This window comes from Strix aluco, chromosome 2 (genome assembly GCF_031877795.1).
Source record: "Strix aluco isolate bStrAlu1 chromosome 2, bStrAlu1.hap1, whole genome shotgun sequence".
In the NCBI taxonomy this organism is placed as follows: domain Eukaryota; kingdom Metazoa; phylum Chordata; class Aves; order Strigiformes; family Strigidae; genus Strix; species Strix aluco.
In genome coordinates, this window is record NC_133932.1 from 25,221,481 (window position 1) to 26,374,913 (window position 1,153,433).

Sequence of the window (1,153,433 nt, forward strand, 5' to 3'; positions counted from 1 at the left end):
TTAGCTGATTTGCTGTGAAAGACAGCTCAGGAGTGAACTTACACTGTGCATAATAAGGAGATGAGGAGCCAGGACTGCATCAGGGCCTAAGTTATCTGATAATGTAGATTCAAATGATTCATCTTCTAGGCATCCTAGGGAATACCTACTGTGCTTTGGGAAAAAAAAAAAAAAAGGATTATAAAGCAAATCTGAATCATGGTCCCCTGATGTCTACATGCTTAATCATTATCTCATTCTCTTAGTTTGCTTTGGCCCTCACCAACAAACTGCCCAGATCAAGCCTGCCATATTCTTGAAGGCTTTAGACTTTCAGTGCCTCTTACTTTCAGACATAGGAATTGGTCTCTGGTCCTTTTTCAAATTTAGTAGGATAGGTATATCTCATTTAGTCTGGGTTAATTCAAGCCTATGGATTTTATAGTGTTAATAAAATTACCTCAGTTCTTACAGTGATATTTATTATGGACCATAGCTACATGAAAAACGTTCTGTTTTCTTTTGATGTACAGATTTTTGCAGTGAAGCAGAAATTAATGAAAAAACAATAAACTTATTCTCTTAAATTATTTGGTAAAACAAATTATTGCGTTTACAGTCACAGTATAAGATTATATTATTTGTAAACTTTCTCAGTGGATGTCACATCTCAGAAGAAACATGAAACTTTATATGCCCATCATTACCTCATCATAAGGGCAAAAGTATAAATACAACTTTTGTTTGGCATAATGAGTCAAAAATGTCATCTTGCTGCCAGCAAAGACCAGTTTATTACAATATGTAGGCAAACATATTTTAATCAATTTTTTATCAGTGAAGATCTTGCCTTCTGTTAGCTAAGGCCTAATATGTCAGATGTCATACTGGCAGAGACAGGCGAAATATAACCTATGCATATTTTAACTCATCTAAAATATCTCTGCTTGTTTTTTCCCTTGGAAAAAGTGGATAACCACTACTGAGTATGGCAGAAACATGAAATCTGTATAGACTAGTCTCTCCATTATCTTTTAAAAATCAATTAAATTAAAACATAGTTAAATCAATTAAATAAAAACAGAAAGATTTTTCAGACAGACAACTAAGTTTCAGTGTAAGCCATTGAGGTTCCGGCTTCTAAGAGTCTAACTCACTTTTGAAAAATTGCCTTCTTAAAAATCACCTAGGTATTTTTGGAAATTACAGACAAAAGAAATATTCTCACATTCTAGAATGATTCTTCATGAACTACAGTGGAGACACAGCATGCTTTTTTTCCTGATATATTACAAAATATGAAGAATTAGCAAAATAGGGAAACAAGCCATAGCCATATATGTTGCAATGCACATAAAATGTGAAACATCTATACAATACAGTGAGATACTTGGATTATCTATAATTATTTAACACAGAGATACACTGCACCCATTAAATACAGAAATTGTGAAATAATAATCCAGTAGGGAGAGCTAGAGCGTAACACTTTTGCCAAGCGCTTAATGGCAAAGATTCAAACTGCATAATCAATTAGAGAAGACATTGCTATTATGACATGCATTTCTGAAGGACCTCTCCAAAATGCCTAAGCTCTCTTATTTCCATTTTGGCTTGCACTGGTTGCCTCAAGGAAAGAAACTAAACTTTCCTCCCTTCAATATGATTCTGTTAATGTGCAAGCCATTTTGCATCTGCCTTCAGAGACACACAACCATGTCCTTACACAGCTGTTTGTTCAGCCCGTGCTGGGATCATCTTGCATCACAACCCAAGGACTATGACACTCTGGATTCAATATGATCTCCAGAAGAGTGACCACAAGCTGCCATCTAAGTCAATACCCTTTAGTACATAGTACTGGTTCCAATTTTCTGACTTTGAACTTTGCAATAAAATTTGAATTTGGTCCAACCACTGCGTATCCACTGCTTGGATATAGTTGTAAATCAGCCTTAATCGTTACGTTCCTACATGGTTTGATGTCAGCAGAGTGTATAGATTTGCAGCTTCCAATAAATAGAATGTTGTGTGAAATCTGATGAAACCAAGATATATTATATAAAAATATTCTAGTTCATTATTTGTCCTTATTTGGGTGGATTTTATATCCCTCTGCATTTTATACAGCTATAATGATCACAACTCTACAAGAGATAGATATATGGAAAGATAGATACCTGTAGAATGGATAAGACTGTACAGGCCAGGATTCTTCAACCCAGGTCAGTGCCTGCAGGTGATTGATGCTGGTATTCCCCTTCCTGCTTTCCTCCCTCCCCATGTGTTTGAAAATCATGTCTGCAATGTGTTAACAGAACTTCCAAATCTTTTCAGCTCTTTTTGCATAGCCATCTAAGAAATACGGTCCAGTTATAGCTATAAGATCTGCTTCATGAGGAAATATATTTTCCCCGAGTTCTCACAAGTGCCAGTTGGAACCAGTTACGGTGTAGAGCAAAAATTCATGTGCAAAACTGTGTTACAGAGCGCTGAGAGGCAGAACACAAACACTACACGAAGGAAATCTCCAACAAACGCATTGGCTCCAAGTGATTGCTGAGCAGCCTGCGCTAATAACAGCAGGAAAATTACTGAGTAGAGAATGAAGCAATTAAAAGCTGTACTGGGTTTGGCACATTCCTGAGACACAGAGGGCAACTGAAGAAATTTAATAATGCTGCACTCTACATTTATCAACACTAAAAATATCCAGTCACAAAATTTATTTCTGTCTAATAATAACCAGTTCTAAGGCACCCAGATATTATCAGAGTTTTGTGCATAAAATGGTAGCATAGACATTTGGGCAGTAATGAACATCACATAATAGTTATCCAGAAGGCAGAGTGATGTTTATCCAAAAAGTGTATTTATCTAGGGAGTTATCCAAAATGTAAAGAGAGAATACAGTGGTCTGATAACACTTGGAAAAAATGATCAATGGTCAGAGATCCAATCTTACAATGCTGAGTTATGTTTCACAAGTGGTGTAATGTGATAGAAGGAAAATATTAAAGGGAAATTTGAGAAATGAGGATGTAATTAAACATGCCCTCTACCTGAATTACTCTGACAGTGATAAAAATTACACTGTCCACAAGTACCATCAGTCTTTCTACCATAATATTGTCTTTCTACAAAAAATATAACCAAATCCTCTGCTAATAAAAAAGAATATTGTACATATCAAATAAAAACACGGTTTCAAAATATCATTTGCATTAAAGACACAATTTTTCCAGGCAGAATTATATTCAATGTACAGTGACATACAGATGCATCTGAGCACTATTACTCCTGATAGGAGGGTGGAAATAGTGTTCAAGTAACAAAGCATTTACAAACAGGAACATGAAAGTGGACACCGATTCATATTTTTCACTATAAAATAACAAAATAGAACCAGTATAACAGGCACTGTCCCCTGTTAACCTTTCGTACAGGAGAAAACCAAAAAAAGCACATTTGCACCATTAGAAACTGATGTCAGAGTCATTTGGGGCTAAATAACAACACAAGAGATGAAACACTCGGTGTAATTTGTAATTCTGAGAGCTGCTATTGCTTTGGGAAGGCTGTGCTATCGTGTGCGATGGGGAGAGATGGCAACTGCAGCTGTGCTGTCATAACAAGGTTAACCCCGCAGTCACGGGAAGTTGTCAATCTAAATGGAGACATACTGTGAAGGACCAGGCTGGACTTTCCCTGCCTTCCCGGGGGAGGGAAACCAGGGGAGCTGAGTCACTCTTCTTGCCCAAGGAAGTCTTGGTGAGACAATTGCCACCACAGGCTGGCCAGGCTGTGGAGCTCGTGTCCATTTGGGCTGACAAAATTGCAACTAATGCATTTATCATTTCACAGCAGCAGCACTGCTGAAATTTTAGAGGATAGTGACAGATTAACACAAGAGGATTATGCTTGTTAATTGATACTACTGGTACATTTGACTGGAAAATGAAGGTGTCAGGATCTGGATGTTGAGCTGGCTCTGTAAAGAGACGGTTGAAACTGGGGCTTGTGTTATGGCACAGCAGCTCATGGGTGAGAAGTTGCCCATCACTGTATAAAATAGACCACTCGGGACTGAAGAACACCTAAACAGCTGAAGGTCCTTGGACCCCGGAGAGGCCTGAGGCTGTGATGGGGCTTGGCAGGCCTCCACCTGCCTCCTGCCCCTTCCTCCACACCTCCATTCCTGTTGGTAACATGCAAGTGCAAGTGAAGGTGATGAACATCCCTCTCTCTCTAATATTTGTCTTAGCACCTTTCATTCAAAATGAAAAATATACCTTTGCTGATGTTTCTTTGGGAATTATGCAGCTATAAGAGATCACATAGGAAAACAGACCAGCTTTAACTTGTAATGAAAACTGGTTAAAATTTATGCTGTTCTTCATTTTTATTATTTATCACAGTCCCTGCCCCAGTATATTGAGTTTGTGTCAACCTCTGTTCTTCCCACAGTTTTTGTCACACAAATGAGGTTCCAGAAATGTAATGCCTACATTTTATGAAATACAGTTCTATGCCATTTCAGGATGACCTTTTCAGGATTCTGCATTCTGATGGGTTGGCTGTTTCTGAGGCAGGGGTCTACTTCCATCTATGCCTTATCCCCTCAACATTATGTTTTAAAAGTAGTTTAAACAGAGATTGATATATCAATTTCTTTTGTTTGTATTGGTGTGCAGAGTTTATAAACTTTCTGGAAAATCAGTGAAATCTGGACAGCTCACTCTTCACTGTATGTGCCTCCATGCAGCCTCTGTGTAGGAATGAAGCTTTAATTACAACATTAATTTTAGTATTAGATTATATTAAACTGATGGGACTGTTTTGCTTTCGCTTCCAGCCATTCCAAATGTAGATTTGAAACAGCATTATGAAACACATTAATGAAACAACAGTTTACCCGAATCAGTAGCCCTCAGCTATAAGTGTCTGAATAAGAAGGATCAGAGACCACAAAACCAGACATACAGACTTACAGAGTCATCATAGCGTCACCACAGAGTGGTTGAACACACACAAGATGCAGAGAGGAACCTAGGTAACTAGGTCCTACAGTGACAGGGTGAGTCCTTACAGTGTCTGCATGTCAGGCATCTTCTGTAGGCAGCATCGTGATTGCAGAATATGAGTACCATAAATAGAAATTTCTGGCAATTCCTTATTAACTTTTCCAGCAGTAGCATAAGAAAAAGGCACAGAGAAACTTTCTTTAAAAAGCATACCCGATTCTCGGGTTTTTCTCTTCGTGGTCAGCATGATAAGAGTCCCTCACAGGCTTCGTGAAGAGATCTGTTCTAGTTAATCACCCCCTATCACACAGATCACAGGAGCTGCTGACTCTTGATTTCTCTTATGACAACTTTGTATATGGCATTTTCCAGAGGACACATTAATTTACTTTTGAACTGAATATTTTAGAATACACACCAAAAGACTGTGAAATTACATATCCTGACAAGATAATCCAATGGGTCAGATATTTAACAAGAATTCAGGAAGCTGAGAATTTTTGTTGGTCCCTAGTATGGCTCTAGTAATCCTCTGAGCCCACACTCTGAGTCTCTGCTCCCCTGGCGGCACTTTCCATCCATCTATTCAGACCAGTGTTTCCCAGAAGCACAAGCTCAGAGGGAGTTGACAGCTAGCCAGATCTCAACGCTGCAGTGCATGTGTAGTGACTATGACTCATCTATGACAGATCATCTAGTTTTTGTGTGCACTGTGGAGACAATCTGTGTATGCACAGTAAATCCAGTACATCCAGAATATATCTGACTTGCTACACATGCTTTTGTCACCTGTGTAGCTTGTGCAGAAGCTCTGACACATCTGAACACATCAGATTCATAGTGTACATGCACATTTTGTGTGCGTTTATTTCTGCCTGGAAAATATACGAGCTATGAGAGTCTCAAGGATGTGCAATGAGAAAGCAATCCTGACAGTTTTTTACCAGCTGAAGTCCAGCAATTCTCTGCTACGTGTACACAGGGTAGGCAACCTGGACATAGAATATTTATTGCTGCAAAACATAGAGACCCCTGAACTTTTCAAAAGAAAATTTTATCTGGATTAAGGAGCAGTGGGGAATAAAGCACTAGCTTCTTCTTAACTGAGCAGTGCTAACTAATAGAGCAACTGTATCACCCACCAGTGAGTACAAATCAGCATAGCACTTCTCACTGCTCAGGTGGGTGCCCTTTGTACAGCAGCGTGCCATGCCATGCCACCGCTGCTTTGTTCTGAACATCAGCATCCTGCTGCTTCTTCTGGAGAGTCTCTGCCTTGCACTCAGGTGGTATCAAGGCAAGCAGGGACACTACCTCCAGAAATTTTCCAGGCACTGCAAAGCAAGCCAGCTTGATCTGACCCACACTATCTTGTTGGAACTGGAAGTTTCTGCTGAGCCTGAATTCAACCCACTGTACCTTCCTTTTACAGTGCAAGATGTTACAGAATAGCCTATTCATTGTTTACAGAAAAATTACTTTGGATAACATTACTTTGGGGATAAAATAGCAGACAGAACAGTCAGACCGAGGGGGCATTTACACTCGTGCATTCTCGTGCTGAAATTATTAAACAGCCTAAACTGCAGTTCAGCCAGCAAAGAGGCCTTGCTTCCCTGCCTGCACTGCTTCTTGGAAGAATTAATTAAGTCAGAGGGAAAAAAAGCACTGTTCTCCAGCAAAGAAGCAAACTTTTAAATAACATGTACTTTAGCCCCTGAGTATGTAGTAAGACCTCTGAGCAACTAGTTATCTTCACACATTTCAGAGATATTACTGTCAAAAATGCAAGAAAACATGAGCAAAAAATGAAAGCTTAAATACATGTGAGGCAAAACCTTTCCTGCAGAGAACAGGAACACAGAAAATCTTCTAGATCAGTTTAAGGAAATATATTACCATTTTGGATTCATAAGGGTCTCCTTAGGAGGATTAAACACCTTCTTTAGAGAAAGTTCATTTTAAATGCTGTCACTTGTCATCCTTAATGTCCTGGAGGTTTAGTGGAGGTCCAGACAGTGTTGCAAGTCAGAATTTTATTCAACATTTCCAAGTCAGTCTCATAAAATTCGGGCAAATGTAAATGAACGTTTGGGAAAGACAGATTTGTTGAAAAACATTACTGAGCTGTATAAATAATGACAGCCAAACAGCAGAAGCAGGCTGTGGGAAGTGGAAAGGCTATAATAAATGCAAGCAAGAAACTTTGTGAGTAACAATGCAGTTATCCTGTTATCACCAACATGGGTACTAACAATAGCAAACATTTTCAGAAAAGGATATGTTGTAGCTAAGGTAAAACAGTAACACTTCACATCAATGCTGATCTGTTGCAGCTGAATATCTGGCTCTTGAGCCCTCTTCAGATCTGCCATTGTAGGGAAAATAACAGTCAGACAGTGCTGGACATCATACCAGTCAAAAACAAATAGAAATTACTATCTGTAAACTGCACAACAGACTTTAACTGCATAAGACAATATGAATACTTACACTTTTCCTGTGAGAACATCAACCATGGACTTGTAAACCTAGAAACACGTGATCTGATCTCAGCCGTAACGGTGCAGGGCCCAGGGTCACCAGCCAATACACCCAAGTCCTGTTGGCCTCTTCAGCTTGGGAAATAGAGGCTGTGGTACCATCCAGAGGGTGAGAGAGGCCAGGCCAGGCAGAGCTCACCAAAGCTATGAGGTGAGTGTGTGAAACAAAAGGTGCCACACAGCCAAGATTTCCAAACCCTGGCATGCAGCAAATTGGATGGTGGCACATTGTCTGATTTGTTGTTCTTATGCCCAGCTGCCAAATCACATTAAAAAGAGCTAAAACACATAAAACATCTCCTAATATAAAGTTGCCTTGAAACAATGGCTGGAGTTGTCCCAGAGATGCTGTATGAATATGGGAATTGTTCCATGTGATTCTGATGCATCCACAAAACTATTTCCCTTTTAAACTGTTCGATACAGCTGTGGGAAAGGCAAAATAGGCAGATGCCTAGGCCAGTAAAGCTACTCTCAAGAAGCATAATGGGTACTGCCCTATCACCTAGAGCCAGGCAGGTAGCAGCAGCTGAAGGACAGGGGATCCATTGAAGCAGCTGGATCACTGCCTCCCAGGTTACTCACTAGTCCCACAGCAGCGACTGCAGCAACAAGACTCAGTTTCTGAGCCCCTCTCTTTCCTACATGTTCCTGCCTTCATCCCAGATCAGCTTTTTCTGTACTCCTCTCCAGCAGCCCAGTGTCTACCTTTGACCCACAGGAAAAATCAGTTTCTGTTCACACTTGAAAATTTTTGGGAGTTTTAAACTAGTGCTGAAATTGTTCTCTACATATTGAAGGCACTTGCTGGATGGAAAGAGGCAAAGCAAAGACATGTCCCCAATACCATGTTGTTCATTTGTTCTGTTTGTACTTAAGGTAAAATAATCTAACCTGGGATTCTTCCCTTCAGGCTGTTCTTTTTTGTTCCTGGGAGTCAAGGATGTTAAAATCTAACCTCAGCTCCCCATATTTAAAATGGGAAAATAAGTGCCTACCTTGCTGGGGGAAGGAGAAATGAAATGGAGCCATTTGAAGATGGAAGCATTAAAGATTATGAGGCACCAGGAGCTATATCAGTGGGGTTCCTATAAGTAGCAGAGATCAAAAGAAAGATTTGCATGCTCTAAACACACCTACATGTTTTTGGAGAAAAAATGCCATAAAACATTCTACTGTTATATTCTCCCTGTCTAGACATTAAATACAACAGAGAAGCACAATGTGTTCATTTACCTAAACACTTCCTCATAAAAACAGTCCCACTCATTCATCACTTCTAGCCAAACATTATCAGAGGGTGCTTTCCCACTTTGTGTGGCTTAAAATGTTGAATTTATAGCCTGGATTCTTCAGAAAAGTGATGCAAACAGAAAATTTCAGTCAATACCTAAAAACTTCTGTCACAAAGGAGTCTCATCAGAATTTCATGTAAGTAAAATATGCAATTTTGAATCAGTGGCAGATCTAAAATTGAAATATAGAAGATTTTATATACTTTGAAAAATTTGGAGATATAAAATGTTCCTCTTTTTTCTTTTTCCACACATTGGCAAGATTGTTCTTTTACCTGGCATTCCGTTGGCCCAGATTCCAGACGGGAGATGTGAAGAGTTACTCACCCTGTAAAAATCTCTTTTTAGATGTGAATAAAAAATTTATTTTCCTGAATACTTTCAGGAACTTCCAGCTGAGACAACAGAAACTCATGCAAAAAGGTCCTTCAAATTCCCCGGTCCTCCTCTGTGCTCATGGCCACAACTGTAATCAGAAGTAGGATAATAACCCCTTAGCTTTTGGTACTGATGATGATGATGGTGACAGCTTCTACAGTTCAGCCATTTATGGAGGAAAGAAACACGCAGTAAAGATGCCAGGTTTTAAAAAATTTAAGATATTCATAGCATCACATAGAAAGAAAATAAATATAAAACAAAAATGTTTTAAGGGTTATTGAGTCAGAAATTAGGCTCCTAAATTATGGTTTAGGTTTAAAAAAATCATATTTTAAAAACTGAAAATATTGAGCTCTAGTGCTGGGAGCATAAAACTTCACAATTTTAAATCTTTTTAGAACAACTTGGGAGAGCTGTATAGTTACATAAAAAAAAAAAAAAAAGAAAATAAAAAAAGAAAAACAAAAAAGGGGTTTGACTATTTAACACGATGACCGGGCTCCAGAAGCTGAGATTTCAAGAGGAAAATGTGCATGACAGGACAACATATGATAATGAACATGAGAACATAGAGAACATAAATCCAGTCCAGAGAGTTCAAAATTGAGTACTGAGTATGGAACTGGAACACTGAGGTAACAAAGATTAAAAATAAGTATGAAGACAAAGTTGTAAAGCTAAATATCTTTTGTTTCTTCCAATCCTTTTTTTCTCCCAAGAAAAGTGATTTCCAGAATAAAAATACTGACTATGATGATGTTCCCTCTATTTTGAAAGTGATTATCCTATAGGGAACAGTATTTTAGTCTTCCTTATATTTTTAAAACTTTTTTCTTCTGTACATGGGTTTCAAATGAAGCACATTAGAATTGCTAATAACATGCCTTACTTAGCTAAGAATATGTCAGGTCAACTCAGCAACTGAATGAGTCCAAGAACAGCAGAGCTGGAACAGAAATAGATGTAATTATTCCGTTTTCAGTACAAAGTATATTTGCAAGATACTGCAAAGAAATGAATATTCAAAACAAACACATTGTCAGGAAAAAAACCCACCCTTATTAGATAAAGAAAAGAAATAAAGTAAAACAACTGATTTCATTTATGACATCAAGGACCAGGGTGAGGAGATGGAAATATCTACCTTTGAGAACTGAAGGGGAAATGTGGAGACTAGTGAATCCAATGAATGACATAAACAGTTTCATGGCAGCTTACACCACCCAAATGCAGTCCAGGATAGCAGTAAACCAGTCTTATGACTGTTCAGTGGGGTGTGTGAAATGGCTTTAGGGATTTCTGTCCAGAACTTATACCCATGAATCCATGTTACCAAAAATAAGTTCTAAATAATTTGGTTTAGAGTAAATATTTTTGGCTCAGAGTCATCTGATATAAATGAATTGATTGCATATAGTTTGGTCTACTACATGTAGATGTATAATAAACACACATTGATGGCCACTGTGTGAAATTCTTGGTCATTTTACATTATAACCCCACACATACTTGTCATCTCTCTGATGGTAGACACCACACTGCATCTAGCCTAGTACTTACACAGTGGGTGCCTCTCCTATCTCATTTTACCAGCTTTTCTTTCACTAATCAACAACAGACATAACATTCCTCACAAAATTAGATGTACTTAGTTTTATTAAATAGGGCAATACTTTATGCTTATACATGGCCTTGGAGCTATGGTCTTATTCTGTGGGTAACATTCCTTTGCTAGAACAAATATGGCTCATTATGGCCTGATTCAACCAGGGTGAATTTGAGAAAAGGTGTGATATATCACAGCTGGTAAAAATGGATTTACCCATCTAAAGATTCTAGTCTTACAGTGGAATTTAGAAAAATTACATTATACAGGTAATTTTTACTCATACTCTTGCAAAAAAGAAGTGAATGCCAATTTCATGGTACTGTTGATTTGATAAGCTGTACGGAGCCCAGAGAATAGCACTTTGACAAAGAACAAAGTAGACTTTCAGGTAAATATGCCAGCACTTAATGTTAACAAGATGCACAGGTGATTCCTCACATGTTATGCCAAAGCTTCAGTACAGAGGTGTATTTGCCTCATAGTCCACCAGGGACCAGTTCCTCAGCTTCATCCCACAACAAAACAGACTTTAAGGGACAGAGGAGGTGATTTTTGGTCAAGGCGTTGCCAGGTGGATCTAAGCTTAAATCACTTCTGATGGCAGGGCAACTACTTGTAGTGTCTCTCCCAAAAGGGGCAGCTGGAAGTCAGTGGTCTTACAAAACAGTGCTGTGAGCATAATTTGAAATTGATATTCCAAGTAAGCTTACAAAATGTAGAGCAAATTCATTTTAATTTAAAACACTAGAAAGGATATTTCATTGTTCTCTGATTCAATGGTGGCATTAAAACTTGTCAGTTAATTATCAAAGAGATTATATGAGTATCTTTGATTGTTTTACTAACTATAACCACAAAGCTTGCTCAAATTTATTTTTACACACAATTTCCATGACAAGACTATGAAAAACAAGGCGCTCTGTCATTAAACTGCAGTTTCATTATTCCTTTGTTCAGCCATTTCAGATATGCCCTGAACAACAAGAGGCAATCTGTAGCATAACTTGGATATCAAGCCTAGTGTGGCCTTGCTAGAAGTAAAAATCCGTACCTTAATATCCAAATCTTTCAGTGCTTCTTGCAGTTTAGCTCTTGGACCTTTATAAGCAACTTAATGGATATAAGCTTGAAGCTTAATTTAAATTGGAAAAATGCCTTTAAGACTTTGAAAAATTTTGAAGGGTAAAAAGTATTTTTCAAGTCTACTGTCAGAGAGATGAGGGTAGGGAGAGGGGTGTGAAGCCTGAGAAGGTAGCACAAAGTGCTTTTGCTAACTTAGGTCCTCATCTCAACCTGCAGAATTAAGTCAGGTTATGGGTTCGGCAGAAGTCAGGAACATACTTAACTACTTGGTTTGCTCATAAAAGTTCCTGGGGTCAGCCTCAGAGAAATGGACACTTGTAGCCATCCCATACCCTACCACAGGTGGCCAGAATTTTAAAGTGAAAGACCAGAGATATCATAAGGCTCCAGAAGGAAGAGATACTCAGCAATAGAGGAGAGAAAATTAGGCCTAATTGCCTCCTTTGTTTTCAGCTGTCCTAGTTGGACAGGATACACTGCTGAGATTTTGGGCTCTGGTATAGTTTATGAGTTAGATCTCAGACTTAATTTTAGGTGCCAAGATATGACTTATTTGGAGGAAAAATTTCAGGTTTTAATAATTTGTAGTTTTTAAAATTAAAACCAGGAGCCTCACTTGGATTTTATCTGAATAGCAAGAGGAGCTTGCCTGTAACAGTAAATTGGACTCAACACTTCTACAGCACTGTTTTATGGTTTACTGGACATTTATTTTAGTGAAGTCTGCATCTGCATTGTATTAAAGTTGAAAGGAAAGACACAAATGAAACTCAAATTCAGATCCAAGCAACAGTCGAGTCAGCTATGGAGTTGCTAACTACATTTGTATTGATTAAATTTAAATTCTGGAAATAATGAAACTACTTCTGCTGCATTTACCTTATCATGATCCCAAGCAAGGCAGAAATATCATACAAAAGGAAACAGTAATGTAAAATAGCAGGTTCAGGGAGGGGAAAAAAGCCCCACAGCCTAAACACAAAAAACTCTTGCTCTTTTCCTCCCTCACCCCCCAAAGCTACATAATTTACTCCCAGTCCATAAGGTCCTTAGTTCCAGTGATTGGGATGATGGATGGCTCTACTTCAGCTGCAGCAAGAGAAGATACAGCAATGTATCACTCTGCAGGAAAAAAACAATAGAGCAAACGAAGCAGCGGGACAATGTGGTGGGCAGAAAAGCCAGGGGAATTCTCTGCTGGTGGAAAAATAGACAGTCCTACCCTGGAGTTGTGTAAAATGCAGCGTGTTGGTTTTGTCCTCATTGTGTCCATGATTATGTGAAACCTGATAAAGAGGGGGTGCCCAGCAACTGCAGAAGGGGGAAGATCTTTTCCGCTTGAGTTCTGGTGTTTTTACAGAAGTATAGGCTATAGTAGATGTGCTATAGCCTTATTTCTGATGATGTACTTAATTGTAAACATTTGAAAGAGAGTTGGGTCAGTTCATGGTTAATCTCTGTGAAAGCTAGGTGACTCTGCAATTTACCTGTGAAAACTACTATTACCTAAATCATTCTACAGCAATCGATTAAAACATTTATGTTTTAATGTAAGTCAGTGTTCAAACTCAAATCCAATAAATCAACAATTCCTCTGCTAAAACTATCACAGTTTCTAACATAAAACTCAGCCACAAATGTAGTAAAAAAGGAATACTACTATTAAATGTTACACTCTTTCCACAAGAAACAAAAGCATTGTTCCTTGTCAAAGACAAGTGATAGCCTGAGGAAATTCTGAAGGCTTAGGTGAAATGCTTAAAACAAAGAAGACACATCCAAATATATTCATTATTTATGTATGCTTTTGGCACATAATGTAGTAATAGTGTATCAATTACAGCTTGTAATTTAGATGATTTAGACAGAATGTAAGGAAAGAAATATAACCACAAACAAATAAATTTACATAACTCACATCAGAAAAGTTCAAGAGCACTGTCTAATGCCTACAGGGAGCAGAAAATTTTGAAGCTCTTTGTTTGGAATTAAATATTACAAAGGACAGGTTTTCCACTTTCTGCAGGAAAATGGGTTCATCATTCAGAGAAAGTCATATGAAGCGCTAATGATTTGTTGTTGTTAAGCATGTTAATACTGCTTACTACTCAAGCTTTCTCTCACTTTCCATTGTAAAACCTGTTTGCATAGCATGTAATTTTGTTGAACTTTAAACAGTGAAGTTGAGAGGTTTTTTTCCATTCTAGTTGAATTCTTTCGGAAAACACCTCTACTGTTTCTACAACAAGGCCAAGGAAATAGACAATATTTCACTCACTTGAAAAACTCAGTGACCATTTTTTGAACAGCAATAATGACTGCATTCTTTTAGAGCAGTTTATGAAGTCTGGAAAGGGGGGCCACTGGTTATTTGATCTCTCTTTTGCTTTTCTTCTACAATTCAACAACAATTTACACAAATCAAAAACTTTTGTAAATGTAAACGTAATTCTAGTTAACTAAAATATTTGGAAAGTTGAGCCTTGTAGAGCAGGGATGAAACCCTCAGACTAGAGGACCACACCTTTTCTGGGAATGCGTCCAAACCCTTTCTAGAAACCCTTTGCAGGGGAGACAAAGGGAGTCTTGCGTTCAAGGTGGAGAGGAATACCATGTCCAGGATGTGGATACCCTGCCTGCACATGCCTCCCAGTTCCTGTGTGCACTAGGCAAACACCTGATTGGGATTAGCTGGACGTTTCTTTTTGGAGCCGGGACTGATTGACAACATGGTTGAGCCCTACGGTTGCAACTGAATCAGCATTTTTCTTGTTTAACATCCAAAATAGCAGTAAGTACTTTGAAAAAACAGCTGTACATCTGAAGTTGAGCCCCAAAGTGAGTGTACACTTTAAACTTTTATCTCTGTGAGCCAGCTCCCAACATCCCTCAGTCACTGCTCCAGCAAGATACATTCATTAATGTCTCTAAAGCACTAAAGTACTAGAATGGTGATATGAGAGAAAAGCCCACCAGGAATTAATAATCTTGGCTTTGGAACAGAGTTTTAACAGGCTGCAGTTAAGTAAAGCCTATGACCTCGTATTGACCATAGAAGAAGAAACAAAATGATTAATCAGTAAGGGAGTGTTGTTAATTCTGTATACTGAATAAAGGTTCCTATGGACATACTCCACATGTTCATGTAATTAAAGATTGGTATATTACTAAATGCATAGAAGAGTGAACAAGACACAATCTTGATTTTTATGTTTCCTGACTTTGGAATGCTGGATTTTACAAGTTTATTAATATTCTTCTTTCTTATGCTTTTGTATATGTTCAAGATAAATGTTCATACTCAATACAATTACTCAGAACTCCAGAGAAATGAATTTTCTGCAAAATTGAAATCTGTCTTCCTGTTGGAACCTACTCATATTGCATTTCTTTAACCCCCAAATCACAGTATTTGCTACTGTTGAATTGATATGAAATAGTGCTTTAAAAATCTGATTATAAAACCTTTTATTACACTTCTCTTCCAGTGAATTGTCACATCTCTTGTAAAAGTGTCGCAATCACCTCTGGTAAGTATGAAAATATATGTTAGAAAAATATTATTAGGGTTGTAATATCAAGCATTCAAAACAAAAATCTGAAGGATTTGCCTTCAACGGATGTCTCATCTCCTCTCCCTACCATCTACTTGCCATTCTTGAATTAGGATAATAGTCTGAGAAGTCATTCTCTGCAATGGATTTGACTCCCTGTAAGACTACATATCTTCCAGCAAAGACTGTACCCATGTTTTGACTGCCATCTACAAACCTGGTCATACCATTTCAAAGTTCACATTTTAGTATGAGACAAGGTATGGGGAAGAGTCAGAAAGGATGATCATGCTTTCTTTTCTATGGGGGAATTTAAATCAATGATAACTCTACAGTTTAGAAATGAGACAAATGAAAGAGCATGAATAATATAATAAATTATAATATAAACTAAAATAAATATAATACAATAATAAAATACAATTAGATAATGGCTACAAAATCAAGAATGACATGGAGAAAGTAAAGAAGACATTCACTGTTCCTAATAGGAGATTGAGAGGGCACTCAGTGAAAGAAAGTACTACCACACTACAATTAAATGATGGAACTCATTGCAGTAACATTTCTTTGTTCTGTTCAGTATATGAGTATAGAAGAGATGAGATAAAATCATGAAGGAAAGGTCCGTGAATATCTATGAAATAACAGTGATGTAATTGAAACTTCTGCTTCATCAAATCACAAACTATAGTTTACTTGCAGATTAATTGCAGATTACAGAATTTGGAGACTTTACTGGAGAAAGATTACCCCATGTTTTCCCTGTTTCTTAAGATCTTTCCCAAAGCACTCATAATTTGCTCTCATCAGGGGCCAGATACTGGGTTGGAGGTACCTTTGGTCTGCTCCTAACTGCTGTATTTACTATGTCATAATTCTGGAAAAAAGCTTTAATTTTAATGTGTTATCGGCTGAGCTGGCTTCTGATTGAGACAAAGAATACATTCACTTGAATGTTATAACAACATTTCCTCTAACTGAGAAAAAAATAACTGCTATATTCATGAACATGTCAGGTTGTTTTTGTTGGTTGCTTGGTTGGGGTTTTTTGCAATATGCAGTATTTCCATTTCATACATGAAAGACTATAGATTTTTCTGCATTGCCAAAAATCTCACATTCCTTGTGATTTGAAAGGGTTAGCAGCTACAGGGTTAAGGACTAAAACCTTTAGAACACAAGTCATGTATATTTTACTAGGTGATTGGAGTAGGTTAGCTTGGCTCCAGCCTGTCTTTCTTTTATTTTCCAACTTATATACGGTTTTTCATGAAATGGTTTTGAACAAATGTGTTGTGGAGCCAAGTGGGATCAGAGAGTCCTCTGAAGTGTCCTTGGAGTCAGAAGGCCCAACTCCTACTCACATTGCTGTCAGGCACCTGCCGTATCCGACGGCTGCATGCAGACACCTAGGTAGTAAAGCCCTCGGGAACAAACTGGTCAGGCTCTTGCTCTCTTTTTCTGGATTTAATTTTTATTCCACCAAACAGTTAATGTAAGAGTTTAATTCGAACAACTCCTCTTCTAAAGAGCTTTGACACTGGGCATCACTCTACATGCTCTCAAATCCCACATTAGACTTAATGCGCTCAGAGAGGTGGCGTGCATCTGACATGACTGAAGAAGAAGAAGGGGGAAGAAAAGAGCTGATCAAAGTCATTAGCGGGATTCTGAATCTAGCAGAAACTAGTCTCACACACTCCAACTGTTCTCTGCTGTCACCGTGATTATTAACTTCATGATAACAATAAGGTTGTAAGCAAATTTGTAGCTCAGCTGGGGAAAAGTTTGGAATAGACTACATTTTTTTCTCTCTCATTAAATATTTCAAATACAACTGAGAGGAATTTTAATATTTAAAAAGAGACGTTCAAAAGCTATTCACTGCTGGGCAGCTTATTCTAACACCACCTCAGCTTATTTTTGCTCCCATGTATCTTCAGTAAGTAGATATATGCTCATGGTTAACTCTAGAAATCTTTGCTATTTAATGAATATGGGATTAATTTAAGTTTTTAAAGCATTTCCCTTAAAGCTTCTCTCTTCTCCTCCACCCTGGCCTAATTTTTCTTCTCATTCCAGAATTGCTAAGATAGACAGGCAAAGTCCTTTATTGATATGCATCATAAAAACATAGGATTTCCCCCTTTTCAGAAGACATGCCACTATTTATTTGGCTGAAAACCATCACCATGTGTCAGGCTATTCAACTCAGCAGAAACCTATTGTGGCTGAAGGTCACGCTGTTGTTTTATTTTATGCCACTGTTGTTTAAACTGTACCGCAGAAATCCTCCATTTTTCCAGTATGAGCAGGCAGTTTTGTGAGCCGAGAGAGGATAAGATGGTAGAAAGCAGCTCTTCAAGAAGGGACCCATTCCCTGATCAGTGAAAGCACACTGAATAAGTGATACCAGTGAGACTAAAAGGTTGATGGAAGCAAGAAAGAAGACTTCAAGAGACCAGGGGTTGGAGGCTTATTAGAATTAACAAAGCCACTCATTATCTTGAGTCAATATATATAGTGAAGTAGTGAAAAGAAATAAATATGTAACAACCACAAAATTATTAGTTTTCAATTTATTGTTAATTTTTGACTGAACAGCTTTGTTTCACTAATGATATTATTTTATTTATTAAGGTTAGAAGTACTTCCAGTGAAGCCTCATTGAATTTATTAAGCATGAGAATAGTTTCTTTTATTTTGCTTCTTTCAAAACAGTAACAAGTGAGGGTAGAGAAGAAATATTCCCACTGCCTTTAATAAGGCCAAGATTATATTCAGAATAGTCCCTTAACTATCCTTAGATAATATGGTCATTATTTCAAAATCCCACTCAATAGTCTTACTAGAAGAGTATAACACCATTTCAACCATATTTCTTCCTTGTATATCATACATATTTTCTCCAACATTTGGCTAGGCAGGTGGCCAGCAGGCACTGTCAAGATAATTTATGTCTCTTGTTTATTTGAATAATTAAAATAACAACAACACTGGAACCCTGCAATTTTTGCACACCCCCAGCTTCTACAACACTTTCCTATTCCTTCTACTCTTGTACTCTTCTCCCACAGAAGAAATTCCATGCAGAAAAAGGAGTCTTCTAATGAATCACTAAGGCCCAAGGAAGTAGATCCTTGTAAAAGAAACAAATTTCTGTTCTGTTTAACCAACAAGAGAAGAAAACTCCTGTAGCGGCTTATGAATACACCTCCTGCCCTTTTTATCAAAAGATCTCACACCCACCTTGGCACTGCCCCCTTCTCCAGGGAGCATAGTGGGCGCCCAGCTTTATCCAGCTCTGGTGCTCTTGTGCTGCAGGCAGCATTTGGTGACCGACAGTGACTACATACGTGGTATGTGTAAACAGCTCTAATTCTCCTGTTTCTGAAGGGCAGAGGATCCAATCCAAAAACTAACCTTGAATTTTAACCAAGTAAAGGAAAACAATTGAAATCCATGTGTTCTGAATCTCACTTCAACTCTTACTCTGTAATGGCTTCTCTGTGGCTGCATTTGCCCACTTGTGATTGCCTCTGACGTCCTCAAGATCCCACCTGAAAGAGAAGGAGCTAAACCACAGCAATTAAATTTCAGCAACTGACTGTGATCTGGATTGATTCCTGTGACCAGTTAAATCCAAAGCATTCTACTTATTTTGGGCAAAATACTCAGTCAGGCTAAGCCACATAACATCACTGACCATAGGGCAGTCAGAGGACTGTTTACACCAGGACTAGATTCTTAACTTGTCTCTACATATTTTCTTAGTTGTTACCTTTCTTTTCTAGACAAGGTGTATTTTCTCCATGTTTCAGGAGACTTTTCTGAGATGCATGTGGTACATGGATATCTCCCTGCGCTACAGCAGTGCTGCTGGCCTTGTGATGCAACACAGCTGCATTTTATGGGTGTTTTTTATACCTCTCTTGTGCCTTTTCAAAAATTGTCAGGTGATTTTAAAAGATGAGAAAATAAAGTGATCTAACTCAAAGCCTTTTTTTTTTTTTTTTTTTTTTTTTAATATCTGTAAAATAATTAGGAACCTCAATTCCTGCACTCACAACATGGGCAAAGTCTGAAGCAACATAAATTGCTTTGCTGATGAGCACATTAGCTAAAAGAGATTTTCCTGCTAGGTAGAATTTGTTTGTGGCAGTATGGGGGAACAAAACCATTGCCATATTAATCCTCAGCACTGGTGTGTGGCATATTAATCCTGGTATTATTATTTAAGTTCTCAGCTGAGTAATGTCAGGACTCTGAGTTATAAAGGTAGCAAGTTCCTTTAGTTAGTAAACAATTTCAGATTATCATGTTCACAGAGTTGGTATGGTTTTTTCTCAACATACATATCTTGCTATGAATAAAAAAAATAAAATACAATCAATAGATAGTAGTTAATGTGATATTTGTAACATGCGAGCTTGTTCTTTTCCTCCAATAAAAACTAAAGGACATGAAGAGCAGGATTAGAATTTATGGAGTATTACCAGTCACTCAATTTCAAGAATCAGAATATTCTGCCTATCTTATCTGCTGATTCATCACATAACTGAGTGTTTTTCTCTTTTTAAAAGGCAATATTTTGAAATTATACATATATGTCTTTGGGAAAGTCCAGAGCAAAATCAGATGTCAGACATACATAAATGAGATGCTAAAATATCGTAAACATATCTGACAGTTCAAAATACATTATTTCTTTGCTGTCTGTCTCAGTGAACTTCTGAAAGAGAAAATAATATTACCTGCCTTATTTTAAATTGTATTATGAGACAGAAGAATTTTGTTCTATAGCCCTGTTCTATAGCCCCATAGTCTTGTATTTCTACTCCTAGAAACATTGTCTTTAGTCTGGGATGCTTCTTGACTTGAATTCTCCTTCTTTTAACATATCAATCCAGCAACAGAAAGCTATGATTTTGGGAGGCTTCTCTGTTTTCAAAAGAATGTGTGTCTTCATGTTGGAAACCCTGACACCATCTCTCTAAGTTTACAACTGAGTATAACAGTCTTGATGTTAACCTGACCTTTGCTTTAGGAAAATATATTTATTAAACTTCTCAGCTAGATTTGTCTTCTGGAAAAAAGCCAAAACAAAACAAATGAAAACAAAACAAAACAAATGGAAACGAGGACTGAGAAGCACTCAGTTCAGACAAATGGAATGACATTTCTGTAAGTATTTCTGGTTTTGGTATTCTGCCTATAGCTCTTAAAAACCTATCCTTTTCAAAGTGCTATTCATTATTAACTGTTACAGTTATTATTTTAAAATTATTACAAGCCCACTTATTCACTTACAAAGCTGCTACAATTCAAAGTTATTTACATACATATGAATGTATGTATTTTTATCTATCGATATATATAAATTCTTAAAGGGAAAATGCCTCTAATTTCAGTATAAATACACTTCAAAATGTACAAGAGGAATTTAAAAATACATATGATTACAAAAAAAACCCCTTAAAAATTAACATTTCAAGGAAATTAATGATTTTAAAACTGAGATGCTGCCACAGTAATCTATTTGATTCAAATAAAGAATTTATCACAAACACAAGCAACCTTATAGTTTTGCTAGAGGTAGCCCAGGCACTCTATGTCCATTCAGGACTCTGGCTGGTTATTTCCTTTTACTAAGGCAATAATTACAAGAATTAGAGGTTAAGGCTCAGCTCATTGGAGATGGTATGTATTTAGCCATTTCCCTGGCATTGCTTTAGGGCACACAGACAGGTTCCCATGGGCCCCAAGCCATGGAGCTTTTTCCACTGGCAGAGACCAGAGCAGGTACATTTTGCTGATGCTGCAGCTCCAAATGGAGCATACCACAGGTGATGCTCATTACGGAAGCTATGGGGATATAAAGGAGAGCACGGGTTATTGCTGATGGTGGAGTGCCAAAGGTTAGTGAAAAGCTGGATTGTCTGCTGGACCAGGGTAGATAAGAACACAAAAGGGCACAGAAACAGATTTGAATACAGCCACTTATCAGTGTGCCTTTTAAACTACATTATGCTGTGTATAATGGTGTGCTGTTAGCACTAAAACTGGGAGTATCCTTTTATGAGTGTACTAATTTATTAACATCAATTTGTGTCACCATTTTAGCAGCTCCTCTACTTCCCTGAGCCAAGAAGAGACCAAGTCAGCTAAATTCAGATTGAATTCAAGTGGCTCTAGTTCTTTTCAAACCACTATTGCAATCTGCTGATGTCGCTCTCTGTTGGCCACTGTATTGTTTTCTCAACAATAAAAGCGAAGAAGCACACATAAAACAAAGATGTTTATGATTTTGAATAAATTGTATCTTTACTATTCTTTATTACTGGAAAACAGCCAATTATTATTCAAAGGCATAAAAAAGGATCATTTATATACCATACTGTTAAATTTTATATCGAGTGATATGATAAAATAGCCAACTGGGAGAGTGGGTGGGGAATGGAAGAAATGCTAGATTTTATTTATGTCATGTTTATAGTTAGCTATGTTTATCCTTTTTTGTCAGTTAAAGGAACATTAAATAGAATTATCTTGGATTTATGGTAAGTAATAAAGAAGATTTTTTTTTCCATGAATGCTCAATTAGATTAAAGCATACTGTCACAAGTGCAAAGTATGCACCTATTTATGATTTCTTTCCTGAGGCCATCTTTGTGTTCCTCTCCTGAGACTGCAAGAATTTGGAAGACTTTGGACAAAACAGTGCATGTGTTTACTGTAACACACATGTGAGCATAATGCAAGACTGGGAGGACTGAAACATGGAGTTCAAGGATTGTTAAAGAAAAGGGAAAGGCACAACAACTGTTAGCACCAGACCTAAAAAAACCACCAAGTGGGGATTTCTGGCAAGAAGTAATGTAAATAGATATTATTTCAAAAGGGCACTAGCACTGCATGGTATTTGTGGAGGAAGACTCAAAAAGGCTTTGTTTAACCTTTGTGCTGCCATGATTCACTTGTGCCTAAAAGAAGGGGAAGCCTAGAAATCCTTGGTAGAATGCACCTGATGTCTGGCTGCATCTCACTGGCATAGACTCCGACATTTTGCTCAGACAGGGATCTGTCATCTAAAGCCAGGGGACAGATTTACATCTCTTTTCCTGGCACATGATATCTCTCAAAACTCTTTTAAAATGTAAAGATACGATTTCAAACCACACCTGCTGTCCTTTTTTCTTACTTTACAGTTGTGTCATTTTTAAGAGAACACCCTTGTGAAACAAGGGAAAGACAAGCAGGATTAAGTTTTATGTTTTTCAACAAGGTTATACCTGCAGTTCAGGGTTTGGGGATTTAGTCTTTTCTGTTGTGTATGTTCATATACAAGATAAAGGAACAAAAAGACCAGAGATTTGAATCAATTCATCGCAAAACATTCTGTAAGACTTATACACAAATGCTGGCACAGTCTATTGGATGCCATTTTTGGATTAGCTGATAAAATCTCTATCCAGTGTTGTCATGAAAAAAGCAAAGGTCCAGATTCACTAAGATCATTTTGTGCTGCCTCTCATGCTGCTTTTAACATAGTTTTAGACTGGGCTTAACTTGTTGCACAAGGACTTCCTCACATGGCAGGTTTCTTAGGTAGCACAGTGAGTCTTCTCAGCTCCAGCACAGAGATGCTGCCTGAAAGGAGTTATAGCTGGGAAACTGCCAGACCTCCCAGGACCTAAGCAAGTCGGGTAATTGATGATGCCATGGCTAGAAGCTCTGAAAACCTGCTGTTTCTCCTAATTTCTCTTTAATCCACAGCCAAACATAATTCATGCTATATTAATAGCAAGGATTATATTATTACAAATTATACTTCCAAACAGTCTCTTCTTACTGACAGACAAGTGCAGACTTTGAGGGTTCTGCTCTGGTTTTATGCCAGCAAATCGTAAAGGAACAAAGTTCTCTGCACTTTTATTCCTGAATTTTCCATACCTCTTTTGTCCTTCATATGTGTCTTACAGGTAGATGCAATCAAGTAGCTATTGTTCAAAATTTTATCATTCATACCCTAAACAACTGAAACAGTAGGACAAGTTTTAAAAATCATCTTGCTTGCTCACTTTGGGGAGAGTTCTCTGAAAATCCCAATTGCTGCAGATTTTCCTAGTTCATATTTATTACAGAGAGTGAAACCTGTTCTTTTATTATGGCCTAGGATGTAAGTCATTGCAAAAAATCATTTAAGGTCAATTTTATTTACCTAGTACAGAAAGGTAATATTTATTACATACCACAAGTGCTACACATTTGTATTATTCATTAGCTATGAATTACTCAGTGGCCTAACCCTATGTGCTTTCATTTTTTATCAATGCAGAAATTGTCAGACAATGAGGGTTGTGGTCTTCAAATATCACTCAGAGCTGAGGAGGTTGACAGAAGTCTGCAAACACATCAGCCAAGTGCAAACTGCTCAGACACATACAGCATCAGAAACTGCTCTGCATGTTACGCAACAGTAACTTGTTCCTAAAGCTTTTGCATGGTGAAGGTACATAATCCTCCACGTCTTTCTCCAACTGGACATAAAAACTGCTGAAAAAGAAATAGAGAATCCTAGAGAAAGTTAAAGCTGTAATTAACCAATATCCGTTTGTACCTGAGGTACCTGCCCCTGCTCTGGGTGTCATCTCAGCAAACAGCACCAGGGCTGTCAACACCAGCAGGTGCTTTAGTTCCGTCTCCCTCCCTGCCAGGACGAGGAGCTGTGCCATTCAGGGGCAGAGACCCTCATGCTGAGGCAGCCAGCTTTGTTACAGAGCTTGTGCATAGTACAGCACATGACTATTCCAAGCGTCAGCAGGGTCCTTTCCTCTATTCTGCTACTCCTCAACACTAGCAGTTATGATGCTGGAGAATGGTACTTGGGGGTTGTGCCAGGCCTTATCATTTGGCTGAGACAAACACCTCTCTATATCGACTGTAAAGAAAACACAGAGGAAATACATAGGAAACCTATTTTGCTAACATTGATGGTTCCTGTGAATTGTGTAAAGCATATGCCTCAAATAGCTTAATAGTCCTTGTTCAAAATGCACCCCTTCCCCAGAGTGATAATAACTGCTGGCTTCCCAGAAGATCTCAGTGGTTCGGCCATTGAGACAAGTTAGACATGAAAAAATGTGGAAAAGTTAGTCAGCAAGTGGCGTAATGGCCAGTCAATAAATAAACCCTCTCTCCCTCAGCAGTGATTAGTCTGTCTGTTAGCAAAGACTTTCAGTAATGATGCATTTGCCAAAGAACGATAGCCTGCATATAACTTATTTGCAGCTCAGGCAGTTTAACTAGAAATCTAAGCCATTGGCATATCCTCTTTTAAGTTTTAATTTCATTCATTCTTCTCCTCAGAGCATGGAGTATGCACAGGAAGAAGTTGTTATATTTTTCATGAGAGACAAAGAAAAGAAAAATTTTTGGTGAGACTGTGGGGACGTGGAGCAGTGTAGAGGCAGGGGCTATGGGGGAGCTTAATATACTGCAGATGCCTTCAGGTGAACCCTTGAGAGAAACTGACTTTTCGACTGATGGCACCAGAGATTGTGGATGGATGAAGACAGATCATGAAAGCCAGATATCAAAAGAGAGATCACAGCAAGCTATTAAAATGTACATTTATATTGCTAAATATTTTTAGGGTTGCTGAATTGAGACAGCTAGCAAACAGCACATCATGGAGAACATTGATTGAAAAGCTCACTGGGTTGGGAAAGAATTTTTCATTTCATAAGTCATTTGCTGTAACCATTCCAAAAAGTCAGCAGATTTTTAAAATTAATGAGAGTCATTCTGTGATGAAGTCTGGCTTGATGGCCACTTCTTTCTCTGGGTTTTCTCTGGAGAACTGAACCCCATCCTTCTGTGCCGTTAGAATTTTTCGGTCAGTAATGCTAATTCATTTGGCATGTTTACAGCATGAGAAATTATCTTATGCTGTTTAAATAATCCCATACAGATAAAATGCTTTACAGAGATTTTAAGTCCAACTCCAAAGAGCTTTTTCTAAGAAGCTGATACTATGTATTGAATAAGCAGCGGAGCAGAAGGATTGTCATTAGAAGAGGCTACAAACAACAACAGCTACATTTTTTTCACTTGTGGAGATCTGGAAGTCTACTATTTTTTAAATAATACAGTTTTATTATTATTGTTTATTTATTTACTGCTGTCTGTTTAAGTCTTCAAAAAAAGGACAGAAATTCCTTGGCCCTATTCCACTTCTGGGGAGGAAAACAGGCACCAGACAAAAAAATATCAACATGTCTATTACTCAAAATGGGTATTTTCATTGTTCTCCATTGATCACTCTCCAGTAGCAGTTTCAATTTCACATTAAAATTCTTCAATATATGTACAAGTCAAGCCAAAGCTACTTCAATAAATACCTGTCATGTCTTTAACCTAATATAAACAAAAATCTTCTTTTGTTAGTATACTGCCAAACATTAATTGATTTTAGCAAATTTTAGGAACGTAGACATGTTTTTTCTTACACATAATATGAACATTTGTTTCAAATTGACAGCTAAAAGAACTTAATCTCAGTAGTGACTTGCTCATTGCAGATAAGAAATTTGCATGAGCATAGGCCTTCCGCTTGTTAAAAGTTTTCCTCATAGTAAGATCCTGAAAAACCTCCAGGACATAACATATGAAGGTGTGAAAGTCTAACAAATAATAATTAACACCTAACATTTGTCAGGTTGTTGAAAATCATCTAGTTACTAATATTCTGAGAACCAGAGATCCAACCTGCCATCTGCAACCTGAACCGTTGTCCTGTAAGAGCTATTTTCTCTCTGTTGCCTGTAAGAGAAGGCCAGATGACAACATCGTAGATAATGTAAGTCAGATGGAATAACTGCCATTCCTATTCTCTTGTGCCTCAGATGCAATCTCAGTTATACTGTATTGTCACTGAAATTACTGCTGTCCATAACCTCACAAGTACCGAAAATTTCATTTTCCTTGTGCTCAGTATTACATTACATTAACAATAATAATGTATATTCCGACATCTTGCTACTGTTGGGCTTGACTTTTCCTGCTTTTACTTAAAACACCAGGAAAAATAGTGTAGTGATTTGATCAACTAATCTGCATATGCATTTTGCTTTGCAAATTATCTCACTATTCCAGAGCTTTAACCAGTCTGGACAACAATCCTATAACAGTCGAGCAACTGTTTTGTTTTGTCAAATGAATGAGCTTTTTTCAATTTCTATTTTTGTTTCTCTTACTGAAACAAATGTAATTATGAAGTAAATAAATTTCCATGACAATCATTCAGAGTCGTAGTTAAATTCTTAATGGCTTAATATAAGTTTTAATTTCTAAAATTTATTCTGAATGAAATTTAAATGTAAACAGAAATAGAAGCTTTTAAGACAATTTAATTCACAAATGTTCTGTTCACAAAGAGTAATTGTCTCCAACCCTCTTTGTCAGCAGTCTCTTTCACGTTTACATATTGCACAATCAGTAAGCTGAAATCTAAAAGGTTTTCTTTAGAAAGAAAACTTACAAGAGCATATACCCAAAGGCAATTGACCTTGGCCAAAATCAGCAAGCCTTTTCTGTGTATTTCTATGTTTCTATTTACTTCTGCCTCATATGGTCTTCTTCTTGAAGAATCAGAAAAGAATCAATGCCAAGGAGAACCAGAAAAAACATGATAATGGAAAACCAAGGATAGAAGGATGACAGAAGGAGCGTGAAAGTGTATGGCCATCTGAAGAAATTTGGTAAGCACAGAAATATAGAGAAAAACTGCAGAGTTCGGCCAAACAGGATCTTCAAGGGGCTGTGCACAAGAAACAGTTGCATATAGCCTATTGTAGGTTTCCTGGCAGCTGTATTTTTCTGGTTCATCTCATTGCAGTGTAGGTACTCTTCTTACCTCAGTTCGGACTCCTCATTCATGCTTTCTCTGTGTGCTGCCTGAGTGCCCAAGCTGCTCTCCTTCCTTGGCAGTGAACGAGATAGAGGACTGGCAAAGCTATAGGGACAGAAAAAATCTGCATGAAGGCAGGAAAAATTGTCACTGCAATGTACCGATACAGGTATCAGCCTTTGTGTCCAGGACTGCTCTGCTCTCACAGCAACCCATGTTCCTTCCTCAAGTGTCTGAAGTTCTTCTTCAGGTACCAGGCAGAGACGCTAACACCTTTCTTCCCCTATGCTTTCTCACAGGCCTCTCTGCTACACCATGGTGCCTATGGCTCATGCTCATTCTCAGTTGTTGTACCTTTCACTGCTGTTTCAATGCCTTTTATCTCTTTTACTGACATCTTTAACTTTAACGGGGAAATTCCCCCCTCGTCAATGCTCACACAAGCTCTGATCATCACAAATCTCACCACAAATCCCACCACAAAATGGCTCAGATGGGAATACATCATATTTCTGTATGATTACAAATACATGAGCTGTTCTGGACAAGATCCAGTTCCTCCTCATTTCAGGGGCTACCTGCAGTTTCCTCTATTATACCTGGGACCCTGAGTGCACGCAACCTTCCTCTGCTGCCTCTGCATCAGGTACTTTGGGAGCAACTGTCATCTTCTTAGGTGGTGGGAACACACTCCCAATGAACATCACCTCATGCTGAAACCTGCTGTGCAAGGTACATCCATGCCAGTGCCCCGGCATTCCCTGATCCTTCTCTTCTTCTTGTGACCCCATGTCAGTCTCTCCTTCCAGGCTGACTATCTTGTCTCCTGAGGTGCAGGTCTCTGTGCCAGGCACCCTCCCTCTAGACCACATCTCCCCTCTCTGGGCTGTCTTTTATATGTAAAGCAGCCTCCCACATGCTGCGCCCTAAGTTGCCACTCTCATTCTTTCCCCTAACAGGCTGTCTCCACCCTATCTCAGACAAAGTCTAATCCCCTATGCTTTGTCTGGGCATAGACTGTGAACTCTTCATATACAATGATGGTGCTGTCACGTATTTGCTCACTTCTATATGTCATTGCTTTATAAAGGACCAAAATCATTGCTTTGCCTTCAGAACTATTAGTCTATTCAGGTACCAATGCAGATGCTATTTAAATGACAATTGGGTTCACAGAATATGTCTTCCAAGTATTTTAATTTGATTAGGAATCAATCCTTCCTAATTACTTTTACAAATAATTATTATTTTTCCAGCTGGAAATAGAGATAAGGTTGTATGTATATATATTTTGCTCTGTGATTGAAAAAAAAAGGTTTAATAATTGTGTATCTGATAAATTGGACAAAAGAGAGATGACAAATTTTAAAGAATTTAAAAGCAGATCTGATTCTGGTAATAATCCCTATATAAAAGCACTAATCACATTAGCAGAAAATAATCTATAAAGAGTAAAGTGAATAAAGTGCATGTCAGATCAAGGGAGAAGTTTTATAATTTGGGGGATAGATAAGTGATTAACCCAGTGAGATGACTGAGTTAAAAAAAATATCAGAAAAAGCTCTAAATTCACAGCAGGTGTCAAAAAACAAAGAGGATCCTTTTAATTATTTTACAATAAAGATATATACATGATTAGTTTAAAGATATTGGTGAGATAGTCCATAATATGCTAAAACCAGGAAATTGAAATAAATTTTATTTTAAAATCTTTATGTCTATACTATTTAAAAGCCAGTTATTTGAAAAATTATAAGAAACATTTTAAAGTATTCTAGTGCATGTTCAAGTTCTTTTACTCTGTGTGCTCCAAATGTGATATTAAAAAACTCTGTAGAGGAGCTATATAAAGAATAACAGATACAAATGTATTAAATTTTAACCACCTGCAAAAACTAAGCCCACTATTGTTGTTTTTTCCAGGTCTATGGTGGAAACAGTGGGAGCAGCTACGCTGTCACACAAAGAACAACTGCGGTGTGTGTAGCAGAAGAATGGGACAGGGAGTGACTACAACTGTATGTATCATAGAAAAATGTTAACTCTGAGGGTCTCTTTTCTTATTGATTAAAAAAAAAAATTAAAGTAATAACAACCTATAATAAATCTATATAAATCTTATGTTTCTTATGTTCAGTTTTGTTCACTCTGAAATATAAACAGATAAAATGTTAGATGTTTATAGACACATGGAGAGAAATTAAGGTGGCTTGTGCTCATTTCTTGCTTTTGATGAACAAATTTGTTGAAATTTCTCCTGAAATTACAGGAAAAATGTTCCTATACATCACACAGAACAACCTGTTATAACTTGGAACAGAGACGATACCCAGTGTTCACCCGATGCTAAGGTGGAGATCCTTCTACATGGCTGACAAAGCACACAGGTAAATCATCTACATACAAAACTACGTCCCTGTTGCAATAGTCTGCTCAAAAGCAGCATAAATATAGCTCCAAAAATGAGACATTGGCTATGACCTTCTGACTCCAGTGATAGTAAGAAGAAATGGTGCATGCCCCTTGGCTGTTTCCACACCTTCTATCCTCTACAAATCATTTAATTGCCAGTGTCTTCTCTGGCTTCCTGGAGGTAGTCAGAGTAATGCAGTCCCAGTGCTTGACTGGCTAACATGGGGACAGAATTAAATAAGCCATGCTTGTGGAGAAGAGAGAAGCAAGATGCCGTATCCTATATTTGCGCTGTGAGCTGACCAAGCAAGCACAGAGAACATCACCACAGAGCTGCTATGATCTGCGAATCCCTTCCACGCTTACTGTTACACCGAGTCAGACTTTTGAGATGTTTGCTTCTCCTTTACTTCTGATGGGATTAGAAATTGACTTAAAGTAACTTCTGCTAGAATTTCAATTAAATGCATCTATTTCATATACAGTGTCAAATGAGGCAGCTACAATAAGAAAAATCAGAATAAATAAAAGTTAACATTTGTACTGCCAATGCAGATACACATTTTCTTTTTAACAGTTCAACCATACAGTCTATTCAACAAAACACTCACTTCCTAAACCTTGTTGAATTGAACAGGACTTAAAGACATATGCCTAAATTTAGGTATTTGTTGGATAATATTTACCTAGGTTCAGGTAAGTATTGGGGTTTTCTTAATAGGTCAGCATATAATATGCACATGATATGAAATGAATCTTTAGTCCTCTAATAATTAAGCATCTAGTCAGAGTCATTTCATCTATGTTAAAACTGTGGATCTTTCCAGAGGCATACACCAGCCATTTCTAGAGACAGTCAGAATAAGACCCAGGTGCACATCAATACCCCTCTGCATACTAGTTTTGACTGGAGGTTGGTTAGGCACCCTGGAGAGAGCACAAGGTGCATTCTGCAGTCAGGACAGCAAAACTGCAAGGCACACCTCATAGCCCAGCACACCGCAGAGCATCTGCCCCTCAAATTAGATTCGTCTGTAGACATCTATTGTACATACATGCCCCTGTCTCTGTCCATTGGTGACAGATAACAACTTCAATCACGATGGTTGTGTACGATGCATCTCATTCACTGTGTAGGAAAAGAGATTTTTTAGTGCTGGTTGAAGGAATAAAAGATTTGGAAATCTTATACAGTTCAGAAATAGGTATACTCTTACTTTAAAACTGGAGACTACATTGTTTTGAACTATAACTCTATGTCATTGCTGTTTAGATGAAGGAACATAGGGGCCAAATTTGGACTGGTTTATTTTTGCTAAACAAGTCCTGCAAAAACTGAAGTTAAGGCAAGTAACCATACATATATACCTACATCTACAACATTTTGTATCTAATGTATAAAGACATATTCAGACAGATTTGTATTACAGTTATTTTACTATATGGTAGATATGTTTGCTTACAGATTCTGTACTATCCAGTAAAGCAACAAAAGCAAAAAAATAGTTCATCAAGTCAGTCACTGAATGAAAGTGTGAGCATGTAATTTCATTTTGTTTCTTTTCTCCAGCTGGCTTCAGCACACTGAGATGGTTTCATATGTTCTTTGGCCTCCTAAAATGGCTTAAATATAACCTGACACAGACAATTTCAGTCTAACAATAAAGGAAATCAAAATCCATAATGCAGAATCATTCAGAACTACTGGGATTTTTAAGATCCCATGCCCTTTAAGGAACTTTCAAAATAAATGAAATGTTTTATTAATTCTAACAGCTTAATGTATAGGACTAATAGAGGTGTAGTCCATCCATCATAAAAATCTTTGTCTTCTCCCACAATGCATTAATTTCTTTATATAGACAGATTGTGTGGCCATGTTTGTATGACACTTTTTTTCCACTCAGATCAATTCTAAGACCTCTGAACTAAAGAAAATCATCTTTCTAAATGGAATACTAATTTTAGCTAAGCTGCTTTTGAAGACTATGCTCTTTTAAAAAAAGCCAAAGCTCCATACAAAAGGTAGGGAGAAGAGGGAGACTGTAGCTGATGAAATGCAAATGAGGCTTTTCTCAGACAGCTGGCTGCTTTGGGATGACATGTGTGATGAATGGCTCTTAAAACATGAGCAGGCATCAAGCTCCAATTCAGTGTCAGACTGGCAAAAACAGCAGCATTACTGGATGTTTCCTTTAATTAATGCAACACTTCTGCATTAGTCCGGACACTGCCGATAAATGGGAAAGAACTGATATCAGTGGTAATATCAGAAATCTTTCAACCCTGAAGCTGGGATGCATTAGCCAAAAGCTGCGGTATCGTAAAAGGTTTAATTGTATTTGTAATGTACCAGTGCACCATGACAAAAATGGGAGATAGTGTAGGCAGGACAGAGTAGGCCAATGATAAATGAGTGTGAGTGAGCGATTATAAAGCAAGGAGGAGTGTGAAAACAGACAATAGACAGCAAAGAGGAAGGGGGCAGGGATGGGGGGGTTATGATAGCAACAGCTACTCTAATGTGAAAAGTAGGTAGCGAAAGAAACCTGGTTATAGTTTTGAGCAGGTCTACAAGCACAAAGCAGTTTAACATAAATCTTTCCTCCTAAATAGGTTTCATTGATGAGAGTGAGATTTACCACTGCACCTACTTCTGGCAGGACTTCATGGGGAAGGCTTTGCTAGCCAGTTATCTACTACAAAGCATTACAATCACTAAATCAAACACACAGCACAAGGTTTTCTATTAATTGCATACCAAAGTAATAGGATACACACACTGTTCCTCCATTGTGCTTAGAATTATGTTTTCTGCCACAACATATCATAAAACTCCCATGCAATTTCCATGCTGTCACATAGTCACCAAGTACCAGTATGTAATAGCAATAACAGATTTCTTGAGATTATTTGAAAATAAAGACTAATCTTCCACTGAAAGTGTAAGAGCCTATCACACTGAAAAGCTACAAAACATTCGTGTACAAAGCATTCATGTTTTGTGATTGCCATCAGTTGCAAACATTTCTAAAGAATCCATCTTCTTAACATGTAAGCTAAGGCACATAATTAAGATTAACAACAAGTTCTGGTGAGGTTCTTGAAAATGGCCTATGCTTAGTGTTTCTGAGAAAGGTGAAGTATTCCCGTAATGTACTCAAAGTGATTTGCTGTTTCTTGATGACACCTTTATTCATACAGCAGCCTTTTGAAATCATTCCAGTTGTTCTCTCCCTTTTTCGTGCACACATAAAAAGTATTTACTGTGTGCACCGAGTATTGACTGTGTAGTTTCAAAACTGTTTTTTCTCTCCTTTTAATTAAACTTTGTTCTATGAAGTAAAAAAAAAAATAAATCTGTTGCTTTTTAAGACCAACACCAAGATGAATTATTGTCAATGCTTATTTTCATACTTGGGAAGCAGGGGAAGAGAGAGACATTGGAGAAAGACTAATATTTTCAGGCATCAAAACCAGATGCTGGAAATATATATTATGATATACAGAGCACTTTATTGACCACAGCATAGGAAAAAAAAAAGTTATTTTTTAGTACTTGTATATATGCTTTTCTTATTGTATTAGAACACAGGTGACAGATAGTTTATCAGTTAGGAAAGTACCCACAGTTAAGAACATATATATGTGTATTTGCTTCCCTGAACTAAGGCTAAAGACATTAAAACATCCTTTTAAACATTTTTTTCAAGTATAGCATGCTTTCTTAAACATAAAGGACTGTAGAAAAAAGTTAAAATATATTTAAGTGGTTCTTTTTACTACATTTCTAAATTGCTTTACTTATTAAAATATTTCTGTATCAAAATTAGTATGCACAGATATGTTTTGATACTAATAGAAATGTCTGAACAGAAGGAAAGTTGGCCAGTGTTATGGCATAAAAGGTTTGCCCAGGAGAAAAGGGAAATAGCATGTTAATGGTTTTATTTCTTGCTTGATACACAATTTTTGTTAATTCTTTTAAGTCTGGTTTTAAATTCCATGTCTTTGGGTAAAACCACAGCTACCATGGTTGCAAAATACCTGTGTAGCTCCAGAAACCTAATTGGAAACCAGATTGGTATTGATTAGCAGAGCAGTTGAACAGGGAAGAGGGTCAAAGACATTGGGATCAAAATAATTTTTTTGCTAAGAAATCCCCAAACAAGTGGGGGATAAAACCAAAACCAACCAAACAAACCAAAAAAGGCAGACTCACAGACCTCATAAATTACCAGATTTTACAGAAATGCTCCCTACTAGCCATATCTTTAGACTAATAACTTGGCATAGAACTGACAACAGGGGTACTAATGTTTACCTTGTGCCTGTTTATTTCTAAGGCCTGGTAGCTATCCCAACAAGCTTATAAGCCTTGATGCAAAGTGTCCTACCATATCAGGAGCTTTTCCAGTGCGGTAGACAAGGCATCAGCCTACCTGGCTTCAGAATTTTGCAGAAGAAAACTCTATTATAATACATTGAATGACTTCCAGTGTTTCTGGAATTTTGACAGTAGGTGTGAAACAGGGGAAATATAAAGGCAGTCAAGACCTAGCTTGTCTCAAAGTTAGCAGTCAGTACTTACTGTAATATACATCTGTTCAGATGGTCCATTTTCATTCTTAACTCTCCACGTTCCTGTAACATAATTTAGCTCCTATATTATTTACAAAGTGCTTTGCCACAGGATAAAGAGGCTATGATCCAACCATTCTCATCAGCCTCCATCAGGAAGACCATTTACTGCCCCTTTCCCTCTCTCACTCATCTAATATTTAATGTACAGGACAAAGCATTCATTTCCACTAAATGAGAGATGCCATCAGATGTGAAGGCTTCGTGCTCAGCCAGGATCGGATAATGATATGCTTACTCATGCTTACTACATTAGGAAGTTTTAATAGGACTACGTGAGGATCAGGTGCTAATCGTTGGAACAGCTTCAGATTGCAGTCCATAACTTGGCTCACTCCTTCTGCAGAGCAGCTATTCAGTGCTGATGACTGAATTCTATCCACCTCTGAAAATTCACGAAGACAAAATAAGAATAGGAACAGAATTTAAAAGGTCCCTAACTATATGGATACATGGCCAGATGAAAGCCATCAGGTAATTGTCCCTGTACTCAGTGGTGGCTAGGACACTGGCTGTGCAGATAGCTCCTAACAGTCCCCCATTGTGTTTCTCTCTCATGGGATTTATCTTGGAGACCGTTCTCCACTAATGGATGCTGGTCATGAACAAACAGCTATAAATCACTTTGGCCAAGTTAACCCAAAGACATGCCAAATTCTAGTGTCAAACCGTCTAACATGCATTTCTTAATAAATAGAAATATTTTTTAGCAGAAAACAACCAGCAACAGGGTTTATGATGAAATCATCCAACTACAAGGACAGACCCAGATGACCCTGGATCTCATATTAGAGTCCAGAGCTTCAGCAATCTGCAGTAGTGAGCCCAGCCCCAAGGAGTATGAAGGCATACACACCCTCGCTGTTCTGCTAAGAAGGCATAGGAGCGTGATCAAGTACAAAAACTCCATGAAAGAGAAATATCTTAAAGGTGAAGTGCTTATAGCAAAGATTTTGATGTAACAATTCCATGCAGAAACAACATATATATATATATATATATATATATAAAATAAGTTTTATGTAATAAATATTTCTAAGACTGTGCTTTCATCATTGATCAATACCTCTCATTCCCTGAGATGTCATGGTAAGATGTAAAGATGATCTTCATAACCCAGTTATATGACCTGCGATATTCAATACTGAGAAGAGGCCAGGAGTTCAGCTTAAGTAACTTGCTAAGAATGTAGAATCTGATAATTGTGGGCTGAAATCATTTTGGGGCAAGAGAAGTTTTGAAGAAAATTTCCTTGATTATTATAATAGATGTTTGAAAACATAGACTTTCCTGTGTTTTTAAGAATTATAAGCCAGGTGCCCAATCAAGGAGATGACTCTGTTTTCCTTGCATCACTGACTAGCACAAGATAAAAAGAAAAAGGAATGTGGGAATTTTTTAGTTCACAACAGTTTTTGGTTTTTAGATATTTTATGTTTCAGACACAACAGACTTTGGAATCATTATAAATGTAGCCTGCATTTGCGTGGGTGATGACACTTACAGCAAACCACATTTTGGTTGGAGCTTCATTATGAAAGTTTTTCATGGAGTAACAGACAAACTAGAAACTTTTTCAGCAAAAAGGAGCAGAGGGAAGTATAACTAAATACCTAAAACTCCTTTAAGCAGGAATATAGTAATTGATAAACCCTTTGGAGCAGATGGTCTTCTAGGTGATTTAAGAGATATCAGGTCCCTGGGAGAAATTGCTCCTGGAACATCAACAACTAATTCCCATTCTTCATTGTTCCAAATTCTGCATTCTCTGGAATGTTGCTAATTGTTTTACTTTGTCTCTGTTCTCAAGAGAAACCTAAATAATTTTATTTCACTACCAAAGTTTATTCATAATCACTGGAACAACTGAATTTTTTATCAGGAACTACATTTTCTACATTCTACTTATTGACCATTTTATATGCTTGGGTAATCACATCAAAATTATTTTGAAGGAAATCAGAGAAATACGCCACGGTTGAATCACTTGTGTAATGCACAGATGATTTCACGCTATCCCTCTTCCCCAGATGAAATTAGTCAGAGCAGATATGAGGTGTGTGCTGCAAAAGGTGATGTGAGTCAGAGGACAGAAAAGGAAACCAAAAAACCTGATGCTTGGCCTAAAGCTAGTCAATTCACTTCTTTATAGACATTTTTATTTAGATCATAAGCTCTTTGTGGACAAAGTCTATCTTGTGCCATGTGTTCATACAGTGCTTTCCACAGTGCTGTCCTTAAATCAGATCTCTGGATGCTATTGAAATACAAGTAAAAAAGATCATGAAACACAACATCAGTGATAATGTTATCATAATTTATCATCATGGCCTGAAAATGTCCTACATTAAGTTTTGGGCATAAAATCCCTCCACACTTTTGTGAGAGGACAGCACAAAAAAAATCAACTCTTTTTAATACAGGAATAGATTAAACAGACTCACAGAGCTATGGCAATCACAATTCAAATAGATGTTTCTTTGGTTTTGAGCAGTTACCCTAATACCTCCTGAGCAAAGAAGAGGCATGAACCAACAGACAATTAAATACAATATGGATAGTTTACTTGGTTTAGTTAACAAGATATCCTTAGCCTTCTAAGAGAATTCTTATTACCAAGATTGCTGTTGTTATTTTCCTTTTACAAGCTTATTTTGACAAGACATTATCTGACGTGCAGCACTTGCAAAAAAAAAAAAAATTATAAATCATCTTTAACATGATAGTTTCACACCTTGCTTGGCGTAAAAAACACTGTGTTGTCATAATACTACACCATCCATTTTAAGACTAATCCATCTGCATTGTACATCACTACATTATATGCATCATTACACTGTAACTGTAAAAAGGAAAATTAAGGTGTGATGAGACCTAAACATCTTCATAACAATTTCAAGTTTGTGGATATGTAAGATGTAATTGTCAATTACATCACACGTTCCATTTAAATAATAGCCTGCATTAGGAAAACAACAAACATTGATTGTGCCTGCTTTCCTGTTTTTCTTTTGTTTTTGCCTGAGGTTTTGGCTAAGTTCCTATTCCAGTTACAGTTAATTGGAACTAAATGAAAAAAAATCAGCATTTTTCTGCATCTTCTTCTCCCAGGATTTTTGGCATCCCAAAATTTCAGGGTCAAAGAGATGCAAAAACTCAGAAGAGGAAATCAGTTGCTCAGTTGAGATGATCTGCCAATACACAGTGACTTATCTAAAGAACAGAATGTTTAGACACTGGTTAACTTTTAGCAAATGCCTTATTCCTTGCAAGACTGAATTACATTTTTTTTTCATCAATTAAGAGAGATGCACTGCTCCAAAGAGAAATCATATTTATTTTGATTCCTTATCCAAATAATTAATAGTTCAGGAGAAGTTTGGCCTCTGATAATTTTCTATGGTACAATATCTGACATTTGGCTTAGACTGAGAAAATCCTGGTGAAGAAGCACACTTAGTCTTGAAGTAACATCCAAGGGCTCCAAAACATTCAGCAGCCCTCAACTATTCTTCTATTTCCCCTCGCTTAGGGGTGAAGCTGTAGTGATTGCGGTAGATGCACTGCTGGGGTACATCTACCTTAATTAACTCCTTAGTTCCGTTATTCTGACCATCTAGTAAGATGGATGAATGTTATACGTTACCTCACCACCATCAGTTGTTCACCCCATTAGAGCAGAGCAGAAGAATATAGACAAATGATTTATTCATCAAAAAAACCAGGTTCAGCTCACCTGAAATATAGTCACAAAACTGGGTCAAATCCATCAAAAGGTTTCTACTGCATTTCTCACAGACACAGACACAGACACACACACACACACACACAAATTGCCTGTAAAAAACAGAAGGTCTGGGACTCACCTCTTGTTAGTAATGTGGTTGGGACAATCATGGAGGAAAGGGGAGGGACCAAAGTTCATTTTGTTCTTCTGCTTGGACCCATATCTGCTGATCCTGGCAGGCCTGAGCCACTGGGCTTCATGATCTCTCACAATACCCCCTGCATAATAACATTTACTGGAGCCCAGAGGAATGAGAATAACTCTCTCAGCAATGATGAGTGACCCCAGTGACGGAATTGCTGAAATGTCAGTGCCCCAAGCCTGGAGTGAATGAACTCGTGTCTCCCATTTCTTAACTACCTCAGCTCCAGGCTGACAAAGCTTCCTACTGCTTTGTCACAGCACCTATATCCATCTGTTTACCTCTGTTGGTTAGCATTAATTAAAGATTCCCCAAAAAGGACTGAAATATTTGCTCTGAGCCAACAGAAAGGGTTTGATTGATCTAGCAAATGTTAAGAAAGAGAGCTGGAAGAGAAAAAGTTCACATTGATGAGAAAAAAACAACAGTGTCTCTTCAAAATTGTCACATTACAGGTCAGCAGATGAAACAGTACAACACTGGTACTCTCCGGTTCCTTACCTGTTCTAGTTCCTTACTGTTCTAGTGAGTAAGAGGACAGGTGGCCCCTTACAAAACAACACAGAAAGCACTTCCCATGCACCCCTTTTTCCCTTGAACGCCAGGTAGATTGGATTCTGATTCAAACTAATTTGTTCATGGGTAATGAGCTGTGATATCACCACCTAAATATAGAAATAAGTATTCAGTGAAGATTTTAATAAATGCAGGAGCGGAAAAGTGTCTCTTACCTACCCGTAGCCCTTTTGAAAAACTAGAGACCTAATAATGGAAGTTGTTTCTTCTAGTGCTTCTAATGAGATAATATTAATAGCTTTCAATCAAATTAACTGCCTGACGCTGAATATCCACTAACTTGGATCCCACGCTCATTTTTATTCATTTTTTTCGGTAAGACATCTGGTGCGTCGACACTTTAAGGTCTTTATTCCTGAAATAAGGCTAACAAATCCTATTTAGATTGTCATCACTAAAAAGTAGTCAATTCTCAGATGTTTTTCACAGGGCGAGAAAGGACTTCAGTTATCTTGACAAAGTATTAAAAGTCTACAAAATGCTGTCCTACTGGAAGATCATAACAGATTCTGCCAGTCATTTTCCAAAAGTATGGAACTTGTTCTCTGTGTTATAAAAATAACTGTAAATGTTCACTGCCTTTCTGTTCCTATGAACTTTTATGCAAAATGTTTCTCAGCTCTACAATATAATTTGGAAATAGTCACGAGTTTGCGCAAGTCTGACTGCGTAGGCTATAAAAGACTGGAAGTGAGACATGAGAAATTGTGTTGATGGTGCTAGACTGTTGATGATGAAGAATGACAAAAGTAAAGATAAACGAATTGTGGTTCATGGCTCATCTTTTTTCTTCAGCTGAGTTCCAAATCAGAAGTTCATCCCAAAGTCACATATCACTAAAGGCCAGTATTTGAAGTATATGGGGTTCACAGCATTATGAACATGGCAAAAATTTTACCAGGTATTTATATACTTTTCTGAGTAAAAATTGGACACAAGCATGTAATCTATTTCGAAACGCTTTGTGAACCTGTTGTCTAAATCTTTAAACTAGCATGTCATTCTGTTTCTTGCAGTTCCACAACTTAATATCCCAACAAAACAACTCATTTCTCTTCTTCATCTATCCAAAGAAGTTTGCCCTATATACCTTCAACATTTTTTATTCACACTTTCTCCCTTTCATTTTGATGTTATTTACTAACTTAACCAAGAACCATAAATTGGGTGATTTCCTATGTGCTTTTATTCAGAAGTTTTAAATCAGGATCAGTGTCTTATTATGGTAGTCAGTTATGAAAAGATGAACAGCTATAGGAACTGTTCTCCCAAAACTTCACTGATTTATGATATGTTTAAGAGAAAACAAGGAGATCAAAAGGAGTACAGTAATGTTAACTCTGCAGCTGCCTCAGCCAGTTAGTCTCAATTTGATCATCTTGGTTTCCCACCTTGTTATTCACCAGTTCCTATTCCTTCTAGTCTCCAAATATTTCAACACATTTCCTTCCTGATCTCTGTTTTACAAAAGGAAAGCAAACAAACAAACAAAACCCCACCAAACATCTGGATAGTCTTCTATATAGATTTAAAATCTAGGTCATTCCTAATTCCCTAATAAAGCTTGAAAAGCCATACTCAGCAAGACTTGAATTTTACTGTGAATAATGGCTTCTTTGATCAAAATGAAGGGTGGTAACAAAAAAAACCTATGGCTTTATATCACTTCCACTCAAGAAACTGAAGTCCAGAATGTATGAGTTTGAAAAACGATGGTATTCGTTTTTGCATAAACCCCTCATATTTATAATTTCAAGATAACGTTATGTTCTTCATAATTGTTATAGCCTTAATTTTGTAAGTCAAATTCTGACATAATTGAGCTCATTTTGAGAGGAGAAAATTCATCAGCAAGACTTCTTCCCTAATTTTTAGCTCACAATAAGACTTTTCCCTGGTTGGAGAGACTTTATATTGGAACAAAACCAAGCTTTGCACAGTCTTCAAGGCATTCACACTGTCACCTAGACTGTGGCAACTGCTTTCTGTTCCTACATTCCGTGTGTATCAACAGACCCTGTTGTGTAATATTGTACAAGTTTGTATTTCCATATATATAGGCCCTGATTCTGCAATCAGATCCATTTGGACAAAGGCCCTTTGTCTGTGGAGAATACTCATGATTTTGAAGTATGGCCATCTGTTCTGAGATTTTAAAACTAAGGCTGCATGACAATAACAGTTTTTTCTCACAATAAAAATGTTATACAATGCTTATTGCTTATTGTACATTGCTACTGTAGAAGTTGTGGCTGAGCTGCATTTTTATTTTGTACAGAAAAGTATGGGGCAAGAGACTTGTTACACTCTTAGTGTAAAAACAAATGTTGCAGATAGTTGAAGAGTACAAATACTCCATACCAAGAAACCACTGACCACAGCTGGTTGTATTGTAGTTACCTACCCATCAGAAGCTGACATAGATGTCAAAAGGTTTATGTTGTTTCTTGTTCAAAGAATTATCATTATTCCCCTCCTCCCTTCCATATACATACCTACATGCCCTGTTTCTGGGTTTGGTTTTCTTTTATTTTTTTGAACAGCTGCATGGCAAATTAACACACATCTAGTGTATGGACATCATGCAGCTCTAGTGTTGCATAATGTCCTTCTCCCAGGTGGTATTAATAATCATTAGTCTGTTGTATTGAATAACAAAAGAAAATCCATAAAGGATTAATCAGAGAAATTAAGTTTGGGGTTGATTTCTGAGTAAATTGTAATCTATGCAGAAAATGCTTCATCCAAAGATAATTGGCATTTTTTTTTTAAATGAAGTGAGAAACTGAATGACTATGAACAATAAGAATATTCTCTAACTTCATCACCAAATGGTTCTTTTCTGGTCAAGAGGAAGGCCTTTATCAGTCAAGCTCTCTGAAACTCCAGTCTGCATCTGTCTGTACACTGTGCATAGCAGTAAAAGGAAGGAGGAAGATTGCACATGTAAGTGTATTTTTCATTACCCTCCCAAGAGCATTTTAGCTTTATTTTGTAGCTGTGCTAAATGAGCAAGAGCTGCAAGAGGAACATAACTTATTGATTAAAGCAAAAATATGTCCAATTTTGCATCTGCAAAACCAACCTGAAGAAGGATGTAGCTCATCATTTGTAGAATCTACTACTATAGTCAGAGATTCAGACTTACTGTAAGCAAAAGAATGAGGTTTTTTCCACATTACTTTCAACTGACTGAGCAGCAGAATCTCTTGGTTCAGCACATGTAGAAAGAAATCATTTTGAAACATAGCATGGGAACTTTCACAAAAAATGTAGGTCACAGAGGCAAAGGTAGGAAGAATTATTCTGGTTTGGTTTTTAAGTGCTGCCATTCAGCAGAAAAGATCTTAGCAAATTATTACTAAAATGATGGAACAATTAATTATTTTTTCAGATTTCAAAATTTATGTTGGAAAACCAGGCATTGATTCACAAGGGTGTGTCAGTAGATTCAATTTTTACCATCTGATTTAGACCATTTAATCAAAAAAGCACTTTAGCATATGGTTGATTTGAAGGTTTTGCTCAACTCAGAATCAACAGAACATACCTCGTGTAAGGATATTAGTGAGGGGAGATGGACTTAAATATGCACTTAAATGTCCTTCCTGAATCAGGGTGTAGATAATTTGATCTGCAGAGGCGGGCCTCAGTAAGCATGAAATCTCTCTGATATCAATGAGGTTTTCCATGAGTAGACAGCAAAATTAGAGCTCTGTTTAGTAAGTGGACAAAAATGTGCAGTTTTATGCAGCTTTTAGGTAACAAAGAAAAAAACAACAAAGCACAACAGATATAAAAAGGCATGCTTTATGCAGTTATAAATATTTTTTAAAATATTGCATATAAATGCAAGCAGTGTTACATCTGCTTGCAGAAATGTGGCTATTAAAGCCACCCACCAATAGAACTTAAAGAAAGTTAGGTGATGAATTGCAAGCAGCTGCATCTTTACTGCACAGTCAGGATTTTATAATAAGCCTGTAGGTAATGATTCTCCACATAATTTTCTTACTCAGCCAAAAAAGGTCTTCTTGGGAAAACCTCAAGAATATGTACTAAAGATGAGGTCCCGTGGGGAATTAAAAGAGATTTAGGCATCTAAAGTATCAATTAGATGCCTAATTTAGATCCTTAAAAACCACAACTAGCCCTAATAACACTGCAAAACCATGCAACCCAAAATTACCAACAGAAGAACCTCCTACGTGCCTTAATATGAGACAGCAGTCTGCCACCTTAACCATTTGGCCTCATGGTCAGGACGTGTACACACACTTAGACATAAATTCTGTAAACATAAAATCTGACAGACATCAGAGCAGCTCCAACAAAAGGTAATGAGCGTGTGAAACCTCAGACTAGACTGGCTAGCCTGCAGAGTGTTAATTAGGGCACTCTCCTGGGAGGTTTGGGTTCAAATCCTCTCAGATAAAGGATGCTGAACAGCATCCTGAGTGTACTTATCAGCCAGCGACCGTACAAAAAGAGCACCCACGCCAGTGTTTCACAATATAGTCCTAATCCTTCATTGGTTTTAAAAAGAAAAGACTTTCACCCAATCTCTAGGGAATGTTTTAAGGGTATGAAGCGGAAGAAAAGGCTGCATATTACTTATGTGCTATCCAAAAACAGTATTTCCTATTAACTTCTGTAGGTGACTCACTGACAGTCCTGCATTTTTACAGCACCCAAAATTCCTCACGAACAATATATGGACCCTATGCACTGCTTTGATATTCTGCAAGACTCTTCCATATTTAACTATGATAACACTCTAATCTTCTTTGCATAGCTGAATTTTTCCCAAAATATTTCTAAATTGTTCCTTTGGCCATATTTCAGGCAAACTAAATAAGTCCGGAGAGTCATCAAAGTATCACAGTGTTTCAGCCTGTTTAAACATTTTTAAATGTACATTACAAAATAATTGTTCAGGGCCATATTAACACTAAAATTATTATGTATACAGAGAGCTTTTATTTTCTAAGTGGTATTTATGTGAAAATGTTAAGTGTCAGAGAAAAAATAAAAAGCAGATCGATTCAACAAATGAAACATATTAAGATACTCACTATCCCAGGTGCTCTTTTGGCAGGTCAATTTGTGCAGCTCCAAGAAGGCACAAATGTTCTCTGTCCACACTGTGCCGTAGGTGTTGCTCCATGGTAAACCCTGCAGTCCTCATTCCTGGATAAGGCTCAGATGGCCAGATCCTGGTTGCATGTCAGGAAGAAACCTGATAGTGCAGTTGCCCCCTTCATGTCCAGATTTGTTTCAGAAGGAAACCTTTGTTTTTTCCAATAGCTAACATTGCCCGCTTATCAGAGAGTGAGGATAAAGGCAGAGGCCAGACCTGCTCTTTTTTCTGGACATACAGCATCACTGAGTATCCTTTCATCATTCACTTACTAATTTCATCTAGTTTTATATGTCTATTTGTAGACGTAGCTGTGCAGTCTCACCAAAATGGAGACTAGCTACAGAAAGCCATTTTCTCCTTTCTCTATAGGGGAATCTGTTGCTATGCAAGCAGCATCCAGAGCAGTCCATTAGTCTTCGAGGTATACCTGAAACCCAATTAAGGGTACAATGGGAATAGGTTGTTAAGATGGTGTTCCAGGAGGTTTCTGCAGTATTGCTCTATATGTTGGTGACAAAGTTTGCTTTCCTATTGATCCTAAATGCTATAAGACTATTTTTAAAATACTCAATAAAGGAACTAAGTGTTTTTAAATTGTGCCTTGCTCAGGTGGTAAAGGATGCTGCCTTTGGTTTTGGACTTAAACTCTTCGGCTGGTAAAATAAAGAAGATATGCAAGTATCGCAGAGGTATATAGGAACATTCACTACTGAGTTAATTGCTAATTAGTCACAGAAACCTGACAGCATTTGAGCTCCTCTTTCTGAAAGTGACTCTGAACAGAAAGTGTTTTATTCCATTTATCAGTGTTTCAAACAGACGCTGCATCCCACCACTCACTAACAGAAGGGCTGCCTCTGCCCGCCTCTCTGATGTGCTCCTGGCCAGGACTTTTCAGCAGGCCTGCAGGCGTTCATGTCCTCGTAGACATGAGGCACTCTATGGGCATTGTGCCCCAGCTGCCCTTAGTCCCTGCTTATTTCTTAAATATGAATATCCTGTGAAAATACCTTTGGGTCCCAGGAAGGACACTGCTCTCTTAGGCTATTTCTGCAGCTGCCTCTCTCTCGCTCAGTGACTGAAATCACTGTGTCCCCTTCTAGCAGGGACAGCGAGCACCGCCACTGGCAGAGCAGCGTTTCACTCGTGCCCAGCCTGAAGGGATGCATTGCTGTGATGCTGAAGAAGATGCCCAAGAAAACATACCAGACTGTCTAGCAGCAGAGTGTACTTGGTTTGATAGTCAGCAATAGGTTTTGCAGGGGAACTATCCTTTCAGCAGATATTGAGGTCTGAGTTTAATACAAGAAATAACTCACTCAAACTTTTTTTTTCTCAGAGTTATCTGTTGATATGAATAACACCAATCCCCTCTGTCTCCTGCTATGCCACTGAATTTCAGCCTTGTGTGAACTCAGTTAAATATCATGTACCTGATATGGTAGGCCCACCAGTTGCCGCCAGCTTCACGTTTCAGTGCCCTCCTCCAGCATGTAGCAGCATGAGGACTCTACAGTGCAGCCATGACAAAGGAACATATGGTGTATGCTAAACCATGGGTATTGTTGGACTTACATAGCCATTCACTGCACTTATATTAATCAAGCTGTATAAGGGGAAATTCCAGTTGCCCATAAGTCAACAAAAGTTAGATCAGATGCAAAAGACCAGAAGAAATATGTTGCATATTTTCAGGCTTCTAAGATAGCTGCATATTCTAATTTTTTCACTTTCATGTCATGCCTTATCTCTGCAGTCAAATTCAAGAAGAGTATTTTGCTGACAAAATGGTTTCAAAGTCTGTGCTAATAGCCTAAGCTCTTCTCTCTTTCTCTTCCAGGTGGTTGCTTTGGTTTCATGTGGTGCAACATGCTGCTGTTGTATTTGTCTAACAGGGCAGCTTCAAATGCCTAATGATTTCAGTGTGTTAGTTCTTTCTTTGTTTCACTATATACACAGATACATTGCCAAGGAAATGGAAATTTAAACAAGTCACAGAATTTCTGAAATATAGATGACATAAAAGCTGCTTGCTAAAGTATATCATACCCTGGCAACTTAATGTCTTGCAGTAATGAGAAAATTCAGAGTTATTTCTAGTGGCAATTGATCATACTACTACAGTGTTCAGGAGAAACGCTAGATAAAATGGAAAAGAGTGTCATGTCCATCAGTAGAGAAAATACCTCTGAAAGCAAGTATAGCAGAAGATACCCTAAATAAATTAACTGAACCTTTTAATGGAATAAATCCAAGTCAGATTTGTCCTAAAATTAGATTGTTTATGATACTTGGGATTTCTGAAAACATTTAGCTTAAAACCCAAAACATCCTGTCTATTCCCCTCCTTTGTTTGCAGATTTGTTCTGCTTGGATACGCCAACATGAAAGAAAAATGGTATAGAAAGCAGCCACAAACAAAATAAAAACTTCACACTCCACAGTGTTCTTGCTGCTGAAGTCAAAAGAAAGGTGTCATGAATAAAGAAAGGAATTAGCAGCTGAATTATTTTCTGCATGTACTTTTCATGCAGCATATACTTTTCATCTGAAAGCTCCATGGTGTCTTTAATAGTGTTATTAACGTCATCCTTTTAAATAAGATTTCCAGACTCACACTGCTCTTTCTTAAGGTGTAGCAACTAAGGCAGATAAGCAGCATGAAAAGGAGCAAAACTGAACTGCTTTGGGGTTCCAGTAGTTCCTACCTCTGAAGAAAAAGGAGTATAGAGAACTATTGCCTGTTTGATGCCAAACAAGCTACTTACTCCCTTGTTGAGTCTCTTGGTCTCTTGTGACTGGATCAAGTGGCATCTGACTCCATTGTACTGGCAGGATGTCAGAGCACCAAAACAGGCAGGAATAGATTTGACCATGGGAAAAGGTTAAGTGCAGGTAGTGAATGATATGGTGTACAGATCATTCAGGTCCACACTCCAAGTCCATGTCACATAACCTGCACCACATGTGGACAACATTATTTAATGTTTGCATCACTTCAAGGATGGATAGGATAGGATAGGATAGGATAGGATAGGATAGGATAGGATAGGATAGGATAGGATAGGATAGGATAGGATAGGATAGGAAAGTAGGCAGACAAAAGGGTGGGCAGAGATACTTGAAAAAATCTCTCATCTGTAGCTAATTCCGCCCTTGGTCATTTTGTGGAAATCAGTGAATATTATACTTACTGTTGCAGGGCAGGTGTGAAGAAGACAAAAGCATGTGGGTCAGTCAGTGTGTCAGAAATAGGTCTTTGGTTAGGAGTAACTGCAAACCACTCCTCAGCAGCAACCAAACTCTATGGAGGCAACACCACTGCCAACCACCTGTATCCCTCACCCTAGCTACAGTCCACTGTCACTGCACTTCTCTGGCTATTTCAAAAACTTTAGTTTCTACTCCTCCCAGCAGCTCTGTCTCTTGAATTCCCATTGCAGTGCTACAGCAGGGATAGAGACTAATGAAAGGTTTCACAGGGGATTAAATGCATAACTGACGTTTATTACTGTTATCATATTTTCCTATGGCAGTCACCAGTCAGGGCCTGGGGCCACTGTGGTATACTCTGAATAGGCATAAAGGAAAAGTTGGTCAGGGACCTTCTGTTGAAAATACAGTTTTGATTAAGACTATTTAACACTTAAATCTTATTTAGAGGCAGGAGAAATAGGTTTTAACCAGAAAGTCTTGCACATGCTCAAGCAAATTTAAAAACAGAGAGTTCCCACTGCAAAACTGAAGTCTCCTCATGTGACATGAAGGTCACACCACAAGACAGCAGAGCAGGAAAACATACATTTAAAATCATTTTGTGAAAAGACTTTTCATGAAAGAGATTATATAAAGAGCAAACCTGAAGACCTGTAATGATTTATTTTATCTGTAGGACTCTTAATGCAGAATCTTAGACCCCTAGAAGTGTTCAAGGCCAGCTTGGATGGGGCTTCGAGCAACCTGGTCTAGTGGAAGGTATCCCTGCCCATGGAAGGGGGACTGGAACCAGATGAACTTTAAGGTCCCTTCCAAACCAAACCATTCCATGATTCTCCAATTCACTAAATCATATATATATATTTTGAAACTCTTTCAGTGTTCTGAATTTTGTTTACATTCACTACATATATATGTGCTTTGTTCTTCACAATCTATAATCTCTTTTACTGAGATTACAGGAAAATGAAGTTTCAATCTTGTGCATTGTGGCACTCACTCTGTTAAGTATAAAAATGTCTGTGCCATAAGAAATTTATCGGTATTATGATTTCATCAAGAGAGAAAACATTGTAATGGGAAAGTCTTTCATCTACAGCTGCCTTGAAACTGCAAAGTCTGTATCACAATTTTGAACTGAAACTTATTTTCTAACACATTATGATCTGGAGATAGTTCATGAGATGCAATAGTGGCAACCATGGACCACTCTTTGTGTGTGTGTGTGGTGTGTCTGTTGTGTGTATGTTGGTGGGGTGGAGCCACTCAAAACACTCTTTACTGAGCCATGGTGTATGCATCATGGTGACATTCCACACCAGATAGGGCAATTACATTTTTGGAGCAAAAGAAGCCAGGCCACTCCTATGGGCCTCAGCATGCATTGTAAACATTCAGCAGGGTCATTTCATTGTGCTTGGATGGTTAGACCAAGCTGAAGGCCATCTTATTTTTTCATCACTATTATAGCTAGCAAGCCTGCCCTTCTGATTACAGATGTTACAGTAACTCTTCCATCGGGTAAGCCACAAAAATAGAATCTGGTTTTCCAAGCCCTGATTCACTGGAGCAATTTTCACTCTTGCAGTTCTTTCTAATGAAACCATCAGATCTATTCCCATGGCTGAAGGTCACAGTGAAACATGGAGACAACTGGATTCTTTTAATATCTGACATTTTAGAAGCCACTCAGAACACTGCAAGATCGCTGCCTAAATAATGTTTGCAAGGGAACTACTGTGTGTAGCAGGAAGTAAGAAAGCCAGTGAAGGAGATAAACATACAGAAGGGAAGACAAAAGTAAGTGTCTCCTATGTCACAATTAGAACTACACAAGGCAGACGACAGTGCCTTGAACTTGCGTCCTTGCTAATCAAGTGCATTCTAAGTGATATAATTGGCTGGCTGCAAATCAGAAAATAGTAGATGGTAGCTGCCAAGGTTTGTTGTTTTAATGAAAAAACATTGTAAAGAGATTTCAAATGGTGGCACACTGTACAGTCTCCTTTTGTACAGAGCTGCTTTGTGAACATCTTGAAAAAGATAACAACACATTTCAGCTTTGAGTCAGAACACTGGGAGAAATGCCAGGCTAGCCCAAACTGATTTGGTTACCTACTTCACTTCCAGCAGATGTCTTAACAGTGTAGATGCTGCTAAGATGCATATAAAGAATGGAACTTGATTAGAATACACATTACTGAATAGGAAAATGGCCCATTCCATACATACAAAACTACATTAAAAGAATTTTTCAGAGGACATTACTAGGATTGCTAACTGTATCACTAAACTGACAGCAGTCCTCTTTAAATTGAGTTCAGTGTTCCCTTCCAAACATCTCCAGTGCATCATTTGCTTTGTCTCTCCACTCTCCTTGGTGGCTTTCAAAACCTGGAGCTGATTCCAGCATTCGTTACTTAACCACAGTTTCTGTAAATCCTTTCTTCTGGTGCTTGCCCCACTCTCTGCCTTCCTCCTCCCAACTCTCTGCCCACTCATGGACATCTCATCTCCAGGTTCCTTTCTTCTCACACTGTTGAAGGCATAGGTGGCCAGATTTAATTTTTTGTAGTAGAGAGCCACCCTTTTTCTGTGCCCTCTTCTCTTGAAATAGCATAACAATTTTGTTATATTCCCCATCATCCATTGTCACTTGCATTGTACTATGAACTCACAGCATAGATTACTATAACCTATACTACAGGATCAAGCACCTTAGCTGGCAAAGCAGCTGTCACTCTGGTCCATAAAAGAGGCGTACATGAATTGCTGAGAATAACTGTGAGGACCCAGATGCAGTTAAATTCAGCTGTAGTTATTCCTCACCTCCAAGAGACTGTGGCACTTCTTCTTTCAAGGAGACGCCATTGAGGGGCCATAGGGAAGCTCTGCAGTGGGAAAGATGCTCTCCTTCCCCACTGCCCTTATGGTGACTTTGGTACCTCCCAGGGGTAAGCAAGGCTGCTGCAGGTCTCCTGGTGAGGGAGCAGGACTGGCTCTATAGTTGGCTCCTTCTCAGCTATTTGACAGGTTGCCGAAATTTCCCTAAGGAATCCAAGCAAAGTAAGTTGAAATGAAATGCTATAAATGTATAACAGCATAGACTTTTATCAGGTAAAGACAGGGCATTTTGTCTAGCCAAGGGGCTTTCTTCCTCACGGATTTCAAAGGTCTCCTGTGAAGAAAAGCAGTAGCTAGCTGTTTAAAGAAAGGTTATACACATTCAAAATGTAGGCTTAGGGAACTTCACTACAGGATTCATTCTTGGATCCCACTAAGATTCTAAATATACTGTTCTTCATGTGAGAATTTTACATATGTTTTTGTTAAAAGAAAGGTCACACTGTGAGTTTATTGGATTTTTACATTTCTGGATGTAGTGGATTCCAGAGATGTAAATTCTTCTTTCAAAATACTATCAACTATCACAATTTTTTTGCCTGAAGGATCAGCATCTGTGGCTGTTTCCAGCTGATAGCTACAGATCAGTGCTGTTTGAACATCATTTGATCTACTGAGATGGTACTAAGTGAACACAGTTGATGGTTTTGTGGAGTTCTAGTTGTCTGCTCCAGTTGAAAGCTAGTTGTCTGCTTCACTGGAGATATAAGCTGAAACAGCTGATCAAGAATGAGATCTTATTTGAATAGTTAAACACTGTCTTCATCTGAGCATTAACTAATTTGCATGGCAAAATTCCAATTTACCATCTATCACTTAAATGACAGCTTGTGAAACAGTAGTTCAGTATTCTTCACTTGCAGTGTTAGATTTCTATTCAAATCAGGAGACGAAACATATGTGGAGTGTGTGTGTTGGGGGCAGGCATTGTAAAACACACACAGAATGCATACTTAACACCAAAAGCATTAGATATAAAATATAGAATATAAACATGGAAATTACTCTGTTCCATTAAAAAACAACCACCAAAAAACAACTGTTTGAACTGATCAGAAACAATAAACAATATGTTAAAATCTTCTCTTAATCCATAGGACCAGAGGCATGTGGTAAATCTAAATTTGTTTCCTTGAGCATAATGGCAGCATCCCACTGAGTTGTTCCTTAGAAACTACAAATGTGCCACAAAAAAAGAGGTCCACCCATTTTCCTCGAATGCAGAAAGAATTGTGCTTGCTTCTTGGTTTGGGGTAGCTTAAGCATCTAGTTACAAAAAAGATATTCCTAGGTAAAACCCAGATTTAGAGCTAATCCAAAATCTGTCATTATACATTGGCCCGTGGATGTTAACCAGGTGTATAGGGCCCAGAAACTTGATGAGATCTTCTATCTGGAAACATTATCTGTTTGGGGAGTATCTGTATCCATTACAAAGTCAGCGTGTTTTAAGTCTGTAAATTGATGGCTTAAAATAGGAGCAATTTCAGGAAGCAGGAGGAACTGCAAACGAAGCACTGTTGCATTCAGATTATCAATGCAGAGCTGCTGGACACCACTTTGAGGCCCACTCACAGCCAGAAGGTTAATGCAGCCTCCTGTCTGTCAACACAAGTTTAGAAAAAGACATATTTTGACTTCAGGGAGGTTTTAAATTGTTATTTTTGCTGTATGGATAATCTAAATATATTGCCACTACATTTCATTTCAAGGTTAAGCAATACAAGCAAAATTCCCTCTGAAACAAACACACGTCCTCATCACTGTCCCAAGTGCTTCTGCTCCCTCATCCATCCCCATGGCTCCCATGACGTACCTCGATTTCATGCTATAAAGATGTTCCTGGTACAGCACTGGTTTCACTTTATTCCACACACTTTAAACTCAAGAAGAAACCTGCAGGAAATAACTAGTTTTAAGCACTGTGGGGATACCTGGGAAGCCAAGCACATCGGCCAGCAGGCTCTACAGGAGGCTGGTGTGGAGCAGCGCAGACACAGCCGCTCTGCGTCACTTGACCCCAAGGACAGGGAAGCGCTGGTCCTGGATGAAGTTACCAGTGCCGATGTGCTGAATCCAGATCCCTAGTACAAGCCTCTGACACACTTTGTGCACCAAGGTAGCATATCCCCTCTTTTGTATGCAAGTCACAAGCATAAGTCTTCCAAGAGCCTTTTTTTTTGGTAGAAATAAATTCAGCCTTTCCCCAAGCCAGATCCTAAGCATTAAAGCAAGACCTCTTTAGTTATTCTTGTAGGTGATTCTTCAGCACTAGCAGGTGCTCAGCATCCTGCAGGAGGTGGAAACAAAACCACTTTTTTTTTGGAAAAGCCAAACAAGTTTGAAAACTCTGGATCACATTTCCACATAAGAAACCAGACAGCTCACTTCTATATCCCAGCTCCTCCTCTGAGAAGAACCACAGATTTCTGCCAGCATGTCCTGTGTGGCAGCCCCACCATGTGCTGCTGTGGTCATGGGGGTCCTTCCCTCTGAGTCTCACTCCTGGCCTAAGCACAGTGACCCAGTGGTTCTTGCCCCAGGATGATGGCTTAGCCATGCAATGCTCAGCTAGTTCCTCCTGCCTCACAGCCCTCAGAGGTGGTGAAGCAAGCTCCTCCTGCTGCTGCTTCTAGTTCAGTCTGGCCCAGTGCTCTAGCATGTCACACTACCCTTGGCTGCCAAAAACATATGTGCAGTCGGTTCCCTCAGGCTCTCGGAGGCCTGGGGCAGGCAACAGGAACTACAGGGTAGGTTGGCTCGTTCCCCTGGTTTTCAGCTCCTGGAGGGGGCTTGGACCTGGTCTTTAAACTCTGAGATATATTTTTCTTTTAAACAGTACCAGGTATAAATAACAGAGGATGGGTGCAACCAATGTTTTTAATTACATGGGTTTTAAATGCCAGTGACATGTACTGGTGAAACAGGGCTGTTCGTACTGCCATGTGAGAAAACTCTAGAAACATTTTGCCATGTTTATATATGCTACAATGCCACGGATCCTTTAAAAGGGGGGGATAAAATGGCCTTTTAGTCATTTTCATAAAGAATTAAATACATGGTTTTCTAAAACTCACCTCTGCACAAAAACCTAACATGGAATTATGGATGCAAGTCACAGTCCAAGTTATATTTTTCCAGACAAAGGATGATCAACTTTTTCTCATTTTATATGTGAAATACTGAGTTTGGCCTTGTATTTATTTCAACTGGTGAACCCTCCCTACCCCATTCACACAGGTAGATCATTATGAGGAGCTGTGCAAATATCTCATGCCAGAACTACTGCAGTAAGAAAATTCTGCTGTGTGTGCATGCATGCTGGCATGCGTCTGCTTCCAGTAAGACTTATATTAAAAAAAATTAAAGACATGTGTGAGAAAAATCAGTTCTTAAAGTCTGTGGTCATATTTCAGTCTTTTCATTCTTGTGAGACACATTTGGAGAGGAAATTAAAAAACCAAAACTACATACACACAGATGAGGGAAAAATGAGTTTAGATGTAAACATATGACCCTCAAAGAGCAGATGGAAAAAACCATACCATCTCTGTATTTGCCTCTGTGAATTTAACCATTACTTACGATTAAACAAGTAATCACAAAAACACACAAGAAGCGTGCCCTGTTGAGATGCTTTTAGTGCATTGGGAAGATGCTTGCGTTCTGTAGGCTGTTTGCTTACAAAGAGAAACTGCTGGCTCTTCGGGCTTTTCCCAGAGGAGATGGGCATTTTGCCAGTGTTTCATTTTCAAGTGCTATTGTTCACCTAGGGTTTTAGCAAAAAAGCTTTTGCTTATTTATTACTAATCCTAGTCTAAGTAACGATCATTTTTAATCCTTTTACATTTTAAAACAAATTTATCAGACAATGACACCAAACACAATGTCCCCCAAAGCTCTGGCATTTATTTTTTCATTTAATAGGTAATTCTGTAATTCACACATCCATGGATTGCTTTGTTGGTTCATGAAACCTGCTTCTATGAGCATTCCTTTTGACAAAATACAAATCTTACTCATGTTGTGAGGACTCTTTTCAACATGTTTTCACTAGTTACAGTCTTGAAAACACAGTAACAGAGGAAGAGTGTTTATTGCATACTTTATACATCTGCCTGTGAATCTTTGTAAAATGCTGGTGTATTCATCTATTATATTATTCAGATGTGATATGTATTAGACAGAATTAGTTTTTTTAATAAGTAATACAGCTTTTTTAGTAATGTAACGTCACATCTACCTTTATCTTCATGATTTGTTATAAACTCATGCTATAATCTTGACTGAAATCAGTTTGAGAGACCCAGTGTAATCCTTGTTCTCAACACCAGTGTAATTTGGTGTAATTGTCTGTGCTTGGTCATGAGATGCCCAAAATCAAACAAGCATGGATGCCAGATGTCATTTTATACATTATAAAAAAAGCTCTGATCCCTCCATTTTGATGATTAATGTTCTATTATTGGTAAGCGATGCTGTGAATATCAGCTGGCTACTTCTGTAACTTTGCTAGCCTTGCATACGATGCTGCCAGTCTGTAATGATGACATGTATGAAGTAATTTACTTGTCATTTCACTAGTTTGGTGTCAATAGAAAACACTTGCCAAGCAATTTGCAGTACACACATATGAAGAGTTATTTGGACTTTTCAGAAGGATTGGAATGAGACAATTGGTGTAACAACTAATATCAGCAATAAATCCATCTACTCTTCAAATTCAGCTAGTGCATTTCTCTATAAAACAAACAGACAAAGAATTCCTCTACCTACTTATAAATAAATTTTTAGCAGATTATTTAAATTCTTCATGAAAATTGAGATTTCCTTGTGAAATCTCTACATTCCTAGCTACCAGTGCCAGAGGACAAGAGTACCCCAGAGACTGTCAGTGCAATTTTGTGGTTCAGGTCTAAGTAGAAACCATAATCTCATGCTGGAAATAGGAAAATGAGAATATGGCAACTCTATACCAAGATTTATTTTGTTAATCTTTGCACCAGGAAGGTGGTTTACCTTTCAGCATCCAAGCAACAAAAATCAAAAGATGAAACATTTCCATAATTTACAGAAATCCACATAAAACCCACAGAATCAGGAAGGGGAGACAGTGGGGGTAAGAAAGAAAGATCTGGCACATGGGACAAAGAGAAGGAGATCCAGTGTTTTTATTTCCAAACCCCTGACTGCCTCTCAGACCCCCACAAAAGCCAGTACCTTCTTCCCCTCCTCATTCTACAGGCTTACCCCAGCTGCCTCTCTGCAAGCAGTGTGAGGGAAGGGAGAAGCTTTGAAGTATTTCCACCATATCCAGCCTTACAGGTAGAGGCGAAAGACACCACAGAAGTCGACAGGGATCTGCTGGATCTGCTTTTGTCCAGGCAAACCACAGCAACTCTCCAAATCCTCAGCGGAGTGTAGGATTAAATCAAAACAAAGCCAAAGCCTGGTATTTGCTGTCTCAGTGTCACACAGGACATGCAGAGGCTCAAACTGGCTTCTCCCCTACCCAAGAGAGGTAAATGAGCAGTCAGTATATAGGAGCACACCCAACCCTGTAGGTTGTCCCCATAACACCTCTGCTCCTTGCATGGCCCTGCTCATGGTTATGGTACTCTCAGGGACCTGACTGTCATGTGATCACCAGCCAGAATAAAAGCTGTGCCCCAAAACAGGGACAGCTTGCCTGCTGATTCTCAAAAAAGTGTCAGGAGGTGAGAACAACACTTTCAGCTGCACTTGAAATCACCTGGATTAAAATATGATCCTAATCCGCTCTCCTTTACACTTAAACCAGCAGACTAAACCATACAGTAAGGTATATTATCTTTGCAAAAATTCACTTCCTTTTCAATTACATTTAATTTCCACTTCACCTTTCCCTTATATTTATTCCACAAACCATTGTGTTATTAATGATTCAGAGTTCCCCAAATCCATATGTTTTATGGATTTTGTGTCAAAGTGGAATCATAATACTTTAATAAGGAAAAGGAATACTATTTTACTGTACTCACATCTTACACTACCCAGCCAATAGGCTTGTAAGCAATTCTAAATCTTTCTGTAACAGCACCATGGAGAGTACAAAAGAGAAATAGGCATCACCAGCTTCCTCTACCAGCTCCCTCGCAACAGAAAGGATTGATGTTTTCCAACAAGACCTTCTTAAAGAGCTAGTATATTTGTGACAAATTGTTAATTCCTCTCTGATTGTTATACACCTACATACAGGTGTAGAAAATCCTTTAATGTTTTGTAACAAGCAGAAATCAGGTAGATGATAAAACAGGGCTATCAGTCACTTTAGCAATCAAGTAAATTTGATTCTCCTCATTTTTCTGTAGACATCTAGTTTGTCATGTGCATGCTCAGAGATTTAGCTATTCACATATTAGAATGACATATTTAAAGTAGTGAATTTCACATTAGCAATGCAGATGGAGGAACGAATGATCCTGGAAAATTAGACAGTGGAAAGACTGGTGTTGGAGAGGAGCATAAGAGTTGGAAATCCTAGACAAAGCAGAGAAAAAAGGTATTAGAGAGGAGGCAGAATGGGAAAAGCAGAAAGACTTAAGTTAGAAAAAGAAGGAAAAACTCAGATAGAAGAAAACTGGACTGAAGAAACTGGATTAAAGACTGAAAGATGGCGTAAAGGATCTGAGGAAAAGCTAAAGTGAAAAGATTAAGATTAGCAGCTAATAGAAACATTAAAATGTTCAGATAACAGCATTTCATTGACTAGTTAATAAGAAATGTATTAGTGTGTACAAAGTTGATGCCATTTTTTCACAGAATAACGTCCTGAGGCCGTTGTCCTCCCACTCTTCCAGTCATGCCAATCACTTCCTGGTAGATTAAGATACTGAAATGCCTGTTTATACCATTCAGTTTAAACTCTATTATACACACATAGGCACATGTACAGAAAAATGCTTCAGTGACTGCTTTATCTTATAAGGAATTTGTACAAAGCAGAGGGTAAGACTAGGGAGGGGGAGATGAAGGATAAGGTGAAAATCTTTGAGCAGAAAGGAATTCTTTCTCATATTCAAGAGACATCAGTCTTTAAACTAGAAGCTCATTAATTCTCATCTTATTTTCAGTTTCTGTGGAGGTTTACCACGTGACAGCTATTCAGCCTTGGAGTCTGGTTAGAACTGTTTTCCAACTACTAGCCTAAATTACCACCAGAAAGATTCATAATTTTCAGCAAAGTTTGATGAACTGGTTACCCTTTAACAGCGATGTTTTGTGCACTAAATTGCAAGCGGTCTGCTTTTTTTCTCATATCACTGCTGACAGATGAGCTCGATTATCATCCTAGATCCACCTTGCTCATGTTCATTTGGACAACAAAGATAGCAACTGAACTGAAAGAAAATTCCAGGAAAAGTAATTGAAGACAAATTAAAAATTTCAATAGATTTTCCTGGAAATTTGCCCACAAAGCATAGTGTTTACATATCCACCTCCATTCAGAAGTTTGAAGGCATATCCCAGGATGCCTGCTGTTAATGTTTTAGCCCTACCCTGGCCAGGTTTCTCACAAAGCTCCTGGATGCTCTAGACCAGGACCAATTTGTCAATGCCAGGTTGTATGATGATTTATGACTATAGCCGAGTGAGGATGCTGGCTACATTCTGTCTCTCCCTAACTAGCTGTGTTGAACTGAAGCCATTCCAAATCACAAGCTGTCTATGTGGATGCACACTTAGAGAGGCTGAAATTGTTTATTGAATTTCCAGGTACAATCAGCATCAATAAGTTTTGTAGTTGAAAGAAAACTTTGGAAGAGAAAATATGAAACTGTTTAAAGCTGCATTGCACTTTAGTAAATATAGCATGTCACAGAGAAAGCTAGGCTTGCCTAGGAGATGTGAAAAGGCTTTTCGAAGTTAAAAATTTATTTGGTCCAGTTTTTCATGTCACACAAGGTACCAAAGTAAGGAACATCTGAACACATACCCAAGATACACCTGTAAAAGCAGCAACAGCTATCTTAACATGTACATAAGTGTGGGCAACCTGTAAATGATTCTGCTGACGCAGGGTGAACACTTAGGCTCTGGTTTCCCTTATCCAAACAGTAAAGAAGTTATGTGTGACCTGTAGAAGGGGCTCAAAGAAAAAAAATGTATCTTTAAGAAAAAAAATGAAGGAAAATTGAGGGCAAGAAAATTAAGAATAGTGAAGGTAGTACAAGGATATAGTCCAGACTGTAAGACAAGAAATTTAGGAGTAGCAATGTGAAAAAATGAATTACATGAATAAGGAAGGTCCAAGTGACTTGCATGAGCAGCATGGGATAGACATTGTATTCTGAGTAACACCCTTTATTGTTTGGGACTGCAGTAGGTAAGATGGCACTTAATGTGTATGAAAGTGTAAGGATCAGGTCCTGTCTGGCAGTGAGTTAATGCCTCTATCAAACTGTTTTTCTGAAGGAAAACTTAATTTGTTTTTCTGAATAAGATATGTCTTTCTGGAGAGCTGTGAAGATTGACAGAAGTTCTATAAAGCGAAAAAGGAAATATAGCTTCTTTTAGCAGTGTTGGACAATTATTTTTGTTGTTTTTTTTTTTTTTTTTCCAGTGCAGCCATCCAGGAATGCTTTATCAGCAGGGTTATGCTGCTAATTGGCTAAACCTCACGTAAGATGAACCTGAGTTTATTGCAGGGTGGGGTCGAAGACAAAAAAGCGAAGAGGAACAGAGACAAAAAAATATGTTATTAGCATTTCCTCAATATCACAGAAAACACTAGCAGGTCAAAATTGTAATAATTTTATTTCAGAATAATAAAATCAATGCTGAAGTATTATGAAACGACAGCTACCATGGCTGCTTCAGGTGTTATGTTACCATTATAGCACAACAGCCTTATTAGTTCTTCCTAGCATGTCTTGACCACCTGTGACAAGTGTTTCTGAATCTCCGCACAGTCAAAACCTCAAATTAAATCTGACAAACACAGAAAGTATTTTGAGCTAACTTGTCCTCCCTTCTCAGTTGCTCATTATGGAGTGACCTACTCTTTTTGTGTCCTTACATGGCTCACATCCGTGTAGATTGTGTTTATTGAAAGCTGATAGCTACAAGTGCTGACGTTCGCCAGGTTTTATATACCAGAGAATTAAAATAAGAAGAATCTGACAAAGACATTGTAAATAACATGAGAGACCCTCACTATACATGTACACTGTATGAATGCAGAGGGAAATTAAGTTATCCTACTTTCAGAGGCCCTTTGTGGTGCTCAATTCCCATTGTATGAGTGCTATTAGAAGTGCAAGCACATAACCACAGATATAATGTCAAAGTCATCCATGTTATAACAAGGTTTCACATGCTCCATAATGAAGACTTCATCAGAGAGTGAAAATTATTGGCTCCCCTGTTGATGACTTTTACAAAAATCTTAAAAGTAGAAAGTTTGCCAGCTGGATTAATCTTCCTGTGCACAGTCATTTACGAAGCTTTGAAATTTTAACCATTGGCAACAATGTTATAGTTGAAAAAACTCCAAGAATATCAGCTCGATGACAAACAATGGTCTGCTAAATAGAGACATGCTGTCCTGACAGCTCTGCTTCAGCTATATGGTATGATATGTGCCAGCAAAAGCAGAGAAGACATTTTGTAGCATCATAAAATTGCTTCCAAAAATGAGCACCCTGCAGCTATTAAAAACTGCGTGAGAATCACCAAATGTCAGCTTCATGCTCAACAACATTCAATTTAATAAATGGATTTAAGAAAGTGAACAGCATAAGATGCTTCAGAACACCCTTAAGACTACCATGATAATATTGAGTGCTTGAGAAAAAAAGGAACTGTTCACTGTAAAAAAGGGGAGAATTTTGTGTCTCATTTTTTCCCTGGGACCAATTAAGAGCATTCTGTCATTATTATTGTCAACACTAGGAACAGTGTACGAACGATAATCAATTTACTGACACATCCTAATATTGATGGTCAAAGGGCTGCACTGAGGACATCCCCACATTGTTTTGGCAGTTAACACAATTTTTTTTCTGAAATTTTATTTTCTGAGACAGGTATTTACATTTCTCCAAATCTAAAGGAAAAAAATGGACAGTGGGCAAAAGGAGCATTTCTGTGTACCAGATCCGCTATGTGCTACAGAACTGGCTGGAAAAAATAGAATTCTTTTTTGTCCTGAAAACTGTTGTTGAAATACTCTATGTCTTTTTATTCTCCCCTACTTTTGCTTTTTTTCTCCTCTCCACTCCTGTGGCTGCTCCAGCTCTGAGTGAGCCCAGTGAGGCAAGAGGTGCCAGGGATGTCAGCAGGCACAAAGACATCCCTGCACCAAACATTTCCTGGTTTATGCCAAACAGAGACCAAAGTAAAGGAAACCTCAAGTACTCAGTAAAGGACGCTGAGTTTACTTGGCTTTTACTAACTTTTTTTTTTTTTTTTTTTTTTTTCTTCAACAGTGCTGTTACTGCTAGAAAGCTAGAAAGGTATGTAAGATTTACTTGTCCCACAAAAGTCCATATATTGGTCCAAGAGGAAGTTTCTGATCAGAGCAACTTGATTTCAAAGTGAAGTTTCTTCACTCAGACAGCTCTACTGGGAATATTAAAAAATGCTGTAATCCTATGATGTAATTAATTAAAGAAAAAGTAGCTGAACAGGTACTGAAAGGTTTTACCCTCAACTAAAGTACAAGGGTACTTACTGGATCTCAGATGTCTACTATTTTTACCATTAGTTTCCAAATAACTAAGTGACATCAGTTTCTATGAAAATCATGATTCCTAAATCCCTCAATGAAATCATAAGTATAATGTATCAGCAATCAAAAGCTGAAGTTGGTATCTGTTCTCTTTCATGGGCCTGCATGAGACTGTAAATAATATTAAAATATGGAAAGGGTTGTTCTTTGAATATTCTTAGCAATAAATGCTTATGAAAACACTTGGGATTTGGGTAACTCCAAAGAGATGCAAAAGCACATATGGACTATGATAGAAGGGAATTCAAAGCCCTGTGTTTGGAAACGGGTTTTTACGTACACAAACGTTAATGTACAGAGTCGGAATATGTTTGAATGTCCCAGGGCTGTAAGGTACACAGAATAGAAAGGCAGTCCTTTGACGGGCAAAAATCTCTTACTACACTACAGAGATTACTCGGAAACTAATACTTCATCTTGACTAAAGAAAAGGCTAAAATTTTACCACAGATTTCACCAGACCCAAGATTCACTCACAGGTTGTCACTATTCAGAGTTATTTACTATTTCAGATGGTTTAAGGTACGTTCTTGTGCTGCTATTAATACGTGCACATTGACGCAGAGCATCACATACGGCATAGTAGACATGGATTGTGACACATGGCAGTAATCCTTCTGCAAATGTGATCATTCACCCTGAGTTTCTCAGGCTTTGCATTCAGGGCTGAAACACTTAAATCAAGACCCAATGGCTCTCCCTTACTCACAAATGCTCTAAAGGCACCCAATGACCTAGTTTAAACTTAAACCTCATATTCCACATAGATCAAACATAGAAGTGAACTTGTATAAATCTCTAAGTGTGACATGCCTAAGACAGCTTTCTGAGCAAAGAAGGACAAAAATAGAAAAGCCTCATTATATGCCTAACAACAAGGTAGAAAATATGCAGATGAAACTTATGCCTGATGGGAAAAAAGAGAAAGATGGTGGCGCTGGATAGGCTGAGACTAGTTCGAAGCCTGTGACACCAGAGTAAATGCAAAAGGTTTGTTTATCAGAATCTGCAATTCACTGGGAGATCTGGGGAAGGAACAGCAGAGAGAGATTTATTTTAAATACAAACTGGATCAGATGTCTGTCATTTTAAGACTGGGAGTGGGGGAGACAAGTCTGCAGTAGCTCAGGAGAAGAAAATGTTTCAGGCAATGGTTATTAATTGTGCTCTGCTATGCCACATCTCTTTCTATTAAATCTTAGATAGCCAAATCTGTTTCCTAATTGTTTTTGTGTTTCTCAGTCTTCCTTTTGTCTTGCATAGGAGTAGGCAATTTCTATGCCATCAATATCTCATTAGGGGCCTGGGATGTGAAATGCCTTATTTTGTTTTTAATTTTGTTCTCTAGGCTTTTTGCTACATTTTATGACATAGCATTTTTTGTTTGCTTGTTGCGGTCCATTTATTCTCTGGCATTCCTTTTCCCCAGGTTATAGCTTTATTTGTTTCTTTGCCTGTTGGCACTCAAGGTGTATGTAAATTATTGTTACATGCTTCACCATCACTACCTATTGCTCTTCATTTCCCCTAATGACGCTCTCATCTGAATGCTAGTGCCTGCTCAGGTTGTACATGTGTAGAAAACAACTTCAACTCATCTGCGAGGTCTTTTTTTCTGTCTTTTTTCGTCCTTTTTTTTTTTTTTTCTTCTCTCTTTCCTATTGTGGTTTGCCTCAGACTTGTATTCATGAGGTAAGGAATACAGCTGCATGTTTTCTGCCTAGGGCAAAAACCTGCTGCCACTAGTGCAAGTAGCAGCTTAGAGGAAAAAGGAAGGGCATTCACACAAATAGCTAATCAAAGGGTTTTTAATGATACTCATTAGGAAAGAAATTCATTAACAAGCCAGCATACGAACATTCCCTGAAGGGATAGTGATGTTATTGGTCACATCAAAGGCCCCACCTGACTAACACCTTTATTGCTGTTCATAGTAAGGCCAAGTTAGCAGCAAAATCAGTCGCATTCAGTTCCTGCTAAGAAAAAAGTCAGGAAAGCATGGTCATTGAAACTGGATCAATTCTGTTTTACTAATAGGAATGGCTTCTCAGCTTTTCACAGGGATGTGTAGTTTAGCACCCACCACCGATGCTTTTGAATTCATACAATTTTACATTTCCTACCCCTCATTCTCTCCCCTGTTCTCTCTCTCTCCTTTTATTTGGATACCTCTGACTATGTGCAAACTGGTGCCCATGGTAGTGGTGCAGCCCCATGGCACCGCAAACCTCAGGTGGATGGATGCTAGTGCCCCTTTTCGAACAGAAGTCTGCAGAAGGCAGCCTCCTTGCAAGGTGCAGTGGGGAGCCATACTAAACTGTAGGCAGATCATTCAGCCGGACAAGGCACCGATCCAGGCACACCACAGCTTACACCTACTACTCAGAATGGACACGGCCTCTGAGCATCAGAGCCATTTCCAACTTGCAGGCATATAACTGCCTCTTTTTTATGCTCACGCTATTACTTACCCATAAAAGGGACTCTGTATTTTTCTGCCAACTCATTCCTAGAGGTTAGTATTGGTATCTTGGGATGCTCATTTGCTCGGTAAAAATTAGGTTTTTAAACAGACTGAACCAGAAATCTCACTTTTATTGCACTGCCCTGATACAGTGGAGCTCAGTTATTAGAACAAATTGGAGCAAGCCACTTTCTGGTTGTTATACCCACATAATTACCACAGACTGATACATGAAACCATGCTTCACTCTTATGCTTAGAGGGGAGATCTCCATTTTGCAAGGACAGAGCAAGTTCTATTATGCATTTTACTGCCAAAGGAGGTCAATTAAGTTTAATTGGTTCTAATTAGCACTTGCTCAAGCTGTTATATTCTTTACCTGCATCCGAGTGGCTCTCCAAGTGCTGCACAATGGATTCCTGCTTTTGAACACAAAGGAGGATTACTAATGGCATCCTTGAAGGCAAAAGATGCACTGATCAGCATAAATGGAGAACAAATATCAGCACAAATAGTAGCAGGCCTTTTTAGAAAAAAACCACAAACATTTCATCCCCATCTGGCTTTGATCAATTGAACTGAATGCAACTGTGCACCTTTAAAGTTATAACACAGAAAGTACACAAATGTAATTATTCTCTACCATAACTTCTTTACAGATGAAAGATAAGTATTTGGAGAATGGGTGGAGCAGAGGAAGAGTGTAGCAGCTCTGAAAAAATAAATAGATCTTTTCAATGGTAGCTAAAACAAAATATGAAAAAAAGGAAAAAAAGATCCTCAAACATGTAAATCTGAAATGCTTTGTTTTCTAGGATTTTTGAGGATTGTTTAAGACGTTGGTGTTTAAGTGACAGGTTTGTTTTTTTGGTGTTGTGTTTTGGATTTTTTTTTCCATTTTGCTGCAGAGAGAGGAACAACATCACTTGCCTAAATGTCAGCATAAGTCATTTCAGTCCTCAGGATGTGGTGAGAAGCTAGCATCAAACGCAGAATGGTCTACGACAGACTGAGTTGTCACATGTCAGAAGAGACACTGCAATGCTGAGGTGCACTCTAGGAACTTGTTTTCTGCTGGGATCTTCCTGGATGTAGCTACACAGTTAAAGCAGACTAGAGAGCAATCTAGTCCTTATGCCAGCACTAGAGCTCAGAGCTAGCTCTCCCCCAAACTCCAGTCCACATTCATAGCATGCAGGCATGGCACTCTGGGTCCCATGAGATGTCTCTAAGTTGTTGTACCTGTTATTCTGGGTGGAGGAGCGGTTGGTAGGGCAAGAGGTCAGTTTGAAACAGAAGCAGGGAACAAGCTAGAAACAGCAGGGTGGATGTTTGTAACCACTGCTCTACTGTGTTCCCTGGTCTCCCCTCCTCACTAGTAGGGTATATATCCAGCCACTCAATGCATGTAGAGCATTATATGCCCCCCTACACTACCACACCGCTTCTCTTGCACCCTGCCATGCCAGGCGCTCCAGATTCAGGGGATAGCAGCAGCACTGAGGACACAGACCACAGCAGGACAGCACTGAGACAAGGGCTGGGGAGGGTGATCCCAAAACATGAGACTTGACTAAGTGGTCCGAATGTGAACCACCACAACGGCTAACTCATCAGAGACCCTCCCTGCCTTGAAAAACTCTGTCCTCGGTGAAGTACCTTGCCTCTACATACGGGGTGCCTGACAAGGTGCCTAGCAAAGGGATCCACTGAAACCCGCTGAGCCTGAAGCCATGTGCGCTTCCCAGCTGAAGACTGCTGGGCTGCGAGCAACCAGGGCTGGGAGCTCATAGGCCCTGAGCATACTTCAGTCCTACTGGCTTGGCTTAACCACACATTTAAAATAAAGTACCAGATTTAGTGTCCCAAGGATCTATGGACTTTGGATAATTTATTTTGATAGGGAAACCAAAAGCAGTGAAGCTTATACGTATTATCAAGAGTTCAGAATTACATGTGAAACTGTAGTATACTTGCTGATTCTAAGGCAGCGTATGTTCCTTTTTTTAGTATTACTCTTTGCCATCTTTCCTGCTATTTGAATGTACCTCCTAAATGAATTGTCCATTGCCCACATGGTTTTCAAAAATAATTTATTTTTAGCTAATGTGTTCCAGATAGATGGAACACAAAACACATGTTAAAAAAATAAAAATGAAATTAAAAAATCCTCCCCTCAGCAAACAAATTCCCCACAATCTTTACAAAAGAAGGCCAACTTTTTTCCTTCTAGTTCCCCTGCTAAATTTCCACAAGGCCATTAATCATAAAAAAACCAAACTGCATAAATCGTAGAAAAGCCAAAGGAGCTGCCTGTATTTATAATTTTTTTTTTAAAAAGTTCCTGCCAGAATCTCCCCCAACCCAATTACCTTTCCTCTGTCAGTTGTGAGGACTCTTTCTCAGCCTTAGCACACACCTTTTCTCCTGGCTGGCAATGCATGGGCTGAGGCAAGCATAAACCAGCATATCATTATTTCAAACAGTCATGTCTTCCACTTGAACTCTCTATAGTTAAATCCATATACTTGAAACACTCCATGCTCCTTTTCTTTTGTACTTTTTCCAAGGAACAGCATTTCTGTTGTATTTCAGGTGACAACCGAAAGTTATTCGAAAGGGTCACTGACTTGGATAAGGACTTGAGAAATAATAAATAGCAAAAAAGAAATGCCTGTTGTTTGCATCACTGAAATGGCTGACCATACAGCAATACACCACTGAAGCACATGTAACAATTTATTATTTGGTCCTTCAGCCCTCCTGCATTTATAATTGAGCATATATTCAATGCAAAGATTGAGAAAAATTGACCTAGCATCTATCTGCACGTTCTGGGGATATTCTGTACTGGGTTGGCAGTAGCTTCACCAGTACAAAACCCCAAGTCCAAGGGTTCAGACCCACTGAACACAGGTTTTACACATCCACTACCTTACGGGCTTTAAGCAAAGTAATCTGTGCACTTTCAGTCCTTACTGTACAACGAGATAGTCTGTCTACAAATGGAGGATGTATCACTAGAATAGCTGTATCAGTGTAATTACATTGGTACAACTGTTCCCAATATGGACAGGACCTTAAACAGAAATCCCTGTGACAGGCAATGTTTACCACTGGCCTATTTAAAAGACAGCTCTTAGCTTAGTTCAAAAACCAGCATATAAAATGTTCCTTGTTACCTGTAAGTGGACAGTGATGATTATAGCTCAGTCTATGTTATTATTGCCTGATTTTCCCAGTTTGAGTTTCCACATATTGACTCCTTACTCAAGGTCTTTTAACATAGATTTGAAATGTGAATATGTTTTATTTTTTCCCCAGTAAATATACAATACACACTTCAACAGTACTATTAACCAACTTTTTATGCCAATTAAACTTTGCTGCACTAACACCAATGAAACACATTAAGAGGCCATACTTTTTTTGTGAACAAACTGTAGCCAATAAACAGTTTTTTAAAAAAACAAATTAAAAAACAATTCTAAGTGCTGCCACAACATCCCTTTTCTTTAAACACATTATTCACAATAAATGTTTTCAATTTTTTTTTAAAAAAGAAGAATACTTCTTTTAAAATAGTAAATTAAATGGCATTTTAAAAAATATGTACTGTGGTTCATTGGAAGTACACTGTATAGAAAAGAGAGAGAGAAAAAAAAAGAAGAGACATCACCTGTAGGATAATGGAGACACTTTGCGATACACAACAACACCTTATGTAATATTGTAAGCAAATTATTAATGAACAAAAATGTACAGAAGCAGATGGACAAGTTAGTGAATATCATGGTACTGCACAGCTTTAATACTGACACACATTTACTTTCCAGTGGAAGAGATAAAACACGTATTTGAAAGTAATTGGGATGACTTTATCAACATCTAATGATACTGAATTTTGAATAGAATATAGTGAGTAAGGTGTTCCACCAAAGCTCAGCACAAGCTCTGAATTAAAAGGAAAACAAATCTACCGACGACTGAGTTAAACATTTTCCAGAGAATTAAATTTGAATTGTACCCTGAATAGTCTTCTCTTCATATGATAATACCAAAATAAAAAACATACATATGTAAATATGATGCCTTCTTTATCTTGCTTGAACATTTCTGCACATTTTGAAGTAATGGTTTTAACTATAATGGCTTAACAAGCAGGAAAATTACATATATTCACTGGTCACATATATAAATAAATGCATACATTTTTTTCTCAACTTTTTTGGTTTTTAACCTGCTAAATAACAGTCTTGACCTTAAGGAAGTTAACTAGCATTTTTTTAATATTCAATAGTGCTGAGTTATAGTTGATGGCTGTAGTGTTTTATCTTATCATGGAACAAGTTAATGAAATGAAAAGCAACACATATTTAGCATTGTAATTTACTTCTCTAAAATTCTGCCATTACTAAGAGTGTTCTTAATACTGGTGAGCTCCAAGGCAATATATAAAACAACATAGACTGGTTATACGAAAAGGGTATTCAAATGGAAAGTTGTGTTCATGGTCAGATAACTAACAGAAACAAGCTGTAGGATGCAATATTTAAATTAAGCACCAAATGAATGGGCTATACACATACAATATTCTAAGAAAAGTTTGACAATTTACTTTGAGGTTTGAGAGGTACAGAAGATTTGGACAAAGTCATGAAAATTAATGAAGAGACAGGATGCTGTCATTAATGTCCACTTACAGAGTCTGGTTTATTCAAAAAGTGTATAAACATGCGTTATTTCCTCATCATAGCAGGGTTTGAAGCCACCCACTAAAACATAGGTCAAAGATTTTCTTTGCTTATATCCAACTTTTTGGATGTATTGTATTGCCAGAAATGTACTTAATGCAAGCTGAAAATAATTTGACCGTTGCTTTCCTTCCAAACACTAAACATTTTACTACAAATTTAGTGGATCCAGCTTCAGCTCTCACACACTTCAGGTAACAGAACACAAAGGTTTGTTTAGACTGCATCAAAACAATTAATGTCATGAATTTCAGTGGTGCAGCTCTATCTTCTATTATACTGTACACGTATTGGAAAAACGAAATAAGATACTCTGACATTTCAATTTTTTGGAAGCAGCCTGAATATGCCTTAATAATAAATTGCATCCTTAACTACTTACTAGGTATTCCTTGAGTTTATATTGTTAGCTTCTCCTGGGAAATCTCTGTCTTATATTTTGGGTTGGAGAAATTAATGGTAATAATTCTTTTAAAACTGCAATATAAAAACAGCTTTAGTGAAACACCCTAAATTCTTTTGTTTGTAGCAAGGTTTGTTTTTCTTCCCCTTTACTTAAGTGGCATGGGATGGCTAAAAACAGATACTAAGGGCATCATTCTAGTGAAAGGGTCTAGGCCATCTCATGCTACCTTTAATTTTAATATTCACTCTTTAATTTCACACTTCCAACTTCTGACCCCTTCTTAAATAGGAAGAGCAACTATGTTGCTTGCCTTTAAAAGATTTAAATCTGTCTCTAATGTCTTCACTGACATCAGTTTTGCCTGTCACTTTCTCATGTCTACACCCCAATGGAAAACCACCTAACATACTCCTTTACATCCAGCATTATCCAAAGTAGCTTACAGTACGTAAACCTTCTTCACACATTCAGTTTCTTTTTTCTTCATGTCATGAGGAGTAGAGTTTTGTGCTTATCACCAAATAAAATTGCAGTGCAAACTTTAAACATAAAAGTTACACAATTAAAAGTTAATATATGGCACCACAGCCTATTAATTCACATATAGTACAACAGACCAATAAAAACAGACATGAATATGAACATAGCTAAAAAGAAGGTGAGCTTGCATAGCAATGCAACAAAAGAAATTATATACACAAGGAAATCCTTTTCATCCTGGAGGGTGGTTTTTTTTTTTTTTTCTTTCTTTTTTATATACTCCTGACAAGGAATAGTTTAAGGTGGATGGTGTATTAAAGAGAAGAACACAAGTAAAGTATCTGTGGGATATGTGTGGCTGTGTGTCTTTACATTGCATTTACAGTTCTTTTAATAGTACATAAATAAAGAAAATGTTCATTGCACTGTTTAGTGTCATCACTTCCATGAGTTCAGACCTGATGATCCATCAGAGCAGCTTGCAATGTGTCTTCTCAACTACTCTATAGAGAGAAACAAAGAGAGAGAAAGAGGTTGTAATAAGGAGGAAAAAACACAAAACAAAGCCTATGGCAATATTACTGCAGCATGGGATGAATATTCAATAGGTTAGGAGAAGAGAGTTAATTGCTTCTAAGATGAAAAGCAATGAATGCTAAAATTCAGCGCTTACCAACACCATATCTGAGACAGCACATTTCAGGGTTTGTGGATCACCATTAGCTCTCTTACAAACTATTGGGTGGTAACTGTCGGGAGGTGCTGAGGGTTTGACTGCAGCAAATAGAAGGCAGACATGCCAACAGCTACATTGCTTTTACTAGTAAACATTCCAGTATGCCTGAGCTGCAGTGTTGGTGTACTACTTCAGACAATAGAGTCAAACCTTTGGGCATCTGGTACTACCATCATGTACACAGCATTAACCTGGTTTTATACAAGGTTTAACAGATATTGAGGGGTAATAGAAAAAAGGCTGGAAAATAATTCCCCTGGCCTGGGAAGTTGAGGAAAGGGTTGAGATATACAACTGAAAAACTGGGCTACACAGTCGAAAAAAGAGAACCTCCATCTAAGGTCAAAAAGAGCAGAATACTGCTCATCAAGCAACAGAAACTTAAGGAAAAGGCATCACAAGCCTGCCAACATGCCCAACAAATTCAGCACCCTTTTCATCCACTCCTCTGAGAAAAACTGCCAAGAGCATTTCCAAGACAAACACACTACACTTTGCCAAGAAAATTCTAAATTAGTAGAATTTCTTTTCAATTTCCACAGTGTTTCACTAGCATTACACACTGAAAGATGTACTATGTGGACACTCTTGGCATGGCTTATACAGATTTGAACTGGTCCAAACCAAAGAACAGAGGAACTTCATTTGTTTGTCATTACAGGCAAAACACCTCAGAAGGCAAAAAGATCTGGGTAAAATTTAATCTGATTATCACATTCTCTCTGATATTCCTCCTCTATTCAAAACAGATTTATAATTTTTCTCTTTTTCTCTATTTGAGAGTTTGAACTGTAGCTAGAGATAAACTTACATAATTCACCAGTAAACTGTCCTTGACTGTTTGATCCCACATAGCCTACATCGAGAAGGTCACTGGCATTGCGTTGGTGACCTCCCCGCAAGACTTCACCTTTTCTAGGTCCGGTCGATCCTTTAGAAGAAGCTGTTCCTGAAGAGCTGTGGCCGCCAGGGGATGGGAAGTTGGGTTTACTATATGGTACGAGTGCCTCTTCTAGAAAAGCAAAACAAAACAAAACAAAACAAAAACCAAGTAAATTCCTATAAATACGAATAAACAAGCTATTCTTATATGGACATCATATTCATTCCTGCCCTCAGATATCTGTCTTTTGTCTTTCTTTATAGCGTGGCAATTTTACTTAAGAAAATACACAGCTCAGTGTTATATCCCACAGACAAAGAAACCAGCATGAATTTAATCTTGCTTTCATGTGAACTCAGAAGTTAGTTTGTATTAATTATAAAAAGTCTAGATTTTTTATGAATAGATCATGAATCAAAGATACTTTAATAAAAATAGATGCACATACAATTTCCAAAACAATGCAGCTATGATTAGATTTCTGCTTCAAGTCTACATGAATGCACTTTTTCCTTTTCTTTAGCTTAAATTATGGTAACATTACCTCAATCAATTTAGATAAAGAACTACAATATCAGCTAATTTAATTAGCTTCCAGCAGCTCAGTAATTTCTAACGATGCAAAGTACACTGAAGATTTTTTTAACTGGTTGTGAATTACCTTGGAAAATATTATATTCTACATAGTATTAGTAGTTGTAATATTTGGGGTGAGTAAATCTTCCTGCAGCTTGTTTCATGTTCCATTATGAGCAAAAGACTTACTTTTGCTCACTTGGCTTCTTCCTCTCTGAACTGCTTGCAAGAGCAGGATTAATACCAATAAAGCATAGGGCTGTATGTCTTCATATAGCATGAAGTAAAACAAGACATCACATCTGATTAGAGTTTCCAGGAGATATTGTTGTAATAATCCTAACCTAAGAAGCAAAACAGCAGCACTGATTTAACACTAATAGAAGCACTATTTTATTTCTTTGCTGTGTATGATCCACTTTTGCCATCTCAGAACCCTGCTAAATATAGTTTGATTCAAGAAAGAATCTGAGTATGTATGCTTAACCTCAAACACAGGAATTGCCCCTTCTGAAATCAGTGGGATATCTCGTGCTTGAATCTTACATTTTTTAAAGTGAATATGAGATGAAAGGGGTTTCTTTATTTAGCTTTTCCTATTGTCTTCACTCTTAAACAACCTCAAGAGGAGAAACAGACTTTCTTTGACAGAGGGCAGGAACACAGAAGGAAAAGTAGGTGGGGATGGTTGGAAAGAAAAGGAGATAGAAATGCTTTTATTCACAACCCTAAAGTCTGTGCAAAGGCTGCAGCAGAGGCACAATTAACTTAGGGAAATGCTAAATGAGAACAAATTTGTGGAAGAAACCCAGGATTTCATTCTTTGTGCCTACTGCCACAAGTGAGTAGGACATGGGAATTCCCCCTGTGATCTGCTATTGAACAGAACCCATTTGTACGGTAAATCTGTTGCAGAAGAGGGCAGGCAGCTGACTTCTTTCTCTGTCAAAGTATCTCCCTCTGGCCCTGCCCAAGGGACCAGAATATTTGCGCTGCAGGACATAAGGGCATTATCAGTGTTTTGTGCCATGATCGTGTGCTGTCCTTACTGAAATATAAAGAAATGCTTAAAAGACATAGTAAAATGGCATTTATTAGCCATAGCCTCCTAAATTATGTTACTTGTTCTTTATATATCAAGCCCTAACAATAGAATCAGATGCAAACCTGGTTTCCGAAGGCTGGCTAAAATATGGAACAGCTTGCATTAAGGCAGCAATAAAGTAAGAAGCATAAATCAGTTCAGCAGAAAGCTGGATACATTTTTAAAGGATGGATAGAAAAGTCACTAGCATTGCAAAAGAGTTTGAAGATGACATATATGGTCAATTGATTTGTTTTTCTAGTTTGCGGACTCAGGATAAGGCCTCCTTCGGGTTCAATGAAATATTGAGAAAAAACGACCATGAATAAATATAAAGTGCATTATCATTATAGAGCATATGGTGTGTTAAATTATCTGTTGTGCCCTCAGAAATAAATACAATCCATAAAATACGCAATTGTGACATAAAATACAGGCTAAGTTTTTTCATAACATTCTAGCACATGAAAGGTAGTTGTCTCAAGTCCTCAGGATGGGTTCACATTTATCAAAACACTGCCTCATGCCCCATGTGTGCAAAGAATATGGGAGGCTTTACCGATGACTTTCTCTTTGAAATACTGAGCCTTTAATTTGAAGATATAATTCTAGCCCCTGTGAAGTCAGGATGTATGTGTGTAATGATGATTCTATACCTTATAAGATAACCAAAAGACTGTTAACATTATCAAAACTATTGTAACTTGATCTAGCACTACTTTCTTTAGAGGCATAGCTGAGAATGTCCTATTTGATGTGCTGTAACTGCAGTTCTACAACAAAGCCATTGGCAGGAACTCAGTGATCTTGTTTATACTGAAAGCAGCCAGTGGAAACACGGTTCCCAGAATTAGGTATTTTTATTGTATTCAACTTCAAACCAAAGCTCCTGCTTTCAAAATTTCACTCACAGCTTGATAATATCTGAATGAAGCCCCCTAAGCTGCAAAATAGCTATTTTCTGGAAGCTGATAGCTAATAATAACTCCTTTTGGAAATATATTGAAAACTGGGACAGGATAGATTTCCAGAGATCTTTGTCATTAATAAAGGAAAAGGGAAGAAGCACAACTAATATTATTAAAACCCCAAAGTTTAGTAACAAACAAGCATCACACACAAGAGTAGCCTTTTAAAAATCTACCAGAGAAAAGCATACAGAGCAAGAAAGCTGTAGTGCGAGAAGCTGGGGTAAGAAAACAGACAGACAGATAGGAAGCTCTGGCCCACCTTGCGCACAAACTTTATGAACCCCTCTCACAGGAATCCTTTGTCATGCATAAAGGATATGCAATTGCCCTGGTCATCCTGAATTTGATAAGAACAAGACACCTGTAATCATTCCAGCCCTAAATTCAGTGTTCATGTAGGACACTAGAAGTGTCAAGATCAAGTTTTTTTTATTTAAGGACAGATAAATACAAGTCCTGTAGGATGAGAATTTTAGTACTGTATACCCTCTATATCACAGAATAACTTGACAACTTCTATTTGTACATTTACAAAGCAGAGGAAAAGGAGGGGAGTTCTGCTAACCAGGTCAGAGAAGCATCCTTAATGATAATTTACAAAGAAATGAGATGTTTAAAGTATATTTGGGCTATTTTCTGTGTGTTTGTACATCTTGTACATTGTAAGCAAATTTGCCATTTCACCAAGTAGCATGATTTTTGCACACTATTTTTAAACGCAACTTCACATCATCATCTTACAACATGAACACTCACTTGTTTATGCAGCTGAAAGATTAGGGGATTTTAATGGTAGCATTATCGTTATATTTTCAAATATGGATTGTATTTGAAATATTTACATTTTAAATAGGGGTAGCAATATTCCTAGGAGGACTTTATTCAGTAAATCCTGCCTCCAAGACACATTTGCCTGCATACTCCTATTTTTTTTTTTAAATGTCATTGGTATTAGTGTGCTAGATTAACAAGGAGCATTAATAGTAGAATAAAATCAAGAAAAAGATGGGTAATATGAGTACCTCTAGTGTTACTGTGGGAGCAACATACATACTTGAAGAAATACTGTAGCCCTACAGAAAGCTCCATGTACAGTATAATATTTTTTTAAAATCTTCTTAATTGTCCTCTTGTACCACTCTAATCAGCACTGGGATAACGTGTGATTAGTGGGTTAAAGAAAATACCCTGGTATGAGGGTAAAAGCTGAAACAGCAGCTTTTACTTGAGGTCAGGCTGACAGAAGGAATCTGCGAATACTGTAGAACTACAACTCCAGCTCAGCAATGCCTCCTGCACACATTTTTACAGACTTGAAATCCATTTAGGAGATAAAGTCAGCACTCGGCAATGAGCAGATCCTGCATAAAGGTGAAAACTTGCACTGTCATCTTGCTGGGCCTAAGAGATGAATGTTACTTTGTCATATCCTTGAATAAGGAGAAGACTGTTTTAAATACAGCTGGAAGGAATGTCAGTAGCTCAGAAGGATCAGCCTTCTTGCAGACAGGCAAAAACAACTGCTGACAATTTAGAAGCAGGTTGAAAGAACTAGAAAATATGGCCCTATATGTATAAATAAATACATCTAACAGAAAGTACTCTAAAAATCTGTCTCTCCTCCCCTGACTGCCTGAAACTGTTCCTGTTTGTCCACTGCTATGCTTGACAACATTATTAATTGCCAAAACACTGTAAAGAATGCACCGAGTCAGGTGTTAATGAGATTTCATTGTTGCAGGAGGGAAAATACTTGGATCACAAGCTCTCACTTCACTTTGCCTTTTCTTATTTTCCAGCCGGAGCCTCACCAGTACTGGCACAGAGGAGCGTGAGGTGATCCTAGGCTCCTGCCAGATACAGAAACCCTCAGCTGAGAAGTGTCAAGAAGCCGTCTGCGTTGCCTCGGCTGGTGCAGCACACACACACCTGATCCGAAGGCTTGTTTGTGTTGGGCTTTCCTGAAATCCTCTTGGCGGTCTGTCGAGCTTATCCACTCCTGGGTTTGCCGCTGCCACTCTAGTGACGTTCTAGCTTGCCGGTCCAGGGAGCTCTTTGTTTCATCTACGTTGGGTGCATGCTGCCTCTCAAGAGAGCTTCCTTTCCTCTCTGCCGAGCCTCCGCGCTGGCCGGGGACTATTTGCTGCCTTAAACCCTGACCAGGGGGCGGGTCGGGTGGTGGTGGAAGATCTAAAAAATGTGAATAAGATTTAGATGAACTAATTTTTTAATTGAAACAGAAGGTCTATTTGATGCTGAAAAGAAAAGTCCCTTGCAAATGGCACGAATCACTTCACTTGCTGATTTTAAAAGGAGGAAATTTCAGTTAATCAGAAAAGTGTTTTTAACTTCCGTTAGCTTTTTATTCAGGTTACTGTGTTGCTAGCTCTTTCTAACTTCCACAAAAATCAATAGACTCTGAGTCCTGACTTACATTTCTAAGGATGGGATTTATTTTCTGTGGAATATACTTCAGCTGGCTCTTTCAGTAACAGCAAGCAATTAAGAAAGGCTATGAAAAACTGATCTATGTCGGTTGATAATTTCCCCCCATCATACTGGAGTTTGCTTCCTCATCCCCATTTTTGGACTTCACTTTCAGCTTGAGGTTTAAACTCAAAATATAAATATACAACTTTATCAAAATTAATAAATTCCACAAAAATTTTGGGAAAAATTATTCACAAAACCTACTGTGATTGAAAAAGCATCAACACATCTGTGAAAAATGCATGTTTAAATGGAACCACCAAACAACAGGTGAGCATTTTATTCAAGCACTATTTGAAAATTCAGACAAGAGCTAGAGTCTTCACAGTCAAGAGGATGGCCACTCTTAAGTTTAGCAGTCTAGCAAATATAACTAATCAAAATACAATTTCAGCTGAACACTGAAAGATGCTTGCCTGGTCTCTAACAACTTCTACCCTTTTCAAGTTTACCACCAGGACTACTAAAATGCTTGTAGAATTGAAGATCAAGCTTCTAATCACATTTGTGGAGGCAAAAGTACATTTTGTTTATTAGTCTTTGACCAAAGGTAATTACAGAATCTGGATAGTTACAATTCTAAATGCAAGATTTTCATGTAAATGATATGATAGATGTATAATAGTCCAGAAAAGTCCTCAACTTATTAAAAAAAAAAAAATAGAAAAGGGAAGCACCTTTAGTATTGTAATGAAAACTTTCCCATATTGGATATTCATTTTATATGTAAAATACTTGTTGATAATTCTGGTTTTGGGCAATGCCTAACCCAAATAAATCTGTGCAGCCCCACTAACTTCACTAAACCTATGTTAGTTTACACTAGACAGGGTCTGTCCTGCTTTCTAGTCTTTCGTATCTTACAGTGTTGTGAAGATTTATCAAGGAAGAGAACCTGGCTCAATAACAGGCATGGAAAAGTAAGCCTCTGCTTTGCCTGCAGGAAAGTCTGATGTCTATAACTCTAGTGAAATTGAAATTCATGTTATAAATTGCTGAGGAGGCCTTTGGAGGGAATTTATTTTGAAGTCTGTAATCCGGCTTTATATAACGCTACACAGACTTTTCTTCATGTTCTTTCTGTATAGAGGTGATATTCATACCTCATATATGGGGTAGAAGCTTCCAAATTTGCCGAGATGTCATTCCAGTCAACACTGTCTCTTACAGATAAATGCGGACATGTGGTTTATTTGTGTCTAAAAGGGAACGAAGTTTTATCTGACGTTGCTCCTGTACCTTTGTCCACAGCTGAAGAGCTGTACCGCAGATTAAGTTATCTATTTTCTGGCTAGAACAGCCTTATAATAATCTGTCATTGAGCTTGGTGTATGCTTTATGTTCAGCACTAGTTTACTTGAGAAATTTTTAGTTATGAATATAGATGTGACCTTTCTTGACAATGACTACACTTGAGTTACTGTAGGTGGAAGCAGGAGGGTATGGGAGCTTGCCAATGTTAAAATTGCTTTATAGTGTTGGCTTCCAAAATGGCATTTCTTATAATTGATTTTATTGCAATCATAACCAGTTAATGTACAGAACCACAACACTGGCATCTGCTTATGCAATCTGAAATAGAGATTACTGAAATTGTGATTTATAAGCACTTTATGGAAATGCATTGAATCCAATAAACACAGTCATAACATGGCATCTGACAATACAATTTTCGAAGATAAAATATTTACCATTCAATATAAACAAAATTTTAAAGTATCGTAGCAAAAAAAAAAAAGTTAAAATTATTGCAGTATTCTTAACGTATAATAGTATCCTTCTTCAGAAATTGCTGTCTAATAGTTGTTATTAATTAGATACTGAGAAAGAAAGAAGGTGTGTACTTAAACCGTACCGCGTGTTCTAGAGCTAGCTGCAACACCTGGAATTACTGTAGACTTATGCTGCTGATCTACCATTATTCTTGCTTTTATCCATTCACAAAATGGGCATAATGACTGCTTTATGCATAGAGGTGAAATGAAAAATCATGTTTGCAAAGTTCTTTGGGTGTTTTAGACCTGTGGGTGAGTTGAAATTAAAAATAAAATTTATCTTCTAATGAAGCTTCACACAATTCTGGAAGAATTACAGGTAGTACGTAATTAATGTAGGCTGGCTCCAGCCTGAGTACAGACTTACTGACCTGTGTTGGACATGTCTGAGAAGATCTGTAAGAATGGTAGTAATTCTAGCCAACCATCTCCTGACTAAACCATTTGCTTTTTCACCTTCTGACACAGGTTGATTGTCACAGTAACACTTACCTTTCCTTTCTAATAAAAGAAGCTAGGAGAGAGCTTAATTTGTAAATGTGGCTTTTTATTTGCTCTACAACTTAAATCCTGCAGTGCAAATCTTCTGCCTTAGATAAATTACTAAATATGCTCTGTTATCTTGCCTGAGCATATATAAAGAACCCGTGTACGTGGAGTCATGAGTTTCTTTCTCCAGTGCCGCAGAGGGCCTCTCCTCTCCTCTCCTCTCCTCTCCTCTCCTCTCCTCTCCTCTCCTCTCCTCTCCTCTCCTCTCCTCTCCTCTCCTCTCCTCTCCTCTCCTCTCCTCTCCTCTCCTCTCCTCTCCTCTCCTCTCCTCTCCTCTCCTCTCCTCTCCTCTCCTCTCCTCTCCTCTCCTCTCCTCTCCTCTCCTCTCCTCTCCTCTCCTCTCCTCTCCTCTCCTCTCCTCTCCTCTCCTCTCCTAACATGTCCATATGTGACTGTGCACATGTCTCCACACACACTTGCAAGTATGCACATACATGATGGTTAATGGTTGGCATTTCGACTGCTAGTAAAGGGGTAACAGAGATCAGATGAGTTAGTAGTCTCAGTCCCTAGCAGGCAGACATTACCACATAGAGGCAAGCCAACTCATTCCACCATGTCAATAACTTCAGAGAAGTTTTGACTCTAGAAATTTAGGGACTTCAGAAGGATTTTCAGTGAGGATACCCAGAGTGGTATCACTGATTGTCACTGTACTTCCATCTAAATGACATTTATCACAGAATCACAGAACCATCTAGGTTGGAAAAAACCTTGAAGATCATCTAGTCCAACCATTAACCTAACACTGACAGTTCCCAACTACACCATATCCCTCAGCGCTATGTCAACCCGACTCTTAAACACCTCCAGGGATGGGGACTCCACCACCTCCCTGGGCAGCCCATTCCAACACCTAACAACCCCTTCTGGAAAGAAATGCTTCCTAATATCCAGTCTAAACCTTCCCTGGTGCAACTTGAGGCCATTCCCTCTTGTCCTATTGCTTATTACTTGGTTAAAGAGACTCATCCCCAGCTCTCTGCAACTTCCTTTCAGGTAATTGTAGAGGGCAATGAGGTCTCCCCTCAGCCTCCTTCTTCCAGGTCTTTCACGTTACACTGAGCTAGTAACTTACTAGGCCAGTGGGATGTCATCCAGACCACCACTTGCAGCCTCTATGGCAGGATTATCAAACCTGCAAGGCAATTTCTAAGTGCACTGTTGGTCAGATGATGGTCTTATTGATTTAGTAATGGAGGGATTGTGATTGAGAAGCTGTAGGACATCAGAGTGCCTGATAAGAGGCAGATGAATGTTCGGCCTGGGATTACTCCAGCCCTCCTTTAGAAGGCAGAGCATTGGCCAAATGATTCAGGCACCAGTCAAGCTTTGGCACAGCCTCTCATTATTAACTGGAAAAAGCAGCAAGTTACAGAACCTACAAGTATAAAGACATCCCTTTCTACCTGTGCCAGTGATTAGGTTTTCCTAGGGGTGATAATTACTGCAACATTTAATAAGACTCTGAACTACTTTCAGCATCAGAAGGTAAGCATTTTCTCCACAGTGATCTACCTTAGCAAAAATTGATTTGTAATACATGATAGGAAGTCAGTGGCAAAGCTAATAGAAGTCTTAAGTTCCAGTTCTCCTTTGTAACCCCTAACCATATTTCCCTTTTGCCTCCTCTTTGTTTTTATTAAACATCATGCTCAGCTAAGGAAGGGCTTTTAACTTCAGTCATGCAGTTACCATGCCACCACTCATATGACAGATTCCACTGTTTTACAATTCACAAATACTTTGTTTCCAGGAAAACAAATTATTCCTTGAGCACTACAACTAAAAAACCTCCCATTTGTTTTTTATGGTGGACTGTGAGCTCAGAATGAAGATTTTCATCATCTAAAGGATTCATAAAGTATTCTTCCTTTGCAGATTTGCTGTTGTCTCTGTGGTCTTTTAGGATGCGAAAGTTAAAAACCAAGTTGTACAGCAAGACAAATATGAAGACTCAATCTAGAGTCAGTCTCTAGAGGATTCTGACCTGCGACCGAAGAAAATGAAGAAGCAGGCTTTTAGGGGATTTGTGCGGATTGCTGTCAAAAGCAAGCATGAAGTTGTGCCCTCATCAGTTTACACAGTCTGGGACCTGTGTGCTATGTGTTAAGTATTATAGTTTCTTAGATCTTTTTCACTGTCCCACATGGTTACAGTTAGCAAGGAGGAAGTGCTCAGAACGTGTATGGGAAAGGGCAGAGAAAGGACATGGCTGGAGCTTACTTGGTCAACGAAAATTTAAAATGACAGATATCCAGTATGTGATGAGACTTAAACACAGGATGCTAGGACTCATGCAGCTTGGGAATTTGAAGACGACTGACAAACCAAGTATGTTCTCATATGACAAATCCAAGAGGAAGCAGTTGTAAGGGAATGGACTGGAGACATCTCAAAACCAGAGAAAATGTATAGTGATGCTTCCCACTGAAATCAGGACAGCCCAGGGTTGAACAGACTGGCCTGGATTAAGGCTTAGAATTGCTGGATCTGTCCCAGATTCTCCTACTTGCTTTTTCTAACTGTAGCTTAAGCATAGTGGTATTGCCTCTCTTTTTAAAAAGTTCATTGCAATATTCCACACAAAGCATCCATCTACCATTTTTAATTTCTGTATACCAGAGGTTCCTAAATTCAGTTTGTTTACATACACACAGGTGGCAGCAGCAATCTTTAGCTTGTTTAATTGACAAATGTTCTTTTGCAAATTTAGCTATGACTCAGACTTGCTGCTACACTTTAATGACTTGTATTCAGTAAGAGTTGAAGTGGAAAAACTGTACAAATTGTTCCTGTGGTGAGACAGGATAGGAAAGGATCCTGTATTACTCCAGGACATTATAAATTTTTGGAACATATAGTAAGCACTTTAACTCAGTTTATAACAGAAAAATGTTAAGCTTATGTTGTCTGAAAGCTGTTATGGTTACTGTCTGTGTCTGAGAAGAGGATTGTTGAAGGAAATAGTATATCATTGACATTCTGACTCAAATATAGGAAAAAAACTCCAATAAGATTAGTATTTTATAAAGAACAAATAAAAGACAATAGGTGATTCCTGTTTTAAAATAAATCTTAAAATCTGATCTCTTTCACTAATTTAGAACAATGCCAGTTTTTATGATGGTCACTCCCCAAAGAGTCACACTTCCATCTGTCTCATGACCTGAAGTGGATTCCCATTAATTTTCCAGTACCCACATTATTGTTAAACATTTCTGTAGGAATAGTACTTAAAAGCAGAAAGATTACTGAGTGCACTAGAAACTCCCCTGTACACAGAATCAGTGACCCAAGAGGCTCACAGTTCAGGGTGACAGGATATGCCACGTAGAAGGACTGACTTAACATAAGCACAGAAAGAGTATTGCCAGCACCACAAGCAACACCCACGATTTCCAGTTACTATCCTCATAGACACATGCATTTAATGGATCTGCATAGCAGGGAGGCCTCCGGAATGTATCCAGAAGGGGAGAGCATTAATGTTTAAACCAATTCAAATCCACGAGTGGAGTCTAAGCTACTTTAAGCTGCTTCCCCAAATAATACGGTAGTGAGGGTGAGCCATAGAGCATGAGATGTAATGGTAACCCATTTGGTGAAGACTTTCACTTCTGGAATCTGTTCTCCACCTTTGTGGTCTGACAAACAAGGAATCTGTCAGAGCATACTGCAAAATTGTATCTGTACACCTGATAACATGACTGAGACGAGAGCTCTGGTGGTTTTACTGGCCACAGTCCACCTTGCAAGCTATTAATATATTTTATACATGTACCTAGAGTAATAAATAGAACTTTATAAATAAAGCAAATTAAATATACTGTCTATCAAATCTATTTATTACGTTACCTGTCCAAAGAATATAATGAAAAGAGTTGGACTTGATGATCTTTATGGATCCTTTAAAACCTGAGATATTCTATGATTCTCAAGTAATTTTTACTAGAACAAGGAGGATGTTTATACTAAAATCTAAAGTAATTTTTATTTTTACACCTTCCCTCCTTCCCCATACACTGCAAGATTTGTCAAGGCGTACATAAGGTTAGGAGATAGACTCACTGGCATCACACCCACTCCTGTGGTCCAGATAGTGTTATGAGAGCCCCTGAGGCAGGGGGAACATTCTAGCTCTCAGAATTGCCCTGCTTTGAACACTAAAAGAGAGGTCAGCATGAGGAAAGTGATCACGTCTCCATCTGCATGGCATTACAAATACCCTTAAGTGGTTCCTTTAATGCTGTTTTTTCATTTGCCTGCTTCTCCCCTCTGATCGTTTCAACACCTACAGGGGCCAGGCTAGAGATCAGAAGAAATGAAGGGGAGGTAGCTACCTGGCCACCTTCCTATCCAGTCCTTCTCAAAGAGTAACAGGCAGCAATTGTGTCTTTTGCCAAACTCTAAAGGGGGTAGACAAAGCTAATGGAAGACTGAGCTGATCTTAGTCATCAGAAGAGCAGAATAACAGACATGCCTGATATTTCCAGATGGGAAGCAGTGGTCAGAGAGAAGTGGAGATGTCAAAGAGGGAAACAAAGTCACTGAGGTCAGTGGATGTCAGGAATGAAGCAGCATGGACAAGATGTGAGGCAGAATCATGAGAAAAGCGTGGCACATGTTGCTGTAGCTGTTGGGTGGCCAACAAAACCAGCACAAACCAAACAGAATGTTGTGGGACTGGCTCTACGCTTCTCCTTAGGAATCCATGGCATACTGCTACTGCTGGTGGTGGCTACTTTCATTTAATGTAAAATTACCCACAGGCCATTTTTTAATGTCAACTCACATGCAACGCAGTCATTTTTGGGTAAGATTTATACTGAGATCTGAGAAAACCCAAGAGATGCTAACATGTTCCGAGCTGAAACAAAGAAAGGCTCCTTGAAAACAGACTTAACCAAGCTCCACACTGCTAGCATTGCAATATTGCTCATGTGGCAACCTGGGGATCCCACTTCAGCAAAAAAAAATAATTCACCATAACATATATCCACTAAAAGGTTGTTCCATGCTCTCCCGTTCTGCACACCTGCTTGTTGCAGGTTATCATCAGGGACTTCACCACAACACTTACCGTCTGTTATTCCCTCCCTACGATGAGGCAAGGGGGGTTGGTCCAACCGTCCTCCCTTGTGTTTTTTAGTGGGCCTCGGCCTCTGACTCTGATTGACAGCTGCACTGGTGTTGCTGTCAGTAGAAAAAGGACTGCTCGGCCGAGGTCTCTGAGAGGAAGGATATGCTTTCCCTAAAATGAAAGAGAAACCAGATGAAAAAATGTTATTGCCTTGAAATGGGCTGTTCTATTAATGTCTGTTCTGAAACATTAAATCTGATCTAATTCTCAGAGGCAAGGAAGTGTCCCCTCGAGGTACCCACTGATGACAACTGCTTTAAGACACACCACAAGTGAAGTGAGAAACTTGGCATTCTTTTGTCTTTAACTTTTATAATTAAAATCATTCCATCTGTTGTGATAAAACTACTGTATGCCATGTATCTCCTACCTGCTCTGTGTGCTGAACAGATGTGTCATAACAACTCCTCAGCCTTGAGCAGGGAAGGAAAACAGTTCTGCAATCATATCAAATTTATCTCCTCCTGCCTGCCACCTTCATGTTTGTCGACCCAGATTCTCATTTTAGGGGCTCCCATATGCGCTGCATATCTGGAGTAACTCCAGTGAGATAAACATAACTGATTTTGCAAACTATGTAGCAGTGTAGGTTTGTATACTTAAGGGCTCTCTTTCCTCAAATAAAAATAGGGGTATATTTAAATGCTAAAATTTTCCCGTTAATTTTCAGTATTTTTGAGCTAAAAAAACTGTGTATGCTGACTGATTTTATTCCTCAGATTTATATATATATAGGGAGAGACTAATCAAGCTACGTGATTTCTCTTAAAAAAAAATCTTTGATGCTCTTTTAAGGAGCAGATCATTAAAAGCATCATGCAGAAACCGTAGGAGCACAGTTCATTTACTACATTCATTTCCTCTTATTTTGGTATTTTTATTCAGTTAACTTAACTGGGCTTATTGTTTAATAATAACTGATGGAAACTAAAGAACACCATCTTTTACTTTCTTTTTTTCATCTGTATGTCATTCTTGCCAAGTATTTTGGGGATGTTAACATTTTAATTCATTTAGAAGTGGTACTTAAAATTATTATTTGTTTTAATCCTATCTGCAGTGGAAAATGTATAAGCCAGTCAGAACTTCTGCTCTTTCAGTGCTACTGTAGGCCAAAATGGTGTAAGAGTTGATGGAAAGTGGCAAAATGGCTGTTTGTTATTTTTCTGGTCAACCGACCCCAAGCTAGTAAGGAGCTTTTTTATCTTCTGGTTAACTTAGACAAGGCTCTACTCTGCTATGAGTTATGTTTTCTAGTAAAACCTTTCAACAGATGCACTTACTTCTGACATGCCATCACATACAACCTGCTCTAGATAGGCCTGATCAGGAGTAATATGCTACCCACTACACTATTCAAAATATTCTCAGTGCAAAGAGGGCAGTGAAAAAAGTAGCCATAAACCCTCTATCATGGTGTCTCACATTAATACATACATGTTAGAATAACATCTCAGTATTTGACTCCAGAGATTTCCTGACTGTCTCAGGCTTGACCTTCTGCCTTCTGACTGATGTGCACCCTGAGGAGGACACTGCTCTTAGGCCAGCTTGTCTCCCAGCTGCATGCCACTGCCAGCTATTGGAGGTTACCACGTTTGAACCCCTCATGTGGACATGCCCTAACTCCCCTCTACCAAAATAAGCCCAGTTGAACTTAAATGGTATATGAAAAGTATGCCTTCACTAACCTCGCTCATTTTAACTGAAATGGGTTACAGAATGCCCACCCAAGCAGCTAATTCTGGAGCTGGGAGAAAGCAGTAATAAGCATTTGGGGAAGGCTGGAAACATTAACCTCTATAGCTGGCACAGCTGCAGCCAGACAAAGACTAGTGATCAATCCCTTGTTTCATAGATAAGGATAAACCAGCAGATGAACACAGACAAAATATTAAAATTTCATTTAAAAATAAAGACCACTAATGCAAAGAAATTCAGATATGAGCCTGAAATTCCATCCTAGCTCACAGCACATTGCACAGATGTTTGGCAAAAATAATCTCACAACATGCAAGTGCAACTAGTGAGTGCAGGATGAAGATTCTTCACACTTAATTCTTTTGACTAGAGAAATGTGATTATTCATTCAGAATGTTGGTTTGAAAAAGAAATAGACACCAAACATTCTCTCTTTTACCCCTCCATGAAAATGAGGGAAAATAAATAGCACTGACCTAAATCAGACATGGGGCAAACAGAAATGATGTGCAGGCTCCCAAAATACATTTTTTTAGTGCAGCTAATAACTGATTACAGCAGCTTGTATTTGTATGCAGCCCTTCCAGTAAGAACTGCTTAGCAGTGTCAGACTCTCTGTAGTAGATTTAGTGTATGTAAATAGAGACAAGGATGGATCCACTAATTCTTGATTTAATTCCCCAAGGGTGTTAAAAAGGAAAACTGTCTGAACTTCATGGCAAATCACACCATGCCTTCCAGAAACTGGAATTGAAGCGTCTGGCAGGAGAGACACCTTGCACCTGGATTTACCAAGTGCCTCTTACTCTTGGCAATCAGACACACCCACGTGAGGCTACCAAGTTGGACTTCTCCTTTACTATCAGTGAGAATATTTCACAGACGTTATGAATGGGTGAAAATAACTGTCTGGATTGCAAAGGAGTAAAGAGGCAGGACCTTCAGACTCCCTCCAGAGCAATGAACAGAAATAATACTGCTGCTTCTCCACTACAAGACAACGTTTTGTACAATGCGGGGTTTGCTGTGGTACAGCAGGTCCGTAATAGTAATTTGTGATTGATCCACACTGCCCTGGGAGGTATCACATCGTAATGAAACTGCAGTAAGCACTGGAAGAGTTACTTCCATTTGCTGACGTTTTTGTGAGGAAAAGAGAGGACGGCTGTTTGCCTACATGTGGGCTTTGTTTCCATTTTGCCTGTTGGCAAAGAGAGTAAGAAGGTAATAATCATAAAGTATCTAGCACAGCCATCGGATACTTTGTTGTACCCTAAACTAATAGTCTGTCCAAGGAATTACATGCAAGTACTCAGTTTAAGCATTTATGACCTCATTAAGTGAGAAAAATATAACTGATAAGAGAGCTCGCATCGTTTCATTGTACCTTCATTTTACACAGCTACGAAAAGAAACTATATTTATTTAAAACTGTCTGTGTGTTTGTGTGCCCATTTACTTTCGTTATGTGTGTGTTTAGGGTAGAAACTACTTCTCAATGGCCTGATACAAGTGACATTAACTTTGGGTGAATCTTTGCAGTAGCTTTTACTGAGGCCAAGAACACCAGAAAAAAGGTTGGGAAGGATTTGCTCCTTTCATTCAAGACTGTTTAGGAGACTCTTCAAGCAAAACAGTGCATTTTAGTTTGGCCAAATGTGCCCATAGCAGATGCGTGAAGGTTCACAACAGTTTTTGTTTTGCCTTTTTTTTTTTTCAAATTATGACACAGATTTACTCAGTCAATTTTCCACTAGTGTAAGAAGCAAGTGAGGGTTTTTAAACTACTTTAACAGCGAAATAACTATCTTTTAAGGATGGCTATGTCTGATGAATGTCAATGGCAAAAGTCCCAGTGATTTGAGAAAAGCTGTATCTGTTCACCCTTTAGTTTGTTGGTGACATGGGTCTTTGCCATCAATTCTCTATTCCTAATGTTCCTAAAAGGCAATGTTTGCCATGAAGTCAGTGCATGTGGAATGCCTGCAGTTTTCAGCCCTAACATGTGGAGACATTTCTCACAAATGCACACATTTTACTGAAGGATAGACTTTGTACCAGAGTAATAGTGAAAAAAATTTTAAATGATAGGAACATTATGGGACCTGTGGGCAGGAATTGGCTGAGAAAGCATACCAAAAATATGACCCAAGTTCATACTTTGCTATTAGATTTGTGGATTTAAATAATTAGTTATTTTTGTATTTTGATAAGACTAAGCAAATGCGAATACATTATTTTTTCCAGAATATTTAAAAATCATTTTTAGTTATCTTTTTTTTTCTAGAAAGAAAACATATGGAGCTTTAAAAATATGAACTAAATTATGTTTACTTTTCATTAATTCAATTTAGAAGATTAGCTGTTTTCAAAAGCAATATCATGTTACCTTTGTTACATTTAACTTGGCAGATTCAGTTGGTATAATTAAAATTAAATTTTATCAAAATATATTAACTTATTGAATTAAGTACTTTTTAAACCAGCTATTAATAACGCTTTTAAACAGTTTGTATTGTTAACAATAAAGGCACACTAATTCACCCCATGCTTAGAAAGACTTCACAGGAAAAACTTCACACTTTTGCAAGAAGAGATGCAACAGAAGAGCAGGGATGGAGATAATAGTTTAAACATGATGCTCATCATTGGAAATGTGAATTACTGTGAGGAGATTTTGCAAAAAATGAAATCATCAAAGATCATGGCAGAATTAGTGTTCTCTTCACTGCAATATTAAATAGAGCATATGTCAGTAGATCTATAGCAGAGTCAGCACAGAGGGAAACTGCAGAAGACTGAAGGTGCAGATTAAAAGCTTGTGCTAGTCGCAACTTCAAATCACTGAAAATGAAACATAATGCAAGATTACATTTAAAATACACTGATAAAAATATCTCCATCCACCTTATTCCATGCATGTTAGACGAGTGTGAGATGCAGGTTCACTGAAGAGAAGAGAAGAATAGGCAGAGACACCTTTCATGCAGAAAGCATCAACTTTGAGTCTACAAACCTGTTCTTGTCAGGCTGGTTCCATCCAGCCTAAAACCAGCTTTATCTGCTGCTGCAACCAGTGCTTGTGCAAAACTGCCGCTGGTAAAGATCGAGTCATCTGAGGAGCTACCTACACTAGATCTATGACTAGAAAAGTTACGGTCCTCATCAGACGCAGAACCCCATCCATTTACCATTGAACCTAAAAACAAATGTAGGGGTCTAGTGAGTTGTGTACATTTGATATTTTTTGATCATCTATAGCTTAAAGACCCACTTAATACGTCCTGTCTCAACAGGAAACCCAAAATTCATTTGACAGAGCTTGGTACAGAAGAGCAGTATTGATCTAAAGCTTAAAGACTCACTTAATACATCCTTTTATAACAGGAAAATCAAAGTTTATCTGAAAGAGATTGGCATAAAAGAGCACTATCAAAGCTAAGTGGGATCTCAGTCATAGCTTGTTCCATGTTGCTTTGATCCTGTAAACAAAATGATACATATTCTCAACAAATGTGAAGGCTCCAAAATAAAAATTCTTTTGAAAGTTAATAGATGGTCCCTGGGTTTGGAAGGAATGTGATTTTTTTTACTTGATTTATTATAACTCAGTATTGAGTTTGATATTTGCAAAACAAAGTCTTAATTTAGGATAGCAAAAGTGTAAGTCTCGGTAGATATGGCTGAAGTCAGACATGGGCTTCAAGAGCTATCGTTAACAAGACTGGCATTTATGTAATTTTCACAATCAAAACCTCAAAATAGCTGAGCAATTTTAATGGCCTGAAGAAAGGTGACCTAAAGTGGCTCATTATAGTGTATTAAAGTTCCTTTTTTAAAACATTAGAAATAATTAACATTCAAGAGTAGAGCAAATATATGCTCAAATTTAATACTGAATCAGTCACTAAGCCAATGCTGGCCTCATGGTACCTTCTAGCTATTGATTACCACCAGTGCAGGAGAGAAGAGTGATAATAACATCATAAAAATGTTGTCAGAAAACCAGATACCAGAAAAATCACATGAAAGAAATACAGAAATCTTGACATAACTAAAATGTAAAGAGCAAAAGAGTGAAGGAAGGATTCATCTTATTTGCTCTTCATTTATATTTTCTTTTATTTTTCCAATGAATGAAGCATCAATCAGCTACCCAACATGGCAGTACAAAATATTTTCAAAAGCTATCACTCAATTTGGATTTTTTTCAAAGTGCAGAAATTCTGTTTCTTCTGTGGCTTCAGACAGAGTTGATGGTGTTCTGTACTTCTAAAAATCATGGGTAAATGTCACAGAGTAATTCTACACTGTGCAGTGGAGCAGGAGGCAAAGGAAACTTAGCTAGCACCAAGTATCCAGCTTTGCTCCAGGAACAGGGCAGCCATGCTAATTAATTACCAAGTCTAGCTGAGGTGCAGAGCTGCAAGACTGCGTCTGGGACCTGAGCTGCTGCATGGCATTGCATGGTGCTGTGTAGACACAGAGTATTCTTCTAAGATAGTACAGGCATCTATCTCAAAATACCTGTAATCTGCTTTTTGAAAACAGTGGCATGCATATGTTGAAAAAAAAGCTCAGTGAACCCATGAGAATCTGCAGAGAACTGGTTTTTAAAGATATGAAGACACGTGGAGACATACATCATGGTCCTGAGTGAACTATTCAGTTAGCACAGCTGAATTTATGTAAATGTACGTAAGATGTGTAGCAGTGTAAGTCATGTTCTTCAAAGCCTTCCTTTAATCCATGTCCAAGAAAATATTATTGTATACAAAATTGGTAACTAGTAAATCAATAATGACCTGCTTATTAATACCAAATTGATAGGCTAATTAACTAATGGTGTCAAATATTAAAAACATCCTGCAAAAATAATCATGAGTACAATAAATGAATTCTGGAATTTAGTCAGTAGCACGCTGCACTACAAAGGCCAAGAACAATGGATCATTTTGTGATGCTGCAGTGACCAAACCTTTTAATGTCAGCAAAGTGGCAGGCTATAATAACAGAAGTCCATGCATTCCTAAGATACAAAAAAAGAAACTGAAGAGGTCTATGGAGGTCTGACAGGCAGAAAGTGTGTTAAGTGCAACAGAGAGTGACAGAGTTTGATTCTGCTTGCCAAAAGCACACATAAAATTGTAATTTTCCAGACTTGAACTGATGCGGACAGATGTAAGGAAGTCTAGATAACAGCAAGGGAAAGCTAAAACTGAATTTCCTCTGAGTTTCTGAACTAATAATCAAAGTGTGATAGGACATTATAGAGACTGGAGAGTAAAAAGGCTTAGCAACAGTTATTGATGATGTATGAAAAGAGATTCTACAGATAAAACACTTCATGAAGATGTAAGAAAATGAAATGCTATAGCTGAGAACATTTTCAAACAATCACTTATCGACATATTCTGTAAAATACGTAAGCACAAGCTGAAACATAAAAATATAACTAGACCTACAGATATCAAAGGACAATACTCCGGTGCTAAAAATTTAATGTGTATCTCGTTAGTTTCAGGGCCCAAGGGTTTTGTATGATACATTCTACTCTTTACATAGAGACATATAAAAACATGTACTGTACAGAAAGGTATGGTTTTCAGTATCATAGGCACAGGACTACGGAAGTTTTAAAGGCACCTAGGTTTGAATTTCCATTTGCTCACATTGCTGTGTCCATTTGCTAACCAGTCACTCAGCTATTACACATACATAATACATACAATAATTTGGATGGGATGCTTTCAGGGTATGTCTAGGAACAGTTGCTATTTTCCGTCCAGTCTTTGAAGGGCTAGACTGAAGTTCATGCAGTCCAAAAAAATGATTCATGTTTTAAGTATGAAATATACTAAAAATCTGCAAAAGCCCATAATGCTCTCTCCAATGTGTGTGCATGCACCTATCATTCTACATGCTCATAGACATATCAGGTTTTCCTAAAAATAGCTGAATTTTCATTACCAGTAGAGTGCTGTTATCAGACTGCCAATTTTTCAGGTTAACCCTATAGGAAAGCCCTCTTCCTGAACTCCTCTGCATTTCCATGGACAGCAAGCATTAGCAAGGCTAGGAATAGTGCACTCTGCTCATGGATCACTTCCCCTCCTCCTCTCCTCCAGCAGCTGTGTTAGGGGGGACCACCTGTCAGCCTGGAAGCGTAGCTCAATTCTCACAGGGACATGAGCTTTACTGGGATGTCAACATAGTTGACAACAAAAGCAAACAATGACCCCAACTGGAGTACTGCATCCAGTTCTGGGGTCCTCAGCACAAGAAAAGACATGGACCTGTTAGAGCGGGTCCAGATGAGGGCCACAAAAATGGTCAGAGGGCTGGAACACCTCTCCTGTGAAGAAAGGCTGAGAGAGTTGAGGTTGTTCAGCCTTCAGAAGAGAAGGCTCTGGGGAGACCTTACTGCGGCCTTTCAATGTATAAAGGGGGCTTATAAGAAAGATGGAGAAAGACTTTTTACCAAGGCCTGTAGTGACAAGACAAGGGGCAACGGTTTTAAACTGAAAGAGGGTAGGTTTAGATTGTATATAAGTAAGAAGTTTTTTACAATGAGGGTGATGAGGCACTGGAACAGGCTGACCAGAGAAGTTGTGCATACTCCATTATTGGAAGTGTTCAAAGTGAGGTTGGATGGGGCTTTTAGCAACCTAGTCTAGTGAAAGATATCCCTGACCATGGCAGAGGGGTTGGAACTAGATGATCTTTAAAGGTCCCTCCCAACCCAAACCATTCTATGATTCTGTGATACTTCCGGTTGCTGGAAGCAGAGGCAAAATTCTTTATAACTGCTGAAGTCAGCAAGCTACCATGAGACATATACAGCACCAACAGCTGTATGTGACCAGGTAGCTAAAGGTGAAATCTCTACATCATTTCTACTGCTTCCTGAGCTATTCAGCTACCCTGCAGAAACATTTTTTCCCTACCAAAACTTGCAGCTGTAAAACCCCAGCTTGCTTTGCCCTCCAGAAGTGCAGACATTGCCCAGAAGGCATGGGAGTGCTGGAGCTCAGCCCGGGTACCTCAGGTCACCATGCAGCTCCGTTAACATAGCACACATGGTGACTTCTTGTTTAAAGGCATCCACTGGCCTCTTCTTTTCCAAATCAGATGCACATTTGTTTCTCTCTGAATAAAAACAGAATAAGAGATGCTGACATCCCTTTCAGATCAGCTGTTCATTTTGAAATGGAATGAAACAGGCTTTTAGTGTCTCCTTTACATGCAGCTCACTACGCGTTTTCCAAGAGCACATTTGAGTTTTTACGCTTTCTGGCAACTGTAAATTTTACTCTTGCTGACAGCAGCAGTAAATGCTTTATGCAGAACAAAATCAACTCTGTGAAAAGTTGAACTCTGTTTTCTTGCTCCATAAAATATCTCTTGGTGCTAATGCAAACAGAAAGCTTCTTTGCTCTCAGGGAGAGGTGAGGGGAAGAGAGGTGCTAGCTTCTTGTAGCCTGCATGCTACTGCTTTTAGTGGCATTTTGCAGGCAATAAAAATGTTATTTTTCTTTGCAAAGTGTACTTTTGCTTTACTTTAAAAAAAAATCTAATGCACTTGTGAAGTAAAAGCTGCTCACAACAGATCTAACACGTTTGAAAACTCCATTAGATACTTTTCTGTACATACTAAACTCTCTGCATGCTTAAAGTTAACAAATGATGTCACTGGGACTTGTATGTGTATGCTTATGTGCTTTCCCTCACAAGACCATTAAGCACATGCTAATATTAAGCCCTTGCTCCTCTGCAGGTTTTTTGATGGAACAGGGCTAAACTGCTTAGGTTTCTGAAGTACAGATGAAGTCCTTGGGGACTGATGTTACTTCAGCCGAAATCAGTTACAGAATTCCTTTACACTTTGTACAGGAGAAAGACATTGTCCTCTTTCGGATATATTTGACCGCTGTCATGATCACAAAGAAAGAATGTTCACTGATTTTGGTGGAAGTGATGGAATGAAAGGGGCAATAGTAATCATACCATTAAAATAAGAAAGAATAATAGAATCACAGAATCATCTAGGTTGGAAAAAACCTTGAAGATCATCTAGTCCAACCATTAACCCAACACTGACAGTTCCCAACTACACCAGATCCCTCAGCGCTATGTCAATCCGACTCTCAAACACCTCCAGGGATGGGGACTCCACCACTGCCCCAGGCAGCCTATTTCAATGCCTAACAACACGTTCTGTAAAGAAATGATTCCTAATATCTAGTCTAAACCTTCCCTGGCGCAACTTGAGGCCATTCCCTCTTGTCCTATCGCTTGTTACTTGGTTAAAAAGACTCATCCCCAGCTCTCTGCAACCTCCTTTCAGGTAGATGTAGAGGGCGATGAGGTCTCCCCTCGGCCTCCTCTTCTCCAGACTAAACACCCCCAGTTCCCTCAGCCGCTCCTCGTACGACCTGTGCTCCAGACCCTTCACCAGCTTCGTTGCCCTTCTCTGGACACGCTCGAGTAATTCAATGTCCTTTTTGTAGTGAGGGGCCCAAAACTGAACACAGTCATCGAGGTGCAGCCTCACCAGTGCCCAGTACAGGGGTAAGATCACTTCCCTGTCCCTGCTGGCCACGTTATTTCTGATACAAGCCAGGATGCCATTGGCCTTCTTGGCCACCTGGGCACACTGCTGGCTCATGTTCAGCCGGCTGTCAATCAACACCCCCAGGTCCCTCTCTGACTGGCAGCTCTCCAGCCACTCCTCCCCAAGCCTGTAGCGCTGCTGGAGGTTGTTGTGGCCAAAGGGCAGCACCCGGCATTTGGCCTTATTGAAGCTCATACAGTTGGCCTTATCTTATCACTGAAGCCTGTCCAGATCTCTCTGCAGAGCCTCCCTACCCTCGAGCAGATCAACACTCCCACCCAACTTGGTGTCATCTGCAAACTTACTGAGGGTGCACTCGATCCCCTCATCTAGATCATCAATAAAGAGGTTAAACAGGAGTGGCCCCAAAACCGAGCCCTGGGGGACACCACTCGTGACTGGGGTTGAAGGGGCTGAATGCAGAATACAAACATGATCACACTTCAAAAACTAGACCTGGTCTTATACTTTACATTATACTTGGCCATAAATGCCCAAATATTTAAATGTATAAATGCTTAAGTTTTAAATTTTTATTTTGGGGCAGGAAACACTAAACAAAAAGAGGTAAAAATACATATTTGGCACTTTACAGGTTCAACCATAATTAATGCCCTTCATAAACGTTTAATGAAAAATGAATTTATGTCACTTAGTGAAATTTATTTGTGTTTGCATTTTCAATCTTTCTAGATTTTTTGGTTTCCATATTGCTGAAAGGCATAAAAATTTCTCAAATTTATTCAAGCTGCTAGAAAAGAAATGCACACAGAACATTAAGTAGTTGCTCAAATGTTGCTGAGCAGTAAAATACTATGATAAAGTGGCATCCTGCTGTGTCTCTATTACTTCTTCAGCACTAAAATTAATTTATGATCAGTCATCAATTCATTTACATGTCGTTTTATGCTAAATCCATCGTTGCTGATGAATGCATATCCCTAGATCCATTAAGCTAGAGTAAAGTCTGTGCTTTATAATATGACCCTGCTAATTGTTGCATTACCATTTTTATGAGATACAAAAAGTAGCAGTTTCCTATTTTCTGAACACATATTTAATCCATGAAACACATTCTTCCTATTAAATTCAATCTGTCTAACTGCTTATAAAATAGAATCTTTTGCTATAGGTATCCCTAAGCAAATCAATATAAACATTGAACACTGCCATGGTAAAATATGGCTTATGAAAATGATTTTGTGTAATTTTCAAGAATTATTCCATTTGTGCTCAGACACAATGAATGAACAACTTCTACCATACAGACAGTGATCAGTGATTCTTTTAATCAAGACCAAAACATGCCAAATAAGGGATTTTCTTTCTTGCCAACCTATGGAGATGGTTATAATTTCAGATCTATATAATACTATTGAGAAAAAAAAATGTTATCCATTTGCAGTGGTACTGTTTACAAGAGTATCTCTCTACTTACATCAGTTCGTATTAGTTAGGTAGAAAAGGGCTTGTTCTATTTTCCATGCTAGTTAATGGGTGTATCTCTTATTTCTCCCCTCAGTCAAAATGCACCAGGACTGAAGATGTAACAGCTCTCACTACCAGCTTCACTGGTGGTGCTGAGGGAGGAGAAGATAAGGAGAGGGCAAAGAAAACCCCCAAACCATAATACTTTGTTCTGACAAAACCTAGTGTTGTTCTCAATGATTTCAGTGAGAGGCAAATTAATTTCTTATACAGTAATCATATGCAATTAATTAAATCTATTAAATTAGAATAATATAAGACTCTTACTGACCATTCTTGCCATAACTCTGCACAGCAATTCATTATAAAGGCAAACATAAGCAGAAGAAAAATCATATTTCATTGTGTCTCTGAAAGCAAAAATAACCCTAAATAATTGTGAATTGAAAGTCAAGTGAGCAGAAGTTTTACATCTGCTTTTCAGTTCTTTCTTTTTTATTTTTTTTTTTTTTGAATCAGAATCAGTAACTCAGTATCCTAACAAACCGTGCTGGGAATGAAGCAAAACTTTGCCTTTAATTTCATATTTCATCCCACAAACATTCAAATATAAACCTCCCTCATTGAGTTTTCTTTGCAATATCTGGAAAATGTTAAGATATAGTTACTGTGCACTCCTCCTTTCTTTCACTTTATTATACATGTCAACTTTATGTCTCTGCCACCTGCAAAGAGGAAAGCTTAATAGCGCAGATTAAACCCTTGTCTGAATCTTCAGTTAGCTGTAACTAAAACTCAAGGGCCTGGAAGACAACCTGACTTTTAAACAGTTTAAAGGAGCAACACTGTGGTTTCAGAAGAATTTAGCAGTTTGAGCTCGGCTCACACAGTGCCAAGTGTTTCCCCTCAGAGAATCCCACATTTGGCATTGGATGAAAACCTTGGTCTCAACTCAGCCATAAAGAACAAAGTACCATTTCACTCTGAGAGTGGGTATTTTCAACTCATTGCTGAGGCATGCTAATAGTACATGGTGAGGAAACTTGCCCTGATCACTGTACAGCAATTCTGTTCGGACGAAATCTGGACCAAGGGATGTCAATTTAGATTTCTCACAAACACTGAACTCACAGGGCATGCTTCAAAATGAACAGAAATATTGCTTGATCTGAATCAGCTGTACTCATTTGCCTCCAGTTTTTAATATCATGTTTAAAGAAGTGGAAACATGGTATATAAATTCCTAGGAAAACGTTGGTTTAAGTCGCCAAAAGCCCTGTGAAAGAAGTAGCTTATGTATTCTCAGAGCAAGAATGAACAATTTAGTTATTCTACAATATTCTAAAAGCAATCCAATTCAAGAATGAGAAACATCTTAGAAACAATGAATGAAATTTTTTATATACGCTTCTTAACCCCAGCAAATGCAGCCTGGAAGAGTTAACAGAAAGATACATAAAAATTAAAGCTGTCTTTTGAAACAATTCGCCCAAGCATAATAAGCAATTTCCTTCCACCCCTAGAAAAAAAGAAGCCCAAAACAAGCCCTCAGAAAATCAAGGTTTTACCCGGTAAATGACGAAAACAAAAGTAGTTTTTTTATTCAGAGACTTTGACATTTTACAGATCATTTAGACTACCACTGTGGCTGTATTTTTGTAAGGCTATAGTTGCATAGTTGTTCTAAGTCAATCTAAGTGTTGGCTATATGCTATAGGGGCAGTTTGCTTCCCTTCCAGCTGCACATTCCCTTCCTGCAGCACTGGCAAACACCTTGCTATGCAGTGAATCAGAGGAAGGAACAGATCCAGCTAGTAATTAAACAAGAAAAAGCAAAAGACAAAACCTTAATTTTCAGCTGGATGACGTCACATCAAGACAGTGGTGAAAATGAGTGGGAGTGCATTTGGATCACCTTAAGCGCACTCCCAGTCTACATTACCAGATCTGACCAATTTCTTCCAAAAAAATACACCAGGAATTTTTTAACACTTCAATAATTAAATATTTAACACTCCAATAATTAAACAAGATTTATAACTATTAGAACAAGCTTGAATGTTATTCATAAAAGGATAAATTGTATAAAGCACAGAAGTCTATGAATTGGAACAGAAATGCAGCTATTCCTTACTTTGCGCTAGGTAGGGTGGTCCAAAATATTAGGTGAAAATGCAAATGGGAAAAACATTAATTTTCTGATTTACAGATATATCAACATTGACATATTAATACACACCAAATGGAAAATATATAGCCACCTGATTTTTTTTTATTTATTTCCGTATTACCAGTGCAAAACCCTTACTGCATTCCTAATGGAGAGGTTTCTGAGCCATTAGTGAGATATGCAGAAATATGCAGAATTATAGCCTGAAGGAGATTACACTAGAAATTCAAACGAAGTGACTTAACATACTCATGCGCTAATAAGTTAACCTTCTCAATTCAAGGATTTAAACTTTAACTCTACAGCCTTCAGTTGGATCTGGATTTAAAATCACAGCAGCTGAGATACAATTCTTAAATCTTAATTAGATTGGCAAGCAGTCTGGCCCTAGGGTGAAGGAAAACCTGGAAAGTGGGATTAAGCTACAAACTATTTAATTCAACAAGGGAAAAGGAAGAAAATTATAGGTATTGATGCTCCATCACTGTCATATTCCTAGAGTGTCTTCAGAACAGCAATGTTTAAGTAAGGGTGCAAAATCCTTGGAATTTCAAAGGTCCAGAACAATGAGATGAAATTCAGTGGCACTATGGTAGTAAATTGTACTGAGCATGTCTCCCAGGTGCCCCTTAACGTACCACTAACAATCACTGTATTTCCACTGAGGCCAAAGACTGAAGAAGCACCCACTAGCTCTTATGAGCTCTGGGAACCATGCACATTTGGGTGTCCAGTACAGCTGTACATTATGGATACAGTATATTATATAGAGGCCCAAGTTCAACCTAAAGGGAAATATATTGATGTTTACAGAAAGTAGATTATGTCCATATAAAATCTGTACTTTTCAAAAAGTGTCTTTTGCTGCCTACTTTTCATCAAAAGCAATTTTATCCCTTCAGAGTCTGTGCGTTAGTCTAGCATGCCTTTCTAGGTCCCTTTTGATGATTCCTGTTGTAACTTTCCAAGGCAATGCAAAGGGCGAGAAGCAGTGAAGGAAGGAGTGTCAGAATAATTAAATATCTTCACTGAAAGGGAACAATTACTAAATTCAGCAATACAAAGTAGGTTCAAAATACACATTTTCCTACATAAATGTTGTATTTACTCTACAAATAAATGTTGTGCTGATCTAACTACACTTATTCTGAAGTCTTTTAACTTCCCTGTGTTCATCTGTGAAAGCATTTACCCAGCAAAATATCTAAAAGTGCTTTAAGATAACATTTTTATGCTGCTCCTGATTTATGAAATATATATTCCTAAGCCTAGGTCTTCCCCCTCCTTTTTATGTAACTGGCTTGCTTCTCCAGTAGAGTGAACTTTTCATGAAAGCTAGGATATAATTGAGTTTTCTTTCAAGTCTTTAAAGCTTTTTAAAATTCATGAAATTTCTTATCATTTTGCAGCAAAGCAAAGTATTTTCAAATCCTTCTTTAACTTTAGTGTTCAATATTAACACATTTTAAATGTTACAGAAATAGAGTGGAATAAATTTTCACTTAGAAAGTGTTTGACTGATGATGTATTTTACTGTTAGGAACAAGTTGGTGTCTCTGTTAACTGTGTTTGGTTACCTGTCACAGAGCTGTCCAGATTGTCCATACTGGAGCCTGGAGTATGCTCTAGACCTCTTAGCGGCCTACTGATTTCTACAGTTTCTTCTTCAATATCATCCTCATCATCATCATCATCTGGAACATCTGTTTCCAAATCTGAAATAAGGTTTCCAGATACATATCCTAGGGGCGGAACTGGAGCCTGAGGAGGTTGTGTATTGCTTTGGATGTGCCTACAGAAACAAGGAGGAAAACATTATCAGAATGGATGAGACTTTGTACCCCATGGTCAGTAGAACATAAGTCTTTCAATAAGTCCTGAAGTAGATTTACAAAACGTGTTTGTTAGGTCAAACTCAAGAAAAGTCAGTTCAGTTATTCACCATAGCTTTTAGTACCAGAGTACCCACACACTTTCCAGTCTTAAATATACTTCTCCTCCTGTAAGATGGGGAAGGTCAAGATTGTCCTTTTACAGATGAGGAATGATGCACACAGAGGCTATATATATCAAGTAGGAAGCCCACGGAAAAGCACAATTCTGAATCCCAACCTAGCATATAAGTGTCTCACCCAATATTCCACTTTGCAAATCACATGTTGAGCCAAAATTAAATTTCACTTCTGCTTAAACAGACTCAAGTGTCCTCAAGGAGAAGTCACCCAAAGAGAAGGAAATGCCCAGTAGGACAGAGAACTTTTAGAGTTCAATGAATCCATTACTGGCAAGACCTTTTTATTTTGCTTTATTCCCAGTAGTTTAGTTGAGTTAATTGCAGAAGTATTAGGGCATGCATGTGTGAAATTACTGCATGCAGCAATCACAATTAAAAAAAAGAAAAACAAAGATAAAAACCACCGACAGGATAGCTAAATGGCCAAAGGCAAGCACAGGACTCAGAATTTCATTTGTGTGGCCTCTTAGAGGCTAGAGAGGAAAAGAACAACCATCAGGTTTCAATGCAATGCTCTCCACAGCACTACAGGTACACAGCAAGCTGTGCCAGGGGATGCAGGCATGACTGGCCTCGGCATAAGAGCATGTACCATGCATGAAATTGCTGACTTAGGCATGTGGTTATCCTTGGGTGGCTGTACATGAGGTGCCGTGACCTGATTCAAACTGGCAGCGCTCTGGACGGGATCCAGGATTCTGCTGGTCTCTTGCTTGGACAGCATAACAGAAAAAATTACAACTGTCACCTGTGGTTTCCTAGCTCTAATATATTTTTGATGAAAACTTTGTGCTGTATTATTGCCTACACTTGATAAGTGCAGTAATTCTCTTTATTCAAACAGCTTTTTCTTTTTCATAATGTAATTCTATCGGATCTGAGAATGTCACAGTAAATGTTATGTACCACTGGAATCTCTCTCCACCTTGGTGTAGGTTTTAAATTATTGCTTATTCTGAAGATTATTTGCAGAGGAAATGCTTCCCTTCTGATATACAACCTCCTTTTGATTAGTAGTTCTTGAATACTTTTCTGTCTGGACATCAGGTTCTTAGCTATGCAGTGTTCAAAACACTGTGCTAAAGGGCACTACCATCTAACTAACCCTCAATAAACAGTGTGATTAGCTCCCAATCAAGCAAAATACTTAAGTATATGCTTAATGTTAAGCATGTCATAGAACAATTGAAGTCAATTTCTCATGTACTTGTAGTTAGTTAAGCATATACTTAAGTGATTTGCTGGATCTAGGCCATAATGATTATGTACTTTTCCAGTAATCTCTAATGTGCTCTTTCTTAAATTTCTAGTTGTCTGGCCTCTATATTTCTCTTCTGTTACTCCTACAGTAACCTACCTGGCAGGTCTCACCTTGTTTTGTTTGCCCCTGCCCCTACAATGGACAGATTAACTTTGTGAAAAGATAACTAAGAACTCTTCCTTCCCACTTAAGACAATGAAGGACTTTCCAGTGACTTTGAACAGCATTTGCTGAACAGCATGTATGAACAGCATGTATGAACAGTATCTAGGCAAGCATTATCAAAGCATTAAACAATTCCATGTCACAACTACTGCAAAAATCATTTGTACTTGCAACCCTCAATATCTACCCCAACACCTGCTCTAAAGTCCTAGTATGAAAATAGTTTATCTCCTCTATATTTTTTTTCAGAGTTTCATGCTCAATTACTGTGACCTAACACAACAGTGACGTTAAAATCTGTGTATTCCTAAGCACATTATGAAAGTTCCCAATCAACTTTAATTTTTCCAAAAGAGAGCAAGACCTTTCCTGTCAGCTGCGTGAAGCTTTGCTACAGAGTCCTAGTATGATACCTGGTCCCAGACTGGCACCCATGGTTTGTAGGGCATAGAAAGGGTAACAGCTGCAAAATGCAGCAGCAACTGACTGTACAGACAGGGTATGCATCTGTGTGCTGGCTCAGAAATCAGCTACCTTCAACAGGCCAGGTCTAGCTGCTGCCTGGGATTTGGGTCTGTCCCACGGGCAGGCCGAGGTCGGTGCTTGGCAGCGTGGCACTGCAACAGGACCAAAGTACCCTGTTGATTGCGTGCAGATTGCAGACAAGCCTCGAGGCTTCGACAGTGTCCAGGGAAAACAGCTGGCTTTGATTTGGCACTGCCTGCCTACCTGCCTGATCTATTTATGGTAGCTCAAGCTGAATAACTTTGTGGCTTTATTTACCAGCGAAGAAAGGCTGCTCCTCCGCTGGCAGCACGCCATTCAGTAACTAGCTCTGCTCCTCTCCTCCGAGATTTGCAGGCTTTGTCTGGATAGAAAAGTTGTAAAAGGACAACTGCCACTTAGGGAACATCCAGAAAGCAACTGACCTTCACCGCTTCCCCAGCCTGGTGCAGTTGACAAGTTCTTTTTCAGTCTCTGAAGAGATTGCTTCTGTTTGTTTTGCAGGGGAAATGTTACTGTGGTATTTGCTTGCTCTTCCTTTAAATAGGCATAAAGCACTCTAAAACACTAGATCCATTTTGTAAATACTAACAACTTCCTTCCTGCCACTTATGGTTTTTTCCCTATGAATCAGAAATCTTCATGGTATTTCAAACTACAGTCAGAGATGCAAATGCTTCATTCTCATGTGACACAAGGTAAAAGCTGCTACATTTCTATTTCAAGTGACTAGCATTATTTTTAATCAGGAATTTAGAACCTCAATATTTTTGAAAATCCTAAAAAATCTTTTGCTAGCCTGAACAGAGAGTACTCTGAGCTGCATAAAAGTTTCAGTAGGTGGGTGTTAACTATTTAGTTGAATATATGTAAAACTCCAGAAGAATATTTTTACATGTCTTTAGTCAAGATTTAACATAGTACCAAGCACTATGGTTTAAAAAGCAGCTACTAATGTTTAAGACTTTCACACTGTAGATACAGTTTTGCTATTTCTTCTTCCATTTTACTGCTTTGGAAACATTACTGAAATGTTGTTGAACACAGTTGATATTTATGTCATCAAGGAATAAATTATTATCATGCTTTCATTTCCCAGACCACAGGTGCCCCCTTCAAACATTACCATGTCTGCTTTGCTATATCAAACTGGTAAGCCCTTGTTAATTCATCAAGGTGGGCTTGAAGCATTGGCTGCATCTCCTCTCGTGGAGAAGGCGTGAGGGTTGCAGTTGACTGTTGCCCAAAGGAGATCGCAGGTGATGAAGCTACTCCTCGGACAGGAGGTGTGGGAACACGATCATCGTCTTCTTCAAGCTCATCCTCCATGCCCTGATGTAGGTAGGTCTGAACTGGCAAAGGCGGACACCAACCATCACTGTCATATCTAAAATAAAAAAGAAGAAAATAGTATATATTGAATCTCATCTCTGCTGTGAGTATACAGGGTATACAGGATTTCTGCTATAGTTTGAACCCTCACAAGCAGTGGGAGTTTTAACATTTATTGAAAATAGGGTCATAATTGTTTAAATTCTCCTTACTGAGTCTTTAATTTTTCCCACAACAGCTAAGCAACTTGAACAAGATGTGCAACAAAAAAATTACTGATCCATTATCATATTTGTTAATGGTGATAATCAACATAATCAACAACAAAAATGAACTAACTCACTTACTGGATCATTAACCTAGGAGAACGCATGAAGATTGACCCAGACATGAAAATAGCAGCATTCTTAAAAGGCAGAGCGAGATTTACGTAGTTGCACTTATGCCCTTCCTTACTTCCATTCTTCCCTTTATTTGTCTATAAACTTACTATTTGTTTTTATTTTGTAGCTTAAACAAAAAGCTACACTTTCCACATAAATTCTGGTCTTTTCACACTGCATATAGGTATCTGCTATGATGTGTAATACATTCATGTCACAGCAGCGCTGACCCTAAGCATATGCTATGTCACAGCACCAGCTGATAAGAGACATTAGCAAACATGTTGACAGCTCTGCCAGCACCCCACCTCCTACCCAATTTTTACTGGGACTTACCTAGACAGTGCTAAATTTCTGAATAGTTTCAACATACCTCCCCAAAGTAAATTAAAAGATTAACAACTACCAATATTCTTCAATACCAAATTCCCTCTCTTCACATATAAGAGATGTTCTGATAGGTTTTTGTGGTTCAATTTTTAGTCTTATATCAAAGGTGTACATCTGATCAGGACTAGAAGTAGAAGCTTTATATTCTATTACCACTGCTTATGCAAGCTTTGCCAGCAATTCAATCTTCTTCTGTCTCTGTCCTCATCACAGAACCTTTCAGTTCAGTGTTGTATTACGGTATCATCCCAGGACCCTGTCCCTTAGAGACACCAGCATCACTCAAGACACATAAGCCCTGGTGACTGTGGTCATTCCCTGTACATTATTTCCCCTGACTAATTCCCTAATCTGAACACAACTTCAGTTGTGCACAGCTCTGCTGACAATCACACCACTCAAATCTCAACACTGTCTACTCTACCCATCTTCAAAACATCCAGTCAGCCTGCAGTCCCTTGAGCATCTGAACACATTTATTCTTAACTCCCAGTGTATTCTAAAATACCTCAGGATAGACAGCTCTTTTCAAAAGGCAACCAGACAACCAAAAGCTCTCACAGCTCCTTCACTGTCAAACCATCTCACATTCTAAAGGCCATTCCCCAAGCATCTTCTAAGTCACTTTATCTTCTTTCCGCCTTCAGGAACTGCTGACAAGGTACACCTCTTTTTTCTGCAATGCATTGCGTTACACAGTTAATTTCTCAAACCGGTTTAAAAATACTCCTTCAAGGCTTCTGATTTGGAAGGAAGGAATTACCAGTTTCCGAGAGAAAAATGAATCACTGACAATTTTCTCAAGTGTGAAGCTGGGTTACAAAAAGGCTGGAAACACTGAGACAGAGAAGTTTCAAAACCTGTATTATGAACAGAACATTTACTTTAAGCAAAACCCAAAGATTTCTAAAATTAACTAAACTACTTTTTCCTTATTCAAAAGTCTGTAGTCTTTATTTAAAAGATCCATGATAGCTAAAATAACCTGACTTAATCATCCAAAAGTCTGCGGAAGATCTGTCTTGTAATTAAGGCCGGTATCACTTTAAATCTATATCTAGATAAAACCACATATAGATACACAAACATATGTACGTGTACAGAGGTGCAAATAAATGCTGCATCTTAACACTTGTCATTTAGGTGCTTTTGAGTGAATGATCATTACCATTTTCATAACACAGAGGTTTAAGAAAATGTTATCTGATACATATTCAATTCCTTATGAGACAAATTAAGATATGACTAGCTCTATTTGTCTTTCATTGCAATATTCACTCATGACATTGCCACCCAAGTCTGAAGGGACCATCCTAACTCATGCTGCTAAAAATGTACAGTGCAACAGCTCTGTCACTTACTTTTACTCTCTCAACCTCATGCTTTGGTGTAATGGCTTCTTCTTTAAAAGGGACAGGGCAGAAGGATACTCCCTAGTGACTTTTCAGTAATGTATAAATGAGCTTTGGATGTCCTCACCTTTTGACCTTATTTGCTTCAAATCCCAAAATGTTCAGTTTGATAGTAAAAAGATTTCTTAGTAAAAAGATTCTGCTCAAGTACTGTATCTTTACCTAGATTTTGTTTGAAATGGAAAGGAGCTTAAGCCTGAAGTTCAGCACATTGAGATTCAAGACTTCAGGTACAAGAACTTTTATCTTCATAATGTAAGATGTCTGAAAAGCCACCAGTTCTAGCCTGCATTTTACCAAAAAAAAATCTGCAAGAAAAAGCTAGCAAACCTAACAGACTACATAGTAACTACACCTCATATAAATGATAGTTATTGAAACTTCTGGAACCAGCATAGTGAATATCGGCTGCATCCATGTTCTTTTAGGTTTTCTGACTAAATACAACTTGGTGAAAATGCAACCTTTTTCAAGTACTTCTTATTAAAATCTAAGCACCTTAACTTTATTAGGGACCTCTGATTGCAATTTCATGATAATTAAGTCCCTAATAAGTTCTGGTTAACAACCACGACTCTCTATTTTTCTAATAATTTTTATTCTATTCTCAGCACTTTTATGCTATAGTAATTTTTTGCTATTAAAAAGCTTGGTTCATTACATTGATACATTTTTTTCTTCAACATAAAAAAATAGAGGTGCTACATAAGGGGCACGTTCTATAACAATTCTCTTTCATTACACACATTGTTGCAACAAAGAAAGCTTCCCCCTCTAGGCCTTGCCAGAAAAGATTTTTTGATGTAAGAGGTATTATCTTCCTTACTTTATCTAGCGACAGAAAATGGCTATCAAATATATTGACACCCAGCAGCTAATATTCCATTTTAAGGTGTAATCAATAATAAGAAATAAAAATAACCAATGATAACAATATGAAGATGGCCTTTATTGGGGTTGGCTCAAGACTGTGCATATTATTGGTGAAAAATATAAACAGATAATAATAAATAAGTAAAAGGCATTTCCTTATTGTCAAGATTATTAGATAAAACCAAGCAAAAGCATCTTCTCTGAAAAGAGAAGGAAAGGGAACATGCTTGATTGGGAGCTATTACAGGAAAAGACAGACTTCAAAAACTGCAGTATATACAAAAATTAAGGAATACAACAAGGAACAAGCACAGAGTTTGTAGAAGACCACAAAAAATGGGGAAAGTTTCACAGGAGACAGCTTGCTAGGAAAACAACAGTTTAAACCGACTTTCTGCAAAGGTTAAATAGGAATTTAAGACATCCCAAAAGCTACCACATTTTATGAAATGGCTGCTTGGATTAACACGTTCACCTTTCCTTATGTGTGTTGCAGTTCATGGGAAAATGGAGGTGAATGCACCTCAGTTCTTCTGGGGAGAAGATGGTAGAGAGAACTAATAGTATATTTTTTTTTCTTCCTTACCTATGATTAAGTTAGGTGACTTTTTTTTTCATTTGCTGTTATTGTGGATTTTCTTTTACAATTTATAAGCCAATAGGCCACTAGTGTTAATTTATAGTAAGAAAGATAAAGTGTCAAAAATGTTTAGTTTATTTGGGATACTCATACCAATGAGTGAATTCAAGAGTTATAGGAAGACATGCACAGAAAATAAGTTTCTGTTAGATGCCAACTTCCTTGTTTTATTGCTCTAAACATTCACCTTCCATATCACGTTGTGAGAACTTTAATAAAGTCTTCAGTTTTTCTGACTGGAAGTTCATTTTTCAATTGTAATTCACAATATAATTAGATCTGCATGTAATTAATTCTAAAATTAAAAAACACTGAACTTGTCATATATAGTATACATCAAAGAAAATAAAGAAAACAAAAAAAGTTTAAAAAAATTGCTTGGTGTTTTTTTTACTCAATATGTCAATATTAAAGGCAACATAAGGAATATGGTCTATGATTCATTCCATTTTAGCATGTTGAAAACCATGGAAACAAGATCAACTCCTGAATACAGAACAACCATTAGTATTGGATACATCCTCAGGAAGTATGGGCACTGCAGATTCATTGGGTTCAGTGAAGCTGATTGCAAATTACTGTAGCTCAAGACTGATACTGTAAGTCTTCAAAATTTTTTTTCTGTTTGGTAAAATGTGCTTAAAAGGTATTGTTACAACCGTTGTTAATGAGATATTACAAAAAACAGAGAAGAGTAATTCAAAAGATAATCAGAGGAAAAACTAAGTCTGAATTGTTGAGGACCTGGAAAGCTGGTGATTACCTTATCCTTAAATAACCAGTGTTGTCTTGGTGACCAACATCATTCCTTCCAGCTAAATAAGAGATACTTTATGCAACTGAGGAGTCAAGCCCTGTGTCACAAGGGATTTCTCTAGAAGGTATTTCATTTACCTTTTATGCAATTTCACTGTCCTGAAAGAAAATCCAAGCTGTTTACCTTCTGTAGCATAATTAGAATAGTGAAATGGCTGCACATGTGTTTTAAGAATATAAACTGATAGATGAAAATTATATGGCAAAATAAAATTAAATTTATTTTAGCTTTTTATGACAGAATACAGGACATAATGATTATATGCACCTTTTGCCTTGAGATTGAAACAACTCTTACAATCAGTAAGGTTATTCATTTTCTCTTACATTTGCTTTGAAATTCTAACTCTAATACAGCTTGAATGGACCTTCATTTTAAATGGAACTCAACTGACTTACACAGCTAGTTGTTATTAATTTTAAGAGATTAAGGACTTGGTATAAACTGAAATATTAATATTTAATTATTCTAATTTTTATTATAAAAGTAGTGATGATCAATTCACGCTTACAAGATAACATTTTCATTTTTATATTCAGTAAAGCTATTACAATGATTTTTTAAAACATGTATTTCATCCTTAGGAAATATTGATCAATCCATGTATTTAAACAGGCAGAAATTCGTCCCTGACAGAGTGATGATTCTCAAAGGCTCCAACAGAGCTGACCACAGTAAACTATTTTTCTATATACTCGATTTTCCTCCAGAGTTTGATAACCTGGTACTTCATATAACTTCACTTTATAAAAAGCATTCCATAATTGTTCTCTGTGCAGGAAATGTCACTTTCCTGTCATTTAGTGCTTTTTGTGTGATTTTGTGTCCTTCGGAACAAGTTTAAGCTATCCAAAAATAAGTGTAAGGTTCCAGAAACTCAAGAGTTGTTTAAATAATCAAAAAGAAGTCCTATAAATAGCATGACTTCTTCAACTGTGAAATTTCTTCTAAAAGCCAATAAGAAGATTATTATCCACTGGTTGATCTTCTAAAATTAATCCGATTTAGTGTGGGGTTTTTTGTTCTTTTGGCTCTAATATTTTTAAACACCAAAGCAGTGAAAAAATACAAGGAGCCAGATTATGTCATCCTTACTCACTCCGCAATCATCTGCAGGCAGTCCCAACAGAATTCAATTAAGCTACATGCGAAGATAGACACTTCCCAGCATGAGTAAGCAGAGAAGCCCTACATGATGATGAAGCAAGGTCACTTTTATTTCCATCTTCAGCCACTATCAAGAGAAGCTATTCAAACATTCTTCCTCCACAGCCCTGAATATGTCTATAGGATAAGTTGTGCTCTTTTTTTTTTTTTTAAACAAACAATAATATTGTCACTTAGTGAAATTTTGTTTAAAAAGCCTCATATCTGCAAACTACAGATTTTTCTTCAAAAGAAAAATTAAAAAATTACCCTGCTTCTTGCTGATCCACCCCATAGTGTTCCAGCTCTGTTCCTGGAAGCGGCTGCACGGGAGGGGGTGGGAGGGGAACACTAGCCCAGTTTGACCCATTATTTTTCTGGGGCTTGGCAGTATTTTTGTTTTTCTTCTTTTTCCCTCCTTTGCCACCTGGAAATCCAAAAAGAAAAATAAAATGTTAGAGATATAATGTGGGAAGAAAAGCTAGCTATTTATGCTTCTTTGAAAGAATTCTGATTCCAGATGGCATGTCCCAAAAAAGATGTATTTATGTCCCTGCAGAATCAGCATCAATGTGCTAATGCTGTTACAAGGTTATAAATAATAATAGAATGGAACAGAAAAATATTTTGAACAATTGTTGAAAATAAGTTCTTTTTAAAACTCCACAGATTTGCACCACAGTAGTACACAACCAAGGAAAGACATGTTTTGCCGTATCAGAAATACATATACTGATTTATTCATGTCTGCTTTATGACATCTTGAATTCACTGTTAGATAAAAACATAATAGACTATAGCAAATGTTAGAATCCAACGTGCTTATAACACTGGTTTGCATAATCTCTTTCTGTGGAAAACACAGAGGTTAAGGACACAATCTAAAAAAATTGTCATTAGATTCAATATCTTTCAGCCAGAATGACAACTGTGAGTTGTCAAAACAAAAAGAAACAGGGTTTTGCCGATAGAAATTTACTGTTTCATTTTTTAAAACATCAGGAAGTCACCTGCAATGCTTTAGGACTCTGTGTTTCACAGGATTGAAATATCTTGTGCCACTATGGAGAAGAGGTTCTATTTCTGATGTACAAATCTAACGGAGGAGGCTGGTAGAAATGAAGTGAGCAATGCATTTTGCTTAAGCCCTCTTCTCCTCTATTATTGTCCTTGCACCCACTTCTCCAGTTGAGACACTTCCATTTGTGGGAAAGCAGTCTTACAGAGAAAGCTCTCATCCCACTTGTTTAGCTTCTTTTATTTTGCCCTGACTCCTTTTTCTTGTCAGGAATTCATCAAGAGAAAGAATGGCACAAGAATTTGAATCCCTTGTCTTCTTGGAGACCCATCTATTTATTACATTTTGTTGTGGATTTCAAAGTCTCTGGATTTTTGGGTGGAAGAATGGTTTGTCATATGTTTTTTTCAGTAGGGTACCCAGCTGGCAGACACTCATCCCTTGTCTGTTGCAGAAAGCACAGTCTAATTCATCTTATCCACTGACATCTCTTGCTGATTTATAAGAATCAGCCAAAAAAACCCATGTAAAAAGTTCTCAACGCCAATGAATCAAAAAAGCCACAAGTGACTTGTCAGGCAGGGTGGCACAGTGTGCACTGGCAGGCACCACCACCCTCTTTGCCATGGGCTCTAGCTTTAGGCATCGAGACATTGAGAAGGAGATGCAATTCTAGCAATAGAGACAAGCACGTGTCACGGGACTTTTTGTCTGAGAGACAGTGGCTTTCTTCTTTTAGCTCTGAATATCAGCTGGACCAAAATAGGAACAAATAGAGAGGGAAGAAAAAGGTGATTCTGTGATTCTCTTTTCACCTCCTGTTGCAGCTGCAGGAGACAGGCAACAAGTCCAGCAAGGTTTCTAATCAGCCTGGCTGGCAACACATTGCAAACAAGACTTTGCTTTCCACTACTCAATTCCAGACCAGAGCCCTTCCTTCCATGTCTTGGAGTATTTATAGTAAGTCCAGGCAAGTTCCTGTCATTCACTCTGTGCAAACTGAACTGATATCCCATCTATTAGGATGCAAGACAGGCTCTTCCCCCCTTTTGTAGCCTGGCAGAGAGGGAAGTTTTCTTGAAAAGGGAAAGAACATTTTGATCAACAGAAAAGAAACCCCAGTGATGGTGGCAATGGAGGAACAAATACATGAACTTTCTGGAGGGAAAATTAAGCTTTCAAAGCACAAGTATGGCAGAAAGAGGAGTTAGAAATAGGGTCACAGAACAGTACAAAGGAAGTACATTAATTGTAGACATGAAGGAATTTTTGAAAAGTCAGCAGGAGTAGGAGCCAACAAGAGCTAAGGAAGGAGGGGCTGCTTTGGGAGGAAAGCACATGCATGAGAGAGAGAGAGAAAGAGTGTGTGTGTGTGTGTGTGTGTGTGTGTGTGTGTGTTGCAGGGAGGTTTAAAGTAGGAATACTCAGAGGAAAGAAATGCAGAGAACTTCAGCTTAGGAACTCGTTGAGGTGGAGAGGAAGATTTTGGCATTGTAGCATCTTGGTAACCTTAGGAGATGTAAAAAGAGGTTGGATGTGTGGGGTGCTATTATGGAGTCACTTTGATTTGGAGGGGTTTGGAGAGAAAGGTCTAAGACAACAGAACTATTAGAAAGAGTGAAGCAGAGAGCTGAGGAACTGTTCAGATGAAGAAATAAAAGAAAGGAATTCCAAGGTCATTACTGCTAAGGAAAGCAGCCTGCACCATACAGTTGGGCAGGAGATTTCTCCTCTGTCCCCATGGGCAGAATTACTCCACTGTCAGACTAGTGGAACAGACACCTAATACATAATGCCTGATGTGTGCTTGAAAACTGTTGCACCGAAGCCTTGTTTCCCCATAGCAATGTTGCTTGATGTTTCAATGTCTCCTCACACTGAAATTCAATTATATTGTTTAAATCTCTACATGAATCAGGCCCTGGAAAAAGAATTTGCCAGTCGGGCTGATGATGATCATAGCACTGACATAGGCTGGGAGCTGTGCAAAGTACAGCCACCAAATTTCCCTGCCTCACAAAGCAGTTGAGTTTTTAGCTGTTTTCTATTCCACAGTGAGATAGGATTTCTTACAATATGTGTTTGAGAGAGACAGAAACTTAGTCAGAATAATAAGTAGTACTTAAAGTACTAACCAAGGAAGTGAGAGAACAAGTCCCTGCTCACCCTTATGGGGACTGTCACCCTTATGGGGACAATCAAAGCTGGTCTCTGACTCCAGTGATGCTTTAATTATTGGACTGCTCAAAGGTCTCCCCCAGTTTCTCATGTATTATAGATATAATTAGCCTGTATTAAAGACATAATTAGTGGGCAAGGGAGAGCAAAATACTGACTCCGCAGTCCAATAGTCTGACACTCATCTGAGCACTGGGGCATCCAGGTGTGAGCTGCTTTGATCACAACAGGAGTGCCCTGGCCATAGAAAGACTGGCTAACCTGATGTTTCCATGTGTCGTCAGAAAATTTACTTCAAACTGAGAAACACTACACAAAATATGTTTCACTTGAAATATTTGTTCGAAGTCCAGCTTTTGATCAACTGGCATTTTCCAGTGAAACTTTGTATTTTCTGAGAAAATTTTCAGGCAACTGTAGCTGTCAACACATCTAAAGTGTGATACTGCCCTCTGATAACCAGCACATATGTACCTCAGCATATCAATTTCTGCTTTTTCATTCAGCCGGAGGAGCAAGCCGATTTCCTAAGCTACTTGCCAATACATCTCACATACAAGGGACAAGAACCTTTCTTGAAGCATTGTATGAACTTAGTTCCCAGATACCTCCCTGTCAATGCCATAATCCTGTTTTTCGATCTCACTCAAATCAGCTAATACTTCCCATGAGAACACAAGACTTTCAAACACATTTGGCTCAGTTATGGGCCAATGATTATAGGTTTCTAATCTCAACATTCAATTTGAATAGTCATTTAAATTGACATAAAGAAGCCTTTTCGAGGGCTGATCTGTTACTGTTACTATTGCTCGAACTTACTGTGGAAATTCAAAAGGCTATGGATATAGTACGAATTTGAAAAACAAGTCTCTTCAGCTCTCTCATAATTTGGTCAAGTGAAATAGCAGACTCTCATTTTAATTGCTGGCTTTTCATTTTTTGTCTTGAAAAAAATATACATAAGTAACAAGTAAGCAAAATTAAAGAAATCAAGAGAAAAGGTGTGTTTAAATATGACACAACCACATGTACTACAATCGTTTTCATCCATGTGTCATGTTTCCGATGTAACAGCAGCACATACATAAAATTTACATTCTGTTTGTATGCAGACTTGGCATAATTTTTGAAACCCCAGCCATCTTGCAGGACCCTACATCTATTTCTGAGCTGCTTCACTGAAAAGCAGCATTTAGAACCAGCTCGTGGGAGTGGGGAAGCTGTTAACAACTCAACAAAAATATTAAACTCCTCATGAATTTCAGTGTGGGGAGACCTATAAACTGAGGATTGATGCAGAAATACATTTGCTCCATGAACTGTGATGTCAGAGAAAGGATATGACAAGGTAAGGTTTGCAATTGTGCCAACAATCGCTGGTTGGGAGTATTCTCTAATTATCTCCAAACAGGTTTTGCAAAAGGCTTTTTTTTTTCAGTAGAGGCCAATGTGATGCTGTTTGCTGATGTTCCAGTGGGCAGGCACCCTCATACCTATCTGCAAAGTGCACCTAGGAGGTTTTCCGCCTCCCTGGCGAGCTGCTCACCATCACCCCTCCGTCCCTCACCCACCCACAGCGGTGGAACCAACCTGAGAGGCTGCCACTCCTTTCGGAGCTGTTGTGGGAGCTGGTGGTGCTGAAATCCTGTGACTGGTTGTGTGGCAATCTATTAGCCAATCCCTCAGCCACGCGGTAGTCAGGGATGTAAAGCAAGGCTAAGGGTTAAAGGGCAAAGGTCACAGTGGCATCGTGTGATTAGTTGACAGCACAAGCACATGCAACACATGCAGTTAGCAAGTCAATGGCAGATGTGGTGGGGCAGCAAGTTTTAATTTTTTTTAATTTTGAATGTATACCTATCCTAGCCTAATGGAAGGCAGATGGATTGGTGACTGGCACAGGACAAAGAGGATTAAAAGAACAGAACAATATATTTTGTGATTGTCTGAGGTTCAGCACACATGCAAGGTATGCAAGCATTAGTTATGGTAAATATAAACAGTGTCTCACATACTAAAAAGTTTTTTCTAATTCATGCATAGATGATACAGTATAAAGCCAAGGGCTCTGGAAAATAAGAGCTGTAATTACCATTGTTGCCTTTGCCTTGGTCTGGGAGAGAGTAACCGAATCCCATCAGGTCATTTTTTTGCTGAATTGAGCTTTTCCACTGAGGATCAGGTAAGTCGACAGCCAGCTCATGGATGCTGTTGGAATGCAGTATCTGGGTGGTGGCATATGGCGTAGCTTGTGTTATTTGGCTGGAACTGTTGTAACTAGTTTTCGTGGTGAAGTCAATGCTGCTGTAAATGGCTCCATCAGAAAGCATAGTAGCAGTTTTATCCCCTTGCCCTGGCACTGGTGGCAGCACATCTGTGGTGAACATAGGGGAATGAAACAAATCATTGATGCACAGGAAGCCTGAAAGTATCAAGGTTTAAGATGAAAAATAAATGTGTCATTTTGCACGTTTGCATTTCAGCTGAGACAGGTCCATGAGCCAATGAAGGGAAGATGATGTACAACCATCGCCAAGCTATCAGCATCTGTGACAGGCCTACCACTTGTCCTTCACGTCTCACTGCCTAAAACCATCTTTTTTTTTTTCCATACCTTCAACTGTGAAAGTGAAGTTTGGAATATTTCTCTACTGAAGAATGTTTTCAATTGTTCACTCTATGTCAGAACCGATGAAACTGTCTGGGCTTCAGGGAAATGATGAAAGGAGTGAATGTACAAATCACAGAGGAAACTTTCCCAGCAAATATGTAGCAAAACTCTTAAATGGATGCCACAGCTCTCAAAGTAGTTTTTTAAGGGCATCACCTTGAGTTCCTTGAAGTTTTATGCATCAGCTTATCTAATTTTCTTTTTGACATTAGCTAGTACATTTCTCCTTTTCAACAAAAGAAAAACCTGACAAAAACAAGTTGTTCCAGATATGTGAAAGAAAATCTGTTATTCTGAAGGGATGTATGTGATCAGTCTCTTAAAACGGCAAAGCAGTGTTGATAATGGAGAACAGCTTGTTCAAATACTCCAGTACGTTTACCTGAAAAACAGTACAGCATATTTAACTAAATATCTGTTGACTTTTCTACATCTTTTGAATTCTATCACACTGCAATTTGTACCTCTAATCAGTTAGATTGGCAATCTCTCTCCTTACTAAACATTGCAGTGACCTTTGCTGGTGGAATACTAGATTTAGAAGCTGAGACTACTGAAGTGTGAAGAATCTAATGATGACTGGCATGATGTCCCAAGGAGAACCACAGCTCAGCAGATAACCCTCTTGCTGCTCTCTCAGAGGTCAATATATCAAATGGTACTATTTTTACAATTTATTCAGACTTTGAAAAGTTGAATCCATTCTGGAATTTATCTGTTATTAAAATGCATCATTTATATGACATTTGCTTTACATAGCTGGATAGCAGGTATGGATTTCAACTGTTAGATCGTATTTGAAATAATGCATGCTCCTATAGTGAGGATGTTCAGATCCCATTCTCGATATCACAGACATTTTTATATACCTTAAGCCCCAGAGAGAAAAGATTATTTTTGCACCTAGACAAGGGTTTAGGCACAGTTCCAGACTCAGACATAGGTTTTGTGCAACCTCAGGGAATACGGTTGTTCTCTCACTGTCTCAAGACTTTTTCAGCAATGAGATATGATACCATGGCCTCCTCCCACTGTTTTGTTTTTTGTTTGTATTTTTTTTTCCTGGGATGAACATTTAGACCACAGAACTATTTTCTACTGCATTCATGTGTGCGACAGTGAACATTTTAATATGGACCCTAATAACATCTGCAGTCTCAGGGCAACAATGTCATATTAAAAATAAATACGCAATAACAAGTGCTCAGTAGAAAGACTGCAGAAACAGAGATTAAATTTGGGTCTATCACTATGGTCTGTTTTTGCAGACAACAATAACAGGGAAATGGGCACAATCAAGTATTTAAAATGCCTTAATTGTATTAACTTATATCTGCAGATAAATTGTAAGTGAAAAAAAGATTACAATTAATGCAAACTACAGGTCATATTTCAAAATCAGGTTATTTCTATCTATCTGCACATATCCAATGTGCTTTCTAGAGGCAGTACACAATCATAAAAGCATCTATGTGCAAATACAGCATGAGATGTGAGAGACAAATGCAGCCTTAGCTTTCTCGCATTTCATCCACAATATGAAGATTTTTCCTTTCCACAACTGGTTTCATCAAAGTATAATAGACGGTTTCATCAAAGTATAATAGACTGAAGTTTAGTAAATAAATTCTGTTGTTGATGTATAAAATGAAGTAAGTCCATCTCAACCTGTCTGTGTTGGATTTGCAGACTCACAGAAGTAAAAACTAGCAAAATGCTCATCTCTCAAGTACTCAGACATACATCTATCTTTTAGAGCACATTTCTGGCAACTGAAGAGGTATCATCTCTATACAGTCATTTTAGAATGGAGAACTACACACTTGAAAGTAAAGTTACATAGCTTCCCACCAGCTAAGAATTTTCGGTCATTCTTACTAATAAGCTGAGTTTCTCCGGACATTCTGGGAATTTTCAGTACAACCACAGATTACTTTTTTGACCTCCATGAGATGTATACACTAAACCCCCAAAGAGCTATTAAAGTGCCATTTTACAAAGTAACATAATCACCTAGTAAAAATCAAATGTGACTTTCCCACCAACTTGTCATAGGGAAAAACCCACACTGTACATTTCAGACCAAAGATGAACACACATTTCCCACCGGACACTTTCCCCAAAACTCCAAAATCCAACTTGTTTTCCGAAACATTTCCGTGCTGAAATACTTCCTGGGAGAAGCTCTTTGTTGCTGCCTGAGGAGATGCAGTACCATTTTCTGGCCTTACCTGACTCCAAACCTAACCTGTGCTTCCCACGCACAGCCTTGTTCCCAAATGCCTATCTAGGACGTAATTTGGATATCACTCTTAAAGGCAATGTTAGAACTGCCTGCCTCAGTTTCTGAGTTTCCAAAGTGGTTGGTTGCCACCTTACTGTTTTCAAAATTCTTACAGACCTTTTATACTACCACAGACCTTTTAACCAGTAAAAGAGGCCCAAATTCCGTCTACACAGTTAATTAATGGTAAAAGACATCTGACTTCTAACCCATCTTTAGTGCAGAAGCATCCAAACTCAACTGCTGAAACAGACAGGGTTAAGTGGTCCCAAACCAGCCAGAATAAAACTGTGAGCTCAACTGTAAAGATCATGGGTGGAATTAAGCTGCTGAATCTCAAAATATAACTGTTGCATTTCTTGGACAAATTTGGACCTATGCCTCATCCACATTGAAGCCAAAAGCTTTAAAACATGCTTCCAATTTCAGTCGTATAGAGCCAAATGCTAAAACAAAATGGTAATTTTTCTGCATTATCTGAGCTTATGAAAAGATGGAAAAGTACTGAAGGGTTTTATTTTCAAGATATTCACAACAAAGAAGCTGGCAGATATTCAGTTGCCTTCTAAATATTATCAAAAGTTTTGCTTACTTTATAATATTTTTGTAAGACAAGAGCTTTGCAACATTTTTATATGGAAAATAAATATAGAATGTTTTGAAGTCACAGTAGTCAAACCAGAGGCAAGAAGTTTTCCACAGGAACATATAACCTACATGGGGGATGGTTTTCAAAATCAAATTCTGGTACAGTTCAAAACTAAATTATTTTCCATTTATCAGTTTGATGGTTTTATAGATTTTTTGCATTTTAATGTATTTTTGATATATATAAAGTTGTCTTAATTTTTGTTTACGTATTTATGTCTTAAAAATATTTATATACTTATTTATGTTAGAAGCCCTGTTCTGAACACTACTATGCAGAATTAGCTGTGTTATAATATCACAGAAACCAAGGAAGTAACAGATGGATGTGAATAGTACTACGACTTTTAAAAATTCCAATCATACATCTTGAAATTCCCATTTGACTAAAATGTTTGGAAGAAAATAACCCCTCTGAAGATTCATCACCATAATTATAAATCATTACCTCATCTCCCCAAAGGGCCTCCCTCAATTCAAAATGGAAATAAAACCCTGAAAAATCTAAATAGTTCCCTTTTAGGTATTCTTCTTTTCAATAAGAAGTAAAATTTCTGAAGACCTTTGAGTCCTTCTTCATGGATTATGGTTTGAGACTGAGAGCAGTCCCTCAGCAGGGAGGGGATGAGTAAGGTGACAGCAACAACGTTCTTTAGTCCTCCTTCTGCTGAAGGAACATCCTTCTGCATCCCTGAAGTTCTTCTCTGCTCTTATGGACATCCTCTATCTCTGGTTACATTGCCCTGTACAGCAGATTACTCATCTCCACACAAAACAGAATGAGTTTGAGCAACAAATACATTTCTCTTGAGATGATAAGCAGACCCTGTCTCATGACTGTGGGGTAAATTACAAACTAGACCCACATTTTAAAGAAGAGAAGAAACAAAATGAACATATTAAAGTCAATTTTAAATCAAATCTTGAGTCAAACATAGGAAGAACTATAATGATAAAAATATTACACAATGTTTATCATAGATGAATATGATAACAACAGAAGCCTATTGTATACTATATAGTGACTTAATCAAATGAAACCTACCTCCACGACCAAAATTTCCAAGATCATTTGGTCCACTAGTGCTGTTGTTTACCGGCAGACTTGTGGCAGGCCAAGAGTCTGCAAGCCAAGGATAACTGGGGTCACTTGCATTCAACAGACCTGGTCGACTGAAGCAGAATAAGAAAAAAAGATATACATACATATATATATATATGTATTTACAAAATTAAAATATCTGTGAGACAACTGGTGATTGAAGAGACCATATCACTGTTCTAACACCACAGGTAACAAACAGTTTAGAGGACTTTAATTTATTTCAAATTAAAATTGTGTAGCCTTTGATGATTTAAAGACCTTGAGCAGTTAATTAAGGTTATATACAAATCAACTCTGTCAGTAGAAGTGGGACTAGGCATCCGTCGTGATTCTGCCAGAATCTAAATGAACTCCGTTGTCTGTGTGAAACAGGGGTTAGGCAGCACCATCATGGGATCCTACACCAGGGCTGCATGATAAATTACCACCTCAAGGGAGCCATCACTCAAACTGATTGCTCCATATCAGCCATTTCCAGGACTTTGGGCTACTATTTCTTCCTTCCCTTGAATCTCAAATACACGCCTGTCATCTACAGGCTGGTAACTCTTTCTTTGAGCACTCTTGGATGGTTTAGAGGCAAACAGGTTTGAGTAGGATTAATGAAAAGTCCACAGCTATCTTTATGTGCCACTACTGCATGGCTTTTATATCCCTGTAATTCCCAGCTTTGAGAGCAGTATTAAATGATGAGTATGTTGAAAGAGAAGGTATACTCAGGCCATAAGGCACAGTGTCTCTCTCATCCCAGAATAAACAGCCAGAAGTTTAGCAAGGCAGTTGGATTGTTTGTACTTGTATTTAACAGGGAAAACAAAACATTTCCTGCAGACACTTCCCTTCCCTCAAACGAAAACAAAAAACATCCACGGTTCTATAGCTTTTCTAGGTTATTAATGTAGTCATGAAGTTGGAGCAACATCTCCAATCATTGTACGTTATAGACCCCCGCCTGGTACAATCCCTAAGAGAAACATCGGTTTCTATGGAAACGGCAATAAGAAGACCCTGCCGCTTTCTTGCCACATCTACTCACTCTCATTAGGCCTAATCTCTTTTTGCTAAAATATTGATTAAACGGGAGATTGGAAGTTATTACCAGGGCCTAATTACAATCTCCATATTGGCAAAAGGAAAATAGATGAGGATATATGGGCCCGTTATCAGCTTTTATCAATTTCAATTGAGTAGCCAAAGTTGTGGAATCTAGTCCTATCAATCTACAGCCTATTCATCATCTATGAATCATTTATTTCGTGATCGATTAAATGTAATTGTTCACTCACAGCAATTTAGGGGGAGCCAATAAGGAGTCTTAAACAACAGCAACTTCATTTGCTAATGTCTAATTAATGCAATAAACATCCCGGTAACAAATGAACACATTCCTTGTGATATTTACTACTCATTTCTTCCAAGGCATCTGGGAGATATGAAACATCTGGGCTTGATTCCTCCAAAGTGCACAACAGATAGGTCATTAAACCTTGTGGCAAGCCACTTAACTCCTCCTAGCATTGCCAGTCTTCCCAATGATCGGTTATTACCCAAGTGTATTACCTGCAGCATTTTTCATATCACTAATTTTAAAAATAAATACGATGGAAAGTCTTTTATACAAGGAAACATACCTTCCATTGCTCATTAGTCCTCCATCTCCTCTTTGGAAAGTGACTGTGTTTTGGTTGGAAAAACAAAACAAACAAACGTATACACACACACGCACACACATATAAGACAGGGAAAAATCAATTAGTAATAATTAAAAGTAACAATTCAAACTGTTCAGTGTCCGAGATTGAAGGCCTCTTGGCATCACCACATAACAAAGTACAGAAATGATAAGAAAAGGATCAACACATTAGGCTTACAATTTGTTTAGAATTTCACTGCACATTATTGATTAACATCAATTTGCTCTGTAGCTTGCAAGGCAAACCAGCTGCCTGGGCAAAAGGCCTGAATTTACCACAGGCCCCTTCATATGACTTTGCATTGCAAGACTGAGCCATGTGATGAAATTGTTTTCTTGGCATGCTTTTGCTTCAGTACATAATGACATTGCACCAGTGAGTTAATAACATCATGTCGTAATGCAGCAATATAATGTCACCACACAAATATGCCATTTCCCAGGACAAATACAAAGAGGTGGCAGCTCTGTTAGAGCCGAAGGGGTGAAAAAAAGCATACAGCTGCACCGTTTCCATTAGAAGTACAAGAACTAGCACTCACACATAAATGCATACACGCCAGTATCACTGGGAAGGAAAAGGGCTTCCAGTCTTTCCATAAAGGATGCCAAGGACATATTCAGAGGGAGGCAATTGTTTTTATGGTTTCATTCATGGGTGTTTGACAAAAAATAGCCTATCCCTTATCTATCTTATTAACAGGATTACATGTCAGGGCAATACAGGTAAACCCACATTACTGGTGAGATGCTAACTGACAACATTTGATGCTCCTTTTTGAAGCACTGGCAAATATTTTGAATCAAGGCCAACAGACTACTCTGGTTCTCAGTGGCAATACCCCATTATTTATTGTCAGGCATAGATAAGGCAGACTATTAAATTATATCAATGTCTTGGACACCTGCATCCCTTCAGGCCCCTGACAAGATGAGGATTTGAATTTCAGAGAGGAATGGAAGAGTCTGTGGCCAGTGTAATTTAAAATAGGCCTTGGTTTGGAAATACTATTTACCTTTGTAAGAAAGACAGACCTTCCCATCATTAAATTATAGCTCCCGGAGTATTTGCAAGATTTTCCAAATATTAGTCCAAACTACACTAGGCTTTCTATTATAAACCATTCTGATCAGACAGAATTACTACACCAAATAGAAATGCTGTAATCATTAAAAAAATTAGCGACTACATAAATCCACCAGGAAAATATTTCTGAAACCTTATAGAATCCTTGTCACTTTATTAACTCTTAGGATAATTTCATAGTCTACATTCAGCAAAGGGGACAAAACTGGCCACTCTGGAAGCCCTGGGTAGGGTGATTAATTACCCTTCACTGCAGAACAGACTAATATCAATATCAGAAAATCACTGCAGTCATATGTCACATCAAAATGGTTAATAGCTGAATTTTGAAAGGATGTAATCAAACCAATTAACGAAAAGAAAATCAAAATGCAAGTATGGGAAGTATTAAATAAAAGTCACTTTGGAAAACAAGACATGGTAAAACATTGCAGCTAATTAATTTCAGAGTCGATGTTACTTTCATTCACGTTGTTTCTAACATTGTGATTCTGTCATTCTGTCAAATGACTGTATCACTCTTTGTTTAAGAGTGAATAATCTGAAGTGCTGTGGATATCATGTGTGAATATGCAAAGAGATGGCTACTGCCCGGTTATGTTTCAAAGTATGTTGGTGAAAAGTACATTAGATGTTGTTTTCTTTCTCCTCCTCCCCTTCTAATTTAATACTCTGTTTCTCCAACGTCCTACATTTGTTAAAGAAACAAGAAAAAAGGAAAATGAGAAACAGAGGCACATTCAGTAACAACCCTTACAAATAAAGTACAGATTTAAGGGAATTCCAGTAAAACCTATTTTCTGAAAACTTCTTGGGATTAATGCTTTTGTTTAGACTATTATCTACCAGAAATAATTTTAAAGTAATATTCTCACCACTTGTATAGCACATACAGGTATGTGAGATTTTAACTATGCATCTCATATGGAAAAAACCCCAAACAATACTTGTGGTCTTCAAAATATTTATATCCCCTGTATCCCTTTATAAAACAAAGCTAAAATGGGGGGGTTAGTAGGAGATTGCAGCAATGTTTGCCAGACACATTTTATTTTCCGTGTAATGAGGTACGGAAAAAACTCCAAGGCATGCTGTGAGAAACATATCAAGAAGACATGCTATCGAAACCTCTTCGCTAGAGCCATAATTGCTGCAGATTGGCTGTGGCATATGAGCTTGTTGAGAAGAGACAGGTATCACAGCATTTACTATTTTTTATTCTATTTGTGTATCCTGCTGGCATTAACTGTTTCCTGTTTTTTTTCCTACATTAAATAATCTTATACCCTCCCAATATAAACACTGGTTTTAGAAGAAAGGTTCAGCTTAGTTTATTAAAAAAAGAACTTGTCTTGCAGTGATATTGTTTTTCCTGGGGAAGACTGTGCCTGGCTTATGTGATGTGTATGGAACTGGGAAGGAATATAGCTTCTTTCGTTTACCCTCCATTCTGTATACCAATGCATGGATGGTTATAATCTTCATGAGAAAATAAACAAGAAAGTATTTTAGTTACTATTCTGTGTGGAAAAGACTCCAGAATATCAACTAAGCTAGCCAAAATTCCTCTGGAAGTGTGCACACATTATCAGGATTTTACAGAAAAAAAATCATATTCCTGATGTCATCCATAAATGGCCTACCTGAGGCCGGATAGAGAAGGTGCCTTTCTTTTAACATCAATATTGTGAAAAGAAAGACAGCTAACAACAGAAGATATGGTCAGGCTGCAAACACAAGCACTATGTTTATCATTCCTGCTGTACATTTTGTCAGCATTTTTGCCTGCAGTTTGATTTCTGCAATTACAAAACAAGTCTAAATGCCTGAATAGGAGCATACTTAATGCAATGCAGGCTTGTAGATGTCACTGTAAAAATAAAACACACAGACAGCTGGCTTTATTCATCCTGTCTCCACTTCAAAAAGAAGCAGAGCAATTTCAAGGGGCAATGTAAGAGGAGGAAGGGAAGGATGTCCCTATCACTGACCCACCCATCTCCCTTGCTTTTTATCACCAAGGAAGCAAAAAAGCTCTTTCAGCACTCTTTGCATCTGATATATGTTCTTAGAAAGGCTGAAGACCTGCAGGGATGAGATTGGTTTTCAAAAGAAGATAAAAAAATAACCTCTGCATAGAGAGATTTTGAAGGAATCCCCACCAGCTTATACTTCAAGGACTGTAAAAATGCAGAAATATAATCCAAAGTGCATTTTAAATGCATAATATTTAAGGAAATTATATTGTATATATTTGTATGAAGAACAGCATATGTTAAGGAGCTTTTCACACGTTTTTTATTAAGTATACAAGGAGGTACCCAAACTATTTATTAATACTATCTGACAAGGTTAAACTTAATCTTCATGCCTGCTAGAATTGGAAAAATACGAATGTATAGCAAGCTGACATTCTGAGGCAAGAAAGCTTTAGAAAGCTTTAGAAAGCTTTCTGTATGCCTATCTCTAGTAGGCCACATTTTCCTACCACAAATGAAAACTTTAATGCTCCCAGCCAAGTCTCATTCCTTTTTCTGATAAGCTGTTCCTCAAATATGAATGTAGATTAATCCTCTTTTAATAAGCATTAACTCAGAACAGATAATCAGCATATAAAAATTCCATCAAATCTTCTGTCTACCTTTGGATGATTCTGTCAAATAATTTATCCTCATTTAACAGTTTCAAGAGTTGCGCATAAAATGTGTAGCATTCCATAATTCTCTATCTATTTTTAATTTGTTTTTGTTTACTCAGTTTCATGAAATCTTTAATCCCAAGGAGGACTAGTCACTAAATAAGCTTACTTATAAGTGAAAATACATATTTACTTTCTTTGCATGACTGATGGTTGAGACACTTGAAAACACCTGAGTATTCAAGTGAGTGGGTACTGGCACAACACGGAGTTTGAGGGCACAGGAAAGATAAGCAGATAAGTGAAATTTCTCTTATTTCTACAAATGGATTCCATGCCTTTTTTGTATAAGTCCTTACAGCAAAATGTGAAAAGAGAATTGCAACTTCCAGTACAAAATCAACAAATTCTGTTCTGTCACTGTAATATGGGAATGAAAAAATTCATCTACTATACGAGAAGTGGTCAGATATCTCTTTTGTGAAATCTATCTTTTCTACATCTATCAAGTAGAAACCCACGGTGCGTGTTTATATCCAGGCAATCTGAGTAAAGGGTAATCATAAAAATACAAAAAACCCAGTGCAGCAGTACTTTAGCTTTTACAGAAACTCACAAAAGTAAGACCAATCCATCCTTTATGTCACAGAACAGATGACTGAAAAGGAGTAGCATTTGTATTTAGTGTCTCTGTGCTAGATTTGCTTTTGCTGATTGTACGTCATGGTCCCAAAAATGTATAGTTCTTGTACAGCTGCAGATGATGACACTACTACTTACCAGTAGTAATCTAACAAACATAGTTGAAAATCATATGTTTTGTAATACTGATATTACTGAGAATCACTGCCTGGTGAGTCATGATGGGGAAAAGGGAAGTGGAGGAATAGTGATGTGCAGAATTGTGGCTCAGAAACTACTGGAGTCAGTTCAACTGAAGATAAGTAAAAAGATTTAGCTATGATTTTCAATGTCACCTTATTTATGAGAATCTGAGCAACTGATCAGTGCTTATGAACATGTTCACAAAGACAGAAAGCTTAATGAATTTAACTCAATCAGTTATTCTTCTCTGGCACAGACCTTTACCAATTGTGTGACATTTGCTGTTTACTCTTCCCCTACATAGTGTTACAGTGGTTTAGTCACACAGCAGAAATTATAGCTCTTAGGAGCCTAATGACATAATAGAAATAACAAACAGTCCCAGTGAATGACCCATAATCTGAAAATGACCCAAAAGACCATTTTTAGCAAGTAACTATATAACTGCAGAATCCAGACTTTTAAACAACTATTTTTTGTGCTTTAAATTCTACACGTGCAAATACAACTGAAGCAAAGCAAAAGAAAAAACATTTATATCAGAAATAACTGATTTTTTTTTATTTTTTATTTTGTGTCTGAAATACATTCAGTTCTCTTTATTACACAGTCAAATCTGCACATTGGGCAACTTTCTGAGGGAAGAATTTAAAGCAAATGTCAGAAAGTGTACACCTTCTAAAATCTAAGTATATTAGGACAAATTCATCTTTAGTAAAACTTTATTGACAGCTGTCTCTGATGAGATTCTGAAAGCTACATACCACTGTCTAAATATTTAGATCTGAAACCAAACTGTTTATGAATTATAACTTTGAAGGGAACAACATACAGTTGTGTCATCAAAGCTCCCCACAAGCATAGATATGTTTGTCTAAATGATATTACCAATGGCAAATTCAAATATTAAGAGAACTAATGATGTTTCTTAAGGAACTCTGAGTATAAAGATAAAAAACATGGACTATGTTCTTTCACAAGAACATATTTTTTCTAAATTAATGATATTTTTGGGGACTTGACTACTGGATGACTTAGGTTCTCAGTGCCTTTCAGAAATTATTATAGGCCAGGAAATAGAACTATGGGCTGTTATAGTTCTATAAAGTCCGTGAGATGTCAAAACTATTTTTAAAAAAAGCAAATTTTTGGCCAAGCCTCTGACATACCCTAGCTGCCCAGCACATGTGGATCAAGTACACTGAATCATGCACAGTCACTGTGGCTCCAGCACAAACCTGTGTCATGCCAACGTATGCCACAAAGACAATGGGAAAAACTCACCACAGTTACAGACAGCTGACAGTGGCATAATCATAGAAACCAAATGCAAAGCTGCATTATTTCATTTTGGAAAAAATTCTATGCTGTGTCTCAAAGAAAAGCAAGTAAAGTGTTTAGGGTAGGATGTGTTGTGCCACAACTTACACTAACTTGAACAAACCTCCCCAGAAGCCAGAGGAGCAATTCCTGAGCCCGCAGAGCTTCTCCACAAGGACCCTTCTCCCTCATAATGTCACGGACCCCTGGGGCAGACATCACCACCTGCACCCATCTGCCTCGACAGTCATCTGCTCTTTCCCACTAAGCTAAACACTCAAGCTGTGGCTGAAGATAAGCAAGAGCGAGAAAGCAGCTAGCTGAGCCTGAGGACCAGTTCAGCAGTACAGTAGGAAGACTGGCCTCTATCACATGGATGTCAGAGGGGACAGAAGAGGAGACAGCTTCGGCAAGTGCAACTGAGGGGCCAAGCTACATGCAAAAAACTTTACAGATTTCTGACAGAAAATACTGAGATTTATCAGCCTTTTACTTTATAGCACTGAGGTATAACTCTTTTTGAACTTTCGAATCTTGAGTTTATGAGAGCAAAAGCTAATTTTTTGTATTAATTACTCTATTAATTGTATACTTTATTTTTCCTGGATATCCATATGTTAACTAAGCTGTTTGCAACCTGTTGTTTCAGCCACACTTAGTTTATTCTTCCCATATCTTTAATCACACTTATGATGATGGTCTATTGTATGCTATGTTTATTAAAGATATGAAAACTAGCATACCAGCTTTGAATTGGGTAGGCAGAAAACCAGCAAATGCTTCAATTTCAAAAACACTGTAAAGGCAATGCATGCACAGGTTAATCACTAGACTGCTTGAAGATCTTAATGCCTCATGGTAAGGCCAACATACAGCAACTAAAAGCTAAAGAAATGGAAAGTTCCATTTCTCCAGTTAGATCTTCAAAAATGTTTGAGATAGATAGTTTTCCTGAGCTTTAAAATAAAAATTCACTTATATACAACTAATGCTTGTTTATGCTAAGTTAGTTCAAGCATCTTGTCCTGCAAATTACTTTCAAAACTGCATTACTTAGAGGAGTTATATGAGTAAGATGTATGCAGAATTATAATGACAGAGACATTAATGGTGGTAGTTTTTATGTTCCCCTGGAATTACTAGGAGAATGAATGCTACATTTTTATCACAGATAGGCAGCAGAAGTATTTCTCCTTGCATTTGGTTTTAATTCTGCATCTCTCACATGTTCGTAAACACTTAAAATAGCTAATGTTTGCAATGACGTGTTGGTAAGGTGAGGTAAGAGACAGACTAATGGACAGTACCTGCAGGGGTGAAGGTGAAGGACTGAACTGCAAAACAAGAAAGCAAACACATTGTGAGTTACACACCCTGATAATAAGCGCTAATTGCAGGGCACGAGTTTCCTCTGGAATTTACTCAGTTGTGGTTGAATATCATAAGCAGGACATAACAGTTGAGCTTAAAGCACTAACCAGCCAGCAGCCAATGAATAATGATGGTTGGAAAGGTGAGCAGTGAATTTTGACAGTCACATTTGAAGACTTTCCGTGTGAACATGCTGTTCTCCAAATTGTAAACATTAGGATGAGTTTTGAAGCATGAGATGTTATAAACTTTCCTTGTTGAAAGCATACACTATTTCATAATTCTGATGATGAGAATTCTGTGTTATGATGCAATGTTCATATCACACTTAGATGCAGCAAACATCATGAGAAGGAATGAATTGCAGGAGACACACTGTTTATAATGAGTATTATAATTATTTACAGCTATGCATTTTAAGGTGTAAAAGACTGCTCTCAATCTCCCTCCCCACAACATGCCAACTCACATACAGGTCTAATAATTCTGCTTTAAAAAACCAAGAGTAGTCTTAGTTGGTGTCCAAAGGTTATGTATAGGACTGTTTCCTAAGAGGAATAACAGTACAGCTGTCTCTTAATACAAAAAATCTTGGGATCTAGACTGATATTTCATATAAACACATGTACAGGTGTGTGTGATATGTATTAGTTTCTCAGTTAACACCATCCCAACTCTCAGAGAGTAAAAGTCATTGCTGTTAAAGGAAAGAAAAAAACACCTTGGCAAAAAGCATAATCTATGAATGATACAGGTCACGTGGTGACTCAAGGTGAGGTTCCACAGAAACTGAGTCAGTCCAAGAGTCACAGAAAGGGTCTCTCCTCCCTCTGCCTCCACTGCTTGTCTAATTTCTTCTTGGGCTGCCTTGCTTCACTGAGCCAGTGGAAAATTAATACAGCAGGAAGGATTGAAAAACAACATAGAATAGTTTCCTTCTGGTTGATGGCTAACACCAAGGTGAGGAGGCATAGGACTGTTTGGCTGTGAGCAGGAATGTTGGGTTTTGGCAAGTTGCTAGAGATGCTCAGCTGCTTAGGGAACTGTGTCCTCAGGTTCCCATGTGGTAACTTCTAAATAGAAGAGTACTAGTGTAACTTTAGTGTGATATAATGTCAACTTTAAATATGCTGTGTCCTCAGCTGTGCAAATTTTTCTCAGAAAGGAAATGTTTTCTCTTTTTAGATGTTAGTAAGTTCTACAAGAGAATCTACCCCAATATTTGAAGAACAGCTTTTTTTTTTTTTTGTGATAAATTAGGCTTCAGTGACCCACTTTATGGTAATTCACCTGACTTCCTAAAAATCCGTAAGAATCCTGAAGCACAGAACAATACACAAAACAAACAGGTCGGGGGAGGAAGTAAAAATTTTCATTTGGCAATTGTATTTGTATTTCCAAATGTAGTTTTCAAAAACTAATTTGTAACCGGAGCAACACATTTGGTGCAAGAGGGATCACACTGTGAGGGCATTCCAAGGTGTTCTACCTTCAAGACAAAACTTTTTATGGCTTCTGCCGTAGGTAACTTTTGACAACACTTCTCTGTCTAATACATCACTCTCTTCTCCTCCAGCTACAGGTATGGAGTCACTGATTAAGTCCCTCCATTCACTTCCCAGGCACATGGCTTCAAAGACATGGAAAGGCATAGGCATGAAGAAGGAGAAGACCAAACACTCTTTCTAACCTTCCTTGTAAGGGTCTAGTCTAATTCACATTTGAGCACATAAATGGAGCTGCACTGCTAACAGAGTGCCTTCTGAGCAAGGAGCAAGAGGTACGGTTAATCCTCTTTGTACTTTTTTATGCTACATGTACTGGAGATGTGAAAATAAAGACTGTCTTATGATAATGATGAAATGTGGTACCAAGCAATGCATTTAAAGCTTCTCATACACCAGCATTTTCACAGCATACATTTAAAACAAGCATACAAAATTCACCCAGGCCACCTTTGCTGTAAGTTCAACATGTTTTTTAAGGAGGTTTAACAGCACCTGTTCTCTTCATGATAGAACCTGATGAGATAGTAAAAAATAGTTACTGTTCTTACCAGCATAATTGCTGAGCCCCTTCCTCTTCTTTCTGCGCCAGTACAGCCAGATGCTGAAACCCATCAGAATTACCCAACATGCACCACCGATGCCAGCTATAAAGGCAGGCTGTTTGACAACATCAGTGATTTGCTCAGTTATGCTGTTGTTATTTTCAGTGATGACAACTTCGTTACGACCTCCTGCACAAAAGAAATTTGACAGAACGTTGTTATTATGTATTCTGTAATACAAACAGGAACCAAGTACTGCAAATGGAAATTAAAAAAATCAGTAATGCACCTCAAAAGAATTATCCACAGTAGGAGAGCTTTAATGAGTACAAATGCACACCTGAAAACCAATGTTTCTAGAAAGCAAATCTATAATTCACTGCAATGCTGCAAACATATATTTGAAAAGATAGCTCTATAGCACTCTCCCAAGTAATCTAACAGATGACAGTCCAGAGCCTTTTTTTTAACAATATACATGTTTGTTGGTTTGTTTTTACATAATTATAGACAGAATACAATGAAAACAAAATGGATCATAGGAAACCAATCAAAAAAAAAAAAAGTCAAGCGATCAATAAATAGCTTTTTCCAAATGAGAAATCCAAATACAAAATATGCTACAACACAAAAAGACAGTTCCTTCTCTCATTGTTGCCAGCATGCCAAAAATACTTAACTCATCTATTTTTGCTGCACGCTTGTTTCCAAATTTAAAATAAAAAATAAAATATATGTATTTTCAACTGGAGCTAAGATACATTTTTCAGCAATTATTTCATGGGGAAAAAAATCTATACAAATCCTAAGTGTACCAGCTTTGACACAAAGCAGAAAATCACATAGTTAACTGTAAGCTCTAAACAATCACATCACCAGTTGCTAATTTTTTCACCTAGAATAGTCATGAACAATTCTTAACATCAACCTGTAAGAAATAATTATGACATGGAATACCAATTTAGGTGAGATGCATCAAAAATTACCATATAGGATCTTAAATTGTGTTTATTACATTAGAAAACTAAATTTCAGTAGATGCTCCCACTGGCTTTTTCACCTCTCTTTATCTAAAAGGGAACTGGTGTCTGGCTTGAAAACAAATGCTCATGGAAAATGTCAATGGAAATTCAGGAAATGGTAAAGCATGTAGTTCTAGGGACAGCAGTTTTCTACTTCAAACCTTCCCTTGTCAAAAATGGTTAGTTTTAAAATTAGAAAATGTGGAACATATTTTCCGCAAAAAAAAATGAATATTGATTATATGTATATTTGATATAAACTGCCCACATCTGCAGTTTTGAAACTGGTGAAAGAATTATCCATCATTTCCAGTAAAAGCATTTATATAGCTCAATCCTTGAAATGTTTATGCAGTATTATCTGATGCTTGTATGTATGCTGAAAGAGCTGCAAGAGTAGCTACTCTACTGAGACAAAAAAGATGCAAATACTATGATTCTCAATTATGAACGTCTATTGCGCAAACATAAAGGTAGTAGAATATGGCAATAAAACACTGAAATGGTCATTCAGAGGAAATTATTAAAAGTATTGTAGCATTATGCCTCGCTGTGAAAACATACATATTCCTCTTCTATAATTCAGCAATGGTTAAATTTACCGCTCACTTCTTTCAACAGAACAGCCCCTGTGTCACCACACTGGCTTCAGCCTAAAGTAAACAAACAAGGTCGCTGGCTAAAGCAGATGCGAGAAGTCTGACACTTCCAGTTTTATTTCCATCGACACCTCTTTGCAGGAGACCCAGAGCTGACACCGGCCACGTGGTGACTGAGGACCCCTCCCAGAGGGCCCATCGGCCCCAGCCTGCCCCCCTGCCTGGGGACCAGCTCTGCCCCAGCGCTGCCCCCGCCAAGACACAGCCACAGGCCCCGAGTTGTGTTCAGAGCTGGGCTGAGTTACTCAGGAAGAAATGTGATGCACTGCATTATATTGCTATCACGCTGTTAATGATCTCGGTGATTTTATTAAGCTTTCTCTCTTTCAGCACCATGTCAATATTTAGTAACGATGACCGTCTGCTTTTGCAAACACACTGCTGAAATTGTGCTAGATCTTGGCTTGCTTTCAGTAGTTCTATGCAAGAAACAAAATAGGCTTCCCGCAAACAAAATAGGTCCCACAGAAGGATGCTGACAGAGTACTCCGGCTAATGTATAGCAAGGCAGTACACCAGTACTGGCTGGTATCATGTACCAGTCTATACTGGCCATGCTGGTAAGCTTTACAAGAGCCAGGGCCTGGTAGCTGCAGTTGTCCTTTCCCATACCTTCCTATTTTCTCTTGCTGCTGCCAAAGGCCTGATGGTTTCCTGTCCTGCTGCAGTGAATAAAACTCAGTGAGCACCTGTGACAGGGAAAAGTAGGGAAGCAGCAGCAGCTCCTTTATCGGATTTTCCCCTTTTTTCTGCCTATGGAACCAATCCATAGGTGCACCCCAGTGCTGAAAGAGGAAGTGCTGAGAGTAAAACTAATAGAAAGAGGCACTCTACGGCATGCTCTTCCAGGCACACAATTGATTTTGTAGTAGAAATCAGCATGGGAGTTGATGTTGCTCTAATTGCCATTAACTTTCAGTTAATTTCTGGGCCCTTTGGAGAAGAGGTAAAAGCAGCAGGACGGTGAGGAAACAGGTAATGTCAGCGCTGCTTCAGAGGCAGCCGTGCTGCCATGGAGAAGAGTGGGCAGGGACGCGCTTCAGAGACACGGGCTTCGGGTATGGACAGTCCTGGACTCAAAAAAAGAACAACTGCTTCCTGCTAAAGCCTCCAAAAGGTCTGAAGATTGGGTTTTCTTTTCTAAGTCAGAAACCAGTCTTTTGAGAATGGAGGATATGAGAGCAAACTGCAGAGAGCCCAGGGAGAGCTTTCAGTGGACTTCACGCTCTCCCTTTCTTCTGCAGGAAGGTGCAATCTGTCTCCAAATTGCCTTCTAAAGTTTGCAGTCTGGCTGTTTGTTCTTACCCTTTGGTGCCCAGCAATTACAACTGCAAAAGTAATCATTCATTTAAATGTCAAAATAACATATGCTTTGTGAATTTGACGACTGAAAAATAAGTGGATACAGATGAATGTTATTCACTGCTGTTTGATAAAATTAATATAATTGTTGGGGTTTGGGGAAACAAATGGAATTAATTTTGTATTTCTTTATATAATATTTAAGCATAAGTAATAAATATGTCATCCAAGGTACCAGTGTATTATTCCATATACTGCAGGTGTTTCTGTAACAATGCTGTCAGTTCAACTAATTAGAACATAGACAAGGGAAGTGTGTGACCTGTAACGCTCCATTGTTCCTGAAGACAAAAACATAATGAAATATAATGTCTTCCTCCCATTGGAGAGTAATGAAGAACAAAACTAATTTGTCGGACCAAAAATTAATTAGACACATCAGATTCGATTGTACCTATTACTGTGAAAGTTTGCAGCTGTTCCTCATATTATTATGCCAATGATGGAATGTAAGAGTGAACAGGCCAACTGATGAAGAGAAATAATAGCTATCCCATTAATCAACATTGCTGTTATCTCCAATTTTATTTCTCGTTTTCCAAGTGAAATTTTTTAGCATATCAATAGTGATTGTAAAAATTTTTTCTTGATTTTCTTGAAGTCTTCCATAAAATTTTTCAATGTCCTGCTTGAAGTATGGGCACAGGATTTGTGTAATACTGACACAACTTCTAACTAAAGAAATAATATACTTCCTACTGTTCCATATTCTCCTGGTTTTAATTTCTGGATTGTCACAGGTCTGTTATCTAGAATTGGTCTGGGAAGTCAGGAGTTGATTATCCACCATGAAAATCAGTTATTTTAAGAAAAAAACTTCTTCTTAGAAGAACATAGCCTGTATTTAAGAATAACATCCTCCTTTTTATACACTGGACTCTATATTTCATGACGATGAAAGTCATACTATTTAGCAACATGGCTGAACTCTTCACTGACCTGCTCTCTCCATAATTCAGCATTTTTGCAATTGTTCATTCTGTTTACAAGCTGTTAAATAGTACAGTTAAACACCAGGCCATATAGGACTCCATTATAATAGAGTCACTCAATAATGTTTTCCCATTTGTGATGATGTTTTGAGGTTTATTCATTAGCTCATTTTCAGTCCATGTAATTTTTTTTTTAATTTACCTAAAAAATTCATTTTCTTATTTTATGTTCTTGATTCTTAGTCAAACATCAAGTGGTACCAACTCAAATTTTCCAGAAATGGTATCACTTAAACACTGTTACCTTTATCAAGCAAATTTAGAGTCTGAGAAATAACTGCCAGCAATTTTTAAGCAACAGAAAGATGGGACTTAAAGAAAATGGAGATATAGACTATACAAGTAATAATCACATCCAGCTTTGGGCTCCCAAAAGGGAAAACAGAAATGAGAACAGAAACACAACCCTAACAGAAATGACTTTTCTTTACTTTTCATGCAGAGGACTCTCAAATGTACAAAGATGCCACCAGACAGACTTTTTGAAGCAGACATTCTGGGATCATTTAAGGAACAAATAAATACCACTAAGTGTAACAAAGCAAAGTTAAGTCGGTAAATGTGAAATAACTTTTTTCTTTCTTTTGTACTTTATTTGCTTCCAAACATCCCTTTCCTCCTTCCTGCAGCGATACAGATCTCTCCACGTTTAACTCTTGATTATATGAGTAATTTTTTGTAAGGAAAAAAACAGGATAGAGGGCTGTAACCAGATGCAGGGTTGAGCATTCTGGGAATCATCCAGCAAAGCACTTTGGTGCAAGTTTAACTCACAACACATTAAGTGACACAAGGCTATGCACGTGTTTAAAATGCAACACACTTAAGTGTTTTGCTGGAACAAGCCCAGTGTGCTTAATGCCTAGCTAGATGGACTCTCTTGTGAAATGCAAAACAGAAGACCTGCTCAAAGAGAATGCAATGACAGACTAGTCTCACAACATCAGTTATTTACACAGGGGTCCAAAATTCAGGCCTATTAGATGACAGGTTTCTTGCATTTTCAAAAATCAATTTCTTGCTTTCAGTTCTAGAAAACTTTTTCCCCCTCTTTGGTGTTTCTGTGGCTGCCTTTTTCTAAAACCAGTGCTAACTTCACCTCCACTCATATTTCCTTCTTCAGTGACAATATATTCAAAGCTGACGTACTCCAATTTCTGTTTCGATGCATAGGGAGGGAACCTGAATATCATTAAGCATTTAGGCAGTGCTTAGGGGACAGCCTTTTCTGAAGGTCTACACATAACAGAGTAGTCCATGTTTGGGACATTGTGTTGACAACATTTTCTAGAAAGAAAATATTTAATAACAACAAAAGACCCACAAACAAACAAAAGGACATTTAAGTAATAACTAAATTAGATACAGATAAAAGCAACAAAATTCATGTATTATGCACTCAAAAGAGGTGTTGCTCTGCACAGCTCAATTCAGTTTTGCTAAATATGGTTACTTCTCCTATTCTTACCAACCCCATATTGCTCCTGCCTTTATATTTTTTATTTGAGAAGTATTTCAGAAGAAACAGAATCTGTGTTTCCCTCAGGTCACGAAATTAATTCATCGTGGAAACCACTACTAAGAAACATTCATTTCAAAGGCAGGGATGAAAATACTACCTTTGCTCTCTATTTGGACTAGAGGCAACTTATTCTTTGACAGAGAAAGCTCATCTGCTTGGGCTACCTGAGAAACACTGACTTCAAATGTTCAGAAAACCAACTGTAAATAGTGCCTTAGGCACCAATGGTCCAAATAAGGCAATATTACAGTCATCTGAACAGAAGGAAAAGGGAGCTCAAGCTGTTAATTCCATAAATCCATCAACCTGCAGAAGTGGTAAATTCATAAAAAAAATATTAAATCAATTTCACTAGATAATCTGCATTTTCTCATATGTCTCAGGAACATATTTCCCTCCACTGGCTGTGAGAACTCTGCACGAAGAGAAGACACAATGCCAGCAGGCAGCGGGATGTTAAAAGCTAACTAACTAGCTCTATTCAAATCGTCTTTTGCTCCATGGATTTTTATGCTTCCAGAAGTGATTTATGAAAGCATTTCTGAAAGTTGAAACAGGCAAAACAAAACAACAGAACAATCACTTACCAATTATTATGGGTTGTGGCTCACTTTTTACTCCCACACCTGCACTGGTGCTTGCAGCAACTTCCACGCGGTACTGAATACCTGGATATAGGCCACCTATTACTACAGACCGAATGGCTGCATCTACTGTTTTGTTGATATGAAATCGAGTCTCATTACCTAGGCACCAGATCTGGGACAAAAGTTGATGTGTTAAAAAATAAGAAATTCTTCATACTGATACACAATTGCACATAGATATGACATATCAAGGTACTGAATGATAAACACTTATTTTGGATTTCTTAACAATGTTGCTGTCCAGGAGTAGCTGGAATTGGGATGATTTAGTTCAGCAAGCTATCCCAGATTAGCATAGGACCAAGCCAGCTGCAAAGACTGCTTGCAAATACCTCTTGGGACTCTGGCTCTCCATGGAGTGCAATTCTGTGGTTACACTTCTTAGAAGCACAGACCAGAATCATCCAAGTGAAAAAGAGGCATTATACATTAATTGAAATCTTGTTCAGTAATATGATTACCACCAAACGTTTCCTAAAAAGCCCCACATTTTTTTCATTCTTAATTTCCCACTGAATAGCAAAAGGACACCAAAAAATACAAACACAGGTCGAAACACTTCTTAAAGTACTAAAGAAGAAACACAGTTCAAAATCCTTTTCAACTTCCTTTCATTGCACAACAGGGATATGTGAAAATTCTGAAATGGGATAAGTACAAACCCACTTTTTACTGCTGCTTTCGTGATTACTTACATTGTTCAGGAATCCAGATATCAGTTCCTGACTCATTTACACTCTGATTAAAGAGAAAAACCACCTTATAATCTCAATTGTCATTTTGTGATGAGAACGGTCTATGATTTCAGTGTTATGTCTCTCTCTTGCATTTTTACATAGGCTTTTCCAAGAAGTTTCAAAACTAAGACCTTTTAGGAATTCTTCAGTTAATGTTATCTGCATATACTACTGTATTATTTAAAGAAAGCATTTACTACCACTCAAGATAAACAATGCATAAAGATATCACATGTACACTACATAATTATAATAGCAGAAGAAAGCGCTATTGGTGGAACCACTACAAGCAACCAACTGATGCATCTAAGCAAGAGCAATGCTCTCTTTACCCTTATTTTCCTTATTTTTGACCCTGCTCAGTGTTTTATCACACCTTATCTTTTTTCTGTGAAACACTGAAGAAGATTTGGAGGGCAAAAGAAACCCTTGTTCTCCTAAGCTCAAGTAGATCTTATTTGCAGACCAGAAGGCATTATGGTGAGAAACTATTACATTCATTCTTTCACTCCTTGTCTGTGCCGGTCTTAGGTTACAGCAGCTATAAGATATCCCTAATTAAAGGCATTTAATTCATAAATCAGTTTATAGGGAATCTGATCCTTGAAATGCAATTCAATTTGTTAGAAAATGTACTGTGAAACCTCAGCAGTCATTTTATACTCAAGAAAGTATTAGACTCTTTGCGTTATATTCACTGTAGCCAGCCCGCTAACCAGGAGGCCACCTAATCTAACACTGAAGGGATGGAATAGGTAGTGACTCCACTGTTTTTATAAACAGTCTAGATGTCTGAGCACTCACCTGGAACATAGCTTTTATTAACCATCAGCCCACTTTGTTTCATATCTAGACATTTTGTGGTTTAGGAGTGTGCTTTACTTATTTGCCTATAAGCCCTTAATGGTTAATATTGACTTATACTGGAGTCAGTATCAAGATTAATTAAGACAAAAGATAATTATTAATTGATATGAAAATGAGATCAATAATATACTGGGATTAATAAATCTTGATATTGACTAAAAGCAAAACAAAAGAAGTGCTATGCTAAACATAAATATTGTGAGCATTTACTGCATCCCTCTGACCAAGAGATAAACTGGAAGAGGTTGAACCATTAGTTGATTTAAAAGTCAAACACCTTCTCCCTTCTTGATGCTGTATTCCTTCAAGATGCAGCAGGAAAAAAAAATTACATCTTTTTGTGTGAAATAAGCTGCATCCACCACTTCCACGCTTTGTGGGACTGTTAAGAAAACTGCCCTGTTCTATTTCAATTAAAAATTCCATTCTAGGTATACAAACCAGCCACAGCAAAGTTATTTAACAAACAGTGTGTTCCTGTGACAATGCTGAACCTTGCCTGATCATTTTCTCCATACTCCTCCACCCTAAAAACACCCTACACTTTCTCCATGTTGTGAAAATATACTTGTGCAGAAGTGAGCTTAGTGGGGAATTATAGACTACAAAAAAATTTAAATGATATATAAGGAGTGGATACTTTCAGCTATCATAGCAACAAAGGAGAAAATACAACCAATGCAGGCAACTCCCATATAACAAACTCTGGTTATAGTAGTGGTGTTCAACCTGTTCCTTGGAGCAAACAACATAGCACTTTAAATTGTGAATCTCGACAGAGATAGTGCTCTGAAGAAGTCTTGTATTCTTCCAGAGCCACAGTCCTTGACTTTGACCTTGAAGTGTTAGGATTAGCATTTTTGCAGGGGAAAGATGAGGTATCTTTCCTGCCAGCTTTTCTGCCAGATTGAAGGCACTCTAAGACAGGGACTTCACTGCCTGTCTTGAGAGTGCAGAAGCCCTTAACAGAAAACCCCCTTCTTCTCTTTCCACAGCAGGGAAAAGCAAGACAGAGAGGCACTGTAAACTAGCTGGCAATTGTAACTCTCTTTCAGATCTAGCTCATGGTATTTTTGCTTTTAATATAACAGTAGTACTGCTTAAAAAAAAAAAAAATCCTTAAGTAGTCAGTCATCTTTCTCCATATAATTATATGGGCAGCTGTAACTGCTGTCAGAATCTAAATCCATAAACAGTGCTATTCTGTAATTCAGCAGGCTGTTTCTTTAAACACACAACCCTCCCATTAGACATCGTTTCTACCTTATACTCCTGGATGACTCCATTTTGGTGGTCTGGAGGGGGAGGATCCCAGGAGATGCTGATGCTTGTGCTGTTGTGGTTTCCAACTGTCAGGACAGTAACAGACTGAGGAGGGGCACTTGGAGCTACACCAAGCAGAGGGAACAAACAGAAGCAAGACATTAATCCATTTGCTAGAGCACGAATTTTGCTGAAACAGGGTAAGAACAAGCAGACAGCATACAAAGTTCACACTCCCTGCAGGCCTAGGTATGCACATTTTGTTAGGCACTGACAATTTTGAAAAATGCCTTTCTGAAGAGAAGCATAGAGCTGAATGACAATGTGGAATTTGTGGCAATGGAGAATCAATACAAATCGCTCCTCATTTATTTATATTTAGCATTTCTTAAGTTTGCATTGGAATTATTCTCACGGTCGCATTTGTTTTCCATAATACGCATGGATAGCTATGGATATATCAACTAAGTCATAATGTGAGGCTGCTTCACCTGGTCTGGAAAGTGTTTTGATTCTTCTTTCCTGACATGGTCTAATAAAAATGTGAGCAGCAGATGGTTTTTGGTTTCCTATTTGCTCTCCAGGAAGACATTAACAGGTTTAAACATAAAACCTTGCAACTCCTAGGTGGAAAAGGGTTAAACTGTTCAGGGCTTTACATCAAATGCCAGTGAATAGGGGAAGTGCTAAATTAGGTCAGATATATACTTATGTCCCCTTTTCCCTAGGCAAATTGTTTTCTCTTCAGTGTCCTGTTCAGTTCAACCATTCACAGCTGTTTGGCTGGTTACTGCATATCAAGGCCATATCTACAAGACAATTGCTTGCCAGCCCTGCTACGTTGACTAGAAGTGTGAAAAAAAAAAAAATCATAGCTGTTAGTGATCAGAGCTATGCTGGCAAAGCTCCTCTTGCAGCTATACCAGCAGCAGGGTGCTTTTGTTGGCTCAGGACATGTTGTTTGGGAAGTGGTGCAGCAGCTTTGCTACGGACAAGTCCCCTCTGTGAGCATCTGCTGCATCTCCACGCGGGGGCTCTCCCACCATAGCTATAGCTGCCACGGCAGAGGGCTGTGGCAGATGTCCCTCCTCAGCCACTTAAAACCTCTCGTACACCCCCCACCCCTCTTCCCTTAATTTTCGGGAAGGGTGGAAACTCCACCGCAGTGGCAAGCTAAGTCACCGAAGTCGAGTATATTATATTAAGGTATAGTCCCTGGGGAAAAAAAAAATATTGATAACAGCTGCACTGAACTGGTCCTAGGATCCATCTAGTCCATTTATGCTAGTCCATCTATCCAGTCTTCAACAAAACTAATAGAAAGGGGCTAGGAAAGTGTGAACTAATAAAGCAAGTTCATAGTGATACCCCTCCAGGACAATTTTCCTGTTCCTCACACACTTTCTGTTCTACGGTGATGTCTTGGTGTTTAATAACTCCTTATGGAATTTTTCTTCCACATATTTGTCATCGTCTTTAATGTGATCTTAAAACATTTAATATGAAATATGGAAGCTTATTTTGAAGACTTATTGTAGACCCTGTACCAGAACCTAAAATATTTATCACTCCCCCCTGCCCCAATTTCAAATCTAGATAGCCCTCTGGTTTTGGGCATCTCATGTTGTGTGTCATGGCTCCCTGACTCCAGTCCCCTGGTCTAAAGTATTCCTATCCAGAGAGGACTCCTTCACTGCTAAGCTCTATGGCAAGAGGACTCTAGTCTTCCCTTTAACAGATATTCGTGACTGCGTGAACATCCTTGGACCATGCTTCTTGGAAAAGCAAAGAGCCACTGGCATCTTCATATTAAAGTCTGGCAGGTTTAACACAACTAAACACAGCCACAGATATCAGGAGTATTCAAGTCTCCTCAGTCATGTCAGATTTCCTTATTCCCCATGGCCTCTTTGAGACTGGCTATGCTCCTACTTTGGATGCTCCTCAGCACTTGACCGGGCACAAGCTGAAGGAGCTGAGCTCAAATCCTTACCCTGATAACCCTGAAGAGTTGGAGTTGCCTGTTGCAGGAACCACACACCTCAAAATGAGGGCATCAGAGGTGGACACAAGGGACCATACAAGATTACATCAGAAACAAATACTTTAGAGGAAAAATGACATGTATATTGCTGTCTTGTGAGGCTGCACCTTTTGACAACTACATTTTCAGATGATGGTTCAGCTGCAAAGCAAACAGTGCTTGGTAGAGTCCTTGTGACCTTGAATGATGCAGAGACACGGTGTACTGGAGGGGAGAAATGGTGCTGTATTGTGGACAATTTGACTCTTAGCCAGATCAAGTGAAGCACGGAAACGTGGCCTTGGGCTACTCCTTGCAATCGTGCAAAGCATAAATTTGGTGAAGTTAATAGTTGCATTGTGTATTTTATGGCAAGTGAAATAATTTGCCACACAGTAAAAAATTAGCATTTTAGAAGTCCAAGTTATTGAATAACAACAAAACCATGAATAAATGTATGTGTGCGATATTAATTAGAGTAACATTTTACAACAAAATAATAATCATAATAATGGTAAAGCTTAACACTGTATAACTAGTTTTTGTTTAAGTACAATGCAACAACTTGCTGTAATGTATTTACTTTCATCCTCAAACACAAAGGGCATTCAGAAATATAATTTCTTATATACACATACCTCTGAAAACAGAGAGAGAGAGAACAAATGCTGAAGAAATGTAAAATGAATACCATACTCTAATATTTAAAGAAAAACATACTGTATTCATTTGTCTTTGCATTTAAACTGCATGAATATTCTAGTTAATATTCTACCAGTGTGAGTCAGGGGGTTTTTTTTGAGGCTATATGTTAAGTTTGAAGCAAAATTAAAATTGCAGCTGATGAATGCAGCTGAAAGTATCATTTTAAGAACTGCACTAAGGAAGAAGGAATTGACAGACAGTATCTTATAAAAACTAAGGAGACTTCCATTACCAACTGTCATATTTTTGTGGTGACAATATGCAAAACAAATATTACTCCACAAAGTTACTCCAAAAGAGATTTAAAACAGTGGATGTAATTGAAAAAAAAAAAATCATCTATCTTTAGAGCAAGTGTGAAAAAACCCGTGAAAATTATAAAATGAAATATTTTATTTAGCTCATTTTCTTATGTGTATACACATATATGTATATAACAGTTCTGCTTCCTCTCTCTGATAATATCACTCTGTAAGCTGGCACCATGATATAAATTAAGCCACTTGTCTGACACTGCTGCAGTTATTAAATAGACCACATTGAAAAATAACATTTTTAAAACCGTTTTCTCATTTCCCTTGCTGCTGGCTTGTGGAGAACACCTTGCCTGCTTCTTGACAGGTCAATTATTCCAGTGCTCAGCTTCTTCTTACAGATATGAAAGAACCCAAATCGCTGCTCATCTTTTCCAGATGCAGCCAAACAGAATTCCATTTGTTACCTTCACAAGGCCAAAGAGGCAGGAGATGGATGGATACTGAACTGTGACAAATGTTTGATCTAGAGGAATAGTCTAACTGCAGCAAAATTGATTTCTGGAGGTAGGCCTCAGAAGTAACATTGCATGTAAAATTCAATCCAGCAGAAAGCTGCCACTACCTTTTGGTCGTACTTTGCCTTTACCAGGGCTATTCGTTTTGATGTCACAAAAAACTTCCAACGCACGTATCACTCTTCCAAATTATTTTCTAAAAATAGTGTAGCTGACATTTTTTAAAAGTCAAGTCTAAAAAAGCTCATTTTTGAAATGGAATCACAAGCAACACAGCAAGTGGGATACCTTTAAATAGACTGCCATCTTTCTTCATTGGATGAGAAGCAAACCACTGTCATTAAACATTTAGTTGATGTTATTTTTGAAATATATGAACACCAATATAATTACAAAGATAATGTGAGGAATTAAAGGAAATATCTGTAGAACTGCATCTACTAAATGTCTTATTTTCCTCATGAAAGTACTTAACTTTATCACCCAAGCAAGAGGAGTAACTATTTACAGGGGCTGGCACTTGTCTGGTGATAATACTACATGTTATAGGCTGATCGTTTTTTGAGAGAGATACTTGTAAACAGACTCCTTGAAGTTTATATTAATCTACAAAGCAGATCCTAGGCTGTGAGTTATACATATCTGTAGGCAAGAAAAGTTTTTAAAATCTTCACTATGTGGAAAGTTATTCCACATGAACAATGTGGCCTTTAAAGTAGGAAATTACCTGACAGGCTCTGCTGGGAGCTGAGGTTTATAAAAGAAAATGTCATTCCTCAACTATTTTATAGAAATAGACAGGAGGTACAAAATCTTCTTTTTCAGTAGTTCTTAATTTACCTTTAGCAAGAGACAGTTAGATGAACTAAATAAACAACAAAAATCAATTGAAATTGGAAAGAAAATCTATTAGTGAGGGGACAAAATCCTACATTTTAACTCTAGAAAAGCAATTTCACCTGTAGAAAGCTCTTTTCAATTTTCATCTCTTTGGTAAAGCTTTGTTCAAACTGCCATGAAGATATTCTTTACTGACTGATTTAGATTTTATAGTCTGAATAAAGAAATGGCAGCCATAAAGTCCCAAATTCTAGATCAGACTTGAACAATGCCTTCCTACATGCTCTCCTACATGTTTCAGAACACTGAATTTTCTCATCTATAGAAACTAAGTTATCTTCATGATTACTTACTTGCAGGGCAATAATCATAACAAATCAAAGCGAAAAGTGAGTAATAAGCGAGTCCATTCTAGAATTAAAAAGTACTTGGCAATCAGCACTAAATTAAACCTCAGGAGACTACTGTAAATGATTAAGATGCATCTTCAATAGGAAGGAAAGAGGGCACTCAAAAGCCACCGAAACCATATGAGCATTTTGAAACTTCACCGGTATTTCTTTCCCTTGCTTTGAAAGAATTCAATGAAACAGAGAGAAGATGAACCCGCATTGTTATGATCATTCTTCTACTTTTACAGGAGAGATTCTCCAGGCAAAGGTTGCATTAGATAGGTAGAAAGATAGGTTTCTTGTACATTTGTAAGAGAAAAAGATAAAAATTACTTATATCTCACCTCACTCCCTTTTCAATAAAAAAACAGCCCTGGAGTACATGTGTTTTAGCAAAACTATATCCCACGCCACATGCTATAGATATAAATGCCTGTTCATTTCAGTAGTGTAAACTGTTTCCTATGTCTGCATCCTGCATGTTTTACAGAAGTTTGAAAGTTATTTAAGGAAATTCTCCGAAGGACTAAATAGGGCAGTTTCATGAATGGTGTGCTAACAGAAACAATAAAGTGGCATACCCGTGAGACTGGAGTTCCTTCAGACTAGTTAGAAATCTGTCCTTCACTAGTCCCCATTTCCCAAGCAAACTGTTAATCTACATTAGTACCCATTCAGAAAGATGTGCTTAATATCAAACACTCCTGTAAAAGGTTTCATTTATTAGTTTTATTTTCAAAGTGCAGACCAAAGTCTTTTATTGCAGCAACACCAGTTATAAAAGATTGGCCTCAGTGCACACTTTTGAAGACCCAAAGCCACCTGTACATTAGAAGGACATGTCAGCCAGAAGAATATAGGACTGGCCCAATGCTTTCTCATGGAATACTTACAGCACAAAACTGAATATTATATTGAATTCTCATGCCAACCCGATATCTAACAAACAGAAATCATGTGGAAGATATAGAGCTGAACATACACATACACACAATAACCAGAACAGTCACTCTTGACTTCACCTCCAGTGCTGGGTTTGAAAGCCTGTTGCTTTTCTAACCATTTTACTAACCTTCCTCTGTGGTACGAGCAGACTTTGATTCACTGTCCATTCCTTGGAATTCATTGAAATAAGGGCGAACCTTAATTTCATAAGTGACCCCCTTTTTTAAGTTGACGAGAACAGCACTGCGCTCAGTTGGGACTTTGACCTCCAAATTCTGCCATGCACCTGGAGAAGGTAGGCCAGACGTTTGGCGATACATTACACGGTAGCCCTGAATAAACTGGGATTGGCGGTCAACCTAGAAATGGCATTAAATAATACATCAATAAATATATTAAAGTAACAAAACAGTATAAAAAGAAAACACAACATTTGCCTAGAAAAATTTGGCCTCATGAAAAAGAGAAAATTAACAGTTGTTCAAGATGCTGAATTTAAAAAGCAAACTGCCTTCTTGTAAGTCACTGTTAATTGTCTATAAAGAACATTTTTCTCACATTACTTATTACAGAACATTTATTTCTATTTTACTTTCTCCAGATCTATATATCATGACAAATCCACCTTAAATCATAAAACAAGGCCCCACCCCTGCCACAAATCATGAAAAGAGAACTTTGGCATAATGCTTACTCCATGTAAATTTATTAAGCACATCTTGGCTACTGATGTGCTGAAATATGAAAAGAAAAGAACGGAAAACCAAGTTCTTTTCAGAAAAGGACAAGTCTTTGAAGATACCCTACATGCTTTCAGTTAGTCCATTACTTGGCTCACAGCTCATCTTTTCATGAGATGCTCAGGAAAATAAAATAAACATAAGACAGATGCAGAGAAAACTTCCAAGGATGTGTTTTGTTTCTGCATTCACAGTCTAAGCAGTCTTTTTGCGTCCTGGGGTTGTGACGCTCTCAGGCCATCAGATGGAGATGGAATGTTGGTTTTGGTTTATATTTTATATGTTGTTAGGCAAGCACAATTCAAGATTGGAACATACATAAAAGTTTAACAATTGTAACCTATCATAGACATAAATAGGATTTTTATTTGAAGGAAAAACTTAAAATGTGTTTTATCTTGGAGAGGTTGCATGCATTTTTTCTCTTGGGGAAAAAAAAGGCACAAGCCAATAATGTGAGCTATTATGATGCTTGCATGAATTGTGCCTGAAAAAAAGTCAAAACAATTTGATGGATAAAACCACACCAAATCCAGCTGCTTCTGTAGCCATCAAATAAAGAGCCAAAGAACGTGCAGCACAAATAACAAGACTATACAACTAGCTGTTTGGTAAATCTCTGGGTTATAACTAAGATTCAACAAGTAGGATTTCTTTTCTGTTCTTGACAATTTGCTAGCTCAAAGATATTTCAGAATTAGAGATACATTTGTTTGACTTCTCTTAAGAATAAATGAATTTAAGGCTGAAAACACAAACCAGGGTCTATTACACTTCTCCTATAATCTTGTTACAGTTTATTGAGGCATTCAGAGGGGACACAGATTCTTAGACATTAAAAAGCAGGGCAAGCAAGAAGAAAGCTTTATTTATGAGAGCAAAGCAGAAATGTCTTTCATCAAAACTGTCACTGTTAAAAACCTTGCAACATATGTTACAACAACATTAAGCTTGCATTTTATAAACTTCTCTACATTCACTTTAAGTGAATTTATGCACTGAAAGAGGGATATAACTCACAATAATAGCTTGTTAATACCGAAAGAATCAAGCTGTGTTTTTAAGAAGAACATTAAGCAGCTGTTTCCAGATGAAGGGAGTCTGTAAATCAGAGTAAATTGTTTTTATCCATGTTTGACTTTGATTAACTAAATGTTTTACGGACATAAAGACTTTAAGAACCTCATGTTTACTACAAAATTCAGCAAGAATAATGCTTTCATGCACTTTGTAATACAGATTCTCAACCTAAATTACAATATAAGGCTATGATGTTTAATAATCAAACGCTGAGTTTGATTCCTGCCTAACTTCTGAGTTAGAAGCTACGCTGAAAGACGGCAAAACTTTCTTAGAACTTCCCATTTTGTCTTTGCTGTGCTTTTAAGCTCTACTGACTGCTGCCTAGTGGAGAACATCTGAAAATCTGGAATTGACTACACTGAACAGTAACGGTGTTACAAAACGGTATGGAAACTGTTTTGTATGGCATGGTACAAGCACAAATGCACCCACCAACTCACTAAGAAGAACTGAACTCCTACAGTATACCTATACTATACTAATTTTGAGTCCCTCACACTTTTTATCTACTTACATATAGGTAGTATATGAATTATTCATACACCTCTTTTCCTCCTAGACTTCTAAGTTCCTAACCTAAAAGACTAAACAATACAAGGAATATGAAAACAAAATGCAGTAATACAACAAGGTTGTCATGTATATGGGTGCTATACGCTAGCTTGATTGGGGGCTCACACAAGTTTCACAGAGTTTTCAATTAGAAGTTTGATTACTACAGGGCTGAGTGATCTGCCCAAATTTCAGATCATTGACAGTGATTCCATTGGTTCAGGGTCTGGGAGGGTACTTATGAAAGAAAATACTATGCATTTTTAATGTTTTTTATAAACATCCAGTTCCATTCAATATCAAGATGAGGATACAAAGCTATCTCTCACACCCACTTAAAGCTAGCAGGAATGAACAGGGCCTCTCATATAGTCAAAAATGTTGGGAAGCTACTCAGAGGCCCCTTCACTTACTAAGGTGGATTTTTTGTTTTGTTTGGAGATTTCTGATTAGCAAAAAATTAGTCTTGGACAATTACATGGATTAACTAGAGATATTTGTGAGCTAAAAGACATGTATATTTCATGTATACATGCACACACAGGCACACGTGTACATGTCTATATGTACATGCACACACAGTCTTATATATAATACAAAACCTGTGAATTCATCGTCTCCTCCATTTGTTATGTGCTAATTATATGTCACACCAACAGCAGGCCACTAAAAACATGCATAGCATTAAAGAACTGTATTCAGCTGTGCTAAGCATCAAACAACTCTATAGGTATGGCACATGTTCACACATAGGCAGAGTTGCAGAAACATGCACCATGATTTGATGAAAGAATGTAATAATTTCTAGGTATTCTCCTTTTTTTTTTTTGTAAATGGTTGCCACTTCCTCATACAAAGTACTTAGCTTTATTACAGAGATTGCAGGAACTCTCTGCGCTGAATACTGGGATCAGAGAATATTTCTAGTCTTCCTGTGACACTCTTAACTACTCTTGAATTTGTACAAGCAGCAGTGACATCCACTCAAAAGATCTGCAACGGTTGCTGATCTAAAGATACACTTTCTCCCTCAAAAGACAGATGGCAGAAAATGCAGATTCTCCTTTAAAAACAGAAGAGAGCAATTACTGGGTAGGTTTTGCTCTGCACTGACCTAGTGCTTTAAGGCTACCTACAAGCATAATTGGTCCTGCATGCTCCTTCTCACCCTCTTTTATGATGAATACATAGTGCAGGAGATATCTACAAAACTGTCGACAGCTCTCCATTTCTGCAGAACAGAAAACTTGTTTTCCCTTCATGTTCAAATCTGCATATATTGCAGATGAACATGAGACAGGTTCAATGACTATTAGATCATTTAGATAGGCTATTAGGTTGTGAAAGAGATGGCAAGAACCTCACAATGCAGTTTATGCTGCAAATATAAACTTCTTTCAGGCAAACCTGCTAATCTGTGCCCTAAAAAACATTTTACAATATGCTCTGTAGTATGTAAATTTCTAACCCAAAATATCCTAAGAAATACTCTGCTCTCACATCAATACCCACAGCAGTTCTCCATCTGGGCAGAATACCTTTCACCGACTGAACTCACTAGTACAGACCCTCAGTAATCTCTGGAAATTCAAACAGCACTAGCATTTATCTATCTTACAGGAACAAGACAAAAGATGGCGATACACCAGAAGACTATCTAAAGGATGTGACTCCTGAAGCTTCCAGTGAAGTACATTCATTTAAAATCAGTGTCAAATTAAAAGACAGAGGTAAATAAATTATCCTTCTGCTGGGTAGCCTCCTAGAAGGCAGTCAGAATTTCAAAGCAACCATTCTTCTGCCATACTGAAGAACTGTCTTTTATTCCTGCTTGTGCCACAGGGCTCCTTTGTAAAGCTAGGAAACTTTACATCTGGCCACTAATGAAACTCAGTTTAATGCCCAGTGAGGCTAGAAGTGCTGAACTATAGTAGAGGTCAGCTAAAAAAGTGCTTGGAGTACACCATATGCTGTTGCAATGCAAAATGTTTTGATAAAAGTAAAAATAAATCAGGCCCAAGCTTTAAAATTAGCCATTTGATAACAGTGGGCATATCTGATTCCGTAAGTCTCATCAGCAATAAATATCTCTGTATCTCACCTCTGTATGTGCAAAGTCAGGATAATGACACATTTTATCATTGTGATGTTAAAATTCAGTATTATTTGTGAAGCACCCAAATGTTACGGTTCAGAGCATGACAGATAAGCAAGCGTGTGAGACAAACTAATAATTTTTTATTCAATGCGAGGTTTCAATGGTATGAATTTAATAAGACCTGGCACCACACAGTGAATAAAGATAAAAAGAAATGTTGAATAGCTCCACGAAGAAGAGATCCTGTATGTAACCAGATAATTACAGCTACACTTTAATACCTATGCACAAGAGGAATATGTTTAAGTGACAGTAAAAACTTAACTTCTGACATTCTACTTCCTTTTTTTTTTTTTAACTGACTTTATAGGCCTGTCCTTCTTTTAAAATGTATGTGTATATTTTAAAATTGCAACATAGTAGCAGAGAACTATTTCTGAAATTTTAAACTCAAATTTGAAAAAGAGAGAAAGTAAAACCAAAACAATCTCAGAAAGAAAGGAGACATTGCTGTTAATTTGCTGGGAGTCAGAATGCCAGAAACTCAGTAATCAAGGACATTCCTTGGCATTTACTCTTTGAACTGCAGAAAGTCAACACAGACTTATGACTCTCATGGCACTTCTGTCCTTTTGTATGATAGCTACACTGTCTAACCATTTTATATTAATAGTGTGGACTTTATTGTCTGGCTAGAGTGGCTTTTTTCCTAGACACTATGGTTAATTAATTGGTTTTGTTCTGGTTGCTGGAAAGTTTCTAATTAGCTGTTCCAGAGATCTTTTTTTGTGTCTTTCAACCCTTGGGCAATTCCGAAACGTCTCTACAGAGGCCTGTATGCTTGTCAGGTGGCACAAGGTCACTGCTTTGAGGAATCTTCCCAATAAGCTGATATCCATAGCATCCCTAACAATTTACCTTTACCTTACCATGTTTTCTTCACTGATTACTTGTTCAGGGGGGGAAAACTCTTTTAGATAGATGGAGAGAAAGAGATATATACACACACATACACACCCATATACATATACATACCCCCACCCATAAATACATACATATATATTTCATTATAATATAACGATATTGGTTACATTGCATACAACTGAATTCTGTTTATATTGGGGGTTCATTTTATAGTATATGCTAAATCAAGTGCAAGCCTATGAAACTGTATTCCTGGCAGCTGTCACAACCAAGAAAGGACTTGAAAGAGCACCACACAAGTGTGATCCAGGTTTAGAGTTACTGGCTGTTAACTTCCAGAGTTTCTAAACTACTGACCCATCTTCTTGGGCAAAGGTCTCCTTGGGCAAAAGGGTTTGCTACAAAGGTTAGTCAGCCTGTCCTGCAGTAATGTAGTTGAAACAGACAGCATTTTTAGAAAGGCAAGCTGCATGTTGACATCATCAATGGCAAAAGGCAATGACACATTTTCTAAATAATCTTCTAAAACAGACAAATTTGTGGGTTTCTGTATTTATTCTAATCTGTCCCCTGACCATTGAAATCTGTCAGAACAAGGATGGTGCATAAGGCCCTGTAAATATGCCCGAGTTGTGCAAAAACAACAGTAATCCTTATAATACAAAATCTATCACCACACTTCTTATCTCCTGTTGTATAATCCCCTGTACACATTAACCTCTTAGCAATATTACATGTAGAAGAAAAACCCTGAGTACTGTGAATATCCCTTTAGCAGAATTAATCCTATACAATACAACTGTTTTAGTGATGTGCAGTGCAGTACTATTTCCACCCATGACATTCCTTCCTCTGAGGCAGATGCCCTAAGAGCAAAGCACTCTTTTCTGGTGCACAGTGCCCTGGAAACTCTCTCCTTCTACAGTTACAAATCCTTTCCTTCAAGCCTCAGGAAGGGAAGCATAGCATTTTGAAAGCAAAACACTACATCAGAAATTCTACCCAGTAGTTTGACCCCTCAAATAGACACGTTGTTAAGTACTGCCAAAAAGATTCTGGTCTTCTATAATGAAAGGATATCCACTGGTTGTGGGTAAGCTTATGCTAGAAAACCAGATGCTACAGAGTGGATCAGGCATCAGCACCACGTGCTTCTGACTTCACTCCAAGTGCCCTAGAAGAAAGCTATTTTTGTATTTTAGGGTCACCAAATAATAGGGTATTGTCAGAGGTCCCTGTGCCTTGAAGTGGAAAGTGCTTTTTTATACAACAATTTCATGTTGATATTTAACTTTGATTATTTTTTGACATGCACAGTAATGAGTCCACAGATCAATTATCCTTTAGATTATGGTGTTAAGCATATTCATTTTTATAATATTTTTCTAGTCAGACAGCTAGCTCACTTTGAGCTGAACACTGAAGACTTTGAACCTGCCTGACTTGCAAGAGAAAATAAAAAGATCGTTTCATTACCACATATATACGCCTGTATAACGTTAATTTATCAGAGCGCTCACATTGGGGTCAGGACTGGATTTTTTCAGGGTAGTAAAACACTGAAGGGATAAATAGGCAAAATTAAAGTACTGTTAAGGTAATAATAAAAGAACCCTTACTGTCCAGGTGACTTGAACCGTCGTGGGTGTCAGCACAACAGGATTATGAAGTCGTACAATGACATCTCCCAGTTCTTTCTGCACTTGCCTGTGATCCACACCTTGCGCTGGTGGGCTGATATCTGCCAGGTCAGGCACACACATGAAAGTATTATTTTAACAGGAAGACTTACATGGCACCAATAAGAATTACTGAATAGCTTAATGACCTGATTTAAACACCCTTTATAGTAATGCTTTTAAAACAATACAGTACTGAGGTCTAAATATGAACTCCAAAGCATATCCAGTAATGCAAATAAACCATTCACCTTTAGCTGCTCAGAAAAGAATGAAATATAAAGATGTTTAAATGAGTATTCAGACTCAATGGCAAAGTTTTCTCAGATCTGGTAAGTGATGCGAGAGATGCAATATTCACTAGTTCCAAAATACTCAGACAATAATAATGTTGCCCAGATGTCTGGAACCAAATTGGTCAGTATAATTGAAGAAAATGAACAGATTTTTTTTTTGTTTTATTTTCTTAGAGCATGCATGACATTAAGTCATTATAAGTTTCCAAACTTTCACTAAGCTTCCCCTCACCACATACCATGCACACAAGAAACTGAACACTAAAAATAGCATTTTCTTCTGCAAAGCAAATTTTCCCTTTACAGATACAGATAATGAAATCTAGTGCAAATATGAAAAAAGAAGTACTTTATGAAGCCAAACTGATTTTGATCTAATAAAAAGTCAACAAAAACACTCTACCACAAAAATTTTCTCTTCAAGATTATGTCAAAGATTCCTTCAAAGTGTGTGTGGAAATTATTTTTTCTAGTCAAAATCTGAAGGAATTTGATCATTTAATATACATCTATGGAAAACTGTGAATCCATCTCAAGCACCACATGCGGCCCTAGTGCCTAGTCCTTAGGGACCACATTTGGGTTATGCCATTGTGTTAAACTGAATGAAGCTGTATTACCTTTGCTAAATAGGAACTGAAAATACAAAATATGTGTCAGAAAATGGAGAAGGAGATATGCAATTTGTCTCTTTAGTGATAGTTCCTGGAAATCATAATTTTCTGTTACATTACACCAAAAGGAGAATGTTGGGCTACAGCTATCACCTAGCTAATATATCACCATAGTACGCCCCTTCCCTCCAACTCAGACTGAAGTGAAGGTACTTGCTAGGAGCCAGTAAAGTCTGGATCCCTTCAATGGATCCTTCAAGGATCTTACAACACCATTCTTAGTCAACAGTTACAGAAGCCCTTACTGTGTCAGTTGTCTATGTGGAATGAATAATGCCTGTTAGAAATAAACATACTGATTATTTCTGCTGGAATTTGCTTCTAATTTTTCCAGAAGAGGGGATTTGGAACATGAGCACAGATTGTATTCAGTTCTGCTTGGTTTTCCCATGGGATTCACTAGCCAAAGACACTTTCCCTCTTTTTGGATCAACATCATGTCCTTGTAAAGAGAATACATACATAAAAGTGTTTTTTCCCCCTCTGATGGTCTTAGATATGGGAGTATGCAGCATGTGATTCCTTTTTATCTTCTAAGTATTAAGAAGAAATATTAGTGCTCTTAAAAATAAAACATTTTAATATAACAATTGAGTTTGAATCATATGCCTCAGATTTTGAAATAAAGTAGTTTTTGATCATCAATATTTCAGCTTCATAATTCTGGATTGTTATGGGTTCTGAGCCAGCAATAAACAATATTGCCACAGGCTTCTACTGATGAAATGAAAATGGTTCCATGGATCAACAAATGGAATATAATCCAAATATGGATGTCAGCGAAGGAGATTGTCTAGCAAATTATGCCTATTCAAAGTGACCAAGAAACAGAGAGATATAATAAAATAAATCTGTAAGGCAGCAGCTCAGACTGGTTTACAGGATGATAATTTATGCTGTTATCCACAAAAAGCTATGATCCTTGGTACAAAATACCTACAAATACCCACAGTTACATTTTAGGTTAAGTTATCCTGTGGTATACAACCAACAAAGTACCTACATTTCCTCAGGAGAAAAGACATTTATACGTAGTGTGTTTGTATGAATTGCATTTCATCATTTTAATGGGACATGTGTCCAGAAGTAAGGGAACAACATGGGTGAATAACAGTAAGAAGTATCAAGACATACATGTGGAATTCTGTTTTCTGGTATGTACACGTGGAAACATATGCATATGTGATGCTCACAGTGTAATGCCTTGTAATGTCATTTTCACGTTACTAGGAGACTCCTGGTGGAAAAGCAGTTGATCTGCCTATAAGTACTGGAATAATAAAAACATGACTCAAGCAAAACTGGATCAAGAAGCTATATTCTTATCACAATTAAGAGGTTTCTAAAATTAAATTGGTTATATATTTTCTCTAACCTCTCTTTTAACAGCTTCCAGTGAACTTACTATTAGTTGCTAGTAATTTCAATTCCAGGGATAGGATTATATATAGTTTCTTTAAAGTGTTTTTTAATATATGGTTTGGTCTATTAATAATCCAAACAAGAAATCAACTCCTTTCTTAGAGTATTTACTGATTTCTCTGTCCTTATTTGGTGTAAGTCATGTAAGGTAAATCTTTTGAAAGTGCTTGATTGTCTACTTGTAGTCCACTGGTGAAGATATACATAAAATCCAATCACATGTATTTGCTATACTTAATATTATGAAATTAAATGCTCAGCTATTAAAGCTACCACAGACACCTGTTGCAAAGTAATATTATATAGCACTGTTATAGCTGCTTTTTTCTTCCTCTGTGGCCACTGTGAATAGGCTTTCTACTGTATGTCATCTTCTTCTGTGAGCTGAATTGAATTCAGGCATAATTAGAAATCACATCAAAACATTATGTTAATTTTCAATTGATTTTATGATTTAATTCTATTAAACTGCAGGCTTGCAAAGAAGCTATAAATCCTGTACATGTCTCAGTGTGCTTGACTGCTAAACAGGTTCTGGAAATGGAAGCTGCAACACATGCTGTAGCTAATTAAAAGACATGTTTTTACTGAAATCAAATTGCTTGTCAGTATGTCAGATAAAAAGTCTATACTTGACACTCAAATGCCAAACAAAGTTGTTTTTTTAACTAGGTGATAAGTTATGCAGACTAAAAGACTGGTGTAATGAAAAGCATGAGTCGCCCTATAATAATGGGAGAGTAAGAAAGGGAAGAAAACTTGTGATAATCCATGGATAGTCGAGCCATGAAGTCCCTGCCCAACTCACTCCTTCATCTTTTCAGAAAGAAGCTCTGTTTCTCCTTTTACAGCAGTGATTACTACTTTTAGGGGATAATTATTAAGGACAGATTTATTCAGGAATAGACTGGGAAGACAGAGGCTGGAGGTGATGGTTATATGATAAATAAATACGACCCTACTCTTGTTTCTCTCTTTCCATCTAGGACCAGCAAAGGACCCAAAGGACCCAAAAGACCTACACATGCTGGAGGCTGACACAGAATGCACTCTCCATGCACACTTTATAACTTCCATAAATAGAGACAGAAGATCTTATTCTAAATTAACTATGCGAGGAGCTATTACTTTGGATTCAAAAAAATCATGATTCCAAAAAATTATTAATTCCTGTATTCCAACCCATTTAACATAGTACTACATTCTTGAAAGAAGTATTCAAGCAATGTGTCGTCAAAGCTAAAGAAGTCCATGCTGTGAAGAGAAATTTGTTTGTGGCAGTTATACACAGTTAGAGCTTGATGTAATGTGAACAGAATTCAATAGTCAGTTCAATAGCAATGAAGGATCACAGCTATCAATTATATCACCACCCTGTAAATGAGGGATTTCACTTCAGCCTTCCCTCTTGCTTCATGCAGTGGATTAATATAATAATTCAGAAATCTATGTATATAAATAGAAGATCCATACTTTTCTCAGAACAACTTCAAAACATTCTTAGCATGCAGATGCCTTAATTTACATGAATTCTCTACATAAACACTGGACCAGATTAATCAATACACTACAGATATTTTATGCAATTCTTTTGATTAAAACTAATGCTAAACATGGTGCCTGTCATAAGCACTTGTTATTATAGTATATCCCTATTACAATAATGGAGAAGAAGTGAGGACACGGAGAGAAAAGACACTGAGGAGAGCATGGTATTCAGACCACTTTTCAGAAAGGTTTGGTTAACTCACATTACTTTCAATAGAAACCAGACATCAAGGAACACACCAAGTCTAAGTGAACTGCAAACCAAAAGGTCTACAATGTGCAAAGGACTAAAGAGCTAACCTATCTCTCCTAAACTCCAGATTGATACAGCAAACATTGGACTATTTTTGACCTTTATTGGTTAAGCTCCATTCATGATTCATTCTGTCAGAGCGCTAAAGCCAAATGGCCAGACTGACTTATTGGTCAACTCTCAGTTACTTCCTCCTATTTTAGCTCAAGCACATAACCCTTAATATTTACTATTACCTTGTGTTCGGACAGGATCTGACATAGGGCTGGGATCACTCAGACCTTGTGAGTTGATAGCTCTCACCATAAACAGGTAGATTGTATTGGGGCGCAGTGCTCTCACAGTGTAGAGAGTGGTCTTCACGTGGTTAGCCACCGTTTGCCAACTATTGCTCACAGATTGACTGCAATGAGAAGAGGGTTGAAGATTATAGACTAAGGCAAGGGAAAAATAAAGAAGTGAAAGGACCTGCTTTTGTAACCCTATATCAAGTCTAAGTACAGGAAAAAGTAGTAACAGCAGAGTAAAAATAAAAAATATTTGCTTCAGTTAACTCATCAAGACAGGATAAAAAACCCCCACAACTGTCAAAAGTAAAAGCTTTTGCTATTTCTCTAAAATAAATGCCTACAAAAGGAAAGTGTGGAAAGCTGTAAAGTAAATTTGAATGATAAATAAGCCACTCTTGAACATAAATCTTAGAAAAGAAAATCCTGTTAAAAGAAAAATTTTCTATACTGCTAAGTAAATTATGTCAATAAATTGTCACTGGAAGAAAAGTATTCTCCTTGAACTAAATTCATAGTCAAAGTTACAAAAAAAACCTTCTGAAAACATGCTTGTCAATGATGGAAACCATATGACTATTTCTTCTGTCACTACATTTCCATTGGACATTATTATAATTAGATTACAATCCACTGTATGAAGAGGTTTCAAGTGTGATTGTTAAAACAGTTTTTAATGAAAATGCCTGGCTTTTGCTAAAGTTATTGATGGGATGCCATTAAAGCTTATCTAGGCTGAAATATCACAAAAGTTTAAAGAGAAAATTTTATTGTGCTTTGTTGTATAGCATTGATTAAAAAATTCTTTAAATATATTAAAAGGAAAAATAAAATGGAAAGCTGTGAGTTTCATGTTGTTTCAATTATTTCATTCATGTAATGCATAAAAGGTAAATTCCAGAACAAAATCAATAATCTGCACATACAGTTATGCTGTTTGCATATTAACATAGCAGGATAAAGCATTATTGCTATAACTTCTTCAATTTGCATGCAAACGATTTTCACAAATTCTTGTATAAATTTTAATTAAAAGATGAACTAAATTATTTGTCATTTGTTGAACATCTTGATTAAGGAAAACATTTAAGAATATGCACATTTTTAAGCCAAAGCATGTATTACTGATACATGTGAGAGGTATGGCTGATGCTTAAACAAACTTGCTGAATTGGAGCCCAGGAGTTCTTTCGTATTGTGTATTAATTGCTGCTGGGTGGAAGGGAGCAGCTGGATTCTCTTAGTCTCACGTTGCAGGATGAAATCCCAAATTATCAACACTAGTTTCTTTAGTTAAAAGTTTTAATCTATCTAAAACAGTAAAAAATAGAAATTTAAAGTGCTTTGACTCTTTAATAGGTGTTGCTTTAACAAGAACAGCAATTAAAGTATGCAGAGAGGCTTCAGGATTATCCATTTATTTTCAGATTATTTGTACTATATAGTCAAGATAACACTGGTCCAAATGATTTGACCTGCAGAATTCCCACAGGAGACTCACTGATCGTCAATGCCAAGGGAAAAGTAACAGATAATGACTGCATTGTCCTGTTATATTCCTGTTGACCTGAAGAAATACTTAGATGGTCCTCTAATTAATCACTTAGAAAAAAGTGATAAATTAAAAAAAAAATCAATCTAAAAAATAAAAATCAATGCCTGCCATAGAAGTTGAGTCTTTTAATGAACTTCTAATGATATGTGTAGAGTCAAAAAGAACACCACAATACCAGGAGAACAGCTGGTACCAGGGTTTAAGCAAAATTAGAAAGGAAGGAGATTAAAAGTGGAATAATTCACATACCTAAAAGCCTCAATGATATATGCACTAGCTGGTAGGCTTCCAGGGGTCCCTGGTTGCCAGGACAGGGTGACACTGTTCTTAGTAACATCAGTGACCTGAGGTTTGGATGGTGGCCCAGGGAGGTCATTTATATCATAATTTTTACTGACTGTTGCTCCACCAGATTCTGTGAGGGGCAAATACAAAACAATTACTTTTTATCCTTGATTGTATAAATTTGATCAAAGTAGAAGATTAAAAGGAAAAACATGCCAAACATCTGCAAAATCAACATAACCAGTGTTCTTAATCTGTAAAGAACTAAGTCAACAATTGCATTACCATGGATATTTTTGGATGAAGAGCTATCATTCTTTAGGTACATTCTGAAAAAAAAAAAACCGCAAAACTCAAAAGTTATATAAAAAATATATATATAAGAAAGAATAACAAAAAAGCCCAGCTTTGCTGAAATTTACATAAAATATCAAAATCTTAGTTACTAGAATGCTGAGAAAGTTCCTATATCCAGATCAACTCTGGTACTCACAGAGAGCACATTAGACTTTGACAGGCCCTTGTGTAGGCTTGTCCAAGCCAATTACTGGACGAATCCATGGTTTCTTAATACTCCTGTTTAGAACAGTTCTAGCATACCGCTGTCACGGGGGACAAATACAGACTGTTTCAATGTCAATGGGCATTTAAAGATAATAGCAACAAAATGCAAGGCATGTGAGGGAACCCAGCCTTCCCACCTAAAACTTCTCCATCTCAATCCCAGAATTTCTAGAACAGATTATTTGACTCAGACTGCTCTAATATAGTGTACATTTTCATTTTGTGCCATCTGAAAAACAGCCCCTGGACATCACTTACCTGTCACCTCCAGCACAGCACTCCAAGATGTCTCCCCACTGGAACTTGTAGCAACGCAAGTGTAAGTCCCAGTATCGGACAGCTAGACATAAAAAACAGTTAAAGATAGTTTTAACAACCTTTTAGAATCAGCTGACTCAGTTTACTCTAATTTTCTTCTTCTAGATGTTTCTTGGTAAGAAGGACTTAGCCTACATTTTACACCAGACTAGAGGGCATCAGACATTTTCAAACAATCATTTAATGGTGGCTTATTTTTAGAGAACTATAATAACATTACCTGCTTCTAGTACTTTCCTAATTTTAATTTTCATACTGTTAATGGTACCAGTACAGCATGTAAGTGCTACACAATGCATGTTTTAGACAGTGTCAATCTTCGTATTGGTTACAACAAATGCAGGTGAAATCCGGTAACAATATAACAACAATTAACTTATTAGAGGATAAAATCTCACTGTTCGTTATCCCATGATGACCTAGAGATGCAGTTTCCCATGTCAGGAAGGCTGTTACATCATCAGACCCTTATGACAGATGAACCCATTTCTATAGAGGCCACCAGACATACAAATACTGCCGTTGAGACTTAACAGTGGTTATCTCTACACAGACAGTCCTCCAAGCAATTTTCAAATGGCAAAATTAAATCAGATCCTACACCATGCTTACCCTTCTTCTGTTCACATGGGATATTATTTCAGGCTTGCAAGGCACTTTGGTAGTAAAAAAAATGCATTTGTATAAAACTGTTGTGATTCACTATTGTGTCAGTCCATATATTTCAAATTTATTTGGGGAAACCATTTTGAATTATATTGTCAATATTAATCTCATTGCTGTATAAACTGTTCTACTGGAAAATTTGCCAAGTGTTTTGCTATTCCTTACTTAAACTTAATGTAAAGATTTCTGAGACAGGAACTAGTGAAGACTACAGAGATGGATGGAAAACGGTAACTTTACAAAGCACAGCATATACAGAGCAGCTCTCCTACCATTATGAATAAAGCATGGTAATCTGGAGATGGAAGCAGAAGGGGGAGAGTGCTGACCCTAGTGATAAAGGAAAAGAATTATATTCACCATCAGATGACTTGACGGAGATAGGACTGCATCCAAGAAGCTTTATTGGACTTTAAGGAATTGTAATGGGTTTTCTGCTAAATGCAGATTGACACTATAGCAAATGTGCTTATACCTCACTCTTCAAGAAGAATGTCAAGGCAAGTAAGTGAGATGGTCTTTAGATTACTTGTTGAAATATAATTTAATTGATTTTTAAATTTGTCATGTTTGAATTTTGTTGGTATTTTCTTCCGGTACACTGGGACTGCAGTGTACCACTCTTAGGGGCAGGAAGCAACTGATTAATGCCAGTTCAATTGTCTGAATGAACATAACTTGCATTTTAGAAGATGTTTTTCCACGAAATACAAGCAATAATTAAACCCCTCTGACAATGGCTCAGAGACCCAAAATATAGAGATACTGCTAATGAAATGAGAAAGACTCTTGAAAGCAGACAGATTTTCCAGAGGAGAGAGCCTCACAGCATTCTGAAGCAGTGTTTTATTTTGCTGCTTCTGAGCTTTTATTAAATATATAATTCTTCATTATGTGATAATGGAGAATATTTCTCAAGGCTACGGTTCTCAACTTCATTTGTGTACTACCGTGACAGATGGTGTATGGCATACTCCATGAAGTATGTGGTATACACAACAGAGTAACTTGCAGAGGGCAAACTCAACATATAAAGCAAGATGGAGATATGCTGCCTCTTGCAAGTTATGGTGAATTATCTAACTTCCAGACTGAGGATGGATTAGATACAGACATAATGTATTGCTAATTCAATTATTTATACTGGTTTTGTGCTATGGACAAAACAACAGGGGAGAAGAATGGAAAATCTTTGCTATTCAGTAAAATAAACAGTTTTCTTCCTTAGCTAATGCAGGTGTCTAAATCTTGTGTGGTACACTTCTGCGGAGCAGAAGTTGTCAGTGTTGACCTGCCTGAAAGGGTACCAAGTGAGTGACGTATGTGAGTTTTTAGTTGTCTTCCTCAGAGGAACTGGAATGACTGGCTTATCAGGAAAATCTTAGGTTCATGTTTATGACTGTAGCCCACGGTTTGCTAATTTGATTTATACACAGAAAAGAGTTACATAGCAGAAGAGGATAGTCTTAAAGGTTTGAATAGTAGTGGCTCATCTTTACCCATATCTTGAAACCCTTTGAATGCAATAGCGATTATTATTTGTGAGGGGAGGAGAAGGTGAGGACATGTAGGTGATAAATACTAATTTGCTTTGAACTTGCATATGTAAGTATACTTTGACATATTTTGTGGCTATTTTTTTGCTTAGGAAGTGTTGCTAGTCCTTGCTTAGGTAGACCTGAGAGAAAAGTTAAACATTACAGATTTAAATCCATATTTAATTCATAAAAATTGTAAGGTATGGGAGAAATCTGATTTTTCTGGTTGTGTGTGGTTTTTGTTCTTAAGTCTGAGTCAAACAGTGCACATTACTGCAATTGAGGGGTTTATAAAAAATGTCTTTCTAAGCCTTTAAGGAAAATTGGCTACTAGTGAATGAGCCACTTAAGGATCAATAAAAGCTCCGTGTCTTTCAAAACCACACTTACTACTAATACTGTTTTCTTCTCCCCTTGCAAGCAACTTTTTTTCCTTTTGTTTACAGACCTTGTGTCTCTAACAGCGAGATTAATGCACTGGCACGATTCAGAACCAATTTCATTGTTTGCATAGCTGCATGCAGACAGGTATCCCGGGAGCTTCTGCCTCATGGACACTCCACAGAAGCCCATCATCAATGCCTGAAAGTTTGTTTGAAATCACTAAGCTTCCACCTTTAATTGCTGCTTTCTAACACTACTGGGGAATCTTGACTATTCAAGCGCGCTCTTTAATCCAGCTCTACAGGAAAAATGCATTAACCTTCATGGCCTAAACCTGCCTTCAGCCCAGGGAGGAAGGATAAATTGTTTACTCAAGGAATGCTAGCATAAATTTTTTAATAAATTCCATTTTGTTCCAAGGAAGTTAACAATTCATCTATGATCACTGATGAGATGGTATCAGAAAACAAAACTGCTCTTTATGTCTTGTCCTCGATAGTGATGTTTATTGACATTTTTTTGGATGGCAAAGCTAAGTGCAGAAATTACTGCTGATAAAATTAAATGGTTTCTGAAATTGCCTTTAAGTTCTTGACAAATAATTACATTTACCTTACTATTTTTCCATATACATGCGTGTTCACATACACACAAACAAATAAGCATTTTTATCTTTGAACAGGAAAAAATTAAAAGCCCAAACAAAGATTAGTGATGCAATGTTTATGAACAAAAACTGACACTATGCCATTTGGAATATTGTAAGATTTCTTTGTACTTTTAAGATACCATATTATCTCATGTGTCAAAATGTAAATATTATGATAGGCATTTTGTTTTGAATAGAAGTCCCTCCGCACATGACTGCATGTATGTTACATTATTAGTTGTCTTCTCCCATCCGCAGCCTGATGGAACATCTCCAGCAAGCGTAACATCGGAATAAATCAGCCAGCTCAAGGCTGCCAACTCATTGATGGAGAAAGTGCATAGCCAAACCCTGATGAACTCCAGAATCACTTGCTAACACAATAGCTCCTTGGAAAATTATGATCAGGTGTTGAAAATGAACTGCTCTAAGTTTTAAGAGAGACAACAAGCCAATGGCTTCATGGTAAGACTGACTGAAAGATAATAAAGGCCTGCCCTTTTACATGTCTATCCACCCCTAACTTGTGTTTTATTGCAACATATGTAAGATTTTAGATATAAATTATATTTTTAGGAAATTCTAATAGAAATATCCGATGCTAGTTTGGCTCTTCTTTTATTTTTTACCCCCCTTCCCTGCACAATGTCAAAGAATGAAACAGGATGGGGATTTGGTGAGAATTTCATAGTAAAAGAGACAATTAGGTAAATTTTGAAGACAACAGACAGCAAAAAAAGCAGAGCTGCTTGAGGCACACACCAACAGCTCAAGACTAGCCATGTACTACTTGTTTTGTTATCACTACTCACCCTCAGAGTTTTAATCTGTAGTGTCCCCTGATCCTGTATGGATGTTCGAGGGTCTCGGCCCAGGAAGGTGAATCCTTCTTTTAACCAGCTGATGATAGGAAGGGGGTCGCCGGTTGCCTTGCACTTCAGCAAAGCTGTCCCATCCACTGCCAGTGTCTGATTGACTGGCCCCTGGAGGATGATGGGTGGAGGCCTATCTGTCAAGACTAAACAGTGACACACGCATTGGCATCCACACCTTTAATGATCCTCTGCTTGACCCAGTACCAATTTTAACAGACTGGTTTAAGTTAGCATCTAGAAGGTTAAAAACATTAATTTTGGAAGACCCACAGATACATGTTAGCAATTAACTGACATATTTGGAAAGCATTTTTGTAAGAATTTTATTTCACCACTGTGAGGTAACACCAAGATACATAAAATTCTGTTAGCAAAGATTATCAGACTCATTTTATTAAGATAGGATGAAAATTAAGACCTTGATCCAGAAAAGAATTGAGGTACATCTCTTATTTCTTCCAGTTTAGGAAAGCACTGAAAACACATGTTTAATGTCACACCAAAATATGCTTAATTGCTTACCTGATTTAGGTCCTAAAAGAGAAAATCTGTTAAAGTGAAACACCATAGCCATTCTAGCGTGGGTACCAACCACATATACCATACATGCTCCACTTGGAAGTTTTCATCAGCAAAATATCTCACAATAATACAAAATCTTTTTATAATCTGTGTGATCTAAATTACTGTACCACTCTTTCCAGTGAAGAAAAGTTCAAACTTAATCAAGCCATTCAACAGCTTACTTATCAAATAATTTCATCACCTTTTAAAGCCATGAACTATCTTTTTTTTTTTCCCCTAATAATTTACATATGCATGCTTGAAATACTGCTTAAAGGACTCTGTAACCAGTGACACAGTGCATGGCTGCATATAAACTTAATTCCATGACCAGGGGGATATCTTGAAGATGAGGTAAAATGCTCGTGTTTGCTTTTCTTGAAAGACCAATTTTTCACAAATAATTCTGCTGTTGAGCCTATTCTCTGAGCCATCTGTTAAACAGCAAAACATAACTCTTTGTTTCTAAAGAATGTGTTTGCACAAAATTAATGTGAAATACTTGAATATGAACAAGGCTATGACTCTTGCATAAAATCAGTATAACAGAAATGAGAATTCATTTTTATATATTTACCTGCCACACTGCTGCTGTTTTAAATCTTTGAACAGCTGAAGACTTATACGAATTCGTATTGTAACAGGCAGGATTAGTTCCTAAACCAGTGTAAGTTAGCCTGCCTGCACTGATGTCAGCTGACTTTGAATCATTTATTCTAGCTGAGAATCTGTTTCTGTCCATATACAACACCTAACTCTAACAGTGAAGTGAAAATAAATTATTGTGAAGCAATATGGTTTCTGTTGTATTTGAGCTGTTTGAGATGAAAACCTCTGGAAGCTTCAACAGACCGAAAGTGCTTTCACTGTGCTATTTAATAAATAAAAATTGTTAAGGACATGTTAGTGGTACGTTTTATACCTAAAATAATTGTTTCTGGAATTGTAATGTTGCAAAAATACTAACCACCTTCTTTTGTTAACAAGATACACAAAGGTTAGAATAATTAGTATTAGTAGCATCTTGGAGTGTGAGTTCACATTTATTGAAACTGAAAATAGAAAGTCAATACAGATTATTTATTAACACCAGAATGTGAAAGCTATTTGGGAAATTCTGAAACATCACCCACTGAACTCAGAGATAGGACACAAAATAGTATGTTACAAGAAAAGAGAAAATGTAATGCATTTTCACCCTGATATGATTTTTTGTCTCATTAAGGTCCCTTATGACTACACAGTTCAGCCATTTGGTGAAATAAGAATTGATCTCAGCTCGTATGTACTATCAGCATACCTGCAGCACAAGTATATTCAAATGAAAACTTAGCTGTGTAAATTTTCCTTTAGATTTAACATAAAATAGCAAATCCCAGTTTTACAGGTAGGTAAAAATTAAGGAAAAAATTATTTAAATTGCTAACTATTCCATTGCATTTATTTGCTGCATCTAATTGCCTTTCATATGTGTAGCAATGTAGGTATTTTCAAAACCTACTGCATTACAGATATTGTTCTTTGGCATGTAATTAGTTTTTTTACAGCCCAAATGAGGAGCTCATAATCCTTTAAATAGCCTTGATCAATAGTGTAATTGAAAGTCTCCTAGCCAGAAGGAATCTTCATTTTCAAGGGTGTTATGGGTGAAAGACCACTACAGGTTTCCATGACACTAAGGCTAAAGGTTAAATGAACACTTAGGGTTTCCACTGATCTGTGAACGACTGTATTGTCTTCACAACTATGACTTGTAAATCTCCTCTAAAACGTGTATACGTGCTTGTATTCCAACTACATAGGTCTCCTCATTAATAAGGAACCAAAACTCGGTTAGAGGTTTGAAAAGATATATCATAAGCACTCTGAAGAATGGAGAGATAGTGAAAAATATCCACAAAAAGGCTGGGAGTTTTGTTAGGTTTTTTAACAATATTTTACTCTTTTATTTAATTTTTACATCATTTTCTCCTAGCAGGAAACTTTTATATCCATTCCACAGAAACATTTTGTGAGACTAAAATGTACTTGCATAATAAAAGAGAAGTTGATTTCAAAACTAATTTAATTTTAAAAAATGGTTTTGAAACTATTTGCCAGCAACCAAATATGCACATATTCTGGTACCTGAAAAATTATCAGATTCCTTTTGTGATAAAATGCAGCTTAAATTTTGAGCAGAGTATCAGAAAAGAACAAATACTATTTGTTAATGAACAGCTTATTCACTACAAATGCAATTTGGATCAACAGAAATCCTGTTTAAATTGTGGTGGAATTTGGTAAATTACAACGGGAAATTAAAATAAGAGAATGACAAAATGCAGTCTTTACTTTGGCACTTCCAAACTCAACATTTCAAAAGCTTTCCTGGTGAATTAGTGGGGAAAATTAGACACAAGTCATGAAATTCTCATGATGAACACTGATATGATAGGGCAGGGTACTCTCCTGAGAGGTGGAAAAGCAGAGAGCAATCCTTCCTCTGTCTTTTTTGCTGAAGGGCTTCACAGGATGCTGTGAAGTTGTTCTGAATCTCTCCTGTCTGAAACTGTCACACTTGCTATAAAACATGTAACATACATTTGATGAAGGATAGGAATCACGGTGGCCAGACTTGCAGATGAGTAAACTGTGAGTGATATTAAATTCTTCCAGGAGGATTTAGGAGAGACATACCCCAGAATAATCAATAGACCTATACTAAAAGAATTGCAGAGGAGTTTGGGAAATATGCCTTAAGTGTCTATTCCAAATCAATGGAGAGAGAGCTGTTGAGATATGCTGCTAACTCCTCTTTTTTTCTTCATCTGTTCTGCATTATCCTTATAGGCTCAGTCTTTTGCTTTCATTCAAAAGCCCAGAAACATGATCTTTTTAATGAATTTAATAACGTTAAACCAGTTCATTCTTATGTTGCCAGAAAAATCTACAGTGGGAGGTTAAGCTTGCTCCCCCATCCTAATACTCACCCTAAACAGCAACTGCTGGGTAAACTGGGCAAAGTAGGCTGATCCGTAAGTTGAGCATGCAGTAGTAAAAATTCTTAGTAATAAATATTAATAATGACTAGATAAGGAGAAATTAAGATCTTCTCCAAAATATTCTGTGCATGACGGATAAATTTATGGAACAAATTACTAATTGTAAACTATTCTTTTTATCTTGAGCACAGACATAGTTAGATGGAAGCATATGGTTTATTTGCATGATCTGTCATTTTAATACTGAGCTGCATATTCCCTTCTTGAGTTTGAGAGGATTGCTAAGATTGTCTCAATTTTTAAAATTATTTTGCTTTTCCAGATGTGTGTTAGACAGTGGATTATACGATAGCCTTTCAAGAAAATACAAGATTTGAATTTCAAATACTCTGAAGGCTCTTAGCACAGTCCATAATCAGCAAAATTATCACTCAACTCAGCACATTTCATCACAGCTAGTAATCTCTTCTCATGTGAACACTTGAGTTAAAAATATTTCCAGTAAAGACTTGTAAGTGCAAAAATGTAACAACTGAAACACTGCTATATATGGTATAATTAAGCACTTGTTTTTCTGCACATGACATATGTTTTCATTCTGTATTGGAACTTCAATTGGATCTAAATTACTCTGGATCAAACAAAAATGTGTTCAAAATGAAAAAGATGGCTCGCCACTATTATTAAATCATTAACCAAACAGAAAAATTCTGGGCTATGAAGTAAAACTGAAATCACCAGCCAAAAACTAGAACACTAATGCTTAAGTATATAGCTAGCATGCACAGTATTTATCTTTTATTATATTTTAAAAACCATTAAATTAGATTTCCCTACTGATAAAGATCATTAGCTTCCATAACTTCTGCTCAGCATCAACCAAAACAGATTATTTAGACATTTATGGTTAACTTCCTAACTGAAAGCAATTAAAGAAATATCTATGATCTAATGGTACATTTATTTATATAATCTCAGTTCTACAATATTGTTTTGGCACTTTTCTTCTGACCTCACCTGGCCTTTGACTCAAGGATGAAATGGTATTTCTATAAAGCAACCTTGTATTATTTCATAATGATCATGCTGACAGTGAGTTCTGGAAAGCATTTGAAGAACGCAGGCCTTGCATTCCTTGAGCAGCAGAGCCACCAGCTAATGCTTTCTCTAGCAATGAGGAATGCACACTGCCTTTAATCAGAATTAATTGTAGATGAGCTTGCATTTTAGCAGGGACCCTTTTGCGAGCTTTCTGTTGACTTGTTAAATAAACTAACGAAAATTCCAAAGAGGTCAATTAGGATTTATTTCTCTTCCCCCACCTCCCCGAAACAGATAAAGATGGGCCACAAGCCTTGTCTGTTGAAAGAAAGAATTTCTCATCTCTAATATCCTTGAACCTGATTTGATCCACTCAGCCCCTGTTGCAGTAAATCTGTACAGCATCAGCAGGTGCAACCATTAACAGCTCAATGTCCTCTTAGCCAATGTTTGTGTGTTCTATTTATTCCAATCACAGTCATGGCACTGCATCAGGCAGCTCTATGGACAGATATTAAAATATACTGCCTTTCCATTAATTTTAAATGAACTTTTAATCTACATTTAAATTTGAATTGAATGAAAATGCATCATTTTGTCATAGACCATGAGAGAAAGGACTTAAAGAGATTGCAGAGCAAAAGTTAGCCTTTAGTCTCCAGAAACTACAGAAGAGCAATGTGCTTGTAAAGATGCAACGATAAGGCAGAAATTATTTCCCCTTGTCATAAAAATATAGACAGCTTTTGGAAAACAAAGAAAAGGCATCAAATTAATGCTCAAACCTCTATAACATGAGCCTGAACCTCTCTACCTGTCACTTGTGATGAATATGCTCTTGTGAAAAGCCAGATTATTCAGAATTAGACATCTTTTCAAACTTTCATGGTGCAGGCAGGTCTCTAAGGGAACAGTAAAAGTAGACCTCTGCATATAACAACAGTTTTAATGGCAAAAATTCATCAAAGTCTGTCAGGAGATATTTAATGAGTCAGTTAAGATAAGGAATAATGATGCTGGGGAATGCCACAGTCTCCTAGTATAAGAGGAATTCTGTTGTTTTCTTCACTAACATTAAAGGATGCAAACTGCCTTCTATCCACAGTGGGATGAAGAGGGATATCAACAGGATTCCTGACATATGAAAATGACTCATGTTTGTAGATGGAGTTTCAAGGCAAGATAAATTTCAAACCCAAAATTTAGAAATGCAAAGCATCAAGACAGATCATCTTTTCCCTTCCTGAAACCTGTCCTCTACCTATGTATTTGCATGGCTCTTTTCACACCTAATCATACTGAGAAATTCTTAGAACATACCTCTGAGATAGGTGCCTTATTCACAGAGGGACTAACGGGCTACACGTTGTAGCTGTTCTAAACAAACAGTACTCCAGTAAGTTCAAGGCAACTGTTTTGATTTAATTGAGCTGAGAACACATCCCCAAACTAGCTGCCTAAGGTAATACTGAAGATTGGTGGGAACTGAGCCTCATTTTTCTGCTTTAATCACAAACCTTTTAATTCTTCACAATGCTTTTTTGCAGTCCTATCTTAGCTCTGGTGAACCAAGCAGCTTACTTTCTAACCAAGCCTACTCTAAGCTGGCTTGCCCATTGTTTGCATTGTTAAGGAACCTCTAGAAAGCAAGCAAAAGGCAACCTAGACGTTCATGCCTTTTTGATACCATAGAGAATTGCACAGAGACCCTTTTTCATTGTATTTTTTGTAGAAACTTGTCCAACTACTTGTATGAATTATGTGATCCCATATGCTTTTATTTACACTGTTTTAAAAATACTTTTGACAGGAAAAAACAATAGGAATTTCTATAGCTCACCATCAGTAACCTCCAGCTGAGCCTTTGCTAAAATGCTTCCAGCAACCGTCAGTGCTTGACAAATGTAGTAGCCTGCATCAGACCGCTGAATGTTGGTAATGGTGAGATCTCCGGTTGGTGACACTGAATACCTGCTGTTGGGTTGGAGAGGCTGGTTTGGGAAGAGTAGATTCTGCAAAGACAATGTATCTCACATCAATTCAAAGCACAAAAGCACCACTTTTCCTTCAGCTAGAGAGACGATTTTTCTTTAAAAGTACTATATATAAACTAGAAGAAAAAGTAAGTGTGGTTATGACTTTATGAACACATAGAGCTAGCTTTCCCTGCCTTGGGCAACTTGCAGTTTAAATTAGAAACAGCCCTTTGTCAGCACACAGTGGTGTGCTCTGACTGGGAGTATAGGTGAAGAGAAATTTTCCAACAATCACACTTGAGTGATTTGTATTTGTGACACATTCATCTCGACTCTGAATGTAATTGTAATAATAATCTTAGCTGGCTATCAAACCAGGAGGACACAATACTACAGTAGACATTAGAAAACTAGCAGAAAGAATCGAATCCTGGAGACTTGAGGGAGCATAGCACTATTGTTTGGCTGTGAATATGTTCTGGGCAAAGGAGAAAGAGCGTGGCACAGAAGGAAAGCTGGGAGGAAGATACAAACAGGTCATAAAGTAAGAGAAGCTGGCAGAGCATGAGAGCTTAAAGGAGAAGTAAAAGGAAATTAAAACCGAGATATACCAAAGGAGAAAAGCAGCATGGAGCCTTAAGGGTGAAGAGAAAGGGTATAAATCTGATGTGGAAATCATCAGAGAGAAAAAATAATTTCATGTAGGATAAGACATCAGTTAGCACAAAACAGGGAGATTAGCTTTTGCCTTTGGGCTGGATTGGAGAAAAGAGAGATGTCAATAAGAATAACTGGAACGGATGTAGTAGCCATTGCATATGATGAAGGACTGAATGAATCAATAATACAGAAAAAGACTGAAAAGGTTTTAGTGGTGAGGGCTGTGTTTTCAAGGAAAAAGTTATACCATCTGGCACAGCTCTTGATGTGAATAAAAAAGAACAGGAAAAGGGAGGCAATGTGAACAGAAAGGTCAGCAGCATGGCCCAATAAGACAGAAAGGGAAACAGATTAAACAATAATTAAACAGTAATTCCAGGAAAATAGGGTCTGGCTTTTATGTCAACTCTATGAAAAATACAGTTGTTTGTATCAGGAATATCCCAAAATGCTGTTACCATGCTGTGATAAGCTTTCAGTTATTACTGCAGTTCTGTATAGCTCTGCCGTGCTTTCCAGTGACAATTCCTTACTAACTTTTAAGCTTGTCTATATGGGCTAGAAAGAAAATCTAGAAGTATAGAGTAGGGTATTAAATGAATTTTCTGTAGATCTGCTTTTTCTGCAGTAGACCATAATGGTTTACAAAAAATGATTTGGAACTGACAAGCAACAAACTTGGATTTTAAAAAGTTGTGCTTTGAAGTGAAACTCACACCTTTATCTCTCTAGTTTTGGTGACAAAAGGAGAGAGATATGTCTTAAATAAGATCCAACACTCCAAGTATACTTATAATTGTATTAACCTACTAGGCTACTTGTCACCCTAGGGTGAGTCTTTCCCCTTACCCCCTTTCAATGTCAATCTTCAAGAAATTTTTCACAGCAAATTTTTCTTCAAAAATCAATATGCACCCAGTAAAACATGTCAGATTCAATAAGAAAAAAAGTGTGGTAATTCTGAAACAATTTCAGGCTACAGGGCTAAGTGGGTCTCAGAAGATTGCCCTGTTTTCCGAATTGCCTTGAAACTTTCAGAATAACCTCCGCCTGGCACAGATACCTACCGAATGAAGGTATTATGAAAACTCCACTAAATTTTATGAGAAAGCAGAGAATTTTGGTATGGTGGAGCTTGACTCTATTTATCACTCATTATGCAAAGTGTAAAAAGAAACACAACATAAAAGACAGTTCAAGGATCAAGCTCCTAATTCTTAAGAGGAAAAATATCAGAATCCTCTTTATCATTGCATTAGAAAGGGGAGGCTACCCTTCTTTTTATCTTCAGCATGGGCTTGTCTGTTCTGGAGAGGTACCACATCCCAGTGGATATTCCACACATCAGGAAGAGTTCATCAGTCTCATCATTCCTCCCTTCAAAGACCAGATAACTATGAATTATAACTTGTCCTAAATTACAGTACAACCCCTTTTAAAATGTTTTTACAATTTCACTGGTTTTAATTAGCTGTTGGGCTGCTCATCTGGGCACAACAGTGGCATGCTGGGTTGCAAACAGGGGGACCAGAGTCATCCCTGATATAATACCACTGAATTTATCTCAAGGAAGAATATAATCCAGAGAGTCTAAAGGTTACACATGCCCTGCCCTGGTGATTTCATTGGCGGGTGGCTGTTAGGCTCTGGGGAAAAGGCTACCGAGTACAAAGGACCAGCTGTTTATGCACAAGCTGGCACAAAAAATGACTCAGGAGGGAAGAGTTCCTCTCCCTTCCAGCTACTTGTGCTCAGAAACACAGGACTGAGTAATGGATTCACAATGAAAAATGCCCTACAATTACTGGAGTGGGCTAACATGACTACATAACATTGCTCTGAACACTAACAGTGGTGATGCAAACAGTTCCTCCAGTAAAAGCAGAAGCAAGCATTGTAAAGCCAAGCAACAACTTACAGCCAGGCATGCAAAGGTGAAGTAATGTAATTTGGCCAAAATACTGTCGTCCAGATTTGTAGGATGAAATACAGTATGTGGAAACTCACCTATTCTATGGCACCTAAGTGCAAAATCTGGAAAATTGTATACTCAGATGGTAACACTATCCTGTGTTACTTGACTGATGCTCAATTAAGATTAACGTGAAGGTGTAGTGAATCACACTGAGCTATGTTTCAAGGTTTGATTATAAACCATGTAGGTATCAATTTTTATGTTGCATTTATTTGCCAAAAAAGACCATTCTAACCCTCAGGGATCTGGTTCTCAATACGGTAATTAATTTTCCAGGTTTGTATTTAAACAGCTTCAACATGGTACAATCAGTAGGTAATAACATTCAATTAAAGACACAAGATGCATTTTCACCTTAAAATGTTTTTACCCTTGAAGTGATACCAATGGAGGAGGATAAAATAGAGTATTAACACTTTTCAATTACGCTAAATGACTTTAATCCTGCAAATGATGTCCTACTTTAATTAGAAGCTCTTCTCTTTATTACAGCATGATGGATGTCCACTTTATTAGATTCAAGTGTGACACTATAAGCTCACTTTACATAAACATTACCATGTTATTAAAATGCACTACAAGGAAGGGGTTTGAAATGTTTGTTAGCACATCAGTACTTCCTACTTTAATTTCAATATGCTATTCTACTTTCCCCTTGGAACACTTTTTGACTCACAATACTGTGCTTTTCCAGGGTGTGACTCCAGGAGGCTAGATCTGAAGTTCTCCAAACAATACACTGAGAGAAACACACTGAAGACTAAGCTTATAGTCACACAAGTTTACACTCATAAAGTAATAGTATTGTATCTTTGTAAGCCACAAATGCAACAGAGCACAAAACGCTGTCAGCCTTGGTCCTGTCATTCTGGACCAGTTATCTGACCTTGTGAGAAGGTGAAGGAGAAGCAGGTGGGGCAGAGCTGGAGATCTGTGGTTCAGTTCTTACCTCACGTTTTAACTGAGCTGGTATACACAATGCCTCCAGATTAGACAAAATGCACACCTGCACTGCACAGCACAGTGTAAGATACTTGAGTTAACTCACATATCGCTGTATGGGAAAAAGTAGCACAGGGCTCTGAAAAGACTAATCTAGCCAATGGAGAAGGGTACATAATATAGACAGACAGACAGCCATGACAGGCTTCATGAGGGAGCTGCAGAAGGCACTGTCCTTGGGCACCCATTTGTCCCTTTTAATCTCTTCTCAGGTGCAAAAGAGAATACAGAACATAGTTTACAGTGTTTAAATTTAACATACTAACATGAACTGCACGTTGAAAGTGAGAAGGCCTGACTTCTGCTGTAACATCATGCCAGTATAGTAACAGCAGTAAAAAAAATGTCATGGCATGACATTCAAATATTAAACTATAGAAGTTAGTATTGGCTGATGGCAACACTGACTGTTACTTCAGAAATTTCGCTTTCAAAAAATGACAGTAAGAATCAGGGAAATATTTCCAAAACCAGATTTGGAAATTTCCTGAGACAATTTTACTGAAGAAAGCATCTGCATGTTCAAAACCTATATCTGTATGCCCTATAAGAATATTCCAATGCAAATCAGCTTGCTAGATATATATCTGCTTGATCATGTCTAGACAGGTTGTGAACTGTAATTACTGACTGATTAGTTAAAAACTGAGTCATATCTTTTATATCTACTTATGTTCCTCTCACCCACCTGTTTGTTGGGGGCTTCAGACTTAAAAGTCTTTAAGATATATACTGTTGGCTTTCGATATGTTTACACAGCACCTAGCACAACTTAAATGGCCTTTGAGTTCTTCACAATATTAATATTTTTTAAAAACAGCAACAAAAATGTCAGTAGAGAATAGTGATAGTTTAAAAAACAAATTCCTGTGAAAGATTGAAAGAATCTGTGAAAGGTAGTATAAATAATTTTCTTAAAAATTTAACAATATATCTATTTAGAAAGTCTTGAAAGACTTATAGGGTGCTTATAACTTACCTGGCTTCCTTCTTTTTGCCAGAAAACAGCTGGCTGGGGATTTCCTTTAGTTTCACAAGGAAAAGTCACTGTTCGACCCTGGGCTACAATCTGGTCTCGTGGTCTCACCACAAACTGTGGGGGAGCTACAATGTAAGAAAAACCATGTATAAATTCAGGATATTTTGCAAGGGGGAGATAAGGAATATTGAAGGAAAGAGACAACATTATGGAGATTTTTTTTTTATGCCAGAGGACATAACACCAGAAACATTAATTAGTATAGACAGAACTAATATATAAACAAAAACAACAGCAACAAAAAGAGCAGCAATATCAGTATGTGACATCCCCAGTTAAAAAAAAAAAAAAAAAAAAAAAAAGGAAAGAAACCATACATGCTAGAGTAAATTCTGATGACAATAAATGCTTAAGGAGCAGCAGTCAGGTGTGTACAATGCCGGCTCTGGATGTATTCTACCTTTCGACTGGGCAGATATCAGCACTCTTATGCCCTCTACATTTCACAGAGTTTGTTGTGCTGGAGCTATAGTGTATTACAAGATATGAATTAGGATATACAGACTGCCTTTTTCAGTCTGCCCCTCTAGACTTTTAAAAATGCTTGAGAAAGGAGAGGAAGGTCTGGATGACAGCAGAAGGCCAGAAGTTCAAGAACTCCCTCCCTTCTCTTAGGGGTAGTGTGGTCAAGAATGGAGTGGGAAGGAGGACTTGCTGTAAAAAAGAACGATTGCTAAAACAACACAAACTTGGGAGATCCAGATTGTGTAAAGACAAGACAGAAGCAAGAGTTGAAGAGTTAGTGGGCAGCAGTGAGCGGCGAGTAAGAAGGAATAGGTATTCCAGGAGATCAGGAAGAGACAAGGAAAAGAAAAAAAGAGAAAGTGAAGTTAAAACAAGAAAGAAGAACCAGGACTGGATATGTTTTCAAGTAGATGGCATTAACAGTGTTCAGACATAGGGGATCAGGAAACACAGTCAGAAGTGAACAATTTCTAAAGGAGTTGTGTAGTTTGACTTGCCTGGGGGTACTGATGGAGAATAGAAAGTCAGTGCTTGGTGAGAATAAGAAGGGAGAGAAAAGGTGTAAATGTGCAGAAGGAAAGTGGGGAAGAAGGAGTGTTGAAGGATTTGAGAGAAAAAATTTGACATCAGCAACTATGTTGAGCATGATGTGACAAAGCAAATTACTATCTTATGCAGGACATGAAAACCCTCTAGTCTTGGTTCAACACTGCAGTTCACTGGAACTGGATTTATACTAGCTGGCATATCTTAAAAATGTAAGCAGTATCTCCAAATATTCTCATCAAAAGACTATCTAACTTTTGGGGCAGGCTAAAGAAGGGGACAAAATAGTGAAAGAAAAACCAACATTCATTTTCTTCTATTCAACTATTGGTTTGGTGGTTGTGGAGAGAGATGGTTTAGGAACACTAAGCTTTTAGGTAAACAGAATTTAAGTGTTTTAGAAAACCATATTTTCACCATTATAATTACAAACTATTTAATTAGGCACGAAGAGCAATCAAGACCCAGCTTCCGATTACACCTGCTGACAGCACAGACGCAAATCTGCTAACTGCATAGAAATGTATGCAGATCTGCTTTTTTTGAAACACACTTTGCAGTTATCTCATAAGGTACTTCCCAAGGCTTTACAGATCAGCAGGAGTCTAAAGAACACCAGTTGAACAGCACTGGTATAACGCACTCTTAAAACAAGAACTGTAAAGCACTTAATAAACATGAATCACCATCAGTTTAGAAGGCAGAGGGTAAGAACAACACAAAGAGTCATCCGTCTGCCTCACAGACCTAAACACAGGTTTTGGTGTCTCTGGAGAGAGAGGTGTCCACCCCTTCCCCAGGCCTCAGCAGATGTCAGTCTTCTGAAAGGGCAGGGATGAAGGGGTAGGTGCCTTGCTGCTGCCTGTTTATATGTTTTGGGGTTCCTGTAAGAGCATAGGTGTTGCTACACATACTCTAGGATCTGAACTCATGGTGTACTATTCCTAAAGTGCTGGAATGCAGCAAGTTACTTGTTTTTCACTCACCCGTGTTACCTAGCATATCTGTATACAATCCCTACAGGTGTCGTAAAACAGTAATGTGGTAACCAGTGTATGTGTTTGTTCATTCAATCATATGGGAAAGGAAAGAGAGAAAGACCCTTAAGCTTAGAAACTTCCATTCCTATAGACATACCTTACACTAAGGTATCTACCCTAAGGTATCTCTACAGTTCTGACTTAATAAAGGTCACTGAAGTATTTCAGAGATTGCTGCTCAGCCATAGAAGTTCATTGTCCAGGATATTAATACAGAATCAATAGCAACCTCAGGCAGAGCAGAGAGCAGAAAACCTCTAATCTCTTCAGGTGTTATATCTGCATTTGACAGGAACTATTCATGAGTCCTATGTCTATGCTGTGTTATGGGTGGCCTCAAGACCATAATCTTTCTATGTGACGTTAAAAACCTGGTGTCAGGAGACCATCTCATAGATCATACCTAAGCATGATCTATGCCTGAGATCACTTTGTAGGCATGCTTGGTGCACTGGGAGTATGTTATGCAGACAGTACTCCGAGACAACTCAACAGAAGGAAGAAGGCATGGCATGTCCATAAGCCTATTCTTCAAGTCATTTAACTGCATAAATGAAGACATGTCCTAGTTTCTAGTTTTTGACCTACCCCTAACTTTGAACATCTCTCACGTTCCTAAGAGCAGAAAAAAGATCCTTTCTTTTGCAAAAAAAGATAAGGAAAAGAAGCAGGAATTAAGGCTGTAGCTCAGTCCACATAATCTACATGACATGGATTGACCCTGTTGCTCTGTTCTTTCCCTGTCACACATGAAGTCCTCTCCAGCATTTACCATACTAGGTCTACAGAAGATCTGTGGCCTCATAGCTACTAGGTTAGACTTTCTAAAGACTCCAGTAAACAGTGATGTACAGTTATGCAAGGATATCTTTCTAGCTTTTCTCTGCAGCCATAATTATAGAAATTCACCATAAAAATAAACAAATGAATCAGAGCTTTTATTTAGATATAATCTCTTGATCTCACAAGGACCTGACTTTTATTGGTCACTATGTTAATTAGAGCAAAACCCATTTCCTTCAGCCAAACCATAATTTTAAAGAACATGAAAAGCATCATTTTGGATAAATAAAACCCTGTATGCAGTTTTTAAATTTATTCAAAGATGGGGTTCTATAATTAAGGAACCCCCCTTTTTGTTCCAGTTTGTTGTCATATTCAGCTCTAGCTCTGTTTACAGACAACTTCTGACAAAAATGACATTGTTTACAGCATTTAAACAATGTTTCCACCATAATCAGTTTTGTCTATCTATTTCTAGTTGAATAATGCAAATTGAAAACTGAAAGCAACAATTAATAATTACAGGAGTAATTCTTGGTCAAGTATAACTACCAAAGCAGTAAGACTGCCATTATTCCCAGAGACCCTGCTCAGAGACAGCAAGGCTTCTTTGACAGAATAAGCACTTGGGCTCTTCAGTTTTCCCAAAAAGACAGCTCTTTATCTTCATATATAGATGCTATTTATAAAGATACATAAATATTATTACTCCTGTTTTGCAGAAAGGTTAACTGACACCATGACTTGCTCAAAGCCCAGCTTCAGTAGAATACTGGACAAAACCTAATTCAAGCCATTATTGCTTCTCTCAAATTAGGTGAATTTTTAAAACATTCTGAAAAGGTACAGTTAGAGAAATAACAGCAGGCTTGCTATGCTTCAGCTGTTAAAGTTATGTGGTACTTTAATGCTTAATTCAAGCTAAACATTAAGGTCATTAGAAGAATCTGTTGAAAAAACTGTTATGAAGCAGCAAACTGAGTGTTGTGCCTATCAGACTATTACCCTTTACTGTTTCAGATGTAACATTAACTGGATTGGAATAAACAGAGTGGAAAAACTTGCTTAATTGACATTTGAAAGTCAAAGACAATGGCTCTAAAAGGAAATATATTGCTTGGATTTCAGGGGACTAGCCAAAAATATGAAAAAAGAACAATTAAGACTACAGACCTAGTATCCTTCTATTGAAACTTCTCTTTTTTTTTTGAGAAATTTAAATAGTACACAGTAAATTAGATTTGATTTCTGGCAAATTATGCTTTGATACTGCATTCAGCAAGCGCTGGCTTCAATCAATGTCACACTAAAGCTCTGTTATGCTAATAGCTGCTTGTGAGGCTGAGCGGGATGATATGGAAATCAGATGGTTTAACATGAATAGAAAGCATAGGCCATGTACGAGGGGGCTTTGAGATGAGGGGATGGGGGGATCCTAAGGTTAATCACATCATGTTCAGAACTGTTTTTACAGCACAGAACAGTATTCTACTTCAAGGATTAAAATGGAGATAGAAAAGCATGAGCAGTAGTGAGCATGTTGTTCAAAATGGGAAAAGCACATTCTGTTGCACTCTTTCTAGATGTTGTCTTATGCATGACTGAATGGATCTTTTATTCTATCAATGAATGCATATGAAGTGTTAAAAAACTTTAGGAAAAAAAAGAAACCTATACTGCAAATTATTTCAAAGGGATTTTCTCAACTTTTCTCCAATCTTAATAGTTAGCAGAATTTCTAATCTGATGGAAGGGATTGCATTCATTTCTTTCCCAGTAGTGTTACTGAATGCTGAGTCACCAGGAGCTGATAAAGCTGCTGATGTTGAGAAGCTTGACTGAGACAGTGAGTTCAACCCTCCTAGGTGAACTCTGGTCACCTGATAAGAAATGTGGCAGAAGACTCAGAAGGGTAGGGGAAAATTACCGCAGAAAGATGTGAATTTATAGCAAAAAGTGCACCGATCCCATATCAAATACTAGCAACATTTTCCTCCAGTGACACAGTGTTCTAAGTTGATCTTGTGATTTGTGGTTCACATTGAATTCAATGGTCCTAAGGGATCATAACTTGCTCACAGCACCTCCCCCAGCTCAGGTGCCCTGGGGTTCATACATTTATGGCTGTGATTTTAATTAAAAGCAGATATTGTAGCAAGTTTTAGTCCAGTATTGCTACCGCAAGCAGAAATGGAATGTAACCACAGCAACTAATATCAGTGGGATTTTTGTTGTTGTTGTTTGGGCTTTTTCTAAACATCCTCAATTACCTAAGACAACCAGTACAAGACCAAACTCATTTTACATTTTCAGATAGTGAAAACTTTAATAATCTTTTAATGACATGTACTTAGATAAAATGCCCTCATATACTATGGCATATGAGGCTTCACTCAAAGCTCATTAAAGTTGGTAGAAATTCTCCTATTGGTTTATGTGGTCTTTGGATTGGACCCACTGAAAAAATAATATATCACAGGAAAAGAGTGACAGCAAGAAATTTTAAAGGGCTCAAATTAAAGATTTGACAACCTTTAATTACAACTAATTTCAGTTGATAGTGAACTGCAAATGGAATTCATCATGAAGATTACCTAGGTAAGCTAAATTGATAAAGATGAGTGCTTCATTTTAGACTGGAATTGTTTATTATCCATAAACAAATTTCTGTGATTGGTTCAAAGGGGGCAAGGAGAAAGATGCTGACTTGTAAAGGTTCTAAGCAAAACTCAGATAATGCTCACTGATAGGGAAGAAAGCTTTGAGGAACAAGTAGAAACAGACTGGCTAGTAAAGCACCAAGATTCTGTAAGACTCAGTTCTGCTTCCAGCAGGGAAGAGACAGCAGACCAACCTAATATTCCCATCTACAGTCTTTTTCAGCATTGTACCTTTTCAGCAATAAATTAAATTCATAATAATCCTTTGAACAATCAAAGTTACACCTGGTACAATACTCAGTAAGTCTGCCTGGAAGTAAGAGAGTCAGTTTGGGTGATAACAGTGCCTTCCCTAAATTGTCTTCTGACTTCTGGAACACCATCAACACCACAATCTTCTTTTGCAAAGCTCTCAAAGGCTTAAAACTGGATATCTCAATGCCCTTCTCAAACCCTTACTGCAATGACAATATTCATGTGGCCACTTCAGCTGGTCTTGAATACATGTTGGTATTTTAAGAGACCAAACTCAACTTCAGTCTTATCAAATACAGATCAAGACTTGCTTCTAAGACATTTACACACAGGATAGCAGAATCCCCCAGAGCTCCAGCTGAAGTACTAAGTATTTTAAAAAGGCAGGTAACCCTTGACATCACTTATGAAGTAGGACTAATTTGTAGGATTGCTTTGCTGGTTCCAGATACTGGCTTAGATGACAGTTGAAGGCAGTACAGGAATTCCTGAAAGAAAATAATGATTCCCCACCATTGTGTGTCATTGGTTACATTTGCCTAGAAGGTCTGGTAGATATTGGACTTTTGGATGCTTTTGTGATACAAATGTAGAAGAAAACTGTAAGACTCTACTTATATACCTTGCTGTAACAACATTTGCCCTTTGCATGGCATGAGCTGCCAAAAAGTGCAGATGTGACAGCCTAGAAGTTTTGAAATTTTTTGCAAGGCTACTATTGCTGATGGAGTAAATAGAGGAAAACAGAAAATATGTCCAGTCCCAAACACTAGAAACCTGGACTGAGTCAGCAGTTCTTTCCTCAGAAGTTCAGATCTTCTTAATGGGTACCAAAAGTGATGTGTGGTTATTATGACACAAAGTTATTAGTCCACTATTAGCTATGACTAATGATAAATCAAGGGTGTAGCCTCTGACACAGGAGCCATTACAGAAGTCTGAGAGTATGACAGCTTAAGTCTATTAATAATTCACATATTTTTTATCAGGGATAAACTAATGGAAGTTAAGAATGGTCATTTTCTTTAAAGTGAAAAGACTTCTCAATCTTATGGTGTGCTTCAATGATTAGGTGTGTTCTTAACTAGCACACTAGTTAAGACTGAGTTGCCTGGGAAGTGAGTTTCCTTTTGTTCTCTGCCATGAGTATAGGAATCCATGTTAGCATAGGAATCTATAACTATTCCCTAGTCTCTATGAGTGCAGTTGGACTTTGAAACAAATGCATAGATCTCATTTTGTGCCCATTTTGGTTTTTCTTTAACGATGTTCTCTTATTCATTTAGAGTGTTCTCTTTCTTTCATGATTTCTTCTTCAGGTGGATGGTTCTGCCAATAAAAATGAGGAATGGGTAGGCTGTGGGAATAACAAGTGATTCATGAAGCCCTTCACTACACCTGTGACATTATTTTAAAATGACACAGGTGGAAGTGGCAAAGCAGGTACTTGGTTTGGATTCTTCTGAAAAGCAGCTTCCCATAACCTAGAGGAGTATTGGTAATCCATAGCTCGGATATCATCTTTAACATTGACATCGCTTCAGAATTAATTCTCCTATGTCCTACACCAATAGGTCAAATATACAAAATTAGGAGCATGGAGGTAAAGCAGGGAGATCTTTTAGCAGGCTGAATGAAAGGAAGCACTGAGGGAGAGGAATCAGGCTACAACAGGGCAGAGGTAGAGAGCAGGGGGAAGTGAGGTCTCAGTAAGTTTATTACTAAGACCAGTTCTGCTGTATGTGTCCTTCACAGCTGCTCCTGTCTCATGGAAAGTGAGAAATTCCTTTTGTTTTGTTTGCTGTTTTCAGATGAGCCATGTAAAAACACAACAGTGTGAAAAGATCACACTTCAATCATTTGAGAATGCTAAACCCTCCTTTATACCTGGACTAATTGTTCTAATCTTCAATTTAAATTCAGGTTCTGAATTTCACATATAACAACATTTTATCCTTCAGTTGTTCTGAAACGCTGAAGCAGATAATCTCTGAAACCATGGAAGCATAAGCATTTTTTTCTTTCTTTGCAAGATGTGAAAGAAGTCTAGAGAATCAATAAATAAAAAACTAACTGTCCTATATATTTTGACACATAAAACCTCTCTTTTATCCCTGGATGACCTAAAAGAAAGAAGTGGGATAAATCTGCATGGTGGAAAAAAAGACATGCGAGATAACAATATTGAAAAAGCAGGTTTGGTTTATATTAAAAGTTTTCCTGCCAATTTCAATTAACATAACTGCCAAATCTGCATTTATAATTTTTATAACAAAGGTTGAAGCACAAAAAAAAAATACTACTAAGGATTTTTCTTCCTTCTTCTCTAGGACTAATGGTAATAAAACAAAACTGTGAGAATAATTATTAAAAAATCCAACTCTATCTCCCACCTAGCAGAAAAGAAAGGCATCTACTTTCTGCCTTCCACCCCCATTTCCAGTGCTCTGAGTTCAGCACTGGACTATTCCTGACCCCCTCCTCCTCTTCGTTTTACAGTGTATTTAAATATTGAGTTTAAATATCTGGTCTGAATTTCATCTCAACATTAGACTCCAGCCTGCTCTCATTTAATCATACATCTCTATTTTATTATATTTTGTACAATCATCTCTTTTAAGTGGCCCCTGCACCTTGCAGATGCTCCTGGAAAATCCCTTATAGAAAGTAATTCACTTAGTTTTGATGCTTATAAGGAGAGGTAGCACTGATTCTGTCTGCCCAATAACTTACTCAGGACTTTCTCTACTCTAGACAATGATTTTTAATTTTTTTCTTTTTCCTCAAGTGTCTGAGATTCAGGATATACCTTTTGCTCCGATCAGATAGAAAAGATGTGCTTTCCTAAAATCTTAAGACCTTTAGCTGGCTTGCTAATGTAGACTGTACCATTAGGGGATGGCTCGTGCTACTACACCTTCTGTGAGTTTAGCAAACAAAACAAATTATGCCAACAAAAAGACATGTAATCTGCTATGATTCCTTTTGTCATGGGAGATAGCAGGAGGGTTCTCTGGTAATGTGTTTAAAAAAGAAAAGCATACCCCTTGCTGATATAGTAAGATTTCATCAAAATAATGAGTGTAATCTAGTTATCTCCTTCAAAAATTCACATGCTGAAGAGAAGAGCTAAGATGATGAGAAGAGTAAAGAGCCTAGATAGGCTAATAGGCTACATCTGTAGTGAGACAGATGACAAGTTCCTGGTTTGTTTACCCTTGAGAATAAAAAAGGCTGAGAGGAAATACTCTGCTCAATTTGGGCCACTATTAAGTGAAGAGAGGAAAAGGAGTAAGGAAGAAAAAAGACTACTTGAGCTGACTGACAATGCTAGCATTCAAGGAATGGGGCATAGGGTAGTTTTCCTGTTGAAGAATACTGAGATCACTTCCAAACTGTAATATGACTAGCAGCAATTAAGCAAAGAAGGTAAAGGGAAAAGTGAATGGATTAATGTATTGATTTCCACATTCCTCCTGAAGTAAGCAATAAGTAAGCAATTTCTCATTTTAGAAAAAGGAAGGGAAAAGTTTGGGGGGAGCAACACATCAAAAAACTCTTTTATACACTAATCTTCAAATACTTATGGAGAGACTCAGAATCCACTGAAGTAAGACAACAATTCCCACTGATTTGAGCATGCTTTGGGAAGGTTAAGTAAGATTTACACATGTAACTTCTTAAAAGTTTCCCAAGCCAGAGTTCAGCAATTAAAAAAAAAAAAAAAAAAAAAGGCACTTGATCTTTTCCTGCACTTGTAACTGGGTTTTCTCTAAGAGAAACAGTATGAGTACTGCACATACCTGGTGCCATAGTGGAATGAGCCAGGACATCACATATGACATGCTAAAACTTCAAGTACATACACTGCCATCTTTCACACTTACCATTCTGCATTTCTGTTCTGACCACTATTTGACATACTGAAGAAGACTTGGAGCGGCTGGAAATGAAGCCGAGTTTTATGGACCAGCACTTAAAATGCGTGGTGGTTAATGTGCCCAGTGTCCACTTGCAGAGACATTCTGGCCCATATATTGCAAACGTTGTATTTCTATGATATCTGAAGTCATTATAGGGTTCAAGTTTAAGTTCAGCTAGTGGACTTTTGCCAAAGTAGAAATGCTAAGGACTTTAGGATTTTTAGACTGGTCTTTAAAAGGCTAAGAAATGTCAGAACAAGTCAGCTCCATATTTTAATCTCTTATGGGTATACAAAGAAATCTGCATTTCATTCTACGGCAACCTTTTCTCTTTAATCTGAAGAATTTGTCTATTTTTAAAGAAGAATGATGCATTATTCTTTCACTTAAGGAAGAAATAAATCCAAAAAGCCTGATGTCCAGTGGTGTGCTTGCTCTCTTCTGAAAATTTCTATAGGTGGTAGCAGCAGGCAGACAGGCAACATACCACACTTCGATATAGATTTGAGATTTCCACCACTGAAAGATGGCACTGTAGTGCCAAGCACATCTCATCTCTTCTGTCACACACCAATCGCCATTACTGATATTTTATAAATCCTCAGTGTCTCAAGTGAAGGTGATATATTCATGAATATACTAAAAATAAAATCATCCATCTTATATAGAATTTCCCTGCAAGAGTCAGAATGGAGAAGAATAAAGACAGATCTTTCTCACTTACTAGTCTAAACCATCTGAGCAATATAATTCTAGTCACAACACCTAACACAACTTTCTTTAAAATGCAGCCCTTTCTATTTTATGTTTCATGCTGCACCACACTTAACAGACCATTAAGTCATGCCAGGTTGATTTATAACATGAAAACTTCCCAGAGCAGAGTGAAATGCATCATACAGTCACATAGCACTTAAATGTGAATGTACTTAATTAATATGAAATTTGGAAAATTCATGGCAGGTGTCTTATCTGTTTCTCTCTTCTCCAACATGGTAGGGAAGTGAAGGTTTTGTAACTTGGTTGGTCTCCCTTTACTTCCTTAGTTAATTCCATATAATTAGTTTCTCTCCAGGTGGCAAAAGTATCTAGCTATTTGCTGCATGTTGCTTTCTTCTGGGAAGATGAGTCATAGCATACAACAATAAATTAACTAAACTTGACTTATTGCAAGGCAACTGAAATGTAAGAGACTGTTTTTTCACTTGGACATAGTTGAAATTAATTTGAAAACTGAGTACTCTGTCATCTGAATGACTTTTTGGATGATTAGCAAGAAGGTAACCAAAACATCAGACATCTTCATAGATTTATTTAAACTTTAGGTCCTCTGTCTCAAAGCAGCATAGCAACTGCTTTTGAAAACAGGGTCAGTGTTACTTTCAGTGGGACTATACGAAACTTTTGGGCTCCTCCCAACTTTTGCGCTTCTTTTAGCAGCTATTTTCCTGCCCAACTGCCATAAGAAATACAGGAGAATATGAAAGTGAGAAAATACTAACTTGATCATCTGGAAAATCCTACTAATGAGTGAAATAATGATAGAAATGGTCTAAACAGGGATAAATATCTTGTTTCCTAAACCCATCTGCTGTAAATCCTGTTGGAAATCTTTTCAAAAGGTTATAAATAAGAGAACATCTATTTTAAAAATGGGCAACACATTTATTCCTAGCAGCAAATCCAAACATGATGAGTAATCTGGCATAGAGCTGTTAAATTTACCAGCTGCCATCCACCTCGGGCAGAACCATACCTTGTTTTGTCTATGTAGTATATACCATATGTTAATAACTGCTTGAACTAAACATGGCCATTGATAATCCCACTCCTGAATTTTCCACTCAAGCTGAAATTTAAATAAAAATATCACAACTGACAGAATATAAATATTTGAAACAGGCAAAAACTGAATAGAAAAAAAATTCCATTTGCAACAAAAATTGCAATCCTGGAACATTAAAAATGCATTTCTCTATTCTTCAGTGACAAGCCATTGAAAGAAAATGGTTTGGTCTTGAGTAAACACAATAAAGACAAAACATGTCTGCTTTGAATTTGAGTTAGTGATGAAAGGTAGAGGTACCTAGATAATTCTCAGATATCACAAAAGAATACAAACTTTCAAATGGCTTCCCTGCAGTTTAACATATACATAAATATACAAATATACTTCTGTTAAAATGTCACCCTCCTAGAGAGCTGTGAGCTTAATAACATTAAGTAGTGTTTGCTTTAGCTTCCTTTCTGCAAGGAGAGGTAGTTTTCCTCTGCATTCCAGTTAACTTGCTGAACAAAAAAATTCTACAAGATTTGACTCACCACTCTTGTCAAGTGGCAATTTTAACACAAGATAACTTGGACTTCTTGGTGGGGAACTGGTGGTGGAGAGGGAAGTTACTTTGTTATTCCTTATCAGGCTTTAAATTTTAAAGAAACAGGATAGGTAGCCTCCTGCTTTGCCTACTTTTGAATTAAATAAGAGATATGAACTGTAGAAATCAGTTTAAGCAAAAAACGATTAAAAAAAGTACACTATTGTAAGGACAGCATTGCCTTTCCTACAGATACAGGATCAGATAAAAGTGATCTAAAGAAACTGACCTGCTTATACAGGCAATCACTACATACACACTTGTATGGGAGTTCTATATGTTAAACATCTTTGGGGTTGGACTTATTTACTTAATTTTTTCACAATGATAATCACTAAATTAAATAATCTGATAAAGACCATATACCCCTATAATAATTATTTTAAGGTCAACCATTCTAATTCATGTTTCCTGAATAAATCATGTAAACCAAGAATTTTCTTTGTACCAGATGTTCACTTGCAACAAAATAAAATAGCATAGGCAGGCAGGGAATATGCCAAATTGACCACAGCATGGTCACACAATGGGATCATGTACCTGGACACAAAGTAACTTGAGACCAAGAGCTTCTGTATAAGCTTTGGAGATGGAATCATGGGTGATTCAATGGCCTGAAAAGTCTTTAAAAAGAATCAGTGTTCTGAAATGAGACACCGTCAACACTGCTGAAACCTGTAATTTTCTTGTGAATCTCCAGTCATCTATGTTATGCGGCTTTCAGAGCCTGAAACAGTCTCTATTTTGTGATTTTTTTCCTTGTCTTTATTTTAAGAGTGAGAAAAATTAGAAAAATATCTAGAAGTGAAATACTTTTAAATCTTGCAGCATTTTCTTAGTGAATGAAGGAGTCATTACCCCCCCCCCCCCCCCCCCCAACATGAGAGATTTACCTTAGAAACATACTAAATTCATACTATATTTTCTAAGCACAGGAAAATTTTCTTACAAGTTTACTCCAGTTTTACACTGTTACAACTCCTGGAAATTAATTTCTTGAGAACTAGTATAATGCCAAAGTGATACAGTATTGACTGGGGTTTAAAGCTTGCTATCAAAATCCCAAATGGAGAACAGTGAATTTCTATTCTGCACAGAGGATTCTCCAGGTGTGGACTTGCCATGCTGTGACTGCGGAGGTACTTGGCTTGGCTCTATGTATGCTAGTTCAAGCAAGCTAATAAGCATGGGATCACCTTTGTTCTGGAAACAGAGACCTAACCTGGATTTTATCATTAAATTATTTGAACCTTTCTTCCTTCAAGCTCGTAACAATGAAGAGCTGAGACAAGTTGAATCTCACAAACTTTAGTCAAACACTTATCCAACAAAAATTTTGACTAAATAAAGACCAAACCCCTCAGCAATCTCCATAAACACCAGTACTGACTTTTCACACTAATTCAAAAAAATCAGACTAACCATATTATTATTCTAAAAGATTCTAAACACACACTACAAAAATCAGAGGAGCAGTGCAACTGGTTAAGTTATTTAGAAAATCCATACAGGCACAGAGTAAACATCCGTGAAATAAAACTAAATAATATGTTCAGGATATTTCTGAACACCAAAAGCAAATTTCAGCTACTGACAGTTGCAAATTTTCCATTATGCTCAGTTAGATTTTTATAAATTTTCAGAACTAATTTCAAAGGCATAGGAAAAAGTCAAATTTTCAGTGTGGGAATTAAAAATCCAGGGGTTGTCTTCCTCTGGACTTGTTATTCAAAACAGTCTGCATCCTATACAGTGCATTCCAAAATGCACTCCAAGATGACTCAATGGCAAAAATCAGTGATGAACTTTCTTAACAAGCACGGAAATCTACTCCAGCCCCTCTTCAATTTCAGGACTACTTCATTTCAAAACTCTTTGAAAGATACAAGAAAGACGGGACATGCAAAGCCTGTGCTTTTACTGCTATGCAATAAAAGCATAATGAGCTGATCGTTTAGGGCCTGGTAGAAGCTCACCGAAGTCAATACAAACATTTCTGTTGATTTCAATGGCTTTTATACCAGGCCCTTAAATAGACTGTTAAAAACATCCGAAAATGTGATTTTGGCTCCACATCACCAGACTCACCCTGTTTCGCTGATTGGTATTTGTTGGTGATTTGACAAATGCATTTATACATGAGACAGCAGAAAATATAAAGTTCAGAAATAGCACTTTGTCAGTCAAAATCACTTGCCTGGTGTTAGACAGTTAAAACTATTAAGCACTGGCTGCTAATTTCAGCCAGTTAAATGCTGTTGCAAATGAAAGATGAAGCACTGCATGAAGCCATGCTAAAATGGATAGAAGGATGGTTACTTACCAACGGGGCGAGCTGTTGACATTACAATGGTGTAGTGAGAACATAAAAAAGAAATTAAAAAAAGAAGAATATCTGTCAGAATGCATGACGTGTAATGTTACCTTCCACTATGGATACTACCATGATTGCTAACCCCTCAAATGACAGCCTAAGTAAAATGTTTACTGTTGTTATTGTTTAGTCACGTGCCACTATTATCACATTTACTTGAGCATAGCATCTGAACAAGCTGACTGGAAACATTCTCTGAGAAACATTTTTATTATCTTCGCATACCATCATCAAGTATCATTGTTAATGCCTGATAAAAGAAAAATTGCATTGCATTAGCACAAACTTTTAGATCCTGATAAACACATCAATTTAAGCCGCAGACAGTCAAATGCCATGTCAGTAGATGCAAGGCGTTTGCTTTCTGAGTCAAATACCAAATTAATTTTAAGCATGACCAGTCAGTACAGCAGTAAGGGCTACAGAAAGCCCAGGACTGTTTTTCTCATTCAATAATGGGCATAAAAGCTTACAGCACACTCCTTGTTCCTCACTGACAGTGCTGATGAAAACATAACAAATAGGCTGAAATGGCCACAGGGATTTCAGCCCAGAAGCTCCCAAATTACTGCTTAGATAACTTCTACTTCCTAAAAAAATTGCTGCTAAATGATCGACAGGTTAATACTGTTTCAGGTTGATATCAAGATTGAAAGCTGCTGCTGCAACAAGTGATTTCTTGATTATAGCAACAGCCCTTCATTATGCTTGTGCTGGGGAAGAAGGCTGTCAGTCCCTCTTAAAATATAGACATCCCCTTTCAGAGGAGCTGAAAAATTGGACATAAAATTGACTCCAGGTTGCATCTGTGTAGGCAAAACTTCCCTTATTTTAGCAGCAGAAGTAGTTACACGTGTCTGGGCAACAGCACAGGTTTTTTTTTTTCTTTTTAAGAAATTAATCAGCTCTATGTGCTTATGTGCAGGCTATGGTCAAATGTCAGATATGCAGATTCAGAAGTAACACAGCATATAAGGACTTTAGTTCTCAACCTTTCTCTGGCTTTATCCTTATTTTGGCATATCCACTTTATTTAACTATTTCAAACCTGCTGCCCTTTCTCACCCATCATCAGACTTCCTCGCTTCTAGTATTATGGACATATTCCTTCTTCTGCAGCAGGATGAGGAATAAAAGTGATAGGCATCTTTCCAAGAGAGGGCATGGAGGCTGAGTCACAGAATTCAAATTCTGTTGGTTTTGTGACAGCGTAACACAAACTTCCTGACTATATCCTCATCCCCTGCTTTGAGAAGATGGAGCCATGAATGAGGGAGCTAAGGATTATGCCATTGTTGTGAGTTTTGCAGCTGCAACTACATGACACCTGCAAGGACCAAGGCATGCTCAAAGTAAATTTTGAAATGCTATGTGGTTTTGCTCCTCTACATGGCAAGTGGTTACAGTAAAAACAGTTTCAAATAAAACTGGCAGAAGTTTAAGAATTCAGAATTAAGGCTTCCTTTAATAAAAAAGACCGTTGTTCGTGGCCCCTTTAAAGTCAATGGGAGTTTGTCCAGCCCTTTGTTTTCAGAAAATTGAGAGTAATAGCCTTCTCCATTGAATTTCTTGGCTTTTCTCATTTTCTGTCATATCCTGAACATTTAATATGCTTATAATATCATGGCTTCCTTTGTGTTGGATAAACACTATGTATTTGACTGTAAATGACAAACCCGGGGTGGGGGGAAATACCCAAGATAATGAAAACCTGCTTTTACTGTAGGAAAATCGATTAAATTATATATTTCCTCTTTTTTTTTCACTTTAATTTCATCAGGTTCAAGCTTCAGTGATTTCAAAGGATTTTTTGCTTGGTTCTAAATATTGTTTATATCACAAGTCTGGGTAGCAAATCTGAAAGGCTTGCCCCAGTAATGTATACAGTGGACACAGTTCTAGGAGTGTTTAAAGGCTATCGAATTGGTTGCCAGATTCTGCCTGTGACAAAGGAACAGAGTGAGAGTATTTCTGGGAGTTCGCTGTAGTGACTATTTCTCTTACGTTACAAAATGGAAGAACGTCTCACACAAGCATGTAGCAGGTAAACCTATTTCTTCAGCTTAAAATGGGAAGAGCTTCATTATCAGTTATTGTTTAAAGTGAACATGAGGTAATATTTTAGCAGACGGATTATCACAATATTCTCTTTTCTTTGTTATACACTAACATCTCCCCCCCATCTCCCCCCCCCCCCCCCCAGCTCAAGCCACTCGGTGCTTTTTTTTTTTCCCTTTGAATTCAGCAAATTAAACTGAACTGTGTCCATGCATTAAATGGATGGAAATGGAAGCTGGCCTCTTGGGTCAGTTGACCCCCGTTCTAATAAAGCAATCCACTGAGACTTTGAACATTTGATTTAATGTGTATGAAAAGAGGAGAACAGATAAAGCTAAAAATGTTTTTATTAACCTTTCACAGCTCTACTGAAAACCGTCAGCATGCACCACTAAACTGTGAAATAGTGTCTGCATGATATCCATTGTGCCAAATTGCTGCTTATCTTTTGGAATGAAGTAATAACTATTATATTCTATTTACTCATATGGAAATATTAGCCTACAAACTTTTTCTCTCCCCATAATCTTTAGCATGTCTATATCTGCTGTCACAAAAGACATTTTGGCAACTCATTATTCTACCAGTCTTAAAACCTCCTTACCACATCTAACAGCAGCACATAAACACTGAGTGGGTACTAGAGACCAAGAATATTTCAGGAGACAATATGTTAGTCTTTACCTTGTAATACTTACAAAATTAATCTTTTTGCTTTGGCTAGGGTTTATTTTTCAGATAAAGAGTAGTGGTAGAGAGTTTAATTATGGCAGAGCTAATTACATAATAAAACTATCTGTACTATATTTGGCATCAATAAACACAGTTACTTACTATACTCCTTATAGTTACTAGAGAAAAGAACATGAATAATAGCCTAAACTGGTGGATCACATATTAAAGTCTATGCCCATGGTTATGTAGTGCTTGCTTATGCATATACATGCATCTGTTCTTCAATAAGAAAACACTGGAACATTGGAACAGCTCTTTAACTGCAGGGAGATCCTGTCCTTATGAAGTCAATTAAAATTTTGCCTGAGATACGAACAGGATTTCACCTCTGTTGTAAATCAGTGCAGCACCCGCAATTGCAAAGGGTATGTGAAACCTGAGCAATGCCAGGTAAGGATTTGGCCCATTCCATCCGAAAGCAGTTTATTCATATAGGACACAGGCCCTCCCTCCACGGGAACACTCACCTCGCACAGTGAGGGTAGCAGAGGCTTCCACTTTTCCAACTCGATTCTCAGCAATACATGTGTAAGTTCCTTCATCTGTACTCATGGCCTTCTTAATGCGCAAAGTGTAGTCATCTTTGATGTCATACCTGCATTACAGAAGAAGAATGAATACTCTTTCTGTAGACAACAGAAATGAACAAAAACTTTTACCTGGAATAGGCCAGTCTGAATCTATCTTGAAGCCAACTTTGGAAGATAAATTATTATCTAGCATTAGATAATTTCACCAAGCATTAATCTTCATGACATTTTTATTGCACCCTGCATTAGTTAGAAACTTTACATAAAATTAGTATTGCTATGTTCAGTCAGTATTAGGGCTTTATTAATAATATCATTCACTTTGTCCTTGATCTAGAGCAATAAGATAAAATTAAGCTATCAGGCATCAGTTATCAATACATGACAGCTCAGGTTTATCATGCCTTTAACTATGTGAGCTACACATTTTACCTTTTGCCGATTTGGAAATTTCCCTTTATATATAGTATTTCTCTACAGCAGCAACCCCTTAGGGAAACTGTGAGCATGTTGGGTAGGATCTGACACTGCAAGATTACAAACAGTAAAAAATATATTTAAGTTCTGGAAAGTGACATTTAATGAAGAGGCACATTAAATGAGATTTATCAATTTCACAGAAATTCTACAAAATGATTCATTAAGGTTGGACAATAACATTTTCTCTTTCTTAAAAGAAATTAGAAACAATTCAGTTATGCTTTGTCCGTTTCTTTGTTTCTACTATTGTAATAATTCTACAACTATGAGGATGTATAAAACTTGAAATAATGCAAAGTACTTCAGCATGCAGTAAACATTCATTCTCAAGGCATTTAGAGTGCTTACACCTAGAAAAATATTTTCAGTTAAATTGTTATTATCCTGCAGAAGTCATGCTTAACAAACTATTTTAGGCTCTGATCCAAAGCTCATTAAACTCAACGGGAGACTTCATCCTGTATGAAATTTCTTTGGCTCCCAAATCAGGAAAATGCTGGGTTTCGGCATGGGTATTTTACTCTTGAAATACTCTCTTGTAAAATTATTTTCAACAATGTTTCTTCTAGACATAATAAGTCCATGATACCTTAAGTCACCTTGAATCTAGAATTATCTTCATATTTTCGTGTATCAAATAGTGAAACAGGAATATGAAACTAAAGAAAGATCGAGACTTCAGGAGATGTCAGAACTCTTTCTCACTGTATACACACTCATGACATAACTTTGGAAGAACTAATTTACCTCCTCTATTATACAGCTTGTTCAGCAAACATATTGAAATCGTATAGAAGAGCACCCTTAAATGTTTTGATGAATAAAAATGTAATGCAGTTAGTTACAGGAATGTTGTGAGGGTCTATGAGTATTTTTAAATGCTTTGGGAACCTGAAACATTCATTTCTGTATACATAATATACATTGCTATTGGTTCGTTTAGTATAGATTTGTAGAGAGAGCACTATGTGCTAACAGACTTTAAAGCATCTTAACTCAAAGGATCCTATATGTTGAAACATTTAAAGTTCAGTCTAATTAAAGCTCACAACTTCAGTTAGAGCATTACTAGCAGTTCCAAGAATAAAGAGAAGTCAAGACATATTTTCACTCACCACAATACAATACAGTTTCATTTTATATTCAATAAGTCCATTCTATTCATTAGTAAAAAACAAATTTAAAAAGACCAAATTGAGGCTAACCATTCTGTCAGAGATAAACATAAACACATATAATACACCTTTTGTTAGGTATTACACTTAATTATATGTATATGCAGTATCTCAGGTTTAACTAATGAATAAGAAATATGCCAAGGGGAAGAATAAGTAGATACCATGGCAAACTTCAGAAGCTTTTAGAGATGATTTTTGCGTTAGCATAGTACCATTAGGGGCGGGGGGGAAGTTATGACGCTAGAGACGTTAATATGCGTTTCTGGAGCAGTACAGATCTATTGCAACTACATTCAACAGCCATATGCAGTTGAGGAACATTTGTTCTCCACTGCTCACAAATTATGTCATTTTGCATGGTGTGCTGCACTAGTCAATGGCAAATTGAAATCACTGTTTTCATAAGAGAGAAAAGGCAAATTGTCTCCCTTAAAAATCTCAAGAATATGACAACAGTATCCCACAATGATGGAGCGGTTATTTGTCTTTGGCGACCACAGAGTTGCAGACGAGAGAAAATGCTTATTTTCTTGACATGAGGCCAGCCTTAGGGGACTAAAAATATAAAGTCGTATTCAGCTCCTCTAAGATGAGAAAACTAAGATCAGTTGTAATATAAATATGAGTTGGATATAGGAATCACAGTTATAAAGGTGGGCAACAATTAGCCATTTATTTCACTGCTTTTTTCCTTTATCTTTTAGGACAAATAATATCCCTGTGGTTCAGTAACCGCTGCCGAGATAAAAACAGACAGGCAGCAGGACTGTATCTGACTGAGCGGTCGCTTGAACTGGGATGCAGGCTGCCTGGGACAGGGCCCTCCAGTCTGCTGTGGGCTGCAGCTGACCCACTCTTCTTCATCTCACTGATGTGCTGGTGCCGGCATGCCAGCCAGCTGCCTTGGAGGCTTCGTCAGTCTTTATGCTTGCACCTGCCAATCATGCAAATTGTGCATAGGCTGCTGGGGGAACGAGCCAGCTGCATGGCATGCCAGGACGCAGAGCGAGGGTGCAGCCATCATCTCCCACTTGGGTTGTGAAACGGAGGGTGGCGTAAACATGTTGCTATCATAGCCCAGTTATCAATTACTTCAAGGAAAGGTCCAGCTCTCCCAGTCTGCTTCTCCAACAAGGCCATACTGGGTTTTTGGACCACCATGACAGAACATGCCATCTAGCAATTAGACTCATACATAGATGGAGCCATGGGACACTATAACCATCTGCTGTCCTAAAGTATTGATATGCTGCCCCTCAGTCATCTGTTCCACCCACATTGTCCCCAGAAGTCACCACAGTTCAGTGAAGAGCTTTGACAAATTAAACAGGCAGGAAGGAGAAAGGAAGAAAACTGGCTCTTAGCCTCATCCACGGCAGCATAAGGAGCTTGCGTGAGAAAGGAACCACGAAGTAACAAGGAGTGAAGCCTGAATATGTTTTCAGTTTCTCAAGCATCCACCTGCACAGCCTTGAGCAGTGTCTTGTTTCCTCTCCATCCCAGAGCCTCATATTCCCATAGGAAGATGTTTCCAGCTGAGTTTCTGGAGAAGTTCACTCTCATCAGGGTTAGTGCTACTCAACACTTGGGAATCAGGATCAGGGCCTATCTGACTGCTAATGCCAATCACAGAGAGAGGTTACCAGACTCCTGGATTGATGAGTGAATGGTGGAAAACCAGAGCGTACTGGTTAGGTTGGTCCTTAACATTGCCAGTGCACTAAGGCAATGCCTTCAAAGTATGTGCAGTGTCAAGAAACACCTTCTCACATATTCCCCAAATATTGCTGACTCCTAGCCAATTAATGACAACATTCAGCTAAAAACATTGAGCATCAGATATCAGTTTCTCATGTTTATGGCCATCTAATTGATTTTAAGTACTTCTCTTTGTTAAACATTTGGAGGTGCTTAACCTTTCGATTCAGACTTCAGCCATCGGACTGAGCTGAGAGAGGTCTTTTAAACAGCTAGTCACCCTGTGCCTAGATAGAAACCAGCCACTCTTGGGCACCACATTACATAATTTCTATTCTACAAGTAATAGTGAGAGCAAGTCTGCCTTTAATTAACCAAGAAGGAAGGGGAGGTGGGGCAGGGGGCAGGGAACTGGAAAGGAAGAAAGAAACAGAGAAACAACAAGCAGATGAGAAAACACTGCTGGTGAGGAAATTCTGATAGAAATTGGGTGATTCTGAGTGAAATCTGGCAGTCTTTGGCACATATGAATGCATTCATTGTTGCTAGTTTTGATTAATGACAGTTGTACAATAGTGTGCTGACAGTCACTGCCATACAGACACAATTTTTTTTTATATGAAACACTGCTGAAAATGCAACCCAATCAGATTTGGCCCCTAAACAACATGTGCTATCATCACTGTACCGTGAATTGAGATTGATTGGTAACCAGCTGTGACAAAGTGGGAAAAAGAGCCTTGTCTTTTTCAAGAAAAGAAGAAAAATAAAAAACTGTATTGTGTCAAAACCATTACCATCTGCTCAACCAAATAACAAATAAAACAAAACACATTAACTGTTTTTAAGTATCACAAATTAATGTACTGAAGTTGGATTCATGCACTGGTTTAAGCATCTAAGAATAATCTTGAATTAAACTGGTTTTGTCAGAGTTATAATTTTTTTCCCCATATTCAAAAGTGTATCTGTTCATACTCTGCCACCAGTGTTCCATGGTTATCAAATAAAAAAAAAAGAGAGAATTTACTGAACTTAGAGAGATTTAGCAGTACGCTTTTCTGAATTTGATATGCATTCTACTGAATGCTTCACAAAACCCCTAGATTTCCAGATTTTCAAAAATGTGTATGCAGCTATACATAAAAATATATGCATCTCTTTGTCACATGCATAGGTACCAAAACTGTGTCTGCAGCTGGAATCATTATATTCCTAGATATCCCAGTAGGCCTCATTGGTAATACAAGGATGCACTTGCTTCAGCAGTGTATTTTAAAGTTGTGAGAATGCATTACTGAATTCAACAAATCCAACTCAAAAAGTCACATTTCTTGCTAAAGGGAGTTTGCAAGAGAAAATGTTGCAAACTGATGCCACTGGCCTCAAAAAAATTACATCAATTTATACTAGGCACTTATTTTCTTCCAAAATATTACTGTAAATAATAACAAAAAATATAATAGAATCTTTGCAAGTAAGCTTTGTGAGCTTTCCTTTTTTTTTAAAGATGGCACAAAAATTACTTTGCTCTATTTTCTTCTGCCTGTTTGCCAGGCTATTTTGCAAAACAAGCACAAAGCTCCAAGATTACCCACAACATCAATGATTAGGGAGCCCAAATAGAGAGAAGCTACTGGCCAAAACGAGAATAAACAGGAGGTAGTTAAGGAGGCTTAAGCTTCTGTCTCCACTTCTCTTTTGTGGTGCTGGCACTTCAGCTCCCAGCATAGTGGCACAGCTTGTCACAGGCTCCTAGGCTCCCTGTGCCAGATGGAGGGAGCCAGGGAGAAGCTGCAGTTGGACAGGAAGTGTGAGCTCCTTACCTGCTTCAGCCTTCTGTGAGCCAGAAGCAGAACGGAGAGCCTCCATGCCCACTGGTGATGCAGCCACCCCTATTGCCAGCTCCCTTACAAGCAATGTTGGGTTTTTTTCACTTCCATCCCATGCACTGATAAGTGGAAGAAGAAAGAAGCACCAACCTCCTTGAGTGACAGCTTTCTGAGGGAAAGATAAAGGAGTCTCTGGTTTTCTTTCCTTAGCAAAGCCTGAATCAGCGGCAGAGAGAGTATGAATGTATATATTTGTGTGCACTGGCCTCAAACTACTCTGTTGTACCCCGGAAATCAAGGTCGCTTGTTGCTGGATGGCTCTAAGACACTGCTTATAGTTATGATAAATTGAGCTACCACGGAGCTACCCCCAAGGTGCTGACAGGACTGCTGCCCCTCACATCTACAAGTCTAGTTTCCCATTTATTCTTTGGCTACACCATTCATGCCAGAGAAAGGTATAAGGCAATGTGACATCACCTTGAATTTCCTTGCGCAAGGCATATATGCAAGCATTCATAAAAAACAGTTCACTGGCCTCATCCCAACAAACCAGAAAAAGAGCTAAGTGATACAGGTTACTTACTATTCATTAATTTGATTTTCTGAAAATATACTGACAGCAGGTTCTGCTTTAGTCCAAAATCTTTTATGAGTTGTGATCAGCAGATTATTTGTAATTTCTTATCATGAACACTCTCAACTGCAATAATCTAAAACACAAACCCACACTGCACTGTGCCTTAAACCAAGGCATTCAATAAAATGGCCTAAATCTCATAAAAGATGTATACAGACATTGGGCCAACATTGTGAAACCATACCTGTGTCCAAGGAAATGGTGTTTTCTGACTTTTCTGGAAGCATTACACCATGTAGTACTACTCTCACATGCAAACACATATGTGACTGTACGTAACTAGTGCCTCACAAAATCAGTAGCCATGTGCTCAGGAGAGAGCCAAGAAAGAAAAATGAGACTGCTTCTTTGAAATAATTTGGAAACAAACAGAAGTTAAGAACAAAACATATGTTTGGGAATCAGTGACTCAGTAAACTCCATCTAAACTGATGCAGGCTCCATCTTTTACCTCTACATCTTTGTTCACACAGAGAAGGACTCATAGGGAATTACCACATGATAATTACCCAAAATGGGCTTCTGATTTGATTTTAGTTCCAGACAGACCTCCACATTTCAAAAACTGGAACGTCAGTGGAAGTATGAGCTAAGAGACCATGTAATGACTTGGCATGGAGACCTATCCTCCTATCACCAGAAGTAGTCCTTTCGCTCACAGATGAGACACATTTGTCAGGCACTTGGGGAGATTTGTAATATTAATGCCTGTGTCATAAATTCATCCAACAGAAAAGTACCCTTGATTCTCAGGGTTATCTGCTCAGCACATGCCACTGAAATTAATTTTAAGGAAAAGCAAAACACTGTTTTTGTCCATTTCTATTTTTAAAAAATTGAAATGATACTACAAGGATTGGAACACTGTAAGAAGATCTGAGCCCAGATTGGCCTCTTGCACTCACTAAATATGGCTTGCTGCAATTTTTTTTAACATGACCACACAGATTATGAGTAGTTTGACATAAACAGAATTTGTGTTGGCCTGTCTATTATTATTTGCCTTAAGCATGATGAATGATTTTGATAAACTTGTCAGAGAACTAACTGAAATATTTTCTAATCTGTATTTAGAATCACTAACCAACCTTGAAGTGGTAATTAAAGATGAAGTCATGTTAATGTTTTAATGAAGGTGCCTTCAACATTACAGTTGAGCCAGAAATCATATTATTAAAAAGTGTATTTTGCTAATGTTAAGTAATTCTCAGCACAGGATTTATCAATAGGAACTGGAAAGTAGTTCTTAGTGTTAAAACTTTAACCTTGCAGTGTTTTCATTGACTGTTTTTGTTTGTTTTTAACTGTGATGACATTTTTTATATCCCATGCAGGGATGCAGTGTGTTAAAGCAGAAGAAATCCCTGCAGGCCAGCCATTCCAGTAGCATCAATGATGCTGTGGTCAGAGCTCTTGAATCTTACTCCCACTTGGACATATAACTACCAGCTTCCCTCTCCCTGCTCTCCTGAGGGTTTTACAGAAAAACTGCATAGTTAACTACCTTTACTTTTTCATTGTATAATTTTAATAGTCAATAAACTGAGAATAGTGAGCTTAAACTGTTTGATATCCTTATACTTTTCAAGAAAGCAGGCTATCTCAATATTCTGAAACTTATAAATACAATGTATAAACTGTGCGATTACTAAGCTTTTACTTAGTATACTCTGTTTTTCTGATACTAAAGAAAGATTCAAGCACCAGAATGAGTATTTTGACTGAAATTCTACATCAAGTTTTCTCAGGCTTCTTTTCTGCAAGACCATTTAATAACTGCAGTCTTCTGTGGGTAGAAAATTCAGAGAAATCCATGTTTGAGGCCACTACCACTGGCATTAAATTTTGTTTCAGAACTCTGCTAGTGACTTCATTAATTCTCAGAAATGTAACAATTTTAGGATGTTAACTAAGAGAGAATAAAAAATAAAACATTCTCTTGTGACAATCCTCTTTCAAGTGCGCTGCCAGCGATCACTTCATAGATCACCAATGGTTCACGTAGCATAAAGAGGAAACATGTAGGCAGGACTGCTAGTTGACACAATTCCTTTATGGTTGCTGTCTGTGGAGTTGTAAAGCTATTTTCCCACCCTTGACCCTTATGTAAGCAACTGGAGACTGTTTTCATGCATCTGCAAACAGACTGCCTGAAACAATAGCTCTTCTTCAGCTCTGTGGTGAGAACTGACACTTAACATGAAGCCAATTTAAATGTCAATGTTATTAACCGTTTCTCTGCTGATCAGTCTAGCAGAGCCATGCATCTAACAGTTTTGCTCACAGCATTTAATATTTCATACAAATTGAATGGCAGGTAACTACTGGGTTAGACTATAGACCTCTGGGGTAACTGTGGGACAATGCATTTACAGGACTTTATTCAATGCCATGACTTGAGGGATTTAAAATGTCAAAAAATACTCTAATTTACACTTTCACTTGGCCATGTATTCCTCAGAAAACTGTAAGGAATAGTTTTGCACTTACAGAACAGGAAGGGATCATTGACAGGCAAAATATCAATCAGAGAAGGGGGATACTCAACTAAAAGAACAACAGGAGGGGGTACCCCACCAGCACTGGGGTACATCATCTTGATGCTATATACACAACAATAAACCAACCCCTGCCTCCTTTTTACCCCTCATCACCTCTGTATCTCTAAGTGGTATCTCTTGTTTTACAGGAGAAGTTTCCTCAAATGATTCAACATAACAGCTAAAAAGCTGCTTACATTGCACTCCGTGGAAATCTGCCTGTGTTCAGTTAGGCTACACAGACTCTCTGTGAGTTGCACTGCAGCTTGCCCTGTGCCAGCCATGTGCTGCATTAAACCCAAGATAACAACATCCTCTGCAAATCGCCTCTACTCCCTCCAGATGTATGTAAGAATACAAATAGCACATTAAACCTCTTTCTTTCACTGTCTCCTTTTGACAAGCCATTAAGAACATCCAATCTTCTCCCCTATGCTCCTCATAAAGGGACTTAATCTCTCCTTGATGCTTTAGCTTAGGAAACAAAAGATGGGCATGCAAATCATACTGGATCTAACCAGAGGTGATGAATACTACACGTGATACAGCTAATATGAGAAACATCCTTTTTCCCTGACCCTTTATTTAAAACCATTAATTGTTATTAATTGCAACAGAAATTTGCTGATGCAACCAAAGATTATATCTATTACACTACTAAAATACACTCTTTAATTAATTTTCAATACACATTAGACTGCATTTTGTTACAATCTGCACAGAGATTAACTCGACCAAAGCACACAGCGCTGTAGTGTTATTAACTCATATTTCATTGAAAGGTCATTCTCCCCTTGGTTGTATCTAGAGGAGGCTGTAGTTAAATACCTCACTATCCCATCCACAGAATATAAATAGAATTATGTAGCACTGTGTTTATTCTTAAAAATTACTGTCTCTCTGGCTCACAGGGTCTTATCCGGTGATCTTGGAGAAATACAAATGAAGAACATCTCTGGCTATCAGGCCCTTTCTGGATCTCCTCTTAAAAAAAATCTAACTTCTCTGAGTTTATTGGGATAAGGTTTGCGGTCCTTGCATTTAAATCCATTTCAAAGATTTGCATCTGGAAGACAGTAAGACATTTTAAAAATTTCATCATTTAGCCTTAGTTTTGAGCAGACAAGAAGCCATGGTGTAAAGCACAGAAATTATAGTACTTACTGAAAATGCACACCTATCAGATGTATGACAGACAGTATTTCTGCACAGGCTATGCGTATGCAATTACTTTTCAGGCACAAAGAGGCCAGTTTTAAAAACATAGCAAGACTGACATCTACACAGACTTTTGTTGTTGGAGCTAACACATGCCTTAGAATAAGTTAAGCCTATACATAAGAATGCATTTTCCCAAATAATTTTTAATGAATATTCCTAATCTTTAGTAAATAAGAAAGCTTACTGTGCTGTTTACGATTTTCACTGCTGTGCGTCACTGCTCTGTTTCATTTAATAATCTACAATCTCTTAACACTTAGCAATATACTTTGTGTAAACTACACATCATTGTCGTTCTGAAGCATCACTCCTGGTTTTTCTGCCTACACTCCCATTGCGTGGGTGGCGCGTAAAACAAATACCTCTTCCTGCTGGTGCAGTTGCCACTTTTCTTCTCTAGTACAATATTCATCTAATCAGACAGTGCCTGTAAATGCAACTTACAGGAGCAGGTTGTAATTTCATTAAAGATGTATTTACTGAGCTAAACCAGCTGTTCTGGGCTGGAATGCAAAAAAAAAGCCCATGTGATTGCTACTCAGTCATTTTTAAGGCAACTGAAAAATACATTTGCTGAGCTATGTGAGTGAGAGTGAGTCTCCCAAAGAGCTGGCACTGCTAGCTTCTTCTGTGTAAAAGGTTTAAACAGTTATTATAGTGTGCCATAAATTTTAACTTGTAATTGAAAATCTCTTCACTTCCTAAAAAAAAAAAAAAAAAAAAAAAATCTGTACTACTTGCTGTGTAATTACAGACTATACAGCTGCTCTCTTTGGCTTCACTAGAAAATTTGAGGACATGAAACACTGTACAAACCTTATTCAAATTTTATTAAATTGCTAGTCGTAGATATGCCACTCTCATACTGGAGGCTCTCAAATAATATCGCTTTCTTCGTGTTATCAGGACTAAAAAGCAGATGAATCAAGTTGATCCAGGCCATATTGAGTTCCTCACCACACAGGAGAACATCAGTTCCTTCGCAGGAAAGTATAATCTCTATTTCTGCTAAGCAGACATCAAAGGGAAAGCTACCTGAACGTGTGGCTGAAAAAACACTTCAACACATAAAGACAATTTTTATTTAATTTGCAATAGGTCCTCATCATTATGCATGGCCACAATTGTCTGAGTTGCTTTAGTACAAGTTTTGTGCCATTTCCTTGCATCACTTTATAATAAAAAGAAACCCTGTTCATGAAATAGTGAATCTAATATTTCAGCCAAAGGCATAGGGCTGGTGACCCCACAATATCCTGTTCACCTCCAGTAGTTTGACATGAGTCATACTTGATTAACTATTCCCTAGCATGTACTGTCGAAGCTATGGGGTAATGCTGAATTTTTAGAACAATCAAGATAAAATATACACCGTGCACCTCTACCCTTGATTCACAATGCATTTCAGTCTCGAGTCACCAATGCAAAATGAACAGCTTCTGAAAAAAAGCTTTAGGCACCCCAGACCTCACACTTTGTTTCTCCCTATTGGTGCAGTATCAACATTTTTAATAGCAAAATTTAATTTGCTGCTATTGGTTTAAGCTCTAAAAAGAATTTTCAAGTGCGAAGAATTTAATTAATTAATTATCACAACAGTATAAAAGAATGATGAAAATGGTTAGCATACATAAGTCACAAAACTGTTTCCACCTGGTCCTTCATATCACTTTCTTAATTCCTGCCCAGTCATACACAGAAGAGCTCCGTGATGTATACCACAGTCTTTGAAATCTCAAGTCAGGTCTACAGGATGTTGGACAATTAACTTCCTTTGACTGCTAGTGAGACCTATTTTTCCTAGGCATTTTGAAAACTTCCACTATAAGAAGCACTATAAGGTTTTAAACGCAAAATATGGACTATCATAGCTGGCTTAGATCATCAGTTCAAAATAGCTAAAATTCGGAATGAAGACTTGCACCCTCCGAATAGATTTATGTCCATCTGTTCTCAGTTTTAAAGCACAGTTATTCATACATTTCTCTGTAATTACATAGACAATTCAACAAAATGGCTAAATTTTTTTTTAAATAGTCATATTTTCGAACATCATAATTTCTTTAGAAGTTGCTTTTTTTTCTCATTCAATCCAATTGCAACTGGAGATGCTTACAGTTCATCAGGGACCTTTATAATTAAAACTGTAATAGCCTGAAATTATTTTCCAATTATTACTCAACACACCAATTGGTGCAGCAATACTGTTTATATTTGTCACCAGAAATTACTGTGATTTTCTCTTTGCTTTCACATGTGTCACTAGAAAAGCTAAAAGGAAGTAAGATGGAAAAACAGAGAAAGATTTCTGAAAGACTATGGATCCAGTATCACTAACTCTGGCATTCACCAGGAGCAAATTACAGAAACAAAATGCATACGAAAATTCAGTTTATCCCACTTTGCTATCACTGAACTAGACACTTTTGAAAGCTGAACTAATAATAGACACATTTAAAAATTTGCAGTACTTGTTGAAACAGGTACCTGCTATAATTGTCTTGTAATCTAGGGATGAAGCCAAAAGGAAATTATTGAAAAAACAAAACCAGACAGAAGTGCAAAGAACATCGTTAGCTGTAGAAACAGGAAATTGATATTGAAAGCTGTAAGACAAATAGCTGCACAGATCTGCTCAGAAGAAGGATTTATGCATGTAGGAAGAGTAACAAAGGGAATTCCTTAAGGGTTTCACATTTCACTGTAGATGTTAAAATGCTTAAAATAAATTTCAGTTCAGAAGCAGAAAGCTAATTTCAGTTTTACCTCAAAAAAGAAAAAAACACTCCCACTTCGTCAAGGAGGAAGAACTTAGTTCTCTCATCCATCCACTCATTCAGACTATACCTGGGCAAATTTCTTTGCTTGTATTAAAAAAAATCCATAAAAACCAACAGCTTTTCTTTTAGAAGTTCCAAGTTTATCTTCCTTGATTAAGCATCATGCAGCATGGTTTGGAAACTTCCACTTTTTGGCCAGTGAAGACTCTGCTTACATACCTTGCTATACAAATTACACATTTTCGAAAAGAAAACATACAGTCCTGATCATCAGAGGTATTTGCTTTCAAAGTGTAGATGTTGGACTCTACTAGATGACCCCAATCTATGTGGTGGTAACCCGCTACATGGGTGGGGGCAGTGGTAGTCCTCTATCACCCGAGGTGGTCTCTGGCATGAGATTCTTCAACCTTGCCCCTTCTTTACCCACCCCTCTGATGTTCTGTGAAGCAGACATAAATGAAGACATACCCCCCACTTTCTGTTTTAAGGTGCCAAAACACAGTAAGTGAAATGTTAAATGTTAAATAGCAGTGTAAAAACACTGCAAAACATTGTGAGTAGTTTATGAGCCTGAAGTTGATTATGATCACAATGTATCTGATGAACCTTCTCTTCTTCTAGTTAAAAGTCCACCGAAAACTTTCTATGCTTCCTGTTATATTTCTTTCTCCGTAGAAATACATCATGAATGAACAGAAAAAACTACCTTGAATCACATAGTACTATGTTTTTCACAGTAAGATAGAAAAGAAAAAGAAAGAACATAGTCATTAAAAAACCTTAATAGAAGTGCAATCTAATCAAGGGCATTGTTGGTTCACCATCTACTACTTCTGCCTGTGAGACCTAGAAGTAGACATGATTTAAAACAATAGAAGTAGCACAACAATAAGAACAAATTACAGAAGCACAATGTATTTACTATGAACTACTCTACAATGCATAAATAGCAAGAAAAGACAAAAATTCATCCTTCCATCCAAAAGTCTGCTCTTCAAAATATTTGATGTATTACATGCATACATATCTATCAATATAATTAGCAAAAAGCTATGTCATTTTAAAAATTGTTTCAAATTGCAAGGAAATTAATTTTAAAATGTAAGTATTTATATATATATGTATGTATTTGTACTTATATAGAAATGTCTTTTCTAGATTATATATCATTACATTAATATAGTTAACTGAAGAATTGTAAGACATCTTACAAAGTTGAGGGTGTGGAAACTAAAACAGGTATTCTCCAATTTGAGTCTTTGGATTTTCTTAAAGATTTACAAATTGAGAAACAAAAGATATCAACCCAGGATTGCCAGGTAATGGTCTTACCACATTTTTCACCTTGTTGGGTTGAAGATGTAAAACATGCTGTGATAAAGCAAGCAGAGAGCAATATCTAACTTGTTTTAGCTAGGCCCAGTCTAGCAGTGTGCTCACAGCACACTTGATGTACACTGACACAAACTAGCCACAAACACCATTGCAGCTGCTTTTTTTTTAAGATCATGATTGGAGGAGTAGAAATAACACAGGCAGCCAGCCTACATAAATCCACTGTTTAAAGCACCTGTTTGAAGAACAAAAGTTTTAGATTTTATTTCTTCCGTTCTTCAAATTCCATCGGCCACATCCCAGGAATAAGCAACACTGATGAAAAAGAACAATCAGCTGTGGTGGGGGAGAAAAAAGGGCGCTATTCATGTCTCCTGTTGAAATTAAATGCACTGTGCAAAAATGAATCAGGACTCACAGGGCGAGAAGGATTAGTTGGGTTATGGAGACCCGGGTTCTCATTCCTGTTCCTAGACCTATTTCTGCGTTAAGATTTTTTAATCTTATAATGATTCAGCATCAAAACTAGAAAGAGTTCCAGAAAGCAAAAACCAAAATCTGTTGTTAGCTGAAAGGAGCCAAGCTAATTTAATGTCTTTGTATAGGAGAGACTCTCATCCCCTTGCTCACTCTGGAATTTTCTCTGCGCTTGTTCCAGACTAAACGAATCTTTCTTGAACACCAGAGGCCGGTTCCAGATTTCAACTTTGTTTTCCACTTCTGCTAGTTTAGTTTTTTGTTTCCTCAAGAAGAAGGTTTCTCCAAGACTTAACAGACATGAGCCAAGGAGCCAGCAAAGCCCACCACAGTGTGCTGCTTCTAATTCACCCTGCTAGTGAATGGAGTGTCTCTTCAACTCTCCAGACAAGCCTTCTCCCTTTTGGTATCAGTATGTTATTATGAAGGCTAGTACATAATTAGTACATTCCTAAACCATCTTTACTTTCTCCAGTAAATTCAGTGAATACCCATGTGCTCACAATACATACGCATCACTTTTCTTCCTTCCAGAGGAATCCATTACCTGGACAATTCAATCCAGACTGGGTTTCCCTGCCCAGCTGGCTCTGGAACAGGTTTTGTAGTGCCAAAGACCAGCAATATGGGAAATCAATCAGTCATAATGTCCAATAACAAGTAGTGGGGAATGATTCCAGCATTACTCAACAATCGAAATTTGAAAGTGTGGGGAACACGAATGTTGCTCTCACCTTCCTCTCGGTAAGTCTGCATCATCTTTCTTCCACCGGACTGTGGGTGTGGGATCCCCCTGCACCTGGCACCGGAAATCCACAGCCTCCTCCTCCAGCACCACTTGGTTAATTGGTCGCCTGAGAAACGTGGGCCGCTCTTGAAAGAGACATTAAAATTCCTTAGTGAGTCAGAGGGTTGAAATGAACACGTTCGACTTTTCAGCATCTTTTTGCTTACCGATTCACAGAATGAAGAAAGGAGGCTGAGCTCCACAAATTCAGACAAGTGGAACTGATGATGTGCACAAAGAGCCCGGAAGACGACTCCCAGGCTGGAGAGGCAGGGGCTCTCGCACCCGGCCTGCGTGCAAGAGCTGGGTGCCACCAGAAGGAAGCCTGTGCTGGCACTAACTGCCCACCCATCACACCAGCAGAGAGGTCTCCAAGGCTGTGCTCTTCCATTTAAATGTTTTGGCTCTGCACTGCTGCATACACAGAGCGGGATCTAAAAGCTCCTGCCTGCTCTAGTGGTATATGAGCTGCCCATGGACACAGCCTGCTTTTGGCAATAATCAGTATCTTGATGCTTCGGAGGAAAATGTAAACTCCATGTTATGCATCTCTGCCAATTGTGGACTACTGTACAGAGGTCAGAGCTTCCCTGACCCCCATCACTAACTTCACCATGGAAAACTAAATTAAGGTCTGAATAATAAGTTCTGTTTGCTCTTGTTATGTTAGCCTGCACAACTACAAATATTATTAATCATCATAATGTTGTACAGGCCTGCTTAAAATCCAGATGCAGAGCCACAATCTGATCTCAGTTATACTGGTACAAACTCAAAGTACCGGTAATTTCATTTGAAAGGATGTCACTGGGGTTAGTTTCCAAGTTGCCTTTGGATTGCATACATTTTGTTCTGTCCTCTCCTAGCCATACCACACTTCTATTATCATAAATTATTTATGTTAGAGTCAAACTATCATAAGACTGGATTTATATGAAGCAGTATTTCCACTCAAGATAGGGATTTATTATAAAGACATTTAAAACGGGTTACACACTACATTTCACATTTCATTCTTAGCAAGTTGAAGGGTATGATGTCACTTAATTACTAAAAATTCACACTGATGTAGGCAATACCAGATTCTGACTCAGGAAGTTTGTCTTGATAACTACAGAGCTGAGTTTATGGGATGGCTATCCATGTTTATTATATCCAAAGAGTAAAAAAAAAAAAAACCAACATTAAAAGAACATTAACAAGATTCCAAAATCAAGCACGCAGCACCTCAGTGCCAGAACTAAGGCTGCCTGCGTGCCCTTTAATCGCTCCCTTTCTGTTTATGCCCTATGGGACTGGTTGCAATTATATGATCACATACTATTTTTTCCCCAAACATCTCTGGATTGTTGGTATTCATTTAATGAGCAGGTGTTTAATATTTTGCTTTAGTTGTACCGTTTGGTGGGTGGCCTCCTGTCATACTACTCAAACTTCACTTCAAAGGCAAAATTATTAATTTCCTCATGACCTCCATTACGCCTATCTTAATGCTTCATAAACAATTCACTTATTTTCATAGCTTCTCTCCGAGGTGCAATGGAGATCTAAGAAAGCAAGGTAAAAAATATCTGATAAATTTTGATGCTCAACCTGAGACACAAAACAGCCAAATATTTTTCTTTTTGAGAATCCAGCATTAATTTTGTGTGTTCAAAGTTCAACCTTCATTGAATTCAGTTGCAGCCCATAAAATGTTCACCACTTTTACAAATCAGAATATTAAGTCAGAAAATAAGGAACACAAAACCAGCTGTTAATAATTATGTAAATGAAGTGACAGCATCAGATAGGAATTCCATGATACTAGTAGGGGGACCTAATGGAAGGGAAAAACATATTTTGTCAGCAGAAGAACAGACACACTCAAGAATCTATAGCACTTTTCCAGATGCTAGAGATAAAACCATATCTAACAGGCAGAGATTCTTCTCCCTGTTTCTCCCAAGCCATTGCTTTTGTCCCATTCCTAGTACTGCCCAGGCCCTGCAGGTTCCAGCAGTGTCTGGGCAAGTAAATTCAGTTCTAGTCTCTCTCCTGCACTTTGAAATCTGTGTCTTTATTCCCTGTATCACATCTGTGTACAAGCCATATATAACCTTCACTGCCGCTCCTTGTTCTGAGTGTGCTTCATCAGATTTTTCCTTCCCTGTGCTTGAGGTCTCCTCTGACCTTTCCCAATGTCCAGCTAGGTTTGCTCCTGCCCTCACCTATGTGTCTTTGCCAGCCTGTGACAGTGTCTCAAGTCCCTCTGTGTTTCACCCACTGGCTGTGCCAGCTCTTTCCAACTGCTGACTGCTTCTTCAGCTGATTTGTCTCCTCCTAGCCCAGAATACTGCTTTTCACAGTCAGAACCCAGAAAGTTCACAAGTCCAGTCTCCCTTCCAACTATCCATGTCTCTCCCTTCTTCATACCTCACAGCAAACTGACTCTTCTCCACTGTGTGAACTACACTTGAACTGGAGCTTCTTTCCTCTGCACCATCCAGATACAGCCCACCCGCAATATTAACACAAGAAAAATCAGTTGAAGTAACAAAGCATCATCCCAGGAGAGTGACAGCAGGAGTGCCGTGCAGTTGCAAGAAAATGCTATTCAGACCTGCATTCTACCTGGTGTCTCTGGCATATGAATTGATGATTTATTTTTATTTAGAGCAGTGCATAATTGGCTAATTTTGTGAAAATTCATTGGACAAGCAAAAAATTACATCTCTGGCATAGTGTAGCTATTTCCCATAAAATTTTAGGTCCCTGTTATTCAATATGGGAGACCTGCATTTCTCAGGACAAAAAGCTTCCCCCATTCCTCTCCTTCAAATCCTTCCCCATTTCCCTCCAATTACTCCTTTCACCTTCAAACTGCAGGAACTTCAACATTCTTAGAGAAGAATGAATTATTTTGGCAATAAAAAAACCCAAACAGTTTTCCAATCAGGCATGGAAAATTTTGGATAAAGACTTTCAGTTTGGCAAACTTATTAAAACTGGACAAAGTAGCAAAAGCATTAGTTGTTAACGTTAATGCTAAGCAATGCACTTTGCCTGTGTGTAACTACGTGGATCTAGAAGGGAATATCTTAATAAAACTTTCTGTAAGTTTGCAAGAGTATCTCATTCACAACTTCTCTCCTAAGAAGGGCTCAGACCAATACTTGCTCTGAGCTCATACACAGTACACTTTATATTTTGGTATTTGTTTTTCAAGAGATGATCCTAAACCAAGAAAATTAGATCCAGATCAGCATCCTCATAGGTGATTTAGAGACCCTGGTTCATCCACATTGAATTAAAGAATTCTGCATGTGTCTGTATGTTGACTTAGTCTGCATACAAAAATTATTTTAGACCATGTGTATAAAAGCTGCCTGTAAAAAGCTAAGAAACTAACACATGCATATTTATGAAACTGCTAATGCTCGTGTACAGGAGACGAGAAAATAAATTCCTATCACATTTTGAGAAGAACTCAGCTGATGAGACAGTAAATGGCCCAAAGGTCATTAGGTAAATCACCTGATTCTACATCAAGGCAATTTTGGAGTATACATATATGTTCATTTCAGATCAGCTTCTCAAACTGTGTATTTTCCAACACAGTTAAGAATTTGCTAGAAAATAAATAGCTATGTAAGCACAGATCCCCGTTAGCAGGGACATGCAAATACCAATAACTGCTATTTCTATTTTTCCATCATCTCTGCATTTTGCACAGTGTGAAGCATGAAACAAAAAGTTATCTCTCATGTTCTTTCCTGTATTTGTATCACTCAGACAGCCCCTTGAATATGTCCAATAGCTAATTATACAGCTATAAAGTGATCAGAGTGAATGCCATTGCCAATGCAATTAACATTCTTTATGTGAGATTAACTGGATTTGAGTCACCTGCATAACTTGCTTACAATGTTAATCTCTCAGGAGACAGAGCGCTGCTTGCCCAAGCATGCTAAATAAAGAAGGTTTCGTCACACAGCCAGGTCAAATTTAGTTTCAGAGCTAAACCTGAAAAAAATTTTTTTTTTCTTTTGAAATGGTTTGCCCATAAATAAAGCCTTGTGGTACAATTAAACATTGTTATTCTGTCAACAGCATTCAGAACAGAATATATTTGAAAAACAACAAGGAAGGGTAATAAATTAAAATCATAGACATATATAAAAATTTTTAATATAGCTATTTTATAAGCTTTCACTGAGTAAATAAAGTACCCACTTCCCAGACTTTCTCTGATGAATATTAAAAACCTTTGAAGAGAACTATAAAATAGGTCATGGTTATATGTCATGTCAACCAGTCGTGGTATTACTAGGATGACCTTTATAACTTCAGAACAAACTTTGCTTGCAGTTATAAAAGGGGATTGTTAACGCAATCTGGACACACACCTACAATCTGTTGCAGTGCTTGAGATACACGCTGCAAGAAAAACTGCAGAACTGATCCTAACCAGAAACATGGGAAAATCTTTTACTTGCTTTGGGTGCTGACACAAGTTAACCCCAGAACTCAATTTTTCCTCTATTTACCAATTGGTCCGAGTATCACAGTCTATTAGAGAGACTCAGATGACCTTCAGATGTATTATTGCCCTTTCTCTGTCCTCAAAAAGTTAGACAGCCATATATGGGCCTTCAATCTAATTAAAATGATCCTAACTACATTAATATATTTTCTCTGCTGAGGCAACTGCTGGAGTGAAGGATTTGATGGTCCCCATAATGTAGAGGCTCAATCTGATTTAGAACTGTTTTCTCTGTCTTTGCTGGAGAGAAGACATAATTTTTTTCAAATGTTTTCGTGTTCTAGAAAGAACTATTAAAATGAATTAAAAGGCTCGGGGGGGGATTTAATAGCAAATAGTTAAAAACTTTTTTTCACTTTAGCATTCTGATGTAAAGGACAAAAAAGAAACATTAGATGGTTGTAAGTTTCACTTCAGAATGCTGTCAATAGTGTAGATATTTCATTAACTGCAACATGATCTGGATAAAGTAAAGCACTCTGCCAAAAATGAAGACATGGAAGAAGACAGGATATTAAGATTACACTAAATTTACCTATGTTGGCCAAATAAATGAAAATACAATTACAAAAGCAGATGCTTTTATATTTAGAGACATTCTTCTACCGCCTGTTTTTAGGCACTTTTCCGTTTTTCATTTGAGAAATAAGCACTTGTGTAGACATCACAAACTTCTACACTCTAAGCAGTACCCAAAATATGATGAGCTTGCACAGTAAAGGCACAGAGAACTGTTAAGAGCCACATGCAAATAAAGTCGAATGATTTTTATCAGTTGTTAGTGGTTTTCTACTTGTATATACATCTACAACTGTGTTAATTTCAGTTTTTACTGAGCATTAGGTACAGACTTTGGAGACCAAATCAGACCCTTTTTCACACCAATATCATTATCCTACTACAACTTGCCAGTATCTGTGGATAACAAATATTGCAAAGCCAAACTGACTTTTTGCAAACTTCCACAAGTACCCTGCAAGTGGGAAATATAAGGATCTGAAGAAAAACAGGAGGAGCTTTGCTCTGGAGGACAAAACACACCCTGTCAATTTCTCTGTCTTGAACTCTGATCTTATACCCTGTTTTGGTAGATTTTCCAAGTGGGCAAAGCTTCTGGGAGTAATTTCCAGGGTATGATGGGGCAAGACTCTCTGCTAAGGCCTTCCACATAGTCAGAGCTCAGGAAAGTAAAATGGGTCACAATGTCTTCATTAAGGAATTTGTTGGTTCTTTTCCTCTAACATCATGTCATCGTAGTATAGTCTTTCTGGAGTGGTATCTCTTTCAGCCTGACAATGTCTAGAGAACATCAAACACAAATACTTCTTCAATCATCAGACAAAAATACCTCTTCATCCCACAGGACCTTATTAGCTGAAAAAAGGTTCATGTACCAAAGCTAAAATCAAAGATTAATCCAAAACAATCTTTAATATGTCTGAATTGACATATCTTTTAAGACATTTTTGTACTCTTCTTAGTTATGCTTTCTATTCTTTTGAGGCTCTCCTAAATATATCTTTTTCCACTGCTTGATGCCAGCCTCTTGAAGTTGATATATTAAGGCTTTCATTGATTTCACTGAACTTCAGAATCAATATACAAGATATACCTTTGTACATTCTCTTCAAACATACCATTTTAAGTCCAAAGGAACAAAAAGGAGTCTGAAATAGTTAAAACAACTTGAAAACTTATCTGTGGACAGTGCAGTAGCATGACAAAATGATAAAAGGTTAACTTAAGCAGTAATTCTTACTTATTTAATTTCTGGCTCCATATTATGTATTTACAAACCACGCTTTCTTACAAATTGGAATGAAACTGTTTCTGTTTTGCATCTTACTTTAATTCTGTTCAGCCAAAGGCTATGAGACCAAACACAAGCAAAGCAGCCTAATTTGTATCACTTAAACTTCTGAATTTGGCCTTTAGAATAGTGTGTCCATAGTAATAAAGTACCATGCTGCCTCTTTTTGTGAACATTAGGATTGATGGATTAGTTATTAACTTCCTTTAAAGGCCAACTTAGGCTCTGTGACAGACCTTGTCTTGCTTTACTCCAAGATTACACCTTGGAGCCTTATAAAGGCAAAAATTAGCAGCAGTGGTTGAAAGAGAAGACTAACAAAATGTAACGCATCATTGTCACTATTCAAAACACAGGAATAATTTTGGGAAGCACTGCTTATATAATCAGTTTGCTTTATGATATTTTACTGTGAAAGTTTGGCAAATTTCTGCTAGTAGAAGAATCATGACATGGGAACAAAAGATATGCAATCTGCAACAACACTAACAGTATGCTCTTAGCAGTGCCTAGAAGTTGAAAACTAGGTTTTCTATGCAGATGAGGCTGAAAAAAAAATTACTTTTTTTTGTGAAAGTTCTGCACGTATTCACAACTATCAGCAAAGGTTATTGAATGGGTACCCAGCCAAGTGGATACATTCTGCACATGGGAAACTTTAATTTTCTTCACCTACTTCTTTCCAAGGTTCTTATTGCTCTTTTTTTTTTTTTTTTTTTTTAACTCAGGAAAGGTGTAATCTTTTAGGTTAGGCTTCCATGCTGTTCCCCTCAGGCTACCAGTTGCCACCATACTGGCTCAGTTTTTCCAGAGGCAATGCCTCAAGCTAAATTTACTGTACAGGGAGCCAGAGATCTGTCATGAGTCACATGCAGAAATTAACTTCAGGTATTAGAGAAAAACTTGTAAAGCCAAAAGTAACAAGTGGCTGATTCCTGGAAAGGTTTGAGAGCTAGTATGGAACAGATCCTTTTCCTACAGAGCAGTGTGTTTACTAAGGCCCCCTTCACACTATGGAAAGGGTTCTGGGGGCTTGTTATTTGGAAAAGGAATATAGACATTAATAATCAGTTAATTAGTACACATTCCTTTCCAGAATCAGCACCAGCTCTAGGCTTGCCAGCCACTTTATTAAATTCTCTAAGTCTCTTAGCTAAGATATCTTATTTTTAATTATAAAGTCCATTTTCAAATATGTTTAGAACAGTTAAAGTTGGGCATATGAATAATACATAAGTATTATGATATTTTTAGCATATTTTTTTCAACTTGCACTATTCCCATGTTCCTCACACCTGTGAGTTATATTAGAGGAAGGCTGTGGACTTAACAGATGACCCGTGGTTTTGCCTGTGTTCAGTAAAGTCAATCTGAACATACACAGCCAATCTGACGTTTCCCAGAGTTGCTGGATTTATTTGATTTATTGTGTATGCATAGACTGATTGGACTGTCCAGTAGATACATTGCTTCCTGGAAACATCATGGCTAATGCTCTCCAGTGCACTGTGCACGCACCCACCCACACAGGAGCTGCTGCCTGGCGTCCAGGAATGGGATACAACTGTTCTGGTGGTGGAAGGCAAAGTCAAGCCCCCTCCTTCTGTACAGAGTGGACCAGGACTAACCTGGACATGTCTATACAGTGAGCCCAATACACCAACATAAAGCTTCAAGGCCAGGTGGCCACCAGGAAATAGGCACAGGATAAGTCGACTCATCTTGTCAAACAGCAGATCATAACCTGAGTGCCTGCTTCCTGCATGCTGTTCTTGTACAGCAAAAAGGAAGATGGGAAGGGAATACCTAGATAGAAGGGGAATTTTACATAGGAAGATACTCAGATAAGAAAGGATTTTTAAATACAATTTTCTTTAGGTAGTCTAACACAATTATGAAGAATTAAAATATCTAATTTCATTTATTGCTGATTTTGTTCAGTATTCACAAAACAGGTTTAGATTGTATTTTATGAGTTGATTGGTATGATTAAATCCTGTAAAAAAAAAATCAGAATATTGTAATTGGCTATGTATTATTTTACATCTCAAGACAAACCTAATATTTTTCAGAGCTCTGCAGGATATGAAATTACATGCATATTTCAGTTTTTACTCCTACAGTTCAATGCTTTTTAACAAATTATTTTCTTAAGGATTTCTTAAGGCTTTGTAGTTTAGGACTGCAATCTGCTTGCTATCCACAGGGAGTATTAACAGAGATTATCAGTACTTAAAACTGATGAAGAAGATATGTCATGTCTCTTTTACATCTGTATAAAGGCACAGCTTCAACAGATTGGCTGTAAAGGACACAATAATTTGATAGAGATCCTTCCTGTGGTTTTTTGCAAGGTATACTAGTTCTGTCTTTAAAAGTCATATGCTTCTATGAACCCACAACAAAGTGGAGTGGAAGCCTTTACAGTCTTGTAATGCTGGAAAGCAGCAAATCTTCAGTCACTCACGGATCTATGCCTTTTGTGAATCCCATAATATGTTTTTTTAAAGCAGACAAACAAATGTGGAATTGCACATACATGCAAACACAGATGGCAATATGCGTGACTGGGTTTTCCAGTGAACCATATTAGGCAGAAGGTGAAAAAATTAGGAGCATCTGCTTCAGAAATGACCTCAGGATTTCTACGAAGTGTCTTACTGGAATTACAAGCAATCTTGTTTGGAATTTTGGTATTGTATCAAGGATATCAAAGAGGTGTAGCAGGACGGAACATTAACATTATTTCTCTTTCTCTTTCATATTCATATATGCATTTTCTTTAGCAGTGACCTTTTTTTTTCCTTATTGATTTTCTTTTGTTTGCTCAAGACCTCTTGCCTAATTCCTGCAAAACCACAGCTAATGGTAAATAGAAATGTCATGACTGCAGAATGTACCACAGCAGGATTTTGCGGCTTTGCTTCCTATCCAGTTGTTAGCAGGATGGATTCAGCCCAAGGTTCGGTATTACTCTATTCTCACTCTAGATCCTAACCATAGGGCAAATGTTCCTAAAAACTTCTTGCCTTGCCCATCAGGTCTGGAAGCTCTTTCACACAGGAAACTTATTCATTTTTGATTCATTCAACAGCACCAAAAATCTAATTGATGCCCTGGCTTACAGGATGAAAACCTGTTTCATGCCCTTTAAAAAACAAATGACAAAAGTATCTCTATATATTCAAAAAGCTGATCTTGGGATTTTCTCCAACGACTTTTTAACTGATCAGTTGAGCTCTTTTGTGCTCTCCTACAAAGGTTTGATTTCACAACCCCACAGGAATAAGGAATTATTTAAACCAGCAATGCTGGTCCAAATCTCTGTTAACCAGGCATTGTCAACTGTATTAGAAGTAGCTTAATTACATTTGGCAATTTTGTGAAGGAGAGCATTATGTCCTGCATTACCATCTCTGAGTGTATGCATAGCACTAAGGAATTGATTAGATTGAAACTATGCGCTTAGAAGGAAAATGTTGAGCTATCACAGCTCCATAATTATAAATTGCAGCCTTTGAAACCTGGTCTTCTTCAGAAACTGTGAAATGCAGCTTAAGCAGTACTATTGTATTTTGTTAACCTTGTTTTGTCTCATATTTTGATGAGCCACTGAGGTCAATTCAGTCTATGAGATTTGTAATACAAAGGAAGCAAAACCTTTACCAAAGACAGTCAGCTCTGCCGGATCACTGTCTCGCTCCCCCACCATGTTTGTTCCAACACAAGTGTACATGCCAGCATCACTTTTTCTTGTATTGGAGATCATCAGCTTCCCACCACGTATCTGTTTCAAAGCAAGGAATATATTTTTAAATTCAGATAAACAAAAGATATCAGAAAATGGCTACCTTCTCAGGCAGCAAGTCCCACAACTAAGGCATTTAAAAGTTTTGTTTGTAAATATATGTATAGCTTTAAAATTATAATCCTATATACTTAAATATCTTTAAGCTGTTCTAGAACACATTTTATCCTACTGACTGATATTAACTGCATTTCATTTTTTTCTTCAGTTTTCATCTTATGCTTTACGTTTCAAAGATTACATTTCTTGCTGCCTCTTTGACAATGCAGTGCGCTTGTATGTCTTGCATGGTGATATGTAAAGCACTCTTGACATCTCTCTCAAGAGAAAGGCAATTTTACTTAGTTTTACTTAGTTCATTTTATTATACTGGTGTCTGAACAGTTTCCTTGTTCACTGATTAAGACAGATCTTCTCTTTTCCTTGATGCAAACAGACTGAATCTAGCCCAAAATGAGGATTCACCTGACTCCCCTAAGACCTAACATTTTCCTGGCTACAAAGGGTGCTTATAAAGTAAAAGAGAAAGGTAGTTGAAAGAAATAAAGTAACAAATTTGCAGCTTGTGAAGTCACAGATGGTGTCAAAAGTTAGACAGTGGATGCTTCTGAATAAACTAGGAATATAGCCAAAGAAACTTGAGAGTCAGAGAATGATAAGCAGTTCCCTGCCACTCTTCCTTCCTCTACTCTTGAACAGACCCTAGCAGAGACAGCCTGGCTCACGAATAGCAGCTACTTAGATTGTTTAGCTTGAAATACTTCCTTAGGTATCCAAAGCAACAAACAAGCTTCCTGATAGTACTTCCATATTGAATAAGGTCAGCACTGAATGAGTTACATATCATTACATACAACATAAAACTTTATATAATAAGAGTGAAAAGCTAAGCATTTAAAAATTAGGAATGAAAGATGTCCCCACAGCCTTAATTTATCCCATTTGCTTGCACATACCATGATATAACTTCTAATCACTTGGTAAATTAGGTATTTCTGCTGGATCCTTTTTCATTCAGTACATGGAATGAACTGTTGCAGAATCTAACCAGCGTTACTTATTTACTCAATATGTATTCCTATTCAGGAACAATAATTCTTTAGAGTATAACCTCAGCCTTCATTTAGAATACACATCCCAATTACTACTCTAAATACAACATTACCAATATAATAATAATAAATTGTTGGTTTTTTTCCCATGGAGTATTTGTGTACTTCTTAGACATGATTGATTTTATCTTTAAAGCACCTCTCTTATACAAAGTCTGATATTCTCATTTCACTGAACTGCAATCTAGAAGAGGTAAGGCCAAATTGGTCAAAGACATCCACTGAGTCCCTCATCTAACAGAGCACCTTACATGACCAAATCTACAGCTGTAATGGACCTCCGTTACATTGCTTATAAAAATCAAGCCTCAAGAAGTTCAAGTTGGAGACCCAAACCAGAAGGAATAAACAACCTTTCCCCTCTCATTTGGGAAAGCTCAGAGAGGCAAACTGTCACGAGTAATGATGAGTCTCTACAGGAAAGACTATAAAGCTGTAAAGTTCTACTGCACTCAGCTGCGGGGTTCAGTGCAGGCCCTGTGTCTATAGACAACCACCTTAGTTGTACTCACACTGATGCGCTCTTCCCTGTCATCAATACGGACTTTATCTTTCTTCCAGTAGATGGTAGGTTCAGGGTGTCCACGAGGTGGCTGGCACTCCAATATAGCAGGCTCTCCAGCTGCCACTACAACATCTGTAGGGTTTTGGCGGAAGTCATCCCGTAGCACTAATGTAATAAATGAGGGAAAGAAGAAAAAAATTACTAGAAGTAATGACAGTGTAAGTGGGGGGAAAAAAATACATGCAGATACACATAAAATTAAACAAACAAGTCTCAACCATTATTAGGTCATGACTTTGCATCTTATATTTACGATAAAACATCTCATACAAGAAGTTGGTGAGGCATGACCTTTTGTCCAACGGAGGCAGATTCACATACATGGGATTTTTTCCTTTGTTTTGTCTCCAGATAAGAACACTGCTCTGCATTTAAATTAGAAAGACCTGTAGCACTTATTACACTTTTTAACCTTGACAGGGTTACTTCCCATCCTTGCAAAAGTAACATTGCAGGTCTGACGTTGAGTTATTTTCATAATAGAAAACAACATGCTGAATATTGGGCTTGCCTGGATCTCCAAGTTCAACATAAGCTAGGTAAAGAAGTGACACAACCGATACTGAATTGCAGAGTTATACCTTGATTAAGAGTATTGTTATTATTACTGTTATTATTGTTATCACCAAATACATGCCAAAGTGATCACCAGTTCTGAAAGGGTGTCAGAGAAATCAAACTGATGGTAGCGTGCTTCCGGCATATTTATTTTTCCTTTTTTTTTTTTTTTAGTTTTAATATTGTTGCAACTTTGACCAGTGCTGTCCCATGACATTGAAAAGAAAGAGCATTTAAATCACCAAGCTGTTTGAGAACTAAATTAGGCAACACAGGCCGGCTTCTTATGTAAATCAAGCTTCTATAAAGAAGGATTAGGTCCAACTAGCTGGCTTCGGTGTGTTAAAATGATATCCACTTCATCGTTTTTCTTCCATGTGTGTCCTAGTCTCTAGGTTAATTGACATTCTTATAAACATAAAACTGAAAATAGCTCTAGATGAGCTACTGAAATAGAATTTAGGGCATTTCCCCTCCTTGAATTTCAGCTACGTATGGCTTTCATTACAGCTTTAAAACAGTTCTCGCCCTTAATGGAACCAGGGCCCTCTGAGAAATTAGAAAACACTGTATCCTAGTGAAGGGGCAAGTCAGGAAGAGTTCAGCAGAAATTGCTCAGTCTCATTTCATAAGCAAAGATAATTTACTGCTTTCAATGTTAATAAAATGTGCCCCATTTTAACATTTGGAATGGAATATTTTTCTGTTCTATAGTAAGCCAGAAGAAAATATGATTAATACATACAAGAATTGGTCTCTGAATGGGCTGAGGTGAGCGGGCTGCATATATGTGGCACTGAAAATGACATATGAGGTAACTTTTAATGTTCCCGATTTTGGTATACACAGGTAGATCCCAGAGGAAGATGGGAATTAATTGAAAGTTAATTCCTTTTCTAACACAAAAAAGAGTGATTATTTAGGTCTTGCTCTTGAAGCATAAAATAAAAGTGACAGGACGCAGTTGGCAGCAAATGCAGCTCTGGCAAGAACCCATAGTCTTCTTAGGTGACACACCCAATTGATACATTTTTTTCAACAGATAACAAAACACTGAACCCCAAAATATTTCTGATTAATACATATCACTCATACACTTCTGATTCATAATAATCAAATGGGCAGAAATGGAATTTACAGGGTGTCAAGATCAAATGGAAGAAATAACTTAGGCAATGCACAACACGGAAGCAGTACACTGAAGATCATGGGCTGCTGACTATTTGGTATTATAACGTTTTGCAAAGCCAGGAAAGCTAATACCACAGCAATTTCAAGGAAAGAACCAGAAAAAAAAGTCTTACAAAATCACCTGGTTTAGGAAGCATCTTCATGTGTCTCTGTGATCACTATGTCACACAGGAAGAAAAGATACTTCCAGGCAATGCTATGCCCTCTTTCATGTAACTAGCAAATGGATAAACATCAACTTCTTCCATTATTATTATGCAAAAAAAAATATTAATTTTTATTGGCTTGCTTCTTCGTACAATTACAGAACTTCAGTGCAAATCTATTAATGGAAAATACCCAGAAAATCAGCAGATTCCACAACATAATGACTTTATACTCCTGACTCCTAACTCTTGGCAGCAATATTAAGGAAAGTGTTTTCTTTGAACATTTCACACTGCTACATGAAGCTGACAAATACAGTTTCTTGGGGTGATACACAACAAATTACATTAACTTCCTCTGAATCATCCAAGCAACTGTGTAAGGTCCCAATCAGCCTCAGAATATGAGGCTAAGAGGTGAATTGATTTTATCACATTCCTTCACCCAAGTCTTACGGCAAATCTGGCTTGAATGGAAGACAAAATTGATGCGACAGGGTTTACTTAATCTTGCTCTGTACCTCAGTACATATGCGAATCTTGAATAGATATATCTCACCATTTCCATCTAAAGTATTCTGGGTTTTGGAGAAAAACAAAAAAATGGTTGGAGAAAAATGAAATAGGAAAAAATAAAGCAGGGACCGAAAGACAAAGATAAGAGAAAAATGTGTGGAATATAAATTAAAGAGAGAAAACAACTCAGGAAGAGGGGGAACACTATAAGTTTAGGGAGAGTGAAAACAAAAAAGCCAGATAAAGGAAGGAAAAGAATAAAAGCAGAGGGAAAAACAACATGAAGAGCAGAGGGCACAAGTTGCCTTTCCTGTGATTCAGTGCTTTTAATGCAATATAACAATGATGATACAAAGCGCAGATGTTAATCTGATCAGCACAGTCATCCCAGCACATCCAAACATCACCCTGAGAGAGAAGGAGCAGGGAAGAAGGGCATGTGTGGAGGAGACCAGAGCGCGAGCTGGTGAGCTTGGCTGTCCCATTCCAGTGGCACAGAAAGACACAGAAGAAAGGAGCATCAACTGGAAGTTGAGTTCACACTTATTAGCACAGTAAATGGAAAAGGTGCAGCACAGCTTAGTGCACTCACCATATCTAATGGCACAATCATCTGTGAAAACAGAAAAATGGTTGAGAGCTGCAGAATATTCCTCAGCCAATTATCCACAATTGCTGGGTACTTCCAAATAACTATTAGTGTGCCTGAGCAGATCAGCCTCTCCACACACTGGCAAGAGGCTTTTGTTCACTTGAGAAGCCAGCCTTCCTTAGGGCCTCTTGGCAGGGCAGAAATACTAGTGTTTTAAAAATTCAGCACAAGTGGCAAAAAGCCATCAGGCTCCTCTTCCTCATCCTGTGTTCTTATTTCACTTTATTCCAATTTCAACACATTCCGTAGCTCCCTTTGTGCTTGCATGGGTGTTACCCTACATTTAACAGGAGATGCCAGAGAGAAGGATCGCTGGCATCCTGTCCTGCCTGCCCATGCTGGGACAGCAGCGCACCTGGTCTGCTCGGAGAGCAGGACCCCGGAGGCTGCCGCACAGCCCCAGTGGCAGCAATGGCGATGCTCCCCTCTGCCAGCCTGATGGCAGTGCAAACATCCTCACGTTTTGAGATGCAAAGCCTCAGAAGGGCAAAAGCTTCCGGATGGCTACACCTCGCAGTCTGGAAAGGCACCGGGGGACAGGAGAGCTGGAAAGGACAGCTAAATTGTATACACAGCCTACAGTGGTGCTGCGGACAAAAGTTAATTAAAGTTTGATCAGTCTCTTTGTAGCTCGAACAAGCTGATGCTGCTCAAACAAGATAGATGTCTGCGAGCTGTCACGTTGCCCTTTAAGGCATGCAAAGCCCTGTATGGCCATTTACAGGTACCCACAAGCGTAATCATGGAAAGCAAGCACATCTAAGCAATGGCAGCACTGAGATAAACACTCGCAGGCCACGCACCTGCCAGAGTTAGGGAGAAAGAAGAAAAAAGAACTCACCGCTACCAAGGCAACTGCTTACCAGCACCTGCCAGCTTAGGCCCAAATCCAGGCCTTGGTCAAACTGATGCTCATATACTCAGGGAATTACATGGAAACCGAATTAATTTCCTTGACCGAGGCTCCAGCAATTTGTTTAAAGGAAGAGGAGATAAAGCCGCGACGTTTATGGGGTAGGAGGGAAGGTGGTGGGGTCAAAATTATTCTAGGCTAGATATCCATGCCTTAATCCTGCTTTCCACTACAACAGATTTCAGGCCCTTAGAAAGAAAACATTTTTATAGGATTTACATTTACATGATGATTACAAATAACCATCTGTCTGCTTCTACTTTTTCAATCTGGTCCATGTCCCACGAGCCCCCAGCCTGTGGTCAGAGCAGCTAAGCTGGAAGGAAGAAGTGGATGCCCGTCAGGAGGCTTTGGGATAATTGCATTCTTCTCCCACCAGCGCTCCGCTCTCCACCTCCTCCCCCCGGCATGCACGGTGAATATCTGAGATTACCGGGGATGGGAGGGAGGGAAACGCTATCTTTTTTGCCTTTTTCAATGAATGATAATGTATTAAAACAGAGCTACATCTGTTGTGCTGACTAGAGGGTATAAAGAGATATCGAGTAAATATTAATGTGCTTCTGTAACTTGGGTCCTGGTAGTTTATCTTCCCCCTCCTATTCTGTTTTGTGTTTATCTCAGGATAATATTACTCTCATAAAAAGATTTTACACAGTCAGATCAGTGGCAGGTTGGTCACCTGCCACATGCAGGTAAGTCTCCCCTGATCCAAGGCACTGCCCCACAGGCATTTTCCTAAATCCTCATCTCTCCACCACTGCTTTAGCGCTTCTCTGCTCTGATACATACTGATATGCACAATCAACATGAATTATTATGTCAAATAACTGCCCAGATGTCATGCAGTGGGCAGATTAAGGGATTACTATACTTTAGGTAGCGTATGGTGCAGGGGGGTATTTTAGAACTTGGCTAATGTGTATGATCTACTGAAATGGTCCCTGAGCCAGCATTACCTGCTGAAACGGGGTGACAGAAAAAAACCAAGGGGTCATAGACAACCTTCCTTGTGAAGAATAATAATACACTTTGTTTGAGGATGCTGCTGCCCTACCTCTTTGATTCAGCAGCTGCCTCTGTCACATTTTGTAAGGAAAATTAAAAAAAAATAAATTGCAACCTAGGCAATAGTCCTAGTCAAGGCTCCCAGGGAGTTCCTGAGCTCCCTCTGCATGTGCGCTGCCCAGGAAAAGCTGCCATCTTTTTTTAAAAATAGATGATGAGGAACCATACAGTTTTTTCCTCCTGTTCTTTTTCCCATCCTTCGCCTATCTCCTGATACAGATATTGCCTAGGAGACATGAATGATAGCTAATTTATCATGACTCAAATTGTTCAGACTTTACTTTAAGATGAGGCCCCAAACGCACGAGATTTATTTTCAGAGGTGTTAGGATATTTTCAAAGAGTCCGGTAGCTTCAGCAATGTTTGATTAGTAGGGTCCCTAGAAATCAAAGTGAGGAAGAGAACAGCAGGGAGATACCTGCATCAAGAAACAAAAGAAGGAGTATCTTCTTCCTTGGAGATTCAGCAACTTTCTTTGGTTTCATCCCTTTTTCTCACTCACTATTTCATGTGTTTATGAACTCAATAACCTACTCAGTACCTACAGTTAAAGGTAGCTTACTCTTTATTCTCAGGCCTCATCAAAGACCAAAATGTGGAAAAAACACTCCATTCTGACACATCCTCTAAAACTTCTAACAGCTCATACATACAGATATACACATCTGTCAAATTTGGACATTGTGGTGAGCATTAATGTCCAAACATGAAAGTGGAGACCCTTGCTTCTAAATACAGAATCTATTAAACAAGATGAACAGAGAATTACAATGCTAGAAATCAGGTGTATGAACTGACACTGACAAGCAAGTAGACAAATTCCAAATAGAGTCAGTGGGGGACGGTTGTTTTTTTTTTTCTCTCCTCTAAATTTCAGTCTGAGGTGTACCCCAACTAGCTGATTGCACAGAGGTCAGGAAAGAAGATAAGCTTTTTCCTTTCTTATTTACAGCACACACTGCATGAGTCAGACTTTGAAATCTTTCACCAACAGTTAACCCAATTATGGGTTAGCACTGACAACCTATTTTCCCTTTTACACAATTACACAGGTATACAAGTGATAGTTATTGCAAACGTTAGCTTATGATTGGTTTCTGACTTTTTAAAGGCTGCTATTTGTGTGAATTAAGTGTATACACTGAATACACTTATTGAAAAATTGTATAATGTCCTTGCCTTTCTTGTGATTCATTGTGATCACTGGAATGCAATCTGACATCTCCATATTTTTTTCTGAAAGACTTTATCTGACTACTAGATAGCATGAAGAGTGGAGATTTTTCTAATTTGAAACATAACATATTTATGTTTAAGCTTCCTGGTTGAAAACAAAGTTCTATCACCTGTCTTCATTGCAATGAAGTCCAATAACCTTCTCTCTTTTTTAAACTCCTGCCTCCTTCCACCAACAAATCCTGAATGCTGCAGTTAACAGTCAGCAATCTCATTACCCATCTGCTATAAATCTTCAAAAGCATCACTGTGTTTTGACAGCCAAGAAAGGCAAAGGGAAACAATAAGCATAACCAAGTATTCTTTATGAATGCAAATATCCTGAAGACCACATTTAAGTAATTTCAGAAATCTAAAGCTATACAACATAATATGTTGAAAAATCTCCTCTAGCATACAGAGCAGATTTCCTTTTTCTTATACTTAAAGCATAATTGCTCTTGATGAATGCACTGCACAGATTGCTAATGCTAACAAGAGACATGTTACCAAGAGTTTTGTTTCATTGAAACTAAAACCCCTATTACTTGGTTAAAAGTTCAGAGACTTTCTAGAAGAACTGGTACCACAACTGGCAGACAACGAACTTTGAAAAATGTGCATGGCCTGTTGTAAGTCTTAAGATTTAACAAGGATCAGACATTTATCAGTTTACCAGAATAGTTATTCAATTATCCTTTAAACTCAAGTCTGACGTTAGCTTTTAAGTGCTCTTCACGTTTAACGGACTACATATTCCGAAAATCATGGGCAAGTAATTTATTTTTTCCCAACTAATATGAATAGCAGATGTGGAAGCAAGCACAACTTCAAAAACCGCCACATCACAACTGAAGTAGCACACTTTGACTGTCATTTGTATGCCAGCATGTCTTCTTTGCAGCAAGAATAAGGGACTAGTTTCACCAAAATCACTAGAGGACTCTTCAAATCACATCAACTATGCTTCTCTCCCAGCAATGCAGTAGGGAGGACTGTGTTTGGTAAAAGAGGCAATCCTCCAGAATCCCTAGTAGGTTACTGTCAGAAAATAGGATAGACTGGACTGGATAGACCTTTGCTCTCCTGCAGCACAGCCATTCTTAGGTTCTAATAAGCAAAATTTAAAAAAACCCAAAACATTCTAAATTTAAAGGAATTAGAAATATATGAGCAATTTTCAAAAGCAATGGCATTCATAAAACCTTAGATGTTACTGTCAGAAATATATGAACGAAATTCAGGTAGGAGCTTTTCATCGAGTGCTTCAGAAGAGCACACAGAAACTGTACTGTTCATACAGAGTACAGCACAGAGATTCCCCAGAAAGTACAGATTTAATTAGTAAGTTCAGAAACCACAGTATAATAGCATGCAAGTTTACCGTTTTGAGTACAAAAGTAATGCTGCCAGGTACTTGCAGCACTACCCCTAACCTAATGCATGCTACCTAGAGTTTGACACAGCATTGAGCAATTGTATTTTTTCTGTTTCCAGACTGAAGTTGGTTCTCCTGCAAGCACTTTAGCTGCCTCAGTCCCCTGGGCTTCCAGTTCAAGTCCAGCCAAAACATCTAAAAAGTACATGTGCCCTCAGTAAAACAAAGGAATAAGAACAGATGAGAATCATGAAAACGAATACAAATGAATGAATATTTCTTGTACAAGAAATATAGAACGTTAGATGCTTCATGTAACCAATATAAAACAGACTACAATCTCCGAGCTCCACTGAAGTGTGAATAGCCTCTAATAAACTTCTTGTGTATACATGCACAACACATACACAACAGCTGGGATGCTTTCCCATCTTGGCAGGGGGTCACTGCCACATTACTGCTACACTTCAGCCACATTAGGCAAAGCATCAAACAGAATAGGATGTTGCCCAACATAGGAATTCTCCTCCTTCCATCCCCCTGACCTTGTGCCTAACCCTGGTCTCTATCAAGCTTTATCTGTTGATTATAAGCTAAAAGTCATCTATTGAGTTTTTTGTGAGCGAGATTTTTTTTTGTCAGGGCTTTTGTATTGTTCCCTTCAGAAGTCGGGATTGAAAATGGGATATTTGAGCAGACATAGCAAGGCACGTATTTCTCAATAAGCTTTCATAACTCCATTTCAAGGGGACTGTGCAGCCACACTTTGTCAGATATGGAGCACGAGATGCATTCACAGATGGTACGCAGAACCAGTGGGAGCCGTCTGCTGCTTCTTCAATACCTCACTTCCCATCCTGCAAACTGTCCTTATGTCAATAGGCCATTTCGGGGTGCTTGCCAGATGCCATTTAAACAGACCTGCTCTATAGGCCTGGCTGGCCTCATGTCCTCTGTCCCATAAATGGGCACGTCATTGCACACAGGCTCACCAGTGGCATTTCCTTCTGGACCTGACCCCAGTGTGCCTTCTTTAATTGTTAACCTTCTGAAGGGCTTGACTGTTTTCCCTGGTTTTAGAATTTTTCCCAGCAAATCGAGACCGGATCTGGAAATAAATAAAATGTGTTTGCACGGCTGTCACTGAGACATGCCCAGTCATTTGAAGCTAGTGGAAAGTAAGAGCCATGTGAAGGAAGCGCTGTGTATACAAGGGAGTGGGACAGCAGAAGGCTACAAGTCACCAGTATGTGTGCTCACCGCTTCAGCCATATTTGGCACTCCCTCTCCAAGAATTTACATCCTAAGTCCACCCCCTAAAGCTCCTCTACCACTTATGACTGCATATTATTTTAATTCAATATTATTTTAATACTCTACAATACATTAAAAAAGGAAGGATGCATGGTCAAATACATTCTTCATTCCTTAAATCTCCAACTCTACTGTCTCTGAGGTCAGTAAGAACATTTTTTTCTTCTAGTGTTCAAGTGTTGCGTTTTTTTGAAGTTTTATCATTGGATTCTTCTTTCATAAAAGACTCCTTTCAAATTTAAGAACTGACCAAAAATGTTAGATTACATTTTTTCTGGATTATCTTGGACACTGCAAAACACTTTATCTGTCACTTATCACCATATCACTTTGCATAATGAATTTAAAGCTCTAAAGAACTGAAGGAGTAACATGATATGTAGACTCTATATTAAATACTCTTAGGACAAAGTCATTTGAGTTCTGTCAAGATGCTACCAGCTAGAAAATAATTCACAAACAACTAGATAGAGCAGTAGTTTTCTATGGTCAAAACATGGAAAGGAAGCCCCAGATTTGTGATTTTATGTAAAATAAAGAAGACTAGTGTAATTTGAAGAAAATCTTTTGCAGTTTTGATCTGCTCAAATAGCATAAGGAAGTATTTCTATACAATATGAAATATAACTCTCCCACTTATTTTCAAAAGAGAAAAAGAATGTAAGAAGTTCACATTGCCCTCATTATTATTCACTACATTGTGCAAGAGGAAAGAAAAAAAATAAAGAAGCAGGAGCAAAGACCAACCATAATAGCCTGAAGCAACAAATTTGAAAGGGGAGCTTCAGCACCCAGAGGGAGACCAGAACCTGGGTGTCCAGCTCCACCCTCCAGTCACAGCTACGCTGTGCCTGAGACTCCAAATGACCTTCAGATGAGTGGTTACACCAGCTCCCAGACATACTGTTGTAAATATAGTAGCATGATGTTTTGAATTGCAGTAAAGGTGAAACAATCCTTTTTTTCTATGTAATACCACTTTCCCAAAGTGCTATTTCATGTACAACAAATTTTGCACATTAGAAAAATGAACAGTACAACAAAACTAGAAGAACAAAATAAATTCCCCACATGCCACACATCCTTCTAAATCCTTGGTGCTGAATATTCCTCTGGCAGTTCAGTACAATAGAAAATCAGGGTAACTATGCATCTGCTGATGACTTTAAAATAAGAGAAAAATGGAAAACAGCACAACTCAAATAACTGTTTACCCCAGACCATAAACAAACTGAGAGTGCCTGTAAAACAGCTTTTAACAGGTGTGTTACTCAGCAGCTGGAGCAGCCCTTCAGATGAAGGGCTCACATTCCTCTTAAGTGTCTGAAAGACCTCTGTTAATCCCACAATTAGAATATAAAATAATTTTTACAATCTTTCCTCTTCCTTTGGCTTTTTGTATATAAACTACTAGTGTAACAAAGAATCTATTCCAGCACAGGCACATTTAATAACTAAATACTGAAATAGGTATTATTTTAAATGGGAACCTCCCGGCACATTTAAATCAGTCATTTCATTCCTCCTTAGCACTGAGTTCAACTAGACACATAGTACCTGTGTCCGTAACTCCCACAAAAGATTTAATTTGTGAACATTTATATAGTTACTGTCATTCTACAACTGCATTAGAAAACAAGAGGCTATACTGACACGATAAAGTATTGAAGCACCATATGACAGACAAAGTATAATATTGAAATAGGCAGATTAGATTATTAGACTAGACAGGATTGGATGGAGGGAATTTTTAGCCTGCCACAGTCCTCACCTGGGACAGGTTTTAGGCCAAGTAGGACAAACATTTTCTTCTATGCCAATTAGAAAAAAGAAAAAGAAAAGAAATCTCCTGTTTGGAGGATTTTTAACCCAGATCACTCCACTGACCCAGTTCACAGCCCAGATCCATAAGCAACTGAGAGAATAACAAGCTATTACAAGCAGAGGAAAGAAGTGGCCAAGAGAGAATAGTACTACTTAAACCAGATTTTCCACCAAGGAAAATGTATTGTCAAACTATGCATTATACTTCCCTATATTTAGAATAAGGAATATATAAAATACAATAGCTCATATAACCAGTGTATGCTGTGGGATTTCTCTGAGATCAGGAGAACTGGAAACATCTCTAGTTTGCTTGTGCAGCTTCAATTAAGGCAAATTGAATTAACTTCTCCCTTGAGAAGGACCTCTGTAACTCTGCTCCTCCTTTCCTGAACAATTCCAGATGTAGATGCAGAACATTTTCCGTTTCTCTCTGAAGACTTCCACATGCCTGACTGTGCTGCCACATTCATACAAAGAGGTGAGCTTCTAGAGGAGAAAACACGGGGCACTAAACAATGCTCAGCCAATAGTTGGTACATGTTTGATTTTTACAATTTAATTCTGTTCATAGGGGCTTCCTTCCTTACTTAGCAACAGATGGATCAGCTGGAAACAACGCAGAAGAGATGGAAACACTTCTGCTGGTGAACAAATGGAAGTTTAGTACAATGTGGCTCATAATTACACCTTCAGTGGCACTTTGCTTTCTTCCTGTCATACCCAGAATTTATTACCTGCTTAATAGCTCTTCTTTGCACTTCCTTTTGAGCACTTATTCAATCCAAGGTACTAATTAGACTTCCTTTTTAAATGTTATCAGTACCCTGTCTTCTGTTGTAAAGAATCATCCTTCCAATGTAGGTCTGCAGGTGCACCTTAGCAATTTGAAGCTCAGCAATCAGAATTGCCACTCTTGGGGCACACCTTTGGGTCTGGCACATGCAGGAGTGATGGAACTCCAGCAGGTCTAATTGCTGACCACTGCTCATGTTTTTCCTCTCTCAGACATTTGTTAGAATGCTCTTTCCCCCACAATAGTGGGGTACAGGAGATCAACGTCCATTTTACTGAAACTCATGAAGCCAGAGGCTTCCCTCACCCCACTAAAAGGCTGTGACATCAACAAAATAAGTATCTTTTTTTTTTTTAAATAGCAGGTCACAGGGCCATCCTACGAACAAGAGAGCACGATACTAATTCAGCACGACTAATACTTTGCTTAAGATTTTAAAATTTGTTTCTTGTTCTTTTCTAACCAGATGTCTCAGGGCACTGAGCTACAACCCTTCATGCTTTTTCAAACGGTTAAACAGAAACGCCAACATTAGAGACGCAAAGCAGTAAATCCAATGTGTAACTGAACTTACTGAGCATGAGCAGTTTAACTCTGCATTGTGCAGAGCCTGAACATCTGAACGTACATCTGAATGTACAGTGCAGCCAGCATAGAGCTGTTGCATGGGAATTTACCTGCAATTTCTGAGCATCCAGGAGCCTGGACTGCGGACATTCAACAGATCACTGTTAGAGTGAGCATGTCGGTAGACTTGGCAGCTTGGATTCAAATCTCTACCAGTCCTTTTTAAAATAATAAATCAAAGATGTTTATTCATAACCTGCCTTCAGATCCTACTGCAATGGCAAATCTATTAAACTTTGCTTTCACTGTTCATGATGTTTATAAAAATTGTAGGTGGAATTACAAACCAGTAATACAAAGCTTGGTATTTTTCTTCCTCAGATGTAATAATGAGCTGGATAAGAACAAAGTTGACCCAGGGATTTCAATACAGAAACTTTCATTGGAAACCTGAGCAGTAGTGTGCAAACCCATGTTTTTATGTCAATATAATAATGGCATTTCTACACCTATTAATAAGTATAGATCTACCACTGGATTCTTGGTTGATGGGACATCATAAAATGAATTATATTTCTTCTTAAACTATATAATTAACTCTTAATGAACCCTTCCCTTTTCCCAGTAAATTCAATTTTGTCTAATCCTCGGGTTTATGGTAATGTTGAGCTCATTAAAATGTTACTTAAAACTCATTAAAATGCACACTGAGAGGTAACAGCTTCATTACAGTAATACGTTGTAAAAGAAAAAAGAATGCTTTATTATCATTTAATTGTTTCCAAAACTGAATACATTTGCATAGTGATGAGGTTCACAGGATATTTTCAGTAGTACTCAATAATTAAGCAGTTCAGTAATTAAAAATGCATTTGCTAAAAATAATTTTATGTTCTTGCTTACTCCCTGTTGTTTTTTTCAATTGGGAGAAGTGTTCATGTTGATACAGTTTACAGAATTGAGCAACAGTGATACCTGCATTGACATTAAAAGATAGAACATTCTAAGCACTTGGCAAATTTCTGTTTCAAAATAATAAGTTAAAATTGTCACCAATATATTTTACAAATCAGACTTTCTAACAAAGTTATATAATACCCCTCCAATCATTTTTTTAACACCAGGGACAACCAGGAATTATGCAGGGGCCTTTCAAGTGCAAAGCCTTACTATAATTTTAATCATTTATTGTTACTATACACTTGAACGTGATAGAATACCCGAACAGAGGTCAGCTGGGACCTAGATGTGGCTTTAGAGGATGTCAGAGTAAGTATGAATCTGCCCTAACTCATGCTCTGCGGCAGAAGCCCTCAAGCTGGGGTTCTGATTATACAGCAGGGTTGTAGCTTCACCCTGCTTTTCTGCTTTTGCTCTTCATAGGGACTGTCTTAGCTCTAAGGCAAAAGGACTTCCCTCACACAGTCCTGCTAACTGCAGGCCATCTTCTTGCGTTTCACTGACAGCACAAAGTTGAGAGTACCAATAATAAAACTCCGGCCAAGTATGTGCATCAGGAATAGGATTTGTCTGCACAATAATGGTGGATATTATTATGATTAGATATCTGATTAATAGATTTATACTTAACATATAAACCTGATCAAATTTACTTTAACAGTTTCTATTGGAATAAATCACTGCGCTGGTTTAGAGAAATTCAGTGTGAAAGTTGAAGGTCCAGGTTTGTTTTCAGTGTATCTCCTCACAGTAGTAAGTAAAAATGTATTAACAAAACAGTTAAAAGCTAGAGATAAAAGTTACATCTTCTTAGAAACCTCAGCACTAAGAGTGTCTAGTGTCCATTACTTGCCATTATGACATTAGAGTGGAAGATATTCTACCAACTTTCATTTTAACTGCCAAAGAAGGGTTACTAGAAAAACTGACATACCTTGCCAGGGTATGAGCCTAGACTCTTAGATGGGAAAAATACAACTTTGAAGCCTTGAGTCATTCAAGGAACTGTCTAATGTAAAACTTTGAAGCCTTGAGTCATTCAAGGAACTGTCTAATGTAATACCATTTAAGATTCCTTGAGGTATTAATTTAATATCAATCACTGCTCTTTTCTGTGGCTTTCAAATATTCTTTCCACTTCTATAAAATACTCACAATGCAGCAAATACGGATTTTTCCAACTTGTGTAAGTTGACTAGCATGCTGAAGAGACAAACTTAAATATGGATGCAGTAGGTTAGACATGCCAGTGTAAGGGAAAAGGAGACAGAAAAGTGGTCTATGTTCTTTCAACCTCTATACCATTAGTAGGGAATAACAGACTAGAACAAAAATAATCTAAAGAAAAAAAGTGAAGTACTAACCAGATTTAAGATTTTGGGGAGCTGTTGAGTGAATCAACAGTTGTTGCCTCCCCAAACAAGTGAAAAAAAAAATAATTCATCTATATCTAATAGGACAACATTCTTGTGGTAACAGGCTGGTACAAAATGAATTCAAGTTATCTGGTTTACCACAGTTTTCCTCGATAAGTCTGTACAATCAACTGATCTCAGCTCCTAAATGTAAATGGATGATCAGACTTCTTTTGCTCACTTTTTAATTTTTAAATAAATCAGTCTCATAGATTTTCACCATCTCCTCTATATATTTTGTATAGTTCATCACACAGTCGTCCAAATGCCAAATATATAATGCATATCTTAACAAAATTTATAAAAATAAATACAGGACAATTACTCAGTGAGATATCAGTGTGTAAGCTGAAAATTGTTGTTTAATACAGTAAATTGGGTCATATTTCTAAACTTGCTTTTGATACTTCTTTAACAAACCAAATCCTCCTGATGGAGAAGTACATTGCTGTTTCTACACGAATTTACATGTCGTGTTCTCAGCTATTTCAAAAGAAAATAATGTGTCTTTTTAGCCAAGTAAACAATCTCTCATTTTATCTTTATTGCACACACTAGCAGATAAGTCATTCCTCTCAAACACTCAGCAAGACGGTTGGAAATAAATAATTCTGAAAATAAGTAACCGGCATAGTAAGTATTAATGTTGAAAACTCTCTCCATTGTATTTCCTTGTATCGACTAAGTAAAATTAAATGAGACACCATAAATGTAAAATAGAAGATAGATGGTACCATGAAAAAAAACAAACCCCAAAAGAACTACCTATTATATTTACTAGCTTTTCCCTACATAAGCACTGTGTAAATTCAACAACCAGCAACAAAGGCTGTAAAAAATGTAAAAAATTGTACTAAAGTCTCAGTTTTCAATTGTTATATATGGGAGGGATGACTAGTCTATTAAATCCAATGTTTAGCAGAAATATGTAAGCACAGCTTATATTAGTGCAAGATTTGTGAAATCATGGCTGTGCATATCTAAACCTCAAAGGCAGAAGCTCATCTCTTATGTTAATTTTATGAACACATAAGCAAGCAAAATTGGTACTATTTTAACTGAGATCTGATATGATAATTTTAAAAAGAGAAACAGGGAGAAATTGTGCTTTCTTGCCGCCAGAGTAATTTTGTTCATATATCCCCCTGCTGCTGCGGGGAGACAGCAGGACAGGAAGGGAGCTTTAACGCAAGTGGTGTGCTGCTGTGAACTGAAAATGTTTGAAAAATTTAAACTAACCATTTCAGATTATTTTTTTAACCTGTAGTAAAATAACTGCTAGATACAAGCAGTGTTTTGTACTCTCCTGTAGTATGATATGATGGTCATTTCAAAACGCATCAAATCTTTTCCTGTTAAAACACTGTATAATGCATTCTTATGCATGCCTCCCTGCTGAGGTTATACTACATGGTGCTGTTTCCAAACGGATGATGGCTTTTAACGTAATGAATTTATTTCTCAAAAAGACACCTGAATATCTTGTGGGTTATATAAGGAAAATGGAAGACTTGAATAGGGATTTTGGGGTCTTGTTTTCAATTTTACACCATGTCAAGACTTGAGTGATACAACCGCCATGCCAGGGAAGAACATTTTTTCAAAAACCTTGGAAGAAATACATATCCTGACTCAGTTTAAGACTCAGACTTTCACTGTCTTTACTCAAAGCAAAACCTTGGAAGAGGAAAGCTGAACTGTATGCTCCCATATCCCATTGGTAAATCTGTAAAATAATAATGAAAAAAAAAAAAAATCACACATAGCAGAAAGGAAAGAAAAAAAAAGAAAAAAACCCCCAAAAACCAAAAGAGCAGAAAGAATCACAAACTGGATCTCTTGCTATGAAAAACAAAACTATTTCTACATTTCTCTTTTCCTAATATTTCTGCGCAATAGTTGTAAATTGAGGTTCACTGATGAGCAACAATACTTACACTCAGATTTTATTTCAAAACACCTCCAAAAATAAGAACTGTGTTTTGAATTTTTTAATGATCACAGCTTATATGTACCTTATTCTATATTTCACATTCTTTTATGAAACACCTATTCTCACACCTCAGGAGTTAACTGCCAGTGGTATTTAGCATTGCCACTGAAAACACGTATGCTCAAGGCCACACACCAGTTTCACTGGTGCACTCCCTAGCAATACACTGTTTCACAGCTGATAGAAGCTTATATATAAACACACGGACATTTATACCATATTCTACTTAATTCTTTAAATATCTTTGTATTCCAAAAAAGTTATAAACACAAGTTTCCCAAGCTGCACAGTACTAAAAATTTCTATAAAAGAGAGTATCCTCAACTCAGCTCAAATCATGACAAGAGAGGTTGTCTGTGATCAGACTATGCTCTGAAAAATGACTGCCCAAGAATTCCTTTCACTTGTGAAACACTAACCTGAACTCTGTTGTCTTTACCATCTATCTAGATTTCTTCTGTTGAGTTTCATAGTACTGCTTCTTTCAGACTTTGTAAAATAGCATATCTGTCAGAGATTTGTTTTAGAAATAGGGAAGGGAAGGAAAGAAAAAAAGATTGAATGCCAAAGGAGAAAGCTAGTCTGGCTATTTTTGCCATTTCTTATTTAAAATACTAAAATCACCTGTTCAAGATCCCCATCCTCCACCCCCTAATGAGAGTTGTTAGTAAAAAGAAGCAGTCCAGCCCACCCCCTGACGTCTTTAATTGACTTCATAGGGAGCATTATCAAGAACTACTCAAGCAGTGCTAATGGTGCCTGCAGATTGCTCACACATAGCATGGCTGGCATTCCTTGGACCTTAAAAGGGCTAATAGGAGAGTGTAATCTCCACTCAGCATGGGAGCCAAGACCAGGAGTGATCTGGAAAACAAGAAGTAATTAGAAAGTATTCTTCCCCAGATGGAAGGGAGGTGGAAAATGAAGATAAAGCTGGTAGGCAACCATGGAGTCTCCTAACTTCCCTATTATAGAACTTCTAGCACAACAGAGTGATATTTCAAAAAGTGTGACATTCAGTAATTAAAGGAAGAAGTCTGTCACCTAGAAATGTGGGCTTCTAATTTTTATCTGTGATTGAATACTTCATGGAGAGACATAAAATGGGGTTTATAGAGAGAGGTAGCTTTTAAGCCAGTATTCCTCCAATAACTTCAGTAACACATGTGAACATCATCATCATATTTTCAACTAAGTTATTAGCAATGGTAAACTGAACTTTGGAAATCTAAAATGTTTTCATACTTAAGACTCTGAAACACTTCACAAACTCTGAAGAAGCCTCACTGACTCCTAAGAAGAAATATGTAAGTGTTGCTTCACTCCTCCCTAAAACGAAATGGTTCAAATTGTGTTTAAAGGCATGCAGAAATGCTACTTGTGAGTCTAGAATAAGAAATGCAGTGACGCTAATATATGTCGCAATGGGAAATTTGATGGTTAGTGTAAAGAACTACTTCACGACTTGAAGCCTCAGAGGGAAATAAAGACCAAGTTGGCAGAAGCCTATGCAGTTACCATGAGAAAGGAAGTGATGAAGCCATGAAGATGCTGCAGCATCATGCGATACAAAGCCTGCCAGTAGCCTTGAGGGATGCTACAAAGCAGACAGGCTACATGTCCCCTATCCTTTCCTGCTCTGGTAAATTCCACTCTTCCAACCATACTGTACCTATAGCAACAATGCATAAGTGGTAACAGAATTGGGGAGGCAGGATGAGTTCTTATGGATGCAGCGGTGCTGATCAAAGGGAGTATCCTTAGTGCAGAGAAGAGCAATATCTTTACATTAATTTTCACTAAGGAAAGTGACAGGCATATCTTTATCCCATAGATATTCCTAAAATATGTTTAATAATTAAAATATTTTTAAAACCAACATTTTAAGAGTGTTTTCGAGAAACATTAGGGAAAACAGAAAAAGAGCTGTGATTTCAACTTCATTGCCACTCTGTGAAGGTAGAATTTCATGAGTGTTGAAGAGTGCATCTAAGGCAAGAGAGGTGCTGTCACGGGTATCTATCTATCTATCTATCTAGGAAAAAAAAAGTGTAACATGTTAACCTTTAAGAACCTAAAGACATTGTGGACATGATGTCTCCATTTAGCTGTAGAGCAGCTGATAGCATATGATTAAAATCAGAACAATTAAGCATTTATATAATACACATTGATAAAGCTGGACCTCCCTGAACGGAAAATACCGCCTCTGCTTTATTTGAATTGTTGAACATTGTTAATGAAACAGGGAGAATGGGAGGAGATTTGGTAGATATAACTTACTTGGTTTGACAAAAGCCTTTGATAAGATCCTGGACAAGAAACTATTAAGGAAAATAAATAACCATAGGGTAAGAGGTAAATTCTTGTTGTGGATTAAAAATTAGCTAAGTGATTGGAAACAAAGAGTGGTAATTAATGGCTGTTTCTCCAAGTAGAGAGAAGTTAAGAGTTAGGTACCTCAGGGATCTGAAACAGGACAGGTGTTCAATAAATATATTAATGGGTTCAAAGCTGGAATACACTGAAAGTAAAGGAAAATCAGTGAACATCACAAAACTATTTTTCAAAGGAGAAATATGGCTGAGATATGCCATAGACATCCATTCAAATTGGGATACTGATATTGAAACAGCAGACAACATTTAATTTTATATAAGGATGAAGGTATATACATTTGGGAGGGTTATTGAAGGTTATCTCTGTGCTCTAAATAGTTCTGGAATAACAATCTAACTGGAGATAAAGGGGTGAAAAAGTCAGGAAAGATAAAAGCAATGAAGTTCCACAACTACAGCAATACAACTTGCAGTCAATTTCTGAACTCCAAAATAGTATTTTACAGTTGACACCCAAACTTTCAATTGTTTTTTTGTTCAAATTCTTTCTCAGCCTTATCACTCTACTAAAATAAGCAGAACTTTTCACAGCATTTTATTTTCAGTAAATACAGTTTAACCAGCTGTGTTCATTCTTTCCTCTAGCAGTGCCAAAAGTACCATACAATTATCAACATCTGTTAGAAGTGCTTTTCAGATTTGATTCCAAAAACATGGACTTCTGCCTCCTGCCTTGAATTCAAATATAAAAAGAATGAAGCACAGCACAAACAAAGAATCTATCATATACCAGCTGCAATTACAGGGCACAGCTACAGAGATGCATTAAGAACTAAGCATAATACACCCCGATGTATTTACATTAACCTAATTTAGCTGGCCCAGTCAATGATACAGTCAAGATGAATGGCATGAGTTTTAGTACTCAGTAGCAACTCTGGAGTATTTGCCAGGAGTCCTGGGAGAGTTTACATCGTGTTGCTACCATAAACTAAAGCCTTTGTCATGCAGATATACCCAAAGAGGACAGCTGGACTGAGGCTGATTGTTTAAAAATTAGTGTAGACAGTTAATGAAGTTACAGTACCAAATGCACAGAACACAGCTAACTAGCAATGTTAATAACCTTTTTGATTACCATTTCAATTTTATGGATACTTGGAGTGATGACCAATGCTTAAACTGATCAGATTTTTTATCTACCCTTCTCCCAAAATACATTACTATCTTCACATTAAATAGCAAGTCATGAAAAAATTCTTTAAATCATAATACATGGATAATTTCTCTACTGCACCTCTTTATAGTCATACAAGTAATCTTGACAGTACAACTACCCAGCCAGTAATCTTAACATAAGAGTTTGGAAAGGCTGAGAATGGGGTGGAGTTAGGTTGGGTGCACTGATCAGATATGGTAACATAAGATGGAAAGATAACTGCTTGCCTAAAGGGCCCAAGGATGTTATCTAAAAAAAGAAGACCTTTTCCTAAAGCAAGACTGCCTATGCCTTCCAGCTGCGTCTTTCACATGGTGCACTGAAGTAAGACTCAATTTAAACCATATGCAAAAGATGATTTTTTAGTTCTTTCTCAAATTCCCCTCCAGAAATTAAACACCCAGTTATGTATATAAAATACATATGAAAATAAAATTCTGAAAATAAATTTTGAAAATAAAATTATGAAAATAAAAATTCTGCAATTCTCTATCCCTTTAAGTTACCCTAAATTCCTCTGGTATTCCTCTAGTAGTACAGCGCTCACATACACTCTGCCCTCCCACTGCCCCATCTGCACATACGCCTGATGATGTAACTCCATGCTCCAACACGAATTGCAGTCTAACCCTGTAACTCTTCTCTCTGTAAAATCTATGTACCCCAAATTCCAGAAAAGTGGGCCCCAGCCTCACCCTACCATCAACTTGCAGCCTAGGGCAGTACCTGCTTGAGTAGCAAACTCATCGGGTTTCCCCAGGAGGTCAAACTGTGGCTGCGCTCTTGCAGTGCTATGTCATCTCTACTTACCGTTGCCTATGGAGGAAGGTGGACATGCTGAAGAAGAGGCAGCCACAGGGTAGAAATCCAGGTTTGGGCCTACCTGATTCTTGCACTGCATCCCCAAGGGCTCAGAGTGGATTCTCTATTGTTCATGCAGATACCACAAAGAAGTAGGTAAGAAAGGGGAAGGAAAACAGAGGGGGAGTAGGGTGAGAAGAGAAGCAAAGGAGAAAAAGATAGACTCCTCAACAGGGTATGTTCTTCAACCTTTTTTGAAAAGACTTATTTAATGAGCAAGTGACTATGTGAAAGTAGAGAGAACCAATCCTGTTTTTGACTAGGTTGACGACTAAACACAGTGTGAATAGTATTTGCAGCGCTGGGGTGATCAGGTTACACAAAAATGAAGTATCAGCATGTGTGTTTTCACAGAATATTTTTAACCAGCTTAACACACATCACCTTCTTAGTATTTTTTTCTTAATGTTTTAAAAATGATTGTAATTAAATATTTTAATACAATTTTTCCCTGTATGATTTAGCAAATGCTGTTTTCCTGGTTACCAATGGAGCTTGAAATTAATATTTTTTCTTTCTACTATTTAACAGTTTCCATTGAATGAATGGCTCTGTAGATACTAGCTGTTAATTGTATATTCTTCCTGGTCACTTTAAAGAAACACAGAGTTGAGCTGTTCGTTTTTTTTTTTTTTTTTTTTTTCAGTAAAAAAATATAAAAGAGTAACATGCTTTATTTTAACTCAGTATTTAGAAACCAATAACACGTATCTCCCATAGAAAAATTACAAGTGTTCAAGACAAAGCTCTTGCCATTTTGTGTCTTATTTTATAAATGCATTTGACCATAGACTACAGACTGTCTTTTGTATTAACTGAGAATTAAATTCTTTTTCCCTATTTAGTATAAGCATTCAAATATCATAATATCCACTTTGCCCTTGAAGAACTCTCCAGGGAAAAGAGGAATAACAGTAAATGAAAGGATAAACAGCTGTTGTAGATTTTTGGGGTAGGAAAGAGGTGTTTTGACACTTACCAAAACTTGAATTAAAGAGCAAAAAAACCTTCAGCTCTGCTTTACATCAACATTTAGATTTTTTTTATCTACCTGTTATGACACATTTAATTAAACACTCTGATGGAAAAAAATAGCTTTTTGTTTTGTGAAAGTCACTAAGAGGCATTCAGTCTCTACATTTGAGAAGTCATAAACAGTAGAAAGGTGTTTGTTAAAAAAAACAAAAACAAAAAACTGCAAACTGATTAATTTTAGCATTTCATTCCAAGCATCTTGCCATTACTTGAAAGACATTAAGCCTGCCCAAACAGGTAATCTCAGATGCTTTGTATTAAGCAGCTGAGTCAGCGATTGCCATGCTCACAAAATATGACAGTACAATTGATTACTGCCTTTTTTTTCCGCCTCCCAGATAACTGTTTTCCTTTGAAGTCAGAGGCCAAGAGATAAAACATCTGTTATACTCCAAAGCACTCTTTCTAACCAGGGGTGCTTCCCCATGGCCAAGGAAACAGTGGTGTAATTATTATTTTGTTCCTAATAATTATAGAATTGTTAAATAGATGCTGTAAGAATAGAAAAGCTTTTTAGCACATAAGGATATGAGGATGAGGATTTATTCACTTTTGTGCTCATTTTGCAGGAACAAACAGCAGTGTTGAGCTAAAACCTAGCTGTGTTCAACCAACCAAACATATACTGATGTATCTGTTGATGCTTATCATTGGAAGACGTCATCCAGATAATGAAGATAATGTATAGTAGACTAACAACACTATTTACTGCAAAAGGGACAAAAATTTCCTCTTACTAAAGTGAAATACAACAGTGTTGTACTGAAATCAGAGGAGCTAGCCTTTGTAAAATGGATACAAGTGCAAAGGAGAATGAGGCGAAGGAGATTTGCGTGTGCTTTGTTCTTAATGTAGTATTACAGTACTACTCAGAAATTAATGTTCTGCATATTAGGCCACGTGTAACGTGAAGTTCTGTTGTTCATGGAAAAAATGTATAATTTCCATTGCATAAGGGAACTTGAAAACCTGTCTTCTCTAGTCATCAGTGCACCCAAAAAGAGAACATTAGTGGCACAAAACAAATCTGAAGGAAAAAAATAAATTACTGGTTGACTGAACACGTCCAGAGAAAAATTAAAAATGTATTCTTTGTCAACTGCCACCCCGCTGAGGGTTAAGCTTGTATGTGTATGTGCATCTTATATTCAGACCTGCCAGCCTCTTGAAAAAAACTTGAGAAAGTTACCTATTAAACATATATGGATCTTTCTTTTCTTTCTTTTCTTTCTTCCTTTCTTTCTTTCTTTCTCTTTCTTTCTTTCTTTCTTTCTTTCTTTCTTTCTTTCTTTCTTTCTTTCTTTCTTTCTTTCTTTCTTTCTTTCTTTCTTTCTTTCTTTCTCTCTTTCTCTCTTTCTCTCTTTCTCTCTTTCTCTCTTTCTCTTTCTCTTTCTCCTTTTCTCTCAGTGTTCAGTTCCCTCTACAGATCCTACGTAGGGTGGAAGCACTGTGCAAACTGCGACTGTGCTCCCTTCATCACTTCACCTTCTAACTTGGAAATAGCAGGCTGGATCTGGAGACACATAATTGGGGCAAGAAACACTCTGCTAGGGAGTGTTCAGTACCCACTTTGACAGCTATTATATTCCCTTGTGATTTACACAACAGAAGAGCAAGACAATTCAGGAACACAAAATGATCAAAAGTGTGAGTGAGGAAGATGAGAGCTGAAAGAAGAGTAGGTAAGTCCAGTAGCTAAGCAAGTGCACAGCCCAAGTGTTAGATAGCCGGGCTGTGTTTGTAGAAGGGGCAAACTACTTGTGAATTATTTGATGTGGGATAAAAGGCATATCAAATGTACATCAGAACCTCTACAACTGCTAGGCCAGAGACCAGCCTTCTTATCCACAAAAATTATAATACCTATAACTAAAGGCATTATCTTGTTAGCAAGAGAGCTACATCATAATTCCTTTTTCCCTCTAAGTAGTACATTTCCTACTACCACGATTTCAGTTTACTTACAGGATCTCAGGTTTGTGCTTTTTGAGTATACTCACTAGCATACATCATTAGACCAAAATTTACCATGTATAGATCTTTATCTACTCTGGAAAATTCATAAAGACTTGAAATGGAAAAAAAAAGAAGTTTGGAAACACTTCTTGTAAGATCCTTTCAATACTGAAGAACTGCCTTTCGTCCAGTTATGTTTTCCTAAAGTTCATCAGTCTTCTTCACCTTTCAAGCACCTAAATATTTTGCAAGATTATTAGTTTTCCCCAATTCCTCTTCCTTCTTCCCAGTTATTTAATATATATGTTAAACATCGCTGGAACTAGTATGCAACTCAAGGCAATTAATTTTTAATCTTGACATTGTGATGAAAAGAATTCCTTATTTCTAATCTTAGTTTTGGTTCTTTTCCCTAGTTTGTACTCCAGGGCAGAATTTTGTCTTTCACCCCAAGACTATATGCATACTTTAAAAGCCTACCACAAAATTTAACTTAATAATTTTGCCCTGCCACTCACTAGTAGATTGGAGAGGCAGGCTCCTCAAGAGAAGTCATGATTATCTGTCATTTACACATGCTTGTTTGGGCACTATGTTATCTTTCGGTTACTATTTAACTTTGGTAGCACTGAGTTAAGGACCACTGTTCCCCAAGATTGTTCCAATAACATTACTGACAGTCACAGTATCTCGTATTTTGTTCTAAAACAATACCAGTTGTCCTAAAATGCTGCAGAGGCCTGACAGAATGTACCCCAGATATCCCAGGGTAGGGCAGCATTTCAGAGAGATTGTCTGCATTCCAAATTCTGAAACTCAGTCTTTTTTTTTTTTTCCTCAAGTCTCACCTTAATATCCCTCTTGCAGCTTGCACCTGAAAACCATTCCCAGGTGTAAACTAGGAGTGCTGCCACATATATATGGTGAATCATTCAGAAACCATAATCACATCCTAATTAGAAAGCAGTTATCTTCTAATAACTTTAATGAGAGTCATACTAGTCAACTTTCACCTAATATTTAAGTAATATAGGTACTAAATAGATAAGGGTTTAATCTGTATCTGAATCAGTAACGTATCCAATGTGGCATGCATAAAATAACCACTGTTTTTGCTTCATTTTCATTAGTATAGGGGGAAAAAATTTGGCATATAAAATATGAACATAACCTCTTTAAATTACTCTTTTGACACTTGTTGTTTAAACTATCTATTGCACATCCACAAGGAAGAGTTGAAAAGGGAAATCTAGACTTGCAGCAAACTGCTAGCTAGACAACAGCACTTTGGCAGACAAGCCCCTTCAGATTTTGTGTTGCTCTGAGACATGAACAGATTTTGCAGACACTGTAGCAGCTATCATTGCAAAGCAGTCTTTTATTGCATGAGGATAAAGAAGAATAAATCCAAAAGAGCATAAAAAAGCTTAACAAAAATATTGAAAATATTGAAAAAGGAGTGATTTTCTTCAATTGGAAAATTAAAAAAAAAACAACTCTACTGGCAAAAACGTCCAAGAAAATTAAATTTAATGGTTTCAAAAAACACTTATCAGAAGAGAAACAAGAAGACTGAGCAGTTATAGTAGTATTTATGTAAAGGGGTGAAAAAAGACTGATTTTATGACAAAAAAATGCACATGTAAGACAGTAAGGGATGAGAAGCATCTAGATTTTCTTTTTGTTCTGTTATTTTCAATTTCAAGGTAAATTGCAAAGTTTTCTTTGTTTAAATAGATGCAGTTTAAATACAAGAAGGAAAACTCTACCTGGTCTTCTAAGTAAAATAATTTATTTCATATATGCCTGTTTACTCTTAAATTATTAAAAACGCTGCCTCTAATTTCAACAGGTACTATATGACTTCCTTTTTTAGAATTAGAAGTCTGTGGTCTAAGACATCCTCCTCTTGAGCAGCTACTGTAATAGTTAACACCAATTGTTAGTGGGTGATAATACACCTCCTTCATTCTAAAGTGTGAAGAAATCAATAAAATATAGGCATAAACATTTAGTCAGCATCATATTCAACAAAACTTTTTTGTTTCATATTTATACTATGAACTTAACATGCATACACACATTCAGGGGTGGCAGCCAAAAGAACAACCTGAGCACAGCCTCATCCAGGCCATGTGAGGCAGAAGTGCTCCCTTGCCCCACCACATCCCATGCTGTGTCAAAGGAAGTGATCCTTCCCCTCTGTTTCGCACTGGAGAGGCTGCAGCTGGAGCGCCATGTCCAATTCTGGGCTCTCCAGTACTTGCACAAACAGGAACATACTGGAATGAGTCCAGCAAAGACCACCGACCTGGTGAGAGGATAGACCCCAAGATACAGGAGACAGGAGGAGAGGCTGAGGGAGCTGGGCCTCTTCAGCCTGGAGAAGAGAAGGCTCAGGGGAGACCTCATTGCTGTCTATAACTGTCTCACCAGAGGATACAGAGAAGACAGAGCCAGACTCTTCTTGGTAATATGGCAACAGACAGGAGGCAACAGGCACAAGCTGAAATGTGAGAAATTATGATAAGCTATAAGGAAAAAATTCTGCCTCTGAGGATGGTCAGACACAAGTTGCCCAGAGAGTCTGTGCAGTCTCCACCCTCGGAGGACTTCAAGATTCAGCTAGACATGTCCCTGAGCAACTTGACCTATTTAGACCTGCTTTGAGCAGGGGGCTGGACTAGAGAGCTCTGAAGGTCCCCTCTAGCCTCAGTTATGCTCTGATTCTCTGTTGGAAGAACTGACTTGTATGAGGACAAACAAGTCAGAATAATCATGGTTGATGAACTTCTAGGAGAATATATGTGATAATAATCCATGGATACTTCAAGGGAATAAGTATGCTGGGTAGATGCTAACATTCCATAGAGCGTTTAAAACAGAAAGAGAACAAATGTAGGAAAAACGGATGTGGAGGAGCAAGGCCACCCTAATCACTTCCAGTCATTAACACAGCAGTGTCCTCACTGAACATGGAAGGAATTGACCCTTCCTCTCTTTACTTTGGAAGTGTAAACCAAGCACTGTATTTCTCTTGCATTAGTGCATCTAATAAACACATCAGGAACTCTTTTGTTTAAATAGTTATGAAGCAGCCAACTCTACAGCAGGTAAAAGGAGGAGGAGGAGGAGAGGAAGGACTGATTAAGAAAGAAGTTTCCTGTGCTTAACTGGGAAATCCGCTTAAACGGGATGTCTCCCAGGGAACTAATTTAAACCCGATGATACTTAATAGCTATGATTGGTGCTTAGTAAGTAGGGTAATTATGTTTAATGGGGATGCCTTAAGGCAATTGAGTGGCACTTAAGTCTTTTGTATGTCTCAATCTCATGGTACTTCTCTCCATTTTCTCCTCTAACAGCTTTCTGACCCTCTGTAACAGCTATAAATGTAGAAAATGTATACATCACCACCTGTTTCTATGAGTTTGTCCCTTCTGTGCTAAATGCAGGGTCACCATACGAGGCATATATTTGTTGCCTCCTTTGCTCCTATCGCTGCATGAGCCACAATACCTAGCCAAAATATTGGCTTCTCTTATCATTATAGGCTTATGTAATAACATGAGGCTTGATACTGCCACGCTGAAGCTAATGGAAGTTTTCCAGAAGCAGAATCAGATTCAAGCAGAGTTTTGCTCAACGCCTTGCAGCAAGGCAGCTCTGCAGTAGGACTTCATTCCAGTGAAATGGAACAGGAATATTCTACACTTCTTTTAAAAATTCTTCGCAAATGTAATGAAGATGTGAAGTTTGTGGACAGTTTTCTCTGGGATTTAAATTAACTATAGCTCTTGCTTTATTATATGAGGTGGTCTTTAAGACATAATTTGGTGTGTTGTGTATGTTATAATACAAAATGTAAAACTGTGCCAGTAAAAAAAAAATAGGAAGGAGAAAAGCTACTTAAACTAGGACCTGTATTGGGGGCAGGGGTGGGAAATGTCATAGGTTGGCCATAAATAAGTTTATGTTGGAGATTAGAAAGCCCCTAACTATTAGAGCTATCAGATCCCAAAATGACTTTCTAACAAACATTATGGAGGAATAAAACAGATTTTCAGATGGAGGTTGCTCAATAACTTTGTAAAAGAGATGATACAATGTCATGTCCAGAATAGCTGGAGAATAGATTTATTGATCTAGAATGTGGGTCTCAATTCTATTTTCCTAAAGTCATTTTCAATACAAGAGTGAAGCCATCAGAGGAAGCAAAATAAAGCATCTTTAATTCAACTTACTGTTGCCACTGTCTCAAGGAACGTGACTGCATACTTTTAATACTAAAAGAGATAGCTAGGTTACCAGCAGTCTTACTTTTGTTGTCTGAGAGTCTAGCTAGCCAGTGGACTACAAATATTCACAATTTTTTTCACAGCAATAACTTTATATAAATAAATTGAAATGTTGCAAGGAAGCACATGGGTGCTGTATTAAACACTTGCACTCACAGCATATAAGCATTTGAAATTTAATTTTAAAAAAGATCGCAAGGATGTTAGTGTTAAAGGTTTTATGACGCTTCTCACTGAGCTGTGATAGATGTGATTAAACCACAATTTTAAGAAAAGATACAGACCTACTAGTAAAGAGAAATTTAAAAAAATACATACATATTTTACAATTTTCAATGTATCTTTTCCAGATGGCTAAAATACCCAATTTCCCACTCCAAACCTGAATTGTAGAAAGGTCAGTTCCCAAGTGGGGGGTAAAAATACCTTTTATAAATCTATTTTCAGATGACACCCTGAGCCTTTATAGACAAACTTCCTAGTCAACACAGTAATTATAACATATGCATATTCCTTATCACACATAATAAATAGTAAGAGCCTACGGACATAATCTGTTAGCATCTTCAGCTCTCATTGATTATGATACTCCGAAGTGCTGGATTTCTTAAGTATCTCTCAGCTTCCCAGTGTCCCATGTTTTAGAATCAAATGTCCTTTTGGAAAAGTTACTGTGCTTTCAAAGTATTATTAAAAAACAAGAATTATATTTTGAAATATTTTAAACTCCAGTTACCAACTCTTATGATACTTAATATGAACGGGACATTAAATCATTATATTTAATCCTGAAACCAAAAAAGACTATCTTAGTGGTAGTCTGTTCACACAGCTCCTATGGAAATTAGTTTAGGTTTGTGCAAAGGAAATCACTCATACGATCAGACTTATACTGGATTGTTAGATTTACCCTTAAGCAATATTCTGAAGTAAACTGATTAAATCAAAATGCAGTCCATTTTTGGATAGGGATTGGTAAACCTGGTTACTACTGCTGTCAGCTAATAAAATTAGCAAGTTATATTAATGTTGGTATCATTATCAGTATCCTTTCTACAGTGAAGCCCAAGTATTTAAACCATTTCACATCTCTGAGTTCACTCTTACTGCTTTCCTATATACGAAAAGTAGACTCACTGAAAGATTAAATCACTTGTTGATGGTTGCACAGCATGTGAGTGGCAGATCCATCCTCAGAGCCTGAGCCCATCTTCTCTACCAACTCTACTGTTCCTCTAGTACGCTTTAAATCAAGCAGTCAGAATTCTCAGTTTTTAGTCATGTTCAGAAATACTTTCCTTGGAAGTAGTAGCATGATTTCAATGGAAACGAGTAAAATACATTTTAACATGATCCTGGTTCTAGCAAGCCCTAAGTTAAAATCAAAGCTCAGAATGCTAAAGAAAAGATAATATTTGAAACATTCCTTACTGAGGCACCTGTATGATAATTTTAACCTTTTACTGTTATGCCCTTTTTTTCTGTGCTTGTCTTATAACTCTTCTGTGTCACAGGTTAGATTAAAAAAAATTAAAAGGTGAATGATGTTAGAAAATTTAGCTGAGTAGAAATATAACACAAATTTCAAGTATAAGACTGTTTCTGTGCTTGCATTTTTTTTAAGATTTTAAGTTTGGATGCACACATACAGTTCATTATTAATCTCTCTACAGGAAACAAAAATAGCAGCTGCTCAAAGTGAATAATGCAGAGGAAAATGGTATCAGACAGAACTGGATTTGGATGCTGCTTCCTTCATCCTCTGTTAAAAAAGCATCGGACCTCCAGAAGAAATAAAAAAGCACATCTAGAGCTTCCCAGAAGTGTCTATGCATTTAAAAACCAGTGTGCTCCTAGAAAAGTTCAAAGCATGCTGAAAACATTGATGACAACTGCAAATATAAGTGAAATCACCAGTATAAAGACACTTTCCTTAAAACCATAAAGTATTAGATATAATTCTGGGGAACAGTTATGTGTGTAAATACTGGCCGTTTCCTCCCCTAATGTACTCTAGTTTATGTTGTGTTAATTTAAGAGAGGGAAGAAACTAGAAGAGAAGAAGGTTCACAAAATTTGGTGCAATGCTTTTCTTCACTTAAGTCAGAGGTAAATCACGTTATACTGATTGACCCTCAAACTGTTCCGTGAGCTAAGGATACTCAACAACAGGCTAGTCACAGGTTCTGCTGAGTGACAGTTTAATTCATTTTGGGGACAAACTAGTTTGTAAATGTCACAATATCTGTCTCATTTCCTGGCCAATGTCCTCCAAAATATAAACTACAATATGGGCAAGTATGTGCTGTAAAGAGACAAAAATAGATCTACCATCGACTAAAGCTGTTTCCCCCGCATCTCCTTCAAAACAAAGAGGAGTGCTACTGCATAAGAAATCAATACTCTAAATATAAAGGAAGGTCCTCAATTATCACAAATAGTTGGAGTTTACTAAACAATATTATGTGTGTTTTTATTTGGAATTTTTCTGGTACCTTCAGCTACCTTGCAGTCAAATGTCATATGAACAAGAAGTGAAACAAACGTCATGACTAAACATCCAAAGCAAAAAAATATGTGATGAGCTCCTGACGTACATGCAGTGAACTGGTGCTAACAGAGAACAATGAATATTTTTAGAGCACACATAAAGAGATCCCCACTAATAGCCTGGTCACTAGTGACAACAGTAAAGAGCCTCACATAGTTGTTTTTGTTAAATGGGTGCAGTGCACTGCCTATGGCAAATCAAACACAACTGAGAGAACCAGCTCCAAAACAGACGTGATTTAAACAGTCTGGTCCCTTTAAGGTGGAAAATCTACGTTCAGTGCAGTAAATACAGCTTTGTGCACAAAGACTTAATACAGCCAGACCTGAAAAAAATACCAAAGTGATCCAAGAAACTAAATGACATCTGACTGGCTTGTTTACACATCCTCATTTCCCCAAACCATTTTGGTTCATTTACTACACTTTGTCACCATGCAAGTGTTTGGGGGATTTCAAATGGACTCATTCTGTTCTAACAGATGTCAAAGAAGAGGTACATTGGTTTTAATGCCTATTTGGGGACATATGGGAATAGGTTTTTCTCCCTGTATAAAAAGTCCGCAGCAGTCATCCAGCAGGATCTGTCTCCATTCTTTCCCATATTTATATCCTCCCTAAATTTCCTCAAAATTATTGAGTCACTGTTGTTTACTACTGCACTGCTGCTCATGTATTATTTTCTGAAAGCACTTAATTGTTGCAATACCAGTTAGATTACAAGAGTGAACCTGCCAAAACTTTACAAACACCACAACTCTGGGCAGAGAGCACCATTTGTCAACAGCAACCACTTTGTTTCTGAAGGGAAACAGACAAAAAAAAAGAAACTAAAATTCATATATGTGACTTTCCATGTGAAACAACATTAAGAAAAGCTCAGCTACAAATTGAAGTCATTACTATAATTAACCAAAAAGTTAAAACTTTTTTTAAAAGTTGAAACTATTATGGCATTTTAGGGACAAATTCTTAAATGCATTAGTAAATAACATATCCCACTGTTACAGAAACACATTATACTTTGTGTACATCACGTAGTCTTAAGAGGCTGTCACTTGCATTTTCTTCCAAAGAAACATGAAAATTGGTTAAATTTCTAGACAATAATCTAACATTTTCCTTAGATACAAGAATAAAAATCACAATAAATGATATAAGCACATGGAGTGTATGTAAGAGATGCATTTGTCTTCAGTTTAGGCTGTTACTGTGATCTAGTATATATTACTTCCTCCCTGACAACCCTTTACTGGAGAATGCATAACCCATCAAAACATGCAGTCTGCCAGTTGTGTGTCACCACATAATGTTTTTTTATTTTTTTGGCTTTAACTCCCACTTTTTTTTTGTCTTCCTAAGAGGTTCCTCGGCACTAAATGCTACTGTGAAATAGCTAGTGGCCTACTGCCAGACACACACGCACAAAAAAAATCAATATAAATTTTTCTCACAATTAGCAAATAAGTCAGTGATCTCTTTTTGGTCTTCGGAAAGAAAGTCTATGATATCTTTCAGTTCAAGAAAAGATCCTTTAGATCTGCTTTAATAAAAAGCTTATCTCACTAACTTGACAAATCAAGATATACCTCCAAAGAAGAAAGTACCTTGGGGTAACTGAGTTACAGATCTGATTAAGTTATACTCTTCGGATGACATCCTCTCTTTTTTGTTCTTCAAAAATTATCCTGATCATGCACATTTTATCTATTTCTTGGCAGTGTAATATCAAGCAAGAATAAACCAGCAGTGTCTGGTTACTTCAGCTCATGAATGAAAGCGAGAAGTCTGGCCTGTGGCCTTCAGCAAGTCATTAATTGGAGCAGTATCTTCTGCTGTGTTCACTGGAGTGTTGGGTCTTATTTGCACTCACAGTATTTCAGTGTTTGCAAGGAGAAACGAAAGGGGCAAGACTGGGTGTGGTCAATCATCTTCAGCTGCTTGGCATGCAAGATTACCCAAAAAGCAAGTTGTGTGGGGCTCCTCTGAATGTGAAGATGAAAGTACCGATTGTTTGCCATTGTCCCTTTGCAAAAAGCAGATACGATTATTCAGAGCATTTGAGGTGATTAGGAATTCAGTATCTTGTAGAAGGGTACAGGACACTGTGCTTCCTTAAAACCTTTTTTAACCTAGCTATAAAGTTCTGAACATCATTATGGAGCTGTGGTAGGGAGGAGGAGGAAGGTCAAATTGCAGGCCATACTTCTTTCTTTGTAACATTGTCTGAGAATTATGGCACTGGCATAAAATGCTACATTTCCTTTGAATGCTACCATTTCATCTTCAGAATTTGTTATGCAACTCATATTTGTACTCTACTTCTCATTTCTTTTATAACAAATTATTCTGTGCCTTTTTATGATCTTGTAGGAAGTCAAGGTTGAATCAAAGCCATTGTGACTGCCAAAGTGCATGTATAAAATTATATCATGAAGCGTTAACCTTGCTTTGTAGGTTCACTTATACTTTTCAATTAAAAGCTATCTTTAGTACTGAAGGAAAGTACTTTATAGTTTTTCAGTTAAAAGTCACCTTTAGTATTTAGGCAAAACCACTTTCATGGTAATTCACACTTGCATTCTCAAAAAACTCTTCTGCCTAAAATGGCTGTACAGTGACCTTGTTTCATCCAAAGTTTTAAAAGAACACAGAAGAATTAGGAAGTGATATTTTACTTGTATTTACTTAGTCCATTTAGTAAATGTGGGAAAAGGTAAAAATCAATACGTTAAAAAATCCTCCCATCTCCCCAAGGAAATTATATAAATATTGTACGTGTGTGCATGCGTGCTTGTGTGAATATATACCTGGGTGTATCTGTACATTTTTAAAACCAAATTCAGTAATTACATGGCATTCTTTTTCTTCTCTCTCAAAATGCCAGTTAAGCCATCAGGAACTGCCCGTATTTCATATGAAGGCTAAATTCACATGTTAATTGTTATAGCTACATTTGCAAAATAAATATTCTCTTAACTATTTAAAAAAACTGTTGAAATTGGAAACACAAATCACTGTGCTCCCACTTTGTCCAGAAGCCTCAAACAATGAGGATACATGAGTTTCTCCTGAGCTTCTGCAAAATAAACCTTGAAGTGCTCTGTCATAAACAGGGAAAACTCTAAAGACCTGTATGCCCCAAAGATTTATGCAGATGTTTAACTATACTCATTGTCAGTAATCCCACTGAAGTCAATAGGAATACTCACAGTGCATAAAGCTACATACACACATAAGACTTCAGCCTCGGGGGCTGATATTTCAATAGTTACTTTGCTTGAGTAATACCCTGAGGATCTGGCTCTGTAAAGGCTATCCAATTCTTTCACTGGTTCTCAATGACTTCTCTAGAGATTAGTTACCAGTCACAACTCTGTCCTGTAGGAAAACCACTGGCCTACCTCTTTTTTTTTTTTTTTTCCTGTAATACTTTCACCGATCTAATGTTGGCTTCAGTTAAATTAACATCCTGAATTACTCATCGAAACAGCTTCCAACAAGCCTTAGAACACAGAAGCATGCAACACTAGATGATGGAGAAGAGAAAGAGTGAAAATGATTAGGCAGGAAAACAAGATACTGTGTGTCTAATACAATATGGGAATTTCATTTACAGAGTAATAGGGATGGTGTTAAGACTAAATCACCACAGTGTCAGAATGTGCATAGTGATGATAAAAGATTATATGCTTTATACGTGACTGATGATGACACATTTAGAAAATATCTGGAAGGGAAAAGACAAAGTGATGTCTCATGCAACTTATGAAACTGCAACATTTACAACATGTCACCCTCAAATTAGTGTACAACAGGAAAAAAATGACCCGTTCAGTATCAATGCCCCCAGCTCTTCTGTTAAAATGGCCTTGACAAGAAACCCATTTATTTTCTTCAGAGAAATTGTTCCGAGGTGGTTGTTAGGCACAGTAGCGGCTTGACTCCTTAGACCTGGGCTGGATTAGGCTGCCCCGGTAAGATAAAGCAGAGAACAATGTTGCGTGTTTGTCTCACTCACACTTCAGAAAGATTATGTGTCTTCTCTGGGAGAGGCGTTCCTAATTTAATTTGCATTGTAGGGATTTTGAATCCCAAGACTGTGACAGAAGTTAAAAATTATGCCAAGATTGATAACATTTTTTTAATACTGTAGTGAGAGTCTCTCATAGGAAGGGCAACCTAATTAAAAAGTTATAACAAAACAAACATTTTAATAAAAGTCACAGCAAATAGTAATTATCCATGCAGAAATAAGCTTAGCTGCCACTTTGTTTCTAGAAAAGAGACCTATTTCAACTTTATCTTGGAAAGCATAATTTGGAAAAGATTCACCTATACCTACTGCTGTTTTTAAAGATTTTTTTCTATAAATAACTAGAGACATATATAACTCTTTAAACAAACTAATTTTACATCACACACATTCATATTACTCACAACTCAGTAATTAACTTATAATAGTAGCTTTTTTTAAAGATAACTTACTGCAAAAGGAGGCTTAGTTTTTTGATCCATAAAATTATGTAAGCCAGAAGTTTAGAGAACAGGAGTCTAGAAGTAATTGAGTAAATCCATACTCACATGTCTAAATAGATGTTTGAATCCTTTGTACTGTTGACTAGCACTTTTTAAACTCACCACAACTAAAGGAGATGTAAGAGTTTATTTTTAGGTAACAAGCTACGAAAACCTTTTATCAATAATGCTATTTTCTCTTATGCAAGTTATAATACAGTCCAGGTCTGTATGTAAAAATGTCATACTATATTAGTAGCCTGTGCGCTGCAGATGCTTTTTATACTGCTACAAAATGAAGTGTAAAGTGTCGCTGTCTTCCCTGTCTGGGAATACACTGTACGGGACAAATACACTGCATTGACTGTACTGCTCCCTCTGAAGTTGCACAAATTTATTTGTACCAACAGACTTGCATTTGAGAGAAAAGGCAACAACAGATCTAGAGGATCTCAGTAGCAAGTGAAAAGGCCAATTTGTGTATCACTCTCCTTTCCCAAAACACCTGCGACATATCAAAGCCCTTTATCAGATATTGCCATCTAATACAGTCAGCTGCTTTGGGAGGTTTATAAAGTTCCTAGGCAGTTACAGTGATAAGAACAGCTCCGTCTGCTGAAACTCTAGAAAGTAAGTTAATTGCTTGTTAATGATTTACAAGATTTGACTAATTTGTCATTATTAAAGCAAATGGTTCTCAGCCAGCTGTAAATAGTGTAAGGTATTCTTCTTCATTTACACATAATGGATGTACAGGACCACGTTCCTAAATGTCTTTTTCTACCCAAACCACTTGAGAAAATTCTCTGAAAGAGTAACAGCTATAGCCAGAATATTGTTACAAGAATATTGGTCTTTTTTTGGTAACATGTATCATATTAGCTTGTAAATTTCATCAAGATAATATGAGGGCTTGGAAATTTGCTCACCGGCATCTTCCCCACAGTTTCAGCAGGACATTGTTTGGGATGAACTGTTCCTACACTGTCTAATTTCCATCCTTTAAAAAGAACAATTAATTCTGTAGATTTCTATGCAGAGACTGGGCTCCTTCTCTCCCGCTTTGAAGTATATCTTCTCAATCTGGGCATCTACTCTCAAAAAATAAACTTAATACTATGAACATTTTTCTACCTCTCTGTCAAATTTAACTGAAATTATGAAGATCAGAGAGCAAAAAGGTCAGTAGGCAGACACACAGACAGTGACTAACACTGATCACACAAGCGTCATTTCCATAAGAAACCATGATCAAAACACTCACCTAAAACATTTTATTTTTTTAAATAGAGTGGCCTGCCATGAAAAGATACTGAATATGCAAAAGACACTGAGTTCAGTAAGAACATTACCTCATTTTAGGTACAAAGGGACACATTTAGTAATTCTGAAGAGTATCGAGCTGAATAGATCTGTAATGTTAATATTTATCATTAACAAAATCCTCCCAGCAAAGACTGTGAAATTATTTGGAAAGACGTTCTGTTTCCTGAAGCCAGCAAGAGTTGGATTTAACCCACTCACACTTTACATATGTAGGTAACTGCTTAGGGAAATTTGGTACTTTGAATTTGGGTTCTCAAAAACTCTCAGAAACCTTCATTGTGGCACAAAAGTCCAAGACCTACAGAAATATCGGTGCAGCACGAGGCTCAAAGCTGTATTGCAGCATGTACGCCACTAGACAACGTTCATCCAATCTATATCTGTTAGCACCTCCAGTGCACATTCACAGTGAAGTCAAGCCCCTTTTCATTCTTTCTCTTACAGTCTTGGAAATTTACTGTGAATTTTAAAGACAAAAACTCCAGAATAATTACTTTCACCTCACAGAAAGACATACAAGTATTATTTTAAATAAATGTCTGTTATTTTACACAGGAGAGATCCTATTTCTTGAGTCCTCCATCAGAAACAATACAAAAAAATGCACTCCTATTTTTGTGTTATTTAGTCAACTTGCTCTTGATCTCAGTGGAATAAAACTGAAAGTTACCAAGTCTTCCTGTGAAATAAAACCATTAATTCCTAAGAAAGGCAGTGATTTTTAGGAGGGTCAGCACCTTGCAAAATGGAATTTAGTTAATATTGTCATTCATGACTGCAACAAAATGAAAGAGGAAATTACAAATGAAAACAGAAAATTTGACTGAGATGTTTTAAATCAAAATCTTCTTAATGTCGATGAAAACTTCCCAGTAACTTGAAATACCGAACACTTAATGTGCCATAGTTTCATTAATCATTTAGCTCAGTATGTATAAATCCAAAACCCTGGGGAGACCAATTTTGAAATGATCGTTTCAGACAGTGTGTATCTCTAATGAATGCATTATTTGGGATATTTCCAACATGGTTAATAAGGTAATGTTCATAAAAGAGACAAATGAATGGATACTTCTGGCCTACCCTATATGCTTGGACAAATTGTGATGAACACCATGCATACAAATGACAAAGGATTAATCATACAAAAAAATTTAAATTCACATTTTATTCCAAAGGCTTTTTACTGACTACATCAGTAAAACAAAGAATAGACACTATGGCTGACTTTGCATAAGCAGTGAACTTCAAAATTGACCAACAGTCATATCAGTGATTTCAGCGTCTTTACCTCCTTTTTTGAAAGCTTCTGCAGGATTTTGAAAGAATGAGAACTGATTTTCCAATTATGACCAGGCTGAAAACCACAAAACAAAACAAACGGCTCTTTGAAGAACTCACCTATTGTGTCTGTATTTGTTTCATTGAGACAGAGGTAGGATACGTTCTAGGAACAAGAATTTTTGCCATAAATATGTGCATTATATTAAGTAATTTTTAATTCAGCCAGATTGTGACTGCTGGTATCTACACTATTCCAGAAAACATTTTCCGTTAAAACTTAAACATTCCCTTTACATTGTCTTGACAGATCACATGTGACCATCTTAAAGACCTGAAGTCCCCAAGGTATTCTACTGTGAATAATTCATATTATAACCAATTTTATTCTTAAAAGCAGTTGTACTAAATGCTGGTGTAGCACATCTTCCATAAAAAGTATCTTGTCCCAGAAGACAAAAAAGGGGGATTGAGATAAAAGGTGCAGATATTGCTTCCCTTGCTGCAAAGCCACTCTGAACCAAACCGGCTTATACACTTTGAAGAGATACAGTGACTATGCATCTATAACTAAACTGTGCTAAATCTGATTCCTTAGAGGGGAGGCTAAAGTGGCAGTGCAGTGAATTGTTCCTCTGTGATTATGTTAGAAGAACATGTACCCTCAACCTTTCATCACCCAGTGTTAGACACTTAGCTACAAAATATGGTAAAACCTAAGGAAATCATAGCATTGATGTAAAAATGTGGATTAGAGAGCTCTGGAAGCAATTTTTTTGAACGACACCTATTCAGCAGCTCTTAAAACAAGGCAGCAGTGCAGATTAAACATTAATTTTGGGGATTAAGCCCTAAATTATAATACTTGTGTGGAGCAGACATCCCCCTCATCGTAAAAGTTAAATTTCTAAAGCAGATAGAGGAAGGATTTAGAAGGCATGAAAGCTGTAAGGGATTAATCATATTACAGTAGTGTTCCTCCTTATTTAAAATATAAAGCCCTTCGTCTCAGAGGACATCAAGGACACAAGAAATACATGAATGAATAACACACTGTGGTACAAGTACACTTCAGCGCTGTTGTCAAATTAAACCAGCACATACCTACCTACTTTTTCAATGTGGAAAGCTGAAATGTAATAGAACTAGAGTCTCTGTGCACTGCAAAACCAGCAATTATAACCATCAAAATAAGAGGCTGAAGTTTTTAAGGGATTAAGCTTTCACTTTTTACAAACACATGGAGCTGTAAGCAGTTTATTATTTCAGTCTTTTATACGACTCATTGCAGTCAGCAAGTTACTGAGTAGACATTGAATCCTCCTTAATTCTCTTAAACAGCAGCTAAAGCTAATTGTAAAATAGAATATATTATTCATATCTTACATGATAAAACCTGTTACTGGTGGATTCCTTTACAAATACCAATCAGGTCTACTTTATGATATGTTCATTTCATTGTCTCCAATAATCTGGGACACCCTGTTCTTTTACTGACCTTTGGTGACCCTGTCTCATTCTTCTGGTCTATACTGCACATCTACATTGATCTGTAGACAAAGCACTGTCAGATGGAATCAATACATCATTCCTTCAGCAACAAGACTGGCTTTTGCTCAGTTTACTTTCATTTTTTTAACAGATCAATACTGCTAAACTGATGTATTGTAAATTGGGGTGTAATTAGTACCTGTCTGCAGGCCTGTTAACAAGCTGCTAAAATATTATGCAGACTTTTTTAGTTAAACAGATCTCAAACTCTCTTCAACTGTGAGCAGGTATTTTAAAGAAATTCAGGGGACAATAGACTCCATAAAAATCATGGCTGCAATGGTTACATAGAAAGTTTTCACTTTGTATTGATAACGAAAAGACACAGTGATAAAAATGAAACACATAATAAAATTAAATCATCAAACCTGAATACAACAAACCAATGAATATAGCTAAAACCCTCCTCTCCTTCAATTTATGTTAAGATGATAATTTTGAGTAACACTTAATTTTATGCTAAGATTTCATATACGGTTAAGATCACATAATAACTCTTTAAGTTTCTGAAGACATCACCACTTAGCAATTATCAGTCAGATGTATTTGATACCATTCAGTGCAAAACTTTAATTGCAATACACTAATTCTAATGGCCAAAATAAAATTAAGATGATCTACTGCTACAGTCATTTATAACAAAGCAGATCTGCTAAAATCTATCAGCATCACTGATGGACACTGATGGACAGAGAAGCTGCTGAGAAGTAGTATTTGTGTGTTTTTAAAACAGAACAGCAGAAAAGCTACAAAACCTACATTTTCTTTCTGGACTATTACTTTTTCAGATCAAGTTACTCATTGAAAGAGCAGAGAATCAGCACAACCACAAATCCTTTTTGCCACTCATCATGCACAGCAGCTCTCAGTTATGAGCATTGTGTCCAAAACCTTTAGGCCTGTTGTGGGTTAATGGAGGTTATTGTTACAGAGCTTTTATTCAGTCAAAACCTGCTCTGAGTTCAACAAGACAGACCTCTGTTTGGGCACTGTCATTATTCTCTGCTTCTTCCTCTCTCCCACCCTGGCTTGTCTCCTTTTTGTATTTCCCTCTCTTGCTTGGCTGAAGCTATTCTGCTGACTGCTTCCCTGGTGTCCTGCTCCTATGCTTACCCGGGAGCATCCTTTAAACATCACCTGAAACCTCTACTTTCTTTACCCGTGACTATATTATTCCTCCATGCTGTTCTTTCCCAGGTTCCTTTTCATAAGCCCATGGCCTTGCTCTCCAAAAACTATTGGTTTGAGGAGCCTGGCTTGAGATAGTTTATGGAGAGAGGTCAGGCGCAGCAGCTCCACTGGAACAGACCCACTCAAACACAACATGTTCAGTCCCCAGAGAAGAAATGTGCCCCACCACCACTCACTATTGAAATTCGCAAGCAAACTTATATATATTCTAGTTCAGTGTGAGTGCACTGCTGATCCAAGAGATGTCATAAACAGATTGTCTTTGTCCTTTCCTACCACCCATCATTATGACCTCGTCTTTAAGTATCACATTAATTCAGGTCCCAAGCCCACGATGTTTACTCAAGTCTAGGAGAGGCTGCATAAGAGGCATAGGGAATATAGTAAAATGCTAATCTGTGAGTCATGTAATTACATCAGACTTCCCGCTCACATTGAAAAGCATAACTCTTTAATAACTGTTGGGGAAGGAAGAAAAACATAAGCTTCATGTTATTAAAAAGAAGTGCCTGTTTAAGTCTAAAGACAACCTAAATAAAGAGGATAAAAGTCCTGGAGAAGAAAAAAAAAATCATAGGTAGAACAGTGACTCCACTATTTTTTCTTCCCCTTTTAATAAAACATTACAACTTGAAGGGAAAAGCTACAAAAAAAAAAAAAAAAAAAGTTGCCTCTTTCTGTCAGTTAAAGGCAATACAACATAAGAGAGATAGTTGTACACTAATTTTTCATCTAGATTCAATTACACAAACTCAAAGTGAACAGCATCTTATTTCATGAGTGTTCCTACTAGCTTTGAAAGAAACTAGATGTGTGGCAAGGCTGTACACGGTGACACAAGGATATCCAGTTCCCGGGTAGGAAGTAACAGATGTCTGAAGGTGAGCAGCCAGCAGCGGCATGGCTGCAGGTCCCGCTGTGCAGCATGCTGCTCTGAATAGCATATGCTGCTCTCACGCAGATGGCGAGGACCAGCAGCCTCGGGGGCGGCAGAGCTGCAAATCACTATCCCTCCATGGGGCCTTGGGGCCTACGAGAGGGCCCACACCTGGACATTTGCAGAAGTTAGCTCCCATACCAGAAACAGCCCAACTGCATTGGCCCTGAGAGGCAGGGGATAAGCTCAAGGAGTCAGGACATCACTCTGACCACCACAGCTATGCCGATTTTGAAATTTAAAGCAATTTATTCAAATCCACCTATGCTTCTTTATCAAGAACAGCTCTTGCTCAGACCTTCCAACGCACTTTCATCGAGGTCCTTCGAGACCTCACCCCTTGGGGTAAGAAGAATGTCTAAGGTCCATTACTCTGTAAGAAGCTGCAGGATTTTGGTTTGAGGTTGTTCTTTTCTGTGAGATTTTGTGGGGGACAAGAGCATGGAGACCCACTGTAATTTCAAATAATCTTGTCTGTGCGAGCTCCAGGTGGAGATTATGAAAGTAAGATGATACTTAGGGAAAGTAAGAATAAGATCAGCAGAACCAATGAAAGCACATTTTTGTTGAGAACATTGTTCTAACAAACAGTCTGAAACTTGTAAGTATTCTACCAAGTCTTTTCCACTCTGGAACCTTATAAATTTGAGGCTACTTTTATACGTTTCAATGTATTTCTATGTCTTAAAAGATATTAATTAAAAAAATCTCCTCTACAGCGTGATTAAAACACATGGGGTTTACAAATTCTTATTTTTTACAGCATTAGCAAAAAATTGACACATTTCTCAGAGTTACTCTTCCCTCTTTTTTTGGTTACAGACAGTCCATGCACCGCAACAACAGATCAAATATAGGCAACATGATTTTTATCATTCAGTGTTACGCTTTGAAAGTTCCATGCATCAGTGGAAATGACCCCATTGATTTTATCTTCAATCTTTTGGTTGGGGGAGAGAAAAAAAAAAACCAAAACAAACAAAAGAGATAAGACTCTAAAACTGTGCACCTGTGCATGGCAAAATGTACTTGGACCTTGACAGATACACTGATTTTTTTTATTTTGTATCTCTGTCCAGAAGCACTCTCACCTCTTTGCACAATATTCTGAAACACATTTTCCTTTTCTTCTAATGACAAATTGCACAAATTGTTACAAATTGCAAAAGATGATTTTATGTTTTGATTTTTACTTCAATTTAGATTTGGAAATAATAGATGTGAAATAAGATCCTTAAACACGCCATGTGTGAAATACTCTTGGTTTCATTTAATCCAACTTGGGTACTACTTTTCACACTGCCAGAGAACTTGAAAGACACCGAACTAGATGCCTTTGGAAGTGGTTCATTTTTAATTTTCCCCTGTGAAAATGACAAGGTGTGTGGGAGCGCATACCCACACGTGCGTGCAAAGTCCTAGATTTAAAGAAAGGCTGACAGCACAGTACAGTACAGCAATTCTTCCGTTTCATTCTAAATCCAAAAAGTATGACTCAGTGAATATAAGAATGTTTATTTCCTGTACAATCCCATCTTTTTTCCTTCTCTCTCTGTCTAATCAACATGCAGCTTCACTTCTCAACATCCAGGACTACAACATAAGCTCCAAACCTTCTAGCTACAGAAAAAGAAAATCTGAACTGCACATGCTACTTTATGCATTACGTATATGCACTTCCACAGCACAGTTCTCCTTTGAAGCATCATTAACTCTAATCCAGTCAAATGCATCATGTATTTTTAGCAAAATACAAAGCCAAGACCCCATCAGAGCCTGCTGTTCTCTGATACTGATTGCATCTTTCTCTACCTTTATCTCACCCTGTTCACTTGGTAGGGACCACGCCATACCCATGGGGTGGCTCTGCATGGAGCGAGAAGCTCCAGGAGGAACATGGTCTGAGACAAGGGCAGTTCCACCCAACCCTCTCCCTCACGTCAACGTTTCATGGCTAGCGTGCACAGTGGTATCTGTCTGAGCAACTAGCACGCTCTTTCCACTCTCCCTTCTTTCTCTGTATTTCCTCTGTATTTCTTCCCCTGTATTTAGTGCCATTTAGTCCAGAATAGATGGGTGCAGTTGTGGTACAAAGCTCCCTAAATAATCACAAGTTGGTTCTGGCCAACCACAGGCCATAAAATGGCACAGCACAATAATCCAATTTGCCTTACGGAGTATTTGAGGGCAGATTCTGCATCTTCTCTGTCCTCAACAGAAATGAGCATATAGTCATTGTCCTTGGTTCAATAAAGGACATGGGTAACTGAGCACATGTATGCATGCAATTTTGTCTTCACCAGTTCTCCTTTTATTACGTTTATTCCCACTGGAGTGACCTCTACTATTACCAAAATCTGGAAATATTCAAGCCTCTGCCCATTAAAAGCAAATGTAAAAAGAAGTTTTTAAAAAAAAAATCAAAAGAAAAAGCCAATAAATGTTTCCTTATTAAACCTTTCAGATCAGATTTTCCTTCTTTATGTTTTAGTCTCTGTTATAAAAGAAGACTGTACGGATCTTCCAATGTTATGAGACTAGTCAGTGCAACCATGCATAATAATAATTCTTGAGAAATATAAGGCACAAACAGCAAAAATAATAGTTTAAGCAACTCATATTTTTTTTACTATTTTAAAAACTACCTAAAGGAGCTAAAGGTGCTAAAAAGTTACCAACAAATAGATAAAAAGCTACCAACAAATAGGTAAAATATGGAATTCATATGTTTAGGTTTGTTAAATAGAGAAAGCAAAATAATTTCTTTTGACTACTAAAATTATTAATTTGGTGCAGTACAGATGTATTTGGGGAAAAGGATTTCATGTTATGTGTTAAAACACAGACAGATATAAGCCGGCTGGGTGATTCAGGTGAAATGAGTCAACAGAATGCCAGATGCAGAGACTGCAAGTGTGACAGTTGGGGAACAAATTTTTTATGGATCCAAAAACCTGCTGTGCTTTTTTGTCTATTCTTCTTTTTGCCAGTACTCACCATCCCGCTTTTATCTGCAGGAAATGTCCATGGTTTCAACCTTGGGTAGCTGCTTTCCCTCACGTGCAGCCAACCGTCAACAAACAACATACCCTCCTGCTGGGAGGATGCTGCGTGCAACGTATTTCATGACTGCCAGCAATGGGGTTTCATTAATTAGCCACTAGGAGGTGTTGAAATAGCCATGAACAGACAGAAAATGAGAAGAATAGCAGAAGCCTGAGTTGAAGATTCAGGAGTAATCCAAGGTCCTCTTTCCAGAAAGTAATCTCAGTAGTTTTGGGTTAACACATCAGCTAAAGCCCAAATACCTTGGTGTTATTTCCAGGCTTAGACTTCAAATGTAGTTTCTAACAACTTTGCTCAGACCTATGCCATGCTTCCAAAAATGCCTTTTCCCCTAAAAGGCATTCCTGATGTTTGGAAGAGGCTGTTCGGGACCAGAGGCATCCCCAAAGAGATACTCCAAAATTATTATTAATAAATGAGTCATCATGAATTGCTGCCAAGAAGATCAGCTACTTAGTTACTAAAAAGGATGTAAACACAAGTATCTCAAAAATGTAAGCTCTCTGTAGTATGGTTGAGAATATTGGTTGAAATATTAACCTGTTTTAGTGCTTGTCCATGGTGACTATTACTGATCAGAATAGGCAGGATCTGAATAGGCAGCGATACCTTCATGTACGTATGTTAGCAGTACAGCTTAATCATTTCACCTCTATTGCATTTTACTTGGGTTTCTGTACTGAAGTCGGAGTTGAACCTTGCTCCAGCATTCAAGAACACTCCGGGCTTGTTTCAGCTGCAAAGTTGCTAAAGCAATCCTTCTTCAACATAAACCCCAAAGCAATCCTTCTGCAGCACAGTGACACTGACAACTTCTGCCTGATGACCAGGCCCAAGGAATATTCCTGAGCACTGGAAACGGACAGTCTATACTGCTGTGTTTTTTGAATGGTTCACAAACCTCTGCTGTCTACTATTTACACTAGATCAACTTAGACTGCTAGTTCTTTAAGACATCCATCTTTTATTTGAATAAAATGGAACAGGTTTGCTCAAATCTAAAGTTTTATCAGAAACCTAACATTCAAAAAACCCCTACATTCATGCATTCATTCACTTTTCCTCTCAGATTTGTGATTCTGATGATGACTGGTATTCAGTCATTCACGCCAATTATTTTTTAAAGCACCACTGATACATCAACTTCACCAAGTTAACATTCCCATCTTCACTGAAGGATTAAAAAACAGAAATAAATATAATAAAACTACTTTTTTTTTGTCTTCCATTTTTAAGGTTAAGTAGCACATGTTTTATTTCATACAGTAGCAGAAATTATGAGTGACGGCAAAGTCAAAACCTTAATTAGAGAATATAAACATAAGATTCTGATATCAGCAATAACTCAGCATAGCTTAATTACACTCCTTTTTTATATTTTCATCAGGCATTAATAAATGTTCTGTGATAGTACAGATACATATATGGCCCTAAAAATTAAAGATGTATCTTCAGATAATCAAGATTGTAAAAGATATTGAAAAAGAAACAAGAAGATAAGCTGCTTCAGATACTACCATTGTTTCATTTAGTTTACTAATAGACACGAAGGAAATACTCTAAATGGATGCATCCGAAAAACAATTTCACAGTCCACCCAGATTCACATACTGGCATAGGTGTTTTTTCAGGAGCACTGTGAGCCATTTTTTCATCAACAATACCAAAGAACTTTGAGATCCTCCAATACATGGTAAAGTATAAAATATTATTGATATATTTTATCTTTTTGTACATTACAAGAGGAAATGGGTAGACTGTGAATGAGGAACTAGGGATGTTAGCTTGTTTCTGCCAGCTCACCTGCTGATGGGGCACTGGAAAGATTTATTTACAAGTGCTTCAGGATTCCTATTACCAAAACAGAAAAAAGACACTAACTTCTTGAAAAGTGTTTGGAAATGAATATATTCTCATACATCACTTTCATAATATGAATGGAAGGAATATCTTGTTAAAGAAATACACAGACTTTGGTCACGATTTTATCTGCACAGTAACCAGCAGTTACTTTTATTTTGAAGATTCAACATTCTTGCTTTGTTTTTTTAACGATAGGTTAAAAAACTCTTAAACAGAGTTCCTAATGTACAAGGCAGCTGGCTGGCTTGAAACAGATCACATTTTCTCTGTGTAACAATTGCTAATAATGAATAATCCTCTTCCCTTTGCTTCCCGCAGCTCTTCTTTCTAGGGGGTTTGTTTTGCTGAAGGCTGGTGGTGAGAAAGAGGTGGAGCAGTCACGGTGTGGAATAATAACGGCAACACGCAGCAAATTTCTGACTAATTAAGTGATATCTCCACAGGAGCATTGGCTATACAGGAGGAATACTTGAACAGAAGAATAAACAAGATAAATTTTCCTTCAAGTTCACAATAATAAAAATACCTTTTTACTACCACTTAGTTGCCAGACATAATTTCATTTACCCATGTTCTATGCAAAACTGTTATTTTTGAGACTAAATAAAGGGCAACCTAAAGTGGCCATAAAAAGCAGAAAGAAAAGCTGGTTTGGCTGCAGTGAGGAAGCATGCTATCTGTTCATGAAAAACCATCCACAATAATAATATTAACACCTACAAGTCACTCAGATAATGTGACCCCTCCAAGAACCACAAGTAGGCTCTGACTTGGATGACCAATTCCAGAAAAGAGAGCCTACTTCCTTAACTCTTCTTATTTATACTATGGGACTTCCTGGGATCATCACAAAAGTGATCAGTGTCTTCAGAAAACCTTTGTGCATACTTGAGTTCCAGTGACAAGACAGATCCTATCTGTTGAATGCTTCATTTTGTAATGATCTCGATGCTGAACTGGATTTAAGCAGGTAGCCTGGAATTGAAAGACTACTTGAGTAACCTGCTTTCTGCTTCTCTTGCTTTTGATATTACCAATAATTTTTATCACAAATAGTGCAGCCAAGCTTGGGAGCAACCTACTTAAGAAAAAGCTGTGATTCACCTGATGTATCTTCTTCTCTAACATTTGTCCTTACGGCTACTAATTTCTGTCTTACTCCATGCATACTCAATGATAATGACAAAAAGGAATGGGAATTTAGATTCTGGAAGTACTTCAAGAACTTCCTGTTTAAATATGTATGCACATGGTGAGGCCAATATAAGATTTCCCACAGAAATAGATGCCTTTTTTGTCATTAGTTATGTTATAGAAGTATCCATTCACACTTTTACATGGGCTTCTATAAAGCCTTTTCGTACTTGATATCTCAACATTTAATATTAAGTACTCCACAGTTCTGCACTAGTATCAGAGACTGTAGAGATTATACAAAATAGGAAACAGTATTACAGCTCAGTATTACAGCTCTATGCCAGCAAGCTAAGTAGTTGGCACCTTTAAACATACAGTGTAAAGTACATTTGCCCTGGAGGTTCAGATCTTTCAGGAATGGCTACACCAAGCAGACATAGCCTAGGCTGTACCAAAAAAAAAAATGTACCCTGTTCTTTGTGTAGCTAGTGACCATATTACTAGCATGACCACTAGCTTACTAGCATCGAACATACAGAATAAATAAATAACAAAATCACTTGTCCAACAACTACTGTGGCATTGCCAGCAAATAAAAATAATGGATATCAGCAGTAGGTTAAAAAAAATAAATTAATGACATCATGCTAATATGAATGCCTCCCTGAAGAACAAATCTCACTGTAAGTGTAAAGACTCAAAGCCAGTATTTTCACACTTAGATATAACATGCACAGAGAACTCACAGTAAAAACAGAGACACTTTCAGGCTTCACATTTTCTTAACATCAGCTTTAAAACTCAGTAAATTTTTCATGGATTATTAGGAAAAAACCACAACTACTGTAGTCATGTGAATTCCTGCACCAAAGCACTAACCTTAGTTATAGGATGCTTCAGCTCATTAACTGCCAATAATAACAGGATGCAAAGAATAAAATGTTGTAAGAACAATTTAAAGAATTAGAATATAATCAACAGGATTTGAAGACAACCGAGAATGGAAGTTGAAAATACTTAAATCTAGAAAAGTTTTAGCAAGTCTTTACAACTTGGGCCACTGATTTATATTTAAGAAGTACCTCCAGCAACTGTCTGTGTCAATGAAATACTACAAAATTAATTTCAGGCTACCAGGTGGAACCACTATATACTGAAGTTGAGTCTGTTCCTTTTTTGCTTAAACTTTGATTGACACAGTGAATCTGAATTATAATTTATTCTTCTAACACTTTCCCACATCCCACTAATGAAACGCGTCCCAAGCCTCATGTATGTAATATTAACAAAACACTAAAACATTTGGAGCTGTAAAGTGGGAAGCAGTCTAGATCAATGCAAGTGCATGAACATTTTCAGATGCCACTTGAAAGTATTAACAACGTGCAGTCATTTGCTGACGATACGTCGATTCCTTCTCCAATGAAAATTACTGGCCATAAATCAGGCAAACATTTACAGGAATCTGCAAATGAAACAGCTAAATCCATGATGACAGGGAGCCTCATAAAAGCAGCCCATTTATTCCCTCTGAGCACTCATCTCCACCAGAGGGATCAATAGCAAGCCTCATACAATATACTTCTAAATGTCATGCTGCAAATCCTCTTTGCATTTATGCAGAAGGAGAAGACCGTCCTCAAGTTTTAGAATCTGAAATCAAGTAAAAAGCATCTAAACCAGAGTAAATCTAAGGGACAACCTTTTATTCATAGGCCTGTGGCTTCAATACCTATTCTTCTAAACTGTAAGGATTATGATGCTATGACACTCAAAGATAAAAGATTCCAAATAGAAAAGCAAAATGGATGACAAGAAATTGAAGAAATTTATCCATCCACTCTCCGGCACTTAAAAGAAACCCAGTAGTCAGGGAAGTGATACCAAATTGAAGACTGACAGTCTCTGTTTCCCTGGCTTCTGAAAACCGAGGAAGGCAATATTAAGGAACCAACCAACCAAGCTGTTAATATGGAGTCAAAGAGGGGCAGCTCTTTGACTCATTAAAGGCACTATCAGACACTCGAAACTGCATGGCAGAGTTGAGTAAAATACTACTTTTGGAAAAGCAGGGATGAACGATCAAAGTGTAATCATCAACATCTATGTCAGTTTTAGAATCAGAGTAGACAAATACATCTCAACTGAGAGCAAAAATACCCTTCCATAACTTTTGAATGCTACATTTTAACTACTTCTTCCCATTCTTTTTAAAATTTATTTTTGTTCTTTGAGAATTTCATGGAATTAAGCCTATTGAAGATGACTCCAGTACAGGAGAACAGGGATCTAAATTCTTCCCTAGTATAAGATACAATTCAGAAACACTGGATCAGGTTACCACATTCAGGAAGTACAAAAGAAACAAGGGTCATTGGTTGACAGTGTATTCATACTAACTTGCAGCTAATTAGAAAACTAAGTCATTTTATCTGACACGTGTCTCAAGATCATACAGCTAGGCTAAAAACTTAAAAGCCTAATAAAATGCCTTCTGGGATTAATACTTACTTTACTGTTGGTTTAAAATAAATCTGTTGTATTTTCTATGAAAAGGGTGAGCCTTTCTGTGTAGTTAGACGTATCTAATGAGCAGTTAAACCCATTCTTTCAATAATAATCTCTAGCATCTGAAATATTCCTCATGCAAATGGAATATATATCCTGAAGGACAGAGATCAGACATAACTCAGCAGGGCCCCTCTGCTGCTTCATGAAGGCCAAACTGTTCCTGAGGAAAAACACCCCTATGTTGTTCTGAGCCAGCTCTTTCAGGTACCACTATACATCTTTTAATTTATATCACATTGGCACGTCTGTGCATGAACTTATCTTCTAAGAGTGTGCATCCCTCTCCTGTGTCGACAAATGTAAAGCATTAAAAAAAAAAAAAAGAAGCTTCACACAAGCAGTTGGAAACAAGTGGAGTACAAATCTAATCCCCCTAATCCCTTGTCAATTACAAGGAATGTCCTAGCATAAAGTTGTATCAACAGTGTAGTTTTCGAACTCATAGAAAAATAAATGAAGCCATCCTCTCTCTCTTTCCACTCGGACTGTATTCACCGTACCTCCCTTAAAGGATTAGGAACACTGGCTGTAATAAACATGGGCATCAATTTTTAAAATCTGCTCTGAAAATGGCAACATTTCACAAGCTGTGAAAATGCTTCGGTTTAGGGCATGGCCTGAGAGGCAATAGGCCAGCAGGATAGCACTGGGATTAGCCGTAATTACCTCATGTTTCACCTTAATTAACTACTGATACAGAAGGTAAACTCTGCAGGATCTGTGGCGAGACCTTAGGCCAATAGGCAAGATATCTAAGCCGTCATTGTTTACACATGATAATCTCTCTTTTGAATTTGTTTTAATTGCTCAAAAAAGATTAGCTGAAGGATATGCATTACATATTGATTAGCAATGCTAACTAGATACTATATAATTTTCACACATGCAGTCTAACAGTTATAGAGGCACATTCTTTATTAGCCGATTGTCAGAGGATCAACATTTAACTTTGGTTATGACAACATCAATCATGAAGAAGAAGAAAAAAGACCCCAGCCTTTGGAAACATGAATAGAGGGAAAAAAATACAAAAAAGGATCTTCACTCTGTCCTAGTAGGCATCATTGTGCTCCTCCATTGTGAGAGGTAATCCCCTCCTGCATGCATTCCTGCTCAGAGCACAAGCAAATTGGGAGCAGAGGGGTAGCAGCAATAAAGCAGACAGAATATAATATATATTTAAAAATAGATCACAAGGTTGTCTTTTTTCTTGTCCCATACACTCTTCATTATTCAGACTCTGCTTTCTTTTTCTGTTTTATCAGTTCTCATTTGCTCTTGGCAGGACTCGAAGATTACCGATCGTCAGATTTTGTACAAATCTAAACACAAGCTGAGTACAGAATCTGTATAAAATACAATAGTCAAACCAAGGAAAAAAGTTCTCTGCCATGTGCTACTACTTGGTCTGCTGGCAGAGAAACCAATTAAAAATAACGCCTTTTCAGTTGTTCTGTGCTTTATTAATAAAAGCAAAACAAAATACGAACTTTCAAAGCTCCTCTGACCTGAAACACATTTGAAAAATTAGGAATATATTTCCTTAGGAAGGTAACCTTGATTTAATGTAACACATAAACTGATCAAAACAAAACTTGGCAACAAATTATAGCACAGCATAAAGGATTACGAAATATTTACATCAAAACCCTGGAATCTTAAATCAAATGCATCCACTGAGGTCTTAACTCAGCTTTAAAGTTCAAGACCTGAGATTTTATCTGTACTGCAAGTGTCAATTAAATTTATGAAATAGACTTGTTAGTGTAAGAGTTTTACTGTAACCTTAAGGACGTAAGGGCATATAATAAAAATTGAAGTTTCTGTGGAACTACTTGTGTCACGGCTTTTTTTTCACACAGCATTTTACAGTATTTGCATCCTGAACTAACATTCAGGGTTGCCTATCTTCTTAAGAGACATCCCAGAAAGTTTTCCTAATTCCTTAACGTAGTTTTTTATTTGGTGCTTCATTTAAGGCTTATAATGGCAAGGAAACGCACACTGCCTGTTTGAAAAGGCTCAGAGACCACGTGCTACTCATTGGAGGTGGCTGAAGAACTGAGAACTTTCCCTGTGATCTCACTTTGTTTGCACAGATGAAAAACTGCCATTCAGGGCAGGACAGTATAATTTCACTGGTGACTGATGCCTATTCCAGATCACTGCTTCGTTTCACTTGTGGTGTCATCTTATGCTCTGAGCAAAAATTTGTAACTGCTTACTTGACTGATGAGGTTTTGGAAAACATTTAAATAAAAAATTGGATACATAATGGAAGTTTGTCAAAGACTGTTTGACAAACCCCTTCACTTTGCAGAAGGCTAATAGTGAGATAAAGGCTGCAAATTGTTGCTTTTATTTGTTTGTTTTAAAAATATACTTAAGCTGTGAATTGCACGGAGAGATTTTCAGAGCTCTGGACACGTTTGTGTTTGCTAGTCAGATATAACAGTGCAAGGAACAAATTTTAAAAAAGTTTAATCTATTCACATAGGGTGTCCTACTGTAATTGATTTTATAATCAAACCATAAAGAAGTCTGAGTCTTAAAAAAATTAATATTGCAAGACATGCAGTGAATGGGAAAAAAACCTTACTTTTTTATTGTAAATGAACACAGTGGAAGATTTTGCTTTCCCCAATTGACAACCTCAAGATGTTTTCAATCTATATGTTAAAAGTTCCATACACAACTCTGTAAAATACTGCTTTTTTCCTACCTGATTTGGTTTGTTTGTTCATGTGTTAAAAAATGCAAAGCATTCTGTTTATCTGAATGCAGGTATCCTATTTTGTTTAAAAGGGCAGAAGGGCTGTAGTTTTATCATATATATTTATGCATACCCTAATCAGGTCTCTATGATGGTCTGCCCTTTGAATATTTATTACTAGACTAATTATTGAGCTTAATTATAATCCTGCATGCTTTTAACACATTAAAAACTTGTTTGAAAATGTTAAAGCAAAGTTTCATCAGCAAGTAGGAAAAAGTAAGCATGTTTTCAAACAAAACAGCCTTTTCTTTGTAAATAGATCTTGACAGTGAATTGATTACTTAGCTACCTATAAGGTGAAACCTCGCCTTCATTGGATTTAGAGAAGTCGGGCTTTCTTCCAGCGACCTATATAGCTGGGTTATTTATCTTCTTAGAGAATATTTGGCCTGCAGTTATCTGATATCAAGCTGTGATCTCATCAGCTCTCACACACTCAGCAGGGAGGGGCTAAGAAAATACTTCAATGTGAAATCTCTCAAAGCACCCTCAGGGCACCACAGCTATGGAAGGCAGTGTTTTAGTTGCTGAATATTTTCCTTTGGCAGTAATACTGACCTAGTGCCCCACAATGATGCCCATATGCCACAAGAGGGTCATTTGTACAAATGAAAGACAAACTAATGATCTCACTATGTGGATTTGGAGAAATTAAGTATTTCATAAATTGAACGTCCTTATATTTTTTGTCTTCTTGCAGAGATTTGAGGCAACTGCTTTGGCAGAAATCTCTTTGCAGTTCTAATCTTTTCTAAGACAAGCAGAGCGGTGTATTTTGTGGGTCAACTACTATTTGCAAAAGGAGATATTTGTAAGAAAATAAAACACTTGATAATTCAGCATATGCATATACCAAGTCAAAGAGCACATCTTAGAAACGCAATTGTATTTTCTGATAGACCACGGGGTTCGTTTATTATTATTTTTCCTTCTTTTCCCCAATGCACTGCTTTGCTATTTAAGTGAAAATACTTTAACAAAGGGGAAGGAAAAAAAAAAACCACAACCATTTAAAATGCTATTTTACTAAAAACTGCCCGGCTGACTGTTTTACGAAAGCTGACTGATAAGCTGCCTGCCTAGGTTTCTCGGTCACCTGGAAACAAGTGGAACATTTGTAAAATATCTACCAGTTCTCAATGGAACATTTTTAATGAATCCAGGACCTTCACAGAGCACAATGACATTTGGAAAGGATCAGCTCAGAGTTAAAAAACAAAATAAGGAAATTCACAAAGGAAAAAAGTGATTTTCATTAATGAAAGGATAGAAATTCACCTTTAAGTATGAAAGTAGGAATGCCTTTGGCACAATGAATTCGATTCTCTGCACCGTACAGTTAGTCACACAGATATGTACATTAATAGACTCCAAGAAAATAACACCCAACTTTTACCAGGATACACGTGAAGAAATGGTCAGAACCAGAATACCAAATTGCACTAGCAAATTGAATCAAGCCATTTAAAATCTGACAGGCTTTTATAAGCCCCTAGTGAATTCAAATTAAGGTTTTATGGGCTCTTTTACTCCTACTGAAGTCAATGGCAGAACTCTACAAGGAACCTTTATTGTGCCTTTCAGCTTTCTGTATTCTGGTCTCACTTTGAATAATGTCACTTTGCTAGTTAGTGACAGAAAACTAGGATAAGTAAAAAAAAAGAGTTGAAATAGAAGGCACAGGTTTCCCTCCAGATGCTGTATTGGAATTTTTTCCTAAAATGTGCTATTTTTACACAAAAAATGTCTTCTGAAGGACCTTCGTGAAAATAACACTGGCAAGATGGGACAGGTACTGTGCATTTTGTTAGTTTGTGTTCAATCTTTGCAAATGTTCTTACTTTGCCGGTATCTTGGCTCCTAAGGAAAACAGAATTTGTATCTCAGTTCAAAACACAAAGTACTCCTCTATTCACAATTAGGCGTGTTCCTCCATCAGATTAAGTTTACACGATGCACCATTGAACATACATTTTCTCTGTGTGAGCAAGTTGTCCAAGGCATCCAAGCTCAGACTTTTCATCACCTCATTGGCCACGGGCATGCCCACAGGGCTCTCCTTTCCTCCCAACAATAGCTAGAGCAGAAGTGTAACTAGGTCCAAGGAAATATTTAGATGGTGGTAAAACACTAACTAACTATAGAGTAATGTAACCAGACTCAGTTATTTTGCCAGTTCTTCTGTCTTTACATGAAATTAGGTTTAGGAAAGTCAGATCTTGGATTTCAACTTCTGTGGATCGGAGATACAATATTAAAGTATGTCTCCTCTCCACAAACAACTTCATGTTTATTGAAATTATGTTTTCCTGGCTGTTAACTGATGCAAAACCTGCAGTGCTGAGATTATCAACAGTTTGAATGTGTATGTAGTAATGGATTTTTGGAAATTGTACAGGATTTGCACCACACAATATCCAGCCAATATTGAAGTTTCACTGCTATGTATATCAGATAAGCAAAACGGAGATGTATGACTTCAGATTGGTTTCTGGAGTACAAATCCCCTAATATTACTGACAGGGTAATATTACTACCCCTATACATATTCAAATGGATGAAGCAAGAGAAATCATGGAAATCAAGTTCTTCTATCAATTTTAAACCACAGAATGCAAAACTTAAATAACAGCTAACCCCACACTGTGACTTTCTAAAGACCAAAAAAGACTAAGTAGGATTTGTTTCATATTGGTAAACAAATGGGCTTGCTTACTGATCACTTCAATTTGGTGAATGGGTTAAGAATTAATACAACCACTTTGCTGTTACTTCAATTGCTAGAAATACTTTGTAAAACATACTCTTTTCAGTGCCTGCATTATTACACAAGTAATTTTAAATGCCTCTCCATTAAAAACTTTACTTATTCAACAATAAGATTCTTATATTTATTCTCATTTCTTTGACTGCAAATTCAAAGGGAAGCCACAGGAATCACAAACTGAAAATTTGGCTTGTTCACTTAGGATAGAAGAAATAATCCAAACAGTGGATGATTCCTAGAAATGCAAGGAAAAAATACTCATTTTTAATAGTGAGCAACATACTGCCAGGGAAATAATCTAAAATAAGTAGGCATAAGGGGATGAAAAAACACCTAAACCATATCAATACACAAAAAGTTAGATACACATTTGAAGAATTGTCTACAGAAAGTCTAACATAGATTTTGTTACACTAAGATGTGCCAAGTGGCAAAGCCAGATGGTTATAAATCCTCTCCATACTGCTGTGCTGGGGCACCACTAACAAACTTACATTATTTTTCGAACAATTTTTAGGAAAAAAACATACTGATAAACTTGATAAATAAGACAAAAATTATTTGGGGCTTGTAAAAGAGTTTTAAAAAGATTTTTAAAATCCTGATTTAGAAGCTAAAAATACAAATAAAACTCTAAATATATGTTATAAATGAAAATCTCATCTGTCTGTTATAAAACAGGTTCAAATAGTAATTACATTTATTGTAACATAACTAAGTGTAACAGGAAAACAAAAAGGAAGAAGAGAAAAGTCTTAAGAAGAAGAAAGAAGACCAGTCAAAATTCCTGACAGGAAGATACATTAGACCAGTCTCTCAAGGGATGTTGTAGAAACCCAGTCCCTGCAACTCTTAACAGCAGAATGGTCGAATCACTAGAAAATATACAATAGGGAACAATTCTTCACAGGTAATGAGATGGGGAACAAACCAACATAGTTTTTTTTCTTCTGCCCTTACTTCCTACCATTGATTCCATACCACTTAGTGTTGTCCCTAGAAATTGATCTAAATCATTGCTTAGTTAGGAATGCTGGAGGGGCTGGGGGGAGATATCAAGAAGATTACAGTTATGTAGAAGTGCTTATCTGTACAAGGATTAGTTGGAGTTTGCATCTGTGGCAAGATTTTACTTGCACATCTCTCCACAGAGACAACATTTTTATCTTCGGTCAATGATCTCTTTCTAAAGATCAATACAGGTCAGATGCCCGTGAGTTTATGAGAGCTATCAGTTTCTGATGCAAATACTCATGAACTATTGCTGATTCACATGAGAGACACAGATTCAGCTGTGAAATAGCCACTCAGCCTCTCACAGGGCCTCCTGATACAGCATTCCAACAGACCTACCAAGGTTTAAAGGAGACAGCTAAGGCTGAGAAGAGTTTAGATTAACAACACATTAAAACTATAGATAAGAAATTTACATTCCTTTTTGGCAGCTCTGATATAGAGTCTTATAAAGTTGTAGTAGGTGGCAAGTCAAAGACTTCACGCTACATAGAAACGTCCAGAATTGCCTCAAGAGGGTATTGGCAGACTTTGCCAGTAATTAGCTAAGAAACACACGTGAATGGAAGAAATTTGAAGCCCAGAAAACAGAGAACAGATGTTGTTTGATAACCGCAGCAGGAAACTTAGGCTTGCTGTAATTTAAAATGCTGTCTTCATTTGCTCTTTGCAAAGAAACTTCACATTTTCTTCAGTGACAAAGTAATCAAACCAAATTCAAATTTCTGTCAGCTCAAATACTCTCTGCTGCAGTACAGTCTTTTCAAAATTGCTCTTAAAGTTCACTCAGAAGATTCAGATCATGAACAAGGCAGTTGACAAAAACTGCTAAAAACTGGTGAGGACCTATTGTATCTACAGGTGAACTGCATTATCTTCTCGTTTGCTTCTGGGATGGATGCCAGGATAATTATAAAATAATTTAAGGCCAGCATCATTTATAGAACGTTTCCATAGATATTTTCTCTTGGGAACTAGACAACTCTTTTGTCTGAGGAGTTAAACATGATATTTCTTCTTCCAAAACGTCTAATAAAATCAGTCTGCAGAAAGTATACACAAATACTTCCTTCTTAGCTATCTATGGCTATGTGTATCAACCCAGCAATGACTGAGTTCAAATTTGTGTATTGCTGAAAAGAATATGATCCATGTATCACTGAACAGAATACAATCTATGTGATTAACATTGATGTTATGAAAAAAGTATAACACATTAAAAACATGGAGCATTTCTCAAACTCCATGCAAATAACACCGAGTTACAATTTTTCCTGTTTACAACTTCTAGACCGCTCTTAGGAGAAAATGACTGACACACAAACCTGTTTCTCATTCTCATCACTTTAAAGCCTCATGGTTGAGATCTGCCATCATTATGTTGAACTAATTACCACTCATAGAACAGAAGAAAATCTTCATACTTTAGCTCCCACAGCATTATACTATGTCTTTGACCAGAAAAGTGCTTCCATTTTCCTTGGTTGCTTCACAACATAAAACGAAGTTGGCAAGATGAAGACAAATGGCACAATAGCCTACTGCTGATTGGCTAAAGTATTTTGTATATGTTGGAAAATTCAGGACATCCATCCTAATTGGCAGTGGACAGAACACTTTAGCAACTGTGACTGTGCAAGACAGCAATCTATCCATCGTGGGGTCAAAGGGTGAGGTCAACAGGATAGGATGGTGATGTTATTATCTGACATATGGGTTATCTTCTATAAACTCTGTCTATAAGACATATGACATGTGGTGAACTCTGAGATAGATATTAAAATCAGGAGCTCAACATGCTGAGTGGGTTGAACAAGCGAGAAAAGAGTTACTTATAGCATAATTAAGTGCCTGTGTGGTAAAATAATTGATGTGAACACAGTAATAGAGAGGGAATTAGTAACACCAGGATCAAGGTTTGATACCAATATAAACAGGGAGGGCAGACAACAGGCAAAAAAGAATAAAAATTAAGAATTAATAGAACTTTTCAAGTATATGTAAACTTCTTCAATAAAAAGTACATTAAAATCAGACTACAGACACACAGACCTGAATCATCTTGGCATCCTTTGGAATTTCTAAATGACATTATCATAAAAATCGTTTCAGTTGCACTACAATTAAAGAATTTCTGGTATAAATCTGAGAACACTAATTCACACTTGTTGGTTCTAAGCTCCCCAGTTACGTACAGTTGAGAAAAGGTACTGTTGTGTCAAAAATGTTTAAGGAAGGTTGAATTATTTTAGGAACCATTCACATGGGCACATATCTACAAAGCAGTGAGGAAATACATGTAACTATCTGCAAACACACAGAGAGGAAAAACAAATATATGTATAGGAACAGAATATATTTTGTCACTTTGTGCTAAAAATTCCCTATATTAATCAAATCATTGAGTTAAAAATAAGATGCTTAGGCTTTTACTAGTACCATTCTTATGACCAAGAATGATTTACAGTTTCTACAGTGGAAATTCAGATTTAAGAACTATTACTAAAATAATTTTGAACATTCTGGTTGAGTTAGGAAATAAAGTCCTCTTCACTGTCAATGTGAACACTCCAAAATCATGAAACTCATCCCAAAATCACAGAATTTGCTTGAAAATAGTGAAATGAGATATTATATTAAAAAGTTCCATATATGACACAGATAAGAATTAATAAAACTTTATATTTTCTACGCCTCTGAGTTCACATTTTCAAGCCTTTCTTCACAGTTATGAGTGTTTGGATTTTTGTTTGGTTTTTTGTTTTTAAAGACTTAGCATTAAATAATAAAAGGAGGTAAAACTGCTTTAAAGACACTAAATTCATTACTCTAGTAACTGTCCTAATAGAGAAACATAAAACTAGTTTCTTAGTGCTAGCTAGTAAAAAGATGAAAAAGATATTTACATAGAGGCAAAGGCTATCACAAATACCTTTTCTTCAAAAATTTGAGGAAGTAATTAGAAAAATCATCTGTTTCTTCATAATAGCAATAATTTACAGAGTGTTTCTGGAATGTTGTTAATACGTTCATTCTAGGTATCAGGCTAACTTGCTACCATGCCATTTGTTGCATTCAAAATGAAAGGATGAGTGTGAGATATCTGCAGATGCAGAAAAATCTCATTTGAAAACCTGACAAAACTGTACTGGAACAAACCTGGAATTCCAGTAACTTTGCTCTCCATAGATTGTTCCTGTATATAGAAGCTATCTTTAGCTTCTCAGTTTCTCCAACTGCTGAAGAGCTTCTTCAGCTTTCCCTGATCTTACTTCTAATGTTTCACAGAGCAGACACAGCTTCATACTTAGTTCCTGTATAGAAAATGAACAGTGCTATACTTAATTAACGAAAAAAAAAATAATTTTCCTGCCATGATACACCACCTCTATTAAAAAATTCTGCTACTTCACTTTCAAAGGTATGAAATATATAATTAACAAGTTAAAAATCCTAACACTTTATGGAGCAACACACATTTTTGGTTCAAAGTCTATGCAAGGAGCTTTTGCCATCCATACAAAGTATCACTGTAGTTATTTCGCACAAGTCACAGCTCAAATGCCAAAAAAACATAACTGATGCCAAGAGGCCTATAGCAAATTTTTCCTTACTGGTGACAAAGGCTAAGGGTAGGGCTGTCACAGTCTGATTTCTTATTGTAAGATCTGGAGAAGGATGCCTGTTCCTCCAATCCTCCTGCCTCCGACAACTCATCACACACAGTCAGTTCCCCAGGGGCTACGGCAGCATCTGGCACTTCTGCTCTCTGGTGGCAGCTGCAATCATTTTCAGAATAATCTCCTAAAGGCGGCATCTTTATTCAGCTACAGATGTCTTCATTTTACATCCTGTTGGATTCCTCAGGCCTAACATTGCCTCTGCATTCTGGTTTTATCCATCTGGGTTAGTTTTTCAGTCATACTCTTATTTGAAAGGTACTGACAAGCATTGAAAAGATGCTGGGGAAGAATTTTTCTTATGGACATTCATCTGTTGGCTTCCAGTTTCTTTTTAATGATACAAATAACACCTTGAAAAACAATCTAAAGATCCAATGTTTAAGTGGACTTCCAGTAGAAAGCAATAGCAAAAATTTTCTGTTTTATAATGAGTGTTCTCTCATTTGTTTTCTACTTGCCACAACAATTTAATTGGTTTCTCTGGCTTCTCTCTTGATACAGTTATTACTTTGTTCTGTATGGAGTCAGACAGATTATTTATGAGGAACCCCAGTGGCAGGAAGGAGAATATTTCATGTAGTTATACATGGCTTAACATAAATCATTTTTTCAAAAGTTACTTATTTCTGATCTCTTCCACGTTCACTGCTGTAGATCCAGTCTTGCATATTTAGAGGTGATTGGGGAGGAAATCATACATCAAAACTAGCATTCCCAGTGACACGAATACAATAATCTCATAATCCAGAAAACACTGGTACCTGCATGAAGGCCTGTTGCAGCATGCAAAAAACTAGTAAGGCTTTGCAGATCTTCGATATCTTAAAAGAAACCAGATATTACCTGTTTCAAACTGGCTACCTTACCATGAAGTTATCCTACTGAAAACCACCAAAATTACTGTATTTGGCAAAGGAATCCGCTCATCAAGATGGAAAAATAACAGGTATTTCATTTTGGCTAAGAAATGGCATTATGGCTGATAGTTGTTTTTTTATTTTTTCTTAGATATCAGATATAAAGGATCTGTTACAGCTACATATTCCAAATTATTTTGCTGATGGTTTCTCTACCATAAAACTGCTTTTTATACCACCTTGTTCTCAGATAACTTAAACATACACTCTTCATAAGCACTCCTCCTCCCTTCTTTGTTGGTAACAGGCAGTCAAAAATCAATCAATTTTCTTCCAAACAATGTATGTTTCAATTTCATTAAATTGATTTCATCATGTTAAAGGAAAATTTGGGCTTAATTTAAAAGTCCTTGTTAAGTGATATTCAGTAACTAATACTATTTTTTATTAAAAACAAATATTAGTTCTACGTTTATTCTTTTTTGATTTGTTTTAAAAAGGACATCTGATGTTATCCTGATGCTGTCTTTGTGGTAAATAGAGACACCTTTAGAAGATTTTTGTTTATTATTATTATTATTTTTGGCTAGGACCTCCATCCGTCACCCTTCTTTAACTGACATTTTTACCCTGTTATTATCCCTAATATATTCCACTGAGGGTTTTCTCTCACTGCAAAGAGGGGGAGGAGATCAGCCAAAGGCATACCCCCAACAACTACTGCCTTCTAAGCCTGCTCACTAGTCAGAAGTGGGTCAAATGGTCCTCACATGAAAGCATCTAACAAGGTCCCAAAGGAGGCTTCCCTTTAGTGGCAGCAGTGAAAAACACTATTTCTCTTCAGAGAAAATGGATACCCTCTTCCTGTGCACAACTGAGGTACTGATACTTGCCACTTTGAACTTGTTATATTCATGGATGCTTTCTGAAATGTTTATATCATTTTGGGAATTAAGTCCCTGAGATGAGGGACTCCAAGCAGTTGAAAAGGATCTGTTCAGAGGCTAAAAATTCTGAAAACAATGGAGTAAAGCTCAGAAGCTTGGCACTGATTTCCAGAAAAGCATCAAGGACAGCTTCAAATTACATCTTTTTGAATTAATAAATTGTGGGGGGTTTTAACCACATTCTGTGCTTACTGAATTTTATTTACCCTCCCCCCCCCCTTATTTTAAAGCTAATTTAGCCTGGATTCAGATCTCATAGAAGAGACTTCTTATGGTGATACAACATGAGGGAGTCTGAGGTGAAGCAAAACAAAACTGATAAAAGATAAAGGAGTAAAACAAATTATTTGACTCCTGTAGGATGGGTGGATGCCAGGGTTTAGTAATTAAGGTCATATGTAAAGAACAAGGAGGATCAGATCAATTAAAGAAACAAACTGAAAAATTGCATCAAATCACCAATCTGCAGCTGAGTCAGAGGCTTTAGTGAAAAAAGAACTTCACACAAAAGGGAAAATCTAACAGTAATCATAGGATAAACCTCGCATACACACATGCATTAACACAGCACACAAGTCCTGCATTGTCTTATGCACTTTTATGTGCTACACTCGCAGGTTCACTTATTAACTATATGACTTCTTACCCTCAGTAGAAAAGCTTTTTGCACTACAGGTCTACTTTCATCAGTTGCACAGTCATCTAAATTGGGTAGACTTAAGTAAGGAATAACCTTGCTTTTGAACAATTTTTTCAAACTACTGCTTTCACTTATTTTTGTCATCACAAAAGTATAGCTTTCAAATACATGTTTGTGTATGAGAAAATGGAAAAAGCTAAAAGAAAAGGTCATAGGAGAAAAAAAGAGATACACCCCCCACCCACCCCCCCCCAAAATCCCATGAAATGAATGTTTAGCTCAAGGATTTGCTGTTCATCTCAGCGCCCCTCAAGCCTGAGGCAGGATTAGTCCAGACTCATGTTTGAACAACTGGAGAAAATCAATGGATTTCACCTTATTAATAATTAAAAGCCTAATTCAGACTTTCAAGTGATTAAAACTGTGTACCAAATGTATGAATTATCGTAACTGGAAATGCACATGTGCAAAAGGTGCTTTCAAACAAGTAACATACTAAAGGAAAAGAGTAATTTTCAGGGTATACTGTAGTAGTTAGAAGAGAAATAAATGATTTAGCATAGTGCTAACTAGGTATTTACATGTAGCTTTACATGAACCTTTTTTTTACACTTTACATGAATGTTAATGAAAACCTTAACTAATTCTTAGGTGATATTACAACGTGCAGGGTAATTGAAAGCTGAATCACATTCTCTCAACAGTGTATATTGGTTGATAGCCTATTCCATCATTAAATAGACCAAGGAAAGCATAAGAGAGGAAAATTACAATTTGTTGCACTAACGGAAATCTTTTAATAGTAGTAGCCACGAGATAAGTATTGAAGCAACTACTGTATTTCTTTGTCTCCCTCTGTGCACAGGAGTAGCAACAGCCAATGCTTTTGCACTGTAAGAATCTTGCCTATTCAGACACTATTAGAACACAGCAGGATGCGCCATGACATCTGAAAGCTATGTTGAAACTTTAAGAAAGCCGTTCAGCTTCATCACTGAAATAAATAGATGTCCTACTTGCTGTCTCAATAAGCAAGCATGGAACTCAACTTTGAAAGTTCAAATATCCTGGTTTGATTTAATTTTAATTTCATTTACACTTTGCCAGTATCATCTTTACATGACTATCTATGAAAGGGACTTCTGTGCCATTTAGTTTGGCCTTCTTTATGTTGCAGGACAAGGAAAAAACCTCCTATACTGCACAGACTTACAAATGTTACTTAAAATATTTCAGCCATTGAAGCATTCAGAGACAGAAGGCTAGAGGATACGTGGGTACTTGAAAAGCCAGTAAACTTATTAGTTGGAATGTACCTTGATGAACCCATGAAAGCAAGCCAATGTTCATACTGTCAAGAGAACCAGAAACTTCCCTTTTGTTGTAGGAAAAATTCCTTTCAAACGCCAAGCATGAGAACAAGACACAAACTCAGCACTGAGAGGTTTCTTTGTACACTTTCAGAATACATTTTCATTGTGCATCATGCACACAACTGTAAAAAGACATGCAGAAGGAACAGCAGACTAAAAGTGAGAAGTGTGGGATTCATATATATATGTATACACTATAATACATATATATGTATACTCCCTCTATATATATATAAAACCACACACACATTTATCTAAGTAAATCAATGGACTACAAAAGCTGGAACTGTTACACAATTTACATCACATATTGTACGCCTGTTCTGCAAGATCAAATTATGCTCTCTCACAGTTTCCATACAGTCAAGCTTTGTGCCATAGACCTAGCCCATATAAATCACCATGATCTATGAAGTCAAATGATCCCATCAAGCAAGCTGCCAAAAGGAGGACAAACGTTTCATGGAGCAGGAAGCGCTGTTCCAAGTTTGGCACTCAAGCCCTCTCCCTGTGCTAGCTGAACTGGCAGTTTGTCTGCCTGTATCTCATTAGATAAGGATGTTTGAGCAGCTGCTTGAAAAGTTGTTAGAAATACAATTTTGTCTTGATAAAATCCAAATCTACTTCCTGTGTCAGCGTCCCCCATTGCTCTGAACAAAATCTATACTCACTGCATTGAGGTCAGGCTTAGCCCTTCTGCTCTTTTTCCCCAGAAAGCCACACTTGTCACTCGTCTTTCTGGCAAGAGTTAACGAGCCACTCCTGCCATAATGAATCAGCAGGAATCAGTAAGCATCTCCACAGAGAAGTATAACACTTGCTAACAAGACAGATCTACAGAAGAAACCTTTGCCCTGCTATACAGTGGATTTTTTATTTATTATTCCAATTTAATTTGGAGTGCACAGATGACAAGAATCTAGGAAAATGGGAAGACTTGAGAGTCTTTATATCCCTCAGGAAGAGCTAGGGCTTTTTTAGTTCCTCTTGTACACATCACTGGTGTATTTTTAGCTGTACTATATCACCTTAAAAAAACAACATAAAGGGATTCATGTATTTGAATTAAAGTTAAATTAAAGGCATAGCAACTTCTTCTCACAAGATTCTGCCTTTCTCCATTTCCCTGCCTCAACAGCATTTTTCAAACCCGTTCTTATTATGCATACTACCTGCTTCTTCTGCCTCCCTCAAAGTATTACCATCTAGCCCATAATTACCCATCTGGAATTATAAAAACAATTGTGGTGTAGGGAAAATTCTATCAAAGAGACAGTCAAGTGAAATTAAAGTTGGCAATTCACAGAATACGTGTAGAAATTGCATCTGAGATGCTGCAAAACTGCTCACTTGATGAAAAAAGGAAAATTGGAAAATTAGTATAAAGGAAATGAAATGCATCGCTGAGGGATTTGACAGTGAGAAAGCACACGGTAATGATAAATGCAGACAAGATCATCGGGTAGTGGACTTTAAACCCTGCCAAGCATAATTCTGCCAATAGTGAACTCTTTGGAAACTTTCTAAACATGGCAGTATCAATCGACATGCAATTCCATTGTTTTAATGCTGACCTAAACCTGCTAAATCCCCCTTCCAACTCCAAAAGAGTTACTTTTCAGGAATTTTACTCCTTCACAAAGATTTTTACAGTTTCCATTTGGTATACTGAGAGTTATTTCTGATTTACAGTCAATTTACTGTAAAAGGCTGGCTGTAAAAGACATAAACTGAAGAGCTGTGGTAACATCCCAGCTCAAACTGGAATTTGGCGTTTATGCTCAACACAGTAAGAAAGATTATCCATAGATAAGTATCTTCTAAAAAACTGAAACACACACAGCTTTCCTCCTGCAGTTTTGCAAAATAGCCCTATTTCTCCCTTATGAAACATAAAACATAGGGAAAACCTGTGCTGGAGACAGTTACTTTGAATTGGTTTATCCTATTGCCATCTTCACTAGCTGGCTACCAGAAAATAATATAATTTAGGAAATAAAATGAACATTCAGCACAAAGAGCTGCAGAATGATTACACTCGATCTTCACAAGTATTAAAAATATTTAAGTAGTGAAAGCTAATTCTTGTACTGAAAGGGTGTCCAAACATACAGTAGGTCATTATAAACAGTAGAAACCTGACCCTACTGAATTAAATAACTGAACTTCCACTAACAGGGTTGGGTTTCACCCACAGTAAGTGAACAGTATTTCTTATTCCTTTAACTTTCCATGTTTAAAAGTGCTCTACCTACCTATGAAGCCTATCATAGAGTAAGACAAAGACAATATAATATTTAACAATGTTTTAACACTATTTTAGTTATCCTTTTTCTGTTCTATGTATTTCTTATTGTTCTTTAAGTTTATGGATTTACCTGATTTTGCTTCAGCACAAATCAGGATTGATTCTAGTGAAGAACAGGAGAACTTCTTTTCATACTTGGTAGCTTGAACAGTATTTAGTGTAAAAAGACCTGATCATATGATTATTTGTCTTTTTCCAGAGAGTGTTACTTAGCAGCAAAACCCCTCATCTGACAAAATCTGTGACTGCTACTCAGCAGATTTCCAAAAGCACACCAGCAAACTGTTGCATGCTCTTTAGAGGTTTCCTGCTGAATGCTGGGTCATATTCAATGCCTTTATGCCTGATTTTTAACACCAAGTCCAGCATTATCCCTGTGAAGCATCAGCACTGAAGCTCACAGAAATAAGAAACTAACCTTTCTTAGAAATGATGGGAATCAATTCAGAGAATATTGGAACAACTTAACTAGATTGTCCCAAAAAATTCTCTCAGAAAGGGAGCTGAGCAGGAAAAAACAAAAACAACTTCATGTATAGATGCAATCAGATTTCAGATCACTTATATACCATATGGACGCAGCATGCTACGAAAGCAGCAAGAGAAGCATCCAAAACACATCAAGAAGAAGCTGTCAGGACTGGGGGCAAGGCCAGCCCCCCCCCACTGGCCCCAGCCCAGCTGGGCCAGGGCTGCAGGTGCCAGTCCCTGCAACGCCGCAGCAGCCCTGACCCTGCTGTCCACACAGACCAGCCCCCAATGTGGGCCCTGACATGGCAGAAGGAAAGGGTCAAGCAGGTGGAAGCAGAAGATGGAAGAGGTGGGAACCTTAATTTTTCTCTTTGCAAATTTGAGCTTGCTCATATAACCAGACCTCATGCCAAAAGGCAGCGAACAGTAAGCCTGGCAATCTGCCACGCCTGAACCTTAAAAGGATTTTTGAAATACACTATAATATGCAATTCTGACCACTTGAGGCCATCCTGACACTGAAGTACCAAATATCTACACTTCAGTTCAACAGCTAGAGAGCTTGTGCAACAACTGCTGCTTTCCTCCCACTCCTTGCTCCCATTTTGCTACCGCAGTTGTGCCAGCACAGTAGTTTGTGGGACCACACTGTGATGCAGCTCAGGCAACCTAATCTACCAAATCTCCTTTTGTGTCCTTCCTAAAAAATATGCTGAGTGACTGCTCGGTGGAACTGAACTGTGGTTCACAGTGTGAGGCCACGTACACGTCTGCCAGCACACCTGAGGGAGCCGGTGTGCCATAGCTTGGCAAGAAACAATGGATGCAGCAATATTTCCAAAGGGTACTGCTGCCAAACATGGAAACTTGCTCATAATTACAGGCTGTCTAGCATAGCCTTTCCATATTTCATGACCAACTGCCTTTGTCATTGCTCTTTCTCTAGTACAACCACCCTGAACTGTAATTTGCCTGCTCTTCCAGAAGCCAAATCTCTGTTCTCTAGTCCTGCAGTTAAAGACTCTAATAATCTCTTTCTATGCTCCAGTTTTCTGCATTCTTTTATTTGCTATGTTTTATCCTTCTTTTAAATTAACATTTTAAATGAAATAAACTGAACAATTATGTTAGTGCACAGAAGCTACATCATGCTTTAGCACTGTGTAACAATCAAGCAAGTTCCTGGTTGCTCAACTAACAGCTGACGAGGGAATGCTTGAAATACACACTGCAGAAGAGGATTCTTAAAAACAAAAACCTTTCAGTAATTACATTCAAAGGTGGCATGGTAAAAAAAAAAAAAAAAAAAAAGCATCAGCATTACAGTAAAGATTTGAAGTTCACTATGTTCTCCTTGGCCAGAAGGTTTATCTTGTTGAGCTGTGCTACTTTTTTACACCAAACCACTCAGCCATGATTTCTGACTTGTCTGCCCTCAGGTCTGAGGCCTGGTTTCCACCAAAGCACAAGCCCTGCCTTATATGCGACCGTGTTTTGTCTTCATGCGTTGCAAGAGAGCAGAGCTGTCAGGTGCACTAACCAGTGGTCCCGTTAGTGGGCATGCTCCACTGCGGCAACTCTGGACAAGTTGAGGAAAAGGTTAGGACAGGCACGTTTAAAAAAAGCTACCTAAAAACAGAAATGGGGAAATGGGAGTTTTGGAAAGAGGGTCCTTATGTAAAGTGGCTGTACAGCTGCCTTCCCTCTGATGCTTTGTCAGTGCACTAATTACAAGAACACTTCCTTCATTTTTTTCTTTAAAAAAGTCTTTGCTTCAAGCAGTCACAGGTCCAAACTTGTGATTATCTAGCTGTGGGTGTTGTATATGCTGTAGTACTTGCCTCAAGGGAATGACAAATGTCAGTAAGATGCAAAAAATAGACCCAGTGTGAAATCAAAGGAATACAGGAAGTTTAGAAGGCATCATTTAAGAGCTCCTCATGCAGAGCTGCTCAACCGAAAACAGCTATGCAATATACCTCAGAAGATCTAAGTGAGACACAAGAGACTGAAAATCTGATAATGGCTTTAAGGGCTGGCAGGGCATCCTGGAATACTTTAAACCTCCTATAGATTCCATGGAAACAGGAAATGTAAGGACATCGTCTTAAGTATTTTAAAAGTCTGATTTATGAAGAATTCAGGAGAAAACACCGGTATCTTGTTAGGGAAAAAAAATTACCCTGTGATCTCAAAGTCTTTGAGTTGAAGGGAAAAAAGGGGCATCAAAAGACCAGGGTTTATCACACTTGCCATTTGGGACTGTGCTAATCAGCAGAGGGAAACAGAAGCACATTCATCTTTGCACAGACTCGCCACTGAAATAATCTCTGCAACACCCACTGCTCTGATAAAAAGGACACTTTAGCCTAACACAGCTTTAAGGCCAAGCAGTACACGAAAACAAAGCACAGTTATTTCTGTTACTTCTTTGGTTTCCCCAAAATCCCCATCTGCTGGTTTCTTTATCATTTTTTTCTTTCAAATCTTGTCTCCTTTGTGTTCCTTTATTTTTCAGTTCCTCTATGTTATGCACTACTGAAACCATTTTCCCTTACTTTTCTATTTACTTCTGCATCTCTGTTCACCAAAACGATACCTCTTCCTCCTCTAAAATAATCTAATTCCAAACATCTTAGTACTATGACATACATAATTAGCTTTTTTCCCCCTAAAATGAAATAGTCAAGAAAAAGACAATTATGTCTTGTAGCTACAATTTCATGACAGATTCAAGGACACAGATTCAAATCAGGACTTTGACAGTTCATGCCCACTGAAAATCCAACCTCAGAAAGTATTTTAGAAGCCTGAATATTACCATAAAACAGTACAGAACCTGGAAAAGACCCCTAAAAGGGGGAAAAAAAAAAGGCCAACCTTGGTAAGAAAACTTCTTACAAGGGGAATGCGAAAAAGAGAACATATGTATTTCATCCTAGACAACAGATCACACTATCATTTTCTTTGGCATTACCAGAATGCAAACTTCCCCATTGGCTTCTGCCCTGCCATGACCCACTCAATTTACATCCACGTACATAATAAAATGGAACTCTTTTTGCTTTATCCATTTGTAATCGCTGTCCACAATCCCCGAAGATAAGCACATATATCACTTTTATTTCAAACAATATCAACCAAAATAGAAGTTGATTTTTGCATATTGGTAACAAAAAAGGTCAACAAAACTTTAACGTAAATTGGCAAAAAAATCATTGGGAAGCTTCATGAAAAATTAATGCCTGCAGTTGTTCTACCTATGGATATGCCTTTTCCAATTTTGAAATACACAATACTGCCTCTCAAGTGCTTCAGGAAGCATTTAACCATTTTGGTTGCTTCAGTCTTATAGAGTAACATCAATAAATAGATTATTTTAGCCTAAATCTTTGGGTATGGAAGAATGAGTAAGAACCTTTTGTGCAACCTCATGACATCTTTATTTTGAAATTTGTATACAGAAAGCAAAATTCTGCTCATTTTACTCAAACTGGACACCTGACTCTCATCAGAGCAGTGGAGTATGGTATAAAATAACCTCTCCACATCAATTCCCCTCCCCCAGTTTGTCACCATGTGGTCCCACCTGAAATAGAATATGAAAACTGTGTCAAATGTCTTCATTATGTTTCTTGTTCTATTTTCTAGACCCAAAGGTCAGCAACAAACATTTCTGGAACCAAAGCTTCCTGCTAACCAGGAAGCTAAGGTGAACTATAAAATCCTACATTAAATACTGCAAAGTTCTGATGAAATGGAAAATAAGTGCGTTATTTTGTCACAGCTTTTACACTCATTTAAAGTCAAGTCACCTTTACAATTACCCAGGAATTTCAAATTATTTGGAATTGTTTTAAAAAAAAGTATGCTAGACAAAGTACTGAAAATGCTATCACACAGACCTAAGATGACCACACTTTTCATCTTGTTGAACCACTAATCACCCCTCAAGTATCTTGGGGATCTTAATTCAAAGTAGTAAAAATGAATGTAGTATAGCTACAGATGAACTGAAGGGACTGTACACATTTCTTTTTAATAAGCTTCTGTGGTCTGTGGCAGTGTTACTTATCCAGGACAGTGACCTGACCAGGACCTATTCATGTACGACATGTACTGGCACCTACCGAGGCAGTGCAGATAACTGCATGATTCTCTGATCACACAAAGCTACCAGGGATTCAAGGCAAGGGTCACAGTTATTTCTGCATGCATACCCCGCAAACGGGGAAAGGCCATAGCACAGACAGGACAGGTCATACTATTAGAGTCCGTGCTTTTATCCAGAGATACTTATGTTGAATTCACATCAGTTGCCACCCCTGAAAATTAATCTGGAACCAAAATGAAACGTACTCTAAAGTTTCTTTTCAGCTGAGTTTTCTTACTGAAAAAATAATCTCCATCCTAAAGTTAATTATCCGTATACCTACTTCATTATATGCTGAATGGCCTTAACAACCATCCTCAGCGAGGATAGCTGAATCAGGAAAATCTGGTTAGCATTTCTGTAGAAAACTTCATCAAGCCCCAAGAAGCTTGTTAACACCATTTGACCAACAGTTAGGAGCAAGCAGAGCTGGTGGGGTGCAGCAGCCAGGTGAATTGTTGGATATCTCGCAGGGAGCTGACACAGATGGGAGTACACGCTGCCCTGTTTACGGCTGCAGCCAGTGGTGGTCAGTGGCACACTGACAAAACTGGGTTAAAGGGGGTGCTGATCTGATCTGTTCTGACAGTGACTGCAGTCTTAAGATAAAGCGTTAAAGGAACAGCATCGAATCCAAATTGCCCCCAGATATATCTTTTGAAAAGGCAATCTTCTCAAAAGCAATAGGAGGAAGAATTATTAAAAAAAATCCCAACCCTAAGCATATCAAAACACCATCAAAACCAGTCTAAGTGCCTAAAAGAAAACTTTTATTTAAAATCTTTATTGCTTTGTAAATATGATCTTTTTAACTCTTACTCAAAATAAACTGTGTTTGATAGTGGCAGAATTTTAACAACATAGAGTATCACTCTACAACATTAAAAAGCATACTATGCTGCTGCAGTTTTTGGTCCTACCTAGTCTGGTTGACTACCTGACAGGATGCTCTGCTATCCATCTCACTAAATAAGTGATTAAATACTTAATGCTTGTATTTTTGTTGCCAAATTATGCCAATGTGAATGGGAAAAGGCTAGTGAGAGAAGCATGACATGTTAAAAGTGAAATCTCTTTGTTTCTGTTTTGAAGAAGGATATGCAAACATGAATCATACATCTTGCTTCTGCTACAGTAACTCAATATCCTCTGCTTGGTTAAATAACAGACACTTGGCACATATAAAACTGACATTCTTGCCAAGAACTGAAATTTGCAGCAACTCTGAGCTCTGTTGAAACCCCACTGTTGATACTTAAGTTGTACACAGCACTCCACTAGGATCAGCTGCAACATGTTAAATGAGTATTCAGCATCAGAATGACTATTTAAATCTCTCTCCATCTCTGAAACAGTCATACTAAAGCTGAAAAGAAGGCTTTTGAAAAGATCTTCAGAAGAACAGAAGGTTCTTTATGCATTGTACTGCATTAAAAAACACCATAAAGGTATACAGAAATGCCAGAACCCATGCAAGCTCAGAAAAATTGTCTAACAGTGGCATCAACACAAAATCAGTCCTGTGTGGTGCTCCAGAAAAAGGTGAAAAGTCAGAGGTGCTACAAGTATGTCTTAAAATAAAAATAAACAAAACAGTTGTCTTGTACTTTTTAATCAACCTAACTCAATGTAAGTAAAATATATGAAGAATGTCTAGACATCTAACCCTCTCTCTATCAAGTTGTTACAGGAGTCCAAACAGTTGGCAGTAGTTTCCTCCTGAGTGCTACCAGAATCTGATTTCCACATTTGTATTACCCTTTGAGGAGGGGGAAAAGAGGTCTCCATGTAATCGATTCAGTGGTCATATACTTCCTTCTTCTTGTTTAGCTCCAACAGAGCTAACAGAAATGACTTTAAGATCCCTTTTTACATATCTATTCACTGTGAATAAATACATCTGTAGCCTTATCCCAAACATACTGTGAGCTTAAAACTTCATCCTTCCCACAGAGCAAAGTCCCTGCATATATAAAGCAATTAACTATTTCTATACTTCTCCTGCAAACATTTCCCTGATTTGTACTTCTTTATAGCTAGAAGTTGTTCAGAACTGCATGTATGCACTGACCAGGGCTGCATGCCTATTGCCCATTTTGAGGCAGAACCAGGATTGCCATTACTTTGAATTATGGAACTACCCACATGAAGACAATAGCAGTCTTAACATACCATTTGGGACAGCAACCAGGTGGAGAGGGAAACCTACTACAATTTTTCCTATTGTCCTGATTATAACATGTTATGATTTAAGCTAGGATGCCATTAGTCTTTGTTTAGGAGAAATTATGATTATAACATTTTCATTGCTGATTAAGGATGCTGGAGCACAATCTATATAGCCAATGCTGCTCAGGTTTCTCAGCTACTTGTTCCCCACCTAGGTAGAATAATAATAGTAGTTGCTTGGAGCACCTCTAGTTAAAAGAATTAGTATTTCCTATGATATCTTTTCTTTATTAATATGGACTATTTTAGTAAAAATACATTAGTCTTCCTTCAAATTCATATACCTGCAACATAAGTTATCTGTCTTATATTAAAGACCCAGTATCTTCAGTGACAGAACAGTGATGGACTTGCATTTGTAACTTATAAAAATGGAAATGACAAGTTAGCTTTTACTTTGCTACTACTTCTTCTTTGCAACTGCTGGTAAAAGAGTAAGGCTGGCATACAATTCCCTAAAATATGTGTGCCTGGTACCATTTTAGATGCCTGGGGGTATCTAAGACATCTGCACAGGGCTTACAGATATGATTTAAAGGAAACCCACTCCTGCGTAGGTCAAACTTGTGGAAGAGGTGAATATGCAATGGCTTCTACAATAGTGCTACTAATAAATAATAGCCTGTGATGAGGCAACTGAATTCTGCTGTTAAAGTCAGCTGATGGGATTCAGCTCAAAATATTCAGCTAAAAGTTGAGGTCAGTGTGTGAGATAGGTGCCTGAGCTCCCATGAGTCAACCGAGATCTAGTCAATATAGTCAAAGGGGTCTAGAAAGATTCAGCAAGCCAGCCAGGAGATGTCTGCTTTAAGATGTTTTCTTGGTTCTGTTGACTTTATTGACTGTAAAGGGATTTTAGATACATAGCTCATCTTAATCTGAGTCTCCCTCAACTGCCTCTTTGCATAGAGACCATGCATGTGCATCAGAAAGCCATACCAAGCCTTCGACTTGATTAAATATATACTTTCCCTCCTCATTATGAAATTGATAAGGGCGTTATCATTATACAGGCAGAAGATATTGCAAATGGCAATACACTTGGCTGCGCTAGAGCTTGCTCTCTCTGCTTCCAGCTCTGACTGCAGAGGCTCTATCTGGTATGCACTGACCCCTTCTGGGGACCGGCCTCCCTAAGGCCCTGGAGGAGTTCAGCTCGCCAGGGGTGAATCAGGTCATCTTTGCTTCCTCCCCAGCTGCCAATTTTTCCCAGCAGTGACACTGCTCGAAGCTCTAATTTCTACAGCTTACTCCATCAAAATACACGTCTCTCAGATACTCCCTTTCTCCAGGTGTAGTTGAACAGCAAGGATATAATTCATTTGCAAAATACCCTTTATACTTCCCTGCAATTTTGCTCTTAAAGCTGTCAATAAATAAAGTGACTGTCGCTGTTTAATACCTACTAAACTATAACTCTAACTGGGAATTCCATAACTGAATTATAAAGTTCCATAATAATGATGTCCCACATTATTATTATTTCTGTTGCAAGAGAAGCAATTTCTATAACATAAAAGTATAAAATGAAGAGTTAAGGAAATGTCAGTAGTTTGTGCATGTTTATTTTTAAAAAAAAAAGGTAAAAGAGCATTGGAAGGGTCTAATTAAGAGAGTTTGCTGTGTTCAGTTCTTTCTTCTTATAATTAAGACAAATCTGTGGATTTTTTTTTTTCCACTGAAAAAGTTCTAGGTTTATTACACATAGCACTTTAATTACACACTTACTCCAACGAAATGCCATGGCTGATTCATGATTAAGAAGCTCTACAATAACTATATAGAATTACTGCAGAAAAATCTCCATTGCGTTAAAGCATCAAGGAGGTGTAACAAAGTCTTTCTTAATTCAGTTTCTAAATAGATTTATTCAAAATACTAACAAAAAATTACAGAGCTTTCATCCCTTTAAAATAAATTTCTTTGTCAATTGAACTATGGAAATCTAGTGAGACACCTTGCCTGACTTCTAATCTTTGAAGAAAAATAAGCCCAACCCTTCTTCCCCACCATTTCTTCCCCTTCATTACTCAGAATACTACTACAAATTAGGAACTCCTACAAGATTTTTTTTTGTTTTAGAATGGATCTTTCCTTCATGGGATAAAAAATACCCACTTAGCTGTCTAAAGGAAAAGAAAAATGTAGCTGAAGAGTCTTTAAAGCAAAGTCTACAACTCCAGGAGAGAAAAAAATGATTAAAATAATAAGATGCTCCCTTCCTTTTGGAATTTTTAAATTAATTTACAAAAAAGCAGGATTCTGCATTTAGGATTATTGACTAAATGTTTTACCTTGCCTTCCACATCTCTAAACCTTAAGGCAGGCTGGCTCTGAAACAAAGACTGGTCACATACACTATCCAGGGTTGAAAAATAAGAAGTTAAGGAGGGCTCGATTCTTTTCTTTACTGATGTTGTGATGTTAACAAGCATTTTCAGCATTCTTTTTCTTACGCATTTCATGGAGACAGATGAATCTGAAGCAGAAGAGAATCCAAACACAAGCAAAGAATATAACTATTTTAGAGCAGCACCTCCAGCAATGAACCGAGTACCCCAAAGGAAAGCAAATTATGGATACTGTCCTTACAATAATGATTAAACCAGACCAGGTTGTCTATGTATTTTGCTTTAAAGACTCCATCCCTAGTTTTCCTTCTATCTCCATATGTCTGCTTCAGTTTATATTCTTCACTTATTCATAACCAATTCAAGTAAAAAGTCTTCACTGAAGCAATGACAGAATCAGAAACACTTAACTGATTAGACCATGATTTTGCAATTCTCACAAGTGTGTCCATAGCTAAGATTGCCTTAAGCAACCAGCCTCAGGGAAGCTGACCTACAAGCATACGTTTTAGTTGAGTTTAATGAGATTTGGATGAGACTCCAAAAATAAGGAACACTAATTCAGATGTATTTGTAATCTTTGAGAGATGGCGATATTTCAGTAATTCCACAGCCAATACACCTTCTCAAATATTTACAGAGGAAGGTGCTCCAATTGTAAAATATTGTCCTAGTAACCTCACCTTAAAAATGCACAACACCAAAAACTCGTGCAAGTTATTTCTAACCACATTTCAGAAAAGAAAGAAAATTAGAAAGGATATGTTTGGAAGGGAAAAGATTGCAGGACACAAAATAGCATGAGTTGAGGATAAATGTATTACATTTGTCTCAAAAACATACAATTATTTTCATATTTTAGATAGCTCAGTACTGGAAGATGTCCTTTGCAAGGCATTTTACACAAAGGAGGCAAAGCCAGGAGGAACAAATGCCTAGTAAATAGACTGCAGCCTTAATGTCCTTTCTATGTTCTTGATGTCACCCCTGCAGGATTCCTGCTTTTCTGTCCACATGGAAGGCTAAAATTTGTGTGTATCTATTAGAAATGGTTTGGGTACACAAAGAAGAATCACAACTGGAGTATTATTGTCTGACATTCATATGACCCTTTAACGTGTGTACATGTAAGCAGTATACTACTATTAATTAATGATTTAATAGTCTCATTAACAAAATATTGGAGGTGAAATAACACATACAGCAAGGCTTTTCTGTGTTGCAAGTTGTTCATTAGATTATCATTCAATTTTACAGATAAGCAACATTTCTCCCTCTCCATCCCTGCTCTCAGAAAAATCCTGCAGAGATACATATATACACAGAAATACACAGATGATATATCGCAAATAACTGTTAAGCACTGGTGAACCCTGGTACTCCGATGGTTAACTGCAATGTAGCATTCCTTTGAGAGAATAAAAGGAATAAATTTCTGGAAGCCAGAGGTAATATTTCAGCCTCAGATTTTATTAGACATAGTTTCGTTCCTAAGCATAGTATGTCCCATAGAGCTAGAGAAATTACTATCTCCAGTTCTCAAGGACTGGAATCCCTCATCTCTCTCATAATCCCTCAGTAAGAGAAAGGAAAATCACATTCAACATCTCCATAACACCTTTCATTTTTCATGTTGAATGTTCTTTTTATTGCTCATCTAAGAAAGGTGCCAAAGTCTCAGTTATTACTTATTAGTCCTCTCAGTTATTACTTATTAGTCCATACCAGTTCATTACTTCTTTTAAAATCTGGTGCTTCCATTCTCCAACTATTTGCTTTACACACTACTATATATACCAGCCCATCACTCTTTTCTTTCAAAAAAGGTTAGGCAAAGGTGCTGAAAGAGGTTCGTGCCACAGGATCCCATCAGTCCGAGAGCCTATATATGCACCTAATTTGGTGTGATCAAATTGAATGCAAATGTCAAGTCCCGCTTCTAAAAAATCAGTGAGATGAAAACATGCATTTTAATGACTGATTACATTCTTAGTAACTTCTATAGATGGCAAAAGATAAGAAAATTTTAATGGGAAAAATATTGAGGTAAATGGAAGGATGATGTTAATTTAAGTGTTCAATTTTCACAGAATGGAAAAAATCTAAAAGCTAATGATTTTAGTTACAGAAAAATAACAACTATAAAATATTTTATGGAATAATATATTCCACAGGAGTCCCCTGTAGTGCTAGGGCTACCAGGCCCCTGGGTCCACATCAGGAAGTTCCGAAGCCCAGATTTCCCCACATTTTAAACAGTTTAGGGTGGGGCAAGAAAATTAACTAATTGAGCTGCAAGACGACACATAGCAGACACAAGCAAGACAGAACTATCTTGTTCTGCCATGCCACAGCCTCTATTGCTGAGCACTATTATGCCTAGAAATGTAATAAAGAACATGCCTCAATATACTAGCAACTCTCTCCCTACTATTTAACATAGAACAACATCCCAAAGCTGAAACAATGGTGATCAGGTTTTTTTAAGGTTTCCAAGTCTAAATCTATTAACTTGGTATGCTTATACATGCCTTGTGTAACCAGCGGTTCCCCTCCATACCAACCTCCCTTTCACTAAAGAAATCAAATGGCTTATTCTTCAGGCGTCTACAAAATGTCTATAAAAACATAGAAGCAGAAGAGAATCCAAACACAAGCACAGAATGTAACTATTTTAGAGCAGCACCTCCAGCAATGAACTGAGTACCCCAAAGGAAAGCAAATTATGGATACTGTCCTTACAATAGTGATTAAACCAGACCAGGTTGTCTATGTATTTTGCTTTAAAGACTCCATCCCTACTTTTCCTTCTATCTCCATATGTCTGCTTCAGTTTATATTCTTCGCTTATTCATAACCAATTCAAGTAAAAAGTCTTCACTGAAGCAATGACAGAATCAGAAACACTTAACTGATTAGACCATGATTTTGCAATTCTCACAAGTGTGAGAACAGCTTATTGCTGTTTTTTAAGGCAAGTCCATATAGTCATTTGCTAATTACATGCCCATTTTATACATGGAAAAAAATATTACAGGGAAAATGTCATCTTCTAAAGAAGTTACCACCAGTACGGTATGTATGCAGTGCATGCTGCAGTGGTCATACTCGACAATTTAAGAGCAATTCCAATGGTACGTTTGAAAAATATACATCTTTTATTAGAAGGCAGGTGCAAACTAATTTTCTGCTATTTGTTTTCTGACTTTCTGAATCAGCCTTTGTCTTTTAAATCTCTCTATGCCCTACTTTGACCACAGTGTAATAGTTCTCAAAAAAGTGACATGCAAATGAATTTCACTTTCAAATTCACATTCTGAGTCAGACAAAACTTTCTGGATTTTTTTTTTTGTTCTCTGTTTGTTTTATTTAAACAGAATGGAAGTTTCAAACATAGAACAGACTAATATTCAGATTCTGTTTATACACTTTGAGACACCCTAGTGCTGTTTGTCATTTAGTATTATTTTACTATTAGATGCTTCAATATTTTCCTAAATTTCATCTCACCTAATATTAAGAAAATAATTCCATTTTAATGAAAATATTTCAGAAAAGTCCGGTCTCCATATGACAATTTTAACCAGACACTGAAGTCCACTGTAACGGCTTATGTTTAATAAAGTCTATGAGCTTTAATTCAGTTGCTTTTAAAAAGATGCACTGTTAAAAGAATCAGAATGAAAAGAAATATGGAGAGGGTAAAACAACAGCAACAACATCTGCATCTTCAAGTTTATTTTAGATCGATGTAAGTTAGTACCTTAGTTTTAATGGCACTGAGCTGCTTTACATTGATGGCCTGCTGTTACTGATCCTGAGAACATAACGAAGAGCATTAAGTGTTTAAATATAGATGTCAATAAAATACACAACAAATAATGGCAGATAGTGGGAGTTTGCAGAGATCTACTACGCTGATATAAGTTGTAATAGACCATTAATGAGGAACGGACCAGAGAAAACACTGATAGGAGAGATTGATCAAAATAAATCATAAAGCCTCCCCATTTCTGATAAAGGGCTTTTCTAAATTAAGACATTATCTCCCAGAAGACTTGGCTGTGAATTTACAACACACTAGTGACTCCACACTGACTCCATGACTGCACATGCTACACTCAGGCTAGTGAAATCAAGTGAACTTCCTCAGGTCACATGTCATGTGTTCAAAATGGCATGAGTGTCAGAGGTAGATATTACTGTGGATTAGTTGGAATGCTATAAGTGCCAGTTTGGCTTATTGTAAACCACTATTTCCTTAATTAGAAACTGAAGTCTTTACAGCACTTCTGGTAGCTCTTTCCTATGATGAACACAAATTAGCATACAGACATGACTAGAGGGAAATGGTTGGAAAGTATCGTTATGTGGATACACACATGCATCAAAACTTGAAGACTAATCCATTATTTACTGCTTCTACTATTGCTCTAACTTTCCAGGTAAAACTGATGCATATAAAGTGCTGATCCAGAAGAAATGCCTCATTTTAAACACAGTCTCAGCATCATGACTTCTCAGCTGAGGACAGTAAATGTTCTTTACTGCCTTCACAAGGTAAAACATTGCCAAGACTTTTGGAAATCTGATGCTTATCATTCAAGAGGATTATTACATGTTCCTCACTAAATTGTCATGGTGTTAATCATCTGTGGCTCTGGAAAGAAACAGCATTTAAGACTGCTGCAGGAAGCCAATGGGCTTCAGTGCTCTTACTCATAACTATTTTGGCATCTCATAAATTATTTATTAAGATTACAGTTACCAAGAAGCACGCAGCCAGTCTGCTAGGTAGTAACTTATCTAAAATGCTATTTGGAAGACAAAATAAAATTATGTATGCAAAAAACAAAAGGGAGATGGGACTCAGCTCTAAGGTAGAAACAACAGGTGATTTCTTGGTATTCAGTGCTACATGATTCTTAATGTTTCAGTGTCTCTCTGCAACATGTTGCTGACATAAAGTATAATACACTTTGCAACTAAAGCCAACATACGTATGTGCACACACACAAGTCTTTACATATATACACACATATAAATAGAAGTAGTGAATTACAGAAATTCCAGTGTGTAAGACCACATCCAGTAGAACTTCAAGCCACAGGAAAGAAGAGGAATAACCAGCAGGAAATGGTATCTCATCTGATGTTTAATGACCCAGGAATAAAAAGCACATGAATACTATTAGCTCTTAAGTTCTGCTCCAGCTACAAAGTTGTTATGGGATTGAACTGCTGGGCCATGACACAAGCTAGAATGTACTATGAGGAGAAAGATGGAAATTCTCAGACTGCTCCTACTTGAAGCAATAGCAGTAATAATAAATCCTTTACTTTGAATTGTACACTGAATGGAAAGAAAAAGTTAGGTGGAATATAGAAGTTTAAAATGTTTGAAAATATTCATGTCAATAAACACCAGACATTTTAAACACTTCCCCAGCTTACTTCAGTAAGCTTCAACTGGCTCCACAAATTCTCTCCAAAGGTGATCAGTCCTAACATGACTTCTGACTTGCTGTCTCTGACCAATCAATTTTCCAAGACAAACAGTCCTCTTTTGACACTGGAAGGATAATAATCTATTCAGACCCTGCCCAATTTATGAATTCTGCAATTTTTCCCCAATTTTTCTGTTCTTTCCTATTTATTATTTTCTCAGAATGATGTCTCTGATCTCCACAATGAACCAATAATGGCTCTTTTTGCAAATATCTGTTCCACTGCAACTTCCCTTTTGGAAAATTACTTATTTCAACACTGGTTTTATGCACACTTTTAAAGTATAAGCCTCATTTTTCTCTGCCTAACCATTATTTGCAATCCTACATTTTCTGCAAAAAGCACCCCAGATCTTAAATATGATTCTAAGATGTAGAAAGTTAACAACACTTTCCTATTCTTGCTAACAGTTTATCTAGTTACATGGCTAATTTGTTGTGTTGATAGGAATTGTAAAGACTTTTGGAAACTACATTATTTAATATATGCTCACTGAAGATTTTGAACACTGATGGAAGTCATTGAAATATTCACATTACCATGTATCTGTTTACAATCTTGGCATAACAAACTGTGTTATCATCTTGCACAAAACCCGCTAAAGGTTAGTCTGACTGCTTTCTACTCTGTAATGTGTAGTCTTTCAGAACTACTAGACTCAAAAGAAGACCACATAATTCTCTCTCTCTCTTATTAACCCGCCTAGTTCAGTAAACCTCGTGGTAAGGGTGGAACTGTGAAACTCAAGACCTGCATTCTAGAAGATGTGAAAATACAAAAGTGTAGAATAACAAACTCAAAGACATCTCCCTATTAGCTGTTTGGATCAAATATTTTTCTAATTCAAATTTTGGCTAGTATTAATTCAGTGTGTAGAAGAAAAGATATTCAGAAGTACATACAAAAGTTGTTTCCTACAGTTGCCTACTTTCCTTTTTCAGTACCCTCCAGAAGTACGACAATACCCAAGACAATATTGCTAAACATAGTTTAAATAGAAAGTTAGTGGAAACTTAATGCAAAAAATCTGAAGGGTGGAAAACAGTCTGGTTTTGTTTGCTAAGTGGCCTCACACTAAGCTTTTGATCCAGGTGTTGTGGGAATGGAACTGACACATACTACACTTCCAAGATTTTAATGATGCCCAGAGCTTTCATTTTCTTTTACACTCTGACAATGGGAAACATGGCCTCCTTATGTACAACATAAAATCTAATAAAGAAGCCAGCTGTTCTTTCCCTGGTGAACCCTGCAACTCCAGTCTGAAGTACAGTAGTGTCAGGTTTTTCGAGAAAAACACATTGATTAATTGTACTGTACCTGGACAAGTACAACACACTCGACTCTTCTTTCTTCCTGTCTACACATATCAAATACACAGAAACAAGTTGTACATCTGACTGGTATAAACCAGCAAAATAATCTATCTGCTTAACTGATAGCAGGTTTTACATAGTTTCTTGGTTTTCTCTGTCACAGTATTCTAAAATACATCCTTTCCTTTCTAACATCTCTCATAAACATCTATTGTAGTAATGAAAACTGACATATCTGTTCTGCCAACTGCTGGCTACCTAGTGAAAACAGGTAAAGCAAATATTATGCAATAAGTGTGCTAATTGAGAGACCCTAGCAACAACATAGGCCAAAGTTTGTTCTTGGCAACAACAACAAACACTGATGTTTTTGAGACCACAATCTGAACAAGAGGACTGCTTGTTTTTCCTGTCTTTCTCCTTGCCGTAATCTAAAAAATTCACGAGATTGTTACAGTATCGGTATCGCACAGCATTATATTGCAGCTGGTTGTGTGCAGCTGCAGAAATGTTGCCCAGAGTCATGTTACTCTAACTGGCATCATGGGGACACATCTACGCTCTTATGTTCGGAGAACATGCAAACAAGGGAACCTCCAGAGCTATTACTCCTGTATTTGAATTGCAATCCTTCATCTCAGCCATGAAGTGGAAGTAACAGCAAAGAAATGTTAAAGAAACAGTTTTAACCATCAGTGAAACTCAGTTATGACTAATCATGCCCATGCTCTTCTTGCAGGTCACCCTTACAGGGCCTGCCAGGGTCCTCTCCTAATCCTCTCCTAATCCTTCTTGCCAGGGCACAGGCAGGTCCTAAATGGCAAGGCTAGGACATAGCTTGGGCTTGAGGGTGAGGATGTCAGTGCAAAGGCCAACTTAAATGTACAGATAGCCCCAACACTCTTTCCGTGCCTCTACAAAAGCCAAAATAAAATTACACAAATACACAGAAAGTCCATATTTACAAAAAATGCTTTTCCAGATTGATAGGCGATATAACACTAAATACCTTAGTTTAAAATCTTCCATTGGTTGGTTGTGGTATGAAGTACAGCATTTTTTTTTCAAATATATATTTTCATCATTCTGCTATACATGCAGGAAAGACTACCTCAAGAATTGTCTGGACATGGGGTAATCTTAGTGTCTACATCCTCAGGAAGACCATTTTGCTAACAGCTATACTGTCATATTTACTACTATAAAGTAAGAGTCAATAGATGCTGTAACTATGGTATCCAGTGGACACTTACTCACTAGATAGAGTGATTTCAGAAAACTTTTCACATTCATGTACCTTGCTTTGCTGCCCTTTCTCAATCATCTTCATCATCAAGAGTTTCCTAACTCAATATATATAAACACCATTGAGAATGCAAAACTCCAGTAATTCAGTGGCTGAAGAGAGTTTCTCTTCTTACCCTTTTTCTTCCCATTCCTTGAGTATGGAATATACTCTTGAAGGATTCCTTTTCCATTGTAACTTTCTTCAGGTTTAACCATGAAGATTAAATAAATGCTGCAATGCAATTAGTTGAGCAGGTGCTAAATTTATCCTGACACTGAGGCCAAAATATGTTGAGATACATTTTCCCTTGAAAAAGGAACAATTATGCTGATTCCACCTTTATCAACCCAGTCTGCTGTTTTCTGGACTCAATACAAAACATGTTTCCACCCCTGTTTTAGAAATGAATTTTAATTCTTTTACATTCTGAATTTTAAATAAATACATTGCAGCAATAGTACTGTAGTAATTTGGTATTATTCACTTACCTATTGAAGTTACATCAAAGCCAAGCCATTTGCACAGCAATTCAGATATTCATGTTAGGAATCCATCACCACGTTGAAAGGACATGAAAGAAAAGGAAGAAAGAAAGAAAACAGTAAGCTATCTTGCTTGTTTCCTTAAACGAAAAAAGCATTAAAACACACCTATAAATAACAATCAATGTTACATTCGGCCATGAACATGGAATATATTCATTTAAGCAGGTAACTTCTAATGCTCTTTTTTTCCCCTATTACCATTCATTACAACAAGACAGTTGTTAAAGTAGCTGTTAAAAGAAAATGGTGAATAGTGCTTACATTACACATAAATAAAAACTGAACAATCCTGTTATGTTTGATAGCAGGCTACATTCAAACAGTTTCACAGCATTTTTGTAAATGACTTGAATGCAGTCTTTATCTGAGTATCAGCAGGCAGAAGGCCAAGATGGAAATTATGCAATGAGAAGGAAATTGAACAATTCAGATATGTTTATGGAAAGCTCACAAATCAGGGCATCTCATTTGGCACCAAATAAAGCTGTTATTCATGATGTGTAGCTACAAAAAGAAAAGCTGTTCTCTGCTATAAAGTGTAGCCACAGGAGTATGAGCTAAAAGAAATGGTTTCTCAATAGAAGAAATAAAGGGTGACACTGTCATAAAAAGATGCTCACACTAGGTCATGTATACTCAGCTGAAATCAAAACTATAATGGCACACCTTTTCACTGAATGCCATCTCTTAGATATGGTATAATGATCCCAAGCAACAAACTTCATCTCCAAGTCATCCTTTTCCATGCCTACATAAATATTTTAGTTCCACCTCAAACCTAGAAAGGACACAGATTTGGAAAGAGCATCTCTTTAGAAGATTTTCTAAGACCATTTCCTGAGCTGCTAAAAAGCTATAGTAATTGCACCAGTTCCCGTACTTGGATTCTGGTCTCTTCCAATATGTGGCCTGCTCTGTAGATTTGTGAAATTAGACTTCCTCTCATAGATAAACATGCTAAAAAGCCATTTTATACAGTAGAGCTGTCATTAGAAAACCCAAATCTTGAATGAGCTTTGACATTTTGGCCCTTGTTCTTGTGGGAGACTTTAACTTCCCAGACATCTGCTGGAAATACAGCACAGCAGAGTGGGACCAGTCCTGGAGATTCCTGGAATGAGTGGGAGACAACTTCCTGATGCAACTGGTGAGAGAACCGATCAGAGAAGGTGCCCTGCTGGATCTCCTCTTTGTGAACAGAGAAGGACTGGTGGATGATGTGGCGGTTGGAGGTCCACTAGGGCACTGCAATCATGAAATAATGGAGTTCTCTGTTCTTAGAGAGGCCAGGAGAGGGGGAAGCAGAACTGACACCCTGGACTTCCAAAGGGCTGACTTTGCCTTGTTTGGGCACCTGCTTGACAGGACCCCTTGGGAGACAGTCCTGAAGGGTATAGGGGTCCAGAAGGGCTTCCAGAAGGAAGTCTTAATGGCACAGGAGCAGACTGTTCCCAGGTGCTGTAAGAGAAGCTGGCAACAGAGAAGACCACCCTGGCTGAACAGGGAGCTTTGGCTGCAACTCAGGGAGAAATGGAGAGTTTATGGCCTTTGGAAGAAGGGGCCAGCAACTCACAGTGATTACAAAGATGCTGTAAGGCTATGCAGGGCAGAAATCAGGAGGTCTGAAGCCCAGCTAGAAATTAATCTGGCTTCAGCAATCAAGGACAACAAGAAATGTTTCTATAAGTACATCAACAGCAAAAGAAAGACCAGGGAGACCCTGCATCCCCTGCTAGATGCACGAGGAAACATGGCAACGAGTGATGAGGAAAAGGCTGAGGTGCTTAATGCCTTCTTTGCCTCAGCCTTTAATAATAAAACTTGTTGTATTGAGGGAATCCAGCCTCCTCAGCCAGAAGACAGAGACTGGGAGAACAACCCCCCCCGCAATCCAGGAGGAGATAGTCAGTGACCTACTGCACCACATAGACACACACAAGTCTATGGGACCGGATGGGATTAACCCAAGGGTGCTGAAGGAGCTGGCTGGGGTGCTTGCCAAGCCACTTTCCATCATCTACCAGAGTCCTGGCTGACTGGGGAGGTCCCAACAGATTGGAAATCAGCCAATATGACTCCCATATATAAGAAGGGTTGGAAGCATGATCCAGGAAATTACAGGCCTGTCAGCTTGACTTCGGTGCCTGGGAAGCTGATGGAGCAGCTCATCCTGAGTACCATCACACAACACATGCGGGACAACCAGATGATCAGGCCCAGTCAGCATGGGTTTATGAAAGGCAGGTCCTGCTTGACAAACCTGATCTCCTTCTACAACAGGGCAACCCGCCTACTAGATGAGAGAAAGGCTGTGGATGTTGTCTACCTTGACTTTAGTAAGGCCTCTGACACCGTTTCCCACAGCATTCTCGTGGCAAAACTGGCTGCTCGCGGCTTGGATGGGCACACGCTTTGCTGGGTAAAAATGTGGCTGGATGGCCACGCCCAAAGAGTTGTGGTGAATGGAGTTAAATCCGGTTGGCGGCCGGTCACGAGTGGTGTCCCCCAGGGCTCGGTTTTGGGGCCACTCCTGTTCAACATCTTTATTGATGATCTAGGCGAGGGGATCGAGTGCACCCTCAGTAAGTTTGCAGACGACACCAAGCTGGGTGGGAGTGTTGATCGGCTCGAGGGTAGGGAGGCTCTGCAGAGAGATCTGGACAGGCTGGAGCGATGGGCTAAGGCCAACTGTAGGAGTTTCAATAAGGCCAAATGCCGGGTGCTGCACTTTGGGCACAACAACTCCCAACAGCGCTACAGGCTTGGGGAGGAGTGGCTGGAGAGCTGCCAGTCAGAGAGGGACCTGGGGGTGTTGATTGACAGCTGGCTGAACATGAGCCAGCAGTGTGCCCAGGTGGCCAAGAAAGCCAATGGTATCCTGGCTTGCATCAGAAATAGCGTGGCCAGCAGGGACAGGGAAGGGATCTTACCCCTGTACTCGGCACTGGTGAGGCCGCACCTCGATGACTGTGTTCAGTTTTGGGCCCCTCACTACAAAAAGGACATTGAATTACTCGAGCGTGTCCAAAGAAGGGCAACGAAGCTGGTGAAGGGTGTGGAGCACGTGTCGTACGAGGAGCGGCTGAGGGAACTGGGGGTGTTTAGTCTGGAGAAGAGGAGGCTGAGGGGAGACCTCATCACCCTCTACAGCTACCTGAAAGGAGGTTGCAGAGAGATGGGGATGAGTCTCTTTAACCAAGTAACAAGCGATAGGACAAGAGGGAATGGCCTCAAGCTGTGCCAGGGAAGGTTTAGACTAGATATTAGGAAGCATTTCTTTACAAAACGGGTTGTTAGGTGTTGGAATGGGCTGCCCAGGGAGGTGGTGGAGTCTCCATCCCTGAAGTGTTTAAGAGTTGGGCTGACATTGTGCTTAGGGATATGGTGTAGTTGGGAACGGTCAGTGTTAGGTTAATGGTTGGACTAGATGATCTTCAAGGTCTTTTCCAACCTAGATGATTCTGTTATTCTGTGATTTATCAAATAGCTGACTTTGTAGTCATGCCAAGCCTATATATGAAAGAGAAGGCACCTGCTTTGTTAAGTCATTCTGCCTATAGTAAGTGATTTAAAAAAGATAGCAAAATCACCATTAGCTAAACCTTTATTATTCATTCCCACAAGTCAAAATTTATTCACAGTACTGGAGGAACATATAAATCCTCAAATACTGGAAAGTGAGATGAACAGATTGACTTTATTCTGCATGTAAATATGGACCTTAGAGCAGCACCTGTAATAGGAAGTTACTTCACTTCTCGAAGATTCCTTTTACATGACAGGGTTTTAGCTCCTTTGCAGCTTATGTATTTCATTCAGCCTACCCAGAGGCCTCTAAGCCTAGATGTGTGGTAATCTCTTTAGATGTTTAATACAGATATAGGCTGCTGCATTTAATCGGGAAAATCAAGGAAGAGCCCTTGTATTCATATTGTTACAGTGTTTGTGTTCAGTTCAGTCTTTACTGACATTGGCAATACAAAGAGAGGCATTATTAAGTGAAATGTGCTTTGTTCTTCCATGTCTATTAATGTGCCAAATATGAGCATACAACCTTGAAGCTGAGGGGTCAACCTTATCTGGAAGGGTCAGGAAAAGAGAATTTCCTTCACTAATCTTACAAGTCAGGGTTAGTACAGAAGTAGAGATGGGGAAATGTTATATTCTATTTGTTTTATCAATTGTGGACTCTTCTATCCTATTCTAATGTATGCATGCCACAATTCATCAATGCATTATACTCAGGTGCTTTACAAAAGGTGAAGAATTGCTGTGATAACATGCTGATGCTCAAAAAATAGTTTTAATAAATTTCCTTTCTCTAAAAAGAAGATAAATGAGCCAACAAAACATGCTTTCACAACCTCCCACTTCTTTGAAAAACAGAAAAAGACAACTTTACTTATACCACTTCTATTTACAGTGATGTAAATAGGAAAAGACTGTCATTACATAACAAAAAACCCCCAAACAATTCAATAAGAAAACATCTATCTCCCACAAAAAGTCTTAACACTTCCTGTTCCCTATCTCCCATGTTTTAAGTGATATTTCTGATTATTCTTTCTACAAAGTCCTGTGCCACTCTAAAAAGAATAAAATAAATGAACCTTTTCTCTAGAATCCTTTGGCAGTATTTTTTCCTCTCTATTCCTGCACAGTTCACAAATAGCTAAAAAAGCACCATATTTTGTGGACTTTTGATTTTCTTGGCAGTCACAGGCCAGTTCCTCAATTTGTGTAAAAAGACACAGCTCAGCTTAAGTCAGTGGTGAGGCTTCAGCCTCCCTTGAGTCATGTACATGACACTGGAACTGTTTGTTATGGAAATTATTCTGCCTATCACAGCCCAGATATTCAAAAAACTGTAGGTGCTTTCCTGAGGACTGGAAGATATATGAAACTGCCAGCTTGCTGGCTATTGTGTGCACATTTAAAGCACAATCAAGGGCATTCATTGCTGAAGAACACTGTATTTGTACATCCATTTGTCTGATAACCTGTATCATAAGTCAGTGAGGATTAAGTAGCAGGGAGAGATGCACAGAGAAACCAATGGTGCTGTCATTTTTTACAAGCAGAAATTACATTATCTTTTTTATTTTTGGACAGAAAATTACTGTCTTAAACATTTTTGCAAGTTTATCTACTTCAAAGGGGGTCATTCAGAGGTCTCTACTGTTCTCTTTCATATTCTCATGACAGCTGACTGAACTCTTGATCTTTGACCTGGATAGAAATTAACCCTCCACACTCCACCATCTAAGCTGAAACATTAATATTCTTAATAATGAGAGGTTATTAAAATCTTAAAAGTTCAGTGGAGCATTTCAAGGACAGTGGAATTAGACTTCAGCAAATACCTACAGATTTATTGCATAATGCGAACCGTTTGATTTGTTGGGATGTACACTTCAAGGCTACAGCTCAGCCAGCCTTTGCTGGCAAGGAAACAGCCACTTGCTTAATTTTACTTGATTTGTGCTACAAGAGAGGGAAAAACCCTTGTTTTGGTCATGTGCAGCTATAAATTATTCCTCTTACCTCCTTCCACCCTCATCCTTAACTTTGCAGTGGAAGGAATATTATTTGTTAAGCAAATTAAAAATCTTTAGAGAGGATGACAGTTAATCAAACAGTGCATCACGCTTTATCACTGATGTTGTATTACACACAGGAACTTAGCTATTGGTGAGGGCAAAACTACTGAATGTGCCAGTGATACTACTGCACTGGGAATTGATAGCTGTGGTGCCCAAGTGCTATGGCAGATACAGGGATACAGGGAAGAAAGGAGCAACCAAGATTCCTAATTCACTAGATTAATCTCAAAGTTACTGCATCACTTTCGATGCCTTATACTTTTAAGCTTTTACTTTTTGGAACAGCCCTTCTGTTAGCCCCATTGCTGGCCAGCTTTTCTATTCCACTCAAATGAAATTCCCAGGTAGGTCAATGGTAACATGTCTACCTATGTATTTTCCATGTAGTACCATTCTGATTCAAGATATTGCATTGATAAGGCAGCATCAGCACTTGAGATTTCCACCAGGAAAGGCTGCCTGTCTCTGTCTGACCTAATCAGATTCAGTAAGGTTTGGGACTAAAAAGATTATGAGGAACAAAAGGAATTACACAAAGAGAATAAATTGGGACCTGGGTGAAAATTAAAATAAACTAGAACTAAAATTAAAATGATCATGCAGGGAGGAAAGGTAGAAAAGTGTGGAAATGCAAAAGTCACAGGATCCTCTAGAACGTGAAGCTATGAGAAGGACTGGCAAATCTGCTTGTGGAGGGAACCAGCAAAACTCGCTGCAATTATTATTTTGAGATCCTGTCATCCTGCCATCTTAAACAGAAGTGGAGCAATAAACTATAACAAACCACAGCAAATTACCAGTTTTGACTAACACTTACTGAAAAGGGATTTGATGTAGAACCCCATCTTCCAATGAGAAAATTCATACTCTCTTACAGAGCTTGGAGATCTGGAAATGCAGCTGGTGCAATACATGGAGTTTATGACTGCTGCTATTTTTATTGGCTGCTTAGTTTGTCTGAAGATGCTGACAAAATTCATTGGCAGGTTCCCTTTAAAATATGTTAGTATCAGATAAATTATATTGCATCCCAGTGCAACATAAAGAGAATATAAACATTTCGATTTTTTCCTTCCTTCCCTTCTTATACTTTTATGGCTTTCATAGGTGAACCAAAATATGTGCCTATTTCTTTTAAACCTATTACTCTACATTCAGTTAGATGGAGGCTATGCTAATACTCTTCACAACTAGCTACTCATTAATGTATTTCTGATATCATACATTTATTATGTGCTTTTACATTCTGTATCTAACCAAAATCCGAGCTCCTCACCTCACTGCCATAAGTTGCTGGTCTGCAACAGAACTGTTTCCAAAATATCGGACTTAAAAACAGAAACTCTCAGAATGGAAATGTGGCCAGGATATCCACTGATAGTCTCTAGAGCCTTGGCAAGCTTTTCTGGTTTAACAACTGCACTAAAGTTAAAGAAGAAAGTAACACCTCCTCTGCACTGCCTGCTGCCATTTTTCTTTGAGTGGTACCAGGGCACTGCCTAGCAAAGAGCACCACCTGAAGAGAAGCATAAACCCAGTGGCAGCTGCCAGCTACTGAAAGCCTGTCATGACACTGAACACTACCAGGGGGTTGCAGCCACATGTGCAGAATACACAAGACAAAATATTAACTATTAATAATTACTGTAGGGCTAATTAAACAAAATTTGCAACGCAATACTCAGTTTGTCCTGTCAATCCTAACTAATTCATCATCTATTAAGTTGGAAAAACAAGGGTGGAAGGCTACCAGGATTTGTGAAACCATTACAGAGAACATAATTCCAGTGGTAAGCTTCCTCTTTACTGTGGCTGATTCAGTGAGCCATCAGCTTTGGCTAAGGTAGATTAGAAAATTTTCGAAAGAAAACATTATTACCAGTAGGAGTACACTTTTTTCCTTTAAATCACTTTAAGATTTAATGGAGGATTTTTTTATTTTTTTTTGGCAGACCAGACATTCATGTTTTGGACAGCAGAATATTTACACTTGTCTGATTAATAACAAAACATACCTAGTAACTGTGAAGGTTATCAGAGATACATTTTGGTATCTATTTGTAACCTTTATTAACACAAATAGATTTTGGCCAAGTATTCAGTGACTGTATTGAATAGATTCCACATTAATCTCACTCTGGTGATTAAACATCACTGCTGTGACTGTGCCAGACAAAGCTGGAAATTACTCTTTCAGTAGTTGCTATTGCCACCATCAATTCCTGATCACACCAAGACCAGAAGAGTAATGTAGGTTTCATTCTCCTTCTTTTCTACCCATCACAAAGAAAGAGAAATTTCTTTGGAATAGATACTGGTAAGCCTGCTACAATATAAGCTCGAGTGGGAGGCAACTCTGAAGTTGTATGTAAAGTAACACAATACAAGAGTTTTAAAAGATCAGGACTGTCCAAATAGTCTTTGAACATATCACACAATGTAGCAGGTGTGATATGACTCAAATGTGATTACAGAGTTCATTTACGCAATATCTGTCAGAATATTTGCTGTACTTTTGCTAAAACTGTATCTACAGATAATTAATATAAATATATCAACCCTGTGAAGATTCATGTATAGAAAATTATGTCTATTTGTATACACACACACACTGGCACATATATTTCAGTTGTATTCCCATTTCTTCTTTACAGAGATGATAGAAAAGCTTTCCTTTTCAAAGACTGAGACATACAAATGACATGACTGAGAACCAAGTCCTGAGGAAATCTAGACTAGCTGAGACTACCAGAGCACCCCTCCAAAGTAGCTGGGATTCTTGTTCCTTTACAAGCAAATAAGCCAAGTTCAAGACCTTTGCCTGTACTCTACAGGCATTTACTAACCTGAGGGTTGAATGCATCTAGGATTACTTGGAGCTCCAAGTTAGGAGCACTGCACATGTGACCCAGTGCAATTTTCTAACACATAAGTAAACATACATATATGTATATATAAAAATGATATATAGGTAATTTGAAAACATTCACATATCCTAAAGATCAGAAAAAATAAAATAAGGGATATAAATAGGAATAAAACAAAATCATAAAACCCCCTAAAATAAACAGTATCAATAATAAAATAATATTTCATTTATTAAAATGAACTTCTTGTGTTAGGTTACTACCAGTTTACTGTCACATAGCTAACATTATTCACCTTAAGAAAGGTGGAGTTTTTCTTACCTTCAGGGAGAGTAATATACAGTAGCCCTTTACTTCTGTTTGCTGGAACAAGCTTATAACTTGGAGGGCATATAAACCACATTCAGGAAAATACCCTAGTTTTATTGTTCTTTGTTCTACAAACTGTGTGTGTCCTCAAAATGTCATCAGCGATAAACTGTAAAAGGCATCACATCAAGTCATTAAAAGACATTCCCTAAGGCAAGAGACCGCAAACTGAAATTGCCTACTACCATATTTACACATTTGGCCCACCTAGGTATGGTAACTTCACAGTCTCTTTATTAAAGAGATATTTCCATACATTACAAGTGTATTTAATTACTGGCCAGTTGAGAACAACGGGGGAAAATTATGTTTATTTAATCATTTGGTTAGTTTTTCCAGTGCTGAGTGAGCACCCTTGAAATATGATTGGCAGGCTGCTCCCGCCGAAGCCCCCAGGGCCATTCACCTGTCACTTCTGCCAGCAAGGACTGGTGTGATGGCCCACGCCGCTTGCTTCTGACAATGAACGACAGTGACCCAGTCTCAGAGCGTACCTGACTTGGTCATTTCTCCTTTATTTCAAAGAGATTGAATGCTATCTACTGGTTAAAATCAGTAACCTCTACACTGTGCAAAGCAGTTAAGGAAAAAAAAAAATCATTACCTGATGAAAAAACACTAGGCAACAAAGGACAGCTTCTAGGAAATAACCTAAAATCTGTTATGCTTTCTCTGGAGTAAACTAGAATAAGATCCATCAGAAACCACAGAGCTACAGAGGACTGCAAAAAGATGTTGAGAAGTAAAAAAAAATCTTGAAAGGAAACAATAGCATTACAAGTCATCTTTTTATAAAAATCCCCATTTTAAGTTCCATTGTTTTTATTTTTTAGAATATGTTTATATCTCAAAACCAAACAAAACCAACTGTAATTAGGAACTTCAGGATACCTAATGAATTGACAAGTGATTATGGAGTAGATGTAGTTTTCAATGTTAAGTCAATTTGCTTCACTAAGACAACAAGCTAGAGTTCTGGGTATGGGAATATCATATTGCACTGTTATTTCCTAACACAACCCCATATATAAAAGCCAGTGCAGTCTCAGAGGTCAACGTAGCCTCTGATCCAAAGCAAGTAATGTCTCTCATTTTGATACTTCATATGCACACGTAAATGTTCCACAGGAGGATATACTTGCTATTGGAAACTCCATCAACTTGAGATCTGATGTTACTTGATGAAGCACTGGTTGGTCTGCAATTGTATCTGTATTACATTGCTATGTTTATTTTTCTGAAGCTGTTGGACACTAATCACAATGTTATCACATGTTGTGAACTGCAATGTTGAAAATGACTTCTATGCTTCCAAAGACAGCCCATCTTAGTATATGCCTTTCTTCACTGTTGTTGTGTTTTAATATATATGCTTAACTAGTGCACTTAAGGTATATGTTTAACTAGTCCACTACAATTTAACCAAAAATCCCAAAAGGCAGATTAAGAATAGATCACAAGACATGGTGATGACATTTTGAAGGTGATCTTTGAAAAGATTTCAGTAGCAAGATCATCAGCCACTGTAAATCCTCTTCCCTGAAGTTAGTGCAAGTAAACCTGATGATATATATCAGTTGATGTCCTGATCCAAGAAACCTACTTTTTGAGTAGGGGAGGAAAAGGAAGACTGTCTTTAACTGATTCTTTATGAAAGCAGTATCCTTCTCTTTTCTTTCTGTCTAACACCTTTTTTTCTGTCTAACATATTTTTCTAAGAATTTCCCAAGTACAGGTTTGGGATAATGTTACTGACTTACTAAGTCTGTCAAAAAGGGAGACATTATCACAGAGTTCTGGTAGTGTTTAAAAATCTTCTTGAAATGAAACAGGTAAATGGAATGCACAACAACAGCACAACCCAAAATATTAGAAAGAAAGCATTTCCAATTAATTCAGTCCCATTTCATTTGTGTGAATTATCTATTAATCAAAGTACATACACAGGCACTGTGACCCTAGTATTGCACAACTTCATAATCTTTATTTACAAAATATTTCTCTGATTTAAAAAATATGATTATTGCTCTTTTGCTAGGATGGCAAGATATAAGAAGAAACTGCCCATGCTCACATTTTAACCATGGATCATCCCCTCAACACTCCTTTATTTGAAATTAATGTTTAAATCACACATATGTGAACATGCATAAGTTACACAGACTTTTCAAATTGACTGTTTCTCTGGTAGGTTTTTCTGGCCTTTGTAATTCACTGCTTGTGGGATGTATTTATTTATACAAGTCACACAGCATCTTTTAGGGTCTCTCCTTGAAGGGTTTTCAAATCCAAAATGTTTCCTATATGAATGTTTCCTTTAGGAACAGCTATGCAAATATACACATGCATGAGTGTTTTCAACATTTTTTTCTTACCACTGATATTTTGTGACTATTCTTTTTTCATCATTACATGCAAGTTAAGAGAAGGGCAAAGCATCTGTCAAACCTTCCCCTCACAAACCACCCACAGAACTACCTATCATCCCATATACCAGCCAGAAACAGCAAGATATCTGCAGCTTCCAGAGAAAGTTTAGGTTTAGAAATTCTGGAGAGATCTGTCAGGTCCTGTTTTGTTGGAGGACGATTCTTAAGTAAAACTATCAGAAATAACCTGATTTAGGGGATAAAATTCCCAGTTGCCTAACTTAGCCCTGTAAAAGCAAATGATAAAGCTTTTGTTGACTTCAGTGGAGTCAAGGTTTGAGAATATGAAGGGACTTCTGCAAAGCCTTCCAAGCGATGTCATCCAAAATGAGAGAAGGGAGATAAAAGTACAAGGCATCCTACGTCAGCCCTTCAATAATGCAAAAAAACAGCGCATGGCATGCCTAGCATGGATAGGGAACAGAGAAGTTTCCTCATGATCAGCATCACAGAAATCGAAATCTAGTATGCCAATGTGACATTGGAGAAAACACTGTTTATGCCTAAAGCAAAAGAAAAATTGCTGAAGAACACTTATGCAGGTGAAAATATGGTTTATGTAATCCTGCCAAGGTCACTAATGTACAGGCTGTTCTACTGCTGAACTGCTGCCATGAAAGTTGAAGCTGCCCAAGGGCTTCAGCTACTTACAGAGTTATTGAAAGATTTCAAAGAAATATGAAGAAAAACATCAGTACAACATGACTGTACTCTTCACTACTCCTCTTCTACCGATTTCTCCTTCCCCTTTTAGGATATGCACAGCATGTGGTATTGTCCCTGATGTGGTTCCATGAATGTGCCCTAATATCCTGGAGGGAAATGAAAGAGCCCTATCATGCTGCTTTTCATTTAAATTAGAGAAAAATCTGTATACTGAATGATCAGAATACTGTCCTTAATATGTAGAGCAACGAACTGACTGCCGGTGCAGGCAGGATTCCTGATTTCATGGACCAATGGTCTAATCTACTAAGGCAAATTCTTCTTCCTACATATGACAACTGTGAGCTTTAGCCATAACATTCAAAACAATGAGATCATGAAAATTCATTTTTGAGAGACAGATGGATGATATCCATTATTAATGGAGCCCCAAACAGAACCTTTCCCTAAACAATGCATAGAGCTTTTATCAAGATCTGTCAGACAAGAAACTTGACACAATTAAAATTATAATAAAGTTCAGTTTTACAAGGATAGATATTACTGGTAAATGCATGTAATATTACAGTCCACTTATTGGTAAAAATTCAGTGAGCAGTTACCTAATAGTATTCAATAAATTCAACTAATTAAACTCCCATGAGTGTAATTCTCTTTTCATACATCACATTAAAAAAATTGTGGCAATGGAAGAAAGAGGTTCCTTCCTTTCTATTTCGTAAATATGTCTGTCAAAACAAAATGCCTGATACAACCACGCCTCAGTTCAGACACCTAAACAAAATGCTTGTCTTCCAGAAGCCCCATTATAACCACTGGAAAAAGAGATGTGCTGGGAGAGGCTGGTTCAGAACAGCAGCCCATCTTCCGTGTTCTACAGTATTCTGGAAAAATATGTTGAAGGCCTAAAGTTGGATTATTTCAATACATGGTACTTCATCTGAGGGCAAAATAAAACTCTTAAAAACAAAAGAAACCCAACCACTCTGACCCCTCCCTCCCCAATCAAATTGACTTTGTTCATGTACCCCATGGGACTAAGAACAGTGCTAGGTTCCTCCTACACAGTGAAGGGCTCTTAGTGACATCTGATTCCGTCTCATCTTCCTGTAGTCTTAAAATGGTAAAAAAAAAATGATAGGAGATTTATAACTTCAATCCTCAAACTGAGACAAATGAGAATGATTCTGTCTCTCAAGAAAATAACATGATCAGTATTCCTGTTTTTTTGCCTTGCTAGAGCATCTGGACTACATGTAGAGATAAAATACTGGCAAATATTTTATAAATTTATATAAAAAGAAACTTCTCTAAGGTAACTTTATTTTCCCTCAGACTTCAGAAGTGTTCTTGTTTGCTGAAGTTGAATGGTCCATGGGTATGGGATTAATTCCTTGTCCATTCAAACAGGCACTGAAATCAGCATGGCTAGGCCAAGGACTGACAATTTTTAGGCAGTCTGGTAACTGATTAAAAAAATAAAAAAAATATGTACATTAGTATTTTGATATTAAAACAAGTATGACTCTTTTCAAAGCCCAAGAGTAAAAATGAAACTGTCATACATGGAGTTACATGGATTACTGTTTCATGTCCAGACAAGTGCTGCCCTTCTCTGTTGTCTGCCCATTCCCCTCAGTCCCACCAGTATTTTGTCTCATGTTCCATACCTCTATTCATGTGGCCTATGATAATCTCACTGACAAATTCCAATGTGTAACTGTTAACTTAATGTCTCTTTGAAACGGTGACCATCATCAGTCGAAGTTGGAAAATCCTGGATAATTCCTACTGACAAGTAATTCCATTCTGTAATGGCCCTAGAACATACCAAAAATAAAGACAGGGAATTGCTACTGCTTTTTAAGTGAAAAGGGGGGAAATGGTTTCAACCAGCATTCCCTCATTCCTTCCTTAAAACTAGTTCCACAACGTAACAGGAATTATCATCAAGGTTACATGCTAAGTGCTACAGCAAAGGTACTTCTCCCTTTCAAAGGATCCTTTTCCTTCTCTTATTCATTCTTCCTTCCTCCCACATTTCTTTCAAAACCATGAACTACAGAGATTTGTACTGAGTTAGAGCTGACTTCAAGTTCAGACGAAATTGTCAGGAATAACAAACATTTCCTATGTTTGAATCTTGAAAAGCCAGGTTTACTGAAGTGGCTACAACTGCTCTGCTTCTTCTAGCTTCCCATGTCACTGAACAAAAAAAGTCCAGCCCTAGTTCTGATTCTTCCCTTTCCTGTTGCAAAAAGAGCTTGGTATCAGCTAAGTCTCAACTTCTCCTTCCCTGCTTGGCAAAATTTCATTTTCCATAGGTGACAGAAGATTGGAGCCATCTTCATTCTAGGGTATGATCTCCAGGAAAACAAGTCCAGTAGATCAGCCCCAGATTCAAAATCAAGTGTCTCCACTCTATGTAGTTACAACTGCAGGTGATATCAATTGGGAATTTATACTTTGGATGAACAGTGCACTTAACACATGACTGGAACCCCTTCAATTAGTATACAAGATTGCTTTACTCAAGCACATCAAAGTGTTCCCTTTCAGTTACGCAACTTTTAAAGCTAATCCCTTCTTTTTTCTTTGTTGGTGAGCAACAGCAAAATGTAGCAGAATTTGCCTCATCACTAATGCATTAGTCTTTCTTCTGTAAAAAGACTGAGGTAGGTGGCACTTGGCCAAGATATTTACAATCTCTCACATGTGCAAGTTGTCCCAGACTCAGCAACCACCTCTCTGCTGTAAGGCTGGGGACTGAGCTGAGCTAACACAACGTATGAACACTCGCCAACTGGGCACGTGCCAAGGTTCTCTCCAATTCCTTCGAACTTTAGCTTGTAATTTCTCCCCAGTCCAAATTTAGCATGGCAAAGTAGTTCTTGTTAGAGATTATGTAGAGATCAAGTTTCAGATTTCAATCACAAATATTTTTGCCATAGCAGAATAATTAAAAAAAAATATAGAATTATCATAACGGTTGTGTTTTTATTCAGAACTCAAAAACCTGGATGCGTTGAAAAAAGCTAATACTGTCAACTCGTTTCCCCTTTCACGGTTATATGCCACCTTAGTCTGTGTCATGTCCCCATTAGTAAGAACTGTAGTATAACAGCAGTAGACCTGTAGAATAAAAGGCTTGGCACGATGAACCCAATATCCACCCAGTACGTGATTTTGGTAGAACCGTTTTAAAATAGACCTAGTGTGCTCCCATACTTTGAATATCCACAGGCTGCTGGAACACATTAGATATTCTCCTGAAAAATATTTTGATTTAATTCCTTCTGAAAGCAGCATAGCTCCCATGCCCCAATATCCCTCTGTAACAGGAGCCAAAGGACAATAACAGGGGGTAATCACAAGATTCACTTTTGAAGTATAGCACGCTCCTGATCTACACTGAAATGCTGAAGTAGAGGCATCCTTTCATTCCTCCTAAGTTTTTTGCCTCAGATGACAGACTGACTTTCTGCACCTGGCTCAGAATAAAACGAACCATGTAAGATTTCTGAACACCAGCTCGCTTGTTTCTGCCAGTGTTTACATGGGAAGACTGCACTCAGATGAAAGAAAAAACAGAGAAATCAGTACACACGAGTCTCAAAAAAAAGTGGGAAATCAACTCTTAAAAATTGAAGAGTAATAATGATCTTATAAGAAATTTTGAGAAGACCAGAAGGAAGCAACTACTTCATCGCTTTTTAGGACTGAACTCCACCGACCACAGCATTCAGAAAAGACTGAATTTGGTTCACATACACGTACTAAAGTATCTCATATTCCCAACATTTTAATTCTGAGCCTGTCCTCCACAGTGAACAGTAGAGGACAGCAATCGCATCACTTTCTACTGTAGCCTTATGGCTAGCACATGACCAGCGTAATCAGATCAGTTGTGGATCCTGGAGAGATATGGCAAAAAAACCCCCCTTCCAATAAATCAAAGGTGAAATGAAAAAATTCAGATAGTTTCATATCTACAGAAGTTGTAGAGCTTAAGGTTTAGGTCCTCTTAAATAATGGTTATAACACATTTGAGGAAAGGAATTTAAATATAAACAAATAACAACTGCTATAATCACAACTGAAAATACTTTACTGGAAAAAGCTGTCAACATTGCAACATTCTTAACTTCAGCTGCACTTACAAGGCCTCAGATTCAAAATCTTGGCTACCATTCTAATGTTACTTGGAAAAAGTGCAAAGTATTAAACATGAGGCCAGGCAGTGGGGCTTGGAGAATGTGATACTGTCTAACCAAAGCATTATATTGCTGAAAGTGAAGCAAACCTATTTCCCGTGCTTTGCATATTATTACCCTTCCTCCGCAGGTCATCACTCAATGCATCACTGCTTCCATTAGAAACAGTTTTGCTCTGATTTGTAACATAGAAACATTTTTTTTTATTGCACAGTTTAAAGAATTCTAAACTGTATGATTCCATGCTGTATGGCTGCTAAAATTTACTTAAAAATTCAGTTCTTAAACAAAAAAATTCTAATGGGATCTGATAAACAAAACAAGTAAGCAGTGTGCCTAACGCATCACATGGGAGATGCCGCAGGAATTAGCTTGTGTTGAGTTAGTTCATGTCCCCATAGAGCTGTGTTTGAGCTTTTTGAAGCTGCTCACTCAGAGGGATTATCTCATTCAATCTGCTTTAATCACAGCTAAATGCTTTCAATTGGTATATACTGGGACAGAATTAGAGAATCAGAAGCTCCCAAAATCCATGTGATGGGCTTAGGGTGGGGGAATAGAATAGAAAAGAAAAAATGAAATACTGTCGAGGTAAAAAAAATATATATATATTTTTTGATACTCCACAACTGAGACTTACAAGTTTGATTCATTGTATCGTAATGGAGTTACACCAGAAAAAATCTAAGAAAACTGAAGCAACTGATACAGCTTTTAGGGTTGTAATGCAGTATGCTTCATAAATATTCACAGTGAGCCTAACAGCCCACTATTATCCTCCTACTTCAAGAGCCTCCTCTCAACAGAAAGTTTTCAAGAAGGCCGTTAGTGAAGATAGATGTAACTGTAATTATATGTACAATATATCATGAGAATGTCACCATTACCAAATTTGCCAAATAAAAGTTCAGTGGGAACACAATGGAAACTGCAACGCAATATTTTCCTAGAAAACCTGTTGGGCAATAACAGCAGCAGTTATATTAGGATATTAAAAGATAGAATTATACACATGGATGGCACAGGATGGGCTACAGTTACGTATTCCACTCATGATACGCGTGTGCATGCACACTACTCAGTCATCAATTTCCTCCTTATTGAGAGGTTCAACAATTTGATTTCTAGCTTATTGCTGTCAATAGATTCATACTTTAGTCATGATTTAGAGCTATCAAATAATTTTATGCTGACATCAGTTGCCTCCCTGACAGCTCTAAAATATGAAATAACAAGCAGTTGGTGTCAGCACTCTTAAATCAAGCCCAAGGGCCCCCATGGCACCATACTATGGCAGCTTGTTACCGCTAAGCAAATGTCAGTCCAGTCAATGTGTGTAGGAGGTTGTCAACTCCCTGGTTGCATCTGCCCTAATAACTAGTCCTCTATAAGGTGAAATTCATAAAGCTACCATCGTATTGCCTGAAACCGAAGGTGACAGAGGCCAGAACAGATAACATTTCTTTCCAAGTTCAAGGAATGGTTGCCAGTCTGAGAGACTGGGCTCTACAACTCTGCCTTAGAGAGGTTACAATTCTTCTGCTGGTTTTGTTAAGAAGCACAGAAGATACACAGTCATTAACATGCAGATACATTATTTTTTAATCCTCGCTTTCTATATTCCAGTGTTAACAGCATGCTACTTTTAATGGTGCAATCTAGCCAGAGGCGTAGCTAGGAATTTGGAAAGTATACACACACATTGGCCTCCCTGTTGGTCCCCTGCCCTCACCATACCCATAATCTCCCAAGGTAGACATACCATTATATATATCCCCATCACTAGCACAGCAGGTACTATTAGACAGGGGATCTAGCAGCATGTTCATAAAAGGCCTGGCAAAGAACAAAAAACCCATTGCCCCCCATGAAATTAAAATTGTATGCTGTGGCGTACACAGCACATGCTTGCTTCCACTTGAATAACTTTTGAAACATCTTGTAACACAAAACAAATCAGAAAATCTACCACAGAAAAAAGGAGGCAGATTTGAGTTCAGTCATACTACAGTAAAATTTCATTTTCCAATCTTTTGGAAAAGACTTTAAGACCCTAAGAATTATAATGGATGTTTCTTTCTATTTAGTTTATATCTGCAGGAGAAGGCAGGTATTCTCTACAGTTAAGTATATGAAAATATATATCACAATCTTATTTTAAATACAGTCAGTAACACTTGAAGATTAAGTCCCAAGGTTATACAAAGCAAGAAGATGAGAAATAGAGCACTGTATTTTCCAGTAGATACCTACAATTTAGTATTGGAAATTCATTTACCTTCTGTCACATGGTTTGTTTACATGCAATATTCATTATAATGAATTTCTGATTATCCACCGTAGCACTGTATACTGATCAAAATAGTTTGGGTTTAGAAGACTGCCTCCTAAAAATGAGAGAGACCACAAAAGCAAGATTTATTTCCCAACTAAGAAAAGAGAACACCAAGAGAGGTGGAGCACTGACCCTGAAACTACAGAACTATTCCCATTTTTCCAACGTCTCCTCCAGGATGCACTGCAGTTTACGATTAGAGTTAATCCAATAATACTCCATGAGTGATGGAGAACGCACAAGCTGTACCCTTTCACACAGTGAATTTCACAAGTACACAGGCAAATTCAGTTTAGGCTTTCTCTTGTACAAGTCCAGCAATGATGGGCAGCTAAGGAGGAGAGGGATCAAAGGGAGAATGCTTTGAAGGCAAAATGCACATGGGTTTGAAGAGGCAATTAATCTTTGCAAAGACACAGAGAAGAGGAGGAAAATGCCTGTCACCTCAGCACGACTGGAGACAATACAGTGTTCTCTATTACATTTTTATTTTAAAAGAAGAAAAGTAAATCTGGCCTTTAGCACTAGGCAAGCAAGAGAGAGAGAGAGAAAGAAATGTGTTTAGGTTTAAAATTATAAATGGCACAAACATTTCTGACATTGTATTGTGTTTCTACATTACATTCCTGATATGTCCAAGTGTTTTTTCCAACATGTATTTGATTTTACAGAAATATTAGTGGGTGCCATTTTAATGCTAAGTCTTGGGATTTTGTACTCTTTACAAGGTCTTGAGAAAATTTCACACATCATGACTGACTGAGAAAGCTGAAGTTTTACCTTACCTATTAGGAGAAAAAAAAGGGACATAAAGAATAAAGCTTAACATCTCTTCTATTTCTTCCTTGCTTCCCACCATCTTGAGAATTGTTTACTCCTCATTTTCTTCATCTTTCCCCAGCTGAAAATTTCTCTGGGTTTTGCTTTGCTTCTTCAAGACAAAACACTATTTTTCTGCAGCCTAGATGACAGTGACATGCCTTTCCCATTTGTACTGGACAAATATGGAGGATATAGCGATCATACAAACCGGGAGAATATTGCTGTAGCAATCCTGGCTCTTTAGAGGCCAGAATTAAAATACCACTTTTCTCCATCAGAGCATGCCTGTTTACAAAAACTCCAGAAAAGCAGCTGAAGAATGCTTTAGCTCAACTGTAACTTGGTTTTCTATAAAGACGTGTCTTTAGGCTCCGATATTCTCACTGCATTACCTTTTACAAGAAAGAAAAAGAGAAATCCAATTGTAAAAATATAAAAACATAATTGATTTCTATTTGACAAAGAGAAGCGTGAGAGTTTATTCTTACAAGTACTCTGTGAAGTGCTGCATAAGTAACTACTGCAATTTGTGTCTCTCCAGGGGCAAGTGCATGGGAATCCAACATCAGCACTGAAATAAGAGGAAAGAAGGCAAGACAGAGACAGAGTGAGAAGCTGCGTCCCAGAGCAATTCTGTTCCTCTACCATCTGTCACAATCACTGCCATTCCCAAAAGACCTGGTTTAGAAAGGCCACTAGAACTAATGAGCACTGAAGAAAGGTGGAATCCTGAATCAAGCTACATATAAACATCAAAAAGCCAAATAAAATGGGCAAAGCTCTTAATAAACCCTCAATACAGCAGGACAAAGGTCCAACAGTATTGGTCCCAGCGGTAGCTTGTTGGAGTTCACACTAAACCCTTAAGAAATGCATATGTAGTTAAGGAGAAGGGCCATCATACTGGGGTTTGATTAGTTTTACTATATTTTTTTTATTTTACACTTTATTTTGTTTTTTGCTGAGTACAGTATGCTGTACCCTGTAACACTGAAAAAACAAACCACAGCACAGCAACAGAAATCATTTTTATGCCTGCAATAATAATTTATCTAGTCAGTATTTTAAGATTACTTTTTTTCAATAGAAAGTTCAGCACTTCTGACTTCAGAACATAATGCCATGGATTTCTTTTTTTTCCCCTGCTTGTAAGAGGAAAACCAGCAAATACCAGGTAGCTGGTTTGCTTTGAGATTCTGTTAAGAAAAAATGAAATGCTATTTTAGGACCACTATCAAAAGGTTATGAAAATTAGCATCATAATTAGAACATGATGCTTGAATCTTAATATAGGGAGACTTGGTTCAGCTGTAAATCTTGAAGAGGAATCTTGCCTGAGACCTCTCTTTTCCAGGAATTGAACGACTTTCTGCAATCATAAACATCTGTAACTACAAAAACCTGATCTAAAGTCCACTAAAAGTGATGGAAAGACTTGAACTGACTTTGTCTTATCCAGGGATGATGGTATTGTTATCCTGGTTTCCCAGGTTGGAAGGAACTTCAGGTGAATTTGATATTTTTGATCTCAAGCACTTCAACTCAGGCTTGTTTTCCTAGTGTGCTTGTCCACAACATTGAGATGAAATTATTCCAACAAACTCCTGAGAAAAGTAATTTACCTCATTCAGATCTTCCTATCAAAGAGAGGATTTCAAAAAACTTCCATAAGTCACAGCCAACAAAGCCCCAAGAAGGAATCTGCAACTGTCTGAAAACAAAACATCATAATCCAAGCAAAGCTCTGAATTCCGATAAGAGCAAGTCTTTGGACACAAGCAGATGCCTTGGGACTTCTCTGCTGGTATCAACTGCACATGAAAAGTCATTAAGATACTATTGTGGTGGACCACAGTTTAAAGTCAACATATGGTCAGCAGAAAATTAAAGATTTGAAAGAAATGGAAAGGAGAAAGGAAAGCTTGCATTTTAAATACTGACAGAAGGCTCAAGCCAATTTCATTTCAAAGCTGTATCTTTCTCTGCTTATAATTCCATATGGCTGTATGATGTCTAATGAAAGTATATGGCAGTTGCTCTCCTGAAAGCATTCGTCCCCTGAATCCTTCTCTTTCTCAAGTGACTCCTACCTTATTCCAAGTCATAAACCCACACTCAGCAGTGCCATTCTGACTGGCATTAACATAAACTCTGGGTCAAAAAGAAGTGTGCTTCATGGTGCACAGGGAAACCCTACAGAAATGCTAGAACTCAGCAAGCTTCTGACAGCTGAAAAAGTGAGAAACTCAACAGGAACAGTGTGTATGAGCCACAGAAATAGGGACAGGAGGAGACAGAAGGCTGGCTGTATGGGAACAGCTACCACCTCTCTCCCCTCCTGCGCTTCGCAGGGTCTGTAAAACCTTGAGAGAATCCATCTATGAAAGGTTGCCTTGGCACACTGAAGTTGTAACTTTGGCAATGCAGTGCTTCCCACAACAATTTTAGTTGGAAGCCATCAGAACAGTAAATACCCACACCTAGCAAACAACTAGATTTATAAATACCATCTATACCATATATGTGTATGCATATGTACATGTTTGCATATATAAGTACACTTAAAACCATATTTAACCACTGAAAATATTATTATTGTATTTAGAATAATAATAGACACTAAGCCTTTTTAAGGACCTGGAAAATTTTATCATCTAGAAAATGATCCCACATACAATATATTGGCATTTAAGAGTACTGATTTTTTTTTTAAATCACTCTTTAAGTAATCTGTAATATCTCCTTTGCTTAGATGAAGAGACGTATTTTGTAAAACACACCAATTTAAAACACTACCCTATTTCTATTCTTTACATTTTTCAAGTGAATTTTAATGCCTGAAGAAGAAACTGAGATTTTATCCCAAGAAACACAGGGTGTGGCATAGACAGCCACAGAGAAGCTTCTCCCTACTATCTGTCCCAGTTTTCTATCCCAAAAAGCTTACTGTTTAAATGTTGTAATGCTAGTGACTATTGGGAGATTAAATGCTCCATATCCTGTGTCAGATTCACATTTCTGGAGAGGCCTTACATAAACACGTAGACTTAAAATCAGAAATAAGTTCTGACATAGTTACAAATACATCTAGGCAGTGGGAGACATATGCCTTAACTCCTGATAAAAGACATAAATATAAATGTCTATAACCCTTCTAATAGATCTTAAAACAATTTTGGTTTCCAAAATACAATATATAAAATAAGCATGCAAGTAGATTCAGACCTGTATGTTGTCCAGTAAAAGTTTGTTAAATTCACTCAAAAACTTCCTTGGCGACTAAGTGACTGCACCCCAGGGAATAAACTCAATAAACAGTCTAACCTATCACGTGACCATTTTACTGTAAAAACACATGCAGTTTCTTTACATGAACACTTGTTTTTGCAATTCTGTAATGATTCAGCTCATGATGCCTGACCTCTGCAAGGTCTTAGCAAGAGACTAACTGGTATGTCAGTACATTTTGGTACCCAAATAAAATTGGCCGTCTCAGACCGCTATCATGATGCCATGTTCCAAAAGTATCTCAGCAGAAGCAACACCTGCATTATACCGGCATAAGTCTGAAAATTTAAAATTACTTATTTGTTAAACATGATCTTCTTATAATTTAATGAAGAATAATAATAAAAAACCAATACTACTATTTCAGTAATAAAGACCTATTTAATTATGTTAATAACAACAAGAATCTGGAAACTGATATTGCTTGAAAGTAAAATTCTTGCCCACAAAAGAGACATAATACATGTGGCAATTGTGCCTTCCGTGACTTAGAAAAGATAACTTTGTTGTTATCTTTATAAGTGGCTTAACATACATAATGCAACACTACATTCTTCTCTTTTAAACTTCAGCAAGCATTTTGGCCAGCTAACACATATAAAATTCACAGTACTGTTTAAGGAAACCTCATATTCTTTCACTGAACCTCTATAAATAGAAATTGCAGATGGTTATTTAAATGGAAAAGTACTTCCCAGTGGACTGAAACAAAGACCTGCTCTTGTCCAGTAATAAGTAGCTGTGAACTTCAGCTATTATGATCCTACATTAGTCACTTTTTCAACTTAAAAATTTTTCCACCTCACTCTTCTGCTTCAGTAAACAGGATTATCATTCAAACAGAAGAAATGTTCTTTCTTGCCTTTCGGTTTGATGGGCAAAGGATGGGATGTGCTGCTTGTGAAGAAATATTACAGTGAGTTTGATGTAGTGTCAAACCATCAGTCACAAACAAACGCCTTCTTCAGGGGCACTATTTTACATACCTTCTGTTCAAGGAAGAGTTTCCATACTGGCTGACTTACAATAAGTCTGTTTCAACATAGACTTATGTTCATGCATAAACTAAGCATGGGTGTTGATCTTTAGAATTCTTCCTTACATCAATAGCCCCTTTAGTTCTCAACCCTGTCCACCACAAACTGTGACACAGAGATCAGGGAGTCAATTAATCCTGCCTCTCTGCTCTCCTTTGTCAAAATCTATGAAAACCACACATAAAAACTGATTTATTCTATATCTGTGATAAGTCTTGCTAACCTAAAATAGTTGATGTTCAAAAAAAGGAAACCCGTGCAACGCTTTCTATCAAAGGAAATCATTATTTTATATACAACTGAGATCTGGGTATTATTCTTTGATTCCTACTATGGAATTAAAATCTGCAGGTCTTTCTGCTATGGCCGCCTAGCAGTAATTGCTTACTCAAGGAGTAACCACATGAGAATATATGGTATCTAAACAAAACATGGTGATTATTTACAAAAGAAGCTCCACTTCCTATTCCTGCTCAAGATGCATTAGATCCACCCCTAGCACCTTAATGACAAATTGTACTTCTTCCTTTACAACTCATCTGTCAACACGACCTCAGAGATGTCACATACATCATAACTTCCAAATTTCTGGGTGAGAATGCTTGGATGAGTTCTCCTATCAAACCGGCCCATGCTGCTGCTTTTTTTCTGGCAACCTGCTGAGACATGGGCAAGCACTTCATCATTATAAACAGTGAAGTATTTCACTACTGCTTTCCTATCCAGCAGGCAGAAAAACTAGGAGGAGGACACAGAGAGCAACCTGCAGTGCTGTGCAGACCTACAATCTTGTTGTCCAACTGTTCTCTTTCCCCTTCAGCTGACACGATTTAGAACTGGTTAATGAAGTTTCACGAGCTAAAGCTCGGTTGACTTTATCCCTCATTGTATACAGTTTAAAGGCATATTTTGAAAGTTCAGCATCCAAAAGAAGCTTGTAAAATCTAAAAAGGCACCTGCATTATTTTTGTCCAAAGCTGAATTTTCATCTAAAAGCGTTTATGCAGTAAGACTGCCCAATTCTGCCCTTATAATGTGCACCACCTGTGCATACAGTGAGAAACCATGCCTATTTTCCAGATATAGTTTAGGTGGTCAAGTATTATAGCTGAGCTTTCTATGAATTTTATCTTCTTTCAGCTAAAGGAAGCCAGAGTTTTTTATAGCTTTCCTTCACCCTGCTGTTTCTCTTTGCCAGTAAGGCCTATTTAAAATACCCTCATTGCATATAACAGAAGGAACAGAACCCTGTAACAGAACCCGTCACTTGGCTGTGCCAAAAGCTGGACTTTTTTCTTCCATTTTATTTATCAATTCAAGTACATACTGTACTTTATAAAAGTGTTTCCTTGGGCCCATTATAGACAAATCTGGTATTTTGCTATCATGCCCTACTCTTGACATGAGAAAAGAGTTCAAAGAAACTAGTTCATAACAGTTTGACATTTTTCAATTGCACACATGAATAATTTATAATTAGAGCATATTTTTATATTTACTGGTTTAGGTACTGATGTATTAAAATATATTTAAGATATGTATGAATGCCATTAGGTTGCATCATGGGACCTAATTTCTTTAGCTAGAAAACATGAAGTGATAACATCAATGCATTGACTACAAACAGCAAATGAGGTAATTATCAGCACTTACTGGAACTTTCCAAAAGTAACTCAGCCAAGATTGCCAAAAGATTTGAAGCCCCCTGCATGTGCTCAGCAAATCTAGGGCAGAAAAAGAGACCACATGGGGAGCTATGTAAGGCAACTGAAATCTGATGGGCTTAGCAGCTGTGAAACTCAGATTCTACTGTTATTATTTGCTTGGTTCCAGAGATGACTTTACTACTACGCAGAAAAAGTTAACTGTTCTTAGGCTCTTATACTTTGAGTGGTGAAAAAAATTACTAAATGAACCAAACAGACCATGTTCATTCTGATTTTGATGATTTTTCATATTTTGGTGTATTTCAGGCTCCCTGCCTCCTAATGCAGCACTACCACTCCTGCATTCCTCTGAAATGTATTGTCTTTGTAAAGCCCTGCATGCTGGAGTTAAGCATTTAGGGAGAAATGTTGAGTGCAGGTAACAGTTGAATCACAGCAACTTACAAATTACTGTTTATCTGCTGACAGTTTTTAACTGTGTCCCCTGTCATTCTGCCACATATACAACAGAAAATATGCTACCCTCTCACCTCTTCCAAACTTCCAAGCTTTTTTTGCGAGCTCTAATTTGATAGAGATACATAAAAAGCATCATGGAAAGAGATACAGAGGCAGGAAAAGGAACAGTAAAAAATGTGGCACTGAAGTTTATAGAAGTGGAAAAAAAGGTAAGAAGGGGTATAAAAGCTAAAGGTTTCATTTTCTAAGTTACTTTGGCACCCATTTCTCCCTATTAATAGGGTTTACAAACCTAAGTTCCAGTGGTCAGATGTTCAAGACCAGGATCTAGGCTAGAGATGCTTAACATACAGGCACTGAAAGCAAAAATGGCAAGATTGAAGTATTTCATATTAGGGGTGACAGAAGGTCAGTGAATGTACTGGAAAAGAAGGCTAACATGGTAAAATGGCAGTCATCTTTTCTGACAGCCTGGAATGGAAAAAATGAGCTTGAAGTAGGGGAGGAGAACATTAAAACAATTAGGACATGAGAAGTGTATGAGTTAACTTGTTCATTTATTCTCTTTACCTTTGAGGTGTATTTTACCTCCAGTTCCTCCAGGCTAATTACTCTCTCCTTTTTGGCATCATACACTGTTAGTAAAGACAGTTATCAGATTCCTCTCAGTTATCATTTCATCCAATTTAGCATATTTAACACAATCATTCTCAGTAAATTAGACCCTTTAGCCCTTTAATTTGTGGTATTTTTAGCTAACTCTCTCCAGTATGTCAGAAACTCTTCTGGAATTAAAGTTTTCCATCAACAGTCTCTCTAAAGCCAAAATATTTCCTCTGGACCAATGTGAAATGTTTCCTGTACATCTAAACCCAAACAAACCATCAGGCTTCCACACTGATATTCCACACTCACGTGGTAAGGCCGCACCTCGATGACTGTGTTCAGTTTTGGGCCCCTCACTACAAAAAGGACATTGAATTACTCGAGCGTGTCCAGAGAAGGGCAACGAAGCTGGTGAAGGGTCTGGAGCACATGTCGTACGAGGAGCAGCTGAGGGAACTGGGGGTGTTTAGTCTGGAGAAGAGGAGGCTGAGGGGAGACCTCATCGCCCTCTACAACTACCTGAAAGGAGGTTGCAGAGAGATGGGGATGAGTCTCTTTAACCAAGTAACAAGTGATAGGACAAGAGGGAATGGCGTCAAGTTGTGCCAGGGAAGGTTTAGACTGGATATCAGGAAGCATTTCTTTACAGAACGGGTTGTTAGGCGTTGGAATGGGCTGCCCAGGGAGGTGGTGGAGTCTCCATCCCTGAAGTGTTTAAGAGTTGGGCTGACATTGTGCTTAGGGATATGGTGTAGTTGAGAACAGTCAGTGTTAGGTTAATGGTTGGTCTAGATGATCTTCAAGGTCTTTTCCAACCTAGATGATTCTGTGATTCTGTAATATTCATACTCTATAGTCCTTTCTCATGTTCACAATTCCAAATTCTAAAACCTAAACTGAACTAAAAGCTTCATACAAAAAAGCCAACAGAAGTTCCATATTGATATTTACCTCTCTACCTGATAATCTCGGTTCAGAAGAGAATACATTGGTACCTAATGAATACTTCTTCAAATTCCTTTTGGGATTAGAAGTCATCCTTGTATTTTTCCTTTCCTTATATCACCATTCATGACAAGACTTTTCTTTAAACAGTTGAGATTCCCTGGTACAGCTATGTGATTTCCATTCCGCCCAAAGGGACTGCAATAAAGTAATTAATGGAGTTCAGCTTCCCATTATGGACACCTAAATATAGGTGTCTAAATGCAGGTGGCAACACAGGAGGTAGGTGCCTAAGCTCTAATTACAAGGCAGTGAAGAGGTGGTCAATAAAATCTGTGTCATCAGAAGAAAGACAGGACAGACCTAGTAGCTTTTGGTGTCCATTAACTGTGTTAACCCGGTCTTCATTGTTTAAAATGGGCACTTAGACGTCTAGCTCACCTATTACCACCTACAGTTGGACACCTAAACATACAGGTCCAAAACCTAGAATTTCATTCTAAACCAATGATGGGACTTAGTTCCTTGGTTATCTGAGGCATTTCTAGAGGGCAGGGCTGGCTCAAAAAACAGGACCAGCAACAGACACTTGTGCTGCTGGAGCAGCACCAGGAGAACAACATCCTAGGACATCTTAGATGTCACTAGATGTCTACAATCTACGTGCCTTTTTGGGAGATGGAGATATGCACTAAAGTATAATGTAGCCCTATAGTAGGAAGCTATGGATATATCCACAAAACTCATTACACACTCATCTCCTACCTAGATGCCTAATCCCGTTTAAACCACAGAGATGTTAGGCATCTAAAACACTCAAAAAATCTAACCTATCCTCCACTGTCTTGCTGCTTATAGGGATTCTTGATACACAACAATTGCTTTGTTTTTAAAGGCAACTTATAAACAAAAGCATTTAATGAACTGGTTTATTGCACTGACCATTAAACAACTGTTGTGGTACTACAGAAACCAGGGACCTGAGCTGGTGGGGCAGTAAGTCTCAGCAACCATCCTCACCACAGAAGCTGGCATGGTAGGGATTCATGACAAGGAGTAAAAGGCCAAGCTCAGCTGGAGCTGGTGGGAGCTCTGTGATTTATTTCAGCAGAATCAGAGTCTGATCACAGTTTTTTTTAAAATGTTCATAAAAGAATGCCCATTACTGATGTATGTATAAATAAATAAATAAACCCCAGTGAGTCAGCACAGATCAATAAATATAAGCAAGCATGAAAGAGGATTTCAAAAAGAACAGAAATTTCTGTTCTTGCTAAATCTTTTCTTTTCTAAATCTTGCCGTTTTAGAAGTAACAGTTCAAAGCAGCCCTGCAAGGAAGGACATTCCCCAGCTATAACTTATCAGTTCCCCAATTTCTTCCACTGACCTCCCAGTCTCCTTCCCCCTAACATAAGGCAATGCCTGATGGCAAACAAATTTGGAAAAACAAAGTTGTAAATGTCTGGAAAGTAGTACACAGAATATACAGATACCATAATAATGTTGTTCTTTGACTTTATACAAATAAATTGCTACAACCAGAACACACAATCAGTAAAGTTCATTTTTATCTGCAGAAGTGTGTGCTAAGCAAAAATGCCAAGTAATGAATGTTACCAGTCTTCATAGAAGAATCTATCCCTTGAAGCTATTGACCATACAGAGTTCCCTAACTACACCATTTCTGAAGTCTATTCTAGCTAAAAGGGGATGACAGATTCAATTAAAAACAAAGGGAAACCTGACAAACAAATTCCTCATTATTGTTTCTGTTGCAGCAGTACCTAAGTGTTTCAACTGGGACCAGACTCAAGTGTCATGCAACAAACTGCTACAAACCAGTCAGATTAAGTGTTCATGTAAAAGGACAAACTGCAGAAAACAGAAAACAAATGCTTTTAAAAAATGTAATAAATTGACTCTGTTGTACCTTCGCCCATATCCAAGTGCTTGAACCATACTGATGTCTCACTACTGGTCTATTTGCCTTTCTTTGGATTATCACCACCTCATAGAAAAAATTCAAGTTTCCCCTCTTTCCCCCAAACACCAAATATATAGCAGAAAATTATCAGCTGCCAATTCAGTGAAACTATCTAAAATGCAACAGACATCATGCCATATGCTTGTTCTTAATTTTGTTATTTCTTCTTCCAGCGGAATTGCACACAAAAGTTATCCCACGAGTCTCTGGCTGGAGTCTGCATCACCACTACTGAGATAACCCTGCTCCTCTCTCCCTTAGTCTGGAAGAATGATATGGCATTTCTCCCAAGTTTACTTGGGAATGCAAAGGAAGCATAAATTATCAAGTTGTTTGGTTTGTTTTTTTTTTTTTTAAACTAAATTTGCATCAACGACTTCATATTTTTCTATGAGTAAGCAAGTTCTTATTAAACATGGTTGCCCTGTAAAAAAATTAATAATTTTCCTCACTTAAAACCAGCATAAACTAGTGTTATGAGCTAGGTGGGTTTTGCTGAGTTCTCCTCCCAGAGAAAAATTAGTAAGAATTCTCTTGGCCTTCTGAGAATATTTAAATTGTTTATGCAGTGCTTTCCCTTGAAACATGAGGCTCTAACAACATAGTTTGAGAAGTACCTCCACTTACAAGTTGGTAAATCGAAGCAATACTAAAAGTCCATCTTTCTGAAAAGATGCTTCAGACACAATGCCTGCCTTGGAGTCTCATGAGGGCTCTGTGTTGTTAAAGACAGTTATAACTTGCACAATTTCTACTACTTCAGCAGGATGCTGAGGATCAGGATTCCTGAGCTCCTTCTCAAGCTCTGCCACAAAACACAATTGGCACTTTCCTCCTTTGTCTTGCTCTCGCAGTTTGTAAAGCTGAGATCTTATTTACAAGCTGACAGAGTTCATGTGACGCTGTTTACAATGTGCTTTGAAATACTCAGACGAAAAGTGTTATACGAGTGCAAAAATATCATTATTATTCAACTAGTTATGTCCTCTGCATCCAAGCAAAATAAAGCAGGCAATTTAATCGTGCAAGCAATCTTTTAAATAGGTTTCCATGTTTATGCCACTTGAATTCAACATCAATGGAGCAGGATAAAATAGAGCACTTAGCTCATTCCTGTGGTCCTAATTTATTTTCATCTTGCTGGTTTTTGTTTTCATATCAAGTTCTAACAAGAATGAAGTACATGGATTTTTCCAGCTGACTGACACTCTGTATAATGTATAACATTTTGTTCATAAAGAAAACATACTTCTCTCCAGAGGTCTGAAATAATATTTTAAAAATCTGAAACATCTTTTTTATAACTTTTGTAGAAAAACAGTGATGGGAAAGATCAATTGTTACTCTTTCTTAAGCTACTTTCATGGGCAATTTGGTGATTTTTCTTATTTCTTTCAAGATGATTCCTTTCTAACTTAGGCACTTTGCCCACTGCAACATGAAGATTCTCAAACTTCCAGTGACAGATGAAGATAACAGACATAATGATTTTGGAACAATTCAGTGCTGCTTTTCACACAGAGATTCAGCAGTAAGATTTTTCCAAATGTTTTATTTTAATCTTAATGCATATGTACCTGTGTGGATTCAGAGTATTAAATTTAATGCTTTAGGACTAAGACAAAAAAAAAAAAATCTGTATTATCTGATTATCAAAGACTAAAACCTCCTTCCCCAAACTCCAGTGAATGCCATCATTCTTTACAAGCTCCAGTGTACTGCTGTACATGGAGTCTGCCAAAGATTAGAAGTTAGCAATTTTAGATTTTACAGATTTATACAAATAAACAGAAATTACCCATTCACTGTGGGAATGAGGGTGATTTTGTACATGTGGCAAGCAAGTATGGAGAAATAATTACTGTTTTAGAGAAGCTGAAATAAGATGCCTCAGAAGGAGAAAGAAGAAAAGAAGGTTTCCTTTTAATATCCAGATCACACAAATCAGCTTTTGCTCCATATTGCAATGGATTCTAGGCAGGTAAGGAACTGAAGTCAGGATGCATTTTACTGTGCAATTTAGCAACTCCTCTGGAAGCCATAAAGTAACTAGGTACAAAACAGCCAGTACTTAATAAATTTCAATTTTAAATCTGATTGGGAAGCAAAATATGATAGCAGGGTAGCTAGTACTGAAGCAACTGCTTAAAATTAATGTCTGGCTATATACAATTAAATGCACACCCCAACAGAAGTCCCTGTTAAACTAGAAAAAAATACCCAGGAGTATAAAATGAAAAAACTTTTTTCCCCCTCAGTTTTGCTTTAAAGACCAGTTACAATAAAACCTTCATATAATTGACTAAACTAGAGACAAGTGTATCTAAGTTTCTGAATCTATTTAAAGAGCCCTACTGCTTTACAGGGTATTGAGAAAGCACACATTGCTTTTAAAAAATATCACTCCAATTTCACAGTAATTAAGGATATGTGCCCTTTTCAACACACCGCATACAAATACAGTCAGTCCAAAAGACAAATCTTCAGATTCTCAATACCTGACTTACATGCAATATTCATCACACTGTTATGTGATGAGAGAAGATAAATTTTCTAATACAAATAAAGTGAAAATGTTTTTTCCAATTTGAGGGCCATAAAACACTTATTAAAGATAAAAGCAGGTTATTTGGCTATATTGGACTCCACAAGATGCAGTATGTGCAACAGAGTGAAATAGAAATTTCAGTGATAGAAAATCATCCTCTTCTCTCTTGATAGTATAATAACCTTTTAAATCATGTTTGACATTTGTAAGTTGAGTGAGCTGGCAGCTCTGTAAAATCTATGTGGTAATATATGTGGTAAACCCTTTCTGGAGCAGTAATCTCATTGCTTTGTCTAATGGCTCTCACTTCATGTGGCCTACTTGTCCCCAAGAGACTTATTTGACTCTGCCTTTCCTGAGCCACTGGTTGCTAATGTTCCTTATTACCAAGAAAGCAGGAAAGTGCCTGAAGGCAATGGCTACTCAGCTAGTGGTACAACCACCAGCAACCTTCTGCCGAGTCCTTTTTTCCTCCTGTTTCCTTCCTAAAAAAACCCATAAAATATGCACATGTGTTATAAAGGGATTGCTTTGTGTCTCAAGGAAAAAAAAAGGGAAAGGAAAAGAAAAAACAATATGACAGTGCTCTTTACGCTGCTCCAATTGCTAATCTAACAAGCTCCATCTGGTAGGCAGACCTTTTATCTTCCCATCACCCTAAATCTCCAAAGGAAAGTGGACACTAGTGGCATATGTCCATTGTTGGTTCCTATGCTTAATGAGGTACACAATTTATAGGTCTAACTGGAGAAACATTATTTAAACTTACATAAGGAAGGAGTGTGAGGGCAAAAAGCAGGCACTGCATATTCTTCCCCTCTTTCAGCAACTGCTCATCTGGACAAATACTGTATCATAAGCAAGGCCAAACTGTATTATAAATCCTCATTTAATTCTTACATCCATACCTGAATTATGTAAGGAGATTAAAGCAGATTTATCTAAATGTTTTCTTAGCAGTGACCCATCTATCCACCTTACGTAGCTGACCATTTCATACATGTATTAATTGTTCTGTGAACTATGAAGGTGCCTTTTTTTTTTTTAACTTGAAGCTTGAAGTCTAAAGATAAAACCATTTCCCACACTGAATGACATCACAAGAAGGTTGTAAGGTATACTGCTGTAAAATTTATGACGTACTCAGGGTTATATTACTATGTACTGAGACAGCATTTCAATTCAATTCAAATAAGGTTTCCTTCATTTGGGGCAAGGTCTATCAGGTACGAATTAAATACATATGCTCCTGATTGACTCATGTATTCTGCACATACTGTGTGACATCTTTCAGATTTGGTCTTTTGATACCTAAAAGGAATTTCTTTCAGACCATCAATATTTCTTTTCTGTATGTACCAGTATGTATCTAACTGAAATGGTAAAGTCAATTTTCTATATAAATTATTATCACGACTGTCTGAACGTTTCCTGTATGCCATAGTCTTACACTTTACAGATGCTTGAGTTAAAAGCATATCTGAATGTTTTTGACCATCCACACTTACTCCCAAAAAACTGAATATATTTTAAGAGCTAAAATCACATTTCCGAAGCTCCTCCTTTTTAACTGGTATAAAACACCATATCAAAACACACACTTTCAAAACACCACATGCCCTAATCTCCAGCAAGTGTAAATTATTGTTTACCTCATAGCACAGAAAAGAGTTTCAGTTTTTAAAAAGTGTTTTCTGCTGCCCACTGCTGAGATATTGCTCCAGTCTGCTATGTGACTTGGATGTGGCAATGAGGTGGTGACCACACCAGGTCTCCAACAAACCTGGAGAGAAGACTTCCTTGCAGTTCTAACAAACCGATGAAGTCTTAACTTCAAGAATATTTCTCACTACAGTGACAGGAATTGCATGACTTCCATGAAACCTCTCCTATATCCCTCACTTTTAGCCAATGAGTATCATAAAATTATTATTCCCAATTGCAAAGACAGTATTGTTTAAGTATTTTCTCCACTACTAAGCAGTGATGTCCTCTGCACATACACTCTGCACATATACTCTACACGATCTCAAGCCCTGTGCAATCACCAGATGGATTGCACTGGATTGCTTTCTAAAAATGAAAAATTCATACTGTAAATCAGTTCCTATGGTTCTTATGGCAACGAAGTCCTCAGTAGCCTCCCAAGGCCTCTGATGAGCCCTCTCCTCCCAGAGCTCACAGACTTCCTGCCTCTGCATCCTGCTTCACCAAAGGCTGTGGAAACCTCCCCTCTTTGCAGTCACAGATGGAAAGAAAAAAAGAGGCTTTAACTACTCATTAAAAACAGAAGGAATAGGCTTGTCAGTTCCCTTCCTAATACTCCCACCCTTGCCTTTTTGTATAATTTTCTCCTTCTTTATATTCCTTCCTACCCTACATTTAGCTCTCTACTGCTCTTTCTTTTTTTCTTGCTCTCTTATTTTCCTCTGCTTTGTCCTTTCCTTAACCTCTGTCTTCTACCTTGCAGTATCCTTTATACTTACGCTCTCCTTCCTCTCCTGTGCATAGGTTATTCTTGAATTTTCTGCACCATTGTAGCTTCCCATCCATTTCATTATTTTAAATCTCTCTGCTCTCACTTGGGTTGTTTTGCCTAAACACTCAGTATTTTTCTGTTCTTACATTTTGTTTCCTCTGCAGATAGTTCTACGTTGTTCCCAAATTATCTGATGTTGATCTTTTTTCATACAAAGCACCTAATGCCAGTTTCCCAGAAAAAATGAGTTGGATGGTGATGCCAATGCCACTTCAAGGGTAGGGAAACAACTGATAACAGCCATTGCTCAGATTCATTTCCCTCAGAAATTAGAGAGAAACTGGAAAGATCATCCAAAAGCATAAAGGATATTTCTCAAAGTGCCTCAAGTCTCAAGAGAAGACCACAAAATCTGGTAACACAGCTAGCACAGTACAAACATATAATGCAAGGCAAAGCTCATCACCTTTCTCTAGAAGTTTTAATATTTTAAGCTACTATTTTCACAAAATCAAAAGATTCATTTTTCCAAAAGAAAGTTGTTGATGTTTCTGCTCCAAGAGACTCAGGCAATACACTGCCATTGCCCTTTGCCTCCAAACGTCAGCCCACCAAGTCAAGGCTCCAGAAACACAGAGTGTTCCAGTTTGAGCCTGGATTTTGAAATGTGTATGAGCTCTCTGCTGCAAACTGAGCCTCAATAGTACCTGTCACAAGGCCCTCAAGGCTTCCAGGGTCCTACATTTTCTCAGCCATAGAAGCTGCTGACTTGTTGATATGCAAGCTAGCAGCGGAGCAGCAGACATACCTCAGGGCCATGGATACAGTGATTCAGGTTCCCCAGCAGCCCCCAGGCAAAATGGCAGAAAACTAGGCCAAAATCTCACTTGTGCTGCAGTGAAAGATTCTTGAAATCAAAGTGCTTTTCTGCATGTCCTGAAGAAAAACTGTTCTGCCAGAATATTACCAACTAACTCTACTTTAAATTTGAGAGAAGTCAGAGAGAAGGTGGCAGAGGAAAGAAAGTGTCATCACTTGCATTTTACATAGGCCCTGCTTTCTCCATTACTTTGTCAGGATAGCAGATGCATTAAAGAATTTCTTCCCCTCCCTAATTACATACGCAATAAACTACTTGGGGTTTCGTTTGCCAAAGATACTGCACTCTGAATGATCCATGATCCTTCCCACTATAGTTGTTTCAAAGGATAACATCCTCATACTCGGGCTGTTTCTCATACATTATTCATAATACTGTCCTTTGACAGAGACCTGGCACTTAGAGACTGAACAAAAAGTAAAATAAAGATAGGTAACTTCCACCTTGACATATTTGTCTCTAATACAAACATGAATAATGAAGAAAGGCAATATATGAGGCAAATAAGATCCTAAAATAATGGGTCTTTTGTTCTCTGTCAGAACCATTCAATATCTTTTGCCTTTGCAGGAACTCAAATGAAAATGTGTTTTCAAGACCTAATGTATTCAATTTAATACTGGCCATAAAACTGCCAAACTATCTGTCATGACCAACAGGCAGTGCATTACCTTGCTCGGGAAATGCCTCACACATCCGAGAGCTTCTGCCTCTGAACATCAGCACAATGAGGTAACTGTCCACTATCTGACTGTATCATGATTGAGTCATGCCACCTGTCCCTTCCTTGGTCTCTGGACACAGCAAACACTGCATTCCACTGAACTCTTGGAGGGTAAAAAAACCAACCTTGTAAAATGTTTACCAAAACCCCCAGTTCTATTCCATTAAATGTATAAAAACGTAACACTTGAGAATAAATTATTCAAACCTTGTCCATCTAACTTCTCTGTTTGTTCATCTTGTTTTTATCTCCCAAGCCTTGTATGCTGTCTTCTTTCAGATCTTTACAGGATGCAAATGTGTTATGTTGCCAGGGATTCGTTAGAGAATGAGGCACATGAGCTGGGGCACAGTCTGACCACAGCCACAGTGCTTGTGGGGAGGTGTTTTATGACTTGCAAGGTCCCCATTCCAAACTAGAAGCAACAAATCCCAAAACAGGAAAGTCAGTTTCTTTTTGGTTTATCTGAGACAAAGCATTAGGTTTAACAGCACTTTTCTTCTAGTCTGAAGAGGAGACTGGAGAGTATGTGACTTGGAAAACTTTCTTAGCACACCAAGCTATAAACAACTCTTATATCCAATCATATACTGGCTTACAGTCTGATCACTATAACTTGTCTTTGTAGACACAAATGCAGCAAATTATTATGGGCATGAACAAGTTCAAGATTATTCTCTTTTAGCCCTCCTATGCATTCGCTACTCTTCTTTCACAGGAACTCCTGTGGAAGTTCAGTCTTGCTTCTACTGTGTGCAAGAAGGATCACATCTGTGTTTGAATGCATTTTGTACAAATTCTACCACAGCTAGCAATTCCTCAGCTGATTATTCACAGAGGCCATCAGGCCTGTGGCTGTCACACGGTCAAACAAGGAAAACACCACAACAGGAATGTTAATTAGTATAGCATAAGCACAGTCATAATGAACTCTAATTGCTTGTCAGTGGCAGTTGCCATAAGGTGCAAGATCTACACCAGTTCTTGCACCTGTGGCTATGGCTACAGGTATTGCCAAAGCTAAACACGGGCCCCGATTAGACAGTGTTTATTAATACTATCAATTTATCAAGTATCCCATACATTCTTATATATTATCTTTATGATTTAGTGCTCTTATGTTTCTGAGCATCACTTAAAAAAATCTTCACAATTCTCCTGATTTTGCTGCCATTTGAACCATCTCCCACAATACTGAGAAACAATTTCATGCTTGATCGGTTTTTTAGTCTCATATTTGATCTCAGTATTATAAGAAAAAAAATCAGCAGGAGAAACATACTAAAAGGGTTTTTATGCACTAAAACACAACTTAATTCAACTAGAAGCTATTTGTCACAAAATGTAGCCACCAAACCCCAAAATATTAACACTACTTTTAATCTCATTCTGATAAACTGTTGAAATGGCAATACCTTCCCCCCAAACTTCACATTCTTGCAAGCAAGACTTTGAAATAAATGCAAAATAAAAAGATCACACATTACTTAAGCAGATTTCATTACATTTGTGATATCACCCAGACTCTCTTCCAAACAGTGAATATAAATTATGCTGATTAACATCACAGTTTGAGGTGATCTGAGGAGGAAAATGGATTGTGATCTGCAAAGGATGAACAGAGACATCAAAGCACTTAGTTACCACATCTGAACTGCAGTCATCTTTTAGAATGACACTCCAAAGTACTGACAGGACAGTGAGACCTGGGCAAGTTGCTATCTGAAGACTGCAAATTCCTCTTTCTCAAGAGGAAAATAACACACTCCTCCCATATTTTGTGCCTTCCAAGCTCTCCAATCATGTCTACATCACAAAGGGATTTTGTTGTTGTTTAGAATCTCAGATTTCCTCCAATTGCATAGAGGCATGCTTTGATTTGTATTATTACTTCAGATACTAAGAATCAGGGGAAAACAGAAGTGCTATCCTATTTAGAGATGGCTCTATCACCAAATTCTATGTATCTCAGGTATTTAAAAGACACACATCATCTTAACATCTCCTTTGACAGACAATTAATAATACTAATGAAACCTAGCCAGATGCAAATCACAAATTTTACCCATTATAAAAACAATCAACTACTCAGTGGTTACATCTCAATCACTTTTCATATAAAGGAAGATGGAAAAGCAGCAGTACTTCACTAAAGCTTATTTTATCTTCTTGTAAGTTTGTTTTATCTTCTCATCCTTAGGAGAAGGAGGAAAAACAGGAAAGGAGATTGTAGCTTATAGAGGAGAAGTATAAGTTGTAAAACAGCAAGTATTTCCTATTAAAGTAGAAACACAATCTTTTACTACAGTTAGCACTCCACCTAGTATCCTAGAAAGTATGAGTAGTTCATGCCAGAAAACAGGAATCACTTCTGACGGTACACTTATGGCACAGGCTGACGTGGCCGGCGTATGGCTAAACACCAGGTACAAACACTTTGTTGTAAATCTACAGTCTAACAGTCCCACCAGTCTCTTGAGGACAAGGATGCCTCTGAACAGTGATGTCTTATAAACAGTTCTGTGTTTAATGAAAGGAATGGTTTTCAATCTTTGTTTTTGAATTGCAGATGCTTTTTCTTTTGAAGTAAAGGTGCAAATCCCTGCTTAGCAAATGTTAACCTAATGAAACTAACTTTCTTTTTTCCGTGTTTAAAGATCTCTTTAAGCTATTAAGGTTTTCTTACTTAATTCATTTCCTCTCTCCCCTTCCAACCAGAGTGATAAAACGTACAATGAAAAAAACACAAAAAACCTCCCAAAAATAAAATTTTCTCTGACACTTCCTACACTGTTAAATATTTGATATGCACTGTCAGTATTTAGCGTGCTATTTCTTCTTCTGTCATATTCCTATTCTTTGGTATTGTAAGAAAAAAAAGCAGCAGTGTTCAAATACTCATCACTGAAGACTTCAGTAAATATTTAGTCTATTATGCTTAGAGATCCACATACAAAGGACAAATGAAACCACTTGGAAGGGCACAGTGAAATCACACATTTTAAACTTTGGAGAACTCAAATCTGACACAACGCAGCTGTATTTCAATTTTCCTTATATTCTTCAAATCTTTGTCTTTCATTTTTGTCTTTCTTCCTAAAGCGAGAAAGTGTCTCAGTCTGTAGACTAAATTGCCCTGCTATCTGCAGACACCTTAATCCTTTTACATCTGAATATTCTTCACCAAAGTGGAGACGTAGACAAGCATACCACTACCTGACTGCAAAAAAAGAAAGACTGATTGATGTTCTTAATGCATCTCACGCTAAATATTAATATTTAAATTTCAGTGCTGTTTTTTGATGCCCCTTCTCCACTCTTTTCTCTTCCTTTGATTTCCATTTTCAAATGTTCCAAGCATCTACACAGAAAATGTTTTAAATGAAGATGACCATAATTAGGATTTTCCCTAATTTCTTTTTCAATTTTTTGTTTTAGATTTAGATAGTTTTCATTATTTTTTCACATTCAGATGTTTTTCACAACAAAGAAATAACCTTACTTTTAACTGAAGTTGAGATATTCATTCATCTCCCTCTACAAGGAAAGGACTTTATGAAGCAATCAACATCTAATCAAGATGCAGAAATAGAAATTATTTTTTGAAAGTAAGAATGTGCATCTCAGTTCTTCTCTTAGAAGAACTCATCTAGCAGGCACTACAACATGGTACTAAAATAGATTAAAAAATTAGCAGAGTTTGTCTGTTTGTAATTGTTTTAGGAAATTAAGATGATGAAAGTGAAATTTACACTGAAAGTCAGTCCAAAAGTAACTTAACAGCAAGTTTCTGATATTATCCATGATTAACCGTGGAAAGAAGTTCTGATGAGTCAACTTATTCCAGAAGAAAAAGAACATGTAGCAATGTTAACACTCAAAAGAGGGAAAATATGTTACTATTTTTCCTCTGCTATGTTCCCAATAACTGATATTTAGCTCTGAACAATAACATCTCCCCCACCTCATGCAAATAATAATACTATTGTTATAGGAATGACTGGACTTAGGATGTCAACCACAACTCTGCAGTAAGGCTACTGCCATTCAAGATTTCTGTTTCTTGGGCCCTCTGATGAGTAAGACTGTACTAATCATAAAGCCACTTATTGCAGCACAAATTTCCATCCTTGCTGTTGAAAAGTGAATAAAACCTAAGATTTTTGTAGACTCGTCAGAATAGATTATTATTGTGTTAGCTATGCTCATACAGAATCCTGCCACACTACTCAGTCTAGTCAAGAGGACTAATTCTGCACGTCCATGAGCCCCAGGCCCACACAGCCAAATTAAAAAATCACTAACACTCCGCTCCCACCCTCAGTTATTAGAAATGCATGAAACATAAGGGGTTATAAATCTTCTTATGACACGAAGATTGTTTCAAATCTCCCGGAGTCACTGCTTATGAAAATGTCGTCTCTCTGAATCTCACTCCCAAAGACAAGGATATGTTTTTAAAAGTATGCGGGATACAAGAAAAAAGAGCAGTGACAGTTTTGTAAATTGTATGCTTTGATTGTCGATGACTTAGAAAGCAGTTTATTTTTAAAATAAACATTCTCAAAATCTTTGATGGCATATTCATCAATCCATCTGCTTCACTGTAAATTCTTTGAAGTGCAGGTGGCTTGTAACGTCATGTTACAGCAATTAATGAAGTTTTTGAATCTCTCTTGCTCTTTCACACTCTGTTGAATGGTGAAAAGGGGTTATCATCTTTAATTTTCCATCCAAACAGTATACACAATTAGATATTTTCATACATTTTCATATTTCTTTCAATAAATACATGCATTACATGTTTTAATATAGAGCTACTGAATGCAATCCAACTACATCTTAGAATGATCAGGATGACAGTTCAAAAAAATAAAGAGATTAAAATGCTGCTGTGCTCCAAAAATAAAAATCGAATAAATGAATAAGAGAAAAACCATGACCCTAACTATCTAAGAGATAAACTACAAAACTCATTAAGTTCCTGAAATAAGCCTTATGTTTCACACTGTTCTATAATAAGCTAGCTATTGGATATGTGTCTGACTCCTCTGCCAGCTGGAATTAGACCTGCCTAACTCTTTCTTGCAGGCTTTATGCAACTAATAAGGATTCTCCAACAGCTCAAATGACAGCTATTTCTTGAAGAGCAGGTTCAGAGCTCTGTCTGATACAGTGATGTACCTAGAAGACAGCATCCCAAAAACTGTGAAACATTCATGGCTGTGCCTATATTGTGTGACTAATTCTATATGTTCATGCTCACAGTATTTGATCAGCAGGTTTGATTTTTTAAAATATAAACTGGAGCATCTTATTACCATCAAAAGTAAATTTTATAACTCAAATGAGAGGCCAAGAATAACTGAAAGGTTTTAGAAGCTTCTGAATGCCTGCATTTGTGCTCTCTGCAGATTTAAGACAATTCAATGAGTAGTCCACAGTGAAACTATTGTCTTTGATTTGGTGGTGGCGAGGGGAAGGGCGAAGGGGATGAAAAGAATAGCATCCCTGCATTCTTCCCGCTGTCAATTCCACAGAAACTCCTCTTTAAAAATAACTGGAAATCCCTGGGTGGTCTAGTGGAAAGCAAGCAAACGGGAACATGCTCTTTAGTATGACAGTTGTGCAAACCAAATTCTAGACAGATGGACTTTAAGTCTCGAAATTACAAAGAAAAAACCTGCTGTTCCTGGTTGCCTCATAGCCAGTACATTTTAAGTTTTAAAATTTTTTGTCACTGCTTTAGTCTTTTGGTTCTTGTGTTTTACTTAACCTCTACTATTTTTTCCACTATGACTGGATACAAAAGAGGACTTCCACACACAAAAGTGCACTGTCTAAACATATCCTCAATCCAAATCAGTATAGTATAAATGACCAATACAGGGCACTGAAGTAAGTAAAGGAATTCTCAAATGTGGTATTACTTGTTCTGTGAGAGGGCTTTGAATATTCCGTCAGCCTCTGTTACACATTCACAGATGAAAAACTGAAACAGTCATTTTGATAAATGCTATGAAATGACTCTACAAGATAACTTGAAAGTGACCATGCTCTTCCTGTCCCAGTTTTAACTTTACTCCTGTCCCAGATTTAACTTCACTACATCAAGAGAGGATGACTGGCAGTCATGTCTCAACACCCACATCAATCCACCTTGCATGCAAGAATCCCTCAGCAGAACCTGTTACTCTGCTTACACTTGCACAGGTATATAGAGGCTTATTTTGTGGTTCTTTTTTGAGCCTGGATTTTTTTCCCCAGTTAACAGTGGGAATAAAACTGCCATACCTTCAGGAAAATCTGTGGCAAGGCACTAAAAGACTATCAGTTCACCAACAATGTCTATTGCTTCAGTGGCTCCATACGCTGGATTAAACCAGAACCCAGACAAACTAATATCTGCGGTTTACTCACAAAATCCAGGCTCCTTGCTACCTGTAAGCCCTTGGCAGGGAACTTTCCTGCCTAGATGAAGACTGGGGCTACTGCATTCCCGCTAGCTGCAGCAAGCTTCAGGACTCCCGCCCTCATGGAGAGCATGCAATCAATCACACTCCGTGCCCTTGACTTTTCCTGGACTCTGAAGGCTCTTCTTAAGCTATGTTCAAGTACAATGAAGACGCTAGGGGCGCAAGGGCACTTACCACCCTCACAAAATTTAGGGTTGTTTTGTAGAAGGCAGCAGTCAAAAACTGAACCTTTCCTCTGTTAACAGTTCCTCTGTAACATGCTCAGATGCAGTTAGGAGTCCATAGGCAATAAAATAACTGAGGGTCCCCAAGGATTCTCTAATAGTTTTGCATTAAGAATTATATGGCCAGAAAATACATGACTACTTCCTAACTAATGAAACTCAGAAAAGTCTCACTGGATCGCAGCATACCACATAGAGCTAAAGCCATTTGCCAAAGGCGATCACGGACATTTCTTTGTAAAACCAAACTCTTTTGCTCAAGGGTAGAAGGTAAGTAACATACATCATCAAAATTTCAGAGAAGAGCATTCATGCTAAGAGAAAATGGGATTGAGGAAGACATTTAAGTCAACTGTAAACCAGGGTTTACAAGGCAATACGTCCACACAATGTACCAATACTGAGACACAAATGGAATTTAGTTAAATTTACAGGCGTTTAAGAAGGTTTAGGCAGTTGGGTTGAATACATACTTTTTACATTCTACAGTCCTTTCCCACAACAGAACATTCACCTTTTACCAGACTCAAAGCCTACAACCAAACAGAAAGTGGCAGACAAAGACAGTGGAATTTTGCAGTTTGGAAAACTGTATTTTTATCCAAATAGAAAATGTAATTTATGAAACTGAATCCCAATATTAATCTTTTGCATAGTCATATCAATCTCTTTCTCATGCTTGTGGAATCTGATTTACAACTTAGGCAAGAATCAAGTACCAGTTTTGTCAGTATCAGAGTGTTTGAGTTATTGGATTAAGAATGAGTCAAGTAATTTAATCATAGTGCACCTCGATTTACAAGAAATGCTGGCATACATGATATGGTTCAAACAGAGAACAGAGCCAAGTGCTACCATTTGCTATATGTATATGGCTTGTAAGAATATGGTGTAATATTAAATCTGGTTACCTATAGTGATTGTGCATCTTAATTATCTGCTTTATAAACTTCCACTTAATCATGCATATCCTGTTTGGACTCCAATTCTTTAAGAAGGCTAGATGATAATGAAGAAAAGTTTGAAAGTAAAGCAAAGAAAACAAGCCCTAATAAGCGACCAGTCTAATAATCTCTCACAGGAGAACAAGAGGGAGAGGGGATGAAAGAAGAAAAAAAGCCAGAAAAGAAGCACTGTACAGGTATAACTATTTAATAACACTGGTAACAATGATAAACAATTTTCTTTTCACAGGCAATGAATCTTTTGTTTGTCTTTATTTGACTTATCCACCTATATTTTCCATTTTTTTTTTTCCAAAAATATTTTCTGCTTTCATCTTGCTGGGGACTTCATATTAACTTTTAAAATAAGATTATTTATTTTTTAACAGAAGAAGATACTCTGTGTTGTGTGCCCAGAAAATGCAAAGCTTAAACACCAATTGGTGGACATGCTGCTTCCTGATTTAGCGTCGTCTCCTTTCCCAACCCAATATTATTGTATATTAAACTTCCTATTTTGTTCTTTAGTTTGTTTTACAGTTCAGGAATAAAATCCCACTCTATGAAAAAGGTTTTTTCCTTTTAATTTCCTTTTTTTTTAGCTATCCTTGAGGTTACTCTCAGAGCAAAATCCTGACTCCTCTGATTTCAGGCAGACTCAGAATTACAGAGCACATTTTTAAATCAGGAACAGTGTATAATATGCAGAGTGACATTGCTGATCGGTACTACTGCAAAAAATTATGCCATAACACATCTGGACACAGAAACTACTCTGTTAACCCATCACACCACTCAACAGACACCACTTCTGGGTATTTCTGTCAGAGCCCAAACCAAAATCAGTGTTTCTCTGAAGCCTCTCAGCTCCAAGTAGTCGCAAAGGATCTCACTTCATTTTTACCATACAGTTGTGTGGATGAGTTTATTCTTTTTTCCATCCAATTTTTTCTCCTTTTTCAATTGCAAGGCTTTATTTTGGTTTTTAGCTTATTCAAGTATTCATGTTTTTCTTTACTGAGCAATACGACATATTATAACAAGCAAGTATGCATAAAAATTGCTATACCAAACAAATAAACAAATAACAAAATATCTGGAAAAGAGATGCAATTAACTTTTGCAACATTTTGAGCAACATTGCAGGGATTATTTTATTTATTTTTTAAACAAATAAATTGAAACATTTAATGATTGTGAAATTTCAGAACAATACTTGCTCTGTATGTTAAAACTCAAAACAGTAAGAGGAAGTAAACTTCCATTTCTTCAATAATAAGATGAAAAAACATTTCCAAGTGGGTTTTTTTTGTGTTGAAATTCCATACCTCAGAAGTTCATCCACATACAAGTAAGACCTGTGGCTTAATCTTTGGGTTTTATACATACTCTCTAAACAATCCAACACGGGGACAGAATTTACTACACCTGGGCAGAACTGGCCAATTTGTTTGGTACCACCTAGCTAGCAGTTAAAGAAAAGTTTGTTATGTCTTTTATCTTAGAGAACAAAATACTTGACAAGATGCCAAAAGTGGATGAAAGTTAAACTTAACCTTTTCTCATTCAGTGTTATTTATATAAGCCCTTTCCACTATGCAAGGCCTTAACTCTGAATAAATACTTTGCAAATTGATTCATTACCAGGTTGCACCTGATAAATTATATTAGAAATAGAGAAACAGCTCAAGTTTTTATGCATTGAACTACAGACTTCCTAAGGCAGTCACAATCCCTTTCAATCTGAACACATCAACTCTATTTCCTTAGTTTCTCTACCTACCACTAACACTGATGAACTTCTTAAATGAAAGCAAGCAGAATCTCAGCTATCAATCACTACACATGTTTATAATAGTTATGGAAAAACGTGTGATGCTTCTCTCTTCTTTGGCTGATCTATCCACATTTCTTCACCTTCAGTAACAAAGTCTGCACTGGAAGTCAGAAGATCCAACTCTGCAGCTAACCGCTACTACGAGGTTGCATGGGATGTATATGACTTTGTTTTTTTTAAAATTGATGCCACAAAATGTAGTTCTGTATTTTAGCCATTTGTCATGCATACTAACTGTTTCCCTTGCACACTGGTACATTCAGAATTAGGAATCGATTATATGTCTGCAGCAGGAATTGTCAGACCTTCACAGGCTACAGGTCAACACACCTCTGCAACTGTAAAGAGTGCCACAATTGTGACAGATTTTCATTAGGTAGTCTGCACACATCCCCAAAAAATAATCCCAATAGACCCAAAAAAAAGGTGTATTGGAAACAGATTGGAAACTGGCCAATGTAACGCCTATCTATAAGAAGGGTCGGAAGGATGATCCGGGAAATTACAGGCCTGTCAGCTTGACTTCGGCGCCTGGGAAGCTGATGGAGCAGCTCATCCTGAGTACCATCATACAACACGTGTGGGACAACCAGATGATCAGGCCCAGTCAGCATGGGTTTATGAAAGGCAGGTCCTGCTTGACAAACTTGATCTCCTTCTACAACAGGGCAACCCGCCTACTAGATGAGAGAAAGGCTGTGGATGTTGTCTACCTTGACTTTAGTAAGGCCTTTGACACCGTTTCCCACAGCATTCTCCTGGTGAAACTGGCTGCTCGCGGCTTGGATGGGCACACGCTTTGCTGGGTAAAAAAATGGCTGCATGGCCAGGCCCAAAGAGTTGTGGTGAATGGAGTTAAATCCAGTTGGCGGCCGGTCACGAGTGGTGTCCCCCAGGGCTTGGTTTTGGGGCCACTCCTGTTCAACATCTTTATTGATGATCTAGGCGAGGGGATCGAGTGCACCCTCAGTAAGTTTGCAGATGACACCAAGTTGGGTGGGAGTGTTGATCTGCTCGAGGGTAGGGAGTCTCTGCAGAGAGATCTGGACAGGCTGGAGCGATGGGCTAAGGCCAACTGTAGGAGTTTCAATAAGGCCAAATGCCGGGTGCTGCACTTGGGCCACAACAACCCCCAGCAGCGCTACAGGCTTGGGGAGGAGTGGCTGGAGAGCTGCCAGTCAGAGAGGGACCTGGGGGTGTTGATTGACAGCCGGCTGAACATGAGCCAGCAGTGTGCCCAGGTGGCCAAGAAGGCCAATGGCATCCTGGCCTGTATCAGAAATAGCAGGGATAGGGAAGTGATCTTACCCCTGTACTCGGCACTGGTGAGGCCGCACCTCGATGACTGTGTTCAGTTTTGGGCCCCTCACTACAAAAAGGACAACGAATTACTCGAGCGTGTCCGAAGAAGGGCAACGAAGCTGGTGAAGGGTCTGGAGCACATGTCGTACGAGGAGCGGCTGAGGGAACTGGGGGTGTTTAGTCTGGAGAAGAGGAGGCTGAGGGGAGACCTCATCGCCCTCTACAACTCCCTGAAAGGAGGTTGCAGAGAGATGGGGATGAGTCTCTTTAACCAAGTAATAAGTCATAGGACAAGAGGGAATGGCCTCAAGTTGCGCCAGGGAAGGTTTAGACTAGATGTCAGGAAGCATTTCTTTACAGAAGGGGTTGTTAGGTGTTGGAATGGGCTGCCCAGGGAGGTGGTGGAGTCCCCATCCCTGGAGGTGTTCAAGAGTCGGGTTGACATAGCGCTGAGGGATATGGTGTAGTTGGGAACGGTCAGTGTTAGGTTAATGGTTGGACTAGATGATCTTCAAGGTCCTTTCTAACCTAGATGATTCTGTGATTCTGTATTCCTTCCTAGAAGTCCAAAAAGAGCATGCTCCATCTCGAATGCACACAAAGTATGTATTGCACTCTATTTGATTTTCTTTCCCAAATAAGTCTATTTACTTCCAGGACTGGAATTTACTCACTAGGTCCTTCACCCTAACAATTCATCTTCTCAAAGGCTGTGAAACGCACTGCCTGATTCAGCCTCAACGTACACATGATTTTTGCCCTGGCTTCCTATCAGGGACTGTCACACCAACCACTAGATGTGTCAGACTCAAAAAACCTGGTAAAGATCACTTGACAATGATAAAACACGTAACATTTTTTTCAGACTGTTGCATATTCCTGTGTGTCTGAAAAGGGAATAAGTGGACTGTTACTAAATTGCGTTTGAATACTTGTGGTTATTTACAAAAAAGAAAGCTTCACTGGTTTACTCTCCATTAAAATCTTGCGACTTAACCAGGTAAGAAGACTTGCCAGTTATTTCTTACTACATTTTGAGGAAGTTTAAAATATATTCTTATTTTATGGACTTGATAACATCTTTTCAAACACAAAATTCAGTCATATAAATCAATAAGGTGAGCAAAGCAATTATGCAGCCTTACTAAGTTTACATTATTGATAAAATGGCTGCATAGCTGAAGTTCAACAGTTTTCATAGTTTGCCTAGTGTATCATAAAAATGTTTTTATCTCTCCGTTATAAACACTTTCTAATATACATATGCTAAAGTCTAGGAAAATACAGACAGATGCTTTGAAAGTAATTACTGTCTCCAAAATAAAATACTCTATTGGCAAAAAATCAAATATTTTCAGGGAAAAAAAAAAAAACAACTTAGCTTCTCAAATAATCCTAAGACATACATTTATTCTATATGAAATTGCACTTTTGTCACTTTCACTGCAAGAGCTACTATCACACTGGTACTCATAAAACAGAAGAAACCATTTATTTGGAAAGAGGGAAAAGAGTTTAGTTATATGCACTGTAAAATTGGCTCACATTAAGGCATAATGTGGCTCCCATTAAAAATTTGCCACTTACCAAGTGTTATGACATAATTGATATTCATGATACCATGATATTTCCCTTTTCTTAGGATAGCAGATTATATATTTGATGTAATTGGGCAGTATCATTACTGAAGAGCAACGACTGTAAACTGCTTTACTTAGAATAAGGAACTACTTGCAATTTTCAGACAAGAAATGATAAATTGGGTGCATAGCACTGGGAATCTGTTATTAAACAGCACATTCAACAAGAGAATGTTGTCATTTGGAAAGAATTCATAAAGGAATATGCAGAATTACAATGCCACAATAGGTATGTAATAAGATTTTAAATTCACGTGACTGATGAAATATTCAGAATCAATGCCCTTCTTAGACTCATATGTCCTTCTACTTTCCCTAATGCTACTTTTCTCTTTCACTCCTTTCCAGGAAGCCTGCTTTAATTTAGCTCCTTTGATCCAGACTTGCAATGGGATATTCACGAGGCTCTTGAATGGACTGATGCTGTGATGGTTAGTGAATCAATTGTCGTTATCTGATTCTGCTTTCTCAGCTGAACCACCATCTAAAGCAGCTGCTTTTCACCGTCTTTTTCCTCTGCCAAGCTGTTTTAGCTTCCTTCCAAGATGCTAAAATGTATCTCACTTCTACTAGTTAGGTTCAATTTCAGACACAGTCCCATTGCTTTCTTTGTTCACCAAAGATTAATTAGATGGCTGAGTTACAAGAATAACAGACTTCCAGGAATGAACCATTTACATAATTTACACTTTTGGTTAATTACGAAGTATAAAGTCTTAAATGTTAGGTGGCAGTCAGGTGCTTACAACATCAAGTGCATATAGACACTTGAGCACAACATTGAGGGAGCCCCTCCTGAGCTACAAATGAGACATGAGACTAAGCTGCTCAGTTTTGAGGGACAATTTGGCAGAGATTGCTTTCTGGCCAAGTACTCTTTCCAAAGTACTATTTTAGCTATTTATTTATTTATTTATTTTGGCAAGGAAGGCCAATTTTTTGCTTTCACTAGTAGTCCTGTTTGTTAGTAAGGCCATTTGTACTGCATTAATATCAATACAAAAATAATGTACTGTTCCCTATGGAGTATCCTAAATGTACGTAATAATTTTTTGCAGCACCACAAAAATAAGACACAATTTCCTTTTCAGAGCCCATTTAGAAATAAATATCTTCAGCTAAAATAAAAGCTTTACTTTTAGGGTTACACTAACATGGTAACTATAACATTCTGTTTTAACTTCTCAGCTACTCCCACATAAAATCCAGTTGAGACACAGAGAACAGTGATTCTACGCAGCATGATAGTCAGCTCATTTTGAATGCAAATGAAATCAGAAATACACACAGAGAAGTTTATTCTTCTGAGATTTCCAACTTAATCTCAAAACTAAATGGGTTTGGGTATATGCTTAAGTAAGCAAACAGACTTAAAAACTGATGAATGAATATCTTAGAACTTTTTTCTTTTTGGTAAACTAAAAAGGATTGTTTTAAATGCAGTGATCAAATTGTCACCAATGAAACAACTTATCTGAGTCACTCTACTATGTACAAACTACATGGCCATTCTTAACTCATGGATTCAAAAAGCTTTAATCTTTCATTAAATGAGGCCTATCTACTGCTTACATAGAGAAGGCAGAGGATTGAGATTCTCTATTCCCAATTATTTTTGGAGGCTTTTTCCCCCCCTTGAAAAACAGTCAGGTGAATTTCTTTGTGCCTCAGTTTACCCATATATAGAAAGGAGATTTATAATAAATCTGGAAATGCACTCCTTTGTTCATTTCAAGAGAGAACACACAAACTTAACATCATTTCAGCCGCTTAAAGCATAACTTTCATAGCTTCCTCAAGGTCACTTAAAGCATGATATCCAGAGTGGCCCCATCTTCTATGAACCAAGCCATCAGGCAAACAACAACACTGGCAAGGGAATGTTCTATTTCATTTTATCATGAGGTTGTATGTTGCCCCTAGCTATGACTTTCAAATGGTTTTACAGGTCACTCTTCTGAGGTCTTGAAAACACAGCAAAATAAAAATAATTGCAGAACCACAACTGAAATCTTCACATCTTTTCCCAAAGCACAGATCATCTGGATACCAATCCAACAGAAACATTAAACAGTTTTCATACTTTTCCTTCCATCACTTCTACACATTAGAAAAGACAATGCACCCTGTTCTTTGTTATCCTAAGACCTTATTCCTCCCCTAGCCTCAAATGTTATTTTAAAGTATTTAGATGATAGCATAACTTGATAATGTGGAACAGTTTACAGAAATGGAATATTTTCACTCAGAGTAAAATCATAGTCATCTACTCCTTCTCCTATATTGGTGCTATTATTAACCAAATAAATGTTTAAAATTAAATGCTCCCTTGAGCTATCTGCAAGGAAATGTATGAGTTCACTAAATGAGAAAAAAATAAAGAATCAAAGCCCAGAACTACAGACTAAGAAAGGTCATCGAAAATAATACTGCAGCACTGCATTATGTTACCTAATAAAGGCATTCAGAAGGCAAAAAAGGTTCCCCCAAACCTGGGTAGAAGATTGCATGAATATATTCATTCTATGAAGAAACAATGAGAAATTGTACTGGGAAAGTAATGGCGAAAACAACATTTTTGCTCTGACATTATCCTATATTCCTGAGCTTTCACTACTTGATATAGAAAACATCTACATCCACGAAACAGCTTTTGACATAGAGATAATGAATTCTCTATTCTGCCTTTCTATTGTGTTGGTTTCCACTATTTATTAAAGTCATCAGCTTTTCACAGGAACACTAAAATCAGACCAACACAAAAAATAGGAAGATAATGGGTGGATTTCTGTGGCAAACAAACTGTTTAAGAATAGCACATCAAGCAATGATTTAATCATACAGCGTACCTTTGTTTGCTTTACACAACTCTGCTATTCCCTTAATTCTTCAGCTGCTTCTTATAAATACTCTTCTGGGTAATGCCTGACATTAATTTCTATCTAGGGATAAAGCTCTGTTTTGAAACTGGCACACAAACAGATACACATAGGACCATTCTTTTATATTCCACCCAAGAAAAATATACTGGGAGCTGATTTAATCATGAAGGAAAACAAATTTCTCCTTATTTATACTGTGACAAGCATCACACTATTGATGAGTATAGCAGTAGGTGGTTTATGTGCTTTCAGCATTTTAACCAAAAAGCTAGCTGTAGCGCAAGTTAAAGTATATGCAGCACCAATAACAACTCTGCACAACCTTCTCAGTTCCCCTGAGCTTCCCTTATTCCACTGAGACTGCTCTGGCTGTTGTAAATAAAATTGCAGATTAAAATCTCTGCACTAATCAGCAAAAAGGGAACTCTGAAATCAGAGAAAGAGATGATGATGGGTCTCAGTCATAGTCCTCTTGAAATAAATGGCAAGCAGGATCAGGCTGTGTGTACTGAATTAAAATAAAGACTATACACAAAAGGATTAAAAATACCCCCCATAGCTAATGCCCTAGCAGTAGTCATATTGCTATCTTCCTGACATCCACCCCATTAAGTGCACTTAATAGCTCATGAGTCAGCAAATACAAAACACGGGTGATGGCACTGGTAATTTGTCTATATATGTGAAGATGACTTTTTCAGAAAGAAATCAAGTAGTGTCATTACTGGAGTTAGAGTAACTCCAAACAATCCTTAGCATCTCTTCAGTAAATGAAGTAAATACTTGGTTTTCTTAGCTTCATTAGCAATACAGAAGTCTTATGTTCATTATGTGTGTCTCAAGTGTACTAAATTGTGTACCTAAAATTTCATGGATGGAGAGAAAATACAATACGATAAAGTGCTTCAGGTTATAATGGTAAAAGACTCTGATTTATTTGATATTACTTAGCTATTCCGCCTGTATCATAAACAAAGATTATGGTATAATAAATTAATCTTGAAGGAAGTAGCTGAAATTTACTATTTGTGTCTTTAGAGCCTTTGGTCACAATGAAAATGCATCTGAAATATATAGAGACATAAGCTGTCCTCTTTATTATTTATGTGTGTCAACTTTCTCTTCAACACCAATTCAATTACTATTTCTTCAGGATAAAAGCTTGCTGTGAATAAACTATAATGGGAGATGAATAAGAACAAAAATAAATCATAGTTCTGTAAGAATGAGATCTTTCTGCTATTCTTGGTGTACCACTCTTACTAAAAAACATTTTCATACAAAAAGTATCTACACTGACTGAAAAAGTCCCTTAAACAAAAGGGCCTGGGGTGCAGCCTTTGATTTTATAATCTGGTTTTTGCACCTCCAAAATCTGTTCACAAGGTCCTTTTCCCTTAAAACTCATAAAATTTGATCATAGCTACATCAGGTTTTAGATAGTATGGTTCCAATGGCATCAATGAAGTTACTCTAAATGTACAATGGCGTAACCGACAATTCTCTTAATTGGGTAGAGGTTTGTGGTGGTTTGTTTTTTTTTTTAATTGTTCAGCTGACTTGATTGTAAAACTAGTTCAAACTGCAGGACAGAACAGTTTTACCTATTCTCCTTACCCTTTCCAAAGGTAAAAAAACCCCACAAAACACAAAACTTTTAATTGAAGCTTTATTCTACCAGGTAACAATAAATTTTCACTTGTATTAGACTTACCATGTTTCAAGATATTCCAAGCAATAAACTTAATTTCTAGACCTACATTTTACTATGTTGAAATTATGCAGAGATTTTTTTTGTTAGTTTACACATCTGGTTAGGAGGTGGGAGGCAAGTAATAGACTTCAACCAACCAAGTCAGTCAAACTATTTCAGATTAAAAACTCAGGCATGCCCAAGAGCAGCAAATTGCTTGGGATTATATAGCATGCCATGGCATAAATAGGAAATGATGTCAGAATTCCTGGTGCCCACTTTGGTGCAAACTTCAAATCTTTTTTTTTTTTTTTTTTTTTTCCTAATCTCCCTCAGATCAGTACAAGTGGCACAGACTGTGGTCCCAACCATTGGTGAGTATCAATTCAAATGCTGCATATGACACCTAAACTGGAAAAGATGTGCAATAGCTGTTGTAAACTGCATCGCCTTGAACTGGAATTCATTTCATCCTTTTCATTCTCTTAATTTTCATTCACTTGGGAAGAGCATACAATAAAAACACCTATTCTAAATAAAACTTCCAAAATTAAAAAAATTAGTAAAACCACATTAATTTTCAACTAGTATTTCTAATGGTCAACACAAGGCTCAGAAAACCAAGTAGCAGTTGATAGAAATGTGGTTGACAGAAAAGATAATCTGTTATTGCCTCTCAGAAATCCCAAACTCATCAAGGACAGTGCATTTCACTACATGTAGTACAGCAGTGATAGTATACAAACTGACATCTGGAACTCAAGAGAGTAAAGCCTTTCATCAGTGTGCCTCCTCACTAACACAATTTCTTTTGGGCAGCTTTCTACAACTTCTTTTATGATCAGCAGGAACAAATGTGTTTCTCTGCCTTCTAATATTTCACATCAGCCAGTTCCAGACTTTTTGCTGACACTGACATTTTTCAGAAATACTACTGTAATGTGATAGATGATCTACCTGCATAATACTGGAACACTTTTCTACAGTTTTGTCCAGTTTGTTTTAGCTGGAAAACACTAAGTAAGTTCCTTATATTGTTTTACCCTGCTTGTGCATTTTGAATGGAACTCTGAAGATTTCAGTGGCTACACTAAGGAAACAAAGCCTACTCAATGTGAACAAAGATAGTCACTACACAAACAGAACTGGGTGCAGTATACAATGGCACCTGGGATACCCAAGTTGAAATGCGGATCAAATTCTGGTCGAAGCTACATAAAATGCACATTAAATTATAGGCTAGCCCAACTCATTCGGAACATATACTGAATCCCATATACAGATCTTCCATGGGGACTAATGTATGCAGGAAATTTGAAAACTGATGTCTTCAACTGTTTCTGGTATTCTAGGCAATGATAAAGACCTCTGCCCTTGTAAATCCCACTGCCATTGATGTTTTCAATATCATCGCTTTAATCATGAAATAATAACCTCAGGAGGGAATGCTTATCAGTGGATTCTGGTTACATGGAATACTGCAAGCCTGAAGACTTGTAATAAAATAACGGTGCAGAGCCTATAGTGCAGAAGAAGGATCCATACGAATAAAACTGCAAAACTTACGGGCCTTACTACAGATGACTGAAAACAAAAATGTGCATGATTAATGCAGATGATCTGTGCTGAAATAACCTTTTGCTTTATCACAAACTTGCTACATCACAAACTGCTAAGGAAGCAGTTTTAAAAGAGGAAGTTATGAATTTATTCATTTACATCAGCTCGCCATGAGCTCACTTTTTTTCATACCATAATAACTAGTTCGGATTCACTGAAGAACTCCAAGTTGCTCTGATATTTTTTCCATTTTCTACTTCCAAAGAATTACGCACAAAACCATCACCTGTACACAGACTTTAAACGACAGAACAATGATTAGCTAAGTGAATTGAACTTTTCATACCTTTTCTAAGAATAAAAAAGTATAAAAACTTAACCGAGCACTGCCAGAGTGCTTATCCACACAAAACCCCATTATTAATCAGAGTTGTGCTAGAATAAACTTGGGAGAATTAGAAAAAGCTTCTCACATGAAACTACTACACAAGGCTTTACCAGTGTAAAAAAAAGTAAGTGTCCCTTTACCTACAAATGCCTTGGTTTTCTTCAGGTAAAGTCATGACCTTGCAGTCAATGCTAAAACTCCCACTGACTGCTACCCAGCTAAAGTGTCACCTCGCACTACTTTGTGGTGAAAGGAGAATAGTCATTACCTACCGGGAACAGTTTTCTTCCTCTGCTTTTTGAACTTACTGAAAAGTTTCAGCCTGTCTAGTTTCAAGTCAACATTTTAAAGTTGAATCCCCGTGACTACATTAGCTAGGTATATATGGGGTTACTTCTTAATATTTAAAAGAATTATATCAGTACTAACCTTATACAGACTTCACCACTGTATCTTGCTTTGTGTAGCTTGTTCTGCTTCTTATATATAAATAGTTTAATGGCAACAAGCAACTTCCTTACAGGGCCGCTTTGTTAGCAGCCTACAGCTCCTACTGCAGACAGAAATGCAGAACCCCACTTGCCAGCCTAGCTGAGGAGTGACTTGCAGCATTGTACAGTTTAAAGATAGTATATGAAATAAATGGCAGCTGTAATTTTACTGCACATGAATACATTAAATGTTCTTAAGAAAGGGGTTTGTAAGAGAGAAAAATGTTGATACATTTTAGTAGATTATGGGAAGATTGTCTACTGGGATAACTGTCTGTCAAATCTTTATGCAACTGAAGACATATGCATGGTCATGAAGAACTTACTATTTTAACCCTATTAGAATATAAAAAGAAGAGCAGACAAGATAAGTAAATTAGAAACATTAGGTACTCCACTGTGTTTCACTTGTGGTATTTTAGAAATGCAACTCAACAGTAATGTACAACCAAAGTGTGCATTTAGTGCACAGCTCTCAATAACATCACATACACATTAAAGTTTGAGAATGCTCCAAGTGAATTTGGTTCATGCAGACAAGGACAAGCCTGCAGGTGATCGTATTTTATGACATCTTGGTCCCTGATAACTAGCTAGGTCATGTAATATTTATTTCAATGAGTGTGAAAAATTCAGTGCAACATTATATGCTCTTTTGTATGCAAAGGGTTAAGTTATAGCCTTCGTGAGCCATTAGTTGGAGATTTATTGGAGAAGTTAGTAAGTCTATAGTTCAATATGTGGTGATTGAACAAGGACCATAGGTGCAGAGACAGAGAGAGGAAGAGAACTCAGTCAAATGATGCCTCTGGGGCTTTGCAACATATGGCCCATCAGTCAAGGGTCAAGCCCCCTCACAAATTGCATGCACTTTACATAGCCATCTGCATCAATAAATTACTAGTCTTCTGTAGTGCAAGCACTAATGCATGAGCTGAAGGGACCACCCCATTTACAAAGAAACTGCTTCTTTATTATTATTATTATCATTATTATTATTATAGTTCACTTGTTCCATGCACACTGACCCAGTCCCTTCCACAATAGGATTCTGTTGCAGACAGATGTACTAACAAAAACTCCTCAGCTTGTCCTGCCTGCCTTATTTCCTTCCTAAGCAAATACAATCTCCTACCAGGTACCATGGATGAGATGTATCAAGTCTGAAGTTGAAGATATATGAATTTCAGAAGTGGGCTTTAATAGTCTTATTTTTCATTTGTGCATTTTTACAGATGCCCAGTCCACAATCCTATATGGTCAGCTAACAATGTTGCAACTGCTGCCTGCAGAAGGTATGCTGAAGAGCAGACCTTGACAATTCTAACTTTTACACTTCCACTTACATCACAGCCCAACTTTGTATACATTAGACAACAACATCGACATCTGTAGACTTTTGGGTGTGGTCAGCTGTACAGAAGATCTTATTTTGAATCATCAAAATCATCCCTTTGCTGCTGTTATGCCACTTTCTCAACAACCTACTGGTTGAAGATAATTAAAAGTACCTGACAGGCATAGCATACCTGTTACTCTTAAGCCAGACCATGGATAATGCATAAAGTAAATGATCGCCTCTTCAGATTCACTAATTTGTTTCAGCTTTTATGAGTCATATTGGATCAAATTTTTTATATTTTTATATTTTCAGATAATTTGATTTCATATTAGTACAAAAAGAGATGGATTGCAGCACTGAACACAGAGGTATTAACTTCTACATGTTTTTATCTAACAACACTACATAAACAAAGCTTTTGATAACTCCTGCTTGGTAAACTATATGAAATAAGTTGCTGTTTTCAGTCAGATGCTCAGTAAATAGCTTTCTACAGCACAAAACAATCACCATGATACCTAGTATTAATCACCACACTATACCAAGGAGAATGCTAAAGACTGAACCTCAGAAGATAACCTCTACAGGCAGTTTGAGACTATACTAAACCAAGAACAAGCATAATCCTTCACTTTCCTACACTAAATCCTTAATCAAAAAGAAAATAAAATTACTTTGACTATTAACCAAATAAACAAAGTAGGAAATCAAACATGTTAAAATAAGCCTACTCAAAGGCAGCACTTTCAAAAGTCTTCTTGCTACAAGCATTTTTTCTGTCCTTCCTTTGGTCCAGTTCCTGCCCTGAATGCAGAAGACAATGAAAAAGTAGGTGCACTATCTTAACACAGTGGTTTTCAGCATTATTTGACTTATTGACAGCTAACTTTTCCCTCAGAAATGGATCTGCAGACTTCTCCTTACCAAATATATACCTACTGACAACAGGTTTAACTTTCTTAGTTTCCTTAAAATAGTCATGTGATCACTGGTTAAACACTGCTGCTATGCTGTATACAGTCTTCAAAGAACAAGCAATATTATTTCTATGTTAATTTTAACTGCAGAAATGTGACAGTGTCCCACATAATAAAATAATGGGAAGGCATTTAACCCGTCCCTAGTTAAAACAGATGATATGTTTATGTGAATTGACAGATGTGTACATATGAAAAAAAAAAAAAAAAAGAGAATCAAGTGATATCATAAATTCAAGTATAATTGTTTCCTGAAACATATTTAAGTTTTCTGGGATAGGCAGTATTTCTAAAACAGAGATGAACTTCAGCTCCACCAGTGAGGTGACACTGAGGAGCCAGGAGGTAGACCTTTGAGCTAGCATTGCCTCCAGGCCCCCAGATGACAGGCTCATTTTTTAGTGGGAGGCTCACCATGTTGAAAAAGTTGCTAACATCTTGCAAGGTCCAGTCATAAACCCATACAGAACTTGGGCCAATGACTTCAAATAATCACCAGTATACAGAAAACAACATAAGAGACAAGTGAGGTGATGAGTGAGAAGCAGGATACTACATGACACAGATATGGATATGGAGATATCCATATCCATGGGATATGGAGAACAGTGCAAGAGCACCCAGTCATGCTCTGTTGGAGCATCCAGATTTGGAAGTCTCTTTTTTTTAGGATTGTGGATGTAAATTCCATTTTCTTAATGACCCTATCTACAGATGGAGACGTGTGCAGGTACACACGCATACAGAGAGAATACTTTCTGGATGATATTACATCCTCCCTTTGAGTCCTGCACACAGGTACTACGGAAGCCTGAAGCAGTCATAAAAAGGTCATCTGCTTGCTGCCACTCTTGCTGATGCAAGATTTGTTTCCATGACAGAGCTGCTGTATGCATTACAAAAGTTAGCGAACGTAACTATAATGGTTTTTCAAGATACATATTTTTCCAGCTGAAGACAGACTTTACAAAATTGAAGCAGTGAAAATTACCACATAGGCAGCCTCAAGGCATTATATTTCAGTAGGGCTGAGATGAAGCCAGTCAGAGAAATGGTATTTTACTGAATAACAGTAAACTCTTTGCAAATCTTACTCATATACAAGATGAAGTCTGAAATGTGTTCTTTGGCTTCGGAACAACCTAAAGGAGCTGCTACAGTTTATAGGGTTTCCTACAGATGAGGTAATATGTACTTTTACTTACTACTTTTTTTCTGTGCGGTTGCCAAGTTCCAAAAAATATTTTCACAGTTTCTACTTAAGCTACATTGCTGTTGAGGCTAAAAGAAGTCTGATGATCCAGTTCCCTTTACTCATGATTTGAGAAAACAGCTTTATGATGGTGTACTTCTTTCTTCTGTCAAGAATACTTTTGAAAAAAAAAAACAAACCACGCCTTACAGAGTGTTTCGAAGATTTTAAAAGATCTTTTGAAATCTGAATTTGCAAAGATTTCAGGAAAAATCTTTGTCATTAGGACATGGGCGCCTTTTTATACATCAGACTTTTCATTTCTTCACACAGGAAATGATAAAGTACTTCCAACTTAAGAGAAGAGAGTCAGTAAAAGAAGCCTCTCCACAACAGTCTCCTAAACATGACCCAGACAGACTTTGTCTAAGGACAGGAGGGTAGTCATCTTACAGCCTTTGCCCTGTCTTCTGAGCATAGTTTCAGTACATTTTAATTGTACTTTTGGTCTGTCAGTACGATCTGAACTGAATTATTGACTCAGCTCACACTTCAAAAAATATGTTCAGAAGCTTTTAGCTGAAGTTTTCCCTCATACTTTACTGGAGCTCTTACAGGATTCCCAGTTTCTTCCTTAATCTAGCCCATTTTCACATCATCTTAGATAACAAGCATGCCCTGGCTAGACAAGATGATGTTGAATATTGTGCTGAAGTACATATCACAACCAACATTGCCCCACTGGAAGGAACATCACATTGATATTATGCCAATAAGCAGAGAAATGTAAAAAAAAAGTACAAAAAGGTGGTAGATAAAATGAAAATAAATAAAACTAATCACCCAGAAGGAAAAAAGTATGTTTCTGTCCTGCTTTTATTTTTTTGTTTCCATGTGGAAGGAGAGGATTGTCTGGTTCAGCTCCTAGCAGCCAGCTGTCCACATCTCAAATCCCACCAATACAGCTGCCACTAATTGGCACCCTCGGCAGTTGCAGCACACAAGTTGTGGATTGAATGGCTTGTTGAGTTTGCAAAATGAACTGACCTCTTTTTCACCCCGAAGAAGTGTCCTGCGGGTCAGGGTGGAAGCAGGGTGTGGAGAGGCTTGCTCAGCTGTGCTCTCTGTCATTACAAAGCATACGTGCCTTCGTCCCATCTCTAAGAAAGTTGGCTTTTGCCTTCCTGTCACTGGGATTCAGTGCAGGACCTGAGTATGACCCATGCTGCTACTCACTGCCAGCTTTGGCATTTCTTTATAGCGCAGCATAAAGTTTACAGGAGGGCCTTGATCTGGATAGCTCACTGATACTTAACTTTGTATTACCTTACATTATACAGGCAGTTCTCCAGTATTTTAAGAGAGAGTTTTCCACTGAGAAAAGTTCTCAATCACTTAATTGTCAAATTGGTCCAACTCTCCCAATTAGGTATTTTCTTTATGGAGAACACTTGCACTATAACACTGAATTTTTGGACATTTTACAATTCCATGTCATGGAAGACTATTTAATTCTGAAGCAATGAATTTACATTACAACTACATTCCCCAACATAGTGGGGGAAAACAGAAAGCAATTAAAACCACAGAAAATCGTAACTTACCTTTCTTTTCTTTTATTTTTTGGTAGAACCTGACAAATGAACAAACTGATGATTATTTCTTTTGATTATATTAGAAGAATGCTTTTAAACACTACTTTTCTCTTCATTAACAACCCAGTAGACCATTATTCCTTTGATCAAACACTTGGTGCTTGGTTGAAACACCACCCCCTGCTCTGGGAAAAGCCTTAGAGATACTATCAAATCACAAAGAGATAAAATAATACAATTATATGAAGTGCTTCGAGACAAGAGGATGGTGATTTTATTTCTGACCTATAAATGATCTTCATAGCAAAAAATCTACAGCAGATCATGTTTATGTAATATTTAACACACCCAGTGGCCTCCCAGAATTTCAAGATCAACTGTTCTGTTTCTTTGAAATGATGCATAAATGGAGTTAAATCGCTCTCACTTAAGATTCATTCATCACAAGTGGCATCAAGGATGACAAGGGACTATCATAAACAGTTTGACCCAGTAAACATCCCATGAGCTGTTCCACTGTCCAGCAAAACCAGAAGTGAAGACAGCTAAGACACATTAAAAGACAATGTCCAAACATCCAGACAGCACAGCTGCAAAAATACATTCCTGACACCAGCACCTGGATTTTGTAGCCACCAGCTGCCACTCCACGTGTGGCTGTAAGTGCTGTCTCTGGATCGGTCAGAGGCAGAGGTCAAACAGAAGCCCCTTTGCCACTCAAAAGAGCGATACCGAAGTTAAGTGTGGAGTAATGCATTTCCATGAAAAGAGTGCTGTCCGGTTTATTAACATTGGATATATAAATTCACCTACTTGCTTGCAAACCTAAGATCCTATTTTTTGCAGAGTAAGCCTCTTAATTTCCAAGAGCAAGTACCATTAAAAAAAAAAAAAAAAGGCAAATTACAGATAAAGTTTTGTATTTGCTTTCAATGCAGGAAGTCACCTCCTCTAGCTTCTTCAATAAATTACACACTGTACTGGTTTTGCCTGCCAATATCCAGACATCTGAGAGCAAGTAGGCTAGTGATCCCTTCTCGACCTGAAAAATACACTTTATTCCAAGTCTTGTGACTTTCATCTAAGTCACAAAGGAAAATGTATGGAAAAGACGGAAGATCACGTGACACGACTGAACAGGTGACAGGCCACACCAGAGTGCTGCTTAACACCAGAACTGTGGTAAACAAAGCCAAAGAGGAGTAAACCAAAGATTTAGTCTTTTTTGGTATGATCAAACTTCGCATGTTTTAAAAATGTAAAAACATGCACACAATCCATATATCTAGGTGTACATTTTGACCTGCTATGCATAAAAGACAGCAGCCAATTTATCAAATGAAATATTTGCAGACCTTAAAAGCTGTAAATCAGGCTCATTCTTTTTAAAGGAGGGAGATGCTGGGACACCCTCAACACTGACCAACTTCAGAATACTTTCAGTTTTACCGCACCACCTCCAGTTTTCCTCTCAGTTATATTCCAAAATTTACTTGCATCTTTCCTTATGTACAAAAAATGGGCCAAATTAGGTAACAGAAAACAGAAGGAAAATACACAGATGTTTATAATCTGACAGATACTACAAATAACTGTTTCAAAATTCTTTATAGAAAAATGGAAAAACATTGATTCAATCATTAGATCATGTTCCATATTTGAAATTATACTAGCACTGCAAGAGTAAATGATTGTAAATGGAATTTAACTTCAATTTGACACTTTGAATTATTATAGTGTTGCTCCAGAGGAATTTTGCCTAAAAAAAAAATTTAAAAATGACACAGTAGAAATTAAAAATTCAGCAGGGTCCACAGCTGTTACTGGGAAAGTTCAGGCTCCTGGAGATTTCAGTCTACCTTCACTATGATACTACATTTTTTTGTGATTGAAGCTATGTCTACTGAAACTACATCCCATTTAAAATCAAACTGAAAAAGAAATCTGAAGACCATGTCAACTGGAGTCAGCTGACAGACTTCAAAAGGCTGGTGTCCTGTTGTGCAGACTGATATATCTGCAGCTTCCAGCAGATCCTCTCATTCCAATACAATCACTTATACAATGTTCAGGAAATTGGACGAATACTTTCATGGATCATATCTTCTCAGTTGACTTTTATTCCTTCTTGCAATATAAGCATTATTACTTTCCAGCTCTGAGCAATTATGGGATAAATTTAATCTGTTGAAAATCCAGTGTGACCTTTAAGGAGGAGAAGAATCAGAAGCTCAAGGCAGGTTTGGATTCTGAAACTGGACAAATGAGAGGCAAGCAAGCCTTCTTATACAGAAGAAGAGAAGACCTCTTACTTTTTATTTCAGGTAATACATTATCTCTTTTCATCTCTGAAATTCCCAGTTTTATAAAAACACAGTAAAGCTATTTTCTATGGGATTCAAGACTCCCTAGTTGATTGGTATATTTATTAGTTGCTTACGAATTTTAGTAACATCAGGATACTATTACATAAATGCCCTCACATTAAATATATTAAACTTTTTGAGGTCTTTTATTGACATATGTAAATCATTGTCATGCCAGAAAAACAGCTGAAAATTGCTTAAGTTAAAAACAGTTCTTCATCAGAAGCTGTCGAAAATCTTTAGAAAAGGCAGAATAGTTTTTGAATTCTACTCAGGAACACAATAATCATGTGCAGAACTTCTTCACAGGACGGTGATTTCATATGGCATACAGCATAAAAGAGACAGCAAGACTTTTACTAAATTGTATACATATGCCCCTTATCTAGTGAGTTGTTCATGCTTTTATAAGGGTATAATGCCAAGCTAGCATAACTAAAGTAGAAGCACTACTTTTCTTCCTGACAGCATTAGAAATTTAACAGGAAAGGCAGCAAAAGACATTAACATTTGAGGTGTTATGAAAACCTCTCTGATTTTTTTATCCCCTAACTTCAGTTCTAATGTAGAAAACACTCCCAAAAGTTGTTAGACTGACACCTGTTCATGGTAAAAAAGGCCATGAACACATTAAAGGTGCTATCCCTTATATCAATCAGATCTCTTAGTACACAGAGTCTAACCTGGAAGGATTTCCTGTGTAGAGAAGTAAATGTTGAGGCACGAGTGTAACTTTAGCTTCTCTGCTGCAAATGCCAAGATGCTACATTACGTCAACATATTCTGTGTTCATGCTCTTAGGCTTGGGCTGTAACCTGACAACTTTCATGCTAAAACCCAATAGGTTTATCTTGTCAAATATTTGCCTGTTCAGACTCTTTCCCTTTATTTCCCATTTCTTTATTGAAAGACAAAGGTTGTGGTTTGATTTGTAGATCAATAAAGTTACACAAATGGAATTAAAAAACAACAGCAGTAAATGGAACTGTGGGGGAAAAAAAAAAAAAGGAGAAAAGGACAAAAGGATACATGCCACTAGAATTGTTATCCCTAAAGAACTAAAATGTTCAGCACTTAAGAGAGAAGAAAACAAGCAAATTGTTGGGCAGCAGTGTCTGATATGTGCATCTGGTTAGACTGCCTGCTTCACCTAGAGAGAAAACTTCATTTCAATAAGAACATTACAATTTTTTACACAGCTTTCTTAGCATCTAAACCAGTCTTTATTTATTCAGTGCGCTCTTTCCAGTACTACTGAAGATTCACTATGTAGTTTAGTAATCTCTGCTAATAAATATCTATCCTTTTGTATCCTACAGGGAAAAAGGAGGGAATCAGAAAGCACTTACTCATTGAAGCCAAACACTGCTGCTTTTTGAGTAACTCAATAGGCACACAGTTCTTTCTGCAGTGTCCAAACACGAACTCACATTTATCTAGATGCTTCCAACTCCAAATGCTCTGGATGCTTCATCCCACAAATCATAGGCGCAACCATGCCAAGCTTTAAAGCCTACATCATTTCCTTCCCATGCTAATAAGATCTTTCTCCTTGTGCAATTCCTCCACTTCCTGCAAGTTGTTTCCACTATGAAGCAGACAGCTGCATAGGGAATTCTTCTGGAACCTGCTGCTCTACAGACATTTAAGGGCACTCTTCCTCTTCTCCTGTAATCCCTTTACAATGGCATGCTTGCCTTTGGAGTACTAAGCACCAGCAAGCCATTCAACAGGACTTCTTTCTGTTTCTCTTCATATCTATTTGTACCCTATGATACCATTATAATGGCCTACCAAGTAAGGGATACAGAACTTGAGCAGAAATGGTTTGTTGATTTTGTGTTGCACAAACACTAGGTTTTAAGCTTCTCACAAGATTTCTTTAGAAATTCAAGATCATAAGAGAAAAATGTTTGTAAGGGGAAGGAAACATCCTTCACTTCAACAGCTGAAAATGCTGGAAAAACAGACAGAAACGCATAGTCCTGACCTGACAAAAATCACTAAAATCCCCTTAATTTATTTTATATGCTTATACTATAATGACTGCAACACTACTGCTTCGACTATTAATATTATAAAATCATTAGTTCTTGCTGATGTCCATAGAAGGATTTCTGCTAACTCAGATCTACTCTCTTCTGATCAAAGGAAAATGTATTTCCTCTCCCATCTCTCTGGCCCTTTCTTCTCCTCAGAATCCCTGTTCTTTTGAAGATCTGGCCTCAGCCAGCTGCTGTTGCTGTATACTCACAGAGAAAATAAGCAGGGAGAGGGAAAAAAGGGGGAGCAGGGGGAGAAGAAGAGGAAGACATCCCCTTTACACTTCTTCCCCTCAGGAAAGTAATTTTCCTTTTGCCCCTAATTCCAGTTGCAGAACACTAGGGATGCACCTAATTTACCTTTATGTTGCTAAAAGTATGAAATGATTACAGAAGTGTGGCTAAAATGAACAGTGATGAATTACCATTTTGTCAAAAAGGCTTAGGATGTCCAGAACAAACTACTTCTTTCACAACGAAGGAGAAAAAAAGGACAGAACTCATTCCACAGCAGAGGTGAGTATTTTTGTCTCTTTAAATGAAAGACCCAGGCAAACAAGACACAAGCTGTGTCATGGTTTGTCACTCATGACCAGCAGCTGGTGATGAAAAAAAACTTATGGCTTTAAACCTGCTTCCCTGTAAATAAGAATGACAACATTCACCCCAACGTGCTGCAAACCTTAAACAATCAAGCAGAGCCTTGGGAGGTGGGGGATGAGTAAATGAACATGCAATAGTTGAAAAGGAACATTTGTCAAAAAAAGGGATCTCAGGCTTGCTTAGGCTTTATACTAATTTTTAAATTAAGGTTCCTATTGTGATGGTCATCTATTATTTAGGTGGTTTTCATGTTCCTTCTGACAGACTCATGTTTAAGCCCCACAGATCTTTCCTTATGTGGGAAAACAAGCAAGAAACAAAAAGCAGGCAACAAAAACACCTCCACGAGTCTCCAGCCATGGGCTAATTTGCTCTTAGAAGAGAAAGAGACTGTCTCTCAAGGCTGGCAACACAGCCATCTGCTCAGGTTGTGAGTGACGAGCTAACTGAGCTCAGCAGCAGGCAGCCATACGGTTATTTAACTCTGCCTTGACCACCAGCAGGAGGTCCAGCACACTACAAAGGTTCAAAGGTAACAGGAGGACTAACACCTGGACAGGGCAGTCAGCTGGAAACATTTCCACTTGAGAAGGGCAGAAAAAGGAGGCTTTAGAAAATAGATATCTCTGAAGAAGGAAACTGCTTTTGAGCAAGCCTTCTGCCTTACCCCATCTCCCAGCTATACAACCATTTTTAATTTGGCCAGCATTCACTTCAGAGAGCGAGGGAGCCATGCCACAGAGGGAAAAGGAACATCATATAGTAGCCAGGGACAGATCAACCAGATGCTTACCAGGGGTACCCGATTAGAAAAAAAAAAAAAAAGCCCTGATTAGAAAAGACTTGACCCAGATGTCCTCTGTAGGTCAGCAGGCAGGTACACATCAAAGTGATGAATGCACATGGTACTTGCCTACTATGAAAATGCTCCCAAACCAGACCTTTCTGTTGCAAGCTTACTTCTTCCATGACTCCTACTGAGTATTGTTTTTTCCATCTCTTACCAGTGTATACCTCCCAAGCCTTTCTTCCTTGTATCTACTTATTTCTTCCTTATATCTAATCTAAATCTACCCTCTTTCAGTTTAAAATCATTACCCTTTGTCTTATTCCCATACTACCTGATAAAGAGGCCCTCCCCATCTTTCCTGTAGGTCCCATTTAAGTACTGGAAGGTTGCTATAAGGTCTACCCGGAGCCTTCTCTTCTCTGGGCTGAACAACCCCAACTCTCTTAGCCTGTATAAGGGGCTTGTAAGTATTCACATTACTAAACAAGACAATGAAGAAATACTCCTGGAGAAACACTACACAATGTCAGAGCCTTAATCCATTGACCCCCAAAAGGACAACAAAGGTGTCTGAAAACTACTTTTAAATTTTCTGTGAAAATTATGATAAGAATATTTATAGTTTGTTTTAAACAATAAACCTCTCTGACCACAGCAAAACCCAAGAGATGAGCTAAAAAAAAAAAATAGTCATAATACTTTAAACAGAATATTTGTCATCCAAAATTATCTGACTAGATGAAATGGCTAATCAAATCATCTCCAGCGTAATTAATGAGTAACTCACCTGGTTTACATTAAGATGTTCTTAAGTATTTGGATCATCAGCAGCATAATGCTAGGCAATCTGCCTGATGTGTTTTCTCAGTCACAAAAAACTGCAACTGTTCCTTCAGCTGCTCCACTTAGATATCAAACCCCAATCATTTGAGGTGATATCATCATACCATGATATATTAAATCTGGCCTTATTAGGCTGCATGCTGTATCTGAAATGCTTTGTATATGTCGCTTTAACTATAGGTTGGAGGAAGCAGCATCTCTTCTAGTTAGCCGCATAAACTTGTCACAAACCCCTTATCATGTGCTATAATAAATTGAGCAGAATTTATGCTCAGCCTTGATTCAAATCAAATAGGCACTGCAAAATAATCTAGCTTAACAGAAATGAGTATTGATGAACACCGAACCATAACCTCACTTACTATGTTTTATTAAGCCTTTACTCTTCCTACCAAGACTGTCAGTGGAAGTGCAACCATCTGCCAGGGTGCACTTGTAGGGATGTGAAAAGCCATGGTAAGATTACTTGTTCCTTCCAGGTCACCTGAAAGTCATTCTGAACTGGAGAAGGATACATGCAGATCTGACACATCTAAGAACAGGAAAAGATGCTAGATTAAATGCTAAACTTAATTAAGTGATTCTGCTTCTTAAGGAATTTGCGTTAATTTCTTAGACAAGATTTTTTTTCTCCTAATGGTAAGCTAGTGAGAAATAAAGTTAATCAGATGAGTGAATGATCTCTAATTTATATCAATATCAGGTGTCCACAGGGTCTCCAGTTCAGCCAGTGCCCAGGCCTCAAAATCCTGGCTTGGTGAATAGAAACCTTTTTTTGAAGAGATTGATGGAATACTTGGTTAGATCTCCCTTTGGGAGGTTGGTTGGATTTTTTTTAAGTGTTTGCCTAAGTTGCAGCATTTCCACTATTACTGTGTCTTACTCACTTTTCCGGTGAACATTTAGGGAATGCCACCGTCAGACTGCATCTCACAAAGGCTGCCAATCCCACTGCCATCCAACCACTGAGCCACTGAGGTGCATTTGCTTATTACTTTGAAGAGCTAGTAATCATCACATAGACATAGATCTTTAGAGATTTAAGCTAAGTGAGTCAGTGTGTTAATTATATGCTAAGGGAGTACACACAAGAAATGGAAAGTAGTAGTTTATTACTTTCCTGAGTTTCTCAGGTAATTAGAGCAGCTTCAGGAGATACATGGCACTGTACCAGAATCTATCATCACAATGGGCTTCACTGTAAAATGCACAGAATTAATTTTTTAATGAAAATCCTCTACTGAGTGTCAGAGCCAAATTCACCTGATAAATGTCACTGAGCAACGTCATTACTGGCTCATCAACACAGGGTGTTTAAAGCAGATGGTAGAGCAATACATCTTCAGCACTACAGCCTGTTAATATCAGACACCTCCCATAAAAAAATTAAAATTGGCCCCCTGTCAGTCAAACATGACAGTACTTTGGATTTCTCCCTCATGATATTCTTTAGCCTTGAGGCAGATATGACAGGCGCCTTATTAAATTCCAAAAATAAAATGTAGCACAAGAAGGCAGTGCATTCCAATGAGACAGCAGACTTGTTAAAATGCAACATGCATAAAACTTACTTCATTTCATTTTAGCTATCATCAGTTTCATCTCTTAAAAAACCCAAATAGCAACTTTAGAAATGTGGTGTTTGTTGTATATAAATTAAAACAACATGTCATGCCTTATATTTCAAAGTCGTTAAAAAGTCTTTATAGGCGTTGCACAGATATTTTGGTTATTTTTATGAAAATAAAAGCTGGGATTTCTGTTCACTGTTCTATGTTCAGTGCTTGTGTTGCACTATTATTGATCCCAACCTGCACAGAAGGCATGGAAGCTAACTATCCTGTTATACAAGAACATCACTAAGTCAGGAAGATTTTTGTACAAGCGTAGGGACTGGTCTAAACATATCATGTTCTCCAACTATATAAAACAGGAAAACAAAGCTAATCTCATTTAAAAATCTTCAAAGTTGTATGGAAAAGCTGTTGAGAAAGCACAGTTAAAGCACTCACAAGTAAAGATACCAATTAATATTTTACTTTCAAATTTAACTGCACCCTGTAATATATACAAATTAAGATATGGGTTAGGATTATCAAGCTTCCACTGAACCATGCTAAAATTCAGACCTGTAAATCACATAGGTTGCTTTGAAATTCCCTAATATAAGGTGGAGTCCTGGGTGCTGTAAAATCAATCAGATTTTGCCTCCAAGGTCAACAAAATCAGCATTTTCCTTGTAGTCTAATATATATTTCTTAAATAACACATGAGGCTATAAGGATTGCTCCTACCATCTTTGGTACAAGGTATACTGCCTGAATGGTTATAATAAACATATGAGCAGTGGGGCAATTCCACCAGAAATTTAGCATGTTTTCAAGTGCTCAAGTCATGCATTTGTTGAAATGTTTGTAGGATTCAGGCTGAAGCTGTATATAGCTGGGCCATCCTCACTTGGGAGATTTTGTTTCCTTCCCAGGGCTTATAAAAGGTTCCTGCATTCCTCTTCAGCTCATACGTGCCTAACTAAACCTCCTGCACTGTCATTTTCTGTATCTCAATATTCCACGTCCTTCAGACTCAAAAAAAAAAAAGCCGCAATACTCATGCCAAAGTCACATCTTGCTTCCTGATTCAAAACTGTGGACAAATACATGCCTGTAGTGAACACAGTCTCTTCTAGGTTTTACCATGCTTGATTTTTAAAGTCAACTGAGGTTTAGATGGTCATGAACTTACTGACAGGAGACTCTCTATTCATTCCCAGGCTTTTGTATGTATTCTACAAACAGCTTCTTCATGTCTGCAACACACTATACCCTCTCTTCTTCTGCTGCTTTGCCTCCTAGACATTAACTCCTATGGTTTTGCAAACTATGTGCCAAAAATCTTCTTTCACTTTTGAAATAAAACAGGACTGATTTAAAACAAATGCTTTCATTTTGACAACACATTTGCACAAACAAACTGTGTCAATGTTGATGTGGCAATAACAGAGCAAGACAACTGAGTTCTGCACTTCTCAGGAACTGCCCCCAAAATGTCAGCGATCGCAACTCTTGCCAACATGCTCTAAAAATGAAACAGCAATGGGTTCATCTTTTTCAGCACAAGCCTTTTATGTCTGCTCTCCATGTACAGTAGTTGGTTTCAAATGCTGACTGCAGCCTCATCTGAATCCTATTTTAGGAACTGCAACCAAAGTGTTACATGATGCATAGAATGACATTTTCTATTGCCAAAAGCATGCTCTAGAAGCAAAACAGAGCAGGAGGAGGGGGAAAAGGAATCTATTCCCACAAGGCCTAAATGTTGTTATCTCTAACTGCCAAACACATGACATCTTGCTGCCACTTCAAAGCATTTCTTTAGTTCCTTGTATGATGTTACTTTTATTTTCTCCTGAAGCAAATGCCACTTCTTCCAAATTCTACTTAACCTGTGTATATTTAATACCTTGTGAGGCTGTGCCAATAGCAAACCATAAGGCAATACATACTCCATCACTTATATATATGTATATACACATCTCAGAATCACAGAAAAATTTCTGTTGCAAGGCTTTCTGGAGGTGACCTGGTGAGACCCTCTTCTCAAAGCAGGGATACCTTCAAAGTAGGAGTCATTTTGCTCATGATCTTTTCCAGATGGGTTTTGACTACCTCAGGAATGGAGATTCCACCACCCCTCTGGGCATCAGTGCCCATGCCACAAATCACCACTCTCACTGTGAAGGATTTTTTCCCTTATCTAGCTGAAACATTCCTTGCTGCAACCTGTGGCCATTGCCTCCAGCCCTTTTGCTTCACACCTCTAAGGAGAGCGGGACTGCCTTCTCTGCAGTCATCCACCAGGCAGTCAAAGACAACAGTTAGATTTCCCCTTAGTCTTCTCTCGAGGATGAGCAGGAGTGGGTAATAATTATCTCCCTCAGCCTGCTCGCTACACTCTTGCTCTGTAGCCTAGTATGTGCTTAGGCTTCACTGAAACAGGAGCCTAGCACGTGTATATACACACATATTCGTAAAACCAAAGTGTTGAGAGGATCAAAAAAGAACTTATGTTTAAAATATTAAGTAAAACAACTCTACAAATTACTCCACAGTATATGACAGGGCTTTGTAAATTATCTGTGTTTACCATAAGACCTCCCGGTAATAAAGGAAGGGAGCTTAGTGGTATGTGAAGGCTTTAGATTAATACAGCCATACTTAAAAACATATAGTTAAAACCTGCATTCAGATAAGAGCAAATAAGCAATCTAAATGTACAGTCTCTTCTCAACACTACTTTTGCTTGGCTATTAACATTTGTATTAGGGCCAAAAGAACGCTTAGATAAAAATTAGATATTACCATTCATTTATTCCATATGCAAACATGAATGATAGCACAGTTGCCTGATGAGGCTAAATACTACTTTGAAGGACTTACCCAACTGATCAGGTTGAAGGATCATCTGAAAAGGAATTTGGGGGATCTGACTGATCTAAAATACCCTGTTTTGTTGATATCTAGTGCTGTAAGCTGAAAAGTCACCTATAGTTGCTTTGCAACTGTAGCAAGTCCCCCAGCAGCAAGGCAACAATGACTTGTGATTTGGGAGCCATAATAATACAGCTTTCCTCCAGGAAATCATTCATATTCCTTTGTACGCAATAAATCTTTTGAGCTGTCCCTTGAACAAGCCTTCTGCAATTCTGTTTTGTCTTCACAACACTTTGGTTTTCAGTAAAGATTTTTGTTTATTTCTCAGCATTAAAGTACCTGGTCTTAATTAGCTGTCACACCAGCACTATCTTTGCATGCTTTTATGCACTCACATCACACTACATATGAGTTGTTTGGAGGTTTTTTTTAAGCATAGATAATGATAAGTGGGATGGATTTGTTTAATGGGAAAAAAAAGAAAGGCACAAGTCTGACATAAATTGTCACAGAAATCGGTTGACATTCACCCTTTTCAGAGGAAAAGGACAAAAGCTAAAATAATTTGCCTCCTGCATGTGTGAGTACAAGCAAAAGAACATTTTCAATGTAAAGTATGTTGTTAGTGAGGGAGTGAAATACTAATGAGATGCTGTAACTTAAGTGCGAAACTAGCAATACCAAAAGCTGTTAAACCTCTGACTGGACTCAAAACTACAATTATCATCATCCTGAACAGATATGTGAGCTGAGAGATCAGGCTGGGAAGAGTTTCTCCTTCCCTTTTTCTCCTCAATTGGCTCCTCAAAGTATTTTAAAATAACACACAAGCTGCATGTAACATTTGCCTGCTTGATCTTTCTAAAATATAAGGAAAATCCTATTGTAGAACCTGATGTCTTACATCTATGTTGATGGTACCATATCATTTATACCTATGTTCATGACCACCAGGTAGAGGACGCAGAAATTCCCATTTCATAAAGAGAGGCGCAGAGAAGGGGATTTATCCCAAATTCATGTCAAAACTAAGATTTGAAATTAGACCTCTTGAAAATACTCCAGTATCTTAACCTCAAGATCCTTATTCTTCTCTAAATGGATTCTCCAGCTATTAAATATTCCAGCAGCTAACTGGATTACAACATCAGCAATCAATCACATTTATAAGGTATTAAATTTACTTGGAAACTTGATGGCTGACTTCAATCTAGAGAGACAAGATCAAATTAAAATTCCTACTACATTGTGTGGAGCACTGTATTTTGTTTTTTCGTAGGAAGAAATTGGCAAATTGCATTTGATTTCTTGTTTTGACATGTTACTTGGCATATTAATAAACTAGAAACATTATGCTGCTTAAAGTCATGATCTCATTTTCCCCAAATTCATCTTGAAGCACTTTTTGAGAAGGAAATAGGGTATTCTTGTTCACTTACTAATTCCAAGACTTGTTTTTTTTCTTATTTGAGTGGAATTTACTACAATAATTCACCAGACCAAAACCACTATGAGTAAGACAACCTTTCCCCCAAAATACAATAGTTATCATTTCTATTTCTTACCCCAATCTGTAATCTCCATTGCCACCATCGGTTAATATTGCAGTTCAGTTTCATAACTGACAAAGGTTACATGTAATTAACTACAAGCTTGTTTAAGATGAGGGGGCTGATACTTCAATTGCACATCAAAACCAAGTATGAATAAGTAATGAGAAATGAAGCAGAAGGGCATATTGGGGAGCCATCACCATCAGGAAAACCAGCCCTGTGAATTGATGTTTGATGGCTGCTCAGTATAAGTCCAATGGCTGCTAAGACCGAGTCCTGTGCCCACAAAGTTTCCAGGAGTAGAGGTGAGAACTGCCATGACCTCCAGAAAAACTGTTGTAGGAGATTCCACGCACCACTGGGGGTATCCCTTCCAATGCTCCACTATCATTTGCCTAGAAAAAGATCATCCCGGAGAAAAGATTGTGCCCTTACAGAAAGTTCTTTAGCCAAGTGATCTTGGACCTTAAACATGTTTCCACTGAATGTATCACTCTGTATCAACTGACCAGTGCTAATCACCAGTTACTGAAGACATTTTAATTATAAAAGGTTATATGAAAACAACAGCTATACTAAACTTATTACAAAGACTACCTTTCAGGAGCACGATTTAGGTACCTAAGCAGCTTGCACTAGCAATACTGAGTTTTAGCATACCATAAAATACTTTCATTTTCACTGAAGGACAAAACAAAAATTTCATCTTCAAGAGCAACTGCTGTGGGTGTTTCTGAATCAATTAACTTTTTCTTGTTGTTGTTAAAGGTGCATCATGCAAAACAGATAAAATTTTCAACCATGGAAAAAATATGGAATGTCTAAGAAGTTTAAATCTTCAAACAGGCCATTACACCTTGCCTGAGACAGAAAGGGTAGGACAACATGAGTAGATGGATGATGCACAAGTTAATGTCCACAGAGCCCTTCTCCTGAAATGGTCAAAATACTGCAGGGACATGAGCCGATGAACCTGTCAAACTAATAGAAGTTGTAGCCTATGCTTCTACTCTCCTGTTTTCGCTGGTGAGAAGTCAGTGGGGCCCTTGGCTGCACTCTGGTCATCCCCAGAGGGCACAGGAAGTCCTTGTGGTACCTCTATCATCAGGTGAAGTCTTCCATTGTACTGAAAATACTTAAGAGAAACAAAATCTCCTTGTACCTTTCAGCTACTGTTTCCAGCCCTAGATAAGGACATGCTATAGCCCTTCCTCTTTTCTTTCCAGTAAAGCAAATACTTTGAAAGAAATCTTATCCTTCCACTGTTAAATGTTGACATAACTTTACATGAAACGTGTCCTGGTGACCTAGTAAAACAAGCCCATAAAAAATGTTTCTAACAATGTATATGTGTATAATAAATGAATTTTAAAATAAAAACAGACAACCTAACAGCTATAAAATATTCCTGCCCTCTTAAATAACATTAGCACTCATCACACAGTAACTCAGGGGCATCTGAACTAATCTGAAACCACAGAAGTGCACAGTATCCACCTGTAATCATACAACATTATCTCCTTGTTTCCCAGGAGTGCCTTATGTCATATAAAATACTTGTTAAAACCTCATTATGCGCTTTGAGAAAATAGTAGCATTATATCAATATGTACTTCTTTAGTGCCACAGAAAAATATTTTTATATTTGTTTTAGGAAATACAGAAGTTGATGCCTTCACCAATCTTAGTTTCACCAATTAAGTTTAATCAATCAATAACATAATTCTTATAGAACAAAACTGTAAGAATGTTTTGATGTTTTGCTTTGTTGTTTTTTTTTCTTTAATTCTAAAACAAACATGCACATACTTATTGAATGGATACAATGACATTTTCAACTACCAAACCAAGAAAATTAAAAAAAACCCACATTATTTTCTTTAGTAACTTACAACAAGGTCTCATAAAATGTAAGCATCTGTCTCCAAAGATATGTAACCTGTACTGCTGAAATATCTGAACAAGACTTTAACAAGATGAAACAGCTAAGAACTGGAATGACTGTGTTGTTTATACCAATGCTGTTATCACACAACTAAACATTTGTATAGCTTGTTCAAACCACTCTCAATTTAAAGCCCTACATTTTACAGGGTATGCTCAGCGCTGACATGAATTGACTTTACCATATTATGTGTAAGTTGTTCACTGACTATGCATCTTTTGAAATAAATTCACTACATTTAATCCCAGGGAGGATGCTTCATGGGCAAAGCATTCAGGTAGGTCACCATAAAAACAAGAGAGATATAAAGATAAAAAAATAGCAAATAATGTAATTTAAAATATAATATTAAAACCACACACGTCCTGTCTGTTTCCATGTCACATCATCTCGTGTTCTTCTTGGAAGAAACACGTTTTTAACTGGCAAGATAAACTGTGTATGTGCATTGTTCATTTCAAGAAAAGTTCTTAAGAAAAATGCTTCCTATATTTAGTCCAAAAGACTCACCTACTATATGCCTTAGTCATATGCAGAGTACGAGCAAGAAGGATCTCACTGCCAGCAAACTAATATAAGGGGTCCTTTTCTACATTACTACTTAGGATATCAGTCTGCTTTCTACCAGGGTCCTAATTTCACTTCATTTTATCATGAGGAACCCCAGGGGTTTCTGGGATGGTAACACTAACAAAGCCCCTGAGGGTAGAAAGGGAATGAGAGGGTCAGGTTTGATTTCAGCTGGCAACATTAGCTGTTGCTTCCCAATGAATTCTGACATGGTATCCAAATGAAGGATGAATGCTTTTCAAAGTAAGCACAGACAAAGTAATATTAAATATTTAATTTCCAGAGGCAAAGGGCAAAGTCCCAGAGCTCTAAGGAAGCTAATGGACCTCAAGCTAGATAAGCTAGATAAGCTGATTTTAAGTAGTAAATACCTATGCAGAAACTACAGCAAACTCTAAAGTTTAATGGGGGTGGGGGTGGGAAGGGAGGGTAAGATACTTTACTAAGAAATTCTATCCATGTACAGATATTTGAGATTATATGAAATTAACAAATATGAAAATCAGTCCTAATTCTCCACTGACACAGTCCTCCTTTAGTCTCTCAAATCAGGGTGCATTAACAGTTTGCACTAAACTTACAGTAGTAATTTCAGCACATTCTGGAGCATGAGGCTATTACCATACATTTCAAATAGGAGTAAAGCTTTTACATATACTTCACAACTTTAAGAAAATCAGACACAGTCAGTTAGTTTTATTCAAAAGCCTCCACAGGAATAGTGAAAGGAGAGCTTCAGTTCTCTGTCAGTGAATTTCCCTCAGGATTTGTGGCAGTTCCCTTGTTTTTCTCCTGTTTAATGCACACACAAAAAATATTTTTATTTTCTCCTTTTTGTTATCAAATAAGTAGCCATAAAGATTAATGTTTTGGGGCATTGCTGGCACAGTGTCACAGTCATCTGTCAGGGGTTAGGTTCAATGAAAACTTGTGATGGGCTTTGCACAGCATCTAACACCGACTATCAGCTTTGGAATTTCGACTCAGATTTGAACAGCTCTGTCAGGTCATGTCTCTGAATGAAACCAGAGGTTCAGAGTATCTGTATGAGGGACCTGACAGTGAATGGGAGGCAAACTCTGTGACACAAGAGAGCTGGTAGAAACTCTCCCATAGGAAGTATGATGGAAATTCTGAGAAGAATAAAACAAAACTTTGTTTAGATGCATTTTCCACAAACAAAATTGTAAGAGCAAACAATACTTTCAGCCCACGCTACATTTTCACCTCACCTCTACCTTTATTTCCCACTTTTCCTCAAAAAACATCTGGATGAAAACTTTCAATTCAGAGTCGCCACTGCAGAGTATAAGGGTAAGAGAAGGCTTCAGACTCTTCTTGACTTCACTGCCTTCATGGGACTGACTGCTGGGCCAGGCTTGCCCAGTGGAGACAGCACAGCTGAGAAAGTGCCTCGCTGTCTCCAGATTAATCATGTATGATATTCAGAAAGTGAAGGCAGATGCTACTTTTATCCAGCCGAGGATTGCCGAGGTAACTGTTATTTATCATGTTTTAATATTTATACTTTATCCAATAATTATTTTCCTGTTATGACAGGAGCTAACTTATCATTTTCCATATGGCCATAAAGGTGTTAGACCTTCGCTAATTATAAATAAAACTATATTAATGGCTGCTGAGCAACAACATCATCTGTGATGCTGAACAGCAGCCTATAAGCCATGAAGTCTTCCCTCCCACAGCAGGTGGATAAATAGAAGCTCTCAATAAACAAATTTCTGTGCACTACAATACTGAAACTTGTTTTGAGAGAATGAGAATGCACATGTTCCTGATTCACAGAGCTGATATTAGTTGCTTATTTTATGCATATAAAGCTTGTATGTTTGTCCCAGTCATTATCAGGTAGTCTACTAAAATCTATTGCCACTTTAGAAAACTTTCTTCTATCCTACGCCATCACAGCTAGAACAGCACTTCTACGATTTGTATAACAACAAAGACAATGTTACAGCTGGCCCATAACATCAATGCCTGATCATCATTTGCATCAGAAGAAGAAATACTGAAGCATAAATATTAAGATGACTGCAGACCCTTTGGCACATACACAAAAAGGACATGCAGCTGCTGAGAGAGAGGCCGTCTGTTTGCTTTTCTGCGTAAGCCTTAACAAGAGGACTTTTTCAGGCCTTTTCCATCACCCTCTTCATTTCTTCCTTTCAGGCTCTGTCCTATGATCACACTCCTTACTGTCAGAGTCCAGACAGGTATTTCTCCAAAGCACACTAATTCTTCGCCTTAGCAGGCCCCAGGACACCACGTTGTGCAAGACGAGACCCCCCACCTCCTCCAGGAATCCCATGCACCGATGACCCATGTGCTCACCCTGCTCGCCCGGCCACTGGAACTGAGGGGCAGGACTGCATGATGGGAACCACTGGAATTTACAGGCATTTGTTATAAATCAGTCTTGGACGACAGCTGCCTGGTGGAGTGAAAACCAATTGCACTGCTGATAGGATGATCCAGTTTCTGAAAGTAACTGGTTTGCCAGATAACCAGCAAAACACATTGCAACTAGCATGCTCTTATACTGATGCCCACTCCACCAGATACAGTAGGCATCATGAAGGTCTTTGGCCAAATAAAAAGGAGTGTGTCAATAAGGGAAAATAATTTTCACCATTTATTCCTTGTGCTGCAGGCTCTTCCCACCAAACACTGTTTAGAGTTACTCTACATGGGACGTGGCACTAGCTAACAACTGACTGAAAACTCTGAACTGTATTATATTCTGGAAATTGCTCTGGAATTTCCTTGATGATTACCTTGCCAAAAGATTTATAATGTTCTCCATACTGGCATTTGGGAAATTATTATTTCAGGATGTTTACCTACTATTTGCAACAGATGTCAAGATTTTCTTGACAGCAACACTAAGTCAGGCAAACAGGATTTACACGTTTGGTGTCACATGAGTGGCGAGTGGCCATGTCTTCTTCCATGTGCCTGGATCCCCGAGAAGGGGAGCTGAGTAGTCAGACTTCCTTTCCCTTACTGAGTGTATACATGTATAGCAGTGCAGATACAGCTTTTCTCCAAATTGGACCTGTCTTATGGATCACCAGGTGATCAGCAGAGGAGCCAGGTCAGCTATTTTGGCACAGAGAAACCATCAAGGCAAAAATTATTTCCCCAAAGCCTAATTATTTCCCAAAAGCCTAATTCCAACTGCCATTGCTAGATCTGGCTTTATCATCTGTAAAGCAGTGGTATCATCTGAACAGCCCTTTTGTCTTCACTCACCTCTGACTTTCAACCATTAGGCCTACAGAAGCTTCACTAGCTCCCATGCAGTCACGTCAGTGTATGATTTTTTCTAAATTAGAACAATACAAAATGAGTTTTCTCTACCAAGGATTAAGAATGAACAGGGGTCCCAGAAGTACGAAATATTTTTCATTATTAAATGATTCTCTAGCTGTTCTCTTTGAGCTCAAATATAATACCAAATTTACAGAGAAACTCTATTTTATATGGTATATACTGCAACAATAATTGTTCCTCTCTCCCTCTTTCAAAATACTTTCCATGATAGTTTCAAAGTACATGCTTTTAATGATATTTTCTATTCAGAATTATTTTAATTAAACTTTATTTTTTAAAAAATACTCATGCACAATGTAGTGAGGTATAGATTTTTGGGCACCTTTGTGTAACAGGGACCCCACAGTTCTATGGTACTCAAAGCCCATGTAGTAAAATGAAGCACCAAATATTCACCAGTAACAGATCACACGTAAGCTGCAATTCAACTGAGCACAAGTTGCATAACTCCACATGAATTAGATGTTCATAAAAGATACTGATGTGCTCCCTCCTTCCCACCAGTACTCTATTCTAACATCTCTCCAGATGTCTACATTTATTCCACTACAGCAGTAAATATACATCCAGATTGCACCCCATTTAGCTACAATGAAAGCAGCTTCTCTGCTGAATATGATAGTTTGCTAGGCAAGAACTGCATTTCAACATTTACATACATAATTTCAACATATGTACTGTAATACAGAAAAATCCAGCTGTGCCTTTGGGCGTTCCTGATTGTTCCATGTCAAAAACTGCAGGCCCTGACAGGTCACTTCAGGATTTAAACTAGAAGGTGCAGTTCTTATTGCACCAAAACTCCTGCTTCGTTTCATTTTGTTCACTGGACATGCATAGTTTGGACAGCCACAGCCCTGCTCAGTATTGACCTAAACCAATGCTCAGAAATGTATAAGCCTGCTCTATGATGATCCTTATGCTTTTTCCCAGATTAGTTCTCCCTCTTCTGCCTACGACTGTATTTTTCTATCCCAGAAACCCATTAGCTCAAATTCATATCTGATAGGGAGAAGAAAGTAGTAATCAAGTATTTAAAAAGTCCGTTAGGATTTGCCTCAAGGAGTCTCATAGAAAAGTAAACTAATATAAAATTCATACACCCCAATCTGCACCTTTCAGCTTTGTACTGAAGTCCCATGCATCCAATTCTATCTCTAATATCCTTTTAATATTATTTCCCTCTATGCCTTTGGCAAGCCCTATAGCATTCACCTTTGTCCTCAGAGAAATCTAGGTTAACGTTACATTTGTGCAGCAGATTCTACATTTTTTATTTTATTGGAAAAGCAGTCTAGCATGAAAGAGTGAAGGCACAACCTTAGAATTACCTGAACCAGTGGAGAGAGATACTTCCAATCACCAGGGGAAAATCGCTTAATACAGTTCACTCCTCTTATGAGACAATCTATTTGCGAGACAAAGCAATTATTTCATTTGGATAGTCCCTGCATCACACCATGTACCTAGAGGCTGAAGTGAGGTTAAACATTAACATATTTTTTTGAGCATCAGTTAGTAACTAACCTACCAAAATCTGTCATAACTATTTTTTCTTACAGGGAAAAAACAATGTGTAAATGTATACCACAAAACATTTAAATTACTTTTTAAAATTATCCAGTAAATTTATAAAAAGATTAAACCACATCATGTTTACCATAAAATGACAGAAAATGAACCTGAAACCTTAAGCTACTTTTCCACAGTATGAAGCCTTTAGTGGACTGTTAGATTCCTCTTTAAAAAAGTTTCTACCAATCCTAAGAAAATATAGCAAAACCCGTTTACCTCTAGACGCACAGCCAGTGTTTATCTGTATTTCAAATGGAGGATCACCCATAATGGTACTTGTAGAACTGTATTTTTCTTGAAAAGCACAACATCTAAAACCATATATGTTTTTCTTTGGTATAGAAATAAACACTAGCGACTTTATGCTTCAACTGTTAATTTCAGAGAACTGAAGGGCTAAATTTCTACAGAGATGAGAAATAAACCAGTCTTCATGCTAGCTCAGGCCTATGTCCCTTATGGGTCTAACAAAAATGCTTAGGTAATTCTGCTAGGTTTCTGCAAACATCCTACATGTCAACCCAAATTACACAGACACTTTCAGAACAACAAATTTAGGCAAACTCTAAAGGCTGAAAGAATTGTTCATGCGCTTCTGGAAACTCTGGTATGAACACTAGACACCATAAAACCTTATGCAAGATGCTCACTACCTGCTTTCCAAGTCACAAAAGGTTATCCTCTCTTGCTTGTGCATCTTGCCCTAATGTTTTATAAACAAACAAGTTCAGTTCATGCACTGGGAGTTACCACAGATCAGTGTTGACAGAAAAAGCAGCACTGTTTTAAACTGACCTGCTTCAGATACAAACAGCTGCTTGTTATGGATTTATACACTTAAGTCTGTGCGTGCGTCTGCGTGTCTGTGTGCAGGGAGGTGTTCATCCAAAGAACCAAGTTCTTACACAAAGGAAGCAAATACAGTTTATAAAGATGATGAAAGGAATAAATACCAGGCCCAGTAGTTTTGCTCTATGAAAGAAAACAGAATATAACTTCTTTAAAACTCTCAAACTGCAGATGACATTGCTTGGTCTGTTTCCTGTAGAACTTCTCGTATCATTTTGGTATATTGGAAACACAGAAGCAAGTGCAAATGTAAGTAAAACTGAAAAGAAACCTGTAGTTTCAGCTCCTTTTGAATTTATCCCATAAAAGTTAATTAGCTGAATTTGAAGTAAGCAAATCCCACTAAACACAGTCTTAATCCCAGCAGAGGAATGCTCTAGAGAAACAGAACTCCACTGCATCCCTTGCCAGCCTCAGTGCTACCACGGGAGTACCGAGATGCAATTCCGCTGCACATGAATTCAGTACATAAATGCATCCCAGTCACCTAATGCCATGGCAATTCCTTGCAGGCAGTCTCTGTCGAGGACTGAGACCTTCTGCAATACCTGGGGAAAGGAAGAAAGCAGCTCTCAGATGACAGGGTCTGCCTTGCCAAGCTGCAAGCATGAGCACAGCCTTTATTTCCAGCTTATCAAGAACAGACAGCCTGTTTGATTGCACCCTACCCCTCCTCCTTCACAAGGAAAAGAGAGGTAAGAGGATTCAGGGGGACGGGGAGGGTGGTGGGGATTGGTGCAGAACTCAAGATGTGCCCCAGTACGATCTCAGCATACAGCTGGGAGGCAGAAAGATTTCGAATGGGAGGATAAGGCCTGTGGATCTTCTGCCACAAGGGCTAGCAGATGTTATTCATAGGACCAGCCAATGCACTCACACTGAAACAATTTCTCTAAGCATATTTTTTAAAAATTTAGCAACGACTATTATATGGTTTTTTATATGTGTGTGTGCATACATGCACAAATGCATGTACATACAGACGCTAATTTTCAGTTCAAAATGCACTTCATTTTTACAGTCCAGTGGTACTGCTTTCTCCTTGTAATAATTATAGGCTTATAAATACAAGTGTTGACCCAATCTTACCTTTAGTATGGGGAACATCTTGCTATAATAATGAAATGAGCACAACATAAAGATATTAGAATTCTAACTGTATACACTTAGCCTGCAATGAGGGATTGAATTTAAATGTTTATAGCTTTCCAAACACTATTATGCGCTTGCAAATGTTAATTCAGTTTCAATGAAAGAGTCAATTTTTTTTTAACAATATAGAATGCATTTTAATACACTATTATGCACAATAGGCCGACAGTGAATGGACTCATAATTGATTTAGAAGCACGTTCTACCATTCTGCTACCTCTATCTCTTTAGTAAATCATTTTTTAATCGGGCTAGTCTAAGCTGACCCATACAGAGCTTTATTTAATTTATTATGGAATTTATATATAAGGTTGACTAGTAATGCATGGCTACAGCAGCATTAAACAAATTGTACAGTGAATAACAAAGAGGAAAAAGAGAACAAGAATTCAAATAGCCTAAGCATATTGCTGAGGTTAAGACAGGTTCCAAATGAGCAATGTTATTCAAACGCTTCAGAACGGGAAAGAGGAAAAGGGCTCTGACACCATTACAGCTTGTAAGAAAAAAATGGCCGGGTTTGAATCAATTATTAAAGGTAAGATAAGGGAGAGAAAAATCTTACAAAATGCATTAGTTGGGTCTTATTCCTCCTAATGTAAAGGAGGATAATAATAATAATAAAACAAGAAAAGTAGGCTGAATAATTGCTCCAAAGTTCTCTTTTTCTGTGTGCCTGAGAAACTTACTGAAAATATTAACAAGGACATGGGACTGAATCAACGCTACAATGAGAGTTTTCCTATTACCTAGTAAGTGTAGGATAAAGCCCAGCAAAGATTCAGAATAGGGACTACCAATCTACAATGAGCATTTTATCAATTATTTGCAGGACACTTTAACTCAAGGTGACTAAATATGTGTACATATTTAGAATACACATGCACACACACATACATATAGATAAGTATCAACATACATATACTATTTCCCCCAGTCTAAAAAACATGAGAAAGATCTGCAATCTTTTCCTTGGAGGAGATGGAGAGCATCTGCTTGGGCATCATTCAGTTTGTGCACGACCTGCTATTGAATGGGGGGAGCTGCCGCTGCCATGATTGCCACATCCACAGGACAGGGGAAAGTGCATGCATGGAAGCTCGCTGTTCACATGCAGGATTCAGCAAGAAAAAAACAGGCCGGTGCATCTGCCATAGCTAAATACAGTTCTCTTCCTGCAATTTTTGTGCATGCATGATAAATTTGCAAACTCCTGATGTAAAAGCAATCCCTATAATTTTTATTCTTTTTTTTCCAGATATGTAAAAACATTGCATTGAAGACCTTACGAAAATTAACACAGAATATGGACAAAAGAAAGTATCTTCTGACAATGAAGAGCACCTGCTCTGCAAGCTAGATGGCTCAAAAGATCCATAATAGGATGGGAGCCTTTCCCCAGTGACCACTGGCTTGAAACCACCTCCAGGTCATTATCGAGTTGCCATCATTCACAACTGGTTTGGTAGTCAACTTGAAATGAACTGGTAGTCTCAGCCCAAGGTCCACATCATAAATTGGCAACACTGATAAGAGTCTTGGCAGGGAGGTCAAGGATTGAATGGGCACGGAGACTCATCTCTAAAGGTGATCTCTCTAGGTCAGGGTTCAGGCATATTTGCAAGAGAAGCATGCCTTGCCACTGTCTCCTGCTGTACAACTTCTGCAGAAAAATACAGGAATTCATCTTCAAGTGCTGTCGCAATCCAGCACCTTTCACAAGGATTAAGTGCCTATTAAAAAAAACACATTCATCAGCAGGAAGACAAGCCTGTACCTTTTAAATCACACCTGTCATTATAGCAGTACTTCCCATTGTAAAGTTAAGAACAAAGAAAAAACAACAGAATGAGTATAGTCAATCGTATTTCAGTCTTAGAAAACCAAATTGCAAAGATTATGCAAAGTTCTAATTTTACAGATTCTGCAAGGGGTCTCCCTCCAATGATTACAGCAGAGAAATCCATAAACATATCAAGACTAGGTAAGGCCAATTCTGCTAATTTAAAATACTCACAGAGATGGCAAATGACTGATTTCAGAAGACCCTTTAGAAACCACTTTCCACTTTAGCTTGTCCACAAGAAAAAAAAAATGGATCAAATTAAATGACATTATTAATTTTGACACAGACTGCAATTTCCACTGAAAGGGGTATGTTAACATGGCAGGTAAACTGCCTCAGCTTGACTGTAAACCCAGAGCCTTTTTTGCATGAAATACAAATTGCTTGCAATGCCATCCGAAGAGGCTTCTGTTCCATGGGAGCCCAGCAGCAATTCAATCACTAAACTACTTTAGCTGGCTGATCAAGGATTATCTCTGAGCACGGCACAGCCGGCAGTGCTAGTCACTTGCCACGCGCTTGCAGATCTTCTTGGCTGAGGAGAAAGTATGTGAGTGAAGTGCTGCTCTGACTATCACTGTCAAAATGATCTCCAGAGGCCTCTGAAGACACAATGATGCTAAGCCTGCTTCCTCTGGCACCAGAAGCCAAACTACATCTACAGAGACTTCAGGTTCTTGCAGTCCTCCACAGCGAATGTCAGGAAGGGGTCCATGTACTTCCTTCATGGTGTGTTTTGCACAAGCTGCCCAGTAAGGCCTGTAGCTTGCCAAGTTACCTCATTATATTCTCTTATCCCCAAGACCACGTTTGAGTTGTAAAAGATTAATATCATATCTTGTTTAGGGCCAAAAACATAAAATGTATGAATAAATGAAGTTACCTACTACAAGTATTACATCCCCTATAATCTTCACGCTTTCAAAGATTTGAATATATAAAAGTGCCATGTAGTTGGCAAGTATAAGTAGACTTCTCCAGTCCTCTCCAATATGCAAAAGAGAAGGTCAGCAATATATTGCACTTTATGGTATTTTGACAGGGTGGATTACCTAAACAAGTCCATGCATATTTAAACAGAAATAACAGAGTTGTCTGGGATCTGCAGCTTTAAGTGCCGAAAACACCAGATGTCTGCAGTGCAATGGACCTTCATATTCAGAAAAAGAAAATAAATTGGAACTCAACTGACTTATCAATGTGATCAGTGCCAATTCTACAACAGATTAAGTTTTGATCATAGCATGCTCAAGTTCTGCAACAGCCAGCTAGATAAGGAAAGAAAAGAAAAAAAACAAGATGAAAATCAGTGACAATAGCAAAATAATGCTGATGAACTACATTACGGAAATAGATGAACAATCTATATTAGCTTTTTCTTTATTAAAACTTCTCCAAACCACTCAAGAAAAACCCTGAGCCACATACAATCGGCATGCAGAAAGGGAAAAGTCTGAGACGAGCAATCTCAGCAAAAGGGACAAAATACAGACACCAACTGTATAATCCAAATCACATGAGTCCCTTCACAACTAATCCAATATCCTGTGTAACCCCCTCACCCCCCTTGTCACCAAGAATGTTAGAAGAGAGAAGCAGATCCAGGCAGGCCCTGATAGCCTTCCCCAGCTCACAGAGAAATTCAATGAATGTTTCTACAGAATCTGCAGGAACAACTTACAACTACTGTGGTAACAGCTTGGAGGCATCCATCAAGGATCAAGATCCCTCATGCAAGAGACTACACACATGCATAAAACATAAAGATCGCTCTGGCTCCAATCTCTTTACATTTACTCAGCTATGTCATCTTGAAGATACATGAATATATCTGAAGAGTGTAACCCCTTAACAGTATCCCTGGCAGCAAAATGACAATAGAAGGAGTGCTACTTAGAGGCCAGAGATAGCAAAAGGTCCAGCAGACCAGAGCGAAGAAACCTTTGACAAACATACCTTTCATTTTGGGTATGGCAGTTCAGCATTTTATAATGGGGTGGCAGTAGATATAAAAACAGTTAAAAACCACGGGACTAAAACTCCTCAAAGCACAACTTAAAAGTCTTTGTCCTTGGCTACCTTTCTGACAAGCCAGAAGCACAGGTAGGCTGTTGCTCTGAATGTGATTCGAGACATTTATTAATCGAAATATGTTAAGAACTTCCTCGTCATTCAAGTTGCAGAGTTATTTATACTTCAACCAGATTATGCCCCTTAGCCATTTAAAATAAAAATGCTGCTGTTTAAACAAGTATTCTCATTATAGATGTAATAAAACTCTGGAGCATTATTGAAAGTTATGCAATAATTTGTCTCTTAGGAAAGATGAATGGCTAAGTTGGGTGCCCAGGACTTAAAATTCATTAATGTCTTAATAGTGAAACAGATATTAATCTCTCTTCATTAGCTCACCAAAATTAGCCAAGGCAAGTTAGAAAATGTTCTGAGACATTATTTGATTTCAAATGAATATGCCTGAAGTACTACTCTTCCAAAAAGCTATTATAAACAACAGGGAAAGGGGAAAAGCATTTGAAAAATTACTTTGACATTGTCCTTTAATCATGCATTGTATTCAGGAAAATTATTCTAATGCATCTCTTACATGAGTAAGTGGTGGTAGTATATAAATAGCATACACTGCAGAATACCATGCAGAATGTCTGATGATACAGTGCATTATACAACAACTAAATTATATTTAAAAGAACATAATGATGGACTGAGATGCTTTTAACACATAATATATTTAAAGAAAAACAAACACTCGATAAGGTTAGGGTATTCCATCTAGTAAGTTAAAATACTATCCCATTTAAGGAATGATGATGTTAAAAATACCTAAACTATCATTTTATTACTGTTTACTAATTCAAATGCTTTTTCTACTGATTCTGCTTTCACTGTGACATCTGAAGGGAACAGAAATGAAAATTTTACTCCCTTATTAGAATAATAAATATCTCTTGAAAAAAAAAAAGTGCAGCATTTTGAAAAGTTTGAAGATGCACCCTAATATCAAACACCCTAAGCACAACCAATTGAACAAATTCTATTTTTGTATTTAGTAAATGAACACAGAATAATATAATTCTTCTATATTAACCAAAATTTAGGATTTTATGGCCACTAAATAATCCTCATTCTTTCCTTCTATTAAGACTGTACGAGATTGAACAATAGTTTATGTCCTCTAGTGCCTGGATTGCAAAGAGACCGTTGTGATGGGAATTTCAGACAGTGGAGAGTCAGCTTCCATTGGCATTTTGGAGCTGAAGAAACTAACTTCTGTTCTTCATGTGAAATGTAAAAATAATCATTAGAAGTCAACAGTGTGCACACCATATATTGCTTAAACAATAGTTATCAGTTAGGAATTGGCTGCACAACATTGATCAGAATGACAAAATAGCATAATTTATTTCTTTTCTTGACTTGCTATGGCTTGGCTTCTCAGTTCTCCAGTTCTCATTCAGAACTAAATATCTGATTACTTATCTACTGTATCAGGCACTAACCACAAAACTTCAAGCCTGAAGAGGAAGACACAAGTGATGGTCCCAAAGCGAAAAATGACAACTGTCACAAGATGACATCACTAGCTCAAAGTATTACATCTTAATGACTTTGTTGTCAAACTTTAGAAGTGTCAGATTTGGAAAAATTTATTTGCATTTTGACCCTCCTTTATAAGTATAGCCGGTGTTTCTTTCCAATGCTGTTACAAACTTCTATATCGTGCTAAAATTATGTCCTGGCAAACATGGCAGGTATTTTTAAATATAACAATAATTCCAGATGACTGAAGATACTGACATTGGGCAGGGAACAAAGCAGTGAGGCCTGCACCATTCACAAGCAAACATAAGATTGATTGCCCATTTAAACTCGAATTATAAGTAGCTTCATGCCATTAATATTAATTAGGTCAAGACTAATAGGCTCTCATGAGTGGACTGTTTAGCAGGTCAGAGGCAATGAAAAGGTGGTAAACAGTTTACTGTATATTGAAGTTTGCAGGCATATGGCACGTCTCTACCACTGTAACTATGCACCTCACTTAAAGTCAGATTGCTAAAGACTGATCAGACTATTTGACTACTCAGATAATATGTGAAACACCCAAATCCTATTTTAAATGAAATAGTTTTAATTAAAAATGCTTCAAATTCCAGCCAGAGAGCAGTTTCAGTCCATCTGAGAACATGAGGCTTGGGGGTGTTGGGGCAGGAGGAACCAGGGAGCATAGGTGTGGCCTCTCACATCGCTGCAGGCCCTTCAGGAAGGACACTCCAGCTTGTCCTGCTAAGTGCCCCTTCACAGTAAGAAAGGACATTCATAGCTCATTCGTCACATGGATTCATTCATTGCTTGGCCCGTCATCTGTTATCACACTAGATGTTCCCTGGGCATTACAGCTTCTAATGTGGATATGTATCCAGTTAAGGAGAACACTTACTGCACAAAGATCATGTTCAATTTTTTTCTAATTGGATGGTAACACATTCTGATCAATAGCAAACATTTCTTTCGCTGCAAATTTAAGGAGCAGTCATACAAAGAGTATATGGACTTTGTTTGTAAACAAGTATCTTGGCTCAAGTATGCAGTAATGTCGGTGTGCATTAAAGATCATTTCATTACTGCTTTATTCTCATAAGCGGAGAGAATGTAAACCTCTCAGTCGTTTTCATCACAGGCCATTTGCAAGTGTCTGAACATAACAGTATTTGGAGAAGCACTCTGCATTCATATTCCTTTTTCTATTTGTATTGCTCATAAAGGACAACACAGGCTCCTTCCACGGACTAAATTTCTATTCTTGTGCTGTTGCTACTTCTTCCTGTTGCTACCTGTGCAGAAGGACTGCCCAACGCATCCCTACCACTTAAGTTCTACTTGAAATCTCAAAATAGTGTTCAAGTGGAAGAAAAGTACAGCAGAGGCCAAAGGTGAGCTTTCTACAGAGGGATCAATTTCAGCCATTGGCAAGAATAATAGGATTTCTTCTGTAAGAGTCTGGCGCATGTTGGGAATCTTTTTTATTTTTAATTTACCAGTGATTTTGGTTGTTTTTACTTCAGGATCCCCCACCTGCTATTCTTCCCTTTTTCTCAAGGGGCATAATTTTCCAGAAATACCAATCATCTCCCTTTTGCAAACCAAATACTTTAGAGATGCCTCAATTCAGACATGCAAAAATCAAGGTTCCTCCAAAAGATCAGACAATTCTGAAAACTACCTGTGTGGTTTTACTTCAAGCAGAACAGTCATAAACCTAGTAACAGAGAAAAAAAAAACAAAAAAACAAAAAAACAAAAAAACCACTTTTATTTAAAGTGTGTATGTAGATGGTGAAAGAAACATTTTATTATTGGCTATGCACAACTGACTACATTCTACGTTTCATGCTGCACCACTACTTGCCTGCCTTCAAATTACCTATCAATGCTTGGCCCAGCTCAATACCAGGAAGGATATGAAGGTACATTTGAGCCAGCTGAAAAATGCAAAGCGGCATAAAAGTTTCGAAAATCTAATTTCGGGGGGGGGGGGGGGGGGGGGGGGGGAGGGCAACACAAAGACTAAACATGTAAATCTTTAAAGGCTGTTTCCTTAGAGCTTCCAAGTAAGCATGGTTGTTAATCAAAACCGTGATGTGAGAACAATCACTCAAAAAAGGTAGCTTGTATGGCACACAACTTTACACAGTCCTTTTGTGTTCCTGCTCAATATGAAAACTGAAGAGGCGGCATGGGGAAGTCTTTTAACAAGCCGGTGGGAACCTGTACCACCCATCCATCTCAAGGATTTGTATGACGAATATGGGCAGGACTCCGCAGTTCTACACCTGCATATTGTACTGTTTGTCACACAGCCTGAACATACCACTGCCACCTACATTTTCTTTCTCAGTATGATTATTCTAGCAAAATTTCTTCTGTAATACTATTTTGGCTCCAGTAGCCCCACTATATGCGTACCGAAGATTTGCAAGTGTGTATTGACTTTTCATTCTTCACAGCCATGTCAAGACACACATAAACTTTACAAGATGCATGGCCTTGGGCCTACATCCAGCTACTGAGTGTTATGGTCATATAATGACACAGCCTGAAAGATAACAGTTTTAACAAAACCAATACCTACTTACTGAACATCTAAAAACATAATTAAAACATCTGTTATGACACATTTGCTGACACAATGGGAAATTATTATACCTTAGCACTCACTGTACTAGGATTCCATTCCATTATCAGCTTTTGTTGTTCCACTGCAAACACACCAGAATAGATTAAAACACAACAAATTTGCATGACATATTAATGTGCTATGCATACATGGGACTTCTCAAAATCCAAGCATCATCATGTTGATACAGAGGACAAAAGGTAATATTTTTTCTTTCTGTTTCTTTGGTGCTAAATGGGCTAGGTCCCTGAAAAGCAACTTTCTGAGGATATCCATCTGTTCCAAATATCATATATTATGGTATATGTGTACAACCAGGAGGACATATGCCATTTCCTCTAGAGACACTATCTCTAATACAGCCACAGAATATCTCTCTTTCTAAACCCCACAGATAGGAAAAATTCTTCCTCTAATCATGCAGATTACGAAGCTGGTTTAAGACCAGGAGGCAACAAGGGCTGGCATAACGTCCTGGCACGTCCCTACCTTGATGCCCACAGATCTGACTAATTAGGCTACCTAGATGTTACATTTTCTCTTCTGGAAAGATAGTTTTAGCTGAACGCTGTGGCTCAATACTATTGAGGACGATGTGTCCTCAATACTTTGCAACACCGGCAATTGGGCTAAGGTCCTGCTTATGCGAAGGAATGAAAGCTGTGGTTCCTGCAGACAAAAACCACGCATGACAAAGGCTACACCCTTGCTCTACTATAGAAAAAAAGTTACTTTCTTCACCACAAAATATTGATGTTTTAGAAGAAAAGAATGCAAAAAGAAGTTCTCTCTAAAGTCTGACAGTTCTAATGCACTGAACGGCACTTAAGGATGACTTCAGGGGCTGTTCATGTGTCCCTTCCTGCCAATGGCTCTGTGGGCCAAAAGATGCAGTTGTGACCAGCTTGCACCCTGCTATACAGCTCCAATTTTCTGATTCCAGAGGTACAGACTGTGTCACACTTCTCTAAGAGATTTCAGTCAAGTCAGCCTAGACTGTTCAAGCTAAGGCAGTTCATTTTGCCACAGACAGGTTAGCACATGGTCACAGAGTCAGTTCCACCAGGAGATCCAAGCTAATGGAGACCTCCTCATGAGGAGATACCATGGAGCTGTTCAGGCAATCTGCTTTGGGTACCACAGCAGAAAAGAATGGGAGAAGCCCCCAGAGCCTGCCACAGTCTCTAAGTGTCACTTGGGCTGCTGTGAAATCACACCTCCCTCCTCAACAAAAGAATGGTCCACCAGCATCCAGAACCAGACACAACTGCTTTACACGAGCACGCAAGAGTATCCTCGGTGTCTGTACAACCTCTCTTTGCCCATGCAAAACAAATACTGAGCACAGAACACTGTAGAGGACCTAGGGAGAACCCGCTGTGTCACAGAACTGGAAAGGAGGCACAGAAAGCTAAGGCTTGCTTGAAGAGGTTATAGTACGTGAAAACAAGTAACATTTAACCCAGCTTAATTTACAAATTTAATCTAACCATGCCCCAAAAGAAACACAGCATTAAAAACTAAAGAGCTGTTGCACTGCAGTCATCAGTTCTTTACCGTTTCAAGCAGCAACACATACAAAGCAACTCAATACAGGCTCCAGAATAGCAAAATATTTGAGCACATACTTAAGTGTATGTGAGTGTAATGTGACCTTGTATTTTCTCTGTCCATAGTGTCAGTTTCTAAAGTTCCCATTACACCTTCTCCCAGCAATGTCCTCCTGTTACCCATGCTGCAGGTTCCTGCCTTTCCCAGTTTTGCCAGTGGAACTGTTTGGGGACATGATGAAGTTGTGCTCTGAACTGCCAGCAGAAAAGTAATCAACCAGTCAACCAAGCCCCACGTTACACTCTTTTAGCCATCAGCAATAGGGGGTTTTTAAAGCAGCTTTACCACTAAGGAAACAGTGCAGTCTCTATATACTATGAATGCAGCTTCCAGCCTACAAAATTAACCTCAAGTGTTTTGTCTTTTTTCTTAAGGGCCACGCTAGACTAGACCACTGCACCGTATCTCAGCCATTTTACTATAAACATACCAGTCTCACTCTAAAATTAGCCTTGAAGTATTTGTTGTCACAGGGTCACAGATATTTTGATAAACTTCCCTTTCATCATATACATAGTCAATCACCCTTTGCATATGTAATGCAGAGCAGCCAAACACTGCCACAAGTGTGATGACAGATCGGCTCCCTTATTTTTAACTTCCTAAAGCCAGACTCTTTAAGAAAGGCTTAAGCTCTGCTTATCTGATCAACTAGCAGAACTGCAGACTTTGTTAGATGACTGAGCTCATTCCTTCCTAACCAGCAACTGAAGTTAAGGTTTAATACATGCACTGTACTCCTGAAGACTCAACAAAAGATCATTTCATTTCATTATACACTACTGTAAGTGTGAAAGGATTATTACACATCAGTTATTTTGTAGTGTCTATTTGTATTAAAACACTATGAAGAGAGGCTATTTCCATTTTCATAAGGCAAATCTTTCCTCAGTGTACTTTTCTTAAGGACATTAAGGGCAAATACACATTAAAAAGGCTTTTCCCCTCTCCTGCCCCATATAACCTCTCCTGAAGGTTCACTAGAAAATATGCTACAAAGCATCCATATGCTGCTTCTGCTCTAGTAAGATGGACACGTAATCAACAGAAGCAAATTGGTATAAACTACAATGAGGTAGAAGTGCTGTATACTGCAGAAATGCATTTATTCCAGTTCACTATATGCAGTCAAAACTAGAGGGAAAATCCAGATGATCAGTAATTTCACAGTTGGCTGACCTCTCTCCTCTTTGATACTATTTGTAAAATCTTTCCTTGGCCTCTGAATGTGTGAGCTAAGTAATATTTCATTCATTTACTTGTGGGTAGGAGAAATTAAAACAGCTCACTTTATTGAAGATGCTGAATAGACAAGAAATACATATAACATGGGATTCTGAAATGTGTTGCTGAAATTGATATCTAACAGTCAAGTATTCTTACCTTTTTTATTCAAATGTGGGGTTCCCTGAATGGCCATGACACAAAACTAAACAATCCAAAGAAGTACAGAAGAATGTGCTTTTACTTTTACAAATGTGAATAGTCCTGTAAGTAATTGAATTATGTTGCTTTTTCCTGGGTAAAATCCATAATTGCAGTAAAGCCTTCATGGAGGACGTTTTCATCTTATACTGCTTCAGTTCTGTGAAGACAGTTGCCACAGAACCAGAACAGGTAAAGGCATTGAAACTGATGAGCTAGCAGAAAAAGTTTGCAGCCTAGATGAGTTCAGTGGGAGCTGGTTATCCAAATCTATCTTATCCTTACAAATATCTGACCCTTAGGCTGCATCTATATTCAAGTTTTCCTTTAGAGAAGTTGGGCATTTGTGAAGCAAATTCCCTGATGGCTCCTCCCCAGCATGCACTGATTCTGGTCACAAAGCCGGTTTGGTGCTCCTCAATTAGCTTGCTTTCAATGAGATTGTTTGAGGCTAAGAAATTCTGCAGCAGGGAACTTCCTCTCGCCCCTCAGTTCCAGTCAACAGCTGTCCCAGTTTTTGAGGAAAGCAGCCCTGGGTTTTGTTTTGTGTTGGTGGTTTTTTGGGGGGTTTATGTTGTTTGGGATTTATTTTTTTTTTTTTAGTAGACCACTTCATCAATGCTTTATTCCTAAACGAATGGCCAAGACTTGTGCTCTCAGCAATTCTTCCCAACATAAAGTGGTTACTCCTGTAGCATAAACAGCTTTCTAAGAAAACATGACCTGGAAGCTGAACTTGCTTACAAGTGGACTGGACTAAATCAATGCTCAAAAAGAGCAATGGCTTCACATTCTGATAAGTTGCCACTAGGCATCATTTGCACATCTTGTAATAAAAACAAAAGTACAAAACTGCCTGACCTATTTACAAACCTTTTACTGTGGGCAAGGCATTTAACAATGACAGTGCTTTATGAGCTACCAATTAAGCATACTAACTTTCTCCAACATGAACTCTCAGTAGGAGAGCCCCAGAAAACAATCCCAGGAGGGATGGGGGGCCCCCCAGCAGTGCGGGCTCTTGGAAAGCCTTCTGCCAACAATGGATAGATTCTTGAAAAGGGCTCGCAGTGTTAAATTCCTCCAAGGGGAACCTCTAGCGATGTGAACTTTTAGAAGAGGAACACAGTCGGTGAGGTGAAGAAGAAAAACCATGGGAGAAAACCTCACCACTTTGCAATAGGGGCAAATTTCTTACAAACACACTAACTCTGTAATTTGTACAATTTCTGTAAAATCTGTAATTTCACTTGAGGCTATGATTTACATGGATCTTCAGCCTTTATTTCTCAGCTGGACTTATTCCATACAAACAAATTATAACTATTCAAAGACCAACACTGAATAAGGCATCAAGCCGGGCATGTGTGTTACTTTTAAACAAAAGAAATGAAGCCTTTAGATAAATAGATAAATAAGTAACTAAATAGAAAGACAGACAGGCAGATGATTTCGACAGGCAGACAAAGATCTCTGCAGAGGGAATTCTTTTCTCTTTGTAGCACAATCATTTAGCCTGATCTTGACTTGACAGGATGGGTGTCATATTATGGTTCCAAATTCACCCCTCTTTTTGGCTTTTTTTATTGCAAAACACCAGGAAAAAAATGCAAAAAGAGACAGAAGAATTTCTCATAACAGCGTTTGACTCAATAATAGCTATAACAGGACATGCTGTCAAAGGAAACCATCACATTCCTATACAAAGCCATGCAATGCCTGAAGGGATCTGCCCACATGTCTGCTGCTTTCCTATTAGTGCCCTAGAGCAATCCAAGCAAGCTGCCAGCAAAGGCTCTAACTATATTTGATTAGTTTCAGGCCTTCATTTTTAGCGAGTCATCACCCTCTTAACGGCAGATGATGCCCTCTAGTTGGAATCAATGTGAGTGACCAGCTCACAATAGGCCAGATTAATGATGAAAAATGTGTAGTCAGCCTGGAGGGCTTTGGACATTTATCACCCACTGGGTCTGCCAAGCAGTGGGCTGCTCCCTGACTCATCGGGACAACACCCACCCTGGTTTAAAGAGCGGGCGACAGCACTGCGATCCTGGCTTAATGAGCCTCTGGTGAGAGAGGAGGCCCGAGCACAACACACTTACTGCATATGCATTGTACAGTTAAACACAGTCTGAAATGTCTTTCCTTCTTCTCACCTACCTTGCAGACAGTGTACACCAACTACAGTAAATCTTTTCAACTACAAAATATTCCTACAGAAAGTCTCAGTTGGAAAGCGAAGAGTTTCTTATTCAGATAGAAAACCCAGACAATAAGCTGTGTGCAAAACTGTGCTGCAAAATTTCTTTGCTAATTCATCCAAGGGAAGCAACTTTTTGACAAGTGAGTGAAATCTCATTACAATTTCATCAACATAATGAAAGGTGGGCAAGTAGATTTTGTGTCTGTTTCATAAATATTCACATCAATTTTACATACCAGAGGACTAGTATCTCATTAAAATAACGGAATCTGCATCATACCTTATAAACATATTTCTCTAAACTTCTGATGTTATGAAGGGCTGCCCACAGTATGCAGTAGCATAACTCACATTAAGATAGAGATGAGCACTAAAGCTCCAGTCACCATGTGAATGCTGCCTCAAAAGTTATCCTTTCAGTTGTCATACAAAGGGCAGTGAGATTTATGAACATGGTAGGCACAAACTGTAGAGGTGCTGGCAAAACATGTGCGTTTTCAGAAACATAGCATCACAGGGAAATGAAATACTGACAAAATATATACATCAGAAGCTTCAGCTAGAGACCCAATTAGGAAGAATAACCATATGCTGAACTTTAAAAGATGAAATCATAGACCTGAAATTAAGCAACGGGTGGATGGGAAATGTTCTAGTATGTAAAAACAGACTTAATCATGTGGTTAAATGCTTTCCTGTCGAGGCCTGATACCTCTCTATCCATTCTGCATCGATTTATTTTCACAATCTTCAGAGAATGCTCTGTCAAAAAAAAAGAATTAACAAAATGGACTTGTTAGCACAACTAACAAGCTTGCTCAAGGGTCATCTCATTTTTACAAGGACATGATGGCTCCTTCCTCCATTAAGAAAATATAAGTGCAACCATATGGGATTTCTTTGAAAATTCATAACTTCAAGGAAACACACAGCCTTGGGAAAACAAAGCAAGGTTTCCTTGTAAGGAATTTACCATCCATTCAGACAGTTTTCAGTGCTTGACAGGAAAACAAATTAGTATCTCAATCGACTTTTTAATAAATAAAGGTATATTTAAAAATGATACAAAAGCCTGCACATTAAATATGAAATGCCTGTAATCTTGCTTTCCATGGCAATCAGATCTGATGAAGTGCTTTGGTTTGGCAAATGTCCTAAAGACACTAGAAACACAGTCATTATGTTTTGAACATTTCAAGAAGATCTCTTCATATTTAATGAAGTTATTTTCTCTGCTACTACGAGAGATACAGTAAATTCCTAAATCATAAATTAAGGTTCAAATTGCTAATCATGCTTATTTAAAAAAAGTGACTTGCAAGATTAGTAACATTATTAAATTACAAAAGAGCTCGTTCAACCTAACAACATAAAAATCTTTAATAGCTACCTTAAACCTCCTCTACTATTCACAGCAGTCTTTCTCATGACAGCCGTTCTAAATGCAAAAATGAGAGGCATGCCCATTGTTTTGGTTTAAATTGCAGCCTTACCTCATGCCAAACAAGGAGCAACATCCCCCACGATGCAATGGGATCAGGCCCGGGATCAGATCAGGCTCATTTCAACAATCGCTCCATAGGCCTCCCCTTCTAGGACAGCCTCACATTGACATGCAAATACAAGAAGGGTCTTGTGTGGTACCTCTGCACCACTGAAAACACATGCTGTGTGAAACCACTTAGGTAGATTTATTTATTAGAATATAATTCCTTACAAACTGTTACATCATCTCCAATCCAACAGCCCTGGTAAATCATCCTTTTTGTTTAGCTCACTGCACATTTTAAAACGAAGAATAACCATCTTCAATATTAGTGCAGCCATCAATTTTGCATGGAACATTTAAGCTAAAATATTTTAAAATTATTATTTCATAAAAAAAGGAACAAAATAAATTTGCGGAAAAATTAAATGGACCATCTACAATTTTCTCTCTTCTGTCCATTTCTGATTGAATTTAGTGTTCATTTCATACTATAAAATTTGTTTTCAAATAAATCTTACACATCACACTTCACTAACTTTGCTAAATTTATGTCGTCTGTGAAAATTTCCAAACTTTTTGTTCAACTCATTGCTAAAATCATTAGCATCATCTCCATTTAAGAAAAGATAATTGGTAATTTCTGTGGCTGTGCTTTGAACCATCAGGGCATCATCGTTCAAAAAGGGAAATGTCATTTATAAATTTTACTGTCTCCATTTAGCACATTTTACCAGACATTTTCACTGATATCACACTGCAAGAAATTTAAAGATCCACTGTAATTCCTATTATCAGGAACAAGGATTCTTAAAAACCATGTTTTCTATTTGTTTCATAAGCTTAGTATTAAATGTTGTCTGTGAGACTTTTGGGTTTTACTCAGGTGTTTGCTTTTTGTTTGTCAACTGTAAAAGGAATTGGTCATTGTCTGAATCTCCTGAGATTCATCTGAGTACACGGGAATTATCAGAAACATGCAAAAGTTATGTGTTTCCATAACCGAACTTTATAAATTTTCCTTATTCCCTATTTCAGTTTTTTTGGTCCACATTTTGTTCCTTTTCTTTGCCATGTAGCTACTCTGTATTCACACATATCTAATGTTAAAAAACACAAAGCACAGATAATCCTTGGTTTTACTGAGGACAAGATCATGTTGGGGAGATGGCAGTAGCGGGGCTGTGTATTAGCCTTTCATCTCTGGAGGCCAACGTTCATGTCTGTCTGAGGTCATGAGTTAAGAGATTTGTGATCTCGCCTTAATCCCTAGTGGACATTTAGCCACATCATGAACCAACTATACAATTAGCAATTTCCGCCAAACTTGAGAACCAGGACTGAAACAAGTCAGGGTTAAGGTGCATGAGCTGAGTCATTTTGCAGTAGTTTATATGCTTTTCCATCATATAAACATTTTATGCTTGTTACATATGTGTGTAAGGAAAGAAGCAAATAATACGCTTCCTCAACAAAAATCTCTTCTAAAGGTGTGAAATTGTATTACAACTCTATTTCTTACCCAGAAATCAACATGGTAAAGTTGCATTGCAAAGGCTCTCATTTTCTGCAACTCATTTGTCTTTTTCTAAGTACTGCTGGTTCAAATTCTAGCACAACTGAAATTAATAAAGGTAGCATCTTCATTCAGTGTACACTTTACAGTAAAAGAAAAATAATAGATTTTTTAAATAGCAAAATACGAAGTGGCGTGCACAATGGCAAAGATGTGGCATTTCCAGCTGAAAAGCACAATTTAGCTTTATGGCGAAGTACAATGGTTCTGAGCAAAAACTGCTTTTAGATTTTGGCTATTACCGTTTACTGATTAAGTTTATTTCACTGTAAACTTGCTTGTTTCTTCCCAGCAAAAGAATGCTTTTGTCAGCATCCTCATTCTCTAGTCAAAGGGTAACTAGTTTGGGGGTTGTTTTTTTTTCCTCTCCAGTAAAACTCCAAGTGTATTGGGGTTAGTAGCACTATGTAAAGGGCACCCTTAATTAAAATTACTACATTAGAAAAAGTGCTAAGTGAAGTATTGAACCTAAAATTAAATGCTTCAAGGCTTTGGATTTATCAGCTCTAGTGAGAGAACACTGGGGTAAGTCTTGGAAAGCACAAACCCGGCTACACAGTTTCTCTTCATAAACCTATGTCTTAACACTCCATCAGAGCCTCAGCCTGCCACACAACTGACTCAGCCAACTAAAAGATGCATGATGGCCAGGAGGGGCAGAATCTGAGCACGCCAGTCAGTTCTGTCAAGGGACCTGAAAATGAGTTGTGGCCACGGAAATAGACAGGAGATGCTGAGAAAGCAGAAGAGCAATAAGAGAAAGGCTATGCCTTTTCAAAGACCAAAGACAATGTTTTCTCTGCTACTAAAATGAAAAGAAAATCTTATCTGGCTTAGCACATGGGACTGTGCTGTCCCACACTATTGCTTTTGTTCTAATTATTTCTTTTCCCCTGTTTTTTTCTCCATACATTTCTAATTATTAAGGTTACAGTGTTACAAACAGTATGAAGTTGACATGCACAGAAAAGAACACTGTGCTTCCTAGAAAGGAATGCTGGAGGTTAATTAATGCTTGTAACTCTGCACCTAACTTATACTTGTTCCAAGCATAAAAATGAACTTTATTCCTCACTGCACCCACACCTACCAATGAGGTAAGCAGTAAGCACTGTAGTTACATGTGTCTATAAAGAATACATCCTTAGTTTCCAGCTTAAAATGGAATCTTTATTCAGAGTTCCATTTTATTTTTTTTACTGCCCTTTCACAAAGGGACGGAAACATTTCTATAATTAACTTTATCCTGGAGCAGGCAGAGAAGAGCTGTCCTCATTCACAATAAGAACTATCTTTTCCAGAAGATCAATATATCTGAGGAATGAAGCATTACATTTTTTACAATAAATACCATACACTTCTGGGCAGGACCACCTTACAGCTTTTGGTTACTTTGCAGGAAGATGGATATTCACGAAATGGTGGCAAAATAAAATTGTTTGTTGTCAGTTCTCTCTTACCCCTCCTAAACTTATCCCTGCAGCACAGTGTCTACATAACTGCTGGAAATGGACATGACTATTTCTGGGGAAAAGTGAAAATTGTCTTCTCTGTCACCCTTTCCCATGATTCCTTCCAATAGGTTTCACGCAGGTCAAAGACCAAAGCACGTCTGGCAATAACACTCTTTCTTTCTATTCAGATTTGTGCCCTTCATGGATGGCCTTGCATGCTATAGCAAACGTAGCAGTGTATACCTGCTTCACTCTGAGTAGAAATTATGACAGTCTGTCTGAGAAGGAGAGAGAATTCTTCACAGAAACACACACACCCTGCCCGGAGCTCACTCCCCACCCAGATGAATCGTGAGATAAAAGCTTAAAGATAAAAAAGAGGCTAGTAGGTCAGGTTTTGTGTACTCTGCTTTCAGAATGATTATCCTTGTCTTAAGAAATTTCTGGTTGAATAAGCTACAAATCACAGCTCTTTAAGGGAAGCATTGTATGGATGGGTAGTCATGCTCCTTAACATGTAACTTCACCTGCTGCAAATGAAACATAAAGTAGCTTTCAGAGCTGTACAGTGACATACTTCTCCAGTCTCTAGGATACTTCATTCCATTTTAAGTTTATCATAAAAGTGCATCTGTATTAAATTACTAAAGCTTTGCATTTATACTACTTCTCTAGAAATGCATAAAGTTTTCTATAATATAAATGAAAGATAACAGCTTAGCTCCTTCATGCAAGTTTTGTATTACATGGTCAGATTTTGTTACCAAACTGTTTTGGAAAAAATTTGAGGAAAAGTCAGCAAAATGGACAAATCAATTGTAACTCCAAACCTATGTTCTTACATTCAAAATACTGAGAGCCACCAGTCCTTGAAAACATGTCATGCTTACCTGGAAAACATGTCTGAACTATTAATTTTAGCTGTTTTATTACAAACAAGAAAATCAAGAAACGGAGACGCAAAATCCTGAAAAATTCACACTGCACAGAAGATTTCTGCATTTTCTTATGACAGTTACTAGCTTTCTGAAACAATTTGCACATCCAGGAAGAAATAATAGTGACAAGCAGCCCTTGAAGCCTTGTGGTAAGCGAACAGTCTGAGTGCAACCTCTTTCTGTGTATAAGGTCACTTGCTGATCTAATAGCAAAGATCATGGAATTACTCGCAGCAAGAGTAATACTGTACCTTTTTGCTGATGGTCTATGGGATCTAAAAAATTAATATTTTGTTACAAGAGAAAGCAACAGAATGGAGAAAATGCCTCTAACTAAGATGGATTTCTAAAAACATGAAAAGTACAAAATGCAAAGCCCAAGGCTTGCAATACAGCCACCCTCCCTTTCCACGTCTCCTCAAAAACCTAGTAACATGAATTGTGTGGGCAGGATTATTTTATTATTTTTAAAATATACTGTTGATAAGATCAATTATGTAAAAAGCCCTCTTGCAATGGGACCCTGTGTCTGCAAGGGCTTTGAAGAAGCACTGCCTGCAGTTGCATTTATATTTTTTTTTCTTACAGAAAGCTCCATGAAAATACCAAGAGGGTTTATAAAACCAAAGCCCAAGTTTCATTGGATTTGCTAGTACAACAGGTAATTTTTAAAAAACAGCAAAAACTTGATGACTAAACAAGCAGGCTAGACATAAAAGGAGGTTTCAAACAGTGTCCCCTATCAACTGTGTCTTTAAAATCAGATCATTTTCTTTAGGTTTGCCCTGCATCCACAGCTCAATGATTGTCTCAGTTTCAGTAAACTCTACACCTAGCAGTAGGGAAAACCCTTTTTAGACAGCCTTTTGCTGTCCATGACTCCTGAGATCTGGCCTTACACCAGCTCCCAGCCTGAGCTCCTGCTCTTTCGCTCACTGCCTTTCTGCTGCCCATCAGGCACTTGACATCCTTCTCCCTGCCTCCACTCAGACCTCCTGCAGCCCGTTTTTGGGAAGGAGCAACAGCCCCTTATCTAGAAAGCTGCCACACAGGCAAGGGCATAGCATCCAGAACAAAGCAAATGAGGAACCTTCCTCCCCACCGCTCAGTCACCAACTAGTAGAGTGTGTCATATCTGTCACAGCTTTGTTGAGAAGGCTTTAGATTTTCATGTGGACATTGGCCAAACTACCATTGGATTGATCACCCCAACCAAGAGCCCCCATAGAGGAAGTGCACATGGAGTCTGAGCACAGGGTCACACTCAGTGAGGGCAGCAGCTCCAGACCACATGCTTGAGTCCCAAGAAGGTGGCAGTGTTGGCAAGAGAAGGGTCCTGGCAGCTCAATGTTGGAGACGCAGATTATTTTCAGGCAGTTGTCTCCATCTGCACAACTCCAGCCTGGGGAAAATAAAGGTAAGGGCACTTGTGGCTAAGTTGTCTTTTGAGCAGACTAATTGTTCTGGATAGGAAAGTGTGAAAGATCTCTTTCACCAAAGGAGGAAGTTTTAAATCATACTAGGTGCAAGGGACACAACACAACTAAATGTGAAATCAAACCTCCGCTGAAATCACTGGCAACAAATCCTACATACTTCAGTGGGGCCAAGATTTTGCCTAGAGGCAAAAATTTATAATAGTAAAAGTGATGATGATGGTAATAAAGTTACAATAAATACTCTTGACATTTTATGGTCAAAGATAATAAAAACAACCAGCAATATTCAAAGAATGCAGAGCAAGAGATGTTCAGTACTGCTACCTAAGCTGCTACCTTGAATATCCAGACTGCTAAACTTAAACTTTTTCTTTCTTCTTCTTCATTCCCTTTTCAACTGAAGTATCCAATGGTATGATAATTAGGCTTAGTTAAAGCAGTTAAAAAGCTCATGTGGACACAAATTAATTTGAACAAAGTTTATTTGGACTTGACAGAAGTGATTACACATAAATTAGCCTAAATCTACACGAGAACTGTGCCTCCAGAGGATCCACATTGAGATACTGAGTTTCAATTAAAATCACCGAAAAATTTTGTTGGTAGACAAGGTTATATGGTTTGGACACACAAGAATTTATGACAAAGGTATATGTTATATATCTTTAGCAGGTGTTCTTTAAGCCATTAAATACGATTTTAAGCTTCTGCAGCAGTGAAGTAATTTCCATTATTTTAACTTTAGATAGCCTGATATCTTCTTATACTAAAAAAGTCTCTAAAATATCTACGGTGTCTTACTCTAGCTTATGACAAGCAATCTAGCTCACAATTTTACCAGCCAAAACCCTTGTGTTCTAAATATACAACGATCTTCCTTTTGGCCTCATTAAGGTCATCGACAGTCTACAATATTGTTTTTCATTAAAGGTTTCTTTGTTATCACTGTAAATTCTATAAACCTCTTATTTAATGAAATTTTACAGACTCCTGTAAGAATTAATTCTGCAATAAAGTACTACAATGGCATGGACCAGTTTTTCTCTTTTCAGGCAAACCAAGTTAGTGATGCAATTTCATCTTCAACACTACATTGACTCACATTTTGGGGGGGCAGGCATGTTCACAGAAAGGCATGATTCAGAACACATTCCATAATTCTGACATGTCATTTTGCGTATAAAAGAAAATTATATCACACAATGATCAGGGGAAGTCTGAAGTAGGTTTTCAATACCAGTGACTCTACCTGCATATTATTAATCCCATAGGCGAGTTTGAGGGGGGAATAAAAATCGCATATGGTTTTGATGATTAATCTTCAGTTGGCTTTTGGTCTTCCCAGTAAACTATAAAGGAATACAGTTATAATACAATACAGTTTCAATTTTAGTCCTTTGTGCACTCATTACAGCTAGAAACAATTGCCATGCTAGAGGCTTTGCTATTTGAACTATGTAGTTGTTAATTAAAGAAAACACTATTAAAATTGTAAATACAAAGACACTCCATCTGCAGCCTCTCTTCATAACAATAAGTGTCTGCAGACTTCCAGATGCACTTTTTCCAGGTAAACTATCTAGCTGAAACTCAGTACAAAAAGCACATAGCACAAAATGGTAAAGTCTTCATTTGTACATCATATTCTCAAACAGATTTTTAACAGTTAATGTGTTCCTAACTTTGTACTCAGAGCAATATTACTAATTACAATACTAATTTTGTGCATCATAAACAAACCAAATCATTCTATAAACCTCTGTATTAAAGCAGGGCCCCAGAAGGATTAAGAAAAAAGAACTCTCAGAAATATTGTACAACCATACATTTCCAGTTGTATGATTTAGTACTGTAACCAACATTATAAGCATCTCTGATAGCATTTTTATACTTTCACATTAAAATTCCCCACAATACATTCATACTGGAGACAACGATGACACAGGTCATTTTTCCCCCCTCTGTATCAAAAGACTTCACTGGTGAACAAAATGCAACAGTTCAGTATTTACTGACAAGATATTTCAAATTAGTACACTGTAATATCTGTAATAACTGATGGTTATTGAAACAAATATGCCATGTGGTATGAATTCTGCAAACTCATCACCAAAAAAAAATACTACAGGGTGGATACAGGACAAGAACAAACTAGTGTCTCCAGTGAACGCTCTTCTACACTTAACTAGCCTTAGAGTGCACACTCATGTCTGCTTTTTGGAGAGTTTTTTTAGCCCTTTAAGGAAATTAAAATCCTCACAGTTTCCAGTTTACAAAGCACTGGAAGAAAGCTAAATTGCTTGCTGATTTTAGATTTTTGCAAAGTAGGCTGATGTAAGCTATGCAGGGAGAAAAAAATACACACATTACAATTAATGCCATTGTCTCTTGAGATGCAGGTGTGTTGTCCAGTAACATGGAAGCCTCTAGAGCAATTATTCTTTGCACCAATCTTAAACAAACAGGATCCTAATTACCTATAGGCATTCTGAGCACAGGCTTGTTTAGAGAGATTTAATACAGTTCACTATCACAAGGTTGCAAAAAGTAGCCCTGTAGAGCAGCAGTTATCTTTATACCACAAGTAAAGCCATAGTCATAAAGGTTTAAAAGAAAATTGACCGCACCTTCGCTGGAGATCGATATTGAATAGCCATCTTTATGGTAATTAGATTTCAAAGTTTGTTTTATATGAATCAGAAATTTTAGCAAGGTTTCTTACTCTGCAATTAGAAGCTGACTAATCCTACTAATCTTTATGTATGTGATACATCACAAAAAACTCTCTCAGTGCTTCAGAGGTACTGATTTACAGGGAAGAGGGGAAAGGGAGGAAAGCGTGAAGGCTGTACTTTCTGTTACCACTGCCAATCCAGTCCAGTCTGCAAGTTTCTAGTTTTGCAACCAAGAGGCATGAACACAGATGTGCATCCCTTCCCCTAACCCCAGCACAGCTGCATCCAGCCCAGTATCACTTGAGTTCTTTCCTTGGCTGTAGCCTTCCTCATGGCCATCACCTCTGGAGGACTGATGAGGTTTCCCACTGGAAATCCTGCTGCACAGCCCTTGCGTTGTGGCTGGTTCTGTTCAGCTCCTGCCACTACAGCCGTTCTGCCCTGGGCTTTGAGGTTCTCAGATCTCACAGGTTTGAGCAAGACCATGCTCCCCCTGTTTAGATGGGAGTCTTCCAAGGAAAACACAGGTGCACCAGGAAGTGCTTTGATGAATCAAAGCTGACAAAATTCCCTCCCAGAGCCAAAGCCCATTAAAACAGGGGATTTCTTTCTCCCATGAACTTCAATAGACACTGAATCAGAGACAACGTGGTATTCAATCTACACCTCAGGGCTGGAGTGAGGTAGTACTGCATTTCTAGAAGCCCAGGGTTTTTTGATAAAGTCCTCTTGTATTACCTCATAGCTTTATTCTCAGAATCCAGACCAAATTCCAATTTACCTAATTACATTCTGCCTACCTCAATAATCTACTATAGGTTCAATTTATTAAGTACCATATTTACATCCTGTACAGGTGCTATTACAGAGTTATCTTTCACCTTGAAGACAGCTGTATGTCAGTGGCAAGTGAATTTTAGTGACTAGTAAGAGTATTTCATAAAGTAAATGTTGTGGAAAACGTAAAAAAAGCATATGCTCTAATAATAAAACTGTCTAGTTATACATTTCTTGCCTGGTATACATCAATATTTACTGACCAGACCTTCAGATGAACTAGCAGGTTTTATTTAGTGTGCATATCCCTTGATAAATATATATTTGTTGAAACACAAGGAGGTGTACAACTTATATCTGAAACACAGTTGAAGTCTATTCCAGAAAAAAAGCAAGATACCAAAGAGAGCACACTATGGCAATGTGGTGAGGGTACCAACTTTTAATCCAAAAGCACAATTTCTTCCCATCTCCCACGAAAACCATTAAAAATAAAGAAACACAAAACAGCAAAAGCAGAAAATGTCAGAAGCAGTATAAGGACCCTAAGTTTAAAATGTTTGTGACAAAAACCGAGCTGCAATCCATTACAAGAAAAATATGAAGGTTTCCAGCAGTATTTCACCTCTTCTCTCTCCTACAGGCCCTACCAAGATACAGTTGATCAACTGTGCATGTAATTAATGATTAGCCATTCAATTAAGTCTTATTACAAGCATCAACTGCTGCAAAGTACACAAAAATGACCCGTTTGATAAAATAAAAAATCTTATACCAGCGAAGTACAGCAAGCTAGAATAAATATCTTCATCTAAACTGATGTTTTAGCCCGTGACATTGAACCTCAAGAAAATACAATGATCCATCACACATCACTCATGTTGGCAGTGGCCTGAAAAGGTTAACAAAGACCAGTCATCCCTGCCCACCCTCAGTAGCACTTTATCAGGTGATGTTGCCAGTCTTCTTGGAGCATACTACAGCAAATGTTCCCTGACCTTCTCCCAGACCACAGACAGAGGCTTCTGAATACAACTTTATGTATCATTTACTCAAAAGAAAACTCTGCCTGGGCAGGCTATCCATCCCCCTATGTGATGTCAAATCTCTTCATGTACACTCTCATATTATCATTCATTACAGCAGTCTTGGCCTAGAAGTCTGCCTCTAAATTCAGTACCATATTACATGCACCCAGCAGAGATTTCAATGAAGTCCACCTCAACTGCTTTCAGGACTTTTGTACAGTGCACAGATTTTTACAGAGGATGATCACAGCAGGATGAAGTTTCCCGCATGCAAGACAGAATCTGGGGAGACATACTGTTTTGATTCTTCCCTTAAATCTAGTTTGATAAATTATTCAGTGTTCAAGTACTGTTCTGGCTTAATTAATTTAATTAAATCATTACACTGAGCAGCTATAAGAGCCTGAATATATCTGCATGAGTTTAATATCCCCCACACTTGCTTCAGGATATTCTGTTCTGAGGAAAACATTACCCTCCAGCAAAATGGAGAACAGTATCACTGTCAATCTCACTAGCAGCATGGCAGTGCTATTTTAGCCCATGGCTTCTCTGGTGTATTGCTGTGCATAGGCCCTCTCTTAATTAGAGCTAGCCATCAACAGAAATAAGCTCATACAACCTACCCACCAAGCTACCAGAACATTAGTGATGATATCCAAACTTAGATGAGCCTCTACAGTAAAGGGCAAAACTAAGTGCACTTTCTGCTAGAAATCCCATCTCTGGATGGGCTTTGTAAGGGCCAGGTTGTAGTTTATACTAGCTTATGCAAAAGAACACACAGAGATAGAGATAATTTAAAAAAAAACACCACTATTGTTCTTGCCTTCACATAAGGAAATATTCCCAGAAGCAGACAAAATAAGACTTGGATATATTTCCTTATATTAGTTGCCTTTCTTGTTCTCATGAAACATTCCCTTTCCTACATCAGTGTCTCCAGAATAGTTCAGGATTTTTGTTCTCGAGTAACTGGACTTTAAAAATCTGTCCTTTCCAGTTCTCCACCTCTGATGAGTGTTCCTAGGCTTACAACCTAAACAAGCCTTCTACTTTGAAATCATGTAATTTTGCTCTTTGTATTCTGCCCTACCCAGAGCTTCTGGGAGCCTCTCCCCGTTTACACATCCCTTCCAAAGTAACTCTGAAAAGCCCATGTTAGTCACAGTTCACCCAAAACATGAAAATAAACATTATGTTTCATGAAACATGACTATCACTGTGTTCGAATGGTTTCAGCGTATACAAAAACTACAAACCAAAGGCTCAAGTTACACAGACTTTCTTCTTTTTTTCAAGTTTTAGATAAATACAGGAACAGTCATTAAGAAGTTATGCTGATGAACTGGACAGAGGACGACTGTTCTCTCATGCTGAAAGGGCTTGAGCACTTTTAAAGGTAGACAGAGGCTATCAGCAGACTTACAGGAGGGCTGAGAAAACTGATCTCCTCATGAACATCACTGAGTGGATAGGATAGTTTAAACCTAAACAGAACCCCTAGAGTGGCCATATAATGTTACAAATATTTTCAAATCCAGATTGCTTTTAGTGAAAGCAGTATCAAACACAAAGTTTTTCTGTAAGCCTGAGGCCCAGCTGCAAAACTGGGCCAAACTTTCACCACGTTGCTGCCAGGGTGACAGGAATTTCTGTCGCAGAAGTGATCTAAACTAGATATTAATTATTCTCATCTCTAAACCCAGTCATGTGTCATTAATCTCTGGATTATACAAAATAATTTATTTCCCTTTTTTTTTTTTTTTTTGGAGAGGGCAGTGATAGCACATGTGAAAGGAGTTCATAAGGCTCCGAGACTGTGCCCAGAATTTGAATCCTGCAATCAAGTGTACCCAAGACTTCCAATAAATTTTATGGACCGTTCTGGATGCAAGTAATACAAGATGTAAGTAAGAGCTATTTTTATCATCATTTGTGTCAGCTCTTCTGACATGCAGCAAGCCTATGGAGAATGCCCAAACTTCAAGGACTCCTGACAGAACTGCAACAATCTCTTTTCTAACAGTGTAGTCTGTCTTTCAAAACTTTTTATTGCACCAAATCTTCTTCCTACATATGTTGTTTTCCTGAACTTCATCTAAGTGATTACCCCAAGCTCATTTCACTCTAATACACTAGTTACGAAGTGAAATACTTGCTAAGCGTGCTAGCTCTGCCACCTTTGCCAGCAGTGCTAGATATGCACCCACAAAGAAGCCTGACCAAATCCCGTGGCACTAATAAATCTGTATGGTTAATCAGGATTCACAAGTTGTACACAGATTCCTCAGCTTTCCCATGGAACAAGAGTGGAAACTCAATTCATTCTCATGCAAAAGCACCTCCTCACATGCCTAATCCTAAGGGAGGACATCTTTAGGCAGACCTATCAACTGTAATGAAACTGGTAACATTGCTGAACAGCTGCCACTTGACCTCTTCTGAAGCATTTACACTACAGTTAGGGTTAGAGATGATTTGGGGAATCTCTGTCTGCTTTGTCTGTGGTATTACTCTTTCCTACTGTAATTACTTACAGTTTGGACATTTCATCGTACAGAGGATCCAAATCACCACTGGATAGGAAAAAAAATATTGGTGTGAATGCACGAAAAACCAAGAAGTTAAAAACTTTATATCCCCTATTTCCTAAGATATTTTTGTAACAGATCTCTTCTATGTATTTAGCTGCAGTGGCCATGGAGTAGAATGAGATTTCTCTTTTAGGCACTTGAACTAACCAATTTCCTGGAAATAGAACCACTGTGAAGTCACACAAATGCATTCCTGAAATAGTTTTTTAAAATCACTTCAGAGTTACAGTTCTCCCTTCTCTCCCATATCTTTTTTTTCCTTTCACATTTGCTGGCTTACTCTTGAAGCTGTATTTCAGCTAAATGTTGTTCGCCTGTGGTCCTAATATAAGGCAAATCCCATATCACCATGTACATACACAATAACTTTCTAGACAAAAAAAGAAAGTATTTCTTCAAATTATATCACTGCATGAATGAATCTAAAAAGCTAAAGCATTGGTAAAGCGCTATCGATAAGAAATCTGACAAAGCAAAGAGGAGGAGGCTGGCAGAAGACCTCTGGTCCTGCAAACTGCTTGCTATTGGCGACTGCAGCCATGCAGACCCCCAGCAATGCAACCATGCAAGTGAATAGGTGTCCCTTTCCATCTAGAGCACTTTGAAGAACTGAGACTTTGCTGTAATTTGGAAAATGAATACTGTGTTTTAGTCACAAGGTAAACATCATACATGTCTTTAAAAAAAAGTCACCCATCAAAGGTTTAACAGATTGCCTTGAGCTACAGCTTACAAAATGAACAATCCTTATCAAGTTGTAGCTTTGAACTGGATTACATCTAAAACAAAGCTTTACTGCTGAAAAGCCATCAGAGAGTTACCCTTTTGTGGTACTGCATCCTCGTTACAAGTGGTTTGCTAGTAAACATAAGATTAAATGTTCGCTCTAGATCTCATCAACACTAAATACAAGGCTGAAATGTCTGTGGCTCACTTCCAGACGGCAAATTAGAGAGTAATCGGTGGTGTTACTCCAAACAAGGCCTGATGCTTTTATCGACTGCATCACCATCTCATGCAAAACCTAATGTTCAGTCAATAGCTCTCGTTGGAGGGGAGCCACTAACTCACTGTTCCTGTCAGTATTCCTTATCTAATTACATATGGACTGCAGTTAGAGCAACTCTATCTCCTTAGCACAGTCCACCTCAGCTGCAACTTTTAGTACAGACTAACCCACACATATTGCTGTTCTGCAGCTGTCAGGGCCTGCTTCTTCTAAAAATTCCCTTCTACTACTCTTTTGAAAATCTCTATTTTTGTGCAAAATATACAGTAATTCAAAACCACCACTTCAGTAACAGCAAGGGAAAATAACAGTTTCAGAACCTCTGGAAACATCCCACATACAGACAGTTTATACAAATTATAAGCAACAGAGTCCAGTTTACAGAAGTTGAAATAGGGCAAAGTAGTGAGGTATACATTTTGGTATACTTTATAACTGCTCTATGGTACGGGTAAAGCCAGCTGGCAGAATTGCCTTCTATGAAATGTCGTATTTTTAGCTGCCTCCCAGCCAAGGAAGCATGTCCCAAATTGTATAGCCGAAATCTGATTTCACATAAGGCTGAGATTAAAAGGTGGAAAAATGTATCACAGTGCTCAGCACTTCTTTGACTAAGGTTTGAAAAACTGATCCCTCCCTCCAGGTAGAAGCTATTGCCCAGCTTTAGGGGAAAGTCTGCTCTCAGACTAAGTGAAGGAAAACAGAAGTCAGAGTGGATGGGAGAAAGCCTCTATAAGCACAGAGCCATTTAAAACAACCTTTTGTCCCCTCTCCACATTACTACTTTTTTCTTTTTTTTTTTTAATTTTTGTTTTACCACTATTGGGATCCATTTCCCTCCACTCAAAAGATACCACACAGAACTCCCTCATGAAGACAGGCACTTCAGTCTTGTCTTTCAACAAATAAACAGGAGTTGCAAATTCCTTTCAAAACACAACCAGCAAGAGAAACAAACGTGTTTACAAAAGTGAGATGAGTAACTCAACCTAGCTTAAGCCAAGAGAGCTAAGTGTTTGTAGTTTTCACATGGGAGACAGGATGCCCCTGTTTGCAGTGCCCCTGAAGAGACATTTCAAACCTGCAGCTCAGCTGCAGTGGGGATGTAAGAACTTGCCCCACTGCCCACAGCTATGTCAGACCCTCACCTAGAACAGAGAGAAAATCTTGTGGTGGGTTGACCCTGGCTGGACACCAGGTGCCTACCAAAGCTGCTCTATCACTTAGTAGGACAGGGGAGAGAAAACATAACAAAAGGCTCGTGGGTCAAGATAAGGGCAGTGAGATCACTCACCAGTTACTCTCACAGCAAAACAGACTCAACCTGGGGGAAATTAATTTAATTTATTACCAATCAGAGTAGGATAATAAGAAATAAAAACTAAATCTTAAAACACTTTTCCCCCACTCCTCCCTTCTTCCCAGGCTCAACTTGGGATTTTCTCTACCTCCTCTCCTCCAGTGGCGCAGGGGGATGGGGAATGGGGGTTCCGATCAGTTCATCACATGTTGTTTCTGCTGTTCCTTCCTCCTCAGGGCAGGACTCCTCACACTCAACCCCTGCTCCAGCGTGGTGTCCCTCCCATTGGAGACAGTCCTCCATGAACTTCTCCCACTTGAGTCCTTCACGAACTGCTCCAGAGTGGGTCCTTTCCACGAGGTCACAAGCCCTGCCAGCAAACTTGCTCCAGTGTGGGCTCCTTTCTCCATGGGGTCCTACCAGGAGCCTGCTCCAGTGTGGTCTTCCCACAGGGTCACAGCCTCCTTCAGGCACCCACCTGCTCCGGCGTGGGGTCCTCCCTGGGCTGCAGGTGGAGATCTGCTCCACCGTTCCCCTCCATGGGTGCAGGGCACAGCTGCCTCACCATGGGCTGCACCACGGGCTGTAGGGGAGTCTCTGCCCCGGCGCCTGAAGCACCTCCTCCCCCTCCTCCTTCACTGACTTGGTGTCTGTGGAGTTGTTTCTCTCACATATTCCCACTCCTCTCTTCAGCTGCTGTTGCTGTTGTGCAGCTTCCCCCCCACCCCCCCTTCTTAAATACATTATCAGAGAGGCACTACCACCATCACTGATGGGCTCGGCCTTGGCCAGTGGTGGGCCCATCTTGTGGTGGGCTGGCATTGGCTCTGTTGGACATGGGGGAAGCTTCTAGCAGCTTCTCACAGAAGCCAATCCTGTAGCCTCCCGCTACCAAAACCTTGCTACGCAAACCCAATACAGTTCTAGTTCCTTATTTTTCACCTCAACACATGTCACAGTCTTTGGATGATTCAAGAGACCTTAATGTAAAGGGGAAAGACCAAAACTAGTGATGAAGCTAAGAACTTTTCTGTAAAAAAGCCAAAGGTCGTTAAAAGGCTAAAAATTTCTAAACTGTTAAAGGTAGCTGGACAGTTTTAACTGAAATGCGTAATCAGACGACTTTGAGAATGAAAATGTAATTCAGCAACTAACAAGCTTTACTGAACTTTTTTTACATGTAATGGTGACAGGTACAAAGGAAGGTGCTCATATTAGAGCGCATGAGTGAAAAACTGGACACAACAGGGAAAAAAGAAGAGAAGAAAAAGTATGATGAATCTCTTCCGATCGCTATGTATGTTTTCCTCTTAGTGGAGCTTATGAATACTCACTGCAGGGAAAGTGAAATCATAGTGAATCATCAGAGAATCTTTTAAATGCTATTGAGTTTGTCCTACAGAGCCCTTGTTAGCCATATGTGTAATTATACCAAGTTACCGGCTAATCAGAAAATAAAAAACAAAACAGAACAAAAATAGATTTTAAAATGCCATCTGAATTAATGTGGAAAGTTTCACACTATCTTTGTTTCCCTTTTTAAACATTACTAAAACTTACAGATTAGTCAATGAAAAGGCAAAGTAGAAATGACTGCCTAAATATTATGAGCCAGCATTTTAACAAACTAAGAAAGCAGTATCAGCTGTGGAGATTTCCTACTAAAAATCCATGAACCTGGGAAGTGAAGTTCATTTGCTGAATTATGGTTTCAACAAATTCAGGCCAAAGATGTGGTGCTTTCTCTTCTCCTAAAGCTGACCAGAATTAAAAAAAGGCAGAAGAACAGAGACCTTGATTTACTAATTCAGAAAACATAGTAGCCTCAACTTTGCCTTTCTTCAGTGTTTGTGTGCTGTCAGGTTAGCTTTTTAGGTAATGTAATATCCCCTTAAGGTGCATTCTGTGCCACTATACTTGCAACACGAATGAGAAAAAAGGAAGAGAAACTTAGCCAGGAGATTTATTTACAAACAAAGGATCAGAGCCAAGAAAAGAGCAAAGGTAAATCACAGATGGTGAGCGCAGGTACAGAGCCCATTTCCAGAACTGCAATACATCTACAAGTAGGTTGCACAGACTTTATGATGTGGTCGGTCAACCTCACACCGAGATCTCTATGGGAAAGAAGATAGTACCAGTTTATACCATGGTATTAAAAATTTTGTGGTAGTGATAGCAAAGTAACTATAATTTACTCTCTACATTTATACTATTGTTTTATACTTTAATGGCTAGGACATCACATGAGATTAGTATCAGCCCAGTTCCCCTGCTACTTGGATAACCAAGACTTAATAAAACAATATTCCTCATTATTATAATTCTCCACTATTTACCAGTAAAAATTGCTGACAGAAGAGGAAAAGGAAGAGATGTTTTCTTTTTTCACACCTTATTTGAGAGCACCATGAAGACTTTCTTTCTAGTCTCTTTCCTCTACTTATTAGACAGGGAAGAATTACAATCTCCGTTTTAGCATTATGGAATCAGAATACAAGAGCGACAAAGTCAAAGCCTGAGAATTACCAAAAGGTCTGAAATAAATTAAGGAAGTGAAATTCAAACTCCCTTGTTACCTGATATATATAAGCTAGTGATCCTGAAACACTGATATCAGTGCAAAGTATCTTGAGAGCAAAACATTTCCTCCAACAGACTTTTATTGCAAATACACAAACGAAGGCTAAACCCATTTTGCTGTATAACGTACATACTATTCTGTCATGCTATTATATTAAAAATCTTGCTTTTCCATATAGTGACAAATTTCTGATCTGCAAAGCATTAAAAGATCTTTCTATAAAGGACAAGACTAAGAGCATTCAGACTTCTCTGACATAAACCTCTATTAAACTTTGCTAATCAGCTGAACAATAGGAAAGCTAAAGGCCATTTTCAGAAACCTAACCAGGTCAGTCACAAATACATGGCATGTTATCTATGTAGGAATACACTTCACTGTTTTTTTGAGTATACAGGTTTGTAGAAAGCTCTGCACAAGGCTACTGCAGTTAATTTAAGAAGGATTTCAAAATTCAACTAAAAAAGCCTGAAACTTCCATTCCATTTAATATCCAAATCATTACCAAGTAAGTGATTAAATAAACAAAACAAAAAAAGCCACAGGAAGAGGTTATCTCCAAATACTTTTAAAACTGCACATGTGAGACAAGTCTTTTTTTCAGTCTCCTGATGTCTGCTACTATCAAAATAAAAAGGATCAAAAATAAACCTGATCAAAAGAAGAGAATCACATTTTATTTATTTATTTATTTATTTTAAAGCACCAGATTGTTTTTGACAAGAAACCTCAAGTAAAATAATTACAAGATCTACTATTTATGAAACTTCTTTATTTAAAATATGTCATAATAAACAGTGAATAGTCTTCCACAAAAGCCTAAAATACATATGAGCTAAATACGTTGAAGAGTTCAGAAGAAAAGCAACATCAATTTAAAACAACCAAACTATAAACTACATTAGAATAACCAGCCAAAAAATAAAGTAGTTTGTAAGGTAACTGGAGTCTCCGAAAATAATTTAAATAATGGAAAGGTTTTGATATTCTTACAAAACAGAGATACTAATCTGAACAAGAGTTGCTGGAACTTAACTTCCCTCTATTGTCATCAAAGCCATTCCTGGTTTTGAGGTAGAAATCCAAAGTCAAAACTGTTAAAAAGTTTAAGTGACATTTATCCTTAAGTTGCTGTTTTCAAAGAAATAGAGACTCTTAAGAAGTTAGAAGCAATCAAGATCTTAAACATTTTAAAGGCCAGGCCTCTCAAAATCTGCCTTCTAGGTAGATGATTCATACTGTGCAGGTCAGCATCCTGGTCTCTTTTTACAGTATACAGACAGGGTAGGGACCAAGACAACTAGCTGCAGAAAAGCAAAAACATTCCACAGATGCCTAAAAGCCAGCCAAGGGACAACACAAAGCCTTAGGTCCTGCACCCTCTGTATTTGTCCAGTCAGGGATGTCCAACCCTGGGAAACCCTCTGAGAAAACCTTATGCAATCCACATCACTTGTTTCAGTATCAATATATAATAATACGGTGTTACAACAGATAGTGTTTAATCTCCCTGTCTGGATAGGGCAGAACTCAAATCTGTCCCAAAGACAAAATGCCAGGGACTCTGAAACACCCCAGTCATGAGTCTTCTGGCAACTTGTCTGCAGACTTATTTTTTCAAGGTCAGTTTTCTGACAGTTACCTGATGATGAGCTGCTTATACACATTCTGGGGCCTCAGCTATTTCTGCCCAAATTAAAGATTTATTAGCTGCCGCACACTGTGAAAAAAATATACTTTATATCAAAACAGAGTTATGAAAAATATTGGAGGCACCATTTTACTCCAAAGCCATGCTTCCATTATTACATGCACATAGTTCTTTTACTCACTAGTATCCTGTATTTGAAAACAGGTATTGAAGACTAGATTCACATTCTGAGGCTCACTTTAGAACCTGGCTAACTCACGGAAAATTGAAATCTGAAGGGTCACCATTAGTTTTGGAATCACAGTGCTGACTAAAAATGAACAGTATGTTATTATATTATAAATGACTGTTGAGATTTGCTGTGATTACAAGAGATAAGAGAAAACATCTACATTTGAGAACAATTCACTTTCTCTCTCTGTGGGTTTTCTTTTCTATATACAGGCAGATTAAAAAAGAGAAAGATCTTCTGTGACCTACAAAAACTGACAAGAGAACTCAAGGCAAGTATATTATTAAACAACCATTAACTTTAAAAAAAAAAAAAAAAAACAACAACACACCAAACCTTTCAGTAGCTATCCCAGACAATGTGGATGGAAAAATGTTTTTATTGAATTTTTGTTCCCTTGTTTTTCTGGTATCTAAAACCTCCAAATTTGCTTTTACTATATATGCACAGGTCAGCAATCTTTCTTGCTCAGAGATTTCTTTCTCATAAAGTCTCTATTTTCAATTTTCAAAAGAATTGGAACTGTAGGAAGAAAACCTTTCTCCTGCTGAGACATTCACCTGAAGCAAAATTTCCAGCAGTAGTAAAATGATGCTTCCTAATACATAGGACAGGTTACAAGAGACAGAGACCATCTTGGGCTGTTAACACAATTGAGGAGGATACTTTAAAAAAAACAAACAGAAGAAAAACAATAGAACACAACCCTGTAGAAAAGTTTTTCGTGTCACTTTCCAAACCAAATAAAGAAAATCATGCAGATCTTTCTGAAGTCAGCTACATGACTGCCAAGAAAAAAAACCAAACCCTACCTGTCTCAAATAGGATTAATGACAACAAGGTATACTTCTTAACTAAAGTCTCATCAGCTAATCTGCATGTGCAATGAACAAGCAACAAAGAAGTAATCAGTAATCTTTTACTTTCAAATCTATTACTTCTGTGAGAAAGCAGCTGGTCACATACAATAGCTTACCTTTTTTCTTAAAGTATTTGCCTGAAGTGCTTCTAATGAAGTGAACAAGTGTTATTTCAAAATTATTTAAAGGATTCAAGAACCAAGCAAACATGGAGATGAACAATAACACAGCTGATCTTAAAAACCAAATATGTTCCTTTGAGAGCCTGGAAATTAATTTCTAGGAGCTATACTGTGCTGAATGAGTGGAGATGAAAATGAAAGGTCTTGAATGTTCTGATTACTTTAAAAACTTGCAACTGTATTTATAATCTATTTTTGAAGAAATGCATTCAAGAAAAAAGGTGCAGATCTGTGTTTCAAATAGACTGTGTTTTGTGACACCTGAAGGCTAAGAGCATGTCCAGTGTAGAGATTGTACCGTGTGACTAAACAATTGCTATACAATTTGTAGAGATAGGAATTTTGTGTGTCAGTTAAGAAGAAAAATATTACAAGCCTTATTTCAGTTTGGGAAATCTTACAGAATCTCGACATATTTTACTTTTCAAATTATTTGTAAGTCCACTTACACCGTGTGAAGAAAAACTCATTTGGACTAATATTTTTGAGACATCAATTGCCCAATTTTCAGTAGTTTGTCCATCTAAAGTTTCTCTAGACTATTTAGTAATTCTAGAATGATGCTCAAATTAAGCACCCACAAATGGCAATTATGAAACTCTGCCATTATTTTCAGTTCTGTTTACAAGTATAGCGACTAAGGCATGCCCAATCTTTAATAAAATTGCCTGGATAATAACAGAGTAGAATTTTCCCACTGTTTTCTCAATATGTTATGAGAAAAAACACTTATTTACACTGTAAATGCTGTAAAAAAGTCTACTTAATGTAATAGAAATTAATATTTAAGAAACACTGTCAATCAGAAATCTGAACTTTCACCTGAAGATGTATTGAGATCATTAAGTCTGAACAAATGTATGCCTTGAATAATTTGGTAATAATAGAGCATTCTGTACCGTTTCTGTAAAATCATCTTTTTTCAGTATCACATATAGCCGTGCACTGGAATAGAGCTGCAGATCTAATTGAGGTGAAAGACTGCATAATACTATCATTTTGAAAACTAGTAACTGCTGATTGCCTCATATCTTCAGCCTTTTTTTACTTTAACCTTGAAAGTCTCTTGAAAGCGCAGCACAAAAGCTTTCAAAACTGCTAACAGCCATTTCCACATGGCTCAGTCTACAATGTCAGTTTACTCTGTCTCGTTACCTGACATCTCCACTCTATTCAGGGTTCATCAAACACAGCCACTCTTCTGATTAATGGCTAATTTATTATTTGCCTTGCAAATGTTTATCTGCTGGGAGATGAGGTAAATATACTTCAGCTCTGACAAGCACCATGACCACTCTCTCCCTGCCTGATGCAATGGTCAGTTGATGGTGTCCCAGAGGAGTTGTGCCCTGCCTTAGGTTTCCCAGACAGTTCTCTGAAAGGCAAAGTATGTATTTTTAATGAGCACAGTGCAAAATCAATTAGCTGGTGGCTTAGAAAAAGAAATTAATAATCACATTTATTTGGCGTTTTCATGAGACACATCAAAAATAACCTTCCATATTAATCACATGCACTGGTATTTTTCTGCAGGTTGAAGAACCATTTCTTTAAAATAAAAATACAAAAAATCCCTGTATCACTATATCATAGTGTTTCACATCACCAACCTGAAAAATGCTATAGCATAGCCAAAAAAAGCACTCAAGGAAAATACAATTTCAGAAAGAACAGAAAAAGAGAAGATAAGTGTCTGATGTAATTCTCTAATGCCATTCAGTTGGGAGACAGCCAACTTCATATGTCATATTATTATACCTCTGCTGCATCAGGCAATTCTTCCCAAAGTGCAATTTGTTATGAAATTTTCCTTGTACCTGAAAACTAACAGGTCTCAAATCACGACCTCTACTTGTGAAGATTCTTCTAAGCTCACCAGTACAACTTTATCTTGGTGGGGAGGAACACTAGATATTAAAGAATCAAGAAAATAAAAAGGAACTTGAACTTTCACAAACAGCAGTGTCATTAGATAATGCTAAAGTATCAACACCAGGCAAGAAAAATTCAGATAGCAAGCAAATTAATTTAAGTTTAATATAGACTCATTGTATCAGAAAGGCGAAAATTACATCTCTTTTTAAAATGTATGAGAGAAACTATGATGGATTGATTATTTGCCCTCACAGACCATGTTGCCACTATACCTGTGTGCTATGAGCGGAAGGCAGCTTTAAAACCTTACTGTAACAGTCCCAATGGCTCAACAGTCTACATCATGAGCTGTCAACAGCAGAAACAAACTCCTCTGTTAGGAATTGCTCCACTGAGATCCAGAACGTACAACAGAAAGAGTTGTGCTTCATACCAGTGTCTCCTAACTCCTACTTGGCCTGCTGCCATCAGGGGCCTAGAATTCAAGAGATGAAACATGCCTGAAAGGATGAGCAAAATCATTTTGCTAAAGTTTGGACTCTGTTGTTTGACAGATCTAATTGCATAAGGGAATCAGAAGCATATATAAAATCCCTAATTTTCACTATACAGTGAAAACTAGAAAGAACGTGCATGTATATAAAATGTGTAGAAAAAAATGAAAATGGCAGATGTGGAAGAATAGAAAAGAGAAAGGAACGAACATATTAAAGCAAGTTAGTTACCACATGAAAAGAAATTAATAAAAAGTGAAAAGGTAGAAAAAGGACCTAAACTAAGGAAAATTAACATACGTGTGACCTTCATATGATATACGACCTGTGTAAATGTATATTGTACAAGGTACAGACAATAACGAGCACTTAGAATTTCAGTAGGTGTGGAAGCTATCCAAACACTACTGCAATGGGTTTCATGCAACTGTACCACTGAAAAGCATTCAGACTATCAATTCCTCATTGCGAAGACTCTCTGTACCATTTTTCCACTGATAATATGTAGGTCTGAGAGGTAACATTCACATTCCATTAGTCTATTCATACATTTGTCTTTGGAGAGGCACAATTTCGTTGAACTACTAACCACTACTACATTTTTTTCTTAATCCATTATAAGTAGGACCAGAGATATAGGCCCATGGAAAAGAAAAAACCCGCTGCCTCCATTAACTCTCCTGGTTTCAGAGTGAGTGGCATGCAGAGAGCTGAGTGCTCTACCCTCTCCTGTGCTTGCTGCAGGAGATCTTGAGAAACAGACTAGAGAAAAGCCTCAGCAGGATGTATATTTCAGGTAAAAGTTCGAAATAAATATAAATGTACTGTCAAAATAGTAATTGAAGTTTGAACAGAGTACATCTAAAACACCCTCTGAAAAGATCCGCTCAATCTAGAGGTTCTGGAAGGAATGTCAAGAAAAGCAGTAAAGAGGATAATACAGCTGATTGGAGATAAGCCAGATGTGCTTTGCACCATAAAGCTAACACTTATGTCTAAGCCATTACTTGGGTCTCTTTTTTCCCCTGTAGCCTTATTCTCATCTCAGCTTCCAGAAGCAAGAGGACGTGACAGCTGTTAATGTAATGCACAACTAGATTCATTAGTTCTCAGTATACACTGCTAAAATCGAGTTTTACCTGTGATTTCATAGGAGCAGGACAAAGTCTTTTGTATAATCACCTGTAGCTATTACAAGATATTAAATCATGAGAAGTACATATGTACACCTAGTATATATTTGTGTAGCGTAAAATAAGGTTTTCAAGATCGAAAGTTTAGCTTAGTCTGTGTTTTAGGGACTGGCAGATTAAATACCTAACACAAAGTACACACTCACAGTTTGCTGTCTGATTAACTGTTGGGGTAGTATTCAGAAGAAATCCCAATACAGGACTCCTGAAGGAGCTAGGCATACACTTCAACAGGCTTTTTAGCTTATATATTTGGTACGTAGCTCCACTGGTTTAAAGTTCTGCGGAAAAGCTCTCATTTTCAGGGAGAACCACCTGAAAATACAGTCCCTTGAAGCTTAAATCCCAAATAGATTACCAGTGACTTCTAGCAACAGTCAGTAACTTTCCCAGGGCTAATTTCTACCTGGGCTGAAGAATACACAGTACAGTATACATCAGTGTCTGAGGCGGGAGACTCTGGCCTTGTTATTCAGACATCATATATGTAACTAGCCCTGACAACTGCTGATTATATCTTTTTTAAAGCACTGCTGCCTTTTTTTGTTTGCCAGTTATCCTCTGGTGTATATGCCAATGCAGACAATGTCCCATCACTGTAATTGTCACTCAGCTGTCTGTCAGTGATGAGAAGAAAAGGGTGACAGCCTTGACATCCCACCAATCATCCCTCTGGAAAATTGATATCGTCCTCCCCAGTAAACAACAGCTAAAGAATCGACCAGCCTTGCCGGTACGTCCCCGAACAATCAGCTTCCATTAAGGGCAGAAGCCACACATTTATCCCACTGTACTCCAATCAATAGTACACTGACTTGTTCTACATTCAAGCGTGCCGCTGCTCAAGGTCTGCATTTAGCACAGGCTACCTTTCAAACTCTTTCCAGGTCTTTCAAACTTAAATGTAGGAAACAGCTTTTGGGGTCTTTGTAAAGTCCTTTATTTTCATGTAAAATATCTTACTTCCATCAATTTGGCATATTTACTTCAGTTCACAGGAGGTTTAGCAGATTTATTTCCTTGATTAAATGTTATTTTCTTTAACAGTAAATTAAGTCACAGTATGTAAAATCATTACATTTTTTTACTACTTATCTCTTGCAGACTTGCATTTATATATAGCCATGCTTTAGAGGAAATTTATGCACATTGTGTTAAAACTGGCCTTGTTTAAAATGAACTACAATGTGTTTACATACTGAAAATGCTCTCTGGCAGTCGGAACAGTTTGTTAAACACGAAGTCCACAACCATTTATACATCACCCAATAACCTAAAGCTGTAGACAATTAGCCCCGTAAAACAGTAAAATGATTGCAAGCTGGCACATACAATCTTTCATGATAAGAAAACCGGTTATTCACAACTCATGGGACATGAATATTCTGAGACAAAATGCCTCAACATGAGAGGAAAAAAATAACGGTCAGGAGGCTCACTTCACAACTTGCCAAAAAATTGCAAATCTGCAACTGCAGTTGCAGATTAGTACTTCACTTATTACTTGGCGTGAGGTGCTAAGTCAGCAGCTGCTACTGTCTCATTCTTAAATATCTCTTCTATACACACGTCATCTAGAAATGGGGCTATTACAGTACCAAATCACCTACACAGACTGCAGGAAGCGGGACTATGCTGCCCACTGCCTTAACAGTCATAAAGCCAGAGGCCCTCCATTTCTGATTTAGTAGCTTGACTCTCACTTGTAACCTTGTGATTTTTCATCAGCGCACACCCTGAGGATACTGTGGCAGTGCTTTTCCTACCATCCCAAGTACTCTTCTCGCAGCCTTGTGCTAGCCAGTTCTGACCGCTGTCATGGTGGTTTCTTGTGACTGGTACAGATGCTTGAATCACACTCTGCTTCTTGGCTTTTAGCCTGCAAATCCAGGCAAAGGTGTCTTTACCATTCCCCTCATAACTTTTAGCTTAGAGCTTCAGCACACTGCAGATAGCATAGCAGAGATCCACAAATCCAGTGGGCAGGTTCCTGCATGTTCCCACAGTCAAAGCTTAGCCACCAACCAAGATGCAAGACCTGCACCTGATCACACATGCTCTCATTGCTGCTACCAGTATCACAAGCGGGTGTCCATACACTTACTGTGAGAAAAGTGCTTGTGGAAACCACCTGGTGTATCACAAAGGACACTTCTCCAAGGAGACACTTTACTCCTCTCCCCAGGCAGCCCCTAGGAAGAGGCCTTTCCTCCTCTCTCTCTCTCTCTGTCCCTCTTTTTTTCTCTCCTTGGTGTGTTGTTTTTTGTTTATCTCTTAATATAACTTTGAGATTGACAAACTCCATCAGCTACAGACCGCACTAATAAAGCTTTGTGCACATAAGTGTGCCTGAACATCCTTTGTGAACCATCACCAACAACTACTGACAGCAGATAAAATGACAACTGTTGGTAACCAGTGCAAAAATAAAATTTTCTGAAAGTACAAGAAGCAGAATTTGAATTTCCAAACTATCATCATGATCACAACATTATGTCTCCAGATAAAATGTTACTATAGAACTACAGCGATCATTTATGCAATGGGAAACCTTCATTATTATTTGTAGTGCTAAGATCCCCCACCATTATTTGAACTTGGGAATGTTAAGTTCTGCATAGATATTGATAAACACAAAAAGCTGCTTATTCTGTCTGCAACAGCTTTTGGCCTTCTAAAGCAGCATATTAGCATTAATAACTACATTCTTAAATTCAATTTTTTAAGGAAATTTAAGTCTTACCATGATAGGTTTCTATTGTTTGGGCACCTAGGTGTAACATGTAAACCATTAGGGAGTTCACCATCCCCTTCACCTTGCTAAATGGACACAATCAATAATGGGAATGTTTGGAAGCATCCATAGGCAGACTAAACTGGCACATTACAACACTTTTTCCAGCCTGTGCATTAAGTTCATTAACTTTTCTCATTTGAATTACAAATTTCATTTCTCTGATCAAGATGAAGACATGGCTCTCATTTACAAGCTCAGATTTTTGCTGTGTTAATGTTTTACACGGAACGATAAAGTTAATGCAGCGGAGAGACGTCATGTCACCCCTATTGGTAGACAATTATAGATAAGGTTACAAATTCCAATAATCCTGATGGGAGGCACGCAGGAACTTCCATAGAAGAATGACAAAAATACTAAGCAGAGAGGCCAAAGGGCTAATCAAACCTCTTAGAAACATATTCATGCTTGTCACAACAAGAGCACACTCTACAAAACCAAAATGTGTTATTTAATTTAATTTCATTTAATGAGCAAACACAGCCCCATTCTCCTTTGCATTGATCATTAAATTGCTAATTGAAACCTTTTAAAAAGGTTTAAAGTTTAAACGAAACACTTCTCTAATTTTATGATATTGTACTTAGGAGAGTTAATAAAGCTTTGGAAGAGAATTGTGTCTTACCGAAACTTCCTTCTAACTTCATCAGTTCAGATAAAATATAGGGTTATGCACTAAGGCACAGCATGCCTCTTCCAAGAAAGCTTAAAACACTCTTTCAAGAATGTGTTAACATATTTCAGTTAAGAACCAAAATATCCAAACCTGGGTGTTTTGCACCTTGAATCCACTCATTCAAGAAATGAGCCTGGGCAAACTCCCCGCACATTTATGAATTCAGGAGTTATTAAAAGAAGAAGAGATACTAAAACCTTACTCAGAGTTTGTCAGTGAGATAGAAATAACAACAGAAGTGATATCCAGGCACTTAACTTGGAGGTAACTTACATTTTTGGTTTTCCTTCAGAAACAGCAAATACAAAATGCTGTTAGATTCCAACATTAATTTCTCATTTCAGTAATCATACACATTCCTCTTCAAGGCAATGCCATAACAAGATGACATTCAATTATGTTAAACTAATGGCAGCTGCAACAATATCTCCCCAAATACCTCAGTAATTCTCTAGCTTTCAATACTGCCGCTGAGGCTACAATTCTGTAATTACTAATAGCAGATCCATGTTCCTGCTCACAGTATGCATTTGCTCCAGATCAGCATGGACACACAGGCAGATTGCTGCTAACTCCACCACAGCACTGAATTAGCAGCACACATTTATATTATTAGCAGCATAAATTTATACCTAATCTGCATTTTTCTGTCATGTAGCACCAGAGTTTTTGAACCAGTAGGAGGGACCTTCTTACAATCAAACTCGTAGCTCTCTCTCCTTGGTGCCTCATACATCCAAAGAGCATATGCAAAACCCCTTTATCAAACATCTGAGGATCTGCTGGTGTCTTCTCCTGAGGTAAGCACTGTGACTTTCAGGCAGCCTGTGTTGAGGGCTGATAGGAAATAGGTCCTTTTCACATATGTATGAAAGATCTGTTACAACCTAGTCCAGTGTAAGTAACTGCCAAATACTGTATATAGCAGTATCAAGGAAGGTTAATTTCTTCAGAAAAACCACACTTGACTGCTCTCTCACACTCTCTTTCAGAATCAAGGGTACTAATTTTGAATTTAATTTTAATTTCAAAGGAGCTAGACTGACCCCATTTAAATTCAAAGCAAGAGGTATTTAAGATCGTCTCCTATTGTGACTAATAAACTTTGGCTCTCTTAACACAGATGCATGGAGGCGTAGGGGGAGATACAGAAGGAGAGACAAATGTTAGTGGAAATTAATGTGCATGTGACTGCATACTGTTCAAAATCAGAATTTCAGTAGGAATAAATGACCTTTGTTAATTGATTATAGATTTTTTTAAAATATATGTCATTATAAAATGCAGAGCATAGGGCATTACACCACAATATAAGTCACTCTGCTGTTATACTTTGTCTACTTTAAGTTGGTGGATTAATAAGTGATGAAAATCCTCTGCCTAAGACCTCAGCTGGTTTTCTTATATTTTCTGGCTAGTGGGAATGGTCAATTCTCACTCATATAATATTCATGGATGTTTGATTTTTAATGGGGAGCTACATTTGCAGGCTTTTGTGCAGGTTCTTCATTCCCAGAGAGTCGGTTTGAAGACAGAGAAAATGGCTGGATGCCTTTAAAACAATTAAGATTAAGCTAACATGTATAACACAAATAAAGGGAATGGGGAGACCCAGGATTAAAAGGATATTCACTCTAAGTTTGTGTAGTTACTTACGCAATGTTTTCTTACCCATAATATAAGTATGCATATGCATTTAGGGAGGACTGCTTAGGTGAGCTGTTTTCTTTTCAAATGTAAGAATACAAAATACCAGACATACACTTGCATCAAACTTATAACTAGCAAGATACAGAAGTAATATCGCCACTCTGCCTTTGCAAATCCTCCTCTTTCTTTCCATTAAAGATACACTAAAAATTATCACCTTCACTAAACAACGTCTAAAGTAATACAATTACTAATGTAAATATTTACAGGTACACCACCATATGAAGGCTTTGTTTGACCAAAAGAAATCACTGAAAATCCTTCATGATAAAGAACTTATGTCAAATATTTTTCTCAACAAGACTTAGAAAAGATTTAAGCCTCAAGAGAAAAACTACAGGAACTGACCAAGGGTGTTCGTTGTGTTTTTTATCTAGCATCCACTAAAATTTTTTTAAAAATCTACAACAAAAAAAGCCATGAGCATTTAAAACAGAGTTCACGGCCAGGACCAGACAAGAACCAGGTATCTTCTTGCACTGAGCTTACTCTGGAGAAAAGAGGATAATACTAACTTTTAAAACATACCCAAATCATCAGTTACGCATGATGTGTCAATTGAGATCAGGGGGAGGTAAACTATGAATTTTCTATGTAAGACTTCATTCATAAGCTTAACATATTTGGTAAATTAACTGTAATAGAATGCCCTGTCAATTGTGTGTCTATATTTAAGTTGCTTTACATTGCTCTGTTAGCAAATGAAGCATTATATAATTATGCTGGGTTTGCACTTTCATGCAAGGAACAACTTGGTGATATAGATACAAAAATCCAGTTCAAAATACGTAATTATTATTATGACTATTATGTGCTGTGGGTTTTTTTTTTCTCAAATCCTAAACAAACAGGTCAAAGCCTCAGGGACCTGCATGCCCTAGACAGTCATGCTTCACTGGCTTTCTGAAGCCAACCTCTTTCAAAGACCACATGCTACAATGCTATGTGAAGCAGACTTGTAATTATGAGGCTCCCCCAGTCTAGGGTACTCCTTCTTTTACTTGTGTAATAAGCTAACCATTCAATTGCATGAGATGCTTTAACAATATTTTACACTGCCATAATTTTTTAAGAAACTGAGAAACCCATACATTTCATCATCTGCTGAGAAAAGAAAGTATACACTATAGTGATTTCAGCCCTGAGGAGAGTTATGTCTAAGTTGCACTTTTTAGCCATTGCTAACATGTTACTGCTGTGCAACTACATGATAAATATCTGCAAAGTGTATTCATTTCATGTTTCTGAAAATGTATTCTTCTCTATACATTCATTTATTAGAATTTCTGCCTTGATGCCTCTTGAATGGGAATACTGGAAGATTTACTCTGGAAGGATTCTCACATGGAAATTCTTGTGAATTTATGTTGATAGAATACACAGTGCATACAATTATCTACAACCCAGAGTTGTAGTTAGGAAGACAAAGGATCCCATGTTTCATTTTCAATATACACCTGCTACTCTCTAACCAGAAAGCTACTTCCTCTGCACCCTGTGATCATCTACCTAGCAGGCCCAAACTTCCTCTGTATAGCTATTTCTCTCAGTATATAAAGATGCCTAATGAGATTAGCAATGTAAGAGTAAACCCTCTTTAAGTATACTTGGTTTCTCATTCTCAGACACATCCATTAATTCTGTTCATGAACTGATAAATCATTATCTTAAATGTAGTGACATTTTCTGGCCCACTACTCATATTAGAAGGATGCTCTAGAGCAGAACACTGCTGGGGATAATGATCAAAACATGACAAAATCTAACAGAAAACTATCAACAAGTTTTTCATGAAAGCAGTTACTAACACCTAACACTAACACACTGAAAAGAATATCACAGCTCCCTGTGTTTCTCCAACTGATGTGTAAATGAGGTCTTAAGTGGAAAAGAATGGAAAAAATCCTGACCACATTTAACCAGACACATGAAGAATGACTCACCCTGCTGTGACAATATACGACTAATGTATACTCTCTGTGGGGGAGGTCTACATGTGTTGGTACATACAAATGTTACATATGCGTGTAAACTATGATTATGCACGTGTATGTGCATATAACTGTTTTTAGAACTAATTAATAATGATCTTATGTTCGTTGAATTCATACTATACTAATTTATACAGCTCTAGAGAGAGAAAGAGTCCTGCTGGGTACTATCATCTTTGTCACAGGAGAGTTGAGACACTGTGTCCTCTGGACTATCCTGAGTAGATATTTTTTTTTTGTGTGTTTCTCCTGTGATTTGACTGAAGAAGGTAGCAGGACATTGTGGAAAACTGTCATCCAACTGATCTTTCAGTCAGGTGGGCTGAAAGATTGGAACACGAACCAACAAAACAAACAATCACAAAAATATCTACTGCAAACTATGATCTTTATGCCAATTAAATTCCTATTAAACTGTACTTTAGAAGCTTTATATCCTTTAAGACCATGTGAAGACTGCTCCCTAGAACAACTTGTGTGAGTGCCAGCTACTGTGGACAAAGAGGGCTTCAAAAGGAAAGAAATTCTTTTTTTGCCTATCCTTCCAGCAGACCCTGCAGAATACGTTTCATGCTGAAGAACTTGCCAGCATATCTTGAAGTCAGAGTACAAAATGGGATTTTAATGGAAAACTAGATTTCACCCCAAGTAGCGAGCTACAGCTTGATATTTTCCTCTTATTCAAAAACTCACACACAAATCTGGGGTGTACAATTTGCAGGTAAACTACAGTATTACCTTCCCCTCTTTAGGCAGACAGATTGTAGGGGAACCTAAGACTATATAGTCTGTATTAGTTTATTAATTCAGACTATATAGTCTCTATTAGCTTATTAATTCAGACACTCAAAAGTCAGACTGTATGAAATATTTCCCATTTAAAATCTGCCCAACTCCCATAACACTGGTCAACATCTGCTTTTCAAAAGGGAAGTCTGTGATGTGTCAGGCTTTTTATTTGGCTTTCCTTAAGCCTGTCTTCCCTCTCTCTCCCCTTTTCTAATCATTTCACATCAAAACCTGAGTCATCAAAGACACACAATACTCAAAACTAATCCTTCTCAGATATTTTAAAACTTAAAGCCACATACCACTCTCCCAAAATGGCAGCTAAAACACATCCAACATCTGGATTTCCATCTAGATCATATTATGACAGCTGGAAATGCAAAGAACTTCTTGAGTAGTCATGTTTTGTTAGTGCCAATACCATTCTGAACCAGAAACATTTATTTTATTACCACTATGCCAAACCATGCATTTGCATGCTACAGATGATAGTAGATACTATGTGAGTAAATTAGATTTTAATTACTTTTGAATTTTGAGTTATCAAAGAGTTACTAGATTTTTTTATCCCCTCTTACAATGACTGCAATTTGTGTAAAATACAGAATTTAAAAGTAAGAGAAAAGGCTGCACTGATGGCACTTCTAAGGAATGTAAATTCTTCCTGTAGCAGGAAGAATATGAATGCATAATTCTGTTTTTCTCATCTATTAACTCATAAATATCACCATTTTGTAAGTCTTGCTCCTGCAAAATAGTCATGCGACTTGCAAAATACCAAACACATACTTGGATGAACCTACCCAAAATCTCTGACACCTTGAGTGGCATCACAGTAGGTGGGAGACTAATAAAACACTGCACTGTTCAATGCATTGCTGCAAGTTAGTTATCCCATTCTGATACTGCATGCATGAACTGCCTCTGTTTGATGAATCACTGAGGAAAATGGGATCTGACAAACAGCTCCTCTTTCAGCAGCTGCGTACAATGACAGCATCAACAGAAAAAACACATCATTGGTTCTAAAATGCCACATTTTTATCATTTACATTGAATAAGACATGAAACTCTTTAAGGGAAGCGGCACTATGTTATCATTAAGGCCTGTTGACACTATGGAGGGTGTGCTTTGAACTCTATTCTGTCATCACTCTTAATCTGCAACTAATCGCACTCCACTCTAAATAGAGGGAAGGGCCTTCTGCACCTTGACAACAGTGCCAGTGATGAAGTATTGCACCCTTTAAAATCTCATTTACAGATTGGTTTCATTACCACCCACAACTGGCTTGGATCCATGAGGGAACACACCTGCTCTCATTAGGGCCACGTGATGTCTGCTGTTAACAGTATTTCCATGCAAATAGGGCAACAGGAAGATGAACGCTCTGGAAACTATCTTTATCTTTCTGCTGGCTGGCTTTTCTACCTTCATTTTGCGAAGTAACACATACCCAATCTGTTGATTACTCCTAAAGTTTACTGAGAGTTTCACAGCTATGGACTTCTACTGTACTCTTTGGCTTCCTTCTTCCATTATGCAGCATTTCCAATCTTCTTCTAATGGACAAATATTTATTATTTTCTATTGTAGACGAGTCCCTCATACTAGTGTTAAAACATTAGGCAGTCTTCAAAAACTACTGGCTGAAACACTGAATTCCAAACTAAAAGTATTTAGATGTATAGAGAACAATTATTTTTCCTAGGGAGTTTTTGCGTATTTAGCATTATGGATCCATAATATCAAAACAGGGACTGTTGTTTCTATACATCTATAGCAATCAGAATATGTGTTGGAGGCCCATTAATAATAGTAAATAAATTCAGCACACTGTTAACAGCTTTACTGAAATTACATGCATCCAAATCCAAACCATGGCTGGCCTTCCAGAGTAGCTACCATACCTGCTACTTAGGTAGAATACGGATGGAGTATAAAACATCCTGAATTTTCTGTTCCAGGGGTTTATTGTGGCTGTTTTCAGTCTACCAGGCATCAAAGTAAACCAAAAAAGTGCTCTGAAATCTAAAGAGGAGTATCTATTTAGCTTAAATTACTTTTAAAACTGCTTTAAATGAAATCAATAAAACTTTGCTATATATGCAAGGCCTGTATGAGTCCCTATAAACCAATGCCTACAATAGGAAAAAGAGGCAAGGGAAAAAACATAATAGAAAAGAATCAATATGAAGTCAGTCAACTTCTTTGGCATTTTGAGTTTAATATTCTACAAGTGTTAGTTAATCCTTGAAAAGGTTTATGCTCATTCTGTAGTTGAATTAACTGAGATTTTTTATAAACAAATCTGCATTTCTTTAAATTTTTTTATTAAACTGAAATAAAAATCTGAAAATCATCATCCCTACTAGAACTCCTGCAGATTTCCTGGGAATTTCACCCAGGTTTCCACCCAGTCAGCTGCACTAAAAACCCATCGAGAAAACTACATTGTTTTTTAACCACTATAACACTCCCTTTGAATAGATTGAAGTAAGACTGAGCCCAGAAACAAAAATCAAAAATCCGCCTCCTTCTCCCTTCAACTCCAATCTTTCAGCAGTAAACTTGCAGCTGTACCATGAAATGACGGAATTTTAGAAATTCCCAGTGTATATGCAAGTGTCTTCCACCAGCTCAGCCCTTGGATATGATTATGCATTTTACTGGACTCTAATACAGCCTGGTTTACAGTGAAGCAGCAAAAGGATTAAAAGCGAGTCAACACATTATTTATGATACAGTGCTGTAGAGAACTACAGCTCAGAAAGAGGTGTTGCTAAACACACAAATATATGGCATCTGTTTCCAACATCTGTTCTCTTAACAGTATTGTTGGCTTGCCCATAAACTCTTCTAAAACCTTGCCATTAAAGATCATATGACCTTTAAACTATGAACAACTTCTGAAAAATTTAAATTTTCACACAGGAAACTTTACTAGTTCTTAGCCAAGATAGGCAACACTAACATTATGGCCAGAATCTCGCTTTCATTGCAGGCAGTGAATTGGAACATTGTAAGTGTAGACAGGTTATAGCAATGTCATCCTACTTTATTCGTCCTTATTAGAAGAGTCACTTTTAAAACATATTTCTGTTAAGGCATTCAAACAACAACAATTAATAAATAATAATGAAAAAAGAACACAGCAACTATATGCAATTCTAAGATGATTTTCTTGGTTTTGTTTTGTGAAGTTTTTGTAAGAGAATGTCAAAAACTTATTCTCCCCACCAAAATAGATAAAATCAGTCTATAAAATCATCAGAATATAAGTTGATGCAGTAGCGCTGGATAAACTTCAGTATTAGTATTATGTGTGTTTGTTTTGCGGGTTTTTTTTTTAAGGATTCTTCAGATACATAAAAAGTAATCTAATTTGGTTTTGTCAGAAACATGCACATATAAGTGTGTGACTCAAAACTAAAAAGAATAGGTCAGGTAGGGCTCTTTCCTTCAAGGGGTTGATGTTTGTCACTCAACAGAATCAGAATAAAACCACATAAACTTCCAAACTAATCAATCCTAGGAGATTCCCCAAGTCTCCAGATTCTCCAGTCTCCCCACCGCCCCCGCCCCACCCCCCCAACCTGCTGCCACTCACACCTTGGCTCATGTGCAGCAGGAAAGATGAGTTAGTATCCATTTCTTATTGGATGACACTAAGTAAAAATCAGCTCAATAAAAGAATTTTTTAAAACAATATCGAAACACAAAGGCCTAGAAGGAAGAAAATGCTGCATGTTTTTTTTGCCTTGGTGTTCAGATAGATTTTTGTTACATGAGAAAGCCCCTTTAAACATATTAAGTAAGTGTACAGCTAAACTGCATCCAAAACTTTCCATAGGTACACTTGTTTACGCAGTGATATCCTCTCAGACCTGCTGGAGACATGATGTGATTGTCCGAGCAAATCCGTTGCTTTTTTGACAGAGTACCATATTGTACTGTATGGAACTACAAGGTACGCAGCCTCACAGAATGTTATAGACCAAGCATAAATCAGAATAGAGTCACTGTACCTGCCCAGATTTACAAAAGCCATCAGTCTGACCCTGTCATTTATTTGCTGCTTTAAGTAGCCAAGTTTCTGTAGCTACTTGCTACAAAACCACAGCAAGCATCTGGTGCCTACAAGAGTATTCTAAACACAACCTACTGTGGCTAAGAAATGGGCCATATACAGTCCTTTTCTGCTAATGAACAATTATGAAATGGCAGTTTTACAGATATATTCTTGTCCTTCCCTAGCTCCTTTGGTCGGCCTTATCCCTATACAGTGGATTACAGAGCATCTTTTCTTTCCACATTCCCCTTCTTGCCATATGGGGCACAATAGGAAAACAATATTCCTCAGCCCTTCACATTTAAAACTAGATAATTTTAAGAACTCAAAGGCCTTAGCACCCAACGTCCATTTTGAAATGAAGATTTTCCCTATCTCCCGTAAGCTGCTCTAAAAATCTCACCTCTAGAATGACTGTGTGTGAGTGTGTGTGTTAATTCTAATTAATTTTTAGGAAGCAGATGAAGCAGTTTTAAGCACAGGGTTATAAAATGCAATTCTCTTTCCACGAGAAGAAAAACAGACAGTCTCATTCACACTTTTGCCCTTTGCAAGTCACACAATCTTCAATCATTTATACGTCTTGTGCTTGCCACTTCTGTGAAATATAAACAGATGGGTTCTAAATGCTTTTTCACAGAAATTGAACTTCCATTTTCAGAGCTACCTGCAATATATCCTTTAGAATGCTGCTCCTGAGAGCTTAAGAAAAAGAGCTTGATATATCCCCACTTCATTTCTGCCAACCACATGCTTTTTCTTATTCAAATCCTACCTTAAAATCAACCACTTTCATTAGTTCCACATTAGGCCCTCTCCAGTGATATCTAAACAGTCCCTCTTTCTGTAATTTTTTTTTAGTATATAAATACTGTAAAATTATAACATATATTGTATAATATTTTTATGCAAAATATCATGTGAGCCTTTTTATGTTTTGTTAAGCATTATTTATATTTACGATGCTATCTAAATGTTTAACAGCACCTCCAATACAACCAATGAGTGTGGAGGTTTTGAAGTGAATCATTATTATAAGATTCAAAACAAATGAGGAATACAGTAATATCAGGGACTAGAAAGCACATTTTGTGTAGTGCTCTGTGTTGGTACAGTACACAGGAGGTTATGATTCTTGTAGGTATTGTAGACCTGTAGATATTACAACATAAACAAAGAAGCTTAAGAATAACATTAAAAGGTAGATTTGTTACATATCAGCACAAACAACTTTAGTGCAGAGTACATTCCTGCAACTGCTACCAACAGTAATTTCAAGAAAAACTCTGGTATAATTATTCTGCAGGTTTTCACTTGACATCCAGACATCTTATTTTGGTATCTAAGCAAGACTTCATGACCAATGGACAGGCTAAGACTTCAGTGTTGCCAATTGCCAGAATGCTCCCCCATTTGCCAATAGGCTGGGTAATGACAGGGCTGACCAGGTGCACTTCCACAATACAGTCGTTACAGCAATAGTGACTGCTAAGTAATGATTAATAGCAAAAGTATCAAGAAGCAGAAAGAAATTCAAAGAGATGAATGAAAACATAAAAGATGAGTGGGAAGGAGAGAAGAAAGGGCTTTTCTAACCAAAGCCCCACAGTAATACCTACTGCTATTCTCTGGCATTTAAAAGGCTTAACAGGGAAGTTGATGAATTCATGACATTTATAGGACCCGACAAAAGGTAGCTGTGAATAAGCAGCAGGTGGAAAATGGTGTTGAACCAGCACTAAACCTTTGATTAGATATATAAATAATTTGTAACATATTTCAGAAGGTCATTCTCCCTCCATCCCTAACATACAGTTCACCCATAACATACTAATTATTACTTTATCTTCTTTTATTAACCTATTGACTGCATAAGTCATATTTAGCATAACAGCATCCTTTGTGTGTCCATCCCTCAGGCCAAAGAAACTCCTCTCTGAGCTCCTCTTTGCATTCTCCTGCCTAAGGGCAGGGTTTTATCAACACCTGAGTTAAACTTACTGCCAAATAGAGGTCACCTCAGTCCTGGTTGTGTTTCTCTGCCCTGCACACTCCGGTTTCTCAGGCTCACATCCTTCCCTCTCTTGGACCAAGACAAGCACTTCTGCAACCTGTTGAGAACCAGCCTGGGAAGTAATCCAGTTTAAAAGTGATCTGGCCAAACTAAATTTGGCTAAACACACACATGCACTCGCTCACCAAAGAGGATTTTTTAACCTAGATTAGTTCCCCAGTCTGGGGGAAGTCTCTGGCTATACAGTTTTTCTGACAGTAGAGGGGATCAGTGTAAGTTTGGGGAGACATGACAAGGAATGAGGAGACCACCATATGAGACACCTTTGGCTGTTTATGCTGGTTTATAGACTTCGGGAAAATTAAGGCTTAAATCTCCATACACCAAAATAGTTTAGAAGATATAAAGTGTTGCATTCCAATAAGATTTTCAAAATTAGTGCAATTACCCCAGTGTGGTCCATCTCAGTGACTACAAGATTTTAATTTCCACCTTCCTCCTAACTTCCACAAATCCTCCCCCTGGGAACCAATCTTGCTTGTTATTACAATCTTAATCAATATGTTAAGATTTTTGAGGCAAATTGCAGTAGTGGCTCCATAATAGGAGTACATTTGGTATAAGGGCACAGATTCATGAAGCAAGGCATAGATAACAGTTACACAACATTAGTGCTGAACCAGTAACAACTCATTAAATTGATACCATCTGCCTCCCCCCAAATGGCATTGAGTTCTCATCTTATACTCTGAATAGAGATCCAGTAATAATAAACGTAAAACCATAGCCTTGAGGCATCTCATCTACAAACACTCGGGAATAATACACTTAGTGTATCATCCTTCTGGAAAATACTTCAAAGGCCTGGGAGAATTCTCCCTGTGAGGTGGAAGATGTCCTCCCCTAACACATTCTGCATCATGGAACCTCTTAGTATAGTGCAGTACAAAAAGTACAGCAAGAGAAGGGAGAACAGATTGTGGAAGAGAAAGAATGCACGGCAGAGAGTTATTCCAAGTGCCTGGATGGGTTCAATGGAAGTGGCTACAAGCTCCACAAATTACAGTGTTACCTTATTAGGGACTCTACTGAGACCCACAGGGTACATACTCCATGTCCAGCTCCTCCAAGCCTTTTAAAACATAAAATCAAGGCATCAGCATTTACATCCTGATAAAGCAGTAACTGCTGACATAATTAATAAAAATAAGAGCAAATTACTATAAATAATGGTATTTGTAATAGAGTACATCTTCACCAGTTTGAAAACTCATGTTGTTCTACCAGCTGATAGAGGATGGTTACAAAGCAGGGAGGGGACATGTGTCTAAGAAAGGGCAGAAGATGCTGCCTAGCAGTGAAGAGTAAAGTCTGTGCAACAGCTCTGCTAGCATGGAGGTGAGAGGAAGAGGAGGGGGGAGGAAGAGGTGCTCCAGGCACTGGAGCAGAGATTCCCCTGCAGCCCATGGAGGGGATCATGGTAAAGCAGGTGGCTATGCCCTGAAGGAACTGCAGCCGGTGAAGAGCCCACGCAGGAGCAGGTTTATCCTGAAGGACTGCAGCTTATGGGAAGGACCCACACTGGAGCAGAGGAAAAGCATAAGGAGGAAGAAGCAGCAGAGAGGAGACCTTCTGGACTGACAACAGCCCCCCCATCCCCCATATCCCCTGCACTGTAGAGCAGGGAAGGTAGAGGAGTTGGGAATGGAACGAGGTTGAACCTGGAAAGGGAGGTAGGGGGAAGGTGATACTTTAATGTTTTGTCTCTTTTTCTCACTACTTAAATCTGTCTTAAATGGCATAAGTTAAATTAATTTTCCCCAAGTTGAGTCTTGTTTGCCCATGATTTTAATTGGTAAGTGATCTCCCTGTCTTTGTCTCGACCCATGAGTTTTTCCATCCTGTTTGTCTCTCCCTGTCCTGGAGGGAATTGAGAAGGGGAATTGAGAGAGGGGCTGGGTGGGCATCTGGTCCTTTAGCCAAGGTTAACCCACCACACTGTTTTCTAAAAGATATCTAAATAACCAATGACAACATATGACATAACTGCTATACACATTCTGTGACAATAAAACACAGATTATGAACTTCTATAGGACAAATCCATTAAGTCACTACCTCTACAGTTATATATTACAAAGAAAGAATTTATTGAAATAGAGGAATTATCACAGGCCACTAGGTTGTGATAGTGGATCAATAATTTGCAACCTACGGTAGGAGAGATTTTCCGAACCAAACAGAATAACTGCAAAGGGAACACAATCTTTTGGATCAATAATCCGCAACTCAAAAATCATTTAATAACATTTTTAGTTAATAATCCATATTTTTAAATGTTCTTAAAGTCACTGTGATACAATGTGCTGTCCAGGGGGATTTTTTTCTTCCCAGTTTGCTTCAAGATTTACAAAATATGCAACTGTACTTTTGTAGGAAAATAGAAGAGATTTGCCACAAACATCCATGGGAATAAGATTTAGCTTTTATTTAAGAGTGTTTAAATAAGACAGCATATTGCTTTTCTTTCAGAGTGGTAATAGGCTGTCATCATAAGGAGAAAATGAAGAGGAACATGGGAGAAAATTTACCATTTCATGAAGCCAATGGGTTCATCTCTCTGTGTGCCACTCAATAGCTTCATATTAAGTCATAAAAAATTAAAGGAAAAACCACATATTGCTATCAACTATGTTTTTATTAAAACTAACAAAATTAGGAATAAATCTATTTAGATTGTTGAAATACTGATAGTAAGGGCTCAGAATCTGTTCTGGAACAACTAAATTAATACAAGAAACTGATTGAAGACTATAAAAGTACAGCTATCACACCTCAAACTTCTGCTAATTTGACTTCTAGCAGTGTATTAGCGAGCACACTACTGTGTATATCTTCTCTCACAGCTGGCCAGGTCAGTCAAATATCTAACACTGGTACCACTGTGTTTTTCCTGCATCACCAATACTACCGACAAGTTACTACAGGTGCCATTTTTCTCCAAATATCTTTTGATAATATTTTATTTCTTTAACTTCCTAACCATCTACACAATTGTAGTTTAGTCCCCATAAAACAGAGTCACCTCAAAGACTATTCCCTTATAAAGGAAAAATAGCCACCAGACACGTTTATGCCAAGTAAGATTTTAGAAGAGAGTAAAAGCACTGTTTAGTGGGTTTTATGTGTAATGGGAGTTTACTAAAACACACATATTATATCAATGTCAAACCACCTTTGTAACAAAAACTTCATTCTTTTCAATTTCTTTCATTGTCTTAAAATGAAATTCTCCTTACACTGACAAATAAGCAGTCAGTGCCTTAATGCCATTTGAAGGTGGTATCAGTAAATGCATTCAGAACTCAAAAAGCAGAAATTGTCACAGAGCACGTAAACTCTCAGCACTAAAGACAAGCACCACTTTCCCTAATAAGTGCCAATATTTCAACATTCAGAACATTCGAATACTTAAAAATTCTTAGTTGTACTTTTAATAATCTAATAATAAACTTCAAAGATTAATGGCATCTGCTTAAATGGTTTACTGGTGGATTGTACCTCAGTTAAGAGGATAACAGTGAAATACCACCAGAGTCTGAAGAACCTGCTTATCTCCCAAATTGTAAAGCTGAGATTCAATTCAAGATGGTCAATGAGGCTTACGGCATGAACAAGTTTACAGTATGAACGAGCCAGCAAGTGCTCTAAGTACATGAAGAGCTGAATGTCACAACCCAAAAGGCATAACAGATATGATTTTTAAAACCATCTGCTCTACCTTTCATGCTGCGCCACACATTTATATTGCCTCTATTCTTATTTTGTAAGCAGCTGGATGATGATTAAGTCCCTGTACTTCCATTCCCTATTAATAAAATTGAGCATAACTAGAAAGCACAACTACAAGGAACCTTCAGATGCTTGCAAAATTAACAAATGTTATAAAATACGCTTATCCAAATGTCCCACTCAACAGGAGATATAAAAAGGAAATCATGAGAGTGAATATAATGTATTCACTCCCATGATTATAATACTATTAACCTGTGAATGAACATTTGACAAATTTATAGCTTTATGTGTCACATGTAACTTCAGAACTTGATTTTTGTCCTTATATTTTATTTCCATTTTTAGTAAAGAGGTATAAGGATAGCAGTTGAAGGCTCGCTACACTTTGCAACTGAAACCTATCATTTTGATCTCCCCCAAAACCAAGAAACATAAAACCAAGGTTTACTTTGTCAAATTTATTTTCACCATATGGGACTAGTAAAATAATGTAATATGGCAAAAACGTAATCAAAATTTTAAACCTTCTATGATAAAGAATGAATACCTGACAAGTCATTCAATGTCTACAAAGCCATCTGTACCTCTGTACTACGATTAAAATATTTTATTTCCCCAAATAAAAGCTTGAATACTCTTTGCAAGTATTCCATTCATGAGATTACTCACTTGATGAATGTTCAATAACACACAGAACATTGTTTGCAGTCTGTCACAAATAACTTTTGGCAAATGTAACGCTGAAGATAAATGGAAGCATCACTCTAGATTTTGCCAAAATGGTATACAGACCTCCAGTTTCTCACTGTGACATGATAAACATTTCAGTTACCACAACGGAGATCAGAGGCGCTGTACCCCACATTAGAAGAGTGTAATTTATTGGTCTCTTTAAACCATAAGGTTTGGTGCAGCTTTAAAAAAAGAAAATAGAGCTTGAACAGTGATCTTTTGATCTGTTGTTTGTTTGATAGTTTCATTTGCTTAAATAAACATTCTGCTGATAAGCACAAGTCTTTGTTGCAGGGCAGCTATCACTGAATCAGTTTCTTTCCATGAGGTCTTTCAACACCAGACTCCATTCACATCTCACACTTCCACAGGGAATGGGTAAGTGTCAGTATCTGGGTTAAAAACGCTTGTATGTCCACAGTAATATAAAATGTAACTTAGAAATACCTTATGTTGCAAAACAAAGTTGCTAAATAATTAAAGATTAGCCTGCTGTCATTGAGATGAAAAGAATAACTCTAACTTAACCAAGAATTTCAGTCATGTCCAAACCAGAGTAAACAGACTAGAAGAGTGATCTAGAACATCCATCTGTTCCTTAACTTTCTGTTTTTTTACAAGATTAATCCAGTGAAAAGGGAGATAAAAGCAGCACAACACTTGTAACAAAGTAATCTATATCACCTGAGAAACAAACAAAAATTAGAACTGAAAGCATCAGGAGCAGAAGGATGTTTAACATTTGGCTGTTATTATTACCAATCCAATAGCAAATTCACCTTCAAGTTAACTGTTAAAAATTCTGAGAAATTCTTCCTACCTGAAATGACTCGTTCTGATAAAGAAACACTGAATTACAGCCACTTCATCAATTCACTTCAATGTCTTCTACTTATCATCATAACTTCAACATACTTCTAGCTGAGATGTGTATGTAGCCCAACATTACAGAAAATGTTTCCCATGGTTTTCAATAAGTTCAAAATTAGAGTTACTGTGGAGGGAATACCATATACTCTTCCTAATAGGTTATTGTACAGATAGATTAGTACCAGGAAAAAAAAAAAAGAAAAAAAAAGAAAAAAAAAAAAAAAAGACTGTTATGAATAAAATATAAATGGAAATCTTTGTGTGTTAGCACCAGAATAAAAGCAGAGCAAAGATTTAAAAGAAAGACCTATATTGATAGTGAAGAACATTATTCTCAGGATACTGCTCCCAGGAATAAGGTTGAGGAATGTGATGTTTATATTAAGACCAAAGATCTGTCCAAAGACCAGTTTGCTGTTGTCAGTCGAGAGGAACCGTCATCCCTTGTCTTGCATGTCATGCACAAGTGATTGTGATCACACTACATAGACACAAACATCTTGGTTTGTTTGAGTATGTAGCTTTGAAGTGTGAGTGCATACAAACAACTTGTTTAAGCATTTGGTAAATAAATATCACCTTCCCCTTCCATAAGATCTTGCACTGAGTTTAACAATACTATTTTTCCTATATTATCTTAATATGTACTTTACGAATAGATTTGAAGCCATGTGGGAAAGTAAATGCATCTCCACAACACCCAAAATCCGATCCCTAAAGGTAAGTAACTTTGGTAATTAAGCTACAAGTAGAGAGAAAAATAGACTAAATGCCTGTCTTGTTTTAGCTGGTTCGGACTCCAACCGAATAGTGAAAGATCCTAATTCAGCCTCATACAGCATTGATACTGTTTTCATACTCATTTCTGGAGAAGTTGACTCATCTTTGCATACTTTATCTTCTACTAGTCATGAGTTCTCTTTTTCATTTAGGCAGCTGTCTCTGAAAATAGTCATCTTCAGGCAGACCTGTTGACCTATATGGGTTCAAATGTGCAACAGAGATCTTTAGAGCACTGGCAGTTTTCTTTCTTTTCAATACCTTAACTTACTACAAATTTGTTAGACTATATATAATGAATTAATAGATATATAGTAAGGCAGAGCTTGCTACAAAACTCTAAATTGCGACTGTGGGAGGGTGAGGTTTTACTTAGACCAAAGGAAAATTTAAACCATTTACATTAATTTTTTATTTCTGAGTCATGTTCTTTTGACTGAGTACTAACACACAAAAGGGGATCTGCTTACAGGGAATAAAACTATGTGAATGGTTAAAAATAACTTCTCTTCCCCTGCCCCACCCCAGGTCATCCCAGCTTAGAAGCTTTTAAATGATCACTTTGTTAGAACCTAGGCCAAGAAAATGGTTAATTCTATATACTTCTACATAGAAGTTAAATCTGTACATTAGCATACCACCCAAGCCCCAAACTACTGTGAGACCAGACTTCTCATTCATATAAACAGCATGTATTCAAACCTTACAGCATGATATTAGTAATGTTGAGAGAAAAAGAGAACCTCATCCTAATTCACCAACAAGCAGCTGACACTGAGAGAAACCAGAAATAACAGTAAAAACTTTGAAAGAAAAGACATTTACAGAACAGGCTTCCAACTATTGCTTGCAGTGAAGTTCTTGTTCTCATTATGACTGCCAGTGTTACCGATTTTCGCTATTTCTGGATACACAAGCCTGAACTAGGAGTCCCACAAGAACAAGTGGAAAAGGTTCAGCATCCAAAAGAAAGTCACCTGTTCCTAACCAGCAAGTTCACTATATTTCAGTAAACTCCTCAGCCTTCCTGAAACCACCAGAGTCATGACAAGAATCCTGTATTCCTTTCTAGAATAGTTGTGTTGTCTCTCTCTTCTTTTGGTCTGCTTTTTTTTTGTTGTTTATTTATGGAAGATACCCTGTCAGCATCTGTTGCATATTTTGGAGGTAGAATCCACCAAGTACAAATGCATGTAACGGTTGAAGCAGCATTGTTGTCTTCAACAGGTAAATATGCCTTAAAGGTCTTAAAACTGTAATTTTAATCTTGATAAAGACTAACTCACTTGAAAGTATTGGCTTTTAAATATACTAAATAATCATACAAAAAAATTTTTAGTGTTTGAAATAGCCCTGTGCTGTGGTGTCTAAAGTAACCCTATGCCGGGGACAGAAAAATAAACTGGATACTCCTCAACTAGACATAATTTGGAAAGCCAGGCAAACAGATATCTCCTCTGTGGGCAACATCCTTTCTTCTGAAATATGAATATATTCCCTAGTAAGACAGGCAGACATTATCCTGGTAGGTAACATGATAAGCATAATAAGTAAGAGTCACTTTACTTAATGAAGCAATCAAACTCTTAAGTAGATATATTTTATACACACAGGGTTTATTTTGGTGTAATTTACTTCATGTATTTTATTTTATACTCTTTCTTCACGATTTAGTTTACTGAATGAGATAGGAACATGAAGCTGTGAGATTCTTGCAGATATCTTTCCTGGATCCCAGACCTCAGTCATCTCCAGACACAGAACAGAAAACTTTTAGCTCTCAGGCACAAGTCTATAGAAATTACCTTGGTCTCTTTTCCCAGAAGGGCTGTATACTGTCCATAAAGGTATACATTAACTGTATTCACATTATAACTCAAAAAAGCAGTTAATATTTAGTGTCCATGTGATGCTGAGAAAAGTTAATGTCTCCATCTTACAGACTGGTTACTGAAGCACAAAAAGGCTACAGAAGCCTTGCTCAAGGTCAGGGGGATAGCTGACAGAGCAGGGAACTGAAATTATATCCATTTGCAAACTAGTATCTAGCCAAAGTGTGACAAGACAGACCTTCATGAAGACACTGAGAAGACCTGAAAATCTGTAGCTTTAGAACAGGATTTGATCTACACTCTGATCTTCTCAAGGTACACGCCTTGACTGGATATCAGAATAAAAAAACCCCAATAACCTATAACATGTTTGTTTGGTTTTGACTGACTCTATATAAAATAGCTTATAATAGCTCACAAACTTCTAAAATATTCTAGACATTATTTTCAAAGAAGCCATGAAGAAGAGGTATAAAAAAATCTGCAGAGTAAACGTACACAGACACATTGCTGTAATAAGGTTGTTGTACTATTAGCTACCCTTGTTAAAATGTTAATGAGTAGCTTGCCATAGGCTTGCTGAATTGCAGTTTATTTCTGAACAGATCAGCATTTTACAGTCCCTACCCCTCTGACCCTGTTTTAGAGTACTTTGTTCAATATTTTAAACTCTTTTAATGAATACTACTTCTTTTAAGTGAAATACTATAATGGAGTACGCTGCAGAAGGACATATTTAAAAATGTCACAACTGGAAACAAAATAAACGATTTTTAGACAGGGTATTAAAATTAAGATGTTGAGGATTAACTTATCCACATTCGCACACAGAAAGATACCAAAAGTAGCCATCCCAAATGTCCAATTAGTTTTGAGATTTTAACCATTAACCCTTTGGTAGAATTCCCTCTATAACAGCGGTTAGGAGCACATCTTATTTTGCAACCAAGTGTTACTAGAAAGATATTCCAGTGCCTCTACTTCTACGCTCCTACAGCATTTAAGAATAGTAGATTGCAGATGCGGCCTTGAATGTTATTGAGGTACACAGTAAGAGGTGCATCTGAATAACAAAATTATGGTAATACAATTTGATTATAGTGGGGAAAAATGAGAATAATACTGAAATACAATTAACTGGGCAGCTCTAACTGGGAGCTACTGTGACTTGGTAGCGTATGCTCCTAAATTATAACTTTTTTTAAAAAAAAATCATGTGGTAAACAGTCCAAGATTTCTTAAAGTATTTTCTTTTCAGGTAATTTCTTAAAGTTCCATTCATGTTGTAGTGTTCACAATGGACGGCATCCTTGGATGATCTCTGAATAAATTCTGCTCACATTAGATCTGTACATCCGCTCAGTCTGAGACCACATTGAAGGAGTCAAAAACATGTTTCGAAAGAGAAAGGCTTCTAAAATGCAGTGTGTATACATTAATAACACACATCTCAGCATTTTTGTCAACTATGCACAGAAGAAAAAACCTGTTTTTTATGAAACCCTTTCAAACAAGTCTACAGTTGCTTTTGAATTCTTCTGTGAAAAGAAAACTCAAAGATCTTCATCATAAATTACTTCCCATCACCCACAAGATCCTGTAAGCTACTTCCTTCATACAGACGTGTGTATATACATACACATATGTACAGATTTACATATAGAAAGAGGATGTGAACTTATTTTTTTCTTCTATTCTGTATTGTAGTCTTCTAAATATTCTTTTGTTCTCAACGCAAATGGTCATTGGTTCATCTTCTCTCACCCAGGACAGTTATGTCACATCACTTGACAAATATGCATGCATTTGCCACTAAAAGACATTTTAACTGAGAGCTGTCACATCCGTCATCTCCACTCAGGCTGGTTAAAATTTTTATCTGCCTTCTTGAATTAATTTCAGCTTGCCTGAGCCCAGCAGGGGACTTTAGAGTGGTTTAGTAAAATTCTTCATTTTGAAAAAGCATTTAGAGTCCTTCTATTTAGTTTTTTCTCTTGCATCTAATTTTTGTTTCGCATTACTGAAACAATGAGGTAATTATACATCCAGTGAAGGGGGGAGGGAAAAAAAGCAGACAGATGAGAGAGAGAAAAGAAATTATCCAATTTTGACATTTTCCTGGGAAAGCATTTTGCCTTTGCTTTCCTGCTTTTTATGTGGTTCCCTGTTATTTCACAAATTATCTATAACCATAGTTAGAGTGATTAAGCTAAAAAGAAAATATGCAGAATGTAAAGAAAAAATGAGAAAAGAGAACACCAATTGACAGTCGAAACAAGAGAAGGGAAGAGATAAACTAGAAATGAAAGATTCTGTCACCAAAATATTTTATACAGATCATGTCTGTGACAAAGCTGAATGTAACCAAGCCAATAATCTATCCTTAAAGCACTCCTTCAACAGTTTGCTTTTTAGGCAGCAAGCACATATATTGGTAGGTGAGAAAGTTCAAACTGTGAATTGGATAGGAGGGATGTTAGAGGCTGAGTAATGGTAGTAAAGGACTTAAGTCTATTGAAAGATGTATAAAACAAGTGACCTGTCAGAATACATACCCCAGTATTGGACTCTTGATAAATACATTGTCTTACTTTGGAGAACATCAATGCATCTCTGTATATTCTGAACAGTAAAAGCTCACGGTAAAAGTAATCCACAAAGACACTATAGCTAATCTATAATAAATACTATCTACACAAAAATGTTTGTAAGAGCTGTAAAATTCACAGGGCTTCCAAACGCTTCATTTGACTGCTTGATTACTTTATGATCTTATGTTCTTGAGATAACAAGCCCACAGATACACTGTAGCAGAATAGGCAAAATTAATCTAAAAAATGAAGATGTGACTGTTCAAAGAAGTTTTCAAAATCAAATTGATACACAAAGTTTCAGTATCAAAGAGAGAAAATGAGTTTAATATCATTCAATAAGCTTGGAGGAAAACCCCAAAACATACAGCAAAATAAAAAAAAATTAGTCACGCCCTATCGAAGAGTCCAAAGGGAATGTCTTTACTGCTTAACTTATATAAAAACTGCATTTGAATCTGTAACTGAAGTATCCTTTGGAATTGTATGCCTAAAGCAGAGAAACAGACAGGACAGGGATATAGTGACCCTTTTCAAGTTCTGAAGCTTACTGGAACTTACTAAACTCTGTTCAGACTAGTGGAGACTCATGGATATCTTCGTAGATAAACTATCTGCAACAGCTCCCACAGTCTGGGCAGCACTGGTAAGGGTGCCACAGAGGACAAACACAAGGCCCTCTGAGGCATATTGCATATGTTTGTAAAAGTTGTAAGGATAGCAAAAGTTAGCTCTGGAAATTTTAAACCTGCCGGGATTTAAATGCTGCATGCACTCCCAAAGGGAAGTAACTGATTTTGTATGTAGTAGTTTTAACTGGGAAGGGGTCACCATATGGATAAATTCCCATTATTCCCATTGAATTCAAAGAGAGTTCTATACCCATGCTTTTGAGTTGCTACTCCTTAAGTATACAGTCAATCTGATTAAAATAGCTGTTAAAGAAAAAAAAAAATGTACTGAAAGACAACTGTATGACAGTAAATGGGTTAGCATGAGGAACCAAAAAAATTTTGTGGTAAATACTGACTGGATAAAAATCTATATACGTTTGTGCTCAAGGAAGACAGGCAAATAAAAGCTAAATATTTTTAAGCTTAGAGGCCTTAGAACAGGCCAGTCTAACCATCTGGCAACTTTACAGCTATTATTATAAATTCTTATTTAAATGGCAGTAAAATCCGTTGCTGACATGAAATTAGTCATGCAAGGGCCTGCAGATGTACTACCTTCTGCCCAAGCACTGAAACTCTGTATGCAAAGTTCAAAAGTGTTCATTTGTTCAGTCTATGTGGGGTACAGAAAGCCAACCGCTCTAAGACTCTGTTGGGCAACAAAAACAAGAAGTGGCGTCTTCCCAGAATTCATTATATTATTCAATTGCAAATGTTACTCTACTTACTACAGGACTTACCACATTTTTTCTACCATAGCTGAACATGCAAAATAGACCACAGGAATGTGTTCTTTTTATTTCCCCTTTTGTCAGATAACAGCTGTATGAGACAAAGGACTAGAGGTGAAACACACTGGAAGAAGCTTGTTAGAAGCACTGGCTCATTCTCACTAGAAAAAAAGCACAGGAACTTCTCTGATGCAATAATGAATTATATAAAATAAATCCACTTTAATATGCTAAAGTACTTACTGAAATTACATTTTATAGCATGGAAATTTTACCTTATGAAAAGGTTTTACAGGAATACTTGAAGTAACAATATGAATTTATTAACAGGAGTTCATTTTAGGAATCCCATTTAAGACCCTTCTTCATATAAAAGCAGCAAACGTTCATATTTCACAGGGACATAACACTTTCCATCATCTTAAATTTGTGTTTGTTCTCATCGAGATATAAAGATAGCACTAAAAAAAGAAGGGGTGGACGGAAAAAGGAGTGATCAGTATAATGCTTGAATTTAGATATATATTTGGTAGAAAATTCCATTGACAAGGCAAGTAAGATTTGCAGTAGCTCTAAGTTCAAGGAATTTGGCAACTTTCAATTTCACCTGTTCTCCAGTAGTTCTATGTAATCTAAGGGTCCTCTGAGTAAGAGCAATATTGCAAAAGTATCCTTGGATCCCAAAACCCACTTTCAAGCAACAATCAGATAAGGCCCATGTTCTCAAAGCTATTTAGATGTCTTATCTCCCTCTGAGGGACTACACATAAAAGACCCAAGCTTTAGGAATTTAAGTCCAGCTGGCACTAACTAAGCCTACATATGCATAGGGGATGCATCATCTGGGAACCAAAATGATGCAGGCATTTTCTGAATCATGGCAAAGATTACTTGACAGATCCACTGTACAAGGCTATACATTAGCTAATATAGCTACTATCTAGTTATTAAAGAACCTTATTTCACAGCACTTAGTTATTTAACTCTAGAATGGAGATTATGTCCCTATCATTTGCAGAGAATCAGCCCCATCTCAATAAAGCTATATCATGAGTAACAGCCAAATTAGACATTATCTATATACAGTGCTTTGAGGCAGCGCATGATTTTTAAAGCACAGCTCAAAGCAAAAAGTAAAGAAATGCATGGAAGAAGTACCAAAAAGTTTGGACCCCAGAAAAGGTATTTGATCTCTGTGCTTAGGAGAGCACAGTCCATTCTCTCTCAGCAGGCAGAAACGAGAAAGCAAGAACATGGCCCTGCACCTACTTTTACTGAGTTGAATTGGAATAAACTTTTCCTGTACTTTTCTCAAAACACTGAAAAGACAAGAACTATACAGTAGCGTGTGGAATCCGTTTTCTTGTGCTTCTGCTCCTACACACTCGTATAGGAGATTCTGTATGAGAAATATCTAACAGAAAAAGTAAAAACCATTTGGTGAACAAGGTTAAATGTGACTCCTACTCATAGCAGTGAAAAATCAAGAGGACCTTCCTCCTTAACAATTGTAAACATATGCCAGCAAGACCCAGCAGACTGGATAGATTAGATTTGTTAGCAGATAACAGGCTAGATTCTGTCATCCTAACTCAGGCTAAATAGCACTTTTATTGGCTCTTATTATAAGTAAGGTTCTGTTCAAGAAAAGTACAGATTCTCCTATCATCCACAAAGCATGCAATCTTTTTGCATCAGAGATCAAAGCTGAGAATTTAAGTGAAAAATCAGATGCCTTTCCTCAGACAGTTTATTTACCTATGTGCTATGATCAACTGTGACATCTATTAAAATTCCCAATTTTATAGTACACTGGTGAGACTCTGCCAATGCTTCCTTTGCCTCCACAGCATCATTGTGCCTTGGCTCCTCCAAGCAGCCTAATGAAAAGTGCCAGACAGTGACTTCCCTCCCTCCCTTTCTCCCCCTTCGCCTTCTCCGTCAGCGATTTGGATTCAAACATGCACAGCTCATGCATAAGCAAACAGGTGCAAGGGATGGGGTCTGCCAAACCCCAAGCAAGCACGAGGTACACATGTAGCTTGCAGATTGTGGCATGCTACTGATAGAAGGCGACAAGGCCAGACAATAGGTAGGGTCAGTAGGTGGCTCTTTGATTTTCCTGTCTCTCTACAGAACAGCAGCATGGGAGTTCGTCTATGGGGGACAAACACTGCCTTTCCACGCAGAACATTAAAGCGCTGGGGCTAGAAAACCAACAAGCATCTGGAACATGGACTCTGTTTCTTATCAGGAAAATTGCTAATGCAAATCAAGACATATTCACCCACAAACCTTGCTGTCTGCTTGTGAAGAGATGATTAACTGTGTAAACTTTGTAATAAAACAAATAGCTCAGTGTGTATTACAAGTTTTCCATATAAAATGGGATCGTTGAGTAACAAAACGTATAAATGGACTCTTTCCCATCAGAAAGATTTCAGCTACAATCTTACCTTATCACCACATGTTGTTATGCCTTTTTGAAAGCTTTTGTTTTTCTTCTTTTTGCTTTTTCTCATCCTACTAGACTTGGAGTTAACACATTTCAAAACACTTCAACAAACACTCAAGGTTCTGCTGTCTCAGAAGTCTTGATTATGTCTAGGTGCTGTTGGTCAGTGAGCCAGCATTTTCTCCATCTCGAAGCACATGCCCACTTTCAGAGTTGTTATGTAGTAAGATGGTAATTTCATTCAGATTTTTTTTTTTTTAAAAAAGGAAAAAACTAAAGCAAACAAACAGTTGGTATGGTACGGTAACAAGGAAAATTAGCTGAAATACCTGAACTAAAGTCACTACAGAAACTGCACCAAGCTCACCAGCTTAAGTGCAACAGCACCAATTTACAACAGCAAGAAGTACTACCTTTTTTTTTTTTTTTTTTTGCACACTGGCTTGTTTTTCATCTAATCTTTTTTTTAGCCACATATTCAGGAAGTAACAGCCACTCTTAACTCATTGCTCTGAATTACTATAAACTACATACCAAAGTTTACATGGTATCATACCACATATTCCAGTTGAAAATACCAGTTTAAGAACGGTAGAGATGCAGAGTTGAACTACCTAGGTAGAGAAGGGCATTCCTTGACTGCTGCACTCAGTTAATTCAAACTGTCCATTCTCAGAAACTGTAAAAACCAGGACCACTTAAGTGAAATATTCAAAACCTTAAAATACAAATTAAACACGTACTTCACATGATACAAAACCCCCAAACATTTGGTACATATCATGATGCAAAAGTACCCAGATTGCTCCATGATCAGAATCAGACACTGAATTTACCAGCAGCAAAGAATTTCTGAAAATCAAGTAGGTAAGATCTTAATATTTAAGTGCTGAACCTTATCTAACTTTAAGCAACCATATTTGACAATTTTGCCTTTAGAAGGCATAACACTTCTTCACATGTTTAACAGTTCTCACCTCACCTGTAACATGAGTTCTAAATTACCTGCCATATGGCCTGAAACGGCATGGAAACACTATCAGAACGCATGCCCAGTGGGGTTACTGCTGATTCTAGGAACATATCTAGCCCTGTCTCTCTCACGTTCACAGTTTGCCTGCCTCTCTCAGTTGAATTCCTCAGTGCAAGTAGTCAAATTCTGACTGATTCATGGACATTTGTGCTGGTAAGGTACACAAACGGTGGAAACTCCTCCCGTTTTGAGCCTTTCTCTAAAACACTTCTACTAGATAAACCAAAATATGGCCTTTCACATGAAAAACTTTTCTGACAAATTTAATTTGTCAAATTATTAAAGCAAAAACATTTCATTTTCTACCTTCTTTTAAGTATCTTTATTAGGCAGACTATTAAGATTTAAATGACAACCATGCACTGTAACCTCTGACAGTTTCTTACCATGGCCCATTTTCTAAACATTTCAAGGCAGATTAAGGTAAAACAAAACAAACTACCAGAGAGGTAATGACAGCTCATTTTTATCAGCATGCTCCAATAAACCAAGGCATTAATAAATAATTACATCCCTCTCTCACAAACACTAGTACCAGGGGATCCGATTTAAATATGTTTGTCATAAGATTAAGCATCAAACTACAAAAATCAGGTTTTATTTCCCACATGGTTAAACTTACAAACTTAAATACAACTACAAATCCCTGTTTACAACTCCAGTAACCTCTATGACACTCACATAGTTACCTGGAACCCTATTTACATTCATAACTTTTCTCCCTTCACCTCCATTTTACTTCAAAAGCTAAAGCTAACCACCGTTTGAATTCTCCACTAGGCAGTTTGGAGGCTGAATAGCGGTGGTTTACAAAGTTGTAAAAACAGGTTATTCATAGTTAGCTTTACTGCAGTAACAAATATTTTTCCCTTCAGTTTGGTGATCTCAGATTTCATGCAGCAGAGAAAGCATTTCTCATAAGGTAAAAAGTGACTTCAAACTCTTATGTTTTTGTCACAAAGCAAAAACCACTACTAAAAACAAAAGTAAAAAAAGCCCTTAAGCTTTGCATGTATAAAACCTGAAAAATCAACATAGAACTTGATATAGAGGTTTCTGTTGCTTTCTTCTACTGCCTTATATTGTCAAGTTTTCTCCACAAATATTATGTAGAAATAATAATGGAGATATAAAAAGACATCTAAAATATACCCCAAATTTCATCCAGAAATAAAAGGTATCTTGCAATACAGGAAGCATCTGGTGACTCTTCTGGATAATTGCGAAGTTAACCAAAATGTTAAATGTTTATTGAAGTGAACTTTCGATACAAATTTGCAAATTTAAAAAAAAGTTTTCATTTCTAGTGCATTCCTACATTACCTTAGGCCTGTAGGCATGCATGTCTGTACAAGGTCTGTAACTCAACTTCATAGCTGTCTTATTTTCAAAGAAAAAAGAAAAAAAGAGGATGCATGAAGAGTCAAGCTGACTAATTTTAGTTTCAATTTCTAAGCTATTTAACCAGACACTGAATGAAGCTGATCACTTATTAAAAAGTAGTTTAATTAAAGCAGAAAGCCATCAGAAGCAGCAAGCAGAAGCAGGCTATTACCAAGTAGTTGAAGGAGGACGACAAAGATATGACTCCCGTAACACGAAGGGACAGTATCATTCAGAGGTGTACTGTTCAGCAGGCTCTCCTCAGTGTCTTCTGAAACTCTACTAGCTGTATGATTTTGTAGCATGCATAATCAGTAAACACAGAATCTGGAATACAGGGAAAATATGGCACCATTGGTGCTACTCATGGGATTTTACCCAAGGATGCAGCAGAAGTGAGCAATCATTCAGCAAGCCTGCTTGGCCTGCCTCTAATTTATCATGGCTTACATCTCATGCCTGCCAGCAGAGCTGAATTCATATGTTATTGTCCCAAACCTGTCACTTTCTGGACTGCTTTTTAATCTTCCTCCTAGAATTACATTCAGAAAGGTCACTGCTATCCAATTAGAACCTTATCAAAGATGCACATGCAGGCTGGATTCACGCTTATCGAGAATGGGTCATAAATCCAGAAACTGCACATCACAATGTACCATTACCATAATGAATAACTCACATGGAAAAAAGTGTCAAAAAATACCTGTGTATTGCCAGGCATGTGTTCGACTGTATTTCTCCATATACTACAGCAGGTGAATAACTGAAAGGGTTATTTATAATTATAGGAATGATGGAAATCGAGCATCAAATCCAGTAATACCTTGTATTTCATACAAAACCTGATATTGTATACATTTCTACAGAGACTTCCCTGCTCTTTTTAAGTCTCCAAACGTTTATTTTCAAGATGATTTGTGAGGATTGCTATCATTAATATACCAACATCTACTGCCTTTTCTTCTATTTCAGTGTCTTTGACACTTATTAAGAACGGCACATGTAGTCTTTTATCAATTAATTTAATCAAGCTCAGAATTTGAAAGAGGAATTTGCTTTCAGTCTTCTGATTCAGATACATCAATCCATAAACACAACCCATACACACATCCATACATTTCTAATACTGATCTTTGTAAAAGAATTTTTCTCCATATATCACTGATAACTTGAAAAATACTGTAGTGTATGATCCAGTTGAAAGGGTAATGATTTAGTAAATACAGCCTAGGAACATTAAGAATGAAAGGCATTAAAAACAGACCACATTTTTACATTGCTTATGCTTCCAAGATTTCATTCAGTTCCCTATTTTGACAAAGTGCACATTCAGTGTTGTCCATTCCAGATTCAGAAAGCAGCACATCTTTGGTTACTAAAGCCTCCACTTATTAATCACCTGAAAACACCAAGCATTTTAAGTCCCTCAACAGTTGTGTACAGGGACAATACTGATTTACACACAACATCAAAGCAATGTTTTCAAGAGGATAAGCAGATGGAAGAACTGAGGAGGTTTAAGAATTCATGTAAGAACCCTTCAGTCTTTCTCCCAGCACACTGCCAGCTTCACTTGTCAACATCTGGGAGGGCTCCAAGTAGGGCAAGAGGAATATGGATCTAAGTCTCAAGTCTCCACAAAGCAATGCAAAGTCTTACTGCTTCACCCTCTTCCAGAATATCTGTATTAGAGCTTCAACATCTAACCATAAGTGAAAACTTAAAATTTTTTACAGTCACTTTGGGTTTTCCTCTTTTTTCCCACCAATCAGTTTATTCCTTCTCTCCTTCATTTAACTGAGGTTTTTTTCCCAAATTACTATGCAACTATTCAGGATACTGATAATGAACATATCAATGAAAGCAAAGTACACATGTAACCTAGTGACTCTGGGGGAAAGTCTCCAAAGCAAGGTTGGAGATACACTGACAGACTTAATCCAAACAAACTGCTTTTCCAATATGACAGCATCCATTGTATTGCAAAATTACTAACAGCCATAATTGACTTTTCACACCTACCCTAATTAATCCTATTTATTCACTACAGAACATATATTGCCTACAGCTATTGAGCAAGACTTTTCAGCAGACAACATGGATATTTTTGCACAATGGTGTATCACATAAGAGAGACCTGAATATATTCTTGCACATGGATTTGTTGCTATCTCAAGTTGGATTTCAGTAGCTCATAAAGAAAAGTAGACATGGTATTTAACAGCAAAACAGCAAACTTTTACATGAAACCCTAGACTTTTAGCTTTTCTAATAAAAAATACTGCATGTTTTAAGGTCTGATATAACATTTATGAAGCAACACCACAATGACACTTACTCTTCACTTAGAATGAAAACTAAGAAACATAAGATTATTTTTAGTGATTTTTCCTACGTCTTCCATATTTTTTTCTGGTTTTTTTGTTTTGTTTTTTTTTTTTTTAATCAGAACTAGCTTCTGAATTAGGTATGCGTTTTAAGACCTCTACAAGGACTTGTTTTAACTGGGGCATTTGCACTCTTCTAGAACACCAAATGTACTGAAAGTACATGTTTAATAACCTGAATATTACCATTCATTCCTGGAACTTAAACTGAGAAATATTTCACAACATAATACATATGTTGCAGGCAAAGGCAACGTGTTTGAACCACTCCTCCCTTCCCAATTGTTTTTTGTTTGTTTTGGACTTCCATCTGGTCATGAGGAAGTAAAGATGTACTCTGGATTTTTACTTTTTTAAATGTTGACAAGCACATCAACTGTAGCTTTATTCACTCCCATAAGAAGCTGTCAGAATCTGCCATGATTGGAAAGTAATTGAACTTTGTTCATAATTATAAAAAAACCAGGCAAAGAAAAGTGATTTAAGAAAGGGTGCTGCTGCTATCAAACTTTATGATGAAGTAAGAAAACTGCAAAAATATTTAAACTCACCAGAGCAAGAGGAATGCCTATGAATACTTTGCCCTGTGATTGCACATGGACATTATTGAGCTACAGATTTCTGCATTTACATTATATTAGTGACTTGCTGTGCAGGAATAATTTTAATTGAAATATGAGTAAAACCTGCTTTAAAAAGAGGGAAAGAAAAATCATAAAACCAACACTAACCATAGCACCCAAGTGTTACGAACAAACGATTCAACCCACAATAACCTGAGTGTCTCACAAGGAAGTCTGATTGACAGTCATCTGTAGAAGTGCTAGTGTCCACAGCACAAGAGTTCAAATGTAAGTTCTCTGGGGCAGAGATGGTCTTTTTGTTGTGCCTTTACATTGTTTACAACATTGGGAAGCCATTTCTCTATGCCTTAGTATAATATAAATTATAGTTAATACTAATAAAATCCAACTTTCAGCAGAGAGTAATGGATATCCTTATTGGTAATCGTAACAGAAAGGTCACAAATTACAGGGCATGGAGCAAGAATTACCCAATCATACCCAGAGATGTCTCCTCTAGGTCAAGGTTAGGGTGCACTGGAAGCACCACAGCATTTATTTTTTTCTGTCAGCAATGTCCTCCTCCTGTGATAAATTACAGACTCAAGGCTCCAGGTCACTTTTGAACCCTTCATCGGTTATAAATTCTCCTTAATAATAAGCAGAACTCTGTTAGCAAACATAATGATTTACAGTAATGAGGATGCTTGTACCATTTTTCCAGAATATACTGTCAGTTTATTTTATAATAGCTAGTATTTACAGAGCACTTTACTAACATAAACTAATTAATTATATCCTCAACTGTTTCTATTCAAAATTCTCATGATGTAGTATCGTGAACAATCATCAAATGTCCACTGAGACTTCTATGTTTGTCTTACAGTATGGGATGAGCTCATAGAAAGCAGCCAGCAAACACAGCAAAGTCCAAAAGGATCTTTGTTGATTTCCAGCACCTAGTTATGTTCTTCAACCATTCCTTCAACTCCTTTGTTATTCTGTTAAGCCCTTGACTTACTTTAATAGCAGCATTTTTTGCATTAGACTGAAGAGTGCATTACCACTCTGAACTCATTGTTCGAGGGGTTGTAACTCAACCATAGTGTTTTGCTTAGGACCATCAAGTAGCAAAGAAATTCTCAACCTTGATTCACATTAGACTCAAGAAAAAAAAACCCGCAAAACCCCCCTAAAACTCAAGGATATACTGGAGATACTGTTTTTTGTAACCTATACTGATTATAATTTTTAGCATTCATATGTGTGAAACTGTTGTCTGACATAAATACAACTTTCTACAAAAGAAATTTTGCATTCATACAAAAATGGAGGCATTCACTATTCTTTAGCATACCCTGGAGGTCTAGGGGATTAGGGCATTCTCCCTCTGAAAGCAAAATCAGTGCCTCTTAACTATGTCTCCTATGCTGCTTACAGACACTGTTGTCCTCCTAGTTCCAAGGGAGGGGGAGGAATGTTATCTGTTGATACTCATTCGAGCTGACTACTGAATTTCGGAACAAAGGGGGAAAATTTTTCAGTGAACTATTAGATTCTACAAGACCTACAATACAAAACTAGAACTAAGTATTAAGAGATCAACTGAAGACCAATTCTACCAAAACACATTGGAATTTTCACTCTGAGATAAGGCTTACTGTTTAGCTAACATTTAAGTAAGGTATTGGTAATGCAATCATCTCTATACTATCAAGTGCTCTTAACCATTCATTATTACAGAAATTCTAGCAAGTAAAGCATATGCTAATTCTCTTTATATCAGAAGACTTTAAGGTTCAATGGATGATGAGAAGAGGAAGAATACACTAAGCATGAAGACTGTAATATATAAAAAGTAGGTGACAACTGAGGTCATATACTGTCATTTGCAGATTTCCTAAATGGAAAATAGTTTGGCCCAAGGACATTCTGTATCCTCTAAGTACTGTTCAGAGAGATAGAGTCAACATAGGACAGAACAAGAGTCCCTCTATATTACTCTAACCTTGGGTTCCCCAGGGCCCTAACTACATTCCAACATCTCCAAATTGCATGAGCCAAAACAACGTACAGAGGACCTGAATAAGAATATTTTATAAGCCTTAAAGAGAAAGAAGCTGTCCATAAGAAAGTTTTATTTAAGCAGATAATTTTAGGGTCAAAATAATAATTTAAATATAAAATCTTCATTTCCAGCAACCATTACTACTAAAATAACAAAATAAATACAATCAGATAAAGCCATAAGAAAGGAAGCTGCTGAACAATTTCCTTCCTTTTTAAACTGGGAAACATCTTATTCTCACAGCTGATTATTCCACTTTCTAGTCCACAATAACCAGGTTTTATATGCATTTAAAGCCAGCCTCATAACGTAAACAACACTGGCATACTTCAGCAGACTGTCTTGCTTCTCTCACAGCATAAGCAGCACTGCACACACAAAAGCAACACCAACAGGGAGCACCCTTCAAGACAAAGTTGCACTACACAGCCAAGACTTTTTTTAAAAAAAAGAAACCAAATCGTCCAATAATCCAGAATAAAAGCTTTGAACCTGCTGTTCAGAAGGAGGCTGATGACTGTATCACTTCTCACTATATTATGATCAATGCATTTTCATAGAAAAGAGGTTATATAGGCAGTGAAGCATCTGACCACATGATATTTGCATTAGAAAATTAGCACCATACAAATTAAACCTGGCATATACTAAGTGGATTTGAAACTGGTAATTGTTAAATCCAGAAGGAGAGATATCACTGGGTGTGGCAGACGGATGAATGGACATTTGTCTTAAACATTTCTTGGTACAGAAGAAACCACAAGCAAGAATGAGACACTGGTTTCCAGCCCTACGGAGGTAGGACCAAACAATGGGTTCTGTGGTTCTGAACTAGGCAAGAACCTGTGGTTTTAACGCCTGTCAACCACTAACTGCGCAGGTGTAGGGTGCTAGGTCGTTGACCTTGAGGAGGGTCTCGTATGATGCAACCCATGAAATATTCTCCTTGTGACCACCTGGGACATGCCAAGCCTGTGCCAAACCAGACCACGCCTACCATCACATGACACCACACCCACCATGCATATGCATGAAGTTTCTTGGAATGGGGCGGAGATTTTCGGACTTGGACTGTATAAAAATGGTACCATCATAAGCTAGGGGTGGACTCCCCACCACCAAGACACTGAGAATCAAGAGGACCAACATGACACCGCTGGATCCATGGGTGGTGATATCCTACTCTGTCTCTTTCTCTCTCTCTCTTCCTTTCTTTCTTTTTAACGAATTGGAACTAGATGCAAGTGAAAACGTGTAGCACAGGGCTTGCTTATCCAGTTTAGTTATCCTGTTAAGTAGTTGACATTGAGTTACTGCATCTAACCACTTGCCTTGTATTTTATATTAATAAATTGTTAAACTGGTCGGTAGGTGTCACTTCACCTTAATTCAGTCCAAGGGTATCTTGAACTTGGTTGCAGGGCCCAAGGGGAGGGAAGCTGTCCTAAATGGCTCCTTTTGGGCTGTGACACTGAGGAATCACCAATGAAAAAGCAAGTTCCTAGTGGAGTCACACTGGCATTGGTTCACACCCTCAAAACAACTCAGTATCTGTCAGTAATTGAGAAGAAAATATAAGGTCACTACTAATCCAATTTTCAGACAACACACATTACTGGATAATGAAGTGGTAAGCAATCTATACAAATAGGCATTGCTTGGTAAACTGGGCACAGTTCAAGATTTATGTTAAGATCATATTTCAGAACAAACAAAAAACTCCACAAGTACAGAATGGAAGATTATATCCTAGAGGAAAAGGGAAATAACCAAGGGAACACAAGCTCTTGATTTAACAATGTAGCTAAAAATTACTAAAATCATCTCTGGATGTAAGATAATAGCAGCAAAGATGTTTACCCAGTGTGTAACTGCTAATGATTAGGCTATTCCTGTGATATTTTGCCCAATACTACTGTCCACACTTTTAAAATACACTAAAAACTTTACAGTTTTCACAAAAGGGACATAAGAATTATTTGAAGTTTGAAAATCACATTTTAGAATGTGACACTTTAAAAAGTCAAGGTGCTAGACTTATCTAAGAGAAGGCATAGGTAGCAAATATTTATGCAAGTTCCAATTTTTCAAGGCTTTTTCCTTAGGGTGACATTCCCAGTGTAGGATTCAGTATTTCATGGCTGGAAGTTGGGGCTAGGAAAATGCAAATAAAGTTAATGAAGGGAGTAAGTTACTGAAATGGAAGTAACTAGGTATTTTTTTTGTTAATGAAGCAAGTTTCTCAAAATGCTCTGAAACCTGAAAAATTTTAATCTTTTCATCTTGCTTCCCTCAAAACTGTCTCTGGATCCAAAGGCTGTAGATTTCAGGCACTCCAAAACCATCAGACTGCCATCTAATCAGTGCTTGAAAGATTTACTTATACAGTATGAGATAGCACCTGGCGATTTGAATCCCATTTTACCACCATTCCACATAGCTACGCAGGGAAAGTAAATGTCAACTGCATTAAACAGCTGCAGTATTTTAAAGACATACGACATCTCAGAAATACCACATGGTATGGGCATCAAAACTTTTTCCTCTGCAGAATATTTAGTTTGTATAAATTTAAATAGAAACGTGAACTGAAGCCTAACCAGAACAGAACAACTAAAATTCATGAAGTAGTAGTTTTACCTTTGAGTCACCTCAATATTAAAAACAGCTTAAAGAGGATGTGATTCCCCTTACCTGAAATCTTCTTAACTCTACACAGGGATTCAATATTTATTCAGGATAACACAGAACAAATTCAGGCCCTAAAACAAGAGCATGTATGTTTTACAACCACAGATTATCGATCCTACTGCAGAAGTTGTGGCTTGGGTTATGCAGAATGTCAAACTACATGATCATACCGATTTTAAAAACTTTGCTTTAATTTACTCAGATTATACAATTCAGCACTGAAACGGCCATTTAGTTTCCCTTGCTCAGCAAGAAGGTAATTAAATAGTTCCAAAAGTAAAGCTTCTTACGTTGATGCCCAGATATGGGTTAGGCAATACTTCTAGAAAAAAATTCTAAACCATAAAAGTCTGCTATGTTTTACTTAATTTTTACTGCAATTTTAACAGGTAAAAATAAACAGTAAAGAGCTGAACCATGTGATTGGCTCACTTCTTCCCAGAGTCCACCTGCACCTGCTATGTTGTCTACAGCTTAAGGGTATCCAGAAGAAAGGTTGTCCAGGTATAGGCTGCTATTACCATGATGGGGAAAGAAAAATTCCCAGACAGATGTAATGTCTTGTTTTGCTCTTTGACTGCACCCATGATAGCCCAGAGAGTTAAACATGTGTAAGCAAATATTTATGTGCCTTTATGTTACCATTCCCCAAACCATGAACAGCACTGACATTTACCTAATTCCCCTCTCTACCCTCGCCCTGCCTCCCCAAAAATTAAATTAATTCAAGTCAATTACATTTTTTACTGCCAATAAGCTTAGGGAAAGCAAACAAATAGGTAACCTTGTCAAGAAATGTTTCCACTGGTAACCTCTGATTGAAAAGAAGGTCAACGTTGCTTTACTTTTGAAACATGCCAGCTTGACAGCTCTCCTTTCCCCTTCTCCCACCTGCTTTAATGTTGGCTAACCTCTAAACTATGGCCTGTATGCTGCCACCACACCACCACCGATTGTAAGTTGCTCTCCTAGTTGCAATTACAAATTTCTGTCCCATCATTTCCTGCATTTAAGGCTGTCAGTAGAGTTGTCAGAAGTATGTAATTGCTGTGCAAGACCCTCACAACTGGCTTCTGCTCTGATCTATGGAACCACTCAATTCCACAGCTGTCAGAGTGCTGACACCAACTGCAGTTAATGACGCCACATCATCTCTCTGGCTCGTTTACCTGCCGACCCTGCAAACAAATGGACACTAGCAGGAAAGATAGGGAAGTGAGCAGCAGATACCATATTTGTCATAATCACTATGATCCACAGTAGAAGAAAATCAATTCCTCTTAATCGAATAGAGTGACTTATTAAGGGTTATAAGTCCTGACTGGAGAGCTGTACTGATTTGATTACGCTGGGAGAGAAATTAGCAATGAGCTCTTCAACTATCTTTCCTTTTGTCTTCTGGCTCAGAGTTGCTATTAAATGATTATCTTATGAGAATCTTAGTAAGCAAGTCATACTTTGATCAGGGAGAGCAGTAGGAAAAAGGGTACTGAAAAGGTTTCTGAAGTGTTGACAGACAGCGATGTGAACAAACACATTATGCCCATTGCAGCATTTCTGGGTTTTGATTGAAACAGCACAGCAATGGCACGTACCTGAGACAAACACTTGAGACTTTCCAGAACAGCCATCTTCAGTTCAGCAGTACCTCAGCCACTTCTCAGATTGACAAGGAATAACTTAGATTGTGGCATACTGAAACTATAAATTAAAAATGACCCAAAGTCCACTTTGCAACAAATCTTTTTTCATTTAAGAAATGTTTTCCCACTTTTAGAATCATCAATATCAGTGAAGCAAACATGAGTCTTTACAAACTCTACTTAAGAGATTAGGAAGCAAGGAAGTAAAGATGAGTAGAGATGGAAAATACACATTTAAGATGAGAACTGGCAAAACAGAGTTTCTCCTTCCAGTTAAAATAGCACATGGTTATCCTGCATTTAGAGTACACCACTTGCTTCTAAGTATTACATTCAGAATTAGATTTAATCAACCCTAATAGGGAACTTGGGTCTGGGGGTTTTGAATGTTTAAACTGGGGAAAAATATGCATTAAAAAAAATGCTTAGTTTGACCTTTCAAAGTGAGAATTTCTGAAATTAATGGAAGTTGTGTACCAGCACCTTCCAGGATCACCTTGACTGCTATAGATGCAGTGAAGTTGCCAGGCCATCCAAGATGCATGCATATGGGCAAAATTTAAGTGAAGCAAATGATACAGAGTCCATGCACATCCGCTCACAATCTCACTAACTAATCTTAAAACTATTTCAACAGCCTTCTTAATATACCAAGACCAAAGAATTTTAAAGAGTCTATGTATTTATTCCATATTATCATAATTCTGTGCTTCACTACAAGTTCCAAAGTGGAGATGCCTTGGAAAATATCAAGTTTCATTATTACAGTTCTTAATACAGTCTCTTTAGAGTTTTGTGCTAGGGTCATATTCAAGCTGAATAAAAGTTAACTGAAAAGAGATCACAATTTCTGGGTCTTCTTTTGCTCCCATACCACCATATTTGTGGCTAACATTAGTATTCCAAGAGAGTAGAAAATCAGTTCTAATATTTTATACAAAGCTATACTCATAGTGTTAATCATAATAATTTTGTTATTATTATTAAAGAAATATTTAAAAATAAGGACCACAGATTAAAAATAGAAGTTCTGCCAGTTTCCAAAATGTGCTTATGCTTAGCCCCCTAGAAACCCCAGAGACACAGCAGTAATATCCATGTGATGAATTACATTTATCATGCACCTTTGACCACCTCAACTGCTCTTTGTATGCTAATCCATCACTTTGGGGAATTATTCAACCATTCCAGGCCCCTGAGCTTCAAACAAACACCCTTATAAAGAAGTTAGTGGAAGTTACAATTGCTGGGAATATATCTTGTTCACCCAGGCTTGAACACACATAACACTGATGAAATCTTCAGGGTACTTAACTGCCTAGGATCTCGGAATCTGGTAATTCACACCTGTAAACTGATTTCTTGAGTGGATTTTGATTGCAAGGTAAAAGGGAAGTTTCTGATATATAGGTCCCTGGTCCTAAGTATCTGCATGCTGTAACACGTTCCAAAATCCTTCCAGAGTTTAGGAAGGACATTGGCAGGAGGTATTAAGAGATTAAAAAGTTGATGTTTAGAAAAGGGCAAAGTTTCTACCCTGTTTCCTCCCTTTGCTTTCCCCATCACAGCACTCACAAGAAGTCATCCTGAAGGCAGAATCAAACATGGTCTCTTCATATGAAGTGATCACAACTCAGTAAGGTGACAGACAACAGAAAGTAGTCTTATCTTAGAAAAAAAGAGTAGACAATCTTAAAATGACAGTAATAATCTGGAATATAATAAACACATATATACCACACACAAACATACACATATTTACAAAAATATATCAATACAGACACTCACTTTATAATTCTTCCTGTTTGGTATTTCGTACTATTTTTATATACTTCCTAGTCAATACTAACAGGAAATTAATCAGTATTGCAACTTGTCAAAGAAATATCCCTACTCTTCATAAACACAGAATTTAATGACCAGATTTACAGTTCACCCTCTGCTTTCAGATGTTCTGGTAAATTAGTATTTCTTCCTATGGCATCAGAGAAAGAGTTTATTAAATGAATGCCAGCAAGTAAAGCATACTATTCTACAAGGTTAGAGCCATAAGAATCATTTAATTCCCAATACAAAAGCAGTTCTGTCAAAATGGTCCCCTTTGACAGCTGTAACTACTACATCTATTTTGATTATAACTTTGAATATAATATAACGATATATTACAGGAAAAGACCTGTATTAATCAGAAAGGCTAAGAACAGCACTTGCCAATAAGCCTGAACTTGAATGATTTTATTGCTTTATTGTGCCAAAGAATCCAAGTGCACTAAAGCTAAGACTAGGAACCGCTTTGCAATACACATTATTATAGCATTATTCAAAAACTCGATACATTTTATTCCTGATTATACAAAACTGTATCCTTTCACCAATTAATCCTGTTTATGATACATAAGTCAAATCAAATACAAAACTAAATTAATTCTCACTTGTAGAACAATTTGAAGGGCGTCAGTACAAGAATATATATCTTAAAGAAAATATGAAAACAACAACCTTTTTTAGGTATTAAATCTAAGAACGTGTACCAGACAACAGCTAGATTACTTCTCTTTATAGCGTCTGTGAAACTATCACTTGGTTCCAATAAAGCTAAGCTCCTCCAATTAAAATTATACAGCTATATGTGAATAAAAGCACTGTTTTTACATTTTTCAAGGGTATGTCCATATAAGTAGCATATTTTCATAAACTTTATCAAATCCAAAAGAATAAACTCCTTAATGGCATTTCTGTTAAGTAAATTAAGACTATTTTTTCTAACATGAGATATTAAATAAATAATGAAAGGAAAAATTAATTTTATATTGAAAAGAGTGTTTCAGTAGAACATCTTCTAAATCCATCTGCAAAATTGAGTTACAAATTAAAACTTAGGTAAAGACAGACCTGCCAGTCATTTTAGCACTTTCTTTGGGCCAACCTATCTGAGGCAGCTGCAAACCTACATTTTACAGTCATATATTTTCTTTTAAATCAGCTTCCAAATGCATCTCAGAGAATGGGCTATGACAATGGTTTAAAGCTTTATTCCCCTCTGCAGTTACAAGTCATCACAATGCTGACTCTAATCAGGTTACTCTGCATCTGTCTGTCACAAATAACCTAGTAACAACTAAATGGATTGCCATAAATCTTTCAATTAGAATTTATAACTTTATTAGCACAATATTTTTGAACTGATTGCATTACTTTGAAGAGCAGCTTTCATTTATTTTGTCATTTGGGGGTCAAATGTGTACAATGGCTGGAAGCTGCATACACAATAGGAAGCCTTACTTCAACTTCACAGTGGTCTCCAGAATTTCTCTTCTTCAGAGACTATAGCCAAATTTTTAAAGGAATACTTTGCTCACTGTGCTGAGGTTGAATGATGGTATGCCACTAGGCTAAATGTGACCAAGTTTCTTCATTACACACAGTGGTCATACTGCCACTTTTATGGCCCTGATAAGGCTTCATAAAAGAGTAATTTGCCATTGAGTAAGTTTTCAAAGGCTTTTATGCCTTTTCTTGTTTTGCTTTAGAGCTGCTGAAATCCATGCCAAGGAGCAAATCTCTACACAGGGGATGAGCATCAAGTGATATTCAGTGATCTTAATAAATGTGGCTTCATACATCTGTATCTTGATTCATGAGGTACAAAAAAAAAAAAAAGCCAATGGCATTGGTTTCCTAAAATTTTAAAGTATTTGTTTCATTATTATAAGTACTGTGCATTGTCTTTGCTGAACTTTAACAATTCCGAACAGCACATATTATGGTTAAGAAAAGGAAATAACCCGAGCAGCTGATTTAAATTAATATACTTCAGCATTTTAAATTAAACACAAACACAAATGCATTCATGTTAGATACACAGGCACACATACACTTACACCCCCTGAATCAAGGTACAGTTTAAGTTGCATTTTTGTTTTAAGGAGCTAACTTCTACAAACTTTACACACAATGGATAAAATGTGAAATTTGGAAAAAAAAGTTAAAGATAAAACTCAATAACAAGCTATTTTAGGGAAGCTGAAGCTAAAGCCCCTTTCTTACCCAAAGACTGAAAAAGATCAGGAGTTCAAGTGAAAACGGAAACCTTCATAAGATGAAGGCTCAGAAATATCCATGCATTCCTTTGTGTTTTGCTTATTATTAAATGGGAGCTCCTGAAGTTCTGCAATGCACTCGATTCTCTGGTGAGATCTATGGATAACTTAAGTGTTCACTGCCTGCGTGTGTGTAAATGTAAATACAGATACAAATAACAGTTCACTACTGCTTGTACTTAGAGAGGTAGGTGAAAGGTGCATGTACAGGAAGACCATGGTCTAACAAAGTACTTCAGCTCATACTTCCATGCTATAGGAAAAAAATATTCATTAGCTTACTTGCTAGAAAGCCATGGAGTCACCAGTTTACATTTTATTTCTTCATTACAATCACAAAAAATTTTTGCTCAAAAAGAGAAAGAAATCTAAGCTAAGTAAATTATTACAGAAAGGAACTACTTTATTACTACTTGTATTATGTCTTTGTGGTGACCATCTACTTACTTCCTACAGGACCTTTAGTCTTCCAGAATTGGTTGCAAAGCCCCTTTCAAATGAATTAAAATTTACTGACCTGTCTTCTGGACCAGACCACTAGTCCAAGAATTTGACAGAATAAGTCAGAGCCGTGACAGAATTAGTAAACTGTTCAAATTTCACTGTTTCACTTCCATCCTTGCTTGACACATTAAATGATCATAATATCAAGGCACACTTCCTCCATTCCCTGGACAAGCCATAAGTCATGCAAGTGTCACAGAAGGACAAATACTCCTGTTGGTCTGAAAGACCCAAGCTCTGTGTTTGCCACAGCTTATTCGTCCAGTACAGCTTAAGCCACCAGCTACTCCTGTCTTTGTTCTGTCTGCAAAATATTTCTAGTGTTACTTCTTGTACTAAAGATAAGCGCTAAAAACTTTAAAGAGGAAAAAAATACCACCTCACTTAAGACTTCAGCGATACACAGCAATTGAAGTGGGAGCAAAACGTTGAACAAGAAAGGTACAAAAAAAATAACTAAGCACCATCCATTTTGGGCACTGACTCTGTCTGTGGTCCATCAGAAAATGATGTACGTGGTCATGTAATTACACACCACTATAATAAAGCAGAATTAATGTTTGATAGGCCACCTTTTATCTACATATATATATACGTAAATGAGATTTTTAAAAACAAAGCACCCCCTCCCAGACATAACTGAACACTTTACATTGTCTAAAACAAGCGCATTACACAGGCAAATGTGCCTCTGCTGTACCTGAATTAAGAACGGAACAGAGCTTTGTCATTACATAACAAGTTAATCTGTCCTGCTTTTGCTTCTGCTAACCTAGGCTATTCCAGCGGTGGTATGCAACTTAAAATTTGATGCCTAAGTATACTTAAGCATCCCAGCAGGCAAGTCAGGACCTGATATTGCTATGAGTAACACAGATCTGGCATGACAGGAGCCATGAGTGCCTCTCAAACACGTATGCCAAGCAAAAGTCAGAAACAGCCAGAAATAGAAAATCAGAAGCACAAATCATCCTCCTTCCTGCTTCCATGCTCTTCTAAGTCTTCTTTAACCAAATCTTCACACAAAAGTAAATTTGTTAAAGATAGTCCAAGATTCCTAGGCTATTTCGTTTCAAAGAAGAGTCAGCTGTTTTAGTCTGCAAACATACATGCCATAAGGAGCCAAAATAACTTCTGGTTTATCTCTACACACCTACCTCTTATTGAAATGAAGTTTAGGAGAGAGTCATTAAAAATGTTAAACAGGCTAAATAAACCAGTAGTATCTTATTACCTAATAAAAATGTGTAGCAGCAAAATAATTATCTTCTGTAGTAGAACCCTGTTAAAGCTCTAAAGAAAACAGGAAAAAATATTTTAAAAATATAATCAATACTCATGTATTGTCTAAAAATTAAAATTTCTTCTGTTTAAAAGCATTGCCCCAGGGATTCATAAGGAAATAGAGTGGTTACATTTCTTAAAAACTAGTAAGTTAGAAAGATAGGCCAGTTTATTTATCAAACTGATCACAGTTTATATTTAGGAGACAGGGCTTGATTCTCTGTTGCTGATTCCTCTTCAGATTTAATTAAAAAAAAAAAAAAACCACCAAAAAACCACACACCATCCCTGAGTACACGATTTTCTGTGGCTCCTGGCTGGTGACCACCTCAGAAGTGTCTACATTTGTCTATGCTGCATATATAGAATGTAAGCAGTGCAGGCTTATACCAGCCTGAGGACCAGTGAGGTGGAGAAGAGTTAGGAAAAAGGAAATACAGGCCACCCATATTCAACTTTAAATCCATCAGACATGGTTTGCGACATTATTTCACCAGACCATTGTGCTGTCAGCATAAGAGATCACAAGAATTATTTTTTTAATATACTTTAATGCTTGTAATATTAGTAAAACACAGTGTAGTGAACAAAGTTTTGGGTTAGACTATAATATAAAAAATTTTCACACTCCTGGCATAAATTTGAGATGGATTTGGTTTTGCAACTCTGAATCTAAGCACTGCATTCATCTCTTGGAAGCTTTCTTATTTTTCCTGTCAGTATTTAGGTGGGAAAATATACTAACACACCTAGATATTAGATCAATGGGCATCATCTACCCCAAAAAGTGTTAAAAATAGTACTCTTCTGTAACAACAGTTTTCATTCTTAGGCCCACCTAATGCCACCTAAAAACTTAGTCAAAACAAAGTCTATAAATTTATAAAGATTTAAACACTATTTCTCAATACAAAGATAGAGTGTTCAGTTTTTAGAAAATCAGACAAAACTTATGTACTTAATTTCCTTCCTGATTAAATTCCCCTTTTATTTAAAACTACAAGTTTTTATCAGTTATGACTATGTGTTTTAAAAAGCTTATTTTTAACTCAAGACCATACAACTGTAAAAGCAAGAAGTACTTAGTGTACCTAAAACCTCATTAGATTGATCTGTATTATACTTAACCACTGAAATGGAAAACTAAGAATATTAATATGGCAGCTTTGACATCACAACAATTGATGCAAATTCTAGGGTCTAACTTGATAATTCCTGCATGCTTCCCCCAGTGAAAGAGCAGAACTATTGTCATATTATAAGCGTATGTGTAGTTTAACCTTACTTTATCTTTGTAACAGGGAATTGTGACAAAGAACTGGAATTCATTTTCTAAAATAATACATCTTATGTGTCAATAAAAAGAAACAAGAGAAGTCACAAGAATTAATGAGGTTGATTATAAGTCAGAGATCTCAAAAGGATATTATCAACTCTAAAGCAAGTCAAATGTCAAACTTGGGTTAAAAGTCATTTGAAGTACTGTGTATATTCTTCCACACTTTGGGATAATCCCCCCTAGATTAATGCCTTCTTATCATTTTTCCCCTCTCAATATATTCAAAACACTTATCAAAAAAAAAAAAAAAATCAAGTAGGCAGTTGAAACTAAGGTACCTTTGCAAACACGTAAGAAAATAAGCAGCCATAGCACATGAAGTCTCTCTGGGCTAAGAGAGTAACCCGTGTATAAAACTGTGCATGCAGTTAAACACTGATCATATCCAAAGGGTAAACAGTGCTCTTATATCAACAGAAGCAGAATGTCTCACAGCTACCTACTGTACTAGCATTATTTTAGCATTTCACATCAGCAATATATTTAGCCTCACAAACTCTTTTGAGATAAAGAATTTGGCTAAAAATTTGTAAAATAGGGGTGATAATACCTAGAAGTCTGTAGCAGAAGAAAGAACTGAAATCATAGCATTTCCTCATCCATTCTAATCAAAACCTAGAAGAAATATTAGCTAAAAGGAGGATATCAAGATCTATACTAGCAAATACTTTATACAATGGACATTACAAAATGAATAAAAAGAATAAATTTTGTTTCTGCATTTTATTTCTACAAAGCTTTAAGTCAGCTTTATTTTCATACTGACAGTATTTTGAACCCATGAAAGAATTTAGGAGCTTGAACAAAATCCATTCATTGGTTAACTGATACAAGCACTAACTGTAAGGCTTGGGTCTGACTTTTATTTTAGTACTAGGAATACTGTACTCTAGTTTAATCCTCTGGAAAAAAAGAAAAAAGAAAAATCAACCATTTTACCTCCTCTCAAAGCATCTTTTTCCTTTGGTTGCCCATGACATTAAAGGTTTCAAATACCATACTTGTAAACTATTTTGAATTAGAAGATGTCTCTATGGAACTGCTATACTAGATGGATCCTGAAGTTGTTTATGATTTAAAAGAAGGATAGGAATTAGGTATGTGAAAGACCTAAAAAAGTGGAAAGGAAAATAAATAGGCTCTTTAACCTCCCAGAAATAAAACCCACATTATAAAAACTGTAAGAATTAAGGGTTATGACTCCTTTAACTTTACTGGATTTTTTGAGGAATAACTTTCCCACCATGACAGCCACTGTTACTTTGCTAACCTTGACAATGCTCAGGTGTCTAAAATGGTCCTTCCTCTTCATTCACTAGATCTCTGAGGCATCCTAATGTTTTGTTACAAATTCAAATTTAAGAATTCTCTGATTTTTGTAACCTAGAAGTACAGTAGTATGCCATCTCCAACTGGGCTTGCTTACAGTAATTTCAGGAATGGAGTCTAGAAAGAACCCTAATCTTGGATAGGCTGTCAGTCAGTAATAATAATATTTACTGTGTAACAAGAATGAAATTAAGAGGTCTCTAAAAAGATACCTGTTTCAGTATGAATTTACTAGTTTTAGACTTCAAAAATTATTACGTATTTTCTGACTCACAAGTGTCCAGTTCCTCTAAAGCCAAAGCTCCTCCAGTTCTGAAAAGCACTTTTATTTCTTGAAACACTCCAGGAGCTTTGTAACTTCCTAAGCTTGCTACTGACCCTAGCACACACTCCATAGTTGTTGGTACTAATGACTGGTTTTATCACAAAAAAAGATGATGCCCTTCTAATTTCTGTGACATCTGTCCTATCAATCCTGAACACAACATTCTCAGTACCTAGATCCATGATCTCACAGGTAGCTGAGCATGTTATTGCTCAGGCAAATGTGTTATGAATTCTCAGATGATGAACTATGCTAAGGCCGGATGTCAGAGGTGATGAAACTGATAATCCATCAGTAATTTTCAACCCACCACAACAGCTCTGACCCACTGAACTAAATGAATGTATCTAATCACCGACTAGTCAACTGATCAGAAAGTGCCACAGGGTAAAGAGACTGTCTTGACAAAGGGAAGACAGATACTACCTAAACCACTGCCACAACCAGAAAAGTGTATCTTATCTCAGCATCTTACCCACAGAGATAGATTCAACCTGAAATCATATTATAGCAAAAAAAAATTGTTTATGATAAAGTACAAAACTCCTCTTTTAAGATTTTCCTTAAGAGAATAATCTTGGCAATACATCTCAGACTGTTTTTCCTTGTAAATGGATTAGGTTAAAACCAGAAAAAAACCCTCCAATCACTTCTGATGAATCATAGCCCAAATAATACACAATATAAGGAAAGGGTGCTGCTTCCATAGCAGGTTTTCAGCACCTTTCTCTATAACTTATTCTACCTCTGGTCTGACTGCTGCCAGCTTCCTAACTAAGAATAGCAGGCCAAATCTTGCACCCTTCATAGAAGTCTTAAGCAAACTTTTCCTGGCACGCAAAGAACTGATTGCATAGAAAGTGGTACTTTCTCCACGTGTTCCTATGGCAAAACAACATGTCTCCCCAGCATTGGGTGATTAATGTCTCATTTTCCTGATGTTCTGTGTTGGCAGCCATGACAGAAAGCTTTGAACTTGTTTATTCACACTTGTTTAATCCTGTCTCTACACAGCACACCACAGCCTGTGGGCCTAGGAAGATGGATGAGTGAAACCAAGGCCACGAGGGGGTCAGGGTCATGGTGTCGCTGGATCTCAATAACTCCATCACTCACTGTAGCAGGCACTTCAGAGGTCACCTCAACTGAGAAGTTTGAGATAGGCGATAGAAAAATGTCTGACACAAGTGTACACACATTCCCTGCAGTTGATGCTAAGTACGGAAACAAGTACAGATCCTTCCTTATACTACCCTTTGAATTCCTAGGGTTGTTTTTAGTCTACATGGTTAGAAAAAGAAAAAAAAAAAAAGTTTTTTTACGGCTATCTGATAGGTACCACAGCAGAAGCATAAAGCCTGAAGAGAGGACCACTAAAAGTCAGAAAAAATTATCAATTCAGTATTTCTTCTGTAACTATTTGCATACGTATTGGGCTAATGGAAAGGGAACAAAGAGTTCACAATGTCGTAGACTAGCTCTAGTATACAGTGAGAGCGGATGGAAATACAAACTTTTAATACAGAAGTTGTACTGTGCACAGTGTGCCTGACAAACAAGCTTCTTTGAAGCACAGACAGCGACACGTGACACTAAAACCTCTACACTGTCCATTACTAAGGAATTTTTATGTGCATCAATGATAGAGCCTACTTTTAAAAAGATATACATTTATAGTGTACATGTATTTCATGCATATATACATATATAATTATATATATAAATTATATATAAAATATATATGATAAACAGCTGTATACTGTACAGATCCTAAACAACATTGCCAATACTTCATTATAATTTGAGAGTTCATATTCCCATAATTTTAGCAAATAAATGTTATTAATAAATATATTGCACATAAATCCTGTTTGTTCACCAGTTGCGTATGTCATTGATAGGAATGCTGATACGAAACTGTTCCTTTCTCATAGCTCTTAACTTCTACTTTTTACATCCATTCCTCGTAATGAACCATTCTGCAAAAGTAAAATTATTTCCAAGAGAGATTAAAATTAGTATTATTAAACTATTGTTAAGCACATCTGCAGCACTGGAACAAAACAACTGTGAAAGTGGTTTGATATGATAGAAACCAAATTCTCAGTTGTTCAGTTTGCAAGTGTACAGTGAGAAAAGTGACATATAAAGCTAGATCTGCACATATGCACAGTGTATGTATAATAATCAAACTATTTTGATGAACAGCAAAATTAGCAAGTAAATTATATAAAGAATAGTCAAAGACAAGCTTTTATTCTAGCAAGCAAAAACAAGCCCTTACAATCTGACCAAATTATTTGATATGAAAATCCAGATAAAAAAAGTCCAAGGTTCTGTCCAAAATTCCCCATTTCCAATTTCACAACAAATGTAAAAGCATGGGCTTCAGTGGAGATATCATTTACACTAATGACACTGGTAGGGAAAGAAGTAATTCTACAACAATTTGCAGATCAAACTGTACCACCACCACCCAATTTTTTGTTGTGTTATTTTTGTTTGCTTTTTTATGGGAGGGTGTTAGTGGTGTTTGGTGGTTTGGGGTTTTTTTGGTTGGTTGGTTTGCTTTTTGTTTTGTTTTTGTAAGATGTCAATTTCTTAGAGACAAAGGAAACCTTTTTGTTTGGATTTGTGCAATTTCTTTCCCTATGGTCCACTTTCTGAAAAGTTTATTTATATTAAGTGCTCCTGGGGGGTGGGGTGTTTCCACATCTTTCAATAAGACTGACAGAATCAAAGTTTACATAAAACATATACGATCTCTTAAAAAGTTCAAAATTTACAGGAACATTCAGAATCAGATGTTGCTCAAATGGGAACATGATCTGAACAAAAGCATGAAGAAAGTTACGTGGTTTTTATAGTAGGCAGAAGGAAGAAAATAAAATTAAGAATATACCTCATATTCTTAAGATATCATACTACCAATCAAAAGATTTGGCTTCTGCTCATGGTTTTGCAATCAACATGATACATGACTTTGAACAGATGGCTCTGAATCTCAAAGAAAACATAACTGATGTTCAGTATTGCCACCACTGACTTTTAGGCTAGGAGTGGAATTTACAGGTTTGAATCAGGTAATTAAGTTGCTTCTACAGTAGAATAAGAATTGTATATATGCTAATTGAATGAATAGGGACTCTAACATATGTATCTTTAGCATCTAGAGTGGCTTAAATCACGTTTCCCAGCTGAGTGTCCAAACTGCAGACTACTTACCTTGCCCTTCAACAATCCAAAGAGTGAACATAATTTAATCAACCCAAGAATTAGACTACTTGAGGAAAACATGATTTCTAGTTGCTGTTTCTAAATTTGAAATATAAAAGAAATACATAAAAATAAGAAGGCAGAGTTAGAAACAAGGTAGATGGAAGTCAAAAGCAAATATTTTATAAAAATTATTTCAAGTTAAATTTTTTTGCCATTTACTCTTTAGTAACCCAGATGGTCTTGCTAGAAGACAAAGCCATCCTGATGTACCTTGAAAAGGTCCATTTACCTTTCCAGTTTGCTTCAGTAACTTCTAATTTATACCCAAACTGTGCTCTCATATGGGCTTTGTTATCAACTTAATTTAAAAACATTCTAAATATTCTATACTTCAAGAGAAAAGCAAAGTGCAGAGAAAGAAAGAAAACTCTTAACTCTATGTACACATCTTTTTCATAAAGACAATCTTGCAGTAAAGGTAATAAATATCTCAATGACTAAGGTGACAGCGTTTCACCCATACCAGATGCTTTCAAATACTACAGGTTTTCCACTACCTGTGCCTTTTTTTGGATTCTAACTAAGAAAAACAATTGTACTTCCCCAGAATCCATGAGGGGAATGAGCCAGAAAGTTTCTAAGCTCATGTGTTCTCCTGAACAGTGTCTGTCACTATCCAAGATAGACAATTGTGCTAGATGGACCAGCTGGTGTGACCCAGTAGGGCATTATGCCACTGCCTCTGATTAAAAGAGGAAAGGTCTCCTGAAAACTGAGATCATAGTCCCAGCTTTCAAAAATAACAATAAAAATGTATTTTTCTCAAAATCAATGTGTGATCATATTGCAACCAAAATGTCTCTTCATACTAACAGCTGATAATCTGCATATTCCAAAGGCTACATGTGCATGTAAAACCTGTGAAGAATTTACATCTATCATGGAAATAAATTGGAAAGCTGTCCTGAGGACTCTGATTTCTTTAATTTCTTTCATCACTAGTAATTTCTTTCTTCCATATAAAATAAAAAATAAGAAATTTTCTATAACTACCTGAGCAGTCCTCTTCTGGACAAAACACAGGAATGTCCACATTCAAACTACACCTAAAAGTTCTATTTAATATCCATCTCTGCTAAAATAGAAGGTGATCATCCTATTAAGTCAGTTTTAGGGCTTTATAATACTGTCAGTCACCAAGTGCACTACGTATAGCACTGAATAATTAATTCCAAAAGTTGAAGTCAGAGGGTTGCAATGAATTCTTTTATTCTTTTTCCACACCTATGTTCTTATACTAAATTATACTTGTGTGCGTGCACATACACAACAGATGGGGAACTTTTTGCATACATTATGATCTAAAAAATAATTCAAAAGGTTAACCGATGTAAATTCTTTTCCAAGATTGCTCCTCCCCTTATCCACTTAAACTGAGGATATTTTTCCTCAGATTCTCATCCACGGACTGCTGTTTTGAGATTGTAACAGAAGCAGAATGATAGTCAGTGAAACTATTTCCTTCCCACAAGCAATGTTCACATGGCTCAACCTTGCTGAGTTAGTACTGTGTTCACAGGCTGACAGAAACTTGTTTCTTTCCCATTTATTTCATCAAATGATTTTGCATAAGGGGTGGGCAAGAGGCAGGTTCAAGTCCAATTAATAAGAAGCAAAGTCCTCCAGCAAGATGAAGGTGGATTATGAAATTGCCAGTTTTGAACGTCAAGGCCACCTTCTACTTTGGCATACAAGATTAGGCAATAAGCCCATCAGGACCCAACAGAAGGATCACATTAAACAGGAAGAACTGGATGATATTGTAGGCTGTAGAAGTGGAATAATAGAAAGTGCAAGGTCATATGCTTCTGAACTGATCACAGGGAAGTTTACAGTAAAGTAGAAGCTCATCTGTTACAAATTACAGAGGAAGAGAAAGATCTGCATCAGGTTACTATAGAATGATTATGAGCTACCAAATGCTTAAAAAAAGTTAAACAGGACCGACAGATAAGGGAACAGTGAAGGTAGTTATTAAAATTAGTTCATAATGCACAGCATGCAAGCCATGAAATATTATATGCAGTCTACCCACCCATGTCTCAGAAAATGTATGAAGACTAGAAGAGATGAAGAATGACTACTAGAATCAAGCACATATTTTCCAAGAGAACATGTAAGCTTTTCTTGTTTAACTTCGCAATAGCAGAGATGAGAATTGATACCACTGTGATCTATAAATACAAAGGAAAGAAAACAACTAAAGGAAAATCAGATCACAAGAACAAGCATAAATAAAGCATGTTTATGTTTACATTGGAACCATTAGAATTATTTTTCTCATCATTGGAAGACATAAGTTCCAAGAGAGGCTTCCAACAGAAACAGGGAACGGAGTGAGCTTGGGGATGAAGGGGAAAGCAATCAAACTGCTTTTCAAAGTGCAGCTTGAAATGTTTCTGAATGGAATTACAAAATACAGCTGTATTTGTAATTTGGACTTGGTGATCCAGGGCTCCGAGTTCTTTACATCTCTAACATCCCTTTGTAGAGATCTATGAGACAGCAGAAAGTGACTGTGTACGCCTTCTTCCTCTAACATGATGAAGCAATTTCTAACGTATCATTATACACTCACATCACTGTCACTTGAAAAATTCAAGCAAGAAGAGTGGAACAAAACCACCATTTAATTTCCCACATAAATTCCAAATATTAAAAACTTATTCAAAATATAACATCTGTGGGAGCATTCGAAGTGGAAGTATCACCAAAGACATGATTAAATTTTAGTCCTCTAAGAACAGGAACGGGGGAAAGATCATATCTGAACAAAGACAGAAAAAAAATAAAAGGAAAAGGGATAAAGTTCTGGTGTCCTCAAACAAGTATAACGATTAACAGAATAAAAAACTATATACATACATATATATGTGCATATATAACATCCAATCTCAACCTAATAATTACTGTTAATTATCATAGTAATAAACTTAATTAGAACTGAGATCATGCAACATTTGCAAAGGAATGGTCTGAAGTACTGCTCCAAAATGAGTACTTTTTTTTAAGCCTATCTGACATTGCAGAATAGTACAACATGTCTGAAGCATATGCCAACAATAGTTAATATTTCAATTAACATTCAAATAGTACGTATAGACTCCTGAGCAAAGGGAACAGAGTTGTAAAAATGTTATCTTGTTCTCCTTCATTTCCCAGATGAACTAAAAGTCAGAGAAATGTCAACCAAAAAAATCAGTACATGATGACGCATACACTAACAGATCAGCCAATAGCTGATCTCTTTCAAGGTTTCTGTAAAGTCATTAGTAGTTCCTTAGCTGTCAACATTTTATCAGGTAGAGCATTCAAAGATATATAAACAGCAGGACTTGATTTTAAAAGGTAAAATAAAATTAAAGGCAAGGGGAAAAAGAAAGCAAATAAAAATCAAATGAGAAAAGACGCAAGGAATTATTAGAAGCAGAATCAGGTAACAGTGCACTGCAAGTAGCTTCTAAAAATGAAACACGGAAAGTTCTCTTTTAGGTGGGGAAGAAGGGTATATCCTGGGCAGAAGAATTCAAGGAATAAATCAGAGATACTACAGAAAGCTTCTCTAACCATTTCCAGATGTGAGAAATTTATACAACAGGAACTCTGGAGATGAAACTAGCTCCATAACCACACAGTTCAGGAGAACACATTGCGAAAACATACTAACCTGTTCTGGAGGAATTATTTCACATAATAGAATCAACTTCCAGCTGTTAAGGAAACTTTTCACTGGGCTGGTGTACCCTTCCCAGGATACATAACCAGCTGAGATTAAGTGCTCACAACGAACACTCTTCCGGTACCCAAGCCTGCTTGTTTTGTGTGAACCTGCATATCTTTCTTTAGAGCTCACTGTGCTGTGAACACTTACCAAAAAAATAGAAGATGACCACAGTATGAAAAAAGCAAGAAAAAGAAAACGGAGAACAAGAACAAGGTCTGGAGAAAACTACAGGCACTGTACAGCTTGATATTATGACGGAAACCATGTTAAATATCTTTGGATCTACCATCAGTGTCATAGCTCTTAAATGTGAGGAGTCATTAGCAATTTTAGCTTTGAACTAAACACTTAAATCTGCATGTCCAGGTGGAGCTCAAACGATAAGAAATGAAGGTGTAAAGATGCAGTCATCTGTCTAAATCCTACTAGATGATGATGGGAAGTACTGTTTTTTATCCACGTTGAAGGCATCAATGCTGAAGCAGTGTCTTAAACAGCTTGTGAGAAATACGTTAATGACAAGAGATACAGTTTAGATTATCCTGATGAAGAGCATCTCTATCATAAAAATTCTAGTTCACTCTGGTTACTGGTACAAAAAAAAAAAAAAAAAAAAAAATCACACCCTCTCAAATATCTAGGTTCCTTATCCCAGGTGAATTCAGAAGCAGTAGAAACACATACTCAGCTAAAAGCAAAACCAATGAAGTAAATAATCAGAACTATTTTTTTGGCTCAAAAGGAAACTTTGAGATAAGACATCAGTCAGGTCTTGATTTATTTGATATGGCTTCACTCATTGGTATTTATTAACCTCTTTAATTTCTAATAGTGACTGTAAGAATTAAATTATGCCCTATACAGAAGTACTGTATTATGTAATGCTTTCTAACAGTAGTATTCCCAATGGGTTCATCCTAATCCACAGAAACTGCTTATTGCAAACTTCAGAAGTTCACAGAAGGTTTGAAGTGTTCCCCCCCATCTTATGAAATCTGTCTTTTCCCTGATATCTAATCAGATACAATTTTATTTATTTTCTTCTACGAGGGGAACTTTATTTTCATTGTGTGCTGTGGTAATAGCCATGGTTTGTTATATTTCTTCTTAGAGAAATGTAGAGTAAGAAAAAGCATGATGCTTTTCAATGTCCTGATACGGCTCATCCACAGGACCAGTTTCCAGCATTTCAATTTCTATAATAAGTACTTCTGTCTTGATGAGAGCAAGAGACTGCCATCTCAGACAGGAAGCTTTTCACACTCTGTTTAGAAGGATGAGGGCAAGAGGGGTATAAGTAAATGAACAGGAGGTACTTTCCACATGCGAAAGTAGCCCCAAAGCAAATCAGACTATGAAATTATTAGTAACAGAATTAATAATGATTTTTATATTTAAGTCATGTGTTGAACAGAAACTAGATGAAAAAATTAATCCACCCATTTTACAGTCACATACATTGTGCTCTTTTTTTAATCCTATTTTATAGGTGGTTTTTACCCTGAATATCTAAAATGAAATTAGCTCCATTATTATGAACTTATAACAGCCTTTTTTGCACATGCTCCAGCAAACAGTCTTTAGTATTATGATACAGAGATGATTGCATAGCATATATTTTATACCTATCAGCCTTTATTCACTAAATATTAAAACACACCTGTCTTATTTGTAAAATTACTGTCTCCTCTGTTTAAGATCTGGCTTATGCTTGCTTTGGAATACACCTGTGACTCTTCACACTAAACTCAGTACTACTATAACCTCTCTTGTTGCAGATAAACACATAATTCAGTTTGGGATCCAACATAAACAGGATCATTATGTTTGGAGAGTGTTCCAAAGCCTGCTATTCAAGCAATCTGTGACATATAAATAATGCAAGACCTCTTCTTTCTCCAAATCACTTCAGTTCAAGCATGGACTCAGAAAGATGGAAGCTCAAATTTATACTGCCATTACAAAATTCAATCTATTTCTGGTTCTCCAACTGAATTATGACTCAAAGTCTTCCACTGTTTTCTATTAGCACCAACCCACACACTCCTACCCTTTGCCAATCCATGCAGAAAAGAATCTTATTTGTGAATATTCCTGAGCTTTATTCTTATACTAAAATAGCAACAAATCCCAGCTAATCTGAAAAGCCTCATGTTTTCTTTTAAAGGAAAGTAAGGTAGAAAATTGGTCTTTTTTCCCCTCCCTTGACCCCTGACCTTTGAACCACAACCTCCTTGCCACTAAAGCGTTCAACACCTCATTTAATCTCTCCTCACTGCGTTGGCACAGCACTGGAAAAGGAAAAGGGAAAAAAAATAATCTGGGGACTTCATCAATTTTTCATGAATTTTCATTTAGGCCAAAGCCCCCTCTTACAGTGGTCGATAGATCAAGCTGCTGTCACATATTTAACACCTGGGGCTACAGCTGCTATCTCTGGGGGCTGCCACTGACTCAGGCTAGATCAGAGGCAGCCCAAGCCAGTGCAAGGACCCTCATGCTCTTTCTCTTGCTTACATGTGGCGCCCCAGTGCTTGCAACTGAAATCCTAGCTACAGTCGCTATTGCAAATGTGTCTCCTGATATTCCCACTGGAAAACTGCACCACAGAGGTTCAATCATGTCAATTCGTACGTTGTGAAAAACTGTGCTTTTATTTTAAAACTTCTGGCTTTCAAATATGAAAGAGCCAACTATTTCAAGCCTGCTTCCCTTTCTAAGATCCTCCCAAGAAAATCTGAGCATCCACATATTTCTAACAATGTCAACCCTTGTTCAATTTCAACAAAAAAATTGTAATACACAAAATCAAAAGAAAGACATTTTATTCTTTTGAATACCAATCTCTATAGTTTTAGGACTAGAACATTTATTTTTAATGATTTAACCATAAAACATACAAATACTATATCAGAATTTTTCACATACACAGTGGAAGAATGGTTTTGCTGCTAGCATTAGCATTATTTTTCCCTTCTGAGGAAGCTCCTACTGAAAAAAGTAACCCATACAAAGCACACCATGGATTAATGCATTAAAAGAATGAAATAGAACAAGTGATATCAATCCTAAACTGTGCCTTCAAATACAAACTCCAATTTCTTCCTAAATGTCTTCTGGAATAAAGACTTTCCAAACTAAAAGCAAAAAAATTATAAAAGCACATTCTGTATGTTAATTATGTTTTTAAAGTAACATCCCAAATCACAGTTCTTCATAGTTTCACTGGCACAGAGAAATTTTTCTGAAGACATGCATCACACAAAAATATCTGCCCTTGATTGTAGGCACATGGTCTGAATAGGCATGGATTTAAAAGCATACTTAAATGCTTTAGGTGGGCTGGTACCTAACTTCGTCATGTTTGGGAAAGGTGTTAACTGCTGCTTGATCAAAAGGAGCTTAGGGACTTCAGCAACCTGCAAAAAATCACTCAAAAAAAAAAACCCAAGCGGCAAAACGATTGCATTCAAGATGGGCCACACTATGCTCTGAATTACTCTATGCCCCAACTGAATTTCACTTAGGAGTTTTTCTTCTGTCTTTACACATAAATATGGATATATCAGAAGATTTTCAATCCCACTGTTTTTGTGGCAGGTACCCATGAAGGAAGGCTGGGGGGGGGGGGGGGAAGGAAATAGAAGAGAATGAACCACAATTAACCTGTTTATCATCTGAATGCATAAGCATGAACACACTTAACAGATACATAAAACCAATAAATATTTCTTCATAAATCATTCAAAAGTTGCAAGTGCACATTATTGGCAACTAACAATTTAATAAGCAAAGTAAACCAGTTACTGATTCCTTCACTAAAACAGCAGACTCAAGCATTTTAAACCTGTAAAAAGCAGCAGTTTGTCTCTAACGGCACAATTTGAGGCCACCTACAGTCAGATAATAATCCAAAACCCTGCTGTCAGCAAAGGATAACTGTCCTTTTTCTGGTGATGAAAACAGTTTGGCTTAGTGCAGAAAGAGCAGTTTTCAACACCATTTCAGATAGCAGAAGTAAGACCCAATCACACGAGGCTGTCCCAGCTCCCGTGGACAGGGCTGCAGTATCCAGGCGACTCAACAGTTTTCCACAGCAGTTGAGAACAGGTGAATGAGGACTCACTGCTGACAACAGGCTGTCAGCAACAACTCATTTCCCTAGCGTGCAAATGGACTACAACAGACTTGCCCATCTTTTTCAGTCCAGAAATGCTGACCTTAGAAAAACAGTTAAAAGCCTTAAAATAACTTCTCTGAAAGTCACTTGAAAACTTGATTTAGAACCAAAAATAATTTTTTAAAAAGTGTCTCAAAACCAAGGGAAACCAGTTAGTTCTGCTATCATCCTCCAAAGGATGCCTTTGATACACATTAAGCACTACCATGTGCTTTTAAAACCAGTGAACATAAAACCAGCAGAATCTCTAAAATTAGGTAAACAAGCAATGTACATATTATTGATGTATTTTTTCTTTGATGAAGACCTTCCTGTAATCACAGCCACGGTAGGGCTCAAGGAAAGACAAAGCACTGTTGAAGTGGAACAGGACTGCCTGATTTAGGCAGTCATTTAATTAGGGAATTCAGTCAGTTAAATTTCAAAGCTATGAAAACAGTGTCAGGTGCACGTTGCTATTGCAAAAACTTTGGCTATGGTTTCAGATCTCAGGTTTCGTGTTCTATGATCCTGCTCTAAAATACCTCTGACAATGTAACATGGTTTTATTATTTTTAAAGTCTTCTACTATCTCACATACAATTCATGCATGACCTGTCACCAGCTACGGTGGTTAAAACAGTAACTCCAGAGACTGGGGATATTGAAACAAGAGTCTCTCAGCAGTCAAGGAAGTAGGGATCAGTGAAAACTGATGAAATATAGAGTACATTTAAATTTCAAAATGATCAGTCACATTAATTTGATGACTCAAGGTATAACTTGAACAATCTTCTGAACTTCAACAGGAGATGTCTGAATTTCAACAGGATTACAATAAAGATTTCAAAGTGTTTATGTCTCTCTCACAGGATTTTCTCAACAGACAGTTTAAAAACCCCATGTACAAAGACAGAAATAATCCAGTAAATTTATCTAGAGTCATACTCACCCAGCTTTCAGCCTTCCTTAAATTGGTTGTCTTCTCGATTCCTAAATACCTACCAAAACTGAATAACATTCAGTGATGCCTTTATCGATAGCTACATTTACTCATGCCTTGAATGTGTGCCAAAACTGTTTTCATTTTTTGTTTGAAACACTTCTGAATCTAGGTTATGACAAGTGAAAGACAGTGAACAAGTGTGTTCTACTTGGCTTATACTACCATCTAAATATTTCAAAAATGGTATTTTCTGCAATTTCTCAGAAGACCGAATCCTCATGATCACATCACATTAGTTATAAAAGTCTGCAAACTGCATCAGGAATAAAAGATTCATCTTCTGTACTTTTTTTCCCCTTTAAACCAACATAAATTCTAATGTGTACTTAAATCCATTATTTGTCAACTAAGCAATACAAGTTTCTGCTAAAGCCCTACTCCAGTCAAACACATTTTAGTGAAACTACTGCCAGATGAAGAACTGTGTGGGAAAAACTCCAGCAAGAGGAAAGGATTCATAAACTACTAAAATACACTTCTATGTGAAGATACACAGCTACCCTTAGTTGATGCTCTGAATAAAAAGATTAGTGTTTATTCAACCCATATAAATAAGCAGCAAAAAATAATAGGCAACACATTGTATTTTCTGTATCATGAGCTTCTTTGCTACATGAATATAATGAATGTCTCTGCTAACTCTGCTGGAAGCAGATCATGCATGCTGGGTGGTCTCTGAAAGAGCCATGACGATTTCTCTGTTAAGACAAAGAGAATCAATAAAGAATAAGACTGCTCTGGATGATATGAGAAATGGCCAACAATTTCACTTGCCATTCACATAATGAATGAGGCCTGTATCAAGTTTATGACAGAGGAGCATATATTGAAGCTTCCAGCAGTACAGAACATGAGTCACCAAGAAGCTGTCTGTTTCTGTTGAGGTAACAGATGACTTGATAAAGAGAAACAGACAGTGCACCTTATATAAAATGATAGGTATTTTTCCACATTAGCTGAAGTATAACCAACTGTAATCATAATTTAAAAATTAGATTATTCTTCAGAGCAAGATTAGCCTTTGTCCATGTTTGTGCCAGTCATGATTATACATTGGCTAGAACCTTGCTTCAGTATAAATCATGTATTCTGTATGGTCACTGCTACTGTATAAACGCATGTAAAAATGCCTTGACTAATAGCTATAGCTAATGACAAAATGCCATACTTATCTACATTTGTTATCTCCCAGACTGCTGACTGTGTGCAAGTGCTGGATGACAGCATAAAAGCAACTATAAGTTTTACACAGTGCTAATCGTATAAAACTACTCACATGCCACTTCCAAAGATGCATTGCGGCTCACAGCTTCTCCAAGATAGTTCCTTGCTACACAAACATAACTTCCTTCATCAGGTTTACTCCTGCGTCCATGCACAATACGTAAGAAAAATAAAGATCCGCTGGGCAGCAGCATGCGGTGGGAACGCGGATCATCCTTGTCCGTTTCCACTCGCTCTCCATCCTTGTACCACTCAATAGTAGGAGTTGGCCGTCCTTCAGCTTTACAGTTCAGAGTTGTTGGCTCTCCTTTAGAGACTATCACATCTGAAGGATGCTCAACAATCCGTGGTGGAAAGTCCTCCTGGCGGAGACGGGATCCTGGAGAAAAAGAAAAGGATAGAGGGTGGAAAAAACAATTTAATTTAGCTTTAGGCTTCTCAAAGAGTTCTCACAAATTACTCTTAATGTCACAAAAATTTTCAAAGACAAGAAAATATGAAAACCTGTACACATCTGATGTTGTTTTGTCTGATATCCAAAACTGTATCAGAAACTTTCAAATCTAAAAACATGAGTTGGGCTACATATATACACCTCTAAGGCATTATCAAATCCATACCACATGCAGAATGGGCTTAAAGGAGGATCTCTTACACATACATGCATGACGATCTTTTCCTTGTTACAATCATCTTTCTATTTACATTTGCTTCTAGACCCCTGTGTGCTTCCGGATTCCGCTCATGGCTGCTGCTCTCCCATCCTTTCATCTGCCAGACTTAATAGATGGACATCCAAAACCACTGTGTCTTACCACCCACTGGTTAATAGTTCTTTGTAGTTTTATACATATGCTTTGTATTGATTTTCCACAAACAGCCCAGGTATGGAAACAGAAGGAAAAAACCCAACAATCCCAAAACAAACAAACAAAACCCCACAACTGACACCTGAAAAGTATTCCTTCCTTCACAAATTTTTAGTACAACAGTTGGCAACTTTAACTGTTCAGTGTCTGAAATCATTCATAAGCTTTATTTTTATTTGGAAATCTCAAATGTCAGCTGCAACTTTAGAAATTTTCAGTGGATTGCATGCATATACACACACACACAAATACAATATAGGCATACACGTGCATGAAAGTGCACTGCAAACACCAGTGTCTCAGAAATCATTATAGGTCCATTTCCCCTTTTCTTCTCTCTGCGTTGATCCTTTTCTTCAATTTGCTTTTTGGCGTCCATCATCTTTTATCTGCAAATGTACTTTCTAACTCATTTGCAGGATCCCTAAATCCAACCAACACTGTATCATAATCCTGGTTACATGGTTACTGAGAGTTGAACATCTCTATCATTTCTACAGTGTTTCTAACCAGGAATCTGGAATCTTGGATTATCCCTGAGTGTGCTCCAGGAGCTCAGTCTAAGTATAGCATACCTTGGAAGGAATGTGGTTATAACTTTTTCCACTTACATTTTTTTCAGTACTAAGGATTAAGTAAAGAATTGATTCCCTCTATCACTGGGAAGTAATACAACCCAAAGCACCATCTTTTAATTGCCCACCAGCATGCTATTTTTCACTTTACAATACTGATGATTAATGTGCCATCGTTAAGTCTTCAAAACTATCAGGACTACTAGGTATTGATAATACTGAAGTTTCTACAAATTAAGTTTGTGCCCTCTACAAGAGCAACTTTGTGTTTTGCCCTGTAGTTTTCTGTGCAGCCACTTCAACACACTGTTCTTCTGCCGTTCTGTATTTCCTTTACACTCAGTTGCCTTCCCACTGCATGGGGCAGGGAAGCAGCAGAGACTGAACATTGTCCTCCACCTTCTCCAACAAAGTCTTCTGCTACCACTCAAGTCCTGGAACAAGGAAGAGAGGTGCTAGTAGAGGGGAGACCCTATAAAAGTAAGGTAGAAGAGATTTGTGCTGGGTTCACCACCCTGGAAAAAGTCCCAGTGCCAACCTTCCATTACAGCCTTTACCATGTAGTGCAGTTTCACTAAGACAAGTCACAGCATCCCAAATCTCCACTGAACTCTTACCAAAAAAATTCAACAGTATCACAACACTAGCCAGATTTTGCAACACCCTTTTTCTGAAAAAGATTCTTCCACAATTGTTATGCTTCTCATTACAGCTATTAACAAATTGTAGAAATGTGTAAATGCAAGAACAGTGTTACCCAACAGAAAACCTAAGTCCAGCACTCCTAACTTCAGCATCAATCATACAGATAAAGATCATTAGTGTATATTTAATTAGACAATATTAGCCTGACAAAGTTTTTTATGCACCAAACATGTCACAGTGGTTGATGCCTCAACATTGCTTCTTATAAAAATGAAGTCAGCTCTCGTAATGATTAGCACAAATCATCTTTTCTAGCATGGATCCTGAAAATCCTTTAGCTGCCATACTAGTACAATTGGACTGCACTTCTTAAATACAAGGTATATCAGCTTCTGCAGGTTAGTGAAGCATTTGTCTCTATTTTCTGATCAGCAGGTTTGCTGAGTCATAGAAAAGCAATTTAACATCAGTATCTTAATTCTATTCTAGGCAGCACATATTTTAAAATATTGTCAATGCCTCATTTACTCCAGAATTTATGAGGAAAGGAGTAAGAATCCATTCTACAGAGTCAGTCCACCTTTGGACTTCTGTTTTACTAACACTCAGGTCATTAAGGCTTGCCATAGCAATAAAGTGTTATACCACTGCTGCACAGTGGCTACCAACTTCTATTACCAATATAGCAAAGGTATCCATAATCTGTACTGCTAGTACACAAAAAGCCACAAACAATTCATACCTAAGGACAGATAAACTCGGAGCACATTTACAAAAGAAAGATGTATTTTATTCTCCGTTCTATAGACAAAAAGACATTTAAAATCTGACAGGAGAATTTGCAGTTAAAAAGTATCTCTAGACTGTGACCCCATAAACAACACTGAGAAAGACTGAAATTACCATTAAAGTAAATGATTAAAAATTTCACAGTACATGAGACTAAAAAGCAAACTTCATACTAGACTAGACTAGAGACATACATAATACTCTCCACACAAGTCGACCAACTTACTACTTTGTTGCTTATTCTCAAGAAACAAAAATTCACTAGTTGTGTTAAGAAATTCCTACTAACAGTATCACTAAGAACACCAAAGCTGAGGTTTTTCTGAAAGAGAGTCAGAGAACAGATATGACTAAATTTTGATAAATGGCTAGCAGAGTGTAACAAAATTAGTAGCAAAAACCGCAAATTGAAAATACTTTCTTATACACAAAGGTTTGTTGATAAAGTTAAAACACGAAGTAGCACATCCTACAGAGAATTACAGGTGAAGTTCAAACCTTTGAAAAGGGCTTTCTCCCATAAAGAGTTAAACCTTCTACCTTATACAGCCCAATTCAAAACCCCTCCACAGGTCATAATAGGACTAATTCTTCCTCTTAAGTACTGATGTTTATCACTAAAATAATGTTTACCTCACTCTGTCCTAATTAAGCAATTTGTGCACAGGAGAGGGTTGAGATGTGGGCAGCAGAGACCATGCCAATCAGCAAGGAGAAAGGCTCAGGCAATGTTCTGAGGGGGGCTCATACCACACATTCCTGTGATGGCAGGGTGTACCTTCAGCTATCTAGTGCGGCAAGTTATTTCCTTCAACGGGCACTTAAGAGGAGGTAAGAAAAACACACGCAAGAAATCAATCACAGAGCACAGCAGACTCCCTCCTTCAAAACTGAACTGAGTACCAAAAGCTATTCCAGAAGGATACTCTGATTTAGAAATAACAAGGAAAACCAAAAATTTGACTCCATTGCCTCTCTTCTGGCAGACACAGAGACTGTCTACATGCCATAAAGTGACAGCCCCAAATGGTGTTTTCCTAGATGAGTTTTGGTTCTTCCACTATGGCTCCCCGCCCCTCCCCCAATACTCTTACAAATAAAACCTAATTTAGAAGGAACAGAAAAGTTATTAACCCCCTGAACTAACTGGGCAAAAGATGATACTTCTACTGGAGCGCAAGATGGAACCATGATCTATTGAAGATGTTATGTGGTTGCACTGAAGCAGGCAGCTGGTGTTGTATCCTAGATTTCCATTCTTCCCTCAAGGATTTCAAATACAGGAATATCTCATGCATGCACAGAGCATGTGAGTAACCCCTGAATTTAAGCGCCCCTAAGTAGTCATTACTATGATGGGCTGCAATGACTTCAAATTACCTGTTACATGCTGTTGGGCAAAAACATGCCTTTGGAAAAAATCCTACAACAATCATAACTAACTGAAAGATGCCATGAAGCTGCACCTATGAAAAGGAGAGCATTAACACTTACTTGAATACATACTCAGAGTACTCTAATACTTACTGTACATTAAGGTTCACACAGCTATTGCAGATGACTGGTTATTACACATCTCAAGAAGATTTGTTTCATATACGTCTCATCAGCTAATTCACAGAGAGAGTTTTAGGCTCATCTTTTTGTTTATTATTTCACAGAATAATTAAAGCTGCTGTTCAAAATAAAAACCCCAAAACATACATAAAAAAATTAATGTGCAAGTCTATTACAGTATCCTACCTTTAATATTAATGTTTCCTTGTTCATATTGCAGCATTAAACAAAAAGCCACTAAAATTACTCCAACAAAGTCAAGACATAAGTCATCTCTGTTCAATTTACTTCTCTATACTTTTATCCCGGTGTACCTTTAAAATCTTATATTTTTCAAATATTCTGCCACAAACTGAGTAATTCACAATTACAATCCATTACTGAACATAATTCAGCAGTAAAAAGTATTATCTTGTACAAAAGCAAAAAAAGAGCAGTGATTCTATTGCACTTCTAGCATCTGCCACAACATGAGATACTCCTACGTCAGGAAAAAAAAACAAGAGGTGAAATTACAAAAGAATTAGATATAATGACATTCTGTCTTGATGCTATCAGACAAAGCACAAAAAGCCCAGAAAATAAGGACAGCATTCAACATAACCTCAGTGTCATCTAGAACGTTGCCCATCACACACCCCAGCAATATGTGTCTGATTGTGTTTTGTGTATGAGAACCAAAGCTAGAAAAAGATGAATGAGGATGGTTTTCAGTATATGGTGAATGTATAAACAATCCTATAGTCTCTGGATTTCAACATTAGTTAAATATAATAGCCTTGGGGCGGTGGAAATATATAAATAAAATCATTCTGCCTTAATGGTGTTGAAGTTCCTGATAAGAGTTTTGCTAAGACCGTGCTACAGCCAAAACCACCACATCTGTTTACACTACTTTACTAGATAGCTCCATGTTCTCTCCTTCAAGCAGCTTTTTTATGGGGATAAGGCAAAGAAGGAAGAAAGCAGCGCCTGCAAGGCAGCTTCTGATATCTACTGATTAGATACGTATTAGAAGAAATAATTCAGACTCTCAGAAAACATGGCTTTGGTGTGAACTGATGTAAACATCATAGTACAGTGGATGCTACCAGAACCAGAAAACCTAACATGGGTGAGGTGCTCAGGCAATATTTTGTTTGACAGTCCTCAGGCAATATTTGAGTTTGACAGTCCTCAGTGGGTAAATCAGAACTACTGCCAAGTAGCGGGAGACAACTGATGGAACAGTAATAATGCACCACTTCATCCCACATGTTATTTTCTCACCTTAACAGATTAAAATATTTTCACTGGTTTCTTCCCAGGTGAACAATAAAGTAAGACTATACTGCTAATTGTTTGCTGTTGTTCACCTTCACCCTGTTTGCTATTGTTCAAATTCACAAGCCAGCACTGAGTTAAAAGATTATAAAACTATATATGTAAAAAAAAAAAAGGGAAAAAAAAAAAAAATCACATTCAAAGCTACTTAGCCAACCAATAGCAACATTTATTTCAGTGAAAAACTCCATGAAATTTTCAAATCACTGCTTGGAGTAACTAAAGAGTAAAATATCGAGTCAGCTAAATCTAGCTTTTATATTATTATGTCATTTTTGCTTCTACTGGTAGATAGTAGTACTTCTATTCAAATACAGAATTTTTCCATATTTCCTAAACAATGTACCTGAAATTCCTATGGTAAAATATAAGTTATATTCTACAGTTAATTAAAACTAAAATATGGATCATGAAATCCTGTATTAAATTGCTCATTAAGCATTAATGCTGTTCTGTTACGTTTACTTGTGAATAAAGTCATCTTCATTTTAAAGTGAACATCAAGTTATCAACTTGCATTATCTAAGATACTGCAAGACAATGTTTTGTCACTCTAAAACAGCTTTCATGTTCAGATACCAAAGCCTGGTAACTACTGATAATTGCTGACCTGATAAATGTTGACTAATGGAAAATGCTGTAGTTCTTGTAATAATAATTGGTGACTTTATAGATTTGTGATAAACTGTCACCTCACGGGTAATGAACACTCTTGCATCTACCTTTATGTGAATCATTTCTGCATCAGTCATTTCTAACATCTATAGAGGTCAGGACACTGAACATGTGAAGACCAGCTTCATACCAGAGCTGAGAAAGAGGAAGCTGCTGGATGAAAGACTTTGCCACAAAAAGGCGAGAGGAAGCTCCGGTTATTTAGATGTCCAGATGTAGCACATGCATTGAAATATATTTGCCACCTGCTCTTATACTTCCCTTTCTGTCTTATGAATTTGTGTACTTACATACTTCCTAATCAAAGTAATGAAAGAAAGTAAAAAGTGAGCAAAGTTGACAAAAGTAGAAAGAAATTTTAGACTGCATCTTGTACTTTAGGTGTCTGAAGACACTCTGCTCTTCCACTTCTCCTGTTGGAATTCAATTCAGATGTGTTGGACGAGACACTCACTGAGAATCACCTTCAAGACTCCTTCTGGAAAGTGTAACAGACAACAGTGACTCATTCATTTTGACCAGTTCAGCACCATCAGTGTTCTGATGGAGTCAGACCGTTTCTCACGATTGCTGACAAGCCTCACGGATTTGGTGTAATATGCTCAGACTTCCTCCTAAATTTCCTCAGGCATCTAATGCACCATATAGTTACAAATATACTGACAGCATATAGACAGAATACCTATTATTTTCAATTAGCCTGGTTGATCCTACAGCCAAATAACCCTAAAAAATAATAATTGGATGCAAGAATTTTTATTAAATAAATAGATTTACTATAGACACAGCAGAAAGAAGAAAAGGAAACTGACACAAAGAGTCAATATTCTATTCTTTTTCACCATATTTCCACAAAGCCACTATGCAATTCCTACCCTAAGGGTAATGTGCTCAGTGTGTGTGTACACATCTGTGTAATATATACACTATCTTCACAGAAAAAGGCATTTGGCAATTCACCTTCTAGTCCTCCTAGGCCACAATCTTTCAAATTTCAAGGAAAAGACTTTTCATTTATCACACTTCACGCTCCTCCAGTTTTAATTTATTAGCTTCACATCAAGACCAGAAGTTGATTTCATCTATTAAGCCCACTCTTTATATAAGCAGCTACAAAGGCAATGGCCTGTCATACAAGAAAAGCAACAGTACAGACTAAATTCATAGCCATTTCTCAAGTCACCAAAATGTTCATGGCTACTGGGCTAGTGGTGGTTAACAGACAGGCTAGTGATTTTATTATAACTAGTGAGCAATTTTAAAGAAAAAACAATATTGTATCAGTTTAAATGTTAATACCGTGATACGGTATTTCCTAATACAGATCTCAGAATTGCCTTCAAGAACCTCCTCAATACTCTCTCTTCCTTTCTGACTTTATCTCCACCTGTCACCACTTGCCACCAGTGATTCAGCTGTCTGATGTACCATTTATTTGCATCTCTTCACCTCTTTTCCAGCTTTTTCATAGCTGACTTTCTACATACAGAAAAGCTTTTCCTAAGTTGATCTCTCAGGCTACTACTCCTTTTATATCCTTTCTGAAGACATTTTGATTTCTTTGACATTCTAAGGACACAGCTTTAATATACTTGGATAAAAAAAGAAAGCCAAGACTAGATTTTCAGTAACAGGACTAACAGCCATTTAACACTATGCATACCAAACATCATCTCTACTACAGAGCTGCCACCTATCCATCCCCTTTACTGTTCTCATTTTGTTCCCTTTTGCTATGCAAATAGAAGTTTAAAATACAATGTGATGTGTTGTTTTATACACTTTCCAAAAGAGTAGTCTTGAAGGTGATTCTCATTCTCCATTATGTCATATATTTGAAACATTTTCAGTTCAATAGTTCTGATATATAATACACCTGTTAAGCATGATGTATGTAGTTCAGAAAAAAAAGTAATGCCTGAAAGACAACTGAACTTGAAAGACAAGTTCATAATATATGCTTTAGTATAAAACACTAGTAGAATAAACATCCATCAAAAAAAGTCATACTGACACTTAAAGCATATTCCTGCTATAAGTGAAAACAATCAATATTGTATGAGAGATTATTAGCTTGTTCTGTGCTTTAGATAGCATTTTGAATGCATTCCTTAGTTTTGCTAGCAAAACATGTTCTCCCTCAGACAGTGCAAAAGGCCTGTTTATCAGGAAAAGAAACAGCAAAACTGTAATAGAAGAAAAAAATCTCCTGTAATAGAAGCAGGAAGAAAAAGGTCTGAATATATTTGATTTTACTTAGAGTACAGCTCCAAAGATATAATTTAATGTCAAAGAACATTCTTTTATGCTACAATCTTGGGTTATTTTCACTGCACAGAATAAGAAAAAAAAAATCTGAAATTAAGGAATTAAAAGAATAATGTGCTTTAGGGACAGGATGGATAGCTACAAAAGTCTCTGCAGAATCTCTTCTGGCTATGTAGGATCTGTCACATGGCCAGGCTTGGGTTCTTTTTTTCCTTATGCAGAATCTAACACTTCTGCATGAGATAACATTAAGCTTGAAAAAAAGACACTCCTGCAGCTACTTAGTTAAATCTTATGAAAGACAGTCACAGTTCCTGTTCATTTTCCTGCTTCTTCATATGCCTTGTTCCACTTAGGAAGTACTTATCAGAAACACTTATTACACATATCTGTTAGATATAATGAATAAGTATGTTGCTTTCACTACCCTTTTAAGCACAGAATTGACTGAAAGCAAGCAGAGATCTCAAATAGAGATCCAGTCAGTCACATCCTAGTTCGAACAAAAGATAATGTACAAAAAATTCAAGATAATGAGAAAACTCAACTGGAGTACAGACTGATGCACTGGCATCAGGCTGATTATCCTAGACGCATTCCTCTAGGCAAAGTGACATGGTAAAGATTACATTTTGAAAATTTATACTTTACAATCTCTCCCCCTCCCCTGAGATTTGGCAGATGGGAACAGACTCCAGTGATATGACTGTTTCCAAGGTAAGGTTTTTGTTCAAAGCTGCGTCAGCTATGACAAGGTCCTCTGAAAGCTTTTCCTCGAGCAAAATTAATCCATTAAGCAACGCATCCTAACTTCCCCAGGACACATATCTGCAGATAAGCCACCTTTCCTATAGTGCATGTCTGCCAAGAAGGGATAGCAGACAACACTGACAAGAGAGATCAATAACTGTCATTAAAAACATTTGACCAAATCTTACTGGAAGGCTGATTCTATTAAGTTTCTCTTTTATAAAACTGTGACTTTGCTAAGTGAGGTGTAATCAACTTTAATCGTAAAGAAACACTGCAAACACAAAATTCCAATTTTTCTTTTTTTTTGGTTAATGTGGATAATAATCCAGTGCCACAGTATAAGCACCCTAATTCCTTGTACGACATTATTTCAGGGGAAGCATTCCAAAATTGCCATAAAGACTTAATGGAAATTTATTCTAATCCACTTTTCTTCAGTTTTTTTTCTCCTTACACACCAACATACAAGTGTCATACTTCAATTCGGGGGGGGGGGTGGGGGGTGGGTGGGATGCGTGAGTGGTGGGGCATAATAAAAAACCCCCAATATGCATTACAGGCCAAAAATCAGAATAGCCAAGCCAGAGCAGAACAGTTCTGTGCTGTTTTTAATAGTGTCAATTGCATCTTGATTAAAAAGTTTGCTAATGGATCATTTCTCACATAATATGAAATAACAAAATCTACTTCCCTTTCTTTTCATACAGCACTTCTCAGAAGTACATTAGGACCATCCATATCGCAAATAAGTCAGCTACATTCTCTCACCTTGCATCACCTTACATCTCAATGCTCTCTCTTCGCTTTGTAATTTTTTTTGCAGAGTATTACCACTCCTCAAAAATTGTTGCATTCCAGCACACTGGTTGTGGTGGAACATAGCATGTTAGTGATGAATTTATGAGAGGACAAGTGAGTAGCAGCATGATATCCCTGAAAACTGGTATATAAATTCACAGGCAAATGAATAATTTTTTTTTCCCAGGTGAAAAATGATGTTATAAATACAAGTCAATGCTTCAATGAGAAAGTTACATTGATTTGTTTGTTGCAGAACAGTACAGTTTAGAGTTCAGTCAAGAAGTAAAATATCTACCATAGCTACACTCCCTGGAAGCAGAAAACAGACAACTATTTACTTAGTAACACACCAATACATAATAACACATCAATCCACCCCCTGCACACACACACAAAAAAAGCCCACCAAAAAACAACAAACCCAAACCACCCTTACTTACAGGTTTTGTTTCTCAAAAAACCTCTGGCTTTTGAAATTAAAATAGCTGTTCCAATTCAAGTGTGAGTTTCATTAATATTCACTGACTCTAAACAATGAGATGATAAAAATAACTTAAAAAATTAAAATAGGGAGAGAAGAGGAACACTTCCAGCTATGAAAAGCAGAACAAATGAAAAGGTATATGTGTATATATGTCTTTGTATTTGTATGCTGTGTGTAGATACATACCACATGTATATTTATATATATAAAATGTACATACAATGTACACACACACATATATGTGCCAGATGATGCGCCAGATGACCTCCTTCTAATCCAAATTATTCTGTGATATATACACATCATGTAACAAAAGCATCAAACAGAGAGCAAGAGGTTTTTTCTCTCTTTTCATCCAGTAGAGCTCAAGCACAACAGCTCATCCCCTGGGAGCCTTTCAAAACCACTGTGGAATTTAGCAAAGAGAAGCATAAGTTTATGCCTGACTCTATCAAACATCTTTTAGCTCTTTTTCAGGTCAAGGACGGAAGGAAAAACAACAGACATTGCTTCTAGACAGCACAATAACTTATTATACAACTAGCATATTATCATCATAGCACTGGGGAACTAACAACGGGTTCTTATCAGCCTAAGTGAAGCTTTTCCTCTTCCCACATACCACTGTAAAAACCCATGGCTAATTAGGAGCAAGTAAATTTTATACTTTTACACAGAGGGGTTGATAACCACAAGCTCTCCAAAGTCTAAAACTTTCTATTGACAGATGATAATGGCCATCTAAGACATTATTAAAAATTAAATTATTTAAAAGCTTTAAAAATGAGTAAACACGAAAATGTATCAATTTTAACAGTATTAAACTGAAAAAACATCTATAAAAAAGCTTTCAAATGACAATCTGGTCCAGATTCCCTCAAGAATCATGAGTCAAATAGCTATCAGATCAGGACACAATTGCCACAATCTGTGAAATCAGACTAACTTTGTAAATAAAGTGGTATATAAACTCCACAAAATCAAAGTGGTTCTCCAATTAAGAACTTTCAACTTGTCTTCAAAAAGCCTCTTCAAATAACCTTAAAATTATCTGACCTTTAACTTTCATATAAATCCCAAGCACAAACACAGGCTGGGTGAAGAGTAGATTGAGAACAGCCCTGCGGAGAAGGACCTGGGGGTATTAGTAGATGGAAAACTGACTATGAGCCAGCAATGTGCACTCACAGCCCAGAAAGCCAACTGTGTCCTGGGCTGCATCAAAAGCAGTGTGACCAGCAGCTCAAGGGAGGCGATTCTCCTCTACTCTGCTCTCATGAGACCCCACCTGCAGTGCTGTGTCCAGCTCTGGGGCCCCCAACATAAGAAGGACATGGACCTGCTCAAGTGGGTCCAGAGGAGGGTCACGAAAATAATCAGGGGGCTGGAGCACCTCCCCTGTGAGGACAGGCTGAGAGAGTTGGGGTTGTTCAGCCTGGAGAAGAGAAGGCTCTGGGGAGACTTCAGAGTGGCCTTCCAGTACTTAAAGGGGGCTACAGGAAAGGTGAGGAGGGACTCTTTAACAGGGAGTGTAGGGATAGGATGAGGGGTAATGATTTTTAACTGAAAGAGGGCAGATTAGCTATAAGGAAGAAATTCTTTCCTGTGAGGGTGGTGAGGCACTGGAACAGGTTGCCCAGAGAAGCTGTGGCTGCCCCCTCCCTGGCAGTGATCAGGCCAGGTTGGACGGGGCTTTGAGCAACCTGATCTAGTGGAAGGTGTCCCTGCCCATGGCAGGGGGGTTGGAACTAGGTGACCTTTAAGGTGCCTTCTAACTCAAACCATTTTATGATTCTATGATATACAAGTCAAAATTTTCACAATGTTGCACTATTAGAAACAATAATGAATCTTCTGAATCTAATGAAAGCTTCTAATCCTACTTTTTCTAAACCCATACTGAGTAAATGCACCTTCATATGCTCAAAAGTGGAAGACTTCTGGAATCAGTATAAACTTCCTCACAACTGTATCTCTGCTACATAGGTCAGTGGACAAGGTGAATAAGTACAGACAATACAAGACTTGGGATGTTTGCAAATGCGCCTTCATTTCACCTTTTGCTAGCTTGTATTTTAAAGACTCATTCAGACACCCAATGTTTGAAAACTTGTAAAGAAAATTCAGTCGCATGCTACTTCTACCTATGTCAGTCATGTTTTTAAAACATCTTATATCCCCCCCCCAAAAGATGACTGCAATTTTTATACTGGTGCTTTATGGCATGCATTTGTCCCTTGAAGTATTTAGAATTTTGGTGTTTAGGGGTTTTTTTTTTTAACTTTGAAAAAAAAATATTTCACTGCAGATACCGCATCTTTTTTGTGTACTGCATGGTTTAAACACCAAAATGTCACAAGTTTTTCAACTGTTATCACACTGATATCTGAGGTCATATTATAAACTCTCTGTGTAACTATAAGGAAGTTCTCACCGCTACTAATTAGAAACTTAACACATCATTTAAATTTGCACACAAATACTGTCTTAACTGTAGTTTCTCTTGATGAATTTATAGCAAAATTATATATATATATTTTATGTATATGTATGTATCACCTGAGAGAGCATCTTTTGTTAAGAGAATATTTGGAGTTCCCATCCCCAACATCTGCTTTCACATGTGTGTGTCCCCCCCAAAATGACCCACCACAGTTCTTCCCTTGCGCCCTTTCCTTTCTTTTTGCTCTCCATGCATGTTTCACAAATGTCTTACATACCTAATTGTGTGAATTTCAATGTGTCACCTTTCTACCCCGCTACCATTATACCGGTAGCTAATAAAATGGCATGTTTCTTTATCCAAAACAGTTCATCAACTCTATTTACAAGGTGACTCTCTTATTTTCCTTCTCTCATTCAGAAGCCATCCAGTTATCTGTCCCATTAGATTACAAAATATAATTCTGCAACTTCCTCAGCTAAAATTGGAATCAATGTTACTGGGCCTGGTGACAGAGCACAAACACTCCCAGTAACTGTGCCAACTCTTTGATCATTTTTAAGCAGCCCTCACTGATTTTTCTCTCACCTCTTCCATTTCATGTCACCCAAAGATGACACACAGCAAAATAGTCTCTCTTAGTACTTTAAACTGAAGGCACCTCCAGTGAGAGGCTTTCTTGGACCAATTTCTGACACAGCCCTGCTGTTGCAAGTGGTAGGCACAGCTAGGAAGAATCTTGCCTTTCCAGGGATACACATTTCACAGTATCATTCTGCAGCATTATTTTACCCTTTATACATTAAAAAGAGGGAGATTTTCTGAAAGGTGAAGACACTGACTCAGAAATCTATGTTGTCCACCCTATCTTTGTAGGGATCTCTGTTGATTCTACTAATGGAGCATGTATTACTCTCAGAGCTGCGGAATGGCAAGGGTACTGCTATGACAAAACTTTCCAAAAGCTTATTTTTCAGTGTATAATTTATGTAAATACATGTTGTTCTAGAGCAAACAGCACTATGCAACGGCACAGACACAAGAGGGTCTGGCACCACAGTAGGTGAAACAAACAAAACAAACTCCTAGGCAGTTCTCAGATTGTTTACAGTAAGCAAGTAAATTTGTGAAAACAGCAGTAAAGGAAGTAAATAGAAAATACAAAGGAAGTAGATTCCACCATCTCAGGTTGTAATCTTTGACTTTTAAATCACTGTCTTCAATAAATATAATGAATGCTCTCTAGACAAACTAATGAAATAAAATTCCATCTTTAAACGGTGGTGGGTTGACCCCAGTCGGCAGCCAAACACCCACCCAGCTGCTTGCTCACCATCCTCTCCCATGGGATGGGGAGAAAGTAGAAAGCAGGCAAGGGACTCATGGATTAAGGTAATGGCAGCTAAAAGAGAAAGAAACAGCTGTGTGTACAAGCAAAGCAAAAAAAAGAGGAACTCATTCACTACTTCCCATCAGCAAGCAGATGTCCAGCTACTCCCTGGCAAGCAGGGCCTCAGCATGCATAACCGTTGACTGAAAACACAAATGCCATAACTAAAAATGCCCCCTTTTATCTTCCTTTCCAAGAGTTTTTATTCCTGAGCATAACATCATATGGCATGGAATATCCCTTTGATCAATTTGAGTCAGCTGTCCCAGCTATGCTCCCCTCCCAACCTTTTGCCTGCCCATACCTATTACATTCTTTGTTTAGAGGTAAAAATGAAAGTTTTCAGGAGACAGGGTTTTTTTATGGATTTTTTTCAAAAGATAAAAAAACCTCACATAAGATAAAAGAATCTTCTCTTATGCAAAACTATTTTGTGGTGAACTTACTTCCTCCAGAACAGAGGGGTATAATGTCAGACATTCTTGTAGATACCTCTGACATATTAGGTTCCATCAGTAGAGCAGCAACACACTTTTATACCTAATACTTTTCTGATTAATAACTAAAGGACTGCAGCTACAGTTTGCTTTATTTGTGAAGTGGAATCAAAGCTTCCTTGCCATCTAGGAAAACAAATCTAATATTTATGGAAAAATATAAAGAAAAGGTTAAGGTTGACACTACAATGATGCTCGCACAAAGACCGACATTTGCCCATGTTTGCACTCTATGTGAGTATCTTAATACAACCTTACTGCATCATACCTATGTGTGTACTTGGGGGAAGAAAGAGAGAAAAGTCAGTCCTCTCTTTTGTATTTTTACTAAGCATACTTCCAATTTATTATCTCGCTTTCATTTCCAGAAGACTGGGGCTAGAAGAAGAATTAAAGTCAGTGCCTTCACAATCCTGGAATATTTGTTAACTATTTTATAGGGTTTTTTTTTCCCTTTTGTAATTTTCCCCATCTAAGGAAAAAACTCAAGTTATGATTTCATGTCACTTTTCAGAGTTTAAAACCCCAAACATCTATCTTCTAGAATACAGCTTAGGTAAGAGAAATACACTTAAAAGCCAACAATTCTGTCATCAGCCAGTTATGCAGACCCAAGGACAAGTCCCACATCTAATGTTTCAGGTACATACAACTTCATACAACTTTTTGTAACAGAGATCTTACACATGCATATATACTTGCAAACTTTCCTGGTTTTCCCCCAAAGAAGATCTGCCTCTCACTATTAATGTCTTAGCTATATCTTGGTCATAAAACAAAATGCTATGCAACCACATAAAATAGAATATATAGTATCTTATTAAAACTGTGAGAAGGAGGCTTGTTACTGGTAGCTAGGGATTGGTGTGCCGCAGGGATCAAGACAAAACTTCAAAAACTACGCTGCTGGATTTATGAAGAGAAGTTTATTGCTAAACAAAGCCAAATAAATTTAATTTATGCCAAAGGCAGCAGTAAGCTTGAGGAAGTTGACACAGGTCTAGAGTAACAGTCAACTGTAACTAGCTCAGCTAAAGAGAGATTTCCATTTCTTGGCACAGTAGCAAATCCTCAAGCAGAGAGGGGCTAGGGGTGAGATTTTTTCCTCTGTAAATAACTTAATGAATGAAGTACTAATTAACATTATGGCATTGATAAATGGAGAGAGAGATTAGGGATGTACTCGATATTCAGGCCTTCCCAGATGGACCGTCAAAGCCACATTAATTCCTATCTCATTGGAGCATCTGCTTCTCCCATAATCCATTGCCCCTCGGTACAAACAACACAAACTGTTGTGACTCAATTCGATTTATATCAATCTAATTTCTTTTAATCCAATTTGTATTCCAATCTACTACCTTCTAATCACTTAAATCTTCAGCCTCCATCTGGTAAATTTTCTCTCAAAATTAACCGAGCAGATGCCTCTGCAATTGTCTTCCACAGTCAGGCTAATCATGCCCTCGCAGTGGCCTACAGAGCACACTGAATAGGTACGTGACTTACAGCATTGCCCTTCTTATTACAAACATGGCGATGCAGGAAGGCCATTTTGTCTGTCATTAATTGGTTAATTTGCATAACACTGCCAGGGAAAGATGCCTAGGAAACAAAAGCCAAGAGTAAAAAGCCTCAAGAAGGCAGCATGACATGCTCATCATTTGTCACATGGCCATTACACTTTGAACCATCTATTGTTTGAGGTAACAAATATAGAACTGGATTACAGCTAAATACATAACAAACATCTACACACAATATTGGATTGCATGATATTTGGCATTGCTGCCATTGAACTTGCAGAGAGCAAGGGGACTGTCCAAACAAAATTCCGAGAAAAGTGCACGATACTGAGAAAATTAGAAAGCACATTGTTTTGCCAGACCCCAAAACTTCAAACCCTCTCTCACTCAAGTAAATTTTATACAGCTACAACTACATATGCAAATAGAACCAGACTTTGTGAATACCAAAAGCTATAGTCCTTCAGGTTCCCCCAAAACTGTCCTTGAGACAGTACAGGCCACAGGCTATCCAACACATCATTAGTGGAATGAGAAAAAAAATCAAGAATGAAGCTAACCTTCTCAGCCAAGGACAGTTAAAAATTCGGAATCTAAAGTAAAAGGCAGAAAGAGTATTGCCACTCCTATAAAACTGGTTGCCTCATTAAGAATACAATGTTGATCTTTCCCCTTGATTGATGCTACCTCATCTCCAGAAAGCTAAAGGTAGGTTCAGCACAAAGTGTATATCCTTACTCAAGTGTTAACATGATAATGGACTGCCAAAGTTATAGATACAACAGGTACTTAGTAAATAATGAGGAAAGCACAAGAAAGAACAGGCCGAGCCAGCGCAGGAGGCACAAAAGTAGCCTCTCTATCATGCATAAGCCGGAAAAAGAGGAAAGAAAATTTCTACTTGGCACTCAGTGCCTTGCATCATGAGCTACATTCTTGTTGGCCCACAACCACTTACGTATGATCAGCTATTAAACAAGAGTCTAGAGATTCAGAGGGAGGCATAGTGCCCTTTTGACATTACAGATTTTATATAAAATATCTAGCTGCACATTGCTCAGAATAACATAAATCAGACTAACATGGAAGGGTCAACCTCCAATCGTCATCTTAAAAAAAATTACTTATGCCATCCAAATTTTCAGTAGCTGAAAGATGAGCTTACCGGGATGATTTGCTTGGAGTTTGCTACTGCTTACTCCCCTCCTCTCAGTCTTTCACATCTACCCCTGATTAAGAGGTTTTGCTTTTCAGCTAATAGGTACCTAGCAAATTTTTCATGACCTGAGGATAGCAAACATAATAAATACAATGGATCCAAGCCAGAGGATGCTGGAGAAGGAAAGCGAGGGTGCGCTTGGTTAAGGAGGGGGTGGAGTGGGCAGTCTTTCTTCCCCTCCCACAAGCTGTCAAGTCCTTCTGTGCACACCCCCTCCCTCAATCCCTGCTAAAAACCTTCCTCTCTGTGCCTGCCATGACAGGTGGTCCAGATTTTCACTTAGAAAATCTGGCCACCCTATGTTTGCAACACCTCCCTGCTTAGTATCATCTGTGAATTTAATTAGCATGCAGTTTACCCACTCGTTCAGATTATTAACGAAGATGTTAAACAAGACACAACCCAAATAAAAAGATCCCTATGGCAAACCAATTGATGCCTTTCTTTAAATCAGTTTGTTGCTATCTGTTGTAACCCTTTATTTACAGATGTCAACCAATGGTTCATCTACATGATAGCATGGCTATCCAAGCAAATTTGCTATTATTTTTTTTCCAGCTAAAAGGTTGTGATACATTCCATGCAGTAGAACTACACTGAAGTGTCCCCATCTCCAAAGCCCTAGTTCTCATCTACTGCACATATTGCTTCATCGCACTAGAATACCTAGCCTCTTGCTTCTCCTGTTTCATCTGCCTCTCCTCAGCAATATAGACTGAATCGTCACTAAATGCTGGCCAGGGAAAATCCACACCATTTGTGATTATTTCTAGTGTCATAAACTAAAACCAGTCCATAGAAGTCTGGCAGAGGGAGACAGAATTATTAGAAAAAGCAAGACTGGGATAGATTTAATGTATATAACAGTTTTATAAATTGGGTTTGAAATGAGAGATTAGCAACAGTGGGAACTATGCATGGAATAGGTAGGGGAAAAAATATTTAATTTTTATTCATGAAAAGTAATGCAAGAACACTACTCTGAGTCAGTAGCTTCAATAAAGGCATTACAGTTTTCTTCCTCAGATAAGCAAAACTACAACGCAGTGCCTGTGTATTGATACTGGGGTTTTGAAATTAAAATAAATTTAATGGAGTTTCATCAACAAAGCATATCATATTTGGGGAAAAGACAAACAAGAATACCATAAGAGAACCCTCCATACAGAAAGCTTGAGAAAGCTTTACAAAACTTATCACTATATTTACACACATATTTAAATATATATAATACAAACACACAACCCCAAATCCAAAAAAACAAATCCAATTTGTCGCTCAAAACATTAAGCAGAGTCCTCTTCTTTTTGAAATGTACCATAATATAAGAAATAAGTGAACATCTGAATGTCCAAAGCCAAATACAAATCCTCTCTAAAACAGGTGGCCACACATACCACATAAGCAATAAAAGCCTTCTCTGAGTTTATCTATGGAGTATTTATTCTTCTACTAGTCCTTTCTTTAGAAAACTGCTGAGTAGTCACAAAAATTAATCTCAAAGTAGTTCCAGTGAACTATAGAGCCTCCCTATGCCCTTTTCAAATAACATACAGGACAGCTCTGGACCTTCCATTCTGTCTGCACTGTCAGTAACGCAGCATAAAGCAAGACACTCTGATCTTCCCAGGTAACACCACAATATGAGTGAAGGAAATAATAAGAGAAGCACAACAGATGTCTCTCCATAATCAAAGCTATATTCTGACAGAGCATAAATAGCCTAAGCAGAGACTAAAATAAACTTCAGTCCATAAATTCGGTTTACACTGAAATAAAATTGAAATTCAGCTCTTAAGCAGAGGTATGTAACCTCCTCTTACTGACCAGCAGCACACTCTCCCACTTCCTAGCAGCTCTTAAACTTAACACTTCATACTATGCTATCACACTGTCTGCTTTTACAAACAGATGAACAAGAACATAATTTACTTGAAAGACATATTTCAAGCAATACAGTAGTAAACAGAAACCTAGGAAAGGCGAGAGTACATAGCACTATGAGAATGCCTAGGAAAATAATGGAAACAGTAATTTTTGCACACTAATATAATTCTTAAATCAGTTATTTCACAGATAGCTCTACACTAAATACCATTGCTTATCTGTATAATTGTAAAACTTGCATCCAGATTTTATAAAGCAAAGTTCAATTTCATAATAAAAGGCAGCTGTAAACTCTTGGCTGAATAAAAAAATTGTATTTTTTCCTTTACCTACTTAGAAAGCACAAGAGAGCATATTTACACTCAAGACTTGCATTATCACCGAATAAATGAGCACAAGAATGAGTTTCATTGCAACATGACTCAAGATTTGGTAGAAGTATATACTTAAATTTATTTTTTTTCTTCTGAACAGCCCTTTCTCAACAATCCTTTCTTCTGAAATGAGGTCTTAAACAGAGACCTTAGTTCAGCTGCTTAACCTACATATATAAGCTTGTTTGATAGCAAATGGAGAAGGAATTCAGCTCCAGAGTTTCACACCATCCTGACACAGTTTTTAAAGTCAAATAGGATGAACCATTAGCACAAGCCTCTCCAATGACCACAGAAGGAACCTAACTGACAGACTTAGATTAGACACCTAATTTTACATGGCCTCTCTGAGAAGGATTGAATCCACTCTACCAGTGAGGTATGAGCAGAAAATTTTATTCCCTTTCAGATTACTCAAACAATGCAAACTGCCAGTTATTTTCAGAACTCAGGTGTGTATGATCTATCTGAAAACTGAAACAAGCACACCTAACTTCCCCTGAGTGAAAGCTATATTTTTAAACAGTTGGTGTTTTACAATAAACATGAAAAAAACAATAGACACTGGTGACCTATGCCATACCATAAGAGACTTCCACTCTCCAGAACAGATATCACTACATACTAGCTAACCCAGCTCAATCAAGAGATATTGCAGATACCCACAAAAAGAAGAGGGGCAGTGTATCTAACCATTAACAGGAGTCAAAGAACCTACAAACCATCAATGCCACATCTGCTAGCTCCTCTACACCAAAGAAACAGTTGGTGTTAATGCACGATTAAGAGCTGAGAGGAATGCAACAAAAGTGTATGCAGGTGGCAGAGGTCACTGAGGGATAATATAAAGGAAAGAGAGGGTCAAGTTATTATCTGGAATGCATCCACAGGGCACAGACATCTTTTAAATCAGTTTTTATAATAGCCATGCCTGTATTGATTTAATAATATCTTTATGCTACAGATTTACTCAGCACGCCATGAAGAACTACATCAAAGATTGAGTTGTGAAACCAGGTCCTGTTTCTTTTCCTTACACAAGGTAAGGAAAGATTGAAGGCTTTAAAGATAGGACATATTCTAAGTGCTTTATTAGCCTTGTTTCATACAAAAAGGCAAACATCATCAAGTCTTTGAATTACAAGTTTTTGGATAAAATAATATGAACACCCTAAAAATGAAATTTGACTTTTAAATCACAGAATCAGGTTGGAAAAGACCTTGAAGATCATCTAGTCCAACCATTAACCTAACACTGACTGTTCCCAACTACACCATATCCCTCAGCGCTATGTCAACGCGAATCTTAAACACCTCCAGGGATGGGGACTCCACCACTGCCCTGGACAGCCCATTCCAACGCCTAACAACCCGTTCTGTGAAGAAATACTTCCTAATATCCAGTCTAAACCTTCCCTGGCGCAGCTTGAGGCCATTCCCTCTTGTCCTATCACTCATTACTTGGTTAAAGAGACTCATCCCCAGCTCTCTGCAACCTCCCTTCAGGTAGTTGTAGAGGGCAATGAGGTCTCCCCTCAGCCTCCTCTTCTCCAGACTAAACAACCCCAGTTCCCTCAGCCGCTCCTCATACGACATGTGCTCCAGACCCTTCACCAGCTTCGTTGCCCTTCTCTGGACACGCTCGAGTAATTCAATGTCCTTTTTGTAGTGAGGGGCCCAAAACTGAACACAGTCATCGAGGTGCAGCCTCACCAGTGCCGAGTACAGGGGTAAGATCACTTCCCTGTCCCTGCTGGCCACGCTATTTCTGATGCAAGCCAGGATGCCATTGGCCTTCTTGGCCACCTGGGCACACTGCTGGCTCATGTGACTAATATAACTTTGTACACGACAACTAACATACTGGGTCTTTTACCTTTAAGCCTATATTAGCATATAAATAAAGCTAAAATGGAATGGAGAGAGAACATCCATGTGAAAGTATGGTTGCATCCCACTGGGCAGTACAATCCTTCAGAGTATTAGGCCTCTAAAGACAAGTTTTCAAGAGTATTTACTGTAAATCACACAAAATGAAATACTCATAGCCACTCTTGTAAATGTTCAGAGGAAAACAGCCAATGCTGACTTAACACCATTAACTTTACTGAAGCTAATGCTTTACTTAAAGGAAGGCAAGATCAGGATCACACTGCCCATAGGCCACGGTTCCCAAGTCTAGCCTCTTTGCCACTTGCAAAGCAGTTGACAAAAACCTATTCCCAGTATATCAGTAATTGCCACTGACTGCTTGTTCTGCCATTTGCCTCCCTCCTCCAGAATGATAAGAATAAGAACTATAGGTCAAAAGGGCAGAAACAAACAATAAGGGTCATTTTGAGTGCTAAGGTCAGGCTGTATCTTTCAGGGTAGGGGAGACTGAAGTAAAACAGTTACAAGTTACCAGTGACCCTGGAAAGGAAGTTACTTGAATATTCATGTTGACAGAAAAGAAGAAAGGATTAATCATGTGGAATTAGCATTTCCATTGAGGAGCTTGGTTGAGTCTTGTGTTCCACTTTGAGAGGAAGATGGCTGCTTCACACTAGCATTTTGCATCTCTCATTTATCGAAACATTGCAGCTTGCTCCTAACTGTCACTAACTGATGAATAATGAAAGACTTCTTTACTTTTATTTCAGATTAATCACGCAGCTCCCTTGGTCTTTCCATGCCTGAATGTGTGTTCTGAACCTTTTTTTTTTATTATTATTCTTTTTTTTTCTTTTAATTCATGTGGGATAAAGAAATCTGTTTAATTAAATTTCAATTCTATTGGGGAAATATGGTCTCTATTGAAAGGGCATCACCTAGTATTTTTACCTCACAGTTACAGTGTTGCAGTGCCACTATGAACTATTATCTCTCCTAAATTGTGTCACATTTATGTTAATTTCAAGCCACCTCTTGTGTTTCATAAATTAATGGTTAAAAAAAAAATCATCACTTCAGTTACCTAGCATAGAGAAAAATGGTGTAAAAATTGAAACAATTAAAATATGCAGATTTTATAATTACAATTATTAAGTAAAAATACAAATCTTTGTGACCAGTAATACACTGTCTTCATGCAGTAGTTTTAGTATCAATTGCAAATTTTTTATAGAACTTCTTAAAGCATTTCCCCCTGACTCTTCCTTTTCTGTGCTGTCCTCCAAACTTCTTCCTCCATATGTTAATAAGTACTAGATTTGGCTTTTTAATGACAGATATAAACCAAATTATATAAAAATGCTGGTCTTCCCCACAGTGAGCGGGACATTAATTAGTACAGCATGTAGAGCTACTTAATGGAGTCAGATAATTTCAAAATTTTAGTTCTGTAAAACTAGCCCCACCACATCAGACCCTAAATACATTTATGTCTACTTTATGATCATGCCTAAAGAGAGTGGAGAACAACAAACCTGCTGCAGCTGTACAAAGTTGCACATGGGCAAAAAAGTTCCCTCACAAACAGCTGCAGGTGATCAGGTTACACCTTGAAGTACATGCTTTGATTAAGCATTCCATATTTTATTTGTGTAGCTACAGATGGCCTTCATGGTCAGAAAATCATCCAGTCTTACTTAGGGGGGTGGGTGGGCAGAGAGGGGAGGAAAAATCCAAACAAAATAAACCCAACTCCCTTCCTCCTCTCTCAAAATAAATCAGAACAAGCCTAACCAATGCTTTGCAAACCTCTTCCTGTTTCTCATGCCTTGACTAGTCCTTTTCATGAACTGCATCCTCCTCCGAGTCTACCAGCCTAACACTCATTACAGTACGACACAACATTGTTCTCAGTATTAAACGCCTAAAACCGTGCCCAAAATATTGTTTTAAGATACAGTTCATTTGTCTGCACATAACCAGTTTTACAGAAATTACAGAAATCAGCATGTTTTCTTTTATTATCTATTAAGCATTTTCATCCATCAGCTACAGAGTGATCCCTAGCTTTGTTCAGTCCACTTTAAAATTACTTAAATGGCAGGTACTTACCAGAAAGAGAGTTCCACACTTAATACAAGAATAAAATGTCATGTATGTAGTGCCGGTGCCTTATATCCAGTTGAGCCACATTCTGTTACACTTCTGAAAGACCTGTAATCATTACAGCTCCTCATTTTAACATTTAACTATGCATTTCCATGCCTTATTATGTTACCTCTAATTTTAAATTTCAGGGTTAAATTAGTTGTAACACTACATCATGTTTTTTGTAAGATACAGATGTACTTTAAAGTTTAACCCTCATCTTAAGTATTTTGTCTGAGAAGATGAAGAAACATGTAAAAGATGAGGAAAAAAACCATATACAATTCACAATAGTAACAGTCCACCTGATCCTTTCTTTATCTCCTCTGGCATGCTCCCTTTCAGTTGCTCATAAAACTTCTTCCAAGTTCTCACTAATTTCTTGTCATCACCTCTGAGTTTTCTCTAGTTTGCTAACATGCTTTTAAATCAAGAGACCTAGGACCACACACATTAGGAAGCTAAATTCCCCATCTGCAGAAAGCTGGTACAAAGTTTATGTTCAACTGACATTTCAGCTTCACTCCATTCTCTTGCAAAGCTGTTGTAATAGCCTGTCATTCCTAAAAATGCAATGCTATGCTAAACCACACCACTGATCTCTCACAATGAATATCCTCTGTCTTGCAGTGGCTAACTTAACACGTATATCCTAAACTTGCATAGGGTACACTGTAGTAAAGGTGAGTATAAAAATGCCTTTCAGAGGTCTCTGGCAATCATCTTACTTCTTGATGCATGTGATTTGATTATTAAAGTTTTCTGGATTACAACCCATTTTTTTCCTTAACCTTATTACAAACTTCCTGAGCTCTCTTTGTATTAGTAACTGTGTAACTTCACTCACTTCGGATCTGAAAGCCTAAATCATCATTTTCTTGCCTATTTTAGTGTAAAATTCTCCATTTAAGATCATCTTTAAACAAGAACATTTTCATCTGGACTAAATTCACACATATCTAACATTAGTCTTTGCTTCTGCCTGCTGCTGCTACCTAAAGGAAGTGATGTTATCACAGCCGGCAGAATGTGCTCTTTCAAAGCAAATCTGATAACTGATGATTTTTAAAAGCTACATTAAAATGTAACAGAAGAGGTAAAATTGTGCCCTAAAATTGGACATGTGATTCTTTCCCTAACAAAAAAAAAAAAAAAAAAAAAAAAAAAAGGCAATTACTGAGGAACATAAACTGGATCTTCATTTTTCTGCTGTTATAGAAAGTATAACTTCCTTGAACATCATATATATTATTTTGTTTTCAAGTTCTCCCCTGGAAATATTTCCAGACTTAAACTGGAATTAGATACTGTTTTCATTAATCTTATTTTTGTTCAAGCAAGCTGGACATTTCCTCACAGAAAAAGTGTTGAAATAGAATAGCACCAAATTTTGATGTTTGTTACATAGCACCATATATGCAGATTTGCTATCCTGTGGATCAAAGTAACAAGAAATCCTGTCACTTCAAGACACGAGATCATATATAAGGACAGCTAATCACAAAAATAGTGTTCTCTATTTCCGTCACCCCTTTGTTCTCCCTGTGGATGGCAACACATTTATTTGCTTGGATTCTACACGATCGAATTATTTCCAAGCCAAATCCATTTTGCCAGGGTACATATGCCACTCCAGCATCCATGTACAGTCATGTGTGCTCCTGAACACACGACATATGAGTTCAGGTCCAAGCTATCATCATTATCTATGTGGTAGATATTTCACTCACCCTTTACCTCAATTTTTCTATTTTAAAAATGCAGATGTTGGCACAACTCCTTTGTGAAACATTTTGTGATCCACTGACAAAAACCCCATATAACAAATAGCATTGTCAACCTACTAAGGCGTTTTCCTGACCTATACCCTGCATGCACAGATGGCTTACAATAGCATGTGGTTGATACCACTCTCTTCCTGCTATGCCACTGCAGAGTCATAGGCAAGATTTACCTGCAAGTTCTTGATGTGCTGTGTTTGAGCTTTACCCTCTGTCCTCTTGGAACGCCTGGAAGCTACAGGTTTCTAGAAGCACTGAGAAGCAATTTCACTTTGCCAGGCTGTATGTTCCTGATGTTACTTTAGTCACAAAATGAAACTGTTTTCATAATTTCAAACTAAATTTGCATGCATTACATGGAAATTCCCAGAGTACTAGTTTTTATTATTGCAATACCTTAACCAATTTATACCTTTGGAGGTGTAAAAAGCCCATATAAGAACTATATTGATTAATTTTCTTTAATTTTTATATTATATATGCACATATACATATATAAACACAAAAATTTCCTCACAAGGTTAGCAAGATTTTCTGTTTCCTAAAATGACAAAAGAAAAACAGTTTATTTACTTTAAAAAAAATTATTGCATGGTAAGTCTGAAAGAATATTGATAATACTGATGCAGCAGACGAAGACATGTGGCTATCAGGAATTAAGATCCTTGATGTTTCAGAGCAGGGTTTATATCCCAAATCAACTTAGCGTTCCATCAGGATTTGTGTGTTATATATCCATATCTGCCATAATCTATAGGGATAACACAACAATTTTTTCACATAGAATAACCAAGACACTGACAGCATCACCACTTGTTTTATTTAGTGATAAAGTTACTCTGGAAAGACTTGCCCTTTTCTTGTACTTGAATCAATTTACAGGTTTTACAGCTGATTTCAGTAGGACAGGATTATCAGACAATGTCACCTCACTTTGCATTGTAGCTTGGTAAAAAAATAGCAATCTAAGATGCTTTCCCCACTTTGTCAGAGAAGGCTTAACTTTAGACAAGGCCTTTGCTGTGCATTGTAAACACAGTTGCAGTGTCTTATACCACAACATCTCAGAATGTAGGAAGTACTAGACAGCACTATCAATAATGAAGTATTTATGGAAACTCTGTAATTTATATTCACTTGTAGGACTACACATTGTGTTCCCATCATTTTCTGAAAATTCAAATGTTGCTTTACTGCCTACATGCTATTTCTCAAAAAAAAAAAAAAGTCATCTAATTAAATTTCAAGCATCCTTGACATTAAACAAGTTGATTAAAAAAAAGATGAATCCGTTGTCATCAGAGATGACCCCTTAAAGACAAATAAAGCCCAGCAAATGCTATGCACTAAAAGACTGCTTTCCTGATCAGTTCTTCTTCTAGCACTCCCCCTCATAACAGAGTGCAAGTCCTAGCACCGTCTCCCAGGCACTCAGTAACTGTAACCCTCAAGAGTATAAGTAACTATTTTTTCCCCATCTGTGGACTTTATGTCTGCTTTTAGCCCTTCTCTTACAACTTCCACATTGTTCTACCATACCCCATAGAAGTTTAAGAAAAGCACTGCTTACATGATGAATCCCTTCTTAATAGTACAGTGAAGATAACCATCTGACAGAATGTTATAGCCAACAGAAAGCTGGGATATGAGTTCAAATGCATTTTAAGTAAAATGCTGGTTTTCACCAGAACTCAACGTCGGATTTTTGTCAAAATGAACCGTCACCAACTCTGAGACTAGATACTAAAGCCAACAAAGGAAGCCTCATACCCACAGTCATATCAAGATCCGCATTTAACACATCAGAAGATAGTCCCTCGCACAGCACTCTCTCCCCCTCTCTCCCCCTACCACAGCCCTACAGCCCTTCTACGCTTCTCAGAAGCTCTACAGCTCCAGGTCAATTCCCCCACATCAGTATCAAGCTTTTCTTTGAAGCCTGCTCAATAGGCAAGATGTCCTCACTACAAAAGCATAGGGTGATTTTTCTAACTTCCATACAAATGACCCACTTCCTTAAGAGCTTTTGTGCATCTAAGATGAGACCTTATTAGTAGGCAGAAGAGGCATGTAAAGCCTCTCCTGGAGCCCACTCCATTAGTATTAATCAATATTAATTTATTACTGGATAAAGGTAGCTTTTCAACTAGAAATTATTTCAACTTCTTCCAACCCCCCAACAAAAAAAACCCACAGCTTTCACTATATTTGAGATATCAGGACACTGTGTCTCTGTACAAAAGTAATTTACAGATTATCTTCTCATCCAGAATGATTTACCAAGCAGAACTCATTCTACAGAGAACAGCTTGGTGAATCCAGGCTTTCACTTCTTGCCTTGAAGTGTGAGAAATATATCTAAGCATGAGGAATAAACTGCTTTCAAGAATAAACAAACAAGGACTAGAAAAAAAGTGATTGCTGTAATGGTCAAATGGGAACAACTGGCTTGCAGTTCAGTGTGAGTTTCAACCAGGTTCATTCACTGATTGCCTCAAGGAACTTCAGCTGCCACTGCACCTGCAAGATCAATGCTGCTAATTGTGAGGAAAATTATTCAGGACAGCACAGAGCCTCCTATTAATGATGCCTGCCAGAAGAAAGTCAGTTTATCAGCTATGCTAAAGGTTAACGTCAATATCAAATGCAATAACCTCAAATGATTATATCACTAACCTTGCAGGCAAAATCACTACAGTGGTGCAAAAAAACTCCAGAATTTCCTCTATTTTAAAACTTATTTTGGTGCCCTGCTCAACAGGTGCCAAGCCTATGTTTGTTCTTTAATATTCTTTCATTTGACTCTAGCAAGAAAAAAACCATGCCTATAGCTATTTCTTCAGTTCTGTCAGTACTCTTTAAAAACACTGGGCAAGAGAACTGATCTATGGATAGATATCAGCTAATATCACAGCAAATGTTTTGCTGGAATGATTTTGTTACTTCTACTCAGAAAGACCTCAAAAATCAAAGAGCAAAAGTGGGTTAGAAAAACCAAAACCAAACAGCTGGCTAAATTCACAAAAGAAGTTAACTGCATAGACAGGACCTCAGTAAGTCAATAAGCCACAAACACTTAGAACCTGGGAATGACTCACAAAGTGCTTGTCCCATTTTTTCCTTTCAAAAATGCATTATCTACCATAAGACAAAAGACAAGTGGATAGTTTGGCGTTACCCATCTACACCTTAATGATTTTTATAAAAAATCAATCATGTATAGCAATGGCTGAGAACTTTCATTAATTTGAAGTAACAGTAGTAATCTATAAGAGAAATAATCTATAGTAATAATCTATAAGAGAAATGCATATCACATGCACTTTTCTATATATATTGTAGAAGAACAGCATTAATAATTTGTGAGACCAAAGTCACAGTATATACCCAGTATACACTGGAAAGCTAGAATAAACTTCTTTTTGAATGACATACACTCTTACTGGTTCTTAGTAGTTTACATGGTTTTAAAGATCATACTCTGGTTGTCAGAGCAATAGATTTACCATTCCTTATTTGAAAACTATTCTTAAATAACTGTTCACTTTTATACTGGGTCCAATTAAAACAGTATTCTTTGTTACAACTAACATCTTTATATTTCCCTACAAATAGAACATCTATATTAGAGCACCTCATTTAATAATTACAATTATACATGTGGATGCGCATAGAGATATATATTAAAACAAGTATCAACAGAGAGCACAGAAAGTTACCTCATGCTCTATTAGCCAAAACCCAGACTGCTTCATTTAGCATGGTAAGTCTAAAATACCTTCAAATCTACTTCAACCCTTTGCAGCAAAGATGCATTTGAAATACAGATCAAGGTGGTCTGTCTCACTACAGAACCTGCTGTTGATATGATAAGAAAGAAGGAAAGGAATCAGAGGCAACAGGCATGTTTCTTAACTTTTGGATACCCACTTGATCTCTGCCTACAAAGTTAATGTGTTCTGACAAGATCACAAATCTTTCATAAAAAAAAAATTTAATAAAGGTTACCCAGCCATGTGCACATCCTCCTGCCCTTCCCAACTAATAATTACATAGGTCAGCATTCAGAGACAGACTGACCATGAAGCCACTTGTCACCAAGTCTTCCTATGTTTCAGTGGAGAAACTTCTTTTTCTTACTTGGGCTTTGATTTTTTGTTTGCTTTTTAACCTGATGATGCTCACCCATCCTCCAGCTATGCAGCTAACTGGCTGTTTACAGAATAGAAGGAAAGTAGGAATATTCAAGCAAAAAAATTTTTTTCTTTTTTTTTCTTGTGTTTTTTTTTTAAAACAAATCCCAGAGAAGGTCAGAATTACCTACATCATCCCTTTGAAAACCAATTATTTACTGGCTCAAGTAGCAGGATCTACCCCTAAGCATATGAAAATGAAATATCAGAACAAATACTACACAGGTTGCCATCACAGCCTACAGTTTGTTTGTCATATCTGTCCATAAATTATATTTTACTCAAGACTGTGAGTTACTGTGAAACTACTATAAGAGCACAAAGACAAAATATGAGACTAGTATCCAATTACATTTATACAATATGCTACATTTATAAGTAGCATAAAAATTAAAAAAAAAAAAAAAGGAAAGTGTTTAGGACAACTAGACAGAATGATTTCTTGATCAACAATTCATTTTCCTTTCCTTCTGTGTGTCTAAGTGCAATGTCTTCATTAGTAAATCCTCTGTGTAAAGTTAATCCCTTTTAGCTACTTAAGGCTTAGAACAGCTCACATCTCCCATTCCTGCCAATAAGTTCTACACATGATCTAGCAAAAGACTACATGAAATGTAAATGTGTGTTTTATTAAAAATGCTCATTTAAGAAAATTTACCATAAATTTCTATCCACGTACCATCGCTAGAAATCAGAATAACTAGCTAGTACAAATCATATAAGAGAGTTCATTCCATGGTTTTTTGGAGAGTATGACAACTGGAGAAAAGCAGTTTTTTTCTTCCCCCTCCTCTCTCCTGCCACCCTGTTCACCTGTTACTGGAACAAAAGGTGCACATTTTCAAACATATAATTAAATTTGACCTAATACGTAGCCCACACTTTACTCAGATTTAAGGCATTCATGTTAACATGTTATATAAAATCCTGCTATGGACACATCCAAGGCAGTTTCTCTGATTCCTTTATAAAATGCATGTCTGCATACTTTATAAAAATGAACCAAACACTACTATGTAAAATATTTTTCAAGTTATTAATATAAAAAGATATCTGATAAACTAGACAGTTTTTACAAATAATTTTTCAAAACCTATTATTTTTATACACAAAACAAATAAGATTTGTGTTCTGCTTTTAAAGAGTAACATAAGCAAATCAGCATGAAAAAAAATGCTGTAATCTTCCCTGAATTTAAAAAAATTGTTCCCAAATTAGCTAAGAGATGTATATAAATATATGCAATTTGACAGCATTCTATTTTGAAGTTGCTTCTCTTCTTCATACCAGAAGAGAACAAACAGAACTCAATGAGTATGACCCATTGTCTTCCTGGACATTTTTCCCCAGTTCCTGTCCCACATAAAACTTTTTGCAGTCTGTTTCTTGTCTAAATCTAAACATTTTGGGAAAGCATGTCCTCCACCTGTGCTAAGATAGCACTCAGCACACTAAGCCCTCACCTGGAACACTGCCTTGGGTAACACCAAACAGAATATGTCGGTCAAAATGCAGATGCAGCTTCCTTCACTGCCTCCCAACACTTCAGTTCATGTTAGGGGTTAAAACTGAGGCACTGGTTAGAAGTTGTGTATTCAATCCTTCACTCCTCCAGATCTTCTGTCAGCTGAAAAAGTGAGGTACAGCAGTCTAGCTCCAGAGCTTCAGTCCAGAAGACATAAGAGTAAGAGCAGGAAAACAAAAACTCTCCAGCCAACAGTAGTAGGATACATACTGCTTTTCCCTTGGAGGAAGGATAGAATCATAGAATCATTTAGGTTTGAAAAGACTGTTAAGATCATCAAGTCCAACCATAAACCTAACGCTGCCAAGTCTACCACTAAACCATGTCCCTAAGTGCCACATCTACACGTAATAGAATTATAAATGGTTTGAGTTGGAATGGACCATAAAGATCATCTAGTTCCAACCCCCCTGCCATGGGCAGGGACACCTTCCACTAGATCAGGTTGCTCAAAGCCCCGTCCAGCCTGGCCTTGAACACTGCCAGGGAGGGGGCAGCCACCTCCTCTCTGGGCAACCTGTTCCAGTGCCTCATCACCCTCACAGTAAAAGAAAAGAGAAGGAATTGCAATTTCTAGAGATCCTCCAGGGAAAGTGGGGAAGGAAAGCATGTGGTTTCACTCAAGCTCAACCTACTCTCCTTAGTAAATAATAATATACTCTACACTAATTTATATTTCTTTCCACATGTCCATCTTTCATGAAGTCCAAAAGACCATCATTGAAGTGTTAGGCTACCCGTCACAAGCAAATGAGAAGTTAGGCAATTTTAGTATCTCTGAGTATTTGCATTCCTACCAGATATAAGAAAATAAGGTCCCTGTCTCATACTGACTTACTTTCTTTACTCTGAAGTTGGGGTTTTTTATATATAAAAAGAGCAGCTTTAGCACTTAAAACATTTTTGACAAATCTTTCGGCTATGGATTATTAACAGAGGCAGGAACACACTTCCTTCACAGACCGGGCACTGACATTTACCCTGACCTAGAGGGAACACCTTCCTAAGCAATAAGAAATAGTTCACTTTCAATGCCAATTCAGTCCTAAGAGAATGCCAATTATGCCAGGTTTACAAAAACAGATGTATGGCGATTTTGTAATATGGACTACTTTACACCAGGGACAAAGCTAAAACCATTTATCTCAATTAACTTAGAATCTAGGGATTAATTTAAACTGTTGCCTTGAAGGTGAAAGGCCACCACTTCATCCAACAATCCACCCATACCTCTTATTTACAATAAATATAAACCTCCCTCTTTCATATTTAAAATTATCTTTCAGACTACATTTTTACCCCCAAAACTATGGGCCTTCTATGTCATGTATAAAAAAAAGAGAAGTTAGTGCCATTTTATCAGTGGTTAAGTTTCAACGGTCCTATTTATGGTCTGAAAAGATGGCCAGTTGCCCTAAAATAACAAAACCTAATCAATACAAGGCATGATGATAATTGATTGAAATTCCTCAAATTAGGACATCACTTCTAGCTTACAAATAACACTAATAAGTGACATCTGATTTCCACTTGCTCAAGTGGATTGAAAGGCATTTTGCAACACACAGATTGGAATAAAATGATAAATACAGGAATACAGATTAGTGAATAAAAGAATTAAAATAATTCCTTAAAAGAATACTCCAATAGACAAGGGTAATTTAAATGTTTAAAAATCCTCTCAAATTTATTAAACCAGTATTTGTGCCGTCTCAGCCCCACCAATGTGTCATTCATCTTTCTGGCAAACACTGTGCAAGAACATCACACGGTTCTGTCAGTTTAGAGCCCGCAATATTCCTCAGGTTTTGACCAAGAGCTACTAATTAAGAAGAATGCAAAAGACGCCAAAGTCTGACATGTCTTGTGTCGCGCAGTCACATAAACTTCCTTCAATGCAGAAGTGGACAATTGCCACCTTCATGTATGGCATCCTCTCACGATACAAGAGCTGATGTAATTCACTGCCTATCAATCTTTGCACAAAGCAAATTAATGTGACAAATTAATGTCCAGAGAAGTATTAGCCTATTAAATCCTAAGGTATGCCATCAATATATGGGCCATAATAAACCAACTTAAGTAGACTTATCAGTATTTTATCATAGCAGGGGACCCAACAGTTCATGGAGAATATAGATTAATGACACCTAATAGTCATCTATACCTTTATCCTCAGGGGCTTTTCAATGAAGTGCAAGCAGAGTCAAGATTTATCTTTTATTTGGTATTTTCAGTGCTGATTTTGAGATACGACACTGATTCTTTTTCAGCGCTTTGTGTTTTAACATTACTATACATTAGTGTCCAGCAAATGAACAGGCTACATTCATGTGCCTAGGCACATGAATCTAGTTTTGTTACAAAATGTCAAGACTTGCACCCTCTAATTCTCAATATTAAGAAAAAAAAAATGTTCAGGGAATTTTCATTTTGTATTGTTCAAGTGCCTAGTTTATCTGTGGCCCAAAAGATTCTTTGTCTTGCCTATGCAACAGATCTCAGAATTGCAATTAAGATTTATTATACATAAACTCCATTCCATTCACTATAAGTTTTTAACAAAATCAAAGATGCATTATTTGCAAACATGGAATGCTCACAATATTTTTTAAATGGATTTTGAAATCTGTTCTCTGTCTGAGGAGGTTTACTTGTTTTGCCTGTGTTATTTGAATGTGTAAGTATGAAATTGTATCTTAAACTGTAAAATCTGCATTGGAAATAAATAACTAACTTCCTTGCTTCAAATGAGAAGCTTTACATACCTAGTTATACCTAGACTGAGATGAAACTTAACTTAGCAGAACGATTTTTTCATTAGTCCTTCCTACCCTCTAGCTTGCTGGTATTCTGCAGTTTCTATTGCAAGGCTAGTCCAACTGCTCAGACCACTTGGAAACATTAAAAATAAACATAAATATAGATTGTAAGGTACACTATGAATCTCTTCACTTTGCAACCAAAAGTTAAAACTCTGTAGCACAAGAAATCAGCAACTGTTCTGCCCTGCCTGCCTACTTTTATTGACTGATTATATAATAAAGGAATCTCACCAAGTCTCAATCTTCTGAATTGTCATATTGAACTTCTTAAGAAGCACTTCTCACTTACCTCCAAAGCATCTCACTGAAGTGAGCGTGAAGTGCCAGATGACAGGAATATTATGCTTTAACAATATTTCTCTAAAAGTTCCAAATATTTGGTTTATCAAGAGACAGGCATGCTGCCAGACAGTTAGCCTGATCTATCATCATTGTCTATCTCATCTTGTCAAGGGAAGTATTCTGAAGCATATGTATCGATTTTCCCCCATGAGGGGGAAGGGGAACAAGAGCCAGTGACATTTACATTATATTACGTATATATTCCATGACCACTCAAACACTTTAGTGGACTGATCTCCTACCCTATTTTTGCCATATTTACTGGCAGTAAGCAAAGTCTCCAAAAATCCTTACAAAGCCAACACTCTTCCATTACTGGAAAAGGAAAGCAAAACCAGCAAGACCTTTTAAAGAAGATGTTACTAAAACTATAGCGATATTTTTGCTAATTTTGACATATTTAGAAGGGAGTAAAATAAGGTAATGATATGTCTGTGAGATGGATATTTATATTTCTACTTTGTTTCTTTTACTTCTTTAAGTTGCTTTAGGCCAATTGATACCAAAACTGCTACTCCTATTTCTACTCTTTTTTTTTCCCCTCTTGGATCTGACTTTTTCCACAAAAAGTTAACTCATAGTATAAGCACTTGAAAAAGTGTGTATAAACCCTCTACATAATTTCTTTCTTGAAGACATGAAAGAAAAATCTTTGGTCATTTGTACTGACAATTTATCTACTCGTCCCAACACTCAGACACTATAAATAAGTATTTTAACAAGGACATTCATTCTTTTCCTCAAAATGATCTAAGTAAATATCCTCCAATTGATTTTAAGGTATGTTAACAATAGTTTTATTTGCCATTTAAAGCGAAAATAAATGCAAGCAAAAGTAATAAACAGTATCTATTTATAGCTCTCCAAGATAGTTGTAGCAAGAATATATGCAACAGAATCATTGGCTGATTTACTTCTTTGGCTTACAACATCCAGTTAGGTTTTATTTATATCACATGCATATGCAACCAATTCATACCAAGTTATAAAAAAGCTTTAATATATGCAAGCAAACTACAATCTGAAAAGCCTTCTAAACATTCAGCATAGAATATTAAAGAATCTGTTTTCCTCTCCAGATACTCAGTGTACAGGCTGAACATTTTTCCTCCAACATAGTGTTGTTCTTTTCTATGTTTCAATTTCTCCACCAGACTCACTTCCAAAGACACTTGTTCAAAATGCTCCATCTTGGCTAGTCCAACTTGTAAACTATCTTCTTTCCAAAGTAGCTGTAACAATTATGACCCTGTGAGGCTCCTAAGTGAAAGAACCTGGACAAGAATTGTATTTGGACAGGAGACCACTCGGACTCATAACACTGCAGGATGTGGTATTAATGATTCATTAGGTAGCATGCCTCCAGCTGACTCCATATTAAAACTAACCTTCTCTACATTTTCTCTCTCCAGCTTAATATATCACACTTGTTAGATGTGAGAATGCTGCTTGTCTGTTCAGTGTTAAACAAAACTCTGGAGCACCAAGAAATTAATTTCCAAAGGCACTGAGGGGGAAAAAAAAAAAAAAAAGTAGATATATTGCATCTATGGCTGCACAGATATCTGTCTTCACAAGTTTCAAACTGTCAGGTATCGATCTTCCTCTAAAAATGACCTTAGAATTCTTTTCCCCAACACCCTGAATCCTGAATTGGCCTAAGAGTATTCTGGGCTTCCAGGAAAAACAGTGTGCTTTATTCTAGTTGTTGCTAAAATATTCCCCATCTGCATTTTCTGCAGCAGCAAAAGTTCCACAGTGCAAGTAATACACAAGAAACATGCTGAGTCATGGCTCCAACTCTGCTCCTTCATGCTCCAACCCTTTTCCATCTATATGCTTACCTAGGCATGATAGCAAAACATATCCGGTGGTCAGAAGTTATTCCTTCACTCCAATTAGAAGACAAGCCCAGGAGGCACTGCCCCATTCTCCTGAAGCTTTTATTGTGATTTCCCATAGGACAAAAATACCTGCACACTACATTTACAGGAATACCATGGAATTAAGGTGATGTAGCCCTTAACAAAGTCCGGCCTACACTTTGAAGATAGTATATATGGTAAAATAGAGATTTGGGCCTTTAAAGTACACACTGAGACCATCTCAGAAGATGCCAAAAGTACCACTGCAGATAGCAGAAGAGACCAAGCCTTGCATACGGTTATTCTCCATCCCCTTCAAATGACCAGTAACTCCTGTATCATCCTTCATCCAGAGAGTACCAGAATTTATTTCCCCTCGTCACTGATCTGGAAATACCAAGCGGCCTAGTAAGACACCTGGTCACAAATGCTAAAAGGTATGGAAGAAATCTGTTGCCAAATAACACATCTGCCTTTCTACTTTGCAAATGTATTACAAATTCGTTTTAAAATAGATTTTTGGCTTCCCTAATAGTGAAAGTTGTAGTCCTCAGGGCAGATACAACTGAAGGTTCTCTCCATAAGTCAACAGCCAGCCTTCATTTGAAGATGAAATAACGTAGTTTTCATGGTTACAGACTTCTTTCTCAAGCTGCTGACTACATTGTTACTACTGAATGTTGTGCATCATTATCCTGGCTTCCCACTAGTTGTCTAGCAGAGCACAGATGAAGCTTCTTGCATCTGTTAACCTCCTGATTATAGCTTTATGTTTAGCTTTAAGTCAATCTCTTAAGGTTTGTGTAATTATAAAAAAAAAAAAAAAGAAAAAACCCAACACAACAAAACTTCCTTCCCTGCATTAGCCTCCCACATTGCCAAACACTCCAAAACCAAAACTGTGGCACCACTGATGGTGATGACAAAATCCCCAGCATCTTCTGCTGAGTTAGGATTTCATATACATTACAAGTCATACCCACTACAAAAAAATAATGTTTGTTCTTCAATACAACTAAGATCAACTGTGAAGTAGGGAAAAAAACCACAAACAAAAAAAGCCCAAACCAAAATGACTTTCACCCAGAAAGTATTTCACCCAGCTTACCTAGTAAGTTAAGAGAGTTCTCTTACAAGATCTAGTGTATAATATATATTGCATTATGTATAATATTGTATACATATATCATCTATAGATTATATACACATAACAGAAATTAAGTCTTCAAAACATATAAATGATTTCAACAGTAGTATCAGCACAATAATTTCCTTGAATGCTGTTACTATTCAGTTTATGCCTACCTAGTATCTTTTGCCTTTTAATGTTAGTTGTCTGTTTATAACTTTGCAGAACATTAAATATCTAAGATGATTTTTTTAAAGTTGATTGCCCATCTATGTATTGATATTTTATAAATGGATAAACTTAACAAATCACTTATAAATCTACTTATCTGTAATTGTCTCTAGACTGAAGAAGAGGATTCTCCATGACAGAGTGGAGACATGTGCTTCAAAACTAAAAGTTAGACTTGAGACATGGTTAAATGTTCAGAAAAGTACCTCTTTCCAACTTCACACAAGATTTGGCTTACATCTGCAAACTCTTTTTTTTTTTAAATTTACTCAGGGCTCTTGTTAGGGCTGGCAGAAGATTCTGCCTCCACAGAACATTAGCTATGCACACAGAATTCACCAAGTAATCCTGACAAAGAACAAAGTTTCTTATCATCGTTCCTCCATCACCAACACTGCCTTCCCCCCAACTTTTCCTGTTATTTCAGTAGTTTCATTCTTCATATTCAAGTAACGTCGTTAGAAAACAGCAACCTAAACCAACCAGAGAAGAATGAGATGAACAGAAAACAGCTGGAAAAGAAGCTAAATCAACTGACAAGGAAACAAGATACAAGAAAGTCTTCAACTATGAAATATAAGGAGGCAAACCACATGAATGAAACATGGAACCTGGACACAAGTAGCAGACAAACAACACAGGGAATGAAAATCTGTAAACACAAGAGCGTATTTTTCTCTGTGGCCTAGAATAAATCTAGAAGCTTCAACTCCAGTGATTTCTGTGTTGTAAGCTAAAGCACTTCTCATTTTTTTGGCCTATGCAGAGGAAATCATTCTAGAATTACAAATGCAAAGCATCAACAGTGAGGACATCTTTCATTATAGCAAAAATCTAGGAAATAGATTTAACAGGAGGAGAGAAAGAAAGAATAAGAAATGGCCATAGATTTGTTCCGTATCATATGACAGGAAAGGCGTATATAAACTTGCCTTCATTCCTTACTTCTCCACTTCAATACTGTAGCTATAGCTGGTCCTTACTTGAATAGATGTATACTATTTAATCTGAAAGAAGTTTATTCTACAAATGAATTGGGCTCTGAGGGACATATGAGTTTGCTGAAGAAATCATACTTCATTTGGCATGTTAAGTTGAATGAAGAGAGAAATGCAAGAACAGGAAGGACAGACAGCTGAATGTCACTACCGAACAATAGGTTTCCTTCAATTTCAGAGAGGTCCAGGTCCAGAGCTACCACTTCTTTCCTGACTCCTTCCTTAGCATATTTTGATTCCCATAAACACATAGCTGAGGACAGAGGGAAAAGGTGGGGAAGGACAGGCATAACTCAATGTTTCACCACACCAGCGACTGCTCTGCCCTAGCCCCTGTCCTAAATCCAGCAGTGCTGAATCACCCCCCTACCTTTTTTCTCTTCATAATGCAGTGTGGCGGGACTACTGAGTAACAGGAAGGAAAATTGTTACTAGAGGACAGATTCATGGTCTGTGATTCTACCATTCTCATCCTTCTGGAGCTCAAAAGTTGCCTGGCTTTAAATGCCAGGTAAAGAGATGCAGCAGCAACATCAGTTGAAGTTAGCCCTTCCTCCCTCACCATTAACACTAGCACACCTCTCCCACCACCATCTGTGTTCTTAGAGACCAGATGTCATTCTCCCTTCTGCCATGGAGTCCCTGAGTGGTAGTGGGCACATCCTTTATATTAACATATTAACAGTTAATCTGATTTTGCTAACCGATATCCACATGCAGTGATAAAAATGTGTCTGTTTTCCCAGGCAGTTCTCAGCAGGAAGAAGGACAACAGCACTTTTGGGCTAACACTGAAGAATGACTAAGGCAACATCTGCTGTAATTTATGAGGGAAAATCCTTGGTCTCAGCACTTGCAGTTTTCATGGAAGTAACTGAAAACCCAGTTGCACTGTAGATAGTATTTAAATTACTCCTAAAGTCTGTGTGGATCAGGAAGAAGAAGGAAAAAAAAAGCCACACACACATTTCCACTCCCACCAGACTGTAACATAGAGCCAGCTCCTCGTAATTTAACTTCCAACTCTTCCATCTTCATCTTTCCCTGGGGGAAAATTTAGTCCTGACCTAAACAGACACAAATTCCATTAAATTACACTGGGACTGAATCCAGTACTGCCAGGTCACCCAATACCCTCAGAAATATGGGTGAAACCTATTTTGTTCAAATGAGAATAACAAATCGGTACAAGTTGCTGCACTATTTTTCCAATTACATCATCATTGAATTTTTCTATTATCTGCATGTTGCTAAATTGAGTCAACAAGATATTCTAAATTGGTAATGAGACCCTTAGCCATTCACCACTTATTTCTGTTAAGGAATGATACAGAGGCCCACTCTGTTCACAGGCAGTCATCTGTTTCTACAGCACAAATCGCAGCTCTCTGCAGTCACATGTTCTATTTCCTCATTCACAGGACTCATACACATGACCTCTTCAGCAATCTTTCTTGAGAGATATAATCATTGTTTTAAGACTGGTCTTAAGGCTAGGTTTCATTAGGCACTTAAGGAAAGAACATATTGTCTATGCATACATTGTGCAATCAATTTCAAGTGAAATCTGCCATAACGCTCATGCTTTTGATAGTCTATTAATATAGACAATATTGTCTAATCATTTACACCTGTTATAATATCTATCTACATAAAACCATTTTTAACTGCAAAGGTTTAAAAGTAGCCAATGACATTTGGTTAAGCACACTTTTAGATCATTACAGGAGATGATAGTCAAGTGATTCTTGTCACGGTACACAGTTAATTCAAAAAGTATGATTTAGAGAGTGAATAAAGGGTTTCACAAACTGGACCAAAAGCAGCACGATTATTAACAATTGTTTCTTATTTTAACAAATGTATGCAACATTACTATTTGAATGCTGCAGACACGCTTCAAGAATACTGCATTCATTGAAGTTTGAAGACCATTGGTAAACAACTTCAGCATCATGCATTAAAACTGGCAGGACCACTATGAAGACTTTCTGTGTACTTTCCAGTCCTAGCAAAAAACAGAAGGTATGAATCATCCAGTTTTAACAGCAGCTGACTGAAGCTATTCATTGAGTTTGGCATTGCTACCACTGTGGACCCATGAATAAGTCTCAAAGTCTCCCCCTCCTTTTTTTGTTCCTCTGAGTGGACTCTTAACAGCACAATTTTTTTCACTCTCTGAATGGCTTTGAGAGATCAGCTGAAAAGAAACACCATTAGTAAAAACAAAAGTTTTCAAAGGAAAAGTGGCAACAAAGTGGACGTATTAGAGACAACTTGTGATTCATGGCCTATACTGTGCTTTGCCCCTCTCTTTACCTCAATACACTCTTCGGTTTTACTTCTGGATAAGAGCAGGGCAGACTACTGCACTTCTCCTAGCAACCAAAAATCACTTAGGGAAAAAAGGCATGTTGTCTGATGAAAGGGAGAACAGAGAAATTTGGGGTCATACAAAGCCAGACATATGTTCTTTTGCATTTCATCCTAAATTGAGCAGTTGTCAAAAATGATTCAGTAAATAATAATAAACAGTTCTGGTTTACACTGTTTCATATTTTGTTAAATATCTGATTGTCTACTTGTCACATATTTCATTTTGTTTTAAATTCAGTTTTTTAACAGTTTCTACTACTGTTTACAGTTTTGCCTTCAAGGACATAAATCCTATTCCTTACACTTTCTAAAGTTATTTTCTTTCATTATAAGTGTGTATAGATATAATTATACCTGCATATAGATAAAAACTTTTTTTTTTCAAAATCTAGATGTACACACACAAAGAACTATTCTTAAAGGTTTAAACACAACAGTACTAAAAGACAATTTTATCATAGGATCCTCCTATTCCAAATGCTTGGTTTCTACCTCACAGGACTTGATCTTGTAGAACAAACTGTCTGGTCTCATTAGGTAAACATCACATTGCACAATTTAAGACAATGAATCTAATTCATGCAGAAGAAAAAAAAACACAGAAGTTTATAATTCAGGCATATATCTGAATAGACACATCACACTGACTAGCTTAAAATCAAAGCATTGTATTTTAAAATCCAGTTTGGTAACAGAACAGGTGTAATAGATCAAGAGTAAAATGTAGCCTGCAGTATTTCTGATAGTTAATTTTTTCCACTGGAAGTCCTTTGTTTAATAGCTGCTGTGTTGATGTAAACCAACTATTTTAGTTAGCCTACTGAATTTCTCTTACATATCATAAAAACATATACACAAAAAGCCCAGCCAATCTATCACAGCACTTCTGCAGTGTATCAAGTTAAAGCCAGCAAAGACCTTCTTAGTTCACTGCATCAAATTACAATTTAGTGTTTTCTTGCAGCCACTCCAAATAAATCTGGACTCAAGCAATTTAACAGAAAGGTTTATTCACTTCATGGATAAGTGATGTACAAATGACATAGCAATGATAAAAGCCTAAATATACTGTGTATAAAACAACCCTGAAGATATTAGGCATCAGCACTATCATGTTAAGCATGACAACAGTGTTTTGCTCCCCTCTTTGCTCCCTATGCTGCCTAACGCAGCCACATGCTCTGTAGCCCCACTCCTCTGCTAGTCTCTCTCTCCCCTCATTCTCTGCTTCAAAATGGAGTAGTCCTTTAATCCATCAAGTCATGGACCTGGAATCAGGCTACTATGCCACACCTTCTCCCAGCTTACAGTGTCACTTCTCTCTCCAGAAAACTGTCAGAGCAGGGCAGTGTTACTGTACATGCAGGACCAATAAGCATCTCCAGGTCTTGAAAGTGACATAATGCATTAAGGACTAGACTTCATCTCTGGAAAGTGAGAAAGAGGAAGCACCCACAGATCCTTTTCCTGCAGCCTCCACCATGAAGTGAAAATCCCAAAGAGAAGATCAAGTTGAATAGGGAAAGGAAATCCAGGTGAAGAAAACACATGTTTTCCAACGAGCTCCTAGTCCAACAGCACTGCTATGCTATTTGAATTTTTCATAATACTTATAGGAAAGAAATTATCGTCCATCCTTTAGTTACATAGTTCTCTTTAGGACACAACATAAACTGTTAAAATTGACCACCCGTTTTGCCAGGATGAAGCCATCTGGGCTACAAGACATGGACTTTGAAAACTGTACAGAATGACAGCTTGAGAACCCATGGTTATAGGGCTCATGCAGCATTAAGATACTTCTCATAACTCCTTAACTCTTGACATTTTCACAGCAGTAAAAAAGTACCTCTGGTACCCTGGCATGAACAGTCCTTCCATTCACTATGAATGAGAAACAAGTTGACTGATGTTAGTTACTTGATGTTTTAGTTTTAAAAGGTTAAATTTTTTCCACTCAGTTTCTCTTGCAACCAATGGCAAGTGATTAGTAGAAGTGAACTACAGTTTACCGTGTTTTACAACTTGCTGCTGGCCCTTTATTCTTTACATATTTGTCCAATGTGCATTTATAACAAGGATATTACAGATACTTTTCTCACCTTGGCACACTACACTACATAGGCAATGCATAAATACGAACTAAAAGACCATATGCCGCAACAGACATTGTGGCATAATCATCTAGGTAAACTCTAATGAGTAAGACCATACTTCAACTCCTGGCATCGCCACTCATCCTACCAGTTCATTGCCATATATAAGACCTAATAAGCTGTTCTCCCAATTAATCTGAGAAAAAAGTGATGAGAGAAAGTAAAGGTAAATTATAACAAAGCATAAAATAATACAATGGCAGGCCACTGTCTTTCACTATAGTCAGACTGAAGAACTCTGTTGGAACTGACAAGAAGAGTAATTCTGCAAGCAAATATCACATATCATTAAGGTTGCTCCAAACCAGGCTTGGAATGGTGTCTTATGCTATAAGCACCTGAAAACAATGAGGAATGAATTTGAAGATGCTTTGTGTTCTTCCAGTCATCATTCACATAGCTAGGTAGAGCTGAATGAGTATCTCCACAACCAGGACAAATAATAGTGTAAAGTTTGCAATAGAACCTGGATGAACACAATCTGAACGGCTTCCAAAACATACCCCTGGAATTACTAGAAGATCAGTGGCCTTCAGTTATCAGCAAGCCAAAGATGAATTGTTTCCTGCTAGAAATATCAAGACAAATGAGTAACTTTATCATTAGGCAAAACGAAGTTCTGTGGTTTTTACTGACATGGTTTTGCAGTGCAACTAAGTTCAAAGAGAAATTAAGCACAGGGAAGGATGTTTGCAAATCTATCTAGAACATAACCAGAAAGTTAGCTCAAAATCCAGTTAAACAGATGTGTTAACTCAGATCTGCAGATAACCATTATTTAGTGAGTTTACAAACAATTTGCTTAGCCAAAAAAAAAATAGCTGGGGGAGAATAGTAAAGACTGCAAGTTCAACACATATGCACAAGCTACTTCTGCCAAAACATTGTTTAAATTAACATCTTCACATTTGTCCATAATATGAAGATGAATCTCAATTTGGCCTGGCCACTAGAGCACAGCAGTGCAATATAGGTATCAGCAGGTTATTACGTGGGTACTACTGGTTAGTTTGTCTATTGTTGTTCATGTATTTGTTGATGAAGGTTATTATTTTAATAAAATTAAGAGCACATCTTGGATCTCTTCCATGGCAGCAAAGTAAGATAAGCTGCAGAGATGGAATTAAAAAGCCATTTCTTACTTCATGAACTTTTGGCTTGAAAAAATATTAAGAATGGGTATCATTACATCCACAACCCCGCACAAGAAGCGGCTTTACTCTGCACTAGTAAAGAAAGCACTATAGGAACAAGTAAGGAGTCAGCAGGGCTGAAGCATCAACACACACTTGTACCCTCTAGTATTTGGACGCTATCTCCATGGAAAAATGTAGCAACAAGCCAACTTCACCTTGTAACAAGATTACAATACATGAATTAAGATGCAAGCCCTTACTTATGGTAAGTCAACAATATTCCATCACCTGCTTTCAAGGTCTTTCACACAAAGGACTCAATAGCAAAATTGTTAGATTTCAGGGGTGCAGAATCAGGTTCTAAATTAACGGGGTCTTGATAATTATCCACTCTAACAATAACAAGTATTAACCACAGGTGATTAACAGTTATTCTGTTAAGGAAAGGGTTTGAGGTGAGGACAACACTGACAATCTTATTTCTGGATACGTAACTTCAAGGGCTGGAGGGTCACAGTTTGCACTGTATAGCAGAAGCCAGGTGTGAGAGTATAAATGGTGCGACTAAAATCTGCCTCCACAAATCTTTATTTCTGCAATTATTTTGCATTCACAGATCTCATAACTAACAGTCCACATGACTAGTCCTGCATAAAAGGTATCATCAACATTCTCTCTGAAGTAGTGATTTAAGATCAGATTCTGTGCCCGTCTATTTACCAAAATTTAAAGGTTGGTTTTTTTTTAATATACAGGGCATATGCACTATAAAAACATAAGTGCAAGAAAGACCGGGTAACAATAAACGTTTGTAAAAATGCAGCAGTTACATATATGATATATCTGTTCAGTCAGAACGAAAAAAACAGCATATTTATTTGACGAGAGCGAAAACTTGGTTTCTTCTGCACACGAAATAGAGATTTCTATAGAAATGTAGAAAAGACCACCAGTAACCTAGCCTCTTGGCAAGAAACTGCATCAATATGATTAGCAAGTATCCTCCACAAGGTTGGTATGAGAGGTGGTGAGCCAGATGGCAGCCACAGGAAGAGCAACCTCTGCCATGCCAGCTGAGATAACAGATAAAACCTGACAGCAGTGTTCCTCTTAGGTGGCTGAAACAAATGTACAGAACCTGTTAGCAATCTATTTAGCTGGGATCAATATTTGAATAGCAATTCAAGGGTAGCAAATGGCTAAAAAGCCATTGCATACTCTTTAGTGATTTCCACTAAATGGTTCAGCAGCGGACAGAGCATGTCTTGAATTTAGTGCTGTGAGCCTACATAGCATTGCTGTAGAAAAGCACCTCCTGGAGACAGAGTTGACTGGACAGACTAGCCAAAGCCTCCATTTCCTCTCACTGAATTTTTTGGCACATCTCCTTGATGCTTTTTATGCATCCTTAAAAATGGATTTAAACCCTTTGTCTGCTTCTAAGGTTACATACCTTTAGCCTGCATTGCTAAAACTTATTTTCCTTGAGCAGTATCAATCTTACCATTCTGGAAAGTTCCTAATGGAAGAATTATTGTAGTAAGTGCAACTCAAGGAAAAGTTTAAACCCCCCTATTCTAACTTTTCTGAAAGAATTGTGGGATATCAGACCTTTTGCAGCATACCAAATTAGCAAAGGAACAAAACAAATTATTTGGATTATCACATTACTTTTCAAGCATACCCATCTCTGATAGTGCAATGACAAGACTTCCTCATTGCCTTTTGCACATAAATATATGTTATTGCAATAACAATTTACCAGACAGGAAGTAAAGAAAGCAAAATATTAAGACTAATTCAGCAAAATGTTTCATTACGGGCATAAATTCATCCCTACTTAGCAAAGTTTTAAAGCATATGATTAACTTGGAACATGTTTAAATTCTTATTATCTTCAGCGAGATTCCGGATAAGAGACGGAAGCACGCACTTAAATGCTCTGCGGAATTGGGTTCTATGGAAGAACACGCTAAAGGAAACAAAACCGCAAACTCTCCACTTCAGAATTTTACTCTTAATGCATTAAAATGCACACATTCCACAGAAGCAAAGGTTATCCATCAACAGCAAAACTCAGATGAGAGATCAAGACCCTGTCAGCTCAAATACTCACTGGAAGAATATACTCTAGTTTTATATGTAACCCATGTTCTCTGATAGGCAACGGAGACCTGCACAGGGCCACAGATGTGTAGATCACTGGCGTGAAGAAATAAAAGTAATTAGAAAAATAAAAGGAAAAGAAAGATAGAATGCTTGAGCCACGCCACCATTTCAGATGCATACTTTTCATTAATAAAATAACTTATTTTTGAAATATACTAATACAGAGATAAAATGTTGCTTTTACGGAATTATTCTCATATATCTTTAACACCATCACACATTCAAGAGCATTGCACTTGCAGTTTTCGAGGGACAATGGCTAAAAGCCAGCCCTGTCATAAAAGGCTGTAATTTTCATTGAAAGCTCTACGAGTCCTACCAGGGCAGAGTTTGACAGACTAAAACTAGTGTCTGTGGTAACATCCACACACACCTGTGTTCACAGCAGTTATGACCTCTTCTGTTAATATTCATTCTTTCAAGCTTTACTAATGATTGGAAGAAAGATAACAAAAAACACATAACAGTAAAAGAAAAATCAATTGAACACTATAAAAAAACCCCATGTAATCAGCTGTTTTAACTCCAATAGCTAGTGTTTTATGGTCCAGACTTCATCTAATGGGGTGTTTTGTTGTTTGGAGGGGTTTTTGTGTGTTTGCTTTTTTGTTTGTTTTTTCAAGAACAGTAACCAAGATTGATAGCTAAAGAAAAAGAGATGTACAGTTATTCCCTGAACAGACTGCAAGAATATGGGCAGGGCTACAGGAAAATCATAAGCACAATAATAAAATTTTTTTTAAAAAAAATGTGTATGTATGTATTGCATGCTTTCTTCCATTTTCACTGAGCTTTGCAATTTTCAGGTGTCATAAAAACATGGACAGAGAAAATAACTTTAGAAGAAAAAATTAGCATTTTCATCTACACCATTATGCACTGTGTAATACCACTTTTGAATCACTAAACAAAACTAACATCACGGGGAAAAGGATGGCTAACATGCCTCAAATGCTACAGTCTCTCTCTGTCTGGACCTGATGCCAAGACAACAACAACAAAAAAAAAACCTAAATCCAACAATAAAAAACCCTCAAAACCAGAAATGCACTAAGAGGTAACTTTCAAACACAGAAAAGAAACCAAGGACCTATTAAACAAGTGGTCTGTTGGGTTTTGCCTTTTTTCTTAAACTAAAGCATTACAAGTAGTGCTAATTTGATCTACACCTTTCAAAATCAACTGGTGGCATATGTCACCCTAAGGTGTAATAGTAATTACTATGCTTCTGAAGTGACAAAAGTACTTAGTGCCAAGCTTGCATGCCAGTATTTCTTCAAAGCTACCTGTTAGTCATTTTGACAATAACAGCTTATCTCTACTTGGTCTTGCTGTGCTATCCAAAAGGCTATTTATTTATTTATTTGAGTTGTTAACATAGGCAAACTTGACAGCCTCTGCAACATCTTCTCACAAAAGGGGAGGATCAGACCTATTCTGGGCAGTTTCCTGGCATTTTTTTCTAATGGTCCACTTCTAAATTAGCTATGTGTTTCACCTGCCCCCCCACCCTCATCCTATAAGGCTAAACCAGAACAAAGGTTCTACTGGTGTTCCCCATGACAAAACTAGAATAAATTACATCTTGCTCCTGTCGTTCCAGCAAGCTGGTTAATTGCATTTGTTTCATGTATCTCCAAACAGCCTGGTACATTAATTATATTCTGTAACACCAAGCTCCTCTGATTCACTCTGTCACTTCCACTGAGCGCTTTAATTGTGTTCCTTCTAGCTACATATAATTTTAAACACTTACTAATAATTACATATCTACAGCCTGATGTTTTCAGTTTGTATACAAAGGTATCTTCGATACTGGTGGTCTTAAGGATCAAAATATGCTACCATAGGAAAAATAAACAGAAAACAAAATCCCCACAAAACTATGACCATGCTGATAGACGCAAACGTTTCATTAAACCCTTTCACAGTTAAAACTTCCTACTGTTTAGCATGTGCATACATTGTGCAGAAATTTTCTTATCAGTAGACCAAACTGAATGTTAAACTGCATAGCGTATTATGCAATCAATGTAAAACTGTACTTGAATGTCTCCCTCTTCTTGTCTATTTTGCCTCCTTTCTTGCTAGGAGGTGGAGGAAGATGAGAGGAGGGGGAGAAATACCCAAAGCAGCCTGTGACTGCAAACAATAAAGCTAGAGTCCTTGCTTCAGGATTGATACAGTAAATCCTGGAATCAGCTTCCAGGAACGAAGTTTGCTCTAACAGGCAAAACCAGCCAGGGTCCCAGACATTAAATTCACCTGAAGTCTAAAAGACTGTTCAGAAATGCAAATACTCCATACCAGGAGGACTGAGAGCATTTGGCCCCAGCACACACTCCCACAGAACTGTATGGTGTTACAGATTCTCGCTTCCTCGTTGTGTGCTCAGACTACTGTAATGCATCCAACGGCTGTACTGCAGCACAGCGCCGACCCCTACTTTGAAAGGCAATTTACCCTTGAGCTGAAGTTCTCGCCCTACTAAAGGGCACTTCCCCAAGATGCTAATTTATGGTTCCCCATCCATTGCTGAAACTTGAAAACCGCAAGAAGTGTTGCAGAGCGGACCCAACGGGGAGTGCGGGGAGAAAAGAAAAAAAAAAAAAACAAAAACCACCAACACAAAACCAAACCAAACCCAACCCACCACCCTTTCCCCAGACGTTGCTAAGCTTCATGACAACACCCTCCGGAAAGCCCGTCCCGAGGGGCTGAGGGGAAGGCGATGGGAAGACCCTCCGGCCCCACCCTCGAGGGGAGCCCCACGCCGGCGGGGCGCCCGCGCCGCACCTGCCCGCACCCGCGGGGGGGTGGAGGTGAAGGGGGGGTTGTGCCTCGCTGCCCGCTGCGCTGCCCGCTGCCCCGCGCACCCACCCTGCCTGCCTGCCTGCCTGCCGCTCACCAGCGCCAAAGGCGGCGTTTAGGGACTCTGGAAACGCGCCAGTTCGCCTCACCTGGAGCCGAGGCAGAGCTAACCTATTTATTTCATCAGCTGGCTCTCCCGGTGGAAAGTTTAACAATAGAAGGAGGCAAAGTAATATCTGCTACATCAGCTCTCTGCCTTTTCTTTCTCCTTCCCGCTTCCCTCCCCCCCCTCCCGAAATAAAAGATTTAGCACGGTAGTTTTTACTCTTTCCTCGCTACCTCAAGCTGACATTCTTTCATTCATAAGCTGTTTTTCCATTAAGTTAGCAGACGGGAAGGACTGCTTATTGGAAACATGTATTCTCCCTCTTCCTCCTCCCCCCCTTCCCGCCCCCGAAATACCATTTTTATACCAGAAACAAACTTAAGGCTCTGTAATGTTAAAGCTTATAATGCCGTCCATGTGCTGTCCCAAATCAGATTCAGATGAAGGGGATTTCTGCACAGAAATGGCACATCTAAAATAAGCGAACTTACCATAGACTTGAAAAAATGCAAATCCAAAGAGCAGGAGTGGCGTCAGCAGACCCATTTTGACATATTAAAAGCAATCCCGATCGCTTGCGAGACCAATTCCACTGAGATCCAAGAAAAAAAGTATCCAAAGCCAGTAAGAGGTAGGTCCAAAAGTTTTCAGTTTCCTAGCAGCTACTTAAAGTGGAAAGGGAAATCTTGAAATCAAAAGCTGCAGATGGAAAGGTCTTGAATGTGACACTTTTAGATCCATACAGATTAGAGCAGCGAGAGAGCTCCGAAGGCTTCTGCTTTGCACACACGCTCCTTCCTAAATTCCCACCAATCCAGCCCAAGCAGAGGAATTATTCAAGTGTGTCTAAGACTCTGTTTAGGATCCATAGCAATCCAAAAGCAAGCTCTTTCTTCGGAAGACAAGGAGAGGCTCTGAGAAAGGACCTGATTCCTAGAAAGTGCTCCACAAACTTCCCGGCACTTTGCAGGAAAATCATTGGCTTGGTTTGGCGATTTTGCTTTCCTCTCGCCCTCCCCCTACCCTTTTCTCTCTCTTTCTCTACCAAATCAGTTCAAGCTGCAGAGTTTCTCACTTAACTTCCATAATAGGAACGCCTAGGCAATGTGCGACAGGAGGGGAACGGCTTTCTCAGCATGCCCTCACAATAAAACCCTGTCCCCTACACCTCCCTCCTCACTGAAAACCAGAGCGGAAACTGCTCGAGGGCAGCAACTCCGGCGCGGTGCCGCTGCGGGCGGGAGCGGCGGCGGGCTGCTGCCGTGCGGCGGCGGCGGGGGTGCGTGCGGCCCGGGGGGCGGGAGCGCGGGCGGCCCGGGCGGCGGGGGCCTCCCGCCGCCGCAGCTCTCCCGGGCGGCCGCGGCAGCCCGGCGTCCGCCGCTCCGCTGCGCTCCCCGCCGCTCCGCTCTCCTCCTCTCTCCCCTCCCGCCGCCTCCGCCTCCTGCCGCCGCGGACACACCGGCTGGCAAGGAGAGGGAGGAGAATGAGCGCGGCTCCCGAGGCTGCCTGGGGAAGGGAGGCTGCGGGGTGTGGACTAAACCACTGCGCTCCACACCCACGCGTCCCTCTCCGCCCGGGGTAGGGAGATGGGGACGGCGATGTCAGGCCACAGCCACAGGACTGGAAACCAGGCTTGCTGCAGGCAGTGCCCCCCACCCCCCCCCGCCCGCCTCTCCTCTACAGTTGGGTATAGGTAGAATTTACATGATTGCTCCTCACCGCTTCCCATTTAACGGGCAGCTAATTTTTCGGTAAGTGATTTCATGGAACTGTTCTCTAATTATTCATTCCCTCTCCGCACATACACAGACACTCGGGAGTGAGACCCTTGAAAGGGTCTTCCCCAGAGATTTTTCTGCCGATCCGCTCTGTGGAAAAGGAAGGAAAGGTGGCAAATAAATAAAATGGATCACGCGTGACCTACAAGGTCTGTAGGACTGGCAGGCTCGCTCAGCCGAAACCGGGAACGAGCAGCCTCCCGCGCCCTGCCCTGCCCTCCCCCAGGCCCCGCGGCTGCGGCGCAACTCCCGGCAGCGGGAAAGTTTCGCGGACCCGACCGCGATCCTCGGAGGGGGCGGTGGGGGAGGAAGGGAGGGAGGGAAGGGGCCGCGTCCCCCCCAAGGAACAAGGGAGAACAGCCCCTCTCCCCTACACGCACGCCAGAGGCTGTCAAACGCCGGAATAAACCCCAAATCACCACAGGAAAAAAAAAAAAAAAAAAAAAAAAAAAAAGAGCCAGGAACACGAAGGAAGGAGCAACGTGAACAAAAACGGACTTCAAAAGTGGCCGGCGCCGGAAGAGGGCAGGGGGTGACCGGGCAGAGACGCAGCGGGAGCGGGGCGGCCGCTGAGGGGCCAGCGGCGGCCCCAGGGGACGGTGAGCCCGGCCGCCGCCGCGCGCCCTCCCCGCGGCCAGCCCGCGCGCCGCACCGTGAAGCTCGAGCGCCCCCTACTGGCAGGCGGCGGGCAGCGGCCGCCACCTCGTGCCCGGCGTTGCCTTTTGTTGCGGCCGAGCCCTCGGCGCGCGGCGGGGCGGGGCGGGGCGGGGCGGCCCCGCGGGGCTGGCTCGTGCGCGGAGGGGGAATGGCGCGAATGGCGGGAACTGAGGAGCGGCCAGGGGCCGCCGAGCTGCTTCGGCAGGCGGTAAGGGTGTTCTCCGCCAGAGAAGCCGAAACGGGTCGCGTTATACCTCGCGTTTTGAAGGGAACCTGTTCGGATGCGTTGGCAGCGTGTTTAGCTCGCTTGTATTTTTAGTTTCCGGAGGGACACTGAAGCAGAGGATCGTTGTGACCCAGTGATGCTAGGTTAAAATTAACTGGTGAATAAAAACCTGTGAGGAGTCACGCTTTGATGCGCGAGAGTGAGCAGGGCGATTAAAACAGAAAGGACTTACCTTCTTAAGTGTTAACCGACTCATCCCAAGGATTTTTCTCTCATCAGGTCTCTTTTTTGACTTTTTACATTGCATAGACTAGAGATTGATTCTTTTAATAAGTTCCTCACGTCAAGGATCTGAACTGTATTTCTGCGAAACGTGCCCTGCCCAAACGTACTCAAATAAATGGTCTGCAAGTTCTCTCTTACTTAATTCTTGTGTGTAATTACTGACAAATATTTTACCGCCACCTAACGTGTCAGTGTGATGTGTTTGTAGTTTTTTTAAGTGTCTGAGAAGATTATTGCTATTCCATACAAAGCCAGATGACAACTCCAAAGCCTCTTTATGCAAATCAGGGAACGATGTCCTTCTATACTCACAATATGCCCTGCAGATAAATATATATTAATACATCTAAAGACTACCTTGTGAAGAAGTCTGTAATTAAGGCTAATTAGGGTAAGGTGATCAAAATGGTATTCTTTGTCAGCGTGCTTGTGAATTGGCAAAACCAGAAAACCATATATCACCTACCTGATGGCAGTATGTGTAACAAGACATGAAATATTAAAGAATATTTCCCTTTGTAGTGGACATCTCAAGGACACAGTCTTACTGAAAATGCTGACGTGTTTATTACAAACTTTTAAATTGGAAATAGCTATACACTGTACAGTTCTTTTTCAGCTTTTCAAATAAATTTAAGATAAATTTAATAATAGCTGATGTGGACCAGAACACTTTGTAGATATACACAGTCTTCAAAACCCTTTGGTATAGAGGTACCTGTAAAAGCATATAATGACTCATATAAACATTCTCAGTAAAATCACGGGGTTATTCATTATACCTGCTACTGTTTTATTCATTCACTTCCACAGAACAGTGCTTTTCAACTATTAAACACTTTGCAAAACTTTGAAAAGTTTCAGTCAAATTTAATCAAGTATTTTCAAGCATAAATTTTGCCCATATGTACAACAGTGCTTTGAGAAGAGTTAACAGTCCTACAAAATGGCTAGCAGAGTCTGCGAGCACTGGAAACTGGCTTTTGTATTGGTGCTCTTTGCCCAAATTCAGAAAACACGACTAAGTTTGGCTAGTATACAAATGAACCAAAAAAAAGGTCAAAAACACCCCAAAATAAAAGATCATTCAGAGATCTGCTGGAGCATTACAGTAGAGGTTCACATGTGTTATGTTTTACAAGCACAGGACATGTCACAGATCAGAAACACCGGCCTATGAACAGAGTTTGCTTGGAACAGTGTTTGCTTCCATTACAAGGTGCAGTCCAGATACTAGAATGAAAAAACATATGCTTGTCTCTCTGGTCTTTCAGTAACCTTCTATGAACAGAGGACAGCAGCCCTGCGGAGAAGGACTTGGGAGTAGTAGTGGATGGAAAACTGACTATGAGCCAGCAATGTGTGCTGGCAGCCCAGAAAGCCACCCGTGTGCTGGGCTTCATCAAGAGAAGCGTGGCCAGCAGGTTAAGGGAGGGGATTCTCCTCCTCTCCTCCGCTCTCCTGAGACCCCACCTGGAGTATTGTGTCCAGCTCTGGGGCCCCCAACATAAGAAGGACATGGACCTGCTCGAGTGGGTCCAGAGGAGGGTCACGAAGATGATCAGGGGGCTGGAGCACCTCCCTTATGAGGACAGGCTGAGAGAGTTGGGGTTGTTCAGCCTGGAGAAGGCTCTGGGGAGACCTTGCAGTGGCCTTCCCTAAGGGGGCCTACAGGAAAGGTGGGGAGGGACTGGTTATCAAGAAGTGTAGTGATAGGACAAGGAGTAACGGTTTTTAACTGAAAGAGGACAGATTTAGATTAGCTATAAGGAAGAAATTCTTTACTGTGAGGCTGGTGAGGCACCGCAACAGGTTTCTCAGAGAAGCTGTGGCTGCTCCCTCCCTGACAGTGTTCAAGGCCAGGTTGGACAGTCTTTAGCAGCTTGGTCTAGTGGAAGGTGCCCCTGCCCATGGCAAGAGGGTTGGACCTAGGTGATCTTTAAGGTCCCTTCCAACCCAAACCATTCTATGATTCTATGAGCATGGCCAGCAAAACAGATATTCTTTGCTTGAATAGCAAAGTCTATACAGAGGAACTGAACATGCCAACTATATGGTCAGCTTTGAGCAATATGCCACCTGATGAAATACTTGTGTGAGCAGGATGAGGAAGACATGTCAGTATCAGTGCACATAAAGCTTCAGTTCAAACAGTATTGTTACGGTGGGACTTTAGAACAGGCAAATGGCACAGTAAGATTGCCCTGATTCATATTAAGGTCAGTCATCCAGTGAGGCAGGACTAATTTGGTAAAACAGCAGTAAGATCAGACATATGTCAGTGGTACAAGCTGGTTTACATTCATAGGTACCTGTACAAGAACCATGTACAAGTACATGGTTTCATTGCTTCCCTAGTCTGATGTTGCATATCTTTAATTCCTAGACTTATATATCTGCATTAAAATATATATTTAGTATGTGAAAGATCAGATCCAGTGTTTAAAGTATGAGTGTTCTAAGACTAGTCCCCTTTTCAGGTGAGCTCTACCATTCACAGCATTTTTCTTCTAAACCAACATTACCATTTCTGGTGTTACAAATGTATATAATATACTTTATTTCCTGGTTGCCATAAAAACCTCTTTTTATCTTCTCAAAGAGGACAGGTTGAGTAGAGTTGGATCATATAGAATTTATTCTGTATACTAGAGCTACTCATCCAGGGAATTGCTGAAAGTGACAGAGATCTTTAATATCCAAAAATATACATGTGGTGTCATGGCCATATAATTTAAATGTAGGCAACCAATTTAAGTTAGGAGGCTGGTCTTTTTAGACTCTAGAGTAGAGCAAAAGGCAGATCCAGAGGATAATTCAGAACATGGAATGTTAGCCTCAGAAACACAAAAACAAAAAGGAAAGAAATGCCACAGTGAGCATGGACTTTCCCAGAGGACATGCTCTTGTCTTCCTCTGTGCTATTGTGTTACAGGTCATTGGGCTCTGATGTCATCTAAGTATTGAATACATGATGAGAGAACGGAATTTATAGGTTTTAATCCTTATAAATGCTGAAACATGATTATTATTACTGATGCAATCAATAGGATCTTCCACGGGAAGACTGGACACTGAGAGGTAAACTCAGTCCAGGAAAAGAAGACATGTTGCTAGAAGCAGTGTAAGCACTGTGGCTACAGGTTTCACAAAGGCCCTTGAAAATTAGTTTTTCTGCTGCTCCTGGCTACCACAATTTCGAGAAATCTACTTTCCTAGAACCACTCTTGTGGATTAAAAAAAAAAAAAAAAAAAAAAAGGATTGGTGCCTGAAGCATGTGTTTCTTTCTCTGTCTCACAGGTGTCACACTGTGCTTGCAGCACAGTCACCTTCTGCTTCAACACTAAAAATTCCTGAGTTGTGGCATCTGACTTCAGAGTGTTCCTATGGAAATACCAATCAAGCAACACTAAGAACCCTATTTTGAAATGTCCTTACATTGCTAGACTGTGTTAGTATGTCTGCACTATTTTTAATTACTAGTACAGCTACAGTGCTTACCACAGTTGTAAGAGTGATGTATCCTGTTAGTAAGAGAAATATTTGGTAAATTAAATTATTGCAAGTTTTTTGATACACATCATATGGTCAATTTAGGTTTTGCATCCACAGCTCATTAAATGTGCAGAAACTGGTAACAGAAAGATGGTACGGTTTCTTGACAATTTTTAAACCAGCCTCACCTAAAATAAATTCTGCTTGATTCTTTTATGTTTAACTGAGATTCAGAGTAAGCAACAATCACAAATATTAATATGATAGATATGTTACAATGTAAAGATTTTGTAGATCCTACTTTTCATTTGTGTTATGGATGTACTTTTACCACCCATAAAAAAAGATACAGTGTTCTTTCACACTTTGCAGCTTGGTCAAAAAATTCAAGAAAGCAGAGAAATCATTCTTAGTTAAAAAAGAATTTGAAAATGGATTATACATAAAACCAGGGTCAGATTTCTCCTTTCTGGAGGCAGAAGGGGGAGGTGAAAGGAAGCTTCTGGTTGTGGCATTCACAAGAGAATTTCTAAGTTTACTACTGTATGAAACAATAGGTCTGTGTTTTCCTGCTGAGTAAAAGATGGCAGCACACCATCCTTTGAGATAGCTGGAGCTGGCATTGCAAAAAGCAACAGCATCTTTATACTAAAGGTGTAAGAATAGCACATATTAGAAATACATCTGTGACTTACTGTAGTAGTGGCTGAATCTCAAAACCTGTAGTATGAAGATGACAGTGCCCATCACAATTATAAGCACTAAAGTGGTTTCAAAACTGCTGGGATTCATATAGACTTGTATAGATTTGCATAGAGCAGGTGGAACTGGGCTCATTTCGTAGGTGCACAGGGATGGGACAAGAGGCAATGGTCACCAGTTGCAATGTGGGAGGGTTCTAGTTAGATGTCAAGAAAGTTTTTTACCATGAGGGCAGTCAAACAGGTGCTCAAGGGGGGGGTGTGGCATCGCTGTCGCTGGAGATATTCAAACTTAATTGGACAATGTCCTAGACATTGAAGGTGAATGTGCTTTGAGTTGGACTAGATGATCTCCAGAGGTCTCTTCTGACCAAAATTTTTCTAAGGTTCCATGATTCTATGACTGGCAATACCGGCAAAGTTCTGAGCATGTAAGTGTACCTTGTTTGCCTCTGAACACCAAGGTTTCTTAGTAGAGAATTATGTACTGAAGTGTTGGGTAGTACTCACTTCTGTTACAAAATTACATAAAACTGCACACACAAGGTAAATAAAAGAATTGCTTGATCTTCCTCAAATTTAAGCCATTCCTGTTGCAATACTAGGAGCCTTTGTTGAGTGGCTCTTCTGTAGACCGAACAGTGAATATTACAGGAATAGAAGAGCGGATCAGAAACGCTCCCCTTTGCAACTGCAGTATCTAAAATTAATAGCCTTTCTACCAAGTGCAGTAAGCTGCATATCAAGCTTATGGCTGTCTCCACGCTGTAGGCTATAGCATGAGTTCATTATTTGCAACAGGACACACTGCATCCTTTCCAGTCTTTCCACAGACTATGTCTAGCTAGCCTTCTCCATGTCAGGAATTTCCTCTTATATACACTAATATTTTCATCATATTGGTGTGTCTGTACCTCTCCCATTTGTAAGGGTTCTGAGTGTTCCTGTCTACTACATCAGGAACGTTTATGACCTCTCTTCTATCCAGGACTCTGTGTAAGTTATGCAGTATGTAAAGTTAATGAAGGAGAAGTTAATTACTTAATAAGATGAAGGCACCAATTATGGAATAAGGTGCTAACCTACAGAAATAAAGACATCAAAGACATATTCTATCAATTAAAAATAAAATAAGACCCCAAGAGTAATTTTGTTTACTCCTTCGATAATATAGTCCTCTATCCAGACATTTTTCTTAAACATTAACAAACATGCACTCTGCCCTAATTTACATACAAGAAAATCAAACCATTCCTTAAGTGACAAGTTAAGCTTAATTTCAAAAGACAGTTTAGGCTTCCAGAGGGCATAAGGTAGTCATTGTATCATTCAAAAAAAGAACGAGCATTTAAAGTGAAGAACTGGAAGAGGATAAAATCTTACCCCACCTGTATGAGAGATGCAAAGGTGAAGTTCTCACTAGAAAAATGTATTTCATCATAGTGAGATCAGACTGATACATATGAAAGTGTGTAGTTACTGCACCCTGACTTCCAAGGATCAGAAAATCAAGCTATACAGCAACACAACATTTATAACTGTACACAGCGATACACAAATAAGTTTTAAGCTGAACACCATATTCCTACATAATTATATTATAAATAACATGTTATGCTCTCTTATTAAATGACATATGTCACATTTTCCATAACAAGTGCATATTGACAGCCAGCTACATTAGCCAACAATATTTACACTTTAATTAGAGCTTTTAAAATGGAAATATGTAACTATGTATGTACATAAGTTGTTAACGGGGCAGAAATGCATACAAGGAGATCCATATGTAAACGTCCATTATGTAGATACCCATTTGTAGGTGGGCAAATATTCTTTACAATAGGAACTGTTTAATTTAATAATGTAGGAAACAAGATTTATTATGTCATTAACAAGTCAATTCACTTGAAAATTCTAATAGACACATAAAGTATTGGTTTTCGATCTTAAACAGCTTTTGAATTTAGCTGGATTTTATAGTTACTGTTTTGTAGAAGAAGAGGCAAGGCTTGCTGAGTTCCCTTTGTTATCTCTGGCCTCCAAAGTGTCAACGGCACGGATAGGTTACTGCTTAGCATGATTTCTGCTGTACTACAGTCCTCAGTTGTAATCATATATTAGTCAAACCAAGGACCTGTTGTGGTACCACAGAGCTTCTGATTTATGAAGATGTCAGCTCCTGAGAATCTGGTCCATCACTATGGTGGCAACCCTAACAGCATTAGGGGCTCTTGCATGTTTCTACCAGTGGGTTGTAATGTTCCCATCAGGCTATGATTCTTTTTTGCAATATGGTGCTGTCAACACTGTTCTCATCAGTTATACATATCAGTGGATTATTAACAATATTTGTCAGACTTCTATATTAGTTTTGTCCCAGAACAGCTTTGCCTCACCTCAGCAATGGAATTACATTTTGCATTGTCTCAAGAAAAGCTTTTAAATTAGAATTGATGTTTCAGTCATATGATTTTTCATTGCTGATGTAATTTAGTTTTCTATCTAAATTTTTATATGAGTATATGACTTATTTTTTTAAAAAGTGATCCTGTTAAAGGCAGCTGAAGCACAGAGAGTTCCCATGGCAGAATTTGGGCTAACACCTCTCCCATGCATGGCAGACTAAAAGAGTGGTCAAGACTAACATAAATTTCAAAAGTAAATAGAAAAGAAACATAAAAAGGAAAAACTGAAACCTCAGAGCAAGACTTCTCCTTAAAAAGTATACAATTAACTAAAATGACACATAAATAAATACAACTGTATTTATACAACCAAGTACCCTGTATAATCACTAGAGGAACTATTGTATTTTGAATATTTTGCAGTTAAAGCTATTAGAGGACTTAATTGCTTAAATTGTATACAAAATCACCAAACTTTTACCAGGAAAATGTGGGAATGTTTTTGCTCTATGCTGCATATCTTATTATACCAGGAGCAGCTGTACCAGTAGATGGTCTCTTTAAAACCAATAAAACTGTGCAAGCAAAGGGGCCAGCTCAGAACGCAGAAACAGAAGCCAATGACTCATTTTAATGTCTGTCTCTGAACTGAAACACAAAATAGCAATTACCTCAAAGCTGCTTACTGCCACAGCTAGGAAGCCTCTTTCACATTTAAAGCACTCTACCCACACACAACAGAAAATATTTTTTTTTCTTTTCATTGTACAGCTTGCAGTATTGTGGCTGATGGTGGAATTTAGCATGTTTCAATCTAAGTCATCAGTTCAGATCTTGCCCATGCTGATGGTGACCAAAAGTTATTACTTGATTCCCAGCTTAAATTATTTTGGAGTCAGCTTTTTGTAGACAAGAGAAACACATTGTGAGCTTATCTGACCCAGACAATCAGCAATAGTTCAGCCTTCTAGGACAACCTTGAGAAGAATAGGGTATTTTGCACTGCCATGGCCCAGAAGGTACTTATCTCCAGAATGAAGAAAGAATTGGGTTTCAACAGCATCTACCACAATGAGATCCTGTAACCAGGACTCTGTATCTATGGACTTCTGTGATATAAATAGTAATTAAATCCCACTGCCACATTACTTGTTGAAAGATTTTCTGAAGGAAATGTGTCTTCCGTGATTCTGGCAAAAAGCTACATAAAAAAATAACTTTCTATCATTTCCCAAGAAAAAAATAATATATATTAGGTCCTTAATCTGTAAAATGGCATGTCTATTAAAATGTCAGATTTAAAGTAAATGAGCCAATATATGGAGTAAAACCACAAGATCATTTTTAAGTAAAAAAGTGTAAATACCCCTATGGATGAAATTCAAAATACTGTAGTAATGGCTATAGATGTGTAGGTGACATCAAATAGTGGAGATGTGTGCTGGATTTATTATTTTGTTGATATTTAAAAAAAACAACAGTCAATTCTGAAGAATATAAGGATGGAGGAATTCTCATCTAAATTTGCACAGAAGTTACTTGAGAAGCGTTTTGCAGTATCCTTTGGAAGAAATAGTACAGCCAATTCAAATCAGTGAAATAATGCAGCAGGCCACCTGGGAAATTTTCCTTCTGTGAGTCGTAGAGATCCTTTCAAATCTACATTTCAAAGAAAATTGGCTTAAATTCTGATGTGCTTTATTGTCATCTACCACTGGTTTTTAGTGATTTTGCAGGGACATAGTATAATGCTAATCATTTAATCATAGCAGTCCTGACATAGATTTCTGAGTACAAATTTTTTTTTCCTTTTTTCCCCTGTAAACCCATTTAATTTTCCTGTCATGTGACCTGGAAGATGGTTAGTGATTCAACATACTCTCAGTTAGAACAAGTTTGAATCTGTTAATTTTTGAATGGCCATAAATCTACATTGCTCAAATGAAACGTACATCTTCTGAGTTAAGAAGAAGCTTGCTTTTTAGTCAACAACAATTCACAGTGTCTACCCTTAAACTACTTAACATAAAAATACCAGGGATTATGTTTCTAAAATCTTGTAGATGCCTGAATGTATCAGTGATCAGCATATTTGCAGAAAATTGCTTTTTTGGTCCCTGCATACAAGCCTACAGTTGCTTAAGTCATGTCTTTGACAAGCAATATGTAGAAAAACCAATATAGCCTTCTCTAACACCAACACGACAAAAAGAAGGGAGCAATGACTCTGGAGCTGGATGTCTGCAACCTGCAGAGATGTCTTCTGCCAGGAATAGCAGTATAGATCCAAGATTGGCACAGAGAGGTTAGGGCATCTGAACTGTTAAATCCTGGACTTGTAAGCACTGACTTAATCAGAAGACTGCCAAGTCAAATCGCAATGGTGGATCAAACAATTGAGGAAAGTATTCCTTGAAAGAGTGTCAACATAAGCAAAAAAAAATTAAATGAGTGACATCAAGTAAATATGAAGAACCTCTGGATTCTTCTCAGAACATCTTGAAACATCTTGAACTACAGTGAAAATTTTTGGATTTGAATTATTTTAGTCCCTAGAAATCAAAGCTATAATGATTAATAATCAAATTTCATAATCTAGATAAATAGCTGATGATAGAAGATTTTTTTATATAGGAAAAGTGTCCCTTACTACATTTTCCAAATTCTTGCATCCCATTAACATTTTAGATCTACATCATATTTAAGATGCTTAAATCAAACTGCTTAATATTCTGAACTGACAGACTCATTAAGCTGAACAGTAGGATTGCTGTCATATGCACTTCAGGCACTTACAGTAGGAAATGTTCTATTTTTAATTCCAAAGGCTTAAAGAGAAATCTTTACCGATAAAACTGTAATTATATTTCTTTTCTTTGAGAGGCGTTACTATATGTTTGACATCTCAACTCGGATGATATTTTGGTTGTCTCTTACATTCTAAACTATTTAAGCAAAAGAGTGCTGTGTACAACAGCTTTGGTATAGTAGTTAACCATTTTTTAATCAATTCATAATCTGTATTAATTTATGCCTGTCAATATTAAAGAATCATCTACTGTAGCTATAGGTGTTGAGACTGGTGACATTTTATACTAACTCCCAATTGGTCTATATTATTTTTATACATGTAAAAATACCTACCAAATTTTGTTCAATGTTAAAAGCAAAACAATTTTGCAGAAAAATGTTTCTCCAAGGCCAGGTTTATCAAAATTATTTAGAGGTGCTTCACAGTGCTGATAGCATCTGTGTGGAAGTCTCACTAGTGTTGCAAGTCAGTACGAGTTCAGTTTCTAACAATTAGTATCTTTTGAAGGTACCTATCTAAATATTTTTATCCTGACAGTGTATGAAAACTTCCATCATGTAGTCTTTGATCTGGAGATCTAGAAAATAAAGACTGTTTAAAGGGAGTGTGAAGTGCTAAATACTCTTCTTTCAGACCAAATAAAACGTGCAATTACAACTCTTTCAGTAGTAAGATACCTGGTATTAATAGGAATTACCACAGGATTCATCAAGCAGCATGGCTTGGCTTGGTCAGAAACTGTCATGTGTGCTGAAATAATTACTGATGGAGAAAGCCAAGAAAAAGGCCAGAAGACAGTGAATAAAATTGCAATGAATAAGAACTGCCATAAACAGGAGCAGAAGGGCATTTCCAGGGGAAAAGTAGGAACACAAAGTTAAGTGAACAGACATCTGAGAGAAGAAACTACTTCTAATGCTATTTTGGTTATTTTCCCAGGAAAGGAATTGCATATAATCTCTGAAGAAGTCAGGAAGGGTTGAAACAAAGCATATACCTGCTTCAGTGTCACCCCCTAAAAAAAAAGACACAAAATGTAAGTCACGAAATACAACTATTTGCAACACATTGTTCTTTTGTATTTTCAATAATGCAAGAAAAGAATATGGATTTTAGCTAATATTTTATCAGAATATCAGATCTCTACACTAACATCTAGTCCTAGGTTACTGCAGCAGCTGATAAAACCATTCTGTTTTTTCTGTTGTTTCCTCAGTACCTCGGGAAGTATTATTGTAAAATCTGTTCAAAGAGTCTATTTGTAAATCACTACCTTCACCTTTTTTTTTTTTCCTAATTATATAGAAGTTGAAATTATAATATAAATAGTAATTAAATCTGACTGCCTCATTAAATCCCACTCCCACAACAACATGTTGTTGCTCCTACAACAACAGCTGTTTTTTCTTTCTCTTCCTCCCTTTCTTTCTCTGTTGAGGTCCAGCTGAAAAGTAGAGTTCAGATGAATCATTGTACTTCTTTGGAGGTTGACCATATGGCTAGTTGAGACTACTAAGGGACTTCAAGATAAAACATCTTTCTATAATTCTATTTGTCTCAAAACTTGTTTCCTTGAATATTGCATATAAAAAGGGTTATGATGCTATTTTTATTTATACAAACATGCACAACTGTATGTTTGCATTCTTGTGTACAGTATAGGAGTTTGGACATGATGCTGCTATTTGTCTCATGAACATGTTTCTGAACTGAGACTCATAGTCATACATGATTTATGTAAGTCCATACGATGTTTTTACAATAAAACTAGTCCCCTAACTGGTGATTTGGATTTGTTTTTATAAGAGGCAGACACTGTAATAAAAACATTCTGTTAAAAAATCCATTGGTGAACTCAATAATATTGTTCTGTCTACTTATTTTGGCTCTTTTTCCTCAGTGTAAAGTTGCATACTGAAGGCATTTCCTCTGAAAGTTAAAAAGTGAGGTCACTGAAATAACTGTGATAAGGTACTCTTTCTGTAGCTTCTGAAATTAGATATGTCTATCTTATCACCATGTTTGATTAATTCCACTACAATAGAGTCATCTCTTGTTTTCATACAAGGTCCTTTCAGCTTCGATTTAACTCCTTTTTAGTTTTGAGAAAGAATACATCTTTTGAAAGAATAATCAAAAGAAAGCAAGAATCCAGAGGGGGCATCTACATACTAGAAGATGAATTTCCAGTTTTTCTCTTGAAGAGGGGCAGCTACCTCATAGATCAGTTTCTATTTTCCTCCCTGATCTGCTCAAGGTGAACACTGCTGACTTAAGAAAAGGTCTATGTAATTTGATACGGTGAATCAAAGAAGTAAACTATTTATTTTTAACAGATATAAAATCTAACACCACCAGGTATGATTCATCTTTTTCTCAAGAAGAAGTAACTTCTTCGAGAGAATTAAGCAAAATAACTCTTGGCTAGGATAGTCTGCATAAAGCAAAGCACTCACTGCATGTTAAAAAATACTTTAAAATATAAAATCTTTAACAGGCTGCAGATAGCATTACAGCCACATGATATTACTTGAAAACTTGCCCTGAAGTATATCTCAAGACTGTGGTAACTCCCGTTTCATATAAAAGGAAGATATATCACTGTTAAGCTGTGTGTTATATCTCACTGAAAGCAGTGGTGAAGTCCAAATATTGACTGTAATATGAACTAAAACATAGTCATCATGGCAGGGAGTAAGTTTTTAACACAAATCATTTTACTTTTTCCACAAAATTATAATTGAATTTGATACCAACACATGCTTTTGAAGAAAAACTAAAATTTAGTTGAAAATTTCTAGCCTAGGCTAGCATGTGAGTCTACTTAGCAAAAAGGAAGAGTTATGGGAAATTTTTGACTTGGGATTCAAAGGTTTGAATACTGCTCTCTAACTTAAGTGTGCTTTGTTCTCTCTAATACCTAAACATTAAATATCCAGCTAAAAATAGGTCTTACATTTCATAAACATATTATCATCTGACTGTGGAATGGACCTGAAAAGCAAAATTTGCATAGTCTGCCTTTGATTCATGGATAGAAGGAAAACTTTAATATTGCATGATCCTACAGTAACCTTTGTTTCAAGTTCCAAGGAGACTGTGAATGAAAATGGAGTGTACTGTTAATATATCACTCACAGACAATGGAGAGATGTAATCTCTAATATATTGTAATCTTCTGTGTGTGCATCTCGTAAATTTGAGACAAACATGAAAAAGTACCTACATTAGAAATTAGTTGCACTCTATTATTGGTGTTGCTATCCCTCACCCTCTGTAGGTATATATGTATGTATGTATTTTAAAATAGAATTAACCATGGCTAATCTAAAAGCCACATGGCTATGGTAAAATAACAGCCACACCTTGTAAATTGATTTTGGGTTTCCTGATTCATTTATTTTAAAAGTTATTTCCTCAGAATCTTCATGGTCAGCTGAACTGGAAGAAAAAAGAAAGTGCATGACTTGGCGAATGTTTTCTGTGCTGTACTTAGGAAGTCATTCATTTTGCTTGCATATTTTGCTCTTATGACCAATTTTTGGAAAATCTAGCTTGCCAAAAACTCAGTAGAATTAAAATATCTAATTCCCATTGAAAGCAAAAGTAATGTTTTACTTGCATATTTTGAACTAGCCAAAGCTTCTCTCTGTCTTTATCTGCCCCAGAATGTCTGACATCTAGCTCATACAGAGTAAATGAATTAACAGTGAAAATTATGTTCACAAGAAAGCTATGGTGATATTGATAGATTTCATTAGAGGTGCACCTAATACTTTTTTTCTACTGCTTGTTCTTTACTCTGGAATTTCTGAAAACCCTGCAAAAAAGCATTCCACAAGACCTAAAAAATAAGATGTAACGTATAACAAATATATAAGAACTCATAGATGTTGTTCCAAAGGATTGTTGCTGTAACATAATGTAATAGAATCATGTCTTTATCCCAGATACTGTCTTTATTTTATTTTAGATCTGTGGGATAATTAGTTTCAGTTTCAGTATAGCTCTTGGAGCCTATGGACACTCACCCTTCCCTTCCCCATTTTCTAACTGGAGTTATGAGACCATAAAGGAACGTTCTTCACAGCAAGCAGTTACTCTGTCACCCCAGAATGAGCTTTCCTTTTCTGTAGGAAGATTGCTGCTCTAAAGATCAACATCAAAACCTTTTTTTTTTTTTTTTTTTCTTAAAATAATCACACATAATTTCTTCAGGGCAAAACACTTCCTTAGTATGTGAAAACTTCTCTGTATCTACTAGGAATCAGTGTGGTACAGTGTCTGCTTGGACTGATAAATTAAATGAATGTAGACAACAACTAAGTCTCTTTGTTGAAAGTGAATGCTAATGACATTTGTCCTGTGCTTATGATAAACTCATTTAAAAGACTGAAATGCTGGGGGAAAAAATCATGCACGTTAGGAAACATGCATAAACTATCCTTTACTTGCTCAGTTACAAACTTGAGAGTAGCATCAATACATATCTAAATTATTTTTAAAATCCTTGTGTATTTCTGAAGAATAGTTAACTGTTCATGCTATATGAGTAACTGGTTTTACACAAAAAATATAAGAGAATATATATATTAAAGCACAATGCAGTGGTCACATGCTCAGAGCTATTCAACTAAGAATCTGTTGTCTCTACTTATTTAGAATTCATTTGTCACTTTGAGGGTGATGTTACATGTTATGATTGAGCTGATCTGCCACCTTACCACTACTTCAAGTGAAGGATCCCCCTCCTCTTTCCCAGTCCTTTGTCTTCCCTGAACACGAGCAATCTCTGGCTTTCCTTACCTAGCTACAAGGCACGTATTTTTAGTCTGAATTAATTTTTTGCCAGTTTAGCAGTATGAACCAATTCTGTACAAGTCCAGTCAGTGCCAACAGCAAAACAGGAGGAGAGGAGGAGATCATGCGAGCAAGGAAAGCTTACCTCTCTCAGTGATGTCAAGTTCTTACATCAGCTTAAGTCACATCACCTTAGCCACATTGAGCCTACCAGTCCACAGGACACAGAGTTGATATAACATCTTGTTGCTACAGAGAGAAGTCTAGCAACCTTCCTTTCCCCATCCCAGCACTTAACTTTTCATCACTTCTTTCTTTCCTTCTTCTAACTACACAGCCTTACTTCCTCCCCTTCATTGAACAAAACTAGCTTATTAAAATCAGAGAAGAAAAAGAAGAGCAACTTTTGTTTCTGTGGGGTTGAGTAATTTTCTGTGATTTTAGTGAATTAAGCAGGCTTGCAGAGGGCCAAAGAAAGTAGCAGTAAAGGGAAAGGGAAGGAAAACAGGTGAGGATTGCTAGCCAAAGTGGCCCTGTAAAGCTGTCACTCACATACACCTCAAACCAGCCTAAGTTGGTAAAGCCTTCTGAAACAGCAGTCTCAGCTTCACTCCATCTTTAACCTGCTCTTCCCCTTCCCTGGCATAAGTGTTTGTGTCTATGCACCATGAACAAGTAATTCAGCAATTTTTTCCCCCTGTTTTTTTTTCTCCCCCTTGGTTTAACTTGGATAAGCTTTTTCTTTAACTGTACATTTTGGGGAAGAACATATTTATTTCAGAAAACATGTTTTCCCTATGACTTCTATATTTTTCAGTAAGTGCAATGAAGGTGAATAATGTCCACATTTTCTCTCACATAGCAACATTAAGAGTTTTGTGAATTTCTCTTTTTGCTGTCCTGTGCCTTTTCAAAACTCTCCCAGGTTTGGAAGTATATAACAAGTTTTTTACATTGTAGTTTAATTTTATAACTGTCACTTTTCCAAACTTTTGAAGATTGAGAAAGTCACAGTAACAGCAAAAATCAAAAAGTATTAAAATTAAATAAACTGTGGAGGAATTCTAGGATCATCCATTCTACTGGGTTCAGTATAAAAGTCAATGATAGGATGGGGAGAAATTAATTTTAAAAATAAAATGGCAAGTGTATATGTTCACATGATAATCTTAGATTTTATATTAAAAATATAAATTCACAAAAAACATATGTGCATGTAGAAAACCAAACAGCTTCTATTGCCTGTAGATGATTTCAAGAATAGATGAGTTTTGGCAAAGTACATTTTGAAAAAGGAATTAATTTTACCTCGCTCGTGATCTGTTTAGTGTACAGTTGATGTAAATATGAGAGAGAGAGATGGCCAACTTGAACTATCACTGACTGTGTTGTACCTGTTTGGTACTAAACCTGTCATGTGTACTGTTGTTACCTCCCACTGCTCTAGCCTCGGGTCTACTTGCTAGTGCAGTTAGTCTTTCTATTAATTCGTTTTTTCTCTCAATATCAACTTTAAGTGAATGGGTAAGAACTGTCCTTAGAAATACGTGCTATGCTTGCAGGAACTTTTAGCACCTTGTAGGTTCCCTCAAGCCCAACTGACCAATCAATTTCACGTAGCTGGTTTCTTGGAGGAGGAAAAAAAGACATTGAACAAATATTTCACTAATAGTGAAACACAATTTAACAGGAATGTGGGTTTTAGATGTGTAATAATATTGAGCTCCAAAGTAGGGTGCTTGAGGTATGAGGAAATAGGTAGCAGCTTTGCCATTGTTCTTGTACTTTATCAGAATGACCTGAAACTCTTCTGCTGAGTTTCTAAGAGAAATACTCAACAGCTAATGAACACCTCTTGCCTTGCCTTGCCTTCCCAACTCCTCTCCTTTTCAGATTCCATTCTGCCACATTTTTTCTAGTCTTACTGAATTTGTTACTTTATCTGTCTGAAAGTACTTTTACGTTAAAACTTCCCTAAAGGACCAGTTTCTGAAAGTTAGTATTTACTTGAGAAACTAGCTTAAATATACTGATGGATTAATTAGCATAATTTTCAAATGCTAGTATTTATTTATTTGTACATTTCTCTATTTATTTATTTATTTATTTATTTATTTTAAGGGCAGGAACACTACTGCTTCTAAATTATGTCCAGGTAAGTTTTCCCCCCTTTCTCATCCTTCTTTCTCTTGAACGAACTGACCCTCTCCCACAAGGCATTTTTTCAGCTCTTGACTGATAGAACATATTCCCTTTCAAGTCTTGCAAGTTGAATGAACAGTCAGTCTTTTTCACTGCACAGATCACAAACAAAAGAAACCAAGGAAATCTGAGATCATATTCCTGTATAAAGGCTGAGTTTATACTGTTTGAACAAGTGTATCAATCCTTTACTTCCTTTGAACTAAAAATAAGCCTGTTTATGGTATAAGTAACAGGTAATTCTTTGCTGGCTATGCATGTACCCTATTACATGAGACAAAAGATTTGTTGACCATTTAAAAAATGATGCAGGATACAAACTACTACAAACTACTAGTAGTCATCTGTGTTCTTGCCTTTGTTTGGATTACTTTACAGGCATATTTTCAGAAGTGCCATAGAACTTCCTATTCCAGGTTTACTCACTGTAATGGGAGCAGAGAGAGAATGTGTCCCTGAGCACTGGCAATTCCTGGCTACAGAACAGTCTTTTGCCCCCATGGAGAATATCTGTGGGTCTGTCATGCTTCTTTAACGAATTCCCAGAACTGGCCTGGCATATCACTATACTGATCTAAAAGTGAAAAAGAGAACTTTAAAGAAGTTAGTCCTAGGTGTCTGCTGAGAGAATAGAAACTGTAATTACACTGTAATTTTAAATATGTGATCTTATTAACTTTTTTTATTGTTATTTTTCCAGCTATATGTTTATAGATATATTTCAATAAAGGCTGACTCTTTAGTATTGCTGCTATGAATGACACTAGTGTATAATATAAAGTTGATAAATGTAGTATGACAAGTTAAACTGTTTACATCTGATACATAATAAGATATTTACTTATTTATTTAGGAATCAGTACTAGGTATAGACTGTTCGGTTGTACCATGGGTGGTATTAAGATGGTATTAAAATAATCTAAAACACAGAAAGGATATATTTCCATTTTTTTCACAGCATTAAAAAAGATAATCTAAACAAAGACATAAGATTGCTTTAATTAAGTTGATTTCTGGTTTCTAAAAGAATTTTTGTTTTATCTCAAAACTCAGTACAGCTTTTTGAAATAAAAGAGCTGTTGTTTTTGAGTAATAACACTACATATGGTTAACACCAGATAGTGCCTGTATAAGGCTGGAAGCTGCAAGCTGAGATGTGAAAGTAAAGTGGGAGGAAAACGAATGAGATGTCAGCTACATGCTCAGTAGCTTTTCAGGCAGTATGTTTGAATGAACATAACAGTATTACCATATACTGAGTTATTATTTGTTATATGATACCAAGGCAATTGTTTATTATTACAATCTGTCCTGTGTAAAACACTTCTAGAAGAGGAGCTATCACTAATATGTGGCAATATATTTGAAGGAACTCATAAATACCCTTGATTTAATTTGTTAGGCACTATTACATACCTAGCGTGTAAGACTGCCTATTGTTGACCAGTACCAATAGCATTGCCAAGACTTACTCTGCACCTGTGTTTTTGAACACCCTCCTTTTTATTGAATTTGCTGGGATCAATGCCAATTATTAGATTTTAATACGATTTATTTCACCATGAAGATGCTTCAGATATGCTAATAGCTTTGATCATTTCAGGTCCTAGTCAAAGCCATATTCTCAGTACTACTGCTGTAATCAAACAGATCTAAACACTAGAAACTAAATAATCAAAAATGTTTTTATGTGTCCAATTGTGTGTTAGACCATTGTCATTTTAATTATCTAGTTATATAATACGTAATTATATACCATCTAATAACATAATACCTCGCATATATAATCCTTGGTGCTCTATGTGATCGATCCTTACACTTAAACAACCAGTTAAACTGGCAAATCAGAGCACTGCAGAGGCAGGAAATTACAGAGGATTGTTTGGGGGTTTTTATGCGGTCTAAGAATCACACATAAGTTGCATGATCACTCATAAAGATCACGGAGGCCTGTAAAGATACAGAATCAAGGATGAGAGCACTGTTTCATCTGGTGTCAACAATGGAGTACTGCATCAAGTTTTAGTTTCTGCACTCCTAACAAGTGATTCAGAGGACACTTGCCATATACTAAACAGGTCTTTAGAGAATAATTTAGAGAACTTCTATATAAAAACTTTAACAAAAATGTAAAGATCAGTATTCATTTATAAGTTTTTGCACACAGGAGCTGAAGAAAAGTTGTGGTATGCTTCTACTACAATTGTTAAAAAGTCAATATCAAACACTCAGCTATTATCTAACAGCGTAGGTTATTCCCCAGTATTTAGAACTGAGGTTGAATACTCTTCTATGGGACATTTTATCAGATCAGAAAAAAATCAGAAATTGGCTGCAGGGATTATTGGAAGATGAATAATATCTGGTTTATTACAGAAGGTCAGAATAGACAATGTTATCTGGGCTTCAGTTCTTTGAGTTTATGGAAGTTTTCCATTAATTGAAAGGGAATTTGGACTGTGTTATTCCATTTCACACCAGAACTGTTAATTAGATGCATCAGCTGCTTAGAATATACTTATCTTGATTGCAAATATGTGCAATCTCCTATTTAGTGTTCTGTATCCCATGAAAACTCTGAGCGAAAGCAGTAAGTGTGCTATGGAACAAATCTCAGTCGTGGTGATCTTGCCCCTTTCATTGCTTGCATATGCTTTCAGTCATTCAAAGCCTATAGAACAGCTAGCTGAATGGAGATATGTAAGGACAAGATGGAAGATGCATGTTTACACAGCCAAGTCCCACTTTACTTCAGGCTGAAAAAGTTACATTCTTTTTTTGTAGCCTATTTGGTGATAGTTTTGTTACTTGTATGTCTTAGGTGGACTTTTAAAAATAGAAATAAATCGTTCTTTTGTATAAAGTTACTTACCGAACAGCAGCAAAAATTGTAGTACCTCATATCATATGCAGTCAATGAGGTAAGATCTCTTTTTCCCTATCACATGCACTGTGTTCTACAATCTCAGGTATTTGTAGTTAATTGTCCACTGAACAATCCAATTTTACACATAAAAATAATAATCCATTTTATGCCTTGTAGGGGAAAAAATCTGCTTAATTTCTATGAAAGTATACGTTGATTACTACCACAGGACAATTGGTTTAATAATTTAGTATGATGTCTGCATATAAAAGGTATGACTTTTTCTGCCTTTTTAACCTCATCAAGTCAAACTGAATTTAAACTGGACGATCAAAATAAATACTTCCAACTGAGGAAATAACACATATTTTTATATGTAGGAGTCTACTGTTAGCTACATTTGATGCTATTCTAAATATTTTGAGGACTGTACCAGCCAAAGAATGTTGCAAAAGGGAGTCATACAGTTGAACAAGACAAGTTCACAAGAAGTGGGGAAAAAGAAGATTCTCTTTTTCTGTGGTCAACAATTTCCATACCACATTTCTGCTGAAAAGAGAAAGTAAAAGCTCATGTCATGGACTATAACTGCTTCTTGTGTTAATTGTTGGGTTTTGATATATATAAAAAACTCTAGTAAAATATATGAATATATATATTTTACATATATATATATAAAAAGAAAAAAATCACAGTAATGAGTTCAGTCTGTTAGTTAACTCCTTTGTCAATATGTACTTATGACAGATTTTTGAAACTTGTGTGTCAAATTCTAATTCCCTTACTCAAAGTAAATACCACTTTTCAACATGAGTAAAATTATGAGTCTAGCAGGAATATATATACCAGACCTATTTAATGCTAGATAAAATGGTGTTTATGTCTTAGCTCTATTTTGTAGTGAAAAGATCTATAATCATCACATTTATCAGTATCCTGGGAATGCCCTTTCACTGGTTCCATTTGTGATACACTCACTGTAGTGAGCAACAGTATGTTTAATCCACACCTTTAGAATTATGTTTATGATTAGAAATTGCTTTTAGATTCTAGAAAAAAAATGTTCTTGAAGGTTTTTAGTGAGTTGCATGCTGAATTGTTTCAGTGAGTTCAATAGGTCATGAATCATGTGAACTTGTCTGACACAATTCTTTCATTTAAGATCAGAATTCCACTGTGGTTTGAAACACATTCATTGCAATGATCACAAAAATATTTTTAATATTTATGGAATGGTACTGCAGATCCCACTGTAAATTCAGAGCATATGTTTACCAGTGACAAGAAACAGAGGAATGTGCTAAATTTTATGAACTGTTAATGAGTCAATAAATTGACTGTTTTGCAGCCAGAACTCTGTTACTACTGGCATTGTCCAACATTCCAATCTGCATTTCTTATCTAGAAAGAAGTTATATTCTAAATTTTAACTATTTCTTTCCTTATTTTGCTTCACATTAGGGTCTTGTGTCTTAAGAAGAAATATGCAGTTGAATGAGAATCACAAGGTATGTTTCTCACTATTGTCAAGGTAGGAATTATATCAGAATATAGGTCTCTTCAGCATCACTGTTTTAGTATCACAATCACATCACATCACATAATCCCTTTCATAAACTTTTCAAGACCCATTTTAGATGTAGTTGGACTGCAAGATAGTCCCCAGAATTTCAGTGCTCTAATGTTTAGAGATGTTTCACATTGATTCCCAGCCATATTTTTATCCATGTGTTCTGCCAATGTTTAAAGAGCTTAAATAGCTCTTTACTCTTTTTGACTTTTACCCCTTAAGGTATTTATAGATAAGGTTCATAATTCCTCTCAGCCTTTGCTTTTGTAGACAACAAACCCTACATGGCTGTACATGTGCCAGTTTACCCTTCCTGGATGTGGGCAGCCAGCACTGTACATCCTATTCTGCTGAGGTCTGATGATAGTACTAATGATTTTATATTTCTGCTAAAAATATTTTTCCAGATGTATTCTTGGATCACTTTCATTTTATTCATGACTAAGACTATTGACAGATAGTGGTCTGCTATATCCCAAGATCAGTTACTGGACGCCTTTTTTGATCCTCACTTATTTCTGGATAAGTGTCATGTTCCAGACAGAAACTCTTGCCTTTTGCATTACTGAATTTTGTATCTTTTATGTTACATCCAGATGTTCCTGTATGGTATCTCAATTCTCTTCTGTATTAATAATACCGTCTAACCATTTCTCATTGGCAAATCTTGTTGAAATGGTTCCCTTTTAACAGTTCTGAGACTAATCATGTCGGAAAGGAATGGTTAAGCTCCCATTTGACTGATACTTCTCGGTTCATCTCACTGCTGTTTGTTGTTTATCCAGTTCCTCATACATCCACACATTTTGTTCTACAAACTCTGACTTTCTCCATCTTAAGTAATACATGTCCATATAGTGGTATTAGAATGTTTTACTGTGGCATACCTAAGGTCTGAAACATTTGTCTGGAAATAAAACTATCAGTATAGTCTGGCATGGTATACCTTTGCATTTTATCTAAATTACCTGCACTACACCATGTCTAATTGTTCAGAATTTCACATATTGGTGCAGTCAAATTGCTAGGCCTATAGTTATATTCTTTTATATATTCTTCTATATTCTTCCATTCTTTTCCTTAAATATAAAAAGTGCCCAGCTAATCTTACATAACATAGTGAAATCTTAGTTGATGTAGTTGTTGAAAACAGTTGCCATGTGACCTATAGCTCAGATTTGTTATAATTCTGAGATGGAAACTCTCCTGATCACTTGGTAAAGAGCTACCAGTGCTTCTAAACTTGTTTCCATTTCAGCTGTGGTAATTTCTTATGCCCTGATAATCCACTCTACTGTTACTCCCATGGTCAAAGTCTTCTTCCTGTTTAAAAACTGAGGTGAAGTAGTTCTGAAGTGTACTGAATCACCAGTGCATAGTGACTTTTTTCACTTTCTCCTTTTACTTATATGATTGAAGTAATTTTTCTGTTTGTTTTTACATCCTTTCCAAGACGTTGTTCAGCAATTGTCTCCCTCCCTGAACCCTAAATTCTTTGCTGACCTGTCCTTTTTCCCATTTTTTTGTACTCTAATTAGCATTTTTGATGTGACCATATATCCTGAAAGGTATGTTGCCCTCCTTCTCCTTGTTTGATACACAGATTCGTGATAGTTCTAAGCATTTTTAATCGAAAATTCATTAATCCCATCACAACTAAATTCCTATCTCCTCAGTTAAAACTATGATTCTTTTAGGTACCAGTGGGATGAGCACAGCTAGTGGCCCATGAAAGCCTGGAAATAAAGTTATCTACTAATAGACCAAATGGGATGACAGAACTGTGAAAGGAAATATGAAACAGCAAAACCAAAGTGCTGATATAGTGTTCTGTTTTGTAATGATTTCCTGTAATTGCTATAAACAGAGTAATATGGACTTTAGTTTCTAAAATTCAACCAGTTAAAGGCTACCTGAACTATACTATCAGTAGCGCTGCCTATTCCTCTTGCAGCACAAATCAGATGAAAAAGCTAATACATCACTTCATTTTTACTTATATTTCCTTGTGCTGTTTCTCCCAGGCCTCACTTTTCGGCAGCCCAACCGCTGTATTTTTTAAATACATCTAAAGCATTATTCTAGCATTACCAACCTGAATAATGCTTGTCCAAGTATTTAATACCATCCCATTGCAACATTTGTCATTAAATTAAGATGCTTGACCAAGGAGCTAATATTTTCATTGCCATTTAAATCCACCAGTCACAAAGATATTTCCAATATGTTCCTAATTAATTGCATCATATACTTTTATGTTTGCTGCACTCTAAAGGCATGTTAGCTAGCATATTCCTTATGATCCAGTTGTGTGACTTACAGCTAAGAAACTGCATTCTTTTGTGTCACTGAATACAAAGACATAGAATATAGTGTAGCTGGATTGTTATTATATCTATAATATGTAGAATATGCATGGTACAAACAAAATATGGCCTTCCCAATCTAAAAAGAATATTCTACTCTAAGAGAGAAAGTGCAACCAGAAGAGTGGGAGATAAACATACAACCATAAGTTTTCTGGAAAAGGTTAATTTTTTTAGTTCATCGTACAAAACATGAAGACTTACCTGTCTGCACAAACCTATTTTACCTCATCTCTGCTATGGTAATAAGATACTACTAATATTTTTTTTCTTCTACTTTATAGTATGACTCCCAGCTTGCAGACAAATAGAAATTTTCAAACCTGCCTAAATGTATTAGGTAGAGAGTGTTAGGAAATTATTTTGACCTGCCATTCTATGAAAGTACAGAGGCCCAGATTAAGTAAACTAAACATTATTTCAGCATGAAACAGGAAGTTTAAACATTTTATTGGCTTTAGGTCAGAGAGATAAAAGAGAATAATACAAGCCAAAAAACTATGAAGACACTAAAACTGACAGAAACATGTCAAATGAGGTAGTGAAATAGTATGTGACCTTCTGGGACAGAAGTTAACTGTTGAAACAATCTGCAGCTGATAAACAAGCAGCACCTCACAGAATAATCATGCCAGTAGTTCAAATTTTTCTACTGTCATTTACTTCTGTATAAACTGAACAGTTAAATGGCAACAGCTTGGGATGCTACGATTCAATGAGGAATGATTTACATCACTTTCACAATCATATGCCAGGGCCATCTGTATATCCAGGCTGTCCACAAAACTGCCTGAGTTAGTTATGACTCATATCGCTAAATCTACTGGACAACTGGTTGTCTTTTAATTGGTAGAAGAGGGGAGGAAAGTTCTCTCTTCACCCCTGAGGACTTTGTTAAAATTTAGAGACTATTTATGTCCAAAGTATAGACTAAAACAAGAAGAGTGGCCAATACTTCTAATAATATTTTATTTATCTACTATTTTATACAGCTTTTTTCATTCTTATTCTGGCTAGAGAAGGGCATCTGTACACATACTTCATGTGTTACATTCATCAACATCTCCATAGGAAGTGCAAGCCAAGATGAGCAACCTGATCTAGCAAAAGATATCCCTGCTCATGGCAGAGGAGTCGGACTAGATGATCTTTGAAGGTGTCTTCCAACCCAAACCATTCTATGATTCTATGATATTGTTGTGGTTTGAGCCCAGAGGATAACTGAGCACCATGCGGCTGCTCACTCACCCTTTCCCCCTCAGGAATGGGAAGGAGAAAAATACAACAAAAGGCTCAGGAATCCAGATAAGAACAGGAAGGGAAGACTCACATATTATGGTCAGGGGCAAAAGACAGACTCGTTAGGGGAAGAGAAAGAACATCAATTTAATTCAAACACCACCACCACCAGCACCACTTAACAAACAGAGTAGGACAGTGAGAAATTTCATCTCAAAACCACCTTCCCACCACCCCTCCCTTCTTCCCGGGCTTATCTTTGCTCTCGATTTCTCTACTGCCTTCCTACCAGTGGCGCAGGGGGGCAGGGAATTGGGAGGTGCGGTCAGCCCCTCACATGTTGTTTCTGACACTCCTTCCTCCTCAGGGAGGGGACTCCTCGCACTCCTCCCCTGCTCCAGCGTGGGGTCCCTCTCACAGGAGACAGTCCTCCATGAACTTTCTCTGATATGTGTCCTTTCCATGGGCTGCAGCTCTTCCCAAGTTGCTCCAGTGTGGGTCCCTCCCACACATTGCAGTCCTCCCAGCGCCAAACTACAACAGCGGGGGCTTCCCAGAGAGTCCCAGACTTCTTTGGGCGCAGCCACCTGCTCTGGCGTGGGGTCCTCCATAGGCTGCAGGTGGGCATCTGCTCCACCAGTGACCTCCATGGGCTGCAGGGGCACAGCCTGCCCTCTCACCATGGGCTGCAGGGGGGTCTCTGCTCTGGCACACCTCCCCCCTCCTCCTTCTTTCTTCCACTGATCTGGATCAGTGTTCTGATCCGTTCTCATAGGTGTCTGTCTCACAACTCCTCCTCACAATTCCCACTCCTCCTCCCAGGTTCTTCTTCTTAAATATGCCATCACAGGGGTGTGGACACTGTCACTAATTGGCTCAGCCTTGCCCAGAGGCGGGTCCGACTTGGAGCCGGGAGAAATCCAAGAAGCTTCTCGGAGGGGGCCACTGCTGTTGCCCCCTCCCCCACTACCAAAAAAACCCTCCACACACGCAAACCCAACACAGATATTTTAAAAGTTTAGTCCTTAATACATTTGCTGGGCAGACCAGTGTTCCTTCAGAGCAAAGAGATGTACTTTCCAAGACAAGAAAAACTGTAGATGGACAGAACATATTATTATACACATTTATGTTAAATTTAAGAGTCTTTTATCTTTTGCTTACACAGCAGCTGCAACTTAAAGCAGTTAAATAAGTAGCTTTTCAAGTCACTATTCACTAAATGCTTCAGTTGTACTGCTTTGTGAAAACTCCCCTAGGAGCCTGATGGCAACAGTTTTTGATGTATCATTGCTAGAGTTTCAATATCTCTCGCTCTAGAGAGAAAAGCCTTATTTTAGACTGCAGCAAATGACCATGCACCAGCCACTATTTAAGTTTACCAAGAGTTAAACTTCTAAATTCTTAAGATGAAAGCTACATTTGCATTTTAAACTGGCAAATTGATGGTTATAAGTCTAACATTTCTCAGATGAAAATGACATCTCTTTAGTGGTCATGCCTATTTGATTTTTCTTGAGCAGGTGATAAATTTACTTTCTTAGAATTCCAGTAATTTTGGTATCTTATTGTGAATCTTACTTTATAAAAATGCTCTGTGTCTAACAAAAACTGGCCACCTAACAAAATTTGTCTTCTACTAAAGGTACAGGAGAAGAGAGGAAGATGACAGACTTCATGATTCCTCACCTAGATTTTATTTATTTGCGGTCAGAATTGGCAAAAAAGAGTAGTGCTGTCTTGGAGAGCAGACAGTATATATTAAATACTGCAAACTTCTGCTTTGAAGACACTGGCAAATACATTTCTCTTGAGGGTTAAAATTAGCATCCGTGGTGTCGAACACCAGAATGCAATCCTGTCCACTGACATCAAAGGAAGCTTTTCTCTTAATTTCAGTGAAACCAGAATTTCTTCTGAGGAGTCCTGCAGCCATGGTGGGAGAGTATTTCCTACTCAGCTAGTAAGATAATAATTTCAGCAGTAAAATGGATTTGCACCCATTGTATTTATTTCCTCCTTAACACTTTTAATTCATTGAAAAGGCTTAAGCCAACACTTTACCCTTCTAAACTGAAAAAAAATATAATGAATTATGTTAATGGAAAAGTAATTTATTTTCAGATTTCTATTGCAATGATAGCTTTGGTAACAATTCCACAAATACCATTCTATATGCATCCTGTCCATCTCTTCTTAACATAGAAATGAAAAGATTATGTAAGAGCTTCTGTTTAATCTCCTGCACTGTGTGTTAAACATTCCAGAAAAAGAAGCCATTTTTCTTGAAACAAGGAGGTTATTGACCCAGACGGCATAAACCTCACATCTACAATGTCAACAGAAAAAATTACTGCTGAAGGCTTGAAAGTACTATTTGCCCATGTAAATTCAAAGGCATGGCCCCTTTTTATCTGTATGTTTTTCATGTTCACTGTTATGTGAAAGTCCGATTAAAAGCTTTTCAAAATAACCTGAGTGTGTAATTAGGGGGCACACAACCCTCATCCTGAGGTTAATATCCTCACAAACATGCAAAGTGCAAATCTAGCAGAGAACCAGTCTGTTTCATTATTCAGTTCCAGTGTCTCTCCCCTGCACTTAGAGGCTTACAGTGTTTTGCAGAATGATACATTCATTGTTGGTTTATCAACTTAGAGAATGAGTAGTTGTTGAGATATTCATGTTATACATACTAATAAGTTAGTATTAATATTAATAAGTTGCCATGTTCATTTTTATCTGGATTTGAAGACTAATATTTCACCCAAAAGTCAAGTGGTTTTTTTCTCCCTTACTTTCAATTACTGCATTGAAAAATGCATTAAAAAAAAATAGTGTAAATACAGTCCTGTGCTGTGACGTAAAACTATGTTTTCATACAGTGTGCTTTAGTGAGACATAAAGCAAATGATAGTTCTAAACTAATTAACAGACATTAGTTTGAAATGGTGGGTTTGAATTCTGTGGAAGCAGTTTGAGGGAAAAGACTGCTACTGAAAAGACTCACTACTGAAAGTGAGACACAATACCAAATACTGATAGGAATTGAATAACCTATGCATTTCTCCATTATATCCAGAATAAAGCCAGTATTCTAGGAAGTAATTCTTTATTACTTTTTTACTGAAAAATAAAGATTAAAAAGCTCCATCAGAATAAGTCTGCAGTCATGAAATGGCAACATTAAATAGATGTAAGTTCTGGTTGAAAGGAATAGATACATAGCTTTGATAGCTGTATTTATGTTCATAAGATGTAGGAACTTAAACTTCTCCTCAGGATGTAGTCATGAATACTCATTTTACAAATCCAGACAAAGGGTAGTGTGAAAAATAAAATTCACCCAATGACCTGTACTGAACCATGAAAGATGGGACTGTGGCTTCAGATCATTTAACTGTCATTTAGCTGCCTCTGCATTTTTCTGTATTTCCTTTTCCATCAGCCTGATTACCACAATATTTGTGTATGTATAGAAGGTTTCTTCAGACTAATTTACCTTCATTATCTCTCACAATTAATTCTTTGCTTAGGACATCAAAGGTTTTGAAAGATAGTGAACTTCTATACACACTAAACCCAGATTAGAACATATGACACTGAGGAAGATGTAACAATAGGCAAAGATCAACCTGTAAAATAATCTTTTCGAAGTCATTTAAGCAAGTTTAGATCTAAATTTAAATTTTAAAAATAGAAAGGTAAAAGAGAAGGAGAAATGTTGAGCTTTCTCCATGGAAGCAAGAAGAAAGATTGTCTTGATACATGTATTTTCTATACTGTTATTTCTCCCCAATACCATTCCATTAAGTAGTTTATGTTAGGGTTTCTTCTTTTTCTTTTTGGGGGGGGGGGGGGGATTGGACTGTCGGCAGTGTTTATTTATGTCCTTGTCATTTATTTTAAAATTTATAAGTGACTGACATGCATTTATGAGAAAGGGAAAGAAATTACAGTAGATGATATACATCTTGAACTAAACAGTGGTGAGTTCAGTTAGCAAGAATAAATAACATGCCATTTCAGGAAGAAGATAGAGCAGAGCAGACAAAGAATTCTGCCAGTGAGATCAAAACCCCTCCATTGTGCTTATTTTTCTTTGTCTTTCCTGAACAGAGGTATTGGGTTTTACATTACACTGATATAGTAGGAGAGATTCTATTAGAAGTGGTTTTTCTGGGAGTGCGTCCAATACTTGAAAGTGAGCTAGTGGATCAGAGAGTGCTCCCTGGGCTGTGTAGTAGGTGAGCTGCTGGAGCTGACAGTATGGTTCCTGCCTTGTCAGCCACAGCTTGGAGTGGAGCAAGACCTTAGTTGTAGAGCCAGTGCTTTATTAAAAGGTCTGTCTCAAAAAATAGGAGCAAGCAAGAAAATTTATATTTGATGACGGGATTCAGGACCAGTTTTGGGTTCCCTCCTGCAAGAGAGGGGTGCAAAAGCTGCTCCTCTCTGCTTTCACTGATACAAAATATTCTTCCCAACTGCTTAAAGCAGTGATAAGATATTGATAGGGAAATGTCAATGCAGTCACATGAATGAAGACTTTGTTGTGCCTCTGAATGATAAGGAGGCAAATGACAAGGAGAAAGTGAAGATCTGCCTGAAGGCAAGAAAGCCATATCACAAATAATGAAAGATTTCAATCAAGAGGAAAAGGCAGACAAAACCTGTCTCCTTTCCTAATCCTTTGTCCTGTTGCTCTGTGGGTACAGGACCAATGCTTATAAAAATGAATAGTATAAATAATTCTATGAACACATGTTCTTCATAAGTGGCAAAGATCTCTAGAGGACAGTGTATTAAATTGTGGATATTATCTATCCAAACCAAAAATCAGAAAAGCATGAAATTAGTAATTGACTCAATTTACCTCATTTGTTAGAAGCCTAGACCTCTGTTTGAATTAATATTGCCCAATGGAATTTCAAGTGGTAGTGACATGGCGTAGCATGACACAAATTAATGCCTGTTCCCCCTACTGTACTGCAAACCACCCATATCTCCAATTAGGTTAGTTCTAATCTAATATGCATGCTTTCACGACTTCTATTGACAATAAAATATGACTGTTTTCCCCTTCCTTCTCTGATGCCAGACTTGTTTTACCAAGTAACTGATTTTCTTAATAGCATGCTGGCATTTGCATATAGGGTACTCATTGCATTCTCTTTCTGACTATCTCACACTTTATTGCTGTGTGCTGTACTGTAGATCACATCCAGTCACAATTAAATGTATCGTTTTGTAACAAGGTACAGTAATGGCCTGAACAGACATTTGATTATAACATATTGCGTATCATTTTACAATATAAATGATACAATCTAACACTTCTTACTTACCTATCATTTTTCCAACCAACATTGGGGTTTGACATTTTTCTTCCTAACTAACATAAAATGAAAGGGTTTTGTTTCTTTAATATGAATTAACCTTGACAACATACTAGATACTCAAAAATGATTTTGATTGCTGCCTGTAAACAGGCAGGTAGAGCCTGATCCACAGGCTATCAGAAAAAATAGGAGACTTTCTGTTGATACTAAAGGATTTTGTTTTAGATCCCCAGAAATGTCCAAACAGCAATGTCATTGAATTAATTTTACATACAGTGTTTTAAAATAAATTATTGAAAAGGATGAAATAAAATGAAGCAAGTATTTTTTACTTTGAAAAAAAGAACTGTAATAGCAATCTGTCCTTGGCATTGGGAATTTCCTGGGGATTTAATAACCAGCCAGGGGGTAATGGCCCTTGGCTTTGCCTCAGGCCATCCGCTCTCCCAGCTGGTTATTAAATCTCTAGAAAATGCCCTGTATGTCAATTATTAATGTCTAAGTTCTGTGTAGGCAAATTCTTGCCTTATTCAACAACTTTTGAGGAAATATAAGTATAGATTCAAAATCTTGTAAATTGCCACATTAAAAAAAATTAGTGGCAGTTATATTTTTATATTGCTAAATAAACTCACAATATTTTCTATTTGAACTGAACTAATTCATGGTAGCTCTATTTATTCCAGTCAGCTTTTGATCAGGCCCAATAAATACTATGAGTATAGATTTCATTATGTCATAGTTTAAATTTCTTGCATACAGATTTCCTACAAAGACAGAAGAGATTACCAGTTCATGTGTTTCCTTCAGGGTTCTGTTCTTTTTCTTTTTTCCCCAGTACTGAATTTTGATAACATTCTTATCCTCAGAATGAAAAAAACTAGCAACAAGACTATCCTATCCAACCTTTTTTTTTTTTTTTTAAAGAGAATTAGTTTGAACCTCAGTTCTGTTCGTGTCAGAAAAAGCCTAGAAGGAGATAGAGATGAATTTAATGTACCTGTTCTGAATCAGATTTAAGTTTTGCTATAAGGAGAAAAAAAATCTTTGAGGAAGACCGCAGGTTATTGATTGAACTGCTTTACATTAATATGAAAAGCTTCCAGTAACACAGGAAGAAAGTAGTAAAAAGAGAGAAGAGGTGTCTTTTTATTTGATATAATGATCTTTCATTCTTGTGTGGCTCCAAAATAAGTAGATCTATGGTTGCAATTGCTTATTTTGCTATAAAATTGAAGATGATACTGTGGCAATATAGAGTCATACTTTACACTTTGTTTTATAATGTTGTACTTGAGGGTTTTTTAGTATTGGTTCTGTAAGTTTCCATTTCCTATCTACAGAATATTTACTCTGTACATTTTATAATTAAGCAATGAGATGAGACAAGCAATACACTTCTGTAAGATTATAACATGCCTCTGGCGGTGTTATATGGGACAAGGTCATATCTAGAATTACTTTAATCACCCAAGTATAATAATTGCTTGGAAATATACTCCCTGCAGTGTCTTATTGCTAATAGAATTATAGCTGAGTCACACAATACAAGCTATAGTTAAGCCTGGATAAGTAATTCTAATACAAAGGCCCTTTTTTTTCAGCTGCTTGCAACTTTAAAACATTGGTCTTTTAGGCTGACCTATGACTGGTAGAAGCTCTGCATTGTTGAAGTGTTAAAAACTACCTTATAAAACTAATTTTTATTCATAATCGTGCCCACTAATTTGAAAACAAAGATCAGAATTAACTAAAATGCTGTTCAGTGAAGGAACGTTTGTGAGGGCTTAATAAGGAAACAAATGGCAAAATGGTAAATCTAACCCACCAGATCCCAAAGCTAAAGAGATTCATGGGCATTGTGAAGACATATCCAAACTTCCATTTCCTCTATTTACAGACTAAGTCACTCTACTACTGAGATCTAGTCAAAAGTGCATTTTCTTGCTGCAGGCTGGCCAACTTTGACCAAATATAACTTAGACTCAGCTACACTAAAAGGAAGAGCCAAGGAAAAAGCACTGGAGAGATAAAGGCACTGACATTGTGAAAACTTTAATGATGTTTCTGAAAAAAGTAGGTACATATGCTTAACAGTAATGGTCACAGCTTCTTACAAGCCAAGAGAAACAGATCTTCAGATCTGGATAATGCAAGTCTGAAGACTGTTGATGAGATTTTTAACTACATTTGAAGATGAAATGAAAACCCATGCACAGGTATGAGACAATGAATCTGGTTTAGAGCTTAGGACAGTAACTACTCAGAAGACTCGTAGTGACATTTCTAGTCACAAAGAACCAGAGCAGGTTAAGCAAAGTGACCAAGACAGAGGATAACAATTAAAATCCCATATTAAAGAAAGGAAAAATAATAAAATCTAATCTGAAATGAAAAAAACCTCACCACCACAAACAAGCCACAAAAGCCACTCTTTTTCTAGGTGTTAAATAGGTGCTATAATTAAAATAAATAAATATTGTCTGATTAATATAAAACCAATTATGTGAAACATATCAGTTATGATTGCAGCAGAGGAACCATCTTCTGTCTTTCCAGGTGTGCTGTACATCTACAAGAAAAACATAATACTTTTATTTTGTCTAAGTTATAGCCTTCTCATCTTCATGCATTTTTCCTTAAACCTGTGTTTCACAAAGGATAACAAGATCACTATAAGCTGGTTAAAAAATGGCCAAGTAACAAATACTCAGTGGCAATTCCAGTGCCAGCAGTGCTGTGTGGCCCAAAGATATGCTTAAGAAAAACTGTGGATCACCCTTAAAATCCTTGGGAATAATAAACAACATTCTCTAGGGATTGCATGAACAATAAATAAAGGTTTTTTGGCTTTTTAAACCAAAGTTCTTCACAACAAAAGCTCCTGTTTATGACTTTATTATCTATTACTTCGTTTTGAAGAAGCTCCTATGAGGTGAGAAAGAGGCCAGTATTGTATTTTATTGTCTAGCTAATATTCCTGTAATAATCTTAATGCTTCAACAATTCTTGTCAGGTGGAATTGTTATTTCTCCTATTTTAACTTCAAAGGGTTTTTTTTTTGTATATGCCTGTAATGAAGGGAACATAGTCACATACTTTGAAATTTTACATGTCAAAATCTACGATATTTTGTGTTTTCTCAGGGAACAATTAGATTCAAGCCACTGGCTTGCCTGAATACACTTCTATAATGTTATATATTTGAGAACATTTTCTGAGGTATTTAGATTGTTTGAGTTCTTGTGCCTGTATTCAATATTATGTGAGCAAGGAACTACTATAACTACTATTACCCCATTTTGCAGGTAGGGGTATTGGAGAGTTTACGACTTGATCAACAGGAAATAATCAAATTTAGGCCTCCTAATTCCCAACAGCTATTCTTTTTCACACTCATTCAGCTTCATTTAACATTGCTTAGAGTTGTGCCAGGGATAGAAAGAAGATGTGAATATGGAGGACAAAAAACCAATTTTTTATTTACCAGTAGTAGTTAAATTCATCTGGAAACTTTTTGAAATCAGGTATTTAGGGACAGATCATGAACACAGAGAAAAACGATAGGAATGATCATGAATCTGGAAGACATGTCAAGATTGAAAAGGAGTGAGATTGTTTACTACTGAGGAAAGAGGAGTAACAGCTGTCACAGTAATCGTGTACGAAATAATGATGCCATATAAAGTTTCTCACATGGTAGCATAAGAATAAAATTTTTAAAATGAAGAAAATAGAATGTTTTTTTCATAAAGACATATTATCTGTCTGAAGAACTGACTGTTGCTGCCATCAGGAATAAAAGATTCAGAGACATCTATACGGAAAATAATATTTTGTTATGATAAATAGTAGTAATAAAAACATGGAAATTAATTACACTTCTGGGTTTAAAACAACCTTTAAGTATAAGCGATCAGTGTCAGATTATCCTACACAAGCCATCTGTTAGGTTATTATAATCTTTCTTAAAAGTATTGTACATAGGGTATTGCCAGAAGAGAAGGAACTTGGATCTGAGCCAGTATTACTATTCCTATACTCTTGTACAGAGCTATCTGAAGAAGTGAAGTCATCACTTCTTACCACGCACCCTGACAGAACACAACCACACATTTTTGGGAGAGATGCAGTTCCTGGAAAGGTATTATGTTCCTAAAATAATAACAGAATGTAGAAACCGCACTTGCAAAAGTAAATAAAACCATCTATAAGAATGGATCTATAAGGATCACACTGGGAAAAGTCATTATTTGAACAATGCAAACTTCTTTTAAAGAGAATTGATAAATAGAAGAAATGTGATCTATCACACCTGAAAATAAAAATTCATCCATTCCAGGTTCTCTTTTCTTATACCTTAGCACAGCACAGAAATACTCTTACTTACACTAGCCAAAGATCTAGAAATACCATATCAAACTTTTGACAGAAACTTCCCAAGAATTAAACAAATTGAATTTTGCTGAAGTCTATGTAAGTACATCATTCTTGGGCAGCAAGGATTGGTGCTTCTCATAGGTTTTAAATTATTTAAATAAGCAAATAAAAGTGAGAAGGAGGCAACTAGTTGAAGCCTAAACTTGAGATATTAGCAAACAATTGGGTTGCTAATATTTCTGATACAGGGAAAAAAATAATGCTTAAATATTACTGTCAGTGTACTTCAGCATACATCACCATATGTTTTCTAGCATAGCCTCATATAGGTATGACCACATTCAGGTATGACTGGGTACCTTTATGGGGTAACAAAGGAACAATCATACGCCAGAATAATCCCTGGGAGTGGTATAACATAAACAGCAATCCTGATTGAGCTGTGGAATATACCACTGTTTTAAGATCATCCATTACAGTCTTGTTTCTCTGTTTTTCTAGGTAGCAGTTTCTTTTATGCCACATTTTCAAGCTGGGAAAAAAAAAAAGAGCTTAGAATCTAATTCTGTAAAGCCCCTATTCCCATGATAAGTAACTCCTCAGAACTACACTCCTCTTAAACACAGACAAGAAAATGTGGTGTGCTAATGGGCTTTGCAAGTGGTAATTTAAGATGACTGCTTCAGAAAAAAGTCTTCATGTCTAATCGCCATCACCTTCTCCTTGTTGTGGTTCTGTCTCATTCATTTCATTCCATACGCTTTATTCTATTCCACTCATGTGCCACGAGAAAATAACTAGGAGAAAGACACCAGAGTACGCAGATGATATAAAATTATCATGGTCAAAGTGGAAACTATATATGAAAAACTGAAGAAGAGTCCAAAAAAATCAAATGCGTTTAGCCAGTGATAGCTAACACAGCAATTACAATTCACTATCAATAAATATGAATTAAGGCTAATAAAAACCCCCAAACATATACAGTGCTGGATTTGATTTAGCTGTTACCAATAGCAGTCAGGATGGCAAACAGATTGTTGGGAGTTATTGGGAAGGGAGTCTGGGTATAAACAAAGTACATTAAACTGCTTGTAGATCTTTGGTGTGCCCACACTGTAATTACTGTATGCAGTTCTGGCTATGCTGTCTGAAAAAATTATATGGTACAAGTAATAAAAACATAGAAGGCTGACAAGTGTGAGCAGGGAGTGCAGAATAAGTTCTGCAAAGAAAAGAGGCTAGGAAGTCTCCAATAAATAGAGAGGCAACTGGAAGGGTACTTGAAATTAAGAAAAAGGAAATCATAAATGGTGTGAAGCAGATCACTTGAGAACCATTATTCACAATACAATAATTGAGGCCAAGTTAAAAAATGAAATAATAGTTTTAAAAGCAAGTAAAATAATTTTTTTTGCACAACTGATGGCCATATGATGTTCAAAATGCAAAAACCACAACACACTTAGATAAATTCATGAAGAACAGATATACTGATGGCAGTTAAACATGACCATCCAGAGTAGGAAGTTTTGATGTTGCTGACGGTTGGAAGGGTGTGCTGGCAAAAGATCTAAGTATGACTTGCTTTTAAACTGTTTCTGGAAGTACCTTGATCAGTTACTGCCAGAGACAGGACACTGGGCTAAATGAGTCTGCTCACTCAGAAAGGCAGCTGGATCTAATGCCCCACTCCTATTATCTCAATATTCAACATCTGAACAAAACCAATTTTAAGTTGATGTTGTCATAATTTTTAAATTATTATTTACTTTACTGTCCTCAGGTATTGTTACTAAAAAGATTTATTTCACCTATTTGTAAGTGGGCTCGATATAATTCAAGATATCATCCAAAACCCTCTTCTATGTACCCAAAATTGGGGTGGGGTGTGTTGTTCATGGGATAAAATTGAGATTTATAGGGTCTTTACACTTATTATTTGAGGGATGAAGCATTCTTCTAAATTTGGGTTTCTTTTCTGGCTTCTAACTTGGATTTTGTTCAGCCTTGCTTCTATCTAGGGCTGCTCCCAGCTTGTCTTCCTAAAAGCTTTCACAGAATTGTTTCCAGTGAAAATCTTTCCCCTGCTGCAGGACTTGCTATCCCACACTGTAGTTATATATAGCATGCACAAGGTTGTCAGGGTAATGGAGGTTGAACTGACATGCCTTGAGTTGGCAGATATATTTTAGGCATCCCTACACTGTTCTGCCACTTAATTTAAACTATGTTCAAAGCAGGCATAACCCCTGTAGCACAATCAAAGTGTGTTATATTCCATGGTAATTTAGTTCCCTGTCTAAGCAGAACACTAACAAATCCAGCTAGTGAGTTGTACACACAGCAAATGTTGACCAAACTTCAGAAAATTGTGATGATGTCCTAGGACAGATGTCTTTTCCTTTTTACAGTCAGTGTTTAATTATAACTAACTTTGATTGGGGAGGAACAGGCACAAGGACAGACACACACATATCAGGTCTTATTTCCACAGGAGTTTTGAAAAGGAGGCAGGCCAGAACTTCAGAGGCAGCATATTGAAATCTAGCCTGAAAGGTTTGTTTGCAACATTTTCCTTGGAAAAATTTAGGGTAATTCAAGTGCACTAAAAACACAAAGCCATTTGATACTAGAGAAATCAAGCTTATAGAACATGAACTACCAGAAAGTTGCAAATTAATGTTATTCTCTTATGAATGCTCCATAGAAAGTGGACAGTTTGGAAGTTAGAGGGAAATTACAGTGGACTGAGAATACATGCAACTGAATAATTATGAACTCCACTGAAAATTATACCATTGAAAACCAATTAACAACCTTGTCTATACATCTCTTCCAAAACCCTGGTAGTAGAAATGTCTCTTTTTGTATTGATTTCCATTGAGTCTCATATACTTGCCTGCCATGTAAGCTATTTAAGTAAACGATTTTTTTTCCAGGATCTACTTTTGAACATATTGAAGTGTTAAAACAGAGCAGCATTGTCTATTAAACCAAAATACCCCCATTAATAATATTGAGTACTACACCTCTAAACAAAACAGCAAAAAAATGTGTGTGTTTTCATGTGACTCTACACACATTATTTTTCCTGAGTGTAGACAAACAGCTCTTTACCATCTATCTCGGAAACAGTATTATACACTAATTACAAATAAGAAGAAAATTCTCAGCTATGAACATGCCTATATATTCAAATACAGCAAGGAGAAGAAATAATCCCACCTGTATATTTAAGGCATTTGTAAAACTGAAAAGAAAGAGTGAAGAAACTGACTTTTAAATGAGAAAATTATACAGAGAAAACCCTACTTTCTTTCCAATAATTAAATTTCTGAAGAAAATCTGAACTTTCACCCTGTAAAGCTTATCTATAAGGCATCCAGCTATCAACTCCTTTTCCCTCCTGTCTTTAAATAGGCAACATCTCTTTGTAATGCTTCATGTTACCCACTGGCCACATTTGAAGCAAATTTTCAATCCCATCGTCTCTTTAATTAAAACCTCAGCACGGTAGTTGCAACTGTTTACAAACGTAAGAATGGAAGGGATGGTTTTGGGCGCAATGGTTGCTGATGCAGCACTTAAGCACTGCTGTTCCCGAAACAAAGGGAAACACTGCCAGGCGAACAGCACACCACCTCCCTGCAATGCCTAACTGCTTCGAGACCTACCGCGGGAACTGGACAGTACAATACAAACCTATAATGATTAGTGACCCATGTAAATAGAATTAGGTATTGAACACATGGTCTTTAAAGGGGAGCAGGGAAACATTTATTTTTTGCTAAGAGAGAAGGCTTTTCCAAAGACCTCTTTTATCTTCCTTTGTTTTGTTACTAAGAGCAGCTGCTAAAGCGAAGGCAAGCTTTGAAGAATATTGCATATATTTTAGAGATTATGATATAAAAGGAAAGAGTTTTAAAGTTGGTGAAAAGAGATGACAGAATTTTTATCCATATTGCCCCAAATCTTTTCTGTTTAAATTTTTAACCCAAACTATTGGCATGCACTTATAAGAGAGATCTGTGGGCTTGCTGCCAGAGCTTTTATGTGCAGAATCAAGGTCTCTTGGATTTTCAAAAGAGGACAAAAAAGCTAGACTGTTTCTGTTAGTTGCAAAATACATACAATGCACCAAGCTGACAAGTGCTTTTTACTTCAGCTGGGTTTGCAGTGACAACATTTAGAGAAAACAGCAGAACAGTCTTATACCACATCCATTGAGCTAATCCATTTTGAGAGAGAAAATCCTAAAATGCCTTACAAGAGAAGAAAAGAACCTCTCTGAATATCAGTTTGCTGGGATAATAAAGAACATACAGTGGCAAGCTAACCCAAATAAAAAGGGCACAGGCAAAAGAACTTGAGTACATTAGAGCTGCCAGTGCTCGGCTAAATGGTACATCTCCAATAAAGATACCAGTTCAGTCTGGCAAGAGATGATTAGTATGGGAAGCAGCTTGTGAACATTAGTGCTGTTGACTGGCTTCCGAGATTGGTGAAGTCATACCACACCTACTACAGAATGAAACTTCTCATGTCAAAGGAGAGAAAGAAAGAGAAAGTCAAATCCTTTAGCTATAAGTATCCTGGCTGTTCTGTAATTATTGTCACTAGGCTTGCTGCTCCTGGTGCTTCTCCATGTGCTTTCAGAAGGTACAGGGCAACTTTTCACTGATTCTTCAGATTTTCCCTAATGACCTCAACCGATTAATCATTTTCTAGCACTGACAAACTTGTCTTCTTTCACAAGGAATGTCTACTGAGAAAGGTGTTACTCTACCAAGTGGTAAATAACAGAAAGATGTGAGAGGGTTAGATATCCTTTAGCCTAAGCTCCTATTTATCTGAGTGAATATTCAGTCTGTACCTAACAAAATGGGCACTGTTCATTAAGTGACTGTAGAAACTGCTCATATACATTGGTTCATTCATTTCCAGTATTTTTCAGACTGTGCTTGATTTCAGAAGTGAAAACGCAGCTGTTTGTCGAGCTAAATATTTGTGTACACTTAATACTATATAGCATCACATTACATAGAAACCTTCACCCTAATTAAACTGAGGTATGACCAAATGTCTGGATAAACTTGAAGGAATGGGTATAAGGTTAGTTTACACAAGGGCTGAGTAATCCAGTTTATGTGGAACAAGATACTGCATTCTGCTACAAAACATCTGACTGGAACTGCTCAGGTATTTTTGAGCACCCATCTTGCATTCTGTTTTTCCTCAATCTCTGTTGTATTTTCTTTGTGGCTTTTAAGCATTGGAGGAGGATGATATAAAGCCCTGAAAAAATTAACTAAGTAGATACCCCCTAAAACACCATAGGAAAAAAAAAGTGACTTTACAAAGTGAGAGGAATCTTAGTGGACCCGATTTAAATGAAATCACAAAAGCTTGCTGGTTAATATGCTTAATGGTATTTATAAAACATTATAAGTCTGGTGAATACCTTCAGTGAATAGATTATAAATATATTAGTTCAAGAAGCTACCACAAGAGGATTTCTAAAGTTAGAAAGCTGTGCTTTTCTGAATTGCAGAATTTTTATATTTATTCGCAAAGCTTTAATCTTTTATGCTGATAAACAAGTGTCCAAAAATATTCAGAATCACTTGCAGCAATTGTCTGCCTTTCAAATGTGGAATACAGGATAAATCCTTCTTTGTGAAATGCAAAAAAAAAGAGCTAAAATTATGTACAGTTTTCATTTTTATATATAGAAAATTTAAGAACCATATTTATTACATTAGCTATGCATCTGCTGCACATAGACCAAATATTGACTCGCTTCCTAGAAGGAAGAGTGACTGTCAGTTTGCATTTAGTTCTCCTAGTTTGATCAAGTGGATTTAAGTGAGCTGAAATGACAACTGGACACTTAGCCATCCCACGCAGCCTAACCATTGTCATATTTTGAAAAAGAATAGGAAAGAGCTGGTTGTGGCTGAAGTTTTCTTGATCATATTTGCATCCAGTAAATGTAATCATCTAGCTCTCAGTTCTTGGTAGTGCATCAATAGCTCCATATCTTTTAATGGGAATTTCCTCCAATTCTTAAGATTGATGTCAGATCAGCAAACTCAGGCAGGGCAGTGAGTACTATGATTTCTCTCAGCATCATATACCACTGATGCAAATCATGTGGGGTTTTTTGTGCACCTACTGATAACAGAGAACATGACAAATTTCCAGGACTGCCAAAACCAAACTTGTAGTTCTATAACCTCTTGAAAAATATATTATGTAAATGCTATCTATCAATCCAAAGAGTAGATATGGTTACATCTAGGATGTTTTCCTAAGAATCTGTATTTTCACAGAGCAATATAGTGATAAAAAACAAAGATAGAAAACCTAATTCTCCTTAGCTGCCACAGACTGTCATAAAGGGAGCAAATTCAGCATTTAAAAGGTGAAATTTTAAGAGCATCTTGAATCACTTTAAACAGACATATAGACTAGGAGAAGCCTTGTATAGTCTTTTTCAGCATAAGGATGGCGAAAACAAAGTTTTAACGTAGAATACTTATTCTAAACAATTCTGAAGCATCAGATTTTCTGATTACATATTATGCGATCCAGCTAGAAATAAACACTGGTAATGGAGAAGTGGAGAACTACAGAAGAGGAATTACATAAAGACTGAACTGACTGAGAACACCAAGGAAGAATGAAGAAATGCTCTCATAGAAGACCTATAGATAAACAGCTAAAAAGATCAGAAAATACACTCAAACACGAACAATGCTAACACCCAAGGAATCATCAAATTACTTACATGTTTTACTTGTACTAATTTTAAAATGTGAAGGAAACACAACAGAGAAAGTGCTGATTGTGCTGTGCATCTCTGAGGAATTTTTATGCTTGGATTTTTAAGGTGTATGGGCAATAATGGGTTGTGGTTCAAACGGGTATTCAATATTTAAATGTGGTTGTATTGCAGGCTTAAACTGTTGAACTTGTGTTCTGTTGTCTTTCATAAAAGTGCAATTAGTCATGCTATTTGACCCTTTCCTGTGCCTGAAATTCTAGCTGATCTTGCATCCCATGACAGTGATGTTCTAAGGGAGAAGTGGGGTCGAAGTTTTGCATAAATGCAGTAAGAGATTACTTCAAAAATAAAACAAACAAGTATGTGTTTGTACTACAGATTGTTTGAAAAGTGTGGGATGGATTCACTTTTTATTTAAGTGTATACCAGAGTGAAACAGGATTGAGTCTAGACCTAGATTCTAATTTTTCCTAAAGACTGATAGCTGAGTATATGTTCACAGTTTTCATCAGCTATGGTTGTGAGCTTACTCAAGTGTAATGTGTGGGAAAAGCACCAATTATAGGCAAATATATCCAGAACTCACTGGCTTGTTTTTCTGCCACTTCTGAGGAGGAAGAGGAGTTATTTGGTCTGTGGTGGTAAAGACACCTGATGACAGTCCAGAGAAGCACATTGTGCCCAGGTGCCCAAGGCATGTTTGAATACGGGGGTCTGAAATCTGGTGGGTCTCAGACGGTAGTGGAAATCTTCTGTGCTACCAGGCCTGAAGGTGTGCTCTGCGTCCCAGCTCTGTATCGTTCAAGTATAGGCACCTACCAAGATCCTATCTGTGGACCCTCACTTCCACACCAAGGAGATCAGGAGACATGGACTGGATGAGAGCAGTAGTGTGATCAGAGCACCAGGACCTGGCAGAGCCAAGTCCTGACTTGTGATATACACTGCCCATATTAACTGCAATTACAATGCTAACTCTAAGGTAAAGATGCAGCTCTCAAAATACTGCACAGAATATGCCAAATACTAAAAAAAAGTACTAATTTTATTTGCCCAGATTTGACTGAATATACATTTCCATAGAAATTTTCAGTTCTTTACTACTTCCAGTTCATAGAATCATAGAATCATTTAGGTTGGTAAAGACCCTCAAGATCATTGAGTCCAATCATTAACCTAGCACTGCCAAGTCCACCAGTAAACCATAGAATCATAGAATCACCAAATCATTCAGGTTGGAAAAGACCCTTGGGATCATCGAGTCCAACCATCAGCCCTACTCTACAAAGTTCTTCCCCACACCATATCCCCCAGCATCTCATCTAAACGACCCTTAAACACATCCAGGGATGGTGACTCCACCACCTCCCTGGGCAGCCTATTCCACTGTCTGACCACTCTTTCTGTGAAAAATTTTTTCCTAATGTCCAGTCTGAACCTCCCCTGTTGGAGTTTAAAGCCGTTCCCCCTTGTTCTGTCACTAATCACCTGTGAGAAGAGACCAGCACCAACCTCTCTACAATGTCCTTTCAGGTAGGTGTAGAGAGTGATGAGGTCTCCCCTCAGCCTTCTCTTCCTCAAACTGAACAGTCCCAGCTCCCTCAATCTCTCCTCATAGGATTTGTTCTCCAGGCCCTTCACCAGCTTCGTTGCCCTCCTCTGCACTCGCTCCAGCACCTCGATATCCCTCTCGTATTGAGGTGCCCAAAACTGGACACGATACTCCAGGTGTGGCCTCACCAGTGCAGAGTACAGGGGGACTATCACCTCCCTACTTCTGCTGGTCACACTATTCCTAATACAAGCCAGGATGCTGTTGGCTTTCTTGGCCACCTGGGCACACTGCCGGCTCATGTTCAGTTGCTTGTCAGTTAGAACCCCCAGATCCTTCTCTTCCACACAGCTCTCCAGCCACACCTCCCCAAGCCTGTAGCGATGCATGGGGTTGTTGTGGCCCAAGTGCAGGACCTGGCACTTGGCCTTGTTGAAGCTCATCCCATTGATGTTGGCCCACCGATCCAACCTGTCCCAAGTCCCTCTGTAGTGCCTTCCTATCTTCATGCAGATCGACACTCCCGCTTAACTTGGTGTCATCTGCAAATTTACTGATAATGCACTCTGTCCTTATCAAGATCATCAATAAAGATGTTGAACAGAAATGGTCCCAACACCGAGCCCTGAGGAACACCTCTTGTTACTGGTCACCAGCTGGATTTAGCTCCATTGACCATCACTCCCTGGGACCATCCATCCATCCAGTGCTTGACCCAGCAGACTGTTCGCTCATCCAGGCCATGAGCAGCCAGTTTTTCTATGAGAACCCTATGGGGAACTGTGTCGAATGCTTTTCAAAAATCCAGGTAGATAATATCCACAGCTTTTCCCTCATCCAATAGTCGGGTCATTTTGTCATAGAATGAGATCAGGTTTGTCAGGCAGGACCTGCCTTTCATAAACCCATGCTGACTAGGCCTGATCCCCTGGTTGTCCGTTATATGACTTTTAATAGCACTCGAGATGACCTGCTCCATGACCTTCCCTGGCACCGAGGTCAGACTGACGGGTCTATAGTTTCCTGGATCGTCCTTTCTGCCCTTCTTGTAGATGGGTGTCACATTTGCCACCTTCCAGTCCAATGGGACCTCCCCAGTTAGCCATGATTTCAGGTAAATCATGGAAAGCGGCTTGGCGAGCACATCTGCCAACTCTTTCAGCACCCTTGGGTGTAACCCATCCGGTCCCACAGCCTTGTGTGCATTCAAGTGGTGTAGCAGTTCTCTGACCACCTCCTCTTCAACTGTGCTGACCTCAATCTGCTTCCCCTCCCCATCTCCCAGCTCATGAGGCTGGGTGTACAGGGAACAGCCAGTTCCACTGCTAAAGACTGAGGCAAAGTAGGCGTTGAGCACCTCAGCCTTTTCCTCGTCCTTAGTTACCATGTTTCCCTCTGTATCCAGTAAAGGCGGGAGATTTTCCCTAACCCTCCTGTTGCTGTTAACGAATTTATAGAAACACTTTTTATTATCCTTAACAGCTGTAGCCAAGTTGAACTCTAGCTGCTCTTTGGCTCTCCTAATGTTCTCCCTGCATAACTTCACTACATCTTTATAGTCTTCATGAGAGACCTGGCCCCTCTTCCAAAGGCAATAGATTCTCCTTTTGTTCTTGAGATCCAGCCAAAGGTCCCTGTTTAGCCAGGCCGGTCTCCTTCCTCGCCTGCTTGTTTTTCGGCACACGGGAACAGCCTGCTCCTGTGCCTTTAAGACTTCTCTCTTGAAGTATGTCCAGCCTTCCTGACTCCCATATCCTTCAAGGCAGCCTCCCAATGGATTTTGTTAATCAGTCTTTTGAACATGTCAAAGTTTGCCCTCCAGAAGTCTAAGATGGCAGTTTTACTAACCCCTCTCTTTGTTTCTCCAAAGATTGAAAACTCAATCATCTCATGATCACTACGCCCTAGACAGCCTCCAACCTTTACTTCCCCCACAAGCTCTTCCCTGTTCACAAGAAGCAGGTCCAGGAGGGCACCTTCCCTGGTCGGCTCACTCACCAGCTGTGTGAGGAAGTTATCCTCCACACATTCCAGGAACCTCCTGGATTGTTCCCTCTCTGCTGTGCTGTGATCCCAGCAGATACCCGGGAGGTTAAAGTCCCCCAGAAGAACAACAGCAAGTGACCGCGAGATTTCTCCCAACCGTTTATAGAAAGCTTCATCCACCTCACTGCTTTGGTTGGGAGGTCTATAGCAGACTCCCACAGCAAGATCTGCTTTATTGGTCCTTAACCTAATCCAAACACTCTCAACCCCGTTATCACTATACTTGTTTTCTGAGCTGTCATATCATTCTCTAACATACAGGGCCACTCCACCACCTTTCCTTCCCTGCCTATCCCTCCTGAAGAGCTTGTAGCCATCAATTACAGCATTCCAGTTGCGTGAGGCATCCCACCACATTTATGTTATAGCTATTATGTCATAGTTCTCTTGCTGCATCATGGCTTCAAACTCCCCCTGTTTGTTGCTCATACTGCGTGCATTGGTATAGATGCACTTGAGATGAGCTATTGAATCCAACACCTTTTTGTGAGTGTGGGCCCCATTCCCTACCAGACCCTTCTCAGGTGCTTCCACGGTTCCTAAACATCTTTCCCTTCTCTCAAATGAAGTGGCAGAGGGAGACCCCTCACCAGTCCACCATCCTTCAAACTTTGGCATGCTTCCCTTGAGTCTCTTCCTAACAGGCCTAGTTATCACCCCGTCCCTCCTCATATCTAGTTTAAAGCCCTGTCAATAAGCCCTGCCAACTCCTGCCCCAGAATCCTTTTCCCTCTCTGGGACAGCTGCATCCCACCTGTCTCATTTGTCACCAGCAGACCAGGTGCCTTATAAACCTCGTCATGATCAAAGAACCCAGAATTCCGACGGTGGCACCAGTCTCTGAGCCATGTGTTAATCAGATATGTTTTCCACCCTTTCTCAGTGGTTTTCCTTTCCACTTGAGGGATTGATGAAAACATGACCTGAGCTCCCGAGCCTTCAATTAGCCACCCCAGTGCCTTGAAGTCCTTTTTGAGTGACTGAAGACTTCTCTCTACCACCTCATTGTTACCTGCCTGGAAAACCAAGAAGAGGTAGTAATCAGAGGGCTGCACCAGAGCAGTGACCTTCCTTTTAATATCTCTAACCCAAGCCCCAGGGAGGCAGCAGACCTCTCTATGGTATGGGTCTGGTCGACATATGGGCCCCTCCGTACCCCTCAGAACAGAGTCACCTACTACAATTACCCTCCTTTCCTTCTTAATTGAAGAAGTCGCAAGCTGTGGATGACTCACCAGATGGGTCCTCGTTTCCATCTTCATTTGGCTGGCCACCTAGTTCCAAAGCCTCATACCTATTGTATAATGACAACTGGGAAGGTGAGGGGGGCTGAGAAGGTTTTCGCTTGCCTTTCCGAGGAAGGACGTGACTCCATTCCCCACTGTCCCCCACATGCCCTCCTTCTGCCTGGTGAGAGGAGTGGAGGGAGTCATGTATCTCTTGTGCAGCCTCTACCTGCTGCCTTTGTCTCAGAGTGTGGCTCCACCAGTCAATCTCGTTTTCACACTCTTTGATCGTTCTCAACCTTTCTACCTCCTCCCTCCGTTCAACCACCTGCCTGAGCAGATCGTTTACTTGATCACCCTGCACACAAACGGTGTCTCTGACTCCCTCCGGTTCAAGTGCCAGGCTCAGGCACTTTCAGCAGGCAGAGACCTGCACAGCCACCTGTTTGTGCAAGAACTCTGTCTGGGTTCCCGCATTCCTCCTCACTCAGTCTCTTGGTCGTGTTGTGACCATGATCTTCTCTCTGGCCGGAAGGGAACCGATCCCTGTCCATGTCCATAACTGCCACATCTACACATCCTTTAAATACCTCCAGGGATGGTGACTCAATCACCTCCCTCCACAGCCTGGTCCAATACTTGAAGACCCTTTCGGTGAAGAAATTTTTCCTAATATCCAACCTAAACCTCCCCTGGCACAATTTGAGGCCCTTTCCTCTGTTCTATCACCTGTTACATGGGAGAAGAGACTCACACCCACCTTGCTATAAACTCCTTTCAAGTAGTTGTAGAGAGGCTGAGGTTTCCCCTCAGCCTCCTTTCCTCCAGACTAAACAATCCCAGTTCCCTCAGCCGCTCCTCATAAGACCTGTGCTCCAGACTTTTCACCAGCTTCGTTGCTCTTCTCTGGACGCACTCCAGCACCTCAATGTCTTTCCTGTAGTGAGGGGCCCAAAATCGAACACAGTATGCGAGGTGCAGCCTCACCAGTGCTGAGTACAGGGGGACAATCACTTCCCTAGTCCTGCTAGCCACGCTATTTCTAATACCTAAGTATTTCTAGAATATTTCTAGATATGCATAGAATGGTTTAACTTACCCATGAAGCAATGTTTGTCAGACCAAACTAAAGTGTTTATTTTCAAACAGCAAACATCCAGCATCAGTAAAATCCCTTAAGAGAAAGTACTGATTAAGTAAACCTTGTTGTTTTCAGCTCTTCTTAGAAAGAGAAGCAATAAAACATTCAAAGTCTGGCAACAATATTTGACTTAGTCTTTAGTAGTTTTTTGGGGGAGCAATTGATGTTATTGTACCTAATGAAATATTCATCATCTATTTAAGTTTTAGTGATACACTTAGTGAGCATGGATGGCTTCTCTGTAAAAATCCTAGCTAATACTTCTGTGCTCAGTAATTTACCATATGTTCTATGTCAGCTCTGTATAGTGTAAGACACATCAAACTATTAGCAGAGGCAAAAGTATGAAGATTTGAGATAGCAGGATTGAACTATGACATCGAGATTAGAAAGGAAAAGGACAGAAATTGTGAGAAAGAACAAGATGAGACCAGAAATTAAGTTCTTTCCAGATGGTAAGAAAAAGACTTATTTTCAATTTAGCTTACAAGGTGGCAGTTGCCCATCCATATATACACACACACACACAGACCCATATATATGTATACATACATATATAATATATACCCATGTATGTGTGTGCATATATATATATATGCATGTTTACGCATATCTTTTTTACCCAAAGGGAAACCTAGGACTCAAACACTGCAGGCCAGAGCAGGTACTGACAGTTTGCCTTCCCTAAAACTAACCTAATTGGAGTGTTGGCAGAGCTCATTAGAACTTGAGAGCACCCTGTGAGAGAGCCCTATCTTTCTGATACTCTCCATAGGCATTTTTTCTCCTTTCTGACATACTGTGCTGACAACCACTGCTACTTGTATGAATAATACAAAACAATACAGATTAGTATTTCCGTTTTTTTACAAGCCCTAAACAAAAACTCCTTTGGTGAAAGCCTGGCCTCCCTCAAAGCACAGGTGTAGAAGTTATTTGATATAGTATTGTGGCTGGCAAGAAAAGGTAGAGATCAGCTCTACAAACTCTACAAAACTTTTGAACTCTTAAAGACAAACCTAAAATAAATTATTTCTTAGCTGAATAAAATATTTAGATGAGAATTGTTTTGTATTTAAGAGGCATTTAAAATCAGTCACAAGCTGAAATGTTAAAAGCTAAGCAAGGCAATATTGTTTAACTTTTTTTGCCCTGTAGAAACCTGAAAGGTCCATTAGAGTGAGAATTTTAAATGGAAAATATGTTACTGTTTTTAACATTGTCATGCCTGAACCATGCTTCAGTTTGAAATAGCAAGCTATTTCCTAGAAAAGGAATGGTATCCTCATGTCTTAGGCTTAACAATGCAATTTAAGAAGCCTGAACAACTCATAGCACGAGCCCTTTCAAGATTTTTATAACGTAGTTTTCTCAAGCAGAAATCATCTGTTCCTTGAAGTTTGGCTATGATGACAGGATAAATTGTGAGACATATAAACATTTCAGTCAGCTATGTCTGGAGGCTGCCTTGGTTTTAATTCTCAACTCCTTGTCCATGCCAATGCTCCAAAATACTAAAAATAATGAGGAAAATGTCCAGGAAATGGAAGACTAAGGTGTGAAACTCTGGTCATGCAACAAGAAACAAACAGGCAGATGCCTCTACCTACCCTTTGCCTTCTTATGTGGCATGAGTCCAGGGACCCTTTGATTCCAGGAAGCAGACCTTTATTGTTGCTGGCCTATTAGTGATATCAAATCAGGTATGATATTTATTTTCATATTGACACACTTATTTTTTTTTCTTTTGAACAGTCATCAGACTCACCAGTTGATACAGCTGTCCTTTCAAAACATGCTTGGAGGTGAGACAGCAAGATTCAAATCACACTGATTGTCACCGTTTACCATGAGAGGCATCTGATATGATACATATTTTTCTAGCTTTGTTGTATATTTCTTTAGTTAAAATAGAAGACATGTTTTACGACCAGGCCTAGCTAGCTGAAAAACGGCCTCATAACAATCTCACAGCTGTATCAGATAATCAAGCTGTATTACCTTTCCTTTTAAAGCACATCTTACATTTTCAGTTACTATAATATAAAAATATTGAACTTACATGTAGTTGAACTGCCAAGATGTGATGTAGCCAATTTAAGAATTTACAGGAAAATGTATTAAACAGCTTACATGAAGACAGTTTGTACATTTACACTTAAGGTTCTGAAAATTCACTTAGTAGCTTCAGTATTGCAAATAAAGTTTTATATCCGTGCTGATGGCAACACAAGAGGACAGATAATCTCCACAACAAATTCAGAAACTTCAGGGTATAGGAAACGACCAAGCAGTGGATTTGGAGGGCAGTGAACTGCCAAGCATCACACCAGGAGTCATGATATGCTCAACAGGGTGCAAAATAATTTGTGATAATCTCTCTAGGAAGGATATTATCCACATTATGTATTACTATTTATAGTCTTCTGGTCAGCAGTGGCTGACTCAAGGCCATTGGAAGAACATTTGGCTGAGAACTATAAAGAAAAAGTTTAAAATAAAACTGGCAAAAAAATAGCTATCAGTCAGCTTAAAATAAAGTACATTCTCCACAAAAGTGAAATAGTTAACCTGAAATAAAACCTTAGCTTCAGACATTTCATCAGATTTATTCTTCACTTTATTTCTTCTACCTCTGTCAGACTAAATCAAAAGTTGTAAAGCTGACATTCTTAGACCACAGCACCTCAGGTATGGCCATAAATCCACATTTAGATATTTAGTAAAAAAACCCCTCAATTGTGAATGGTGTTATACTCATTCAAAATTCCTGTTTTCTTCCACTTCTTCCATTAAGGAAGCTGACTTCCTTATTTTTAATGATCAAATCTTGATATTCAATTATGTCTCATTTCTTTGGACTAAATTCACCAACGATAGATGCAAGAGCAACTTCCCGCGTTTACAGAATAAAGCTGGATCTGCCAGTGGCCATAGTGAATTTATCTAACTTAGGAAACATGAAGACTAACCTTTTTTTTTCCTCACATACTGCTCAGGCCAAATCTAGGTTTTTTGTATGTTTTTAGTTCAAATTTATAATATCTTCAGGGGTTTGGTTTTTGTGGTTTTGTTTGTTGGGTTTTGGTTGTTTGTTTTGTTTTGTTTTTAATTCCTTCATTCTTCACAGCCCCTAGAGGTTTAGATTCACAAAAGATAAGACCACAAAAGTTTTACAGAGACCCACAGTCTCTAATGCTAAAGGAAAGAGAACATTCTGGTAAGCAAAAAAAGACCTGGACTAGAAACATATTTCTTGTATGTGTTAGGATATAGTCAGCATTTATGTACAGTTTATAGTCCATATGCTTGCTTATGCCAACATCATAAGGGCCATTTCATATTCAAAGAACACTGAGGTAAAATCTAAAGAACGAAGTTTCCAAGCAGTTAGCTCCTGCTGCGTAGGCATCATCAAAAAAGGAAAAAAAAAAAAAAAAGAAAGAAAGAAAGAAATACAGATAAAATATTCTTAATGCATCCAGGGTCAAAAGGAAGTACTTATTCACATAACACATAATTAAATTGTGGAACTCATGGCCACAGGATGTTGTGAAGGCCAAAAGGATAAATGAGTTAAAAAAATAATTAGGCAAATGATTAGAAAAAGAAGATCCATTAAGGGCCATTAAGGACAAAGATGTGCATGCAGCCTCTGGCTCAGGAAATCTTGATGCCACAGACTGTCTGAAAATGAGAGAATATACTAAGAAAATGCTCTGTAGTTAGTCTTTTATGAAACTCTTTTCCTAAGCACTTTTACTGACTACTCTCCAAGGAGGACACAGCTGTTCTTATATCATTATGCACTAGCTTGATATGTATACAGTCTAAATAACTCAAGTGGCAAAAAAAGTTGTCTTTTACATGCTAAAGTTTTAGTAACATAATTATATTAATTTTCATAGTATTTTACAGGGAGAGACTTGTGACTTATTTTCAAGGTGATTACCTTGCAATCTGCATATAAGAATATTTTAAAAAAAGATAGATCTTATAGACAGGGAAGTAGTTATTTGGACCATGATACAGTTGTTGCTATAAAATTAGATATTCTATACTCAATATAAGTTATAATTTCTGTCAGAATGACAGTAAGAAGTCAGTGTAATAGGTTTCTGCTACAGTTGTATACTCTATATATGTGTGTGTGTGTATGAGTGCATATGCAGAGACAGAAAGAGCAATTTATATGTATATTAATACGCAAATCTTGACAATAACATATGAAAACAGCTCCTCCTCCTCCTACTGTTTGGAATTATAATTTTTCTAGCATCCTATCATCACAGGAATCAAACTGCATATTAATTGAAGTATGGAAATGTCAGCAGCCAGATTTCTGAGGTATATGTATTTAGATTGCAATTAATTCTGTATCATCCATTTCTACTCTATAAATCCAAATCTGTAACTTTTTGCATTTTCTTTTTGTTTTGAGCCAAGGAGGTAAGCATCAGGAAAGGATTCTGGGTACTTGGCTTTCTTCTCAGCATCTTTTAGTGGGTACTTTCAAAGGCAGAATACTGACTGTATAATCTAACCTGATATTGTTGTCCTTATGTTATCCATTCAGTGAAGATTTACGTATCTTATTGTCCACCACATATCTACATTAATGTAATCACTCCTCCTTGCTCATAGTCCTCATGGTTACAGAGGTTCCATTTGCTCTTCTAGTATTAAAATTTTAATCTGTGGTTCAGTGGGTATTCAGGTTGGAGCCCCATTTTGCAATGCACTGTAAAATCATGGCTGCTCCCTGAGAGCACTTATATTTGACAAAATGTGACAGATGGATCAGGCAGGCATATGGGATGTGAAGTTGGTAGTGAGAAAGGCTAATGGAGTGTCTGCAGTTGTTAAATGAACCAAATACTGTGCTTTGAACTTCAGTGGCAGTGTATAAGCAAACCTGAATATTTTAAAAAGGAGGAATCTAGTCAAGTGCTGCATGATATCAACCTGCTTAACACTATTTGGATTTCTTTATTTCAGTAGTGCTTGGGATTGACTAAAGATGGGTTGCAGATTTTAGGACCTTCACTTTCTACGGGATGAAAGTCTACATAAAAGAAAATAGTGCTATGCCAAATATGTAACAGTGTTTCTACCCCAATCAGCCATAAAAGCTTTGGTACAATGATGCTTGGATCGAGTCTAAGAAAGGATTAATCCCTTCTGGACTGAAAAAACTCATCACAAATTTAAAATACAAAACTGCTATTTGTACTGAATGCCATTACCACTCCTGCATGGGGATAGCTTGTGCATTGCTAAGCATCTTCAAATGGACTCCAAATGCAGTTGCCTTGCACTTCACAGATGATAAATTCATTTATATAAGATGCTAAATCTGTAGCAATTTGGTTAGCTTTATTAGCAGCTACTGATTTAGCACCAACAATTCAAACCACTCAAAATCACAGGGACTTGTTCTTCTTCTAACTTAGATATTATGTCTGTAACTTACCTTGCTGTGAATGATAAATGTCCTCTGGGTGTGGGAATGGAGATGTCATGTTTTCAATTACTTTCATATAAATTATTATATTCAATTAATCCTGATTTGTGGCACCAAAGATAGATGGAAATTATATTAGACAATTTATTGTTGCTTTTCCTTTTTTTTATAACAACTCAGTAACACTAGAGACATAGCTGTAGTCACAGCTGGTGGCCTATTTAGTAATCAGAAAGGAAGGATGCAGATGCACTAACTTTGCTTGCTTCTTTTAAGATCATGTTAATTTAGGAATGCTCAGTGTCTCTCAACAGATCGCTTTTAGTTGTGTTACTCTTGATTAGGAGGTAGGTATGAATTTAGTAGGACAAATGTTACTGGAATGTTGTTATTATGTAATCATATAATACAACATCTACTTTCCAGAAATGTGTTTTCATCAGCTGTCAGCAGTATTACAACTCCTGTTATGCTCACTATGGAGGATTTGATCCAGCTGTAGAGTAAGTTTTCTTAGACTATTCTGCATTACTAGATAATTTGGGAAATATTTTTCTGTGTGGGTAAACTAATAAGAGAGGAGATACTTCATTTAGAAAAGGATCCATGTTTGGCTACACTTCACTGTGCTATTCTTGGTGCGAATTAGTGTAAGGTGACCTAAGCATTAGTTGTGTCCAAAAGAGGGAATCCCTCCTGATTCCCCTCTGCTTCTCCCCCGTTGCACTCACATACATACCCCAGGCACAGAAGAAAAGTCCCCAGATATACATACTCCCTGCCTATAAAACTGGCCTCGCTGTCACATGAAAGCTGACCCTCAGATGGCAGCTTCCATAGTTTTTGGCATGCTTGGGAGTCACTACTGAGATGGTTTTACCCACAGCAATATCTGTAATTACTACATATAGACAGCTGATTGGCCATCTCCTCTGATGTGGCAGCACAGGCAGTCACACAAAATACTGAAATTGCTGGCTTACACTTGGCCTCGTTTATTGCAGCCCAAAGTGACTAGGTACAAAGGCCTGGCCACCCCCATTGCTCTGACTCCCTGTTGGACACACCATGTAGGAACACAGCTGTGCTGACGTCCAGGGAGACTTTGGTATGTGGTGCTCTATTTTTGCTTTGGAAATCTCCCCATATCCAACAGACTCAAGAAAGTAAGATCCTTATACTTCAAAATTACAGCTCACATCTTCATCTTGTGTATAGAGAGAAGGTCCATTCACTTCATACACTGGTAACATCTAGAGAGCTGAAGTAGAGATCTATTTCAAAGTATCTATTTAGCTGAATTATTCAAGAAAACAGTTTTGAAAAACAACAACAGGATTCCATTTGAGCCAAGCCATCATAAAGTTCCTTTGATGCATTGTCTGTAGAGAAATGATCTGCTGTATTCCTTTTTCATTATCTTACTGAATATGAAGAAATAATTCCCAAAGAATTAATTTCCAGCCCTGAAAGCATTTAACTGAAATAAAACATTTTGCAAAGATAGTGCATATACATGGTATTAAAATTTTCCAAAGCAGTGCTCAAGGTTCAAAAACCTTAAATACCTGAGCCAGGAATGGCTTATTCTATTAACAGATAATAATTGTTTATCAAGAGGGTTGGCATATGAGATAACCGAAATAGCAAGCAAACTTTCTACTATGAAAACATAAAACCCTATAAAATTATGGAATTTTCATAAGAAGAAAAATAATTAAAAGTTATTAAAACATTTTTAGTTGACATACAACCACACAAAGTTGCTAAAAAAATCTTCGAAGAAAACCAATTCCAAAAAGAATCAGAACTAAATACAAATCTAAAGCTTACTCCATTTTAAAGTACTATTGTTTAGTGTAACAACATCTTACTGACAAAACTAATTCTCTTTTTATCTCAGTTTCAAAAATTTTATTAGTTATACCTCAGTACAGGCATCCAGTATGCTAGTAGTACACCTTCACTTCTGAGTTTTTCAGAACTTCTGCTTTCCTGTCTTTTTTTAAATTAAAGCTCAGTAAAATATGGCATAAATTCCATATGAAAGATTGTTTCTTTGAAAAATGTATCTTGCCTACAAACCTTTACATTTTCATTTTATTTTTTTTTCTTAGTTGCTCAGTCCTGTCTTTGAGTGAGCCAAAACATTTTTAAGCATATTGCTCTTCAGTGCAGTTTTAGTCTAATAGATATCTAGGACAAAAGATGGTTGTGTTACCTCTGTCAATATAGATACTAGTGTAAGCATTCAATCTGGATCTGAAAGCATAGAAATTGCAGGCAGACAGAGGATGTCCAAATAAAAAAGTAATATAGATTTTAATTTCATTAATTCCCTTGAGGATAGAGCATTTCAATGACCTAGACAGGCTAAGAAATCGAGGTCTAAAATATTTTATTGATTTACTTATATTTATAGATCAATTGTATACAAAGTCCACTGTTTCACTGAAACAAGTAAATGTTTTTTTAGACTTTGGTGCCCATCTTCAAATTAGATTGATCACCTATTTAATTCATTCGTATCCCTTAAAATACTTTCTTGCTTTGTAGATGCAATTGGATTTAAAAAATGGAGCAGACAAAGAAAAACTTTACAAAAGTTGCTTATAGCATCAGCAGTCACTAAGGAGATCTATTCAAATCATATAATTCAAATGAAAGAAAAGTTCTGTACTGCCTTTCTTTCTACAGAATTAAAAAAAAAAAAAAAAAAGTAACAGAATGGGTCCAACTCCTTTGAATTATATCAGAGCACAATTCTATCAAAATTAATAGATACACTACCTTACTCCAGATATCATTTTCTGGAAGAAAACAATTTTACGCCTCTAATAATCTGAGGAAAGAAGAGGACTATTTTTACAGAAATAAGAAGTGATGTTCTGGCATACATAGTTACTACTCTCTGTGGCAGCATACCAGGTGAAAATAAATAGAGAGTATTTTAACTATTGCTAAAGAAGACCAAAACAAAATCCAGATTTAAACCTGAAACCTTACAGATACATTAACGCAGGAATGTGGGCAACTAAGGAGCATTTCGTTCAAAGTATATGTTAACCATGGAAGGTTTTAACTCAGATTTTGTAGTGAAATATATGGATTCATATGCTACGTCTTTATAAGTTGAAGAGGCAAAAGTGAGAAGGCTGTTTTAACACACTGACTTCATTCAAGACCTGTGGAAAACAAGTAGTATGTTTCAAATGCATCACAGTCTAACAGAAACTATTTGTGAAATACACAGCAAAGCAGGTAACCCCACTGTCTCATTACTTCTTTTCTAAGATTCAGTTCCCATGATACTTAGGATTTGTACTGTTTCCATACTTGCTCTTATTGAGTTTTATGGAAATTTTAAGCATAGAGGAATGTAGGATCAAACTTTCAACTTAAAATGAACCTTTTAATAAAACTCTTAGTAATTTCTAATTTGCATCAATACAAATCAAAAACTTTTGTTCTGGAAATTTGTGTGTGTGTATCATTGAAATTAAAACATAATTACAGACCATCAACTATTCATCAAGGCTCCAGCTTTTCTTTACATCAAAAATAAACCACACTATGAAAGTCTCAAAACTCAAGCGAAGCCAAGGACCTGGTTTGTGGTTTTCTCATAAATCAGAAATTGAGTCCAGGTTCATAAACCTTTTGGGAAATTTGGGCCAAGTTTTGAGTGAATTTTGGAAAATCATATTTTTAAATGAAAACTCTACGCAAATAATGGCTTTGACATTCTCATTTTTGGATGCTTTTTAAATACTAACCTTGAAATAGAATTCAAGGAGCTCATAATAAAAGACTTACTGAACATCTTAAATTCATTTTCAAATATATATTTATATACACACACGCACACACACACACACTTGGCAGATACTCTGTATGCTGTCGCAACAGTGAAATGTTTAGAAGATTGGTTTTTTTCTTCCAGTACAGACTAATGTTTAAGAAAGAGAAAAAACATTCCTAGTATTGAGTTTTTTCAAATATAATTAAATTATTGCAGTGGGATGGGAGTAGAGTGCTATTAAATACATTTTTGACATTTTCAATATTTTAAATATGCTTCTATGAACTAAGATTTTTCCTAAAGGGACTAGGAAATGCATTCTTGCAGCTGATCCTATATGGGAATCTCTTTTCTCAGAAAAAGATTAGGTTTCAAAATTTTTATAGGTCTACTTGTGGATGAAATTTAGAAACATGCAACCTAGATTTCATGTACTTCCATTCAGGTAGAGAAACAACTTGGGCATAGACTTTTCAACTCCAGGAATATGTTGGGTTATTGAGTATATCTTTCTGTCTCAAGATTTTACACGGAAACTTTCCCAACTGAAATTTCTTGCATCTGATAAGTTGCCATTACAACCAAAGCAGTGACATAATCACTGAAAAGATTTAATGTAGCTTGGTAGATCCAGACAAGGGATAATGGCAGCCCGTTGGTAGTCACTAAAACATAAATCCCAACTTCAAGTACTTATTATCTGAAAATCTTTCTGACTTCATCTAATACGTTTGCAACTTAAAACCTCAGGAATGGTCTATCTTAAAAAAAAAAAGCTAATTTCCTACTTTTAAAAAAAAACCCCAAGCCAACTAAACCAAGGAAACCCCAAACCACTTCAAATTAAATAACAGTAATGTTTTCCAGTAATAGTGCTGATACACGTGTTCTCTCTCAGAAAAACACTCCACAGTAAGAATTATATGTGTACCTTAGCAGAGGAAGAGTCTTGGATTTCTTTAGGTCATCTTTCTCATAAAAAAGCTATTTCATTTGCCAGTTCATTTATACTTGTCTTGTGTCTCTTTTTATTGGATGATTATATATTTACGTGGGCCTGAATATCTTGTTTGTTTTCACTTCTATGCAGCTCATACAAAGAGTGGCACTGTTGATACTCAATGAACCAGCCACTAAATTTGTCCTCCACAATGAGCCTGAGATCAATAACTAATTTTGAAAACTGATTAGTTTGCAGCAGGGAAGTAGACACAGCCCGAATCTTGCCAGAGGATATAATCAGCCAGTAAATAGCAATATTAGTGCTGTAGGTAATAGACTGGGAACACCAGAGGAATGGAGTATGGCCCAACTCTCTAAAATAAAGGCCTTGACACAAAGGCCAATTCAAATTCTCTCTTTTTTTTTTTTTTTTTTCTTTTAAGCCACATGACTTGTAAACTAAACTTTGTATTTTAATTTTTTGTGTTGGAATAAAGCTTATTTTTATCACATTCCGTGCTTGGTGACTAAGGAGTGTTTGTAAATGCATCCTACTAAAGCTTGCAAGTGCAGCCTTGGGTGATTATTAAAGAACTACAGACATTTTTACGGATCTTTGCTTGTTGTGAACTCCAGATGTTTCCAACATGAAAAATGTTATGTTCTAACAGTTAATGTTGTATCACCAGCCATTCAGAAGATGTATCTTCTTATTATAGCTGGAATGTTGCTATGGTGATAATTGTAAAACTGTGACCCAGAATGAAGAAAACAAATGTATTTGGCACAAAAGAGGGTAGGTAGTGTATCAGTTAAGTGAATGAATGGGAAGATAACAAAAAGATAATAGGAAATTTAAAAATTATGCATGAATCTTGGATACCATATGATATACCATAATTAGCGCTTCCTTTTATTTTCATGTGGAATGTGTCCTTGGTTAGCTTTGTGGACAGATAGCACCCTGTCTACATGCAAGTCGATGTCAGTACTGTCCAAAAGTACAATGCTTCTCCTTTTCCACAAAGACCATGCATAAAAAGCATCCTTACCCAAGACTTGCTTACATGTTTATATTCCCCCTTCAAAGAACCCATGGGTTTGTATGATTAATGTTTTGTATTTTGTGTTTTGATACTGAAGACTGAAGTTGACCATGAGAGCAGATACAAATAGGTTTTGAACTATCAAGCCCTAACAAACTTAAAGGATCAAAATTGAAATATACTTCGTGCAAGACTTTCCATGGATTATTTGAGGAACAATCTATTCTTAGGGTCACCATGATTCTGAATTTCTGATGAGTCTAACAGCAGTAAATCAGCTCAAGCATTTCACATGGGGAGTCACAGGGCCTTTTGGGTTCAAACCACGGAAGGACCCAAGCCCTCTGCTGCCTCTGCTGCCAGTATGATCACCATCTGGAGCTAGTTTTTCCCTCTGTCTGCTCATTTATTTCATCATTTGTTCCAAGGGAGTAACAATGCTGACCCTTTTTACAAAGAGCTTTTTCAGATCGATGGATGAAGCATGCTGTTATTTTCTAAGTTCATAAGCAGCCATATATGTGGAAAAAAAGGGACTCCCATTATGAGGGTAATTATCAAATATTCCATCTTAAGTCAACTACTATTGCTACTGCAAACTGCAAATGGTTTCCAGCTCGCAAGCAGAGAAAATTTCTGGTATGTGCTAAAGACATCACCATTATCATTCATCCCAATCAGCTTGATTAGACTAGAAACAAACAACAGGAAATCATCTATCTGTATGCACATCAGCCCTGTTTCAGGAGTCCTTGTCGCTGGAAAAGAGTGAAGCCCTGTCACTTGTCCTTAAATGTATATTCTCCATAGTTCTTTCCTACATATCAGGAAAGGAAGGAAACAAAGTAGATTACATTTCTTATTAAATTTATGTGTTAAAACAGCGTGCAATATGCTTGGAAATAAATCACACAACAAAGGACAAAATTACGGAAAGAACTGGCACACTGTAAATCTCCTGATGTTTTCAGACAGAAACTGAATGTCTTTCTGCAAGTTATGCATTAGTCAAAACACTATCAAGGTAAAGGCTTTCAAGTGATATTTTCAAGCCATGTTAGTCGTCCTGTAGCTCTGCACTTCACTCAGACTGGAAAGTAGCCAACAAGCATGGCTTGAAATCTGTTAGCTTATGTCTTGAGGGATTTTTTCCATGTGTATTAAAGAATTAAGACTGAGGTCCCCAACTCTCATTGCACTGCCTGCATGCTGATCTGGGGCGGGAAAGGAAACAGAGGCATGGTGAGGTAAAGGGATTAATACAAGGTCAGATTGAAAGTTAAATGTAGGATTTAGGCATAGACACTTGCTGCTTGATTATGTTGAAGTCAGAGAAAACAGTGAAGCCCTTTCATTTTAACTTCAAAGAAATACAACTGTTTTGCATGTGGAAGTGCAACAACATGCTATTGTAAAAGGTTTTACATCAAGGCAAACCACAACTATGACTCAGACAAAAAAACCCTCACATTAAACTCGTCCTAAACTTTGTTTCTACACACGTATATACCTGGTTAAAAGGACTCAGACTGAAGAATAAAAAATCTAGGAAAGAAATAGAAAACATCAGCTAAAAAGGCAAAAATAAACAGAAAGAAAGCAAGCATAGCTGGAACAAACATCTCCAGAGGCTTACATTACCTAGCAATTTGAATCAGATTATGTTTTTTCTTTTTTATCATTTTTTTCTCCTTCTTACTACCTGAGCCAGTGCTAGTGACAGGCATGAAGAGAAACTGTATGAGGGAGACAAAGGTCAAGATAATGGTATTACTGTGCCAGTGCAAAGAACGCTTGACTAGATGGCAAAAACTAAAGGTCATTTAATAAATGTGTTTTTCATTTTCTCAATAGAAAAGCTAGAGAAATGTAAAGACTCTGCTGGAAATATAAACCAAGCAGATTAGTTTGATTTTTTCCTGATAATGAGGAGGAAATACCCAAGAATATTCTGGTTTGGCTGTATTAGGCCAAAACATTCTATTGCTTTAAAAACAAACCAAAAAAACCCTACACTCCAGAACATTTATATTTGAGTAGTTACTAAAATAAAGACAAACCCACTCAATACATATTCAAAACCAGTTGCCTTGCTCCTCTAGATCTCTCATTCTGATCCCTCTCCTCTTCAGTCCCACAGCTGTTAGTGAAGGTACCTTGTACAGTCTTTACACCTGCACCCTATGATGAGCCCTTTCTGCACCTGGGTCTTCTGAGAGGTAGGGGCAAGATAACCCATACGTATGTACATAGTAAGAGACTAAAACTCACAGAATAAACAATTCAACAAATAAATTACACAAAATTAAAGTGATTAACAACCTGCCAGTAAAGTTCCAGTGGACAGTTGATTCATAAGAGCTAGGATATGCAGGCATGCAATGGACGCTTCCTTTATGTATTGTTCTTTGGGTGAAAATGCAACGGAACAGAAAAGAAACATGCCACCATTTTCAAATTGCATTCTATGAAAAACCCTCCTTAACATTCCTTTTGACACCTTTGAATTCCCACTCAGGCCATCAGGTATACCTTTTATAGACACATCAGTTATGGTTTTATAGACCCCCAGAGGAAAGAAACCCAAACCAATGCATAACCAGGGCAGTACAGTAAAACTCCAGGGTTTGTGGAGGGCACTGGTGGTAAGAACCTGCTGTGAGCCAATATCCTAATCTTATCTGGTTTGGGGATGTCCAAGGACAGCAGTAAGTTCTGGCATTCTCTGAGTAGAAATTAGTGTTTTGACAGCTAAAAGAGCAAAGAATAAAATGAAAGAGACTCGGCGGCTAAAAAAGATAGTAATGAACTCTTTCAAAAAGACTGCTTCCATTTCCCTGTAGAAATTTTTGTTATTTGTTATATCATGGAAGGTGCAAATGTACCATTGTGGTACTGTAGCCAGATGTGCTGGGATGTCTATGTATTATTTTGCATTGTCTGCACTGAGGAAGTATCTCCACTCTCATACAACAAAGCTTTACTACCTTAAAATAATTTCTGTAGTAACAGTGTAAGCATTCAGATTGAATGACTCTGTTATTGTAAAGTTTTGCCCCTTTGGCATAGGGACCTTCTAAGGGAACTCAGCCCCCTAGCCCCTTAAGCCTATTCCCCCTTTTTCTGGTCTGGCAACTCCCTTTCTTCCTCTTTTCCTTCCAGTGCCTCTGGGTATTTACAATCTAATCTGGGTATGACAATCTAATCAATAGCTGGGTCACAGATTTGTTTCTCAGGCCCCTTCAAGTCAGTGGCTGTGACTCAGCAATAGCTTTTTTTTGGTAAAGTTCCTTGGAAGACTCCAGACCAGAAACCTAGGCAAAACTGAGCTGGCTAGCTGTCGTTTTTGTAACCCTGAGCTTCCCAGGGTGGGTTAGACTCCAGCAGACCCTGAAGCATTTGCACGCAGGAGGCAGAAGTACTTGAGAACAAGAAATGTGTACCCACTCATCCTACAGGATTGATGCTCCACAGAGTGTGTACACAGCAAGCAGCAAAAATGTGCCTTGGTGTATCAAGTACTCAGTGAGACTCTAGGATAAAAATTATTTATGTCATGAATATGGTGAAATGGAGCAGGAAAAAAGACAGAGAAGCAGAATGAAATAGGCAAGAAAGGGAGAACAAAGGCACCGAAAGAAGAGGCGTGGAAGAAAAAAAGAACTATCAGGCACACAAACTAGCTTAAGTATAAGAGGAAGAATTAGAAAATCTTGTCATGGTGGTTAAAATGAAATATAAAAAGGAAATGTGATGCTTAAACATGCAGTAATCTTCTTTTATCCTGTATATAGGAAACAGTCAACCAATTAAAGTACAAAAGTGACCTCTGAAATATTTTACCTATTTTACACTTGAGAAAGCAGAAACAATGGGCTTATATAACTTGTCCAGGTCACATATTAAGTCAGCAGTGAGCCAGACGTGGCTCTCTGACCTAGCTTCATGCAATAATTCTTCTCCAGGGGAAGTAAAAGACATGTTTTCACTCCAACTTTTTCACTGTATGCAGCACTTAGGGCCCCGTAAGGAACCATAAATCTTCGCAGTTCCTCATTTAAAGTTTGCATGCAAGAGTTTGTAAATAAAGCAACTACCCTCCATTTCATGGTCAGGAAAGTCCCACCACATCTCACTTTTTCTATGGTTTGACATTCAATGCACGCTGTTTCAGGTCTTTGGCATTCTATAACTGGTGCAAGGGGTAAAGCTAACAAATTTCCTAGTGTTACCTTTGAAACAAGCTATGTGCAGCACAATACTTTGATAATAACAAGATGCCAATGTAGTATCAAATTCCCAATAAACACACAAATTATCTTCCTCTCAAGGTTCATCCACTCATTCTTTGAATTTTGTCAGTCAATTAAATGTCTTGTCTGAAGAATGTAACGTAGTCAATCCACATATGCGCTATGTGTTACGTACTGTCAGAAATTACTGATGCACGGTCTTGGCAGGAATGACAGTTATTATTAAACATCAGCTGGCAGAGGCAAATTGCACCAATTTTAGTCAACTAGTAATGACCTGTAAAATTGGTAAAAACTGTAGGAGGAAAACAATCTGCCACCACACAAATTAAAATAACAAGTGACAACCCAATGGAATACTGCATTGCATTTGCTGAAAGACTCAACACAGAAACAAAACCTGTGATCATTGAAAGAGAAGGCATTGGTACATAGGAGGTATATGATACATGGTATATGACATATGGCAGAGTTATATCTTTACTACCTCGGAAGTGAGGGCAAACTTTGCAACTATGACTTGGAAATGGGCTAAATGTCAGTACAGGTGAGTTCTTTAAGACGTCATATTACATGCTTTACACAGAACAAAATGACCACAACAAAGCAGCAATCCCATATTTGACCTTCTAGCCCCCAAATGTCAATGCCTTACAGAAAACTCATACCCCATCTGACAGAACTGGGTGACCTTGACCCGGAGGAATAAGAGATACTGGATTAGCTAGGCATGTGAACACAGACTTTCTGCTTTCTTTGAGGGCTTACAAATGGCTGAAGGAGAAAATAAGTAGTTTTCTGAAGCTGCACAGCCAGATTCTCTAGCTTGTTAAGGTTGCTTCATGCTAACGTCAGTGAGCAGCACACCCTGCTCAAAAGGATTCTGTGGTTTCCTTAACTTTTCCATAGCAGCTTTTCCTGCCAGTGAAACCAGATCCTTCACTGTTTGACCTTGAGTGAATTATTTGACCATGATTTGTATGCAGCTTAAACATAGACTATGAACTGCACATAACATTGAAAATGTGGATGACCCAGGGATTTGGCCAGTGGACTAGGCTTACATAGTATTTTGGCATGCAGAAGGAATGCACATATGATGTTGATGGGCAATGCAAATATATGAATAAATTTGACTTTTGTGAAGGTGTACATTATAACTGTATAAGTGTGTCCCAAATCCCCAGTAAAAGATGGAGCCCAAATATCTCAAACCTACCAGCATAGTTTATTACCGTATCCTACCTAAGGTTTTCTGGAGTGATAAGGAACTTAGACAACAAAAAAGTATCATCAGTTTGGTAGATTCCTTTCATGAACTAGTTTTTTTAAGACAAAAAACCTACATCCTGCACTGTAATAGACTGTTCCTTGTTCCTCTTTTTCAGAGCATATCAGTTTTCTGTAAAGACGGGAAGCTTGCTATTCACTGACAGGCAAGGCAGTAAGTAATAGTTAGAATACAGGACAAAACGATTGATGGTTCTAACTGTAAACACAGATTTTTTCCAACTAGAGAGTGGTGCTTCTTGCTGGAGATGCTGATAAAGCTTCTGCCACAGATAGTGATGAGTGGTGTGCAATGTCAGCTTGAGATAAGAAGGTTACAACATTGTGCAAAGGAAACCCCTGAACATGGATCCCATGACAGCAAAGCAGCACTGAACAGTACAGACCTTCCTGACTTCCTGAGGAATTTCTGACTAAATACCTGGCAATAGCATTAATAAGTTATTGACAGAATGTGTAAAAAAAAAAAGAAGCCTAAAGCCAGGCTTACTGTTTACATTTTAATTTCTACCTCTATTGGAGATAGTTTGGATACAGGATTTGCTCTTTAGTGTAGAGTAGCAGTGGAAAAAGTTACTTATTACTCTGGTCTTCTGGTCTTTGTACAGCCAGATATAAAAAAAAAAAAAAAAAAGTTTCTGCCAAATTCGTAGTCCTGTTGTGCACTAGAACCATCTTAATCTATGGGAGAAACTGCTATTTTCCATTATTTTTTTGCACCAGTCAATACATAATTGGGATACATCTACTTCAGTCAGTTCTGTGTGTTAGTATAGCCGTAGCTATTTTAAAGTTATTAGCAATGACACTGTGGCAGCATGGAACTGGGCGTGGGCTGCAGAGTTCCCCCAGGGAACAAGGACATACACTTCTGCAGTGACTCAGCTGCCCCAGGTACTGGTGTGTTTAACTTTGCTAAAGAAACATGGTAAAGACTCAATTTACACATTAGTTTTTGAACTAATTTATGCTCTCCTTCATACTGTTTGTGGTTCTTATTTTGGTGGTGCATTACTGCATTTTATTCCTACTCCATAATTTGATATGCCAAAATCAAATCACAACCTCTTCTTGTATTTGTAAGGCACAGTAATATGGGATAGGAAGGCACAGCATCTTCTAGGGCCCTACACTAAAAGGACCCCTTAGACTAGACTCCTGCTAGCATCAACTCACAACTGGGGCCTCCCTCCTTCATATGCTCCAATTAATCAATGAGGAGAGCCTGCCTGGATGAACAGTACCTACAAAAAATTAAGTCTTATGTATCAAGGACCAAGGAAGTAAAGACGACTGGCCATGGCCACCACTGTGGAATCTCCTTTGCACCTGGAAGAGACACTTTTATTGAGGGATTAACCTGTATAGAGCACAGGTCACACCTTCAGATAGTTCCCCATAACTACCTGATTGTAGCTATATAACAAGCTTGGGATCAAGAGGTTGCTCTCTGGACTGAAAATATTGTATGACTGGAGGCAAATAATAACTTCCTGCAGAAAAAAACAGATACATTTTAAGCATGGCTTGAGCAAAGACCTAAGTAGGTGGCATGGACTGCAGAAATTTCCTGAAAATTAAATCCTGTATGTTGTTAAAGTTGAAATCTTAACATGGGTCTTTATCATGTAAACTGCCATTTGCTTTTAGCCAAAATTTTCATATTTTTGAGGATTATTTCAGCAATTTACATGTAAAGATACAAACTATACGGTAGAGCTACAATTCCACAAGTGGACTGTGGAGTTATGTAGAAAAGTTTCAAATCAGTCTTCATTAACGATCACTCACAATTTCACTCTAAATGTTTTCTTTACAGTGGGAATCCTTTTTTAAAAAAAAAAAAAACCAAAACAAAACAAAACAACAATCCTACCTTCCTCTGAATTCACATTGGTTTTAGGCACCAGCTTATCTAAATTACAGAACTTCAGATCTTGGATCTATTACATCATTAATAGTATGGCTTTGTTTTGAGAGTTTGAGTAATAACATACCCTGTTATAAGCAGTTTGTATAAGAGTTGCCCAAAAGTTTGTAGGACCAGAAAAGACATGATTTCTGTTCTCTTGCTTTATTTGTCTCACCATCTGAATTTCAATTGTGTCAGTTTCAGCATGAGCACATTTCTGTTGTTATTCCTCTGTTTGGAATACTTATGTGATTCCTTGCTGTGTGGTATTTGATGGCTAGTGTGAAAAAAAACATTTTAGCAGTCAGATCTTCAGAGGAATTTCAAGGCCTAATGTCAATTGCAGTCAAACAGCAGCTAGCTGCCTAAATACCTAGATCAACTGTTTTTTGAAAACTTAGAATTTAGATGCATATATCCAGAAAATACCTGCTCCTTCACAATTTAACCTCAAAAAGTTCTTCTCCTTACTTCTAGTTTCACTTTTTGCATTCCATATGTGGTCTAATCTAGAGCAGATGCAGCAGCTGACCAAAACAATTCAGATATAAACCTCATTATAACCAAGGAATTTCTACAGTGAAAATTCATAGCATTTTGGTGACATGCATAAATATCTTAAGAGTTGGCTTGCTGAAAAAAAACTCACATTAACTTACCTCTTTCTCTTGAAAAGAATTTAAATTCTCATGTCTTCATGAAAGAGCATGTGGGAGTGACTGGTGAGGGGTCGAGGAGGCTGATTTCCCCTATTTTATGAGACTGGTGATGATTCACGTTGTACTGGGGCAGGATGAGAGCTAGGAATTGTTTAACTTTCTGCACCTCCTTTCTATTCTTCGCTTGCGTGCATGAGTATTTCTGTGCCTATCACTATTTAATGTTAAGAATAAAGAGATGTGGTAGTAGGGAGAAAGTTTGAGACTATGCATCAGTTGTGCGGCCTTCCAGCTCTGGTGAAGGCAGTGGATAGACTGGCGTTAGCATTCACTCTTTTAGGTTCAGATTCTCTCACCATGTAGCCCCAAGCCAGCTCACTCTGAGTATGCTGATTTGGGAATAAGGTTCCCTCTGGTTGCTTATTCTGAGTTTCATTTTTAAAGTGTTAAGGTAGCTAAATATCAGGTAAGCAGAAGGCACGTCTCTGTAGATCTGAAGACAAGCCAGACCACATTTCTGTAAGCATCCTTGGTGCATTCTGGGGGCAGGTACCTAAATTTGAGTAGCACAGGGCTTAAATATTAGGTGGCTATGTAAGTGTTGCATCTGACTCTAAACATCTTTGATGTATGTATCATCACAACAGCTCTACAAGGTAGGTCAGTGCCCTAACAGCTGGACAGCCTTACCACTTCCTCATCCAGCTAATGACATGTCTGAAATTTTTCATAGGCCTCATAATATAAATACAAGACCTTAACAATAACATAGAAATTTAACCATCAGTACCCGCACCGTGGCTGCTGCTGTGTATGAATGTGTGCATAGCATTTGCTCAGCATGTCAGTAAGAGAGTGAGTATGATTTGGGCAAAGGATATATACTTTTTTTTAAATGTCTGGGGTTATGTAGGTAATTTCATTTCAACAGAACTCCTTTTAATAAGAAGAAATATTTATTTTCAAACATCAACCCACTGGAATTTATGTCATTATGAACAAAATACTAAACAAAAAGGTTATGCCAGTGACCCTTATTTTCATTGACTTTTTGGGGGTAAAAAATTATTTCCTGACCATTACCATGACAGTCTGGGGTACCATCATGTGCACATGCCTTATTTACCTCATGGAGGTAAAAACCAAAGTCCTTCTGAGTGAAGAATTTAGCACCAATGCAACTGCAAAGAGAAGGGCTAAGAGTAGTGAAGAATCCAATAAGTAGGCATGTAATTCTTTCACAGCGTTTGTAACAGGAAAAATGTCACATCTAATCAGTTTGCTTTCCAGTTATTTTCTTCAGTGCAAATTTTGGGAGTAGTCCAAGTCATGGAAGTTAGTCATATTCAACTCAAAGTATACCTGCAAATTTGTGGATATCAAGATTTATTGGTCTGGTTCAAGCTGACTTTTGAACCTAAGTGCAGCCTGAAGTGAGTTTAGATATTACAATATTTTACAGACTCATATAATAGATATGACCAAATTACTTATTTTCAAAGTTGGCCTCAAGCAAATGAGCTCCTTTCAGTCCCATACTTGCTGGAGGATCAGGCTTTCCTCAGATCAAGTTTCACCCTGACTTCCACTGACTTATGTGGTCTTCTTGTGTATTGGAAACAAAGTGCTCCAAGACAAAATTTACCACCCTGTATTCCTCTCCTTTTCGTTTGGAGATTTTTTTTATCATGTTGTTTCTTGAGTATGTTTCTAAGGTTAAGTTAGAAATCTGTGAAAATAAATATTTTCAGCAGAAATATTATTCTAATCTCAAATATAGTGGTACAGTTGAAACTGATGTAATACAATAATATTTTTGTGATAAAACTAGCTTGTAGATCTATGTAACTGACACTTAATGATTTCTGATGTCTGAAAGGTATTAGGCTGTGGTTATAATAATCTCTATAATTGTAACAGTTCATGCTAGCTAGACTGCACATCTATTCTTCATCTGTCCTTAAACTAATTTGTTCTATGTATGAATATATCACACTCATCAATTTAAAGTGCCATCCTTTGGCTATGCAGGTCATTAAGGAGTATACATTATGTATGAGTCAAACACCAAACTTCCACAAATGCTTTTTAGCAATGTGCAAAATAGCTGCTTTCTGTTAGAGTTTTTAAGTTATTATTCTAATTGATATCCAAGTCACAGCTACAACTAACCAGCAATCAATTACTTCTCTCCATATATAATGCCTTGGATGATGAGAGTTTTACTGTGGCTCTGTGCTGAATTCTAAAAATGTCAATGCACACTTCAAAAAAACAAAAAACCTTGAAAATCAAGGGATAATAAGTTTTCCCACTCATTGTAGCCCATAAAGTTTTCATTGCAATTAGTGCAGTTCTGGGTTCTTAAAATTCTTCTTTTCCTGGAAGGGCAATTCCACTCAATAATGCAGCTATATATAGAGAGAGCATCTATTACAATGAGATCCCACTGTACAATATATGTCTCTGGTCATAGGTCTGATAAAGAAATAAAGAAACTCTAAGGTAATGACTGCTTGCAGGACACAAGTCCTGTCTGAAGTCTCAAGGTTGTGCTTGGCAAAAGCTTTCTGTAAAGAGACTGAGGACTGTGGAGAAGACCAAGTAGCACTGTGCAGAGGGCTCGTAGTGTTAATCTGTACCAAGAGGGTGGCTCAGACAGCAGCAACATTTGATGGCTATCTGATTGATACCTTGTAGCTGACAGGAAATCAAATGCCTGCCTCAGTTATATTCCCAGCAGATGGACGGTCAACACCAAAGTAACACACAAACAACACAGAAATGTCAGTCCTCTGGGGAGCCTCAGAGTCTAACAGGAATGTAAAATGAACTCCTTTATTTTCAGAGTCTTTGCTCAGAGGCCCTTGAAAAATTTACATGCAGTTTTGCCCAAGCTTCCTTCATTCTGGATTAGATTTGTGTTCACTTGTAAGGTATCCTCGTTCTTTCAGACTGAATATGTAGATGTGTGACTAGAACTACCTGTGTAATGCTTACTGCATGAAACAACAGAAACTTTGCTTTCCTCACCATCTTTCTGAGCTATGCATGCTCAAAGTTACCGAACACGAGGAGGCACATAGAAGAAGATAAAGTAAACCATTTCCTGCCAGTACAAGAGCAGTGTCTCTTTGGGGACAGCATCTCCAGGAGTGATTAAGTGCCAATCACTTCATTCCCACAGTTAGGTACAAAGAGTGAAACCTAGCCCTCAGTAAATTAAAAAGGTTGACAGCACAGAATTCATTTTGCATGTAGAAGCTGTTAAAAGAAAGAGAGAGAGAAATAGAAGATGTGTGCGTATGTGTATATATTTACATGGGAGAGGGGATTCTGTGCATGGGATGAGACAAGCACACCCCTTACTCTTTTAGGCAGGAAGTATATATTTTATTTTTTTGTTGTTTTACAACCACACTAGACAAGCACTTGAGGAAAGCCCTTAGCAATGCTGTATCACTGTGACTAAGATTTAACATGCCCCCCAGACATTATTACAAAATCCCTTTAAAAATTGTGTCAAAAGTCAGATGCCAAAATATATGTACTTTGTAATGTTTTTAACAAAGATATGTTTTGCCATTGTATACACCTCTGGGTAGGATACTAAGGCAACGAGTCATAAAGATATCCTATATACTTGCCTTCATATATTGGCAGGTATATAGACCTCATTTCTTTGAGTGCTACCTCAATACTACCATCGTTTTTTTTACCTCAGAGAACAGAAATAAAAAAAAATAATTGTATCTAATGAATTATTAACTATTGATCAGACTATTTTCACCTAATTTATCACACCATAATCATCACTGAAACGTTAGTCTTTGAATCTCTATTTCAATAGGATGACCACTACACTTCCCCATCAAACACATGAGGAGATATGGAGAACCAGGGGTCTGGGAAGACAAGTTGGAAACACAACCATTTCACTTTCCTTCTTTTGCACAGGTACCAGGTTATCCATTGAGAATAAGAAACAGCTAAGAAATTGGTATTCATCCTCCTGATAATGAACTTATTTGAAGAGTGAAAGAGACCTTTTTCTCTCTAGCAAAATAGTAAGTTAAAAGTGGAAAATCCTCCAGATTTTCTTAATGGCATTGGTTCATATAAACTTTGATAGTTAATAACAACTACAGAACTCGACCAAGTATTTCTGTTAGATAAAACGAAGGGGTAAATTTTTGATGACAAGCTCTGTTGGAAATGAAAGATAAATTTGGATATTTGCAGGCACTATGTTCTTTCTGAGCAGATGCCTGATGTTTTTCTTATAAAAAAAAAAAAATTGGATTAGGTTCCCTGGCTCAGATTTCTTAAGATTCATCTTGCTTTTACAAAGGTGGCATCAGCTCTGATTTAATACAGCATAAGAGAACATATTAAAACAACATTCAGATTATTTCCTTCAGCCTTTCCCATCCCAGCCAATTTCACATTCATTTGCTAATTTGGAAACAGGGACTGCATATCAAAGGAAGGCTGGAGGCAATAATGAAGGCTGCAAATGTTTGCTGTTTCAGTAGTTACTGTTTTGATTTCTGGAATCGAGGGAAAACGTCACTATAAATAAATAGTGGAAGGAATTATATGAATAAAGGAAAAAGAAAGATAAACACAGCAAGGCTCATTCTTTGAAAAGTAGATACGTGTGCACACGCTAAGTAGAAAACCTTTCTCAATATGAAGTGTGCTGCAAATCTGACATCAGAATCAGATGCTCAGCTTTTCTGCTTGAGAAATGATGTTTGCTACCAAGTATTTGTGATACAGTCAAAGCGTAGTTAGTGCAATAGTTTTTTCTCCACACTGATGGTCTGATTAAGAGAATGATACACACATTTTGAAATACAGGATGGCCAAAACATCCATTGCTTTCTTAATCTTCCTATTCTTCACAGCAATATCAAATAGTAACAAGTGGTAGCAAATTTACTTCATAATGGATGTTCTTTTCATCAATATCTGATTAAATAACACAAAGCATTTCACCAAAAAAAACCCCAACAAACACATTTTAAGCTAAGTAACACAGAAAAACCCTCTCAAAACCTCAGGTATTTCCAAATCTTTAAATGTCATCAGAGGTCCGAGCAAAGGCTGATTTGAGCAAACAGTTTAAGATTGGAAATGGCCTGTATTAGTCCACTATAGAATAGACTGGTATGATTTGTTTTCAGTGTTCATGCAGGATGTATTTGGTTTGGAAAAAGGTCCCTCAAGCTGAAAGATATGATTTCTGATGTCATGATACTGTTAATGTACCATAAAAATGATTTAGTGCTTGGGATCAATGTACTGCATTCTAACAAGACAATAAAATAGCCCCTATGGTATCCCATCATTATTATAGGGTCCTATTAAGAAAATGGGAAAAAAATTTTTTTTGTTCATATATAAACTATTTGGATTCTCCATATAAGAAAGATATCTTTCAACAGACTAGTACATTTTAACAGGCTAGAAAAAATCAATATGGTGTCACAACCCTTGTGGTTTTCAGTCAGCTAGACGCTAGCACAGTGTTCTTACAGTAGACATGAATATTGTACAAGAATATATGAGGTGTCATTATCTGGGTGCCACAACAGATTTTTAGATTTTTATCTGCAGAAAGTCTAAAAAACTAAAGGAAACAGAAAATGTGTACACATGCAAGAATCTTATCTACTGAGCAAAAGGAATAATTTCAGAATATTTAAGAGCAAAGTTAATAGTTCTAACAGCATAAATTCATAAGAATTAATTCAAAACATCCAGTGAAGTGTTAGTATATTATAACAATATTAATGTGTTTTCTGCAGAATCTTATTTGTAAGATATTTTCAAAGATTTGTTGTAGTAAAGGAAATGCTTAATATCTTACTATTCAGTAACAATCCTTCTCTGCCCGCTCATGTCAGTTATTTTCAAGACTTGAGTATCATGCTTTTCAGAAGCTCACTTCTCCTCTCCAAAGAAATAAGGAGCTTATTTCATATGCTATAATACATTAAGATATCAAATATGGTCTCAGGTTTCCAGAAACTTCTTGTTACACATTCAGATGAAGCTGGGATATAGCTTCTGCTTTGCCTTTGCCATGATTCCAGCCCCTATTGACCAGGTAAGCTGCAAAATAAAACTCAAGTGTGAATTCAGTCACACATATGTGGGTGCTAATCACTGGCATCCCTGGACAGTCTATAATTTCTTTATTACATACAGGTTTGAGATTTGGCTTAGAAGCAAAATTAGCAAAGATTAAATGAAGCAATTCTCTGTGTGTCTACCAGTCTCAAACGTATACACTTAGCCAATGTAGAACAATTTACACTCTCATCCCGTGTTTTCCAGGAACCTCTTTTTCACAAGAGAAGTACCTGTTAACCTAAGCAACTGGCATTTCCTTGGAAATTGGAAATGAGAAGTGCATCTAACATCTCCTAAAAGTAACATGAAAGGATGAAAAATAACCATTAAAATAGTTATGCACAGCAAATTAAAGGACAGAAACTGGATGATACAAAAATATGTAAAAAAAAAATTAAGAAATGTGTATTGGGTTTGCGTGGCAAGGTTTTGGTAGTGGGGGGGCTACAGGGGTGCCTTCTGTGAGAATCTGCTAGAAGCTTCCTCCATGTCCGACAGAGCCAATGCCAGCCGGCTACAAGACAGACCTGCTGCTGGCCAAAGACGAGCCCATCAGCAACGGTGGTAGTACCTCTGGGATAATGTATTTAAGAGGGGGAAAACTGCTGTGCAACAGCAACAGCAGCTGGAGAGAGGAGTGAGAATGTGTGAGAGAAACAATTCTGCAGTCACCAAGGTCAGTGAAGAAAGAGGGGGGGAAGGTGCTCCAGGTGCCAGAGCAGAGATTCCCCTGCAGCCTGTGGTGCAGCCCATGGTGAGGCAGCTGTGCCCTGCACCCATGGAGGGTAACGGTGGAGCAGATCTCCACCTGCAGCCCAGGGAGGACCCCATGGTGGAGCAGGTGAATGTGCCTGAAGGACCTGTGACCCCGTGGGAAGCCTGCGCTGGAGCGGCCTCCTGGCAGGACCTGTGGAGATGAAGAAGCCCACACTGGAGCAGGTTTTCTGGCAGGGCTTGTGACCCTGTGGGGGACCCACACTGGAGCAGTATGTTCATGAAGGACTGCACCCTGTGGAAAGGGCCCATGCTGGAGAAGTTCATGAAGAACTGAGGCCATGGGAAGGACTCAGGTTGGAGAATTTTGTAGAGGACTGTCTCCTGTGGGAGGGACCCCACACTGGAGCAGGGGATGATTGTGATGAGTCCTCCCCTGAGGAGGAAGGAGCAGCAGAGACAATGAACTGACTGCAACCCCCATCCCCCATCCCCTGCGCCAGTGGGGGGAAGGAGGTAGAGAATTCAGCAGTAAAGTTAAGCCCAGGAAGAAAGGAAGGTTGGGGGAGAAGGTGTTTTAAGTCTTAGTTTTTATTTCGCATTATCCTACTCTGATTAGATTGGTAATAAATAAAATTAATTTCCCCAAGTTGAGTCTGTTTTGCCCATGATGGTAACTGGTGAGTGATCTCCCTGATCTCAACCCACGAGCCTTTTGTTATATTTTCTCTCCCCTGCCCAGCTGAGGAGGGGAGTGATAGAGCAGCTTTGGTGGGCCCCTGGCATCCAGCCAGGGTCAACCCACCACAAAATATTTAGTGTAATCTTTGGTCTCATTTTTAATGTTTGGTAGATTAATTTTTTAAGAAAATACTGTTTTAGTAAACAGTTATGGTTTCTAATGGTGGCTACAGGATATTTATCTTTACATTAACTGTATCTTTAAATGTGTGTATGTATAGACTCAGTTTAAGAAACAAGAAATAAAAGGCTTTCATACAGTCATTCATCTGTTCCATGTGTGTGAAAAATTATAGGTTGACAACTGGGAAAAGATCACACTGATTATAAAACCCAGCTACCTGCCAGTCAAAATTCAGTGAATCCTGATATCACATTTGCTGCAGAAAAATACACTTATTCCTAAGAAAAGCATGGCTGAAGCAAATGAAATACCAATCCTCTGTGGATTCCCCAACACTGGACACTTTAAAAACTCATCTGGACAGGGTGCTGGGCCATCTTATCTAGACAGTGCTTTTGCCAAGAAAGGTTGGACCAGATGATCCTTGATGTCCCTTCCAACCTTGTATTCTATGATCCTATGATCCCTTAGAGTTCCTAATCAAACATCTGTGACAAATACATAGACAACTTTTAAAGGAATTAAATTATTGTTATTCACATTTACATATAGTTTCTTCATGCTTTTCTATTGGAAATACGTATGATAATACGCTTTCACCTGTAGGGTAATTTTACCCATGAAGTAGTTTTTCATCCCTTTTTTTCTCTCTGGCAATTTTCAGCCTCTTTAGGGGTGCCAGTCAGTCACCACTGCCATCCAGACCCAAACAGACCAATTGAAACTGAGTTTTACATTTTGGGGAGTTGATGTTTGTTGGTAGGTATACAACTCCTTCTCCAGAAATTATATGCCAGAATTTTGGGGAGTCCCCACTTGTTCATTTTGCTATGGGCAGCTCTCCAGTCAGACTGGTGCAATGTGGAAATGGGTAGGATTCGTGGCAGCAGCAGCAGCAGCACACAGGGCTCTGGAGGGTCCTTGTCAAGTGCAGAACAATGGTGGCCTTCTGGCAAACTCCCCATTGGAACGGGGACAGCAGGCTGCCTGTGCCTTCAAAGTAATGCCACCTGTAGGAGATAACACAGGACCGAAGCCCTGGTCAGGATGTTGGGAGTAATAAGCAATACAAGGGGAACATGACCGATGCGCTGAACAAACCAGGTAACCTCTTTGTGCTGCCTGTCTATGAGTACTTTAATATGGGCCCGGGCAGTGCCCTCATGCCTCTTTAGGGTTCACATACACATGGAGGGAAGTGAAAAAAGAGCAGCTCTGTCAGTCCCTGTCCAAAATATATCTATTATCCATGATTATAGTTGGTCCAAATTGTGCAAGTAAATGTATATGTTATACACCTCTGTTCTTCCCTGACAACTTACTTTACTAAAGACTTTTTTCAGTGTTTTTCAACTCAACATGCAGTGAGTATTTACTGCCTGTGAGGAGTCACCAGCCTCCCCCAGATCCCTTTTTAGAATGAAAATCAAAACCTACTGAAAATTGAATGAAATTTTAAGAAACCTAGATGCCTAGGAAGCTTCCATTAGTTTCTTCAAATTGTTCCCCCATCACCACAGTGCAAAACGGAAACATGGAAAAGTCATTGCTGTTGCACTCTGAAGGGCCCCTATTTCTTTGGCTCCCACAAGATTACTTATAGGAAGAATATACCAGAACTGTAATACAATAAGCTATAATGTGAAACAACTGCAAGTACTTGAAGACTTTCAATACAGATGACACACTGGTTTTTAAAGAATTAAACTGTAATTTATAGAAGAAACTGTCAGATAGACAGAACCTAAACAGCATTTGAGCACACATCTTGCTTGCTTACTTGTAGGGATATCAATCAATTTATTAAGAATTAATCTGCACCCCAGTGTTCTCCTAAAACTGCCTAATGTTTTGGCAAGCTACTTGAAAGGGTTCAGTAAGAATTTATAAGGGCAGTTTGGAAACAGGATTTTTTTTTTTTCTAGCTCAACAAAGGGGATACTGTTTCCCCTCTGAACATATCTCTGTTATAGTTTAACACAGTAATGCATAGGTTTGCCAAAAATCACAGTTTTTAATGGCCTTCAGCGAAACAGTAGATTTGTCTTTGCCTTCATACTGTGTCCTGCATTTATGCCGTTAGAATTGCTCTTAATCTGCCTGGAAGTATCAAATGCTCTTGGCCTTGAGAACACAAACTTGTGCACACACTAAGAAGCACAGTTTGTAGAGTAACCACATTTTTCCATGCATGCAGAAGAGTAAGCAGGACTGAAACTAAAGGATCTAATTTCGAGTATTTTCCAGCTCTTGACATAAAAATGGCAAGGAGGCCTGGGCAAATTTAAAATGTGGTATTCATATTGCCTCCATAAAATGTGCTAAAATTGCATGAATGATGTCACTTGAGCAACATATCCAAGGTACAGATATTTTTGTACTTCGAGAACACATAACGCTTGGCACTGACCACAGATACGTAGGGTGTGCAAGGCTGCACACATAAAACCAGCTTATAGCTATCTCAAGCCATTAGTAAACAATGCATGTCTTTGACTACAAACAGCAGAAAGTGATATCACACATGTTATACAAAGTTACTGCAACTTTCTGGTTTCTGGTTTTCAAACACTTCACTTTGACAAAAGCAATCAATAAAACATCAAAGTGGTATTTGGAAAACATGAACCCTTATTTGTTTGGCATGAAGTTCAAGGAAAAATTAAACAGATAATGGTTATCAATGGTCTATCAGTTCCCAGGACTTTTTTTTTTTTTTTTTTTTTTTTTCAGGGTTAACATGTGTGTGCATACACACACACACATATCCATTTTAGAGTACTGCAGGAATAGACTTATTAGAAACAGCTTATTTTGGACTCCATTCATGAGAAAGCTGTTTGGTATGGAACATGAATTTTGTCTCCATTTTGTGAAAAATCTCAGGGGGAAATGAGCTTGGCCATTTGCTCAGCCAGCTTCATTGTTTTTCACTCCAGTGACAATGTCCTCTAAAATATCAAATGGAAATGGAGGACTTCCATTTCTAAAAAAAAACCAGAAAAAATTGTAACAGTTGGAAGTCTTTCTTCCTTTCATCTTCTGTTAAAACAGTGGCATTCCCAGAATGCCACTGGAAATTTTATTTTACTAAAACAGTTTTTGTATAGTAGGTTTTTGGTTTTGGTTTTATTTAAATTTTCCTATTTCCCTCACTTCTCTCTTAGAATCCATCACCTATGTGGCTAGTCCACTGCCTCCAGATGGACTGTTTACAAGGTTAGGGACTTTGCAGCAGGATTTTCAGGGTTATGCCCAAACTTCTGAAGAGGAAGATTGCTTTATATCCACAATAAAACATCTTTTACCTTATCCATATAAAACCTACAGCTGTCATTTTACCTAAATAATTATTACATTTACCATGTCTTAACATTAAATGTATAAAATGCACTTTAAAAGAATTCATAGTTATAGGCGAAAATAAATTGACTGTTTAGTTGCATAATGTTAGACAGATAAGATTGACCTACTGTAAAACAAATTTACCACTGTTTCTGACTAAAGAAAAAAAGGCCACAACACCTGTGAAATCCTACCTAACTACAGTTTTATTCTAATGTCAATAAAATCAGAATTGCTGTTTTTGACAGTTGTTTCAACCAACACATTTTTGTGAAACAGTTCTTATAGATTCTTCTAAATTCAAGAGCAAGCAAAGGATTTAAAAGTGAAGCTGTGCCCTTGAAGAGAAGTGCACACTCTATTCCCTATATCTTCTACCTTATTAATTCAGAACTTTGCATGAAAAAAGTGGCAGTAATTAGCCTTGACATGGACCAGCGCTAGGCTTTTCTATCAAGTTTCTTTCCTGTTTATGTTTGAATTACTCAGGGGCTGCCTCTGTGCGCCCTTTGGTCTCAACAAATGTGGTTTTTTCCCTTACTCTCATGGTACAAAGAATGTAATCTTAGTTGACTGGAGTCTGCTGAACATCATATTATTTCCTTGACTCAGTTGAAGATTCACAAGCTGGAGTGGGGAAAAATGCTTCCACTGAAGAAACAGTAAGAGGATTTGCTCTTCAGAGAAGCTTTGCTTTTCCCTAAAGCCTTTTGCTCTGCACTGTTCTAAAATCTTGTCTAAAAGAATCAGTATACATAGAAGTTGGATGATGAGGCTTCCAGTTAGCAGTTCTTTTCCTCTGCAAATCTGGCACATACTGGGTGGCTAATCCTGGGTGAGAACCACAGTCCACCTAGTCTACTGTCTTATTTACATCTCTTACCAGATGCTTATGCCCAGACATATGAGAGATTTACCATTTTTACTATAATTGAAAACTTTGTTATAAGTACACATCTAATTAAAAAACAACAGGCTGTGCACAGAACATTTGATCCAGGAAGAATATGGTGGTTTTTTAGTAAAGCAAGTTATTAACTTTTATATCTGTGACTATTCTATGCCCATTTGAGTTGTTATTGGGTTTCACCTGATGACCAAAAATTATTATCATAATATAGAGGAAAACACAAGGAAAAGAAACCCTCTGTAAGCATTATTTTAAATCATAGAAACTGCAGGTGAATTTCCTAAGCAGCTATCACAATGTACTTCAAGGTAAGTGGTCATACCCAACGGTTACAAGGCACCCTTCCCTAGGAAAGGAACTCATCCATAGGGATCATGATGGCAATAACTGGAAACACTTTAGGAAACAAGATGTCTCATTTTTTAGCTTATTTCTAAGCATAAACCTAAAGAGAATTCTGAAATCCAAGCTCTCCCTTCTTCATTTTTGCACTGGACATTTTGTACCTGTAAAAGGATTTGCTTTTCCAAGAACCTGGACCTACCAGGTTATCAGATTATGCATGTAATAGATAAAAAATTACTTGTTCAAATATCACATTTTTCACAAGACAGAATTCAATTAAGATTTTTAAAGTGTTTCTGAACTGTATAAAGATGGTTAGTTATCTTGAGATGTTTGGAATATCACAACCCCTCTGAATCTCCTTGAAATGTCATTGAGAACTATTAATTCTTGTTTTTCAGGATTTGGCTTGCCCAGGTCATGACGTCTAACTTTGGAAGCTCTTCCCTAAAATATTTTTAAAATTGGGGCCTGGACTAAAAATCAACAAAAAGTTAAGACATGAAGAAGGGAATTATGTGTATAATACTGTTTAAATAACCTATACTCATTGAGTTGTAAATGCATCTAAATCTCAAGTAAGGCTCCTGAAACATGACATTAATATGAATGTATATTTATACCTGAGTGATGTTTTTAGTGCAACAGCAAGTTGTTGGTGTATCAGTGGTCTCATCTTTATTTTGTTCCTGACATAGTTGACTGAGATTTAGTCATGGGATAAAGAAAGGGTAGAAGTTGAGACATCCTGCAACTCATCTGATTAGATATATTCCTAAATATGTTTTGATTGGATGGCCTAATTGAGGATTGAACTAAAGTCTCCTGACTTCTGTCTCAGTATTTTCATAGGTGACTTAATGGGTCAACAACATGGTCTGAGTTGTCTGTTCCCTGAGCAGACACAATTTTTCTCTGTCTAATTCCTCTAGCCTCCAGTTATTTACATAGGATCCTATAGATTTTTTGTGTGTGAACTCCAAAACTATCCCTCAGCTATCATTCTGTTTGTAAGGTTCACTGATCTCAAAGCTATTCAATATGAAAGCTATTCTGGAGAACATTATGTGTGGAATTTTCTATACATATAAATGCATGCAATGCACAGACATATTCAGTGTCAGGAAAAGCATATTTGCGTATTTTTCCAGCCATATAGGAAACCATTTTTCATTTCAGAGAATAGTTATGGTTAACTGCATGAATTTCAAATTATAAATTGTGAAGGTTAAAATAATAACAATAATAATAATAAAACCTAATAAGAAATTATCTTTCCAAGCTGAAACATCCAGAGGCTAGGTCTTCCTATTACTCAGATACAATTGTCAGACTTCGTAACAACAGATTCAAGACAGAATAATCTTGATTATTACACATTAGTTATTATTATTATTATTCTCTATTATTTTATACATTATATTGTATTGTGGTAATAATGGAAGATACTGTGCCTTGGGAATGGAGCAGTCCTGAATCTCATTAGAAATTAAATATATAGAATGAGAATGTGAGAGATAAAACTTCTTTTCTGCCTGCCAGTATAAATGAATTGGTATATGACAGGGATGAAATAATGAGATGCTCTCAGCCCAGTAGTCCGTGTATAAACATCTTCACTACCCGCCACCAGAAATAAAGTTTAACCTCATTCACACACACACACACACACACACACCAAGAAAGGAAATTCAATACTGAGGGTGGAGAGTTGACTAGAATTAAAATTTTCACTTGGAAAATATAGTAAATCTCTGGACTAGTTTTTTACCTTTGGGATCTTGGCATAAATCCAATCAGAGGTTCTAATTAAAATGAGTTTCATGGTCTCAGCTTACTTCCTAATTGATGGCAGTTCACACTACAAAACACGTAAGAATTCATTACAGTCCTGCTCAGCTGGCAATTTCTGCTCAGAGGGAGCAAGAGGAGGTAACTAATGTGGATTCCAGCAACTGTCTTGCATTTTAGTCAGGGTGGTCCCTTCTGGGCAGTTGAAAAGGGGTCATCAATAGAGCATTAGGGATCAAAAATCAAAGCACTGCTCTAGAATTAACTCAAATTTAGAATAGTAAATGTATTTACTAGCCATTTCTTTTAAGACTCAAAGCATGGATATGGAAATTATGACATGTTCCAAGGAGAAATCTGCACAGTATTTCTCGTCTTAAATTGTATATCCACTTCTCAAAATGTAATTCACAGAATTTTCTTCTTAGACTCTTCTGAAAAATTTTTACTCAGACTCACAAGAAATATAACTCTTTTTTCTTCCAAAAATGCCATTTGGTGCTTTGTGTCAAGACGGTCACAGTTTTTATATAGATAATAAATAGCAAAATATTCATGTCATACTAAATATGCTGATGAGGAAAAAGTAATTGGAGGTTCTAGTGCCAACAAGTAGAAAGACCTTGTAACTAGCAGTATATAGTGAAATGCACAATTTGCCACTTGGTGAAAAACAAACCAATCTTTACATTTGGGCTTTTTTTTCCTGATTTAATCAGCTCCTTTTCTAAGATTCTTGATGTAAAGTTTCCCAGAAAGAAAGAGGCTCAAATCATCTGCTCTGTATTGAAACTTTGAGGTGTTTGTGCAAAGTGACATGCTCCTTCTTCAAAGAATTTTTATCCCTACTAATAACGTATATACTCTCTTACTACTAATGATTTTGGATAGAACAAAAGGGAACTGCTACCTATACACCGATCACTTTGCTTTGTCTTATCTTCACAGACTCATAGGGTGCCTTTGCTTTTCTTGTGAGGGAGTCTTCTCTAATCTTCCTGCAGAAGCAATGAGAACGGCCTCATTGGCCTCAAATTAGCAGACTAGAAATCCAAGATTTAAATTTAGTTTCCAGTTTAGTTGCAGATTACATACAGGTCTCAGCTGCTGTACCTCAGCTTCTTTTTTCTTTTTTTTTTTTTTTTTTTTTTTACGGAAATAATGAGACTTGTCTAGAAAGGAATACATATTCCAGAGAGAGGCATCAGGGAAACAACCCAACAATTACAACATAATAATCTGAATGAGAGTAATTCTGACAACATAGAGACAAGATATGAAGGATGAAGAAAAGAAACTTGAGCATAACACAAAGTCTGCTACCCATGTACAATAATGATGAAATGCAGCAAATAACTTTGAACTAATTATAAATCTGTGATATGCCTCTGACATTTTATATTAATGTTACAGTGATGTGACTTCATGTCATGTTTCTGAAGACCTAGAAGACCCTGAGATGGGTTTTCTGAAGCATCTGCATGCTGCATTCCTCTTGATTTCCAACCAACTGCTAGAACTCATGTGCTGAAATACCTACAACAATCCACAATGTTCATTCAGGCACTTTGTTTGCCCAAAAGAAAAGCAGCTGTTACTTTTGCCAGGTGCACTTTTTCTGCTTGGCGAGTGGTGCTACCTGCAGGATATATCATTTTTCCAGGAACAGCCCTCACTTCCTAGTCACTTGTGGACACAGTTCAAGCTGTTGACTAGGTCTCCATGTAGCTTCAATCATCAATCTTGGCAGAAGGAAAATTAAAGGAGAACGTTACTGATGCTAAAATTATTTTTCCTTTGTAGTCACATTACTGCTATGACTTCAGAGCTTTAAAAAATACTTTTCCAAGACTCTTTCTTACATTAAAAAGAGTGGATATACAATCATCCACAAAGTAGGCTTTTGCGGGAAAATGTTGCTTTTCGGGTTTTCAACATTATTTTCCTCAGTTTCATTTGATAAACATTTCTGTTCCTTGAGGTGACATTCAATTCAGAGTGGTGAAGGGTACTTGTTATTCTTTACTTAGATAACAAATTATTTACGTTTTTTTAAAGATGGTATTCTAAAATATTAAATGTAAAGTGATCATAAATCCCTTTTCATACAGATACTGCACTGTATAAAAAGATAAATAAGCACCATTTGGTCTTTAAAGAAAATCTTATTGGCCTCTTGATACATATATATGAATCAGATCCATATTTGCAAATTGCATGAATTGAGAGATAAATTGTGTCCCTACAATATGTGCCATTTTGAACTGGATTGGCATTTTCAAAACATTATTTTGTCTAACATTTGTGTTAACAAGAATAATATCTCAGTGCACTTCAGTCACGAACCATCTATCCAGAATGTCATCTAGAGGGAAATAATGAAACAAAAAAATGAAGCAACATTTCTTGTTACATTATCCCACTGCCCTGGAGAGAAGCAGGGTCTATCTCCTACTATCTCCCAACCCTTAACTGCTCCTTTTTATTACATTAGCCTTCCCACTTATATTTCTTTTTAGTTCATATTTTTTCACAATGCTCATCCTTTACCTGCTAATCACCATTGAGTACTTTTGCCTCAGCTTTTACCCACATATCACTCCTCAATCCAATTTATTTCACAGACTGCAAGTATTTCTATGCCTAGAATGTAATTTTTGTTTGTCACAGAAGTTTAGCTTCATCCCTGAGGCTGTTCAGAGACCTGTACTAAACAAATTAATATTATCCACTATTTTTTCAGATGATGGTTGAGTACTGTCTGCAGTCTGTTAACAGGCAGAAAACCTAGCAGGGCTCATGCTATTTCAGCTACATGAAGCTGTCAATTTCCTGTTTCCCATCAAGTGTTTTGTATCTGTTGTGAAAGTCTTGTAATAATATTGGACTACTTCACTAACTTCACAGCACAATGGGATTTTTGCTTCTGCGGATGAAGAAGACATGGTAAGATTAAATGACTTTGGTAGAGCTGCACAAGAAATTTAAAGTCTAGCTGGACAGGCAGACAGATATTCTGTGTCCAGCTCAGTGACTTACTTAAAGACAATTGTTCCTAAATGTAAACTTTTTTAAAGGAATTGAAACATTTCATTCATTTTTAATAACTTAAAACTTAAATTTAATTTGAAAGTTTCCTGAAATGCAGTTAAAAAACCCCAAATGAGCCTTTTCTTTTTCATTTGAGTCCAGTAAAATTCTTTATTCATAAAATTCTGAATTAAACAGGATTTTTTCTCTTTTCAATTGTTTCTATTTTGAGCAAAGTCAAAATTAAGCTTTTATTTTTGTGTGTTGAGCAAAAGCACCCAGTCAAACAACACCTCCAAAAGTAAAAAAACCTTATACTGAAATCTGAGCCATAATCCAATCTTCACTAGCCACATACAAAGCATGAGCTGTATAAACTTTTATGTACACATCTAAACACCACACACAGTCTCTAAATTTCTCATGCAAAGCTATGACTTTTTATTCCATGTTCAAAATTAAAACAATCTCTCATCTGCAAACATCAGTTGAATAAAAGCATTAATCTAAGAGGTCTGGATATCAAAGTTAAAAAACCCGTCCTGGCTTTAGTCCCAGCGCTATACTAATATGTCTGCAAGGAGGTGGGGAAAGCTGAGGGGTTTTGGTTTGGGTGGGGTTTTTTGTTCCTTTAGGGGATAGGAAGACCATTTGTAGCATATGTCCTACATCTGGCAGTAGTGCACTGATAAACATGTGTAGCAGCAGGAACCCAATTATCCCTGTTGCCCTTTTTAGAATTACTATGAGTTGTGTTCTTCTAGGCAGCGGAAATAACACATGAAGGCCAAAGGCGCTGTTCTGAAGTTTCCACAGTTTCTGGCACAAATCCACAAATTACATGCAATAGCACTCTCCCAAAGAATATCTTGCTACTTAAAGTGTGGCAGGGTCTGCATCACATTTCAGCTGTATACCTTACAAACACAATGGTCGGCGCAGAGAAAAAACAATAACATGTCAAGAAAGTAATTATGACTATTTCAAATTAAACTTTTAATCAACTTCAAAAACCCTATTTATTCTGAAAAGAGATCTTTCTCATTTTTTTCTCATTTTAGCTGATTTTTATTTTTAGATCCTAGATACCTCCTTCCTTCCCATCCCTGATCTTGAACTGTTTCTGGGCCACTGATACCACATTGCTGTGTGTTGCAGACAAGCCACTCAGAAATTCAGAGCAGGCCATAGGAAGCATTGAGATCTTTGTCTTTCCTACTCTCGTGCCCATATTTGTATGACAGTATAGACAATAGCCTGTGAATATTACAGAGATTCTGCTTCTGGGCTAAATAATTTGAAAAAGTGACATCTAAAACACAAAGAAAAACAAAATTGTAATATTTCATTAAATCATATTCCAGAATTAATTGTACTTCTGTACATTTTCTTCTAAACAATTTTTGAAGTCTCCTCCCAGTCAAACTGATTAATTTATTGAGATTAATTTCCAGATATATTGGCAAAATCATATATATTTATATTACTAAACATAATTCAAAATAATAAAACTCCATATTCCAGACAGTTACTGTATAATTAGCAACTAGCTTTTCAGTTTAACAATTATTATTTTTATCTGTGTCATTGCCCTCTATTTTGGATTGAGCCATAATAAACCAGAACTATGTTGATATATATAAAGGAAACATTCCCCCCAATGAATTTCTCATTATGAAACCAGCTAGATTATTTTTATAAAGTGTACGTCTATATTTACTATTACCTTCCCGCTCAGATGACTGGATCATGTGAGCAGCATAAAAACTTTCCTCACAGAAAAACAGCTGTAAATCTAAAGTTAAGACATTGACTTCATTGTCAGCATTTTAGCAGATTTTCTTCAGTGTAAAAAGAAAACAAGGAGGTGACCAGTTATAACAGCTTTTTACTGACTGCTTCTATGTGACCTGCAGAAAAATTTAGGAAGCTGAGAACTGTTTTGAGCTTTGGAGCAAAAATATTGCCTTCACTCTTTGCTCTGATCATCTTCCCTTGTCTTTCCACCCCACTTTGGAAGTCTATTTATGTTCACTGGCTGGCGTGTTTGGGAGCAAGGGAAGTGGTTCTCCATGCAAGGCCAGGAGGGAATGATCCAGACTGTTTAGGTATGTGCTTTGAAAAGATAAAGCATCTTGGTGTTTGTCCTGGTTAGCCTAGAGGAATGATTCTTAAATGATATATACACATATATTTTACTATCACTGCTCAGGAAATCCCAACTGCAACCACAATTGAAAATCATTATTCCTGGGCTTAGGAAGACTGGCATATACTGTTTTTCATACTAGAGTTCCATATCTGAGTCATTTCCAAGTTTGAAATGAGATGAAAACTGTCTTAGTTCAGCAAATCAGCACCACTGAATTAACACAGAAATAACTGCAATGCCATGGGCAATTAGTACTAGGCTTTATAGTGTCCTTCATGAAGGAAAGTATTATTACATTTACTTTAAAGGTGATAAACCTAATGGTAGGTACCTAAATAACCCATCTGATGACGTTTCCAAGAGCTGCTGATGGAGCTGGGATCAGGATGTGAAACCGCTCTTTCCCAGTCCCGTTGCTTGTTGAGCTTGTCCAGTGTTTGAGCAAGGAGTCTGAAAATATACGGATGGTGGAAATGTTCATCCACCAGAGCTCAAACTGACCATTGGTCTCCAGGGAAATATGACAAAACCTACACGCCAGCAGAAACATAGCATGTTCCATTTTCTCCCGTACCTCCCAACCTGTACGGTCCCCATGCCTGGCAAAGTCTGCCACTGGGCACGCTCCCAACTTGTCTGGTGGGATGTGGGAAAAATCCCACCTTCCATAATGATAATTCCTGTCAGCTAGCTGGGACATAGCCTGAATCTTAGGATTTTTTTCCCAAGAAATCTTAATGAATGGTTCTGTCCTACTGCTACTGTCCATGATGGTCGCAGTACTTCCAGGGAGGCCACTTAGATAGCTGCTTGCTCCTCCTTGAAATATCATCACAGTTCTACCTCTTTTTTTGACTCCTCTTTATGCCTTTATGTAACAGTTTAACTGTATGCAAAGAACTCGCCAAAGGAAACAGAAATTTCTTACTGTACTTACATATTCTGTATGTTCACAAAAGTTTAGACTACCATCACAAAGCGTGAAAGCACCAGTGAAATACAGCAATTATATTGGATGGGTGCCATTAGGGAAAGAAATAACATTTAAATGAAATTAGACAGAGATCTCAGGTACACAGAACATAAATATTTAATCTGGAATTTCACCAAGACACCAGGGCTAACACCTTTAACTTGGCAGATGCAAGATTTTTAAATGACCACAAATTTTATGAGGACCTCAGACTTCCCCTCTCCTTTAAAGCACTGGTTCCCTGGTGGAAAAATACGGTGAGAGGTTGATTCTTTATTAGTTCAGGTGGGAATTTGGCCTTTGTTTTTTATTTCATTAACTTAACAGAATCGCAATATTCATGTATAGAAGTTGGTGGTAAACAAAATTTGTTCCTGAAGGTTTTACTGGGAATTCATTGAAATAACCAATTAAGTCTAACATGTCTTATGTATGAAGTCAAAAAGAAATGACACAAATCTCACAGAGCTTTATTAATTTTTGTAGGAAAAATAAAAATAATCTTCTACTTTTTAAAACTCTCCTCCAGAACTTTGAAAAAAAATCACAGAAAAAGCAAGAGAGTGAATAAATAGTTTGAATACAGTAAGCATCCTGTATGAAAACTTTGCTTACTAATTAGAATTTATTTATATTAAATATTTTTGTAGAGAGGGATGCTGTCTCTTCTAATTTTTTACTGGGAATACTGCAATTAGCAGAAATCAGAATAAATCCAGTAAGTGATAAAAATTCTCTCAGATAGAGAGATCCTTAACACTGTCTCCTTATCAGTTTAAGCACAGTGGGTTTTAGACAGATAATTTGCAAATCTTGGCTAACCAACTGCAGTGCTGCTACAAAGAAGACTAAGAGATACAGATTGTTTTGAAACCAGTAGTGCAACCTCTGTTAAAGAAATTTTTGCAGGCACTAATACAAGAATTTTATACACATTCAGCATCTCATTTGTATAGTGAAATGAGGCAAGAAGTGAAATGTACACCATTAATTAAGTGTATGGTCTGCAAGTGTTTTTAGGAGGAAGTTCACACTTTTCTCATTAAAGCTGGTTGGGAATATATCTTCCAATTAATGTGATTTTTTTTTTGAGTATTGTGAGAAGTTGAGCATTGGAAAAAATGAGCTTGAAGGGTTTCAACAACGAGCAACAGCAAGATTTTTGACATGCCACATGTGCACATCGGAACATCTACAGTAGACAATTAACTAATAAATCAACAACCTCCTCTATTTATGGCACTGATTAAAACTTGGAGCCAAGTTTTTCCCAGCAACATGAGATAAAGCCATTTTTCTAGGGGGTGCGTCCAGATGATGATTTATAAACTATAAAGAGCATGATGTCATTTGGAAAACTCAACTGCATCTCAGCTAATGCAACTGTTCTGGTGTAGAACAATAACTGCAAGCACAAGTTCTAGTTCAACTTAACTATATATTTTACTATATGATTTTACTATATGATTATAGTAATTTTACTATATGATTATGCAATTGAGATGACATAGGAAGTAATGATCTGAATCCCATTTGCATATATTCCTAATTCCTGCAGAAGCAGTAGTTGTGTACCATGTTGTCAGACCAGCATAACAGATTGAGATCCTGACCAAACACATCCAGAGTGGCCCAATGCCAGGTTCAGGAGGATGAGGAGAAGTTGCCCATGGCTGCACCAGACTTGCATAGTACCAAAAACAGGCCAGAGATTTGATTTGCTTATTTCTATTTCCTCTCTTCTTATCCCACATATTCCCAAACATCTTCTGATCTACTTAATTTTTCTCTACACCTGAACTCAAAAGATGTTTTTCGGCAGTTGTGAAAGGTGATCACCAGTTTTTTTGGTTAAAGACACAATGAAGAATTCAGCAATATGCCGCATGTGTATCTCAACGCAATGTTTCTTTGTTCAATAATAATACGAGTAATTTAATATTTCATTGCCTCTCAGTATATTGAATAAACAAATTATTGAGAAGAGGTGTAAAAGACTAGCCAGAAAAGGGAGGACAGATTATATATTTTCTAATAGCTCAGCAAAGTTGTAAGAACTTTCTGTTGACTTTTTTTTTCTGTCAAAGCAGTGACTAGAGTCTGGTGAACACGAAAATACACTGTATATTATTTGAGAATGTTAAGGTTAAAAAATACCACGGCAGCAAACAAATTCAAATACCCCAATTTGAAAAGTGTTGCATATTTAATGATTACATGTATATTATCATTAGTGTATAATGACTAGCTTCCCTGGCATAGAAATCTGACTAAATTAGCCACTGCAAGTGAAATTCAGAGACAAAAGTCACTAACTTAAATTGGACAAGACTTGTACTCTGTGTGTGCAGAACAGGTGGCAAAACAGGTTCAACCTCTCTCTATAATCCTCCTTAAAACACGATACTGAGCAAGCAGATATTTTTCTTATTTCAGTGTAGCATACCTGATTCTTAAAATGAGACTTTAGCTCTTGTGAAAGTTGATGGTATATAATTTCCTCTCATTTAGACAGATTGCTTGGAGAAGCATGCTAGCAATAAAGATAAGCTTTATTTATCATAATTACAGTGACTTGTTCTTTTAATTAATTTTCCAATTCATGTTAATGTTTATATATTAAACAATTTACATTACTGCTTAGTGGAAGTGATGTTGATATTACTCTTATTTAAAAAAAAAAAATCTCCATTTACGGTAAAACATACACAATTGTCTGTTACAATTTAGGAAATCTGCTTTGTATAGCATAGCAGAAATAAGCTCATCACATGTGTTGTATTTGGTAGAGAGTAAAGGCTATTAGAAGCATCATGTCTCTTTCTCATCAACTTATCAAATTGTTGCCTGACTGGCATTCCTGATTACACACCATCTTCTTTATACATTTTCTCACACTTCAGTACCCAGCTCTGTCAGAAAATGATGGCATCTTTAAATTAACATCCATCCATCTTTAAATTACTTCCATTCATAACTCCTTTGAGCCAGAGCCAAATTAAATTCCAAGGAGCCTAGAAGGGGAAGAGCTTATAAAGAAAGTGAGGATTAATGTTGTTTAAATGCACATTTTCTTAATATCTCAAAGTTCCCTTGCCAATCTTGCTTAGATGTTTACTGTTGCTCTGCCAAGTTGCTGACAATTGTGACTTTTAAATTGATTTCACTGTTATAATAGTCAGATGAATGAAAATTAAATTTAGTTACTATATAATCAGCACCACTATCAGAAATAATGGTGTCTCCTTTCCCTCAGTATATACTTTGTACCACGCCTCAATTTATGTTTGCAAGCAGGATGGGAATTTAATTCAGTCAATTCAGAAAGCAACTCAGTGTTTAGCACTGAATGACAGGGAGGGGTCTGAAATGTTTGTAAAAATTCAGTCTTTACGGAACACTGGGTCCAATGTCTTGCTCACGGAGAGGAAGAATCAAGGAAACTACCTTGGAAATGCTGGGGAGCAGGCATGGGGCTTGCAGGGAGAGTTGGCCCCATGGTGGCTACCCTGGCACTACTGCCTAAGGCAGGGCCATGGACAGGGCAGGAGTCTTCCTTTCACTGGACACTCCAATTTCTTTTTTTGTTTGTTTTGGTTTTTTTGGGTTTTTTGTTTGTTTGTTTGTTTTTTATGAGTTGGCTGTCTCTTCTCCCTCCAAAATGTGGGCTGACAATGCACTGCTGACTACCCTAATAACATCCAGAAATAAATAGAGTATAAACTTGTTAGTGACTCATGGTTCATATGTTTTTTGCTCTTTCTGTGGAGTGAATGCAAACACATAAACTTTATTTTTATAAATATTTTTCTACTGTTTACAGATATCTTCCAAGTAATATCCTTCTGACGGTTAAATTTACCAACCATGCCAAAATTCACTTTGATATTTATCACTTCCTCTAGTTTTAATACTTTATGTTCTCTCAATTTCTGAGTGATATTAGTCTCTAGAATATGTCCTGCCCTGAAAAACTATTTAAATATCTTTAAGTAGACTTCACTGCTATTGTGTTCTTGCCCAACCTCTCCCACACTTGTTCTTGCAAGATGTATTTATACTTCCTGTTCCACCTTCCCATTACTATTGTCCTTCTGAATTCTTTGTTTTAAAGGATGATATCCAGTTCTCACATCAAGTTCAGTGAACATAAGATTTCATCAAAAAGTGGTTTTTAGCATTAGAATCTGAGTTGTGGTAAGGACACCTGTCGGTAATAAAACCAGCTCAACAGGGATGAATCTTGATACCTTTAAAGTCCTGTCCTTAAGTTTTTTACTTGAGTCACAGAGTGTGTGTTTATATATATATAAAACATATATATACCTATATTTAAGGTATGCCATACTCATAATCACTTCCAAAACAGAGTAGAACAACCTTATAAACTGTGTTCAATAGTGTTTGGCCTATAAAAGAAAAGTAGGATGGAAAGAACCTAACTGAATACAGACAGACAAGACATGTATGTAATCATAAATAACCCTGATTGCATTTTTACACTGCTAAGTTTGACTAACTACGTTTCTATTTTAATGTAGGATAGGAGCACATTCTCTGGAGAAATACAGGGATTGACAGAACTGGTTTCTCAGGGAATTTGCATTACATTGTCCCCTTTGCAAGGATCCAGACATCTCAGATTCAAACATTACTCAGAAAATGGTGCTTCAGACCTAGAAGAGAGCTCTTCCCTCCAGGTCTGCCCTCTCCAATCATCTGCACTGCCAGTCTGGTCTGTTTTCTCTTTCCTCTGAGAAACTGCATTGTGCTCTTAATTGCACACCCAAAATCAAATGACTTTCACTGTCTCCTTAATTTCTTTTCCTATGCAAAATAGAATATTTCAGGAATGGATATTATTCAGTTTCTACTGGCAAATTAGCAAGCAAGAAATAATGCTTCAAAGAGGCTTTTCATGTTGTTTAAAGAGAGTAACATTTTTCAGCTTTAAATTTTGTCTATTTCAACAGAATATAAGAAGTCACAAAAACAATCACTCAAAAATGCAGAATGCTAATTTTATCACAAGACATGTCAAATAACTAGCTACAACAAGCCACTGTTTTCCTGTATCATGCCTCAAAGTTGGAAAGAATAAGTAGTCCTTCTCTTAGAAGTAAGGGCAAATATCATATTGTGAAAAATGTATTTTTGTTTCCACCACAAATGAAAACTTTGATATTTTTCATTTTTGTCTGTCACTTAGAGCACTTTAAAAGACGTGATAACAATCACATGCTGCTTGTAGTGTACAGAAAACACTGGGGATATTTCCAGTAGGTGAAAATATCATGTTTTATTCAACCACTTTGAGGCCCTTGGGGTGGCATGCACAAAAAATAGTGTTCTGTGTTGGCACCTGAATGAGAGGAAGAACAAAGTATAATGGAGTATTAGATTAAACATTGTTCAACTAATTTTGCATCAGTATGCCTCTTGTTTAAAAATTAATACTGGCGTCTCATGCTATTCAGAATTTAAAGAAAGAATATATATTTGATTGCAGTGTGCCAGCTTCATAATCAAAGTTACCTTTTATTTAAACAGTTCTTGCTCATTTCTGAAACACCTTAGGCTGTCAAAATCTCATGCTCTAAAATACAATAAAAGCTCACGCTTTTCAGGAGGGAGGGCAGAAGAATAACCAGACCCAGTTCCTTTGTTCCTAACCAGCCTGGCTTGCTAATCAATTTTTGTCGTCCTCCAAATCTGTAATTATGGTATTGCTTTCAAACTGCAATAGAATACCAGGTTTACACAGCACAGGGAGAGATAAACAAGTACTCACCACAATTTGAAAGGGTTTGACCTTTAAAAGCTGTTAATCTGCACGTGAATTATAATTAATCAATTAAAAGAGATTCAGTCTAGTACCAACATAATTAGATACAATTTTACTGCTGAGTAAGCCATGATAACCCCATACAGAGTCCACTGCTTTCTTATATTTTCAAATATCCCAGCTCTGCAGTTTTAGCAAAAATATGTATGTTTCCCAAGTGGGATTTTTATGGCTTTGGATAGCAGAACTGTTGGATGGCTAAACTGCGATCCAAGTTCAATTCTATGGAACAGTGTTTGGAAAACTCTTCTTGCTTTAACTGTCTTTAAATACTTCCCTCAGAAAGAAGGGAAGGAGGAAAATGTGATCCAAGGCACTGCAGTTAATGAAAAGAAGTGTTTGCTGATGACTGTTTTCTGAAGTCTTTGAGGCCAAATTCAAGGATATAACAGTAAACAAAAAACACATAATGTGTGTTGTATTTAACCACCATAGCTAATAGCCCTCAGCCTAAACCCAATGGGAATATTCAGTGATTAGAGACACCTGCAGGTTAATAATTGGAGGCATCTAAGCACAGAGGCAATTAATATAGGAAAACTCTCCTGAGGTTGGAAAGGCAGCACTGTTCAAATAAATAAATGCATATGTATGTAGACATAAAAAGGAATACTTGCAATTCTTCTGAATAGTCCAACTTTCTAGAGGGACCAGCAATGTCATCACTAAGGCATCCTTCAATGTCAAAGGAGTCTAGTCCCAGAAAAATAGCTGGAATAAAGATTTTGATTTGTTTCCAAAACTTTAGTAGCCTGAAAATTTGAAACATTTGATTTTGATATGTATTTTGTGTTGGTTCGAAATCTGGTTTTGGAATATACTATTATGGACCCCTGTCTTTGAAGCTTCCCTGTGGAACCTTCACATTAATTTCAGAGGAATTTTTATGCCTTGTTACATAACATAAGAAATATGTCCAACATTTAGACATGGGAGAGACTATTGAAGAACAGTTTTATAAGCCTGAATCCACAGAAATATGAATGATCTGAGATGTATTGCTTACTAGAAGGCTTAAGTGCTGGTTAAGCTTTACAGAAGAACAGGAAGGAACTTGAGGGGTCCTATTTGTGGCCGCTGTAACACTATGTTGTCCTGCTTTATTCTCAAATCTATAATTCCTTTTCCAGCAGCTTGAACACAAACAGTCATTTAAAAAAAAAAAAAAAAGAAAAAGAAAAAAAGAAAGAGCTGATATTTGAATCTTTAGAAGAAGCCTGAACTTTTGTTTTAATATATGAAGTTAACATAGTTGACATTTTAAGAAATTACATGTAAGCCAGAAAACACAATCTCTCTCCTGGACATTTTCAATCTTTCAGGTAAAATTTCTCCCCCAACTATATATGATGCAACTAATGTTTCGCTATTCATTTTCTCTTCAAAACCTGCTGTTACAGTAGATGTTTCAAGGGTAAGTAGCAAAGGCTAATATATTCCTCAGCAAAATGGAAAAATGATAAAGTGAAAAAATACATTAAAAGACAACTCTGACCATGTGGCCTGGTCATAAAAAACATTTTCAGGGAAAGAAATCAAAAACATTATAGAAATAGAAGGGCATGAATTATTTATAGGCATAAGGGTCCCTGGAAAACATACAAAATTTGCCCTCAAATGATTCAGTTTAAGAACTATTCCTGTTGCTTTTCCTTGACTTCCAATGAATAAATAACTTGATTCAATCTTCCTATGTATTCCCATCCCTCAGTTGATCTGACCTGAAAGCAGGCATCTAAGTTATCTAATACTTCTCCAGATTTCTGGTCAGAAGAAGATTTTGTAAAATGCATACACATTTGGGGCTGAATTCATGGGTGAAACATATTAAGACTAAAAACAACAAAAAAAGAAGCCTCACATTTAATCTCAAAGAAAACAAAACACAACACAAGTAACCACTGATTCCTCCCACCAACCTGGGGCACTTTTTTCACACTCTCTTGCTAGTGGAAAGGGGTGAGGAAACCTCCTTCTCATCTCCACATGCAGCTTTAGAGCAGCAAGGCTACAGCCTCAGGCACACCAGTTACCCTGCTCACATGCTGGCCAGTACTTCAGATCCAAAATAAGTCAGAATAAAGGCGTGGAGCAGATGCCTATGCAAAGAATACACTTTTCCAGAGCAGCAAGAAGCCCTGCCAGGTATGTCTCCCTGAACTGCCAGGTCATATACAGCCATATACATTTTTCTTGCTTCTTACAAAATATACCACACCAATCTGCATTCTCCTGACTCAATGTATATTTTCTTCATTAAGATTAAAATGAATCCAACTAGAACATATTTTAAAATACTGGAAAGAAGGGAGGAGACTTGCTCCCAGCTTCCAATTTAATGCTGTTAGCTGACAGTAAACCTATCCCAGCTTTTTTGCACTAAATTTCCAGAACATTTTAGCAAACACTTTCTAGCATAACGACATGTTCAAATGGAATCAGGACATGGCAGAAAGGTTTCTCTGAGAAAAAGGGCAAGTCATTTTTTTCACATAACTTGCTTGGTTTTGTTCTTTACATTTTCAGATTAAGTGGATTGCACTGAATTTAGTGGAGAAGAGAAGCTATTATTACATTGTGTTCCAAAATCTTCAGAGAAATACCAGAGATAATTGCCTTTAATGTTAATTTAATAAGCAATGTTCTTGCATGCAATGTATTTGCATTGTGTATTCCAGAGTGGAATTACTAATTCTAGGAGTAATTTCTGTGTTTACAGAAAGCCAAAATATAAGCAACATAATTTATATATAAATGTCCCCTAGTGTAAGCATTTTCTATGTAAAAGTTATAAACAAAGAAAAAAAGGACATATGAATTCACCCAGAGACATTGAAGATGTGTAACAGAAATGGAGGTTAAGGCCTGTTTGTATTCTTCCCTAAACATCCGCTTGACAAAATAATTTTTCTCCATGAATTTCTTCATAGTGCTTATTAGTAAACAATGTAATTCTTATTTACAATGATGTACAGTCTAAATCAAGGAAGAATCAGAAGAGCTTCGAGACTCCCTAATAGGTGTTTAGCAGAGAGAGAAGCAATGAATAATAGCTTTGTAAAAAAAAGAAATATTCAATTTATTTCTTACCTAGTCTATAAACTTCTAGGGTTTTTACAGGTAAATGTAATCCTCACTGAAATGTAGACGTCATTGAGAAAGTAAAACACTACAGATATATACCTACCTAATAAAACTGTATGAATAATATGACACAGAAATTAGGAATAATGATCTCCTAAACCCAAAAATGTGACTTGTATTAGGGTCATGAGGTTGGGGAAAGTTAACCAAGGCCAGTGGCCTGCTTAAGTGCTTTCACATGCCCCCCGCCTTGCCGAAGGGGTTGAAGGATAGGAAATGATGTGCTGACATTCATGGGGGTGAGATTTATTCTCCTACCTCTCTCAGGGGTGATGGATGATGACAGTCCATAGCAGAGATTTTTCCAGACTCAGTTGAGCTCTGCCATTTGGCCTTGTTGAAAAACACAAAGGGGCTATGTGGTACAAATAGCTCCATGCAGTGGTGACTCCATGAAGTTTTCCAACAAATGCTTTTACATGTCTATTTTCCCCAAAACTTTAGTATCTACATTCTTTATTTCCAAGCCTCTTACAATTCTAACCTGATGAGAAGTTGAGTTACAGGTGACAAGTGGAGATTAACTGGTCTCTCCAGGATCACACACATGGAGCAAGATTTGAATAGGGTATTAGTTCTCAGCCCAAGGTAGCACTGTAATGCTAAGACTTTCCTTTAATTTGGTGTTAAATGTAACACAAAAACATAAAAAATGTAAGAGGCATCTGGATGTTTTCTCAAAGAAAACCTCTAAGAAGTTGCTCATCTAAGTGACTTGATTGGAAATCGCTCGCGTTCCTCAAGATCTCTCTCTCTGATTTATTTGTTTTCATGTTACCAGTGGAATATTGCTTCATACAGTATATAGTTTAAGAATTACATGAATGCTAGTGGGGTAATTTATGGAACCCATGAGATTTAAAGACGACTGCTTTTTCAAGAATTCTCACTGTCATTGCCACCAGTATTAATTCCATCATATGTACATCTCTGAGATTGTTTTCCTCAAGACCTCTCACTCAGTCTGAACCATAGAGATCTCAGTGAAAAGAATGGAAAAAGTGCAGAATCTCTGCCCTGTGAATGGCAATAAAAACCTAGGAGGAATCTACCTCTCCCTTACAAACCTCCCACCTACACAGTCAGTAAAATAGCACACTAGCTGACCTTTTAGACAAGAGGCAACATAACAGTCCACAAATAGGGACAAACTATATTTTGGAAGCTACACATGACTAGCCAAAACTTAATTAAACATCAGGTATTAGACAAAGACTATCTCTGCCTAAGAGTAGTTCATGTGCCATTTTACTCTGCCTCTACACTAAGTATTTTTTACTAATGTATCATACACATTAACAGACGAAACAGTAAATCAAATCTCTCTTACTCTCTACAGAGTATATACACACACTTGCCTTAGCATTTTATCATAGCTTTGTTTTGCTGTCCTACATCAAGTCCAACTTCAACAAACAAAAATAAAAAATTGAGAAAGTATTCTTAATATTACGGGACATTTAACAATGTAATATCAATTATTGTAACCTATTTTTGCCAAGAACAGGCAATCTGTAAAGAGATTATAAACCAGACATCTTAAACTTGAAAGAATATACTACTTATTCCTAATAACAGTATCCAGGGTTAGAGCTTTAAAAATTACAGTTTATAGAGCCCTAGAAACTGATGTTGGCAAGTGAAATAACTTCAGAGTATGAATATCTGTTTGGATAACCTATATATTTCTCAATAAGCAAGTATCACAGGTCTCTAGAGAATGCACCCAAATTATAAAATAAACTTTATCACACATTTTCTCTTCCAACTTTGAGAACTACAGGAAGGTTTAGTAAAGTAAAAATACTTAACTATTTCTTGAAACCCAACCGCATCATTTGATTCAAACCGAAACATTTTGTAGCCTGGAACAAGTCTTTAAGAAAAGTGAAATACTTAGAAAGTGTGTTTCATTGTCCTGGATGACATAAACTTAGTCTCAGCAGAGGTTTAACATTTATTAAGTGACCCATCACCAGTGGATATTTATTAGCCTTTGCAATGCTTAATGTGGACCTCAAGATATCTTTGTCTAATACTGCACTTCTGTTAAGAATTTTCTGAATGTCTGTGATGCTTCTACACCTTATCAGGCCTATACTACTGGTGGCAATGGCATGGTAATATTAATGTAATATGGCATGGTGATATACAGTGCACACTGGTGCTTCTCAATTTAAAAAGGGAACACACTCTTGAAGCTGCAAAGATCCCAAACTCACTTATCTCTTGTAATTTCTGTAAGATATGGAGATGGTAATCTTTGGTAAACAGTCAAGAAAGGACACTGTCCCACATGAAGTCTTTGTCTCTAAATTGGGGAGACATGGATTTGACGGATGGACCACCCGGTGGATAAAGAATTGACTGGATGGTCGCACTCAAAAGGTTGTGGTCAACAGCTTGATGTCCAAGTGGAGAGCAGTGACAAGTGGTACTCCTCAGGTGTCGGTATTGGAACCGGTGCTGTTTAACATCATTATTAGTGACATGGATTGAGTACACCCTCAGCAAGTTTGCCAACGACACCAAGCTGTGTGGTGTGGTTGACACGCTGGAGGGAAGGGATGCCATCCAGAGGCACTTGGACAGGCTTGAGAGGTGGGCCTGTGCAAACCCCATGAAGTTCAACAAGGCCAAGTGCAAGGTCCTGCACATCGGTTGGGGCAATCCCAAATACAAATACAGTCTGGTTGAAGAGCAGATTGAGAGCAGCCCTGTGGAGAAGGACTTGGGGGGGGGGGGGGTCATAGTTGACAAGAAACTAAACACGACCCAGCAATATGTGCTTGCAGCCCAGAAAGTCAACCATATCCTGGGCTGCATCAAGAGAAGCATGACCAGCAGCTTGAGGGAGGTGATTCCCCCCCTCTGTGGCACTCTTATGAGATCCCACCTGCAGTACTGTGTCCAGCTCTGGGGCCCCCAACAGAAGAAGGACATGGACCTGTTGGAAAAAGTCCAGAGGAGGCCATGAAGATGATCAGAGGGCTGGAACACGTCCCTTATAAGGACAGGGTGGGAGAGTTAGGGTTGTTCAGCCTGGAGAAGAGAAGGCTCTGGGGACACTTTATAGTGGCCTTTTAGTTCTTAAAGGGGGCCTACAAGAAAGCTGGAGAGGGATTTTTTATGAGGGCATGTAATGACAGGACAAGGGGTAACGGTTTTCAACTGAAAGAGGATATATTTAGACTAACTATAAGGAGAAAAAATTCTTTACTATGAGGGTGGTGAGGCACTGGAACAGGTTGCCCAGAGATGCTGTGGATTCCGCATCCCTGGAGTGTTCAAGGCCAGGCTGGATGGGGCTTTGAACGACTTGGTCTAGTGAAAGGTGTCCCTGCCCATGGAAGAGGGTTTGGAGCTAGATTAACTTTAAGGTCCCTTCCAACCCAAACCATTCTGTGATTCTATGAAAATAGAGGAAATGAGGAAAGACAAAGTTAATATATTTTCTAAGGCAATTAATATTTTCTGTACCTTTTCATGATTCAAAATTTTGAATGTCATTACATTTTTGTAGCCAACAATAGTATGCATGCTGGATACTGGAAGCAAAAACAGATTGGGGCAATAAAATGAATGGGTAGATTTATGACATGAAAATAGTGTATTATTTACATGGTGTTCTCGGAGCAGAAAGATTGGTCATTTATACACTCATGAAACAACCTGGGTGCTAATTTTGTAAGTAACCTGTTAATCTGCATCTGCAATCTTCTGAAAAATAATTATAAAGCTTCTTTTGCTTTGTGGGATTCTGATAGGGATGCATTGTCTATGATAAAAATATAAAACTGTTACTGCAATCTTGTTATCTTGAATGAAAGATTGGAACTTGGTTATTAAAAAATTAACTTTAAAATTTGTAAGATATAGCTGAGTTATGGACTTATCTTTTCATCATGCTTATCCTCACTTATATATAATTCTAGCTTATGATAGTATTCAGTTAGCTCATCTTAGATTTAAAATGAAGATCATTTTTAAACAGATTGTTTTTTAACTCATGGTGATCACTTTGAAAGCCAATGTAAATATCTTCAATGCAACAAAACTGCATATTGTAATATTGGAATTTAACTTTCATGTACCCATCATTCCACACCAAGAAGTTGAATTTCATGCCCAGATTTGTAGTAAGAACAAATCTCTTCTGTGTATCCATTTTTCTGTAATAAATATGCCCAGGCTGTGGTTTCTACAGTCATTATACCTGGCTTCCCTTTTGTTGCACTTATCTCTTAAGATTAAATGTTTTGAAACTCTTTTCTCTCTGTTTCCAAACTCCAAACTGTTGTCAAATTATATTCTTTATATATGGAATATCTGTAAAATCAACTTGGTTTAGTTTTTTTTTGTGTGTGCAGATTATCTGTCAAATGAAAAGAAAATATTGTTAAGAGATTTTTTTTTTAAATGTTATATGTATCAGTCCTGGGAGTCACTCTGTGTTTCAGAGGAGTATTTAGCACGCCTGTCAAAATGCACATATATCTCTTAGACTTTATTGCTAATCAGTTTTGTGGAAAACATGCAGTTGAGCTCTACTTTCACATATTGTGATGGAAAATAACTGTCAGATATCTTATGTCACTACTCACAAACATTTTTATTGGAAAAGATTATCATCACTTGGATAACAAAAGCAATTCCAAGTAATATACCTGATGAAAAGCAATTAAGTAAACCCAGTTAAGAATGAAATATTTATTGAAATCTGTGTATAACAACAATATAATACCCAAATACCAAATGGAATGCAATAAAATCAAAATCAAACATATTCTGTGAGGCAATACCAAGATCAGGTTGATCTTAGTAACACATGAATCTTTTATCAAGATTTGTTCTATAAATTAGGGTATTGCAATGACTTAAAATAGATCTCTGTCACAGGCTCATACTGCATAGTGTCTCCTCCTCTTTCAGATTTTCAGTGCTGGCAATATTTGCTGTTAACCAAAACTTTGACTATACTATTTATCTTTCCTAATCCTGTCTCCAGTTACCACTTTCCCAGGACCATGTGGAACATTCATACCTCTGGACCTGCATCCCTCTATTGCTGTTTTCTAAGATTTGTTTGCTATTCTTATCTGCATTGACCTAACCATCCAAAATTATAATCTCTTAAATGTACATAATGAAAACTTCTATGAGACTAAAGGGGTGATAGCCTTGAATCCTTGAAAAGATAAGGAGAGGATAGGTAGTAAGCTTAAAGTTGAATACCTAGAGAAGCTCATATAGACACAAACTGTTTCTCACAACACAAGAACCCTTTGCCCAGGAGATCAAAATAAAGTGGTCAAAGAATGTACCATAAAGATTTTAAAGCTGCTGGCTTGTTATAGAAAACAGCTGAAACTGAAAAGACAATTCTTTCAGGTAATCAAAGGCATAATGATTATTAAAAACAGTGTAGTTTAATAAAATAAGGTATCACATTAGCTTGTAGAACACCCCACCTGCCTCAGATTCTAATTACAATATAAGCTTTTTAGATAGGAGGTAATTTATTATTAGCATAAGTCAGAATGTTTGAATGAGATGTTAGGATCTAAGACCAGGAGGAGCAGCAGACCTGCAGAGCCTTAGTGGTTGCTGGCTGAGTCCCATAGTGATGGTGAGAGCTCTTGTTAAATGATTTCACAATGTGTTTGTAATCAGTGGTATAAAATATATTTGCTAATTCTCTGGTCCAAGATGTTTTCCCAGTCCCTAGACTTACCCCATTAGAGATAGTCTAATTGAGACACTATGAACAAAAGCTCACAGAAAATACCAAAGGCCCTGCTGACCTTACTGATCTTTACAATGGACTATGAGAGTACATCTGCTTTCATTTAACATGAGACTGCAGTGTGATAAAGAGAGAGATATTACCTTTCACACTCGTTTTCTTGAAATATGATATTATCTTTTATTTTTTTGGTGGTTCTTTTAACTTTAAAACTTTTTCTATATCGTTACTTTAGTATAGGCAGGCTACCATAACACGTATCCAGCTGATGAAATTATTGGAAAACAGAGGGCAAAAAGGGTGTCCTGGCTACCATCAGAGAAAAAAAAAATCAACATTATTTCTACTTCAATGTTCATATTTTGGGTGGGGTAGAGGGGAGAAGCAAATTACGTAGTCTGTTATGCCAAGAAAAAAAAACAGTAACATTTTAGGCTAAGCCAGGCAGTCTGCAAAGAATGAATATTGAAGCTCAACTCACTATCTCCCAGACTTATAACACCTCAAAGTAAGTTACTGTGATCATCTAGGAAAAAAAAAATGGTTTGAAACTCAGATGAGGGCATCCATGAACTATTTAAACATGAACATTGGGCTTAGAGTTTTAACATCTGCTTACATACCTTATGGCGACATTTTATCATATATAAATACCCAGCAAATGCATAACACAGTGTTCAAATATGTTAATCAATACGTACTGGCTCAAGAGGAATAGAGCTGACAATACATGAAACTCGAAAGACACAGGGGCAGATTTTACCTGAATTCCATGCCTGGATTAGAGACTACCTTGTGTCTACACATTACATGGTACCATAACTGCACTTCAGGGAGAGTTAGCTAAGATGAAGTGAGATTGTGAAGCACATATACTTTTTCTAATAGTTTTACTCAAATTTTTTTTTTTTGATTGTTCAGCGCAGTTTTTAATTCCTAGAGAATTCAGAGTGTTGGAGTGATGGATTAAAAGGAAGCAAAGCGAACACAGCACACAAAGAAACAAGTTGTTAATGAGATGTTGCTCTAGCTACATAGTTGAGGTCATTTAAGTCATCCTCTCTTGTAAAACCAGGAGGAATGGCTGAGTGATTAACTCATTTGCTAAATGACTGAACTAGATCAGACTCTTGAGAAATTCATAGGATGAAGAGTAGTTGTTCACATGTGCAGGTGCTACTACTCAGTTTCTGGAAATTATCCTCTTCTGACAGCTATTTATTTCAATCTAATTCCATATGCAAAATTCTGTTATTTTTCTTATACATGACTTATTTTCCAAAGTATGGTGTTATAGGGTTATACTGCATGTGTGTCCCAAATACCTGTTGAATAGAAATAGGTTGTCTATAAAGGAAATGTAGTATACAGCTCAAAATAACTGTCTCAAAGATGCACTTCTGCAAACACTCAAAGCAAAAAAAAAAAAAAAAAGTCAGCCGTTATTTCAAATTGATTTGAATGAAAGCCTATTGATGTTTACAGCACTGTATTAATATTTTCTTGACCTCCCTGATAAAACTCTATTGGATATTTTTTTTCCTAAAGGCTATTGGTCAGTTTTGGATATTACACAGTTTAAGCAGCTAAAAAGTAGTGCACAATATGGTAACTATAAAAGGTTAACCGAAAGTACTCAAGGATGAAGAGCAGTAGACATAATTGTACTGAAATTAGAGATATATTAGATCATCCAGGTCATCTTTCTGACAAAGCAGAGTTGTTTCTGGGAATTTGATTTCTCATGATTTCTTCAGGTTTTCAAAGGACTCGCAAAGGAAAGTATCTGAATGTTCATCTAAAAACAATATTGTTGGTTGAACTTTTCAGTAGATGCTGTTTGAAATACTGTTATAGTTTGAAGATCACCATAGGTGATTAGCACTGAAATTTCACCTATTAAATGTAAAATTTTCTTAGAAGGTTACATTCTTCTTCTGGGCTACTTAAGGCTTCTATTCAAAAAAGTTGTATTGGGTCAAAAAGACCTCTTTTCTTTCAGATTCAGATTCAAATATGACTGCTCCTAGAATTGCCACAGTTGTTAGAGCTTTCCCAAGCATATCTACGCTAGAGGAAAGAGTGTAATTACTGCTACTTTCACTGTCATTGCAAAACAGTGGTCCATGATAATACTCAAACTTTTACTGGATTGAAAAATCACAAACAAATGTATCAAATTAATATAATCAGGAAGAAAGCACCTCACGAATACATCTTCCACTCACTGAAGTCTGTTTGTTCACTAGGAAAAATTTGTGCACGAAACCAGGATGCAATTAAAATCAAATCTGCTTGAACCTATATTTATATGAACCTTGTTAAACATCTACAGAGTGTAATAGTGAACTGTCTGTGACAAATTTATAACCATGCTACTTTGGAAAAAATCATTCACTATTAAATTGAGGAGAGTGCAGTGACTAATGGGGTTCATACTAAACCTGCGCTACTTGTTCTGGATGGTTGAAATCAAAAGAACACTTTTCACCACTTGGAGTCTGGATGTGCTTTGAAAACCCTAGACTTCCTTCTCTTTGATCCAATGAAATGAAGTGAAACATGTAGCCTCTAGGCAGTTTTTAGGTACGGAAAGATCAAATAGATGCTATTACAGTGCAATTTGCTTGGTGAAGCCTAACAGAACGGATCTGCTCAAAAGTTACTGTTTATTTTGCAGACCACATAGAAGAGAAAAAAGTAACAAACTTGAAATTATAGTACCTTTGCAGTGTTGATTCAAATGTTGTTACTAAAAAATACATTCTTTACTAGCATTGGTAAGGTTCAAGATCTGTACATTTGGCTAAGAAACTACTCTGGGATTAGATCTATCCTTGCATTGTGCATAACACTACCTTGCGTTTGACTCAAAATGTTTGGGGTTTTTTGGTTTTGGTTTTGGTTTTTAAAGGAGTAGATCTGTTTAAATTGTTTATCAGAAGACAATTATTTGTTCAATCTATACTTGCTTTGGTTAATAAATGAGGTCTGGCTTCTGTGCATGTATTCCTTATGAATTAAGTATTTTTATGACTTTGATATCTCTCCTCTAATTTAATTTTTGTCTCATCTCTAATTTTCTAGAGTTTTGCTGTTCTAGATGGATAATAATTCAATAAGTTTTTAGGATTCACAAACATTTTCTTGAATGAAACGGCAGACATCTAAATAGGTACACAGGAGAAAAACCCTAGAAACTTATTTAGACAAATATTCTCTCATCATACTTTGTGTTTGCCATGCTCTGATTATTTTGTTACAGAAAAATTCAGTTAATATAAGACTAGTAATCTTCCAATCAAGAGTGTCATCCCAACTTTTCATATAAGAATTTGATACTGTACAAAAGAGCTGCATTTGGAATTCACTGGAATTTGGCACTCTGTACAAATCTGAATTGAAAATTACAATATTTTTCTCTGCTCTCCTATAGACCTTTTTTTGCTCTATGCATGATAATTCAAATAGTTCTAAGAAATGACGCTTAACTAAATGTAGTTAGCACTGTCTTTCTTGGCCTATGCCTCTGTAAATGCACAGCCCACCCCTACTCTACGGTAGGACAGCTTGTGTGGTTGTTACCAGTCAGTACACTTCTCCAAGATTTTCAGCAATGCACTCAACTCCTGCTCTCTGACTATTCCCTGACTTTTCTTTAGACCCGAGTACAAATCAACAACCAGTGAGTATGGTGCAGGGAAATTTAGTAACATCAGAAGTTTTACTTTCATGTTAAGAACTGTATTTTATAAAGGACAAAATAGCCTCAGATTGACTTTTACACCATGATATAGAAAACATTCATTTGGTCCATTGCTCCTGAAAAATTAGTGACTCATCAAACAATCAGTACAGTTCTGCTTTCACAAGGTTAATGTAAGAGTCAATGAAATATGCTTTAATTCTATAGAAAATACTAATCGATGAGGAGGTATTCCACAAGTCTCAGAAGAGAACTTCTAACTGGGTCTACTAGAGAGAAAAAACAGATCTGAGTTTCTCACAGGCTACTTGGAAAAACAGAATTAATTGCCAACACATCTTGACCCAAACCTTCTTCTGAGCAAAACTGGCACTCCTTTTGTTCATGACTATTTAAAAATAAAATTCCATCTTGCTGATGGCTAAACCATGTTTTTTTTAAAAAAAGAAAAAGCAGTCTTATTTCACTAAGATAACACACACCTCCAGTTGTCTTCCAAACCTGTATGGAAATAAACAAAGATCGTATCCCTCCTAAAATATCACCTTCCACCACAATCTATTCACACACCTCAGAAAAATCCATCTGCTATAAATAACTTTGTCATCAGCATACAGTGTTCAGCTGGGATCAAATTACATTTATTTGTAAATCTGTCACAGAACCTTGAAATCTATGTCGTTCAGACAAACTATTCCTAAACATCTTCACTTTCCTATGATTCTGGGCATTAGTATATCAGTAGCAGCGCTGGATACCTGACTGGTCAAAAAAGATTCATCAAATCAGATGCTGGTGTCAGCTAGTTTCCACTTTCTGCATAAGCTAAATATTCCCCACCTTATGCATAAGCAGAATTGCATATTTTGCATTCATTCATAAACCTGTTTCTAGAAAACACATTGTTATTCTTCATGATTGAAACTTAAAGTATAATGCATACACATATGTGTGTTCACAGTCAAGTTATGCAAAACTGTTATTAAGCATTAATGCAATATCAGCTGGATTGATTTTCTTCTTTCTGGCACTGGAAGCTTTTGAATGCTATTTTCTTGTTTCATAAATGTAGTTTTGATTTTACAGATCTAATTTTAGATCTAATTTTCAGTGATATCTAAGTGACCCAGTAGCTGTAATCCTGTTTTTAAAACTGACTTAGCTTTCCAAAAAGCTAATGAGTAACATTAGTTTCATTCACCAGCTACCAGGTTCTTCAAGTTGATGAGGAACTGTCAGTGATCCAGAAATAAAACTTTTTTTAAAATTTTAAGCTTATTTAAAACTAAGTGTTGTTTTATCTTACTTATCTTGTGTTAAAGCAGATGATTCATAATCTCTAAATTGCCTGTGGCTGGTAAATTCTGAGATTTGGTCTGTGATACTTGAATACTCACGGTGTAAGTCATGTCACACCTCTTTAATTAGGGCTAGCAGGTCCTGTGACACAGAAGACTTCCTTGAAAGATACAATTGTTACTTGGATTTCATCAACTTCAGAGTCAAAAGTGTTTCATGGTTTTGCAATAACAACTCACAACTGAAGATCTCACTAGAGTGCCAACCATTTCTACTGTGAAAGTACTGTTACTATTAAAAGACTAATTTGTACCCTTCGTTTTCATCAATTATATAAACCCTATGGCCCACACTACACAATGTTTTCTCTATTAGGAACTCAAACCACACTCAAGCACACTTAATTGCTTACAAACTTTTTCATTCATGTGTGTTGAAGCATTCATTTTGATCTTATCTCTACATAGATTATTGGTAGTATACATTTTTATGGTTATTTTACATAACTGCTTGAAGAAAAAAAGCACTAGAATATTTTTCTTGCCTACCTTTATAGCAACTTTGGTTTTCTTCCTAATTAAGAGAAAGTATGGAAGCTTAAATTTCCAAAGACACCTACTAGAAGGTGAGTGTTTGAATATTATTGATTTCTATGGGATTTATGTATGCAGCTTCCCTAATATTCTCCCTTGACTCCTAGCCTAAAATTTGATCAGGAAAAAAAGTGGAAATGGCATTAATGTGTAAACTACCAGAAAGGAAAGTCTGAAAATTTAAGATTCTTGCTTCCTTCTAAGTAAGCTTAGATTAAAGATTGTTGGGGGGGGGGGGGGGGGGGGGGGGGGTAAAAAAGCAGTATTGCACACTCTTTTCTTATCATACATCTTAGCCATAGAAAGCAAACCCAACATACTAGGTCAGTGGCACAAAAATTTTACAGACAAAAGTGATACTTCCTAAACACAGCAGCCAAAATACTGGTTTGTAAGGAGCTACTACAAACCCTCACTTTTCTTCTGATGACTAAATAACAAAGCCAGTAGAGAATAAAAAATACTGGAATGGAAATTGAGACAAGCTGAACAGAAAGATTTGACTGCCTCTTTACTCCCCCCTTCTATGTTACAGATAAACAGTCAAATAATTGGCTAAGTATTGCAACTGAACAGTAGGAGCTTTTGGCTTTAAAAGGCCCTAGTTATTTGCCAAATTTAGAAATAATATGAGAGTAAAAGTTTGTAGCTCCCCTATATCATGTAGTCAGGATTTTATTTTATTTTTAAACTTTCATGTATGCTTATATTCCAAATTAGTAGTTTGATGTCACCAATTACATTAACTTACTCAGCAGTACAATGCTGAGGTATCAATTAGAATACATTAGGAAATAAAAAACATGTCTAAGTTTGCTTTCCTGCTAGAATCAAATAAAAATGTCAAAGTACTGCAATCAGACAGTTCAGATATGAATATTCATTGGCAACTGTTTGTGACAGATTTATGAATGCTTTCACCTGCTGGTGGAAAAACATTAAGTTGCAAAATAAAGCTATTAAAGTAAGCGAAAAGAAAAAAAAAAAGATATACACAGATGGATGATGATCTTGGAATTATGCAATCTTGTGAGAAAAGAATGGTTTTATTTTTCATATTATGAAAACATTTGTTTTATATATGCAGATTGTCAAGGTCTGAGCATTTAACTCACTATCATCACACAATGTTCACCAAACAGTATTCCCAGTTTATGTGAAATGATGCACGCAGCTATCTAATCACCACCTTGTGGCAGAAACACATGCAATGGTAATTCTTTGAGGATTTTGACTGCTATGCTATTTTCCTAAACTATTTTAACAAAAGAGGAAATCTCCATTAAGAGAAGAGCATTTTGTCACCCAGGATAAAGGGTTTGATTATAAATATTTTAATAATAAAAACGCATAGCACTGCTAGAGTGCTTTCAGCCTGAGGACCTGAAATTGCTTTTAATATATTAAGTCTCAGGATTTTTAAGGGGAAAGCATTAGCCCCACTTTATAGATGAGGAAACTGATGAATACAGAGGATAACGGATTAGTTCAATTTAAAACCAAAACAAAACATGCAGGTTAGAGGCAAATAAACTAATTCAGTATTTTATTGATGGATTAAACAATTTCTGTAAGTTAAAGCACTGTTTTAATGATTTATGCTGAAGAAGTGTCATGATTTGAAGCTTGTTAAAAGGTATGTAAAATAGTGTTTTCTTGCTTTACCATTTGCATCATAGGGGACTTCATTGCACATTCTTTGACTTGCTCTCTTCAATTCTGCAAATTTGACTCCACAGCCCTTATTTCAATTGTTTATTGCAAACATAAGTGAAATATGCCAAAATTCAGATTATTTAATAAGCTGATGCAGACAGTTAAACAAGTATTTGTATCAATATCTATAAATACCATGCTCACCTCAGTGGATTTGTGTGATACTATCTGACATAGCTTCAGAAAGATAAAATCAGAAGGAAACAAAGTAGAAGAAGAGATAAAGGATCATAACAACAGTTCTTAATGAAACAACAAAGGGGAAGCTACTAAATAGGGAATAACCCAGCCTTGTTGTAGTGGTAAGATTTATCCGTCCCTGAAATAGAAATAAATGTAATAGTGAAAAAAGGAATTACTTTAACCAAGAAGGAAGTTTGGGTGGTTATCTTAACAAGAATTGTATTTGAGACTGGAGCAAAAAAAAAAAAAAAAAAAAAGCGCCATACAAACAGCGACCAAATAGTGTAGCAGGGATGAAAAGAATGCAAGATTCACAAAGGAAGGTTCAATCTTTTCTGAAAATAAATTTTCAGAAAAGTATTTTCTTGCTTCAAAAACTTATCCATATCTATAGGTAAAAGGAAAGCCTGTACTGTCTTGAAGAAGCTGATTTTGTTAAGATGTTTTATTAGCTTGCTGGTCTTTCATGCTCTGGGAGAAAAAAAAAAAAAAGCAAGCTGTCAAAGAGAGTCAGGCCAGGCAAGTTAACCTGCCTGGCTAACAGAGAAAGAATGGTGAAGTCCTCTTCCTCTTCCCCTAAAAGATCTATTTACTTATTGGAAGAAAAATAAGATATTTGCTAGAAAGATGAACTTAGAGGGACTAAAAAGGGACCAAAATATGCTGTCCAGCTTTTAGATTGTGGAAACTACATGTGATCTTGTGTAGTGTACATACAAGCCAAATGTGGTGTGATCTTTAAGTACTCTGCATTTTTTGGCAACCAGAAATTTGAGCTGTATCCTAAGGCTCTACCTTCCATAAGGGTTTTTTTCCCCATTTATACATTCAGTGTCAACAACATCCTCCAGCAATAATTTACATAATTTAAGTAACAGAAGTAAGAAAATAATTTCCTTCTGTTTTAAACATGCTACTTGGTAATTTAACCACGTGTCTCCAAGATGTAATGAGCAAGAACAACTTATTATTCTGTACCTTTTCCCTACTGACCTTTCAAGCTGCTTTCTAGGAGGGACCCTTCCTCCCAGGTGGCTTCCCACTGAAGTCAGAGAGGCTTAGTATGGTCTCATCAGTCCAGTAACATACAAGATTTGTAAACTACAGAAAATACAGCCATCCTTGTAAAGCCACCTTTTTCATTCTGAGGAAGCCAGAAATAATGTCTGTAATTATATTTTTCAGCTACAGAATAAGAAAACACTGAAAAAAGTGGATAGCATATACCTGAACTTCGTCAAATATTGTCAAAAAACTTAGTCTGGATGGCAAATCTAATTTCATTTGCCATTCCTTAATTTTATATGAATATTTAAGTAAACCTTACTGCAATCTTATCAGAAATTTGCATTTGAAAGGAAAAACAAGATGAAACCAAACAAATCATAAAATCTATCCCCTTAAGCAGATACGAATTGGGAGAGGAAAATTTGGTTGTGTGTTTGTTTATTTTATTTTATTTTATTTTAATTTCTGTAGGCATATTAACAAATTGTTGTGGTGGAATTCTAGTTTATCCATATTGTCCATACTTGATTCCTACAGGCAATATGTATTTAGGCTTTTAAAGAGGAGTTACAGAAATAAAAACAGTTGCTTCCTCTCTAACTAGGAATTAATGTAGGTATTACTTCATACCAAAAAGGTAAGGGAACACCATAGTAGCTTAAAAGGAAAACTTATTCAATGTGTGTAAAATGCATCTAAACATTTTTAATAGAATACCTTTATTAAAACTTCTTCACAGACTGCATGAACATTTTATTTTAAATTCGCTTATGAATGATTGCCTTGCCATATTCTATGCTTTTCAGATTGGGATTGCTCCCTTTCACTTATTTATGTCATCATGAATCCTGTTTTCCATTTTATTAAATTCAGTTTGACTGTATACTCCAATCCACTATAACTTAAAACATTTAGTTCCAGATGTTGTCATTTTTTCCACCCTCAACAAAAGGCACTTGTAGTAGAAGTATTCATGTTCATATTTCGTTTCTGCAAATTAACAGTGTTAATGTTTTCTTTCTCCTTTCATGTTAATTTGAAGGACAGAGGGATACTATGTAATCCAGGTCATGATCTCAGTTTTTGTCTTTGGAGTTTTAATCAAGAAACCATTGTAGAGGGCTAATATTTTCTTGGTTTCTTACATAGGGGAATTTTAAGTAGTGTGTATGGAAAAGAGAGACAAATCTTTTGTATTACCCGAGAACGCTAAAGGAATATCAGTTCTGAAGAAGGAAGAAATAAAAATCATTTTGCTTGCCTTTCATGACAAAAATTTAAATGCAAGGGCCTGTACTGCTTTCACACTGTGATTCTGCAGTAAAGTGAATTTATTTTGTTACTATGTTTTGACACTGAATGAGTACTTATTTTCTACAATTTTAAAATTATATTTTGAGGAAAAAACCAGGGATTTCCACCATTTCATACACGTAAAAAAAATTTTGTAATCTGATCTGATTGTTGAATTTCTCAGTTATAACTAGGTACCTATTACATATTTCCTTAACAATACCTTGACCCACATTGTTTTTACTTTAATGTTTTCATTCTTAGAACTCCCATATGAGACTGGTAAGTACTATTATATCTTCATTTTGTGAAAGGGAAACAGACCAAATTCTGATCCCATTATAATCACTGGCAATATTTTCATTGACTTTAGGTTCTTGTTCTAATTATCTTTCCCATTATTATTCAGGACTCAAAAACCCGATATTAAACTCAGATCTTGCACATCCTAGCATATCCCTGATGCTCTCTAATAAAAACAATTAAATAAAAAAACTCATATAATGATCTGCAGAATAATTTCACTGTATTATATTTATTAGGAAAGCAGATTTTATTAAAATAGCCAATAGCTTTTAGCATTAAATGTGTTCTGTTTAAGTCATAGTCTAGCAGTTTGTACAAGTTTAGGCCTTTTTGTTTAATATAACAAAATGAACTTCAAAAAAATCTCACTATTAAGACTTTTTTTCTTTAAGCTCTCCTGTCTTTGCCCAAAATATACCAAAGAAACAGGATACCATGCCCAGAACTTTTTTCTGTAGCCAAAACACTATCATGCAGAGACACATGGATAAAGTACTACTACAGAACAATATTGCGTGTAATTGTATGTATGCTGAATGTGCTCATTTTCTAAACAAGCTATGTGATAACAGCTCTGAGACATCTCATTAAAGGTCTATTTTCCATACCATTCACAGTCTTGATGATTTTCAGATGTAATATATTATAGATGAATATGTAAATTAAAAAAATATATTTGAAACAGTGCTGACTCAAGATATGATAAATCACTCACCTCCCCCAAATAAGTTAGTTGTCTAGTGATAAATAACACTACAAATAGATAAAATCATATTAATTTCTATCACTTCGAACTGTTCTGGTATGACAGCTATAAAAACTCAGGAATTTCAAAGATAATATTCTCACCATTTTCTACAGCGGTTTCCAAAAGGAATAGTTTTGATACTTCAGTGACCTGAGCCATGATCTATATTATTGTTTTTCACCAGGTTCTCTCTTCCTTTTCATCATGATACATGATAAAAATAATCCCCAGTAACAGTCAGTCTGACTGCTTTGACTTTTCACACACAGACATAAGGGCAGAGATTGGAGGACAGAGACCATAAACTGTGCAAGGTCTGCACCGAAGTCCAGCATACTTAACTCAAATATTAAGCCCTATTCCCGTATTGAGGTAGCTGAGCATGCTGCTCTTTTTTTCATAAGTGTATAACCACTTTCCAAAAAACAAAAATTATGGAAACTGGATGAAAGGAAATCACCCAGCTTTCAATCCTTTTGCATCAGAGAAGTGATTGCTAGAAAGGGAGAAGGCAAGGGGTTTGGATGAAAGCTTGCTAAATATTTCAGCAAACAAATCAAAATGGGAATTGGCCTTTATAAAGGAAAATTAATATTGACACAAGCTGTTTAAAGTGCTGTTGAAAATGAGCAGGATTATTTTCATTGAATTAAGTCTGAGAAAAAACAGTAAACAATACAGAACACAGAATCTGTAGCAACTTCATCACAGAAAAAGTGTTGGATTTGAATTTAATGTGCTACTCCCACTGAACACAGTGGAGCTGCTGCTGAATCAGGTTCTGTGGCCACCATAAACCCGTTACTCAGTAGCCATGTAATGCATTTGTTTATATATACTATGAAATAACTATCACTCTTGCGAAGTTTTTAAACCTGCAATTTATTTTCCACATTTCTATTCATTTCTTTGGAAAAATATTTTATCATTCTTTCACTTCATGCCATTTCCAAAAACCACAAATGACCACCAGGGGCTCAAAAGAAAAACTATTTCTCAAGCAAATATCCTACCAATTCCATCATAAAAAGTCTAGACAAACTTGCCCTCATCCTTCTATTGACAGTTTACCTCATGAGTTATCAGTTCCTCTACCGTGCATACCCGTAGGGTTAGAGAGATCAAAGGAGAGATTAAAAAATTTTCTTGACCTGAGCAAGGGGGATCCGCTCTAAAATGAGAGGTCAAGCTTGAGGCTATCCAGAGAAAGAAGCAGAAGTCCTATTTTGAGGACTGTAGTAGAAACCAAATGATGTAATTGTATTTTCCCAGCCCCTTTAGAGGAGTGAGTAATAATAGCTTTTTGTTGCTACATTTTGGTTAATACTCACATGTATAGAAGAGAAATTAAAACAGAGCTATTGTGTCAGCTCCTGCTCCATATTGTGAAACTCAGTCTTAGTTCACTCATTATGTATGGACAGTCCCAGGCTCACAGAATATCAAGGAAGCTTTGTATTTAAAGTGAGGCTTAATGAGAAATCCCAGGTGAATCTAGAGTTGCCAAAAGGTACTTGATGGTTAACTGTGAGAACTGATCTCTTTTAGCCAGAAAACAGATGCTATATAGTCAGCAGCTTCCTCATGCTGCTCTGCTAGTATGTTAACTCTGATCTGGAGGAACAATTACAGAGAAAGCAAAGATCAAATGTTACAGTCATTTACAGTCCTGCCCTTCTAGTTTGAACTTTTGTTTGCACAATGGCTACTTGGAAACTGAAAATTTCTGCTCAGGTGTAACATGAAAGCCTCTTGAACTGAGGGCACTTTCTCTCACTGTCCCTCCTCCAGATTATGACCCAACTCCAGTTCACCTCAACAAGACCTGAGAATGGTCCAGGTTTCAGGAATTTCTTATTCCAGTGGTAACATTACAGCTGTAATTTCTGCCTGAACTGCCTGATTTAACAAAAAGAAAATATAATTTAATAGGCAACTATCTTCTACTTCAAAAGACTTGACTCCAGGAATACTGTACTTCAGATCAGCTGATTTTTTGTTAGTATTAGGCATAAGTAATGTAGGTATACACACCCTTCTCCAGTATTTTCTTAACCTTCCCAAATACTGTTATAGAGTTTTTATCACAAAATCTCTATTCGTAACCATTTTAAAACATAATATTGGTAAAAGCATGATAGAAAATGATTTGGTATCTCTGAGATTTAGAAGTTGTCTTCTATCCTAAGACTGTCTCAGTGATGGTCATTACAGATAAAGTAAGTATGATAATCTAAAACAGCAATTTACTCTCATCACGGTATAAAAATGAGATAACAAAGGTCTTATTTTAGCAGGCTGAAACTTCTCCCTTCTTTGCTCTCCATTCTGGACACTTCTGTACTTTCTTTCACCCAGACCACACCAATCCATTGCACACTATGCTTGGGAGACAGGAGGAAATAACAGCTGGACTCTACCTACTTAAGGAAAATATCGCTGCTGCTGCTGCTGCTGGGCATTTTTTTTCTCTATCACATCAAATATTTATATTGGTTCAACATAGCTGGACATCTAGGAAGAATGATGTTGTCTGACTGTTTCATATTTGCTACTCATATTGCTTTGACATATCTTGACTTTTTGGCCTAATTTCATCCATCTTACTGCTCTTCATTTATTGTCTATGTGCATCTAAAAGTAAGTCTGGAGCATCTTGAGGTCATTAAAGAGTGTAAATCACAATGACAAATTTACATAATGTGTCAGTATGTATCTGGCATGCCCTCACGGAAAAAGGCTTGCCAGAAAGCTCTAACGCTACCCACACTTTCAGTAAGTTTGTTTTAAAAAGTCAAAGCGCATCACATTCTTACAAGTTCCTATGGCTGTGTAGCTTTCTGAAAGTTTGCAATGTATTTTATTAGGAATAAAATTGATCTGTACCTACACAATCAAATTTGCATCAAGTCTATTTTAGGATTTTAAAATTATGAAAAGGTGTCACACCAACAGATGAAAAATGAATAAACTCGTACCTTAGCTCAATAAAATAAGTACATTAAAGAGCCACTTGCTCACAGACTACATTATGGTTAAAGGAAAGTAGAAAAGCAGAACAGTCATTGAATAATGAGAACAGACTGACCACATTCTTTCTATACAACTACAGCAGTTTATCCCAATTTGCTTTGTTTCTATGAGAAATGTAGATGGAAATTTGTCTTCATATTTTCTGAAAGCAAAAGCAAACTTATCCTTCCCCCCCTGCAATTTTCATTTATTCACAAAAAGTGTACCTTCTCATCCTATCTTTAAAGGCTTTTCCTTACTATATAAAAAAACTAGTGATTTTTTTCCCTCACAGAAAGCTACATTTTAAACAAAATTTATTTAGAAAAGCAGAAATTTCCTTGCAAATTCAGAGCAACTTGAAAAGAATCAAGACAGGGAAAAGAAACAGTTATTTGTGCAGAATGATGACCTTCTTCACTACAGGAAAGAAGAAAGATTACATTGAAGGCAAGAATGCATGCAGAGAGATGTTGGTCATCAAGGGAAGTATTTGCAGATGGAGGGTAAAGTTGGGTAATATAAAGCATAGAGCAAAAGGCTCCAGGGAAATTGCTCTAAATGAACATGTTCAGTGTCACTGTTATTTCTATAGCAGCTAATCAGTGAACAATAAATATATAAGCAGTGGAGAGCATTATTCTCATTCAAAGGGTAGTGAAAATGTCAGAGTATGATGCTATATATGCCTAAAAATTCCCAAGGTATCTACAGAGAAAAGGAAACTGTCCACTTCTGACTCCTCCACAGTTCAACTGAGTAAGTCGGATATTAATGTTTTATATTTTTCATTATAAATATAGAGTTAGTTCTAGTCTATTTGGGGTAAATATTCAATTGTATAATGAGGAAAGATAAAATAAATATTTGTTAGTAGCTTTTAAAATTTTTTTTTCTTCCATTTTATTGTAAGATACTTCACTGCATATAACTCCCATGTCAGAGGTAAAAGAATTGTAATCATGTAGCTAAATGCAGCCCTTACACAATATCAGTCTAACTTCTTTCTAGGTTGTAGTCAGTCCAAATATTTATCTGTTAAGTAAATGACCAGATGACTTTCTTAAGTCAGAAATACCACACAGTAATGTTTCACTACTTGTTAATGAGCACATGAGAGAGAATGTTAAAATGTATAATCAGTCAAGAACAATGCACAATGAGCAACCAAGTAGGTGTGAGTATTTGCAGAGAAGACAATAATGAACATACTGCTATTGAAGCAAGATAGTCTTGTAAATAGAAGTACGTTGTTGACACTCAAAGGGCCCAGGGTCTATTCTTACCTTTGATACAATCTTGTGTTTTATGACTTCTATTCTATGAAACGCAGAATGCTGCAGAAATCCTGTATGTAGAAGAGGTCTAGCAGAACACTGTTTACATCTATTGGGAGTATTAGTCCCATTGCTTTTGAAATTCTAATACGTTTCACTGAGACACTTTAAAAACCTCTCACTGTTAAACGTATAAGTTAAAAACAACAACAACAAAAAGATAATCGTGAAGTCATAATGACTTAACACAACAACAATATAGTTTAAGCACATCTCTGTTCCATTTCCCTCCAGCTCCTAAGTAATGAACTAAAATATGTTTTAACAAGTTCTTCTAAGGAGGATACTAGCCCACTTTTGAGTCAGCAAACTATTCTAGTGTACTACTGTTTACAACACATGTAAAGTGGTTGTAATAACATATATTCAAAATAATACCCTTTCTTTATTGTCAAAGCAGTATATGTCTTAAAATGTATGCATATCTTGCCTTCAACTGTGAAGTAATGAAAGAAATTAAATTCTTATAGCAACAACAAAAGATTAGAGAATGGTCATTACACTAATAGAAAGATATACTGGAGAGCTGCTGTAAAGAGTTATGGAATTGATTTGACTAGCTAGTCAGGTACAGATTCTGAACAGACTCTGTAATGTTTGAGGGATGTGGCTAACCATAGCGATGACATATTTGGAAAAGTCAAGGGTCAAACAAACAAGCTGTTCAGAGCGATAGCAGTCTTGATGCACTGTGGTTCTCTCAGCTGTTGCCATAGGATTAATTTGGAGGATTCAAGAGATTATCCACCTAACAGGAGCAGAATTGATATCTGTAGTCCAAGAATAACATTAATATATACATAAATACTTGCAGTGTAACTGAGCTTTCTGCCAAAGGGAGCAGGTTCCTATAAGGGTGATAGATTTGAACTGCTGCTTTGTTACCTTAACATGCAAATATGCAGCTTCCCATTTCTCAACAAAAAGTCATTTTGGTTTGTTAAACAGTGTTCTGCCTGTCTCAGTTAAATTTATGGCATGCATTGGCTATGCTCAAGGTAGTACAGAAGACACCACAGGATATAGGTGATTCTGCCTCACCAGCTGGCTGCAGGTATTGATCAGGAAAAGACCTTCAAATTCCTACATACATCATGTTTGCTTTAATCTGATCTCATCTTCAACACTTAATGCAGTAATCCTTGAGCTAGTAGAACAATTTACACAAGCAACAATTGCAAGACTATTTCCCTCCTACCAGCTGGATTCTAACTGCTGCTACTGATAAATGCAGAAACACAGTGGAGATGGCAGAGATAAAAATCTAAGATGTAGGGGAGAGGGTCAAGGGTTGTTTTGTTCAAAGAATTGGCTGCAGGTGCCTGAAGATGCAGCAGGTAGGAGCTAGTAACACCGTAGTTTGTTGTTTTTTTTTTTTTAATTATCACTATTTTTTACTGACTATGCGCAGCACGTACCCATAGTCCACTTGAAAACCTAAGGCTGCCTTTTTCTAATGAATAGTTCATTTCAGAGGCATACCCTGCCATTATATTTTTAAGGGTTCTATAGAATAAATGTATTTCTATACCTATAGTGCCTCTTGAAGGGACCAGTAGATGGTGCTCGGGACTCCATATATCTGTACCAGGCCTGTTTGGACCCAATGAGACTTTCCTTGCACTGCAAATGGCTCCTTGAAATTACATGTAGCTCTTGGCTAATCCTCACTCCCTGGCGGTGAGCCTAGTTGGACATGGCAAGGCCCCAGCACTCCTCCTGCATCATCATCTCTAGACTAAGTACTGCTGCCAGAACTTTTCTCAGAGTTGTTCAAGCCTCTGAGCAGTACAGGGCAGCAGGAGGCGTTGGACAGGGTGACGATACCCTGGCCACGCTCAGAAGTGGAAATGAACTTTTGCAACCTCTTGCCACCATCCCTGTAGGGAGGCCCTGGGTGGGGGAGCTGCTGGGGTCTGCTGTGGGAAGTTCATGAGAGGGCTGCCCCACAACCTCCTGCCAGCACCTGTCCTGGCCCACTCCAATGCACACAGATTGGAGTGGGCCGGACCGTTAGAGGATCATTGAAGTGCTGCTGCTGGGAAGTTTGGTGGAGGAAGGCTCTTGGGATGGTCTCTTTGGGTACATTGCAAGTGTCCTGCAAGTGATACTTCTGGACAACCATGCTCAAAACTTGTGGTAGGAAATGTTTCTATCATTACCTACTCCTGGTAGCATGTAAGTGAAAAATCAGCCTTAGAAACCATAGCCATGTCCAGAGGACTCCCACTAGGGTCAGCCTAAATTGCATGAATAAATATCCACACTAATCTCTAAAAACACACTTCTCCCTGGATAGTAAAGAGTAATATTTAAGTATTGTAAAAGGTAAAGGCTGTGGCAAGAAATATCTGAATAAATGCCATTTTTAACTGCAACTATCATATGGAAATATCACTCTGAAGCCTACAAAACAAAAGTAGCAGCTGAAAACACAGATTTGTATTTAGCATTTACACCCTACTGTGGATGTGCCAAAATAACAAACTGGCATTGTTTAGGGAGCACAAATAATCCCCTAAGAACCACAGTTTCCTGCAAGAGCCTTGTTCTGTGCCTTCCTGCTCGACCTTGGTTGTGTGATGGGTTGCATCACCTAAGTGTGATGAGGCTGAAGGCTGGTAGGGAGAGACACTGCTGCTGATACTGCTTCTGCAGTTAAATGCAATGCGCAGGGAATGTGCAGCAATTAGCTGCTTCTGCTTTGGCTACGCTTTGATGTCATGCCTGGTTTGATCTTCTTACCCATCCTTAGTCTTTTATATCAGATGTTGGAGTTGTATACCTTTGAGCTGTGCAGAATAGCACTAGGACAAAAATGTTCCATATCTTCCCCCCCCCCCCGCCCCCCTCTGATATTTCCATGAACCAGCCTTCCCAACATCCTTTTTATTTGTGCAAAGATACAGACACCACAAATATGTTGATTAGCTTGGAACATGAATTTTGTACTGTTACATTTTTAAAGCCTTTTCACACCTACTAAAAAGCACTAAATTTTTACAAAAGAGGGGATTATTAGGAATGGACATTTGCTATAACACATTGTTATCTGCCATTTCTAAATATGTGCATTTTTGAATGAAAAACCACCCAGCAGCATTTTAAAATTTTGTCTCAACTTTCCTGTATCATCATATGATCAGAGTTGCTAAGCAGTATTTTTTGCCTTTCAATGACTGGAGTTGCTTCACAATAGTGACACTAATGTTAAGGGGCAAGAAGTTAGATGCAGTGAAAATTCATGGTATGGTGCTATCATTGACTTAATGTAGGTTTTCAATAGGGGACACAAAAATATAGTTAATAACATTTGACAAACATGCATGACCTCATCAAGGGGGAAAGAACCAAATTTAAAATTATTCAGGGCACAGACTTGTCAGTCATACCTTATACAGTAGTTGTATTTTAAAATTGTATTTCTGTTGGTACAGTGGCAATATCTTTTTCTGAGCTCAAGTAATAAGATAGAATAAGATAAAATAAAGATAGAAAACATTTGGATGAAAAAACTGCCTGGAAAAAGAGAAGGTACTCTTAGGCACTAGAAGTTAAGTCTGAGTGTGGATGAAACAAAATAACTATTTCCTATTTTAGCTAGAAAATGCAGTCGTTCATCCTTTCTCAAATTTATTGTGTTGTGACTCAAATGCATAAATAGGATATCATGTTCATAAATTCTGTCTCTATGCCATGAATAGAACTTTCAAGTAATAATTTAAACTTTTATTTACACTTTTGTATTATGCTTCTAGTTTTATGCTAAGACATGAGAACCATCTATCTCATTCTCAAATGAAGTAATTTTCATTTCAGGCGAGTAATCAATTTGATTAGTTGACTGAAGAATTTAGTGCCAGTTCCTATGAAATCTAATCTAAACACAGCACAGTGTCCTGGAAATCCAGATACCACAGATGAAGGACTAAGATGTGATTTTCTGAAAAGGAACAATACAGACCAAAGGGTGTGTGTCCTATGTATGTGAAGTACATACTTCTCATATGTACTTTTAAATCTTATAACAAAGAAAGGTAAAGATTCTAAAATGGAATCATAGAAAGAAATAAAAATAATTTTATAAATTATAAAAAAAGCAAAGTTAGAGCATCTCAAATCATAGTGCCTGTACCATGTGTGGGAAAAGCATAATTGTCTTAATAGCAGATTCAATTATTGGCTGTTGGACAGAAGTATTTCAGAGAACCTGTTAAACCTTCTGACAGAGAAAAAGTTGAGGAAAATCTGGATTTTTGAGGGAATTTTGGAGCACTGAAATACTTGCACTAATAGATGGGAATTCAAGAAACATTCTTGGGACTTTATAACATTACACGCTTGAAAGATGCCACTTACATTTAAACTATGCTAGCATTTTCAATCTGATCATTATAATCCACCACTTCCTTTCTCTCCTTTGTAGTCTTGAAACAAGTCTCTCGGTCTAGAGAAGAAATATGCTATCTTAAGTGGCCAAAGTTTGATGGCATGTAAGCACAAGACCCTTAAAATTATTCCATGAAAAAAAATAATTTAACAAATGATTCCGATTTAAATGGTGCTTCCATTCTCTCTCTAGGATGAAATCCAGATGATTTACATTTTGTATATCACAAAGGAAATTGAAAAGTGTATTTCAGGCTCAAAATAGAATTGATTGTTCTGATGTTTTTTTCCTGTTGGACAGTATTTTGGAGCATGACAAGTTGATTTATAAATTTCTTTAATCAGCCAACACTATTTTAAATGCAATCCTTCTGAAGAGAGTAGATCAAACTGGTGTTACCAGGTGTTAATCATACTTCAGTTGTTTTTTTTAAGTACTATTTTCTTTCAGTCGAGAAGCAATCAAAAAAATCTTTTGTTACTGTTTTTTTCCAAGTGCTTTTTGTGAGTGAAAACTCTCTTAAAATACTGCTTTTTACCATGTATATAGATTTCATATCAGAGGGGCAGAGAAGAAAAATGTAATTTTCTATGATAATCTCTCTAAAAAATAAGAGCAAACTAATTCCTACAGTTCATCATGCAGCAAGTCTTTAATGTACAGAAAGAGAAAATTTGTAAAAGTCAGGTGAAATGAACACTAGATTACCAATATGTGCATTGTGTAACCACCGAGGAACCGTTCATTCCGAGGTGATAGGACTGCCTTTCTACTACTAAACCTAACGGCCTTTCACAATCATTTTACACAAATACAGATAATCATTTGTGATTATCGGTGAAAAGAAGGGATAGATGTGAAAATCCCTTTCTGTGTGTTTTCAGAATTTAAGTCTGTAAACATGCAGAATATATTTTACAATGTGCGTTATCCAAGGCTACACTGTCACGATACGCACTTTGTATATCACTACCATGATATCCACTATTGCATGACATACATTTTAATGCTGATGTATTTTGATTTCGTCAAGCATGCATCTGACTATAAAAGAACCTACAAATATTTTAAAGGCCCAATATATAGATTTTAAAAGTCTTTAAAGCGTTTCAAATTAGTACATTTTCTCCACAGCATGTGTGGCATGGCCTCCCAGGCTAAAGCAAGTAACATAAAAAGAATATGCAAAGATTTGTGTATTCTGAGGAACACAATTTCCTTATCCTACATCCATACACATGTAACAGAAATCCATCTCAAACAGACAAAAAGGTCTGTTCTTTGATTCATGCAGAAGTAATCCAATTGCTACCTACAGATTCTGCTTAGCTCCAACAAACTGGTTAAATACAAATGAATTCAGCATTTTTGATTAGACATCATTATTAAAGTCTTCACATACTAGAATGAGTAGGATTTATTACATTTATATCCTTTTCCGAACTTCTAGATGCAGTTTTAATCATTGCAAGTCTATATAAAGGTTTTGATACAAATCAACTGAAGTACATAAAGCCAGCTTTACTTCAGACTCTATATCTACATCATTAGGGGCTTGCTTTAATTGTGTTTTAACTGAACAGTAACTATATCCTAAACTATTTTGCTGTTTGCATTAGCTTTTGAGGCTCAGGACACTGATGTTTCTGGGTTCCTTAGTGGTAGATAAAATCTGACAAGTTACATTTTTCTCCTGAGTTCTTGAAAAGGCTGAAGCTATCATAATGTTGAGGAATTTGCGAAGTTCACCAGAATTCAATTTCACCTGGTTTTACAGCTTGAATAAGACCTCATTGAGCAAAACAATCTATCTCAGGGAAAAAAAAAAAAAAAAAAAATGTTCTTTTGTTCACAGGTTGTGTGCCTATTTGACTCTGCTAGGAAATGATTTACTATATTTACCCAACTGAGAAGCTGAGACATAGTCTTTGTCACTGCTTCATCTGACACAGGTTTCTCCCAGTTTCATAAGATGACTTAATCTGTTTCAGAAGGAATGCATTTCTTTGTGTTGTGTCAAGTATATTATTCTGGCAAAGAGGTCTTTCGCAGCATTAAAACTTTCTAAAATCCCCTCATTTACTCCCTAGGAAATGGCTTTATGTGCTCTTTACACATTGCAACCCACACTTTTAGTTTCTCTCTCCTTTTGCATCCCATCCCCTATTTACCACTTGTGGGTATGTTCTCAGTAGATACAAAAGTAAAAATGGAGCAAGTCTACCTAACTACCCACAATTATGATAATTTAAAATTAGATAAGAGGAAATTAAAGTATTTAGCTCTAGATTAACTAGGTGTATTACTAACATTGATAAAAACAACTGCAACAAGTATGTAATGGAAGTGCACTTCTGGATAAAACAGTCTCTCTCAGCTGAGCTTGTGCTGGAACTCTGCATGCTGCTGTCAGAACTGTTGCGAAACTACCCATGTGTGGAAAGTGGTCACTCCAATAAAAGTAGTTAATGCAACAACTCTGCTGTAGAGTATATAGTACTACAGCTATGGCAGCTGAATACTTTTTTAAGGTTTTTTTAGGAAACCAGGAGTGAAAGCCAAAAGATGCTGATCTTAAAATAACCCCCTTTTCAGTGTAACAGTTAATTCACCAAAGGTGAAAATAAAAATATTTTCAGTTATTATTTATACACACAAACACATACACACGCTACACATGAAGAAAACACATTACACAGTAATTTTGAGGATAATTGCAGTAATCTCAGCGAAGCAATAGGGATATTGAGTTAAAAACATTTCAGAAGTCTCTAGAATGCAAAAACACACACAAAATAAATAATCTGAGACAAAAGGGGGAAAGATACAGCATACTTGCAATGAGGAATGATAAAGATAATTAACTATTAAACCAGAAAGCTGTTTGATGATTTTTATTCCTCATTATCCAAGACGGACAGCAAGAGAACCAAAAGTAGATGCAACTTTAAATGTTATTTTCCTTACATTCCCAAATATCCAAATAGAAAAAAGAGAAATCCATCAACACATACGAAGCTCACACTTCAGGCATGGCAGAGAGGATGGAGCAGTAGTTTATCACAGAATCATAGAAGCCCAAGTTGGAAGAGACCTCACGGATCACCTGGTCCAACCTTCCTTGGCAAAAGCACTGTCTAGACAAGATGGCCCAGTACCCTGTCTAGTTGAATCTTAAAAGTGCCCAATGTTGGGGAAAAGTTTATACACTATTCAAAATAGAAAAAAAAATAATTAAGAAGTGTACTTTCTCTTTGGCTGTCCTCTTGACTTATCTATTTTCTTTGCTACCTTACACAAAATACTTACTATGACCTCAATTTCTCGTTTACCAAACTGGGATAGTAATTCCCACCCCTCAAGAAGAGACATGATGTATAAATAATTATGAGCTGAGCTGCTGTGGTGAGCTGGGAAGAGATAATTGAACCTACAAAGGCCTTTAAAGGACCAAAAACTAACTGCAAACATGTCCAAGGCTTCTTGCAGCTTCATCTGCTATTAGACTGAACCAGCAACAGAAAACAATGAACAAAGTGAAGTGGACCCAGACATGTGATGGGGCTGAGGTGCTCTACTTTCACAAGCCTTGATTATGAAATGATAAGAACTATATAGAAATATTTAAGAAATCTTGTTTGCAAACAAGTCACTGGCAATGGTGGATTCAAGCCTTTGACAGTTTTTCTAGACCCTTAATATATGTACCTCACTCATTAAAAGAAACTTAAATTCTCTAAATCAAGGTGGAAGGGAAAAAAAGAAAATCTCCAATTGTAATATAGCTTGGCAAACAAACTTGTTCCCATTATCTGGGAAAGGTCTGATGTTAGGGCACTGGCCAGAAAGTGAGCATTCTTCCAGAGAGGTTGCATTTGAAGTCCATCAAAAATAAAACGACACGCACAGTAGGTCTGAAACATTCCTCTCATAAAGGATGCCTTTGACCTCTGCATGAGCCAGTATTTCTTGAGGAAGGGAAGTTCTGCAACTAAGTCAAACTAAGTTTAAGAGAAACACTAGGTAGCGCAGGGATGGGAAAGATACGAAATTGTTAGAATTGACCCACAAACACCTTTGGAGAGGGTATTCAAGCTCTTTCATTAGGTGTATTTTCTTCCCAGGCTTCAGAGAGGCACCTGTCACAGCTGCCACCACTCCTGCGTGCAGTTGCAATGAGACTGGAACCTGAACACAGACAAAAATAATAATTATAAGGGGAGAAAGGGAAGGAAAAGGTTCCCTTGTGATTAAGTGAACAAAGCCTGTTAAGTTGTATATCTGGAGAAAGGAGAAGGAGGAAGGGATCTGACGTTATGACAATATTCAGCAACAGAAAACCTGGCTCTTTGATGTTCTTAGACAAAGAAACTCTGTTATTGTATAACAAAACATTTTAGTTTTCAAAGTAAAATTTATATGACACACATCAGACAAATAGAAAGAAAATAGTGTGAAGACATAAGGGACGATTGAACATGACCACAGACTGGCAAGAAAACTAAGGAGGAAAAAAACCTCCCCCACGTTACTTCCATAAATAATTCTTCCCATAGAAAACTAAAAGTAAACTGTAAGTAAAAGCTGTATTTTTAACAGCAGGCTTAACATTCTTCTGGGCAAAGATTCTTTTAGAAATAAGAAAAAAATGCCTCTTTTTGGTCTGTTTAGTTACTAAAAATTTTGACATACTGATAAAATGCCAATATTATAATGCCAGTACAAAATGCTATTTCATAAACAGTGGACTACAAAATATCTTTTAAATATTGGAAGACTGATAAAAATTTGAAAAAGCTTGGAAGGCATAATTTTAAGACTAGCTACTGGTCTTTGTATACATTCTTGAGCATAAATGACTACATGAGCAAATGAGGGGAGAATGTGAATCCTTGTGTATTTTTCTCCTCCTGTAACGACGTGTGTATCAAAGCTACTGTTATACAGTACCCAGAAATTTCTCCTTTAAAGAAAGGCCAAAAACATCTAGTCAGTAACTGCAGCTGCACTTGTGGCAAGAAAGCTCTTGATAGGAATAATAAGTAAAAACATGTCAGTGTACAGCGTTTTAGCCTAGAGTGAGAGTGAAAAGCCCCAATCATATCAGCTTCAGGTTATATTCAGTGTGTTTCAGGTAAAATATCCGTTTAGTAATCCAAATATGGACTACAGCACCACTTATAATAAAACACATGCTACAGTGACGTTTGCAAAGTTGTCGCTGTAACTCCCTCATGAGTGTCACATCTCTTAGCGCTCACTGTGACTGCAAGGACATTTAGACACATATGTGCAGAGAAGCTCTGAGAAGTGGGATGTAGATAAAGAGGAGCTGCAATAGGTTTCTTTGTGCTGGCTGCCTGCCTGCATGCTGTGTCCTTCCTGCTGGTTTTGGAGCTGTTTACTCAAACTTCATCTAGATTTGACAGACATTTCAAGGTACAAGAGATTGCATGAAGAACAACTACTTAGGGAAGTATGGGTTAAAGTTGGAGGGATTAAGGAGCAAATTCATACAAAATCATATTTTCTTAGAACAATTCAGTTGAGAAATACCCCTCAAATTACTACACGCATATCCATTATTCATAGTCAGAGAGGAGTCCAAGTGAAAATAGCATCAACTAAATAGCATAAAAGCTATTCTGATTTGACAAATAATAACCAGATCAACATTTATGATGATTTTGGATGAGGATATCTCACTGTTTCCCACTGTAGCATATTCAAGGCACTGGGATTGGGAATGGTAAGAGAAAAGTAGGAAGAATGAAAAGGAAAATGTTCATTTTCAATTGCTAAGTGCTTTCATTCCTTCCCTTGTGCAAGTGGCTTAAGATATATTTACACAGTTCAGCAATAAAACTCTCAAGCTCATTTGTATGTTATCTGAAAACATGCAGTTTCACACACAGATCTACTTCCAGCCTGAATGCATAAAACGACTCTCCACTTGATTTCAGCAGTGATGATTTCCTCATCTGTAACTAGTGTCTAGTAAAAATTCACATCCACTTTCATGTCCAGTTTCATGTTCTGCTTGAGACTTGAGTCCTTGTTGACCCTTATGACTGCTATTTTTTGCATGCTAGATTTTGACCTTATATAACACAATAACTGACATTTGCAGGCAAAGTGGGAGAGTCGGTAGTTTAGGTTTGGCAATACTAGATTGAATAGGTGGACAGCTATAGTGCCATTTGTTTGTAAGAGACAGAAGATTGCTGCTGGATTTCCCCTGTTGCTCTATTTTACCAATAACACAAATCAATTATTTCTTTAGCCAGAGCAAAAACGATCACTCAAAGGTGAAAAGACTTCTTGCATAATATCAAATCCATCAATAGAACAACACTGAAGGATAGATCACCTCTCAGAGGTGAGCGAAAGAATGAAATACCTGCACCATTTGCACATATTAATGAAAGAGCTGGGGTGTAATTTCTGTTGCTTATGCTGAATTTCCCAAGTATACTGGGCCACTATTGCTCCAATGTATTAATAACAGAATAGTTTCAGACCTCAGTTGTCTTTGCTTAGTTTCTTAAGTTAGATATAGATCAACATCTTGTTGCTGACCCCTACCTGTTCATGAATTTTATCTAAAACTTTACAAATAAATTCTTCACAAAAGGTGCTATTGCAATACATCATGTTATCCAAATAAAATATTCCAAACACTCTGGATTAAAAAAAAGTACTTTCTGGAGGTTGCATGCTCTACAGCATGATGCTGTCATTCCCTTAGCTGGTATCATAATAATTTTCAATCTATGAGAAGGAAGGAGAGAGAAGAGCTGTTGTCCAAGCAAAGATGAAGACCCAAGGCACTCACTGCCCTTCCATTTAGGACTGGATAAGAAATATTTGTGGAAATTTGTGACATTCTTAAACAGATCTTTGGATTGAAGAATCTTACTCAAAATAGGCCATATCCTTTTATTTAAAAATTATTTAAGTACCAATTCCTCCCCCCCCCCCAAAAAAAAAAAAAAAAGAAAGACCATCTCCCTCAGAAACCATGGGTTTGTGTTTTTCATTGATCCCTTTTCACGGCTTGCAACTTATCAAATTTAGGTGACATTTCCAGAAACCATCAACAAAGAAAAATGAATCAGCTGCTAAGGAAAGCAGGCCAGAGAATCTGCCCAACTCAGTCCCAAATCAAGTATTCTAGAAAGCTTTGTGTAGAGGAGAAAATAAATAACTAGAGAGACAGATTCCTGGTGGACTTAAATTAAACAAAGCCTGTGTGTTTAAAATGATTCCAGGAGATGGCCAATATAAACACCCCCTGCCTGAACCCAGCATACCTAAGATGGAACTTTAAGTCCAAATGCACAACATCTGGCTCATCAAGTGAAAAGGGCTCAACTTCCGTGTTAACTATCATTTCAAACTGCATACTGAGTTTGCCTAAAACTCTGAGAATATGATTATATTGTATAAGTCATTCCTGCAGCTGGATGAGAAACCTTCTTTGAAACAGTAACATAAAATGTTATTTATATCTATTCACATAACTTGAGAAAGAAATTGCCTGCATTAGTAAAAAGATGATCTGCAAATTAAGAAAAGAAATTAAATGAACAACAGCCAGCAGGTATTTGTCAAGAATAAGTGTTGTCAAAGACAATCCCTTTTCCTTTTACAACACAATAATATGCTTTCCTTGGGGAAGAAGCAGTAAACGCCTTATGCCTTGAGTTTAGTAAAGCAGTATCTTACATGCCCATCTCATAAACAAGCTGCAGAACTTGGTCTAGATTAAACCACTATGGAATTGTTGCACAACATAACAAGCCTACAGCAAATGGGAACTAGACCAGCTTTCTGATAAAGATGTACTGAAGTGTGTAATTCTCAAGGTTTCACTTTAAATTAGAAAGAAATATGACAAAGCTGGGCTTCATTGGAGTCCATCCCACTCTCGCACTGTTTGATATTTCACAGAAGACCAGAATAATAGAAGGGAAAACTGGCTTTAAATTCACATCAGGCTGCAAGGGGTTAATAAGCTCTTTGAAAAACAGGCTTACAATTCAAGAGGATGTTTATACTGCTTTTAAGATTTACAGCAGACAGTATAAGAAGCAATAGAGTTAAATTGAAGTGTGGTAAATTTAAGGTAGGAAAAACATTTAAGGTATGAAAACATTTCTAGTTGAAAGAACAGTTAAACACTGGAATAAATTTCCTAGAGAATTTTTTAAGAATGAATCTGAAGAAGAGACATGACTGTTTTGGGAGAGGGGAAGGACTAGCAACCTCCTTTCTCTTGAGGTCCTATTTTCTACGTATCCTAAAATGTAAAAATCTAAATATTATTTCAAAATAGCCTTTGCATTATAGCGATAGAAAGGATCCAAGTACAAGAAATGGAAATGCTTCCTACATCATGATAAATCTGAGTTTGATTCAGGTAAGAGGAAAAGTGGTAAGCCACGATCTTTTATTCCATTGTTTCTGATCAGAAGATTAAATTCTTTTGAAGATAATCTGCAAGGGTACATGGTTACTAACACAAACATATGTCATCTGCTCATAATAGTGATTTTTAGTGAAGTTTCTTCCTCTATTATGCCAAGAATCATTTGATTTGCAGATTGCATAAACAACAATAAACTTGGACTAAAGTCTCCTGAACATCCTGCATTTGATTGTCAAACAATTTACTTCTCTGACAAAATGTTTATGGAGTTCAGTGCGGAAAGAAATTATGTTCTACTTGCAGATATTACATGGCATCTGCTATCACCTGGAAACAAGATCTTTAAAATTTTGTCAAAAAAGGTTTCTGGGCTGAAAGTTCAGTATTTGATTCACATATAATAATCAATGCATTCCTTTGGTTTTTAATGTATCCATCATTCAGTTCACTTATCAGCACACGTTACAGTTTGCATTATATTACTCCTGTTACAAAATGTGTATTTACTTTGTCTAGTATTGATAAGAATCAACATAGACTTAAAGCAATTCATGAATTCTTTAAAAAAAACCCTTTCACCAGAACTTCCCAGGCAGGGGAACCAGGGAACATTCAACTCCATTTAAAGTGACAAAACTTCTTTTTATTTTTGTTTCCCCCCAGCCTGCAAATAGACCACGGAACTCCGTGATGCAGAGTATTTGAGGCAAGATGTAAAAATTTACAAAACTGGGCTTGAATACCAAGTGTCCAATCTGTAGTACTGATAGTACAAATGCAGGGTTTAAATTAAATTAGATGGTTTAGGTCTTAACACCATCTTCTAACAGATACAGAAAAAGAGCAAACACACCTCACACCTGCTTGTTGTGAGGATCTCCTATTTCTCTGATCTATTACTGGCCTCTGTCAAACCCTGGATGTGAGAGGGAGCGGACAGCAGAGCTGGCCTAGAGCTGTGCTCTCAGGGCCAGCAGCAACACAGACACTGCTGGCTCTGCCCTCGGACAGAGGTCCTGAGCAGAAGAACTGGTCCAAGAGCAGGTAATCACTGTATATGATTAATAAAACCACAACAGAAAAAAGAAAGTCACTTAAGCCAAAATCCTGGTCTTGGAAGTTTAAACCAAACCACCAATATTTAATAATAAAAGTTTAAACCAGTAGCCTCTTCAGGTTGTGTGGTTTGGTGGGGTTTTTTTGTTTGTTTGTTTGTTTAATTTTTGGTTTGCTTTCTTCACCTCTCTCTGCTTCAATTAGAAGTATGCTAAATGTAAAAGAAAGGCAAACACACCCAATTAGCTCAGACCACGTTTATAAAACATGATTATGCTTCAAAAGGCTGACTGAAAACACATAACAAACCCAGGAAAATTATCTTCTTAGTAAACATTTAGTTTCTTATTCCTCCCCAAGTGACAAGAAGAATTGACTCTGACAGAAACAGTTACTCCCAAACTCTGTCTCTACCTTCATCAATTTATTTGATATTTCTAAAGAACTATCCCATTTGGGTGCAGGTTGATGTCCTATCCTTGAGGTCATTTCAACACCCCTTTCATATAGCCGTACAGGAAAATAAGAAAATCTAAAGAGAGTGGAACACACTTCAAAAAAAAATAATGAATCTTGTTCCTTTTTCAGCATCATGGGTACTGTAACTCAAGAGAATTGTGACAGAAGAAATCAATAATTCATCAACAGCTGAAAGTGACACATAGTGAAAAGGGCATGTGTACATAAAAGTGGAAATTTGTGTGCTTGTAAAGGAAGTCTGAAAGGTAGATAGTTGGACTGCAGATAAAATTACTTTAGAAACAACAACCGAAACAGCTGCTCTTTGATATCTACTCTGTTGCAAAGGCCTTATATTCTGACTAATTTATTACTTTTTTCCCACCCATGAATAAAGCATTCAGCATGTAGATTACTATGACTATTCAGGCCCTTTACAGAAAGATCTATATGTGATAATTAAGGTTGATTTTGAGAGAATTAAAAATCTACAAAACTGAGTTTGCAAAGCTTTGCGTTGTTAGAAACTAAGACTTCACAGTGAACAGAAGAGGAATTATTTTTGTATTCAGGGAGACATGACTCTAGACAAATTCACACTCCTAAAAATTCAACAAGATATTTCACAATCATCCATATGGTCTTTGTGCTAATGTCACTTCACAAGCTGGCTTATAGATCTCTTATGATTATTAAAATGTGTTACTAAGCTCCTGAAATTGTGAAGACAAAAAGATCAGTTACTGAACTTGGTGCACTATGAAGGCACACAATTTTAGTTCTTTTACCCTAATTTTTTGATTCTCAACTTTGTCATGTAATTTAAGCAAGCAAAAGATGCTACCTTACAGTTTGAAAAATAAGCTTGTGCTACATGGGAAGAGCTTTGTGTGGCCTCCTTCAATAAGGAAAACAGCCTTTTAAGTGTTCACTGAACTGGGAAGTGACAGGAATAAGAGGGGTTGAATCAAAACTAGCAGAAAAAGTGTTAAAAATAGGAAAGTAACAAAGCACTTTCAACCAGGGAATGAAATGGAGGTTATGGTATGGTCATTCCAATGATTGAAAGCATCAGGAGGTAAACCACAAACAGGGCACAGTCCTACTGGGGTCTGTGAATTTATACACTCCAAAATAACAGCTCTACCCCTTCCATCACAGGAATCCTGTCTCATGGATGAGAGGTGAAGTGCGTGCACGAGCACAGCCCCAGGGTTTAGTGCTGCAACCTGCAAGGTTCAAGGTGATGCGATACATCTGTACGACTTACCTTGGAGTAGCTGCTGCAAGTCACAACAAACACTAATGTACAGACTTTCTGTGATAAGTCCTTACAAGTATCACAAAGTTCTATTAAATTTGCTGTGTATTTCCTAGCTAACTAGTGCACTGAGATATTTTAGATGGTAACAGAGTGGAGAAAACCAGAAGGGCATAACTTAAGTTATGTTACTTCTGAATTGAACTTAGAAAGTACAATTTTATATGGAATAACATTTTGAGTTCTTTAAGAAAATTTATTGATAACTTACTCCAAAACAAGACTCAGATGGTCAGTCTGCCATGCATGAAGTAAATATACCATTCATTTGCACACTCTGGATTTCTCCAACTTGGGGTTGTGTTTTAAGGACCAGCTTCCTGAACCATGCCTAATATGAACTAATTAATATAGGATGCAAGTATTCTGTATGTTCTGTAAAATATTTTTGTGTATTATACAGTGGATCCCCACAATTATGATGTCAATCAATTTGAAAAGACCAAAGCAAGCACAGATCTGCACAATGGCATTCAGTCTCCTAAGAGGATGTGTGGAAATGTGCAGCCATAGGGAGGACAGGAGCAGAAAGAAGGAAGGAAGAGGCAGCAAAACAGTATTGACATCAAACATAAGAATCCTGAAGAATATTTCCATCATACACACAGCTAGCTTTGTATTTTTACCGGAGCAGTAGCTCAGTGATCACAATCTGGAGGGGCCTAAGAAAACTAGGAGAAAGCACTTTCAGCTAGAGGAAAGTAATACTGCAGCCATACAACATATGCTCTCATTAGATTCATTCCTTGTTTCCTGAGATATATGCTCATTCTCCCCGTTAGCATCACTTGCTATTGTCTCTGTAATATTGTACTGTACTGTATTGATAGTCTGATTTCACCAGAGTGACAGAGGCGGAGGATGAGAGATGTTGTTAAAAATATGATCACACTCCTATCCACCATTTTATGGCCTTCAAAAACCTTATTTCTATTTGCTCCAAACAGAAATCAACAACAAAACAAGATCAAGGCAATGCAAGTAAGACAGACTTTGTGAGGGAGGCAAGAAGGTTTCAAAGGATTTTAGACACAAGTGTTGTACAGATGTTTAGTAAATGAAACCACAAAGTCTAATTAAACAAACATTTTCAGGCAGTTTACAGTCATGGGAAGAAAGTGGAAGAGTTGGGAATTCTAGCTTTGAGCATGAAGGAAACAGTTATTTTCAATTTCACTTGATATTTGGAAAGTGCTGTTTAATAGATGTACCACCACCCTTCACTGCCTCCACTCTTTGTGCAAAGGCAGGCTATGGTGCACTCAGAGATCAGTCTTCACAAGACTTCGTGTCTCAAGAATAAATGCTTAGTTGACTTCTGTTTGAATAATATTCTAAAAGTAGGTCTGAAGGTCTGACAAACCTTCCCAAAAACCTACAGGATAACACACCAACGCCCTCCTCCCCCCACCACCCCTACAAAAAAAATTTTAAACAGGAAAAAAACCCAACCTGTTTCACTTTAACCTCTTTTACATTAGTTAAAATGTATACACAAAATGATCAGCCGCAACACTGACGGCATCACCCAAATCACTCTTTACAAATTTTGGTTTTAGCGTAACAGTATTTATGCTTCATTTCTTTACATAATTTTCACCACTTACATCTAATTTTCTTTTTCCTGACAGCCCAGAATTTTTACTGGAAATAAATGACAAGAATTATAGGAAAAAGTTTCAAAAGCTCCTGATCAGAAGGATTTTTTCTTTTTATTTATTTATTTTTTTAACTTTCTGATCAACATGTGCTACAGGTCATTAGAAGGGCAGATTCACACCCTATCTGTCCTCTACCCTTACCTTTTGGAACAGGCTAGTCATTCCAGTCTAATTGGAGGCCCCATCCTTCATATGGCTCCCAGGATGCAGGCATCATATTTATAGGAAAAATAGAAAACAAGCCATGGAGGAAATCAGATGGATTTTGTGAATGAATACATGGCACTCGAATATTGTCTCTCTGTCAGGTTTCAATATCTAAGCTAGAGGTGAAAACCTTAAAAAAGCAACTCCAGAACCCTTTCAGACCTTTAATTGCACCGCGCAGCACAGCACAACTCTTTCTGGTATTTCAATCACAGGTAAACATTCTTGAAGATTGTATTTTTTAAAAAAAAAAATATATTTATACCTGTATGCACATTATCCCAGACCTGCTTCTTTATGGTACCAGTACCTAAGGTAGACTGAGGAAAGCTTCACAGAGGCCAAAAGGAAAGACCACCATACTGAGATACTCCAAGCCTTGGCTGCAGCAATAACTTGCACTTCTGTCATGCCCTGTCCCAGCTCTGCTCTTTTAGTGGTCACTCTCTCTGCAGAGCAGTAGATCAGTCTCCCAGCTCAACTCCTGAAAGCCACGTTCAAACTGTGGACAGTTTTCCATGTCTTCCCTGTCCACCTGTATACCATGGGAAACTGGTAAAGGTGGTAACACAGCAAGCTTGTAAATGGCAGTCTCCATCATTTATCAGAATTAAATTCTGCACAAGTAGAAATTCAGAAACTTAAAAAAAACATATATTTAATCTTGAGCCTAAATTAAGGGTTAAGACAGAATTCCAGATTTACAAGTGATATTAAATGTGATTTTTCAGAGTGGCTTCTGAATCTCATGCTCTAAAGAGAACATAGCTATAGAAAACACATTGTTCTGGATCAAAGCTAAAAACATATTGCATATTAGATTTTTGAAACTAGGTGAATCTCCAAATAATAATAATACTTGTCTGATATGTTTACTCATAAAATTTTTGGCTTATTTCCCCCCATCTCCAACCCAAATGACTGTCTTTTAAATGTCTTCCACAGCAACTCATGCATATTCATGACAGTTACTAACAAGAACTGTGAAATATAATTCACCATTCAAAATGGTTGAAAATCTTATTTAGCATCTCCTAATTTTCAGACTACAGGCAATGAGATGATGTGCAAACTTAAGAATGTATAAGACTGTCTCATGGCCTAATGCCATGTCAGTAGGGCTATTATCTCACCCAATTATTTGCACGATTGGAGGTTAAAAAAAAAAAAGTAGTTCTTGGATGATGACAGCCAAGGTAGCATAGGTAAAAAAATTAAAGAAAGTGTTCCTTTACCAGCAGAAGCACCCTAGGGTGATCAGAAGTCCAGCAGTCCCAGCAGCACTGTGGGAAACCAAAGCTCATTACCTGTAGAGTCTTTAAACGGTTACCAAGAGGAGTGCCATCATAAACTTCAGAATTTTTGCCTTTCAAAAGCCTTACACAGAGAAACAAATTTATACAGACACACAGAGAAGTGTTTCACTTCCATTGAATCAACATTTGCCAGCTTGTAAGCATTTGTTCAGAAGACTGCTAACCAGCTTTAATTGATCAAACCCAGTATAAGGAAAGTGAAATGGTAAGTGGAATAATACATTCTTTTGCATTACATGTATGAGCTTTAAGTGTATATTTACATTGTACTATTATAAAAATAGTTTTGATTTTCTAAATCTGAATTGACTTGCAAGACATTCTTAGTTACCATACCTTAGCAAACCAAAATAACAATGTAGTTGAAGTTCTTAAGTTAAACATTTAAACTGTCTCTAAAATACTGAGTATCACATTTCCATTTCCACAAAATCCTTATATCTAATTGATGCTTTGAGCTTGTAAATGCATTTTTTAAAATCAAAAGGCTGCTCACATATTTTGTCTAAGAATGAACGCGAATTGATGCTGAACTGGAGCCCCACAACAGAGTTGAAGACACTTGCACTCTACTATAACAGTAATCTCCTGTCCCTTCCTCACAGAGATCCTAGGCAGGCCTGCAATGCCAGATGTATTAGTCACCATCCTAAAACTGGGAAAAATTATTCATTTTGTTAACATAATTAGTTGTGGATTATAGGTAGCTAAGCAGTCTATAAATCATTTGTGTATGCAGAAGCAATCATGTAACAAAGCCTTTTACTATTTTCCAATAAATAACAGGTGTTTTCAAACTGTCTTCTAAAAAGGTTTTGCGAGTTCTTTGTTTTGCTGATGCTATCAAGTGCAAAAACTGAGTTTTCTTTTGCTTGAGATCCAAGGACATTCATTTTTATTTCCTTATTCGTGGTACTCAGGAAGGTAATCCTATATATGAAAAAATGATATTCAAATTATCTTTTTTTGCTAAAGAATATAGACTGGAAAGTTCTACAGCAAAATTACACTAGCTCATAAAGGAGAGCACAAGTAACGGGGATTGATTTAAATATTTATTCTATAAGATTTTGAGATTTTTTTTTTTCAGTTTAGAGCAAAGCCAAATTTAGTGCTGGCTTAGGAAATCTTCTATGCATATGAGTCATAACTGTGCAGCTGATCAGTAAGAGAATCCTGAATGGTAAGGTGAGCAAGAGTTCACACATCAGGTTTTTTGCACACTATGCAGAAATAATTTCAGAGGAATAATATCTCTGACTGAGATTGTTTGCATCCCTTCTCTAACATTTTTCTTCTTAATGCCACACATGTGCAGACCTGAGATTGGAATCAGCTCTGGGACTCTAAATTGCTACTTCAAATGCTGGAAAATACTGAAAAAAAGTCAGTGATTGCTTAAACCTAAAGGGGTATTTTATTTTTCCTTGTCTAATCAACTTTTCTGGCTTCTTAGTACACATAAGTTGCTTTTTTACTCTGATAGTTTGCAAGAATATTAACAAGAAGATGGGAATGTATGGCAGAAGCTCTTTGTAAGACTAGAAGAAATAAATTATCTTAACTTACATAGTTTGAGGAACACACGGTTGAAATGCAGCCCATATGCATGGTGATTATTTATAGGCATACAAATTATATTCAAAAAAGAGCCAGATGGCTTTAGCAACACATCTGCTGTCTTCAAGGCAGAACTTCTGAAGCAAACTTGGGACATTAACTCCTATTATAGAGCAGTCAGGAACCAGTAGGACTACATTTGCTTTGTAGTCTGTAAGAGTTGTATCTTCCTACACAGAAATTGAATTTAATCTGAAGTCAGCATCAAAGACAGGCTGCAATATTTTGTGTTTTAACAGGGTTATCATTCTGTTACTAACTAAATGCAAGGCTAGGAAGGTAGGTCACCACTAAGGCGAAAGCCAAACAAAGCCAAGACTCACACATGCTAAAGTAAGTAGTGGTTATATAAATTTTGGTGCCAGCTAGCTGTTCTGCATATTTTGCACTACTTTGCACTAATTTTCAGCAAAGTCACAATCCCTGCAAATCATTAAAAATTGCAAAGATTCACACTACACATTATTTATTTTTTTTCCTTAGGAAAAGGTTCTCATTTAGCAGATAATTCTGAGAGGCAACTGAAAGATGTCTTAGACACAGACATCAAAACTGTGTGAAATGTTTTAGAAAAATATCAATTTATGTTACTGGGGGCAGGGTGGGGAAGAAGTGAAACATCTATTAACTACATGCTAAATAAGCATTTGAAAATGAGGAGACAAATCAGGAAAGAGCATTGGGAGAATCGCCTGCACTGCCATGGATTCTAATCTCCACCTGGACAGATTCTGACAAATTGTCAGAAGTGCTTGAGTTCGCTATCTGGTCACTGCACCTACTGCCTTCTGTATTACTGTGTGATACTCTGAGTAGTACTATCTCTAGTTTTTATTTATATCCAGCTTTTCAGCAACTTCTGCAGGAACAGTACCCCTCTCCTCCCCTCCTTATCCTTGTTATAAAAAGCAGCTTTAAAAGAGACAAACAAACAGAACATCTTGATCAAAAAAAGCTGAATTTGCCTTTTCTGCTAGAATGGATTCAGTCCTCAGAGTGCAGCTTTTCCCACTTTAAGATGACAGTTTTAGATCCCTTCTATTTTTCTGATAGAGTAGATAAAACTGGAAGTTTTTCTACTGCACCATGTAGAAGTCCCAGTGCTGGCAGTTCCAAGTCTATGCCTTGCTAGGAGGAGGAGGGCCAACCTCGCTGTGCTCTGGCACTACTTGTATTCCCAGCTGGGAGTTAGAGGGCAGATAAGCGCAGTGGAAGTTGTGCATCGCCTGTCAGCATGTGCTATGTGAGATTCAACTGCATCTGCATCTCTCTCCCTGGGATAGATAACTGCAGCAGCACCCTGTTTTACTGGCCTTCTGATCAGCCTACACTCTCGATACCCCCACATCGACAGAATGGCCAAAGGCCACAAAGTTCTTTGGGATGGAATATACAGCAGGACCATGCTGCTCCTTTTTGCAGGGCATGTCAAGCCTCTGGAAAGCATGGCAGGTCTTCAGGAAAACTCTTGTAATGCCATTTCCCCCACGTCTTCTTACAACTTTAAAAATATGGTCAGCAATAATCCGTTAGACAAGACTCAAAAGGTTGTCTCCCAGACATTTCTAAACATGCCATGTTTGAAACAGAACAAGCTCCATTTTTGCAAACTTAACTCTCCTGCAAGAAATAAATACAGTGCAAATGAAATTCTAATTTTCATTGGAAGCATAAAAGTTAAAGCATATACAGATACTTTCCCAGGTTTAAAAGTTGTCCTAAAATATGGAAATTCTAGATATCAATGCATTTGCTTCCCTTCATTAGGTAAGATGCTACTGCTGGTATTTATGAATACTCAGTTCCCCAAATTTTCAAAAACTTCTGGAATGATTTTTAGGAAGACTTTTTGTATTATATCAAAATAAAACATTACCCACTCTTTGCTTATGTATGTTAGGCTATCTAATTTCATCAAGGCTCCCAATCATCCCAAATAACCTATTAAGAACTTGCTATGAGAGGGGGTGAATTTGACTCCTTTGAAATGTTAATTGAATTCCTTATCTGCAAAACTAATATTTGTATTGTACAGCTCAATGATGGAGAAAAAAAAAATAAATCCATAAGCCTGATGAAATGATAAAATGCATTTGTTTAACTAAGACATTAAAATTAAACAGTGCTTATTCTAGGTTCTTATTTCAATTCACATAAGAAAAAAAAAAAAGGCAAAACAAATGCTAGAGATCACAGGTCCCTACAAAAATTCCACAGCAATGCCCTTTCAGTCTAACAAAATCAGCACAAAACTTAGGTGTTCAACTGTTATATGAATATTATTCTCAACTGTGTATTACCAGTATGACTTGGACTATTCCGAATGAGTTACCCTGGCAGAACTTCGTCCTTTAAATATTGTTTTCTGTTAGCCTTTACCATTAAAATGCTTTATCACACACACACAGTTGTGATTCTTCTTGCTGCTGTTGGAAAGGAGAAGCACATTTTCATATCACAGATAATAGCACTTTGAAAGTGAACAGAAGTTTCAGAACTGTTGAAGTTTCCATATACCGTTATGTCAAGCCTCTTTCTCTATGGACTGGTGTAGGGGAACTGCTCTGCTGTTACTGGCTGTCTGCTACAGCTTCAGCTGCACGATGGTAACTGGAGAAGGGATTAACTTTGGTTAAACATTTGACTGCGTTTCCTTTGGGAGACTATGGAAACATGCCAGGAAGCGTGATTCTTGGGAGTAACACTTGCACTAATCTGTAGACCTGCCTCCATCAACTGCATGTGCCAAGCCTCTTCAGTCCTCTGGGAAAGAACTTTCCATGGGCCTGATGCTTGTCTTTTAACATGTAAGACTGGGTCTTCATGGCATTAGCTTCTTCCACCACCCGTAAAAGCAAAGATGAGAATACCGGGATTAGTTTGTCTTAAATCAATGAAAGCACATGCCAGAATTGCAGCTTTATAAAGCTATCAGCAGGAGTTAACAGTGCATACTCTATGCTTCTTAATATAACCAATATTGTAAGTCATGCATACTCAGTCATCCCTTCACTTCCACACAACTATATGTGGAAGAAAAACTGGCATTAGACTGGGTTCATCCTCAGTGAACACTGCCCCTTTGAAATTACCTGCTGTAGCCAAAATCTTTCTGGTTAGACTAAGTGACTGTTCTGCACAAGTTAGGTGACAGTATAAAAACTGATTTCTGTTTTACATACCTATGGTAAGCTCCCAGTGAAGTAGTTGAAAAGTAAAAGCAATATGCTTATTAAGGTGACAACTACAAAAAAGGTTATTTCCTCAGAAAATTACTAAGTGTTGTATTTGGATGACATAATACATATTTGGAGAAGAAATGAAGATGACTTGGATACTTACTAGGCTTCCTGTTCAAGAAATACCTAATAAATCATGCAAGGGACTCTTTTCCTGCAAAAATATTATATTAAATAGAAGTCAGTGGAAAAATCTTGCTGTTAAAGCCATCTGTTTCACTCCCTCATGCTCACAGAAACTGTACATGCATGTGCATGCATGAAAATAAGAGAATGGATTAGATACAGATAAGTATTCTGAACTAGAAGATTGAGTTTAAATTAATTTTAGATGCAGTGAGATGGTGTCAGCCAGGACCAGATCTTTGCAAGTCTCACGGTGAACAGCACCATGTGTGGAAGACTATAACTGCACTTTCCTCCTGACCTTAGACTGAGGTTAGCAAACTCCTGAACAATGATTTAAATACCTCAAAAGATTTTTAACTGATGCAAATTCTAAATAAACAGTCAAATCTTGCTGTGAAATGATTAATTATCACTGCCATACAATTAAGTGTATGAACCAGCAAAATATATACTTCAGGGTCTCGATATTAAATGTAAAACAAAATTATAAAATTGCAGAAGGCTGTATTTAAGACTATTTTAAAACTAATAAGGTCTTAGATAGGGGAGAATGATATATAGATCCACCTGTATCTATGCAAAGCATTTAAATGTAGATCATCAGAGACATCTGTGGCCACGATAATGAAAGATTAAATAATGGGATTTTTAACACATAAATGTAAGTTTACTACATGTCAATAAGTCTATAACTACATCATATTATGGGGGGTTTTTTTGGACACAAATATAACTATTCCCTGGCAAAATTAGTTATATAATCATTTAATTAATAGGGTGGAAGACTAGAAATGGGGGGAAAAAAAAATATATATACTGTTTCTCTTGTTGCTCCTGTCCAACTGTTATAAAATCTGAAAATTTTTTAGCTCAGAGCTGTCTTATAGTAAGAATACTGATGTTTTACTACTTAAATTATCTTGAAATCTTGTGCTGTAGATAGTCTGTCTGGGCATAGAAAAATGAATAGGTGTACATAAAAAGTCACATTAAAATTAAAATCCACAACAAACTCAGGATATTTCCAATTTGAACAGAGAGTCTAACTAACAGTCCTTGCTGAGAAGGCCCATGGACAAACGGAGCCTTCTCTCATTTTAGAACAAGTGTTTTCCGAGAGTGTCTGAGATTCAGAAATTACTCCAGCTCAGAGGAGGGTTCTCAACTCAGTGCGTACAGTTGACTCAAGTTTCCAGGTGAAATTTAGGTGTTGCAAATGTAGTTATTCCTCAACTACTCAAAGAATTAGTACGAACCCCTGCTAGGCAAAACCGCAGATCTGTAGCCCCACTTGACTTCAGGTCAAGTCAAACAGGGTCAAGTGCAGTATTTTAGATGTTGGTGTAATTTGAATAAAATGGGTTACAGATGTGAGAGTGTTGGTGGAGAAGCAGAGGGAGAGGCTGAAGCAGCAGCTCTTTGGTTCCCCCCAGAGACAACACTGAATGTCCAAGGGACTTTTCCTACCTGCTGCTGAACATCCACCTGTCTGCTCCTACCCTGTACAAATTGGAAAAATTATCTTTGTATGCATGGACAAATATAATTTTAATCTGTTAGGTTCATAGTGTTTAGTTTCCAGAATAGGCTTAGCATTTCACACTCTCTTATTATTATATGAGTTTAAAGCATTAAAGATTATGAAGTGTAACAAGTTTTGTCCAGAAAGATTTCATTAATAAAAAAACCTCACCAGGTTAGAACATCTCACACAACTGTTACTGTCTTGAAACATAACTTCTAGTTTTGTTTAACCTCTACAATACTACTCAAGTTTCACAATCATATAAAATCCAGTTAAATAATTCCAGAAGGGATATTATTACATGCAAAGAACTCAAGCTCTAGAGCAAGAATAACAATACTAAACATGGTTTGCTATCTCCAAAGACAGCATAAAGGTTAGTAGTAACTCTTCAGTGCTAATAAATTGTAGTTGAACTCATTTATAATACAGATGTCCACTGAATACAAGCTATCATGCATAAGTTCACTGTCCCTTCATAAATATGTAAAGTTGATAAAATGTTTTGAAGTTTTTATACTTTTTTCAGTTCTCTTTGGAATGAAATAAGTTAATAGCAGGCATAAAAATATCTATTGATTCTATTAAGTTTTGGAGAAGGTCCAAGGTGAGAGAAAGAAAGAGTAATGGTGAGATTCTTGGGGAAGAAATAAGGGAATTAAATAAACCAGGTAAAAAAATTGGCCTCAAAGTCAAAAGGCAAAATTCAGCTGACAGTTAAAACTAATACTGAAGCTAAACAAACCCCCTGAGTGAACATTACAATGCGGTTTCATGCTGGAAGGCCAGTGGAATAGGAAAGTTGAATGCCTCTACAAACTTTTAAACACACCCAATTATTTCTCCTACTAGTCCATAACTTGTGGACTTCCACAGAAAGTATTTTATCCATCCTTTAACATCTGAAACCGTAAGATAGATGAACTTAGTTTGCTGTGTCAGTTGTGGAGCTAAGTTTAAACCCTTGGATCTCACTCTCTTCCAGTTTTGAAAACTAACCATTAATACCACAGCACTGTTATTACTTCCTTCTTTTCTTTATGAGTCCAGGATTAACCTCTATAAATGCTTTGATAATCTCCAACAACAAAACTGAAGCTAATAATTTACAGTATTTTACCAAAACATTTCTATAAACAATCAGACAACAAGATACATTTCTCCTGCACAGTTCTCCTCAAGAAGCTTTTAATCCAGACAAAATTGCCATGAGAGAAAAGTTACAGAAAAATCAACTGTTTAAGACCTGTTCAGGGCATAGTCACAGTTTGACATATGCCAGTCTCCAGGCCCTTCTGGTTACCTTCTCCTGAATATATGTTCAAGGAAGAGTACTCCTTTTTTCAATCGTTGTTTAAATGTAGCTGAACAAACCTTGTAAAATATAATGTAGTCCAGATGCATTACTGCTGTTTTCTGAGAAAATGCACTGATATATAGTGTCCTTCTTCCTTTAAGGTTTTATGGTGTTCTGGTCCCATCCATCTCACTTTGTCAGAAACAGGTTACTGGGTAAAAAAAAAAAAAAATTAAAAAACCCCACCACTTTGGAGATTCTGCACCTGTCCGGAAGGCTTTTGAACTTCCATAATTACACATAGACACAATCACACACAGAGAAACAGCAGCTCTCTCAGTATATATTTGTAAAACATACTGCATGTCATTGGGACCCAACTTCCACATTTCCTAAAAAGGGAGAGAGGGAGCACGTAGACAAAACTCAGGATTTGACAATTAAAAATGCAAATCCCAAACCCTGAGATCCTCCAGGCTGCTGATGTCCCATATGACAGGCACAGCAAAGTTCTTAGAAAGCAGAAATGTTTCATCCCTGCTTGTGTTATAAACAGAGGCAATAGTGGATTGATGAGATTTTAGTAAAGACTCTTTTTTCACCCCTACAAGCTCCCTGGCACTTCCCCCCCCCACAAGTTCCTTGGATGTGTTCATTTAACTAAATGGCTAGTGAGTACCAGTACCTTGCTTTTCTTTCAGTTTGAGAAAAATTTTGATTCGAAGATATCAAAGCTGGGATACTATTTGAATATACCATATATCTTTATTATTAAACATCAGCCCTTTGTCCATATTTCTCTATCATGAAAAAAAAAGGCAATTGTCAACCTGCAGCATGACTCCATTTTGTGAAGGATTAGTGTGTATCTAGATTTGTAAAGTAGGCCAGCAGACCTAGCCATGGAGTGTGGGCTCAGATAAGCTTGCTTCCAGGGAAGTTCTGTGAGGGTAAAGAGGTGGCCTTGGAGCAGGCAGGGAGGGAGGAAGAAGCAGGAGCAGTTTACACCAGAACATAGCAAAAGACCAAGGCTTATTTAAAACTCTCAGCTGTTTCCTAATAACTCCTAGCTCCTTAATGCCTCTCTATTGTTCTCAAATGATAAGAAATATACTGAATTGAAAATAGTTTAATCTATTTTAAGTAAACATTCCATATTTTTTCCCCCCTGTAAGGTGGGCTGGACATCATCTAGCCATTGTGGAGGATCTCAAGAAAGAGAAATTAACATCACAAAGCATTACTAGAAGGGAAGAAACGTCTGTACATTGATTCCAAAGAGACAAAAAAAAAATATATCTGTACTTCCACTGAGGAAAGGACAATTAACATCTGTTTTCCTTTTAAATCAAAGCTGACATTTTCAGGGTAGTGATTGTACAAAGAACCATCAAATAAAGGGTGTGTGTGTGTGTGTGTGTCAGAAAGTAGTCATAGTTCTTGCTCAAGAAAACAAAAGAAAAAAAGAATTATTTTTGTAGTCTCAGTCACTAAGAAAACTCATTAACTTACATAATTTAATTGTACCCAGCTGAAGTGGTAAATTTCATGATAGATATTTTTTCTTATGGGTCATTACCTGTGTGGTAAGAGATATGGAACCTGCAGTGGTATTTAGCTTTTAAATACTGGCTTTCTTTGCACCTCTAATGCAAAGTGGAAAAACCTGATGGAGATTTTTTTTTTTTTTGGCTTGCAATATAACACAGTTAAAGTACCACTTGCAGACCTTTCTCAGAAACAGTTCTGCAACATGAGTATCTAATAAATATGTTTTCCTGAGGATTTATTACCCATTGAATATCATTTTCTCTTTTGGTTTTACTAAGAAGATTGTAAAATCTTGTAAAAGAGGGTAAGTTTTTTTGACAGCAAAGGACAAAATATAATGCTGGATATGAAGAAGGACAAGATATAATGCTGGATACAAAGGAGGACAAGATAAAAAAGGAGATATTGCTGATATTGGTACATCTCTTGCTCTCCACAGTCACTGATTTAATTGAAGGCTTATCAAAATCAGACTACAGTAAACCTCAAACAGTCATTATTCATCTTTTAAGGGTATACATTCCTAAAATAGACATGGCTACATAAGAGAGAAAGCATCGAAATTCATACTAGTAAAAAATACTACTAATAAAAAAGTCTACCTATTATTTCCTTCCATTGTTTACTTAACAGGCAAACTGATAGCAGAGGTGAATGAGCCTTCCTGAAAAATCACATACGTCTCTGGGTGAGGAAGTTACCTTATCCTCATGCTATCTTCAATAGCAAAATATCCTCAATAGCTGCTTCTACAACAGCTGCTAGGGGTGACTCATTTTCAAGACCAGTTTTAGTGGAGAGACTGAGAATATCTGTCCTCTGAGACACAATGCTGTTAAGAAGCATTATGAGGGTGTTCCATGTATATTGCAGCAGCAGCTACAACTAGGGGAATGAAGTCCTGGTCATGCCGCAATAAAGGCTCCTGATAAAATGTATTACTCGGCATCCAGAAGGCCCTGGTGATTTTGCAGGAAAATACATTTTCATCTAGAGAAAACAGTGTCATTCTGCAGGAAAAATGTGGTTTTCCAGTCTTAAACTACAACCCCAAAATGGCAACACTGAAAAATTAACAAGTCCTGCTTATGTATGATTTTTTTCTTTTTTTTTTGAGCTGTCATGGTGTATTCATAAGAAGTCTAAATGTTGTGAATCAATGGGAACCAAACTTCTGTGGGGGAAAGAAGGCAGAAATCAGCTAAACTAACTCCCATCATTTGCCAGAGCTAATGTAAGTTCAGGTTTTTTTCAAATATTTTATTTTTAGTTCTGCATGTTCAATTCCTCAAAACACTATGTCTAGAAGATGAATCCTAGACAAATATCACTGTAACTAAAATAAACAAAACAAAAATAATCCAAACTTGTCTTCTAAAAGACAGTCCCTAACAAAAAATTTTTGACCTAACACTCTAGTGAGAGCTCTAAGAGTGTACTAACAGTAAACTATACCATACAATTTGCATGAACTCAGCAAAGCAAGAATTACTGCTTACAAAGAACCAAAACTTTTTTGCCCCCCTTTTATTGGGGAGGGAGGGAGGTGGGGAAGGAAGTAACTATGATCAGTTTGTGGAACAAAGATGAAAACTCATCTCCTATAAGAAATTATACAACAACAAGAACATCAAAGTTAATTTGTGATATCAGCCGTAGTGATGTGTTTGAGCAGGTGCTTCCAACTACTGGACAAAGTCAATGCTAATTCAGTATTTTTTCTGACACAAGAGTGCCTGCTAGACTTGCAGCATTAAAATGAGAGTCTTCTAGAAACAAGTCCTCCATGACTCTCTATTTCCAGCCTCTTGTCCCAGTGTGATTTGGAAGAGTCTTATGGATAATTAAGAGTGCCAATAAAGACTTCCTCTCACACTTGGAACGCTTAGTCCAGTGAAAGGCTGTGCCTGTCAAACTGGTTTCTTCTTAAATCATATAACCTAAATATTCTCTCTCTCCCTTAATCTGGTATTTTTTTTTCTCTTAGAGCCTGGTATTTTCTTTCTTAGATGTTCTTCTCTTTCTCTCATATCTCCTCCTTTACAGAAATACTTTAACAATTTAACATGTTTGTTTTGGTTTGGTTTTTTTACTACTTGGTAGATATTTTCCATTCTTTCAACAGCAGATATTCCTATATATGAATACACATCTTTCCTTCTTTCAAAACCTTAGAATAGTTTTAATTTATTTTGGGCTTTTTTAAACCCCCCTGAGCTGCTGATTATATTATAGCCAGTTGAAACAAAAGAACTGAATTAAAACAAAAGGTATTCTCTTGCTGCTGTATCACATTCCACCATCAAGAGGATATGAAGTGTTTTATGCTCCTTGATCTTGTCAGTGCTCTTGGGATGAGATAGAAGGTTAAAGGGAGGTGACAAGGTTAAATGATTTGACTAACATCCAAAACAAGGCTGAGGATCATTATGAGCCTGCCTCAGCTTTCTAATATCATATGTAATGAGGGAGAATTGGAAGCTTCCCACACCAACAGCTCATGCAGAAGTGATTTGTTTCTCTCTATACCCTTGCCACAATAGGCATCCATATATTTCTTTTAAGAATATTGTCATGGCCCACTAAATTACCCCTGGGCAGCACTATCAGTGGTGTTCCACTTTGCCCCTTTATTTCTTTCTGTGACATTACTCTGCACAAGGGTTACTAGAAAGACAGATGAAGTAGGAGTAGATGGGTCTCTAAGGAGTGATATATAGTAGGTACATAATAGAAAAAAGTGAGGATGGTGTTGTAACAGGAATTTTCATTTCTTTCTCCTCATTTCCAGAAGAAATTTTAGACATTGGAAATTTATTGTGCCATGGTTATCAGGTTTATTTTTCCTTAGACTCCAACTTCATTACAGGGAACTTGACTCCTATTATCCCTATATTTTTTCCTCCTCCATTTTATTTTCTCTTTCACAATGTCAAATTAAAGTTTTCAGTGGATTAGAGAACTCCTGATGAATTCTGTTGTCATCATATCAGACGATATTTTTACTGAAATCAAAATCAAACAAAGAAAAATATGTCAAAAATTGATCAAGATAGTTTTTGAGCATTGCAAGTCGACTAGCAACAAAAGCAACTGTTCTAGCTACTAAGATGTTGGAGGAACATGTGACAGTTTTTAATGTAGGTGTGAAATTTGTCATGTGAAGTTACTTTTGACCTGATGGATTTAATAGTTCCTCAGAGCCATTATGGTCTATCACCTCTATGAGTATTAAGGGACTCCTAAATCCATGGATAGATAATTTGGCTGCCACACTCACACAGTAAATCCACATCCTTAAAGCCTTCATTAAATTTACACAGTTCATTTCTTAAGTGCAATTAACTGTGCATTTCTTAAGAAAAGCAGTTGATTTGTTTCCATCTCCCACAGATCCCATTATTTCCCATCATCCTTGTGGAGATTATATATCTCCCAAAACTTGTTTAAAACCATATCCAGTTTTTGAGAATTGGAAATTGTTTATAGTTTTTGCATTCCATCTGTATCACTACTGAGCATCAAATAAACAAAATTTCCATAGCTGGATACAGATCCTAGTTTAGCCTAGCTGATGCATGGCACGTTTTATGAAATACTTAGTTTTTAGACACATCAGTTTGTGGACAGACTTGTCCCACCAATTTATTAAATCTTGCACGAGATTACTTTGTTTCAACTATGACAGCATAACCAATCCACTTTATTCACTATTACTTCTGGACAGTCAAATTAAAATTTATAAAAAAACCCTATTAAAACCTATGGAAATCTGTACATTTCAATTCATCACACTATATCATCACCAAAGGTAAACAGACCATTCAATAATCATTATTTCTAAATGTTACTGAATAATCACTTTAGAAATATTACTAAATATCTGCTTTGGCAATAAAAATTCTGAAGTAAAGCTACTCTGTCAGTTAATACCCAATGATATATCTTTTTCATCTCTCTGTTAAATCTGTACGCAATATAAATTCACGATTAAACCAACAGTAACAAGATATTCATTGCTTTATAACGTAAACCAGTGTTTTCAAGAAAACATTATTTGCACAAATATTTTTCATTAAAGTGGTCTAAACTTGCATAACTTGCAATACTTGATGAAATGAACTTTGATACTCTAAATTCTCACTGCTTGGGAAACACTGTGCACCTTCCAGAATCACGTACTTACACAGCGTGTACAACTATTTCATGTTGGTTTTGTGGGAAGAAGTTAATTTGACTGCATGAATAAAACAACTTACTTTCTTAATTAGACATTTTAATCAGAGATCCATTAGCTAATCAGAGCTAATCAGTGTTTCATCAAGACTGTAAATAGGCAACTTGGGCTAAGATGGTCAGGACTCACAGGCTTGCATGCATAATAACAAGCTGTGGATATTCTCTTTGAAGGTTTATCATGAAAAAAGTCCTAAAATATTATAATCATTTTGATATACAGAAAAATCAAGAACAAGAGAAGTTATTCCTTCTTACCAGTAGCTCATTACAATAATTTTTGAAATGGGTATGTGAGAGAGAAAATTGGGATTCCTTTCATAGTATTTCTTGGCCACCTAAAAGGAAGCTTTAGAATTCAAACTAATCTAGTGTTGGGACGTGAATCGCCAATACTACATTGACATTTATGTTTAATTTGGTCTTTTTAAAGTTTCAGCCCTAACTGAATCTCTGCAAATGCCAACAGCATTCACAGTATGCTTTTCAAAGTTGGGTGTCTTTCACTCGATGGCTCCTCAGCTTTCTTACGTAGGTGATTGTCAATATTTTTAAGAAATTAGTAAAATCAAAAGAAAAAATAGGCTAATAATAAGAAAAATTACTAATCTGCTTTATGGATTGCCAGATGAAATATCCACAACTACTTAAGCACCAAATTGTATCCTGAAGTCTAACAAACTACAGCTGTACACTTCTGAGCATGAGACAACACATCCTTAGGAGTACTACTGGAAAGAAATATTAGCAGTTACCTATAGCCACATGGTGCTGAATTAATTCTGTGCAGAATTATTCCATATAGTAGGTTTTCTATATTTCACAAGGAATACCTTAATAACTGTGGCAATAGCTGTGTAGTTGGCTAGCAAACATAGTTCTCTCCTCCTCTGATACTTTGGGCTATTCAGGAACAGGAGAAAAAGCATAGAAGTCAGGTGATCAATCATACGTATGAAAAGATCCACTGTGACTTTTTCATATTCAACTATCACAAACTGGCCTAAAATCAGCATTTCTTCATTTCACTTTTTTTTTCTTATTTAAATTTAAAATATCAATTAAAATTGATGCCAGTCCAAATCAAATAGAAAAATCTCTCTATATACATAAATTTCCAGGAAACTGGAAGTTCTTTTGAAGGGAAAGAGGGAAGGAAAAGCCAGATGAATCTGTTCCCCAGCATGGGACAAACTGAGCAAAGCTAAGATTTTACACACTTGTCAGCCCCATCAGGGATCAAAAGGAAGCCTGTAATGCAGAAGGGGGAATATTTTTTTTTCTCATCACCAAAGTAAAATTGCATCAGAAAAAATGCTGGCATTTAATACTTAAGTTAGTATTTGCAAACTAAAACAAATCTAGTTACTTCAACAACATGCCATATGGTCTGTGCATTTGTACAGTGTCAAGTTGGAAGAGTACTTTATATTTTTTTATTTCAATGGATGCCAAAAAGACTGAGTAGCTCAACAACTGTGTTGCTAAAATCCTTCACAGAAGTTCTGATTCACCAGACTAAATTAATGGAAAACAAAGGAACTGATACAGAAGTTAAAAGGAAAGGGAAATAGCTATAGCAGAAGATTTTCACCAGTTAGACCTCTGACACTGAAAGAAAATGGTCCTGTCAGACTCTGTCTCGAAGTCATCACTGAACACCACAGAAAGAGATACAAAGCAACAGGGCTTAGCTTCCTCGGTGCTCACCTTAGGTAAGTTCATTCTTCTACTACAGTATTTTGCTCGCCCTTGATTTGATGGATACAGGCAACCGGTGTGACACTGATTCCCAAGCAGATACTGGGCATTTTCTTCACTGGTTGGGATGGTGGGAGTAACACCTATTTCCTACATTACACAGCACAGATATAGTATAAAACCCAAAACAATAAAAACCCCAAACCCAGCCCCTAACAAAAATCAGAAACTGCCTATTCTTCGTTCCCTAGTTCTCTGTAATTTCACCTTTAAAATGAATATGATAATTTCTAATCTTAAGGTTTTATAGTTGGTTTTTCCTTTTTTATTAGGTTTTATCTAATGATCTTGCCTAGGCTTTACTGAAAGATAAAGCAGTATATTGCCACAAAGCATTTCAACACCTTGGCTTTATTGTGTACTGTTCTGGAAGACAAAGAGAATACCAGAAAAATTACACAAACAGAAATGAGGAGGCTGACAGAGGGAGGGGATGAGAGGGAAAATTGAGGTCTGAGTTTAAAGACTCATTGAATTTTCTTCAGCAAACAACATTAAATGTGTTTCTTTGGTGATATAAGCAGTTTTTCCAGTAGGAACTACATAGGCTACTGCTTCATTTAATCTAACACAGCCAGAAAGGGCTTTAAGAGGACAACATGAATCAGATTTGAACTAATGACCTAGATAAATCCTACTAATCACTGGAGCCACCTAGTTTCAGCAGTCTCATTGAGAAGAAGCTGCTTGCCCTCTTGTCTAAGAATCTTCCTCCTGGACAGCTGGAAAACCTCAAGCTGTATATTTGTTTTTAGAGGCCATCAGTGTTGCTGTTAATTGGACTTTGTACCCTTGCTCTGTGAAGAAATCCCTGAAACCACTCCTAGTCTCCTTTTCTGCCGTATGACAAATATTTACTTTGTTAAAGATAAGGTGGGAAAAGATATAATGCAAAGAATGGGAAAAAATACCTATTTCTATCTATTCAAATAGACTTTGCTAATTCACCTGGAGAGCAACACAGAAACAGTATAGGTTTGATAGGTTTTCATCCTCAAAATACTTGAAACAAAAGCATTGTCCTGGTTTAACTAGGATAGGGTTAAGTTTCCCCAGCAGTGTGGGGGAGAGCTCTAGCCAGGTTATTCAGATACCATGCGGACGTCACATCCTGGTGCAGGAGCGCAGGGCGCGTGGTTTCATACATCTGGCCCTCTCACTGCTGTATTGGTAGATATTTTGCTCTGTTCATTGTTATCACTATTACTGTTATTGTTATTGTTTGTTGTGTTGCTATTGCACTGTTGTATTAAACCTTTCCTTCTCTCAGTCTCGGAGCTTTGTATTTCACTCCCTTTGTGGGGGAGGGGCAGCGGCCGCGTGGTCTCAGACCCCGGCAGGGGCTAAACCATCACAAGCATATAGTGGAGAAAAGTCAAATTAACCACAAAAATCTCACACAAAGAAATAAAATTCCTCTTTCAGTACTCCTTTCCAAAGGAGATAGATCAGTGATTTCATAGATAAAATTCTGTATTCTCTCCCCAACTCAGATATCAGCAGCAAATCTTACTTTAAATCTTTCAGCTTTCTTAGCAAATGGGGAAAACAGTAGCCACATGAGGAGAACCCTTTTGATCCCAAAAGGTGAGCAACTATAGATCAGGCTAAGAGGATATAGAAGATGGACAACACTAAATACCACATACCTATTATCTATTGTTCCTCCACCTGCTAGTGGGCCAAGGAAATATATACTTCTCTGTTGACTGTGGACCCAGTCAATCCAATCCATGTACTTACCCTCTGTGTACTTGAGTACTGAATTATAACACATGAGAAGATGAAAGGAGACTTAGAGCTTTAGTTTGTTACAGCTCATTACTTAGAGGCACACAGCCTTTCTATCTCATCACCTGATGACATGGGACACTATATAGCCTCCCCAATAAGCACTAAATCAATAAAGGCTCACTGGAGCTGGTCTATTTTACTTTAAAGATCATCTCTGACTGAGATCCATGCTTCCTAAGATGCAATCCCCAGAAATAAATATCAATAAATAACACAAGATGTAGGAACAAGATGAAGAAATTCCTTGACAGCAGGGACTGCTGTGAGCTCTGCTGGTATTTATGGTTCCAAACCCACAAAATCTTGGGCATATTCCAGCATCCCCGCTTCAGCAGGACTCCCCCGGGCTTGGGGGGAGTAGGATTATGCAATCAATTTTATGGCTGGAATCTCAATACATATAATTTAAACAAAATAAAGTTAAATTGATTGGTCACCAGGTCATTCGGAAAGAACGTTTTTCTGACAATCAGTCCAGTCTGCTCTTTCTTTGCTACTATAATCTTCACCCTATAAAGCAAAGGAGCTAAAGTAATTATCTGTGTTTGTATTTTATTATGTATGGTCCCGAGTTAACAATGAATTCTCTTCGTGTGTTATCATAACAAAATATTACAGTAGTGTCTGGTTGTGCTGCTACAGTAAAATGTCTTATCATTTTCATTCCCAGCCCCTGATTTCACAGGTTTATAAGCTAAAAATAAAAATGAGGTCTAGGTTAGAAGTTAGCAAACCAAACCTGAGCCTAAGAGCAGTATTTTATTTTAAGCGGAGCTGGTAAAATATGATTTCCCCCTTTACATCTCCAGACGTTTTGTGTATGCATATATAAGTAGGTAGATAAGATGGATCTTTTTTCCCCAGACCCTTTTTGTCATATTATCTTTGGAAGACTGATTTACTTTTTGAAAACAAACTGGAAGTGAGATTAGTTTAAACTATGATAGCTAGCGTTCAAAAAAAAAAAACCCGCAACAAACTAAAGGCAGACTGAGGAGATATTAAAGATGTTTTAACAAAAGCATTCTCAACATATTCTATCCAACATATCTATTTATCTGAATTCATGGCCCTCAGACTCCATATAAAAGATTAGTGATTGAAGATTTTTATATCCAAGCCTTTCAAAACACTGCTCAAAGATGAAAAAGATTATTTTAAAGAAAAGTTTGAGAATATAACACACTGCCAAGTTCTCTGTACGTTATTATGCAGCACTTAATATTCATGTCCTTGTTTTCTAAATAACTCAAGGCACCTTCTTGAGTTCCACACTGGCTTAATCTCACACATTCCATAATATTTTAGCAGTAGTTTATCTGAAGTTTTCTTCCCTCACCTTTCAAAGAAATACTACGTCAGAGGATATGTTTCAAGGAATCCATTTTGTGTAAAATATGTTGTGATTAGGCCAAACATCTCTCATGCATAATGCAATTGAGATTAGACTTTTACATAAAAGAAACCAAATAATAGGTATGTTTTTGTAATAAATACATATTTTTACGTATCTAGTAAGTAAAGATCTGGTAATAAGTGCAGTTCACTCTTCAGTGTGATACTAATACACATTTCTTCTGTTGTAGAGCAGTTGTTTCAAACCATAATGACAAAGTTTAATATTAATTTCAACAATATTTTCAATTCTTAGCCAATTGTAATCTAAGGAGATAAGACTATATTTTCCTATTTCTCTAACTGCTATGAAAATGCAATATATTTCCAAGTAAAGAGAATGGCCTTTCATTCCTAGATCCTTCAGACTCAAAGGCTGCCTGTGAGGGAGTTCAGTTCTTGTCTTCCACAGGAGCAGAGATCAATGAAATGGCATGTATTCTTGGCAATGCAGCCTCACCACTAATACAAGTTTGAGAAATATATAAACAAAGAAACATTCCAGATAAACCAACAACTAGAATCTAAACCCAGATTATGTCTTACCCAGCTCAGTTTCATTTTTATGAATTACCAAGACTGCAATGTTTTTGTCTTTGTGCTTGTGCAGTGGAGAGAAAATACTTGGTCTTAACTGAGACATAATTCATTGAAAATAATGCTGATTGAGTAGTGACCACTTTCTAGGCTTTCATGAATTACTGAATCCCAAATTAATTGTATCCTCAAAAGGATATGAACAAAACTAACAGCTAGTATGAGACTATTTGCAGAAGGCTAAGTGTTCAGGACCCAAGCAGTGGTCTGTCCAAGCAGACTTGCACGAAGTACTACACTTACAATAATCACTAAAAGCAACAGTGAAATCAGCATCAGCAGGAACTAAGAACAGTTTAAAATACGCAGTTTTATAACCTTTTGTAATCTAACTATTTTAATTATTTAATAAGAATTCAAAGTGGGAGGTTAATAAAATTTATCAGTAGGTGTTCTTATCAATGAGCAGAGCTGTGAAGCCTGCATGATGGTCTATCAATAAATCAAGAGGGCTGAAATTTTTCATTAAATTGAAAGAAGAAATGTATGTATTTCAATCCAAAATACTTGTATACAGTAGGCTGATTTCAAGGGCAAACACAGTTGGGGTTGAAAACATTACATGCAAGAACTAATTTTCAGCAGAAGCCTGTGGTGCAAAGAGAACCAAAAGTAGAAAGCCGTTTTCATAGGAGTTAAAAGGTGTCTTCCCTGTCTTTACTGGAGAAATGAGCTAGGTGACTTGAAAAAAATGTTTCTCTTGGCCCAACCGCATAGCTCCCACACAAAGGAAATTAATTGTGCAGTGCATTTTATGTTCACGTACTTGTATATGCTTACACACCTGTCACACTGGTAAAAGTTCTTGCAATATGATATGAATGTACATATCAAGCTTTTGGATAAGTGAGTTTTAATTCACAGCATATTCAGTGACCAGATGCATTTCAGCATAAAAGCAAGATGCTCATTAAGTTACATGTATTGGTCCATGCAAGAACGAATGTATTTTTTTTTCATTTGTATCTGGCTGGCTCACTGTTTTCTCATGGCAAATAATTATATGTGCCATTTTACAAGTGCAATTGCCACCTCATGTAGAAAGGTCATTCAAGATTATGATATTTTTTAATAAGAGTTTTTTCTGTAATTTCAAATTAGGAATAAGATTGAAGGCACAATTCAAATGTTTGGAGACAGGGCAGATGAAAACATAGCAAAATAAAGATACATATGCTTTCAGCCTTCAGACATTTTACATTACATTAATAATTCTCCATTACTAAAACATGATTTAAAGAGATGGTAAATGCTTGTGGGAAACTAGGAAAAACACTTTACTTTGTTTTCAGGACTCAAATACACTGCTAAACAGTGCGCTGAGGGTTCTCATCATTTATACCTGGAAACCTCAACAGGAGAGAAATTAACAGAAAACACTCCAAAACCAAAGCTGAAATTAGTACTATGAGAAAGAACGTAAATGTTCTTTATTATTCTCTCACTCTTATCATTGTTTGTTGGGGGTTTTTTTGTTTGGCTGGTTTTTGGGTTTTGCCTTTTTTTAGAGCTGTTCTTGCTTACACCTGCAACTAAGAGTTTATATATAATGTCTTTGTTGGTGACATGGTCAGTGGGATTGAGTGCACCCTCAGCAAGTTTGCTGATGACATCAAGCTGTGTAATGCGGTCAACATGCTGGAGGAAAGAGATGTCATCCAGACAGACCTGGACAGGCTGGAGAGGTGAGCCTGTGCAAACCTCATGAAGTTCAACAAGACCAAATGCAAAGTCCTGCACATGGGTTGGGGCAATCCCAAGCACAGATAAAGGCTGAGTGAAGAGTGGATTGAAAGCAGCCCTGCAGAGAAGGACTTGGGGGTGTTAGTAGATGAGAAGCTCAACATGACTCAGCAATGTATGCTTGCAGCCCAGAAATCCAACTGTATCCTGAACTGCATCAAGAGAATCGTGACCAGCAGGTTGAGGGAGGTGATTCTCCCCCTCTGCTCCACCCTTATGAGATCCCACCTGCAGTACTGCATTCAGCTCTAGGGCCCCCAACAGAAGAAGGACATGGACCTGCTTGAGTGGGTCCAGAGGAGACCACAAAGATAATCAGAGAGCTGAAGCACTTCCCTTATGAGGACAGGCTGAGAGAGTTGGGGTTGTTCAGCCTGAAGAAGAGAAAGCTCCAGGGAGACCTTATAGCGGCCTTCCAGTACTTAAAGGGGGCTACAGGAAAGGTGGGGAGGGACTGGTTATCAGTTAGTGTAGTGATAGGACAAGCAGTAATGGTTTTCAACTGAAAGACAGCAGATTTAGATTAGATATACGTAAGAAATTCTTTACTGTGAGGGTGGTGAGGCACTGGAACAGGTTGCCCAGAGAAGTTGTGGCTTCACCCTCCCTGGCAGTGTTCAAGGCCAGGTTGGACGGGGCTTTGAGCAACCTGATCTAGTAGAAGGTGTCCCTGCCCATGGCAGGGGAGTTGGAACTAGATGACCTTTAAGGTTTTTTCCAACCCAGACTATTCTATGATTCTATATATACCATGAGAGAGCTATATCAAAATATTGCATTAGGATGACATTTCAGATTGCTGTACAGCTCTTCTAAAATCATTAAAGTTAATTCTAAGAAATCAGAGTAATAGCTGCTATTAAAAACCAAACTCAACTCGTGGGCTTCCTGGAAAGTTTGACATGACAGATATCTACAAGACATTAATAATACAGAATAGAAATTAAGAGAACTTGGATCTCTTCCTGGCTGTGATATAAATTATTTGTATTCTCTTGGGAGCGGGTCTAAACTTCTGTGAATTTGGGACAGACCTACATGGAAGGATACAGACTTTTATGAAAGCCTAGCAAGGGCAAGGCAAATGTCTGACCATCTCACTTTCTAAGGTAGACATACACTAGTTCCTCACCTGTAAAAGCGAGAAAAAACCCTTTGCTTCCACGTAACCCATGAAAGCTTCCAAAAAAACATATGGTCATGCATACATTCAGACTCACAGTACTCTTCTGAATACTGTGGCAAGGTTTTCCTTTAGAGAACTTGCTGCACCAGTCTGGGAATACAGCCAGATCTGATGTAAATCTGCACAGTTTGGTGCTGAAACACAGCTCATGAGAGAAGCGGAGGAGCGGCTGCCTGCAACCATCCTTGCAGATCCACTTTGTCCACAGCTGAAAAATGTGCTCATTGATTGACCTTCGCAGATATCATCAAGAACACAGGCATAAAGCAGGGCAGTTTCCAAAATAAGACATGGATGCATGAATTTTTATCCTCTGCTGAAATGATTATTGCTTGCAAATTAGATTCATTCTACTTTTTCTTGTTTGGGAATATTAATATAGGAGGTAAAGCCCCAGAGTACTATATTTAAGGAAGCCCTTCCCTAATAAAGTATAACTAAGTTTTGACAGAAGTTCTTAAAAAACCCTCCACCGGTTGAAATGATTTTCTTTGCTTTCCCATACATAAGTGTTGTCCTAAAGTTAACAGATACATTGACATTGGATTAGCTCCTCTAAGTGTTTCCTTCCAAGTAGCATCTCCTCCCATCTTCTGATAACCTTATTACTTATTTTGAGTGTGTGATTTGTTTGCAAACTTCTGAGCCAAGACATGGTTATAATAATAGAGAAGCAACTTTACAGATGGATGTTATTAAAATAATGGCTGCAACACGTTCTCTGTTTTCATTATGTGTGAGACCTTGTTTTACCTTCAGAGAAGACAGAAACACCAGTAATTCCTGCACCATTGCTGTTCTCTGATGGCGGTGGCATTAAAGCATCAGACAAATTATGTTCTAATTTTCAGGCAGGAAATTTCTCCGTTGCCTGTGTATTAGAAAGTGATAATGAATTTTGAGTCTTTAACACACGCTAATGAACCTTCTTATGCCATCTACCTACCCTCTTCCTATGCTACTGTTTACAAAGAGCATCCGTTCAGCATCTCTTTGAAAACCTTTTATAAGTATACCAGCAAAAGGACACACATCACCCATTCCCTGACAAAGAATCAAATGTATACCAAAGGTATGCAAGTTTAACAAATGACTCAACCTTTTTAAGCAGTCCTTAATGATCTCCCTGTTGTACAATAGTAGAACAGGTTAAATCCCTAAATCCTGACTCATTCTTTCCCTGTTACCACTGGTAGGTAGAGAGAATACAGTCTTTCTGATAGCGCAAAGGTTTTTCCATCTAAAATACAGTTAACAGAGATCCAAGGGCTGCAATCTGAAAAATTAGAGAAGCTCAGTTTCTAAAACAGTTAAAAATCACAGTAAACAATTTCCTAGGGGCACGGCGGCAACTGAAATCCCCAGAGTCGTTATCATCTTCTGGATATACTTGGACTACACAGGAAGTTATTGGCCTGATGAAAAAATTCCTCTCTAAAATTATATAGCCTCTGCATTGCAGGAAGTTGTAAACATTATCAAATTGCTCACTCTGACATGAATAATAAATCTATGATTCCACAAAAACAGTTCAGCTAAGTTGCTTATATTTTTCTGAATTTTATGAGGAACAGATTTTTCTCTTATTTTGTGCTGTGGTGTAAAATATTCCATTTAAAAGTTCTGCTATAACAAAACCAAGAGTTTTCATTACCATGTTGAAAGTTGTATTGTAAGCAAGGAGATCAGCCAACAGACAGATTGCACAATCTATTTCCTCAGAACGCAGGGAACATTATCCCTGTTATTGCCATTGTTTTGGGATAAGGAATCTACTTAAGTAGCATGGTGTGTTGTGGGTGGGGCCACCCACAACTCTTCCCTAATGGGGTTTCAATTTTTCCCATGACAAAGGAGTCTGTGGGAATCCAGCATTCCACCACTGAAAGCAAAACTCATACTGAGTCTTGGGGGCTGTACTGAAAAGGATAATTTTATTTTCGTCAATTATTCACACAAGAAACACTTCTATAAAGTTTGTCAAGAAAGGAAACAGATTGCAAACATGAAAATCAAATTTACCAAATTTCTTATAGGGCAGAGAGAAAGAGAGGGAGAAAACTGATCCTGTGGTCCTACTACTTTCTTTTTCGAAAATGTGGAGTTTACCAGATGAATTTGTAAAATATTTGTGGTAAGAATTATTCTGCACTTGAAAGTTCCACCAACTGGCAGAAATAGTGAGAAGAAATTAGGCAAGTGGGAATGATTTACACTGCATATCTACTTGCAATCTTATTTTAAAAAAATTCTCTTCACGGCCTGATTTTGAGTACATATGCTCTCTGAAAATACAGGATTTACATACCATTACACCAGTAAGCAGTTTTACTGAGATTAAATGAAGTTGAGCAGCTTTCAAGTTTCTCCTGAAAACCATATTGACAACAAATCAGACATTTCCCACGAATCAAGAATCTTCACTCATAGATATTACAATAAATAACACAGATAAGGCAGTAGGGAGGTGGTGGTCACACACCAGTATCATTTTTACAGTTGGGGGGATAGAATGGCTTAAGAAAGCATCTTTACCTATACTGTCTTCTGTGCACTTTAATTCAAGCACTACTCAAACTGAAATTGTTGTTGGTTTCTTATATTATTCTTTCTACATCCTTTATTTACTTCCTGTAAATCTATTGCCAGCTTCTGACTCTCATCCAAACTCCAAATTATTTCAGAATGTGGAAACCTCATTCAGAAAGTGATGTTTCATTTCAACAGCTCCACATGTGTGGAAGTTCACATAAGTTTAGTGGATCCAGCTTCAAATTCATTTTTCAAAGTGAACACAAAAGGAACACGTATGGTTCATATGGAAAATGGCTGAAAGGGCATTAACTTATCAAAAATTTGCTAAGAAAAGTAACATTTGCTAAAGACTGTTACAAGATTCTCAGAGTTGCATGACATGATATCCCCTTATCCCTCCTATTAAACATGACTAGCATCCAATACTATTTTGAAATACAGGTTGCTCCTGGACCATGTTCTCCTTTCAATCATAAACTCTGTCTAAATTCTCATGAATTTAGGATTTTGTTCAGAAAGAACAGTAAAGGAGCTTTCATATCAGTTTAGTTTTATCAGACTCTTAGTATACCAGTTACAATATCTGTATTACGTATGTAAAAGAAACAGAAGTAGATCTGACATTACAAGGAAAAAAAAGCAGATAACATGCTTTTGTCTATGCTACATCCTGTATGTAAAGAGGTCTCCCTGTATTGGGCTGTTCAGTTCTGTAGACAGCATATTGCCATTAACTAACACCCAAGAAAAGCTCCCCGGACTGAAATTGCCTGTATTGTTTGTGCTAGAAATAATGGATTTTTTTTGTACTTTAACATCACTTGGTTTTAACTCCTAACAGGCACCAACTTCTTAATCTTGATGAATAGCTTTTATTTGTGTTAAATGTATAAACTCATAGTTTTAGCTAAGCAGACCTCCTTTCTAACCTCTGAAGAGTAATTTGGAATGTCATTAAGATACTAAATGAGGAAAGTAAATATTTGGCCCTTCTAAAAGATACACATTCATAACCAAAAGGGTAGATATATTTTTAAAATTTGCTTAAGATAAGAAATCTTATCTGGAAATTATTGGATTAAGTATTTTACTACTCAGAGGCAAACAGCCCTCATGTGCCTTAAAACGCGCTTCAAAAATAAAAACAAATATTTTGAGCAGAAACATAGTTGGCAAAAAACCTCACAAAAACTTTTTTTTTTGGGGGGGGGGGGGGGGGGGCGGGACGCGAGTACCATAGTAATTTTTGGGGTTTTATCTTCTTTCTTTAACCTATCATATAGTAATTTACTTGCCCATCTGTAAATAACTATCAAAGGACAGGTGAGACAAAGACACTGAGCAACTTGATTTTATCTGAAGCGTCTGGATAGTCTTTGAATTAGCAGTCTATTTTACCTGCTAACTCCACTCCTTAATCAAAAAGCTGTCTCGAAGGCAGGCATTATCATATGTCATCAGTTTGTCAGTTAGAGAACATAATAGAAAACCTTGTTTCTCTCATATCACCAATGTTAACTAAGTGTACAAATCAAAAAAGATCTTGTTCAGGAATACGAGAGGAAGCATAAGTCACATAGAACAGTGCAAATAACTGATTTTTAGTAGTCAGATGAGAAGAATATATATTCTGTTCAAAGCAAAGTTTTTATTGTTCTTTTTGAAAAATAATAGTTTTGAGAGGAGGAGTTATTTTGAGGTTTGAAATATAATATTCAATCTGAAAAATACCTTAATTAGCTCTGCTTTTTTTTAGTACTCATGGTGAGGAACTTGGTGGAACTAATCTTTATTCCTCAAACTGCTTCACTTCAACAAAAAGAGGCACCAAATTCTACTACAGCCCTATTTTTGTTACTTAAAAAAGAACAACAACAACTAGTAATATCTGTGTTCATCACAGTTTCAAGTTAGATTCAGGAACTGTGAGATGGCCTCTTTGGATACTCTGCGTTATTTATTTTGAAGCCAAGAACAAATCACTCATCTAGCCAAGAGCAGATAATAGAGAGCAATAATGTGTTACTAGATATCCATCATGCTTTAGCACTGCTTTTAGTACCTTAGACACTGACACTTGTTGGCCCATCTTCAATATTTTAATCTCAACATGAACATACTGGAAAATGAAAGAAACCAAAATGGACTTTTATTATTATATTGTCACTGAGAACGCTTGATAAACAGCTGGCCATCTTCAGGTGAGGGGCTGCTCTGACACAGTCCTGTGAAGTCAGCTGTAGGTTTCTTTCAGGAGTACAACCATCTGGCATTTTCACACCATATTCTATATAATTTTTGTGTCCTGAAGAGCTAAGATAACAAACCCCCTAACTTTAACACAGAAATTGCAGTAGTTTCTTTTTTCAAACATCATAGTCACAGTAGTTTCTTTTTTCAAACACCCAGTTAATCCTCAAAATTTTAAGCATGTTCACATTTCTCAAGTAAGCCACTTCTCTATCTCAACATCTGCTTCAAGAAAAGGAAATTGACTCAAGCATTGCTGCCTCTGTGCTGCTCTTTAAAGACTGAAGCAACTACAAAGAAGTATTTATAACAGGTAACTATCATCAACAGGGAAAATGAGAGGCTCTTCCCAGGACTAATTCAGACTAGCTTCCTTGAATAGATGTTAACTACTGGGGATACCTATCAGAATATTCTTAATGTCAAGAAAGCTAGCAGTCACAGAGTTCAACTCTGATTTTCTTTATAGCACCTACACTTTAACAGTAAGATGTTACACACAGTACATTCCCCCACACTCAAACATATGTTTAAAATTTAGATAATAACTTTGTTCAAGGTATGCTAAAAAATTTGTGAACGCTCAGGTTTGTTTTCCATTTCAAAACCTGAAACGTTGTTTCTGATAACCTCATCAAAAAGTACCTATATGCAGACTAGTATTTTAAAGTCAATCCAGCTCACACAGGGATTAAGGGTTACAGTTATTACCCATCTCAAAAATATTTCTAATAGAGTGCAATAATTGCTAACCAGGGCTAAGATCCCATAAGTCAGCAGTCTTGATAGCAGATGGTAAGTTGCATAATGAATCTGAAGAGATTTTTCAGTTGTTGTATATAGTAACTACTAAGTCCTTTATAAAAGTGTTATCTCATACTCATTGAAACCAGCAGCCAGAAGTTACACATTAGAATTCTGTTCACATTGCTCAGTCAATGTAGTTTTGTTATTTTATGTTAAAACTGCCATACGTTTCCATTAAAAGTCCCAATGCCACACTAACTTATCTTGCATTTACTTAAAAATAAAGAATATAATTACAATACATCTTTCCAGTTAAAGCATTTTTTGTAAGACTAAAGATGCTTAATTACAAGAGAAAAGCTGAGGGGCTGACACACCTTGAGTAAGGCAAGCAACTTTTAGAATTAAACAATTCTGTAAACTTTAGCAGCTAACAGCTGATTATTAGTTGCTAACACACTATCTAAACTAATTCATAGTTTTAAGAAAGAATTTGTTTTGGTTAGGTAATGGGGAGAAAATTCTAGTTGTACCTGATTACAAGCTTAACATTCTGATGTTGAAATACACAGACACATACTTAATACTTTTTTCCTTTCTCTTTACTACATGTACTTATTTATGTTTATTCAGGCACCCTTATGAGAGTTTTGACTTCAAATTAAAAAAAAAAAAAAACAAAAACATGGAAAAAATAGCACTCCTCAATGCCTACACAAACAAGCTGTATTTATATTGTACAGCCACTCTTCTCAAATACTTTCTATCTTTCATACAGACTAACTTTAAACAAAAGTCTTAACCTGTAACTACTCCTTTATTTACAGTGCTTCCTAAAACTGCCACATCTGAAACAGGAAATCCATGCATAATATGAAAAACATTTTTAAGTTTAACGAATTACATTTTAAAGTTAGACCTTCATCCTTCCAGTAAGTCACAAATGACCTTTCATGTAATAAAAATAAAAGAACTTGAAGAAATCATACTTGCCTCTTAACAATGAGAGTTTAATGTCTTTCTGACCTACCTCCCTATAAGAAAGTAAAAAATTAATACCAGCATTCAGCAATAGGTATTGTTATATCATGACAATATATACTTTATTTGACTTAAAGATCATCAATAACTGAGTTGCTGGAGTACTGAAACCTTCAGCAAGGCTCATTGATTTTTAAATATCCGTGTTGCAAATTAGCATGAGGAATCTTATATGAATATTGTTTGCTCTACCTGCTTTGTGATAGGATGGCTCTTAAACTGTAATCTTAAAAAATTTCACTATATTCTCTTAATAGAAATATTAAAGATATACAGCTATAAATATCCTTACGATATTTGTCCAAAGTCAGAAAATACAAAGCAGGTGCTGTATAGGACCCTTAAGGCATGATCAGCATGCTATTTTGCCACAGAATGGACATTGTAGTTTCCATGTTAGCCACCTAACAGTGCTATTGTAGGGGCACTGTGCAGTGTTGTACACCTCTAAAAGTGGGATTTTACTTTCTGTTTCTGTGTTTACATAAAATTATATATTCAAGAAACATATAAAAAAAAGTATAAATGCAAATGCAACTGTTCCAGTGCCAGCACGTGGGCAGTAAGAACAGAGAGAACTGTTTCATCAGGTAAGCACAGGAGGGACCAGACATCACAATCCAAGACAAAATCCTGAAGGCTGGGAAAGAGGTCAGCTGTGGGATGTCCTTTCTTTGGGTTTCGTGTCCAGAGCCCAGGTGTCACACAGGAGGCAGCCAGGAGAAGGATGCTCCTCTTCTCCAGACCACTCAGGCTGGGCAGCTCCAGAGAGGGGAACCAGGGGCATCTTGTTCACCTCTCCCTCCCTTCCTCCCACTGAAACACTCTGCCATTGCCACTCCTCTTTCCTAACACTGCAGTGGAGTTTAATTTAGGCTGGAAGATGCAGATAGAGAAGGACAGATAGAGAAGGGGGAAGAGAACTATGCTTCCTGTGCTGCCATTTCCGAAACCCCAGGAAGAGAGAGGGGTTTTGGTAAAAACTTTGGTTAAGGTAAAAACCTTAGCTGCCAAAATAGCTACCAGTGTGGAGCCTGGTTAACACTATCTTTTTGTGCAGTCTACAGCAAAATTGGTGTAGTAAAGAGGTACAGTACCTGAGGAGGTCGGCAGCCTGCTTACTGAAGCTCAGTGTTTCAAAATTCATTCCTGGATCTGGGTTTCATTCCACAATGTCTCAATGAACAATTACTTGAGTTTGGCTGTGTTGAGCCTATAGACTATATCAAACAATTGTTGTGGCTAATATAGGATCAAACATTTGTAAGCCTCCAGCACAACTGATACAATGGCTTCTGCAAAAGTGATCAATAACTTCCATCAATATTATTTCTGCAAAATGTTAATGATATGAATGACATTAAGCCAAATTGATCCATAAAAAAATAAACACTTGATATTAATATATGGACTATATTCAGTCCATGCTGTTGCTATAGTAAAGGAAAATGATCAATTCAAGCATCACCAAATGATAAGCTACTAACAATCAAACAAATAAAAGATAGACAAATATGTGCAAGATGTCCTTTATTAGCTGTTTTCCTTTGGTGAAATACCATGCAGAAAGATTTTTTTTTCCCAAAAAAAATTTAAGAAAAAGGTAGGTGACATTCATAGAACAAATATAGGAAGATAAATTAAAAAAAAAAAAACAAAAACAAACCACCAACATAGTAACAGGGGAATAAGTTTTTCCCTGTCCTGCTTTAGAATCTTTGCTTATTACTTCTCCCAGTCTGATTTCAGCATAAATATTACTGTTATCATATGACAGCGGTTAAAGGCCTTTGAAAGATTTTGTCTCAATCTGTTTTTCTAAAATCAACATCTAAGATGTTGTAGAAGCATGCTAAGTTTTCAATATTAAGGAAAAACTTTTTCCATTAGGCTCATTCACTCCACAGTGCTTCCTGGTTGGCTGCTTTTACTCATCACCAAGTCTTTTAGAAAGCTTATGAACAGTCAAAAGGAATGTGATATGCAGATTTGTGTCTACTGCACACTCCAGAATCTAAGCTGGGAGGTCCACAAGTGTCCACAGTAAGATGGTCTTGGGACTAAAAGTAGGAGTCAAGAGAACCTGGTGTTGATTTCTCCAAAAACAAACCTTGAGTTACAGTGTTGTCTCTCAATTGCTTTTCCCATGAAAATATGAAGGTAAACTGACAGCTTATCTGTTTAATGTTCAAAATGTACTTCAGTATTTTCACTATAAAAGGGTCCATAAGAATGATAAAGCATTATCATCAGAAGGCATTATAAAATCATAATTTTTACTGCTGTAACACAAGATCTCAATAATGAAATACAAAGATCTCTTTATTATGCTAAAGTAAACATTGCAACAAAGTAAATGACAACTAGCATGCAATAGTACATAATTTATCCAGCTATTTATACTGGGGTCATTATTACATTACCCAAGAGCCTGAACAAGCACTCCCTACACACAGATGACATCTACTGTAATCCACTACCAATTTGATATGTAAAAGTATCAGTTGGGGGGAGGCGAAAAGGCAAATTATTTTTTCAATACATTATTTTTGGATACAAAATATTCCTAGAAAATACTGTGTTTTCTTGTACTGCATCTGTTTTTCTAGGTTTATGTCTAGAATTGTGACATTACACGTTCAATGTTTTAGGTGCAGAAGAAAGGTTGCAACAACATTACATTAACATAAACAATCTCAAGTTAACAAAAAACTCCCAACCTCCAAACTATTTAAAAAAAAGAAAATCAAAGGAAAGAATACCACAGGGAAAGAATAAAAAGAAGACATATTACTATGGTCTGAATAATGTCACATTCCATTATTGATTAAAATGATTTTACCATGACATTTCATTCATCAGATTCCATTTCTCATTACACAAAAACCCTGAATATTTATCAAGCTTACATGAGGCTTTTCTTCTCATCAAGCATTGCATTTCCTCTCTCCCATTTAAAGCTAGGTTATATTATGCTGAAGGGTCTACACTGTCTTTGAACTCTCTCCTCCTCACACTTGACCTCACAACCATCACTTTTTATCTCATTATAATGGATGCTATTAAGTATTTATATCTAACAAGGCGATTTCAATGGTTCATCCTTTTTAAACAATCCTGTGATCGTTTTCGGTTAGCAGGAAATAAAGACATTTTATTAAATCAAGATCTACCTGCTACCACTCAGTATTAATATTCTTTCTCATCAGGACAGTTAAGACCTTCGCTATATACAATACATTTTTGATGGTTAGGGATTGAATTCTCCAATCCTTGGACATCTAATATTCACATTAATTTCAAAGAGTGATTTTAGATTTTTACAGAATGTAGGCTCAATACCTTCATTAAAGAAAGAGGTTAAACCTGGAATGCATTACACTACTATTACAGATGCCTAGGGAAAGCCAAAGGAAACTGCAGGTATGTAAGAAGTCTCATCCAGATTAAATAAGTCTTTGCAACCACCCTTTGAAAATGTATTTTCATTGAGATATACTGCATATTAATTCTTATTATTCTGGAAAAACATGTGAAACTAATTAAAATAGAGATTAACATGGCAAAAAGTCATGGCATGTAAAAGTTGATTCTGCATTCTCTACTAGTAAACCTTCCCCAAAAGCTCATACAGTGAAAGTATGCACAATACAAGTAAAAGCATGTAAAACCTCGTCTCTGATAAATGAAGCCTTTTCATGAGCTGCAATATATTTCATTAGCTTTTTGACCAAATTTCATAGGATCAGCAACAAAACCATGTCACCTTACAGAGGTTACCTAAAAGTGCTACCTACTCTTGATTCTAAACACAATGCTACTTTATCTCCACATTGTTATACACATCACTGGACTTTATCACTACAAACCAGTTGTGTTTGCAGAACTTCATAAAACCCCCTTCATTTTATTTTCCTAAACAGACTGACATGTTTATGATTCTCTCAATTTTAATCCTTAAAACCAATTCACAGCTCAGAAATATTCCATTGAAATACAATATACTGACTGGAGGAAAATCACTTCACCAAAGAAAACCTCAGACCCAAAACCAAATCAAAAAGCACCCAAAGCTTGATCTGTATTAGTTCAATGAATATCTATTTGAACTTTCAAAAAACACCCTTTTCTTTTATAAACAACATTTTGTTTCAGAATTTAAAAATGCCAAATAACAAAGGATTTTTTCCTAATACTTGTCCGGCTTTCATAAAGAATAAAACCAAATTAAAATATTTTTCAAAAAAAATTGCATTTTAAAAATTTGTTAACCTATATATTTTGCTGTGTCTGAACTTGAGAAATAAATTAGCATTTGACCACTACCAGAAACTCTCATAAGAAAAACTAATTTTAGAGTTTGGCCTCAGAAGCACAAGAGAGTAAATGTGTCTTGATCATTTCCCATATAGGCTGAACATCAAAACTTCTGAGCTTCAGTGCAGCTGGTCAGTTTCTAAAGTTTCCCAACAAAAAAATCATAGCTGGAGTATGATGAAGTATAATACAACATGCAGAAAGCACATGGCATGTAAGCACATGTAAAAGATATTGCACAAGAATTTGACACTAACAGCTACATTACTTCCACTCCCAAGAACTAAAACAATCAGTTGTACAAAACTGGCCACAGTAAAGCAGTGGTCGATAAAAGCAATCATGCCAGCTAAATTGTAGCTGAAGTCAGTGGCACAATTATTTTTATTTTTAAAGAAGTGACATACCAGTGAAAACATTCCACTGAAGATGAAGAGTCAGGGAAGTATATAAAGCAGATCCATCTGGAAGAGCAGCTGAAATAGTGAACAGAATGAATTTCCCACTTTTAGGTGTCTTGCATAATTTCTTAACCCTTGCCCTCAGATTTCAACAGATCTCTTCAGTCTAAGGCTTTCACTATTTAACTAGCAGTCCTAGACAAATACCTTAAAAAAAGGGGCCCCAGTTGTCCGAGCCTCCTTAGCATTAGACCTTTCTTAGATAAATAAAAACAAGCCATTTTCCCCACAGACACTACTTCTGTTCAGCTTAATCTTTACCTTTCTCTTTGGCTGTCTTTTGGATTTCATCTGTTGATATTACACTTTCTGCCTTCAAAATAGAAATTATTTGTGTGTTGGTGCATATTTATGAGAAACAGCAATGTGTAAGAACTCAAGCTGTGAGGAAGTCTTTACCCTGAGATCCCTGTGGTCCCTCAAAACTCTCCTCAGCTGTTGCAAACCCACAGGAGACCTATTTGTTTATGGAAGTATGCCAGGTGTTTCTCTTTCATAAATATTTAATTAATCAATCTTGTGAGGAAAAAAATGCAGCCTGCACAACACTCACGGTAATGAATATGTGTTAGCTGTCTCGATTTTTTCCCCTCAGAATCTGATTAGTTATGTCATTTGTAAAAGAAAGCGGATCTATTGTATTTCTAATAGGGAAACAGAGCACAATGGTTTTGGGGGAGCAGTTAGTATCAAATAAGACACAGAAAAAAAGGACTAGTCAAAATGATAGCTGTTCTGTTAGCAGAAAGGGGATGCCACAGGACAGTGAATTTGAAAATAAATATGTTTTTTTCAGTTTATCATGAAGAAGAATCAGTTCAAAGGGCTGCATTTGCACAAAATCTGCTTGCTGGGTATCAGGTTACCTCAGTGAGTCCTGCTATTACAGCCAGTCAGCCCTTCTGAGATCTGAAACCTTTTTCCTTTCTTTCACCCATGAGAACCTACGGATTGCATCTCAGTAGGTGTTAGCAGCAGTAAACATGAACTGATTTGTAAAGAAAAATAAAAGCATTTCTGAGGGAATACTGGACACACTGATTTTGCAATTAGATCTAAGTATAGATTGTCAAAGATTTTAAATTGTTTTACATTAGCTAGAGGTACAATTCCAAGCATGTGATTAGAAATATAGTATCTTGGTATAGGGAGCGGGAAGACAAAGCTACAATCAGAATACAACTCCAAGGACCTAAGCTTTATGCCTAACTCATATGCCTAACTACTTAAATGGCAACAAAGAGCTCTCTCTGTCACAGATCTAACATGCTCAGGGTTTGCCTGGGATTGAGGAGAATTACATTGCAAAGCTGAGTAAATGTACTCAAGTTTTAGCATTCATGCAGGATTTAAAATCATGAAAAAAATCAAAAGGATCTTTAAAGTCTGGCCAATGTTAAACAATACATAAAAAATAATCCAACCTAAAATCACACAGAGACTACCATAAAGCAAAAGAAATCTAAAATGGTCTTTGACTTTGTTTTACGCTCATCTTCAGGCCTACTTTCCCCCTGGGTAACAAAAAATGGGTTTTGTCTTTAGATATGGTTACCATACACACCCCCCTCCCTCTCAAAAAAAGGTATATAATTTTTCTTTAAAGGAAAGCACATAGCAGAGCTATACCGATATTCCATTTTGTCTACGTGCAAGGTTATTTCAAGACTATTCTCTACAACAATTCTTCCTAATCTAAATCCTAAAGAGACATTTAATTCCTGTGGAAAATTCAGTTATCATGTAGTCAAAAGAATGATTGTGCAGAAATACCATCACATTTAAGTGATTGTACACCTTCCAGTATCTGTTGGTACAATATCCAAAGCACAGACCACAGCAGGTGAAATTTTGCATGCTGTCTATACAGCTAAATAAAAGAGGGCTGGGGGGTGAGGTCAAGGTCTGAGCCCCTGATTATCCATGTTGGTTAAGTTACTCACTAGCTCTGTTTGAGTCACTTAAGGTTATTCTGCTCAAATCAATTATTTTTTGGGGGAAGGCATTTTAACAGGGGCTTAGTCTTTGGTACTGTTAATACAAACCAACTAAGACGCTCAGCACTAGGATCAGGTATTTGTTCCTTGTCTTCTTATCTAGCAAGATAAACATAGCCATAGTGCCTTGCATCAAGTTTAAAACACAAAAATGATAACTGAAACCATAGTTCCAGTTTCTCGAAAAAAAATCTCAGCTACACTGGGGCCAGGCTTTCACTTCTGTAAACTGTTACTTAGGAATTAATTAAAAGAACCCAACAATGTATTTCAGATTTAGCAAAAGCCAGTATTTTAGATCAGTTAAAAGGAAAGAGATAAGGTGGAAAAATCAACTTAAGCGATAGAATGAGTGTGAATTTTATCCCTCCTGTCCAAATCAAATTAAACCTTAAATCATTAACAAAGATCTTTCCTTTATCAGTTTCAGTTTCTGACTATGATTTCAGTTTAAAGTGTAACATTCCAACACGATATAGTTATGTATTAGTTATTAAATGAATATACTACATATGCATCTATCATGCTCACTTTGTATATAATATGTCGTACCAGGCTTCCTTATTGACCTCTGCTCTTCTGTTCTTTGAATATCACAAACCAACATTTTTCTATTATGTAGAGCTATAAATCCTTAGCAGGTGTGTTAAGCACACCTTCTTTAGCTGTTTACTATGAAACCTCAGAGAAAAAAATCTCCATATATGAATTATGATCCAGATAGTTGTGTAACTTTACAGCTCTAAAGCACATGTGGGATGTGACACAGCAGTACAGGGCTGAAAGAGGTTCCCAGGGACCGTCAGAGCATGTCTCCTACTCCTGCAGGCCACTTTGGTACCCATTCCCCTTGCTACCCATCCACTTCTTTAATTTCTGTACCTATTCCTGTTTTCTCTCCACTGTCAAACACAATTTAATCTAAGAAGATTTAATATATTGAATTATTGTAATGTCTTTCTAGCTTTTAAGTCTTATTATTAAAAGTCTAGAATAGTTCATACCACAAAATGTGTTACAATAGCAATATTATTTCTGTCTAAAATAACCAAGCCTGTACCATTTGAAAGAACATTTTCTCATAATCCTTGTTGACTTTGATAGGTCATGGTATAGAAACTGGGAGAAGTATGCAAAATTTCATTTACCATCACCTGATAAGGCAGTATTTTTATACCAATTCTCACAGCTAAGTAAAGATAATAGTGACAACATAGCTGTAAGCTAAAGAAGTTTTAATTACTATCTTTAGATAGACATTTCCTCATAAGCAGAAGGTTCGTACAGATGATGGTATACATTATTTAACTACAATTAATATTATTTTAAGATCTATGTTAAGGATTGAACTAGTGCTGTCTGACAATATATTCCAGCTTTGCTGCACATTTGCAGAGATGGCTCAACATACAGTATTAATCTGACTCATGGTTAGGCTATTCAGGTGTAAAAACTTGAAACTTCTTGGTTTTGCTTACTTGCACACAATTTACATCAATTTAGGCTGAGATTTCTCCTCACAACATTTCAGTTACATGAGAAAAGAGAAGTAAAGCTTTACACTTTAATTTAAACATGAAAAATCATTCTATGTCATTAAGAGTTCAACACTCATAGCAGAAGTTTCAAAAGTCAAGATTTGCCTTTCTGTAATAACCTGAGATTCACAACTACATTCCTCTTGAAATTTTTACTTAAGTGACATGACTCCTTCCCTGGATTTTTTGTTTTTATATACATCACTCTTTCCCCCTTTGTTTTCTTGGCACACATCTCTTTATAAATCGTAATTATTTCAAAATATCAAAATATTAAACATATTTCTTCTTATTTTCTCTCCATTCAGAGCCCATAGAAAGTAAACACACAGAGCCAAATTTTCAAACTTGAAAAACCAATGTCAGTCATCTAAAATACTAATATTAAACAATGAAGTATGACAATAAATCCACCATTGCATAATTCCTTTCTGATTTATAAAAAGTCAGTCAGTGTACAGTACAAAACTCTCCATTATTGAAAACAGATACCTATTAAAAAGACACCCTTAGCACTTTAAGGCACACAGTTCATTAGCTGATTTCAGTGTTTCCTAAAGTGATTTTTTTAAAGGACCATCAAATACAAAATAATTGAGGCAGAATAATATGAAGTAGGATAAAATGCTTATATTACTTCAACTGGTGACGTCTTTAACTTGAATTACCTGACTGTACAAAATATCTCACTTTTCACATAGATTTTCTTTTCACCTAGATAACACAAAAGTAAAATAAAAACCATAAAAATATCTTAGGAATTACTTTTACAAACCCTTTTTCATTTAAGAGTCTATGCTTCACATTTACACTCACATGCTTTGTGCAAAATATAAACAAATTAAATTTGTGGAGACAAACTGTATTATGAAAATTAAAGGAAAAATCATAACTGAGACATCATCTTCAAAAAAACCTCAAAACCAAAAATGACAATATGTAGAGCTGTATGGCACTGATATTATCTAAACTGAAAGGTTCTCTTTAAGTTATGTTTCTAAGTTTTTTTGAGAGATATTTGTCGAGACATTTGTCAAGAATTGCCTCGGAAACCTGAAGATTCCTTATTGTGTATGTATCCATGCTGCAAACCACCATCCTTCATTCCATTCTCCCCCACTGCATCTCATCCAGAATATATATGTAGTAGAGTTTAGGTTAAACAAAAAGGCTGACAGGCTTTTTCAATGGCAGACAAAGCAGTATTTAATATGGACTGAGTTCACAGACAAAAAAGGTACCTGTAGTGTTACAAACCTTATTATAAGTTGTCAGTCTTACTAGAAGAGCATAGGCATGTTTATATTCACATCTTGACTGTGTTAATTTAAAGAAGTCACATAAGAATAGGAAAGGCTATTTGGTGACATACAGGATCAGTTTCCTTAATTGTTATTCCCTCTTTGACTTTACGCTTCTTGACCTTTTTCAGTTATCCCAAGAGGAAACCAATGTGATCTCAAAGAAACATTGCAGCATTGGTATATCATTTCTCTGTGGCTCAACTACACAAGGATTCAGTTACCATGTTTACATGATTGGGATTTCTTAAGGGAATTATTGTTGATGAATATAACTTCTGTAGAAATTTGTGTAAAGTTAATATTGTTAACTGAAATATAACCTGGGAATACTATATTGAAATATCAATTCCTTCTGGAAAAGGCCAATAATATCAAGCTACTTAACATAAATGTTCACAGATAAATATCTGTCCAACATTACTTCAGCAATAATTATCATCTCAAAAGATGCAGTCGTATTATCTAGCTCCTCAGTGGATAAATTACAAGGTCAGTCTTCATAAGAAAATTTATCTGCTATTGAAAAATAACACAGCACTAGTTTTGATGCAGTGTAACCTAGCATTCTTACACAATTGAGGTTTTCTTTCCATTTTTGTTGCTTTAGATAAAATTAAAACTTGACAAAGGAAAATGCCATCACTACGAGAGATGACACAAGAAAAAAAAAAAATACATGGAAAACTACAGAACAGATTGGGAGGGAGAAAGATTATGAATAATAGTGATATATACAACAATAGATCCTGAATCCTGCTTAGGCTTGCGTATCCTACACAAACAAAACAAAAAAAGCATTTGCCTTCTTATTATGGTAGGTATATAATGGAGTATAATGCGTGTCTCTCATATATCGCCTAGTAGCTCACACAGTCAGTGTTACCCCAGCTCCAAAAAGTCATGTAGCACCATTCACGAAGGCAACAGCAAATCTGCTTTTCATTAGAAGCAGCAAAACAGCAATACTGGTGAGTCAGTGAGTCAGTTCTCATGGTTCACCCACTTCAGCCAAGAGCCTGAGGTGGTCACTTCACCTCCCTGGTTGTCCTGCTGTCATTTGCCCCTACGTCCCAGTAGAGCTTAACTGGGACCTTTGTGCTAGAGTCTCCTTCGTGCCTCTAGCTGATACTCTCATAGAAAGGTAGAGACAATTTCATGATCAGTGAAAATGCTGGAGGAGCCTGAAGTTGGTCAACCAGAGAAGACTGCTTCCCTGACAATCATGGTTCGTGATGAGATTCACCAATGCATGACAGAGCAAGTACTCCAAGGAAAGGGTCCTGTGCAGGCAGGGCACTCTCCCCCAGGTGACCAACAAATGCTCCCACTATCATCCCTCTTCACTGGGGTCTGTCCTCTGCTCAGATGCTTTCTTTCAGAAACGCATCTTTTAAAGACACATTTTTGACCATACTGATATGTACAAACACACTGAATTTCAAAACACATATTCCTTGAAGATTTTTCTCCCTCTGTCAGATTGGACTGGAATTCTAAATTTATAGGGCCTGGACAGGGGTAGATAGGAGGGACTGCATTCTGACATACAGAATAAGACTCTTTCCTTGGGAAACAGGCTTAACAGTATTAAGAGAAAGGACAGGGAGGATGACACACAGAATTTGGGACAGATGAGCATTCAGAAGGGTAAATGGTTTCTTGGTGGAAAGCTAATGCTAGCCAGAACTGAGTAGAGGAAACAGGCAAAGTCTTTGCTGAAATCACAACAGATGAGACACAGCCCCACTGATTCATATATATCTCTATATATCTATATATCAGCTATCATCAGGCAGTTAGCTCAGGCACCTGTACGCAGACTAGTGATAGTCATATGGCGCTAAGGCAGGCTGCTTCTTAGGGCAAATTTTGCAACCTGTGTTGTGCATAATGCTACGATACATCTGGACTTACTTTAAATCTGTTTCCATTACTGTCAATACTGTATTTCCTGCAATATAGTGTAAAAGTGACCCAGAATAGAATGCAAGACATTCATAGATTGGAAGGGATGACAGACCCTTGGTGATCAGAATATCTAAGTTAATGGACCTTACATGCGTGGTTCTGATTCATACCAACCTATTGCTTTATAGTCACCCGAAGCTCAATCTAACAAAGAAGAAATTTATCCATAGTGGAGGAACACAGAAAGAAGTGAAAATTCACAAAACGAGATATGAACTTGGCTGTAAGAGTTAGGGAACTTACACACCTCCTCAATATACCACACAATCTCTTGCTCCTCAAGGTAAGGGTTTACTCCTAAATACCATTTTCAAACACAGAAGACTAACTCGACTCAGTCTTGAAACAATCAAGGACAGAGAAATATGATTTGAAGATCTGAGAGTTTTATCTTCTTCAATCTGTTGCCTACATTCTGTACCTGCAATGGTAAACATTAAGGAAAAGGACACTTCTTATTTTGTTTGTAGTCTTAGATGTGACACATTTATTCAGTGGAAAAAATATGCAAACCTGATCAGTTGTGCTCATGAACTTGTTTCTGGATGTAAGCAACAAAATTTTAGAGTATATTCCATTAAATAACATAGTTTTTGCAGAGAAAATATAACCATACTATAAATGTATATGTTAGTATAACCATATAAATTACTCTAGAGAACATTTATACTTCTTGTAGACCATTAAAGAAGTACTCAAGAAGTATTCTTCTGTATGCAATTCTTCAGAAGTATTAACTGTTTCAGTTACCCTAGTTCTTATTTAGCATCAATGATAGAATTATTTGTTCCTTTATACCAAAGGGTAAGGCAATAAAGGTAATACAAACTCTCTTACGGTATGTCCTTTTGGAGCTACCATTGACCAGGGTCAGACCGAGGATAGAACTCAAGTTACCTTATTCTTCCTCTGAGCACAACAAACTACTAAAAAAGCCCCATCATACATGAATAATTTAGTATAAAAGAACATTAATGAACTGGATACTATAATCTATTATGCCATTACTCTTCATAAATATCAAATAAACAATATTATCTTCTCAAAAGATTGGTTTCAAAGTCAATTCTACCTATTCTCAACTGATATTTTCTTTGTAACTGGAACATTAAAAACTATTTTTTTATTAGGAAAAGTTGATTTTTTTTTCCCCAGAAGCTGATCAGTGGTTCACTTTTCTGGAACAGTAGGAACATTAAGAAAACTAAAACAATGTAGCTATAGAATGGATATTTTTTGAATCTTTCTGAAAGATTAATGATAGTTATAAAAAGCAAAGCTTACTGATCTGTTATATGACAGACAGCAGCAAATAAAAAAGCAGATTCCGGACTATTAACATGTATAATTATATTCATTCATTCCTTTTAAAATTGCTTAAAGCTCAGCTGGATTTAATATTTCCTTCAATCAACAACACGCAGGATGTGCTGAAGAATAAATTATGATTAAGATACAGACAATATGAAGCAAAGAGATGTAGACCATTAATTTAATTCATGACATTTTCAACACCACTTTTATGAAAGTCGTGGATTTTATTCAAATGGACTTTACAGAGCTTTTGAAGTAAGCAGCCTTTGAAGTTCCTTCTTTATTTGTTGTTACACTTATCATGAAATGTCAAAGAAAAATGGTTTATTACTATCAGAGGTGCTTTATTACTCATTTTAGGGGGATTATCAAAATGAGAATCTCCATCCAAGGACAGATTTATCAGGTCATAAATTTTGCACATTATTTTGATAATAAAAATTGGCATTGTAATTATCCATTTTCCCCAGATACTTCCTCTGAAGGAATAAAAACTGACAAAACCTCCACCTTCTTATGAAAGTTCGACTCAGCCTACACTCATTTTTCCTGCATGATGAGGCATATAAATTGTTAAAAAAAAGGAAAAGGCTTGAGGTTCACATGTTCATTAACTATGAACTAGGAGCTTGAATAAATTTGCAGAAACATTTTGAATTTAAAAGAATAAGGGCTTTTCATGCTTACTATCATTATTAAGAGATTTTGAATTATTCTCCTAGTATGATAGTTAAAAGAGTCAATGAGGGTTGATAATAAAAAGTAATAAACAAAATCTAGGTAATTATCTGTTTAGGCAAAAATGATCCATTTCTGGAACAGTTTCATAGAGAAAATATTGGAAGGAAAGAAGATACCACTACACTTGAAAGTGTACAAATCTGTACCTTTTAAGTGGAATGCTGCTTCTGAAAAAAAATGGTAGTTAATCAAGAATTCTGAACTTTATTCAACCTGGGCACAACTATATTCTGCTGAAAAGTTATATCATTAAATAAAACATTTTATAACATTGAAAGTACAAATGTCATAGTCATGCTATTGTTTACTGGGTAACAGAATACTTACCCCTTTTTTCCAAAATGAATGTTTTTGTCTTTGCTTTCCTAAAACCTAAAGGAAAAGGATTGTATGACTATAGAATGTGCACTTTATACGTATGTTTCTATGCTTTCTACTTATTGAAACTTCTTAGATCCAAGCAGAAAAATAAGATTAACTCTCTGTTCAGTTTTTTCCAAGAACTGACGCACATCAGGATCAGAAGGCAATGTCTGAAGGCACATATTGAAAAGGATGTCACACACTTAAATGTTAAGGAATAGTAAGAGGATTGGATGTTTGCATTAAAAGGAAGAGCTATTAAGTCTAGGAGTACCTTTTATCTGTTGGTACCCCAGCCTTGAAATGGATCACCTCTCACATCACAACAGAAAATGATGAAAATGATGATATAAGTTGTACAAATTTTTTCAAGGACTCTTAAAAAAAAAAAAAAAAAGCTGCTTTCCAGGTGTAACCCTGCTTTCCAGTCTCTTTTCAAAGTTGAGTACACTGGGGATGGCCCCAGAGAGCTCTTCAGTCTTTTGCCATTCTTGGGTAGGAGCTTGAGTAGGAAAGTTTCAGAAGTGAAAATTGAGGGCAGAGCTTAAAATTTCTTGAAGAAGTAAAGCTTATAGACATGGAAATTCAACCAGTCAGAAAGCCAGGCCTCTTAAAGCCTGGCCAAATGTTGAGTATCAATCCTTACAAAAATTTGTGGGCAACAAGAAAAAATATTGTGGTCTCCCCAGTCTGGCAATTCAAGATTTTTAAATGCTGAAGAATGTAAAGGTAGACTCCCAAATTACACATGGAATATTTACGGCTGTTACAGAGCACATTTCATAAATGATTGGTGCCTCACACTGGGATCAGAACAAGAATGTGATCATCGTGATCAGGGAAATGCTTAATTTCAGAATACCTCTCTGTGACATTGGCTGTATAAAACACTGAGCTTGGGGTGCCTGAACTGGTGCTTCTCATCTGAGGACAGAGGCTCTCCAATATCCTTTCTCCAAAAGCTTAGCTAAAGTCAGTGCACTCTTAGAAAGTGGTGATCAATTAGTTTCTTCTATCTTTTTTTTTAATTTTAATTTTTAATAATTAAAAAAAAAAAAAGAAAGAGCAGGTCTGGTCAGTCTTGGTTGTAACTACATAATATCTAAGTCTTTGTTTTGGATCCCATGGGCTCAGGGGGTGAATGACAGCATCTGCAGTGCAGCAGGAATACATGGTCCCCTTTTCAGTCAAAGGAGGCTCAGTCCCAGGTCTCACTGAAAATCTGTGGGAGTTTAGTGCTTACATCAGTCACATACTTTATAAATATTTACCATTGATTCCAGTTATTAAAATAAATACTACATTGCATAAACCAGATTCAGAAAGTAGATATTTTATTCTCTTATGCCAAATGGATGTCAGTCATTATGAACAATAGATCAATGGCCTCTTTTGGCTCTAAATAAAAGAAACATTCTGGAGTTGTTTCTAATTAGGATACCATAAGTTAAATGCACTGCTGACAGTCAGTCTTGCAGATTTACAGGGCCTTCCATACTGAGAGTGATGATGAAGGTGCAGGAAAATATGTGTTACAGTAAAGATAGTCAATAGTGCTTTATAAATGGCAAGAAATAAAACCCTTTTGTACAAAAATACTCTATCTAAGCTTACCAAGGGTTTACAAAAGTCCCAGTGAAATTAACAGAAATATTTGTGCTGCAGGGTTCTGCACAGAAAAAAAACCCAGGTTGCCTTAATTAGATGTATGAAAAACAAGCACATGGATGTGGTGAGTGAGTGTATATGTATTTTGTGTTGTAAAACTTAGATCTTGATTTGGAAGGGTTTGATCTCTGAAGTTTCAGATGGCTCATTATAAAGTCATAGCAAAATCTGAACAGAGATTCTCCAAACAAGACAGGGTATGCAGTTTGGGTCCAAATCTACACCTCCCGTTATATTTAGTACTGATCTTCAGACAAACAACTCTCTATCTTCACACCACTGCCTGAAATTTCACTGGGGACAGGGAATAGGAAGGGAAGCAAACATCCCAAATGTAAAGTCACAAAGCACTCAAGAGACTTCCAGTTGAAACTTTAGCAAACATGTTGTTTGCAAACATTTACTTTTAGCAATATGCAAAAATATTAGGTTTTGTTGTATGAATTCTGAAACTAAAAATTGACTTGAAATGTGAATAAATGGAATTTTAGATCATGTTTGTTATCCACTAAATAATTCATTGTTCCATTTTATACATGCAGCCTTTAATTAACTTACTGACTCAGAGGCATGATACTACTAATCCATTCATTTCCCAAAGCCCACAGAAAAGTATAAAACATGTGTGGGCACAAGCAAAAGACTGTGAGATTATTAAGAAGGAACCTTTAATCAGGAAACCTCAGACAGCTGGATCCTCTTCTCCCAGCTATGAAGACCAGATTGAGAAGTGATTGGTAACACCTGTTAACTACTGGCTTTTTCCTGAAGCTGTTGAGTCATAAGCCTGTACAACTATTTTTTTCTGAAATACTAGTCACATCAGCACAAAACAAATAATAGCAATTCCGAGTAACAAGTTTCTTTTTTATTAACTGTATGCATCAGACACCCAATTTCTGCTTGACTGGAAAATATATTTAGTAAAATAACCTCTAATGTGAGAAGTAGAACTTGGATTATTTGTTGTAAAATATATATGTGTGTATATATAGACATATACATCTGAAGAGCATGTATGCTTATTACAAGCCTATTGTGTCTTCCATATCTGCAAAAATATCCAACTTCTTTTCTCTGACCAACCTCATCTACTTACTTACTTATGTGCTGTTTTGCTTTACAGATGTCTTTGTGCCTTCCTCTTCAGGGAAGAACATCTTTTTTTCACCAATGAAATACAGGACAAAGGGAAAATTATCCATTTGAAACCTCATTGGCTTCCAATAACATCCAACTATATGATAAGAAAACATAAAAATTATACACTAAGTGAAGTGTTGGGAATAAAAAAGGAACTATTATGACACCATTCCAGTAGCTAATAATTTTCCTTTTCTCTGTTTCAGGTAAGGTAATTCATTTTTCTTGAAGATCTCTTTTTACCATTTTATATAGACCTAAATTTCACTCATGCCTATATTGCCTTCTTTCATCAAAGCAAGGCTTTTAATAAAAATTTATCAATAACTGTTTTCTGTGGACATAGCTGTAGGAGTTAAGAGACAGATGTAGTTCCTCCATTTTCTCCCTTGATCCTAGTCTACATAATTAAGTATCAGACTAGATAATCCCTTAGGTTCACTCATTATTCCAGTCTATTTAATACCAGCATATCACTCTGGGATAGGTTACTATGTTCTTACAGGCCTTAAAATGTATAGGTTAAAAGATTTACAAGGTAACTGAAGCTGTAACCTCCTTCTTGGGGGAAGGGAAGAGACATGAAAGAAAGGATAATTCTGAGAAATGTGGTTTAAGTGCAGCACTAGAGCTATAACCCCTGAAGTTATTTAAGCCTTTGTCTTTTACCAGCTTCCACATAGTCCCTGCTGGGTGAAATCTCCAGTTGGCCTAAAAGACTTAATCACCTCTGACTGGATGAGTATTAGCAGTTCATTTGCATAAGTACTTGTCATTATCATTAAGTGTGTTTGCTTTCAGATATATTTAAGTCCACATTAACTCCTTCTTGCCTGACATAAGGCTCTCTCAAATTGACAGTGACTGCATTGTATTTCCTCTGAATCAGTCTCCTACTTAAGACATATCTAGGACAGCTGTATTCTTTAAATACTCATCAAAGGGAAATGATTCCATCTACTGCATGAAAAATTTAAGGCACGTAATTTCTGTACAAAGTTAAGATGTGGTCACACAGAAATGAAAATACAGACTTTAAAGCATAATACAGTAATAGTAAATGAGGTAGAGTAACCTACTTGCCAGAACACCTCCCTAGGTCTCAGAAGACTGTAGCTGTAATCATAGTTCTACACAGTGTTGACAGCTACTCTTCAATTAATCAAGATTTAGGTATCTGCAATAAGCAAAATTTTAAGTGACTGCAACTCAATGTAAAGCCAAATCCTAGGGTTAGGCATCCAGACACAGGCATCCAGGCACAGATTTACCAGGAAAACTCAGGAGGCTGTGATATTCCTGTAAATTTGATTCATTGCATGGGCTTACGTTCCCCTGTCATACAGTATGGCTGAATGCACTCGCTTCTCTCCTTCATTGTGATTGGCTTCATGCACCCTATCACGGACACTGTGGGGAGGTGACACCTCAGAAAGAAGAATCAAAGAGCTACCAGCAGAACTGCAGTGCTACTGTCTAGGGCTGGCAATCCTACCCTTACCCAAAATTTGAGCAACTCTGTGGTAATCCTGAGCAGGACCTTATCAAACATGTCCCTCCTTTTGTCCCAGAACATGGATGTTTTGGACTTTCTAAAACAAAGGCAACTGCCTTTGTGAGGCTAGGGCACTGACACCTAGGGAATGGAAGACGCTCCACAAAACAGGGATTATGGTAAATTACTTGCTGATTATGGTAAATAACCAGGAGAGACCTGCCTCTAAGGCTTACTTTCTGGACTTCTATACATTTTAAATTGTTGAAAACAGAAGTAATCTTGAGACCTAGAACAGAAATCCAGAACTCTCATGTGCATGTACATCTGTTAAGCTAAAAAATCACTTCCCTTTCACTAGATCTCCTTCAGAGCATGTGACTAACGAGAACCCTTTTTTCCACCTTATTTTGGAGAGCATCCATCTTTTAAAACTAACTATTCTGGATAGAGAATATTTTCAGAAGCTGGAGACAAGGGTTGTAACTGAAAGAAAAATTAAACCTTGGTGTTCCACTTCTTAGTAAAGCAGCCTAACAATTAAGCTACTGATATAGAACTTAAGGACTATGAACACTGGCTTTACTTAAAAACCATTTAAACATAATTTTAAAACAAAATACCTAATATTTATTTAAAATAAATATTTTATAAGCATTTTCTAAGAAACCATTTTCATCTGACATGTTCCAGAAATATTCAGAGTTTACATATCTGATGGGTATTTATATATGAATCTGTGTAGTTTCTCACTTAGTTTTGCTGAAACAGAGATTGGGTCAGTTCTAAGCCTGCCACATAATATTTAGCTTATTAACTGAAAAGGACTTAAAAGAAACTTAAGAGAGAGCTTCTTAGTAAGATTAGACATCTCTAAACATTTAGTCTCAATATCTGAGCAGGTTTTTTGGACTACAATTTTTACTTCAGATGTCATATCCCTAGTTCATGTTTCCAATATAACTGTTTACATTTCCTTGCTCTCCTTTGACAATGAACAGAGTGGTGCAGTCTGTTCCTGTAATATACACAAAGTAATATGTCAGCATATTTCATCATACCTCTTTAAGTCAATGGTGAAATTATTCCTTACTAATTCCTGAAAACCCGGCTTACAAAAAACCTGCTATGATTATTAACTCAAGGAGTTTTCCTTTCTGTTGCAGTGACAAACCACGTGGTAATGACAGCCTCAGGCTTCCCCGCGTAAAAGTTAGGCAAGAAACATCTTGAAAACCTTTCTTGCATTTTCATAGCACGAGACTTTAGGCAAAAAGACTAATATCATCTGTCGTTATATCAAACTAACATATTATATATTCAGGTCACATTAATAATTAATATCCTACATATGGTATAAAATACACATTTTTGCATCTATTATTTTTCTTGAGAATAACATATGTGAACTGTATTTTGCACGCAGCTTTATTTATATTTTTGGTAAACTACATATCAACACATGTTTATGCATTGGGAATGGATGTTTTCAATAAAAATTAGTCACATTCAGGATTCTTAACTCATTGTTTTCTACAGTCTCACTCTTAGAACTCTTTTAGAACAAGAGGAATCACGCCCCTTAATAATGTATCTTTTTTAAAAATATCTCTTCCTCCCTGGTACAATATTCATCACAGAAACTGGAGGGCAAAGGAAACAGACTTGTTTAGAAATATTAAATGGGTAAAGTAAACAAAGTAAATATCATTTGGTAGAAAGCTATGAAGTAGAACTATAATCTGTGGAGGAGTTTTATCAATGTCTGAGTTGGGTGTAATATTGATTGGCAAGTTTTCACATACTTATTTCCAAAATGGAAGAGTAAAGTCCTCACCTCTTGCAGCATTTTCCTACAAGCAGAAAGTCTGAATATATCTTCCTACTTACGTTAATATGCACTAGGTCATGCATGCTTTCAACAATTCATATTAAATCCAAGTTATCTTTGCATGTATTTGTGATAAGCTTGTAAACCTGTAAACAACATTCATCAGCATATTCACAGCTGAAATTAATTTTGCACCTTTTTCACTAACCCTCTGTTTCAAGGGTCTTGTAGAAATAATTTCCTGATAACGTAGAAATGTCAGTCATATTTCCCAAATTTTAGTGTCAGGCATATTTCTGAAAATATCACAAAATACATTTTTAAAGCGAACAGGATTTAACATTTATAAATCTGAAATGAATGTAGTGAAAAATAACACTGGGCTAGATAAATTGCCAGCGCTAGCCACCTTTGGTAACTGAGGTAGCATGAATATTGCTATTTCCATCGTTGTTCACAATACAGACAGACCCCTGAACTGAAGCTTGTGCAATACTGAGAGAAAAGCCTCCTGAAGCATCTCCTACCTAGGGATTGAGAACAATTTTTCAGTTAAACTTTTATTTCTTAAGCTCTATCTGAGGATGAGCAATGTGTGACAGCATTTCATGTCTGTCATTCTCGACATAATCTTAAACTAGTCAAATGTATCAAATATAACTATAAATGTGTGATTTATAAAAGATTTCCTATTAAAATAGGTTATTTTTAAAATACAAAAGAAAAAATTTACATTTTTCTACTGTAAATATGAAGAGCATGTTTGCTAACTACATGTGTATCTGAAGGACAACAGTGTATGTGAAGCTATGATATTCAGAATAGAAGGCAGGTAATTTTTTAATTTAATCTTTTTTAAAAAAAATGTATTTTATGTTATTTTACAAGTAAGAGAGTTGGTCACTTCACTAGCACAGAAATTCCTATTTGGGAGCCAGACATTTTGTTTGCTGGACACAACTCTTATTTCCTGCGGGTAAGATTGATAAAAGACAGTGCTAGCATTAGAAAATATACATTACCACACACATATATATTTGCCTTGGACACAATGACACCTCAGCCTCCAGCTCACTATACCCAGGTAAACAGTGTAAAACACAAAACAGAAGACAGTGGAAAGTTACAGTACATTTTCTGACTGATCCCTATAGTCATTAGGCTAAGTGTCTTGGAAAGGAAAATTCTAAACTATGAAATGTATTAATTACCAATAGGTTTCTCCCCAGAATGCTTATGCACTTCAGTCTCCATGCACATTAAGCACTTCAGGATAATAATTAAAAAAGCTATTTTCTAGACAACAATGCTAAAATAAAAATAAAAACAAAGCACCATTAAGTAAATGGGCTTTTACCTAATGGCAGTTAACTCCAGTCATTAGGTAAACTATATTAATGCACATTACTCCTTATGTCAATAATTTAATATTCCCCAAAATAATTTACACAAACACAGATAAGGATTTAAGAAAATAGGAGGAGGAATTAATTTAATGCTCCCTGAGTCAATAAAGGAGTCCTGTGAAGGCCATTCCAGTTGTTGCTTACAAACACAAGAGAGATGGGCTAGGGTAGTCATGCATGGATTTCCAGAGGGAGAGGGAGCTTTACGTCTCCATAATTGGCATCACCAAGTGCCACAAATCATAGTGACAACTACCAAGTTTATGAATTAGGAGCTGGAATTAAGTCCCCCAAATTTGGACCTTGCTGCCATTAAATATCAAATTTAGACTCCTAAATACTGATGATACGTGCCATCAGATATCAGGTTCAGATTCATAAATGATAATGACATATGTGGAATAATTAATACCAGCGAAAGACCAGGTCTGTAGACCTTTCCATGCTGTCTGCATAAATTCTGGGAATAAATGAAAATTAATACTATATTCTCCATTTTCTGATGCACAGTGTACTATGATAATGGCTTTTATTTTGTCTTAAAAAAACTGCATGACAGCTGAAGATGGAGTCACCCTGCAGCTGTAAGTTACCATACTTACTGCCCTTCTAAGTTAAAGTGATAGCTGTATTACAATATATTTTAAAAACTATGATGTATTTATCAAGAGAACATTTAAGACAGATGCCACAATTACAGCTAGTGCAGAACCGGATAATCGCTAAGGGAAGAGAGAAATCTCACACTTCCTGCAAATACCTCTTCTCTTTAATGTAATCCAGGCTGCTCAATCTTAGACTGAAACTTGGGGAGTTTTTAAGGGCCCCATGAGAAAAAGGTATGCACTGATCAATAATCTCAGTTTGCAAATGCTGACCCTCTCATTCGGATTCATGCCAAAATACTGCAAATGACCACGCCAGGAAAATGCTACTGCAAACCTGTTTCTCTACTGCAAAACTGTTTCTCTCCACTTGAAAACTTTTGCAAATGTGTGCAATTCCTTCGGTTACTTTAATTAAAAGGATCTATAAATCATACTCACACTGTAAACCTCACTTTGCCAGACTCCTGAGTTTTAACAATTAGGTTTAATTGGTTTTCAACAATGTCCCCTTTAGTATATATTAGGTACAAACACATTTTCTTATACAGCAGGAACTTTTTCTTTGCAATGGCATTCTTTTTTTAATTATTCTTTCAAGGGCATTTAATAGTCAGTGCAACTCAAAGGCCACTATTCCTCCATTTATTTGATGTCTCTGCATTATTTATTATTATACAATAATCAGTGCATCGTGGCCCAAGCATGATCTAAATGTTTGTTTATTCCTACTCTTTCTTTAAAACAACTTTCATTTCTTTGTCTTCCATCCTTAAACTAGTCCCAAATAATGCATGTCTTGGTATCCTCTCAAGTTCTCTATCCAGTAATTAAAGTTTTGTTTTTTAAAGTAACTGAACATGCTGTGCACAGTTGACACAAAGTGCAACAGACAGCTTTTAGCACAAAAGGGAATGGCACCATATTGATCATAAAAGGTGGTTTTCTCACTCTTTTTTACTGGGGAAAAAAACAACACAACATTATGTTCTCTTCTAACCTACTTTTGACTTTTCCTGTGAAACTTGTAAATGAAAGAAGACTTAATTTCTCTGATGCAGAACAGATACTGTGATGTTTGAATCAGAGGAACTGGAAGAATAAATACAGGTGTGTATTAAAATTCAGAGAAACATCCTTGTCTGAGAGTTTACATCTTCCACTTTCTTAGTGCTACATCTTGCATTCAGATCTGAATGTCAGATTTTCCACAGCACAATGACACTTCAAAGCAGCACTTGTCTCTGCTCAAGTAATGTGATGGCAGAATTAAAGGGATGATCCACAATCTGGTGTAAACTAGAGCTCATTAAAAATAAGAACATTCTCCATAAATTTAACGTGAAAAGATATCTTTTATCAGGCTTTAAAATTTGCATTAGTTTTACAGGAAGGCAGCATCTGAGCTGCTAAGTAACATGGTAGCTGTTTGGACATGCATGATAGCATTCTCTGACCTTGCTTCCACTAACACATGTGGGACCATGTGCACGACCGTGCCTCAATCTCAAGGCAATATTGAGAAAATCGTCCCACAGAAATTCATAATTGTCACAAGAGGTGATGATATAGAACCTAAAATTTTATCCAAGGTGATTGCCTCTAAGAACAACTGCTCAACAAAACCACAAGGGGTAAAGCAAATCTTCATGTAGTTCTGAGCAAAGCACAGTGCCTCTGGCTCAAGATTAAGTTATTGAAGAAATACTCTGACATACCCGAGCTACTGTTATCTTCAAAGAAGCAAGCAAGCAAGCAAAAAATTAACAATAGTATATTAAAATTCAAAAAGAGAAGAACATAAGAATAAAGAATCTTGTAAAAAATAAATTTTAAAGAGCCAATTAATTGAGACCCATGTAAAGGGCATAGAGCCTATCTAAAAACATCACATTATAGGTTCAGGGAATACCATGTATTAACCACATCAGATTTGAAAAACACATCACAAAAAAATCAAAACCCAACCAACAAAAAATCTAGAATTCTAGAATTCTAGAAAAAGCACAGTGCCTGGAAAAAGTAAAAAGATAGCCTTCTGAATTAAGAGTATAGAAATCAAAAGCAAGGAAAACAGAGAATGCATAGCATGTAGCAAGTTATATTTCAAATCATAGGCAGACCAAAAATGATTTGAGAAATAATTTGCTAAGCTCATAAAAAATGCTTATAAAAGCCTGTTCAAATACATTAGAAGCACAAACCAAACAAGGGCCTGTAAGGTTGAGACAAAAGTTGAGAAAAAATGTTAAATAGCTTCTTTGTGCTCATCACCACAGAAAAATAGATGAATTTTCCCAACTGCAACTTTATATAGGAAAAGTTGAAGGAATGGTCTCAAACTGAAGTGTCAATAGAAGTGGTTTTAGTTAAAATGAAAAAACTTGTAACTAGTTGTATGGATTCTGTGGTACTTACTAACCATTTCTAAGGGAACTTTAAAATATGATTTTAAAACTACTTTTTAAATGACAGACACACAGAATGTCTGAGGCAGGAAGACACCTCTGGACATCATCTAGTTCAGCCCCTTGCTCGGAGCAGGGTCAGCCAGAGCAGGTTGTTCAAGGTCATGTCCAGTTGGGTTTTGAATATCTCCAAGACAGAGACTCCATAACTGCTCTGGGCAAACAGTTCCAGTGTTCAACCACTTTCACAGTAAAAAAGTGTTTCCTTATGTTTAAATGGAATTTTCTGTATTTCAGGTTGTGCTCATTGCCTCTTGTCCTGTCAAGAAGAGCCTGGTTATATCTTTACTCCCCTCATCAGTTATTTATACACATGAACAGACCCCTCTGAGCCTTCTCCTGCTCCAGGCTGAATGGTCCCAGCTCTTTCAACGTCTCCTCACAGCACAGATGCTCAGGTCAGTCCCTTCATGATCTTTGTGGCCCTTCCCCGGACTTGCTCCAGTATGTCCCCTCTCTCGTGTACTGAGGAGTCCAGCACTGATCCTAGCACTCCAGATGTGTCTCACCAGTGCTGAGCAGAGGGGAAGGGTCATCTCTTTCAACCTGCTGGCAACACCCTGCCTAATGCAGCCCAGGAGATTGTTAACCTTCTTTGCTACCAAGGAGTATTGCTGGCTCATGTACAACTTGGTGTCCATCAGGACACCTCTCCACCCTCCAGGGGCTTCCCTGCAAAGCTAATTTCCAGCTGGAAGGACCTCAGCTGGTATGGGTGTCTGGGGTTATTTTCCCTAGGTGCAGGACTTTGCAGTTCCCCTTGTATTTCCTGAAGTCCCTGTCAGTCCATTTCTCCAGCCTGTTGAGGTTCCTCTGAAGCACAGCACAACCCTCTGGTCTATCAACAGCTCCTCCCATTTGTATCAGCTGTGAACTTGCTGAGGGTGCACTCTGTCCCATCATTCAGGTCATTAATGAAGAAGTTAAAGAGTATTGCCCTAGATAGACCCCTTGGTGTGCACCACTAGCTACCAGTGTCCACAAGGACTTTGTGCCATTGATCACAATCCTTAAAGCATGACAGTTCAGTCCATTTTCAATCCACCTCCCTGGCCACTGTTTTAGTTTGTATTTCATTAGTTTGTGTATGAGGATGTTACAGGAGACTGTGTCAAAAGCCTTAGTAAAGTCAAGATAAACAACATCCACTTCTCTGCCCTCACCCACTAAGTCAGTTACCTCACTGTAGAAAGCTCTCAGGTTAGTGAGGCATGATTTCCCCTTCATATATTTACGCTGGTGGCTCCCAGTCCTTGAGCCTTAAAGAGGGTGCTATGGTCACTAAAACTAAATCCCATTAGCTGCCCATTAGGTCTTGACCTGCAGGGTCCATCCACTCCTCCTCAAGCCTTCCCTCTCACTGGCAGTATCAAGCAGATAACAGCTAGCTCCCTTGCCCTAGACTCTCTCCCCAAAAGTCATGCAGTCACAGTTGATATGCCTTGGGTCTTCCCTGGCCATATTGCTGGTGCCCACATGGAAGAGCAGCAGGGGAACCATCCAAGAGCAGGACGAACCCCAGTCTTCTCTCCATGACGTCCAAACTCTGAGCTCCCAGCAAGCAGCAAACCTCCCTGGGCAGGAGGTCAGGTTGGCAGGTGGAAGCCTTCATACAGGGACTCTCCCACCACCATACTTCATCACTTCTCCCAGTCCTGCTGTGTGTCTCAGCCCCAGTCAGCTCAGGCCCTTGGCTGGATGCAGATCCTGGCATTTCTTCTGCAGCTCAAATGATGACCAGAGCCCTCCAGCCTTCATTGTCAGGGGATCCCTACTTCGCAACCCCATAAGCACAAATACTGCCTTCTCCCCCTTGGGTACACCTGGGGACTGAGGCTCCCCTTTTATCTTGGGTCTCAGAGAAGACCCAGTCTATCTTCTTGTCACCTGCAGCGCTGTGTTCTTCTTCCACAACCCCTCTGCCTAACGTCTGTACCAGAGTCAAGAAGAATGGGGAAGCAACAGCAGATCTTGAGGAGGGCTTCAGTAATGTCTGTGGAAGTACATGTCCTACTTCCATACCAAGGAAATCAATAAAAAACATTATAAAAGATTAGACTTACTGGATGAAAAGAGAAATTTAATGTATTAGGGAAGCAATAACCACCAGCTTTTATGGGAGGAAATAAATCTTTAAAAATCTACTAGAATTCTTTGGGGAAAGTAACTGGGGATAGATGAGTGTGATGAGGGCAATATAGAGTGCAGGGAATTCCACAACACTTTTGACAAAGTGTCTAAAAATTCCTGTAGAAAATAAGCTACAAAAGAGACAAGAGGTATGGCCAGGTCATCAATTAACAGAGGTTTAAACATAAGAAACAAAATATCCAGAATTTACTGTGAGGAGAAGTTTACTACTGGAAAAGCCCTGAAGAGCTCTTACATAAAGGCATCTTAATGTTCAGCATGTCCATAAATAATCTGGAAAGAAGAGTGGATTGGGAGATGAACAAACTGGTACTTATTAACAGTGGGTCAAAACTAAAATGGACTATCAAAAGTCACAAAATATTTTCATGATACTGGATGTCCAGATAATAAAATGGTAAATGTAATAGAAATGTGCAGGAAAACCACCCCAGTTTCTAACTCCCAGAAGGGAGGTTTTGAAGATCTCGTGGATATTTGTCCATACTTATTGGTTTAATGCTCAGCTGTGGTCTGAAGGAGAATATAATATTAGGAAAGGAATAGAGAACAAATAAAGAACAAACAAAAGGTTCATACCAATGCATAAATCTCTTTAATATATGAATTCTGAATGCCTCATAGTGCTCTGGTAGACAATTTAAAAAAAAAAAAAAAAAGGACATCAAAGTAATACAAGAAATAGAAAGAAGGGCTAAATAAAAGGATAAAGATGTTAAAAAGTTGGGAAAGAGGTAACTTTGGAGAAAAGAGCAAGAGATACCTGGCCATATTGGCATAATTTCAGAGAAACAGATAAAATTAATATGGTCGGTAAATATGAAAGATTTTATCTTCCTCAGAATACAACAACTAAGGGCATCAAATTAAGTTATCACAGTGCTGTCTGGAAAAAAGAAAGGACAGTACTTTTTCCACAGGATAGATAATTAAGCTGTGGAACCTTTTACCACGGGATGTCCGGGATGTCAGAAACTTAACGTGTTCAAAAGCAGTTAAAGGAATTCACAGAAAGGTTTGTGAATAGTATAAAACACAAATATGGATACCTCCACTTCAAATACAAACCTCCGCTTCAGAAAAGACTGTAACTACCAAAGTCAGAAGGTTATAGCACGGGAAATATTCTGTTTTTATACTCTTTCCCTCACCATCTGCTCATGACCACATGCAAAACAGAAGGCCAGTCTAACTGGACCTTCAGCTGGAGCAAGTACAGCTGTTCATATATTTTTTAAAATTAGAAATGAACTATTTCCCTAAAGTTTGAAATCCTGTAACATCCCAAAGTTCTCATTAAGATAGTTCATTAAGAATTAGCTTGAAGACTTCAGAGAATACAGAATAATAACAATCCTGCAGTAACAAGCACACTTTATGTATTTTTAAAGAAGAAAACAAAACCTTCAATTAGTAGCAGCAGGGGATGTTAGATGTAAATTGCAGTCTTTTTTTTTTTTTTTTCCTGAAGAACAAATGAGAATTTAAAGAGCCAAACAATTGATTAATTCTGATCTATACTTCTATTTGAAAACTATGAAACTCTTCTGGCAGCTTTCCATCCATCATTGCATTCCTAATTATCAAGGTGAACATGTTAAATTTGCTTTATCTACTCTTTACCTTTAAAACAGCATTTTCTCACTGGATTTCAGCTAAACACAGCTGGAAACTGTAGATAAATGCAGACATTTCTGATGGAGACCAAAGTGTTTCTCAGATGTTCTCTCAAATGTGCTAAAAAAGCTACAAACTGAGTCACTTCCACAGTAATGGGATTAGAAATAGCCTGCAGGGAAGCATGTGCCAAATGGTGCCAACTAGCAAGGATTATAACAAAAAACTGTGACATTATAAAAATACCTCAGAGTGAGGCTCTGGGTGGTGGAATTGGACTTGCCAGCTCAAAAGAATATGCCTCATTAAAATGATGGGAGTATGCTGAAGCAGTGATTTGTGCAGAGACATGATCCTCCTGATATCTGAGTAGCTAATCTTTTTCAAAAACCTTGTCAGTTGACCATCAAATTCATAAAAGTCAAATTACAGCTGAAAAAGAAAGAAAAAAAAAAAGATGGTGAGAGGACATGGTGGGGAAGAGAAGGAAGGGAGGGAAAGTTGGAGAGGGATCAAGTTTTAAAAGTTTGTGTTTCTTTTTAAAACTTCAGACATAAGGAAAAAAAATGCATTGCAATTTATGGCAAACATTAAGAATAAGCAAGCTTTTCAACCCAGTAGTCTATTATGGAAAACATTTGGAGACAATACCTTCAAATTAGCTCTTAGGTTTCCAGGGAATTTCAAAGGAGCTGAAAGTCCCTGTCTGATGGGGACTGTAATATGCATTGTGGGTGCTCAGCATTTCTGAATTATTTGGTTTGCACATAAAGCCAGAGAACACTGCTTAGTGCACTGCTGTCCTAAACCACCTTACCTATGAATTAAAGCTATGTATGAGTTTGACTCCCTCTTCAGACAGGTTTGTATTGTGTAAAATATCATTATTCCTACAACTAAAACCAAATGCATTGTGGAGATTTTGAAATCTGAAAACTGTGTTCAGGCATCAATTAATATCTGGAAGAGTAATTGACACAATCCTCACCTGTAGAAAGGGAAAATTAATTTTGGATGAGCAGCTACACTCTTTCTACATGGAAGAAGGCAGATTGGGCACTAATAAGAAGAGGCTGTCAGACACACGTCTACATGGAGGCACTGAGCTCTGAAATACCTAGGTATCTGAAATACCTCTCCCGATCTTTGGACCTGAGAAAGGCTGAAGGAGAGGAGTGTTTTGATTTCAGCAAACTCTTTCCCTAACTAGAAACAGAGGGGCTGTAACCTGTTTCCATATGAGTATCATGTAAGATGGGGAGGGGAAAGAACAGGGGTGAATTGAAGAAAACCAAGCAAGAATCCTAGCTCATGCCAATGTGTTTCATGATATTCCTGCTACTTCTGTGAGAAAATTTCTGGTTTAGGATAACCAGTGTGCTTTTGACACAAGTCACCATACTGTATTTCCTGAACTAAAAAAGGAATGACACTGTCTCATTCCTGTCTCTTAAATTATAAAAATAATAAAAATCTTCACAGAATCACAAAATCACACAATCACAGAGTGGTTGGACCACTCTGGACCACTTTAACGAAGCTGGTGAAGGGCCTGGAGAACAAATCCTATGAGGAGAGATTGAGGGCGCTGGGACTGTTCAGTTTGAGGAAGAGAAGGCTGAGGGGAGACCTCATCACTCTCTACACCTACCTGAAAGGACTTTGTAGAGAGGTTGGTGCTGATCTCTTCTCACACGTGATTAGTGATAGAACAAGGGGGAAACGGCTTTAAACTCCAATAGGGGAGGTTCAGACTGGACAGTAGGGAAATTTTTTTCCCAGAAAGAGTGGTCAGACAGTGGAATAGGCTGCCCAGAGAGATGGTGGAGTCACCATCCCTGGATGTGTTTAAGGGTCGTTTAGATGAGATGCTGGGGGATATGGTGTAGGGGAGAACTTTGTAGAGTAGGGCTGATGGTTGGACTCCATGATCCCAAGGGTCTTTTCCAACTTGAATGATTCTATGATTCTATGACCTCTGGAGGTCATCTACTCGAACCCCCCTGCTCAAGCAAGGTCAACCAGAGCCAGTTGCCCATGACCATGTTGACAGAGCTTTTGAATATCTCCAAGGATGGAGACTCTACAACCTCTCTGGGCAACCTGTGCCTGTGCTCTGTCACCCTCACAGTAAACCAGTGTTTTCTGATGTTGAAAGGGAACCTCCTGTGAGTATGTGTCCATTGCCTCAGTGGTCCTGGCACCACTGAAAAGAGCCTGGGTCTGCCCACTTTGCAACTCCCCTTCAGGTACTTACATACATTAATAAGGTTCCCGATGAACCTTCTCTGCTCCAGGCTGAGCAGTCCCAACTCTCTCAGCCTTTCCCCATACAATAGATGCTCCAGTCTCCTAATAATTTTTTGTCCCTTCCCTGGAGTTGCTTCAGTACGTCCCTGTCTCTTTTGTACTGGGGAGCCCAGAAATGGACACAGCACTCCAGCTGTGTCTCACCAGTGCTGAATAGAGGGGAAGGGTCACATCCTTTGACCTGCTGGCAATATTTTTCCTAATGCAGCCCACAACACCATTAGCTTTCTCTGTGGCACAGGCACATTGCTGGCTCATGTTCAACTTGGCGTCCACCGAGACCTCCCAGGGCCTTTTCTGCAAAGCTGCTTTGCAGCCGGTCGGCCTCCAGCATGTACTGGCACATGGGGTTGTTCCTGCCCAAGTGCAGGAGTTGGCACTTCCCTTCCTTGAACTTCATAAGGTTCCTGTCAGTCCATTTCTCCAGACTACCAAAGTCCCTCTGGATGGCAGCACCACCCTCTGGCATATCAGACGCTCCTCCCAGTCTTGTGTCATCAGCAAAATTGCTGAGGGTGCACTCTGACTCTTCATTCAGATCATTAATGAAGATGTTAAACAGGACTGGATCCAGTATTGACCCCTGGGGTACACCTCTAATTAGTGGCCTCCAATTAGACTGTGCCACTGATCACCATCCTCTGGGCCTGGCCATTCAGCCAGTTTTCAATCCACCTCACTGTCTGCTCATCCAGCCCATACATCAACAGCTCATCTATGAGGATCTTACAGGACACAGCACCAAAGGCCCTTCTGAAGTCCAGGTAGACAATATACGCTGCTCTCCCCTAATCTACCAGGACAGTCATTGCACCATGGAAGTTTATCAAGTCAGTCAAGCATGAAATTTAATGTAAAATAAAATACATACATGAAAAAACATGAAGGGTTTGTAAAAAAATCTTTATGTAATATATTTATGTCTTGAGTCAATAAAGAATATACTTATACATTTTCATTAAAGCTTCTTTTCTATCCCAAGGAAACACACTGACATAACACTATTCAAACCAGAAGTGAATAACAGCCTTTGAATTCTCCATGGTAGTTGGAATTATAAATGAGTATAATCTAAGGTTTGAAAGTATTTCAAGATGAGTTATTTGGACTTAAAATATATTCTTAGAATTTTGCACTTTCTCTGTTGAACAGCTCAGAAACAACTGATAATTCTTTGCTGTATATATACAATTTTTACCTGAGTATCAGAAATCCCTTTACTGAATTAAGACTTACTGTTCATTTAGAGTAACAAAATGTCAGAATTAATAAGGATAAGTCAAATCAAAACTTATGTTTAGAAGAAATTCAATGCAATCTGATTCGAGCTAGAAATACTGAGCTCCTCTGAGTACTTAAACCACTAAAAAAACACCCTGATCAAAAATCCCTGAAGTAAAAAACCAAGCAGTCGAATTCAAACAAAAAAAGGAAACAAACTAAAAAAACCTACATAATGAAATATAGTAACCCAGAGTGTGGGTGATGTGCTCAAAGTCTGCATCACAAATTAAAATAACAAAGGTTATCGTGGACAGGACTTCAGTCTTGCATCTGAAACAGTCAACGGAACTAAATACTACTGAGAGTAAAAACTGATACATAGATTAGATCATTTCCAAAAACAGGACAGTATGGCTTTGTTGCACATTTTATTCAGTATTAGACTTTTGAGGTTTTAAAATACATGCTGTACTTCACCCTAATCTCACATTTTTCTTTGGGTCATGCCACTCTTTTTTCTTCTGTTTCTCTTACAATCAAGATCTGGCTGGATCTTCAAAAAGCTGGTGTTTTGGATCAGACTAAGTTAATTTATTAAATATCCTGTGGTTTTATCTTTTCACCTTGCTAAACCTGTTTACTGGCATTCTCTATATCCATGCTGGCATTCCCCATACCCATGGTATTCTTTTTTTTTTTTTTTTTTCCAAAACACTGCCTGTCTTGCAGTTAGCATCATCAACAATATTAGGCAGTTCTGATTATTGCAATCCTTTTTGTCATGGATTCAAATCAAACTTAAAACATAAGTGAATAAATCCAGAGAGCCAAAAGGTAAACTAAGCCTATGTTAGTTAGATCTTAATAAGCAGACAACTATGTAGAACCCCAGCTGAGGTCAACAAGCAGCTTAGTATAAAGTCATATAATTCATTTGGCATTCCTAGGATATATTTAGGACCTGACAATGCCTTTTGGTTTTGTTTTAAATCTTTAAATTCTGGTTAATGTATGTTGCAGGATTAGCTATTTGTAATTTCTCTAAGCTTCTGGGTTTTCTTTTCCTCTAGTTAATCTTACCAGAAAAGTCAAGCTCAACTGGTAGCTCTGGGAATTCCAGTGAAATATTGAGGTGCATTAATTTGTCAAAATATTATGCATGTTGACATACAGGCCATTCAATATAAATTTTTTTAAAGCTAAACAACACACCTTTTGTATAAAAACTGTTCAGTATTTTCCTGCTTATTTACTGGAAAGTTTCAATGCAATATCTATAATATGGAATACTGTATATTCCATTTGCTAGCACGTAAGTGCCCTAACATTAAAATCAGATCCTGTTCCTTTATCTGCAGAAATATATGTGATACTCTATATGCAACTGAACTCCACTGCACTGCAGTTTTTTAGAATATCCTCAGTGAACATACTGTGTTAAAGGCAGTCAACTGCATTAGTGCACCGGTCCCATTCATTTCGAAGTCATCTGTTCCTTAATGCACTTTGTCTAAATATTTTATGAAATAGATGTCAGGCATCTTAACTGGCTTTTGTTCTCCCTGTTGTTCTATGATTAAATACTTCCTCAGTAAACTCCAAGGGGAAATAAGCCTTTAAATTTATGTCTGAGATAAAGAAATAAACTTTGAGTGTGAGTCACTTGCCACTCTTCCATTCAGGTGCTTCAAGGCATATCCTGTGCATTGTTAGTTAGAAAATTCAGGGCACAGACTGACTTCAGCAGAGCTATGGCAGTTTATAACAGCCTCCCAGGAACGATGGCAACTAATGATTTCACAAGCATCTTTATTTTGAAATATTCATGATCTTTAGTTAAGGCTATCTAGACCTTTTCATTCTCAAGTTGTAAAGCATCTAAAATGGACAGAGAAATTCTCTATCTTATTTTTACATAAACAACATATAGAAGTGGTTTTGTACTAAAAGTTGAACATTTTTTTAATTTCACTTATGCAAAAGAGGTAAAAACCCATTAAAAACCTGTGACTGGCTCTGCAGATTCAGAATGCGGAGGGTGGGGAATGGATGATGGGAAGCACCCTACACTGATGCCTAGGTAAAACAGTTTCTCTTATTTGCTAATATTTTTATGTCAGCTGTTTTTCCACATCAGAATATTAATACTCTTAAATTATTCCTTAGTTCCACTTAAGCCCTAGTCTCCCTGACTTTTGAGTCAGCAAATCAGTTACACTATGGTGGATCCTTTCCAAGTTCAGGAGTAAACAAGAAGAAAAGTGTTTAGAGGTTAGATGTGTCCTGTAACCATACAGTTAATACCCCCAAATCAAGGTCATAAGTCTTTCCTATCTGACCATTCTTGCTCAAGTGTTTTTACAGCACCAAACTCTGCTCATCATAACTCTTGACTGGCCTCTTGGCCAGCACACTAATTACTAAACTTTGCCATGTGAGTAACATTTTGAAAATAATTCACACCGACCTTTTGAAAAACATATCTAAACCTCCTGATGTGGCAGACAGCACCAAGAAAATTACAATATAGAGCTCCTCTGAAGCAAGACTGTTTCAAATGAGTGTGCAAGCAGCTATTTCTCCACTGCAGAACAACAGGGCAACTTTTCTGTTTTGTGTCAAGCCCCAGTGAAAACCAATACCAGGGTTTAAGTTTTACCATTTCCAATTCTAATTAGGTCCATGAGAATGGACTATACCCTGTATTTGTTATGGTTATGAGGGTAAGGAAAGCTCACAAGCATTAATTCCAGAAGTGCCAGTGTGGTACGCCAGACGATGTGACATATGCTGTAGTCTTTGAACATGCTGTGGTTTGAGGGTCTGGCCCTGTTCTCTGCTATCAACCAGGTTGCTGAACTCCTGAAAGAAGATGAGTACTCAGGAAATTATATTACCAGAGTGTTATAAAGGTCAGGGTAATATTATATTCTATTTTTCTCTTCTCCATGCTGCATGATAGATTAAGAACTTCATTCTCTTTAGAAGTTACAGGAAAAGAAAGAATGTATGCTGGGACAGATACTCCCTGATTTAAAAATGGCACCGCTTCAGTTGCCTGCCATGAAGCTAGAGCACTATATTTCAGTTGATGAGACAGTCCTACATATCTGTTAATATGAAATAAGAAAATAATTGTGCAACAACTCAAATGTTGCTCCTTAGACATGGAAAATCTTTTCTTTGATGTATAATCACAATTCAGTTTATAAAATCTGGTTACACATATTCCATATATAAAATGTGAATAGTAGTTTTAATTAGGACTGTATGAAATCTTGATATATGGCTATTTATCAGATAAATTGTTGAACTATTATTCCTCAGCAACATTCAGAATCCCACTCATATCCAGCAAGTTGGTACATACAGGTCTTGAAAGGCACATAAAGCAAGGATGTAGTGGGCTGTAACTGTGAAATATTACTGCTTGTTTCTGCCTCACAGATTTTAGATTAGCCTTTACTGTCTAGAAGCACTGTTAAATAATATGCCACTATGAAGTACTAAAGGTTGAATTCTTATTCTACAAATTTGTTCTATATGGTAAATAATACATCATCTCATCTCTCTACTCTCCTTATCTCTTTAATCTTTCAGATATTATTTTATCTCTGCTTGCATATATATAAAAATATATCTAGATTCATACATTAATTGAAGAGCAATCACTATAACATGGAATGAATAAAAATTTCTCTATGACTTTCAGGATCTGTGAACACAATAGTTCCTTTGGCACAGCTAATTTCTACAGCTACAGATGGGAAAAAAAAAAAAAAAGATTGAAAACCCTGTTTCCATGATTGATCTGACAGAAACATTCCTAGACACAGCCCAAGCCCTGAGGTCTGGGAAATCTGGAACCTCAGCTGGGTTTTACAAATTAACCTTCTATGAATATAAGACACACATCTAACTCCTGTAAAACAACACTGGCTTCTTAAATACCCTTCTCACCATACTTCTTGACTCCAATTTGAAGAAGATCTCCTCGTGCTCTCCCCAGCTAACCCTGTGGTGGTGACAATAGTCAAGAGTTAGGCATTAGCATCATTTCTGGTACAACCTCTGCCCAAAGCCTGAGTGCCCTTTCTCTGCTATAAACACCTTTTAGATAGGGAGTCAGGCCAGAGATCAGAGAATATCCTTGGGGAAAACAAGCATGTATCATCTTGTCCCCAGTAAAGTGAGAAGGTTATTCAGCTGTTATTGTAGTTCTGAACCTGCTAAAATGCTCTTGGCGTATGGAAGCACATTAAGTTCATTCAGTCTGAAAGATTTCACAGATAATGAAGAGATCAACTCAATTTTAAAAAGGAGAAATTCTAACCGTATTTGAAACTGAGAAATGAACATCTCTAAATAGCAATCACTGGATACAAACATAAGTTTTTTTCCTCCCTCACAGACTAGGAACTTTGTACTTGAAAAAAAATGTATAAATTTTAAACAATTTCTGTGAAAAAATATTTTAATGTGTGGCTTAAATTGTTTATCAGAACTGTCAAAAGCTCCTGCCATGAGTAGCCAGTCCAAGTAAAAAGTTGGTGAATCCTGCATTCTTTTTTTTTTTTTCTTTTGTATAGAGCACTAGGGAAAAAAATGTAGATGATGTTTTAGATTTCAGGGTTCCATTTTAAATTTACCATAGCCTATTAGCAAGCAGAATTCCAGTACCATGAGAGAATCATAGCTGTAAATGAATGTAATCATAACTGTATAACAAAAAATAATGCGTGCTCATGCCTCTTTGGTATAGTCTGTATTTCATAACCTATTGTATTGCTTGGCAGAGTCCCTTTGTGTCACTCCACCCTAATACCTTGCCTTCCCTCCAGATGAGAGTAAGGCTCCTCTTTTTGAGCAAAGGGAGCAGGAGAACTTGAAAGTAGACCTGTATCCTGCCATTCCTCCCTGTCCTCTTTAATGTGTCTCAATAAGGCAGAGCTGCTCTCTGCTTTGTGTCTGTGTGAGCATGACTAGGGGGGCTTAGGAGTCCTAAGGGGGTAGTGGAGACAGAAGGAAGGACCCCAACTGTAGTCTACTTTGCACAGCAGCTCCTGTCCTGAGGGCAAAGTTTCACACCCTGGATTAGAGGATCATGGCAGAGATGTGAGGTCTGGGAGACACTGTCGTTCACAGCCTCTCTCTCTCTCACTGACCCCTGACAAACTTGTCCAGAAAGTTTAGAATTAAAATACTTTTCCATATCATGTTAGGAAAGCTTCAAATGTTTTTGCCTATTTCCTTCATGGTCCTGAACATGTAAATAAACTTGATATGAGAATCCTTGTGTATATACACATAAAATAGCCCTGATGGAACTACTGTTCTTGTATACTGTCTATGCAAATTAAGGATTTACCTAATAATTATTGTAATCTCTAAATTGGAACAGATTCCTCTGTACTTGGGAACTCATATTTTTTATATTCAGGTTGAAGTTACACAAAAGTCTCTCAAATGTCAAGTTCTTTTTTCTTGCCAATAATTGAAAAAAATGTTAGGATTTCAAAAATCTGTGGAGTGGGATTTTAAAAATGGTGCAAGGACAATCTTTCATGTTATGCAGAAAACGAAACAGTAAAGCATATATTCTTACAGGTCAAAGGAAAACATATTCTTTATCTAGTCATTGATATTTATTAACTCCGTAATAGTCATAAATCATCTCAGGAAACCATGTAAAAATAAAATAGCATTCATATACCTCATGAGACATATTAACTCCACAAGAAAAAATACTATGTACATACTTAATGTAAAAAAATCCATATCAAGACTAAAAAAAATCCAGCAACAAATTTTCCTGTATGAAACTTGTTTGTGTAGTCCTGTCAATGCCTGGATACTACATAATTAACAAAAATCTGTGCTGATGGATTGGAGTTACTCCTTTTCTGTACACATTTATAGCATATGGTTTAACACTACACTCTAAATTTCATCTTGGTTAAACCTGGATTGTGTGAAAGTATCACAATGGATTCCTTTAAGTGAAAAGGTCACTAGCCTACATAGGTGTGTTTTTCCTTAAAATGAGTGTTTCTAATAAAAGCACTTTTTAAAGGAAAAAACAAACAAAACTAAAAGCAAGATGTATGACTTTTTTAGAGAAGACGCGACTTTGTCATTTTTAAAAAAAACTCCAACAACACAAACTGGTTTGTTCTTTTCCTGTTTTCATCAAGTTCTGTGTTACACAAGCAAGGCAAACCTGTGTACCTCCAGTGGTTCCTGGTAATTATACTTTTACTACACTTACTTGTTTTCTCTGTGGGCGCTTTGGCAATGCATGCATTCATGTGAGATTTTCTGTTTCAACAAACTAAAACCAAATTTATAACACACTAAGTCTGCATTATGAAATTTCTGAAATTATATACAGCAATGCTGTTGTTGAATTGCAGAAAGAGTCTTGTCAAAAAGTCATTAAAAGCACGATTATGAACTACAAATAACGCTAAAGAACTGGTCTAGTTTCAGCACAAACATGTACTTCTAGCTTCTTAAGTTGTCACTTGACAACTAATCATATTCTGACCCGAGGACTGTATTTAATTAGAGGACAGTGACACAAGAGCATTTGCAATATATGCATCTAGGCATTGTGTCAGTAGCTATTTTTCCTATGTTACAATGTTCACAACCCTGACAACATCACTTCCTAATGTGCTAATCAGAGCGGGTGACTATGAAAAATTATTTGTCTTGTCTTGTATACAAAATATGTTATGAAACTCATGAAATAGTCAATATATTTTTGAAAAATAAATACAATGAAGCTGTGTGCGTAGCAGAAAATAATGGAAAATATGTCAAACTATTTAAAAATATAAACAGAGTTAAAATTATCCAGCTAAATAGTCTGATTATATGGTTTCTTCTTTCTGCACATTTCTTCAGCAATAATTGTGGAGTATTTGAGAGAGCTGAAAAACTGAACGTTTCTGCTCTTTCTGGGTTTTACATTATTTGGGTCAATACTTTGTGGAACCAAAAGATCTATATACATCAGCTGAGAATATGTTCCATATGATAAAAATTTGCATCTAGGACTTTGTCTGGCCTGATGAATTATCTGACAACATCTGTTCAGCATTTGCACCTTTCTAAATTGAACAGTATACATATATATGAATATATATGTAGTATAGAGTCAACAGAGCAGCTCAGAGTTCCTGAAATATTATGGAATACCAGATTTTACTTCATATCTATCATCCTGATTCAATGACTATTTAATTCTAATATGGTTCAATGTATTTCCATATTAAGTGCCAGCCCTGCTAGAGTTACTCAGAAGTCATTGGGAATCTGCACTAATGAATACCCATCTTCAGGGATCTTTCTGCGAAGAGTCCCAATGCTTTATAATTTAAATTCTACTGTGATAAGCAGCAATGGGTTCCCTGCTCAGCTAAATGGTTTTACTGAAATACTTTACCATCATTGAAATACTGTAGCAAATATAAGACAGCTCACTGATTCAAACAGGAAAAGTTAAAGCTTAACTTGGTGTTATAACATGGCAACCGAAGAATAGCTTTTATTTTTTAGCGAACTGACTTTGGGGATATGAGCATAAGCGAGGGAAGGAGAAAACAATTTCTGGTGAAAAGGGCAGCGTGATCACTGCTCTGGCTAAGAACCAAGCTACAGTTGCTTTATATTCCCAAGACAGCTACTGAAGTTATGAGATCATTGCCCTGGCTTTCATTCGTCTTTGTTAGGAACTCATATTTTGTTTTGTTGATCCGAGGCAGGTTCCTTCGGGGGGTGCTGTTGCTTGGTGTGTGAGGACGGGGCATACCTCTTCCAGCGTGGCTGGTCAGTGGGCAGCAGCGGTGGGGAATGGGGCAGTAGCTGCTGCCTGTCTGGCTGGTCGTATCAGGGGTGGGCTCCTAAAACAGAGCCCTTACTTACAACCTCGCCTGAAGTGTGTATCAGAACTATACCTTTTGCTTACCAGAGAGAGGCTTTGCTTAGCTTACTTCATAATCCCTTGACTTTATTTCTGATTAAATCTTAATTGTTGGTAGGTATTATTAACCTTAATCCGCTCAATTTACCTCCAGTGCAAAAAGCCATGGCTTCCTTGAATGGTAATTTTACTTTAACTAGTAGAAGTCCCAGAAAGAAAACCATCTTCTTTTTATTGCATGCATAAATATGGATTTCAAAGGAGATGTCTTTGGTATTTGAATTAAATTTCTGCACAAACTAAAATTTGCTGTTTCTAGAGACTGCCTGTTGAAATAACTCTTCCATATGCCTTTTTTTAAAAGACAGAATAGTACTACACTTTTTTTTTTTTTTGCATAAAACACCTTCAAAGGTATACTCAAAAAATGCTTGTTCCAATTAAATCCCCTTAGAAAGATAAAGAACAGATCTTGCTGGGTAGCTTCAAGATAGAAATGAATATCAACACCCATTTTTTACTCTTCTTATCATCAATCATGTTCTTAAATGCCGGCAGAGAATAAAGAAAAACCCAAAGCAATAAAAAAACCCAAACCAGTTGTGCATGATACTTTAACTAAAGTTTTTGAAAACAAGATTTCCTATTTGAAATTAACGTCCATAACTTACACTACAATAGTTAAAGTACTCTCAGAGATTAACTTCAAAAATAAAAGACAGAAGACAGCAAAACAGCAAGTACTATGTTAATCAAATAAAGAGGATAATTAACAATACATAATGGAAAATGGATTTTATCAGATGCAGGAAGGTTGAGCATTAAAAAGACAGTTCAAGAAATATGAATGTAATATTATGATGACTCCGTTGAGCTGGTATCACACAGCTCTGTGTATCATAAAATATAAGAAATATAAAAGACCAAGGAAATCAAGATTTACCTGTATGCACCACTTATGATTAATGATGAGCACTAAGATGAAAGACAAATTGAAATACATTTGATGATTTTTTTCTTCCGTGTCTATGTACTTTATGGAATATTAGGAATGAGAAAGTGCTGCCAAAGGGTCAAAAGAGAAAATGATGCGGAAGTATCTTATGGAATTCAGGGTAAACTTTCTTTTAGCAAAACACCTTAATCATTAGGGGACTGCCAGGACAAAGAAATGAAGAAACTAACCAGGATCCTATACTGAGAAAACATACAATGAATTCTGAAAATTAAACTTCAGTGCTGTGGTTCAAGTGTGTCTGCTCCTTGTTCTGGGTCTCAAAAACAAAATTCAAAAGTGGAAAGTAAACCACACCTTGCAAATAGAAAATAAGCCCCCAGCACTACAAACCAGAGAATCTGCGAAGTTGTGTGGTGACAAAACTTCCTAATGCAATCAAAAAACTTCATGCAGGTGCAAGAAGCCAGTTACACACTCCAGAGCTGGGGGACTCAACCTCAGAATTCTATATTTGTCTTCATATAACATGTCTTCATGTCTACATTCATACGCACATTGAAGCAAAGACAGTTTCTCTGAAGTTAGGAAATGTTTCAATTTTAATCCACCTCCTCTATATACACACAGCTTTTATTTTACAATCAAGTACAATATTTTCTTGTCACTGGATAGGATGGATGCCCTGGGCATAATTAGGAATATCTAGCTGTAACATTCTTCAGCTTGTCTTACCCAGTAACTCTTGGAAAAGCTGAGAGATGACTTAACACATGAAGACGAAATCTGTGTTGGAAACACAGACATGAATTTTCTGTACAGAATAGGAAAACACCTGCAATATTTCCCATCTGGAATTGTCAAAATAAGAAGACACAGTCTGAGTGCCGTAGGTAAATTTTTTTTTTGTTTTCCTCAAAGCATAGAAAATAGGTAAGAATTAGGCAACCTTGTACTTTGGAAAAAATACCCCAAGTTACAGAAAATTAGACAGAGCTGAAATTTCAGAAAGAAACTGGGGTCACAGTGATGTTTTTTGTTGGTGTGATGCCCAGAGCAACTCAGCATGGAGAAGCAGGATGCAATATCACAATTTTAAGGAGAAGAAAGCAACTCCTGGCAAGCCAGATTTGCCTCAGTACTCTATCTCTGCCCAAGTGAATGGATGAAGAAGGAAGAAAATGAGTGAATAAAGGAATTTTTAGCTGCCAGCTCGAGCATTTTTGCATCAGAAATTTTGTCCAGAAAATAAACCCATTTCCTGAGTCCTCTGAACATTGCAGTCCTTTGTAGACACACAGAAGAGTGGCCAAGGGCCACAGAAATACACCCAGGTATTTGCTATGTTCTGATATGAACTGTGGGTTCTAGCCCAGGGTTTCTGATGAAAAATAAAGGAGCAGAGAATATTTGTAGTATGTGGGGGAAAAGCATTTAACTGCTAGAGCAGGTTTGAGCATCAGTTTTGATAAAAGAAAATGATCAGACAGGGTCTCCTGCTGTGGTTTCACCCCCTCAGGATGAAGAGAAGTTACAATTTTCAAAATGACCTAGAAAAACCTGTGTCAAAGAAATAAAGAGAATAATCAAAAGTTTTCAGATTACATTTCAAATAAAAACTGGATGGGTAAAACTGAGATGATACTTATAAGAGCTAGAGCAATTGATCAGTGCCGGACAGAGGGGAGGGAAGGAGCAGCACTGCAGGGACGTGAGAGCACAGCGTGTGGGAAACAGCACCCAGGGACTGGTTCCCTCCTGGCCAGAGAGAAGACCACGGTCACAATACAGCCAAGAGGCAGGGTGATGAGGAATGTGGGAACCCAGACAGAGGTCCGGCACAAACAGGCGGCTGTGCAGGTCTCTGCCTGCCGAGAGTGCCTGAGCCTGGCACTTGAACTGGAGGGATCAGAGACACCGTTTGTGTGCAGGGTGATCAAGTAAACGATCTGCTCAGGCAGGTGGTTGAACGGAGGGAGGAGGTAGAAAGGTTGAGAACGATCAGAGAAAATGAGATTGACTGGTGGAGCCACACTCTGAGACAAAGGCAGCAGGTAGAGGCTGCACAAGAGATACATGACTCCCTCCCCTCCCCTCACCAGGCAGAAGGAGGGCATGTGGGGGACAGGGGGGAATGGAGTCACGTCCTTCCTCGGAAAGGCAAGCGAAAACCTTCTCAGCCCCCTTCACCTTCCCAGTTGTCATTATACAATAGGTATGAGGCTTTGGAACTAGGTGGCCAGCCAAATGAAGATGGAAACGAGGACCCATCTGGTGAGTCATCCACAGCTTGCGACTTCTTCAGTTAAGAAGGAAAGGAGGGTAATTGTAGTAGGTGACTCTGTTCTGAGGGGTACGGAGGGGCCCATATGTCGACCAGACCCATACCATAGAGAGGTCTGCTGCCTCCCTGGGGCTTGGGTTAGAGATATTAAAAGGAAGGTCACTGCTCTGGTGCAGCCCTCTGATTACTACCTCTTCTTGGTTTTCCAGGCAGGTAACAATGAGGTGGTAGAGAGAAGTCTTCAGTCACTCAAAAAGGACTTCAAGGCACTGGGGTGGCTAATTGAAGGCTCGGGAGCTCAGGTCATGTTTTCATCAATCCCTCAAGTGGAAAGGAAAACCACTGAGAGAGGGTGGAAAACATATCTGATTAACACGTGGCTCAGAGATAGGTGCCACTGTCGGAATTCTGGGTTCTTTGATCATGGCGAGGTTTATAAGGCACCTGGTCTGCTGGTGACAAATGAGACAGGTGGGATGCAGTTGTCCCAGAGAGGGAAAAGGATTCTGGGGCAGGAGTTGGCAGGGCTTATTGACAGGGCTTTAAACTAGATATGAGGGGGGACGGGGAGATAACCGGGCCTGTTAGGAACAAGCTCAAGGGAAGCATGCCAAAGCCTGAAGGATGGTGGACTGGTGAGGGCTCTCCCTCTGCCACTTCATTTGAGAGAAGGGAAAGATGTTTAGGAACTGTGGAAGCACCTGAGAAGGGTCTGGTAGGGAATGAGGCCCACACTCACAAAAAGGTGTTGGATTCAATAGCTCATCTCAAGTGTATCTATACCAATGCACGCAGTACGAGCAACAAACAGGGGGAGCTTGAAGCCATGATGCAGCAAGAGAACTATGACATAGTAGCTATAACAGAAACGTGGTGGGATGCCTCATACGACTGGAGTGTTGCAATCGATGGCTACAAGCTCTTCAGGAGGGATAGGCAGGGAAGGAAAGGTGGTGGAGTGGCCCTGTATGTTAGAGAATGATATGACAGCTCAGAAATCAAGTATAGTGATAACGGGGTTGAGAGTGTTTGGATTAGGTTAAGGACCGATAAAGCAGATCTTGCTGTGGGAGTCTGCTATAGACCTCCCAACCAAAGCAGTGAGGTGGATGAAGCTTTCTATAAACAGTTGGGAGAAATCTCGCGGTCACTTGCTGTTGTTCTTCTGGGGGACTTTAACCTCCCGGGTATCTGCTGGGATCACAGCACAGCAGAGAGGGAACAATCCAGGAGGTTCCTGGAATGTGTGGAGGATAACTTCCTCACACAGCTGGTGAGTGAGCCGACCAGGGAAGGTGCCCTCCTGGACCTGCTTCTTGTGAACAGGGAAGAGCTTGTGGGGGAAGTAAAGGTTGGAGGCCGTCTAGGGTCCAGTGATCATGAGATGATTGAGTTTTCGATCCTTGGAGAAACAAAGAGAGGGGTTAGTAAAACTGCCATCTTAGACTTCCGGAGGGCAAACTTTGACCTGTTCAAGAGACTGATTAACAAAATCCCTTGGGAGGCTGCCTTGAAGGATATGGGAGTCCAGGAAGGCTGGACATACTTCAAGAGAGAAGTCTTAAAGGCACAAGAGCAGGCTGTTCCCGTGTGCCGAAAAACAAGCAGGCGGGGAAGGAGACCGGCCTGGCTAAACAGGGACCTTTGGCTGGATCTCAAGAACAAAAGGAGAATCTATGACCTTTGGAAGAGGGGCCAGGTCTCTCATGAAGACTCTAAAGATGTAGTGAAGTTATGCAGGGAGAACATTAGGAGAGCCAAAGAGCAGCTAGAGCTCAACTTGGCTACGGCTGTTAAGGATAATAAGAAATGTTTCTATAAATTTGTTAACAGCAAAAGGAGGATTAGGGAAAATCTCCCTCCCCTACTGGATGCAGAGGGAAACATGGTAACTAAGGATGAGGAAAAGGCTGAGGTGCTCAATGCCTACTTTGCCTCAGTCTTTAGCAGTGGAACTGGCTGTTCCCTGTACACCCAGCCTCATGAGCTGGGAGATGGGGAGGGGAAGCAGAATGAGGTCAGCACTGTTGAAGAGGAAGTGGTCAGAGACCTGCTACACCACTTGGATGCACACAAGGCTGTGGGACCGGATGGGTTACACCCAAGGGTGCTGAAAGAGTTGGCACATGTGCTCACCAAGCCGCTTTCCATGTTTTACCTGAAATCATGGCTAACTGGGGAGGTCCCATTGGACTGGAAGGTGGCAAATGTGACACCCATCTACAAGAAGGGCAGAAAAGACGATCCAGGAAACTATAGACCTGTCAGTCTGACCTCGGTGCCAGGGAAGGTCATGGAGCAGGTCATCTCCATGTGCCATTAAAAGTCATATAACGGACAACCAGGGGATCAGGCCTAGTCAGCATGGGTTTATGAAAGGCAGGTCCTGATTGACAAACCTGATCTCCTTCTATGACAAAATGACCTGACTATTGGATGAGGGAAAAGCTGTGGATATTATCTACCCGGATTTTCGAAAAGCATTCGACACAGTTCCCCATAGGGTTCTCATAGAAAAACTGGCTGCTCATGGCCTGGATGAGCGAACAGTCTGCTGGGTCAACCACGGCTGGATGGATGGTCCCAGAGAGTGGTGGTCAATGGAACTAAATCCAGCTGGTGACCAGTCACAAGAGGTGTTCCTCAGGGCTCGGTGTTGGGACCATTTCTGTTCAACATCTTTATTGATGATCTTGATAAGGACATAGAGTGCATTATCAGTAAATTCGCAGATGACACCAAGTTAACCAGGACTATCGATCTGCATGAAGATAGGAAGGCACTACAGAGGGACTTGGATAAGTTGGATTGGTGGGCCAATGATGAGCTTCAACAAGGCCAAGTGCCAGGTCCTGCACTTGGGCCACAACAACCCCATGCATTGCTACAGGCTTGGGGAGGTGTGGCTGGAGAGCTGTCTGGAAGAGAAGAATCTGGGGGTTCTAATTGACAAGCAGCTGAACATGAGCCAGCAGTGTGCCCAGGTGGCCAAGAAAGCCAATGGCATCCTGGCTTGTATTAGAAATAGTGTGATCAGCAGAAGTAGGGAGGTGATAGTCCCCCTGTACTCTGCACTGGTGAGGCCACACCTGGAGTATTGTGTCCAGTTTTGGGCACCTCAATACAAGAGGGATATCGAGGTGTTGGAACGAGTGCAGAGGAGGGCAATGAAGCTGGTGAAGGGCCTGGAGAACAAATCCTGTGAGGAGTGATTAAGGGAGCTGGGACTGTTCAGTTTGAGGAAGAGAAGGCTGAGGGGAGACCTCATCACTCTCTACACCTACCTGAAAGGACACTGTAGAGAGGTTGGTGCTGATCTCTTCTTACACGTAATTAGTGATAGAACAAGGGGAAAACGGCTTTAAACTCCAACAGGGGAGGTTCAGACTGGACAGTAGGGAAAAATTTTTCCCAGAAAGAGTGATCAGACAGTGGAATAGGCTGCCCAGAGAGATGGTGGAGTCACCATCCCTAGATGTGTTTAAGGGTCGTTTAGATGAGATGCTGGGGGATATGGTGTAGGGGAGAACTTTGTAGAGTAGGGCTGAGGGTTGGACTCCATGATCCCAAGGGTATTTTCCAACCTGAATGACTCTATGATTCTAGAGCTGAAGACATGATGTGGAGGGATGTTTACCTCAGGAGGGACATTCCTTATTATGACATAATGACAAATTACACAGAAACAATGAAAACTACAAGAACAGTCATCTTATCTAGGCAGAAGGAACAAGGTCATCTCTCAGGCTGTTGCTTCCTCCTCGGCCTGATTTTCTGAATAAAGATATGGAAAGGACAGCTTAAATATTCTCCATACTCAGTTTACTTGTGCATATGTCACCTCAGCCTGCAGCACCAGCTTCAAAAATTGCTCTGGATAACCTGCCCAAGCCTTTGGTCTAGAGCAAGCTCAGCAGAAAAGACACCTGTATTAAATACATGTATCTTTATATGACACATCTGCTAAACTTTAGTTCTCACTGAGCTGCTTCTGAGCATATCCACACCAGCATTGTTCAAGCTTTAGCTTGTCAAAGGCAGTTGTTATTTTCCCCATGGCACAAAACAGGATAACACAACAGTGATATATTTACAGTCAGAGCCAACTCTTAACCAGACTTCAACCAGTTGTTTCACAGCATGTATCACAGTTGCATTGCTGCATAATGTTTGTGAAATTTTAGGTTCCTAATTATTTAAGTATGCTTGCTTGGATTCCACAAAAAAAATTGCCTAAGGCAGATACTTTAGGAAAGCTCAGTCTGGCAATTTAAGCCTTAGATCTGTAAATGCAATTAAAAACACGAGGAGAGAATGTCTCCATTAGTGGCGTTCCACAGGATGAACACAAGTGAGAAAATCTGATCCCCCCCTATCCCAGCTGATAATCACTATCAGATTTCAGTAACTATCAAATTTGTTTATACTGTAACAGGCAGATTTTAAAATCACAGACTCGTGCAGAATGGCTGAGGCAGAAGGCAGCTCTGGAGATCAGCTACAGCAGGATTGTCAGGGCCATGTCCAGCTGGGTTTTGAACATTCCCAAGGACAGAGATTCCAGAGCCTCTCTGGGCCACGTATTCCAGTATTAAATCACACTCACAGTAACAAAGTATTTTCTTGAATTTTAATGGAATTTCCTTTATTTCAGTTTACACCCACAACCTCTTGTCCTGTGAGCAGAGTCTGGCTCTGTCTTCTCTATTCACTGTCATCAGATATCTATACACAGTGGAGCAACTTGTGCACAGTGACAGTATAAGAGTCAGTGGACTCAAGTTGAATCAAGGGAAGGCCCAGTTAGATGTTACAGAAAAGAAATATTCATAATGAGGGTAGAAGACACTGGGACCAGTATCCAGAGCAGCTGCGGAGTCTCCATTCACTCATGAAATCAGTGGACAAGGCCTTGAGCAACCTGGCCTTGGTCTGCTTTGAGCAGGGTTTGGATCAGATGACCTCCAGAGGTCCTGTTCATTCTCATTTGTTCTGTGATTCTCAATCTATTTTAAGAATAGAAAGTATGAGTTTAGAACATATGCCTGACATATGCCACATGGACAAGAGCAAAATTACATTTATTTTCTAGCCTTTCATTGAAGAACCTGAGTTAGCATATTCTGCTGTTTCTGGATTATCATGTTAAAACTTGGATTACACTGCTTTGTCAAAGCCTTCTAGTTGGTCAAACCTTTTTCCTTCTAGATTTGGGGACTACCTTAAAACCACATGAAGTACTAGTTTAGCCAGTGTTGTCTTCTTACTTTTTATCTTTTTTTTTTTCTCTTTCTCTCTCTTCTTTTTTTAAACTAATGACAGCAATGATTTTTAAGATATGTTCCTGAAGGTACATTGATTCCCTAGGTGGTCATTGCAGCCATGCAAAGAATTTTAGCTAGACTAATTTATCACAGGATAACATAATCTCTTATCCTATGTTCCTCATTGTGTGTGACTGGGCTTCTTTTCTGAAGTTGTTTATCAGGCACAAAGTAGATAATTGTTCCAGTGAACCAGAACTGTCTGTATTTTGATGTTTTGACAAGCTATTTTAATGTTACTGTCATATATGTCTTGTATAATTACAAGATCTTTTCAAAGCAAGCATATTCATTTATTGATTATTTCACTCAGTGTGCCACTGTCAATTTCTGTAATTTATTGCGGCATGTATGTGTCTGTTACTCACATATATGGACTTCAAAATATCTAGGGGCAGGCAAAACATGAAACTTTTTTGTGTAAATAATATTCTGGTTTTATTCCAACTCATTATTCCTATCTCATACAATTTCATAATGGTAAAATACTTTTTTTTAGAGCTTAAGGAAAATTTCCAAGAGTGGCTCTTTGACTAAAATATGGCATCAAAGAACCCTAGTCATCACATTTGAATATAAAATACTAACTCCTGTGTCCCTAAGGAAAAAATATTAAAAATAATCCTGAAAAGAAGAACTCTCTACTATATACAGACATGAATCAACATAGACTGTTACTGTATCTGAATTCCCATTATCATTCTACCCACTTGTGGCATTTAATCTACCAAGTCCCAGTTAAGAGGAAATGCAGGGAGCTCTGCAATTCCATGAAGAAGAGGGAAGAAATGGCAGCTGCGTGAGAAATCCTTGTTCCCATCTAAGAAGGCTGCTAATGTTTCTATACTATACTAGACGTTAACACAGACAAGCCTTCTCTTTAGATGAGCCCACTAGCCTGACCCTGCATTTGATGCAGAAACGGGACAGAACCATCCCCGTGACTACTTCTAGCTCTCCAAGCTGTCAAGAGGAGCAGACCATGGGACAGACAGCATGTCTAGTTACAGTAAAGAAGGAGTTAGTGATCCACTGAACATGTTTGTATTTGCCTGGCTCAGTAAAGTAAACCAGCACTAACCTTTTATTATTTACTAAGCATTTTTGCCTGGTTTCCTATAAGCAAACAAGGTACGTGTATCTCCACTGCATCTCAAAATCACCTGTCTGTCTGTTAGCCAGATTTGAGAGAGGAATAGGAGTTCAGGAGACAGCCATTAAAATTAGCAGCTGGCTGGAGGAACTATCAAGAAAGTCAAGGAGACTTCAACCCTCATACTTCCATTGTTTTAAAAAAAGACATTTCACATTATCAAAAAAATAACTATGGCAGCACCCATAGACAGTAGGGCAGTATTCATAATTCATAATGAGGTGAGAATGCTGAATATTAGTAACCTCTAATACCTACCACTCATGATGAGCAGCCTACAGCTAAGAATTTTATCTGAAACTTTTGCATCAATTCTATGTGCCATTTGGAAAGATTTTCTCTGGTATATCTGATTTTGACTAACGTAAACAGGGGATAGAGAATAAGTTTAATATTTAAGAAGTCCATGTTTAGAATATAACATTCTCAACCTTATTCTCCTATTCAAATTCCACAGAATTTGCATACGAATGGGAGAGAAGAGATGATTTTTGGTGATTGTATCGTAAATAATAACGTGCATTTTATAACACAACTATCTCTGAGAATCCTAAAGCAATTTAAAAGCATATTCAGACTCTACCAATTGCTATGCAAGAAGAACTAGAAATTATGTTGACCCACTGACATCCTGCTGCTCTCTTAGTTTCTTAATCCTGTTTTCCTCATAGTAGTGTTATACTATATCACTCAGTATACTTCAGTGCTTTATTCCTTAATAAGGCCCTACTCAGCTTACTGAGTCTGAGCTATATAAATTCGGAAATAAGTCATTCTGATCTAAATGAAGATCAACAGGCTTCTGTGGGATTTCCTAAACTGGGAATTTGTACTGGAAGAAACTGATCAGAGATGGATGTGGGTGAGCCCCCAGGTAAACATTGAGCATGGTGGCAGGAAAACCGGGCAGAATAAATTCAGAAACAGTCAAACCGCTATTTTGAAACAAACAGGATGAAGAGCGTTAGGACCACATGGGTATCTGCCAGAGACAGAGGGGAAATGATGGTGAATGAAATCGGCATGCTTGTAAAAAGCGATGTTCTGAAAAAAGTAAAGAAGACCAACTTTCTCAGCTCTGTGTATGTGTGTGCAAGAGCCAAACTGGTTGCAGCTAATTCTGAAGACCTATACTGGAAAAAAAGAGAATTAATGTAAATGTCTAAAAACTGGTCTGTGTCTGTAAGCCTGAGCTTGAGAACTACACGTTGAAGTAGCAGTATGAATGTGTAACTTTATTATGAATAGAAAATAGAAGGAGAAAATTGTATTACTCTCTTAAAATATATTGAAGTACAAGGAATTACATCTCATATGTTCTGAGAGACACTCTTTGGTTACCTCATTTATTCATTCTTTCTCGTTCATGACATCCCCCTTCCTGCTTGGCTATCTGGGGACCTGTTCAGATATCACATTGAAGGATCAATTCACACGGCAATGAAATACCATTGCCTCTTGGGGGGAGGATGACATCTGTTAAATAGTACCCAGCAACACTACACAACAGTTTATAGCATCAAATGCAGAACAGTTATGAATTTAATTAGAATCAGAGTGGGATTTTAATGAGAAAGAATGCAATTATGCATGATGAAAATTTAGGGCTAGATTCCTTTATACTCACCCTGAGTTCCCTTACTACATAAGTATTTCCAAGAATTTTACTACCAGCAAGGGGGTATAATCTGCCCCTGAACAGTTAAGGACCTGACCTCTCATTTACCAGTAAAGAACTGTGTCCTCAGCTTCTTTGTGTTACAAGTGTGTTGCAGAGATTGTTGATTAACAAGCTGCAAACTCAAACAGCATCAGCTGAACTGATCTTTCACATTTATTTTCATCTAATCCTGAAAATACCTATTCTTCACATGTTTAGCTGAATAGACTACATCTCATCAGCAAAATGGCACATGAGTTTGGATACAAAATGATATATGACTTTGGCCTGGAACCTAACTAACAGTCTAAAATGACATAGATCGGCAAGATCTCTAAGCACCTGTGTCACAGGTCTATAGAAGAGAGAGTTTTAATGCCTGTACACAGAGTAATAATAACTGGCTGGAAGAGAAGGGGATAAATTAATTGTTATTTTCTTCTATAGTGCTGTAGGCGATAGCCTGCTTAACTGCTTGTGAATAACTATAAACTGCTATAATATTCTTATAATTGTTTTTAAAGTTGACAACAGAGAAATTATAATATTGCCATATTGATAATTATTATTTTTTTATTACAAGGTGGCATTAAAATTTAATTGGAAACAGTCTGAACCTAACTATAGGATGGATTTCTGTGTGTGACTGAGAGTTTCATATCAGACACTATACAAGCACATAGAAGAGAAAAAGTCTATTATATTTTAATGGCATTTTCTGACAGAGAGAAGGTTTCTGTACTACCAGATGCTAAGTCTTGGGAAACCTGAGTTACTTTCCTCCTTCAGAAATGCACCTTCAACATCTAAGATCTACTTGTTAGAATAAACTTCCCAATATAAGGAGTAGTAGTAGGAAAATATAATATATAGAACTTGGATAAACTCTGTAAAGCCAAATATTTTTAAAAAAATTACTAAGGCCAAAGCTAAGTAACAAGGATAGAGAAATTCTATTGTGCTACAGTAGCCATTTTGCCTCCTTCATGTTTTTTGAGGCACAAACTTAGAATAACCAGTATGTTTCCTTGCAGAAAAAATAGTAAGGCTGTAAGGCTCTCAAACTGTGTATTGGCATATATTTCCCAGAAGCTGAGAAGCAACTGTCTAACCATTCCCTGTAGCTGCAGGAACATTTGTCAATTACAAAAGAGAAACTATTCTTCCTTCCCCTTAGAAAAAGGATAGACCAGCCAAAGGGCAACAATAGGAATATTTTTAAGTGCTATGCAACACTTTCCCCTCACACCCGTGATCTGTAGTGCTCAAAGACTCCTATGTAACCCTAAAATATAATTTTACGGCAGTGGAAATGGCTAAATGCACTTTAATGCACATTTGTTCAGAGTTGTCATGGATTCTATGTTAAAATTCATACTGGGTATTTGGAAAAAAACGTAAACTACAAAAAAATGAACACAGACAACTGTTCATCACTGTAATATTTGCTTGTCACTGAGCAAAAGTGAAATTTGCATAACGATATCCACAGTTTTCTCTATGATGTTAAGCTTTTCAGTTTTTCTTTCTCAGACTATAGAAAGCATTTCCTGGAATGAGATTTTCCTTGTTTTTTCTTAAATTCATTCTGACTATGATCAAGGGACAAATTCAATATTCTCACCAGCTCATACACATTTGTTGTGATAGTTCATGTAAAAAACGTTAAACAATAAAAAAGACAATAAAGAATGTCAGTCTTTCCAACTACTGGTTGTTTTGATCCTTATTGTGGTAACAAAAACATATAAACAAATGTAGATTGTCTTTTCCCATTTCCACAAATGGTTTGCAGAGTTATTTCATCAAGTTCTGGGAATCTGATCGTGCTTGGCTGAGTCCTCTGAAGTTAAGTCAAATTTTCTATTTAGTATTACATAAAAATAGATATATGTCCAAGCAATCTGATGATACAATATATATGTTTGATAAAAAAGTGAATAAAATGTACAAGGCAGTCTCTTTTAGCTCTTAGGTAAAGCTGGACTGACAGTGTGATTTTTGTGGCTTTGCTGGTATACCTGCCAAACTAAATTTTGTTTCTGTCTGATGTTTCCTAAAATAGTATCTCTTACAGCACATTGATCTAGCTTCTTCTCCTGTACCTAAGAGATATAGAATACTCGTACTAACTTGCAGAAAAGCTAGAAATGCCATGATCCAAGCCAGCATAAGCAGAAATATAATATATCCATTTCTGATGTTGAGCAATATAAACTTTACCCAGTTGCTGTTTTTTCTTTTTTTAACACAACACATAAAGACACAAATACATTCTGAGTTGTTAATACTTTTTGTAGATCACTGAATGTAACATGGCAAAAAGAAACTCACAAACCTACATGCTTTTTTTCTGGAAGGAAAAAAACCCACCACATTTTACAGAATTTAGCACCAAGTAGCTTCTGACCAAGGATGAATTAATGTTAGAACAGTCTGACAGACTGCAGACATTAATTGTTTGTGTTAAGTTACTCACATGGCTTCAATTTTTGTGCTGTCTATGTGTATGCTGGGATGGACAAAATAAGATCATTCACATCATTCAAACTACTCCTTACTCTATATATGCGAGAAAGCAAAAGATTATAACCTTTGTTGAGATTCAGCCTAAATTCTCCTAGCCCTACACTCTTCCTTTGAATTTTAGGGTAGTCATCAGGGTCTGGAAGATACAACGCATGTTCTTCCTTCCCAAGGGAGGCTAGGAGAAGCACCTCCCAAATGCTCATACCTAAATGCCACCTCCTGAGATTTCCAGAACAATTTTACAGAATCAGTAAATTCAGAAAACAGTGCTGACTGACGACCTCAGGTATATACAAGCTTTCAGGCTTTCAAGGTTCATTCACCAGTGGTCTTAAAGGATCCTTGCCTGGAGAGAGCACAGGCAGGGTAGTCAATCTTAGAACTAAGGGAGAGCAAGGGAGAATTATTTGCAATACTGAAGAAATTGGGATATGCTAGGGAAGCAACCAGTAGATTATGACAGTGACTTGAAGGTGATGACAAGGAGGGATAAAATGTCTTTAGAACAGGAAATAACTACAGTGGTTCCAAACATGTAAAATACTTCTTCTGGAAGTAAGGAAAAAATAATAAAAGAAATGGCATACTGTATGTTGGCAAGCTCCCTAAAGTCACTAGCTTCTGAATATTTAATCACTGTGCTTATTCCTAATACCAGATAGCACTCATCTAAAAATAAAGACTAAGGAAAAACAAAAGGAAATAATTTTGGCACTAAGTCACTCTCCAAGTGTGAGAATTGCAGCTAATAAAATGGAACACTTGGATTAAGTTTTTCCATTGAGGCCTCTGTCGTTGCTTTTGAATCTGAAGTGAAATCAAAGCCAGATTTGTTATGGGTCAGCAAGACGGAAGGGAAGGAGGTGGGAGTAGAGCTAAGTGCCAAGAACATCTTTAAATGCATGATCCTCTTTCTAAGAACACGGGTTATTAACAAAAGAGAGAGAAAGGCATGGCTTAAACAAAATAACGTTCTTAGAGGAAATCCTACAAACACAGATAATTATATATTTGATTTAGTTCTCCAAGCTGCAATTTTAGTAGCTTTATTATTCTAAAGCACAATACATCATCAGATACTTTCCACATTATAGTCATTTAATGTCTCCAAATTATAGTCTACAAGCCAGAATTGGGGATTTGTTCTAAGTAACAGAGTGGTAACTGCAGGAAATGTTGTGATGGATGTCAAGCGTTACAAGGTTCACTTTGCTGAACTAGACAGCATAAAGAGAGATGTTGTTACAGTTCTAAAACTTTAATCTGTCCACCTCCTGCTGTTTGGATGTGAACAACCCTTTGAATTTTATGATAATAATAGGATCAACGGGTTTTTTTTCCTTTGCTTTCCTCCCTTCCTCTCCCCCTCTCTTTTCTTTTTCAACTGTAACAAAGCCTGGGTACCAGCTGGCTGGCAGGTTACTTTCTTAGAAATGAAGAGGAGTTGGCCAATGATTCAATCAAGACCTGGTGGGATGCTTTAATAAGCTGAGCTCGGATGTCCAGTTACCTTTTAGACTCCTTAGGCTCAAAGATGACCAGATGTGTGAGATAAGGAAGTGCTCTTGATGCTGCCAATGAAGCCATGGCAAGTAGAGATATCTTTGCCAGTGAACAAAGAGGTTCTAAAAGAAAGGGTCAAATCCTTGCTCACTTTGGTCTGCAAGTCAATGGAGTTATTCAGGAGAAAATTTAGCTCCAAATGTTTTTCTTTACTACAGAAAAATGTCCTCAGCTTCACTGGAAATTCAAGAAAATATAAGGCTCAGAGTTATAAGATGTCAAGTAAAACTGAAGAAAAACAAAATCCTTTTTAACAGAGAAGGTAATATTTCTAATTGTTATTATAGCTCAATGTCTTTTATTAGGAATTTCTTGCTATGTCACACTAGTCTTAAAATTAGTATTTGGTTGCAGGCTGAATCAAATCTAGATCTCAAAGCCTTCCTAAATAATGCACAAACCATACATTATCAACCCTGAAGTGTAACTATGTCTGTAAGAGGAGAGCAGGAGACAGGATTACTTGACAGAGAACAAGCTGCCTTTGATGAGGGCCAAGAACAGAGACATGAGGTACTGCAGGCTCACCCAGGATGCAACAAGACCTTCAGAGAAAAGGTAATGAACTAGCATTATTTCTCTCATGTGAGAGAAATCTCTTACACAGAAATAATAAATAAACACAAATACATAAGAAGAAAGAGCTTCTCTCCAAAAACATAGCATGGCTTCTGATGACAAAAGCAACGTAGGAAGGAGAAGATTGCTCTGGCCAGAAGCAGGAGGCTGCAATTGCTGATCAGGAGATTTCCACAAACTCACAAGGATTTAGATGCTGTGTTTCCCTTCCCCCTCTTTTATAAAAAAGGTTTCTAACTCAAATGCAGAAACAGAATTCTTCCATATCCCCTCACCTATAAATTGTTGAATACAGCAAAGTGGTAGTTAAACAAAGATGATGTTGAATGAGAAACCTGGAAAGGAAAGATGATGAAAACTGCCCTGGAAATAGAAAGAATTGCAGTTCTTACATACTAAGTAGAGATAAACAGCTTGAGTCCCTTCTGCTCACTGCAGCAGGAATGTCACACCAGGCTCTAATGATTGCTTTGCACTACAAGAGAATGTCTCTGGGATCTGGCATTTCAAGTGTCAACTACAGCACTACAGACATCTGGGCTTTGCCCTCGAAATATAAAATTGCTAGTACAAGTACTATGTTTGAAATGTTTCCTGTGAAGCAAAATGAAAGGCAAACATTTATATCCATGACTTTTCACCAGTTAATATCCCATCATATAATTTGCTTTCTCAACATTGACCTGAAAAGGTATGAACTGACTTCAATATGTTACCAGTGGAAGGTTGAAAATATGATCAGAGATGGGTCCAGAGCCTCCCAGTCACATCAGATTAGGAAGGATGAGGAATATAAAATTCTGTAGCAGCTTCTCACAAGGGAAATATATTGGGTGTACCTGTCAAGGCTTTGGCAGCAAGGAGGCTGCAGGGGTGTCCTCTGGGAAGAGGTGAGGGGCTGCCCCATGCCCCTGGAACACAGCTGGTTCCAGCCACCTCTGCAACAGACCCACAGGACACAGCTGAGACCATCAGCAATGTTGGTGACACCTCCAGGAAAATGTTTTTAAGAAAGGGCGATGAGAATGGAGGAGGGAACAGAGGGACTGACAGAGGGAATAGCAAGGTAGAGGGTTAGGAGGTGTGCTATACCCCTGAAGGGACTGTGGCCTGTAATAAAGAAGCCATGCTGAAGCAGCTACTTCCCTGCAGGGACTGTGGCCTGTGGATGAGACCATGCTGGAGCAGGCACACCCCACAGGGACCAAAGCCTGTGGAGGATCCATACCAGGTCACAGGAAAAGAGTGAGAAGTGAGGAGTGATAGAGAAATCACTGCACACTGACCCAGACCTCCTGTACTGCTTGTAGCCTCACTGGAGGGACTGAGAGTAATCTATGGCATTAACAAGGTGAGAGGAGAGGTGCTTGGAGTGAAGTAGTGGAGACTAGAAAGGAAGAAGGAAAGGAGTCTGGAGTGAAGTTGAACCTGTGAGAGGAAAGGTGTTTCAATGATGTCTTCTTTGTTTCCTAGTACTCGAATCAGTAATTAAATATTCATGCTAATCAGCAAAAAATTATGTTATATTCCCTAAGTCAAGTCGGTTTTGCCTGCTGCAGTAATTTGTAGGTGTTTTCCCAGTCTTTATTTTGAGCCTTGATTTTTCTTGCTCTCATTTTTCCTATTTTCTCCCGTGTCCCACTGGAAGGGGTGAGTGAGCGACTGGTTGTGTGAGTGTTTAGCTACTAGCTGGAGCAAACCCACTACAGGAATCAGCAGTGTAGCTGTGCTACAACCCAAAATATCAGCTGGCTGACTCATTCTTTAGTTGAGTTAAACTGACTTCATTGCTCTTGTAGCAACGCACCTTAACTGCTCTAGCAACTTGCCCTTACAAGGGGAGAAAACAGCAACATATTTAATAGTAAGGGAGTTTTTCCCAAAGTTGCAGTAAATCTTTGCTGTAGCTTATTCCTTCAGTGACATTAATTTCAACAATTGTCTTATACTACTCCAAATGGAAATTCCAGCTAACTTGCTTTATCCTTTTGCTGTCATTGCAAGAGTTTCTATTTAAATAATATGGCTTTTTCATTACAGTCAAGCATTGAATTCAGTTTCTTCCTGCCAAAAATCTAAACTCCAAAGTTTCTGACATCTACCTAGACATTAAAATGACTGCCACAGATTCAGCATTTCAAGACTGGAAAGTGGAATTCAAGCGGAGATAAACAGGAGGAGTAAGCACTGTTCAAACCATAGTCACCTTCAAAAGCTAGTAAATATGGGGAAAAAACCACATCAGTAACTTCAAACCTAGCTTGAAAGTCTGTAAGTTTTAGAAAGGAGTATTTAAGAAGGAAAGTGCGAGCTGAACAAAGCAATCAAAGTAATAACAACTGATTTTAGTCTCAGGGTTGGGTATCCCTGATGGGTCTTTCAGATTCTCTGCCAGAGTCTACAAACTCCCAAGGCAGGCAGTCTCCTGGCAGAATGAATCTTCAAATCTTTCTTTCGTACTGCTGTGTGGAAACTCTGGGCAAACACACTCATTCATTTTTTAAAATCAGTACTTTGTTCAATGAAAATAAGAGAAATAACAGTCATTTTGAGAATATCTGCCACATGCTGACAGATCAAGCTTTACAGAAAAATATTATGATCTACTTAAATGTTTTATGGAATTTCTGACCTCATTACAGACAATAAACTAATTGACCAATCACACTGAAATTTCTCTGTGTTGAATTTACAACCTTTTGATTTTAGTATATTATAGTATAAATACAGTATATATCGCATAGGCTCTAGCAATAATATTTTTTTACATTCTTCTTATGTGGTGTTCTATCACAAGCTCTGCTCTTAGGACACCAAATAATTTTATTATGCACAGTTTATTGACATAAAATGGAGTCATTTTCACTGGGTTCACAGACAGCAGTAATTCAATAAATATACCTGATGCTTCTTCAGTTACGAACCCAACCCCAGAGTGCTTGGAACAAAGAAGGTAAATAACGATGATCCAAACAGTTTATGACTGTCCATTTCAAATTTGTTATCCACAAATAGGAGAGATTAGTAGACAGTCTGTCCATATGTGGGGAAAATATGAGAATGCCAGGTAGATGCCAGAAGTGTGGAGACTTCCCGTCCTGTGCTGCGCTTGGGGATTCAGGATACCTCTGCGTGTAGCTGGTGGTCGGTAGCCTCGCTGCTGGGGGTGAAGGTTGTTCACGGGTCATAATTATGGAAGAAAAAAGAAATCAGAGTACGTTTGACCAAATTAGGCTTAAGGGACTATAAAAATGGCTGCAACTGAGGGAACTGCAAAGAAGAGGGAAAAGTCAATGGGGCCTGTAATGTGATGAAAGACCCTTTCCTAAATCAGCATTTTGTGGTCAAATGTCCCAACAGAACTACATCCCACAAACCAATCCTTTTATTTGCCATGTTTTCTTATTGGAGAAAGTAGAGATACAAATACCTGTCTCTCATCACTCAGCCTGCTATGCTCCATATAGCAGAATAAAATGAAAATTTCACAAACGAAAGAAAGAGAAAAAGGGCAGGGCTGGCTTGGACCAACTACACGGCATTGCTGGTAGAGAATTCCTAAACTTTTAGAGGACTCCATAGGACGCTGCTTTTAAAACCAGTTCAAGAATGTCCGAGTTCAAAAGAGGTAAACTAATTTCTTTTGCAGCTTTAGCACAGTTAAGAGTTTGTCATTACATATTTGGGTGAGATCTGAATCGTCCAACCTAAAAGTGAAAAGATCTATATCCCACACTAATCTCATGGACTATGCAGACTAAGAGCTCAATCTGTTTGACATAGCAGTGGAAATAATCATCAAACCAGCTCAGATTACAGTCTATCAAGTTTTCTAAACCAAGAAACTGCATTTGTCCTGCATTACTAATCACATCTTCTTTTATTAAACCTGAAATCCTGTAGGCACTGGAGGCAGTGGTATATGAAGTTTTAAAATCTGCTCAGGGATTCTGAGTCTTATCGGGGGAAGCAACACTCAAAAAGCCAAGGAATTTTAACTTAAAATATGCAACAAGAGTTTTACTCTAACTGAACATAGCTGAGATATCAATCCTTCATTTTATACACAAAAATCATGTTACTAAGTCCCGTATTTTCCATTTTCAAGGATAACAAATTATAAAAATATATGAACTTAGAGCCAAAATCATACTTTCAGAAGATTTCTCATTATTTTATTGGAAAACTGAAAGGAAATTAAACTGAGATTCCACAGATATCTGTCCTGGATACAGCTTTATTCTATAATTTCCTATAGTATTGAGAAATTTGTGGATATTCCTAGGTCACAAGCACTCTGGATAATGGAAATCAATAAGGTGGAATTCAATAACAGAAATGCATCAAGTACTACTCTTAGGAAAGACAAAGTTAAATGCACAAATACAAAAGGAGTAGAATGAGAGCAGGGAGCATTGTTGCAGAAAGAAATCTGGACAAATGACAGATCCATTAGGAACCCACAATATACTGTTTCGGGAAGAAAAGACAGATCTCATAATAGGACATATCGATAGGAGTGGTTTTGGGAAGATGCATAGGTAGTGATTCCATTGGTGAGACCTCAGCAAGAGAACTCTGTTTAGTTCCCAGCATTACCCTAGGCAAACAGTCCAGAAAACAGCAATAAAAATGGTAAAATGTTTAAAAAATGACACACAAGAAGGCTGAAATATTGGGTTTGTTTAGTCTAGGAAACAGTATCTTTAGAGGGAAAACATAAAAGTCCTAAACCAAATAATTTTCCTTATTCACAAGGATGAAGTCAGGAAGCAATTGGTTTGATCTACAACACAAGTAAGAAAACTCCTTAGCTGTAAAAGACAACTCTGTCCAGGAAAAGGCTGTCAGGGAAGGGTGTCAAGAACCTTTGAAGAGTTTAGGAGCAAAAGACATACAAGATATCAACACTGCCACTGACTGGCCTCACTGATCATTGAATTGTTGATCGCTGAATATCTAGCACTGATTTCCTTTGATTCTCTAATGGATAGCTGTATTTTTTTGAACTGATCTCACTCAATTTTTTGCTGAGGAAAGGATGACCTGATTACCAGGAATAGGTATACCTGAATGCTGGCTTCCGAGTCTGCATTGTGTTTGGAGAGGATGGAGCTGCTGCTTCAGCCTCCAAGCCTGACAGTTTTTACACAGCACAAACACAAAGCTTACTCTACTGCTTACAGCTTCAAGGAAGACCAAAATTCAGCCCTCATAATGCTAAGCAACTGGCTGTGAACTCAGATGAGGAAGTGGCTTGTTCACAAGGGTCTGATTCTGGCAAAAACACCTTCGTGCTTCTCCAGAATTTTTTTTTTTAATTATTATTATTTTTGTGTTTGGGGGAAATTAATTAAAACCAGTGAAATTTTTAGGGGGCTCCTGGAAATGTTTAACTAAAAATCATAAAACTCAAAATAGAAAAAGTGGGAAAAACCCAACAAAATATGAAGCCTGTGCTGGGATTCAGGTGTGATTTTCTTTCTTTAGAAACATAAAAATGTTGTTGGCACGTGCATGCACAAATCACAGGTAAATTGCTGTTAATAATGACATGATCCGCAAAAGTACAATGGTTCCAGTAAATGTCAGAACACATCTCCTCTATTTAAAAATTAACCATATCATTAAAGTTATATTACTAGTTAATTTCTGTAAATGTTTAATTATTAGAGAGTTATCCTTCCAGCTTCCAGGGAAGAATTAGAAATATTGCGCTTCCCTGTTTAAATCTTCCTCTGCCAAGTGCTTTAAAGTTTTAAGAGGCATATATTTTAAGTTTTTTGGGAGATACAATAGCTTTGATTATTACACTATAAAGTCAATGAACCTTGTGTCATGGCAGATTTTACCCAATCTCGTGAAGTGTCTTGAAACAGACTCTTTTCTCCCCTACTTTCTAAGGGAGCTGAGACTAAGGGAAAGCTGCCACTTGTGACAGCAGCAAATCTGGCCTGGAGTGTTTCTTGAGAAAAGCTTTGCATTTGGTTTCATCCTCCTCCACATCATGTGCCTCTCTAGCTCTGGCACTGGATGAGTGTAACGAGCAACTTTTAAGTTAGAAATTATTAACACAGCCAGACTAACCTGACTTTAGCCTTATTACCTGTCCTTAAATGCTTGCAGATTTAAGTTACATGAGGTTTCAGTTTGTTATAGCTGCCTGTAGTTTAATTTGAGTGATTCTCAAATATGTATCAACTGAAGCCAGAAGCATTAGAGGCAAGCACTTATATAAGTTTTCTATGAGCTCTGCTTTATGATTTCCCATAAACATTCCTCTAATAGCTCTCCAATCCACAACACTTTTTTTTCCCAGGAGACTTGCATATCAGCAGATGCAGGATGATGGTTATATAGAGTCAGAGCAACCTTAATCCAAGTAAATCAAGCCCATTTAGAGCCAGCCAGGTATTATAATAAAATTTTACTTGGCTATCTGTACAAATACATGCAAACAGTTAATTGCCTAATTTAATGCACGTAGTAAACAGACATTACTCACAACTGACAGCACCAGGTGGACTGAACATTTCTCATTCAAACCTGACATAGAGCATAAAACTGAAATGTAGAAATAAAACACAAGAGAAGAGATAGTGCAGAGAAAAAAATGTTGCTTAATTATGCAGTGTCCACTTTCTGTAACAGATTGTCTTCCTAATTCACCCTAGCTTAATCAACCTGTCAACTTCCTTTGGAAACAAACCAGCAGTTGCACACCCAGAGCTCTGCTTATCTGGCCTACAGGTGTCCTTGTTTTAATATTTTAGTTATCCAGTGGTGTCAGAGGGTGCCCACTTGAGGAATATAAAAAATCCTCATTGAACAGAAAGAAAATATTATGTCTGTTGTCAAGAATGACTGCAGCTTCAGGCCAAAATAGAGGTTGTTTTAAACTATTCACTGTAAGCTCTGTGAATAATGAAGTGACATTAGTGATGAGTTCCTAAAAGCATCCAACCCAGTTCTGCAGCTGGCACAACACTGTCTGGGATGTTGCCTTCTGAGGTACAGTGAAAGAAGAAAATCAGATTCTATGGCTGTGTTTGGAGAAGGTAATAGCCCCTTCTGAGCATCACCAAAATGTATAGGGAGACTGAGACATGCACATTAGTATGGATGATCAGTAAAGCAGTAACCACAAGAAAACAATGGGTAAGATAACAAGGATAATTCCTAGCTAAGCAAAAGAGCAGTAACTATTTACCATACATGCTGTAGAAACAAATCCTACCTAGAAACAGAGCTAAATTTTCATGAGATGAAAGATTTTGAATTACTCAGAGCCTCATTTGACCACAGAAGGGCATTAGCTCAACCCACAGAAACAGCTCAGCAAACATGTAAGTTCAAGGATGGCAGTTGCACTACAGATGTAAATCTCATAAATTTGTTAGAGAAGAAAACAAAGAGTTGATTAATTTGAGATAATAATCCTAGATTTACATGATCTCACCTAGAAACCGGGATTCTTACCTCAAGATTAGTGATTTAAACAGGTCATCTTTTCAGATATATCTGGAAAACAAGCTTTCATTTTGTCTTCTTAAAAGTGAATAGCATGTTTTATCAGAGTTCCTATGAAGATGGTTTGGTTTAGCATACATTAGAGGTGGTTTAATGAAATCTACCTTCCTCGTACTAGTTATGTTTTGAAAGACATGGTTATCTTTCTTAAAATACTTAAGTACTTAAAATTATAACACTTGAACAAAAATTTAATTCATTATAAAAATAATTATAAAATAAAAAGTTCTTATTTAAAATCAATGATGAAATATTCCTTGAAGTAATATATTTGGTTAAATTCATAGATTTCTAAAGCATAAAATTAAAGGATCATAATTTGATAGTCATTCACACGTTTGACAGAAGTTTCTAATTTAATTCAGATAACCACCAGTTTAGAAGAAAGTCTCTTATATTTTCAAGTTCATAATTAAACTTCTAACAGAAGATACTGTGATACTTAGGTCTCTTTTTCAGAACTTAGCTAAGTGCTCTGCTGGAGAAAATGCAATTTGTGTTGGCCGAACTGGCTGTTCAAACCACAGCCTACTGAACTTGTTGCTAACATGCCACCACCCTCCCATACTCCTTGCCACCAGCTTTCTCCAGGAGCTTCTCAGCATGGGCAGAGGTTCAGGCTGTTCTCCTCCTTTCCAGCCATGCTTTTGTCATGAGTAGCAGCTGTCTACACCAGGAAGGTATTGAGATACATGGGCGCTTTCTGGACAATCTTGAGTAGGAACAACAGGCGACACAAGGAAGAAAAATGTTTTGTGTTTAGTCCAAAAGTTTTCCATTCTTTCTTGCGGCAGGGCATTGCCATTAAAAAACAGGCAACTGAAGACAGAATTTGAATTTAAGGGTTTTGAATGGTAAGGATTATTGGGTTTTCTGTGTTTGCTTGAATGAACCCTTCCAAGTAGGAGTCGGACTCTTACTGGTACCTTTTTACACTTCTACAATACAAATAAAACAATAACATGGAGACTTTGAAAACAATGAAAATCAATAATTAAACTTCTTGAAATTTTCAAGTGGCTCAGATGATTGCCCTTACTCCTGGATTCAGGTAGCCAATGTTTTGCCCAGAAATTTTCTACATGCTTTTTGCCTGCCCACATTCTGTTGTCTCCAGATTGGCAGCCATCTCTGATTGTAGCATGCTGCTTAAATAAGCACAGAGTCACTGCCCTACATGAGAGGTTCCCTTACTTCTGAAGTAGGTCCCTGGGGACTGGATTAAAAAGCTTTACTAAAGATCTACTTGGATGACATAGGTTAGCCATGTGACATAAACTGAGGGTGTAGAAATGGGTAAGGCAAAGAAGAATACGGCTGGGTGAACAATTTCCCCTCAAGAAGTAACATGTTTCTAATACTGAAAAAAAGAAGCAGAAATTAATGGCAATGGGAAATTGAAGGGAAAGCAAAGGGAAAGAAGAAGGGCAGAACAATTTTTAATAGATTTTTCAACTCTTTTGGAGACTAATAGAGGAAAATATCAGAACAGCTTGAATCATACAAAGCTGATGTCCTCGAAAGATGTGATCCTTCATCTACATGAGGACTTCTGCTATAAAATCAGAATATCTAAGTTTGAACAGCACAGCAGAGAATGAGGTCAGCTTGGCATGTTCAGTAGCAATCTGTCTCGTAGGCAGAGACTGCAGTTTGGAAAAAGCTACTCTGAACCTACTTTAGTTTAAGACTCAACTTTAATCCACTTGTTTCTAAGACAAGACCCAAACTGCCTTATTTCATTTCTAATCCAAACCACAGAGCTGTTCAGCCAGTATAAAGAGAGCTAGGAAGAAGTCTAATTTATATTCAGGCTTTCCTGCATACCTGCCAATGTGGTTATAAAATATTCACATGCACATACACACATGTACAGATATCTACTGTTTATACACAGGCATATGGTCTCTGTGTCTGTGCAGCTGTGCACACATATACACATCTCTCAGGAATACTGTATGTGTCTAACAATGGCTCTGCAGTGTGGCTTTTTAGTTTCTTAGTTACATCGAAAGCTATTTCTTATTTAAAATTATACTTGGGATGTAGGTCTGCTATGAAAACTGAAGTGTTATTAATGGATCATTTGGGAATTTTTCTTTGTTTTCATGACATTTTTCCTTGTACTATTTGATTAACTTGCAATTTTGTTCAACCTAAAATTAAATATTTGCCTAAATCTGAAAAAAATCTTATTTTAGAATTGAAACTCATCTTCTACACATTCTGTACATTTTCTTCACAAGTGCAGTGACTTGTTGGAAACCACTAGCTTAAAAGGGATCCCACATCAGGCCAAAACTAGAGCAGAGGTTGATATCTATTATGGTTGATAGCTGAGGCTTGGGTTGTGGATGTTAAATATTGCTTGGCAGTCCATTGGAGGGAAGGAAGGCACAAAAAGGAGGAGCAAAACTGTTCCCTTCTATTTGTTCAGTTTATACAGTATTGAATTTTCACACTGGAAAAAGTATGGGTTTACTGCATATATGATTTAATTGTAGGCAATATAAAGGGAATGCAGCAAATTACTTTGATTTATATTTCTTTTGGGGGGAGGGGGATGGTAATGGGGAAAATGCTATTTAAACAGAACCAATATGCTATGTCATCATGCAGCCCACCTTCACACCTCAAACTGGTGATCTAATATCAAGCATTCACTAATAGTGTTCAAGCGCAAGGGATTTAGTTTGCTTTACTTAGCTGGTCAGCGTCTTCTACGTGATTTCCCATCCTCGGCTGCGTACATGAATTGAAAACCCTTCCATATGGCTTGGAGAATAAACTGTTATCTTTGTACTTCCCAATATGCCACTTGAGAATAACTTGTTTTAAAGTTGTAATTTCTAAAGAAGTCTTTTTTTAAAAGAAAACTGACTTATATAAAGGCTTTTATTTTCTGGGGCAACATCCCTTCTTGTGGTGCTGAGGATATAACATCAAACAGATACTGAACATGGCCTAAGAAAAGTCGATTTGTTTCTAAAGTTTCTATCTAGTTAGCTTCTTCTGATACAGACCTAGAGACATTTATTCTCTAAATCTTAAGGAATATACATGTTTTGCGTTGAGCATGAGTTGCAGTAGGGCTCTGTGAATCTTTCTAGTTAGTAACTAACAGAAACAAATCAATTTCTTTAGGGAAAGATTTAGTAGGTGAGCCACCCTACGGAGCATCTGCTCCCAGTCTCGTGGCAGAAGAAACGTTGCTTGATTCCACTCCATGCAGCTCTGTTCCTGGGAGACAGGGCAAGTGCATCAGACCAACAAGATTATCAGTAATCTCGTTCCTTGTGATAACATTGATAAATCACCATCTAACAGTTTTGGTGGGGTTTATAAAGGAGTTTTTATGACAGGGAATCACTGGCAGCAGAAGCAGCCACGAGTGCATCCGCTCTCTTCCTTTGTTCTGCTTGACTCCAGACTCACCACATGACGTATTTTAGAAACAGCACTTCAATGGGAAGCACAAATGGGCAGCAACTGACAGTAATTATTTTGTGGTACTTATTAAATTCTTAGCCATAAAGGAAGTGGTGATACACTGAGATGTTTTCAAAGAAAGTACATGGACACACAGCCCTGCAAAACATGTGGAAAGAAATGTTTGGCCAAAAAAGAGAGTTTGGTCTGGTAAACTCATATACAATTTGCAGGCAAAGCTTTTGCCCCCTAAATCTGCGAGAATAGAATTTCTACAGACATTATCTTGCTTCAACAAATGAAATGTTTAAGAAAATGCCATCAGGGAATATGCTTATCTTGGTCTTTTTTTGCAGAAAGTTCATATCCCTGTTATGTATCCTGTGCAGGTTTGAAGCAAAGAACAAATTTGTTTAAAATGAGACTTTCTCAACTTTGTGATAGTGGCAAAGACAATGAAATTAAAATGGATTTGCAAGTATTTCATTCAGCACTCAAAGCAGAATATTTTATTACAATTTTGATTATGTTTCAAGATTTAAAAGACTTAAAATATGCTAATTGAGATGTTCAGAATGACAAAAATTTCAATTGTGAGATGTCCTCTTTCTCTGAAAACTACTTAGAGTAAAGCAATATTTGGTTTCTCCTGATGTGGGTTTAGACAGTTAATATCAAATGCTAAATTAAATGTCAATAATCCTTAAGGAACCTATCTTAGTCACGCTTTTTTAATCAAGGTTTTCAATGTGATCTTAAGGTCCATTTGTTCCCAGAATATAATGAGAATTGTACAAATCTCATGCATTTCCAGGCAGAGTTCATTATAGGGGTTTCATTTATGCTTATTTAAGCTACATTTTAAATGCTTCATATGAAGATTTTGGTTCCAAGAAAGTGTACAGAAGAAATAAGGAACTGTGCAAGCTAAAGGATTTTCAGTTGTAGCTTTCAGAAAAATAAACAAACAAAAACCCATCAAAAAACCCTTCAGAAGCTAAAAAACAATCAACAGTATATATTTTAGAATATTTTATAGAAAAATGGCAGAAAGGCAAATGCAGATTTCATTGTGTAAAATGTGAATCAGTTAATGACCAATGTTTTAAGCAGAATATCCCTATTGGATAATGATACATTAGTGTTATCTCAGGGAAGGAGGTTATTGATAATTTGACACTGCACATCCACTATCCTAATCATTATTGTCAGAAAGTCTATTAAAGATCATAGGTCATGGATCTAAAATTAAGTATGCCATAAAAAAAAAATTGAGCAAAGGACAAGGACAGACATTCTTATTGATTAAGAATTGCACTAAAATGCATTGTATCAATTAATTTTTCTAAGATATTATTTGAGAAAATAAAGCCAAAATCTTCAGTGAAACATTTCTCATTTAAAATGAACTGGAGGTGGAAGTCTGAATACTAAAACCCCCACGACTCTGTTTTATGTCCTGCTGTATATGAATCTGCCTTCAAAATGTATTTCTCCTACAGATCATGTTGGAGTACTCAAGAAGGTAATAAGACACACTATATTTTTTTCTCTTAGTCTTGAAGTACTCTAGCTTTTGGACAACTCCACTCACTTTTCTCAATATTTCAGTAAATAAAGTTGAGAACTGCATAGCTAAATGATTTCGTGGCCATCACCGTGAAAAGAGATGCTGTTGTCAGTGCGAGGGAAGACACTGTATGCCACATTCCAGGCTGTGTGAAGGGGAGCTTTACCCTAAGAACTGGCTAGCTGTACCAGATTTATCTTGGCCATTACAAGTACAAGCCAAATCACACTGTCACTTTATGCAGTAACCTTAGCCTGGGTCAGCAGACCATCAGCAGGAATGTAACGTTCCCAGAAGCATCTTGGCAAGAACTAATTCAAGAAACCTACTGATACTGGACACGTGTAACATATACATGCCTTTCTTGTAACTTTCAAAACTGGACTATACAACTCAATAGAAGTGTGCCATTTGCTTTTGGATATTCTGAAGAAAAGTATTAGGATATTGGGCATTGCTCAAATGATCCCCTAAATTCCTTTGTAAGGGTCACCATGCCCATATACCTTGCTTAATCTGAAACATGCTTAACATAAAATAGTTTGAAAGCAAAACCAAAAATAAGGTCTTATCATTTTGTTTTAAACAAAATAAAATATAGAAACAAAACAATTACGATGTCTTTCAGTGTCTATTAAGCAGAGATGACAAAGGAAAGAAAGCCATTCCAGCCTAAAACCCAGAAGGTCACCCTTTTCATCTTTATATTCCAGCCGTTAACTTATATCACTTATTTAACCCACTTAGTATAGGACTCATACACATAGAATATCCTTTTCTACAAGCTGAGCTCACAGAGGACAACATTTTCTATCAATGCTGCTATGACAGCTTTTATACGCCCTTCCTTCTTAGGTTTCCCCATGGTTTCCTCTCAGGTCTGAATCTGCTTGCATCTCTTCTCTCCACTATTCCCCTATTTCCTGCTCTCTCTTCTTTAACATTCAGGAAGAGGTCTGAGCTCTCCTCTTACCTCACTGGTGGCTGGATCTTTTGGAAAAGTGTGGATGGCCACCTGCCCAGAGAGAAGGAGGAACTGGACAATAAGCTGGGCTTGGCCAGGCTGTGACCAGCTTTCCCATCCTGAGGCTGAGGGACCAGCTGAAGAGGTGACACAATGCTGACATTTCCAAACCAGGCATTTTCACATCATGGCCCTGAGCTTCTACATAAGCATACACAAATTACAGATGCTACACAGTTGCATGGCTGGCATTAAAGACAGCAGCTGTTGTCTGAGTGCAGACAAGGTGGTGAGCAAGTCGCTTTGGGTATTAATATGCTTGAGCATGAACTAATTCAGTCTTTGAAGGGAACTGTGACAAGTTTCAACCAGAGAAGAGGCTTAACCACAGAAATTCAAATAAGATCTAGTGTATTTCATCATACAACGCCGTCAAAAGTGTGCTACAGCACACTTTTTTTCTTCTGTTTGGTGAGATAAAGTAGCTCAAGTGCCTGCCAAAAGCCAGCAGCAGGGGTAATGGGAGTTGTGGATGGAAGGACAGAAGAAACACAGGAAGATTGTACCACATGCTGAAGGATGAGCTGGAAAGGTAGAAGTAATGGGGAAACCAGCACTTTTAGTAGCAGCAAGCTATAAAATCAAGCCTAGGTGACTGCAATCACATTTTAGGGGTGGACAGGACATTAGTAGCGTATATGACTGTCTGTACCGGAGTGATCAGATGTTACTGTGTGGGCAACTGTTATTATCATCCATTTGGCTAGGGAGCTACAGGTTGCAACCTTATGAGGAAATTTCGAGTGGAGCCCTACAGAGGTCTGTTGTGCTATTAGGTGATGGTGACAAGAACCACGCTGAACCCACAGACACTGCAGATGTGGGGGGTTGTTACAAGCCCACAGAGCACTGTGTTCAGCTGAGGCTGGAACTAGGTGTGTAAATCATGCAGCATTAAAAAGGTTTTTTCTTCTACAAATGTGTTTTAGAAGCACTTTGGAAACTAGGCTAGGGTCCCTGCTGCTGTTTTCTCCCACTTCAGTGTCACAAGGGTTGTATTCTTCAACAGGATGGCTGCCTCCAGTGCTAGACTCGGGAATGCCAACTGTAATTAAAGACTTGAAAAAGCAATGCATTTAATGGCTTATTCAGGGTGACAAGTGTTGTCTTACCTTGGGAATGTCTATTAGCCTAATAGGTGTAGCTTTCCGTTCCGCTTTCCCTCGCTGCATCATTTGATATTAGCTTTCTTTTGCAAGGTTTTGAAACCAATGTTTAAGATATGCACTTGGTAATCTTGTGTTGAAATCATAGTAAAATGTCACATTAATTTATTCTCAGGGAGTATTTTGCTAGCTTCTTGTATTAATTTCCCTCAAAGCTAATTTAGATGCTTGTTGTCTGTGTATTCCACATCTGTCTGTAGTAATAATTGTGCAAATGTCTGAACAAATTAAGACTTTTTTTTACCTCATTTAAACATCCCAAAGATCTTACATTTTCTGTGAAAGTGGAGAGGTTGTACTATAATTTATGGATGTTTTCCCATTAATCTCTGAATTGTTTTGGCAGCTAATGCCTAAAAGCAGCAGCTACCTGGCAAGGACAGAATATCTGTCAGACCATGAAGGGTGCCTGCATTCACTGGGGAGATGAATGGGAACACTGAAATAGAGTTAAGCCCAGAGAAGAAAGCTCATCCTCAGACAGACTTGCCAAGCCTGTTTCATTATAGCTTATAGCTTTCATTGTAGCTTAGTGAATGCTGTTAAGTATTCTGTCAAAATAAACTTACCTTTCCAGACAAGTAGCACTGCAAAACCCTAAGGTGTCACTGCTAATACTTGAACTTGTTTACTGTTTTTTCACATAAGAAATAGAGGTACTAAAATAAAAAGTCCAAGTTTTCTTAAAAGGTATTTTCTAATCCAAAACTTTTAGGAGCTTTTCTAATTTGTACATTTTCTGTCCAGCCACATTAAAAAGACAGATTATTTCTTAAGGTATGTCATTTATAAAGCAGTATTTTTTTTCATGTATTTTGAGGTCAGAAAATTATGTGTCTGTCAAGTTCCTAGGGTTCTGATAATGTTACTCTATAGAATTATAATTTACACTCATCACTGGGGACACATATCCTGGGTCTTCCTGCAACCAGAACAACAACTCTTCTAATTTTTAGAACAAATAATTATAGTCTCTAAGTTTCTTTGAGAAGAAAAACTGAAAATCAAAACCAGGAGATATCTTAAAAACATAATTTCAAATTTTTTGTACCTATTTAAAATGTATACTTTTAGTTTCTTACCTACTTACTTAAAGTATATTCTATTAGTCAACTAACTCTTGTCAAGCCAGAAGACCAAATTAAGTTTATAGCATAATTAGAAAAAACGTCATTGGTTGAAATAAAGAAGGTTAAAACTTAAAGTACTGTTTAACAAACACTGTCTTACAGAGAAAGAAGAAAAATGAAAACAGAAACTGTGCCAGAGTTTGAAATTGTATCTATTTTTCTTTTTTAAACAAATTATTAAAATTTGACACTAAAGGAAACCTTTCATCTCTGCCTATTACACTTGTGATGAGAACTGACTTAAAACCCTTCAGTTTTAATTCTACAGAAGACAACATAACACCTCCAAAGCTTCAAGATGTCTGCATGCAAGATTTTGTATCATGCTGGATAGACTTATGTTGGCTGAACTTTATTCAGGCCTAATTGGAAGTAAGAAAGCATGTTTTCTGCTTCCACTGTTATTTTTCTCTGATCGTATCATAATGATTTATACTTGAGGGAAAATAAGACCACAGGTTCTACTCACATGAATCTTTGTGTATGCCACTGTGCACAAATGCAATCATATTTTTCCAATCGTAGTTAACTGGGCTTTAGATGTAATACAATGTAGTGAGAACAGCTGCCTTAGGAGATTCCTTTCCCGTACTTATGTATTTACAATCCATATGCTTAATTGGATTTCACTTAACAACTGTATTAACAGACTTAGTTACTAAATATTTGTGCATCATGTAATTTATTATTTCATTATATGCTGAATGAAGCTTAGTTGCAAATCTCTGATCTTTAATCCAAGATCAACTCTTGCAGCTCCACAGAGGTGTTATTTGCATTATTTTCTGCTAGGATCAACCTGAGATCTGACTACAGACCTAACAGTCTTTGCATTTAATTATTCTCCCTCCTCACTTCCAAGGGACTTCAGATGCTTTTTTTGTTCACCACAAGTCAGTGAAAGTTTTGTTGCTCACTGTACTTTCACCAGCAAAATCTACTAATAGGCAAGTCCAGTATTGCATTTTCCCTAATACAGATTTGCAACAGTAAAGTGGCCTTTTGAACTGATGAATAGGCATAATAAAATCACCAGCGTAGAATGAACTAGTTGACCTAAGAGATTTTTCTCATCTCTAATTTCTATGGGGAAAAAAATACAAAAAGTACATTGACCTCATCTACAACATTCTCTGTCAATAATGATCCTGTTATAAGGTCATTACAGAAAATATTGAGATACATAGCAATACTACTTACAAAATTATGCAATAAGCTCTTTACATTTACAAGTTACATTGAACAGTACACTGTATGGAAGTATTTGTATTTAAACAGTTCAGTTAAGAACACTCTATAAACATACTCAGAGCTTTGAAAACCATTAAGAAAATCACTCCATTATATACCATGCAGTAACCTCAGACCTATCAAAATCAAGCATAGGCTTTTTCCCAAAGCGATTGTAAACAAAAGTATAGGATATCACTGAAGCTGATTTTAGTGAATATTTTGAGGATAAAAAAATAAAACCCTATCAAATGATGGTCTTTAAAAGAAAAATTAAAAAGCAATCATTGAATTGCATCCTGTGAGTGGAAATTGGGCCAAAATTGATCTGGATAGCCAAATTTATTATTACATGCAGTGAATGTACAATGAAATGTGATTAGAGCAAGTATGCCATCAGTCCCTTTTGCAAGATCGAGCACAGCCTTGATGAAAGGAATCGATAGCATTGAAAGCAAAATTGGAGGACTGTCAAATCATCTTAATTCCTATTTTCTGAATGAGTGGAGTGGGATCACTTCATGCACATGCTAATAACCAAATTAGTGTGCTTTTGACTTGGTACAGAGTCAAGCTTCTGTAAAACTTAAATAATATTGCTAGAAAGAAAAAAAACCTAAACCCACATGAAGCTGAGATACAACAAGTCACATATATTTCACTTTGCATTTTTAATTAACAGGTGCATTTCTCTTAATTTTGTAGACATTAGGTTATGTAAGCTACAACTTCATATCTCTTAATATACATGTTGATTGGCAATCTTTGTTCTCCCATGACTGGAAAGATAATCTACACGACAGGGACACTTACATATATGCACAACACACATAGCAAGAACTGACCTATGAGTCTCTTTGAAATCCATCATTCAGAAGTGAATAGTAAAGATTTCCTTTGAGATATTTCTCACAAAATTTCATCAGAAAGGGTTGAGAGTGGTTGCAGGGTCAGTTTAAGCCAACCTAAAACTGAATTGCTCTCAGGTCCTGCCTCTCCACCTCCCCCTCATGTTTCCTCTCGATCTCCCTTATGAACAGCAAGTCAGCTGTCAGTGTGGCCAGAAACTGTGGAGACAAGGTGATGAGGGGGTAAAGGTTATGTGGCTGTGTGTCACCCACCACACCTAGAGAAAAATTCAAGACAGACTCATAAATCTACAGATTCTTCAGCAGCAATCTGAGTTCCGCTTTGATTATATTTGTATTGCTTTCAGTAGCTTTTCAGTACTCCCCTAGCAGATGCTCACCTTCATACGGTGTGAACGCAGGACCCTCATGAAGATCAGTGTTGGGAAGCTCAGAGGAATGGAATGTCTCAGCAGCTACAGGTTAATGAAGTTAGAACTTCCATCTGACTTTTTTTTTAAATGCATATTTGTAATAACATAGATCCCTTTCCGGCTTTGACTAGTTCTGTATTTTCACAAGTACAAACTTTGAGAAATGTATTCTTTATGTATAAAAACTCAGCTGTGGTTGTAGCACAGAAAAGCGTCAGGGCAAAACCAAAGAAAGAGCATCTCAGCAGCAGGGTCTCTGTTTCTCTCTTTGCCTCAGAACAGGACCACCAGAACTGACACCCAGCACCAATACTGTGTTATCCCCCACCCTTAAGCAAACAAACAAACAAATAAACAAATCACACTGTTACAGGACACAGCAGTAAAGGGTGCTTCATAGGTACTGTATTTAGATAACTAGTAAAAGGACAGCAAGTAAACTAAAGGTTCAGGACAATTAAATAATACTAAAGCCTAATCCAGCATTTTCGTAACAGCTGGATCTAGAAGTATGATAGATCCAGCACTGTCATGCTTTATTCTCAAGCCACATGCTGAAGAATGTGAGGCCAAAAGTAATTATTACTCTCTTATAAGTAACTAATCTAGAAGAAAACTCATATTGCCCTTGGTAAGTAGGTTCAAAACAGGAGGTGTTTTAGAATAGTTCACAAGATAGCAGAAGGACCTTATATGTACGGTTGCAGAAGACAGTGTGGACTCTTGAGTCTCCTTTTTGAAAAATTACAGGTTTTGTTTTCTCCTTATAGGTGAGTCGCATTCAAATCTAAGATCTTCATTAACTGCATGTGTTTTATGTTTTTGTTATTTCTTTTGCTCTTTGTTATGTGAGCTTCTGGGTAACATACTGATGAATTTATAGACACAAAATTTCTCTTCATCAGGAAATTGACTTTTGTAGAATTTAAAAAAAAATTCCTAAATGCTATTTCTACTCATATGATAGAGGAAGTAAGGTATCAGAGCACTAAGCATACTAACAGTCCAGCACAGGTGGACAAGGGTGTCAATACTAAGCTTTTCTCATGCTGAATCCAGTAAATGGACAGACTTTATAGCAATTTATGAGACAATGTTGCTGTACTGCAAACCTGGAAAGTTATTAAAAAAACATATAGACTACCTTCAGTTTTAACATTCAGTCTTGGCCACCAGCATGATGTTTACTGTGAGCCAGGCACTTATTTTTAATTTGTGGTTTTTCCATAATAATAGATTGCTCGGTATGGTTAATAATATATGGTATTAGCCTAAAAGTCTGCTAGCTAACTGAACGCAGTGTTTGGATTTTTAGGCTGTCAGGAAGCAAAGTGATTTATTTATTTATTTATTTTTAAATAAGATACAGAAACAAGCAGCCTCACGTTTGTTGCATTTAAAGTACAGCAGTGCACTCATGACCTGTTCAGCTGCCTCCACGTAGGCGTCTAGTGAGAATACCAACTTGTCAACCATCGTGCTTTCAGGGCACACTTTGTACTCATTTTCATACATAAAAGAAAATTATCCTATATAGCATTAGGCATTTGCATTTCCACTTGTCCAAATCCTTCCATAACAGTGTTATCAAATGGTGGTAATATGTACATAAACCTGTACCAAAAAGTTCTCCTTTCCACTTGCAGTTTGTACAGAAGCAAATATTTCTTTTTCTCTTAGTTTCAGTAGGAGTGCTTGATGACAATACAGTGCAAATTGCTTTCCCCAAAACTTGGGGTAATAGGACTCCAAACCTGAGCTATTAATAACCACCATTGGTAACACAGGGTCCATGAGTATATGGGAAAGTTCTAACCAGCTTCCAAACTAACAGCATCTGGGGTTTCTCAGTCTCTTCGTGGATGAAGTAATTCAATCCAGAAGTAACACAGATCATGCTTAACTAGGAAAACATTTTCTGCACCATAATGAGGAAAAAAACCTGCATAATTCTAACAATACCTTGGGTAAAGATTTTTGGTAATTGAATTGACTCAGTGGATCAGACCTTAAATCTGCTGGAAGGCTCACGTGATGAGAAAATATCTTTCCTACATTCTGCTGACCATATCAGATATACCCGGTGAGCTATCTAAAACACAGCATCACTCTTTGGATAACTTCTGGTTACTAAAGAAATATGGACACTGCTCTTCCAAAACAACAGGTGGGTGTGACTCCCTATAGCACAACTTCAAGACCATTAACTGACATCTGTTAGGCTTCTGTGTCCCTTATTAACATCACTTTTAATTTAATGTGTCTATTATCAGTAGAAAAAGTTTTTCTACCGTAAAGTTCTACAAATATTTAGATGTGTGAGCAGACTGCTTTTAACTGCTGTGATGTACGACTCCCTTAAGTACAATTAAAAATTACTTTTGTCAGTATTGTCATTACTTACATTAGATCCATGAAGTCATTCAGTGTCTTCACTAATTTAAATATAAAGTACTTCTCTAAAATCTAGTTTTAAAGCATTTCACAATGAAAGTGATGGGTGGAGTAATTTCTGTTGTATGAAGTCAAATTTTAATCTTGTGGGCAAACCTTTTTCCAAATTGTTCCTTGATTGTATCTCTTGCAATAGCTGAAATGAAGGGTTGCTTTTAGTAACCACTGATGGTACAGAAGTAGTGCACCCTTTAGGTATATACATATTTACCGCAGCAGACTGATACTGATGCCTGCAGAAGCAGTGATATTCATAATACAGATCTCCACACATATGCAAGATAATCATATTCATATTTGCATATAGGCAATGACAAATACAAATGTCTCCGCTAACTAGCTCACTAGATGCAGCTTAGGCTCAGTAAAAGGAGAATCTTTAAAAGACTGAAAATCAACAGGTACAGGTGACATAGGTGTTGTAGATCCCCTGTCCAATTTAATGGTATTTGGCTGTTCTGCTCTTGTATCAGAAATAGAAATAGTGTAAATTTTCGCAAGCTCACTGTGTTCTCATCCTCAGGCAAAAGGAGCTGCTCTGGGAAAGTGACTTCAGGTTCCAGTTTGCATTGCTAGAGCCCTGAGGGAAAGGTTCATTTTGCTCAGCTAGCTTGCACAAGAATCTCAGTGAAGTCTGCAGTAATTTGCATCATGCCTTGTTCTCTGATGGCAGAGTTTCAGTCTGACCTCATGGCCTTGTGTTTGCAATATTACAGTTTTTATGTGGTTGTGGGCCAAACCATGTTTGTGCTTACATGGCTTCAGCAATGCCCAGAGTGCTTTGATTTATCTTTTTTTTTTTTTTTTTCCTACATTGCTAAGTCCAGTTTGATTAGCTGTGGTGATAACCTTCTGTAAATACTATGCCTGACTGAAGCAGTAAACCCTCTCAAAGGATGGAAGAAATTGTTTCATCTGAGTTCTGATATCTAATAATTTCTTCTGCTGTATTTTCAAACTTATATGTGTGATTCTTTTAAAACAGCTATCTATTATTTTGTTAATTCACAGTTTTTCTAGTCAGTTCACCAGTTTTGCCATACAGCTGAAACCGGTGACATTCAGTTACAACATTTATCTTAGGCCCCCAAAAATTCTTCTGAGTTGTGAACAAAGTATCATATTGCACATCAGCATGGAGAATGATACAAAACTCATGCCGGTGTTCAGTTGCAGAGAGTATTCCCTGTCCTCACAAAACTCATTAATTATGGCTATAGACTTCTGAAAAATATTTATTCCCAAAGTTAAATAAGAGATCTTAGGCTCACTCAAGGTTTGGAAAATGATGCAGATGAGTCCAGTCTTAGGAAAAACACTCTCGTTGCCAGTCAAGTGCACAGATAGGAAATGAGCGCTCAGAGCTCCTCAGGACAGAGGAGCAGGAAGGGCAGAGCACGGCAGCAGCTGCAGGCACAGCAAGTACAACTCCTAGAACAGGATTTCTGATTCTCTCTTTCTTTCAGAGCATCCAGGCAACACTTTCAGCTATCCAGTGCCAACAATAGAACAAAGTGCAAGTTGTGTTAAGAAAAAAACCCAACACATCAGGCCTTTTAAACAAGTCCCAGTGGCTGCATTTAAGGTTTAAATGCATTAGGGTTTAAATTTAACATTCCAAAAGGAGGAGCTGATAATTAAAACCACACAAGTATTTATAAAAAAACCGAAACAGAAATGCAGAATTTTGAAAGATTTATGGGTCAGAGGTTTTTGCTATTTCATTTCCTATTATTTAGCTATGCCTCAAATCATATTTTTCCCCCCCCAAAGAAAAAGCTTTAGGAAACATCAGTTGCCTCTTCCCACCAAACCTGTGCACCTATCTGTACACTGAAATAAGCATGTATTAATAAAAAACAGCTTCCCCCAGTAAAATTGTTACTCTAAATGATCCAATGAATTCTCAACAAGAAGAGATCTTAAATGTGTAAACATTTTGCGTTCTTTCAGTCAATATTCTGAATTGCTTTAATTATCACACCTGTCTGATATATCGTCAAGCTTTGCTCCATCGCTGTGACTTATTGTTACACAGATTTTATGTAGGCATTACCGTACCAACACCCAAAGTTAAAATGACCACTTACATTGTTATTCTGAGACAGCTGATAATATGGTCTTCTGATAAAAATGGCTCTGTGTGCTTAAAAGTCCCATACCCAAAATAAACAGAAACTACCCTGATTTTCTTTTGTATTCATTCTTCAGTAGCATGCTCCTGAAAGAATACAACTCTTTAAATGAGACCATTGGTAATGCATACATCTGTGAATATCATTGTTCTCTGAATCTCCTTTGCTTTATCGACAGGGCAAAGATCCAGGATCAGCCTGACTGCTCTTCCTTGGTAATTCTATAAAAGATTTGAATTACACAAAGTACACTGGCAGAAGAAAACTAATCTGAAGCAACTGAAGAAATGGACTTGGCTTTAATAGTCAAGCAAAGATCTAACTTCATGAAATGAGAGCACTAAAAATATCATGCTGTGGTTTCCATTCTTGCAGTTATTTAAGGCAGATATTATGGCAATCTTGACAGACATTGTAATTTCATTATCTACAGTCTCATGTGTGTGAGCCAGCCGCCTTGCTATTTAGGTTAAGCTTACATAACTGAGAAAACAGCTATTCATATATAATAATATTTATTTTCACTGTTCTTTTCCTTGTGTTTATCATCACAATATCATTTTTCTTTCCTGCCTGCTCTTAGCCTCACTGGTTGCACTTGGGATTAGAAAGTAGGGGATGCCTTAGGACAGAGATTGTGTTTATATCTAGTGAGTCTGGGCAATAATATGTCCTACAGCTTAATAATGCTGCAATGCATTTTCGGAGGATCTTTTCTTTGGTCCTGTATTAGTCAAGTCAAGGTAAGATTAGATGTTCTTCACAAAAACAAGGGCCTTTTGTCTCCACTAGCACCCTCATGTAAAGTAGTTGATAACTTAATGCTACTGTTAATTGGTGAATGTTCTAAAATATACCAGGACAAGTTTAAACAGGAGGCATTAACTGGGATTTGTCCCACATGGGAGTCATTCCAGGCCCACTTGAACAGACAAACAAATGAAAAGGCTTCTCTCCTATTTGAAACGTGACCTCTCTGGGCTTATTTGGGCTCTTGATGTAACAGGCACTGAACTATCTAATTAGCTTGGCACTGTTTCAGACAGCTGGATTAGAGTCAGTGATAAAGTGCAGCAGAAGGCACCTCTTGGCACAGGTCCCTGTAACTCATCCCGCCAGCCTGGAAATCCAGCAGAGAAGAGGGATCTGCCAGGCTGGGGCTGGAGGCTCCTTCTCAGTCTGGAGAAACCCTGCCATTTGTCAAAGCAACATTCAACTATACGTGCTTATACTGCAAGCACAGAGCAATATATCTAACATAAATAAGTCACAGGACACAGCCAAGCTACTGTAAGTTACTCCCTCATGGACAAATACTGTCACTCTTTGCAGAAAAGAGAAAGTTTCACAAACTAAAAGCTCTGTTACAATCCACGGATATAGTTACAACTCATAGCCTTTTAACTAGGACTCTCACCAGCTACACTTACTTTACACCATGGAGCATGAATTTCACATGGATGTCCTTTAAACAGCCTGGGAAAGACACTTAACAGTATACACTCCTGAAGTCATGTGGGTAGCCAGTGTTACAGGGAAATGTTTCAAAACAAGGAGAATACAGTAGTCAGGTAACACACCAGCATGAGATGTCTCTACTTCAGATAAAGGTAAATAACAGCAATGTTCAGTGTAATGGTTCGGCAGTTAAAAGAAGTGAAAGTTTCAACCATAATCTCTTTGCTGACTTCACACTGTCATGTGTTACTTTACGGGGACAAAATTTGAGAGAGTATTTTTTTAAACAATGTTTTAAATTTAACTACAGTAAGCAGTTCAGCTAAGCACTGATTACATGCAGTATCCTTGTGTGTTTTACAAGATCTTTATTCATCTAAAATAGTTGTGTGTTATTGGAGCAGTATGATGACCCTCTCAATAGAGTAGGAAGGAGCTTATTTAGTTATTTCATACAATGGAATCTACTTTGACATTCTCAGATTCATATATTCTTTCTAATAAAGTCTGAGCAGCTTTCTATTCTCTTTATCTCTTTCACACCCCTCCCACTCTATATCCTTCTTTGAGAAATTGTATTAGCATGAAAGAGTGTATTTGCAGATTTTGTGGATATAATAGGAAGAACATTGAAGAGTGTACTCCTACATCGAGGAACAAGGATTTAACCTAACTTCACTATTATATGGTCCCTGAAATATATCAAGAGATTTAAAACGTTCATTTTGGAATACAATTGTGGCAGGCTTGCATCGTTTCCCATCCACATTACATACTGTATGATGTGAAGGGATTCACAAAGGTTTCTTTTCTGCTCTCATTACAATCTTTGTCACTAAGAATGAGGTATCCAAATTTCAATGCCTCATATATTTTGTCAGCTGCAGTGGTGTGCTATACAACTTTGACCTTTTTGATTGGCTTGCCATTTCAGTTCTTCCTATTTACAGCTTCATTAACCGGCTGGTTAATGATGGACCGGCTAACAAATCAGCGGATGGTGTATTGAAAAGGTTTACATAGTCCAGCCTATTTACAATCCCTTCACAAACCACATGCAAGTGGAAGATGTAGAGATCTCCATTTAGGATGACAAAGTTACAGCAATAGGAAAAATGAAGTGACGTGAATTCACTCCAAATTCCAGACATTAGGAAAATGAAATAAAGCAGAAAAACCTTTCCAACTCCATTTCAGAGAGATACTGCATTTGTCAACTTGCAGTTCTTAGCAGAAAACATTTGATCTCAACTAGATGACACTACCCAGATAACTGAAATCTACAATTATTACTATTTTGAATTAGTTTTGAAGTCAACTCTAAAAAATATTTCATTGCCTGTTTAACATAATCCTGGGAAGAAAGAATGAAAACTGAATGAGCTCTTTTGTACAGAGAGCTTTTTAAACAGGAAATGTCTGAAGTTTGCCAACATTCTTTTCTATAGACTTCATTAAACATCATCTTCCATATGAGAAAGCATTAGTAATAGTTATGTAATTAGTGCCATTGTAAGATAAATAATTCAAAACCGGTTCATAAAACAAACTTCTATTTAGACCACAAAGAGATAGGACAAAATTTAGACTAAACATAGAGTTTGATAGCAGAGGGCACTGTGCTGTAGGAGGCTCTGTCTTTCAGATAAGAAGAAAAACTAAACTAATGGCCACTTATGATCACTCAGGTTGTTTAGGCATGTTAATCTGAGTGACCTGGCCAAATTCCAGCTTCTGTAATTACAGGTTTCTTGATGTACCTAATTTTCCCTAAAACTAATTGTTTTGGGGTGGCAGTGGGGTGAGGGGGGAAAGATAGCCTCCCTTGCTAAGTACCTGAGTGTTCCTATATGAAGCAGAACAGTCTTTCTGTGGTAAAAAGACAAGGAAATCATTTTACATGGAGAAGTTTGAACACCAGTTATGAAACTACTTGGGAAAGTAACATACAATGGATAAATTTTAAGAGGTAAGATTTCCCTGACATTCATATTGATGAATAAATAATGCCAGCTCCTAGTAGTATTTTGTCTGTCTTCCTTGCAAGACACTACTTCTCTGTCCAGAACTAGAAAAAAAAATTGATTCATTAAAGAAATAGATGAAATAGGAAATAATTCAGACAGCTGTTTAGGTTTATAAGGTTGCCATTGTGTATAGTTTTATTTTGCCCATCCATTTTAACCCTTTTGGCACACCTTCTTCAGTCTTCTCAGCTTCCCACAGTCACTACTTCTACATGTCCAGTGCCTGTTGTCATTTATTTATTTATCTTTTGTTCTTTAGATAAATTAAAGTAGCATTTAGGAAACAACTAATTTCACAGCCATGTTATACATGCATATAATGAAAGACTGTAAGGTCTAAGGAGCAGAGATATAAAGACAGACATTTTCATTACCAAAGGAAATCGACTAAAAGACCTCCTTACAGTTACACAGGATGCTTGTGGCAAAGGCAGAAAATAGCGCAGGCCTCCTGAATACCCATGCATAATGATTAAAACAACAGTATCAGCCATGACAGCCCTACTAATGCTTCAATTTCTAAGCAAGAGAAAATGTTAAGCTCAAAAATAAAAGAATAAATGAAATTGAAATGGCTAAAAAAATGGCAGAGCAGCAAGTACAAATAAAGTGTGAATTAAGTCCAACATTTTCATCAACATGAAAGGTTATACACCTGCTCCACTGCATTTAGTAGCTACGCTTGGAGCATATACATGTGATCTCATGCACCTGAAGAACTCAGTGAGAGAATTCAAATGCTTATATTTCTCTTCCTGTTATACATATTGAGAATATTAATGTCCCATCCATTTTGATACTACTTAATGTACTTCTAAGATGGTGATTATCTTCTCCTTTTCTCAGAGAAACCAACTCACTTTTTCATAAGGAAGTTTCACATTTGTTGATTGTGAAATACCATGCATGATGTGAAGAAACAGAGCACAGTAAAAATTGACTAATCTTTGGAGAATGAGACTATCAATGCAAACTATAAATAAACAAAATCTTAGATTGTCTTGGCATATCCTTTATATACACACACCAGGATTTGAAGAAAAATCTCGTGATTGCATGACTTCTCTTCAATGTGTTAGTCACACAAAATGGTTTTGAGAAGTGTTATACTCAGTGGTCATTTTCACTTTATTTACCACAAAATGAAACTGCAAAATTAATTAGATCCTATTGCTAATCAGAAGGATCTGCTCCAAAGAAATACTTTGACATATTGGTAACTTAGTAATGTGTTAAATTTCTGTAGGCCAGTAATTTTTCTTGGCTTCCTCTATATAAACATCTAATAGTAAAAAAAGTAAATCAACACAGTGTTATTGAAGTCTGTGTTGATTCAAACCATCTGAAGTTCTGGCTCAGTACTGAGAAGAAATTATTTATTATTGCAAGCAAAGCATACGTAAAATGCAAGATATTTTGTCTTTAGAGTCTTGGCTGGAAATGTTGTTCTTGGGTGCATGAAGAAAACTGAAGATGAACATTTTGAACATGAAAAAAATTTCCTCAGATTTTATGACCTCTGAAGAAAGAAGTTGATTGATTTATATAACCTAATTCCATACCCATGTTTTTATTTGTGTTGTTGCTTATCAGACATGCTTTCTTCCATTATAAACTAAGCCAAATCCTTGCTCAGTTAATTTCTAGAATGTATTAGCTGATGTCATCGTAATTAAGATTTTTTAATTCCCTTGATCATTATCTTCATTGAGTCCTAGAATTCACAGAATCACAGAATCATCTAGGTTGGAAAAGACCTTGAAGATCATCTAGTCCAACCATTAACCTAACACTGACAGTTCCCAACTACACCATATCCCTCAGCACTATGTCAACCCGACTCTTACACACCTCCAGGGATGGGGCCTCCACCACTGCCCTGGGCAGCCCATTCCAACACCTAACTACCCATTCTGTAAAAAAATGATTCCTAATATCTAGTCTAAACCTTCCCTGGTGCAACTTGAGGCCATTCCCTCTTGTTCTATCGCTTGTTACTTGGTTAAAGAGACTCATCCCCAGCTCTCTGCAACCTCCTTTCAGGTAGTTGTAGAGGGCGATGAGGTCTCCCCTCAGCCTCCTCTTCTCCAGACTAAACAACCCCAGTTCCCTCAGCCGCTCCTCGTATGACCTGTGCTCTAGACCCTTCACCAGCTTCGTTGCCCTTCTTTGGACATGCTCGAGTAATTCAATGTCCTTTTTGTAGTGAGGGGCCCAAAACTGAACACAGTAATCGAGGTGTGGCCTCAATTGTCTTAGAACAGAAACTCCTGAACCTATCCAGCTGTCTGGACTCCATATAGTAGCCAGCAACAGTAGACTCACAGGAAAAGACAAGAAAAAAAAAAATGGAAACAAATCAAGTCAACAGGAATTCCAATCATTAATAAAGACAAATTTTTGCTCAGCTCATCAAAAAGGAGGTATCCATTTGCAAAGGACACCACAGTGATCTTTGGTTCTTTATCCTTACTACTGCAGTCCTGAATGCTTTGACTAGCCATACATGTGTTAGATATTTTTTGCAGGATAAAGTTTAAGTTAAAAAGAATAAGAACGCAAACATTTCCAGGAAAATAAATTGAATGAGTACTGCAAACAAGCACTTAGAAATGCAGTTTCATCCTGGTACCTTTTACCCATTTGATATAAGAACAGATTTTACGAAGATGAAAACTGAGTTTTCTTCTTTATTCTTATGTAACATATATATAAGAAAAGGGACACAAATATTTTTCCCCACATTATTATTTCTATAAAAATTATAGTCAAAGTGGCACTTGATTTAAATTAATATTGCAATAGCTACTGTTGGCGAAATCCCTGTTCTGACTATGTCAATAAAGATGTTGCTACCTATTGGCATCACTAGTTTGATTTTATGCCTACAATAACTTGTGGAGTCTGACAAACCATGTGGCACAAAGCAAAATTCTGCAGAGATTCTTTGGGCCCACTTTGGGTTGAAAGAGGGACCTGTTCCCATTCATTTACTCCCATCCCTCAGCCAGTGAAGGGTAAAGCACTACAGTTTTATGGGACACTGTTTTCTTAGAACTCACTTGTTGACATTCATAATACCAGGAAGACGGGCTGGAAATTATATTTCCAGACAGTTACATGTATAGTTAACATATTTTTATATGTGCTTTTAGTTAGTTATATGTTTTATATTTTTATATAGTTAATTATGCATATGTATGTAAATAAATTTATGTATACATATACAAGTACACACTTCATCTGAAGTTACATCTGAAGTGAAACATTCTGATAGAATTATTTCACTTAATTTAACATTATTTTTTCAGAAAGTTCCAGTTTCCTAGGCAGGATTTTCAGGTCTAAGATATACTTTAGAATAAAAAAGAATAAAAATACTGCCACTGCTGTTCCTTCCATTCCTGAGTTCCAGAACTGTCCTTAAGGCCTGAGATCTATAATGTGATTCAAATAATTTAAAATATTTACTTGATAAACCACAGATGTAGGAAATCAAAGTTTAAGCTCCCCACCTCCCTTTTTCTTTACAGTATGTCTCTCCACCACAGAGCTAGAGTCAGTAAGTTTATTCCACTTTGACATCCACCAGAAAAGACACAATACAGTCTATAGACTGCTGGTGATAGATTCTAGCAATGTGAAACACAGAGATGAGGTTCATGTTCATACTTCAAGTTAGGTAAGCACAGAGACTTGAATGTGACTTACCCAAGAGGGTACCTGATGACTCTTTCTGCCTCCATCCTCTTCTTCCCTACATCATACCTTGGAGTTACCAAGACATAAATAAATGCTAAATACCACTGTGTATCTAAAAGCTTTAGAGAGGCCAAAACTTTTACAAAATTAATTGCAGTGTTGGCAAATCACAGTTTCTGAGGGGAGGGATGTTTGTCACAACTTGCAGTGCTTCTGAGAACATCAGGAAGCACACAAGAGTATGAGATACTCAGGTACCCTGGAAAGAAATTTTTGGTGTTACTTGTTCTTTCTGATGAAGCACCATTTCTACCTGAATACTGTTTCTGGTATTTTTGAAGAATTGAAAATAGTCTACAAACAGCCAGTTACTTAGTGGGGATAAATAGATTTCCTGTCCCATGCAGGTGACTGTGAAGCATGGTTCCTTTAAGCTGTTATACACTGGTTTAAAGTGGAGCTTCCTTCATGTTTTATGAACATCCCAAAAGCAAGGCTGGGAACAGTGGTGACTCAGTGGCCCATGAATAGTGTCTATGAACATGGGCATTCAGACTTCAGAGTTGGGGAGAACACCATACAGAAACCATTACCACATACATGGATTTTTTTCCTATACATACACGAATGTGAGAGATTACTTTAAAAATACACTATTAAATCTGACTTTGTACAAGGCAGTCTTTTCACCATTTGAATCAGACCAGATCTTACAAGCAATTTCACAGCTTAACTGTAAAGTTATCCATTCCTGAAACATTTTTAAAAATATGGAAACCATACAAGTACTATTCCAAAATGATAGGCTTCACTCTGTTTGCAAATGCTTATAGATTCATAACTCCTGTGACATCAACATGAATTTTTTCCTGTTGAGATTAATAAAGTAAGGTTTACTGAAGCAATCAACTTCAGACAAAAATGAGCTTTCAAAGTGAAAAATCCACATAAGTTTAGGCAAAAACCCCACCTTAATTATTAAAAGATCAAAGATTGTCTTTAAGTATGCCTACATATTGCCAGAGCAATGTTAATAGTTCTGGGCATTTTGTTAAAATAACACTTTATTTCATAGAGAAGCACCAGAAACTAATTGTATTTACAATTTTAGTCTCTTCTATTGCCAGCTGTACCATCTCTCTCATTCTGTACTCTACATTTTGGCAGAGGCCAAAGAGCCTATCCAAGAGCTAAAATAAAAAATATAAACACAAGCAGGACCATAGAATCACAGAATAGTTTGGGTTGGAAAAGACCTTAAAGATCATCTAGTTCCAACTCCCCTGCCATGGGCAAGGACACCTTCCATCAGACCAGGTTTCTCAAAGCCCCGTCCAACCTGGCCTTGAACGCTGCCAGGGAGGGGGCAGCCACAGCTTCTCTGGGCAACCTGTTCCAGTGTCTCACCTCCCTCACAGTAAAGAATTTCTTCCTTCTATCTAATCCAAATCTATCCTTTTTCAGTTTAAAACTGTTACCCCTTGTACTATCACTACACTCCCTGATAACCAGTCCCTCACCACCTTTCCTGTAGGCCCCCTTGGAGTACTGGAAGGCTGCTATAAGGTCTCGCTGGAGCCTTCTCTTCTCCAGGCTGAACAGCCCCAACTCTCAGCCTGTCCTCATAAGGGAGGTGCTCCAGCCCCCTGATCATCTTTGTGGCCCTCCTCTGGACCCACTCGAGCAGGTCCATGTCCTTCTTCTGTTGGGGGCCCCAGAGCTGGACACAACATTCCATGTGGGGTCTCACAAGAGCAGAGCAGAGGGGGAGAATCACCTCCTTCAACCTGTTAGCCACACTGCTCTTGCTGCAGCCCAGGACATGGTTGGCTTTCTGGGCTGCAAGCACACATTGCTGGCTCATAGTCAGTTTTCCATCCACTGCTATTCCCAGGTCCTTCTCTGCAGAGCTACTCTCAATTTGTTCTTCACCCAACCTATATTTGTGCTTGGGATTGCCCTGACCTATGTGCAGGACCTTGCACTTGGTCTTGTTGAACTTCATGATGCCTGTCCAAGTCCCTCTGGATGACATCTCTGCCCTCCAGCGTGTCGACCACACCACTCAGCTTGGTGTTGTTGGCAGACTTGCTGAAGGTGCGCTCAATCCCACTGCCCACATCACCGACAAAGATGTTAAACAGCACTGGCCCCAGCACCAACCCCTGAGGAACGCCACGCATCACTGTTCTTCACTCAGACATTGAGCCATTGACTACAACTCTGAGTGTGACCATCCAGCCAATTCCTTATCCACCAAGTGCTCCATCCATCAGATTCATGTTTCTCCAATTTAGAGACAAGGGTGTTGTGTGGGACAGTGTCAAATGCTTTGCACAAGTCCAGTTAGATGACGTCAGTTGCTCTACCTTTATCCACAAATGTTGTAACCCTATAACATTGTAAAATAGTGAGAGATTATTTGATACAGATAGATAAGAACTGTCAGGGAGCAACCAATTCCCTAGAAACAAGTAAGTAGAGAGGTATCTGCTGTCCTTCCCCTGTTGTCCACTTAAGAATTGTAGATATGAATTGAGATTCTTTATAATGCCAATGGAAAAAGGATATTGCATCCATGAACTGCTAAAAGCAATGTCTGTGTATGATTGCCCACTAATAAAACTGTCCACATGTCAGTGGGCTTATGTATCTACACATGCAGACACAGATACACTGCAAAGTAACTACAGAATAAACTAACAAAAAGGAGGTAAATCTAAAACCTGTGAATTAGGTATAAAAGGTATACAGAGCAACTGGGGAGATGAAGGGTGCGATAAATCTCACATGACATAAGGCATGCCTACAATAGAAACAGGGTGGTCAGCAGGAAAGTATTTGTGCAACAAAGCAGTTGTTGCTAAGGCCCCAAAGTGCACACCGTAAGCATTTCAGGCCATTTTGCTAAAATGAGCTCTAGTCTGGTCTTGTGGATCTTCTGGACTCCTGGAGTGAGCCCAGTTCATGTTCTCCAAGACTGCTTTGCAAAATGAGCTGAAAGACAATGGAAAGATTTTTTTTTTTCCAAGAGGAAGCCTCTGATGGGAACTAAAATGCTACTGTAGGCACACAGCACTGCATTCTGGATTGTACATGAATGAGAAATAGCAGATGCTCATCTCCCTTCTGCAGTGACGATGGAGTTAGTTTACAGATTTCTCAAACAGCCAATGCCACATTCTTTCAATTTCAACCACGTATATTTAGTTGATATAATGCTTACAAAAATGCAATTGAGACATACCTCATGGTAGAATACTAAACTATTACTTTGTCCTCTGGTGAAGAGTTGAGTGCAACCTGAGCACAGTGGTTCAGTAGATGAGCTCTCAGAGAGGCAACAGAAGTAGAATGCATTAGTATCACTTAGAAAAACTTTAGACATTTTGAGGACATTTTCACACAGTCCACAGCAAAATAAAATGCTGTGGGAGTTTTGTCTTAACTGAAACATTTCACTAGTTCATTTCCTGGAAAAGGCTGTTATTTGAAAGAATAAAACATAACCACTACTTAAATGGTTTGTCACTAGGCCAAGGAACAATCCCTGCACTGAGTGGGCACAGCACTTGGTTGATGATTAAATGATAATGGGAGCATTTCAACAAAAGCAATGTTAACTGCTTATTACAAAAGAAGTCATGTGGGAGAAGTCGAGATCATGCTGGATCATGTTAGGGATTCCCAAAAGATGAAAGCATTTTGCTCATACTTCCTCTCCATCACAGAGATGAAGCGAGAGATCACTTAGTCTCTGTGTCTTCCCATATTTATGTTAAATTTTGTCTGTATCTTTTACTGATTTTGCAGTTTTTTGCTCTCTCTTTTTTCATACACATCTCCTGAAAAGGGCAGATGCAGATGTTATTTGGGATTTGTTAAAAGGCAGATGTTCCTAGCATTAACAGCATGCCTGAAGCAGCCAAATTATTGTTAGAGAGTATTTTTACATCAAAATATCATAAAAAGTGCACCTCTGGAGGATTTCACTGGGACATCGCATGATAGCTGCAGTTTCTATTGTATTTCACTCTACATTTTTCATGTTCCTTTGAACCTGAAAATCAAATCAAGTTTTAGAGAAACAGAAGAATACATATCTGCATGAAACTGTACAAATGCTGCCCATGAAAGGCGGCATAAATTTGCATTGCTTGCATTTGCAAGTAAATTCATGTGAGTTCTTTGCCATAGAGAGGACATAATCACAGAATCACAGGATCGTCTAGGTTGGAAAAGACCTTGAAGATCATCTAGTCCAACCATTAACCTAACACTGACAGTTCCCAACTACACCATATCCCTCAGCGCTATGTCAACCCAACTCTTACACACCTCCAGGGATGGGGAATCCACCATCTCCCTGGGCAGCCCATTTCAACACCTAACAACCCGTTCTGTAAAAAAATGATTCCTAATATCTAGTCTAAACCTTCCCTGGCGCAACTTGAGGCCATTCCCTCTTGTTCTATCGCTTGTTACTTGGTTAAAGAGACTCATCCCCAGCTCTCTGCAACCTCCTTTCAGGTGGCTGTAGAGGGCGATGAGGTCTCCCCTCAGCCTCCTCTTCTCCAGACTAAACAACCCCAGTTCCTTCAGCCGTTCCTCGTACGACCTGTGCTCCAGACCCTTCAGCAGCTTCGTTGCCCTTCTTTGGACACGCTCGAGTAATTCAATGTCCTTTTTGTAGTGAGGGGCCCAAAACTGAACACAGTCATCGAGGTGCGGCCTCACCAGTGCCGAGTACAGGGGTAAGATCACTTCCCTGTCCCTGCTGGCCATGCTATTACTGATGCAAGCCAGGATGCCATTGGCCTTCTTGTCCACCTGGGCACACTGCTGGCTCATGTTCAGCCGGCTGTCAATCAACACCCCCAGGTCCCTCTCTGACTGGCAGCTCTCCAGCCACTCCTCCCCAAGCCTGTAGCACTGCTGGGGGTTGTTGCGGCCCCAGTGCAGCCAGGATGGTGGTCAGAGCACCCAAAATCGTAAGGAAAAAATCATGTCATTAACCTTCATACAAAGAGTGTGTTTCATTTCATTTTAGAACTTTTTCAGGCTTAACAAACAGAGTATTTTTCTGGAAAATGCTCCAGAGATAAATTTTCAAACTAAGACTATCCATGAAATAGTAGAGATTTACAGAAATTCTGGAAATAAAGCTACAAAGACTGTGGAAAAACTTCTCCACAGTTCTATCACTCTCCAAGGAAAGAAAGTCTAGCTGCGAGACATTTGCCACCACTTCCTTCTCAGTCAGCAAAACTTGTCTCTCAAGCAAAGAAGTAAACCCAGGAGTCAGCAGCAGAATTTACTTTCATATTCATATTAATAGTGTCTTGGAATAAATTCAATTGCAACATCAAATTTCTCTCCTTTACTCTTTGGTAGCTGAATAAAAACATGCTGAGATCTAGGCTTCATACAAAACTTTATGAAAGGCAAAAAGATAAAGATAATAATCTGAGAATTAATAGATGTCCCCAGTGATGCCTTTCAAAGGCAAATAATGACTAAACCACTTATTTATGTACAGTTTGTGATTTTACAATGCAAACAAATGTGAAGTTATAGAAAAAATATGATGGAGCAATAAGCTGACAGGGAGATTTTTTTTTAGTGCAATCATGTTGTACACAACAGGGAGATATTATATGCCCAGATTACATAGTTATTTCTAGAGCCTCCTGCCCCACCAAGTGGACTAATAGTGTTATTTTTTATCATAAATTTGTATATTCTTTTTCTTTCAGGATTAAATGAAGTATATGTTCCCATAGCAACAAAACCTAATTCTTTCCAAATTTAGGTCTGAGCCTTTAGCACTGAATTCCATGGAAGCTTACTTTCATATGAATCTTTGAAATGTGCTATTATACAGGCAGTTTTAATCTGCAAAGCTCAAAGATGGAGGGGGTAAAAATCAGTAATTTATAAATGGTATAATATGCACATCCATAAATGTACCGTAAACTTCAATTTCTTAATCCTTTGCATCCTCTGAAAAATCTGTTTAACATGTCTGCTGCTGCTTTTTGCAAAATTTTTGTTCCGGAACATAACAATGGTTGTTAGACAGTTTACAGTTTTCAAACAGAGAGCCTTGGAAATGTGATATACAGTGAGTTCCAGCCTTCTAACAACAAGAACAGATATTAGGAATATTTAATTTAGACAAGCACTTAAATACTGTTTCACTGCATGAAATTAGTAGGACTAGAGAAGATTTCCAAGGAAAAGAGCAACAGGACTAAAACAAATCCCATCTCCTGGATGGGGAGAGTTCCAGGTATAGAAAAACTGTCATAAATTCAATTAATCAAGAACCATAACCATTAATTCATATCCCCTTTTTTAAAAGGTACAGTCCACATCACCTCCACGCCCTCACAAAGTGAGTTAGATTTCTTTTCCTTGTAGGTGAAAGCATCCGTTCTCTCTTCTCACAGGAAGACCATCTCATGGCCATCTCCTTTCCTATCCACATTTTCATTCCAAGCTTTCAAATACTAAGTTACCTCTTTAATACAGATTACAGAATGCTTGGCTGCATTTATACTCTTCTATTATAAAATTTTAAAATAGCTCAGAAAAAGACTAAAACATATGCTCAAAAATAACCTTTAGAGCTACACAAGCCAGAGAAAAATTTATCTTTGTAGAAGCTAAATGGAAGGTTAAACCATACTAAGTCACAACTCTTGCTACAGGGGGTCTCATTAATTTTCCAGAATCAAGCAATTTTCACTACCTCCATAACAGATAACATCCTTCCATCTCCCTCTTGTATTAGAGTGAGTTTTCTAATATATCAGTATAACACGGCATTTGTGTTAAAAGTTCCATGGTTTCTCAGAAAAAAGTATCTGCTATATACCATTTAGATTGTAATACCCATGCTTTCCAGGGACACCCAAAATCACTACACTTCCATCTAATGACCTCTGTCCATTGATACTTAAAATATTATTGATACTACAAAGCATCATAATATTTTGAAAACTACACATTTAAATATGTATTCAAATAGAAGATTAAAGTATCTGCTAAACATTCTGGAGTCAGTGCAGTTGTGCCTCAGAGTAACTCGACATTAACACATTTATCACCAGTAACTTGGAAATTGCTTTATTTTACTTTTATTGAGATGTTACTTTGGTTTTGCTTAGTTTGGTTCAACCCAGGAAGCAACAGATCCAGTAACAATTAAAAAACTGCAGAACAGCAATAGATATCATGACAGATACAGCTTCATGCAACCAGGAAAAGACAAAATAGCACAGTCCACAGGAGAAAAAACACTAACAGCAGACTGTTTCATGCAATTCTCTGAAATTGCAAAAATATTTTTTTTTCCTTATTAAGAGGAAGAGTAGAAGCATAGCCTAGTCAGCATAAAATACAGAGCAGGATTCCCATGGAGATCCATTCTGGCTACAGAGACTGTATTTTTCCAGCAAACTATAATATCTAAGCAAATGCACTGAACTACAATTCAAATGGCCAGTGCCCTTTATGAGGTTCTGAGAGTTTCCATGGCCACAGGAAGAGTGTAACACAAATTGTGTTTATCGCAATTCTGTAAGGCAAAAAATAACCCTTTAAGATGTTTGTATATTACATACCTCTACCCTAAAAAGGTAGAGATTACATACCTCTTTACCCTAAAAAGAACACACTAACTGAAAGATAACTATTAAAAATAATTACTGAGATGTTTAGAAAAGCAACTTTAGTTTACTTTTTTTTTTTTTTTTATTATTCTTTCCTGCTCTTTCTCAAGATATGAGAGTTTTAATCTTCCTCATTATAAGTACTGCATTCAAGTGACAGCTGCTGAAAATGTACATCATTCATGATCTCACAGTCTGAAACATGAGGAATGATAGGCCCAGTGCTGGTCTCAAACATCTAGATAAATCCCACCATTAATCACATAGCAAGGGTTTTTGCAATGTATTCCTCAATATATGCTTACATTTCATAGGCTGATATGGGTATATATGCAACAAAAGCCTGGAGGACATCCAGGATGTCTGCCAGAGTTACTTGATTTTTAAAAGTCATCACTAAGTCAGGCTCACGGAATTATGCAATAACACCAGGAATGGCCATTGTAAAGCATCAGCTGCTTTAGCTCATACTACTATAATCTTTCATACATATCACAAGGTAGCATATCCTGAAATAGGGTCTGTTACATACTGGAAGCATTTCTGAAGAGTTGGCAGTTTTAAGGCCTTAAAATCAGTATAATCCAAACTATTTCCGTGGTTACATTTCAGCTCCTCTGTGCCGATTAAACCTTCCAGACAAACCATATAGAATCGCAGATATATATTGCTGAAGCCTTTTACATTTTTACTCCCTTTTTAACATTCAGTCCTGAATTATGCATTTAATGCGAACTCAGAAACTCTTTAAATATCTCATCATCTTTTATTTAGAGATAGCTTAGCTAGAAAAGTCCTGTTAGGAGGATTTGTTTTACATTTTTAAAGAGCAGTATTTCTTTTACAACCAAGCCTTAAGTGGTCTTACTTAAAAGCAGTCTTAGCTTCTTTCAGGAGATTTTATTAGATTGCACTAGTGGTAGTAAAATTATTTCTAAATGTCTAAATCAGTAGCAATACATTTTGTTCTTCTGTGTTTGCCCCAATATTAATAATTCTTTAAGCTGAAAAACAGAAAATAAGCCCCCCAAACACCCGACAACTCACATGAACATTTATGTCTATGGATTTCTCTTCCTTTCTATATACAGTGTTTCTAGAGATGATCAATATGGCAATTTCCTGCCAACTCAGAAGGCTAATTACCACTCATTTTCAGAGACTGTCAAGGCAGAAATATTATAGTGTTCTGAAAATAAGTCACAGAGACTCAATAAAGAGCCCTGGAATATGTTTCTTTGCCTTTTCCTTGGGAAAACAGGCACATCATTACATTTTATATGAAGAAGTTGGGTGGTAGCACCACTGAAGTTCAAGTAGCTGTGGTATAAAGGCAGTGAGTCTAAATATTTGGCTGAAAGAGGACATCATATCATCATGAATATATTTTGTTCTGCGTATTTGTAACTAGTCTATCTTAGCTTGAAATGAGTGGTTCTACAGTGGATTTCTGTGGCAGGACAGATGCCCCTCCAATCCACATATTCAGCATATGTCTTCCCACACTACTTCTTAAGAGTTAAAGAGTTTACCTATGGGACTATTTCTTAGCGCCTCATAAGCATGAATAAAAATAAAACCATTCATCCCTTCTACAGTGAAATCATACTGAATGCACATGTTCATCACATCATCTTCTCAAATCAGATGGTCTGTGCTAATCTGTGGGTTCTTAAAAGAAATCTCTGCCACCTGTGCAATCCTGCATGTGCTAGAAACACTCTTTACAGCTGGGGTAGTATCCAACAGCAGATTTTTCTGACCTTTATTGTTGCAGTATCCTTAAGAGAAAGGGTTGTCATCTGACAGCAACTGGTTAGCATTTAACTAAATGTGTGTTGGTTATCCCATCCTTGAAAGAAAAAAGGTGGGTGGTCCAATGGAAGAAGAAAGGTGTGTTACAGAAGGGATTTGGCAAGGAACAGGCAAGGAGAAGGTTCATAAGGCAAAGCAAAGGAAAAAAAGTCAAATACAAGGTTTGGGGAGGAAAGAAGTAAAAGCTTTTAATGTGCCATCAAAAAAAATCAAGAAAAAACCACCAACTAAACCTGTATCATTGAATCCATGATTTTTTGGCATTGTGTTATAAATTCCCTGGGAAGAAGTTTTTTAGGTTTTCCTTTAGGATCACAAATGATCGGTAACAGATGATTTTGCAGAGACATTCACTACTGGCAGCTTAGATACACTTTAGTGCATCTTAGATTCTTGCAGAGCTTCTTCTGGCACACAAGTTTACTTTGTGTCATGTATGTAGTTATTCAGGCATATGATCTGCTGGATTAAGTGTCTTACAGGGTCTTATAGTACACTCACAGATGCTGATTGCTCTGTTATAGGGGATATTTGCTGCAGTGCTACTGGAGAGATGTTGGCAGGTTTAGACAGGGCTCAGGCACAGTCTAAATCCACTAGCTATATTTTAGGAAGCAAACTAGAAATTACATTTCAAGAAAAAGATATAATTTCCAACATCAGAAATCTTGCATATCTTTCCTACAAAACTCCTTTATATTGCCTAGATGTGTAGCTCATTACAAAGCAGTAAAATGAAAGGCAAGGTTTGCCAAGAATAGCAAGGTGGGAGATACCTGGTTTGAGACTAGCACTTTGGGTCTTTCAGAGAAAATATTTGATGAATTGACAGGAACAGGCTGAAGGAGAGATCATGGGGGCTGATGGAGAAGAACACTGTTATGGATTTTCTCACAAGAGTACTAAAATGAATTTTCCATTTCCATCTTGATTGAATCCAGCATAGATCCTTGTTCTATCTGACATTTCAGAGGCTCCTTAATGTAGTGGGAACAGCCCACATAAATAAGATGAAAGTTTCATGTAACATTAACTATTTAAGACAGTATTATTGCTGTCAAAACATGTATTTATTAGAAAAGGATAAGTGGAAAAGAAATCCCTTCTATTCTTCTCATTTTATCCATGTCATAATTTCTAATTAAATGGAGCCTGTATCTCAATTGCTCTGGCTTTTGGAATTAAAGAACTGCAGCTCCTATGATAAGCTCTTCCCTCATCTCAAAATCCAAACCATTTAATTTGCTTAATATACTTAAGTTTATAATACTTAAAATTGTAATTTTAAAATAGTAACACAGCCCTTTCTTTTATAATGTGATCTGAAAATAAGCATAGAACACATTAGTGACAATTTTTTCTAAACTGCTTGACACTTTCAATATCAGTCTGATATATAATTTCAAGAGTCCATGAAGATTTATATAAAAAATTAATAGATCTGTTGTGCAATATAACTATTTTTTAAATCATAGGGTAGATTTTACTAAGAAATAAAATCTGCTCCTTGAATAACACTGTACCTTAAATACATAGAGATAGCTGAGGGGAACAGTGAGAGATCAGCAGGTATTATGGAGAAATTCCTCTGCCCTGATATCAAAGCAATGCCACGCTCCTCATCTTCACATCAAGCAGGTTAAAAAGCAAATACCTGAAAATAGCTCCAGTCTCACCAAGTGACCCAAAATTACTTTCAAACAGAATTTTTTTATAAGATTACTAAAAGATGCTCTTCCTGGAGAGCTTTTAAAAATATGCTCTCAGCAACTTCAACACCTCCCTTTAAAAGACCAGCCTATGTACAGCACTTGGCTTCAAAGGATTTGCAGATACATCTACATTTAGGGGAGTTCAGTAGAATACACCTAGTCCAACATATAACAGGATTTTACTTCGTTGTTTTTACTGAAAAACCTTCATTAATAAAAAAGTAGAGATTTTAAGATTTCCAAGCATGTTAATATCTTTGAAAGCAAAACGAGAATATTTTCTATAGTTATATTTTCTAAATCACCACTTAAATGATATGGGACATATGACAATGGAACAACGTTAAATACTGAATATTCTGAGTGACATTGTTCTTATTCATTAAGGAGCAAGTATGACACCTCCATTAAATACCAAAGTATCAAACTGAGTATCCAGTACTTAAAGGAAATTTGTGGGTCTCTGAAGTATACACCAGGTGACAGCTTGCCTGAAGAAAAAAGAAAATATATGTAAACTTAAGTTACAATTGTTTTAGACTTATGTTCATCTGTTGGAAAAGAATATGCCCATTTTTGAGCAAGAATTGTTGCTTTTTCTAGAAAAAGGTTGAAGCTAGAAGTCTCAATTCCTATTAAAAAAGTATCACCATGTGAGGGTCCCAGCGCAAAGAAAATCTTGTTTTTATACTTCTAATTAGAAGTTTAATAATTTTGTGGTTTTGAGTGAGACATGCTAAACTTGTTTACAGCAAAGGCCCTCCTAAAGAGCTCCATCAAGAGGAGCTCCAGTCCCTGCACAGCTCCGGGGCAATACTTCTTCACTGTCCTTTATGGCTTTATGGCTTTAGGTTGACCGAGTATTTGGGAGCTGCTTAGCGTGTACTTGTATGTGTTGAGATAAATTTAAAATTACAGTGTGCCAGCAATGCCCAAGATGAATATAAGACAATAAGCTAAACAGACGATCTTTGAGTCAAACCACCTTGCACACCCATTTGCAGCCAGATAAAAAGTACAGAGCAGAGTAAGATTTACTGTGATACACTGTACCTGTAATATTGGCATAGATGTTAAGTTTGATGACACTTCAAGACCTTCAATCCCAACACAGCAGTGTACAACTTAAGGTGTAGGCTTCACATCAGTAGGACCTTCTGAATTCTGATAGTAGTGATCCTTTGGGGGACAGGAGATATTCCTCTATATAATTATATATACAGGGAGGACTTGGGTTTGGGTTTTTTTGGTTTTATTGTGAGTGAAAGTTGGTTCAGTACACACCACTGACCCAACTAGTCTACCTGAGTTTGGATACAGTGAACCACTTCTCAGTGGTACCAAACACACTGAGAGCACTTCAGAATACTCTTCCAAAGGCACCACTCTTCAGGTCAGAGAGAAATGGGGAGCATGGCTAGAACTGACATTTACTGAATTCTGGTGAACTTTTCACATTGTACTTGCTGTAAAACAAGTTCTGAAGATGAAACCATATTCAGCTGGTTTGAGAAACATTTTTGAAAAAAATGGAAAAGAATTCTTTAAAAAAGAACAATCAATGTCATAGTTCTCCAGTAATTTGAAATAAATATATATATATAATCCTATGCATACATGAGTATAAAGTATAAAAATATGAGCCAATTATATCTATGGAAAGGTGAAACAGCACCAGTACTGTCATAGCAATTCTTGGGATTATGAATTGCTGTTCAGAACAAGTCAGCTAGACTAGTCCAAGCCCCATGTGGTCAGGATGACAGGATTTTATGCTGAAGGTATTCCCGGTTGACACCTCATCATCCGCCGTGGATGAGGTAACACTATGAGTGGCTCCTGGAGAGAGTCTGCACATTGCTACTCCTCAGCTTGCCAGCTAAGGATATGACCTCCGGCCCCACAGACCCCATGTTGCCTGACCATGATAATAACCCCAGGTTAGCAGCAAGGCTCTCCTAATACTCAGTTAATAAGATTTATGTAATCCTGAAATGCGAAACAACCATGGATGAATTAATTCTCAAACTAAGTTTGATAGCTTGAAACACTTTTCTCCACTTTCTTAGTCTTCTTCCCCAGCTGGGGGAGGGAAAAAAAAAAAAAGACAGAGAAAATGGAAGTGTTAAAAAAGCATTCTGCCACCTTGTCCATTTTTCTGTGTATAAGAAGATTCCCAAAAGCAAGGCTATGAAATATTTCATGGTTGTTTTCTCCATCTTGAAAAATATTGGGTTTGGATTCAAAATACAACAGTTAAATTTGAAGTAAATTGATGATTTTTTTTTTTGTGCTGTGAAGTAAAATTTGCCATTTGTCATAAAATATAATAAATATCTTTTTACCTAAGATTACAGTAGAAAGAAAAAAAAAATCAGTGAAATATTTACTGTCAGTAAAAATCTAGTGACAAATTAGTGTTATCAGTTTATTCTCGCTAATTTAGCACAACAACAACAAATCACTTTAGTAGAAATACTTTTTCCTAGTAAAAGAAGGCATTATTTTAAACCATACATTTAAAATGTGTAACACACTTCTGGCAAGCATATGGGCTCTGATTGTCAAACATATGCCATAAATTCATAGGCAGAGTCAGGGCAAATCATTTGACCTTCTTGTGGCTCAGGCAATCCAGCTGTAAAATTAGATGAAAGCAGAACTGAAAAACAGATGCTGCTGCATCCAATTTGAGCTTTCTTGAACAAACAACATCTTAGGAGAGCAGAATTAACATCTTACATGAACTGCAATATTTTATTTGATGCTTATTGGCACAATCTCTAAATTAAAATAAAAAACTGAAAAATTTTGCAAGACTGCTGCAGGTATTACATTTGATTTCCTAATTTACAAATTCTTTACATGTTTCCAAAGACGGGCAGTAACTACCTGGATAACTGAGCCTACTGGCCTTTGGCAAGGAAGGTTTGCCTGGAGTGAGTTGGGTACCGCAGTCTAAACCATCTGTCACATCCACTCTGGACCTGCGAGAGCTTAGAGGGGCATCCGGAGAGAAGACCAGGCCAAAGAAGATGACATATGCACTGATTTAGTTCATTTTCTAGGCAGTCAGTCACCCCAGAAGCTCCACCTGGAATTTGAAATTCCTCTTTCCTCTCATCAAGGTACAGAGAAATCTACTTGTTGCTCATATCTGGGTTGCCAGCTTCTGCTGGGCTCCAGCGTGTTGGCAGCTGATAACAGTGTACTGCAATGTCCTATCCAGCAGGCTCTGCCTTCCCTGCTAGGAAGAATCAGTCACACCTATGCTACCATGGGTGTGCATTGCTCGTACTGCATCTGTACAATCACAGGTGGTGGAGCGCTTAAGAACCTTAAAACTAGAGTTTGCTCGCAGTCAGGCAGGTAGGCAGAACGTGAATAGTGGCAGTTGCAGACACCTATGTGGGAACACGAGTTTCCCCCTTGCTGTTCTTGGACTTGTTAAGAAGTTTATATTGGGAAAGTATTTAAAAATCCTGAAGGCAATTTAAAAAGAAAAACCAAAACCAAACACCAGAATGCACACCCACAAATCTTCTACTTGAACTTGGAAATACACATTACTCTTATCAGTACAGCATTTAAGGTTTTATTTCAAAGGTTAATGAGGCAAACATATCTAAATTTGCAATTTTCTGCTGACCTCATGTTTTGGAGGTAGAGAAATTGTATTTTGATTGTTTTCAAGATAATTTGGAACAAATGAATAAAAAAACCCCTGGGAAGTTTCATCTAAGGAAGAGTGAAATTAAGTGCATTGCATGTTTTTTTCTATCCTATTACATCTATTGACTACATAAAGTACTCAATAAATTCAGCCAGAGCTGGAAAACATGTCTACCTCACTCACTTTTCCAAACAAGAAACTATTCTGTTTGTTAAATGAATTGCCTTCCCCTGCCCCAGAGGTGGAGGGTGCTAGCTTAAGCCAAGCAACTATAAAACAGGTTCTGATGTTGCTATAGATATTTCAGAGCACTAAGTACAAGCAGTATGGGGTCCTCACTGCTGACTCTGAGTCTAGGGCATATAATTAAACACAACTGAGCCAGAACACTAAAACAAGTTTCAACTTTTTCTTTTTTTTTAATAATGCTGTCCGACTGTGCTGACAGGTGTAGTTCTCATTACAAATAATACGGAAATGCTAGTAATTAGTGTACTATATTTTTGGTGGCAGCAAAGAAAATAAATTCTTCCTAAATTTATTAACCCCATTTTTGCCATACAAGACTAAAGCTGATGGAAATACATTTCTCCTATAAACACCTCCTCATACCTTTGGAACTCTTTATGAGGAAAGAGTTATTAATCTAATTATCCTGTCATTCTGAAATTTAATTCATGTAGCAATATCCAATATCATCCTAAGGGCACATTACCTTTTCGGATAAAGATTTTTTACTATTTTTTCTTTAAAAAAAACCCCCAAACCTTTATTTTTAATAAATTTGCATCAGTTTTGTCATTTTATCTAATTTGGTTCTTTCATGGAACTAATTCATCACTTGGTTACTAAGATAGCCTTTCCAAATGAACACTGCTTTGCTAGGGAACATATGCATACTGTATATCTTCTTGAAAACAGAGTTTAAAGAATAGTGTGAAGTCCCTAGAAAGCAAAATGTAGAGAGATGAAACCCAAATTCTTTGTTAATAAATGTCACAGTTTGATCAAAAAATAAAGTAAAGGGAGGGAAATGCAAACTATATGACAGTGACCAATTCCATTAGAAGGGCAAAGAACACATTACATTTCACTGATGAGACAAAATGCTATGTGTTTGTTCTTGCCTGTTTGGATTATATAATCTCTCAGAAACCAACTTTATCTACATCAGTGTACGATGTTAGAAAATCAGGTTTGATAAAATATGATCTAACACTAGATGTACAAAGATACCTTTTAGAGAATGAACAATCAAAAAGACATCATTACTTATTTTGCAGAGAAAGATGACTGCAGGAGGTTCAAATAGGATAAACCCTTAATTCCCGAACACTTTGAGCATTGTGGATAGTTAATATTTGCATATTTCTAGCTATCTGTGAATTTTAATTAAACATGAATGTTTCTGTTAAATGGAGTGCAATTTCATTTGATATTCCAACACAATCCTAAACTCTTAAACATCAGGTTAAATGTCTCAAGTAGTTCAAGGGTTCTCTAAGTAGAGAACAACAGAATTTCATTTCTTTGTAACAATATTATAGCAGCAGGGACAGCTCATTCAAATAAGAGACAGACCAGAGCAATGAAATTCTACTTCACATGATACAGATTCTTGGATTCCCAGTTCCAGCCCAGTCATTTTTGCCTTGGTATCTCAATTCAAATATTTATCTGGACACAGCTTGTTTGTGTAAGAGTAATTTCTGAGACACTATTTAAAGCCCTTCCCCAAAAGCTTTACCATTCTTATCAAAACAGTTAAAGATCCAAAAGAGGTCACACAGTTAAGTCATCTTTTTAGAGGGCCAAGGAACAGCTTGTAGCTGAGAAGCTGCCTAAAAAGAGGTCTACTATGGCAAAACATGGACGAGCTTCTCAGAGTATGTGGCCATAAGGAACCAAGTGGAGAGCCTGCCTATACATTTCTCCCCATAAGACATTAAAAAATAGCTTATGTGAAAGGCAGGGAATGTACCTTGCTCTTGTGTCTTCTGGGGTAGGGTAGAAGACAGGCTAAAAACAGATGAAGTGAATAAAGAGCAACACCCTTCTAAAAGTTTTAGCCTTTTCTTTTCTTCCTCTGTTATTAAGATCTGTTTTGTACTTGAGGCCTTACACCCAGTTGAATGACTATGCCTGAGAAGCTAATGCAGAGCAGCCGAGGGCCACCAGCTTCAGTTGCATTTCGCCTGTTGGCTTATCCACAAGAACAGCAAAATCCATACAGAAAAAAACTATTTGAGGAAAGAAGTTAAGACTCTAAGGCTGCTGCACTGAATGGAGTACTGGATAATGGTTATTAGGAAATGCTGATCATCAATATAGCACATGTCCAGGTACTTCTTTCTGCCAGAGAAGGAAAGAGAGGGCTCCATAACACCTGAATACTGGAAAAGCTGTGGGTTTACAGTGAGATGTGGGTATCATGTATTGCATGGAAGAGAACCAGGAAAAATCTGTTCTATCAGCACTATTTCAGTGTGAAACATGAAGTGACTGTGGTTAATTCATTTCTTATTCCTGAAAAAGTTAGACAATAAGAACCAAAAAACCACTATTTCCCCAAATCAGGAGTATGTCCAAAAATATAAATGGCTTAAGAGTACAAGTTACTGATTTCATAGTCTAAGGCAGGGGCCTTCAGCATGTCCATATGGGTGAGAAGAACATACAGAAACATACAGAAAAAGGTGGAGAGTAAGGAAAACCTCAGAAGAATCATTTTGATATTGGGTGCAAGGTTCCTTTAGGAGTCTCTGGAAAACTTCCAGCTGAGGGGCAGAGAAAATTCCAACTCTTTACTTTCATGTAACCAAGCTGTGGTTTTGCACATCTTTAGCTCTTTAGTCTCCCCACTAAATTTTTAGGGAACTTGTAAATTACTACTAATTGGAAAGTTATTCTCGGAACATGTTATTGTGCAATATCATAATAATTTTTCTAGAATATGTTAGCTCACAATATTACAATCATTTTTCAGCCACCAAAAGGAGCAGACTAATGGCTAACAGATCATATTGTTTTGGCTCACCTTTTACACAAAAATGAAGATGTGGTGAAAATAAATACAAACAAAGCTCAAAAATCTTTAATTCAAACTTATGGTTTATTTCCAATTATATGAATAATTAATATTTTTTAAAAAAATCGGTATCAGTTCATAAAGTAAATGCAGATCAAAGCCACCCTACATTAATAAAATATTGAGCTACATAATACCCCTGAACTGAGCAGTTTTTTGTCAGCAAGATAAGTTAATTGGTATTCTGACCTTTCACTTTTAGTGCTGATCTGAGGCTAACAGGAAGGACAGTCGTTCTAGAAGTAAGTGTGTGACAAGATCTTAAAATTTTTATTGTCTCAGTCATCTACATTCTTAGTCAAATAGCCTCCAACAGAATTAAGCCGGTCTGTGGCTACCTAGTGCACTGAGGCAATGTCAAGGGGTTCTTTTGTTATTTATATTTTTTTTTGTTCAATTTGGCTGATGCTTGTTTTGCTGGGACCTGGATGATCTCACTAGAAACTGTTCCATTTATCCAGATACAACAAAGTTCAAAGACCGTACACACGAGGGGTGACAATCAGTCAGCAGAGGAGTTTTCTGCCCAATCGATACCCTGGCCCCATCCAGTATACAATGACAAGCAGGGTAAGCATCATCTCCCCTTCCCCATTCCCCATTAAATGTGTTTGTAAAATGTCACATACTGTGCACTCCAGAGATGGAAATGTTATCACAGCACAGGTCAGTAAACTATTGATGGGACTAAGCTATGTCTACTGATGTTCAGGGAAAGACATGTGGCAGTTTGATCAAGCAAGGGGGCTATTTTGTATGCCAAACACATCTCTCTTCTCTGTGTTGTCTTTTTGGTTCACTTTACAATGTTTCAATGTCAAAGCTTTGGCAAACATGGGATCATACTACAGGGATATCTGAGGCACATATTTAAAAAAAAAAAAAAGAGAAGGGTTTTTTGTATGTTGCAATATTCTAAAAAAAAATATCTTGTAGTTTGTCAGAGCCTTCATACTGCTATAACTTCATCACGTACACAAACGATGACTTGCAATGATTAGATAGCCAAGTTTACTAATGTTCTAATTATGTCACTGTGAATTAAATGTACAGTAGTTTAAATTGCTTTGATAATGCCCATAGGGTGACTGTTAGCAATGAGAGCAATATCGGGTCAGACATTTGGGTCACAGTGGTTCAACTTTTCCTAACAAAGTTGGACTTCTTTCATCTGATTTTAGCTTTGTCATAACACAAATTTTAGATCATAAGTTCAATTTGTTTGGGGAAGAAAAAAAAAATAAGATCAAAACCACTGAGAGCAACCATGTAGTATAGCATTATATACTGTATAATTTAATAATAGTTTTTTCCTTCTCTACATATGTCTGATTCTGTTTGCATATGTTCAGTGTACTGCTCAACTATGGATAGAAACCACTTGAAACTGCAGACTTAGAGAGTCCACCCCACCACCACAACATAAGACAGACTTGCAAGAAGATCTCCTCATCTTTTATGGATGGACCAAGGGCTAGTTAAAATAGAAGCTCATATTCTTGTTCATGTTGCTTTGACAGAGAAAGCAAAAATTGTTCTGACGTCTTTCTGAGAAATGGGTCAGCCCTGAATATCTCCTGCACATCAATAAATAATTCAATATGGGTAGTCATGGGACAGTTTATATTGTCCTTGTAGATATTACAAAGCCCACCCACCATATGCCACAAGTAATTCTGTTCCTTCCAAACCCCTCCCTTCAGGGCAAAGTGATTTCACCACCCTCCTCATCAACTAACTTTTCTGCAAATGGCACAGCCTGGACTTCTAAAATATGTAATATCTACAGTATATAAGTCTTACATTTATACACGTGTGTTTGTAGACACATGTGCATGCATATGTGTATATATGAAGTCACACTGTATGCAAGCATTTTTTACTGTATACTTGTGATAAAAGCTAAAGAAAAAATCACTTCATTGCTTTATGATATATTACCACTGATTAATGAAACTCAGCCTCTGAGGCTCATTCACCTGTGCTGGCACCAAATTGATCAGGCACTCCAGAAAGAGGTTTTTGGGGTGAGGATTTCACTCTGTGTAAAACCACACATGGCAACTGTTACTAGATCTGTTAATGAAAAGATAGCAGCAGATGGTATTCTCCAGGCAGATGCAAGAGAGCTATGCCTCCTCAACTAATAGAACATAAGCCAAGTTGAAACCAGAAGTTCTGTGAAAATATAAGTGGAGTCCTGAGCTTGAAATAATAAGCCTTCTGAATATTCAGAATATATCCATTCTGGCTGCACTGAGATTGTGACACAGCCTTTATAGTGTCCTGCTACTTCATCTGTAACTAGAGCTGAAGTTGTGTCTACCTGCAGTCTCCCATATGGATCATAAAACTGTTTAGCTACACCCATGACAGCAAACCAAACAGGCCAGCACTAGGATGTGATGATACACGTCGTTGGCACTCTCTTGACATGCGTTTGGCCTGTACCAACTAGTTTCTGGAAAATACTCAGGGATAATTTGAGGGACTATCACGGATCAAGAACCACTCTCAGCAAGCAGAAGAGACCAAGACACTCTGTTTTGGGAGGAAGGGGACAAGAGAGGAAAGGAGGAAAATTAACCATATGGAAAAAGCTGTGTTATGCCTTTTATCTGCAGGGCTAGATGACAGGATTTTCTCTGTCTATTTGCTATAACAGACATAGCCTCTGAGGTCTACCTTCCAGACTCTGACAAAGCACTTACAGTGAAAATATGAAGAATATGAAGATTCAGCAGTACAACAATCTGCTTCCTTATAAATACAATATTTGGAACAGTTAATCCAGTGAGTACTCCTATAACTATGCCAAAGGAGATAAATAAGATGCAGATATGTGAGAAAGTTATAGGGTCTAGCCATTATGTTGTTCCTGGATCCCAAATGTACCTTCTTTTGATGCTCTGGTTCTGAACCTCACATGTCTCAGCTACTACCCTGTGTAAGGCGAGGATTCCAAAATGATGCATTGAAAAAGAAACACTCGAGATGGTTTATTGACTTTGAACAGATGGTTAAAAGGGACATCATGAAAACATTTAAATGCTCAAAAGGATATTGGTTAAATGTAAACCAGATACTTTTGAAGTGTTTGGAGAGCCCAGACTCATTTTTTAGGGACCATAGAGAAAATAAATTCAGTCAGAATATGTATCTCATGGAAAGAGTGGGAAACATTAAACTCAATTCAAATAAAAGTAGGCAGAAGTAACTTACTTGATATGGGAAATTTGCTGACTCGGTGGAATTTAATAGTAGTAAATTTGCCTACTGCCAGACACCACCCTCTGATCCAGAACATAAATTCTTCTGCATGTGCAGTCAGACAGAAATGGTAAGAAGCCTAGACAGTGTGAAGAAAATTGTACAGACCTACTTTTGTGAAGAAAAACTGAGGATTATGTTGGAAAGCAGAGAAGTGGCCTTTTCTGTCATTCAAAAGGTTTTTTTACAATTATGTTCTTTCTGTTCTCAACCTTTCCCCCCCACCATCTACTTTATTGGACTGGTTAAATCTTTTCTTCTATATGAATGCCTCATATATCTAGCTAACTTACATTTAGAACACGTATGTGTCTTCTCCTCAGAGTAACTGTAAATTCTTCCTCAAATTTAATATTTCTTTGTTTGCTACTGTCATTTAAAAAAAAAAAAAAAAAGAAAGAACATGTTATCAAAATAATTCTAAGAAACTCAAAGATAGAGTTTTGTTCAGATACCCTGACTAATAGGGTACACATCACCTTTTGGTGGAGAAGAGGGAGTTAAATGTGGTTTACAAAGGAACCCCCCCCCCAAACAAAAAACAAAACCAACAAAACTTATTGTAAAATCTCCTTGGGGGAATAAAAGCGGGTGAAAAGTTACAGTTTCTGTATTCAATCCTGGACCACAAATAAACTGAACTGTTTGGAAAGAAATTATCCTGGATTTGTATCTTTGAACCACCTACTATACAACAACCATAGGCTGTTATATACATAGGGGAACCCCTGTGATAAACAAGGTAATTTATCATGCTGTGTCCAAGCTACAGGTTCTATATACTTCCTTAAATAACTGCAAAGTAGAACTAGGCAATGAGATAAATTGCACAGGTAAATTCCTTGCCTCCGAGGCAGAGAGAGAAAGAATCACAACAATAAACAATTACAGCTATATAATCAATATGCTAAAAGGAGTTCTGAACTTGCTGTAATTGTCCATCACTTAGTGCAATGTAATTATGATTGCTAAGAAGATTTCACTGGCATTTTTTTTTGGTCTGTAGTGGAAATTTGCATCTTGCACAGGGATCACCTCAAAATAATTTCAGTGAATATTTGGTATCACACTGCTCTGTGCTTTTTGTTTCATATCAGAGTCCTGCACAGGGCTGCAAAAACCAGGATACAATTTATATACTTGCCATCTGTGCAGGGTATGACTATCATAAAAAATGCACAAACACCTTCTGGGGTGAGATTTCTTGGCGGTTATTATGTAAGAGATACATATTTAAATGCACACTTTAATCTATATGGGTCTAATCCAGAACTGCTGGAAGTCAGTTACAGAGTAATCATGTATTTTGCCAGGCCCTTGTGTTTGGCTAAACTTTTGCCCAGTTCAGTGATTTTGAGACTCTATTCCCAGTCAGGCCATTCTGCTCACTCCATCTTTCATCAGCAATTATCAGGGCAAAGTGTGGAACGAAAAAAAAAAAAAAAAAAAGAAGAAAATAAACCAGAAAAAAACCCTCCACAAATTCAAACCCCTAAAACAGCACCAACCACCACCACCACAAAACCCCACAACCCCCCACATCCTAAGAATAAGCTACAGAATATAAATACATATCTGCATTGATTAGATAAATATTGAACATATTGCACTTCAAGGGGGAAGGGAGAAGTCACTGTACTGAGTACGTGGTCTTCTCCTGTTTACCAATTAGTGTAATGTGGAATTAACTAGAAAATTAAAAAAAAAAAAAAATAAAAAAGGACACTAAAATTCCTGAGAATTTCAGTACATCACAGGTTCAAGATTTGCATTTTTTTGGAGTGAATGTGAAGAGATGTGGTGAGGCAGTGTGTTCCTTGCACAGCCTCCCAAAAAACGACCCTACACCATGGTATTTACTGTCCAGCCAGAGCACTGATGTATGACTATGGTGGAACTGCTCCAGTATCAGAAAGTGGAGTGTCTCCTATAATTAACAGATAACTTTTCTTTGATAACGTGCCAAGAAAATAATAACTTTGCTACAGCAAAATGTAAAACTCTGAAAAAGGGAGGCATCTATCTGTTTCCACAAGTCCCATGGTGATTAGTTTGGCCCTAATTAACAGTAGCTTTCTAAAGTGAGAGATAATTGCTGGCACACATAATGTAGATTTCAATAGCTAAAATGAGCAATAACGAATATTCACTTTGAAGCTTGCCTGACAGAGTGCTTATACTACAAAAAGTTAAAGAAGTACCTTGAATATAGCTAATAAATGTGATTCCTTTACTGTTCTCCACTTTCCATCAGCATTTAAGCACTATCACTTTTAATGCTTCAGGTCTGGAGCTTTGTCTCTTAAAGTCAGAGATTTATAGCGAGTGAGAAATGTCCATATTAAAAAGGTAAAAGGAGATTCAGATTATATCTGACCATTATAATTAATAGCTGGATCTTCAGTTGTAACTAATTGAACGGAGGTCAGTGTGTTGCCATGGTAATGTCCCAGCCAAGCAATTTTACCCATTTTCCAGTCTACTGCCCCTTTGCATAACTGCAAGTTATAAAATGTTTTAATTGCAAGATTTGCAAATGATGCAACATCTGGGCTACAGATTTACATATAAAGGAAGAAGATTAATGGGATTATTAACATATCTGTGCAAACCCTTGAAGTGTTGAACGTAATTACTGAACACCAGTATTTTCACTGATCATCCATGTGACGTGTTGGAAATCCATACAATTCAGGAAGAAAATCACAGATGTGTATTTTTCTTCCTCTATGCCACTAGTAATTAGAAGAAGTGTCATTCTACAGCTGCCTTGAAATAATAGAGAAATATCTTTAGTCACTTCACCAAACCAACAATATCACTTTTTCACTTGTACTACTGTTTCATTTGATTAGGTTAGAAAAGAAGTCATGTTAATGAACTCTTAAAATTCTGATTAGCTATTTTGACCTCATTATTCTGAAAACAGACACCAACAAATAGCAAGCAACCACCCCTCCATTCTGTGTATATATAAACATATTTAAAAAAAAAAAAAATTCCTTCTTACAAATCAAAAGATTCCCTGAAAAAGTCACTAACATATACAAATGGGATTCTAACATCACTCAAGAATCCTACAGTAGTTGCATGAGGGGGCTGCCACTGTAGCCCTGTCCCCTGCTACAAAAAGCCCCACCACACAAACCCAGCACAGTCACTAGCATATACAAGTGGGATTCTAACATCACTCAAGAATTCTGCAGTACTTGCATGAGAATAATAAAATTATTTATTTTTAAAAAAAGAAAATTTGTATACGCAGCTAGAAAAGAAAAAGAAAATTTGTATACACAGTTAGAAATGCTAACTATGAAGTTAATGTAGTTATATTCTGATGGACTGAAGAAAGTACAGGTTTGGATTCTGGTTGTCCTTCAGTATGGCAAAAAAGCCAAGAGCTCCCTTGGCATGAAAGCTGCAAATTCATAGCCAATTCTCCTTTTCTCAGAACACAACAGAGTGGTCATGCAAAAGGTATAGATTGATACCAAAAACATCTCAAAGGCAGTGGCAATTATATGTCTCATCATCCAGATTTCCCCACATCCCTTCAGCTATTGAAGGACACCGGACAAAATTTTCAACAGAAAACACATGATTTAGGAATCAAATTTCCATTACTAGAAATGCCTTAGATAATGAAGTCATTCTAATTTAGCTTCTAAATAACATTAATGTTTTTTTAATTCAATGGTCAATTTAAGAAGTATAAAAATTCAAGGCCTAAACTGCAACAGCTCCAATTTCTGGGTACTATGAATTCAGATATATTTAAAGTATAGCTGGAGAACTTGTGCCAGTATACAAAATTTATAGTTTGTAGTAGATTTTGAATGAGACTTACTGTATACATTGAAAAGATTTTTTCCACGCTTACTCACACTAAAACTATGGGGATAAGAGCAATATTTCTATGCAGCTTAAAGATTAGGTCTTTTAAATTATTTTCCACCTATACAACTTCTTATAAGTGCCTTCTAATACCAACTCATCATATGCAAGAGCTAGTAATTTATACTGAAGTAAATTTAGAATAATTTCTGAAAACTTTGAGATGGCCTCAGATTTACTAAGTTATGAACTACTTGATACAACGTCTTTGTGAAGGACATATAATCTCTCTTCCCCACATCTGCAAAACAGCCCCTTTTCACTCTCCTGACTAGAGAATTCTTCTCCCTTTCACATATTTCTTTGACAAAAATTCCAGGATATAGTAAATAACATATTTTTTCTAGATTTTCTATGACTTAATAACTTCTGGACCTTAGAGGATAATGAACAATTTTTAGCTTTCTGAAATGTCCATACAAAACTATCCCACTGATGGAGATCTTAGTCACGACTTTCGTGGATTTCCTGATTTCAATATATAGGTACCATAATTGCTTTAATTAAATCCAGACAGTACATTTTTTACCTCTGCATAGTCCTTGGCAACACAACCAAACTATAATCTTCAAAATCAGTTGATGTTTATGTTAATATGTGTAAAGTTCAGGAAGAGAAATTAGATGTAAATCAGGTGAAACAAAATAATGTGATATCACTTAAACTAATAAAGATGAATGAAAATTATGAGTAACTATAAAAATAGAAATAAAATAATTGCCAAAAGATCTAAGAGCTGGCTAATGTGATGTAAAGAATTCTGTACATAGTAGTTGTGCTCACATAATGATGGACTGTGCAGTCATGAAAAGACCCACGATGGCAGAAACATATGCCTGTAAGTAGCCTCCATATAATCAGCACCTTTTTTTTGAGCGAGATTCTTTCATCTCCCCAATTAGTTGTGCAACTCAACACAAAGTCTAAATGTTGCTGCTGCAAATAGATTATACGAGTCTTATTTATAATGTATATCTAGAGACATAAGTGTTCTTAATTCTCTATTAAAAAAAGTAAAGGTGTGGTATCTGTCCCAAAAACCACAAAACCCACTTTGAATATGACCAGATAAAACACATCCTCTTCCACCTCAAAGAGCCAGCTAGGATATATCCCAGCAGATGGGACAAATGTAACAGATGAAAACCAAACCAGCAAACAAAAGCAAAAACAAAACAGAAGAAAGAAACCCAACTCTGAGGCATGCTAGTTTACACTGTGCATCTCTGAGGATGGTACAGGAATGTATTGCTTCTTACACAGAACCCAAAGCAAAATACTGACCATAAATATCTCAATGATTTATTATTTCACTAGATTTTTAAATCAGAACCTATTTAGAAGACAAGAGTCCAGATTCCATAGTAAAAATAGAATCTTCTCACCAAGAAAGTGGTAGACTCAGTACCTTCTACCTACCTCCACCTCAATGTGAGGAATTTGGCACGTTCTCTATCCTGCTAAGTATCAAGTCAGAAATCATTATGTGAGCTAATAAATTGTTTATAGCCAAAAGGAATACAAAGTTAAACTAAAAATATAAGAAAGGATGGGAAAACAGAGAAACAGTACAAAAACCTGCATTATACAGAATGTAGTCCTATACTCCTGTATTTTAAGTTTCTAATGCTTGTTGAGACGTCTGGAAATCACGCTTTATCTGAAGCTTGGCATCTAATAATTGAAGTACCAAAATAAAGAGAAGCTCTGGAAGAATGTGTCTTTAAATACCTTTATCTAACAGTTCACACACAAAAAACTTTCTCTTCTTACCAAAAATGAAGTTTGCTTGTTATCTTTATCTGAATTCAGTGTAGGTTGTTTTACTTGTTTCAGTTAAATAAAAAACTTTTATGGATATATGGGGCAGGGCATGGTGTGGAAATTATGTATGCATGGCACCGATGCTATTTAAATGATATTTAAGTACCCAAGCTTTAGGGTTTCTCATATTACTTTTGAAACTGTTTTAAAATTTAATATCATAAATGAATCCTAATCACATGCACCCAAGATTTTCTGGATATTATCTTTCATAGATGATTTTTTCATGTTTTCTTACAATATTTTATTACAGGAATAATTGCAAAAAAAGAATGATTAATAAAATATCACTATTCTCCCACTGGCATTTCTGGCCTCATCAAAAGTGTCATTTTTTTTGCATAATAGATTGACTCACACTTCAAGTGTGAAGCAACACTTGAAATTATCCATGCACATACTGATATATGTCCATATGTTTTTCCATCATTTTTCAAACAACAAGACAAGGGCAAAAAATGTATAGTCTAGGAAAACTTCTAGTGTAATTCTTACGTGTATATTCCAATAAATGTTTGTTCCACATAATTTAATATCGCTAGACATAAGCAGCATACAAAGAATATCCCAAAACCATAATTAACAGTGTACTATAACATTTACAAAAAATGTATAAAATGTAACAAAATATGCAAGTAAGTTAATTATTTTGATCCCTGTGCAATTTAGACTTTGGGTTCTTTCTGATTTATTAGGAATTGGTGGTTATGTACTTCATATTACTTAACATCAGTTGAAAGTGACAGGATAAAGAAGTCTGACATAAAGGATAAAAATATCTACTCCATCACCTACTACAGCAACTTCAGTGAATTAATAGCTGCAGACTGGATTTAGACTCTAATAGAAATGGAAAATAATCTTGTCTATTTATATTAACCTAATACCATACTTGCCAGGTATCTAAAAGGCGAGGTGTGATATTTAATGATTTAGCAGTAAACATATCAAAAAGTCAGTTGTAACATTAATTTACCAGAGGAATAACTGGCAGTACAATATTATGAAAAATATACTCAAAACACATTTTATTTTTAAGCAGACTATTTCAAGAGAACAGAAATAATCCAAGATTAAAATTAAATAGTAAATTAGAAGTTGGAAACATTGTCCATACATCAGCGTACTGTGTATTAATTGGGAAAATTCATTTGTTCTTAAGAGGCCCCACAACAAATTATAATGATTCTTTAAACCCATTTCTCATCCTGGTTTCCTGGAAGAGCATTTGCTAATTACAGTTCACAGTTCGACAGCTTGGCTGATTTGCCACGAGGCCTGAGCGCTGGTTTTCACAGGCACTGCAGGCAAACCCATCAGCGAGCAGCTTGAGGCACACGCTTCCACTCAAAGTGGGCTGGAGGAAACCTGTGCTCCAGCCATGCACAGGTTTGAAGGCAGCAGGGCTGCCCCGACCTCCTGCCCTCAGCTTCCCCCTTTTTCCTCCTAATGCCTGCAGCAGGCTGGACTCTTCTTAGGGCTGCGGCACCACCAAGACGAAGAGGAGGTGACCCTTTCGTATGTTTTTAAACTCCTCCCACAACCCTTCCCATACTGCCTTAACTAAACTTCTGGTTGTGCCAGAAGATCTCCTCCAATGACTTCATTCTCTAGGGCACTGATGCCAGAAAATTAAAATTTCACCTGTTCTGGAATATAAATTTCATGCACTTCATATTCTGCATAACTTTACATTGTGTAGGAGAAAAGTTGCTGCAGAAACTAGTAATCCTTTTGTAAAAATGAGAGTTGCTGCAAAATTAGAAAAAATATTCAGCAGTGTTTTGAGGGTAGTATAGACTAGGTCAGACGTTACAGGGACTTCAGCTGAGAAGGAAACACAGTATTTGAAGATTAGAACTGGAAATAGCTGGGGAAAAAAAATCTTTATCAGATAAGATTGTTTAAAGCTGGAATGATGATTCAGGAGAGTTTTTTATTTCTTCCAGCAGTTTTTCCATTCCTGTACAGTTATTTCCTAAGGAAAGCTATGGGTGACAAGGTTCATATTTAGCAACTGAAAAAATTTACAATGGTTCTCACATATGGGAATCTACTCTGGTGTGCAATTGTGAACATTAGCTGATAAAAAAAAAAAAAAAAGAGACTAAAATACACATAAGACTTTTGTAGTCACACTAGGATGGACAGCAACAATATCCTCTGAACTGCTGACTAAAAAGAAAGGCAACTATGAAATCTTTCTGAAAAATGTTAGCTCTTTATATTTAAGACTGACTATATCTCATCTGAATAGTCATTTACTGGAAAACTGTCAGCCTTGATTCAAGATTTTCCAGAAACTTACTGAGAATAGGTCATGTAGAATACAAGCATTAAAACAAACAAACAAAAAAAACCCACAAAGGAAAGTGGAAAACAGATATCCTGCTTCTAAATAAGGCCACTTACTTGTGGTATTTTGATGAGGAACACATAAGAGCAAAGTACAGATTTGAAATACTAGAATATTTAGGGGTTTTAGATTCTGTGTCTGTACATCACAAGATTACAATGAGTGTTATCTTTCTGCTCTGAAACTGGCCTATATATAATAGTAACTTTCTTATAGAAAACAATAAAAAACACTCAGCAAAATAGCTCAGGAAAGATGATTCAGATCTCAGTGTTACAGCTAAGAAAAACCTTGTGAACTCTGACCACAAAATACTGGCCTTTTGAAGTGCTAAGGCTTGGGCCTATGGTCCAAGCCAGAGTTGACCTATAGATGAATCCTGTATATTTTATAACTGATAACCATTGTGCTAACAGGTGTTATACTAAGTTATAACAAACCACCTACTCTGATGTAAAAGGTGGAAGTGTTGAAGCCTGAGCAACAGGCCGTGCACCGAAACTGATAACTCAGTATGTAATCCCTAATGAAATATGTATGGAGGATGCAGCTACCTTGAATGTATCTTTCTGTTCGTTGTATGTGATTAGAACAACAGAGTCACGGAAGCAGGTGTCTGTCTCCGAGACCTGATGTGATGAATGTATCTTCCCCTTCCTTTGTATATGAATAGGGTAACAGAGTCATGGAGGCAGGTGCCTGTCCTCCTTGCGCATAATCCGATCAGATAAGCAGAGAAATTCCCTTAGTTTCTTCCTTGAGCCCTGGCCAGGCTCTGGGGGGAACCTAATGTGAAATTTAAACCAGATATTTCCGCTTAAAACAAAGGTGCCAGCTATTCTGGCTTGCTGATTTTTAGCATATAAGGCTGGACCCGCTCACAGCGACTTTGGAAGCCTCACCTACGGGTGGACACACCACATAGGATTTCCCACTTGCCGGGACAGGCTCTCCAAATCCTCGCTGTAACCGGGGCTCCCCAGTGTCTGCGGGTCTGGATGATGGTAAAGTATGCAAGTGGTGATGTATCTTTCTTAATCACTATTGTCTCTCTCAGGTAGTAATGATTTGGTGCATTACCCTGTATTTTCCTATTTAAGTGCACTATTCTGTCTTTTCTTACTGTATGTTTTCTGTATTATTCTGTTATATTATTTTGTTATTTCTAGTAAAATACGCCTGCTCTTTTCACTCTGGTGTCTGAGTTTAATTGATATCCCTGATCAGCAAAACACCTTTCCATCACCTAAGCCACAGCCATTAAAAATATACACCCCTTCAAAAGCACAAGATTTCTATTCTGAAGACAATAGCTACTTTTATAACTCTTTTAGGAGAAACGTGCAAGTCATGAAAAATTTTCCTGAATTTTACGGAATAAAACCCGCCAACATTTACATATTCAAGTAATGCCCTAGATTTTAAATTTGGTGATTTAAAATTAACATTTACCAAACTGCTAGATTTTTCACCAAAGTGGTGTGAGACAGACTATATCCATGCCTGAATTGTCATGTCTGCTTCAGTTTCCTATTCTAAAACTGGTTTGATTTTGGCCAAGATGGCAGATCTATGATGAAACCATACAACATTTGGCTTTGGTCTAGGACAATGTTGGTATGATCTCATTTTTCATTGGGTGTCTCAGTACACGTCCACCTGTAGATGCATGCTTATATGCTCATTCTTGCATGCATGTCAGGTAAAGGGTCTTCTCTATATAACTAGTTTGTTATGTGTGTAAAGGAAGTATTTGTGTATGTTGCACTGTCCAGCATTTAACAAGCAAGGTACGGACACATCCATAACATCAGTGTCAGAATTGCCTCACCGGGTCAGTGCAGTGTATTGTCTCCCAAAACAGATAATATAGATAATATAGAGGAAACGGTTATCCATTATGACAAAATGTTTTTGTCCACATAGTAGTCTGGACTTCTTTTAAAATCAATGGAGGCATTTAAAAGGGGGCAAGTAAATTGATCTTCTGCCTCTGGAAGTGCCTGTTTATCCCTGTTGACTAGAAGAGAACTTCAGGCAACTAGCTCAGACATAGACATACAGGTTGTGGATCTGTAAAATTAGGTAAGAGGGATCCCACCCAAGACCCTTAGATATAGTCAGCTTTACTATGTATATTTTCTACAATACAGTGTATATTAAAGTTTGGTCATACTCCTTTCCCTAAAGGTAGAGTGCAAAATTAGTTTGTTTTAAATCCCTAATGAGACTCCAGTTACAAGTAATTAAAGTTCACATTACAATCTCATAAATGATAATGAACTTTGAAGGAAGAAGAAAATTAAGCAATATTGGGAATGCAATAATCAAACTGCTTGCAAAAATTTATGACATGGAAGAGAAAAAACAGGCCATAGTGTGGCATCGGGAGTTCAAAAAATTGAAACATACCAAACTATTTTTTGGGGTGGAGAAGAAAGTTGTGTTTTTAATTCTCACATCATGCAGTACTGAACAAGCAGCACACAGAAATGCGGCCTCAACATAGTGACTACACCTGGACAGTGCAGTGCAGTATTTGCCCACAACAGATAACTTCTTTATTTTTGCAAAACAGCTAGAGTAGGAGTACTTATTGAAAAATGTCTAGAGCAGACTTTCTTTTTTTCTGGTTTATCTGTTGTTAGGTTTTGTTGTGGGGCTTTTTTTAATGACTACTCAGAAACAATATTGGAGACTCAGCAATATTGCCAGATGGAAGATCACTAGGGTTACCTTTGTAACTAGTAGTTACGCTCTACTGCAGTAATGTATCATACTTTATTTCTGCAAAGAAATAAATTCTCAAAACATTCTCTTCAGTTAGAGCTTCTTTAGTCCTTTTTTGAATAGGAACTCATTCTTGAAAGGGGTCTTAGTGCCTTTCATTAGATGCAATTATATTTGCTATCTGATCCACTTCCTCTTCTCTTTCTCAAACACAATTTCTAGTTACTGTTACTTGACAGTTTATCTACATACTTCTCTTCCAGCATGCATTAAAACATTTCAATTTTAATATATTTTAAATTCCATTAAGAGATCCATTTGAGATGGTGGTGAACATTGCTTTTTTCCTCTTGGTATTATTCAAATACTGTACTGTGAGAAAAAATATTTCTCTCAAGTTCTTTTCTTGCTCCCTACTTACAGGCTGAGAATTCAGTCACACCCAGACTTCAATAAATATTTATCTCCAAAATAAGAACTTGGATGTGACTCTAACCCCTCTATTACAGTTCAGCAGACTTGCTCGTTTCACACCTGGAAACAACTGATGGAATAACTGTCTCCATGACAAAAAGGTCCATGAGCTATTATAATTAAAGTTTACTGGGCAGATTTAGGATCACCAAGAAGAATTAGCTTCAAAACTGAAAAGAAGTAAATTTACAAGCCTCACAACTTTGCTTGCCATCTATTTTCTAACCTTAGAAAACAGATATTGCAGCTTCTGTGATAAGGTTGAAGAACAGCTACTGTTGACCTTAATGGAAAAGAACAGAGAGAATGTGTTGTTAGCCAAAGGAAAAGTGAACTGTGTCACATGTAGGTTTTAATATTTAATGAATCTATATGACTGCAATCCATTATGTGACAATTTAATTATATGACAAAAAAGTTTGATAAATAATATTGTGGTAGGACATCTAATTCATTATTTAACAAAAAAAATCAATACTTTCATAAATCATATTTCTACACACACACACACATATTCACACACACACAAGCTGTTTTAAGCAGGCAAAAATCCAGACTGCATAGGCCATTTACTTTCTGGTCAGGACAAGTTCAAATTTAAGTTTAATCAGGCCTAGATGGGAATAAGTTTTATTTACTTTTTTAAAACTCATAGATCATAAGTGGTTGCTGCTAGATGTTTTCCCTCCAACAGCTTCCTGAAAGTTGTACAACTAGAATTACTATCCTTTGTATTTAACAGACAAAGATGAAATGCCAAATTCTGCTCTTCTTAATCACACAAAACTGCTGTTTGAGTCAATGGGATCACTGAGGTGAGTAGCCAGACAGGTAAATAAGTGTTTTCAGGATTAGTGCTCAAGATTAGACACAACGTTACAATCCATAACAGGCAACAAAGGAAGTCCTCCTGAAGGAAGAACCATGGTAATGATCTACAGTAAAGGACTCTTTTTTTTTTTTTTCCCCTCTACAAACCATTCATATAAAAACAGTGTCAGGGGAGTCACCCCTGTGGCATATCAAAATTTTGACATAAAAAAACAAAGACTGAGAAAATCAGCCAGGCGGAGCAGAAGTAGAACAGTGGGCACATGGCAACAGAGAAGTAGATGCACAATAGAGTTCAGTGAAGTCCAAAGTCCTGCATTCAGGAACAAAGAGTAGGTGGAAATGAGTGAAAGGAGCATGTGAAAGGAAATCAAGGATGAGGAACATGAAGAAGGGATTCGCAATTAGCAGCTTTCTGAGATCACCCTCTGTGGTTCACATAATTAATTTATTAAGATTGTGTAGAACTCATCTTCCTCAACCACTCAAACTCTCCCCACATTTCTGTATGTCTTGTGTTGGTATCTATTGGCTTTGTCACACAGTTCCTGACATTTTGTGACTCCAGCCCATGTGGCATGACTCATGGCCACAATGTCTTCAAGTTATGCAAAACAGTCCTAATTCAATTTGGCAAAATAATAACCGTAATATTTAGGTCCAATTCTGCTAGGTAGCTCTACTTGCAGGCCACCTTTGAACAAAATGACTGCTTTGTTACAGCTGTCCAGTATACCATTTATGTCAAGTTTATTTATCACACACTTTAGGGCTGCCTAGTTTATTGCTAATGTAATGAAATTTTTGCTTCATTCTAACAGCATTATCACTTTACCAGATTTTGTTGCCTTTTTTTTTTTTTTTTTTTTTTGCAAATGTACTTTTTATCTAGCACTTGATCTAAGTTCATTCTCCCCTCGTGAATTAGGCAATTATGTTTTCATTACATTGTATCTTTGCTTAGGTTGTCTGGGATTGCAGAATGCTGTTTGGTGTATAGATGTTTTTAATGGAAGTTCAAGAAATGTGTGTGGGTCCATGTAAAAACAAATTGATGAAAAAACTCTTCTAGGGTTTTCTGAAGAATGTTTTTTCATGCTACAAATATAAATATATACATACATCTAAAAAAGCCAAGTTCTAAATACCAGAAGAGAAAAATATATCATTCATTATTTCTTGGGGCATGAATTCTGAATTTGGTGTTTACTAGCAATACCCTTCTGAAAATTGGAAACTCTGAAAAGAGAATTTTGTTGCTGAAAGCAAAATTCTTCTCACTCACCAATGTATAGCATGATTAAGTCTTTTCCCCTCTATCCTGAATTATCCATAAAGACACCTGCATTTTGAATTAAGTTCTTTTTGTAGGCTAGCATATCATATTAGCCTAAAAGTAGTCCAACTGGAGTGCTACCTTAGTACCATGAGGATTCTGAACTACTGCAGCAGGAGTTACTACTGCGTAGATAATGACATTAATCTGGCTAAGTGGCTGCAGTTTACTGCAGGCTTCTTTGGCTGAACTGCACACAGAAATGCTACAGCAATGCCTGCTTCGAGTGAGGACCATCACTTTATCCCATTGTATTCATACCTCCTGTGCTGGGAACTACAAAAGAGGTGTGCAATTCCATGGAATGGAATAACTCTCCTCTAGCTTGTGGTGGTCACTTTAAAAGCAAGTTATGCTGTTGTTAAAGTGTATAAAAGGTCAAATGAAAGAATTTGATAAAATATTTTTTTCCATATTTAGTTGATTACAAATAAAACAGGAGAACACCTTCTGACATATACTTAGATTGCTGGGGTTTTGTGTTTTTAATTAAAACATTTATACTTAGAAATACCAAAACACTTCAGGTTTATATAATTTCATTTCATGAATAATAATAAAAAATGTTTTCAGAATTTTTAGGCCTAAGGTTTTTCTTTTAGCCTTTTTACCTATTTCTAATTGGGTAATACATCTTTTCAGTTTTCTCTTTAATTCTTTTTTACAGCCTGGAATGTTTTAAATAACAGAATAAAGAAATCGTTGGAACTTTATTTCAGTGAAACCTTTACTTCACTAAGTATACTTTTGACTTTTCCTAATCACTGTTTTTCTTCCATTTGTAAACAGTTTGCTTTGATTATTTCTTCGTTTATTCATTACCTAATCTTGATCAGCTAAATTGCATGGTTCCTAGTATCTGGCTGCATCTCTATAGTTTAATTAGAAAAACAAAAATTATCCAGAGACAAAGGCAGTATGAGAGTTAGCCATTGAAACTGTATCTGATGTCCATAATTGAAAAGTTTTAATCTCTTTTCCATTAAAATAAAAGATGTAGGAAAGCTGCTTTTACTTGTGAACAAATTGTCCTATGTGCGCAGTATGCCAAGATGAGTATAGTTCTGCTTCTTCTCCAATCTCATGAACAATATAAAATGTTGTGCACATTAACAAAAAGTGATATGAAGTCTAAAACTTAAAAGACTAAAGTATGGGTTTGCTGTATTTCTGTAGCTTTGGAAATGATTATTTTGTATCTCATATTAGGGAGCATATTATATGAAGTCCCACATCACATTCATAACAACACTACAGGTATATTACATGAGGTGTGTAACTGGATATGCTTCAATAGCATATTTCACGCTGGTATCAGCCATTTCCTTTTGCACCTTATCTTACTCAAAATAATTACCAACAAACACCCTAACGCTCTTCTTCATGTGTACTATGACATTAAAAATTAAATTAATTAGCACTTGGATAACTAATGATGGATTTCCACCCTAGAACAATGGCACAGCTGCACTGCATTCTTTAAGACGGAGAGCAGTGGCTTTCCTGAAATCCACATGTTAGTAGTTGATGAAGCAGGAGGAAGGATAACGATTGTCATCAGACTGCTTGACTGGATAGTGAATGGCTTTACCAAAGGCACCAGACTTTTTTGTTAGGCTAGGAGTGAAGGCATTTTGAATCATACATCACCTGAAAGGAAAAGACAAGGCCAACAGGCATGTGTTTCCATGCATCTCCAGTACTAGTCACATGAGTTACATTTCAGAGAGAATAAATTACTAAGTGACCCTGACAGCATAGATTTTGTAAGAAAAAGAGCAAAACATTAAACACACTGTCAAATCTTTCAAGAACTGAAAAGGCAAATTCAAATTCTGAAGTCTCTTTCCCAGGGAAGAAATTGATCTGACCACATAAGCTTTGCCAGTCAATTGATATTCTCAATACCAAAAATATTTACTGAATTGAGTACACTGATCTAGTAGAGTTTCATACTTACTTATATCTGGAGGTGAGCTGAGCCTGGCACAAGTTTTGATACCACTGACATACATAAAGACCCAAGGCACAAAGGCCTAAATATGATTCCCACAAAAATCACAGGTGATGTTAACCAACAGGGTGTGCCCACAGCTCCATTAAATAAAAGCTAACTCTCCCCTGAGTAATATATAACCCATCATAATAGTATGGATGATCTGTGAAGAAAACTGGTAATTTAAAAAATGTTACATGAAGATTACCTGTTGTTCCTAATCAGGAATGTATACTTTGCTGGGTTTGGCTATTGGACTTGTTGATCTTCTCTGAGTATGTGTCAATCAGCCTAGCTGGGTGTAGGTAAGCAAGGTTTGCCTTCCCTCTCTCTCTAAGGGATATGATTAGGGCCCTACCCTTACTCAGATTTGAATAATCTGAGGTAATTTTGCATTATACTAAATACAGACATATCCAGAGGTCATTTGTGTTTGATGAAGATTGGTATTAAAAGCACATTGGCCAAAATGGCAACTAGAAATAAAATATCAAAACCCCTCCAGTGTATTTGAAAGGTGCTCCACTAATCATCTAGAACAACTTCAGAAATGATCTACTGACTTTAAACATCCTAAATATGTGTGTGTCTGTGGGGTGTCCCCTAAGATACTGATCTCTTTCAAAAGAGACTTAATTGTCTGAGAGAGAGAATCTGGGTATAGAGCATGAGAGAAACCAATGTTTCCTTGGACTGGAAAGCAACCAAGTCGAGAGTCTCAAAGCGTATTCCAATAAAGTGTTGAGCATGTCTTTCTCCACCTGTGATACCATAAGTGATTGTAACATACGACAAATTTTTTTAACCACTGTTTCTGGATGTTGCATATCTAGATGACTTAATCCCATTATGACATTTTTGACTCATTTCCATATAAATTATTTTTATACTTTAAAAAAACCTGTCTGATTTTTGCATTGTAATTTTTTCTTCTTATTTATAACATTTGAAAATGTTTCCCTTGCTAGTTAAAAGATAGTCACCATAAATCTTGGCTGCCTGTTCCTACACAGAGAGATAATGCAGGACTTTAACATGAAGCAACTGATCAGAGACAAACTATTCTGGGTACTCTCTCAGATCTATAACTGGTTAAGGAAACAGTTTTGTGGTAAACATTCATTTTGTATGCTTAGCATGTAAATATTCATTTATATTCTGAATGGAAAGTCTGGGTGCATTTCATTATTTCCTAGGCTAAATATTTATTGTGCTTAATTTGGTTAAGAGGCATATTTGGAAAATTCTGTTTCTATTTATCAGCTTTTGAAAACAATCTGTGGTCATAAATACACTGCAAATTTAGCAAGACAAAAACTGTTGTTTTACTCAGTTCTGTGTTTGTGAGATGGAACTAAGGTGCATTATCCCTCACAAAAAAAAAAAAAAAAAAAAAAAAAAAAGAGAATACGCTTCAAAGACAAGTATTGGAAATATGGAGATGTATTTAAATGTACTGGTGTCTCCATCTTCAGATGCTGTGGTAGTGAGTACCCAACACAAAAATAAAAGCAACAGATACATAACGAATGCTGTTCAAAGGCAGTAACTCAAAACAGTAGCTTGTGTTAGATACTTTATTTAGGACTGGTCCTCAGCAATTCCATATCATAGACATAGTAGTAAAATTATATTGGATTTGTTTCTGTTTCTTTTTTAAGGACTGGGAATATAGATGTACTTTCCAAAAGTTAATGTTTTATTATCTCATCTATTACTTGTCCTTCAATGCCTTGCTCTTAATCCTTCAACTTCTTTGCCATAAGGAATAGATGGGAAATAGCATGTGGAAACATTATTTGTGTCACAAAAATTTAGTAGTAACGAAATAAAACATAAAACTAATTAAAATTTTGCTTATGATGATAAGACGTTTTATTTTGGTAATCTCTTTTAGACTGTTAAATCAGAATTAGAAATGGTGAAAGCAACAGTGTTTCAATTAACTTCACTGAGATTGGGAAAGACACCAGATGTTTAATTTGGGATTTAAGTCTTCTATGTGTAACTGACAAGCTGACCAATATCAAGGCCTTTCAAGAAAATTACTGTATGTATCAAAGTTTTAAATTATTCATATGAAGAAATGAAACGATCAACAAAACCACTGGATAATTAATGAAGTTGTCATCTTGACAAGACTAATAATAAGCTTCTCCTTGATAAATCATCAGTGATTCCTCTGCTATAATCACAAAAGTAATTCTACCGTATGTTTACCAGCTAGTGGAATAGAAACATCAAAACTTAAAATTAGTTGGTTGAGTTTTGCTGATATAGTTTAATGATTTTACATGATTTCACATAATTGGTTACTAAGTCAGTAGGTAGCTGCTATGTATGTGAATTTACCAAACAAAAACTGCCATCGTGCAATGTACATGGAAAATATTTTTTTTCCTGATAATATTTTTAGGAAAAATCTGAAGAAGAAGCAACAGCAGTAATAAGATGCTTATACCTGCTAAATCTAATACCACTGTAATATGTGAAATAATCTGTAGGTTTCTTATTTTTTCATTAAAGTTTCTGTTGGTTTAATCATACAGCATCACAGTAATAACACTGTACTAGATAAAGACAAGAGACATTAGCATAGGGCTACAGGAAGTCAGATGCTGCAACACAGACCTCATTTCTGTCGTTCCATCTGAGCTTCCCACATCCCCCATCTCTACTTCTGATAGCAATGTCTTAAAGTTCCTTCAAATCTTTTGCAGAATATGCCACAAAAAGAAGTTTGCACCTGTAGGAGGAGTCTTGACAGACACGGGGGGCTGAGACTTTGTGTAAAAGCTCCACCTTCTTATCAGTACCTGGAATGAGCAGAAGTGGCTGACAAACAATAAAATATTGTTGGATCTCTTTCCAGATGCATGAACACTGGTGATGGAAAAGTCTTATTTTTCTTTCCTGTTTTAGTGTAAGAACTGCCAGTTGAATAAGGGAAGGTGATTTCTCTGTAATATTAAATAAATTAATTTTAAAAGTTATTATAAAAAACAGAGGCCTTCACAGGGATAGAACAGACCAACGGAAGACAGAAACCTGCTGGAAAATTAGCTAGGAAATCCTCAATACGATTGGATTGCTTTGTGTGTGTTAGCTAAAGCTGTGTACATTTACTTGACAAAAGTCTAGTTCCTACGTTTCCTTAGAGTTCCTGGAATAAACATCTGTTGAAGATCTAAACTTCTTGCAAAACAAAGATGTACAACACCCTATCATTCAGACTTTCCCTTTTCTAGCTTTTTTTCTCACTTAAATTCATAGAGTAAAATCACAACATCATTTGTGGTTCTGCTTTTCTAACAGTCTACACAGCATATATAGTTGGCTAATTTCAACCCCTTTTGTTACAGTAAGAACCACCTCTCTGAAAAAGGTAGACTGTCACCTCGTTTTGTGAAAATACTGAAACACTAGACCTCAGAATTGTTTACTACATCACTCCAACCTGTAAACTGGAAGGAAACTGGGCAATATTGGTAGGATATGTGGAATATGTGGAATATCCTATACCGTTCTTATTTCCCATTCCTTGGTAAACTGTTCTTTGTTCACAGACAACTGACATTAGGAGTTTCCCATACGTACAGGGAGCAGTATATATTTCTTAATCACATACTTTGTTACTGGTTCTGCAGGGTTATTAAGCACGTTGGCATAGCTGCCTGCCTTCCCGTGACTCCTGACCACCTGGCTGAGGCTATTTGGGCATTACTGGAAGGAAATCTCTCCCTGAAGGGCTGTGCTCTGGGGTCAGCAGCAGCTTGCCAGGCTCAGAACACCCTTCTTCTCCTGTCCGCTGGCGTAGCAGGGCTGATCGGCGGCACTTTTCTTTGTTAAAAGGCTGGTATGGAGGGAAGCAGCACTGGCTGCCTCCTTCCCTTGCTGGTTTCATTGTTCTTTGTTGCACTGTGACTCTTGGTGTTCACCACAGGGAACTGAAAGACAGCCACAGCTCAGAGCAGTTCTGACACTAGCGGGCAAAACAATGTCCACCTCAGGTGTGTGGGGCTGAAACCTGCGCGTCACCTTTTTGATTTCAGTGGAGTGGCAACACACAGGATTGAAACAATGCAGTGGTGGATCAAGCTCTGTGTCTTTAAACAATAAAGGAAGAGAAATAAGAAATGGTCACAATACTCTATTACTTGATTGTGGGCACATATTTTTGCATAAAATCTGGAAACCATAAACCCTCTGGGCATTAGTATTTCCATTTTGGTAATGGAGGCATTTGTTGTTACAGATAGTAGGGTTTGGAGAGGAAAAGCAACATATTCCAAACATTTCCCAAGACAAAAAACTAAAACTTTACAACCTTTTGTTTAAAGATAGCTTGTTAAAAATGCAGCTTTATGTCTTTATGATGAAAGTCATGCCAAGATTTTAACTCCTTACACTAAACCACCTAAGATGAAGTCAGAATTGCAGAACCTATACTACTATCACTACAGGCACTCCAGACGCTCTCTGTGCTGTCCCAGGAACATCTGCTACTTTCTTCTGGGTAAAAATATGTTGTTTGTAACTTGTCTTCTGTCTACCCAGAGGCAGTGATGGTTCTCCATTCCCTTTTTAACTCTTACATGGTAAGTTTCATAGTCTTTTCTAGTCCACACCAATAGCTGCACCATAGCTCACTCACTAATGTGAGCAGCTGCAGACCTCCATTGACCTGAGCGTGGTTTATGCTTCGTGCAGCAGAATACTCTGCAGGCTTTTTCAAGAGTCACACAGAAAATTCATAGGTTCTTACAACACAGGAAATCCCACACCCTTTCTGGGTGGCTCTTAGAGGCTGAAGGAGAATCAGCTTCCAACCAAGAGCAGCTCTAACCAGGGAGAGAAGTGACAGGGAGGCTGCTGCACACACATACGAGGTCTCTGTGCCAAGTCCCTAGCAATGCTTTGGGAATAGGGGTGGGAGCACAGATGCATTTAGCTCCTGCCTGGAAAGCTGCCATGTACAGATTAACAGCTATGATCCCACCATACTGAAAAGAAGCAATGTGGGGAAATTTTGTTACTGCTTTATGGAGAGGATCCTGTTCTTCAGATTATCAACTCAGTTTCTATTCTTGCTACTAGATCTGTGTTTTGGGCTTTGAAATGAGCTTGTTATCAGATTCTAAAGCAACATATATATATTTTTCAAAGTATACTATAAAAATACTCTTGGGTACATGCATTTATGACACTCATTCTTCTGAAACCTAAATATGCAAATACACTATAATTCATTTAGAGGGAGGTAAAAGAATCTTAGCAACATCATCGTGTCAGTCCTTCTTTGTTGTATCAGGCCATCTAGTTGCATTTGAGATACAGTTAAAGCACCTTTTTCCTGGGTATTTCTTTAAGTTTATTTGTGAAAATATATTCTAAGCATGTATGTTAAATGTGATAACTTGGCATTGCATTGGCAAATCTGGTTCCATATCATTTGGAACCCAGATTTCACAACATCTTAATACTCCGCTCTTACAAAAAACCAAAGGCAGTGTTTTTGTCAAGTGAGAAGGAATGATATGGTGAAGTCAGACGGCAGAGAATGCATAGCTGGCTGATTTTTTTTTGGAGGTAGATTGCGGGGATTAGGGTGTGGGGCTTGTTTTCTTACGAAGTGCAGAAAGCTAACAAAACCCGCCTTTTCAAGTTTTCTTTACTTCTTATACAAAATAATAGTTTCCCAATTACCATGAGACAGCACACCAAAGTGTGAAAGTACTGTAGCAGCTGTGGTGGCAACACATGTCATTTCTGTGCATACGCTGAGATTTTTCTCATGAGACACTTAAACATATGCAATGAAGCATTCAATACACACAGTTAATATCTAACAGTAATTCCTGCATGTGTTTGTGTACTATACTGGCAATGTCTGGAATGACTGCCAGCATTTAAAAATAAAAGATAGGTATGACAACATCCTGCTAGGATTGCTATACCCCAATCAAAATAGAGGGACTGATTTTGATTTTATAGTCATTGTTTGGCATTCCTTATGGAGGAAGTAATTAATACAATCGGGCAGGAGGAGGACTGTCTCGTGGGATAAGCAATTCTTTTGTAACTTGATTCAATTATGTTTTTGCTAGCTATAATTCTTCAGTAAATGCTCCACCTTCTCTTCCTTGTGTTTTTATCAACTAAAAAAAAGATAAGAGACAAAAGAATGAAGTAGAATGACAATGACATTCTACTACAATGACAGTCAGTGTGACTGTAGACTTTATGCTGAAAATTTGTCCTGCGTGTTAAGTCAATTCCTGCTGGAAAAGGGCAGCTGATCCTAGCATTATTCAGCAAGCTCCATTTGTATGTTCTTTCACTGGAACACATGCTAGTGAGATGGATGATTAAAATCTTTACAAGCCCTACTGCTCTCCCTAGACTCAAACTCTGCTTTTGTTGTTCAGTTTTCAGAGCATTTCAGAACAAAACCAAAACAATTGTTGCAGAAAGAAATGAAAGCTAAACCATGTGCTGAGTTCCACCCTCTCTTAAACAGGTGAAAGAGGATGTGGGGTAGCCACATGGGTAACAGTTTAAGGTAGGACACACATAAACTCTTGAGGAGCAACCATGGATTTGGCTCTAGCATCACAGTGTTTTAATCGCTTTTTAGAAATCTAATGGTAACTTGTGTCAAACCAACTTCTGATTAAAAAAATCAGATTCAGCATTTAAGATTAAAATTAATTCAAACCTCTATCACTTACATTTATTTTTCTGTCTCTACTCAGAGATTTTACTGTTTACAGCCGTATTCTCATGCCCGCAACTTTGCTGGTCCCACCGCATCCAGAGTTAAACCTGACCCTGTAATCTATTTAACTTCAGCTGATTATAAAACAGATAGAAAATTATTGCTGAGTTTATATCTGTCACCATTTATTTCAATCTATTTTGCAGCTAAAATTAAATCTGTTTCATTGTCTTAAATAATTCAGGAGTATTCTTGTCTTGGTTTTTTTAATGAGAACAAAGCAAGTATTCAAAATTAGCAATTATAAAAAAACTCCTAAAATACTTCTCCTGTACCAAAGAGCAGGCAAGTACCTGCTAAATCTAAAAATAATGTACTGTAATGGAACTGAACTGTCATTTTTCTTATTAAAATTTCTAAAAATCCACATGTAATATAAATGCTTATCATGTTGAATTGGTGCCAGTCCATTCACACCACAAAGGATTCAGACACCTTAATCACACTTCTAGTACCCTCTATAGATATGCTTATTTCATATGAATAAAGAAATCAGATTTAGATATTAAACAACCAACCAAGTATGGATGGTCATGATCCAGAAAACAGTAGTTAAGTGTTTTAATAAGCTGCTTTAATATTTGGCATTAATTTTGAAACTGGGCCCACACAACAGAATCTCATGTATCTGTTTTGAGAACCACCAAAATCAGGTACTCTGAGAAAAGTGACATGCAAGGGTGTACATTGCTGGCTGGTTCAGACTGTAAGACTTCAGCATTCAGTGGTAAAACCACAGTGAGTATCATTATTATAGCCACACTTATTTAATAAAAAATACACTTTTATTATCTAGCGTGCCTGCCAACCATCTGTGAATTGATGGGGGCTACGGAAAAAAGAGAGGGAAAATTGAGCTATCTATGAAAGCCCATTTTAAAAAGCTATAAAAATAATAGGCCAAATTTTAGTTCTGTCTGATTTTTGGAGCTACACTGATTTTCATTTGTGATGTATCCATTCCTTAGTATATACAAAACTTCTGTTACTTGTCTGCATTTCTATCTTATAAAGCTGAAAGAGTTTTAAAAAAACCACAACAAAATCCAAACCAAAGACACCCTGCTGAAGCCACTGAAAATGCAATTACTACTTTACCTTAAATCTGTTTTATCTTTAAAAATATAAATTCTACACTAAGGTTGGATTTGCACAACCATACATCTGCCTAGAAAGATGTTTTAATCTTTTTTATTATTTTGTAGGTGAGTCATAGTTAGAAAAGAGTACTCACTAAAGTCTGGAATTTTACCCATGCATTTTTGGGGGTTTAGTGGGCAGCTACAGAATAAAATAATATTCTTCCTTGGCATTTCATTCTGGAAGATAATAAAATATTTCAATATAAGGATGCCAAAACAAACATCACAACCAAAACTGATAGTGGTTTTGTAATCATTCTGTGTATTTTACTGTCATGCTACATTTCTAAGGGGGTTGTGAGGAATGCAACTCAATGACAAACTGAGCTCTGTCATGAAAAATCAATTATTTTGATTGGATTTTTAAAAGGCATTTCAGTATGGTACCATTGCACATCACTTAGGAGGCTTGAAACACACCGGAGCATAGCATTTCCCATTTAGCAAGCTGAGAATATATCTTATTGACTGTAGAAAAGTATTTCACTTCATATGCAACTACAGTTTTCAGCTGGGAGAAAAGAGGATCACTGATCTGATTCATAGTCATCTCCTTGGAATGGTTCCATCCTTCGTGAAAGGTTCTTCCCCAAGACTGCACATCACCTGGAGCTCACATGAGCTCCCAAATCAGGGTCATAATTCTGTGTACACATGCGTAAGTGCTAATTTTCCTGTCAGCAACCCTACTGAAATAATTGATTATTCATAGACAGATTTTTCACTGGGATTACACTAGACATGACCCATGTAAGTTTTTGCAGGAACAAGATCAAGGTGTAAATAGTTTGCAGAGGGATACATTTCCTTTTTGACAGGGATTTTAAGATTAAGCTGAGTCCACATAAAAATAGGAGAAGGCTAATGAAGGTCAAGCTCTGAAATACTCAGCTTGAAGTATATATAGGAATTGAAGTAAGATGTCATAGATGGTATTTGATAGTCAATAAAGGATTAGCATCCAGATTCTGCAATTCACTATCTCCAGCTCCTAGATATTAGTGCAATAAATCTTGGAAGTATTAAAATAATAAATCTTGGAAGTATTAAAATATATGTAAATGTGGCCTTATTTTCTTCATAGATATTGCACCCTTGAAGTTCACATTTTCAAGTTCACTGTAATTATTAGAAGCAGGTAGTTACTGAAAGAATGGATTTTCATGTTGGTACAAGCCCTTAGAGATTTCAGGAAAATACGAGGTTCTGCAAACCTTGTGACAGAACTGCCGGAAACTGGCTTGTGAAGGAAACTTGCAGAGCAAAGTCCAATCCCCTGTTATTTCAGGTGGCTATATCATAGAATCTATTCAAAAATAGGATTAATCTTCATCTCAAAACTAATTAACTTTTTGCCCCTATGACTCCCAGTGGGAGATTCTATCTTCCAGCATCTTGTGACTCTGCCACTTAAACACTTCTGCATTTTCAACATACATTTATCTACAGCCATTTTATACCTAACTACTTCTCTAGTGATATTTTCCCTTAGCTCTTTTCCCATTTTGTTTTTCCTGTTGTAGCAGTTAAGACAGCAATACCAAAGCCTCATTTTTTTTTCCATTTTGTCTAAGAGAATATCCTTCATTTTCCTCTCTTATACTATTCGCTATCCCTACTCTAGTAGCTTTACTCTGCAACTCTCCTAGTCTGAGTTTCAGTTTTTTGAAACTGGGTGAAAAGGACTGTACATTGTATTCCAGTGAGAGCCTATAGTGCCCTGTACAATGTCAGAAATACCTGTCTCTACTAGCACGATACTTAGTCACATCCCAGGGTCACCATTTCCCATTCTCAGGGCTACGTCATATTGGTAGCTCAAATATCCTGGTGGTGCTCAGACTTCTTTTCCTCAGATATTTCCTTCTTATCATAGATCATGCAGGTCTTTCCATGTAATAACTTTGTCAACAGCAAATTTTGCCAGTACATTCTTTTTTTTAATACTGAAAATATTAAAATATTAAATAATGGTGATCTTAATTGCTGACAAACCCAATTAATGAATGTATGATTCTTCTAATTTACCCATTAATATTTGCCTTTCATTCAGTTTCTAACTGCTTTACAATTGTTCTACTAAATCCTTGTCTTCTCATGCTTCACTAATTACATTATATTAAATGCTTTAGTGAATCCAAATAAAGGATGCAAGCCATGCAATAGAACTCCATTTATAAAATCATTACATACAATACAACCGCATAACTTTTATCATCTTTTCCCCTTAATTTTTTGTATTTCATATTTTTTAATCTATATTTGTTCCAGAACTTTAACTATATTGAGATGCAACCGGCAGGCCTGTTTACTTTCATGTGTCTCCTATTAAGGTCTTGGTTCTTCATGCTTCATCTGCTCGCAGAAGTTAATTTCCTTCATTTTTCAAATTTTGTCTCTCTGAAAATATTTATCCTTCCATTTTGGCTAAATTAATTAACAACTGCTCAATTAGATACTACTGTGGCAACAGTCATAGAAAATAATTTTTTTTAAAAATAAACCCTATAGAACTGATTGACAATTTAGTGAAGAAATCTGTTGACTGCCACTTGCAAGCATAACTGGGTTACCATTACTTTTAATAGTAGCAGCATATAATATATTTCAGGAAAGTCAAGATATTTCACTGACATATTGGAATGAAACAGTTCCCAATATTTATCTCACTAATAACACTGCAGATGATTCATGTCTGTATTCAGATCTGTCCTGTGAGAAACACCAAAAACTTTCCTCCCACTATGCTTCCCAAAGTGATCTTGGTGTTAAAGGGATTCTGTTTAATTCACCCTTCCCACTACTCCACATTTAGTAGTGATGTAATTTTTTACTCCAACACATTTGTTTCTTTCTGTCTTCCTTATCATCATATTATATACCATATCTTCCTTTTCCCTAAAGATATCCCTATCACACAGCACGATCGGGACAAATCTGACTTTTTCTGGCCATCATAGCTGAAATCTCTTCTTGGGTCACTTGCAAACACAACTCAGTTAGACAACCCTTGGCTATTTTTTACCCCAAAAATAATTGTTCCCTGAGCAGCAGAATTAATGAAGCCCAGCACTTAAGGATTTTTCTCTTTTACTTTGCCCCCTTTACCTTTCTGCCTACCTCTTGAGGACCAGACACCAACTAAAAAGGTACTGGACCCAGAAGGGAAGATAAATGAGCAAGGTGACCTCTCAAACCTAGCGCATCCCATTCACTAGTTCACTCAGAGAGTGGACATAACAGTCCTTCAACACAAAGTCTACTGACCCATTTACAATCCTGCATCCTAAATTCAAGGTTTGGCCTTTTGTTTTCCAGGCTTTGACCAGAACATATATTTGGTAAGTTTTTCTGACTCAGGTTTTCAAGAAGAAATTGGCAGATCACTTCAACTCTCTGGTTTTTTTATCCAGCTACTGATCTAGTAAATTTAGCACTTTCTTTTTATTTTTTCTCTTACACTCATTTTCTCTTCTTCCATCCTAAACTAGATGCAGAGATTATGCAGTCACTGCTGAATTTCTCCTCTCATTCCTTAAATTAAAGCTGTTCTTATCAACATCACAGAATCTGGAGTAATGCTAAATCTTTAGGCATCCATCAGAAATTATCAGTTTAATCAGAGATTAAGAGAACTATCTTGTAAGAGAATACAGTGCCCTTGGGATTTACCAGTGAGAATTAATTATATTGTAAATTGTGTTAAATGACATTGGGAGTCCTAAACTTTATATTTCTATGTTGAAAAAAAATAGTAACACCAAAAGGTTACATTCTTAAAAACTATCAAGTGAATAAGAAGAAACAGAAAACTCAGAGACATATTAGAAGTATATCTTCAGGAGGAAACATAGGAGTGACCGTCTCTGAAAGTTACTTTCTGAATGACCTCTGGAGCATGTTTGCTACTCACAATATAGTTAAGTAAATGTCATCTAGAAAATGGAACCATTACAGAGAGACATTATACATACAGTGAGACAGATGAATATTAGTTGCTAATACTACACCCCTATTTATAGCTTCAGAGGTGAGAAGATCTCCCATGCAGAGTAAATGTGCCTCATCTTTGCTGAGCACAGCAAGTACCTCTCATTTGCCGTATGGACGGAGGAATGGCTTCCATAAAGACAGACTCATTGCTTGAACTGGCTTTTGCCCGACCTTCACAGGGGTTCCTTAGCAGCACTAATGTGGGTGGCAGAAAGGTATTCTGCTAGGTATCTTTTGAGGGAGGAAAAGCAAGCTCATTAAGGACTGTTTCATTCAAAGATGCTTACACTTCCAGGTCCCAGGATTTATGCAAGGAGTGCAGAGTGACACACTATGCTGTACAGCTAATATGATTTAATCTGCTGTGGAAGAGGAATATATACCAACTCTTGAAGTATGTTACTGTCTTGAAAGTCATAGAGAAATACAAGTACTAAATATTCCTTATAATTATGCAAAATGTGAAAAGCAGGCTGGAAAAAATGGAAAGGAAATCTGGAATTTGTTACTGAAACCTGCTTGTTTGATATATTTTGAAAATGAACAGTGGCTCTATAGACCACAGTGCTCCCAAGAGGTAAAACTGTAGTCAGGAATAAATAACTGCATATGTGCAAAGATTGTCCCTCAGTAGGCTTGCCATCACATGTTCTCTGTTCACTGTGCTACTTGGGGTTGGTATGAAGATCATGTAGCTTGTATGTTTTCTGAGACTTTTCCATACCCCAATATATGTTGCAGCATATGTACCACATCCTGATTGTGAATTGTTTCTCAATTTCAACACTCTAAAGGGGAGGGAAAATAACATTATATACAAAGCTGACTGAGACATTTGTGTTTTAAGCTGCACACCAATTGTTACCAAGTGATTCTTGTTAAGTAAGGAAGGCATTTAATTGGCCTCATTCACTATTCATATATACTGCAAAGTTGCTTAAGTAATGGTGTTATGAATGTTATTCTTGAATATTCAGGCCATGTTATAAGTGGAAGCTGTTTTAAGCCATTGGGTGCAAAAAGAATAAAAGAACAGAAAATATCTCTATTGGTGTTTTATTGGTGTTTTAAAATTAAGATGGAATGATTAAAAAGAGAAGGCCTGATAATTTTAGGAATTTTGCCCTGCTTTCCTGAAAGTTAATTCTAAAATAATATATTACAGACTAGTTCTATTCACATATTAATTAGAATTCCAATTAAACTGTGCCATGGAATACATTGTGGAAAATGCACCCTCTACTGGCACTTGAAAACATGTTATGGAACAGAAATTTGGAACCTTGTTTTCTTCTCTGAAAATAGGCACTTTTCATTCTTAAAGTCTTTCAACTCCTTATCCAGAAAGGATGCAGAAAATTAATGCCTTGACTTATAAAAATATGTCTTCTTGTAAAAGAATAGTTAAAGATAGTATGCATATTAGAATTTCTGAAAGGACACAAAATAGAACATATTTTAAGAGTATAAAGTACATTGTTTTAATGAAGAACAGCATATTGGTGCAAAATAATACCTAACAAATATCTTACTATGCATATAGCATGACAATGGTCATGAATATAGATTGATAAGAGAAATGCTTCCTGTATCTATGATAGGCAACAAATTTAGCTTTGATTCAGTATACTTAAAGAGATGAGGACAGGATTATATTGTCAAAAGAGAAAACTAAGTGTGTTTGGAGCATCTAAATTTGATTCCTGAAGTATAGTTGTGACCTTTCTACACTTTCCTATTTCAGTACAACTACACAATTTGTGCAGGTAGTATAGGTCTAGTTTTCTCCCCAGCCTATGGTAAGTTTGGATAACTCAGCTATGTTCATTACCTGATGGCATAAGACAGCCAAGTGTATCTATTGCACTAAGAGATTTGCTTTGTAGCTGTAGGTTCATATATTCTGTGCCTACCTGGTTTCCATCATAGTACATGCCCTGTGTGAATTCCATAAGCAATGTTACAGACACCTGAGGTACCTCCCTTCCCAGCTGGTCACCTCGGCACAGAGGCAACAGGTCTGAACCCTTTGCAAGCAAGCAGTGATTATGCTGAAAGGAGTACTCCAACTCCAGTGGGAATTTTATTTTTCAAAGAGCCCTGGGGCTTATCCTAGAGCAACTCCTTCTATTTAACAACTGGTAGCTAAGAAAGGATGCCAAGAGGAATCACTGAGACATAAGTAACCCCTGCTGAAATAAATGGCCAGACTGACTTATGTCACTCTAGAGAGCTGTCATGTTATGACTGTACCTTCCTCAATGGGCTGTGCAGCTAAAGATACTGTCTAATGATGTGTTACCACATAATGATAATGGTCTTCACAGAGCTTCTCTTTAATGATGTGTGTTACTTTATAATGATAATGGTCTTCTTGGAGATAGACTATAACTTTAATATCACAACCCCACTGAGGAGACTATACTCAAAACATTACAACTCTTGTCCATGACCTCTGTTAGCAGCCTGTTAGTCAGCGGGTAGTCATCAGTAGGCAGAAAGAGCCTTCAAACAGAAAAATAAAGTGAGAGAGCATAAGCCTTCCAGGATGATGGGGAAAATATTCTACAGAGAAAGATGCATACATATGTGTGTCTGTATATATATATATATATATATATATAAAATAACTTGGTTTTCCTCCACTATGCTTGCTTGTTCTTTCTCAAAAAGTATTTAAGGAATCTTAACTTTTTTTTTCTAACAGCTACACATTAGACTTTGTAGCTGGGAGATGAGAGCAAATTGATATGAGCCTCAAAGGAAACTTGACCTTTTGTTTGTTGGAAAATCATGAAGTGGCACAAGAGGTCTCTTGTGCTGATTTCTCTCTTCCCTTGTTCAGTGAACATTTTGGCCATATGTGGAGCAAAGCTTAATAGTTCCTAATACTTTTTGTAGTTCCTAGACTCAAAACGCACAAATAATTATAATAAGCAGAACTCTTAGCAACGATGATAATAAGATAGATCACATAGTTCACAAAGACTCCCAAGTGGTTTAATTTGACATGATGCATGTCCTATCATTATTTTGCAAATAAATTAACAAAAAAAAAAAGAAAAAAAAAAAAAGAAAATCCAGTTCAAGGACAAAAAAACCCCCAATCTACAAACAAAAAAAAAACCCCTTTCAAGTCAGAATAGTTAACTAGACAAAAGAAAAAGTCTTGCAATTGAGGTTTTCCTAAAATCTAACTTCAGCTTTGAGACTGAGATCTATCCAAGTCACCCTATACCCAAATTTTTATCTTCTAATGTTTGTAGATGTCTTCTCTCTGATAACAAACTGAACAATTATTATAGTGCCTGAAAGATTGTTTCACAGCATTTCTGTCCCAACCACATACATATATCATATGAGAAAATAAATAAAATAGATACTGTACCATGTTTTAATTAGAAACCAAAAAACCGGCACCGGAAACCAGTGAAACGGGCAAAGACACAATCAAAAACTTAACTACTTTAAGAATTTTTCAGGCAAAACCAAAATAAAGTTGGCATCAGTGAACATCTGTTCCATATTTAGTGTAATCCTTCTCTGTAAGTTTGGATATAGACTACTTCGATAGAATTAATTTCTCTTAAATTTAGACATGCACCATAGACATCTACACTTGAACTAGTCATCCTCAGTTCCCTGATGGAGAGAAATAGGCACAGTTTGATATATCTGAGATGCCTGTGTTGGGACTACACAAGTCCTGAAATGATAAACACTGCAATCGCATGCTTGATCACACAACCAAGCAAAAAGAAAGGGGAATCATACCACAAGTACTTGGTAATTTTCATTTTCTAAGTGGTTTACAAATACCTATTTAACACAACAGGAGACAAAACACAGGAGTTTCCTTTGGAACAGACAGACAAAGATTTTGTGCAAAAATCCAGTTTCTGGAGAGATCATAGACCTGTTTTCCCTAGAGCTTGGCATCATGACCATACTAAGATTAAAGTTGGTGTTAAAAACTATGAAGGAGTTCCAGATTGACTTTTTTCCCCTCAAATATCATCCAGATCCTCCAGCTTTATTCTCCTGAAATGTCCTACACTTATTTTTATCCTATGCTCTCTCATTTTTTTCACTTGAAACTTGCCTTTCTTTGGATATTCCCTTAAACTCCTTCATGCTTCATCAATGTCAATTCCATTCTTAGTTTTAATTATCCTTCTTTTTAATCTGTTTAATATTTCTGTATTTAAAAGATAGTCCATAGCATATACAAACTACTTAAATATAGCAAACATCTCAGAAAAAAAACTACAACAAACCCCATGCAGGAAAAAATTGAGATTTTCATTCTTTTTAAAGTTAATCTGTTTTATTCACAAGAAATTCACTTGAAACTTCACTTTCTTTCCTGTTAATACATAAAATTGAGAGGCTGAAAAGTTCTGTGTAGTGTAGTCCTCTTCATGCAACTTCCTCTAAAAGTTTCAAATAGACTTGAGAATGAAGTCCCAGCTAGATATAACCTTAAGACTGACTCAAGACTGTAGACTTGACAGTTAGAAAAAAATAGTATTACTTGTAAACTGAGCAAATTCAATCAGGAATTACTGATAAATAATAGCTGTGTTTAATTTTTACATATTCACTCTTCAGAATTTAATAACATGGTGTGTTGGTTCTGTCTGGGATGGAGTTAATTTTCTTCATAGTAGCTAGCATGGGGCTATGTTTTGGATTTGTGCTAAAAACAGTGTTGATAACACAGGGGTGTTTTAGCTATTGTTGAGCAGTGCTTACACAGAGTCAAGGCCTTTTCTGCTTCTCACCCCACCCCAGCAGTGAGGAGGCTGAGGGTGCACAAGAAGTTCGGACACAGCTGGCACAGCTGACCCCAACTGACCAAAGGGATATTCCACAACATATGATGTCATGTTCAGCATATAAAGCTGGGGGAAGAAGGAAGAAGGGGGGAAAGTCCAGAGCGATGGTGTTTGTCTTCCCAAGTCACCATTATGCGAGATGGAACCCTGTTTTCCTGGAGATGGCTGAGCACCTGCCTGCCGATGGGAAGGGAGCCCTTGTTTTGCTTTGCTTGTGCATGTGACTTTTGCTTTACCTGCTAAACTGTCTTTATCTCAACCCACAAGTTTTCTCACTTTTACTTTTCTGATTCTCTCCCCCATCCCAGCCAAGGGGAGTGAGCGAGTGGCTGGGTGGAGCTTAATTTCCAGCTGGGGTTAAACTACAATACATGATTTCTATTATGATATCAGGAATGAAACTATACCATTTTGCACAACTGATTTCAATTAAATATCAGCAGTGTAACAAATCCATCACTATTTGTTCCAAAATTTTAGTATTGCTGTAATGTAGAAACTTTGATTGGACATCCACAGAAGCAAATAATCTGTCTTAACTATTTTTTATCTTTTATATAATCACATCACTCTATCAGAGATATTCTCCAATATTCACTGTAAACTATTCAGGAAATCCTCTAAAGAGTATTTCATTATCTAGATAGCTTATTTTCTAAAATGTTATCAAAATGCCATAATCAGTGGATGAGATATCAGGTTTCTAAACTGCATGTTAATTTTGCAGAACTATCATCGCTGTGATTAAATACCAACTAATTTTGACAGATTTTGGAGATTTTAAGAGACGTGATAAGAAAATCTGCTTAAAATATATCAAACTTTTTTCACTCCAAAATAAACCTTTGCTGCTGTAAGCAAATAGCTTCTAAAATAGAGATTGGTAGAGTAAGAATTTTGTTTTATCCTGTTGCCTCCTACTACCTATTTTAATGCACATCACCAGAGGGAGCTACATTTTGCAAAATTCCAGTGTTGCTTTGATGCTCCCTGAAACATAATCAGTGTCTCAAAATACTTTCAGTGTTTCTCGAGCAGAAAGAGGTCAGTCTTATTCTCCATAAGGTCAGAGTTAATATGTGCTCAAGTATATGAAGGGCAAGATGACTTTTCACATGGTTTTTAGATAGACATCCCTACAGCAATCATAATAAGTTATTAACACCAATGAAAAAAATACCACTTAAAGGATGCCTTTGCCAGGGTGATGACAATTAGCTTTTCCAGCAAGCAAGCTGAGTGACTGAGGGGTGCCTATTTTTAATGCTCATGGGAGGGTGAGGGGAGCCTGTGGCCACCCACTCTCCTTGCTTGCCAACTTCTACAGAAAGATCAGTTGGCCATGGCTGCTGCAGGAAGTTGAAGAAGCTCTTTTCCCTCCCGCTTTCATAGGACTGCCTCTCCTGTCAGACTCTGCAGGCACATGGAGGTCAATAGATGATGATCCCCACCCCTGGAGAAGGGCAGTCAACCAGGTAAGGGAGCAGACAGCACTTCCATAACTTCTCTAGAGGGAACATAGTCACAGCAAGGGAAGGTAAGTCAAAAAGAACCTTTTTGTCTCCTCTTCCTACCCTGTGACTAACTTAGCTCTCACTTTTCGTCCTGCTAATCAGGACAACTCCACAAGGATTTTCTAGTAAATCACTGCTTCATCCTCCCGATACTTTGGGACAAATGACCTTCTACAGCAAGACAAGTGAGGTAGAGGACCAGCACTGAGCTGGAAAAACTAAGGCAGATTGGACACAGTGGACCGGAAAGGTAGGGTAAAATTAGTTGTTTGACAGCACATGAGCCTAGATGATGGTTCTGATATGCTTTTATTTTTGCAGGCCACCAGGGCTGCTGGAAATACATGCCTGGTGGTGGTAGCACACTTACAATGGTTACACATACTCATTTAACATTACATGTTAAAACTAAACTAAACTAAACTAAATTTTGACTATATTTATGTCACGTATATTAATTTCTATCCATTCAACCATGTATAATGATTTGTCATTTTTTTAGTACAGAATATCATTACTCTTTTTTTCTCCCTTATTTTTATGTATGTATTCATATTTTGGTGTAATAAATACATCTCATGCAAAAATACCTCCACATGGTAGAGTCATTACAACATCACTGCCTAGATCCTGAGGCCAGTACACATCCACATAATACAGGTCAAGTCTTTGGTCCACAGATGTTCCCAACCTACATAATTTCTTCTCAGGTCTCAGACAGAACCCCCCTTTTTTATCTCCACATATCCTTTTCTGGGTTAGGTATTGCAAAAGCAGTTCTTTAAGCCTCCTTTCACTATGAGCCCCCACATTAAAGTGCCTACCCTCTCCTTGGAGTGACTAAGAATTATTATTTATTTCTAGACAAGCTTGTGTTTTGTTGCTTTAACCTCAAGTTTGATTATATCCTATTAAAAGTTGAGAGGAAATAATAAATTCTCTCACATGACTCTCCATTGGGATTAAGTGTCACTACACAAATATGAAGAGAAGATATTTACTCTCAAATAGAAGAACTGACCCTTGCCTCACAGTGACTAAAAACTGCTTTTCCTCTTTTTTCTGCTATATGTGCTATAATTTTATTCTTGATATTTTTGTTTCACACCATATGACTGACAGAGAGGAATAAAACATATGCAACTTGCCAGAAATCAACACAAATACACTAACATAAAATTGGCATAGAGCACTGGAAAATCAAATCCTATCAACAGGCATGAGTTGCCATATGATAGACTAGAAACAGGTTCCAGACTAAATCAAAAGCTTCAGCTATGTCCGAATATTGCAGCCTTTCAGGGTTACAAAAAGACAAAGTTAGAATTCATCTTGTTACAGCCCCTTTATATTATATGTAGAACAACTGATTGCATCCTCTACAAAAGACTAACACACATCTTAAAACGCTGGCCACCAGAACAGTTCTGAAAAGTGATCTAAATTAACATTCTCTCTTCCAGTTTCCTCTCAGTAAAACCCATGGAAGACAGGACTGCAAAGAAGATACTGCATTTGTGCATGTTCTCTATAATTAAAAAATAAATAAATACTGGAGACAACATTTTATGGCAAATACAATGTAGTCTCTATGAACTTCTACCTTTGTAGAAAGATGAACCCTACGGTAGATACAATGTAGGCATCATATTCAGCATCTTCAAGTTAGACGTGCACAGGGTAGGAGTAATGTTTGAAACTCTGTGCTTATGGTCACATAGTGTTACCAGCACTGCTGCCCTACCCTGAGGTCTTCAGTGGGCCATGAGCTATTTCAGATAGCCAAATACATGCTAAAAATGAGCAGGACAGAAACTTATTACTAAGAAAAATAACAATAATTTTCTTAAAAGCCCCTTGAAAAAAATTTAAAATTTTGATCTAAAATTTGCAGTTCCATGAATACAGACGAAGGCTTTTTCCCCTCACAGATGGAAAGAATTAAACCAAGGAAATCAAACTAAGCCAACAATTAAAACAGCGTTAGCAGTAAATTAACAGTTTGTTCAGTAATGGGAACCACCAATTGCCAACTGTAATGAAATGCATTATTAAAAACATAACAAGGGTGTAAATACACAATGCTGCATAAAGATATAATCTGAAGGAGTTACCCAGACAGGGTAATAATTAACGTAGAGTAACAGCAGCAATACAAAACAAGTAAGACCTACCATGGTTTCTAAACCAGAGGAAAAGGGAACATGTTTGACCTTTCTTCTAAATACTGTTCCTGTGAATGCAGGAAGATGGGTATTTTGGGGGCAGCTTGCAAGAAAGCAGGTGATCTAGCCACTACAGGCATTGAGTAAACAATAATTACTAAACTTTTACACCCATAGTTCAAATTGTGGGACTGAGGATGAGAAACAGACTTTTTCCCAGCTGTCCTGTGTGGTCTGGACCATGATGTCTTCCACTCTACCAGAGTCCCAAAAATTAGCAATTTCTTTTTGTCTCAGGGGACTAATATTTTCCCCACTGAGAAGGTATCAGATAGAGGGTAGACATGCCCTTCTTCTATTAATCAGAGCTCTTTAAAATACACGTTCCCCTTCCTTTCCCATCCTCCACAGATCTCAACAAAAAGCTATCAAATTAAAGTGGATCACTGAGCAGAGCTATATAAAATGCCATTCTATCCATGTTGCTATAATCATGATTATGCTAAGTCCCATGTCCTTTACATATGAGTGGATGTTGAAAGCAGATCCAGGGAAGGAAGTGGCATAGGAGGTAGCATGATAGTCTCATTTGGATAGAATAGCTGAACCAGCTAGCAATGTTAATAGGCTACAAAGTGAACACAGGAGTCAGCTTGAAGTTAAAGGGAAGATTAGAAGTAAGGAAGACAGAAATATGAGACAAACTCTCTGAACGGTATCTAGGGGAAATGAAAGAAAAAGAGAACAGAAATGAAAGAATGTGAAAGAGGGAAATGCTGAATTTAAGATAGTAAAGGTTAAAGCCAAATAATGAAGATTTTAAAAATCTTTTGCTGGATTTGTATATATGCAAATTGAGACCATTAGATATAGGGTAACAAAGGCATAATTAAGAATACAGCTCAGTTAAGAAGTACATGTTTTCATTAGTAAGGATAAGTCACAGCCCGGTTATGTTGTCCTTAGGATGGTCTAGTAAGCCTAGATTTGAAAGACAACACTGGAAAAAGAAACAGCGAAACGTCACATTGAATCTAGGTAAGCAAGTTCTCAATTAAACACCAAAGGGTAATTGCAGAGCCTACAGTTAAAATTCAGCCTGAAGCCAGTTGGCAAATAAAAGAGATGGGGAGGGCTGGTGAGGGAAAAAAACTTTAAAAGATATGCTACGTGAAATAGGAATAGGTAGACAGTTTTATGAACAGACTGTGTCACCCAAACATTAACAGCTTTTGAGAGGTGGGAAGAAAATGAGTCTACATGTGGCTCACCACTACCAGTATCCCAAGTATATAGTCTTTCTTAAACATGTATTATTAAAGGCATGCTTCATCTAAATAAATAGCATAGTGCCCAAGTAACCTTTGGTAAAGCAAGGTACTAACTGTTGGTCACACAGGGAACAGTAAGGCAGGTGTTAACTCTAAATTAAGCCTGCTGATGCAATCCTGATTAGCACCCAGCCCCAGAAACTCTGTGGAAGAACAGATCGTGCGATCTCATGCTGGGTGCTCTGCAGCTTGAGGAAGGCAGTCCAGAGACACAAGCAAGTTCAAAGTCATTGCTACCTGAATAACCCTGAGAGCAAGCGCACCATCTACATAAATTCAGATTTGCATCTTTACAAATGCACTGCTCCACTAATTCCCTTACTACACAAAACCATCTCAGCCTCAATAATTTTCATCCCAAGAGACAAGGCAAAGGTTCAGTGTATGAAGATATGTTCTAATACATGTTTAAGCCTCACTGGCAACTTGCCCACTACGGAGGAGATATTCATAATCTATGACAATAAAGGGGTAATATTGTGTAGTTTCAAAGGGGCGTCTTTCAAAAATGCTTCATATTATTTATGCACAGATATAAAGAAGTCACTAGTTAGTACGGTTAATAAACCATGACAAGTTCGCTTTAAATGAGATATCTAAATCCAACATTATTTATTAGGCAATATGATTTTTTTCTAGGCATTTATCCATCAAACATGGCACCCTTATTGCACATGCATTATGCAAAATGTCAAATTAAACTATTGCTTATAAAAATAAACATTAGTTATTGAAATGATCAAACTGCTTATTTAGAATGTTATTTAGGGTAGCTAATAAGTAACTTTAACAAACCTTTTGCAGAGAGAAAATGGGAAAGCATGTAAGAAAAATTATTGGGGTCTCGCCTCCTTGCTAGTCTTTTCTTCAAGTAAACAATGAGGTAGAGAATTAAAGTGTAAAGAAAAAAAAGTCTCCTGGGAGCTAATAAACCAAAGATCACATTAGCTATTATGGCATCTATCTTACAATGGGAAAAGAACACAGCAACAAGCAAAATGATCTCTGCAGCAATTAGAGTGCAGAAAGTCATGAATGGAGAATGGTTTCATTCCACACCATTATTTGACTTGAATTTTGTCACTGTTTTCAGCTGGAGCAGGCTCCGTCTCAGTAAATGCCCACTCATTAAGAACCAAGACCTGCAAAATGTTGAGAATGATTCATCCCCCCAGGATTCAGCCAGAAGTGAAGACAGTCCGTGATCTCATGACTTTTCAGGGAGAGATCAGGATCAAGCCTTTGAAACAGGGGTTAGAGAGAGGCAAATTACTGTATATTCATAGCAGTAGATTTACCTTCCTACAAGATAGGTGCTGTGGTACATGTGTTATTTTGGCTTTTGTGGCCAGAAAAGATTCTACAAAGGCAAAGTTAGGTATGCAAATTCTTTAAACACTAAGAGTTGACTTAATCACCTTGGACAGGATGATCAAACCATGCCTACATTCAGTGTGGAAAAAAAAAAAAAAAAAAAAAAAAAAAAAGAGGCTGAAACATGGAGCACTGAATATAATGGAAACCCTCGTGCTTCCTTAGTATCGTGGTGTTACCCAGTAGTGTCTGACAGCCCTGGGCTTGCCATAGTTGCTCTGTAAAAGTTAGTTTTCAGTCAGTTTGCTTTTATTGTCCTGAAGGGATTAAATTCCACACCTACTGTCTTTGACCCTAATCCACAAACCTACCTGATGCTCTGGGTCTGGATACCCATCATGTTTCATGTTGAAACATGACAACTGTACAGAAAAAAAGATATAAAACTTCTGGTTCAGCTGGGGCCAGATAGGGAAGTCAAGCCTGATTTGGTGTTATTATGGACATTAAAAGAAAAAATAGAGGCCTCCAAAATTAATATCCTGTTCTCAAAATTTTGGAGGTGTTTTCTCTTCACACCGAGACAAGGAGAAGGAATTTCTCATATCACATTAAGCTTACAGAGGATACTAAATTGAAGTATAGCAGATGAACAAAAGTGAAACAAGTAACTGCAGGTATAAGCTGAGGAACATACACAGTGATTTTACTGTATATAAACCATTTGCTACTGTGATTAAATATATTTAGCTCCATTAAAAACAAAGTACTTACACTGGGAAAGAGTACAGTCTCTGAGCCAGGAAAAATTTGGTTTTCTTTGAAGACATATCAGTTACAGAGATAGTACACAGTTACTTTACTCAGTAAAAAAATACCAAATTATATGGCAGAGAGGAGATTTTTGCTAAATAAATTCATTTTTTTATTAAAAAAAATAGTATGAATGAACAAGCCATGAGTTTTACAACAGAAGAAAAAGGAGTATTCCATTGCCAGAAGGGTTATAAATATGCTCCTTTAAAACAACAGAGTAATAGACCAAGCACAATCTGGGGTAGTGCACCAGTATAACCAGCTAAACATGCAAAGCTTCAACAGTAGGAACTGTAATTTTGTGACTGTTTCTAAGACAGCTGTCAAACTGCTGCCTAGCAGAATGTTAACCAATATTGCATCAGGACTGAAAATGTATTGGCTTAAATTGTTAGAAGTATTTCCACAACTGTATTTTAAATTTTGGCTTTTAGTTGTTTTATGTGCAACCACATTAACTGAAAGAGCAAAGAAACTAGCCCTTCTTCACATGCAGATTTCTGTAAGCCTTTGAAATGACTTAAAGAGTATAGTAGTATACAGTAAACATGCTTGAATGCAAGCTAAGGAAGAGGTATAATAAGTATTTCTGGTCCAGTATCTCAAATTCCAGAGCAACATCTGGTCTACATAAGATTACCTGGTAGACTATTTATTGTGCTGGTCTTTAGATTCAGTAATTGGTTCTTAGAAAGAAAATAGAAATAACCTTTGATTTCCTAGCATTTATCCTGCTTTAAACATAATCGGGGAGTAGTTAACGAAGATACACATTTCATATTGATAGAAAGCCATATCAAAAAAATCCAGAACACACTGAAAGACTCAATGGATATGCATATTTAAAACAGAGCACATTGATTTAGCCACAGTCCTCATTAAAATTAGCTGCAGGCAGGCTCCTAAAAATCATTGCATACTACAGGAAAATCACTGTAAATCACTCAGGCACAGCAAGGTCCTACAGTCAAATGGGTATTCCCAAGATCACCAAAGAAAACTAAATACTATTTTGAAAATTTGAAAAAGGGTAGCTCCATTGACAGTGTAACTATTGATTTTAGCGAAGTTACGTGAACATATACCATTTGAAGATCTTTACCACAATGATGAGCATCCTTTCCAGGAATACGTGAGCAAGTGTGTGAGGTTATGAATATATTATTAATATGCAAGTCAAATGAAATTTGATGAAGGTTACTGAAAGGAATATTCTTTACACAAACCAAAATAACAGAAAGCCCTGCCTTACTCGCACTATTCCTCAAGTGAGAAACATATTTCTGTGTTAATTATTTCTCAGGGATTATCTTAAATCCCTGTTTTCTTGCATATAGCTGCCAGGAAATCTGTGCTCCACCATTCTACCCTTATTTATTAAATCTAATGCAATGCAGAACACTACTATAAGCCAGACTTCATATTTTAGAAAGCTATGGGCAGTTCAGCAGACAGTATACATTCTATGAGAATGCAAATACCACAGAGAGCAGACAAAAAAGGGCAGAAATTACTTCCATTCTACCTCACAGGTTTATTACTTTTAAAAAACGTTCTATAGAGAAAATATTCCAAAATTTCCACCAATCATACCATGCTTTTATGGGTCTTCTTAAAATTTTTTTTCTCTAAAAGTGTAAAGGAAGATAGTTAAGTTTCACAGCAACTGAAAAATGTAAGGGAGGTTCTAGTACCACAATATACCAGGAATACAACTAATAATTCAGAAGTTTTGTTTGACTGATGGTTTTCTCAACCCAGGTTAATTTTACCTGAAGACAGATTTTTTTTATGCACAATACCACAGAATATATATTTGTTTCTTAGAGTTAAAAAAAGAGTAATAGAAGTAAATAGCCTACAGCTCAAAAAAAAAAAAAAAAGGGCAAAACAAGGGTCAGCAATATTTACTAATAACAAATAATTTGCAAATAATAGCAAACAATTAGTAATAACAAATGATTACTAATAGCAAATTGGTGAAAAACAAAAAATATCCGTATATCCTGGTAGTAGCCATATGTAACCTAATCTCTTATCTGCTGTAATTTCCCTACAAATTGCTCCTTTTCTCATTCCAGTCCTTTTCAGACAGTATAAATGGACCTTTTCAACACAAATTAAAATACAAATATAGTCCATATACCTAGCAGCTGCAACTAAAGATTACTCTTTAAACCACTGGCCCAAAATGACACTTGGCCATTTAGAGTGAACATGGCAAAGGGCTGTGTGTGAGAATAATAAATGGTGCATGGCTTCATTTCAAATATGATTTTAAATACTTCCTTTACAGAGAGAAAATTGGAGCCTGATAGTTTCCTATACTGAAGTAACATGGATAGGTATGAAAACCTCTGGCATTCCCAAAAACTGTGTTCAGTGTGGGAGAAAAATCTTAGCTCTACTACTCTGGTGGTCTACTTGAGGGCTGTATGAGAAGTTCAGTGCAGATGAGTCTAACTCTGACAAGACCTCAGCTGCTATGAGCTTACTTTCCTTGTAGAAAAAAAACTAATTTCTCCCTCATTTATCAATCCATTGACCTAAGTAGCACTGGTTTGGTCTTCCACAAAGCAGTACCTGAGGACAATCTGATCTTTGGACCTGCTCCTTCTTGGCATTGTGATGGGTTTATGATATTCTGGCACACATTTGCTCTAAATCCATTTTGACTTGCTATGGGAACTTCCTCTTCAGAGAAATCTGCAGGTGACTTTGATCTACTCTCCTAGTCACGTCCAACATGCCAACACCATGGTCATGTTATGATTTCTCTATCATAACAATTTCTAAATCATACCAATACCAACTGATAAAATACTAGTGGATGCTAATGTTACCATTGTGTCCCACACTGGTGACAATGGTCTCGTTCACTGCCTCTGCCTGGCATAGTTGCAGACCAAAACATCTTTCTCTGCTGCTTCTTTCTCCCCAGCAAATATGCCCTCCCCATATTTTTGGCAGTGTTACCTCCACAGCAGAAGGCATGCTCTGCTTCTTTCCATGCCCCTTCTTGCTCCCAACATGGTGTCAGGAGCAGACTTCTATATATGTATGAATCTCCTGAGGGCTCCTGAAGATTTTTCTAGTCTGGATTAGGACTAGCAGAGGAATATGTTGAGAGAAAGAGGTGTTGGACAAGTGTGAAAATTAGTGCAGCTTTAATGCTAAAGATAATTTCAGTGTCCCCAGAATGGTGCAAGCAAGATCTTTTTTACCTTTGTTTTTTTAAATTCTTCAGTTATGTCTTATAGAATTTTAATTTCACCCAGCAAACAAGCCAAATACATTTCAGTTTTATCACAGAAGAAGTTTGCTTTGTATTTTATTCTAGGAATTTAAGCAGGACTTGGAAGTATTACCAGTTGTGTTACAGTCTTGATATAGTAATTTTTTTTCTTTATTATATTTTACTGAGCCCGTTATTCCAAAGCAATCTGAAATTCTATCCAGTTTCTTTTGTTCAGATGACTTGGTTCACATTCAAGACTATATCCATAGTTTAAGAATGAAAATGTTTTCCTAGAAAATGTGGGTTTATCTTTTGAGCAGGTGATTTAAACTCAGAGCAACGTTTTTCTGCCTTTAAAGCCAAAATACCAGAAACTGTTTTTCACTGGATTATTTAGAATAAGACTTTCTTGTGCATAATACATTACAGAAATGTAGGGAAGCCTTGCAGGCCTACCTGTTTTACTACGAGTTATTATTGATACACTAAAAACATAGCAGTTCAAATTTTAGGGTCTCATAGAATTTTTTACTTCAATGTCACATGCTAACCTCTAAGTGTCTTACTAATCCATTTTAGCTTCTACCTGCTGCATTTGCTCATTGTAACTTATTGTTGAATTTCTGAGGGGCTAAAATCACAGATAGGCATTAATTAAAAAAAACCAACATTGAGGTAGCAGCAATGGAAAATATCACTTGGGTCTTTTCTTTTTTATTTTTTTTTTTTTCTCCAAAACACCTTAATGTGCCTAAAGATTATAGACTTAAAACTATGTCAGGTTTCTAACACTACTAAATTTGTGTATTATTTTAGTATTATTATTACTCATTCTGATTGTAAACCTGGCAAGACTACACCAATACATGCTGCTACAAAGTATTCAGACTTCACGCTTAAAATGCTGACTATGACCTACAACACCTTTACAAAGATAACTCTGAAAAGACCTACTAAGGTGTATATATATAAAGCTGCCTTCTATCTCACCTTCAACCTTTAGAGGGCAGTGCTCCCTTTGGTTACTTAGAGACATTCTCGAAGGGCATGATGCTTCTGTTACCTGAGAGAGGCAAAAGATAGAAGTAACAAAAGAAATTTCAAAGGACAAGAAAATTTCTTGCTTTGCTGATATGGGGAAGGGAACCCATGCATCATGGGCCACACACTGGGTGAATCCTTTCCACTTTGAAGGGCAACAGACACTAGAGGTCTTGTCAGCGTGGCTTTGACATTGACACTCTTTTGTGTCACGTTGTGACACATTGACACATTGGCTTCTGAGAGAAGGGCACCTACAACTGAAAGGGCAGAGGAAAGTAGTAAAAAATGAAATATACTCCTACTCTAGTTCAGTCTCATTCTTATGCAGACATTAAAGCCTGTCAAGGCCAGGATAGCTTCTATCAGATGTATCAGTATACTTTTAAGAATCAATACTGTCTACAGAGTTACAGCTGTTTTTCCACAAGGATTTACAGATTTCCTCAGAGTGCTAAGGAGGACAACTATGTGGGATGAGAAGTGGAAGAAAGGCCAAGAATTTGTCATATAATGGACAACCAGGGGATCAGGCCTAGTCAGCATGGGTTTATGAAAGGCAGGTCTTGCCTGTCAAACTTGATCTCCTTCTACGACAGGGTGACCTGCTTATTGGATGAGGGAAAGGCTGTGGACGTTGTTTACTTTGACTTTAGTAAGGCCTTTGACACTGTTTCCCACAGCATTCTCCTAGTGAAACTGGCTGGTCGTGGCTTGGATGGGCACACACTTTGCTGGGTAAAAAACTGGCTGGATGGCCACGCCCAAAGAGTTGTGGTGAATGAAGTTAAATCCAGTTGGCGGCCGGTCACGAGTGGTGTCCCCCAGGGCTCGGTTTTAGGGCCACTCCTGTTTAACATCTTTATTGATGATCTAGATGAGGGGATTGAGGGCACCCTCAGTAAGTTTGCAGATGACACCAAGTTGGGTGGGAGTGTTGATCTGCTCGAGGGTAGGGAGGGTCTGCAGAGAGATCTGGACAGGCTGGAGCGATGGGCTAAGGCCAACTGTAGGAGTTTCGATAAGGCCAAATGCCGGGTGCTGCACTTGGGCCACAACAACCCCCAGCAGCACTACAGGCTTGGGGAGGAGTGGCTGGAGAGCTGCCAGTCAGAGAGGGACCTGGGGGTGTTGATTGACAGCCAGCTGAACAGGAACCAGCAGTGTGCCCAGGTGGCCAAGAAGGTCAATGGCATCCTGGCCTGTATCAGAAATAGCGTGGCCAGCAGGGACAGGGAAGAGATCTTACCCCTGTACTCGGCACTGGTGAGGCTGCACCTCGATGACTGTGTTCAGTTTTGGGCACCTCACTACAAAAAGGACATTGAATTACTCAAGTGTGTCCAAAGAAGGGCAACGAAGCTGGTGAAGGGTGTGGAGCACATGTCGTACGAGGAGCGGCTGAGGGAACTGGGGTTGTTTAGTCTGGAGAAGAGGAGGCTGAGGGGAGACCTCATCGCCCTCTACAGCCACCTGAAAGGAGGTTGCAGAGAGCTGGGGATGAGTCTCTTTAACCAAGTAACAAGCGATAGAACAAGAGGGAATGGCCTCAAGTTGCACCAGGGAAGGTTTAGACTAGATATTAGGAAGCATTTCTTTACAGAACGGGTTGTTAGGTGTTGGAATGAGCTGCCCAGGGAGATGGTGGAGTCCCCATCCTTGGAGGTGTTTAAGAGTCGGGTCGACATAGTGTTGAGGGAGATGGTGTAGTTGGGAACTGTCAGTGTTAGGTTAATGGTTGGACTGGATGATCTTCAAGGTCTTTTCCAACCTAGACGATTCTGTGATTCTGTAATTCATCTAGTGGAAGACCTGTGTTCTCTTCTTTAGGTATTTTACCCTCCCCTACTAACAGTAAATATTAGGAATAACTTTTCAGCCATGATCAGAACTATTATTTAACACAGACCAAACATCAACAAGTGTCAAAAAGCTGAGTAGAGAACTGTACTGACCCATTTAGATACTCTGAAAAATATTAGAAATACAACCTAAAAATCTTATATGTCATCCTCCTGACTGATGAAGAACTGCACCTGCATATTTCCTATTGCACATTTCCTTGCTTAAAAGAGCTGACATAGTTAGGCAGTCTCACATATGCTAGAGATTTTCCAATAATAGAGCTACTGTCTCCAAAACAGGCCTATTTGGAGAAAATTTCCTTTTATCCCTCCGTGTGGCTTCCTTTTTCTGGTGAAATCAATGAATAGAGACTTCACTACATGTGGCTTATACTGTAATGCTGAGACTACACTGAAGTGCTGAGTTCAGTGCTGGGCTCCCCCATACAAGAGAGACCAAGACATACCGAAGCATGTCCAGGGAAGGGCCAGAAAAATTATTAAGGAACTGGAGCATCTGTCCTATGAGGAGAGGCTGAAAGAGCTGGGACTGCCCAACCCAGAGCAGAGAAGGCTCAGTGGATCCGATCCGTGTGTACAAACACCCAATGGGGGGAGTAAAGAAGTGAGGGACAGGCTTTTACCAGTGGTGCCCAGTGACAGGATGAGAGGCAATAGACACAAAATGAAATACGGGAAACTCAATGCCCAGCACCCTGCCCGGCCCTGGGCCCCGCTGAGCTGGGCACCAGCCTGCCCCATCCCTGTTTAGGTCTGGGGGCTACCTTTCCAGACAGGCCAAGGACTGCAGCCGTGCCTGGGGATGGCCGGACTGTGGCCGACACAGTCATCATCCATGTCCCATCCTGGCTCACCTCGCTGAGGGCTGTGGGACAGGGCTGTTTGGGGAGGGAGGGCACTGCACTGCACCCTGACACCATCTTTCTTGAGGTACTATCTGACCAACAGCCTTCCTCATTTTGACATGTTTGAACAAGGTTTTATGCCCTGTTCAAGTTACTCTTAAAAGTGTTTTAAATGTGTCTTTAGAAACAACAGATAACTGTCACAAAGTTTATGCTTTGTCCTTATGCTTTTTTTTCCGATGACACCAGACACACACTAAATTCTATTTTTGTAATGGGTTCATCTGAAGGGTCATTGTATGTAGAATCTGGTTGACATCTTTGGATTTGAGAGCAACTACATCACAGGGCCTATGTTGCAGAGTTTTACTCAACAGAAAGAATATATGGTACTGTACTGGGAATTTATAATTAAGGGACAGGACGAAGTTTACTCAGGACTATGTATAAGGATAAAATTTATACTCTTCAATTTCTTTCACATTTTATACATTTTGCTTTTTTTCAGTGTTGACTGAGCATGATACCATCACTTCTAGAAGGTTAAGACTATCTAAGACCAATCCTCTTTTATTTTTTTTGACATCTGTTATGGCCCAGTAAATTAAATTTTATCAATAGGAATGGCAAGACTTAAGAAACTAAACCTAGTAAGCTTCTGAAAAACATTCATAACGGGCTAGTCATTAGCTTTTCAAGGTTAGGATCATAGGATAACTCAAGGTGAAAGGGACTTCAGAAAACCTTGTAGTCCAAACTGCTGTTCAAAGCAGGACGCTGGCACTGACATGAAATGCAATGCTTTATCCTGGTTACTTAGTAGGTAAGCATTATCCTCACCATACTTACTGGATGTGCCATCACTACCTTCATCCTAAATACATTTGTACCATGATTGCTTTCACATTTGGGCGGATGTCTTTATTTTTTTTAGCCATCCTTTGAATGTCCTTCCTCAGGTTAATAGTCATTCTAGGTGATCTCTCGATGATGTAAATCAACAGTCATCATAGGAAAGCTATTTTGTTGGCATAACATATGGCCAAACAACTATTTTGAAGTAATGAAAATGTTCTGCTAATGATTAACTTGATAAGTGGCCACTAGCTATGACCTAGTGTTCAGTCACAGAAATTCACATATAAGATCAAAATGTATTTTTAGCGAAAATCTGTTTAATTAAGCACAATTAGATCCTTGGTTTCTATGAGAAGCATGAATTTTAGCATCTACGGGAATATGAGCATTAAGTCTATTTTTTTTTTTTTAATTCTTCAGAAGATTTGTGGTTGTTATTTGTTCTAATAGACTTGGTTTAAAACAAGTGAAAGCGAGGCAGTATGTTTCAAATCACAGTACATTCTAACTTGTTGTAGTCATTGACAGAACATTGAAAACAATCCATTTATTCATTAGAGAGTGCCAAAAATAACTCAGCAGTTTCTCTTCTGTTTCTATTCATAGATTTCCTCATTTCATGTTAATCATTTCTTTCAGCACTTGGCACCTTGCTAAAGAAATTTAGAACATCTCAAATTATTAGTTGTTTACTGCATTCTCAAAATAAAAATGAAAACATAATACCACTGTGTAGCAAGTCCCATGTAATGAGATTGGGGCATTTGAATCATCTGTAATGTACCATGCTATTTTGATTAATATCATTAATGTTAAAGTAATTTCAAGCTATGGCAATGCGTGCACATAGATGCATATTCAGATGTGTGAAGACAAGGGTTGTTTTAAGCATATCTTGCTTAAATGTATAGTTGGAAAGTCTTAATTATTATTCTAAATTAGCATGATAATACTTGAATTTGTTTTGCTCAGTGTCTCTCTTAATTGAGCCTCAGAGGTGTATCTATTTGCAAATTTTTAGGATTCCATTTCATTATTAAATGACTGGCATTTCAATAAGAGGCTGAAATATTAAGCCACAGCAAAAATTGAAACAAAAATGGTAACATTGATTTCCAGAATAAATCCTGTCCCCAGGGTCTTTTTGAAGAGTACTGTAGTTGTTGTCTCCTAGATTGTTTATTGAAGAGGTTTTATAGTAATGCAACAAATGAAATCCCACAGACAGCATCCTATTTTACACAAATACTGAAAAAAAATTATATGAAAATTTCCAGTGTCATAGTTTATGGTGATCTTGTCCTGAATAAACTCATAAACACTTTATTCTGTCATTCAGTTTATATGTTGCTGTCTCACATTTGGATTGATGGTTGACAGCAATGATGTATAAATTATGCATGCCAATTTACTGAACACCATTAAACCAAAAGAGTATGGGTAATTTCAATAATTATACATATAAATAGTATTATTAGCTCTGTCAAACTCAGTACCTGGATAGCATGTCAGTATATAATATCCTCTAGGGATTCAAAAGGTTCCGGATTTTGCATGAGGTTGGTGGCTGGAGAGCTTCCAGCTTCCATTTCTACACAGCTAGTATCTATAATCTGCAAGCAGACATCATGCTTAAGATTCAGAAAAGCTTTGATGTTAGCTGATCTGTCCAGATTCATGCTATAAATTTTAGAGGGAAGAAGGTAGCAACTGGAAAAATAATTACTTCTTGTAAATACTGCACCAGTGGTGTTTATTCTACAATCATCAAAGAACTGGAGAATCATTTTCTCTGGTTTATTGAAACTTTCTTTCAGGTACTTCTTATTTCACAAAGCTCCTCTCAAGTGATATGCCTGGAAATGGATGCTTTCCAGCTTGGGAGGAAAACCTCAACTGCATTGCTGTTTACCAGCTTTATTTCAGTGCTGACTAAGGGCCCCAGTGTGGTAGATGTTGTACAAACACATAAGTGATAACCATGGAAAACTTCTAGTTTAAACAGACAAGGCAGGCAAAGGATTGGACAAACATCTGCCAACATTTTCATTTTCATCAACTAGTTTGGTGTCTGGGATGCTTTAGATGCACTGCACAGGCAGAACAGAGTCAGCCTGTGCAAGTGCAATTCAACGTTTGTCTGGATTTTCCAAATGTTTGACAGATACTGCTGCTAAACAACTGGACATCTACTTTCAAAAGCAGCAGGCTGCAATAAAAGTGGTAGAAGCAGCAGGTGTGCCAAATTACTGTTTTAATTTTAAAACTTAATAACTCAGACACAAAGAGATTAAGTGATTAATTTTTCACTCTGAGTGAATCAGCCTGGCCACTGGAAATAATAGTACAAAACAGATTTAATGTAAGTAATATTGTGGTTATTAGTCTGAGTTAAAAACGATACACCCTCTGCAGTCATAATGCTTGAGCAGTGTTCTACTTATCCTAATTGCATATTTACATAAAATGCTTATACCCAGACAGCATTCTGATTTTGCCTTACAATATCCTTTAGAATTCCTTTAAAACAAATTTTTACATTATTCACTACAAAAAACCCATGCTTTGGCCCTTTTTGCTTGTTTGTTTTGAGATTGCTACCCATACCTACTTTCAACTTCATTCATTTTAAGACAACTTGTAAGTAACAAGAATGGTTCAAATTAATAAGTATAAATTACTAAGCATGGAAACAGAAGAAAAATATATAGTATGAAAAGCAACATAAAACAAAGCCTATAAAGGGAAGGTAAATTATATTTTACAGTATAATGGCCACATATGCTGTGTTACAAAACAGCAACAAAGTGGCAAGAAATTCCACATGACTCTCAGCAACTCTTGCTCTAGTAGGAAAGCACCAGTGAAGCACAAGAAACTTTATTTTTGGTCCCTTTGGTTTATAAATTACCCTTTTAGAAAAACAGAGAGGACTGCTTACTTTGTGTGACCCTGAGGGAAAAGCAATGAAACAGATTCACTTCCTTTTTCTTCTTGACGGTAGCCCTCTGAAGTGCCTTCACATAGTTGCCTAAAGTGCTCTTTAGTTATCCCATGCATTGGGAAACTCTGGAAAACACAGAGCTTTTCAAATTACCTTATACATGATCCCTCTCTACTGATGTTTAAGCAGACAATATATCATCCACACTGTTTTCCCTTCCTTTTTTGTCAGTAGTTTACTAATTCTTTGCCTGGATTATACTGTCAAACGGGATATGTTAATGAGTTAGAACAAAACAAATGTTATCACCCACTGTCATCTGATAGCAATCACTCATAATTACTCAACCAAATGCCATCATGCGCTTGCACCATGGCTATACTATATACAGCTGAATTAAATAAACTAAACCCTACGGCCACAAGAACTATGCTGAATTACAGTAATTCCAGATTTGGCCCCATGTGTGTGTCACATCACATGCTCTGACCAAGATGGCTTACATTTGCAGAGCTATCTGTAAGATCTACTTTAGAAGGACAGAAGTAATTTAAGGTAAAGCTTCTGCATCTCTTCGCAGATCTCTTTGCAATGTGCCAAACTGCCAGGTTAGAAGCAGTCCATCAGAACCGTTCTCACCAATCTATGCCCTACCTCTCCTGCCTGAGGATACCTTTAAACACCGTTTTGACCAATAACAAGCTCTAAAAGATAGTGCTGTAACCAGGAAACGCTTCCATCTCTAGTTTTATTGTACAGAGGTTATTATTTAGAACTGCCAAATGAACAGGCAAAGTTGAAAACAGACCTGTTGGAAACACCCCCTAAAAGGGTTCTTGATCCTTGATGGACTGGTCATGTCCCTCAACCACAGAGACACAAACCGCTGCTTAACATGCAAGGAGGAGAAGAATCTTGCCCAGGTTTTCTATAAATCACACAAAAGATTCAAACAACTAGTCAGACTGTAGCTCTGTCCAGCCACTTTTGAAAGCCATGGAATAGTGGCTGTTATCTGTTGCCTGCTGTCTTCTAGCTGTATAAAATCAAGTCTTACTTGAGTAAGTCACTGGTAGTACAATCAGATCACTATAACAGTCTTACATCTCACTGATTGTATGACAGGAATATATTTTCAGACAGTTTTCATAGCTTTCCTTAAGACTTCTCTTTTGGATAGGAATAATAATTATACTACTTACCTGTATGCCTAATTTACTTCATAGAACCTCACAACCAGGAACAGTCAGAAGTAAAAGCTGAATACATACAGCTGCCAGACTGCTCCCCACCTCCCTAGTATATGATTACTAGCGTGACTGTGGGTCACTGTCCATTCTGTCCCTTCACAGCAGGAAGATTTCTAAATGCTATTCTCTACTGAAAAGATAGTGTAGTAATTCCGCATGTAAGTGTCTGCCTGAAAACACCCTGCTCATAACCATAACCACTTATATGCAAACCAGAGCCATCCAAGTCTGGGGCCAATAAACTGAGGAAGTTGTAAAATATTTACTGTATTATACAGCTTGAGGAGTGAGCAGGAGATCAGGCAGAGAGGGCAGCATAGTATTTTTTTCCATGTTTGTTTTTCACCAGTTTGTAGTTTTCAATGATGTTTTTACACTTTTTATAGCTATCATTCTTTAGAAAAGTTCTTTTTGAAACTGAAAACTTAAGTTAGAAGAAAAAATTTAAACACGCATACACAGATTATTCAGAGTGCCGATTTTTTTGAGGTTACTCTAGAAATAGTTCCAGACAAATAACCCACCAAACTTTGTGATCATTTGGAAGCCAGTCAAGATGAAAAATTCCTGGACTGTTTTTCTGAAATGCTCCATCTTCAGTGACTTCCACTGTTCCTTGTGCTCCTCTCATGCAATGGGCACTTTGGAATGAACCTCTGTTGACTACTGAACTCTGTTGGACTATTTCAGCTCTTTGAGACAAAAGCCACAAGAGACACAACCCAGTTTGACAAGAGACACAATCCAGAACAGTTTGGGAGGGCAGGGAATACCACTGGCTCTGAGTTCCTAGTTTTTCAGGGATCTGAAGTCCTAATCCAGTTGATAACTCAGTGGTTATCTATGGGCTTTTAGCATTGCCAGAAGTTGGGATACACAACCCCTGTACCTTGTGGGCTGCAAGCAGTACTATTGGGATGCAAAGGTGGGCAGCAGAAAGCCACACACCATGTTCCCAGGCAGATGCTGCAGTAGGGGATGAAGACCTCTCCCATGCCACCAGCCACAGAGATTCAAACCAGAGCCTTCAACCTGTGCACATCACATGTCCGTCAAGCACTTCATACACTTACGGAACACTTTGACTAAATGTTTATGTATACATTAATATAGACATCTATGTTTATATACACACTTATATATGTATATAAGGAAGGCAAAAAGCTTTGACTAAGTAAATGAAATTTCTTTAGATAAATGAAAATCAGTATGTGCAGATACAGCAGCTAAACTCAAACTCTACCCAGAAGACAAAACTGATGTTTAAATGAATTAGTTTTTAACTTCCGATTGCTTTATAATTCCTGTCTGTAACAGGTAGAATTTGGTATGAAAAAACCACAAACCTGACTATTATTCCCAGTTATCAGTTGCAGAAGTATGTGGACAAAAAGAAAAGAAAAAGGCAGCAAAAATCCCGTTTAGAAAGATAGACGAAACTGTAAAAAGTCAAAAACTTGGTAAATATAAAGGGAAAAATTGATAGGGAGAGAAGTATCTGCAAAATTTCAAGAGAGTAAAAAACAAATATAAAGCTGTAAAAAATTGTTTGGTATTGTGATGTTAACAAACATCCTGAAATTTTGCAGGTCATTTCAGGCAGGTACTAAACACACATAATTTTCATAGGAAGTGAAGAGACACAATCAGATTCTAATACAAAAAAGTCAGTCAGCAGTTACCCCGGGTAAGCAATGAATAGAGATTAGGTCTCTTTATTAAAAAACATGCATACTTCTCTTGACTTGAGGGGTTTCCCTTGTCTAGTAGCTCTCAAGAACATGAAGTCCTAAAGAAAACTTAGTATTCGAGTTCCACTTCATTTGTAAAAGCAAATTGGAATTTACATTATTGATGAGAATTACTTCCTCATTTATGTCCTAAATTAAAATCCAGTAGAGTAAAAATGGTATTTTCCTTCCTGTGGCAATTTTTCATTATTCCCTACAAATCATGGATCAGAGCCTACGCTGAACTAAGTCAGCTGAGCCCCACTGACACAAGAGCCACTCTGAACTAAATCAGTTCTAGATTTGGCCCTGTTTCTTGAATTTTGTCTTTTAATGAGGAACTGCACAGCAGAAGAAAATTCTAATTTGTTTCCTGTCTTACTAGCAATTAATTGACAATCTTTATGTAGATCCACAGGACAGTGGAAGAAGAGAGAAAAACTGGGCCTAAGGGAAATAGAAGTATTGCCTAAGTGCTCTGCCTATTGAAATTATAATTGCCCCAGAAGGGAAGAAAATTAGTCTCTGTCAGTGAAAATCCAAGGTGCTTTTCTAGCAAAACATGAACTAATTCAAAATATCTGGGTGATGAAAGAATCCCTAAAAGTTTTGAGGTTGACTCTAGATCTAGGTCTATACCAGCCGTAGTCCTGAGACATTTGTTTAGACTTGGACCTGAACTTCAATAAATTGGAAAGTTTTTCAGACTAGGCACTGTCAGTGGTTCTGGATAAGAGATATTCTGACTTTGAGAGTTGGATGTGAACTGGAGTTCTTCTAGCATATGAAGTGCTCTGATCCAAAAGATTTATTTAAGATCCAGTCAAATTATGTCTCATCTAAAATCAGGAGTGATCAAAACTGAAGCTGCAAACACATGGGAAAGCTTCTTGCAAACTAACTCTACACTAATTCCACAAAGAACCACAAACAAGCAGCTTATATAGTGCATCATAAATGACCTGTGAGTGATTGAACAAGCTGACTCAGTTAAAAAACTAAGAGCAAAGACCTGAATTATGCATAGTTTATTAAACAGAAATTATCCAATGTTCACATACAGTCACTGCTACAGGACGTCAAATCTATAACCCTCTCATTTTCTACTCCTTGATAACACACAGCCACTCCATCATTTCTCTTTTATTTGCCTCCCAGACCTATTCAACCTCTACCCTATGCCAAATCCTAAGCAAGTGCAAGAACCTCTGGTTAACACAGAGCACAGATAATTTGTAAGTTTTCTGCAGCAAGCAGTCTCTCTAACAGCCATGTCACTCCTTCCATGCAAGGTTGCCTCACTACTTGTGTTTGCTCTATTCCATTACATTTGTTTTCTGTTACCAGTGTTACCCCCTCCAGGGTCTATCAATCTGTTAGCTCCTTGCACAACCTTGCTATGCCTCGTTTTACGATACAACCTTCAAACATATTGCCATCTGCCTGAGTTCATTTCCCATTCATCTAGCAGACATTTCTAAAAATGCTTGGTTTCTTGTAGTCCTAAACTTAGTCTTCCTTTGTCCTTGGAGAAATGGGTGGCATCTATATCTTTCTGAACATCTGGAAGTACCTAGCACTGCATGAGCATGCCGTAAACAGGTGAGTGAATCATCACAACAGCCATCATGATGTCAAGGTGCTCTTCCTGTTCCACATTTTTTGTTACCATTTTGACACAACAGATTATAACCATCTTGTAGTAAGTTCTTGTCTGACTACATGTCAATGTTTGTCCCCTGTTCATAACCCCTGCAAGCTGTAGGCTTCTGTTTAGCTGTACATTAACAATTAAGATCCTGTTTTGACCTTTTTGTTTCCAGATATGGAAAAAAAAAAGTTAAAACTCATTGCACAACTGTGAAATAAAAGCAGTGACTGCAGTGTAAGCGGAACTTAAACAGGGTTGGAACCCTAGTGGTATATGAAAAGACCAAATCTGCCTAACTAGACACCAAAACGAACTTCATGGGCAGTTACTTCATGGAATAAAATCTGACCTCCCAACAACCCCACACTGGACCCAAACTGAATAACTCTAAAGAAAGATGAATGGGACTTCACATGAGGTCTTGCCTCATGCACCAAGGAAAGAGTGCTAGTGGGAAAACAAGAAGCCAATTCAACAGTCTTAAACAAAGTAGATGAGCCCTATGCATCTACAGGTAAATGAGGGCTGTTGAGAGTATCTAATTGTCAGGATCTCCTCTCACACCCAGATTCATCAAGAACTGGGAGAATGCACCTTTTTCCTCTGAGGAAAAAGCATAAGCATCTTTTTGTGTTTATACATGTACACACACATATATATACACACATATGCAGGAGGTAGTCTTAAGTGTGAAGCAGAAATACAGTTTTATCCTATTAATGGATCTGTGCCTGACTTGTGTTTTTGCATTGGTTTCTTTCATTTTTACGACCGGGATAGTATTTGCCAGCCAGCATATCTCAAAAGACTCTTAATGTTGACAGTTACTTACTCTCTGCACAGAAATGTGAAAGACTAACTACACTTGTCAATAAATAGGCTGGACTAGATTTACCATTTTTTTTGTTTATTTATTTTACTGAATATTGTTCCCAAAAGCATTTTTAAACCCCTCTGACTAGGGTATTTGCATACTCAATTTACTTTATACAAGTGCAATGTTTCCTGGTACACACTTATGAGAAAGCAGCTAAAGAAAATACATTAGAAGTAATATAATAGCGCAAATAACCTCAGCTATCTTCCAGCCTTGGGAAAAGCAATAAAATGAACTCCCTTTGCAGCTGCAAAGTGTATTTAAGAGAGTGGCAGGGCCATGGAAAGGTCCTACTACAGTTTCCTCAGATGCCCTCTGCAGATATACACTTGGAGCTATTTTTTACTGGGTCCTCTGTTATCCTTTACATGGAACTAGTGAAAGGAAGGTAAGAAAATTTACCCCTTTTTATTTTTAAACTGAATTCAAAGTAGTTCAGTTTTCCCCTTATGATTTTAGCTGTAAGTCACTACCCAAATAGTGTTTGCACTTCAAGATCAGCAAAGTGTGGGGGGAAGATAGCCTGAAAAGAGAAAATATCCTCAGAAACAGGAAAGACTAATAGAAACACTTGTTAGAATTTTGCAGTCAGGACCAAAATTGACCTGAGAGAATACTTTTAGTTGAACTCTGAACTGTTGTAGAACAATTCACTTGATTTCGAAAAGAAGTTGAATCCCAGATGACAGAAAACCTGCTATAAATGTTTATATCCTGGAAAAAGGAAAACTTGTTCCTGCAGGGTTTGAATCAGTGTTGCCAATTCCCTTCCTCCAATACATCCAGCTGCCATAGCAAGCAGCGTGTAGCAGCTTTCTCAAAAAACCCCTCCCAAGAAAAACTACAGCCAAGATTTACTCTGTGCAAGAAAGAACTTTTTAACTTTAGGAAAACAAGGTTTACTGCTGGTTTCTTTTAGGAACATGGGACTTGCAACTTGGCAGGAAAAGGAAGGAAAAGTTTGGAAAGAGTACTTAATATGCAAGAAATTACAGATGGAAAATACTTATTAGATCATTTAGCTCACTCATTTTCCAGTGCAGGATTGTTCTCTATGGTAATGTAACAGTGATTCCATTAAAGTTGCCCACTTAATCTCACTAGTCAGAGTTTATCATTCCAGGGAGCATTAGCACTGGCAGGAAAAATTGTTCCCTCAGTCATCTTTATCAACCGATTTCCAAGGCTGACAGAGATAAGGATTGAACCACTGTGGTATTACATAATGGTGCTAGAAAAACAAGGAGAATGCATTTGCTTTTTGAATTGTGTCTTTAACATGATGCAAAAAATTCCACAGACCATGCCATATGCAGGCACAGGATGTCTGGGTTAACATATAGCCTCCTGTAGCCAGTGCGTCATATTATGAAGATGAACTGAAACTGTAAAAGGAGAAGGAAGAAAAAAGGAACAAAAAAAAGATTAAGGAAATAATTTTTACTGTTCACTTTCAGGGCTCTTTCATTATCCGTGGGAGGAGCTTCCCATAAACCTCTTGATTGCTTCATTAAAATTCTCCCTTATAATTCTCTCTCTCCATGAAAACAGCATGGCCACTGATACAACTGCCTATCAACTTGACTAACCTTATTCCATTGTTTCCCTTGGTTCCCTCTTTGATTACTTCCTTTATTTATGGTCTTACCTTTTCTTTCAACCCTGCTAAGGATAGAGGCCACCTTTTGATTCTGTGCTGACCTCTGAAAAATAATGTTCTAGTTATTGACTGCAGTGTCTGAAACATACCATAATACAGTATTACCCTACAATAGTATATAATACAGCCCCCAAAACACTACTAGTTTTCCATTTTTCCCCAGTATGATGAACAAGCTCAGCCACATTTCAAAACTATAAGCACTGTGGATTTTTATTGCTTTAAAAATCTTTTCATCGGGAGGCATCAGTTGTATATACTGAGCAGCTTTCCTCAGATTCAATTTTCATCCTCATCAAGACGATTTCACATTTCCAACAAGTTTCAAAGGGTGCTATCAAGCCTCCAAGTTGAACTGACAACCTAAGCCTACTCTATTTAAAGCAGTTTTCCCAAATAATTAGTTTTTCATTATACTTGTCAGCTAAGTTTTAAAGCAAATTTACCCCCTTAGGTAGTTGTACTATTACACAGAAGCAAACAAAAAAAGGTGGATCTGGAAAGCTCAAGAATTTTCATTCTGGAAGCCCTGCAAGCAAAAACTGATATTGAATATGCTTAGAATGACCTTGTTGTTACTGAGAACCTAGTTCTCAAATATTTTAGGACAACACTGAAAAATTTTAGCCAGTGAAGTAACCATGACTCCAGCCCCTAGAAAACACACTTTCATTTACTGCAGGTAAGGCACAGCTGAGGCCATCACAAGCAGGTGTTCACTAGCCTATCTCCATGGGCCCTTCTGTCAGCTGAGCAATCAGCTGCTGCTGCCTGACCAGTTCTACCCTCCAGAAAGAGCATGTGGTGTAGGGATACTTGCTGCATTTTGAGATTATATATCTGGAGAGAACTCTTTGCCCTCCCCAAACTAGACAAAGAGAGTTTTCATCTTAAATGCATGAAAGTTAGATATTTTTCAGGCAAAACAATGTTTGGAATGCTACTTTTCATGATTGACTACAAATGTAATCTCACAGTAAATTTACAATAGATTAGGAACTCTGTTGTGAATCTTGTGGCTTACCTCTAACTTCAAAAAGTATTAATTGTTTTTCTTGCTTCTGCTTATTTGTAAAGTATATTGTTATGAGATTTAAATTAATCCACATATTTTTTCCACTTAGATAGAATGGACCTAACTTGTTTTGTAGATCTGATACCACAGCTGAGTTACATGAGGGGAAAAGCCTGTGCAACATCTATCTCAATAAGAAAAACAAACACAAATATCTCATCACTTTGCTGTTAATGATAAATCTTCCTCTCTCCTTCTAAGCTTCAGTAAAATCCTGAACAACATAAAAACTGCTTCAGGGTTTTATGAGACTCATGGCAGAGCATCACGTGGCACCATAGTAAAACTGATTCATCTTGACCTCTCCTTTCACGACTACATATGAAAATACATCCTAATAAAAACCGTACCTAGCACATACCCATATTTATACTGCATGCTTTCTGAAGCAATGTACAGAGATGCTTCAGATAGCTGCTAAAATGAGATTAAAACTGATATTTCAACTACAATTCAGGAGTATATGCGATCACATTCTTAATCTTGTGGCTTTTATCTTGCATTAACAGTTTTCTAGCATTGATAAATTATTCTTCACTCAGACACCATTTTGTGTACATTAAGTGTGAAACATGATCACTGCACTTTTTGTATAGCCTTGTAAGAGAAGAGCAAGTATCATGTGATGTCAGTATCAGTGCAAAGTAACTAATGAACATGTATCTCCCTACCCCTCATACACAATTCTGATAGATCTGTATTCCTCCTGATATTAGAAGTTTTATTTGGTTCTCATTTGGGGTTCACTCTCCAAGCACAATGACAGGCAGCAATTCTGTTGCCTGGTAGATCCATGGTTCTTATCTTGGCCTCAGGGCTCCAGCTTCTTCATACAATATGCCCTGCTTCTCTGCTCCAGTTAAAAACAAAGACTAGAAATAGTGAATCATTCATACAGAACTAAATAAACTGTGAGTGCAGACATTTACCATCACCCCCAGCGAAAGCCCAAAACATTCAGCGTGACCTCATGCTTTTTTCTCACCCTCTTGCAGCTAGTGAGCTGTTTGGCTGCCACATACAGAGCCTGCAGGCATTGAGTAAATAGATTTTCGGCAGATCTAGAGGCTTCATCCCTCCTCCTGCAGCAGCTCTAAGGGAATACTATGGACTCTCCCTTGTTCAGGAAAGACTGACACAAAGAACATCAGTGGAGAAGTGAGGGCAGGAGGGGCTACAAACATCAAATACTCACTCCCCAGAAGAGAGCGTGCATGAATAGCAAGGAAACAAAAGTGGAATATAATAACCCACTATCAAAATGTCAAAGGAGTAAGTAGGACTCAGATCATCTCAGCAACTTGGCAACCTATAAATACCCAGGAAGCACAAAGGGAATGGGAGTGCTATAAACCCTACAGATTGGCACATAGTCTCAACATGCTCATATAGTCTCACAGCTCCTTTTGCACAGAGAGAAGCTAAGATAATTGCAGGCACCACATTGCCTGCTTGCTTCTTGCTCTGTATTAGAGAAAGACAGGATTTCAGAATAGTCTAAGTGTTCATATGAAATATGAACGTAACTTCTTTCTTTGAAGCCTTACTACTCCTGCACTTAGAACCATAGAGAACTAAGCTTTTATCGACTGAATCATGTTTCTGCAGTGATTAACTCAGAGTTAATCCATTTTTTCAACATATATCTGCATACATTACGAAAACTAGCACATACACTCATTCCTTATCAGGACCATAGCTAGGTTGCTATCATCCAATAATCCCTATTTACAGGCTTTTCAAGCCTGTAAATCAAACATTTTAAGCATGCAACAGGCTCTGTATTAGTTTTGCCTATGCATCATTAGCTCTTCCATCCTTGCAGTCATACCAGTGACCTAGAAAAGACCAAGTGAGAAAATCACAGGAGAAACAAAATTAGGTGAGGTGGGAGCAAGAAAAAAAAGTTTACAATCTTTAGTAAAAGGAAGATCTTGAAAGCATGTGTGCCCTCTTGCCTGTGGAAGTTCAAGAAAGAAAGCCAACATGGGGAAAAAAATTCCCTAACCAAATTTGTTAAACAATAGCAAGAAGAGACAAGATGGATATTTCCAAGTGAGATTTAACTTCTAATTTCTCCTCAATGTTTTTATCCAAGTGAAATATATGCATGCACTTAACTTCACACAGTGAACTCTGATTTTGGAAGTATTTGTAGAATCAGGTCTTTACCATGTCTTGCTTTTAAATGATTTCCAAGCACTTTCTGACATGTAACATGCAATTATTACAACCCAGAATTACTCTAGTTTGAAAAAATACAAGATGAAGACCACAAAGTTGTTAAGTATTCTGTGTAATATCAGGAATAGCTTTTCCACTATGATTGCAAAATGTTCTGCCATGAAAACAGAGCAAGGGGACCAAACGGTAGTCCTTCTGCCAAAGTCATGCCTAACAGAGAGGACTTCCTTGAAAAGGGAGACAAGGAAGACTTTTGCCATGTTTAAAGAAGAAGGTTCTTCCTCATCTCCTGATCAGCAAGTGCCAGCAGTTGCTTTCTGAAGAATTTCATAATATCTATATAAAGGGAAGGAAGGAGCAGGCCTGATTTCCAGCTCCTCAGAACCAAAAATCACTGGTCCTTCTCAGCATTACTTTCGTGTCCCTCACCATGGCTGACCAGGCTCACATCAAGCTGGACCCTCTTTGCAGCAGAACATTAATGGGTGACAGCTTTTGGGGAGCAGATTCATGTTTGCACACATTAAGAATGACATGGGGTAGGGTGTTGTAATTCTCCCAGCACAATACATTTCATAAATTCCACCTTTTAATTATCTAAACCCATTGAATTATGAAGCAACTACATTAGAGACACAAATTATTCATTATGTAGTCAAGCTTTGCAAGCTTAAGGGGCTATAAAGACATACAAATTTTATTAGAAAAATAGACTATATGTGGGACTATGACACCACTTTATAAGCTATGCTATTTGGATCTGAAGTGATAAAATACATCAATGTCATGTATTGCACTTCCATTGTGGAGCAAATTTTTTTTGTCTTTCTCTCCCTTATATCCTTATTCTCTAACCTGTACAAATCCTATTCAATTCTATCAATGTTATTTGAATTGTTTGATCTTAAATTCATTTTATGACACAAGCAAATTTATATTCTCGTCTTCATCCCATTTTATGAGTCATTTATAAGAAATGATAGTGGACCTAAAACTAATCCCTGAGGTTCAACCATTAATGTTTTTTCTTAATTGAGAATGTTCCGTTAATCGTAACATTCTGCCTCCTTTTGCCAAGGACCTTTTTTGGTTTCTTTTTCTTTCACTTCAAACCTAAAATTGTTTCCTAGCATCTTTACTTCCTTAAGTACCACTGACGATTCCTTGGGAAGACACAAATATTGTCATCTGCAAACTCTGAAACACAACGGAAACTAAAAATAACTTTTTCAGGTGGAAAGACTGATAGCTTCCACTTTTACATCTTTTCCATCAGAAATACTTTTAATTAGTTTTTTTTCAATGCTGAACCCAAGTAGAATAGCCAAGAGATTCCTTTTTAGTCATACCTCTTCTCAAAAACAGCAGAAATTATCTTCAGTTAATTGTTACATGCATCCTCAATCTCTTAGCAGGGAATTCCTTTCTTGAAAAATGTTAGAGTATTTGTAGCAATAAGAAAAAAAGGTGTATGTATGTATTTATTTATTTTCCTAGTACCACTTAGGTCTAATTCCCAAATCTTTTTGTCTGCATGGAAATCTTCTGAAGTCAGTAGGACTGCATATGGCTACAAGTATTCTGTCATACTGAGGCAATTTATATTGGCTCCTTTTAGAAGAACAGCAGCTGTGTGTGAGAACAATTCTTTGAAAATTCATTAATACCAGTCTACCACTTTATGCATTCTCCATGGGTGTTGACCTTCCAAAAGGAGAGTTTAACGTTCTCTTTCACCATTTTGCCATGAGATAGTTTCCAGAGTTGCATAAAAATATTATGGCCACTTGATGCAAAGCCCACAGACAATACAAAATTAGTTATCAAGTGAAAAAAAAAAAATCAGTCATCTTTATAAAGTATCTTAATTTTGGCAGAATTTATTTTGGCACAGTATGGATTTCATACAGTTTTATCATTGTACCTCCCTTAGGTAGTCTTGAGGTTTTATCATCAGCTTCCTCTTTCTGCACTTAGGGCAAATGGACATTTCTAAGGTTAGTATTTTAGAAGTAAGATGACATAGACCTCTCACTTAAAGTTTATATTGATACTTGGTGAACCTTTCTTTGCTGGCCATAAAACTCCCTCAAATTTAGCCATTTCAGTGTGCTGGACGTATAGAATCAAACCAGTATTTGAACACTCCTGGAGACAAGAGGAATTCTGAAAGCTGGACCAGATCCCATGTTGGGTTCTAGGACAGAGGGAAAGTTATAGAAGGTGGAAAAGGTGGAGTATTTGTAACTATCCACAGGTAATCTTGACACTGGATGACATGAAAATGACTGGTCATTCCACATATAAAAGCACCACAACAAAAAGCCCCAAACTCTCTTCCCTGGACACTAAGAGATGCTCACCCAAACATACCTTACTCTTGTGGCTTGACTCCATCATGTCAGCCCACATAGCCCAAATAATGTTAAAAAGTACCTTCTCAGTGAAGCTTCCATCCAGGTTTATTCCTCTCAATCCCCCAGAGTTTTCATGTTAGTTTTATTCTTCCCCAAGCAAGGCTAAATATGCTACCAGTGGTCTGCATGGATGTCAGCACTCCTATCCAGATGCTCACTCTTCACCAGTGATACTACCATAAAATTGCTAGTATCCTCTGCCATTTGTCTTCCTGTGGAACAGGAATATGTACCTCCATACCTGTGTGGTAGATGTGCATGCATATCGTCCATGTTACAACTTTAGTGTTACATTAGCCTGTGACAGCTGATGACATTTTAGCAAGAATAGCTTTAATGAAGTTAGTAAATCAGTAAATACGTACTTCAAGGCACAACAGAGAGATCTGATTTAACTGGAAATGAATTAAATTAATATGTTCACAGGAAAAAAAATGGTTAAATACACATTTAAACTTTCCATATCCTGTTCAGTGCAGTTTAAAAAGATCTCTGCTCACAGACATATATTTACACACATTTTCGACATTTTTCAGAACATTCTGTTAATAGTTGTGTATCTGCCATCCCCTTTCTTTCTTATCTTTCAAAGAGAAAGGTTTTCTAGAAAGAAGCAGCTGATGGGCTGCTGTGTGTGTACACCAGCATCCTCTGTGGAATGGACGCTGACCCACCAGACCCTTTGGGAGTGCTCTAGCAGATACTTCAGAGGCTCAAACTGACAGTACAACAAGGTAAATCCCTTTCTGAAAACAGCTGTGATATAACCCAAAGGGAGACAATATCACCCTGAGTCCTGGAGGACAGTGCTTCCAATATGGTTATATTTCCCCTGTCTTACACCTTCATGGAAATCAGGAGTGTTTCACTGACCAGAAGTTAGGGTGATATTTGATATGGGTTTTTAAAATTATTTTTAACTTCTGTAACCTGTCTTGGTGGGCTACCTTTTTAGCTTTTTTTGACGTTGTCGTGGTTTAACCCCAGTCAGTAACTTTGCACAACACAGCTGCTCGCTCACTCCTCCCCTCCCTTCCTACCCTCGGTGGGATGGGGAGGAGAATTGGGGGGAAAAAAAAAAAAAAAAGAAGTGAAACTTGTAGATTGAGATAAGAAAAGTTTAATAACTGAAATAAAATATAATATATAATAATAGTAATGAAAAGGAAGATAACAAAAAGAGAGAGAAACAAAATCCAAGAACAGACAAGAGATGCACAAAGCAATTGATCACCACCCGCTGAGCAGTGATCAGTCCCTCCCAACCAACTCCCCCCAGTTTATATAGTGAGCATGATGTTCTATGGTATGGAATATCCCTTTGGCTAGTTCGGGTCAGCTGCACTGGCCATGCTCCTTCCCAGCTTCTTGTGCACCTGCTCGCTGGCAAAGCATGGGAAACTGAAAAGTCCTTGACTGGGGATAAACGCTACTTAGCAACTACAGCATCAGTGTGTTATCAGCATTATTCTCACACTAAATCCAAAACACAGCACTGTACCAGCTACTAGGAAGAAAATTAACTCTATCCCAGCCAAAACCAGGAGAAATGTACACAAAGAGAAGTTTTGTAAAACAATGTTAGTAATGAGATGACATTGTCATATCTGGACGAACACCAGCATGCAGTTACAAAGGTGCACCTATTTTGACCACAACTGTCACATTGCACATGGTACTCTTTATGATGAACTGCCTTAAATCTTAGGTTTTATTTTTTTCTGTTTCTATTTCTTTTCTTTCCTGCTGTGGAGTGTTTTTTATTCATTACTGGTGGCAAGCTTGTCCTCATTTTATTTTTTTCCTCCTGCTGAGGTGCACTAAAATAAATTAGTTTAATACATTTTATAAAGGTAGTTGATTTAATTTTCCCTTTGGTATGTCTGAAAATACAACCACTTTAATAAATTGGTATTAAGATAGTTGGGTTTAAATGTTTCATAATTTTCTACCTGCTGTGGAAGATGCCAAATACTTTAGTCAAATATTTTAGAAGTGTTGGAATTAATTTTTTTCCCTCATATTGCTGCCCTGAAGATACACATTTGGCACACTAAGGATTTATTTCTAGAAAATATGAGGAAACAGTGTAGCATGGTTGGTTTGATTGCTTTGATTCTAAGCTGTTCAGAGCTTAGAAATAAATTTCAACTGGGAAATACAGTCCTCTCAGAAATAAAGCTTTTCACATCAGAATATCTATATCTATGTCTAGTTATAAATTCTTTAAGAGCATTTTCTGTTTTTACCTATAGGAGTGTTATGTACCTCTAGATCAATAAAAGCCTGACACAGAGAAGTATATAGAAATCTAAGTCCTATTTCAATGGGGATTTACATGCTCAGAGTAAAAAAGCAAGCAATTCAGGTCTGAAAGCTTTTTCATTGTCCAGGCAAAATCTCTTAGACAACCAGCTTCATGTAGCAGATGCTCAATCACCACTCAGAAACACACACAGCAAACAATGTTTTCGATGACAAGAGTGCTATGAAGAAAATAGATGGAAGTCTTCAGATACCCATCTGGGATAAATAATCATAGATTCTTGACTTTAATGTATATATGGATAATTTTCTTCCATGACTGTTTGTCCTGAAGAGAGAAGTAAGGATGCCACAAGTATTCTACACAGAAATTAATGACTTTTGTAAGGTGGCATAGGAGACATGCTTTAAAATATTATAGCAAAAGCAGAGAAAGGGGAAAGGTGTGGTCTCCTTGAATATTTTTATCTCAAGTTCTCAGATTTGTGTACATTCAGAACAAAATATGCAAAGGTAGCACAGAGAGTTGTATGCTTCCTTTTGACTAAACAGGAGTATGTTCTGTATCACTTAATGGCTTCATTACAGTTGTTTCTTTGGTGAAAATAAAATCATTCATGTGGAAAAACAGATAGTATGGGAGTTTAGGTATATAATATTTATGCTCAAGCTGACCTACCAACAACATACTCTAGTCTTGAACTAACTGATGTTGGCAGTCTGCATCCATGCTCCACCAGCATTTAAAAATTGAGATCTGTAACACAAGAGTCCATGAAGAACTATAACCAAGCAGAGAAAAAGATGGAAGAAAAAAGAAAGAAATCCATTGCAGTACTGTCACTATTTTTTTCAATATTCTAAGATAATATAAAACATCAGAGGAGACTATAGACCAAAAATCCTAGAATGGAAATTTTCCTGAGAAAAAGTAGAGAAATATTTAATCATATGTGGCTTAGCATCTAAAAACCTCAAGTTATTGTTTATTTGGATCTTATTCCAATCAGATCTAAGACACTTGACTGTATTTACAGCTGGATGATGGCTACCTAGAAATCTATGCCATAAATTAATTGGGATGCAGTCTGAGGTACAAGGTCTGGCAACAATTAACTGCATCACCACAGTTCAGCTGTCATGCTTCTGTTGATAACACTTTTTTTGGTAAATAATAGATGCAATTATATAAAAAAATGCAAAATCATGATGAAATATTCAAGACCAGGTAGTTATAAATACTATAGGCATGCAAACATTATGGAATGATTCTAAGCATAGTCTAAACTCTCTGTATTTAATGATTTTATGACAGTCATGTTTGTTTATGTCAAATAAATAAGTTTAGATGTGTGTGCAAATATACAGATATCGTATTCTTATGTACTTGTTCTAAATTCTACAGGAAAAAGATACCTTTTGCCAAATGATATAGCAGGACATAATGACTTAGCAGTTATTTCAGTTTCTTTCAGATAAATAGAAGATATCTCTTTCCTGAACATGATTTCTCTTCCCCACTAACAATCTGCTGAGACATTTCTCTGCTGCCAGTACCAAAAAGTCATAAAGTTGAAAAGTACACTCCAAGTTTTTCTACACTGTCGCACAGACCCTTTTATTGACCTTCCCTCTGTATCATGACAAATACATTGCACTGATGTTTTACAAGAAACTGAACACCCATGCTGTACTGTCAATGATTTTAGCTTCCTTAGCCCATCATTGCTATCATCTGCACTCAGGACACAGCTGAACATGACTACAATGGGATCCCCCTGCAAAGAGGTCCAGCCTCTTGTGGGATGATCTAGAATAGACTGCTGTGGCTTTAAAACTCTATCGTATTTGAGTACAGGGAAAAGGTTTGAAAACTGTTAACATAAGCAGAGGATAAATGCCATTATACTCAATTAAAAGCAGATAAATATAATTTGCCATCATTAAGTTTAACCCTAACTGTCTAACAAAAATATGTCAACAAAGCAGATGAGAATTTTTAGCAGCAATGCATGTTGTCTCTAGCTTGAAGTGCACCTCTGACGTTTCAACTCTTCACCTCTTCCCCATTTCATTCTCCCCTCTTCCATTTGTCTTAAAATAAGGGAAAAGAAATTGCTTTCTGGTTTCAAGAGGTGATCAAAAGAAGCCTCTGAGGCATGTAATTAACACAATATATTAATGGCACAAAAAGTGCACTGCAGACAGGGCCTAGTTTCCCCTAAAGCAGTCAGATTGCCACTACTTCCTAACAAGGCAATGCAAAGATAAAAATCCCATGCAGCAAGCTCCATCCAGCCTCACCATGTACTCAGCCTCTCCCACCGATGAAACAAATAGACCTCAGTCAGAAATTTAGCATTTATGATAATACTTGCCTTGGAACAATAGCTATGATAAGGTCCAGATGGTAAGGAAAAAAAATTAATATCTCAGTGTATATTATAATTTATTTTCTCATAACATTTTTGAAAGCACTGTATTTTTCAGCTGTTTTTTTTCATAACAGTTATTCTGTTACTTTGAATTAGCAGTTGCTTATCTCTAGGCTTTAGCTATGGTTTGATGACTGGACTGAAGTTTAGTTTTAAAATGTATAAACAGCATAAATAATAAGAAAAAAGTAATCATCTGGGAAACTGACATCCAAGGAACACTTTACTGAAGATCAGATAGTTCAGTTTTCCTTTTGTGAATCCAAGAAAAAGGGCTGATTACGTTTTTCTAATCTGTTCTTTTCTTTAAAGACAGTCAAGGTCTTTTTAGGTAAGTGTTTTAACATAGAAGAAAATTACCTTAGGCGAACAACAAAAAATATGTGAATTAGTTTGGTATTAGCGAAGTTTTCCACACCCAAGTAATTAAATGCTTTTTTTGTATTGTGCAAGTACAAAGCCAAATATAAAGCTGTCTTCTTTTATTTGCCCCAGATTTTAAAAACAAGGCACTCTGAGTGGTGCATACAACAGTTTGTTCTGTAATTCAGTGGTCACTTTTCATTCTCTATTCTGTCATTCCTGCTAGCATCAGGAAGGAAAAGGGGTGTAAGTTTGAAATTAATAATATTTTTAGATAATTCAAAATACAATTTAGCTCAGTTTTTATCTTTAGTAGTGGTTGAACCAGGAAAAGTAGAAAAGAATCTAAACTGCAAAGTTTATCAGCGGTTCTTTTTGCTTAAAGACTCAGAGCTCACAATAAGTTTATGACAACCTGAGAAACAGAAGCAAATTATAAAATTCAGAGTCAGGTCCAGTTTAAAATATATGTCATAGTGTGTCATCAGTTTGTGTAAATATTTACAACAAAATATTTGTTTATTAAACAAAATAATGAACTTTGTCATCTACCTTCTTAATCCATCGAAAATAATCTCATAAAGTATTTTGAGATCCCTAGGAGAACATTAGGAAGTCTTTCTACTGGCTTTTGTGCACACTTTAGGGAGTATTATGAGCACAGATTAGTGACCATTTACTTGAGTGCTATTTGTGGGGGATGCTCAAAGGTAGCATCTAAACCAGCAAGTGTACGAACATTCATAAAGTTGACAGACAAACAAATAATTAAATATAATGCATAGGGCAAGTCAACCTATTATTTTTTATTAGTATCTAGCTTGTTATTTATTATACCAGTGTATTTGTCTTTTATTTCTTCAGATTTCTTTTCTTAGTAAGATTACCATTCAGCAACAAGAAGCTTGTCAAAAGTCACACAGGATGGCTGACAGACAATATAAGACATTATCAGTCTTGTTATATAGTAATCATCTTCCTTATTTCTCACTGTTCTGGTACAGAAAATACTTATTCATATAAGGTTTGATACTTCATAGGCAGTAAAAGAGCTCACAAAAAGTTACTAGTTTTCTCAGCCCAGTAACTCTACAAAGGAAATGTTCATCTTTATTCATAACTTTTTAAACAACCTCATCTATAACCCCGTAATTTCTCTACCTGGGTGTCTACTATCTACCTGTACACTTGCATTTTTCTCTGGATTATAACCGAACTAATACCCTTGACTTTGACAGGGTTGCACAGGTTACAAATCAGAGGCCCGTGTAATTTGTGGATTTGCTGCTTCTTCAGTGCAGCTAGGCTGCTTAACTCAGGCAGACACAGCCTACATTTCCCTTCCTTCAGTCTCTCCCTGCCCCAGGCAGAAACAAACCGAAGATGAATTCCCTGTTTAACATACAGAGATAGGGAAATTTGCTGCTAATTACAGTGGTTAGAATTCCTAAAGGGTAGGAGGGGAGTCTCTTGAGCCCACCCCATTCCACAGGCAATTCTCTTAGGTTGTTAAGTTTCCCTGCTCTTTTTCAGAAAATTTCTTAACAAAATTACTAGCAGCCTTTATCAAGCTGATATTGTAATTACTTTTGGGAAACAAATGGTATCAGAGGAAAATGAAAACCACACTTCCATGCTTAATTTAGTAATGGGAAATTTAGAGAGAGCGAGCTCTTAATAAATCCTCATCTCTTTCACAAGTGGGATGAAATAGGCCACTAAAAGCTTCATTTGGGAGGTTAATATTAACAAGCAGACTGTGACCTTAAATCCTAGTGTCTTTAGTCTTACAAGTCCTGAAAAAGTTTGACCACTCACAGAAATCTGGAGTAGAAAAGTGCATGTGCTCAACTGTCCTCTTCCGGTATTTCACTGCATCACCATCCTCTCCATCTCTTCCTAGAAGTAAATTACCTCTTCTCTTTTCATGCAGAAGCTCCCATTATAACTGAAAAACTGTTACAGAAGAATAGAGTCTGAACTCCTGTCCTAACCTTGCCCTCTCTTCTCATGCTAACTGTAGGGAGTGTGAGGAACTAATTCTTTGTCTTCTTACAAGCTTGGACAACACTTAATGAGGAAAACTGTGCAGTTAGTCTTTGAGAATCAAGCCTATGAGTAAGAAAGGCAGGATCCCACTACAAAGTATAACAGAGGAATTCTGCTTGACCATGCACCCTTGGAGCAGAGAACTGATAAATCTTCCCTTCCTTCAGCTTTGAAAACCTACATATCCTGTGATACATGAAGTTTGTAATAATTTCAATAACCTCCACCCCTCAATACTTCTTAACATAGAAGAAATCAGAGGCTTGTACTCTTACAAATTTTTTATTATTCCAGTTTGAATTCCAAACTCCTGAGTAGGTGACACACATCACAATAATAGATGAGGTATAAGAAAATGCAGAGTTCTTACAAGGAGGTGTTGGACTTTATAAATTGCAACCTTATTGACTGGTAATATATGTGTAGGGTGGGTCTGGCTGGAGCCCTAAGTCTCCTCTCACTGATGTTAACACTCTGGTTCCCATTTCTTTAATATGAATGCAGTCCAGCACTGAGGATTTTTGCAAAACCCATTCACAAATTTATTCTGGATGCTTGAACATAATAATTTCATTAATCTGTATTCTGTCAGAGGACAATCACGCCACTCACATGAACTTAGCTACACTAAAATCAACTGAAGCTGTAAGCCCTCTCATTGGAGTAAGATGATGCTAAAGAAGTGTCAGATAAGTTCCTAGTCCTTCCTGGCATATATTTAAAATTCTGACCTCATCAGAGCTATACTGATTCACAACAGCTGGGGGACTGGCATTTTCTGGTTTTAAGAGTTACACAGGGAGATCTCTGGTAACGACAACTGCATCTCACTGGCAGTGCTAAAATTAAAGTGGGACCACATACGAGCTCTGGGAAAGTATTGACCTTACATTTGCAAGTTCACAATCCTACAAAAACGCTTTAAAATGTGCCAGAATATGACATTTCTGTATTACAGTATTTTCCAAAGATCCTTCTTAATGGAGCTAGGATACAACTAAACAATTAAAAAGAACAACAGAAATTACCACTAATAAACTGCCCGATTTTACAGGACTGTCATTCATTGCAAAATATTCCTTTTTGTTATAAAATGACCATTAATCTTTAAACATGTTGTTTTTATTAGCATAGGAGGATAACTAGTCTTAGTTTAGTCAGTTGTTACATAATTATTCCAAAAAAAAAGTCAAAGCATTTGCATAGAAAGTCCAGTGGAAAAATCCTGTACTTACATATCCATACTGGGAAAAAAAAGCACTTGTTTGTAGACACAAAATGGATGTAGGGCAGTGAAGTGGAGCATAGGAAATTGAACTCCAGGAGAGAGAGAGAGTGATTTTAAAGGCTATGGTTGTCAACATATACTGCAGCTCTAAGTACTGACAGGTGTATTTCTGGAAACTTGGTTAGAATATACAGTAAATCTAAAAGCTTAGTCAAAGATTGTAACATATTTCCCAAAGTCTTTTGTCTGCACAAGTAGTTGAAATTCTTGTGCAATTTTCTCTTCTGCTTAATCTGGAGAGTGTGAAATGATTCAGGAGCAGTCTTCTTAACCATTATTTTTTAATGTAGCTGGAAGTATAGAAACAATCAAAATAGAAAAAAAAAAAAGGGTTTTTAAATTCAAAACTTTGGCTCATGTTTTTATTATTCACTAAACATTTCAGTGATAAAACTGTTAATGCCTTTGAATACTGAATAACATCTTTGAATCTCTTCAAATTTCCTCTTTAGAAATTTTCTCAAATGCCTTTGGTATAAATGAAAATTCACATCTTAAGTGTCTATCCTTACCTAAAGGGATGAGATTATCTTTCTAAAATAATTACTAATTTTTAATCAGAATTACTTTGGGTGTGATCTATCATTTTAGTAGCCATAGTTTTACACCACTATATCATCACAGCTGTTGAAAATGATTAGAGTAACATCATGGCAAATAATTCTGAAAGTATTTTCCATGAAAAAAATAATTACTATTATTAAAAGTGCTTAAAAATCCTGCCTTATATTCTATGTTATTAGAAGAATACTGTCAGAATCAACAACTTGGAAATAAAGGAGCTGAAAAGAAGCCTCTGTATTACTTCTGCATTATTTAGTTCTATTGTAGTAGCATTCATGCACTAATACCTACTCGCACATAAGGAATACAACACTGAGGAGTCCTATACATCAAAGACATATCAAACTTTTAAGGAGAGATAAGGAGGCGGAGTTGATTTACACCTCTGCTGTAGTGTTCAGCAAAATAAAATCACTTGCATGCGCTAGCATTTCTTGATTCTTTCCAGCTACTTCAGATATTGCCTGCAGAGGAGTGGGATTGCATGTGGATATGTGGATAAACAGGCCCAAAGCCATTCCTCTGTTTTGCAGGCAGAGTAGAAGTTGTTTCAGATTCCAGTCAGGACCAACTGTTTTGCTTTACTACCGTTACAGCCACAACGTCCTCATCTCTTAAGAAGATACACTTAAAAAGCTAATAGTAATATCAATGTGAGTGGAGAACTGTGTATTAAGTCTCCCTGTACAGGTGTGAGTGAACAGAAAAGGCCAGAACTGTGAAGAAACCCATCAATTTGTCTATCTTTCTTTTTATAGTGTGCTTACCCAAATATTGTATGGCTTGTTCAATAGGGAACCAAACTGCCCAGCAGACACAACACTTTTGCAGCGACATGAGCTTTTAAATCCATTGCTTCCAACTGAAATATTCTATTCTATTTCTCTGCTGAGGGTGGTTCTGAGTACTGAGCTGCTGATGCTTCTGCCATTCCAGTGATCACAGAACTGAATCCTTGTCCCTCCCAGGTAACTATTTCTTGAAAATTAAAGATCAGAATAGTTTGTGAACAGAGGGCAGTAATATAACAGAATTTCAGCTAACATGACAAACAAATCCAATTCCATGAACCAGCACTACTGTTAGCTTTGACTTGAAGAACCGCTAATGCCATGATTACCTATCACCCATCATCAGAGTATAATATCAATCTCTAATTACTTTTTGACACTTTCTGAGGGATGAAAGGTGCTATCTAAACCACTAATTTATTCCACCTTAAAAGTAGAAGTGAGAGTTCTGTAAATCAGTGTTCAAGCTAATGAAGTATGAGCTTAGGATATTCTTTGTTATTCTCAGTGTGTTCAAAGAACCTCTTGTTCCTTTTTCTTATGAATTTTCAGTATAAATCATACTGTATAGAATAACATTAGCATGCTTATAACCAAATCACATAACAGACATAAAATTATCTAGAAAGTAAAGCCAGCATTCAGAGTAGTTGCCCGATTAACTGCTTCTACTTTATTGGAAATAAGACAATTGTAGATATAAAATCCAAACATTAGTCATAGCAATAATCACAAGAGAGGAAAGCAGATGAAACATTAATAAGCTGTATTTGAAGTTACTTTGGAGTGTGTTCTAGATGTAATTTAGAAGACCAGGAGCTTTCGTTGCTTATGCAGTCATCGGTGAGAGAAGAGTGTCTCCAAGAGGCATTACACAGCACCCAGTAGACGCTGAAGTATCCTCCTGTAGATGACAAAGCCATCCCATTTCACCAGTGATATTGCTACACTCTGTCTTTTGTCCACAGTTATGAGAGTAAGGTGTTTTTAAGAAATGCATTAAAATTAATATTTTAAATATGACACATTTCTATATGTTAATTATTGTCCTTATTGAGTCCCTAGGAAACACTTTCATTTTTCTTCCTACTGCAATATTATATACTAAAATACTCCTGTGACTGAATTGAAAGAAGAGAACTCAAAGGTGCTTACTGAGGCAAGTAAAATACTTCTCACTGACTCTAATGGCGTTGGGATTATCCATCAATACCTGACTTTGCACATATTCAGTATAGGAATTTATTATAAAATGTGATCTAACTGAATTAATGCTAAGATTTTATTCCAGGTAATTAAAAAATACTTTTAATTATGGCAAAAAATAATTAATTAGGGTTTTTTTCAGTTTTCAAATAGGTGTATATTTTAGTCACCAGTTGTAGATTTTACTTAGTCAGATACAAGTAGCAGTAAACCAAAGACTTCTGTTTTATCTGCTCTTCAGGCACTTTTAACATTGAGAAATGGAGAAAAGGTGATTGATTTCCAGAATATGAAATGCTATTAAGGAGATTCTGATCTTCATCATGTGACTTATTTCGCATGACATTAAAACAAATAATCCAATCATACTGGAGCTGTAACAGCAATCATGTGATGTCCATCATAGTAAATGTGAGGTTCCTATCCCCATAGCAACATCTGTAGTGCTTATGCTAATCACTTTAAATTAACCTTGATATGAAAAAACGCCCTAGGGATAATGCTGTTGTTGTGGCAGTTCAGATGAATAGCATGATTTTCTAATAAAACTCCACTGCAAAAATAAGGGTGATAATGAGATGTCCTGTTAGGACATTTTTTTTAATATGCTTTAGTTAAACCAAGACATTAGTACTACTATCAGGATAATTATAAGTATCATAGATAATGAGCTGTCTTATTGATTACTGACCTTTCATAACCCACTGCGGTTAATTTAGAGTGTGTACACAAATTGAACAATTTAAAAGGTAGGAAGTTGACATGGTATCTAAAAACATGCTTTATATTTTAATAGTTCAACTTCTTCTTAAATGATAGTAAAATAAGACCAAAAGTGTCTACTAGTTTCCTTTGGTAAGATCCACACATTGCAAGTGCTAAGGTACAACCCTGTGGGACTTCAGTCTAACACAAGAAGCCTTCAGATTTTGAGCTGACCTTGTATGGTGAGAAGTCAGTTTAGAAGAGCAGAGTATGACCTGTTTGTTGCTTAAGGTGCTTGCTACTCCTTGAGTTAAAGACTTTTGAGCTCTCCTGAAAATTTTATAATGAGAAGTCTTTGCATAAATTAATCTATCTTTACATCAGAAGTAAGTATCTGAAGAGTCTGCTGGAAGATTCAGGCTCACACATACGGCAAGGGTATTAATAATAGAAATATGAGAAAGATTCTCAGAGCCCAAATTAAGAACAGTTTCAAATACTACACAGATAGATGCAAGGTAGAAAAGATTATCTGGAATTAAACCCAAATTTTCTCGTGCGTCCTTTAATCACCTTAAATCGATCTAGCTTTTTGAAGGGTTTTTGTCAGGTCCCACAGCACTCTGACTGCTCTCTGGTAAGGGTGGTGATGAGGAGAGGACCATTGGAGGCACCCTAGCCAGCCCTGGAGTTCCTGGAGAAAGAGCTGGAAGGAGCTTGTGTGGAGGCACCCCTGGGCAGCCCTACTACAAAACCACAGTTGGGGTAATGCCATCCCAGGGAGGTTGTTGGCTCCCAACCCAAGCCTTGGCCATGGTCAAGCCGCGCCCCATCCAAAACCCCAGCCCAGCCTTTGGGCTACCTTCCCTGTTTTTTCTTTCCTGCCTGATAGTTATATTTTAGTGTTTATTTTACATGCATTTATTGTTACTGCATAAAGTTCACAGGCCTGTTATTTCACAGTAGCTTTTAAAAGATGGTGCTGTGGTACCCTATTGCCTTCTTTTATGGTGACTAGTTTTAATTAGAGAAAGAAAGTAGCAGCATCATTTGTCTAACAGAGTAATAGTTACATTCCTTTCCACGAGAAAATATAGATACTTACAAATATCAGCTGGCTACTAGGTTAACAAGGGAATCCAATATAAGGTAGGTGAGTATAACAATTACAGCAATCCAAAGTTTAAATGCTTCTCTTCAGTTCTTCTTCCATATCGCTAGCCTTGGAGCAAGTAAGGCTATTTAATGAATTATATTTCTACCCCAATAATTCCATCCTGTGGAATTAAAATTGATTTTCTGTTAGCTCATGAAGATCCAGTGTTGGGTCTTTTCTCTGATGTAAAGCCAAGCAAACGCTGTGAAGCCTCTCCATAAACTTTAGTGGACGTTAAGGCAACACCTAAATATGCACCAGTGACAATGATAGAAAACAGGGACAGCAGCATTTTGACTGTCAGTAGGGAATCTCAATATAGGAACAGTGCCAAACTCTTTTTATATTCTAGCAATTGAGAAAGCAAGAGGCACACTGTGAGCTGGAGTTATTTGTTCTTAACAAACTATCTCTGTAGCTTAAAACACAAACTTCAGTAGTGAAATTACACAATCAGGAGCAATGCTCTGGAACTGCCGCTTGAGTAAACCTGAACTGCTAGCCAAAGCAGACCCCCTGCCCCCCACTGTGTTTTTTTCCTGCTGTGCCAACAGGCTGTTGAAATGACTCAAGCCCAGGCTTCCCCGCTGCAGAGCCATGCCATGTTTGAAACTTCATATTTTTTCTGTGTCCAGTCTTTCTGGGTCATACAAGCAGTCTCAACAAAACAAGTCCTCCACCACTAAAGGAGTGACACCGGAGTGTAAGGGTTTTTTCATTCATATGTATCAGCTAGGAGTCTTTTGTGCATCAAAGTGGTTGTATAGTGAGATTTTGCACCATCATAAAGAAATTAACCACAATCTTCCACATTTTCTTCACCACCACATGGAACGCTTTACATGTCTTGACAGTGATCACATACAGAGCTGATAACAATTACTGATTTCAGATGTGGATTTTTAAATTAAAAGGACCATACCTTTTTTATTTCCTAAAAATGTCTAAAATATCTGGACTGAAATTTAGTAAGGTTTCACTGTTTTCATGTACTGAAAAAAAATTTCACAGGTTTGAACTTAGATCCCATTCACTGTGTATGAAAAATGAAAAAAACTTTTGGCTTTATCTGGCTTATCTTCCATTTCCTAGGGAAAAAAAACCAACCCCGAACACTTTTTTAATATCTACTAGAATAATTATTCATCTTGAAAGGAATATTTCAAAAGTTCAGTTTTGATTCTTAATACATACAAATAAAAGATCATATATTTGATATATAAAGCCAAGCTCTGAGATTTAAACTGTAAGCTCCTTGGATCCAAGAACTGATCACATTTATCTGTAAAGCACCAGACATACTTCCCATGTTCTATAAACACCAAAGTAGCAAAGGGATCTTTTGGAGGACTTACAAGAATGGTTTTGTTTTGCTAGTTTTTCTCCCTATCAGCTTAAGACAAATGAAAGCTAGAATAAATGAATTGCTTCCAGATAACAAAGTTGCATGTTCTCACAACAAAACACTCACATTTGAATAAAATGCTTTTTAAAATCAAAAGGATTTTTTGTTTATTTGTTTTGTTTGTTTTTAATAAAATGCTTCCTATGATTAGAATTCCTTCTTCCTGCATGTGAGGACCAATTCCAGTCCCACAGAAGACTGTGGCAAAACATCTCATAACTCTGAATGGGGCCTGGATCTAAATAAAATAAAGAATAACTGTGTTATTTGATGAGATTAGAATGGTGTGGATGTTGATATAATTTGTAAAATGCAAATAAATTAAGGTGTATCAGCTTTTTGTAGCATTTTTACTTCTCCAAGCATACAAAGCAGCCTTTTTTCCCTCCTTGTTCATTACCTGCAACACGCATTCTCTGATAGATGACCTTTTAAAAATATTGATAATGCCACCATGGCTATGGTGACCTGCCAGAGGGACTGTCTAATTTGACAGGAATGAGAGATTTGCCATGACTGACACAGTAAATAAATTTTGTGAGAAGAACATGAATGTATGTTTACTTTGGCTTCAGGCAAACTTTTGTATTTCAAGTGAATGCTATATGAAGCAGTACTCAGAACTTTCAGTGGAGTTTTTATTGTCAAGGCCTTCCTGAGACTATGGTGTCCTGGAAAATATGCCTGTGCCCCAAACAAGGCACAAATTATTAAACAAAAAGAAACTTTGGAAAAGCCATCTCTAATTTGTGTGTATATTCTGAGTTTGATACTGGAACTGTTTTTTGCTGGGTGGTCAGTGAACCGCTGACAGGTCAACACTCAAGAAGCATTAATGTTTGCAAAAGATGGTCTCTAGGAGAAAACATCACTGTATGCAATGGTAGAGTGAGAGGAAAGTACATGTAGGTGAAAAAGTAAGACAGGAAACCATAGACAACAGTTTTGCACTGATATAACTGATGATGAAAATTAACCAGTCAGATTTCCTTTTATGTTTTTGTTTTATCTTTCTTACCACCATGGAAGTAACATAGGCTGGTAAATTGCTGATCCTGATACAGATGAAACGGGTGGTAAAAAGTCTGTCAACAGTATCCAGCAAACAAAGTAGATAATTTGCCAAGACAGCTAGTACAATTTTCAATAAATGCATATAACAGAAGATAAAATCTCAGAAACTTCTATATACAGGGAATCATTTCAATTTAAGTGCACCTCACAAATCCTTTCCTAAAACGGGACTAATTCATACTGAGGAAGTAGAAGTTTCAGATCATTACAGTAAGAGAGATGAAATATAAAGGAATAGCCTCAGCCTCACTTTAAGTCCATCTTTACAAATACTAACTAAATCACTCCTACATGCTGCTGCTTCCTACAGTAACCTTTACTGCATCAGCTTTGCACCACCCAAGGCTAATGTTTCGGACAGATGAGGCTTTTTTTAGTTAATGTGTACTAATAAAACCATTCAAAGTTACATTCAGGCACTAGAAAATCTGGTGAAGATTTTATTCCTAGATCAAACAAATTGATATTGCATGGCAATTATTTATGCTTTGTTTTGAACTCTACATGGTGCATAATAACCACATATGCTCTTGCTCAGTGTCTTGTCACTTGAGTTAGTCAACGAAAGGATGGGTAGAAATAGTACAGCTAGAGCTGGAAATATATTTGTCTGCGTCACCTTCACACCATATGTATAATTTTATTGTTATTTATTCCACTTTTTTAGTTCTTGCTAAACTCCATTCTGCAGATGTTGGAATTGGTGTCAAAAAGAGCACAGCACAAGTTCCTTCTGCTCTCCAGCCTCTCCTACCATCAACAAATGACAGCAGTTACTAAGAACGTATCAGAATGTTAATTTTATCCCTGGGAGGGATAATGGGAGCCCCAGCACATGTGTTTCTTTAGCTTCACTTTTCTACAGATGCAGTGATCAAAAGAGAACCTCAATTTCTAAGACTAACTTCCTTTCTTAAAGAAAATCAATCAGGAAGGCAGATGATGACATTATCAAAGGAACAAATAACTAGGTCTTCAAAATGCTTGAATTGTTTTCCTTTGATATGCCAGTGTGGACAAAATAAAGGCCATATGAGGTGGTTCAGCAGTTTATAGGCCATTTGTAGGACAAGAATAAAATTTTATTTTTAAACTGTTATTCACTGAAAAAAATGTTTACGTGGAAAATCCTTTTTTATCATTCTTGATAACCAAACCTCCAAAACTTTGACTATGTTTTTCATTAAAAACTAACAATTATCTCAAGAAGAAAACAAATGTGCAAACATAATCAAACAAGACATATGAAACCCCTGTCATATATCCCTTACGTGCTTTTGAGTACTTAATGGCAATGTATTTACCCACAGTATTTAGGATCTATATGTTTTTATAAATACACATTCTTTCTGACTCTATGGATTTTTAAAAAGATTTGCCCAACTGAATAATTATCTGTAAACTCTTTCCTACATTTTTTTTCGGAGATTATTGTCAGAAAAGACACAGTACAGCATAAGAACCTCACTGATTCCACTCACCCATAAACAACACTTACTAAATGCATGTATATATATATGTGGATTTGAAGGCAAAAAAGAGAGGGTCAATATGTTTTCTTTCACCTTCAGGATCTTTGAATTAAAGAAAAAAATTCAGCCTTAGAATTGGAGGAACCGGGTTTTTAATTTTATAACAATATTAACATTCAGCCATTGTAAGAATATTTGAAACAACAGAAAACACAGTTCTCATTAGAATTCTATTTCATACAGTAATAGAAAAATGAAAAATAACTAATATATTCCTTGGACAGCATTTTCAAAAGGATTCAGCAGTGGCCTAGCAGAATTCAGGAGAAGATTGTTGGGTCAAACCTTTGAAAAATACACTACTCAAAGCCACCCTTTTTTACCTTCTCACAGCAACACACAGGGAATGAAATCCCAGCCTTAACTAATGCTATGGGAACTTTGCTACTGACTTTAGCAGAGATAATATGGCTTCTACCATAGCCCCTTTATGTAGAGAGAAATAATAAGACAAATGTAAGAAAAATCCAGTTATCTTACTTATTCTCTGCTTTCTTCAAGAGAGAATGAAAAAATTAGAGCAAAAAGTATTGGAGACTAGAGATATTGCTGAATAAATAATTTAAAAAAGAAGTGCTGCCCCTTTTCCCACTTACATTTGTTTGGTTTTCGGTTGGTTTGTTTGTTTTTTTTCCCATGTGGAAAAAACAATATAGAAGGAAAGATATTTGAATGATTGATTTAGAGTCTGTTTTACTTCTGGTGTCTCAACAGACAGGGACTGCAGGTAGGCTCAGGTTGTCTGAATAAAACTGTCACAAGATGGGATGTGATAAGAAGAATGATGAAGACCACTTCAGGAATATTTCACTGTTGGCTGTTTGACTGCAAAAATCTCTTGCCACACTATGCCGGAAAAGAGCTGATAAAACTGCTAAGTAGCAGAGGAGAAAGCACTCCTGAAAAGGAGGATTATACCTGGAACTATCTGGAAAACACATTTTTGGGAAAAAGAAATCAAAGCCTGGGAGAACATCCTAACTCACATTTAAAATTCAGAGATGCTCCTCAAGGGAAAGATGCCCCTTAAGGGGAAGAAAGAAATTGGTCTGCCTCACTGAGAGTTGGCCTCTGATCTTCCCTGTTGCCCAGGTTCAGGTATGACAGACCCAGGAGCAAGTATCCAGGCCAGCTGGGAACGGAGGGATTCACACAGGCCAGGACTCGCAGACAACCCCACTAACACGGGTGATCTCTAGAAAGCCCAGAAATGTAGCCCTGTGGAGGTCATCAGGCAGGACCAGGGGGTATGAAGTGGCATTATCACTCTTATAAGACAGCTCTCTAACACTGTGATAATTTGTCACTGGTTGAAAAGAGAATGGTTTACATAAAGTAGGTTTTCTACCAGCATACTGTGAGATGGGCAAAAATCGGTTTTATCAGTTTAAGGGACATCTGAAAACTATGAAAGCTTCTAGAAATTGCCATTTCCCAAAGGCAGAAAGCACTCATACTGCAGTAAAACCAGGCTTGCTCGTCACTCAATCCTTTTCTGACAGGGCTGAGTAGTGATCAGGTAGGTGCCTTACTACTCCACATCTGCAACAGAGATGTAAGGAGAAGGACACTGAATGAGGGAAAACCTGTATATGAAATCCTCCAATGCTTGACCATATGCAGTAAACTAATAGACTGTTACTTAACCAATGAGAAATGTGAACACATTTTTTAAAAAGTACAAAGTAATCAATAGACACAATCAGGTCCTAGTATCTTAATCTCGTTTCAGACCAGGTGGAGCCCAATAATCTTCCCTAAATAAAATGGGTTGAGTTGGACTAAGTAATTTTTACATATGTATCTACAATATGACCCATCATGAATTAAGAAAACGCTAAATGCACTGTTTGCTTGCACAGATCCTTACTGCAACATTGTGTGAACGTTTTATGGAGTACTGAGGTATCATCTTCCTATTTGTCAAAACTAAAAAAAAAAATGCTAACTGAACACTATGTCGTGTAGCCTCACTCTCATCCTCTCTCTCAGAGATAACTAGACTATTCTGGATTTCTTTTAATGAAGAATTGGCCAAGGTTAGGAATTTCTCTCTTACACTCCCGATTTGGGACAAAAAGTCCTAATAGAAAGGCTTTTTAAAATTAAAAGTTCAGAAAGCTTGTATGTCACAATACTCTGTTCTGATTGAGTTTAGTACCACTTATTTAACATCAAGACTTTGGTGTTCATATGTTTCTTCATATGCTAGGCTCTTTGATCAAATGACATCTCCTATGCTGCATCATTTTATGGCAGATTAATTTCCCTCAGCCAGAGGACAGATGTAGCGTAGCCAGAAACCTTATGCAGAATCATATGGACATAAGGCTCCTAAATCACAGATCACTGGAGACATTCTGGCAGCTCCAACAAGTAGAAATTGCAAGTAAAACTGACTCAGAACTTTTACACAAAAAGAAAAAAACCCAATCATGTCAAAATTTACATTTTTCCATAGAAAGTATCAATTAAAATGGAAACCACATATCCACAGTAGAAAAACACAAGTTCTGATTAGCTTTACTAATGAAATAATAAATAAAACTGTAAACCACTATGTCTCACTTTTGCTTCACCACAGATATATATATATATATATATATATATATGCATCCTACCAGGTAATGTGTGCTACTGACCTTTCTATACAGTCGCAGTTTCTACTGGGATTATAGAACAAATTTTATTGATGAGTTTTATTTCTTAGTGATGGACTATAAATACAGTAATAATATTATAATAATATAATAAATAAATTCCCTATTTCTCCTCTTCTTTGAGGAAGGACAGCTTCACATGACTGTGATTATAAATGATCAATTAGCTTTTTTGTTTACTGATTGCTAACTTCAGTTTGAGAAATCACTAGGAAATCACTACCCAAGCAGAACCATCAAAAATAAATGACTACCTACACTAGTACTGTGGCTACCTCCAGATTTGTAACATATATATTACAAGTCTTCTTAAGACTATAAAAGTATTAAAGTATCATACCAATCATAGTGATTTGTTTAGTTAATTTAGGACCTGAACTCTGTAAATGCCAAAGGAAAATGACCCTTGATGTATCTATCAAAAGACAGCTCTGGGAACATACCTTGCTGGACTAACTCCAGTTGAAAATTACAGAATATATTTTATCAGACAGACTCACTCAAGGTCTAGGAACAAATTAAGTGTTTCCTTATTTTTCTAATTTTTTTTTTTTTGTAGTCTGTGTGTCTATTAACTACCCTCTTAATAGCATTATACCATTTTCTCATTTATATTATACTGTGGTTTTCATCTTCCCTAGCTTCAGAGTATCAACTCCAAATTTGCCTTCTGGCCATGGCCCTAAATGTCCATTTCAGATCCTGGGAATATCTGTAATGCAATAATGCTCTGGCTCTGCCTCCTTTTGTCCTTTCATCCAAAGACCTACCTAAGGATTAAGGAAACATCAAGAAGTGAGTTAAACCAATCTTTAGGCTATCTTAAGACATGACAGGTCTGATGAAACTGTAGGGACAAGAGCTGGGGAATATGTTTTATACATAAATACATATAAAGCTGATAGAGGGAATTTTCACATGTTTAGTAGGTACCATGGTTAAAAAAAAATCAAGAAAGGAATTTATACTTTTCCCTCCCTCTTTCCAACAGCAGCATAACAGAAGGACAAGTACACGATTTTTCTCAACTCTGAGAATCCCTTGGACCAAGCAAGAATTTTCAGTGAAATGAAAGACAAACTGTCCTTGCTCCCCCCATGCATGACAAAAGGAAACCTCCAGTAAAGTCAGCAGAGGGCTCTCCATTGCCTCAGTAGACGACAGATGCAAGATGGTCACACAAACACTTTTCTAAAGATTTGTTACTGTAGTAACAGTTTATTTTATGTCTGTGTGTATATATATAAGTGTGAGTGTGTCCTGTTTTCAGCTGGGATAGAGCTAATTTTTCTTCTTAGTAGCTAGAATAATGCTGTGTTTTGGATTCAGTATGGGATTTGGTATGAGAACAATGTTGATAACGTACTGATATTTTTAGTTGTTGCTAAGAAATCAAGGACTTCACATCTTCCCATGTCCTGCCCGTATGCAGGTGTACAAGAAATGGGGGGAGCAGAGCCAAAGCAATGGACCCAAATTGGGCAATGGAATATTCCATATCATACAACATCATGCTCAGTATATAGATGAGAGTGGGTCAGGAAGTGGGGCTCGCTCTCTTCCAGGATTGCGGTTTCAGAATTTTCTCTCCTTTGGGATCACTAACCAGAAATGGACTGGGCACCAGTTGGCGGGTGGTGAGCAATCGCACTGTGCATTACTTGTTTGTATATTTTATTATTACTATTATTATTATTTTACTTTTATTTTATTTCAAATATTATATTGTTTTTATCTCAACCTACGAGTCTCCTTACTTTTACACCTCCAACTGTCTTCCCTGTTCCCCAGGCGGGGGAGGGTAGCCAGCCACTGTGTGGTGTTTGGCTGCTGGCTGGGTTTAAACCACAGCTCCATATAGGTAGGGGAGGAAGAAGAGAGATATTCAAAATAATGAAGTAAAGATTTTGGATGCTGCTGATACCTGACTTTATTTTGCTTTAATATAAGTTTAAACTTAATCTTAGAAATGCATTTAAACAGAAAAAAAAAAAAAAAAAAGCTTTGATCTTAAAACATGTTAGATGTCTCCCAGCTTTTACTGATTTTTAATGAAATTGTTTTTTCCATATTTTAGACATTAAGTTGTATGAATATAAATTAGAGGTGTAATACTAGACTTCCAATTTTGAAAAACCTTTGCATCAAAATCATATTTGGACTTCTAAAGATTGTTGTCCTGATTTTCAGAGATACTAACCACATCTTTATTTACCTTGGAGCCAGAGGGCAAAGTCAGAATCAGCTTTGAATGATAATCATTTATGAAGAACAGACCACTTATTTATATGCCTAAAAATAAACAACAATTTAAATTAAATGTAGGTACCAACATTTGAAAATGTCGACCTTGGATCACAAACATGAAAAAGACTCTAGAGATGCCACTAAGTGAATTGACCTCTTGTGTGTATAATTGGCACTAAGGCCAAAAAAGCCAACAACTGTACCTTTGAAAATTTAATTTAGTAAGGACAATATATGACGGTTTTTTTATGAACCTCTGATTATTATGAAAACACTGATTGCATGGCCTGTTTCCTTAGAAACTAACCAAAAGGTGACATATTCTGTTGACTTTCTATTATACATTCATAACATCATCTTTCAATTCTATGTCATAAAGAATTTATGTAGGACATTAATCATGCAAGACCATTAAATTGTTATCTCATTTCAGTGATAATTGTTTACTGCTATAAATGGATCATGTTTTGTTCCAGCAGTTGGACTGTAACTAAAATGTATCCTCAGAGCAGTGTTGGCAAACAAGATTAACTTCTTCAGAGAGGAGCTATGAAAGTAGGGGATTGTCTTATTATTGCGTATGAGAAAATACGACTTAAAAAACCTGTGTAATTCAATCACCAAGTGGATCAAATGAAGCAGTGGCAATAAGAAAACTAACCTGTTCACAGCTATGTGCATCTGATCAAGAGTGCTAAGGAAAAAATTTTGCAAGGTCCTCATGTTAATAATGTACCTGGCCCCTTTCCCAAAACATAATGAAGAGGGTATAAAATGTTTTCCTTTTTATAATTGCTGAAAACAATGTAGCACAGAAGCTGAAATGTAATAAAACTGAACTATAAAATATACATGCAATTATGAGGAAAATACAGACTGAAAAAAAAAGTCAAGCATTTACAGAAAAGAATGTTCCAAAAAGTCAGCAAACCTGCCCCCCAGCTTAACTCAGCTAATCAGTTATGCTGTGCAATGCAATGATTTCTCACCTGCTTTTAGATTTCCCTATTGAATCCTGTGTGGAATAAGAATGGGATCAATTTAAAGCGGTCCTTTAATCCCAAGGGTGCCATCACTAATGCTGCTGTCTGTTACTGCTTTCTAAATGGAACCAAACGATATATTTTTCTGTAGCAAAGTGTCTACTTTACGAGCATAATAAATAGCAATGGCCCTTTAATGACAACTTTAGCTTTGGCCATTATGGTACATTTTAAGTGCTTAAAAACACTAATGGGAGCTATACAGTGTTAATTATACTTAAGATATGAGTGCTGTACACAAGAACTACTGCAACATTAAGTAAAACACTCTGCTAATCCTAATTATAGTCTGTATAGAAGAGATAAGAGAAATCAAGTGCTCCTTTACAGCAAGTTCTTAAAATAGCAGAGACAGGAAGGATAAATTGGCTGGAAAAACACTGGAAGCACCTTCTAGCATAGGACTTGATACTTATTTACACCATTTATTACAAGCAGCTACTTGCATGAGTTCTGCTGTGCAGAAGCAGTTATATATCTATCTCCTGGCCCTGTAATCAGCCATATACAGGGCTGATCTGTGCCCTATCAAAGCCAGCTGGGCTCTGTATAAACATGAATCAACACACAGACATTAATCTGAAAGAGCAGGCTGGAGAGTTTAAGAATACAGGGATGAAGGGCAGGCTGAGCAGGAAAGTCTAGATTCACCTTGACTAACTCTATGCGTTTAACTCTGGTGCCTGAGTTCAGAGGGAAATTGCTGGACCGTTTTTATACCCATTAGATTTCCAGGAGTGACACAGATTTTCCTGTAGCAGCTATTTGTGCCTGTTTATCTCCACAGACCACAGAAGAAATCTAAGGTGACTGTGTTCCACTTTAGGCAACCCAATAAAATGCCTAAAACTAGGTAAGGGATTAATTTGGCCTAACTGCTTGCAATAAACAGTGCTCACATCTTGGCTGAGTGTTTAAGCACAGAAAACTTCCTACCTACTTGTACAGGTCAGGGACTGCATATTTTGACTTTTTTGAAGCATTTCAGCAGGGGTAGTGAGGGAGAATAAATAAGAAAATCTCTTGAAAAATGCAAGTAAAATTAAATCAGATGAAGTCCATAAATACTTCAGACTTGGGCTCTAGTCCTAATGTTGTTCAAGTTAAAACATCTGTATGAGAGCACTGGCCTTTACTTGTCTGTGCTTATGGATTGCTCCTGCTTGATTCTCAGAGGTATCTACAAGGAAAGATTGATTGTATTAAGACCGCTGTGTTTAGATACCTGCTCTGTCCTTCTCTGCAGACCTTCTTCCCAGCAGTTTACATCACAGAGCAGTCAACAGCTTTCCTCCAGGCTGGTATATATAACCAGTCCTAAAAGTCTGTATCCACCAGGAACAACAGAGTCACCTTTAACTACATAGGGTAGATACAAGAAGGCAAAACTCTCAGGTGCATGATCTTTGCTTGCTGTCAGAATTACAGAGGAAGAGAAGCATGACTGTATAGCAGTTGCCTGGCATCATTACAGTCGGTAACATTTCTTGAAGTGTAGCACCTTAGCCAAGTTTGCGTAAGGTGTTTGTCCCTGGCCTGGAACTTATGACAACAGATCACAAACCAGTTCAACTCCTGCAGTAAGTCATCTCAGCAAATGTAAAACAATAGATAAGGCCAACTTAATTATCATTACATACTGAACTAACAATTCTAGATGCGTATTAACCAATTTACATCCTCTGCAAAAAATAAATACAACTATTGGTGGAACTAGGTATAAAACCTATCTTCTCCAGGGATATATAAACAAATTGTATATCTGTACAGAGAAAATTATAAAGCAATCCTCTTTCAGAAGGTCGTGAGCATCTAACAAACAACTGAAAAGCACAGAAAAGAAACGTGTTCAAATAAAGTAGAGTTTAAAATGTATTTTTTTTTCTTCTGCACAAAATAAGGCCAATGGCTTACCATTTAAATGCACGTATTTTCAGCTAATTGAGGACAGAGGTGACATCAGAAAGAATACAAACCTAGAAACTTCCTGTTCTTCAAGTACTCTGAGCCTTCTGCTACTTTCTTAGTTTGCAAATTAACCAGGAGAGGATGTGACAAGAGACTTCAGCATACTGCTGAAGTTCTGACTGGATCACTAGCAAAACCTAACCTGTTTCCTCTCTTTATCATTCAAATATATCTTTTGTAAGCTCCATTTCTGTTTAGACTTCTAGTGAAAACTGTGTCTTGCATACTATGTCCACAGTCAGCACTTAAAATGTTATTTTCAGGACAACAGTCCCTGTTAGTCTCCTCCTTTTACAGAAGGTTCAGTGATCAGCAGCTCAGTCATCAGGATGAACATCCAAAATGAAAAGAGAGAAAAACATAATCTTTTGAAAGCAACCAAGTTGCTTGAAGCTAGGTCAGTCAGGTTTTCATGGCTACAGCTAAATGTTCTATCTACAGGTTTACCAGCACTAAACTTAACCATTACTTAAACTAAATCTAGTGCAATAAACTCCAGAGATGCGTGCATTAAAATAAATACATACATACATAAATGTGCCTGAAACTGATGGTATCTAATTACTGTGGAAATAGATTGTGGTTTTCTGTTCTGTAGTTTTTATTTATCCTACTGGTCCCACTCTGCCACTTCAGACAGAGCTATGTGACTGTCTACAACATTTTAAGGAAAATGTAGGTAGAGCCTAAGAGAACGATGGTTCATACACTGAGGTAACAGCTGGCAGGTTCAAGGCTGCCAGACACAAATGCAACCCCCACATCCAAAGAGTCATGACCTAACAGTGTAACAACGTGCAATAGGGGAAGAACTAGAAAAATAACAGTTCTGAGGAGGACAAAGAGACAATAAAGATGGATGCATATTTTTGTTCCTGGTTTTGGTGATCATGATAGTGACCTCCTGGGTAAAGCACAGAAAGTCTTACAGAAGATGTGTTACAATCGTTGATTAAACCTTTTAGAACATTTTGAATAAAAAGCCTTTCAAAGCTGGAAAGCACTAAAACATGTTATTATTCTAAATAATAATAAAAAATGTTCCAATATCTTGTAGAGATTGTATTGCATCAGCCTTGATTTGACACTGAAAACCAATGCATGTTCAGCATCTTACAGATTTATTCACATTGAGTATTCAAAACTAGTGTTCTTTGAAGAATCCATATCAACTCAAAATGATTCTTTTATAAACTGCAAAACTGTAAAAGTTGTTCTTCCTTTACCATCTTTATAGATCTATTTCCAAATACGCTTTCTTCCTCTTCAAATAGTAACATGTTCTCTTTTTGTGCTTGAGCTACAGCACAGAAAAAGGTGTAAATGTTTTAACTATTGCAGTTTGATATTCCACACTGCCTTGATAAGATGTCAGAAATCATCCTCATAATTTGTAATCCATCTAGGACTATTTTTGTAAAACCTTCTTGACACATAGTTTGTTACTGGTCTAGTACTTTCTTTGGTACTATTTCTACAAGACTGTCAATATTTATTTCGTTGTGGTTAGGTAACTCTACTTATAAATATGGAGAATATATGCCCATTCCCTAAATCAACATTGACAATCCATAATATTTAAATAGAATTAGTATCACCAAATTTCAGTGTAGGGTATATTCAGTGGGTCTACTGTAGAATGCACAGGATTCAGAATAATTAGCATATAAAGCTACTTGTGCCATTTTACTCCTCTATTTTTATTAAAACTCATTACTGTTTCATCATATTTCAGAAGTGGGAATACAGAATCTGGATTTGACAACAATTCAGGAATGAGCCAGCCAGCAAATTATCTGCAGGGACTCACAGACCTTTCTATAATATCTGCCCACCTGGGCATCACTCCAAGTAACTGCATTTTCATGTCACTCAAGAGTGCTGCCTGCAAGTTGGACTGCCAGCTGATCTGTATTGCAAATGATACACATTTTTTCATTCGTAAGAGATAGAATTCATCCCAGTAAAGTCAAAGGCACCATTGGAGCAGGGGCAGTCCCAGCATTCACCCACAGCCCTGGCCCAGCTCAATAGGGCTGTGGGGGAAGATGGGGGCCGGGCTTCCTGGACCCTGCCTGCAGGGCCCTGGAACTTAGCCCTTTCTATACAGGTGGTGATAGAGGCAAACAATGCTGGTGAATCAAGGTAACACACTAGACTGTAGAGCTTCATCAGAATTTTTAAATATAAGGGAGAAATTCTTTCCTGTGAGGGTGATGAGATACTGGAACAGGTTGCCCAGAGAATCTGTGGCTGCCCCCTCCCTGGCAGTGTTCAAGGCCAGGTTGGATGGGTCGAACCTGATCTAGTGGAAGGTGTCCCTGCCCATGGCAGGGGGATTTGAGCTAGATGAGCTTTAAAGGTCCCTTCCAACCCAAACCATTCTATGCTTCTGTGAACTGCAGGGTCAGCAGGTTATTTGGCACGCTGTGGTTATGTGAGGGTACAGGTACACCATCTGCTTCTGAGGGTAATCCCAATTTGAGAGGCTGCTGCTATTCATGGTCTTTCCAGCCTTCTTGTTTCATTCTCAGTCTAGGGTTGTAATTCATTGTTCTTTCATTTCTGTCTAACAATTTGCAGTGCTGAACAGTAAACTGAAAAATTAATATCTATCTTTTAACTTGCTAAATACACATACATATATGTATTCTTGAGGTTTATGTCTATACAGATCATTTCAGATTGTGAATTGGTACAACTAAAGGAGTGGTGAACTGCCTAGTTTGAAGGTGCACCCAGAGAGACAGGATGCTGGCTTATGCTGGCTTTGCACCTAGAGAAAATGTCTCTAAAAAAACCACTAGGGCACAGCAATCATGAAATAATAGTTTTCTCTATTCTTAGAGAGGCCAGGAGAGGGGGAAGCAGAACTGACATCCTGGACTTCCAAAGGGCTGACTTTGTCTTGTTTGGACACCTGCTTGACAGGATCGCTTGGGAGATTGTCCCGAAGGGTATAGGGGTCCAGGAAGGCTTGGCACTCTTTAAGAAGGAAGTCTTAATGGCTCAGGAGCAGGGGGTCCCCAGGTGCTGTAAGAGAAGCCAGGGACAGAGAAGACCACCATGGCTGAACAGGGAGCTTTGACTGCAACTCAGGGAGAAAAGGAGAGTTTACAGCCTTTGGAAGAAGGAGCTAGCCACTCACAATGATTACAAAGACGTTGTGAGGCTATGGAGGGCGGAAATCAGGAAGTCTAAAGCCCAGCTAGAAATTAATCTGGCTTCAGCAATCAAGGACAACAAGAAATGTTTCTATAAGTATGTGAGCAGCAAAAGAAAGACAACAGAGAGCCTCCATCCCCTGCTAGATGCAGGAGGAAACATGGTAACAAGCGATGAGGAAAAGGCTGAGGTGCTTAATGCCTTCTTTGCCTCAGTCTTTAATAACAAGACTAGTTGTATTGAGGGAATCCAGCCTCCTCAGCCAGAAGACAGAGACTGGGAGAACGACCCCCCCGCAATCCAGGAGGAGATAGTCAGTGACCTACTGCATCACATAGACACACACAAGTCTATGGGACCAGATGGGATACACCCGACGGTGCTGAAGGAGCTGGCTGGGGTGCTCGCCAAGCCGCTTTCCATCATTTACCAGCAGTCCCGGCTGATTGGGGAGGTCACGACAGATTGGAAACTGTCCAATGTGACTCCCATATATAAGAAGGGTCGGAAGGATGATCTGGGAAATTACAGGCCTGTCAGCTTGACTTCGGTGCCTGGGAAGCTGATGGAGCAGCTCATCCTGAGTACCATCATACAACACATGCGGGACAACCAGATGATCAGGCCCAGTCAGCATGGGTTTATGAAAGGCAGGTCCTGCTTGACAAACCTGATCTCCTTCTACAACAGGGCGACCTGCTTATTGGATGAGGGAAAGGCTGTGGATGTTGTCTACCTTGACTTTAGTAAGGCCTTTGACACTGTTTCCCACGGCATTCTCCTGACAAGAATGGCTGCTCGCAACTTGGATGGGCACACGCTTTGCTGGGTAAAAAACCGGCTGGATGGCCACGCCCAAAGAGTTGTGGTGAATGGAGTTAAATCCAGTTGGTGGCCGGTCACGAATGGTGTCCCCCACAGCTCAGTTTTAGGGCCACTCCTGTTTAACATCTTTATTGTTGATCTAGATGAGGGGATCGAGTGCACCCTCAGTAAATTTGCAGATGACACCAAGTTGGGTGGGAATGTTGATCTGCTCGAGGGTAGGGAGGCTCTGCAGAGAGATCTGGACAGGCTGGAGAGATGGGCTAAGGCCAACTGTATGAGCTTCAATAAGGCCAAATGCCGGGTGCTGCACTTGGGCCACAACAACCCCCAGCTTGGGGAGGAGTGGCTGGAGAGCTGCCAGTCAGAGAGGGACCTGGCGGTGTTGATTGACAGCTGGCTGAACAGGAGCCAGCAGTGTGCCCAGGTGGCCAAGAAAGCCAATGGCATCCTGGCCTGTATCAGAAATAGCGTGGCCAGCAGGGACAGGGAAGAGATCTTACCCCTGTACTCGGCACTAGTGAGGTCACACCTCGATTACTGTGTTCAGTTTTGGGCCCCTCACTACAAAAAGGACATTGAATTACTCAAGTGTGTCCAAAGAAGGGCAACGAAGCTGGTGAAGGGTGTGGAGCACATGTCGTACGAGGAGCGGCTGAGGGAACTGGGGGTGTTTAGTCTGGAGAAGAGGAGGCTGAGGGGAGACCTCATCGCCCTCTACAACTACCTGAAAGGAGGTTGCAGAAAACAGGGGATGAGTCTCTTTAACCAAGTAACAAGTGATAGAACAAGAGGGAATGGCCTCAAATTGCGCCAGGGAAGGTTTAGACTAGATATTAGGAAGCATTTCTTTACAGAACGGGTTGTTAGGTGTTGGAATGGGCTGCCCAGGGAGGTGGTGGAGTCCCCAGCCCTGGAGGTGTTTAAGAGTCAGGTCGACATAGCGCTGAGGGATATGGTGTAGTTGGGAACTGTCAGTGTTAGGTTAATGGTTGGACTGGATGATCTTCAAGGTCTTTTCCAACCTAGACGATCCTGTGATTCTGTCTGTGCAATCGGTACCTACACAGCAGGATGCCAAGAAAGTGAGAGATACAGAAGCTAGGAGTCGCTTATGGGAAGAAGAGATAAAGCTTCTTGAAACTGCTTTCTTGAAACTGAAACAAGAACTGCTGGAGAAGGTAGACTTGAAGTTTCTGAAAAAGGAGATTTCTGTCTGCTGTTTGCTTAGACTAAGCTTACAGAAACAGGTCTCATTTGTGCACATTCCTTGTAAATAAAGAGGTGCCCCAAATAATGTCTTTTCAATTTTCTTTGTTTGATAGCACAGCTGAGAATCAGTAACACATAGGAGCTTGTTTAACCATAACTCAATGAAACAGGTAGAAATATAATAATTATCTGACCTAATCTACACCACTGCAATGTTTTTTGGTGTCACTACCCTGGGAAAAACCAAAAAAAATTCCTCTCTCTTTCCACTCATATAGTTATTATTACACCATAATATTGCAGGCTTGGTAACACTTAGTCCCATGCACAGTAACACTAGAAGTCCTACTGCTAACCTCTTTTAAACACACCCTTCCTGGAGAATCCATTTCCTTTGGAATATGTAAGACGTGGTCTCAAATTGTATACAAGGAGTTCAATTACTCTGGCCAATTTCAGGCAGAGCATAGAGATTCACCTCTCTCTTTTCTACGATAATTCCTCTATGTCAAAATGGTGGCACATATATAGCTTTGGATAGAAGGGTTGATATGGTGTACCTATACTGTGGGTAAATAGAAGACTTCACTTTTCAGTGCTATCAATCTCACAGGGACTGGATTTACTTTACATTTTCATGAAAATAAAAATAATGGACCGAGACCTTTTTTCTCTGGTAAAACTTCTGTGAGAGAGGCATAATAAGCCTATGAGGTATTAAGTGCTCTCAGTGTCTTCATCTGCCCAAGTCAATTGGAGTTTCTGGCATCCAGCACTACACAAGAATTTCACAGTATCTTAAGGTCTTCACTCTGCACAAACAAACCTCAGGCTAAAGTTTTCCCCCAACAGACAGAGCATCACTTATACCCTCCATCTTCTCCTGACCAGTGACACTCTTGTGCTCAGCATGTGCTATTTCAAATATCATAGAAGTCAGTCTGAGAATTTGCAAATAATAATTGAATGAGACTTCTAAAACGAATTATAACATAACAGGCAAATAGCCACTGGACAGACCATCTCTCTCTGTCTCTCTCAATTTCAGACCTAGATTTTTTCTTCAGTTGTGCCCATTTTCCTGTCAAGGACAGGTGTAATTCTTGTGCAATGTAATCAGTGAAAATGTTAATACAGGTTTCTGTTAATATAGATTACCTCAGAGTTAGTGATGTCACCATTTTTTCACCAGCTATGAAAAAAGAAAAAGGTATGTTATCTCCCCAAACTATCATTTGGCTATTGTAAAAAACAATAGCAAATAAAAATTAAATAATGTATAAAAATATTACTTTATTAATAATAAACAACTCTCCTCTGATGGAGTCATATTAAAGAACATTAAAAAAAAAATCTACTTTTTATTCTAGAGTACTGTTGATCACTACAGACTTTTATCTAACAGCCATCACAGAAAAGTCTCAGAGTGTCTTGTTCTGGAACATGGTGACAAGATAAAAGTGTCAAGTCCAGATTTTCTTCTTCTTATACTCTTCCAGGCAACAGGCTTCCCTACAAGATTGGTCTTTTGTGTTTAGAATAATTTGTGCAGCGGTTTCAGCATTTCTGAGTATTAATGGCACTATTTTCTTACTTTTGTGGCCTAACATTGAACACCTTTAAGGCACTGTATATTGAAATACTGCTTTGTCAACAGCAAATTTATCTCTGTAAGTATGGCAGATGAAGACAGAATTCTGGACCCAAGACACAAAATTTGATAACTCTTAATGCTCACATTTTAATATTATTTATAAAGTATAAAAACGTCATTCATACATGTAACAAAATTGTTACGGACATGAGTAATGTCTAACAGATTAGTAGTGTATGATTAGCTAGAACTCTCTTTAACAAAAATATTTGAGTTATAGTTTATTAAATAATACATTAAGATTTTTACTAAACTTCTAAAAAGATTTATTAATATACCTTTGAAATATACTAAGTTCAAAATTTCAAAACTGTTAAGTGTAGAATTGGGACCACAAATTAAATTCACCAAAAAAAAAAAAAAAAATCAATGAGGAATATTCTCATGGGTCTGAAATCAATCAAAATGTCCACCTTTTCAATGTTGTAAGGGGGAAAAAAGGAGGATTGATTTATCGCTGTAACTTTCCTAACCATAAATCAGGATCACAGAATGTCTGACGTTGGAAAGGACCTCTGGAAGTCATCTCATCCAATCCCTGCTGCTCAAGCAGGGCCACCTAGACCTAGTTGCCCAGGCCCATGTCCAGGTGGCTTTTGAATATCTCCAAGGATAGAGACTTCACAACCTCTCTGGGCAACCTGTGCCAGTGCTCTGTCACCCTCAGAGTAAAGCAGTGTTTTCTGATGTTCAGAGGGAACCTCCTGTGTTTCAGCTTGTCCTCATTGCCTCTTATCCTGTCACTGAGCACCACTGAAAAGAGTCTGGGTCTGTCTACTTTACACACTCCCTTCAGGTATTTACATACATTAATAAGATCTCCCCTGAGCCTTCTCTGCTCCAGGCTGAACAGTCCCAGCTCTCTCAGCCTTTCCTCATAAGAGAGATGCTCCACTCCCTAAATCTTCTTAGTTACCTTTCATCTGGCTCTCTCCAGTATGTCCACATCTCTTTTGTACTGGGGAGTCCAGAAATGGACACAGCACTCCAGCTGTGTCTTACCAGTGCTGAATAGAGGGGAAGGGTCACGTCCTTTGACCTGCTGGCAATATTTTTCCCAATGCAGCCCACAACACCATTAGCTTTCTCTGTGGCACAGGCACATTGCTGGCTCACGTTCAACTTGACGTCCACCGAGACCTCCCAGGGTCTTTTCTGCAAAGCTGCTTTCCAGCCGGTCGGCCTCCAGCATGTACTGGCACATGGGGTTGTTCCTGCCCAAGTGCAGGAGTTGGCACTTCCCTTCCTTGAACTTCATAAGGTTCCTGTCAGTCCATTTCTCCAGACTACCAAAGTCCCTCTGGATGGCAGCACCACCCTCTGGCATATCAGACGCTCCTCCCAGTCTTGTGTCATCAGCAAACTTGCTGAGGATACACTCTGACTCTTCATTCAGATCAATAATGAAAATGTTAAACAGGACTGGATGCAGTATTGACCTCTGGGGTACACCGCTAGTTAGTGGCCTCCAATTAGACTGTGCCACTGATTACCATCCTCTGGGCCTGGCATTTTTCAATCCACCTCACTGTCTGCTCATCCAGACCATACACCAAGATCTTGCCTATGAGGATCTTATGGGAGGCAGCATCAAAGGCCTTCCTGAAGTCCAGATAGAAATATCCACTGCTCAATCAATATATTTCTGCTAACAAATGTGCTGCTGAAGTTCATCATAGACTATTCCCTGCCCAGATGCCCAGGAAAAACACAACATTCTTGCCTATTGAAATTTCAATCTGGATTATATGGAACTGGCCAATTGACCAAGTTTGTTTACTAGGATGAAGCTATAACAAAGTCATTGTTCACGATCTAGTTGAACCTGGCTCCTTCGCACTCAGAAAGGTAATTACAAGACCTGGTAATTAATTCTATTCATACAAATGGAAAGTACTACGGTGTTTTTCCTATTTTTAGTTTTACAAGTGGAAAGCAGAGAACTTTGTGTCTGAGAGAGATCACAGGAACATACTTGCCAGAGCTGTCATCTTGTATAATATATTATCTGTGTTCCAACTAAGTGGACTGCATATTTCTATGTTAGCATTAGTTTACGTTCCATTTTCTCCATCATGTTAGGATACAACACTGTGTCCAAAGAGCAACACCAGATTTCAAAGATTTGTTCAGTTACCCTTTCAACTCTCTTAAATGTCTGATATCTGTATCTTATAACAAAGATCACAGATCATAAGCTTGTACTGTTATCTTGTTTATTCATTCATAGCTATATAGCCAATGAATTTCCTCCTTTGTCTAGTCCCATCATGTGTCCCACAAGGGAACTGACTCTTTTTTCCATAGCAGGTAATTATTTACTGCTTGCTGTATGTTTGTTGTGGTTTTGTTTTTTCTTTTTTTCTGTTCCATTACATACTATGGTGTTGTGTCTTGTTGGAAATCCTGATGATACCCTATGCTGAAAGTGATAGAGCCATTGAAAGCCCCAGACTGAAGTTGATAAATGGATATACCACAAGAACAGGCTACTCTGAATCTTGGTTATGGGGAGCACTTGGGAGAGATTATATTGGTCTTAATTAAATGTTCATAAATATCATTAAATGCAGATAGCCTTTTCAGGAAAGCTAAAATAAGTATAGTTTTTTTGATGTCTACTTCCTGATTGAAATGTGTGTATCTCTTCTTTTTTTATATTTTAACACCCTTTTCCCTCCCTTTTTGTCTGTTTGAACATGTCTGAATATATAATACCATAAAAAACACTGCTTTAAAGTGTTTTTTTCTAAGGTTACATTGAAATAGTCACACTGGTAAATTAAATAGATTCAAGGCAAGATTCTGTGATAGGAAGGCTATTTAACACTAGAAGGCTTTTGCTTGGTTTATAGTTTTAACAGGCTCTTGCTCACCAAATCAGAACAAGTTAAAATGAGGAGGCCGTATTGCCACTAGGCAGCATGTGGGAGCTCTGAAGGCGCTAGGAGGGTACAGTTTCCCCCGGCAGTCTGCATTCTGGGGCATCTCTTCCAACGTCCAAAGGTAGGCCACATCGTCCAAAGCGTCGTTGATGTGCTTAAGGTGCTGAGTGCTCTCTCACTTTAAAAATGTAATGGGCTTTTTTCTCCTACCTGATTAAGAAACATTTGAAAAGAGAATGGAAACCCTGCACCTTTCATTTCATACAGTGGATGCATTCTTACCTTTACTGTTAAATGCATGTATGTGCTGAAGGAAAAACAGTGGTTTTTTGCTTCCTATTCCAAGTCACCTCTGGGTAGTATGGCTATCGGATAATTTCGCCCACTACTAAATTAATTTAGATTTTTATATATACTTTATTCATATGCATCAGACACAACTACAAAAGTAATTGCATATGCGCATATAGTAAAGCTGTCTTTAGTCTATGCAGGGAATGAAGCTTTACGAAAGACATTTTTTTCAAAATAACCATTGTAAAGCTTATCCATACGGGCACAGACTCAAGACAGAAGCACGCTATATCTGCCAGACCATACAGAAGACACTATCATAATTCTTGCATTTCAACAGTTTTGTTTACTCTATGAAATCTGCTAAATAATTACAAATGGCTATGGTGGAGGATGGATGGTTGGATGGATGATGAGTCTATAGATGGACAGCTAGTGGATAATGGAGCTTAGACAGCGTTTTAATAAATCTGTAGTATGCAGAACCTGCACGTTTCTGAAGAAAGAGAAGAAAACAATCAGCTGGCACATTGTCACAAGTCTGCTGAGGTGGAACTGAATGGAATGGTATAACCATCATGCACCGGGCATACTCTGACAGGTTATAGACAGTTCATAAAATGAAATTTTAAATAAAGGAGCAACCTTGTTCTATTGTATCCTGCAATTAAAGCCATTAGGCAAAGAAAAAACCATTTTGATTTCCACCTTTATGATTCTGGAATGTATCTCTTCATTGTGCTGATAAAAATCTAATGTGTTATATATTTCACCATGACAAAATATAATTGATGTCATGAACAGTTTTAAATTATTGCTTGTATAATGTATGCTTTTAGCAGAACTGTATTTATTATTGTAAAATTTCTGAAACTTATTCTAAATTACCATGAAATGCATCAGAGTGGAAGAAAAAGATTTGTCAATGACAGGACCAGTTATTTGAAAGATTTTAACTTTCAAGTCAATTTCACAATACTTTCAACTCCTATCTTCTTCTTTTTAGGGAGAAAGAGGATAAAAGGAATAATAAGAGAAGAGAAATACCCACTACATTTAAGAAGCTAGATAAAAGGAGCAATAAGCAGTATGTTTTATGTAATAGCAATAAAAATTTAGATGCATGTAATTTCATGAAAACCACATTTTTAAAAAAGGGTAAGAAGTAGAAAAGATTTTCATCACCAATATCAACATAAAAAAAAAAAATCATGCCACTGCAAAACTAATTAGACAATGCTATCTGCTATGCTTACAGATGTGCCCAGCAATGATGCATTATCGCTCAAGCTTAAGCACTGGATCATTAACTGTGTAGAAATGTTACATGCGTTTGTGTATACAAGATTAAATGCTATACATTCTTGCAATGTCCCATATTCTATTATATCATTTTAGCCACTCTTTTATCTCTCTGTCACTTTCAATGAACTGTAAATTTGACTGTATGTTTACAGATATTTTTCTTCCACTGACTAAACTATCAAAAGCCTGTATGATGATTATACCATTTCCTTGGCCCCTTAGGATTAGAATGTACAACACGCAATGCTCTAAAATGCATTTGTATAGAATACCTACTCAACATGACACATTTTATTCTTTGGTCTCCCTTAGAAAGGCATCCCCATACCTCTCATACTGATTGCTCTTGACTATAATAAACAAAACAAACCAGAAATTAATCAAAGATCATTCCCACATGGAACAGTATTTCAGAGTGGGCTGAACTGCAAAAGCAAATGAGGGGAAAGAAGTAAAAAACAGATAATGACAAAATTATTCCCCAAATCCTCTAAATACATTAAGAAGTGAAGTCAGCATTTTAGAGATGAATGTTTGCATATTATATCCAGAACACGTGGTCTAGTGACTTAATAGTTGCAACAGTACTACACAATATTTGATTCCAGTTTAACAGAAGAAAAGAATCATAGGCTATGCCATGATCTACACAACCAAATGAAAAATATTTACAAAACACATTAATTGAAGTATGTTTTACCACCAATTCTAATGTTTTGCTGACTCCTGAGAAACTCAGAAATGCAAAACAACACTGAACAGCTACAGAGAGAGCAACTTGCCCACTGGATATTGCCCAGGAGATTGAGATTGTTCTATTACCAACACACCTTTTCTGGGCTTTTTCACTTTGCCCCAAGATATTCTGTGGAGACAATCGCAAACAGATCTAGGTTCACACTTTAGTGCCTCTGCAATAAGGAGCACTAATACGAAACGAAGAGTAAAATTATTATCCCAGTTCTCAGGAAAGAAACTGCCTAGCCCAGACAAAACTATTAGACTCTTGAGAGTGTGAACCACCATTTTCAGACACTGTTGCATGAGACAAAGTACTTTTCCACACAGATCACCTCTCCTCTCATTAGTGACTGATTACAGGACCAACCACAGCAATTCATTATCTGGAAAACAGATAACAGAAGGTATTTAAACTACTTTAAGCTTCTTTTTAATCAAATTTAAAGCTGGGAATTAAAGAATCAGAATTATACCACCAGGCAGATTCACAGACCACCAGAGAAGTCTCCAGAGATCACATGGGTTGCCCTTGTTCTGGCAAAAAGCAAGAAAGAAGAAAGTTTAGTGACCACTGAAAAGATTTAAAGGCTGAATTTAGCCTACCATGTGCACTGCTGAATAATGAGAAATTGTGAAACATTAGGGAGAACAGCAGGAAATCATATTTGTCCAGTACAGGTTCAGCAAGTTAATAATAGACCAGGTACTAATTACTGGGAAAATATTTACATTTTAATATTTTCATACATACCAAAATATAAAGCTGTTTAATCACATTTAGATTGGCTGCAGAAAAGAAGCTCGTTGCTGCCTGCACATACAATTTACATCCTATCTTCAGCTTCCCCTTCAATGAATAAAATGCAGTATAATGGTATGTCTGTACACATTTAAGATGGCTTTCTAACTTACTCCTTCTGCCTAAAAAATCATGTTCATTCCTTTTGAAACATTTCATAAGAAGTTTTTAATTTTGAAAGATAATTTTTAGCATTATTGAATCATTGACTATTTATTATAATCAGTAAATTTATAGGTTAACATAAGACAAGCTCCATGCCCCAAGGAGGCTAAAGTTAAGGTTACACATCTTCACCATCAGAAAGACTTATGTTCCATGTGACAAATCATGGAGTTCTAGAGAAATGGTGAGGAAAAGATTATTTCTTCAATCACTCTAAAACATACTGAGCTGAATATTTTGACTTGTAACTTACTGTAGTCATGCAGAAAAGAAATAACAGAAGGTAACAAAATAGAAGTTAACAAAGTTTAACCAACCCAATAGTGGTTTCCCACATATATCCAGATCTTACTTTCACTGGATGACCTGATTCAGATGTTATTGTTTTTCCAAACCTAAAAGGTGGTAAAAGGAATCTTAGACTCAAACAGATACATGAAATAAAACTAATTAAAATATAAAAAGATTAAAACATGCAATGTAAAAGTACATTGTCATTTCAAAACTTGTGTTTGGAAAATGTTTATATTTAAATTTATCATTCTGTGCATATTTCAAAAGGACTCCAGATCCCTACAGCTTCCATTAAATTTGCATTGCACTGAGCAACGGCCTTAATATTTGGCTTACTCAATAGCAAAGTGAGACTTCCAGCTAGTATGTATCTTGACATATTTAGCTTCAGGAAGTCTTTTCCTGATTCCCCATAAACAGACGCTATGTCCACTCCTCCCATTTCCAGGGTTGCCCTAAATTCCTTGTCATTTTGATCAACTCCTCAGTATTAATCAGTTCTGCATGTTCTTGGTGATGCAGTCGATCCATCCTATTTGCCAAGACTACTTTCTCCCTAACAAAACACACATTCCTAGTATCATGCTGTTCTGTGTATGTAGCTACATATAGAACTGTTTGGAAAAGGTGAAAGAAGCAGTGCCAGTGTGTCACAAACAAATAGGTCAGGAAAAAGAGAAAAAAAAAAAAGTTGGGGAGGTAAGATTATCTCGCCTATAATGAAAAATTGAAGCAAATGAAAAGTGCAATCCGTTGTAGGTTGGCTTGTCTCTCATACAAACAGAATATTTCAATAAGTATGAGGGTGAAAATACTTCCATGGAAATTCTTCAGCAGAACATACTAAAATTTGGTCAGAAATTTAAAACAGAAAGAAGGACATTGCCTTATAACTTCCAAAATAATTTTTATTTTCTAAGTGCGAAATAAAACATTTTTGGGAGGAACACCGTAGAAAGGGATAGCAAGCAAATACTTTCCCTGAAATATGTCCACTCTTTCCAAGTCAGATCTTTCGCTCTTGAACACTCTGGTGCTGATGAGCAGCTCCAGTATTGTTCCCAGGCTAAGGCCCCATTAGGAGACTGGTAGTGGGGTTGTGTAATTCTGGAGAAATGAGAAAATCCAGCTGCTGAAAAAACCACCCAGATAGTTACTGCCCCTTTGGGCAGGGCAGGGCAAGGCAGGAAGCCCTGGGAGCCAACGTCAAGTCTATTCCTCTTGGGCTGTCCATAATGACCTTTCTGTATCTGGGGGCTCACAGTCAGACAAAGATATATCTAGTAGCTTCAGGTGAGTAGCCATTAGATGAGGTTAATATCCACAGAAAAATAATGCAACAGAAAAACATACCTGTATTGCATTTGTTCTGATGCAGACCAGATTTTCAAAATGCTAGACAATGTAACGGGACTATTTTTGGCATCTGAAAACATTCTCAAGATCACAAACTGAAGAAAAACAGCTATTTTTTTTTTTTTTTTAATAGCCCTGTAGAACAGGTAATTCTGAAGGTTTTAAGTATTAAATTATGAAAAGATGTATAAACAAGGAGTTCTAAAATCTCATTAACAATTCTTTGCTGATGAGGAAATTTAGTTTGCATCCTGTTAGACTCATGATGCAGCATCAAAGAGAAAAAATATTTGTGAATATAGTGGACGTATCTTCTGTCTCACATTAAGTATTTCAAAATATGAGTTACCAGTGAAAAACAAAGTAAGCTTATTTTGTATCACTGCATTTCTCTATAATTATGAGAAGATATTCTCTCTCTCCCCATCATGGAGAAATTGTGAAGGAAAAAAAAGGAAACTTATAGTCGACTCTGCTGAAGAAGTAGTATAAGGAGACTTTGATCAAAGTGGCTGCGTTTCCATCAGTAGAAGAACCAAGGGATTTCAGTGGGGCAGATGGTTACAGATTACCTGGTAGAAAACTGGGCTGGGAGTGGAAGATATCTTCATTTTTTATTCATATGATGATGTAGCTGCACAGGATGCAGGTGCCCCGGGGCTGGCCGGGGGCTGCAGTTGGGCGGCTGTGAGGGGAGGCCGGGGCTGCCCCGTGCCGGACACAGCCGGTTCCAGCCGGCTCCAACCGACCCACCGCAGGGCACGGCTGAGCCCCGCAGACACGATGGCGGCGCCTCGGGGAAAGCCTGGTTAAGGAAGGGCAAAAAACACTGGACAAAGAGAGGAAAAACATAAGGACCACCAAGGCCAGAGGAGGGCCATTTTCCTCCATTTCCTCTGAAGTGGAAGCATGGACACTCTTAGGAGAAACATGGGATTTCTGCTTGCTTAATTCTTTTAAAGGTTGATAAGTAAGGACCAAACCTAAAAGCCTGTCAAGAGTTCCACAGATAACACTGATGAGAAATATACAGTCTAGTCTTGTTTTCTGTGATGTAGTTACGCTAATGGCTAACATCAAACTTAACTGCCTGGTGACCAATATGCAAGACTTCAGGAATCAGATGGAAGCCGGTCTCTGCCACAGTGGGTTGTGGCGCATGTACCCTTCATGTACAAAGGATGGCTGGTTTTCTGCACCTGCAGTAGTTTTTTCCAACAGTATTCCCTTGAATGAGAAACCCTGGACGAAGCACATCCTGGCTGAAGCGCTGCATAGCCTGAAGGTGCCTCAGTCTATTGGTCTTCATGCCAGACACTGATGGATGGTGGATCCACATTAGGCAGCGCTGGCATCTGCCACTGGGGAATCGGTCACACAAGGGGAGAGAGACCTGGTGCTGAGATTGCCTCAGGTGCCAGCAGCAGGCAGGCAAAGCGGAGCGGGGTCAGGAGACCGAGTCTCATACAGATACTATTTGGAGCAAAACCTGTTCAAATCCTTAACAAATCCCAAATTTAATTCTTCAAAGATAGACAAGTCCCTGCTGCCAAAGTTTTGCTGTGCTGGATCTGAACAGATAGCATATAGGAGTGAAATATATCAGACGTGCTCATTCTGTGTATTGATCCATTTTTTTCACACCGCCACATGGAGAGTGTTGGAAATATTTCCCGCAATGTAATACATTATATCTTTTGAATAGCATAGCTGATTTTCTATTGCCTTGTATTTCCAATGATTGAGTATGTTTAAAACACTCCCAAATCAAGTGTTTTACAGGTAGAAAAGTCTTAAAAGCTTAAAAGACTATAAAGTGCAGGAAATGATAGAAAAATCAATCCAAATGATGGAGAATTCATGGCTTGAGAATGTAAACTTTAAAGAAATCAACTGTAAGGAGAGCTGTGCTTATACATTCAAGGCAGAAGGCCAGGTGGTTGTGCAAACTGCAAGCCTGTTTCTGTCATCTAAAGGGAACTTGAAACAAAGTTTGGAGTGCGTAGATTTTCAGCATAAATGCTAAAGAAGTGAGGACTCAAACATATATGTTCCGTCTAGATTTATCCAAGTAATATGTTTATGGATTTCTCACTACATTCCTAATTCATTGGGATTTTAACATTTTCAGCAGTTCATTTTAAATGCTCTCGTTATCTTTGAAGGACCAGCCAAACAAAATCCTCTTAAATAAGAAGACAGCAGCTATTTAATATAGTTTCTAAAATTGCTAAGTGAAGCTATCTTTTTTTCCTGTATTAGCTATAACATCTTATAACAACTTTCCTCAGTTTACTCCTAGGGCTTTGGGGTTGGGAAGTTTGCTAATTTTTTAAGCAGATTTTAAGTATAGGAAAGATTTTTGAAGTACATACAATTGACGTACTGCTGTACTTTGCAAAAGAAATTATGATATTTCTGACACATACACATAACAAGACTGCACATTTCACAAATTCTGTAGGTTCAACGTTTAGCCCTAAATATTTCCAGGCGTCACAATACACTTAGAACTAGATGGGGCATGGTACCTCCAGTTTCTGCTGTCATAAAGTGCTGAGTAATCTTTATGTCACTGTATATTTTCTGATGTATATATACACAATAGTGCATGTAAATGTACTTTGATTAAAAACTTGAGTGTAATACAGAAACCAGGCTGTTCTGATTTCTATCAGACATAGATCTCTTCCTTCACAAGCTATAATACACTGCAGTAATAAGAATATAATCCTGAATAGCACTGAAGTGTAAAAAGCAAGAAGAAAAGTTTGCAGACACCTGGGCTTTATGACTTTATTTCTATGCAGCAATCAAATTATTTGTTTCCCAAACAGTAAAAAAAAGGCATGAAATGACAGGAACTAATGGTGCATCTGGTGCAACTTCTTCTCTAACGCAGTAGCCACTCAAGGCATTAAAGAAACGTGTACATATATGGGGCAATTACGAGTTGATATCTTCCCAAATCAAGGCAGTTAGTGTTTAAAGGACTACTCACTAGAAATTGCACCTACCTATTACCTTTAAGAGCCACCCGAAGGCCTAAGCAAGCATGGATTTTCTTAGCCCAGTGAGAAGTACCTAGGGCTTTGCCTTTCTCATACATAAGATTTGACCTTGACTTAAGCTTCTTTCTCTCTGGCTCTCAGGAGCTAGACTTGGGAGCATACGAGAGGTGCCCTCAGTGAGCACAGTCATAAATGAAGCCAAGTTTGGGTTGCACTGACCTATAAAACAATCCACATAACTTCTCTGCTGAAGGGAGATAAGAAATTAGGTTAAATTCCTTCTGGCTGGCAACTATTTAGAACTGGTAAAGGAAGAAGGTGCTTCAGTCTTTATCTAACTGGAATGCTCTGAATAACTGAATAACTCTTTTTGTGTGGAGCCAGTAAGGAGGAAGTTGAGCCTTTCATCTTTTATCCACTATATGTATTTCTAGTGCTATTGTCACCATGGTATCTATGCAGATTTTAAAACACATTTCATCATGTACATTCCCCACTGTAAATATTAACATTCAAGGACATTGCATGGCTTTGAAACCATGCCTGAATGATTTAGTTCTAGATATAACCTTACTCTCAGTACTTCCTTCTCCTTAGAAGCAGCTGTAACTGTTTATGTGAGATTTTTCACAAAGGATTTTCAAAAGAAGACTCCTAGTTAATTAGAATTAAACTCAAGTATTTGGGCCTGATTCTCATTTTTACTTCAAGTGGATGATTTATCTAACTGCTTTGCACTGCTGAAGCAGTGTAAGTGGGCCTTTGTATAAAGGAGAATCAGCCTCATATTTTGTCTAAAAATGTATTTATTGCACGTTACATTTTGACATTTTAGTTTTCTACACTGAACAAAGAAGCTTCCTGGTCTTTGCTTTTAATCCAGTGTGTGAAGCAATATGTGAAAACATGGAAATTGTTTATGAAAAATTAAACAACCGCAGCTTTTTATGGCAAATAACATGTTACAGTTGAAAAGCAGGTACGTGGCATGACTTTTACTTTACTGACATGCATTTCCAGTGCCATATGCTACAGACTGCTGCAAAACATACTGCTTTCTTTCAGGACATTACCTTGTTTTGATGGCAAACTTGACTTGACAGATGCCTCAGCAGAGGAATTGCATGGTATCTGACCCTTTTGTGATATGTCATTTCTAGAAAGCCTTGGTGCAGGTGCTCCATCATGGGACACATAACAGAGATACACACCAGAGAATGATATGATTCAAAACCTTTTATCTGTTTTTTGTCTTTCCTGTGTTATATTTGTTTTAGAGCACGTTGTTTATTGGCCTTTGTAAAATGAGATGCCAAATCTCAGGATATAAAGTTTAGGACTGCATTATCCTAAAGATTTGTATCTATTCTACTCCAGGGAATAATATCTTAGATTTGGTTTTAGTTACCTAATGATTTAATTCAGGCAAAGCTGGGTTTGAGTGTCAATTACTACGCTTCAGACAGAGATGGATAACTTTAAGCACCTTCAAAGGTCACTTCATCTTGGAGCTGTTCAAGGCCCTGTCTGCCTGCTGTAAACAAATGCAGTGCAAAGCATTTCACATCTCCAAAAGCCGCAGCACATGGAGAATGGCAGTACTGTAATGCACTATGACCATGCATCTCCACACACCTTAACCCAATCCTAGTTTAAGGTGCAGTGATCAGGACAATTAAAGACACATTTTAGACTATACCTTCACTATTCATGTCCCCAAAGTAGATTTTTCCCTTCTCTGGGGGACATCTCTGTCTCTCTTTAAATCAAATTATATTGCGATGAAGTTCAGGGCTAAAAGAATAAGCCTACTCTTGCTGTTAGCCCAGTACACAATGACCTAAATTCTGTTCATACCATGTATAAATTCAAGGCATTGAAGAGAGAATAATTACATGGTTTTGTTTTACCATGGAAAATAGATAATTATGGGTAATTCATGGCTCAATTAAGTTGCAGGATAATTAATACTCAAAGTAAGAATCACTGCCTGGAGATTATGGGGTAATCTGAAAGGAAGTCACACCATTTATTCTAGTGCACTCTGCTTACTGGCTATTTGTTACACATATGCCTTGATCAAAGTTTAAAATATTCATAAAAGCCTGGCACACCTTTATTATTATTTAGAAACAGATATAGAGAAAAATAGTCCAAGAGTTAATAGTTCTTCCAGAATTCTCAGATCAAATATTTTTCTTTTATCTACAATAGTATTAGATTAAGTATGCCACCCCTATTGTAAAAATGCTCCTGACAACACAAAAAAACCCCTGCTGACTCACAGCTGGCCTTCTAAAACTTTCAAGTACAGGAAGTGCACTCTACCACTAACTTTAGAGTGTGGATGCATGTGCTTTGTAACATGGTCCACCATCTTGACTCGCATGAGAAAACAAGGCAGAACACACTGCAGAAATCAAGCTGTGTGATAGTAGTTGGCATGTACCTGGAACTACCTTCAGCAGAGCTTTCAGAGCTGACATTACAGATAGACAAGTCTGGAGCAGAAAGATCACAGAAGAATCACAGAATCATCTAGGTTGGAAAGCACCTTGAAGATCATCTAGTCCAACCATTAACCTAGCACTGACAATTTCCAACTACATCATATCCCTCAGCGCTATGTCGACCAGACTCTTAAACACCTCCAGGGATGGGGACTCCACCACTTCCCTGGGCAGCCCATTACAACACCTAACAACCCGTTCTGTAAAGAAATACTTCCTAATATCCAGTCTGAACCTTCCCTGGTGCAACTTGAGGCCATTACCTCTTGTCTTATCACTCATTACTTGGTTAAAGAGACTCATCCCCAGCTCTCTGCAACCTCCTTTCAGGTAACTGTAGAGGGCAATGAGTTCTCCCCTCAGCCTCCTCTTCTCCAAATCACTAAAAGGCTGCACACAGATTTAGCCTACAGAAAAATATCTAGACAGACACTTGAACAGGAGTCAGAAAAAAGGAACATCGGTCAAGCCTGTCTTGAAGGTTTAGGTTATATTATTTAGAAATGTCTCTTACATTAACAAAATAGATTGTAGGAAAGGTGATTATTTCTAGCCTTTGAAAATATGAGATAAGGAGCTGAAAAAAAAAAAAAAAAAAGAGCAAGCAGAAACTCCAGTGGCTTTGCTGGAAACAATGTGCTAATTCCAAGCAGCCAGTGAAGTATACAGACAATACATATGCAAATAAAACCAATATGGTTTTGTCTGATCACAGTCTCATTTGTTCAGATCAAATCCTATAAGTGAGTATGGCTTATATTCACTCTATTTGATGATGTACTGCAATTCTTATACAACAATATTGAAGGAAAGGCTATCAAGCTTCTTGCTAAAGAGGTGTTTATTACAGAGCCTTTTAAAGTGAGAGGTTTTATTTACTTAGCAATAAAAACATTGAAAATGCAAGTCCATCATATTAGAGTTATTATTACTACTATTTTTTTTTAAAGAAAGGTTAGATCCATGTACATTTCATGCTGCGTAGTGCAGTTGAACACATGTTCATCTATCTATGGAAGATGGAAGTTACTCTGTGGGCTGGCTCCCACCACTAACCCTTGGCAAAATGGCTTGAATAACAGCTACTAAGAAAGGTATGACAGTGTAAGTGAACTGAATACCCAGAACAACCTAAAAGGGCATCTGCAGATAATGCTAAAGGGAAAGTCGACAATCAGCTGGAATAAGCAGTAACTGGGGAATTAAAAAGAGACTCTTGAAACAGAGGAGTCAGCTTGAAAAGAAGTACAAAGGAGGCATGAAAATTTGTTGGGGAGAGACCTGGGAGTGGAGACAGGAAAGTCAAGCCTGGGTTTGAAACTGCTGGGTCACCCCTTGACCTCCTCTGTGACCTTGGGACCTCTGCCTTGGCCAGAATTCGCAGGCTGCCCATCAGGCTCTGAATGCAAGGAGCAGCCTCTGCACTTCAGCTGGGGGACTGACCCTCCATGGAACACTGGCAGGACTCACACCTCGGGTGTGCATATGCAAACCCCAGTGGTGCTTTCTCACCAGCCTGTGCATCGCTGGGTTGCAGGAAGCAGCACAAGTGTGCACAAAGCTGGAGCATTCACTGTTCCTACAAGCATGTGTAGTGAGGGGAGCCCCTAACTTGGTGTGGGTGTGATGAAAGCTTCTGGGGATTACCTATAGAAAGGGCACCTAGAAATTGGTAAGTGTTAATTAACATTGTGTGAATGTCTAATATTGCGGTTCATTGGTTGCATTGGTGATATTGATACTTCTAGTTTCTTGATTGCTGATTAATTATGTGTCATTAATAAGTCAATAAACCACTTTGGTATGATCTGATTAAAAGTATGTCAACTGATCCATTTTTTCCCTGTGATAGCACCCACAGGCTACCAGGAAATTAAACAGTACCTTGGGAAACTCACAGGATCAGGGACAAGACTCTTTATACCCTTTCATTATTAGAGCATCCCTGCTGTGATTTTTGGCCAAGGCCAGCTAGTACTCTCCTGCTCTTGTGTACATGTCAGGAGTTAACAGGGGACAGGTACAGCTCAATAAACTGTTTGCATGCAGCCAGCCTCTTGTGGAAGCTAAAGACAGTTAAACCATGGAAGGACACTGGCTGTTTCTCATCAGTTGGCCTCAGGAACTGGACCATCATTTTTGCAACCATGTTTAACCTACCAGTATAAACATAGCTGCACTATTAAGAGAGAAAAATTTTTCATAGCACTAAGACAGACTTTGAGATCAAAAATTTTTGCCCCTAAATCTTGGAGGCAATCAAGACCTAAATGTAATTTTCACCTCTCTGACAGGGAATTACAAATCTCTCCAAGTGCAGAAAACTATGTCGCATGGGGCTGCTCTTGGTCTCCCACACAGATGGGAAACCCCAAAGGATCTGGTGAAAAAACAGCCTGCAGACTGTGGAGCCAATCCCAGAAGCAAACTTGTCATATTTAATTAGCCTCATGGTCGTATTGAGAGAGTTAACAGTATTTTAATAAATTGCCATTGTACTCATGCTGTTTTAAAATGATAGTGTATAGCACCCTAAGTTATAACTGAGAAGAGACCCTCGATAGAGTCGACTCATTAACAGCACTGTCGTGGAGTGAAGAACAACGACCTTTAATTATATAACCACATGTAGTCTTCTGACAGTTTGTTACGCACATGATAAACCAAGGACTTACCGTTTCCTTTTTTAACCCAAATTTCAAGGCAATATTTAATGACCCACTGTAAGTACACTGTGTATTCAGAAACTGTTAATGTGTCTCCATTAAAATGACAATATACATCACATGCGATGTCTTGTCCCTAGGGTACCCAGTTGGTTTATTGTAATTCCCTCGATGTATGAAAATTAAAAGTTGATAAAAGAAGGTTTGGACATTTCCACACAGATGAAAGCAACTTATGCAGAGAACACTGGGGTTAATAATAAAAGACCCTCATACTATAACTCTGGAAATCACAAAAATAAATGGTTATTGCTTCAGTGTAGCAAATGGCACTGTTATGGAGTATTTATGCAGTTTCCTGCAACACACAGAATTTCTTGAAAGAAATTAACTTCACAAACTGATCTATGTTGCTCGTACATTATTGCAGGAGTGCAAAGGAAGCAATATTTTATGAGTCTGTATGATATTAATAAATTGTTGCTTTCTATCCCTTCTTATTGCTTTTTTTTTCTATACAAAACAAGAAGAAATAGAACTGCCTGAAAGAGCCTAAAAGCATCATCCAGGAGATACAAGAGACAGCTGTGTGACAGCTGTGTGATGGAGCAGCTTGTACATCATGGGGCCAGAAGTGCGCTGTTGACAGTGCCAGCACCTCCGCAACGGTACTTGTGTGAATAATGCTTGCAGATCTCCCATTTGTGGCCTACACAAGGAATAAAAAGGTGGTGTTTGGGGACAGCACATTTGTAATAAGCTGTGGCAAATACTGCCCCCCAAGCCGGCTGTATCATCCACTCATGTATGGCAGTGCTATTTTAGTGACAGCAAAATGTTTGGTGTGACTGTACACATGGGTGACAAGCAGAGGCAGAAATTTGTGTTTCTGTTTGTCAACACTTTTTTTTTCTCATCCCTGACACCATTCAGTAAGGTATGCACTGCCACTCTAAATTCAACTATGATTGCTTAGACTCTTAAAAAGCATGGCTGGTTTGTCCTGCGCTAAATATGGAAAAGAAAGAAAGGCACCCCTCAGTAAAGTTCAACAGTTTCATGTATATTTAACACAACTGGGCTGCATTTGCCTGTCCTGATCTAACTGCAACTGAACATGATGAAATATCCTTCCCACTAGCCCCAAAACAGAGATGGTGACCCTTCAGAGCAGCAGGACACCAACTTGCATAGTTTCCTTCTAGCCTGGGTCAGTTAAGGTGAACCTGGCTGGCTCACATATTATATAAACTTTTTCATACAAATAATTCTGTTCACTTTGAATAAACTTGATTACAGAGTTGGCACTTGTAGCCCTGTGCCAGGAGGGCAGAACGCATTTGGTAGCAGGGAGAGGGGCCATCGTGGCAGCTGACACAGGCACCACACTGGGCAGCACACACCCACCACCCCATCCCAAGAAACACAGCCCTGCCCTGTGATCACACCAGCTCAGGGAGCTTCTTTGCCAGGTGGGCAACACCTCCCAAAGCAGCTCCTGAATCTGAATAGCTGCACCATTAAGGCCTGATGTGAAAACCAGTATCGGTCTTGCAAAATTACAGCTTTGACTGCATTTCTCTCAAATTGGCAGAATCAATCAAATTCGGCAAACTCTATCAATCCTATCAGGTTACTTTGCTTGGTTATATTTCCTGTTAAAATATCTGAGTTGAACTCGGAGCTTTCTAGTCACTCACTTCCTTCAAATCATTACTAATTATCATTTACCATGACCTTGTTATTATGAACTGAACCAAAGACCTGAGGGAGCATTTATGAAAAAATATCTTTTGGCATATATATTTTCCATCCAACAACCTCATTTCACTTTGAGAAAGATGGTTGTCTCCAGGCTTCTACAGAGAGACTCCAGCCACCATCTGAGTATGCTGGGACCAGGGCATAGGACATACCATTAAAAGAAAAAATGTCAGAGACAGATAAACAAACAGGGAATTGGTGTCATTCAAAGAACAATTTCTTTTTCTCTGGGTGAGCTTGTCGGCAAAAAAACTTACATGCACAGCACTTTCCTGTCCTTCTATGAGACAGGTAACAGCAGTAATCTGATATCTCTGACAGAGTAACTATTGAAAAAATCTTAAATGACCAGATGACAGTTCATGCTGTCTTTCAGGTATCTCCTAAGGCAGGCATGAATGCTTTTGGTTGTCTTCCTCAGCTAACTTTCCCCATAAAGTCATCACTCTTGCAGCCTTATGACGTTTAACAGCTTGCAAATTAGCTTAATGCTCGAAAATTTGTATTTCATGTTGCACATGTGCTTTTTCAGCACTTGTTGTAAAGGTGATGGCCTATCTCACACATCACATCATGAAAATCAGGAAAGAGTTCGTGCTCAGCCCAGGAGGAAAATGGCTGAGTCCCTCACTCATACCGTCTTCTGTCGAGTCCCTTATACCTCCCCCCTGCCAACAGTTTTGATCTCTTGGTACTCAGTAATGCCTGAGCACTGGGGAGGACAGGCAGCGGGGCAGAGCAGCCTGGCAAGCCCGGAGCTTGTTGTGGCCAGCTGGGGGGCACTGCCTCCCAACACTGAGCTTTCCAGGAAAATCACATTAAGGTTCTTTTGGATCCTAGTTTTTAAGTTTCCAAAAAGCACATATTATTAAACACCTTTATCTTTAAAAAAAAACCTGGAAAAAAATGCAGCACAGCTTTCAGTGGCTCATGATAGCAGATACATTGATTGGAAAGATGTTCTTTTTAATAAAGACTAATTTTTTCGTCAGTTTTAAGTGTCTTCAAATTGAGGAAACAAGAAGGCCCAAGCACTCAACGGCAGTTACTGGATTACTCTGCTGGTGTCAGTCAGGAAAAATGAATGACAGAGTTTTCTGCTACATATTTTGTAATATACAAAATGCAGAAATTCCTAAAAAAAAATACAGTATAGTGCTTTTTGCCATGAAAAGGTATTTAATTTTAACATAATTTCCATCACGGTGACTTTTGATGGGTTATTGTTGTTTTCATCATACCATTAGTAAAAAGTGATCCCTCTTTAGCTCTAATTAGACCACTATCATAGAGCCCATTAATAATTCAATAACCCCTTTATCTATTTTCTTCCCCTTCAGAGCTCTTCAATCAGGGCTTATGCAGCAGGTTGCATTCGCTTTGAAAATCCATTAGCCTTCCGCCTCACTTGTGGGCTTTCCAAGGGACACAAATGGATAGACACATAATTTTATTTATTTATTTGTTGTGCTTTTGCTTTTAGGCTAGATGTAAAATGATGGTGGCAGTGGTGGGGGGTGGGGGGAAGGGGCATATAATAATCTCTGGTGTCACAGCCTTACAGCTTAATTTGTCATCTTATTTTTCACATGCAAGATTCTGACAGCATTGATCACCTGAATCTGTTAAACAATTTTTTCATGAGGCTGACACACTGCCCCAATGCTTGCATCTATCAACATCTGCCTGATTTATTGGCTTAATAACAGGAAATCATTTGGTAGCCCAGCTCTATTTTGCCTGAACACTGACCTGTGACCTTAATTTGCTGCCTTTTGAGGTTCTTTGTTCTCCCATAACAGGTAGCTCACTAATCAGCAGAAGCAGCTTTATAAACTTAGATAAATATTTAACTGAGACCTAGGAATGGGCACATTTAAATTAGTTCTCATCGGAAAAGCATAAATAACCCAGACTAAACAGAACCACTGAAATCAAAGGCATGCTTACAGAAAGGATGGGATTTGGCACACTTTTAATATTTTATGTCTTTTTCTGTTCCTATTTCAAAATATTGACAAAGAGCTGGTATGAATTTCTGAAATAAAAGAAAGACTTTGCTTGCTTCTAGTCTTTAAAACAAAATCCAGAAAGCAAAACCAGTCATTTCTCTGCTAGGTACCAAAAATGAGACTAATTAGAATAAGGTGGTGCCATTAGCTCGGAGGCAGTGATCCCAGATTATGGTAAAAGTTTGGTACTTTAGCACAACGGAAACCTAACTTAGAGCATATCCTTACATTTTATTTAAATAATGAAAATCATTAAAAATGCTTTGCTGTAAGAACATTTTCAGCCTTCTTATCCCTCCACCCACTGATCAGCAGCACACATAAAATTGCAAATATTTTAAAGGAAACCAATTGCTCTAGGACTTGCTGTGAAACTTTATATGATCACAAGACACATTCAGATATTTCTCTTGCCCAACAACACTTTGGCATTCAGTTAGGCATCCTAGGAAACTGCTTTATGTAATATGTGATATGACTTTCCAGTAGAAATTATACTCACTTTGTGAAAAGAAAACCAGAAGTTTTCTTCAACCATTTGGAAAATAAATACTAGTGTTTGGTAGTCCTTGAAAAAACACTCTGTTCAGAATGGGTTGAGAAGGTGATTTATGGGGTGGGGGTGAAGGGGTAGAAAAAACACTCTGGGCCTGCTCTTGGTGAGACTGCTTCCTTTCAGATCTGGTTTCTTCCCATCTCTTATTTCGCTGTCCCCTAAGCTACATTCAAAGTGGGGCACAGCACAAAACAACAACGTGGGTTAAAGCAGGGAACCAACCAACACTGTTCACTGGCAGAAAAGAAAGGGGCAGAGAAATAGAAGTTTTTTCCCACACAAATTTGGAAGAGTAGAAGAACCCCTCCTGTTGTAAGAGCAAGAGCTGACCTCAGAGTACTTGTGGAAGTCCACGGGAGCTGGGTATTTGTAGCAAGGCCTGCTTGTTGGGGGGTGGAAAGACAGAAAAGTAGTTTAAAAGAGAAGAACCATGTTCACAATATCAGTGCAAGACAATAAGGAATAAGGCTCCTATGGGACCATGAAGACTGTGTGGCAGATTTAGCCCTCTAAAATATAGGGAACCTGTGAAATAACTGGAAAACTAAGAAAAAAAGTCATCCTTCACTTCATGATGAGACTAAACTCTTCTAAATTACCCAGGAAAAAAGTATTTGGTTTTCACACACATTTTAGTTTCAACAATGTAGAATTTCTTCTCTAACAACTTCAGAGATATTAATTCATACAAAACAACAACCGACTCAATGTGGATTAGTACTACAGCCAGCAAACCTGAACATACTCTTCCTCTCCATGGAATGCTGGCTGGCATACAGGTTACTGCTCAAGTTTGGGCATTCATTTATTATGGTAATTAAAGGGAAAAAAAACCACACTTCTAACAATGACATCTTCAAAATTCTTTTTACAGTTTATTTCTGTAATATACAAGTATCATGTTCATGGTCTGCTGTCAGTCAAATTAAAAGCAAGTTATTTAATGCGTGTCCTCTAGACAGCAAAAATAAGTGAAAACATCTTGATTTGCTTCTTTTAGTGTATGTCAATTGTATGCATAATATTTGAAGGTTAATAGTCTGACAGTGACGTACCAAACCATGCAAACAATATCTTTCTAACAATGGACAATTTCCCAGTGAAATGGATTGGAAAGAATGTGATAGCATACAGAAGACTATATTAAAATGATGGCCCTTCAGTCTGATGAACAGTGGAAATGTTACTTGCTCAAAGGCACCATTAAAATTAGAAGCATCTATCTATACATTGTCTTGATAACTGCTATACACCTCTGCACACAGGCTCACATGTATATGATTCTGCTTGTGAACTTAGCTATAACTTACTTACAGGATCTGCTTAGATAAGAACACATAATAAGAAAAATTTGAATTTTTGTATCAGGAATTCTGCAGTTATTCAAGGGCAGCTTGTAGACAAAAAAGCCTATGTCAAATAAGTTGCTCTGTAAATTTGTCATTCTTAATAAAAATTATATTAGCAAATGAAGGTTCTAATACTTAAATTACAAAATATTGCTGCAAGATAGTCTTAATTGAGATCCCAACCTCTGCACAGTTTTTCTGTACTTAATGGAATCAGAAATATTTTAAGATCAATTAGCAATTATAAGTAGCACATTTTGCTCCCCTAAGAATAACTTTTTCTACTATCAAAAAAGTCCAAGGATTTTTGTGGAGCTTAAAGGACCTTCAGTGTTGCACTGTTGAGAGAAATTTTTACTTGTGAGGGGTTTTTATTCCAATGCATCTTTACTTTCATTAGAGCTCTTCATATATGTAACTGAGAAATGACACAGGATCTGCTTTGTCCTCCTCCTGAATACACAATTGCATCTTCTTAAATATATCAAAATGAAATTATGCTCTCTAAATGCAGAGGCTCACTCAGGGTAACATTTTATCTAATTTTTACGTTATAACACCATTCCACCAGTTGGCTGACAAATTCTTATATTAAATCTCTAAAGACTCTGCTCCTCATATTATGGAAATTGAGGTGAAGGTCCAAACTTGAATGTAATAAATCAAATGGGAGTTAAAGATTTTTCACTAAAAAAATCAAGATTTTGGCTGTTAACTCAATGCCAAGACAAACTATCATTGTTATTTACAAGGAAGTGCATTAGCTGGTGACCTTAGGAGAAAAGAAACCCATATTATTCAATAAAATATTTCACTGCAGAAGTAAACATTTTTAAGAACAGATATTTGTGGGCAGCTGGAAAAAGAAACATTGCTGTGGCTGGACACAATAGCAGGAATAAGTTTCAAATGGACATGCGAAGTGCTACAATGCTAACTCAATACTGCCAAGGACATTCACATTATTAATCATCTGGAAGTGGCCCAAAGGACAGTTCAGTGCTAATGTCGACTAAGAAATCAACTGAGAAAATATTCAGATGAATTTTAGAATTTAAATGAAATGCAATCAACAAAATCCCCACCCTCAGACCTGTAACAGAAACCTAGGAACTTAATATAGTGTTTCCTGAAAGAAGGTAGTCCATATGTTGTAAAAGCAGTGTTAACAGCTAGGTAGAAACAGCTTTTTTTTTTTTTTTTCTTCTCCTGGGCCATTAGCTGAAATTGAGGCAGACTGTGACATTAAAAGTTCAAAGAAATATAAACACAGGGCCCAGAGCTCACAGTCCCATCAGCCTCATTCCCCTGAAAGTACCTACCATGGAGAGATGGCAGCAATGTTTTTGTCATCAGGTGCTGAAGGGAACCAGAGGAAAACCTCCATCTTACATTGTAAATGGGTTCTCCAAAGGGATACCTATACTTACAGGCTTTGCCAAACATATAGACTATTAAAAGTGCTTCCGAAGAGGACAGACACGCTTAGCAAGGTTAACAGAGACCAACATGTTCCAAGCACTACAGGGGAGAGGAAGAGGGGAGATAAGGTAGCAGTGTGGACAGGATTAACCAGAGAGCAATTTAGAATAAATATGTAAAGCATAAGAAGAAACTTGAACTGTATGTGAAAGAGGAAAACCTGCTCAATAATTTAGGAATGAGGGAACTGTGATCAAAGCAATGCAGTTGATAATGATGTCAACATTTTGGCTATGTAGGAAGGGAGAATATTTGAAGTAATGAAGATGAAATGAGAATCTAGTGTAAAAAATGCTGAGATTCATCAGCAAAGATATAAAAGAATAAGAGTACTTGTGGACAGGAGAGAGAAAAATTGAGAGGAGTTTATGATAAACCAAGAAAAAAACCCTAAGTTTTTAACTGAAACTAGTAGTGAACAATAGTCATAAGACTGGTTAGCTTTCGTTCATTATTGATTTTGCACTCAGAAAGGACCAGTTTTTACTTAAACAAAAATTGTGTACCTTTCAGTATAAAAAAGAGCCACAAAGCATCCACAGCTAATTTTGCCACCAGAAGGAAAAGAAAGTGAAAGGGAATCGATCTTTTCAGTATTGACACCTGAGGGCTGGACCACTCACGAATTACAGTGACCCTAGGCCAATGCATATCACGCTTTGTTTCCTTTGCTTCCCCAAGTAAATCCTAACTTTTATTGTGGTTTAGCCCCCATTTGATGGTGATAACATAAAACCTTTCTAAAGCACTCCATTATGTAAGCCCAAAGGCCATTGCATAAAAGATATGATGTTCCCAAACTACTGAATGTGCTTGGGGTGTTTACAAATAACAAGGTTTTATACTGCAAAACACAGAGCAACACAAGTGATACAGAATAAGTGTGTGCTGTGCCCTCGGCTCTGAACCAGTTCAGATGAGATGACCCTTTCCCTTTTTCCTCTCTGACCACCACTGGGAGTAAATTGAGAAGCAATAAAAGCAAAGCCATTTCTGAGCTGCTATACACTGAAGCATACATTTTTTTTTTTTATTTTACATTTCTTTTTTTAATATATGAAATGAAATACATTTAATAAATTCCTTTTTTTCCCAACCATGATAGCTTGCACAATTTACCAATCTGTATATCCACATTTTATTGCACATGCATTGTCTTATTAAGAGACAGACACTTGACCACCTTTTTCTTCTCCTGCTCTAGCATATTGGACCCTTTACATGCTCCCTAGGAAAATTCCTCCTTCCTAGGAGTTACTGACCATATGTATCCAGGGAAATGGAAAAGAAGACACAAAGACATGTTGCAGGGGCAATAAAAAGGAAGACTTTTTCAGGGATTCAGAAGAAACTACATAGGCTTTTTGCCACCCAAAAAGCTACTAAAAGTTACAGGACTGAAAGTAAAGCTGAAGGAAAACAGCAAGCAGGAAGATATTTGTTTGCTAAAACCTTTGATTTTAATTTATTCTGTTTCACCCAGGTCTAGATTTCTCGGCTTGAAAAATTCACAGGTTTATTTTGTGTTTAAGTAAAATCTTAACACAGGGTTTAAAAGCTCTTTTAATGTTTTTGGAATGCTTCTGTTAGGAAAGAGGTACAGGTGGATCCACCTTACAGCCTTGTCAGAGCAACACATTAGCAAGTGGTGCAATGCAACGGGAGCAGATTTGCAGAGCAGTGCTGAGAGCTGGGCATGGTAAGACTAGCTCTAGTCTGGTCACACAGAGTGCCCCCTAGTCAATGAAGCACAATCAGGTGTGCTCGAGGAGTGCATCATCCAGTTCATTTTCATCCAAAAGCAATCTAGTTTACCTGCCCTAAAGATGATTACCAATGCAAATCAAAAACTGGCAAGTCAGATACCAGAAAAAAATTAACTCAAAAGCAAACTCCTGATCCAAACCAAGATGCTAATGTAGCTGCACCCATCAATGCAATCTAGAACTCTTCTAGCAGGAATTTCTGCTGTGCTGCAGCAGGAGAAAATGTCCCAGAAATAAATTGATGTCAGCTATGTCTCAATACAAGGCTGAATGAATCTGTCAATGCAAAAAGAAAAAGACAATTCAAACTGCAAACACATGAATTCCATGAAAGTGCTTTAGAGCTGTAATTAGTAAGATAAGAAAGGAAATTTCTAAAAAAACCCTCACCGAATAACATTTGGCTTTGAATGCATTTTTTATCATTGAACACCTTGGAAATAAGAAAGTAATGTTTCCCTTGCCAATAACTATTAGTGGGAGAAATCCTTAAATTCTATTTTTATCAAGAGAAAGAACAATGTGAAATCTTAATAAGAAGCATTAGCCTTTACATTAGTACTGATTAATGCACTATTCACATGTGATGGAAAAACAAGGCAGACATCCAGAATGGGCGTTAATCAGCACTGCTGCAAAGTCTGTCCTATCTCATTGCTTAAGTAATTCTTTTTCAGCTCTCAAAATGAGGTGAAGTGACAAACTAGACCACTTTCTTGCCATGCTCTATTTAGTGCATCACAAAGTTTCAACAGTTGCACTAGCCAAGTCTGCCACAGAAAAAGCACTTTTAAAAACACTTGCAATATTCCCATAGAATTCTCACATTGAATGCAAACAGGTTACAGAGTAAATGCAAACCTTAGGAGAGTCAAACTTGGTTTATTTACTATGCAATGTTTGTAAAGAAGCAAACTAGTTTATGGGATTCAGCAGCTGAGATTATCAATGAGATGCTAGATAAAGTTGGATTGATAAACTAGATAAGTGGCTGACCTCTGAGTATTCCTTATCTGCTGTAAATAGACAAACTTTCAAGCACATTAGCTTTCCTCTGATCTGAGGAAACAGATCAGAGAGACAAACATCATTATGCCTTCCAACATCCGGCAAACCACACACAGATTACGACTAGCAGCATTCCTAATACAGATCAGATAAAGAAAGTCAGTTTGTAAGAGGGGATAATATTTCAGCAAGCCAAATACTAGAGACTTGTTAGAAGACAGATATATTCTTGACTAATTTATATTCCCCTATATAGAAATTTGCCATTAAAAGAAAGCCCAAATCATAATGCACTACACCCACTTCTATGATTACTGAACGCTCTCCTTTGTGAATATTGTGTTTTCCCTGAATAATCTAAATTTATGCCATCATTAGGACAACATTAAACTGGGACCTGGATTCTTCTGCACTGCTCGAAAGGAATCAGCACTAGTTGTCTTTGCCTTCTCTTATCTGTTCACAGGATTTGGCATGCCCTTGTGTTAACTGGAACAGTAAACAAAACACTGTATGTGAGTAATAGCACAACATCAGAAATCCTTCAAGTTTTGACTCAGTTCTGACTTCTCTGCTCTCTCTTTGGTTCAGTGGGTACTACTTGAAGACCTTAATATTTAAATATTTCATTAGAAAGTTTGTTGAGTTGCATCAATAGAAGCAATTGCTTCTATTTTGGAACTTGGGTTTATATAATTCTGCTTAATACAATCTATGTAATAGATTACATATCTATATCATAGACAAGTTAGCCTATTTTGAGCTTACCCATTACTTTGACTTGCCAGAAATTACCCTTTAAATTAATTTTGGACTGCTGAATTTTAAAACAACAGATGCTTGGTAAAAAAGCAGTTTGAACCAGGAAAACATGGGGTCTGTACAGACTATGCACCAATGACCAGAGATGCTGTCCGCATGGCTATGCACCTCACTCTTCATTTACTTGACACCACTTTCTTAATTTCTTTGTCTTAAACCTTGTGGTCCTTCCATCAAACCTGCTTCCATGTAACACAATCCAACACCAAACTCTCTCTCAGCTCTTATGCTGTTTAACACACCTCCTCAACACCATGTACTCTGCTCAGTTGAGCTCTTCTGCAATGAGCTATGGCAAGGGGCCAAAAACTGTGAACTGCTGCCTTGTGGAGCAGCACATTGCTGTTCATCAACTATATAATGGTCACAGAGAAGTAGCAGCTATCGTTCATGCTCAGTTTATTTCTGAGTATTGCTGCCCGGAATGCACTCTTACACATCTTCACCATAGCAGAATAAAACAAAAACAAATCAAAAAAAAAGAGAAAATTCTGACAGTCACTGAGGATAGATCTGAACTGACAAGAAGTTGCATTTGTGGTTTAGTGTGCCTTTTTTAAGCCCACTAAGGGATCTGTAGCTCCCCACTGGTACTGCCACATTCAAGGTCAAGTAACTCATTCAGATATAATTTTGCTCTTATGCTGACGCTGTAGTGGTAGTAACTTTGTACTTGAGATACTGCAGAAACAAGATGTCTTGGAGCTCTGAAGCACATACCCTATTTTCAAATCTCCAGATTACCTAATACTGCATACTTCTTTGACCGAAATATTATGCCATATGTCACTATTCATAGCTTTATAAAGGTTTTCTATATTGTTTCTTATTTCAGTTGCTTATCTTTGACAAACCAAAAAATGTGGTTAATTGTGCATCTTCTGCTACATTTTTTTTTTGTAAACTGATTAATTTATTAGAATAAACTGTACTTCTGACAAGAAACATTCAACTTTGCTAGCTTGAGCAGAAATAAATAGCTACTTTACACTAATTTTTAAAAAATGTTTGCCTCAGAAAGTTTATGCATTTGTTCCCAAGTAATTTATAATTGGCATGAAATACATAGTGAGAGGGATTTTTCCTCTTCAGTATGTGGGCAAAAAACACTCAAGAACATGGCTTTGTTCAGGGAAAATCAGGTTGCTCAGTGAAGGTTTCTAGTCTATAAAAATGTACTTTAATATGTGTGTACTTAAGATCTCTTCATTATAAAGATGACTCACAGTCCAACCTGTAATCACAAAATTCAACTGCTGCCTTTAATGTCTAAGAGTCCAATGAAATTTTGTTCTCTCTTGTTATTTACACATTTGAGTCTTATGGACATACACTTTAATGCTGATGTAAAAGATTAAATACAGTCAAAAGCTTCCACAAAAAACTCCAAAGCCCCCAAAAATTCACAACTGGCATCACCAACAGTAGCTGCTGGTGAAACCAGAAAAGATAAGACATTTGAACCTCTGAATAAAATAAGAATGCTATGGGTCCACATGTAGCCTAATCCTGACTGCTGCAAAACTTCAAGCCCGTGAACTTCTATCCTGTCTCTGCTCCCCTTTCTGTCACCTGTGCTTTCCCCAGGGACAACACCCTGGTGCATGGAGGAGCTAACTGCTGTTCTGGGTTTGTGTGAGTTGCTTATACAAGGGTCTGATTTTGCTTGAAGTTAAGTAAATAATAATACACTATAACACTAAATAGCTGACCAGAGCCTGCTGTAACTTCTCCTGTCAACCACTTTCATTCAAAAATCCACTGGGGTATGACATCTGCCAGAAAAACCTATATACGCTGGTTCAACAGGGCTGTTCAACAGAGCTAGTGAACCCCACCTTTACCACCAACCTAGAAAAACCTAACAGATGTGAGGGAAAACACTCTGCATCTGTGGAATTCAGTAAGATAATACTGAATCACACCTTCACAAACCACTGTGCAATCTAAGGGGGAAATATCAGAATCCAGTAATTTTATTTTTTTTCTGTAGTTGTAGTTATCTATGGCTACAATTCTAGTGCCTTGTACCATAAACAGATTTACAAAACTTGTACAGTGATCATTCCAAGAAAGGCTTTGTAAAATTTCTTGTATTAATAAAGTCTGTCTAGTGTCCTTATCCATAATATGCATACCGAATAATGTCAGTCATTCATCAGCCCACATAACCATAGGTATAACGCACAATGTACTTCACATATCTGCTATGTTAAATGCACAGAAACACAAACACATCTCAATGAATTCATGAACAAAGGCACAAACTGAACTTTGAAATTGTCTCCCTTTTCCTTCTCCTCATATACAACACCCATGGCTTTTTTAACACATTTATTTAATAAATTGCATGGGCTGAAGTTGTTCCTTGTGTATCTGCAACAAATGCCACAGAAACACAGACTCTCCAGCACTGGAGTTGAGCAGAAAGTGGGTCATCCCGTCCACCTCTCGGCCAGCAAAGAGCTTCCCACAACTGCTGGCCTCTGGCACCGCCTGATTTCAGATGTCAGCCTTGTAGCACCATTTGCATTTCCCTTCAGAGGGAGCTCCGCAAGTCACTAAATCTAATTATCTAAAGGTACTTATTAAGATTCAGATGGTAGTTACAATTTCTTAATCTCATGTCATTATTACTGTTAACTAGTCACTATAACATAATTGCCTCTTTTCTTGTGTTTGCACTCTTTAGATGAGTGTATGCTGTTATCAAGCCTTGTCACATCTTGGCCAAAATGTGTCTTTAGGTTCTTTGAGCCTTTGTCTTTAAAAGGAATCCCATTAGCTCTGTCATCAGTTACACTGCTGTGATCTTTCAGTTTGTCAATATCTTTTTGATAACAAGCTTTAACGATAAGACATTTGAACTTGGATGCTGCAAAAAAACCTTTTGATACAGGAAAAAGCCTGCAGGATGCAGCAGGATTGTTTCCTACAGTCCAAACAGCTAACATTGTTCATTAGAAGGGAAGGCTGGTGTGATATTTATTTAAGCAATGGATTAATGAGAACAAGAAAGACACTTCAGGGATTAGGAAGTCTTTGCGTAAGAGAGCGCCAATATTTCAGAGCCACTTCGAAGTTTTTTCTAAAAAGGGGACCTAGTCTAAGGTTTGTTTTTCAAGTCAAACTGCAGCATGTAACAGCATATGTTACTATAACATTGCATGGTCTTGTACTTTTACCTTCATTAAAAGCATTGCTGGAATGTTCCTACTTTTTTTTTTTTAATTTAATATTTTAATAAGGCAAACTTAACAATGGGGCAATGTAATATCATGTAACATCCCTCAAGCTTACTGGTGTATATCAGCCATGTACAAACCACTATTTTTTGTAAGTTACTACTAGGTTTTGTATTTTTTTTTTCTTTTATTTATAATTTTGATTTCAGTTTTGCAACAGAAACAACTTTTTCAGTTTGACTTACTTCCTTCACAGGTAATAAATCTTTAAGAAAAATAATGAAGACCAGGACTCTGGAGGCTGGAAAGCCAAGACCAGGCCAGGAAATTCTAAGGTACAGTAACTTTTTTCCAATGAGGTGTAAGGGAAGCCAGCAGCTCTGAATACCAGCATACAGAGGGGTTACCTAAATTTGTGCTAATCAGAAAGCAGACAGTGGCGAGCCTGCCTGTATGGCATGTCCCTGTGCATTTGAGCGATTGGTTGCTGTGATATATCAGCTTCTCACTCCCACAGCAAATGGTTCTGAGTTGCTGTTGGTCTGTAGTTACCTGTTCACTTCATTTAGAAACAGTTTGTTTGTCTAACACACATCTTAAGCACAGCTGTTTGGAAAAGACGTAACACAATAGCAGAAATACACATTACCTAAGTAGTATGACAGATATTTCTGACATGCTTTTTGAAGTTCGTCTCCTTCTTTCCCCTCAGCCTCCCAAGAACCCCATTTCCCATACAAGCACTGAACAGGGCAGGTTCTCTGAAAAGCTACCTAGAATCGGACACAAGTTGACCAGGGCTTTGAGAGGTGTCTGTTTTACAACTGAACACACTCAAAGGCTTTAAGAGCATATGCAAAGATTTACTTGAACACAAACTGCAACAGGGAACTTTCTAAATTAGAGAAAATTCAGAATAAGAACAGAAATAATAGGTTTTGTATATACATATGTTCCCTACCCATCACAGTCATGAAGGACATGTTATTTGAGGTGGGCTCATCTTAGTCGAGCAAGTCAACAAATGTCTACTTTGTAATTGCTCTTCTGGGTTTCTTTGCCCTATTGCCCCTGAGGAGCACAGGTCTGGGCACTGCTTGGTGAGTTCCTGCACCCTCAGCCTCTGATGCCTTGTGCTTTGGAGTTCTCTGTCCTGTGTCTTGGGGCTCCCAGGACAGGGGAAAAATCCCTTTCCCTGCATATGATCCACATGACGTAGCACAGACCAGCCAGGACCAGGGAAGAAACCTGACTTTCTCCTGACTCTGCAGGCAACCACCCTTAATGAAACGCAACAACCCTACCCCGCACACAAAGAAAGAAAACAGATGCCATCTGCTACACACATCGTAAATCTTCCTTGGATTGCTAGCACCACTTAAGATAATTAATTAAAAAACAGTTGGGATAATTATTTAAAAATCAATGATTTCTAAATAATTATTTAAAAATCACATTAACAAATTCACACTTAAAGGAGCCATAAAATTTTGAATCTGATTCTATTCAAATATTTTTATTCCAACCAGCTGACTTTCTGGTTTTTTAATTACATGGGAGATGTTTCATCTAAAGAAATTATTTGCTACTTATTAACAACCTTTTTTCTCTCCATAAATGGGAACTGATCATTTTTCATTCATCAGAATAATTTATTTTATTTAAAAGAGGATACAACTTAACCTCCCAGAGAGATAGCTCTACTCCATACATGCAGTAAAATAGAAAGCATATGCAATACTTCAGAAACTTGATGCAAGTCCTTTCACGATTCCTTTCTCTCCCCCAAACACAAGCAATTAACGATGCACTGAGGAGTCCACTTGGTTAATTGATACAGATATATTCATATTTCCTTTGCAAAGGATGATGCATGAGGTGCAAAAGTCATCCAACATAAAGCACACTATACCTCGAGTAATATTTCCCAGTGCATTGCTGAAAAAACAGCTTTGGACTTCAATCTCTTAAGTACTTGATGATGATGAAATTAAGAAAAGAACCTGCCAAACAGTGATGAATACTGTGACTTTGTTTCCAAATGAAATGGCTATTACTACTGATACAAGCCCCATCTCCACACCATCTTCTCTATAGCAGTCATCCATTAACCCATATTCTCAAGTCCAACACATGCTCTCACCATCTTGTGTTTCAAGTTGTGTCTGTCTTTTCTAGCAATGTTTCAGGTGAACCCATCACTATGCCAGAGAAACTTGTTGGCTTTCTGAGAGCAGCATATTAGTAAACACATTGAGTTAAATGTATCCCGTTCATTAAAAACCATTATTTTTGCCATCTTTGTTACAACTTTTCAAATGTTACATGGAAAAAATCCTTTCAAGATAGTTAGTGTAACAGGTATACAACAAAACAGTTTTGTGTTCATTTAATATTCTTCCTTTTTCCTGAATTTTTTTTTGAAACACAAAAGCTACTTTATCCCAGTACCATGGCCTTTACTTAAATGTATGTGGACATATCATCCTGGGTAATGCATACTCCCACTAAGTGTTCGCACATGAGCTTCTTAAAAAAAAAAAAAAAAAAAAATCACATTTTTAATAATTATTACTGAACAATAGTATAGATATCAGAAATATAATTTCTCAAAGTTGTGATTATAATATTTCTTTTCTGTACTAAAAATGGTCTGGAAGATTAACTTTTTAGATGAGATAATTATTTTTTATAAACTCAAAACATATCCTTCTCAGATGTAACATCTGACTTAAGGCTCTCCAATTTTCTTTGGTGGAATTGGCTGCGTTTAAGATGATGCCTTAAAATACATTGCACATAGCACTAAATACGGAAAAATCACTTGATTGAGGCCTGTGGTCTCATTTCAGGCTTGCTAGCTTCTCCTGTTACATCTCATTGGAAATATTGCTACAATGAACATCATTGACACACACAAAACTTTTTGAGGGGAGATGTTGTTTGTTTGCACAGCATTAGAGTGGTCTATGTACACAAATCAATAAAATAATTGCATCTTATTTAGAAACATCTTTAATTGCTATACTGGAAAAAACTGCCTTAAAATAAAGAACATAAAATATTTAAAGTGAAATTTGTTCTTCCTTGTCAAATATTTGAAATTTGTTCTTAGAATTTACTCATCAAAAAATTATGTGTCATTTACAGTTTCTTGGGTTTTATGACTCAAGAAACAGACCAACACCATGCTCATACTGTGAGCTTTTGCTGTCCATTAAAAAAACCTTTTACCCTATGAGTAAGTGGTTTCACGCTGTGCCCCAAAAGTTTGTACAAGCTAAAAAAATTATGTTTTGCTGGAGGAAATATGAAAAGAAAAGAAAGGAAACTGGACCTGCCCAAAAGGGAACAGACACAGCTGCAACCTGTAGCCTTGCCAGTTAAGTTATTTCATATGAGTGCCAACTAAACTCAATAATACTCAATAATAAGTGCATGTGTCATGGGAGATTACACATAAACCTTTGCATGTTGATACCAAAATGTAAAAATTCTTATTAAAAGAGCACATATGGGTTACTATTCAGGATTAGTCAAATTCTGTAGCTGTCCAGAAATTTCTGAGACATATATCAGTTTTTATGAAAAAATAAACTTTAAAACATTTGATCTAAAATATTTTTTTAAAAGTTTGATCTAGAGAAAATAGATCCCAAATGTACATATTTTTATATGCATACAGAGCCTGAAATGTTGCATGTGTAATTTGGAGCTATCACCTAAGCTGCTAAATAAATAGAGCTGATAGTTTTTTGAAGCTGAAGAAGTAATATCCATGTGGATATAAGCAGCTGTTGGTAAAAGTACCTTTGTAAAGGTATATATAGAGTATGCTATTTGTTATGTGTTTAGCGAGTTTCTGGAGGTTATGATCCTACAGTTAAGGGTGCTGACAGTGATATGAAAATGCAAGTAGACTTTACATGCACATCCAAACCCACGTACATGCTCCATGACACACATGTTCACTACAGAATATTTTTTAAATGTGCCCTGAAAAAGGCATTTCTAAGTAAAGCTCAAGTAGGAATCCTTCTTCTGGCTTATTCAAACATGGGATCTTACTCTGGTGCACCAGAAACCTGGGATATGTCCTCACGTTATACAAAACAGTAAGCCAGAAAGCAGCGACCAGGAAAGGCTAAGTAGCATCCTTTTGAAAAACAAAAGAAGAAACAAGATCCACAACAGAGACAAAGCCTCATGTACAAGTAATTCAGATATTATATATTCTAAAAAATTTTGTTCCTTGAACAAGGCATTTTTGTGCTGTGAGGAGTTCACTCACAGTGTGCCTGGTCTCTCGGTCCTTAGGCAAGAGGAAGGAAATCTGCCAGTTTGAAAAAAGATTAATGTGTATATCCAAACCTTCTGTAGTCATCTCATTTAACACCCTGACCGCTGAAGGAAGGTGATTAAAAAACTCAACAAATTAGTAATAGGTAGGTGGCTTAATGTGACTCCTCTGTGGTTTTCATTCCTTGGGGTCTTTGGGTTTAGAGATCTGCAGAAATAATTAAGAAAAACATGACTATTGCCATGAAAACAAATGAGCTACCAAGGAACCAACATTTAAAAATCCACAGGCTAAAAAATATTGGAAAACTTTGCTCTAGGTAAAATGACTTTCTTAAGAAAAAAAGAGTTTAAGTACATTTTAGAGTTGTTTATAATCAATATGAGCTACTATATCACGATTTAATTTACAGTTCGTTCAGAAAGTAGCTGACAAGGTTTGAGTTGAGCCAGATTATGTGTTTCCAAAGCAAGCACTGGCCTGAAATAAACATATTCAATAGCTTGAGAGAATCCAGATTTAACAGGTTATACATGGAAAAACTCAGTATTTACAGATAAGAGAAATATCTGACAGCAGACAAAGTAATTTTACTTGGCAGATTACATTCATGTGTGGAAATGTTAACTTCTAATTTATCAAACAGCAGGAAAGACATGGTACTTTATTGGATTTTGGCTCCTGTTTCCAATCCATCTGATGGTTTAATTTCTCTGACTCATAAATGTAAATTCTTATTTATGGTACAGCATGAACCAGTGTTAATATTCAGAAAGCTTCTTTTTATTTTGTGCATCTTCTACACTGTCTGGAAACCCAATCTTAATCATAGCAGAAATTGAGCACTGCTTTGGTTTATATGTTACGCCATTAAAATATCAGTGATAAAATTAACAATGTGTTGAAATGCTCGATCCTTAGAAATGCTTCCCAAGAACTATGGCTGCCAGTGGTCTTTGTTCACTGATGATTTATAGAAAGGAAAAGTTCCCTGTGTCTTCCAGTGAGGGCCCCACAAGACCAGAAGAAACCTGCCACAGCGACTTAGTAAGTATCTGTGGTCTCTCAAATTCTTCCTAATATGATTGCAAGAAATGACCAGAGCACAGAAAGTCTATAGAAAAGTCATAGATGCAAACTCTAATTCTGACAACTATATATGTATATATTACAGCTTAGTTGCTCTTGCTCTAAGACATTAAAGTTGCTTACACACCTGAGATTCACATCAATGAAACGGTCTTTGAAGCATTAAATAACATCTACAGAAAGATCACTCCTAGACATATGCCTATCTTGCTTTAAACTGTAGAAGCTTCATTAAAAAATAACTGGGGTTTTGGGGTGGTTTTTTTTGTTTCTTTAGTTTGGGGTTTTGGGAGGGGGGGTTGTATATGAAAAAGGGTCTGATTTAGGTATTTGCTAACCAGTTTTGTTTTCTTTTTGCCCCTTCATCCAGGCTGAACTTTTGAGGGTAACTGGGGAAGGCAGAAAGGAGGTCAGAATGATGATGCTCCTCCAACCAGCCATTCCCCCTGAACTTGGGGGACCTGCTGGAGTCAGCAAGCAGTCAGCAAAGAGCAGCTGCACCAAGAGCAGCTTCTGCAATAAAGATCAGGGCAGCTCCAGATATGTAGAAACATACCTTTATGACAGTGAGTCATGGCTAACTTTACCTAGGGTAACCTGTCTTTTTAAGCATATGCAATGAATGATTACCACTATCAGAAGAAACTTTGACTTTGTCAGCACTCTGGGGATTTGTAAATGAGCAGACAGTGAACAAGGGGCCACTTCTGGAGACAACTATTTGGAAAGTGAAAGGAGGAGTATGTAAACAGAAACTTATTTCATCTCTGAACAGGAGATGAGGATAGAAGAAGAGGCAGCAGGCAAAGGTTAGGGTGGCATGATGGAAGGGAAAGTCAGACAAGGAAACAACAGAAGAGCTTGAAATCAAAGCAGAAAAGGGAATTTCAAAATGTCAGAAATGTGGGACACCAGATGCAAAAAGCCAGAGACATCCACTTGTTGTAATAGATGTGGGGGTTTTATTCAGTCCATGAAAGGTGAAAACATAATTTGTATATATTTTCCAGGAATTTACTCCATCTCCTGGAAAAACATGTCTGATCAGTGGATTTGAAGGACAGAAACGGCTTTATCAGTGCTCCTAAGGTTTTCTGCAACTCTCCAAATGAATTATTTGCTCCTTCATAAAAACCATCCAAGACCTCTCTTGTTTTGAAGGCCTTTTTAAACAAGACTTTTAAATTTTCAGGTTGCTTACGGTCTTTTGTAATATAAGTTTGTATCTTAGTAGTCAACAGTGCCTCAGTTTGAAAGCTTGCTTTCAAGTCTAATAAAACATGTATTGCAGGTTATGCTCTAAGTCCTTTCTTCCATAATCCACTGATAGAAAGAAATTGTTAAATAAAATATCTGAGTTAATCATTCAGACAGCTCTTCCCCCTCTAAGATTGTCATATTTAATTGCATTTACAAATAACTTTAAAGTGGAATCTGTGATTTGAAGGTGTTAGCAAATTTGTATCTCTTTCTCCTTAACATTAGTCATCAGTTCATTTTAGAGTTTACATAAGCTCAAGAGAGTTTTGGCAGTCTCATTAGAAACAGAATAGATTACCTAAGCTTTATGTTTACCTATAACCCTTGAACGTTCTTTAGTTTGATGATGGGATTTTGGAATACGTTTGAAAAAGAGTAAATAAACCACTTTACAACGCTTAAAGCTCTATGCAAATAGAACAATTTTATTCTAGTTGTAAATGCAATACCATAAATACCAATGCACAATAGCCAGGTCATTAAAAATACAAAGTGTAACTAAGATGACTAAAGAGTTCTCCATCTGTGTGTGCTACAGAAACCGGTACTTAACTCATTTGCCTGAAACATCTCAGAAATTACAGGGAATTACTAACTGTTTTGGATGGGTGTGCTTATGGTCCTTACTATAGCACCAAAAAACCATATGAGGGCAATTGAAGCAACACTTTTAAACATCCATTGTTAATAGTTGTAATTTTTTTTACCTTTGCCACATAGAAAAAAATATTTTGCTTTGATAGCAATTTACATTTCTGTCAGACATGAGAAGCTTGCACATTTCACGCAAGAATACAGACCCTGTGCCCACATTATTTCATTCTTATTGTGGACAATGTCTGGCACCACAGAACTGTGGGTTGGTGTTTACCCTGGAGCTTCAGAAGAGGTTTAAATGTGGACCCAGCGTATTGCATACTCTGCCCTAATTTGATATTCAGTGTGAAGTTTATGTAGGAGAATCTGGGTCTGAAGTTCTCATGGTGCTGAAATAATACGCTACAATATTCTGTACTCACTTGAAGTGTGCAATTTCCCTAATGATCAGTTTTCTATGCTGCTGGACACTGCTATAGTGCAGCTGATCTCTGTAATGGAAGTGTGCCCATGGACACAAGTCATTATCTTTTGGGGCAGGGCAGTCTCTTAACTAACTCATAGTGGGTGTTTTGGAGGGGGAGGTGTGTGAAAAGTGATGTGTCATTACAGCACCTGGACTGTTAACTCTCAGTAGCATCACTAAGCATTACAAATAGATCTACAACCAAAGTATATTTAGAAGCTAGTTTATTTCAAATTTAGCTTTTGTGTATGTTTGCACAACAATGCCTATATTTGCACTTTATAGTGAATATTAAAATTACTTAAAACGTTGCCTTGACTGAGAGCTTTGAGAGTCAGATCCAGGGTATGAGTTTTGCAGTGTTTGGATCCAACCTGGCTGTAATGATCCACATTCTACAGAGCTCCAGCCTTTGCTTTATACTGCCTTCAGTCTGCCTTTTTATTCTACAGAGAACACTGCTCCTCATCAAAGTGCTCCTCCTTTCCTTTACAAGGGTACTGATTTATTTATAATTACATACAATGGCATTAAACCTCAAAATTTCCACTGGAACAGAAGTAGCATGCATTAGGGAAGTAAAGAAGACAGGGAAATAACCTACAAGTGACTGCCTTGGTACATACAAATAATTAAAATATTCAAGTTGTGGTATACAGTAAGTGCTTAAAATCTAACAGATATGAACTTCATAAAATCACAGTTATGCAGTGTCAGAATTATGTAAATTCCCAGCATGCTATTGTTGAGAGATTAATTGCAGATTATGATCTTAACTATGATTTTTAATGATATAAATTATTAATATAATTAAATCTATACTCATATCAGTTTAATCAATACCGGTTTACTGGAAAAAATGGTGATTTCAGAATTCTGACTGAAATAAATATCAATATAATTCAATCTATACACAACCTTTTTCTGGGTCATCCAGTTCAGGTACGTGGAAGCCTCAACAGAGGCACTTGTTTTTCTAGTTAATTGCCACTAGGTATAATGACATCTGGCATCTTGAAATACTACCTTTCAGATAAGATAGAAAACAAAATGAAAAATGAACAATAAAGTTTGTGCAGTACTTCTAAAAATAAAGCCAACAAATATCAAGTGAAAGGATAATCCTGCCCCTCCCTAAACCCCAGGGAACACCCACGCTCATGTCTTAAAGCACATCAGGGCATGTAAACTATTGCTATGTAGATAACTGGCAATTTATCATATACATTGCATTACAAAATGATAAAGAAAACCCTGCAGTAAAAATGTAGACAAAAGATGTTTTATAATGTTGCAAAGGTTCAGTCATTTTCTAGCAATTACCATACAACAGTGTGAGACTTAGCTTTATTCCATTACATTGGTGATAAAGGAATATATTAAAGTCAAAACACTTGCAGTTTTCATTTATGGTTTTACCCATAGATTAATTCCCATGCAATTGTGTTGAGTAAGGCTTGAGTGAAAATGGCAAAAATGTTTACAATATTAGCTAAGACATACATGGTTTGAAAAAGTATTCTATATGAAGTTTCTTATGTAATAATGTGCTGTTAATATTGTTCAGGAAAAAAAACCACATTGGAATTCTGTATGGATACAGTAACCTTTAAAATGTTCCAACAGTTATCTAAACCTTGACAGGCTCTTTAATACCCGCTGACAAGTAGGCTTGAGCCCATGAAATCCTAATGGCAAAAGATTTGGAAGATTCGAGGTCAGAGTTAAACCTCTTTATGTTACTTGGTGACTCTGAAATCTGGAACGGTGGAACTTTGAAAATATTTCCTGTTTATACAAGAGAAATAAATTGTTGCTGCTGAAAGCCAGCCAATCTTCCTTTGTTTTGTTTTATTCTGACAGTCCCACTCCCCCAGCTAAAAAGTTTTACGAGTATTTTATAGATAAATCATCTGAGTTTAAATCTGGTTTGTCAAAATAGAGTGGTATAATTTTAAAATGGTTATTCTATGTATATACTTGCTTAGCACATACACATTCAGATTTTTTTAAGAAGTACTACTTAAGCACCCTTGACTGCAGAAAGTACACAGTCAATATCAACCCTGAAAATAGTTGTCTTTAAAGACATATTGATCAATGGATAAACTAATATATTTAGAAACATAATCAGTTTATATTGTCTAAGCAAAATCTTGATTTAAGAAGGACCATGAGCTACTTAGAAGAAACTGAAGAGATACAGCCTTCCAATCACAACCTTCCATCCAGTTTTTCCATCACATCTTTTCCATCCAGAAAAGAGGGCAACTCCCCCTTCAATGGGCAAGGCTGCTGGTGAAAAGGATGCCTAACTGTGTCTGCTTGCCACAATGGAAATGAGCTTCTCACTGGCCCTGGATTTCCTTGGAATCAACCTGAAGACCTTTTACACCAGAGATATCCCTCTCCACATAAAAATCAGGCAAATTCTTACAGGATGCATATTTCCTAACATATTTAGGCTATAAGAAATGAAATTGATTAGTTTTTTATCACTGAAATAGTGACTGTAATATTTTTAGCTGTAATGAGATTCCATACCATATAACCAATTATTTTTCTAGCAACAGATAACAACCCTTCTTTGAACGTATCTTGGGATTTTTCTTTCCAAATAGTTAACAAATGTATTTTTCTGTCAATTGTCTTCCATGACATATTTCAACATTCTGGACTTCATGAAATCATTACTGTTATGTTAATGAAAGAGGAAATTACTCTGTGCTGGAATATACACTGTATTTTAGAAAAATGATCTAATTTAGATATTTTAATGAGCACATTGGGCATTGTGCTTGAATATTCCAATATGAAAACTTTTGTGCTCACTCTCTGAAGCCTGTCAGGTATCAGTGTACACCAATAACACACTCTTGTTTATTATTCCTTTGGACTTTATAAAGACCACATAGCCAAATGATGTAAAATCACTATATATGTATTTACTTCAAAAGGACCATGATAAAAGATATTCAGTAATGATTTGTCTTGATTTTGCAATACTACATTTAGCAAGTAACAGTGATACAAGCTCCCTTCCAAAAGAAATCCTATGTAAATATGTCATAACTCACTGATTTTCATATCTCCATATCCTGTCCATAGATTGAAAGTATGCCATTACAATCTGACAAACTCTTTCTTAAAGAAAGCCATGTACTTTAATGTGATTTGAATTTAATTTTTTGAAATCGTATCAGAAAAACTGCTCAAAGAAGTTACTCAACAATACCTTGCTAAATGTTGCTAGGTATAAGTTTTCTCTTGGTTATCAGAGTTCTATTAATACAACAGCACCATTGCAACTGGAAGCATGATATAGAGGGCTATGTGATTTAAAGCACAGGTAAATTTAATGCAAAATCATTCTCTAATAGCTTCCACAGTATAATTATAATGTTCTATAGCAATTGTTAATTATTGTTTTGCATACACCAGAAGGAGCTAATGTTCCTATGACACATTTATGAAAATAATTTATTATTACTATTATTAATTTATTTTCTATCTTGCATAGCTATATGAAAATTTCTTGCAGCAGAAACAAAAAACATACCTCTTAACTGGCACACAGGTTACTAACTTTCACAGTTACCAAGACAACAAAATGGATATATATTTTTTCACATTCACTTGGATGAAGAAAACTTTCTATTTTCTCTGTATCTCTGTCCTGGTTTCAGCTGAGATAGAGTTAATTTCTTAGTAGCTAGAATAGTGCTGTGGTTTGGATTCAGTATGGGATTTGGTATGAGAAGAATGTTGATAATACACTGTTTCCAGTTGTTGCCAAGAGATCAAGGAGTTTCCAACTCCCCGTGTCCTGCCTGTGTGCAGGTGTACAAGAAGCTGGGAGGGAGCAGAGCCAGAGCACTGGACCCAAACTGGTCAATGAAATATTCCATATCGTGTAACGTCATGCTCAGTATAAAAAGGAGGGTTGGCTGGGAAGGACGATGTTCTCTTTCGTTTCTGGGATTGCGGTTTCGGGATCTTGGTTTTTGGGATTGCTAGCCAGGAACAGGCTGAGTATCAGTTTGCAGGTGGTGAGCAGTTGCATTGTGCATTACCCATATTTACTTTTGATTATTGCTATAGTTGTATTTTATTTCAATTATTACACTGGTTTTATCTCAACCTATAAGTTTCCCTTTATCCATACTCCCCCTCAATTATTCCCCCATTTCCTGGGTGGTGGAGGATGAGCAAGCGGCTGTGTGGTGTTTGGCTGCCAGCTGGGCTTAAACCATGCAATCACAAAAAAATAAAAATTTATCTGAAAAAATTCTATATTGTAACCATCCCTGAAACATTAAAATAAACTGTATTGAGTGTTATTATCCAAATTGAAAATTACTTTCTAGATCTATTACAAGCTATTTAGGAAATTCATTTTATTCACACAGCAACTATTTGAAGTACTCATTTGCCTACATCTATAGCTTTCTACCTGCTTCCTAAACCTAGTCTTTCTTCATTAACTACACTACTAGTAGACTGATAGTCCGGTCACAGTACATCTCATGTTTCTCTTTTATCTAGTTGTTCCATCTCAAGTTGTCATTTTTCAATTCAATGGTCTTCTCAGTCCATGAACTTTATCACTTTATTACCATTATTGTTACTTGCATAACAGCCACTAGTGTGACATTTTATTGACATGTAAGGATTTCATTTTACATACTGACAATCCCAGTAGACAGAATATAAACAAAAATGAGAAGAGCGTGAATCTCAAGAAGCTATTTTCTCTAATCTCAGTATTCTTTTGCAGGACTTTTTTTTTCATATAAATGAAATGTAGTTGGAAGGGGAGGAACAAATCACTGATATTACTTCATGCCTGTATCTGCATGCTGTGTAAGCATATGAAAACACTAAGATGTGTTTGAGTCACCTGATGTATTTGAAAAGACCTGCTCATTGCTCAGTTAAGTTCCCATTCCAGCTGTGCACTAAATGAAATCAGGGGGCTGGCAGTTTGAAATGGCTACTTTGAGTCACCTCCACAAAAATGACCTTTGAAGATTTACCTACAGTACCTGTTTCCCAAAAGAAAGAGTCTGTCTTTGCACTCTGGAGGAGAATTATTTCTTGCCATTGTCATAAGCATTATTTACTGCCTTCATATATACAATGGTCATGGATGAATGCACATTCCTGCCAAATGGCAAAAGGAAACTAACAGGTATTTTACAGCCTGATTCTGGGAAACCTCTTTTGAAGGGTAGACGTAATTAATGATGCACTTCTACATGTGCATGTGTGCATGCATATGCATAAACACACAAGTACATAACAAATATTTCTATTTAAGGAACAGAAATTATTTAGATTGTATTCTATGTGAACTGTGTTTCCAAAAGCTGCTCCCAGCACAGCTACAGTTATTTTAAAAGGCCATAGTACAGCATCAACTGATTTATATGCTCTGTAGATTGCTTATGTATCTTTAGGAAACACAAATCTATTTTTATGTATGTGTTCACATACAGAGTATATATGTGTACATAAATATATATAAAGCAACTTAAAAAGTAAATATACACAATACTGCGATGCTGTTAAACATATATTAGTTACACCTATAATAAATATATAGCATCTGCACTTGTCTGCCGAACTTCTTACCAGGTACAAATTAAATATTGAGCTTTACCACAGTTAGTGCAAAGTCTTCTGTAAATAACTACAGCAACCAGCCACTTTTAAAGTGCCTTTCCATTACTTATTATTGAACCAACTTATCTTTTTGTATTTTGTATTTATAACTGCAAATGAGAATCCCTCTCTGTGCAAATGCTATACCTCTGGCAAATTGGTATGGGAATGACAGACAGAAAGAATGAGTCTGGAGCTAGAAAAAAGCAAGAGCAAGCACGAGTAGCAGGATGACTGATGACAGGTGGAGTGGACATACACCTTTAATGGTGGAAAGAAGCACTGCAGGAAAGATGACCCTGCAATGAGACCACAATCCCAGGACACTTGTCTTATCTTCTCCAGTTAGCAGACTTCTTTTCATGTGCACTAGCCAGTCCCAAAAATAGACCCATCTTCTTACTAGTCCAGTATGTGCTTGGTCTGTAGTCACTCCCATTAAATATTTTAAAATTAAGTCCACCCTTACAGTCTGTTGTTTGACACTATTCTTGGTAACATTTACATGGGAATGGACGTGAAAACTAAGAGGCTCCAAGTCCCAGGGGTTTGCCTTAATGCAATTCCACTCAGTCCCTTTGTGCTGGTATAAAGAGGAATTTCACTGACACAGAGGGAGTCACAGCTCCTCACTTAGCTTCCACAGCATCTTTGCCTATAAATAGAAATACATGTCAGTGATCTCAAGGAAACCTCCATAAATCATCAGCCAAATTTAATCCTCTGGATAAACAAGCAAATTATGCCATTGAGACTTAAATTCATGACAAAAGCTGCTCTTTGGCTGACTGACATTTCCCTGGGAGCCCATTCCTGCTTGGGCCTCTCAGCTCCTTTTGCACTCAAAGATCACTCAGCCACTTGTGAAACCTCCATTTTACTGCCTACGTTTGGCATGCACTGCACACATCCTGCAATTATTCCTGTATATGTTACTTTTCTATAGGAGGCATTACTGTCCCTCTTGGTATTCCTTTATTCAAGTCTAAGTTCAGCACTGTGATGAAGAGACCTCATGTTAGCCTTATGCAAGTTATCTGTTTAGCTGTTACCTTGTTTTATTTGATATGAGAGCTCTGGAAATTATTTCACACAAAATCATGCAATTTACTGCCAAAGGTGGAGCCAGTGACTTGGAGAATGCAGGAATGTGCTTTGAGTTAAGAACAAAACAGGTTGTTCAGCTTTCACAGGTGTTACAACACCAGGAATTTGAATTAGAAGGTTAAGAGCAATGCTTGGGGGCTCAGCAAAGTAGCATGAATATTCATCATTGTCATACCCAAGATTAAGAAATCTGTCTGGGAGCTTCTACAAGAGAAAGTTCATGCACCGTTTTGTTTCAGATACATTGATGGGCACATTAGCATGGACAGCTTGTCAGCCGACTTTCAGGGAGTGCAGGGACAGTGGTTGTGTCTCATTTTTTTGTGGCCAGGTAAAAGATAAGTCAAGCTTTATGTTTAAACTCTGAAAACACCAGCTGAACAGCCAGTACCATCGAACCTGTGGAATACTTGCTCATCCAGAGGGAGTTGAAAATTAGATGCTCAGAAAAGATTTTGGCAAATGGGAAAAACTGAACTACCCATTATGCTTCCAATGAAAGCATACAGTGCTAGTGCTTGAAAAGAGGAAATGTGTGGGAAGAAAAAAAAAAAAAAAGAATAGCTGTAATTTTTCAGGATTTCTCTAGAAAGCAAGTTGATATTTGTACACAGCAGAAAATGAAACAATATTTCCTAGAGTGGGCAAAATGCCACTCTAACAGATGGCAGAAGTGCAGGCATGCAAGAGAACAAGTTTATGAATTCATGCATGGGCATGTTTTCTGTCCAGGAATGTTGAAACAGCAGCTTTTGGAGAATTATTTCAACTCCTACATTTACAGAACTATGTCATTACTAGCCTAGCTTCAAGCTTGCTTAAAATGGGTATGGATTTTATTTCTTGAAAGACATTGTTATTTTTAGTTATTTTGATAGACGCTTAAAGATTTCACATACTAATACTTATTTGAATGAAAGAAAAGTTGTACTTTGTTATTAGTACATTTATTATTTTAAGGTTTTCATGTTTAAACACTATTCATTAGGTTTCTACCTGTATACAGGGCTGTTTTACATGTGAAACAATGAATTTGCACTGATTTCTATGGCATTTCAGAGCTGAGCATTATTTAAAAAAAATCCCATTTTTTCTATTTGTGCTGGGCTATAAAATGTTGTTGTATACTCCTGAAACACATAAGAGGATAAATCAAGGATGACTTTACTGTATCCCACACAGCACACCTGCATTAAGATAGCCACTCCATCAGTTCATTCTTTATCCTAGTATCAAGAAAATTATCTTTTTTTTAATATTTAAGGTATGAATTGGTAGTCTTCTCCAGCCTGCTACTTTGCCGTTCTGCAGTCTTGAAATCCTACTAGACAGATGCTTTATTGCTCTGATATAAAAGTACCTCTGCTCAAAGAGGGGGAAAAGAAAAACACATAAGTTTCTCTGAAATGAACTAAGAACATATTTTTGACCATATCAAGACTGTTTTAACTATTCGCTATCTTTGGACAGAAAAGGAGAAGTTGTTAAAAGAAATACTTGCTGCAATGTAAGATCTGAGTGCTGAAAAATCAAAAGTATACTCAGAGAAGAAAGACCTATAAAGATACCTGTGCACATTCCTCTGAAGAACCCTTACAGCACCTCAGCTACGGGGCATGTTTGAGTTCAGCTGAACAGGCACCATTTCTTATGAACTTTGCTTAACTTACTGAAGATCTACATCCACTGCACATGAACACTGATGTTATTGCTTTAAGTTAAATAATACTCTACATTCTTAAGCTATACAAAATCCAAAAGCTGAAGATGGGCCTTAGCACTAGGGTGACCAGTACGTATATGAAGGCAATGTGAGCCTACAACACCACAGGCAAAAATACGAAGGTTGCAGCTCAGGGCTGAGAAAAATGGAGTTCACTTGTCTCAAAAACTGGAGATGACCAGTAAGTTCTGACTGATTAGTATTCCAGGGAGAATGCAAAAGAAAGGATAGTGCAGAAAGGAGCACTACTTTCTTCTGATCAAAAACCAGAATACAGTAACATTTTCCCTCCGAAGATTGTGGGGTAAAATGCCCACCCACATGCCAGTTTCAAACCTAGTTCTAATTTCATTGCAGTCCACCTGCTTGAGATCTAAATACAGACATATGAATAAAAAAGATATTTATGGAAGTGTGTTGGGTTTGTGTGTGTGTCAAGGTTTTTGGTAGCAGGGGAGGGCGCTACAGTGGTGGCCCCTGTGAGAAGCTTCTCAAAGCTCTCCCAGCTCCAAGTCAAACCTGCCTCTGGCCAACGCTGAGCTAATTAGTGATGGTGGCCTTGCCTCTGCGATAACATATTTAAGAAGGGGAATCTGGGAGGAAGAGTGGGAGTTGTGAGGAGGAATTGTGAGGAGGACACCTATGTGTGGTGTACTGGTTACACCTATGCAAACACTGAGATCAGTGGAAGAAAGGAGGAGGAGGAGGCCAGGGGGAGGTGTGCCGAAGAAGACACTCCTCTGTAGCCTGTGATGAGAGGGCAGGCTGTGCCCCTGCAGCCCATGGAGGTCACCAGTGGAGCAGATGCCCACCTGCAGCCCGTGGAGGACCCCACGCTGGAGCAAGTCACTGTGCCTGAAGAAGGCCGGGACTCTATGGGAAGAAGCCCCTGCTGTTGCAGTTCGGTGCTGGGAGGACTGCAACACACAGTAGGGACCCATGCTGGAGCATCTCAGGAAGAGTTGCATCCTGTGGCAAGGACTCATGACAAAGAATATTTGTGGAGGACTATCTCCTGTGATAAGGACCACACAATGGAGCAGGAGAAGAATGTGAGGAGTCCTCCCCATCAGGAGGAAGGAGCAGCAGACTGACCGTAACCCCATTCTCTGCCCCGCCCCATTGAGGTGGAGGAGGTAGAGAAATCAAAAGCAAAACTGAGCCTGAGAAGAAAGGAGGGGTGGAAGATGTTTTTAAGATATGGCAATACCTCTCACTGTCCTACTCTGTTAAGAGGTGGTGGTGGCGGTGGTGGTTGAATCAAAGTGATGTTCTTTTTCTTCCCCTAATGAATCTGTCTTCTACCTGTGACCATCATGGGTGAGTCATCCCTCCCCGTCCTTATCTCAATTCCCAAGCCTTTTGCTTTGTTTTTTCCTTCCCAGCCCTGGGGAGGAAGGGGTGAGTGAGCGGCTGTGTGGTACTCAGTTGCCCTCTGGGGAGCAAAACCACAACAGGACGAAACAAACACAAAGTATCTGTTCAATCCCTGGTATGTATGGTTTCAGTGAAACAGGAAAATAAAAGAATCAGATGCTCAGCTTCTAGTTAGCTCACACCAGTCAAAGATGTAGCCCAGAAATCTTTAAGTAACATTCCAACCAACTCAGCACAATGACTAACAATGGCAAAAGTAACTCAATGACTAAAAGGACCACTAAGCAAAGTACATCAAAGAGGAACTTCCCATTTGACTCCTAAAGCACTGGAAATAATCTTCCATTGCTACTTTTAACAAGGTCTGGTTGCTTCCAATATCATTAATAAATAAATAAATAATAATCTGAAAAGATGAACTGGAGGTGAGCTATAGATAAGAAAATTACATTTTTAGTTAGTTAATTGGCACCATGGAAAATGTTTAAAGTCTTTTCAGAGCTCTTGATACATCAGAGAAAAACGTGGAGGGTAAAACCCTGACCTGTTATCCACTCACCTGAATAACCAAATCTGCCTTTCTGCCCCTGGCAAAGCAAGGAGCAATCATACAACTGGGAAGCACAAGGGGAAATGCCTAGAAAGGGGGTATTGACTTACTGCATTCCTGCAACTCTTTTGGAAGTACTTTAAGTTAAATAGTTACTCTAGGAGGTAACATGGTTGAGTCTTTCTTCACACATACTGAAGGTAATACAGAAAGGTAAGAAAACTTATAAAGCTAAGTAGAGTGAAGCTACTTGAAAAACAGATTAAATTAGCAATTGGGATACAGGAAAATCATCTGGAATTGGTAGGTATAGCTTGCAATTAGCAATGGCCCTTCGCAGAACTGGTCCAAGGATCACTTTCTGTCCCCAGAGGTCCTGTTATATCTTCTAGTCTAGCTGCATCCAGCTGGCAGGCTTCTGTGTAACCAAAGCTGGTGTTTGATCTTCAAACCAGTAATGATGATGGATAGCAATCTGTGTCAATTTATGATGGTAATATTTCAGCCTGGAGAATTCAGGCTCCTGATACAGTTTCAATATCTTCTACCATTTTTTTTTTCTTCTCTTTGAGCTTATTGAAGAGTTAACCACTGATATCCTTTAACTTCCTCTCTAGCAATTCTACCGGCACTGCAGGTAAGACTATTGATCTCAAGCTACCTCAAAATTTCCTCTGGAAAAGTAATCTTCCTGCTCACTTTGCAACAGGTCTTTCAACACTGTGCTATAGCGACATTAATAATGAATGAATCCATTATGATCAATGCCTCAACAATGAATATCAAATGACTTCTCCATTATTAAGATCATTACAGGACACTAGAGGTAACTGTTCAGTGTCATTTACAGGGGTTTAGCTGTATGATCCCTTTCTCTCTTAATAGGATTTCTATGACTAAAACACCCCAAATTGCACTGAATATTTAACCTGAGGTTCAGTGATTTTACAGTTTATACTATAAAACATCTCATGAATCAATAGGGCAATAATATGTATCACTGTCTCTTTGAGCAATTTAATATAAACTTGCTGTGTACACAGTGCCTATCAGCACCATCAAAAAGTGTGCTCTGAAGATCTGTGAGGTACATATTAATTGCCCTAAATCTAACAGAACTAGCAACTGAACAGAACCACTCCACTGTTGCCTTTAAAAAGCTCTTCTTTCTAACTTTGCTTTTATTTACTTGTACCCACTTTTGCAATAAATAATGCAACTGATTAAGCAATGAACACAGAACATTAATCACGTTGCTTAACTAGATATTTCCTAAAGGTCACCCCAATTTGAAACACAGAGCTTTCCCATGTGCTGCCCGCACACCGTTGATTAATGGCACATTTCCCTGCTCTCCCCTTGCACCCTCGGATCTGCACTTCTCCCTTGCTCCTGGTCTCATGTGAGTGGCAAGCCTGTCAAAGTGACATGAGAAATGACTGCATAACCTTTGCTGATGCTCAGCAGTTCCCAGTCTTTCAGTTTTCACTCTGCACTACTCTCCAAGAAGTCTGCTTTAAGTTTACAGTTTCCCAGGCAGAATTTGCAGTGACAGAAGAGAAATGATTGCTCTAGATTACATTGCCAACAGAGCTTTGACAAATGTTACAGAGCTAACAGATCTTGCCTAAGATAAATAGGTATCAGTGGATACTGTGGCTAGTTCTCACTGATGCAATCTCAATTTTAAATCTGCGCTCAAGAATCAACTCTAGTAACAGTATAGCAATGGAATATATTGATGGAAGAGGGATTTGGTGGTGAAGCATGATAGAAAGATTGATGATAGCAAGGTTGAGAATGACCTGGTGTCTGGATTTGAGTTCTAAGTGTGGTGGGTTAAATGATGTTTCTGACATTCTTCTGTGTGGAATGGGGCAGGCTACTGCAGCTCAGAAACATGGGTCTCCATCTATCTATGCAACCACAATTTGTGAAATAAGCACACCAAAAAAGTGAGTTTTCTTTCATCATGAATAGATTTGAGGGGTGGATAAACACAAAAATCTTATATCTCAAAGTTACATTGTTTTATATCTCATTATGCGCTAAACTTATTTTGTAATTCGGAACATCCACTAAGAGACATCCCAACAGGCTGAATCAATGGAGGTACTAGGTCTCCCCCTCAGACTCTGTCTCACAGAAAACTACAATTAAAAAAATGGATGCATCTTTGTTTCTCCAGGAAACAACTCACGCTCATTGCAAATCAGACTTCTTTTTTTTTTTTTTTCCCAGAACCTGGTGATCATTCTCGTAAAAAGGAGAACAGAAACATGGAAAGTTATTGTGATTCCTTCCAACCATGCAGGAAGCATGTGGCAAACCCAGTAATGCAGCCCATGATGATCCTGTGCTCAGGCACACAGTGATGGTTAGTTACATGCAATAGAGCTCTTTTGATGCAAATTAATTGATTTACTAAAGTAGAGATGATGTCAGTAACAATAATTTCTCCATCAACCTTTGATGCTGAATAGAGGCCAAACAGAGTAAGTTCCCTACCTGTCCTCCTATTCTCAGAGAAGGACACGTTTTTTTCTCAAACCCGTATCATCTATCTCTACATTTGTATGCTGAAAAACATAAGCGTGATTCCTAGAATTCAAACAGATTTTTCTCCAGTTTCTCTAAACAATTTTACAATTCTCAGAGGGAAAAAAACAACCAAACCAACCAAAAAACTCTAGACAATTATAGTCATGTGTGTCTGGGAACATCATAGTTCCTGGCTGACAAAGCATCTCACTGGGACACAGCAAATATCTTAATGAGGTCAAGAGCAGTGATTTTAAGGGAGAAAGAAAAATGGAACATTACCTGAATTTTGTTTATGTTGAGATGTACTCATATAAAGGGCACCTTTTCTTCCTTCATTGCTTTCACCTTTTATAACGTATTGCATGTGAGTTAAGCTATGGGTATCTTGACAGACTTTGTACTTTCTACTGGTGCAAAGATGTCACCATGGAGAAGGTGCTTTTAGGATTAAGGATATTGACTGACAACTTACTACACCTGCAATCTCAGCTACATAATTTATCTAGCAATGTCAAAAGTGAGAATTAAGGTCCCTACTTCATACAAGGTATGAATAGAGAGTCATTTGGAAAAACTGGCCACCATTACTACTGTACATGGAGGTTGTAATCTTGACTCACTTAACATGATGCTAGACACAGTACAGGTTGAATCTTGCAATCACTCTACATTTTAACCCCCACCAGAGTTAAAGGTGTTCCATACAGGAGATGATCATGGCATCTGTTCTTAAAAAATACACCCGAGGGAACTGCCTATGAGTAACATAAAGATGATTTAGACAACCTCACAAGTGTTTCCCATCTCTCATTTCTACAGGCCAAATCCTGAGAAATACTGAATTCCTTACAGCACTTAGACCTTACGGGTGTTCAGCAGTATTAGTGCCCTTACCTGTGTTCATCTACGAAGAGTGAAAATAAATGATGCCCAAAAGCAGAGGACTATACTGCTACTACTTCATGGTGGGATACTCCAAAATTATGGAGTTATTACTAAGATTAGTACCTGGACTGGTATCAATTTGTTTTCTGATATAATTGATCACATCTAGAACATCCATGAAAAACTTTAATCCTAATTGAAGTTATGTGTTAAATACAAATTTTGGACATATTTTTAAGGATTTACAATTTCTGAATTTTTGAAATTCACTTCAACTAAAACACTCCAAGATTTAAGTGGACAGGCTTATGACTTGGAATTACGGTCCAGGGAAGATGCAAGGACTATAACATCAATATTTATAAACGGAATGCTACAAAAATTTCTTAAGCTTTTCTAAAGACGATAGGCTTTCCTATTTCAGCATTGTGAATGCCTTCCAGAAACTACGACATTAGCTACAGAACAAGAGTTTTATTTCATAGCATTGAAGAAGTAAAAAAGGGGAAATTGTGAATATACAATGACTAATGTAAAGTGTGTGCTGTTGCTGTAATAGGCAGGATACTTATGCTGTAGGTATATATAGCAAATTTAATTTCAAACTTCATTTCTGCCACCAAAAGTAAATTATATTTTTAGTAAAAAATGTTATAACATATTAAAAAATTTTGTTTTCTAAATAAAGATTTCATGGATCAACTCTTGCATGCTATTTATATGCAAGTTTTCTACATTTTGCATTGCTGAATAATTGAGAACATTACCTCCCAAACCATGAAAAATTCATTTTAACATGATGTATTATTAATCAACTTAATTTACAGTGATCTGAGAAGTCCCATTTTCAGTTATGGTGCTTGAAGATACGTTTAGACAGTGGTTGGTTCTGTATTAGAGCACTTCATGTAACTCTTTCTCATCTGATACACTTCTCAAAGTGGGTCATGATAATGGATAAAAGTGAACCAGTTGACATAATTTATTTGGACTTCTAAATCCTTTTGACAAAGTCTCACATCAGAAAACCACTGAAAATTTAAGTAGTTGGAGAACAGAGCAAATTATTTAAATTTATCAAAAGCTGTTTAGCAGACAGAAAGGAAAACACTGTATTTTAAAAAAATATTATTTTTACTATACAAAGATATTTTAATTTTACTAATGTAAATAAAACTAATTTGATTTTTACTAAAGATATATTTTTACTATTAAAAGATAAACATATTAGTATATTTCAGAAAGTATCAGCTAGTCTTTTAGTTAATGTTTAGTAATATTTCACTATAAAATAATAACCAAAAAATCAGTTTGGAAAATAGCAACTACTATTTTAATTTAGGATTTATTTATCTAGGGTTAAAATAATATCTTCATTCACTATAGATTCATGGTCGTTTCTCTCCACTTTAATGCAAACTGAAAAGGGAGATTTAAGTAATATGGAAATTCTCGTGACTCAGACTACTTCTTCAATATTTTGTGAAAAGTTGCTTGTTATTGAAGTTTCTGCTTACTATGTCAGATATGGTAATTATGTCATCTGGCCACAAATATAAATCAGTAGAAAATAAGCTAATAATCAAGAACTGCTGATGAACAGTGGAAATATTTATAGAGACTACAAAGCTGTATAACTTTATCAGGATGAAAGATTATTACAAACATCAGGTATACCTCAAATGTAAAAAAGGTCATACAGGGAAAGCAGCCTATATTTAGAAGTAGAAGCTTGAAACCCTCGTTCACTTTAAGAGAGTTTAACTTAGCTGGGAAGGAAAGTGAAGTATCTCTGCATCAGTGAACACAAGGATAAGGTCTGCTAAATATATAGTTGGAAAAGCTTGCATAAAAGTCCATGTGGTGAATACCAGAGATAATACTGCAAAATGCTATCAGGCGGTGAAGTCTCATTGAAGCAAAGCATGAGCCCTACCTACACCTGACTCAGATGGAGAATGGCTGAAAGGAGGCAACACTAGTAGCCCAGGGCATCCATGAACTCTCCTGCAAGGAATAAATGACAAATCTGGGATAGTTTTGCTTAGAAAGAAGTTACATGTAAAGTGCAGAGGCACAATAAAAAGGCATTAAATAATAAATGGTGAAGAAAGAACATGGACTGCTGATCTCCTGAATTTGCAACACTTAGAAAATGTTTTTTCTTTTTATAGGAAATTTTAATATTGGATATTCAAGACAAGAAAAAACCTAAACTAATCCACGTAATTTGTAGACAAATGGTATAACACATCCCTCCACCCCTGGACGTTAACTCCAGCAAGATTAAAAGGTGCACAGTGTTAAAATATTTACACAAATAAACTGGGACAAATTTCATGAAAAAACTGACAGTTAACCAAAATAACTGATGAATGAATTTCAAACAGAAGCGTCTACAAAGCTACTGAGAAATGTGGACAGGCTGGGGGAAGAGGCTGTGCCTGTGTTGGCAAGAAGCCCTGCCAGCGGAACTAGCACCATGACCAGGGGCTAGGGAGACTTCAGTCTGAGCTAAATGCACTGGGAAGTGATCAGGGAAGGGAAAAGTACTTTGAGGAAGTTGTTTCAAAACCCAGAAGGCTATGAGCCAGAAAGCTGCCCCTCAAGGCCATCCCTCCTCCATTCAAAGACGGATTCCTCATGAATTTGTACCGTCTTAAAAATAAACATGCTGGCATCAAATACACCCGACTTGTTACATCTTCCCTCCTAACAGAAATAACTTTGCAGACCCCAAGCTTTCACTAGCTTCTTGTATTAAAAAGAAGAACATATGGATATAAAATATGTGTTATATATGGGAAAATGGGAGTAGGCTTGTCAAAGCAAAATATCAGCGTTCCCTGGTTATTCCCAGGGGATGCTTCCATGGTTTGTACCCATTTCCAGGAATAGTGGGACCTCAGCCTCCCTGAGGGAGGATGATCAAAATTCTCATGTGCTCACACAGAGGCAAAATACACGAGCCTAGTGCTTTAATGAAAATAGTAGGCATTAGCCTTCCAGTAAAGTGTCAAAAGCTTGTGGTTATAAAATAAATTATATAGCAAAGAGGCTTTCCATGATGTGTACATTCATAGGACTGTATCCCCTCACGAAAGGAAGTTGGTTGAAGGGCAGCTGTATGCAAGGTAGACTTAAGTTAATCTCATTGCCTGTTTTGAATCTTTGTGTACATGTTTGTTCACCTTTGGTAGCAATAAGCTACTTAAGCATAAGTTTAAAATAAAATTCTTTGTTGTGTAAAAATACAGTGAGCTCAAGGTCAAACTATTTCCACAAGCACCTTAGGTATACAAGATCATCTCTGAAAAGGTATTACGTGACATACACTAAACTTCTTTGTAAAGATACACCACTTCCCTAGATTAGATAGAATTGACATTTGTGTTGCTCCAAGTCACAATATTCATATCTGTTGGAAGAATCTTCTTCTTGTCTCTTCTTATGTTATTATTTGGTAACAATACAACCATACAACACAATATATATAATATGATTTAGAAGCTTCTTCTAAGCAAAAGTTACCTATTACTAAAACACTACAAAATCCCTGATAAAACTTACTCACTTTCTACCAAGAAAAATAATGATGTATAATGATACATATTAAGCCTCTGCTGCCCAGGATTCCTGTAACTTATACATTGCCAAATTATGCAAAAAAACACTGAAGCATTTCAATTATACTGCTGTAATTCCTACCACAATAGACACTAAAAGCACACACACAGTTATATACTTTTTCAGAGAAATAAAGCATTCCTTTCTCAAAAAAAAATCCCTAAATTTACTTGTGAGAGAAGACAAATTACCCCCGATAATTGCCAAGAAACATTTAGATTATATCATTGTACCCATTTTGCATCCTTACTTCACTATGTTGTGAAATAAGAATAATTTCTAATTTATTCCTGTATTTCATTTGTTAGCAGATGTTCACCCTGGGGAATGTTTGCTGTTCATGACTACCCAGAGATGACCTTGCAAGCTTCTATGTCTGAAAAAGTGTGCTAACACAACAGGATGGGATTTATTTTCAGCTGTACCATAGCATAGCCATAATTTAGTGGAGATTCTGGGATTATGAGACAAAAAAAACACTGCTTGAGTAGAAGACACTACCTGAAACAGAAATTTTTATAATTCTGTTAAATATTTCCATTTTGAAGACAAAACTGTCCAGCCCTTGGTGGAATCCTCCAGGCTGAAAGAAGCCTCTGTTGAAGTCACACTGCTTGGCAAGGACACTCTACCTTACCTACCACCATGTAAAAGCTTGCAGTACAGTGAGTCTCAGAGCAGGAAACCAATGAACTGTCACTCCGAGGAGTAATTCTCATGCAAATCTTGACCCCTTCCTGCTGTCTCACCTTCTCTTCCTTTGGTATAGAAATGCCTAAGGTAGAGTGTCCAATCTCCAAGGCCTGCAGCCCTCTTCATAGTGTACCCTGGTCATGAACCAGAGACTTGAGAGACAGGACAGGTCCTTCCAGAGGTCAGACAGCTTTGTAAGTCCTTTGGTTATTTAGCTAACGTGAATGCCAGAACTGAGCCAGAGCTTGTCATTCTTGCTCATTACCCTGGACAAACAGTAAGAGTTGTGATGTTTTAATCCTTTACCTAAAACCACAGAAATGTCTACATTTTCAAAGTTATGCCATCTTGGTAAAGGATTCAGCCCTTTTTACCTCCTCCCCATCAAGAATTGGTCCTAAATGCTACCATAAAAATAGAATATAATAAAATAGAATATGAAAATAGGCTGTAGTGGCTCAAGACAAAGAGCCATGTAGCCTAGCATCTTCTTTTGGGAAAGCAGCCTGAGATAAATGTCCACAAGAAAAGACCACGACCATGATGATACCCCCCAAAACACGCTCTCCTACCTGCAGTCCTCTGTGGCTCTGTCAAGGCAACACAGGGACAGCTGACAAAACAGCAGCTAATACTCTCAGGAAGGAAGGAATGGACACTTGCACTGCTTCACCTCCACCATCACAGCCACTGTACACTGTCACTTATGGCCCCCAAATAATTACTCAATATATATTCCCATCTTCAGTCAAGGAAAAAAAAAAAAAAAAAAAGGAGATGTGTACCAAAGGGGAAAAAAAAAGATGTGAACCATAGAAAAAAATATCTTGATAGCTAGGAGGGATGGAGAGAATGAAGAGAAGTATATTAACTGATGGGGGCCTGGTGTTAAATATATTTCATAACACATGCCATGCAAGATTTAACCTACTGCAATCTCAGTACTCCGACATTTGCATCAGGTTTCCCAAATAAGAGTTGTTTCATTTCTCTACAAAGAAACTTTGTGCCAGGTATAGAAGTTACTTTTCCTCCTAAATTCTCAGCACCAGTATTACTTGCAGTATTGTTTTCTACATTTTCCACTTTTAGCAGGCAAATGTGAAAGCAGGGAATTTATTTTTTAAAAAGATTACCTTCCCTCTCCATCACCCAGAAGGGAAATTTATACATGTCACATATGTATGATGTATGTCATACACCTCACTGAATAGTGCTGTTGCACTTTTATGCAGTGTTTAATGTAACATGAAACAAACCCGAATGGTAATTCCCCAGATCTAATATAGCCCACAAAGTTTATATTAGCACTGGCTGTATTACTAGCTGCAAACTGTCCAACAAAAGGTGAACACTGAAAGTATCCCAAGCCCTCTCCACTCCTGGGGAATCCACCTGGTGCCAGTCACTTACCAGAGATGCAGAGTGACTCATAAAAGCTCCCAATAAGATATTCTTCCTATGTGCCACACTACCATCTATCATTGTCAACTGTGTATAGCACATAGAGCTATATTTTTTATTCTTTAACTTAAAAAAAAAACCATAATCCCAGGCTTTCAGATGTACATGATTCTCAGAAAATGATGAAACATCTTAAAAAATAATCTCAGTAGCATGTTTCAAAGTTTTTTAAAAAAGCAGTGTTAATCGTAGGTTGGTATCAATCATCCTATAGTCTTGAAAGTCAACTGCTAGATTAGACATCCTTAGACCTTATCATGGTTATAAGAAAATCTTTTTCAAATTCTGAGAAACTCACTATTCTCACTAATACAACTTTTTAAGAACATACAAGAATGAATATATTCATTCTTACTATTCTTATGTACCAAAAGCAAGGTGATTTAGGACATAATCTGAGATATCATCAGGTGGTTGTATTTGAAATCGAACTGGGAGAGGAGATGCTACTATTTCATACACAAATTTGTATTATCACATTTCCTTCCATCTTCTCATCACTGTGTTTTGTTCTGTTTTCCTGTACAGAGGAAAATAAACAACCTCTATTACCTTACAGCACATTAGCAGTGAGGCAGGTCTCCCCAAAATGGAAGGAAAACAGTGTCTTTTGTGCAACCATCCCTTGACAGGCTGTAAACTGCTAAAATAATTGTTCAGGAAGGTTAAACATTTTTTGTATCAAACTAAACTTCTTTCTCAAGCATACAAAATTTTGCATAAAGCACTTAAGAAGATAAAAATATCCTCTGCAATTGAACCGGGCTTTAAAATATCTGTAGCAGAGAAGAAAAAAACCTTGTGCATTTCAGAAAATAATCACGGGGGATAAGGAAGAGGATCCCTTCAAGTGTGTCTCATATAAAGACTGCAGCTGAACGCAGAGCAAAATGTTTACATTGGGCATACTAGGCAGCACCCTGTGGAGCACAACATCAATGAGTGACCCAGCAACTCAAGAGAATCACCTGAGATGCACTAAGCTGAGTAAGAGAGGGGTTTAGCTTGGTTTGGCTTTCCCCAAGGCATTGCATCACTTGCTTTCTGGTCTCCCCTACTTTACAGTATTCTGAACAGAGTCCAGAAAACTTAAAACTGGAAGCCCTCTATCACAATAGCTCTATGATTTCAGTCAACTTCCTCACTCCTTCCCTGTAGCAAAGAAAGATAAAATGAAGTACAATTACTTTCTCAATCTTTGAACATAGTTGTTTACTGTAAAATGAAAGAAAAATAAATGGCAAGCCAGAGTCTGGCCAAATTTAGCTTTGCAAGAAGCAGCTACAAACCTAATTGAAATCACTGGGCTATCCATATTTTAAGTCTGTGGAGGAGAAAATGTAATACATTAACCACAGGATTCTTAATTTATTAGAACGAGCTCACCACTTCCAAATGACGGCTATATATATAAATTTTTATTGGCCACAGTACATTTTACTTGCAGACAACACTATAATCATTTTGATGTTTAAGGTTTAGCCTGATCCAATAAGCTCCGTTTTGGAGATTTTTTGGAAAGAGTCTTCACAGTTTTTAGTTGGAATACATTTTATGGATGCAATTGTAAGTAAAAGACTGTAATACTTTTCAGGGTGAGTCCATTTTTAATACATTTTTATCTACTAACTTGCACACACACTGACAAAGCTTTATGTATAAATGATGTGATCCTTCAACACTACTGGCAGAGTGAATGGACTGTTGAAGTTGTAGCTTGGCAGAGACTGTGGAAGATTTGATGTACAAGTATTGTTTCATATCCCTTCTTGACTCTAACCCCAAACTACTGGCCAAGCTCTTCTTCTGGTTTAGCAGAGATTAGCCTACAAAGGAGAAATAGCTCTAGAGGAAGTATCACTATTTCATCTATCTATACCTAAGCAAAAGCACAAAGTCTGATGTGGAGCTGTGTTGCAAAGGTAACTACTGAGGTAGGTAGGTGCTGGCCTGTATAGCATGAAAAAGCTATCAGTAGCATGTCCATCTGGCAGGCACTAAAAAAATTCCAACTCTGCTTCTTCCCAGTTCTCCCACATTGCAAATGTAGGTGCATACAACCACCAGAGGCACAATGCAAGGAGTGAAGCTCTGTGCATATCGCTATCGAGCAATTAATTTATCTATACTTCCTCAGGCTATCAGGATGCCCACCGGGACACTATATATTTTCACTTATTACGGAAAAGGTAACTGTAGTTCCAGGACTTTGACCTCGAAGTGATTTCTGCAGGTAATTCTCTACCTTCAGGTCTTCTCCAGAGAGGGAGATTCATCTATGTAAAAGTCAAATTATAGTGTTTGGATGAATTCTATTTTCCTAAAAGAATAATAATTTTTCTAAAAAAGTAAAAAACTGGCATTTTCTTTCAGATGATCTAAAAGCACTGATTTAAAACCAAAGTCCTCCCTCAAGAGACTCTCAGATGAAAATGCACTGTGTCGAACTGAAAATGGCAGTTCTGAGCTGCTGAGGCCCTGACACATCTGTTACAGAGATCTTTCCACAAAGCAAAAAATTTCCACAGAATTTGCTTAAGCACGTTTTCAAATCTAGCTCAGCACTGTAGGTTGCTGAGCTTATTTGGATGTCACATTTTGAAGAGGCTGACTGTTCGTTCTGCAGTTCCTGCAGGGGATGAAAAGGAGAGTCCACTCATTGCAGAGGGGAACTAAAGCAGGGAGCTGAGACAAACAGGCTTGCTGCGCAACTGGCACCCTTGGTAGAAACAGTTTTGGGGCTCTGCTCAAACAGAAATGGAAGGAATTTATCAAAGTACTTAACGCTTCTATAAAGCCACATCTCGTGTTGTACTTTCTCATTTGATAGCCAACATTTTCCAAAGCCATCTAATAGAGCCAGATGCAAATTTCTATACTTGGGCACTGAATGACAAAATCTCATCTATCTATCCACAATATACCAAAATACCCAAATATTCTAAACAATAAAGCTTTAAGATATTTCTAAGCTCGAAAACTATTGGATCTCCACAGTTGTGTGGTGATTTCTAGTTTACCATCAATCTTTTAAACTAATCCAATTTAATTCATTCTCTAAAGTAGCAAATTCAAAAATTAAAAAATCTTTAAATCTGAATGATACAGGTTTGATCTGTAAACAGAACAGATACTCCAAGAAATAGTGTCTCCCATTGCTCTGTGAGGACACTTTTGCATACCCAGTTGTACCCCATCTGCTCATCTATATGTCCATTTCCATGATAAATAAAACAAAACACAACAAAGTTTAAGATGTGCAAACAAAACATACATCTGACTTCTCCCCCACTTCCTAATCAGCTGTTGAAGGAATTATGCATATTTGTCGGCATTTATTTATTAATGTATTAATTACTGGCCTTTGTAAGTTAACACCCTTCCCATCTGTAAGCCAAAGGAAAGTTCTGAGGCCTGATCATGATCTCAGTAAAACTCAGCTGAGGACACTGAAACAGACCATGCTTGTATAAGTCCAAATTCAAGCCTTCAAAAACTGTATCTTTCCACACTGTCTACAGAGAAGTTGGGGCATAATTTTATTTAGAACAGTTTAGTCATCCAGTCACATAATTTCTCTCACTATTAGTTCCCCGACTATAACAGCGTGAAACTGCTTTTTACCACATAATTTTCTTTTATTGCCTTGATAAAAATAAAGTCTGTCATAATATACTCTTGCACTCTGAAAATCTATGGCATTAAAAGAAAAAATAAAAGCCCTATAAACACAGCACAGTGAAGCAGAAGCTTGAGGTCATGAATAGTGAGTGACATTAGTAGGTCTACCTTAAAAAATTGGTATTTTTACTGCTGAGCAATACTTTGCACTCTTCTAAACACATAACTTCTAAGTTTTAAAATATTACAAAGTAATTATACTGAATTAGGTTAAATCAATATTCTCCTAATAGAAATTTAAAACTACAAAGAATTCTTAAGCTTTACATATTTCAGTAGTTCGTGTTAAATGGAGATTTGGCATTTTGCCAGCGAAAGTTTCATTAAATCACTAGTAGGAAAATCATGATTATCTCATATTACCTCAGCGCAATGATATAATGAGATAGACAAAGAGGAGAAAAGTTTCCACCACACCAAAAATAAACTGCAGATATTGATGGCTTCTTTAAAATGGATTTCTCAAATACAGATTGTTTCTTTTTCCTTTATTAGTACATCATTACCATATTTTTTTGCATTTGCATTGAATTTTTGATCTAGCTCAGTCCTGTAATAATTGTGTTACCAGTGAAGTGAACTTTGAAGGCTAGCACAGAGACCTTTTTTCAAAAACCTCATTTAAATTATTAGAAAAAGCTCATTCTGTCATCTAAAGCTCATCACCTATCCCTTGTTTTTGCTGTTAGAGATACAGGGCAATGTACTGGAAACCATCTTGTCTTGGAGCTCCAACATTTCCATGCACAGGAAAGTGTTGTTACCAAGACTCTTGCTTTCCTCCAAGCAAGTTCCTGCCATGTTAATCCCAAGAGCAGTTGCAGTGGTGGGGATGGAAGCTGAGGAGGTGGAAGACTGAAGTGGGTATCCTTCCAGCATGACCTCAGGCTGATCATTCTGCCTCCCCGTCCCAGCACATTAAACCTTACAACCACTGACAACTTGGAAAAGTTGTGAGAATAAATATAGTGATAATGTACAAGGCACAATAAATTTAGATAAAGCTAGCTGTGGTTCCTCCGTGCATATATAAAGAAGGTAAGTAAGATAAATAGATTCTTGAGCACCACACCTTCTAAAAGTATAGCCAGTTACTATATTCTTCTGGATTCTTGTAATGAATGGATAACATCTGTGTATTCCTTTGGAAGTAGTTGTGAAATAAACACCAAGCAATGATTATCAGAAAATGTATTTGGTGAGAGTGTTCACATGAAAATTAACATTCCATGAATTTGTACATATTAAAAGAAAATTAACTGTAAACTTAAAAAAAATCTGTTTTCATGGAAAAACCAACATTCTCAGAATTATTTACATATAATCAGGACATAATGAATACCATACATTCCATCAGAAATTAATGATATTCTGAAATGTAAATCTCAAAATCATGAAAAATTGGGCTGCAGAAATATACTACACAACAGGTTTTATTTACAATTATTTTTGACATGACACTTTGGATCACAAATGAGATAAATGATAAGCTGTTTTTTGCAAACTGAAAAGACTGGAGTCAATAAGAATTAAACTATGCAATCAACTGCCCAAGAATAAGTCCATGAAGCTGGTAGAAATGTGTTTTGTGCGTTCTGCAGGAAATTCAACCAATTCAGGTTTGCTTTCATTCTAGTCTTTGGGGATACTAAGGGCTATTTCCCAACAGAAAGCATTTTCAAAGTTAACCAGAAATTTTCCAACAAGCTGACATACATTCACAACCCAAGGAGGCCCTTTTCTAGTCTGCAGCGTAATATTCCCATCTGTATACTTCAGCCATTACTAAATGCCACTTTGCCAACCAAGAACTGGGTGAAATTCTGCTAATGGGCATAGATTGTACTAAGATTACAAACAGAAATAATATTGCTCTTGGTTTCAAACATCCAATATCACTTTATAGTGTCATATTTGCTTAGGAATAATGAAAGTTAGAGAATACATCAGCTTTTAAAAAGAAAAAGATTGAAGGGTAGCCATCCCAGTGGCTCAAAAACATGTATAATCTTTATTTGCAAGAAGTTTTATCCTTGCACTTTCACTATGAAGCATTTTTAGACTAGTAACAGAAGCGCCATGGTACTACTGTGTTACACCTTAAAAATAGCCATTAATAATGTCAAAATATAGTTTATTTCTAATATTTCTCACAGATTTTTACACTTTTGAGTTGAGAATGCCATAAGAAATTTCAGAGTATAAAGTTCTAAAAATACCAGCAAGGTTTTCATGGTTCTTATGCTCAGTTAATTTATACACAGACATGTTTCTTATACTTTTAATGAGAAAAGGAGAAGGAGACTGAAACGTTTGTCAATGTATAGTAGTTAAGAAATGTATTTCCAGCCTTATTAATACACATAAACCCAATCACTCTTCCAAACAATAAGATTTGTACAGGTGTCTAAACAGGATTACTAATAAGCCAGTCAAGATTATTATTCACCCTTGCTGTGCAAAAAATGAGTCTGAAAGTCACATAGCTGCAAAAAATTTGACACAACACAAAACCTGAGATCCTCAGGAGACTGTTATCCAAATAATCTTACTCTGGAGAAAGCCTGTGCAATAATGTAGCTTGGAGGGGTAACATCAATTTTCTAACATGTAATTAAGATTTGCATTATTAATGCAATGGATATTCTTGCAAATTATGTCTGAATATATGCAGATTTTTTTTAAAAAAATACCCCAACATTTAATGACAATGCTGTCATTTGTACTCTTTCTATTAAAACTATAGATAAGAGCCATGCTGAGCTGACCGTCTGTAAATTTTAATCATTAGTCCTCATAAACTGATCAGATTTCTAAATGCAGCTGTAGACTGTTATATAGAACTGTGGAGCTTAATTTCCACCCTATGCTCAAGACAATGTATCTTTCAAATGAAATAAAATCTAGTCCATTAAAAAACAAAGTGTGTTGAAATCTCTTCTGGAACATAATCTGCTTCACCGTGTCATTGGTCTAAGAAAATTAGGAATGGTTCATGTCATTCTCAGTCGATGCTGAATGCAAGCAAATAGATTTTACCCACCTTTGACTCAGACAGTCTAGCATTTACCCACTTTGACCTACTTAAGCTAAACACCAAACTGCTGAGTTAAAACCCAAGCTTTCAAATCTACCAGTGCACCACTGTTTCAGTGGTACTGAAAGGGGCTGAAACATAAGAAATTGTAACCTTGTTTTTGGTAAAAGGAAAGCTTTTGCATGCTTAGAAATTGTAGATTTCCTACCCCCACTCTCCACCCCCCCACCCCCCCCCCCTCATTTATCATGCCTCTCATTAACTTTTTCAAAGGATGTGCACGGGCACACATGCAGGAAGCAGTCAGTTTGCTGTCCACTGGAAGGTTAAATGAAAGTAGCCTAAATGAGCAGAATTTTAACAAAGCACCTCATATGCTCCATCGTCCAAAACTTAAGAAAAGAAGTGAGCAAAGGAAGGACAAGGTTGTAGGTAAACAGCATACACAGCATTACATTTAATACACAGCATACACAGTGTTTCAGCATACACAGGATTAAAAATTTATGCAACTTTTTGCATTCAATTGATAGAATAAACCCCTGGAAAGCCTACTTAAAGAACACAGACAGAAATCTTCATAGAGTTTTTTGCCTGTCCAAAGATCAGGCCCAGTTTAACTGGTTACTGAGCTTGAAAGAAGAATCACAAGGCAAATTACATGGCCATGTATATACATAGGTACACAATAGCTCTGTATGCACAGATGCATATGAATAATTAGTTTGTTTCTTTGGTAATCAAACAAAATGTGGTGGCCCATTTTAGCTACTTTATGGACTGAAGCACAAAGCAATTGAAGCAGGTACCCAGAAAGTCACAATACTTAGCCTTTCATTGCCTTCATGCTTATCATTAGGGGCTAGAGCAGAAGACAAGTGAGTTAGGTACATATTCTCCTCCCTTCTCAGCAGGCTCAAAACTACATCTCCAGCCTGGTAAGACACTTCTCTACCTTCCAGGCTCTGGGCAGCACTGAAAAGTCACTGTCCACCCTTCCTAAAATGTGCCACAAAACAGAATAATAACCAAGATACCTTGGGCCACAAGGAAGAACAGAGTATCACTATTTTTCATAATGGTCAGGCACACCATGGCCAGGGCTACTGACCAGTCCTTCCTCCAGAGAGATGAGCTCTCTCCTGTGGTGGAAGGATCCAAAGTAAGCAGGTGGCATTTCCAGGCAGCAGCCACTTCTGCAATAAAATGTTTTCTATAAACTAAGAGAAGTACCACAAAAACATAACCTCACCAGGCATCCTTTAGACAAAGAACATTTTGAAGCTTAGGGGACATTTTCCTTTAACCTTTACACCCATGCAAAATGAAAGAAGATCTTGCATGCAGTTTCTTATTCTCCTGATACAGTCTAAGTACATCTATTTTAATACAAATATATAGTGACAGAGATGAAAGGAAAAAGAGATTAATGACCAGGCTTCTCTCTGAAAGAATACTCTAACATTTCTATTTGTATGTCTTCAGAGCCTTCAAAACAGAAAGTACCCTGACTTAAAAAATAATTTATTACTTTGGTAAATAAGATGAATGCAAAGAAAAACAAAGTGATATTGGCTTATATGTTATCTACAGTAACATAAAATGAAGAAGCAAAAGCCACTACATTGGATGTATGGCACAGATAGTAAGAAACATCACAGTAAAAAAAAAATAATCTTAATAAATGAGTAAGTATTGCCTGTGATACAATCTCTCTGCAGTTATATTAATATCCACTTCTAAGCACAACAAAATATACCATTTTATCACTGTTGGAAGAAAATGTCATTGGAAAGCTACACCACTTGATACGTGATACAAACAAATAATCATTGTGTTTGCTAGCTGAATGAAACTTGGAAATACCATGCTTGAAAAAACAAACTTTTACTCCCCACCAGAACTAACACCTTTATCTCAAAGCTAGTAAGTATTTACATACTTTATTATTGTTGCAGAAGCTCTCAATAAACAAACAACAACCAAAAGTAAAAAATTTATTTTCAACACAACCAACTATCACTCTGCAAACATACAACAGAAGATTTGAATGTCCATAAGAGGAGAAAAATCTATCACCACAAACTTCCTAGGGCTTAATGACAACCCAAAACGCTCTGTCACTCACCTAAAAACTTGAAGGGTCTCAACCTCAAGGAACTTCTTAGGGCAGCGTCCTGACCTATAGGAACCTCAAGGAGTTTCCTTGGGCACTGTCCCAACCCAAGGGGAGAGTCCTCAGCCTCAGCGCACTGCTCCAGGGTGGGACTAGCTCAAAATGGCTCCCTCAAGGGATTCCATTTATACCCAGGCTGAATCTGATCTGTGGTCAATATCAGCTCCCGTTGGCTGAGGGCCCCAAGTGCTACCAAGCCCTGAGAACAAGGGCACGGAAAAAGGAAATCAACAGCTGCTACGCTTCAGCAGCCAAGAAACTCTATTTTCATCGGGCAGGTGTACCTGCCACAATCATAGGGCCTATATCAGGTCTCACTGATGGCACATTCTACAAAAGGCAGCAAAACTTCCTTCTCACCAACATGACTAGTCGAAGTCCCAAAGGATCATGATCACTAACTTGGAAATTCCCGCCTCAGCTATTGCCCATGGTATTGCCCTGCAGCAGTAATGAGCAAAGTCATTGCTGCCACATGTGTACTTATTATCCAAAGTAATACTCAGCTGCATTAACCGACTTCACCCTGTCCACTTTGGCATTTTTGCAGAAGGCCTTTTTGGTTTGATGGTTAAAAATAAAAGTTAAGCAGTTTATAGAAAGAAATAATATGCTTTAGTATATAAAATATCATATTATATGTGATGGAATAGTATGTTTTACATTATAGTGGGAAAAAAACAGAAAAGCTTTCTTGTTTACATAGACTTTCCTCCAACAAGAAACAAATGTAGCAAACTTGAAGGTAAATACTGACTGGGAATAATTGTTTCGGTCATTAATTTGACAGAAAAGTATGCTTAGCACTTCAATTAACCACTGCTTTTGCCATATCATGGGTACAGATGTAGGTACCAAGATAACCCTGCAGTATGTCAGCAATATCATGAGGTAAATCAGAGAAGAAATAATAAGAAACTCTACCCCAGACCCACACAATGCTGAGATACACAGACACCCGCACACTTACTTTCCAGGTTCAAAACCAGGAATTCCTCACTGTTTTCCCCCAAAAAACTTCACTAAATGTCTTTGGAAAAGAACTGCATTAATATCAGTTAGCTCAATTCCCACGTTCATTGCAAAAGTTGCACATTACTGAGCACCTTTATGCAACACATCTACGTCCAGCAACTTACTCCAAATACATGAGGAGTCTGTATTATGAAACAGCCTCAGATAGTACTGCTCTGACTTTTAGGAGGAGCATTAAGCACTTTCACCAGAAAGCAAAGTCTGAAGACTTTTATCTAGTGAGGACACCCACCGAAGAAAATACTTTCATCTTAGGCAGAATGACCTCAATGTCATGAACAAACACAGCACAATATAAAAAGGCGGGGTTTTGCTGGCTGTATGCCACTGATTGTCACATCACACACATAATGAAACCTATACTGAAAGTCACTAAATAAATGTTGTCTCTCTGGAAAGATAACACTTTACAAGAAACATTCCAGCCTTCCAACAACCACCCAAACCGCAGCAGACCGTATCAGAGTAAGAAATATAAAACCTGACTTTTCTCTTTTCCAGCTCTCTTGATAACTCCCTCCTCCTCCTCCCCTCCCCACCAAGCCTAGCCACAGAAACCCAGGAACCCTACAGAGGTGCACTGCCTGGCTGCAAGAGCACCACTGAGCACTTCAAATGCTGTTGTACAGGTGGAATTGTACTAGAATGAGCTAAAAATCCAAGGTGGAATTTAGGCGGCTAAACACAAGCATCTAGAGCCATTTGGTCAGCTTGTCCATTGGCAGCCTTGGTTCACGCTCAGACCCATTTATGGCAGCACATGCTCTGCAAAAGCACTCTCTCCCTGACCTTTCAGCTCTGGTCCCACAGGAAAGTTTGCAGATCCATAATTCTTCTGGACACTATGAATTCAAGAGAGATGATGGTACATTGTAATGTTCATGACAACCTACTCCCAACAAATTCCAGAATACTTCAGGGAAAAACAATTATCCTTCTTTGCATTGTGAAGGTTTATAAGCTTTGTACAAGTTCTGCAGCTAACATCCTTCTCTGTTCTGCATCTTGCAACTTTCCTTTCTTTTAAAATTTTCCAAGTAATTGATGTAATCTATTTAAAACTAGGAAATTAAAACTAGAAAAATTGTTCCTAAGCTTTTAGAAGTTTCTGTTACAAAGGTGAAGAAATATACCCACGCCAGAAATCTGGGGTTTTTTAAACATTTGTGAGATTTAAAAAAAATTATTGATTTTAAGCAAAAATACAAATTTGTGCTTACTGCCTAGACTGAAGTATAAATATTGGCCTGCGGAATGGTGTGCATGTATCTTTAATTCCAATGCCCGCACTTCCTCAACTACTTTATTATGACTGAATGAAATTGTTACATTTAGAGATTTCTTCTTCATCAATTATATATCACACACTTCATATTTACTTGCCTTTTCAGTCCCTTCAGTCTGGAAGTATGTTCTGTCATCATGATGCTCCCCAAGGATTTGCACATGTGGTTTCCCTGGGCTGAGCAGGGTCTAACGTGCTCCCTGTAAACCAGTGAGCAGATACAATTTTCCTGAGTAGCAAAGCACTGTGCACAGATCAGGTAACTTTCCAGAAAGCAAAATAAGGAGCTATCTGCTAAACTGGGATGTGCTCTCCATTTTTTTTTTAACCCTGTACCTGTATTTCACCAGACTTTAACAGTCTTGATCAGAAAAACTGAAAGCATTTTTGATTTTGAATTAATTCCTCTTGAATGCAGCTGAATGTAAGGCAGCATGCACAAAACAGAGAAAGTATGTGCATGGATTAGATTCATGAAAGATCTGTTTCTAACCAGTTTACAGACAAATCAGTATTGTTCTGTGTCTTAAAGCCGATGCTCATCTGCCCTTCAGCCTGGCCTGGCTCATCAAGTGTTTGGATCTGCCAGGTCTGCTATGGTCAATACCAACATGAAGCCTAAGTTTAAACTCCTGTCTCTTCCAGTAGTAGCCCAAACAACATATTTCTTCATGCTCTGAAAAATCATATTCTCCAATAAAAATGTATACAGAGAGTACATGAGACATAGTTTGGGGGTAAGTTATTCTCATTTACGGCATAAGTCTCTCTTTTATTTTAGTAATATTTCTATGAGCTGGGTAACTTGCTTTCTTGGTGAAGTCTGTCTTGAATCAGGCTTTCAATAAACATAGCTAATTCAGGTTATAAAAAATTTAGTCCGTTAAACCCCACCCTTCATTTCCTCCACCAACAACCCAGATTTGAATAACTACACTTTTTCAAAGTGAACATACTGGCAAATAACCTAAACATCCTTCACTCAGTAAACGCCTGGTCTCACAGACAAACACAAAACTAAAAACAAAACTACACAACTAATTTTGTGACATCATAGCTCGGTTTGAATTCCGAATAGTGAGTATGCAAAAACAACTTACATGTAGTGATTTGTATTTTAAATGATATTATATGCTTTAGGTGGAGACGTACAAAATCAGAAAAGCAATATACTACCAGTGTTTTCATGTATCATCTCCACAGAAGTGATGTTTTAAGCATGATAAGTTGCAGAGCATGAGGTGGTCTGAACCACAGCACAGAGGAAAGAGCATCTACAGAGCAACTTTTCCATCTCTAAAAAAAAGATTTTCTTTGTCAAAACTGAAGAAAGGAGTGATGCCTGGCTACTAAACTGAATATCAGAAAGTTAAGCAATGATTCACAAAACATCAGCAATTAACAAAACATCAGTAATACATAATTACTTGGTGTGTTTAAAATTAAATGAGAATGACTGAGATGAAAAGGCCTTGGAGAAAAATGGTCCTCAAAATTCTCTTTTTAATATCTCTTACATTAGGCACTGGAGTCTAATTCACTTCAAAAGCAAAATGTTTATCTTTTCAGTGTTCTTATAAGGGAAAAGCAATATTTTTTTTTTTAAATGAGGATGGGTTATGAAGTTGGAATAACACCATCATAGGTAGAAAAGCACACAGACTTGCTGTAGGATTTAGCAATCTGCTGCATTTGATGTGAACCGTATTTCTCTCCCAGAGAAAAAGAGGTGGCAGCAACAGTTCCCGTTGCATGGCTCCAACAACAAGTCCACAAGAGCCTGTGAACTTCCCCATAGCCATGAGGTTACTGAAGTACACTTCGTCCATTGTCTACCTCTTGCTATCTGGAGTTCAATAAAGAAGCTGTAAACAGCCCTTCAGTAAGTGGATCAGCCAGTCCTGCAGTGCAGGAAAGTGCCTGAAACTACATAAACCATCTCTGCTTAGGTCAATAACTTAGTTACTAAAAGGAACGGACTGTAAAGTTGTGGGACATTTTGTGTTGTGGATGTACACACAAGAGGATGGGTAAACCCAAAGGAATTGTTTGTGGTGGTTAATCAGAGTTGAACTCATACTTTCGGGGGCTGGTGGGTAGGGAGAATAGGGCAGTTCTGATTTATTTATTATAGTATTGAAAGAAAGAAAATGGGTCGAACATGGATTTGGGAGACTGCACAGAGAATTCCCATGTAACTTTGACCAAATCACTTAGGGGTAAATTATCAAAATTAGTTAGATTTTTGCTTGCTGGGGAAACAGTCAAAATTGGACTTCCAGCCCCCCATCCCTCAAATTTTAATCTGTAAAACAGTATTTAGGCTACATCTGTATCAGTAAACTGGAGACATTAGTAGGAGACGACCTGCACATCAATACCATTTGTGTTAAGTCTACATTATACCCATCTGGGGGGTTTTTACCCAGAGTAGCTCTAGTCTTCTATAAGACTGAAGATGATCAGCTGCGCTCCTATAACATGCGTTCTTGTTTAGTTTCATCAAAAAGGAATCCAGTTCAGGTGAATTTACACTATCAGCCTGTGGATCTATCTTATTGCGTGGTGCTCTGGTGCTGTATGGACAGTATGTTCCCATCGTGTCCACATCATGCTTCAACCAGTGGTGAAATGTACACCCATGACTGAGCTAAGGTGTGCAGCATGCACGTGTTAAGCACTAGCTGCCCAAGGACCTTGCACCTGAGAGTGCCAGAACATATTCCCAGTTCCAAGTAAAATGCTAGCACAGAGCCATCCTAAGACCTTTGTCCTGATGAGAAAGTACACAAACCCTTACCAAAAAAAAAAGTGTGTATATAATATATATTATATAATATATATAATATATACAATATATAATTGTTTTTATTTATATACATAATTATTTTTATTTATATATGAAATACATGTATATACATATATACACACACACACACCATATAGGCCTCAATATGAAAAGCTGTTGAACCAAGGTACTTTAACAGAGGGAATCCTAATGCTAAACACTTCACGTTATTGCTGTTACTCACTGCTAGACTTGTATCCGGTGCTGTACAAGTTTCTTGCAACAAATGACCAAAACGCTGTCTTGAGAGGCTAGTCATGTCATGATCTGCTCCTGCAGTCAGGAGGAGAGATTTGAACTCTGAAGGTGCAGGACCAGATCCTGTGAACTCAAGTTGTTTCAGCAAGGAACACACACGGCTTTTATGACAGGTATAAATGATCGCTGTGTGATTTATATGCATAAGATATATAAAAATTACAGAAGTTTGGGGGCTTTACATAGACCATAAGGAGATTGCTCTCAAGTCAAAAAAATCTATATGTGCAAACTCAACTACCTAAAGTTAGAAAGTTATATATATTTTTAGCCATCAAAATAACAGTGAACTGATTTTCAGACTGAAAAATCACCTTCAGCCACAGTCAACAGCAGTTGCAATTGCTCAGGTGCTCAGAAATATAATCCACTTATACACGCCTGAGCAAGGATTTAAGTGCCTAACTTCAAACACCGCAAAAATTAAAATACTCGCCTAAAACCTGACAGGAAATAAAACCAAAATAACATAGGTTAAGGTGAAGACATATGTATATAGAAAGCACTCACATCTCACCTAGAAGACTCATTTACTGGTCCAAGCAGAGCTCCAAAGAAAAATACTGGTTGAGCACAGGTATTTTAAGGTCTCGCCTTATGAACTGTTCTGCGCCAGTGCTTTGCTTTAACTTTTCTGGATACAGAACAACTGAGTAATTGATAGAAGGTACTCAGCAAACCAGTAAGTTTATAAAATTAAAATCACTAGTAGACTATTCTACTGGGAACACTAGGTTGAACTGAAGTAAAAGATAGTATCTTATAGTTTAAAAGCTAAAAAGAAAATATATTGAGATTTGAAGTTATATGATGCTGTACTGCACTGATAAGCCTTCAAGAATTAGCACAAATCAAATACAGGCGGAAATGTTATTCAGCTCCCCACAGAGCTATTAATGTAGGATTACTGGAAATATACAAGAATACTTCTTATTCATCTTTAATGGAAAATTCAGAAATAAACATGAGTAAACTTCTTATATAAACAGAGCTTCTGCACGTTATTATTCAGAGTCACTAATGACCAAGCCTCAAGAACCGTTCCCAGCTTGAAACAATTAGTCTTTTAAGGAGCAGTAACCAATAATCTGTGTTACTCTAAAAACCATGAAGATGGACTAAGGTAGAATAATTTAGCTTAGGAACTTTTAGTGTTTATAAATATTTATACATAGTCATTTTTGTGTCTCCTACAATCTTCACAATCATGGTTAAGAAAGAAAAGATATGTCTGCTACTGACATGCAGTGCTGGTTTTTGAAAGTAATGATGAGATTTGTTCAGTGAAAAATCAGGTTTTCCCCCAAATTCTGATTTCATTAAATCATAAATTTTGGGTAACATATTCATATCCACTACATTTTCCACAAAAAGTTTTAAGTATCTTCAATAAAACAGGATCTTTCTGACTTGTTATAAAGTAGTCATCAAAACTAGAGAAACAAAAACTTCATATATTGACTTTTTCCATAGAGATCTTTTTTCTAAAAACAGTTTGTGTTATTCTTATTTTGAGTGATTTAGTGCAGGTATCATAGGATGTAACTCTCACAGCATTATGTACTCTCTTGACTTCTACAGGGATCTATGTTTCTCTTTTTTCAATTATACCTATAACTCAGAAAAACCACCTTTAAATTTGAAGTGAAATATTAACCCAAAATTTCCCCATTTTTCAAAATCCTAAAGCATTTTTTTAAATCTCTAAAAAGTATAAAATAGTAATTACAAGGTAGTTTCAGTTATGTGCTCAGTTTTCTGCTGCAGATGTACATATCAGTCACAGAATCACAGAATTGTCTAGGTTGGAAAAGACCTTGAAGATCATCCAGTCCAACCATCAACCCAACATTAACAGTTCCCAACTACAACATATCCCTCAGTGCTATGTCGACCCGACTCTTAAATGCCTCAAGGGATGGGGACTCAACCACCTCCCTGGGCAGCCCATTCCAACACCTAACAACCCATTTTGAAAGAAATGTTTTCTAATATCCAGTCTAAACCTTCCCTGGCGCAACTTGAGACCATTACCTCTTGTTCTATCATTTATGACTTGGTTAAAGAGACTCATCCCCAGCTCTCTGCAACCTCCTTTCAGGTAGATGTAGAGGGCGATGAGGTCTCCCCTCAGCCTCCTCTTCTCCAGACTAAACACCCCCAGTTCCCTCAGCCGCTCCTCGTAGGACATGTGCTCCACACCCTTCACCAGCTTCGTTGCCCTTTTTTGGACACACTCGAGTAATTCAATGCCCTTTTTGTAGTGAGGGCCCCAAAACTGAACACAGTCATCGAGGTGCAGCCTCACCAGTGCCGAGTACAGGGGTAAGATCCCTTCCCTGTCCCTGCTGGCCACGCTATTGCTGATGCAAGCCAGGATGCCATTGGCTTTCTTGGCCACCTGGGCACACTGCTGGCTCATGTTCAGCTGGCTGTCAATCAACACCCCCAGGTCCCTCTCTGACTGGCAGCTCTCCAGCCACTCCTCCCCAAGCCTGTAGCGCTGTTGGGAGTTGTTGTGCCCAAAGTGCAGCACCCGGCATTTGGCCTTATTGAAACTCCTACAGTTGGCCTTAGCCCATCGCTCCAGCCTGTCCAGGTCTCTCTGCAGAGCCTCCCTACCCTTGAGCAGATCAACACTCCCACCCAATTTAGTGTCATCTGCAAATTTACTGAGGGTGCACTCGATCCCCTCATCTAGATCAACAATAAAGATGTTAAACAGGAGTGGCCCTAAAACCGAGCCGTGGGGGACACCCCTTGTGACTGGCCGCCAACTGGATTTAACTCCATTCACCACAACTCTTTGGGCCCGGCCATCCAGCCAGTTTTTTACCCAGCAAAGCGTGTGCCCATCCAAGTTGCGAGCAGCCATTCTTGTCAGGAGAATGCTGTGGGAAACGGTGTCAAAGGCCTTACTAAAGTCAAGGTAGACAACATCCACAGCCTTTCCCTCATCCAATAAGCAGGTCGCCCTGTTGTAGAAGGAGATCAGGTTTGTCAAGCAGGACCTGCCTTTCATAAACCCATGCTGACTGGGCCTGATTATCTGGTTGCCCCACATGTGTTGTGTGATGGTACTCAGGATGAGCTGCTCCATCAGCTTCCCAGGCACTGAAGTCAAGCTGACAGGCCTGTAATTTCCCAGATCATCCTTCCAACCCTTCTTATATATGGGCGTCACATTGGACAGTTTCCAATCTGTCGGGACCTCCCTGGTCAGCCAGGACTGCTGGTAAATGATGGAAAGCGGCTTGGCGAGCACCCCAGCCAGCTCCTTCAGCACCCTCGGGTGTATCCCATCTGGTCCCATAGACTTGTGTGTGTCTATGTGATGCAGTAGGTCACTGACTATCTCCTCCTGGAATGCGGTGGGGGGGGGGGTCGTTCTCCCAGTCTCTGTCTTCTGGCTGAGGAGGCTGGATTCCGTCAATACAACTAGTCTTGTTATTAAAGACTGAGGCAAAGAAGGCATTAAGCACCTCAGCCTTTTCCTCATCGCTTGTTACCAAGTTTCCTCCTGTGTCTAGCAGGGTATGGAGGCTCTCCCTGGTCTTTCTTCTGCTGTTGATACTTATAGAAACATTTCTTGTTGTCCTTGATTGCTGAAGCCAGATTAATTTCCAGCTGGGGTTCAGACCTCCTGATTTCCACCCTGCATAGCCTCACAACATCTTTGTAATCATTGTGAGTGGCTAGCCCCTTCTTCCAAAGGCTGTAAACTCTCCTTTTCTGCCTGAGTTGCAGCCAAAGCTCCTTTTTTTAGCCATGGTGGTCTTCTCTGTTGCCAGCTTCTCTTACAGCACCTGGGGACCGCCTGCTCCTGAGCCATTCAGACTTTCCTCTTAAAGACTGGACCCCTATACCCTTCAGGACTGTCTCCCAAGCGATCCTGTCAAGCAGGTCCCCAAACAAGGCAAAGTCAGCCCTTTGGAAGTCCAGGATGTCAGTTCTGCTTCCCCCTCTCCTGGCCTCTCTAAGAATAGAGAACTCTATTATTTCATGATCTCTGTGCCCTAGTTGACCTCCAACCGCCACATCATCCACCAGTCCTTCTCTGTTCACAAAAAGGAGATCCAGCAGGGCACCTTCTCTGGTCGGTTCACTCACCAGCTGCGTCAGGAAGTTATCTGCCACACATTCCAGGAATATCCGGGACTGGTCCTGCTCTGCTGTGTTGTATTTCCAGCAGATGTCTGGGAAGTTAGAGTCTCCCACAAGAACAAGGGCAAGCGATCGTGAGATTTCACCTAAATGCCTACAGAATATTTCATCCACCTCTCTGTCCTGGGTGGGTGACCTATAGCAAACTCCTACTACAGTATCTGTCCTGTTGGCCTTCCCCCTGATTCTAACGCAAAGACGCTCCACCCTCTCTTCACTACACTTGTACTCAAAGCAATCATAACAGTCCCTAACATACAGCGCCACCCCACCACCTCTCCTTCCTTGTCTATCCCTTCTAAAGAACTTGTAGCCATCAACCGGCACGCTCCAGTCATGGGAGACATCCCACCATGTTTCTGTAATACCCACTACATCATAATTTCCCTGTTGCATCATGGCTTCAAGCTCCTCCTGTTTGTTACCCATGCTGTGTGCATTGGTATACATGCACTTCAGATGGGCTGATGTCCCCAGCACCTTTTTGCATTTAGAGGTCCTAATTCCAGCCTGACCTTTCGCAGGTGTTACCACAGTTACCAATCCATCAATATCCCTTGCATCTTTGTTGTGCTGCATGTATCCATCCCTTGCCTCCACTGAGATGGCAGGGTGAGGGTCGTCACTGGCACACCAGCCCACAAACTCTGGTAATCCTCCCTGAGGCTTATATCTGGGAGTTCCAGTTTTGTCCCCTTCCCCCTTCAAATCTAGTTTAAAGCTCTGTCAATGAGCCCAGCTAACTCCTGCCCCAAGTTCCTCTTCCCCCTCTGGGACAGGTACTTCCCTTCCAATGCCAAAAGGTCTGGCATCTTGTATACCAATCCATGATTGAGAAATCCAAAGCCCTGCCAGTAACACCAGTCTTGGAGCCACAAGTTCATCTGTTGAGTTCTCCGGTGTTCTTCTTTACCGATCCCCCCAGTTGAAGAGATGGAGGAGAACACAATTTGTGCCCCCAACCCCTTAATCAGTTTCCCCAAGGACCTGAAATCTCTCTTCATTGATTTAGGACTTCTCCTGGTAATGTCGTTGCTACCCACCTGAAAAACCAAGAGAGGGTAGTAGTCCTTGGGTCTCACGAGAGCAGGGAGTTTAGCCGTGATGTCCTTGACCCAGGCCCCAGGGAGGCAGCAGACTTCCCTATGAAGCGGGTCTGGTCTGCATATTGGGCCTTCAACACCCCTCAGAATGGAGTCACCCACTACAATGACTCTTCTGGGGTTCTTTTTAGAACTGGTTTTAATACCTGGTCCAGAATGATCCGGCCTTGGCGGACCTTGGTCTTCCTCCTTGTTTGTCTCATTTTCTTCCTCCTTCTCTTCTTCAGTCCAATGTTTTATCTTTTGTTTAGAAGACTGTTGTGAATTACATGTGTCTAATGTGTACTCTTACATCTAACATTTCATTCATTTGCTTTTATAATCAAATACATACTTTCTGTTTGGAATTTTCACAAGATTGCATTATAAAGCTATTTAACAGTCTAGCAATTTTTAATATGTGACTCATTTGCAAAATGCAACACTGAAAGACAAAAGAGAAGGATACACACCCTAAACTACACTATGGACCATTCTCCAGAAACCACATTGCAACTCAGTGCTCACAAAGTGCCATGCAATGGTGACAGAATGGCTCCCATAATCAGCTATATACTATTACTAAGCCTGAGGACTCAACTATCTTTAATTTAAGCTTATATGCAAGTTTGTGTGAAAAATGAAGGAAAATTTCTCAACATGGTAATACAATATTGTTTTTTTATAGTTGGGACTCTGAAATAATTTAAATAAAAAATAGACATATTAATCAATCCATATGGGAAATTTAGTTTACATATATCTCACTACTGCATGTTCCTTTCATCTTCCATGAATTATTTTGGTTCCTCTCTCATTTGTCTGGTGTCATTTGTGCCAGGCTTACTTTTCCAACCCTGCCTTTTTCCTACCTGTAACATAAATAAAATCAAAAGCAGTTTTGAATTAACATCTACTCAATTCAGACATGGAGGCTTGCAGAAACCCACTAGCTGGCATATCCTAAAACACACAGCTAACAATTACCAGTGGTATATCAGTACATTTTGACATCTTCAGAAACCTGTGCACATGCACAACCACCCTCATAGTTGATATATTAGTACATTACAGACACATTGAGTTTCATCATTTAAGCTTTGACTTGTGCATCCTGGTGGAATTCTTTAATAACAATAAACATAGATCCTGACCCAAATCCCCCTAAAATCAACAGAAACATTTGACTTTGCTCATTTGTTCCTTGCTATCGTCCAGGAGAACAAACTTTAGTGTAAAAATAAACAAAAGGAACTTAAAAAAATGCTAGGAAAGCAACAGGATGAGAAGAGAGGGGATTATGAACAAAAATAACTTACATTAACATCCCTTCGTTCATTATCCCTCTTAGACCGTGCCAAATTTCCCAAGATAGCATTTAACTGTCATTTGATACATTTGATAATTTACGCTTTCCTTATGTCTGCAGCACTCCAGCTCTGAAAACGATACTCGTCCGTGTAAAACTCAATTGTCACAGCACCAATATTAATAGTAATAGGAAAAAAGTTTCAAGGAAGGAAACATGTACTTGAAACCACTCATGTGGCTGTTTGATTAACAACAGGAAGTTACTGAGGATCATTATGAACAGATTCCCTTCTGTACATTTCTTATTCATTTCAAGGAGTGTTTGCCACAATAAATGCATGCATAGCAACATGCCTTAAAGATTCTTCTCTTCTGGAGAGAAGCTTTTGAAGAGTAGTAAGTATTTGCCTGCTATCTTGCAAGAAATGGAAAGACAGCAATTTGGTATTCACAACTGCATGGTTTACCTATTGTCCAAAACCCCATTAGAAATTGCTGTGCCCCTGCCATGAGTTATCTGGTTTATGACACACCATGTCATGCTTGCTACAGCAAACGTATCTCTGGAAACCACTCTAGAGAGCTCACAAAGACTTTACACAGTAATTCCCAATTTAAAAACATGTACACACATGTAAACACTACAAATATCCCTATAATACTTTTTATTCAAGAGTTGGTTCCTTTATCTGGAATGTGACACCCACAAATATTCATAAGAGATACTGCTTTTTAGTAAATACAACTGCTCTAAGGGCAGAAGTAGAACAGTTGAATTTAAATTAAATTTAAATAACTTCACAAACAACTGTTACATATTCCCTTCTTTCTTTTGCCAGGCAGTACATTATCTCTAATCGGCCAAATATGAACACATTCTTCTTGAGATTATTTAAATTTTATCACCTGCATTTCCCTTCTTCTTTTGTAGCCATGCCTGCATTTGGGAGTTATATATTCATAGAGATAACCAATCACTTCTCTTATTGTTGCACACATTGTAGATGGTAGGCTGAAATATTGCAAAGAAAAATAAAAAAAAGAGGTGAAAATAGAAGGAACAAATATACCTATGACTTTCAAATCTGATAGGATCTGGAATAGCTTACATTACAAAGATTTTCAGAACAATCATAAGACAATTTATTTCCAAGCTGTAACATTTCCAGAGTTAGGACAAGCCTTTGCCTAGAGTCACACACAGTCTTTTCCATACTGCCGAGTTCCTGTAAGGTCTACAATACAAACTAATAAAATCAAAGACTGGAAATGACATCTCCCTACTGCATGCTTCCCAGGTGAGGGTTAGTCCATAACTAAGTAAGGAGGAACTTGGGCAGCACAACTCCAGCTGAGGCAGCTTATGTTCCCTCTGCTGCTGCCTTGCCTGCACTATCTGTAACACCATCCTGTAGCACTTCTACAAGTTGTCTTGGATACTTAAGCTTTCTCTGAGCCAGCCTGCACCAGTACTGGCAGCTTTCAAATAGACTAAACACACATAAAAGTAAGCAGGTCACAAAATTAGTGCTTTAGTATTAGTTTTTAGCAATAGATAATGTTTGGGATGGTTTCATCTGCCATTGTCTTGAAATAATACCTGCATTGTATGTCAGCAACCTCATTTAAGGATAGAAAGAAAAATAAATGGTGCTCACAAACTGTGAAATGAACTATGATGAACAAACCTGTCAGACCACAGCTACAACATACCCATCATTCCCAACATGTTAAAACATACTGAAGTGCAGTTTCCCTGATAAGAAAGAAAAATAAGAATATATAGAATCTTTCAATATTCAAGCCCATGAGCTTCCTTTTTTTTTTTTTTTTTTAAAAGAAAAATCCTTCATCAGGACTTATTTTGCAAGTCTATATTGCATTTTTTTCATGTTACTCTATGCCTTTGCTTAGTTCCCCCCACAAATTTAATTCCAAACTTCAAAGTCAAAATACAAAGTTAATAGTTGGATGTTTCAATTTTTCCCCTGCCCGTAATTAAGGAACACAGCATTTGATAGTCTCCAAAAGTACAATGCCAACGCATATTTTTTAAACTATAAATTTTATAAGATTTCAGTTTCTCCCTCTCCATATTCTGTAGATGTAAGTGCACATACATCTGTGTTGCTGCAGTTTATACAAATACACCTCAGCAATCTAACACGTGCTGTTCTTATGGCACGCACCAAGCTCAACAACGTGGCAGATACAAGGAAAGGCTTTAAAATTCAGGGGAGCAAACCCCATCTGTTTCCAAGTGGTAGAAAGGCCTGCAAGTTACCAGCTATTACTTCCTAAATAAATGCAATTCTAAAATATATAAGGTTGTGAGATAGTATTTGGCACGACTATAATACACTAGGAAAATTAGACACACGTGAATTCCAAAAGGTTAAGAACTAATCAAAATATGAACATCATCAGAAACTTGGGTACTTCTCTTTGTTTGACAACTTTTGCAACAGATGAAAAAAATCATCTATAGGCAGTTAAGGCATTTTTGCATTTTCACACAGAAATCTGAAATGCAAATACATCAAACTACAGGATTTCATTTTGTTGCTTCCATATTTTGCATACTTCTCATTTTCATAAACAAAACACTGCAAGCATGCATTTGTTTGTGTTATTTGGAAAGGGATTGGAAGGAATTTTCAATTTTGGAGTGAATTATTTTGTTTTTTAAATACTGATACACCAATTCTTTTCTTGAAGAAAACAAGTCTGGTCTGTTACTGCTGAACAGCATGTGAACATTTTCAGTGTAGTAGAGTTGTTACAGCATATGAAACTCACAGAAATATAAGTAGCAATGTATCCGAGGAAAAGCATCGCTGTCATGAAAAGGATATTCATACGTAAAAAAGTAGGAGATAAACTTCAGTCTTTCTTTCAAATTTCAACCAATTGTTTCAGTGACAAATTTTTAATTTGGGAAGCCAAAATACAAATATTACATTTTGCTACTGTATATGCACTATAATTGTTTTATTCATATAAACAATGTTGTTATATCACATGTGGAGATTCTGTTTAAATATTTAATTTAGATATTATGCCTAGAACTACGGGCTCTGTTCAGAAAAAAAGATGTGAAGTTATTACCAACATGTTGGATTTTATTATTCAACATGACAAAGATTAAAAATGTACTCCACAGCAACACTGTTGGGGACTACCTAGAAGGCTGAAGTGTGTGGTATTTGGCTTGGGAGGCTCCTGCTTCCTCCTCCTCAGCTTCTCCCCAATCACCACCACAGCACAAGCACATTTCATAAGGACACTTTTCCTTGGAGGACTACAAATGTCCTCCTCTTCTCAGTAAGCCACATTTTCCCACATTTCTCTTCTACTGTGTTGTGGAGTACACTAGCAAAGAGAGATGAGAGGCACCACTGCTTCCCTACTGCATGGCATGGTGCCTCACAAAGGCATAAGATGTCATTGTGAATTCCCACTTGATGTGCACAGCAACAGAAACAGTGGGGGTTCAGAGAAACCAAGGAGATGATATAATTAGTGTGGCTTGTAGAAATTTCATTTATTCACATTAGGATTACCTTGCCCAGCATACACCTGCAGTAGGAATCTCCACCTTCTTGGATATTCCAATGCTTTCCCTTCCCACAACCTATCATTTGTTAACTGAACCATTCACTGAATGCAGTGGCGTCTGATTAAGAATATAGTGATAGGTCAGCTGGAGGTTGTATCATAGCACGTTTACAAGAGGGAGTGCCAGATTCTCTGACAAACTCCTTTAGGTGCTTGACAAGCATACATCCTTGAAACCCTGACACTCTTCTAATAAAATATTTTGCTTTTATATATGAAGTGTCAGAAAGTTTTGAATTGAATGATCATAGAAGGTTTAGTTTGTTTTCTGACCATGTTTATAATATTATTTCTCTGGGGAGGAGATGAGGGAAGAAGAAAGGATGATCCATGCACCTTGGGTTTCTGAGCAGGTCTCATTTTAAAAATACAATCAAACCTATGCACAATGTAGGAAAATAGAGCTTTTAATTATGATACATGTACAAGCACTGAATTTCGACTCAGATCCTGAGTGTTCAGTTTTGAAACAAATATACTTCAGAGGCTAATATTCTTTTTGTTTATATTCCCATAATTCTCCCCAACACTCCAATTAATGTTTGTGTGTATTTATGCGCATTCATATCCAGTTTAGCTGTACATCCAGAAATTAAGAAAAGAAGGGAACAACAGTATTATAGTACTGTACATCAGAATAACAGATAGCGTAGGACGTTATAAAAGTAGTTCCCACAGAGGAAAGGAGAAGAGTGTTTAGGAGGTATAAGAGTCATTTATCTTTCTAGAGTCTGGGCTGATAGAGCCAGATGGAGCCAATACATGAAGACAGCCTGTAATTGAGAAGATTCCAGGAGATGCCCTGGAGTAGGGAGATAACCTATTGTTGGTGGTTGAACCAGAGCCAGAGGATGAGGTATGCAAGATGTCTGTGGCTGAAGATGACCAATGATGGTCTCCTGTGGAACCTGCAGTGAAAGCTCAATGGAAGACAAGGAAAATTTTCTACTGGTAACACTAAAAGAGTGAGTAGAGAATGAGGAGGAGAAGCACAACACAGAGCAAATTTTGTTTGGAAAACTTCAGACTTTGTCAAAACCTAGAGGTCAATTTTGCAATTTGTTATTATGTATGTTATTTTTCTTAAGATATTTTAAAATTAAACCTTCGTGACCAGCAAGTATTAAAAAAAAAAAAAAAATGGACAGTATTATTAAAGGATGTTATTAGACATTCACAACCAAAGCACTTGAAGTAAATCTATATGCCATGATGAGAAAACATTTTAAATTATAAAAACTTAGTCTTTCTTCTGTAGCTTCACGTAAGCAAAGTGTTGCCAGAGGTTGAACAGCAAACAGAGCAGGAAAATGGCAAAAAAATATCTGATCCAATAGCTAAATCTGACATGACTAATAAATATGGGCAGACAGAAATGCTTTTGGAAGAATGGAATCAGGGAGAAGACAACTTTTTTTCTATTGTCAGGAATAATGATAGCAGTCTCCAAGCTTCCATAAAATTATTTATTAGTGTCAACTGGCTGTATCTCATTGCATTCCTCATTTACAAAGCAGACTAGTATCTATGTGCAGAGAGGAGAGGAAGAAGAGGGTGAATCTAAGTCATAGTTTCTTTGTTTTTTAGAGAAAACCAAAAGAAAGAAACAAGTTCTAAGAGACTTGATCTTCTTGTCAGTGAGTCTAGAAATAACACTTGCCCAAATGTGAGATCAGCATGCATTTTCATCTCTTTGCAGAGCACGTAAATCACTTTATATGAAGTAACTGGGGTGATTCCATTATTTTCAGATCATGTCCTTAAAATAACACCTTTTCCTTTCATTGCATTTTCTCTCTCTTCATCTTACAGCAGCTGTGTACAGCCAAATAATGCCTGACACAGTTGAAAAGCTGGGGGTGGATTGTTGAGTTTTTTTGAACATCTAAATTCTTGTTTTTCTGACAAGCCTGCTGATCCCAAGTGCTGTTTTTAGATACCAAAATTATATGTTAAAGAACAGATTCAGGATTTCCTTTTCAAACCCCCATAAAGAGAAGATGGCATACCAAAGAAGGGGGAAAAAAAAGATAATTTTCATACTGCTTAGTGGTACTTTGTACAGTACATGCATTTCAAGGATGAGAAATTCTAAGGCCCTCTGGTAATAACACCATCTGCTGCATAGGACAAGTGCTGTACAGGTACTACACCAATATTGTTTTTCAGATATGGGCATAGCTTTGTTAATGTATATGTCAATACCTGTGCTTGAGAGGGAGTCAGATGGGTGGGCATGGGCCAGGTGTTTTCCTTATGGGTGGTCCCTGCCCACTCCCCAGAGCAGCAGGAGGACTTAAAACACATCCCCTCATGCTGCCTTCTTTTGCTTTTCTCCCATGTCTGCACTTTGCGGAAAGTGGCAGGCAGGGTTAACCAGCAGCTGTGGAAGGCTGTCAGTTTGGTTAGTGCAAAACACAACCAGACTCAGTAAAGTTCACCCATTCTGGGATCAGATGAAATGTCATTCAGACGAAGTGCTTGTGGTACAGGCATCTGCTTACACATGAGATTCCATCAACTTTATGAGAAAGCTTTTATTATCAATGTTGGAATCGTCTTCACACAAAAAGTCGAGATGACAGTGCAATAAAGAATTACAAGATAGTATCCCAATTTATCGTTTCATTCATTATTTTCTGTATCCCAAACATTTACATAAGCAGCACCACAAGGGAAATAAAGGGGAATGTTTTTACCTAAAATAAAAGTTCTTGAGAGTATTAGAAAGGTAACAAAAACATGTTAGCAGCCCTTATTACATAGATTTTAAGCACTGCGAAGTGGTCCCAGACCCAAGACATGAAGGAACAAACTGAAACCCACAAAATACTGGGGGAAACAACACTTGAACAGAGATTTATTCTCTGTCTTCCACCTTATAAGAATGTTATCATTTTGCTTCTGAAGTTCCTAAAGTCCAATGTTCAAACCTGCAAATTCTCATCCCAAGTCTCATGCTCAACCTGAATATTTGCGTATATTTCAAATAACTGAAATATCTACCCACACTAATGAGTATATTAAGGATTTTTAAAAATTGTAGTAAAGATTATCTTGCCTAGCTTTAGACTAGTCATCACAGGGGAACAGGCATTCCTAGGGTGTAACTCATCCACTGGTTTTGTCAAATGTATTAAAAATCCCTAGTATTTACCATTGACTCAAAAAGGAATCCAGGGTTATGAGTTCAGATGTAGGCATCTCTGCTGTAGATACTAAAGGCAGAAAAGATAAATGCTATCCCACATGTCTAAAGTTAAGTGTTTACATTTGTTTTTACAAATAGAATAAAGAGGATGGATTGCAGTATGAAACAGGTTAAGTGATGTGCCTTGTAGTAACAGCTATAGCATTTTTCTCTATTAGAGAAGAAAGAATGAAGAGATGATGCCTTTTATCAACAATTCTAGATTGCATTCAGCAATTATAATCTTCTGAATAAATATTAACTTAAACCCACTCTTTTATTTCACCAGTATTTGCACCTAAGATATTTAAGACTACATATACAAGAAAACAATGCAGCTGAAAAATCCATGCAGATGGAAATAACCGATATATTTGACCACAGAATGAGGATTTTCTCAATTAATTAATATGGCACACTATAAAATTATTAAACCTGTCAGGAAACAATTCTCAAAGCTTTTAGAAATCTTTCAGGGTATGCGACATCTTAAAGTGTCTAGCCCAGTCAAGTGTTAGATACGCTTATGTAATAGCAATATGAAAACTGTTTAGACAAATATTAAAATTTTAAGGAATTTTATGCAATCACTGACTACACATGGCTTAGAATAAGAACAGTAAGAGCTCTTAAATTAGAAACTAATAGCAGAAATTTAGGAGATAATCATAGACCACACTGGAAAGTGTAATGTTTGCCAAATTTTGAAGCTAGCAAACCCCCCTTATACAGAGAGTCATCTTGCAACATCTCTTGAAATGGCCTTGTTTTGATCTCTGTGTGTTTCTTGCAGAAGCATATTGTAGAAATGAGTCTAAAGTTATTGTCTTAAGTTTATTCTTAATAAACAACCTGTCTCCTCGCTGGAATTAGGGAGTTAATTTGACCCATAAACTTGAAAGTTCGTATCTCTGGGGTTGCTCTTACAGACAACACTCATAAAAACAAACTATTTGCAACTTAGAGCAAGTTGTAAAACTGCCTGCACACTACATGCCTTTATACCTGAAAAACAAAGCCTGCTGCTCAGAACAAACTAATTTGTCAGGCACAGCCTAAACCTATAGGTTCTTCTGCTACAAAGTTTGGAAAGAACCTCAGAAGACAGAAAAAGTTAAAAGCAAGAAAAGAGAGAAATACGAGTTGGTAAGTGAAGAGATGAAGTTACAAAAAATTTTTAAAAAAGCATTCAATTTCAATGTTCTATTTTTCACATGAGAATATTTGGCATTGTTATTCACAGAACAGCCTTCTACAGATTCTAAATTGTGTAAGTTGTGGGGTTTTTTTATTTACAATGAAGCGTACTTCTCAAGTTGTTTCATGCTTTTTCCAATATGTAAGCCTTCCTTCTGGCCAGTCTTGATCAAAAGTAAATAGTATTGATTACCAAAACTGTACTACAGAGCTTTGTAAATTAGACAGTAAAGACTACAGAGCACACCTCAGTGCAATGCTAAACAAAATGCTGTTGCAATGTCAGGCTGGACATCTTAACTCATGAAGGATGAGATTCCACTACCCCCTTTTATGCTGAATAACACCTTAATGAAAGAAATACTCATATTGACCCCAGTGGGATTCACAGATGTGTTTAATGTGAAGAAGGGAATCATATCTGATCCAGTGGCTAATATAGTATTAAGAGACCTGGACCCTAAAGGCAGCATAGAAATATCTGAGCATTCAGATCATCTGTGCCCATCTAAAGTATAACAGAAGTACATTCTTTATAGAAAGAAGAAAGATGCACCTAATTCATTTTACCAGAACTTAATAACTACAATTTTAACTTATATCTTACCTTTACACTTCCTATAGAGTTTATTAATGATAACAAGGTACCACTGATTTCTGTTCAGCTAAAGCATTTTTCACTGAAAGATAAATCGATGCAAGATGGCAAGACCTCAGACCTAGACATTTCCTTAAGTCTAGATTGCCATCATTTAAGTTAGATAGAATTGAACTGCCGATTTCAAAACTGATTATGGCCAACAGGACTTGGCTCAGCAATATGACCTACAGGGCTGACCATTGGTCTGGTTGCAAATGGCCAGAGGCTGAGCCAACTCTCAAATCCCTGCTCTCAGCTCAGTGGGTTTTTGCACGGACTGAACACCATTACAGAACTGCTCTCCGTCTGCCAGTAGAAAACCTTGGAGTTTTACACAGATAATTACACCAGATAATCCCTCCGTTCAATTTTCTGCGCTGTCATAACTTCATCTATGTGCTATTTTTGCAATTTGCTCTGCAGCAACATGCAATTGGGCTCTAGATGAGTGAGCTCAGGTAAAAAAAAAAGCAGCAGAAATGCAGGAGTGCATTGCTCATCCACCTGAAAAACCAGGCTAGCTCTACAGAAACCACCTCAGATATATCAATCACAGCCTGCCAAATTGAGATCACATGAACTATTTTCTGAAATCTGCAGAAAGATGCTGTAAGATTATCTTTTTCAGCTTTTTAAACTTGTTTTTACCTATATGAACACTAGCACAAGAAATTTGAAACACTAGGTAACAAGGTACAATTACTTTTTAAAAAATACATACATATTTTCCACCAGTATTAGTTATTATCTCACTATCTTCCTACCTAAAATGCAAAACATTCTATGGGAAATTTAGGACGAACCTGTAGATAAATCTATTCAGTCTTGTACATACAATAATTTTCTAAAAATAAATCAACATAAACCAAAATATAAACTCCCTTTATGTAGTAAATAATTGCTATCTATGTCTCTAGAAGACTTTATTTCCATTTAAACTATGATTTATAAAAAGTAATAAAGTGCTGATCCTCTAAAAGTGTATTTTTAAAAGATTTAAACTGTGTGCAGCTTCATTTTTCAAGATGCTGTGCACAGAAAAAAGCCACTTTGTTCTTTAACTTATTATTGATACTGAATGTTGAATGAGTTAATCTTATTTTAGACAAGCCACAAACTTAATAAGGGAACAAAAAATTTAAAACACATCATCATCATTAATCATGTAGCACTAGATCTACTAAATCATTTCTGTATACTTGACTGAGACTAAACAGGCAACAATTTGTTTTATTATTTCATGTTATTCAGAAGAAACTGGTTTCTATACTATATGGACTTCTTCCTACAAATAAAAGTCTGCAAAACATGACCTCACCATCCTGTGGTGAGTGTACCAATGCTTCGTTTTTTCTGCTCTGTAGAGGTGAGAGAGAGTCTATCATTCTCCTTGAGAGTTTAACCTAGAGGACAGAGACCCTTACTGACAACAATATATATCTACCTTTGAATTGTGAAAATATAATAAGCAATCCATCTTTTTGGGGAAACTGAAGGACTCTGATGAGTGGGAAACATAGGATAAGAGAAGGTCCTCAAGCAAAGGTTGTGGGGCAATGCCACGCCAAAATCAGGAATGAAAGACCCAAGAGCAGTCCCCAGTAAGCTCTTTGGAAAGTATATTTACTTTTGCTGTCACTCAGCATTTTGGAGGTGGGACTGCTACAGACTTTATTATTAAGTTACAAGAAGCAGGCACAGATCGCAAGGGTTGTAAGGATGTTGATATTTTAGCCTTTCACTTGAGGAGCCTTCCATCCCAAACCAAACATATTTTTGATATACATTATTTAGAACTCTTTACAACGTGCAGAAAGGAAAAAAATTCTCCTTCCACCCTGCACAACTTCTGCACTGCTAGTGTCGCCTCTGCCCCGTACACAGGCGTACTGAAAGGCAGACAGAATGGCAAGTACCAGCATCTACACTATTTACCCACTCTGACGAGCAAAGGAAGGCCACAACCCACCTGCACACAGAGTTGGCAGCTCTAAATCCAGCCTCTTCCTGGAGCTTCAGAGGACACAATGTTTATACACAATGCCACTGAGATGTTACAGTTTTGTCATCTAATGCTCAGAAATATAGACTTGAAAAGGGCTGGTAACAGAGAGAACTGTAGCCTTTTCTTACTCTGTTTTTCTCAGATTAATATTTTCCTTTTATTCACAAGGAGTTCATATTATATTTAGCCCCACTGTTTTTTATTAACATCTTCTACTTCCCGTTACTACTGTGCTTTGCAAAACTGAAGCTAAAACCAATAAAGCTTTCACTTCATCCTCTGATGCCACCTTTCTAATCTTGCAGCAGCAAGACAAAACACAGTAAGCAACATCCATTTGTAGAGCTGTAGAATAACTGTATTGATTTACTAGTAAAAAATCCTGCTACTATGGACTAAGTCAATCCACCTGAAGAAAATCTTACACAGAGAGACCAGAGATATCATAAATTTACAACCTAGTTTAAAATGATAGAATTTATAATAGACCTGCCATTTATTTAGTGAGAGGACATTTAAGAAAAATGCTCAGATGGATTGCTTTTCCATTACTGAAACACAAACATCAGCTGTGAAAACAAATACACCCTATATTAACTACAATAATACATAAATTGAAAATAATCAGGCAGGTTGCAAATTGTACACTAGACTATTAATATGAAAAGGTATCTCAAATTTCCATACTTACTTGGACTGATGTGTGTTCTTTTAAAGCTCAGAATGATGTAGAAATATGGAAAGTTTCCTGTTTAATACTTCTTAATTTAAGGAAGCAAGATTATATATGGAGCAGACTGACAAAATCTTGTTATTTAAGGGATGAAAATCTTTTGGGGCTTGTTCCAGATTTAGATAATGTCCTGTAGTATGTGTGGTGGAACCAAGTAAGGTTTATAATATATACATAAGACACTTCATGAAGAAATAAGTTATCCCATAAGAAAACAATATAAAGGCAAGCTATGCTACTTAGAGAAAAAAAATTGTACTCCCTTTTTTCAGACTGATTATCTAAAGGTTGGTTTATTCCTCTGAAACCTCATGCTTACATCAACATAACTTCTCCAGTTCAGTGATGTACAGGTAACACAACAAAAAAAAAGTCAGGCTGCCAGCTCTTTTTAGAGGATTTTTTAAGAGGCAAGGAATATTTTTATTATTGTTTAAAGCGTAACACATGTACATGATATTATTTATATTGAGCATTGTTACGTTATTCAAACTTCAGTTTAAAATAAGCATTGTTACGAGACTCACTAACCACTGTGTTTAACTAGCCTCAGAAAAGTTTCAAAATATGAGGCTATTAGGATCAAGTTCTTTGATATAGATGGTGTTTATGCAAAAAATATAACATATGCTTTGCAGAAACTGCAACATGGCTAGCTAATTTGGATCGATAAGCCTTATCATAAATTAGGTAAATTGGACCAATTTCAAATAATACGTAGAATATATTGAATTTTTTACTCTCCTATTAACTTGAGGTGTATAGTTGCACTTTTGAAAGTTAAGAAATGACACAAACCTTCACTAAACTATAGGAAATATCCATATATAGATGATTCTAGTAGCATGATATATAGAATATATATTAAATATATTATATATATATAAATATATAAAGTCTATAAAGATATTTAATAATTTAACAATTTGATTACCAAATTCTATCGTATCTGTAAACTTAAGCTGAAGTACCTGGCATTTCACAAAATAATTATACATAATCTGTAAGCACTGGTAAATATTTACAAAAATTAAGCTGAAATGGTGGTGTGGTTTTATATAATTTAATTTTTGCCTGAAGTAACAAAGAAATATAGACCTGACATTATAGCTGGCTTTCAGGCAGAAAATCTTCTGTTTAAGTAAGAGAACATAGAAGCATTTTACTTCAATATAAGGTCATCCACTCTATAATAAAAGTACAATCTTATTTCTTCTTTCATTAGAAATACATTCAGTTTATCCTACAGCTTCAATTTCCAATAATTATGTTTCCTTACTTGCTGTTAAGAGGTAACTGCTGTGTATAAACATTCCTTTACAGTGTAAAAGTATATTAAGATCCATTATCTCTTCAGGAACTATGACAACATATAAGTCTCTGGACTCTAGTAGTTCTGATGTTATGCCAAAAATAGTTTAAAATGTCATACAATAATTACCAGTAAAAAAGCAAAAGGTTGTGTATTAGGACACATAGGCCATAGGAAGACATGGAGAGGGACTTAAAACCCACAGTGAGTCTAGTTTGTCCAGTTAGCAGACACCCAATTGGACCCACCTACAGGCTAGTGACCTCCCAGTTCACAGTAAACATTTCAAATTAAATAGTATTTGGCCTAACTGCAGGGCTCATTTCTGAATATGACTGATGTTCCCTGCCATGGGAAAGAAGGCCACAGGGCCTCTCAGCCTGCAAGTAGGAGAGCCTGCTCTCCATAGCTTATTTCTAAGTCTTTTTTGTTTCTCATATAAGCAAGACTTCAAGAAAGACATAAAACTGGCTGGATCTGAGGCTATGTTAAGGCAGACTGGACCAGCTCAGTAGAACTGGTCATGAGACATCACAGCTCCTCTCTAATTTGTTTGACAAAACCTACCTGAGAGCAGCTCTGCTCTCCTACCTGCCTCCCTCTCTCCCTCAGCACCATCCTTCTTCCCTCCTCCAGAATCCAGTCAGGCTGAAACTCTAGTCTGTATCACCTTCCTGCCCTCACAAACATTTTGGTAAAATACGCCTGATTTGGACCATCCAAGATGACCTAACAACTAATCCACCAGCCCAGCAGGCAGCACCTTTGAGATCAAGCTTGATATATCCTAGCTGGGGAGGGAGGAGCAGAAATGTACAGCTACTAAAGCAACAGTCTATGGCCCTTTTTATTTATTTGACAACCAAACACTTTCTGACTATCTAAAGTACTATTTTTTTGTCCTCACATTGTTTGGTGTCAATCCCTGGCACAGCTGATACTCAAGGCAGAGATTTTCAGAATGCTAAGGCATTTAATTTAGGATTATTTTTCTAAGTCTTCATTTTCTTCTTTCAATGAGCACCCTCAGCCTCTACCCCATCCATTTTCTGTTCCCTCTGGGTTCAAGACAAAAAGATACTACTTCTCAATTCACAACATCAAAGTTTTAAAACTGTGGAAGTTAGGAGGAAGCAATGCAGCTGTTAGCTAGCAATGAGACCTACTCCTGCCGCATACTTTGGATCAGGAGGACCCTCACAGCTTTAGGTTACGTTTATTAAGAAAAGCACACAATCAGATGCTTAATTTTAATCACATACTCACACTCAAGCAGGAGTTTAACTAAACAAAGATGGTTTCTTGATTTGGTGCCCAAAGGAAATATTTGCAATAATGCAGACACCTAAAGATGCAGATGAGTGCAAAGTGGGATTTCATAGGTGAACTCGGTCATTTCTCTGTGATTCAGATCAATGAGAATTATTCATCTATATGCTTTTGAAAATTGCACCCATTTGCCACTTCGGGCACTTAAATAACTTCAGGGAAATGGACACTTTCCAGTAATTTCAGTCATTGAGAGTACTCAGCATTAAAAGGCATTCTTTGGCTGTTATAATTCTTCTAAACACTCTGCTAATGGCTGTGGTTGCAAATATGGTCCTTGTCCAGAGAAGAACTGGAGCAGCTGCAACTCAGTTATCTTAGGACGGTAATTTTTTGACCCATTTTTACTTGTATATTTAAATCAGCCACCAAAAATTTCTTTATTTTTATTTAATAGCTCTAATGTAGCAGCTTATTTTCTACCAAGTCTAATTTAGGCACTTCTCAGTGTGTCAACGGCACAACTTTATAGGGAGAGATTGCCTTTGTGGTGGGCGAGTGTGAAGCATTGCGCAAGCATGGAGAGGACTCCATATACTGCTGAAAATCTAAGGCGTTCCCTAAAATACCCAAAATGCTGACATTTCACAAGGATAAGAAAAAAAATTCTGTTGCAGGAATGAGAAGATTCCTGACAGAAAAATAAGCTGTGACTGCTAGAAGTTGCCATTTTCAGTGGCACCTCAGGGATGATACTGCCTTTCTTTCAGATATGGTTTGAGAGGAAATCACTTAGTTAATCAGCTTGAGTTTATATTTGTAATCACTGATGCAAGCCACTTTTTGTCACTTTTGCTATTACTTACTATATGGCTTATTATGATTTACAGTCTGCTATACTGATAACTGTACAACATGTATAGTTTTATTTTCAAAGTTTACAGAGAAAACATGGTGAATCTTGTTCTGCTACGGGTAAACCATATTTTCTAAGGAGAATTATTATCACATAAACAATGTGATTTCAAAGTAAGGGGATTTATTTTATTTTTACATGTCTCTGATTCATAGCTCTCATATTACAGAAGGTTGTAGATTAATTATAGAAGCTATTAATTTGATCAATTAAATATAAAGAAAAGACAAACTATTGAGAAAAAGGGCCAAAGATTTGAGAAAGCTTTCCTTCATGGTCATGGTACCTTAGAAGAAAAGAGGAAAAAGATATGACCCATGGGAGAGAAAAATCAAGCAGGTGGTAATGTATACTGTTATTAGTATGACATTTACTGGCATTTCACTAGTATTTGAATTTTTCACCATTTGCCCTTGCCCCCTCTTATAAGAGTGACTGCCAGTCCTGCTATTACAATTTTCTAGCTCTGGAATGTGCAATTATATCTTGACACACATCCCTGATCCTTTTAATTATTATTATTTTTTCTAATTGGATGAATTTCTAACCTAAAACTAATGGTTTATAACTGTGCATAGTTTGTAGCTGATTGGATAACATAGGTGATCAATAATTGTAATAATCTTGTCTACATTTGCATGCCACTATTTTATACAATTAAATATAAAATGAAAGAAATTAAACTCACAAATCTCAGTCAATTACTGAAGCTGATTATCTATTTTCAAAGAGAATGGACCAGATGCTCAGCTAATTTAAATCAGCCCAGCTCACTGATATTTACATCGAGTTAAGAGTCTGCCTCAGTATTTTAAATCCCTTTATCTGCAGTATCTAAACTACATAAAAAGAGCTTTGTGGAACAAACACTGTTCTTGCGTGATCACTAATTACATCAAAGGTTGCAGTATGTAGCAAGGTACATAACACTATAGCAGAAAAGAAAACCTGCCTCTTTGTTTTTATCATTTACATACTGAAATAAATATTATTATACATACCTATCAGCACTCATTTTAGGACCATTTATCATCAGGGCGCAAAGTACAAGTTTACCATGAGTTACTAGCTTTTCAAACGTGATTTCTGAAATGTGCATTTGTGTAAGACAAAGCATTAAAGAAAATAGTAAAACCTTCATGGGAATGTTTAAGAGTTCTTCTTAAAAGCCTAATTGCTCCCTTTGGAGACATTATAATCTATTGAGTAAATACTGATTTATAGACTTTTTAATTGGTGGATTACATTAACAGATATTAGGATATATTTTGAAGGCAAACATATTGACCTTGTGGAGTCCAATGCCTCCTTTATATTTAGCATATTTACTAGCAGAAAATTCTATAATTCTAATTACTAGTGAAATTGATTTTTACAACTTCTGCAAGATTGAGTTCACGTATATTTAAAGAAAATACTGGCAAACTGTGTCTTTTCCCTAATAAACCATTAGGGACACTAGCATTTCAGTCCTATTTTCAGCCATCCCTAAGCGTTCAGAAGCTCAGCTCTTTATTTTATCCTTAATCTCTGAATTAAAGAATGATGATAATAAAAATCTATATTAGCAAGGAATTCAGCCCTTTGGACTAAGCTGAGGGGGAAGACATGTCATTTTAAAAGAGGGCAGTGGGAGCCTGGAGCTAACACTCCAAACCCACACAGTATAATGTGCAAACAATTCCTTCACCATTTTTAACCTGCTCATAGATGAAGATCAGATAATGACAGTAGTGAAAGTATCATGGAAGACAGAGACAAGTTAAGAAGGGGGGGGAGGGGAAATCCAGCAACCCAAACACCAAAAACCTCAGAATGCAAATGAGAGGAATAAAGGGTATAGCCTGGGGTGGGAAATATTTATCCCTCTTGTAGTGTGTTTCCAGGGGTTTATGCTCTACTGCTTTTTTTCAGATGCTCCATCAACAGTTTTCTGTGTGGGAAGCCCCTTTAGTAATTAATTGTACTTTGGTGAAGAACAACTAGGGAATTGGCAATGAAGAGCCGTTATAGGAGAGATCTTTTATTATTGTGCTGTAAGAGATGAAGGCAGGACAATTTGGCAGATCATCTAATATCTGTATTTCTCAGATCTCTGTGTAGTTACTAGATAAAATTCTCCCCTGGCAAGAGAGCTGTAAGGTTAAATTTACTTTTGCAGAGGAGGGGAAAAAAAAAAAGATTATATTGGTAGCTGCTGGGAAGGGCAGACCCTCCTGTAGGAAGGACAAGTGAAAAATATCACAGATGTGTCTGGACAGTAGGTTCCATCAGAGCTAGTAGAAAAGTCTGCATGATTGGTGGGTTTTTGTTGCCTTTAACAAACTTAAATTTATAAAAGGCATGGTCGAACAGATTCCACCAGCAAGTGGGAGTTAAAAATTAAAGCCCTGATCCCCAGTTTAGTGCTTCCTCTGTAGTAGTAAACGCAGGCAGTAGAGGTTATTGAACTGGTTAAAAAGACAAATGTGCTGCTTCCTCCCAGACATGGTGACTATTATGCATCATTGTCAAAAAGCCTGAATAAAAGACCTTGTCTCGGTAGTATAAATCCCCTGTGTCTGTACCGCTCATGAAATTCTTGAGTGCAAAACTTGTGTGGAAAGTTACTATATAAAAGGAAGATGGCTGCTTATGCAGCAACACCAGCTATTGCCAGCAATCTTCAAAACCAACTGGGTTTGCCAACGGGGGTAGCAGCTGTACTTCACAACACTTTCTGTAACTGAGAAATAGTGGAAATAGTAGGTAAGGAAGAAGCAAAGGATGACAAGATGCAATAACTAAGGCACTGCTTACTCATGCAGCCACCAGTGCAAGGCAGGAGTCTGGAGACTGCCATGCTTGTTCCTGATCTCAGTGGCTGTGTGCTCCCAGGCAAATCATGGTGATTCCCCTCCCTTTTCCTTCTTTTCCTTTTTCTCTTCTCATTCTAAGCACAAGGTAAAGAAAAAAAAAAAAATCATCAAGACAACTTGAGGTTTTCATCTTGCCTTCCTCTTAGACCTTAACTACTCTCTGAAAGCAAGAAAACAGAGATGGAAGCCTCTCACCAGCAGATTTCACAGCTGCTGGCATGTGGAGCCAGGAAGAGCAGCTAATATTGTTGAAGTCTGATCAATGATTTGATCAGATGATGCAAATGCCTCTACCTGTTTGTTGTTGGTTTGTTTTGTTTTTTTTTTTTCCCCACGATGAGCATGTGTAATTTTTTGAGTTATAAGACATACATATAAAAATATTTAGAACCTCAGATCTTGTATATATATCATACATATGACATATATACATCATATATATATATCACACATAAGAATACATTATCTTTCTACATACCAAAGCAAGAAACAGGTAGGTAATCTGTAAAAGCCATGTTTTACCCATGGATTGATATAGTTTCTATAAAACTGATTATCTTATGAGTTCATAAAGAAACATACCCCAGAAGGCCACTCCTTCCACCAAGCCTATATAAGAGACTTTATAGCATTCTAGCATTCAACAACCAGTTACTTATGAGGTGATAAAAATATCCACAGAGGAGAAAGAAATGTGAATATGAAGAGGGAAAGATTTGCAATTAAAAAGGCAAGAGAGTAGTCAGAGGTAGATAAGACAGATCTTCAACCAAGTGAAGATTTAATTTCCATCTATTGCCACATAATATTTGTTCATTAACTTTAGAAAGCAGCGAATATTCAACTGATTGTCTTATGAGTTGCTGATATTACAAATTTCTGTACTTTTTTCTGTGTTTGATCTTGTTTTTTTCCTCAGAGGCTAGTTATAAAACTCTTCAAGGTTTTGATAAATACTCCTGAATGTGCTGTTCACAAGATGCTATTAATATTCTAACAATTTCTGGAAAGAGAGCATTAACAGAAACAAAGAAATAGGACCAATCCACAGCTAAAAAGGTCTCATGTTAAAAAAAATACTATGAACTTAACACAGGCATGGATACACACCACTGGGGGAATGAAGAGACTACCTTATGTCATACAGTTGTTTTCCACTGTTTGATGTTGCTGCAGCTGTACAGCCTCAACTCATCATTACAGCAACTTCTACTCTGTAATACTGTGCTTTTTTTTTTTTAAATTAAAATTATGAGAAAAGCACCCACATACTTCTTTTCCAAATGCCAGCATATAATTTCTGTGTTTACTACTGTATTGTGTACCAAATTAAAGAAACAAAAAAAGAACTGACAATCAGGAGTTAGAGATATTTTCCTTGCATCAAAACTGGACTGCTTGGGCAAGTCATTTCACTCTGTTTCCCCTTTCCATTCTTTGTCACACTTGTTTCTCTATTTTAGAAACTGGTTCCAAAGCCTGCTTCTTTTAATGTTGTAAGGGACCAAGGACACTAAAGAAACGATCTCATCTAGAGTTTCACATATTTGTTATGATGCAAATATAATTACTAGTAGCCAAAGTAATTTAAAAAGTCATATATTATTTTCTCAATCCACATTTTATTGTACATTGGTATATTACATGAAAAAGATTGCCTTTAAAGACTAGTCATAATCCAAGAGCACGCAGGTTTTAAATTAATAGGTACTCAAATTTTTGTTCTGTTAAGAATTCAAGATTACTTTAAACACCTTTCTGTTACTTTGGCTACATCTTTCTATACTTCTTAATTCCTAATGGCTATTGAATGACAAAAAATAAGCTTTCTTTGTTTTGGGTGCCGCATACAAATGAAAATCAGTGTTTATACAATAAAAAGTGAAGTGGTATTTCTACACTGATCACCCTGAAGTGCTAGTCCTTAGGTTTTGTCCTCTTTCACTAGAATTTTGGAGGAAGGACACAGAGAAGGCCCATGGGGAAAAAGCATCCCATCTCCTACCAATCAAGAGTATGCTGTTTGCTTAAGGACAGTGTATTCTGCACTTTCAAGAAAGAGAAAATCCCCTGTGGGTAGTGCATACATTTTTTATAGTTTTCTGATGAACTAGTGATACACTGATATAAAACATCAGCAAAAATCCCACCCACTGATGTGCTTCCTCTGACATGTGGCAGTTGTCGCACGAATGTATCCTCCTCATCCCCCAGTGTTTATTTCTGGTATTTTCTGATATTCTGTTTGTAAATCCAAAAAAGGAAAAAGAAAAACAGGAGTGCTAGATTAGAAAAGACAACATACTTTTAAAAGTAGTATTTAACATAACATTGCTTGCCGCTTAATTTTCTCCAGTGGGCACTGCTGAAAGAGTCTGAGCACTTAGGCATGCAGTTGCCCCATTGGAGGTGATAGAGCTGCTTCAACATGATAAATTCTTTCAAAGGCAAGTATAAACAACCTTTGATTCATATACACTGAAACTTGTTATAAGTAACGAATGATTTAGATGGAACACATTTAGCACTGTCTCACAACGAACATTTATTACAAACATTCCACAACAACTGAAGCGGTGGCAAGATAGCATGCCATCAATCAGAGCAGACCACCAAAACAAATCGTGCCTCATAAACTACTTTAATATGTCATGGAGCTTCCAAATATACATCACTGATCCATTTGTTACAAAGCCTAGGCCACTTTTTCACTGACAAGTCAACGACATTTGGTATTTTCATTTACCTGCGATATCACAATGAATCTAAGGACTTTATTCACCCAAAATTAGGTTCCTGCTAGTGTTGGCCTTTAGTGCTCCTCAGGCTTACACAACTCGGCACACATGGATCTTGGTAATGATGCCTGTCTACAAAGACCCATTTGCCAATGTACTTTGTCTGTATACTTTAGCAGCATCGTGCTAACTATTTCAAGTACTCAAGCTGCAGTTCTCTCTATACCCATGCAAAATTTATGGCCCATACTGATAAGAGAAGGCAGCAGCACAGTAGCAGTCTTAAAGGGCATATGTTACATGCTGGAGAACAGATTTTTCAAGTCATTTTGAAGTGATTGAGGAAGGTGCTTCTACTTCTCTTTCAGTATCAGCAGAAATGCTTATAAAATAGTTCTGCAACAGAACAGCAAAAAATTAACTCTTTATATATTTGGTCTGACAGCCTGCATTGACTTAAATCTTCTGCATTTCTCTTTAAGGCCTGTACTAAAGCATTACTGATATCCAAAAAAAGTTTCTTTTCCAGTCTGGGCGTTAATCAAACACAGCGCAAACCACCAAAAATGAACATTTCATCCTCCAACTCAATGCCCTTCTAGCGGTAGAAACTATGCAGAAACTGGGCTTAAGAAAATTGTCTGAAAGTTGCAAATACAGTCGAGAACATACATGGATTTCAACCAGTTGTTAAGAAATCTGTGTCAGAACCAAATTGGGCCGAGTGGGGGATTAAGAAATTAGAGTCTCATTGTTTAATATACTTAAAAAATCCATAATACATTTCCTTTCCATCCCTCAAACAGGACAGGAAAGTACACAGTTCATGTAAAGTTTAATGCAAACAGTCTTAAGGGATTTCCAACTGCATTCCATAAATTCAGGATGCTGGGAGAATCACAGAATTGTCTAGGTTGGAAAAGACCTTGAAGATCATCCAGTCCAACCATCAACCCAACATTAACAGTTCCCAACTACACCATATCCCTCAGCACTAAGTTGACCCTACTCTTAAGCACCTCCAGGGATGGGGATCAACGCCTAACAACCTGTTCTGTAAAGAAATGCTTCCTAATATCTAGTTTAAACCTTCCCTGGCGCAACTTGAGGCCATTCTCTCTTGTTCTATCACTTATTACTTGGCTAAAGAGACTCGTCCCCAGCTCTCTGCAACCTCCTTTCAGGTAGTTGTAGAGGGCAATGAGGTCTCCCCTCAGCCTCCTCTTCTCCAGACTAAACAACCCCAGTTCCCTCAGCCGCTCCTCATACGACATGTGCTCCAGACCCTTCACCAGCTTCATTGCCCTTCTTTGGACAATAATGAGCTATATGGTCTGATTTCTCCCTGGTATACACTAAATACTCTTTTGCCACTCTGCAAACTGCTACTGTACTAGGAAAGCACACCAACACGGAACACACTGAAAGCCAACACAACTGTTAAGAGATGCCTGTCAGCAGGTAGCTGTGCTAGAGGTAAGGCACCGACACCTGCGGTAGGCTATGAGTCAACATGTAAAGGTTTGCTATGTCAGTATAAGTGCTATGGTGCAACAAATATATATTACAAACAACTTTCAACCCAGATGTTTTCCTACAAATTCTCATTTTGCACATTAAACACAGTTCTTCACACATTCCTTACCAGATGTTTCTCCTGTACCAAGTCCTGTAACTGTCTGAAATTTTAAGGGTGTTTGGATTTTTATCATATTTTTTTCAGTCCTGCTTGAAACTCAGCGATACCCCTGGCCTCTTCAGTTTTAAGTATCAAATGTTACCATTTAAGCACTATATATAATGTGTCATTGATCTGCATGTTGAGTGTCCATTGCAATCAACGGCATGTTCAGTGTAAAAATCAATAGTAAGGTATAATCCTAAGTAAGCATTCTACACACAAAACTCTGCAATACCACCTTCATTCAGTCTTTCACATATGGCTACTCAAGACAGAATATTAATATAATACAAAGAAGACAAGCAAACTGATAAAATTAATGGCAAGTACGGTAGCATTGGGAATGTGAATAGTGTAATTAATTAATCAAAACACTTCTAACACTTTTAGAGGATATTATAGGAATAAAATAAAAAAGACAAGCCATTATGATTTTCCTAGGTATGCAGTAATAGTTCTGTGTATCCTAGATTTATGCCAAAGCCACCACAGAAGTAATAACTAGCTGACATCTATTACGATGACTGAGTACTTCTGTATCATGTTGAAATCCAAGAAAACACTCATCTGCGATATGAGAAGCCATCGTGCGAATTTTGAGTTGTAAAGACTGAAAGAACCATAGATGGACAAACAGATAAAGAATCTGTCTAGATTGCATTTCAAAGTCATTGCCAGCTGTGTGGACATTTACTGAAAGCATCCTCAGTGGGTATAGCCCTAGCAGTTGTGGAACTGCACTGCAAACCGCTCAGCAGACAGAGGGAGTGCACACAGCCCTGGTTCAAAAGGAACTTAATATGTCATGACTTAATAGTGTTTGATTTCTCCCTAGTGTTTTTTAAGGCTAGAGAGTTGACCTCCTTCCTCCCTTGGTGCTTGACTGTTGACATCTCAATGTTCTTTCTTGATTAACCAAACCTCATCCTCCAATTTATTCCTCAAAGTAGGTTTTTCAAAGAATATTATTGTTGCTTAGGAAAAAAAAAAAAAAAAAAAAAAAAAAGAAGAAAGAAGAAAAAGAAGAGAGAATTGGACAAGACAGCTACATAGAACATTTAGAGAGATAGGGGGCTAAAATCCCACACCAGGCTTGGCAGCTGTGATAATGATGTATAATTTAATTGAAGCTATACTGTGATCCTCAAAAGGACTTCAGACCTTTTCCCATGTTTATGTATTATTCAGGCTAATGGCAACCCTGAAATAGAAAAAGCTTCTTATCTCTTAAAACTTTTATTGCAGGGAGTTCAAAATGCACAAAGCTGAGTGCTGGTCTGTGTGCTTTAATGCAAAGTGAAAGGATGCCGTTTTCAGCCTGTTTTAGCATCACTGTCTTGGCAAAAAGACAGATGTGATTAGATGCCTTAGAAACCAGGGATGCAATGGCATGCATGAGAAATTTAAAGTTTTGAGTTATTTTTGAACTTAGAATGTCTTAGCTCTGTCTGGCCATTATTTGGTTTTACTTTTTTCAATACAAGTTCACAGAAAAAATATAAATCCCATTAGAAAAGACAAAAATCTATAGCAATCAATACAAATAGCATATCCTTTGCATTTTGAGCAAGTTAACTGACAGTTCTTGCTGCACCTTTAACACTGTTATAAAAGCCTATATCTACAGGGTTTTTGAAAACTATCAGGATAATTTACTAAAGGATGACAAGCCACTTATTAGCAGTTGTGTGGACTGGTGCAAATTCGTCCTGCAGACCAAGCAGCAAAAAGGACCAATCTTGAAGTTGGTCATCAGTCTATGCACAACCTATATGTGCAGGGAAATAGAGGAATAAATCAGGAACGTTCGTATGAAGCTTTTTGCTTCCATCCATTGTTTATACCATAATGCAAAATTGGAACCCAAAATAACATTATACATGTGCACAATACCACATAGGAAAAAAAAAAATCAAGATAACAAAATAACATAACCCCAAATCACAACGTCTGTGAAAGACAGTGGTCACAGAATGTCAGCAAAGGATTCTTCAAATTATTTTTCTTTATAAATGCATAGCAATTTTCATCCCATGGTGGCTGTCTACTGCTTTTCTAGTAATCAATGAATCATATAGATCATCTTGTGATCTTTCCAAATATGCAAAGACAATGTAAGTGCTGTGAAACATATCAGTCACTGCTGTATTTCTGTTGAAGAGATTATGAACAGATACATTTAGAGCTAACAACTACCCTTGCCATGAATCAAAAATGTGTACTGCTAAACTGATTTAGGGCCTCAAACTACATTATCTGTAAAATGAAATTACCATGTTCATTGTTTGGAAAGGGAATTGAAAAGACCAATACAGATCAAGTAAATTTGCATGCATAATACAATATATTATCCTGTGTTCTCCACACATCTCACTTTCTCTATACGAGCTGTACTTTTTTAGAGCACATGCAAGATTTTGTAACACAGCTTTTGTTTAAGCTAGGCTTTAAGCAAGTTCATGATGTAGCTATAAACACCAAAATACATAAAAGACAATACATCTTTTGTAATTGGAAGGGTACAAAAACTCTTACCAATTCTTGTGTTCCTTTCAGAATACAGAGAAATAACATACCATCAAAGGGCACCAGAAAGGAAATTAGTCAAGATGCTGAGCCATATTTTCCAAAGAATATAAATTAAGCAAAGCACGTTGCCAGGATCAAAAATGTGTCTACATGTTCCTTGTGATCTGCAATATTGTATCTACCTATCTCTACAGGAGTAATTCAAGGTAACATTTCTTAATAGTAATATTTTTCCCTTTAAATACAGTGAAAAAGCTATTAAAGCTGACTGAAGTAAACTAAGAACTCTCTGATAAATAACCTCTGTAGATAACCATTTGTAAAAATGAGAAGACAATTGACAAGCAGAAGAAACTGTGCATTGAACGTGAAGATCAAAGGAGATGAGAGACAACATAACCAGCATGCAGATATAAAAATGCTAGTCACTGGTGCCCAGGAGCTGTAATGCAGAACAAGCTCTTAAGACAGCTCAAGGAGTGAAATTCCATTAATCTGGATTTTGAAATATAACTTATGCTGGGCTGCTGTAGAAAGAGTAAAGTGAGACCATGTTAAATGGATTTTTTCCTCCTCACAATAATAAAATCTATGCATTAACAAATTAATTTTAAAAAATTAAAGTAGAGACAGTAGATGTTCCTCCTAAAAAACAAAGAGGTTGAAATTAAGTTCTATGTAAATATTATCCAAGAGGTTTTTTTCTCAGAGTACAAAAAATTGTCTTTGCCCTGATACACTGCGGAGTGTCTCTGTCTTCACACACTGTGCCAGGAGGCTCCACCAGCAACTTCAGAGAAGTTACTTTTGTTAACTCCACTGCAACTCATTCTTCAACTCCCACAGCCCTCTTAAAAATATTTGTCCATCAAAACACACAATTCAAGAGCATAAAGGAATTAATTAAGCAAGGTTGATTTCTTTATTTCTATTTCCCTTCTGCTGCTCTTCAACATTCAAAAGTTGAAGAAGTTTCCAACTTAAAAAACAAAAACAAAATTTCTGCAAAGCACAGAGTCATTCTTCATTTTTTTCCACAGTGAATACCAACAGCAAAAACATTACTCACATTTCAAGACTGTCACTTTTTTAAGGAAGAGTCTAGCAGTGGAAAAAAATAAAAATTGGAAATGTGAAAACTGACTCTTGTCCGGATTTTTAATGAACTCTTTACCCTTCACCATGTTCTGTAACCTTAAATTATCTTAAGTATGTATTAGTTCTTTTTTTTATTAAGCATGTATTACTAATCTAACTTTTCTGATATCTTTGAAATTACTTTATACATACATTGAAAACTACTGAATTAAGTGATTTTTGCACCAGCACAGACAGCAATTCATTAAAACATGTTCTAGCCTAGTGTATGAACCCATATCAAGTCCATGGATAATCAAACAGGCAGACAAAATAGCTCATTTAGACCCATTGCAGAACAATGGATAGCATATAAGGACTGTAGACAAATACTCAAGCTTTACCAGAATCACTAACACCACCTTAACTACTGGGAAATACTTTACAGCAGTGGGAACTGCATCAGCATCAATTCTTCCCCTGTCTTCATCAGCCTCAGGAATTTTCTGTGCTCTTATCTTCTGATCAGTCTTTTTCCGGCTGCCTAGATCTGTTATTAGACAAGCATTTCCTGGTGAGAACTGCCATGATTGATTATCAACTAGGTGATATTACAGCTAAGACTCAAAAGTAGATTCACCTCTCATTTAAAGTGGCATAATTCCATAAATTTCATGGAATTACTCCTGCCTATAATGAGTATGAGAAAGATGCTGAGTATGTTCCAGTTACTACTATCAGGCACACACAAACGTAGCCGTTCTTCTCAAGCAAATACAAGAAATAAGACACAGTCTTCTATTTGCTGAAGACACTTAACCAAGAGTATTCCTCAAGGGCTATATTCTGTACAGCATGCTAATTTTTAAACCAGAAGCAGCAGATTTGGTACCGCAACTGCTTTTCAGAAGGATCGCTGAATATAATGAGTGAAGAACAGGCTCTCCCTGCATCTTTTCAGGATATAAAAGAAATTCAGAACAGTATGTGTGGTTTCTCAAAGTATGCACTAATTACACTGAGTATGACAATAGAAAGCAAATTTCCAATACCAGTAAGATTTAAAAACACAATCGAAGAATGTTTTTTGAAATACTCAACCTAAAGCTTGTTTATTGGCCTTATTTAGATGTTTTTGACATGGGCTTTTACTTATCCATTCCTGTAATGGTTTTCTCTAATAGTTTTAAGGACTCTTTATGTTCATGGGAGAAGAAATTTAGTGACACGCTTAAATTGCATGAAAGATGTCTCTCAAATTTCCATAATTGTACAGACGGAATTCCTTCAACCTCTCTGAGAAACATTTTCTCTAGTTTTCAGTACAATTTTGTGGTTTTTTCTCACTTCCTCTAATTTTTCTATATCAAATATTACATACACTTCTATTCCTTCTCTCAATAAGGCAGTATGCAGGGAGCAGACCATTTGCTCCTTTACTCCTCTTTACAGAGCTAAGGATCCCTTTTGTCTGTTTTTGCACTGTCCGTACAAAGGACCTATAGCTAGGTTAAAATACTGAGAATACTGAGCCAGAGGCAGCAATCTCGGGCAGTGTGATTTTTCTCTCTCTAAACTTTCAAAGATGACCAAATACATTTTTAAAGAACACACAAAATCCAGCTGGTGAAAAGTTAATTTTTAACTAAATCTACACGTGGCATTAATGTGAGCACTGTCGTCTGCCCTTATTCAGCATCCTCCATGGCAAAGATAGTGAAGAAAAAGGGTTTGCTGCTCCTTTGCGCCACCGCAGCCATGTTCATGCTTGGAAGTGCAGCAAGAATTGCATCAGTGAAGTCTCATCATAAACTACCAAGCACAGAAACCACACACATGCCCATATGTGCAAGGAAGTGGGGAGACTGCAAAGACAGTTTGTATTCAGAGGACACAGAAGCCCGGAGAAAAAAGGAGCTATCTACTTACTCATATTAAAACCTTGATTTTTGTAAAGACTGAGAATTCTTTATCTCTGGCAGTTTCTGTTAAGTGATCAGCATCTCTGGAAACAAAACTGGATTTTGACTCTCTCGGTTTTTTCCATTACTTCATTTAAGTCTCCTTATGCAGGGAAACACAGTAATGAAAAACACCAGCTTTGAGGGAAGACTTTTTGATGTTTCTGAATTACTGCAGTTCACTTCTCTGTGTCATACACGTATGCAACCATGAATTTGTTTTACTATTCAGCTAGCATAAGTTTCAAAACTAGTAGGATGAAATCAGTACTAGGATGAGAGCTAACATGACACAATTTAGCTAAGAACAAGAATTTATGATTCAGATACAAATAACCGAAAAAGGAATTTCTACTGGTGGCACTGTCACTATTGAACAGCAGCTCTAAAACATCAAAAGCTTTCCATTGTTGGCAATTTGAGTATCATTTACCAAAACTAAATCATCTGTAAAAACATTATATACCCCCCCCCCCCCCCCCCAATTTTGAATGTATTAAACAAAGTTTTCATGGAGGTATTCAGTAATGGCTCTTAACAGAAGTAATGTACTCTAAGTACTCTTTAGATCATGTTTTGAAGTAAAAAATCAATAGTGTTTAACTGATGAACATCATTGTCTTTCAAAATTCTAGAAAGGGAAAGTCAAAACAACTTTTTCTCAGACACTCTGATATGCATTTAAGCCTCTTCATCATTTTGAAAGAGCACATCTGATCTGTGCTCTTTCAACACCTAACAGGCAATTTACATGAGTTCCTTTTATTTGCGGACCAAAGTAAGAGGGTTTGCTTGTGCTTGCTAGTTTTCTAATGTCAATGATGCTTTATGGTGGTTCCAAAACCTGTTTTATGAGAAAAAAAAAATGCAAATAACCAAAGGAGAGGGATGTGTATGTGTGTGGGGGTGAACAGTATTTAAATATTCCTTCTGGTTTATAACTATTTGATCAACATACTTTTTAATATGATAGCAAACATTTCAAGCAAGGCTCCAAGTACAGGATGTGGACATAGGATTCAAAGGAAGGTGCCATCTTATTAAATCTTTTTTTTTCTTTTTCTTCTGGATAATCCAGGGCTGCAGACTGAAGTTATGTATCAGCGTGAAACTAGCCTAAATCGAACTGCAATTGCAATCTCTTCACTTGTGGTCCTAGCTTTCTTGCGTACTGAGAATGTGTGAGTTAAGGGATCCCATCAGCTAAATGAATGCTCTGTTTTATATGGCTAATTGCTAGCTAGGTCAGCTTCCTGAGTAGAGGTGCCAGCAGATGTCCACAAGCACTAGCACTGGTGGTGGTGGTGGAGGGAGACCCTGCAGTCAGGATTGGCAGAGATTGAAAAAGACTGTGGAAACCCGGCTCAGGCTGACTTCATCTGCCAAAGGATGGCAGACCCTTCTCAGTGATGGTTGGAAACACTCTTCTAGCTTACAGTCTATGTCTATTCATTACTGTTTGGTTTTATGCCAACACTGGTCTTTTCTTAAGAAGGCGTTACATCTTCCCCACATTTGCTCCCTCGTGACCGGAATAATCCCATCATTTTCCCTCCCAGACTTCCAACTGGAAAGAAAACTCTCACCAGCTTGGTTTTCCATTGCCATCATCTTTGTTGTCTCCACCTGTATGAGTTTGAATACAGGTTACCAGACTTCTATATGATATTTCAAATGTCTTCAGAGAAATGAAAAATAGACAAGCAAAGGCTGTATGCTCCAACAAAATATGTATGTGAGCTTCACACATCAGCAGAGTCCTTTTGAATTCAGATTTCACTCTGAAGAAGGTAGTGTAAAAGACAGTGCAAATATTTGCTTGTTCTCATGGGATAGGGGCTAAATCTAGACTTTACAGAAAACAGAATACTGAATAAAAGCAAGTTAATTTCACAGTCACTCAGTATCCAAATAAGTACTCTTTTTCCTTCTAAGTATATTCAAAGCAAAACTATAACATCCTTCAGTACATGAAGTCACATACTGTGTGTAGTCACACACTTTATATGCTTGAAGTCAGACTAAAACTGCAGATCCACAGTTACAGTACTCAGCTTCTAAAAATGAGGTTTTTAGACCCTTATCTATGCACAAGCCACCTTGTGAAATATATTCAGCTTCCTCTGAAGTTACAAAAATTTGTAAATTTTCATTACTACTCAAAATCAGGTTGCTTCTATGAAATGTAGGGAAATAATTTTAAGACCCTGAGTTTGAAACTTTCAATCAGCATTTCATGGGCTTTAAATATGCTGCTATGCACTTGTAAATGTCTCAATTTAAGAAATACTGTTAATCATATAACATGATAACGTATTCAAAAAGAATTCATGCGGTTTATCCTTGAAATTCCATAAAATAAATTAAATTAGATAAGTAGAAAACTATATAAAGTGTTACCCCCAAAATCACATAAACTACACAGTGAATCATACCAACACAACTGACTGTGCTTTCCAAGTGTTGCAAGTCAACCATCACATCAAAGGCTCCACCTCATCACATCTGATGAAACCCCTCATGCCTCATGATAACTCATGCTGAAGCCCAGGCTACCTGGGTCCATGGTAAATGCCTCCTCTCTACTTTCCCTTCTTCAAACGTCCCAGCCTTCATCCCTTTATCCTCACCACCTCGCAGATGTGAGACAAATGAAAACGAGTTCCTCCTGGTGGAAAAAGTGCTTTATGAGTTTCCCCATAGAGGAAGTGAATAGTATTATTGAGTGGCTGCCAAGAAGACACCTAAACATCTATAACAACTGACAGCGCTCTTGGTGTGTAGGACATTGTGACTGTGCAGACTCTTCATTACAAATGCAGAAAATCTCAAGACCCTATTTTTACCAAACTCTGTGTGTATGCACCACAAAGTTGTTCTGCATGCAAACATCCATGTACCTGAGACATTTGGGTGTCCAGAGCTACCAGGCACCTAGCAGCAGTCCAATAACACACCTCCAACTCTAGCTATTACTCTAATAATCTAATACTTTACCTCCAAATTTGGAAGGTCTGAGGGGTGGCTGCTTTCTGTATGTAAGGAAGTTTATAGAAGTTTTCTCTTCTGATCTAACCTTTGAATTATGCTTTTAAAAACATTTGAACTGGTGTTGATGGTTTACATGCGTCCTAAATAATATATATGCTGATCAATCTGTAGGGAGACTGAATCTCATGCACACAGCTTTGTATCACCCTTACCAGTAATACCTAGCCAGTGACACTTAAGATTTCTCACGCTCATATCTTTTGCTATAAAAATGATTAAACTGCCATAGAGCTGAAATTGGAACCAAAATATAAGGCTGGATCACTTGCATAATAAACTTTGATTTAGTCATTAAAGAGATTATTGCTTCACTTCCACGTAGACAGAAAGGACAGGAATCATCCTCATCTAGTTCTGTGGGGTGTTGCCCTGTGGTTGCATTTGATATTTACTTCTCTAATTTGATCACAAGTAAATCCAATCACCCTTTTCGTTCTGAAAATGGAAGTTCTTCTCACAAAGCACAAGGGAGACATGAGCAAACAATCCTTTGGGGAAAAAGCATACTTAATTTGTATTTTCCAACCCCAGGTCTGGTCCCCTCTCTCTGAAGTCTCTTCATCTCTGACATGTCTCCCTGACCCCAGAGGCCATTTCTTCCCTTGGGAGGTGTTGCCAGCACTGTTGGCATATTGCTCTTACACCAGGGCACCCTGGGGCATGTGCAGAGTCCCTCTGTGCTCCCTTACCAATGTCTGCCTCAGCCCTGAGTACTATCCCACAGCGGCTCAGCCTGCAGCCTTTTGGCTGGGGTGGGTGCTAGTCTGTCAAAATGGACCAGGTCCTGTTATGGAGGCCACCACATAAAGGGTCAGGCTCTTCAAAGGTGCCTGATGACCCAGAAGGGCACAGCTATCTCCCAGACTGAATGTATGAGTTGCTTCCAAGATTAGTAAAGGGTTAATGTCCACCAAGAGTGGCAGTTGTCCTAATGGTCTCACTCTTCTCCTCTGAACCCTTTCTGTCACACAGCTTTCACACAGAGTTGTAAAATACACTGATCCCCACCTGAAGACAAGCATCATGTGCAATTTTCTTCTCCCTACGCTTTTTGTTTGCCAGCTGAGGTAACACGTGGCAGTTCCTGCATATGGGCACTAGCTTGCCCTTGCCAGCTCAATGAGGCTGAGGTCCCAGCAGCAATGGGCCCTTCAGCAACAGCCTGGACAACCATGTTCTCCAATACCGCTTACATTGGGCTGTGGTGCTTATCCAGTGTGACACACTACACACAGACCCAGACATTTGACATTGCCAGGAAATCTGTGAATGGAAATCACTGTCCAGATTTTCCTTGGTCAGGAATTACTATTACTATGCTATTAGTATGAGTGAAGTGTTGGGAAGGTTCCCAAGCATGACACAAATGGACAGCTTACTTCCCAGTCTCCAAATTCTCCCAGATGCCACTGGACAGACACAAAGCCCGTCCATGTGCATATGGATAGATACACTCAAAACTTAATTTCTTCCTCCTGCTATGATATATGACAGAGTGAAAACACTATGGAAACAAATTCAGGAGGGGATAGGCATTAGAAACGCTTGAAATCTGCTTTCCAATTTAAGATAAACTCAGAAGAGTACTTAATCTTCTTTTCCCAGTTTTTTGTTCTCCATATTATAAACCCTTCTTAAAACCCTGAACCATGGTGTGTTATTTTGACTCAAAGGAAAAAAGAAAATCCAGTTGATTTGTACTTTCAGGTTCCACTTTTAGATTCCAGTTTATCTTGATCATTAGTTTATAAATCGTGGTTTAAGGCACATTTAGAGACTGCATTCCAATGAATTATTCTGAAAGGTTTTCTGGAGTGCAGACTTAAAAACAGCTAGAAAAGAAAATGGTATCTTTACATTTCTCCAGGCCCACGTATGGGACTCATTTCACTCCCTGACACCTGACTTTGCAACTAAATCAGGACATGATTTCTACCCATAATTCCATTTATTTTAGTTGTATGTAGGTGGCTATTTTTTTTAGAGTAAATTCCAAGGAGAAAAATAGAGGTGAATAGAGTTGTTTTTCTCATAAATAATAGAGAGAACTACACAGTGAGACCACAGAAAACATCTTCTCAGAGCTTGTAACTTCAGCAATGAAGCTTTTTTTAATTATACCAGAAGATTCATTAGTAGACTAATCATGATCAGGGACTATACCTGATCAGGGCCTACACGGAAGACCAGTACTTTCCAAAGAGGCCTATATTTTGCATCACTTTCGAAACAAAATGTGGTACAGAAAAACTTTAGAAGATGGTCTAAATCAGCTATTGCTGTCCATCATGGAAACTGACTTCAGTATAGCCGTATGATTCGTACAATGCATTTCCATATGCGTGCATCAAGTATCACCTTTCCCTTCTAAACAATATAACTAGAAGTTGGTGTGGAGGTGCCTGGTTCTCCTAAACCTCTTAAAAAAAAAAAAAAATCTGTTTCCATTTTAGGATGGGCTTTCCAATGTGCTCCAGTGGAGAAGCTTGCGTGCTGAAATTTCACCATGCAGCACCACAAATTCCACATGCGCACCAACAAAAAGAACTCACGCATCGTTGATGCATAAGCAAAAGCTGATCCTTAATGTTTAATGGAAAAGGAGATGCATATAATATGTTTTGTTGGTCAGAAACTCTCAGCCTACATGACACTACAACACAAAGATTCTGACACATCCTTGAAACTTTCACTGGAAAGCATGCATCATCTTCAAGTCACACAACTCTCACAATAATGTCTACATATGAAAAAACTACAGTGGGTATGCCTAGTTTTTGGCTGATTCAAGAGCTGTGAGTAAACAAGACAAATTGGTTCTTCGTCTCCTTGAAACAGGTACCTTCTTTATGTTTTGCTTCAGTTGCAAAGAACACTAAGAAAAGCAAAACCCCATATTAAGGTATTATTTTCTGCAGTCAGATTCAGGGATTATTTTCTACCCATGATAAAAATTCTTCATTAGAGCTCTTTGCCTCCGTCAGAGAGTAGGTAAGAGACTAAAGCAATACACCCATCATTTACCAAGTTTAATTGAGAATGGGAGAAAGGGAAAAAAGTTAACAGCATTTTTTAAATCTCAGGAACTTGACAGTGACATATATTCCTAACTCACATGCCTCTGAGAAGAGGTCATGCTGCCCAGAGTAAATAACAGCTTGTAATTTGCAACGAGGATACCCAGCAGCAGCTCTGTGAGATACATGTGATTATGTGATTTACAGGACCAGGAAATAATTTTTAGATATACTGTGCTGCATTAACAGCCCAGGTTAAGCATGTGCTGCAACTTTTTCCTTGAAGGTACAGTAGGTGGAAGATTTGTGATATCTTTAAATGCAACAAAAGGAAATACAGAAGAGGGAGGGAGGAGTCTCCTGCTGAGATGTTGTGATAAATTATTAAAACTTCTTTTTAATGTTGATGCTGCTCTTTAACATCAGATCACAATCCTGACAGCAGAGGAAAACTGAAAGTGCCATTAAAGCTGTGATAAACACACCCATGCTGTGGCAACACTTGTATGGGGGGAGAAAAAAAAAAAAATCCTGGGGTGCCTCCAATCAGTAACATCAAGAAACAACCAGGGAGCAAATATCAAGCTATCTACAATCCACAGTCCCTCAGCCCAAATATTTATGAGATACCATTTATGCTCACTGAGCTATTTGATTACAAGACCTCAATAACCTGTGTTTTCCATAAACAAATGTCATGCAAGGAAGCAAAACAAAGTGAACTTTAGGGAAAGGCAAATTTAGCAAACTGTTCACAGCACATATAGGGTAAATCTTCTCAGCAGTTTTTAACAGAAGAGGAAAATGGATTGCTGCCTTCAAAAATCATAAGCGTTTTCTCAGCACAGCATTTTTTTCAATAAAGTTAATGCAATTTATCTTTATTAACACATCAACACTGACATAGCAAGTCAGCCAATTAGTGCTGCTGGCAGTGTATTTCACAACATTCATGTACTCTAAAAAAATATCTGTCTAGTCATTTTTACCACATTCACTAACAATTGTGCACTCAAAATAGGCTGCTTGCTTGCTTTCTCTCTTCTTCCTTCCTCTTCTTTTCCAACACTATAAAACCCCGTGATGGGGTTAACATCTCTTGCAGTAAAGCCACAAGCATCTGTCCCAGAGTCTCCATAATGAACAATCTGAATTCTCACAGTCCAAAAACCCACTGGTTTCTAAATGATATACATTTCTTTTTATAAAGGCCTTAAACGTTATTCTGCTAATGTTACAATGTAAAGTAAAATTCCTGCAAGGACTATCTGCCTTACAGAGTCAGTCAAGCAAACTAACAAGAAAACAAATTCAACTCCATGCTCTCTTTTCAGTATTCTATTGCAAGCCCACATGGCAACCTGAAATCTGAGTCACTCAAACCAGCATAGGTATTCTCCTTAGATCACCTTTAATCCAGCTTTTTAGAATCTTACCCAAACATCCATTACAAAACTTTTCCTTTCCACTTACCCCCCTTCCAGTGTTTGCCTTTGGTCCTGCTAAGCTTGCTCAGGGTTGGTCCAGAGAAGAGCAACATCAAAATGAAAAGAAGTTCAAGCATAGTGATTTTCCCCCGTTTCACTGATGATAACATTTCCACAAGTTATTGGGAAAAAAAAAAAATCTTACATCTTCTCCCCCACTTTCTGTTTGCTTACGAAGGAGTGATTAATCATTGAAAAATCAGAGGAGTAGCTTTGCTCTCCTTAGATGTTGAACTAATATCTCAATGATGTAGCCCTGAGGAAAGCCACATTCCTCACTGATCCTGTTTCTCCCACACAACATGCAGCCAGCACCGCTGCTACTACAGTAGCTATAAAATAATTTCTGCTCCTCACTTTGGTTTCTGTGGGAATATATTCCTCAGCTTGCAGCGTGAGCTTGATTGAAAATGATAAAAACAGTAATGCTCGTGTCCAGCAGAAAAGAGAAAAGATGTCAGGATTGTGAAAAAAGATGAGAAGCAGTTGTACTGACAGCTTTAAGCCTGACTGTCTGATCCTAATAGCTGTGCAACCAACCAAATTGCTCTTTTAAGAGTAATAAGGCTTCAGTGAAAGCTGGTGTCACTGCCACTTGGGTAGGTAGTGCAGGGCTTGAAAATCACCAAGGAACCTGCTAGAGATAACGACTGCCACGGTCCCAGCTCCGAATGCAGAGGGCTGAGCAGAATACAGTATGCACAGGGAGCATTTAATCTCTATTGTGTGGAGGAGATTTCCTGCTTTACAGCGTGCAACTGCTCGGGACTTTTGGCTGCATTTTATTAAGGCTTTAGTTCATACTTTAAAATGCAAGCTTCAACACACTAATGACTTATAGCATTTCTAAAGTAATTATTATATGGGAAAAAATCCTGCCTGCTTTTGCCTTTTTTTTTTTTTTAAAGTAGCAAACAGGAAGAACAAATCCTTAGCAGTAACAGTAATCTTTTCACTGCACAGAGCAGCTATGCATTTTATATTTTCACACAGTCTATCCTTAGGATCTCCAAATCCAGGGGGCGGGGATAGGGGGTGGAGAGGGAAGAAGAAAGGGGACTTTCAGAAGTACAGTTATTTTCAAAATAATAGATTGTAGTCACAATTTTTCATTTAGTAGTTGTTACTGCCACAGAAATAATATAGCTACCTACGTCTCCGGATGTCCATATTTCAGAATGCTGAAGCTGGATCAGCTGGATCATGAACCTTTCTGTGCAACATTCTGGATTTTCATAAAGGGTACTCAGAGAAAGCTTCACAGCATTCAGAGTGCTCAAACAGCCTTGGATGTTCAGTGCTTACTTAAGTATGCCCAGTAGCTTAAATTCATCTACAGTTTGGTATTTACTTGTTTCCATATAAGAATTCAGTCCTAAAATCAATGAGCCACAAACCTTGTGCTGTAGATTTAAATAAATAAAAAAATCAATGTCCTTAGAATGACAAAGCAACAAATGGTCACAAATTCCCTGAAGTTATCGCATTTTCAGCCAGGGACATGATGCCCTTTTCAGTGCAACATTAAGAAGATGATATTAACAAATCTGAAGATTTGCTTATTCATCTGAATAAAGAATGATATTTTGACTGGCAGAGACAATCATGAACATTGAATATATGTACGGGGAATTTTTTAAACAAACAGCATGTAACATCACAAACAAGGAAATATTGGGACTCCACCACCACCACATCAACTGTGAAAGATCTTCTATTCTCTTTTTAAGTTCTAAAATATATTTATGGGCTGGTTAGAGGATGTAACATTTGCATTTAGACAGAAAACAAATGCATACTGATGTACAGTAGTTTTTCATCCCTCTGTGCATTAATTTTTAAAAGTTATAAGACATCTTACCAGATGCTGGGTCTGATATATAAAGGCTGATGTTTATGACTCTTAGTTGCCAAAAATTAGGTCAGTATCTATCATGTAGAGTCACTAAGCTTCAGATTCTTATGTTAAATTTCTCTATCAAGCCATTTTTAATCACCAGTCTCATTGCTAACAATTAAAACACCATTTCTTACATTTCTCTCCTAATTTACTGAAATGAGGAAGACACTTGTGTTCATTTTGATTGCCTCTGTAACACCCCTCTGAAACTGTCACCATACTGCCATGTTGAAGCATCAAAAAAATTCCAAGTTTATATTGCTAGGTTTCCAACTTTTTATGTCCAGATAATAAAATGACAAAGTAAACCAACCACCACCACCTTCAGATACCACTATGCAAATCCAATAACTTAAGAGTTTTGAATCAGAAAACAAACACCTCTAATGTCCAAAACATGTGTGATAATATCAGTCATGCTTCAGAAATCCTGACAGGATCATTCTCTTGGCCGTCTCGGCAGCCTTACGTCACTTCTGCCTCCTGCATATTTTCTTCAGTCTCTGTCTTCCTTACAAATTCTATAATGCTCTGAAAGTTTGCCATCCTGTTTCTACCCCTACCCATGTGGAAGCCAGCTGCTGTGGGGAAACTTGTTTCCAATAGTGGCAGGCATCCTTAAAAATACCTCCTTGGATCCTATACTGCAGAAGAATTGAACTTCTTCAGCCTGGATGCCTTGTATTTTCAAACATTAATGAAAGCAGAGGCTATTGGAAGGTATTATGAGCTTCTGTCAGCTTTCTGCCAGCTTGGATATGTGCCTCCAGCAGCCTTAGGTACCACTCAAGCAGCAGCTCAAATGATGTAACAGGAGAAGGGAAGGACCACCCGATACAAGAGCAAAAGGGAAACCATCACGGCTGCTGGTCATGGGTGTGTTTGGTTCAGTTTAAATGCCTAAAGAGCCCAGACTTCCACTCTGTTGATGGTTTTCTGGGCTATTTTGCAAAAAGTAAGTCATTAAATTCATTTTGTATATATTAAGAGTAAGCAGGCAGACCTTCAGGGAAACACAGAAAAAGTGTTGTCACTTCTTATGAAATTTAGTGGGGTTTTTAACGTCCTCCTTTCTAGGTTCATAAGAATTTCAATTTTCCAGAGTTGAAATGCCTCCAGAGAAAAGATATGGTTTCAAGAAAGATTATACAAATGTTATAGGTTGAAACATCAGAAAGACAAATAAAAGAAACTCAACATTTATTTTTCCTTCAAGTATCAGGATTTTTAAGTCAACATCATGTTTTAGAGATGTAAAAGAACTGATTTGTAATTCTATTTCATGCTTTGAATGTGCAATACTGGAAACAGAGAGAAAAATAAGCAGTCTCCTCTACCTTTATTCCTGTTGCTATTACAAGAAATATTCTTGTGAGAGCTACAAGAGTCAAACCAATCCTATTACAGCTAGATGTCCCTGACATCCAACCAGTCCTTGCCCAGGTCTCTTACACCCTCCAAGGTCCTTCACAACAGCTCACACCAGTCATGAGTATGAGACTATTTAATACATTCTAAGCACAGGAGAACCCATATATTAAGACAGACCAAATGCCCATCATGTCTAGCATCACATCTTCAGCAGTGGTCAACCTCAAATTCTTATGGGAAAAGTACAAGAATGATAAAAAAGCATTAGTGGAGTTTACCATTTGCCCAGCCTGCCAGCCTCTGCTTGTGAAAGGCTTTGAGACTTCTTAACTAAAGACTCTATCACAGCTATCAAGTTAGATTAGAGAGTGATGGACCTACACTTCTTGAGTTTATCTAGTTTCTTTTTTGATTAATTTATGCTTTTCTCCACACCCATAGTCCCTGGCAATGAGTTCCACGGATTTAATCACTTGCAGCCTGAAAACATACTTTTCTGTTTCTTTGAAAAGTACACTTGATAATTTTATTGAGATAATTTTGATTTTACATCATGGAAAAAAATATTCCTGTTCACCTTTCCTCATATCATGATTTTCCAACATACCCTCCCTTCAGACAACTTATTCCAGTAAGAAAAGTCCTACCCTTGTCTTTTCTCAGACCAAAGATGTTCCATACTCACAAATGTACATCTTAAGTATACCCAGTTCTAATTTAGCATTTACGAGATGAAGTCTAAAGAAAAGCCTGCAGTATTTAACATGAATTATCAGCTACATATTCTCTCCCCCATTCTGCTCATGAATTCAAAGGGCAGCAGCTACCATTAAGCTGGAATTATGTTTATAAATGTCTACGACATTAATGGATACAGAGGTTCTTTTTAATTAACAGAATCTTAAGATATTTACTCAGTGGAAGCATACATCAGCAACCCAAATAACAAACCACCAGTGAGATACACAGGAAAAAATACATCCAAGTTAGCTTAACCTGTAGTAGTTTTATCTGGTTATTTGGTCACCCTCCTTTCCATATTTCCTTCTTTTAACTAATTATCTGGAACAAAGGACTACTGGTATAAGTACTTGGTTAAAACTCTTGAGCTTGAATAAACAGCAACAATAACTTCACGGAAGCTTAAATATCAGAGCCCCTGAGCAATATGCTCTTTTAAGGATGATATCTTGGAGTGATCTGCTGCTCACAGACTACAGGAGGAATAGACAGAAGCCTTGACTGCTTACTTGCTGACATGCTCTCTGGCCCATTGTATTTACCATCCAGATGCCATTTCACTATGGTGAAGGTTACAGACTTTCACAAGATCCTTCAGTAATTGCACGAAGTAACACTTGGATCAAATCCAGCATTCAGTAACACAGGCATTTTTCATGCTTGCATTTCCTGACAATTTTTAATTGTAGCGTTGTCTTAACTTCTGGAGAAGCTCAGGAAGAATCACTGCCTTCACTCTTCCCATTTCAGAACACTGGACAATCAAAATAAAAAATTAAAAAGATAGCAGAAAAAGATAGAAATTACTGTTTAGAGAGTCATGATTAAGATGAGAAGGAATGGAAACAGAAGCTGAAATGCCCACCCCCTTCCCCGAGAACAGCCAGCATTTGGCAGCATGAAAATGCCCATGACTAAATGAACTTTGCAAAAGGAATATAATCAACATTAAACACTATGAGATAGAAATATCGCATCTTGCACTGTAGGCATGAAGAATATTTTTCCACTGTCTACCTCACCATATACAGAAGCCCAAGTTGCCGTAAGCTATAATTAATTCAGTTCTTTTTAAGCATGAAAATTGTTTTGATTTTAAATACTTCCAGCTTAGGGCATTCTAAATATCTGTGGAAGCCTCCTGGGGATTTCTGTTAGCCACAGACACCAATGGGAACAACATTTTTGGATACTTGTAATACAATACATTGCCACATAAATACATCGCCTTCTTAAATCAAAAACCTATTTGAGATTCCTTCCAGTTCATGTGATTTCCAAGGATTAAGAAACTAGCGTTTGCCCAGTGTGCAAGCTGCATTTCTACGGCAGGTATTCTGAAAAACCATTTATATTTCCTCTTCACAAATATAACCAAATAAGATGAAGTTCTGACAATCATTGCATGCCAGTCCCCAAATACTATGTTCATTTTGGCTTCCAGAGGTAATAGAGACCCACAAAAGGGTCTCTTTTTCCATCATAACTAATTCGTACCTCTGTTTTTTGCACAAGACAACGTGAAAGCCTGATGTACAGCAATATGCCAGTTTTAGTGCAGTAGAAGAAATAGACCAATAAAACAAGGACAATAACTCCAAGACTCAACTTTCTATATGAAGGGTTTTTTCTTGTTTATGCTTAGAGGCCTAAGGTCTTTCTGATACTCTGCAGATTATATTCTGTAGAATGAAGAAGTGCATGAAAATTATTTCATATTACTTTGTATTCATCAACCAGGATTTATCTGAAGATTGCATTTAAGTATAATATGAATGATAATAATTCACTTTGAATTTACCAGTTATTCCAGTCTTTAATTATAGATTGTTTCAGTTCAAAAAGTATACATGTGCTTGATTGAGTTTGCAGGCAACCATGAACTGCTTAAATGTTTGGTAAACAGTGAGAGAAAACCAACTTTTCATTTTTTCAGTGTTTTTAATAAAATAATTAACTTGAATAATCTTATCCACTACATTACAAAGATTCTAATTTTTTTCAGCACTTATGTTTTACTGTTACTTTGAAATCTAATTTCTAAACAGCATCTAATAATTTTATTGCTGTCTATATGTAACATAAACTATACATACATTTAAACAGTAATATATTAAAATATATGTGATTATATGTAACAAAATGTAATAAATACTATGTATTTAAGAATGATACTAATTGTTAAGCAACATGCACATGTCATTTCCCAAGAAGCAACTTTGGTAAGAAAAATACTATATGAAGTCATAAACCTCAAGAGGAGGTAAAAACACTAATGACACATTTCAGTGTTTTCTGCTACACAGTGGAAATACATTTCTATGGTCCTATTTCTAGCGGCTGTGAAGAGGAGATAGAAGAGCTGAAAAGTACCATTTAATTCATACAGGAGTCATAACCTACCTGCCTACCATGGCTTTGATTTGTCAATAACCAAATTTCGCTTATTGTTCACAAGAAAAAATAAGTCGGGCTCACATTTCATTTTTGAATAAATCTTTAAATTTGACAGCCTCAAAGTATTTTGTGTTTCCCAGTTTTTTGCCTTCTTTGAGATTATTTTAGACCGTTCACTTTAAATTTTTCTATGCACAACTCTGAAGCCACAAAGTACTGAGCTGTTCCTCTCCTCCTGATTCCAATTAATTTTTGAAGTGCTTTGGCACTGCAATGCCCAGTAGCCCCATCAGGAAGAATCGACTAACATCAGTCAATCAAGTACCTCCGGATGTAACCTACAGAAATTAAACATGGAAAAGACAGATAAATCATAAACTATTTGGCATTTCCATATAATAAAGATACTGGGAGAAGACAAGTTTTATTGGAAAAGAGAATTAGGATGTGAAATTTCAGATCAGAAAGAAAGGAGGACCAAGATGTAGCAGAGGTGATTCAGGAAATACTGCTGGTGACAAGAGATACATCTGCTTTCTCTGAACAAATATTGATCCAGTAGATTTTATGTTTGGGATGCCTCCAGTGTTGCTGAAGGTGTCACGTTCCAGGTGACTTGCAACACTGAAACCCTGACTAATTGCAGTTATTAAAGATATTAGCTTGTTTTTCTTTTCATGCAGTATTGAAGTTTTCCTGAGGACACATTCAAGACAAAAGATGTAGCGGTGACTCTATACTTCTTCCTTCGACTTCTGTGCTAAAGTGAAGAATCTCATTTGTCAGCTGGGATTCCAGATACAAATCAAAAGTACCAACAATTACCAGACAAGGGTGTAACGTGTCAGTACGAAAGCTGTGCCAAAATGCCGCACTGGTCATATACCCACAGCTTTAAATACTGGAGTAATTTTTCTGCAGAGCCCCAGATTTGCAATTCATTTGCAGAAGAATGAAGGAGGTCTGGCTGGCTTGTTTGGGTTGGTTGGGTTGTTTGCTCTGTCACATTCAAGTTTAGAACAACATGACAGAAAAGGAAATGGCAACTGTGACACACCTGCTTCAATCCATTGTTAACTTTTCTGAACATAAAGACAAAACAGAGGATTTCTCTAACTCTAAGGATCTGTGTCTTTCAGAGACAGCAAGTATCGCATAATCAGCATTTGTCTGAAATACCGAGACAAACTACACAGACTCCTGCTAAGCAAATATCTGCTGTTGCATTTAAAATACCTTTGGGTTTGATTGCAATTTATGTTTTGAAACTATTTTTGTTCACAACAGTGCAAAACCAATTGCTGATTAAGGATATGTTCAAGTTCTGCATGCATTCTTTCTTTTTCCATTTTTATTACAGATACAACTATCAAGAAATATATATATCTCTATATTGTTAATTAAAGTCAAAAAGCCTTTTTTACAGTATTCTAATGTTGTAAAATATTACACTTCAGTGTGCAAAGGCTGCATCTATCCAGCTGTGTTACAGTAAGAGACAAACCCAAACTCTGTGACTATCCACAGTACCTATATATGTTGGGTCTGGTCTTGCTTTTGTTGCGAGACAGCCCATCAGGCAGGGAGCTTCGGCGCCGGGCAGCAGAACCGGATCAAATGTTCATAGATGAAATGTAGACACAGCTACAGCAAGACACCTCTCATCTGCCACAGCTATCCCTGTCAATCCTGAATTTGTTCGTTCACTGATTTTATTTTTTTTTTAACTTCTATTAGCACTGCATAGCCCACACTAACAAAACAGACTGTATTTGAATGTACCTCACATATCAGGCACTGTTTGATAATTACATTCCAATGCCAAGGCCAACCCCACTGGACTGTTACCAAGGTCAGAGGGTACTCACCAGGTTGTTGCATAGGTATAAAGGAAGGCATCATCTGATCTACAGAAATCTTTATTGATGGTGCCGATTCACAAGGCAAAAGAACTTAGGAAGGCTATAATCCTAGCCTCAGTCTGTTCTGTCTGATGTTGAAAATACAAATTATTATTCATGAATTAAGAAAAATTTATATGTAAGTCCTTCTGAGATAAGCTTATCCCCAGCCCCACCCTTCCACACCATCGTCAGAGTGTCCTACTTCGGACCAAGGCCACCCTTCAAGCATGGTTTTGTAACAAAAGCATAATCTCTTCTTATGATAGCTTTTGTCATTATAGTTAACTGCCTTCCACTTTTATTCAGCACATGAGAATGATTTTCCCTTTAAACAATTAGCATTATTAAACAACTACCATAAACATTTGACTGAAAGTGGCTTTCAGACAAGTTGTACAAAAGCAGCGCCTGTGGGAAAAAAAAAAAAAAAAAATCAAACAAGGAGGCCAAACACTGTTCTTGCTCTTAGAGAGTCGAATACATGGAGAAAAATTAAAGTTCAGTTATTCCTCTCTACCTGAATGTCCTGTGCTGCAGGCTTGGTAGAGGTGTCATTATAAGCATGGCTGAATAAAACAATTTATAATAAGGTTTTTGCCTACAGCGTTGTAAGGTTGCGTTATAGCAACACAGTAGGAAGAAATGTGATCTTTCATTGGTTTCACTCTAGTGACCAGGGGCCAGATGACAGTGGATAATCAGCAAGGGCTATAATTTATCATGACACTGTAACGCATTGCAGCCTCATAAGACAAGCCAGCACAGCAGCAGACCACCACCCAAGGAAGCAGAACAAGCTGGTCTCCAAGGCCCAGGTGTTCAAACAAGTGTGCATGCATTTGCACACATACCACACTGTGTGTGAAATCGATGCTGAACACGCCTTGCTCAGAGATCAAACAAAACTGGGAATTTACATACATGTAAATATTTTGTTAAGGCACCTATATTACATGAATAAAGCGATGCACTTCAGTACCTTTTCCTGGTACACTGATTTTAATAAGGTGATCACCTATATGTTTAACAGCTAATAATTCTGCTCTTTCCCTCAGCACGGAAAATTCTGCCCTGTGCAGAATTCAGCCAGTCGCTCTGGCTTCAAACAATGCACTACAGATATACCTAAAAGGAAGAAACTCCCTTAAAGTGAGGGATGCAGTGCCCTAATGTGTACAGCACGTTTAATGGGAACAGTCATACAGGTGATCTGATCTCAGATTTAGGCAAGCCCGGCTCTTTCTCTGAAAAGCTAGGCAAACTTCACCTATTTATTCTGTTTCTTTAACCTCTCCCTCCCACTCTGCCAGGAGCCCCAAATCATTGTCCTGGCCGACAGCCTTGAAAACCACATGAAATCTATGAAAGCAAGTGGCATACACTCACTGACTTCCATGAAATTTAGATCAATCTCACAACCTTCAGCTTAAAACTCAGTGTCATTTTCACTACTAATTGAACAATTCAGAGTCCATCCATCTGAGCTTATATTGAAAAAAATAGGTTTTTCTTGTCCAAGTAGAGTTAGCCTTATCAGATATGGCCCCCATAAAGCTTCCCTATATCCCTGAAATCAATCGTCATACGCTTGCTCCCAGCTTTCCCCACACCTGCCTTTAGCAATTTAAGTCTCATTCCCTCCGTGAAACAGGCAATAAATCACATTCACAGTATTGAGTGAAAAATAAATCATAAACTTTGAAAAACAACCAGAAGTTGTAAAAGACTTAAGAGGAGTGGACTTGGCAGTGTTAGCTCTATAGTTGAATTCGACGATCTTACAGGTCTTTTCCAACCTAAGTGATTCTATGATTTGTAATGGGAAAATCAAGTGTTGGGAAGGCGTTGGTGTCTGTTTATGCCATCAAAGGGCTCCTTAAATAGGTCCCAGTAAGGTTCTTGTGCTTAAATGCACATACAGATGTGTCCTGAGGAAGCAAAGTCTGTCCTTGCTTATCTTTGACTTTTAAATACAACCTCAACTTTTATTTTTTGACTTTTTTGTTTCTTCTCTACAAATGAAAATTAAAAGGATTTTTTACTCCTTAATATACACACACCATGGAAATAGTTTTCAAGTGATTTTAAATGCCTGTGAATTCTTTGACTTTTAAAGCTCTAATTAAACTCCAATATGCATAATTAATCCCCAAATTGGAATGGATCTGTAGAGCAGTAATGCCTTTAAACTTAAGTATAACTGGCCAGTGCTCCTCCTGCATCAAAACCCTGAAGCTGTGACTCCAAGTTCTTGCTCCTTTGGAACATGAGACCATCAAAAACCCGTATCTAAATGCACACAGAGAGAATAATTTTCCATTGTCCTGACATTTCTTTAACAACGTTCATAAATAAAAAGTACAGTCAGATTATTGGCATTCATACCATGGCTGTGTTGCTACAGTAAATTTTTAAAGTTTGAGAGAAGACATCATATCCTTAAGCTTCATGAAGTACACAGACTGTTGCTACAGATTTCTTCTAATTATGTTATCTTCTCATATATCCTCCTACATCTCTTAAGATATTTTAACATATAAACAAATAATTCTGAATTTAATCTTCTTTCCCCAAAATATAAAACCACAAAATTTTTATTAAAGGATCCTGTATTTTACCAGAATTGGTATCTCAGGAAGATAGTTTGAAGTCAGAAACTAAACAACAGAACACATTCTCCAAAGCAGATTTCTGCTTCCTAAGCCCATCTTTGTGTTTCACAATAAAAATCCAAACATTAGGAAAAAAAATATTTGTCTTTGCCTAAAAACACGAAAAAATGAAAGTGGATTAATTTGATAAAATTCAATGGGGCCTAAACCAGGCTGATATCGAGAAATATGTTACATCTACAATATATGTTATTTTATTTATATAATTTGTATTTGTTGTGGATCTAGTTTTCATTTTATACCTTCAGAAATACCGGAAGAAAACCACAATCTCTAATTTTACAATAAATAGTTTTGAATTTAAGCATAATCTTTCAAAAGGAATTTGCAACTGTTATTCTTAGTCACCCTTTTAGAATACATCTGTAATGTTAAAGATAGAAGGGACAATTTTTCTAAGATTATTAAAAAATTAAAAAGCCAGTAGAGTACTATGTTTAAAAATTCTATTTGCATTTTATCTGTCACTGAATTTGCCCTAATTGTCCACTATTGTGATAATGTCTGAGTTGAATACTATATGTCTGTATGTATGTTAGCACCCAGCAATTAGCTCAGCAATAATTATATACTATTTCTGACCTCTTTGTACAGCTGGCAGAGGGTGGGTTTTTTTTCAATACATCTTCTGCAACTTTAAGTAATTTCAAAAAGTAGAAAAATAGAGTTTAAGAAATATAGGAAACAATTATTAGCTTTGCCAATAATTCCTTACATGCTTATATACTTGGAGAATTCACATATACATTGTGATTATATGCAACAATTTTGAATTCGCATTCCTCAATAGGCTCTGTTCCTTTAACAGCTCACTGAATGATTGTATGATTTCATAACTGATCCCGGAATACCCATGAGTGACACCAATTTTTATTGTTTTTAAAGCAATTATTTATTAAATGCATTTCTATAAGTAGGCAGAGTACTTAAATGTTTTTAATCTTGGACTGGGTTTCTTCATTATAACGATGGCAAATGACAGAGACCCAATGCAATCTACCTCAAGCAGTTGGCACAGGACTAGGAAACTGCAGGTAACACGTTTCTCAGTACGGCATTGATTCAGTTGCTTACCTGTTCCTCTGTTATTTTATCAATTTCTCAAATGAGAGATGCTCCATGATTAGAGATATTTATAAATTAAGAGATCTAATTTCCCCCACAGGTATACGTGTGTAAGACTCGTCAAAGTTAAATGTCAAAAAGAATTAAAGATAAAATACTGATTCTAGCAAAATTGTAAAAACCTCTACATTTGCATCTCTCTATATGCAAGCCATGTGTAGTTCATTAACATTATATGTCAGTAAGGTTGCAGGTCAATTTAGAAATCCGATTGCAAATCAAGGGAAAACTACTTTCAAATGACATCTGGCTTGACCTTCAACCCTAATAATCTAGAGCAAATCAGATCATTAAATTATAAACTGAAATTAAGTTTATGATTAATAGAGTTCAGAAAACGACCTGCAATGGATAACTGGGTTTTGTCTGGTCCATGGACTATTCATGAGCAGATCACAGCTCCCCAGGATTTCTTGATACAGTATTTTTACCATCATCTTAAACATCCTCATCGATGGGTCCTCACAGAATCTGAAGTCCAGAAATGGTGAGAAAGCTCCTACTGCCACGGTACCTGTTTGCTGAGCAGAGGAGCAGGGAAGGACTTCTAATTCAGGTTTCTATGACAGAGTCAAATTCAGATGTTGGTTTTAGACTGAGGAGAATAAAGAAACATGTTCCTTTGCAGCAGTAGTCAGACCCATGGTTTAGCACAGTTTCAGACATGTCCATGGGTGGGGCCTGTGAAATATCTACTTGAACTGAGACACCTACATACAACAATTTTAATCTCTGATCCAGTGTTCCTCATGATGCGTAAGAAACCCTTAAAACTTGTATTTTCTGTGAGGAAGAGAATTTTGCTGATCAAGTATGAGGCAACAAGTAGGCAATTTCTAGGTAAATCCGTAGGCTTCTCCTTTCCAAAGTAAGCACAAATGAAATTAGCAGAAACCTTGATCAATATCGGTCCCAACTAGAATTTATAGTTACAATGTAGCATTCTGCTAACTTGTCAAAATTAGCAATAATCCTTTACAAGAAATTATTACTATACATCAAATTATGGACAGCACTGTAAAATGACATGACTGATTTTTTAAATGATGATTCCATTTTCCCTAGGGAAAAAACCCCAACAAACCCACACATCATATTGTAAAGCAGACTGCATAGCAGTCTGAGATAATAATGAACAAACTCTTATGCTGTACCTATAAGACTTCCAGACACAAAGTCTGGATAACCTATATGTAAATAAAATAACGCTACCATGTGGCTGCTTCCAAAAACAGTGCATTATGTAGACTGAGTAAAATGCAAGCTCTAAGCAGATGTTTCCTGTAGGCTTGAATTAAGATAATGGTAGAAATACTTTAATAAGCATGAAAACCTTGTCAGATTTTGGCTCTTAACTCCTACCACTACCATTGCAGATGTCGTCTTACTCCATATGTTAATCTATTTACATACTTATATAGCTTTTATCACCAAAGTACCTACACAATTTCTAATCCCTTAAAACTTCATTCTCACGTCACGAGATGTGAAAGAAGAATGGGCAGTTTACAAACAAGGAGCTAAGACACAAACTGAGCTTAAGACTTGGGCAGTTTGTAGCTCAACCCATGATTTAGAGGAGGATTTTTAGAAATCAATCGCCCTCATTAGCCGCAACACATTTTACTCAAAGCTATACATGGCTTTCATTTAAGGACACAGATTAACAAGTATGTGATAAACACAAATCAGACTGTCAGGCTTATAATGAACAATTTAAGAGTTAGTTTATATTCACTGTTGGAGGTGACCTGCTTTAGGATATGTGCTTTAGTTCAGCCCAGAGCCCAAGTTACTATGATGTTGTCACCTTATCCTACACAGCAGCATGCCCTAATTTCAGGAATAGTTAGAGAAGCTTGCAGCGTTCAAACAATACAAAATCTTTTAAACTGCTTAATCCAAGTCTTTGGTATCTTCATACCACAGTACATATTATCAACATTTTTAAAATATGCAAATTGATGCAGCAATCCTACAGGCTTATAAAAGCCCATATACTGATTATTCCAATTAATAGATTTTAAGGCAAGAAGGGACTTTTAGAATCATCCCTCATAGCAGTGGTGTTTATTTGGGAGTGGATGCTCTTGTTTGACATACCAGCCACATGAGAAAGGATGTAACTGGTGTTTGGTCCAACTGTCCAAGAAAACTGATTTTTTTAATGGTAGTTCATAGATTTTTCCATGGTAGGGTTTGCTTTTGTATAAATTCAAAAATTTGAAATAACAGTATAGAAGGAGTTAGGTTTACCATAAGAAATTTCCCATGGTTACAGATATACCAGGAGCACAAAGCAAGTAAAGCCTTATTTTCTGACTCTCTATCCTCTCACATGAGCACTCACAAGACAGCTATTGCAGTTAGCTGCGCAACATCCAGGCTTCTCTGCAGAAACCCTCAAGAACTGCAAAAAGGAGCAGCAGCAGGCAGAAAGGGGGTGCAAGCATCCCCCCTTCACTGCGGCCAGGCTGCTGTGGAGAGGGGGCAGCTCTTCATCCCAGGGGCAGCAGAGCTGTGCTTGCCCTGCTCAAGTGGTCACCTTTGAATTCAATACATTATGGTTCATCACAACCCAGAAAGCAGAAAGGCCCTGCTTTTTAGAAACTTCAGCAAACCTTTTTCTACATAAATAGCAGGTTAAGATTTAGCTGGGGAAGATTGTGACGGTATGTGGCAACACACTGTTATTTTCGCACTGGACCAAACCTCCCATCACTCCAACTATGAATTAAACTTTTCTTGTGGAAAACAAATTAATCTAAGATCTCAGATCTCCATTTCTAAAATAATGCTATCTTACTTCCTATTATGTTTCATAAGAATTATTCTAGAAAAGAGCTTGACACAATATGTAAGCAAGGAAATACTGCAGAGTAAATTAAAAAGTAAATGTTTAATATGTCACAGGCATTGTTGACTCATGCCTAGTATTACTTAAATGCTTTATCACATTTATCAGTTTCAGAATTGTTCTGCTTCTACAGCTGCCATTGGACAGAGACCTCAGTACCCCCTGGTCTAGATCCATCTCTCAAAGAGCACTGTAAAAATCTTCTTTAGATTAAAAAGTATTCAACTGGGCTGGCAAAGCTGGGGTCATGGAGTAAAGCACCTAGAAAGAGAAAATAGCAATGTGAAAGTTTATTAAGGCCAGTTTGAGGTTTTTTTGGCTTTGGATATGACAGGACATGCACTGTCAATGCAGATATGCACACAGGAGAGTGCAGACTGTGACTAATACAGCCATATCTATGCATGCTTGTGAGAGGCAGACTGCAATTGTAGAAAGCTATATTGTAGGTACTGCTTTGGTGTTTTATGCTGGAGCTTAACTTTGGCAGTAGCTGATCACGTATACAGCATAATGGATATGATAGCAATTTACAGTCAGAAGGAAATTATGAGGATGGCAGAGTAATCCACTGAGTCAGCTGTGGCATGGATTACTGTGTGCACCTGTGTATTTTCCTACATCTCCCCTCCCAAATAAATCAATGTTTTCCATCACCTTCTCTAAAACAGCAGGGTGGAGGATAACATGATTGTTCATTGGCCTCCAGAAACACACAGAAAGAAATTGCAACAGATTGCATGGACACCTTCACCTCCCTAGGGAGCTTTAAATAGTAGTCCAAGACTAAAACATGGTAAGGTGTAGTTTGAAATAGACAGATATGATAGATCAGATAAATTGTCATGTGTCAATTGTTCTATCCAGTCAAGAGTTTTTTTATTCTTATTTAAAGTAGAAGAATTTCAAAAGACAATTCTGTATTTTCATTATAACAGATCAAGTATCACTTCATACATTTATTATATATAAAAACATGTTTTCTTGTCGGTAAGTAAAGAATTTTTGAGGTATTAAAAACTTTCTCACCTATCAAAGATTAAATTTACTTTTTAAGAAATAATATCAAAATCCCTCCCATGGAATAATCCTGTGTGTCCTTGTCTAGACTTTTTATTTTCTTTCCCTTTTTTTTCCTTTTCTGAGGGAAAGAGAAGAATTACTTTCTTTCAGAGTAAAGCTTCAAATATTCTAAAATGCAAATATTCTGAGAACTAATAAACATGACGTAGTTACACATAGTGATACACACTAATATTTGACTTCACTATATGTCTGAAAATGAATGCATATTTAAGTGAATATTCCTTAAAAGCCCACAAGAACACCAGGCCTTAGCTGCCTAATTTAATGCTAATCTTCTGTGTTAAAAGGCAAGAAAAGAAAGTGTCTTTTACAAGCTTTGATAGTTCGGGGAATACTGCAACGCAAAGAAGGTAACAGCTGTCCCACTCCATCCCTTCCCCTCCAGCCGAGCAGCAGCACTGAGGGCAATGAGCCGTACCAAGCTTGGATGTGCTCCTGGTTGACCCTACCAGGGCTGCGCTATGGGCAGCAGCAGAGAACAACCAAATGTGACAGGACAGGGGCCACCAGAGAAGGTGCTGAGAGCGAGAGCTGGCTGCTGATGTAAGCACTCCCTCATGACAAGAATCCCAGGCAAAAATACAAGCACGGAATTCAGGCAAGCCAAAATGAAGTGAAGGCTTTCGCCAAGTTAGTCTTGGAAATCCTCAGTTCCTCTGCAGTCAGTGCTAGTTGATACCCAGATGTGTGTCCCAGGAGGTAACCACTCACAATCAAATCCAAGAAGAACAGTAGTAACAAATGCAGCTAATTAATATAACCAAGACCTAATGTCACTGCATTTATTCAGCAGTTATACCCACTATTAAACTGAAAATTTGTAATAAAGGAAAATTTAAAATATCCCACGAGTATCCAGATATCTTGCTTTTGCAGTTGTCCAAAATTTGTTGGGGTACAGCATAGTTTATTTTAAACGTACATTAATTTATTTTTAAAAAATATGTTTGGTTTTATATTCTTATGCAGGGGATTACTTTAATGTGTATGTTTTCCTATCAAGAAGATTCTGAAGGCCTTTGTTTGCAATATATTTTAAATTACAATAAGAATCATTATTATTAGTTATTCTTACAGCAGTAATCTCAGTTTAGCAACCCAGACTGGTGTTATATTGCACAAAGCAGCAGCAAAACAAGAAAGAGCAAGACTCCACCCCAAAACTGTCAGTTTCCAACATTTGCATGAGAGGTCTAAATTAGGACCTTGATAGCCCAAATTTCCTTTTGTAATCAACGGTGAGAGGAGGACCCCGCTGGGGCACTACTCAGATCTCCATCAGGCCGAACTGCTCTGTGTAAGTCTCCATGATCACAGGGCAGCAGCTCCTATACTATTTTTTAACAGGACAACATGCTTTTTGCCTTCTCTACACCCATACTATTTCCTTCTGTCCCCAAACTCCTGCTACCCTTTCACCCCTGCCTTCTGATGAAAGACTCCTTGCACAGCACTCTTTCCGATGCCAGACCCACACCAGTCTGTCTTGCCCACCCATAAAAACTTTATTTTCCCCACTTCTCCTTCCTCTACACTGCTAACCTCTTATTTTCTTACCTACAAAGGGTTATAACTGCTTTTCTCATTGTAATTATTTACTCCCAGCAGAAAGCTGCAGCCCTCTGACAGATGTCCCCACCACGTCCCCTCCGTGGAGCCACAGGCCTTCAGGGGGGTGCCATGGCCCTCCGCAAGAGACCAGCACAGTTTCTCAGGACACCTGGATGAGATACAACACTGCTAAACCCTACAAAAAATGCACAGGCATTGTTCAAGAGGGCTGAACGAACAATGCGAGCATATGGCTCCTAATGCTAATTAATTATCCCATGGGTTAAGGGGGACACTGAAATGATAATGCTAAATGAGATTGGAAAGATACTTCCTGTGAGTTTAATTAGGACAGTATCTCTCTGATTTCAAACAGCACAACGTAACTCCAGAGGACCCTTCCTACCCTCACAAAGGTCAAATGCCATAATTTAATCTGCCATAGTAAAATAATTAATACAAACATTAATGATGACTTTCTCAAAAATGGGCTAAGCACAAATTCAGCTTTATAAATAGCAGCAACAAATCAGCTAACACAGCTGAACCCTTCTCTTATAAAAATATTACTTGTCTACACTGATTTTACACAGACACTCATTAGTTTTGCTTCCAGGTAGGTTGGATTATCAACTGCTCTCTTTTCTTTGAAATGGTGAATAGTTTTATCCAGCAGACTAAAAAGATTCAGTTATGCATGAATTATACCAACTTTCAGACACGTTGCTTACTGTAATTAAACTGCGTTTTTTTATTCAAATTAATATTTTCCAAAGAAAGAGTTTTAACTGTGTCCCATGCCTTGTTATTTATGAATTTTTCCGTTTTCTTGCATATTTTTTTGGACAGGTTGCCTTTAATTCCCTACCAGTCTGATTATTTGAGGATAACCACATCCTCTAGAATGGAATTAAAGGTATGATGAGGCAAGACTTCGTTTCAGAGAAATAATGTTTGGATTTTGGGGGGTGAGGGGGAAAAGCAGTTCCCATTTAAATGCTTATAGCTCTTGTAGTGAAGTTGTTCCCATTTATTAAATGGTCACTGTCAGCCAGAAAATCACATTAAGTTCAAGAACAATCGTAATTAGCATTGTCAATCAAAATGGTACAATAATAGGCACATTAACACAATAACATGTTGATGTATGAAGAAGTGAAGTTCTTGCTGCCTAAGGTAATGCTTTAGTCTGAAAAGAATAATTGCCAACTACTTCAAAGTGTTATAGTGATTTAAGTTTGTTTATAGCATAATTAGAGAGTAAAAATGAAGATATGCACATGCCAGATTTCAAATTGGCTATTTTGTACCTGCACTGCTCAGAATTTTCAAATGCCTTCTGCAACGCATTGTATCTTATTATTTTCAGGCACTATATCAAGTTGCATCATGTCACATCCTATTATATCAAATGATGTAACCATTCTATTGAGTTCACCCTGAGGTATCATAATGCTAGAAAAGTAAAGAAAAATATACTCAGTGGAAGAGTTAATGAAATAAAACTTTAAAAAAGATCTTTCAGTCAATCAGCTTTCAAAGTTACATAATTAATTTAGTTTCTTGGTGCTTATTCTTTGATCTCATTCTCCCATTCTTTCCTCAGTATAAGAATGATGTAGAGAGACCCAAGAGAAGGAAAGACACACCACAAAGAAAAGCCAATGAAAACTGGAGAATTAAGTGCAATATACTTTTTGAAAATCTAAGAGTTCTCTGTTAATTACTGTTTTCAAGAGTCCTTTTTAAAAAATAAGATTTCTTTGACAAATGAGACTCCTGGGTTATTATAGGGAGAATTCTTGTTGAAATCTGTTCCCTAGTCTAAGAACATCTTTCAAAAGTTTCTTTTTCTTTTCCTTTTATAGCAGCTTTGAAGCAAGTTTCTAGGCAGAAGAGACTGATATCTATCACCTACACAATGTACAAAGAGAGTTAATTATTTAAAGCCAGTAATTTGCATTAAGCACAAATGCAAGACTTCCATTAGCTTTAACCGAGGAGACATTAAAGAACCTGCATCTCTCTCTCCACTAGTGAGAACATTTCAAAAACAACTAAAAAAAAAGTCTGACAGATGGCAAAATCTCTTAAAGCACTTATTTAAAAGTAAATGTTAGGTCAATATAATTAAGAGATTCAGCAGCAAATGCATCCTTAGCAATTTTTTTAAAATCAAATACCACCATTATCAGAAGAACGTGCACTATAGTTGGTGCATAAATAAGGAGCCTGAATTACTGCTTTTAATGCAATGAACAATGTAATCTTTACCATGAAAAGATAACTAACATATCCTAACATGTAATAACATAGAAGTCAAGTCTGGTTTTGTTTTCAAGAGCAGTTTTATAATCCTATTATTCTGGGGACCTTGCACTTAAACACAAAGATCCACCTGGATCCACACCCCAACCATAAAGATGACTTAGAATCTATTGTTATCAAATGGGAAGGAAAAAAAAAATAAAAGGTGTATACGTATTATTTTTTTTAAAAAAACCAAACCAAACCAAAACCCAAAAAAGAATGCAATGCCTTTTTAGAGGGGCTGGGAGATTCAGGACTGAAAGTGAAGTTAGCATGAAAATGAGTACCTGATTACTGAAACACTGATAGTCAGCAGCAGGCAGAAAGGAAGCTGTAGTGAACGTTCAGCAGTTCTCCAGAGTGCACCCACAGCCACATTAATTTTGAAATCTTTTGAAATGCTATTTCACATTCCCATGCAATCTAGCAGCAGTTATGAAAACATCTTTCAATCATTTATAATAGCTTTAAAATTATATAGCACCTTTCATCTAAATGGATCTGAAAATGGGCTTCTAGCTTTATTCACTAATTTTAGAATTTATGTTGCTTAAAACAAAGAACTCCGTTAGCTAACTTATAAATAGGCTAATTATTTTAATGTGACCTAACTACTCTAAGTTGCCTAGACAGCAAAACATACAACTTCAAAATTGCAAATCACCTGATTCTTTCCTTTATAAGAATCTGAATTCAAATACTTGCAGAAATGTAACAAGAAAGAAGCAACATATAGTGAATTTCTAAATGAAGCCTCATCATAGCCAATTCAAAATTCTCTATTAAAAGGAATTTTTTTCCGATTCATCAGAAATGCAGGTTGTAAGAAGACATGCCCTATCTGGCAGCAGCAGAAAACCAGAAGGGTCTTGAATCCTTCCTCTTTTCACAGCCCACCACACCACCTTCCTACCATCTCCAGAAAGTGGAAGCTCCATCAATGCATTCATTTTTGCCTGATTAATGACTGTATGAGCTGCACCTCCAATCTGTCCACATCTGACATCCCAGGGAGGTGTAAAGCTTGGTTTATCATGGCATGAGAGAAGATGCTTGTCCCAAGGTGTATGGCCGGAGGGGAGCAGAGAGGGAGGCAAAGGGCTCCCAACGCTCCTCTTCCTCGGCACCGATGGCTCAGCTGCTTCTCTGGCAGTGAAATGTTCCTCACCAGGCAGCTTGGCCCCCTTGTCAGTGGACTCTCCAGCGATTAAGCTTTTCTGTATTTTAAATTAGTATTGAAGGTAACATTTCAAAAGCGTCAGAGTAGCAAAAGTATTACACATTTTGGGAACTTAGTCTTTTGTGACCCATACATACTTTCGACAATCATTATTTTTCACTTTTACTGTGCCTTTACCAAAGGCAGTCTCATTCCTCCTCCTGTTATGTTTGTCATCTCAACAGGAAACAAAACTAAAATAGGAATTGTTGTTTTGATTGCCTGTGTTCACAAAGCCTAGCACACGCAAGATTTCCGCTGCTAATAAACCACGTAGCTAAATAAAATCTCTTCAACAACTCTTTTTCATTCCTTGAAAGCATCCTTAGGATCAGAGAAATGAGTTGATAAAATATGGAGTAACTAGATATGTCTGAGTAGGTCTTAACACCAGCATGGCTCATGTGCTTTTTCTTTTCACAACACATACATTGTTTTGAAATACAAAATGTAAAATTAAGTCAGTAACAGCAGTCCTTTAGCAGAATATTCATTCCGTTAGAGATAGTGGGACCCAGGATAGGTATGCAGCTGAGCACAGAAACTATTATATTAACCGCTAACAGAGACTGTACAAGCTTAAATGAGTCTATCACTATAAATGCAGAATGTGCAAATTAATGTCTGAGTCAAATTAAAATACAGCCTTGATTTTCTTCAAGGTAAAATGCTTGTCTTAATACAAAATGTTTTAAATACTCATGTTAGTAAATAAAATTGGCTAGAGAAGTATGAAAAGTGCACTGACCAAAGCAAGGCCTGTTAAAGATTTAAAAAAAAAAAAAAAATATTCAAGGTATGTGAAGGGTTGAAAAGTAATAAGGTCTGAATGACTTAGAGATGGCTGTCATAAAAATCTGGCAGGGTATTCTATTTACAATATGTAATAAAACTGTCACACACAGAATTTATAAAAGCATTTGCCCTAGAAAACTAAATCTTTTTGCCAAGGGCAAGTTAATAACCTTTACAGTTCATTTGAATATATGGGCAAAGAGATGTTTTGACTAATAGAGCATCACAAGGTGAGCAGTAGGCGATCTAATAGATATTGTGAGAATTGGATGATCCAAAGATGACAACAACCTGTTAGAATACTGCTGAAAAATCTTGTAGACTTTATATCCATCATGATCTGTTACTAATGAATGTATGCTGTGCATGTATGTGTAGATGTGTGGGTTTTACTGACTGGGGATTACACATACAGCAATCCCATGTTAGCTGACATTAAAATAATTCCTCCTCAAACACTCAGAGAAGATGCTGACTTGTGAAGTAGCAAATTGAATGCAGAGCTATTGCTGTTAGGATTATGTGGGTCTTATTGGTTTGAGAGATTTAAGTCACCAACATATCAGTCAACATCCCGGATTTTTCCCTCAAAAATCCACACTTGTAAATTAACACATTTTTAAATCAAAGCCTCAAAAATACATCTAAATTTAACTTGGAACAGTGTCCCACATTATAAATTATGAATCATCCAGGAAAATGGTTGATACTTAGCCAGAGTACAAAGCCGTGTACAAGTTCACGAGAAACGAACAAGTCGGATCTTTGTTAGGGGTAAAAACCATATTCTGTATGATGATAATCATCATTTTAAAAAATACATTTGTTTCTGCCCAGGAACTAGGAAGATTTTTCTGCCCTGAGCGTTGTGTAGCCACAGACTGCTATTTATACCTGAGTTAGCCAATTTAAAGCTAGCTTTGGATATCTCTAAAGTATGCTGCCACCACTGCCATGACTGTGACTTAGACTCTGTAACAAGCTTTGTTAGTTCTCCCAATATAGTGGCAGTGGAGCTTTGCTGAAAAAAGCAACCAGGATAGATTCCATTAGACCTACATGAATTAAACCCTGCTGCCAGGTATTTCTGTGCAAGGCACTTGGTGCTTCTGCACAAGGGAGAGGGTCCAACTGAATTGAGATGAGTTTCAGATTAGGCTTTAGTCATCATCCCAACAGCCATGTTGAGACAGGAAGGATTTGTGCCTTTGGCTGGTGGCCTATCTCCACAACACAAAGGGAATTTTCCTGTCCTGTTAATGAAGTGCTGTGCCTGTGTACATGGCTGTGCAGATTTTACTGACTGTGATTTCTACCGGAGCAGTGTTTTACCTTAAAATTTAAAGCCTTTGCATCAGAAACCAATTAAAAAGTTCAGCTATTATATAGCTTTTATAAATGTCATTAACATATTATAAAAAAGTCACAAAACCAGAATGAGATGGCTCCCCATTCCTGCAGTTGAAATTACTCAAATTACACTTGCACTCATGTGACTGACTGATATCCAGGTGCCTGATGAGCATTTGCAGTTGAAATGACACTAATAACCTCCTTGTCTCTTTCACTCCCATCCACAGGAGAAACAATTATGACTGATTTGATTTTATTCTTTTACTTTCTTACTGGTATGCCATTGCGTGAAGGGCTCTCAGAGGAGTATGTCAAATTTACTTAAAATTTACTCTGGAAAAGTGGCAATACATGTGGCCATCCAAATCCCCCTGCACATCCAGCTTCAGCCTCTCACCTAGGTGAATCTATAGCTGTTTTTCTGGGAATGTAATCGTCCAGGACAGTTAATGGTAACAGAGGAAGAGGCAATACCTCAGAGTGATAAGGCAGTCCGAAAGAAGCCATGATTTGGCACAGAAAGATTAAGCAGTACACTCATTTGTGAAGCGATGCTGACTGATGATTCTGTTATTATCAGGTTGTAACATATGTTCAGGTCAGCAGCATACATATTGCATCTTCAATTTCAAAATTAATTTTTTGGAAAAAGATCAGTGTTCAATTTCTGAAAGCCAAAACTTCAGCTTTTTGAGTTAGAAAAGCTGGACCAGGTTAGAGGAGATTAGAAGTAACGTGTTTTATGGCATGTCTGCTGCCACTTCTTAGCAGTCCGGTAATACACCCTGTCACGCAAGTTTAGGAGAGAACACAGCTGATGCTAGAGGCACTCTGTGGTCCCTGCCCTTGCTATGTCCTTGTAACTCCACACACTCCCATGTACACGCACTTCTTCTAAGAGAGTCATGTCATTTTGCTACCACTTGGTATTAGCCAGAGCAGAGTGCCCATTCACCCAGCAGAGCCCCAGCTCTGCCCCCGACAGGTAATGGTGTCAACCACACATCATTGCTTTACATATGCTTCATATTACAGCTACTGTTGTAGCAGCATCAGTGATGAGGCGTGTGTGACCGCCTTTTGGCGGCTTGCTCCTAATCAATCATCCTTCTGTAGCCTGCTTTCAACCCGCTGCTTTTGGCCTACTGCTTTGTTATCTCATGGCTTCTTTCCTCCACCAAGTGTGCTAGATGTGGTCTCAGAAAATTACCCTTATTTTTCTCTACTCAGGGACTATGGACGTCTCTAATGGCTGGCTGCTGCTGGCCACATGCTGTCCTCGCTGGTTAGATGCTCTTTCCCTCACACAGATTACAGATCTGGCCCTAAGGAAGTTGAAGGCTGCCTGCCTGCAGGGGTACAAAAAATAGTCTGGGAGCTAATACAACAACAGCAGTAACAACAGCAATAATGCACTGAATGAATCCATGTAAGTGACCCAAAGTGCTCTGGGATGGAAAAAGAATATGAATCTCAAACTTATTTTGGATTTATAGCAGTGAAATGGAGCTGTTCGACATGGGCATACCCTTTATGATCCAAACAGGACTGAGCTAAATATAATTTCTTGATGAATGTGAATGAATAAGGTTAAAGATTTGTCATATCACATAAATACCCCAAAACGATCCAGAAACATGCCTACAATGTAATGGATATTGGGGAGGTCGTTAGAGTTGTTAGACTAGTTGCCATGGTACCCAGCCATTACAAAAAGCAGTAAAAATGCCTCACAGCTTTTTGCTGTAGAAATGCAATGTTCTGGAGACATACTGCCACAGAACAAGGGAATCTTCTGCTGCACTAGTCTCACCCTATCCTTGTGTTAAAGGTTCAAACTGCTGTAAATTAAGAAACTGTCTCACTATTTAAAATAAAACACAAAAAAAAAACCCCAAAAAACAAAACCAAAACAAACCAAAAAACAACACCAAAATTTTAAATGTTAGCCTTAGGGAAAATCTACAGTTGGAGTAAGGTGGCATCATTACCCAAAAGTCATCAGAACCAATGGCGAGGCTGGATGCACCACCAGTTACTGTATCAAGGAATGTAAACTACTTGAAAAAATAGGAGGAGACTAAAATACTACATTTAGTTGCAGCAGATTTTAGTTCTGAGAGTTGTTCACTTTTGCTATTACTATTGAAAGTTCATAGTAGCTGTAAGAGGATGTCCGTCTGACACAATCCTTGATGAGCAGCAAAGAGAATAAAAGGACTACATTTATGACAAATACTTGAACACCAGTCTCCTTGTGGAGGAGTTTTCTCCTTAAAAAATTAAAAGTTTTTAATTAAACAATAGTGGTAAGAGAGGGAAGAAAAGTCATGACTGCCCTACAAGGCATCGTTCAGGTGGCAGAAAAGTAACTGTGATTCCTGCTTTCGGTGGGGTTGCGGGTCAAAAAAAGAAAATACCCAACAAAAAAAATGTACTCTCTAGTAAGCAAGGGAGCACATAAATCCTGTCTCCACATACTGTCCCCACTCACTAACCAGAGAGGGAGATTAGGGTGCAACAAAAAGGTATCTGCTCCATGAAAAAATCTGTTAAAAGCTTTTCCTTTCAGGGGAGAGAAGAGCAGGAAGTGAAGCCATATATCTCAGGGAAAACAGATGAATAAGAAGAACGGAAGTGAGCGCTCCTTTTGCATGCTTTTAAACCAAGTAAAACATACTTATGTACTTTTTTTTTTTTTTTACTTTGTGTTCAAGAAATGAAATTGGGAATCAGCTTTGGTTCAACCTCCAGTTTGCTACCAAGCTTTACTTGCTTTTGACATTTATTATGGGTGTGTCTGAATGTATGAACAGGAGTGCCTTCTGTACAAATGATACACAAATGCACAGGCTATATTTTCAAATAGCAAAGAGAACCTAAATGATATAAACTACAACCCTGTAGCCTAAATTGCCAGATTACTAACCAACAAAAGAGAAATAGTAACTTTGTATTCCTCTGGATTTCACTAAGTGAACGTGGCAAACTAGACACACTGAAGATGCTTACTTGGAGAGGGCCAAGATTGCTGTGGTGACAAGACTAACTGCATGTGTGCGAGTGTTCATAGAGGTGACCTCATACACAGTAATCATGTAAAATAATGACCTCTCCATCATTTGGGGTAATGGGAGGGGAAGAGAAGTCTGTGATAATGTAATTGAGCCCAGACTTACAGGAACATCAACACCCAGTTAGAAAAACTGCCTCCCAACTGCTGCACATACACTTATTTCTTCCCACAGATATCCACACTGTAGACATCCACAGTTGAGTGAGATGAATACTACTGGCAGGGTCTCTGCATCCCTGTGAAGCAAGATAAACTGTCTGTACAGAGTAAGTACTCCACAACAAAATCTCCCTCAGGATCGCAAGCTTCGTTACTGACTTAATTCATTAATGCTTACACCACTTTATCTGCTGATACAGCACATAAAAGGATAAGGTCCAACACTAGACTGGACTAGACCATGCTTCTGGATATTGCTACATTACAAATCAAGAGCAGGCATCTTCTCAGAAGTTGCTCATGGAAAATGCAGGGCAAAAGATAAGCATGAGTTGTTCAGTTGTCTTTCCTACGCAATTCCGATGAGCTTGGCAGTCAGTCTACAGCCAAGGTAGAAATCAAACGCAAATATTTTGACTCTCTGCTTGCATTTTAATGTCATTTAAAAGCTTTTGCAGCCATCTATTCTAAATGGTCATTTAACTCTACATTAATGAGATTTTCCTCAAAGTTTTGTATTTATTGGTAGGAAACTCTGCATCAAAAAACACTTCCAAACAATATATTTAAATGGACTTGTAAGTTATTACTAATATTGTAAAGCTCTACTGTTTCTCCCTTTTCAGAAATTACTTCAGGGTCATTTCCAGGCAATAGGTGAAATCATAACAAGTTTTATTTGGTTTCTAGGACACAGGCAAGAAAGAGACTTCAAAAAATCTCCTAAAACCCAAACCTGCAACTTTAACTTCCACGTTCTTCCTCTTCCATATTTTGGTTCTACTCCTGGTACTACAGTTTCTGAGTCAGAATTGCTTTTTGCTGTTTTCCTAGCATAAATGACAGAAAGAAGAAAAAAAAAAAAAGGAAGAAAAAAAGAACTGACTATTCTGGCAGGATGTCTCTGTTCTTTGAGGTAAGGATACAGTAAAAGGTATTTCTCTCACCCTCTTTTTTTTGTGTTTGTTTCTGCTCTTCATTTCAAGAAGTGAGACACAGGCAAATACTTTGTCTCACACAAAACGCAAAACCTTCCTCCTTTCAGGCAGGGCTAGGTACATGGATGAGTGACTCCCTCTCTTATTCATGCTTCTCTGATTCAGATACTTTTCAAAGTCCTGTTTCTACTCCCGTAGAGTTGCATAGCGAAATTCCCACTGATTTTGGTGGGAGCTGAATGGTGCAATAAGATTACCCTCTGTTACCTGAATTTGTGACCAAGGAAATTAAATTCCAAAGCATGACCTTGAACCCACTTTTTTACATATTGGAGAAACACCTGGGTCCAAACCAACTGGCAGGTTGTTCTGTTTTTTTTTTAATAACTTTTATAACTTGATGTGTGTTTCTGAAATGAAGTTTAACCTATCCTACCAAGGCAAAATGTAATAAAAGTCTCGTAAATCATTTAATGCTGGACATATATATCGGTTGCAGCCACACACACAAAAAAAATACTAGGCTGTGAGACACAAGAGTCTTATGGCACAATATGTGCTTATGGATTAGTTTTGGAAAACTACATTAACCTTTTATATTCTCATTATACTGTGATTTGTCTTATTTTCTAAGATTACAAGGAATAGCACAATTGGATTTTGCCACATGTCTTGTCCAGCATTTCAAAAGTATTCAAGATCATTACAAATTAAATGACAAAATAACATGGTCAATATTTCATTTTCTGCTTCACAGCTGTTAGGTGTGCCTCTGATCTCAAACATTAGAGACAACCGAATCGCACTAGTGCCCTTTGGAAAGAGCCTATCTGCCCTTTATGATGACTGCAGATTATTCTAACGTACAGGGGTTATTATTAAAATATATTTTGATGCTCTGCCTTCCTATCACTTGGATCCAATACAATCTTTCACAAAAAGAAAACAGTTGGCAACTATTTTCAATGATTTTTTTTTTTTTTTTTTTGCATTGATTCCCTTAGATGCCAGTTTGGATTATTCCCAGTGCTACACACATTACCAAAAATACTGAAGAGGATCTAGGTTAGAATTCTGTTTCTACAGAACAGTCCTATTAAATCATATTTGAAAGGTCAACACACTTTAGATGAATCACAATGCTTTTTTTTCCCAAAAATAAAATATAAAGCCTTTTTCAATAGGTTCATATCAATGTTCCATCTTTGAATATCAGCTTATCTCTGCAACAGAAATACAAACCGTATGCGCTAAGAAAAACAGCTGCCATAATAAGGGCCTACCTTTTCTCCTGTGAGTTGAACCACTGCCAGTGCCACTGCCTAGACTGGAACTAAGAGGAATGACCCTGCACCTCTGGAGTTGCACAGACTCCTGCTCCTCATCACTAAATTACCAAATATTGCCCCAAACCAACACGTCAAAACTCACCAGAATGCAAAATTTCACCAAGTATATTAATATATCAGATGTCCATGACACAGAAGTATTAATAAGCCTAGAGAAAAGAAAGTTAACGCAAAAGTTCCTTAGTATCCTATTTGAATAAACAGATCATTAAATCAAAACTTTTGAATGCAACCTTCTGGATCCATTTCCCTTATCCATTTTAAGATAAAAAATGGATTCTACAATATTGTTACAAACATTCATAAGCATAGACACCCACCTGTCCATGGAATCTTCCTTCTAGTTATTACTATAATAACGTGATGATGCAATAAATCAAGTACTTTTGTGCTCTGTCTTGCAGACTTTACTGATATGGTGTGAGAGTTCTAGCACCTCTTAAATAGCCCTCTAATCTTTTTGCACTTTGAATCACACATGAAAATTTAATTATGTGCAATTCTGCTATCAAAGTTGTCCTAATCCACTACAGCCAATAATACAATATTGTAAAAGGAAAAACCATTAAATTTTACAAGATGGGTATTCCGGCAATCATTTTTTTCCTCTGAGATATTTAATAATTTTTTTTAACTCATATAGCTATTTGAGATTCAACAGAAAGCAGCCACATCATGTAGAATCATGCATTTAACAAAAATGCAGAGGTTAAAATTGTAGCTGATCATGTAAACAACCAACCTAATGAGAATCTGCTGTCACAGAAAACACATTAGCAGGTAATTTAGAATCTGGTCTGTTCTGAACACTGCATTTTATGATAGAATCCACTTTAAGTTCCTCTCTGATAAGTATCCCATGCAATTACCTTAATTGCAAAACATACAGAAAACAATGTCTACAGATGTCTCTATTTTTATTTCAAACCTAACCTCCTCTCCTCAAAAGTGGTATTTTGACCAATGCAGCCACTTTAAGCAAAATATACCGATAAATCACATTATAAGGTTTTGATAAAGACTTTCATACCCTGATCAAAGCCAATGTGAACCATTACATGAACATTAAATAGGAAAAAGGTTACATTAACAAAGATAACCGTGCAGGTGCACATTCATGCCTTCATATGCATTCTTTAACATATTAGTATTTGCTGATGTTATAACACTGATAGCAGAGGCAGGGTTTGTACTGTCACATTCCATGTTCCTGCAGCTAGGGAGAAAGCACTTTTTCTCCTTATGTTAGGCAAATATAAGAAAGGTCAGAGACTATATTTCTAGGAAAAAAAGGGATTTTAATTCTATATTGTAAGTAGAAGCTGATTAGCATTAGTTTTCTAAGACAAATTGACCATCAGAAAAAACAAAAAATAAATAATGGTATTCTTAATGTAAATCTCACAAAGCTGCTAAATGAATTTCCTCTCCTGACACACACTCTCAAACTGCAGTGGCCAAGCTGTAGCCTCCAGCTGCAGAGCCAGCAATCAGCAGAGAGGAGTGAATCCCTCCTTCTTCACACCCCTTCTAATAGTCAAACACCTGCAACAAGAAGAAGCAGGAGTAACTGCCAGCTGCATGCAGTAACAACCGGCAAAGGCATGGCAATACCTGACATCATAAAGAAAAGTTTTACCCTGTGTGTCATAAAACTGTGCTGCTTGCCTCTAGGTATGTTTCTCTCTAACGCAGGAAAATAAGGCACAGCGTGCAAATGATCCCACTGAAGTATCTCTAATAATTCTTAGGTTTTTATACCACACCGTTAAGAACTTTGGTGCAATGAGAACATTAACATCTGCTCTGCTGATTATTAATATGCAGACTATGGGAGATTCACTTGCCTCTCTCTAGTAATAGACTAGACTAGGACACTGGGTAGAGAATTCCTCTGCAGAGTCAGCCTGCACCAAAGGTATTTTATAGTGAGATACACTAAGAAAAACAGAGCAACTTCATGACAAAACAGGACCCGAGGCGGAGAAAGTTCAGCAGAGAAAAAAAATCAAGTTACTCATTTGTGCAGTTCAGAAAACTGGCACATATATACAGTGCTAATATTGTGATGTTTTCTTCTTCATAGGAAAATAATCTTGTAAGCCTCAATCCGTGATAATTAAATAAGAACATGATTTTCACTAGCTTTTTCTTTTTAAGAAGTTGTCCACTAACATTTCATATGGAAAATATTTTTCTAAAACCAGCTGTAAGATTCTTGTACCACGGGTGATGATCCAAACTAAAATGCTTTAAACACCCCTAGCTAGTCACCAGGAACTTTCTATAATATTTTATACTATTGAGAACGTTTTTAAGCATATAATTCCATAATATCAGTGAAAGATTAGAATAAGGTATCCATCTCAAATGCCAGATTTTTTACACTTCCTATATCCTTCAATAATGAATTAAGTTTTTGTTTAATGTCTAAAAGTTTAATTAATTTACTGAAAACAGGCACAACTAACCATTCCTTTAATTAAGAAAATTCATTAAAATCCACCATTATCTTCGAAACTGTTTGAAGTTTAAAAATGTTATAAAGTTATTTTATAAATGTTACCTTAATAAAGTTTAAGAAAAATGACACAGTATTAAATTCAAAATGACAGAGAAGTAATTTCAGGATTTTTTTTTAACATAATGAACACAGTATTTTAGCTCTCCTCTTATATTTCCCAAGAGATATCTGGACTCAATGCATCCAAGATTAATACCATTAATTAAAAGCAGGCACTATTTACCAGTCACATGTTTGGGCAGATTCTGTTTATTTTTTTTTTTTCCAAAGGTTCTTTTTCACATACAGGAAAGTGTAGAAGGGGGATTAAAACTCACTTGCATACATACACCAAGTAAAAATTAAGCATGTTCGCTTGAATGAACTTGACTTCAATTTTAATGAACACATTAAAATTGTTCATGAACACAGAAATGCATTTCACATCCTTCAATTTTCATTAGTAACTCAGATTTCTTGCTCCATAATTTGCTTCTTCTCAGTCTCAGATACCTTCATTTTCTTCTAACATGACAACGGGACTTAAAACAAATGAGGATTCCTGTTATGTAGGCATATTAAAAACCTGAGGTTAGCTCTATATCACCTACCATGAGGTCAACATTTGCCAATTTACTGACATGTCAGAGTAGGATGCAGCATTGGTTCTACTGAAGTCGTAGTGTAAACATAAGCAGTTTAAGTTATAACAGAAACTTAAGCCTTTAAACTGTAAGCCTTTTCCAGGCCTATAAACACAAGAGTTTTTTTCACCTAACTACTATGAAAAATCCTGATACCTTCCAGTTACACTTGAGCTGCACAGCTACTGCTCTGTTAATGAGAAATAGAAATGCCTTTGTCCTGAAGCTTGAAAACAGTGGAGGAATCACAAAAACTGGAGAAGCTCTAGTAGTCTACTAGACTAGTAGCTCTAGTAGTCCACTCTTTAGTACAGTGAGAGCCCTAACACTTCAAGAACATGAGTGAAAAAACATCACTTTCAGTAACTCTTGAATCCTGGTTTGACATAAAGAGCTTGGGGGTAGTGTGAAAAATATCCTAGTTTAACAGTCTTGGCAATACTATGTTAGAAGGCAAAGAAGGTTTTTTTTTGTCCAACTTTCAAGTATTCATAGAGACATTCCCAAAAGAAATAAGTTCAGTAGTGTGTCAAAAATGCTACTGGTTAAAAACACCATGATGGAGTATTTTATTATTGAGAAATAGACCTGAAATAACACTGAGCACCTATCACTTACAGAATGTGAGCTGCTTCATCTGTTAAAATATAGTGTGAAAAGACAAAAAAAAAAATCTCCTTTTATATGAAAATACTGTTCAATAACATTCCCTCAACTGTACATACAAGCCTACTCACACACTGTTGAAAATATTAAAAAATTACCTGGAAGAGGAGGCAAAAACAAGATTACAAAGTTAGCTATGACTACTTAATTATATTTAGTGTCAGTATAGTCAAGGGCTATCTGCAAATCATAACAGAAATCTCCCAAGTTTCCAGATGACTCAGCATTAATGTAGCAGATGATAATCACTGTAGGTGAATGCCCAACTTTAGTTAGGCATTTGGGAAACATATTCAGCAGTAGAGGAGCCTGAGTTTGTTCATTTATTTAATCAGTCTGATAAAAGAAAGCACTTCTGATGTTGGGATTTGTTAGGAAAGCACAGAGGACAAAAGATAAGCTGCCATTGTGCCAGGGTACATGAGTCAGAACGCCGGCGTGTCTTGGATGCGAGGCATATTTCTTTTCTCTCCATCTTAAGAGGATGCATGTACAGAAAATACATAGAAAAGGCAATATAGATGACAAAAACTAATCCTTATGGACTGAACAACTACAGTGTGAAGAATGACAAAAAGCCCTGGGAATCTTTAGCCTGGAAAATAGATCACAAGATACAGAGTTGATAGCAGTCAACTTAAAGTCACGAACAGCAAAAGAGGAGGACGGCAACTGTTCATTGAGTCCTTTCTTCAATAATAGAATCAGGGGCATTAGATAAAACTACCAGAAAATAAATTCAAACCCAAAGGTGGAATTCTTCACACACTGGAAAGCTCAGCTGTGCCCTGGCTAGCTAACCAGTATCACTGAATTTTACGTAATTTTAAAAAGTAACCGAGAACAATATTGGAAGAATACATCAAAAGATAGGAATTTAAATACCTGAGCTGCTAAACTGAGAGAGATTGCGAGAAAATTCTGGAAAGGCACTTTTATACCTGCTGTTACCAGAGAATACTAGAAACAGGACAGTGTGCCAGATCAACTTCAGGCCTGACCTAGTATTCACTGTAATCCTAACAATACTAATAAATTAAATGTACTTAATAACAACTATGAGTTAATTTATTCATGAGATTTATTGTTGCATAAATATTCAATGATCTGAAATCCTGAAATGCCTAAGCATGCAAGGAATCATTGAAAAACTCATAAATTTAAGATTAGCCAAATTCTTTGACACAGCAAGGCTGAAATAAGATTTTTTTTCTATAAGAATCTTTATAATCCAGTACAATCAGAAGTGCTAGCCTGGAGATCGACAAAAGCATTGATTATCTTTTTTTTTTTTTTTTTTTTTACATATTTCAGTAAGATACACAGTTTTAGAAAGTGTAAAGCAAAACCCAACAGTATGGATACTGTAAAATTAACAGTATAAACTCAGAAAATTAATCAGCCTTTTTATTTTTTTCTCCTTGTAAAGCATAATGCCATGCTTTAAATTTAAATCCATCTAGAGTTCTGTTTCTTTACCAAAAGATCTGTATCTGCATGAGTTCCATAGGTTGCCATGCTATTTTGTTGGATTAATGACAAAAAACCCATGCATGTATAATCAGGGTAACGTGGTAGCACATTTCAGCTTCTGCAGGTCATTTATAATTTATGCAATTTGTTCCCTCTTTTTTAATGGCAACATTTTTCATTCAAAGTTGTGCTTCTCTCAGCTGCAAAATAGAGAGTCATTCATTTAATGTATGCAGATGGAAAACAGAAAGAAGGTCAGACAAATTACAGTCTTGTGTTTTGCAAGAAAAGTCGAATTCTACACCATTCCTGAAGAAGATACTCAGAAATATAGTTCAAAATATTGTTTAGAACTACAGCAAGAGGAGGACTGTGAAAATATTCATCCTATCATAATGTTGAAATAGCTTGAATAATAGTGTAATTTTCTTAAAAGTATGTGATAGTCCAATGTCCATTCTGCTTAATTAACACTAGTTTTGGTCTGAAAAGGGAGCAGCAAAAATACAAAAAGATACATTCAGTGTAAACAACAACACAAAGCCCAAAAGAAATTAAAGTCCCCAATCTCAAAACTATGTGTATTTCACCATCATGAAACGTATTTTGAGGAAAAATATGATGCTTTAAAGACCTTCTAACTAAAGATTAATAAAATTTTAAAAGGCCCAGTTTCTTTAAGGACAACCAAATCTTTTCCTACTTTAATTTTTAAGCTAGTTTAATATTATTGAAAATAAACAAAATATTAAATTACTTGGTTTGATTTTTATATTTGCATCTATATAAAATATTTAGACTGCTTTTGTGCTCAATCTGTATGTCATTAAAGAGGATCAATAACAGATTTTTCTTTTTACTTATTTTTAATAGCTTTATCGGAACTGTCAACTGGTAAAGAAAATGAGTTGGATACTTACTTGTTACATTAATAGGTGAACAATGTGAAAGAAGGGATATCTGTTTCCCTAAAGCATTTTTAAAAGGGTTTAGTTTACAGTTTTAAACAGAACTCCGATGTTTCCATTTCACCAAATTATAATGAAATCCAGTTGTAGATTTATCCACAAATATAAGTAAAAGACAGACATCATCATTTTTATTTATTTTTTTTTTTTCCTAAACTATCATCACAGAATGGTTTGGCTTTGAAAGGACCTTAAAGATCATCTAGTTCCAACTCCCCTGCCATGGGCAGGGACACCTTCCAGAAGACCAGGCTGCTAAAGCCCCGTCCAGCCTGGCCTTGAACACTTCAAGGAAGGGGGCATCCACAACTTCTCTGGGAAACCTGTTGCGGTACCTCACCACCCTCACAGTAAAGAATTTCTTCCTTATAGCTAATCTAAATCTGTCCTCTTTCAGTTAAAAACCGTTACCCCTTGTCCTATCACTACACTCCCTGATAACCAGTCCCTCCCCATCTTTCCTGTAGGTCCCCTTAAGGAAGGCCACTACAAGGTCTCCCCAGAGCCTTCTCTTCTCCAGGCTGAACAAACCCAACTCTCTCAGCCTGTCCTCATAAGGAAGGTGCTCCAGTCCCTGATCATCTTCACGACCCTCCTCTGGACCCACTCGAGCAGGTCCATGTCCTTCTTATGTTGGGGGCCCCAGAGCTGGACACAGCACTGCAGGTGGGGTCTCGCAAGAGCAGAGTAGAGGGGGAGAATCCCCTACCTACCTGCTGGTCACACTGCTCTTGATGCAGCCCAGGATAGAGTTGGCTTTCTGGGCTGTGAGTGCACATTGCTTGCTCACAGTTAGTTTTCCATCCACTACTACTCCCAAGTCCTTCTCCTCAGCACCTCTCTCAATCCACTCATTGCCCAGCATGTATTTGTGCATGGGAGTGCCTTGACCAATATGCAGGACCTTGCACTTGGCCTTGTTGAACTTCATGTGGTTAGACTAAATAGAGCATAACTTTTCAATGTTGAAAAGCCAGTTGTGTAAATCTTTCTGTTTGACTTCCTATTCAGTGGAACACACAAAGTATTACAGGGCAAATCTCTGTCATCATTTAGAACCAAGTTCCTCAGTCACCTTGCAGCGAGTATTGTTACTAATATAGGTTTGTTATCTGTTTGCAGAAATCTGTTGGTTTGATAATGTTTAATGACCTTCTGAGAGAAAGGCATATACATGTCTTCAGTGGAAAAGTTCCTTGCTTTCTTTGGTATATCCCATTCAATTCCAGGGAGATAAGGAAACAAAGGCAAAAAATAACTACCATGAAAGAAATATCTTCATTAGACAAATGAAATTTCTGCACTCTATTTTTAGAACAGAGTGTATTCTTAAATTTATAAAGTCTAAGAAACGTTATCTCTACTAAATCGAAACAGTATCTCTACTAAATCTATACTGTAAGAAACATTAAGTGGTAAAGGGAGCTAAAAAGACAATAGAATTTATGTTTCTATTAGCATAGCACTATTGAGCACTAGTCAGCAAAACTGCTTCTGTAAAAATCTTGGATATCACCCTTTTCAATTTCACTGGTTGTTTTTAATATTCATGACTTGCAATGTTTTTGGACGGCAGCACTTCAGTAGTGATGAGTCGAATGGTAAAGTAACTTTAAATTTGAAAGTTAAATTTCTGGGCTTAACAGGATGCCGCTAAGCTGGAAATCAACAACATTTTCGTAGTGAGAAAATACCTTTCACTAATTCTTCACCATACCTTTAAAACTGTATGATTTCCTGAAAAAGTTCAATTCAACTTAATTTGCTGAGTGATTCAGATGAACAGAAACAGAAGAAAAATATCAACAATGTTCAAGAGTTTCTAGGATGAATTAACTCAACCGGCAGAAGGCCTCTGGAGAAGTATTCAAAAAAGGCCACGAAGGCCCTGTAACACTGTGATTCAGTACTCACCAAAAATGTATGGGGAGTGAATCAAATTCTGTTTCTGCCTACTTCAGAGTAACAGTTTAAAACAAAATTATCTGTATCTCAGGTGAGTGTAGTTGTACTAATCACCATTATCTGTGGTGTTCAGTCATACGCTACAATTACAAGTTCCTAAATACTCCTTCTGTTGCATTTTATGAAAACTCTTCGTATCAGACTTCATATTCAGTAAGTTTAGCCACTAGACTAAACATGTATTTCTCTCCCTCTGTCCAATGAGTATATGAGTCATAACCACCGGAAGCTGAATAACACCTCGGCAAACACCTGTCCTTTCAATATTTTGTAGATGTTTCCAAGGAATACTGTCACATACAGAATTTTGTTTTCTGTTGTTCTGTTAAAAATTTTATGATGTTATGTTACTTTTCAGAACAGGGCAAGACTATCTCATTCAAATGTAGTCTTGCTTTCTATGATCTCTTATTCATGAATGGGGTGAGATATTGTTATTCTCTATTATCTTACTACGTGTTTGGAGAATCTGGTATGAAACAGGCTTTTTCCCTTTTGAAATACGTATACTTGTGGGATATAAGATGAGTCCTTGAGCGAACTGGATGTCTATACTGAAATGCCTGGATCTGAAGGGAACGTGGCTTTCCAGTTCTCCAAATTCAAAGAATCAGTAGAGTCATTAACATTGCTATCAGTCAGCAAGCAGATAACATATTCTGTAAAAAAGTTCATCTCTTGCAGAGTATAATGCATCTGTTCTGGGCTGGAAGATAAAAAAAGTGTAGTAGACTGATAGAGTGAATGTCAGAATTCATTTGCTTCACCATACACAGAACTGTTGAACTAGCAGAAGGAGTAATTCTGAAGTCGAACCTCTAATGGACCCTGTACCACAGGGACAGCTGGACTAGTAACATTGTGCCAAAGAAATCTGGAAATCTATAAAACTGAGCTCCCAGCTCCTTTCTCTTCAGAGGAGAAAAGTAGATTGAAAGGAACAAAACCAAAAGGCAGATGTAGATGTCAGTGGTGTCAAAGAGGGGAGCTGGGAGCTCTTCCTCCTACAGAAGAAAAGTTTCTGTGATTTCTTGAAATGGCAAAATGTCTTTAATTCAGCAAGTAACTGATAGCATGCAAAGAGACTAAAAAGATTGATCTGATATGACTGACTGATGTTTGGATCTGCTGACTGAGATCAATGGTTGATTAAATATTCACAATGTTATTTGTAGGTTGCATTGAGCATCTTAACAGTAAGATCAATTCATTAACTATATTAATGAGGCTACACAATTGTTAACAGAATAAATACAGTTCATTTGAGAAGATAGTAAAGCAGCAAAATATTTAAGTTAACCCTTTATGGCAGCAGTTAAGACATTGGGGATTATTTTTTTTTTTTTTAGTATTCCCATTTATTACCTGTTAGTTGCTGCAATTTAGCTTTACATATAAAAGTGTTATTTTGAAAGTAGATCATGACTAGACCTTTAAACTACAAAATAACATCCAACTGTCCATGTACAATATTTTCTAAATGTTTGGCAATCTCTTTTGTAAGAAGCATGCCTTCTTACCCTATTTCATTAGGCCTCTCATCTACATTTCCACTTACAAAATATACTGATATTTTGTTAATTTTTGAAAGGCTTATCACGATTTTTGCTTTCCTACTCTTTGTGTATCTTCAGAGAATGCACGTGAGCATTAAACACACTGTTTGAGTTCATTGTGCATCAAACTATATGCCCAATGGATATTGGCAACTTAGGTCACCTCACTGAAAACAGTCCCAAGGGGCCTTGGGACAGCTGTAAAACACCATAAAACACCATTTCTGGCAGAAGGAAAGAGTCTGACATAAGGACTGCAAGGGATATCATTGCACAAGGTTATCCTAGCAAGTACTAATATTTTTCATTGTCTTTTGCAGAAGAAGAAACACAAAGTAGCCACTTTGGAAAGATAAAGATATTTCAGTCTCGATGCATCCCAAGAAATTTTTTTCCACTCAACCAATATTTTTAACAATTATTCTAGTAATTTTCAAATTCAAAGTTGCCAGCTTTCCTGTTTGTGTTATTGCTATGCTAATAAACACAGAGAAATACCATAGAAATTATTCTTTAGACCAAGTCAAATAACTGAATATACCAAATGTATGATTCAAAGAAGGATAGAGCTAGTTAGCTAATACAGTGATGAGATCTCACATTCATCTGCAAGGACTGGTTTTCGCTAGTTTCTACTGTTATCAGTAGGGCAGTTTCAAAACAAAATCCCATAAAATTTTATCGTCATTTTGAGAATTTGTCCCTAATTAAGTTCCAGTTAATCCACCACAAGTAATACTATTATATTTATAAAGTCAACCATTGATAGTATTCATATTTATAAAACAATATACTTAAATGACTTTCCATCATGTGAGTTCATACATAAAGTAGAGGAGTGAAATTATTTGATTACTAGCATTGCTCATCTAAGTGGTAAACTCTTCCAATGGTGGGTAATACATTTTTCTATTTATACAATTTCTATTCTGATTTTCTGTCTTTCTGTGTGTGTGTGTATTTTAAAAAATGTGTGAAACTATGATTTTTTTGACATTGATATATATATGATCTTTCTGACATTCATACTCCAGGCTAATTAAAGTGGAAATTTGAATGTGGATTGTTAAACTTTAGAGTTAAGCATGATATAACAAAACAAACAGTTATTTCTTTCACATCAGTGTAGTGTAAACGTTTCATGAAGCCAGGGCAATGAATCAGAGTTCCTTCCACATCAGTTCTTTGGTTTTTCTTTACCTGCCATTTTTATGAGGAAGGGAAAAGGAGGAAGAGGATGCTCAGAAGTTCATTGTTATAGTTAAATTACTAATACATTTTATCTTTAATAGGTAACCATAATTCTAGACTTTAATGTACTACAGGTAACTATCACTTTATTTTGAATAAAGGTAAAGAAAAATGGAAATTACGAAGGATTTGCTTCTTTTAACAGTACAATCCCTACTTTGGAAATTTAGATGTTAGAAAAACATAGCTAAAGCATAAAATGAAACAAATAATGAAAAGAATTCTTTTTTTTTTTTTACTATGAAAGTTCATCTGTAAGCATCATTATAGGAAACTGTAGGCTTTTCCCCTACTTCTTGGTAAAGTTACAGAGAATTTTTTTTTTAAGACATAAATTGTTTGGGACTCAGCTTGTTGTAGACTTATTTGTTCAGCACTGATCTTCAGAGAATGTGTGGTACTTTTTTAATATATGCTCTTAAGGAGCAATTTCTAAAAGCAAAAATCTATCTCACCGAAAACAGTACCACATTATCCAGTGATTAAAAAGTTATGTGACATTCTGGTGTTATGTAGCTGGTCAAAATAGGCATTCATAAGAGTGCTCTTACAGGTATGTTAAGTGTCTCAACATGAAAGATTTCAATTCAATCTTGTCTTATATTCACTATCATGCCTAAAGAATGAAAAATATACATACATCATAATTCCATTCATTTGTTGTCAGTTCACTAACGAGGAGTTATGATGGACAGGTAGCAGTTCTTGTGTTGCCCTGTTTTCGTCACTTATCTTGCTAAGTGTTATAGGTTAGATAGGGAATACGCTTGTTTTGTTTTAGCTCCAGAAAATATAAGTAACACAGAGGACTAAGTCACTTTATTCTCTCAGAAAATTAGTGAGAAGTGTGACTGACTTTTTGTTTCGTTTAGTTGGATGTCTATTTCATTTGGTTTCTGTTTTATTAACTAATTATGATTAAATCAAGGGACCATTTGTGTAAATAACACAGTTTTTTTGGGGGGTTGGGTGTTTCTAAACACATCATAACCTAAATTTCTTTAAATATTTACTACAAGCTCCCAGTTACCTACTAGTGGTATAGTTTTACTATTTGTCTTACTTTGTAGCTAGTTCTTTTCCTTTTCTCTCCTCCCCAACTAAATGTCACAATTTCAAATCAATACCTTTTGGAGTCAGTCTGTCATGGCACCTCAGCAAGTGACAGTTTAGCATGTCATATATGCTTTACTGACACATTTCCTGGGCTACAGCATTGGTTTATGATGAGACAATGCTAATTCAGCTCATAGTGTCACTTAACTAATGCCTTAGGCCCCAGCCAAAGGCCCCAGGGTCTACAACTTGTGAAGTTCTTTTCAAAAAGCAGTTTTTCTATCACAGACTGATTTTATGTACATAAACTTGATACAGAGAAGATTTAATTATTCGATTAACTTTTACAGAGTGAATGCCTTTTTTGATCTAACATAGTTGTCAGGGCTTTTTAGTAGGTCATGGAATTTGACATAATTCACCATTTCCAACATCTGTATTTTCAGAAAAAAGTCTTAAATTTTGCTTTAGCAGTTATGTCATCATTACATCTGTCTTTCTTCCGTGTCATGAGTTAAAACATTTTTATTTTTATTGATAGAGTTATAAACATACAATGCTTACAAAATAAGAATATCTGTCAACTGCCTGATTTAACGCATCATACTTTCATTTTGCATTATTTTCTACTAAAGGTTAAATTAAGAAATGATCAGGCATCCTGCATCACATGTTCATAGAGTCAGAAAAAATTTAACACCAACATTTTTATGTTTAAAAAAAAAAAATGAACGTATTCATTTCACCCAGAACTCAGGCAATTATTTAAAGAGAACAGGCAATTATTTTAAGAGAACACAAGAGCCAAAAATTGATGAATCCTACATTTATATTTGGAGATTATTTATCATATTATTTACCTTGCAATGCTAGGCCTCTTAATATCAATATACTTAGATCACTGCTTACATATAAACATACAATAGTCTCAGTGGCTTTCAGGGGATTAGTCACAATGTCTGAAATTAAATACCTGTTTGTGTCTTTGCAAAAAGCTTATATTATCCCATCCTATCTTCTCCCAGCTTCTGAAATAATCAGTCACTAACAAGCAATTTGTGACTTGTTATAGGTGTATAATGATGTAGATCTTCCTGGAGGATTCAAGATTAGCTATTTCTATTGCATGTAAAAATTTTTGGGTACGTCTTCCTTCCACCTTTTAATAATGTTCATCTTTAGTATTTATAAAGGCTGTCTTCAAAATGCTTTTCTAAAAATGTGATTCTTTTGTCAAGAACTGCATTTCAGAATCATTTCCAGGTTCAAATACAGAGCAGGAAACATTTACCTACACATTTAGATTTAGGTCCTCTTTGAATTTGTCTGGCTTTAAGTGTACTGTGAAAGTTTAGAAATATATATGAATTTTAAACCACCAATCTTTAAATGCTGTATAATAAGCTATAGACAAAAATTACTATTTAAAAATTAAAATAATATTTTAAAACCTTTCTTAAAATTGACAACTCTTTTACCCTCATAAATCTTCCAACATACACTGAAGATGCCATGTCTCAGAGCAAAATTTATGACTTCCCTATTATCCTTAGCCTTTGACTCATTACATGAACCTTGGGTATCATTTGCATTTCCTTGTATTTACCATAATCTAGAGACATACTAAAGCTTGAAATGACACAAAATAAATCAACACATATTTCTAAATATTTTTATTATGCAGTTATTACAGAATTTTGTATCAAGTTAATTAAATATAAGAGAGTGGGAATGCAAATCATTATTTAGTTTCCCAACGATAGAGAAAAAACCCTGAACTGGCTTGTTACATTAACTGGAAGCAGAACACATGAAATAAAAATTACACTCTTTTCTTCCTAAAATGTACTTTAAGAATGAATCATAAGTCCAGTAGGGGAAAAAAAATCTCATATTAATTGACCTATATTACATTTTTATAGATGGAGCCCCAACCCACTACTTCCCCTAGCATGAAGGCAATTTATTTAAGGCAATTCATTATCTTTACCATCTAAACTAAATCCCTGTTTTATTTTATTAAAAAAAAAAAGAAAACATTAGTCAAGGACTCATAAGACCACTTCACTGTAGAAACAATACATTTGATAATATATATGGCATTATTCCAACAAAGTTTAGTCCTGATGCTACAAATGTTAAATACCATGTGAATCTTATTTATTTCAATGAAACCACTCACATAAATTAACAAGAACATTTTTGTGTTTACACTGCTTTGATTCCGCATTCCTATACACAATTTTCTGTCAGCCACTTCAGAACCTTTGTTTCTGAGGAAAAGCAGAAGGATAAGTGGCCCCCTCTCCCCACAATGCCTGAACCAATTTTGTATTGATAGTGAAAGAGATTTACCCCAATACATGACAAATATGAAAATGTCTAATGTAAAGAGATCTCCATTTCTGTCAATTTAGCATGTAACCTAAGTGGAACAGAATGAAAATTAAACATCAGAAAAATAAAAATCACCAATATATTTTAAGACAGGCATACTGTGAAGCTGTCAAATGAATTATGTTAATTACAGACCATCTCTAATTTTCAGAGCAGAGATTTCTCATACATACTTCTTATATATACACTTTGCTCAGTAACATCAAAGGGTAACCACAGAGCTAAACTATAAAAAATATTTCAGATGAGAGTAAAATTGGGATATGGTGTGAAATTTGACTATATTTCTATTATTGTGAGTGAAGCACAATGGTTGTTTAGGGCACTGAACTGGTTTTAGGGTTGCTCTATATTTCTTCCTTAACTTCGTCTTCGCCTCCTCTCCTGTCACTGTATTGCAGAACTGTAGCCTTGAGTCATCTGAAATGCACTTCAGTTTGCATGCAGAGAGACATTATGCCAGGGACTGGATTTAGCCCCATTCCTCCAAGTTTTCAGTTAGGGTTAGCTTCAGGACTATCCCTAATGCCCAAACACCTAAAAAGCAAATCAATACTTATTTCTGGCTCATTTGTTAGGCAATTAGCAGTAAGTGCTAAAACAATGCACAGAAGATATTAAAAAAAAAAAAAAAGGCAAAGGAATATATAATTTCCTGAACAGAGAGAAAGCAAACACGGAGGGGCAAGGCCAGCAGCCACAGAGGTTGTGCTGCACACGCCTGCTGTGACAAAGGACACTGGGATCCTGCCTGTCAGGGCAGCCTGCTCAGTCAGCCCTGTGTCTCACTTGGGATCTTCCTCCTCCTTCTCCTTACCCCAGATCCACTGAGCAGGGGGGGGACAGTGAGCACAGCGGGTGGTAGACATCACAAATACTCATCTGTTTTAGGTAATTCTGTGCTCATGTAATGGCAGCTGTCATAAGCATGATGCTTGTGGGACAGCATAAGAGATAAATATAATCTTATATATTGTATATTATAATTTTATATTCAAGAAACAATCAACCCTGAAACATCTGTTCGTAGCTTACTAACACCCACCCTGTCATGCTCATTAGTGCAACAAGAAAAAAATACTGTATCAAAAACTAAGCTATCTGCATAAATACATGTTTGGCTCTATCACTAAAAATTATAGAGTAAAAAAACCACATCTTCTTTCGCATCCTTCAGCACCCTGGCAGATTAAAAGCATGCCTGAAATTCACTTGAAGCTACATTAACACAGCAGACACCCGACAGCAGAAGGGAGGAGGGCCCTTCCAACACAGCAGACCACATCCTCAAGCACTGAAGGTCAGTAGGGAAGCACTATGTCAGTAGAGATGCCCTGATTTATACCAACCGGAGATTTGACTCAGCATGTACAGAATTAGCCAGCTTGCTCTCCGTCTTTGGTAAACTAAGACAATAATTCTTGGTTCATATCAACAAATGTTTTTCTTAGTATGACTCTAAGTCCTTTTAAAATGGAGTTTCCTTTGCTTCTGATATGGGAAATTTCCTTTGACCTATAAAAAAGTGCATTGGCCTCTTAGACTAAGTCTTCTTGTTCTTAATAGGAAACATCAACTGCATCACACAACAACTGAAAGGCACTTGCTCCTGTGTACATAATCCTATTGGATCAGTTGACTGGAGGGGTAATAGATTTTTTTATGTTTCTTTCCCCTAGTATCTAACCACTATAGTAGCTCACAAGAAAACAACTCATTTTGAAAATAAGTAGAGCATAATAATTCCAAAAACTTCTGCTTTCCTTTAGCTCTATCTTTTCACTACATAGCAATACCTACAATATTAAATTCATTTTTACCCCACTTTTTAAAGCAAAAGAAAGCAAGCAAGTAAATTCCCAGAAACTCTCTCTACTGTGATGAAATCCACATGCAAACTGTGGAATCCATACAGTTACATACAGAATTTTCTAAGGGCCTCCTCAGCAGTTTTTTCCTGTTCCTCAGCTCTAATACATTTGTCTATAGCCTCATCAATAGATTAAAAGACCATTTTGGGTGGGGAGGAGCTTTTGGGCTTTAACAAAACATAAACATGCCATATAATATTTCTTTCCTAAACACAGTTTTGGAACCTTCCCCTCAGAACTGAGCCAAGTCCACAGAGCAACTGTGTTAGCGTGTCTACAGTACATCTATGTCTTGGTGTAAAGTGGAAAGAAGAGAGCTTCAGTTTCCTCCAGTGGTTCCCAGTTCAAAGACCACAGGCTGACTTTTTGTCTTTATTGGAAATGAAGCCTGTGCTGGCTGCAAACCGCCCTTGGAATCCATCAGCATGCACTGAGCGCTAGCTACTGGAGGACCCTGCATCTATATACTTTCACCCTTTTTCCACCTGAAGGAACCGTGCCTCAAATGAGTCAGTGTGCTCAGCTGAGGACTGCAAGGCTCCAGGGTCAGATACAAAGGAAATCTTCACCCTTCAGCAACCCAAACTGCAAATGTAGACACACTCCATACACCAGTGAATGGATTAAAGTCTAGTATTTTATCATGCTAAATAGCCTAGAGGAGAAGTGTTAATAGAAGATCAGTCCTACAAATATTCAATAGCTTATTGGATAATAATAAGATAACACTTAATATTTCTTTACTCTTAGCTATGCACTTTCAAACATAAAGTACAAAAGATTTTGTAAAGTGAAGAATTACATTGTAAATAACCGCATTCCATGTTTACTAGTACCTTAGCTAATCAGCTGTTATTCTCTGCATAGTAGTTTGATAAATGTGAGCACATTCAGGCTACCATCAGCCAGAGCTGCAACTCCAACCACAGTTGAGAAATCTCAAAGAGCTCAGTAACATCCCATCCTTTACAGACTAGAAACTTAGATCAGAAAGAAGCAATCCTTAGTACCTCACTGTATAGCTCTGCCTCATGTATTTATGGATAAATAAAGTCCTTGTCAGTAAATCTGCTTCACTCTGCTCTTGAGGGAAAATACACGAAAGGTAGAAAGCAATGTCACCCTATACTCTGGAAGCGCTTCGAAAAGGAAGATCAAGGTTTTGTTCAATTACTACCTCCTCTCAACCATTCAGAGCACATCGACATGAAAAGGGGGGAGCGCGATTTTGCAACCTACTGATCCTTTTCCCTTATTGATTGCCACAAGGTGGCAGAGCCCATAAAGGAGAGTAAATCAGGGTACTATTAGACCTTATATTTTGGAACTTGTATATAGATGCATCTATGTGCTAATTAGTAAATGACCAAACAAACAACGATTTTCCCTCATAGAAATCCATTTGTTTATTTGATCAGTGTACATTAAATTATTTACCTGTTCGCTGAACACTACCATATATGCTGAAATAGATATCATAAAAAATAATAGGGTCTTCACAATCAGATTCACTAGAGCAGAGGCTTCTTGAATCTTTGATGAGAAGTGTAGAGAGAAAACTGCATGCGTGTGAGAACAGCCCAATCCTGCTGCATTATTTACCAATACTTTTTTTTATATCACTGTCAACGCAAAACTGGCTGAACAATGAGGTTATACAGAAGCTATGCTGGAAAACAGTGCAGGTCTTCAGTATCACAGGTAATACTATGATGTTTTACAATCAAATTTTATTAGACATCATCCACCTTATTTTAGCAAACTTTTTTCAGAATTAGATAATTTTTACAACTGCTTACTAGAGCAACAGATAGCAAAATCTGAATGAGATTTCATTTCAACCAGAGGAAGTCTAGTTCTGTGTGTCTGTGTTCTAATAAGGTCACAATGTGCTGACACCCAAAAAATCTGGAAGAATCACTGAACAGTAAATGCTTCCCTACATTCTCCTCTTTCACTTACTGCAACACATTTAGGTCACATTTTTATGGTGTATATTCTCAACCAGAGATATAGGACAGGGGTTCAAAAGAAACCGTGTTCGTTTAAATCATTCTGCAGTCATCTCTCCTTGCATTCTATAATGGCAAAGGTCCATTGGTAAGTGTGTGTAGCTGTATTTCCAGTGAATTACTTGACCCTCTTCCCTACACATTATTCTCTACTCACACATTTTTCAAAGCATTAATTCCCTTTGTACCAAAGCAAACTTCAAGTTATACCTGTTCAGCATTTAAACTTTAAAAAGTGCAATGTGAACACCTGTTTAAGTTGATAGCCATCTGCTTTCTTGAGAAATCAAAACCTTAATAACATGGAATTAACAGATGGAAAGCAAGGCCTAGATTCTGAGCAGGTTACTGAATGCTTCGAGTTAACATAAGAAGTGGTAATTTTAATGAATCGTTCACATCCTCCATTATTTTGAAAGGCAATTGAAGATCTTTCAGGGTTTAGCCCATACTAAATAGACATTTAACTATCGAGAATGCAGCCTGAAGTAGGCAATTCCAGCTAGTTCCCTGCAGCCAAATTCTAAAACTGATTACACAAAGATTTTATCAGAGGCTCAAAACTGGCAGGGTGGGGGTGTCAAACAGCCACCTAGTGTTAAACAGCCTAATAGTTGCAACCGTATTTCCAGAAGAAATATCTTCAAATCTGTCAGCGGCATGAGAAAAATTACAGGGAGACATCTTTATTGTAATAAAAATTGAGATCTTGCAGAAACCTTCAGTGTTTTCTTCTATATTTATCACTGCTTCCATAGCATGAAGTCCTCAACGCTAGAAGAAGAGTTTTAATTATCAGGACTGGAGCTATGTGTGATGGGCACAGAAGCAGCCCAAGACTGACGTGAGTTGCCTATACACAGTATGGGTCCATAGCAAGAGGCATATGGCCAGTTCCACCAGACCACGGGGGATCTCTTCCTCAGTGTGACAGCTGAGAGACTGACTGTGCCCTCACATTCATACAGCTGAAGTCCAACAACCAGTTCAATTTTCCTGTTCTCACAGAGTGAATTAGAGTGCCTTCAGAAAAGTTGCTTTTAGAAAGGAATTTGGGCAAAGTATTGATTTGCCTTTTCTGAATGCCTACATAAATGCTAAATAAATTGGATCAGCTGACAGAATAGGTAGAAATCAAGGCAAACTTGAATACTATCCTAAAATTGTGCTTACAGCAGTCAGAGCAACGAAAGAGATTCTACAGAGAAGATTTCAAATTCTTTTCTATCAGAAGAATGGAAATACAACTTCTCTATTAAGCTAGGTCTACTTAAATAAACACATTTACAGTTTGTTGAACAGAAGCAAAGTATTTTCTTTCCAAAATACTGTGAACCTCAAACTGATTATACTCCAGGACTAAATGTCCATTTGGGTGCTTGACTGTCTACTATTGTCATCTAGGTTCCTTTGTCCAGCTAAGCCTCCAAATTCTGTGTAACACAGCAAAAGAGCAGCTATCAACCCAGAAAAATGTGACATAAAAAAGAATAGGAATGTGATGAATCTAAACACTACTCTCAAATACACTTTAATCAAATTGATTATTTTCAATTTAAAAAACCTCCACCAAAATGACCTTCCTCGCCTTACCAGTGTTTTCACTTACAAAAATTGTAGGTAATTAGTCCATTCTAAAATAATTTGCAGCTTTTCACTGTCAAATATATTTCTAAATTATCCATTTCATTTTTGTTAATTTACATGCCTGCTGAATTTCACTGCATCCTATCTGTTGGGTTTGTGGTCTACACTTAGCCATTAACACCATTTAACAGTTGTTAAATAGTATAATCGCCTGTTGTTATCTTGATGTAGATTCAATTCCAGTGTTAATTGCTCTCAATGTGCTGCTCATAAAACCATCCCATGCTATATTCTGTATGCTTTACTTGGAAGAAAGTTAAAGTGAAATGGACTGTATTGTACCTGAGTAGAAAAATTCAATTTAATGGAAAAAGTTATGTACTTTGGAGAGTTATGAACTGAATATTGATGCGGTCCCATTTTGAAACTTGGGAAGAATTACAAGGCAGATTTGGGGTGACTTGAGAGCAGGAGCTCACCTTCAAGCCAGCAATAAAATTGCCCATCTGCTTTTCAGTGATCTGTTAGGAGGTGAGCACACCCTCATTCCTACAATATTTCAGGAAGTGAAGAGTTTGAACTAGAAATATATCTAATCTTGTATTTATTAATTTTTATTAATTGGAAGTCTGTAAGGATCAGCAATTTTTTTCACTTATTGCTGGGTAGAATGGTGATGGGGTCTTCAGGTGGGTCAGTGCCTCCTGCTATAGTCCAACACCAATTCTCTACCACTATAAGTAGCAGCTGCACTAGTGCATCAATAGCAAAACTACTGAAAGGAAGAGCAGAGCTACCATGTGAACAGCAAACATCTTTTTTTTTGTGCTACATAGCTGGACATTTGCTCCTGTTCTCTGAGTTTTGACTAGTACATGGGAATTAACAGTCCTCTGTTAAAGCTCTGTTTCTGTTTTTTCCCCCCTTTTTTTTTAGGAAACAAACTTTCTCCTCATCCTTCACAGTCTTTAGGGGAAATTACTGCTGCCACCACGCTTCCCACTTCTGCCATCAATCAGTTTTGATGCAGTAGGCTAGAAAAGATGTAGTATATGCCTGTAAGATTGAAAGCGCTGATGGTCTCTTGAGACATAGATCTTCCAACCCAGTTACCCTCGCCCCCAGCCCTCTCCTCCACACGCTGTGTCATTCCCTCAAGAAGCCAGTATTGGCTCTGAAATTTAACGTGCTTCTGTAGAATCACATTCTTAAACGTGTTTCTGTAGAACCACATTCTTCAACAACTAGACTACAAGTAGGGATATAAAATGAATGGTCGCAACACCGATTTTTAAGGCAAACGAGCTCTTAAAATTTCAGAGAAAGATTAATAACTTTAGGTATGTGTATGTAGATATAATTACTCTTGCAGTAATACAATACGCAGAATTTTAAGCATGCAGTGCTCACACCTGTGCAATTCCTGTCAATTTTCTGGTCCTTATTCAGGAATCAGATGGAATCACAGCAGAATTATCTATTAAAACCATCTACCTTCATGAAAAACAGAGTTTGGGAAATATTCCTTTTTTAAACAGAAAAAAGCATAGGAATGTTGCTTATATGCATAAAAAATAGCTATACCAAGAAATATACCAATGTACTTACTTTCCAAAATTACTTTCAATTAAAAAAAGCCACCACTACCTCCTAGCATACCTTTGCCAACTTAAGAACATATGCACAATCAAGAATAAAAAACAGAAAAAGAAACATATTTCCATATACAAAATATTCAAGTAATTTCTCAACTACTATAAAAAAGGGGGAAAGATTTCTACTTTCCCCACCCATACATGCCTGGCCATGCTTTTATTTTCTACAAAGAATAGAGTATTCAAGCTTTAAGGATGAGGTCCTGAACTCTACAATAAAATGCTGAAGGACTTTAATTTAAGACGTAAAAATTCCTGCAAAAATAAGAACTAACCAGCAAGACGTTTCTCAAATGGGATAAATACTTAATGAAAACTACTTCTATTGCTTATTTATTAATTATTCCCAGCTCTGTATTTCTCCATCACTTTAAATGAACAACTAAGTTACTGGACTAGGACAAGAAAGATCAGACCACATAGAGACAATATGATGGAACTTTCATTTATTTCAAGTTTATTCTACTTGAGGAAGAATAAAAATAGATTTGAGAAGCCTCACTAAAAGCAACAGCAACGATCAGAAGAAATGAGGTGTTCTCTGTCAGAAGCAGAGCACACTACTGTCAGACTTATAGGAGAGCACTCTCCTCCACTCTGACAGAATTCAAAGAACAGGTGCAAAATCAGAAATTGTGCAACTGCTGTAAAGAAAAATATGTCATATACACTGAGTGGCATTAATAGTTCTAAACTTTAACACTGTCAGCTGCATCCCCCTATTACTAAAAAACGTAAAAAATTATCACTTTATTATCCAATATTTCTTCTCCTTATGAAACAAGAGTACAACCCTTATAACTATCAACTCAAATATAAGTCCAGTACTCTAATTGTAATAACATGCTATAAAAAGCTGTAGCAGGAAACAGTAAGGAAAAGATTTGTCTGGAATTTCTCATCAGTTCTATTTTTTCAATGCAAACCTGAGTTTTCAATTAAACTAAAAATCTGTTTAAAACATCTAGACATCTGTATTTCAGGTAAAATGCAATCTTTTAAAAATAAAATTAATTTCAAAAATATGTAGAGGACAATAATCCAACTTTTTTGAGGATCCTTCTATTTTGAAAAGAATAATCCAACATTTGTAAATAAATGCATTTATATGTGTGCCATGCCATTTTTATATAAAAATAAAAACCCTAAACCACTTCTGCATACCAAAGGGAGCCTACAGTGATTCTACAATAGAATCCGTTTAAGTCTTCTGCAGCATATACATGTGTAGAAAATTTTAAAAATAAGATGGAATGCTGGGCTGCTGCCATCTGCAATTTTCAGTAATATACATATGCTATTAAAATTATGATCATCTGTAAGTATCTTCTAAATAGCTACATTTACAATACCAATAGAAAGAAGGTATCTTCGAAAATAAATGTTTAGCCTCATATTAAACATATATCAAAGTATCAGCATATTGATTTTAAGTAATTTACAGCTCTAGATAATTGCAAATCTAGATTCCAAGTTGCCAATAATATCCCAGTAATGCATTTTTAAGTTCTTGAATAATCAAACAACCTTTTTTTTTTTTTAGCTCCAATTCTAGCCATTAAAGTAACCAAAAAAATCCACACATCTTTTTTACTGCTCCATATTGCAGGAAGAAAAGAGACTTCATTACTTTTCAAACTGGTATGTCAATATTTATTTAAAAGAAGTTTACAGTTGTCAAGAGAGTCCTTGAAGAGGTGTCCAGAACTCAGAAATTAGAAACCTTACTGCTCAGTGATTCTCTTGTTAGTCATATCCTGGATTCCTGCAGAAATTCCAGTTTCATTAGGAGAACCCAGCAATGAGATGGGATGCTGCGATGAGATAATGGTCTCTTACTCACAGACATACTGAAGGGAAGCAGAAGCAGTGTTTGAAAGGGAAAATGATTTCTAATTATCCTGTGACAGGCTTTTTCACTAATGATTTGCTGTCTGTTATCCAAAAGCAACTACAAAAAAAACCCCTAAACCACTAACAATACGACAATAGTATCTTCTCTAGCCTTATATATCATTAAAAATGTAGCAAAGCATAGGGAATACATTTTTTTTTTTGGTCATATGGATGTCCTAGTAACATCAGTGTATTCAGGAAAGCAGCAACTAGGCTGTTGATACACACAAGGTTCATGGGGTTTAAAAAAACATTACACAGCTTTAAATCACCAACTTTTAACTGGTGAGGTGAAATTCTCATTCCCACTGAGAATCACCCACTATCCTGTGTGCACAAAGTTCTTGCTTTGAGATCACACCTGCAGACCTGTCCACTCAACCTGCTAAGAGAGTATATCACTTCTGGCTAGACACTGCCACCTCCCCATGTGGAATGATGTTCTGCAAAGTTCCTGTATCCTTTGTAAATCCCAGCTCCTGGGTGGCCAGAAATCTAGCCACTGTAGGCTCACAAATGGTTCTGTGTCTGAAGACTGAACTTGCCGTGTCGCAGATGTGTTTAAGCCACAGCGTATGCAACACAGGTTCAGCCTGCACACATGCATTGTGTCCCTCTGGAGAAGCACTCTCCTGCAGCTTTTGCAACTGCTGGTGCCCATGCGAGTGCATTTGATGGCATACGAACTGCTAGCTACAAATTCAAAGTCCTCAAGTACTCTTGCAAGCAATGGGACTGAATATGAAGTTATACAGTATTTCTGGTCTGCCAGCTGGAAGAACATTAAAGAATATCCTAGTGCCACTATGCAGACATACAGTTTCACATGCCCACTGTTGCAATGACATTTTAAACTTAATGTCAGCAGTGTTAATTTAGGCTTTCCTATACAATGCTTCTTACGACCCAGACTGGGAGCCTAGAGAGTTGTAAAGGTTCTGAGATCCCCTCAGGTTAAATTAAGGTGAAACAACACCAGACAACCAGTTAAAATGTTTTACTTGCAGTAAAAACAACTTAAACTTGGAAAAGGATAGTAAGCAATGTGGCCTCTTATAAATCTGTAAGGAAAGAAAAGAGAAAGAAAGGTGAGAAAGAGAGTCGAAGAAACCGGATCACCCCCTGAGGTTCCAGCATTATCTCAAGTCCGGTAAACTTGGGTGGTAGATGCATACACAGCAAAGTTTTCTGTTGCCTTTTTAAGTTCATCCTATCAGCTGATTTGCATACTAGACAAAGAGAGATAGGTATTCCATGAACTTATGTGCATGAGAGAGGAGGAAAAGGTGGAGCATGGGTTCTGTGCATGCATTGAGGGGGAATGGGGTGCATTAACCCTTTTGTCCAAAAGTGTCAGTGGTCATGATCTCCCCCTACCACCTTTACCTTGTTCTCAGGTTGTTTTTTGGTTGGTTTTTTTTTTTTTTTTTTTTGGGGGGGGGGGGGGGGGGGGGGGCGTGGCAATTATCCAGTCATTAACTCTATCTGTTGTCAATTGTTTTCTCTCTTTAATATTTTAGCTCTTCTTCAAGGCTATAGTTGTAAATTAAAGTGTAGGTATTAACCTGAACATATGGTTTTACTCAGTCTACATCTCCCTGTTTAGAGGCTTAGCTAGGGAATTTGGCTATACAACTGCAAGGGAGTGGAGCCACGCACCTTCGATACACTCTGCCCTTCCCTAGGCAGATATTTAATTCCTCAGACTAACCACAAAGGCCACAATTCGTCCTTGAGTCTTTCCATGTCAATGAATGTTTGAGGCATTAAGTCCTTCAGTTCTTCACAATGTTAAAGAAATCAGACTTTACACAGGTTGTTTGGAGACCTAAAAGCCTTTCCAGGTCCCAGAAAGACTGAAACTGCAATATAGCTTTTCCATATCTGCTTTATCTTTGTTCTTCTGCTCATGTCTTATGAGCTACTGATGTACCTATTAATAGCTTCAAGACATGCCCCCCTTCTAACTTTGCCTAGGTGTCTACCATGTCAGCTAGAACAATCAGGTGGAAAAATCTCACAGCCACTATTATTCATAACTTCCAGCCAACAAATACTCATGTAGCCACATAAAACATGTTTTTCAGACTCGCACAGAATGACAGGCAGATCACTTGCTCCAACCCCCTGTTCAGAGCATAGTCAGCCACAGCATGTTGCTCAGGGCTGTGTCCAGTTGGGTTTTAACTATCTCCAAGGATGGAGGTTCCACAGCCTCTCTGGGCAATCTCTGACCACCTTCACAATAGAACAAGTGGAATTTTCTGTATTTCAGGTTGTGTTTATCTCTTGTTCTCCTGTCACTGGGCTCCACTGATAAGAGCCTGACTCCTCCTTCTTTACTCCCCTTATTGGGTATTTCTACACATGGATCAGATCCCCTGAGCCTTCTCTGCTCCAGGCTGGACAATCCCAGCTCTCTCCTCACAGGACAGATGCTCCAGTCCCTTAATCATCTTTCTGGTCTTTCCCTGGACTTCTATTTAAATGGAGTACAGTTCTGGTGAAGGAATGATTGACCAGCACTGTTAAACAATCTTTGTATTGCACAGATGTGGTTCACATTTTATAACAGCTTGTTTATGATACTGTTGATTGAAAATTATGACTAGAGCAGTCTTCCCAGTTGCATTATGAGAACTTATTGTTGATTTAATTTCATATAGTGTTGCTGAACTATATTTTAGGTGTATTAGATTCATCTTTTTTATTCCTTTTCAACTGTTTTTTAGATTAAAGAGATGCACTATGATGTACAAACTGTTGAATCCCAGCCCCCCAAACACCACATGCACCTCTTTTTTAAAGGTTTTCCATCAAGCTGAGAGTGACAGACACAGACAAAATGAAGCAGAACTAGTCAGACACTGACAGTGCAGAGAAACATAGACAGATACATAACAGATAGTAGTGTACTAAGTACCCTGCAATTTACTGAAGCAAATAGAGGAGACTTGAGTGGCAAATTACCTACAATGTTCACAAACCAGCAGGCTACTCTTTGCCAGCCATCTGAATTGTTTCTGGGTAATTTGGCACATTTCTACTTTGTTGTGCTATTTCTTATGGAGTGACTTTCGGTTTTGATCATTCCTTGTTGCACAAGATCTTTCCAAACACTAACAAAACCTCTAAGAATCATGCTAGGAACAACTGAATACATGGAAATCATTAGCTGATCAAGCAATCATTTAAAGTAATATGAACTCAGACAGACATGTAACTGTTTTTAAAGGAATTAAAAATGTATTAAATACCAAATGAAAACAAAACAAACCCAACAAACAAAATTTCTCTCTACCAAAGCTGAGAAAAGATTTCTCTCTTAAAGAACAGAGAATAGGACATTTATCAGGGAACTAATATAAGAACAAATACTACTTTTGTACACTGAATAAGATAAATGTGAAGCAAAACATCAAAGATACAAGGAAGATAGAGTTTCTTTTTGAGGTGTTGTCTTCTTTCTTCTTGAAAGCATAAAACATCACTTCTTTAAAATTATGGCAAGGACACTGCTGTTCACAAAGCCAGGAATCCAGGAAAAGGAATTTGATAGCAATAGTAATTTTAGACCTGCTGATAGTTCTCAGCACTAACCTGATACACAATTTTTCTCTGAGAAATGAAACTCTAGTATAATTCTGTAATTAATTTCTGTGCCTGATATTGTGTATGTATATACACCTATATATATACACATGTGTTCAGTATGTGTATGTATTCTAGTTAGTTAAGTCCTTCCTCAGGAGAGAAAGCATCAGCCTTACCAAGAGCCCAGACAGGAAAGTGGCAGTGCTGTGAGAGATTAAGGGGTCTAAAAAAGCCGGGAAAACACACCAGCAATGAAAAACCTGTTATTCTCCCATCTGGACTATGCAATTATCACATTCAGTTGTGATGCTGAGACTGAGTTTCTAGCTGCTGTCGATGACAACTACACGAAGGAAGCAGTCTGGGGCACCACAAGAAGAGAAGCACCTCTGGGCAGTGGTCTGAAGCAGCATGCAGGACCTGGCTCAAAGAACACCTGAAAAGTCACTTGGCACCTGTGACAATAATGTACCTGGAGTCTACGTATTACAAGAGCAGTAAACCAGAAAATAAACTATAGTGGTACTTAATTAAAAAAAAAAAAAGTACACAAAAATATCAGCTCTCTTCAAAAGACAAAAAGCCATCTAAAAGATGAAAATATTCAGACACAAGAAAGAGTCTATTTATAACCCAATGGAAATATATTTCACCTGTCCAGAAAGGTTTACAAAGACAATAAAAGATACTTTCTCTAAAAAGCCAGGTAAGAAAGCTTTTAGAAGTAAAAAAACTATTTTGCCTAAAATGATGTTATGTCTAGAATCAAGTAATAGGGAGGATTATATATGTTGACATCTTAAATGTAAATACTAATCTGGCCCAAAGGGACTGAGAAGCAACTTGAAAAAGACATGAAAATTAGTAAACAACTATTTTTCTCAGAAACACAAACTCGTTAGACAGGGCAAACAGATGATGAACTTTAAAAGAAAAAAAAGAACAGTCAGAGAAGATAGAACACAGCAAAGAAAAAGGATTTTCTGATATCTGGATTTATCAAGCAGACTGCTAGTATGCCAATTTTTTTTTTTTTTTTTAAACAATGTGTTGGAGGAACTGTTTGAAATTAAAACATCAGTACAAATACTTGTAGAACAAACTGACAGGTTGGACAGTGACTAATCACCTTTATTTATCCAAGTTCTAAAGGAACTCAGGGATAAAATATCTGAACTATTAATTCTATCAGTAACCTGTCACTTAAATTGCCTTGATGGCAAATATATAGCAATTTTTAATGGCTTTAGGGAAGATACAGGAATGAGGAATACCCTAAAACTATTTCACATTAATACAATAATTAAGGAAGAGGCTAAGTATCTTCTGCAAAGGCAAGTCACACTTTCCAAATCTATTGCTCTGAAATAGTCAATGAGCAAATGGACAAGTAAACTAAATATTCTACTTCCATTTCCAAAAGACATGCAAGAAGGTCTCTTGCTGACACTCATCAAGGAAATAAGTAGTTATACAATCACAAAGCAAGCCATATCTGGTCAGTCTGAAAGTCCACCTGTCATACAACCCTGTGTCCATCAGGAGCTCATTCTGTGCCACAAGGTTGATAGTCTTTAATCATTAGTTTCAACACATATTTGGCAATTCTTCTCCTGATTATAGTGACTTGGCAACTCTATCGTAAAATAGACACAATTTATATAGTTTTATATATATTGTATTTCTTCTTAACCAAACATATGCCTTTCCTTAGCACTTCTCTGGCTTGACCGGCATCCCCAGTTACACACCAGTGTTCCAGAATCCAAATTCAGGCATATGCACTGGTGTACACTGTAGCCACCCAAAAGTTTGGAAAAAGAGAATAATATCCATGACAAACAGTAACAGAGAGCAAAAAATTACAAACCAATCAACTGAATAAAAACAACTGGCTGAATGACAAGAATCAAAAGGCTATCGCAGGCAACACATGCCAAAGACGTAAAAAAAACCTAACACTGATTAAATTAATCTACCTAGATAGAAACACAGTGTTGGACCCGAGGAATAGGGAAATTACTTGCCCAGATGAAAGTAGCCAGATAAATTAGACAATGATTTTGCCACATACCTAAAGATGTCAGGAAAAGACCCACTGGCCAGTTAAAGAATCAGCTGCTATTCTATTTGCACATAGGACTGAGATACTTCCAGCATAACACTGTCAAAGTATGCACATACCATTCATTTTGATTAAGAGTCACACTAGGAAATTAGGTGTTCAAACAGTGTTGTCTAGCAGAATCTAGCCAAAGCAGCCAGCCCCCCACCAAAAATTATGATAGTCAGTTAAACATACTTCTGTTAGCAACAGAAAATCTGCATCATTGCTGAACTAGCTGCTCTTCAGAATGACTGGGTTTGAACAGGAAGTTCAATCTTTCTATCAAAAGCCAAAACAATCGTGCACGGACTTTGCCCTTCCATTTAGCATTCTTAAAACACCTTCTTTTAGCACTGCCAAACCATACATTTCAACACTCTCAAATTAAAACTTCCTCTTTCTTGAGCAGTTTCTCATTACACTGCTTCATTTCTTGAAGGATTTTTTTTTCACACCAAAAAAACCCTCAGTCTTAGAACTTCAGATTATAAAGGTAGTTCAAAGTTCTTAGCATGGCATTAGGTAAACATATCACTTTCTCCTACATTAATGAATACAGAAGGGGGAACTATGGTTCCACTCCTTTTATTTCACTTCTTGTGGTCCTTCATATTGGAAATAAAGATGGACAATTTTATATATACATGTTCACACGTATAAAATATACATATATTTTTTCCAATGAAAAATCTCATTGACTATAAGGAAGTCTGAATGGTGATATATGCTTTAACTACACTGTATAACAGACACCAACCTATTACTTTAAAGCTCTATAATATAAAACAGAACATCAGCCCATAAACCAAGGGGGGAAAAAATTTACTGGGAAAAAACTTCTTGAATTATCTGGTCAATCTCTCTGCTTTAAAAAATGAGTGCCTCTGCCTAATCTATTCCTGAAAGATGCTACCATAACTTTTTCTTAAAACTCTCCTATACTGGACACACTTCAACGTCCTCAACAAACTTTTCACTGCCCTTGCTGCAAAACCTATTTCCTGATGTTGAATATGGACGTTTTTGGCTTCAGTGTAAACTTACTACTTCTTATACCTTGCTCAGTATAAAAAAGAACAACTATTTCCTTCAACTTTTGTGACAATTGCAGCAGGAGGGGGAATGTTTCAAGTGTTACTAACTCCACATTAATCACCCCTCTACGTCAAATAAGCCCTTTCATTATAGTATTTTCTATGGTCAGTTTTCTAAACTGGTATTTTTACTAGACGTCTCCAGAGGTGTAGAATCTAAAACTAACACAAGGCGGTTTCAGCTTAGTAATACTGAAGGGAGAGAAATAATTTCCTGTGAGATGCAAGTAACGTTCCTTTCCATACAGTGATCTGACATTTTTGCACACGTGGCATTGCCTGTGGGGGTGCTCCCACAGCCCACCCTTGGCAAAATGACCTGTGTAATAACAGCAATTAAGATAGGGAAGTGAGTGAACATACCAAAGACAAATTAAATACCCCAAATAGTGCTTGTCCCAAACCAGTACTCCTAAAGAGGAAGCTGATCATCAACCAGGTTAAGCACTGACCAGGGAACTTCAACAACACTCCTGAAACAAAGCAGTTAGATTGAGAGGAAGCATAAAGGAAGCACGTGTACAACACACTCTGCATCCTCATTAGCTGAATCTTACTTTATTCTTTTACAGATTTTTACAATCATTTTTATCAAGATTATTTTAAATCCCGGTCTTCTCTTTTATAGTGTATGCAGCCACTCTACCTACTCCATTTGTTCACTTAATAACCATATAACCCATTCAACTACCCAAAATATTAGCAAAGTAATTCAATAATATGAGATCCAAGAAAGACCAACGTTGAATCCCACTTGTTATTCCTTCAATTTAAAACTGAAGCATTGATAACTATTCTCTAGAAACAGTTTTATATGAATCCGTTAAAACAGTTTTAAATTAATCTATTTTTCTGGGAACAGACATTGGTGAGACAATGCTTGTCAAGTATCTTCACCAACATGTAACTAAATTGATAAGAAGATAGATTGCTGCTATTTCCATATTCTCACTGGGCCTAAAATTCCCAGAGATTAAAACCCTAATATTTTAGGTGTTATACAAGTATAGAACAAAGAAGAACAAACCAAAATAAGAGTACACATGGATACACAAATACATGTAAGGAAAAAAAGAAAGTGTAATTATTCCTGTACAAGCAGCTGTCTCACTGTATGAATAATATAACACAGCTATGAAGTCTGTTGAAATAAAGGAGAATGCTGGATTACCAGCCACAAAATCCAGATATTGGAGTTATTTTCACATTTGCCATGTAAGAATAACATGTCTAAACTACTCTGAAGAATTGTATTTAAATGTCACAGCTGACTTTTTTAAAAATTTATGGGTTTTCTTAATTACTTTCAGACACTCTACATCTTCAGATAACTTGGATTTCAATAAATTCTTTCAGAAATTATTTCAGATCAGACAGATGTATTTAGAAAAGGTTAAAGAAGGATATTTTAATCTTTTATTAGGATTCCTTCTCATTGTGGCTTGCTTTTAACTTCTGTGACATTTTGGCTCTGGAAAAAAAAAAAAAACAACCCTCACCCTGAGCATAACAGTTTTAACCCCTGTTTCTCTTGAAGATGAGATTATAGAAAGCAGAGAATATAATTTACACCATAGAATCTGACAGGTCTACAAAAGTGGGAATATTTTGACATTTTCCACAGAAAACAGAACAAACCATTGTATCTGCCTGTTTCTGTGTTTATATTCACATGTTGTATCATTTTGTGTTTTTCAGAAAGAGGGAATGCAAAGCACTTCTCAGGTTTCATCTCCTGAACTGACCAAGTAAGTTCTGGAAGAAGGAAAGTATTACCTAATTGAGCCACTGATTTTCTTATCAATTTTTCTCCATGGTTGATGGCAAGTCCTTTATTCTCACTAACATGTTTGTAGGATTAACTGTTCAAGCAATGTGTGTCAGAAGTTTCATCTATGTAACATTAGAGATGATACAAACCTCTATTATTAACTTGTGTATGTTGCATGAATGCATCTGCTTACAGTGAAGCAAAACCGTAAACCTCTCACCAGGGACAAAGGGCATCCTAATGCAGCAGCAACTGAACTGTCTCAGATAGTTCAGCTCTCAGGTAGAAATAAGGTGATATTTTTACGAGAAGTTGGGCTGGAAGCTCACAAGTCCCTAAAGAACACATTTACATCTGATAGAAACCTCAGAGATCTTTGCCCTAGACAAGCATTTCTCCCTTTAAATCCAGAAGTACAGAAGCTATTTAAAGGATGAGCTCTCAGAAGTGCTTGAATTGTTCACAGCATGAGTTGATGGCTCACAGGAACCATGGTGACACCAGAGAAGAGTGCATATCTATTACAGGGCAGGCTGCTGTTCAAACCCCTGCCCCACTCATCCTCAGGCTGCAGTTCACTGATCCATTGACTGCAGCAGTTTGATGGTCCATGGAGCTGCTTATCCTCAGATCACTGCACAGTCCAAATTAAAAGTGCATCTCTCCTTTCCTACACCATCTCCATCAAAAAAAAAAGTTATCTTTTCATACTGACAATTTCAGGATCCAGTATTTGCAGAAAACTGAAAGGAAAGCACAAGAATCCATGGTGAATAGTTGGCAGAATCTTCTCAAATAGCCTTATTACAAAGCCAATATTTTAAGTATCTATGTCCTGAAGAGCATTCATAACAAGTCTTACTGTTTTGTTTCTTCACACTCGTCTTCAAAACAGAGACAGATGTCTTAAGCTTTGACCTTGGGTAAAATTGGTCTCAATGTAAGTTTATTCTTTGCTAGAGTTATAAGTGACTTCAGGTTGGTTAGAAAACTGAAAACATTGCCTTCATCACGGACAGGCACATTTTCAGGATTTCTTGGTTTAAATTTCTACTGACAGACACCCCTGTGTTTTCCTTCCATGAAAGGCAGCAGCCAGTTTGGAGGCCAGCAGAACAAGCTCCCTGTTGGTGACAAGGGTGCTTCTTGCTGGATGGCAAATAGAGTCAACTATCAGTTTGGTTTTGTGCAAGGGGGAGATGGAGAGAGAACAGCACGGAGAAGTCCAGAATCTCAAAAGGACCAATAAAACACAACTAAAATGGAGGTTTGGACAGGCCAGTAACCCACTCAAAGTACACAGGAAGTTTGGACAAGTAATTTAAGATAAGTTTTGGGTTTTGAGTAAACACTTCTGGATCTTTAACGTCCACACAAGAAAGTCACATTTTTATGTTATCACCTAAAAGATTTCCATCTACCATGAAAACCTAACTGTATTCCCAGAGGACAAAACTGCTCAATAGCACTCAATGCAAAGAAAGAAAAAACCTATACACACTACAGTTCAAATCTGTCATTTAACCTCAAGACTCCTCCTTTGTGCTTACAAGCTGCTTGAAAGCTGCCTACAGCAAAGTTACATAGCCCATTTAACTCTCATTAGGGCAATTAGACCATATTATTGAAAAAATTAAGCGGGGGAAGCCAAGAAAGTGAGAGAATTGAAAAAGGAAATAGTTACAATTAATCTAGCAATCTAAAAATGATCAAAATGCATCTCTAATAAGAACTTACAGCATTTCCTCAGTTATTTTATTCTATGCACTCTTACAACATCTAAGCCTTACCAGTGAACTTCTCAATTTATAACCCTCTTCTTTCTAAGGCTTGTATAGTTACTGAATTCTGAAGCATTGTAAATATCCTGCCAAACTCTAATTGTAATTAGTCTCTTTCATTTATTCATTAGAACTTTTCTCCAAGTCTTCACTGTCTGCTTTTTCAAAATTGTCTGAGACCATTGCTACATATCAGGCCTGAACTTCCATCATTTTAAATCATAATATTCAGTAAAACAAAATTCCTGATGTATCTATAAGACTGAATTTAAGTATTTTGTTTAACCTCACTAGAAGAAATATTCAACTGTTTGTATGCTTGAACTATTATTTTTTATCCTTCAGTCCCTATATTTTGTGTATAACTATGCACATTTTTCAGTGAATTATATTGTGGGGTATCTAGCTTTTATCAAGACATTGACTGAAAACACACAATTTTAGATTGAACAATATACTATCATAATCTCTCACCTCTGCCTTTTCTACCCATAAGAGCTAATTTGGCACCTGTTTGTACAGAGCTGTTTCAGATACCCCCACTTTCCTTGCTTTGCACCAGAGGCCTTCTTTGTATCAAGAACAGACAAATTCTCAGAGCATGTAAAATCAATGCAACCTACAAAAGATACAATGCTGCAGACTTCTAACTATGCCTAATCAATAGAAGCATCAAAAGACAGTTTGGGGTTATCTGGTGTAACTGAGGCAGCTGTAACTTCTCCAGATAATCAAGTATCAACCCCTCAAAACCATTTGCCTCTTTTTTGGCATCTCTTAGGATTGATGCATTTGACAGAAACATAGCCCTATCCTTGCACGCCAGCACACACACAAAGGCACTGTACGGATGACTGGGTTTGTATCACAACTTCTTCATGCAGGGGACAGTGTGGTTAAAGGCATAGCACTAGTATTGAGACATGTGTATACATCCCCAATAATTTTATAAAAAAGTATTCTCAATTTTTCTACAAGGATATGTTAGATTTTTAAACTATCAGATTTAAATAAGTTGCTAATAATGAATATTTTATTTCAGATCATTTGTAATTTATGGCATAGCAGTTTATGGCAGGTCTGTGTATGTTATTATACCAAACACAGTGTTAATTTTAAATAAAGAAATCTAATAGATAGTATTTATTCTTAGAGATATGGAGATCAGATAGGAATCTAATAAGTGCTTGGTAACTTCTGCCACTCACAGTGTTTGACAGCAGTAGAAATCATCCAAAATAAAAGGTGGTTTCAGTCACAGGCTTGTTATCTACAAAATGTCATCAGCTCTGGGAAGTTTTATCCACTTCCTTGATGTGCTGTGATGGTTCCTACTTAGGTGATTGCACAGCTAAAGTGAGTAGCTAATCAAAGATGAAAACAAACCCCCCCACCCACAGTGGCAAGGAAAGGAGTGCACACAGATAAGCAGTTTGAAAGCAGCTTGAAATATTAGCAAGAGTACATTGCTATGTTCTACCATACCATTTAGTATAAAATGGTGGTCTGTGAATCTGCAGACACTAAGAAAAAAATTCAGCTTTATTTGTAACCATCAGACCCTGAGAACACCTGGTCTTGAATTCTCGTCTCTCAGTTTACTTGAAAAAGACAAGAGAAGCAAGATCTCAGAGATTCTCTAGTTTTGTGATGAGCTCAGGAACAAGGGTCAAGAACTTGGAATCAAGTCATTTGATATTCAGGTTCTAGTTTTTTCTTTAGTAAATTATTCAGACAGTTTGATTTACTAAAAGCAGTATTCCTAAAAATACACGCTCAGTTTAACCATTTAGTGGCATATATAAGGAAGGTATAGGATGTATTATACTGCCATTCTTGAGGAGACTTTGATTAGTTTCCCTCATTCTGGTGCTTATCTGGAACAGCAGTTCAACTAAGAGGCAAGACAAAAATCATTCAAAGTATTTTTATTAAAGACTAGTACTATACTCCCTCTTCTGCTGCTAGGGTAGCACACCCTTTAGATAAATGACATTTTAAACTCCTTGCTTCATATAATTTTAAACTCCACAAAATCACTGACTGACTACCATATTTCACAGTCCTGTTACAGCGTCTTACAGTTTTCATTTTATAGAGTTCCTGAATGCTATTACCTACATTTATATGTTTCTATCACATGTACTTAGCTACTGCCTTGCTCTGAACTAGCAGATCTTCACTTCTGGGAATATTTGATATGGTTCTATTAGGTTCACCTTTGGAAAAAGTAATCATAAAGGACTTACTTGGCTAGACCAAATTGCAAAATATGGCCAGAAAAAGATTATCAAATAGGAAATTTATAGTCTCAAAGTACTAACAAGCTAATGGAAGTAAAATAGTCCCGTTTTACTAGTAAAATCAATATGCCCTTTATCTTTTGCTTAAATACAGCTCTATATCACAACACGTTAAAATATCTATTTAAGAAATCACATTTTCCAAGTGGATTTTTAGACAGGAAGAATAAATAGCAGCAATATTTTCTAAGTGAAAAAAACCTGTTTCTATGAAGATACCTTTCTTTTTGTGATCTGGTGTAATTTGCAGCTGAGGTTGCTGTTAGTTAATTACTTTTTTTACACACACACAAATTCACACAGAGATTTTTAATAGTTTACAGTTGTTCATCATGTAGATCAATTTAAAGCAGGCAGGGGGTGGGATGAAATCCATGTCACTCAACCATTCTGTCAGATTTCATAGCTATTTTAACACTTAATTTGGTCTTCTCTTTCAATTGTGAATCTGAAGTTTCTTCACAACCTCAGCTTCTCAAAAAAGAATACACTAGCTCATAAAGACCAAAGGAAAAAAATCTGTCGTTGCTGAACATGCATTTCAACCATTCTTATAAGTTTCATCCATTTAACTTATCTGGTAAAAAACACAGGGAGTATAAAAATATAGTATAAATTAGGCTACTGAATTACAGCTAGATAGATTTATACCTGTTATACATTTAGCTGGAGAAATTCAAAAATCTCTTGCAGAGAAAAACATATACCGTAAAAAAATACAATGTGCCCGATACAGCTCATTAACTTCATTTACTCTATTAAATACTTCATTTATAATAAAAGACTAAGTGATAAGGACAGACAATTGATGCACCCACTAAGGGGTCCAAAGAACTCTTCGTTTCACAGAGTTCCCCAAGAAATGCTGCCACAGACTCCTGTGCATGCATGTGTGCTACAGCATTCTTTTAAATAAAAAAACCTTTATCCAACTACATATACACTTCAGAAAGAATATCTCTTACAAACTTAACATTTCATTTTGTGTCTTAAGACCTCACTGTCTTTTCCCTTTGCCTCTGTACATGCACACAATACACATGTACACACATACCCACATACGTAGTTATGCTATCACTTTCGTATTTTGAACATTCTTAACAACAGCTTAAAGACAAGATTATGTAAACTTAATTTAACTTCCTAGAAGTAGAAAGAACAACAAATTCTAGATGATACAGACACACAAATGAACATGTCCTTTGTATTGTAAGGGACAAAAAATTCAAAGGTTAATACAAAAAGCAAATAGCATGTGTGTCTGTATGTAGTGGGGACCAGGGATTTCAGTTTGATTTCACTATATTCACCCCAGTATATGAAAATGTAATATTCTAAATAAAGAACAGGAACTCATTATTGTAACTTAGATGTAAGGTTTGTCAATAAAAGGGAAAACAAAACCAAATGCAACTACAGAAACCTGAATAACGAGAAATTGATTTAAGTCCATCCTGATAAGGCCTCTGCCCCAAGAGACAAGTAAAATATATATATATAAAAATACATGTAATGGTATCAGAAAACCTAAAGGAAGAAGTGAACAGACACTCCCCAAAACAGGAATCACAAGCTGCGAACACAAGTTACGAAGCTCCTAACAAAATCACTACCAGGAGGTCTAAAGCCCAACTAGAAATTACTCTGGCTTCAGCAGTCAAGGATAACAAGAACTGTTTCTATAAGTACTTCAACAGCAAAAGAAAGACCAGGGAGAGTCTCCATTCCCTGCTAGATGCAGGAGGAAACATGGCAACAAGTGATGAGGAAAAGGCTGATGTGCTTAATGCCTTCTTTGCCTCAGTCTTTAATAATAAGACTAATTGTACTGAGGGAATCCAGCCTCCTCAGCCAGAAGACAGAGACTGGGAGAACAACCCCCCCGCATTCCAGGAGGAGATAGTCAGTGACCTACTGCATCACACAGATATACACAAGTCTATGGGACCTGATGGGATACACCCGAGGGTGCTGAAGGAGCTGGCTGGGGTGCTCGCCAAGCCACTTTCCATCATTTACCAGCAGTCCTGGCTGACAGGGAGGTCCCAACAGATTGGAAATCAGCCGATGTGATGCCCATATATAAGAAGGGTCAGAAGGACGGTCCGGAAAATTACAGGCCTCTCAGCTTGACTTTGGTGCCCAAGAAACTGATGGAGCAGATCATCCTGAGGACCATCACACAACACGTGCAGGACAACCAGATGATCAGGCCCAGTCAGCATGGGTTTATGAAAGGCAGGTCCTGCTTGACAAACCTGATCTCCTTCTACAACAGGGCAACCCGCAAAAAATAAATTAATTTTTTTTGAAGTGGTCATATATTAGAAACACCAGATACAGTATCAAAGAAAGAATCCTGAAGAATTTGGAATTCCACCTTCAGAGCAGGATTTGAACAGCAGACTAGAAATAAGAATGAACATATGGAACTAGAAAGAAAAACCAAGAATGCCAAATAGCTGCTTCTTAAAGTTACTTTGTACCTTAAAAGAGGTAAAAGAGAAAATATATACACTTATTTTAAAATATATCAGAATGCCAACACTTCAGGAAGCCTTAAGTCTTGCTTTGTCTTTTGAGAACTCAAATTTGCATTCAGAGTACAATATTACTATTCTTTTCCCTGACTTTGTGATTTAATAAAAGCATTCACAATGGAAAAGACATGGAATCTGACTCCGTATCACAGAATCATAGAACAGTTTGTGTTGGAAGGGACCTTAAAGATCATCTAGTTCCAACCCCCCTGCCATGGGCAGGGACACCTTCCACTAGACCAGGTTGCTCAAAGCCCCGTCCAACCTGGCCTTGAACACTGCCAGGGAGGGGACATCCACAACTTCTCTGGGAAACCTGTTGTGGTACCTCACCACCCTCACAGTAAAGAATTTCTTCCTTATAGCTAATCTAAATCTGTCCTCTTTCAGTTAAAAACCGTTACCCCTTGTCCTATCACTACACTCCCTGATAACCAGTCCCTCCCCATCTTTCCTGTAGGTCTCCTTAAGGAAGGCCACTACAAGGTCTCCCCAGAGCCTTCTCTTCTCCAGGCTGAACAAACCCAACTCTCTCAGCCTGTCCTCATAAGGAAGGTGCTCCAGTCCCTGATCATCTTCACGACCCTCCTCTGGACCCACTCGAGCAGGTCCATGTCCTTCTTATGTTGGGGGCCCCAGAGCTGGACACAGCACTGCAGGTGGGGTCTCGCAAGAGCAGAGTAGAGGGGGAGAATCCCCTACCTACCTGCTGGTCACACTGCTCTTGATGCAGCCCAGGATAGAGTTGGCTTTCTAGGCTGCGAGTGCACATTGCTGGGTCATAGTCAGTTTTTCATCCACCACTACTTCCAAGTCGTTCTCAGCAGCGCTGCTCTCACACTGAATTTCTTCTCAATATGTATTTCTTTTGCTTTGGGTACTAATTACCTGCCACCACTTTACATGGACAGTACAAAGACAGCATTTTCTTCTGCTGTATGTTCAGTGAAACGTGTAATTGCCTATACTCTGAGTGCCTAAGTACATGACTACCTTTTTCCTTTATTTCACTATTCTTGTTTGTGCTGTTACTCAGTGCCATTTTGATGCAGTGGTAGAGGGTGGTAGTTGAGCTGCCCTTGAAACAGGAAGATGTTTCTTGTAAATTCATCCAAGAGTCAAAGTTTTAATAGATTAATTAAACTTGTCAAACTCTTTAAAAGCATTTTTCCCCAAAGTAATTTATCACCTATGAAGTAATGAACTAAAGTGCAATAGCTAATTACCTGCAGAACATAAGAAGTACAGAGCATTTCACTGTAGGGTTACCCTGTTGCATTAGCCTATGAATCTGAGAAATAACCCATTATAATGTAGAAGATGCATTAAGGAGCATCTCTTCTAAAGGCATACTCTTTTGAAAATAATCGTACTACAAGTTTTAGAATAAACCCAAATTATTTTTAACAGTATAATCATTTCTAATTTAATTTTATCCAAATTTTGTTGCTCATGAGCAGCACCCTGTTGATAGCCTTGCAACTTCAAGTTTGTCTACATACAGTAGATGTACAAATGGCAAGTTATATGCCCACATCTCCTGCACTTTGTTCCATCTTAAGCTTCTTTCAAGAACCATAAGCCATTTGATTTCTTAATACATCCATTGTTACTTTTTTTTTAAAGCTTATTCTTGGAAAGAAAACCTGACCATTGGAAATCAAAACAGATCCAGACTACTTGTGCTGGATATATTTGAGTTATGAAACCTTGCCCCACAGAAAATAACAGAAAAGCCGCCAAATTGAAAGATTGTCAAAAAAAAAAAGAGAACACAACCTTCCTACCAATTCTCTTACCAACTGAATAACCTCATTTAAACCAGCTACGTTATTTCAGTGACTGGTAAAGTCCACACCATTACAATGTCCATGTGGAGTACACAGCTAAGCTTTCCTTCCACTTGAATATTTAGGATTTGCACAAGGCTGGCTCAAGGCATCAATAAGTTTAAAGGTAAAAAGATATAAAGTGAGACTTATTAAGGATTTGGTTAAAGAGTAGAAAAATCAAGAATCATCTGTCAAGATTGCCTGCTTCTCTCATTAAATTTAATGTTAAATGATGTGTATGTCACATAGGGCTGGCACTATAAAATAAGAACTTGTGTCACTTTTCATATTTTTGCTATGACATGAACTAGCAATCAAACGAAAATTAAATCTATTAGAGATTTCATTTTTAACTTCGTTTTTAGTAACTATGTGAAAAGTGCAATCTTTTTTTCTGAAAGCTATTTTAATGTTGCTCAACCTATTCATGTAACTGACACGTTTTACGTGGTCCAATTAAAAAAATTGCTCTAAAGTAGCTGCTTCATTTTTCATATCTCCCTACATTTCTGATTTCACTAGCACTAAGCTATTGCCAAGACAAATATTAAAATTTGGTATAAACTTCTGCTCTGCATTACAGAATGTACTTGTGGGAGATATTTTTTAATTAAAATGTGTATCTTACCCAATATCCTGCATACAAGAAAGAAATGTTTGAACATCACACATTTTCTTAGCTTTGTGCCATATTCTATCTCATACCTACAGACATTTCCTTGAGTGCTGTTATTAGTATAGGTTGTATTTTTCTATAGGTTTGCTCATGCTTTGCTATATGGTGGCAAGTTTTCCATGTTGTTTAAGCCCCAAATTATTTTTTTCTGGAAAAAAAATCAACTTGAAAATTGCTTTCTTATGAGGATTGATTATGATTGTTTTCAATGCCAGGAATAAAAGCAGCACAGTGTAGGTCATGCTGCTGAGTAAGCTTTAAGCATAACAGTTTAAAAATGCTCTCCCTAATATCAAGACTGAGTAACTGTGTGCTTTACTTAAAGTTGTAATCTCATGCAAATTATTTACAGCAAACATTGAGGTTTACTACAGGATATACCTAGCAATATTTACAATTTTTAATAGAAGGCAGTTTAACACGATTAACAAAGTAGATGAAAAATTTTCAGGTCTAGTCCTTTGACAAGAAGCAAGCAATAGTACCTAACAACCAAGCAGGGAACACCAACATTTCACAGCAAAAGGATAACTCCTGCACACAATAACTACTCCACCAACTAGGAGAACTGATTTTTTTTTTTTTTAGAGCTTATCCAAAATTCCCAGGAGAATCAGGAATTTCACACAGTCAATCAGAAAAACAGCCTGAAGCTATGCTATAATCCAAATGGGAAGTAATTATTAAAAGGGAAAGCAAGGGAAATAGAGCTGAAATAGTTAAAATCAAAGACATATAATCTTAAAGTACTAAAGGAACAATGGAAGCATGATATCGGAGTGGTCTCAACAGTTAAGATTAGTAATTTACATGGCTGCAAATAGGTGAGGTTGCACTGTATCTACCACGCGTGCAATTTAATGAAGTCAGTGTGTTGCTATGAATAAATTGGGGCTTGAATGACAAACTGTTCCAAGTCAGCCGTTAGCATCCAGTTTCTTTACTTAGTGAGTGGAGAGCTCTTCCCTGCAAGAGCTACAAAAAGTTTTTGTATTGCATTCATCAGAAATGTGTACAGCATAGAATATCTTCTTTCTACATAGGTTTCTGTTCTAAGCAGCTATCAGCCTGGCCTTTTAGCAGGAGCAGATATAAACTGCTGATCCAGAAATTATTCTATGTATTCTCCTGTATCTTCTACTACTACCCCTCCCCTATTTTAGATATATACTGTGTGATGAAAAAGACAAAAACAAAAACCAAAAGCCTGCTTTTTATTGTAACTTTGGAGCCTGGAGAGACACAAAAAATTTCAGATACAATAAGATAATGTGTTCGCTTTATTTTCCAGTAAAATATATGTGAACACATAGTTCAGAATAGATTTAGCCATCAGGCCAGGTATTTCTATCATTAAGACAAACTGGAATTACAGGTGCCAAGGTCAAATAGGGAAGATAAAGGAGGAGGGGGACAGAGAGCAGACCAAAACATCCATTAATCAGTTTTCTAGGCACTTGTCTTAAAATTGAGACCAGGCAATAACCCCTACAAAAAGCTGAAATAAACGTAGGCTGAAATGGTAGAGCATGTTAGCAATCCCATTCCACAAAGTATGAGATACAGGCCCAATACACTGTGATTGTATAGAAGACCTTGAAGTGATTTGGTTTTATACAACTTAAGGTTGTTGCTGACATATCAGAACTATTACCGAAGACAAAAAGAAAAAAAAAACACACCAAAAAAGTGTCAGAAAAAGCCTCTTCACAAGCACAAAATTCATAAAATATTGTTACAGAAAAATGTAATAAAGTATACATTAAAGAATTAAGATCAGAGTTTACAGTTTCTTTTGGACTACCTAGGAAATTAAGGAATTTCTTTTTTACAAAGAGCTTATTCTCTCGCTTTTTAAGACTTTTTTAGTTTTTCTTTTTTCTGCTGTTGAAGCAGAACAGGATCTCGATACGTTGTTTATATGAGAACAAAAATTAAAGGGGGAACATATATTTACCCTCACTGTATTTGCTTTCATTAAACAGATTCCCTAGGTTTTTTCCTCCTTTTATCTTTTCTCACAAAGAATGAACAAAAGTAAATTAAACTTTCAGCCATACCTGAGAAGTATTTGGTCATTTTTGCATTTATAAAACATAGTCGAAAATCTGTCCTGCTTTTACAAGACATGAGCCTAATGGGAAAGAGAAGGAGGTCATGAAATAGCTGTGCTTTTCCATACAAGTCTGCAGAGACTTGATCTGTCCTCAGCATTCAGATCTCCAAGTGCACAGAGATTTATCCTTATCAGCATTTCTTGCAGACAATCAAATTCAAATCACCTTTTGTAATTACATTATTAAACACTGTAACCTATTTTCTTTCTCCCCTCCCACCACCACACAGACTGGGTTGCCAATGCAAGCACTTCCTTTATGGGGATTTTTCCTTATTCATAGCCATCACATTCTTGACACTTGGCTATCCTTAGGGACATAAACTGCTCCAAGCAGTTTGATTGGCAATCATGTTATGAAGTTGGCTGGACTAGATGGCGTGTAGGCAGGCAAAACATGGCAGTACACACAGAAGTTCATTCCCTGCACTTCTGGGTTTGCATCCGCAGACCAGGGGCACAACAGGATGTGAATTTGCCCGGCATAACGCTGTCCTTCAAAACTGTGCTTTGACTAGTGGGGTACGATCACATCAGCAAATGTAATAGATACTTGCCAGACACTTTATTTTGCAACTGGGGCAACAGAAGCATGTGCCCAGCTATAGCAATTCTACCATTAGTCACCATCACTTGTATTTACTTTGTATACATGCATTAGGCACACCTTCACTGAGAGTTTGCAGAACACTGATTCTCCATTTTCAGTAAAACCTCAAAGTTAATCTACTTCTACCCTACAACATCTGACATGTTTCTTCCTCCTAAACAGCTAATGAATCACCTTAACATGATGAAAATTACAGGGATGACGTGTGCACGCAGAGCTACTTGACATGAACAAGGACAACCAATAGTATCCAGAGAATATGCAGCAGCTGGGATGTGCATAGTTTTGTAATTCTGTATTTTATGAACCTTCAAGAAAGGAATAGGTAGACACATCCACTAATATAAGTGTATATATTTTGCAGTCACAGCTCATACTTAAGAGTAAACACACAGAGCCAATGTATGAAACTTTTAACCAAACTACTCAAACATGAGCACAAAACCATATTTTTATATTAATAGTTCAGTATCAAATTTCAATGTGTCTCATATTCAGTTATATAAGATTAATTTTATTTCAGGCCCCTATACCTGTATTTAAGTATTTAATTCTAGAAAACAGGTTAGAAGATGCCAACTTTAATTCATACCTCAGTGATAACACTTCTATCAAAACAAAGCAGTAATTATTAAGCAGCAATTGGAAGTCACACCCATCTACTGAAACCATGACAAACACAGAGTTTCAGTGCACAAGCTTTTCTTAGTCTCTAGTCCTGAAAGAGAGACACATCTCCTGCATATCTTGAAGAAATGTTACCTCTTTCTCTGTGTCAAGGAAAGCATTTTACATTTGCTGCATTTCCATGCTGAAATACTAGGAAATGGCGTAGATGAGAAACATTAGTAAAGCACCTTGGCACTCACGCACAAAAAGCTACTGGTGGTGCAGATCTGGATCAGGCTGCAACCTGTATAACCATGACCTCTTCTTTGCACCGGGTACCAATAACCAGAGTGAGCACAAAAACTGAGTACTGTGGATAACCTTTGTCATTCTGCTCTGGCACATCACACAAAGCTTCAACACCCATAAGAGAGGCCAGCCAGGAGAACAACCGGTGTGCTAGCTGCAGGGCTGGAGTATGTGTGACACAGTGACCCTCCATACTATAAGAAAGGCTGAAAAAGTCAGCCATTAGACAACAGATGTTGTATTGGTCCTACAGGAAGGGTTTGCATAGCTTATTACAGGCTACTGCAATAGGTTTTAAACATAACTCCTGAAAATTATACTTTTTCAACAGATTAATACCTATCAAAGGAGCTAGCTACAACTCCTAAATCATTGCAGAGCACTTTTTTTTTTAGCGTGACCCATCACCCTGTTTCACTGTAGTTTATGACCACATATGTTTCACTTTGTAAAACACCTAAAAAAACCAAACTACTCCAGAAAACAATAAAAGGGATGCAGATTCCTCCTGTAACGAGCATGAGTATTTCAAACACTTTATTATTGATACTACCTCTGAGCTATAGGCATAGATTATGAATATTGTTGTAATACACAATATAATACATAACTGTATGTATTATATATTTTATTACATGCATGTTATGTAACAATACACATTTTATATATTACGTAGTATAATCATGTAATATGTATTTCTACTTTATAAAGATTTATATTTTAAAACATAGTAATTACTAAATACAAACATTTAAAAACAAACAATTAAAAGTATGTATTAAAACACACAGGTCAACAAAAAGGCAGAGTAAATAGCTCCAAAGTGAAAAGGAAACCCTTCTAAGAGCAGCAGCTGAATGGAGAAAGGACTGTTTTCTATTAGGTCTAACAGCAGGATTTGTTATCATTTAAATACACGCTCTAATACACTTAGTGTTTTGTGCTACGTTTAACAAGATTAAGTGATCATACAATGTTTCATCTCAAATCTTTATTGGAAATCAGACGACAAGCCTCATTTCTTGCCAAAACATTGTCCCATGGTTCAGGCGTGATGCTAATTCCAGCTGAATGAGTAAATCTGTTTACCCAGGCATAACAAGAAAAGTGCTATTTATCAATTAAAGGAGTCCCTGAGGAACACCTTTATTTTTTTTCTGGACTTCTATAATTTTTCTGAACAGGTACAAGTTTGCACCAAAAACCTGGATTATGAAGTTCTAAGGCACTATTGAGGCCTTTGATGTGGATAAAACTGGAAATACTGTTATCTCTATAGTCAAGGATTTAAAAATCAAAACACTTCATAGAGAGCACCAAGTTTCATAAGTAGTAATTACAAAGGAACTTTTCTTTCTTAAAAATTTCTAAATGAATGTTAGCAGCTGGAAATACTAGCAATGTAAATGGACTGAACACAGAGAGCTTCAGAGTACAACTGAATGATAAATGTACTAAACTTGAAAATAACACAAGCCTCCCGATACATGGATGTGTGCCAACTCCTAAATTATACCAAGAGGCAGCATAGGTGGGAATGGGACTCCATTTTTCAGATTCTCATGCCTGCTGAATAGAAATTCTACAACTATGACACCAGGAAGTAATTCATTACTTTTAGTGTATCTTTAGCTAATATATCTTATAAACCAGTTTCTACCCAACAGACAAAGTGCTGTAAGACCTGCCTTGGCTGTACCTGTACTTATAATGACCAAGAGGGATCTTCAGTTCCTAGTCTAGATAGAAGAATTTTTCCAGCCTAGCCTCTTGCTGTATATTACATTCTGTTTATTAATTTTTATGCCAATATGTTTAAAGATTCAGTTGCACCATTAATTTACACAGGCATATATGGGAGCTGGCAACATTAGAGTCTTTGGAAAAAGTAACATCCACAACTAGCATTAGCCAGGGAATTTTTGCCAGCATAGTTTAATGAGGATATCAGCTGCAGATAAACAATAGTTACATGTCTTTCATACTCCCAATATAAGTGATATTAGGAGCTGGGCTAAGCAATTATTTTATTCTGTGAAGAAGTAGTGAAGTAATAATATGTTGTGCTCAAAATAAAATCCAGGTTAGTGTAATTCAACTTCAACTGGTGTCATTAAAGGCTTGGACTCTAACACATGGAAGATCTAAACACAAAACTCTTTTCTCAAGGATAAACCTAAACTAGAGTGTTGAAAAATATCCCAGGTCAGCATGCTGTTGTCAGTGCTTTAGAAGTCAGTTCACAGTCCTGCTTTTAATAAAGGCAAAGTGCATTTAACTTTGGGTATCATACATTCAACAAGAATTTCCTAATCCCTCATATTTAGTTTTTTCAGGGTGCATTTTCAGGATAGTCACCTGAAAAAGCGTGAAAATATTCACTTACTATGCAAAAGGATACTACAAGCATCCAAAATAACAAATAGTCTAAAGATTTCATATCCTTTCTAGTAGAGAGAAGGATACAGGATCCCAGCAGCAAAGGTGGTGATGGAATTTCCTTTCCCCTATTCTTGGTGAACACGGCAGTTTCCAGACTGTTGCATAAAAGGGCAATGACACAGCAGACTTGTGAACTTAGCCTGCTGTTCTTGTGTACCAGGCTGATACTGCTACTGTGCCAAGAATAATTAATTTAATTAAAACCCAAAACATTTTATATTTCCTACAGTTTGAACCACACTTTTTCCTATTCAATCTTGCTTAACTAAAAATCAAAATTAAAACAAAACACCAGTTGGGTGTTTTTCTAGGCTGTTTTTTTAATAGGGTTTTTTTGGTGGTGGTAGTTTTGTTTGGGTTTGTGTTTGGGCTTTCTTGGGTTTGGAGTTTTGTTTGTTTTCGTCTCAATATAGACTGGATGCTGGATCTCCAAATCCATCCTCACACCTACCAACCAGAACAAAACAAACCTCCAGAAGTGTGAAGGAAACCTTTAGAAGCAGCTGTCTCAGAAATACCTGTAGCTAGTATTTTGGCCTCACTTTGGATGAGTCTTTCCTCTTTTTCTGAAAATCACACATGGAACTAGGATACATCCTGTTATTTTCAGCTTTTTCTGTAGTCTGAACAGACCTCCTGCCTGGTAACACTCATTTGCCAGGCTATAAACCTCTGGGTTCTTTAAAATGTCTTCTGCTAACATTTTGGAGAACTACAGAGCCAGTTTATTTTTCAAGGTATTTTTCTGTAGCTTTTACTATTATATTTTTTAATTATATGAATTATATTAATCAGAAGTATAAAGTATGCTTTGAGGAGTTTTATGACCTCTTCAATCATCAAATTAAGTTCTTCATTTAACAGCAAGGTTTCTCCCAGTAGTCTTACATTTTTTATATTATTCTTACTGTTAAAGTGTTTGTTAAACAATGTTTTCAGCCTATGCCCCCAAAATTTCTCTCAAACTGGTGTCTAGGTTTAATCAATTGTGCTGTGTTTTTCCAGAAAAGCTTTTTCCTTTTTCAGCTTGAGGACCTAGAATTGGGAAGTGCTCAGGGTTAAATATATGACCTTCCCTGCATCAAACCATTCATAACCCCAATCCATAGTCTGCAGAAGTACACAATGCAACACTCATCTCTTGTACAAGCAGCAATTCCTCTGAACACATTCCAACAGACAATTTCCCTGGGGTCTGTTTCAGGAGGTAAATGAAAACTGTTCTCCATGTCACTAGAAGTCACCCTGAGCAGGCCATAAGCTACATATTAGCATTCCCCTCTATTTCCTGCTGCTGCTCTCCTTCCTATCACCTCCTCACACCAGTCTTCTCTTCAGCCCCTGCCACCACCTACTCCACCACCTACTGCATTTCTGTCCTACACATTTACCTGCCTCTGCCAATACTCCACTGGGATCTCTACAATGTTATTTTTATTTTCTTTGCCTACACCTGCATCTTAATTTTTTCTTCATTTGAAGTCTAAAACAGTCACTTAATTTTGTAAGGCACTTCCATATACATTTGATATGGAAGACAGCAGTACTAAGGGGTTTTTCCATTGTTGTTGTTTTGTTTGAGTGGTTTTTTGCTGGTGATGGTGATTTGTTTGGTTTTTGTGGTTTTGGGGGTTTTTTTTCCCAGGCCATGCTACAAAACAGGATATGGTACTTCACCTGAGGCCTCACCAAGTCCAGAAGAGCACAACAGTTGCATGTCATGCATGTGATCCAGCTTTTTAAACCACCACCATAGAAGAGTGGTGCTGTTGTTTCTTAATGTATAGTTTTTGGAAAGGTAACAACCTAATACCCATTTCTGTGGCACAGTTGCCTAAAAAGTTATTCCCCATTTAATTTCCAAATAAAAAAACATGTTAAGCAGCAGACAACAAAAGAGTATGCTATCTTCACCTGGCTCCATTTAAAATTTTGAGTCTACAGAGAATTAAGAATGAAATTTAGGAGTGAAATTATTTAACCTAGAAAATAAAAGAGTTCATGAATTCCTGTAAACAAAACAACCACTGAATATATGTTATTTAAAAGGGTTATTCCTTTTATAAGACTGTATTTGGAAGTATAATTTAAGATATACAGTAGAAAAGGTCAAAAACAAGCTAAAACATTTAGAAACATCAGAAATTACCTTTTTATTTACCTGGACCATTTTCAAAGGCTAAATAGGTAGCAAACATAATGCAATTCAAATTTCCCCAAGTTTAAAATTGAGGTGTCCATTGTGAAATCCCTAAAATTCAAAACAAAATTCTATCTTTCATGACAAGTTTTCCAACAGGAAGGAATCTTGCTCTAAACCACCCTGAGGGTGAGTCAGGAGTTGTCACCGTATACTTCAAACAACAACAGATTTTTCCTTCACCAAGGCTGAAACAACACTATCTGAAGGAGCAGCATACACCACTCTGCCTCAATCTGTCAAGTCTGAAACAAATACCTTCAAACCTATTGTTATATTTAGAAAGACTGAAATACAAAGATCCTTTTGGCCAAAAGACTTCAACTTAGTTCATTTCAACATAGATTTGAGTAAGGCTTATAATATAATTTCAGAGGACAGAGTAAGGACTTGATAAATATTGATTTTCCAATTTAAAAATTACCTTTAAAATTTTCCTAGAATATCACCTTTTTGGATGTCTATGTCTCAGCACCCTCAGGCACCAAGTACTTGAATGCAAAGAAGCAATTTTTCTTCCTGAAACAAGGAAATCTAAAAGCCATCAAAATCAGATTTCATCTTCTGCACATTTTTTCTCTTGTAAAGTTAAAACTATAGCAAAAATAAACAAAATACTCTTGAACTCAAGTTACAATTGACTTACTGTGACTGAGAAATACACTGTAGATAATATTTCACAGAACAATAACAAGGCTATTCCTTCCTATTAGATGTATGAAATTACAAGCATAAATGTCCGCCAAGACCATATCTGCTGTTTAACTGTATCTGTGGAGCCTGTTGTTCATACAAAAAGGGATCTGCTGTTTCACAGCAGAGTGACAAAATGCATGGTGTAGTTTGGCAATGAGGGTGCTGAATGACAACACCTTGCAAATTTAGCTGTGCTAGCAAAAGACATTATCGCCTTCAGCTGTCTTCTCCCCCACCCCATCTTTCTGCAAGAGGTTGCTGCCCCCACAGCATAAGCCAGCAGAAGAGAGCACATTGCATGCCTTGCCTACATGGGTGCAAAACCTGGAGTTAGCTCCAACTCCCTTTCATGAGCAACTTAAAATTCAGAATCTGCACTGCAACAGGAGAGGTGCAGGTGCATAAACTAATAGATTGGGAGGGGTATAACTGGAGCCAGGGTACTGAGCTGTACCTGTCAGTGTAGCTGGTATAGCTGTCTCCATCCTGTGGACCAGCTTCCTGCTGAAAAGTTGCAAGGGCAACAGAAGACAAGTTTTAAGATATCTTTCACCTGCAAGCCTTTTTCATGAAACAGTAATTAAGAAATTCCTTTTTCTGTGAACATTCCTCAGATAAACATTTATTTTTGTAACAGGTCATGTTGACAAAAAGGTGAGATAGAGGAATTTTAAAGCTAATGACTTTTTAATACACATTAGCATATATATAAGTATTTCCTTAGTATCAGATTAAGCTCAATGAAATCAAAGCTAATCAGATCTGAGTTTCATTTCTGTTATCCTCAAAAATCTAGTATTCTTCCTCTGTTATATTACACTATGCTATAGTATAACTATGACATCGTATACTATGACTTTCTGTACCTGATAAAAAGAAACCTATCTGAAAATTAATTTGAACTTTTTTGGTGAGTTTCTAATGCAAACTCCTATCAGTACCAATGAGGAAAAGTGAGAATTACCTAAATTAAAGACCTGTGTCACTTTTCCTACACAAATAGATTTTTGCTAAACCTGGAGCAAGATCAACTGATGTGTGAAATATACAGCTGAACTTCTAAGATCATATTTATCACAAAAAATAAACCTCCAGTAAGACTTGCTTACAAGGTATCTTATCAGATATTTAATGTGATATTAAAGAAACATTTTAAGTATATACTCGATTAGTGACTGTTAATCCACAAGTGGATTAAGTGACTCAACAAATTTCATAATCAGGTTTTTCAATAACTTTCCTCCTAGAGGACCTGTGGTACCCATCACCTCTCCTACACACACAGTATCCTGGTTTTGGCTGGGACAAAGTTAATTACCTTCTTAGTAGCTGATACAGTGCTGTGTTTTGGATTTTATGTGAGAATAATGTTGATAACATACCGAGGCTTTAATTGTTGCTAAGTAGCATTTATCCTAAGTTAAGGGTCTCTCAATTTCCCATGTTCTACCAGCAAGCAGGTGCACAAGAAGCTGGGAGGGAGCATGGCCAGGACAGCTGACCTGAACTAGCCGAAGGAATATTCCATACCGTAGGGTATGATGCTCAGTATATAAACTGGGATGAGTTGGCCAGGACAGGCAAATCTCCACTCAGGAACTGACTGAACATCGGTCAGTGGATGGTGAGCAATTGCATTGTGCATGACTTGTCTTACTTGGGTTTTATTTTTCTCTTTTTGCTATATTCATTTTCACTACAATTATTATTATTGTATTTTACTTTAGTCATTAATTTGTTCTTACCTCCACCCACAAGATTTACTCCCCCCCCCGCCAAGTTCTTCTCCCCATCCCACTGGGAGGGGAAGGAGTGAGCAAGTGGCTGTGTGGTGCTTAGTTGCCAGCTGGTGTTAAACCACTATACACACACAAATGGTATCAACAGAAGAGCAATGGTTATACTACTGAGCTAGAAGGCTGCTTATTTGTGATGCTTAACTGTTCACAAATGCAATGATGACATGAGAATATTAAAAGGGAATAAAACAGACTTTTCATAAATATTTGTTTTTCATATCTTTATAAATGTTCTCCTTCTCTTCCTGAAAGAACAAGTTTGCAGATCAGCTTTTCAGAAGACATTGCATCTAGTTGATTGGATTCTTCAAGCTGCTAAGAGACTGTATCTGCTAGAGATTCCCCTGAAGTTCATTTTGAAATTGAAAATATGTTTACTATAGAATTGAAATAACATCATGGGGCTGAGAACAAAGATTTATCTATTATCTCCAGTGGATGCAATCTTAAGTACCACTTTATTTGCATCACATCATTCGTGTTGTTTTTATCACTTGCTGTCAGAGAGATGCACAAGAACCTTACTTAAAAAGATCTGTCTCGCCCACAGATAATTCTTTTAAGAAAGCATAGCTTATTAAGTACATATATATCTACATATCGACTATTTATTGTTCTTGCTTAGCAAGTTTGAGACTGATTGAAAATGCTCTACAAGATCAGGATCTGGGTCACTGAAATTCTCATTTGGGGGGGTGGGGGGGGAGGGAATTTTCAAGTGTACATCAGAGATGGAACTAAGAAATGTACCACAAATAACTAAAAAAAAGGGAGAAGAAAACATCACTGCCTTTTTCCAGGCTGTGACTCCTTGACAGCTGCACAGCCACCGCTGCAGTCCTGCCTTTCTGTGCCTTTGTGGCACTTGTCATCTTCTGTGATGAGCTCTTTCAATTTGCTAAGCCAAACGGCTAACACAAAAACATTAGTTTAGGTTAGCTTTCTGCCCATTTGGTGAACTGAACTGGTTTATTCTGGGTCAAAAGATAGGACAGTGAAAGGAGCACACATTGCATTAGAGGTCAGCATTTTTTCTTGCTTCTACCATTTGTGAGGTGACAGGTCACATCCTGAGCTAGCACAGACAGCTGCAGCAGGGAAATGGGATGGGAGGAGCCCATCACACAGCAGATGTGACTATGCACCCCAACATCATTGCTCCTCAGCTATGCTTTTGCTTGATGTTTCCTGTTGTGGTTACATTCTTTTGCTTACTTTTAAATAAAAAAATGAAGCATTTTCAGGTGCAAAAACTTCTGCTGCTTTGACAAAACTTTATGTACCAAATTTAGTCTGATAAACTTTAAGGAGCATTTAAGGATTAATGGCATTGGAGATTAATAACCTGTTGGAACCAGGGACAGACAAACACCTGTAACAAAGTGGCTAACCTTATATCAGCGTATGACCTCCTAATGAAATGCTAGTGACACAGCTCAATAGATATTCAGATAGTGCATAGGTAAGTGTAAGAAGGTGGTCAAACAGGTTACCATTAGTGTATCTTTTATTCTCCCCCCCCCCAAGTTCCTCTCACTGTGAATACTCTTTGATTTCAGCATCAGATGAAATTACGCTAGACATGGAGGAACAAACACCTACCAAAAAATTATTAAAAAGTATGGAGGTCATCTCCCCACAGACTCTGGGGCCATTACTCTCAACACAAAAATCTCCCTACAGAGAGGTTATAAATGAATTCACATGTCATATTTATTATGTGTCCAAACACAGCAAGCCCCCTCTACTGCCAGTACTAGAAGGATTACCACTCTGCATGAAAAATTATTTTGAAAACCTAAAGGGAGCTGTTTCTGACTGCTTCTGTGACTTCAGCTGAAGGCCTACAGACCTGCAGGGTTACCACACAGCATCCCAAAGGGCAACACTTCACTAAAGGATCAAAACTAAATGCATTTGGGTTACACCTATGCTAATATCTACACCCATGCTCTCCAGCCCCGAGGTCAACCAGTCACATGCAGCACCGCTCACATCCGCTGCTCTAAGGTCCCTGACCCTCCCCTCTCCCCATGGCCCCCAGGCACGGGACCATCAGCTGTGCTGCCCCCAGGACAGCCCCAGACTGTGCTATCCCCCAATGCACACTCAGGCAGTCTATGTAAAAGCATAACTAGGCCTGGACCAAGCTCATGCCATGGATCATCCTAACAATTTAACACAGTGAAGAAATCACATAGCAGTGCTCAGACTATACTTTAATCCTGCTCTGTTTGCTAATAAAGACGTAGCCTTTATTATATTTTATATATATATATAAATATATAATATATATAAATATATATATAATATTATATATTATATATTATATACGTAGACTGCATGGTAACAGCAAGCTCCATCTTGGCAAACTTTAAAAAAAAGTTTTCTTTTTCCTTCCTACTTCTTTAAAAAAAAAAAAACAAACTAACATTTTTTTTCCACATTTTAGCTGTCTTCAAGGCCTGACATTAAAAGCTACAGATATCCCAGCTAAATACAACTAAACAGTATTCAGTTAAGTTCCCTCTGTGTTTTACTTAATTCATTCCAAATAGTTCAGGGACAGCTGGCACAAAAACAAGAGAAAACAATGGGACTGAATCTGGTGTTTTTATATGGAGCACGATAAAGACTTTTACATTACACAGGAGTGAAAAGCACTAATGTCTCACCAAAACACTGTAAGTTCCTACAGCACTCAGCAATAATTTCAGGAACCAAAATCCACTGAGTGAATGCCATTACTAACATTTAAAAGCATACCAGTAGCTACTTTCAAGTACATACTTTGAAGCAACACACTTGAGCCTCACAACGATTGTTGGCTTTGATTTCCTACTACACACACCCATACTCCCATGTAACAGATCTGATCTACAGAAATATTAGAGCCTACTTTGCTGAAAACGGAGATAAATATGAAGCTAGAACTTGAGAAGCTGGTCGCACTACAGATAACCACAGAGGAGAAACTAAGAGTTCTTTGTAATTGCAAGGGAGTAAAAGAGCATTCTACTACATTCAGTACAAACAAAAACCATCAGTAGACTACATGCATGTGGAAGAATATTAGGAATTCTTAATCTTAAGTATTTACTGTCCCATTATATTAAAACTCTCATTCATGGTCTTTGGGAAACTCCCTCTTCCTACAGAAGTTTGACATTTCTCTTTTGATACCATCTTATCAACACACTAATAGAATTATTAGGCTGGAAAAATAATTCAAAATACTAAGGGAAAAACTAGGGTAGGATTAAGACTGTTGTTTCTAGTACCAGCTGTCCTATAAAAAGATTTTATTTTTTACAAGACATAAACAAGGTCAGGTCAGTAATAACAGAACTCAAACCGCACCTCCCCTTATTATTGCTCAGCCCAACATCTCTTCTCTCATCAGGCTTATCATTAACATCACCAATAATAATTTTCTGCACAGCAGAAGTATCACTAGTCTTGTAATCACTGCCAGGCTCCTCTGGCAGAAAAATAACTCTGACTCACTAACAGCTTTGGAGAGGCTGTGACAAGCATGGCAGTGATATGTTGACAAACCATTTTGAAATGTAAAGAGCTGGTTATGGACATACACTAAAAGTAAAAGCCATTTACTTTTCTGTTTTAAAAAGACATATTTATTTTTAAGGAAATATTATTCTTAAGCTGGTAAAAAAATCTTTCTATCTTAAGGAAAGATAAAATGATGGAATGGGTTTTAGAGTCTCATAGAAAAATGTGTCTAGAACTACATGGTTTTTCTTAGTGAGTAATACTGATTTCATGGTGGGGAGGGAGGAAGGGAAGTGCAAAATGTCATTCTGAAGAAAAACTATTTGTTTGAGCATTACAGGTTGAGTAGACCATTGTTTGTTAACTCTACAATGAAAAATATTCCCTTGACCAGAATTTCAGCTACCACACTTCATGGTCTAGGCACTGGCTGGATACAGAAGCCAATATAGGTTCAGAACAAGGAGCTGAAGAGTATCATAGGCTACAACTGTCACTGTCTTCATTGCATATTTCATACAGAAGAGGCAAAACAAAGATGGTTTCTATCCCAGAGTTCAGACAAGTGCCACCAGAAAATCTCAGATTCTGGCAGAAACATACGCCAGTCTACATATCCTTTACGCCCCTTCATATTTTGGCTAAAACTGAAAAACCTGTCATTTCTTCCAAAACAAATAGAAAAAAAAAGTATAAAAGCTATGCTATAAGAGATCTATTTTTGTCCCGTATGTTGAATCTTTGTAAAGAACAACCAACCATGAGCTCATACTATCATAGCCCTTCAGTAACAATGCTAGGTAATTATTACTGACTTACAGCAGTAGACAGGTCTTTGTAGAGCACAGAACACTGTAACAAGGTTTTGGAAACTGATTCACTGGAATAATTTTGGACTTAGCACACAAACTGCATAAAAGCTGGAACAGCAATCAAGTATGAAGCGTCCATCTGAGGTTTAATTATAGCACAATTCAACAACATAGCCAAACACTAAAAAAAAAAAAAAAGAAAGTCTCTCTGTATTTATGCATATTCAAACTAAGGAAAATTTGCATAACATTTCTTACAAAATATTAAGGAAAAACAAATGGCTAAACATACACAACCTATACTAACAAGAACTACCCTGAAGATTTAAAAACAAAATTACAAGATATTCTTGAATTCTGTTTTCTTTAATTTCAATGGTACAACTAACTCCAAGCTAGAGAAGTTTTTTGTATCCCTTTTCTTTCTCATTCTCACTTTTAAAATTTTTGGTACCTCCGTAGAAATAGTATAGACCATTCAGAAACTCCTTATACCACAATTAAAGCCCAGTTTTATTACTTATTTCTCACCGTATGTTCAAGTAATTATAATCAGTGTTAAAATCTTGTAATTATAGTTTGCACAAAATTAGAGTATGACAGACTTTTCTGTGCCTCATGTTTTAGTAATGCTAGTTATTAATTATTTGCACTTCTGCAATGCTTAAAGACCATTTTGCTGGGAAAATACATGGAGTGAAAAGACAGATCATGAGGGATATCTTTTAAGAAGTGGGTTGTATTTTTCTTAAATCAGTCTAATCTAAGATCAGAAACACCAACCTGTATAATTACCATACAGCATTAGTAAAGGATAAAGTTAAATTCCTATATTTCCATGTTTTATCACATTTAGTTTGGATTAATTCTCAATTCTGACTTCAGTATGTGAGACATTAGAAGGACTAATATCATTAAGGTTACTTAAACTGTTACCTTGCTCTCTTGTCCTTTGCTGGCACCTTTTTCTCAGATTAAATAAAGATGACCCTCTCCTACATACATTTCTTTGTATTTTGTTTTGCTTCTTTAAATCCATGTGGGTCTTTTTTTTTTTTAAGAGTATCATCGTAAATAGAAAAAAAATTCTCCCAATATATACCACCTAAAATCCAAATTAGATTCTCAAGAAACTAAGCATACTCATATATGTAGCACTGCACTGTGCCATATTGGCAGAACAAGAGCTTAGCTCCAATAAAGTTCTAAAATATGCCTGCTATTTTTATTTTTCTATAAATAAATGGAATTAGCCTCCATGGATTCCATAGGAGAAGCAATAATTCAGTCATCTTTTTGTACTCAAATTACATAGTTTTTTATTTGGTTTTTGTGTTTGGTTTTTGGGGGTTTTTTTTACAAAAGTTTTAACAAAGACAAAGCATAACTGACCATCATGAACTAGATGCTTTTTTCTATTTGATCAGACTTTATGCAAAGAAATCCCTATGACATTTGTATTTAGGTTTCAGTATCTTTGTTTCATACAGACATTTTAACTGATAAACTCTCATTACAGATTTCGTGATTTTAACAGCAACACAGCCAACATCCTTATAAAATGAAGTCACTCAGAATTTCTTGGTTTTAGCATAGACAGAAATTGCTCCAGACAATGAAAACCCATTCTTTCTATTACTTTTATTGACAGTAATTCTAACATCTAATATTTACTTACAGTATCTGCAATTTTTTTTTCTTCATAAGTGGATTTTGGGGTGTGAGGTGCTGTTGATGAGGTTTTTATAAGTGACAAGTGACCAGGAAAATATTTTAAAATTCTGCTAATATAACAACTTTTTTTGAACTACTTAGTAAAATTATCTTAATACAAATGCATAAGAGGGTGATAAAAAAATATAGTACAATAATCTCTCTGCATGAACCTGAGGAAACTTCTCTACACTTTAAAAAAAAAAAATACGTAGCATTTTCTAATCTGTTAATTTTAGAAAATTGTTTCCTATGCTTTGACCACGCACTGACATATTCTTGCACATTCTCCTGTTAATATGCATCATTAATATTTCTAGCAGACATACTCTTAAAGTTGCGTTTGTATATATACATCTGTTAATATACATGTGTGTATATATATTTTTATACATGTATAAAGTCCAATCTCAATAGAAAGGGCCATCACAAAAAACAGAAAATCTTCCATGTTTTCTATTCCAAAATGAAGAAGTTAGCAAAAGCAAGATGAAGTCACTGAGCTTTTTTGGTACTCTTGAAGATACATTGTTACCAAATACTGTTACTAATGATGCATGGTAAGTTTTTGTTATGACCTGATTCTGTAATCCTACTGAACTCTGAACTGACAGCACTCCTTAGAAACAACATTCCTTTTCAGGCTTCATCAGAGATCTTTTGAAGACAGTGTAGAAATTGCAGATCATCAAGTAAAACTTAAATTCCATCCAACTCCAATGTTCCCAAAACCTCTGGTAAACCTAAAAATCCATTATCTATTCCTATGCATGCACAGACTTGAAAGGCACCAAAAGCTTGAGTCTACCGTTTAGTTCATTGCTTCTGAGATGCAGAATACATAAGCCTGGTTTTATGGTTACCTTTTAATTAACTCTTCCAGTTTTATTCTAAAGTTAATAATCATTCACTACTCCATGTGTTTAAATTCAAAATCTTCACATGCATGAGATTTTATCTTTTAAGTATTTCATTTGCTATAACTTCATTTTTTCTTTGGAGTAAACTTTAGAAGCAGATATGAGCGTTCAATGCCCCATGGAACTCAAGACTCCTCTAAAAGCAAAATGCAATACTACAATAAATAGCAAACATGAACAACATCCCAGTTAGGAAAACAACAGTGGAAGGGATATATTATGAAATGGCGCAGCATCACTACATAGTTTTAGTCCGAGATGACCACATGTCAGTATGGTCAGGTCTACTGCAGCTCTTGCACTGAAACACAATTTACTGTAACAGAGAGAATTCCTCAAGAATTTCAGCTTCTAGGTTTTGACAGATGATATCTAGTTCCCAAAGTCAAAAACATCTCTCAAAATTGGAATCTAGTATAAACCTATTGCTGCATCTCCTAGCACTGAACATGAAAAAAAAAAATAGCAAGCTGCCTAAAACCCCAGCCCAGCTCCACTGCTGCAGAGCTTGCCACCTTTCAAAATAAAATCTATGAGCTGGACTACTGACATGCTGAGATTTTCAATCTTCTTGCCTAAGTAGAACTCACCCTTTGGATACTTGGTCCTCTCACCCTTCAGCAAACTACCACATGGAGCTAGGCTGGGAGGGAGCCAAAGCTGAAGTCTGTATTGCACCCAGGAAGCTAGGAGTGGAGAGTAAGGCATAGAAAATAGCTGCAAAATGCAGGCATCGCTGCCACAGAGCACACTGACTTCAGCTGCAGGACATGGTCCCATTGCACACAGGACTTTGGCCATACAAACTAAATGCTATGGCCTCTCAAACTCTTTCTAGCATATTCTAGTATATGTGTATAAATTTTATATATAATAATCAATCATAGCCTCACCTGCTTGTTATTCCCAAAAATCAAAGTGAATTTAGAAGAAACAAAAACTAAGTTGATCTTTCATGATGCTATCAAAGCAAACATTATGCAGTAGGTATTGTCATGCTGGCCAAGACATCATTTTAGGGCTGTATGCAGATGACTAAGCTGCTGATAAGACCCTAACAGACAGGGTGTAAGAAATTGCTTGACATGACATAAGAAAATTCCTGGACATGACAGCTCACAACATGAGAAGTTGACAAAAGCTACAGACAGCAACAGGAGGGGTGGTGGCCTTCACAGATGGTTATGGGGTTCTTACGTGAGATAACAATACACAGACAATCAAAGAGGGGAGCATTGAAGAACATTAGGAGTTTGTCCTGCATGTCCAACAGTACCTAGGTCACCATTTCAGTAATACCATATGGCCAAGATTACCTAGACAATTGTGTCAGAAATATCAAATTTGGGTATGGATTTAGTAAAACTGACCCCAATGGGGGAAAAGTAATTATAGGTAGGTTACCTGGGACAAAGACAGGGAAATACAAAAGTGATAAAAAGGAGAGTGAAGAAATAGGAAGAAACATAAGGTGTGTAAATGTCCCTGTAATCAGGGCTGGCTGGGAACATGTGGTAGACCTGTGCTCTATCACTTCAGACTTAATGAGGACAATAAACCAAGCCTGTCACTCTGACATTACCACAATGGCTGAACCCATTTCTTCAGTCAGAAGGACTATGACCATGGCAAGAGGAGATGCTTTTCCCTACAAGCACATGGGAGCACCCTAGGGGGCGTGATCCAGCATCTTGTTGTCACATTTTTGATGACAGGTACAGTCCTCACAGCATCAACATCTTCCCAGTCATTTCCCCATACCTTGCTGTATCCTATCCACATTTTATGTTAAACATCTGTTGAAAGGTACATTTTAGGAAGGGGAGTGATGTTACTGTAGTTAGTTTACAAATTGCTACTCTGTCATTAAAAAAATGTAATTAGATTTTCCATAGTAGGCTGATCTGACAGTTTTTTTCTTGATGCATTTTATGATGGGATCACACTATAGCATTGTCATTCAATGCACAACACATTAATGATTTAGTTTAATGATAATTTATTGCATTGTACAGTATTAGGAATACAACATGAATTATATGGTAGTTAATCAAGTATCTGCTCTATTAAAACACGAGTTAAACTAGGATTTCCAGGTTTTGGAAATGCACTATTTGTAAGACTACATACTTTAATTTCAATTTACTCTTTAATTTACTGTGTAACCATGGCTACTTCTTAAGTTATTCCTACATTTAATGAACAATATGTATGAACTGGATCCTACAGTTTGCATATGTTTTTCCTGATTAAACATCCATAGATATGAACAATCTTTTGACTCATTTTGTCAAAGATGCAAGGAATTACTTTGTTTTCTGTTATAGACACTCTCAGGATGACCCTTTCATTCTGGAGTTAACCTATCTGAATTACACACCCATTAAATTAAATGAATTGTCAAAGCTGAATCTGACAATTCCGTACAAAAAGCTATTCATCAGGAGATTTCTAATGTAACTGTTAAGCGAACAATAAGAACTTAAAGTAGCAATATTAAGGTCTGTAAAAGCAGTGCCAATTAGCACTGTAATTTTTCTCATGTCATACTCTTGCAGCTCCTAATAGTGCCATTCATTTAACATGTTAGGTAGGACATAGACTTAAAACTGAAAGTTTTATAGCAAACATCATGAGCTTTGAAATAGTTCAGAGTATAATTTTTCCAGTTTGTATTTTTAAAGATTAGCTAATACTTCTATAAATTCCATGTTCAAATATAACATCTTTAAATGTACAGACAAATCTCCCACAGCTGAATTATCCTTCAATATCCAGCCATAATACATGCAATTCCCGTATAGCTCTGCAGCATTTCTAGCACCCCTCATCTCCTCTCCTCCCTACTGCCTCCCCCTTAAAGGGTTTCAGTTAGTCCGAAGACATCTTTAACACCACTTTCAGTGTGTTTGAAGCCTGGAAGCTAGAAGCAAATATAAGAGGGAAGTCACACCTATATTGTTGCTCTCGACTTCTTTGCACTTAAGATACTAAAAATACCTTATCTGCTTATTCCTAATTTTGTTGCCAGCCTCATTGAAGACTGTTCCTCAGTCCTTCAGGTGTTAGTCTGAAGTTCTCATTCCTCCAGCTGTACAGCCTGTTGGGAGTCAGCACCAGTATCTTTCTAGTTGGTCACTGCAACATATCCAAGGCCATGGGCAAGGCTACATCTTCTCATCACACAAGCATACATGGTACCTGGGAATTGCCACTCTAAACATGTGTATTCTCAACTTCAGTACTGCTTTCACACCTCTTTGTCCTTCAGGAGATTCAAACTGATAGATAACAATTATTAAAAATATGCTTCTAGATAATGAAAGAAAAGGCCATATTATTGAGTGTAAAATCTCATTCCCATTGAAAACTGACTCCTACAACAGAACAGAGATCTTCAAAATGTTATTTAAGAGAAATTGAAATGTATGAGAGCACAATCTTAGGTCCTGACCATGATCTGCACATACCTACCTGTGCATGAAAGTGATGCTTGCAATACAAATTAATAAGGAATTTCTCCCTTTGGGCTGTAGTAGCAAGACAGCCTCAACTTTCCTGGAGGAAAGTCAGCACAAGTATCAATGTCTCTGTCTTAATGCACTTCAAGGATGATACACTGCTTGACTGAGCATACAGTGAAGAAAGGACCGGAAAATATCTCTTGAGATTTAATCAGACCTTTTTCTTTGTGATGTTAGTTCATTAATCTCTGCATCTCTTCAAAGCTGTCACAACAGGATTTGTCTTCTCAACTGTTTATTTGTTTAAACAAGAGAGATATATAAATGATGATTTTCTTTTTCCCCTTCTCCTCCCCCTGCCTCCCAATTTGTCTGTAATATTAATAAGTTTTGTTAAATCAGGCATCAAGGTGTCTTATAGTCACTGAAGATATGTAAAATAAAGTCATCCAACTAAACTTTAGCCTCTACACGGTACTAGGTTGCTTCAGCAAACTCAAGTCAAACCAGACTAAACCAAAATGCATCAGTCCACTAAATAAACAATGAAAAGTTTTGTTCCCATGAAATAATGTTCTGAGCATTTCATTAATATTTTTCAGATTTTTTCATTCCAAGGAAGAGAAAAAATATTTTATGTAAGAAATTTTCATGTAAGCTTGTTTCATACAGAACGCAAGAAAATACCCAAAACAAATTCCACAAGACTTATTCTGTTGGGTTCACAACAGACTTCAACATAAGATAATGGAATGATTTTGTGAAAGTATTAATATATTAAGTTTTTAAAAGTCAGCAATAAAAGAAAAGTTCCTTCTTTCATTCATGTTACAGGAAAACTATATTATTTACAACTGTTATTTTTTGGCCATTAAAATACCATTTGATTTCTTTTAATTCTTGGTTTGTTTAGTGAACAGAAAAGAGAAACAAATTATTTATTATTTCAATAAATCAGCTAAAAACTTGCTGACTTTCTGTATGATTTAATATAGAATATTTATAACTTCAAATGAATTAATCACCCAGGAAAATTAAAGATATCATTAGTCAATTATGCATACCACCACAGGGCATGCAAATGCAAGACTGAAATCATACAAGATGTCTTCAAGTGTTACTAAAAAGAGCATTAAAAAACATGGGTTAAAGTAATAATTGTCATGAATATATGATATTCCTTTCAGTTTATAGGATTCTCCTCCAGTGGAATGAAATAAAAATTTACCCACTTACCTCTAGGCTTTTTATTAATTTTGTTTCTTACAGATCTCATCTCTTTGTAGAATGTAAACACAATTAGCTCCTCAACCACAGATTGTTTGGGGGGGGTTGGGCAACAGAAGCCTTAGCTGTACATTTGATTAAATAATTAATCCTTCACCTGCTGAACATCAGTGCAATAGGAGTTCTTTGGAGAAAAGTTGGTTTTGTCTCAGAAAACAGATTCTTTAAGATACCCAGTAGAGCTAAGAACTCATATTTAAACATGTGTAATTGAAATCTTTATCTAAAGGAAATAATTAAAATAAGTTTTGTTACCACAACATTAAATTTGAAAGTTGTTAGAGATGCAAGCATTAATTTCTGCAGCATAGCTACAGTAACTAGAAGTGCTGTATTCCACTATATATAATCAGTCAATTAGGGTCAGTAATGCATTTTATCAACAACATAAGGTAAGGAGGGGATTTTGGGGCACATTGATAAGATCCAAAGAACTGCAGTGTGGAGATCACTCAGCCAGTTTGGAGCAGGCTAGTATGGCTACACAGGACAGCAGCAGCATGGCATAGCAATACTACATCAGGGCCCAAATCCGAGGCCACTTGGCTCCAGCACAGGCTCACACTGATACAGATATACTGCTTCTGAAGTTATTTTTGTAGCAGCCAAATTCTTTATTTCTGCATCCTGTTCCATATGTGCTGGCCTGGGCAGGATGCCTCATTGCAGGTGTCCTGCCATAGCTTCTCTTCTCAGAGGGCAACACCTGTACTTCATACACCACCTTCACAAGGACCATCTGGCAGACATGCTCTCCTAAAAGCATATGAATTGCAAGGATGTCAAGAGCTTCATGAAGCACATTATGCACATGAATAAGCTACCTCACAAGCAAGGAAATACAATCAACCTCTGCAGAAAAACTAAACAAAAGCTGCATTTGGCAGTACATCAGCATTACAAAAAGAGATGATAGAAGAGAATGAAGTATGATTAGAAACTAAATGAGACTACAGAATTTAGACTAAATTAATTTCTTAATACTTTTTTCTCCCATATTTGGCCCTGATGCTACCATCTTCATCCTCACAAAAATGCAGTGAAATCCTTTGTGTCATTAACCAATCAAAACATCAGCTCCATGGGAAAGATGCCGCATCCAGACACAGTAAACTCACATAACTAAGCTGAGATAGTTTGGTACTGGTTCAGAAAGTCTAAACACTAATTGAGACAATCATCATTCTTCATATTTTTCATTAGCTGTTTACATCAATACTTTCATAATAAAAGCCATTATTCATCTACTAAGAATCATATTGGTGTCTTAACTCAGCTGGAGAAATACGAGTTTTCCACAAACACTGAGCTGTATTATATAACCTTCCTTCAGGTATTCCTCAAATCCTCCCCTGGCCTCACAGACATCATCCATAGTTGTTCAGTGAGCTTAAGGTCAAAACACCACAAGGCCACTCTATCCTAACTCATTATCTACTCTCCACTTCTTATTCCCCCCTCTTAAAGTGTTCTTAAAATCTTAGATGAAGTTGTATGTCATTATTCTCAACAAATGCAACTACAGGCAAAGGGCTGTTTCCCAGTCAGTACCTCTTCATGCATGAGTGCATGCTGGGGCAGCCCAATTTGTGTTCCTTGAATCTCCCCTACCACTTCAGGAAGTATCATCACCCCCCAGTCAGTTCCTCTTTTGACTTCAGAGCTTCACACTCAACCTCTGTTCTTAAATCAGTCTTCTCACATTATTTCCAAAGACCATCTATCCACCCCTAGTTTTTGTTTAAGGAGTTCTTTCAAGACCATGCTTCATGAGCTCTAATAAACAAACAAATGTTAACTTTCAATTAAGATTTATGCTGGGTCTGATAAGTTTAGTTACAAATTTTTTTCTGGGTTTACCCAAGGAACTGGTTTGTCAGTATCCCCCCTCCACAGGGTAGACTTGCAAGCTGTCAAAATAAACAAAGCCATACTTCAATGCAATTAACAACAGCAAGAAAGAAGCATGATACACAATTTCATCATCACAGAATATCAGGTTTTACCATCTTGCTCTTTCCTTTTTCTCCTCTCATCTTCAGATAAGTTTACTATTTTTTCTCCTATTATTTATAGTATCAGCTATTTTTCCAGTCATATCACTAAACTTAAAAAACAAAGTAGGGGAGTTAGAAGCTGTCTGACCAGTTCAGATTTTGTATGAGATATAACCCTAAAAATTGGTTTCATTGTGTGCCTTTGCTCTGGCACCTAGAAAAGCAACCAAGGGAGTTTACATTTCCTTTGGTCACTCCTCCCTGTGCCCAGAGTCTCTTTTAGGCATTTCAGAGTGACCATACAGAATTTAGTGCTGTACATAAACTTGCCACCAAAACACAACTGAGTGACTCCACTGAATTTAAAAGTGATATTACAAAGGCAAACTTTCAGTTTTCTTCTCATTTCATGCCTGAGACAATAAAGCACTTAACATTAAAAATTATCTGAACTATATTGCAAAGGAAAGCATTAAATACCACTGCAACAGTAAGTGTTAAAAATTAACTTGTTAAAGTTCACAGGAACAAGAAATTAAAGACTGATAGCAGTACTAGTTCTGAGACGCTGCACACATCCACCAGCTTAAAGCAGGCTATGCGTAAGTGAAATTAACAGAAGAACTGTGACAATTATTTTATGAGGTGTTTTCGTATTCTGTATTTAAAATGAGGTAAACATACTAAAAAGACAAAAAGAGGGGGGTATGGTTTTGCACCATGCACTACTATAGACTTTGAGAAAGACAATGCAAGCATATCTGTTTCATACAAGTTTTCTAAGATTTAACATGTTTTAGGTACACTTGAAAGCACACAAAGTTTTTTGTGACATTCATTAAGATGGAATTCACTACGAAGCCAAAAGTCACTTTATGTGACAATGAACATGGACAAATTAACGAGTAAGCTCAACCAGCTCATACTCAAGCTATATCTTAATGATTAAACAGATCATATACTCTGCCAACTTTTCTTAAGCACAGATATTTGTAGAAGGAAATAAAGGGAATGAGCCCATTGGTTGGGGAAGAAGGAAAAAGAAATTACTATAGATCATGAACTCATGAAAGATCATGAAAGGTCCCACCCAGGCACCAGATGGCCTTCATTTTAAGAATTGCAAAGGACAGTTTAAAAAAAAAAAATCTAAGTTCAAAATCTGGAAATGCATATATTTACAGGCAATATGCTTTAATATTTCTACCAATGTCTGTTATACTAAAAAAAATTAAGCGGTTAATGTTAAATTCAGGTGAATCTGACAAAATCACCAATCTGACCGCTATCTAGGGCCCTATACTGAAAGATGAAGTGTTTGGGAATTTTAAATTCAGCTTTTAACAATGAAGGCCTTGAAAAGCTCACTTAAACATCAGATTTGAGATCAGTGCTTAATTTAGCTACTGACCAGGAGATGGCAGCAGTACCCACTGAATTTACATGACTATGAAATTACAGCATATTAAATTCAAAACAAATATGGAACATATGCAAATTATAAATATGAAATCATAAATCCTGCAGATGCTCTTAAAATATAATTCTTCATCAGGGACTGTATTATTTGCGTATTTCTATTTTACTTGCATGATGATCATTTGCTTCTCGGTCACCTTCAGAAATGAATTAAAAATTGATATATTTTCATATGCCAAGGCATATTCTTTGCAAGTCAGAAACCAATGATTTATTCCCTTATTTATAGATTCAGTAATAATACACTGCAGAACACAGAGTGATCTTTGAGTAGCGGTGGATAAAACTTTTAAAGCGTGATTTACGGCTGTAAGGAAATGTCCACAAGTCAAGGATACAGATAGGATATGAGTCACAGGTATGAGGGTGTTACTAGTCCAAAGGAACTGGAATAGGAGTGGGAGTGGAGAGGCTTCACTACTGGAAATAAGGAGGAGAGATCTAGAGACAAAAAAGAGGGAGGAAACTGAAAAGGAGAACAAAGGAGGACCTCTGTAAACTCTCCAAAAGATAAAAGCTCACGTAAATCCCCAAAAGCTGTTTCAAATCATGATCAGTGTGCAATCGTGCATGAACAAGAAATAAAATTAAAAAATAGGAAGAGCACAATGGATTTTAAGGTGAAGTTCATTAATGAATGCTGCTGTAGGGGACAATAATATCAGAATCAAGAGGATGCTTAGGGCTTTTCTACACATTAAAGATGTTAGTTTCACCTGCTTTCACAGGCTTCCTCATGGCAGTGCAATCCTGTCAGCAACTGTCTACTCAATAATGCAAGAATTCTCTTATAGTAACATTCATGTTAATAAATCTGAATCCATTCTAACTAATATCTTATACTACAAGTATTACCCTCATTTATCAGGCAAAGAAAATTCGCCTCAGAGTGCCTCCAAGTTACTGTTTCAGAGCCAAACCTGAATGAGTCCCTAACTACCTCTTACATCTCTTCTAGCAAAACACACTGATATCTAGTGGAAATCGAGTTAAACCAGTGCTGTAATGAAATTATTTTTCCAGGGTCCTCTCAGAGCAGGTCTCTGAACTCGAAGGTACCCACAATACAACATGTGGCCCCAACAGAGGCCATTTGTTAGGAATAAAGACAACTATTTTTCCAGAAAAAAATTAAACAGATGTTAAATTTACCTTCTTCACAATAGACAAAGCATGCCTTGCAGGGTTAGTCATTACCACTGTGACTCAAGACAAACTCATCAGTACTGATGTAAGTTACAGCATGGCATTGCCCAAAGCAGAAACCAAAATATCTCCACTGGCAGAAGAGCTTGAAAAGTACTGGAGAGCTGAACTAAATGCTCCAGTTCTTCAACAACTGAATGAAGGAGAGATAAAAGCATTACAAAAGTAAATCTGTCCAGCAAGAAAATTCTATCTTTCAGTGATGGTACAGATCTTCAAAACCCAAAGGCAGCTCCCAGCTTACAGAACAAGGATGGTTTCCCAGTGATTTCCCATGGATAACACTGCTTTTGTGTATGTTAGTGTCTGTATATGATTCCTCAAGACATGCTTTTGGTACCAACCTCTCACCAACCCAGATTTCCTTCTATAATTTTCACCACCAGTCTTTTCTTGGTTAGAGTAGCTTGTGACAATTACTTTTCTATTTTAATACACCTAACTTAAAAGTTCTAGAAAAAAACCCCAAAACTTTGTTATATGTTGAATCCTGGAGACCACCGGACCAGAGGATTTCTATGTGGTAGTTGCAGAAACAAAAACAAGTCAAATGACCAGAAAATACAGTATGTAATATTTTTGCTGCTCCTTTCTTGGCTTAAGAATCATTTTGGCTCCTTACTTTAGGAAACTACTAACAGCATGAATGTAATTGAGAATATGGAAAGCAACAAATAAGTGATCTCATTCTTCAAAATGTAGCTAGCAAGAGTTAGATATGTCTGCCAGTCATAGAAAGATTTAACCATACTTGCAGATAGAACCCAGTGAATAATTACATTTTCAGGATGACAAATCAGTGGTCATCTGCATTTGGTAAGAGTGCTAGACATCCAGATACTGCAGAATAAAAAACAATTCCACACCCTGTTGTCAAGATTTTAAAAATCTATTTATTTTTAAGTGTGAGGGTTCCTAATCTGTCATATCTCATGAGGCTGAAAGCTTGTCACATCACTTCTTTACTGGTTAAATGAAGCAAACAAATGAAGAGCAAGTTATAACATAGGCTAAAAACCCATCAATATTCTGACAAGAATGAGTTTTTAAGACCTCTTTTTCTCTGGCCTCAAAAGGAGCCACTTTATTATTCTGGCAGAAAGAGAGGCCAGAAGAGGAGACAGCTGGCTGACACACAGTCCAGATAACAGGAGGGTCATGCTGTTTTGGCAGGTGGAAGCATTCTGAAAGAGAGGCAGAATTTACAAACACCACTTCTTCACATGAAAGCATCTGCCAGTCCATTGGTAAAGCAATGTACATTTCTGTGCCTGTCAGATCCATCTGTCTGCCTGGTCCCCTCCTTGCAAAACCAATTCAAGCAACTAAAAAATGGTACTTTCACAAGGCAAAAAATATCACACACATTGTTTCAAGACTAATCAGCTGCAGTGTATTTGGGACAATCCGTAAAACCTGCTCAGAACTCCAGGTGGTGGAAGGAGACAGAACCTCAGACAGCTGCAGCTGTGCAACAGGTATCGATCCAGCTGCAAGGGAAGCTCAGTTGCATATAGTGAGTCAAAAAAAGGGCTTCTCAATACCTGCTTTTTCATGTGAGCTAGTGGTGGGCTAGTTTTCCCAGAATGCCAAAGTTGAAAAAAGTTGGGTTTTATCCTTTCTACTCAGGTTCCCACCCTCACACATCTTTGTATGATACCATAATTTAGAATTATTTTACACACCAATGCTCTGAAGAAATAAGAATTCCAAGAATTTTTGCACTGTCAGTTTCTTGCCAGAAATAGAACCTTTAAAGTAAAGCTAATCTTTCATAATGTATTTCACTATGTTCTCAGAGGATTACAATTACATGATTTCTTACACCTGCTGTTGTTTGACTTCTTAGATTTAGGTCAACACTTTCCATTTATCTCTTTACTAAAATAATAAAAAAAATTACCTTCTACTAAAGTAATTTGACAGTTTATCATTGTACTAAAAAAATGACTACTTTGACAAACCTAAAAAAGGCTTTAATAAGTATTACTGCTGTCAAAAAGTGGCTGAAACCCACAATCAGTTCACTGTTGTTCTTGTTGGTCAGTTGTCACACCAGTGCAGTTCAGTTAGGGCTGAGGTTGAACTACAACCCTGGCACCTGACAGAAAAATTATGTCAGTTTTTCTAAGTCAAACACCTTTTTCATTTTTAAACTTAAATTTTCTGTTTACATGCCTCCTACTACATATTTGATAGCAGAACTTCAGAAGATCAGCCTCCCATTCATATTAACTTATCTGTAGGAGAATCTTCCAACCAACCTAGGAACAGAAGTTTTACAACTGACTGCCTCTAATTTTAAGTCTCTAAAACAAATTTTAGACATCTTCAACTTAACTTACTCTATTACTGAAAATTTCTATCCCCTCAGATCCAATATTTTCTATCCTTGAAGACATGCTTCTTCCGTTTGTTCTCCTAAAAGATTAAGATATCATATATTAACACATTCTGAATCTTGATCACTTGATAATAAGAATAATCTACTACATTCCCAATAAATGTTAGTAATTGGGGCTGAGACACAAAAAATATTGAGATTTTTTTAGTCTGTTTGTATTTTTCAAACACAATACTAAACTGTGGTGGGTTGACCCTGAATACTAGGTGCCCACCAAAGCCCCTCTATCACTCCCCTGCTCTTCAGCTGGACAGGGGAGAGAAAATATAACAAAAGGCTCATGGGTCGAGATAAGGGCAGGGAGATCACTCAGAAGTCACTATCACGGGCAAAACAGAGTCAGCTTCGAGAAAAATAATTTTATTTATTACCAAATCAGAGTAGGATAATGAGAAATAAAAACTAGATCTTAAGACAACATCCCTCCACCCCTCCCCTTCTTCCTGGGCTTAACTTTACTCCTGACTTCTCTACCTCCTCCCTGCCAGCAGCACAGGGGGAAAAGGAACAGCAGCTATGGTCAGTTCATCACTTGTTTTTTCTGCTGCTCCTTCCTCCTCAAGGGGAAGACTCATGACACTCTTCCTCTGCTTCAGTGTGGGGTCCTCCCACTGGAGAGAGTCCACAAACTTCTCCAACATCTGTCCTTCCCACAGTCTGCAGCTCTTCATGAACTGCTTCAGCATGGCTCCCTTCCCACTGTACCACAGGGTGCAGTCCTTCAAGAACAGACTGCTCCAGTGTGGGTCCCCCATGGGGTCACAAGTCCTGCCAGAAAGCCTGCTCCAGCATGGGCTCCTCTCTCCACAGGTCCTGCCAGGAACCTACTTCAGTGTGGGCTTCCCAGAGGGTCACAGCCTCCTTTGGGCACCCACCTGATCCATCACAGGACCCTTTCCCAGGCTCCAGGTGGAGATCTGCTCCACCGTGGACCTCCATGGGCTGCAGGGCACAGCTGCCTCACCATGGGCTTCAGGGGAATCTCTGCTCTGGCACCTGGAGTGCCTTCTTCCTCAATAACATTGCTGTCCACAGAGTTGTGTCTCACATATTCTCACTCCCCTCTCCAGCTGCTGTTGTGCAGGTTTTTTCCTCCCTTTAAATATATTATCCCATAGGCACTACTACAATCACTGATGGGCTCAACCTCGGCCAGCAGCAGGTCTGTCTGGGAGCCAGACACAGCTCTGTCAGACATGGGGGAAGCCTCTAGCAGCTTCTCATAGAAGCCACCCTTGTAGCCCCTCCCGCTGCCAACACCTTGCCACACAAACCAAATATAATCTTTTTCAAAATAGTTTGTATCTGTAATGTCCTGTGCCTGGAATTTGCTTAAAAATACCTCAAAAACCCGAGAACATTTTACCAGTTGATGTGTGGATTTGGTGGGGTTTTTTTGGTGCCTCTGCAAACCTTTGTTCCAACTAACAGTAAACTTATTTTATCAAAAGTACAGCACTTACAAATTCAAGTATTTTCAAGTAATGATATTTTTTGTCTGTGGAACAGTAGAAATTTTTATAGCACATATCTAATATGAGTTTCCTCTTTATTATATAAACTACTTTCTATATTAATAAGCAAATATTTAAACTTCTGTCCTAGTCACTTAAAAACTTTAGAATCACACAAGCAGATGCTTTACCTTAAATTTCTGTCTCAAAAAAACCATATTCTTTCCTTTCACCATTCTCCTCTCAATAATCAACAAGGTCTGTGTGGGTCTTCAGCAGCTTTTGCTTCTATCACCCTGGTGTAAGAAACCAAATATCAGATAGGGCAACTGAAATGGAAAAAATAATTCCACCAAATACTCAGCAAGAAATCAATAGCTAGTTGTTTTCCTTTCTGGAGTAATATGGCAAGTGTCTGATTTATTCAAATGCAACAGATAAGCAATAAGGGAAAAGAGGCGGGGGGGGGGGTGTAGTTAAACGCATTGAGATCTTTCTTTTCAGGAGGCAACTGCAGTAATAACAAAGTGACTCAGTCTCCTGCTAAAAATGCTCTTTCCATCCCTGCTTTTCAAAAGGATCCTTTTGCAGAAAATTCACACATCATTCAGCTTTACTGAATGCTGAAATGAAAAATAGATGCCCACTGTCATATAGCTATATTGATTATGAGTGAAAATGTGATCATTTTGCATTAACTTGCCCCACAGCACTGGAGTTCCATCAAAGCATCAGAAGGAAATTAATGTTTTCATATAGTGCCTAAGAAAAATATGAGATGTTGTTCACTTTGCCCTCTAGACAAAGAGGTATATGCCAGTAGCTGAGAGGTAATAGCTTTCAGAAGAGAACATGAACTCTAGACTTTTATTAAAATCATTATTTAATGTGCAAAAAATAATGAAGCCACAGCCTTGGCATTTAAAACAGCAATTTGTAGTCATTACATCTTAGATCATGAGGCTTATTTTGTAAAAAGCCAGTCTTTCTCAAATTAAAAATTCATCATCAACTCCCACAGATTATGTAGTCCTTTAAATGATGTCATTTCATACAGATTTATTCCAGCTAAACAAAGAGCCAGTAAAGTGGCACACATAAAATATCTATTTCATTGCTTTCTCTCTAGAAAGATCTTTCTACTCCTTAGACTGTTCAAAAAGTCTCACACAAGGATTGACTAATGCATTGATATTTTAGTAATTTAACCTTCCAGGGACATTTTAGATCTTAATTTGCCATGCTCCTCACCCCCACTGTAGAGCAAACTATAAAAAAATAACCTTAAACAGAAAGTTTCTTTCTTCTCTTTCCATACTTAGAATAGCAGCCCACAAACTGAATGACAGTAAGAAGATATCAACAGGTTAAGTGGATCCCTCTAATTGACTAGCATTTAATCCATTATGAATATTGGATTTATTTTTGACGGAAGAAAGAGTTTAAAACCTGTTCCTCTCCAGCAAGAATCTTGTTAGGAACTTCTGTGGCAAAGTGATGCAGCCCTACATAACTGATATTTGTTATTCTGCTTTATATCAAAACCCAATATACTTCATTCTCTTTAAGCACAAAATGATTTTTACTGAAAGCACATGGAGATTTTAATATTTTATCTAATAAGTCTTTTGAAAGATCACTATGGCCTGACAAGAAGTTGCAAGATAGCACATTTTTTCTTACTAGTGAGAGATTTTGCTCAGTAACTTGGAAAAAGGTAAATGAGATTTACATGTCTATGAGCCAGAGAACAAAAATGTACTGCATGTTTTATCTCTTTCCTGCTTCAAGACTTCTTTTAATTACCATTTGAGCTATAGCAGTGTCAAGAAGTTGGGATCCCTTTTGAAAAGAACATTGAAAGAGTAAGTTCCTCCCCCACATTATTTTAACATATGAACCTGAATCAGCACATAACATCACCTGTAATTTAATTTTTGTATGTTGAATAGGCATGCTGATTTCAGTCCCAGTCCTCTTTTCAGCAGAAACTGTACATTTAAATTAATGTGTTTCAGAGTACGTCCTCTACTGTCTTCCAAATGTCTACACTCAAAACCTCTCCCACAGAGGAATCCTTTTAAAATGGTGATGCAGTTTTTTCTACACCCTTCTGTGATCTCTACACCTACCAGATAAGATTTTAATTTAGGGCTAACAGCATTTTAATCAAGGGACTAAAATATTACATTTGTTACTATACTTTCCATCTAACTAAACGGCTTGCCCTTCAGGTGTATCTGCCAACAACTCTCTAAGACTTATCTCCAAGTGGCCAGTGCATAAACTTCCAATTAATTCTATAAAAGATGTTTACTCACACGTTTTGCAGAATCCTACAATGTTTCGTGAAACTTCACCAGAGTCCAGATCTCTATGCAAAGCCAGACATCACACTCACTAAACTGCTGTTTGCCAGAAAGTTATGCAAAATTGTGAAATTCAAATTGAAAAATAATTTTTAGATGAAGACAGAAGATTGTGGGAATCTTGAACAGGACTGCAATACATGCAGCATATATGACATTAAAAAAAATAAGCAGAACAAGCTTCAAAATAAAAGCAGGCTGTTGTACTTTCCATAGCAACCATCACTTCGGGAAGTTTAAAATAAAGGATGACCATGACAGGTAGTTGACTGGAAAGATAAGAAGATGAGGTGTTTTGTTTCAGTGTCTAAAAAGTTCTTATAACCAAATTATACCACTGCCCATCCAAATCTACAATCTAAAAATCAATTTGGTATACATAACGAAATATACCACTGAAAAGAAAATGAAAGCTAAGAAATTTAATCAGTGTTGCCAATTTGAAAGATATAATCTCATAATTAATGCACATTGCTGCAATTTGAACAGTTTCATAATGAAGTCCACAGAACCATGCACAAGCTCAGAACTGTTACTGTACAGGCATCACTGACATTTAGGTCCTTACTTCATTAGTTTGTTACTCATGAATCTTGGCATCTTTGAAGTTTCTATCCAAGAAACTGATATTATAGAGAAGTTATTAAAATAGCCAGTACCTTGATGCTTCAGGAAATGGTGTCACTAGTTAGAGGCTGCTTAAAACCATAAAGTCTAGAGTTTCCCTCCCAAAATTGTTCTCAATTATTCTGACACTAATGGAAGCTAATTTAGACATGTTTGGACTATATGGATATGTCCATATAATGGACACTAATTCTGACACTAATCTTCAAATTTCCAAATTTTTCCACAGAGTTGAGAAAATATAGTGAATGTTGACATACAATCTGTAGGATAAGGAGTAAGCCACCTCACCTGGAAGAACTTGCTGTCTCACAGTGGAAACAGGCAAGCTTGCACCACTATCAGAATAGTTTTTCATGCCTGTTACTGCTCCACCACAATGTTAAGGAAATATTCTAAATCAAAAACCCCTTTCTCAATACCTCTCTAATAAAGTGCTGAATCCTCCAAGATAGACATCTATTTAAAGCTTTTGCATCCTTTTCCTCACATGCACCTGTTTCTCTTACCTCCAGTATATGACCCCAGACTGAGGCAGGCAGGCAGTTGTACAAGAAAGTCTTTGCTCATTTCTGAAACAAGTGTCTTTAATATCAGAACAACACACAGATTGAGTTCTACTTTCATACTGCATATAGCTTCTGGGTATTAGTACTATGGACTTTCTTTAATGCTTGAATTCAAGGAAAATACTAAAAATCAGGGTTTCCACTACATGAATATCTATTGTGGGATTTCTAAGTGCGTAAGCATGAAAAGCATTAAAGGAGTTAAGCAGTCTCAAAGGAAAAATAAAGTTATTTTTTAAATCAGAAAAAACCTGGTTATTTACTAAAAGCAAACACACTGAACTGGGCAGGCAAGTTTTGTGGGGGGTTTTAAGTGTATTCTTTCTTCTACATTTTGCTCAGCTTTTCTCCCAAAGCCCTGCAAACATTTGAAATGATTATGTATTCAAGAATGGTCTATTTGCTGAAAGACAGACAAATACTTTTTTAGCTTGAAACTCAATTTGTGGTTGAATGATTAATGTCATCTAGGTCTTGCAATTACATAAGTTTGGATGTCACCCAGGGGGTTCAGATTGTCATGCCAGTAGAAGTACATATATTTCTTCTCAATTCAGTGCACAATAGGGCATGTTTCTCTAGATGGAGTACAGGCTCCCTCTATAGTTACAGTCTAACAACCAACACTGCCTTGTCTGACCACGATGGTTTTAATTTAAATACTTGTTTCTTTATGGTAAAACAAAATTAAGAAGAGCAGCCATTCCTGCACAATCACTCTGTTGCATCACCTGCCTTCCAGTTACTATTACTTACTGATGCCCAATCACAATTACTTTTTCAGAGGCAGTAAAGTTGCTAAAAGTAATCCAAAAATATACAACAAAAACTGATTAATCAAATACAGAATTTATATTTAGTGACTTTGATCAAGTCTTACTTCACATTAACATTTCAGATGAACTCTTCTTTCATCCTATTCTCATTAATATTCTGTTAATATCATCAGTCTTAATTAACAAGCAGTACATACCTTTTGTTCTCTTCCCCCCAGTTCAATTTTCACATTTATGTTTTCACAAAGTAGATAAGACACTATTTGCATCTCCCACAACAATTTTATCTTCTCTGTGTGGATACCTGTCATCCCACTAGTCTCTAAGTCTGTCCCAGGCCATGATCCCCAAAACCAACATCTGGCCACTCTAAATCAGGTGTTTGCTCTGCTGCCAGGCTGACTGCTAAGATTGTCCGTGTTTCTAAGCAGCTCAGTTTGAAACAAACTGCAGAATAACCTGTCTTAGCCTAACTGTTCTGGAAGGATGGGTTTTCCATCCACATGAAGTTCCTGACCTCTGCACTTAAGTTCATCTCACTAGCATGTCAGGCATGTAAGAAGTGATGGATTCACATGTGCTCATACCAGCTATGTTTGTAGTGAGGAATATGCAGAAGAACAGAAGACTGAGAAACAGTGAAGAAAAAGGTTTTTGTCTGAGCAATAACATGCACCCTGATGAGAGCCCTAGTGAGAATGTTTTTAATTCCTTCCAGCGCAAAGATAAAGAGACTAGCCCTTTAAAATATCTTCCTTAGCTTTGCCCTGGAGGAGCTTAAAGGTACTCACACCCCAAATTACTGGATCTCAGCGAGAATCCAAAAAATAAACTGGAGTTGCACTAAAGAGGAGAAACTTAGATTACCTCAGTTCCTCTCCCCCTCCCCGCTGGCAGCAGGAACAATGCGTTTGAGACCTATGCAGATTCCCTGCCAATATAATCTCAGCCCCATCCCAAGTGCCTCCTGCTAAGGCATCTGCCATGCGTTGGGTACTGAAGCTGTTAAACCCCCAGTCATGGCCCACTAAGCTGTTAACATACCTCTGGGCCACATCCAGAAATAACACATCCCTCTGCAACACCTCAGAGCCTCACAAGCCCTGCTCACCATCGTGCAAAAACCTTATTCTACCACCAAGGCTTTTACCTGTTACTCTCCTCCGCCACCACTGCCATCTCAGCCAGTGTTTCCCTTTCACAGTCTCACAGTAGGTATCTGAACATACTCCTTCCTGCTTGACAGGTCTTTTACAGTTGAAACATCTTCAGCATGATATCCATAGGAGACAAGAAGTTAACTCAAGGCTCTGCTTCAGTTTGTGGTCCTGCCTTAGGTACATGCTCATGAGTAAGACATTTTACATGCCTTGATTAACCCTCTCAAGTGATCTTTCTGTACTCCAGAAACCACCAGTGACACAATGTCACATGCAGGGAGAGGAACACATAGTTACAGAAGTTTCAGATCCTGAGCAGTATTGTTAAAGGGAAGACAATATAAAAATAGATACGATAGTTTATAACTGCTATTTCCTTTGCTCACTCACAATGAGGTAAAAATAACAATGTTTAAAACTTTAGCACTAATAGCTATCTTGTATTTACTGAGGGTACCTAGTTCCCTGAAGCCTGGTTGGTACAGAAAATTAACAAAAGCCCTAAGTTCATTTATGTTCCAATGCCCCCCTCCCACCTGAGAAATCAGTCTCCTTGAAGGGAATCCATCATCTTCTTAGCAATAGTAAGATTTTAACTACTACAATATCATAATTTATTGGAGAATTGAAAGTATATCCCCCTTGTTATGCATATATGTTGTAATTACCTTAAGAAGTAATCTTGAAATAAAAGCCTATATACAACAACACTAATAATAAGTATCAAAGGGAAAAAATGTGATTTAGGAGCTTTAATGTGGGCAATGGATCATCATCCACACCAGACAGTTTAGCTAATACAATCAGTTTAATTTTATTACCATCATCCATAGGACATCAACAAAATAATCACCAAAGGAATTCAGGGTATCTGACCAGAAGACCTTAGCCATTTTTATGCAAAATATCTATTGAAAAAAAGGCAAAAGTGTTTTATAATTGGCACCCAGCCATTCTAAAAAGCAAGAGCAGATCAACACTCAGCAGTCTCAGCCTCAAGGTTATCTGTATTCATTATTTCTGCAATAGAGACAAAAGTTTAATCTTTACACACAAAGCATGACATTTTTGCATAAGATGCAAAACTAGAGGGAGTGGCTGATACACCACAGGGTTGTGCTGCCTTTCACAAGGATCTCAGCTGGCTGGAGAAAAGTAAAGTCCTGCACCCAGGGAGGAACAAAACCCCATGCCTGTATGGGGAGGGGGCTAACCAGCTGGAAAGCAGATATGTGGAAAAGTCCCTGGGAGTCCTAGCAGACACCAAGTTGGACACTAACTCAAGCAATGCACTCTTTACACAAAGAACGACAAACAGCCTCCTACACAGCATTAGGCAGAGGGTAGCCAGCAGTTTGAGGGGGGGGCGGGGGGGGGTGATCTTTCCCCTCTGCTCAGCACTGGAGAGAGATACGTGGGAGTGCTGGGATCCCCACTACAAGACAAAGAAATACTGGAGCAAGTTCAGGCAAAGGCCACAAAGATGATTAAGGAACTGGAACATCTGTCCCATGAAGAGAGGCTGAGAGAGCTGAGACTGTCCAGCCCAGAGCAGAGAAGGCTCAGGGGATCTGATCCATGTGTACATATACCCAGTGGGTAAAGAAAAGGGAAGCAGGCTCTTACCAGTGGTGCCTAGTGACAGGACAACACACAATAGGCACAAACTGAAATACAGGAAATTCCAGCTAAACAGAAGAAAACACTTCTCCACTGTGAAGTTGGTCAGACACTGGAACAGATTGCCTAGAGCAGCTGTGGAGTCTCCATCCCCAGAGATACTCAAAACCCAACTGGACACAGCCCTGAGCAACCTGCTCTGAGAACCATGTTGGACTAGATGATCTCCAGATGTGCCTTCTTGCCTCAAAAATCAAACTCACACTGAATGGTTATCCATCTCAGTTTACTATCTTTCTACCATCCTGACAACACATATCAGCTGAAGTAGAACAAATACATGCACACACCACCACACAAAAAACCCCCACAAACACCTAGCTAAAATGAAGGTAAACCCCACTGAGATTCAACAAATCTTATCTGCAACATACATGAACTTTTTTGTTCAGAGAATTTAACCACTGCACCAAGATGGTTAGCCCAGCATCACTTACACAGAATAATCTTCTGTGGTTCATACTTTTGAAAAGCTGTAGAAGCACAAAGTATTTCCACTACTTCTGAACAGAAGCAGTACAATTTTTTTTCAGTTTTCTACAAACACGGTATTTCATCCAACTCAAAAAAAATACATTTACAGAGGATCTCTCTCTTCCCACTTAGAGAATGAACTATTAGCAGCTAAGCATAAGAAAGTATGAAGTCTACCAAGCCATCTATAAAGTAAGGAGACTATTCTTGCTGTACATCACTATCCTTGGGAACTTCATCTGTTGAGGTCACATCTGTAACAGACCCAATACCTAAAATCAGCCAATGGAAAATTTTTCTTTCTCCAGAAGGAATAAGTGGTCTCTTCACTCAAAGCCAGAGAAAGAGTTGTTCATGGTTTGAATCTCTATTCTTAATATTTTCAGGTTTGCTTGGTGGTGTTTTTGTCTGTTTTGAGGTGTTTTTTGTTTGGGGGGTGGGGGGGTGCAATCAAATCCATCAATGTGTTAATGCTAATAAGAATCACAAGCTGATCCAAAATAGTATTTTCTCCACAATGACAAGGAATGAACAAGCCTTAGGAAATCTTTTCTTAAACAACATGCTGTACCCAACCTGACCTGTTTACAAGGACTTGGCATCTACAAGTATGATGAAAGACAAAAAATTACTTTTACCTCCCATCAAAACCAGTTTAACAATCTGGTTTCTCTGAGAGAAGAAGATGTAGTTTTAACCCCGTCAGCCTGTGCTTGTACGCTACCTATTAGTACATGGGTTTGATTAAGGTTCTATACACAATCCATTAACATTACGCACTGGTTACATATAAAAAAATTCCCCAACTAGTCATAGTACAATGTTGCTAAAAATATTGTTTGTTTTTAGGAGCAAACTCTTATATCTTAATACTTATATTTGCTGTACTTCAGAAACCATCTCACAATAGCAAAACCAGTGTTATTCACACATTCACTCTTTCACAGAGTTATCATCTTAAGTCATATAGGTAACTTCATCTGCAAGATGCATGTTGTTATCAGTATAGAACATAAATACAATAAACCGCTAAAAACACATATAGTGTTGTAGCAAACATGTGGAAGCTGGATTTGACAGAAGAAATATTGGCTGTTCCTATGTCTGAAAACGCATTCAATAATCTTCCTTGATGATTAATATATCCCACGTGTAAAAGCCTGCATAAAAGACCAAGCAACAGCTGTAATTTACTGAAAGAGGTAGGACAGCTCAGCAGTAGAAGCCATCCAAGTTGTAAAATGACAGTGTATTAGTAGTTCCCATCCATTTAATTACAGTTTAAACTTTCCAATCTGACACAGTAATAAATTGAAAAATGCTGCATTACTGGCTATTTTTTTTCTTTAAGACAGATGTTGTACATGGTATATTGTGGACCTTTTCCATCTCTTCCTTTCTTGCTGGTTATTGCCTGGCTAACAGGATGTTTCATTTTAATGAAAAATACATTAGTGCATTAAGATAAGGTCATCAGTTCTTAAGTTAAATGCAATTTCGGTAATAAAATTAATTGTATAGCCCACATAAAATTTTTTATGTAGGTTAAACACTTTTAATTACTACCTAAATTTTGTTCAACTGAATGTTTAAATGGAGTATTCCCCTATAAAAAGAATGCATACACTGCGAAATGCCTTTACAGTTCTTTATGGCATGCCTTCTATATGTTATACTGTAATACAGTAAGTGGTCGGTGTTAAAATCTACATAAGTCTCTTGTGCAAGGCTGAGGGGAAGGAGGCAGAGGAAGGAAAACTGCCAGGCTGTGCAGACTGTGAAAACTGGGTTTGAGGGTGGACCTAGTTGCTCAGGGCTACATCCAGTCAGTTTGGGTTATTTTTAAGTATGGAGACTCCACAACCTATCTGAGCGCTCTGGTATACACAACACAGTAAGGTAGAAAGTGTTTTGGCCATCATTGTTCTGCTTCATATAAATAACAAATATTATTTCATATAAGTATCAATCATCACTGCAGCAGAAGTAGGTGCTCAGACAGATCAGCTCTCAGATTAGCACAGCAATTTTTGGCTATTAAAAACCCCTCACGTTTTCTCAGTAATATCTGTACACTTAGCATGAAGTGGAACAGCTCACACAAGAAAGACATTAGGATGAGTTTATCCCAATGGTTACAAAGTTCTTCTGAAATGTGAGACAAAACACTAATAAATTCTCCATTCCATTCAAAAGCAGAGATATAACCCTGGGTCCTCTATGACTTGGATGGCTTAGATGGCTGTTAAGAGGACCTGAAACAATTAAGTTCCATAAACGGTGCACAGTCCCTTTTTAAAGTCCTTACCATATTAGTATTTATAGGCTAAATGATTTTTTTTCCCCTGACAGAGGAAAACTGTTTCAATGAGGATTAAAATTTTTTCATATTTTTTTAAATTTTAAATCAGCTCCTGAACCTCCAAAAATAACCAAGTATTAATTCACCTCTATATCAGATGCCATTGAATGATAGGCCCTGGGACTTGAATCAGGGATTTACAGGTTAATTCAACATGCATGCTTTTTCTGGAATATTTTTAGTTTTATGCCTACAGCTTAATGTATATTATTCAATCGATTTATGAAAACAATATTCCTATACTAACTTAAATGTGGTACCATATTTCAGAATCAGATTAAATTTGACATTTTATGTTCTCTTTGTTTTAACTGAACTGTATTGTGTCAACAAATAGTATCTTCCTTCATAGAGAAAAGAATTGTTTTCATTAAAAGAAGCTTTGGAAATACTTGCTTTTTATGGCCTCAGAATTAATAAATTGTTAGTTTTAGTGAATGTATAGTATTCTATGACAGAAAAAGTTGATACAAGCATCTTCCATAGTGTTCCTCATTGTGCTTTGTAAGTGTACTTTCGCCACTGATAAAAAAGCACCCATTTTTCTTTTACAGCATCTGGGAGGTATGATTTTGTTGCAGCTGAATGAATGGTATAACATCTTTGCATTATTGCCAGTAATGTGATTCATTGTTTTGAAGTCAAACACAGTCAAATCACATTAAAAGTTGCTAGCTCCAGCACTACTTACATAAAGGAAATCATTGTCAGTCTCCAGGGAGAGTGACATAATAGCACAAGGGAAAGCACAGTAACCTTAAGCAGCTGAAAACTAGTTAGAGGAAAGGCCTGTCCGATTTGAAGATATTTGGGCATCTGACCCCCAAATCCTAGTCAGTCTGTAGCGCAGATGTAAGAGGAGGAGGGAGAAGAGAAAAAGTCCATATACATGTATTCATACACGAACTGTGTTTGGGTATCTGGGTATGCATGCAGAAAAGCAATGACATAATTAGTACTTTAGCTCTGCATCCATGAGATACTGGTAGTAGAATACAGTGAGGAAGGTAGGAGTCCTCTAAGACCTACCCATATGGATGGAAGTTACCTGAAAAATTCAGTTCTAGAAAGTATACCTGACAGAAATATCCCAAACAAGCAACAAATGAGCAAAAGTGGTTTACATTCTATTCCCTTCTACATTTTTTAATCAATTAACCCTATGTTTTCTTTTCCTCTGACTTTAAGGCATTTTTGACTATTCATACTCTTCTTAGAACTGGAAAATAGTTACCTGTCATGTAAAAGTAGTAAATTTTGCTCACAGTCTCTCAAATTCTTGATTACCTTTCACACATCTAATGCAAGTTTGTGCTCTAATCTATTAGGAATAGATATTTTGTTTCAGACTTTTTTATACATCAGGGTCATTTTTTGGAGCTCTTCTTCCTTTGGTTGGCTTCTCTCAATCATTTAAATTAAATCTAAATCAAATATACAAGTTTTTGTTAATGGTTTTGAAATTAACTAAATGACTAAGTTACAAACTCATGAAATACAACTTTATAGCAGCACTAAGTATAAATATTATCAGCTATTTGAAAAATCAGTCCTAGACAATTTCATTAAATTGTTTAAACTCAACAGGTGTTTCAAAAATTGCTTATAAATATCATATTTATTAAGAGAAGTCTAACAAGACTGTTATTCAGAGGATTTAAAAAACTGCACCCACCTCCTTTTGGCTACAATACATCCTCATTCCCTTATCAAATTGCTGTCATTTGGCTACTTCTTTTTGGTCCCTTGCCCAGAATAATTCATCCATCAAATGAAATTTCACAGGTGCAAGATTAACAGTGAAAAGCTTATTTTGGGCATTTTTCATGATCTGCAACCTTTCTCTCCATAGAGTTCTTTATTCAATTAAACATAGTTTGAATCCCCATACCTTTCTGCTGAGGCTGTTCAGTTACACTTAGATATGAGAACTTTGATTTTTCATGAAGTCTACCAATTCCCCTCTTGCTCACTGTAAAATTATACTTGCTCCTTTTTCCCGTTTAAGGAAAAAAGTTCATATTTAGACCCAAAAGAATTATGTAATATGCTTTCCTTTTTCAACTGCATTTTTTGCTAGTGATTAAACAGCTATTATCATGAAACCATTGTCATAAACACCAAGTGTTTCCAAAACAGCAACATATGAAACACTTTCTGAAGCATGCAAGTAAAGGTACAGGTTTACAAACAGCTTCTACATTAACAGATTAATTACACTCACTCTTCTGTTAAAGATATTTGTATATGAGTATGCAGACATCCACAAGCAGAAAGGGGGAGGCCTTGGTCCAACTGAAAAATTCCAAAACCACCTCACATTGCTGGTTTTTCTGAAGTCTTTTCCACCCCTTTTTTGACCAAAAATGCTTTGAGGCTTTGCAAGACATCTTCACAGTGGAGGACAACACAATGAATATGGATCTAATTATATCTGAAGTGCAACTTTCCTTGGTTTCACATGTATTCCTGTGGAAATTGTATCCTCTGGGAATCTGCAAGATTTCCAAGAACCCTTGCCCAACGCTTACTCTTCAAGAAGCATCTCTGCCTCAAGGCTCTATTTTAAGAAGAGGCCGGCTCCAGGCTCTGAAGGAAACCGCTCTGCATTTAACACAGGAACACCTAGTTTTTATTACAGCAAAAATAATGTAGCAGCTGAGGATAACACCACTATAGCAAGCCTCCAAAGAATCAGAAATGACAGATTAAAATGTAACATTTACATACACTAGCACCACCTGGTGATAGCTACAGCAAAGCACATAATAATTTGGTTGGATCAGATTATTAGTGAACATCCACACTGTGCCAGCAGTCGGTTTTTCTCTTGATGCTCTGCACAGCACACAGGGTCAGAGCCCAGGGGCTTGGACCAGGATGCTCTGCCCCCAGGCACAGCCACCACTCCCGAGAAACTGAAAATTTATTTCTGGGTGGCTTGTCACCACCAGCATATACTTCTCTCTACCTTTCAGCTATGTGTACACAGCACAGCAAGGTGCAATACCTAACATCTGAGCTAGAACCGTATTCTCCAAAACAAGCATGGATCTAACTTGCATATTTAGTAAGCTCCCTGCACAAAACAGGATTTTCAGGTATCAACAGAACAGCATCAGCAATCATAAACGTTGTGGCAAGTCTCAATGTAAGCTCTCTTGCAAGGTTCAACTGCTTTTATCACTCCCCCAAGCAGACTTTCATGTCTGTGTAGCAGGTAGTACAGAAACCATGAAGTACTTCAGGTGGTGTAACCCTGAAACCCTGTAAGTACCCAGTACTGGAAACCCTGACACCAAGTATTGCCACTGCTAGTAACAGGCTGCAGGTTTTTTACAGTGCTCCCAAGGGCTTCTGACTGAGACTTGCCAGGCTTACTTTGTTTAAATTTGCCTTCACTTGTGTGGAGGCTTTGTTTTCGCTCAATTTAGATACGAACAGCAATTCCTCTACTGATGAGCTGGCTACAGCTCATCAATTTGTTTGACTTTTGCTAGGCAGAACTGGTTTTCCAGGGTAACAAAGAAAACCAAGCCCACGTATCTAACGTTCATAAAAATGGACTATAAATAGTAGTTGGATGCACGATAGTTGCAGACAACATGGAAGAACAAGTTAAGTGTCAAATTCATATTAGCAAACATAAAAATGACTATGTGGCTACTCAAGTGAGGATCCTACCCAACACTAGACTAACTTGATTTCACATTTCACTAAGAGAGTTTTCTGCAGGCATCAGATCAACCACCACTAAAGAAAGCTGGGGAAACCAGAAATCCCATCACAAGATCTGCTTTCATCCCCACTGAGCATTACAAGAGTATCAGTTTCCTTGGGTAGCCACCACACATCTAGGAGGAATATTTCCAAATATACTGCCCAATGTTGGAGGACCCAGAGCTACAAGGTGGGCTTGGAGCCACAAACACATGGCACAGTCTGTCTGCACACTGTCTTCAGCAGCTACAAATGCTCAAGCAGAACAGTTCCTGATGAACAATTCCAGCTGGTGCTATCCTAGAGCTGATCTCACTGAGCTGACAGACCGTCTGTAAATTGATATATTAGTTCTTAAAGAAGGTAATAGTTTTCTCTCGAGATATGACAAATTGTTCTCTTCAGCTTACCATATATTTATGAACATATTTGTTCAGGACAGGACTACAAATCTAAGTTTACGAGGAACTGTTTTAATTTCCTAGTCTCAAAAGAGCAGCAAAGCTGGCAAACCTGATCACTCTGTCTTTGATCATCCTTACTTGTAGACAAGCTGTAAGAGATGAAGCTCTTTTCCCATTACTTAATCACTGAAAGTGATACTCTAGGATTCCCAAGGGTAAATGCATTAGGCTACTGATCAGTCTGGGCACTTTTTTTTTTTTTTAAGAGAGATTGAAAGATTTATAAAATACTAGTAGTTTATACAGTTTGGATTAGATTTTCAGAAATCCTTTGATAGTTTAGGTGCATAACTCTTGTTTAAACCAGCATGTAGAGAGAAATCAAATGCCTACTTTTGAATATCATGTAAACTGGTAATTTTTATGACTAATTTTTCTTCCCATTTTTCCATATTACATATATACTTTAAAGTTACAAGAAAGTGCTCTTACAATCTGAAAAGGGAAGTCTGTGTTTAAAAAAAATCACTGATTATTGCTGTGCTGTACAGCAACAATTCAAGATAAAGGTTTGCAAGAGTTACACCACTTCCGTACATACTCTTATGTCCACTATATCCCAGTTCCAACTGTATGAAGATCCAGGGTTTCTCAGTCTGGGAAAGAATTGAATCCTTAAGGAAACTCTGCCTGAACTGCTCCCAACTTATATATACATTTTTTTAACCTTTCAGAACCATCAAAATCTCCCCAGGGAAGCTACAGGAAGGCTTCCAAAGGAAGAGGTTTTTTCAATCCTAGACACAGTGACAACTGCATAATGTAATGACGGCAAATATATGGGATTACCGCCAGACTCTCATCCAAGATGCTCTGATGTCTTTATCTAGTCAAATATGTTCTCCAAATAAAATTATATTATGCAGAGTAAAATGAATGTTATGTTATGGATTTTGGCATGAAACCATAGAGATTTTTAACTCAGTTGTCTGCCATGATTCAGGATATTAATTGGAGTATAAATTGTACCGATGCACATTCTGCATTAAGCAACCTTTATTTCAAGGTCTTACAGAATCATAATGTCTCATAACAGGTCTGTAAAATGACCACCCTGAAAAACAAAAACGACACTACACAGAAAAATCAGTACTGTTTAGATAACGTAAACTTTGTAAAATTTACTGTTCTTAAAAATCAAAGTATTCAAGCATTTCCAACAACTTTTCAGGTAGATCTTAGTTTAATGTTTACATCCTCAATATAATTCTTGGTAACACTACTAAAAGGTCCTCTTGCAAAGGTATAAGCAGCTAATTACTAAAACGTGCACATTAAAAGTCCAGGTTTAGTGCTTGCAGTGCTATGGTACAGAAGCTGGCACAGCTATCCTCCTTGCCAGCTCCCTAGGGAGGCCAGACTAATTTCGGATGCATTGCCATGGTCCTTTGTAAATGCAACACTCAAATTGAAATATCAAAAATCCTTAGTGAACTCCTACTTTGTCTGAACTTGAAATTTAGTCATACCTGAAAAATGATTCAGAAAAACCCAAGACACTTTGAACCATATCATTATTATTATTATTCAATTCAAATGTCATTATGTCTAGTGGAACTGAAATATATAGTCAAAATATAAAACTATACATAAAAATGTGTCTCACAGCACTGAATGTCTGCCTGAATGTAGACCTTGGGGGGTGATGCAAGGGGAGAGAGAAAATACTCTTGATAGTAAATCTTAGAACTAAGGGTTCCTATACCTCTAAATTTGTGCTATCATATCTCATTTATCCTCATTAAGAAAAATGGGTGGAAATCACAATTGCTGACTGCATTAGAAGAAAGTTGCCAAGTTATTATCCATTTGTTCTTCAAAATGGAGCAAAAGGAAACCAAAATTATGCCAAATTAAGGTAAATAAAACACATTATTACTAACTGTAAGCAACCTTACCTTTAAAAACGGATGTATAATGGTTTAAGAAAGAAAAAGCAGCAGCAACAACAAAGAGCGAGCAAGTTTACTAACCTTCTCTGTCCACATAGAAGCTAGGTATGTCCTGAAGAAGAAAATTTATCCATCGTTTGGAGAAGCATGTTACTGTCTCACAATAATAGCAATGTATCATAAACATCCAAAGTCCAAGCAAAGTTTTAACTCTGCTGCTATTTCTAAAAGGACTGAGCAGCCATTTTGCCAGATATTTCTATGAAAGTACTGTAAATATTATCTCTGTCTTATTTCATCTTTTTTAAGAAAAGAAAATTACAATTTCAAAACACACTAAACTTAAGGAAAGATCATCAAAATCTTTCAACTGTCAACTAAATTGAAGGTTTGTTTTCTCTGCTGATTCCCTGTCACATCCCTGCCCTAGAAAGTGTTATTTAATTCCTGATTCCAAACAGGTGAATTCTCAGTTTTTGCTTCCTATTCAAGTAATGCCAACTCTTCCTCCCTGCTTCCTAAGCATCATGGGGAAGAGATGGAGAACTATGGCCAGGAAAAGCTCAGCTCAAGAGCTGTGCCTCGGGGTCAGCACCCAGCCACACCAGCCCAGGGAAAGCAACAGCTGAAAACAAGTATCTGAACTCACACACCTGAAGTCCTCTATTCTTTCAGAATCAGGCTTAAAATACAACACATTGTTATGCCCTTTTAATCACTTAATTTTTCTTTTTGTCCTTAGAAATGCCTGAATTTTTTTTCAATTCTAGACAATGAGTCAGACCAAAGTAGAATATGCATCATAGGAAACAGATTTCTTGACTGATGTTTCCTCAAGTTCTTACAATATAAAATCATATTAAAATAAATGAAAAAAGGTAAGGAACTAAGTTCTACAGTAAGAGAATATTTAACATCCCGATATGATTGTAAGAGTACAAATTTAGTAAGGCCACTTCTAAAACAATAGCAACTAGCTATATTGAGTCATTATTTGATTTTTGAGGCAAGATAAGTTTATAAAGACACCTGATACAGTGATGTTGGAAAGACTAGTTGCTGTTATCTGAAATTATCTGGGGGCTTGGGGCTGGGGAATTGTTTGTAAGAAAGTTAAACATAATGGCAACTTAAGAGTAGTCATCAGAAATATACCAATACCATGTTCAGTCACAGGATGTTTGCAGCAATAACTAAAAAGGGAATTAACTGGTTACTTCTGGCAATATTTGCCTCTACCAGGGAAGTTACTGGGTAAGTAAAATCAACTGTGCAAAGTGTTCTCCTCTTTGCTTGGGGGTGGTTTTCTTTTCTGAGAGTTAGCTGTTCAGCCAGGTGACCAGTAAGTTAAAGTAAGAAAAACTTCATGAATAAAAGAAAATAGGGCTTTGTGAGCAATCCTCTTTTCCTTGTATAAGACCACCAAGGAAGAATGCCTTTTTGTCCCAGAAATCAGACATGATGTAGAATGCTTCCTCATTCCGCAGCAGGAGACCGTTCTGAGCCTGCACCATAGACCAACTCAACCTTACAATACCGTGATGTGTGGTACCAAACTACACAGTCATTCCTCTGGATTCAGATCAGGGACTAAAACTTCCTATTGTTTAGATTATCACTCCAGTAACACCCCTTGGGATATTTTGATGTAAAACTCTCCTATTTGACCAGCACTGTCAATCTGTTTCCCACCAATCTTTCAAGGAAACTAAGTATCTACCAAGATGACAGAGTAATGATAGTGTTAAAAAAAAGCAAAAATATTTCACTTTTACCCTCAGAAAGGGAAAATAAGATATTTCCTTTCAAGATGGATAAAACTAAATTGAAACATCTCATTAGCACGTTAAAAGAGAAGCAATATAATTTTTCTGGAAACTCCCTATTGCTTTGATTCCACTTCGTGTATTTCATTAGCTTGTAGAAAGGGACACCTCCCCAAATCTGTTTTGCCTAGGCTATGCTTCCAGGTTTAGCTATATTTCCCATGATGTCTGTTCGAACTACATAAAGCAGCGCTTTATGGAAGTCACCTGCCTGCACATACTGATAACAGAGTACATGCCATACACATAAGAAGAAAAGTGCAAAGGAAAAAAGCAGTACCCTTATACCAGAAGTAGAGATGTTTTAAAGCAGAACGGAACTGCAACATGCTTCCCCTTCAGTTCCATACACAAAAGACCAAATGCTTCATTTTGACAATGCAAAAAGTTTGACTCATCTGAAAATGTCGAAGATTTCCATTAGTAGGAAGATGTGCTTTCATAATTTAATATAATATTTTGATTTTGAAACCCAGGCTGCCACAGAAATCCCACTTATTGCTTTGGCCTCTTAAATCCCCCCCCTTTCTAAGAAAGAGTCGAATTTTGTTCCATTTCTTTGTGGTTTTTTGTGTTAGAAAACAAGCATAATACTATGTATTATGCTTGGATGAAATACCGCATGCACTCACAAAATCAATCTTAATATAATTCTTCTGATCCTTAAAAATCTACTTCTGTGTCTATAAGAAACCTTAATTTGATAAGGCTGATAATAGGCTGAATCAATTAGATATTACTGTTTAATTATTTCTTTGTATTTCCTCATCTGTCTGCATCCTTCCCTATTCTCACCATATACTTTGACAACAGACAACATAGGTCCAGGATCTGCATTGGTGGCGTTCAGAGCATTTCTGTGGGTAGTTGTATAATTCTCATCACCCTGCTGTCCTCCTCCCTGTTTTAAATTCTTTGGATTACAGGAGTTCATACAAAATATAACTGGGATTTTAGAAATAACTATAGCACCAATCTACAATAAATCATAATGTATGCAGGTGAGGAAGGCTGGACATATACAGAGCATACCTTAAGTAAAGAAATTAGCAACCTGGAGGATTAAATAACCTGACTGTTTTTGTCATTCATTTAAGCTTCTTATTTCACCTTCCTTTACTATATATGGCATTAACTCTCTTACTACTTAACAGCTATTGGTGTATAATTACAGGTACCCAGGAATACCTGTATTTCATGCAGCTCAACTCTCCTCAGGGCTTCATAGATATCTTGAATTAGCAACTCCAATTCCTTCAAAAGGTGATTAAAACAAAAAGGGGTTGTTACAGATTACTCTGTTCTCTGTACCTATTCCAGGAGAAGATAATACTCATTTCAAAAGTACTCTATTTTAAAAAGTTAAGTCACAATGACGAGACAATAGCTTAACACATTTTTGATCAAGACCCAAACTAATCAGTTCACTATGAAAGACTTCAGGTTAATAAACTTTGCTTTTATTTTCAGAGGATCCTTCATTATGCTTGGATCTAGAATTTTAGACGATGCAATTTTAACAGTTTTTGACATGTGATTGATTTATTGTTCTGTCATGTTATTTATTGGATAATATGATAAATTCAACACAATTCATCACAGTATTCTATAAATATTGCAACAAATTATTAAAGCAATAAAATCTTGTGGCAGAAATTTAATGAGATCATGTCACATTTGTGTTAAAGCCAAGTGATAAATTGTGACTTCTGCAGTGGCTGTCATCACCTTAAAAGGAAAAGCCTGCACATTCTCTTAGCACAAAGCGAAAGTCTTAATCTCGACTTGGAGTTACTAGACAGAAAAAGTACAACAGAAAATATTAAACATGTATGTCTAGCTGCACACTCATCTTTCCTCTAGTAATGCATATCAGTCCTGCCTGGATGCCATTTAGCATGAAATTCAAATATATGAAAATTCAGGACTATAGGGTAGGCCTGTATTTACAGATTTATTGGGTACATTTCCTTCTTAGTTTAACAGGCTTTAAATTACTGATTTAGTTTAGCCATTTTTTGAGGAAAATACTTTTATAAGTACTATTGCCGTTTTCTTCTGCCAAATAGAGCTATCACAGCCTATGGAAAAGATAATCACTGTTACCCTATTCTCATACAAGTCAAAAAGTTAAAAAATATATTTGACTGAAAAAAACCACAGAAAGTATGTACAAAAGGATGCTACATCATTTACTTAGAAGTCTGGAAAGGAAATTATATTCATATGTATTATATTAAGTGACAGTTGTAGGAACCACTTACGGGGCTAGCTACTCTTTTTGTAGATGCATGAACACACAAACACAATTACTTGCTGCAGATGTACTTAAGTTAATATCAAATCTGACACAGCTGGTAATTTTGTCCTTTCTCAGTTTTGTACAAGCAAATACAGTAGACTGCATCTCACAGATTTACAGAAATACTTTTATAAATGGAAAAAAATGATTTAGTAGCTCTTACCATTATTCTACTTGAGTACTAAATCTTTTATTATTAAATGTTATCCTAATTGTCTCTTGGGAGAGTTCAAAGTTCCAGTGATTCATTCAGAATCTCTTCCTACTTACTAAAAATCAAGTCATCAAATAAAGGAGCAGAAAGCAAACCATGTGAATTACAGACGCAATCTCCCCAAAGTCCTTTAGAAAACCAGATTACAAGCCATTCATAAATTAATCAACAAGGATTAAATTCACCTCATGACACTTCTTCACTTTAGTAGACTATAACAATAGAAAACTGTTATATCTTCTGTGAACCAATTTCTAGAAAGAAACGTAGTACATGCATTTATAAGCACATTGCAAGACCTGGACAGGCTGGAGAGCTGGGCCTGTGCAAACTTATGAAGTTAAACAAGGCCAAGTTCAAGGTCCTGCACATGGGTTGGGGCAATCCCAAGCACAGATACAGGCTGGACAATGAGTGGATTGAGAGCAGCCCTGTGGAGAAGGACTTGGGGGTATTAGTGGATGGAAAACTGACTATGAGCCAGCAATGCGCGCTTGCAGCCCAGAAAGCCAACCGTGTCCTAAGCTGCATCAAGAGTGGCATGACCAGCAGGTTGAGGGTTTCTCCTCCTCTACTCTGCTTTCATGAGACCCCACCTGCAGTGCTGTGTCCAGCTCTGCGGTCCCAACCTAAGAAGGACATGGACTTGCTCAAGAGGGCCCAGAGGAGGCCACAAAGATCATTAGGGGGCTGGAGCACCTCCCCTATGAGGACAGGCTGAGAGAGTTGGCGTTGTTCAACCTGGAGAAGAAAAGGTTCCAGGCAGACCTTACAGCGGCCTTCCAGTACTTAAAGGGGGCTACAGGAAAGATGGGGAGGGACTCTTTAACAGGGAGTGTAGGGATAGGATGAGGGGTAATGATTTTTAACTGAAAGAGGGCAGATTAGCTATAAGGAAGAAATTCTTTACTGTGAAGGTGGTGAGTCACTGGAACAGATTGCCCAGGAAAGTTGTGGCTGCCCCCTCTCTGGCAGTGTTCAAGGCCAGGTTGGACGGGGCTTTGAGCAACCTGGTGTAGTGGAAGGTGTCCCTGCCCATGGCAGGGGGGTTGGAACTAGGTGATCTTTAAGGTCCCTTCCAAGCAAAACCATTCTATGATATAAGTTCTTTGAAGTTTCAAGGACTTCATTATTTTAAAAAAAAAGCGTTCAGAAAAAAAATAAAACAGTTGTGAAATGACACTGAGAAAAATTATGCCTTTAAAAATATCTTTTAAAGGAATCGATCATACTAGAAAGAGAAGATAAAATATATGCATTTTAACATGTAACTAAATTCTGAAAAAATTATTTGCTGTATGTATTAATTTTCCTAACTAAAATTTCAGATTACTATTAATATTAGTAGCAGGTTGCTTCTTCATCCTATTCTTTTATGATGGTAACACTACAGCCTATTTTTGTGCATCACACCAACTGCCAGCCAGCCCTGTCCTTAATGCTTTCAACAGATCAATAACTCTTCACTTCAGGTTATCGGAATAAAACAGTACCTTCTGTCGCATAAAAATGTTTGGACCAGAGTAAATTCTGAAGATGTTTCATTCTGAATCAAGTTTCTCTTTCTCCACCCCTAAACAAAGATAGTAGTTGCAACCATGAGCTCTTAAGCTACTGAATTGCATACGAAAACCTAACGTTGGGCCATATCCTCAGACACACCCTCAACACCCACTTGTACTTGCCCTCTCATGGTACAACCTCAAATCTACACAAGACCCAACCCTCACCTGTACCTCTGTTTAAGAAAGGCTTATGCTTTAGGGTTTCATTTTTTAATGTTGCCACCCTGTGGTCATTCACGGCAAAGACATGTTCAATATTAAGGAACTGTTCGATATTAGCGAAAATGTTGGGAATTCAAAGAACAACTCTATAGTTTAAGAATCTGGAAAACAAAGCTTTAGATAAAGTTATGTGGCAAATCGCACAATTTCAGAACAGCCATTTATTTTTCTGTTAGTTCTGTAGCAATCTTACACATTGACTTCAATCTTGTAAGTCTTGTTTTTTAATCTTAGTTAGAGCAGCATCCTGAACCTACCAGCACAGGAAGTTATTCACAGGAATACTACCTCCAGCATGAAGTTTATTGCCTTACTTGTGTCAGTTCTGCCATCAACTGTGTTTACGGGTATAAATGAATTAATAATTTTGGTTTTTACTTAACTTGCCATCTCCCAAGAAAAACACATCTATCTTGACCTTATAATTTCTTCCACTCTTTCAAACCATAAAAATCCTTACTGCATACTTTTGGCCATGAATTCTCTGTGCTCATGCTTCTTTCCCTTTCTGCATGCAAAGGGAATTGACACATTCAGTCCTGCTTTCAAAAGTTCAGAACTAAATCAAAAAGAACACAACTCAACTTATAACTCAGTAATTAGAACATTTTGTAAAAACCTAGTGAGGGAGAAGTATTCCTTTAAGAGTTGTAGCTAGTCATTATTAAGCACAAAAAAACCCTACTCAGTTGTTTTTATGCTAGTTCCCATAAAGTTATTTACTGTTATTACAGATTATCTTGCTTTTGCAAGTTGTGCTGTTGAGTTACTTGTTTTCAACTGTTGAGATACTTGATTATAACAAGAGGGTTAAAAAAAACCCAACACAAAACATGACACCCAAACTTCACTCTAATAGCTGTGTAGGTACCAGGAATATATAAAACTAGCAACATCCTATATACTGTCCCAATCTCCATAAAGGTCTAATGCAGAAAGCTGATTTAAATAATTTTATTTTGCCCTTTGGTAGTTTTGGAGCATTCTTAAAATGTAGACATTTACAAAATGAGCACCCTGACAGTCAGTACACTCCTAAGCATGGGAGGATTGCATTTCCCCAAGAAAAGCAGAAGCAACCCTAAAATGCCCTAATCCTTCGTCTGAAAGGTAGCGTGTCCTCCCTGTAGGGTGGGAGGACACTCAGACAAGACGACCACTGAGACTCTGCTGCATATCCCTGCATGAGTACTCTAAACACTTTATTCCCTTGCCAAGCAAAATAGGAATAATGCCATTTTTATCCATGACCATTTATTTTGTCTTTCTCTGAAATGTTTCATTAAGATACCACCATTTTTGGAGTAGGCTTTTCAGGAATGTAGAGAAGATAGCTCATACTCGCATACTGAACACAAACATATTTATTTCAGCCTGACTTGACCTGATAATTTTTAAAGTTTTCTTTCTACCTGCTAAAATAAAGAGTAAATTATTGTTACAGCCTGAATGAAACCCCATGAATATTCTCTGCTAGTTCTCTCTTCACAAGTTCTACGAAGTGAATGATAGTCTTCCATATTTAATTTGTAAATTTCTTTGAGGATGTAGATCATTAAGTAATGAAATGTCAGATACTTGCCTTTCTTCATTAAAACCAAAATATCCAATTTCATCTGCATGGCTAGACAAGTTGAGCACCCTACATTTTGCAACATCAGGAGTTCACATAATTTTAGGAAATTTGAACAGAAAGAATGCAGTGAGCTTTTCACAAATTAGAAGGACTCTTAACATTGTGAAAGCAATAACAGATTTCTCTTTAGCTGAAATCAGGTTAATAACTGGCTCTCCTCTCATGCATTTTTATCAACTGTAAGTTTTTTAATATCTTCCTAATCCCCCAGTCATCATGAAGGTGCAATGACCCTCAGCTTTACCAAGCGGTAACTTCAATTACACTAGTCTGAAAAAGTTAATTAGAATATACTTCTATAGCAGTAGAATATAGAAGCAATATAAATGAGGACACAGAAAATAATGTGACAGTAGACTAGTAAAAAGGATTTTAACTATGAATTAACCTAAAAACCACACAAAACAATCCCTCTCTCGTTGTTATAATATCACATCTTTAAAGTTTCCATTGTTCATTTCTGTAATGTCATCAGTAAAGAGCATTCTGATACTCAAACTTGGATGTGGCATCATACACAAATGCAATGCACTAAATGAACTAAGGCATTCGTTATTTCTGCCTCTTTCATCAGCCCTTTCCATTGACACATAATAGAAACCCTCATTCAAAACACCAATGAAGAGTACCTATCATGTAAGGCCAACTAAGTCAGTTGCTGAATCCAAATGAACAGCCAGTCAAGCCTCTACTCCATATAACTGGATAAATTGGATACACAGGGAAGAATAGCATGCATAAGTAAAAAGAGCTTCAGGTATTTGGGCCTCTGAACCCAGACGATCCAAATTCAGTTATGCTGCCAGTAGATTAAGCAGCATAACACAGAACCTAGAGAGAAGTGCTTCATAGTCATAGATTTACCAAAAAAATCAGACATTCTTGAAACACTATGGTTATAGATTTCTGGGAAATATTTTTATCTATGTTACAGAAAATGCCATGTAATTTGCAGAACTCCAAAAGTGTGCTATAATAGTCATTTCACAAAATTTGACACCATGTAACTGCAGTAATTTTACAACACCCTGCCCCCCCCTTTTTCAGATGTTTTTCCACTCTGAACAGTACATTTGTCTCAGGGTAACAGTGTACTCTAGAATGCTGCAGAACTATGTCCCTCTGCATTCTAGAAATTACTTTTCATTGATTTATTTTATAACTGTATATATATAGTACACAAGAATACGGTGGATGTCCTATCCAGGACCCAGCTATATTATATGTACAATTTATTAACCTAGCCAACTTTGGGGTAAACAAGCAGCTTAAAGCAAAATGGAAGAAACAGTTAAAGGAAAAGCAGCTGGTGGACTGAGCAGGTGATTAGACAACAGATAGAAGTTTAGTGTTCCCAGCAAAAATATTTTAAAAGAAAGCTATCAAATTGAATTGTAACTTCAACAAGGAGAGGAGAAAGGCAAAGGACAGTTGGTGAATATTAGCAAAAAAGCAAGCCTTATTGGTAGACAGCAGTGATCTACAGTTCTGCATAATAGGCTCCCTGCTCTATAAATCTGCTCTACTCCGCAGCACTTTCCTAAGAACATGATATATTTCTAAAAAGTTCCATCTAAATGTCACCCTGAAAGCCTGCCGTGCTGAGGACCATTCTAAATGTCAGAACAGTCTCATGCGACCTATGACTGAATTTAGGATTAGTCTGCACCACATTTTCCTAAAATGAATTTCTAAGACTAAGTTATGCATTTGGAATTTGGATTTAGATCTGTGTCATTATCCAGTATCCTTGCCTCCAAAAGCATGGACATTTTTCAGTTTACCTCAAGTTTTCAAGGCTCAATGTGCTTGGAAAGAGCAATGAGAAATGTTAGTGGAACACATTCCTCCGGCATCTTTTGAAAGAGTTAATCTGAATTGTGTCTGCATTTTTATCTTCACACAGGTATCAATTCCTTTATAAAACGCGAAGTACACTTCATTAGCTCCACTGTCCACAGGACTGAACATGAAGAGATACAAAAAAACTAGATCCCTACAGCTCTCATAACACAGAAACAAACACAATCTTTAAACACCTTGGGGAAAAAAAGTGATTGAAATTCATCAGATATCTAAACTTGACCTAAGCAAGATAAAGAGGCTATTCATGCATTGAAATGAAGACACAAGAACATCAAAGGGAGAAAAAAATTACTGAAAGTAAGTATGAAATTAAGGACTTCCACAGTTCACACTCACATGAAGGAGACACATACATTAGCTTATAGGAGAACACCTAGTTTTCCATGGATTTATAAAATGATTCATGTTATGTTCACTTTTTTGTCTCAATCATTAGCATCCATTTACTCTTTAGCCTCAACTCATCCCATGTTAGTTATAGGAATATCAAAGCAGGGAGAACCCTTGACAGAGGAGTAGATTCTTTGGTATAAAGGGTACAAACTCTAAAGCTTTTCTGGGACTTGGTACATTCATAAAATCTTTCTTGGCAGATTCTGTGGGTTTTAGTAAGAAATAAGCTCAATCTGAAACTTTACCCTTGATTCTCTTACAAAATATTTTCTCACAAAACCTCCAGTTTTGCTTTGAGTGTTCTACCACTATCCAGACTGACTAAAATTAACCATATAGTTTAAAAGGAAAAAGTTTAATTAATGAAACTGACATATTAAGAAAAAAATGCATTCTGTGCCATATTCTACCAAAATTTAGACTGCAAAAATGTTTTATTACAAAACATATGACCATCTCGTTTAAGAAGAAATCTTGATACATATATCTGAAGGAGCACAGTTGAGGACTATTCAACAGGCAGCTTCAGCTGCATCTGGTTTGTGACCACCAAACTGTATAAATATTATGTTCTCTGAACAACTATTTCTAAGGAAAGAACAGCACTTTAGAAAACAAATGGGGCAAAACTATAATACAGTATTCTAGTCTAGGCTTAATTATTATACAAAACGTACTAAATAAAACATCAAAGTAAGGCTTAAGTAGTACTTAAGGGAAGCATAAGCCATATGCTGGCCCTCTGAACCAAAAATGATTTCATCTTTAAGACTATATAGGTCATTGTCATAACAGTTTGGGTGAGAAAATTGAATTAGGGGGACACTATTCATAGCATAATGCTAATAGTCCTTATCACTTATTGCTGTAATAAAAGGTAGCCCACAAACTAGAGAGGGTATAAAGAGGTTAATAGCACAATCATCTAAAATGTACAGTTAGTACTCTGCCAAGTTCACTGCATTAGATTTTATTTAGTGTTACTCCACTGCATCCTGCATTACCAAGTGTAAAATAAATTGCACTTTTATAGCATACTAACTGTTTTATGACTTCTATTTATTAGAAATACTTTTACTGTTTTCAGAGAAAATATATAGAAATACTCAAAAATGCATGTGCTGTTCTCTCTCACCTTCGTTAAGTACTTAAAACATATTTTGAAAATACTGAAAATTTGCTTTGCTTGTTCTGTTACATGTGCTGAGTTAAAGCGTGTTAGGTAATTCCACAAATTTTACCTTGCAGTTTCCTTGTGTTGCTATAGAAATCCTACCTGTCATTTTTGAGGAAGCTTTTAAGATGTCTTTTCTGTACAAGAACATCAAGGAGCTATGCTTTATATGCTCTTTGTCATGTGGTCAGCATATGGGATGGATTAAACACCACCGTCATGAGAACTGACCTTCAGCTAAAGGTAGGAACACCTTAAGCTTCAAGAGAGTCTGACAGCAGCATTCATGTTCATGTTTCAGGCCTTCTACTTACTGCTTTGGTTTCTATCTCAGGCATCACACTCCAATGACCCTCTTCTGTCAAAAACAGACCCATGCAGAAACACAGAGGCAGAGCAAGTTGTAGAAGAATAAGCGAGCATCATCACGGTAACGATTCCCCAGCAAACACACTAAGATCAAACTGTAGGACACACGTTTATATCCCAGAATATTAACCAACTGCTTTCATAACCTTAGGAAACAAAGGCAAGCTATTCCAGCAATGCTCACCATAACATTTTATGCTGTATGTCTCCTTAACACAAATACACTGGCAGAAAACCCTCAGATTCTCAAAAAAAAAAAAATGAAGTAAAGCTTGTACAGACTTTCACTGGGATTAGTTCATCTTCTGCTATTGCTTGACCCTCCTGCGTGTTCTCTGGGTGTTATGTGACAGTAAACGCACAGAATGACTCCAACCTGTCAGTTTAACTTTGGAAGATGTTACTGAAATGTCCTTGTTCATCAATCCATGGCAGTCATTTACCTGGGGACCTAAAGTCTGAGAATTACAGGTCACGTTACTATACACAAGCACTAAAATTTATGTAATAAAGCATGCAACCAAAGCTACCAATGTGTGTACTGAAAAATAACCTCCCTCCCCAGTCTCCAAGACAAAAACTCTGAACAAGTGACAGATGACTGACAGGCTAGATCAGGTTCCATATATTTTAGGTGGGGTTTTTTGTGGGATCAGTATGCAGTTTTCAAGTATTTGCAAATGAAGTCCTAAAGATTTTTGAAAGGGAGCAGCTACAAAAAATAAGAATTCATATGGAGTAGATTCTTGATATGATACTTTGAGGTATAAGAAGAGCTTTATAACAGATACAGGGTCACCCCAAACTTCAGTGTGGTTTTTTTTTTTTTAAAGCGTCATGAAAGCAGAACACATGCACACACAAGACAACTGCACACTCCAGTTCAAAGCAGGTACTTCAACCTCACTGCCCAAACACGTGCTACAGTGGTCAAGCTACTGGCTCTTGTAAGGTCCTTCTCCTCCTGCCCCCCATCCCAAATGTTTTCTGTGAAAAAAACTAACTCATTCTGATAAGGAAATAGTCTGAACAGACTCGTTTATACCAAGAGAATTTTACTTACTGAAAGCCTGTATTTTGTATCAAGTTTTAAAATACACAGCTGGGGGAGAGGGGTGTGAGGTGTGTGTGTGCATTTGAACTAGGTCCTTTGATTTGCAGGAACCTACTTGAATGTTGAAGCAAAGGAGCTGTGGAGACTTGAGGAGAGGCAAAAGACTCAGCTCAGGTCTATACTTCATCATCTGTTTTTGAATTCGAGGAACTCTTGTACTTACAATTAGGAGGATGATTTTCACCAGAGAAGAAAGGAGAAAAAACACGCTGTTTTCTACCAAGGAAGCAGAAAATCCTTTTTTAGCAGTGGCTGTCATTTGACGAGTAGTGACTGAATTTTCCTGGGAGGTTAAATGCTCTGGCAACACTCCTGATGAAGTAGTGATTCCAGATCGTTGAAGAAAAATAACCAAACCATGCTGAGATATACCTAAGTCCAAGGTGAGGGCAGATAACTGGAGTGAGTCAGGAGGTTCTCCCAGTACCAATGGTGAAAAAAGCAGAGGGGTGAATGCCTGGGAGACAGGACCTGCTGCTCCTAGTCCTACTGAACATGGCCACTTCTGCCCCTGGCTCTGCACCCGGGCCCTGGCAGGCAGGGCCAGCCTCACCAGGCACCCCAGCCCTGCTTTGGCCTCACATTCGGGCACCCCACACCTTGGCCCAGCCATGGGGCTGAGGCTACCCTACTCAGCCCCACTGCCTGGCAGCCGTGGGGTGGGGTGGGCCTGGCCAGTGAGGCCTGGTACCCTCCCAGCACTGCAGCTCAGTGCCAGCACAGTCCCCTACCGCTTTGGTTTTAAGCTGGTTTTGAAGCACATCTGCTACCACCCCTTCCTCCCCCTGCCCCAGCACTTCAGGGTTTCTCAGGCAAGATGAGCACCTGGATAAAAGAAGTCATTTATTTTAAACTCTTCTTTTAAAAATAAGGGTAATCTTCTGCTTATTCTCAACCTTTGCTTTCCTCATCAATTTTTATACTTCCTCAATTTTTTTATATTCTTCCCAGCCTTTTCTTGGATCCCTACCTCTCCATTTTTTTTCCTCTTACCTGCGATTGCATTTTGTACTTACTTGTTCATACACCTTGGGCTTTTTCCACCCTCCCTTCTACTTCTACTGTATTTATTGCTCTGTGACACACATCACCTGTGGGCAGCCATTAACTCATCTTTCAACACTTACCATTTCCCTTCTGTGTTCCTCCTTTGTATTGCTTTACCCCCTTTGGTTTCAGCCAGCACTGTACACATCCAGCCAGCCCTTCTCTTGAACTTCAGTTCTGTCTAATTCTTTACATTCCTAGCAGAAGATCAAACCAGATCATGGCTACCTTTCTGGTGCCAGCATCCCCCATCCTACAAAGTGTTGGTATGACATCTCCACTACACTCACTAAATGCCCCACCACACCATGCTGACTACGTGGCCAGGTGACCACAAGAGCAGACTTCACCCCACCATCATTTCTGATGCGAAGGAGATACCACTTTGGCAAGTAAAAGAGCACAAGAAGCAAGGAGAAGAAAAATACATAAGAGTGAATATAAAGAACAAAACAAAAAAGCATGAAGAAATATATAGAGATAACAGGCTCAGCAATATTATCCTACAAGTAGAACATGTTTCTACTTTAAAGTAAAAATGAACACCCGCCCAAAACCAACAAACCACACCACCTCAACTCTATATGAAAAAGCAAGCTGTAGAAAGCTTTTTTGTAGAAATGAATAGTTTTAAAACATTTTGGATTATCTATTTTAAAATTTGGTCGTAACACCACCAAATATATGTCCACGCAAGCTACTGCAGTATCTCATGATAATGACAGCTCTGGGTCTTTAGATGTTATTCTATGCTATGCATTTTGCCCTCTTACTGTACACTGTTGTCTCTCCAAAAGACCTGCCTCTGACCTGCAAGGTGCTCTCTGACCACCAGCCTGGGCACCACTACAACTGTCACTCACCATCTGAGCAGCACCATACCACTATGCTGACCCAACAATGATGGTGCAACTCCCCAGCAGCCAAAAGTTTAATACCAATGAGGTCTCACTTCCCTTTTAAGTTTTGTGCAAACTCATGCTATACTCTTAAGAAAGTCTTTTACACCAATTCATACGTTACCTATTAACTAATCAAGCTTCCAGTATGTGTAGCAGCTCATACGCTATTTATTATTGTTGAGGCAGGGGGGAAGCAATAAAAAACTGAATATCCCATTAAATCAATTAGATAATAAGTACTCCGGTTTTGCTTCTCTCTACTTCTAATTATTCCGGTCTGCCATTAATGCCAGTGTCAGCACAGTTTCACATATCAGATCATGATAATTAGCAACACAAACTTCTGATCTCTGATGTAGGAATTTTTACCAATTAACAAGTTAACAGTTAATTAGGTTTAAACCAAAAAAATGTCATCATCATCTGATGCTTGTGCAGCCTGAAATTCTCAAACACACTGTGGTAGTTTAGTTGCAAAGAGCAAGGCAGGTAAGGAGCTATGAAGCAGGGCAGATTGAAAACTTCAGCATCTGCATCAGTTTCAGCATCAGCTGTGAAACAACAAGCAGATGCCAACATTACAACTGATAATGATACAACAGAACTAATTTTCACTTTCTTTAAAGGAAAGCTCCACCTAGGGTTAGCCCCCCAGCTCTATTCTGTGTTTTGTTATATTTATTAAACTAAGAGCCATCTAAAGAATGAGCTATCTAAGCCAACAGCCATGTAAGAAAATACCTACTTCTGGCTGTGAGGAAGAGTTATCTAGTTGGAGATATCACAAGATGACAAGTACCTATAGTGACACATTTAAAGTGGTATACATTTTTGTGGCAGAAGTCAGAGGCTAAAATGAATGCAAGTATCAAACATGAAAAGGCTAACTCAGAAAAATAAGATATGTTTGTTTTTACTTATGACTTGAATAGTCATCTGTGTCAAATATTCAAAAAATAAGGATTTTTGGTTTGTGAAATCTATTATTTTTAAAATTAATTTAAAAATAACTATTAGGGTGAGTGGATAAAAAGAGCTCCACCACCACTTTGTACTCAACTCACAGTAAAGGAGACGAAGCAGCAGGCTTAGTTAATCTAACTTTGGAAACACAGCTGTTCTCTGTTGGGTTTCAGCAATCCAAAAAGTAAGGCTGAAAAACACCAAAGCAAACAGTTTGCTTGAACTATTCGTTCCTTTGCTTCACACTGCAATTTAGACATGTCATCTTTTCCCCTAGGGACTGGATTTCCTCCAAACTCCAAACAGATGAAGGCTGTCTCTAAGGTGCTCCTTTCTTCCCTTTCAAAAGAAATAGCGTGTTTAAATATTCAGCCTAACTTTGATATTATTTTACAAATTTGGTAACTTTGCAATAAAAGCAGAATTTCAGTAGTTCGTGTGCATATCCTTAAAGCCACTGTACTAACAAACCCCAGTACCATCCACAAAGGATTCTCAGATTAAACAGGACTGCACTCATCTATCTGAACTACTTCTGTTTGTGCTCCTTAAATCCTCTTACTGTGTTGGTAGAAAGGGTAAGGGCATATTTACATTTCCAAAGTCAGTTTTGCCAGTGCTGTTTAGCCTTAAACAGGTATAATGTGCTAAAAAGGTTAAAACGTTCATATTGTAAGGTATATTTAATGTGTCTGTTTCTCTCCTTAAAGAGCTAAATATCACATGATTTACAAGGTACTACAGACATTCAGAGGCTACGTTCCTTTTTTCCAATCCCACAACAACATAGGACAGAAAAAGAAAAAAGTAGTCTCTATGTGTTGTTAACATGCCCCACGTCAGTTGTTAACCACCCATGAATGCAGTCTCCCTTCATAACACCTCCTGACATACTTCTGAGACAGATGAAGAATTCAGGACTCTAGCATGCATATATAGAGCCTGGGTTGCAATAAGAGTTGCCTGCTGTCTACTACCTAGGGGATGATACCATAGCAAGTTGCTATTACTGTATTTTCATCTTCAAGAGAGGCAAGAAAGGGTCTGTTTTACCATCACTATATACAGTTTATTATTTGTCTTTAAGCAAAATGCCTTTTTAGCAAATCGTTCAAGTAGCTTTCTACTGTAATCTTTTCCTGCTATCATATTCATCATCATGCAAAGGATGTCTTGGTATGGATCTGAAATTACATTAATCTGATAAAGTTTCCAAGTGTAGGAGCTAGTTCTTTAAATTCAAACTGTTGATAAACTCAAATGTTCATCTCTAGAGGTCCCACATGTAATACAGTGTTATGACAGCAACCATCATGTTCATCCGCTCAAAGTGAAAGGCAGGAGAGAATAAACCCCATAATCTTACTTCCAAATTAACTTTGAACTTCATTTGGAAAAACAGAAGACTACTCCCTTACAGACTTACTTTCATTTTAATTAACCAGAATAATTGAAGCATGGCTTCTTAAAAGCCTCTTGCCTAACATCTCCCACAGTGGAAGTTCTTGACTATCTGCCAAACAACATTAAGTCTTGAAAAACTTCTGGCTGCATAATCTGCTGGCCAATACTACTGTATAGTGTACACAGTACGTTTCTTATACACCCTCATGACTTCAAAAAGCGTAATTTAAGTTCCATTTTTCAACCCTGATTATTACAAATAAATTAACTGTAGATTGCAAAAGAGAAAATATCCTCTCCTGATCATTCCAAATTTATAGAACTACTATTTAAAATCTGATTTCTTTACGGCTTTTATACATTTTTTAAAAAAAGTCAAACATTAATGGTAACATCATTATTTAATAAAAGGGGTTTTTTTAGGAACATGTATTTCAGTCACACACTGCAAGGTGTGTCACCGTGTTAAATAAAATGTAATGGTTCCATCCAGTGGTCATCTCCAGCATTGCAGGCCTAAAATAAGAGTAAAACCTGAAGTCTTTGCACCTAATAATTGTAAATGACCCAACAGCATGGGAAAGAGCAGAAGCGACTTGCTGAATTCACACGGTGTTTAATAATGTATTAGCATTGACCATATCACAATTATAAAATACCTTTCTATTTGTAAAATACATATAATTGAAAACACATTTACCTGTCACTAGCATTTTGAAATCATAACACAAAATAAAAATTTTACTGAATTTCTTAATAAGTTAGCACAAAAATTAATACTTCCATAGTGTGATTTTATGAATAACTCAATTTCAAAAATCTGTCTTCACTTTCCTATTTTTTGTAACATGCAGCATACAGAGGATCCAATACAGAGCTCACTATGCTAAGAAATACAAAAGAAGAGACAAAGAGACTCTCTCCTAGGAGCTTTCAGCATTGTTTATGTCCCCCAAATGCTTCAGCTGAAAGTGTCAACTCCAGATGTATTGGTCACAGATGACTGACAGCAACTTCTGCAGCACAGATAACTGGGGAAAAAAATACCCTTTTTTTTTAATCATCACTCTGACCCACTCTTCCTTCAGCATTTGGGAAAAAACCCAAACCTGTCAATGGGGTCTATTGGGTATCTTAAATGAAAGAGCAAGTATTTCTCATATGCACAGGCACACAGATAACAGTCACAGAAAAACAACAATGGATTTTCCCAAATTGCTCACAAATTAGAA

General features: G+C 37.4%; 1 protein-coding gene across 9 annotated transcripts; it reads right to left on the reverse strand.

The window, feature by feature from the left end:
* Nucleotides 1-62,770: 62,770 nt before the first annotated feature.
* Nucleotides 62,771-536,979, reverse strand: ROBO2 (roundabout guidance receptor 2). 9 transcript variants are annotated; one of them, XM_074813446.1, is made up of 29 exons: nucleotides 536,323-536,979; nucleotides 486,146-486,472; nucleotides 217,888-218,045; nucleotides 216,122-216,242; nucleotides 206,068-206,206; nucleotides 191,075-191,214; nucleotides 173,346-173,470; nucleotides 168,594-168,765; nucleotides 162,102-162,307; nucleotides 157,993-158,074; nucleotides 157,135-157,300; nucleotides 155,280-155,446; nucleotides 150,791-150,912; nucleotides 143,902-144,133; nucleotides 138,098-138,222; nucleotides 135,171-135,342; nucleotides 129,033-129,215; nucleotides 119,674-119,716; nucleotides 117,983-118,110; nucleotides 113,427-113,708; nucleotides 112,925-113,050; nucleotides 108,406-108,562; nucleotides 102,269-102,529; nucleotides 98,776-98,990; nucleotides 88,003-88,185; nucleotides 83,226-83,396; nucleotides 75,258-75,518; nucleotides 70,725-70,826; nucleotides 62,771-69,581 (listed from the first exon to the last, which is right to left on the reverse strand). In XM_074813446.1, exons 1-29 carry the CDS (start codon nucleotides 536,375-536,377, stop codon nucleotides 69,577-69,579), a joined length of 4,626 nt encoding a protein of 1,541 aa, XP_074669547.1. In that variant the 5' UTR covers nucleotides 536,378-536,979; the 3' UTR covers nucleotides 62,771-69,576. The 9 variants fall into 9 exon arrangements, with proteins under 9 accessions (XP_074669547.1, XP_074669540.1, XP_074669556.1 ...); XM_074813439.1 differs by having other exon boundaries at nucleotides 70,626-70,826; XM_074813455.1 differs by lacking the exon at nucleotides 112,925-113,050 and having other exon boundaries at nucleotides 70,626-70,826.
* Between the last annotated feature and the right edge of the window lie 616,454 nt (nucleotides 536,980-1,153,433).

Bases quoted from the DNA above. Each gene is read 5' to 3' on its own strand.
- ROBO2 (XM_074813439.1), bottom strand. From the start codon at position 536,377: ATGGGTCTGCTGACGCCACTCCTGCTCTTTGGATTTGCATTTTTTCAA. The intron at 158,075-162,101 runs GTGAGTAGTGAT...TTTTATGTCTAG, and splicing joins TACAGATTAAAACTCTGAGG to CTGTCCGATACTGGGACTTA. The intron at 119,717-129,032 runs GTAAGAACAGTA...ACCAAAACACAG, and splicing joins GGGGCTCAGCAATTATGCTG to TCACTTTCCAAAGAGGAGAT.